Source organism: Geotrypetes seraphini, chromosome 5 (genome assembly GCF_902459505.1).
Source record: "Geotrypetes seraphini chromosome 5, aGeoSer1.1, whole genome shotgun sequence".
NCBI classification, from domain to species: domain Eukaryota; kingdom Metazoa; phylum Chordata; class Amphibia; order Gymnophiona; family Dermophiidae; genus Geotrypetes; species Geotrypetes seraphini.
In genome coordinates, this window is record NC_047088.1 from 207444919 (window position 1) to 208535405 (window position 1090487).

Below are 1090487 nucleotides of genomic sequence, written 5' to 3' on the forward strand. Positions count from 1 at the left end.
ATAGCCACGGAGATATTTGGTTACTATGTGAATATGGGTAACCAATTTGGCATGTCTGATGCCCTAAAAAAACATGTGAATGGACTTTAATGCTAATAATACACTGGCTTAAGGGAGAGATTCTCTAATTCTAATCACTTGAGTTACCTACACTTATGTATTTATTCAGTAATGAATAAATAAAGTTGGATTTTAAACATGGATGATATACTAGGCATTTTCTCCATAGATACAAAAAAGGCCCCTGATGCTATGCATTGAGACTCTGATTCTATAAACGGTGCCTGAAGTTAGGCGCTTAGATTGGCTTAGCTTAAATTTTCAATTAGGCTTAATTGGTGCTGATAATTGAAAAGCGTCATTCAAAAGTAATTTTAAAACAATTAAAAAAAGAATTATCTGGTAGGTGCCTAACTCAGTAGGTGTCTACTCCGAGGGTGTCGTTGGATGTCGTAGGGCTCCTTAACTTAGGCGCCACATGGTATACTGTACGCAACCCAAATTAACAATTGGTGTGGTCAATTATCACACCATTTAACCCATTAAAAAACAACTTGGGCACGGATTTAAGTTATGCATTGATAGGTATCCTCAATAGGTGCCTAACCAAAAATGATTCATTATTTTTTTTAAGACTTATAGTAGTAAAGGGCTTTTCCAGTTTTGGAAGTCATTTTATAAAACCCCAAACCTCATTCCAGGTTGTTCTTTCAAAGTAAGATTATTCAGCATTTGCTAAGGTGCATGAATTTATTTTAAGAGGGGGTCAGGTTTACAAAACCAGACCGGCAACGAGCTTGCTACTTGCATCATATCCCAAACATTAACACCTGAGAGACCTCAAAATAAAGAAGCAGATGCAGTAAGTTCAACAACAAGGCAAATTTACATGTCAAACAGGTACATAACATATACTTCATAGCAATATAAAGACAACAAAATACTGAAACAGATAAGGAGTATTAGATTGCATTTAAAAATGTACATATAAATGTTTTCAGGAGCTGTTCTTCAGCAAACACAAATACTGGAACATGTGTTTCTCTTTCTTTTTTTTTTTTTTTACTGTTTTCAGAGCTACAAGAATGTGAGATAGGGTAAAGAAAAAGTCAGAAAATACATCTTTAGTCTTCCTACAGAATATAAAGTAAAAGAAGTTGTAGAATGTTGCAATCTCAGGTTTTTTTTCTTTATACACAGCTTATGGATAACAGGGCTGTAGCAGGCTGCTCATATGTTTGGAAACGGTCCTACAAGGTATTCGGAATAGCTACTGTGCTCAGAGGGCTATAAATGGTTAGTAAAACCTGATACTACTTTCATGTATCACTTAACATTCTGGTAGCAAGACTCTTTGGCTTTCCTGTCAGGTCTTTGCTTCACTTCGGTACAGCAGTTGTGAACTAGCCTAAGAATCGTTGTCTCTCTTTCATTCTGCAGAAATTTAAGAGGGTCTGTAAATTCTAAAGGACCTGCACGCTTCCCGAAATGAAAATGATCAACTTTCAGAAGCGCAATGTACTGCCAAGGGGCACTAAAGTGCATATATATAAGTGAAGGGTTAAAAGTTTCTGTAAGCATTCCACAGTTAGTCAGTTGTCCTTCAAGAAAATGCTTCCTTGCACAGTTCAGGAATCTCCTATTAGGAGTAATTGGGGAAAACACTGATTCAGACACTAGTGCAAGATTTCCCCAGATGGCAAAAAAGCATTGACTGATGACCATGGCAAAGTTTCTCTTTGTTCCGAATTCCTCAGGCTTCTGTGAGAGCTCACATTTAAGAAAATAATTCATTGTGAGGGAGGAACCTCCTGCTGGTTACCACTGTAATAGTCAGTCTATTATTAATATTAATAGCAATTAATATTAATGTACCTTTATTTATAGACTTTGTCGGAATATGAAAAATAATTCTACTATATTTAAATGATGCAATTAAAGATTTGTCTAAGCGTATCACATACAAAACCTTCTATATGGTATTACTGATGCATGCTCAGCAGAATTAAACTCTGAATCCTCTCTTTCTTAGAAATGAACATGCTGTTCATTTGTCTTAAAACATAAACACTAAACATACACAGAATGTCCATAAATAAATCACATATGGAACAAGTAAACCTGTATTTTTTTTTCACAAATAAAATCACTTTTACATGAGAATTTCTTCTGATATGGTAAAAACTAGGCTTCTGATTTTGATTATTTAATATACCAGATGTCTATCCTGAATTGACCCAATAATCTGAAACATGAAGAGCTGACTTAGCTGGTTTGAAAGTTTTCACATGATTGGCTTGTTTTGAAATATATAGAGACTTAAAAAAAAGTTGGCATTTTCTACTAGCAAGGAATCAGAATTCTTTTGAATTTGTAAAGTAAACCATTCCTCTTCCCCCTGTGTAGTAGCAGGGTCTTGAAAGGCAATACGAAATGAAAGATGAACAAATTGAGATTTGAGCCGAAACCTCTGTTTCTTTTCTCCACCCACGTGTCAAAAAATACAGTTATTCTAGGAAATCCATGCCGGCCACAGTAGACTTAAATAAAAGAAGTTAAGCTTGAATTGATGTGATCGTTACACAGGTACTGTTTCCACTACCGCTGATTTGATGCACTCTTTGTGCAGTTTACTGGTTCCTGAAAGGTCTATAGAAGTCTCGGTGAGATGCTCCGATAGGTGACGACTGCTTCCATTTAAACTGGAAACACATTCATCCCGAGATGGACTTTTTAAATAGGAATGAAATTCCATCTGAGGATGACTTGGCGCACGTTCAGAGTACAAACCATGAGAGGGAACATTGTTATCACCCTCCGTGGAGGAGCAACACACTATTACAGAGGGATTCGGTGCTGGAAAGTGAGAGCTGGTGGAGAAACTTTCTTCTGATTGCCTTGTGTAGTCAAGAAACTGTTCTGCAGCGATGCTGAAAGGCACCAGAGAAAGGCTACTGTTTTTGACACCGCCCCTCTCCGGGAATGCCTCAGAGATCTGGTTAGCAGGAACAGTGGGACAGTTCTCTATTTGATAGTACAAAGGTGAAGAATTTGTATAATAAGGTGCATTTTTAGCGTAGTTCTCATGTACTGCTGTGCCATCAGAATAACAAAGCACAGAAGGCAAGGGGATGGCCTCTGTACGGTTAGCCATTCCTTCTATAAACTCGTCAGCTTTTTCTTCATCTTCTTCATCCTCCTCCTCCTCCTCATTGTCATCATCATCCTCGTCCGAGTCACTTGGCGCCAAGCTTTGGGTGCTGGAATCTGTAGCTGCACTACAAAAGCTGCTGCCATCGTCATCCTCCTCCTCCTCTTCTTCGTCTTCCCCTTGGCAGTCGAAATCCTCAGCTGACTGAAAGTGCATCATTGTAGCCTGAGGCTTAGTTCCAATCTCAAAGTTCTCCGCAAGTGCATATTCAACAGGATGTACGGGCTGAGTCAGGGAAAGGCTGTGAGCACTTAATTCTTCATGGCACCCATTCACAGCCGAGGCTTGCTGCTCTCGGTTTCTTTCTATTTCAAGCTTCATTATTGTGTGCAAAAAGTGAGTCCGCACCCGGATGGGATTAAATTCAATTCTGCCTGCTGTGTTGCTGCAGCCTTCTTTAGTACAACCGCATGGGAAAGCCATACGATCCACCTTAATACAAGCCAAGAATACTTACATTAGTCATGCATGTATATCATAAACATTACAACCATACATCTCCTGCAATATCAGGTATCCTCTTATAGATAAACGAACACAACAGGGGAAAGAAGAATTTGCCTCAAAAATATCGCAGAAACCCAACAAGAGGCAAAACAGATGTCAAAATATCAACCAAAGGAAAAATACTTTATTGAGTCAATAGTAAAATACTATAAAAATAGACAGTCTATAATATAATGTCCATATATCTGGATCTAGGTCATGCCTAGATTGTCCCATCTAGGATCCCAGTTTTGGCATCCAAAGATGTCTTCATCAGGGGATGAATGGTCACTGCCGTGAGTACTTTTTGGGCGTGCTTTTGCCCTCACAGACGCTTTTCTTGTGCTTTGATGGTTGTATGTTTCCTGCCGGTTTTTGTTGTCCCTCACTCATGGCAGTATCCATTCATCCCCTGATGAAGGCATCTATGGATGCCGAAACTGGAATCCTAGTTGGGACAATCTAGGCAAGACCTAGATCCAGATATATGGACATTATACTATAGACTGTCTATTTTTATAGTATTTTACTATTGACTCAAAGTATTTTTCCGTTGGTTGATATTTTGACATCTCTTTTGCCTCTTGTTGTTGGGTTTCTACAATCCTCTTATACATAGTCATCTCAGTTGGTTAACAAATATACAGCTCCCCCATCATTATATTCAGATATCAAATCTACCCAGACTGATTCCCTGTAGTGACGTTGAAGCATGCAGGTAGTTTTGTAAATTACATTATGACATTCCCTCAAATTCTATAAAATCTGCCTAAAATTAGACATCTATATTGGCAGGCCTAGCTGACATAAGCAGGCATTAATTAATAGTCTTAATCGGAACTGATAATTGTCCATTAACAACTCATAATTGATGATAATTGGACATTAGGCACACAATTTTGTAGGTGCATAGCACAAAGAGGAATGCATCTAGTCCAAATCGCATACCTAAAATTGGGCGTGATAAGGGGGCGGATCGTGGGCAGGTTTTCACGTTAGGTGCCTGTTTTTGACTTAAGCATTATTGTGAGTACAACTTAGATGCATACATTTAAGCCCAAAAAAACCTTGTATAAATAGGGGGCGCATAAAAGTTAGTTCTTCTAGCAACACCTAATGCCACGTAGGCAGCGCTAAGCATGATTCTAACTTTTATAGAATCATGCTTAGTGCCGCACTAATCGGTGCTAATTTTTTAGGCAACATATATAGAATCGGGCCGACAGGTCCGAATTCTCTAAACAGCACCATTGGCGCTGTTTAGAGAATCACGCCTCCAGCAAAGGTAGGCACCAGAAATGTAGGCCAAGGTTTTCAAGGCCTAAATTTCCAATGCCTACCTTTAACGTGAATCACTAACACTACTTCCAGCATTAGCCACACCTACAGTTGTTGGGTGCAATTCCAGCACCATTTTTTAAGCTCCGGAAGGCACCTAGAAATCTCTTTTGAAAGAACTCTTAAACAGCATTTCCTTCTTAACATAGGCACCGATAGGGCGCCGTTTAGCTTTTTCTATACTGTTTCAAAGGTTGCAGGAACATTGCTCTTTACCTGGCATTTTATGCCTGCGAGGCTACAAGTGCAAGTTTCTGGATCGCAAAATACTCTGCATTCACAGCCACAATCTTCTCTTGATAGACGTATAGCCCGCAGCTCGTGCTTTTCTTCCACATCAATCTTTTTGACTCCAGAAGCACGCAGCAGTGCCCTCCGTTTCTTTGTTGGCAGGGGTTGTAAAAAAAAGTACTCATCAACCTCTGTGTTGTCTAAATCAAGATCCTCATCAGAAATGTCATCCAGTGTGAGGACTGTGGCTTTGTCATCCTCCATGGTACCATTCTTGGCCATCTATAATCCAGAACAGTGAACAAGAGATTTACAGTGTGAATTTAGGGGGACACCCATTTCCAACACATGTAAATGCAATAATTTTTTTTTTTTAATATTGCAAGCAGGAAAATGCTATTAAGTGTTTGATCAACAAGTTGAACAATCTAAGAGGCAAAGAGGGGCATAATAATAAAAAACAAAGGTCTAAGTCCCCTTTTGGCCTATGTTAGCAGACGTTGAAATTGGCAGCAAGGAAATGTCCATTCTCAAAAAAAAAAGCAATCTACTCACCCAGACTGCCACTACATCTATCCCTACACCACATTCCTGACCAAAAAATCACCCAAAACCCAAACGCCCAAACCCAGACCTTTTAGGCGAAGGAGGGGCCAGTCCTTCGCCTAAAAGCAGGATTCTGTAACCGGTGTTCGTCAAAAATCAACTTCGGTTACAGAATCCTGTAACTACCCCCCCCCCCCCACAAACAGCAATGATCGCGGTCCCCTCAGACAAAGCCCCAAACCGGAAGCAGGGAGCCTAGGCCCTCCTACTGAAGACGGCCCCTCGACACCCACGAATACCGGCAGTATGAAGTTTGCCAATCAGGTATGAATATACGATATGTGTCCACTAGAATGAAAATGTTTATGACTGCTGAGATGTTCCTGTGGAATAATCTAGCTGGTCCACTAAGGTTATGTGTAGAACATTCTACTTTTTAAAAAATTGCTTAAAACGAAGCTATTTGTGGATGCCTACTTATTTTTTATTTATTTATTTATTCTTTATTAACACTTTCAATAAGTGTAAACATAAGGTACAATCATTTTACACTTCAACATCACTTAATATACCATCAAAATCTAGTACAGAATAAATATCCCTCCCCCTCCTCATATCCAACAATTGTTCCAAGCATATGAAAATATAAAGTATCCCCACCTCACTCCCAACCCTGGACATGTATGAATGCCTACTTATGATATAGTATGTGATGTGTCCTTTTTGAACTCGTGCTATTTTTCTTTGTCGGGCAGTTGAAGAGAAGATGATGAGAGTACTCTGAGTATTACTGTTATGTTAAAAGATAAATTTAGGATGACCTTATTGGGTCTTTGTGTAATAGTTTGTTTATATTCCGTTTTTGCGAGTGTTATTCTGGAAACCGCCGAGATTATCAGTGGTATAAAAAATGTTTTAAATAAATAAATGCAATTTTAAAAGATATCACGTAACCAATCTACTTTCCAACCAAATGGCCAAATGGGAGTCTATAATTTGATATTAATTTTACTATCAGTCTCTTACATGCATTTTAGAAAATTAATGAAAACCTACTTGGTTAGTAAATTTGGAAAATAATTATTGTATGGTTTTACCGTAATTGATTATAAATTCAACAGTTAGGGTGTTGGTTTTATCTCTTGTAAATCGCATATGACCGTGAGGTATCTGCAATTCATAAATAAAGTTTTATGTTTTGGTAAATACAAAAAACTGAACCAATTTGGCTTGGATTGTTGTTACTACTGGATTGGCTGATGGAAATGAAAAGTAATAGGATGAGGACAGTTACCTTCAGTTTTAAAGAGTTCAGTTTTTCTTCTCTTAGGTGGTCCCTCAACATCTCTCTGTGGAGCCTCTTCTGCTCCATGGCAAACTCTCCGAGGGTGTACTGGCGAATACTGTTGTGACGGCTGGACATGCCCAAGGTACTGCCACCCTGGCTGGGGACACTGGTGAAGCCTTGTCTCCTCGTGAAGTAATACACTGTAACACAGTTAAAGTGAACATTCTTTGTCCGCAGGCGCTTCTCCCTTTTCAGGATTGAACACGCTAGAATCAAAGCATAAATAAATCCATGAATAGGCATGCAACGATCACACCTTTCAATCTGAATGTGTGGGGGAATAAAGAAAGAAAGAGCCTGTGCTTAACAAACTGGGATTTTGGTTTAGAAGAAAAATATACACCACCTGATATTCGGCAGTATTTAGCTGGCCAGAAATGTCTCCCAGACAGCTAAATACCACTGGTTATCTCTCACTGAACATCCTGGTCAGCGGAATGGCCAGTGACTGGCTATGCCATGCAACGCATCTGGTCACCCCCAATATTCATTGGCTGACTGGCTAAGTCTAACGGCAAGACAGGTCTGCCTAAACAGCAGGTGTATCTTTGGCTGCTATGCCTTTGCTGGTCAGCCGATTGAATAACCAGGTTTCCTATCTGGTCTGAATAGCAGCCCCAGAGAATTTAGATTCTGCAACTTGGAACATACTTCATCCTTTGCTGAAAAAAACGATTGATTGAATAGACATTGTAGAGTCACAGTAGTAGGGAAATGGGCATACAAGGAAGGCCACTTGGCCTATCACAATTCTGTGTTTCACGGTTTACAGAACATGCATAGCGGTCAACTCATGATTAAAATTTAGGTGTGACCATTTACGCCAACATCTAAATTCTGTGTAATTCAGGCGTATTCAATAACAGTGGGAGTCATTTATAGAAATGCACATGGCATGCCCATACCTCTCCTAGGGCCAAGCTCCTTTTTGAGTTTCCTTCTTTTTTGTTAAGTCATAGATTTTTCCCTTCACCCTTTTGAGATCCGTGCATTAGAATTTATGTACAACACTTTATAGAATACTCTTAGAAAGTTGTGTGTGTAAATTTTAATTAGTGCCAATTAGGGAGAATTCATCAAGAGGCACTAATCAATTTAGTGCGTGTTAAATGCTAAGACACCCATAGGAGTATAATGGGCATCTTAGCATTTAGCGTGTGCTAATCATTAGCGCGTGATAAATCGGTTAGCACATGTTAATTGTTAGTGCACACTAAATCGGTTTTCGCCCCTTGATGAATTCCCCCCTTAATGATAATAATTGCTTGTTAATGACCAATATCGGTGCTGATTGGTTTACTAAGCAATTAAGGGCTCCTTTTATCAAGCCGCGCTAGCGGGGTTAACGCGCACGATGTTTCATCATGTGCTAACCCCCGCGCTGGCCAAAAACTACCGCCTGCTCAAGAGGAGTTGGTAGCGGCTAGTGGTTTAACGCGTGCTATTACGCGCATTAAACCGCTAGCGCGGCTTGATAAAAGGAGCCCTAAGTTACATGCACAATTGTGCCATGCAGCCAAATTTAACCTGAGAATATGAATGTGCCAAAGAGGAAATGGGAAAGGAGAAAGGGATTGATTGGGACTTATGTAGTTCAAGCTACTTCAAGCATTTTCCCTATCTGTCCCGGTGGGCTCACAATGGGTTAGATTCACACAGCAAACTGATCGTGTACCGATCAGTTTGCGACCCCAACCTGATTCACTAACCTCTCCTCCGATCTGATTCTGATCCATGCATGCAAATGAGGGGAAATGACATGCAAAGTGGGCAGGGATGCGATTCACAAAACTTTTCAGGGAACACCGACTGGGCTGGCCGATCCAAAAAGAAGCCACTGCTGAGGACCAGTCGTTCAGGTCCTTTCCGACTGCCCTGCCTTCTGCCACCCTGCTTCTCTGTCCCGATCTGCTCTCTGCCCCGTCTCAGCCCTTCTCGTGCCTGCCCTGATCCGCTCTCTGCCCCGTCTCAGCCCTGATCTCCTGCCCTTCCCTGCACTGCAAGCCCGTGGTTTAAATACACAGATTTAAAGCAGGCTAAAATCACGGGCTCGCTGGACCAGAAAGTAAAAAAAAGTCACCTAAATGCATGCGCAGACCATCTACAGATGGTCTACGCATGCGTCAGGATCACTCTCTAGAGATCCGTGCGGTGGGTGGGGAGCGTGTCAACGATCATCCCCATTTGCATGCAGGCCTTTTGTGAATTTGTTGGCCTGCATGCAATCGGGCACAGATCGGACAAGGAATCGGGGTTAGTGAATCTAGCCCAATCTGTCTAATGTACCAAAGAGCAGGTGTAAACGTAAGCACATGAATTCCATGTGGTAATTTTCAAAGCAGAAGCACTCATTTTGAAAATTTGCTCGAAATACATGTGCGTAGCATAGGTAGTGGAATGCTGCTTTGTTTTGGGGGGTGGGGGGGGGCCCAGGAGCTCCATCCTAGTGTACGACTTCTCAGCAGCCCCTGAGTCCCAGGTCCCATACCTCTCCCTTTGCGACCTAGCATCCTTCAGCAGCCCCTGAGTCCCACCTCCTCCCGGTGCTTTAGTTTTAAATCTTCAGCAGTCGCCATGAGCAGGCCTGCCCCAGGAAGTAGAATGAAGGTTTTTGGGGCAGGCCTGCTGTTTGATGCTGCGTGGTGGCTGCCCGAAGATTTAAAGCATAACACCGGGGGAAGGGTGGGTGGAAGGGCTAAGCCCAGCGACCGAAAATTTTTGGGGAGGCCTCCCCTGTTCCGACGCTTATGGTGCTTAGTATTTATGCATGGATGCAGTTATGAGATTATCTTCCTAAACTGGCTCATGTTAATACATAGAATGGATTCAGTATATTTGAAATATTGGTAAAAGTGGAATTTTACATTAGAAAAAAATTAAATCTGAATATTTTTTATGAGCAATGCTCGATTTAATCTGGGTATATATTAGAGCATAGCAAGGAAAATGTGATGACGACCAAAACAAGTAGTTTTGAAAACTATGGGACTCAATCAAAAAATAAAGACGTCCAAAAACCGTCATAAGTCAGCACTTGGATATCCTAATTGCTGGGGTGTCCAAGTGCCAATTTTTGAAGCCAACTTTCTGGACATCTAGCAAGGCATTTTGCCCACTGTGCATCCAGAGATCTAGGGGATATTTTGGAAGGCATGTTATGAACTAATAACTTTAATAATAACTTTATTTATATATTATATTACATTACATTACAGATTTCTATTCCGCCATTACCTTTCGGTTCAAAGCGGATTACAAAAAGAGTTATGGAAGAAGGGTTACAACGTTAGATCAGAGAAGGTTTCCAAGAGAGGGAAAAGTAGGATCTGGGGTTAGGGAGGGGATGGTAAGAGGGGGGTTAAGCTTTATCATGGTATATATATACCACAATACCACAAATAGTTCAGAGTGGTTTACAGAGGAAGAGACTATATATAGACAGCAATAATACAAAAAACTTTCAAGATTACATTAGCATATTAAGATTAATTGAGTTTATCTGGGAGTGTTTTCGGAATGCACAGAGCTGAATGGGCTTTGGGTGGGTTAAACTTGGACGTCTTGTGGCGATAATTCAACCTTTCCTAGGATGACCTAGACAGAACTTAGATGTTTTGGGCTATACCTGTTTTAGAAACATCTAAGCACCGCAAAGGTACGCAAACTTACCAGATGACCACACTTCCCCAGTGGTCATTAACCCCCTCCCACTCCACAAAGATCTGAATGAAACAGTACATGCCTGACTCTAGAACAGCAGCACTTGGTATGGGAAAGTCTAGTAGAGCATCACACAGGTGTCAAGTAACCTGGTTGGTGGGTTAGTGAACCATAGAGAGAAGGATTCAGGCCCATAAGCCACTCTAACTTCTACATTTATGGTGGCCACCAAAACCCTACTCTATTGCCATATGTTCCACTTGCATAAGGGCTATTGGGGTAGTAGACAGGTGGGTATAATACAGTGGTCTCAAACTCAAATCCTTGCAGGGCCACATTTTGGATTGGTAGGTATTTGGAGAGCCGCAGATAAAAAATAGTGAATGTCTTATTAAAGAAATGACAATTTTGCATGAGGAAAAACTCTTTATAGTTTATAAATCTTTCCTTTTGGCTATGTTTTAATAATAATATTGTAATTTATAGCTAAAGAGACATATGATCAAGAAACTGTTTTATTTTACTTTTGTGATTATGATAAACGTACCGAGGGCCTCAAAATAGTACCTGGCGGGCTGCATGTGGCCCTCGGGCCGCGAGTTTGAGACCACTGGTATAATAGGTTTTGGGGGACTCACCATAAATTATAAGGGGGTTATTGTGAGATGTATATCTGGAACCCTATATATGAAGCTCACAGCAGTGCCCTCTAAGGTATCCCACTGCTTTTCAAAAATGGCCCACTATACCTTCCTTTTGTAGTTTTATTTTTGTGGCTAAGTAGCTACAAGCCTATAAGTTGGTGACTTTAACAGCCAAGAGCACTTTCCGAATGCTAACCCCTGACCTCAACATCTGTGGTTAACTGAAAATGACATCTCTAATTTAACAACCATTTTATATTTCTGTTCTGTCCTCGATCTTGTTTTATTAATTCTTAAATAATTTTATTCAAGAATAAACTTAAGAAGAAAACATCTGGGTTTTAAGCACCTTAAATGACAAGTTAGAAACAGAGAAACATAGAAACACGATGGCAGATAAAGGCCAAGTGGCCTATCTAGTCTGCCCATCTGCAGTAACCATTATCTCTTCCTCTATCTAAGAGATCCTTCATGCCTATCCCAGGCTTTCTTGAATTCAGACACAGTTTGTCTCTACCACTTCTTTCGGAAGACTGTTCCAAGCATCGAATATCACTCTTTCTGTAAAAAAGTATTTCCTCAGATTACTCTAGAGCCTATCACCTCTTAACTTCATCCTATGCCCTCTCATTCCAGAGCTTCCTTTCAATTGAAAGAGACTCGACTCAGGCGCATTTACAGCATGTAGGTATTTAAATGTCTCTATCATAGCTCCCCTCTCCCGCCTTTCCTCTAAAGTATACATATTGAGATCAAGATAGAGTGATCCAAGATGTAAACTTTTCTTTTTTGTATGTGTTGTTTATAACAGAAGAGGCGAAAAGAACAATGCTCCCAGTGGAACAACTGAAAGACCATGAATAGCAATTGCCTTTATATTTTTTTATGCAGTTTTAGCTAGGCCAGGAAAGCTGTTCTGGTGTCTACAGCACTTTGATGCCTGTGCTTTTTGCAGAAAGGTACAAATGGGTATTAAGCATACAGCAAAGACTATACACTACTGTATTTCCATGAGTCTGTTAAACTGAAGCAGTCTGCCAGAATTATACTGAGTTGCTGAATCCAAGCTGAAGATGGACTACTCCTGCACACAGGGTAAGTAGTACAACCCATTTTTATTTTATTTAAAAAAAATGTACAGTCTGCTCCATGCAAAGTATGAGGCAGACAACAATAAAAACATACAAAATATCAAATCACTATAAAATTTTCAACACATTTCCAATGTATTCATAAACAACACATCAATCTTACATTTTTACATTTATGACCGATGTTATGTTTACAAAAAGCGTGATAGATGTGTGGAACAGTCTCCTGGTAAAGGTGGTGGAAACAAACACGATGTCTGAATTCAAGAAAGCGTGGAACAGGCACCTGGGATATTGTAGGGAAAGGAGGAGATAGTGGATGCTGTTATGTTTCTATCTATGTTTTCTTTTTTTTTTTTGTAAATCTTTATTGACATTTCAAACTTTTATAATGTATACAATTGAAAGAATCAGAAAAACTATATGAAAATACATTATCATCATCACAATTATTACCTTATACAATTTTTCCACCCCTTCTTATCCTTGTTATAAACAATAATATGATATTATATATTATACTATCTATATAATTATACTCTTCCATACAAGCAAAAATCCAACGGAACTGCAGTGATATATCGAACAACAAACAAAAGGAAAAAACTGCAGGAATGGTGTACAAGATACCAAGTCTTTAATCAACAAACATAAAAATGAACATGTGGGGAGAGTGTGGTGCAGTGGTTAGAGACACAGCCTCAGCATCCTGAGATTGTGGTTCAAATCCCACACTGCTCCTTGCGACCCTGGGAAAGTCTTTTTCTTTCAGACACTGGTCCACAGCCCTGATGCAGCCTGAGGGCGAAACAACATCTAACTTAACGTTGGCAAGAGGACTAACAGAGACAACAGGAATGATAACGATTTTCAACACACCCTGCCAGGGATTTGAAGTTAAGTCCTTGTTTTTCTAAGAACTGTGAGCAAATTTTTGGTTTAACAACAGGGCAGGAGGGGAGCATGAACCGGTGAGGTTAGTTCCCTTTCTAGTGTGATTGTTAAGTGTGAGGCTCTGCCTCTTTGATAATAGCTGAAAGAGATTTAGGTGTTCAGGAGCTATTCAAAGCAGATTAACACCTCTGAATAATTTGGACTATGAATTTTGAAATAATTTTTGAGAAGGGTATTTTTTTAAAAAATAAGTATATGTTTCTCATCCTGTATATAATTTTGGTGAAAGTCACTTAATCCCCCATTGCCCAAGGTACATTAGATAGAGTGTGAGACTGCCAGGACAGATAGGAAAAAATGCTTGTGTACCTAAATGTAAACCACTTAGACTATAAGTCGGATATAAATGCATAAATAAATAAAAACAGTTTCTATCCAAAATATGGTCCAAGAAGATTGGTGTACCAGGAATTTGTATTGCTCAGTTGTCTACAAACTGTTTTTTCCAGTTGCCATCCATATGATACCTTAGTATGTGATTTTGGGGACCCCTGAGGAAGGAGTGTATCTTCAAAACACGGACTGTGTCGGGTCCCTGTTCACCAATCTTCTTGGACCATATTTTCGATACAAACTGTTTTATGTTCATTTTGATGTTTGTTGATTAAAGACGTGGCATCTTGTACACCATTCCTGCAGTTTTTTCCTTTTGTTCATCATATCTACACTATTTTTATGGAAGAAAACATAGACAGAAGGGTCTGGATTCTGCACATGGCACCTATGGCCACCTACAAAAACACCACCGCGGTGCCATTTGCAGAATCATGCCTACAGTTAAACAAAGGCGCTGGTAATGTAGGCCAGGGTTTTGAAGGCCTACATTCCCGGCACCTATGTTTAATGAGAATCACACCTACAAAGGTGCCTAAGATCATTTGCAGCATAAACCATGGCACTTTGACCTTAGGGCCAACGTAGATGCATTTATGGTGGCCTTTGTAGGTGCCTACATTTTTTAAAATGGCATTTTAATTGATTTTAAATTATGTGGTCAATTACCGTGACGATTAACACCAATTAAAACAATTAAATTAGTTAGCGGTAGGGTGCCTAACTTAGGGCACTGTTTAGAGAATTTGGGCCGCGGTGCATATTGTTCTATGAATTTTAAACAAACTTCTGGCATCTGCATTCTGCAGTATCATTTCTGGAGCATCATTTCAGAAGTATTAGCATTTAAAAAAAATAGCTGATAATTTGTTACTGCTTCTAGCATATTTTGAATAAAATGATATTCTTGGGACCATCTTAGTAAGCCAATGGCATTGAATTCTGAGCCATGCTCCTGTATGGGGAAGAGAAAGGTGAAGGTGTAGCTACGAGTATTATTTATCGGTCATTTCTGCTGAAGCCAAGTTTCAAGTTTACTTGGGTCTTCATATACCACTTAGAGAATGACACAGTGGCAGTTACCTGCAGCTAGCTGCAGGTAACCTGCCGAAACGGTGGGGGGGGGGGGAGGAAGTGCTCACTGCGGGCACAGGGACAAGGCCATCCACCGCCCCATGGAGCGGTGAATGGCCTTGTCCCCGCAGTTAAGGAAGGGAAGGCGCGCGGCCCCCTCCCTCCCTCCAGCCAAATCTATCTCCCTCCCTCCCCCTTACCTTCGCGGCGCTGTAGTAAAGAAACTTACTGAAGCCGGCGAAGCCTCCCTGTCTGCAGTCACGTGTGTATGGGTGGAAGCTTCTCCTCTGACGCAACTTCCGGTTGCATCAGAGGAGAAGCTTCCGCCCACACACACGTGACTGCAGGCACAGGCAGGCAGCCTCCGCTGGCTTCAGTATGTTTCTTTACTAACGTGCCGCGAAGGTAAGGGGAGGAAGGGAGATTCTCGGGCTGCTGAAGGGCGGTGAGGTGGCAAGAGGGAAGGGTGGATGCTGCGGGGACGGGGCGGTGAAGGGGATGGTGGTCCGGGGACAGGGTAGTGACGGGGACAGTTTTTTTTCCCCATGTCATTCTCTTTTATAAGCAAAGCGGTTTCCAATTTATACATAGTATTAAAACGTTTTTTTAAAATATAAAATAGAGGGAACAAATTCACATTTAGGATATGGGCATAACGTGATATACATGGCCAGATGGGGAGGATACATTGCTTAAAATAAAAGAAAGGGGAGGTAAAAAAAACAAAAGGAATAAAGGGGATCTTTAAGGTAGGGCCTGATGTGTGAGGTTTTCTGAATAAGAGATTAAGTATAAATCTCAAAAGCATCTCTGAAAATAAATGTTTTAAGATTAGATTTACAGTTATTGAGATTCTTTTCTTGTCTCAATGTCAGAGGTAAAGCGTTCCACGATGTGGGAGTGGTTACAGAGAAGATTGTTTTACGTGTTGTGTCATAAAATAATTGACGAACTGAAGGGACGGCTAAAAGGTATTGTTGGGAGGAGCGTAGGTCCTATGTGAATCATTAGGGATTAGCAACCTATCTATAAATGATGGAATATGATTAGATTGGACTTTGAAGGCAAGAAGTAGTATTTTGAAAGTAATCCTATGTGAAATAGGTAGCCAGTGGGCTTTTCTGAGGAAAGGGGTTATGTGGTCGAATTTTTTAGCGTTAAAAATGATTTTTACAGCAACGTTTTGAATGACTTGTAATCTCCTGAACTCTTTTTGAGTGATGGCCTGGCAAAGTGAATGAGGTTCCGTTAAAGATGACTTTTGAAGATCGATCTGTGAAATAGGATACGAACCAGTCCATGACCTGGTCAGATATACCTATTTCTTGAAGTCGCAATAGAAGCAGGCTATGGTTAATGGTATCAAATGCGGAAGAAAGATCTAGAGAAATAAGTAGTACAGATTGATGGTGGTCGAGATGATATAGTATTTTAGTGGCGAGTCCTAGCAAGGAAAGTTCTATGGAGTGACACTGACGGAAGCCAGTTTGGTTGGGATGTAGTACATTGGTTTTCTCGACAAAATCAGAGAGTTCACAAAAGACTATCTTTTTGGTGAGTTTGGCCAGGAATGGTATATTTTCTATGGGGCGGTAGTTTGACAAATCTTGGATACTGGCGTTTTGGTCCTTGATGATCGGAAAAATTACTGATTTTTTTCATATCTCAGGTAAAGATCCGGAAGACAAACTAAAATGGACCAAGTCTTTTATGTATGGACCAAAGATAGGAAAGAATCGTTTTAATAAAAAGGGGGGAATGACTTCTGTGTTAGACCCTTTTAATTTTTCCACAACAGGATGTCCGGGGCTGTACTTGGAGAGACCTCCCAGGAAAGAGACTTGGGAGTTCTGATTGATATGTCAATGAAGCCGTCTATGCAATGTGCGGCGGCAGCGAAAAGGGCGAACAGAATGCTAGGAATGATTAAAAAGGGGATCATGAACAGATCGGAGAGGGTTATCATGCTGCTGTACCGGGCCATGGTGCACCCTCACCTGGAATACTGCATCCAGCACTGGTCGCCGTACATGAAGAAGGACACGATACTATTCGAAAGAGTCCAGAGAAGAGCGACTAAAATGGTTAAGGGGCTGGAGGAGTTGCCGTACAGTGAGAGATTGAAGAAACTGGGCCTCTTCTCCCTTGAAAAGAGGAGATGAGAGGGGACTTGATCGAAATGTTCAAAATACTGAAGGGAATAGACTTAGTAGATAAAGACAGACTGTTCACCCTTTCCAAGGTAGGCAGAACGAGAGGGCACTCTCTAAAGTTGAAAGGGGATAGATTCCGTACAAACATAAGGAAATTCTTCTTCACCCAGAGAGTGGTGGAAAACTGGAACACTCTTCCGGAATCTGTTATAGGGGAAAACACACTTCAGGGTTTCAAAACAAAGTTGGACAAGTTCTTGCAAAACTGAAATATACGCAGGTGAGGCTGGACTCATTTAGAGCACTGGTCTTTGACCTGAGGGCCACCGCGTGAGCGACTACTGGGCAGGATGGACCACTGGTCTGACCTAGCAGCAGCAATTCTTATGTTCTTATGTTGTAAAATCGCTTATGTGTGTCGTTTTTGGCACTGGAATGATCCAATGACTGAATAGAATACCCTGTTTTGGCTTTTCCTTCTTCACGGGACGTAAACAATCCAACAACCTTCTGTTCAGATTATTTTCACTGAAATAATGACACCCTGTTCCATCGCCAACTTGATGTGTAGACAAGAACGTCTTCTTTCTAAGATGTACCCATCTAAACACATCTGGAAAAACTGACATGTTTTCACCTAGGAAAGTAGTATTTACAATACATTGTAAATACTACTTATAATAATACAATTGCAGTACCACTTCTTTATCCTGTAAAAAGACAAAAGATACAAAAAGGGTATTTCTTCTAAAGATTTCAATATCAAATAACTCCTAAATGGTTGAAACATCTAGTTTGAGCTTCTATCTCTTGTTTATTTAACAATTTGTTGTTCTTAAATAATAAATCTTCTGCATAAGTGGTAAATGTGCCTTCAAGAATTTCAAGACTGATATAAAAAAGGATGTAACAAATCTCTAGGTGTTACAAATCGGAACGTTCAATAATCTAAAATTCAAATTCCTATTAGAATTTTCCAAATTCTCAATTTTTCTCACAAATACATTCTTATCTTGAATATGTTATGCAGATATACTTTTTATATGTCAAAGTCCTTTAAAAATTATCAAATTGGCGAATATAAGGTCATCTGGAAGCATTGGATGATTGCAGGAACACATGTATTAGAAGATGTTATTTCTAATGATAAACTGCTTGAATTTTCACAGTGCAACATAAATATGGACGTAATTCACAAAGTTATAGATGGTTGCAACTGAAGCAGGCCATTCAGGTAGGGTTCCCTGAATGGAAAAATCTCACTAATCAATATAGTTTAGAGTTCTTATGCTTTCAGGTGGACTTCATTATGGACACCCTAAAATTATAGAACCATTTGGAGGCTACCAAATGGTGATCTGTGATCAGATATATACAATAGAGATGCTTGATGTAAGTTTGCCAAAGAGAAAGTAAAAGTGAACTTGTGTATGAAAAAGAAAGAGGGAGAGAGCAAGAGAAAGCAAAAAGGGAAGTTTGGTGGTGGAAGAGGGGGTTGCATAGCAAGTTTTGGATTCTCTGCTAAGTCAGAATCCAAGAATAAAATCCAGTACCATAAGCCTTTATTCACCACTAAAGGGAGGCACCATTGTTCCCTACAAAATACTATAATTATAGACCACCAGGTCCAGCCACTAGGTGTTGATCTTGCATAATGCCTAGCACTCCCTCCCCCCTAGGAATTATTAATACTCCGTCTGCAGCATCTCCCTGCCCTAACTGAATATCAAATCCGGGTATCCCAGATAACACTAAGTCACCAGGAGAGAGATTTTATTTGTAGCATTAATTGAATATACAGGGGAAGTGTGAAAAAGAGGAATTAAATCATTGAGAAATATAAATCAGACAGTTCTTGTGAGATCTGACACAAAGAATTAAAATGCCCTGTCAGACAGTGGCTGATTCTTGATTAATGATAACACTGCTGAATGTTCTAGAGTTAGTCACATCTCTTTTTTTTTTTAATCTTTATTAATTTTCATTCTAAAAACAGTGCATACAAAAATTGCATAACACGTTGCCTAAAAAAACAGCACTTATATCCATCAGTGAAATACATAAGAATAATTTTCACACACACACACACCCCCGATTTCAATATATTCAAGATGAAGTCATGGTTACTATAAATGAGGACCATTGCTTTACTTAGCTGATTCTTCTCTCAGCAGTGTAAGTAAAAGATTCCCATTAAGAAAAGTTTATAGCAGTTGTTCTTATCGTATATCCTATCTCCTCATTCACAAGCAACATCATATGCTGCTTCTAATACCTCAGGTATCAAGCAGACAGCACCATGCAATGGGTAATGGAATTTTGATATCATGCCTTATGTTTCTTATGTTATGAAGAATGTGGGGCTCATAATCGAAACAGAAATCCATCTAAAAACTCATCCAGATTGGCACTTGGACGAACAAAAAGACAGGTTGTCCAAGTACCGCTAATCGAAACAGCTTTTTAGACATATCCATAGACTTTTTAGGCCTCTGAATCCCGCTGTGCGCCCAGAGCAGAAAAGGACATTTTTGGAGGAGTGGTGAGGGTGGGATTTGGGTGGGACGTGGGCTGATCTAGACTTAGTCGTACTGCAGGGATGACTGAAAGTTTTACGAGGCTGCCTGGAAGGAACTTATACGTTGTGACTCAGGCGATCTAAAAACAGGTCTAAGTGCCCAGAAGGTATCCAAAGTGACAAGAGAACCACTGCAGACACAAATTACAGACCCCCACACTCAGTGACCCCCCTGCCACAAAAATCGGAATAAAAACATACATACCTGCCTCCAGAACATCAGCACCAGACATAGGAAAGCCTAGTAGTCAGGGGGGGGGGGTTGGCTAGTGACCCATAGAGAGGATGGACCCAGGCTCATTAGCCACTCTAACCACTGCATTCATGGTGGAAAATGTGAGTCCACCAAAACCCCTCCAAACCCTACTGTACTGCCATATAGGTGCCATCTGCGACCATAAGGGCTATTGGGGTTGTAGACAGGTAGGTATAGTAGGTTTTGTGGAGGCTCGCCACGACCTGCAAGGTTGTTGTGGTGAAATGTTTATATGGCACCCTTTTTGTGAAGTTTACAGTAATGCCCTGTAAGGTGCCCCACTACTCTTGCTGTGTCTGGGTGGCCAGTCCATCACTTTGCTAGCTCCTCCTATGTCCATAAGGTCTTGTTCTAGGCATTTGGGACTTGGATGATTTTTGGGGGATGATTTTTTGGATCAGAATGTGGTATAAAGATAGACGTAGTGGCGGTATGGATGATCAAACAGCTGGACATAGAAATAGACGATTTTTGAGAAAAAAAAAAAGATTTTGAACGTATTTTTCAAGAATGGACTTTGAATGCTGTTGACTTTGGGTGACTAGCACCCTAGGCCTAAAATGGACTTAGACATTTGTTTTGATTATGCCCCTCCACATATTTCATGATTATACAGAGAATCCATTATAGCTCATGCCAGAACTTCAGAGGGCCTACAACATTTTACAAAATATGACACAACATGACATCTCTAGGATTGTGCTCAGATTACAATAGCCTATGATAAAGAATAAAAAATTTTTTATTTTGCCAAGTATTGGGCTCTGTGCTGCCAATGCTTTTATTAACTTTTTTTCACCAATACAATTAAATTTGTTAAGGCACTGTTTCAACTGTATTCAATGGCACTGACAAAAAAGCTGTGTTGAAATTTAACACCAGAATAACTTTATTTTACACATCTGTACAGGAAATTTTATTTGTATGCTAGTATATTCATTAATTAATTATTCTATGAGCCATTTCCATAACTTATAGTTGTTATGAGATCAAGACCACTTAGGGCAGTACTTCTCAGATTGGGGATCATAACAGCATTTGGGGTCACAACCTGGAAATTTGGTGAGCTTTGGGTTTTTTGTGTTTTTTTTTGGGGGGGGGTTTGGAGTAGTTGTTAATATACATTAATGGAATAGGATATGATTTTTGCCTCTTATCACGTTAAACAGCATGTTAATGGAAGTCACTATGGACTGTATAATAATGTGATACAAGGTTTGAAAATGAATGCAAAGCATGGAGGGTAGAGAGCCTTGAGAGCTGAGTGAAGTCTCGCTCTCGAGTTCTGGGCTGTTCCCGATGCCCTCAGCAGGCAGTATGCTCAGTGTAGTGATTTGCAGAAAACTGGAGATTTCCATCTGGTGAAGGGGAGTTGTAGTTTGCAGTTGGGTAGGTAACTGCTGTCTTCCTTGATTTCAAGAAAAAGACCTTCAGAGTGAAACCCACGTTATTTCACTTGGTGATCATCTTGTTTCTTCCAAGCAACTCTGTTTAAAATAATGTAAACACTTAATCCTTCATGGCCCGGGTACAAAATAAATAGGTGAATATGTGCAGGTATTCTTGGGAATAGAGAATAGGTGGAACAGAACCTTAATTGTGTATTTTATATAATATACATGCATGTGCCTGTTATTACCAGCACCTACACTTGCACAATTACTCTGGCCTCAAACCATAGCTAGACATTTGGCCGACGGACATTTCTACAACAGATATCTCACTGATCGGACATTTGATCGACATTCGATGAAATGTCTGTCGGCCAAATGGGCTCACAGATATTTGTCCAACCGACATTTCACCAAATGTTGTTCAAATGTCTGTTTGGTGAAATGTCCATTGGCCAAATGTCCAGGAGCCAGGCATAAATTTGTGTGCCTGCTTTCTCTAAGGTAATCTTATAAAGGCACACATTAGTGCTGCCCGATTCACGATTCAAATCGGTTCACCAATTCACTTTGGGTGAATCGATTCGAATCGATTTAAATTTTTAAAAAAATCAATTTCCTGATTCGGACCCTCCCCCCTCGACCCCTAAAGCAGGAGCGGCAGCGCTGCTCTTTCTGGCCAGCCACTGCCACATCTGCTTTAGAGGGCAGGAGGGAGAGTCAATCGGGAAGTGCTGCTGTCAGCTTCCCCCCTGGCCTGCCCGAAGGACATCGCATCGAATCGCACCCCCTGAAGGACTGCCATCTCCTGGGAAGGCCTCCGTGTTCCCCCACCCTCCGGGAAAGCCTCCGTGTTCCCTCTGGCCTCCCCGCAGCGTTTACCTTATAGCTGCAGCCTGCAATGAAGATCGCGGTTACAGCGTCTTTACTAAGTGCTTTCAGCTCTTTCGTCCGCCCGATCCTGCCTCTGATGTCAGAGGAGGGGCGGGACCGCAGCAGAGGAAAGAGCTGAAAGCACTTAGTAAAGATGCTGTAACCGTGATCTTAATTGCAGGCTGCAGCTATAAAGTAAACACTGCGGGGAGGCCAGAGGGAACACGGAGGCCTTCCCGAGGGGGGAGGGCAGTCGTTCAGGGGGTGGGACAGGCTTTGGGGGGATGCAGGCCTTTAAGGGGAGAACATGCCTTTAAGGGGGGGTACATACCTTTAAGGGAGGGGACAAGCCTTCAAGGAGGGGGCAAGCCTTTAAGGGGGGACAGGCAGACCTTCAAGGGGGGGACAGGCCTTCAACGGGGGGACAGGCCTTCAACAGGGGGACAGGCCAGGGATGGTGGCACAGGCCTTCAGGGGGGACAGGCAGGCCTTCAGGGGGGACAGGTCTTCAAAGGGGGGACAGGCAGGCCTTCAAGGGGAGGGGACAGGCCTTCAAAGGGGGGGACAGGTCTTCAATGGGGAGATAGGCAGGCCTTCAAGGGCGGGGACAGGCCTTCAGGGATGGGGGTATAGGCCTTCAAGGGGAGGTGCAGACCTTCAGGGGAGGGGGCCCTGGTGTAGAAGTACACGGAGGGAAGGAAGGGGGGTTCAAAGAGATGTGCATATGCTGGACTTTGGGGGGGGAAGAAATAATGGGTCTAAAAATAGAGAGGGAGAGAGAAGATGGACAATGGGATTTAGGGAGGGAAGGAACAGAAAGGGAGAGAAGTTGGACACAAGGGATGATGTGGAGGGGGGATAGAGATACTGGATAGGAGGGTAGTTGGGAAAAGAAAGGGAGAGATGGTGGACCTGGGGTGGTGGGGAAGGAGGGAGAGATGCTGGATGAAAGGGTAGTTAAGAAAAGTGGATCTGTGGATGGAGACGAAAAAAAAAGAAAGATGCCAGACCTCCGGGGGAGGGAAGGGAAACGGAAGGGGAGGACAGAGATGGCAGATGGATTGTTAGAATGGAGAAAGAAGAAAGAAGGAGACCCTGGCAAGCAAGTTATCAGAAGACAACCAGAGCCTGGGACCAACAAGATTTGAATAATGACCAGACAACAAAAGGTAGAAAAACTAATTTTATTTTCCATTTTGTGATTACAATATGTCAGATTTGAAACGTGTATCCCGCCAGAGCTGGTGTTAGACCGCAAACGTGAGCTAGGATTTAAGAGAGAGAGGAAAAGTCTTTTTTGTTTGTTTATTTTGTTTACACCATAGCGCCAGTGTGGTTAGGAGAAGGCAAAGGGAGTGAAGAGGCTATAAAAGGGGTGAAGAGGCTATAAAATAAACCCACCAGGATGTTTGAAAAAAACACCCAATTGGGCAGGAAAATCTAATTGAATCGAAAAACCAATTCAGTAGGCTGAATCGAATCAAAATTTTTTTTCCTGAATCGGGCAGCACTAGTACACATCTTACCTTTATAAAACACATGCAACACATGGGCCTTGATGGCCAAAGCCCCATATTGCAATATTACCCTCTATGTAGGCTAGATACTGCAGAAAATGAAGTAATAATAATAATAATAACTTTATTTTTATATACCGCCAACAATCTTGCGACTTCTAGGCGGTTTACAATAAAAGAAACTGTAGATACAATCAAGAGAAACTGTAGATACAATCAAAGAAACTGTAAATACAATCAAGAGAAACTTTACGTACAGCGAATTAGATACAGTCAAGAGAGACTGTAAATACAATCGAAGAAACTGTATATACAATCAAGAGAAACTTTACGTACAGCGAATTAAAGAGTATATCAGTGTGTATCTCGTACAATGAATTAGAGAGTATAGCAGTGTACATCTGATAACATTAATAGTGTTAACGTCAGTTTGTGTGTTGCAAGGCCAGGAAGTGCCAAGTTGTTTACACAGAAGTAGAAATATTCCTTAAGTTCATAGAGTGTTCATATTTAGTGAATAGGGGTTGGGGTTAACAGTTTGCACGTTCAGGTATGTGGTGATGTTAAGAGGGGGGTTGATGTTCCGGTTCGTTACCTAGGTATTTCAAGAATAGGTAAGTTTTTAGGTGTTTCCTGAATTCTTCATAGTTGTTTGTGTGCGCAATTAGTTTTTCTAGGTCTTTACCCCATATGGCTGCTTGATATGATAGCAGTTGTTGATGGTGTCTCTTATATTTGCACCCTCTAGCCGGTGGGGAGACAAATTTCATGTGTGTTTTTCTTTCATGTCTGTTAGTTGGGAATGAGAAGAGGTCTGTAATGTATTTTGGGGCTAGACCATTTAATACTTTGAAGCAGAAACATCCTAGCTTGAACTTCGTGCGCGCCTCCATCGGCAGCCAGTGCAGGAGTCGGTAGGAAGGGGTTATGTGATCGGACTTCTTCAGCCCGAAAATCATCCTGACTGCTGCATTTTGTATAAATTGTAGTCTTTGCATTTGCTTCTGGGGGATTGTCAGATGGGTGATGTTGCAGTAGTCCAGGTGGTTTAGTATTAGGGATTGTACTAGAATTCTGAAAGCTGAAGTGTGGAAGTACGCCTTAATGGACTTAAGTTTCCAGAGAGTGAAAAACCCTCTTTTGATTAAGGAGTCTATGTGGTCTTTCATGGTTAGTCCTTGGTCTAGTATTACTCCTAGAATCTTCATCGTTGGTTGAATGGGGTAATTTAGATTGTTAATGTGTAATGATATTGTCGTATTCTGTGCGTGTGGCGAGGCTATGAAGAATTTAGTTTTTTCTGAATTGAGCTTCAGTTTGAAATCTGTGGTCCATTGATCCATCGTGTTTAGCGCTTCAGTTGCTGTGGGGGTGATTTCGGATGGGGATGCTGTAAACGGGATTATGATTGTGAAGTCGTCTGCATAACTGAATACTTTTATGCCTCGCTGGGTTAGCTTCGTTCCTAGTGAAGCTATATAGACGTTGAAGAGTAGTGGGGATAGTGGGGACCCCTGTGGAACGCCTGATGGGTTTCTCCATGTTTTAGAGAGATTGTTATTGAAGCGGACTTGATAGGTGCGGGTCGTAAGGAAACCTCGGAACCAGTCCAGCACTTCGCCTCCGATGCCGATTGAGTCTAAACATTGTAGTAGTTTTTTGTGATCTACCAAGTCGAAGGCTGAGCTCATGTCGAATTGCATCACTAAGGCTTTGTGGCCCTTACTAAATAAGTTACGTAGGTATTCTAAGATTGCTGCTACTCAGTACTGCTCAGTACTGAACAGAGGTCTGAAGCCTGACTGGGTTTCATGTAGCAGTGAGAACCGATCTAGGTAGTCCATCAGTTGGGTTTGTACCAAGCCTTCCATTATTTTTACGAAAAATGGGATAGATGCTTCTGGTCTATAGTTGGTTGTTGAAGTTAGGGGTAATTTATGATTTTTTGGGATTGGGGTAATTATAATGTGACCGTTTTTTGATAGGAATTTTCCGTTTTTGAAATTGTTGGACATATGAGTCCATAGTGTTATCTTAAAGTCTAAAGGGGCTGCTTTCATTATGTTGGGTGGACAGGGATCTAGGATGCAGTTTGATGTGGTGTATTTGTTGTAGAGTTTTATGAAGTTATGCCATTCTAGGTCCTGAAAGGAGTTCCAATACATGTGCACGGTACAATGGTAAAATTTCTGTAAAATTCTGGCATGCAAAAAATGATTCATAGGAGCACATCTCTGCACGACTGAGCTAAATATTCCCCAGGCTGGTCCAATTATCTTTTTTACCTAGCAAGACTAAAAATGTCTTGGGTCAGGTTTCTCCTGATATTTGGCCATTTGCTGAACTCAGGAATTTTGCAGAATGCTTGTCAGCATGTGCAGTGAATATTATATAGCAACCATAATAATCTTAATGGGACACAGCATGCAAGAGAATAAAGAGAACATATGTTTACAGAGAATGTAATCCCTTTGCAGACTAATAATATCATGCTTGCTCATGGCATCACAAGCCATGGGGGCTGGAGTTCGAAGGCACATGGCTGCTTTGCAAATTTATTGAAAGTGAGACCAGATTTATGAATGAAGCCAAGCATGCGTAATAGTTTTGGAATTTGAAGTGCTTGCCCAAGGCCTTCATTCAAACGCTATAAGACATGGAAAGGATTTGACATACATATACAGTTTGATAAACAAAGCCATTTTAAGCATATATCAAGCAAACTGAGCCACTGGAGGGTCAAAATAGGGTTTAAGCATTGTGCTTCTGAAATCAATGGCATAGTTCAGTATGCCTTAGTTAAAGGTTTAGACATTAATTATCAGTGGTGCAGAAAACTATGAATTGGGAAAGCACCTGTGCACGGTACTCTGATGAGGGCCAATTTACACATGTGCACTTCTCTCTTCTTCCCTTGCCCCAGTGTAATTCTCTTTCCCACCTCCCAAGTATGATTTTTCTTGGTTCCACTTCACTACCCTCCCCCACTATTTGATCCTATTTCTTACCCTGTCCTGAGGGATTAGTTTTCATCTGTTACTACTCAACTCATAGACCCCCACCTTATCCACACTACTCTTGTACCATCAGAACAAAAGCTTCCAGTGTCTGTCTCCTAGTCTGCTGGTTTGACTGAAGTATGAACCACAAAGGGTACTGGATTCTTGTATGACCCACTGATTTTGCTTGTTCAAACATCAGGCTGAAGCCAGCAGAGGATGAAGTACGGCTGCCAGATGTCCCCAGTTTTCAAAGATTGACCCCTTTGTTAAAACCTGCGGCCTTAGCTCCACAGTGTACAACAACTTCCAGAGGGGACAGGGGCGCAGGACTCCTTTCCAGATGCTTCAGCTCTCTTCCGCCTAGTAGAAAGGAGGTGGAAATGACTGAGGCAGACCAATTCCTATGCAGAACAGAGACAGCTAGCTGGTATAGGGGCAGTGAAACTAAGGAGGGAGTGACTAGCGAGAGAAGAGTAGGGAGTAGAGAAGAAAGGCAGGGTGAGGGGCAATGAAACTAGGAATGATACAATAGAACAAGGGCAAGAGAAGGGGGCACTGAAACTAGTGAGAGGATAGCTAGAGGAAAGGTAATAGAATAGGGGAGGGAGAATGGATCTGGGTTAGGAGAAAAGGAAGTAGTGGAAAAGGGCAGTGGCTGAGGAAGGGATGATTGAACTGGGAAGGAGTGAAATAAAACTGGAATGATGGGGGGGGGGGGGGATGTGTTATGGGCTGAGGCTTTGAAACTATATTAAAGAGAAAGAAAGGAGGAGAATTACATCAGAACAGGGGAGGGTGATGGAGAGGAGGCAGAAAAATCACTTTGGTGAGAGAACAAGGATGAAGCTACCCAAGAGGGAATGTAGAAAATATAGGACTAAAGTGATGAAGATAATATATGAAAGAGAAAGCTCATGAGGAGAGAGAGGAGGAATGGGGAGGACAGCTGAAAGGAATCAGGTGTAGAAAGACAGACACAGAAGAAAAAGTGTAAAATATCCACTGCTGAAGGAAAGAAAAAAAAGATGGAAGAGAATGAGCTTAAATAGTAAATAAAAACAAAAACAACTGATAGGAAGAAAGAACAACAAAAAAGAATAGATGAGACCAGAGAATCAGAAACAGACATACCAAGATATAAAAATCAAACCAGACAGCAAAGATTAGATATTTGTATGGTCTGGGGCAAAATAAGGAGTAGAGAAGTAGCCTAATGGTTAGTGCAGAGGCCTGGGTTTGATTCCCTTGTGACTCTGGGAATCCTTCATGGCCCCGAGTATAAAATAAATTTCTATATATAAACTGCTTTTATTATAACTACCTGGTATATCATATCCCATCCCTTTTCTCTAATGGTTACAGCAGAAAACCCAGGTTCAAATCTCAGAGTGGCACTTTATGGTGTTTGGCAAGTCACTCAATCCTTTATATCTCAGGAGAAGGCGATGGTAAACCATAAGGAACCTCAGTGTTTGATCAGCAGTAGTCAAGCCTGACTCAAGGGTACAACAAGATGGAAACAGAATAGCAATAATTTAAAGCTGCTAACTGGATTCAGATTCACAAGACAGGGTTGATCCAGTCCTGGGTTTACCCCATTGCATGCAGGGACTTGTAGTTCTGGTTTCCCCATTGCATTCCCTAAAAAAAGCAAGACTATTTTATTATTTATTAAATTTTCTATACCATTCTCCCAGGGGAGCTCAGAACAATTTACATGCATTTATTCAGGTATTCAATCAGTTTTCCCTGTCTGACCTGGTGGGCTCACAACCTATTTAATGTACTGGAGGGATTAAGTGACTTGCCCAGGGTCACAAGGAGCAGTGTGGGTTTGAACACACAACCTCAGGGTGCTGAGGCTGTAGCTTTAACCACTGTGCCACAAGTCCCAGCATACATTGGTGGGGGGGGGGGGGATTAAACCCAGGACTGGATCAACCCTGTCCTGCAAATATCATATGGATCCAGTTGGCAGCCTTACTTAACAGTGCAAAATGTTTGCAAACCACCTCCATTCCAGGACCTGTACAAACATCCTATATAGGCATTTTCAAATTGAAAACAGCTGGCTTTCATCACTTCAATTGGATGATGCAATCTATTATTAATTCTCTTTTGAGCAGGGTATACCTGCCAGCTTAAGACTTTTTTGTATTAGATCCTAAATGTTTTATTTTGTGGTAAGAAAGGTACTTCCCCTTTTACAAAAACGTAGCGTGGTTTTTAGCCCAGCCAAGGCAGTAACAGTTCCTACACTCAAAGGAATTATATGAGCATTGGAGCTGTTACCGCTGCGGCCGGTGCTAAAACCTGCGCTAAATGGGGGGGGGGTTAAAATAATATATGTAAAAGGGGGGGGGGGGTTAAAATAATATATGCTAATATATTATGATACAGAGCATGAATGCAGGGAACAGAAAAATAGGATGAGAGGAATAGCATCCACCAGTTATTCCAATATAAGGAACTCAATTAGAATAATTATTTAAGAAGATGTGAACTACAAGTTCCATAAGGCAATGGGGCACGTAGTTAGCTGCATCAAGCTCGGAGGGGAAGATTCAGCAGGAGAGCAGCTATCTTAATTAAGGAGTTCTGTTCCAAGAGACCAGTGCTGTCAACTCCAGTAATTAACTAACTCCCTGCATGCTGAGAGCAGAGTTTAAATAAAAGCTTTTCTTTTATTTCTTTGGTGAGATGAGGAGAGGCAGGATTCCCAGGTTCTGGAGAGATGGGGGAGGGAAGGAAGATGCATTCCCTGGGTACAAGAGAGGGGAGTTTCTAGTACCATAAATATCCATCCTAGTACCTGGTTGTTTGGGCAGATTGAAGTAGGATCCACAAAAGGCACTCTGGTGTAGGAGAAGGGCACTTCAACTAGGGGTCCTGGGTAGGGTTACCATATGGCTCCAGATTGAGACATCCAGGTTTTACTTCCATTGTTTTCAATAGAAGTAAAATCCAGATGTCTCTATCTGACCTCCTTACTTCCATTGCTTTTAGTGGAAGTAAAACCCAGATGTCTCAATCTGTCCTTCTTTTCCCAGAGCCATATGGTAACCCTAGTCCTGGGTAGAGACAGTTTGATGTGGGAGAGGTGCTCTTGAAGGTCTCCTAATGGGTGATCATTGGCAGGATACAAGGAGAGGCTTGTTTCTGCAACTGCTACAGTTAGGGTTGTCAGATGGGTCCAAATTCGCCTGAATGAGTTCAGGGTCTAGAACAGCGGTCAGAAACGCCAAACTCCGGATGGAAGAAAAGTTAGCTATAAATATTAAAAAAGGGAATAAATCCTTTTTCAGGTATGTTAATAATAGAAAGAGGAATACAGACGGGATAGTGCGCCTAAGGAAACCTGACGGTACCTATGCAGAATCAGACTACGATAAAGCCAAACTACTAAACAAATACTTCTGCTCAGTCTTTACCTGTGAGGCGCCGGGATCCAGTCCACAGCTGCAAACAAGGGAGAGCTCAGAAGACCCATTTAGGAATTCTGAATTTACTACCAGCAGCATCTACCAAGAATTATCAAGGCTCAAAGTGAACAAGCCATGGGACCAGATAAATTGCACCCCAGAGTGCTTAGGGAATTGAGAGATGTCCTGGCAGAACCGTTAGCCGTGCTCTTCCATCTTTCCCTGAGCACGGGAAAAGTTCCATTAGACTGAAATACAGCTAACGTCATTCCGCTTCACAAAAAGGGTCAGAGACTGCAAATTACAGGCCAGTAAGTCTTACATCAATAGTGTGTAAATTTATGGAAACGTTGATTAAACACAAATTAGATATGGTTCTGGACAATGAGAGGCTGAGGGATCCCCACCAGCATGGATTTACAAAGGGAAGGTTCTGCTAATCCAATCTAATCAGCTTCATTGACTGGGTAACAAAAAAACTAGATAAGGGAAAGTCCCTGGATGTAGTGTATCTGGACTTCAGTAAGGCTTTTGATAGTGTCCCACACCGTAGATTATTGAACAAGATGAGCTCGCTGGGACTAGGAGAAACATTAACTGCATGGGTTAAAGACTGGCTCAGTGGCAGACTTCAAAGGGTGGTGGTAAACGGTACTCCCTCCGAAACGTCGGAGGTGTTCAGTGGAGTACCGCAGGGCTCGGTCCTGGGTCCAATCCTATCAATCCTATTTAATATCTTCGTACGGGATCTGCCTCAGGGACTTCAGGGTAAAATTGCATTATTTGCCAATGATGCTAAATTATGCAATGTAGTGGGCGGAGGTACCGTACCTGACACTATGAAATAGGACCTACTTTTACTGGAACAATGGTCTACTATTTGGAAGCTGAGCTTTAATGCCAAGAAGTGTAAAGTTATGCACCTTGGTAGCGGAAACCCTTGCAGAACCTACACTCTGAACGGCGAGACCTTAACTAGAACTATTACAGAATGGGACCTGGGAGTAATCATTAGTGAAGATATGAAGGCTGCCAATCAAGTGGAGAAAGCTTCATCCAAGGCTAGACAAATGCTGGCTTGCGTCCGGAGAAGTTTCGTCAGCCGAAAGCCCGAAGTGGTAATGCTGCTTTACAGGTCCGTGGTGAGACCACATCTGGAATACTGTGTTCAATTTTGGAGGCCACATTATCAAAAGGATGTTCTGAGAATAGATGGTCTCAGGACTCAAGGATGTCCCATATGAAGAATGTCTAGGTAAGTTGCAGCTATACTCTCTCGAGGAATGCAGAGAGAGGGGAGACATGATAGAGACGTTCAAATATGTTACTGGCCGTATGGAGGTGGAAGAAGACATCTTTTTCCTTACAGGACCTATGGCGACAAGAGGGCATCCGCTAAAAATCAGGGGTGGGAGATTTCATGGTGACATTAGGAAGTATTTCTTCACTGAAAGGGTGGTTGATCGTTGGAATGATCTTCCACTTCAGATAGTAGAGGCAAACAACGTGCTCGATTTTAAGAATAAATGGGATAAACATGTGGGTTCACTTCGAGGAAGTGCTTAGGGGGGGGGGGGGTTTATTCGAGTGGGCAGACTTTTTGGGCCGACGGCCCTTTTCTGCCATCATACTCTATGTTTCTATGTAAACTGGATTTGACTACAAGTCCTGCATACAATGGGGTAAACTTAGGACTAGATCAACTCTGTTGGGTGAAACTGGTGCCATTAGGCAACCCTAGCTAAAGCAAGCAGGAGAGCTCAGGTAGGGGGCAGAAAAGGACATGCATCTTGCTTCAGTTTCATCAAGAGGGGATGAGTCAAATCTAAACTGTTCTGAAATATTGTTCCCTTGAAAAATGGGGAGGAGCACATCTAGCAAGCTGTGAATACTGGGGTCCCCTAAGGCAGTGTTTCCCAAGTTAGTTTTGGAGTACCTCCATGCATTAGATTGATTTGCGGATTCATGTGGATATCCTGAAAATCTGACTAGCAAGGGGGTACTCTAGGACCAACTTGGGAAATATTGCCCTAAGAAATACCTTCAGTGATTGAGAAGGATTCTAAGTTTTTGAGAAATAGGGTTTCAGGAAGAAGCTGTAAGTAGCTGGCCATGCACAGGGACTGGTTGTACCTAGGAAATAAAGGGGCTGGCTAAGTTATAATCTCTGTTCAAGTAATAGTTTCAAAAGGAATTACAAGTTATAAAGACGTTGGCATTGTAAGAGGGCAGAAAAGAAAAGCTGGACTGGATCCTGCATTGCAAGGCATGTGAGTCTGGGATTAGTTCAGGGTTGTCCAATGTCGGTCCTTGAGGGCCGTAATCCAGTTGGGTTTTCAGGATTTCCCTAATGAATTTGCATGTGATTTATTTGCATGCACTGCTTCCATTGTATGCAAATAGAACTCATGCATATTCATTTGGGAAATCCTGAAATCCTGACCTGGTGAGGGCCAAGGTTGGATGCCCTTGGTCTAGTTGTTTATGGAAGGGGGTAGGGCAGGGATGTCCAACCTCTGCCCTTGCCAGGTTTGGTTTTCAGGATTTCCCAATGAATATGTATGAAATCTATTTGCATACAATGGAAGCAGTATATGCAAATAGATCACTTGCAAATTCATTGGGGAAATCCTGAAAACCTGACTGGATTGCAGCCCTTGAGGACCGATGTTGGGCAACACTAGTAGGACCTGCTTAGAATTCCAAGCTATACCCAGTATCTTTTCAGGAAAGATTTCTGTGTAAAGAGAAGCATCATGTATTTGTTATTTTGGGGTTATGTTCAAATAAAGCTGAAGGTTGAAGAAATTTGGCCTTAGCCTTGGTCTTACAACTGTCCTAGTAAGGAGAGCAGCTAGAGAGGTATAAGTGCTCTTGTTCCATGGCCAAAGGGAGGGGCCCCAGCTGTGGTACATAACAATATGAAGGATCTGAATACTTTGAATAGATTATCACTTTTATGGTGAAGTCACTTGGGGGATGGAGAGGGACATGTACAAATCAAGAATAAAGTAGCCTTAGGGCAGTGTTTCCCAAGTGAGTCCTGGAGAACCCTCTTGCCACTCAGGTTTTCAGGATATCCACAATGAATATGCATGAGATAGATTTGCACACAATGGAGGCAATGTATGCAAATCACTAGTAAAATCCCATTGGAGCTATTTATGACCTACCTACTGCTAAATTGGTATGGTACCATGATCTCTAGTTTTGAAATTGTCCTGAATAGTCTCATCATCTCTTCATTTAGTTTAGTGATACATTTATCCAGCATTAAAATGCTGAGCTCTGTGGTGTGTAAGAAAAAAAAATTTGCTAAATGTGCTGTGGTGGGACCATACAATATGTCAACTATTCCAGCTCTGCAATTTCTTCACAAAGCCAGGATCTGATAAATACATGTAACTATATGAATTCTATATTGGGAAACAAAATCTTGATTCATGACATCCTTTCAGGAAGGAGAAAACGTGTGTCAAACAAAAATCCCATCACGAATGACATCTTAAGCCTATAATGTTTCAAAATATTGTTTTGTAATGAAGAAGGAATAGTTCTGCTATCACTGTACATAAACAGTCTTAGTTCTGGCTGTATTCCAGGTATAAGCGCTTTTCTCTGCTTTCTCAGCTATTCTCCCGATGCCACAGGCACATTAGAATAAATAGAAACCATATGGCATAATAAGCGCTCTCAGGACCAAGAGGGCACTGAAATGCGTTACCAGCATCTAGAAAATATTTCAGAGATAGGGAACATGCTCAAGGTTGGATAAAAACTTCATGCTTCAGACCATTTGTTTAAAAAGTTTATTGAAATGACTGGAGGAAAATGTATTGTGCTTAAATCCCCACTAACCTTTATCCTTATTTTACATTCATTTATTAAAATTTGATGCTTCGCTTTTTCATGTCACATTAAGGTGAGGTACTATTTTAAACAAAAATGCTCCATAATTCAACATTCCAAAAGAATCTGACATAGTCTGGGTTTAAGGCAAGGTGGAACTACTCTTACAAGGAAGATTAACACCATTCTTCACTTAATTCATGACTTTCCCACATAGCAATTCTGCAAGGCCACCAGAGTAAAATTATGTCAAGCATAGCAAGATAAATTTTCAAAGGCATAGGTGCCTTTTACATAAGTAAAAATAAGGTCAACTCAATTTGTAGTCACTGGAATGTATAAATGTAGTTTTATTATATATTAGATGTATTATTTACAGGTCTCGACCACTGTTATTTCAAGGGATTAAGGAGTTGAGGTCTATAACATCCTGAGTGGTGTAGAATAGGTACAAGTGAATTAACTTTTTATTCTATCAAAAATTACTAAGACTAGGGGATACTTGATGAAGTTACATGGAAATACTTTTATAACAAATAGGAGAAAATATTTTTTTACTCAACGAATAGTAACAGCAATTAATGTAGCTGGGTTTAAAAAAAGGTTTGGACAAGATCATGGAGGAAAAGTCCATAAAGACAAGGAAGATGCCACTGCAAGCCCTGGGATTGGTAGCATGAATATTGCTACAATCTTGGTTTCGGCCAGGTAACTGTGACTTGGATTGGCCTCTGTGGAAACTGGGCTAGATGGACCATTGGTCTGACCCAGTATGGCTATTCTTATGAGTTCTTAGTTGATTTATCCTTTCGAAAATTATTTAAACATCATGAATTGAAAAAAATTAATTTAGTCCTTTGAAATTTCATTATACATTAGGGTGTCCATGGTGGTATACAAAAAAAAAAAATCTACCTTGTCAAATCTTGTCTCCACAAGACTCATTTTTGTCTACTTGGTATGTCTTTACATAGAAACAAGACAGCAGATAAAGGCCAAATGGCCCATCTAGTCTGCCCATCCACAGTAACCATTATCTCTTTCTCTCTCTGAGAAATCCCATGTGCCTATCCCAGGCCATCTTGAATTCAGACACAGTCTCTGTTTCCACCACCTCTTCCGGGAGACTGTTCCACGCATCTACCACCCTTTCTGTAAAAATACTCCGGAGCCTATCAGCTCTTAACTTCATCCTATGCCCTCTCTGCAGAGTTTCCTTTCAAATGAAAGAGACTCGACTCATGCACGTTTCTATTATGTAGGTATTTAAACGACTTTATCATATCTCCCCTCTCCCGCCTTTCCTCCAAAGTATACAGATTGAGATCTTTACGTCTGTCCCAATACACCTTATTACGAAGACCACACACCATTATAGTAGCCTTTTTCTGCACCAATTCCATCCTTTTTATATCTTTTTGAAGGTGCGGCCTCCACAATTGTACACAATATTCTAAATGAGGTCTCACCAAAGTCTTATATAGAGGCATCAATACCTCCTCTTTCCTACTGGCTATACCTATTCCTGTACAACCTAGCATCCTTCTAGCTTTTGCCATCACCTTTTCAACCTGTTTGGCCACCTTAAGATCACCACATACAATCACACCCAACTCCCGCTCTTCCGTTGTGCACATAAGTTCTTCACCCCCTAAACTATACCGTTCTCTCTGTTTTTTGCAGCTCAAATGCATGACCTTACATTTCTTAGCATTAAATTTTAGCTGCCAAATTTCAGACCATTCTTCAAACTTCACCAGGTCTTTCTTCATGTTATTCACACCAGCCAGCATGTCTACTGTATTGTAGATTTTGGTATCATCCACAAAGAGGCAAATCTTACCCGCAACCCTGCAGCAATATCGTTTATAAAAATGTTAAAAAGAACTGGCCCAAGAACAGAACCTTGAGGCACACCACTGGTAACATCCCTTTCCTCAGAGCGATCTCCATTGATCACTACCCTCTGTCACCTTCCACTCAACCAATTCTTGACCCAGCCCGTCACTTTGGGACCCATCCCAAGGGCACTCAATTTATTTATTAGTCTGGGTGGAACATTGTCAAATGTTTTGCTAAAATCTAAATATACCACATCTAGCGCATATCCTCTATCCAATTCTCTGGTCACCCAGTCAAAGAAATTAATCAGATTTGTCTGACAAGACCTACCTCTAGTGAATCCATGTTGCCTCCAGTCCTGTAATCCACAGGATTCCAGATACTTGACCATTCTCTGTTTTAAAAAAATTTCCATTAATTTGCTTACCACAGAAGTCACACTTACCAACTTGTAATCCCCTACGTCTTCCTTACTTCTACTTTTGTGGAGAGGGACCACATCCGCCCTTCTCTAGTCCTCCAGTACCACTCCAGACACTAGAGACTCATTGAAAAGGTCAGTCAGCGGAGCTACTAGAACTTCCCTAAGTTCCTTCAGTATCTTCGGATGTACACCATCTGGCCCCATCGCTTTGTCTACCTTTATTTTAGCTAGCTCCTCATGAACACAACCCTCTGAAAATCGTGTCAAATTCAGCTTGATTAGACAATATTTAAAGGTCACTCCTTTGCTTGTTTGTTGTGTTTGTAGGTGATTGCACATACTAATTAGTTTATATGGTATCATCTAGTTTGCAATCTGAACCAGAAAACTAGCTCCTTGGGAAGTCAGTCTTTCAGCTGTCAACTGCTAAACTGCCACATGGACTGGATGTTCTTTGACTGGTCAATTTTCATCACTTTGACAAAGGAAAACGTTTACCAGAAAGCTAAAATTTGGTGTGTGAGTCAGCGATGGCGGTATGGGATCGAGCCAATGGGAATTAGGGCTTCTTACAATGCAATTGAACTGATGTCTACTCTCAACACAGATTCAAATAAAACTGCTGCAAACAAGGCACTCACAGCCATTTCCAGATATCTATGGTTTCTGTCCAAGCACCTAGCAGCACTTGCCTTTTTTGATGACAAAGCTATGAATGGTGCAAAACTTACAGCATCTACTGTTGCCAGACATTCCATGATGTCTTTTGTGTACAGATGAAACGGAATCAGTAACCTTTGAAAGTCTTGTAAAACAGAGAACACTGTCATTTTTTTGATCTCTTGACTAAAGGGAGATCAACTTGGAATCGGGCATCCAAACTGACTGTTAATGATGCAGCAGAATGAGGGATGAGCCTCATTGAAAAATACAACGATACTTTGACAAAAGATGAAGAACAGAAGCAATTTGTTCTTTGGCTAGTGGCCATCCACCGAAAGAAGTTTCCTTCTGCATCAAAGGCCGTTGATTATTTGCTGAGTGAACAAAAATTACAATACAGTATACTGTTAAGCTTAGCGGTAGTTAAAACAAAACAAACAGTGAGGTGGGGCAACCCCTAAATTGTTTGTTTTAAGTAACATTTTGTGTGTTTTTTATTTTTATATAAAGAGCTAAAATTAGCCTTGTGGACAAATGAAATATGTAAATTAATTTTTTTGGACCACCCAATTATACATTTATAGGATATCTGAGGTATATGAGAACAAAGAAATAATAACATACAATTTCTACTAGAGCCGTAAGTTACTTAATCATGATTTTGAAAATTAATCACTTTGATATCTCCTTTAGAATTTAAGTTTGTTTTCATAAAGCTGTTTTCGCCCTGCTTTACTTAAATGTGAAGAAATTTCACCACTGAACTTACTGTCTGAAAGAAAGCTTCAAAAGATAGAAATAAAACTGCCTATGTTTAAAGTTTGCCTGCACACGTGCAACTCTGAGAGATTGTGGGTGAAGGGCACCTGTTTGTGCTTCCCCATTGCTTCTAATGAACTTGCTAAACAGAATAAAAGGGGCTTGGTTAAAAATCCTTAGGCTTATGACTGTTTTGAACTATGATGTTCCAGAGTTATGGAGACAAAACAAGGAGGGGAGGGTGGTCCCAACCTAAACTGCAGTAGACAACCAACCAAGAGCAAGCAAAACAAAACTGCAGATCTATATAAGACGTAGGCAAAATTTATTGCGACAAAATAATTATATGCAAACCCTTTTACCAATCAAGGGACCTGACACAAAAAATGTAGAGTAGCAGCAAGATTTTGGCGACGTCGGGGCTCACTAAATGCAAACAGCCGACGTCGCCAAAATCTTGCTGCTACTCTACATTTTTTGTGACTTTTTTTATTTTCCTTTTTTACCATGGACTCCTGACGAAGGTTTGTCCGAAACACGGACCGTGTTGGGTCCCTTGATTGGTAAAAGGGTTTGCATATAATTATTTTGTCACAATAAATTTTGCCTACGTCTTGTACAGATCTGCAGTTTTGTTTTGTTTGCTCCAGAGTTATGGAGCTTCATGAGAACCATATTTCCTGTTTTTGTTTTGCTTTCCAAGAAAAACTTAATAAAGAACCTTTTTGTTTGAGAGATATTTTTGAGTGCAGAACTCTTTATTGCCTCATCATTCCAATCTGGCCACTCCATGGCTTCTTCTCGGCCAAGGGTTTGGTGGTGGCGTAATCAAGCCTAGGCTTTCACCTATTCCCTGCCACAATGGCTATTTAGGGGCCTGTACCACAGTGCCTATGCTGGAAGGGTCTACCTTGTGTGCTAATTGAAGAACAGATTCAGGGAATGCCCACTGCATTTACAACACAGGCTTTGAACTTACTGCATATTCATTTTTGCTTTTACAATGCAGTAAGTGTAAACTTACCACACTTTAGTAAAAGAGCCCCTTGATGTTCTGTAAGGGAGCCGACATTTCAGAACATTGGGATAACTGTGTTGAGATAATACTTTTATCACAGAGAGGCCATTTCTATTCATATTATCTCTGAGTGACCACTTGAAGAAGATGGCTCTTTCTAGAGTCTGGAAGAAGGTTATTGATGGCAAAAAGCTGATTGCTGAGAATTTCCTAGGTCTTAGACTATCCCCATATGAATGGGGGTGGGGGTGGGAGTGGGGGGGAAACCCCAAACTACAACATCAGAACATGTTGATATTTGGAATTCACTCATAGCTTAGGCCGAAAAGAAAACTGTATCACCACAAGTCTTATGCCTCACTATATTTTGGACACTTAAGCACCAAGGACAGAAACCGAAAAGGAAACAGCATAAATCTTATCTGGATGAGGACAGACTAAACTATAAGAAACTTGACAAATGCTGCCAAGCCTTAAAGGCAGCCAAAAAACAATACTTGTCTCAATGAATTGAATAGATTGCCAATTCACATAGTGAATGGCCTAATGCATTCCCCCAAATAGAACCAGCCTGCTCAGTCAAAACTGAACTGCAATAATTTTGCTGTATACTTTGCCAACCACATTAAAAGTCTTCACCAGGATCTACTACGACTACTATTTATTATTTCTATAGCACTACCAGAAACATGCAGTGCTGTACATTAAACATACCACAGACAGTCCCTGCTCACAAGAGCTTACAAACTAATTCTGAAGGACGGTGACGGGATAATCGCGCGCCAGACGCCAGCGCGCCGACAATCCAGCGCCAACAATTCGGCAGAAGACAGAAGCGCGTGGGGGAAAAAATAATTTTTAAAGAGCTCTGACTGGGGGTTTGGGATGGCAACCCCCCCCCCACTTTATTGGTTAGTGTTTGCGCTGTCGTTGCGGGGTGTGTGGGGGTGAAACCCCCCACATTATAGAGAAAACGGCGCGAACACTAACCAATAAAGTGGGGGGGGGGGGGTTGCCACCCCAAACCCCCCGTCGGAGCTCTTTATAAATAATTTTTTCCCCCGCGCGCTTCTGTCTTGCGCCGAATTGTCGGCGCTGGATTGTCAGCGCGCTGATGTCTTGCGCTCCACTGTCTATGAACCATGAAGGACACACTGGACAAAAATGGTCATTCAATATATGCTGCTCATGTAGGGAAACACAAAGGGAGAAGAAGTAGAGGTGGAGAAACAGGTTTCGCGTGAAGGAATGAAAAATGATTTCATAGAGCACATTTTATGCTCTTATTTACCTTGAAGTTGTGTTATAATTAAATTCCCTCTCCAGGAATGTACCCAGAAGTCTAATATTGGGGTGGCCCAAGGGTGGACTGGGGGACAATACTCCCTCTAAAGATTGGCCAGGTGTGTGCAGTTTTTCTCATGTGAGCAACAAGTTCTAAAAACCAACAATTTTTCAGATTTACAAGTATTTTTGTGAGCAACAATGTAAAATAAGAACATAAGAACATAAGAAATGCCTCTACTGGGTCAGACCTGAGGTCTATCGTGCCCAGCAGTCCACTCATGCGGCGGCCCAACAGGTCCAGGACCTGTGCAGTAATCCTCTATCTATACCCCTCTATCCCCTTTTCCAGCAGGAAATTGTCCAATGCTTTCTTGAACCCCAGCACCGTACTCTGCCCTATTACGCCCTCTGGAAGCGCATTCCAGGTGTCTACCACACGTTGGGTAAAGAAGAACTTCCTAGCATTCATTTTGAATCTGTCCCCTTTCAACTTTTCCGAATGCCCTCTTGTTCTTTTATTTTTCGAAAGTTTGAAGAATCTGCCCTCTCTACTCTCTCTATTCCCTTCATGATCTTATAAGTCTCTATCATATCCCCTCTAAGTCTCCTCTTCTCCAGGGAAAAGAGACCCAGTTTCTCCAATCTCTCAGCGTATGAAAGGTTTTCCATCCCTTCATCAGATGTGTCGCTCTCCTCTGAACCCTCTCGAGTAACGCCATATCCTTCTTAAGGTACGGTGACCAATATTGGACGCAGTACTCCAGATGCGGACGCACCATCGCTCGATACAACGGCAGGATAACTTATTTCGTTCTGGTTGTAATACCCTTTTTGATGATGCCTAGCATTCTATTTGCCTTCTTAGCGGCCGCTGCGCACTGTGCCGACGGCTTCATTGTCATGTCCACCATTACCCCCAAGTCCCTTTCTTGGGTACTCTCATTTAATAACTTCCCTCCCATCGTATAGTTGTACCTCGGGTTTCTGTTTCCCACATGCAATACTTTACATTTCTCAACATTGAACTTCATCTGCCATCTAGTCGCCCATTCCCCTAGTTTGTTCAAGTCCCTTTGCAGTTCTTCACAGTCCTCTTTAGTCCGAGCTCCACTAAATAGTTTGGTGTCGTCCGCAAATTTTATTATCTCACACTTCGTCCCTGTTTCTAGATCATTTATGAATATATTAAATAGCAGCGGCCCTAGTACCGAGCCCTGTGAGTAACTACAGCTATTACTACTTATCACTTATATAGCACTGAAAGGGGTACGCAGCGCTGCACATTTTGACATTTATATATGGTCCCTGCTCAGAAGAGCTTACAATCTAACTTGGACAGGCAGACATGACATAGATGGTAGGGGATGCAGAACCCAAGGTGAGAGGAGTTAGGAGTCAAAAGCACTTTCAAGAGGTGGGCTTTTAAACGGGCCTTGAACACTGCCAGAGACAGAGCCCGCCATAGGGATTCGGGCAGCTTGTTCCAAGCATATGGTGCAGCAAGACAGAAGGGACAGTTGGCAGTTAAAGAGAAGGGTACAGATAGGAGGTACTTACCAGCTGCATGAGAGCTCATGGGGGGGGGGGAATCATAGGGGTCACTATGTGAAGAGAGGATAGTGAGGGGCAGCTGAGTGAGTGCATTTGTAGGTCAGTAAGAAGAGTTTAAATTGTATTTGGAAACGGATGGGAAACCAATGAAGGAGAGGAGTAATGTGAGTAAAGCGGCTCTCCCAGAACATGAGTTGTTCAGCTGAATTCTGGATGGATTGGAGAGCAGCAAGATGGCTATGCGGAAGGCCTGAGAGTAGCAATTTGTAGTAGTCTAGGCGTGAGGTGATGAGGGCATGGATAAGTGTTTTGGTAATGTGCTCAGAGAAGAAGGGTCGGATTTTGATAATACTATAGAGGAAGAAGTGGCAGGTTTTAGCGATATGTTGTATCTGGGTGGTGAAGGAGAGAGAGGAGTCAAAAATGACCCCAAGGTTATAAGCAGTCAAAACAGGAAGGATGACACAGAGACGGAGAACGAGGAAAGCAGAGAGGTGGGTCTAGACAGGAAGATGAGCAACTCTGTTTTAGCCATATTCAATTTTAGATGGTGGTGAGACATCCAGGTGGCAATGTCAGACAGGCAGGCTGAGGCTCTGGTCTGGTGACACTCCTAGAATATATGAGCAGTTGCTCACATGACCAGTTTAAAGGGAACATAGTTTAGGGTGCAAGCATTTCCTTTCAGCTTTTCTCTCCTCCTGCCCCTCAGCTCCACCCCCTCCCTATCAGCTTATACTTTTGATAGTGGGTGCTTGAGCACCCTCAATATTGAGTATATTCCTCAAGTGTGTCCAGGAAGGGGTAACTTCCATTGGGTTTAGCACCCTCAATCATTTTGATAAGTTGGCTCCTATCAATGCCAAAGCCTAGCCTGCCTAAGAGATTTGTAGGCTGTGCCTGTGCCCATGCTGCCATAGCAGGGAGGAAGACATTGATGATAGTACTTCTGTGCATGCTCAGAACTGAGCTTAAAAGTGAGCATGCATTGAAACGCTGGCATCCATGCTGAAGGCACACTGCCAGCTTCCTTGCTGTTGAGGCAGCATGAATGAGGGTTCAGCTAGTGAATCTCTTCAGCTGGCACAGCTGGGGCATCCTTGCCAGCCACTCACCTGATGCTGCAATTTTGGAAGGGGCCTGACCCAGAAGTTGAGGGGGTCCATGGCCACAATGAAACCCCATGGCTACGCCACTGCCTTGCTCATATGTATGTGCCCACCTTCTTCAAAAGTGTGTGCATTGAGGTGCCATGCTATAGAATGGTACACAGCTGGAAAACTGGCATTTATGCACATATATAGTTTATTCACCGATAACCCACCTTTATCAAAGTAGGTTACAAAAATACACACATAATATTATTAGATACAAACATCCATAAATAACAGACCCATAAGCACAACATCCAGCACCATACTACAAAATACTGTATAAGTGCTCAACACATATTTAATTTAGCAAAAAAAGATATCACTTTAATAGTTGTTTTTTTTTAAGTATTCAAATCTCTCTGTTGTCGAATGTATAACGAAATGTTATTCCAAGTATCAGGACCAGTACAAGAAAAAGAACCTACTCTGGTTGTGTGTAATAATCTCATTTGCTTTTATAGTTGGTATATTCAGGTCCCCACAGTCTACTGAATGTAAGGTTCGAGACGGCGTATATGGGGATATACTATTGACCAAATATTTCGGTGCCATCCAACATACACATAGATACATTAACAACAGCAGTTTGTACTGTATCTTATATTTTATTTTTAATCAGTACAATTTGATATAAAATTCTGGCACATGATCATATTTAGCAATTCCAAACAAGACTCGGATTATCGAGTTTTGCGTTACTTGTAGAGCATGAATCACGGACGCAGGTACTCCTAACAAAACAAGGTTGCAATAATCCAGATTAGGCAAGACAACTGATTGAAGAGCATACTTAAAATCAGCTCTGGATAAATAAATGATTTGAGATTACTCAATAATCTCAATTTAAAATAAATCTTTTTTTACTCTTGTAGGTATGTGAGACTGAAAAGACAGCCACGAGCCTAAAGTCACACCTAAGTATCGCACCTCAGGGGAAAAGTGCATCATTGTTCCAAACTGAACCTGGGATGCTCATTACTGTGTTTCTTGGCAAACACATCACCCTTGTCTTTGAGATGATGTTTGCAGAAGACATATTGATATAAGAATGGATGGTTGTTTAAGCGCCTGCATTCTATTTATTTACACATCTTATTGGTGCCTAATTGCTGGTGGCGGCCTTACAGAATTGTCCTCACAATGCCAATTTGAGAGTGCCCTGAGGTAGACCTTGATCTAAAAACATACCATTTGGTAAGTTAGCCTACTAAAAATGTAACGTTATGGATGGGTTCCTTCTGTACTGCTTAGATTATCCTGTACAAAGATATTCCATCTATTATTAGTTATCCAAAGATGCTCTTCCTCTTATGATTTGGTATTTGACATACTACTGTTTAGAAAACAGAGAGAAACCTGATGCAGCAGAGGAGCAATATTAACAGTGTGGACAGAATAACTGGGCAGACTGGATAAAGTGGATTTTTTTTTCTGTCACCATCTACTGTGTTACTATGGAGATCGTTTTAGAATAGGTAAAGCCAATTTTGCAGCTGCAGCTGGTGAATAAAAGATCTAGCTTTCTTTCTTAAACAATGGTCAGATCAGGTCTCAAGGAAGTCCCCAGCACATCCAAAAGAATAAATCCATGTCTTGCACCTTGCTTCGGATAATAAGCAGTAATGATGGTAGAAAAGCCACCATGTATAGTACCTACATATTGTATATCTAATGGTTAGTGCAGTTGACTGAGATCTTGGGGGAACTAGATTGCTAACCACTGCAGCTCCCTGTGACCCTAGGCAAGTCGCCTAACCCTTCATTGCACGAGGTACAAAAAACACAACTTAGATTGTGAGCCCATCAGGGACAGAGAAAGTACCTGCATATAGGTCCTCTTTTACAAAGGTGCGCTAAGCATTTTAGCGTGCGCTAAATCAAAGCGTGCGCTAACCGCTAACACATTCATAGGATAGCATGCACGCATTAGCGTTTAGCGCATGATTAGCGTGCGCTAATATTTACAGTGCGCTAATATTTACCGTGTGCTAAAAAGCATAGCGCACCTTAATAAAAGAGGGGGTTAGTGTGTACAGTACTGCATACCTCCAGTAGCGCTATAGAAATGATAAGCATTAGTAGTGAAAGAGGTATGTTTGGGAGGATATGAAAAGTATTGGGGTCAATATTCAGCCTGCAACAGTGAGCATTTTTATAAACAATGAGCACCACCAGTTAAATTAGACCTTGATATCGGAGTCGGGCCCTATCCGGCACCAACAATGGATATCCAGGTGGTCAGCAATCCCCATAGTTATGTGAGTTTGACTGAGATTCAAGGCCATCCCATATAGCTAACCACCAGGCAAAGTTAGGACTGCTATCTATGCAGCCCTAAATAATATGTGGACACTGCTATTGGATATCTGTGGTGTCTGTGTAATTCCCTGCTCCAGATTCCACTGGAGTGTCCGGGTTCCCAGATGGACTTTCCATAACCTGGCATTTTGTCTGAGTTTTGGAAAGCCCCCATGAGCTCCAGCCATACCTGGAGGGTCTCTGAGCATTTGTGAATGACATCACATACATCCACGCATGCTCCTGGCCCTCCAGACACAGTTGGAGCTCGTCGGGGAAGACGAGAGGAGGCTTTGTAGGGGCAGGGCTGAGGGCAGAATGGGATGGGGCTAGAGGCGGAACAGGATGGGGCCATGTGTCCATGGTTTTACTGCTGAAAATATGGTAAGCCTAGTGTTATGGTGGCCAAAGGGGGATACTTTAAGTGTCGCTGATCTGCTCAATTACTTTTCATGACACAGTTTTTTGGTTCCTGACACAGTCTCTTTAGAACAGTCTTCCATCTGAACTCTGCCTAATTTCCTTTTATCCCAAATTTAAAACAGTGCTTAAGACCCTGTTCTTTAAAGAGGCCTTTTCCTCCATGCTAATTAGCCCTTTCTGTGATGCTCTTTAGGCTTCCTATGGTTTCTGTAACTATGTTTCCCGTCTATTATTGCCTGCTCTTTGTCATTTATTAAATTAGTGACTTTTATTCCGTCTTAATCTTGCAGTTCTAGGCAGATTATAAAAGAGGTATGCTGGACATCGCCAGGAGATTTACAAAATTAGGTACTATTTACAGGATCAGGGATAATTAAGGTACGGCATTAGTTTGTCTTGACAAATTTTCTGAATAGCAGGGTTCTTATTTCGCTTCGGAGGGTTTTGTAATCAGGCATTGTTATCAGTAAGTTGGAGAAGTGGTAGTCAAGTTTCGCTGCCTGAGTTGCTAGTAGGCCATCATACAGTATATCTTCTTGCGCTGTGTGCTTTTGATTGTAAGGGGGGGGGGGGTTGTGAGTAAATGGAGTCTGAGTTCTCCTTGGCCTGTTTGAGTTGTTCCGAATAAGGCGGTCATTCAGGTATTACTGGTTAATTATTGTTCTGCAACCCCTCCTTCCTAGGGTTACCAGATGTCTGGATTTACCTATTCGGGCGTCCGGACAGCTTTTCAAAACCCAGCAGATGCCCTCCCGACACCATCCGAAGCATGAGAACAGGTTGAGGGGGGCGGGGCTGAGGGGGTGAGGCTGGGGCGGAATAGGGCATGATGTGGGCAGAATAGGGTGGCGCTCTCGGTGAGCCTGTGGGCGGGGCCATGGGTCTGGATTTTACAAACATAAAATCTGGTAACCCTACTCCTTCCCCTCCAGTTTATTCCTGTATTTTTCGGTCCTTGTCAGGTCTTTGTTGTTTTGCTAAGCGACTGGATCATAAACTGCCTTAATGTCTTACGACGATTTGAAGGTATAACAAATATACAAAAATAAATACATAAATATTTGTTTCTAGATGTCTGTTCCTCTAAACAGGGGAAAAAGCAGGGGAAATAGAAGAGCAGAACACCATAAATAATTCAAAAGTACTGCTAGACAAAGGAGGCTTAGCTTTACCTAAACTTGGGAGCAAATAGCAAACAAGAAGCAAAAAGGCAAAAGGACAAAAATATTCAAGTCAATTATGAGTAAAACATGGGGAATAATTTGAGAGGTCTAATCTAGATGTTTCACATTATTCCTGTATTCAGTGGTGCTATATATATCCAACATCCCTTACATGGAAAAATTATAGAATAGACAGCAAGCATTCAACTCAACAGTTGACTAAATAAAAAGAAACTGGATAGTCCCATGTCAGTCTCTCCTCAGACCTTGGCATAGAAACAGAGAAAAATGAAGGCAGATAAAGACCATATGAGATCCAATGTAGTTGTCCCAAGTTGTCTTGAATTCAGATACACTCTTTGTCTCCACTACCACTGGGAGGCCGTTCCAGTAGGTAGTGCGAGTAAGATCTTTTTCGGATGGTCTCAAGGTGGAGGGCTCATCCCGAGGTGTGCATAATCATTTTACTTCTTGCGAGCAAGTGTCGACTTGGGGCATAGGATAGAAGTTTGGTGGCCATTTAGGCCAGTACCATGTTATGGAAGAGTTAGTAGGCCTTTGAATATACATTGTTTATCAATCGGCAGCTAGTGGGCAGTATGTGTACACCAGGTGCAAATCTATAAAACTGATGTACTCATCACATGTGCATAACAGCAAATTGTCTGTAGCAGTAGGCGGAACATGGGCATTCCACCTTATACACTAGTACCAGATGTGTGCATTTCAAATTTGGTGTGCCTGCTTATGCTCATCTTTGACCTGGTGTAAGCTGCCATGCCTAGGTTTTGGGGTACCAAAGTGGCTTTGCACTATTTTTCTACACTATAATGGGCTAGGTGCACTTTAATACCGTTATAGAATGGGTGCCAAGTGCACTTCGCTTTTGTATCTACATGTAGGCACCACTTTATGGAATTGTTCTCTAAGGCTTTTCCCCTATGGAAAAAGTTAAGCAAATCAAAGTGATGTTATCTTAGAATGTAATTTTAAGACTTTTTTCATCTAAATATTTTGCTACATATTATACCATATCATGAAGAATATTTTTTAAAGTTTTTGTAATTTTATCAGAATACTCAGCATCTTTCAATATCTAGTTTAAAGATTTTTACAGGTCCTACATGAGGTGTGGATTTGTATAGCAAATTGTTTCACCAGTCAATGCGCCCAATTGAGAGTTTCAACAGCTAAGTACATTGAGTCAATCTTGATCAATAGAAAAGACTCTGGCAATGTAAAGAAATTACTTTGGTGGGGGGGTTTCTACTTGTCTATGTCTCATCTTTAAAAATTCTACAAGCAGAATGTAGACGTCTCTGAATTTCTGGAAGTAATAAAGTGTTTATTCCATTTTAATCCTCTTGTTTCACATGGGTGATTGGCTGAGAGCAAAGTAAAAAACTACTGAATGTGCTGAGGTCAAAGTAGGAATCTCAAGCCCAAGACAAGCAGGCTGAAAAGGAAGAATTGTTCCGAGGCAATGTGCACAAAACCTGCTTTGTTATCAGTACCAATTAACAAGCATTCTCTCTTGTATGGGCCAAAAAGACCCTCTCCAGAAACCTCAATAAATAAAATGCTGGGTAATTAACAAACCGGTAGCATGTAAGCTTTCTGACATGAATAATTTGGCATTTTTTCCCTCCAAAACTAGTCATTTTAGAATATGGGGCAAAGTAAGAATGTATGTGACATTTAGGGGAAGAAAATGGGTAGTTTTGCAGAGCTTCTCTTGAAAATCAAAAATTATCCTGCACAACATGCCAATAAAATTTTTTTAATCTATTAATTTTCTTGTTTGAATACTAGACGTTGGGCCTTTTTCCAAGAGTACGGATGTATTCAAGAAAATAGCTGAGGTGCACAAAAGCCCGGATTCTATAAATGGTGTTGTTGCTGTGGCCGCTTCAAAAATGGCCGCTGATCGCGTGTCAACCAAGCGATGGTGACGTTTATAGAATTGCACCTTTTGGGAAAGGTAGGCGTTGGCACTGGGACTAGGACTTGAAGATGAATGTCTTCAGCAAAGAACATCCATATCAATTTACGAAGTGATTTTTAAGAGCGAGCTCAGAGGTAAAAAGTAAATCGTACATAGCATAGTTGAAAAGCAGAGCCCTGTGGGATGCTAGACTCTGATAACCTGAAGGTGGACTCAACTCTATCATTCACCACCTTAAGCCATCTCCACTGCAAGAAAGACTAAAGATAGTTTCTCATTTGTCGTCTTACACCTACTATATCTCACTCATTCAAGAAAGTATTAACTCATGATCAATGGTGTACATTACTTCTGAATGACTTACTTTTGCTAGCTAAATGAAAATCCACTATTAATGTTAACTAAATATTATCCTAAATATAAAACATTTCAAAGATATTAGTACCTGGATAGCAAGTTAACGGCTAGATTTTGTAAAGTGCATTGCTGTGTTAGCATATATTAATGCACTCAAGGCCTGTTAGTAGTGCTAAAACGGTCCTATTGCATAGAATATGGCTCCAGTAATAAAATGCACGGTAATGTAGTAAGTGCCCTGTAGCAAATTTAGCCCTAAATGGAAGGCTGTTACACTATTATTTTTGTGGATCACATGGCAGTTACTTACGAGTAAAGTGGTTTGAGGTAGATGGATTAACGCTGTCACTGCTGTCTGCACTTTCACTGCTAGAAATGTCTTCATCTGATTCTGGTACAGAAGAGCAGGGTGAAGAACCGTCCACTTCTTCAAACTTTCTCTTTAAAATTCCACTCATAGCTGCAATGCTGTCATAGGCACCTTTAGCAAGAAACAAAGCAATGAAGCATTTGACAGCAGGCCACACAAGCAAGGTCTCGAAGATAATGTTTCATGGTGCTATTTGTACATAACTCAATAGTTTGCAAACCCAATAAAGAAGATAAATATCAAAGTATTTACAGATACATTAGATTAATGCAAAAGAATCACCACTTTTGCTGACTTTTCTGCGTACTTAAATGCAATAACAATGCAGTTACCATTGACGTATGAGGTTGTCATATGTGGGATGATATTGCACCTTAAACCCTCATTGGATAGGTATAAATGCCAGCTGTTCCTTATTATGAAAGGGATAGCCGTGCAAATGGTTACTCGCAATTGGAAAAATTGGGATCGCATTAGTTTTACTTTTTGGTGGGCGAATTTATGCTTAAGTTATAAGTATGAGAAAATGAATGCTGACATGCTAGGGCATACTAAGATATTCAAATTAGTTTGGGGTCCATTGACGTCTTTTGTGGATTCGTTATAGTTGTCCTTTATCTTTATTTTCCGTTGTTTTAGCACCCACATATCCAGGGGAGGGGGGGTATATCTTTTGTTTGGTATTATTTCCTGATGGAAAATGTTGGATGGGAGAGGGAGTTTTATTTTTGCATTGATACTTATTGATTATAAGTGCTTATTTGATTATTATTATTTGTATGTATATTGTATTGCACTTTTTGTTGGCTTTGAAAACTAACGGCCTCTTTTACAAAGCTGCGCTGCGCTAATGGCCCCGAAGCCCATAGAGATTTAAAGGGCTTCAGGGCTGTTGCCGCACGGCTTTGTAAAAGAGGCCGTAAATAAAGATTTAAAAAAAACAATAAAAAACAATAGTTACACTATTTCACACCATTACTTGAATGACTGCTGATTCAGAAGAACAGAGCCACACATTCAAACACGATCTTATTTTACTGTTAAACCCAGTCATGGCCATTCCAAGGGCCATGCAAGCAGTACAACTGCACAGGGCGCAGTTATCTAGGGGCACCATTATATTAAACATAAGAGTTGCCATACTGGGTCCATCAAGCCCAGTATCCTGTTTCCAATAGTAATCAACCCATGCCACAAGTGCCTGGCAAGATCTCAAGCAGTAAGGCAGATTTTATGCTGCTTATCCTAGAAATAAATAGTGGTTTCCTCAAGTCCATCTTTATAATGGTTTCTGGACTTTTGTTTTAGGAAATTATTCAAACCTTTTAAAAATCCTGCTAAGCTAATTACTTTCACCACATTCTTTGTCAATGAATTCCAGAGTTTAATTATATGTTGAGTGAAGAAATATTTTCTCCGGTTTGTTTTAAATTTACTACTTAGTAGTTTCATCACATGCATCCTAATCCTAGTATTTTTGGAAAGAGTAAACAAGCGATTCACCTGTACCCATTCCATTCCACTCATTATTTTACATACCTTAATCATATCTCCATGAGCTGTCTCTTCTTCAGGCTGAAGAGCCCTAGCCACTTTAACCTTTCTTCATAGGGAAGTCATCCCATACCTTTTATCATTTTCCTCGCCCTTTTCTCTATCTTTTCTAATTCTACGCTATCTTTTTTCCATATGCGGTCACCAGAATTGCATGGGTCTACTGGCACCTTTCCCAGCTCATTTCCGAAACAACGGTCCCACTTCCCTCCCATTGCCACCATCGCTACTGCTGCTTCTTCTGATCAGCAGCAGTGACAGCAAAATAAGAAGAAACACATGTTCAGGTACATGTTGTTGGCTCTGCCCCCTCTCTGACATCAGTTTCTGTTCGGGGCAGAGGACCAGCAGAGCCAACAGCCCATGCTTGAGCACTGTGGCCCCATGTGTGTTTCTTTTTAGTTTGCTGTTACTGCTTCAGATCAGAAGCAGCAGGAGAGAATAGATTGTAGCTGAAGGTAACCCAGGAAGGGAAATTGGGGGTGGGTGGGAGGGGAGAGAACTGCTTGATGGAAGAGTAGGAAGAGAGGGGAGGCGCTGGATGGAAGGATGGGGAGATGTCATGGTGGGTAAGTTGTATGAAACACAATTATAGCCTGCTATGGTCCTGACCCCAGTGGTTAGAATTAGTCTTGTTGCATATAATGGGACGTGTGCTAAAACAGAATATCTTCATACTATTTAATTATTCATTATTCTTAATGAAATATTGATTATCCCCTTTCTTCTTTGCATCTAGGGATCCCCCAGTGCCTATCTTGTGTTTTCTTCAATTGTGTTCTTGTTTCCGCATGGACATACTAGACTACTACCCATTCTCTAAGACAGTGGTTCCCAACCCTGTCCAGGAGGACCACCAGCCAGTCAGGAATTAAAGAGATTTACATGTATGTAATGAAGATGATAGGCATGCAGATCTGCCCCAAGCATATTCATTAGGGCTAACCCGAAAACCCAACTGGCTAGTGGTCCTCCAGGACAGGGTTAGGGACCACTGCTCTAAGTAACCATTTTCTGATAGAGCTAATGAGCCTATCTTTCCAGGAACCATAATCTCCTCTTTTCTCAAAACGGTTTTCTTCCTCTGAAGCACATAAACAAAAATGTTGAATATCTCTGTGTGTATGAGAAACTCCTGAAGAGGATATCATAAATTGACTGTTTGCAGCTAATCATATTTATCTGCCAAACAGTTCAAAGAAGAGATACAGAAACTGAATTGTAACCCTTCTGACTTACAACAAATTAGACAAAAATGAACCAACCATAGGTTAAGAACATTGCTTTCCTTTAATTACATAGCCATTGTCATTCTGACCGAATGTGCTGGGAGGTGAGAGGCTGATGAGCACTGACAGAGAGAAGGACTTTGGGGTGATTGTGTCTGAGGATCTAAAGGCAGCTAAACAGTGTGATAAGGCGGTGTCTGTAGCCAGGATGCTAGGCTGTATAGAAAGAGGAATAACCAGCAGAAGAAGGGAGGTGTTGATGCCCCTGTATATGTCATTGGTGAGGCCACACTTGGAGTATTGTGTTCAGTTTTGCAGGCCGTATCTGGTGAAGTATATAAAAAGACTTGAAGCGGTCCAGAGGAAGGTGAGAAAAATGGTAAGGGATTTGAACCAAAAAAAGTATGAGAAGAGACTGGAAGACCTAAATATGTATACTCTGGAGGAGAGGAGGGATAGGGGAGATATGATACAGACGTTTAAATACTTGAAAGGTATTAATATAGAACCAAATCTTTTCCAGAGAACATAAAATGATAAAACTAGAGGGCATAATTTGAGGTTGCAGAGAGGAAGACTCTGGAGCAATGTTAGGAAATTCTTTTTCACGGAGAGGGTAGTAGATGCCTGGAATGCCCCTCCTGAGGAAAGTGGTGGAGATGAAAACTGTAATGGAATTCAAAAAAATGTGGGATAAACATAGAGGATCTCTAATTAGAAAATGAAGGATGTAAATTAAAGAACTAAAGCTGGTACTGGACAGACTTGCACGGTCTGTGTCCCATATGTGGTGATTTGGTATAGGATGGGCTGGGAAGGGCATCAATGGGAATTCCACTAATTTGGAATATGAGGATGTTACTGGCCAGACTTGATGGTAGATATCCTGAAACAAAATGGTTGGATAGGCTGGAGTGAGTTTGGAGGGCAACTTCAGCATTTGGAACCTAGGACAATACTAGATGAACTTTACAGTCTATGATCCAGAAATATCAAAGAAGAGGCAAGTTAATTTAATCAAGTATAACTAATGGGCAGACTGGATGGACCATTCATGTCTTTATCTGTCGTCATTTACTATGTTACTATGCTATGAAATAAAAATAATAGTTATTTCAGGTAACAAAACAATACTCAGAAAAAATTATATAAAACAATGCGCAAACCGCCAAATGATGTTCCTACACCCACTTCATACTGAGCCACTGGAATCAACTGCCCCCAAAGATTAGATCCCTTGATGGACTCCTCAACTTTAGGAATGCAATAAAAACATACCTGTTCGCTTAACTCCCCTGCTCACGACTGATAGATTACAAAGAAATGTATATTGATACAAGATCCTTGATATGTGTCGTGTTAGGATATAAACTTGAATTGAAAAATCTTGCTCTGTAGGTATGACTAATTTAACATGTAAACTGTATATTATGGAGATTGGTATTGGATCTCTAGTATGTGATGAGTTAGGATAAAAACTTGTACCTGAAAAAACTTGTACTGTAACTATGGCAAATTGTAACCTGTTATTTATATATTGTGTATGTTGACCTGTAACCCTTCCTGGGCTCTTTTTGGAGGACAGGATAGAAAACAAATTAAATAAATAAATACTTTTGACAAAGTTATACAATAATAAGGGAACAGAGTAATAACATGCATAACTTAATTAATTCATTGGCCTAATTGAAACCAATAATTGGCAATTAAAACCTAATAATTGATGCTAATTAGTACTAATTAAATGTTATGCACACAACTCAGAAACAAAACTCTATAAAAAGTATGTGCAAATTGTAGTGTTCAAATTTGAAAAGGGGGCATGGCCAGTGGCAGACCGGGGGTGTTCCTAAAGGTTATGCGCATTGCTATAGAATACGTCCGATCCACGTACAATTTAGGTGCAAGCATTTAGGTTGTACCACCCTAAATAGGGCTCAGTGACCACCAGTAACAGGGCTCTCTCTAGAGGGCTGTCTCTGCTCTTCTTGTACCTCAGGCACCACACACCATTATAGTAGCCCTCATCTGGACTGACTCCATCCTTTTTATATCTTTTTGAAGGTGCAGCCTCCAGAATTATACACAATATTCTAAATGAGATCTCACCAGAGTCCTATACAGGGGCATCAATACCTCCTTTTTCCTATTGGTCATACCTCTCCCTTTGCACCCTAGCATCCTTCTAACTTTCGCTGTCATCTTTTCAACCTGTTTGGCCACCTTAAGATCACCACATACAATCACACCCAAGTCCCGCTCTTCTGTCGTGCACACAAGTTCTTCACCCCCTAAACTGCACCATTCCCTCTGGTTTTTGCAGCACAAACGCATGATCTTGCATTTCTTAACATTTAATTTTAGCTGCCAAATTTCAGACCATTCTTCTAGCTTCGCCAGGTCTTTCTTCATGTTATTCACACCATCTTGGGTGTCTACTCTATTGCAGATTTTGGTATCATCCACAAAGACACAAATTGTACCCGACAGCCCTGCAGCAATATCGTTTATAAAAATGTTAAAAAGAACAGGCCCAAGAACAGAACCTTGAGACACACCACTGGTAACATCCCTTTCCTCAGAAAGATCTCCATTGATCACTACCCTCTGTTGACTTCCAATAAATCAGTTCTTGACCCATCCCGTCACTTTGAAGATCCATCCTGAGGGCACTCAGTTTATTTATTAGACGTCTGTGTAGAATACTGTCAAAGGCTTTGCTAAAATCTAAATACACCATATCTAGCGCACTCCCTCTATCCAATTCTCTGGTCACCCAGTCAAAGAAATTGAGCAGATTTGTCTGACAAGACCTACCTCTAGTGAATCTACGTTGCCTCAAGTCCTGTAATCCACAGGATTCCAGAAACTTGACGATTCTCTGTTTTAAGTGTTTCCATTAATTTGCTAACCACAGAAGTCAGACTTACCAGCCTGTAATTCCCTACTTCTTCCTTACTTCCACTTTTGTGGAGAGGGACCACACCCACCCTTCTCCAGTCCTCCAGTATCACTCCTGACTCTAGAGACTCATTGAAAAGGTCAGTCAGTGAAGCCACCAAAACTTCCCTAAATTCCTTCAGCATCCTCGGATGTACACCATCTGGCCTCATCGCTTTGTCTACTTTTATTTTAGCTAGCTCTTCACGAACACAACCCTCTTAAAATTGACCAGGCTCTACAATTCATGTTTGTCTTCTGTGGTCCCGCTCCTGGCACTTTAGCCATTTGGCCTTTATCTGCCATCATGTTTCTATGTTAAGAAATATTTCTCCGGTTTGTTTTAAATCTATTACTTAGTAGCGTCATTGCATGCCCCCTAATCCTAGCATTTTTGGAAAGAGTAAACAAGCAATTCACATCTACCCATTCCACTCTACTCAATATTTTATAGACCTCTATCATATCTGTCCTGAGCCATCTCTTCTCCAGATAACTCATCCAATTATCTAAAATCACTCTGATTATTTAGGCAATCACCTCAGGGAAGAAGTTTATTAAATTGAGATCTAAAATATAATTTTTACCTCAGTGTCTTGGGTTTTTGACATTGGAATCAGTTGTTCTCCAATACACTGAACTAATATGTGATGACTCAGGTAAAGGGTGAAGATTTTCATTGATCTTTAGATGCAGCAGTGGGAAATGAGCAGTGAGTCTAGCATACCAACTACCTAAGCCCTTGAAAACCTGATGGAAAACAATTCTGCAAACACAGCTGCTTCTGTCAGAGCTTTGCACCTGGTCCTACAATTTTCATAATAATGGAGACTATTGGAGTATATTAGTGGGAACAGAACGGAGCACACACCGTGTTTATTTTAAAAGCATTTTAAGCACGTATTACATAGTGCAAAATGTTTTCTGTCAGAGACTGATTCACCCACACTCCTTTTGTGTGTGTGTGTGTATTGGAGTGTGGGAGAGAGGGGAGCTAGAGGACTTATATTGGATAATGGAAAGAGAAAGAAGGCAAATCATGGATGGGGTGAGAGAGAACAAATGTTGGACATGGATAAAGAGAAAGCAAATGCTAGCCTGGATGAAAAGAAGGTGTAAGTGCTGGATGGACTATGGGGACAGAAAAAGAAAGGAAGGGCAGTTGGACATATTTGAATCATAGGGGGAGACTAAGGAGAAGAAGTAAGGAGATGAGTGATTACAGCTGTGTCAGGGGGTGCCACTATAATGAAATCCAGGTGCCCAGATGCTGTTATAAAATAGGATTTCATTCAATGGCATTGGGGTCTTAAAAAGTATCACTTTAAAGAATTAACTCACAAAATATCCCCCCCCCCAAAAAAAAAAAGAACCCCAACAAAAAAAACACCCAGAGAAAAATAATATTTGATTTTTTTATTTTTATTTTGCTAGTGTGCAAGGAAATGTCACCTGCTAGGAAAAAGGTACCAAGACTTATTTAAACCACAAGATAGAAGGATATCAATTACATAATCTTGCCACATTTCAGCCTCAGATATGGACTAACTACAACTTTAAAAAAATGAGAACGGTTTCTCACACACACAAAAAAGTAATTAACCACAGAAATCACATCCCCCCACTTTAGGTACTTGCAGTTGGCTGTAGAACATAAAAAGCATCAAAGTTGTGAAATTTTTTTTTTTGCCTAGTCCCATTCTACTGACCCCATAGTACACCAAACTTTCAAAAATGAAAGCTGATTCTCCAAACCTTTATATCCTTTTTCTATGTTATTTGTCCACTGTAAAAAAAAGGCCAGAGATTCTCCTTCAGTAATGATGTCATTATTCCACTGAGCAGCAGAGGGCGCTAGCTCAGTAGTACAGTAACTACAGCTCCCAGAATGCAGTCTTGCTGAGTCACAGGGGTAGTCCTCAGTCAGGAAGAAGAATATATACCTGAGCCTTGTATCAGTTCAGAGAGGTCCCTGAGTGAGAGAGGTGAACTCCTGATTTTTCCCTAGACATCGGCTGAGGACAGTGCTGTGGGAAAAGGACTGATGCCTGTAACTGCTTGGCTGAGGTTAGCCAAGCTAACAATCTGTAAAGTGTGAGGCAAACTAAAAGAATAAAAAGTGTTTTCTTCATTTGAGACTATCTTGTGTCCTAACCTCTCCCCTCCAACACATGTGCTTCCTTACCACACCCACTTTTTGTACTTTTTCTGCTTAGTGGGTTACAAATACATTTCTGTTTTTATTTCTCCAGTGTTTTATGCACAGTGTGGCTTCTTTGGGTTTCAAATTAAGATTTTGAATATTTCTGTTTCTAATCTTCAATCCAATATTCTGCATTTGGATAAGGTCTGTACATGCTCTGCATGCCTTGACCAAGGTGGAATATTCTGCTAGTGTTTACTTGCTATTTAGAAATCTGTAGCATTCCAGCTTGCAAACAAAAACTGTATTGGGGTTTTAGGGCAGGGGTGGGCAAACTTTGACTCGTGGGCCACAATGGGTTCTTGAATTTGCCAGAGGGGCTGGGCGAACGAGGGGGGGAGGAGAGGGGGAAGTGTCTGATGCGCCGAATGATGATGGCAAGAGAAAGGGCTAAGGTAGAAAGACCCCCCCCCCCCAAAAAAAAAGGCAGACTGTTGTCTCTGGTTTCTGCTTTCATCTTCTTTTCACTCTCTTCCTTCCAGCGTCTGCCCTCTTTGTCTCTTCAATCCAGCATCTGCCCCTTCCATCCACTGTAATGTAATGTAATGTAATTTATTTCTTAGATACCGCTAATCCGTTAGGTTCTAAGCGGTTTACAGAAAATATTCATTAAAATTATAAATAAGAAAGGTACTTAGAAATTCCCTTACTGTCCCGAAGGCTCAAAATCTAACTAAAGTATCTGGAGAGTAATAAAGAAGTGAAAAATAGAGATAGAGGAAAAAATAAGAAAATAAACATTCTAACAAGACTACATTGATCTAAGTACTTTGGAAGGTAGAAGAGAGGAGAGAAAGGAATAGATGCAGAAGGAGGAACCGTTGAACAATAGAATTCTGGAGAAATTTAAATGATAGAAATAGAACAAAACAAAACAAGTGGCAAAACAATAAATAAGATTAAAAATAATTCATAAACTGGAAAGAAAAATAAAAATAAAAATAAAACATTGTCTTCAATCCACTGTCTGCCCTCTTCCTCTTCATTATGGTATCTGCCTTCTTTCTATGCTGATCTCCCCTTTCCATCCAGCCTGCACCCCTCTCTCCTTTTTACATGATTCATTCCAGCTTCACAGCTCTCATTTTTCTCTCTCCTACACCAGATCTAGCATCTTTGTCCCTCTCTCCTTATTGCCCCTTCCCAGCATCAATCTCTCTGTACTTTCTCATTCCTTTGTCTTTCCCCTTTCCCTCATCTGTTCTCTCCATTCCACCCTGACCCCCTTCCCCTCCTCTAATCTTGCTGCCAGCTGTTTCCTTCCTTTTTTCCTCTTCCCTGTCCAGCAGTACTCCTTCTCCCTTCCCTCCTCCCCTATCCAACAGTAACTCTTTTCCCTTCCCTTTCCCTCCTGCCCCAACAGCATCTCTCCTTCTCCCTCCCTCCCTCCAGGTCCAGGAGCAGCTCTCCCTTTATTTTCCTTAGTCCAGCAGCTTTCCAGCCTCCTTTTGAGGACATGTCCGGGAGTCCGGATGGCTTTTCAAAACTCGGCACTTTGTCCAGGTTTTGAAAAGCTTCCTGCATAATCATGTTGGGAAGGGGCATCTGCACGTGACATCATTGCGTCGTGTCTGCGCATGCATGGATGCCATCTGGGAGCGGGGCTGGGGCCGGACAGTGTGGTCCTTGGGGCATGGCCATGGGTCCGGATTTTCTGAAGGAAAATCTGGTAACCCTAGCAATGCTGCCTCTTCATAGGTATATGGATGTGTCAATCCTGGCAGTTGGTACTGATATGGCATTAGAGTGCCCTTTTTTTAAGACTTTTGAATTATTTCATAAAATGCCTAGCAGTTGAAGGGAAGCTGTATTACTATTACTGAGGTAGATGCTTAACTATGTGTTTTTTAAAAGCATAATTCGTGGGGAAAGGAAAGGATCATGATCAGTACCTTAGTGACTAAACCCCTGAGTGAGAGCTTCATGGGCCAAAGTCCTACTTTTCAAAATATCTAGCAATTCCACTGCCCAATGGTCATAATGCAGTTACCATCTGTCACCTTTGTTTCTCTCTATCTGTTTATTTCTCTCTCCCATTCCTATCTTCCTGGTTTTCTCCTTGCATTACATATGAACATAAGAATTGCCGCTGCTGGGTCAGACCTGTGGTCCATCGTGCCCAGCAGTTCGCTCACGCGGCGGTCCTTAGGTCAAAGACCAGTACCCTAACTGAGACTAGCCTTACCTGCGTATGTTCTGGTTCAGCAGGAACTTGTCTAACTTTGTCTTGAATCCCTGGAGGGTGTTTTCCCCTATATCAGCTTCTGGAAGAGCGTTCCAGAATTAATGGCATCCTTCTAAAGTATTTCGTAACTATTCACTGTCATTTGATATCCTTTCAGGTGCTTTCAGCTTTCTTTATATAGAACCTAGGAGCTACTAGTGACCTGGATTGGCCACTGTGAGAACGGGTTACTGGGCATGATGGACCATTGGTCTGACCCAATAAGGCTATTGTTAAGATTAGGGCTCTTTAGCTTGGAAAAGAGATGGCTGAGTGGAGTAAAATGGGTACAAGTGGATCGATTTTTCACTCCATCAAAAATTACAAAGACTAGGGGACACTTGATGAAGGTACAGGGAAATACTTTTAAAACCAATAGAAGGAAATATTTTTTCACTCTGAGAATAGTTAATCTCTGGAACGCATTGTCAGAGGTTGTGGTAAAAGTGGATAGCATAGCTGGTTTTAAGAAAGGTTTGGACAATTTCATGGAAGAAAAGTCCATAGTCTACTATTGAGACAGAAATGGGGGAGGCCATTGCTAGTACCTGGATCAGTACTATGGAGTGTTGCTACTCTGAGTTTTTGCCAGGTACTAGTGACCAGTAAAGCTATTCTTATATTTTTATGTACTGTATTTAAAAATCATAGACCGTGTGAAATCTGGTTCTGGTATCAGAACCCTCATTACTTGTTAAAAAAAAACCCTTAATGATGCTCCTAAAAGGAGAACTGAAGTCAATGAGCAATATTTCAGTTGATAAGCTTAAAGTGGAGAGAAAGTTTGTCATTGTGAATAATTATCCAGGCAGATATATTCCCACTGACTTTCAACGAGACTTGGCTGGTTGGGAATGACTCCCAAACGGCTAAAAACCGTTTGGCTGACTATCTGCTGATATTCAATGGGAGATACCTGGTCACTGCTTATTTTCATCAGCCAGCCAGAGCACACGGCCAGATAGACCTGCCTAAAAGGCAGGTCTATTTTTGGCCATTAGCCTTAGCCGACCAGCCGATGAAACTCGGCTTGGTCAGTTAACTGTGAGCTGCTGACCTTTGCCCCAGATATTCAATGCTGGAGACCCTGTCATTAAATATCTGGGATCGATGCCAACCGCGGGAGGTAGCCAGGCTGCCTACCATGGTTCAATATTGGGTCCACTGTCTTTACATAGATCTTTATTTAGTTATTACTTTTATGAATAGATTCAGCCAAGACGGTGAACAGTTTAATGTTAAACTTACAATGTTGTTAACAGCATAATAATAAATTGACCAAATATAAGCAATCAATGAGGTAAACTGGGAAATGGTATCAGAAATATACATTTAAGAGCACTGTAGAACAACAATAAAACAGAAATATAATAAATGTCATACAATACAAATGATACCATATTAAACAGTATGGAAAAACATTGAAATAATGGATACAATATGATGTTAGCATTATGCCAATGATTAAAGTGTACCTGGCTATTGAGGGCGTTCATTTAGGACAGACCGAGACCAAAGTGTTGGCTTTTGTTAATGATATGCTTATGAAACTGGCACATTTTCAGAAAACCTTGCCCAGGGTTTTGGACCATTTTAAGGTAATTGATCGATAGGGCACCAAAATCATCAAAGGCCTCCACCCCAAGATCATCTCCCTGCACAATCCCATTTAATCTCTTACAAAAAAGATAAACGCCCAACTTTTGCAAACGGTGCCATTATTGGTGGCCACCTTAAAAGCAGCTGCTGATCGCGTGTCAATCATGCGATGGCGCCACTTTGAAAATCACACCTCCAGCAAAGGTAGGCACTGGTAAAATCATGCTTTTTCAGCCTCCACATGCTAAGGAAAGTGAGATCCTGCTTCTGCCAACAACATTTTGCTGTCCTTGTTCAATCCATCATCCTTTCCAGACTTGACTATTGCAATTCCATCTACCTAAGTATAACTAAAAAAAGTCTTCAAAGACTTCAACTAATTCAGAACACTGCAGCCAAGTTGATCTTCGCAAAACGCAAATTTGACCACGTTTCCCCACTTTTGTCCAAACTCCACTGGCTCCCAATAATTTCCAGGGTTCATTTTAAATGTGCCTGCCTAGCTTTTAAAATCCTACGCGGCATCCTCCCTCCCCTAATCCCACTATCTTGGAACTCCTCGAGTCCTGACAACACCAAGCCCACCCCAAAACTTTAACTATCCTTCCCCTCACTAAAAGGTATTCTCTATGCGGGAAAATTCGGAAAATCTCACTTCTTTAGAATCACAGGACTTTGGAATAACCTTACTACCCCACTACGGAATCAGGTCTCCTTCCAACTATTCCGTAAGCACCTGAAAACAAGGCTTTCCACAAAAATGTAATGCACTGGCGCCTAAGTTAAGATGAAATTTATTGAATTTCCTGTCCCTTAAGAGCCTGTCTGAGAAGATACAGGGGCCTATTTGATAACATACTAAAGCACATTAGTGGATGTATTGAGCATTGTTAGTAGAGAAGAGAGTAATAGTAATAATACATGGGGAATTATGAGCAGAAGGGGAGAGATCAGGGTACTTTATCTTTAGGAGAAGGGGAAAGGAAAGGTTTGCCTTTAGTGCAATAAAATAATGACATGGATCCTGTAATTTTTAGCAGGAAGTCATTTTGTTGAAAAGCCTTAATATGTTGGGGAAGGGAATTGAAAAGGAGAAGGATAAATTGGGGCCCTTTATCTTTTAAGAAGAGGACTGGAAGATGAGAGGACCATTCCCTCAGGCTAACTTTGGGCTGGTAAGTGCATGAGAATATATACAAAAACCATGTCAGGGGTGTTCTCAAAAGTTAGGTGCAATGTTATAGAACAGGGTTATTTATGCACCCAACTGCTGTTAGTTATGTGCCAGCATTTACACTGGGTTTCATCAGGCGTATATCCTTGTACTCAAAGTTGGGCACAGGAATCCACGCTAAGGGCCTAATTCTATACATTATGGGGCTCATAATCAAAAGAGAAATACATCCAAAAACCGGCCTAAGTCGGCACTTGGATGAACATTTCTCAAAAACGTCCAAGTGCCGATACTAAAAACGGGATTTGGACGTATTTCTAACTGACCTAGGCCTTCATAGTACCACTGAATGACCAAAGCTAAATGGGGCGTTTTGGGAGGAGTGTCAAGGGCAGGAGTTGGGCGGGACGTGGGCCGGCTTAGACTTAGTTGTACAGCCTGGGATTGACAGAACTTGGTCTAAGTCACAAAAACCCACCTAAAGTTAAACACATAAAACAGACCCCCATATACTATCCCAGTGATCACCGACCCCCCCAACCCCATAAAAATTGTAATCACACCTTTAAAATTCAGCCTCCAGACCATCATCACCTGACAGCCTGGCATAGGAAAGCCCGATTCTTTCCCTGCCCCCCAAGCCACCACGAAGATTTCTCCCTGCTGCTTCCCCAAGCCAGGCCAGGCACGTACAAGTGCTGGACTCACAAGACTTCACCTCCGACGTCAATTCTGACGTCGGAGAGGAAGTTCCAGGCCAGCCAGGCAGTGATTGGCTGGCCCAGAACTTCCTCTCCGACATCAGAATTGATGTCGGAGGTGAAGTCTTGCGAGTCCGGCGCTTGTACGCGCCTGGCCTGGCTCAGGGAGGCAGGAAGAAAAAGATCGCAAAGGCAACGCAATCGACTCACATTGCCTTTGCGATCATTTGGCCACCCCTGCAGTACAGTATACTGCTTTTATGATAACCTGTCCTGACCTGAGGAAAGGGGTTTAGTCCCCCCAAAATTGCCTTATTTTCATTTCCTATTTATAAACTTTTAATCAATACAGTTACAATGCTACTTGATTCTACGTAAAGCAACAAAAATTTTTTTTTCTACCTTTTGTCGTTTCTGCTTTAATCATCTTCTCTTCGCTCTCTTCTTTCTATTCAGCATTTGTCCTCGCTCCCTTCCATGCAAAATCTTACCTGGCCCGGCCACAAAATTTATGTTCAAATCTTTTTTTTTTTTATTGCAAATGCAAAAAGCACAGATAAAACCCGAAGAATACAATATCAGCAAGAAAAGCAACATGCAACAATACACAGTTTGTCAGTAATAATCAAAACAGCAAACCCAACCCCCCAACCTGACCCCTCCAGAAAGTATACAAAAGACGACTAATAGGTCTCACAGATTCCCTATGGGCAACTTCAGAATTGACATGCAGCTCCTGATTGGTGTAGCCTGACTTTACTACATTAAGAGGCGGTTGGAGCAGACCGCAAATGAGCGAGTCCGCGATTCACGAACCGCGAATGCACAGGGGAACACTATATTCCAAAACCCTTCCCAAGCCTGCTCATTCGTAGCATGCAGGGACTAAACTATTATACATGTTTGCTAAAATGGCAATTAACTGATATCATACTAAAAATTTGCATAGGCATGCCAAAATATTGCTTCAAATTGTGTGTGAATGTTATTAGCACATAAGCTAACACAAAAAGTTGCTGTGAAGTGTATATATAGTGTCAGGCAAACCCCTGTCATGTCCAAAAGCAATGCTGTAAAGCCAGCTCTCCCTAAAATAATGCCTTTGCACCAAGCCAAGAACCAGGCTTTAACCCAGCCAGAAAGAAAGGAGAAAATGCAGGTGATTCAACAACCAGGAATTCAGGCAGGGAGGGCTCCTAAAACACAGGCTGGCCACTATTATTCCTTTCCCTGCTCTAGGAAGAAACAGAGAATCACACAGAGGGGAATGGAGTTTGCCTCGGGTCTCCACAGTAAAGAATGACACGGTGACTGTTACCCGCGGGTAGCCACATGTAACCCACCATAATGAGGAGGAGAAGAAAATGGTTGCCGTGGGTATGGGGACAAAGCCATTCACTGCCCCATGGAGCAGTGAATGGCCCTGTCCCCGCAGTTAAGTATTTTGCGCATGTTGTCTAATATCACCCCTCACAATTGCGCGGTCTAGCAGCCCCCTCCCTCTCTCTTGATCACTGAAGTCCAAGCATCTCCCTTTTCCTCACCTTCGCTGGCGATTTTCATTGTTGTATCTCTAAGTGGCATGAGCATTTTCACAAGTCACGCACAGCTGCCTGAAACTTCTCCTCTGACACAACCGGAAACAGGAAGTTGCATCAGAGGAGAAGTTTCAAAATAGCCGCATACGACTTGAGAAAAGGCGCAGGCCGCTCAGAGACAGAACAATGAAAACCGCAGTGAAGGAGGGTGGCGATCGGGAGGGAGGGGGCTGCTGGACCATGCGAAGGGTGATGAAGGGGAGAGAGGAACAGACGCTGAAGGGAAGTGGAGAGGAGAGAGGGGAGCATATACTGGATGGAAGGAGGGGATAAAGAAAAAAGGGCACATGCTGGATTGGGGAGTCATATCAAATCTGAGGGGAGGAAAGGAGGAGAGATATGCTAAAAGCCACTTTGGGAGGGGCCTGAGGTGCCAGAGCCAATCAGGGACTTAAGGAGAAGCCTAAGGAAGGCCACAATATACCAGGGAGGGGCCTAAGGCCCACAATGTGCAGAGAATGGCTGGCTGAGCAGCAGGAGGGACTGAGCACCCCTCCTGCTCCCAACTTAAAGGTACGGGTGGGGGGGGCAAGCTGACAGCAGGAGGGAGTGGGCATCCCTCCTGCCATATTTGCGGGAGGGGGGAGCGTTGGGGAGAGCATCTGGTGTCATTTTTTTAATTTGGGGAGGGAGAGAGGGGCTCTTTGTCAGGGGGGCTTTTCATTTTTTTTAAATTGGGCAGATATTTTGCATGTGTAATACATGCAAAATATTTGCATCATTTAAAAAAACAAACAAGAAATTCCCCCCCCCCTCCCGAAGAAGCCCTGACAGCTGTGACACAAGGCTGCTTCTCCGGTCACTATTGTCAGGGCTCTGCACCGACTCAATCGCTCACTGAGCAATTGAGTTGGTAAGTTTGCCTGCACATGATTTGCATGCAAACTTGATAGTGAATCAATTGCTGTTTGAAAATCAGGATCAAGGTACCTGCAAATGATAAAAATAAACCACTTTAGTTGTACCAGAGAAAGACAATATATCAAATCTATGACTGTTTACCCTGACCTCAATTTGTGAAACACTGTTCTGTTGGGGTTTTCTTACAGATTTCATCAGAAGGCTGACATAAAGAGCTTTACCAGATCTGAGTGAACTTCTGGAGCCTAGAAAAAGAAGCAAGAGCCTACCAGAAGAGAGAAATCCTGGTCTTCCAATGAGGTGGAGGAGATGGAGGAGGATGAAAGAATAGAGGAATCAAAGAAAAAAAATGACATTGTTTTTGAAGCTGTGCCACACATATCTTGGATGACTGACCTTTACCCTCATATCCGCTTAGAACTGCAAGGTACAGGCGGAATAGAAGTCACTAATGTAATGTAATGTAATGTAATATAACATCTAGCCAGGAGAGTCAGGGAGGAAGACATTGGTGCTTCAGTCAGTCCTGAAATACCCATTCTATGGATGGCAGGGAGGAAAATCTATCAGCCTTAATGCTGGAGGGCACTGGCAACTGATCAGTAACTGGGGCAAGATACAGAATTGGGGCAAGAATTGATACAGAATTGGGGCAAGAGCAAGTCTTAGCACCAGTTTAGTTTTAGCTGGGTTTATCTGTGCGCTAGACTTCCCTGCTTTTCCATGAACACAGCTAAATGCTTTACGAACCAATATAAAGCAACTAACAGTAGTAATGTTAGCAAGACCAACAGGACATAGAAAAGGCAGAAGAATATAAAACAATAAATAATAATCACCAATAAGATTGAGAAGTTAATATTATAAGACATAAGAAATAACAAAAATTGTATATAACCCCCCCATACAAACATACACACACATTTATTAGTTATTCCCTCACTTAAAATTATTAACACATAGCGGCAAGTCATTTTTTCTGTCACAGCCCCTCAAACATGGAATTCCCTCCCTATTTATTTAAGGGAAGAACACAATTTGGATAAATTTAAGAGCAAATTAAAAAGCTTTCTTTTTAAGGATGCATTTGATAATTAGAAAGCTTGTCTAGGAGTCTCATTTCAAGTCCATTCTATAACTTCCCTGTAGCACACTGCTCTCTCCCTTCCTATTGTTTTTTCCCATAATTGTCTTATCTACTATCAACAATTTGTATTTCTTTTCCCACTCTCTCCTCTTGTTTTAAATATGTTTGTAAGATTAGTCTTCAATATGTTCTGCAAGGTTTGGTTTTTCGTTTGTTTTGTTATCCCCTAAAATTTTGTAATTTTATTGATGTGTACATCGCTTAGAATTTTGAATAAGCGATTAATCAAATTTATAATAAACTTGAAACAATAACAACTAGAATTTTGAGATCTGGGAGCACAAGCCAGTTGGTAACAGATAAGTATGGGATGAATGGGACTGAAAGCCAAATGCCTGAGAATAAAGCCAGATGTGGTACATGGATCTGGCAGCCCTGGTAAAGGCTCTAACACCGTAGAATTCCGCCTAGAGGGCTTGGAAGCACTCTGGAAATAATCCAGTAGTCAAATAAAAAGAATTGTTGACAATTACAGTTAAATCATTTATATTTCACCATTACCAACAAATAGTTCATAGCAGATTACATAAAAAAATAAATCAAGTAAATAAAATATGCATAAGTAATGACATCCCATTATTGACTATGAAGATTAAATTTCTGAAACAAAAAACTTTAAGCGCTTTTTTAAAAAAAATTATTATTATTCAAATACAGGTTGTATTTGAATTGGCAAGATTGATCATACAGAGGCAGCTTGATAAGAAAAAGAAATAGTAAACAATCTTTTATATACAATTCCTTTTAAGCACTTATGTCTCCAAGTTGTATAAGAATCCATTGAAACACAGGCCGTGTAAGGTCCTTCAATGAGACTGGCTTCCTTTGACCTTAGCCTTCACCTCTTCTGTTCCACTAGTAGCCCCCTGCACTTCTTGTTTTGATAATACTTACTATAAGTCAAGGTTGTACACACGCATTGACCTTCCTGAAAAATGAATGTCATTCTCAGTGAGTATATTTAAAAACTACAGAGGAGAAGAAGTACCTGCTGTGGTACAAATCAAACCATTTTGCTTCTACTGTTCTGGTTCAAGGCTTAGAATTCCTGTAATGGATTTTGAATGAATCGCCCACAACAAAGAGCAGCAATGACCATCATAATTACATCATTCTATAGCAGTGGTCTCAAACTCGCAGCCCGGGGGCCACATGCGGCCTGCCAGGTACTATTTTGAGGTCCTCGGTATGTTTATCATAATCACAAAAGTAAAATATACAGTTTCTTGATCATATGTCTCTTTAGCTATAAATTACAATATTATTATTAAAACTTAGCCAAAAGGAAAGATTTATAAACTATAAAGAGTTTTACCTCATGCAAAATTGTAATTTCTTTAATAAGACATTCACTATTATTTATGAGGCCCTCCAAGTACCTACAAATCCAAAATGTGGCCCTGCAAAGGGTTTGAGTTTGAGACCACTGCTCTATAGGAATCCGTTGGAAACAATACAACCATTGAACCTTATGGGGTGTAAACAATGTTTTAACAACCTCTTGTCACGTGTTACAACAACAACATCTTTCTAAACAAAATGGTATCAATAAATGTGGATTTATGTTGAGAAAGGTTGCGAAGAGCTATTTCTTTGTAATGGAGTTCGAGAGGATATGTTATATAGCTCAAGAACCTGTGATTAAACTTTTACAGTGTCATCTCTCGCACATCTCCTCCATCTGAAAGGCCTGTTGTCTTCTGATAGATGAGCCCATGAAACAGCATGCAGGCTAAAAAGTTAATAACTTGTCTGAGGCAAGTGTTAATTTTAATGAGCACCTGATAAATAGTGCAGGGAGGTCAGCAAACCACATTATTTTCTTGTGCCTACTAATTCCTAATTTCTGATAACTTTTCATATACATGCATATATACACACTGGGGTGGCTTCATGAACTCCATTCATCGGTAAGTCCTTCCTATCTATACCCTTCTCCATCACTGCCAACTCCAGAATCCATCCCGTCTATCTTGCTGTGCCGATTGCCTGGAACAGACTGTCTGAGTCATTACGTCAAGCTCCATCTCTAGCAGTATTCAAATCCAAGCTAAAAGCTCACTTTTTCAAGGTAGCTTTTAACTCCCAACTCCCGCTTACCATAAGATATCTATGTCCATCTTACCATTTTCTCTGAAAGAAACTCCCCAACCCCTATATGTCCTGTTTATCTGTCTAAATTAGATTGTAAGCTCTTCTGAGCAGGGACCATCTAGTACGTTAAATGCACATGTACAGTGCTGTGTACGCCTTTCAGCACTTTAAAAATGATAAATAGCAGTGGTAATAAAGGACACCTAAAGTTCAGTGATGGGATACAGTGCATTAAGCATGGATTCTATAATGGCAATTCAGCCTGCAATTTGCAATTATAGAGTACTAAGTCCTCATTTATGCGCCTAACTTTTGGCATGAGCACTTATGCCATGTGAAAGGCTGGTGTAAGTGCTCGCACCTAACTATTCATTTAGGGACATAAATGCTAGTATTGTATAAAATGCATGTGTAACTCCAAGACCCTCCCTGTCCTGGTCATACCCTTCTCATAGCTAAACCCCCTAGTATTTGCGCATGGTAGAATTTGCACACACATATATTATACCCACTGCCCAGGTACATTAGATAGAGTGGGAGCCCACCAGGACAGTTAGGGGAAAAAGCTTGAGTACCTGAATAATTTGTAATCCGCATAGAATTGTAGGATATGCAGAATATAAATGATTAAATAAATAAATAAATAGAATACTGACTAAGAGCAATTTTTTGAGACCGTGAACAAACAAATTGATAGTGGAGAACCGGTGGACATAATATACTTGGACTTCCAGAAAGCGTTCGACAAGGTTCCACATGAAAGACTTCTCAGGAAACTACAAAGCCATGGAATAGAAGGAGATATACTAAGATGGATAGGCAAATGGTTGGAGAACAGAAAGCAGAGAGTGGGCATAAATGGGAAGTTCTCAGACTGGGAGAAAGTGACTAGCGGTGTGCCCCAGGGCTCGGTACTTGGGCCCATCTTATTTAATATTTTCATCAATGACCTAGAAGAAAGAACATCCAGTGAGATCATCAAGTTTGCAGACAACACAAAGCTATGCCGGGCAATCAGATCGCAGAAGGATAGCGAGGAACTCCAGAGTGACTTGTGCCAGTTAGAGAAATGGGCGGAGAAATGGCAGATGAAGTTTAATGTGGAAAAGTGCAAAGTAATGCATTTAGGCAGAAAGAACAAGGAACACGAGTATAGAATGTCAGGTGCAACTCTGGGTAAGAGCGAACAAGAAAAGGACCTGAGTGTACTGATAGATAGGACCCTGAAAACGTCGGCACAATGTGCGGCAGCGGCAAAGAAAGCAAATAGAATGTTAGGCATGATAAAGAAAGGAATCGCGAGTAGATCGGAGAAAGTTATAATGCCGCTTTATAGGGCAATGGTCAGACCACACTTGGAATACTGTGTCCAACATTGGTCTCCCAACCTAAAGAAGGATATAAAACTGCTGGAGAGGGTGCAGAGAATAGCAACGAAGCTAATAAAAGGTATGGAGAACTTGGAATACGAGGAACGACTTAAGAGACTGGGATTGTTCTCCCTTGAGAAAAAGAGACTGCAAGGGGATATGATCGAGACTTTCAAAATACTGAAAGGAATCGACAAAATAGAGCAGGAAAAAAAATTATTTACAATGTTCAATGTGACACGGCAAGAGGACTTGGACTGAAGCTAAGGGGGGACAAGTCCAGGAAAAATATCAGGAAGTTCTGCTTCACGCAATGAGTGGTAGACACCTGGAATGCTCTCCCAGAGGAGGTTATTGCGGAATCCACCATTCTAGGATTTAAAAGCAAACTGGATGCACATCTCCTTACGAGAGGCATAGAGGGATATGGGTGACTAAAATTACGCCAGGTGTACACCTGGCTGGGACTCCGCGTGTGCGGATCGCTGAACTTGATGGACCGAAAGTCTGATCCAGAGATGTTAGTTGTTATGTTAATTGCTAATTGGTGCCAATTAGCACCAATTAAGCCCAAGCGAAGCAGAGTATTGCTCATTAACACTAATGATCAATTTGTGATTAAATTAATTTATGTAACGGATCATATCCTATAACTTGTGCATGCAACTTTTCACGCTAAGCATAAAACTGGGCGTAAAATTTATTGTGTAAGTGCTATTGTCCTCCAGGTCTAGTTTAGGGTGTACTTTGGGGCCTTAGGCCCCATATTCACTAAAGGTAGCAATTCAATTGCTGTTGGCCGATTACTGGCCAATTTTGAAACAGAGATTGATTTACTACCTTTTTTTGCATGCAAATGATTTGCACAGAGAAGCAGCCTCCTGTGACTGCTGTCAGGGCTTCTGCTGTTGTTTTTGATTTTGATTTTTAATTGGGCAGATATTTTGCATTTATTAAACACGCAAAATAACTGCCCGATTAAAAATTTTTTTTATTGATTTTCCAACCACAGCCAATTGATTTCATACAAACATAAGGAAGTTCTTCTTCACCCAGAGAATGGTGAAAAACTGGAACGCTCTTCCGGAGTCTGTCATAGGGGAACACACCCTCCAGGGATTCAAGACTAAGTTAGACAAGTTCCTGCTGAACAAGGACATACGCTGGGAAGGCTAGTGTCAATTATGGCGCTGGTCTTTGACCAGAGGGCCGCCACGTGAGCAGACTGTTGGGCATGATGGACCACTGGTCTGACCCAGTAGTGGCAATTCTTATGTTCAAAAGTGCAATACACAAATATATATCATATAATAAGTTAATAAAATCACATTCAACTTACAAATATGCATAACCATCCATTTTCTCCCACCCACCCAATGATTATTCAATAAAACACAGAAGCATGGATTTTCCCAATAACCTTACCCTATTCAGATTAATAATATCTTTCCACCCTCCTCTCACCCCAGAAGGACATACTCAAAGTCAAAATTAGGACAGAAATAGCCCCCCCACCCACCCTTTCCTGGATGTGTATGAAAATAAACAAAAACTGACTCATAATTAAAGACCTACTATAATGAAATGATATATGATGTCAACAGCCCCCAAACAAGCTTAAATAAATGACTGTGCCCCAAACAATCGGCATTCATTTTTCATATCTATAGCTGGAGCACAGATTTGCTCACCAGAAAGGGAAATTTAGGCAGTCGTAGTTCTTCCAATTTTGGGTTACCATCTGCATGGCTATCCCAGGCATGACAAGAAAAAGACGGCATTTACGTATATCGATCTATAGGGGGGTTTAACATAGGGGGGTTTAAAATGTAATAACGTTCCACATATGACTGCCTCATACATCAGTGGAATTGATGATTCCAATATGTTGTTAATCTTACCCCATATTGACCTCCAAAAGTTAAGTATCAAAGGACAACAGAACAGATGATCCAGTGTCCCTATATCCAGATGACAGTGCCAGCATCTATTAGATTTAGAACTAACTTGTGTAACTTAACAGGGGTCCAAAAAGATCTATGTAATAGAAAAAACCATGTTTGTTTCATAGATGCTGACGCTGTACATCTCATCCTCCAAGTCCAAATTTGTGGCCATCGAGATGCTTAATCTCAATGCTCCAAATGTCTCTAAGACCATTTTTTTTTTTTTATTCAAGAAATCAGATATTAATTTATACCACCGGGCAGTCTGATGTCCTAACAAATCTATCTTGAAGCATAAAAAAGTCCCCTGCCCCCCCCCCCCCGAATCCCCCAAAATGCCCCCCCGACGTTGCCCGCCACACCGCAAAATTATGGAAGGAGGGATGCCGATTCCCCTCCTGCCATCATGGCGACGCTGGCAAATGCCTCGGCCCTGTCCCCCTCACCTATAAACATTGGGAGCAGGAGGGGTGCTCAGTCCCTCCTGCTCAGTAGGCCCCCAGTTTTTGGGAGCAGGAGGAACCGCAAAGTCCTCCTGCTCCTCTCTTCTGACCGGCCTGTGACGCAATGCAGACCTTAGGTACCGCCCCAGTGCATCATATGATGCATGGGGAGGGGCCTAAGGCCCTGTTTGGCTCAGGCACCTCAGCCCCCTCCCTGTGCATCACATGATGCACTAAGGCAGGGCCTAAGGCTGCAGTTCAGAGGAGGAGGAGGCCTGGAGCAGGAGGGACTGAGCACCCCTCCTGCTCCCAACTTTTTTAAGGTATGGGGAGGGGGGTGAGTCAGGCCGGGCCTGGCATGGCCCATGGCTGGTTTGAGATGGCAGGAGGGAGTTGGCATCTCTCCTGCCATATTCATTTGCATGCGGGGAGGGGGAGGGTAGGCAGTGTCAGGGATTGCTGAGTTTTGAGGGTTTTTTCAGAGGAACCGGGCCCGATGGCAGCTGCAATGGTGGCATTTTGGTGCATGGAGGGGGCACTGTCGGGTTAAAACCATGGGCTTGCAATGCGCTTTTTGCAGAATACGATCTATGGCAGGCCAATGAATTCTCAACGTGTCCTCATGCAAATGGGGGCGATTGGAGGCATGCCCCATACCGAACGCACAGATCGCTGGAGAGCGATCCTAATGCATGTGCAGACCATCTTTTTTGCCTGTAGATGATCATCTGGAAGCGTTGGATGATTGCAGGAATACGTGTATTAGAAGATGTTATTTCTAATGGTAAACTGCTTGAGTTTTCACAGTTGCAACATAAATATGGCCTTAATAAATCACAAAATTTTAGATGGATGCAACTGAAGCAGGCCATTCAGGTGGGGTTCCCTGAATGGAAAAATCTTAATAATCAATATAGTTTAGAGTTCTTATGCTTTCAGGTGGATTTCCTGGGACACCAGGCCGCTCAGTGGTACAAATTATAATCTGGATTTATGAATAAAAAAACCAAAGACTGGTCTCTGGGACATTTGGAGCATTGAGATTAAGCATCAAATTACTGCGTCTCAATGGCCATGAATTTGGTCTTGGAGGATGAGATGTACGATGTCTGCATCTGAGACAAACATGGTTTTTCCTGTTACATAGAGCATTCTGGACCCCTGTTCATTTAAAAAAATTAGATTGCTCTATGTCGGATAGATGTTGGCATTGTCATCTTGAAGCAGGGACTTTAGATCATTTATTGTTCTATTGTCCATTTATTGTGGCTTTCTGGAAATCAATTTGGGGCCAAATTTATAGTTTGTTAGAACATTATGTGGCATTATCGTATGATACAGTATTATTTGGCATGTCTATGAGGGCTAAGAACCAAATATCTTCCAAAAATAATAAACTCTTACTTATTTTAACAGGAGATGCCATACAACAAATAACATGCAATTGAAAAAATTGGAGTAGATTAAATTATAGTTTTTGGTGGAATTCAGTGCATCATATTTATAAAATGGAAAGAACATTAGCTCTTCAGAAAGGAAATCTTAATAAATTTCAAGATGTGTGGGGGCCATTAACAAATTATTACAATGAATAAATATCATTGCCCTGGTTAGTTCAAATGAAATAATGGGGAGGGGGTAATTTTTTGCATTTTCACTAGGTGCTTTGAATGAAAGGAAAGCCTTTATTATATGATATATGTGTTATGATATATTGAAAAGTTGGGAGGGAATGGGATAAAATATATTGAGTATGATTAATTATAGAATTTCAAGTGATATATTTAAGTTAAAATGATGTTACTTTTTGTTACACTTGATGTAAGTTATAAAAATGAATAAAGAATTAAAAAAAAAATAAAAAATACAGAGCTGGAAACTTTTGCGAGCCCGTGGTTTTAATCTGCGGGTTGAAAGCGGGGGTGAACTGCAGGTTAAAACCAAAGAGTCGGGGCAGAGAGCAAGGCGGCAAGAGTAGGAGAATCAGGGCAGAGAGCAGGAGAAGTAGAATCGGGGTAAAGAGCAGGGTTTTTGCACATGCGAATGGTCCTCAGCAGTCGCTTGTTTTTGGATTGGCCAGCCCAGTTGTTGTTCCTGAACTTGTTTTGTGAATCGCGTCCTTCCTACTTTGGATGCCGTTCCCCCTCATTTGCATGCGCAGATTGGATTGGAGGATGATCGGCAGAGGTTAGTGAATCGGGTCGGAGGAAAATCGGGTTGATACACGATTGCAAACACAATCGGTGGACTTAGTGAATCCAGCTCAAAGTTGTGCATGCAAATCTAGGCACGTCAGTTAGTTTACGATATGACCCTTAAAGCAATCTTTTCGGTGGTAGATCCTACAATGTGGAACTCACTCCCATCGCACAGAAGACAAGAAACTAACACTGCTAAATTCAAAGCAAACCTTAAAACCTTTCTTTTTAAAGATGCTTTTGGGGTATAGACCTGGAGCTTGATTTCAGTTATACCACATGTCCTTTTGTATTATCCCTACCCCATCAAATTTTTATTTTAAGAATCAATGTAACCCTGCCCGTCTTCCTTTTGTATCATATCTTTTTTATCATATCATGGTTTTTAAGTGACATTTCAAGCCTAAATAAACTTGAAACTTGTTCATTCAATTTAATTGAATATCAAGCCAATTGGTGCCACTAGTTGGGTGTGAACAATAAATTATTAATACTAATTGGCAACAATTTGGATTTATGTGTGCATCTTGCTAGGTGCTATTACTGTATATAAAGATGTACACATAAACCTTTTAGCACACAGCTAAAAAGGAGGTGTGGCTAGGGGAGGGGCATGGGCAGGTCATGGGTGATCACTAAAGAAGCATTCGCTATTATAGAATTTGAGAGATCCATGCCTAATTTACATAAGAGGATTTATACCAGGTATCAGTTGGTATAAATCCTCATGCCCAAAGTTGGACATGGATCCCAGCACTATGCACTATTCTATAATGACATCACCGCTTAGACAACTTTTAAAATGGTATATCAAATTTTAAATAAAACTTGGATCCAGTTTGGAGCACTGTTTATAGCAGTTTCTCGCAAATTTTTTCCACTGCGGCGCACTAAACTTGGGGCCGTGAGCTTCTGAGCATGTGCGAACGTCGACTGGTTACATCATACGCATATGTGTGAGGTCATCATGTCGACATCCATGCATGCTCAGAGGCCCTGTAGACAAGGCCCTGAGCTCGGGGAGGGGGGGGGGCTTCCAAAACCCAGACAAACTGCTGGGTTCCTGAAATCCCTCCATCATCGGGGGGGGGGGGGGGGGGGAGGGGGCAGAAAGGAGAAGTTTCAGTGCTGGTAGTGACTGACTCGTCTCTTTTGCAGCACACCTAGAATCTCACGTGCTGTGGCACACAATTTGCAAACACACTGGTGTGTAAACTAGCGCTCAGTGCTCATCTTTGTCCTAAATTTAGGACATTTCTGGCCTGATTTGGTGGTTTTTCTCCCATTCTGTGTCTAAGGGGAAAATACTTAGTAAATCAAGCCCTTACACATCTAACGTCTAGGCAGCCAGTTGAAAAATTGGACACTAACGGTTATCTTCTGATGCATACTGTGCATTTTTATCTCTCTCCCTCTCTAGACTTGTTCTCCATGTCTGTTAAATGTTCGGTGGTGCATGGAAACAAAGAGAAGCCAAGTCAGGTAGGAGAGCTTGCCAACCTATAAGTGCCTTACTCCATCAGCCCATTATCAAATAACATTTCCTCATAGAGCCCTTCTGGGAAAAATGCATGATATACTGTGTGCCACATTAAAAACATGTCTCTGAAAGATCTATTTTCAGGTACCTCTGTCTGGCTTTGATTTTTTTTTTTCCCCCTATTCAGTTTCTTTTTGCTGCTTCTGAGGAAAGAGTAAGCATGAATTAGAACACTGTTATTTTCTTACACTGAACAGGATGTTTCTTAGGATTTGATATGCCTATAGTCTAAGCCTTTGGAAAGCACCAAGATAAGCTTTCTACAAAAGAGAATCAAATATATATTATAACAAGATCACTAAAAATCAAATATATATTATAACAAGATCACTAAAGCATAGCGTAACATACATTTTTGTACTTTGTTCAGAGTTGTAGATGGAGTGGATTATAAATATTTTAATTAATTAATTGATTCATTAACGACATACATATAGCACATTTGTATATGTAGAACCCTAAATCAGTGTTTCTCAACCTTTCCTGAAGATACATCTAAGGGCCCTTTTACTAACCTGATTTAAGGAACTAATGTGAGTATTTCACGTTAGGCAGGTTAAAAAAGGAGCTAGGGTGGTAAAAATCCTGCATTGCCTGCCTAAGGCCCTCTTTTACTAATCCACGGTAGAGGTTTCTATCACGGCCCGTAAAGGCCAAATTCTATAAGAAGCGCCCAAAAGTTAGGCGTCTAATTAGACAATGTGCAGCATGATTCAAGTAAAATTGGGTGCTATTTAATGAATCATGCTGAGCAGAACCTATTTTGGAGGCGCCCAAGAAGTAGGCCAGCTCTAGGCACAACTAAAAGTTAGGCGCCAGGCTGAGCGCTTAAGCACGCTTAAGAGCAGTGATTCTGTAAGAAGGCGCCTAACACGTAGCCACGCCCACACCTAACATGCATAGCGCCTATTTGTTTGAAGGCTGCCTACATTTTTAGAGGCACCTTGTCTCAGAATCGCACCTTGATAGGCGCCTATGTTTCAATCAGTGCTGATTAAAAAGCTTAATTGAGCTTGTTATTCAATTTAGATAGGCGCCTATCTAGACGGGCACCTCCAAAATAGGTGCCTAACTTTAGGGGCTGGTTACAGAATTTGGGCCTAAATGCTCTGATGCTACTCCAGCACTCAGATTACAGGTTTCATTTATTTGATATATCACATATGTTATAGTAAAACAATTAATCTAACTGGCTAGGTGTGCCTCCAAGAGAGAATTGAGAAGCACTGCCCTATATCACACTATTTTATAAGAATAATGATTAGAGTGATTAGTGATTATGCCCTTTGGTCATACACGTCAAAGGGTGGGTGGATGGGAGGGCGGGGTTGGAATGTATTTTTCACTGTAGCACTTTATATTTATATTTAAATTTGATTTATAGTGCACATAGCATGAACATATTAAAAAGTTTGTACCCGATGAATGATATCCTCACACCTGTAACAAGCTGTTATTAAATCACTGGTTGATTGAACAGCACAGGTATCTGAGGGTACAAACTAACACTTCAAACCTAGTGCAAGTCTTTGTTACTGTTGCGATTTTGTCGAGTGACTTGCTTACATTGCTTATTTATTGTGTATTAAATCCAGCACTTAACATGGCTTTAAAATGAATAAAGAAATTTTAAAAAAAAACCCCAATAATAATTAAAATAATAGTTTATTTTTATATATCGCCAAACTATCAATTCATGGCGGTTCATAACAATAATGCACAGGGCATTGGAAGTACTAAATTAAACAGCAATGTTAAAAAATGGAAATAACACAAATTTGAATAATACAACACTAGGCAAGAAACTTACAGCATCCTAAAAGTTTGTAAAAAATGGAATACGGTTGGTAGTACAAATTCAATAAATAGCCGATAAAAAACTTAACTGAATTAATAAAATTTAAAAATTACATAAAGGTACAAGAGAATGATTATGTACAAAATATGGATTATATTAACCTCTACAAAATAAACTCAATGGAATGAACATTTTAAAAAAATATGTCTTCAGTGAGATCCTATAAAGCAATGGCTTACAATCCAGTTCTCAAGGTATTCCCGAGTCAGGTTTTCAGGATATCCAAAATTAATTTGCCTGAAATGGACTTGTATGCATTGCCTCACTGCATATAAATATATCTTATGCATATTCATTTGGATTTCTGAATGTAATTATTTGCCTTTTTCAAATCCAAGCTCAAGGGGAGTTACATTTACAAGAAATACCTATTTCCTCCTCCCCAGGGATATCACAAACTAAGTTGTATTTGAACAATGGAGAGTGAAGTGACTTGCCTAAAGAAGCCTTAATGGGAGATGTGGGACTTGACAACTGGCTCCCCTGGTTCTCAGTTCTGGAGATACAACCAGCCAGCCAAATATTCACAATAAAGAATATGGAGGAATGGCCTAGTGGTTAAATTCTATAAGAAGCGCCCAAAAGTTAGGCACCATGATAGGCACTGTTCAGCATGATTCAAGTATAATTGGATGCTGTTTAGTGAAACGTGCTGAGCGGCACCTATTTGAGCACCTATTTTGAAGGCATCCAATAAATAGGCCAGCTCTAGTCACAACTAAAAGTTAGGCGCCCATGCAAGCGCTTAAGAGCAGCGATTCTGTAACAAGGCGCCTAACACAAAGCCACGCCCACGCCTAATATGCATAGCACCTGTTTTTTTGAAGGCTGCCTAAATTTTTAGAGGCACCATATTACAGAATCACTCTTTCTTGTTAGGCACCTAAGTTTCAATTATTGCTGATTAAAAAGCTTAATGGAGATTCTTATTCAATTTAGATAGGTGTCTATCTAGATGGGCGCCTCCATAATAAGTGCCTAACATTACGCGCTGCTTACAGAATTTGGGCCTTAATCCCTCCATTGCCCCAAGTATATAAGATAGCCTATCGGGACAGACAGGGAAAAATGTTTTGAGTACCTGAATAAATTCATGTAAAGCGTTCTGAGCTCCCCTGGGAAAACAGTATAGAAAATTAAATAAATAAATAGTGTGAAAAGCTTCAGCCTTTGATAACCCAGAGCTGGTTTTGTGACATCACAATGCCTCATTCCACCAATGCCTAAGAGCCAACCTCGTCAGTGATGACACAATGACTTGTTTGCCCTATATTGTGCTCACTTTTACTACATTTTGATTTCTAGAGTGGTGCAGGGTTAAAGCTACAGCCTTAGCACCCTAAAGGTTGTTGATTCATAAGAATATAAGAATTGCCGCTGCTGGGTCAGACCAGTGGTCCATCGTTCCCAGCAGTCTGCTCCTGCGGCATCCCTTAGGTCAAAGACCAGTGCCCTAACTGAGTCTAGCCTTACCTGCGTATGTTCTTCTTCAGCAGGAACTTGTCCAACTTTGTCTTGAATCCCTGGAGAGTGTCTTCCCCTATGACAGACTCCAGAAGAGCGTTCCAGCTTTCCACCACTCTGGAATCTATCCCCTTTTAACTTTAGAGAGTGCTTTCTTGTTCTCCCTTCCTTGGAGAGGGTGAAAACCTGTCTTTATATACTAACGACCTCTTTTACAAAGCCGCACTAGCAGCTGTGCTGCGCTAACGGCCCCGAAGTCCATAGACATTTAAAGGGCTTCGGGGCTGTTGCCGCATGGCTTTGTAAAAGAGGCCGTAAGTCTATTCCCTTCATTATCTTGAACGTTTCACACCCAAACTGTTCCTTTTGACCCTGGGCAAGTCACTTAATCCCCTCCATTGCCCCACATACATAGATTGTGAGCCCACTGGGACAGACAGGGAAAAATGCTTGAGTACCTGAATAAATTCATGTAAACCATTCTGGGAGAAAGGTATAGAAAATTGAATAAATAAATAAAATTCTGTGAAATCAGATTATCTCTGTTTCACCGATAGCAGTTACCCAAAAGAGAACCTCCAGTGTAAATCACAAACTACTGTAAATCCATATGAATAGTATCACCATCTTTCCACCGTTAAGTGTTGCCACAAAAACATATTTAATACCTTACAGATTAAACTGTGTCTAATTGAAATCAAAGTGTATCTAACTGATTTGAAAAGAAAATGCAGGATATTCTTTAAAGTCAATAAAAAGTATCTTACAAATGCTTCCCTTTTTTGGGATTAGATTACAGCTGTCTCACTTCAGCTTGATCTATGTGCTCCAGCAGAAGGATGCCTGCTCCACAAGGGGTGCAGGGAACAAGGGGAACTGGAATTTCACCTGCTAAAACTCCAAAACTAATCTAAGTTTGTAGCTTAAGGGAGCAAGTACAGAAGATGTCTACCTAGTAAATCAGATGGATCTGTGGGAAAAATAATTTGGCACAGCCAGCTCTCTCCTAAGATCCATATCTTCCAGAACACAGGGCCAAAGCTGAGAAATGGTACAGATGTTTCTGCAGTATATTTGCCTAATCAAACTATTTAATTTTGGAATTACTGAAATGTTGAAATCTTTATTAATAATAATAATAATAAAGTCACAGATCTGGTTTCCTATTCCTCTCCAGCCTGTCAGCTGTTTGGAGCTGAAACTCTGTACTATGTTTTTTCCATTTATTTGTTGTTAAACAGAACTATAGAGATGTTATTTTAGTGAATTAGCTGTAATTGTGGTGTTAGAGGGTTAGCATGTACACATACCTGCAGGCTAAAACACCTGCTCATTAGACTAATCAATCTTGGCGATGTCCCCCAAAGAAAGCAATCTGCTGCTCCTATTTGTTGTGGCAATCCACTGGATCTGCTAAAATCTCTGTTTCTTTAAACTGAGCACCAGGGGATAGAATGCAGCACACAGACTCGGCTCCAGAGAACACAAGATGACGAGATGTCTCGCTCTTATTTTCAATGGATCGCCTGCCTCCCATTTCCAGAAATGAAAGGACACGTGCCACACTGGCACAAATTGGTTATAATAGTGAGAATTTATCTAGCCGCCCCTTTATCACTACAGTAGAAAAAGCAAACAATTTTACCTCTCCAGTATGCACGTAAAAATAAGAGCTTCATGCAAACTCACTGGAAAAAATTAAAATCTGTCAAGCTTATTATTCTGCCCATTTGATGAAACTCGAATTGTGTTCCAGGTCCAGCAATAATTAATATATCAGTGCTTTACTTTAGAGCTACAAGGGCACAGTCTACTTTTCAAAATAAAAATAGCCTCCAATTAAGTACAATATTTATATTAGCAGGATGCACATTCACAGTTTGTACAAATCTGCTTTTATGGTTAATTCTCAAATATCCCAATGATTCTCATGCCCACCTATCTCACCTCATGTTTTAAAGTGTACTTTAAAGCACATAATCAAACATTGTTCTGAGCAATAGCTAATAATTCAGAGCATGAGTTATCATACGGTTAAAAAAAAAAAAGCAAAAGATTACACTTGAACAAAAGCCAAATAAAGGGGGGGGGGGGGGGTTAGACATAATCAGTTTAGCTTAAGTTCAAGACAACTTGGTGTCAACAAAACAAACCGGAAACCAACTAACAGACAAATTAGCTTAAAGGAGAAAAATTGAGAGCTTGTAAAGATGCTTTTGTCCAAACTGCATGATTACATGCCAAGTAGAGTATACAGAAAATCTACAAACAAGCAAAGTAAAAAAATAACAATAAATGGCAGAATAATGTTGCTACAAATAGATGTGCTTAAAAAAATGTTTCTATGTTTCCTTTCTGGTCCTTCTCACAATTTAAAGAGAACAATTTATTTTTCTTGTCTCAAAACAAACCCCCTACCTAATATGAATCAAATCTTAAAGCAAATCTAGAGGAACTGAACACTGAAAGACGTCTAATTTAAAAGCTGGATGTTTAAGATACTTGCCTCAGTTGGAGTGCTCAAAATACAAGACAGAAAGGTACTGCAATTTCTGTACTTTCCAGAGAACTGCACATTCTGAACATTTCCTTTGTGGCCAGGGAAAACAGGGAATGCATGCTAGGGCTGCACAATTTTTAAAACAGAAATGGCATAGCGAGCAGCACATGGTAACAACTCAAAAGAATGCTCCATGGAACTCATTCATCAGTTATTAAATAATGGATCAAACAACCGAATCGATACATCTGTAGAAGCAAAAGTCATATTCTTCGTTCAGCCTACCAGCATATAGTAATCCTTTACTGTTCACACGGGGATGTGGAAGGTCTACGGAATCTTTAATCAACAAGAGTTTAATCCATCTCATAAAAGCAAGTGCCTGCTGAAGCCGGTATTTTTTTTTTTTTTTTTCTTTTTTCCAGTCAACTGTTACAGCCTTCCACCAGCCCTGCAACCTTTGAACTCCCTCTCTTGTGTCTGCAGTCAGAGCTACTGTGCTTGTCTCATTTGCATAAGGCTCGTGAAGGCCTGCCAGCGCTGAGAGGGAATGCTGGGTAAGAAATTGTAGCTCTGCTCTTCCGCCAGAATACCTGAATCACTGGGGAACTTAAAAAGCCAGGCTGATCTGGAATACATTGTGGCCATTAAAGGCAAGGCACATGGTGAGAGTTTTAATTCTCATTCATTTTAAAAACCCAGGGCAAAAAAAAAAAAAAATCCTGCCTTAGGAGCTGATTCCCATTTTTTGCATTTAAAAAAATACTCATTTAAATGCATGCAAAGCATTGGTAGCTTAATTTTTCTGGAATAAATGTCAAACTGACTTCATCTGAAACCTTGGCATCTGACAGTGTTAATGGCATTTTAAAACATTTTGACTGTGTACAAGCTGTTTTCATTTTACAGTATGATCTGGCTTATGTTTTTTGCTGTTTGGAGACGTGATGAGAAAATTTGAAACGAATGAACATGGGAGAAACCCTGCTGTATTTAAAAACATAAATGAGGTGCACCTTAATCCAGATTTCGCACGCACACATACCCCAAAAAAGTGTTAAAGCGAGAAAATGGCACAAGTCTAATTCTTTTGTTTAAGCAATGTCCTATGAAAATACCATATCAAAATATTTCCAGTCAGTTTGGATTTTAAATAAATCAGTATGTAAAGCAGAAGACTGAAAGGCCAGTCATTGGCCCTAGTTAGATCTTTCGCAGGGATAAGCAAAAAAAAGTCCACCAGAAACGTTCCACAGAACACAACCAGGCAGGAAACAACAACAACAACAACAAAAAAAAAAAAAACAACAAGTGGAACCGATGATCTTGACAACACCTTTATTAAAACTGGGTGCAAAACTACCAGATTATAACATAGACCCAACATGGGCTGTGTTTCGGTTGTCGGAACAACCTTCTGGGGTCCTAAGCAATAAACAATACTGCTATAAAACACAGATACGCACCATAAAATAATGTGCACAGATAGTCTTCTACTGGACTAAAGACCTGCAGTATTAGCTGGCTATTTCCTCTTTATGTTTGTATACACAGGCATCCTCCTCATCAGAGCAGGATTAAGTCACTGGCAAACTAAGCACAGGCTAAGGGTCAAATGTTTAGGAGGAGCCCTCTCAGATGTGCTGATCAATGATTCCATAGTAATTAATCTACTGATAGGTAAAATAACGGTGGTAGGGGGGGGGGTTACTTGCAGAGGTCTGTTGGTCTTCCCTAACCCCCTGTGCATTGTCTGGATAGAAGCTATCAACCAGTACCTGCTGCTTCCTTTTCTGCAGTCAGAACCATGGAAGGCCCCATTTGTGAAAGGTTTAAAATGCATTTGTTTTACAGAAGGGGGCCCCAATGAGCTAGTTTCCCAGTGTCCAAGGAAGGGTTAACCCTACCCCAATCAGAGTTTAACTTCCCAATTATTGTTTCTTATTTTTATATGATTGGTTTTTTTTTATTTTTTTTTTTTGTAAAACCGCCTAGTTATACGCAGTTAAGAAATCTTTTAAATAAATAAAATAAAAACCTAAAGATGGAGCCCAGAAATCATCAGGTCTGCTTTGTTTGGCTGCAGGATTTCTATGCAATAATGTTCAACAGACTGTTTTTTTTTTTCTCTCCTCTCTTTTGTTGTTCCTGTGTCTGCAGAAAGGCAGACATACATTACACTTTGTGAGGTTCTGAGTGGCTCGTTATTGCCTTTTCTTGTCTTTGTGTTCATAGTTACCGTAAGCTTCAAATTTTTATATGAATGACCCAAACCAATAGCACTTCATAATACATAATAGTGCAACATATGTAGTCATGTGTAACACTGGCATATGTGTGGTGGGTGGGAATCACAATAATAATTATGCTATCAACAATATATCTATCACCTCTTTTTATCTGGAATAATTAAATTGTATTACATATTATATCTTTATATCTATCTACTGTACAGCTATATATAATTGATCAATAAATATCCATTACTTATAATTATTCTGCAATAACCAATATTTGCATGAATTTGGACTTATCCAACATAAAACAGTTTTAAACATATAATATCGCACCATGCTTAGTAAAATTATGCCAGTGTTGGTGATGCTATTTAATTCTGATGCTACTTTCTCACCACCTCATTTAGCATGGATTAACTTTCTGGTGACAAACAGAGAGTCGAAAAACAGCACAGCTATCCAATACGAATGTGAATCATCATTTCAAGATATTGGCTTCAATATACACAATTAATTGATGCGCATTAGTCAACAAAAGAGCACTGCCCTGAAAAACGCCACCAGATCGACTAGATTCACGTCAAAGTTTTACATGCACAAATAATCCACAAAATAACTGACCTGCTCAAAAAGCTGCTTCTCGGTCCATGCACTCTTTGCGTGTGTAACTTTTAATTGGGACCTGATTTAAACTGATGATCATTTTGTAACGTGTGGCGTATTCGCTGACGGCACTGTCTTCCAGCAGAATCTTTTTAACATTTCCCAGCACTAGGTTTTATTCTCCTACCATATGTTTTATTGTTCAATGACAAGAGCTCCGCTCTGCACAAAGACTCAATGCCTAGTGCCTGCTGAACAGCCTCAGTCTCACTGAGGCTGCCTATGGGATCACATGGGATTGCTATATGAGAAAGCCGGCCATGCCACTGATTTGTCTATGGATATTTTGATCAGCTTGGCACCAGTGTGAGGAAGGAGGAACACACTGGAAAGCTGCTTTAAGTCCACATTATGGATATAATTTCTGTGCCAAAAGAATTGAGAAGCTTTTCCAGAAAGCAATGCAAATTTTCAAATATAATCCAATGCTTATCTGTTAAGGAACTTGGCTGCTGTGTATATTCATGATACATAAGAGATCAAAAGGAAAGACTTCTAGGCTTGTAGTTGCTTTAGTTGGTAAATGTATGGAAAGGTTAACTTGGCGGCAGTGCAGAACCCAAAATCCTATATAATAGTAGTACAATAGAAATACCACCTTAAATTACACAGTTCCATTTACTATGCAACCTTGGATTACTTTTTCGCTCTAAGTTGGTATTAGAGAATTTCTTACCCTATAATTAAGCTCATCTTCACCATCAGCTAACATTAATTACAGAGCTACTGAAAGCTACTCAGCAGAGATTTGAACTAGAGCATCAAACCTCTCTACAGTAGGTTTGCCTGGAAAAGCTTGCAAAGTCACTGCTGTGTGCTTTTTTGGCATACGGCCAACAGTAAGCCTGAACGCTGCTAGGAATCATGCCATTCACTGCCAAGCGCTACAATGTGAACCAACTCAAGCACGAAGCCAGCAGAGAGCTGCAGTATTTCTCTGCTCCAAAAATGTTCCTGCCAATGATGGGTGAAGAGTTCCCTTTGTGCAAACCAGCCATTCTTTAAAATAAAAGAGGCCCTTCTGCCTATGTTCATAGGGTGTGTAGATTATAAGAAATATTTCAAGAGATCAAATTTATCTCATTTGATAAAATCTGGAAGTGTAATGATTCAGATATTGGAATATAAGTGCACATCATTAATCAAACTCTATTTTTTTTTATATCTAGATTAATTCAAAACATACTAATATGGCTATACATGATGTAGGTTTGTTATATAAAAGTAGACATCTATATTTTCATGGAGACCCCTTTTACTAAAGTGCTGTAAGGTTTTACACTTACTCATGGTAAGCGCTCAAATCTCTGCTCAGTAACCACAGAGCCTGTCTGGGGTAAATGATGGTATATTCCCAGGATCTGCCTGTTCGCTTACCATAGATGAAACTGGTATCTATTAGTGCTGCCCGATTTCCAATTCAAATCGATTTATTTTTTTTTTTTTAATCGGTTTTGCCGAGCGATCCTCTCTGCATGCTGCCATAATTACCAGTATCTGAGCAGGTAGGTAAGGGGGGAGACCAGGCCTTTGGGGGGGGGGGGGCGGACACACCAGGCTTTTGGGGGGGGGGCGGACACACCATGCCTTCAGGGTAACATTCAGGCCTTCGAGGGGGCACCAGGCCTTCGGGGCGGACACCAGACATTCGGGGGGGGGGGACACCAGGCCTTCAAAGGGGGGAACAGGCCTTCAAGGGGGGACCAGGCCTTCAGGAAGGGGACTTGGCCTTCAGGGGAACATTTAGGCCTTGGGGGGGGGAGGGGGGCCCTGGTGTCAAAGTGCACAGAGGGAGGGAGGGAGGGAAGGGGTGTTCAAAGAGACATGAATATACCAGACTGGGGGGAGGGAGAGAAAAAATAATGGGTCTAAAACCAGGAGAGGGAGCGAGATGGTGGACAATGGGATGGAGGGAGGGAAGGAACATAAAGGGAGAGAGATACTGGATAGGAGGGTGGTTGGGAAGAGAAAGGGAGAGATTGTGGACCCTGGGATGGTGGGGAAGGAGGGAGAAATGCTGGATGAAAGGGTAGTTGAGAAAAGGAGAAATGGTGGATCTGGGGATGGTGGGGTCCATCGCTGCAGCTGCGGGGATGGAGACGAAGAAAAGGAAAGATGCCAGACCTCCGGGGGAGGGAAGGGAAATGGAAGGGGAGGACAGAGATGGAAGATGGATAGTTAGCACGGAGAAACAAAAAAATGACAAATGGGCAGCAGACCCTGGCAAGCGAGTTATCAGAAGATAAACAGAAACCAGAGCCTGCTACCAACAGGATTCAAATAATGACCAAACAACAAAAGGTAGAAAAAAATAATTTTATTTTCTGTTTTGTGATTACAATATGTCATATTTGAAATATGTATCCTGCCAGAGTTGGTGTTAGACCACGAACGTGAGCTAGGATTTAACAGAGAGAGGAAAAGTCTGTTTTGTTTGTTTATTTTGTTTACACCACAGCACCAGTGTGGATAGGAGAGGGCAAAGGAGGTGAAGCTATAAAAAGGGTGAAGAGGCTATAAAATAAACCCATCAGGATGTTTGAAAAAACACCTAATTGCATAGGAAAATCAAATCGAAAAATAGATTCAATAGGCTGAATCGAATCAAAATTTTTTTCCTGAATCGGGCAGCCCTTGTATCTATATACCATTCAGTAAATGCTGTAACTTATACGGAAGGGAAGGAGTTTGGATTTAGCTCACACTTTTTTCCAATGTAGCTCAAGACGAGTTACATTCAGGTACAGTGGGTATTTACAATGCGGACGATATTCAATTTTTCATTCTAGTTCAACCATCCTTCATAAAAACTGTGGAATGGCTTATTATTATTATGAAAGCTATTCAAAGTTGGATGACTGCAAATAAACTAATACTAAATTTGTCGAAGACCAACATAATGTTGGTATCTAGGGAATATGATCCTGATAGTTGTTCTGTAATCACTATTGTTGACATCCCAATACAGTTAGCCACTCAAGTGAGGAGCTTGGGTGTGATACTGGATTCTCAGCTGACATTTTGGTCATATTTGAATTAGATAATACAAAAATCCTACTTTAAATTGAAAATGTTGAGCAAGCTTTGCTTTCTGGGTATGATTTCAAACAGGTGCTGCAATCCCGCTGTGGGAGGGCAGTTGGGTCGCGGTGGGATGGTCACATCGGGATTTTTAGTGCAGCAGGAGTTAATGGGCATCTCCTGCTGCAGGGAAGGTTGCGGCCAGGATTTTAGGGCAGCAGGAGAGTGCAGACATCTCTCATGCTGTTGTGTTTTTGTTTTGTTTTTTTTGACTGCGTTGACAGCATTTTTTCTGCGCATGTGCCCATCGCTATCACCAGCGATGGGCACATGCAAATTTAGCAAATTTAGCTGCTTTCTCCCAATCTCATTTGCACGCGCAACTTTTAAAGAATGTCTCGGTTTTTTAGATTCGGTATCAAAACAGCTGCGTTAGCAGATCATCGCTTTTTAATGCAGATTTTTGAGAATCCTGGCCTGGGTGTTGCATTAGTATTTTAGAACCCAGTATAATATTTACATTGCATAAGATTGTTGTTGTTTGAGTTCTGGAAGTTAGTGCTATTATGATGTGGTCCCAGGTTTGTGTATTGGCCTTACTGAGGTGATATCAACATTTTTAAAATATAATTTTAGTTTGTCATAACATCAGACAGGGCTTTAGACATTTTGTAGTAGCCAATATGTAATAAGGCGCAAAAAGAGTCTGTTGATCTTGAAACTCCCAATTTCAAGAGACAACAAAATCAAAAAGCTCTGAGAGAGAAGGGCAGAGTGGCTGAGGGCATGTACATACTATATCAGGGGTAGTGAGATCAGTAGTTAGTAAAAGATCTTCCCTGTGTTGGGCTCTCGCCTTCTCATATCATTTCTTGATGGCTGTTGTTGGATAGCCTCGTTGCTTAAATCTCATCGCTATTTGTTGTTACTCTCAAAGCCAGAGTCGTATGTGCAGATTTTTTTGAGTCTTAGGAACTGCAAGTAGGGTAAGTTCCTTTTGAGAGAGGGTTTGTGATTGCTGAAAAAGTGCAAATATGCATTCCGATCTGTGGGCTTGTGATATAGGGTTGTGATGAGATGATAATCATCTTTACGAATAAGTAGATCTAAAAAATTGATCTCTCTGGAACTGGCGCTCATCTGGAATTTCAAGTTTGGATTCCTGATGCTTAACCATTCAAAAAAAGAACTTCCAATTGTAATCTATCGCCCTTCCAGAGGATAAAAATATCATCTATGTAGCGTTTGTGCATCCAAATATTCTCCTTGAAAATATATTTCTGTAAATATGTGAATTCAAAATTAACTGCATAGAGGTTAGCTGTATCTAGGGCCCATAGTTGCACCCGTAGCTGTGCCCATGATCTGTTGATAGAATTGATTCTGAAATTCAAAATAATTCTCTGTGAGTGCGATCGTTACTAGTGTAAGAATGATCCGGTTTGGGATTCTCCTGTCAAATTCTCTACTATGTAGGGTTTTTTCGATGATGGACAATGCAGAAGCCTGTGGTAAGTTTGTATATAGTGCACTGATGTCCAAAGTTACAAGAATAATGCCATCAAGGTTTCCATTGAAATCATCCAAAAAAGAGATCATATGACTTGAGTCCCTCACATAGGATTCGATCTTAGGTATGTATGGTGCTAAAAAATGATCTACAAAAATGGTCTGATGCAAAGGTGTGGTCCACCAGCTCATCTATTTCCTTTTTAAGTCGATCTGTTGGGTCTTTTGTTAGAGGTTAATAATAATGTGTCATTCAATTGTCTTAAAACTTCCTGCACATAATCAATGTGATTTAAAAGTACAATCCCTCCTCCTTTATCTGCTGGATTGATGACTAATTCTGAATTGTCCATCAAGGATCTTACTGCTTTGAACTCTTCCTTTGTAAAATTGTGGAGGACACAAGAAGAGGAAGCCTCTATAAGAGGATCTTTGGGGTCTTGCGGAATCCATTTGGAGGGTTTCTTGACAACAGAGAGATCAGTGTAGATATACAGATCAGTGTAGATATATTCCATGTATTAAAAAAGGGGGAAGGAAAACCAAATGGCAACTGGCATGATTAACAAGTGAGGTAAAGGAAGCTATTAGAGCTAAAAGAAAATCCTTCAAAAAGTAGAAGAATCCAACTGAAAATAATATGAAACAGCATAAGGAATGGCAAGTCAAATGCAAGTCACTGATAAGGAAGGCAAAGAGAAACCTTGAAAAGAAGATTGCGTTGGAGGCAAAAACACATGTCAAAACTTTTTTAGGTATATTAAAAATAAGAAGCTAGGTAAAGAATCAGTTGGACTGCTAGTTGACTGTGGAGTAAAAGGAGCACTCAGAGAAAACAAAGCCATAGCGGAGAGATTAAATGAATTTTTTGCTTCGGTCTTCACCGAGAAAATGTGGGAGAGACACCAGTGTCAGAAGTAGTATTCAATACTGAAACAAATCTCTGTAACACTGGAAGAGACAAATTGCAGAGTAGCAAATCAACTAGACCGGATGGCATACATCTCAGAGAACTGATAGATTTTAAAAACGAACTTGCAGAGGTATTGTTAATAATTTGAAATTTATCTTTAAAATCCAGTATGGGACCAGAAAACTGGAGGGAGGCCAATGTAATGCCAATTTTTTAAAAGGGTTCCAGAGGTGATCCAGGAAGTTATAGACCAGTGAATCTGATGTTGGTGCTGGGCAAAATGGTATAGAACAGGGGTAGGGAACTCTGGTCCTCGAGAGCCGTATTCCATTTGGGTTTTCAGGATTTCCCCAATGAATATGCATGAGATCTATTTGCATGCACTGCTTTCAATGCATATTCATTGGGGAAATCCTGAAAACCTGACTGGAATACGGCTCTCGAGGACCGGAGTTCCCTACCCCTGGTATAGACTATTATAAAGAACAAAATTACAGAGCATATACATAAGCATGGACTAATGAGGCAAAGCAGACCATTTTTGATAGGATGTCTAAGTCCAACTTTGGAAGTTTCCTGCAAAGCATCCAAAGTCAGAGGTGGAGAAACAGCCATTTTCAACGTCCAAATATATATTTTTTAATCTCTTACTTGGACATCTTGGCCATCAAAATGTCCAGGCCGCCAGCACTTCTAACTTTATTCACTATTTTGAACCAAAAAAAGTCCAAGTTAGAAACATCCAAATAGGCACCATTTAGACTTAGAAGGGGCCAGCATTGTAATGGACTGGCCATATAGACATACCAATAAAGCAGTGGGGCACCATGGAGGGCACTGCTGTGAACTTCACATATAGGATGCCAGATATACATGTTACCATAACCCCCTTCTAATGTATGATGATCCCTCTAAAACTCACCCAAAACCTACTATACCCACCTATCTCCCACCCCAGTAACCCTTATGGATACAGGTGGCACTTGTATGGCAGTATAGTAGGATTTTGGTAGACTCACACCCCCAACAAATATGAATAAACAGTGCATACTTGTCTGTAGAACAGCAGCATCTGGTATGGGGAAGGTTAGTAGAGCATCATATAGGTGTGTTAAGTAGCCTGGTGGATGGGCTAATGAGCCAAAGAGATGAGGACCCAGGCCCATAAGACACACTAACCTCTACATTTATGGTGAAAAGTATGAAGTCTACCAAAATCCTACTATACTGCTATATAAGTGCCACCTGTAGTCTCATTACTTTTCAAACAGTCTTCATATATCTGATTTAGGGTCCCTTTTACAAAACTGCAGTAGCAAGTCCCGCCTGGCAAATGCTATGCATCCCATTCAGTTCCTATGGGCTGCGTCAAATTTGCTGCACTGGTACTCACTACCATGGCTTTGTAAAGCGAGTATTAATGTAAGAATATGAGGGGGTGCTGAAAAGTTCTCTGCCCGTTCATGAAGAGACTGACATGGATATGGTTCAATCCAAGTTTCCAAGTTTATTATAAGATTTGATTAATCGCCTATTCCAAATTCTAAGCGATGTACAGCTAAAAATTACAAAGTTAGGGGAAACATACATGACTAATAAAATTAATATTAAACATATTAAAATATCATAAAAATACATAACATAAAATAACATGACTAAACATAACTAACAAGACTGTTTAACATACATGATCAAATAAAGGGAAAGTTATAGGGAGAAATACAATTAAATATAAAAGAAACGATAAAGGTAAAATAACATTGGGAAAAGGGGAAGAAATTTAATATAAAATATTAAAAACGAAAAGAATTCAGTTAATCACTAAAAGCGTCTTTAAAAAGGAAGCCCTTAAGTTTGCTCTTAAATTTGTTAAGAATTCTTTCTTCTCTTAGGTAAATTGGCAGGGCATTCCAAGCTAGGGGAGCCGTAACTGAGAAAATAGAATGACGTCGTGTACTAATAACTTTTAAAGAAGGCTGAAATAATGTCAAAACATAGAATTTAGTTTTTGCAAATTAACACATCTAATATAATAAAATGCTAGGCCGCGCATGCGCACTCAAAAGTCGTGTTCCCTGATCCGTTGCGGAAACACGAGTGCGCATGCGCGTGTTTTACGTCACCACCTGCTCGCTTAGTACGTCACAGCCTCCCTGCTCTACACAAGCCGGACCGCAGCCAGACGACGATCTCCGTTCCTCCTGCTGCCGCCGATCTCCGTTCCTCCTTTGCCAACCACCCCTTCTCTTCCCGCGGGCCCGAATGGTGATTCCAGCAGCGTAAGCCGGACCGCAGCCAGACGACGATGTCCGTTCCTCCTGCCGCCACCGATCTCCGTTCCTCCTTTGCCACCCACCCCCTTCTCTTCCCGCGGGCCCGAATGGCGATTCTAGCAGCGTGTGCATCAGTCTTCACACGCTGCTTCGGGCCCTTCTACTGCCCTGATTTGCTCTGCCGCGTCTCTGATGATGTCATCAGGGACGTGCCAGAGTAACTCAGGGCAGTAGAAGGATCCGAAGCAGCGTGTGGAGACTGATGCAAGCGCTGCTGGAATCACCATGTTTGTAGTCCGGACCGCGGGAAGGGAAAGGAAGGGGGGGGGTAGAGGAAACGCTAATGCTGCTGCACAGGGAACTGGTGGGGGGGAGGGAAATGGAGGGGGAGGGAATGCTGCTTTGGACAGACAGACAGAGAGAGGAAGGGAAACACAAAGAAAATAAGAAAGACACAGGGGCAGGTGCACAGGGAACTGGTGTGGGGGAAGGGAAATGGAGGGGGATGGAATGCTGCTTTGGACAGACAGACAGAGGGAGGAAGGGAGACAGAAAGAAAAGAAGAAAGACACAGGGGCAGGGAGATACAGAGAAAGACAGACAGGCAAAGGGGGCCAGGGACAGAGACAGACAGAAAGGACAGTGGGAGCCGCATCAGGAGGGGTACGGGATGCGGCAGTGGGAACTTTTCCAATGGGTGCAACTGGGCGGCTGTCGGGAACCTCTGATCAGGGGCAGAGCAAGGTAAGAGTATCATAGGGATAAGAAGGAGGAGGGGGGATAAAAAAGGAAGGGATGCCTACTGCTGGACAGGGGGAGAAGGAAAGAGATGCTGATGGACAGGGGGGGTGAAGAAAAAGGAACAGAGCACTAATGTTGGACAGGGGGAGAAGGAAAGAGGTGCTGCTGGACAGGGGGGAGGTAAAACAAAGGGAGAAGGGCTGCTGCTGCATAAGGAGAGCAGTGAAGGGGTGGTGGTGGACACAGGGGAGGTAAAAGGAAGGGAAAATGGACAGGGGGAACAGGCAAGGGGTGGTGATGGACAGCCAAGGAAAAAGAAAGGCAGAAAGAAAGAAAGCGGCTAAGGAGAGAGAGAGAAAGAAATAAAGACAGACACACACACACATATGTTCTAGCACCCGTTAATGTAACAGGCTTAAAGACTAGTAATTAAATAAGGGAGGATGATCCAAGATGGCTGCTACCTGCTTTAGCTGAGCAACACGTCCTGGGAGCCAGCTAAAAATTTCAAAGAACCTTTTTGTGGGAGCGAGGGAAGTTTGTTCCCTACCTGACATGCCTAAGAGATGCGGCCGAAATGCCGCTGCTGTCTCACGTCGCTCTGGAGGTGTCCCGATGAGCACAATTGAAGACATCCTGCGGCAAATGCAAAACATTCCAGTAGTGTCGGCGGGCAGCCCGCAGGAAGTGCCGCGGTTGGGTGAGACCGCTGTAGCCTTCCAAGGGCCAGATACAACTCTTAGCCCGATGTTCGAGCTCCACCCCCACAGCCCCGGACAACGAGCTCTCCAAGGGGCGAGGAAACCCCGGAGACAGGGTAGTTTCCGGCCCTTGAGGCAAGTTTACCAGCTCTGGAGAGCTTAGAAGGAGGGGTACTTCATTGGAGAAGCTCAGTGATTACAGCTGTAAATGGGGGAAATTGCCAACCAGAGGAGAGGAGAGAGATTCCTGCATTTGGTGAGAACTTTTTCACTTGTCAGCAACCTATTGTTCCAATTAAACTCTCTGAAGTTACTCTAGAGGCACTTTGGGACTTAGTGGCTAATTTTGGTAAACACAACCTTAGATTGAAGTAGTATTCCCGTTTAGGACCTCAGCGGTGCAAGCTGTGAGAGCATTTCATTCACAGAATTGTTTGCACTAAAGTCTTCATCGGTCTTGATATTTTATATATTTTTTTAAATATTTATCTTATTTAAATATTTTTCTTATAAATAAGTTAGAAAGGTACTCATCTCTTTTAGAAAAGCATAGCAGGGGCTCTTCACCAACATAGGCTATGTTTCGCCCAGGGGGCTTTATCAAGTCATTTTTCCCTGACAAAAAGAAAAAGAGTCACCAAAAAACGTTTCAGTCATACCACTTTCTCTTATATTTTTCATCTAACCCAAACAGACATATCTTCAAGCCCATATCAGTAGCCAAAAACAGTTTTTATAGATAAAATCAAAAAATCTTAGCACATACCTTTGTTATGCCGGTTCCATGAATACTGCCAATAGTGTTTAAAGCAGAGACATGGCGGCGGCGTTTTTTTATCCCAGGGGTAAACGTGATGATCTCATACAGACGTACCCAATCAGAATCACATGAAAGCAGGGAGAAATTTAAACTAATGTCATCCATTCTACTTCAGAATTCAGGCCATTTGGTTTGACAGTATTCAGAGAAAAAATCAGTTGTTGTCAAACCAAACGGCCTGAATTCTGAAGTAGAATGGATGACATTAGTTTAAATTTAAATTTTTACTTGCGACATCCGTGCAAGTGTATTGTTCATCACCAAATGAATAAATATGTTTTCTTTGAACCATTTCAATTAACTACTTTCCTGTCTGTATCCCGGTTGGATAAAGGAAAATCGTAAGCTCATTAGAAGTTATGCATTTTGCTTTCAGCTTATAGCAGTGATTTTTTAAATTGTAATCTACTTTGTATCTTCTCGCTAAATGTGGATCCAATTTGAGGACTTGAGTAAAGTTAAGCCATTGAAATTTTTACGCATTATTATGAACTTATTTGTATAACAATCTATTTTTGGGGGGATTGTTGTAGAATGTATCAGGCTTGATTTCTTTTCTGTACAAGTTTAATGCTTGATATTATGTTGAAACTTATAAATAAATAATTTTAAAAAACCCCAAACATAATGAAATAATATAGCACTCTTTTTCAGCTACAGTAGCAAAATAATGCTCAGAATTTAGGAAGTTGGTTGATTGGGCTGAGAACGTTATAGCACCCCTTCGTAAAATTGGTCCAAAAAAGATCAGTTTCAAGTTTTATTAATTTTGATATACCAACCATCAAGTTAATATCTGGCCGGTTAACAATATATTTAAAAGAAAGAGAAACTAAAAGAAACTAAAAAAAAAAAAAGGTATAGTGTATATACAAATAACATTACCAGACGAACTAGACTGTGAGGATAGAAGGGAAGGGAGGGTGAAGTTACATATTTGAGAAGAAAAATGGAGATAGTGGGGTTAGGATAAAACATAATGGAGAGGGACGCTTTAAAGAAAGCGGTTATTATTGATAAATAGAATAAATAAATAAAAATAAATAAATAAATTTAAAAAAAAAGAAAAAAAAAAAGGAATGATGGCTCTAAGTGTTAGCGAAAGCATCACGAAATAAAAAAGTTTTTAAATCTGTCTTAAATTTGTCGAGTCGTGATTCGTCGCGGAGTTGCTGTGGCAGGGAATTCCAGAGGGTAGGGGCAGTCTCTATTGGAGAAAAAAAAAAGGTTTTCACAAGGTAAAGAACTGATTCAAAGACATTAACAATATTACTCCCCCTTTTACGAAGCCACATTAGGCTTTTTTTTTTTTTTTTTATCACCGACCGTGATGGTATTAGCTCCAACGCTCATAGAATTTCTATGAATGTAGGAGCTAATACCACCACAGCCAGCGATAAAAAAACCTAATGGGGTTTCTTAAAAAGGGGGGAGGGAGGTAGTGATCTTCCAAAACAACTCATTTGTAAAGTCTTCACAAGATAAAGAGTAAGACAAAGGCTAGATTGTTCTGTAGTTAATTTCACCACAATCGAAAATAATTATTTCAACTGAGATACAGAAGATTCAGTTTTTTTAATTGATATAATTCTCTTGCAAACAAAATTGCGAAATAATGCTGAGCTGATAAATAATATTGCTTTTGAGATGGTCTAGATCAGTGGTTCCCAAACCTGTCCTGGGGGACCCCCAGCCAATCAGGTTTGCAAGACATCCCTAATGAATATGCATGAGAGAGATTTGCATACCTGTCACTTCCATTATATGCAAATCTCTCTCATGCATATTCATTAGGGATGTCTTGAAAACCTGACTGGCTGGGGGGTCCCCCAGGACAGGTTTGGGAGCCACTGGTCTAGATGGATATTTCTGCCATTTATGTTCAATCTGTCTTAAACAATGTTTTTGATCTATCAAGTCAGTATTAAATCAAAGGACATAATTTGTTTTTTTGACATAATGTGGCATAAAGGAGCAAATGAACGTGTTTCTCGCCAAACTCTTCCAATTCACTATTTTTTAAACCTATTTTCTAGTCAGATTTCTATGTTGTTAGAAGCATAGGGCTCCTTTTCTGAAGGTGTGTTAGGGCCTTAACACACGGAACAGCGTGCACTAAAATGCTGCGTGCACTAGCCGCTACCGCTTCCTCTTGAGCAGGCGGTAGTTTATCGGGTAGTGCGCACTAATCCGGTGCGTGCGCTAAAAACGCTAGCGCACCTTTGTAAAAAGGAGCCCATAGCGTGGACATGACTAGGGTGGCCTTATGACCCGGACATTTTTCTGCCGTAATCAAACATTTTAGAATACATCCAGGGCACAATTTGGATGTTTGGGACTGGACCTGTTTTAACAGTGAATATAATCGTCAAAAAGGTGCCCAAATTGACCAGAAGATCACTGGAGGTATGTAAGCATGAACCCCTCACATTCCCCCCATGGAATGTGATCATGGACCCTCCCCCATCCCACCCCCAAAGATGTAAATGAAATAGTGCATACCTGCCTGGTTCTGGACAGTCCTAAGAGAGCAGCAAGCAGGTTCCTGGTAGCCTGGTAGTCAGTGCAGTGAACTGCAAAGAAGGGGACCCAGGCCCGTATTCCACTGAGGTGCCCTACTGCTCGGATGTCTGTGTGGCCTATCTACTACAAAAACGGACTCCTCCTACATCCCAATGGCTTGTTTTGTGGGTTTTTCTTTTTGACATGGGTTTAAAAAAAGTTTCAAAAAGATAGACGCATATCTGAAAAATTGCCTTTTAAAAAAAAAACCAAAAAAAACCCCAAAGATAGACGTTTGCAGTTTTGAAAATGGGCATATTTGGTTCTGTGTGCATCTTCTGCAAAATGTCCAAACTTGGATTTGGACATCATATCAAAAATGGCTCTCCACACTTCCTTTCTGATTACGTAGACTATTTTTCTTGATTCCCAAATTGTGGGCTAAAGCTTGATAGTTTATTATCTTACTTGATTTAATTTTTTTAGATTTGTATTCTTTAGGGTTGCATTTCGGTTAAAATTTTTTTTATCACAATTAATCACATAATTAACCATATTAATTTATTTCTTACTTCAGTGCCTACTTCTGAGTAGGTCGCTTAACCCTCCCATTGCCTCAGTTACAAAATAAGTATCTGTATATAATATATAAACTGTTTTCATTGAGGTGGTATATCAAATCCCAACCCCTATCCCCTCTATTCAGTGCCACCCCTACCCAGGTGCTGGCATTGAATAGGTGTTTTGGTAGCAACCGAGATTCTATATTAGATAAAACATTAAACGATTATTTAACCCAGTGGCATAGTAAGGGGGGGAGGAGCGAGGAGGCAGTCTGCCCTGGGCGCCATTTTCCTCAGGGTGTTGGCATCTCTCCTCCGCTCCACCTTCCAACTCCTTCCCCTGCCCCTCTTGTGCCCTTTCCCTTCCCCCGTACCTTTTTAACTTCGGCATGAGCAGCCTTCAACTTGCTACCCGCGTCAGCTTTGACGCTCTTTTTGACCCATGTCTAGGAAGTGATGTCAGAGAGAGCACCGAAGCAAACGTGGGTAGTAATTTGGTGGCTGCTCGTGCCGAATCTTAAAAAGTATGGGGAAGGGCGTGTATGCACGGCAGGGGGTGGAGGGGAAGAGGGCAGGATAGGGGGTGCCACTGGCCCCTGGCGGTGCACACCCTCACTGCGCCACTGCTTTAACTATTAAATCATGAACTAACAGTCTTTTTTCAAACTGACCTAACATTCATGAAAGCTATACACTGTGGGGCTCATAATCGAAAGAGAAAAACGTCCAAAAACCGGCCTAAGTTGGCACTTGGGCGAACATTTCTCAAAAACGTCCAAGTGCTGATAATAAAAACGGGTTTTGGACGTATTTCTAAACGACCTAGGCCTTCATAGTGCCACTGAATGACCAAAGCTAAATGGGGCGTTTTGGGAGGTGTGTCGAGGGCGGGAGTTGGGCGGGACGTGGGCCAGCATATTAGTCATACAGCATGTATAACCAAAAGTTATACAACCCACAATCGACGGAACTTGGACGTTGTGATTTAGACCATGTAAAACATGATCTAAGTCAGAAAAACCCACCTAAAGTCATCAAATAAGCACTGCAAGCACATAAAACAGACTCCCACACACTACCCCAGTGATCACCGACCCCCCTCTTCTCCCATAAAAATTTTAATCACAACTTTAAAATTTAGCCTCCAGACCATCATCACCTGGCCTAGTCGTGCTGCACAGAGGCGTCTTAAACCATCTTAGGGGTTGCTTAGGGACCCATGGAGAGGAAGACCCATGCCCATAAGCCCCTGTAATCACTGCATTTATATCGAAACATGTGCACTCCCCTATACACCCCCAAAACCCTGTTGTACTGGCATATAAGTGGCTCCTGCAGCCATAAGGTCTATTGGGGTGGTAGATAAGTGGGTCTAGGGGATTCTGGAGGTGGTTTGGTGGGCTCACCGTAACCTATAAGGGAGCTGTAGGGAGGAGAAGCTATGGCATCCTTTTTTGTGAAGTTCAGGATCGACTGAACTTGGACGTTGTGATTTAGACCACAGTTCTTCAACCGCCGGTCCGCGGACCGGTATCGGTCCGCAGGAAATTTTTGCCGGTCCGCACAGGACCGGCAAGATTGACTCATTTGAACTTCCTGCCGGTCAGCGCAGGACCGGCAAGATCAGCATCGGAAGCGTGCGCTGGGCCGGAGAGATCTTGGGGAGCCTCCGACAGTGGCTTTCTCCCCTCTCTACAGCTCTCCTTTACTTCCCAGCGCAGCGATTCACGAAGGCAGCCTCGGGGCTTTTGCTGAGTCGCGGCTGCCTCTGATGATGCAACTTCCTCTTTCCTCAGAGGCGGCGCGACCCAACAAAGGACCCGAGGCTGCCTTCGTGAATCGCTGCGCTGGGAAGTAAGAAGAGCTGCTGGGAGGGGAGAAAACCACTATCAGTCTGGGAAGCTGCTGGGCAGGGGAAAAAAGGGACAGCTGCTACTGGAAAGGGAGAAGGAGAGATGCTTCTGGGAGGGGAGGAGGGAAAGGAATCTGGGAAGCTGCTGGGCCAGGAAAAAAAAGGGACAGCTGCTACTGGAGAGGGAGAAGGAGAAGGAGAAATGCATCTGGGAGGGGAGGAGGGAAAGGAATCTGGGAAGCTGCTGGGCCAGGAAAAAAAAGGACAGCTGCTACTGGAGAGGGAGAAGAAGGAGAGATGCTTCTGGGAGGGGAGGAGGGAAAGGAATCTGGGAAGCTGCTGGGCAAGATAAAAAAAGGGACAGCTGCTACTGGACAGGGAGAAGAAGAAGGAGAGATGCTTCTGGGAGGGGAGGAGGGAAAGGAATCTGGGAAGCTGCTGGGCAAGGAAAAAAAGGGACAGCTGCTACTGGATAGGGAGAAGAAGGAGAGATGCTTTTGGGAGGGGAGGAGGGAAAGGAATCTGGGAAGCTGCTGGGCTAGGAAAAAAAGGGACAGCTGCTACTGGAGAGGGAGAAGAAGGAGAGATGCTTCTGGGAGGGGAGGAGGGAAAGGAATCTGGGAAGCTGCTGGGCAAGGAAAAAAAAGGGACAGCTGCTACTGGAGAGGGAGACGGAGAGATGCTGCTGGGAGGGGAGGAAGGGAAGAGAGTTACTGCTGGACAGGAGGAGGAGGGAAGGGAGAATGAAAAAAGGAAGGAAACAGCTGGCAAAGAGATTAGAGGAGGGGAAGGGGAGACACAGGCATGAGAAAGTAGAGAGATTGATGATAGGAAGGGGTCAGCAGAAAAATAAGCAGAGGGACAACAATGATAGATCTGGTGTAGGAGAGATAAAAATGAAGAGAGCAGTGAAGCTGGAATGAATCATGTAAATAGGAGAGAGGGGCACAAGCTGGATGGAAAGGGGAGAGGGACATAGAAAGAAGACAGATACCATATGGAAGGGGGAGAGGACAGATAGTGGATGGAAGGGGCAGATGCTGGATTGAAGAGACAGAGAGGGCATACGCTGGAAGGAAGAGAGTGAAAAAAAGATTGAAAGCAGAAACCAGAGACGACAAAAGGTAGAAAAAAATAATTTTATTTCTATTTTGTGATTAGAATATATCAGATTTGAAATATATATCCTGCTAGAGCTGGTGTTAGACATAACTGGGGACTGCAAAACCCAGGCAGTGCTTCTTTAGCTTTCAGCTGGCTTAGGGCGCTCTCTGACCAGGGGGCAGTTGCCCTAGTTGCACTCCCCTAAAACTATTCCTGTCATGTGTTACTTCAGTATTCTGTTAGCATGATATTTCTGTGTAGCATTCTGTAATAATTTGGCTTGTTCAGTTTTCTTGATAGTAGAGGGGATATATGTGAAGGGGAGGGGAGACAGGGGTTTTGTTGATCCTTGCTCTGAATTATTTGTATTTATAAAATGACAATTCTACAGAATATTGTTTCTTTTTATACTTTAATAAAATACATTCAATATAAAATCATAACTGAGGCTTGTGTGGATGGGATCAGATGATTTGTGGGGACCGAGCTCGCGGAGATGGGGCGGAAACGGGATTTTTAAATTTTAGTCCTAGTAGTTTGCCGGTCCACAAAATAATTATTTTTTTTCTGCCGGTCCACGGGTGTAAAAAAGTTGAAGAACACTGATTTAGACCATGTAAAACATGGTCTAAGTCAGAAAAACCCACCTAAAGTCACCAGATAAGCACTGCAAACACATAACACAGACCCCCCAAACACTACCCCAGTGATCACCAACCCCCCCCACCCCCATAAAAATTTTATTCACAACTTTAAATTTCAGCCTCCAGACCATCATCACCTGGCAGCCGGGCATAGGAAAGCCTATTCGTCCAGCACAGAGGCAGCTTAAGCCATCTTGGGGGTGGTTTAGAGACCTATAGAGAGGAGGACCCATTCCCATAAGCCCCTGTTATCACTGCATTGATATTGAAACATTTGCACTGCCCTATACACCCCCAAAACCCTTTTGTACTGGCATATAAGTGGCTCCTGAAGCCATAAGGGCTATTAAGGTGGTAGATAAGTGGGTTTAGTGGATTCTGGAGGTGGTTTGGGGGGGCTCACCGTCACCTATAAGGGAGCTGTAGTGAGGAGTAGCCATGGCACCCTTTTTGTGAAGTTCACAGCAGTGCCCTGTAAGGTACCTCACTATTTAGGTGGCATATCTGGGTGTGCAGTCCATCACTTTGCAGACCCTCCCACATCCAACATGGCTTGTTCTAGGCGTTTGGACTTGGACGGAAATTTGGATGGAAATGTGGTATAAAGACAGACGATTTAGTGGCTTGGACGATCAGATCGGCAGGACATATAATTAGACGATTTTCGAAAGTAAAAAAAAATTGGACGTATCTTTCAAAAATGTGTCTTAGGCTCTTTTTAACTTTGGTCGACTTGTGAGTTGGACATAAACAGACTTAGATGTCCCTTTCGATTATGCCCCTCTGTCTTTCTATCAAGGAATCCCTAGGACTAAAAGTACAACAAACAGGTTTCAAAACCCTATTCTCCCCTCTGTATGACATTGAATGCCAATGACACATAAATGATGCAAATTTTGTGAAATAGTCACTCTCTAAAGTCAAAATGGAGTAATCTAAATATAGTATGTATCAACTCCTAATCGAACTTTGCTCAGAGACATGAAGGCAGATACCACCGCCTCACCACCCAATCATTGTAGTGTTCAATGCGGGTTAAGACTAATACTGGTGGTAGTTAATTACACTTTCCCAAGCCACTCGGGCTATAGAATATACATCTTATATTAATAACTTAAAGATGTATTAAAGTTTATGAGCCTCAAGTCTACTAATTTAACTTGTATTCAATACTCTGCTTTACAGTCTTTACGTAATGATACTAACTTGATGATCAAACCTGCTGATAAAGGGGGTGCAGTTGTGGTTCAAACCAAAGCTCAATATGTTGCTCAAGTCCAAGCTCATATTTCCAATACCTTGTGGTATACTAAATTGGCCACTAATCCCGTCCCGGCTCTTGAACTGACTATTTCCAACATTGTTCAAACTGCTCTTACTAACAATGTTATTACAAAAGGGGAAGCCAAGTACCTTACGCAAAATCCCAGTCAGACTCCTAGATTCTATACCTTGCCTAAAATACACAAGACCTTAAATAATGAACCTTATTCGGCAGTGGGTTCTTTAGCCCTGCCGTTGTCATCTCTCCGGACCATGCCTTCAAGCTAAGTTTTTCATTGTTCATCTAGGAGTCGGCTGGGAGACTTTTGGAGTCCTCTGCTCTGTCTTCACTCTTGCACCAAAGAATGTGATTTATTATTATCACTTTATTATTTTTTTTTCACTATTATTGATTTGAGCACACAGAAGGGTTTCAATGATGGTGTGCAGGTGGAGGTTAATTAATCTTCACTAGTGTGCGTAAGCACTGGAGAATCTTCTCCCTTCGCTTTTACCTCACACTGAGCATTCCTTCTATATTATTATCACGATATTGTTATATTGAAATTGTAGTGCTCAAGCGCTGGAGACAGCGGGTCACGCTAAAGGTCTATTAGACCTTACTGCTTTATTGTCTAATGACACATAAATGGCTTAAAAGCTAACTCGATCATTTCCAGAGGTCTTACTTCTGATAATAAGCCACCAAAGATTTGGAAATAACGGGTTAAAGCTAACTCCCCATTTCAGCCTCTACTCCAAATAACAAGAATAAAACGCATCCTGTCTCAAGATCAAGATAACCCACATGGTTAGAACAGCATTTTCAACATTGAAATACTCTTCTAATTGCAATGATTGTTGGATGAGATCCTGTTTAGGATCATCATTTAGGGGCTGATTCTATAAACAGCGCCTAAATCATCTGGCACCTAAAAAAAATAATGGTGCCAGCAGTGTGTCAATCGCACTTAGGTGCTGTCTGCAGAATCGCGGTTAGAGGCACCTATATAATAACTTAAACGCCTGAAATGTAGGAATGGGTTTTAAAGGACTACATTTCAGGTGTCTTAAGTTTTTGGAAAATCATGCTTAGAAGAGCCTAAGTCACGCTCTGCCCATAGAAATGCCCACTTAAGCGTTAGGTGCCGCTAAGCACTAACCCCCTCTTCTACGAAACTGTGATAGCAGTGCGGTGAGCCGCGCTGAATGGCCCACGCTGCTCCCGACGTTCATAGTTCCTATGAGCATCGGGAGCAGTGCGGGCCATTCAACGCGGCTCTGTGCGCTACAAACTGCTAGTGCAGTTTAATAGAAGAGGATGTATGTGACAGGCGCTTATTGCCCAATTAATTTTTTTAAAGCAGTTATTGAGCCTATTAAGGGTATTTTGCCAATTAACTTCCCCGTTTACAAAACCGTAGCACAGTTTTTCGCGTCAGCTGCGACGGTAACAGCTCCAGCACTCATAGGAATTCTATGAGCATTGGAACTGTTACCACCACAGCCAGCGCTAAAAACCACGCTACAGTTTTGTAAAAAAAAAAAAAAAAAAAAAAAAAGGGGGGGGGGAAGTTAGCTGCCCTTTATAGAATCAGCCCCTTAATCAATAGTGATGTTGTATGCAGACTAAATGGATTCTATGTGAGTCTACCTGGAAAGTTAGTCCATTGATTCCAGATTATTCAGAATATGAAGGCAAGAATAATACTGGGTGTTATCTAGGTGGTTGCTTGCTACTTTCCTTTTGAGAACTTTACGCTGGTTGCCTGTAACAACCCAATGACAGTTCAGTACTGGGAGCATTGAATATCCAGGGTTAAGTCAGCCTGCAGCTGGAAGTGGCTTCTAAGTCGCTTACCACTGCAGATTGAATATTGACTCCATGACATTACATGCATTTCCTAGATTTGCTTTCTAAATTTAATACATCTCTTCCATTCCATCCCACCTGCTTTACCTTCAATGACACTATGAACATCTGTTATGCAAGCTGTTCAGATAAACTCTGAAAAACATTGGACTGCAATAAACATTGGACTGCAATCTTTATGCCCAACAAAAAAAAGAGATTTATGGGCAATAAATACTGTGCTGACTAATCACTGCTGCATGAATTGTTTTCATATTTCATGAACATCAAATAAAATAGAGCAAACTATCTGAAGGACTTCTCACAGTAATGGTTCTCCATTTAAACTTTGATGAGCCCCTTTTGTCTGGTTTTCATTTTTCATTTAGGTATTTTTATCTGCCTAACCAATAATAAAACACAACACAATAACAAATATTGGGGTCCTTTACTAAGGCATGCCAGCCATTTTAGCACATGCTAAATATTAGCACACGTTAAATGCTAACGTGTCCATTATAGTCTATGGACGTTTTAGCATTTAGCGCACGCTAAAACAACTAGCACGCCTTAGTAAAAAGACCCCATTATGACAATGCAATCAGCAGTGCAATGAAAGAAATAACATACAATCATGCAATCATAAGAATAGCAGGAAAATTTTTAAAGTATATGTAATATGCATAATTATTTCTGAAATAGCCAGGTTCTTACATGTCCATCTGAAGGACATATAATCCAAAATCAATCTGAGTTCATTACACAATTTGTTACAATAATACGGAGTTAAAGTGGATTTGAACTGGAGTCCCTTGGTTTAAGGTACACTGCACTACTAGACGACCCGTCTGTTCTGCCTGGATCTACATGTATATGAAGTCACTTCCAGTGCAGAGCCATTTATTTATTTATTTATTTTTTTTTAATACTTTTTATTAAAGGTGGGAAAGAGAGCACAGACAGGTATTCAACAGAATAGATAATATATACAGTATAGTTATACAAACATCTCAAGCCAAAATTGAGACGGCGCTGAGCTTCTTCTGCCTGACATCTTTGAGGGAAGGCAGTTTACAAACAGGTACTTTCTGAAGTTTCCCAAATATGTGTTTCTGGGTATCTGTTTTGAGTCAGTGTTGCAAATAAGTGTGGCAGATTGCAACCACGTTTTATATTTTCTATTTACAGACCAGTTTTTGAACAAGTTTTGTTAGTGTTTGATGGTTTGGGTTTTCTGAAGCAGCAGCCACGGAACGCGTCAGAACCCAAAGAATTGAACAAGATTCCTTTTTGATTAAAAAAACAACAGATAAGAACATAAGATTTGCCGCTGCTGGGTCAGACCAGTGGTCCATCGTGCCCAGCAGTTCGCTCACGCGGTGGCCCTTAGATCAAGGACAAGTGCCCTATTTGAGTCTAGCCTTACCTGCGTATGTTCTGGTCCAGCAGGAACTTATCCAACCTTTTCTTGAATCCCTGAAGGGTGCTTCCCCTATAACAGCCTCTGGAAGAGCGTTCCAGATTTTTACCACACTCTGGGTGAAGAAGAACTTCCTTACGTTTGTAAGGAATCTATCCCTTTTTAACTTTAGCGAGTGCCCTCTCGTTCTCTTCACCTTGGAGAGGGTGAACAATCTCTCTTTCTCTACTAAGTCAACTCCCTTCAATATCTTGAATGTTTCGATCATGTCCCCTCTTAGTCTCCTCTTTATTAGTATATCTACCAATGGAAATAATACATTAAACATGTTCAATGATTGAGAGTCCAGATTTAAACCTCTGAGCACTGTTTAAAAATGAGAATTTGGAGTCCTATTTAGCTCTGTGAGAGTATAGTCACTGTGCCAGTTTGTGTATTTTTTCTACTGATAGACTTGACCTGGCCGGTTTGATAAATCTATACTTTCCCTGTTTTTGTGGGTGTACATATGTATGCCACATTCATCTAAGGAGCTATAAATAAATAATCTGTGATGATAATGATATGTAGTATCAGAGCTCTAAAACTTTATACGAACTTTATTAATAATAAATCTATAAATAAATAATAAAATTTAATATGTGAAGTGCTCAGACCCTTCAACCAAACTGTTTAGTGATAACACTAAACTATGGCTGTCATTGGGACCATCAGCGCTTTCACTGTCCCTTTGCCACCCTCTGTTGACCTAGCAAGCAATCCTAAATAACAGATAAATTCACTTATCTGGTATGTTGAACGGCGTCTTGTTGATTGTATTATTGGCAACCATAGATAAAAAGGTAAAGTGCTTGTGGTCAAAAGTGCTCTGAATGAAAGTTGCTGAAAGCCATCTCTAGAACCCCAACCCCCCGATTCGAGTTTCGCACTCTTCCTCAGGAGGGGTCACTGTTAATTAAAATACAAAAACTGTGTGAAACTTGAGTCGGGGGGTCGGGGTTCTAGAGATGGCTTTCAGCAACTTTCATTCAGAGCACTTTTGACCACAAGCACTTTACCTTTTTATCTATGGTTGCCAATAATACAACAAGACGCCATTCAACATACAAGATAAGTGAATTTATCTGTTATTTAGGATTGCTTGCTAGGTCAACAGAGGGTTGCAAAGGGACAGTGAAAGCGATGATGGTCCCAATGGCAGCCATAGTTTGGTGTTATCACTAAACAGTTTGGTTGAAGGGTCTGAGCACTTCACATATTAAATTTTATTATTTATTTATAGATTTATAATTAATAAAGTTCGTATATAGTTTTAGAGCTGTGATATTGCACATATGTATGGCCATTTTTCTAAAAATTATTACAGACAGATATCCCTATCCCTGGATCTGTGCAGTTCTTAAGTTGGAAATTTCATTTTGGAAAATTGCTATTGATTTTGGACGTTCTTAGCACAAAAACATTCATCTCACAACTATTTTCAAACAGAAAAACTGGCTGTTTCTCCTCATTGAAATTGGCTGTGAGATTGACGTTTGTTTGGATGTTATGAGCAGGATGTCCCATTTAGTCTTAGATGACTATTTGAAAATGTTTTCCACATTGTAATAATCCAAGTGAGAGAGAACAGGCTTGAAGTTATCTTCCGATAGGAATGGCCTAATTTGCTTTAAACTTTGAAGATTAAAAAAAAAACTTTTCTGGCTAGAGAACATACTTGATTATCACTGGAAAGAGTAGAAGCTAAAAATACTTTTACCCATTTCAAGATTCTAATAGATAGAAGGATAGAGAAGGATCTACATTGAGAATCATTGTCTGGACTATCTACCCATAGCAGTGTAGGACTCCTTTCACTAAAATGCGGTAGAGCTTTTTCACCATGGGCCAGCACTCATTCAATTCCTATAAGAATTGGAGCATTTACTTCGCCGTGGTAAGAAGCTCTACTAGTCAGCATTAGTTTTTCCAGATTAATTTTCAAGCCATTTCCAATCATCCATATTTAATCTGAGTTAGGATATCCTGGAAGAAATTCAAATTAACATAATAACATGGCCTTGTTCCCCAACTACTGAAGCTGTCTTCGAAGCCCCACTCCAGCCCATCTAGATCTGTCCAGCTATGATCAGGGCACAGAGGGCCAAATTCTATAAACGGTGTCCCAATTGTAGGCGGTCAACTGCTACCAAAGATAAACTAGTAACATACAAAGAAAAACAAATCTCTAATGCGGGATCCCTCAGCAACAAAGCCAAACCAATATATCCTGTATTACTGTGTGCTCTTGTAGGGCTGTTCCTATACTCCATTTTAGGGGGGGTTTAACCTAGGCCAATCTACCATTTTGTCTCCTCTGTGCACATCTTGGATTTCACAAGCTGTGTGTGTGTCAGCCAAGGTCATCCTTGCCAGCCCTGGGCTCCTTTGCTTTGCCAAAGGAATGTGGGAGAAAAGACTGAATCTGCAGAACTGTAATATGTGGCACCATAGGTCTTATCTATTGGATTATTTGTGGTACATCTGAGACTGTCCAGCAGGCCTCATGGCTGGAGCTATGTGACCCAAACTTTACCCTGCAAGTCATGCACTGATTGACAAGTTTTAAGTTTAAGAAAAACTTGATTTGATTGCAAAATCGTAATTCAATGCGATTTACAAATAATGATACAATTGGGGTAAAAAAGAAAAACACATTACTCAAACCAGACGGTTAAAACAACTTTAGACCAACCAACCACATAAGGTAAAAAATAATAAATAAAGGGTTAAATACAATTTATAAACAAATAAAAAGGGTGAGGTGATGAAACAATAGGATGGGGAAAAGGATACCTGCTCAATTTTCACCCATCAGCATTACTAGTACTCTACTAGTAACTCTAACAGTTAAAAGCGTCCTTAAAAAGCCAGCTTTTCAGGAGACTTTTATACTAAGTAATTTTTCTTCCCTTATATTGATTGGGAGAAAATTCCAGATTTGAGGGACCGTGATGGAAAAGATCGTGTCTCTCCTTGAATAAATGAGTCTCAGTGAAGGGACTATGAGGAGAGATTTCTCTTCTGATCTTACGGATTTTGTAGGAATATATGGGATTTGAAGCCTTTCTAAGAATGCAGGAGCTTTATTCGTTAAAATTTTGTGTGTAAGTAGTGCTATTTTATATGTAATTCTATGATTTACAGGTTACCAATGCTTTTCCTTTAGAAGGGGAGTCACATAATCAAATTTTTCCTTTTTAGTAATTATTTGTATTGCCGTGTTTTGAAGGATTTGTAATCTACGTATTTCTTTTAAGGTTATTCCCTTGTACAAAGCGTTGCAGTAGTCACTTTTTGATATGACTAACGAGTGTATTAAAATGTTCAGAGATGCTTCCTCTGAGAATACCCAGGAAAGGAAGAAGTCACCTTGGCTTGGAGCTGGAACCTATGTTTTGGAGCAGGTGGGAAGAAAGGAGTGCAAGATAACAGTTGGAGAGAAGTGTCCAAGTTTGGTCGGGACTTTGTGTGCTGTCTCTGAAACTAGATTACAGAGAACAGTCTCCTTATATGCTGCTCTGGTGAGAGAGAGAGCTACGGACTTTCAGAAACCAGAGTCTGTGAACTTTTCTCTGAAATACATAGAAAGACTGACAGCGGTGGATCTGGCATCTTATTAGCCTGAAAGACCTTAGATATCAGCTGTGCGATAATCCACCAGACCGGTTGAACCTCAGGCATGCCTCGGCTGACTGCCAGAGAGATTCCGCCACACCCTAGGAGATGCTCTTCGGCCTCTTATGGTGAGAGCAGGGATTCCCTATTGTTCATTGGTTATAGATAGATGTAGCTATTGCCTGTTCAGGAAAGGTTTATAGGATGTGATATTTCGTTCAGCGATAAAACTTAGCTGTGTGTCTTTCTTTCTGTCCATCATCTAAGTTTCTTGGGAGTATTTTGTGGCTGGCAATAGCATTGCCAGATACCTGCCCATGTGGTTTAGTGTCCTTTTATACCAGTATTTCCAATTGTTTATGCAACTGTATTATCTATACTCAGTACATTGTCTTTTTTTTTTTTTTAATAAATCTTTATTGATTTTTAAACTTTGACAATGCAATACAAATATCTGAACATAAATATTTCATAAAACGCATTATTAAACATACAATTTATACTTAGAACAATCATACTCAGTACATTGTCTTATGCTGCTGCTACATTTTCCTGTGCATTTTCTATTTTGGTAATAAAAGCTCTTCTTGGACAAATTGTTTCCCCTGGTCTGAATACTGAAACAAACAAAAAAATTTATACCCGAGTTTCTTTTTCTTTGCTGTGTAATTAGTGTGTTTCCCCTAGACACAAGCATAATACGGCACCAAGCTAATTACCTAATTATTTTATAGCACTGATTATCCTACACTCTCGCTCACCCTAATAACTGATATGCTTAAATACATATAAGGGGTCTGTCATGTAGTAATACCAGCCATTAGTACAGCCACCACATTCTATAGCTACTGTATAGCTTGTGATAAGTATAATAGTAGAGACCCTATGGTCCCAATTTTATAAATGGCACCTAAAACGTAGGCAGTGGGTAATGTGGTGCTTAAGCACAATTCTATAAAACCTTGGAACACTTTATAGAATCACGTTTAGTGGTACCTAAAGTGGGCTTAGGCGTTGAGAGGCACCCTAACCTTAGGTTCACCCTCTTTATGCCAGAATTTTCTTGGCCTAAATGAGTGCACCTAAGTCCAAAACAGGTGCCTACATGAAAAACATGCTCACAATCCGCCCCCTAACCATGCTTACTTTCTGGTAGGCACCTTGGACTAGGCACCTACCAAGTTATAAATATGTTATACGTTATCTTATATCTCACCAAATCCTCACAAAGTGGAATTTGGGGCGGGTTACAAAATATTTCACTTATCTTGAGCAAAAATGCTGCTGTGAAACTTCAGTCCCTGAAAACTGACTCTGCACTGAGTTTTGTTGAACACAGTTACAGGAGTTGGTGAGTACACTTCCCCCTCCCCATTCGCGGTTCCTGCACTCGCGGTTTCATATAATCGCGATTTTTTTTCTGGGGAGGGGGAAAATTTAAAAAACAGTCTTTTTTCCTCCCTGCTGCCTTCCCGGCCTTACCTGGTGGTCTAGAGGGTTTTCGGGGCAGGAGCGATCTTCCTACGCTCCTGCCCCGTGCAGATTGCCATGAGGAAATGGCTACTGGGAGTTCCCCTTAGTCTCTCGAGACTACGTCGGGAACTCCCTACAGCCATTTCCTGATAGCAATCTGCATAGGGCAGGAGCGTAGAAAGATCGCTCCTGCCCCGAAAACCCTCTAGACCACCAGGTAAGGCCAGGAAGGCAGCAGGGAGGTGGGGGGTGGGTCAGAGCCGGATAATCGCAGTTTTTCGGCATTCGCAGTCCGACTCTGCCCGTATCCCCCGTGAATGACGAGGGAGAAGTGTATTCCACTGAGGGGGCCGGGCAGAGAAGTACGATAACCGGCATTTGAGAAGCCTTGCGAAAGCCCAATTTGCAGGGCAAAACGGGTCCTGTCGGCAAGTACGACATAAGAAAGCCATGCCATTTGCAAGCTTCTAAAAGTTGGTGAATGGCCAAAAGATCATTTTCAAGCGCTCCATACAAGATAAGTGACTTGTTTAGCGCTATTTCCACATGTAGATTTTAGGGCTCCTTTTATCAAGCCACCCTGGCAGTTTAACGCGCGTAATAGCGTTCGCTAAACCGCCAGCCGCATTAGTCGCTACCGCTTCCTCTTGAGCAGGCGGTAGTTTTTGGCCAGCGCAGGGGTTAACGCATGATGATAAGTCGCGCACGTTAACCCCACTAGCGCAGCTTGATACAAGGAGCCCTTAGTTGTTTTCATGTGTTGTTTATAAATGATATCATCGGAAGAGTAAAACTTCTGGTGACTAATAAGTATAATCAAAGGAGTTCACAAATAAAGATGAAAAGAAAAATATTGTAGTTGTATGGAATACGATTGAAAGTTTGTGTATGCAATCTATTTAATGTGAAGGTTTTTTTGATTGATGAAAGAAACTCATATCCACAAGTAAGCCAGTTGAGATTTAAATGATCTTTGGCGTGGATTTCTGAGATCCTTTTTCCTTCATTTAAGCACATCAGCATTATCATAGACCCTCTGAGTATCTGTAGTTTATTTCCATTTTTGTTGTTTTTGTGATATATACACATTTCCCCAAATTCTATAAATAGTGCAGAAATTTATGCCTGCAAAATTGTGTGCTATTCTGAGATGTGAGTGCAACTAAATTGGCAAATGAGTCAACTACCACCAATAATTGGGGCTAACAATTAACTATTGGTGTTGACTGGCAACAGTTTGGATTTCTGCACGTATCATGCTAAGCTCGATTTTATAAAGGTCTATGTGGAAATGTTTAGCATGCAACTCGAAAAGGGGTGTGGTCATGGGAGAAGCATGGGCAGGTCACGGGTATTCACTAAAGATGTGAACACTATTACTGAATACTGGGGATCCAAGTCTAAATTACATGCCAGGATTTATACCAGGTTTCAGAAATTTTCTCTAAGGGCTAGATTCTTTTTTTTTAAATTCTTTATTCATTTTCAAACACATTCAATAAGTGAAAACAGAACAAAATTAAACATTTACACTTTAGGCATCACTTAAGTTTTACAAGATTCATACATATTAATACCCTCCCCCCACCCAATCTAATCTTTATCATTGAAATAACTATAAAATTTTCCATATCTTCAGAAATATACTATATATATTTTAAACAGAAATTACATATATATAAAACCATTCAGACTTATTTATCAAACCACAAAAATTTACCACTCTTCCCCCCTATTTTCATCCATAAAAATAATCAATAAAAACATTGTATACCTCCCATCTCCACCCCCCTCCCTGGATGTGCATTTTATCTAACAACAAAAACATAACTATAGTGATTGTACAAAGGGCTAGATTCTGTAAAAGGTGCTGAAAATTAAGTGCCAATAGGCACCTAGATCATACCTACTGGTGCATAACTTAATTGTTTTAATCAGCTTTAAATGCACCATTTAAAACTGATTTAAACCACATTAAAAAAGTAGGCACCCAGTGGCACCTACAGTAAGTTATCGGTTACCATATAGCTCCAGAACAATGATACTAGATAGCGGCAAGAGGCAGGCATATTGAGAAATTGGATTGAAATACCTAATATGCTTGATCTACATAATAAGATAAGTTGAATTATTTTGAGTTTTATAACTGGCGTATGTCAATGAATAAGCTGAAATCGCTAGAACAACGGATTACTGTTCCTGATTAGACTATTTATTTTGCAGCATAAGAAAATTTATTTGAATAAAAGTTCATTGATGTTAAGCATACAAGTATAAATTGCCCTTTTTTAAAATAAAAAATGAACAAAAAGAAATTAAAGAAATAAATTAAAGAAAAGATTGATAATATAAAGGGTTTTTTGCCTATGACTATATTGAGAGCTGGGTGTATATATCACCTTCTGTGACCCGTGTGGGTTAATGGCGCATAGATTCTGAGGCTTTTCCCCTGAAGAATATAAAATATATTTAGGGGAGATGAAATAATAAAATAAAGCTTTCAGATAACTGCTGACTAAATAGATCAATAGAGTGGAGTAAATTTTTGTGATTAATATAGGATGAACCACTAACCCCCTCTTTTACAAAGGTGCACTAAGATTTTTAGCGCACGCTAAATATTACCGTGCACTAAACACGCGCTAAACATTAACGCATGCATGTTATCCTATGGACGCATTAGTGGTTAGCACACATGTTGATTTAGTGTGTGCTAAATCCGTGCTAAAATGCTTAGCGCGCCTTTGTAAAAGAGGGCCTAAACCTTTCTCTATATACAGTATATCATTCCAGAACAAAGAGAACAGATTGCTTTCAATAGAAATAAAATCCAGATGTTTCTATCTGTCCTCCTTACTTCCATGGAATTAAAACCTGGATGTCTCAATCCGTCCTCCTTTTTCTGGAGCCATATGGTAACCCTAGCATAAGTTCAAATTAGGAGTGTTTAGGAGTGGAGATAACCTTAGATGTCACTGGCTTACATTACCAATGCCTAAGTTTTTTCTTAGGTGCCGGTAGCTGCGATTCTGTTAACATGTGGCCAACGCCATTTTTTCTAGGTGCTGGACAGTTTAGGTGCTGTTTACAGAATCCAGGCCTAAGTGATATTCTAGAAATGGTGCACAATTCAAGGTGCTGTTTACAGAACAGTGCTCAGTGCAGATTTTTTTGGAGTCCAAATTTATGTGCCATTTACTCAATTTAGTCCTTTATGATTTAGGTCAGTGTTCTTCAACCACCAGTCCATGGACCAGTGCCGGTCCACAGAAATTTCCTGCCGGTCCACAGGGCCAGCATGTGCATCAGGTCCAAAACAGTGTTCTTCAACCACCAGTCCACAATGCGATCGATGCAGCGTTATTTTCGAGCCAGCTCCCTCTTCTTAACTGATTCAGTGCACAAAGCCACGGGTAGTGGCTCCTACGGGCATCCTGAGCCTGAACCAGAAGCCTTCTCTCTGACGTTGCAACGTCAGAGGGAAGGCTTCCAGATGAGGCACGGGACGGGCAAGGTGCAATTAGTACCATTATGGGGGCGGGGTCTGGGGTGGAGATGGGCGGGGTCTGGCCCACGACTTAGCCCAATGTTCTTCAACCGCCGGTCCAAGGACTGATGCCGGTCCACAGAATAATTCTTTTATTTCTGCCGCTCCACAGGTGTAAAAAGGTTGAAAAACACTGATTTAGGTGCATGGGGTCTCTATAATTACACTATGTAGCAAAATTTTATTTTATCTTTTGTTTCTGAGTAATAATTGTTCTTTCTTAATTGCCTATGCCACAAAAGTACAGAAAATAGCAATCATTCCCCTCAAACTTTCCTTTCGTGACCAGGACATTGATATTTTGAAATTTACCTTTTTTATAGAACATTCCAGATTGATTCAAAATTGAGTAAACCTAAGGGCCCTTTTACTAAGGCGCAAACATCTGGCAGAAGCATTTTGCAATGATTGTGTTCAATTTATCAAGACAAGAGGGAAAAAGTATTCCATGCATGCGCCTGCTAAGATGTGCGATGCCTACAAGACATATTTCGGCATACCTGTTGGGGATCAAGGTAAATCTTCACATGCGAGCACTGCCAAAAAAAGTCTAGAAATGTAAGACAATTTTGTATCTCACTAGGATGGCATAATTTTCTGCTATAACATTTGTTAGAATGTTTAATTTAAAAAAAAAAAAAAAATTTAAATTTTCAATGTTTGAAAATACATCATATATGAAATATGTAGCGAGAATCTCATACACTTTAGTCATAAGTGAAATAGATGTATTGTTTTCCATTATCACAATGTTATTTTGTTCTTCTATAGGATGGTACAGAGGGAAAAAGAAAGACAGGAAGTTTGTTATCCCAAGAATTTGGCAGGAACCCACTGACTACTCAAGCAATTGCTACTTCTGCATGGTGGACCCTTCTAAATGTTGAACTGGCAAGCATGCATTTTCAATCACATATCTCAGTGGTCTCAAACTCAAACCCTTTGCAGGGCCACATTTTGGATTTGTAGGTACTTGGAGGGCCTCAAAAAAAATTGTTAATGTCTACACTGGCTGCCGATGGAGGCACGCACGAAGTTCAAGCTAGGATGTCTCTGCTTCAAAGTATTAAATGGTCTAGCCCCAAAATACATTACAGACCTCTTCTCATTCCCAACCAACAGACATGAAAGAAAAACACACATGAAATTTGTCTCCCCACCGGCTAGAGGGTGCAAATATAAGAGACACCATCAACAATTGCTATCGTATCAAGCAGCCATATGGGGTAAAGACCTAGAAAAACTAATTGCGCACACAAACAAATATGAAGAATTCAGAAAACACCTAAAAACTTACCTATTCTTGAAATACCTAGGTAACGAACCGGAACATCAGCCCCCCTCGTAACACCATCACATACCTGAACTTGTAAATTGGTAACCCTAACCCCTAATCACTAATTATGAACACTCCATTCAATCTACGGATTATTTCTACTTCTGTATAAATAGCTTGGCACCTCCCGGCCTTGCAGCACACAAACTGTCGTTAACATTATTAATGTTATCAGATGTACACTGCTATACTCTTAAATTCGTCATATATACAGTTTCCCTTTATTGTATTTACAGTTTCTCTTATTGTAAACCGCTTAGAAGTCGCAAGATTGCTGGCGGTATATAAGAATAAAGTTATTATTATTATTATTATTATTAAGGAAATGACAATTTTGCATGAGGTAAAACTCTTTATAGTTTATAAATCTTTCCTTTTGGCTAAGGACTTCTTTTACAAAGGCGCGCTAGGGCCTTAACGAGCGGAATAGTGTGTGCTAAATTGCCGTGCGCGCTAGCCGCTACCGCCTAATTTTGAGCAGGCGGTAGATTTTTGGCTAGAGCACACTAATCTGGTGCATGCGTTAAAAACGCTAGCATACCTTTGTAAAAGGAGCCCTAAGTCTTAATAATAATATTGTAATTTATAGCTAAAGAGACATATGATCAAGAAATTGTTTTACTTTACTTTTGTGATTATGATAAACATACTGAGGGCCTCACAATAGTACCTGGCGAGCCATGCATTTGAGACCACTGACATATCTGGACACTCCTTCATCCATCACTCCAGTGCCACGTTGCCCTGAGCTCCCTATAACCACTTCCCCAGAGAGAGAGCAGCTGTCTTCAGAAGAGAGCAGCAAGTCTGAGAGTGAGGGAGATGTTGTAGATCCAATTTATATCGGTGGTGAAGCTGATGAGAGAAACCCATATTATCCAAACCAAAAAGACCTCAATGACATGATCAGAGATCTTGGTCTCATCAAGTCCAGTGCCGAACTTTTGACATCTAGGCTCAAGCAGTGGAACTTGTTGGATGAAAGTGTGCAAGTCACAGATCAAAGGAAGTATCACCAATGTTTTTCCACCTTCTTCACTCATCAAGATGGGCTTTGCTTCTGTCACAATGAGGCCAGTCTGTTTGAGGCAATTGGAATCGCCTATAATCCAAAAGTGTAGCGTCTCTTCATTGATAGCTCATCCAGGAGCATAAAAGCTGTGCTGCTCCATAAAGGAACAAGTACTGGTCTCTTCAACTGGCTCACTTAGTACACCTCAGAGGATTACAACAGCATCAAGACCTTACTAGGTGCCTTGAAGTACGATGAGTACGGTTGGGCAATCATTGGAGACTTCAAAATGGTGGCATTCCTAATAGGTCTCCAAGGTGATTTTACCAAGTTTCCCTGCTATCTCTGCCTTTGGAACACTACCAAAGGTGGGACTGGCCACAGCAGATCACGTTCTCTGTGGGGACCCACTGGTTAACCTCTAAAAAGTACTGATGCCACAACTGCACATCAAATTAGGCCTAATGAAACAATTTGTCAGAGCTCTAGATAAGGAGTTGGCAACCTTCCCTAATCTGACTGAGGAACAACTTTGTTGGAGTGGTTTGGGGATTCCTGGGAAATCATAAGGTCAAAAACTATGTGAAGTTGGTTGAGCATCTGTTGAAGAATTACAGTAAAATGGGGTGTAGGATCTCTCTCAAAGTCCATGTCCTTGATGTTCATCTTGAGACATTCAAGGAGAACATGGGAGCATACTCAGAGGAGCAAGGTGAATACTTACACCAAGATATACTGGAATTTGAATGTCACTAGCAAGGACAATATAATGAGAACGTGATGGGAGACTATATCTGGGGGCTGATTCATGAAAGAAAACAAACAAACAAAAACCTTTTCCTTGTATTGCAGCTTTAAATAAGAATTGTGCATTATATTCTATTTATATCAGTTCCATTTTTGGTTAATTTTAAGAACTGTGAGTGAGAAGTAATTTTATCATGTCCCTTTGTGAAACCTAGAGGCGGAAACAAAATAGCAGAAAACTATATTTTGCTAACCAAAATCTATTTTTGAAACCATGTATAAATGTCATTCATTTGCATTTGTTTTCTTACAGATAATCCTTTTGATGGAAAGATGCCTCTTCAGTTGGAGATTATAGGAATGAGAAAAAAAGGCCAGCTGTCTAATTTGCCGTGTCTTTATTTGCTACCATTTCTATAGTGCTTTACCAATTTTGTCATACCACCCATTGGCAGAAAGAAAAGACGGCTTGCATGAAACATCTGCTCTTTTGCCACTGCTCCCCCTGAACCTTCACAGACTCATTAGTCTTCCAAACAGAAATTGGGGGAGCAGGAAATAAAGATACAAGTGTCCAGACTCAGGGGGCTAGATTTGCTAAAAGGCACTATTGCATTTTTGGTAGATTTTGAGGTATATCAAATAAATATGAACTATGAACTAGTATCACGCACTAGCACATATTTTAACATACATTATTTAGAATTGCATTTATATCCAGGAACCATGACTAAGGCTTCCTTTTACAAAATTGCACTAGCAGTTTCTAGCATGGGGAGCTGCGCTGAATGACCTGCGCTGCTCCCGATGCTCATAGAGTTCCTATGAGCGTTGGGAATAGCGCGGGCCATTCAGCGTGGCTCTCTGCGCTAAAAACTGCTAGCGCAGTTTAATAGAAGAGGGGGTAAATTTTGGCGTCGCCATTTGCACCAAGGAAAACTTGGCGGAAATGCCTGTGTCTAAATTTAGGGGTGGATGCCCATATTATTTAATTACATGGGCAACTTAAAGTAACACCCCAGATTCACCCATGATTTGCCCATTTCTATGGCCCCTTTTTGATTCAAGTGTAAAATTTAGGCATGCATCCTCTGCCTAAATATACACACAAAACTTGTAATGATTTAAATTAGCACCAGATAAAATACATTCCATACATGACAAATAGCAAGCCAATTATTGGCACTGATTAGCTTGTTATTCAATTACATTGTGCATGCAATTTGGGCACACAAAACAAAATTGTGCATGCAATGTTTAGTGCTTTTCACAGAAATTGGGGGGTATTTGTACATAACAGGCATCTTATAATATTACCCTTGTATACAAACAGATGCAATGATAAGTGGGCGCATAATTTTATTGACTTGAGTATAGGCATGTTGGGAAGCATGGCTAGAGGTCTGAATTATATGGCTTGTTTATAACAGCAGTAGGAGAGAGGAGTTCCAGAACATGAACATACAGCACAAGGCAAAATAGCAGAAAAAAGCACCAAGGGCCTCCAAGGTTGGGATAACAAAGTGATTCTATAATGAAAGACCTGACACAGGCCTGCATCAGGGGTCAGTTATGAAAATCTACTCTTGTCAGTAAAACACTAATATACTGAAAGCTTATGAATCACCCCAATTTACCTCACTAGTACTACTTCTCAAATGCAACCGTAGCAAAACTCTTTTGGTGGTAATAATAGGGCATTTTCCTCCAGGAACTTGCCTAAACCACATTTAAACCTCATTATGTTACAAACTTTAAAGATGAACTCCAAAAGGATTCAATCAGGAACAGGTATACTCAGGGCCGCCATCAGAAATTTCTGGGCCCCTTACTGAGCAATCCTATTGGGCCCCCCATGCACCCCTTCCCCCCCCCCCGACACCCCCCCTTCTTCCATGGGCCGAATACACACATACTTTTCTGCTAATGCTCCACCTAAGCCAGTCCCGTAAAATCTTCTCACGTCCATTGGGTGATTTGGCATAGAGGAGATATTCATAAAAAGAACGTCCGTCAAGATCTTTACTCATAGACTGTGCCATTTGCTTTAAATCATCTTCTATCATTAATCCAAATTGCACAATTCTTTCTCTGTCTTTGTCCTGAATGACATCTGGCCACATTGCTGGATCCTTCCAGTCAACAAATTTATGAGCAGGCGCGGAGAACGCATTTTTAAACAAATGTAGTTTATCCTTGTACTCCTTATGTAATTTTAATCATCTATGTTTGTATGTTTATTGTTCAAATGGTTTTATTTATTTCCCCAAATTTATTTTTGTTATACGCATTGAAAATATTTGATATTGCGTTTAAATCAAAATCTCAATAAACTTGAAACGAGTGCCCGTGAGATTGTGGGAGGGTTAAATACTCAAAACTTAGAAGAATAACAATTTTCTTAAAGTTTTTGCTACGCCAGCTTTCTGGTATCTTTACATACAGTGGCGTACGTAGCATATGTAACACCCGGGGCCCATCATTTTTTGGCACCCCCCCCCCATCTGTAAGAAAACCATGATTTTTAGTAACAAACCACACGTCACACATGAGTACCTAGGAAAAGGCAGCATCTTACATATTGCAGTGAACAGTACATCAATACACCCATTGTAAAACTAAACAAGCCAGACCAGCACAGATCAATCCTACACCGTCAATCCTAACAGAAAACCATGTCTTTCGAACACACAGAACACAGAAAACACCTTCGCCTAGTATGGAATATGTCATCACAAACTAACCCCTCACTCTTTTACAAAACTGCAGTGTGGATTTTAGCCACAGTGGTAACAGCCCTGACGCTCATAGAATTCTGAGCATCAGAGCTGCTACCACCACGGCTGGTGCTAAAAAACGCTCCACAGTTTTGTAAAAGGGGGGATAAAATAGAAATACAGTTTCAACGCTCTAGCTCAGAGGTGCCCAAACTTTTTGAGCTTGTGAGCTACTTTAAAATGACCAAGTCAAAATGATCTACCAAAAATAAAATTAAAAAACACAAAGCACACTATACGCTGAGAAAATGTTAATTATCATTCCTATTCTGGGGTTTTTTCAAAGAGGTCAAGGCAGATGACTCTATGCATTGTCACCTCAGTAACAACCATACAAAAATAGACAAATATACCCCCCATCCTTTTTATTAAACCACAATAGCAGTTTTTAGCGCAGGGGACTGAGCTAAATGCCCAGCGCTGCTCTCGACGCTCATAGGCTCCCTGCGCTAAAAACCACTATTGCGGTTTAGTAAAAGGGGACCATATTGTAAAATATAGACAGCAGATATAAATTCAGACACATTTTGATCACTAAATTTAAAATAAAATCATTTTTCCTACCTTGTCTGGTGATTTCATGAGTCTCTGGTTGCACTTTCTTCTTCTGACTGTGCATCCAATCTTTCTTCCCTTCTTTTAGCCTGTATGCTTCCTCTCCTCCACACCTCATTCCCTCCCCCAACTTTTTCTTCCTCTCTCCTTGACCTTTCTTTCTTTCTCTCTTCATGCCCCCTTTCTTTTTTTCTGTTTCTCTTCTTTCCTTCTGTTTCCCTGCCTGCCCCCTTTCTTTCTTTCTCCCTGCCGTTCCCCAAGCCACTGCCACTGCCGCTTCCATCGGGGAACAGGACCTACCAATGATAACAGGCCCCAAAGCCGACACCGACGCCGACGCATGCTCTTCCTGCTTCGGGCCGATCAGTCTTCCTCTTCCCAACGTCAATTCTGCCGTCAGAGAGGAAGTTCCGCCCAGCCAGGCAGCGATTGGCTGGCCCGAACTTCCTCTCCGACTGCAGAATTGACGTCGGGGAGAGGAAGACTGATCGGCCTGATAGATTAGATCGCCAAGACAAAGTGAGTCCTGGGTGATCGACTCACTTTGCCTTGGCGAGCTACTGGCGCCCCTGCCTTAGAACATTGCCTAGGACCCTGGGGGAGCCCGGGCCCCCTGTCAGCTCCGGGCCCCTGAATGCAGGACCGGTAGTACTGCCCTGATGGCGGCCCTGGGTATACTAAAGTGCACTAAGCATGGGATTTAGTGCATGCTAACCATTAGTTTCAGTTCATGCTATTGTTTGTTAAAAACAGCTAGCACACCACAAATCCCATGCTTAGGTCAGGCTGAGGCAGAGATTGGTTACGTACTGCATTTTACAGTTTGTACATGGTAATTCATACATATGGTCAACTGTGCAGGTAACATGTAGTTACCACACCAAAAATGTCCTTACTGTGGACCAAGTTCATTTAAAATTAGGCCAGTTGTATTTAAAGTATTTAGGGCCCCTTTTATCAAACCATGGTAAAGCTTTTTGCCGCGGGTCGGTGAGGTAAATGCTTCGATGCTCATTTCCAATGAGCTTTGGATCATTTACCTCACTGGCTGTGGTAAAAAGCTCTACTGTGGTTTGATAAAAGGGGCCCTTAATACTTTAAGTACAACTGGCCTAATTTTAAATGAACTTGGTCCACAGTAAGGACATTTTTGGTGTGGTAACTACATGCGGTATGCTGAACAGGCCCCCATCATTTGCCGCACAGTCCTTGCATTTACTGGCCCTGATTCTAAAGATTGGTGGGCAGCTAGCTGATTTTGGTGCAGAACTTAAAATTTTTAAATTGGTGTGATAATTGAAACCACCATTAAAAGCCAATTGGAAAAAAAATTTTTTTTGTAAGAGATCTAAGTTCCGCACTGAAATCGGCAAGCACCTACACTAAAATTAGGCATGGTTAGGGGTGGAATTTTGGGCATGGAAAGCATTAGGTGCCAGTAGGCATCTCTGTTAGACATCGATAAATTAGGCCAAGAAAACCCTGGCCTAATATATCAACGCCTAACATTAAGACACCTAAGTTGAGTTAGGTGCCATTAGGTGCAAGTCTATGAATGGTGCCTAGCGGTTGGCCACTGTGCATTAATTTATGTTTATTTTTGGTCATTTTACTATTGTTATACTGTTAAACAAAATTGTAATTTTATATTAAACTGTACCTACCTTACACTACATTGGGTGAATACGTTCATAAAGGTAGTTAATAAATACCAATCAATAAATTTAAATTGAATTTTTAACTCTTTCGAAATGTACAAACACTAGGGAACAGTATGGTAATACTTTTAAAACAAATAGGAGGAAATATTTTTTCACTCAACAAATAATTAAGCACCTTTGAGAGTATGTGGTATCAGAGTTTAGTGTATCTAGAAATAAAAAAGGTTTGGGCAAGTTCCTGGAGGAAAAGCCTTTAGTCTGCTGTTGCTACTGCTTGTCCCTGAGATAGGTAGCATAGAATCTGTTAATTTTTTGGATTCTGCCAGGTAATTCTGACCTGGATTGGCCTCTATTGCAAACAGACTACATGGGGCTACATTGGGCTACATGGACCATTTGTCATGATGTCATTAGTGACGTGGCAGCGGGAAGGCCCCGGCAGGGAAGGCCGTGAAGCAGCCCATTCAGAGCGCTGCTGCTGTTGCTGTTTTTGGAGACCTTGGAGGTACATTATGTTATTCTCACGGTGGGAGGGCCAGTGGGGTTCTGCTGCACAAGGGGATGGGAGGGAAGGAGAGATAGAAAGATGCTGCACATGGGGGGGAGCGCTGCCGCTCACAAATTAGTGTCAGGGATGGAGTTGGGGAGTGCCAGGGACATTCGGAAGGGGCTTCAGGGGTCGATCTTAACTAGGGCTAATTTTTGGGATAGGATTATATTAGGAGCATCTTTAAAAATCATGTTAGGGCTTATTTTCAGGATAGGTCTTATTTTCAGGGAAACACAGTAGCAACATATTCACACTATGAAGTAAATTTTATTACACAACAAAATTTTAATTCATCATCCTTTTTTGCAAATTTTAAGCGAAGTACACACTTAAACTATTTTAGTGCATTCAGCCCTATGAGTAGATACCTTTAAATCTACTCTTTCTGAATTACTATTAGAAAGAGAAATGTCAGAGTGCAAAACAACAGGAAAACAACTGGCCCTTAGACATTTTAAAAAGCTCAGTTAATAAACATTCCTGTGTCTCAACAAGGTGTACAAATTCTCTGCCCTATGAAATCATTATGCGTATGGATAGATCTGCAGCTTGTATAGCACTCAGTGGCAGGTCAGAAAACAGATAATCCAGGAAGTCTGCCAGATACAGGCTGCCACTGTTGCTGTTCTGTGAGGACTGCAATGGCGAAGTCTGGAATCAGCATCAAGCAGCTGTCCCGAAAGTTCACTGAATGTCACAGAGACTAATTCCGTACTCACCTACCAACAAAAGAAGCTGCACTGAGGAATCAAATAGATAGACTTAACATCAAACATGTGCTTGCCCTCAAACCATTATTTGAACATGGTAATGAGAAGATGTAGAAGGCTGTGCATAACTGAACTAGAATTCTTGCAGTTAAAAAAAATAAAAAATAGAGAAGCATTTTAGCTTGGCATTGGTAGTGGAATTCTTAGAAATGCTGGCATTGATAGCTAGTTAAAGCTCTTCTTTTTTTTTTCAAAATACAATGCAAACAGAATGATTGTTTTACATTGTGGGGTTAAGAATTTTTATGAATCTGAACTATGTTTTATGACTCTTTTTGATGTTTGATTATTATGTATATATTTGTGTGAACCGTTTAGGTGTAAGCAGGCTAAAATAATTTAAAAATAAATCTACCCCTGTGAATGATGCAAGATGAATCATTTCAAGGAAGAAACTGACCAAAGAGGAGTAACAGTGATAAAGTGTATCCCACTTGTCACATTTATTGTTCTCAGATTAAGGGCTCCTTTTACTAAGCTGCGATAGCGTTTTTAGTGCATGCAGAATTTTAACGTGAGCTTAACTCACACTACGTGGCTAGAACTAAAGCCAGCTCAATGATGGTGTCAGCGTCTAGCACGCGTGGCAATTTAGCGCATGCTAAAACCGCTAGTGCAGCTTTGTAAAAGGAGCCCTATATGTTCATGGAATTTAAGAAAATGGCTTGCTGGATTTGTGCCTTGAATGTTCCTTAACGTGACTTTGTGCTAGCAGTTTAACATGGGTTAAACCGAGTGTTAAGTGTTTAACATGGTTTTGTAAAAAGCCCCTAAATGCCATAACTTGCTTAGCTAGAGCTGAGATAGCCTCACTCAAATGAGAACATAAATGAAAAATGTGGTCTAAATTTGAATACAAGAATTTGTGCACTGTGTTAAGGACAATTCTGCATAAAGATGGTTCTAAGAGCTTATTTTATAAACGCATGTAGGTGGCCCCAGAGGGACAGATTCTATAAATGGTACCAACATTAGGTGCCACTAGGTGCCCTAATTGCAGCGGCCCAGCAACACCTAAGTTTGGGATCTGCGCCTAATTTAATTTTTTTTAATTGGCTTAATTGTGGTAATTGACCATGCTGGATTTCAGCCAATCAAAATAAAAATTAAGTAAACAATTTAGGAGTGCAGTGCCAAACTCATAGGACACCTAGTGACACCTAAGTGGAGACACCCTCCCATGCCTAAGGATGCCTAATGATGCCTATGTTAAAAAGTAGGCGTGGTTATGGGTGGAGAATAGGCATGGTTGACTTAGGCATCATTAGATGTCTGACAAAGAACATTGGATAGACCTACATGGTCTGTGTTCCATAAATGGCGATTTGGTGTAGGGTGGGCATCAATGTGAACTCCACTAATATGGAACAGGAGGATGTTACTGGCCAGACTTTACAGTAGATGTCCTGCAAACAAAGGGATGGTTGGATAGGCTAGAGTGAGCTTGGACAGCAAGTTCAGCATTTGGAACCTAGGACAATACCAGACTTTACAGTCTACTGCCCAGAAATATCAAAGAAGAGACAAGTTAATGTAATCATGTATTTTTTAATGAGTATAACTTATGGGCAGACTGGATGGACCGTTCAGATCTTTATCTGCCATCATTTACTATGCTACTATGTTACACCAAATTAGGTGAATGAAAAGCTGGCCTAATGGAGTGGCTAGGATGCCTAGCGACACTTAAGTCCGCTTAGGCACTGCTAGGCTTGATTCTATAAATGGCGCTGTTTTTTGATTGACAACCGCGCAAGTGGCACCTATGATGTAGGTGCCGCTAGGCATCCTTTATAGAATCTAGCCCAGATCATGACCTTTTTCGGAGAGACAGAGATTTTGAAAGCAGCTCCCATGTCTATGTGTGTGTGTGTTGGGGGATTTCTTCCCCACATGCAGCTAAAGTTGCTGCTTGCTCTGTACATGGATGAGCTTTGATGTAACGTCCTACATCTATTTTACGAGACTCTAAGACCCCCCCCTTTTATCAAGCTGCATTAGGGTTTTATATCGCTGGCCGATGCAGTAAAAGCTCCGACGCTCACAGAATTCCTATGAGCATCAGAGCTTTTATCACAGCGGCTGGCGATATAAAAAACCTAAAGTAGCTTTATAAAAGGAGGCCTACGTTTGAGAGACCCTTTTGTAAAATAGAACATGGAGAGAGGAAGTCACATGTCCAAGTCAGGAAATGGGGAAGTTCCATAGTAAGTAAGATCTGTCTTTCACTTGAACACACTACTAGGTAAATGCATCCCTATGGCTTCTAATCAGTTTCTTAGTTCCTTAATAAACTGTACTTGCATTCTTTCCATCAGGTTCCTAAGCCCAATGCAATTCACCTCTGTTTTCCTCCTGTTCTTCCTGCTTTCCAAACTACTCTCCACAAACATCTGGACTTTCTGTTTCATTCAACAGAATGCTCATTGGTTCCAGTGTTTAACTGTCTATACCTGAATCCTTACTGCTGTCTCACTGCCCATCTCCAACATGGGTCCAATTCCTGTCAGTTCAGGACTTTGAAAGATTATATTCCCAGCTTTACTAAAATCTTGTTTCCTTTCAGAACTCTGAGCTCCCCGTAACAATAAGTTGCCCGCATGCCACAATATAAAAGGAAGAAGGGAGATTAAGGGGTCCTTTTACTAAGGCGCGCTAACCAATTTAGCGCACGCTAACGATTAGCATGTGCTAAATGCTACGGCACCCATAGAATATAGTGGGTGCCTTAGCCTTTAGTGTGCGCTAATGTTAGCACACGCTAAATCAGTTAGTGCGCCTTAGTCAAAGGACCCTTTGACTAAGGAATTGGGTAAGAAGAACAGGTTTGGAGACAACATTTGCTTCCTCTTTAACTGAAGGAGGATGGGTAGGAGATGGACAGTGTGGTACAGTGGTTAAAGCTACAGCCTCAGCATCCTCAGCTTGTGGGATCAAACCCACATTGCTATTTGTAACCCTGGGCAAGTCACCTAATCCCCCCCAAGTACATTAGATAGATTAAGAGCTTGCCAGGACAGACAGTGAAAAATGCTTGAGTACCAGAATAAATTCATGTAAACCATTCTGAGCTCCTCTGGGAGAGCAGTATAGAAAATTGAATAAATAGCTAGTACTGTGGAAGCCAGTATTTATGAGCTAACCACATTTCAGCCTACCTAAGGCACACATAGGTACCGTGTTTCCCCGAAAATAACACGTTGTCTTATATTAATTTTAGGCCCAAAAAGGCACTAGGTCTTATTTTCAAGGTATGTACATGAACATCTCTCCCTTGCTCTCCTTCACCCCAATCTTTCCTTTCCACTCTTTCCTTTCTTTCCCCCACATGTGCAGCATCTTTCCTCTCCTCCCTCCCATCCCTCGTGCAGCAGGACCCTTGCCCAGCTTCCCTCCCCCCTGAGCACCCGCACCCGCCATGCAGCCAAATCTCCATCCTTCCTTCCCTCCCATCGGAACCCCACTGCGAGCCCTACTTAGCTCCCTAAGCAGCGTCGGGCTGGCAGCACTCTAACAGACTGCCCGTGAACTCTGCCACGTTACTGATAGTAACATAGTAGATGACGGCAGATAAAGACCCGAATGGTCCATCCAGTCTGCCCAACCTGATTCAATTTAAATTTTTTTTTTTTTTTTAATTTTTTCTTCTTAGCTATTTCTGGGCAAGAATCCAAAGCTTTACCCGGTACTGTGCTTGGGTTCCAACTGCCAAAATCTCTGTCAAGACTTACTCCAGCCCATCTACACCCTCCCAGCCATTGAAGCCCTCCCCTGCCCATCCTCCACCAAACGGCCATACACAGACACAGACCGTGCAAGTCTGCCCAGTAACTGGCCTAGTTCAATATTTAATATTATTTTCTGATTCTAAATCTTGTGTTCATCCCACGCTTCTTTGAACTCAGTCACAGTTTTACTCTCCACCACCTCTCTAGGGAGCGCATTCCAGGCATCCACCACCCTCTTCGTAAAGTAGAATTTCCTAACATTGCCCCTGAATCTACCACCCCTCAACCTCAAATTATGTCCTCTGGTTTTACCATTTTCCTTTCTCTGGAAAAGATTTTGTTCTACGTTAATACCCTTCAAGTATTTGAACGTCTGAATCATATCTCCCCTGTCTCTCCTTTCCTCTAGGGTATACATATTCAGGGCTTCCAGTCTCTCCTCATACGTCTTCTGGCGCAAGCCTCCTATCATGTTCGTCGCCCTCCTCTGGACCGCCTCAGGTCTTCTTACGTCTTTCGCCAGATACGGTCTCCAAAACTGAACACAATACTCCAAGTGGGGCCTCACCAATGACCTGTACAGGGGCATCAACACCTTCTTCCTTCTACTGACTACGCCTCTCTTTATACAGCCCAGCATCCTTCTGGCAGCAGCCACTGCTTTGTCATACTGTTTTTTCGCCTTTAGATCTTCGAACACTATCACCCCAAGGTCCCTCTCCCCGTCCGTGCATATCAGCTTCTCTCCTCCCAGCATATATGGTTCCTTCCTATTATTAATCCCCAAATGCATTACTCTGCATTTCTTTGCATTGAATTTTAGTTGCCAGGCATTAGACCATTCCTCTAACTTTTGCAGATCCTTTTTCATATTTTCCACTCCCTCTTCGGTGTCTACTCTGTTACAAATCATGGTATCATCTGCAAAAAGGCACACATTTCCTTCTAACCCTTCAGCAATGTCACTCACATACATATTGAACAGGATTGGCCCCAGCACCGAACCCTGAGGGACTCCACTAGTCACCTTTCCTTCCTTCGAGCGACTTCCATTAACCACCACCCTCTGGCGTCTGTCCGACAGCCAGTTTCTGACCCAGTTCACCACTTTGGGTCCTAACTTCAGCCCTTCAAGTTTGTTCAACAGCCTCCTATGAGGAACTGTATCAAAGGCTTTGCTGAAATCCAAGTAAATTACATCTAGCATATGTCCTCGATCCAGCTCTCTGGTCACCCAATCAAAAAATTCAATCAGGTTCGTTTGGCACGATTTACCTTTTGTAAAGCCATGTTGCCTCGGATCCTGTAACCCATTAGATTCAAGGAAGTACACTATCCTTTCTTTCAGCAAAACTTCCATTATTTTTCCAACAACTGAAGTGAGGCTCACCGGCCTGTAGTTTCCTGCTTCATCCTGTGACCACTTTTATGAATAGGGACCACATCCGCTCTCCTCCAATCCCCAGGAATCACTCCCGTCTCCAGAGATTTGTTGAACAAGTCTTTAATAGGACTCGCCAGAACCTCTCTGAGCTCCCTTAGTATCCTGGGATGGATCCCGTCTGGTCCCATCGCTTTGTCCACCTTCAGTTTTTCAAGTTGCTCATAAACACCCTCCTCCGTGAACGGCGCAGAATCTACTCCATTTCTCGTGTAACTTTGCCAGACAATCTCGGTCCTTCTCCAGGATTTTCTTCTGTGAACACAGAACAGAAGTATTTGTTTAGCACATTTGCTTTCTCCTCATCACTCTCCACATATTTGTTCCCAGCATCTTTTAGCCTAGCAATTCCATTTTTTATCTTCCTCCTTTCACTAATATATCTGAAAAAATTTTTATCTCCCTTTTTTACATTTTTAGCCATTTGTTCTTCCGCCTGTGCCTTCGCCAAACGTATCTCTCTCTTGGCTTCTTTCAGTTTCACCCTGTAGTCCTTTCTGCTCTCCTCTTCTTGGGTTTTTTTATATTTCATGAACGCCAACTCTTTCACCTTTATTTTCTCAGCCACTAGGTTGGAGAACCATATCGGCTTCTTTTTTCTCTTGTTTTTATTGATTTTCTTCACATAAAGGTCCGTAGCCATTTTTATCGCTCCTTTCAGCTTAGACCACTGTCTTTCCACTTCTCTTATGTCCTCCCATCCTAACAGCTCTTTCTTCAGGTACTTTCCCATTGCATTAAAGTCCGTACGTTTGAAATCTAGGACTTTAAGTATTGTGCGGCCACTCTCCACTTTAGCCGTTATATCAAACCAAACCGTTTGATGATCGCTACTACCCAGGTGAGCACCCACTCGAACATTAGAGATACTCTCTCCATTTGTGAGGACCAGATCTAATATCGCTTTTTCCCTTGTGGGTTCCGTCACCATTTGTCTGAGCAGAGCCTCTTGAAAGGCATCCACAATCTCCCTACTTCTTTCCGATTCCGCAGACGGAACATTCCAGTCCGCATCCGGCAGGTTGAAATCTCCCAACAGCAGAACCTCCTCTTTCCTTCCAAACTTTTGGATATCCACAATCAGATCCTTATCAATTTGCTGCAATTGAGTCGGAGGTCTGTAGACTACACCCACGTAGATAGAAGTTCCATCTTCTCTCTTCAGAGCAATCCATATCGCTTCTTCCTCTCCCCAGGTCCCTTGCATTTCGGACGCTTGGATATTGATCTTTACATAGAGAGCTACTCCTCCACCTTTATGACCATCTCTGTCCTTCCTAAAAAGATTATATCCCGGTATGTTTGCATCCCATCCATGTGATTCACTGAACCATGTCTCTGTGATAGCAACAATATCTAGATCTGCCTCTAATATCAGGGCTTGCAGATCATGAATTTTGTTGCTTAAACTGCGAGCATTTGTGGTCATCGCTTTCCAGCTATTTTTCAGCGATAATCTCCTTTTTCGTATGGATTTTTGTGTCGTTTCACTTTCCGTTGCAATACTATTGCTTATGTTGCAGCCTTTACTACTATCTTAGCTTTTAGAAGTTCACAGGGCAGCCTTGTTTCAGCAATGTCCCCATGATGACATCATCATGGCAGGATTCATGGGCGGACAAGGCCGAAGCAGCCTGTTAGAGTGCTGCTGGCCCGACGCTACTTAGGGAGCTAAGTAGGGCTCACAGCCAGGTTCCGATAGGAGGGAGGGAAGGATGGGGATTCGGGTGCTCGGTGTGTGTAAGGGGGTGCTCTCTCAAGGGTTCTGCTACACAAGGGATGGGAGGGAGGGAAGGGAAACTGCCAGCGAGTTCCAGGACTAGGGCTTATTTTGGGAGTAGGGCTTATATCACGATCTACTCTGAAAATCCTGCTAGGGCTTATTTTTGGGGTAAGTCTTATTTTCGGGGAAACACGGTACATAAACACAGGAGATATATCTGATTTTTTTTTCTAGTCTGTTTTTTAAGTGAGTATCTTGCAATTATTTTTTTTAATAGTTATTTATTTCATAAATATTAATAATCACATGTACATTGGGGCTCATAATCGAGAGAGAAAAACGTCCAAAAACCGGCCTAAGTCGGCACTTGGATGAACATTTCTCAAAAATACCAAAGTGCCAATAATAAAAACGGGTTTTGGACGTATTTCTAAACGACCTAGGCCTTCATAGTGCCGCTGAATGACCAAAGCTAAATGGGGCGTTTTGGGAGGCGTGTCGAGGGCGGGGGTTGGGCTGGACGTGGGCCGGCTTAGACTTAGTCGTACAGCATGTATAACCGAAAGTTATACAGCCCACGATCGATGGAACTTGGACGTTGTGACTTAGACCATGTAAAACATGGTCTAAGTCACAAAGACCCACCTAAAGTCACCAGATAAGCACTGCAAACACATAAAACAGACCCCCACACACTACCCCAGTGATCACCGACCCCCCCCACCCCCCATAAAAATTTTAATCAGAACTTTAAAATTTAGCCTCCAGACCATCATTATCTGGCCGCCTGGCATAGGAAAGCCTAGTCGTGCTGCACAGAGGCGTCTTAAACCGTCTTGGAGGTGGGTTAGGGACTCATGGAGAGGAGGACCCATGCCCATAAGCCCCTGTAATCACTGCATAGATATTGAAACATGTGCACTCCCCTATACACCCCCAAAACCCTTTTGTACTGGCATATAAGTGGCTCCTGCAGCCATAAGGGCTATTGGGGTGGTAGATAAGTGGGTCTAGGGGATTCTGGAGGTGATTTGGTGGGCTCACCGTAACCTATAAGGGAGCTGTAGGGAGAATAAGCCATGGCACCCTTTTTGTAAAGTTCACAGCAGTGCTCTGTAAGGTACCCCACTGTTTAGGTGGCATTGTCTGGGTGTGCAGTCCATCACTTTGCAGACCCCTCCCACATCCAACAGGGCTTGTTCTAGGTGTTTTGGACTTGGACGGAAAGTTGGATGAAAATGTGGTATAAAGATGGACGATTTAGTGGCTTGGACGATCAGATCGGCAGGACGTATAATTAGACGATTTTCAAAACGAAAAAAAAGTTGGACGTAACTTTCAAAAATGTGTCTTAAGTTCTTTTTAACTTTGGACAACTTGCGAGATGGACGTAAACGGACTTAGACATCCCTTTCGATTATGCCCCTCCATGGGATATAGAATCCATAATGCATTGTATTTAGGGATGACAAGTGTGAGATGTAAAGCTTTACAGGTTGTTCAGAATGCTGCAGCGCAGTTAATTTGTGGTAGAAGCAAGTTTGATCATGTGACACCCTTACTGAGACAGCTTCATTGGCTGCCAGTAAAATACAGGATTGTTTATAAAGTTCTTGTGTTGATTTTTAAAGCTTTGCACCATGGTGTCCCCTGGTATTTGAGCCAGATATTGAAAATATATCAACCAAATCGCTATCTGAGATCAGCAGGGACACTGCGACTAGTGAGTGAGGAACTAACAACAGTACATCATGCTAGAATACAATCTTCTATGATTTCGGTGGCAGGGGTGTCTTGGTGGAACAATATGACAAGATTACTTAGGGTAATTTCTGATATTCAGAAATATAAAAAGGTGCTGAAGATGACCCTATTTGTAGAGACTTTTTTTTATGAAAGATGGTTTGTGCTAATTATGCAGAGTTCATTTTAAAGTATGGTTTATTTATTGTTGTATTATCTTAAATTTATGGATGTATCATGTGGACCACTTAGGTGTAAGTGGGGTACAAGTTTTTAAATAAGCAGAGCAAAACCATTCAGGAAAATCATATCAGTTTATGATGCAGTCAGTTAAATTTCATTCATATTAGCGAGGATGTTGTACAATACTCTGGAGACAATCCAAATGCACTTTTTGACTTTTGGTTTCTCTGTAAGGAATTTTTTTTCTTGAATGTATCATAAAATGATGTGATTTTTATGGCTGATAGCAGAGGTCTTGCGAAGTGAGAAGAATATTGAAATGATCTCTGGAGCAGAATAGCTGCTCTATAACTAACTCTGCTCTATAACTAAGGGGCTATTTGTTAAGGTATTTCACTGAGCCTTAATTTCCCACAGAACTGACCCAACTATATAGCAGAAACGCATTCCCCATTCATACCTCCTCCAATCAAAGAAGTAAAACGATCAAAACTACACGACGGCCTCTTAGCCACTCAAGCCGCAAGACTGGACAACCAGATCTCCAACTTTCTGATGACCACCCCTGACTACAAGACATTCAGAAAAGAAATAAAAACTATACTTTTCAAGAAATTCCTGAAGCAGCCCTAACTTCACGTTCTCTTAATAACTCTAAATTTGACAAATGTGCCTCCATTGTTACCCCCTTTCAAATCTTTTGTAAGCTGCCTTACTCTTAACAACTTGAGAAATGTCAAAAGATCCACCCTTTATCACTCTAGTAAATCAATCGTTCTCCAATGTAACCCCCGTTTATAAATCTTTTGTAAGCTGCCTTGAACCGCAAGGTAATGGCGGAATAGAAATCCCTAATGTAATGTAATGTAAAAATACTAAAGGTAGGCCCTGGAGGGCTTATGGGATGGTGGAAGGTACTTTTGTGAATGGTGGCCATTCAGGAAGCGTTGCAGGGCCAAGCTGAAGCGCAAAAAGCTCGCTCCTGCCTTGTGCGCCACTGGCCACAAGATAATGAGGAGGCAGCTTTCTAGCGAAGGAAGGGGCAGGAGCACAGAAAGATCACTCCTGCCGATATACCGCTGGGCCACCAGAATTTAAAGGTACCGGGGGGGGGGGGGGTTTAAAATTATTATTCGCTCCATAAGATGCGGTAATCTTATTAATACATAATGGTAACTAAACTAAACCTTAGGTTTGTATACCACAAAATTTTTTTTAAAAAACACCCAAAGTACACTGTATGCAGAGAAAATGTTAATTATCATTTATATTTGGGGGGGGGGTCAAAGAAGTCAAGGCAGATGACTTTAAAATATGCAATGTCATCTCAGTAACAACTATAGAAAAACAGAAAAATATAGTGCAAAATATAGACAGCAGATATAAATTCTCAAAAAGGACACATTTCGATCATTAAATTGAAAATAAAATAATTTTTCCTACCTTTGTATGCTGGTGATTTCATGAGTCTCATGTTACACTTCCCTTTTTGACTGTGCATCCAATATTTCCTGCACGCTTCCTCTCCTACGGACCTCATTCCCTTCCCCAACCAACAACTCTCTCTGTCCCTCCATGAGTCAATTTCTCCCTCTCTCATCTCCCAGATCATGTGCAGCATTTTTCACCAATACGCACCAGCCCCATGCCCATTTCTCATATCACCTCTCTCCAGCACCATGCCAAATCTCTCCCTCCATCACTAAGTCCAATATTTCTCCTCCTTGTATCCCCTTCAATCAGTCCCTCTGTTCCCTCTCCACCACCATAATCATTTCTCCCTCTCATCCTTCTCTTCCCCATTCATCTCTACCTCTCTCCTCTTTCTATGCCCAATTTTCCTCTTTCTTCCTTTCCCCATGTACCACCATCTCTTTCCCTCTCACTCAAACACTCGCCCAACAATTCTCCCTTTCTATTCCTTCCCTCCTATGTCCCAAGTTAGTGACCCCTTCCTCCTTCCCTTTTGTGTCCTATGTTCATGCCACGTCTCTTCCTTCTGAGCCAAGTTTGTGCCCCCTCCCCCTCCCTGCCTTCCAGCCATTTTCCCAGAATCATGCCCCTCCAATGCCTCCTCACGCTCCTTTCTCCCTTTGTCCCAGAAAGATCATGTCCCCTTACTTGTTCGAGCCGCACTCACTCCATCTGTCTTCAGCGGCTTGTTCGGGACATGGGCAGGCAGCGATTCACACCCTGTACGTGGCTGACATACAAACCTTCCCTCCGACGTCAGCCCTGATGTTGTAGAGAAAGATTCCGGGTCAGCTATGTGCAGCGTGTAAACTGCTGCTGGCTGCACATCCCCCAACAAGCCAATGAAGGCAGAAGGAGTGAGTGTGGCAAGATAACTGGGAACTCCCCCCCAAACACACACACACACTGATCCGGACATCAGCTCTGTCATCGGTGGAAAGCCCTTGGGATGCTTCAGGAGGGAGGAGGGGGGGGGGGGCAGGGTTCCCTGGCAGTGGTCTCAGCAGGTGGGGCGGGCAGCAAGGAGGGATCCCTGCCAGCAGCAGTGCAGCTTCAATGGACAGGCAGGTAGGGAATATTTTCCACAGTGCCCATGCCGCATACCCCCAACAAGTGGCACACTTACGCCCAAGGGTACGTGTACCATGTGTTGAGAAACACTGATCTAGAGATGGGAATAACTAGTGAGATAATTAAATTTACTAATGACACAAAGTTGTTCAAAGTTGTTAAATCGCAAAAGGATTGTGAAAAATTGCAAGAGGACCTTGAGATACTAGAAGACTGGGCATCAAATGGCAGATGACGTTTAATATGGGCAAGTGCAAAGTGATGCATGCGGGAAAGAGGAACTTGAACAACAGCCACGTGATGCAGGGTTTCATGTTAGGAGTCACTGTCCAGGAAAAGGATCTAGGTGTCGTCATTGAGGATACATTGAAACCTTCAGCTCAATGTGCGGTGGTGATTAAGAAAGCAATTAGAATATTAGGAATTATCAGAAAGGAATGGAAAACAAAGATGAAAATGTTTAATATCCTTGTATCACTCTATGGTATGGCAGTACCTTGAATATTGTGTGCAATTCTGGTCACCGTATCTCAAAAAAGGTGTAGCGGAATTAGAAAAGGTATGGAGAAGGGTGATGACAATGAAAAAAGGGATGGGATGACTTCCCTATGAGGAGAGGCTAAAGCGGCTAGGGCTCTTTAGCTTTGAGGAGTGATGGCTCGAGGAATGGGCATCGACATGGCAGATGAGGTTCAACATGGATAAGTGTAAAGTGATGCATGTCGGCAACAAATATCTCATGCACGAATTCAGGATGTCCGGGGCGGTACTAGGAAGACCTCTCAGGAAAGGGACTTGGGAGTCGATGAAGTCTTCCATGCAATGTGTTGCGGTGGCGGCGGCGAAAAGGGCGAACAGAATGCTAGGAATGATAAAGAAGGGGGATCACGAACAGATCGGAGAAGGTTATCATGCCGCTGTACCGGGCCATGGTGCACCCTCACCTGGAGTACTGCATACAGCACTGGTCACCGTACATGAAGAAGGACACGGTACTACTCGAAAGGGTCCAGAGAAGAGCAACTAAGATGGTTAAGGGGTTGGAGGAGCTGCCGTACAGCGTAAGATTAGAGAAACTGGGCCTCTTCTCTCTCGAACAGAGGAGATTGAGAGGAGACATGATTGAAACATTCCAGGTACTGAAAGGGATAGACTTAGTAGATAAGGACAGGTTGCTCACCCTCTCCAAGGTAGGGAGAATGAGAGGGCACTCTCTAAAGTTGAAAAGGGATGGATTCCACACAAATGTAAGGAAGTTCTTCTTCACCCAGAGAGTGGTAGAAAACTGGAACACTCTTCCGGAGTCTGTCATAGGGGAAAACACCCTCCAGGGATTCAAGACAAAGTTAGACAAGTTCCTGCTGAACAAGAACATGCGCTGGTATGGCTAGTCTCAGTTAGGGTGCTGGTCTTTGACCTGAGGGCCGCCGCGTGAGGAACTGCTGGGCATGATGGACCACTGATCTGACCCAGCAGCGGCAATTCTTATGTTCTTATAAAATACTGAGTGGAGTGGAAAGGGTAGGTGTGAATCTCTTGTTTACTATTTCCCAAAATACTAGGAATAGGGGGCATTTAATGAAGCTACTTAAAACTGTATCATTCTTATTTTTCCTTTTATAGGTTACAGTTTTACAGTTTATTAAGAATTTACTATATCACCTTTACTGAACAAACAGGCCAAAGAAGAAAGTTTCAAGTTTCAAGTTTCAAGTTTATTGAGTTTTAATATACCGACCATCAGCAAGTATCTGGCCGGTTTACAATAAAATTTAAAAAGATAATAATAAGTAATTAATAATTAGAAAATAATAAAGTGTACATCAAGGACATAAACAAGACAAACATGAAAGTGAGGGAAAAAGGGAAATGGGAGGGGAAGTTACATGTTAAAAGAAGAAAGGAGAGAGAGGGAAGGGGGTAAAACGTATGGGGTGGGATCGCTTTATAAAAGCGGTTTGCTGAGTAAGGAAAAAGAGAAAGAAAATTAAAAAAAAAAGGTAAAATAAATAAATCAATAAAATGAAAAATGTCTAAATGCAAGAGAAGGCGTCGCTGAATAAGAAAGTCTTCAGGCTTATCTTGAATTTATCAAGTTGATGTTCGAATCTGAGTTGCTGTGGCAGAGCATTCCACAGAGTTGGCGCTACTACTGAGAAATTTATTTTTCTAGTGTAGAAAAAATCTTTTATGGAAGGGATTAACAAAAGGTTCTGGTCTGCTGATCTCAGTAAGCGTGTCGGGCATTGTAGGATAAGAAGTTTATCAAGATATAAAGGCAGGTGGGAATGTCTTATTTTAAAGATGAGCAGAATGGTTTTATAGGTGATCCGATGCGTAATAGGGAGCCAGTGTGCTTCCTTCATGAGTGGAGTAACATGGTCAAATTTGCCAGTTTTATAGATCAGTGGTTCCCAACCCTGTCCTGGAGGAACACCAGGCTAATTGGGTTTTCAGGCTAGCCCTAATGAATATGCATGAAGCAAATTTGCATGCCTATCACTTCCATCATATGCAAATCTCTCTCATGCATATTCATTAGGGCTAGCCTGAAAACCCGATTGGCCTGGTGTTCCTCCAGGACAGGGTTGGGAATCACTGTTATAGATGATTTTTATTGCTGTGTTTTGAATTATTTGTAGGCGTCGAAGTTCTTTTTGGGGAAGTCCATTGAGAAGAGAGTTACAATAGTCGAGGTGGGAGATAACTAGAGAGTGAATTAAAATCTTTATTGAATCTGTATCTAGGATTGAAATGAGAGAACGGATAAGACGAAGTTTAAAAAAACAAATTTTTGCTACTGAACTGATGTGGTCGTGAAAAGTGAGGTCTTTGTCAATGATGACTCCTAAAAGTTTTATTTTTTATTCCATTTTTATAGGGATGGATTTGATAAAAATTTTACCGGATAAAGTTTCACTGTTGTTGATTGGGAGTAGGAGGCCGCAGGATTTATCAATATTAAGGGAGAGTTTATTTGTGTAAAGCCAATCATTTATTGCAACTAGTTTATTGTTGATGTCGTCTATTTCCAAAGTGTTTGAGGTATTGATAGGGTGAAGTAATTGTATGTCATCTGCGTAGGCAAAGATTGTGAATCCGATAGATTGTGCTAGAGTAAGAAGAGGAGAGGGAAAAATGTTGAATAAGAGTGGAGATAAGATGGAGCCTTGCGGAACACCGTAGGTTTGTGAAATAGGGGAAGAAGTTTCATTCTTTACATGAACTTTGAAACAACGTTCATTAAAGTATGAAACAAACCAGGAAAGAGCCTGGTCTGTGATGCCACAGTCTTTAAGTCTATTGATAAGGAGGGAATGGTCGATGGTGTCGAAGGCTGCTGACAGGTCAAGAGAAACAAGGAGAACAAATTTTTGGTGATCATGATAATAGTGTATAGTTGAGACTAGGCCTAGCAGTGACAATTCAGTGGAGTGTGAAGAACGGAAACCAGTTTGATATGGGTGTAAGGCATAAGTTTTATCAATGAATTCTGTAAGTTGGTTATGAATGATTTTTTCGGTTAGTTTGGAGATCATAGGAAGGTTAGCAATTGGGCGAAAGTTTGCTGGTAGTGAGGGATCTGAATTATGATTTTTTAATTTAGGGATAACTAGGGCGGTTTTCCAAGCTAAAGGCACATGGCAATCGGAAAGAGACTTTGATACCATTTCCAGAATGAATGGACCAAAGAAAGAAAAGAATTTTTTAAGGAGCGAAGGGGGGATACTCTCCATAAGATTATTTGGAGTATTTAAAGATTGAAAGATTGAAAGGAGATTTGTTAGTGAGGGCAGTTTGAAGTTTGAGCAGGTGCTAAATGGAACATGGGTGGAGTCATCGGTGATGTAAGTAGGAGAAACAGGAGAAATAGGAGGAAAGGATCCAAGGTGGGATCTGATATCTTTGATTTTTGTGTCGAAGAAGAGTACCAACTCGGTAGCAGTCGGCTGTGTGGTTAGAGGTAAGGGTTTCTTTTTAGAGTAAGAAGAAAGCGATTGAACTAAATTGAAAAGAGCGGAGGAGTTGCGGGTGGAGGTGATATATTTAGAGTAATATTCTTTCTTAGTTTGTTGAAAGCACAAAGAAAACATTCACAATACCAAACCAAGAGTAGGACCCTCCCCCACACACATATCCAGTCACGCCCAATAGCTCACAGTCTCTCAAAGGCCTGCTGCTATAAAAGCATCTGTAACAAAGATATGAATTTAGAAAAAGATAATTCAGCACAAATTTCATGGGGGGGGGTGTGGGGGGTTAGGGTTAGGGTTAGCACGTCTAGCACTTCTGAGGTTATGCTGGCGTTCACAATAGTTTCACTGTGACAATATGTAAACCTACAAAAAAGGCAGTATACAAATCCCTTTCCTTTATATTTTGAGGGGCAGAAGGCAGAGAGCAGGAGCAAGGGTGGGGTAGGGAGGACGGAGAGAATTTTGTGCCCACCCACCTTGGGCTCCTCAGATCCAACTGCAATTCACTGATTGGCTATGCCACTGCCTTAAGCTGATTCACTACCTTTGGCTAGAGATGAACTAAGGGGATGAATGTAGATCTCTTCCTGCACAGAATATTAGAAAGCAGTAAGAAAAATAGTCTTTCCGTAACATGAATATGATACCAACAATGAGACTAAGAATATTATAATGCCCCTGTATCGCTCCATCGTGCAGCCTCATCTGGAGTATTGCGTTCAATTCTGGTCTCCTTATCTAGTGGCGCTAGAAAAGGTTCAAAGAAGAGCGACCAAGATGATAAAGGGGATGGAAATCCTCTCATATGAGGACAGACTAAAATGCTTAGGGCTTTTCAGCTTGGAAAAGAGATGGCTGAGGGGAGATGTGATTGCAGTCTACAAAATCCTGAGTGGAGTAGAACGGGTATAAGTAGATCGATCTTTCACTCCACCAAAAATTACAAATACTAGGGGAGAGTCAATGAAGTTAAAGGGAAATACTTTTAAAACCAATAGGAGGAAATATTTCTTCACTCAGAGAATAGTTAAGCTCTGGAATGCATTGCCAGAGGTTGTGATAAGAGCGGATAGCGTAGCAGGTTTTAAGAAAGGTTTGGACAAGTTCCTGGAGGAAAAGTCCATAGTCTGTTATTGAAAAAGTCATGGGGAAGCCACTGCTTGCCCTGGATCAGTAGAATGGAATATTTCTACTCCTTGGGTTTTGGCCAGATACTAGTGACCTGGATTGACCACTGTGAGAATGGGCTACTGGGCTTGATGGACCATTGGTCTGACCCAGTAAGGGTATTCTTATGCTTTTAATGTGAGCTAAACTAAAATAGCAATGGAAATGAGCATGAGAAAAAAATATCATACCATGTCATTCGTGCTTGTTTGAAACCTGCGCACAACTGGAAGGTGTAAAGCATGCTGCGACAAGCCTCGTATAAATATAGGAGTTAGATATTTGAAGAAGGTTATTCCTTATCTTTTGACAGATTTAAGTTGATATTTAATGTGTCCCATTTGCTAATGTAAAATACATCAAAAGAAACATTCTAAGAGATTCTACTGCCTACCAAAATAGAGCTATTGGTTTAGCAAGGCACTGAAGGGTTTGATTTGCAAAGCACTGGTCTTAAGTTTGAAGAAAGGTATCTTAACCTTCAGAGATAAATGGGACAAGGTAATCTATCTGGCCCTGTTGGAAGAGGAATGGAGTGTGAGCCAGAGAAAGAGCTGCAATATGAATTATTGATATCTTGATATTATACATTAGAGAAGTTGATGCTGGAAAAAATGTGGTAAAAAGGGGACATTGTGAATGCTGAATAACAAAAATCCTTTAGAATATTGTACATAGTTCAATCATGGAGATTATATGCTGTTTGATGTCAGAAGAAATGGGACTCATTCTCTGAAGCAAGTAAATAAATGTCACAGAAAGTCTGGTCAACATACTACTTACAGAAAAACTTGCAAGGTAGAGAAGAAATAGTTATGCTTATCACAAAGAGAGGAATAATGTAATAATATAAATAGATGCTAATTTGGGGAATACACTGCCTACTTATAGCTTGGCTCTGTGTAATGTTTAAGAACAGATACTTAAAGTATTTAAGGAAAAACTAGAATTTTATTTTTACAGAGCAAATTTATTTATAAGATTAGGCAGGCAATGCAGTAATTTTTAGCTACAATTTTGGGATCTTTAAATAAGGGAAATATGCCACAAGATAAAATATTGTTAGAGAAACAGAATGATTAATTTAAGTTGGATTAAAAGTAACTCACTATAATAAGGGCCCAGGAGGTCTGTTTGCAGAGGATGGCTGGAGGAAGCTGCAGATTAGCTGGGAACATATGACATCTTGGATATAGAGGAAAGAGATCTCAGCAAGGTGTGTTGCAGAATGCCCAGTGGTGATCCAAAGAGGAGGAGCTTAGGTGAATCTCCCCTTTTTATGGACTGTAGGGGCTTGAAGTAAGATCCAATCACCAAGTCAGGAATAGTGTCCATTCACAGCTCAGGAACAATGTCCAATCACAACTCAGGAGTTCAGTTTAAACTTTTTCTGTTCTGGCTGAATGATGCCATCTAGTTTGCTTTCTAGCTGGGCAGAGCCTTGACTTGAATTTTAATAGGATCATTGTCCAGTAGCTTTGTATTATCCCATCCTCTGATTGCTAAGTATTGTTCATGTAGACTGAGGGTAGTTAACACTTCTGCTCCAAACCCTGTGTCCTTTTGTTCTACTCCAGGTTCTGTATGCTGTTCATAGCTTGGAGAATAGAGTTAATACTGCTATACCTTCTTTTATGGTGCATATCTTGCAGAGTAAAGGTCTGAGGAGATACTGCTGCTACACCCTGCCATCCTTTGTTATCCACTGAATGGGTATTTAACTTCTTTATTTCAGGTTTACAACAGTGCTAGCTAGTCTCTCAGAGGCCACGTCAGAAAATACACTTTAGTTCTGGCAATATTTTTATAATTACTAGATCCAGTAAAAACCAATCATATCATGCTACCTGCTCACTGCTTTGCTAATGGGTTTTAAATTGTTTGGGAAAGGCATGACAATGAGCACACTCAGGGCCAGATTCTGTAACTGCTGCCTACAAAAGACAGCCGCCTAAAGTTAGGTGCCTATTGCATGTCACACAGGTGCCTATTACAGAATAACACTTAGTAGCACCTAACTTAAAACGTAAACACCTTGGCGCCAAGGTTTTAAAAGCCTACATTATAGGCACCTAAGTCCTTTAGCGAATCATGCCTAGAAGTGCTTAAGTCTTTCTTTACCCCTAATTTTTTTAATTTTTTCTTCTTAGCTATTTCTGGGCAAGAATCCAAAGTTCTACCCGGTACTATGCTTGGGTTCCAACTGCCGAAATCTCTGTTAAAACCTACTCCAGCCCATCTACACCCTACCAGCCATTGAAGCCCTCCCCAGCCCATCCCCCACCAAACGGCCATACCAGACACAGACTGTGCAAGTCTGCCCAGAACTGGCCTTGGTTCAATATTTAATATTATTTTCTGATTCTAGATCCTCTGTGTTCATCCCACGCTTCTTTGAACTCAGTCACAGTTTTACTGGAGGTACATTAGTTGCCACTGCCCCATGTTGTGGCTTTTTTATTTTATGAGGTTTCTCTAAAAAGGTTCCGCCCTTTCATATTTTCATGGGAATGCTTGGAGCAGAAGTGGTAAGAAGGTGTGTCATAGAATGTGTCATGTGACTAGTTAGTCAGACAAGATGGCTCACCTTGTGATGCAATGTGCTTTTGAGATATTTAATAAGATAGTGTTTAAAAAATGAAAGTGGGGAAACCTTTTGAAGATCCCTCTTACTAAAGTGCAGTAAAGTTTTGCACTTAATAATCATTAGTTGCAAAACCTAGTGTACCGTAAGTACAAAGTCTCTTTGTTAAATGTAATATCACACAAGCTCACTTATGCTATGGTAATATCACTTATGTTAATTTTTGCATGCAATAATAGTAGTGCAATAACACTTTAATAGTAGAGTCCTAAAGATTGTGCTTTATTTCTATGGATCTGTTGTACACATTATATAACCTGTGTTGAGCTGTTATGGGTGAGGTGTATATCAAGAGACACAAAGGGAGGTAGACTATGAAGACAAAAGATTTCTGTATAGACCAAGGGTTCTCAACCCAATCATTGGACACCTATCCTATCCATTGTATGCAAATCTATCTCATGCATATTCATTGCGGATATCTTGAAAATCTGACTGGCTGAGTTTGTCCCAGGACTAGAGAACTGCACGGAAACAAGGACGACGGGAATCCCACGGGACCCGTTGGGAACCCGCGGGTTCCCTCTTCGGGTTGCGGGGATCCCGTGGGGACGCCCCCTAGGGTCGCGGGGATCCCGTGGGGACGCCTCCGAGGGTCGCGGAGTTCCTGCGGGGTTGGATGCGAAGCTCGTCTTCTCCCTACCTGCCCTGCCGCAGCACACAGCCAATCGGAACAGAAGTCTTCCACGATGTCAGCGCTGACGTTGGAGGGAGGGCTTAAGCAAAGTCCTCCCTCCCTCCGACGTCAGCGCTGACATCTGGAAGACTTCCATTCCGATCGGCTGTGTGCTGCGATCGGCAGTGGCGTACCAAGGGGGGGGGGGGCGGAGAGGGCGGTCTGCCCCGGGTGCAGCCATGGGGGGGTGCACAGCCGGCCAGGTCCCCTTACCTTTGTGGCGCTTCCTCCGACCGACCGACCGACAACAGGCCAGGTCCAACAAACCTCCCTGCCCTGTAGCCGCAAATCTAAATTACTTTCTTACAGCAGCTTCAATACTCCAGCTGCTGTAAGAAGGTAATTTAGATTTGCGGCTACAGGGCAGGGAGGTTTGTCAGACCGGGCCTGTTCTGTTGTCAGTCGGGCGGGAAAGCGCCACAAAGGTGTGGGGCAGGGAGAGAGAAAGGGAGGAAAGGTGGAGTGGAGAGGAAAAGACGCTTATGTAAAACTGAGGGGGGAGAAGGACGCTGAAAGCACTGGGGAAGACAAAGGGGTGGAGAAGGATGCTGAAAGGACATGGGAAAGATGGAGGGAGAAGGACGCTGAAAGGACACGGGGAAGACAAAGGGGTGGAGGACGCTGAAAGGACATGGGGAAGACGAAGGGGGAGAAGGACGCTAAAAGGATATGGGGAAGACGAGGGGGAGAAGGACGCTGAAAGGACATGGGGAAGGCAGAGGGGGGAGAAGGACACTGAAAGCACATGGGGAAGACAGAGAGGGGAGAAGGACACTGAAAGCACATGGGGAAGACAGAGGGGGAGAAGGACATTGAAAGCACATGGGGAAGACAGAGGGGGGAGAAGGACACTGAAAGCACATGGGGAAGACAGAGGGGGGAGAAGGACACTAAAAGCACATGGGGAAGACAGAGGGGGGAGAAGGACGCTGAAAGGACATGAGGAAGATGGGGGGGAGAAGGACACTGAAAGGAAATGGGAAAGAGAGAGTGGGGAGAAGATGCTGGCAGGGAAGAAGACAGAGATGCCAGACTATGGGGGGAGCGGAGGGAAGAAGATGGGTGCCAGACCAATTTGGAAGGGGGGAGAAAGGGAGAGGCACAGTAACAGAGCAAATGGAAGACGCAGAGAGAAGAGAGATAGTGGATGGAAGGAATTGAATGAGAACATGAGGAAAGCAGAAACCAGGCAACAAAGATAGGAAAAAAATTATATTTCTTTTTTTTTTTTGCTTTAGGATAAAGTAGTATATTAATTGTGTTGATAAAAATTTATAAACATTAGAGGCTCTGGTAGAAAACCGTTTACAAAGTATGTATTCTTCCCAATTAATATTTCCAAATTAATAAAGTCTTTTTGCTTATTTGTAAATGGGTTTCTACCAGAGCCTTTAATTCAGTAGCATAATTAAATGAAATAACTATTTCTATAGTATATAGGGACGGAGGGGATTCCTCGCGGGGACGGGTGGGATTTCTGTCCCCGCGCAACTCTCTACCCAGGACTGGGTTGAGAATTCCTGGTATAGACTTTAGTTTTATTAAGTTGTCAGTGAACTTTTAAGAGGCAGATCTTTTTGTCAGTATTTATACATATAAGATTCTGGGAGCTTTGATCTTCTTGTATTGTGCCAACAAGCAGCATTAGCCAGAGAATATGTTTTTCTTTTCACTGTGTGCAACATGAATTATTGATATTTTTGTTTCCATTTCAAATTAATTTATTTCCCATGAGTTTCCTTATGCTGTTGCTGAATTGTTCTTTTAAAACTCCTAACATTAAACCCTTCTGAACAAAAGACTAAAAACTTCAGATATTATTACAAACGAATCTCTGTAATTTCATATTTCAGCACTTCAGTAGATTCCGTGGCTGTAAAGCTTTTCCTAAGTACGGTAACTACTGTACCACCTTAGAAATAACCTACCAAATTAATACGGCTAACATGCAAAAGCTAGGTCAGTGGGAGGCAGTTCGCTTGCATCTGCAACTTAAGTTTCCAGTTTCTGAAAAGATAGGAAATCAGTCCTGGTTTCTTAACTTCCGCCTCCTGTTGCATGTTGGTATTTGTAGTGCTAATGACGGGACCTGCTGAACCTCACAGTGCGTTAGGATGTCAGTTCAGAAGCCAAGAATGACCGTACGTCCTTTTTCAGCATTTGGCAGCTTTGCAGTCAGCTGCGATTTGAAGCACAGGAAATCAGCTGTCTCCTTCCCAATAGATTTTGTTGGCATTGCTGCTGGAAAGCGTAGAAAACGAAGGGGGGGGGGGGTTGTGGATGCAGGGGGAAGTTACAAACAAAGGATCACAGGGCTAATAAGTGCGGGGATTTCTGCTGGTCAGAAACTGTAGAATACCGGTGCCAGAATTGTAGTAATGAAAAGAACGGAGCTGGGAGTTTATTGATATCACTGTGAGTTATCCACAAATAGTAAAGAGTCACACTACAAGGATAAGAAAATTGTAAGCCATTAAATCCGACTGATAAAGTTCGGTTTCTCTGGAACACCTGTCTACAGAAGATAAGAGGACTTCAAGCTACCAATCCGTAAAGGAAAATATTAATGCACTGAACAGGAAAGATAAGGGTCACTGCTACTGAGGTGAAAGAGTGTGAAATGTGTGGGAATACGTATGCCATTAGCAAGCTTCACAGCAGAAACTAGCTCAAAGCAAAATGGAGTCAATCATGGTAGGGGCTGCATGCACTCATATTTACTCGGTGAAATAGGTATTAAATGTTTGTCTGGTGACTAAATGCTGCAGGCAAGAAAAGCTCTGAAGTCTAATGAATACTGTATCTGTTTTTCACAGACTTTGGCAAGCACAGGCCACAACGTGGCTATGACGTTCTTGGCAAAATTCTACAGAGATTGGCCTATGCTTTCTATAACCCACGGCAGCTTGTGGGCTTCCATCCAGCCACTGCTAGGCCTGACCATTTATGATGTAGCAGGGGGAGGGGGGGACTAATATACGGGTACACCTCCCAAAGCAAACGGACTTCTCAGCGAGCCACAAGGAATATAATAACAGTGACTTGATCTCAAAATAGATTTCAGAGGACTATTCTAAGCTTGTGAAAAGTAAGAAAATGTTTTAAAGAATTATCCGTTTGCCAATTGTTAAGCACCAAAAGCTACAGGTTTCCCCCCCCCCCCCCCAACTCTGTTATTAAGAGCCTCCACTGGGTTTGGTGTCAGATTTCTCTCTCATAAATATTCATTGTAAATATCTGCATGGGAAGAGATGCATTACATTTGCATATTGTGGTTCTCCAGAAAACCAGACTGGGTTCATCTGAGAGTCGCTTAAGCATTTCATGCTAGAAGGCATTTCTCACCCTCCCCTTCTTGCTGTCCACGTTTAGGAAATGCAGTCTGAATGTAGCCAGTAGCAGAAGCCGGTGTTTACAACAGACCTCTAATTATATCATTGATTAATGAAAACCATCACAGTGCCTTTGCTGGAATCAACAATTTTTTTGTGTGTGAGAAGGGAGGAAAAAAAAAATTTATATGTACCTCACGGCCCCGTGTTATTCATTGCAGATCAAAATCGTGGTTGCCATGGCAACTAGAAAAAAAGGGAGGAGGAAAGTAAGTCATGACATTGCGGAGGAATAATGAAGAACATCTGCTGGGAAATCACGCTCCAGCACAGGCTTGTAGATAGGAAACGGCTGAGAGAATTTATTCTGAAAATCAAATATTTCCTCCAGAAAGATCACGCTGTAAATCTTCCACCCGGTAGCAGGCTTAACAGGCTTTTTAAGTGCCCTGGGAATGTATGACCTCATTAGACACTGCGCACTATACTGAATTCTAAATGCAAGAAAACACCAAATAAGTGTTTATCCAGTTAATAAAATCATTCTACATATAGAAGCTTATGTAACAGAATGGTTTATGGACTGGGCGCAGTGAAGAAACAGCAGATACACATTCTGAATGTTAATGCTGCAGCACTGGCTGCTCGACTCTATAAGCACAGCTACACAGTGTACAACAAAATGAGTCATAGCATACTGTAATTCCTCGACATGAGGAGCTTTGGAGAAAAGGTAAATTAATATTTCTATAGCAAACAATATGTCTGAAATCATTGGAACCGAGGGTAGGGACTATATCAGAAAATAATGAGAGAAATTTCAGAAAGCCATTTTTGTGTGCAATGGAGCGTTTTATGTATGCAAAAGTGTACCTTACTAAAAAAAAAAAAAAAAGTGTATCTGACGTGCATGTGAAGTTATGTATGAGTAACCTGTGCATCTATAACTTTATCCAAACTAAGATGAAGTGTTTCTGGCAGTTTTGGTAGGAAATTGCGTGTATGCAACATACTTTTGCAAATACATCCATTTGTGCATAAACTGCCCAGAAAACTTGTGTGTTCTAAAGAGCAGGTGTTAAATGTAAGTGCCTAAATTTATTAGCATAATTTTGAAGCTGAAGTACATATTCCCTTTCATTCTGAAAATCTGTCCATAGCCACACACTGACAATTCTATAAAAGGGTGCCTATAATTAGATACCCAGAGGGCACCTGGTAGGAGCCTATTATAAAGGAACCAGGGTTCATGCTTTCTTTTATAGACCTTTAACTTAACCAGATACATAATCGTAGTACATGCTCCACACTGAGGTGCAAGCAATTACACCAGCCAGAGCTGCTGTGCTAGCTCCCAGGTACTGCAAATGTGGCATAACTTACAGTATTCTATAAAATATGTATGTAAATTTCAGTCCTGTCCTAGATATATATTCTATGTAAGAGTGGAGGGGCATTTTCAAAGGACGTCCACGTCATAATATACTCTCAGCTCATAACATCCAAAACAGTTATCTCACATATTTTTCAACAATACATCAGGATTTCCTATTCAAAAATAGGTGAGATAGATGTCTGTGCTGGAAAGTCCAACATACGAACAGCAAAAATGCAGGGGCAGGGATGTCTGGCAGCATTTTTAGAAGAATGAATTTTTGCAGAGCAGAGGGACACTCTAGTGATTAGTGCAGTGGACTGTACACCAAGGGTAACAGGTTCAAATCTCACTTTAACTCTTTTATTTTGTAATTGTGAGCTCTCCAGAAACTTAAAAAAAAATAAAAAAGTGTGATTTCAACCTACCACCCCCCCCCCCCTAGCCCAGAATGCTAAATGCTCTGACGCTGCTCTGGGCCGTGGTAGAAACCTCTGCCATGGCTTAGGAAAAGGGGGCCTAAATCCCTCAGTGGTCAGTCCACTGCAGTAATCACTAGCTTACTCCTCAAATCTGAATGATGTTCTGTTAAGAATAGCAATAATACTTAAAATTGTCATAGAGTCTGGTATCCCCTACCAGTTTCACATTCAGGGGAGAGGGAGAGAGCAGCAACCACTGGGGAATTAAGGAGGTGTCATGGTTTAATGCCTCCAGTGTTCAACTACTCAATTAGATCATCTTTCTGTAACCTGGACATGACTACAAAAGGTCTAATTTAGGATGTCCTTCTTTTTAGGCTTGGACATTTATTCCCAGTTGGTAATCGCTGTTGAATGTCTTGATTTTGGGCCCTCCCTAACAGGGCTAGCTCAACCTATGTGCCAGGTGAGGTCCTGGTCCAAGGTGCCAGTGATAAAGAGTGCCAAAATTCCAGTCCAGTCTACCTTCAAACTTAGAGGAATAGATGTTGGCCTGGGATTTTTCATCAGTGCCCTGAGCCAGTGCCTCACCTGGTCTAGGTAGGAGGGAGAGACTAGAGAGAGAGGGGCAGATAATGCAAAAGTTGACTAAGGGTACCAGAGTTCCTTAAGCCAGGTCTTCTCCCTAGTCCAACCCAAAACATGCCCCCTTGCTATTTGGATATATTGTAGTGTTAGATATCCCTTTTATGTTGGTTGTAAAATCAGGCTTTGGACATTTTAAGCACATGGTTGTCCATTTAGGCATTCTGAGATGTCCATGTGCTTCGAAAAAAAATTCCTATACACGTATTTACAAAATAGTCCTTTGGTGAAATTTTGGCATTTGCACATATATGTACACATATTCACACACAAATAGCTTTATTCTAAATTTTTACTTGCATATATGTTATAGAATTACCCCCATACTGTTGTTCCATAAACTCATTTCTACGGTCTGTGTCCCACTCGTATAGTAAGACCGATCAGGAGCAAGTATGCATATTTCATACCATATTCATATCATCCAAGCACAGGTCTTGCCTAACACAGGAGGGAAGGGAGGACATCTTAAAGAGGAACTTAGCCAATAAAATCAATAATTACTAGATTGTAAACAAAGCAAGGTATGTCAAGTCAAATGCAAGGCGCTAATAAGGAAAGCGAAGAGAGATCTTGAAAAGAAGATTGTACTGGAAGCAAAACACACAGAAACATTTTTTTAGGTAATGTATATTAAAAGCAAGAAACCGGGAAGAGAATCGGTTGGACTGCTAGATGACCAAGGGATAAAAAGGGCTCTTAGAGAAGACAAGGACATAGTGGAGAGATTAAATGAATTCTTTGCCTCGGTCTTCACTGAGGGAGATACCGGTGCCAGAAATTGTATTCAATTCTGATGAATTAGAGAAACTCATACAAATCTCTGTAACACTGGATGATGTAATGGGTCAATTTGACAAACTGAATAGTAGCAAATCACCTGGATCGGATGGTATATATCCTAGAATGCTGATAGAATTGGAAAAATGAACTTGCAGAGCTATTGTTAGTAATTTGTAATTTTTCTTTAAAAAACAGCATAGTACCGAAAGACTGGAGGGGGCCAACGTGAGACCGATTTTTAAAAAGGGTTCCAGAGGTGATCTGGGAATCTATAGACTGGTGAGTCTATTATAAAAGAACAAAATGACAGAATATATACATAAGCATGGATTAATAAAAGAAAGCCAATATGGTTTTAGTCAAGGAAAATCTTGCCTCACCCATCTACTGCATTTCTTTGAAGGGGTGAATGAACATGTGGATAAAGGTAAACTGGTTGATATTGTGTATTTGGATTTTCAAAAGGGATTTGACAAAGTACCTCATGAAAGACTTCTGAGGAAATTAGAATTCATGGGATAGGAGGTAATGTCCTTTTATGGATTGAGATAGAAAACAGAGATTGGGTTTAAATGGTCAATATTCTCAATGGAGAAGGGTAAATAGAGGGATTCCCCAGGGGTCTGTGCTGGGACCGCTGCTTTTTAACATATTTATCAATGATTTAGAGATGGGAATAACTAGTGAGATAATTAAATTTCCTGATGACACAAAGTTGTTTAAAGTTGTTAAATCACAAGAGGATTGTGAAAAATTGCAAGAGGACCTTGTGAGACTGGAAGACTGGGCATCAAAATGGCAGATAACGTTTAATGTGAGCAAGTGCAAAGTGATGCATGTGGAAAAGAGGAACCCGAACTATAGCTATGTGATGCTGGGTTCTATGTTAGGAGTCACTGCCCAGGAAAAGGATCTAGGTCAGGGGTGCCCACACTTTTTGGGCTTGCGAGCTACTTTTTAAATGACCAAGTCAAAATGATCTACCAACAATAAAATTTAAAAAAAAACACAAAGCACACTGTACGCATAGAAAATGTTAATTATCATTCCTATTCCAGGGTTTTTCAAAGAGGTCAAAGCAGATGACTCTAAGCACTATCACCTCAGTAACAACCATACAAAAATAGACAAATATACCCTCCTCCCTTTATACTAAACCACGATAGCAGTTTTTAGCGGAGGGAGCTGCACTGAATGCCCAGCGCTGCTCTCGACACTCATAGGCTCCCTGCGCTAAAAACCTCTATTGCGGTTTAGTAAAAGGGGACCTTAGTGTAAAATATAGACAGCAGATATAAATTCAGACACATTTTGATCACTAAATTTAAAATAAAATCATTTTTCCTACCTTGTCTGGTGATTTCATGAGTCTCTGGTTGCACTTTCTTCTTCTGACTGTGCATACAATCTTTCTTCCCTTCTTTTAGCCTGTATGCTTCCTCTCCTCCAGACCTCATTCCTTCCCCCAACTTTTCCTTCCTCTTCCCTGCCCTTTCTTTCTCTCTGCCTCCCTTTCTTTTTTTTTCTGTTTCTCTTCTTTCCTTCTGTCTCCCTGCCTGCCCTTTTTCTTTCTTTCTCCCTGCCCTCCCCCAAGCCACTGCCACTGCCATTGCCATCGGGGACCAGGACCCAAACGCCACCAATAACAGGCCCCAAGCTCTCCCTGCTTCGGCCAACCAGCATTCCTCTCCCCGACGTCAATTCTGCCGTCGGGAAGAGGAAGGCTGATCAGCCCAAGATCGTGATCAACCTATTGGGGGAAATGCTGCCGGGTCCTGCCTTCGCAGAAACAGAAAGTAGGCAGGACCCGGCAGGAAGAAGAACAAATGCTTCACTAACCTGTCTCCCGCATTAGCTCGTAGTGAACGCTTGCTTCAGGGCTCTCAACATGTGCGTGCCGGCTTCCCTTCTCCCCCCCACCCCCCGGACATAACTTCCGGTTTCGGAGGGAAGAGAAGAGAAGCCGGCACGCACACGTTAGAGCCCGGAGCATAAGTTCGTTACGGGCTGAAATCTCCAAGCCGGTTTTTTTTGGGGGTTTTTAATGTTCAGCAGCGGCAGATGACAGCTGGGCGAACCGCCCTAGGGAGAACACTGGAGAGGAAGGCTGATTGGCCCGTAGATTAGGACGGCAACATGAGTCTATCACGGAGCCTGGGTTGGGCTCCGCGATCGACTCACGTTGCCTTCCTAAGCTACTGGTCGATCGCGATCGACGAATTGGGCACCCCTGATCTAGGTGTTATTGTTGAAGATATGTTGAAACCCTCAGCTCAATATGCGGCGGCTGCTAATAAAGCAAATAGAATGTTAAGAATTATCAGGAAAGGAATGGAAAACAAAGATAAAAATGTTATAATGCCTTTGTTTTTCTCTATGGTACAACCACACCTCAAATACTGTGTGCAGTTCTGGTCACAGTATTTAAAAAAAGATATAGCGGAATTAGAAAAGGTCTGCAGAAGGGCAAAAAAAATTATAAAAGAAATGGGTCGACTTCCCTAAGAAGAGAGGCTAAAGTGGCTAGGGCTCTTCAGCTTGGAGAAGAGATGGCTCGGGGTGATAGAGATCTATAAAGTAATGAGTGGGGTGGAAAGGGTAGATGTGAATCATTTGTTCACTGTTTCCAAAAAAACTAGACTAGGGGACATGCAATGAAGTTACTAATAGTAGATTTAGAATAAACTGGAGAAAATATTTCTTCACACAACATATAATTAAACTCTGGAATTTGTTGCCAGAGAATGTGGTGAAATCAGTTAGCAGGGTTTAAAAAAGGTTTGGCTAATTTTCTAAAAGAGAGGTCCATAGGCCATTATTGAGATGGCTTGGGGAAATCCATTGCATATTCCTGGGATAAGCAGCATAGAATCCGTTTTGCTACCTGGGATCTAGCTAGGTACTTGGGACCTGGGTTGGCCACTGTTGGAAACAGGATACTGGGATTTGATGAACCTTCATTCTGTCCCAATATGGCAATTCTTATGTTCCCGGGACCCTCTAAAATGATTTAGAGATAAGTTCTTTAACTTATTATAAGTCAAGAAGTGTTGAACTAACAGCTTATTTAAACATTTAAAGCAGCATTGAAAATGTTTATGTTTATTTAAGATTTGATATACTGCTCCTGCATTTTACTGACCTAAGCAGTTTACAATGTATCAAACTAAAATGAAATTAGGTACTTGAGAAAAACGACCCTATCTGTCCCGAAGGCTCACAATCTAGCTAAAGTACCTGATAAACTAAAAATATGTAATAACAACATATAATACATTTCCAAGATCAAAAATCAAAGAGATAGAAAATAGAAAGAATGAAAGAAGATAAAAAATTAAAAATAAATTTAAAAGATAGAAAAGTCTCTGAAGCAGCCTGATAGCAAACAGTCATATTTTAGTTCAGGTCTTAATACAACTCCCGGCACAGCACACTTCACAGATCCGTCACTGGCAGAGCTTGAGAGCATCAAAGAAATTCTAAAACATATCCACTAAAACTGTTATATGAAATAAATAAATCCAAATCAACACGAATCAGTACAAATGAATACAAATTAAGACAGACTGCGGTCCCCATTCCATTATTCAATTTGGGAAAGCCATTTGAAAAATAAAAAGTGCTTTTAGATGTCTCTTAAAATTTTGAAATGATTCTTCCTTCCTTAACTCTACTGGTAAATTGTTTCAATCACATCAAGGCCAATAACTACAAAGTGAGCTACCATCGGTCCCTTACACTCTCTTCTCCAATAATTTTCATAATTTAAATAATCATTAAACTTGCCAGTTTGGCTTTGCAGCGCCGTTGGAGCGAACAGTATTGGCATTTGGCGCTTTTTCTGATGAAGCTCTTTCAAAATTGATAGGAGCGAAACAGAGATCTTCCGTCGGGTTAAGAATGTACATTGAAGCTAAGTACTTCACGATTATAATTACAATGGGAGAGTAATTGCATAATAAGTTAAAATCACTAAACTACTAAAATTATGAAAATTATTGGAGAAGAGAGTGTAAGGGACTGATGATAGCTCACTTTGTAGTTATTGGCCTTGATGTGATTGACGGGCTTATAGCTGTGAGCACTTGAGACCCCAATTACCTCTCTATACAACCTGTTTGGGGTTGCATGTGGGCTTGTGTATTAGCCAAGGGGATAAATCATATACCAACAAAATATCATCTGCATTTAAGCTTTCAATCATTGACACATATGCAGTGATTAGGCGGTGGGTTTTCCTATAGGGCTTTTCCCTAGGACGGCTACTCTCGTCTGAGCACATGTAAGATTGAAAACTATTTTTGGTGCAATTAGTAGTTATATTGAACTAGCTGAACACACGCTATGATTTATACAGTTCTTATGTTCTTAACAGTGCCTTGATGTAAAAGCCAGCGATAGTTAACAAAGTTCCCTCATCAAGCTTTCATGTTAAGGTCCTTTCTAAATGGGAAGTAAGACAAATGCAATGTGGTGTGCCATTTGCATGCTTTTTGGTAGGTTGCTATAAATATTGGTTAAGAGGCTGATGACAAAATTGTTTGCCTAGGTTTGAAAACTACAACTGCCAATAGCCATTTCTGAGTGATCCTGAAGAGATGGTTGAACATGCAACCATAATTTACAGGAGCAAAGCAGTCTCATTTTTGGCTTTTATTCCCCCCTTTCCCTGCTTACTCCTACACCTATTGATCATTTTAGGACTCCTGATTTCTCATTCCTTGCCATGTTTAGCTAAATTCGTAAATCTTTCATCACATTTAAATGAGATGACTTGAGTCAATTAGTATTATTCAAAAGCATGTTTCAGTTACTGTATTACAGTTGATTAATATACTGTTCTGACAGATGGATAGTTCAGAGGTAAGCTGATCAGGGCTTCATGTCCTGTCTGCTGACAGCTCAGGTACATTCATTTCCAGTAATTACTCTTACAGCCAGTCTTTTCACTCCTGCCACAGATCAGAAGACTGGCTACCTGTAGCACACACTTATTTTCTTTTATGATTGCTTCCCTGAGCTCAGTGCTAAACCTTTCTGCAAATATTTGTTTCTAAGGTGAAAAAGCCAAGTAATTCTTATTTTGGCAAGACACTGGATACGACATCGCTCTCTTTTTTTAAAAAATAGAATTGTTTTAGTAGCTGTAAAGACTGGATTTCTCTTGGGTTGTGCTTAAAAAAAAAAATGAATAGAAACGCTTCTGGCCAATATTCGAAACTATTTAACCAGCCAGGAATGGCTTCTAGTGTTTTAGTGCCTAACTGTGGTGCCTGGCAAGATCCAAAGAACAGACTTTGGGCTAGATTCACTAAGGACACCAATCGTGTCCCGACCACTTTGCGACCTGATTGTTCCCCGACCCGATTCACTAACCTTCTTTCCGATACGCTCCGCACCCAATACGCTCCATACAAATGAGGGAAATGGCATGCAAATTTTGGAAGGCAGCGATTCACTAAAGAATTTTTGTGACACTGATTGGACTTGCCAATCAGAAAAGAAGCGACTCCTGAAGACCAGTCGCTTCTGTCCTTGTCAACTCTCCTGTCCTTTAAAACCACGGGCTTACAATGCTTTTAGCAGAATATATAAAAAAGGAATTTTTTCTTTTTTATATATTCTGCAAAACGCATTGTGAGCCTGTGGTTTTAACCTGATAGTGCCCCCTCCCCGAACCAAAAAAATGCCCCCTGCACTGCTGCCCGCTGCTGCCACTGCCATCCGGCCTGACATTGCCCACTCACCCCCTCGCCACATGCTAATGAATATGGCAGGAGGGATGTCAACTCCCTCCTGCCATCGCAAACCCACCTGGCCCACCCCACCCCCCATCCCTGTACCTTAAAAAAATTGGGAGCAGGAAGGGTGCTCAGTCCCTCCTGCTCCAGGCTTCCTTCAACTGCAGCCTTAGGCCCTGTCCCGATGCATCACATGATGCACAGGGAGGGACTTAAGGCCCTGATTGGCTGAGATGCCTTGGGCTCCTCCTTTGGGATGGGCCTGGGGCACCTCAGCCAATCAGGGACTTCCTTAGTGAGGAGTCTAAGGATGTCCCTGATTGGCCAAAAACAATGGCCAATCAGGGACTTCCTTAGGCTCCTCCCTAAGGAAGTCCCTGATTGGCTCAGACACCTCAGGTTTCCCCCAAGGAAAAGCCCAAGGCGCCTGAGCCAATCATGGCCTTAGGCCCCTCCCTGTGCGTCACATGATGCACCGGGGCAAGGCCTAAGGCCTGCATTTCGTCAGAGGAGCAGGAGGGTCTGACTGGGCACCCCTCCTGCTCCCAAAGTTAAGGTACAGGAAGAGGAGAGGGAGTCTGATGGCAGGAGGGAGTGGGCATCCCTCCTGCTGGGTTTTTTCAGGGGTGGGGGGAAGTATTTGCCAGCAGGAGGGAGTGGGCATCCCTTCTGCTGTTTGTTTTTTGTTTTTCCTTTTCCGGGAGCATACAGGCCAATGGCAGGAAGGAGTGTGCAAACCTCCTGCCTTTTTCTTCAGGGGAGGGGGGAGGTTTTTCCGGTCACCGCGTTTGTCGGAGGGGGGACCACATTTGTCGGGGGTCATTGTGGGGGGGCCGTTGGCAGCAGTGGGTTTTTAGTTTTTCATTTTTTTTAATGGGCAAATATTTTGCTTGTGATTTGTGTAATGCATGCAAAATATCTGGGCCTTTTAAAAAAATGGGGGAAAAAAAATCCCTGGTAGACCTGTCGGTAACTGTAGCAGTTGGGTTTTAGGATAGTAAAACCCGATTCAAAATAGCCAAACAATTGTTAGTGAATCAATTGCTTGGCTATTTTGCATGGGATTTTACTAATTTGCATGGGTGGATTTTATTCGGAGAGGAGATTGATCAGGTAGCAGTTTAGTGAATCGGATCGGAGTCGGTACAGGATCGGAAGGTTTAGTGAATCTAGCCCTTAATCCTCCAATGCCTCAGGTACATTAGATAGAGTGTGAGCCCACTGTGAGAGATAGGAAAAAATGCTTGAGTACCTGAATGTAAACCACTTTGGGCTCCTTTTACTAAGGTGCACTAGCATTTTTAGCGCACGCTGAAGATTATTCTGCGCAAATCATGCGCTAAACGAAAAATACTAACGCAAGCTCTATGGAGCCTTTAACGTCTAGCGCACGCAACATTGTAGCATGCGCTAAAACCGCTAGTGCACCTTAGTAAAAGGAGCCTTAGGCTATAAGTGGTTTATAAATACCTAAATAAATATCACAAATACTCTAAGCCTTATAACTGTAATTCTTTTTTTTTTTTTTTAAATTTATTTATTGATTTTCGTTTAAATACAAAAATGTGTTTAAACAGGAAATTAACAGAAATTGATACATCCAATTCACTAATGGATTTAGAAATTAAATTAAGCCAAAATGGCTGTGAAATATACCTTAATACATAGTCCTCAAATTTGGAGAGAGAAGGCAAGAAAGAAATTCTTCCAGGAAAGAAAACAACTTATTAATATTATTAAGGAAATTAGAGCATTAACTTCGGCTTTAATTACAGACTTGAATTACTTTGTCCTTCACTGGGGTGCAAAAGAAATCCCTTTCCCTTCTAAAAAGAAACGCAACTGGTCGGGATCATAAAATATATACTTATTATCCTGATACAATAGGAAACACTTGCATGGAAACCTTAACTGAAAAGAAGCACCCAATGAAATCACTTTATCACGATAACCTAAGAATTCTTTTCTTCTCAATTGTGTCCATTTGGAAACATCAGGATATACAAATATTCTTTCTCCTAAATAGGAAACTTGTTTTAAATTATAATAAAGCCTCAAAATTGAGTCTTTATCCTGGTGAAAAACCAAAGAAACTATTAATGTAGCCCGTCCTGTTAATTCAATATCTGATGATTCCAATATTGATGAAATTTCTTTATCTGTAGTTACATGTAGCTCTCTTAGTGTTCTTTTCAAAAAATAAATCTTCTGCAAAGGGGGCAAATGCCCGTCCGGTATTTTCAATGTTGAGGTTAGAAAATCATTAAAAATCTCCCTAGGTGTTTTAAATTTAGGTATAGGAAAATTTAAAATCCTTAGATTTAAGCTCCTATTTTGATTTTCCAGATTTTCTATTTTACGCAGAAGAAAAGTTTTATCCAATACTTGTTGTTTGGTTGAAGATTTTATATCCGCCATAGACTTCTGGATCTCCCCCATCTTCTCTTTTTGATCCTGAATATCAGTCTCAAGTTGTTTAACTTTAGTTGAAACATTAGCCATAAGGGAAATGAAACCGGAACATACCAATTGCAAATTTTCTATGGCTCCCCACAGTGAGTCCAAAGTAACCACTGCCGGCTTGACAAGAGGCTTGAGCTCTGGCAACTGAGGAAGTTCTTGCTCGGGTGTCCTCCTAACTTCCCGGATCTCTCCTCCCCTGAGCTCACCACCAGTTGTCTGCAGTGCTGTCTCCTCCAAAGATGCTCCCCCCGGAGTTACCGGCAATGGTATCGCCTCCACTCTCAGTTGCTCCTGAGGTCCCTCTTCACGGGGGTCGATCACCGATGCCATTACCGGGGGTGGAGGAGGGTCAGGTCCCAAGGGGCTCAGCGATATCTCGCTCTCCATGCTGAGTCGCTCCTGGGGCTCAGCTAAGGAAACGCCCGACGCCGAAGATAATGAGACTGCATAGGATGTAATGGCAGTCTGTCGCGGTGTTGAAGACGCTGACAGAGAAAGAGGGATACTTCTCTGCCTTCCCCTTCTCTTAGGCATGTGTATCGCAGGTAATTATTATTTTTAGCAAAAAGTTCGCTGCCGAAGCGGGAGCTTAAACACGCACGTCTGCTCTGGTCGCCATCTTGCCTCCCACCGCCATAACTGTAATTCTTAAAATAAAGGTGTAAGACATAAAACATGAAACAAAAAGTGTGCTAGCTGGACAAAGCAGAGTGACAGTTTTGGAAAAGCTCAGTCGATTAACGACTAGCTGTTCTAGGTGCCTAACTTACCCCTCCCCCCCATTTTATGAAGCGCTTTAGGCTTTTTATATTATAGAATTCCTAAGAGTATCGGAGCTAATACCACCACGGCCAGCGATAGAAAAGCCTAACACAGGGGGGGGGGGCTTAATTTTTTAATTGGTTCAGTTGGTACTGTTAATTGAACAGCGCATTAAAAAACCAATTAAAATGATAAAAAAAATTAATTTTCAGGTAGGCACCTAATTCGGTAGGCGCCATGTAGGCATCTTTCATGAGGCGTCTACCCAAAAAGTGAGCATGGTTAGGTGTGTAGTTTGGGCATGGAATGAATTAGGTGCCAGTATTTTAGGCCAAGAAAACCTTGGCCTCATATACCGACACCTAATTTGCAGATGCGTAGCTGCTCCTAACTCCATTTAGACACCTAACTTTGAATGCTGTTTTCCTTGGCACCTACTGATTTAGGCAGCAGTTATAGAATCGGGTCCTAAGGGCTCACACGCTAATCCTGTGCTTTTCAGTTATCATGTGTTTAAATGCCTGCTTTCCATCCCAGACATGTCTACCCCCATAGAAATGTAAAAATATTTAGTACATGCTCATGATTAACGCACACTAAATTGGTTCACACCCCTTGATGAATTCCCCCATTAACCTTTTCCTATCGTGTGTCCCGGATGACGGGACATTCCAAAAAATGTCGTTGCCATCGTATGTCCCATGGCATGGGACATACAGCACACCTTCTACCTATCATTTCTCCCATCTATTGGGCCATTTTGTTTACAATAGCCGTAAATGATAACGGTGAATAATACAAAACTTTGCTAAAATAATTACGATTGGAACCAACGTAACGTAAAATTTATTACGATAGGAGAAGGTTAAGGGGTATTATTTGTACCTAAGAGCAATTTGTGCCTAATGTACCCCCCTTTTACAAAGCCGCAGTAACGGCTGCCACTGCAGTAACGGCCCCAAACCTCGTAGGGCTTTTGCCGCTTGGCAGTCGCCAGTACAGTTTTGCAAAAGAAGGGTTTAACAGTTAAGGACTCCTTTTACTAAACGGCGCTAGAGGCTTTTAGCACAGGCCGGTGAGGTAAATGCTCCGACGCTTGTAGAATTTCTATGAGCATCAGAGCATTTACCTCGCTGGTCCACACAAAAGAACTCTAGCACCATTTAGTAAAACCCAGTTTGTAAGTTAGGCACACGACTGACACTACTCTTTAAATTTCACACACAATTTTATAGAATCCAGGGGTAAGTGCCTAGTCAAAACGGCAGACTTTTGAATTTTTTTGATTATCACATCATGATTTGAGACAATTTGTAGAAGGGTAAGACCAATTTAATCTGGCAAGTTCTACTAGGCCCACACGGCCTGCCACTATAAAAGATTCCTGCCCAGAACCCTCACCTTCCAGGCAGGCAAATAGAACGATTGGCTGAGTAACATTATCTCACACTCCTCAACCTACCTCAATTTTAGAAAATTGATAAAAACGGTTTGTTCAATCGATTTGTAAACTAAGAATTTTATAGCACTGCAAATTCAACCATTAACCTTAAGAACTTTATAGCTTTCTACTTCTTCCATTATATAAGATTGTATAGATCTCTTTGAATTGTTGACCTCTTCACTGATTGTCCAGCGCTTCTTGTTGTAAACCGCCTCAAACTTTTCATAGCTTTGGCAGTATATAAAAATAAAATTATTATTATTAATGATGGATTAAGGAGCCACTGTTGATAGATCACATTTCAGTGAATGGTTCATAAAAATGTGAGCTAAACCTACAATTACAAATTAAGTGACCTTGAATTCTGATGGTCTACCCACCTTTATTCAATACCTTCTTATACAGACACACATGCATATATAGAACAATTTTTCAGTTTTTTAGGACTAGCACTTAGTGATTGTAGAGACTGAACATTTTTTAAACTTACATTACTGCCATCTGTTGGAAATGATGTTATTTCAGTTCTGCTTTGCTAAGTATCTGTTAGGGATTTATGATTTTAAACAGTGTCTCGCAAACTTTCCGGCCGGTGGCACACTAAATCCAGTGCCCTGGTCGGAAGGCAACCGAAAGTGCGCAAAGGCCCATCTGGCCGCAGCCGCTTTGGTGGAGGGATCCGGGAGATGCGGAGAGAGGAGGAGAGTCATCTACGCTGGCTGACTTCCTACAGGATGTTTCTCTCACCGCAAGAGGCATGTCCTGTAGGCAGTCAGCTGGCGTGGATGACTCTCTTCCTTGCCAGTGTGTCGCAGCACACCTGAAATCCCAGGAGGCACACAGTTTGCGATACACTGTTTTAAAAGAATAAGATAGATACAATTTTCTTGACCAGATTTCATGTCAAAAACACATCAAAACAGCTCACAATAACACATATAAGGAGTGGAGAAGCTGGGCTAATAACCAGGGATAACTGTTGCAACTGCTTGTGATCTCCAGCAAGTCACTTTGAGGACTGCTAGGCCTGATTCTATAAATGGCACCTAATGGATGATTGACAATCACACTCAACAGCACCTAGGAAGGGCTGTGGCTCACTAGTTGAGCTGCTGCCTCTGCACCCAGATGTCCTGGGAAAGTCACTTAATCCTCCAGTACCCACTGCTTTGAAGTGACAAAAAGGCAGTATATAATTCCCCTTTCCCTTCCCTAGAAACTAGGTACAGTTCATATAATCAGGGCTATAATGTACACACTATTGGGAATAAGCATGCATTCTTGTAAAAGTGTGCTTACTCTCATGGAATTGCATTCACTCTTTGTAAATTGTGCGCAGTGTGATTTTTCAGAAATGCGCTAATAGTTTCAAAATGACTGCCGAGACTTCATACAGCAGCCTTGTGCGCCCTCACCTTGAGTACTGCGTCCAGCACTGGTCGCCATACAAGAAGAAGGACTCGGTACTACTCGAAAGGGTCCAGAAAAGAGCGACTAAAATGGTTAAGGGGCTGGAGGAGTTGCCGTACAGTGAGAGATTGGAGAAACTGGGCCTCTTCTCCCTTGAAAAGAGGAGACTGAGAGGGGACATGATGGAAACATTCAAAATACTGAAGGGAATAGACTTAGCAGATAAAGACAGGTTGTTCACCCTCTCCAAGGTAGGGAGAACGAGAGGGCACTCTCTAAAATTGAAAGGGGATAGATTCCGTACAAACGTAAGGAAGTTCTTCTTCACCCAGAGAGTGGTAGAAAACTGGAACGCTCTTCCGGAGTCTGTTATAGGAGAAAACACCCTCCAGGGATTCAAGCAGGGCAGGATTAACCAATAGGCCAAGTAGGCATGTGCCTAGGGCCTGAAATGGTCAGGGGGGCCCGATGAAGGAGGGCATCAACATTGTTTTTTCCAAATGATGATGGGTCCCTCCAGCATCGATAGGCAATGTGGCCCCCCCGATTGGCAACGCGGGCCCCACCCTGAACGGCAACGCGGCCCCCCCCCATCGACAGAAAGTAAGACAAGCAAGCAATGCAGGTAAGAAAGGCAACAGGAACTGTAATTGTGCAAGTGGTGCTGCTTGCCCAAAGCTTCCCTCTGACGCAGCATCCCATTTCCACCTGGGCGTATGGTGGGGTGGGGTGGGGAAGGGGGCCCAGTATACTTGGGTGCCTAGGGCCCTCGACAAATTAATCCTGCCCTGGATTCAATACAAAGTTGGACAAGTTCCTGCTAAACTGGAACATACACAGGTAAGGTTGGACTTATATAGAGCACTGGTCTTTGACCTGGGGGCCACCGCGTGGGTGGACTGCTGGACACGATGGACCACTGGTCCAGCAGTGGCAATTCTTATGTTCTTACTGTGAATCCTATAAGGCTGCTGCATGAAGTCTTAGTAGCCATTTTGAAACTCTATTAGCAGTGGGTGCAATGGCAGTAGAAGGCAGGAAAGACTGAAGATATTTCCTGTCCCCCAAAGAGGCCACCAGACCATCAGGTTTTTAAGGTATGTCCAGGGAAAGGTGAAGGGGAGGGAGGAAAAGCAATGCCAGAAAAGGGAAGGGCAGAGGAGAGGAGAGAACAGATTCCAAACCAGAGAAGGGGAGAGGAGAGGAGACAGACCAAGAGGATAGGAGGAGGGAAGAGGAGACATACCAGGAGGAGAGATAGGCCAGGGGACAAGGAGAGGAGACAGACCAGGGGAGGGGAGGGGATAGGAGAGATTGCAGACCAGGAGAGGGGAAAGGAGAGGGGAGGGAAGGGAAGGGGGTGGGATAAGATGGGAGATGCTGGACCAGATCATGAAAGGGGAGATGCCAAACCAGGGAAGGAGATGGGATAGGAGATGCTAGACCAGGGAAGGGGACGGGACAGGAGATGCCAGATCAAGGAAGAGAAGAAAAGCCATACTGTGAGAAGAAGAGGAGAAGATGACAGATCATAGGAGGGGCAAAGAGGAAGACAGATGTCAGAACTTAGGGAGAAAGAGGGAAGAGATGCTGTACAGGGATAGGTGGAGAAAGGCAAGATATGGAAGAAATGCTCTTTATGGATAGATGGGAATAGGGGAGAAGAAAGAGGGAGGAGATGGTACACAGGGATGGTAAAGGGGAGTGGAAGGGAAGTGCAGAGGGAGGGAGGAGAAGGTGTATCGATAGATAGGAAGGAAAGGGAAAACATGGAAAAGCAGATAGATTAGAGAAGAAAGCAGAAAAAAATGGAAGAAAGTTGAATGTTAAGTTAATTCCAAAGATGGATGTAAGGCAAAAAGTGAAGAAGGAGAGAAAAAAACAGTAAGTGGATAAGAAGGTCCTGGAAACAAAGTTATGAGCACAGACAGAAGGAAGTGCAACCAGAGACTAAGAAATGATTAGAAAAATAAAATCACCAGACAACAAAGATAGGAAAAATGATTTTATTTTCAATTTATTGATAGAAATATATTAGTTTTGAGAATTTACATCTGCTGTCTTTATTTTGCACTGTTCAAGAAGAAATACATTTGTTTCTATTTTTCTGGTGTTATACTGCATGCAGAGTCTGGCATCTTGGGGTTTTATTTATATATATATTAGTACTTTTAGTTTGTGGTCCTATATTTCCATGTGTTCTGCATGTGTGATCAAGGCCAGGTGTTCTCTTAGGATTGAAGATTGAGAAGCGTTATTGGTGTCATGGCTTCAAATAGGAAGATATTTGTCTGCTCCTTCAGCTATTTTGAACCCAGAATGGCCCTCACTTAAAAATTAGCGGAGACCACTGCCCTAGGGTTATCATATGGCTCCAGAAAAAGGAAGATGGATTGAGACATCTGGGTCTTCTTCCATTCTTTCAATGGAATAGAACCTGGATGTCTCAATTTGTCCTCCTTTTTTCTGAAGTGCGTCCTGTTTGGTTTCTTATTGAAAAGGCAATAAACTATGTGCTATTAGCTAATATTAAGAATTGCCTGTATAGGTTTCAAAGTTCATGGACTAAGTTATTTACATGTGATATTCTGAGAGTTGTACTTGATTGAATATTTTTTCTTTAGTTGCTGGCTTTATTGCTCAGAAATGGACATTGTCTGTTTGTGTTGTTTGGTTTGCCTTCATATTGAGAAAAGCACTAAGCCATGTGCTATTGGTTTGCTTTTACAATGGATAAAAAAGCACTAACCCCTCCCTTTTACAAAACCGTAGCACGGTTTTTAGCACCGGCCACGGGGGTAACAGCTCCGACACTCATAGAATTCCTATGAGCATTGGCGCTGTTACTGGTGTGGACGGAGCTAAGAACTGTGCTACAGTTTTGTAAAAAGGGGGAGGGGTAGGTTATTTGTGTGTGATGTTCTGAGGACTGTTCCTGATATGTATTGTGCATGAATAATTAGAACTAAAATTATTGTCTGGTCTAAAATATCACTGGTATTGAGCTAATGTCTGACTTTCTGTGCAGAACCCAGCATTCCTCACAAGTTGCACTTTTATTGATGTTATTTAAATCAAAATAAAAATTAGGACCCCCCCCCCCCCCACACACACACACACACTACAGGCTTAAAGGCCCGGATTCTGTATAGGATGCCTGGTCTGAGAAGCCGCCTAAGCAGCTTTTAAGAATCACACACGGGTGTCCTATATAGAATCGTGGCTGGCCTAACCCACCTAACTACCCCAATTCTCTGCTTCCATGGGGGGTGGCCTAAGGGATCTGACCAATCAGAACCTTAGGCACACAGGGTGGCCACTCAAGACTCTGGTTGGCCCATGGGCCTAAGGCCCCTCCTATGGGCCAACCAGGAGGGGCCTTAAGCCCCTCCCTGGTGCAACCCACAATGCTTTGGGAAGGGGAAGGCCCACCATTCTTTGGAGGCAAGCCTACTGGCCAGAGGGAGTAAGCATCCCTCTGGCCGGCCAATGAAAATAGGTACTGGTGTGGTCCAGGTGGACTTGGGGGTGCAGGGGAGGGCATGCTTTGGGGGGATGGGAGGGTTTCCAACAAGAAGGACTGGGCATCCCTCCTGCGGATGATCTTAGGGGGTTGGGGTGGGGCTCTGGAAGGAGGGATTAGGCATTCTCCTGTCAGGTGATGTATCTGGGTGGTAGCAGCAGGAGGAATTTGTCACTCCTCCTGCCACAGACATTTGGGGGTGGGTGGGCTTCGGGGGTTCCAGCAGGAGGGAGTAGGCATCTCTCCTGCTGGTCATCTTTGCAGGGGGGATGGATGGGTTCCCTGCCCCATTTGCTAAACTGATCGTGGCAAGGAGATTCCCTTGCTGAAATCAGCTCAGCGGCCGTATCTATTTGAAATGTAGACCAGCATTTTGCTGGCCTATATTTAAGGCCCTAGGAAGATGCCTAGGGCTGCCTAAGCTTGCCTAAGACCATTTATGAGCAAAACCATGCCCGCACCTAGCCTTGAGCGAGCTTAAACGGCCCTACACACCTCCCTAGGCTTACGAAAATGCCTACAATGTAGGCAGCCTGCTTCTGGGTGTGTTTTTTTAAAACATACATCCCAATTGGCTGGTTAGACAGCGGTAGGATGCCTCCCACCGCCTACAATCAGGACACCGTTTATAGAATTTGCCCCAAAATGTTTATTTGCAATTCCTTAGGCCCATAAAATTGCAAAAAAAATCATCTTTCTATTTTGAGCAGGGAGATTCGGGGATGAAAATTAAGATCGCGGGGACAGGGATGAAAAATGTGCATCACTATGGGGATGGTGAAGGGATGGGAATGAAAATGCAGGAACGGGGATGAATAGTTGTCCCTGCCTCACTCTCTATTCTAGATTCTATAGAAGATTTGATGGAATCTCAAGATTAATTCCAACCTTCCAAGTTTATAACACACTTCACACTTCACATTCCCCTCCATGCAATTCATCATGCAAAAAATACTGAAATTGTGATATTTCAGAAACAGCAACACATTCTTTTTCCACTGCCAGACATATTCTGAAATAACACGGAACCCTGTAACAAGGCTCTTTGAACTTATGTAGCAAACCACAACAGCCCTATTTCTCAGGACTTACATTTCAACAATTCTATGAAAAGACAGCTTTGTAAATATTAAATCTTTCCCTAGAGCACTAATATACCTGACATTGGGAAACTACAGTAGAACAAGCTGGACTGCTATTGATACCTACACAGGAATTACATGCTAGCAGGATCTTCAGAAACGCAGGCAGACCTTCACTTAACAGAAAGATGGAAGGTGTTGTTCTGCAAGTGCTGACCCAGTGCAAAGTATAAAGTGCCATACCACGGGATGTGCTGAGGTGTTTTGTGGTAATTTCAGGATGTGCAGGTACTATGTAACATGGTAGGCAACCGCACAACAGATGAAAGCACAGTGCCCGACAAAAGCTCAATGCCCAACAGTATGACGCAGGACCTACTTCTGCTGGAGCATTGGTCAAAGACTTGGCAACTAAGTTTCAATGTCAAAAAATGCAAGGTCATGCACCTTGGCAGCAAAAATCCATGCAGGACTTACACCATAAATGGTGAGATCCTAGCAAGGACTGTAGCAGAACATGACTTGGGAGTGATCATTAGCGAAGACATGAAGACTGCCAATCAAGTGGAGAAAGCTTCATCCAGGGCTAAACAAATCATGGGCTGTATCCGTAGAAGTTTCATCAGCCGTAAGCCCGAGGTCATAATGCCGTTGTACAGATCCATGGTGAGACCCCATCTGGAATACTGTGTACAATTCTGGAGGCCGCATTATCAAAAAGATGTGCGGAGAGTTGAATCGATTCAGCGAATGGCCACCAGGATGGTCTCAGGACTCAAGGATCTCCCATATGAGGAACGACTGGGTAAGTTGCAGCTGTACTCACTCGAGGAACGCAGAGAGAGGGGAGACATGATCGAGACGTTCAAATATGTCACAGGCCTTATCGAGGTGGAAGAGGATCTCTTTTTCCTTAAAGGACCCACGGCAACAAGAGGGCATCCGTTGAAAATCAGGGGTAGGAAATTTCATGGCGACACCAGAAAATATTTCTTCACCGAAAGGGTGGTTGATTACTGGAATAATCTTCCACAACAAGTAATTGAGGCAAGCAGCGTGCCAGATTTTAAGAAAAAATGGGATTGGCATGTGGGATCTCTTCATGGAGGGGGTGGGCCATTAGTGTGGGCAGACTAGATGGGCCGTGGCCCTTTTCTGCCGTCATGTTCTATGTTTCTATGTTTACTTCCCACATGCTAAAAATTTAATTTTTGTGCAGGGGGGACGTGCTCTGCACTAATTAGTTAGTGCAGCTACTTTGCTGTGCACTAAGGCCCTTATTCTATAAATGGCATCTTAAGTTGAAAATGTCATTTAAAAAATTTTAAATCAATTTAAAACAAGAGAAACAGAACAGACCAAAAAAGAGAACAGACCAAAAGCTAAAATGATGAAAGCAGCAGAATAATTTATCCTAAACAGATGAATTAAAATAGGGCCCAATATGGCCCCGTTTCCCCTGAGGTTAGGCTGTGTCAGGGGCATAAAACTGTCAAACAAACATAACGCCAAATGCAAATCAAATAAAAAAAAGTACAAATGATATCGCAACAAATACAATTCAAAATCTAAAAAGTTCAAATCATGTGTTTTAAAAGAGAATTATTGTTTGTTTCAAAGGTACTTTTTACAAACAAATTAAGGGCACAACGATGGGTGCAACAATGGCATCATCACCACAAATTTCTATGTTGCTGATTTTGAGAGCAGCTTTTTGAATGAATATATATATTTTACATGGTCTAAGTCACAACGTCCAAGTTCCGTCTAAGCTCTGTTGTAAAACTTTCGGTTTTTACATGCTGTACGACTAAGTCTAAGCCGGCCCACGTCCCACCCAACTCCCGCCTTTGACATGCCTCCTGAAATGCCCCATTTTGCTTTGGACGTTGAGCGGCACTATGAAGGCATAGATTGTTTTTAAATACGTCCAAAACCCAGTTTTATTATTGGCGCTTGGACGTTTTTGAGAAATGTTCGTCCAAGTGCCGACTTAGGCCGATTTTTGGACGTTTTTCTCTTTTGATTATGAGCCCCATAATGAATAACTTATTCTTCTGCTTTAATTTGATACTTTTGACCTACTCTCTGGACTCTCACTTAATACAGAGTAAGGGACCACAAATTAAAAATAGAAATGTGCAGACTAAGGGCTCCTTTTACTGGTGCGCTAGCATTTTTAGTGTGCGCTAACCATGTGCTAAATGAAAAATACTAATGCCAGCTCTATGGAGGCTATAGTGTTTAGCGCGTGCAGTATTGTAGCGCACGCTAAAACGCTTAGCGCGCCTTTGTAAAAGGAGCCCTAAGAGAAAGAACCTGATATTCAGCAATTCTATCTATTCAAAGACAGTGCTGTAAACATTGAACCTAGGTAGGAGCCACGCCTACTTACATGGACAAGTCCTGCTCACTGGGTCACATCTGGATTTTCAGCAGCACTTATTGAAGAGTGAAACAGAGAAACTCCAGGAAAGCTAAATCTAGAAGCAGTGGAATAGTGGAAAAAGAGAAACAAAAGCATTTCCTCCTGTACTGTACAAAACACTAAAATAGAAGAGATGCACATTTCCCAAAGCACCGTTCAACCAAGATGATAAACAATTTCAAAATACTAAACTCAGAGACTCACAATAATCTGTAATCTATATATAAAAACTGGATGTATCTGTGTGTGTATGCATGCATGTTCCAGCATAATTCTGAAACGCATGGACAGATTTCAACCAAACTTGGTATACATATGACTTACTATCTGGGGAAAAATACTGTGGGGGTGGGAAGGGGGTGACATGTAAAGATTATCGAAAATGACAGATTTTAGTGTCTACCCCATAGTTTTCGGGCTTGCTGTGATGAATACTCGGCATAATTCTGAAACTCATGGAGAGATTTCAATCAAACTTGGTACACATATGACTTACTATCTGGGGAAAAATACTGTGGGGATGGAAAGGGGGTGACATATATAAATCGATCCGATACCGGAAGATTGGGATAAATAAATATTCAGGCAACGCCATCTAGTTTCAAATAAATGTCTCCAAGTACATTCCCATAGGTATTGGGCACACAGGCATACATACTTCAGGCATTACATATTTAAATAAATTATTTTTGCCTTTTCTAACTTTGCCTGGGCTTTTTTTTTTTTTTTGCCTAAACTGATTAATTATATAGTCTCTCGTTTTTTTCTATTTTGCTTGTGTCAATTTTCTCTTAAATTCTCCCTGAAACATTCCAGTGAAGGTTCAATTCTATTTTGGAATCTCCACAAACTAATCTTTTCCTTCTACCAAAATGAATTTCTGTTCTGTGCACAAGCTTTAAGCTGTCTGGAAAGAGATAAAAACATCAGATGGAACTATGTGGTCTACAAAGCTCAGGAAGTTTGGTGCTTGAAAATGTCTTGGAGCAAATCTCTGAGTCCCTGTGGAGCACAAACTGTGGGAAAGGAAAGAAATGCCTAGAGAACAGGACACCGCACAGAAAACAGAAAGCCATCTGTGTCAAAAGCAGTTCCAGCCTCAACTCCCAGATGGCCCTTAGCACATGGAGGGTGGCAGCAGAAGCATCATTGTAAGCTGCTTTGCAACTGGAAATTTCCAGAGAGGAACATTGCTGCCAGAGCTGAGCAGAAGCAGCCTGAAGTAGGCGTGAAGGAGAACTGAGCCCCAAGGATGAAGAATATACTCCCCTAGAATGATTATCTGGGAAGAACAGCAGAAATGTAACAGCAGCCACTCTCTGCCACACTGGCTCTGCTCTATCAATACTGATGATGCTCTGTCAATACTGATGGTAAACATCACTCTATCCTGCTACAGCCAGACATGCATGCATGAGTAATCCAACAAAGAAACAAACTGTGGAAAAAACACAATATTCTTGACTTTCCTGTATTTCTTCATTGTTAAGAAAATGTCCACATCAACCGCATTAAAAACGGGCCGCATTTTGGCTAACAAAGCCTTTGTCAAGGGTCTGGTCATTAATAATATGCTAATATTGTGGAGTTGATTTCCAAATCGCAACGATCAGATGTGGACAACGAAGCAAATGCTGACTGCTGATGCACAGTAAAACTGTTGTGTAAAATATCGGGTCTTCTTGTTTTTGTTTCTCACATGCATGCTTGAGCCCCATCTTCCTATACTCCACTGAGAGCTAGTGCAAGTGGACCTTCTGTGGTCTCATCTGCAGTCCCACAATCCACCAAGACCTGCCTTGAGTGACTCCTTTCTACACCCTATCACTTTCCCTTAGTTCACTTGGGGCTAGTTTGAATGATCCCTCTCTACGCTGTTCAACATTCCCACAAATAGCCCCTCTATATACTTCCACTGCCTTCCCACAAGGCACCCAGGACCAGTGCAAGAGATCCCACTTTGTGCTATAGGCAATTGCTTCCTGGAACAACTTGTCAAGGAAAATACTAGAGGAAATGCAATTCTGGACTTAATTCTAAATGACCAGCGAGGACCAGCATAAGATGTAGAAGTAGAAGGGACGCTGGGAAGCAGTGATCACAATATGATCCGCTTTGATCTAGACGCAGGGGAGAAACATCGGTCCAAAACGACAGCCACAGCACTGAACTTCCGAAAAGGGAATTACGAAGGGATGAGACTCATGGTAGGAAAGAAGATTAAGAAGAGGATAAGCACTGTAAAAATGCTAGAGCAAGCTTGGTCCCATTTTAAGGACACAGTCACCGAGGCACAAAATATATATATACCGCGTATCAACAAGGGATCCAAGAGGAAAAAGAACAAAGAACCGGCGTGGCTCACTGTAGATGTGAAGGAAGCGATCAGAGACAAGAAAACTTCATTTAAGGAATGGAAAAGGTCAAAAACAGATGAAACCTGGAACAAGCACAAACAACATCAACGCAGGTGCCATAAGGCGGTAAAAGGGGCCAAAAGAGACTACGAGGAAAAAATAGCCAAGGAGGCGAAGAACTTCAAGCCGTTCTTTCGATATATTAAGGGGAAACGACCCGCAAAGGAAGTGGTGGGACCGTTGGATGACCATGGAATAAAGGGAGCACTAAAGGAGGACAAAGCAATCGCTGACAAACTGAACACATTTTTTGCATTTGTATTTACCGAAGAAGATGTACACAGCATACCAGAACCCATCAGGCTATATGCTGGAAACGAAGACGGAAAGCTGACAGGATTGATGGTCAGTCTAGAGGAGGTATGTAGGCAGATTGATAGGCTTAAGAGTGATAAATCCCCGGGACCGGATGTCATCCATCCGAGGGTCATCAAGGAACTGAAAGGGACCATAGCTGAACTGCTTCAACTAATAGCCAATCTGTCGATCAAATCGGGAAAGATTCCGGAAGACTGGAAGGCAGCGAATGTTACACCTATCTTCAAGAAAGGTTCGAGGGGAGATCTGGGGAACTACAGACCGGTGAGTCTGACCTCTGTACCGGTAAAGATGGTAGAGTCACTGATAAAGGACAGCATCATTGATCACCTTGACGGAAACGGGCTGATGAGGACCAGTCAGCACGGTTTTAGCAAAGGCAGATCGTGTTTGACGAACTTGCTGCACTTCTTTGAGGGAGTAAACAGACAGATAGACAAGGGTGATCCAGTCGACATTGTATATCTGGATTTTCAGAAGGCGTTCGACAAGGTTCCGCATGAACGACTACTTCGGAAAATTGCAAGCCATGGAATTGAGGGTGAAATACTCACGTGGATTAAAAACTGGCTGGAGCATAGGAAACAGAGAGTGGGACAATACTCGGACTGGAAGAGCGTCACCAGTGGGGTGCCGCAGGGCTCAGTGCTTGGACCCGTGCTCTTTAACATCTTTATAAATGATCTGGACATAGGTACGACGAGTGAGGTGATTAAATTTGCGGATGATACGAAGTTATTCAGAGTAGTAAAGACGCAGGGGGATTGCGAAGATCTGCAACGTGACATAATCAAGCTCGAGGAATGGCCATCGACATGGCAGATGAGGTTCAACGTGGATAAGTGTAAAGTGATGCATGTCGGTAACAAAAATCTCATGCACGAATATAGGATGTCCGGGGCGGTACTTGGAGAGACCTCCCAGGAAAGGGACTTAGGAGTTCTGATCGACAAGTCGATGAAGCCGTCCACACAATGTGCGGCGGCAGCAAAAAGGGCAAACAGAATGCTAGGAATGATAAAGAAGGGGATCATGAACAGATCAGAGAAGGTTATCATGCCGCTGTACCGGGCCATGGTACGCCCTCACCTGGAGTACTGCGTCCAGCACTGGTCGCCGTACCTGAAGAAGGACACGGTACTACTCGAAAGGGTCCAGAGAAGATGGTTAAGGGGCTGGAGGAGCTGCCGTACAGCGAAAGATTAGAGAAACTGAGCCTCTTCTCTCTCGAACAGAGGAGATTGAGAGGGGACATGTACGAAACATTAAAGGTACTGAAGGGGATAGACTTAGTAGATAAGGACTGGTTGTTCACCCTCTCCAAGGTAGGGAGAACAAGAGGGCACTCTCTAAAGTTGAAAGGGGATAGATTCCGTACAAACATAAGGAAGTTCTTCTTCACCCAGAGAGTGGTAGAAAGCTGGAACGCCCTTCCAGAGGCTGTTATAGGGGAAAACACCATCCAAGGATTCAAAACAAAATTAGACAAGTTTCTGTTGAACAAGAACGTGCGCTGGTAGTGCTAGTTTCAGTTAGGGTGCTGGTCTTAGACCAGAGGGCCGCCGCGTGAGCGGACTGCTGGGCATGATGGACCACTGGTCTGACTCAGCAGTGGCAATTCTTATGTTCTTATGTTCCCAGAATCCACAAGGGCCTAGTGCAAGCAATCTCTCTCAGTGCAATTTAAACTATGGTGGCAAAGTAGTGACAAAGTAGCGTTTTTGTATTGGCTCTTGCACTCCCATGGTGAACATTATGCCCTTCAGTGGCTGTGAACACTCTGTCCACATTGTTCCCTAGTCCTGGTTGACTCAAGGAGCAGAGGCTTGGCCATGGAATCAAGCCTAAGTGTTGTATGTGGTAGTGAATAGGCTGCAGTCGTTGCTGCCTCACTGGACCAATTGGCTAATTCATCTTGAAGAAGTCTGCTAACCTTGTGTGCCCAAATTTAAGCTTAGCACACAAATTTGCATGCACAATTTATAAAATAAGATCAGTCGAGTGTGCAGCTTAATTTAATAATTGGTTACTATTTAGAATCAACAGCCAATTAGTGGTTTAAATTGGTGCCAATTAGCAATTGCGTGTCCAAATGCCCTCAGTCAGTATTTCAGAAGTTTTGTGCACAAATTCTATTGTATGCAATTTCCAGGAGAGTGTGCAGGTAAGATAGGCATAAACAGGTCAGGGTTATGCCTAGGAGTTAAATGCGCATTTTTGTAGAATACTAGGATTTACATGCCTAAGTGCCAACAGATGCAAGCATCTACCTCTGACTTTGACATGATGTCAGTGCTCACGCACACATCTGGGCACAAAACTGCAGACTTGCACTAATATTCTATAATCACAGTTCTACAATCTAAACCTAATTGACTAGGAAATCACACACATGTGTTTAGGTGTGTGTGTGTGAGAATACTAGGAGGTGCTGAAAAGTTCTCAGCCCAACCAACCAATTTCCTAAATTCTGAGCGTTATTTTGCTACTGTGGCTGAAGAGTGTTATCTTATTTCGTTAAGTGCCAATTTGTAGAAACAAAATCCTGTGTTTTGACATTGTTTCAGGTCACTGATTGAATCATACGAATCAACATTATTCTCTTTTTGATTGAGCTGAGAACTATTCAGCATCCCCCTCGTATATAGGCTGTCTCTAGAACATCATACTAATATCTTGGTTAAAAGCTTTTTTTCTCATGAGAAAGTTATGATGCATTAGATGTTTTTTGAATTACAACAATTCAGATTGCTAGTACAAGCTGTATTATTATTGACAGTAGATTATTGCAATCTTATCTATTTGTGAGGATCAAGACATACTCATTTGAAACTTCAAACTATCCAAAACATTGCACTAAGGTTAATTTTTCCTTTAAGTAAATATGATAGAATTTGATAGTAAATATGATAGTAAAATTCTATATAGAACTTCATTGGCTGCCTATGGAGGCAACGATTTTATTCAAGTTTTCCTGCAATCTATAAAACATTCTATCTGGAAACTGTCCCGAATATATTTTATCTCATTTACCCTGGGTTTTACTAAATAGAGTAGAGGTTCTACTGCAGGTTGGTGAGTTAAATGCTCCAGTGCTCATGGAATCCCTATGAGCATTGGAGCATTTAACTCACCAGTGCGTGGTAGAAACCTCTACCACCATTTAATAGAAGGAGCCCTTAGAATTTTTAATTCATAGTAAAAAGATTGTGTAACAACTGTCCCTTCCCATTCCCATGTCTAAAGAGGCTGACTTTCATGAAAAACTCTTTTGCTTTCCAAGGCCCAAAGAACTAGAAGAGCCTTGCTCCATCCTTTCTTAATTCTTTCAACCACTGTATTTTTCTTTTATGAAAAATTTAAAAGCTGCATTTTTAAGAGATTTATATAGTGTTGTTATTTTATTTTAGATTTGTATGGCTAGATGTTATAATTCCAAAGAAATTGTCTCGGCCTCCTGAAACATAAAGATTCTGGTGGTATATAAGTATAATTGTATTGTATTGCATATATAATTTTTGTATTATGCTTTTGTGTACAATTCAACCAACTTGCGAGTTATGTTTCCCAAGACGCTTGCCTCCGTCATTGCTTTTTTTTTTTTTTTTGCTGTGCATGTCTGTTGCTTGTTTACAATTCAGAAGAAGCAATATGAGCAACAATAAAACGAACTGTTGTACTTCATTGATTGTAAAATGTTTTTTGTTTATTTATTTTCAATTTGCTAACTGGGAAAGCATGATCAGGAAACATTTTTTTCCCTGTCAATGCTGGAGGGATCATGGTGAGTAGCAGGTCACAGAACATATGATGATTAAAACAGTAGGATCATTTTATCCAGTTAATCAAATGTATCACTAGCAGAAACATTTCCAAATCTTATATAAAACCAGCACAGTGATTTAATTATTGCACGCTGAGGTACCTTTCTCTGCTACTGCACACTATTTGTGCGTAATGCCGTAGATGTCACATTTTTTTGAACTTGCATTACTGCCATGCGTTGAAAACAATGCATTTCAATTCTGTTTTGTTCAATATCTGTTAGAGATGTACATTCATTTGAAATGGCATAGAAAATTTTATTTATTTATTTAAGGTATTTATATACCGCCTATCAAAGTTAACTAAGCGGTTTACAATCAGGTACTCAAGCATTTTCCCTATCTGTCCTAAGAACATAAGAATTGCTGCTGCTGGGTCAGACCAGTGGTCCATCATACCCAGCAGTTCGCTCACGCTGCGGCCCTCTGGTCAAAGACCAGCGCCCTAACTGAGAATAGCCCTACCAGTGTACGCTCTTGTTCACCAGGAACTTGTCTAACTTTGTCTTGAATCCCTGGAGGGTGTTTTCCCCTATGACAGACTCCGGAAGAGTGGTACTTGGAGAGACCTCCCAGGAAAGGGACTTGGGAGTTCTGATCGACAAGTCAATGAAGATATCCACGCAATGTGCAGCGGCAGCTGTGAAAAGGGTGAACAGAATGCTAGGAATGATAAAGAAGGGGATCACGAACAGATCGGAGAAGGTTATGCCGCTGTACTGGGCCATGGTGCACTCTCACCTGGAGTACTGCATCCAGCACTGGTCACCATACATGAAGAAGGACACAGTATTACTCGAAAGGGTCCAGAGAAGAGCGACTAAGGGGTTGGAGGAGCTTCCGTACAGCGAAAGATTAGAGAAACTGGACCTTTTCTCCCTCGAACAGAGGAGATTGAGAGGGAACATGATTGAAACATTCAAGGTACTAAAGGGGATAGACTTAGTAGATACGAACAGGTTGTTCACCCTCTCCAAGGTAGGGAGAACGAGAGGGCACTCTCTAAAGTTGAAAGGGGATAGATTCTGTACGAACGTAAGGAAGTTCTTCTTCACCCAGAATAGTGGGCTCACTATGTCTCTAAAGTACCAGGGGCAATGGAGGATTGAGTGGCTTGCTCAGGGTAACAAGGAGCAGCGTGAGATTTAAACCCACAATCTCAATTGCCTTTCCTGTTCACATCATTTTTAAAATGAAACAATTTGACACCCCCTAAATTTTTTGTCTTCTGTTGTCGATAGCTTCCATTCTTCAATATAGTGTTCTAATGACACATAATGCTCACTATTGAAGAATAGTGCACATTGTTGACATTTACACAAGAAACAAGGGGCTCCTTATTCAAAATAATTTAACCATGAAGGATAGGCTCCTGCTGGATGAAATTACTAAGGGAAGCTTAGAAGCCAATACTCATTGGCATTTAACCAGACAGTGCTGTTGAATATCAGCTCTGACCACCACAATACTTGCCGGTTAGTGCTGAGATGGTCCCTAGGTTATGTGTTTTTAACACAGGGTCAAAATAGTTTATAACTCTAGGGAGACAGGCAGCATTGCAATAGGAGCACTCTGAGCCAGAAAAATGCCCTGTGTGCCATGCCCTCGAGCATTCCTGCCCTTCCCAAGTAGTTTGCTATGGCCCTGCATTGCAAGAAGTATGCCCCCCTGCCCTGCCCCCAGGATTTTCAGTCTCAGAAAAATGAGGCCATCCTCATTTCAGTACGCACACCTTACATTTCCTCTTAGCTAAAAAGCCTAGAAATAATCCTCTGTATTCCTATTAAAAGCATATTTGAAATTAGTAAGCATAGGTGTGCTTGGAGGTTCTGTCGGCATGAGCTAGCACTGGAAAAGTACTTTGGAGTTAGGGTGACAGAAAAAGTGCAGCATGCTGTCAAGGACCATTTCTTTATTAGAACAATATGGCAAATGAATAGCATATTAAAACTTGGTACAAAAATATTAAATGTGCTAAGCAATATTTAGGCCATGGGTGGGCGACCTCAGGCCTCAAGGGCTACAACCCAGGCAGTTTTTCAGGATTTCCCCTACTAATATGCATGAGATCTATTTGTGCTTGCTGCCTCCATTGTATGCAAACAAATCTCATGCATATTCATTGGGGAAATCCTGAAAACCCAACTGGGCTGTGGCCCTTGAGATCTGAGGTTGCCCACTCCTGATTTAGGTGGATAAATACTCCTGTTGACACCTTTTTCAATGCATAGCACTAAATCATCCAAATCTGTGCCTCACAGCATATCAATATATGTCCATAATCCAATATCTGTCCATCTGTGTCATGACAATATGATCATCGCACTATGTTAAAGATACAAGACACAAACAGGAGGAGAATGGAATTGAACATGATACATGCAAGTATACGTTAAAAAAAAGAAAGAAAAAACAGCATGGAACTAGCTTATTTTATCCTGCAGACATAAAAAATTGGTCTAGACTACTAGCAAAGAACTGCCCCTCCCCCACCAACTCCACCATCATTGTTTCACACATCGACAGTGCAGGAACACTCTGAAAAGGCACTGTTAACTGTAACAGTAGATTTTAAGTAACAGACACATGGGATAAGCTCATCATACAATTCCATAATACTAATAATGTTCTATAATCAATTGGTAGATTAACTAAGATACAACATCATTCAATCAATATCCTTGCCTTGCCAATGATTTTTTTTTTTTTTAAATGCATCATGAAATAAAAATGAAAATACAATTATAATTGAATACGATACCTTTTGCTAATCTTGATTGGCTAACGGAACGTTCTGGTATGATTATAATGCAGACGTGCCAGATGTGTTTCTGTGATCAGCTGAAGATGAGCAGTTTGACAATACCGGCAGAGGAAAGAAGGAATGGGTAAACAGAAGGTTGGAAGAAAGTGAAGGCAGAGAGACTGCGACAACAGCAAGGGAAGAAAGAACAGATGCTCCACAGTGAAGCTCACTGCCAACACTTAAACGACTCTCATTAGCTGTCAAATTTTTTAAACCATTCTGCTTAGGAGTTCACAATGATCTGTCCAAGCTAAAAAACAACAAAAAATAAACCTCCAAAACCCCCCACAAAAAAGATTTACAGTCAGAAGAGTTTTTCAGTATAATATGAATATTTTGCTCAAAACTACCAGCATTAACATAAGTCTCCTCAGGATCTTAGCTTAAGTGATACACCTGCAGAGATTTCATGTTTAGTGAGCAATTAACATGCCACAAGCAAACTGAAGAAAAGCTTGTGAACGCCATCTAGGGAACATTATTGCAACAACCTCTACATAGATCTTTCCATAGCTAGCATTCTGGCACCATAACTTTGGAATATGAGATACACTGAACTAACACTTCATCTGCAAAAGAGCATCTTCACTAAAGCCATATTAAGTCTGGAGAGTATCCTGGGAACACAGTAACCCACAGTAAATGACAGCAGATGATGACCTCCATGGTTCATTCAGTCTACCTAACAAAGCAGCCAGAACTACACCTGTCACTCTGTGCAGGATATAATCATTCATGATTAAACATTGATTAGCAATTTTCCATCATACTAATCGCATGTGGAGGGGCATTTTCAATATGACTCTAAATCCGAGTTTAGACGTTTTGCGGAAGATGTACACAATTCTAGTACCAAACATGCCCATTTTCAGAATAGCAAAACATCTATCTTTGTTTTTTAAAAAATGGCTATTTGTGCTCTGTGTGCCTATCTTTTTGAACCATTTTTGAAAAAAAAAAAAAAAAATTCAAGTGAAAATAGCATAGAACAAGCCATTGGATGTAGGAGGGGCCAGCATTTGTACTAGATTGGACACACAGACATCCCAGCAGAGCAGTGTGGTACCACTGGGGGGCACTGTAGTCAACTTCACACAAAAGGTCCCAGGTACACATCTCACAATACCCCCCTTATGGTGAGCCCTCCAAAACCCACACCAATAGCCCTTATGCCTGCAGCTGTCACCTATATGTCACCTTTATGAGTACAGTGAAATTAGGATGGGGTTTGAAGAGCTTACATGTTCCACTACAAAGGTAATGATTAGAGTGGTTTTGATTCCATCCTCTTTCTATTTAAGCATCCCCTATCTTTATCCCACATATTTTTTAATTCCCTTGCTGTTTTTTACTTCACCACCTCTACCTGAAGGGCTTTCCAAGTATCCCTACCCTCTCTGTGAAAAAGCATTTCCTGATGTTACTCCTATGTAACCAGCAACTCCTGAGTACTCTACAACCTCCAATCATGTAATCTAGTTCTACCAGTTTCACATTTTTGGAAGAGATTTGTTTATTTGTATTAATACATTTCAGGTACTTAAATGTCTTTATTATATCTCCCCCCCCCTCTCCTTTCCTCCCTCCCTTCCTTCCTTCGTTACCCGAAAGGCCCTACTGGGGCTGGCCACAAGCAATCTATTTTGGGTGCTGCCTCCTGCTGACTGGCTGCTGCTTTGGGTAAGGGTCAGGAAGAAAGAGGATGCGAGGGGACTTGTGTCTTATGACTGCCGCCTGCTTCTGATGCTTGAGAGTGGGAGGAGAGTTCATGGCTCAGGACTGCTGTCGCTGGTGCTTCAGGGGACTTTTTTTTTTTTTTACTGGTGATTTTTTTGCTGGTTGGTTGAGAGTGCCAGTTAAGAACATAAGAATTGCCATATTGGGACAGAATGAAGGTTCATCAAATCCCAGTATACTGTTTTCAACAATGGCCAACCCAGGTCCCAAGAATCTAGCTAGATTCCAAGTAGCAAAACAGATTGTATGCTGCTTATCCTAGGAATAAACAGTGGATTTCTCCAAGCTATCTAAATAATAGCTAAGGACTTGTCTTTTAGGAAATTATCCAAACCTTTTTTAAACCCCGCTAAGCTAACTGATTTCACCACATACTCTGGCAACAAATTCCAGAGTTTAATTACATGTTGTGTGAAGAAATATTTTCTCCGGTTTGTTTTAAATCTACTACTTAGTAGCTTCTTTGCATGTCCCCTAGTTCTAGTATTTTAGGAAAGAGTGAACAAACGATTCACATCTACCCTTTCCACTCCACTCATTATTTTATAGACCTCTATCATATCACCCCTGAGCTGTCTCTTCTCCAAACTGAAGAGCCCTAGCCACTTTAGCCTCTCCTCATAGGGAAGTTGACCTATCCCCTTTACCATTTTTGTTGCCTTCCTCTATACCTTTTCTAATTCCGCTATATCTTTTTTTAGATACGGCAACCAGAACTGCATAGTATTCGAGGTGCGGTCATACAATAGAACGATACAAGGGCACTATAACATTTTCATCTTTGTTTTCCATTCCTTTCCTGATAATTCCTAACATTCTATTTGCTTTATTAGCAGCAGCTGCACATTGAGCTGAGGGTTTCAACATATCTTCAACAATGACACTTAGATCCTTTTCCTGGGCAGTGACTCCTAACATGGAACCCAGCATCACATAGCTATAGTTCGGGTTCCTTTTTCCCACATGCATCACTTTGCACTTGCTCACATTAAACATCATCTGCCATTTTGATGCCCAGTCTTCCAATCTCACAAGGTCCTCTTGCAATTTTTCACAATCCTCTTGTGATTTAACAACTTTAAACAACTTTGTGTCATCAGGAAATTTAATTATCTCACTAGTTATTCCCATCTCTAAATCATTGATAAATATGTTAAAAAGCAGCGGTCCCAGCAAAGACCCCTGGGGAATCCCTCTATTTACCCTTCTCCATTGAGAATATTGACCATTTAAACCCAATCTCTGTTTTCTATCTCAATCCATAAAAGGACATTACCTCCTATCCCATGACTTTCTAATTTCCTTAGAAGTCTTTCATGAGGTACTTTGTCAAATGCCTTTTGAAAATCCAAATGCACAATATCAAGCAGTTTACCTTTATCCACATATTCATTCACCCCTTCAAAGAAATGCAGTAGATTGGTGAGGTAAAATTTCCCTTGACTAAAACCATATTGGCTTTCTCTCATTAATCCATGCTACGTATATGTTTTGTCATTTTGTTCTTTATAATAGTCTACTATTTTGCCCAGCACCAAAATCAGACTCACCAGTCTATAATTTCCCAGATCACCTCTGGAACCTTTTTTTAAAAAATCGGCGTCACGTTGGTCACCCTCTATGCTGTTTTGTAAAAAAAAAAAATACTAATTACTAACAATAGCTCTGCAAGTTCATTTTTCAATCCTATCAGCACTCTGGGATGTATAAGAACATAAGAATTGCCACTGCTGGGTCAGACCAGTGGTCCATCATGCCCAGCAGTCCGCTCACGCGGCAGCCCTCTGGTCAAAGACCATTGCCCTAATTGAGACTAGCCCTACCAGCATACGCTCTTGTTCAACAGGAACTTGTCTAACTTTATCTTGAATCCCTGGAGAGTATTTTCCCCTATAACAGCCTCAAGTTTCAAGTTTATTAGGATTTTATATACCGCCTATCAAGGTTATCTAAGCGGTTTTTACAATCAGGTACTCAAGCATTTTCCCTATCTGTCCCGGTGGGCTCACAATCTATCTAACGTACCTGGGGCTATGGAGGATTAAGTGACTTGCCCAGGGTCACAAGGAGCAGCGCGGGGTTTGAACCCACAACCCCAGGGTGCTGAGGCTGTAGACCCAACCACTGCGCCACACACTCCTCCAGAAGAGCGTTCCAGTTTTCCACCACTCTGGGTGAAGAACTTCCTTATGTTCATACGGAATCTATCCCCTTTCAACTTTAGAGAGTGCCCTCTCGTTCTCCCTACCTTGGAGAGGGTGAACAATCTGTCCTTATCTACTAAGTCTATCCCCTTCAGTACCTTGTATGTTTCGATCATGTCCCCTCTCAATCGCTTCTGTTCGAGGGAGAAGAGGCCCATGTGATTTGCTACTGTTCAATTTGTCAAATTGACTCATTACATTATAGAAATTTATATGAGTTTCTCTGATTCATCAGAATTGAATACAATTTCTGGCACCGGTATCTCCCTCAGTGAAGAACGAGGCAAATAATTCATTTAATCTCTCCACTATGTCCTTGTCTTCCCTGAGAGCCCCTTTTATCCCTTGGTTGTCTAGCAGTTCAACCGATTCGCTTCCCGGCTTCTTGTTAATATACCTAAAAAAGATTTTACTGTGTGTTTCTGCTTCTAGCACAATCTTCTTTTCAAGATCTCTCTTTGCCTTCCTTAATAGTGCCTTGCATTTGACTTGACATTCCTTGTGTTGTTTGCAATTATTTTCAGTTTGATCCTTCCACTTTCTGAAGGATTCTCTTTTAGCTCTAATAGCTTCCTTCACCTTACTCATTTGGTCTTCCTTCCTCCTTTTTTAATACATGGAATATATCTATTCTGGGCTTCCAGGATGGAATTTTTAAATAACATCCACAACTGATATATATTTTTGACCTTTGTAGTTGCACCTTTAAGTTTCTTTATTACCATTCTTCTCATGTTATCATAGTCTTCTTTTTTAAAGTTAAGTGCTGTTGTATTGGATTTCCTGTGTAAACTTATTCCAGAGATTCTACTGTATATATATTCGGATCATCCAGTCTCTTCTCTTATATCTTTTGTCACCTTCCTCCAAACCAACTAATGTCTTTTTATGTCCCTGGAAATAACAGCCTCCAAAGCTGAACATAATGATCCAAGCTGGGCCTCACCTGTGAATTGGAGGGGGCATTAACGTCTCCTTTCCTCTGCAGGTTATGCCTCTTTGCATGCAGCCTAACATTCTTCACAGTCACTGAATTATAACATTATTTTGCTGTCTTGAAATTCTCAGTTACTATCACATCAAGGTCCCTCTCCTCCTCCAGTCATGTCGGTCTCCACATACTGCTGGTTTGGATTTCTAGTCCCCAAATGCATCACTTTGGACTTTTTCGCATTAAATTTTATTTGCCAAACATTACATCATTCTTCTAACTTTTGTAGATTCCTTATCATGTTGTCCATTCCCTCTGGAAGTCCAATTTGTTGCATATCTTGGTATCATCTGCAAAAAGGCTATCTTTTCCTTCTAACCCTTTAGCAATATCGCTCATAAATATGTTGAATAGAATCAGCCCCAGTACTGATCGCTGAGGCACTCCTCTACTTACCTTTCTATCCTGAGTAAATTCCATTTATCACCACCCTCTGCTGTGAGTCAACCAGCTTTTAATCCAGTTCACCACTTTAGGTTTTAATTTTAGCCTGCCAAATATATTCAGGAGTCTCCTTTGATGAACTGTGTAAAATGCCTTGCTAAAATTCAAGTGTATTACTTCTAGCGCATGTCCATAATCCAGTTCTCTGGTCACCCAGCCCAAAAAAATTAACCAGATTCATTTAGCATGATTTTCCTTTGATAAAATCATGTTCTCTTGAGCTCCAATGTGTTTCTGAAGCTGGTTAGTGCATATACTTTGACATCAAGAGGTCTTCAGTGGCTCAAGCATATCATTTGATCCCTGAAGAAGACATTTGATTGCTGAAACACTGGCCTTGTTGGGTCTCCTCATGTTAGTGGTTTATATGTTCCTCTATGAACAAAAGCTGTTGTTTGATTGGACTTCACAAGTGGAAGAATCTGTCCTTTCTCTTTGACTGGATTTAGGTTTCATATCTTGTAAATGCATTAGATTCTAGGAAATTTACTCTCCTTTCCTTGAGTAGCACTTTCATTATCTTTCCAACCACTACAATAAGGCTTACTGGCTTGTAGTTTCCCCACATCTACTCTCTCTATTTTTCTTAAGAGGGACCACTTCTGCTCTTTAATCCTGTGGAACTTCTCCCCTTTCCAAGGATTATTAACAAATCTCTAGGAAGACAAGCTGGAACCTCTATTGAATACCAACACAAGCTTTATTGTCAGGATCTCTTGTTCTGTATTAGTATTGTTTTATTCTTTTATGTTATGTTACAAAACTTTCTATAAAACGTACTGAACTTAAAAAAAAAAAGATTCTGGGATGGATCCCACCAGACCCATGACTTTGTCTACTTTCAGTTTTACAAGTTCTTCCATGAATGATGCAATATCCTGTAATAACCTGAGTGGATTTTGGGCTAAGCCTGTGCACACACAGTTAGACACACATGAAAGGTGCAACGAAAACTCTTTATTAGTTCAGAAACTTGAGCCCTGTTACTTCACAGGCTCAGGGAAAGAAAAAAATAGTCTCTTTGTTCAAAGGCAAAAGTCTTGAAATAAGCCTGTACCTTACAAGGCCCAAGACACCGTGTGTGGCCAGTGGCTGCCATGTCCCAAACACAGATTGAACAGTCTCAGGTGAAGATTCTCAAAACTTTAACGTGCTCGCTAAACCAGTTCCAGACAGTTTAGTGTTCATATATATTTTAGTGGTGGATTATAAAAATGGCTTACCATGGCCTTTTTTGAGCTTCCTAGCAGTCTCTAACTCTGCTATGCAAAAGTATTACAATGAGGTCATTAATATTTAAAGGAACACTCCAGGCAATTTTCTATTATTGCCGGGTGATTCCCTAACCTTACTGTCCTATATATGCAAGCAAAATTTTCCGGAAGGTCTAAGCTGTCGTAGCCTTACTTTTTCTGGTCAGTGCCTGAGCATTGATTGGTTCAGGTATTAACAGGAAAGTAAGGCTTGAAAGCTCAGACCTGCCAGAAAATTTTGCCGCTGCCAAGCAACCCTCTCCCTGACCCCCCTCCCGCCACCATGCAACACACCCAACACCACCCGCAGTGGAAGAGCTGCCCACTCCATCCTGCCACCATGCAACAACCCCCAAACCCCTAGTAGTGGGAGAGATACTCACTCCCTCCCACTACCAAGCAACTCAACCCCCCCAGCAATGGGAGGAATACCCACTCCCTCCTGCCACTGCTATGCCCCCGATGACTACCCCATGCCTCTGACGATCCCCCTACCCCCCTTACCTTGTATATGAAGTCCAGCTGGAGGAATGCCTGGGATGTGCCAGGGAGGGACCTATGGCTCTAATTGGCCCATGTTGCTTAAGGCCCCTCCTATGGGAGGTGACTTAGGTATCTGAGCCAATCTGAGCCTTAGGCCCCTCCCCAGTGCATCCAGGGAGGGGCCTAGAGCTTTGATTGGCCCAGGAGCCTTAGCAACCTGGGTCAATCAGAGCTTTAGACCTAAGGCTCTGATTGATCCAGAGGGACTATAAATGTTCCTGAATATATCAATCAAGTTATATGCAAAGTTAGCAATTGGGCTAGGAAAGCCTTTTTAAAACTGAACACAGCTAAGACAAAATTCATTGGTTTTGGAATTTAGGAGAGTACAAGTATCTGTATGAATGAAGTACAATTAATATCTGGTGAAGTTTTGAGAATAGAAAATACATCTAGAATCTTAGTTGTAATCCTGGATTCTGATTTAGAATTAAATCTTTATATGAAAATTCTCTCAAAAAAATTATTTTTCTGTCTTCGACAATTCTATTTATTGTGGATTTATCTTGTCACAATCCACAATTTTGAGTACCTTTGTCAATCAATATTATTGCCATATTTTGATTACTGCAATTCTATTTACTGTGGAGTATCTGAAAATGTTCTTACCAGATTACAGTAGTTTAGAATACAGCTGCAAGACTAATCATTTTGGTTAGAAAATTTGAAAGGGCTTCACCTGTTTTGTGCAAATTGATTGATTAGGGAAGGGAATTTGAAGGGGTCTGACCTGGTGGTGGGGTGGGGGGAAGAGATCAAATATCGAGGGTTGGAAGGCCACAGAGTATTCCACTGTGGAACTGAATAAGTTAGAACCGCACTATGGGAGTCCCCATAGAACCTCTTGAGGGGCATGCAGCTTTGCTATTTGCAATTGTGACTCTTAGTGTGTGGTAAAAACCCATGGTCTGGCTGTCATAGCTGACCACGCCTCCAACTCGCCCAAGTCACACTCACTTCCCATTCATATTGGCTTTAAACAGCCAACATGGGATATTTACAACACTGGTTGTTTTAGCATATGGTAGTTGGCATAGGTCCGCATTAATGTCTATCATGTGATAACTAATATACCTTAATAAAAGACCCCCTATGTTTCCATGAGATACCTAAAGGAATACTCCCATAAATTTATCAGTGCTTGTTGCAATTGAATGTGTGACATCTGGCAAAGGCAGCATCTGGGCAAAACAGAGGGGAAGACAGCTGGAGCTTCTTTTGACACTGATCTCACTTGTAATGATAATGAGGCTGACTCCATGCCAGGTTTCTGATGCCTTTCAAATTAGGGTTATTTTTGACTAGCTATCTGGCAATCATGGACAAGTATAACCTTTTTCATCTCCCAAATATACTTGAGGCGTGTTTAGTACCTCTATTATTTGGTATCAACAGTTGTATAATAGTCAGAAAGAACAAAAATTCAAGGAAGCATTTTATAACATATCTATTTAGAAAAATGGCAACATGAATATGGAAATTGAATGGATGAATGCTTATTGCTCCTGTTCCCAATACATGCACATGTGATATCATTGCAAGCAAGACTAGAATTTTGAAAAGGAATGTTTGAAAACATTGAAGGTTTTTCACACTTCTGATCTCAATGGGTCTCAATTAGCATTTCTAACAGTGAAAACCATTGATGTGCTAAAATTTTAGTACTAATAAATCTTATGTAAGAAATCATGGGATCTGTTTCCTAAAGTTACTGCATGTTAGTTGCTAAAATGAATGCATGGTAACTGTCAAGCTAGTGTGGTAACTTTCTGGATGTTTGCAGTATCTGTCCCTGTAATTACCTTGCATTATTTTTACCACATGGTAAACAAATTGCTGATAATGGAGGTACGGTTAGGGCTCTTCAGCTTGGAAAAGAGACTGCTGAGGGGAGATAAGATTGAAGTCTACAAAATCCTGAGTGGAGTAGAACGGGTACAAGTGGATCGATTTTTCACTCCGTCAAAAATTACAAAGACTAGGGGACACTCGATGAAGTTACAGGGAAATACTTTTAAAGCCAATAGGAGGAATTTTTTTCACTCAGAGAATAGTTAAGCTCTGGAATTGTTGCTAAAGGATGTGGTATGAGCGGAAAGCATAACTAGTTTTAAGGAAGGTTTGGACAAGTTCCTGGAGGAAAAGTCCATAGTATGTTATTGAGAAAGACATGGGGGAAGTCACTGCTTGCCCTACATCGGTAGCATGGAATATTGCTATTCCTTGGCCTTGATGGACCATTTGTCTGACCCAGTAAGGATATTCTTATGTTCTTAGGTTATTGATAATACAGTTATCACACCAGTGCCTGTAAAAAAAACACCCCGATTCCTCTTTCCCAAAGAGATAATCATCACAATCACTATCCCTTCCCTGCCACCCCACCTGATAGATTCAACATAAACCTCACCCTCTGGACCCTTTTACGTTATGTAAGTTGCCTTGAACCTAATTAGGCATAGTGTGACTCAGAAATACTGGATTAGATTAGATTTGATTAGATTTGGCAGCTTGACCCATACTTTGAGACTACCACTAGGGATCAGAGGAGCTCTTTTGATCCCGAGCTGCCAATGGGGCTGGAACATGCAAGGATTGTATCTGTTCCTACTGTCAAGAGAGTGGCTTCGGGAGGATAATGTTGAGCTTGTCACATCGTTGAGGTTGTCCTGCTGAACCGCTTTGAGAACCGATCTTCAATTCAAGTTGGGGCGTTCAAGTTAGAGGTCTGCACGGGAACGGGGATAGCAGGAATCCTGCAGGTCCCACGGGGGTCCTGCGGGAATCCCCCCTAACCCACGGGACTCCCACGGGGACCCCCCTGTGGCCCACGGGTCTCCCACGGGAATCCCCCCTCTAGCTAAAGGGACTCCCATAGGGATGGAAGGCTTTGGAAGCAGGGTTCATCCATATAATATAATGGACACGTCAGCCTTAGTAAACAACACCACAAACACAAATATGGAGAAACCAGAGTGGAATTGTCCAGATAAGAATGATGTGCACCAAAAAAGTATCCTCCAATTCTTCTGGTAATATGAAGATCTTTATTATCCAAACATCAAAATGACACATTCACCAACTCAATGACTCGACATGTACATGTTTCGGCCATCAGGCCTGCCTCAGGAGTCTTACAAATCGCGAATGATGACATACGAAGTATGCTGGCACTCAAATAGATTTGGCCAAAAACCAATCAAAAAGGAGTGTCATACCACGTATGATACGAGTGCCTGATGGCCGAAACATGTACATGTCGAGTCATTGAGTTGGTGAATGTGTCATTTTTATGTTTGGATAATAAAGATCTTCATATTACCAGAAGAATTGGAGGACACTTTTTTGGTGCACATCATTTTTATCTGGACAATTCCACTCTGGTTTCTGCATATTTGTGTTTGTGGTGTTGTTTTTCCCCTGTTTTTTTCTTCATATCCTATATTTTTGAATATTTTTTGAGTTGGACAATTCATATAGGGGTCCTTTTATTAAGGTGTGCTACCCGATTTAGCACACGCTAAAAATTAGCAAGCTCTAAATGCTAAAGCATCCATTATATTCTATGGGCGCCTTAGCATTTAGCGTACACTAAATCAGTTAGCGCACCTTAATAAAAGGACCCCTTAGGTTTTTTTAAATTTAAACTTGATTTGAGTGGTTATAGAGTAGACATAAACGCATATTCCTACTACTATGGATTGCACCTATAAATAGTGATTTTAGAAGAGAAAATGTAATGTGTCTTTAAGCTTTCTAAAATTTGCTGCATTTTACCTGCTGCACCCACTTATTTGGCTAGTTTTAAAATTAACTCCATCAAATGTGATAGCTTTTACTTTTCAATACTGCCATAATGAAATAATTGATGGCAGACTCTAAGCTCTAAGCAGTGCACAGGAAACATAAATGATCTATTATTAAAAAAAAAAAGAAGCCGAATAGTCAATTTGCTGAAATTTAAGTATCATAGTATCATTGTCATAGAAACACTAGTAATTTTAGATTCTCCAAAATATTTAAGGAAAAGAAACACTGTGTAGAAGCACAAAGTCTTGTTGACATGTCTGCTATTATTACCTTTGAACTTCTTCCCTAATCTTCACCTCTGCAGCTAGAGAATTGTGGTTTGAAAGCTCATTTACATAAGAACTATGGAGACCTGCCAATGACATGAAAGGCTTGCTGGCTGAGATAATGTAGCTCTTTAGTTCAGACAAAACGCTGTAACCCAGTCAGATGAACATAAATCTATTACTATTTGCTGTTATTGTACAAGGCTACAAAAAAGAATTTCTTTCATTATTAGAGATAGATATATTTGCTGCTGAAAAGGAAGTTAGCCGCTGAGAACTGTTGCAAGCTTCAGCGGGATTTCAAATTTTAATAAATATAAACTTCAGAGCATTTAGGGCTACATATTCAGTGAACTGCTTTAAGATTTGATTTGTAACTTTGTCCTTCCACAGCAGATAGATATTCTGGCAGATTTTTAAATTGAAATAAAATATATAGCAAAATGCAGAATGTTCTCTAATTACATAAAGTTTCACCATTGTTTATCTATAATCATTGTTTGATATCTTTAATTCATTTAGGATGCCCAAAAATCAGACAGTCAGAAAATCTAGTTGATGAACAATTATTATGAACCTTTTAAAGGCGATATTGAATTGGATTAAAAAAAACCTCCTGCACATAATTAACTACATTGTTATAGATAATAAACGCAAAATTCTAACTTAATCCACCTAATGAAATAATAGTATTTGATCCTTTATTAATAACTTTTGAACCGCTCCCTCTTTTATCAAGCTGCGGTAGAAGTTTTTAGCTTGGGCTGGCAAAGTAAGTGCGCTGATGTTCATAGGAATTCTATGAGCGTCGGACCATTTACTGCACCAGCCCTTGCTTAAAACCTCTAGTGTAGGGGGAGAAATTAGTCAAAATGCATGTAAGATTTTCTTTATTTGAGTTTAATTCCACTATTATATAGAAGGTAAGACAAAAGTAGGAATACTGTATTTATTCATTATTTCTTTTTATTTTACAGGTGTCATGTATAACTTTTGCGTGAAATTTTTGTATCAATTTCATCATTTTGCTTTTACTTGATTATTGTTCAGTACTATGGCCCCCTTTTACAAACCAACATTACTGGCCTCTTTAATGGCCCTGAAGCCCATAGAGATTTAAAGGGCTTCGGGGCTGTTGCCGCGTGGCAGTCGCTAGTGCGGCTTTGTAAAAGAGGCAGTAGGCTTTTTATCACTGATCACGGCGGTAATAGCTCCAACATTCATAGGAATTCTATGAGCGGCAGAGCTAATACCGTCCTGGCCGATGATAAAAAAGCCTAATGCAGCTTTGTAAAAGGGAGCCTATATTATAAAATACCTATTCAATATTTGTAAAATAAAAAAAAAATAAAGTTGCTTGCAGATTAATCTGCGGGCTTATAACGCTGGATGAGCCAGCGAAGATTGGATTGGGGGGTTAAGGGTTAATTAATATTAGCAGGAAAGTAGAAGAATGGTAGTGGGTTGTTAGGTAAGGGGAAGGGAGGTAGGAGGGAGAGTGAGAATTGGCTGGGGAAGGGGCTCTGGGATTGGAGGAATTTTGTGAAGAGAATTTGGCGGGCAGTGGAGCATTAAAGGTGTGAAGGGAGTGTGGGAAAGATTAGGGTTGGTGGGGAAAATTGTCCCGCCCTTCCCGTCCCTCTTTTTGGGATCCTCTCTTTGGCGGGTTTTGTTTTTTGGGTGTGGGGTTGGATTGGTCGCAGTTTTCTTGGTGGAAAAAATGCTATGTTGGGTAAACAGTTTTGGATCAGGGTGGCTATGCAACAGATTTGATGACTAATTTTTGTAACTGCTCATGTGCGATACCGCCATGGGTGGCCGATGGACTCTGCGGCACTGCGAGTCTTGCTGTAAAGGAATTGGGGAATGGGGGAGAATTTTGGAAGAGGAGCTAGTTCAACACCGAGTAACTCCAGAATTTTGAGAATAAGCTACACTGTTTTTTGAAAATGTTGATAAGTTGATTTTATTAAGGTTTGTTCTTAATGAAAATAAAGCTGCGGCCCATTTTTTGCCATTATATCTGAGTTGGTGTATTTATTGTGAACAATCTGAGCATGGTGCGAATTCCAGTGTTATGAATAAATACTGCTTACCTACTTTTTGCCCTCCCTGTATATTTCAAAGGAAGATGGAGAAACAATTGCATACCAGTCCTCAGTAAAATGTTTAAAAATTTCTTTCACCCATTGTCTAAAGATAAAATTCCTCCTAAGCTAAACATTTTTTTAAAATCTGGGATATTAATAAAACAATATTATTTAGAATTTACAGTATGTAACTTTCTAGGATATTGTTCAATAACAAATTATTGACTAATAGAGAGAATTTTGTTTTCTGATTAAGGCCAATAGTTTTCCTGTCCTCACATTTGATAGATAATCCATGCTATAAAGTATTTGAGGTATTCAGAGGCCAATTTTATCAAATCTTTTTCAGAAGCAGATCTAAAAATAATCAGAATTGGTGATTCATTTCATGCATATTAAAGCATCTGACAGATCAATGAAAATACATAGCAATACTGAAATAACATCAAATATTTTTTTACATCTTTTGAATAATTTGCTATAGGTGAATTTCCCATTGTTTATGGTTAATTTATGTGACCATAAAAATGCAGCTTTCAAAAGATATTGTACAGATCATGACAATTACAATTAAATAGGAATACTCTCTTAATGAAGACTTTATATTTAGAGAACTCCATGGTTCTTTTACCATATGTCATTATTATTGCTTATACAGTCCAGAATATTTTATGATTGTTTGCAGTGGTATTTCTTGTTAACTGTACTGATTTCATTCTTACAAATTAATGAACTTTTTTGACTGCAATTTACAAACATTTGTCTTGTGCATCTAATGTAGGCACTTCAATAGCTATGCTGAAGATGATGACAGCAGAAATGCAGCAGTTTAAACAACTAAACATTGATCCACATCATACACTGATTAAATTCACCAAAGCAATAATGTTGCGTTATTTCACAAAATAACTGACCTCTTCATAGTGCGATTTCCATAGTCCATGTACTCTTGGCTTACACAAATCTTAATAAGGACTCCATTAAATGGATAGCAATTTAGAAAGCATAGAATATTCGCTGATGGGTGGCACTGTCATCCAGTTGAATCTTTTAATATTTTTGAAGCAGCATATTTCTTTTTTAAAATGCTGGCATCTTATGCTTTATCTACAGTGACAAGACAAGCTCCGCTCTGCACAAAGACTCATTACCTACTGCTTGCTGAATGCCTTTAGTCTCACTGAGGCTGCCCTATGGATCACATGGGATTGCTGTCTGGACATGGTACTGATTTTAGTATCTATAGGTCTGTTTGTCAACTGAGGTTTAGTGTGTGAGGAAAACAGGTTTTGAAATAGCTTATGCTGGAATACCAATCACATAAAATTACTCATACATGCATTCCATTAAGAAAAGACATTTTTGTCACAGATGTATATTGGTTAAGACAACATGCCCCATCATTTAAAAGCATAATAAACTTTCAAATGAAATATTAATTCCTTTTTCTATAACATAGGCATTCTCACCACATCACTCATAACAAATAATTCCCATAAAACATACAAGCAAACAAAGGGGCAAATTCTATAAACAGTGTCCTAATTGTCTAACCAACCAATGGGACGCATGTTTTCTACCCCCCCCCCTCCCTCCGAGGCAGGCCGCCTATACTTTAAGTGTCTGTCGCAGGTGCATGGAGGTTCCTAGGGTCACTTAAGCACGCCCAGGGCTGGATGTGAGCGTGGTTTTGTGTGGAAGTGCCTTAGGTGAGCTTAAGCGGCCCTAGGTGTCTCCCTAGAGACATGATAGAGACGTTTAAATACCTATGTGGCATAAAGGAAGCTCTAGAATTAGAGGACATAGGATTAAGTTAGGAGAAGATAGGCTCTGGAGTAATCTGAGGAAATACTTTTTTACAGAAAGGGTGGTAGATGCGTGGAACAGTCTCCCGGAAGAAGTGATGGAGACAGAGACTGTGTCTGAATTCAAGAAGGCCTGTTCTTTTTAACATTTTTGTAAGTAATATTATTGACGGGCTGTCTTGTAAGGTTTGCCTTTGTGGATGATGCCAAAATCTTCAATAGGGTAGACATCCTTGATATTGTGAATAACGAGGAAGTAATTTGGCAGTTAAAATTTAATGCTACGAAATGCAGGGTAATGCATTTGGGCTGCAAAAACCTGAGGGAATAGTACAGTTTGTGCACAAAAGAGGAGCAGGACTTGGGTGTGATTGCATGTGATAATCTTAAGGTGGTCAAACAGGTAGAAAAAGTGATGATAAAAGCTAGAATGATGCTTGGGTGCATAGGTAGAGGAATGGTGTTTAGGAAAAAGGAGGTAATGATGCACCTGTATAAGACTCAGGTAAGACCTCTTTTAGAATAGTGTACAATTCTAAAGACCAAACCTTCAAAAAGATATAAACAGGATGGAGTCGGTCCAGAGGAAGGCTACCAAAATAAGAACATAAGAATTGCCGCAGCTGGGTCAGACCAGTGGTCCATCGTGCCCAGCAGTCCGTTCACGCGGCAGCCCTCTGATCAAAGACAATCACACTAACTCAGACTAGCCCTACCTGCGTACGTTCCGGTTCAGAAGGAACTTGTCTAACTTTGTCTTGAATCACTGGAGGGTGTTTTCCCCTATTACAGACTCCGGAAGAGCGTTCCAGTTTTCCACCACTCTCTGGGTGAAGAAGAACTTCCTTATGTTCGTACGGAATCTATCCCCTTTCAACTTTAGAGAGTGCCCTCACATTCTCCCTACCTTGGAGAGGGTGAACAACCTGTCCTTATCTACTAAGTCTATTCCCTTCAGCACCTTGAATGTTTCGATCATGTCCCCTCTCAATCTCCTCTGCTCGAGGGTTAAGAGGCCCAGCTTCTCTAATCTTTCGCTGTTTGGCAACTCCTCCAGCCCATTAACCATCTTAGTTGCTCTTCTCTAGACCCTTTTGAGTAATACTGTGTCCTTCTTCATGTACGGTGACCAGTGCTGGACGCAGTACTCCAGGTGAGGGCGCAGCATGGCCCAGTACAGCGGCATGATAACCTTTTCCAATCTGTTCGTGATGCCCTTCTTTATCATTCGTAGCATTCTGTTCACCATAAAGCATGAGGAGAGATTTAAAGATCTCAATATGTATACTTTGGAGGAAAGGTGGGATAGAGGTGATATGATAGAGATGTTTAAATACCTATGTGGAATAAATGCACGAGAGTCTCTTTCAGTTGAAAGGATGCTCTAAAATGAGGCATAGGATGAAGGTGAAAGGGGATAGATTAAGAAATAACCTTACAAAATACTTTTTCACAGGAAAGGTAGTGAATTCGTGGAATGGCCTCCGGGTAGAGACATAATACTGGTAAGTATCTGAATTCAAGGAAGCTTGGGATAAATACATTGAATCTCTAAGGAAGAGGACGGGATAGTAGATGGCATGAATAGGCAGAATAGATAAGCCATATAGTCTTTTTCTGCCTTCATTTTTCAAATTTTTTATGTTTCTGTGTTTAACCCTACATTGCCCCAGATAAAAAATAAGTACCTGTATTTAATACATAAACCACTTTGATTTTAGCCATAGAAAGGTGGTATATCAAATTCCATCCCCTTTCCCTTTTAGTAGAATCTGAATGTTTCATGATGTTGCTAGGACTACCTTATCAAGTGGAGGAGGTTTCTACTTTTAAAAAGAAGGATGTTACAGATATGCCCTCTCTCAATTAAATATTCTATAAAAAATGTGTAGTTAAAGATCAGGGGGTTAAATATGTTTTTTTTAAAACCTGAATAAATATCAAACCTTCAGTCCTAAGGATGAGCCTCTTAATTGCTATCTTCCTATATGATAATGCTATGGCAGGTAAAGAATTACACAGGTCAACATATTTTCATCAGAGTTAATGTTGGGTGGGTTTTGTAATATTGTTCATGTTGATTTCATATCTGTGTTTAATTTTTCACTAGCACGTTACATTTTTGTGATGAGGCTCATTATATATAATTATACACGTTAATTGGGCAATATATTATGTGTTTATAGGATAAACTTATGAGGGTTAACAACTGTTGAATTTGTGTTTTTTTATGCTACAGACATCATTTACGGTGATTAATATCAGTCTTTATCATGCCAAGACATTGTACTAATCATAGTAACATAGAAAATGATGGCAGATAAAGACCCGAGTGGTCCATCCAGTCTGCCCAACTATACATTCTCCATAAATTAATTATTTAGTTTAAATGGTCCTTTTACTTAGCTATTTCTGGGCCAGAAACCCAGAGCCCAGTAAGACTTTCAGTTCTTTTATCTCTCATCATTCAGAGAAGCTCAGGGATTGGCTTGCTGTGCTGATCAGACAGCTCCCCCTTCCACTCTTTCCCCATTCCTCTGTCCTATCATGCATTGTAGTTCCTTCTCTTCCCTTCTTTAATTACCCATTTCACCCCTGTGGATTATCTTTCTTAGCTACAACTATTATTATTGAAATTGTAAACCACGGGAATGAGATCCAAGATGGCTGCTGCTAAGACGTGCTGAGAAGTACGCACCTTTCTGCTCGGATCTTCTCTTTGTTTCTTCCGTCGTGGAGGCTTTTCCGATCTAATTCCTGCACTATGCCAAAGAAGAGGAGCAAGAGCGCTTCTGGTGCCTCACAGCATTCTGCTGTGCCAACTCTCGGCAGCATTGAAGATCTTTTGCGGCGGATGCAGGGAGTTACAAGCCCAATGGCTGGAGCTGGCCCGCTGAGGGCACCGGGGTTAAGCGAGACTGACTCTGCATCTCCTGGGCCGGATACTACCTTGAGCCCAGACATACGAGCCCCAGCTCCGCAGCCACGAATCACTAGCTCTCCAGGGAGCGAGGCAACCCCGGAGCTGGGGGCGGTCCTTACTTCTGAGGCAGGTTACAGCATTGTGGAGAGCGTGGAGGCAGAATTCCCTGAACAGGGGAACTCTGCAGAAGACTCGGAGACTTTGTCAGCAAGCGGCGGTGGAACAAACCAGACGGAGCAAAGCCAAGGAATTTTTCTTCAGAGTGAGCATTTTTACACTCAACAAAAATTTCCTATATGGGAGAAGCCCACACAAGTGACTCTGGAATCTCTATGGGACTTAGTGGCTAATTTTGCTAAAACTATTAGCCCCAATTTCCATTATATAGAGAACAAGTTGATTCAACACACGAAGGAGTTTAAAGATATAAAAGAAGATCAGACAGCTTCAAAAACTTTAGTTCAAAAGCTTGACCAAGCAGTGAAACAATTGCAAGAGGCCCTAGTCAAGGATAATGTTAATCTTAGAAAGAAGTTGGAAGTGCTTGAGAATGCTTCAAGAAATATTAATTTAAGACTTATTAATTTTCCAAGATTGACAATAGTAACTCCTAGGGAATTGCTTAGGAGATACATGGTAGAAACTTTACAAGTTTCTGAAGAGACATTACCTCCATTCTCTCAAGTTTACTACCTCCCAAATAAAAATGGGCCTCACCTACAGAAAAAAACTGATCAAGCAATGTTAAATGTATCGGAAATTTTGAAGACGTCTGATAAGGATGTGGTAACACCATCCACATTGATATTAACTGTAGCTCTTTCGATTGATAAAGGATGGTTATTGAGGCTTTTCTTTAAAAATAAACAAAAAAGAATTCCTAGGACTAAAAGTTCAAATGTACCCTGATCTTTCAAGAGAGACTCAAAAACGATGTTGAGAATTTCTTCTTTTGAGACCAGGGGTCATTCTGTTAGGGGCAACTTTTTACCTCAGATATCCTTGTAAGTGTATTATATGTTTTTTTTGAACCTTACCAGTTAACTGCTTTCTTGGCTATGTCCCGAATAGATGGTGGAACAACAATAAGTGCTCTAGAAGTTTAATAAGTATCTCCTACCTCAGCACTATGTTTAGCATATTTCTTAATTGATTATAATTTACCTTCTTTTCTCGCTTATAAGAAATCTTGGATCTTAACTTGAGGACTTGAGCTGTGTTAGATGAAATTATTAATGTCCTTTAAATTTTATTCCCTTTTAAGGATCATCAAGGTATTAAGATTTATACCTTGAGAGAATTGTTCTGTCTAACCAACTTTCTGTACAAGTGTTTACTTGATCTGTAAATGTGAAAACTTATAAATAAATAAATAAAATTGTAAACCACCAATAAGCCTCGCTTTGAGCGGTATATCAAATGTAAATAAACTTGGAAGTTGGTCTTTGAACACTCAGGGGTTAAGGGGGATTATCTCTTTATACCTCCAGAGGTCATCTAGTCAGTTTGGGCAACTTTTTGGCATTTAGGCCTGGATTCTCTAATCAGCGCTGTTGGTGGCCACTTTTAAAGTGGCCACCAATCGCTTATCAATCATGTGACGATGATGGTTAGAGAATAGCACCTCCAGCAAAGATAGGTGCTGGAAATTTAGGCCAAGTTTTTCCAGGCCTACATTAACGATGCCTACCTTTGCTGTGAATTGTGCCTCTGTAGACACTTTAAGGCACTCGTCACTTATGGTGTTAGCCATGCCTCCAGTGGCATTAGGTGCTGTAAAACACCTATGGAGACACAATTCCAGTACTGATTTTTTTAGACACTGGTAGGCACCTTGAAAATCAGTGAAAAAGTCATGCTTGGGTACCTATTGGTGATTAAAAAACGGTACCATTTAGAGAATTCAGGCCTCAGTCATTAGTGAAACAGGTCTAGCCAAAATGTTCTATTTTTTAACCCCTGGACATGTTTATAATGTTCCATTATTGCAGAAAAACATCCAAATCATAAGCCCACCCTAAACACATTCCCTTGAAATTTAGACAAAGTGTAAAAAAATGGCTTAAAAATGAATTGTGAAAAAAGGTCCATTGTTCACTTTGTGCCTTTTTTGGTATGTTTTTCTGTTTCGAAAATAAGCCCTATTATCATCTAAATATCTTTCAGACAAACATCCCGTCCTGAAGATACAGTCAAGCCAGCAGAACATGGAAAGACCACTACTTAGAAAAAGGAACACAATGAGAAACTACAGACTGAGAAAAAGATCCATCAGTCTGATCGGAAGATAACAAATTATGAAGTTCTACCTTTGATACTGAAACCAAGGAGCCAAAAAATAGGACCCACTATTGAAAAAGTGGGTAGGCATGAAGGATATCTATCAGCAAGATTCTATGCCTATTGATCCTGTGTGCCATTTCCAGCACATGTATCAATTAAGTGTAGATCCAAAGGACCCTGTATTACTATGACTGCTTCAGCTACTGGGACTTTCCTTTCCTATTAAGAAGATTAAACACTTGAAACATATCAGTGGTACCAAAAAGTACCAAAGAGGCACACCCTTTTCCTTATGCCCCTTTGTGCTTGTACTCATGGTTACAAACCCATGTTACATCCCTTAACCCTAGCCCAGGGATGACCAAAAGGTCGATTGCGATCGACCAGTAGATCGCAAAGGCAACACGAGTCGATCGCAGAGTCGATCCCGGGCTCTGACTTTGCGTTCTACCTGCTTCCTGATGCCATAAAGAGGAGACAGAAGCGCTGGGCCAACCAGCATTCCCCACTCGACGTCAATTCTGATGTCGGAGAGGAAGTTCCGGGCAATTTCCTCTCCCATGTTAAAATTGACGTTGGGTGGGGAAGGCTGGTCAGCCCAGCGCTTCTGCATCCTTTATGGCGTCGGGAAGCAGGGAGAGCTCAGAACTCGGCAGCGGAGGCTTGGAGGCCTGTTCCCCGATGGCGGCGGCGGTTGCTTGGGGGAGGGCAGGGAGAAAGAAAAAAAAAAGGGGGCAGGCAGGGAGACACAAAGAAAGTGGGTCAGGGAGACAAAAAGAAAGGGGGCATGGAGAGAAAAAGACAGAAAGAAAGGGGGGGCAGGGAGACAGAAAGAAAGGGGGCATGGAGAAAGACAGAAGGGGGGCAGGGAGAAAGAGAAAGGGAGGCAGGGAGACAGAAAGAAGGGGGCAGGGAGAAAGAAAGGAAGGGGAGGGGTCATGGAGGAAGAAAATGTTGGGGGAAGGGAATAAGGCCTGGAGGAGAAGAAGCATACAGGAGGCTGAAAGAAAGGAAGAAATATTGGATGCACAGTCAGAAGAAGAATGTGCAACCAGAGACTCATGAACCAGACAACAAAGATAGGAATTTATATCTTCTGTCTATATTTTGTACTATGGCCCCCTTTTACTAAACCGCAATAGCGTTTTTTAGCACAGTGAGCCTATGAGCATCGAGAGCAGCGCAGCTCCCTGTGCTAAAAACTGCTATCACGGTTTAGTGAAAAGGGAGGGGGTATATTTGTCTATTTTTGTATAGTTGTTACTGAGGTGACATTGCATAAAGTCATCTGCCTTGACCTCTTTGAACCCCCCCCAGAATATAAATAATTAACATATTCTCTGCGTACAGTGCGCTTTGTGTTTTTAAAAATTTTATTATTGATAGATCATTTTGACTTGGTCATTTTAAAAGTAGCTCACAAGCCCAAAATGTGTGGGCACCCCTGCTCTAGCACCTTTTATGACTATCTCCACCACACAAAATTGCTGTTGCTTCATCCAAACTTCACAAGATGGCAACCAATGTCACTCCTTGAATGCTGGGGTACTTCACACCCTTCTCCTCCTAACATCAAGTAAATTCCTCTCCCATGAGTATTTTTTAAAAAATTTCCATTTGTATGACATTTTGGCTTCCTGGGTGAGAAGGTTGTCAAAGTAAGAAGGATGACATGAATACATGAGAAAAATAGTCTGTGAAAAGACTATTGTGGGATTTGTATTTGCTTATGTATGTTGGCTATATCTTTAGTATTAATAAACCAGAATTGTTCTTAACATGGAATATTTAGCTTCCTTTGTACAATAAAATGCCTTTAAAATATTTCATTCTGTTTTTCACATTAGTTTCATTGCATCTTGTTTAGCCCAAAAATTGTTTAAAATACTCTACCTAACTTTCACATGTGGCAGCCATTTGAGGAGCATGGTCTATTTTTCAATTATTTGATTTTATTAATCTCTTTTATAAGGTACATAGGCCCATATTCTATAAACAGCACTGTAACTTAGGCACAGGTAGGTACCCTATTGGCGCCTAAGTTAAGTACAAAATGCTGTTTAAAAGCAGATTTAAAACAAAATTAAAGGTGCCTACTGGTGCCTAGAAAAACAGCCCTGGAATCATGCCTCCAAAAGCGCTTTATGACACCTAACGCCACTGTAGGTGTGGCTAATGCCTCCTTAGGTGCAATTCGTTTAAAAAGTAAGTGCTGGTAATATAGACCTTGAAAACCCTGGTCTACACTTCCCGTGCCTACTTTCCCGAAGTTGCGATTCTGTAAATGGCGCCATCGCATGATTGACATGCAATGAGCGGCCACTTTCAATGGTGCCGTTTATAGAATCCAGGCCATAGGTCCATATTCTATAAACAGCACTTTAAGGCAGCCACTGTCAATGGTGCCGTTTATAGAATCCAGGCCATAGGTCCATATTCTATAAACAGCACTTTAACATAGGCGGCAGTAGGCGCCCAAGTGAAGTCCAAAACACTGTTTAAAGGTAGACTTAAAACAAAATGAAAGGTGCCTACTGGCGCTTAGAAAAATGGCAACAGAATTGTGCTTCTGGAGGCACTGTAGGCATGGCTAACATCAGAAGTGGCGTTAGGCATTACAAAGCACCTCTGTAGGTACGATTAATGTAAAAGGCAGGCACTGGAAATGTAGGCCTTTAAAATCCTGGCCTACATTTCTGGTGACTACCTTTCCCAAAGGTAAGCGCCGCTGCTGCATGATTGACAAGTATTCGGCAGCTGCTTTTAAGGGCCATTTATAGAATCCAGGTCTTATTGGAAAGTGTACCAATTGAAAACAGCTTTATTTGCAAATGTGTTCATAACTTTTGAACTTCATTAGTAATAGAAATCACAAAGACAAAACAAGTAAATGTAATAAAAATTTAATTTTTATTCTTTTGGCTCATTTGTAATGCAGTTCATTATCATTTAGGGCAATAGCATTTTCATGCAAGCAGTTCACTATAATTTTAAATTAGAGTCCATGTTTAATGTTTGTGTAAGAATCACAATAACTAGAACCTGATACAACCAATCATCTTGGTTTACAACTTTGTCATTGTAGAAAAGAATTTGAGACTCTCATGATTCCATTTAGAACAGTTTTGTTGCTGTATGAACCAACAAGAAAAAAAATTAATTTGTGCAACCACTTGAAAAAGATTAGTCTGTGAGCAAGAATTCTACTGACAAAGGCAATGTTCGCAACCCAGGCAACATTCACCCTTCTCTAATTGCAAAATATAACTATTTGGAAAAAAATAATGAAACATTAATGCCAGGTTAATATAAATATTTCTATAATGAAATCTGAACTGATAAAATACAAAATAAAATGTCAGTCCCTCATCCTCTATCTTTATTTCTTATTCTATGATGCTTCCTGCAGTAACAGCAGAAGTGCTGAAAAGTAACTTAAGACTGATATTCATTTTTTATTCCTTATCTACCATTCAACAAAACTAAAAGAGAATTCATTTTGTACAACTTTCATGTTTTCGTAGAAAATTCTACCCACATATTTTCACCAGTGTTAGTAGTCTGCGACATGTGCACCGATGCTTGCCTATTTGTCATTAGGTACCACATAAAATTATTTAAAATGCAAAACAGATGAAGCTCTTATATAGTTGCAATCTATTGCTTAAGGACATAAAGGACTGAGGTCTTGTTTCACTTTACCACTTGCATATGGCTTCCCTATGAAAGACCTGGATAGAAGTAGGAAGTGAATACAGGCAATATGGGCATGCACCTGTAATAGCTCCCAGACTATATATAATTGTACAGAATATTTCAGAGTTCTTGTCAAAAGCTGACAAACTACATTTAATGTAGTGCACATTGAAGGCATTAACCATGGTGTCTGGGATATTTAGGTGCTTAAACATCTACCACATGGTAAAGTATTTACATAGCAGAAGGGATTTTTATTGATGGATAAAATGTCAACTCTGCTGAGAGCTGAAGATGGCCAAATGATACCGCAAGATACAGCAGAGCAATATCTTCAAGGTTATTATCCTTATTTGGTCAATCTAGTATTCTAGGACAGCGTTATTCAATATTTTGCCTTTATACAGAAGAGCACTTGACAAAAGACATAAGTTGTGCATCCAGAATTGGAAAAATCATTCACACTACATGAAATCATGATCTGCATAAAAATAACCTATCTGTGGACTGTAAGAGATATGACAGGAAGTACAATGATTTCTCTAGATGCCACACAATATAAACTTCTAAGTACCTCATTAACAGAAAGCTATCCTGAAACATTGAAGTAGTTAAAAATCTGTTCCTTGTGTGACCTCGTAATTTTCCATGCAAAAGAATTTGTGTTGATGATAAACAAATGTATTGTAGACTTGGTCTCAGTGCCTGTAATGTACCCTGTACTCCCCTTTTACCACATAAAAATCAGTTACAAAAATTGTTACCTATAATGATAATATTTAAAAAAAATGATGATTCTACTAGCATGAGATGTTTTAAAATACTAAAAATATCAAAATAAGAAATGCAAACAATGGATACAATTATTGTACTAAATTCTTTTGTTAAAACAGCATGTGTGTGTATCTCTTAATAGGTATCCATTCACTTCTTCAGCATTGTCAGCTGATAGTAAGAGTAACCTCCACTCAAGATTATTTTCTGTTACAGAGACAAGTCACTAACCCAGACATGCCACTCAGTCAACAAACCTACACCACCTAATCTCACCAAATGCTATTTAGTGCATATGTTTTATTGTCATGTCTATATTGTAATTTATGTAAATTATGTCATCTCTGTTCTGTCTGGATTATTATGGATGTACTTTGTAACCCGTTCTGGGCTCCTTTGGGAGGATGGGCTAAAAAATTGAATAAATAAACAAATATTCCTTGACAAGGGGCCACTGTTTTATTATAGGCACTGACCATAAGTACTTTTTAGTAAGAACTGTCAGTTTGGCATAGATCTCCTAAAGGAGTCCTGTTGACATAGAGGTCACCTTAACAGACTGTAAACAATTTAACCACAAATGGATTTGTACTAGCATTTCATTTTTTATTTTCCTTGAAATCTTTCCCTTTGTCTTCTTTTTCTACTTTGTCTTTTTCATATTTCTCTTTGCCTGTGTTTGCTATACTGTCATATGACGGTGGGGAAGTTGTGGAAGTGGACATATCTGTCTTTTCTGTTGTGGTGTTTTCATTTAGATGATCCAAAATCATTTCCTCTTTGATGGGTAGCATATCCCCACCTCTGTTTTTTTCTTTATTATATATAAATGGAGCTTGTTTTATTGTTTTTTTAAAAAGGTAACATCGGTAACTGCGCTGGATTGTAACAGCAGAAAGCTCCTCTTGTTTACGACGTAAAGTGGTAGTGATTGGTTCATATGGAACTTTAGATGGGTTGGATGCCATAAATCGTTCTTCCATTGGTTGACGAAGAGAATCCATTTCTCCACCTTCACCCAGAACACGCTTTGTAAAAGCAAATAGAACATCGAGGCAGTGAATTCTGTCACCACTTACCATGGGGAGATCCATTGCAATAAGCTGAACTTTGTTTGGTTTTGGTATGCGAAGGGGAGGATCCAGTGCATCTGCAAAATTTGGAAGCTCATCGTATCTTATGAACTGGGTTGCACCTGGATCAAACTTTTCCCATACCTCATAGAACATCTCAAAGTCATCCTCACCCAAGGGTTCAGCACTTTCTTCTGTAGCCACACTGAAGTTTTCCAAAATAACAGCAATATACATGTTTACTACAATTAGAAATGATATTATAATATAGCTAACAAAAAAGAAAATCCCAACTGATGGATTGCCACAGTCTCCTGTATATGAGCTTCCTGGATGTGCTATGTCAGGATCACAGTCTGGCCTTCCACTGTTAAGAATTGGTGCTAGCAAACTATCCCAACCAGCAGATGTAGTGATTTGAAACAAGCAGATCAAGCTATTGCCAAAGGTTTCAAAATTGAACATATCATCAATTCCTGCTTCCTTCTTAACATAAGCAAAGTTAGACATTCCAAATATGGCATAGATAAACATCACCAGGAACAGCAGGAGACCAATGTTAAATAAAGCAGGAAGTGACATCATCAAAGCAAAAAGTAAGGTGCGAATCCCTTTTGCACCCTTAATAAGACGAAGGATACGACCTATCCTGGCAAGTCGTATAACTCTGAACAAGGTAGGGGAGACAAAATATTTTTCAATGATATCAGCCAGAAACATACCTGTGAAGAATGAAACTAGTTAGTAACTTTATTCCATTGTTAATATAAAAATTGTAGCAAATAAAGCTTTGCAAAATAAAATTGCAGGACAAACTAATCTAAATGACATGATTACCGTATATTTCATCAGGTTTTACTGAGTCAAAGAAGATTGAAAATAGAAATCCACATTTGTGTTACAAATATTTCAGGCCTTCTATGGTAAAAGTTTTCATACTCCTTCACTTGAGCCAATGTGCACAGAGTGCATTTAAAATTAGCACATGCTACTTCAGGGTTGATATCAAAATATTACTTTACCAGATATTTAGTAAAGTAACGCTATGCATTACAGTTAAAAATCTGAGGTGCCACTCGGTAATGCTATAGTAAGACTGGATATGGGACTTTTGGGAGTTCTATGTTAGAGGAGAACTTTAGTGGAAATTAGATGGCTGGGAGAGGGATAAGATTGGACCTTATAATCTGAATCAGATCAAGAAGAGGTTTGAGAACTCAACTTTTGTTTCAATTAGCTAGGTGGAAGGGTAATAGATGGGAAGGAGTAACCCGCTGGGGAAGGATTTTTAAACAGAAGTGGGAGATTGGGATTATTGAATGCTTATTTTGGCCCAAGTGATTAGTAAGGAAAGCAGAGGAAATGGCTTTCACCCAACAGTAAACTACTAGCATGCTGAACTGTTGTACTAGCAATTTACTATTTCCCTCAAAAGACACTAAATTCAAAACGAAAAAAATCCTTTATCAGCATATATTGGTATGACTTTATTTAATGTATCAGCATATTAGCTAAACAGCACATTGTTATTTTACTGGTTGGGGATCTTGATATTTAGTACACGGTTGAGTCACATTACTATGACTACCGCCTACCTCTGATATCAGAGACACACAGTCAATGAACAAATGCACGTGTCACACGCATACTTTGTGGGTATATAAGGTGGGATGTCAGCAAGCTGCCAATATAGCAACCATGGCTGTCATGGGGGAAAAAGTACAATTTATCAGACACTGAAAAAGACATGATAATCGGCTACCGGGCCACGGGCAGCAGCATTTCAGAAACGGTTGAGTTTATGGACTATTCATGGGCTGTTGTGGCTAAAGTGTATTGTGAGTGATTGAATAGAACCTTTTTGATGACCCGATGTGGTAACTATGGGGCAGCATGAACCATTGATGTGAGAAGTGACTGTTAGCTGCGCAGGTTGGTGCGAGTCAATCAGTATGCTACAGAGGAGCAACTCACCATCTAATTAGGGGGCTTCCAGGTATGTGTCCAAAATGACTGTGCAGTGAACCTTGTTGTGAATGGGGCTCCGGATCAGCCAGCTGATTACTGCACTCTTGCTCACAAGGGTTCATCACAAAAAATGGCTGCAATTTGCACAGGAGTACTGACTTTGGACTTGCACCGACTGGCAGAGGGTTGCCTTCTCCGATGAGTCATGTTTTGAGCTCCATCGAACAGATGGACATTGGTGTGTCAGGCATGAAACCACCAAGAACAAACATCCAGCAACTGTTGTTGGATGTACACAAGCTAGTGGCGGCAATATTATGGTCTAGGAAATGTTTTCTTGGTATGGTTTGGGTCCCTGTATACCTCTCAACTGATATGGGTTTCTCTCCATCCTTGCCAATCAAGTACATCCATACATGTTGACAGACTTCCCTAGGGCCAATGGGATCTTTCAACAGGTTGGCCCAGAACGTCCTCTCCGACGTCATAAATGACGTCGGGAAGGCTTCTGGGTGGCAATTAGCAGCAGGGAGGTAAATAGAGCAGCAGCGGATTGGGGGGGGGGGGGTGGAGGAAGGAGGGAGGCTTTTTTCTTTTGCGAGGCAGGAAGGGAAGGAGGTAGGCAGGCAAGCAGGCTGGCTTTGGTGCGGCAGGGAGGTAGGCAGGCAGGTTTGCTTCGGGGATGGGGGTGGGACAAAGTTTGGAAGACAGTGAGGGGGACATGGGAAGGAGGCACTGGGGGCACTAAGGACATAAGAAGGAGGCACTGAGGGCACTAAAGACATAGGAGGGGGCACTAAGGACATAGGAAGGAGGCACTGAGGGCATTAAGGACATAGAAAGGAGGCACTGAGGACACTAAGGACATAGGAAGGAGGCACTAGAGGCACCAAGGACAAAGAAAAGGGCACTAAGGACATAGGAAGGAGGCACTGGGGCACTAAGGAAATAGAAAGGAAGCAGGGAGGGAATAGAAAGGGACAACTGTTGGGCCTGAGTGCAGAAAGAAAGAAATGAAAGAAAGGATACACAGTTAGAAGGAAACGCAAACAGAGACTCATGAAATCACCAGACAGCATAGGTAGGAAAAATGATTTTATTTTCAATTTAATGATCAAAATATGTCAGTTTTGAGAATTTGTATCTGCTGTCTATATTTTGCACTATGGCTCCCTTTTACTAAACTGTAATAGCGGTTTTTAGTACAGGGAGCCTATGAGCATCGAGAGCAGCGCATTCAGCGCAGCTCCCTGCGCTAAAAAACACTATCGCGATTTAGTAAAATGGGAGGGGGTATATTTGTCTATTTTTGTATAGTTGTTACTGAGGTGACATTGCATAAAGTCATCTGCCTTGACCTTTTTGAAAACCCGTGGAATATAAATGATAATTAACATTTTCTCTGCGTACAGTGTGCTTTGTGTTTTTTAAAACTTTATTGTTGGTAGATCATTTTGACTTGGCCATGAAGGTAAGGAGGAGGGAGGGAAGGAGAGGAGCTGCTGAACGACATCTAATAATCCTTGCAGGCTTGACTGTACAGGGAATTATTTTTGTAAAATCATGTTTTGTTATGTGACTGGCATTATTTAGACTTTCATTTCTATGAATGAATAGAATGAAAATGATATAAAATTGCTTGCTTGTTTTTATGTGCGTGCGCTGAAGGGAAGTGGAGAGAGAGTGGGCTGAGGACGCTGAAGGGAAATGGGGAAGAGAGAGTGGGGAGAAGACGCTGATTTATAAATTGACAATTGTACAGAATATTGTTCCTTTTTATATTTTAATATAATTTCAGTATAAAACTATTCGAGGCTTGTGTGGATGCGATCAGATGGTTTGCGGGGACAGGGACCAAGCTCGCGGGGAAGGAGACAAATTTTTTCCCCATGTCATTCTCTAGGCTCTGCCACAAATCGATTTCGACTACGTGCAGACGAGCGGGGTGTCAGTCGGGTTGATGTAGCCGTCGTAGCACAAGCGGGCGTGGGGTATGGCTCTCAAAAGAAATCTTAATCGTTGTACTGCTGATCTTTGACTCTTTTGACTAATGAGTTTGCCTACCACTGCAATGCTTGAAGATTTAAAGCGACAGCGCATTTGGCAGTGTCCATACTGGTTTCTGTGGATAATGTCATCTACTTATGGGAATATTATGCCTGCTTGTCTTTGGAGAAAAAGTAGGTATATGGGTTGCAGGGCAGAGGCTGTGAATTATAGACCGGTGAGTCTCACATCAATAGTGTGCAAACTCATGGAAACACTAATTAAAAGCAAATTGGACACAATTTTGAATGAAGGGAATCTTCGGGATCCCAGTCAGCATGGATTCACCAAGGGTAGGTCCTGCCAATCCAATCTCATCAGCTTCTTTGACTGGGTAACAAGAAAGTTGGACTTGGGAGAGTCTTTGGACGTCGTGTACCTGGACTTCAGTAAAGCTTTTGACAGTGTCCCACACTGCAGGCTGCTAAGCAAGATGGATTCGATGGGGTTAGGAGAGACACTAACTGCATGGGTCAATGATTGGCTGAGTGGCAGACTTCAGAGGGTGGTGGTTAATGGTACCCTCTCTAAAACATTGGAGGTGACCAGTGGAGTGCCGCAGGGCTCGGTCCTGGGTCCACTCCTTTTCAACATATTCATAGGGGATCTGACTCAAGGGCTTCAAGGTAAAATAACACTATTCGCCGATGACGCCAAACTATGTAATATAGTAAGTGAATGCAGTTTACAGAATTATATGGCGCAGGACCTGTTTACATTGGAAAGTTGGTCCTCAACCTGGCAGCTAGGCTTCAATGCTAAGAAATGTAAGGTCATGCACCTCGGAAGCGGAAATCCATGCAGGACGTACTTCTTGAACGGAGAAACTTTAACTAGGACTTCAGCAGAAGGAGATTTAGGAGTAATCATCAGTGCAGACATGAAAACTGCCAATCAAGTGGAGAAGGCTTCATCTAAGGCAAGGCAGATATTGGGTTGTATCAATAGAAGTTTCGTCAGTTTCTTTCTCAAGGGACCCTCGGCCACAAGAGGGCACCCGCTCAAACTCAGGGGCGGAAAATTTCATGGCCACACCAGAAAGTATTTCTTCACAGAGAGTGGTTGATCATTGGAACAAGCTTCCAGTGCAGGTGATCGAGGCAGACAGCGTTCCAGACTTTAAGAATAAATGGGATACCCATGTGGGATCCCTACGAGGGTCAAGATAAGGAAATTGGGTCATTAGGGCATAGACAGGGGGTGGGTAAGCAGAGTGGGCAGACTTGATGGGCTGTAGCCCTTTTCTGCCATCACCTTCTATGTTTCTATAGAAACATGGTGCCTGTTTTTATGTTATATATGCATAGGTGTCCTTGGAGACATAATTGCAATGTAAAATGGAATTTGCATGGGTGGAGCTGCAATAGGGTAGAGAGCTGCATGGGAACGGGGACGATGGGAATCCTGCGGGTTCCCCCTTCGGGTCGCGGAGATCCCGTGGGGACGCCCCCTAAGGTCGCGGGGATCTCGTGGGGACGCCTCCGAGGGTCGCGGGGTTCCTGCAGGGTTGGATGCGAGGCTCGTCTTCTCCCTACCTGCCCTGCCGCAGCACACAGCAGATCGGAACGGAAGTCTTCCACGACATCAGCGCTGACGTCGGAGGGAGGGCTTAAGCAAAGCTCTCCCTCCCTCTGACGTCAGCGCTGACATCGGGAAGACTTCCGTTCCGATCGGCTGTGTGCTGCGATCGGCAGTGGCGTACCAAGGGGGGCGGGGAGGGAGGTCCGCCCCGGGTGCAGCCATGGGTGGGGGGTGCACAGCCAGCCAGGTCCCCTTACCTTTGTGGTGCTTCCTCTGACCGACCGACAACAGGCCCGGTCCGACAAACCTCCCTGCCCTGTAGCCGCGAATCTAAATTACTTTCTTACAGCAGCTTCAATACTCCAGCTGCTGTAAGAAGGTAATTTAGATTCGCGGCTACAGGGCAGGGAGGTTTGTCGGACCGGGCCTGTTCTGTTGTCAGTCAGGCGGGGAAGTGCCACAAATTTAAGGGGCAGGGAGGGAGAAAGGGAGGAAAGGTGGAGTAGAGAGGAAAAGATGCTTAAGGTAAAACTGAGGGAGGAGAAGGATGCTGAAAGCACTGGGGAAGACAAAGGGATGGAGAAGGACGATGAAAGGACATGGGGAAGACGGGGGGGGGGGGAGAAGGACGCTGAAAGGACATGGGGAAGACAGAGGGGGGAGAAGGACGCTGACAGGACATGGGGAAGATGGGGGGAGAAGGACGCTGAAAGGAAATGGGGAAGAGAGAGTGGGGAGAAGACGCTGGCAGGGAAGAAGACAGAGGTGCCAGACTATTAATTCCTTATTCTCCAAATAGAACATTGAGATCCAATGAACAAAATTTATTGACAATTCCATCTCTTAAGGTTATTAATACAAGACGGCAATTTATTTTTTCTGTCACCGCACCTCAAACTTGGAACTCCCTTCCCATTTACTTAAGGGAAGAGCGCAATCTGGAGAAATTCAAAAGTAATTTAAAAACTTTTCTCTTTAGAGATGCCTTTGATAATTAACTAAGTAGTTCGCAGGTTGAATTATATTTTTTACTGTATTATACTATGGCTTTTTATTTGCTTCCCTTTTTGTATTTTTCCTTGATTGTCCTGCTTTTCTTTAATGATTTTGTATTTCACCTCCCTCCTTTCCTTGTGTTTATGAGTTTGTTAAGTTAGTCCATTAATCCCCTAGGACGTTATGTATAGTTATGTATTGTATTGTCTCCCAAATATTGTAATTTTAACATGTTCATCGCTTAGAAATATGATTAAGCGATTAATCAAATAACTATTAAACTTGAAACTTGAACTATGGGGGGAGCGGAGGGAAGAAGATGGGTGCCAGACCAATTTGGAAGGGGGGAGAAAGGGAGAAGCACAGTAACAGAGCAAATGGAAGACGCAGAGAGAAGAGAGATAGTGGATGGAAGGAATTGAATGAGAACATGAGGAAAGCAGAAACCAGGCAACAAAGGTAGGAAAAAAATTCTATTCCTTTTTTTTTTTTTTGCTTTAGGATAAAATAGTATATTAGTTGTGTTGATAAAAATTTATAAACATTAGAGGCTCTGGTAGAAACCCGTTTACAAAGTATGCATTCTTCCCAATTAATATTTCCAAATTAATAAAGTCTTTTTGCTTATTTGTAAATGGGTTTCTACCAGAGCCTTTAATTCAGTAGCATAATTAAATGAAATAACTATTTCTGTAGTTTATAGGAATGGGTGGGGACGGAGGGGATTCCTCGTGGGGATGGATGGGGACGGAGGGGATTCCTCGCAGGGACGGGTGGGATTCCTCACAGGGACGGGTGAGACTTTGGCGGGGACGGGTGGGATTTCTGTCCCCGCGTAACTCTCTACAATAGGGCTGTACAGAGGTTAAAAACCCCACAAAATCTGCTTCAGGGGAATTGTTAGCAAAACTGGTCCTCCAATAAAACAGAACTACTTAGTATGTTAAGAGAAGTGCTGGCATGCTAAACAGCTCTGTTTATTGAAGGGCCAGTTTCATTAACAGTTCCCCTGAAGTAGAGAAGGAATACAGCAGAAATACTGTATATACTTGAATATAAGTCGAGACCTCCTTTGCCCCCCCCCAAAAGTAGGAAAAATGGTTGACTTGAATATAAGTCGGACGGCTTAATATTCAAGTGTCCTGCCCTGCCAGGCTCTGCACCCCGCCCCCTCCCTGTCAAGCTCTGCACCCGGCCCCCTTCCCTCCCTCCCTCCCTTGTCAGACACTACATCCAGCTCTCTTCCTGCCAGGCACTGCACCCAGCTCCCTTTCCTCCTTCCTCTGTCAGGCACTACATCCAGCTCCCTTCCTTCCCTCTCTCCCGTGTCAGGCTCTGCACCCTTCCCTCCCTTCCCTGTCAGGCTCTGCACCCAGCATCCTTCCTTCCCCTGTCAGGCTATGCACCCTCCCTCCCAGGCTCTACCTCCTGTCCCTCCTCCCTGCCCTATCCTCATACCTCTGCTGATCCCTGGTGGACGTGCAGCGTGCAGGAGCAAGCTTTCCGAGCTCCTGTCTGCTGCTTACCGACTGTACAAATACAACCGCTGCTGCTCGACGCTGAGTGGCTTCCGTACTGGCTTCCGCAAATTCTCATGAGAATTCACAGGAGTCAGTACAGAAGCCACTTAGCATTAAATGGCTCTCACTCAGTGCCGCTTGTGCTGCTCAGTGGCCGAAGAAACTTGATCTGCGGCAGCCATTTAGTAGTGGGGCAGGAGCTCGAAAAACTTGCTCCTGCCTGCTACACCTTCTCCAGGGATTGGCAGAGCTATGAGGATAGGGCAGGGATGGGGCCAGAGCCTGGCGGTGTTCTACCTGCAGAATTCTGGGAGGAGGCATTGGCTCAAATATAAACCGGGACCCCCATTTTTGGGCCAAAAATTTCAGTTTATATTCTAGTATATACGGTACTTCAAAGATGGATTCATGTCAGGTTTAATGCATGGACTCTTTGATGATACTCAGTATAATTTGTCAGGTGTTAGTGTCTGATTTGATTCATTCTGTATTTTTGGTGCAGTTGTTTTTATAGGTAGGGTGGATATTTTGAGTGCATTTATAGGATAGGCACACATAGGTGCATTTTAATAACTTTTATAGGCACAACAGAAACAAATTATCTTCTTGCTTATTTCCTACCATCATAAATAATGACTTGTGAATAAAATAGTGAATACTGATCCTGTTGTATAGCACCAGCTCTTCTCTAAGGTGTTCTACATTCTGCCATGGCAACCCATGAAATAGCTTCTTCGAACGCCATGGTTTTATAGTAGGTTGCTAAAGCAACTACATATATGCTAGAAGAGGAGCGTGAATTCTTAGAATATGAGAAGTTTCACTTTTTAGATGCCTTCTGCATTTTCTCACAATTTTCATAATGCCAAAACCATCCTAAAATGCCATCCCTATAGTATGGTGTAAGAAATGATTAATATAACCCATATTTTCCCAAAGGAAATGAAAAACATTCTTACCAATTATGGAGAGAATAACTACTACAAAATCAAAAACATTCCAGCCCACAGTGAAGTAATAATGGCGTAGTGAAATCAACTTGAGCACACATTCTCCCGTAAAAAGGATAACAAAGATGACATTAATCCAGTATAAGTTGTCTTCCTTTTCTTTGCTCTGATCATCTGTTTCTACCATCATTGTTACCATATTAAGGCAAATAAGAATCATGATGATGATATCAAATGCTTGTTTTGTAACAAAATCAAAAACAATGCCTTGGAATACATTCTGAAAAAGAAAAAAAAAGAATTATTTATTTAAAATTTGATACACCACCATCTTCTGACAAACAGGTCACAACTCAAAACCCATAGCCCATTTGCTGTTATGTGCCATGAGACTAGCTTGACAATTTTATAGACTATGAGGGGGTACTATAAAGTTCTCAGCCCAATCAACCAACTTCCTAAACTCTGAGCGTTATCAGTCTGCAGAAACAAAATTCTATGTTTTGACATTGTTTTAGATCATTGATTGAACCCAGTGGCATAGTGAGGGTAAGTGGCGCCTGGGTTGGTGGCGCCTTCTACCCCGCCCTCCTCTCTGCCTCTGCCCCTCCATGCCCCCCATTTCCTTCCCCCATACCTTTTTAATTTTCCAGGCGAGAGCAACAGCACGAACCTGCTGCCCGCACCGTATCGGCTATCCCAATGATATCACTTCCTAGGTGCGGGGCCCAGAAGTGGTGTCAGAGAGAGGCAACACCGACATGGGCAGCAAGTTCGTAATGCTGTTCACACAGGAAAAATGAAAGAGGTACAGGGGGAAGGGAAGGGGTGCACGTGCATGGCAGGAGGGGTTGGGAAGGAAGGGGGAATGGAGAGGCGGACAGGTGCCTGCGCCCTTTACAAAGACCGTGCCAGGGGCGAGCCGCCTCCTCCCGCTAGAGATTGAACCATATCCACGTCATTCTCTTCTTGGTTGGGCTGAGAACATTTCAGCACCCCCTTGTAGTGCCAAGCACATGTTTGCCAATTTGTGATATCATTCATACAGATAAGTGCATCTATTCTATCAATTAGTGTGCACAACTGGTGCCTAAATCTAGGTGTCCTTTTTAGAATTGCCCTTTAAGTTTGTATTTAGGGCAATAGAGGGTTATGATGCCCAAAATCACAACACTGCCAAAATTTCACCTGAGTTCTATTCTGTAAGCACCTGCTTAACTTATATAGCAAGTATTTCCAAGACAGGTGTATACACGGAAGGTGCCAACACCCCCTATACCTCAAGACCCTCGCCCAGCACTCCTAAGCCCACCCTGACACCTCCTGACACACCCCCAACCCCCAAGGCTCAAACCTTACAAGAATACTGTAAATTACATAGGTATCAGCAACACTGATAGATCATGCATGTGTGCACAATGGTTCATGCTTTCATGGTGGTTTCGTTATCAGGAAAAGATGCACAAAAAAATGCCATGTTTTTACTGCTCATATTTGTTTGGTAACAATATGCAGTGATATAAAATATGTCACCGACACTTTCTATGATCGTTGCAAATGACAGCCCATCTCTAGGAATGATGTCATCTAAGAATAAAAACACCCAGTAAACGGGAACACTTTTTGTCTTTTCCTTCCATCTTTTTGGTCTCTCTGCAGAGGGCATGGAGCTCAGAAGAAGGAGTTCTTGGCCAAATGGGAGCTGTTGGTGATAAAAAAAAACAACAACAACAATCTAAGGGCAAAGGAAAAAGGTTGAAATAGTGTTCCTTCTACCTCATCCAGATGGAGTTTGCAACAGAAGCTGCCAGACTCTGATGTGAGGTCCTGTGGCCAGGCAGCTCCTCTTTTGAAATTAGGGAGCTTGGAAGAGCTATATTTTACTTTGAAAACTTCCTGAGCATGACAGCACTCAAGGTTGGAACTGCTGTGCTAACAGGAGAGGGCCCTGAGAGTCAAGGTAACTGATGGGTTGAAGAGCAGGAATTGTGAGATTGTTGGAGCTCTGGGTATATTTTGTTGGGGTGGGGGTTGTTCCATTATCTCTTGTGGCTTATTTTTGCAAAATTTAGGGAGAGTAGGATTAATGAAGGAGTTTAGATTGTGCTTATGAAGACATGCCTCACAGGTTGTAGAAGCTGGAGTATGCACACATGATACAATAGAAGAATAAACAGAAGAGATCGATTTGCTTCAACAGGCATGCACACTGTTTCAGCCACAAAGAAGGGAGTCCAGAGAAAAGACTAAGGCTTCAGAGAAAAGAAAGAGATCACAGGGCATGTTTACTAAATTGCACTATGCAGTTAGGGCCTGATTATATAAACGGGTGTCCTAATTGTAGATGGTGGTCCTACCATCGTCTGGCAGCCAATTGGGATGCACAATTTTTAGAAAAAACCTCGCAGAGCCAGGACGCCTATACTGCAGGTATTTGTCACAGGTTTAGGGAAACAGGTAGGGACACCTAAGCTTACCCAAGGCTGGGTGTGGGCATGGTTTCACCCGGAAGTGGCCTTGGGTGGGTTTAAGCAGCCCTAGGCAACTCCCTAGAGCCTTGGAAGACGCCTGAAATGTAGGCCAGCAAAATGCTGGTCTACATTTCAAAAGTTCAAAGTAGGTGTGGCTGGCTGAGCTGATCGCAGCAAGGGAATCCCCGATCAGTTGAGCCGGCAGGACTCCCCAAAGCCACATCTTTGGAGAGTCCTGCCGGCTCAGCTGATTGGGGGGGAAAATACCCATGCCACGTTCAGCTGAGCCAGTTGCGGCAGAAGCCACCCCAACACGTACCCCTGAAACTGGCAGGAGGGATGCCCACTTCCTCCTGCTGCTGGCCCCCGGAAGCTCTGACACCTCCCCCATGATGAATGGCAAGAGGGATGCCAACTCTGACCACAAAAACGTCATAAAGTTAGAGAAAGTATCTGGGGCACAGAGTCATCCTTAGATTTACATTTACGCTTCTTAGGCTGTGGAGGGTCTGTAGCCTGGTTGAGCAAAGAACCAGCCGTGCCGAGCTCTGAAAGCAATGGAGGCTGCCCCACCGGGTTAGCTGAGTGTTCAATAGCCTGCTTTTGTGAGGAAGAAGCTGAGATGATTGCTCCAGCTCCCTTTCACAGTGCCACACAGCACGTGCTATAAGGACACTCCAAAAGCGCTAAATCTGTGTAAACCTGGCATTAATTCACATGAAGAAACTATGAGGACTCCATCCCAGCAGTTTTCCTGGCAAAAATCAAAGTTTTGAAGAAGCAGGGAAAAGAAGAAAAAAAGATCGCTAAAAATCCAAGATGGCCACCAGCACCGAATTTACATCAAAAACGCAATATTTTTTACACTTCCCAAACTTGAAGAACGGCAATTTTAGGATTTTTGAGGTGGGGGAACACAGGGGAACACTTAGAAACAGAGCAAACCCCCTTGATTCAAACTTTCTTCAAGCTCTCTCGCAGGCTGTCAGTTCAGAGTTACTCACTGTGACCTTATACACTGGGCTGCACCTGCTTCCAGCTCTCTTCAAAAGCCAGCAAAGAAATCACTGCCACACTACTGGGAATGCTTTCTCAAAGCTGATCTTTGGGCTGACTATACCTCCACCCCTGCAGACCACCGGATACGCACCAGGATGGGCTGAGGCGCAAAAACACAGCTGACACCACTGAGCCCCCAAGCATGCCTAACAGTCTCTGCTTGACCCCCACTTAACAGAAGGTGAGACTACTTCAGGGATCGCCCTGAACTCCACTGAAATTACGTTGAATTTAAAACAATAAAATGAGGAGAGCAGAACACATACAGCTGCAGTCCTGCGTGCACAAGGAAGACAGTAGAGCAGGGGTGTCCAACCCATGGCCCATGGGCCACATGCAGCCCCGTGAAGTATTTTGTGTGACCCCGCTCGAGAGCGATGCAGTGTTTTCCTCTGCCGTCCCCGGGTGTTTACTGTCTTGCCGGCTCCTTCCTCCGTCTTGCTGCAACGTTTGCTCAAAGCCACAGGCAGCGGATCCTATGTGCCTCTTGCGGCTGACCCGGAAGTGTTCCCTCTGACGTCGTGACCTCAGAGGGAATGCTTCCAGATCAGCCACAGGAGGTGCGTGGAAGCTGCTGTCCACGGCTTTGAGCAAACGCTGCATCATGATAGAGGAGGGAGCAGGCAAGACGGTAAACACCCGCGGCACAGAAGGGAGGGAGAAGGGTGTTTTGGGACTTGAGAGGGAGGCGCTGCCTGTGGCTTTCAGCAAAAAATGACTAGCAGTGAGGAGGGAGCAGGCCTGAAGGTAAACACCCGGGGCACAGAAGGGAGGGAGGGAGAAGGGTGTGAGACTTGAGAGGACTTGAGAGGGAGGGGCATGAACTTAGGACACAGAATGAAGGGAAAAATAGAGGGGAGCATGAGCCATAAGATGGAAGTATGGCGGGAGTGAGGGAAAGAGATGCAGAGGTGAGGGAGATAATAGAAAGGGAGAATTGGGTGTCTGAGAGAAGGAAAGAAATGGTGCAATTGGGAAGGTTAAGAAAGAGGAGAAGTGTTGGGCAGAGAGAGGAGGGACGGAAAAGAGAGAGAATTATTGGACATGGTGGTGGGAGAGGAGTGAGGTAGAGATGCATGGGCACATAGAGAAGGGTGAGAACATGCTGGGCCAAGGAAGCCTCCTGGACTTTTTTTTTTTTTGGGTGGGTGGAGGATATTAAAAGAAGTGCCAGATTGGGCGTGGGGGGAGAGCTTATGGGACCAGAAACAGAGGACAAAGAGAGAGATGGTGGGAAATGGTCTGAAGGGAGAGAAGTTCGACCTGGAGTAGTGTGGAGGAAGAGGGAAAGAGATACTTGAAGGGAGAACTGTTGGGAAGAGAAAGAAAGAAATGGTGGACCTGGGGAAGGGAGGCAGGGTGGGAGAGATGGGATGGGGCAGTTGGGGAGAGAAGTTGGATCTGGGGATGGGAGGGATAAATGTTAGGCCTGTGGATGGAAGGCAGAGAGATGCAGCATCTCTCTTTTTTTTCTCTATTTCATTGTTCAGCATCAAGGGGGAAGGGAAGAAGAAAAACAGAAAAGATAGGGAGCAAAATGTTGGACCATGGAGATAGAGGAGGAGAGATGGAACAATGGAAGGGCAGGAGGGAAGAGAGCTGGGATAAGATGATGCTAGGATGGAAAGAAAGGGACAAGAAGTTATAACCTGACCAGTGGAGAGAGGGAGGGGGATTCTGAAAGTGGTGAGCCATGTGGATGAGGTCAAAAGGGAGATGACAAGATGAGTGAGAGAGCAGTGAGTACAGTGGTAGAAATGTGGTAATAGGGAGTAGACAGAAGGGAATAGGAGGCTGGGAAAGGAGTGAGATGGGAAATGGGAGTGCTAGAGACTGAGAGAAGATGGAGAATTGAGAGGTAGCTGAACATTTAAAAAGAAGGGTGAGAAAGAAGGCAATATTTGAGTGGACAGAGGCAGAAATGAAAAAGTTAAGAAAGCTGAAAGGGAAAATTCAATACGTTGGAGAAAGGCATAAGAAGGAAATGGAATGAGAGAAGAGGAGAAAAAAATTGACATCAGACACTGGAAAGAGAAAGATAGAGAAAAATCAGAAAGAGAAACTGGGACCAAGATGATGGAAAAACAAAATCTCCAGACAACAAGGTAGAAAAAATTGTTTCATTTTGAATTTATTAACTGGAATATGTTAGCTTTGGGATATGTGCATCACAATTATTTTTGTATTCAGTGGCGCAGTCATATACAGCTGATTTGTGGGAGGGACTGGAACCTAAAATTAGTGGATCGGCACCAAAGTTTCTCCCTGCCTGAGTGCAATTTATAAATACTTGAGCTAGTGGGGATTTCCAAGCCCTGCCAACTGAAGACATCTTCCTCCAGTCTGGCAACTCAAAATCTCCAAGCTTTCCAGCCAATGGCAATATTCTCAAGGTACCCCTGCTTTCAAGCATGCATGAAAGCCAAGGGAGGGCAGGGAGGAGGGAAGGCAGCAGCTCTGCAAGATTGCTGCTAGCTGCAAAACTTGGGAAGTTGGAGGGGGAGGAGGTGGCTGTCAGTTGGTGAGGCTTGGGGATCCCTACTAGCTACAGCAGGGGAGATATTCATTTTGAGGGAGCCTAAGCTCAAAGTGGAAGGCCCAAAAAAGCAGTAATATTTACCCTGATTAAACGATCCTCCACGTGCGTTACCGACAGCTGATTCAGCATCCCTGCTCTGATGAGACTTACCTCTGAAGAGGCTCACCATAGCTGTAATAGAAGTGAATGGGAAAACCAGGAGCGCGCATCCCTGCTCATCAAAATGGGGATGAGGAAGCCTGTGGCTGCTCCCACTGTCAGCGGTGTACATGGAGGATCACTCAGTCAGGGTAAGTATTACTGCTTTTTTGGGTTCCTCTCCATAGTGTCCCTTTAATGAAGGTTTATTATTAGATACGTACATCTTCTATATTAGTGATTGTAAATTTGGGACCTGCTCAACCTTTTTTTGGATCATCAGCTAGTGTTAGTGTTTGTGTGGCCCCAGAAAAAATTTTTTGGCCAATGCAGCCCAGGGAAGCCAAAAGGTTGGACACCCCTGCTGTACAGGGTGCTAAACTGATCTGTGATGTACAATGGAGGCAGAGTGAAAAATCCGGAGTGGATTCCGTCTGCAGCATGCGAGTTTGGGGAAATAACCCTGTTGTCTAGAATGTCTCACCTATTGCTCTGGAAATATAGTCCAGTATAACTATATCCCAGACATGGTTCTCCACGAACCATGTCTCCGTGATCGCCACTATATCCAACTCATTTTCTTCAATCACAGCTTCTAGATCCAGAATCTTGTTTCCCATACTTTGAGCATTGGTATATACTGCTTTCCAAAGATTGCCCCCTTTTCCCATCAGTGTAGAGGTATTCAGTGATTTACTTACCCGAGTGCCTAGGCACTGGACACACCAGTTAAGTGGGTCTGTACCTGAAATGGTCCTGTAGCACTGAATGCTTGAAGCCACTAGGCATTGAAGGAAAAACCGCTGACATGAGATCAAAGGACTCTATGATCTGGGAAAGTCGCTGTTCCTGACCTGAAAACAAGCTGAAAAGTGCTATTCCTGGCTTGAAAACAAACTGAAAAGAGCCTTAAGCTCCCTCCCCCAAAGAAAATTGATAAAAAATTAAGAATTTTTAAACAAATGGAAGGAAGGAAAAAAATTAAATGACTAAACTGAAAGAAAAAATAAACGTGAAAGCATTAAAAAACCCAATAAAGTTTAACGTACTTAGAGAAACTGATGGTACCACTAGCCGACATTAGGTGGGAAGGCACCAGTACTTGCACGATATAGGCAGTCAGTGGTATAGCAAAGGAAGGAGGCGCCTGGGGCAGTGACGCCATCCACTTTTTCCCCACCTCCCTGCCGTTCACTCCCTTGTTAACTCTCGTGACCAGGAAGTGATTTCAGAGGGACAGCTGAGGCCGACACGAGCAGCAGGTTGAAGATACTGCTCATGCCGGCGAAGGGTTAATGAATTACAGGGAAACGGAGAGGAAGACAGGTCCCAGCATCCCCACAAAGACAGCGACCAGGGCAGTCCGTCCTCTGCCCTGCTCGCCCCTTACTACACCACTTGTGAGAGTAAAGATTTTGACTGTCCATGTCCGGATTCTGTGGACGATGTCACCCACATGTGAGAATATACTGCCTGCTTGTCCCTGGATAATATTATGTATTAATGTAAAATATCTGAACTGATACTTTAAAAATCACTACAAAAATATCAGTTTCACAAATGTAGGAAGAGCTCATATATAATTTAGAAACACTATAATAAGCTCTCTAGTGACTTGAAATATATAAATAGTGCTTTAAAAATTACATAGAAGAAACATTTTTTTCTTACCGATGGTCGAGGTATTGGTTTTTGCGGTTTCTTGGACCCCAGCTTTTTCATTGCATTATAATATTTCTTTTGTTCTTCTGTCATAAAGATGTCTTGACCTCCAAATTGAAGAAATAAAATCAAAACTGGTTACAACTACTGGATAATTTCAGCAAAGTGTTCCTTACCTATTCATCATAAAATAAATTAATGGAATTTAGCATAGAATCCATAGCATACAAACCTTGTTAGGACTATATTCAAAGGGACTATCTGGATTGCTGCTGTTATTCAGATATTCCCTAACCAGGTGCTGACCACAGATATTCAGTGGCACTATGTCCCAAATTCAGTATAGGACACCCATTCTCAGAAGCCGCCTAAGTGGCTTTTGAGAATCACACACGGGAGCCCTATAAAGAATCGCCCTAAGCCGCCTAACTACCACTTTAACCAGCGCCCATGTTACAGACTCTAGTTAGAGAATCACGTTACCGCTGAACTGATGGTGGCAAGGGATCTCCCTGCCATGATCAGTTTAGTGGCTGTGGCAGGGTCTCAGGTCCCATCCAGTGCCCCCCGAAGATTACCGGCAGGAGGGATGCCCAGTCCCTCCTGTCCGAATGCCGCAAAGCCCCCCCCCCCAGAATGACCAGTCCCTCCTGCTGGACATTCCCCACCCCTCTGCTTAGGTAAGCCACCAGATCCCCCAGCCTAGCAAGACCCTCCAGCCCAGCCGGAACCCCCCCGTCTTGCCCAACCAGACCACCCCCCAGCCCACCTGAACCCCCCTACCTTTAGTAATTGGACAGCCAGATGCTTTCTCCAGCAAGCCCGCTTTCATCTGAATAGCAGACCTGCCCCTTCCCAGAGCATTGTGGGATGTACTGGGGAGGGATCTAAGGGCCTGATTGTCCCAGGCGCCTAAGGCCCCTCCCATGGGAAGGGCCTTAGGCACCTGGGCCAATCGGAATCTTAGGCGGGATGCGCTGAGAGTGGCCTAAGATTCCGATTGGCCAGATCCCTTAAGCCCCCCCCCCCCCCCGGGAGTGTTCGGGTGTGTCCGGCAGGAGGGACCGGGCATCCTTTCTGCTGCGGTCATTACAGGGGTGTCTGGCAGGAGGGACTGGGCATCCCCCTGCCACAGTCATTACGGGGGATGGGGCTGTCCGGCAGGAGGAACTGGGCATCCCTCCTACCAATAGTCTTTGTGGGGGGGGGGGGGGAGTCCCTGCTGTGGCTGCAAAAACTGATCACAGCAGGGAGGTTTCCTTGCCGATTAGTTCAGCAGGCACATTACTTGAAGACGCCTGAAATGTAAGCCAGCAAAATGCTGACCTACATTTCAGGTGCCTTCCACAGGTCTAGGGAGGCGCCTAGGGTTGCCTAAGCTCACCTAAAGCCACTTCCAGGCGAAACCACGCCCTAACCTAGCCTTAGGCGAAGTTAGGCATCCATACGTGCCTCATTAGGTTCCTGGAGGCACCTACAATGTAGGCAGCCTGCCTCGGAAGGTTTTTTTTCAAGAACGTGTGTCCCGATCAGCTTTTAGACAGTGGTAGGCTGCCTAAAATCAGGACACCGTTTATAGAATTTGCTCCTATCTGTATAGTGTTGCTGAATATCCTTACAGATTGCCTTGGGGTGGTATGTGGGTGGCATGAGGGTGGAGCTGGAAGACAGCCAGGGAGAGGCGATATTCAGACCATCATCTGAATAACTAGGTTAGATTGCAGTTTGAAAATCACTATTATTGATAAAACGGTGGCGCTCACCAATGTTCTTGGATAATCAGCGCTGCTCACTATCTGGAAAGTGGCACTGAATATCTGTGAATAATTTAAACATTCCAGCCAGGGTTAAGAACAAACGCTGATCATGTACGAGTTTAAATATTGACCCATTTGTATGTGTACATTTACCTGGACATAACATTAGAAGGGAGCCGAGGCCGGCGCAAACAGCAGATGGAGGATGCTGCTTACACCAGTGAACATGTAAACAAGTACTCGAGGGGGCGGGACTCAAACGGCAGGGTAGAGCAGTGGGCACACAGAGTGACGATGCTGGGCGCCACCACCCCGGCTGCCAACCTCCCTAGCTACACCACTGATTCTACCTACTTTTGTTTAAAAGATCAGGCTATCTATATACGCATTCTAGTAGGTATGTGTGTGTGGGCCGGGGGGGGGGGGGGAGAGGTTGAATGGGTATGGCAAAGGCACATTTTATAAAATAAGCCCTGAATTCTATAAAATAGTACTTCGAGATTTGTGTGCAAATTTAGGTGTACGCCCAATTTGTGCGTGCAACTTAATTGAATTACAAGTCAATGAGCGCTGATAACTGGCTTCTTAACAAGCAATTATTAGCGCTGTTTTGGGGTTTTTTTTAAAAAATCATTTTTATTAAGGAGGCAACAAGAGAACAGGAATAACACAAGCAACATATATGTGAGCGAGACAAAAGAATACAACCATTGCAAACAGCATCAGCAAAGGGGATGTAGGTAATACAGATCAAAAGGGGTACTTCTGTGCCTCCTGCCAGAAGCAAGCCATCGAACAGAGGTCACACAGGACCGGAAGGACATCGGCTCACCCTACTAAAGAAGCAATAAACCCCCATAGAATATTAGTATGAAATTAGAATCAGCCCCATTCTCCCATCCGCCCACCCCCTTGGTTTTATATTATGTTGTCCCCCCATGTTAAAGAACCCCCCATCCTCAGCACCCCCCTTCTAAGGATACATCAGGCACACCCCACAACACAAACCAGTCAACCAAACTTACCAAAGACACCCTCCTCATTCATATAAACATTCACTAAACCCTGAAGTGCTTGCTTATAGGGCCCTCTGGAAGGTGTTTCTGCGGTTACCTCTAGCGCTAACTGGTTTTAATTTAAAATTATGTGCTTAAATTTAGCATGTGCTGGATATCAAGTTTTTAATAAACATAAACATATACCTACATGTAATGTTGTAAACATTGTAGATTAGATGCGCCCAGCTTTTGTAATACAGAGCCCCAGTTATGTCATGTTTAAAGTTACACATGATAATGTTTAAGTTCTATATGTAAGGTTAAGGTCATCATGTGCAATTTTAAACATGTAATTTATGCCTTTAAGATTATATGGTTTCTGCAAGTCCATGAGGGACCTACAAGTTATACAAAGAGCAGCAAAATTCAGCTGCTCTCTGTATAACATCCCCCCCCCCCCTCCCTACCTTCCCAACTCAAATATTTGAAAAAAATAAACTGTACCATTAGAGTGGCTCCCATTCCTTTCCAACACAAATATTTAGAAAGTGCAGGAGCTTCCCCACTTCCCAGCCTACCAACTCCAAATTCCTGAAACCTCCACAAAGCCCTTCTGGTTAAGGGGAAATTCTTAATAAGTATTCATTTTTCTCACTGCATTTGATGATTGGTCCCTTCATTGACCAATCCCTGTTCAGTATTTGACTACTAAATCTTTTTTTAAATATTTGGTTTGGGAAGAAATTGCTCAACTCCTACTTGTTTTTAAATATTTCCGGATAGAGGGAATGAGGCCATGTGCCTATTAAATTAGCCTACTATTTTTGTATATTTATATGGTTTTGTGATGGCTGAAAAATGACCTGACGATATTTAGAAAACAGTGAATAAACTGTAGAAACATTAGCCAGTCCATTTGATGGGCTCTCATATAACTTATAATTAATTCTGTTAAGCATCTACATAACATGTTTATAAAGTAATTAATTACAATTTAGAAACTCAAGCATCTTGTTAAATTTATGTCTCCACTAAAATTAGAAAACAAGCCCATAAAATACTTATCTTTTTTTTTTGCTGGTTGAAGTTATCAATGATGACACCGATGAAGAGGTTCAAAGTGAAGAATGACCCAAAGATTATAAAGATTACAAAGTAGATATACATGTACAGGTTTTCTTCATACTTCGGCTGGGAATGTAACTGCATAAAATCAGGTTAGAGCATCAGCAGCACTATTTATCTGTAATATATATTTTACACAATTTATGACAAAATGGAGAAAAAAGCGCTTGTCCTTAGGAAAAGTCTCAACGGAGTTATTTTTATATTATATTTTATTGTATACTAAAATGACCTGAATAATAGGTGTAATTTGGAAGACCCATCTAAAAACAAACCTATTTGCTTCTCTTTGTTGATTATCAGGAAAAGTCATATTGTACTTGAATGCTTAATAAAATAACTGAAAAACAGACATTTCTAGGGAAGATAGTACAAAAGGGAGTCAAAATAACTTTTAAAAATGCATAAAATTAATAGAAACAGAAGTCCTGTAGTCATATAGAAACATAATCAGAGTCATGCGTTATAACTTAATTCTAAATTGAGAAGGTAGTCTAGTTTTAAAGATAAATTAATCTCAGATTTTTTTCTTAAGATAGTCAAAATTAGTGCCACTATTGATCTTTACAATGGTGGTTTTAATGAAGTGCACATTGTTTTTGGGGTTTTTTTTAAAATTAAACTTTATTGATTTTTAAAATATTAATAGTACAATAAACAAGTATGTGGACATATAGCAAAACAAGATAAGCACTTTTGTCTTACAAACATATCTAAGAAATAATTTTAACCCACCCACCCACTGATTGATCAATAAAAGCACGAATACATATAATCATTCAGTAACCTTTCTTTCTGTAAAATAATAATGCAATCCCACCCACCTCCCACCCATCCTTTCCCCCTTCCCTGGATGTGCGTGTGAAAATAAACAAAAAGTTAAGACATAGAACCAACTAAACTGAAGGGTATTTTTAAACTATACTGAATCAAAAGATGTCAACGGGCTCCAAACCAGTTTAAATATATTGCTATGCCCCAACATATCAGCATTCATTTTCTCAAATTTATAACTGGAGCATAAATTTGCCCACCAAAAAGGAAAATTTAGGCGATCGTAATTCATGTATCTCTGTTGTTAACTGAATCACTGCGTATTGGTACTGTGCAAATCAAGAAAGAGTACAGTGCCTTGCATGTAAAGAAAGCTGAAATTGTCTGACCCTTTCGATAAAGAAGATACAGTACATCACCTGGAAGAATACACATTGCTGCTCCTACTGCTGGTTAAGAGGCTTCTTTGAATTCTTGACTGACAGGGAAGGAGCTAAAACTGATTCTGCTTAAGGATTGGGACAAAATATCATTGCTCAACAGCACACTGAGAGCTGGGGAGCAAATCAATGACTAAACTCTAAGGAAAGGGAAGAGGCAGGAGAAGAAGGGAAGGGAGAAAGACTGCTGCAACAGCACTGAAGATATGACCTGGGATGCAAAAGAAGATTTGTCAGGTAGTCAGGGGACAAACCATGGGAGAAGTAAATTGAAAAAGAAAAAGAAGAGAATAAGAAGTAAAGCGAAAAAGACAGAAATAGGAAGCAGAAGGAAAGAAGAGGAAGGGGAACAAAGGCCCTTTTTTAGCAATCCGCGTTAGGTTTTTTATGCCGACCGCTGCAGTAAAAGCTCCAATGCTCATAGAAGTCCTATGAGCGTTGGAGCTTTTACCACAGCAGGTGGTGATAAAAATCCTAATGTGACTTGATAAAAGGGAGTCAAAAAGAGGAAACCAGTGGAAAGGTTGAACTGATTTTGCCTAGGGTACATGCATGTAGATGTAGAGAAAGGCTGAAGGAAAGCTGAAAGGTTAAGGAAGTGCCAGAGAATAGGCTATATTGGGTGGATTAAGGAAGCAATAGGAGACAGAAACAGTGGTAAAGAGAAACAATGAAAAAAAGAAGTGAAAATAAAATTGACAGAGTGAAAGGGATTCCAAGAAGCAGGAAAGACAGAGAAAGATAAGATATCAGAGGAAAGTAAAAATAAATACAGCACAATCAAACAAAAAGAGACAGGAGCATGAGACAGAAAATTTTACAATGTATTTTTACTTAGACCACATTTGAAAAATTATAACAAGTAGTCTGTGAAAAATAATAATCAGAAGAAGCAGACAAGAATAGCATGTGGCAAAAGGTCTAATTCCATAGGTAAACTGCATGTGATCGTCCCATCCTCTGTATCTTTTACACGCTCAAAATGCATTAATGCAAAAATACCAAGCAAAATGCTGTTGTTTAGGAATTTGTGAGTCAACTTGCTTAGGCATAATTTTGTTACTCATAATATTCCCTGAAGTGGACATAAGAACATAAGAATTGCCATACTGAGACAGACCGAAGGTCCATCAAGCCCAGTATCGTATTTCCAACAGAGGCCAACCTAGGTTCCAAGTACCTAGCTAGATCCCAAGTATTAAACAGATTTTATGCTGCTTATCTTAGGAATAAGCAAGTCTACAAAATCCTGAGTGGTGGTTCAATTTTTTACTGCATCAATATTTACAAAGACTAGGGAACATTCACAGTTACAGAGTAATACTTTTAAAACTAATAGGAGGAAATATTTTTTTACTCAGAGAATAGTTAAGCTCTGGAACGCATTGCCAGAGGATGTGGTAAGAACAGTTAATGTAGCTGGCTTTAAAAAAGGTTTGGGCAAGTTCCTGGAGGAAAACTCCATAGTCTGCTGTTGAGACAGACATGGGGCGGTAACTTGGATTGGCCTCCGCAAAGACGGGATACTGGGCTAGATGGACCATTGGTCTGACCCAGTAAAGCTATTCTTATGTTCTTATGATTTTCCTAAGCCATCTCAATAATGGCCTATGGACTTGTCTTTTAGGAAATTATCCAAACCTTTTTTAAACCCCGCTAAGCTAACTGATTTCACCACATTCTCTGGCAATGAATTCCAGAGTTTAATTACACGTTGTGTGAAGAAATATTTTCTCCGGTTTGTTTTAAATCTACTACTTAGTAGCTTCATTGCATGCCCCCTAGTCCTAGTATATATGGAAAGAGTAAACAAGTGATTCACAACCACCCGTTTCACCGCACTCAGTATTTTATAGACTTCTATCATATCACTCCTGAGCCATCTCTTCTCCAAGCTGAAGAGCTCTAGCCGCTTTATCCTTTCTTCATAGGGAAGTCATCCCATTCCTTTTATCATTTTCATCACCGTTCTATGTACCTTTTCTAATTCCGTTATATCTTTTTTGAGATACAGCAACCAGAATTGTATACAGTATTTGAGGTGCAGCCGCACCATAAAGTGATAGAAGCATATTATAACATTTTCATCTTTGTTTTCCATCTAAAACTGCCCTCGAACTATGAATATTTTCAATTAAAATGTTAAACTTACATTTTGTAAATTACTATTTATACTTAACATGAATTTATAATATATATTGTACTTACAGCTCTTGAATCAACAGCAGCATACATAATGTCCATCCATCCTTTAAATGTGGCCTAAAAAGTAAGACAAATTGGAAATATTGAGAAGAACATTTACCCCCTCTTTTACTAAGGTGCGCTAACCGATTAGCGCACGCTAATCGAATTAGCGCATGCTAAATGCAAAAGCGTCCATAGACTAACATGCACGCATTAGCGTTTAGCGCGCACCTTAGTAAAAGAGGGCCTTAGCTAGCAGTGGGGGGCTCATTTCTAAACTTTGGTGATAGAAGTAACATGTGAAAGAAGATATAGGACTAGGAAAAGTGAGTAGTGAGAATCTGAAGGCTCAATTCAGCAATCAGACTTCTGAAAAAACTCCATGCCCATGACCCTGTCTTCCAGGCTCTATCATCAGCCCTCTGGCTACCCATAGCCAAATGTTGCATCTTTAAGGGCCTGATGCTAGCATTCAAACCCTTGCACGGCATGGTGCCAGGCTACATGACAACCAAGCTTCCTCCAAACATGTCAAACAGGCCACTCCCCTCCCAGGCCTTCTGGATCTCACCCTCTCTGAGATTCTCATGAGATCTCCAGTCTCATGAGAATCTCGGTGAGGATGAGATCCAGAAGGCCTTGAGCATGCGCAGATGCTCAAGGCTCAGCAGCAGACTGGCGGCAGGCCCTTTCTAACTCCTGTGGCAGACAGGTAAGGACAGGGCCGGTCGGTAGATGGGGAGGAGACGATCGTGAAGGGAGGACGCAGCGCCGGTGGCCTCGGGGGGAGCAATACTGTTGGATCCCGCGGTCGGGTCAGGTGGGGGCTCGCAAATCGAGTCAATGCTCGGTTTGCGAGTCAAAAGTTTGCTGAGTGTTTTGCTCGTCTTGCAAAACACTCGCAAACCGGGTTACTCGTAAACCGAGGTTTTTTGGATAAAAACTTATATTGAAAAACTTGTACTGTAACTATGACAAATTGTATACCACTAACTGTATATTATGTATGTTAACCTGTAACCCATTCTGAGTTCGCTGGGGAGAATGGAATAGAAAATAAATTAAACAAATAAATATTTAATTCAAGTTTAAATATATAAAATAAAAAATATTCCTCTCTTTAAATGTGACCTGTTATTCTACCTCAGATTTCCCAAAGTTTGCTCTGAATGAAAAATTAGTCAGTTGAGTTTTCAGGACTGCCACAATGAATACATTGCGCTGTAAATCTGAACATACTGGAGATATGCATGCAAATTTATCTCATGCATATTCATTTTGGTAATCCTGAAAGCCTAACTGGTTGGGTTTGTCTCCAGGATAAGGTTGGAAAACACATATTTAACTTCACTATCGTTGGCATACATGTTTTGTAGTTAAAATGGAAAATATAATTACAGTTTCTATTTGTAGGTGTTCGTAAATGGCGAAATTAGCAATTTGTTTTCCGGTCAATTAGAGATTCTTTAAGAGAAGGAAAAAAAATTCAGTGTTTATCAGTATCTATGTCAGTGCAGTTCCAGTGGAATCAGATACACTTGCACAGCTGAAGAGTTGTCAGCCCGGAAAAAGCACAGGAGTGCAGAATCACAGGAAAAGGGAGGTGTGAAAGAGTGCTAGGGGAATACGGATTTTGGGGAGTTTATCAAATAAACACCTATTTTACTTTTTTGGCACAAGGAGTGTTTTACTGGTGTTTTCCCAATTAAAGTCTACAATCAGAAGCTCTAGATATAAACTTATGCTCAAACAAATGTTTAGAGAATACACTGTAGAATGCATATGATGTATGCTCACTTACCACTTGAAGAAGAGCAAGATATCCAGCTCCCACATTATCAAAGTTTACTTTCACGTTCTTCCATCGGGCACTTTGATTTTGATCTATCAGCGTAAAGCATTCACTTTCGTTATTCACTACAGTCTCTGGGAACATCTCACCAGTGGTAGTATTAACACAGTGATAATATTTGCCAGCAAACAGATTCACTCCCATTATGCTGAAAATGAGCCAGAATATAAGGCAGACCAGAAGCACATTCATGATAGATGGAATTGCTCCCATAAGGGCATTCACAACCACCTAATGAAAATAGAGAAAAAAGGTTTAGAGGAATTACAGGTAAAAGATATAACAATATTTTATTAGAATGGCAAATTGTTCCTGGAAAGTATGGGGCCCATAATTGAAACAGAAAAACGTCTAAAAACCAGCCTAAATCGGCACTTGGATGATCAGTAGCAAACAACGTCCAAGTGCCGATAATCAAGGGTTTTAGACGTATTTAAAAACAACTTAGGCCTTCATAGTGCTGCTGAACGACCACAGCTAAAAGGGGCATTTTAGGAGGAGTGGTGAGGGCAGGATTTAAGTGGGATGTGTGCCATCCTACACTTAGTCGTACTGCATGTATAACCGAAGGTTTTAGAACACTGCCTAGACAGAACTTGGACGTTGTGACTTAGGTCATCTAAAACCAGGTCTAAGTCTACAAAAGGCATCCAAAGTAACCAGATAAGCACTGCAGACACAAATTACATACCCCCCCACACAGACCCAGTGATCACTGACCCCCCCCCATAAAAAAAACATAATAACAACTTTACAAATCTGCCTCCAGAACATCAGCACCTGGCAGCCTGACATAGGAAAGCCTAGTAGAGCTGCACAGAGGTGGCTTAAGTAGTCTTGGGGGTGGGTTAGTGAACCATGGAGAGGAGGACCCAGGCCCATAAGCCACTCTAATGACTGCATTCATGGAGAAACATGTGCACCCCCCAAAAAACCCCAAACCCTTTTGTACTGCCATATAAGTGGCTCCTGCAGCCATAAGGGCTATTGGGGTGGTAGATAGGTGGGTCTAGTAGATTCTGGGAGTGTTTTGGGGGGGCTCACCATGACATATTAAGGGAACTGTTGTGAGATGTTTATGTGGCACCCTTTTTGTGAAGTTCACAGCAGTGCCCTGTAAGGTGCCCCACTACTCTGTTGCCATGTCTGGGTGTCCAGTCCCTTACTTTTCTTGCCCCTCCCACATCCAAAAGGTCTTTTTCTAGGCATTTTTGACTTGGATGAATTTTTGGACGAAAATGGGGTATAAAGATGGACGACTTAGCGGTCTGGACAATCAAGATGGCTGGACGTACAGTTGGATGATTTTTGGAAAAAAAAATATGCTGGACGTATTTTTTGAAAATGGACCTTTTCCCGTGTCCAACTTTGGATGACTTGTGAGTTAGACCAAAATGGACTTAATTCTTTTGATTATGTCCCTCCACATGTTTAATATGCATTTTTAAACTTGTAAAAACAGGTGTCTTTTATAAAGTACACAAATAAGCACTCACGGCTTCCTAATTTCATCTCCACAAACTTTATATTTGCACGCAAAAAACAGTTTTAACCATGGAAATGTTGGCCAATCCTTGTTTTGAACTTACATCCCAAAGCAGGGTGGTATCTGTAGTCCCTGATTCCATCCATTAAAATCAATGCTGCATGTCTTATAGTTGTCAGAAATATAGAACTAGCCTAAAATTTCCCTCTTGGAAATGGTAACTTGCTATTTTCTAATGCTGCATTTTTATTTCCAAAAATACCTTCCAGCATAAAGCACATTATGGACTGGAGTTACTAGCATATCCTAAAAGCATTAGTAGGGTCGTCCAGAAAAACCTAAAGTTGGAAAAACTGTGTGAATTGAAGTTTTTCCCATGAATTTGATTGTGCCTGATCAGAAAATAATTTAAAAAAATGTTTTTAAAACCCATCCTGGGGTCCCTCAAAACCACTGGGTTTCAGGGGTCCAGAATCTGGAACAACCTCCTGGGCAGCCTTCGACAAATACCTACATATTTCCAATTCAGGAAAGCACTGAAAACTCACCTTTTTTCCTCAATGCACTGACTCTTTCCCATGCAGTCTCCTGCATATCTTCAATTAAATTTCTTTGTAATATATGTCTCTGTAGCAATTCTAATATTGTGTAAGCTGCAATGATTCCTACCTGACATTTGTGGGATACAAGAGTTGATATGGTACGGTATGGTAAAGCAAAAAAAAAATAAAAAGTGGGGACACAATCAAACAACTTCAGGAACACGGTATCTGAAAAATGCAATTTAGAAGAACGCTATGAACTGCAGTGACATCTTGCAGTTCGCAGCGTTCTTCTACATTGCATTTTTCAGATACCGTGTCAGGCAGCAGGCTCTTTACTAGATATCGAGAGTAATCCTTTTGGTTTGATTCTGACACCATCTACTGGGATTCATTCATACACCCCTGAAGAAGGTTACCTTAGCCGAAACACAGACCGTGTTGGGGTCCAGTATGAAAAAGGATTGAAAGTTTTGTTTTTATGCCTGCTTTATGTATATGCTATATGTGTATCATTGATTTACAATGTTTAAATAAATTGATTGTCCCTGAAGTTGTTTGATTGTGTCCCTTCTCCACTTCTTTTTTGGTTTAACTTTTCACACATGGCGGTGTGTTTTTTTCCTTTGTAATGTGGGATATAATGTAATGATAAAGCTCCATTTTTCTTAAAATTTGCTATTATTTGTGTTTAATGGAGCAAATTTCTTGGTATTATAGCTATAACTTTTATGTTTTCATACTTAGCAATGATACTTTGATAAAAAGATATTTTATGTCAAGTCTGTTTTAGTTTTATTGAAAAAAACCAATAAATCAGTACAGAAATAAACATTAAAGTCAACAATATGCTTATTATAACAAGTGGAGTTGAATTCCTTAGAACTCCCCTAATACAGTATTACAACCTCAAAAGAATAATGATAAAATGAACAAACATAGCTGGCATCATGCTGTTTAGTTTCCATCTACTTAGAGGACTGGATATTAGAAAAGAGAGATGTCACAAAATGGAACAGCTGGTTAGCATAAGGCAAGTAAAGGTAAAATAAGCCCATTTTGTAGTATAAAACAATTTGTGGCCAGCTGATTCTATTTTCAACAACAGCTGGGAATATAGTTTTGTTTTGAATATTTTGCGAGAAACCTTCATTTTTAAGTAGTCCCATGATGCTAAAATATCCTTTATCCTGTTTGGAGATTAGCAGTAAAGAAGAAAAGTTCTACTGAGATGTGCACTGGATCCTAAAATAAATTTTACTCAGGACAGTAGAGGGCATTGTTGTACTCCTGGGATTAAGTGCTTAAGATGTCTGGTGAAGATTATTAGAAATGTCTAGCTCTGAACCATGAGTGTGCATCTGTTTCTTTGAGACTGAGGAAAGTGACAGTAAATATAGAACTCTGCCACTAATACAGTAGAAATGGATGCTGATTCTTTTCTGTCATAGATTAATACATTTTCTTAAGTTATGAAAGATCTCTAGTTTGAAACAAAGCTGATATTTGATCCTCCTTATAAAAATTATAAGATGTCTTTTATAAGGTATGCACATAAGTATTTATCCTTTCTTAATTCCACCTGCAAAAACTCCAGCTAAGTCAGGAAAACTTCCGCACATAAACGCTTTGGGACTCATTTTCCAAAACGTTAGACTGGCATAAACCAGCACTTGGATATCTTAGTAGTCAAAATGACCAAGTGGCCATTTTCGAAACTGACTTTCTGGTCATTTTGGGGGAAATTCTGTATAGGACGCTGGTTTCAGGGTGGCCTAAGGGATCTGGCCAATCGGAATCTTAGGCCACTTCCAGTGCATCCCAGAATGAACTCAGAAGGAAGTCAAAGGTTCTGGTTGGCCCAGGTGCCTAAGGCCCCCTCCTATGAGAGGAGCCTTAGGCGTTTGGGCCAATCAGGACCTAAGGCCCATCCCTGGTGCATCCCAGGATACACCGGGAAGAGGAAGGCCCGCCATTCTATGGAGGTAGGTCTGCTGGCCAGAGGGAATAAGCATCCCTCTAGCCAGCCTGCAAGAAATAGTCTATAATTCTTGTGCACAGAGCGGTTTCTGCCACCATGAACATTGTTTTTCAACGCTGGTTACATTACTCTGACTGTTTTATAGCATTTCAATTCTTAAGCACCCAGTGTACCAACACCTCTCTAGATTTTGAACCCCTGATGCAGACAAGTTGAAAAACACGGCCCATGTCGGGTTTATTATGTATGAATGAGACATCTATTAAACACTATTATCAGCTTGAACATCCTGGTCATCTCTTCTCCTTGTATAAGTGATGGATTTTAGAATTCTGCCAGTTACATGCATAATTTAATTATTAAATTAAGTACTAATTGGCATTATGAATCAATAACTTGCTATAATTGTAGTTTATTGGCAGTAATTTTAGTTACACGTTTTCTTAGTACATACATTTTTTGGTGCACAGCAGCAAGAGGTGTGAGGTCATGGGAGGGTCATGGGCATGCCTAGTGCTTATGCACTACAGTTATTGAGTACTGTCCATTATGCTTTTGATAGTAGTTAAGACACGAGCATTTGCACCAGCCACTGAGCTAGTGTTAATTGCTTGCATCTAAAGTTAGACACATACCTGGGGATTTACGCTAACATTCTTCAACGGCAATTGTGCTGGTAATTGCCATTATACAAATTAGAATTTGCACTTAATAACGCACATACTTTAGGCACCTAATTTTAGGTGTTCTTTTGAGAATAACTCTTCTCAGGTTGCTTTTTATGTAGAAAAAGGTAGTATCAACATAAGAACATAAGCAATGCCTCTGCTGGGTCAGACCTGTGGTCCATCGTGCCCAGCAGTCCGCTCAAGCGGCGGCCCAACAGGTCCAGGACCTGTGCAGTAATCTTCTATCAATACCCTTCTATCCCCTTTTCCAGCAGGAAATTGTCCAATCCTTTCTTAAACCCTAGTACCGTACTCTGTCCTATTACGCTCTCTGGAAGCGCATTCCAGGTGTCTACCACACGTTGGGTAAAGAAGAACTTTCTAGCATTCATTTTGAATCTGTCCCCTTTCAACTTTTTTGAATGCCCTCTTGTTCTTTTATTATTCGAAAGTTTGAAGAATCTGTCCCTCTCTACTCTCTTTATGCCCTTCATGATCTTGTAAGTCTCTATCATATCCCCTCTAAGTCTCCTCTTCTCCAGGGAAAAGAGACCCAGTTTCTCCAATCTCTCAGCGTATGAAAGGTTTTCCATCCCCTTTATCAGACGCATCGCTCTCCTCTGAACCCTCTCGAGTAACACCATGTCCTTCTTAAGGTACGGCAACCAATATTGGACGCAGTACTCCAGATGCGGACGCACCATTGCCCGATATAATGGCAGGATGTATATTTCCATGATAGTAGATACTAAATGTTACATTTCTGTAGTTACATACATTTAATTTTCTTTAAAAAAAAAAATTATTTATTTATTCATTTTCAAAAATACAATTCAAGATATACTTGTACAGAAAGCTTATTAAGTCAGGAAATCTAAAAATAGGACAACACTTCAGAAGTATTAATTTAACTTAAATCAGCTCAAGTCCACCAAAGATCCAAAATGTAATATATAAAATGGAAATTAGGAAAAAACTAACTTAGGAAAAATGATGCAAGTTAACTGATATGAGCATCTAATATATTCTATATCCCTCCTTTCTTTTCCTTCTCAAGCCGGGATAGAGAGAGGAAAGCAGTCAGCTGGAAGGGCTCAAAGAAGACATATTTTGAGAATTATATTGTATAATACACTTGCAGGGTTAACAAAGAATATATTAGATGCCCATATCAGTTAACTTGCATCATTTTTCCTGTTAGTTTTTTCCTGATTTCTGTTTTATATATTACATTTAATTTTCTTTAGGTTTGCTTACATGCAATCTGTAAGTGCAAACAATTAACTTTTTAAATGTTACCTTACCCTCATCCCTTCAAATCGTGACAGGGCTCGTAGAGGTCTCAATGCTCTTAGTGTCCTAAGGGATTTAATGGCACCTAGTTCTGAGTAGCCCAAGGCATTGGCTATTAAGCTGACCAAAGATACCTAGACAGAAATGGAAAAGCAATTATTTTTCTTTGCCTTCTAAATTTTTTTTGTCAGTACATGTAATTGCATTGTATGTCATGGACTTTCCAAATCCAGGGTGGCCTGCTTTCTCTTGGAAATCCTCCTATGACATGGGGGGGAGAGATCATCACACTCTTACATACATTCACATGATTAATTTGAAGAAAAACTGTCTGACAAATAACAGGAACCTAAAATAGAACACATTTGAATATGCACCATTTAACATAGAAAACAGAAACATGATGGCAGATAAAGGACAAATGGCCCATCTAGTCTGCCCATCCACAGTAACCATTATCTCTTTCTCTGTCTGAGAGATTCCACGTGCCTATCCTAGGCCCTCTGGAATTCAGACACAGTCTCTATTTCCACCACCTCCAGGAGACTGTTCCATGCATCTACCACCCTTTCCGTAGAAAAATATTTCCTCAGATTACTCCGGAGCCTATCACTTCTTAACTTCATCCTATGCCCCCTCATTGCAGAGTTTCCTTTCAAATGAAAGAGACTCGACTCATGCACATTTATATTACTTAGGTATTTAAACATCTCTAGCGTATCTCCGTTCTCCCGCCTTTCCTCCAAAGTATACAGATTGAGATCTTTAAGTCTGTCCCATAGACCTCATCACAAAGACCACACCCCATTTTAGTAGCATTCCTCTGGGCCAATTCCATCCTTTTTATATCTTTTTGAAGGTGTGGTCTCCAGAATTGTACACAATATTCTAAATGAGGTCTCACCAGAGTCTTATACAGAAGCATCAATACCTCCTTTTCCCTACTGGCCATACATCTCCCTATGCAACCTAGCATCCTTCTATCTTTCACCATCACATTTTCAACCTGTTTGGCCACCTTAAGATCATCACATGCAATCACACCCAAGTCCCACTCTTCCGTCGTGCACATAAGTTCTTCACTCCCTAAACTATACTGTTCCCTCAGGTTTTTGCAGCCCAAATGCATGACCTTGCATTTCTTAGCATTAAATTTTAGCTGCCAAATTTCAGACTGTTCCTCAAGCTTTGCCAGGTCTTTCTTCATGTTATTCACACCATCCAACATGTCTACTCTATTGCAAATTTTGGTATCATCCGCAAAAAGGCAAATCTTACCCGACAACCCTTCAGCAATATCATTTATAAAAATGTTAAAAAGAACAGGCCCAAGAACAGAACCTTGAGGCACACCACTGGTAACATCGCTTTCCTCAGAGCGATCTCCATTGATCACTACCCTCTGTCGCCTTCCACTCAACCAGCTCCTGATCCAGCCCGTCACTTTGGGACCCATCCCAAGGGCACTCGGTTATTTATTAGATGTCTGTGTGGAACACTGTCAAAGGCTTTGCTAAAATCTAAATACACCACATCTAGCGTACATCCTCTATCCAATTCTCTGGTCACCCAGTCAAAGAAATTGATCAGATTTGTCTGACAAGACCTACTCCTAGTGAATCCATGATGCCTCCAGTCCTGTAATCCACAGGATTCCAGAAACTTGACCATTTTCTCTTTTAAAAGCGTTTCCATTAATTTGCTTACCACAGAAGTCAGATTTACTGGCCTGTAATTCCCTACTTCTTTACTTCCACTTTTGTGAAGAGGGACCACCTCTGCCCTTCTCCAGTCCTCTGGTACTATTGACTCTAGAGACTCATTGAAAAGGTCAGTCAGTGGAGCCACCAGAACTTCCCTAAGTTCCTTCAGCACCCTCGGATGTACACCATACGGCCCTATTGCTTTGTCTACCTTTATTTTAGCTAGCTCCTCACGAACATAACCCTCTGAAAATTGATCAGGTTCTAGTACTCCTTCATCACTATTCATGTCTGTCTTCTGCGGTCCCATTCCCGTCACTTCAGCCGTGAACACAGAACAGAAATATTTGTTAAGCAATTTGGCCTTTTCTTTATCAGCTTCTACATAATCCTCCCCTTTACCTTTGAGTCTCAAAATCCCACTTTTGCACTTCTTCCTATCACTAATATATCTAAAAAATGTCTTGTCTCCCCATTTTACTGTGTCAGCTATTTTTTCTTCCTTTGCTTTCCAGATATTTTTGTCTGTCTTCCATCTTTGCTTTCCAGATATTTTTGTCTGTCTTCCTCTTTCTACGATATTTTGTAGTTTATGAAAGCTAACCTCTTATTCCTTACCTTCTCAGCTACTACTTTTGAGAACCAAAGTGACCTTCTTTTCCTCTTACTTACTTGCCTCACAATCGCTCTTCAGTTTTGCCCACTGCATTTACACTCCTTCCAGACGTGCAGGTGCTGGTATTTATGCTCTTACCTTCAAATAATGATAATATTAACATAGGCTAGGGTCTCGGTATCTCAAAATTTCTGAACTGCAGACAATTTTACCCCTAGTGCTTTAATTTTTTGCTCATGATGCAAAAAAAGAAAAAAAAAATTTCAACTTGGGAAATATTCAAAAATATTTATTTTGGTCAAAAATATCAGAAGGAGTATTTCTACAGCCATTATATGGTGACACCTATGTTCTAACTGTTTGATACCATCTGGTGCTGCTTCAGTTGTCCTATATATTGAACTGGTTAGACTATATGTCTTGTTAAACCACAAGGGAGCACCAAACAGTTATAATGTTGTTATATCCTTCGTGTAGGCTAGCAGGAAAACCTAGCAGGGGCCACCATATTGCTTTCTGAATACTGACAATTCTGCTCTATTGTAGTCCCCAAAAAATGAAATTCCAACAAAAGGTGAATTTTTAGGGGTCACTACCCAGCGTTCGGTCTTCAGACCATGGTTCCAAGGTAAGTAAACTTTTGTTTTTTTCCCTGTGCACAGTGATGGGTGTAGTATCCAATCGATAATTACATTTTGGCGGTGGTGAAGATTTTTACCAATGAAAGAATTTAAGCAGAATTATTGATTGCTGAATATTTATGTAATTTGAGGCTTTTGCTCCACCTTTTTTGTATTAAATGTTTATAGTGGCACCACAGCCCAACTCTGGCGAGCAATATAAAAATTTTTGATTTGATGTGGTGTTTATATTGTTACTCTTTACATTTTTTCTTGAGAGATGTTTAAAACTTACGTGGCATAAATGTGCACGAGGTAAATCTATTTCTTTTGAAAGGAAGCTTCGGAATGAGAGGGAATAAGATGAAGTTAAGAGGTGACAGGTTCAGCAGTAATCTAAAGGAAATACATTTTACAGAAAGGGTGGTGGATGTATGGAATAGTCTCCCAGTAGAGCGGTGAAGACAAAGACTGTGTCTGAATTCAAGAAATCATGGGACAGGCATGTGGGATCTCTTAGGAAGAGGAGGAGATGGTGGATACTGTGGATGGGCAGACTGGATGGGCCATTTGGCCTTTATCTGCCATCATGTTTCCATGTTTCACTATAAGTCCCAAGGGTCTTCCATGCATAAAGAATCGTGCCAGCTAATTTAACCATTCAAAAAATACTATTTTAACTTAAGAGTATTATTTCATAAATTCTTTTATATTTGATGCATGATGGAAAAAACACATGGTTGTACTCCTGAAAATCACACTGTGAGGCCTACCTGATTGCACAATCCAGGCAGTCTCCAGCCGGCATTTGGGCAGAGCCTGGGAGAAGCTGGGACTTAACTGGTTATGTGGTCTTCTCTACACAGCTAACTGGTTAAGCAAGTGGCTAAAGTCTGGTCAAGAAAAGGCTGCCTAACTTTAGCCATGGAAGTAACAAAACACCAGAATGAATATTGGCCCCTGCCTGATTAACCTCCAGGTAGTAGCAGAAGAGTTCCGTTTGCCTACTGTCTTGATCCCCCTCTCACCTCCTAAACAGCATATCCCTCCTTCTGATCTCCCTCCCACTTCCTAAACAATATACATCCCTCCCTCTTCCTAAAGAAAATCCAAAGTCCCCCATGCTGCCTCACTATTTTCCACCCTATAGACCTCCCTAGTGAGGCATGTGGGTAGAAGCGATACCCATTTGCTCCTACCCTGCATGACTAGACTGTTGAAAATGGCTGCCACGACCTCCAACGACAGCCTCATGGTACTACTAGAATATTGGCTGGGTCCCGGAGCAGCATCTTTCACAGCAGAAATTAGCCCCAAATATCCAGGGCTAGTTCTGCCTCTGGCAGTCAGCATTAAAAAAAAAATCACTGACCATTGTGGATGGAATATCAGCTGAACTGTCTTTTAAAATCATATATTTTCTTCTCTGGCTAAGAGACTGCTAAAAACAGCATTTTTTTCATATTTTCTCTTCAGGGAGAGACTTCTCAACTAGTTAAAAATATGTTATCAGTCCTTGAAAGACACAAAAAGGCCTAGTGAGATGGGAACATCCTCTGCTTCTCATCAAACAAGTTTTTTGATATATTTCTCTGTTTCTGATTGGCCCTAAGGATCATCACCTCCTAGGCAGAAAGTATAATCTCTATTGCGATATCTTTCTTCTTGGGACATTCATTTGGGACTCTGTTTACCCAGCTTACTGAAACATCTAGTGTACAGTAGTGCCGAAACCAATGCATGGCCTTGTGATTTTAGAGCTGGTGTTTGTAATCTACTGCTGCCCTTGCTTTCCCATGGGCGCTCGTGGCTGACAGCATTTCTTTCAATGGGTACCAGCACTAAATACTTGGATAGCTACCTGGTTAACACAGGATGGTTTTTTTTCCTGAATATTGGCGGTGCTCAGATAACTCATAGTTCTACCTTGTCTCTGCCTCTGCACCGGATAGTTCCATGATGGTCAGACAGGATATTCAGCAACATTATCCAGTTACGTGCCACTTAATATCCTGTGGTGACCTGGTCAGTGCTATTTACCTGTGTAGAGACTCTCCTACCAAGATAATTAGTGCTAAATATCAACCCCATACTCTTTCTCTAATTCTTCTCATTCACTTAATCTACCAGATATGAGTACCGGACCACAGTGAGGAAATATTTTCTAGCTGGAAGTAGAAAAAGAAGCCTTCCTGTTAAAAACATCCTACTGTATTCCTGCTCACCAGGGAACACAAGGTGTGCTATCCTTCCTCATTTTCACTTCATTTCTCTACATGCTAAATGTTCAAAACAGTCAACCATTTTGCTTCTAGAATATTACCGAGTAAAATTCAAAATGTAAATCAGAATACCATGCACAAATGCTTCATCTCTGAGGGGATACTTAGGGGTTCTGAGTACCGGCACCTTTTCCATTGCTTAAAAAATATGATCAATGGTTCCCAAGTATTAATAAAAGAGCTCAGGTTCTGCACATTCAGTGCTGCATTTTCATGGATTCTGTGGCTGGTTGTAGGGGGCCAGGCTACTGTGGGGTGGGTCCTTCAGCACTCACCCCCTAGTATTTGAGTACCAGCACTTTTTTTGCTAGAAAAAATGCACTGTCTATACAATATCACCCATATGCAAAGATTTTTGAGAAATACTTACATCAACAATCAGAAAGTCCAGCCAACACCAGGCATTGGTGAAATACTTTACAAATCCATATGCAACCCATTTTAGAAGCATTTCCAATATGAAAACATACGTGAAGACCTTATCAGCATATTCTAATACAGTCTTGATGGTTTTTCGTTGTTCAATATATATATCTTCAAAGGCCTTGAATAAATTAATATTTATTTAGTCATATTTTAGTATGGCAGGGTTTGAAGTGAGTTACAAATAATGTAATGTTATACGTCAGGGCTTACTTTACTAAGATACGCTAACAGATTTAGTACATTCTAATGATTAGTACCTGCTAAATGCTATGAAGCCCATTTCATTCCTATGGGTCTCTTAGCATTTAGCGTGCATGCTGAAGACTGTTCGTGCACCTTAGTAAAAGGAGCCCTAAAAATTTCTCTACCTACCCACAGATAAAATTCAGGGCTCTTTTTACAAAGGTGCGTTAGCGTTTTTAGCGCACGTACTGAATTAGCATGCGCTATAGCGCGCGCTAGCCGAAAAACTACCGTCTGCTCGAGGAGGCGGTAGCGGTTAGCGTGCGCAGCATTTTAGTGCACGCTATTCCATGCGTTAAGGCCCTAATGCACCTTCGTAAAAGGAGCCCTCAGTCTTTCAATACCACTCCCCTCCATATACTCTCCACCATTGCATTCATATTCTATTATTTCTATTTAAAATAATTTAAATGGGCAGGAGAGACTCTTGACCGGTTAAATCGCACTCGCCAATATTAAAGTAGATGTTCAGTGATAACTAATTGCCACTGAATATCTGCTCTTACCACTGTAGTACTATCTGGTTAGTGTCGGTAGGGTCTGGAATAGAATTGGGACGAAGATGTAAGTATCCACGTGCTGCAGATATTCAGTAGAGGTGTCTGGATAACTAGTTGGGCAACTTACATCACACTAAAAATAATTTTATGCCCAGTTAGCTTTCTTTTTTTTTTTTTGTTTATGGCACTGGATATCAACTGCACCTTGATAATTTCCTGGCACACTAAAGACTTGGATATTCAGTGCTAGGTCCCAAATAGAGGTCGGTATTGAATTACATTAGAGAATGACACGGGGAAAAAATCTGTCCCCGTCACCGGACCACTGTCCCCTTCACCATCCCTGAATCCGCCGTCCCCTTCACTGCCCCGTCCCCGCAGCATCCACCCTTCCCTCGCCACCTAACCGTCCTTCAGTGGCCTGAGAATCTCCCTCCCTCCCCCTTACCTTCGTGGCATAAAGAAACTTAAGGGAGGGAAGGCACGCAGTCCCGTCCCTCCCTCCGGCCAAATCTATCTCCCTCCCTCCCCCTTACCTTTGTGGCGCATGTGTGGGCGGAAGCTTCTCCTCTGACAATTGTCATTTTATAAACACAAATAAAACAGAGCAAGGTTCAACAAAACCCATCTCCCCTCCCTTTCACAAATATCCCCTTCACTATTGTGAAAACTGAACAAACCAAATTACTACAGAATGCTACATAGAAAAATCAAGCTAACAGAATACTTTAGTCACACATGGCAAGAATAATGTTAGGGGAGTGCAACTAGGGCAACTGCCCCCTAGTCAGAGAGAGAGCCCTAAGCCAGCTGGAAGCTAAAGAAGCACAGCCTGGACTTTGTGGTCCCCAGTTATGTCTAATACCAGCTCTAGCAGGATACATATTTCAAATCTGAAATATTCTAATCACAAAATACAAAATTAATTTTTTTTTTTCTTTTTGTTGTCTGGTAATTTTATTCTTCAAATCACATTGGTCTCAGGCTTTGGCCCCTTCTGTCTTCATCGTGGCATGGCTGGCCCCTGAAGGTAAAATAGGTGCAAGAGGAGCTGGGGAGAAGATGCCGAGTCTGACACGGGCGCAATTTTTTTTACCACAGGAGTAAGACTTTTCACCGCTCCCACGGGGCGGTAAAAGGTCTTGTCCCCATTCCTGTGGATTTACTGCGGTGATTCACGGTTTACCGCGGTAAATGGTCCCTGTGTCATTCTCTAATTCACATGTCTAATTTAGCTAGTGGCCATCAATGTTTAAAGAAATGTATATTGCTGCTAGCTGAATATTGTCTGTGTTGTCATCTTTTTCCTAAATATCAGCTTACTTCTATCCTGTTTTCTCTGTTCTGTCTAAAAATGGAGCTCATCCCCTTATTCCCTACATGTTCCTGTATGTTAAAATGTGTCATTTGAGTATGTCTTTCCCCGTACTTTTAAATATGTTCTACGCCTAGAAATCTGATAGGCGGAATAACAAATATTAAACAAACTTGAATAGGTGGCTCTAATTGGAGTTTATCAATGCTAAATGGTAATTTACAGTTAAAGTGTAACTGCCCTTGGTTGTAATTCTATAACCTTAATGCATACTTCTTTTAATGTACAACTGTTAGGGGAATGTGGACACTGGAGGGGCATTTGTGGGTCAGGAGTATGACCAGCACTTGTACACTAAAGTTATAGAACTCTTGTCAGTTGTAATTGAGAGCAGTTAGGCAAGAGCATTTAAGTCAGCCTTTGACAGAGCACAAGCGCTTGCAACGACCATCTTGGTGCCCACCATTAATCCTTCTTCCTTTACTCAAAACACTGCTGTTACCATCACAAACCTACAGCCCTTGGGCGCCCATACGCAGTCAAGTAGAGGAGTAGCCTAAAGGTTAGTGCAATGTACTGTGATCTTAGGGACCTGGGTTCAATTCCTATTGCAGTTCTTTGTGATCTTGGGCAAGTCTCCTAACTCTCCATTGCCCCATATATAACCCCCCCTCAAAAAAAAAAACCACAAACCAAACTAGGGGCAGAGAAAGTACAGTTCTATGTACACCTAGTAATGCTATAGAATCTATTATTAGTAGTAAGACTTGCTGCATCCCACCCCCGTCAAACCAAACTTATTGTTGGAGGGAGCAGAATGTGGCAGACCTTGAGCAAGCACAAGTTGTGTGGGTGCTCTAAAGCCACAGTCCAAGCAGATGTGTACACTTCTCCCTCGGTATTTGCGGGGATTGGGTGCAGAGCCAGAGCGCGAAGTGTGAAAAATCGCGAATAAGTTTTCGGCTGGCTCTGACTCACCCCAGCCTCATTCTGGACCTTCCCGCCTCTCCCCTGGCATCCCAGACCTTACCTGGTGGTCTAGCGGGCTTTCGGGGCAGGAGCGATCTTCCTACGCTCCTGCCTTGTGCAGATCACTCATAGCAAATGGCTGCCGTGAGTTCTTGTAGTCTCTCGAAACTACAATGGGAACTCCCCGCAGCCATTTTCTATGAGTGATCTGCACAGGGCAGGAGTGTAGGAAGATCGTTCCTGCTCTGAAAGCCCGCTAGACCACCAGGTAAGGTCTGGGAGGCGGAAGGGAGGTGGGGAAGGTCCAGAATTAGCTTTAAAAAATAAAAAATTGCGAATAACCCAATCCGCGGATACTGAAACTGTGGATTCGGAGGGAGAAGTGTATCTGCTTGGTGGTAAGGCTGACCCTGGGTATTACACATTATCTATAGGAGGCTACTAAGACTTAAATACATAGATAGTTGTTTCTGCACATACCAGAGTATTATATTTTGCTTTACACTTAACCATGAACTTTCTACCATATTTGACCAGGCTATACAAACATCAGTCAGAGGAACTGAAATGACTTAGCAAAAACCAGGAATTGATATAACTTCAGTAAGGACAGGAGATTTAGCAATAATTGGTAGCAATGGCTGTTGAAAAGTACGAGGTATCTTCAAAAAGTTTCCGCACTTTTATTTTTTTAAACACTATTTTTATTAAATATCTCAAAAGCAAATTACATCACTTTTCCACATAATCACCTTGTTTTGCCTGACTGACTAGTCACATGACATTCTACGACATGCCCACTTACCAGCTCTCCCAAACTAACCATTTCCCATGAAAATATGAAAGTGCAGAAATTTTTTGAAGAACCTTCATATATATGTATTTATATACAGTAGAATCTCAGTTATCCAGCACCCATGGGGATTTGTGGATGCCAGATAACTATTTTTCTGGTTGCCTGAGAGTTACTATATAATACAGTACTGTACAAGGAGTGTCTGCCTGATCTCAATTCCCTCCTGCCCTGAAGCAACAGTGCGGATGTGGTCCTGAGCTGCAAACCACCCCTCTCTCCTTCAAGCCCTGAAGCAGCAGAAGCAGGCGGTGGTTCTGAGCCGTGAATCCCTTTGCTCCCTCCTTTCCTCTCTCATTCCTTACCCGAAGAGGCAGCTGGTCAGCAGGAAGCAGTGCTCAAAACAGGCTGCTCACGACCAACAGGGCTTTTCACACATCAGAAAAAAGGCCCTGCCAGGCCTGGCCACGAGCAGCCTCTTTGAGCGCTGCTTCCTGCTGACCAGCTGCCGCTTCTGGTAAGATAGGGAGGGAGGGGGATCTATGGCTCAGGACAGCTGCTGCACTGGTGCTTTGGGGCTGGAGAGGAGGGAGTTCATGGCTCAGGACTGTTGTCGCTTCTACTGCTTCAGGGCTTGAGAGAGTGGGGATTTGCGGCTTAGGACCGCTGTTGCGCTGGTGCTTCGGGGAGAGAGGGAGGTGGGATTCGTGGCTCAGGACTGCCGCTGCTTCTACTGCTTCGGGGATTGAGGGAGGGGGGGGGGTTTGTGGCTCAGGACCACTGGTATTTCGAGGGACTTTTTTTTTCCACCGGTGATTTTTTTGCTGGTTGATTGAGAGTGCTGATTAACAGTACCGGTTAACTGAGATTCTACTGTAAACTAAACAACTATTAGCAGAAAAGCTCACAAACAGCACCAATCAGAGAAGGAAAATTTAACAGATTTTTAGATATTTCCAGGTGGCAATATGCCTGCTATAACATACACTCTAAAGGCAAATGTATCACTTACCAAGGCACCACTGCTGAGGAGAATCATGAAGATGATAAAAGTCTCAAACCAGTTGTGTTCAACTATTCTATAGCAGGTTTTTCGAAGATTCCACCACATTTTTCCATTGCCTTTGTCAATATTGATTTGACAGCATGTGAACTTCTTTACACAGCCTACAATATATGTACATTTAATTAGTAAAAGGGGAAACACTAGAAAGTTCTATGGTATTCTATGATATTTTTGGAGGAACAATAATTTCATTATACTGTATTGAACAAGCATATATATTTGAATGAGATAAAAATGTAACTGATACAGTTTAAAATTGACAAAAGAACAGCCTAATGCATCAAAGATATTTATGGTAAAGAAAAGCATATTTAAGATAACTTTAATTCTCTCAGCAGAGTGATATAGAGTCAGAACCTTCCTTTTAATGGCACAGATATTTTGCTTGCATTACACATGCAAAATATCTGCCCAATAAAAAACAAAAGAGAAAAAATGCCCTCCCCCCGACAAGGCGCCTGTTTTGGCCATTCAGGGATTTCCTTAGACTCCTCCCTATGGAAGTCCCTGATTGGCTCAGATGCCTCAGGCCCATCCCAAGGAGGAGCCCGAGGCATGTGAGCCAATCAGGACCCTCCCTGTGCATCACATGATGCACCAGGGAGGGGCCTAAGGCCTGCATTGTGCAGACAGCGGACAGCGGATCAGGAGGGACTGAGCACTCCTCCTGATCCCGACTTAAAGGTATGGGGGGGGCCGACCCAACCCGACAGTGGGGGGGGAGGGTCTGATGGTAGGAAGGAGTGGGCATCCCTCCTGTTATGCCTTACTTAGGTTCTTCGGCGCGGGGTAGGGGCGTCAGGGGGGAGCATATGTTGGCAGGAGGGAGTGGGCATCCCTCCTGCCATATTTGCACAGGGAAGAGGGGGCAGGGAGCGTTGGGGGAAACATGTGGTGTCGCGGCAATTGTCCAGGGAGGGGGGTATGCGATTGACAGCAGGTCATTGGGGAGGGTCTGTGGCGGCGATGGGGGATTTTTTTTATTTTTATGGGACAAATATTTTGCTTGTGTAATGCACGCAAAGTATCTGTGCCATTAAAAAAAAGAAAAAAAACCCTAATAGTCTTTCTTAGCCAAAACCATCTAACATGTGTAATCTTCTGATTGTATTTGACTATCTGACACTGGAGCAGAAACAATGGCGGCCTTTTTAAAGACTTCTTCCAGTATCATCTGGGTTGGCCACTGTTGGAAACAGGATACTGGGCTTATGGCAATTCTTATGCTCTTATGTTTCTATTTCAGTAGTCTCTCTTTGATCGAGCAGACTGCCATAATCTCGTGTTCACTGATAAATGCAAGTTGTTCCATACCAGCAATTAACAGGTCACACATTTTCACCAAATCATCTGCAGAGATTGTTTCTCTGGTGTTTACAAAGTCTTCATCATCACTACTATTCTCAAGCTTTTCTTTATTTTACCTTCATTTCAGCAACCTCACCATCACTGAAGGAATGCACAGCAGGTGCATCTTTGTCAACATTCAGCACTTCATTAAAATCAGCTGCCAATCACGTTCTATAAGTCCTGGTTGTCAGCAGTAATCTTCACACCCAAATAAGTGACCACTTGTTTTACCCACTGAAATGGGAAATTTTCTTGTAGGCCCCATAGCTTCCTCTTCCTTATAGCTAAATTAATGGCATTCTTATTTCAGCTTATTTTAAACCCTGAGATATCCCTATACTTCAAAGAGGACTAATAGTAAAGAAGTATGAGGCTTAGAGAAAGTATCATGTCATTTGTGAAATGTTATATCTTATGGTTCAACCTTCTTATCTGAATCCCTGCAATATCGGGATTAGTCTGCACGGATTGAGCAAATATTTCCCTAACTTAAGCAAACTTCAGGAACACCCCTGCTGAGTGCCATGCCCTAGAAAATACCACTTTGAATACCTTCCACTGACCTTCATGCATATCTCTGGGGTGGTATATAGTTGAGCAATCCAATTTAAGAAAATTTGCTTCCACTCCCACCTTCTCCAGATCTGCTCACATAAATCCCCAATGTACCTTATCAAATGCCTTTTGGGGATCTTTTGATAGCAACACAGCAGGATATTTTTGCTCCTTTGCCACCCACACCAAATTTACTATGCACTTATTATTGTCTGTTGGCTGCCTCCCAGGTATAAACCCAATTTGATCTCTACTATGAAGTATGGGTATATCCCACCGGGATAGCAAGTGCTAATTGGATACCTATGATATTGACATTTGCAGTGAAAAGGGAAATAGGCTTCTGTGTTCTGCAACTTGATCTATCTCTATCCTTTTTATAGAAAATAAGGATACCTGCCCATTGCATGAAGCTGGGCAGGATAGCTTCTCCCCCCAAAACATTAATAACCTAGCCATAAGCGCTCAGTTTTGGAGTGAACGCTTTATATAACCTATTTGTTAATCCATCTAGTCTCGTGGTTTTATCCAATGGAAGATCCTTAATAACCTGCATCGATGCCCAGTTCTGTCCCAGTATGGCAAATCTTAAGTTATGTTATTAAATATATTGAAAGCATAGGGCTAAGGCAGACAAGACAGTTGCTCATATTGTCTTACCTTCTGTAAAACATTCCTCTGGTTCAAAAGTTTCTTCATATTCAATCTCTGCTAGGTCAGCCTCTCCTTCCCCTCCTCCAAGGAGCCTAACATCAACTGTGCTAGCTTCAGATGAACTGGAAGCAGCTGCTTTCTGTAAGCAAAATTCACAGCAACACTTTTTTAAAATCTTGTTTTGAACAACAAGGAATACCTATTGAATGCAGGCAAATCAATAAAACCTTATGCATGCCTTATCGATCTCAGCCATGTCTCTAAACTAAAATAGCGTTTTCAAATATACATCATACGTACATTTATTCTGCTGTAGGCCATCTCACAAGATTAGAAAGGTTATTTTAAACATATTTTTCTGAAAAAACATGCGTACAAATATTTGAAATTTCCTAGTTATAGTTTTAAGACCTAGACAAAACAATTAGCCCTGCAATTTACCTAAAACTTATTAAATATTGTGAATGAAAGCTACATTATTAGGAGATGTGCATAGTTTTCAAGGATATTAATTTATCTAGGGCCAGCTTCTTATTTTTGTTTTCAAAATCATGTTCATGCTTTCTATCTTTATGGCCCAATTAAAATTACTTTTATGTTTTTAGAACATAATCTTGTCAAGTATGTATTAAAAACTGATATATCTATCAGGGATTCTCAATCCATTCCTTGGGGTACACCTAGCTAGTAGCATACCTGGCTTACCGACAACCTAGGGCAGAGTACCCCCGCTTCTGGCCAGAGAACCGCTTCTCCTACAGGCAGTGTGTGTGGGTGGTTTGTGGAACAGTCATGGGGTTGTGGTCCACATGAATGCAGCCATTAGCTTCACCAGACCCCTGCCCTGGAACAGGAAACTGATATCAGAGGAGGCAGGGGCCAGCAGAGCCAGCGGTCGGTCATGCATATGCATATCGCAACCCATGACTGCTTCACATGCTGCCCCCTCCCCCACTACCTGTATCCAAGGCAGATCACTCCCACTGCTTTGCCCCTGGTATGCTAGAGCACCTAGCCAGTCTGATTAGCAGGACATTCACAATAAAAATGAATATTGGTATACAATGAAGGTAGTGAATGCAGATCTAGAAAATGCATATTCCTTAAGGATATTTTAAAAACCAGAATGGCTAGGTCGGTCCCAAGGACTGGTTTGAGAACCCCTGATCTATATTCATCTATCTATATATCAATATATGAATTAAAATATCTTAGACATTTGGGGGCAAATTGCAAAGGGATTTATACTAGTAAATATATATTTGCCCCCCCCCCAAAAAAAAATACCCATTTGGGTGAAAAGTAAAGGTACCAAGGGTCAGATTAGGGTTTGACCAAATGAAGTATGCATGTGAAAACTATGTAGGGTAAAGAATCTCTTTTTAAAGATAAACTTTGGAGTTTTTAACCTTTGCAAAGCTCGATTTGTAGGTCCCTGGTCTAGAAGTACTGCCTACAAGCAATTCAAAAATTGGTTTTCATTTGCATGGAAATATTGGGAATCTTACTGGTTATCTGTGAGTTGCTAACACATTTTTGAAAGGTACAATGGGGTGGTTTCTCAAAAAGGGCCAACAGAATGAAGCAGTGTATATTGTACATGTGCACCAATGTTCATCTTGCTGTTCTAATATGCAAATCTATCATGCTTCTACATCTATAGCTATATGTATGTATATAAAATGTTTAACACAATGTCTAATATGTATCACAAAGCATGCAAGGAAATAAATTCTAGATAAACCAATCATTACATAGTAATCATTGCTATTCAATTGCAAGTTTACATATATTACCGTATTATACAGCAACTTTACAATGGTAGAGAGTAGTCAAAACCTCCATTTCAGCATATTAAAAGATGAGCTTAGAAATACTGTATGGTTATTCAGTGACTAGTAAGACTAACACCCTAATTATCACAAATCAGTTTGTCCCTTTTCTATATTATCAGTAAGGACAGCTTTGTTAAAAAGATAATACCCACACCAGACATTAAGTAAGCACAATAAGATTATAAAAAATATATATATATGGTCATGTAAAATCAGATTTGGATGGATGCTACTGGGTAACATTATTTACTGATAGTTTCTGATGTTTATGTAATAAATTAGAGTCAATATTTTCAAAATGAATAGTTTGTATTCCACCTTTACAAGGATCACAGGAAAGAAAAAACAATAAATACTTTAAAACATAAGTTAAAATAAGCATATTATAAAACATATCAATAGAGCTCTAAATATAACTCTAACATCTTGCAAATAAAAGTAAATATAAAATTCAAACCATATAAGCTAAATCTAAAACAATCAATGAAAAATTAAATAGTAAATGACCTGTGTTGTGTGGAATGAGTTCACTTTTGTTTAGTTTGATTACCATATACAGTTTACTTGAACATAAGTTGATCCGAGTATAAGACGAGGTACCCTCCCCACCAAAGGAGGGAAAAAGGTTGACTCAAATATAAGACGGGTGTGTGTGTTAATATTCATGTGCCCTGACAGGATCTGTGCCCTCACTCACTCCCTTGCCACTCCCCCCCTCACTCACTCCCCTGCCAGGCTCTGCACTCCGTCCCCCTCACTCCCTTCCAGGCTCTGCACCCAGCCCCACTCCCTCCCTGCCAGGCTCTGCACCCAGATCCCCTCTCTCTGTCCTGCAGGCCTCTACCAGATCTAACGTATGACCTAGTGAGCCAGAACAGGAAGGATCCCTCCTGTCTCTTATCCCGGCCAACAGTCAAATATTTTTTACCTCCCTCCCACCTCCCCTTGTGTACCTTTTTGAATCCCTGGTGGCCCAGCGGCCTATCGGGAAGGAGCAAGATTTCCGCGCTCCTGCCCCACTCTGAGCCATCCCTGAATGGCCGTCTCAAGTTCTCGCAGCCCACCAGTGTACCGGGCATTAACGAAGCTTTCCTCATTCCTGCCTGAAACTGAGCCACTCGGTGAATGGCTGCTGTGAGTTCTAACATACATAGTAACATAGTAAATGACGGCAGATAAAGATCTGAATAGTCCATCCAGTCTGCCCAACCTGATTCCAATTTTTTTTAATTTTTTTCTTCTTAGCTATTTCTGGGCAAGAATCCAAAGCTCTACCCGGTCCTGTGCTTGGGTTCCAACTGCTGAAATCTCCGTTAAAATCTACTCCAGCCCATCTAAACCCTCCCAGGGACTTCCTTAGTAAGTGAGTTACTAAGTAAGTGAGTTACTAAGGAAGTCCCAGACCCTCCCAAGGGAGTAGTCCGAGGCACCTCAGCCAATCAGGGCCTTAGGCCCCACCCCGCGCATCACACGATGCACCGGGGCGTGGCCTAAGGCCTCAGACTCATCGCAGGAGGCATTGGAGCAGGAGGGATTGAGCACCCCTCCTACTCCGTTAAAGGTACGGGGAGGGGGATAGGGAGGGGCGTCGGGAAGGGGGTGGCATCAGGGAGTTGGCATCCCTCCTGCTGTTACGTTAGTTTTTGGGTGGGACCGATGACAGGAGGGAGTGGGAACCCTCCTGCCATAATTTTTTTCAACGTGGCCGCGGGGCAAATTTTTGGGTGGGGGAGTTTGGAGAGGGAGGGGGGTTAGGGGTACTTGTTGGGGGGATTAGTAGTTGTAGATATGGCAGAAGGGAGTGGGAACCCTCCTGCCATAATTTTAAAGAGCCTGAGTAAAGTACGGGGAGGAATGGGCAAGGCCGATGGCGGTTTCACGATGGCAAGAGGGAGTTGGCATCCCTCCTGCCATATTTGTGGGGAGGGGGTGGACAGCGTCGGGCCCAATGGCAGCGGATTTAAAACCACAGGCTTGCTCTGCTAAAAAGCATTGCGAGCCCAGGTTTTAAAGAGCAGAAGAGGGCAGGAGAGTCAGCCAGGATAGAAGCGACTGGTCTTCAGCAATCGCTTCTTTTCTGATCGGCAAGCCCAATCAGTGTTAGCTAAAGTGTTTAGTGAATCGCTGCCCTCCCAAATTTGTATGCCATTTCCCTCATTTGCATGCACGGATTGGGAGGGGATCGCTAAGCACTTTAGTGAATCGGGCCAGAAGGAAATCTGCTCGCTAATGGCTCGCAAACCAATCAGTTTGATTTGTGAATCTAGCCATTAGACCTGTTTTACATTTGTCTAAGTTCCAACGTATTCAAGCCAGAATGCTGAAAAAGTTAGCCCGAGAGCTAGTCTCGACGGGCGTTGATAACACGGGGCTGGAAGGCTCTTCGTGTCTGCCCGTCGGGATTGGTTCTCGGGGGGAAGGGAGGCGGGCCGAAGTTTAAAAGGGAGATTAGGATAGGAGGGAATGCGTCCTGCCGAGTTTAGGGGTGCAGGATTGGCTAGCGGCAGGACGCTGGGGGCAGGGTTATTTTAGATTCAAGCCGCCGAGTGTCGGGTCTTTCTCTGTCCTCGGCGGCGGCTTTAGCAGATTTGGCGTTTTTCTTCTGCTCGCGGTGGCTCACGGTGCTTGGGGTAGTGAGGTTTGCTGGCTTCCTGTCTTCGGTGGTGGCTCGGGTCGTTTTCTTCCACGTGTCGGTTTGCGGTGTTTGGAGCAGTGCGGTTCCTCGGTGGAGATGGCGGAGCACGTGGGGCTGGCGGAGCACGTGGAGCTGGCGGAGCACGTGGAGGACCTGGCCGAGATGTCTTTTCAAGCGGGTGATTCTTTTGATGAGGATCCTGCGTCAGACGTGGTGAGTTCTCTTCCGTCTGACGCTAGGGCTCGTCCTCAGTCCGCACGGTCTTCTAAAATGGCGGCCTTGTCTGCCTTGACGGCCGCTGCTCTTGTTGTGGGTCGCCGGGGGCGGAGGGGTGGGCCTCCTAAAGGGGGTCGGGGAAGATCTGCTGGGTCCTCTTTGGGTAGGTCTGGTGAGAGTGGTGTTCCTTTATCTGTGGGGGAGGCTTGTGGTTCCCTTGAGGTTCTCCCGGTCCCTAGTACTGCTGGGGCTGGTCCTTCTGGGGAGGGTGGTGGCCTGGCTGGGGTTTCCTTTTGTGCAGGCGCAGGGTCTCCTGGCTTCCCTTTTTCCCCGTGGTTAGGTTCTTTTTCTGCCCCTGTTTTTCCCTCGGGGCTTGGAGCATGTGGCTCGCCGGGGGCTGGTGGGTCTTCCTCCGGGGCTAGTCAGCTTCCTGTTTTTCCCTCTCAGACTTCTAGTTCCGTTACTGGTGTTCAGGGCGGTTCCCTTCCTTTGTCCCAGGGGTCGGCTCAGTCCATTTCTTTCCCACCCCCCTGGCCAGTTTGGCTTTCGGGTCCTTGGTTTCAGGGTTGGGGTTCCGGCTTCTGGCCTCCTTTTCCTTCCCCCGTGGTGGGGACTGCGTCTTCCTCGGGCGGGGGGTCTTTTCCCACAGTAGGGTGGGGCCTGGGTCCTCAGCCTCTAGGCGGGGGGTCACAGGGTCTTGCCTCTTCTCTGGCATTAGGATCTCATTCTTCTGGTTCGGGTGCTGCTCCCTTTTCTCTTTCTGCTTTGCAGGACCTGAGTTCGAGACCGGAGACATCGAGCGGTGGAGCGGTTGGACCATGTCAGGCATCGGTAGCAGCATCAGCGTCGGTGGTGGCAGATCGTGATCCTGGTCAGTCGATGGAGGATGTGGTGGTTGCTGCGGGGGGCGCCACTGGCGTGGAGACTTCAGGAGTGGCAGAGCCTCAGCGCGCTGCTGGACTGGGTAACGGGGACAAAGGGGGGATTGGTGGGGGAAAAAGGGCTAGGAGACGTCATAGGAAGAAGGGTAAGGGTAAGGGGCATGTGTCGTCCTCTTCTTCCTCGTCTGACTCTTCTTCTTCTTCTAGTTCTTCCTCACCCTCTGTTTCGGGGATGGAGGGTATTTTGGGTCAATCTCGCACTTCGGACGTTAGCTCTTGGGGTGCTCCGGCGTTGGTCGCGTTGTCTGAATTGTGGGAAAAGGTGCCGAAGGCGTGGCGGCGAAAAATTTGCAAACGGAGGTGTGTTGATATTTTCCGGATGTTGGAGGGGCGTGTTCATAAGAAATCTAAAAAGAAAGTTAAAAAGGATGGAGTTCCTGTGCGTCCCTCTCCTGTGTCTCGGAATATTATCAATTGGATCCGGTCGTTTTTGAGGCTAGCCAGTGTTTGGGGTAGAGCGTGTCTGGTTGATTCGGGTTTATTGTTGTCTTACGCCGATTCCATCTTGGATGCCTATCAGCGTTTCGGTGGTTGGGCTTGGCTCAACTATGATAAGGCTTTTCGCGACAAGATGGAGGAAAATCGTCATATGTCTTGGGGTACTCAGGACATTAATCTTTGGTTGACCCATATGGCGTCTAAGGCTGGGGGGTCTCAAGCGGGGGTATCGGCGCATCCTGGGAACTTTGGGTCTGGCTCGGGGCGGCCCTTTCGGACTTCCGCCAGCTCCCCGTGCGTCGCGGGGGGTCAGGTGTCAGACGCATGTTGGAAGTTCAATCGATCGTAGTGTCAGTTCCCTGACTGTAGGTTTAAGCATGTCTGCCTGCTTTGCGGGCAAGGGCATCCGTCCGTTAAGTGTCCCAAGAAGGGACCGGCTGGGGGCGCCGGTCCTGGTAAGTGATTCTTGTCCTAGGCTTCCCACTCCTGTTCGGGTGGATGCCATGCGGCCTTGGCTTTTACGGTACCCTATTACCAGGGCTGCTTCTTTATTATTGCTCGGTTTTTCCGAGGGATTCCTCATCCCCTTCCAGGGTCCCAGAAGTGACGTTTCCTCTCGTAATTCTTCATCAGTGGGTCGCTTGGGGTCAGTGGTACGGATCAAATTAGATGAGGAACTTTCTCGGGGTCGTATTGGGGGCCCCTTTTCGGAGAAACCTTTTCCTGCCATGCATTTGTCACTCTTGGCGGTAGTTCCCAAGAAGGTTTTTGGGCAGTTTCGTTTGATTCATAATTTGTCCTCTCCGTTAGGTCAGTCTGTGAATGACGGCATTCTGCGCAATTTATGTACGGTGCGCTACGCGTCTTTCAACAGCGCGTTGGCGATCATTCAGCGCTTGGGCCCGGGTGCTCTTTTGGCCAAGGTGGACATTGAATCAGCTTTCCGGTTGCTACCTGTTCACCCTGATTCTTACCCTCTGTTGGGTTTTTGTTTTGACGGCCGTTTTTATTTTGATAAGTGTTTGCCAATGGGTTGTTCCATCTCGTGTGCCTATTTTGAAGCTTTCAATACTTTTTTGCATTGGGTGGCGGCACAGAGGGCGGATCTCGACTCCTTGGTTCATTACTTGGATGATTTTTTGTTCATCGGTTCTCCGGGTTCTGGGGAGTGTGGTAGGCTGAAGGAGACATTCAAGCTTGTGGCGTGGAATTTGGGGTTCCGTTAGCGGGGGACAAGTCAGAGGGGCCGGTTACCTCGCTCGTTTTTTTGGGCATCGAGCTGGGCACTGAGGCTATGGTGACCAGGTTGCCTGATTGCAAGATTCACAAGCTGTTGGTCCAGATTCGGCGGGTTTTGGGGGCGAAGAGGGTCCCCTTGCGGGAAATTCAGTCTTTGCTGGGTTCTTTGAATTTTGCATGCAGGGTTTTGCCGATGGGTAGAGCCTTTTCTAGGCGGCTGGTGCACGCTACGTCTGGGATACGTCTTGCCCGGCATTTTGTGCGTATTTCGGCCGGGGTTAGGGCGAATTTGCGCATTTGGTCTCGTTTTCTGTTGTCTTTTAATGGTACTCTTCCTATTCAGTTTCAGGAGGTGTCTAATTTCGACCTCGAGTTGTTTTCTGATGCGGCTGGTGGCGTCGGTTTTGGCTTGTATTTTCAGGGGGACTGGTGTGCTGAGCGTTGGCCAGTTGAATAGCACAGTCGGGGTGTCACGAGGAATGTTACCATGCTGGAGTTATTCCCATTGGTTGTGGCCTGCGAGCTTTGGCCGGATAGATTGAGGGACAGGCGGTTACTCTTCTGGTGTGACAATGCTGCTGTGGTTGCTATTGTTAATAGACAGACTGTGAAATGTTTGCTGGTTAATTCCTTGGTTAGGGAGCTGGTTCTTAGGTGTCTGTCTCTTAATTTGTTCATCAAGGCTCGGCATGTACCGGGGGTTCATAATGGTATAGCTGACGCTTTGTCTCGCTTTGGCTTTTAGCAGTTCCGTCATCTCGCTCCGGGCGCTCAACTCGAATGACGGTCCATGCCGGAGTTTCTGTGGCAGCTGGTGAGACTTCCATCTGGGACATGCTGAGGCGCTCTGTGACCCCTTCGACTTGAACCCATTATAGAGCTGGCTGGGTGGCTGTTTCATCCTTCCTGCAGAGTAAGGGCTGGTCTGCAGGCCCTGTTTCCGATGAGCTGATGGTGGAGTTTGTGGTGGACTGTTTCCGGAGTGGGGCTTCCCGTCGTTCTGTAGCTGGAAAGTTGGCGGGTTTTGCCTTCTTTTGTAGGGCTTTCGGTTGGAGTAATCCTTCCGCTGGTTTCTTGGTGAAACGGATGCTGGCGGCTATGGGCAGACTCCGGCCAATCCTTCCTGACAGTAGGATACCGATTACTCATGACTTACTGGTGCGGCTGCTGCAGGTCCTAGAGTCGGTTGTCTTTTCAGCCTACGAGGAACAGTTGTTCCAAGTGTCCTTTTCTTTGGCCATTTTTGGGGCGTTGCGAGTTGGGGAACTCCTGGCGCGTCCCTCGGTTGGCCGAGAGGAGGAGGGGCTCCGTTTACACCACGTGCAGTTGATTGGTGACACCTTGAGAGTGCTGGTGGCGCGATCTAAAACGGATCAGACAGGTCGGGGGCAGTTGGTGTGGCTTCGGCGAGTTCCGGGCAGTTGTTCTTGTCCGGTGTCTTTGCAGTCCGGCCTGCCGGGGGATCTGTTTTATTGGTTCACCATGACGGGTCTCCTCTTACCCGTTACCAACTGCTGGCCGTGTTGCGAAAGGATTTGGGGCGGTGTGGGCTGAATCCAGCACGTTTTGGGACTCACTCCTTTCGGATAGGAGCGGCGACGAGTGCTCGGGAAGCGGGTCTCAATGACGGAGTCATTTAAAGCTTGGGCATATGGGTTTCTGGTGCTTTCAGGGGTTCCATTCGTACTGGTATGCGCTAGTCTGGTTTGTCGTAGCTGTAAGGGGGTGGGCATTAGGTGTGAGGGGGGTTGTGTTTTGGCTGTTGGGAGTTGGGTTGGGGAGCACTTTTGTTTGCATCCGAGCCTGTTGCTCTGGCATGCTAGCATGTGTTCTCTCCTTGGTCTTATTCCCTCTGTTTCAGTACCTTGCTTGTTTTGTAGGTTGGGTCCCTCGTTCCTTTACGGTGTGGATCGTGGGGCATTCCTTTATTCACTGGGCCAGCGATCGGGCGACGGTCCGGCAGGGTGGTGTGCATCTTGGCCTTTTTCACTGAGGTGTTCGAGTCTCGTGGTGGGGACAGAGGGGCATGTGGTGGAATCAGCTGCTGCCCCTGATGCGAGACCTGTGGACCTGCTCTCATCGCCCAGACATCTTGGTTGGGCATCTGGGCGGAAACGATGTGGACTCTTACACTGGCAAGCAGCTTGTCAATGCGGCCCGAGATGATTTTCGGTGTCTCATGTCTTGGTTCCCTGCTACGAGGTTGGCATGGTCGGATATTGTCCCGCGGCCTCGGTGCTTGGGGTCCAAGAAGTGGACCAGGGGTTTGTCCAAGGCTAATAAACAAATTGGGGTGTGGGTGGCGCTTCGGGGGGGGGGGGGGGCTGCACATCAGACACGAATGGGTGGATGTGACTTGTAGGGGTTTGTTTGCCAGGGACGGTGTTCATCTTTCAGATGTGGGTTTGGATTTGTTTCTTGAGGACTTTGCGGCATGTTGTGAGGCTTGTTTGGAGAGTAGGGGTTTGTAGTCGCAGCTCTGTTTCTTGGGGGGAGCCCTTAATAGGATTTCGGACTCATGGCGGGGTTCGAGCTACCAAAAAGCCGGGGCTCATCCGGAAATGAGTGGCTAGAGGGCAGCTGGTTCGGAAGCGGGTCCCAGATGGGCTGGTGACCTGAACGAAGGGGCAGGGCGGTTCCTGCCACCCCCCCTGACCTTTGCTGACAGGGGCGGGGTCACGGGGGCCATAAAGCTGTTTATATGTAGTTGTATGGTAGCTTGATGGTTGCTTATAATTCTGTGTTATTGTTGTTATAATAAACAGAGCTGCGACTTTTCCAATTTAATGTTGTTGTGTTTATATTTATGGGTACTTAAGGTTGAGGATCTTGATTGAGATACATGTGGGTGGGGGTGGGTGGGGAAAGAGACCGATGGGCCTTTCCAGATCCAGCTGTTAATGTCAGCATAACATGTGGAAGGCAAGTCTGTAAAGGGACACTTATATTTAGGCACCTAAAGAATGCTATCTGTAGATATTCTATAAAAGGAAGTAGCTGGCTTATTTTCTTTATTTTCTGTACAGATCAATTTGCGCCTACTGTATATTTTAAATATGACCACTTATACCAGTTATAGAATAAATCTATGATTTTCTCAACCAAAATTTCTTTTTAACTTGCTATTTTAAAGTCCTATTCCCCTTATGTTATTTTCCTTTATATGTTCTTCAACTCCTGAAAAGAAATTGTAACTTCTCCCTTTTTTTCCTTCCCTATTCGTGTATTGTCTTTTTTAGTTTGTCTTTTATTTATTATTGTATTAGTTGTTATATTTTAATTTGTATTGTACATCGCTTAGGAAATTAAATAGGCGATTTATCAAGCATTAATAAAACTTGAAACTTGTGCCTATATTGTTTAAAAAGTATATAAATGATTTTTACATTTTATGCACTTAACTGTGTGCCTCAACCATACCTTTCCAGATTTTGCCCATGTGTATGTCCACCTTCAAACTACATGCTGTCAAGTTTAGATTCCATTTTATAAAGTAATGAAACTGGAATATTGGCATTTATGTGTGCATGTGTACATATAACAGAACACAGCATAACAGATAATCTTATATACCGCTAACAACTCACAGTTCTAGGCAGCTTATAAAAGAGTAAACCAAAACATATTTCCAAGATAATCTTACATAAAACAAATTAAAGAGGAAGAACTAGAGTTGCAAATTATTACCTATATTTTCGAAATCACCAGTAGGAGGGATGCCGAAACCCCCCCAAAGATCATTGTAGACAATACGATGAAACCTTCTGCCAAATGTGTGGCGGCGGCCAAAAAAGCAAACAGGATGCTAAGAATTATTTAAAAAGGGATGGTTAACAAGACTAAGAATGTCATAATGCCTCTGTATCGCTCTATGGTGCAACCTCATTTGGAGTATTGCGTTCAATTCTGGTCTCCTTATCTCAAGAAAGATATAGTGGCGCTAGAAAAGGTTCAAACAAGAAGAGCGACCAAGATGGTAAAGGGAATGGACTCCTCTCATATAAGGAAAGACTAAAACAGTTAGGACTCTTCAACTTGTAAAAGAGATGGCTGAGGGGAGATATGATTGAAGTCTACAAAATCCTGAGTGGAGTAAAACGGGCACAAGTGGATCGATTTTTTGCTCCGTCAAAAATTACAAAGACTAGGGGACACTCAATGAAGTTACACGTAAGTTACTCGATGAAGTTACACGGAAATACTTTTAAAACAAATGGAGGACATTTTTTTTCACTCAGAGAATAGTTAAGCTCTGGAACGTGTTGCCAGAGGATGTGGTAAGAGCAGATAGCGTAGCTGGTTTTAAGTAAGGTTTGGACAAGTTCCTGGAGGAAAAATCCATAGTCTGTTATTGAGAAAGACAAGGGGGAAGCCACTGCTTGCCCTGTATTGGTAGCATGGAATATTGCTACACCTTGGGTTTTGGCCAGGTACTAGTGACCTGGATTGGCCACTGTGAGAACAGGCTACTAGGCTTGGACTGACTCACTTTCCCCTCCTCCCAATGATCAGCAAACAGCATGGAGGACTGCTGCTGCCATCGCTAGGAGGAATCAGCTGCCTGCCTGCCTGCATTTCGGACCTGCCCCTGACCTGTGACTCCATTTCCCAGCACCTCAGGTAGGTAGTGTTGGAAGAAGCAAATGATATAAAAAAACAAACAAACAAAAAAACTACACATTACAGATATCTGAATCTGAAAAACAGTGAAAATTTGCATAAATGCATAAAGCCATATTTTTTGGATGGTCATATCTTCAGCTTCACTTGACTGTAAAAGCTCATATTGCAAATCTTGGAAGTACCTCATGGTACATGTCTGCTGGTAAAGTTGTACCCTCAGCTGACATACCCTCAGCAGTATGGAACCAAACTGTGCCCAAAATTTTCATTTGTGAATTTTTTTGCCTACTTTGCTGACCTGTAGAAATGGAAGCACGTTCGCAAAAGATTTCAAACTTGGCACAGAAACTTGCCCCAAGGTGTTGTCCCAAACTGCAAAGTTTCAGACTCCTAGGTAGTTTCCTTCTGCCGCAGTGCTCAAGCAAAGTTGGCCTTTTAGGTCACACGAGACATGGGAGTGGATCGATTGCTTTTTGTTCAACCACCCTTAGCTCCTGACCAAATTGAGATAGATCCAAAAAATTTTTCAGTTTCATTTGAGATCCTAGACAACAACCCTGTAAAATTTGGTTGGATTTCAATGGGATCGAGCATGGGCTCCTGGTCCACTTGACATAGAATGACCCTATAGAGCGCCCAGTTTCAGAAGCAGCCTAAGCAGCATTTGAGAATCGCACACTGGCGGCCTATACAGAATCACCCTAAGCCACCTAGCCACCATGATTCTCTAACTGGCACACATGTTAGAGAATTGTGTTGCCGCTGAGTTGATTACAGCAGGGAATCTCCCTACCACGATCAGTTTAGAGGCCGCAGCAACCCGTCCTCCCGCAAAGACTATTGGCAGGAGGGATGCCTAGTTCCTCCTGCCAGAACCCCCATCCTCACAAACATCTTTGGCAGGAGAGATGCCCAATACTTCCTGCCGGAACACCCCCAAAGATCATCGGCAGGAGGGATGCCCAGTCCCTCCTGCCGGAATCCCCCACCTTGAAAATTAGCCCACCCGGATACCCTCAAGCCCACCTGGAACCCTCTACCTTATTGAGATGGCCAGCCGGAGGCATCCTTCCTGCCTCCAGCCGGCTGCCCTGCCTTCACTAGAATGGTAGGCCTGCCCCTTCCTAGTGCATCGTGAGATGAACCGGGGAGGGGCCTAAGGTCCTGATTGGCCTAGGCGCTTAAGGCCCTTCAGCCAACCGGAATCTTAGGCCTCTCTCGCAGTGCATTCTGAGATGCACTGGGAGTGGCCTAAGATTTCGACTAGCCAGATCCCTTAGGCTACTCACATGCGTCCCAATTGGTGGCCAGACAGTAGTAGGCCACCTAAAATCGGAATGCCATTTATAGAATTTGCCCCTAAATGCTAAATATGCCCTTAGGAATAAAATGGGTGTCTTTAGCGTTTAATGCATGCTAATCATTAGCATGCACCAACATAATTAGCACGTGCTAACGTGGTAGTGCCCTTTAGTGAATCACCCCCTCTATCTGTGTTCTGGCTTTGATCAATGACCTGAACAAATTCTATCCCCCTTTACCCCAAATTTGTTTGTAGGTTTGGGAAATTTTTAAATGAAAATACAATTTATGTGCTCGGCATGTAATACTGACCACATAAGTGATTTTCAATATGACCCCTAAAGATGTTCAGGAGAGTTGCAAATGAAACCAGTCACATACTGATCTTCAAAATCATGCTGTGGCTGTGTTGCAAATAGTAGCACATGTGCAACTGACATTTATATGAAATCTAAGCCCCGCTCTGCTCTTCACTGCAGAATACATTTTAGATATCATTTAATAATTTGTACTCTTCGTGATCAAGGATCTACAAAATTGGAAATATTTTAAACTAGTATAAAAATATTAACTTTTGCAAATAACAAACCGATTATATATGAGGTTTTCAAGAAAACTTAGGAAGCATTCAGAAGTATTCAAAGAGAGAGAGAGACTGAACATAAATATTGTTTTTAAAGATGTGGCTTATCTTCATTATTTATATATGTAAACTGCTCTTATTGTTGACTTTCTTTTGTATTTTAACATAAGTTCTGCACAGAAGAAAAGAGTTTTAAGAACAAGTTAAAGATCTCTTGTGTGAATATCAGATCTTTTGAGAAATTATATATGCTCCCTTAGTTCTTTTGAATTAGCATTCATTATTTTATATTCCAAACTAACAAACCATGCACTTCGTATTGCTTAAGAAAAGTGGTAGAAGCCAGCATCATTTGCCATTAAGCTTAACATACCTCAGGCATGTTTGTTACATGTCGGCAGTCTGAAGCAGGGAAAGGATAGGTATGGTGTTGCATGCTAAAAAAAAGGCCATATGGATACTGCTGTCCCATAAAAGACTATAGAAAAATAAGTTGCTGAACTGGAAGACATACTGAGCTAGCCAGTTTTGCCTGACCATGCTGTGGGACGAGCCTCATGACTCAGCTTGGACAACAGCTGTGCATGGCGCTCTTGTATTGAAATGGATGGGGGAGGAACATAGCTGAGTTGCATGCAGGCCAATCAATATTCATTTACAAAGTAATCATATATTATTTGTTTGGTGACCTTTAGAAAAGTGGTGATGCGCTGCCCTGTCTTAAAAGCACCAGAGCTGCATTCTTGATTACTCCAGCTTGATATTACCCCTGTGAGAAGTAAAGAGGGTAAGCAAAGGAGATAACAACATGGCACCCACATTATAGATTTCATCTCAAAGTAGAGTTGCTCAGATACTTGAAACACCAGAGTCACTTTACCAACTTTTATTTTTTAATAGGTGACCTATGCTGTATGTCCACTGAAATCCGAGTTCCCCTTAACCCTTTCAGGACCATAAGGATTGTAGGCCAATTTTTGTGGTTTTGACGACATTTTTATGGTAAAAAGGGCTTGCAGATGCCAAAAAATTGATTTTTTTTTGTGAAATATCATTATTTTTATTTAAAAAAATCACACTTCTGGCTTATGGACAGTGTGGCAAGTGAATCTTCTCGTCAATCTAGCAACGACGCTAATGAATGAATGTCGGAACCAGTTTGTTTACATAAAGGCAGTATCATATGGAATCCGTACATATCAAATTTAGAACTGTAGACTATCCCAATCAAAATTTATAGGATTTTAAAGTTATGGGACAAATATGTCCCTTGGTCCTGAAAGGGTTAAAGCATTCCACCCCCAATAGTTCACTGGAGAGATGCATTGTCATTTCATGGACAAATAAGTTGAAAAAATATTATCTAAAGATTTTGAGGTCCTTTTACTAAGGTGCGCTAAAATGGCTAGCGTGCCTTAGTAAAAGGACCCCTTTGATTTTTCTGTCCTGTGAAGTCAGATATTTTGCAAATAAAAAAGTAGGACTCAATACAAAACTAATGCAATATCTGAGCATCTCTATGTAGACGTATTTTCAAAATATGTATTCAACATTCTAATAATATAAAGCATCTGAAGATAAGAGATTTTAAGAAGTGCTGATTAGAAATTTCAACAGAAACAAGTACTGCGCAATAACTTTAGACATGTTGAAAGGACAGTATAATGAACCGCTGTTGAAATAAATCTGTGAGAATTAAGATTTTAATTGTGCAAAAATGAGACAATGATGGAAAAATAAATACAAGTACAAAAGTTAAAGCTCCTAACAGGAATTCAGCCTATAAAAATTGAACTGCTATACAAATAGAGGGACATAATCAAAAGATACATCTTCTAAGTCCGATTCGGACATATGGCACTAGACGCCCAAAGTTGGCGGCAGGAAAATGTCCATTCTCGAAAAATATGTCTAAAATATATATATATATATATATAGCAATATAGACGTGCTTTGGTGGCCTCACACTTTCCACCATCAATGTAGTGTTGGTCTTCCTCTCTATGGTTCACTAGCCCACCCACTAGGCTACTTAAGACACCTGTTTGCAGCTCTCCCATACCAGGTGCTGCTAGAGACAGGTATGTATGTATGTACTGTTTCATTCAGATCCTTGAGGGGTGGGAGGGGGTTAATGACCACTGGGGGAGTGTGGGGGGTGTGTGTGTCATAATTTAATCCCTCTAGTGGTCATCTTGTCAGTTTGGGTGCCTTTTTGGCACTTAGATGCTTTTAACTTCACTGTAAATGTAGCGTCACCGAAAATGTAAATGTAGCTATGCCAAAAAAAAAAAAAAAGTGTAACTTCGCTGTAATGTACAGTCTCTTCATCTGTTAACCGCATAGAACTTCCATGGTAATGCGGTATACAAAAATAAAGTTATTATTATTATTATTAAAACAGGTCTAGTTCAGAACGTCTAAGTTCCGTCTAGGACATCTTGGGAAAGGTTTATTAACACAAGACGTCCAAGTCTAAGCTCGCCCAAAGCTTGCCCAGAATATGCCTCCAACATGTCCCCTTTAGTTTTGGACGTACAGTAGTTAGGACACCTCACAAGACATCCAGAAAGACGGTTTTGAAAATCGGCACTTGGACGCCTTGGTGATTAGGACGTCCAAGTGCCAATTTATTACTTTTTGGACATCTTACTGTTTTGAAAATGCCCCCAGTACTCTAAGAGATACATACTATTTCTCTCATTCACTGAAACACTCACTCTCCCTCAGTGTAGGATTAAAGAACAGGCAAACTAGCCACATGCCTAAGGCCTAAATATACTAAAGAAGCCTTTTTAGATGCACTAATTTAATGGCTCCCAAGACAAAAATGTATTTCCTTGTATTTCCTGCTGGAAGAAAGAAGCATGGAAGGTGGGACCATAGCCACCATTTCACACAAAGGTTTTTCTATTTTACCTATCCCCTTTGCATTATCCTGTTTGTAGAAGTTTTAAAATGTATTTATATTCTCATAAGCATCCAATGTGCTTGTTTGCCTAGAGCTACCCATATCTCTCCACCTCTCTCTTTCTCTGCAAAACACATGCACTTATTCTTCCTTTGACTCTCCGTCAATAAATCTCAAGGACTGTCAGTCGGCCCCCATTTTAGAATCCCTATTTGCAATTTACACATATATCTCACATACACATAGAAACCCAAATTTTAGAAAGCTGGGATTTGCATGTGAAAATCTACAATATGTGCTCATGGAAAGGTAGCGTGCTTTGTGCTGGGACAAGAGGGGCCCAAAAATACATGTATATCAGTGGTCTCAAACTCAAACCCTTTGCAGGGCCACATTTTGGATTTGGAGGTACTTGGAGAGCCTCAGGAAAAATAGTTAATGTCTTATTAAAGAAATGACAATTTTGCATGAGGTAAAACTCTTTATAGTTTATAAATCTTTCCTTTAGGCTAAGTCTTAATAATAATATTGCAATTTATAGCTAAAGAGACATATGATCAAGAAACTATTTTATTTTACTTTTGTGATTATGATAAACATACCGAGGGCCTCATAATCTAATCTAATCTTCCATTTCTGCGTCGCAAATACCTATACAGGATTAAGGTACCTGGCGCACATACCTATACAGGCTCAAGGTATCTGGCGGGCCGCGAGTTTGAGACCACTGATGTATATGCACCCTTTTAGAAGGGGGAATGAACATCTATGCTCACTGAGACCAATGTTGGGATTTATAGCTGTCCCTGGGAATGTCTGGATTCTGGAAGAGAGCTCATTTTGAGCAACGCTGTAGTGGAGGAATAAAGAATGATTGCCTCCTTCATCATCCAGTGGCTTTTGCCCCATAATCGATTGCCCCACATAATTGCAGACTCTGTACTTATCTGGAAGCACTTAGGCCCAAATTCTGTAACCAGCGCCTAATGTTAGGCACCTATTTTGGAGGTGCCCAATTAGATAGGTGCCTATCTAAACCGAAAAACAAGCTCAATTAAGCTTTTTAATCAGCACTAATTGAAACAGGCCCCTGTCAAGAAAAAGCGATTCTGTAACATGGCACCTCTAAATATGTAGGCGGAACTTCAAAAAAATAGGTGCTATGCATGTTAGGCATGGGCGTGGCTTCATGTTAGGCGCCTTGTTACAGAATCGCTGCTCTTAAGCGTGCTTAAACGCTCGCATGGGCGCCTAACTTTTAGTTGTGTCTAGAGCTGGCCTATTTATTGGGCGCCTCCACAATAGGTGCCGCTCAGCGTGATTCTCTAAAGAACACTCAATTTTTCTTGGATCGCGCTGAATGGGTGCCCAATTCGGTGCCTAACTTTTGAGCGCTTCTTATAGAATTTGCCCTTTAGATGTGTAGGTTTCTAAAATGGCAGATGCACATGTCTATTTGTCAACACTTGCATGGTTATGTTCCGAAACACTAACATACACGAATGATGGCAATAGACATGTACGTTGCCATGCTGCCCCACTGATGTTTTAGATGTTGACAGTTGTAAATTGGCTGCTTTTGCTGCACTTAGCCAACACACAGACCTTCATTACAACATGTATTTTAGAAAAGGCCCCAAGTTAGACAATCATTTTCTAAAATACTCCTGGAATTTGACATGTATTAATGGAGGGATTTCTTGCTTTTCTTTTGTCCAGCTCTAGGTAGCATGCTTAAGGGTTGGAATTGGAAATTTTGTAGGAAAAGGTCTCCCTTCATATTCGCGGGTTCCGTCAATAAACACTGTATTACAGTACTGCAAGTTAAATTTTGTAAAAAGTCTGCGCTAATGCAGCCTGACTCATGCAATTTTATCTTGCTCAGGGCAGAGCTGACTGTTTTGCAGCAGCATTGTTAGGCCCAGAACAGAGCCCGCGAGGGTTTCCGAGAGAAAAGGCCCTGACCAGCACTGGAAAAGTTTGCTGGAGAAGTGTGTCACTGAGTTTATTGCTGCAGTGTGGTAAGGCCCCAAACAGAACTGAGCATTGCCAAGAGAAAAAGACCCTAACCAGTGCCAGAGAAGTTTGTTGGAGAAGTGGTCAGTTCTATAATACTTGAATTGTACTGTACTGCTAAAGTGTACAATGCAAGAACTTGTTTATATAGTAGCGCTTGTATCTTAATCTGTGCCCATGAATATGTCAGGAATGTTAATTTGCAAATTTATGGTAATTGTAAGGGCTATAATCCAAATACCCACAAATATGGAGGAGAAAAGTTTATGGTATTCGTGAAGGGGCTGCACCCATAACCCCTACAAATAAGGAGGGAGAGCTGTACTCATTTCTAATTCTAAAACAACAACAAAAACATCCTAAAGCTTTCCAATAAAAATCTAATCTTCTGTAAGTTTTACAAAATTTATTATACTTTGACTATTTTCTAATATGCCAATCATTAGATGATAGATTTTCCAAGCAATACTGGATAATTCAGCTAGTTAGTAAATAATGTTCCAATTTAAATTAAACCTTTGGGCCACATAGGACAACTTTCAATATGTATCTGATACTAATTAAAGATTTTGAATATAAATTACTGTGTGGCTTAAATATGGCTCAAATACAGTTTCAAACAAGTCCTGTGTCTTTAGTCATTCATGTGATATTGCTTAGAAAGGCTTTCCTGCATAGTGATTTTGAGTTATGGGGCTTTATTCAATTAGAAGTTTTCCAGTGTTCTGATTAGAGAGTTGCGTGGGGACAGAAATCCCACCCATCCCCGCCCGTCCTCGCCAGGATCCTCTCCGTCCCCACCCATCCCCGCAAGGAATTACCTCCATCCCCGCCCGTCCCCATAAAAAGCAGCAATTACTTTTGACAGGATCATCAATTCCACAGTTTCTTTTGTGTTTCCGCTGCTGTTTTCCTTGTGGAATCTCTTTGGTGGAACCCTTTTTTTGTTTTCTGTTCAGGTAATTAACTTATAAACCCCCTCTTTTACTAAGGCTGATGTGTCCATTATATTATATGGATGAACCCTGCTTCCAAAGTCTTCCATCCCCGTGGGAGTCCCGTGGGCCAGAGGAGGGTCCCTGTGGGAGTCCTGTGGGTTAGGGGGGGTTCCCGCAGGACCCCCGCGGGATCCGTGGAATTTCCGCGATCCCCGTTCCCGTGCAGACCTCTAGTTCTGATTTCAGAAAAACATCTTGTTTTGAAAAGGTCCAGTTACCAACTAAGGGGCCCTTTTTCATTGGTTTGCTACATAGCATGCTTAGAAACCCCATGGTAATATGGGGATGTGCATGCACTACCCATGCGTTGAAAATTTATTTTTTAGCACTGGGACGGGTCTGGGGACAAAGTCTGGGTATTGCTGTGTGCTAACCAATTAGCGCAGGTTTATTGCATGAGCCCTTACTACCTTGCAAAATAGGTGGTGGTAGGGACTCCTGCACTAATGGCCATGTGCTAATGGGCACAGTACACAAAAAACTCCATACTGTTTGAATCTAAAAAAACTCCAAAGAACAACTGCCAAAGGAACTTAAAAGTCGCAAAAAAAGAGGCAGTGACAGTCAATGTGTTCCAAGAGAGAACTCCGGGGATAACCACTCGTGGAAACAATAAACACTCAATAACTCGTTAAATAAAAATTGAAATAATAAAGATTTTTTGTGAAACGGGGTATCCTCAATGTGGGGGTGGGGGGGGGGGGTCTGTGAATGGAGGAAAAACCTCCAGCGTAGAAAACAACTAGGTTAATGCTGCAAACCGCTACCAGCACACCATCATCGGATACTTCACGTGTGCATAAATAATACAGTGAGAATAAAGGTGATCAATGAGTGATAAATAATTTAATTGTCACACAAGTGAAATCACACGGAAAACACTCTAAGAACCCCCCAGCCAACTCCCAAAATGAACTTGAACTTAGCTTGAAGGATAAAGGCTGCTTCCTCTGTGGATGTAACAACAGGCGCGATGGAACAGGAATTGCTTTTCATTTTCAATGGGTTCCTGACGAAGGGACGCTATGTTACCGAAACCGGGCTTGGTTGAACCCAGCCAGAGGGGATCTTCAATTCAGTTGTGGTGATTTTTTGGGATTCCTGTTCCATCGCGCCTGTTGTTACATCCACAGAGGAAGTAGCCTTTATCCTTCAAGCTGTTCAAGTTCATTTTGGGAGTTGGCTTGGGGGTTCTTAGAGTGTTTTCCGTGTGATTTCACTCGTGTTACAATTAAATTATTTATCACTCATTGTTCACCTTTATTCTCACTGTATTATTTATGCACACGTGATGTATCCGATGATGGTGTACTGGTAGGGGCTTGCTGCCCTAACCTAGTTGTTTTCTGCGCTGGAGGTTTTTCCTCCGTTCACAGACCCCCCCCCCACCACATTGAGGATACCCTGTTTCACAAAAAATCTTTATTATTTCAATTTTTATTTAACGAGTTATTGAGTGTTTATTGTTTCCACGAGTGGTTATCCCCGGAGTTCTCTCTTGGAACCCATTGACTGTCATAGCCTCTTTTTTTTGCGTCTTTCACGTGTGCTAATGGGAACATTAGCTTGTGGTCATTAATAAAAAAAATAGGAAAAACAACCATATTACCTCAGCATTTACAAAGGCCTTATCATGTGGAAAAGACCAGCATAAGGGCACGCTAAGGCTACTTTTTATCACTGCTTAGTAAATTTGCCCCAGCAGGAATTTAAAATGAAAAAATAAAATATCTTAACTGTCTATATAGGAAAAAAATCTAATTATCTCTTGTACAAAACTCTTATTTTCTTTACTCAGGTCTCTAGCTAAACTTGAAATCTCTAATGTATCATTACCTTCTACCTTGAGTTATGTTATACTGACTGTCTTACATAGAATAGAAATAGTTATACTGGTTTCTGGAAAAAAATCTTAATTTGTTGTAGGCTGTGATGTCTGAAAGAATCAAGAGGAAGGATGTTGCAGTGCACGACCTTCTGAGACTCTGCGGGCCTTCTCTCCACTACAACATCTTTCCTGCTGATCCTTTCAAAGGTATAGCAACATAAAAAAAATATACTTTTTAAAATGAAATGCTGCTTGTCAAACAAACTTTTAAAAGCATGCAATGTGCAAACAAAGAAATATGAGTAATCACAGCTGACACTACTGTAAAATATTCTTACCTGCTTGCGTTCCTCTTGATCCGATTCGCTACTAAAATCCTCTGTATTAACATTTTCAAAATCTGATTCTCCAACAGCAATGGGAACTGCTACAGTGAGGCCTGGGTGGATCACGAAGGGCAAATATTCCTTTTCAGCAGTTACATACTTCTCCATGTTGCTGTCTATGCCACTGGTGGTTCCATTTCCATCTTTCAGGCACTCAACGTCTTTCATTATTTCAACTGTGGCATGATTAAATAAGCAACTCTCTTTCTTGCCTTGTAAATCTTCCAGTTGTTTTATTTCACCACATGTTTCTTGTTTAACAAAGGCCTTTTGGATTAATTCATGTAAATATTTTTTCATATAATCTATCCCCCTCTGTATCCTGCCTACAGCAATTTGAAGATTATTCAGTTCACTGTCTTCATCCGTGGCACAAAGATTGTCTGAGCTAAAAGAGCTCAGAAGCAAGGCCAGAAACAGGTTCAAGACCTAAGAAAGATGCCAAGGAAAAATGCTTTTATATTGCACATTGTTTGCACTTTAATTTAAAAGCTGACATCAAATAAAATTTGAGATTAAATTCTAGTCATGAAACAGATATATGTTGTCTAAAAATATCACCATGTGAGTACCAGACGAACACTTCAATCCCTCTCACTCACTAACATCCACACCAAAAATCTGCAGTGAAATCTCATGCAGTAAGATACCAGTGCGTTCTAAAACAAAGGACCGTAGCAAGTATAGACGTACCGTTTGCAACATGCCCACTGATGTACCCTTGCCCTACCCACTTTACCTCTACCAATGAAAGAAAATTGTGGGCTGGGGTGATTTTGATGCAGCTATATTTGCACCCTGTGCAGCTATATTTGCACCCTGTGTAGCTGCACGACTCACACAGCCTTTGGCACCATGCTGCTAAAACTCAATGGGAACCCAGAATGGAAACCATGTTGGGTCACTATAAGAGAGCATTTTAAGTGTCAAAAAAAACTATAAGCTGAAATCATGCTACTATAGTGTGGTAGACAAGGGGCGGTGGCATGGAATGCTGCTACTATTTGGGTTTTTAACTAGCAAACGGTGACGGGGCTAAATCGCGCGAGACAACGGCGCGCAGACAACTGAGCGCAAGGTTGACGGCGCGCCGAAGAAAACCACTATTTTAAAGGGCTCCGAAGGGGGTGTGTGGGGGGAACCCCCCACTTTACTTAACAGACATTGCGCTGGCGTTGTGGGGGGTTCCCCACATTATACTTAAAACTGAACTTTTTCCCTAAAAAACAGGCAAAAAGTTCGGTTTCAAGTATAATGAGGGGGGTTACAACCCCCCAAACCCCCCACAATGCCAGCGCGATGTCTGTTAAGTAAAATAGGGGGGTTTCCCACCAACACCCCCGTCGGAACCCTTTAAAATACTGCTTTTCTTCGGCGCGCCGTCAACCTTGCGCTCAGTTGTCTGCGCGCCGTTGTCTCGCGCGATTTTGTCTATGAACCCTAGCAAACACACGGATCATTATTCAAATTATCCAACCCAAGAAATATCAATCAAAAAAGGGGGTAAAAAAGGATAATATCCTTTTTACCTCCTTTTTTTACTATTTGGGTTTTTGCCAGGTGCTTGTGACTTGGATTGGCCTCCGCTTGGACGGGATATTGGGCTGGATGGACCACTGGTCTGACCCAGTAAGGCTGTTCTTATGTTCTTATGACACATGTTGCATTTCCTCTTCTTTCATCTGCAGACTCAGTGGACTCGGTGGGAATAGCCATAGTAAGGTGTTGAGTAGAAGGGGTTGCAAGGGCATATAGTGATTGGTGGCATATGTAAGGAGAGTGTATGTTTATGTTTGAGTGGAGTTTTCTGTTGTCTACAAGTTTATGAGTGATACACGTGTATAATATTTCCAAAGGGAGGTATGGTTGAATCTCTGCAAATTAAACAGCTATAATAAAAAGCGAAAACTTATCTTTTGTTTGTTGTTTGTTCATATCAGGAACAAAAGATAAGTTTTAGCTTTTTATTATAGCTATTTAATGAAATTGATATAATATACAGCACTGAGCACTTTTGAATAACTGATTAATTAAAATTTACGGGTCTAATGAGGAGGCCAATGCCACACAAATGTTTTTAGCCATTGAAAACGCTTGGCCAAAAAACTGGCAGCACTATTTAAGTAGTTTATCAAAAGCAGTCACCCAGGGCCGTCATCAGAAATTTCTGGGCCCTTTACTGAGCAATCCTATTGGGCCCCCCCCACGCACCCCTTCCCCCCCCCTTTTGTCCGGGGGGGGAGGGGGGTGCTATCAGGAAATCGACAGGGGACAAAAAAAAGTATGACAGCAGTGTTTATTGTTTATTGTTGTGCACAGCAGAAGCATAATACAGGAATTTGTGCTATGGTGGCCTAGGACCAATGTTTCCTCTAAGGATTGATGAGGTGTGTGCAAAAAAAAATAAGCATGAGCGACAAGTTACATACTCCACAAATTTATGAGCAGGCACGGAGGATGCATTTTTAAACAAATGTAGTTTATCCTTGTACTCCTTATGTATTTTTAATCATCTATGGATATGTTTGTATGTTTATTGTTCAAATGGTTTTATTTATTTCCCCAAATTTATTTTTGTTATACGCATTGATAATATTTGATATTGCGTTTAAATCAAAATCTCAATAAACTTGAAACTTGAAACAAGTGCCCGTGAGATTGTGGGAGGGTTAAATACTCAAAACTTAGAAGAATAACAATTTACTTAAAGTTTTTGCTACGCCAGCTTTCTGGTATCTTTACATACAGTGGCGTACCTAGCATATGTAACACCCGGGGCCCATCATTTTTTGGCACCCCCCCATCTGTAAGAAAAACATGATTTTTAGTAACAAACCACACGTCACACATGAGTACCTAGGAAAAGGCAGCATCTTACATATTGCAGTGAACAGTACATCAATACACCCATTGTAAAACTAAACAAGCTAGACCAGCACAGATCAATCCTACATCGTCAATCCTAACAGAAAACCATGTCTTTCAAACACACAGAACACAGAAAACACCTTCGCCTAGTATGGAATATGTCATCACAAACGAACCCCTCCCCCTTTTACAAAACTGTAGTGTGGATTTTAGCCACTTTGGTAATAGCCCTGACGCTCATAGAATTCTGAGCATCAGAGCTGCTACCACCACAGCTGGTGCTAAAAAACGCTCCACAGTTTTGTAAAAGGGGAATAAAATAGAAATACACAGTTTCAACGCTCTAGCTCAGAGATGCCCAAACTTTTTGGGCTTGCAAACTACTTTAAAATGACCAAGTCAAAATGATCTACCAAAAATAAAATTAAAAAACACAAAGCACACTATACGCTGAGAAAATGTTAATTATCATTCCTATTCTGGGTTTTTTCAAAGAGGTCAAGGCAGATGACTCTATGCATTGTCACCTCAGTAACAACCATACAAAAATAGACAAATATACCCCCATCCTTTTTATTAAACCACAATAGCAGTTTTTAGCGCAGGGAACTGCGCTAAATGCCCAGCGCTGCTCTCGACGCTCATAGGCTCCCTGCACTAAAAAACACTATTGCGATTTAGTAAAAGGGGGCCATAGTGCAAAATATAGACAGCATATATAAATTCAGACACATTTTGATCACTAAATTGAAAATAAAATCATTTTCCTACCTTTGTTTGGTAATTTCATCTGGTTTCACTTTATTCTTCTGACTGTGCATCCAATATTTCTTCCCTTCTTTCAGCCTCCTGTATGCTTCCTCTCCTCCAGACCTCATTCCCTCCCCCAACTTTTTCTTTCTTTCTCTATGTCTGTCTTTCTCTGATTCTGTGCCCCATTTTTTTGCTTTGTTTCTGGTTCCCTGTCCCCCCCCCCTTCTTTCTTTCTTCCTTCCTTTCTCCGTGCCCCATTTTTTGCTTTTTTTCTGGCTCCCTGTCCCTCCCCCCCCCACACACACACCTTCTTTCTTTCTTCCTTCCTGCCTCCCCCATGCCACCACCGCCGCGGAATAGGCTGCTGCCGCTGCCGCAATCGGGAACAGGCCGAAATCTCCCTGCTTCTCTTCTGTACGGGGCCGATCAACTCTCGCCGCCCGACGTCAATTCCAACGTCGGAAAGGATGTTCCAGGCAGCCAGGCAGCGATTGGCTAGCAGAACGTCCTCTCGACGTCAGAATTGACGTCGGGTCGCCGCGAGAGTTGGTCGGCCCAGCAGGGAAGAGAAGCAGGGAGATCAAAGACACGGTGCCGGCCTGATCCCCGATGGCAGCAGTGAGAAGGGAAGCAGGTTGGGCACCACTGCTCTAGACGAGCCGCACGCTAAGGAGAACAGTTGACCGCCCCCCCCCTTGGTACGCCACTGGAGCAGCAGCGTGTCTGGCCGGTTCATTCGTTCAAAGGCGCGGGTGGCGGCTCCTTGCGAGATCCGCGCCTGCGTCTGAAGCCTCTCTGATGTTGTGACATCAGAGAGGCTTCCGATGCAGGAGTGGATAGCGCAAGGAGCCGCCAACCTGCGGCTTTGAACGAACGAGCCGGCTGCTGCTCCAAAAGGAAGAGAATGATCGCCTCCAGACCGCGGGCCACAAATAAAACCTGGAGAGCCACACGCGGGCCGCGTGTTTGAGACTGAGACCGCTGCCTTAGAGGGAACACTGCCTAGGACCCTGGGGGAGCCCGGGCCCCCTGTCACCTCCGGGCCCCTGAATGCAGGACTGGTAGTACTGCCCTGATGGCGGCCCTGCCCCCACCCAACCAGGAAAACAAAATTAAATGCAAGAAAAGGGTTCTCTAAATGAGAAAATGCAGGGATATCAAAAAACAAAAAGAGAAGACTTGTCTTTATAGAAAAACCAAAACCATGCAAACAGTAGCATGGTTATAGCAAACAGAAAGATTTTTTGAACTAAGTTGAGAGTAAATTCAGCTAAGAGCCAGGAGGCAAGAGTGAACTGCTGCAGTCTGGAAAGATTTCAAGTGTGACACAAATTGTTTGCCTAAGTGCTGGGCATGGAGAGTCAGGAATCAAAGACTCCCTAAATGAACTAAAGATAAGTCTCCTGTTTTGCATATTTTCTTTATTTAGTTTTTTGAAAAACTTTATGGGAAACTGTATGATTGGAAACTAAAATTGAAAGTAAGTCCAGCTGGGAGTGAAATGTTGTAGTATGGAAGGATTTTAGTGTGGCACATCTTGCTACAGTGCTCAGCAGGAAGAGACTTTCTGAAGCAGGAAGAAGGATTTCAGTGTGGAACATTTTGTTTCAGTGCTTGGCACAGAGAGGCTCTTTGAAGCAGGAATAGAAAGACTCCCTACATATATTTAAGATAAGTCTACTTTTTTGCTTAGTTTTGGTTTTTTCTATAAAGCCAAGTCTTCTCTTTTTGGTTTTTGATATGCCTGCATTTTCTAGTTTAGAGAATCCCTTCTTGTGTATAATTTTGTTTTCCTGGCTGAGGGAGTGACTGCTTTTGATAAACAACTTAAATAGTGCTGCCAGTTTTTTTTCTGAAGCGCTCTGGGTTTTTTTGTACAAAAAAGTGGGTTTTTAGTTGTGCTCTTTTTTTTTCTGGCAACACCAGCCAATGATAGTTTTCTGTGCTCCAGAAAGGCATAGTACATTTGGGCAGTTGTCCTGCTCTCTATGCTTGTTGAGTCTTTGAGCCTGTTTTTCTATATTGCTATAAATATATGTCACACCCTCAGCAGGAAAGGAAAAGAATAAAATGCACACTAGTTGCTTTATATAATTGCTAGGTTGAAGTGTGTTCCCTCATTCTGTGTGCCTATAAATTAGATGACAGCACTTACCACCATCCTCAGAGCTTATATAATTGTATGTGCCTAAGTTCTGATGATAATATAGCATTCTTTAAGTTGCATTCATAGGTGCTACGCCCACAGTTCACCTATATATATGCTTAGGCTGAATTTTAGCATATATGCATGTATATGCCATTATGCAAAAAAAGGTATATGTGCATAAATGGTATGTAACTTCATACATACTTTATAGAAATGTTCTCTATGTCGGCAATTTTCAAAACTATTTAAGTTGGTAAAATATGTTTTGAATACTTTAATATCTTAAAATATTCCTCCTCATTGTGGTTAAAAAGTACATGTATTATAGAATAACACCTGCAGTTGTATGGTCAAACAAGCGTTTCATTTTAGAATATAGTTTAATGTAAGGCAGAATAAATGAAGAGCCACCCAGAGTGCACCACACAACTAGATCAACAGGATGGAACAAAACTTCTGTTTACAGTTTTCATAGTTTCAAATGTATAACAGGATCAGATTTTTCAGAATACATTTTTTAAGAAAAATAGATGTTATAAATGTTTCATGGCTTTCTTAAATTGTTAACCTTTATTCCCAAGCATTCAACTGGACAAAAACAATAACCACACAACTTGAATGTTTTAAGTTACTCACCACCAGATTTCCAATCACCATGACCATCATGAAAACAATGACGCACATGGATTGTTCTGCAACCTCCATGCAGTCCCACATTGTCTCTATCCATTCTCCACATAAGACTCGGAACACAATCAGAAAGGAGTGGAAGAAGTCATTCATATGCCAGCGTGGAAGCTCACACTCAGTATTGATCTTGCAGACATGCTCTTTGTAGCTTTTGCCAAACAATTGCATTCCAACCACCGCAAAAATAAAGACAATGATGGCTAGCACCAAAGTGAGATTTCCCAAAGCTCCAACCGAGTTGCCAATAATTTTTATCAACATATTAAGTGTTGGCCAAGACTTTGCTAACTTGAAAACTCGTAGCTGAAAAATATGAATAAAAACTGTTAGCTTGCAATAAAGTAATGGATACATACCCTGTTTTCTAATATTTGAAAGAAATCTACTCTTTCCAAATGTTTTATCTTTGTGGATCTGAGATCAGAAAAGTTTCACTTATTTTGTGCCTATAGGCAGAAGTGTGTGGCACAAGCCTTATGAACAGCCTGTGGGAGTGTGTGGTGCAGTGATTAGAATGACAGCCTCCACACCCTGAGGTTGTGGGTTTGAATCCCACACTGCTCCTTGTGACCCTGGGCAACTCACTTAATCCCCATTGCCCCAGGTACATTAGTTAAAGTGGGAGCCCACCGGGACAGTTAGGGAAAATGCTTGAGTACCTGAATTTGTAATCTGCATAGAATTGTAGGATATGCGGAATATAAATTATTTAAAACAAAATCAATTAGCCCTAACAAGGCTGTGAAACTTGGAGCTAATTTGATGGTATGTACCAATTCAATTCTTACTGGCACCTAAGACCCTAGTTCTATAAAGTCCACCTAAAGTTAGGCATGTGTGCTTAGGCAGCATTCAATAGGCACACTATATAGGACCTTCTTCCACCAGAGGGCATCCGCTGAAAATCAGGGGAGGGAAATTTCATGGAGACTCCAGAAAGTATTTCTTCACTGAGAGGGTGGTCGATCATTGGAATGAACTCCCACGGCAGGTGATTGAGGCCAACAGCGTGGCAGATTTCAAAAATAAATGGGACATTCATGTGGGATCTCTAATGAGGTGAGGGCAGGGGGTGGTGAGCAAAATCAAACAGAAGGGTCAATGGAGTGGGCAGACTTGATGGGCTTTGGCCCTTTTCTGCCGTCATTTTTCTATGTTTCTATGTTTCTATATTTATACCAGAGTTTTGTTCGCCTAAAATTAGTCACAGATATCAGAGCCTAATGGCACTTAATTCACAAAGAGGTGCCTATCTCAAAAACATGCCCATTATCCGCTCCTAACCATGCCCACTTTAATGTAGGTGCTTTGGGCTAAGCCCGTACTTTTTATAGAATTGAGTTTTTTGAGTTAGGTGCCTTTCAATTAAGTCCAATTGAAGTCGATTGTCAGGTGTTGAGTGCCGATATTGGCACTGATTAAGTCTATTGATCAATTAAGTTAGGTGCCAATATTGGCGCCTAACTTTAGGTGGACTTTATAAAATCAGGGCCTGTATGCACAAGCTTACGCTGCTTCAAAGCAAGTGTAACATTGTGTGGGAGCTTTTAGATGGGCTGATTTATATAGGTACATAGACACATGGAGAGGCATTTTTGAAAAAGGCCCGGATTCTAAAAAAGCTACCAATTGCGTATCATGCGACAGCACCGTATAGAGAATCGTGCCTCTGGGACAGATGGGTGCTGGAAATGTAGGCCAGGATTTTCCAGCACTTACATGAATGGGATGTTCGAGTGTGTAAATGCTAGTATTCTTAGGAGCAAATTCTATAAACAGTGTCACGATTTTAGGCAGCCTACCGCTGCCTAAAAGCCAATCGGGACACACGTTTAAAAAAAAATATTCCTGAGGCAGACCGCCTACATTGTAGGCACCTCCGGGAACCTAGTGAGGCACCTAGAGCTGCCTAACCTTACCTAAGGCTATGTGTGGTTTTACCTGGAAGTGACTTTAAGCGAGATCAGGCAGCCCTAGATGCCTCCCTAGGCCAGTGGAAGGTGCCAGAAATATAGGCCAGCAAAATACTGGCCTACATTTCTGGTGCCTTCAAGTAAACGTGGCCGCTGAACTGATCGGCAAGGGAACCTCCCTGGCATGATCAGTTTAGTGGCCGCAGCAGGGACCCACCCCCTCCTGCTGGGACCCCTGAAGCCCCCCCAAATGTTCACAGCAGGAGGACTGCCCAATTCCTCCTGATGCCACCCTGCTGATACATCCTCTAGCAGGAGGGATGCCCATTACCTCCTGCCAGACATCCTCCTCCCCCATAATGACCATGGCAGGAAGGATGCCCAGTCCATCCTGCTGGATACCCCTCACTCCCCTGTAATGACTGCACCCAGGAGGGACCTCCCACCACTACGCAAAGGTAGGTTGCCGACCCCCCAGCCGGAACTCCTCCCCCGCCTAGCCCAGCCGGACCAACCATCCCCCCAAGACCTCCCCTACCTTTATTAGTTGACCAGCTGACTGGATGCTTCCTCTATCCGGCTGGCAGGCCTGCCTTCATCTGAATGGTGGGCCTGCCCCTTCCCGGTGTATTGTGGGATGCCTTCCCGGTGGATTGTGGGTGCCTACAGCCCCTTCCATAGGAGGGGCTGTAGGCACATGGGCCAATCGGAATCCTACGCCTGTCTCACAGTGCATTGTGGGATGCGCTGGGAGTGACCTAATATTATGATTGATCAGATCCCTTGGGCCTTCCCCCATAGGAGCTCCCTGCAATATGGGCATCACTTAGAGTGGTGGTTAGGTGGCTTAGGGCATTTCTGTATAAGGCACCCATGTACGATTCTCAAAAGCTGCTTAAGCAGCTTCTGAGAACAGGCGCCCTATACTGAATCTGGGTCATAGTGTGCAAATGGTGTTTACATTTAGTCACTAAGGGGCAGAATGTCAAAGCGGCATCATTTTTTTTTTTTTTTTTAATTCTTTATTCATTTTTAAAAACTTACAATAAGTGTAACAGCATACAGAACATTTTAAACTCAGATACAACACTTAATATTCTGTTAAAATTCATATCGGAATTTATCACCCCCCAGCCCCATTCAATAACAGTCTTTAAACTCAAGAAAACATATAATAATCTCCCTCCCCATATTCCTTACCTTAATAAGAAGACCAAAATACCCCTCCCCCCTCCCTGGACATGCATATTTAAGGGGAAAAATAATATTCGATCATTACAATATTTTGTTAATGGCTCCCAAATATCCTGAAATTTTCTAAAATTCCTCTGCTGTGTGGCTATTATCCTTTCCATTATATATATGTGACATAAACTATAATTCAGCCTTTCCCAATTTTTCCAATTATTCGTAATCTGTTATATGGCAACCCCTGTCGTAATAAGTAGAAGTTTATTATTATTAGAGGATATTTGACTCTTAGCCCTCATTGACATGCCAAACAGTACAGTATCATATGAAAATGCCACCGGATTTTCCAACAAACAATTTATTTGACCCCATATTTCAAAGCGGCATCTAGAACAGCAGACGCCTAGAAAAATGGCATCTGCTGCATGTTAATCATGCTTAGGCGCAACTTTGTGTATCGCGGCTTTGTGGCTCCTAACAAAAAAACATAAGTGTCAGTAATTTAGAGCAAGGTTTTAAAGGCCTATATTGCTGGTGTCTAAGTGCATCAGAGAATCACACCAAGAGGCACCTAGTGCTGCTTAACTCCAGAACTGCCCCTAAACATGCCTGCTTCCACCTTCCTTAAGTGTCACTAGGCACTGCTAGCTGCTAGGGGCTTAACCACCAGTCCTGGAAGGCACCTAGGGGCGCTTGTTTTGTTTTTTAATTGTTTTTTTTTATCAGCTTTTAAAGGCACAATCAATTATTGTGCGACTTAAAGCTAATGAAATCAATTAAGTTAGGTGCATTGCTTTAGGTTGCCCTTAAAGAATTAAAATTAAGAGCAAATGGAGAAAATGCATGTTTGTTAATGTAACTTACCAGTCGGAAGGAACGGAGAACGGATAACCCTTCCACATTTGCAAGGCCAAGTTCCATCAAACTAAGGCTGACAATAATACCATCAAAAATATTCCAACCTTCCTGAAAATAATAATATGGGTGCAAGGCAATCAACTTGAAAATCATTTCTGCTGTAAAGATACCAGTAAAAACCTAAAAAGCAAATGTAACATATTAATGTTAATTCTGCCAGGAATAATTTTATATCTGAGTTCTTGAGGTATATTCACAATGATAGAAAAATGGAATAATTAAACTGTGCCTCATCCATGTGCCTCATTGTCAGAATTTATATATAAAGCAAAACTAGATGGAAGACGGTTTCTGTACATGAGCACTACTGACTCATGATTCATACGCAATTTTTTTCCCTAGAACTCTTTTGTGAAGGAGAATGTAAATGAAAGAGAAAACAGGTTTAGAATAAGAGACTTACTAGGTGGAAATTCCTCATTCTCAAATGGGTACAAATGATACATGCTGTGCAATAGGACTGAATACAATAGCATAATATCTAAAAAGCAAGATATTTTTGAAGATCATCATACAGTATATGCTACAGACAAAGAGGCTGATGAACTAACTTGAAAAATGTTTTGTAGGTTAGTGGTCATTTTGTGGAAAATTTGTTACAGATTTAAATATACTTCTGGCTTGTTTGAATTCGAACAAAATTTCAGAGGAAAATTTTCACACATTTCCAACATAAGAATGAAAGAATTGCTATATTGGGACAGGCCAAAGGTCCATCTAACCCAGTATCCTGCTTCTAATAGTGGCCAATCCAGGGTAAAAGGACCTGGCAAAATCCCAAATAGTACATACAACCACATCCTCTACAATATCACAGCATACATATACGCATGACGAACATTACTTGGTTTTCCAAGAAAAATATGCAATAATACTGGCAATGTTCACACATCAGAGATCCAGCACCTAGGCCAACTTTCTAAGCCAAAAGCTCCCACGAGATAGGAAAAAGCCTCAGAACCACCAGCCAATAATGCAACTAGACAATGGAGAACTACACTGGAATAAATTTACTTCATCAGCATAAAAAACCTCCTTAAGTGGTTGTTTAAACAAGAAAAAAGGCCTTGTGCAATGCAGAGCTTATGGTGTAGAACAAATCACCACTACAAAAAATGGAGAAGTACTTATCTAAAGTTGAATCCACTGTGCACCGACGATGGCCAGCATTTCGCTAAATAGCTCTTTTTCTTGTGTGTGGTGTGATTTGTTAATATTTGCTCCCTCATATGCATCTGGTTTAGGTTCTACGGTATCCTTGTAAACTGAGAGGTAATTGGTTTTGCTATTGATTGACAGCTTCAGGACTGAAAGAAAGGCTTATTTAGAAGGGCAGGGTATCCCACGCTATGTGTTTGAGAAGCAGCCATTATGAGATATGGAGTTTTCTGGAGAGATTTGTGACAGCTTCAAAGAATATACTATGCTTTTATAGCTATGGAATACAATTTGGAAGGAGTGAGAAGTCTATATATGAGATCAGACCTTAATTTTTCTTGTGTAAACAAATAAAGCTAGGGAGGCGTGGTTTGGTGCACATATGTAGGCGACCCTAATGCGAATGCTTGAATTTTTTTCCCGCCTGCAGAAGCTGTCAGTCTCTGGCAGACCGCCGATGAGTGAGGAAGTATAAGTGAGCGCTGTCCGATTTTCATTTTTGACAAAATGACAGAAAAAGTTGAGCACAACTGCATTAAATTTTGTGTAAAGCTTTGCGATTCTCAAGTGGAAACAATCCGCAAGATTCAACAGGCCTTCAGGGACGAAACAATGGGCACCACACAGATAAAGGAGTGGTACAACCGCTTCAGAGATGGCCGCACATCAGTGGAGAGTGAAGCACGTTCTGATAGGCCCTCAACATCCAGAAATGAGATTGTCATTGACCAAGTGAGGACTCTGGTGATGCAGGATCATTGAATCACAATCAGAGAACTTGCAGACGAGGCGAGCATCAGCGTTGGATACTTTCATTCCATTTTGACTGAGGATTTGGGCTTCAGGAGAATTTCAGCGAAGTTCGTGCCAAAGCTGCTAATGATCGAGCAGAAACAACTCTGTTTGGAGATCTCACAGGACATGCTGGAGACTGAACAGTGATCCCAATTTCCTCAGCACAGTGATCACTGGAGATGAGTCCTGGGTTTATGGGTATGACCCTGAAAGGGACCAGATTTTAGTCAGAATGCGACGGACCAGTTGCGATCAATCTCAAAAGAGGCGTTCCATCCGAGAATAATCAAGGAACTGAAAGCACCTATAGCTCAACTGCTTCAACTAATAGCCAATCTGTCGATCAAATCGGGAAGGATTCCGGAAGACTGGAAAGTGGCGAATGTCACACCGATCTTCAAGAAAGGTTCAAGGGGAGATCCAGGAAACTACAGACCGGTGAGTCTGACCTCGGTATCGGGAAAGATGGTAGAGAAGCTGATAAAGGACTGCATCATTGATCACCTTGACGGACACGATCTGATGAGGACCAGCCAGCACGGCTTCAGCAGGTGAAGATCTTGCTTGCCAAACTTCTGTCACTTCTTCGAGGGAGCAAACAGGCAGATAGACAAGGGCGAGCCAGTCGACATTATATATCTGGATTTTCAGAAGGCGTTCGACAAGATCCCGCATGAATGACTAAAAAAATCTTTATTCATTTTAAAAACCAACATCATGTGCAACATATTATCAAACAATTGTACAAAATAACCAGCACTTAATTCCATCAAATAATACAAACATATCCCATCCCCCCACCCACCCATCCTTTCATACAGTATAAAGATAAACAAGAGTAGAAACATAGAAACATAGAAATAGACGGCAGATAAGGGCCACGGCCCATCTAGTCTGCCCACCTTAATGACCCTCCCCTACCTTTCTCTGTGAAGAGAACCCACGTGACGATCCCATTTTGTCTTAAAATCGGGCATGCTGCTGGCCTCAATCACCTGAAGTGGAAGACCATTCCAGCGATCTACCACTCTCTCGGAGAAAAAGTACTTTCTGGTGTCACCGTGCAGCTTCCCTCCCCTGATTTTCCACGGATGCCCTCTTGTAGCCGTGGGACCTTTGAAAAAGAAGATATCTTCTTCCACCTTGATACGGCCCGTGAGATATTTGAACGTCTCGATCATGTCTCCCCTCTCTCTGCGTTCCTCGAGTGAGTATAGCCGCAACTTGTCCAGCCGTTCCTCGTACGGGAGGTCCTTGAGTTCTGAGACCATCCGGGTGGCCATTCGCTGGACCGACTCCAGTCTCAGCACATCTTTGCGGTAATGAGGCCTCCAGAATTGTACACAGTATTCCAGATGGGGTCTCACCATGGATCTATACAATGGCATAATGACTTCAGGCTTATGATTGACGAAACCCCTACGTATACACCCTATGATTTGTCTAGCCTTAGATGAAGCCTGCTCCACTTGATTGGCAGTCTTCATGTCTTCACTGATGATCACCCCTAAGTCCCGTTCTGCTACAGTCCTTGCTAGGATCTCGCCATTAAGGGTGTAACTTTTGCATGGATTTTGGCTGCCAAGGTGCATGACTTTGCATTTTTTGGCATTGAAACCTAGTTGCCAGATCCTAGACCAGCGCTCCAATAGGAGTAGGTTGTGCGTCATATTGTCGGACATTGAGTTTTTGACTGTTGCACTCCTTTCTACTACATTGCATAGTTTGGCGTCATCTGCGAATAACGTTATTTTACCTCAAAGCCCTTCTGCCAAGTCTCTTATAAAGATATTGAACAGGATCGGGCCCAAGACCGAGCCCTGCGGCACTCCACTGATCACCTCCGTCATTTCAGAGGGGGTGCCGTTCACCACCACCCACTGAAGCCTGCCTCCAAGCCAGTTCTCAACCCATTTTGTCAAAGTGTCACCCAATCCTATAGAACTCATTTTGCTCAACAGCCTGCGGTGTGGTACGCTATCGAAAGCTTTGCTGAAGTCTAAGTATACGATGTCCAGGGGCTCACCAACATCCAGCTTCCTCGTCACCCAGTCAAAGAAGCTGATCAGGTTGGATTGGCAGGATCTCCCCATAGTAAATCCATGTTGACGGGATCCCGTAGATTCTCCTCGTTCAGGATCGTATCCAATTGACGTTTGATTAGAGTTTCCATCAGCTTGCTCACTATTGATGTGAGACTCACCGGTCTATAGTTTGCAGCCTCCATTCTACAACCTTTTTTGTGGAGTGGAATGACGTTAGCCGTTTTCCAGTCCAACGGGACTATACCCGTACTAAGGGAGAGATTGAAGAGCGCGGATAGTGGTTCCGCCAAGACATCACTTAACTCCCTGAGCACTCTGGGGTGTAGGTTGTCTGGCCCCATCGCTTTGTTAACCTTGAGTTTAGACAGCTCACTGTAGACACTGCCTGGCGTAAACTCGAAACTACTAAACGGGTCTACTGAACTATCCCTTGTCTGTAGCAGAGGGCCAGATCCCGGCTCCTCGCGGGTGAAGACCGAACAGAAGTATTCGTTTAAAAGTTTAGCCTTTTCCGAGTCCGCTTCTACATAGTTCCCGTCTGGTTTCCTAAGGCGTACTATCCCGCCTGTGTTTCTGTTTCTGTCGCTAATATACCTGAAAAAGGATTTATCGCCCTTCTTGATGTTCTTCGCTAACGTCTCCTCATTTCAGAATTTGGCCTCTCTAACTGCAGTTTTGACGGCTCTTGCCTTGGCCAGGTAGTCTTCTCTCGAGTCCTGATTCCCTGATTGTTTGTAAGAATTGAACGCTCTTTTCTTCTCTTTTATGAGGCCCGAGATCTCCGCAGAGAACCACTGTGGCCTATTGTTCCTTCGCCGTTTACTTACTGATTTTATATATCGGTTGGTTGCCTCCTGTATGGTATCTTTCAGAGCTGACCACATTTCTTCTACGTTATCTGTTACCGCTTGGTTTTGTAGCGCTTGATGGATGAATTCCCCCATGCCCTCGAAGTTGGCGTCCTTGAAGCTTAGGACCTTGGTCAATGTGTTAGATTTGGTGAACCCCTTTTTGAGATTGAACCATACCATATTGTGGTCACTGGAGGCCAACGCTTCGCCCACTGAGACCTCTGTGACACTTTCGCCATTGGTAAGTAACAGGTCCAGTATTGCCTGCTCCCTTGTTGGCTCCAGTACCAGTTGTTTCAGTCTTGCTCCCTTCATAGAGTTCAATAGCCTCCTGCTGCTGCTGGATGCAGAGGAAAGTGTGTTCCAATCCACACCAGGCATATTGAAGTCACCTAACAGTACTGTATTCCCACGCAAGGTGATATTCTCTATGTCTCCGATCAATTCCATATCCAGGTCCTTCTGTTGTCTTGGGGGTCTGTATATTACTCCAAGATACAGGCATTTGTCTTTCCCCCTGGCCAAATTTACCCAAAGGGATTCCCCTGTGTACCTGACATCTGCAATTCTGGTGACTTTAATGTCATCTTTAGTATATAGTGCTACACCTCCTCTCATTTTGCCCTCCCTGTCACGGCGAAGTAAATTGTAGCCTGGTATGACCATGTCCCACCCGTGGGAGCCCGTGAGCCAGGTCTCAGATATCGCCACCACATCCAGGTCAGCGTTCCTCATTTCAGTCTCTAATTCTAGGATCTTGTTGCCCAAACTGTGGGCGTTGACGTACATGGCTTTCCATGTCGCATGTTCGCTTTTAGTGCTAGTTTTAATGTGAGCATCTACCCCAGACATAGAAATGTGTGTACCCTGTGGGGGAATTCCCGCTTGAGCTATTTGGACTGTTTTGGTACAATTTGCAAGGTGTGTACCCTCCCTAGACCCCAAATCACAACATGTACCCACCCCAGACTCGGAAATGTGTGTACTCGCCCCAGTCCCGGACCCAGAATTACGGTGTCCACTTACCCCAGTCTCCAAAAAGTGTTGGCAGCCTAGCTCGCCAGGTGGGTTGATTGAGCCTGTACCCTCCCCCAACTTACCTAGTTTAAAGCCCTGTGAAGTAGGCGGGCTAGTCGGTGTCCAAGGACGTTCTTCCCTCTTCTGGTCAGGTGTAGCCCATCTGATCCTTGTAGTCCTTGTAGCGCCTCTCCATGGTGCAGAAACCCGAAGTTCATCTCCTTGCACCATCCTCGCAGCCAGTCATTAGCCCTCTGGATGCGCTCATTCCTGGCTCCACCTTTGCCCCTCACTGGGAGGATCGAGGAGAAGACCACCTGCGCTTCCATCCTCCTCAGCTTCTCACCCAGGGCTCTAAAGTCTTCTTGTACGCTCTCCTGGGTGTTCTTGGTAGTGTCATTTGTTCCAACGTGGATGAGAAGCATAGGGAAGTGGTCCTGGGGCTTGATGAGTCTGTCCAGGCAAGCGGTTACATCCCGAATCTTGGCCCCCGGCAAACAGCAAACCTCTCTTGATTGTAAGTCTGATTAAGACCAACTAATTAAAATAAAAAAATAATTTAAAGGCATATTACCCCTCCTGGATATGTATAATCAAAGGGCTAAAACCAATAATCAATCTTTACAAAATTTTGTTAATGGGTCCCAAACATCCTTAAATTTCTTATACTGTCCCAATTTTATTGCTCTCATACGTTAAAATTTTTAGGTCTGGCACAAGGATTCCCACCAAAAACTAATTTAACCATAGTAACATAGTAACATAGTAGATGATGGCAGATAAAGACCCGAATGGTCCATCCAGTCTGCCCAACCTGATTCAATTAAAAAAAATTTTTTATTTTATTTTTTTAATTTTTCTTCTTAGCTATTTCTGGGCAAGAATCCAAAGCTTTACCCGGTACTGTGCTTGGGTTCCAACTGCCGAAATCTCTGTTAAGACTTACTCCAGCCCATCTACACCCTCCCAGCCATTGAAGCCCTCCCCTGCCCATCCTTCACCAAACGGCCATACACCGACACAGACCGTGCAAGTCTGCCCAGTAACTGGCCTAGTTCAATATTTAATATTATTTTCTGATTCTAAATCTTCTGTGTTCATTCCACGCTTCCTTGAACTCAGTCACAGTTTTACTCTCCACCACCTCTCTCGGGAGCGCATTCCAGGCATCCACTACCCTCTCCGTAAAGTAGAATTTCCTAACATTGCCCCTGAATCTACCACCCCTCAACCTCAAATTATGTCCTCTGGTTTTACCATTTTCCTTTCTCTGGAAAAGATTTTGTTCTACGTTAATACCCTTCAAGTATTTGAACGTCTGAATCATATCTCCCCTGTCTCTCCTTTCCTCTAGGGTATACATATTCAGGGCTTCCAGTCTCTCCTCATACGTCTTCTGGCGCAAGCCTCCTATAATTTTCGTCGTGCTCCTCTGGACCACCTCAAGTCTTCTTACATCTTTCGCCAGATACGGTCTCCAAAACTGAACACAATACTCCAAGTGGGGCCTCACCAATGACCTGTACAGGGGCATCAACACCTTCTTCCTTCTACTGACTACGCCTCTCTTTATACAGCCCAGCATCCTTCTGGCAGTAGCCACTGCCTTGTCACACTGTTTTTTCGCCTTTAGATCTTCGGACACTATCACCCCAAGGTCCCTCTCCCCGTCCGTGCATATCAGCTTCTCTCCTCCCAGCATATACGGTTCCTTCCTATTATTAATCCCCAAATGCATTACTCTGCATTTCTTTGCATTGAATTTTAGTTGCCAGGCATTAGAAAATTCCTCTAACTTTTGCAGATCCTTTTTCATATTTTCAACTCCCTCTTCGGTGTCCCAATTTTTCAGAATAAGTTTTATGGCAATTCCTGTCATGATGAGAAGCAGCCTATTGGAATATTGGAACTGCGAGCCATGGAATTGAGGGTGAAATACTTATGTGGATTAAAAACTGGTTGGCAGATAGGAAACAGAGAATGAGGGTAAATGGACAATACTCAGACTGGAAAAGCGTCACGAGTGGAGTGCCGCAAGGTTCGGTGCTTGGACCCGTGCTCTTCAACATATTTATAAACGACCTGGAAATTGGTACGATGAGCGAAGTGATTAAATTTGCAGATGATATGAAGTTATTCAAAGTAGTGAAGATGCATAAGGGTTTTAAAGATCTGCAACGTGACATAAACACGCTCGAGAAATGGGCCACAACATGGCAAATGAGGTTTAACGTGAATAAGTGTAAGGTGATGCATGTCGGTAACAAAAATCTTATACACTAATACATGATGTCTGGTGTGGTACTCAGAGAGACCCCCCCAGGAAAGAGACTTGGGAGTACTGGTCGACAAGTTGATGAAGCCATCTTCATAATGTGCCGCAGTGGTGAAAAGGGCAAAAACAATGCTAGCAATGATTAAAAAGGGGATCATGAGCAGATCGTAGAAGGTTATCATGTCACTGTATCGGGCCATGGTACGTACGCCCCCACCTGGAATACTGCGCCCAGCACTGGTCGCCGTACATGAATTAAGGACACAGTACTGCTCGAAAGGGTCCAGAGAAGAGCAACTAAAATGGTTAAGGGGCTGGAGGAGTTGCCGAACAGTGAGAGATTAGAGAAACTGAGCCTCTTCTCCCTTGAAAAGAGGAGACTGAGAGGGGACATAAGAATTGCTGCTGCTGGGTCAGACTAGTGGTCCATCATGCCCAGCAGTCCGCTCATGCGGTGGCCCCCAGGTCAAAGACCAATGCTCTAAGTGAGTCCAGCATCACCTGCGTACGTTCCAGTTTAGTAGGAACTTGTCTAACTTTGACTTGAATCCCTGGAGGGTGTTTTCTCCTATAACACACTCCGGAAGAGCGTTCCAGTTTTCTACCACTCTCTGGATGAAGAAGAACTTCCTTACATATGGAATCTATCCCCTTTCAACTTTAGAGAGTGCCCTCTCGTTCTCCCTACCTTGGAGAGGGTGAACAATCTGTCTTTATCTGCTAAGTCTATTCCCTTCAGTATTTTGAATGTTTTGATCATATCACCTCTCAGTCTCCTCTTTTCAAGGGAGAAGAGAACCAGTTTCTCCAATCTCTCGCTGTACGGCAACTCCTCCAGCCCCTTAACCATTTTAGTCGCTCTTCTCTGGACCCTTTTGAGGAATGAGTAAGAGTGTATTAGAGGGCTGTTTGGGGAAGAGAGAGATGACATGAGAAACCCAGAGGGACTGAGGTTGGGAGGCAGTGTGCTCTGGAAGGTGTGTGAGACAGGAAAGGGATAGTTGTTAGAAGGGTATGATAGAGGGTGGAAATGGAGATGAAAGGGGGAATGGGGTTAAGATGTAGAATACAGGGGCTGGAGGGAGCCAGGGATGAATATGTTGTGTGATAATGAAGGACCTGAGAGTGGCTGAGTGATAGGAATGTTTCTTTATTTATGTGCTGTTTTTTCAAATATAGTCTCCATTTCAATAGATTAGTACAAATAGAGACTAGATAGCAAATTTTCAAAAGTTAATTTTATATACAGGGGGAAGTTTCAAGTTTAATTAAATTTTGATATACCGACCATCGACATGCACCTGGCCAGTTTATAAAGCTAAAAATAATGTTACAATAAATTTTAAAAGGGGGGTAAGATAATGAAGGGAATAGACTTAGTAGATAGAGACAGGTTGTTCACCCTCTCCAAGTTAGAGAGAACGAGAGGGCACTCTCTAAAGCTAAAAGGGGATAGATTCCGTACAAATATAAGGGAGTTATTCTTCACCCAGAGAGTGGTGGAAAACTGGAATGCTCTTCCGGAGGCTGTTATAGGGGAAAACACCCTTCAGGGATTCAAGATAAAGTTAGACAAGTTCCTGCTGAACCAGAACGTACGCAGGTAAGGCTAGTTTCAGTTAGGGCACTGGTCTTTGACCTAAGGGTCTGACCCAGCAGTGGAAATTCTTATGTTCTTATACTTCCGACAGTGGCAGAACCATTGGAAGAAGTGTGTGGCAGCCCAAGGGGACTACTTTGAAGGAGATTAATATAAGATTGTTGTATCTGAATAAGAGTATTTTTTATGAATAAAAGTCTGATACTTATTGAACAGCCCTCGTATATCCTTTCCAGAGAAGAATTAACACCTTCACATTCAGAGGCAGCTGGAATTTAGTGAAATGCTGGCCATATTTTATAAAAGCTTGCTTTACTGGTGAAAACTTTTTCATAAAATTATCTTCAGAGTCCATTTACACGCTATGCATACTGTAAAGAGGAAGATCATTTTAAGACAAATGAATGTGAACTAGATTATTTCAGCTTGATTCAAGTTTGATGGAATTTTCAGATTATAATTCCCCAATTAGAATAACAAAATAGCATCACTTGTTCAGGGTTAATCAAGTCTATTTGGAGAATCATTTATATAATCCTATTGCTGTACTGTATAGTTGAGTCATGCCATAAATAATAATATAATTTTAAAGAACCCATAAGCATTTCTCAAAGATTCAAAAGGGAAAAAAACCTTTACTACATATATCTCTAAAAGTACTACATAACGTTAAACTTACCTGGTTTCCTACAGTAAGCACACGGTTGAATTCACTGGTCATTGGATAATGTTCCATGGCCATAAACAATGTGTTCAAAACAATGCAGATGGTGATAGCTAGGTCCACAAATGGATCCATGACAATCAGATTAACTATGTGCTTTAATTTTAACCATAGATTACAACAATCCCAGATCAAGAAGGTATTGGCAAATTTATACCAGCATGGTGGGCATTTCTGCCTGGATTCTTCAAGTTCTAGAAACAAGAAGAATACAGTTTATTTTAAAGAAAAATCATTTCAATAAAAATTATTCCTTTGACAATTAATTTAAGAAAAACAATAAAACTGAGCAGATATGTCAAAAATAAATATTTTCTGCATTTTCTCTCTCCATATAGGCAAAATAAAGAAATCTAATTAATATACATCTACAGTATATAGATCTATATTTGGGGAGAGAGAGAAAGAAAGAAAGGTTTATAGGCAGACAATCTAATTTTTTTCTCTTTCATGTCATTTCATTTTCAGACATAGAAGCTAACTCTGTGGGTGCACCCAAAATGCTGTACACCCAAAATATAAATCCAGCTGCTTCACTGCCTAGAAAGGGGTAATTTGTATTGGGTTTGCCACTCCCAAACATTTTAAAATGTTTGATTGCCTACATTTTCACATACACATTTTTGGGACTATTGTCTAGTACAATGGTACCTAGGTTTACGAGAATAATTCATTCCAGAAGCATGTTCGTAAACCAAAGCGCTCGTATATCAAAGCGAGTTTCCCCATAGGAAGTACGGGAAATTCAGATGATTCATTCCACATCCCAAAAACAGAACCCCCCCCCTCCAAGGCCTCTGGCGCTGCTGGCTTCCACCCCACCCCACCCTGGAATCTGGCTTCTCTCCCCTCGTGGCACATCCCAAAAACTTCAGCCCCCACCTGAGGCCACTGGCATTGCTCGCTTCACCCCACCCTGGGAACCGGCTTCTCTCCACCCCACGGCCCACCCCCAAACCCTTACCTGCAGCGGACACTGGCACATGCCAACCCACAGGACATATGTGTGATGGTGCTGAAAGAGCCTGCCGCGAATTCTGGTGCTGGGCTGCTGCGGGGCCTTGAGTAACTACGCATGCTCAAGGCCTTTTGGCTCTCACCCTCTCCGAGATTCTCATGAGGTTCGAAGGATAGAAGCTGGTTCCCGGGATGGGGTGACACGCTCGCTTATCGAGTCAATGCTCGGTTTGCGAGTTAAAGTTTGTTTGAGTGTTTTGCTCGTCTTGCAAAACACTCGCAAAACGGGTTACTTGCAAACTGAGGTTTGACTGTATTATGAAACAGCATACATTAAATTAAACAACATGCACAAAATGAAAGAGCACAAGCTGTTATAAAATGAAATAAAATACATATCATCAATAAATACATATTCATATATCCGCTCAGAGACAGAAAAATGAAAATCACCAGGGAAGGAGGAAGGGAGGGAGATGTCCAGACCATGGCGATCGGGAAGAAGGAGGAAGGGGGCTTCTGGAATGCGCAATCACGAGGGGTGATAAGTGAAGCAACGCACGCATGGAAGTGGGTAGGAGAGAGAGGGGAACATGCTGGAAAGATGTGGAGAGAGAGAGAGAGGGGAGGGAGGAGCAGACGCTGCCATGTTAGTGGGTAGGAGAGAGGGGAGAAGATGGTGAAGGAAAGTGGGGAGGGGAAGGGAGAAAGTGAAACAGATGCTGAAGAGAAATGGGGAGGAGAGAGAGAGGGGATCACATACTGGATGGAAGGAGGGGATAAAGAAAAAAAGAGCACATGCTAGATTGGGGAGACAGATACCAAATCTGAAGGGAGGAAAGGAGGAGAAAGATACTAAAAATCACCTGGGGGGGGGAAGGGAAGAAGACAGAGATGCCAGACTATGTGGAGAGCGGAGGGAAGAAGATGGGTGCCAGACCAACTGGGGGGGGGATGGAGGGAGATGGAAGAGAGAGGTGGACAGTTTCTGGTAGAGGCATTGAAACTGCAGATGCCATATGGAAGAGGCAGAGAGAAGGCAGACAGTGGATGGAAGGAATAGAATGATGAGAAGATGAGGAAAGCAGAAATCAGACAACAAAGGTAGAAAAAATTTCTATTTTTTTTCTTTTTTTTTGCTTTAGGATAAAGTAGTATTATAGTTGTGTTGATAAACATTTATAAACAAAGCCCTGCCAGCTGAAGATCTCGTCCTCTAGTTTGGCAACCAGAACTTTGATTTATAAAATGACAATTATACAGAATACTGTTTCTTTTTATATTTTAATAAAATAAGTTCAGTATAAAACTATTTGAGACTTGTGCGGATGGGATCAGGTTTGTGGGAACAGGGTGGAGGCGGAGACCGAGCTCGTGGGGACGGGGACAAATTTTTTCCCCGTGTCATTCTCTACAAGAGTCTATTGCACCTAAGAAGAAGTAGTTATGCTTATAAATTCAGGCTTGCCACTCATTTCCCTAGATTTATGAACCCAGTGCTGAAAATCAGTGCAAGCTCCTAACATGTTTCGGCCACCAATTTTATGCTCCTAAATTTAGTTTAGTGAAATTTTATGTATAAAGTTATGCACTCAGACCTGGTAAATTTTCAGATAAGTCAATTTATGAGCATAATTCTCAGGTTAGGCATATAAATCCTTTTATTGTGGATACCTGCCCACTGGAAATTGGGCTGACAGAACTCATTTTATAATGAACACTGCATATAATGTTGTGTTTCTTAGTCTTGACAAAGTTTTTTTAAGCAACAATTTTCTCTTCCACAGCACTGGAATGGGATTTGTTTTTGGAAGAACTGGATCATTCTCTCACCATAATTTGGAACCTACATATCACAATTCAACATGTCATATGGATATTTGTGATAACCTCTAGTGATTTACAAGCTAATGATTCCTGGACTACAATTCATGAATCTAATGTAAAGTGCTACTCCTTGGGTTTTGGCCAGGTACTAGTGACCTGGATTGGCCACTGTGAGAACAGGCTACTGGGCTTGATGGACCATTGGTCTGATCCAGTAAGGCTATTCTTATTTTCATATAGGAAGGTAGACAGCATAAGACAGATTTGAGATATCAGTGGAATGCTTCCTGAGTTACAATTTGGTCATTCAGGAAATATGAACTGAAATTTGTAATGAATTTGTACAGTTACTAGCAATCCTCAATTTCATTTATTTTTTGAGTCCCATCCAGGGTTCATAAGTTTGAAAGAAGATTCAGATTAGTATTGAGTACTTTGGCGTTTCTCATTCAAATGAACAATATGCTGAAAGAAGGATCAGCTTGGATCTAAAACCTTCAATAGGAGTTAAAAAGCACTGTGTTCCCAGGTTCCCTGAAGTAGCCTAACTGGCAAAATATGTTCAATGTTGGGACAGTAGAAGATAAGTGATATATTTTTTGGACTGATATGTGTTACCTTTCAATGATTTTAATTAAAAACCAGGTAGTGTGTAAATAAAGAAAAAAGTCTAACTAAATATAAGAGTGCAATAATTTGAAATTCTTAGAAAATTGATGATCTGGAAGAATTTATTTGTTCTAAGCAGACTCTTAAAATATTTAAGTCAATAATTTAAGTCAAATGCTATATGATTGTAAGAGGTTTTGCTGTGGGATACTTTATTGAGTGTTCTCAAGATTTTCTTCCAGCTTTTTGTTACTGTATTATGTCCCCTTTTGTTTTGTTTCTCCATCATAATTTGGTTCATGAACAATACCTTCCATGGTGTTTGTCAATATGCTGGCTACACTTAGTGCTCTTTGCCGTAGGTTAGGATCCTCTAACAAATCCATAGAGATCTGATAAGAACTTGTCCTTGTCTTCCTTACTTCTGTCTCCGTAGTGGTGCCCTTAAAGAAAACATTGATAAATCATTTTCAGCATCACAAGTTATCCACAAATATTGTCCTTTATTTCCAGACAAGATTTTGTCAATAAACTGTTGGTTTCTGCAAGAAATTTTGAAAATAATTTTATGAGGGCAGAATTCATTGCTAATTAACCAGCTGACTGGGTCCCCCATAGAATAATCGGTGGCAGATACCGGATAGTGCTGCTGAACATCCTGTCTGCCCAGCACAGTACTATTAGGTTAGCTCCTGGGCGGTTCAGGGGTGCAGTCGGAGCAGGACTAGGAGTTACTTGAATACTGATTAACTTTGAACAGCAAAAAGACTGTCATAGGTCAACTGAGCAGCTATCCACGTACCATCACTAAATATTGGTGGTAACTTCCACAGTTGCTCCAGACCCAAATATTTAGTGCTGGTATCTGGAGAGGGGCCAGTACTGAACATCCATATTTAATTTAGCCAGTGGTGGCAAGCATTTATAGAAACACCGACTGCTGCCTCTTATGTTGGTTCACGCATCAGCTCATTTTTTTCTTTTTATAAAAGCAACAGAAACAGGTACTTGGGAGGTACAAGGAACCTGATTTTATAAATGGTGCCTAACATCTAGGTGCCAGTCAGTGCAGTTGTCAATCAACTGCTAGGTGCCACTTATAGAATGTTCTTATGGACAAGGGTCCTAACGTTAGGTGCCTATCTTTTGTTAGGCACCAATTATAGAATTTGGCCTTCTGTGTCTCTGGAAAATTCTCAGTACATAGAGCCTTAAGAGTATGATACATATCTAGGGGCTTGATTTGCTAATACTTTTCCAAAGCTCAGTAAATCAGTACCTACTCTAGATATGATGCTTGTCTGAATAAAACCATATTTCATTTAAATAATGTTAATATCAGGCATTCTTACCATATCAATCCAGATTTCCACAAAGTGAAATCTGCAGAGAACGGTTTGTACATTAGTTCATCTGCCTCCTGCAATCTGTTTCATATGCTTGCACAACTGATTACTGCAAAAAGTAATGAGTATCCATTAATCTACAACTAAATAAATTTTACATTGGTGGCTACACCACAAACTGTATAACAGGTTTTTTTGGCGGGTGGGGACTGAAATATGACTGTGTAAAAAGGGTAAGACTAACCCTTTAGAACTACCACTAATGAGGCCCTGCTTGGTTCTGACTGGAAAGGAAACCTACCAGAGAAGGAAGCAGCAGGTATGAAGAGTATTATGCACAGAAGGAAGAGAGAATAGATAGACCTTTCAGCCAATGGTGACCCCATTCTCATCCCCTTTTCTATTTATGAGATCAGTAAATAAGAGCAGTGGCGGAACGAGCAGCAAGTGGAAGACGCTGATCGTGCCAGCAAACATTTCAAGAGGTATGCGGGGGGTGGGGACATAGAGGAGAGGCGCTGGCCCCAAGATAAGTGCTGATTTATTATTTATATTCACTCATTGCATCATAACTTGAGTTAGATTATATGGAGGTTTTTTGTGCCTATGGAAGATATTGAGTTCACATATGAGGTGTGACCTACGCTGATATAGCTGTTCACCTCTGGACCTCTGAGGTTTTTTTCCTCCATTTTAAGCAGATTGCAATCTGTTTTTTTCAATATTTTTTATGCCATTTACCTCCATTTTTATCTTAATTATCCTTAGAACATAAGAGTTGCCATATTGAGACAGATCAAGGTCCATCAAGTCCAGTATCCTGTTTTCAACAGTGGCCATCCCAGGTCACAAGTACCTGGCAAGATTCAAGGAGTAAAATAGATTTTATGCTGCTTATCCTAGGAATAAGCAATGGATTTCCCCATGCCATTTTAACAATGGCTTATGGACTTTTCTTTCAGGAAACTATACAAACCTTTCTTAAACCCTACTAAGCTAACAGCTTTCATTATATTCTTTGGCAATGAATTTGAGAGTTTAATTACCTAATGAGTAAAGAAATATTTTCTCTGCTACCTAGTAGTTTCACTGCATGTCCTCTTGTCCTAGTATTTTTGGAAAGAGTAGACAAGTGAGTCACATCTACTCGTTCCACTCCACTCAGTATTTTATAGACCTCTATCATATCTCCAGGATGAAGAGCCCTAGCTGCTTTATAGTCTTTCCTCATAGGGAAGTGTTCCCATCCTTTTTGTCATTTTTGTTGCCCTTCTCTGTACCTTTTCTAATTCCACTATATCTTTTTTTGAGTACGCTAAATGAGGTTTCAAAGCTATAAAGAAGCATTATCACTTTTTTCTTGCTGGCCATTTCTCTCCCTATGCACCTAAGCATCCTTCTGGCTTTTGCCACTGCCTTTTCTACTTGTTTGGTCACTTTAAGATTATCAGATATGATCACCTTTCCCCCCCCCCCCCAGTCCTGTTCTTTTTTGCACACAAGTACTTCATCCCCTTTGCTGTACAGCTCTGTTGGACTTTTGCAGCCTATACACCTGACCCTGAATTTTTTAGTATTAAATCTTTGCCAAATTCTACACCATTCTTCAGTTTTTGCTACATTCTTCCTCATCTGATCTACATCAACAGAAATGCTTGCTCCGTCTGCTAGCCCACACAGCATGCTGTCATCTGAGACAGAAGAACTGCACTGCTGGGCTCTCACTGAGGGATACATGTCTTGCTGATCCCCAAGAGATACCTACCGCATGTTTTAGTGGATGAAGTCCCTTTTGAGAAACTTTTACATTTTACTACTGAACATCAGCAATTCATCAGAAGCTCATATAAACCCCATGGGACCAAAATAAGCTGTCCTTTTGATTTGTATTGCCATGTTTATATGACACTGAAGAATTACTGGATATTTTAGCATTATTTCTTGAAGATCAATCTTGTTCTGTTCCTGTTGGACTAAGCTTTAGGGTTGGAGATAAACTAGTGAAAAGAACATGAAGAACTTGGCCAACTGGGAATTGTTTACCTACAGCGCTTCATCTTTCAATAAGCATTATAGAAGGCCTATAATTGATTACCTCTGGTAGAAGGCGTCCATCCATAGGCATTGATGATACACCAACCAAAGAAACCACTCCATTGCAATCTACAGTGCTGTGCATCTTTCCATTCATTGAAAGCAACGGCAAAATCTTTGATGATTTACTGGTCTGACTAATAGTGCTGTTGCGTCGTTCCCTGTGCCTACCCGGCACAAAAAGAGACTCTCTTCTGCTTTCATAATCTTCAAATGTGCTGTGTTCATCATCTGCAAAGTCATTTTCTGACCCTATATCTTTTGCTCGCCCTTTGAAGCTGAAAAGACTTGTTCTGCTGTTGCGCCTTGGGGAAAACAGGGATCCACGCATGCTCAGCAATGACTGTAATAAGTAAAAAAAAGAAAAAGCAAATAGTAGCAATTTCATTTCATCAAATTGGCTCTAACACATATTTGTTTTTATGTTGCCTGGTGTATATCTAAATATTTAAGAGGTAACTGTCAGACAGTCATCACACAATTGGTAGTTGTATTAGTGGTTAAAATAAATGGAATCCAGCATTCTCAGATTCTAGGAGAAGATGACTAATCCACTATACAGTACTCCACATGGAGCAACTGGATTCAGGGTGCACATTTTGATGGGCTCTGGAGGCAACTCTTTTTGGGGTCTTGGCTAAGGGTTGTGATGATTTGGCAAAGTGTGTGTGTGTGGTGGTGGTAGTGGGGTGTTACTAATTATAGAGCTATGTATAGCCTTAGTACAGACCAGTTCCAGATAATCTAGAAGCCTCAGAAAGCACTAAGAAACTGCTGGCCCTAAAGAAAAAAATCTAGTTCAGTAAGAAAGTATCATCTACTACTTCTGTGTTGAGAAAATAACAAAATGTTTTCCAGTTAATGCATGTTAAATGCAAAATTGTATGTTATTTGCTCTTAACACATGCTAGTGTACCTCAACACAAGCTTAATAATGAGATGAAAAATATGCAAAAGCATGCAGAGCACTTCATTATTATGCAAAATGCAAACTGTATTAATCAATTAACTTTGCAAATTGTGATATTCACAGAAAGATAGTGTCAGCTTTGAGATGATGTTAACTTTCCTCCCTGGCAGCACTGGGCCATTAATGTAAAGTCTGATCCTCCAGAGGAGCCTCTTAAAGGGGCTGGTGCCAGTAACAAACACCCCACCCTGCCTCCATAATCCCCCCTAACACAAAGCCCATCTGCTTTCATCTTAACCTTCCTACACCTCAAACCTTTCCAGTAAGTAAGAGGTTTTCCCAGAATAACCGAAGTCTGCCCACAAGGATACAAAATAACGGTGGTCTGCAGAGAGAAAAAAAGAGGAAAAGGATTAGCAATCCTAATCAAACAAGATCTAACCCTTAATATAATGGAAAAAACATCTAACCCATACATGGACCTATTAGCCTGCCAAATCTCAAGCACCACACTAAAAGAAACACTAAACTGCATGCTCTGTTATATAGCGCCGGAAAACTGGTCTATAGCAAGAACTGAAGTGGAAGACTTCATATACCAAAACTCACTAATAACCTACTAATAACTACAACCTACTCCTAGGAGACCTAAACCTACACCTAGAAGACCAATCATCCAAACAAGTTGGCAACTTTCTCTCATTTGTCAAAGCCTTAGACTTCCAAATGCTAAATCCACAAACAACTCATGAAAAAGGCCACCAACTTGATATCGCAGCCTTTATGACACACCAACCATCCCTAACAGAAATTCATACATCCAACGGAACATGGTCCAGATCCATCTGGTCAGACCACTACACTTACACCTTCAACATCAACTGGACCAAAAACAAAAAACCATAACAAAAATCAATAAAGTAACATACACCTCGCGCAAATACATCGAACCCTCCAAATTCTGGACTACAATAGATGAAACAATTCTAGAAAACAACCACGAGGACTTCATCTCACAATGGGAAAGATTATGCATCAACACCCTTGATGAACTAGCCCCATTGCAAACCAAAACCAGAACCAGCAGAAGATCAGATCAATGGTTCGACTCTGAACTGCTACAACTCAAAAGACAATGTAGACGACTAGAAAGAAAATGGAGAAAATCGAACTCGGATCATACAAAATCCGCTTGGGAAAAAATCAACAAACAATACAAATCACAATTAAAGGACAAGAGAAAAGCATACTACACCAATCTAATAGGTACTGACATCCAAGAAACCAAAAAATTATTCCAAATTCTAAAAAACCTAACTGACACCAAACCTTACCTGACCACTAACAATACCACTCCCCCCTCAACCACTCTATTAGCAGAACATTTCCAAAATAAAATTACAAATGCAAGAGCTACCCTCAATGACAACCCTACCCCTCTTATCGAAATCTCAATTCCCCCCAGATAGAGATTCAACTGCAGCAGACAGAATATGGTCTCAATTCCCCAACATACAATGGCCCGAATTCAACAAATACTACAAAAAAATACATCCATGCATACTGTGACCTCAACAACTGTCCACCATATCTCCTAAAAACATCCAGCACAAAATTCCGTGCTTCTCTTCTAAAATGGATACAAATCACCCTCATAAGCGGCCACTACCCAACTAGCCTCAGCGAAATCATCATCACCCCAATCCTCAAAGACCCTAAAGGACCAATAGACCAAACATCCAACTACAGACCCATTGCCTCTATTCCACTCTATGTCAATATAATAGAAAGACTAGTTGCCAAATTCCTCACCAATTACCTAGAAAACCAAAACATACTCCATCCCACACAATCTGGCTTCAGAACCAACTTTAGCACAGAAACGCTACTAGGATCTCTCTTGGACACAGCCAGACAACATCTTAGCACGGGAAAAAAATGATGCTCATACAACTAGACCTGACTGCTGCATTCAACCTGGTGGACCATAGCATCCTATTACAAATCCTAGATACAATAGGTATCACAGATAAAGAATACTCGTGGTTTGAAGGATTCCTAAAATCAAGAACCTATAGAGTTAAATCAGACAAAGAAAAATCTGAACCTTGGTCAAACCCCTGCGGAGTTCCCCAGGGATCCCCTTTATCTCCTACACTCTTCAACCTCTATTCAGCTTCCCTCAGCTCCCACCTGGACAAACAAGGCATAACCTCATACAGCTATGCAGATGGCATCACCATTCTTGTACCCTTTGATCAACCAATACCCTCCATGACAGACACAATACACCAAACACTAAAATCAGTAACGACCTGGATGAAAGATCACAAGCTGAAATTGAACCCAGACAAAACTAAATTCATCCTCCTCGAAAACAAAATACCTACCATAACCAACATTGAAATCAATGCAATCAACTACCCCATATAACCCACTCTAAAATTACTAGGAATAACAATCGACAGATGCTGCACCATGCAACCGCAAATCAATAAAACAATACAAAAATCATTCTCAATCATGAAAAACTTAAGACAAGTGCGGAAATTCTTCGAAAATCGCAATTCCAGCTTTAAGTGCAGTCCCTAATACTAGGCCTACTAGACTACTGTAATATCCTCTACCTCCCCTGCCATGCAACAATAACAAAACAACTACAAACAATCCAAAACACAGCACTAAGACTCATCTATTCATTGAAGAAACATGACCACATTACAGAAGCATATCTCAAATCGCACTGGCTTCCAATCCCAGCAAGAATACAATTCAAATTCTACTATCTACTATTTAAGACTTTATATGGAGACAGTCCAAGCTACCTGAACAATCGCCTCATCCACAACACCTCAACCAGACATAGGAAAACTCACACCCCATTCTCATACCCTCCAATTAAGGAAATCAAACGGAAAAAACTATATGATGGCCTACTAGCCACTCAAGCTGCCAAACTAGACAACCAAATCGCCAATCTACTGACGGCATCCCTCGACTACAAAACTTTTAGAAAAGAAATAAAGACCATACTCTTCAAGTAAGTCCTGAAAAAAGAAATAACACCACAAGTTTCAAACACCACCTCTCGCTAAAGCCAAATACCCACAAACAAATAACCATACTCATTTCTTAAGTTCTTGTTGTAATACTTCCTTGTTAATTCTTTTGTAATCCGCCTTGAACTGCAAGGTAATGGCGGAATAGAAATCCCTAATGTAATGTAATGTAATATATCTCTTATTCAACAGCTTGATCCCTAGTAATAGTACCACAAGACTTCTGCCAGTAGTTAACAAATATCATTTTGAACTGGTTGCTTAATGTGGTAGGAACAACTGGAGATTGTTCATGACTACCCATTAGCCATCAGGGAGACCTGTGGTACGTGCCTTTGCAGGGGGGGGGGGAAACTTGTGCTTTCTTTCAGGGGGAGCTCATAGGAATGGGTTAATGAAAACCTGCTATTCTTGCAGATGTGCAATACTAAAATACTTTTTTTCCAACTAAATTCATCATAGCTAACCAAGTATACCTCAGACTACCTCAGCCCAACCAAGCAGATTCTTAAATTCTGATTCCTGAATGTTATTTTGCCACTGTAACTGAAAATAGTGTTATCTTATTTTGTTAAGTGACAATTTGTAGAAACTAAATTCTCTGTTTTAACATTATTTCATATCATTGATTGAACCATATACTACTACTAATCATTTCTATAGTGCTACTAGACAGAAGAGATAATACCTGCTCAAAAGAGCTTACAATCTAGTCAAGACAAACTGGACAAGAAGGTGCATCAATACACTGTGGTCAGGGGGGGAATTACAGAGAGAATAATTAGACAGATATTGGTGCTTAGAAGGTGGGTTGGAGTTTGGACTTTAAAGCATCTTCAAAGAAGTGGATTTTGAGTCTGGATTTAAATATTGCCAGAGACGGAGCCTGACGTATTGAGTCAGGCAGTTTGTCCCAGGAATACGGTGCAGCAAGGTAGAAGGGAACAAGTCTGGAGCTGACTTTAGAGGAGAAGGGTACAGATAAAAGAAACTTATCTGATGAGCAGAGTGCCCAGGAAGGAGAAGGGCAGTATGGGGAGAGATGAGAGATGAGAGAAGAGAGATACTGAGGAGCAAATACACTTGTAGGTGTATATCCATGTCATTCTCTTCTTAGTTGGGCTGAGAACTTTTCAGCACCCACTCGCACATGAAGACGTTATTTAACCAAGTGCTTTTTTGTCTATCAGTTTAAATAAAGAGAATAATTTTATAGCCGTTGTGCTCTTAAGACACTGGAATTTACTGTCAACACTACTTTGAATGAAGAGGTCCTACCTGTGATTTCATAAACTGCTGAAGACACGGTACATGTTTAAGCATTTTACAGACCTACTAAAACCAGTGGTTTTGGTTCTGGTTGAAACCGAATCCGTGACAGAAATTCACCGCTCAGTTTTGGCTGGAAGTGAAACCGCTCAGTTTTGGCTAGAAGTGAAACCAAAACTGAAAACTTGGCCTTCTTGCCCAGCAAAAAATGTGCACTGCCACACCCCACCCCCACACTACAGAAAATGGGTCATACCGCTGTCACTCCCAATAGAAATCTATTTTAACCTGACCACCCTGTACGCTCTCCCCTGAATATGCTGGGTGCCAATCTCAAAATGGTTTCTGTCTTGTGAAGCTAACATGACAGTCATTTTTGATTCAGAAGCAGGCAGGAACAAGTGGGCTCCATTCCTGTCCCTGAAGAAGCCACTAGAGCACCAGGTCTGCTAAGGTGAGCCTGGCAAGGGCCTTCAGAGTGGTCAGGCAGTATCTGCCAAGGAAGGGGGGGGGAAGGGGGGACAACAGAGTAGCAGAGAATGATTGCAGGTGGGTTGTGGAAGTAGGGGATAGAACTCCAAATTCAGAATTTGGGTCAATTTTGGTGCCAAATTTGAAACCAAAATTCAGCCTGCTTCTAAAGCATTTGAGAAGTTTATTGTGGCTAGATAAAATAATCTAAATAGGTTGGCTTGGTCAGCATACAATAATGTAATGTTAAGAAGAAGTAATTTTAGTATTTTTTTTAAAACTGAAGTTTAAAAATATACATGCCTAAAAAACTTGGGACCTCAAGTAAACTCTAATACATAAAAAGAAAAAAAAAAACCCCATTAAATTTAAGAAATAACTTCTAATTATAGTCCATAACTAGGAGGGCATCATTAGTTATAAATTGAAGGAAGCAAAATTAATAGTAAAGAATTACACAGAAAGTTCTAAAGTACTAAGAAGAAGCTAGTTATGAATGTCTAGAATTTCAGCACCAACGTTGATCAGTGTGGGAAAAGCTCTATATTGAATTCTGTTTGTGATCCACATACCAGCAAGTTGATAATTACATGCAATGACCCTTTTGTGTCCCAGAAGTGTATGAGTGGTTTATCCCTTTGAGTACCTGGGGAAGCTAGTTATTGGCTGGCCAGAATATCAGCACCGATGGGAAGAACTCTACACTCTGTGCTGCTTATGACCCACATACCAATGAGTGAGAGATGTCACTCGTATGCATCTGAAGTGTATTATATTAAATTTAGTGTGCTATAGTAAATTACAACTTATTCTAAAGTTAAAGTTTGAATACATATATATACAGTAAATAGTTAAATAGACAACTTTACTTCTTTAACTTTAGAAAATTATCTATTTCACACATATGCTTCCCTTGAAGTCAGTTCTGTGCCTTATACTTTATCTTTTTGTTACAAACATTTATTTATTCCATTTTTTAGCCCAAATGAGCCCAGAACGGGTTACAAAGTACATCCATAATAATCGAGACAGGACAGAGATGACATAATTTACAAAAATTACAAAATAGACATGACAATAAAACATATGCACTAGGTAGCATCTGGTGAGATTAGGTGGCTGAGTGGCATTTCTGGGTGAATGACTTTAAGGCGCTGGGTTTATAAAGAGGAAGGTTTTCACGGCCTTCCTGAAGTTCCAGAGTCCATCTAGTGATCTAACAGATGGGGGGATGTTGTGCCAAAGTCTGGGTATGAAATGTGAGTAGGAGCATTTGCGGGCTGTTTCAGTTTTGAGGGAGCGGCCAGGAGGTATGGTCAGTCGTTTTTCTCCTTGGGACCTCAGTGGTCACTTTGGGAAGTAGATTTGTAGTTTAGTTTTCATGTAGTACAGAATCGTTTCATGGAAGGTTTTGAAAGTGAGGACCAGGGCCTTGAAGGTGCAGCATTTTTGAATGGGCAGCCAGTGCATGGAAGCTAATGCAGGGGGTAACATGGTCGTGGATGCCTAGGTTTTTCAGAAGGCGGATTGCAGTGTTTTGCACCCTTTGGAGGTAGGAGAGAGTTATGGTAGGCAGGCCCACTAGAAGAGTGTTACAATAGTCTATGCGGAATAGTACAAAAGAAGAAGAGTAGTTGGACTAATTCGGGTTCTGAGAAGTATGCACGTATGGTTTTTAGCTGGCGGAGGTAGTAGAAGAGGGATGATACTAGTTTGGATACATGATCTGTCATTGATAAGTTAGAGTCAAGAGTTACTCCTAGGCTGTGGACATTGTCTTTGGGTGTAAAGGTGTTTGTGCCCCAGGAAAAAAACGGACGGGGTTATACGCATAGATCTTTGTGGGTCCAGAGAAGTTTTGTCTTGGATTCATTTAACTGTAACTTGTTCCCGGTCATCCAGGTCTTTATTTCAGTTAAACAAGATTGGAGGTTATAGATTTGTGTGTCTCGGTGACGGCCTAGGGGAAGAAAGAGTTGTAGGTCATCAGCGAAAGAGTGGATTCTGATGCAGTGTTGTCCCGCTATGTCCAGTACTGGTTTGACATAGAGGTTGAAGAGGAGAGGTGATAGTAAGGCTTCCTGAGGCACTCCATAGTGGAGTGGTTTAGGTTCAGATAAGGATTTTCCTAGTAGAACTCTCTGCGATCTGTCGGTCAGGAATGAAGAGAACCATTGAAGTGCGTTGTCACAGATTCCGATGGACTTTAGCCTGGACAAGAGTGGTCGATGGTGTCGAAGGTGGCACTGAGGTCTAATAGGTAATAGCAATACGTCATTTCCGTCGACTAGGATTTTCCAGCAGCCATTTAGGGCTCCTTTTACAAAGTAATGCTACTAATTAGTGTGCAATGAATATGAAGAAGTCAATAAGAAATGAGTGGGCTTAAAAGTTTTCTTTCCTGTGTGGTCTCACTTATGTCACAAAAGTAGTTTTAACACTTTCTGGTAACAATAAATTCATAATCTATTAGGAATGTGTTGATTTTTTCCCAATACAGATTCATGCTATATACTCCAAGGATGGCGCTATGGCAGCTGTTTATGAATAGTCTTGCAGACTGCTCTTTCTAAGATTATCCCCATCCTTGATAAAGAACCTGAAACGCGTCGGCAGGGGAATCAAACCAGAATAAAACTAAGCTAAGTAACAAAAATCTTATAATAAATGTAAACGAATATTTATAAAGTAATTAGGCTAGACAAATGTCGCTTGGACTAATGAGGATGTATACTGCCGCGAGTTAGATTACTCAAGCAGTGGTCTGAGGATCCCGAAAGACACCTAAGATTCTGTATTTCTGAAAGTCCTCACGGAGAAATATTGGGAATGAGGTTGTGAGATACATTGATTTTTTTCCAATATGTTCTTAATTTTCCAACATGATTTTCAGGTAAGCAGTTTAGGATTTTTTTTTTTATGTAACCTTCATTCATTTGTTAAGAGATTTTTGTGTCCTTTAAAATACGAGTCACATCGTAGTCACATCTTTTTTCCTTCCATGAGAATGTTTGCTTGCATGTGTCAAGTACCTGAAGTTCTGGTTTTTCTTAGCCAAGATGCAAAGCCAGCATTTTGTTAGGGTTTCCAGATTCTTGGCACCTACTAATATTATTACTATTATTAATTATTTCTAGAGCCTACTACACTAGTGCCTACTACACTAACTACAATTAACAAAACAAAAAAGAAATTTATCTCACTGCTTTACATGTGACAAAATTGCTCTAAAGAGTGCCTCATTCCCTGGAGTCTGAGATACATTTGGGTTAACTGTTAGGAATATCATATCTTAACACATATAAGGACTCAATTCTGTGAATGGTGCCTAAATTTGGTTTAAAAAAATGCACGTTAAGTGCTATTCTATAAGTGGCACTCAAGTGGGAGCTGTTTATAGAATGGCTCCTTGTGCAATGTTCTGCACCCAATTTTGGTTAAAAGGATTTATACGAACTGAATCCTGGTGTAAATCCCCACACCTAAATTAGGCATGGATTCTCCAAATTCTATAACATTGCACGCAAATCCTAAATTAGTAATGCCTCTCCCATGGCCAAGCCCTCTTTTTGGATCCATGTGGAAAAATTTATGTACGCATCTTTGTAGAATAACTGAAATAAAGAACTGGATGACTGTAAATAAACTACAGCTAAACACATCAAAAACTGAACTTTTCTGGATACACAAAGATACCTGTGCATACCCTCGCCCATCCCTTTCCTGGGGGAATGACACTCTGCAGCATAAGAGTAATTCTTGCCTCAAATCTGTTGCTCTCAGATCATGTATCCAAATTAGTGTCTTCATCTTTTTACTACCTCCATCATCTAAAGTGCATCCATACATTCTTTTCAGAAACCAATTTGGCTCAACTACTATACACATTTGTATTATCCCGCGTAGATTACTGTAATGCGCTACTAGTGGACTTACCCGCAAAAACCCTCTCCCGTCTCCTGAAAAACCTAGGCTTTCGCGACCCTGAACTAACATCCATGTATTGGCTGCCTATCCAAAAATGCTACGCCTTCAAAGCCTTGGTTCTAGCCTTCAAGACCTTCCACAAGATGATGCATAACTACATTACTACAAAACTACAAATTTACGTCCCCAACCAATCACTGAGATCCCAAGCGGAAAGTCGTCTGGCCCTACCATCTGGCTGCTCACTCATGACTGAAACAGCCCACAAACGCTCCTATTCATATTTTATACCTAGATTATGGCACATCGTCCCCCCACCCTTTAGATCTCTAAACAGTCTATGGAACTTCAGGAAGGCTGTGAAAATCTTCCTATTTACAAACCCAGCTCCTTAACAACCAGCACCTCCACCCTGATGAATGAAATTCAAAGGCGTCTCCTAGTTCACCAAATGGACTCCCACTGAAACGCATATGCCTCCGCATATATAACTTAAATATCTACCAAATTTACTAATCACTCCAAGCACAACATAATTGTGCGTCATACTAAAATTCAAATGCCATTCCCAGTAAAACTTAACTGTGCTACCCACTGGAAACGAACACTATCTATCAACCATGTACACACCTGCAACCCAAAAGCTGTATTACCTTTATGTTATGTCTGTACTGCAATATCAACTATGCTATGTCCGCAAAGTCTGTACCGCCACTTAGGTCTTGTCCTGTCTAAACTGTGAATGTACTCTTGTAACCTATTCTTGGCTCCTTTGGGAAGATGGGCTAAATAAAATAAATAAATAAATTCAAATTGTCAATTAGTGACAATAATTGATTGTTAGTTCCCAATTATAGGTGAATAATTGGGGCATGTGCCCAAATTTGTATGCACAGTTTAGAGCACTATATATAGAATTAGGTAAAGGACATTTTATGCAAGTTTACAAATCATGACAGCTCCCTGTATACTATGTACATGAATGTGCTACATGAAAGTTTTTTACATAGCTACTGCCTTTGGGATCCTTCCTGCCTGGAATTCTTCGCACACCATCTCCTCCCCTCAGCTGCCTTCCGGTTTCCTGTAGTCTGTTCCCTCCTCCTTCTCCCTCCCAGCAATCCTCCGTACTTGTTTTAGTAAACCGCTCTAGCAGGGACTCGCAGGCAGTCTTGGGCATCATTGAGGACGTTTCCTTGTCTGACACAACTTCCTTAGAGTATCAGACACCAGAACAAAAGATATTGGTAACAGTACACAGAAGTTATCACTCCCCCCCACCCAAAGAAAGGAATCCCCCTTCCAAAGGCCCTCCCAAGAACATTAAACAATGGAAAATATTTCTATAATCTTTCTGCCCCATTTTCTTGCTATCTGGCTGCATTTATATTGTGGGTTTCATTGGGCATAACGTACATCAGGAACAAAGGATTTTAAGCAACAGAAACTGCTTTTCCCCATATAGTCCATTGCTCCAAGGATTACTGTACTTAAATTTCTTTCTTACATCTACCATTTTAATATACTGTTTTATATGGAAACAGTATTTCCCTATGGTTTCTCTATCATTTCTTTATTGTCTTCTTTTTTATGGTATATTTCCGATACTGTCCACTGACTTTCTTTGAGATTAGTTTTGTTTTTGTAAGAATTCTTTCCTTCTGGTTCCTTAGCAGGTAATACTGAAGAAAATAATATAAATTTCATCTGTTATCTGAGACTTGCATGTAGTTCTCATATGATTTCTCTACTAGACTTTTTCCTTTGTGTGAACAAAATGGGAAAACAAAAATGTCGGAAGACTTTGGATGTAATGGTTAGAAACATTTCAGCCTGGCAGTAATATGCGTTTATGCCAGACATAAGAAACCTTAATTAAGCATAGTCCATTCATGCTCATATGAATTCTTGAAAATTATCTTTTGATTATGGGGTACTTTGATGTAATAAATTATCCATTTTTACATGTACTCTTTCTCCCCAGAGTCTGTATTACTACTTCTACTTATCATTTCTATAGGGCTGCTAGACATATCCAGCGCTGTACATTAAAACATTCAAGAGACATACTGTACCTCTGCCTCTCTCTGTTGTCAAACTAAGAATTTAAAGTACCATGTAAAGATGTTACTATACTTTGTGCTGACAGATAATGGTGCTATGATTCAGTTTTAGGATATAATTAATGCTGCAGCTGTACCTGGTGTGGAGAAGATTGCTTCTTTTCATATGCCAGTTGATTCTCCTCAATGGAAAAACGAAAACTTTTCTTTCTGATGCTGGTTTCTGATTCAGATTTGTAAAACTTCTCAACATCTCCTTTCTCTTCCCCCTCAGACCACTCTTTCTGTTTCCTTTTCTTCCTCCTGTTTCTCCTCTCTTTGGCACTTTTTGAGCTCAACTTTGATGCTCCAGAAGAACTCTCTGATAGCCCTCTGAGTCCATCTTCACTGAATTCTCTTGATTCGGCCATTGCTTCTGCAGCAGCTGCTATTGCCTGCCGTAAAAATATAGGGACAAATGATTTGCCATATTGGGTCAGGCCAACAATGGGCCAATCCAGATCAGAATCCCAAGCAATAAATCTATTCTTTATTACTCATACTCAGTGGCTTTCCAAACCCACATGGCATACAAGGTTTATAGTTTTTCATTCAACTAAACCATTTCTAAACCCAGCTATGCTAATTGTCTTCAATGCATCTTCAGGCAACAAATTTCACAAGATGGACATGCTTTCAGAGCATGACTTTATAACAACTGACTAAGCTGATCTCCTAACAGTAATATTGCTAGGAGGTCAGCACTGCCCAGTTAGGTGCTGTTGAAGATTGGCAGCCAGTCGGATCAGTACAGTTTAAGCAGGCTGAAGCCTCTTCTGGTCACTTAGCTCACAAACTACTTTGAATACTGACATTTTATTTAAAGCTCTGTATACTAAAGATGGTTATTTTTTACACTTACTACATTTTTATAGCCAAAATGAATGCAAAGTGCAAAGGCTGTGCAGGGCATATCCAGAATGACTCTTGCAGTACCGTACAGAAATTTTTTTACTGTACATTAAATTCATTTGCAATTAATGCAGATATTTTTAATGCCATGAGAACGTACGTAATACTTGCTCTTGAGAAAGTGTTACGTACACCCATGTCAACTGCACAAATTACAATAAGTGTGTTCCATTTATTAAGTGCTAACTACCATGTGCAGCCCACACCCAATTTTCACGCATCCCATGCCAAACATGTAAGTGTGGAGTTTTTAGCACAAGACTAGTGCTAATGGTTAGCAAGTATTCAATTCCTAAATCCCATGCTAACTGCACTTTTGTAAACATGCTCCCTTAACTATTCTTCGGCACTGTAAGTAACAATGCTGGGAACTACCACGGGAACAGCGCAGCAAAATAACTTACAATTGCTCAATACTAATGGCATGCAAATTATATTCCTCCTGGGGAGGAGCATGCCTGACACATGTGCACAAGAGGTGTGCTGGAAAGCTGGCTGATTATAAGCTTGTGGAATGGAAAAGAAAGCCCAGAACTAAAAAAGAAGGAAACTTTTTTGTTAAACACCCTAATGCCAGCTCCGATCTGGCAGTAAGTTTTTAGCATTAAGGCAAAAGTTTGTTGTGTGTTGGTTCTTTGGGCATTGGGAGGTAATTAGTATTAGCTACTTTTCTATTATAAACTATCTTGAATGTAATATAGTTTGGGATAGATAGGAAATATGCATCTCAATTCAAAATGTACTTTATTTTCTTCAAAATATCAAATTCTTCTCTATGTTAGTACCTCCCTTAGTTAGGAGTATGATGTGTCTGCCTGATACTCCTTGTACTATTGTATATGAGTGATTAGACACGTCTCCTGCTGGTCCAGTAGGCTCCTCCAGGGGGCAGACATTTCTTATTACCACTGAAACTCATGTTTCGTTAAACTTGGGTTACAGCTTAGTGGAATCTGCTGCTGCAAATCTCCAGTCCGTGGCTCCTAGGACCATGAGTCTGAATCCTGATAAACTTCACACACCACTACTGATAGCAGTTCTTGACTCTGAGGGAGTCACCGTTCCTCTAGTCACTGTTGAAGCTCAATAACTACCATTGGTGCTAGAAGCAATTAGTATGCAGGATGTTCAGAAGGCACCAATGCTGGGGACAACATGCGCACCAAAGGATACCGTAAATTAGATTTAAATGTAGGCAAACCTATATTAAAGAGGTAATTAGGTATTTCTTTTACATCAGCTGCAGAGCCCACTAAGCTATAGCCCAAGTTTAACGAAACATGAGTTTCAGTGGTAATAAGAAATGTCTGCCCCCTGGAGGAGCCTACTGGACCAGCAGGAGATGTGTCTAATCACTCATATACAGTAGTACAAGGAGTATCAGGCAGACACACCATACTCCTAACTAAGGAAGGTACTAACATAGAGAAGAATTTGATATTTTGAGGAAAATGAAGTACATTTTGAACTGCGATGCATATTTCCTATCTATCCTAAATTATATTACATTCAAGATAGTTTATAAAACAAACGTAGGATAGGATACTAATAATAATTTCCTTTACATCCCTCAAGCATTAGCACATCAAGGTGCTTTACAAATTAAAAACTAGATTGCATCATGATACATAACACATATATAAAACCAATACATAATTACAAATGACATAATTTGTGCCACAATGTCCTCATGCTCACTTCAAACACCTGAAAAATCATGTCTTCAAGTCCTTTTAAAACTTCTTAAAAGACACCTCCTGCCTCAAACATAGCAGCAACTTATTCCACAATATATAGTGCAAGACTATCAAATGTTGATTGTTGACTAGAACACATAATGGTGACTCTCTAGGAGATTCTATGCCAATACTACCTGCGCCTCTTCTTGCTGCTTTTTTAATTGCTCCAGCATCTGCTGAAATTCTGCCTCTTTCCGCTCTGCTTCTTCTTGTGTTGCTTGGTTCTGTTCTTCATAGGCCATGGCAACAACAGCCAGAATCAAGTTTATCAGATAGAAAGAGCCCAGGAAAATCACCAGAACAAAAAATATCATGTAGGTTTTACCAGCAGCCCTCAGAGTCTAGAAAGAAGGGGAAAGAAAATAAAAACAATTCTTCTGTTTGATCACTGATAAACCTACACAGCACTGTACACATATACATAAGAGATGCTGTATATATTTGAATATAAACCCATCCAAATATATACCAAGATAACATTTTTTTCCCTAAAAATGGGGTGGGGGAAATGTTAACTCAAATTTAAACGAAGGGTTTAGATTCAAGTACTGGCCAGCTCTGCACCCACCCACCCCCGCCCCCTCCTGGACCCAACACAGACCTCTCCCCGGGTCTATCTTAAGCCCTTGTGGTCTAGTGGTAAGCCAGACCACAAGGGCGCCCCCTTCCCCTCTCTCCCCCTCAAAAATTATTTGTTCATATTCAAGTATATATGGTAATACCCTGATCAACACCGCTTACAATCCATTCCAAACAGATAAAGAGGACAAATGAAAGATTTGAAATCACGACAAAACACAATTGCATAACCAATCACAAGTGAAATCAGAAAGCAGAAATTTAGGGGTCAGTACTCAAAGTGATTTAAGAAGGCAGGAGAAGATTCTACCTGCTAAAATCATGCTCAGGTACAGGAGGCATTTTTCTATCCTCAAAGGAACTGAAATCTAAGCTTGTACCAGAGGCAATGGATGATTAACTGAGCAATTCTGTAACAAGGTATCTACAATTAGGATCACAGAGAGCACTGATAGGAGCTTCTAACTTTACAGAATACTAACCTAACCAGGTGTTAACATGCCTAACATTTAGGCATAAAAAAACTTTCCAGCCTTAGATAACTGGTGTTAGTGCCTAAATGCTGCAGACATGCGCATAACTGACAGCATTATGTAATTTATGTGCTTTAGACAAAGATTGAAGCAGGGTTTTTCGGTTTCGGCTGAAACTGAATCTGTGGCTGAAATCTGCAGCACAGTTTCAATTGGAATTAAAGCCAGTGTGGCGCAGACCTCCTTCCGACCAACAGTGGTTTATAGGTCCCCCTGGTCCCCCAACAAAAAGCACTGCCCTCCCACCATGCGCACGCCCCCCCCTTCCCTTGCATCTCTAGTTGAAGTTGTTGCTTGCGGCAGTCAACAATGTGCTCCTCACGACCCATCGACTCTCCCTCTGATGTCACTTCCTGTTCACGGCACCTGGAAGTGACATCAGTGGGAGAGCTGACAGGGTTGTGAAGAGCACGTTGTTGACCACCACGGACAACAACTTCAACTAGAGGTATGGGGGAAGGGAAGGATGGCGTGGAGGGGAGGAATTGGAAGAGGAGGTGGGTGGGGAGGAGGAGTGCCACACCAACATGGTGCCCAGAACGGACCACCCCCCTCGCCCCAACTTACTACGCCACTGTTAGGCATTCTTAGGCACCACTGTAGGTGCGATTCACATCAAATATAGGCGCTGGAAATGTAGGCCTCGAAAACCCTGACCTATGTTTCTGGTGCCTATATTTGAGATAGCCACGATTCTACAATTGGTGCCATTGCGTGATTGACACACAATTGGTGGCCATTTTTTAGGCGGCCACCGATACTGGCACCATTTGTAGAATCTGGCCCTTAGGCGCTAACTTATACTGCAGAATAGTGCCGTCATTTGTGTGACGAACATTAGGTGCTGAATTTGTGGTATACTATATAGAATGCAGGGATGTATGGACACTACATTTTTAACATTAGCATGCACACTTTTTTCCAAACCAACTAAAAAGGCTTCTTTTTAATGAGCACAAATAAATATTTGTGCATTCTCTGTTAAGTGGTCTTTCAGCATGTACATACATATACATGATACACACACCAGAGTCTCGATTATCCAACCTTCGCTAATCCAATTATCCAACATAGCCTACAGACTTTGGATGATGTCATTGCAGCTTTTTTTTCCACTTTCATGGCATCTGATTCAGTGGAAGGGCAGCACCTACCTCTGTTTGTCTGTTGCTACCGAGATCCTGTATTTCACTGCAGAACTTGAAATACACATTTTCTAGGCAATATCAATGTGTTTCATGTTATTCGACTTTTCAGTTATCCGGCAATGGGTCAAGTCTCATTTATATTGGATAATCGAGACTATACTGTAATTGCTTTTGTACAAGGGCCCTTTAATATTTGTTTAAAAAATATTTCTTACCAGCTGATATAGGTTTTCCCAATAGTCCTGAGTCATTAACCGAAACAGTGACAAGAATGCCCAGCTGAATGTGTCAAAACTTGTGTAACCGTAGTTAGGGTTTCTACCAGCTTTCATACATATGTATCCCTCAGGACACTGACTATGAAGCAAAAACAGAAAGATGACGAAAAAGTGCATTTAATCAATATCCTAAACAGAAACGGAATGAAAAATTGTGATGTCTAGTGGTGTGCCTAAGCAAGTGCTTTTGGAATTTTGGTCTTTATTAACTATTTTCAGACCTGTTTTATTTGCTGCACATATTTGAATATACAATTTTTAATACAATTTTTAATGCTCACAAATCATTTTTACTTGCATTATTTGTAGGTTAATATGTGTTAAATGAATTCTACATGCACTACAATTCTTTAAGGAATATTGACAAAATAAATGAATAATATGCTAATGAATGCACATCCCTAGTGATGGGGAGTTGTAATGACCTGCCTGTGAGCAAATGTCTGAATTATTTGATAGAATTTATGGGAGGGATTCATTGGAGCCTTAATGCATATTAAGAGAATTAATTCATGCAGAGCTTCTTCATATTTATCAGGTGTTATTTCTCTTAACACACATTAAGGCCCTAACACATGAAAAAAGGTCCTAATGCTGCTTGATAAATTCACCCCTATAATCATAATTCTAAATCTAAATTTTTAAATTAACTGTTCCAATACCACCAAATTCTAAACTCTTAGCAAATGCTCAAGTAAAATAAAAGATCATTACATTAAGAACATGAGTTGCCATACTGGGTCAGAAACAAAGGTCTATCTAGTACAGTATCCTGTTTATAATAGTGACTAGTCCAAACACAAGTACAGGTACAAGATCCTATATCTGAAATCCTTGGGACCGGGCATAATTCAGTTTTCAGAGCTTTTCAGATTTTGGAATGGTAATGTTAAGTCAGAACAAGACAGAGCGTAAGACCATGAAATTGCCACCCTAAGTGGAATCTGCAGCTCTCTGGGCCATTTTTCCAGCCCTCCGACTTGAATTGCACAGAGACTAGGAGAAACACATGCATCTGCATTGGTTTCAGCATGAGCCATGTCAGGGAAATTGACTTCCGGTTCACATAAAATTTCGGTTTTCAGAGCTTTTGGGTTTTTGGATCTTGTACCTGTACTTGGTCAAAATAGCAAGAGTCCATGCTATTTAACCCCAGCTGCTCAGCCAATCAAATTCAGATCAGTACTGTCAAGGCTTTCAAGGGGTTTGGAGAATTCCCAGCCCAAGATCCCTGCATTTTTTTTTTTTTAATTATTACTTTTGTTTGATGTAGTATGACTGGTTGAGCGGGCTGCCTACTCAACAAATCAAACTATATCAAGCAAAAAGTAAACAAAAAAATAAAACAGCAGGGCTGTAGAGCTGAGGATTTATTGAATGCTCTGAAAGCCCTCATCACATGCCACTGAGTTATACATAGAGAATGTGGTGAAGGAATCCTTTTCATACTTTTGTTCAATCTTTAATTCTGTAAAAATTAGACACACTGCAATGGCCTTTATATAGCCCAGGGTTGTTAAAGACCCTCCTCGAGGGCCGCAATCCAGTCGGGTTTTCAGGATTTCCCCAATGAATATACATGAGATCTATTAGCATACAATGAAAGCAGTGCATGCAAATAGATCTCATGCATATTCATTGGGGAAATCCTGAAAACCCGACTGGATTGCGGTCCTCGAGGAAGGACTCTGACACCCCTGATTTAGCCCTTTCTACTTCAGTTCTAAAACCATTGTTGGAAGTACAAAATGCAGCAGCACAACTGGTAACTGGTTTGAACATATAGCTCTTGTATTAAAAAGAGTCTGCTGGTTACCGATTGTTTTTTGTGTGTGAGTAAAATTTTGTTAGGCGTGTTTTAATCAGGTGACTTTAATGTATCCTGTTTTGAGCATTTGATTCATCTACGAGTCCTGCAGACGTTTCAAGTTGTTTAGCATCCAGCAGATGTTTTAATTTTAGAAGTTTGTATTTCCAGCATTGGAGTGATACCTAGTGGACCCATAATCACACCCCTGAGGCAGGCCTCCATCTGGAGGCCGAAACACGGACCATGTCAGGTCATCCACTAGATCCTTCTACAATAAGGGCATTCTGCTTATAGGACTAATTATTATATATGGTTTTATATGTACTATTTCTTTGCAAATTGGAATAAAGATTGTTTGTTCTCAAGATTGACGTGGTCTATCCCACTCCCCGCTTGTATTTCTTTTGTTAAAATTTTGTTAATCATTTTTAATGTGTAGCGGTTGATTGTTATTTTTTATTTGATGTTTGTTATTTTTTTATTTGGTGTTCAGTTTGAAGACTTACCATCTAGTTAATCTCTGAGATTGGAGGGATTAGGGTTGTTGGAATTACCTAATTTTTCTTTAGCAGATCTCAAAGAGTGGAATGCATTACTGATTTATATTAGATTACAAAATGAGCTAGAGAAATTAAAAAAACATCTTTGAAATGACATCTGTTTGTTTAGGCTTTTGTCATCCTATTTACTACTTCTGCTAAAATCTTGTCTGACATTAACCCAGCTAAATTATATTTTAATTAACTGGTTGCTAAATATTCTCTTTCAGATCTATAAAGACAATAATGCACTGCATTATCAAGTAGTGTCCTAATCCCATCCTGAATGAAAATCTAACCAGTCTGCTTTTCAGAACAGAGATTCACAAAATAGATTTGTGTATATTGCTTTCTCAATGTATGCAAATAGATCTCATCAGTGTGCCTTATGATATACAAAGGCTGATTGAAAAGTAATGAGACTGCTTCTGTTTTTCTTTCCAAGAAGGAGACGTGACAATGCTGTGCTAGTTCTTGTGAATCTCATACATCGACGTTTCTGAACCTGCAGTTGAACTGCCAAAGTCTTACATTGTTGGGTCACAGCAAAAGGAAGAACTTTGTATGTTTCGTCATGGCAGATGAGGGAAATGTGCCTATGAGAGTACGCCAGGGGTGCGTGATTGAATTTTCTGTTAAACTTGGAAAGAGCACTAATGAAACACTTGAAATGTTACAGCAAGCATACGGTGGTGAAATAATTAGCCATGCTGCAGTATGATGAAATTTAAATCATCACAGCCACAGCACTAAAAGTGATGTCATAAAACAGTCTACTGCAAGCTATGAATTGTTTTTGAAACACTGCAAAAATTGTATTGAATGTGAAGGATCCTACTTTGAAAACAGACAAATGTTCAGATCCTGTGGAGTCATCTGATTATGAATTTTTTTATTTTTTTAAGTCTCGTTACTATTCAATCAGCCCTCATACTTTAGATCAGATTTGAAAGTGTGTCCATAGGAGACAAATGCCGCTCAAAGGGAAAATTCTGGAAACTTAGTTCAAACCATAAGAAAACATATTTTCTTACCCTGCATCTGAATTGTTGCCACAGAGAAGAGCATCGCTTTGTCCTTCCAAGTAGTAAAAATTAGCTGTTTAAAAATAAAATCAAACCAATATTTAAGACATATGGGCTATCTGGGAAAATTACATCACTTAACATTAATACCCTCAAAATGAGTAGTTTTCAAAATAGTTTTGAGGGCCCAAAATTCATGGGATCATGTATGAAACACAATAAACTGCCTGAGACAGCAGAGATGAAACACAACTCTCAATTTTATTTAGTTGAATCCAGCAAAAAACAAAAGGAATTGACCCCAAAATATCCACAAAGAAGAAAATCCAGAGAAAACAAAAAAAAACTCTGTGGAGTGACGATGTTCCTAAATGGACTTTATTTGAAAGTGTCAAAGTTCCAAAGGAACACTGAAATCATCCACATAAAATAATTCCATCCACATAAAAACAAATCATCCACATAAGAGCCTTAAAGGACCTAGTCCACTAGGGATACAGGACCCAACACGGTCCACATTTCGACAAAAAGTCTTCTTCAGGGGTCCCTAGTGGACTAGGTCCTTTAAGGCTCTTATGTGGATGATTTATTTTTATGTGGATGATTTCAGTGTACCTTTGGAACTTTGACACTTTCAAATAATAATAATAATAATTTTATTTCTTATATACTGCTATACCCTAAGTTCGAAGCGGTTTACATTGAAGTCGTGTCTAGAGAGAGTACAGTGTTAACAGTAGGATACAGGATAGTACAAAGTGAGCAGGTACTGGGGTGATTACAATAAGGTACGAGATATTAACACGGAAACAATTACAGGAAGTTTACAATAAGGTACAGGGTACTGGGGGGTTTACAATAAGATACAGGATAATACAAAGTGAGCGGGTACTGGGGTGTTTACAGTAAGGTACAAGGTATTAACAAGAGAACAGTTACAGGATGTTTACAATCAGATATAGGATGTTATACTAAGTTATAGGATGATACAATATGAACAGTTACAAGGGATCAATGCAGTTTACAGCTAGATATATATAATGTGCGTAAGAGAGGTACAGCATTAGGAGTTGGGGAAGGGAAAAGGAAGGGGGAGGACTTTCGAGGCGGTTTATAACTGGTAGGGGGGAGAGTTTAGGTGGTGTTGAAGAGGTGGGTCTTCAGAGATTTTCTGAAGTCCGCGTATGATGTTCCTAAATAAAGTCCATTTAGGAACATCGTCACTCCACAGAGTTTTTTTTTTGTTTTATTTAGTTGAATCCAACATAGTCTCTTCATATTTCATGTTTCTATGGACAGGCACGTGGGAACTCTTAGTGAGAGGATGAGATAGTGGATGCTGTGGATGGGTAGACTGGATGGGCCATTTGGCCTTTATCTGCCATCATATTTCTACATTTCTATCAGCTTCATTATATAAGGCACAATCCAATTAATCCCCCTCTTTTATTAAGGCGCGATCGCCAATCTAGCACACGCTAATTGATTAGCGCATGCTAAATGCTAACGCGCGTATGATATTCTATGGATGCATTATCATTTAGCGCGCCTTAATGAAAGGACCCCTATATGCCTTACAGTGAGAGAAAATGTACAATAAAGCAAACTCTATAAAAATAATTCACAGAGAGGTGAGGCATTGACCCAGTAGCTGTGCACTACTGTGCAGGAAATTGGGAATCAATTTCCAGGCCGTTTGTGGCTGCTGTCGGATGATCTCTCAAACTCCAGCAGGGCTCAAAGTAGACTGTCTTGCTGGGATGTGGCAGATAAGCTAGAAGGGTTTTGATAATATTGGTTGGTTGACTGACTTATGTGTTTGTAGCACTAATAAAGCTGCAGCCCTTGTTATCCAAAATTGCATCTGTAGCTGTTTGCTCTCTTATTGTACTGCCTAAAACTGTGTCATGGAAAATAAGTGTAGGAAGTGAACCAGACAGTCTCAGTTACTAGTTCATAAAATTGTATTTTAAACCCCTTACTGTAAGAGGATACCTTGAAATTAGAGTTACTGTAAGAGTTTAATCTTCAGAACAATGCATGTTACCTTCGTATAGATTTAACAAAAACAACAAGAAAATTAATTTCAGCCCGGATTCTACACAGACCTTTAAAATAAAATTAAATTCAAGTGAATGTTTCTGCTGTGAAGAGAGGAGAAATGTCAGTATACTGATATTTTTTTTTTTAATCCATAATATTTACACACTACAGAAAACATCACAAACAAAAGCCTCTATATATTTTTTCAACATTAATTAAAATAAATTGCTTTAAATGATTAACTGGCATGTAAAACAATAGTCATGCATTTCTGACTTGTAACTTCATTTTAACTGTATATCATCTTTTCAAAACGATCTCAGCATATAAATTAAATCCCTTTTCTAAAACGGGAAAAACTAGTTAAATTAATGCTATAGATACTGGAAAGAGAGGATGGTATTCTAGCCTGTCTTATAAAAGTTAAGGGTTCCTTTCACAAAGCTGTGGTAGCAGCTGCTGCTGCGGTAATCGCTCTGATGCCCATAGGGATTTAATGGGCATCGGAGTATTTGCTGCGCAGCAGCGACTACCGTGGCCTTGTAAAAGTGTGTGTGTGGGGGGGGAGTCATTTATCACCTGCTCTTCCATTAAAGTGCCAAAGATGAATTTTAGAATTTAATAGAACTACCGAATATACTCGAATATAAACCGGGATTTTGGGGCCAAAAAATTAGCCCAAAAATGGGGGTTCTGATTCGTGCCAACGCCCCCTTCCAGAACTTTTTAGGCCGCCGCCAGGCTCTGCCCCCCTCCTCCTCCCTGCCCTATCATACCTCTGCCGATCCCTGGTGGAGGTGCAGCAGGCAGGAGCAAGCTTCCAGTTTCTTCAGCTGAGCGGCACGAGCAACAGCAGCCTAATTTGGCGCTGCTTCTCGGCGCTGAGCAGCTTCCTTACTGGCTCCTGCAAAGAATTTGCAGGAGCCAGTAAGGAAGCCATTCAGCGATCCCCTGAACCCCGGGTAGGGGTAGGAGGGTCCAGCGATTTTAGGATTTTTTAGGAGATGGAACACGCAGAAACTCAGAAAACACCATTTATAAAACTTTCCCCGATGTCTCACACAAGCTGTTTTCTCCTTGTACTCACTGTGACCTGATTCACTGGACTCCACCTGCTCACAGTTCTTTCTCAGTAGCAGTAGAAGAATTTATTACCACAATGCTGAGAATGTTCTCACAAATCTGATCTTCAGGCTGCCGGTCAGACTCCACTATCTAACTAAACCTCCACTCCAGTGGACTACCAGATGCACAGAAAACGCAGTCGGAACACTGCGGAATACCGCTGAGCCCCCTAAGTGTGTCTAACGGTCTGCGCTCAACACCTGCTTAACAGAAGGTGAGACTACTTTAGGAACGGCCCCTAAGCTCCAAGGAAAACTATGCAGACTGGCTACAGCTACAGACTGAAGTCTGTGAATTCTCAAGCAGGCAGAGCTCCAAAATTGCTTCCAATGCAAAATTACCCGAAAAGGGGACAACATTACATCAAATTTAAAATAAAATGGGGAGAGCAGAACACACACAACTGCAGACATGCTTGCAGAAGAAAGACTGTAGAGGGCGCTAAATCGATCAGTGAAGTTCTTCAGAGGCAGAGTGAAAAATTCAGAGTGGATTCATTGTGAAGAGCATGCGAGTATGGGGAATTAACCCTATTTTCTAGAACAGGGGTGCCCAAAACGTTGATCGCGATCTATTGGTCGATCAAAAAGGCAACGCCGGTAGGTCGCAGAGCCAGTGGTCTCCCTAGTGTCTTTAGCATTCCCCCATGGTCACTGTCTCACCTTTAAAGTAATTACGGCAGTCTGCAGAGCGAACCTAGCAGGCTGCAGCCAGCCTCTGCATATTCCCTCTGCCTCAGTCCTGCCCCTGATGTCAGAGGAGGTGCGGGACCGCAGCAGAGGGAATGTGCTACCGAGGCCGACGGCAGCCTGCTAGGTTTGCTCTGCAGGCTGCCGTAATTAACTTTAAACTGTGGTAGTTAGGTCCAGAGGGAAGAATGGAGGCCAGAACTGACAGTTGCAATCCTGCTGGATGATCCAATCTGAGGTCCTGACAGTCACTGTGTGCGGGAAGCAGCAGAGGTAAGGCCCCACACAGGTAAGAGGTAAGGCTGTGCCCGTTGCGAGGGCCCTGGCAGAATAGGGGTTGCCTTAGAGACCTGGGGGATCTGGGGGAGGGGGGAGAAGAGAGAGACAAAAGGACCTTGAGGAGGGGCAGGAAAGCAAACTTGAACAAAAAGGGAGGGGGAAGACAGGGCAGATGCTGGACTAGAGGGGGAAGAGAGGGGAAACACCCTGAACCGAGGACAGAGAGATGCCAAGCCCTGGGAAGGGGGAAGAGACAGAAAGACCTGGATCAAAGGTGGGAGGACTCAAAATGTTAGCAGAAGGAAGAGAGAGAGAGAGAGAGAGAAAAACCTGAAACAAAGGGGAGGCAGAAGAGAGGGGGGCAGATGTTGGACTATGAGAGGTGCAGACAGAAGAGACAGAAGGGGAGAGACCCTGGAGAAGAACAGAGAACTGCAAGATCATAACAGAGGAGGGAGAGAGAAGGAGACATGTTGCTAATAGGATTGGAGGAGAGAGGAAGAAAAGTTGGACTCCTGCTGGGACAGAGAGAGATGTTGGTTGGGGAATGGAACGAGGTCCGAAGAACAGTAGGTGCACTTGGTATATACAGTATATAAATAAATATGGGGGTCTTTTACCAAGGGGCGCTAGCTGATTTAGCGCACGCTAATCCATAGAATATAATGGGCGCATTAGCATGCCTTCGTAAAAGAGGGGGTATATGTTTAGTATTTTTATTGTCGGTAGATCATTTTGACTTGGTCATTTTAAAAGTAGCTCGCAAGCCAAAAAAGTGTGGGCCCCTGGTTTAGAATGTCTCACCTATTGCACTGAAAAATGACTTAGATTCACCCTATATGGTGCCTACATTTTGCCCTGCATATTTACTACTGAAAGAAATCTACTTTTCATTGTAAGCCACACTGAAATCAATTCAGTACTGTCAAAAAAATGTCCATAATTCTTACCTTCATTATTGATGTATTCCTTCAAGTTAAATGTGCTCAAGCTCCTATTCAACAATGTGCCTCCTGTATCATTTGTGCTATTAAAGTAGGAACTAATGTTAAGTTCATCAGCAGATTCATCTGGAGGCCACAGCACACATTTATTCCTCAAGTGGCCCATGAACAGCTGCAGCCCTATTAGTGCAAATACACTCAGACAAAACACAGTCAGAATCATAACATCCGAGAGTTTCTTCACAGACTGAATCAGGGCTCCCACAATGGTCTTCAAGCCTGGGGAAAGAAATATATATACATATATGCAGACTCATGTATGCGTTTTGGTTTATTTTTTATTTTTATCATGGCATGACGTCAGTTTTAGCATACAAAATAAAAATCAAACTGTCATGCAGATATCTCTTCTGGATATTCTAAAAAGATGTCATTTGGTACAGCTTAATGAACAGCTCAAAGCTTGTACAGATGAATAAATGGCCTTTTTTTGTTGTTAAAAGTGCAGTTAACTAATGAATGGAAATGAATGACGCACATTCCAACACAAGAGCACTATATAAATGATAACTACTTGTGTTAGTCAAGCTGTATACAAATATAATATTAACCAAAAGTCTCACATTTTGATAGGATCTCTTTCCCAAGCCTTTATTGTAGATATATTTACATATACAAGGTTTTCAGTGTAACATATGGTACATAAAAATCGTACCAAGCAGTAGAATTTTAATGATACATTGAAGAATTTGATATTTTGGAAATCTGCAGATGGTTTGGGGAAGAGAGACTTATAAGATATCACTCATGCAGCACCATGCTGTTCATATATTAGTTGGTTCTTTTAGAGTAATTTTATTATATTAATGCAATTCTGATCTGCAATCTAGAAAGTAAGGTGTATATACAGTACTTTTATGATTTCATGTTGGCAATGTTCCTTTGGTAAAATGCCTCTTGATTACAGAATAATTATATTGTAAGTGAAAGAAAATATCAGAATGCAAAACACAAATCATTTTCACAGTGTGCGCATTTTGAAAAAAGCAAGAAATCATAGACTTCTGCAAGCAAATACAAAACAAGCACCAGAGGTGCAGTCCAGATATAAACATGAAATCCCAACAAGGACCAGGCACATTATGGAGAAGAGAAAGGAACTTATAAAACCTGTAAATTTTGTGGAGTCAGCTGATCACAAAGTATAAAGTTGAGAGGATATATAATGGCACTTCGGGCCAGATTCTCGAAAAGCTGCTGAAAGTTAGTCACCGGCAGGGGCCTAAATCACCCTTACTAGCGACTAACTTAAGGGTTTTAATTGGTTCTAAGTGGTGCAATAATTGGCCATACCATGAAAAACCAATTAAAACCTTGTGAAAACAAAAAAGTAGGTAATGCTAGGTGGCCTCTGTGACCGGCCCCTAGGTTCGTGGTCCCTAGCATCACCTAGTGATGTCAAAGCCCAGAAGTGGGCATGTTTAGGGGCGGCACCAGACTAGGTGACGCTAGCAGTGATTCTGCAAGGACACTTGGATGTAGATTCTGTCCAAAGGACGTCCAAAAATAAGGTGTCGTTTAGGTGTCCAAGAGAAGAATGCTGAGCGCGATTCTATAATGCATAGACACACTATAGAGAATTGCACTCAACGGTGCTGAGCGAATCTAGCCTTTTAGGAGTTACATAGATATCCTAATAACGTGTATAATGTTATCATGTGTTAGTGTTTTGACATCATTAGATTGGCGATTTTATGCTGCTTTTTTACATTAAAATTGCATGCAGTAAAATGCTGGCACCACTATTATATTTTATTTATCTTTTAATTATTTATATGCCACTTACAGTATATCCTATATGGTATTTACATTTGGCTCCTTTATAATTTTTCTCTTCTGTTCCGGTTGCCTAGGGTCACAAGGAGCAGTGGGGGATTTGAACCAATAATGTCAGGGTGCTAAGGCTATAACTCTAACCACACACACTCAGATAGTAAACTGCATGTCAATTCTAAAGCCAAGCTTATATCCTCCTGATTTACAAGCAGTCATTTCTCTAGGATAACACTTATCCAATTTCTCTTTTGGCCTCTATATTCCTCAAAGTAAATGAAAAATAAATAAATAAATAAATATATTGCATACTAAATCCTCTATTTTTTGGTGTAAAGAGGACTGCTTGTAAAAGTAGGTCTATTTTTCAGCATGAGTTGGGCGCTAGATAGGCTTCACTTAGCCGTGCTTGAGGCGTCCGCATATAGGCAAACGGGGCTTCTATTTTGGGGGGTATAAAGGACTCCAATTTGATATTAAGGTCAAAAGATGTTTAATAATGCATTACTTAAGCAAAGCACATACAATATATATATGCATTACTTAAGCAAAGCACATACAATATATATATATATATATATATAGCATAATAAACCTTCTAGTTTGGGGGTATAGAGAACTCCAGTTTGATATTAAAACCTTGTGCAAACAAAAAAGTAGGCAATGCTAGGAGTCCTCTTTACCCTCAAATAGAGAATGACACAGAGAAAAAATTTATCACCGTTCCTGTCCCATCCTCATGAGCTCGTCCCCATCCCTGCCCTGTCCCCACAAGCTCAATCCCTGTCCTTGCCCTGTTCCCGTAAGCTCAGTCCCCGTCCCAGCCCCATCCCTGTGAGCTCAGTCCCCGTCCTGCATATTGTCAGATCCCATTCGCATAAACCTCAAATAGTTATGATTTTATACTGAACTTATTTTATTAAAGTATAAAAAGAGACAATATTTTGTACAATTGTCATTTTATAAATATAAATAATACAGAGCAAGGATCAACAAAACCCATCTACCCTCCCTTTCACAAATATCCCCTTCACTATTGTGAAAACTGAACAAACCAAATTACTACAGAATGCTACATAGAAAAATCAAGCTAACAGAATACTTTAGTCACACATGGCAAGAATAATGTTAGGGGAGTGCAACTAGGGCAACTTCCCCCTGGTCAGAGAGAGAGCCCTAAGCCAGCTGGAAGTTAAAGAAGAACAGCCTGGACTTTGCAGTCCCCAGTTATGTCTAATACCAGCTCTAGCAGGATACATATTTCAAATCTGAAATATTCTAATCACAAAATATAAAATAATTTTTTTTCTTTTTGTTGTCTGGTAATTTTATTCTTCAAATCACATTGGTCTCAGGCTTTGGTTTTAGGTTCCTTCTGTCTTCACTGTGGCATGGCTGGCTCCTGAAGGTAAAATAGGCGCAAGAGGAGCTGGGGAGAAGATGCCGAGTCTGACACGGGCATAATTTTTTTTACCACAGGAGTAAGACTTTTCACCACTCCACGGGGCGGTAAAAGGTCTTGTCTCCATTGCTGCGATAAACTAGTTGTAAATATCTCCATTCCTGCAGATTTACTGCGGTGACTCATGGTTTACCACAGTAAACGGTCCCCGTGTCATTCTCTACCCCCAAAGTAGAAGGTTTAGTATGCGGTATATTGTATTTTTTGCTCCATAAGACACTTTTTCCCCCCCCCCCCAAAAAAAGTGGGTGGAAATGTCTGTGCGTCTTATGGAGCGAATATAAATTTTTATATATTTTTTTTAACCCCCCCCCCCCCAGAAACACCAACAACAGTGCACCCATGACTCCTGATCCCCCCGGAAGCAGCAGCAGCAAAAACGAGGAACACAAAAGCAAGACACCTACTGGGCTACAGGGTGAGGGTCCTAGGTGCTGGGCCAGTAGCCACTACCCCGCCTCTCTGCCAGTGCTCACCAGCAATATTTCCCCACACTAGAGAGCAAGGCGGCAGCCACATGGAAATCCCGCCCTCCCAACCCTTCAGGCACAGGGATTGGCTACCTACAAGATGTCAATCATGCGGGGATCTGCAATTCTTTTCCCAGTTTGGTTTCCAGTTGTAGTTGTTGCTTTTATTTTGCACGTGACTCATCTACATTTAGGGATGGGGTGAGGCAAAATTGATGGGTCGTTCAGCGTCAGTCCTAAAGTAAAATTTGGCAATTGTGTGCTGCTGCTGTGCCTGGTCACCGTCTCCTACACCCAGTTTTTTCTCCTAAGTTGGCGTCCTAGGCTTTTCCCTATCACTTCAATATCAAGCTATCTACTTAATTTTAATTTGGGTCAGATCAGTTGTGAAGTTCCCATTTATATTTGCTAGCTGAGCCACTTTTACTTGGGGGAAGAAGGGCATCTGTCCCAGATGCAAGGCTGCAATGCTGCTGCTGTGTCTCTGTTAATAAAGTAATGGTCCTCCTCTGATTCCATTGTGCCAGTTCTTCCTGCTCATGCAGTGTGCAAGCCACAATAATCCCGGTGCAAAACAGTTTTGTTGCTTTTACCCTGCAGAAGTTTAGGTTTTGTGGGCCTATCGAGTGGACATAGCCCTTGGATATCAGAGAGGCTGTAGTTTTCAGCCAGTACTACCACCAAGGAATATAAAGCTAATAAGCTGAAGTAGGGGCTAGACCAGGGGAAAAAGCCTCAAGGAGGAGTTAATGAAAGGCTGTCAAGAGAGGCCTTGGTGCTTTACCATGCTGAAAAGGGAAAGGAATTTCAAGCACTCTTTCCCATCTGATGCAGCCTAAACGAGACAAAGTAAAGGTCTATTTGTGACCTGCCCTGGAAGGGTCAAGCTTCTCTCCAGTGTTACAATATTCTCTATATATAAATAGATTAGTACACAATTTGGTTCAGAATGTTTTTCTTGGTTTTCCTCCTCTAAAACTAGGTGCATCTTATGGTCAGGTGCGTCTTATAGTATGAAAAATACGATCTATATTTTGTTCGTGTGCTTTGTTTAAATAATGCATTATTAAACATCTTTTGACCTTTATATCAAACTGAAGTCCTTTTTACCCCCCCCAAATAAAGCCCCGTTCACCGTTCAACAGTTTAGAAAAATGTTAAAGTCTCAATTGTACATGGAGGCTTTTCTCTAAAATTTTATGTAGAGATATTTAATAAGAAACTTGAATTGTGATTATTGCACTATATTTAGTGAAGATTGACAACATATAATTTCCTCCAGTTTTTGATTCTACCTTTAGTGGGTTAAGCTATTATGTGATTGTACTGTAATTGAAAGTATTTTCCATTTATGCTGTCCTTGAACTATTGTGAATGTCTCAGTTGTTAACCACTTAGTTATAGGCAATCTAGAAATTTTAGAAATAAATATATGTGGACATCTCAGTAACGCCTAAGTCACGTCCACCTAACTCGCGTCCACCTATTGCTCAAATGTAGACCTGGTTTTGCAATGCCTACATTAGGATGCTGGGTGGCATTGTAGGGGTATTTCCGTATTCACACCTGAAGGTTAGGCCTCTCTGATGTCATCAAAGCCTGAACCATTGTCTCAAGAAATCTTGAGATTCTATATCGAAGCCACGCCTACACCGCGTCCACGCCTATCTTGTTAGGCGCAGCTTTTTCCAATGGGCATCATGAAATTGTGGGACACCTATTTTGCGAATCGCGTCCAGCTTTTGGACGTCTAATTTTCAATTATAACTTGTTAAACTCGTTAATTGGGCTTATTATCCACTTTATTTGGACGTCTAAGTCAATGGACAAACACATTGTGGACGCCTAAAGTTAGACATCCTTTACAGAATCTGGCCCTAAGCACCAGAAATGTAGCCCTTTAAAATCCCTGGCCTACATTTCAGAATTGGGGATACCGGCGCTTAGCAAGGACCCAAAGTGTTGGAAAACATAGCCTGGCTGTGATTGACACATGACAGGTGCTTATTCGCTAGGTGCCAGCCTCAATAGATGCCGCTTATAGGATCAGCCCCTTCATGCCTAGTGATTATGATTAAATTGGCTTTTCAGTTGTGGAAAAGTTCTGATTTCTTATCAATAATGTACCTGGAATTTGTTAGCTTTGGATCATATAGATTTCTGTTTAAGTTTTTTTTTGGCATGTGTCAAATTTGAAACTTTTATGCAACAAATTCAGCCTAAGTGTTTAACCTATATTGGTTCTCACCTGGAATGACTGATATTGTTTTCAAAGCTCGGAGAACTCTGAATGTTCTCAACGCTGAGACATTGCCCAGGTCCACAAATTCTGTCACATATCTGTAATAGGGGAGTTCACACACAAACACAATGACAGGACACAAAGAAACAGTTGGATGTACAAGGGACCTAACATCTTACACAAACTATTCTTACCTGGGATTACAGAAATAGTTTTCAAAGCTCTCAATACTCTGAAAGTTCGAAGAGCTGAAACATTGCCTAGGTTTACAAATTCTGTTACATACCTGTAGAATTAAATCACAATTATTCAGAATTTAGGCAGAGTTTATTTTGAGTTGATCTCCATGAAGACCTCTTTAGTGAGTTACCTATCCTCAGGAGAATGTCTTCCAATTTCATATTAAAAAGATTTCATAGGTATTATTTGGGAAGTCAAAGTTATATTTTATTTTACATTTTTGTAATGCTTTATTTAGATGTAAGCAAATAAGGGGCCTCAAGTGCCAGGTTCTAGCAAAGATGTTATATAACAAGATCACTATGCAAATTGATTCAATTTAGTTATACTTTGCCTAATTTACATTGCACATATTTAATGTTCCTTTATAACAGCAAAATCTGACTGCCCTGTGAGATAGGAGGTGTGTAATTGCCCACTTTTGGTCTACTTACAGTATTTTGGCAAACTGGGAAAGATGAAGTCTACCATGATCAACAGAAAAACGGGAATAAAGGGGTTCCCCCCCCCCAGCAATAACTGTAACGAGCATTGCCATAACATGTGAGGATTTGATTGACATTTTACCCATAGGGTATGCATGCTAAAAATGCGCAAAACATGCAAATTTGAGCAGCAAAGGTATTCTTAGCAAAAAAAAAAAAAAGAAATTCATAATCGGGAGATGCTTATAAAATTTGAACACGAGGACTAAGGAGTGCCTTCCATTCCAACAAACAAAGAAAGCAGGGCATGAAATTATCTTTTTGCTTCAAACAAGCTATTAGGAAACTATGGTACAGTTTAACTATACTGTATTCTATAACTGCCAAAATATATAAAATATGAATAGGCATTTAGTATTACAAATTCTTTGAAGACATATACAAACAATGTCTCTCAAAGATATTTTATTTGGTATTAGTAATTTCATGCCTTTGCAAGTTTATATAATTTCCCCAGAATACTTACGCCATAAGGATGACACTGAAATCGAGCCAGTTCCATGGATCTCTAAGAAAAGTAAAACGCTCTAAGCAAAAGCCCCTGGCAAGAATTTTTACAAGTGACTCAAATGTATATATTCCAGTAAATGTGTATCTAAGGGAGAGGGGAGGAAAAAAAATCAATGAAACATTTTAATAAGATCTAAAGATGCTAATATAATCTTTGAATCAAGACAGAGATCCTTTATAATAGAATATACTGTAATTTTTCCCCTTTCCCTTGTTCTTTTCCTGTACTTCTATCCCACAACCATTTACATTTTTATGTCTTCTATGATTGAAAATTGCTGTGCTGTACCTTGGTATAAATGGGGGTGTATCTAGCATTTCTAACAAAAGACAGTCCTATCCCAGGACAGTTTCAGGACAGTAGCACAGTCTGTGTTGATACCATACCTGGGCTACTGTAATTCATTATATTGTGGCATTACAGAAAAAGAACTCAAGAGAATACAACTAATACAAAACACTGCCACCAGACTAATTTTTAGAATGAATCAGTACGAGAAGGCAAGTTCATTATTAGAACAACTACACTGGCTGCTGATGAAAAAGTGCATTCAATTCAAGATAGAGAAAATTTGAATAGACTTAATTTCTGTTATTAAAGTTCCATGCTCTTCTTCAGTTCACAAGTATTGCAATGTTTTACCTCATTGGTGGAAGAAGATGTTTGAGGCTAACTTTAAATACCAAGGACCTCTTATCTGGAACAACCTACCACTAATCTTGGCTTCCGGAAGAAAACAAATAATAATAATTTTATTCTTATATACCACCAAAGCCGTAGACGTTCGAGGCGGTTTATAGCAAGAAGCGCTGGACAATCAGCGAAGAGGTTACAATCAAAGTCAGCAATATAATCTTACATAATGAAGGAATATGAAAGCTATATTGTTCATTAGGGTTACTGGTTGAGTAAGCAGAGCTGAGTTGATTCTTAGTTAACAAATCGATTGAACAAGCTCGTGTTTACCAGCCAATCTCCTTTCACCTCTTCCCTTTAACAACCACTATATCTGACTTAAAAATGTAACTTGTAAGAACTAGATTGAATTCTTCGTTTGCTAGATTCCTTGTAGAGAATTGTGGTAATTAAGACACTGTATGGTATGGTAAATATATATTACAAAGCAGAAACTATTGCAATGCTTTCACACACAATGTGCATATTATATACCTAACTACCTGATAAGATAGATCCTTCAGATGACTTCTTAGAACTCTGTACTTAGCTCCCAACCATATTTCATGGCTTCTTCCCCATCAAGGTGTCTGATTAGCTGTATGTTTATGTTTATTAAAATTTGATATTCTGAAATTTATAACAGATCAATGTGGCTTACAAAACACAATAAAATCAATTTCAACAAGAAAAGGACACCATTATCAATAGAAAAGACCTAATCTAAATACTGAAGAGAAAAAACCAAAACCTCTTTTTGTTGTGGTCTCCTGAATGCAGTCACCGACGATCTAAAAATTACATCAAATTAAATGCCAAAATTTTTAAAAAAATGAGTTTAAGAGACTTAAATTTTGGAAATGAAAGTTCACTTCAAATAACTTGTGGAAGGTCGTTCCATAGGGATAGAGTTAAAAAGAAAAAAGAAAAAAGCAGAATTACAAGTTAATTCATAATGAGCCATTTTTGGTGAAGAAAGTATCAGTCTCTGTAGAAGCCAACCCTTTGTTGCTTTGGTGAGGGCTGAGTCAGTCAAAGTTCAACAAGCCCACTGCAAAGCTGTGCACTGGTCTCATTCAGACGTGGAGTGGCAGCTCTTTGATGGAATCAAACGCCATCCATAAAAGATTGTGAATAGTTAAGCCTCTCTATTATTGAGCAGTTTCCTTGAGGAAGCCTTGTACAAATTGCTCAGCAGTATAAATAAGGCATAAGAAGCAAACTTTTCCAGATGAAGAACACTTAAGTCACAACATGAGGCTCCAGGGAAGAAGACATAGGAGTAACAGAAAAATTTTCTTCACAGAAAAAGAAGTGGATGTGATACTAATTCACATACTTTCCAGCACACTGAGGATGCCAGGGAGAAAGCACAATGGAATAAGGCTGCTGCAAATGCATCAAAACTGTCATATAGTAAGGGACTCAGAAGACTGATTGGGAACTTCGTGCTATGGGATGCCTTGGGTCTCTTTTGCCAGATATTGTCCTACCCATGCATGTTTTTTTAACCATCAACCTGCTAGCCAAATCCTTACATCTACTACTACTACTTATCACTTATATAGCGCTGAAAGGATATATAGACAGTCCCTTCTCGGAAGAGCTTACAGTCTAACTTGGACAGACATAACAGAGGGTAGGGGAGGCAGAACCCAAGGTGAGAGGAGTTAGATGTCAAAAGCACTCTCAAAGAAGTGGGCTTTTAAACGGGCCTCGAACACTGCCAGAGACAAAGCCCACTGTAGGGATTCGGGCAGCTTGTTCCAAGCATACGGTGCAGCAAGGCAGAAGGATTCAGCACTATATAAGTGATAAGTAGTAGTAGTAAGGAATGGAGTCTGGAGTTGGCAGTTGAAGAGAAGGGCACAGATAGGAGGGACTTACCAGCTGAGCGGAGCTCACAGGAGGGATCATAGGGGGTGATAAGTGAAGAGAGATCTAGTGAGGGGCAGCTGAGTGAGTACATTTCTAGGTCAGTAAGAGGAGTTAGAATTGTATTCGGAAATGGATGGGAAGCCGATGAAGTGACTTTAGGAGAGGAGTAACGCGAGTAAAGCGGTTCTCCCGGAATATGAGTCATGCAGCCGAATTCTGAACGGATTGGAGGGAAGCGAGATGACTAAGCAGAAGGCCTGCCTTGTAGCGAGTTGCAGTGGTCTAAGTGCAGGTAGGGCATGGATAAGTGTTTTGGTAGTGTGCTCTCAGAGAGGAAGTGTCAGATTTTGGTAATATTATAGAGAAAGCAGTGGCAGGTTTTAGCAATATGTTGTATCTGGATGGTGAAGGAGAGAGAAAAGTCAAAAATGGCCCCTAGATTAGGAGAAGACAAAACAGGAAGGATGAGAATGTTGTCCACAGAGATGGAGAATGAGGGAAGCTGAGAGGTGGGTTTAGGCGGGAAGATGAGCAACTCTGTTTTAGACATATTCAATTTTAGATGGCGGTGAGACATCCAGATGGCAATGTCGGACAGGCAGGCTGAAAAGAAGGCAGTCTTAAGAAGCCTTTGTGGATATTTTGTTTACATTTATATAGCATTATTATACAGTCAGTGCCAACACCTAAGGCTCCTCCTTAAGTCTGAAAGCACTCTGACATAGCTTACTCAGATGCAGAGAAAGAATCTAGGATTATTTGTTAAATTTCTTTGGATCAAACCTCCATATGGCTAAAGAGGTGGGTGATCCAGAAGCAGAGACGGTACAGATCAGGTCCAAGAAAACATACTACTTGAAAAGAGAAAGCACTGCAGTAATATCATTTTGCATACCATAGATGCTTGAGTTGTAAAAGGCAATATTGAGCTCTTTTACTAAAGTGCAGTAAGGAATTGCCCTAACTGTGCATTATATGCAAAACCTAGTGCACAGTAGGCACAAAACTTGTGTGGTAAATGCAGGGGGGGGGGGGAATCAAGCATTTGTCCTGCAGTTATTGCACAGGACAGTCACTTCTCATATGGTACCACATTACCTGCAGTGCCAGATAGCGCAGGTGCCGCAGTGAGTAATAGAGTGAGGGGCCAAGCATAAATAAATAATAGCAAGAAAGAACCATCACAGGGATGCTCCCCCACACGCTCAGCCCCTCCTCCGCTCCCCCCCCCACATCCTATTCCTGCCCAACACACCAAATCTATTCCCCTATCCCCGATCTCTCAGATCTGATCACACAACCCTACAGTCTCCTGATCTCTTCTCCCAGCCTTCCCGATTCTGTATTTCCAATAAGTCCCTTCTCTGACCCAAATCCACCTCTAGCCACCCTACCACTCCCTGGACTCATCCAGAGGTGATTTCTGGTAGACTAGTGGACTGGGACGGAAGCAATCCTGCTCTGCTCCCACCTCATCTGGCTCTGGGGATCAAAACAGCTACCAAGACACCTAGCAATAGATTTACAGTAGTATCACTAGGCAATATCCTTCCATATAATGTAGCTTAGCAGAAGAGCTCCATTATTTTGCAGGCAGTGCAATACCAGCTCTTCAAAGAGACTGGCAACTTAGATTCATGCAGACATACTGGGACAATATTTAAAGCAATTTAACCAGGCAGGAGAGGTATTCAGAAGTACCTAACTGCCTAAGTTAATCCCAGTTATTTAGTAGCTGACCCCAGAGGCAGAGTTGGGGCAGAATCTGCAGTTACCCGACTAAGTGCCTATATTCTGCCTGGAATAACTGATATTGGTTCTCACCTGGAATTAAATCACATAAATAGCAGTCCTATCTTTGGCTGGTTTACCTTAAACAATAGGGGTTGAATATCAGCACTTAACTAGTTAAGGTCTGACCAGCTGAACATAAGAGTTGTCATACTGAGACAGACTGAAGGTCCATCAAGCCCAATATCTTGTTTCCAATAGTGGTCAACTCAGGTTCCAAGATCCCATGTAGTGAAACAGATTTTATGTTGCTTATCCTAGGAAAAAGCAGTCGATTCCCAAGCCATCTCAATGGCCTATGGACTTCTCTTTAAGAAAATTATCCTAACCTTTTTTAAACTCCACTAAGCTAACTAATTTCACCACATTCTCCAGCAACAAATTCCAGAGTTTAATTACACGTTGTATGAAGAAATATTTTCTCTGGTTTGTTTTACCATAGATACTCGAATACAAGTCAATCCGAGTATAAGACGAGATACCCTTTTTCCCCCAAAATGGAGGAAAAAAGTGACTCAAATATAAGACCGGAGGGTAATATTAATGTGCACAGCCCCCCTCCCCTGCCAGGCTCTGTACCCAGCCCCCTTCCCACCCTAACCTGCCAAGCTCACCACCCTTCCTCCTTCCTTCCTGGCTCTGCACCTAGAACCCCACTCCTGCACCCTGTCCCCCCCTCTACTGGTGTCCTGTGGGCCTCCACCGGGCCTGCCGTATGACATGGTGGGCTGGAACAGAAGGGATCCCTCTTGTCTCCTGTCCTGGCTGACTGCCAATTTTTTTTACCTCCCTCCCATCTCCCCCCACGTACCTTTTTGAATCCCTGGTGGTCCAGCGATGAACTGGGCAGGAGCAAACTTTCCGCATTCCTGCCTTGCGCTGAGCCCCTCCCTGAATGGCCGCCTTGAGTTCTTATGGCTCAGCAGTGTACTGGGCATTAGCGTCCTTTCCTCGCTCCTGACCAGCACCGAACCGCTCATTGAATGGCTGCCACGAGTCCCGCGAGAACTTGGGACAGTGATTCAGCGAACAGCGAACAGCTAACAGCTGGGCAGGAATGAGGAAAGGTCACTCATGCCCGGTACACTGCTGGGCCACAAGAACTCGAGGTGGCAATTCAGGGAGGAGTCCAGCATGGGGCAGGAACACAGAAAGCTCGCTCCTGCTTGGTACACCACTGGACCACCAGGGATTCAAAAATGTTTCCGGGGAGAGGCGGGAGGAAGGTAAAGAAATTGGCAGAGTTGGCAGGGACAGGAGGAATCCTTCCTGTCTCGGCCAACCCCATTAGACTATAGGGTAGGCCAGGCGGAGGCCTGTAACAAGTCCGGGGAGGGGGGGAAGGTGATGACCCAAATATAAGCCTACCTCCATTTCTGTGCCATTTTTGGGGCTCAAATATCTTGGTTTATTCGAGTATATACAGTAAATCTACTACATAGTAGCTTCCTTGCATCTCTCCCCTTCCATACATCTGCTCCCTTTCTTCCCCTCACCTTCCATCCAGCATCTCCCCTTTCACTTCCCCCATTCCATCATCTCTTTTCTCTCTGTACCCCACCCCCAACATCTTCCCTCTCTCCCCCTCTTCTATCTAGAATCTGTCTTCCCACTTCTATATAAAATCTGCCCTCTCTCTCGCTTACCCCAAACCATTTCCACCAGCATCTGCCCTCTCCCCCACCCTACATCTATCAGCATTTTCCCTTTCTCTCCCTCCACCCCAAACCATTTCCACCAGCTTATGCCCTCCTCTCTCCTCCCACCCCACTTCCACCAGTGTCTATTCTCTCCCCCATCCCTCTACAACCAGTGTCTGCCCCACCCCATTGCACCAGTATCTGCCCCTTCTCTCACCCACCCCAAATCTACCAGCTTCTGCTTGCTCTCTCTCCTCCCACTCCACATCCACCAATGTCTACCCCCTTCTCTCTCCCCCTCCCCACATGCACCAGCGTCTGTCCCCTAGCATCCCAACTGCTGCTACCACTTTCCCGAAGCAGCAGCAGTTGCAGCAAACTGAAACAAACTGGCTGCAGGATCTACCCATACATATCTGTAGCTGCTGTCTCTGCCCTGGAAGAAGTGATGTCGGAGAGCGGGCTAGCAGCTGCGGGAATGTGTGGAATGGACCTGCAGCCAGTCTGTTTCAGTTTGCTACTGCTGTTGCTTCGGGAAAGCAGCAGCAGAAGATGGGAGAGTGGCACGTGAGGTGTTGGTCCCAACCCCACTGGCCTCCTACTAAAAGGTGTACAACCACGCAGCTTAGAGAGAACATTGCCCTAGTCCTAGTATTTTTGGAAAGAATAAACAAATGATTCACATCTTACCGAGATAGTCAGTGCCAGTGCCAAGACATTGCCCAGAACTGAATAACTGGGTATAAACATGGCAGAGGTGAAAAAAAATCACTGCTCACTGCCAGATGAATATTTACCCTATAATTGTTTTCACCATTGTCTTATTACACATCCTAAACACCACGCACTTAATATGGTTCCCCAAATATCCCGACTGTATTATTTCTATTCATTACAACAACCTATTATATAGCTACTATTTGCTCTCAATTTCTCCTGGAAATGTCCAGACTAACAATTGTAACTTGATACATTCTTGATTCTATGTACTGTAACGCTCCTGGAAATGTCCAGTCTTCTAACTTGTAATCCGCTTAGAACCGCAAGGCACAAGCGGAATAAAAATCACTAATGTAATGTAATGTAATGTAAATGAATTTAATGGGGGAACAATTTCAGGAAGGTCACATGGCTAGTTAAACCATACAAATGCCAGGTGTTTGGCTAGTCTTCAGCATTCATTTGATGATGCATACAAAGCTTAATTATCTCATGAAAGATCAAAAACTGGTAATAAGTTGCATTTTTGGAATACCTTATTTTTTACGTGAAACACAATCTATTTGGATTGTTCTTGGGGAGCCAGAATACTGTAACCTGCCTAGCACTTCTAATTTAATGCCCTCCCCCCTTCCCCCACAACCTGTGGAAACAGACCCTCGGTTTTATCTGTTGATACTGGAAGGCAAAAGCATACGCTGGGCAAATCTATAACAGCTAACTTGAAAGTGTTTGTCATATGCAAAACTTAGGGTCAACTTCCACTTCTTAAGTATAAAGAAATGCAAAGCTCTTTGAGAAAGCTGGACTGCATTTTCCAGCAGGAGTAGAACTGGAATTGGAAGGAGCAGGTGCCTGAGGAACTTGGGAGGGGGGACTAATTAACAAGCTCCCAGGTGTATGATTACTAACCACCTCATGCTAAGAAGGGAATTTAAAAGAAGGTTTTGTCTTTTAGAAGGGGCACAGCCAGGACACAAGGCCTGTGGGGAAAGGAGGAAGGATTTCCTCAAGGGAAAAGGATGATTAGCCACTGTAGCAAGGTCCCCTCTCCTTGCTTGTTTTCCTAGGCACAAGCAGATGAGCCTGGGGAGTTATTTGATCTCCACAGTAGGTAGCTGGGAGTCTGAGGAAGGAGAGAGACGTGGTTAGCCTCCAACGGCTGCTTAAGAAGCTTAAAGTATTTAAAAGCCCATGGGTGAAAGGGTGAACACCAGTCCAGGAAAAAAAAAGATATGCAGGAAGCTACTTGGAAGTTTGAGTCATAGAAAGCTTTGGTTTTAGTTTGGGGAGATTTACGTTTTCATCCAGATTCCAGAAGGGAAGTGAGAAGAGAGGGAAAGCTTAAGAGTACAAGGTTGCCTTGAATAATGAAACATAATAAGAAAGGTCTGTTAAAGTGGGGCAATAATGGAAGGGGAGACTGTGGGCTCCTTTTACTAAGCTGCGCTAGTGGTTTTAGCGCATGCTGCATTGCCCCGTGCGCTAACCCCGCACCAAGAACTAACGCCAGCTCAATGCTGGCGTTAGCGTCTAGCACGCGCTAAAACCGCTAGCGCAGCTTAATAAAAGGAGCCCACTGTGTTTTTGCTTCCAGCGCAATCTTCTTTTCAAGGTCTCTCTTCACCTTCCTTATTAGTGCCTTGCATTTGACTCCAGAAGGCCAAGGTCCTAAGGTTACCTTATTAGGGTGCAAACAACATCAATTAATCAATAGCTTTGGACATTTCATGATCTCCTATTAAACATGTAAACTAATAAGAAATTGCTAAATGCTAATATAGAGAAAAGTTATCAAACCTATTAGGCCAGACACCCATTTTAGCTCAGTATTAAGTGTTAAACTACAAACTCTTACTATATATGTAAAATCAAATGAATAAATAAATAGTTCTCTGTGAGACTGAGTTCTGAATGACACAGCTGCACACGTTCTGCATGCCTAGACCAGGGGTAGGCAATTCCGGTCCTCGAGAGCCGGAGCCAGGTTAGGTTTTCAGGATATCCACAATGAATACGTATGAGATGGATCTGCATTCACTACCTCCTTGAGATGCAAATCTATCTCATGCATATTTATGGTGGATATCCCGAAAACCTGACCTGGCTCCGGCTCTCGAGGACCTGAATTGCCTTCCCCTGCCCTAGACAGTGCTGAACGGTGCAAATCTACCTCCCTGCATTTGATGTGATATGGATGGATCAGGCTGTAGGACTAAGGAACAATGAGAACATGTTATTAATGTCTTAAAATGCTAGCAAAGGAAGCAAATGGCAAATACCTCTCAGGTGGAGGTGCAATTTTATTTTATATCACATTTTTCTTTTATTTTTGGTTAAGCAGTAGCCTTGAGAGGTCATTAGACAGAGGACCAGTGTCCAGTATAAGAATGCAGCAGACGTCCATCCTTCAATCTCTGTTTGCTGCTGATTTCTTTTTTTTTTAAAGGAATGGAAGGCAGACTGTTTCAAGAAAGTGGTGATTATCATGGCAGAACATGTATTGAAAGCGTCCCTGCTGCCAAATGTTTATTAAAACATTTGATATACTGCTTAGCGAAACAAAAAACCAAAGTGGCTTACAAAAATAATCCATAATGTTAACAATAGAAGAGAACTTCAATTAAATAGGAAAGATTTACAACGCTCATTCATATTAAAAGACATCAATTTTAAGCACTCAATCCCAGACATTCTCTAAGAAAATCCAGTCCCACCAATCCAATCTGGATGCTAATTTAAACAAGTGGAGGGGCATAATCAAAAAAAAGTCTAAGTCCCCTTTTGGCCTAAGGCCTTAAACGTTGAAAGTAGAAGCAGCGAAAATGTCCATTATAAAAAAAAACGTCCAAAAGAAGGTTTTTTTTTTATAATGGCCTGCCTCTAAGTTCAGTTGTTTAAACGCCCAGACCACCACTACGTCTAAACCTATACCATATAATCAAGCTTAAAAAAGCCTAAGCCCCAAATGTCCAAAACAAGGGCTTTTAGGTGAAGGAGTTGCCAGTCCTTCGCCTTAAAGCTGGATTCTGGAACCGGTGTCTGTCAAAAAAAAATCCTCCCCCAACGATCCGGGCAGGAGGGAGCCCAAGCCCTCTTAGCCCGCGGCACCCCGATTACTTGACTCCATTCGGAGCAACAGGGAGCCCAAGCCCTCTTGCCCCAGCGGCACCCCGACTCCGAATGACTAGCCTTAGGGTCTGATTGGCCCAGGCGGCTCAAACCCCGCCCACAGGTGTGGCTTGAGGCGCCTGGGCCAACCGGAATCGGCCCAGTTGTCTTAGGCCCCTCCTGTGGGTGGGGCCTTAGACACATGGACCCAATTGGGGGGAGGGGGGAAGATCGCCGGGCCAGGAGGGAGCTCAAACCCTCCTGGCCCAGCGATCTCCCCCCTCCCCCCGGTTGGGTCCATGTGTCTAAGGCCTCGCCCACGGGAGGGGCCTAAGACAACCAGGCGCCTAAAGCCCCACTTGTGGGCGAGGTTTGAGCCGCCTGGGCCAATCAGGCCCTAAGGCTAGCCATTCGGAGATGGCTGACCTGTCAGACGGACGGGCTTGGCACCCGTCCATCTGACCAACATTATTTAAGGTACGGGGAAGGGGGGTAGGTGTAGGGAGGTCATGGGGTCAGCAGGGGGGTCATGGGTCAGTGGGGGGGGGCGATCGGGGGTTCGGGGGGCAGTCGTGGAGGGGATTGCGTCGAGGGCAGGAGGGCCTAGGATACCTCCTGCCCATATTTTAGTGGGGGGTGGGGGTTAGAGGGTGTCGTGGGCCAGGAGGGCTTGGGCTCCCTCCTGGCCCCATCGGATTCGGCAGGGGGGGTTTGGGGATCGCAGGGCAAGAGGGCTTGGGCTCCCTCTTGCCCCGAATGGAGTCGGGGTGTTGGGAAGCCGCTGGGTAAGAGGGCTTGGGCTCCCTCCTGCCCTGATCGTTGTGGAGGAGGAAGGGTGGATCGCGGCAGGGGAAATGAGCCATCTCTCCTGCCACGATCATTGATGTAGGGGGTAGACAGGTTGCTGGGGCCGCTGAGCTGATCGCAGCAGCCACGATTAGCTCAGCGGCCCCTTTTCGGCACTTATATCTGTTTTGACTTAGTCTAAGTCAAAACGTATAAGTGCCGGCTAGGCAACCTGTCAAAATCTTTGGTTATACGCCTTTTCAGAGCTGCACAGAAAAATTTACACACATATCTTTTTTAGAATAGCAACTATAAAGATGTGTGCATAAAGTTCAATTATTATGATTCAAACTGCAGCTGTAAATTGATTCAGTGCAAGTACTGCAGTTAACCCCTATAATGGTCTACTGCTTACATGTGAATTATATCTTTGAAGGAAGGAATTGTAAGCATATGAAGACTAAGCTGGTATCACTCATATAAAATGTGACCCGCTGAGCGATAAGGTACCAAAAGTGAGATATGTGACATATTTAGAACCACAAAATAGAGGATATCACCTGTATAATCCTGCAAAACTTCAGCTCCAGGTATAGATCTAATTACATCTTTAAAAATAACAACATAAAACTTTATAGCCCACTGAGCCTTACAGTTCACAGCAGCTTACAAAAGAGTCAAGCCGTACAAAAGCAGTGAAAATATAAATCTGACATAAGAACATAAGGAGTTGTCTCCACTGGGTCAGACCAGAGGTCCATCACGCCCAGCAGTCCACACCCACGGCGGCCCCATCAGGTCCAAGACCTGTCAGGTTTTCTTGATTTAGCCCTATATCCCTATCTACCTCTATCTGTACCCTTCAATCCCCCTATCCTTCAGGAATCTATCCAATTCCTCTTTGAATCCCCGTAGTGTACTCTGCCCAATCACATCCTCCGGGAGCATGTTCCATGTGTCCACAACCCGCTGAGTAAAGAAGAACTTCCTAGTGTTAGTTCTAAATCTGTCCCCTTTCAGTTTTTCCGAGTGCCCCCTTGTACTTGTGGTTCCCCGTAGTCTGAAGAATCTTTCCTTGTCTACCTTCTCTATGCCATTCATGATCTTGAAAGTTTCTATCATGTCTCCTCTAAGTCTCCGCTTCTCCAGGGAGAAGAGCCCCAGCTTGTCCAGCCTGTCAGCTTATGAACAGCCTTCCATACCTTTTATCATTTTCGTCGCTCTTCTCTGGACCCGCTCAAGTATCGCCATGTCCTTCTTGAGGTACGGCGACCAATACTGGACACAGTATTCCAGATGCAGGCGCACCATCGCTCGATACAGGGGCATGATGACTTCCTTCGTCCTGGTTGCGATACCCTTCTTAATGATGCCCAGCATTCTGTTTGCTTTCTTTGAGGCCGCCTCACATTGTGCCGATGATTTCATTGTTGTATCTACCAGTACACCCAAGTCTCTTTCAAGCTTACTCTCTCCCAGTAATGTTCCCCCCATTTTGTAGCAGAACATCGGGTTCTTTTTCCCTATATGCATGACCTTGCATTTCTCTATATTAAAGCGCATTTGCTATTTATTTGCCCACTCTTCCAATTTGCTTAGATCCCTTTACAGGTCTTCGCACTCCTCTGCAGTTCTAAGCCTGCTGCAGAGTTTGGTGTTATCCGCAAATTTTATAACTTCACACTTCGTTCCCGTTTCCAGGTCGTTTATAAATATATTGAACAGCAGCGGTCCCAGCACCGACCCCTGTGGCACACCGCTCGTGACCCTCTGCCAGTCCGAGTATTGGCCCTTCACTCCAACCCTTTGTTTTCTGTCTGCCAACCAGTGTCTGATCCATAAGTATAAGTACTACATCAATATACAATCACTGACGCCCCAGAAAATTAGTAATTAAAACTGCTTTTAACATGCGCCTAAAATTTAAATAAGAAGATGCATTGTTTACCAGAGGGAGAAATGTTTATCAATAAAATGTACTTAACCCCAGAAATCATATATCCCACTTTAGATACCTGCAGTGTTTAGGCTGTAGAACATGAAAAACATCAAAGCTGTGAACAAAAAATTGCATATTCCCCCTCTACTGACCCTATAATACACAAAAATTTCAAAAATTAAAATTGCCCCTCCTAACCATTGATCTTTCTAGTCCAAGCCAGGACGAGATCTGTTTTGTGTGATGCCTGCAGTTACAGTAAAACCTTGGTTTGCGAGCATAATTCGTTCCAGAAGCATGCTTGTAATCCAAAGCACTCATATATCAAAGCGAATTTCCCCATAGGAAATAATGGAAACTCAGACGATTCGTTCCACAACCCCAAAACTTTAATACAGAAAACTATACGTACTTGTATTGTAAAACCTTGTTCATTTAGAACAGTCACGGGGGGGCGCTGCTGAGCCCGCACGAGATGGCAGCATAAGACCCAAGCTCCCTTGATCTCCCGCTTAAAAACGAAGCAAACGGCGATATAAATTGAGCATTTTCTGAATCGAACGATCGTACTCGAGCATACAAGTGTGGGGCATAATTATATCATACCTTGCCAGTTCCAGATATCAGCGATGACGGATAAAAAGGTGGGTAAACGGCACAAGCCAGACCCCGTATCCCCGTCTAAGACACCACTTCCCACTGCGTCGGAGGACACTAATCGCGAGATCTTAAATGAACTCCGAGAATTAAAAGAACTGGCAGCAGATACTAAAACGAGCACAGACGAAATAAATGAAATAAATGAAAAATGTATTGTAACAAATAACCAAATAAAGAATTAAATAAAAATTATCAGCTTTAACCGCCGATCTCTCCCAAATGCAAACACGTGTCTCCACTCTAGAATCCAAGATGGAGGCGTCCTCACTACAAATCACTGAACTTCGCAGACAAACTAATCGAATAAATTTGTTAGAACAAGAGCTGGAAGATAGTAATAACCGTTCCAGACGATGTAATTTGCGTATATTGGGGGTTTCAGAAAATGTGCGCGACTGTGATCTAATAAAGCACCTTGAAACACTGCTGCCCAAACTGCTTGACATCACCTTTCAGCGCGACTTCGAAATAGAAAGAGCTCACCGAGTACCCTCCTCTCGTATGCCTGCTGACCGCCGACCAAGACCAATTGTACTCAAATTGCTGAGATATCAACAAGTGCTGGACATCCTTCAAAAGGCGAAGATAAAAGCTCCGATTCAGCACGAGGGTTCCACAATTTTATTCTTCCCTGACCTAAGCAAGACCACGGCCTCAAAACGCAAACAACTCCTCTCATACCGGCCACAACTCAAAGCCTTGAATGCTAGATTTGGCATGATGTATCCTGCACGGCTAAGAGTGACATTGAATAACCAAACTAAAGATTTCACTGTCCCAGAAGAGCTGGCTACATACATTGAGCTCCACTCACCAACACCGATTAATCAGGTTTGACTGGCCACATGATTTACCTGACATGATCTCAGTGTCTTACAGAATCTCATATAACTGTATAGTTACTGCCTTGTGCCTGTTTCTGGATTCTATTTCCACCATAGATTATATGGTGTATGCTCAATCCACTATTCATATTGCTCATACTTATATAGAGTTATGATAAGTTACGTTTGCCTGTTAAAAATACTGACAAGATTGGGAATTTGGGTTTTTTCTCTCTGCCTCTCTGTTACCTTAGCTGTACTCACGCTGTGTTATAGAGGTGCACACTTTTGCACCATTGCTTACTAGATGTACACCTTACAGATAAAAATGATTTGTCTCTCTCTTGAACTGCTCAGGACATGTATAATTGTATGGTTTGATACTAGCTTCATGACATCTTTTCTGCTATTGATATGCATATCTGAATGCTTGTTTGTATATGTTATTCTACTTTACCACCACAATGTCTTTTAATATTATTTCACTGAACACAAAAGGACTAAATAATAAAGTGAAAATGAAAAAAATCCAGTCATATATTGACAAATTTAACCCTGACATAGTTATGCTTCAGGAAACTCATCTTAATAAGGAATCCTCTTCGAAAGTCCATTTCTCATGGTCTTTGAACCCATTTTATTCTCCTGCATATGACCGTAAGGGAGGTGTAATTACTTTAATTCGTAACAGATCAGATATCACAATAATTTCTTCAACTACGGACCTTAATGGAAGATGGGTCAAAGTTAAACTTAAAATAGCAGGTGAGACCTATTGCATGTTGAATGTATACGGTCCTAATGCTGATAAACCTGAATTTTTCCATGAACTTCAAGCAACAATCCTGGAAGACATTGACTCACAATTGATACTGGCGGGAGACTTTAATATGGTACTGAATCCGACAAAAGATAGAAAATCTAACTGTGCCTACAAAAAAACCAAAGCCTGGTATGTATTACAAGATCTAATCACGGACTCTTCGCTCCTTGACATTTGGAGACAGATGCATACTAATGACAATTCTTTTACATTCTTCTCTCCCCCACATTCATCCTATTCCCGTATTGATATGTTTCTGATCAGTGACTCCCTCACAAACTCAGTTGTGAAATCTGATATCTCTCCTATTTGTGTCTCAGACCATGCAGCCATCACCATTTCACTTAAATGCTGTCTGACTTCCTCTCTTCCTAAACAATAGCGCTTTAACAACTCGTTGCTCCTGGATCCACACTTTTGTACCCTGATGAAATCCCAGATAGAAGAATACTTTCAACATAATAAACCTGAGCATACCACATGGATATGTTGGTGGGATGCCTTCAAGGCATTTGTCAGAGGTATTACTATTACTTACACAGCACATAAACATAAACAACTGAAAGAGAAGACAAGTATCCTTGAACGTGAAATATCAACTTTGGAGAACAATCACCAGAACTCACCTTCAGAAGTCTCCATATTGATTCAGCTCAATAAAGCGAGATTTCGTTATAATTCTCTATTGAGCCACAGAGCGTCGCAGGAGATAATACAACAATCGGCGTCGTATTTTGCAGGGAACAATAAATGTGGGTCTTTATTGGCTAAATATCTTAAAGGCCGTAGAGAAAAATCCACTATTGCAGCCATCAAAGCGGATACAGGTGAAGACATTACTGACCCAGCAGACATATCCCAAGCTTTCATGGGATTCTATCGTAATCTTTATACATCAGAAATTCGATTTCCACACAAAACTACGGAATTCTTAGAACCTATTCCGCACAATTGTCTTTCCTCAGATGACAATGAGCTATTGGACGAACCAATAACCCTTGCTGAAATCTCTTCAGTAATAAAATCCATGGCACTCAAAAAAACTCCAGGTCCGGATGGTCTGACTGTGGAATATTACCGAGAATTCCAGGATGTTCTGGCTCCATATTATTTACAATTTATTGAACATCTCATAGAAAATGGTGAGGCCACAGGGTCATTTACAGAAGCGACAATTATTGTCCTTCCCAAACCGGATAAGGATAAAAGAATTATATCTAATTACAGGCCATTGTCATTAATTAATGTAGATGCGAAGATCTACGCCAAATTACTATCTACACGCCTGCAAAAAGTCATAACTAAACTTATCTCAGCAGACCAAACTGGATTCATTAATGGTCGATACTCATGTGAGAATTCGCGTACCTTCTCTCATGTACTTACACAGGCACATGCTCAACATCAGGACATTATCGCAGTGGGGTTGGACGCTGAGAAGGCATTTGACCGTATTGAATGGCCCTTTCTTTTCCAAACAATGCGCTGGTATGGTCTCTCTGAGAGCTACATTACCAAATTAAAGGTCTTATATTCCAAGCCTTCCACCAGAACATACGTTAATGGTCACATATCAACGCCTTTTCATCCAACTAGAGGGACTAGACAGGGCTGTCCCCTTTCGCCACTCCTGTTTAACCTGGCACTTGAACCCTTGTTACAAAATATACGTCATAATCCTAGGATCACCGGCCTCAAGATTGAAAGTCATGAACTCAAATTATCAGCGTACGCGGATGATGTCCTGCTGTATATGACTCCTGCTTCATTCCCTCACTTGCTAGAAACCATCAAGGACTATGCTGCAATATCAGGCTATAAATTGAATACAGGCAAGACGGAGGTGATGTCGATCACATGCCCGGCTGCTGAATTTGACATAACTTCTTTTGGGGTTAAATGGTCTTCTTCCTCTATGAAATACTTAGGAGTGCTCTTTGGTCCTACCATATCTGAATCTATACAACTAAATTGTGCACACCTCCTGGATACCCTTAAATCGATAGCACTGCACAACAAAGTTTTTGCTTCCTGAACACTGCTGGGTGTTTCTTATAGAATTTTGGGTGCTGATCATGAATATTACATCAAAAATTACCCATCACGTACCATTTCAGAGAAATCTTCAATTTTGTCGTGATTTTTTCTTATATTTGGATGCAAACAATTTTTTCTCCCATAAGTGTCTTATCAACAACGGTTTGTGCCGCCTGGGTATGTCCATGCATAAAATCTAGCCAGGTTGGAAGCTGTTTTATGGAAGATGACATCCTGGGCATGTCTGGGCAGGTCTGAACGAGCTTGCGCTGTCTCACCATGCTATAATGGTGGCTTCCATACACCGATCCTGCTCATTTGGTTAATATAGATAGTCCGTGTGTGTATATAGTATCAGTATAGTAAAGTATAGTAGTATAGTAGCTGTAGCAATATAACAGTAAGTAAGCTTGATGCTATAGACGTTTTGGTGTCGGGCAATATGTCTCGTCGGTGTCGTAACAGCCGCGACACATTCTGCTATATCTGTGGGGAATATACACTTACGCCTCAGAGACGTTCGATGACTGCCCTTGTAAAGAAAGCCTATCATCTGTATTTTGGCTGCAAAATAGGTGATCAAGACAAGCATTGGGCGCCTCACATTTGCTGTGCGACATGTGCTGTTAGTCTGAGAGCCTGGCTCAGAGGTACTCGAAAGACGATGCCATTTGCTGTTCCGATGATATGGCGAGAACAGAAAGACCATGTGACGGACTGTTATTTCTGTTTGACTAATGTGTCTGGTTTCTCTGCCAAAAACAAGAAGTCAATTGAATATCCTAATCTGCCTTCAGCAATGAGACCCATGCCACATGATGACAGTCTTCCAGTTCCGAAACCACCAGAGGATTGGACCTTAGACGAACCAGATGAAGAAACTGCAGTGCAGGGTTCTAACAGTGACATTGACCCGGATTTTGAACCATCCTCATCAGGCGATCCACATCTGATAACACAGTCCGAATTGAACGATTTGGTCAGAGATTTGGGTCTGTCAAAAGCAAAAGCTGAGCTGCTAGGTTCGAGACTGCAGGAATGGTGTTTGCTATCACCAGGTACGAAAATTTCTGTGTTTCGAGACCGGCATCATGATATAACCAAATTTTTTGCACAAGTCGACAGTCTCTGTTTCTGTTGTGACATTGAAGGATTGTTCTCGGTCTTTGGTTGTGATCACAACCCGGAAGAGTGGCGTCTTTTCATTGATTCGTCAATGTTAAGCCTGAAAGCTGTTCTGTTGCACAATGGCAACGTTTATCCTTCAGTACCTGTTGGCTATGCAGCACATATGAAAGAAACATATGAGAATATGGAAATGTTACTAAAGTATGTCCAGTATACCAGGTATAACTGGAATATCTGTGGAGACCTCAAAGTCGTTGCTCTGTTACTAGGACTGCAGCTTGGCTATACAAAGTACTGCTGTTTCATCTGCGAATGGGACAGCCGAGACAGAGAGTCGCACTATTCTAGAAAGAACTGGCCACTCCGTAAAAAGTTAGTTCCAGGACAGAAAAATGTAGCACATGAATCGCTTGTTGACCCGACAAAGATATTTTTGCCTCCTCTTCACATTAAACTGGGACTCATGAAGAATTTTGTGAAAGCAATGAACAAGGAAGGGGAAGGTTTTCGTTATTTAAGACAGATGTTCCCAAGAATAACTGATGCCAAGATCAAAGAGGGTATTTTTGTTGGCCCCCAGATCAGACATGTTATGAGTGACAAGCGATTTGAAGATCTGTTAGTTGGGCCGGAAAAAATTGGCTGGAAAGCCTTGAAAGACGTTGTTGACAATTTTCTGGGCAATTACAGAGCCCCAAACTACATTCAGCTGGTAGACAAACTTCTCAAAGCATACAAGAGAATGAAGTGCAATATGTCACTCAAGATTCATTTCCTCCATTCACACTTGGACTTCTTCCCCGCAAATCTCGGTGCTGTGAGTGACGAGCACGGTGAAAGGTTTCATCAAGACATAGCTACGATGGAGAAACGATACCAGGGCAATTGGAATCCGTCAATGCTTGCCGACTATTGTTGGATGCTACAACGTGATGCACCAGACACTGAATATAAAAGAAACTCGGGAGCAAAACACTTTTAATTCTGTTTCATTTAGTCGCTTGTGCGAAACGTAAACTTGACTATATATTTTATTGTCAGTAAACATAAAAATGTCTATTTCTCATAGTTCTTACGTGATGCAGTAAAACCAAAACCATATTTGAGCATACCAAGTTGGTACCTGTCATAATCACCAAAAACTTTTCAGGAATCAAGACTTAACCAAAAAATTGTTGTGCAGTGTAGTAACCAAATGGTCTCCCTTAACACTGACTTGGTGGGGGAGACTTGAAACTATCAAGATGATGTTGACCCCTAAAATTAATTATATACTGTACATGCTCCCGTTTCAGTTGCCCTCTCATTTCTACAAACAAGTTGACTCCATACTCACGAAGTTTTTATGGAATTCTAAACAGCCACGCATTGCATTAAACAAATTGAAAGCTCCACGTAAATCTGGAGGGGTTAACTTCCCGTCATTCTTTCACTACCATAATGCATTCATCATGAGACAATGGTCGCTGGGACATTATCTAATGATCAGAGATCCTAACCCTCCAACATGGATACTGATTGAACGAGAGCTATATGGTGAACAACGTCTTCAACTATTGGCGGGTGCGCTCCTGTCTAAATCAGACGCCACGGACCCTATTCTTCAGGCCTATAAATCAACCATTCACAACCTCGACTTAACTTTTAAGGGTAAATGGGAGACATCGACTCTGATTCCTCTCTGGAGGAATGATCGCTTTAAAATTCAAAACTCAACTGTATCCTGGAGAGAATGGCAAGGATGCGACATTTGGACTGTGCAAGATCTCATGACTTCAGCTGATTGGACTCCGTTTCAAATACTAGTAGAGAATAAAGGACTTCCTGCTACTCAACATTACAGATGGTTACAACTTCTGCATTGCATTCGAAATTCCCTACCTACGATTCTCACCTCCAACGCTGACTCTGGTCTACGAAGTTTTCTACATAGGAATACTGGACAAATACTCACCGCATCAATATGGTATAAAATATTGCAGGTGTCGGCTTTTCCTGGATCTACAGAACTGGAACAGAAATGGAATTATAAACTCAGTCTCCCCTCTGATGCTATTGACTGGGAGGAGCTCTGGAAGATCTTCTTCAAATCCATTCGCTCTGCTTCCCTATTGCAATCTATTTACTTTGTGATTCACAGAGCTGTATGGACCCCACAATTGTCTCATAAAATCGACTCAAAAACGTCCCCTCTCTGCTGGTCTTGCAACTCAGATGAGGGTTCCTTGGAACATTTACTTTTCTCTTGTTCACACGTCCAAATCTTTTGGGACAGAGTTTGGGAAACTGTATGTGCAGTCCTTCAGATGCACGAAACGATGTCACCTGCTATACTCATTGGTATGAGTCAAACAATATCGACCCCCTTATCTAAATCCTCAGAATGCTTACTTACCATTATGGTTGGCATTAGCTTTGCAAACGATTCTATATTGTTGGAAAGATCTCACTAAAGTTGAGTTTCATATGTGGTGGAATGCTCTTTGTATCACTGGTAAATATGAAAAAATCTATGCTGAAAAATCTCATCTAATGTCTAAATATTATGATATATGGAAACCATTACTTGATTACTGCTCTGATTGACCTTTTGTGTCTTTGTCATATGTATATCTTATAGGATTCACAAACTTAAAAATTTACCGTGAGTAAGATATAAATTATATACAAATATGTTCATATGCATGTCTGGGTTGTTAGAGAGATAACTGTGCCTACATGTACATCTTTTCATATGGTATTGTATTTTCCTCTTATTATAATCAATAAAAACATTTGAACTCAAAAAAAAAAAAAAAAAAAAGAACAGTCACTACACTCCTGCAGCGTTATGACAGATAAGAACCATCAGCTCGGTTGTGATGTGTGCATACTCTATGTACTTGTATTGCAAGACATTGCTTGTATATCAAATTAAAATTTAATAAAATGTTTTGCTTGCAAAACACTCGCAAACCATTGTATGAGGATTATATGTATTTATTTTTATTATATGATTATTTTATCATGTATTTGCTTTTATTTTGTTGTCATTTTAATATTGTGTATGTAAACCATGTAAACCGTTTAGTTTTAAATGGTATATACATTTTTAAAATAAATAAATAAGTCTTTTTCCAGCTGCTTTTATATAACTGTTAAGAATGGGATTGAAACTTGAGTTTCTGTAATACAAACTGACCATATCAGAATGAAGAGACTCAGATAAATCAGAACTAGATCAGTGCAGTGGCATATGTGCATTTTCCAAGATATTTTAGGCCATCTCTATCTTTGCCTACCTCTCACTGTCAGCTTGGAAAGAAATCTGAAACTGGCTCGGGGGGATTGGACAGACCAAACAACAACTGGAGGATACATTGCAATCAAATTGTCAATAAATATTTTATATAATTAATAATTATACTTACTCTACATTCTTGGTCCACTCTGGAGGGTTACTCATTGTCATAAATACACAATTGGTTAAAATAGTGCACATAATGAGCATGCTGAATAATGTTCATTATAGTTAAGGAATAAATGAAATAAATATTCTGTATCATGTCATTCAGTAATATTAAAAATGTAGCAAAACATGGAACATATTTCAAATTGTAAACAACTGTAACATAGCAAGAAGATATTGGGGTTCCTTTTCAAAACATTTAGACACACAAGATACAATAGAAACTTTGTGGGGCTCATAATCAAAACATCCAGACGTCCAAAACCCACCTAAGGTGGCACTTGGATGTCCTAATAACCAGGACGTCTAAGTGCAGATTTTCAAAACCTACTTTCTGGACGTCCAGCAGGACTTCTAAGCCACTGTGCTCAAAAGGACATGTTGGGAGGCGTGTTATGGGTAGACATCAGGCAGGCTTAGACCTGGACATCCTGCAGCGATAATTGAAGCTTTCCTAGGACGTCCTAGATGGAACTTAGATGCCTAGAGTTAGACCTGTTTTAGATGTGTCTAAGTGCCCCAAAAGTGTGGTGGACTCCCCCCCCCCCCGGGAACAAACAAACCAAAACTGCAGATATGTAAAGCTTTACGATTTTTGTTTGGTTGCTTTACGTTTTTTATTTACTTATATTTTATGACAACCCCGCAGCGTTTTCACTCTAGCGAGATTTTTACGATATTTAGTGATTCTCGGCGTGAAACATCATCTGTTTGTTTTTACTGTATTTTTCAACATTTTTTGTGACATATGTTTTTTCCCTTTTCTACCATGGACCCCTGATGAAGATTGTCCGAAACACGGACTGTGTCGGGTCCCTTGTTTGGTAAAAATGTTTTAAAATATATTTTGGTTGTCACAATAAATTTTGCCTACATCGTTGTACATATCTGCAGTTTTGGTTTGTTTGTTCCTGGTTGGTTTTTTCACTGCAGACAAGGTTGGACCCCCTTTTTTCCTCTTGGTTCTGTTGCTTCGGACTCCCCCCCCCCTCACTCCCCTAATGCTCACAGACCTCCCCTTCTACCCTCATATCCTATTTAAAGAGTACATACCTGTCTGTAGAACAGCTGCATCTCACAGGTGTTTTAAGTAGACTGGTGGATAGGCTAGTGAACCATAGAGAGAAGGACCCAGGTTCATAAGACACTCTAACCTCTACATTTATAGCGGATAGTGTAAGACCACCAAAACCCTACTCAGCTTCCATATAGATGCCACCTGCAGCTATAAGGGCTATTGAGTGGGAGACAGGTGGGTATGGTAGATTTGGGGGGAGTTTTGGAGAGCTCACCTTAAATTATAAGGGGGTTTTGGTGCGATGTACATCTGGCACCCTGTTTGTGAATTTCACAGCAGTGTCCTCTAAGGTGCCCCACTGCTCTCTTTTCTGTGTTACCAGTCCATTACAATGCTGGCTCCTCCCATGTCCAAATGGTCTGCATTTGGACACTTGGGACTTGGACGCATCTGTGATTAAAAATGCCGCACAAAGTTAGGCATTTTGTCAACCAAGACGTCCAAGTAGGTGATTTTCAGGAAAAAAATTTGACATCCGGGATGTTTGAAAATAGCTGTTTTTCCATATCTGACTTTGGACGTTTAGTGGTAAATGCAGAGTCAGACTTCGACGCACTATTGAAAATGCCCCTCTGTGTGTTTTAAGTACTTTGAAAATGAGCCCCATTATGTATCCATTTATTTTCAGCTAATAGACAACCAGCTCTCTATATAATAAACTTAGAAGGGCACAAATAATACTTCATAATACATGTTATACTAGGGTGTATTCTAAAATGTTGATGTAAGTCCAATTTTCCCCAGTCTCTCCAACACCTATCATAATTTCCTGTGTGTGCTTAAATAACATTGACAACTTAAATATATACCTTAAGAATTTCTTATTTTTAATTATTAAGGCAATTTCATTTTGTGGGTTTATTTTACCTGACATCATAGTTTAGTTTTAGTCAGTATATAATTGTTCTATGTTCATGTCCTTCTGTGAATGCTCTATTGTGGAAATATATATGTTGCCCATTTTCTTTAACAGCACTTGTGGTGAATTTAATTACTAAACATAAAAAATAGAAATACTACATATTAAAAGGTTTCTCTGATTGTACAAGAGCACATTAAATATAGTCCTCTTTTTCTGTGTATTTACAATCAGTTCTAGACACTTATGAACCCATATATTGTGTGTTAGTGTTAATACATGTGTCGATATGTATTACATATTAAATTAATGTTTAATTATTACTAGCTTTATTAGCCTGCTTTACCATTAATAAAGACTAATGAAAATATAGTTAAATGAGCTAATTAGATACAAACAGTTTGGTGCAACTTATTTTTTTTTTACTTTTATTTATAAATCTTTCAACAAAAAAGGCCTAAAATAAGCAGTCCCATACAGCCGTAGCAGCAGAGAAAATAATTTTTCATACTAACAGACTATCAACAGTTGTTTATTGAAAAAGAGATTTAGGGGGTAATAATAATAATAAAAAAAAAGTCTAAAAAGTGTCCTAAATGGCTACTTGGACGATCAAAAAGCCTGATCGTCCAAGTACCCATAACCAAAGCTGGTTTTTAGACGTATCTAAAACCAGCTTAGGCCTTTCTCCTGCCTCTAAACGCTCAGAGAGAAAAGAGATGTGTTTAGAGGAGGGGAAAGGGCGGGCAGTGGGCGGGAGGTGGGCCGACCTACACTTAGGCGTATAACAGGTATAACCAAAACATTTACAGGTTGCCTAGTCGGCACTTAGACCTTTTTGACTTAGATGTAGTCAAACCAGGTCTAAGTGCCAAAAAAGGGGCCACTGAGCTGATGGCCGCTGGCGCCATCAGTTCAGCGGCCCAGCAACTTACCCACCGCAACCATCGTGGCAGGAGAGATGCCTCATCTCCCCTACTGCGATGCCATCACTCCTCTACCCGAACTGCCACGACCCGCGGCAGGAGAGATGCCCTATCTCTCCTGCCGTGGGTTGCGGCAGTTCCGGTAGAGGAGTGATGGCATCGCGGTAGGGGAGGTGAGGCATCTCTTCTGCCGTGATCCATCACCCTCCCTCATAATTAACATCGGGCCAGTTGAGAGCCCAAGCTCTCCTGGCCCGCGGCGACCCCCAAATCGAGTGGGCCAGGAGAGAGCCCAGGCTCTCCTGGCCCGCGGTGACCCCCCCCCCACCGCTACTTGAATGGGCTAGTAGGGAGCCCAAACCCTCCTGACCCTGATGACCCCCCCCCGCCGCTACTCGTTCGGGCCAGGAGGGAGCCCAAACCCTCCTGGCCACGGACCCCCTACCCCCACCCCGCACTACACCCTCGAAGCAACCCCCCTCCCCCCAATGACCGCCCCCCCCAGCCGACCCACGACCCCCTGGCCGACCCCACGACCCCCCACCCCAACCCCCACCTCCCTTCCCCGTACCTTGTTTCAGGTGGCCGGACAGACGGGTGCCAAACCCGCCTGTCCGGCAGGCAGTCAACAGCAGAATGGGGCCGGATTGGCCCAGCCATCCCAAAGTCCCGCTCACAGGTGGGGCCTAAAGCGCCTGGGCCAATCAGAATAGGCCAGGAGCCTTAGGCCCCTCCTGGGGGCGGGGCCTGAGGCACAAGGGCCCAACCCGGCCCCAGGGGGGCCTAAGGCTCCCGGGCCTATTCTGATTGGCCCAGGCGCCTTAGGCCCCACCTGTGGGCGGGGCTTTGGGACAGCTGAGCCAATCCGGCCCCATTCTGCCATTGGCTGCCTGCCGGACAGGCGGGTTTGGCACCCGTCTGTCCGGCCACCTGAAACAAGGTACGGGGAATGGGTGTGGGGGGGTCGTGGGGTTGGCCAGGGGGTCGTGGATCGGCTGGTGGGAGGGATCAGGGGTTCTGGGGGGGCGGTCGTTGGGGGGAGGGGGGTTGTGTCGAGGGCAGGAGGGTTTGGGCTCCCTCCTGGCCCGAACGAGTAGCGGCGTGGGGGTCGCCAGGGCCAAGAGGGTTTGGGCTTCCTACTGGCCCATTCAAGTAGCGGCGGGGTGGTCACCGGGGCCAGGAGAGCTTGGGCTCTCTCCTGGCCCGATGTTAATTGGCGGGGCAACAGGGCTTGGGCTCCCTCTTGCCCCGATATGTCGGGGGTGCCGCGGTTGGCCAGGGCAAGAGGGCTTGAGCTCCCTCTTGTCCCGATGTTGTTGGGGGGGGGGGGGTCGCGGTTCGACATGGCAGGAGGGCTTGGGCACCCTCCTGCCTGGATCGTTGTGTGTGTGTGTGGAGGGGGTCCTGTAACCGGTGTTGTTTTTGTTTCATTATGGCTGAAAAGTGTAGACGTGGTGTGGGTGTACTTTTAGACTTAGTGATGATTGGACGTTTAGGCAGAGGAAGGCCATAATCAAAACAAGGACGTTTGGTTTGGTTATGGACACTTTCCCTGCTTCTGCGTTGAACGTTTAAGGACTTAGGCCAAAAGGGGACTTAGACGCTTTTTTTGATTATGCCCCTCCACATGTCTAATTGGTTCCCTGAAGCAGTTAATTGGAATGTGGCACAATGAGGCCACACAAATAGATGTGTTGTTCTTTATATATATATAAATATATATATTATATATTTATATATATTTATTATATATATATAATATATATATATATAATATATATATATATAATATAATATATATATATATAATATATATAATGTGACATTTCCATCCCCATGGACGAACCTGTCAGGAGTAAGACATGCACTAAACCAGTTCCCCGAGGCAGGAAACCAGTTAAAGGTAGTATCTCGGAGGCTGTTGAGGACAGGGCTGCCTATCCTGAGGAGAATGAGCCTGACCTGTTACCTAGAACACATTCTAGAGCCAGAGCCTGTTAGGAAAGCAAGCTCCCTTAGGAAGTTCAATCAGTTCCCAGACAGTAATATTCCCAGTGAACTGAGAGGGAGCCAAAGAGCACTCAAACCTGTGCCCCAGCCAGGTAAGCTAGGGAGTGGCTTTAACACCTTAAAACAGCTCTCAAAGACTGTAAAGCAGGCAGCACAGGAAGACCTAGCAGATAGGGCTCTTCTGGCCAGGCAAAGGCAAGGCATACACCAAGAGCCCAAGGAATGGGAAGGCTCTGCACCCCAGGAGATTACAGAGCTGGAGGCTCCAGAAGAATGTATGGACATAGCTGAGTTTGTTGTGCCTGAAGCTGAATCGGTGGAACCGATGGATGTGAGTTTGGCAGTTTCTTGCCAGTAACTTATTTTGCTCCTTTTGGATTTTTGTTGGGACAATTTACTGAAGGAACTGTTTTGAGAAAGGTTTTTTTTTTTTGTTGTTGTTGTTGCACAGAAGTGGGGGCTGGGCGGATATGGTGCTTGAGCTGTGTAGAGCCTTAATTAAGTTGCTGCACACCAGTTGGGACTGAGCTAGAAGGAAGCTGGTGTAGGGTTTTTTAGTGTTTTTGTTTGCTGCATCAAGAGCCAGTGACTTACAGAATTGGGGAGGGTTCCCTGAAGACCTAGGGTTGAGATTTTTGTGGGTGCTTGAAAAAGCCAATAGTAAAAGGTGGACCCAGAAATTCTGTTCCCAGTCTCCAGAGACTGGAGAGTTGCTGCAGCCTTGAGAGGCGAAGTTTACAAGCTGCATTGCTCTGAAGTTTTATTTTTTGGTCTATTGTACAGGAGCCTGGTGAAGAACAAGACTGTATTACTGAAAGCTCAGGTCTCTAGGAAGAAGTGTAAAAGTGTTTCCTTTGTTTTGTGTTCTGGTTTGAAGCTGAGTGAAGCTGCCAGGAGATTGCCTTGAACATAGGATTACTTACCTGGAACAAAACTTAAGTTTGTTTGTAGGACTACTAACTGGCTACTACGAACTGTTTGTTGGAGGAGGACGCGCAAGTGGAATCGTTTTTGTTCCTTTTGGATAGAATAAACCTGCTGCAATAGTCTGAGATCTTGTTGGCTTATTATTATTGTGGAGCCAGAGAACTATATCACTGTTTAGGGTCTCCCTCTTTGGGAGCCGCGCCAGGGTTGTACTGTCACCAGTCGGCAGTCCCCCCACAGTTTCCTTGCGGGCCCGGCTGGTGACAATATATAAATATATATATAAAACCTTATCCATTTTTAAATCAAGCATTACAACTTGAAACAGCTCAGAAACATTTCAAAAGAAGAAATCAAATAATTACACAAAAGTGTAAACATGGCAATGTAATCTACTATTTAGGCCTCCTTTTATTAAACTGCGCTAGCATTTTTTAGTGCCGGGAGCCACACTGAATGCCTCGCGCTGCTCCTGACGCTCATAGGAACTCTATGAGCACCAGGAGCAGCACGGGCCATTCGGCGCGGCTCCCCGCACTAGAAACTGCTATTGCAGTTTCGTAAAAAGGGGGGTTAGTCCACCATTATTTGAATTCAAGAAACGAAATTAAATTTCAATAAGCTAGAAACAGTTTTTTATATTAGAGTAATGGCAATGGATGGCCCATCCTACAACTGGATCACAGATCATTTATCATTGGACTAAGATACCAACCATTCTTTTGGTCCTATATAAGTGTTGTTCTTATCTTTTGTTTTCACAAGCATGTATGAGTTATAAGAATATATATGAGTTTGGAGGAACATGCAATAATACGAGTGAAGGGGTTTTCGGGGTAGTCCTCCTTTTTTTCCTCTAAAAGTCTCTGAGCATAAACCTTCCAAATTTAAAGAATGGTGTATTGATGTAATAAGAGGTTTGGTGTTTTGGGAAGAGAGTTATTTTCTTGGTGTATTTATTAATTGAGATTCAATCTTCCTTTTTTCGTTGAAGATATTTTTTGCATTTCCCCCACTATTTTTGTTTTGACAGAGCCAAAACAAGTAGCAAAAGGAAACAACTTTGCACTTGAGAAACACAGAACTGTTTCCTCTTCAGCGCAGGCTTGTGCCCATCCCCCAACCTGCAGGCACTGCAATTCCTGTCCTTTTCTTCTTCCTTTCCAATATACCTGAACTTAGTGAACAACCTCCCAGTTTCAGTCCACACGAATTAGGCAATAACAGTCACTTAATAGTTCAGGCAAGCTCCTTGCAAAGGCATAACCAAGCAATAGCATGCTTGATGATCAGTGTGTTTTTACTGCTGTGGGCAGAATTAACCCTGGAGAGTCAATGCTGGGCTGAATATCCAGGACTAAATCTAAATGTGCCGGTCACTTAAACTTATGTGGGTATGGAAAGATCACGGCTAGAGGTTACGGCCAATGGCGTAGTAAGGGGGGGGGGGGGGAGACGGTCCGCCCTGAGTGTTGTCTTGCTTGGGGTGCTGGCACTCCTCCTCCTCTCCCCCTCCCCCTTCCCACTCCTCCCCCTGCCACACGCACGCCCCTTCCCTTCCCCCGTAATCGGCACAAGCAGCCACCAACTTGTTGCCCGTGTTGACGTCACTCCTGGGATCCGTGCTTAGGAAGTGACATCAGAGCGCGGAAGCCGACACAGGCAGCAAGTTGACGGCTGCTCGCGCCAATGCTAAAAAGGCATGCGTAGCAAGGGACAGTGGGGGAGGGGCGCCAACTCCCCAGGTGCCGCTCACCCTCACTGCGCCACTGGTTGCAGCGGCCGTCTTATGAAAATAATGGGCTTTATACCTTCCCATAGGACCCCCCCACTAGACCACCAGGATTATACAAGGTTGGCCTGGAGATGGGTGATTTGGGGAGGGACCTTCAGGTCATCAGATGGAGGGGGAGATGAAGAGCACTAATATGCCTGATGTTACTACCTGGAAGTTAACCAGGCTCTGGGCAATATTCAGACCAGTGCCCAGTAAGCTCCACAGCTAAAGTCAGAATACCTCCTTTGCTGTTCTAACTTTAGCTGCTTACTTAACTGGTTAGCAGCTAAGTGCAGGCTTTGCTAAGTACTGCCCTGGCACTATTTCTTCACTGAAAGAGTGGTTGATCATTGGAATGAACTCCCAGTGCAGGTGATCGAGGCCAGCAGCGTGCCAGATTTTAAGAATAAATGGGATGCACATGTGGGATCTCTAAGAGGGTAAATTTGGGGGAGGGTCATCAGAGTTGACAGACTTGATGGGCTATGGATATCTAAGAGGGCAAAGTTAGGGGAGTGGGTCATTAGTGTGGGCAGACTTGATGGGTTATGGCCCTTTTCTGCCGTCATTTTTCTAGGTTTCTATCTGGACAATGCAGGGACAGTTAGTAGTGATATTTAACAGCACTCTCTGGTTAACAGTGGTTAGGGGGTCCACATACCATTTAACCAAGCAGGAGCCTCTCCTGCCCATTTAAATTGCTTTGAAGATTAATAGTCGATTTTAACACACACACAAAAATCATCTCAGTGATTGACAAAGAAAAGTGTAACTACTTATTTCTTTCACTTTGAAAGCTAGGCAGCTGCATTTTCCTGTTCATGCACATTTTGTTCAGTCTGGAATTGCTAACATTAAAACGCTCCGTAAGAAGACTGGAGCGAGTTTAGCGTAATGATCAACAAAGTGCTGTTGAAAAACAACGGAGAGATTTAGCCCGTGAGTATAAAAAAAAATTAGTAAAGGAAAAACGCAGAACAGATTATTCTGCCCAAATTGGATCAACTGTGATAGACATAAAATTATTGTTTGAAAAGTGTTACTTCATATTGTCGCTCACAACACTAATTATTTTAAAACAAAACTATGCAATATCAGGGACTCTTGTAATCCTAATTTATGCACGTTAGTTAATAGGATGATTCATGTTTAGCGGATTTGTCTTGAAATATGTTCGACGAACAAGATTGGTCTTCTTTCATAAGATTATATAAGAAGTACTCACAGTCTTATTGCCATTTACATAGCCGCAGTCCGGCTATCATGAGCAAAGCTTCTTCAAAGATTTTAGTAGAGCGTGAATGGATTATACTGTTCCTAGATCACAAGTACTTTGCTTCCCAATGGAATTAAGTCAAATAATTGTCACTCCATTGTTAAAGATCCCAAAGAATCTATTAGTGAAGTTTCAAACCACCAAGCACTAGCTTTAATCCCTTTTGTTTACTAAACTGTTAGAAGGGATGGTTAACATTCAATTATCAATCCACATATTTAAATCGTTTTATATTATTATCTAATTTTCAGTCTTGTTTCAGATCACTCCACAGTACAGAAACTGTACTTGTTTCTTTAATAAATCGCTTATTTAGTATTTTATCTTTGGGACAAAATGCCTTGACTTTACAATTAGATTTGAGTTGTGCCTTTGATTTAGTTGATCATATTTTATTGCATTGCCTTGACTCATTGGATCTATCAGTTAAACCATTTTTTATGATTTCAGATATATTAGGTTAGACGAGATGAAATTTTCTCTCAAAAATGGAGTATACCATGCGGAGTTCCTCGGGGATCTCCTCTTTCCTCTTTAATATCTATCTTTCTTCATTGAGTAAGGAATTAACCGGATTACAACTCTTACACTATGGGCTCCTTTTACGAAGGTGCGCTAAGCATTTTAGTGCACGCACCGGATTAGCGCGTGCTAGCCAAAAATCTACCACCTGCTCAAAAGGAGACGGTAGCAGCTAGCGCATGCGGCAATTTAGCAAGCGCTATTCCGCGCGTTAAGGCGCTAGCGTGCCTTTGTAAAAAGAGCCCTATATTTTATGCAGATGACATTACCTTGATGTTCCCTGTTTCCTCAAATTTCCCATTAGAAATATCTTGGATAGAAAAGGTTTTAGTGTTGATACATGATTGGATGGCCAATTTTAAATTAAAATTAAATAAAGAAAAAAACTAGAGTTTTCTTGGCTTTTAATAATAAAACAGATTTTAAAAAGTTACAATTAAATGGTACTAATTACATCATTATTCCGACATTAAACATTTTAGGGTCCAATTAGATTGGAATTTATCATTGAAATTCACAAGTAGATTTGGTAGTTCGAAAAGGATTTGCAATGCTATGGAAGTTAAGGTCTATTCGTTCTTATTTTGAATCTTATCTGTTTCAACTATTGGTGCAATCTCTTTTATTAAGTATCCAAGATTATTGCAAAATAATATATGTAGCGGGTTCCTATAAACATTTCCAAAAGTTACAAATTATCCAAAATTCCGCAATGCATGTGACATTTAATCTGAATAAATTTGATGATCATTCTGTTTTTAACCAGAAATTACATTGGATCCCAATACAAGCCAGGGTAGTATTCAAATTGGGATGTGTATGTTGTAAGATCAAGTTTGGTTTAGTCCCTTCTTATATACTAATCTTTCATTTTCTTTACCAAAAAAATCTTTGCAAAATAATACTTATTTCGCTTTTCCGTTAGTAAAGGAATGCGAGTATAAAAGATATGTAGCCAATCTATTTTCCTACCAAGTGGCCAAATGGGAGTATGTGATTCAACCGTTAATTTCACTATCATTTTCTTACATTGTGACAGGCAGGCACCCGTCACATACAGAAACTCAGCCCTGAGACCAGAGCAGGCTGAAAGCAAGCCTGTGCTTAAGGGGAGAGACAGGACTTTAAAGCAGCTTGAGAAAGGTGAAATGCCCTTGAAGACACAGAAACCTGGAATCAAGGTGGGGAGGGCTCCGACAATTAACTTTCTTCCCTATTATTCTTTTCCCATATCAAGAGGGAGAACTGAGTCTGTTTCAGCAGCAAGGCTACCAGACAAAAGAAGATCAATGAAAGGGGAGGTACTAGCAGTCCCGGGAAGCCTCAGGCAGGTATAGGGAAAGAGCCAGCCCTGCAGGTAAATAAATGCCCTTCAGTTGTACAGGAGAGGGAGAAGCATCCCCGGCTCAGCATTCCAGGCAAAATGGGAATGTGCAAGTATGCCTCTGAGATCCATAGAGGCAAGAAACTCTCCTTGGGCCACTGCTGCAATGACCAAACGCATGGTCTCCATTCAGAACGGGGAATCTTGACAGCTGCATTCACATGCTGAAGATTCAGAATAGGCCTCCAATCTTCGGAGCCTTTTTTTAGCACAATAAAAATATATAGAGTATCTGCTGAGCCCTAGGGGGGTCGGGCGGTACTGGCTCTATAGCTTGAATATCCAGCAAGTGCTGAATAGTGGCTTTGTCTGGGCAACCTGAAGAAGAGTCCACGAACCAATCTGTCAGAGGTTTAGCAAATTCCAGCTTGTAGCCTGACCAAATTATGTTCAAGACCTATCTGAAGAGGAACATCCCTCGGCCTAGTGCCATTGTGCCTCTTCAGCAGGGGGCGCAGAACTGGAGATGGAAGGCTGGGAATGCCTGTAGAAATTATTTCATCATTGGTAGCCCAGTGAAAACTTCTGCGATGTGGCACTTGCATACGGTCAGAATCGCTGTAAGCCACAAAATTAGAATGACCAGAACCTCAGGAGGGTCTGGGTCTGCTATCAGGCAGAGTCTTTGGGCAACAGTCATTCTCAGAAACCATGAGGTCGTGCAGACCTTTGCCAAACAATAATTGCTTCTGAAAAGTTGGTCTAGCCAAAGAAGCCTTGGAAGTGGAATCACCAGCCTACTGTCTGAAGCAAAACATTCTGCGGGCAGAGAAGGAGCACGCTGACACCTTTGCCAAACTCACATAAGGTCATACAATGCATCTGCCATATAATCTGTCCCCACCCAAAAAAAGTTGAGGAGGGAGAACCATCACCTCACTTTCCAGTGTGCACATTTGAGAGAGACAGGCGCATGCGACAAATAACATTGCATAAGCAGCTTTGATGCCTAAAGCAGCTATGTCAAAGATTTTCCTGAGGACCACATCCACACAGTGGTCCTGCATATCTTCTAACACTACACCACCACTGGGGAAGAGGTGTGTTTAGCCACCTGTGCCACCAAAGAATCCATCTTGGATTGATCCAAAAGTTGCTGCCACTCCTAAGCCAGAGGATACTAGCGTGACATAGCTCAAGAAATTTTCAGAGCACTCTCTGGAGAGTCAAACTACTCCAAGACCAGAACGCATCACAAAGCCAGGAGGAAGAAGTGGACGGAGCCGGATGAGTGACCAAAATGAACTCCTGAAAAGATTCAGAAATAAGGTACAAAGCTGCAGACTCAAATCAGCGCAGGGTCATGACAGCATTTCTAGGCTCCAAAAACCCCAGAGGGATCCACAGATCCAGCATATAGTTCCTGAACTCCCGCCCCGGGAAGCGCTGCACCTGCAAATAAGGGGTCAGCAAGCAAGTCATCCATATCAAGATCCTCCAGATCAGGGTCAGGTAGCTCAAGCACAGTAGCAGAATGAATTGAAGAAGTGTCCAAAAGAGCAACGCCGCTGAGAGACGCCATGGAGGTGGATAGGGACTGCTCAGGGAAAGAACACTTGTTCTGAGCTTCAGACCACAAAAAATTTCTAAAATTCAGAAAAAGTGTCTGGCTCCTGGGGCATAGAGTCACCCTAAGGTGACTAACATTTGTGTTTCCTAGGCTGTGAAGGGTCCGCAGCCTGGCAGATGGAATTACCAGCTGTGCCGAGCTCCAAAAGTCACCCCGCTGAGCTAGTTGAGTGTTTAGTCACATGCTTCAGCAGGGGACAGGCTAAGCTGGATGCTGCACATGGCACAAAAAGGCTCTCAAAATGCTAAATATGCACAATCCTGGCAAGAATCCACATGAAGAGAGCCCAAAGACCCCATCCCAGCAGGTTTCTAGGCAAAAGTGGGAAAAAGGAGGTATTGATGCCTCTGTATAAGACTCAGGTGAGACCTCATTTAGAATATTGTGTATAATTCTGGAGGCCGCACCTTCAAAAAGATATAAAAAGGATGGAGTCGGTCCAGAGGAAGGCTACTAAAATGTTGTGTGGTCTTCGTGATAAAGCGTATGGGGACAGACTTAAAGATTTCAATCTGTATACTTTGGAGGAAAGGCGGGAGAATGGAGATACAATAGAGATGTTTAAATACCTACATAATATAAATGTGCATGAGTTGAGTTTCTTTTATTTGAAAGGAAACTTTGCAATGAGAAGGCATAGGATGAAGTTAAGAGGTGATAGGCTCCAGAGTAATCTGAGGAAATACTTTTTTTAACAGAAAGGATAGAAGATGCGTGGAAGTCTCCCAGAAGAGGTGGTGGAGACAGAGACTGTGTCTGAATTCAAAAGGGCTGGGATAGGCACGTGGGATCTCTTGGAGAGAGAAAGAGATAATGGTTACTGTGGATGGGCAGACTAGATGGGCCATTTGGCCTTTATCTGCCGTCATGTTTCTATGTAAATAGCAGTTTTGAAGAAGCACGGAGCTTTAGAAAAAAGATCACAAAAAATCCAAGATGACCAATGTCAAAAAATTCATACCAAAATTGCGATATTTTTCACACTTCCCAAACTCTAAAAACAGAGATTTTAGGATTTTTCAGGAGGGGGGAACATAGGGGGACATTCAGAAACACTCAGAACCTTACTTTTCAAACCTCTCCCGATTCCGCTCAACAGGCTGTCAGCTTGTGTACTCATTCTGACCTGACAGGATCTATGCTATGGCCTGCTTTCAGCTCTCTCACAGTAGCTGGATGAGAAAATTCACTGTCACAATGCTAGGAATGGTTCTGTAAAGCTGATCTTTGGGCTTCCAGTCAGACTCCTATATCTGACTACACCTCCACCCTGCAGACCAACAGTTGCGCACCGGTACAGGCGGTGGCATGATGACACAGCCGGCACCCTGCAAGACACCACCGAGCCTCCTAAGGATGCCTAACAGCCTGCACTCAACCCCTGATTAATAGTAGGTGAGACTTGAGCTCCAGAGAAAACTATGTAGGCTGGCTAACAGGTATCCAGTGGGATCGGCCTGTCAGCTACAGACTGAAGTCTGTGAATTCTCAAGCAGGTAGAGCTTCAAATTTACTCCAAGCACTAAATTACCCGAAAAGGGGACGAAATTATATTGAATTAAAAATAATAAAATGGGGAAAGCAGAACAAACACTCCTGCAGGTATGAGTCCACAAGAAAAGAACTGAAGGTGGAGCTGGAGAGCCCGGTGAAGTATAACAGAGGCAGGGTGAAAAATCCAGAGTGGATTTCTTCAGCAGCAGTACACGGCTATAAGGAAATAACCGTATTGTCTAGATTATAATGTCTCACCTATTGCACTGGAAAGGAAGTTAAGATTTGCTATAGTTTATATTTAAAGTTTTGATCCTGAGTTGAGGTTTGAAAGGAAAGTGTGTATGAAAGCATTGCTGGAAAGGCAAAAGCCATAATTTAGAGGAAAAGGAAAATTGTGTGTGTTAACATTTTCCCAGTAAGCCAGGGATATGCCCCGATTGTATTAGGAAGAAAAGCCCCTAAAAGTTGCCTTTCTGGTTCCTAAAAGAAGTAGGACAGATGGAAACACTCCCTCCCTCCATCTACCCCTTCTATTAAACTCCCCTCAACACCTGCTACCCTCTCCTCTTTCTCTACCACACATCTTCTTTCATCCTCCAAACCCACTACCTGCTCTCCAATCCAATTCCCACTCACCTAATTGAAGCTATCTCGCTTGTAATCTTGAGGTCATCTTTGACTCTTCTCTTTCCTTCAACACCCAGGTCCAACATATCACTAAAACCTGCTGCTTCTTCCTCTATATCAGTTGTTCCCAACCCTGTCCTGGAGGACCACCAGCCAGTCGGGTTTTTGGGATAGCCCTAATGAATATGCATGAGATAGATTTGCATATAATGGAGGAGGCAGGCCTCCAAATCTGCTCCATGCTATTCATTAGGGATGTCCTGAAAACCTGACTGGCTGGTGGTCCTTCAGGACAGGGTTGGGAATCACTGCTTTATATTACCAAAATCTGACCCTTCCTCTCTGAGCATACTACCAAAACACTAGTCCATGCCCTCATCACCTTGCGCTTAGACTACTGCAACATGCTACTCTCAGGCCTTCTGCTTAGCCATCTTGCTTCCCTCCAATCCATCCAGAATTTGGCGACACGACTCATATTCCAGGAGAGCCACTTTACTCATGTTACCCCTCTCCTAAAGTCACTTCACTGGCTTCCCATACAATTCAAACTCCTCTTACTGACCTATAAATGCACTCACTCTCTCTCTTCACTTATCTCCCCCTATGAGTACTCACCAAGGAAGTCCCTGATTGGCCAATCCGGGACTTTCTTAGGTATTCACTAAGGAAGTTTCTGATTGGCTGAGTTGCCTCAGGCCGCTCCCAAGGGAGGAGCCCGAGGCGCCTGACCCAATCAGGGCCTTAGGCCCCACTCTGTGCATCGCCGGAGTGGGGCCTAAAGCCTCAGACTCATTGTGGGAGGCATTGGAGCAGGAGGGGTTGAGCACCCCTCCTGCTCCGTTAAAGGTACGGGGAGGGGGTGGAAAGGGGGCCTGGATTGGGGAGGGGGTGTCCAGGGGGTGGCAGGAAGGATTTGGCATCCCTTCTGCAGTTTGATTTTTGGTGAGTGGGGAGGGGTGGGCTTGTCCCGACCAGCCGGACTAGATTTTGCCACAGGGAGGGAGGTGGGCCGGGCTGGGCCCGGCCAGGAGGGGTTTAACATGGCAGGAGGGAGTTGGCATCCCTCCTGCCTTTTGTGGGGCATTGGTGCAGGGGGGGCATCGACGCAGGGGGACATGCGTCTGAGCCGCGACTTTTAGGCCAGGAAACCTGTGGTTTTAACCCGCGGGTTAAAATCACAGGCTCCCAGTGTGAGGAAGGGCAGGAGAGATTTGGGGCGACAGCAGGATGGCAGGAAAGATTCGGGGCAAGAGCGAGGCAGCAAGAGAGATTCGGGGCGAGATCGGGGTGGCAGGAGAGATTCGGGGTGAAAGCGGGAGTCGGGGCAGAGCTTCGGGGAAGCAGAGAGCAGGCATCCCTCCTTGTTTTTGGGTGGGACTGATGGCAGGAGGGAATGTGAACCCTCCAGCCATAATTTTAAGCGGTGGCGGCGGCTGTGAGGCAAATTTTTTTGGGGGGTTCGGGGCACTTGTTGGGAGGGAGGTTAATTTTTTTTTTAATTGGGCAGATATTTTGCGTGTGTAAAACATGCAAACTATCTGCCCGATTTTAAAAAAAATTTAAAAAGCCGGCAGAAGCCCTGACAGCAGTGACAGGAGGCTGTTTCTCCTGTCACTACTGTCAGGGTCTGCGCAGGCTCCAGGATCGCTCCGTAGCGATCCGTGCAGTGAGTGGGGGACGTGTCAACGATCGTCCCCATTTGTATGCAGGCCTTTTGTGAATTCGTCAGCCTATATATAATCGGGAACGGATCGGAGATACAATCGGGGTTTACTGAATCTAGCCCTTAGCCCTTTGAACATTGAACAGCATCTTTATACAGTATAATTGCTCTTGCAATGAGTGCAGTTTAGGGGTGCAGTTATCACATTAAGATATGCTTTTTTAACACAGGTCCCATTTTATGTAATGCAACCTAGTTACTAATAACGTCTTATTGATAACTTCCCCCCTTAATGTCTTACTCTACTAATATATTACCAGTGGATGAGGCCAGGTTAACAATCATAGTCAGAACTTTAAATCTGGTGGCAAAGGCTAAATATAATCTACCTGTAACATGATAGAAAACAAATGCATAAATGTTCAAAGAAACATAACCAAATGATCTGTCAGGCTACTATTAGTTTTCTGTAATGAATGACACATTTTCTGAAAAGTGACTTTTTTTTTATACCAAGCAACAGAAAAGGATATGAATGTACCAAAATTTTAATAGCTATTTTTCTAAGAGGATTGAAAGGAGTTAAAATGTACAAGGCAGATGTGGCACTGAAGCGGAAGATTGTCTTCCCTCTATTCAATACTATGAAAGTCTAGAAAAGAAGAACAAAAGGTTAGACAGTCTAAATTAAACATTTGCACATTGTTAGTCCTTACCTCATAGATACATAAATGCATACTGTAGTCTGAAAGGATAAGATAAACTACTCCATTGTGATATGGCTTTTGTTTCCCTGTTTTGCTGTTGGCTGTACTATCAATAAAAATTATTTCCCCAAAAAAACAACTACTGAGGTAGATCACTAGAAGATGGAATATGAATATGGAGGTGGTAGGGAGATTTTAGAGATGAGACTAGCTGCTTTTACTTGCAGGACAAGGACTTTGGTATGTGCTTCTCATTTCTTTAAAAAAAAAAAAAAAAAAAGCAAAGAGAGACAAGGGGGATGTCTTTACAACCAAAGCAAATCTTTATTAGAAAACAATAAGTCCCAACAAGGATCCCAGCTGCAGCGTATAGGGTGACGCCTTCTTCAGGGGACACTTTGCTGATTACGATGCAGAAACAAAATTATTGCTTAAGCAGTGAAAACCACATAGAACATTAACGGGGCATCCATTAGGCTTGACAAAGTGGTAAGGCCTTAGTCTGCAAAGATGAGAGTTAGGCCAGGGACAAGAAGCACCATCTATTAACTGCTGGAGGTACAGAAAAACTGGAGTTTTCCACAGAGCACCAGTGACATCACTGTAAAAAGTCAGTTTCTCTACCTTCAGCAGGTACCTGCTGGTAAGTGAGGAATGCAATTCAATAAACAGGATGGTGCTGTGTGTCTGGACACTAGGGAAAAGAAATTACTCTCAGCAATTTTCTCTCATATGTGCACGAGGAGGTGATGAAAAGTTCTCAGCCCAATCAAGAAGAAAATGAATGTGGTTCAATCAATGATCTGAAAAAATGTCAAAACATAGAATTTTGTTTCTGCATATAACGAAATAACAGTATTTATAGCTACAGTCACAACATAACCCTCAGAATTTAGGAAGTTGTTTGGTTGGGCTGAGAATGTTTCCGTACCCTCTCCTGTGTTTGTGTATGTATTTTATATGGATAGGTAGATAATATTTTCAGCAATACTGGAAACAAATATATGCAAAATTAAGAAAGACATAAGGGCACTGCCAACTTGGAAATCATATCAAACCATGTTGACTCTGCACAACATATTTAGCTAAGTTCTTCTCTACCACCTCATTCTGGGCAAATTTCCATATGCTAATGCACACAATTTGCTAATGCACACAATTTGCTAAAGTGATGAGAAAATGCTGTAGGTAAAGGGTAAAAAAGAATGATACAGAAACTGGACATTTAACAAATACTCACTTTCTGATTGCTATAATATGGGTCCAGGTCCTCCAAAGGCTCTGAAACCATTCCTGAAGGAATGTCACCATATATAAATGGCAGTGATTTTCCTGCTTCCAAGTCACCATTTGGCTTTGGGCCATTTTCATCTTTCTCAACTCTCTGTTCCTCTTTGGCCTTCTTAGCTTTTTCCTCTGCAATGCGTTTTTCGATAGCTTCGAGAGATTCTCTAGTAAAATAGCGGAAGCTGTAGGGTCCCTGTGGTAAGAGCCGTTGCTGCGCCATCTTTTCATCCTGCACCTTTTAATAATCACTTAATCTCATACGACAAAACTCTGCAAAAATTAGAAAAATAGTGCAAATGTGTTTTTTAAAACATATACGTGAAGGCAGAAGGCATATAAAGCTATTTTTAAGGGTTGTGGCTGTTATCAAAAGTATGCACTTGAAATCATTGAGGCCCCTATCATTCAGTGTAAATTTCTCCTATTCTGTGGCTGAGGTACAATTTATTTAACAATAGAGCCCTCAGTACCAATGGGCTAATTATTTAATGAATCAGACATTTTAATATGAAGATCCTTACTACATGCATTTATGCAGTCAGTCTTTAGCATCTAGAAAGGCAGCATGCCCTACAAAAATCTAAATAGCTAATCTGACTACTTATTTAGGGGCCTAAGAACTAAGCTGCATACGTGACATCTGGGCCAGAATAAGGCATAGCAAGTAATTCCCATTCATGAGATAGATTTGCATACCAAAGGCACAGTGTACACAAATCAATTTCATATATGTTCATTATGGACATCCTGAAAAACTGACTGGCTTAGGTTCCCCCATAGCAAGTTGCTTAGAGCCAAAAGTTTAAGGTGTTCCTGTCAGATAGGCTCAGGACTTAGGAAGCTAGGCTTGCCAATTGTCTGAAATTTTCCAGCATTATACAGATTTATAAATTAACTGCCTCAAAGTCAGAAGTATGGCAAAAGTATCTTGATAATTTTCAGAGTTTCCACCTTCTTCTCATGCATCTCCTTGGAGATAGGGTTACCATATTTTACAAAAGAAAACCCCGGACACATAACCCCGCCCCATTCCACCTCCAGCCCTGCCTGGTTCCATCTCCAGCCCCCCCCCCCCCCTCCAGTTCAACCTCCAGCCCTGCCCCAGCAAACCTCTTCTCTTCTGCATCGAGTTCCGGTCGCATCTGGATGGCCTGGAGCATGCAAGAAAGTGTGCAATGTCATCCGCCCATGCACAGATGCCATCCATATGTATCTGGAGTTTGTTAGGGCTTTCCAAAACCCGGACAAATGCCAGGTTTTGAAAAGCCCGTCCGGGAACCTGGATAGTCCTTTAAAATAAGGACATGTCCAGGTTTTCCTGGACGTCTGGTAATCCTACCTTGAGACCCTCTATAGCTCTCCAACCCATCCCCTTTCAGTGCAGAGACTGTGGTAGAATTCAGCCAATGGGAAGGCTGCTCAAATCGCAGGAAGGCGGGGCTGAGGCTTCAAGATAGAGGTCTGCACGGGAACGGGTATCGCGGGAATCCCGCGGGTCCCGTGGGGTTCCCAAGGGAATCCCCCCTAACCCATGGGACTCCCATGGGGACCCCCCTCTAGCCCACAGGACTCCCACGGGTCCCCCCTCTAGCCAAGGGGACTCCCACGGGGATGGAAGGCTTTGGAAGCAGGGTTCGTCCATATAATATAACGGACACGTCAGCCTTAGTAAAAGAAGGGGTTTATAAGTTAATTACCTGAACAGAAAACAAAAAAAGGGTTCCACCAAAGAGATTCCACAAGGAAGCGCAAACACAAAAGAAACTATGGAATTGATGATCCTGTCAGAAGTAACTGCTGCTTTTTATGGGGACGGGCGGGGATGAAGGTAATTCCTTGCAGGGATGGGTGGGGACGGAGAGGATCCTGACGGGGACGGGTGGGCACGGAGAGGATCCTGACGGGGACGGGTGGGCACGGAGAGGATCCTGGCGGGGACGGGCGGGGATGGGTGGGATTTCTGTCCCCGTGCAACTCTCTACTTCAAGAGTCTTGGAAAGAGTGTTAGTGAAATCAGTGAGTGTCCTGAAGCTGGAGCTGTTGAGAAGGTGTAAGAAGGTTAGACAAATGGGGAGAACATGAGAGGTCTGCTGCTTCAGACTGAGAAAAATAGCTAGCAGCAAATGCAATAACTTAGTATGATAGTGGGCAGAACATATGCCTGAAATGACACTTCCAAATCCATAACCACCCCAAACATTTCACACTTTGGGATGCTGGTATAGGAGTCCAAGGTAAAACAATCTCTGCAGGAAATCCAACAATGAGAGTCAGAGAGACAAGCAACAGCTAAGTCTTTGACACATTCAGAGTCAATCTGTTAGAAATCATTCATAATGGAATATCAAAGACCCCCTGCAGACAGGAGACTGTTGAAGGGACAGACATTGATATTGGCAAGAAATATTGTATGTCATCCGCATAAATGTAAAACAGGCCAAAAAGCTGCAATCATTTACAAAATGATAAATATAAATTAAACAACATCCCTGGCAGAGCAACATCCCCGACAGAGCAGATCCCTGTGGTACCATATGCAAAGATGAAAAGCTGTCTCCAACCCTCACCAATTGCTAACTATTGTGTAAATAGAACATAAATCACACTATTACTTTACCTCTAATTCACATTCTCCCAACCTTGGCCTAGATGCACAAAAGTCAGTCAGTATTACCGACTGGATTGCTGTTAGCCAATTCGCTGGTTGATTCCCCAACAGTGATCGATGCACTAACAAGATTGCATGAAAATGATTTGGATGGGGCTGCAAATCATTTGCTTGCAAACGCGACCGATTTAATCGCTCAGTGAGTGATTGACACATGCGCAAAGTCCTAACAGAAGTGACAGGGAAAGCAGCCTCTTATCACTACTGTTAGGGTTTCTAGTTTTATTTTGTTTTTAATGGCACAGATGTTGTGCATGTGTTAAACACAACCTGTCCCATTTTTTTAAAAAAAGCCCCCCGCGCCATGCTCTCCCACCCTGTGCTGGCACCCCGAGTCACTGTCCACCCCCCACCCCCCGACTTGCCGACCTGCGGCAAAATCGCAGGAGGGATGCCCACTCCCTTCTGCCACAAAAGAACTCCCTCCCTTGGGAGGAGCCTGAGGCGTCTGAGCCAATTAGGGACATCCTTAGGCTCCTTCCTAAGGAAGTCCCTGATTGGCTCCTTCCTTAGGAAGCCCCTGATTGGCTTGACTGCGCTGATCAGGGCCTTAGGCTCCTCCCCCTTGTATCCAAGAACAGGAAAGAGCCTAAGGAAGGCCCTGATTAACTCAGTTGCCTAAGACCCCTCCCATGGGAGGGGCCTGATGTGTCTGAGCCAATCAGGGCCTTAGGCCCCTCCCCAAGCATCACATGATACACCAGGGAGTGGCCTAAGGCCCAGCATTCTGGATGGCGCATCAGAGGAAGCAGGAGAGACTGAGCACCCTTTCTGCTCCCCAACAAAATGTATGGGGGAGGGGGGCCTCGAGGCAGTCAAGGCAGTCATTCAGGAAGCAGTGTGGGGCCAGGCTTGGGATCAAAAACATCGCTCCTGCCCTGCACAGTGAGATTGGAGAAGGCAGCTGGCCAGTGAGGGAGGTATTTAAAGGGGTTTTAAAAAAGGTACGGGGAGAGGGGATGATTTCCAAAAAGTTCAGCTACTACCGGTTCAATAACGCCGCGGCTTATCTAATGGAGCGGCTTATCTAAAAGGTTTAAAACAAGACATAGGCATTTTCTGCGGCAAATACAAAGGGGAGGCCTACACATGGGGAAAACTGGCCTCCTCCTCCCCTATAGCCAGTCCCAAGCCTCCATGATTGGGACCTTGTAAGTTCAACATTAGGAAAAAGGTAGTAGAGTAAAATATTCCAAAAGAATAGTGTGAATATCTCCCAGAGTACTGTATTAGCATTGATGATACAGTGCTAGATGATCTGTATTGAAGAACCTGGTTGATCCTGCTGAAGGAACCAAATTAGTGAACCGTCTATGTAGTATTCTTCATATTCAAGGCTCAGCAGAGATGTGGATGAAACAGGTAGTTCAGAAAAAGAGGGTAATCCACTTGAAAGGTTGTACCCCAATAGTGGCTCTTTTTGACAGTAGAAAAAATGTGGAAGGGGATCTAACTTAACAGTCTCTATACCCCGATTGGATCCCTCCATTAAAATTTGGATGTGATGGAAGGGATAGATGATCCATCCTAAGTCGTTCCACAGGTCATGATCATTTTACTTCATGGTTATAGTGCACAAAAACAAAAAAGAGAAATACCTCTTTACAGTCTCTACACCCATGATGGAACCATTGGTAAAAGTATCAATGGTGCTGTGAAAGCGAGTATGCACAGTGGAAAAGCATGAGTAAAAGTTCCAATTTCAAAGTGGAGATCATGGAGTGGAGCAACAATGATCCAGCTCAGGAAGCTCAATATGTTAGAGCTGGAAATCATGAAACTCAATTGAGGGTCGATACAGACAAAATATGCTGGGAAAGAAGAGTCTCCCAGTTCTTAAAAAGCGCATCCTGAAGGAGAGTAGAGATGGGACTGAAGAAGTTTATCGCAATCGAAGGGATCAAGGATCTATGCTCTGGGCTCTATATCTGTCCATTATAGAGCTTTCCTGGGGCACCTGACATATTGAAGGAAAAAGAGAGGAGGAGAGGGATACAATGGGATGCCATAGAATTCTGGAGCAGATAATATAGATTCATACACAGTGCTTTCAGCAATATGCATGAAAATAGGTCAGAAGGCATAAGTAGAATCCCCGAAGTTTCGGGATTGAGAGCGCCAAAAAATATTCTTTCAAGTTTTCAGTGGGGAGCGCCAATGTCTACTGGAAAGGCGTCGATAGCGGTGTGTTCGTGTAGATGTGGAATCGGTACCATGCGGCATCAAAGTGCTATACTTAGGCTAGGCTGGTGCCAAGGATGGCAATGTAAGCTCCGGTATCGAGTGCAATTTGTGTCACTGACCTTCCTTCGGTTTCTTAAATATTTGCACTGGTACCTTTTGGTCAACAGCTGGTACAATCGGTGCAACAGCTGCAGCACTGGATCGATGACTTCAAGGGAAAGGAAAATCGTAACATGAGGATGGTCCCTTGAGATCTTGATGTTCATTGATGCTGCAATGAAAAACCCCTTGGCCTGAATATGTTACGTTCAGCATGGGCAAGTACCAAAGGATTTGAAGCTAGTAGCGGTGTCGTATGCAAGCGATATCTATCTGGAGGATTTCCTTCAGATGAACCTGGAAAGAGTGAACCAGTACCGTTGGATCATCCGCCGGTACCTACGATGCTGTTGAGGCTTACTCAATGTAGCTCCTTTGACATTGAAGTAAAAACACCCCGTCGATGTACCATATGCCACTAGCTGGTACAGAAGGTGCAGCAGGAGTCAAAACATGGTTGCCTCAATAGGCAATGCTCTTCAGAGAAGATAGCCTGAATCAAAGAATGATGGCATCAATGAGAGACTGCGATGGTGTCAATGAAATAGCAAGCATCAAATAGACTCTATGTTAAATATGCCACTGACACTATTTGATGTCAATGTCCACCGTTACTGACAGGAGTCGGCACTACAGAAAAGTCCAAATGGCTGGAAATCCGGCTCCAGACCTAATATTTCTATAAGAAAGGAAGAAAACATTGTGGACGTTTGTTATTATTGGTTTTCTCCTTCTCGTTTTTTTACTTTATTTGTGTATATAGCCCTGGAGTCAGGGCCATCCGGAAAAACGAGACCATGGTGTAGAAAAAAGGCTGAAAAACCATCGACGCTGACGATAGGGGCAAAAGTTTGAAAGTTGTCTGAGGATCCTTTGACATCAAAACATATTAATTTAATGAATGTAATTATTTTTTAACTAGAATAATAAACAACGGTTGATGTAGTGTATCTAGATTTTCAGAAAGCTTTTGATAAAGTTCCTCATGAGAGGCTCCTCAGAAAATTAAAGTGTCATGGCATAGGTGGCAAAATTCAGTTGGACTGTTTTTTGATACCATATTCATCATCTAGGACACTCAGATCAACACAACAACATCTATTAACTATTCCGTCTTTAAAAATGACAATTTTTTCGGTCATAGCACCTCAGCTCTGGAACAATTTACCACTATTTATACATAATGAACCTTCTTTAGAAAAATTTAAGCGTTCCCTTGAAAGCTTTCTGTTCAAGGACGCTTTCAATATATAGAAAATATTACCTACAAATATTAAATACCAGTTTTTAATGAGTGTTATGTGTAGGTCGCCAAAATACTCTTTATTTCACTTTATATCTTGGATTTGAGATCCTATCATATATGTTTTCCATGACCCCTCCATATATGGTTTTTTTTTTCCTTAAATGTTTCTTTTTCTTTTCTTAAAAAATTTTGTAGTTCACCCCTTTTGCCTTTTGTACCAGTTTGTAATAGAATGGCAAAATTTGTCTATATTATCTTGTTTTATCCTCCCCAATTTGTTAATTGTTATTTTAAAAACAATTGTTATACGCATTGAAATATATGATATTGCGTAGATAACAAATCCCAATAAAACTTGAAACTTGGATAGAAAACAGAGGGTAGGGTTAAATGGTCATTTTTCTTAATGGAGGAGAGTAAACAGTGGAGTGCCGCAGGGATCTGTACTAGGACCGGTGCTATTTAACTTATTTATAAATTATCTGGAAATTGGAACGACAAGTGAGGTGATTAAATTTGCAGATGACACTAAACTGTTCAAAGTTGTTACAATGCATGCGGATTGTGAAAAATTGCAGGCGGACCATCGAAAATTGAAAGACTGAGCATCCAAATGGCAGATGAAATTTAATGTGGACAAATGCAAAGTGATGCACATTGGGAAGAATAATCTGAATCACAGTTACCGGATGGTAGGGTCCACCTTGGGGATTAGCGCCCAAGAAAAGGATATAGACAATGCGATAAAACCTTCTGCCCAATGTGCGTCGGTGACCAAAAAAGCAAACAGGATGCTAGGAATTATTAAAAAAGGGATGGTTAACAAGAATAAGAATGTTATAATGCCCCTGCATTGCTCCATGGTGCGACCTCATCTGGAGTACTGCGTTAAATTCTGATCTCTTTATCTCAAGAAAGATATAGTGGCACTAGAAAAGGTTGAAAGATGGTAAAGGAGATGGAACTTCTCTTGTATGAGGAAAGACTAATACGGTTAGGGCTCATCAGCTTGGAAAAGAGACAGCTGAGGGGAGATATGATTGAAGTCTACAAAATCCTGAGGAGTAGAACAGGTACAAGTGGATCAATTTTTCACTCTGTCAAAAATTACAAAGACTAGGGGACACTCGATGAAGTTACAGGGAAATACTTTTAAAACCAATAGGAGGAATTTTTTTGACACTCAGAGAATAATTAAGCTCTGGAATGCATTGCCAGAGGTTGTGGTAAGAGCGAATAGTGTAGCTGGTTTTAAGAAAGGTTTGGACAAATTCCTGGAGGAAAAAGTCCATAGTCTGTTATTGAGAAAGTCAAGGGGGAAGCCACTGCTTGTCCTGGATCGGTAGCACAGAATATTGCTACTCCTTGGGTTTTGGCCAGATACTAGTGACCTGAATTGGCCACCGTGAGAACGGGCTACTGGGCTTGATGGACCATTGGTCTGACCCAGTAAGGCTATTCTTATGTTCCTCTAGAAATGCAAGTGGTCTGTTTGGTAGGCTCCATGGGGGATCTAGGAGGCAGGATGCTCAGTGAAAAGCTATCTTAGTACTGGCAACAATTAAGTTAAGCTATAATGACAGAATTACCTTGTAGCTGTGCAGATTAATGAAAAAGCCTTGCAGTTGACATGGAAAAGGATAGTTGTTAGCTGGGGGATTAAATATCATCTGCCATTTTGATGCCTAGTCTCCCAAGGTCCTCTGGCAATTTCTCACAATCCTCTTGAGATTTAACAACTTTGAACAACTTTGTGTCATCAAATTTAATTATCTCACTAGTTATTCCTGTTTCTAGATCATTGATAAAGCAGTGGTCCCAGCACAGACCCCTAGGGAACCCTACTACAGTATTTACTACTATTTTCCTTTGTTTAAAGCTAGCTGTGACATAATGTTTTGATCCTTAAGATATTAATATTATAATGGCACAAGGCAACACAATTCAACTGTTAGTGCATTATCAGTCAGGAAAATCATTGCTCCTCGAACAGGCATTCAGCGCCATGGATAATAAATTTTACAACTGCTTTCTCATTAGCTTATGGCACCTGATAATGTCACTTGACTTCACAGACCTACGCTGAGCTATTCAAATTAATGCATATGATCCCTAAAATGGGCATGTTGCTTATTACCTTAGCTTGATTCTCTAAAATCCATAGTCCATAGTCTGCTATTGAAACAGACACGGGGGAAGCCAATGCTTGCCCTGGGATCGGTAGCATGGAACGTTACTATTATTTGAGTTTTTACCAGGAACTTGTGAATTTTCCACTGTGGAAACAGAATATTGGGCTAGATGGACCACTGGTCTGACCCAGTATGGCTATTTCTTATACCTTACTCATATAGAGAAAAATACCACTTAACATGATATATCCACTGTGTAGGAAACTTAAGAGGAGGGCCTCAGATTCGGAGCATAGCCATTAAATAGGCTAAATAAAGAACTTGACGTGGAAGCCTTTAAAAAAGAAAAAAAGAATAAGAAAAAGCAGATTGAGATAAGTGATTTAGCTGCCTATTGAATAAGGATACACTGTGAATAGGACTGAATTTTAGTATCTTAACTTCACCTTTAAGAGTTTTGAATTTTAGTCACTACACTTAAGGTCTATTTATTAAAAAGTTTCAAAAATTCAATTGGGGTATGGGCCTATGACTGGAGCATGGAGCTATAGAAATACGCTGACAGTTGAGTCTGTGATAGGACTATGCGTATGCTCCGAATCTGAGGCCCTCCTCTAAGTTTCCTACACAGTGGATATATCATGTTAAGTGGTTTTTTTTCTCTATATGAGTAAGTGATTTTCTGACCACTTGGGTTAAGTACATTTAGTTTATATATTTCTTATACCTCCCAGGTAGAATCTCCCTGAGAGAGGTCAAGAGAAAGAAATTCACACAAACAAGGACTCTGATAGTAATACACTGGATGCTTTTGGGAGAAGTACAGCGTCTACTTAACACAGTGGATTACAAATAACTGGCTCAAACCCCCTTGCTTCTTCTGCCTTTTTATTGAATAGCTTAGAATGGATGTTACAGAAAACAGGTCAGCAATTACATATTATTAGTTATAAAAATTACCTGTCAGTAATTATAAGGTAAAGTCCAATAATTGTCAGCAGTTTGATGGAAAATCCTTGGTAAAATCAAAAGAACATAAGAATTGCCATACTGGGACAGACTGAAGGTCCATCAAGCCCAGTATCCTGTTTCCAACAGTGGCCAACCCAGGTCCCAAGTACATGGCTAGATCCCAAGTAGTAAAAACAGATTTTAAGCTGCTTTTCCTAGGAATAAGCAGAGGACTTCCCCAAGCCATCTCAATAATGGCCTATGGACTTCTCATTTAGGAAATTAGCCAAACCTTTTTTAAACTCTGTTAAGCTAACTGATTTTACCACATCCTCCAGGAGCAAATTCACAGTTTAATTGCACATTGTATGAAGAAATATTTTCTCCAGTCTGTTTGACCTCGTTTCAAATAGAACTATTAGATGAGCTTGATGACCCCCTGCTCGTGCTGGCCTGATTTCAGGCATTACAAGCAATTAGGTAATAACAGGAATTGATTAAGTTTGTGTACCGTATATACTCAAATATAAGCTGAGATTTTTAGGCCTAAAAATGGGGGTCTACGTTTATATTCGAGTCCACCTTTGAGTACTTCTCTAACTACTGTAGTTTAAAAAAATATCAAAATTTAATCCTACCTGGTGTCTGGCTGTGGGGAACAGAGTCGTGGGGCAGGGGCAGGCACAACATGCATGTAAGCAACTGATTCCTTCCAGCAGTGGCCGCGGCGGTCCTCCATGCTGTTTGCCAGCCGCCAGGAGGAGGGGAGAGTGAGGAGTTAGTGGCACATCCATATTGCGAGCAGCTGTACCTTTGTTAGCAAAATTAAAATTACACTATTCTAAAAACAGTGAACACTAAAACACTGAACCGAAAATAAGGAGAAATTCTATGCTTCGGGATCGGAACCGGCTCCGGCCGCAACGGGGCACCGACTCGGCTTCTCCCTTTCTTTTTCTCGCTCTGGGAGGAGGATCGGGGAGGGAAAGACGTCAGTCCGGAAACAGCTGGGCAAAGCCCAGCCCCGCGGGGAGAGAGGCAAAACGTGGATCCATCAGGACAGGGCGGCCCTAACTGGCATTGGAGGGGGGGGGGGTTCAGTGGAAGGGGGATGGGAGGCAGGCAGGCTGGCATCGGAGGGGGTGGGGGGGTTTAATGGAAGGCAGGCAGGCAGGATGGCATGGGGGGTGTTCAATGGAAGGGGGATGGGAGGCAGGCGGGCATCGGAGGGGGGGGTGAGGTGAGGAAGGACGCACTGGAGGCACTATGGACATAGGAAGGGGCAATGTTGTGTGTTATGTTTGATTAGTTATTGTTACAAGTACTATATATGGTGCTGAGAATAAATGTCCAAATAAGTGTTTTCGACTTTTTTTTATTTATTATCCGTGTCACATTTTTTATAAAGGTTAGTACCAATAACAACATGTTTCATTTAACATATTGATATATATCACAGTAATGATGTATTTTATTATCTCTCATGTAATTTATAAACTTAAAAATGGGAGGTGAAAGGGCCTCATAAGTGGAATAGCCTAGGGCCTCTTTTCATCTAAATCTGGCCCTGGTCCCAGCCCTAGTCTCGCCAAACCGTCTGGCAATAATGAAGCCAGATGTTGAGGGGGCCTTCCCTTTTGAAAATCGCTATAGGCTCTGCCGGTCTCGATCCCGCCCCTCAAAATCAGGAAGTAACTTCAGAGGGGGGAAGGGCCTTAGGCGCCTGAGCTAATCAGAGCCTTAGGCCCCTTCCCAGTGCATCCCAGGATGCACCAGAAATGGGAAGGCCCGCCATTGTGAAGAGTAGGCATCCCTCCGGCGACCATACTAGAAAAGGTACGATGGGTTGGGGTCTACAGGTGGGGGGTATCGATGATTGGGGGGTGCTGGCAGAAGGGAGTGGGCATCTCTCCTGCCTATCACAGTTGGGGTGGGGGGTTGCTTTGGCGGTAGAGGTAGGCATCCTTCCTGCTTTGGACAGTTGGGGGGTTGTTTTGGGGGTGCTGGCAGCAAGGATTGGGCATTGTCCTGCTGTGGACAGTCTTGGGGAGGGGGTGCCACTCAGCTGATCACAGCAGGAAGATTCCCTTGCCGCAATCCGCTATCACGGCCCTAGGGAGACACCTATGGCAGCTTAAGCTCGCCCAAGGCCACTTCTGGGTGAAACCACACCCACACCCAACCTTGGGCAAGCTTAAGTGTCTCAACATATTTTCCTGCAACTGCGACAGATGCCTACAGTGTAGGCAGCCTGCCTCGGATTTTTTTTTTTATGTGCATCCCGATTGGCTGGTTAGATAGTGGTAGACCGCCTGCTGCTACCTAAAATTGGGGTGCCGTTTATAGAATCTGCCCCTGAATGCATATCTCTTTGATAATGTGAATGAGCAGCAGGCTTGGATTTCTCATAAAGTCAGGCAGATAAGGGGTAGGAGTAACCAAGAGATCTTCTTGCATCAGGTCAATAGCATCAATATTCTTTGTAAATAACAGAAAACAGTCCCTCTAGGGCTGGCTCCAGCCACATCCCAAGCCACACCCCAAACACAGTTCAATTCTTTCTTCCCTAGTCAAACACAGTCCCACAAAGACTTGCCTTCAGTCTGTGCCCTGATAACTGCATCTTGAAAATGATAATGTTTATGTTTATTAAACTTTGATAACGCACCAGTGCAGCAAGCAGATCAAGGCGGTTTACAATTAAAACAAAGACACTTTCTATCTTAATAGTCTCTCTGCATACACAGATACCTGAGCCACCCTGCTTCCCTGGTCCAGTCTCTTCAGGTACTATGGCTCATCATTCCACAGGAGTCCTCTTGACTTAGAACCTCCCTCCTGAAATCCTCTGCATTCAAAGCCTCCCTGTTCTGCCTTGCCAGAGGGTTTTTACTTCCTGCTCTCTGTTGAGCCCTGACTGTGAGGAAGTGTTTCTAGGGATACCTGCTACTATTCCACTCCCTCCCTCACAATCTCTCATGCATATACATTGGGAGTTATCCTAAAAACATTATTAGCCAGATTCTCCTCAAGAGTCTGGTTGAGGTCCACTGTTATTAGAATACTTTTGTTAAAGGACAGGGATATTTTTTAATAGAACACCCTCTATGGCCTAAGCGACTACATCTATACATACCTCAGCTAGAAAGACCAGAGAAGTCCACATTGGAAATGTCCATTAACAAATGAGAAGGATGCTCAGAAACTTCTTGTCCTGTTGGAAAAGCAAGAAAATCCATTAGGAAGAATTTTCAGTAGTGCTATATTTGAAGGTCAGTATGTGACTATCACTTAGGAGCTGGAAGTATGAGAAACCTAAAACAATGGAAAGTGAACAATATTAGCTATGGAGTCTTTGTAGGTTGTACTACCTTCCGAAGAAACAGCAAAATACGCTGCAATAGATAAGTTTTTGAAACATAACAACCCTCTTCTTCAGACATCAGTTTCTTTGTCATGTCTGAAACAGAAATTCTCGAATTTCATATTCTACGTGTTTATAACCAGTTAACATTTTGGTTTTCTCCTGGAATATAACTACTACTTTGCTAAAATTAGGGAAAATGCAAAACATGATAGAGGAATGATAGAATTAACATAACCTCAAAATACAGGACAATAGCATTATGATGAAATAAAAAAATCACCCTTGCTTTTTTAACACATGATGTTACCCGAAAATAGGCACTAGCGCCTAAACTTAGGCGTTGGTAGGCAACCTGCTGATGCCTAAGTTACTTGACAAACACTGTTATTAATGGCAAAAAACAGAAGTGTTGAAGTGCCTACTGACGCCTAAATAAAAGGCAGCTGGAATCGCAGCTAGGTAGCAACTTTAGGCCACGGAACACCAAAGTAGACGTGGCTGCTGCAGTCTAGCGGCAAAGATAGGTAGCTGAAATATAGGCCAGGGTTTTCCAGACTACATTTCAGCCGCCAACCTTGGCTGATTAGGTGCAATTCTGTATCTGTTGAGTGATTGACATGCGATCGGTGGCCACTTTTAAGGAAGCCGCCAATATGGGCGTCAGTTACAGAATCCGTCTGCAAATGACTACAGATAAAAATAATTCATGTAGTCTGCCCAGGTGCAATTGTTCCATTTAGAGTAAAAGAGTACACATAGTCCCATGATCAACCCAGTGCTGGCTCTTCTTCCCCATCCTTTCCTTGAGCTTTCAACCATTTTCTCAACTTTGCCTGCCATACCAGCTCCAAGCATTCCCAGAATCTGTAAAAATACTGATCTCTACCCAGGGCCAGTGTTAGGGGCTGGGCAAACAGGGTAATTGCCCTGTGTCTTCATGTCACTGGCAACCTCAAACCTGCCTGAAATTGAAAGAAGGACAATCTCCAAGCAGGTTTTGGGGGCTTCGTCCCTAGCATCTGCCCTGGGCCCCATCATATCTAGCACCGACCCTGTCTCTACTATCTCATCGGTGGGCCATTTTTGGGTTTGTCATCTTTATCTATGATACTTAAACTAATAAAATTAATCCAATACTCATGTACCCTACCCTATCATATAAGATACAGGATGATTATTGTTTGCAGGGGTTACTTCAGAAAATTAAGTTGTTGTTGTTGGGGGAGAGTCTTTTTCAATAGCTATTTTCACTGTTTCATTACTGAATGTTTTTAAATACCATTTTAAATAATTTAACTGTGTCATCCCATTTTCTCCCTGACCTTTGAGGCATTTTTTCTTAGGCTTTGTGTCAGAGAGCCATATCTGCTTGTTTGAAAGCCTCACCTTCCTTGTTTGTAGGGACAGAGGACTATAGGATAAATCTCCTCTAATAAAAGGGAAAATCTCCCTGAATAAGCTGCCTTTATTTTTCTCATCACCTTGATCCATTTGGGAAGAACATTTTTCCATCAGTGAATGAAAGTGTGGAGGGGCATAATCAAAAGGAACGTCTAAGTCCGTTTTCGTCTAACTCGCAAGTCATCCAAAGTAGTGCTACCCGATTCAGGAAACAAAAATTTGATTTGATTCGATTCAGCCTATTGAATTGGTTTTTTGATTCGATTCGATTTTCCTGCCCAATTGGGTGTTTTTTTTGGGTTTTTTTTCAAACATCCTGGTGGGTTTATTTTATAGCTTCTTCACCCCCTTTGCCTTCTCCTAACCACGCTGGCGCTATGGTATAAACAAAACAAACAAAAAAAGACTTTTCCTCTCTCTGTTAAATCCTAGCTCATGTTTGCGGTCTAACACCAGCTCTGGCAGGATACACTTTTCAAATCTGATATATTGTAATCACAAAACAGAAAATAAAATTATTTTTTCTATCTTTTGTTGTCTAGTGTCTGGTACCTGGTGTTGCCTGGTGGTCCCAGGCTCTGGTTGTCTTGCTTGCCAGGGTCTCCTTCTTTCTTCTTTCTCCGTGCTAACCATCCAACTGCCATCTCTGTCCTCCCCTTCCATTTCCGTTCCCTCCCCAGGAGGTCTGGCATCTTTCCTTTTTTTCGTCTCCCTCCACAGATCCACCTTTTCTTAACTACCCTTTCATCCAGCATCTCTCCCTCCTTCCCCACCACCCCAGGGTCCACCATCTCTCCCTTTCTTTTCCCAACTACCCTCTTATCCAGTATCTCTTCCCCCCCTCCACACCATCCCTTGTGTCCAACTTCTCTTCCTTTCTGTTCCTTCCCTCCCTAAATCCCATTGTCCATTATCTCTCTCCCTCTCCTCTATTTTCAGACCCATTATTTCTTCTCCCCCAAGTCCAGCATATGCACATCACTTTGAACCCCCCTTCCCTCCCTCCCTCCGTGTACTTCTACTCCAGGGCCCCCTTCCCCTGAAGGTCTGTCCCCCTTTGAAGGCCTGCACCTCCCCCTGAAGGATGGCACCCCACCCCTAAAGGCCTGCCTGTCCCACAATCCCTGAAGGCCTGCTTCCTCCTTGAAGGCTTATCCCCCCCTTAAAGGTCTGCATCCCACCCCTGAAAGCCTGCCTGTCCCCCCCATTAAAGGCCTGTCCCCCCCTTAAAGGTATACATCCCACCCCTGATGGCCTGCCTGTCCCCCCTTCAAGGCCTGTATCCCCCCGAAGGTCTGCCTTTCTGCCTGTCCCCCCTGAAGGCCTGTCCCCCCTCACCCCGAAGAACTGGTCAGCCCCCCCCCCCCCGGGAAGGCCTGCATGTTCCCCCTGGCCTCCACTGGTGTCCAGCTTCCCCCGACCTCCCCGCACCGCTTACCTTCAAGGAACAGCCTGCAGATAAGATTGTGATGCTAGCGATCTTTTCACTGCTTCTGAGCTGTTTCCTCTGCCGTGATCCCGCCCCTCCTCTGACGTCAGAGGCAGGATCGCGGAGGAAACAGCTCAGAAGCAGTGAAAAGATCGTTAGCATCGCGATCTTATCTGCAGGCTGTTCCTCGAAGGTAAGCGGTGCGGGGAGGTCAGGGGGAAGCCGAACGCCAGAGGAGGGAAACGGACGCCAGGGGGAAGACGGATAGCAGCACTTCCCAACTGACCCTCCCCCCTCACCCTCTAAAGCAGTTGCGGCAGCAGCCGACCAGCAAGAGCAGTGCTGCCGCTCCTGCTTTAGGGGGCGAGGGGGGAGGGTCAGCCAAATCGGGAACCAATTTTTTTTTTATTTGAATCGTGAATCGGGCAGCACTAGTCCAAAGTAAAAAACAGCCTAGGACACATTTTTGAAAAATAGGTCCCAAATTTTTTTCTTTCGAAAATCGTCTAAATATATGTCCTGCCGATCTGATCATCCAAGTCGCTAAAACGTCCATCTTTATACCACATTTTCGTCCAACTTTTCGTCTAAGTCAAAAACGTCCAAGGATAAGCCCTGTTGGACGTGGGAGGGGTCTGCAAAGTGATGGACTGAACACCCAGACATGGCACCTAAATAGTGGGGTACCTTGCAGGGCACTGCTGTGAACTCACAACAAGGGTGCCATGTCTTCTCCTCACTACAGGTCCCTTATAGATCATGGTGAGCCCCCCAAACCACCTCTAAAATCCCCTAGACCCACTTATCTACACCCTAATAGCCCTTATGGCTACAGAAGCCACTTATATGCCAGTAAAAAAGGGTTTTGGGGGTGTATAGGGGAGTGCACATGTTTAAGTATCAATGCAGTGATTACAGGGGCTTATGAGCATGGGTCCTCCTCTCCATGAGTCCCTAACTCACCCCCAAGACGGCTTAAGCCGCCTCTTTGCTGGACGACTAGGCTTTCCTATGCCAGGCTGCCAGGTGATGATGGTCTGTAGGCTGAATTTTAAAGATGTGATTACAATTTTTATGGGGTGGAGGTGGGTCGGTGATCACTGGGGTAGTGTGTGGGGGATTGTTTTATGTGTTTGCAGTGCTTATCTGGTGACTTTAGGTGGGTTTTTGTGACTTAGACCTTTTTACACCCGTGGACCAGCAGAAATAAAATAATTCTTTTGTGGACCAGCAAACTATTAAGACTGAAATTTTAAAAAACACATTTCCGCCCCGTTTCCGCGAGCTCAGTCCCCACAAACCATCTGATCCCATCCGCACAAGCCTCAGTTATGATTTTATATTGAATGTATTTTATTAAAGTATAAAAAGAAACAATATTCTGTACAATTGTCATTTTATAAATACAAATATACAGAGCAAGGACCAACAAAACCCCTTTCTCCCCTCCCCTTCACATATATCTCCTCTACTATCAAGAAAACTGAACAAGCCAAATTGTTACAGAATGCTACACAGAATAATGCAGTCACACATGACAGGAATAGTGTTAGGGGAGTGCCCCCTGGTCAGAGAGAGTCCTAAGCCAGCTGGAAGCTAAAGAAGCACTGCCTGGGCTTTGCAGTTCCCAATTATGTCTCTAGCAGGATATATTTCAAATCTGATATATTCTAATGACAAAATAGAAATAAAATGATTTTTTTTTTTCTACCTTTTGTTGTCTCTGGTTTCTGTTTTTATCTTCTTTTCACTCTTTTCCTTCCAGCGTCTGCCTTGTCTTTTCAATCCAGCATCTGCCCGTACCATCCACTGTCTGCCCCTTCCAGAAACTGTCTGTCTCCCCCTGCCATCTCTCCTGTAGCCCCCCCTTTGGTCTGGCATCCATCATCGTCCCTCTGTTCCCTCATGGTCTAGCATCTTTCTCCTTTCATCTCTCTTTCCCTCCCCCATAAGTTTTTAACATCTCTCTCTTCTCATTTCCTCTGCTCAGATCTGATATCTCTGTCTCCTTCCCCGTTCTCTGGCATCTCTCTCTCTCTTCCCTTTCCTTCTCTGATCTTCCTTCTTTATTTTCTTCCTCCGTCTAAATTAAATTCTTTCTTACTATGCAGTTCTCAGTTTCCCTCTTTTCACTGTGTCTACCCACAGCATGCCACCCCTTTCCTTCACCCCTCCACTATCTCACTAACTCTATCTTCTTCCCCCATCCAGCATATGTCCTTTTTCTTTATCCCTCCTTCCATCCAGTATGTGTTCTCTTTCTCCACTTCCATTCAGCATTTGCTCTCCCTTCTCCCCACTTCCATCATCTGCCCTTTCTCTTTCTTTCCCCCCACTTCCATCATCTGCCCCTTCTCTCTCTTTCCCCCCACTTCCATCATCTGCCCCTTCTCTCTCTTTCCCCCCACTTCCATCATCTGCCCCTTCTCTCTCTTTCCCCCCACTTCCATCATCTGCCCCTTCTCTCTCTTTCCCCCTACTTCCATCATCTGACCCTTCTCCCCACTTCCATCATCTGCCCTCTTCTCTCTCCCCCTTCTCCCCACTTCCATCATCTGACCCCTTCTCTTAATCTCTCCATCCACCACAGGCCCATCTCTCTCCCTTCCTCTCACCTTTCTTTCAGATTTTGGCAACAAGATCGTTAACGCCCCCCCCACCACAATGGCACTCAAGATCGGCAACGGGCCTCCTTCTCCCCCCCCCAGCATCAACAGCACTTTAGATCGGCAACGCTTTGCTCAGTCCAAAGCTTCCCTCTGACTCGAACTACCTGGGCAGAAACAGGAAGCTTTGGGCTGAGCACCGCGTTGCTGATTTGAAGTGCTGTTGATGCCGGGGGAAGAAGGTGGCCCATTGCCGATCTTGAGTGCCGGGGGGGGGCCGTTGCCGAACTTGAATTGCGTCACGGGGGGCCGCCGATGCCGCTCATCGCCGTTGCAGTCCAGATGCTGCCGATGACCCCAATCAGATCTTGCTGGCCCTGTGCAGGAATTTTCTGTGGACTAGCACCGGTCCGCAGACCGGCAGCTGAAGAACAGTGACTTAGACCATGTTTTAAATGGTCTAAGTCAGTGTTTTTCAACCTTTTTACACCTATGGACCAGCAGATATAAAATAATTATTCTGTGGACTGGCATCGGTCCGTGGACCAGCGGTTGAAGAACACTGCAACGTCAGAGAGAAGGCTTCCGGTTCAGGCACAGAATGCCTGAAGGAGCCACTGCCCCTGGCTTTGTGCACTGAATCAGTTAGGAAGAGGGAGCTGGCTCAAAGATAACGCTGCATTGATCGCATCGTGGACCGGCAGTTGAAGAACACTGTTTTGGGCCTGATGCATGTGCTGGCCCTGTGGACCGGCAGGAAATTTCTGTGGACTGGCACTGGTCCATGGACCGGTGGTTGAAGAACACTGGTTTAAGTTCCAAGTTCCGTCGGTTATACATGCTGTACGACTAAGTCTAAGCCGGCCCACGTCCCACCCAACTCCCGCCCTCGACACTCCTCCTGAAACGCCCCATTTAGCTTTGGTCATTCAGCGGCACTATGAAGGTCTGGGTTGTTTAGAAATACGTCCAAAATCCGTTTTTATTATCGGCACTTGGACGTATTTGGACAATGTTCATCCAAGTGCCGACTTATGAGAGGAGGAGGGAGATGGAAAGAAGAAAAAGCATGGGAGTTCTGAAGGATCCCTGTAAGTCCTGACATTATTAAACCAGGTGAAGTGGGATAAGGAAAAACCATAAGCTCACAGAAACTGTTCTCTCTAACAAAAACCTTTCTCTCCCCCTGCAACTAGTATCTTATCTCTGTAGCTGATGGAAACAGTAGATTAGCTGTGAAAAGATATTTTCACATCATTGACTAAGGAGCATGCAAAGATGGGGAAATGCACTGTTTTTAAGTTCAATTAGCTACTGTATCAGTAAAACTAGAGAAAAAGCAACAGGTCCTGATGCTGTGGGTTTGTTGTGGTGCACCAAGGCCCACCCAGCCAGATACCATGAAGAGATAAACGCAGACCATGGTCTGAAAATTAGAATTCTCAGAAGATAGAAATATCATCTAATACCAGATACCAAGAAATGTGCTAGGACATTACAGTTGGGAGGGGGGTTTGATGCTCGGAAATACATATTGTCACAAACCCTCCGTAGCGCAGGGCTGTCGTGTGACAAACCCCGGGATTCTGGCGTGTCCCCTCTAACCAGGGGTACCTTCAGGACTTTTCAGTTAGCACTAGGCCACTGCCTAGGCTTGGGAGAGACAAGGCAAGCAAAGGGTTTCAAAATATCACCAGTCAAACCAAGTTCTTAAGAAAGAATAGGATGTTTATTCTGACCCCGTGGTCAAAAAGATGCAACATAAAACAAAACTCACTTTTGCATTTCATTCAAAAATAAAGTCAATTGTAAAAATAAAGCTTTAACAAAACAGCAATCTCCTGTAGTTGATTATTCCTGAGATCATGTGCTCTGATTCAGGATTGCTTTACACTGGTGTTCACACCTAATTCAAACGTTCTCTCAGCACTAATATTAAAGACATGCAACAGCAGATTTCAGCAGCCAAATAAAGTTTGGAATAAACCCTTGCCATAAACCATATTGAGATACCTCCTTAGGCAATAAGCTACCACACAGTCTTGCAAACAGTTCAGCTTTTTCCTCAGCTACCTCGTGAAGGCAAAACAAACAGCTGGGAGAGATAAGCTAATTAGCTCCTCAGGAACGGGAGCCACAGCAGGATTTCCAAAGTTCAAAAACACAAACTTAAATATTCTACCTTTGGTTTCTTGTTCTCCAACTTAACTTTAAATAAATCCAATAGTTTAGGATTCAGGTAAGTATTATTCTTAAACCCAAAAATACTCATAAAGCCCAAACATATATCACATTCTTCAGGCTTGGTTTGCACAGAAGGAAAGCACAGGCAAAAGGAAAAAAAAAACACAAACCACTAATTGTTTCCCAGTTACTCACTTCCTTCATTCAAGGTCCATACATTCTGTCTGGCTCTCTAACATAGGGCCAGCTACTTGTACCTCCATGCTTTCCACACAATCTGGAAGTTTGAAGTGGGGAGGATTTCTTCCAAATCCTGCATGGGCCAATCTGGCACGGTTGACTCTGCTGCTCGGCTCCACAGCTCCTCACCTGCTGTGGGAGTGACCCACCCTGGCCACTCGCTCCTCCTCCTGCTGCTTGTCTCAGTCTGCTTTTAAACAGCTCAGAGCCAATCCCCTTCAGCCTGTAGCGGGGGATGGGCTTTGGCTCTAAAGCAGCTTTTCTCTGCCTGGGTTTATCCAATGCAGCTATATTCCTTGTGGCTTCTCTAGCTGCCCTAAAGCCCGGAGGCTGCTGTTGACAGTCTGCCTGCCTCTGCTCCAGATCACTACTGCTCTGATCATAGGGACAAGGGAGGTCAGCCTCAAGTTGAGCGCCAGAATCAATCTGGTCAGCTCTTCTGCACCGGATCCTATTAGGGGCAGAACTAGTGCTGGTGCTGGGTTTGTCACAATATATGGTAAAGAAACAGACATTTCGGGGAATAGGTTAGGTCTTACAGAAAACAGGGCGAACACATAACATGACGCAGGTGAAAACAGCCAATAAATGAATGTAGTTAGGCAGTAGTGCATAGGAAAGTAGCCAATAAGGAGGTATCATGTGATCTAGGCCAACGTGGTGTTGGCCACTAAGAAATGTATAAAAACCAGGCCTTTAGAAGGGAGAGGGCAGAACAGACATCAGAGGATCTACAGGCCTGGAGATCACCTTCTGTTACGCTATATGCTGAATGATTTATTCCTGTAAGCTGTTACTGATTGACAAAATAAATATATACTTATTGAAACCAGTATATAGCGTGCAAGGTCTCATTACCGAGGTAGGCCTGGACAGCTGCCTACATCAGTGGTGAACCCCGACGTTGAAAGAGGGGACTGTCACCTGCCGGGGTCCCTGGAAGCTTGTGGAGGACCACCGACAGGCGGCAGCACGACCCTGGGCGTGGCTCCCAAAGTGGAAGACCTCACTGGTGTCCTAATACTTTGAGCTTCGCTACAATAAAGCACAGCGAGCCAAGCCAAATCAAAAACAATGTCCAAACTTTAATTTGTCACCAAGGCACAATGATTAGAAAACCAAAAATCATATAAGGAAGCACTAGCGTACACTCTTCCTTTGGTTCCAAAAAGAAACAGATTTCTATCTTTCAAACAGTTCAATGAAAGAACAGCAGTTCTTAGGTTAGGTAAGTTCACAGTCCAGGTTCTAGGGGCTCCACCCCGCACTGAACCACAGTCTCAGCAAGAGAACACAAAATTAGTCCCAAAAAGTAAAAGTCCTTAAGAATACTCTTGAGTCCTGGACTTTTAATCATATAATCTGGTTTCTTCACCAGGCACTTAAATTTCACATTGTAAAACAAACTTCAATCATGAAAAGAAAAAATAAAACATTACTGCAGGCTCTAGTCATTCCAGCAACAATCCGTTTCCAGTCTTTCCCACTGTTGGGCAACAGAATTGCTGGTTCCCCTTTTTATTACATAGCTTTAACAAGCTCCCTCTGAATCCCACCCTTAGGTCTTCGGGGCTCCAACCCCAATTCTGTAAGTCCTTTGAACTTAAATAGGTAACTGGGAAACTGCTTCACAAGCCAGCAAACTTCCTTCAGTTTCTCTGGGCTTTTGGCACAGCTGGAGTGCAGCAACGTAATCAGTGCTGGTGCAGCACTGCTCTGAGCTTGGCTTTGCACACCAAACAAAAATAGTTTTTATCAATTTTCACAACTATATTCTTATACACCCCCGTACCTCTAGTACTTAGTGAGAGGCTGCCCAGCTCACATCCATGGCTTCCTCGCTGTCAGCTTCAGGCATGGACCATTCAGCCGTGTCCATGTTTTCTGGCATACCCAGTTGCTCTGCTGGCTCCTGAGGAATGGAATCCCCACACTCCATGGGTTCCTGAGTGAGGTCTGGCCTTTGCCTGGCCCGGAGAACCTTCTCTGCCAGGTCCTCGTGTGCAACCTGTCTTACTGCCTTGGAGAGCTGCTTAAGAGTCTTTGGGCCACGCCCTGTACTAGGTGTTTGTGTGCCTAGCTTTCGTGCTCTTGGGCTCCCCTCCAGGATGCTGGGCAGAATACCACTGGGAGCATGATTAAACCTCTTAATGTAGCTGGGGTTTTTACTGGGCCGTGGAGCTAACTTGTATTCTGGCTCCTGATCAGGTTCAGATGGCTCAGGATAGGCAGCTCTGCTTTCAGTATCCCCTGCCTGATCATTCTCGGTCAGTCTCTGGTCTCGGGCACAGGATTTAGGCTGGGGTTTCATTCTGACATGACCGTCTCGGGGAGTGGAAATGTCACAGGACATGCCCCTTTAGAGACCTCACTGGATTGAAGGCCTGTACTCTGCTTGTCAGATTGCCTCTCCATTACTATATGGCCAAAAGTGTGTTTCTGGGTTGCATGCTTGTACTTATGCAGTGTCTCTACCTAAACTTATTTTCTTACAGATTTGCTGTATTATTTTACGGTTTACGGTATTATTTTTATGCGGTTTCTTTCTTTTTCTAGTTTAAAACCAGCAATGGACAGTAGTCAGCCCTAAGACACTAGTTTCTCTGATGTTTCTCTTTCATTACTAATCCTGTTTGTTTGTTGTTACACAGGCCCAGTGGTGTCAACTTTGGACGATCCCGGACCCTGGAGCAGGATTTTTTGTCAATTCGCCCAGGTCCGGGCTCCCATCCTTAGCTGTCCTACGGGTCCTGTATGGACTGGCGGGTTGAGTAGTCAGTCCATAGTTTAGGGTATATTTATGACTGGCGGGTCGGGTAGTCAGTCCATAGTTCATGAGTTAAGAGATATTTACGGCTGGCGGGTTGTGTAGTCACTCAATGGCTAAAGTAGGCAAAGTCTTCTTTACCAAAAGCAAGCACAACAATCAAAACTGAAGACTAGCATAAAGCAGAGTTCTTGCTAATATCACAATACTGCTCTCAGAGACCTGTGATGGTTAAACACAGCTGTGTTCTAAAACCACTTTGACAGGTGATTGGTATCATTCATTGAGCCGGTATATATATTGTATATTCTTTTTGTGCATATTATTGCAACCAACTATACAGCTCTTGTAAAGTGCAACGTGTAATAAATATTTAAAACGTATATGAAAAATATGTATCAAAAATTTTTACTTAGAAATTGCACTTATCTTATAAAAAGCTGGTTCGTACTTTACAAGAGCTGTATAGTTGGTTGCAATAATATGCACAAAAAGAATATACAATATATATACCGGCTCAATGAATGATACCAATCACCTGTCAAAGTGGTTTTAGAACACAGCTGTGTTTAACCATCACAGGTCTCTGAGAGCGGTATTGTGATATTAGCAAGAACTCTGCTTTATGCTAGTCTTCAGTTTTGATTGTTGGGTTGTGTAGTCAGCCTATAGGTCAGGGCGTAGTTGATATATATACGTAGGTAATTAGTAGTTAATCAATCACCGGTGGGTAGCGTAGCCGGAATTTAGGTATAGTCTAGCGCAGCTGTATTGTCACCCACTAACACTTCCTGTTATATACCTTCTTTTCCCTCTCCTTTCTTAACCTTCCCTAACTATCACTGTTATGGTGTGACTGTTGAACCAGCTTTGACTGGTGGTTATGCTGTTTCTGTGGTCTCTGGCCACACCTGAGTTATTGCTACACAGGTACCTGCTCTTCTGTGATCACATTGCATCATTTTGTAAGTATTCTTATTAGTTTTATTTTTAGACTCATTAGTTTGTTACTCGTACACTTTGTAGTTGGATATATTGTTTATTTCTCCCATGTTGCCTGCTCCTGCAGTCTCCCACCCCCTTCTTCTCCTGCTTCTCCACTTTTGCTGCTAGCGTCTCAGTCCTCCTGTTTGTATCACTCTCTGCCACTGTTCACTGCCCCTTTGCTCTCCCCAGCAAATGCTCCTAACCCTAGTCCTATCTTTCCACCTTCCGTTGCACACCAAGTGTAATGGCAGGCAGATCGCACTCTTACAACACATACTGGTCGTTACTCCCCTGTCCCGTGGGCCACTATCTCTCAGGCATTAGATGATATCTGTGAAACTATTCAACTGCATTGTACTCCGTCCTCCACCTTCCCCCACTTTCCAGGAAACTGTGCTTAAGTAGTGTTTTTGTCTCGGAGCCCGCTATGTCTGATTTCTCCCCCTGCTCTTGCTGCCATTGGGAATCCCCTTGTCTTATACTTCTCTGGCTGCCAGTGCTAGCCAGAGTTATTTGTCTTGTGCCCCTAGCCCTAGCTTCTCTTTCTCTTGCCTGTTCCCTCTTGATCTTCTGTTAAGCTGTTGCTTAAACGATCCTGTTCCTCCTTTTGCCCCCATATTTCCTACCATTGTTGAGCCGAAAGTATACACCTCTTCTCTGCATTGTGCTTTGTGTTACCTAGCCCTTCTGATGTCACCATACTGCTTGCTTATGACGTTGATTTCACGGACATACCATCCTACCTTACCCAGCTTTCTTTATTTACGCTTGATATGTTGTCTTTATGGATTTTGTTAGTGTAAGTAGTATTATCATGTGTGGCCACTGTTTTGTATTGGTTTTGGCTTCTTCGTTCTGTTTTTATGGGTTTATTTCTTTACTACTGCCAAGAGGGGTCTTCTAGCCTTGGCATAGCTCTGAGTCTGTGTTTTACTGTAATATTTTCAGCTTGACATGCTGTCTGATGGCTTCCTTTGTTCTTCCGTTTATGCTAGCTGTCGCTTGTGTACTGACCTGTGTAACATATGGCGCTTTGAGAGACAGGGAAAGCATTGCTCTCGTGGTTTTTTGTTTCCTGGTCTTTTGTGGTCACGAACCAGAGAAAAAAAAAAGGGGGGGTGAAGTATATATTTTAACTGCGTTTCAATGTTACCATAAGCTTTCATTAAACAATTATTTATTTTATATAAGTTTGCTGGATTATAAAGGATTGTTTTTGAAATGTAAGTGCAATTCTTCTTAACTACCAAGTGGCTTTCTCCACAGCCCCTCTACCTCTGTATTTCCTGCCTCTGGGCTGCTGTCCCCTTTATTGGTTTCACAGTAGAAGATAGGGGTAAGGTAAAGCACAGTTACTTACCATAACAGGTGTTATCTGGGGACAGCAGGCAGATATTCTCACATATGGGTGACGTCATCCACAGAGCACAGTATGGACAGTTTGACAAGTGAACTGTCACTTTAAGTTTCAAAGACTTCATGACTGCCCGCACCAAGTAAGCATGAGTGTTTTCCTGCTCGTAGAGACACAAGGTATGTCAGTTCTGTAAGCAAGATAAGAAGCCAACCAGGGGAGGTGGGTGGGATGTGAGAATATCTGCCTGCTGTCACCAGATAATACCTGTTACTGTAAAAGGTTAACTTGAATATAAACCAAGGTTAGAAATTTGGGTTCACCCCCAGCTATCCTGTAAGTCACTAAACATAATACAAATATCTGTGATGCATATTTCACAACAAGGTCCCTAGAAAGGAAAACGCAAGTATAAGCAACCACAAACTTAAACCTCAAGATTGGTAAGATATGCAGTTCAACACCAGAGAAAGAGAAACAGCACTCTGCACTTTGGAAAGCAGTGCAATTTTACAGTAAAACTGCATTTTCTGTTCATGAAATTAAAAATAAAATTCTTTGTTGTCTGTTCATTTTATTCATGTTTATCCCAGTTCCAGTTTCTGCTTTCTTCTGTCTTTTCTTTCCAGGGTCTGCAATCTATCTGCCTCTTCTCTCCTAACTGTCTTTACTTCCTCTCCTACATCCGTCTCTGACTTTAACCTTTTCCTTTCAGGTTTCCTCCATTTATTTTTCTGCATCTCTATCTGCTTCTTTTTACAGCTTTCCATCTCCCTCATCCTATTATTCACCAGTTGTTTGTTTGTTTTTTGCTAACTCTTCCCTCTCTCCTTTTCCAGCATCTTCTTTCTCTTTCCACCTTTATTTTCACTCTTCTAACTAGTATCTACTGTCTTGCCCCCTCCATCCTCTCCCCTCTTTCCTCCAACACCTCATCTCTCTCTCTCTCTCTTTCTCTCCACCTCCATCCAAAATCTCTCCCCATCATCTTTTATCATTTGCTTCTTCCAACACTACCTATCTGGGGTGCTGGGGAATGGAGTCGCAGGTCAGGGGCAGGCCCGACATGTAGGCAGGCAGCTGATTTCTCCCGGCGGTGGTAGCAGCAGTCCTCCATGCTGTTTGCTGATCACTGGGAGGAGGGGAAATTGAGTCAGCGGCGCATCTGGATTGCAAACAGCTCTGCTTTCGATCAATAATGAAACCAGACAACGCAGGGGCCTTCCCTTTTGCCAAATCACTATAGGATCTGCCTGTTTTGATCCCACCTACCTCTGAATTTGCTTCCTGATTTTAAGGGCGAGTTCAAGACTGGCAGAGCCTATAGCAACTTGGCAAAAGGGAAAGCCCCCGTAACATCTGGCTTCATTATTGCCAGATGGTTTAGTAGGACCGGGACCGAAGGCAGGTCTGCTCGCAATCTAGATATGCTGCTGACTCTTCAAATTTCAAGTTTATTATAATTTTGATTGATCGCTTATTCAAAATTCTAAGCGATGAACATCTTAGTAAAATTACAAAATTAAAAGAGGAAAACTAACTTTACAAACATAATAAAACATGAGGAAAGGATGGGAAAAGAAATACAAATTGATTGATAGAAGTGAAGACAATTATGGTAAAAAACAATAGGAAGGGAAAGAACAATAAATCTCAGAGAATTTATGGGATTGAAATGATTCTCCTTTCTGATTATTAAATGCATCTTTAAAAAGAAAGCTTTTTAGTTTGCTCTTAAATTTATCCAAATTGTTTTCTTCCCTTAAGTAAACAGGGAGGGAATTCCATGTTTGAGGAGCTGTAACAGAAAAGATGAAATGCTGCCGTGTGTTAATAATTTTAAGTGAATAACTAGTATATGTTGATCATTAGATCTCAGTAGTCTGGTTGAGGTATAGGGAATCAATGATTTGTAAATGAAAGCTGGAGTTTTGTATAGCAAAGATTTGAAGGTAAGAAGACTTAATTTATACATTATACGGTATGCGACTGGGAGCCAGTGCGCTGTCTTAAGAAGGGGAGTCATGTGATCAAATTTCTTAGCTTTCATTATAAGTTTGATTGATGCATTTTGGATGATCTGTAAGCGTCTGATTTCATTTTGGGCTATTCCCTTGAATAGGGCATTGCAATAATCGATTTTTGAGATAACCAAGGAGTGAATTAATATGTTAAGAGACTATGGACATAGAAATTTTGAAACTGACTCTTCACTCGCCCCTCCTCCTGGCAGCCAGCAAACAGCATGGAGGACCACCAACCACCGCCTGCCTGCTTGTCGGGCCTGCCCCTGACCCGCAACTCTATTCCCCACAGCCAGACCCCCGGTAGGTTTAAATTTTGATATTTCTTTAAACTACAGTACAGAGAAGTACTCAAATGTAGATTCGAATATAAACCAAAACCACCATTTTTGGGCCTTTTTTTGGCCCCAAAATCTCAGTTTATGTTTGAGTATAAACGGTATTTATAAATCAGGGCTTGCTGCTTTTTCTTCAACAACTTTATCACTTGGCTACCTTCAGGGAAATAAAAGGTTTTTCAATAGCTGACCAACCCTCTTCCACAAACTGAGGCATTGCTGACATTCAGCTATTGAGATATCCTCCTATATTCAAAGAGTACAAATCCATGTTAAAAAAAGTAAAAAATATCTGCCATTTTGGCAGTTAGCTCAGCATTGCTCTCAGACTTAATCTTATAGACTTTTTTTTTTTAAATTCACATCCTATTTAGTTGCTATAGCACCAATCTGGAAGACCTATTTGATATATATAAAATGATGTTTAGTCAGCTTCATATGATATGCCATATTAAGCATTAAGCTCTCCTCTTACTAATATCTAGTTCTGCCTTTTCAATACTGCCAGTAATGCTATTAATATCAGCATTAAGTTCTCCTGTTACCAATATTAGGTTATGGACTGTTACGTCCCTCTTAGCCCATTTGTTTGGCCTCCCAAAATAGTTTCTACTTCTTGAAAGCAAAAGCAAGAGAGGTGATCCGTCTTCCAAGACCAACTTTGGCAGGATCCCAAACGACAGAAAGATTAATCTTGAATCCATAACTGAAGTTCACATATTCATCTCATAATGCACTCAGTTTCTGCACAAACTCTTCATTACTCTGTGTTTGTTCGTGGATCATCTCCATGGAGCAGTATGAGTATCTTCTCATAGTCCCTCCAGAATTAGAGCAACAAGAGCAAGGTCTGATATCAGAATAGAACTATCATCATAAGCCTTCAGTGTACAGAGAATATCAGATGTAATTAACCAGTAATGAATATGTGAACATGATTTATGTACTACTGAAAAGAAGGTATTGTCTCTCTCTCCTGCATGCCTCTCAGAAAAGGCATAGCAAAGCTTCAGTTCCTGAAGATTCTTAAAGAAGACTGGACTCCCTCAGAGGTTCCCGATTGGTATCGGTTCTATCTAAAGCAGTGGTCTCAAACTCAAACCCTTTGCAGGGCCACACTTTGGATTTGTAGGTACTTGGAGGGCCTCAGAAAAAATAGTTAATGGCTTATTAAAGAAATTATTTACCAGAAATGGCCAAAAAGAAACCAAAAATGTAAATACCAATAACAACGAAAATCCGAACTACAGAAAATTGGTATTAATGGTGATGATCTATCCTAGAATAACCCTGGAGATGATATGGAAAAATGTGCTTCCCAGAATGAGAAAAATTAATTAACGAAAACAAGATGAATAAAAGGATCAATCAGTACGGGCCCAATGCCCTCGTAATAACCGTTGGCCCCGGGCAGGTGTTTATGAAGTGACAAGCACTTAGAAATGAATCTAAATAAACCCTGCCCCGTACATCATCTTATCCTTATATTGTGTATGATTTATATAGAAAAAATATATGTCTATGCATAATAAATAATCGGGAGCACAGTCATCTCCAGATTAAAACAAGAAAATCACCCCAAAAAAACCTCCCTGAAACCTACTACAAAAAACACAAAATGTGAAAATGAAAAAACCAAAATACAAAATATGACAAAAATCGTCAAAAAACAAAGAAAAATATATAAATGTAATATCCTCAGTCTCGACCATCAATCCACAACGCAGTGAGCCCTGTGCACTTGTCACAAATTGTTCGTGAAAGTAATGAAAAACAGTGAAAAATATTTAGCTTTATTAAAGAAATGGCAGTTTTGCATGAGGTAAAACGCTTTACAGTTTATAAATCTTTCCTTTTGGCTAAGTCTTAATAATAATATTGTAATTTATAGCTACAGAGACATATAATCAAGAAACTGTTTTATTTTACTTTTGTGATTATGATAAACATACCGAGGGCCTCAAAATAGTGCCTGGCGGGCCACGAGTTTGAGACCACTGATCTAAAGGAAAGCGTGTAAAACTCCCCACTGCTTTGTTTATAGGCGGTATATAAATTTTTTTAAAAATAAGTAAACAGTCTCTTCTTATTTAACTGGGATTCTGAAAAAAAAATGGAGTAGAAGAAATTCTTAATGGGTTACATATAGGATCATAAGGTTCTCCAGTCAGGATCAGAGTTCTCCTATTATTGTTGACTCAAAATTGGTCATTTTTTAGCAATTACAATTATAACTCCTAATTTATTAGTAGTTTAATAAGTCAGTCAAAGACACTTGTGTGATCTAAGATATCAGCAGTTTCCTATGCTCCAAAAAGGCAACAACAAAACTCTAACCCCACTCAAATCGATAGGGAGAAAACCTCATCCAGAAAGGGTGCCCAAACAAGGGCATTGATGCACATGTCAGCATGTTGACTGACAAACTGCACAGGGCTCCCTTCACTTTTAGCTTTCTGCAGTGTCGGGCAGGGATCACATATATGTTAAAACCTTATAGGTATGACTTCCCATTCATGATCTCAACATCTGAAATGTTTATGCATTTGGATGCTGTGGAAAAGTAAAGGGTTATCTTCCACTAATGATACCATCCCACCGCCATACATTAGGGGCTGCTAGCCTAAGACTGAGTGGACTACATGTCCCAGACCGCACTGGACTTTACAGCTCAGTGTTGAGTCACCTTAACAAGGTAACCCTGCGGAGTAAGGGGGCGGGACTCAGGGAGGTGTTTATCTGCCACAGAGGAGACTCATTCAGGGAGGTCCCAGAGTGCAAGGATCCCAAGGGAGAGAAACCTGCATTCCAACCCTGGGGAGGACTGGAGTGAGGAAGCTAGCCAGGAAGACACTAGAGATGTGAGCCTCAGTCTAAACCAAGACCTTTGGAAACTGAGCCTGCCTGTTTAGAGGTGACTGTCTGTGTTTGGGGTGTGACAGCTAAGCTGAAGCAAGTTGAGACTGTCATTGGAGAAAAGGGGTTTCTTTCTCCAAAATGTTCTTCTGTTTGGACTATTGAACAAGTGAAGTAGGAACCAGACTTATGGTGTTTTAAAACTGAGAGAACTGGGGAAATTGACCCAAAAGCTGAGGTTGCTAGACTGAATGTGATATGGCTAACTGCCTAAAGTGTACAGGCCGCTGCACTGGCCATGAGAGATAAAGGGTAAGAGTATATCTTTGCCTTTCCTGAGCCTAAGAGGTAATAGAATCAAGTAGAAATCTCAATAAAACATTTTGTTGCACCTTCTCAAGTGGTTGTTGTTTGTGTTGTTTTGAATACATGTGTGCAGACTCCAGGAAGGTCTGGACTGGACTCTGCCACAAATTTCCTCATCTGTTCTCCAGGTTCAGCTGCATAGAAGACCTCCTTTGTCAAAAGCCACAAACGGAATTTCCACTGATAGACAGCTAATAAGAATGGACATTGCAGCATGATCTCATAGTACAGACATGGAGAAAAAGAAACTGATCTCCAAAAATATTGTAAAATTATGTCAGCTTACTTATATGTCTGGTGAAATTCACATACACTCAGAAATGTGTAATCTGGCCAAGAACTGAAGCTCTTATAGCCAAACCCACCACCCAATCACTGTATATGGAATGATATAATGACTTTACATAAAAAAGTTCACTTGTTCATTTGTGCATTTATAGCGTAGAAAAAACTTTCACTTAGCTTCTGGAAAGTAACAGGTCCCAAGTCCCAACATGTTTTGAAAAACTGTCAAGAAACATATAGAAACATAGAAACAGACGGCAGATAAGGGCCACGGCCCATCTAGTCTGCCCACCTCAATGACCCACCCTCTACCTTTCTCTGTGAATAGATCCCACTTGTCTATCCCATTTGGCCTTAAAATCAGGCACGCTGCTGGCCTCAATAACCTCTAGTGGAAGACTATTCCAGCGATCAACCACCCTTTCAGTGAAAAAGAACTTCCTGGTGTCCCCGTGCAGTTTCCCGCCCCTGATTTTCCACGATGCCCCCTTGTTGCCGCGGGACCCTTGAAAAAGATGATATCTTCTTCCACCTCGATGCGGCCCGTGAGATACTTGAATGTCTCAATCATGTCACCCCTCTCTCTGCGTTCCTCGAGTGAGTACAGCTGCAATCTATCCAGCCGTTCCTCGTACGGGAGTTCCTTGAGTCCCGAGACCATCCATGTGGCCATTCTCTGGACCGACTCAAAGAACCCAAAAGAGAGCTTCTAACTTCAAAACGCCAAGGATGTCAGGCAGTGTGATATCAAAACGTGTTATTCTAAAAAATAAATGAAACAAAAAGTTTGCTCTTAAATTTATCCAAATTGTTTTCTTCCCTTAAGTAAATAGGGAGGGAATTCCATGTTTGAGGAACCCGTCCTGTGAATATCAGACTCAATGAACACAAATCGCGGGTCCACACAGGTAATGAATCAGCTCCCCTGGTCCGTCATTGGTCCCTTTGTAAACACACGTTATCTGATCTTAGGTGGAGAATCATTGACACTGTGTATGTAGGGTGGGAGGGTGGAAACATTGAGCGCACTTTAAATCTCAAAGAATTAAGGTGGATGTATGAATTAAACATCATGTTTCCCTATGGGTTGAATGAAACTAATGACTGGATGACATCAGCAGTTTAACCTTTTTTGTGGGTGGGTATAATGTGTACCGGTAATTATAATCCAGGCTGTCTTTGATTGGCGCTCGAGCCTTCACGTGACCAGTACGCTGCGGCCATGTTAGAAACCTTGACTTGATATTTGTAAGCTACATGCTGAGTGCCTGAATTGTTCTGGTAAGATAAGTTTCAATTGATATGGGTTTTAGAAACTACAATATAGTGAAGAATTAATGCTAGCTTTTTATTTCCCTTACAGTCGTCGTATCTTCCCCGACCTGATGAAGAATGAAACATGTCGGTGGGGAATGGGCAGCAACGTTTCAAAAATTAACTACATTAATTAAAAAGCTCACGTGCATTTATTTATTTATTTATTATAAGAAAATATAGAGGATATAAGCACGGGCACTTTAAAAAGATTTAACAATGAAAATTAAACACACCGATTAAACAGTTCCGGTGAGGATAACCACCACACAAGTTTTGTCAGTGTGGTAATCTGAGGGATTTCGGTGATTATATGTAGAAACATATTAGTGAAATGAGCTCTTGAAGAATCAGTATTGTGATCTATAAATTAAACAGAAGTGCCAGGATTGTTCTTGATGGGCTATACAAATGACATAGACTTTGAATATAAACTAGTGTTTCAACAATCTCCACCATGAGAATGGGAATTAATTTGTTGGAATTTATGGAGGCGGCAAACAATGATTTCAGAATTAGGAGAAGATGAAAATGTTGCTAAACGTTATTTCCCTTAATGTTAAGGGACTGAATAATCTTATCAAAAAAAAAGAAAATAGAAAATACTCATAAACGTAGCTTCAAAAAAAAAAAACCAAACACTGATAGAATTTTTCTTCAAGAAACACACCTTAGCCTACAGTAATCAATTGTGAGTCATACACTTAATATTATAGTATTTTCTGCAGTGAGTGAAAAGAAGAATGGATTGGCCATCTGGACCTGTAAGTCTATGGATTATCTATGTACAAATGAAAGGCCAACTGCAAGGAGCCCTTCACAGAATAAATAGTGACCACACAACAACCTGTTAGTTCTCGAATTCAAGCAGTTTATTTTATCAAAGAGATGCAGTCCAGAACAAAAGACAATGAAAAAAGGTTAGTAATTCAATAGGCCATAACAGGGGAGGAAGTTCTTATGCTTGTAGCTAGCATACAAGGCACAGAATATTACTCTCTAACCCTACACTCTTACACAGGGTGCTTTTATCTACTCTGTTCTACTGTAACTCAGGATGGCACACAGATTCTTAGGGTGTGCCAGGTCACCCGCAGGGAGTAATGGATGTAATTCTTTGTCAGGTTCAGCATGTTGCAGCTTTAGCCAGTTTGTGTCTGACCTTGCTGTTCGAGTCTCTTTGTCAGTGTCTTTTTTTTTTTTAAATTCTTTTTGCATATCACACCCTCTCCAGCACTTAGGCTGCACACAGTATCTCATATTCTTGAGTCACTATTCTGGTCAGTGTATCCTTGACCACTTGGGCCACCTTGCTCACAAGTCATGTTTTTGATCAAGAATGGAGATATGCAGGCTTTCGCTCTTTAGCAAAGCTGAAAGTGATGTTGATAAATGTTTTTTGCACCTAATGTTGGCAGTCCATCATTTTTTAAGAAACTAACAAAGATGAACTAACACATCCTCTTATTATAGTGGATGATTTTACCCCATCTAATAGACAGGATTCAGGGCTTCAAAATTGTGGTGCTGAACGTAATGGTTGGCGGATGTGTGCTGATTTCAACATCCAGAAGATAAAGTTTACCTTTTTCTTGCCATTGGATTACACACATTCTAAATTGATTTTTTTGTATCAAAATATTTATGTTATTCTAGGAGCTCCAAAGTACTTACTATAGCAGGGGTGAGCAACTCCGGTCCTCAAGGGCCGGAATCCAATCGGGTTTTCAGGATTTCCCCAATGAATATGCATGAGATCTATTTTCATGCAGTACTTTCAATGCATATTCATTGGGGAAATCCTGAAAACTCGATTGGATTCCGGCCCTTGAGGACCAGAGTTGCCCATGTCTGTATTATAGTCTAAAAAGGAGGATAAGTAGGGAAGCTTTAGACCAGGGATCTCAAAGTCCCTCCTTGAGGGCTGCAATCCAGTCGGGTTTTCAGGAATTCCCCAATTGAAAGTAGTGCATGCACATAGATCTCATGCATATTTATTAGGGAAATCCTGAAAACCCGACTGGATGTGGCCCTCAAGGAGGGACTTTGAGACCCCTGCTTTAGGCTAAATCACTAAATAGGAGATCGGTAAAATAAATTTGATATAGAGAAAAAGAAACTAATCTCCAAAAATATTGTAAAATTATGTCAGCTTACTTATATGTCTGGTGAAATTCACATACACTCAGAAATGTGTAATCTGGCCAAGAACCGAAGCTCTTATAGCCAAACCCACCACCCAATCACTGTGTATGGAATGATATAATGACTTTACATAAAAAAGTTCACTTGTTCATTTGTGCATTTATAGTGTAGAAAAAACTTTCACTTAGCTTCTGGATTTGTATAGCCCAACATGGGAGGGTGGTGATCGTGACTGGTTTTTGAATTATTGTGAGCAAAGATGGATTTTTGAACTAGGAGCTGTTAATCCTTCGGACATGAATGCAGAATTAGAGTGGAAGACTTTAGTTTGAATCTGTCGGGCTTTGTGTATGAGAGTTCTGTGATTGGTTGAGAGTGTATGACATCATTATTTAAGGACAAAAAATAGTCATGACTGCCATATTAGCTCAGCACAGAGAATGTGGTGATCTGATCTTTATGGTGAAACTACTATAGATAGATAAATTATAAATAGTTAATATGTATTATAATGGGTTTGGGTTCTTCAAATAGCATTCTATGTGTGTTATAGGGGACTATCCTTGATACAGCTAATAGCGAAACGCAAATTCACATCGGAGTCCCTCCCTGCTGCATAAGATAAGTTTGCTATACTGAACTGAACTATTTATAACAATGAAATGAGTATGACCAATGAGGAGGCTGGCTACATTTACTCAAACCTTACATGAAAGAGACGGTTTGAGTGTAGCCACTGAGGTCATTATATATGAAGTTGCTGAAATGATTTTTGATTATGAAATTATTTAAAGACAAACGAAGCTGCATTGGAATGATATTAGAAGATTGATTATTTATTTATTTATTTATTCATATTTAAACAAAAGAAATGACTATAAGAGTATAGTCTAAGGATTTGGACTGATTTGTATAGCCCAAACATAATGCATAAAATAGATGAAACCGAGAAACATATTTATGCCACGAAGAGCATGCCCAAGTGAACAAGTTGAGACAATAGCTGCATTTATCCATCCACTTAAAAGAAAGTTATTACAGTATTCAGTTGTATATTTGTTCCCCCTCCTAAAAGAATGTTCACATTGTAAAAATCTTGCCCACACATCAACTATTAGTAACTGCAGCTAAGCAACCTTCTTCCCCCTCAACCCACTCTCATCATCCACTTCTCACAGGACTCTCGCTGTTGCATCATATCTGTCTTAAGCTGCATAATATAAAAACTAATAGCCCACAGTTCCACAGCTCCTGAATATTCAAACACAGTTCCTTTTCCTTCTCCTTTTGTGATATGTAAAAGATCTAGAAACCCAGCACAGGTTGGGAGTTGTGGAGGGCAGAGAAGTAAAAAAAGAACAAAAAAAAAAAAATCACTAGCTGCTACAGACTTTCAGCTCAGTTAGACCCAACTATAAATGCTGGAAATTGCTGTTGGGGTATCAGTCGCAGATACCATGGGCATCTATTTGGCTTCAACTTGCTAATGCCTACCGAAAATTTGATCTAACCAATCTATCCCTAGTGCAGATAGAATAACACTCTTACTTTATCCTTAATATCCTGTATGACAGCAGAATCTTCAAAACCACAAACCATGTTCTCTAGCGTAACTCTGGGGGCTGGAAAGAACAAACCATATCTTTCATTGAGATGGTTTAGCTGTAGTTTCAAAGCTAACAGGATTTTTTCCAGCACTGGATAGTGTTTCTGTAAAGATATGGCATTCTGACAATAGGGTAATCGGTGCCTTTGCCTGGACTGTTTGTAATATTAAGGTATCTCAGCAGTTTGACCATTATTGGCTGGGAGTACTTAGAAGGATTCTATCTTGAACCATTTTGGCAACTGCTCCTCTATAAACTATATCAGATCACTCCCTTCCAAACTCTCAGGAACACCTAGGATATGAAGATTTTTTTTTCTGCAAAATTGGTTATTCAGATCCTCTATACTTCATTCCAGAAGATCCAGTGATTTAAGCTTCCATTAAACAATCGCCAATTGATCCACCTGTGCCTCTGTTTTATTTTTAAGCAATGCATTAAATTCTAGTACAGAGCTCAATTATATTTTAAGACCTACAATGGCTTTCTTCATTTCTAATCAAAATGTCTTATAGTAATAATCTCAAGTATCTTGCACACCAAATAAATCACAGAGTCATAGAGTCACAGCAATCTAGTTCATCTACTCATGAAGCATATTATTATTGAGGACCGTATGGGGTATCAGACAACCCGACAAACAGCTTAGTTTGAAGGGAGAGATTCTTCATTTGCCCCAAGGAACCTCCTCCTCTATATTTCTTATTACTGTTTTTTCTATTCTTTTTTCTTTTTTAATTCTGTCCAAGAGTCAGCATCGATAGAGTCACTTTCGGGTTCATTTTGGGTGCAGTACATGGCGTGCTCGATGTGTTCGGCAAGCCCTCCTGCGTCGTTTGTTCTCTCGATGTTTCCCCAGGCTTTGGGGGCGTGTGCGGTCCTCGCAGGCTCAGCGAAAGCTCGCCGTCCAAGCTGTGCTCTGCCCCAGTCACAGCAGTGGATACGCCCGGTGAGTAGGATTGGACTGTAAAGGCTGTTATTACAGTCTGTCGGGGTATTGAAGAGCCAGAGGTAGGTGGAGGAAAACTCCTCTGTTTTCCCCTTCTTTTAGGGATAGAAACTAATTTACTAAGATAGTTATTCAAGAAGAATGGGAGCTCACAACTTCTGCTTCTGCTCAGGATGGAACGCTCTTCCAGAGGAAAACACCCTCCATGGATTCAAGACAAAGTTAGACAAGTTCCTGCTGAACCAGAACATACGCAGCTATGGCTAGTCTCAGTTAGGGCACTGGTCTTTGACCTAAGGGCCGCGGCGGGACTGGACTGCTGGGCATGATGGACCACTGATCTGACCCAGCAGCGGCAATTCTTATGTTCTTATGACAGCCAATCCTAAGCAGAGCAGCATGATATGACTATGGGGAGATGAAGTGCTTGATCACTGAAGGTCCTAGTCTATTAGTATTAAAGGACAATAACAGACAAGTTCATATTCAGTGTAGGCAACAAGCCAAAGTAGATTTACAATCCAATAAGTGAAGATCAGTTGTCCCAGGGAGACAATGTGGTCTGGAGAAGTCCAGTACTTATACAGAGTGGTTGAAATGAAAATTGAAGACTATCTGTAGTAGGAAGTTGAGATGAGTAAGAAGAACAACTCTATCTTGATGAAATGTTGAGTAAAGAGGATTGTATATTTAGAGATCGGACTCCACTGGATCTGTGTACTGAAGGGGTTCAACGAGATAAGATTACTGGCTAAGTAATGCGCTGTAGAGATGAAATTATAAGCGCTTCAAACTGAGACTTCAACATGTGAAGAATATCTGTGGATTTGAAACAATTGGAGGAGGTTGGATTAGAGGCTTTGACATCATGAGGCCCTTTGGGACGTGAGAAAGCAGTGGACAATTATCTAGATGGTTGGTGCCCAAAGGTCCTTATGTAGCACTTAAAGACTTGAAATACTGTATAGTGCTGAAAGGCACTTGTAGGACACTGATAGAGATAAGTACATATTGTTGTCTCCTCAAATTCTGATTTTTTTTTTTTTTTTTTAGTATGAAAAGACAAACAAAGGTAATGCAGAACTGACGATATAGGATATATGTTTAGAGTCCAGTCCTTTAGGCGATACCAGCAGATAAACTGTGTGTACTTGATGCGGTAGAAATATGATGTGGAGAGTTGATCAAGAAGTTGTGGTGATCAACACTGGAATAGGGAGATGGAAATTATCAAGCAGGGGGAGCCAGGAATGAGAATGTAAAGTGCCTATACTGTAGATTGGTAGGCAGAAGGGATCTTTCACTCTGAGTCCAGCCAATTGAAAGGTTTGAAGAGGAATGGGCTCCCTGACATGGAACTGAAGAAGGTAATGAGGGTTGCCTCACTGTGGAGCAATCATAATCATGGTGATTTTATTATGCTGAAATGTGAATAAGAAGTTCTATATCACAGGGAATGCAGGTAGGAGCTGGGTTGACCAGGTTGGAAGAAATTCAATGGAAACCAGATGAGGAGAGTTCAGATTGGAACATAATTACATATGGCTGCAATTGCTGGCAGAGAGGAAGAAACTGAAGCATGGAAATCCCAAAGTGAAGTAGATCTGACAGAAAGGAGATAAAGGAAGACATTAATCATAAGGCTGAAAACAATTTGATGAAAATGATTGTTAATATGCCGTTGCTCTATTAGCTTCGAAGAAGAGACTTGTATTACCTCTTGACAAGAGAAGGGTCTGCACACCCTTGACTGATTATGTAGCTGATGACGAGTAGAAGTGGAAGGAGCAGGAATACTCTGGGTGTTGATGGTAGGCCAAAGGGTAGCACCTGGAAATGCTGTGTTCATACCTGGAAGCAGAGGTAAGCCCTGTGAGCTGGAAGAATGGGGATATGCATGTAGTCTTCCTTGAGATCCAGAGAGATAAAACCAGTTGTTCTCTAATTGGAGATAGAAAGCAACTAGGAATAGCATGTGAAATTTTTGTTGTATGAAAACTTGATTAGGGCTTGGAGGTCGAGGAACAAGCGCAGTCTTGTGATCTTTTTTGGTGTGAGGAAATACTCAAAGTAGAACTCCTGGCCACTCTGCTGCGGAGATACTGGTTGATGATAATCAGTTGCAAAAGGTCCAAGAGTTCTTGTTGAAGAAAGGAGGTCTGCTGAGAATTGTAAAAGAATCTACTTGTAGGCCTGTGCGGAGGTATTTTGTGAGGATGAAGCACAGCTTTCATTGAAGACCTGGAAGGCCCAGTTGTTGGTGGTGATTAGTGTCCAACAATGTTAATAATGAGGCAGACAACCCCTGATGGGAAGAGGAGTAGGGTGGAATGGCAAAACTGTGGCCAGACTCTGGATAAGGAAAACATTGGCATTTCAGTGGCAATTTGATTGCTGGAGGTAATGAAGTTTTTGTCCAGAGAAAAGCAACTAAAATGATTAAGGGGCTGGAGGAGTTGTCGTACAGCGAGAGATTAGAGAAACTGAGCCTCTTCTCCCTTAAAAAGAGGAGACTGCGAGGGGACATGATTGAAACGTTCAAGATAATGAAGGGAATAGACTTAGTAGATAAAGACAGGTTGTTCACCTTCTCCAAGGTAGGGAGAAAGAGAGGGCACTCTTTAAAGTTAAAAGGGAATAGATTCCATACGAACGTAAGGAAGTTCTTTTTCACCCAGAGAGTGGTGGAAAACTGGAACGCTCTTCCGGAGGCTGTCATAGGGGAAAACACCCTCCAGGGATTCAAGACAAAGTCAGACAAGTTCCTGGTAGACCAGAACGTACGCAGGTAGGGCTAGATTCAGTTAGGGCTGTGGTCCTTTACCTAAGGGCCGCCGCAGGAGCGGACTGCTGGGCATGATGGACCACTGGTCTTACCGAGCAGCGGCAATTCTTATGTTCTTATGTTCAACCAGAATTTCAAGTAGAGGAACAAATTAACTGTGTAAGAGTTGAGCAGTGCAGGCAGGACAACTAAATACTATGCAACAGTTTGTACACTGATTCCAGGCCAAAGAGTAGTGCTCAATGTAGAGGGTGAGTTGGCCTATGCAAAAAATCACAAGTATTATGTGTGTCCTTCAGGAGACTTAGAGAGCACTGCTACTGGTCGTGCTCCTGGAGACGTATAGTTATTTATGTAATTATTTATCTATTTTATTTATGTATTTATTCTTATCTTTTTTTTTAAATGGGAAGAGTACGGAGGTTGAGGATTATCTTATGTCCTCCTACCTGGTTCAACATGAAAATGGAACCCCTCGATAGTGTTGATGTCAGAAATTGATAGAGAACTCTCCTTGTTTGAATGGAGTTCTAGCAAGGGTAGAGTATATCTTTAGTTCAACTCAGTCAAGTTGATGAGCGTTAGTGGTATGGGGCGAGTGAACCTCCAGTGGATGTGGATGGAGGTTGTAAGGTATTGGTTAGACATTATAGGATGTCAAGAAATTGAATGAACTTTTATTAAGTAGGAGTTTGAGATGTTTGAGAACATTGGCTTCTATGGCACCTTGGAGCCAGAGTTGTGGAAGACATTGATAGCATAGTGCAATGACTTTTAAACGATGTAGTCAGCTGTTTATGATCATGTGACTTGGAGGCTGAGGGAAAGGTCATATTGTCCTTGCCTGGTGATCTTCTGTATAGTTTTTACAATGTGATCACCAAAAAAGTTTGTCTTCCATGCAAGGAGAATTCGCAATGCAGTCCTGAAGAGCGAGTTCCAAGTCTAATTTATGAAGGCTGATGCTCTGGAAGTGACATCAAAAGTATCAAAGATTGACCTTAACATGAATGTCCTGTTTTCAAGGAGATCAGGGAAAGTTTGCTAAAAGACAGGAAGCTGGTCTACAGGAATTAATTGTTCAATATGAGACAGGTGTTGAACTAAGTGGTTAAAATAGTAAGCATAGTTGAGGATGTGGCTAGTAAGCATTGTATTTTGAAATAGCTTACAACCAAACCTGTCCAAAGTATGAGTTCCCATACTTGGAGGTGCAATGGCATATGATTTGGATGACCTCTTCAAAACAGATTCAATTAGAAGAGGCTGATGTTGCACTTGTGGCCTATTAAAGCCAGGACAAAACTGCACCCTATAAAGGAAATCCAATTTGGATGGAGCCACTGGTATATGCAGGGAAGTCTCCCAGTTTTTCAACATGAAGTCCCTTATAAGGTCATGGATTGGGAGTTTTAAACATTGAATACGCAAAAATCATACTCCAAAACAACTTATTACAATGAACCCCCCCTGCACTAAAGCTGAGCACCCAATAGTAGAAAGAATTCAAAAATGCCATCAGCAACACAAGCACACATCAAAATAAACAACAACAAAAAAAAAGACATGAAAAAGAAAACAAATGGAGAAAAAAACCTGTTAGGCTTCATGGGTTCAAAAAACTCCACTTTCTCAAATCACATCTTGATAGTCAATCAGCAATATCTTCTCCTACTCAAGTCGTGCAAAAGCAAACTTTCAAATTGCAAGGCGAGTTCATGATAGAATACTACAAAGGGCACAGTTCTACCAAAGCTCAATCAAAGGCAAAGAAAAAAACCAAATACTTAGCTGTTAATCAAGCAATGCCACTTATGCCATAATCTCCATTTCTCCTGAGTGGGATGATCAGGATTGTAAATGGTGGAGAGGGAGGGGGCAGGGGAGGTGGATGGATGGGATTGGCAACCTTGAAGTTACACAGGTACCAGCTAATATTCAGTGCTGGCATCCACACTAGTGCTGCCCGATTCAGGAAAAAAAATTGTGATTCAATTCGATTCAGCCTATTGAATCGATTTTTCGATTCGATTCAATTTTCCTGCCCAATTGGGTGTTTTTTTTCCAAACATCCTAGTGGGTTTATTTTATTTTATAGCCTCTTCACCCCCTTTGCCCTCTCCTACCCACACTGGTCCTGTGGTGTAAACAAAATAAACAAACAAAAAAATACTTTTCCTCTCTCTGTTAAATCCTAGCTCGCGTTCAAATCTGACATATTGTATCACAAAACAGAAAATAAAATTATTTTTCCTACCTTTTGTTGTCTGGTCATTTTTCAAATCATGTTGGTCCCATGTTGGTCTGGTTGTCTTCTGATCAGGTTCTCCTTTCTTCTTTCTCCGTGCTAACCATCCATCTTCCATCTCTGCCCTCTCCTTCTGTTTCCCTTTCCTCCCCTGGAGGTCTGGCATCTTTCCTTTTGTTCATCTCCATCCCCCCGCAGCTGCAGCAATGGACCCCCACCATCCACAGATCCACCATCTCTCCTTTTCTCAACTACCCTTTCATTCAGCATCTCTCTTCTGTGTCCCTGACCCTATTCTCCTCTCCAGTACTATCCCCCTTGTGTCCCTGTTCTTATGCTCCCTCCATGCCCAGCATCTTATCTCTCCCTATATCCAGCTTCTTCTTTCTCTCTTCCTTACCTCCTGTATCCCCTTCCCCAGGTACAGGCTTTCTCCTACTATCTCTCCTACCATGCTGCACCCCGCCCACCTACTTTGGAGCAGTATCTGTCCCTCTTGTACCCTTCCCCTTGTGGTCTTGCATTTCTCTCTTCATTAGTCCAGCACCTCTCCTCTGCTTTCCTCCCCCTCTTTTTGGTTTGGTCTCTCTCTTCCCTTCACTTCACCCCAGGTCTGGCATTTCCCCTCCCCTCTCTTACTCCTTCCTCCACCTCCCTCTGCACAGGCCTGCTTCCCTACCGCAAAGGCACTCTTCCTCCTCCTCCCTCTGCACAGGCCTGCCTCCCTGCCGTGAAGGCCTGCTTCCCGCTGTGAAGACCTGCTCCCCTCGCAAAGGTCTGCCCCCCTGCTGTGAAGGCACTCTTCCTCCTCCTCCCCGCAGCAAAGGCCTGCTCCCCCCCCCCCCCCACTGCGAAGGCACTCTTCCTCCTCCTCCCCGCTGTGAATGCCTGCTCCCCATGCAAGCCTGCATCTTCCCCGCTCTTACCTTAAGGCTAATATGGCAGCCTGCAGGATCACTGGTGTTATAGCGATCCCTGCATCTGCCTGTTGTCCTCAGCGGCACGTTCTCTCTGCTGCGATCTGCCCCTGAGATCAGAGCAGGGGCAGGATGTAGCAGAGAGAAAGTGCCGCTGAGGACAACGGGCAGATGTAGGGATTGCTATAACACCAGCGATCCTGCAGGCTGCCGTATTAGCCTCACGGTAAAAGCGGGGAAGCTGGGGGAGGCCTTTCTGACTAACCCTCCCCCCTCAAGCAGGAGCGGCAGCGGACGGCTAGCAAGAGGCAGCGCTCGGCCAGCAAGAGGCAGCGCTGCAGCTCCTGCTTAAGAAGGCACGAGGAAAGGGTCAGTCATTGAATCTGGAGGCCAATTTTTTTTAAAATTGAATCGATTCGAATCGATTCACCTGATTCAAATCGGTGAATCGAATCGTGAATCGAGCAGCACTAATCCACACAGCTATCCTGCTAAAGATAAGCCGAACTTTTGTGCAGTTTTATCTGGCCATTTAGCTATGTAATTACTGGCATTGAATATAGCCCATGCCCACAAATGTGCTATCTCCTTCCTGACTTTGTCCCTTGATTACTCCTCAACTGCCTGGTTCTGACACAGGCAGTTAAAACCAATATTCAGACCTACTGCCTGGTTAAGTACCTTTGAATATTGGTGGCCAGTTTGCTAAGTAGGGTTTAAGCAGGCACATGCTTCTTCGGCCCACTTAAGCCCTTTTGAATATGCGCCCCTGTCCCAAAACTGGTTTATATTTTGACTCAGAAACTGGATAAAAGGCTGAAATATTTTTTCTCTTTTCTGTAACATACTCTGAGAGTCACCAGTAAAAATACCATATTTATCTCTATCTCTCTAACGGTTTGCTTATCTTTAAAAATAAAGGATGCACACTGCAATCATACAGCTTTTGACAGCTTTGTGTTGGGATTTCCTTTGCCAGTGACTAGTTAGCCCTATTTAGTTTTATCTCTCCATGTGCAGATTCTGAAACAAATTGTACAAAAAGCTCTTTCACAATTTCAAATGCATTCTCAATCTTCTCCTCTGGAGCCCCTTAGACATATGCATTATTTCTACACTGATTATTCTCTAGATTCTTCTCCTTGCTTTTATCTCTTTGTTTTCCCATTTCAACTCTCTGAACACCAACCTAGCCAGCAGATTAACCATTCCCCTTAACTGTATCAATGACATCCTGTTTTGTCTGTCTTGTCTATTTAGATTGTGAGGTCCTTCGAGCAGGGACCGTCTTCTTCATGACTCTGTACAGCGCTGCGTAGAGCTATAGAAATAATAAAAGTAGTAGTGAACTTCTTCCAGAAATGGGTTATTGAGTCTATTTTCTCCCCAGTATTGATTTCATTTTGAGTGACGTGTGCATCCAGGGCAACAGGTTTTTTGGATTTTTTAAAAATAATTTTTATTGATAAAGCAGCCAACAGCAATACAAGAAATAGAAGCTACCGCACTGTAGCAATCAATAAGCAAGAGGTCCAGGTCAATACAGCAGGCCCAGGAAGGCGTCAGACATAAACCACCCTACTCTTTTGTTTTCTCACTGCTGGGAGGCCACTGTTCCTTGCATCCGGGCTCTGTTGTTGTACTTTCTTCTGGGCAACAGTTTTATCTGTGATACTATCTCTACAAAATCTGGTTTAGTCACAGGGAAAGCCAGGAAGGATTTAACCTCATCTGTGTTTCCATCTCTGATATACCTGCCATACTGACCAATAGGCTGTCGAGGAACAGGTCAGGTCATCCCAAATTTTGCAGGGGCTGTAGAGTTTATTCTCCATTCAGAAAAACCACACAAACATCTTTGCCCAGGCATGGGAATACTAAAAAGGGCACCAATCAGATGACACAGCAAATAAGGCTGTAGTAGCAGAATTAGAAGAGAAGCAAAATGAGTGTGGAATATAAAATGAACACTAAAGGCTGAAGAAATATTGTCCTGTAAATATAAGGCAGGGGAGGTAAAATAATACATCCCTTTTAGCCAACATTACAAAATGCGTATTTACTGGCACCAGGAAAAAAGTAGCACTATTTTCAGAGATAAATAGGACCCATGCTATATGTATGCAGCTAGAGAGTGACAGAATATAGGAGGTTTGCGCCACAAGATGTCTGAGGAGAGACTGGAAGTCCTAAATATGTATACTCTAGAAGAAAGGAGGGACAGGGGAGATATGATTCAGACGTTCAAATACTTGAAGGGTATTAACGTAGAATAAAATATTTTCCAGAGAAAGGAAAATGGTAAAAACCAGAGGGCATAATTTGAGGTTGAGGGGTGGTAGACTTAAGAGTAATGTTAGGAAATTCTTTATGGAGAGGATTGTTGATGCATGGAATGTGCTCCCGAGAGAGGTGGTGGAGAGGAAAACGGTGACGGAGTTCAAAGAAGCGTGGGATGAACACAGAGGATCTAGAATCAGAATATAATAGTAAATATTGAAGAACTAAGGCCTGTAAGGGGCAGACTTGCACGGTCTGTGTCTGTAGATGGCCTTTTGGTTGAGGATGGGTTGGGGAGGGCTTCAATGGCTGGGAGGGTGTGGATGGGCTGGAGTGAGCTTTGACGGAGACTTCAGCAGTTGAAACCCAAGCACCGTACCGGGTAGAGCTTTGGATTCTTGCCCAGAAATATCTAAGAAGAAAAAAAATTTAAATTGAATAAGTTGAGCAGACTGGATGGACCATTCGGGTCTTTATCTGCCATCATCTACTATGTTAGGATACACCACTCATTCAGAAAAGTAAATCTCGCAACTTTTAGCCAGTTTTACCGGCGTTCTTCTGAAGGCCTCAGAGTTGGAGCCTACACACAGTTGTACTAACACAAACTGAAGTGATCAGCGTAGTGTTGTTTCTCCTGCTCCAATCATTGGCCGAAGGACCTAATGTTGTTACTCATTTTTTTCTTTTTTTCTTTGGAGCAAGAGAAACAACACTACACTGATCACTTCAGTTTGTGTTAGTACAACTGTGCATAGGCTCCAACTCTGAGGCCTTCAGAAGAACGTTGGTAAATCTGGCTAAAAGTTGCGAGATGTACTTTTCTGAATGAGTGGTGTGTTGTATGTTTTGTAATTCTGGTTATTCATGGGCCGCCTTTATCCCTAACCCAACGAATATGGAGGGGGATTTATATGCATAAATGTGCACCCTGCTCAGAGTCCACCCATATGCTTGTTCACCTGCAAATTATGCACAATGTAAGACTGGAGTTACAGAACAGTGTATAGATGCGAAACGGTGGGAGAAAAAGTCATCATCGTCGCGAGTATGGAGACAAGGCCATTCACCGCCCCATGCAATTGTCTCCACAGTTATGAGAGGGAACTTGTGCGGTCACCGATCGAGATCGGGCATCTTGCTTCCTCCCTCCCTTCCTTCCATCCCCTCACCTTACTGTGGTGATTTTCTGGATTTCTTTCCCATCTCCCAGCTGCCCAAGCTGATTTTCATCAATTTGCATATGGCGGCCAAAATGCCTCCTCTGACACAACCGGAAACAGGGGAGGGGAAGGGAGAGAGGGCGGGGAGGGAGTGTTGATGAGTTTTACCACATTTTTTATTAATCCTTCTCCAGTATTTGTTATTCAGTATGTTAGTACTGGCTGTTGAATTATTCACAAGGTTTGGGGCTTTTTTAAATGTGAAAACGAGTACCCTGGTTTCTATACTAATGTCACTGTAGCAGCAATTATTGAGGACCCCCCCAACTTCATGGACTCCCAGTGCTAGTTGACTTCAAGACTCATATGGGATTGCATCAGCAACACTTCTTGGTAGCAACACTCCCAACATTATCAGCAGTGAGCTGCTACATCCTGGCTATGGGAGAGGAAAGAGCTTTCAGAGTGTCAGGTATTAACGCCATTTTGGATCGTACCCAAGATGTTTATATTTTAAAGGATGTTGTTAAGAATCAGGGCAATCAGGAGGGAAGCTACTGGACCGTGCGCTGAAGGTCAGTGGAGGGGAGATGGAGTGAGAGGAACAGATGCTGAAGAAAAATGGGCAAGACAGTGGGGAGAAGATGCTGAAGGGAAATAGGGAAGAGAGAGATTCCAAACTATGGGGGGAGTGGAGGGAAATAGATGGGTGCCAGACCAATTGGGGGGGAGGGAAAGATGGAAGGGAGAGGCACACTATCAGAACACATGGAAGAGGCAGAGAAAAGGCAGACAATGGATGGAAGGAATTGAATGAAGAGAAGATGAGGAAAGCAGAAACCAGACAACAAAGGTAGAGCAAAAAAAATTCTATTTATTTTCTTTTTACTTTAGGATAAAGTAGTATATTAGTTGTGTTGATAAACATTTATAAACAAAGCTCTGCCAGCTGAACATCTCTTTTTCTAGTTCAGCAGCCAGAATTTTGATTTATAAAATGACAATTGTACAGAATATTGTTTCTTTTTATACTTTAATAAAATAAGTTCAGTATAAAACTATTCAAGGCTTGTGTGGATGGGATCAGATGGTTTGAGGGGATGGGGCTATGACGGGGACCAAGCTTGCAGGAACAGGACGGTGATGGGGACCGAGCTCGCAGGGACGGGACAGTGACTGGGACCGAGCTCGCGGGGACAGGACAGAGACAGGGACAAATTTTTTCCCCATGTCATTCTCTAATGTGTAGTCAGCATATAGACACATATAATAATAATAATAATAATAATTTATTTCTTATATACCGCTATACCGTGAAGTTTGAAGCGGGATGTAAATATTACTACCATGAGCTCAATATTCAAGGGTACACTTATTTTTTTTGAAAGTTGAACTCCCCTCCCTCCCTTTGTACAAAGCCGCATTAGGCTTTTTTATCGCCGGCCGCAGCAGTATTAGCTCCAACGCTCACAAGCATTCTATGAGTGTCAGAACTAATACTGCCACAGCCGGCGATAAAAAATCCTAACTCAACTTCATTAAAGGGGGTCTAAGGCCCTGTTTTACTTTTTTTTTGTAATATCATATTTATTAGGCAGTCAAAACCATGTACAGTATGCAAAGTATGCAAAACATCAATGAACAAAAAACATTGTTAGTGGGCTGAAATAGTTTACATATACAACAATTGCATTGAGGGTACAAAGATATGGTTCACACGTGCCCATTTTCTACTTAATAAGGAAATATCGAGAAAAATGGGAATCCCCAAACGATTCACCAACACAATCGTACAAACCAACAGACAAACCCACAGACAGTCCGCCACTCACACACATCCATTCAGGTTCAAAGCAAACATTGCTCACAATGATCGAGGCTCACCACAGCTGTCAACAAAGAGGCATATTATGATAACAAAAAACAGAACACAAGAGATCTAATGTTCAATCTACAATCTGCAATCAAGGACCCAAACCCTCCATATCAGGAAAACAAAATCATGGAGGTGCGGGGGCAGGAGGGGAAACAGCCAATAAACATTCCCACAGAGCACAGTAAGCAATCCACACAGGTTGAGATCTGGAGGAATAAGAGTCAAGTTCAAATCTGGCTTGCATCTTCATTCTAGCAAGCCATAAACTGAAGGCGGGGGCTTCTGCAGTGGACCATTGCTGCAGTACAAGTGTTTTGCCCAGAAGAACAGCATGCAGAATAAATTTCTGAGCCGGGAAGTCCATACCTTGTTGAGTTAAGTCCTGGACGTCCCCTAGCAGAAGCGCTACACAATTCCAAAGAAAAGTGCATTGAAGTACCTGTTCAAGGCAGTGATGTACCCGGCCCCATATCGTAAGAGCTTGACATTCAAAAAAGGTATGAAGAAATGTACCAGGATTTGTGTTACAACGGATGCAAAGAGCATCAGCCCACAAGTGCACGCGTACCCCACAGGTTCTGGTTAGGTACGCTCTATGGAGAATCTTAAACTGTGTCTCTTGAAGAGATACTGCTTTTACCAATATGTAAATGTTCTGAAAAAACATATGCAGGTCCTGTACGGTAACAGTTCTACCCAGCTCAGAGGACCAATCCCTGGCAAGTGGCACCAATACCAACTCGGGCTGATGATCTCGGCAGGCAGAGTACCAGCGAGAAATAGTGTTCATGAAAGATGGAGTCTCCAGAAAAATGTTGTCAAGGGATCCACTCTCCCAACGGCCAGCATAACGAGCAATCTGAAGGGTAATATAGTGCTTAAGCTGTAAATATGTATGTATGTGATGGGATGGGAGACCCCAGTGTGTCTGGACCTGAGAAAATGTAGGAAAGATCCCCCCCCCCCAATGTCCAAAACTGCCCCCACAGTGGTATCTCTCTCTCCTCTGTCGGACAGACCCCATAAGCGTGTCATACCAGGAGGAAAATCAGGATTACGAAGAAGAGAAAGAAAAGGGGAGAAACCGGGCAGCTGTGTCTGTTTCTTACGCCACCATACCCAAGCCTTCCGAAACGAAAAGAGAAAATGGAGGAAAGACGAAGAAAGGGAGGAAGAGGGGGTGCCAGAACTCCCTCCAGAACAACCATGGAGAAATGAGGAAAAAGAGATGGGGGTACAACAGGTTTCCAAGAGACTGGTAGGTGGAGAAAGAGAGCGGGAATCAGGTGCCAAATGTGAGTGTATCCATCGAAATAAAGCTGCCACATTGTACGCACGTAGGTCAGGGACGTTTAGGCCGCCATGCTGCTTGGCTCGGAGAAGTTTGGAAAAACTAATTCTGGGCGCCCTATCTCGCCAAATAAAAGATCTAATAGTAGCGAGATATGAACGCTCATCAGAGGAGGACATCCAAACAGGAATGGTCTGAAGAGGGTATAATAACTTAGGGAAGAGCACCATCTTGACCAACGCAACCCTACCCATAAGGGACAATGGCAAGGCACGCCATCGGTGGCACAGATTTTTAATCTTACCAAGCGCAGTAGTGATGTTGGCTGTATATAAGCGTTTGGGATCACAATACAACATGATTCCCAGGTATTTAAGTTTCCCAGGGGCCACTCCTACACCCAAGATCTCCGTCCAACGTGGTGTACCCAATGTCCCAAGCAGAAGAGCCTCCGTCTTTTCAAAATTTATCTTAAGACCCGAAAAACGCCCATATAGTTGTATAATCGTCATAAGACGTGGCATATTGGTGTCCGCATGTTTAATGTAAAGAAGCATGTCGTCCGCAAATAGACTAATGCGGAATTCGTGGGACCCCACACGAAGACCTTCAAGGCTCGAATCTTGACGTATACGTTGTGCCAAGGGCTCCAAGGATAGCAAGAAGAGGAGAGGGGATAATGGGCAGCCTTGACGGGTACCGCGACCCAAGGGAAAGGAAGCAGACAACTCTCCATTCACCAAAAGCTGCGAAGATGGTCGGTTATAAAGAGCCGCTACCCACCGTACAAAGTCACCAGTGATGCCAAACCGCCCCATGACCCAAAAAAGATGCTCCCATGAGACCATATCGAATGCCTTCTCAACGTCAAGGCTGGCGATAAGGGCCCTGTTCCCCGGTACATGGGAGGCCTGCAAAACCGATAAAACTTTCAAAAGATTCAGAGAGGCGTGGCGGCCGGGGACAAAACCGACCTGATCTTCGTGAATCAGCTCCGGCAGAAAAGTATTAAGACGCGCCGCCAGTATACTACCTAGAATCTTAACATCTTGGTTGAGAAGAGATATTGGTCGATATGAGCCCAATTGGTCCTGTGGGCGGCCTGGCTTGGGGAGAAGGATAACATGTGCTCGATTATGTGTATCCCCAGGTGGGAGATCGGTCAGTAGACCGGTGTAGTAGGATTGCAAAGCCGGCAAAACAGTGGGGGGCAACAATTTGTAAAATTCCAGTCCCATGCCATCAGGGCCCGGTGTCTTTGCAAGGGTGAGTTTACCAATAGCTACTTGGAGTTCCCGTCCCGATATAGGGGAGTTCAATGTGCACCTCTGCTCCTCCGATAGTGATGGCAGAGGAAGGTTCTTGAAAAAGTCCTCTCGGGCCTGGGAGTCAGCCGGGGATGCCGTATAGAGTTCTCTATAAAAACGGAAAAAGTGAGCCGAAATATCTTTGGGATTAGTGTGAAGTCGGCCCGTTTTGTCTTTAATACCGGTGATGACATGTTTGGCCTTGAGTGGTCTAACCAAGTTTGCTAATATACGTCCCGTTTTGTTACCCCAGGCATGTAGTCTATATTTGTAAAAATATATGCTGCGCTGGGCTCGTGCATCAAGAAGGTGATTGATCTTATCTTTCAATTGTTTCAAAGAGGCCCTGATTGAAGGAGTAAGTTGGGAAATGTGTACCCGACGAAGCTCCTGCAGTTCCCGCGTGAGAGCGAGGAGTTCGCCTTCTCGGCGCCTCTTCAGAGCGGAAGAGTATGCCAAAATGTGACCTCGCATGACAGACTTTGCAGCCTCCCAGTAAACGACTGGTCCCACATCTAAAACAGAGTTTGTGAGGAGAAAATCTTCCCACTTTTTGGAAAAAAATTTGTGAAAATTTTTATCGGTGTATAATTGTGGAGACATACGCCATATACGTTCACCGGAGGACTGCAAAAACTGAAGAGTGATATTAATTAATGAGTGGTCAGATAAAGTCGGAGCAAGCATGGCGGCCGAAGCAAATTTAGGAAACCAAAGTTCGGAGATAAGAAAATAATCGAGATGAGAGTAGGACAGGTGAGGGTGGGAGTAAAAAGAAAAACCACGCTCTTCGGGGTGGAGAGTTCTCCAAACATCCAGCAAGCCCAATTCCCTCATGAGGTAGTTCACACCCCTATTGAAATGTTCCTCGGGGGCAGCTCTCACTGGTTGACAATCTAGAGCTGGATTAGCAGTCACATTGAAATCACCCCCCAACACAAGTAAGCTAGAAGTATGAGGGGCCAGGATGGTGACCAAGTGAGAAAAAAAAGCATGCGAATAAGTGTTAGGGGCATAGACATTACAGAAAACAATGGACTGACCCCATAACTCTCCCACTAGCAAAATGTATCTCCCCTCGGGGTCTGAGACCTGTTGCAGGATAGTGAACGGTATTCGTTTATGTATGAGGATAGCCACCCCACGCTGTCGAGAGCTGTAAGAGGCAAAGCCAATCTGTCCCACCCAATCCCACTTCAGTTTACGATGTTCCTCGTCTGTGAAATGTGTTTCCTGAAGAAACGCTACGTCCGTGCGCTCCCTTCGGAGATATGCAAGAAGTTTGGCACGTTTAATGGGAGAGTGGATCCCGTCCACATTGAGGGATGTTACAGTCAAAGATGACATAGCATTACATTTGTATTAGCAATTGCAGAGCGTGCAAGTACATACAGAGACACGGAGCGGGGGACGTCCCGGCCATATCTCCCCTCCACATATGTGTGACAGCAGTACATAAATACACAATAGAATCGAATACGTGAGCCCAGCATCCAAAATCACAAATCGCAAGCAGCCCCCAAACATACATACTCATGCAAACCCCCCATACATTCCCCTCCCCACATATAAGCCAACCCCCCCTCCCCCCATAACCATACAATCTTCCCAGAACCCCAACAGGAAGTAGGAAAGAGATAAAGAAAACCAAAATCAAAGATCAGATAACAGATAACAGGTAATAAATAACAACAACAGCCCCAGGCCATGCCCCGCACATAATGTAAAAGCAAAGCCAGCAAACCCAAGAGTAAAAAGAACCAAAATTAGCTTCATGTCAGCAGTTAAATAAGGAGAAACATAGGAGGAGATATTGGCATCATATCCTCAGCCAGAAAAAAAAAAGTTGCAGGGATAAAAGAACACAGAAAGAGCAAACTCCTAAAGCCCTGCCAGCAAACGGGGCAGCCACCACATAGGGCAGCCATCTGGACAAACTCTGTCTCAGGCTGAAGAGCTGAAATCAAGACCAACTGTAGCCAGCCATCAAGCACTCAACTAAGGCGGCTTGCCGCCAAGTAGAAATCCAAGCCCCCATCACCGGAGTTCAGGTAGGTACAGATTCAAGGTGTACAGGTGCTGGCAATTGTAGAACGAACTGCTCCAGCTCTCTTGGTGTCTCCAAATAGTGAACTTTATTGTTATAGAATACCCGAGCCCGGGCTGGATAGAGGAGGGATACTCGGATGTTACGGCGATTCAAGGTGTTGCAGTGTGGTGCCATCGCTTTGCGCCGGGAGGAAACTAGGGGGGAAAAATCTTGGAAGATCAAATTTTTGCGGCCATCGTAGATAAAATCCACCCCTTTGCGGTAATGAGCTAGGATCCGTTCCTTAACTGCAAAGTTGAGGAACCGGGCGAGCACAGGATGCGGTCGAGTTTCATCATCCTTCCTTTGGCCCACGCGGTGCGCCCGCTCGATTTGGATAGGCAGGCCCGGGTCCGGATGATCCAAAGTCTGTAGCAACCAGCTCTCTAGGCACTTGCGAAGATCTACATCTCGAATAGATGCGGGAAACCCTATAAATCGCAGGTTCTTTCTCCTCCCTCGATTTTCGTGGTCATCCACGCGTTCCTGCAGGGTTTTGTTAGAGGACTCCAGGGCACGCAGCCGTTCTTCAAAATTAGCAGCCTGATCTTCCTGGCGTGCTACACGATCCTCTACACGCTGCAAACGACCCGCATGAGAGTCCAAACTTGCTTTAATATCCTCTATAAATGTGTGTATTTTAGCGAGCTTGTCCTCCATCACCAAAGTCAAGGAGCGGGTGAGTTCTTGCACTGCAGCCTCCTGTAATGTAAACATGGGAACCTCGTGGCTTTCCGCCATTTTTGGTTCCTGCTGCTTCACTTTGTCCCGAGTGCCGCGCTGCGGTTTAGCAGTCATCGCACGTACCAGGCACTCCGGGGAAGCGTTCCACTCAGTCAGCAAAGCAAAAGGCTTACGAAAATATCGTTGAGAGTGGTGAAGCAGTAAAATTACTGAGGGTATTGTGCAGATTTACATCGGCATGGCCCGGAGCTGTGGAGAGACACGTCCGTTCAAGTGCCCGGCATCACGTGACCCCGGCCCTGTTTTACTAAGGTGCGCTAATCAATTTAGCATGCATGTTAGTCTACGGAAGTGTTAGCATCTAGTGCGTGCTAATTCGATTAGCACGCGCTAATCGGTTAGCGCACCTTAATAAAACAGGGGGTTTGTCTTGAAACATACAATAAAGGAGACATTTAGAAAATTTTCCATATTTTGTCATGCCAACGATTCACTTGCAAAACAATTCACAAGATTCTCCCCATCTTAGTAATCAACTGTGACAACTGCAGTTTACTGCAACTTACTGCAGCTTACTGTGACAACTGTGCTTACTGCAGCTTAAAATGCCTTACCGTGGGGTGCATTCAGGTGCCTCACAGTAAGCATGGCATCGCTGCTTGCTTCCCATTGTTGATGGGTAGGGGTCAAAGAGTAAGCGTGTTCTGCACTAATCAGCATATGGTAATGTAGCTTTCTGATTAGCAAGTCATTAGTGCATGAGTCCTTACTGCCTACAAAATAGGCACATGGCTATGAACTAAAAATGAGAGAAAAAGGAACCATTTTACCCATGCAATAAAAATGGCTTTAGTGTGCGGGAATGACCCACATAAGAATGCACTAAGGCTCCTTTTTGCCACAGTTTTAAAGAGCCTCATAGTTTGTTAGGTGTAGATCATAGCTGCTAAGAAGTAAAAACATGCTGAGTTCTCCATTATTTATGAATATTTTGAAAATCAGCATGTAACCATGCCAATTCCAGAAAATTAATCCTAGCTATATAGGCCCCTAAATCTGGAATTCACACATTGTTTCTTAGCTCATTTGCATGGGTTGAAACGCTTGATTTAGAATGGCATGAGACCTGTGATCTCTGACTGTAAGAACTCCCAAAATGTTCAATGGTTGGAAAGTCTTTAACTCCTCAGCTTAAGAATCTGATATGGTTGAAACCAAACCCAAGCTTTGATGTGTCAAACAAGGCTAATAGTAAAGGGGAAAAAAGTCTTCCGTAGCTATAGAGCAGCAGGAATCAAAAATTGAGTAGATCTGATTTTAAGGAAGAGTTCTCTGTTAGTTGCTGGAACAGAATGTTCTTGCAGTGTAGTCTGTCTCATATTATAAACAACTGTTTTTGTAGATTGCAAATAATGTGTTTCTTCAAACATGTTCCTCAATGATAATTATTTCAGTTTTATAAACACATGCTTCTTAAAAGGTCAAAATAGAATGACCTAACTTAGGCCCCCTTTTACAAAGCTGCACATCCTATTCAATTCCATGTTGGCCCGTGCCATCCTCCCACTCTGACCCCCCTCCGGCATCCACCGGGTAGCAAGCTGCCCCCCCTGACAGCCTCCCACAGTCCCCCACCACACTGTGCCCAGTGGTCTAGTGAATGGGAGGGAGGGGGGCGGAAGGAGGGACGGCCCACTAGACCACCAGGCTTGTGTGGTGGGGGTCTGTTGGGGGGAAGATTACTGCCGGTGGGAGATGGCCCACTGGACCACCAGGCTTGTGTGGTGGGGGCTGTTGGGGAGGGACTTTTTTTTTTTTTAGATGCAGCTCTTGTGTGTGTGCTGTGCACATACAACAGCTGCACCCATTTAACAAAAAAGCCTGCGGCAGGAGAGAGTTGGCATCCTTCCTGCTGATTTTCTACATGGGGTGGGGTGCATTGGCAGGGGACAGCAACAGCAAGGAGGGGGCACTGGACTACCAGGTTTTTTTGGGGGCTACATTTATGAGAAATCGGGACTGGTGGTGGGTCTGAGAGCTGTTTTAGTTTCCTGTGAGTGCCTGAGCCAATCAGCGCTCAGGAACTGACAGGAAGTTAAGGTTACGACAGCTCAGACCCTGCTGGTAAATATCAGCCCCGATTCCTCATAAATGAAGGGGCGTTCCTTTTTGAGAATCACCCAGAGAGGTCATTTTAATATTAATGACCTCGTTACACTACAGTTTTAATATAAATGACCTCATTGTACTACATTTGCAAAGTATAATTGAAGGCTGCTAGAAAACAAGGAAAACACCACGATGAGCTGTTTTAATAATTGGGCAGTAGAATACATGTATTTAATGATGGTTTAGAGCAGTGGTCTCAAACTCGCGGCCCGGGGGCCACATACGGCCTGCCAGGTACTATTTTGAGGCCCTCGGTATGTTTATCTTAATCACAAAAGTAAAATAAAACAGTTTCTTGATCATATGTCTCTTTAGCTATAAATGACAATATTATTATTAAGACTTAGCCAAAAGGAAAGATTTATAAACTATAAAGAGTTTTACCTCATGCAAAATTGAAATTTCTTTAATAAGACACTAACTATTTTTCTGAGGCCCTCCAAGTACCTACAAATCCAAAATGTGGCCCTGTAAAGGGTTGGAGTTTGAGACCACTGGATTAGAGCCATCGTTAAATGCACGGTGACTTTACAGAATCAAGCTCTTAAGTCTTAAAAGCTTATGATGTCAGACTGTTTGGCGGAGGGCAGTGGTATAGTAAGGGTGAGCGGTGCCTAGGACATTGGTGCCCCTCCCTCGCCCTCTTCCCTGCTCCCCACCCCTGCCATGCGCATGCTCCCTTCCTTTCCCCTTACCTTTTTAACTTCTCTGGCGTGAGCAGCATGCCCATGTCAGTGTCGGCTCATCCTCTGACATCACTTCCTAGGTGCGGGTCCAGGAAGTGACATCAGAGAGAGTGCTGATGATGACGTGAGCAGCAACCTTGTGCAGGGGAAGTAAAAAAGGTATGGTACCTTGGAATCTGAACTTAATCTGTTCCAGAACCCCGTTCAAGTTCCAAAACGTTCGAGTTCCAAGAAAATTTTTCCCATTGAAAATAATAGAAACTGGATTAATCCGTTCCTTGGTCCCACAAACTCAGAGACAGCAAGATCGGGTCCCCCTGGCAGAGACAGCAAGATCGGGCCCACGTGGAAGAGGCAGCAAGATCGGCAACGGCAACTGCAAGCGGTGCTCAGCCCAAAGCTTCCCTGCCAGGCGGAAACAGGAAGCTGCGTCAGAGGGGAAGCTTTGGGCTGAGCAACACTTGCAGTTCCCATACGTTTGGATTCCGAAGCAGCGTTCGGATTCCGGGGCAAAATTTAATTTAAAAAAAGTTTGGATTCCAAGTTGTTCGAGTTCTGGGGCGTTCGGATTCCGAGGTACCACTGTATTCTTAATGCTCCTATTGTTCCCAATAACCATACTCCACACACTACCGTATTTTCACGCATATAACGCGCGCGTTATACGCGTTTTTACCTACCGCGCATACCCCTCGCGCGTTATATGCGTGAGCGCGGTATACCAAAGTTTTAAAACATAGTTCCCACCCCGCCCGACGCCCGATTCACCCCCCCAGCAGGACCGCTCGCACCCCCACCCCGAACGACCGCTCGCACGCGCTCCCATCCGCACCCACGATCGGAGCAAGAGGGAGCCCAAGCCCTCTTGCCCGGCCGACTCCCCGACGTCCGATACATCCCCCCCCCCCCGGCAGGACCACTCGCACCCCCACCCCGAACGACCGCCGACTTCCCGACAATATCGGGCCAGAAGGGAGCCCAGACCCTCCTGGCCACGGCGACCCCCTAACCCCACCCCGCACTACATTACGGGCAGGAGGGATCCCAGGCCCTCCTGCCCTCGACGCAAACCCCCCTCCCCCCCAAGAACCTCCGACCGCCTCCCAGCCGACCCGCGATCCCCCTGGCGACCCCCACGACCCCCCCACCCCCCTTCCCCGTACCTTTGGTAGTTGGGCCAGAAGGGAGCCCAAACCCTCCTGGCCACGGCGACCCCCTAACCCCACCCCGCACTACATTACGGGCAGGAGGGATCCCAGGCCCTCCTGCCCTCGACGCAAACCCCCCTCCCCCCCAAGAACCTCCGACCGCCCCCCAGCCGACCCGCGATCCCCCTGGCGACCCCCACGACCCCCCCACCCCCCTTCCCCGTACCTTTAGTAGTTGGCCGGACAGACGGGAGCCAAACCCGCCTGTCCGGCAGGCAGCCAACGAAGGAATGAGGCCGGATTGGCCCATCCATCCTAAAGCTCCGCCTACTGGTGGGGCCTAAGGCGCGTGGGCCAATCAGAATAGGCCCTGGAGCCTTAGGTCCCACCTGGGGGCGCGGCCTGAGGCACATGGGCCCAACCCGACCATGTGCCTCAGGCCGCGCCCCCAGGTGGGACCTAAGGCTCCAGGGCCTATTCTGATTGGCCCACGCGCCTTAGGCCCCACCAGTAGGCGGAGCTTTAGGATGGATGGGCCAATCCGGCCTCATTCCTTCGTTGGCTGCCTGCCGGACAGGCGGGTTTGGCTCCCGTCTGTCCGGCCAACTACTAAAGGTACGGGGAAGGGGGGTGGGGGGGTCGTGGGGGTCGCCAGGGGGATCGCGGGTCGGCTGGGGGGCGGTCGGAGGTTCTTGGGGGGGAGGGGGGTTTGCGTCGAGGGCAGGAGGGCCTGGGATCCCTCCTGCCCGTAATGTAGTGCGGGGTGGGGTTAGGGGGTCGCCGTGGCCAGGAGGGTTTGGGCTCCCTTCTGGCCCAACTACCAAAGGTACGGGGAAGGGGGGTGGGGGGGTCGTGGGGGTCGCCAGGGGGATCGCGGGTCGGCTGGGGGGCGGTCGGAGGTTCTTGGGGGGGAGGGGGGTTTGCGTCGAGGGCAGGAGGGCCTGGGATCCCTCCTGCCCGTAATGTAGTGCGGGGTGGGGTTAGGGGGTCGCCGTGGCCAGGAGGATTTGGGCTCCCTCCTGGCCCGATATTGTTGGGGAGTCGGCGGTCCTTCGGGGGGGGGGGGGAGGGATGTATCGGACGTCGGGGGGGGGGGGCATCAGGCTTTCAGGATGGGGACAGACCTTCAAGGGGGGACAGTGCACGGAAGTCAGGGGGGGTGAACGGAGAGTCGGGACAGCGCACGGAAAGTCAGGGCGGGCGAAAGGAGCGTCGGGCAGCATGCGCGGTATACCCGTGAGCGCGGTATATCAAAGTTTTTGTGCAAATCATCGTGATTTCTGCGCGCTATATTCGTGTGCGCGTTTTATACGGGTGCGTGTTATTTGCGTGAAAATACGGTATTCTGAATTAAAATCAAATTTACTGATGTAAAATATCTTAAATTGTAGCAGTTTAGCAAAGAATACTCTTTCTTGAAACAACATCCAAGATTTATAATCTTCCAGAAAAAGCTGAAAGCTCGATTGTTTATGTGAGCTTTTATCTCTAGCTAGCTTTTCTAAGCTATTAGAAGTTAGCACAAAACTGCATTGGCTTGCCAAAAGTTAGGCACACCTACATTCAACAGGTCGATGGCTGTGTATGTGAGCATGCTTAAAGGGAGAGTGTGACACAGTGGTTAAAGCTACAGCCTCAGTACCCTGCAGTAGTTGGTTCAAACCCCCACTGCTCCTTGTGACCCTGGGCAAGTCACTTAATCCCCCATTGCCCAAGTTACATTAGATAGATTGTGAGCCTGCCAGGACAGACAAGTATTTTTTCTTGAGTACCTGAATAAATTCATGTGAACCATTCCGAGCTCCCCTGGGAGAATGATATAGAAAATTGAATGAATAAATAAATAAGGGCACCATGCAATGCAGGCAACTAATATTATCTTATAAGTTGCATGTATTGCTTGATGATGAATTCTCTGAAGGGAGTCTTTCAGATTCAACTTCACTGTCTGATCAGACTCTACCCCCTGCCAGTCTAACCTTTACAAAGTTCATTAGACAAATGGGCAGGATTTTCCAAGTAGGATGGAGTCTGAATCAGAAACCACTGTACAATTCAGTGAGGTACTCGACTACAAGGAGTGCCCAAACACTGCCTGAACCAAATAAAAGAGGCCTTGCCACAAACTTATGAACGAAGCCTTGCTCAAAAAATGAGAAGCCCCTTCGTATACCAGTTGCTCCAAAGAGGTTAGATTCCCTTTACAAACTGCCCCTGGTTTCGACAAACCACAGCTACCACACCATTAGTAGTGGAATCCTTCTTAAAAAAAGCCACGGCTCTAGAACCTACACTAGCGCTTCTCCTGGCAGAGAGGGCAGTACACTGGATAAGTTTGGCTGCAAGATGTTCCAGGGCTCCATGCTTATGAGCAAAATCCTGAACTACACCTTCTACTGTATATGTCCTTCTACATGAAGTCTCTTGTTCAGAAGATGTCCAGTTATGACAAATACATACCATCCTCACATTTCTCGACTTATCAACATCTCAAGCATAACTTCCTGGAAACTAGGAAATATATGGCTAGCTCTACATATGATGCCTTTAATGTAGCCTCTCACACCTCAGTGGTGTCCATTGCTATGCGCAGACAGGCTTGGTTCAGTATCTCAGATTTTAATGTCAATGCTCAAGACTTTCTTTCCAATATACTCTGCACAGGTGATAACTTGTTTGGTGACCATATAGAGGAGGCTACTCAAAGACAAAAAGACATGCGCATACGCAACATCTCTCCTGCCGTGATCGTTATCGGTGCTGGGGGGGGGGAGAGGACAGGTTGTCTGGGCTACTGAGCTGATCGCAGCCCTTATTCGGAACTTATACCTGTTTTGACTTGGTCTAAGTCAAAATGTATAAGTTCCGTCTGGCAACCTGTCAAACCTTTTTGGTTATGGCTACCAGATGACTAAGTCTAGGTCAGCCCACCTCCCGACCTTTCCACTCCTCCAAAAATGCCCCTTTTTGCTCTAGGCGTTCAGAGGCAGGGTAAAGGCATAAACTGGTTTTACATACGTCTAAAATTAGCTTTGATTATCAGTACTTGGATGATCTGTTCTTTTGATCATCCAAGTACCGACTTAGGCCACTTTTTGAACATTTATTATTATTATTATTATGAAACTCCTTAGTGTATGGAATCTTCCAGGGACTAACAGAAAGAAGATTATCAAAGGTATAAACCTAATCTTTCATTTATAAAAGCATCCAGTGTCTACAAACTAATGTCAAAAAATTATTTCATGTGCGTGTAGAGGTATCAACAAAGATACTGGATTTTCATTGTACTATTTTTTATCAAAATCAAATATTTGTCATCATAAACCTTATTATGAAGTCCAAATTGCTTATGTTGTACAGTACTCTGTCTCAAATAAACTTTAAAAAATTCTAGAATATATAAACATAATTTATCTCTAAGCATAATTTCAATATGTGGTCTGGCCATTCAAAATCCAGTACAGTTATGCACTGTCCAAAATAATGCCTAAGAAATGCTCTTACTGCTTCAATTTTAGCATTAATAGGTACTAAAAATTTGCTAGCAGGCCAGTGGATACAAAGTCAGTGAAGAATTGGTCAAAAAGGAATTGAATTGATCACAGGAAATGATGAATTGGCCAATAGGAATTATGAGTAGGGCCTGCAAGCAACATGGAGAGTTTGAACTTTACCTCTAACCCTTAAAGACCACTTTATGCATAGGATCTCCTAGAACATTTTACCAACACCTGTATACTAGAAAAAAATACTTATCTGAGCAGTACAATCTCTAATTTATCAAGTTTCAAGTTTTATTTTAATTTGATGAGTCACTTATTTAGATTACTAAGCGAGTTACAACAGTAATAAAAATATAAACATATATTTAGACATACCATTTAAAATTTAAAAATGATAGGTTAGACCGACAGACTTACAGACTTCAATACACAAGGTAAGGAGGGATAGAACTACAATTCAATGCTTTAAAGTACAGAAAAGAATCACAGATGTCTTTATCTTGCCTGCCCCAGGAAATAATTACCACTCTCTTTTGCACCTTCCCCTTTCAATCTTCCTGTTCTCTAACTTGTGTCCTTCTTGACCTTGTCTAGCCTACCATTCCTTTTGTTCTGCATCTATTCATCTGACTATGAAACCAAGACTGCAGTTCAACTATCACTTGCCTTGTAACAATGTCTTATTTTTATGAAATAATGCAATAATAATTCCTATTAAACCAATTTTAAAATTCTCACTAATCAAATAGTTTGGGGGCTATAAAGTTAGTTAGCAGGAAATTCAACATATCAGATTCAACATTTTAGTTCTAGAGATTTTCTTCTAGGACGTAGAATCCTGCTTTTGAAGCACAGATTTAAAGGGCTGTTCAAGTAATACATCCTATGAATCTCTCCTACAATCTGCACCAAGGTGACCTCATATACATTTATTAGGGCCCAACAGACAAAGAAATTAGTAAGAGTAGGCCACATTACGCCCACCTAGCATTAAAATACTGTACTTAACACAATCCTCCTGAAAATATGTTCAGCAAAATTGATAACCATTAATTCTACTGATAAACCTGCTGATGATTTGTAACCCCCAGAGCAGCACAATCAGTTGCCGAGCTGTAAAATTACAGAGACTCTGAGAATGGCCTACATGGAACATGCAAAATTATCCCTCTCTTAAGGCCTGATGAATCTGAGATTTAAAATAAGCTTTATTTTGCTTAGATGGTATATCACTACAAAAGATCTTCATGGTTCATTAATATAAAAACAACAGCACTATGGCAACTTTGGTTACCGCATAATGCTTATTAAAATGTGTTAGAAGGGCTATAATTAGCATCAGTGCAGCTTTCCTTTATTACCTGAGTAAAGAAAAAAATGAATGACATTAATATAGCAAAACACTATGTAAAACTGGAGCTGTCACAAACAGAATTGCTTGGCCTAAAAGATATTTGACTGTATCAGAATACCACATGGTTGCACAGAAGCCTGATATATATATATATATAACTATTAAGTAACATCAGGATAGCTACTGATTAATAATTAATTTATCCCAATACTAGGCAAATATAAATGTACATTCAGTTTTAAAATAAGAAAATATCATAAATAAATGTATATGTATGATGAAACAGTCTGTAACCTTACCTGATGAAAAGAGAAATGCATATTCTAGTAATAGAAAAACACGATTCCAAATGATATGCTGTTACATTTCCTCCAAATGAATCTGCTTAAATGTGTAGCCACAGAAGTTTAAAGGATTAACAGTTAATCTGTCTTAACTTAAATAAAAGAAAAAAAAGGAAGAAAGGAAGAAAGAAAGAAAAGAAAGAAAAAAAGGAAGGAAGGAAGAAAAAAATCCCAGAGACCTGCTCAGAATCCTGTTTCTTATTCTAAGACTCACTCTATGGCAGCTAAAACAGGAAACAGCTTGAAGGAAAACACAACAGGCAGCAGCTAATATGGTAGTGCCATCTACTGGCAAACAACTTAGCAGCAGTAGGCATTTAATACTTTTTAACAGGAAGAAATAGTGTACACACACAACCACATCCAACCAAAGTACAGTGATACCTTGGAATCCGAATGCCCCACTACTTGAACAGCTTGGAATCTGAACAAAAAATTCAAGCACATTTTGCCCCAGAATCTGAACACTGCTTTGGAATCCGAATACCCTGCACGTTGTTTGTATGTGTTTGTGCCCCGGAATCTGAACGCTGCTTTGGAATCCAAATGCCCTGCACGTTGTTTGTGTATGTTTGTGCGTATATTTCCCCAACGCTCGGGTCATCCATACATCGTTAGTTCATTGTTGGAAGCTGTAGTGAATGCATCTCGTTTGATTTTTGCTTTTGTGTAGTGTAGTAAGGAAAATACTGTACTGTATTATTATTATTTGTTTAAATTTTACCTTAAAATCCAGTTTATTTACTGTTAAAATTTGAGTTTGTGTGACCCAGGAATGGATTAATCCAGTTTCTATTATTTTAAACGGGAAAAATTGTCTTAGAAGTTGGAACTCAAACTATTTGGAACTCGAACAGGGTTCTGGAACAGATTAAGTTCGGATTCCAAGGTATCACTGTACTGAAAGGGGGAAGGGAGATAAGAAGGTAGTTTACCTGCAGAATAAGCATGGAATATTCTTGGACATACAGTATTCTCTGTAAAGGAAATCATGCATTATGATACCTGTCAATGAGTCTTTTCTGGAGTAGCCCCCATGCTCTGAAATACACTTTTGCAAAGCCTTTGTAAAAGTGTATTTCAGAACATGGAGGCTACTCCAGAAAAGGCTCATTGACAGCTATCATAATGCATGATTTCCTTAACAGAGAGTACTATATGTCCAAGAATATTCCTTGCTTATTCTGCAGGTAAACTACCTTCTTATCTCCCTTTCCCTTCCATTACTTTGGTTGAATGTGTACATTTCTTCCAGTTAAAAAGTATTAAATGCCTACTGCTGCTAAGTTGTTAGGATTTGCTTCTCCACTCCAACTCTAGCTGAGATCATTTTCACATATCTTATTTGACTTCATATGCAAATTTTTCTTTTTTTTCTCTAACTCCTGTTATTCTATTTTCTGTCTATATGTTCCTCATTTAGACCCCCTTTTACAAAACCGTAGTACAGTTTTTAGTGCCAGCCATGGCGATAACGGCTCCAGTGCTCATCGAATTCCTATGAGTGTTGGAGCTGTTACTGCCACATCCGACGCTAAAAATCATATTACGGTTTTGTAAAGGGAGGGGTGGGGGTTTCAAGTAAAAGAAGATAAGGGAATTGTGATGGGCCATTTTAAATGTGGTAGATATAGTACATCTGATATGTTACATGGAGATAATATTGTAAATTAATTGATAAGAAAATCTACACAATAATACAAAAAAAAAAAAAAAATCTTATCTTTTAACTTATGTTACCTTGCAATTTGCTGTCCTTGTGATAAGGTTTATAAAGATAAAAATCCCCAACATTTAAAAGTTAGGCTGACTGAGCTTAATAAAGAAAACCAAGATGCTTCAATGGTCTCACTTTGTATAATTAATAAACCCACTGTTTAAATTTCTGATGCACTGCTTTAGATCAGATTAAATTAAACCTTCAAGGGGGTGACTTGAGTAAGTAATTGCTTGAAGCTGAGCAGAGATGGATATTTCATTTCAATTCTGTTAAACCTTTCCATTTAAATCAATGTATGTAGATTGGAAGATGTTCTTCTGGAGTGACAGTGGATTAGAATTGTGAAAGTTAGTGCTAAATGGTTGAGCCAGATGCTGTAAATGAAAAAAACTTACTGCTGTTTCGTTCGTTTGTGGCTTGGTTAATTGACTAAATCATGGATTGACTGACCTCAATTATAGGAAGTGATATAATAAATGGTATTGGTACTATTGTGAAACTGCATTATTATGAACTACCCCCTGAAGCAGTGATAGTGAAACAGGGGCCTTCATCAAATATGATTATGCACAGTTTGATACTTACAGTAACTCCTCTTTTGAAAGGTTTAATAGAAGTTTCTCTCTATGAAAAAAGCGTTTTCTATTAGACCTATGATTTTAACTCATAGATCAAAGAATTGCTAGTTGTTAGTAGCATAGAGCTGTGATAATCTGGAGGTCTTTTTTCTCCTCATGTATTATGACCAAACTGGTCTGGTAAATGTGCTATATCAGGTGTTATCTTTCTGATTGTTTCAAACTTGTTAATAGGAAACATTTACGTATCGTACGCCTCTTTGATTTTCCATCAGTAAAGGGCAAGTGTCTACAAACGTTTCCTTGGTAAAATGTTGGCATTTCAGGTAGCTCTATGGGAAAAAGAAATTGGTATTCATATATCATTTCTCACATCTTATTCAGCCTTTAGAAGAACGTTGAAAACATATCTTCTTTGGCAAACATCATGACTAATTCGCTATGGTAAACTTTATGACCGATTGTGATATACCACATTGCATTACGTTAGTGACTTTTATTCCACCATTACCTTGCAGTTCAAGGCGAATTACATAAGGGGTTATCTGGACATTTCCAGAAGAGTTACATAGTTGAGCAGGTTACTTCTGGGGATTGAAATGTTCCTGTGGATTTAGTTTGTCTTGATGGATTTCTTGAATAGCAAGGTTTTTATTTCTTTTCTGAAAGTTTTGTAGTCTGGTGTCGTAATCAGTAGATTGGATAGTTGGTGGTCAAGTTTCGCTGCCTGCGTAGCCAGTAGGCCATCGTACATTATTTTGTGTTTGATGCCTCTGATTGGGGGGTGCGTGAATAGTGTCTGGGTTCTCTTTTGTCTGGTTGTGGTAGTTTGGATAAGGCGGTTGTTCTAGTAGGCTGGGCTGTCTCCATTCATGATTTTAAATAGTAGACAGTAAAATTTGAAAAGTATTCTTGCTTGTATTGGTAGCCAGTGTGAGTCGAGGTATGTGGTGGTGATGTGGTCGTATTTCTTCAGCAAATAGATCAGTCTCAGGGCTGTGTTTTGTACTGTTTGTAGTTGTTTTCTCATGACTACGGGGCAGGGGAGATAGAGGATGTTGCAGTAGTCTAGAAGTCCTAGGACTAGGGATTGGACCATGAGCTGGAATTGTTTTCTGTTGAAGAATTTTCAGATTTGCCTTAAGTTTCACATGACCGCGAATGATTTCTGTACTGTTTTGTTGATTTGTTAGTAATTAGAGAATGACACGGTGGCGGTTTACCCGCGGCCACCGCATTTTAGCCGCGGGTCACCCGCCGAAAACGGGGAAGAAAACTAGCAGTCGCTGCGGCGACGGGGACAAGGCCATTCACCGCCCGCGGGGCGGTGAATGGTCTTGTCCCCCGCAGTGAGGCATGAAGGATTGCGCGGTCCCCGCAGCTCACACCCGCCCGCCCAATCGATTCCAGTGTCCAGCCAGCTCTCTCCCCTCTCCTCACCCCAGTCCGCAGATCCTCCTCCTCGGCGACCCGCACGCTACCAGAGAGCCGCACACACCCGCCGCTGCTCAGCCTCGATCTTCTGCTCTGACGCAACCGGAAACAGGAAGTTGCAGCAGAGCAGAAGATCGAACACTGAGCAGCCGCGCGTGTGCGGCTCCCTGGGAAAGCGCGCAGGTTGCCGAAAAAGAAAACCCACAAACCAAGGTGAGGAGAAGGGAGAGAGCCGGCCAAACACCAGGATCGACCGGGCAGGCAGGTAGTGGCCGCGGGGACCGTGCGATCGCTAGTGTTCCTGGCTCAAATTGGAAGGAGGGAGTGAAAGGAAAAAGGCTTATATGGATGCAGCGGGGACGGTGACGGGGCGGTGAATGGGATGGCAGTGGCGGTGACGGGGCGGTGAAAGGGATGGCGGTGACGGTGACGGGGCGGTGAAGGGATCGGCGTTGACGGGGCGGTGCAGAGGATGGTGGGCCGGTGACGGGGCGGTGACGGGGACAGATTTTTTCCCCGTGTCATTCTCTATTAGTAATTCTTGACCTATAAACCACACAAAACCATGAGGTCGCTGCGGTATATAAGAATCTATGTAATGTAATGTAATTGATAATTATGCTTTTTTGGTGTTTTTCTTGTTGTACAATATGGGATAGATTCATTAAAGTATGCCAAAAGCTAGGCAGCAAAATACTGAGCACTTAGCAAGTATTCTAGAATGGCAAAATTGGGCACTGAAGCCATCATCAAATACTAGCTTAAGCTGGTATTTGAATACCTAACTTTGGGCATGAGCATTTACAATATGCCATGTCAAAAGCTGGTATAAAAACTTGTAAAGGATTAATTTAAAATGTGCACATAAGTTAAAATGTGTATTAAAATTCAATTACTAATTTAAAAATATTGAAAACACTAAATTACTCCACAATGGAAACAAGTCAACTGAATCGTCCGATAATCCAAACAAACAGACTTGTCTAATAAATTATCTCTAATCAAGACTCACTTCTTAGGTTAACTGTGCTCTCAGATGCCTGCACTGTATAATCATAAACAATTTTCTCTACAGTCTTTGCAGGAGAGAGATATCTGTCATCGAGCTCAGTACCTGTGAACTGGAAAAGTGCTAATGCTCTGTGCTTATAACTTATATAAAGTGCTTTTTATGCGAAATAAATAGCTAAAACTGGCACTTATCTCTTTGTGACTTTGGTGCCAATATCTTGGTTGTAGCAATTTAAAACTTATGCCCAACAGGGACCCATTTCACCTATTGGCGGCTTCTTCAGGGGTCTACTATATAACTACAACAAAACAAACAGATGATATAATCATTATACTCAACTGGTTAAAGATAATGTATAAAAACTCTATACGAGGTTACTCACTGTGCAGCTACGCTCTGGCTGAAAAGCAAAATGGCGCTGTGAACTAACAGAAGCCGACGCATGCACTTATAAGCTCTACATGTCATCGCTATTAAAGTTGAACTCTTAGCGCATGCGTGTAAACATATATTGATTGAACACAGAAATGCTACTGAAAATTAAATGCTCAAATTAACTGAACCAATAAACTAAATAAACTAACTGAAAAATAAAAAATAAAAAAACTGAAACAATAAACTAAAAATACCAAAACCAAAATGAACTAAAAAAAATGAACCCCAGTCTATAGTGGTATTCAATCCTCTAGGTTTCAGAGTGCCAAGTCTGAATATCCAACATGTCTCCCGTTGGAGCAGTTTTCTCTGTCTATCACCACCCCGGATATTTGGTGTCTCCTTATCAATACAAAAACATCTCAGTTCTGAAAACTTGTGTTTTAATTGTCGGCAATGTTCTGCTAATGGAGCATTTGATTTTTCACGTTTGATGTTTGATTTATGTTCTAAATCACACGTGCACAGAGTCGCAAAAATCAAGAGTTCAAGGAAGACCTTTAACGGGTATCAGACACATACCAACAAACACCATAGGTTTGTCGGGAAATTCCTCATTTACCCAACGGTGCCTCCACCTCCTATTTTGTTTATCATTAATCTTTTTCCTTATTTTACTATGTTTTTTTTTATTGAGATTCTTATGAATTATGCATAGCTAGTATGAAAAACTTTTACTTAGCTTTTTCATCTAAAGATCCGCTTGAGCTAACCAGTCAGAAGTTTGATTTAACCCATTAGGGGCCATAGAGTCTAATCGGAACATCCACCAAAGTTCGCACCGGTTCAGCCTCCAGGCAGTGTTCCCTCCCTCCCACCCTACAAAAATTTGGTCTAGGACCCGCCACTGCAGATCTTCTAACGTATGCCCACACTGAATCCAATGATGGACCAGCGGGGACGATTCCGAGTGAGTGCGGACTCTGGACTTATGTTCTGTTAACCGGACCCGTATAGAACGGGTGGTTCTGCCTACATACAATTTGGGGCAAGGGCATTGCAACACATATACCACATTCTCAGACCTACAAGTGGTATTATATCTCGCCCTGTACATAACCCCAGTAGTAGGATGAGTCCAATATTCACCCGGAATCGTGTACTCGCACCATTGGCATGAACCGCACGGGGAATGATTCCCACTGGTAAGGGGGATTCTCTCCTGTAATTTATAATGATTTAACATCTCCCCCAAGTTTTTTCTCCTGCGGTACGAGCACAAAGGCGCTGCATCCAGGTCAGGGATTAACATCCTAGGAATATGCCAATGTTTTTTGACAATTTTAGATACACTATGGGCTAGGGAGGAAAATTCCTGCACAAAGGCCACTGTGTCCTGGGACTGTGCACCCCACTCCCCCTCATACAAAAGCCAATCTCTATGGGCATTCTTAGCTCTTTTATACGCCCTTTTGACTACATCATAAGGATAGCCCCGATGATAGAATCTTATTTTCATCTGTTTTGCCTGGCAACGAAAGTCATCTAAAGTGTGGCAAATCCTGCGTAGCCTCAAGAACTGACTTATGGGCAAACTTATTTTCAAGCTCTCCGGGTGAAAGCTGTGAAACCGTAACAAACTGTTACGGTCTGTCTTTTTCCTATACAGGGACGTTTGTAAATGAGTAATCCCTTTTGTAATCAAAATATCTAAAAACGGGATTTCCCTATGATTTATAGTAGCAGTAAATTTGATATTGTTATCGAGCCTATTTAGTTCTGCTATGAATAATTCCAATTCATCCTCTGTTGAAGACCATATACACAGGACATCATCAAGGAACCTCTTCCAGATCTTGACTTTAGAGAAAGATGGCATAGGATAGATCAGACGTTCTTCTAAATCTGCCATAAATAAGGCCGCTAAGGAAGGAGCTAATGATGCCCCCATAGCTATGCCATGCTTCTGTAAATAAAATTCATTATGGAACCAAAAATAGCTTCTGGTTAATACCAGGGTGGCCATTTCCATCAAAATATCTGTAGATAACTGAGGTCGGATCTTTTGTTCCACACAAATTTGATGTATTAAGGTCAAGGCTCTGTCCATGGGAATCATCGTGTATAAGGCAGTCACATCCAATGTGACTAAAATCCAATGAGGTTCATAGACATCCAACTCAGATATGATTCTGAGCATATGGTTAGTATCTTTGATATATGACTTAATAGAGGAAACCTGTTGTTTCAGAAAAATGTCCAAGAATTTGGATAAAGGCTCAAGGGGGGAATCACGCATAGATACAATGGGACGTCCAGGTGGGTTGTGTAGATGTTTATGAATTTTCGGAAGAAAATAGATGACTGGAGTCACATGGAATTTCTGTTGTTGACATGATTTATGTTCTGTCATTCTCGTTTTGAAAGATCTAGTCGACATCCCCACGTAAAATTTGTTGCACAGACAGGAAATGACGTATATTATATGATTAGAAGAACATGTAAGAAAATGTTTGAAGTACATTTTCCCATCAGTTGGATTTTTAAATTCCTTTAAAGATACAGTAATATCACAAATGCTGCATTTCCCACATTTGAAAAATCCAACTGGTAACACATTTCTATCAACTTGATTGTCCATGTTTTGTATAGTGGGAGATAAAATATCCTTTAAATTTCTATCTCCTGAAAATGCTATGCGTAAATCCAAGTCTTCAAAAATGGGATGAGTTTTAATAATTTTCCAATTATCTTTCCAAGATACTTGCTATCTCATTGCCTTGAGTTGAATATTTTAATACGCAAGTCAATGTATCTTCTGATTGTTTATCCATGTTGTGAACTTTTTCTTATAATAACTTTTAAAGGATTAAGTTAAAATGTGTATTAAAATTCAATTACTAATTTAAAGGTATGCCAGAACTCTTTAAAAAGTAAATTCAGTTGAATTTTTGACATGAAGGTTCTGTTTTTTTTGTTCAATTTAACAGGCAGAAACACTTTTAAATCACAACCTTCTTTAGAGTTGCTCTACCAAGACTATTGAACAACACGCTTCAATATCAGATATGCCAGATTTAAATGTGTATCCTGCCAGAGGTGGTGTTAGACAGCAAGCGTGATCTAGGACCCAACAGAGGGGAAAAAAGTCTTTTTTCTTTTGTTTATACCATAGCACCAGCGTGGGGTTAGAGAGGACAAAAGAGAGAAGGGGGGGGGGGTATGGTGAAGAGTCTACAAAAATAAACCCACCAGGTCATTTGAAAAAAACACCTTATTACGCAGGAAAAGTGAATTGAATCAAATCAAAAAATCAATTCAATAGGCCAAATCAAATAGAATTGAAAATTGTTTTTCCCTGAATTGGGCAGCACTAACACAGTAACATAGTAACATAGTAGATGACGGCAGTTAAAGACCCGAATGGTCCATCCAGTCTGCCCAACCTGATTCAATTTAAATTTTTTTTTTTTTTTTTAATTTTATTCTTCTTAGCTATTTCTGGGCAAGAATCCAAAGCTTTACCTGGTACTGTGCTTGGGTTCCAACTGCTGAAATCTCTGTTAAGACATACTCCAGCCCATCTACACCCTCCCAGCCATTGAAGCCCTCCCCTGCCCATCCTCCACCAAACGGCCATACACAGACACAGACCGTGCAAGTCTGCCCAGTAACTGGCCTAGTTCAATATTTAATATTATTTTCTGATTCTAAATCTTCTGTGTTTATCCCACGCTTCTTTGAACTCAGTCACAGTTTTACTCTCCACCACCTCTCTCGGGAGCGCATTCCAGGCATCCACTACCCTCTCCGTAAAGTAGAATTTCCTAACATTGCCCCTGAATCTACCACCCCTCAACCTCAAATTATGTCCTTTGGTTTTACCATTTTTCTTTCTCTGGAAAAGATTTTGTTCTACGTTAATACCCTTCAAGTATTTGAACGTCTGAATCATATCTCCCCTGTCTCTCCTTTCCTCTAGGGTATACATATTCAGGGCTTCCAGTCTCTCCTCATACGTCTTCTGGCGCAAGCCTCCTATAATTTTTGTCGTGCTCCTCTGGACCACCTCAAGTCTTCTTACATCTTTCGCCAGATACGGTCTCCAAAACTGAACACAATACTCCAAGTGGGGCCTCACCAATGACCTGTACAGGGGCATCAACACCTTCTTCCTTCTACTGACTACGCCTCTCTTTATACAGCCCAGCATCCTTCTGGCAGCAGCCACTGCCTTGTCCCACTGTTTTTTCGCCTTTAGATCTTCGGACACTATCACCCCAAGGTCCCTCTCCCCGTCCGTGCATATCAGGTTCTCTCCTCCCAGCATATACGGTTCCTTCCTATTATTAATCCCCAAATGCATTACTCTGCATTTCTTTGCATTGAATTTTAGTTGCCAGGCATTAGACCATTCCTCTAACTTTTGCAGATCCTTTTTCATATTTTCCACTCCCTCTTCGGTGTCTACTCTGTTACAAATCTTGGTATCATCTGCAAAAAGGCACACTTTTCCTTCTAACCCTTCAGCAATATCACTCACAAACATATTGAACAGGATTGGCCCCAGCACCGAACCCTAGGGACTCCACTAGTCATCTTTCCTTCAGATGCAGCCTTGAGGGAGTTAATCTTTGTTTGGGGCCCTGAGGGGGTTAATCTTTGTTTGGGGCATGTTTATCCCTTTAGCTGGGGTTGCCATATATTTGTGAAGACAAAAAAAGAGGACACATGGCCATGCCCTAGCCATGCCCAAACCTCGTCCCCGGTCCTGCTCCAGCCCAACCCTAGCTTTTCCCCTCCCCTAGGCGGTTGCCTGTTGTGTTCAATCAGGGCCCTAGTAAGCTATAATTGCACCCTGTGCAACTTGTCCTCCATGGTGCCCCATCCTTTCTTGCACTGCCCCCACCCTCTTCCCTATGATGCTATATCAGGTGATATATCAGACTTTCAGTTGTGAGTTTTGAACTTTATTAGAAAAATTAAATGGTCAGAGAACAAAAGTAGAAAAAAGGATTGTATTTTTCATTTTAAATAATGTTGGTCTCAGTCTCTGCTTTCTGCTTTCCTCTGTTTTCTCTTAATTCTCGTACCAAGGATTTGTGTTCATTTGTCATTTTTCTCTCTCCTCCTATCTTCTTCATCTCCTCCACTACATCCATCTCTAACATTGTTTTTGTCCTCTCAATGTTCTTCAGTTTATTTTTCTCCCTCTCCATTCATTCTTACTCTGTAGTCTTCAATTTACCTCTTTTTACTGTCTACCTACTGCTTAAAAATATAAGAATTGCCATACTGGGACAGACTGAAGGTTCTTCAAGCCCAGTATTCTGTTTCCAACAGTGGCCAACCCAGGTCCCATGCACCTAGCTAGATCCCAAGTAGCTAAACAGATTCTATGCAGCTTATCCTAGGAATAAGCAGTGGATTTCCCCAAATTATCTCAATAATAGCTTATGGACCTCTCTTTTCAGAAATTATCCAAACCTTTTCTAAACCCCGCTAAGCTAACTGATTTCACCACATTCTCTGGCAACAAATTCCAGAGTTTAATTACACATTGTGTGAAGAAATATTTTCTCCGGTTTGTTTTAAATCTACTACTTAGTAGCTTCATCTCATGTCCCCTAGTCCTAGTATTTTTGGAAAGAGTGAACAAGCAATTCACCCTTACCCTTTCCACTGCACTCATTAATTTTATAAACCTCTATCATATCACCCCTCGGCTGTCTCTTCTCTAAGATGAAGAGTCCAAGCCGCTTTAGCCTTTCTTCATAGGGAAATCATCCCATCCCTTTTATCACTTTTGTTGCCCTTCTCTGTACGTTTACTAATTCTGCTAAATCTTTTTTGAGATAGGGTGACCAGAATTGCAAACAGTTTTCAAGGTACGACCATACCATAGAGCAATACAAGGCACTTCTACTACTGGAGAGTATGGCAGAGATTGAAGATGACTTGAATCGGAGCAGACAAATGTCCCATGGCTTGAGACCATTGGGTTAATAGGGTCCATTGTAGAATTCTGAGATGCAGACATACAAATGGGATGATGTATACTGTGGATACCATGTGACCAAGGAGCCGTAGCATCTGATGTGCAGTATGGGTAAAAGGTTGGAGATTGACACAAATGAATCAGATTTGTTGACTCTTTCCAGTAGGCAGCTGTAGCAGAAGAATAGCTTCCGGGGCTGCCAAAGACAGCGTGTTTACTTCATTCATGCTGCCTGTAGCCCAAAAAATGCGGGACTGCAGCGCTGGAAACAAAAAATGCTGGATCCTGATGGAGGTGGGGAGGAAAGGGAAAGAAGATGCCAGACCTCTGTGGGAAGAAGGATGGGGAGGAAAAGGGAAGGGCAATGATGAGGAGAAGGTGTACATGAATGGAGAGGAGGGAAAAGGCAGAGACAGGGAGGAGATGGTGCACATGGATGGAGAGGAGGGGAAGGACAGAGACAGGGAGAAGATGGTGCATATGGATGGAGAGGAGGGGAAGATATGGAAAAGCAGACAGATTGAGAAGGAAGCAGAAAAATGGAAGAAAGTTGAATGTTAACACCAAAGATGGATGTAGAACAGAAAGTGAAGGAGATAAAAACAGCAAATGGATAAGACGGTCCTAGAAACAGTTAAGAGCACAGACAGAAGGAAGTACTGCCAGAGCTTGGGGAAAGAGGATTGGAAAAATAAAATCACCAGACAACAAAGGTAGGAAAATGATTTATTTTCAATTCAGTGATTGAAATATGTCAGTTTTGAGAATTTACATCTGCTGTCTATATTTTGCACTATTCAGGAAGATATGCATTTCTGGTGATATACTGCATGAGACACATAGACGAAACTGCATGAGATAATTGCGCGTGGACAATTGAGGGCAGACAATCACATGCAGGATGTCAGCGCGCTGGATTCAAACACTATTTTAAAGCAATCCTTTACTTAGAACTGTTGGCACTCCCGTTGTGGGGGGTGTTGGGGGATACCCCCCATTATAGAGGAAACAGCCTTTTCCCCTCTTTTTTTAGGGAAAATTACAGTTTCCTCTGTAATGGGGAGGGGTTCCCCACCCCCCCAACGGGAGTGCCAACAGTTCTAAGTAAAGTTGGCGGTTCCCCCCCCCCCCACACACACACACAGCTCCTCGGACTGCTGTAAAATTGTGTTTGAATACAGCACACTGGTGTCCTGCGCGCGGTTGTCTGGCAGCAATTGTCTCATGCGGTTTTGACTCGTCACCACTGCATGCAGAGCCTGGCATCATCAGTTTCAGTTGTGTATTTTAGTTTATGGTCCTGTATTTGCGCTCATCTAATCAAAACTTATTAACTGTCCCATCATTAAAAGTCATCGGAACACGAAGAGCTGAAATGTTTACTGTCGCAGGGCCACAATGGTGGAACTCCCTTCCCCATTACATCAGAATTGAAAGTGATATTATAACATTTAAAAAGCTTTTAAAATCTTACTTATTTAAGGACGCCTTTGATTTATAATACAACTAAAGGACGCCCTTAAACAATTTTAATGCATAAATTTTTTACGCATAAATTTTTATTCATAAATTTTACCCTACCTTTCGTTCTTCCCTGGTTTTTTGTTTTTTTCTTCTCCCACATTGTAACTTTACCCTCCTTCCCTATCTTTCATGTGAGTCTTAATTGATTTTGTAATTTGGTTAAAGTTTCTATATTATATTATTATGTACATCGCCTAGAATTTCGAAATAGGCGATCCATCAAATGTGAAATAAAACTTGAAACTTGAAACTATGTTCTGCATGTGTGATCAAGGCCAGGTGTTCTGGTAAGAATGATTGTCAAAAAGCACTATTGGCATCATGGCCCCAAGTAATTCTCCTTCAGCCCTTTTGGACCCAAAATGGTTCTTACTTAAAAATTAGTGAAGACCACTGCCTTAGACCATTTCTTCATATCTTATTTAACTGTGCATATAATTTGTCTTCTATTTATCCCAATTAATTTTGTACTGCCTAGCATGTCCATCATCTATTTATTTATACTTTTCCCTCAGCTACATAGCAAGATTTTTCACTGTATTGTAGGAACAGCATTAGTATCATATCAATGTAATGGGAGGACATGCAAAAGTGGCATTGTGAGACTCAAAGGTGAAGGGGAGAAATACGTAAATGCTGATAAAGAAAAGATGGAATTGCTTAACGAATATTACCTTTCTATGTTCACAGCTTAAAGGCCAGGAGCAGGACTGCAAAAGATGAACACAAATTGGAAAGTAGGGGTGGTAGACCAGGAACGATTACGAGGACCTAGCTAAACTAAAGATGGACAAAGCGATATGGCTGGATAGATTATATATCAGCGGGTACTGAGGAAGTTCTGGTGGCTTTGTTGGCTGACCTTTTCAATGCTTCTCTACAGTTGGGAATGGTCCTGGAGGATTGGAGAAGGGCAGATATGGTCCCTCTCAACAAAAGCAGAAGTAAGGATTGGGAATTATGGCCAACATAGCTGGATTTAAAAAGGTTTGGACAACTTCCTGGAGAAAAAGTCCATAGTCTGCTATTGAGACAGACATGGGGGAAGCCATTGCTTACCCTGGCAGGTTGTCACAGGGATCCATACTGTCTTCCATTTTATTTAATATCTACCTTAAGCCTCTGGCTGAGCTGCTTTGGTCGAAACACATCATTGGCATAGATATAGAATTTTGTGTCCAACTACTTATAACAATTGAACCAGATCTACCCACAGCTTTGAGTAACTGACTGCCTGGCTAACTGCAACTCAAGAATGGGCAAGCAACAACAAACTTTGCTTGAACCCAAGCAAAACAGAGATTTTGTCTTAAGATCAGTAGCATGGAATGTCAGTTACCAACCGGTCTACAACAGTCGGGTTTTAGGATCGTAAAACCCAATGCAAAATAGCCAAGCAAATGTTAGTGAATCAATCGCTTGGCTATTTTGCGTGGGGTTTTACTCATTTGCATGGGTTGGGTCGGATCAGATTGGAAAATATGCAGTTGGCCATTTAGTGAATCGAGTGGGTAGCAGCGATCGTCACTAAACCTGTGAAAACAGGTTTAGCGACGATCGCTGACTAGTGAATCGGGGCCTTAGTAATTAGAGCTTGGGATAAGACAAAAGCCACTGGATATTTCCAGACTGACACTATTAATAACCAATCATGGCTGTCCATCTAGGGAGCCAAACCAGATCTCATCACCCACCCATCCACCCAGAACAGAAACTCATTTTGAATTATTCCTGACTTGACAGCTGACTTCAAGCCCCCAGGGTCCATAAAAAGGGGGAGAGTTACCTAAGTTCTTCCTCTTTGGATCACCACTGGACATTCTGTAACACACCTTGCTGGCTCCATGTATTCCTAGCTATTCAACAACCGAGGAACTCTTCTTCCAGCAAGGGCCCTCATCATAGTGAGTTACTTTTAATCCAACATAAAATTAATCATTCTGTTTCTCTAACAATATTTTATTTTGTGGCTCATTTTCCTTGTTTAAAGATCCCTAAATTGTAACTAAAATTGCTGCATTCCCTGCCTAATCTTATAAATACATTTTTCTCTGTAAAAATAAAATTCTAGTTCTTCCTTAAATGCTTTAAGTATCTGTTCTTAAATATTACACAGAGCCAAGTTATAAGTAGGTAGGGTATGCCCCAAATTAACATCTATTTATAATACACTATATATATTATTCTCTTCTTCAAGTGTTTTGTTTTGTTTTTTTTATTGGTGGAGAAATGTGGCCAAGGTTAATAGTTCACAAGATAATATTGTTTTCCTAAGAACTAAATTAATACTGAAATGTTATGGTACTGTTTTATAGGAAAATATAAATTAGTGCTGAAATTGTATTGTGCTGTTTTATAGAAAATTCAACATCTTGTTTCAGTAATAAAATCCCAATAGGTACTAAGTGAAAACAGTCACTGCATATCTCTCCCTGGAAAACAAACCTAATTTACTATCTCTGTAACTTTTTATATCTATTTTCTTGTCAGCATGTACCCTAGTGCACATACACTATAAAGTATGTACAAACTGGCGCCTGACTACCTTAATCTTCTAACAAAACTGCATTTCTTCCTAAACCTCCACCCTGCTAAAGGTTAGAATCTACTTTACTGTTCAGGCATAGTTTTGAGGGTGGCCTTCAAGCAAGTGCCTCTGCATTGAGCACCCATAACATTTATGCCCGCTAAGCCATCCTTCTAAGCCTCCCTTCTTAATAAAAGGAGAGCATTTTTAATTCATTTCTAATACATTTAATTTTTCAGCTCCTCCCCTTTACCAATGTGTGGATTAGTGAAATTTTAGTGCATAACATTTTTCTGGCATAAGAAGAGAACTGATTCTGCAGCATATGCTAAGGGTGCTACACATAAACCCACTGTTCTAGGTGTAGACCACCCCACTTTATTTAAGCAGTGTGTAGTTTCCTCTGGGTCTAACCCTTGGACCTCCTGTGTAACTGATTACCTCACCACTACCTCTAATATTGAAACAAATTTTGAAAAGTACTGTTCATTATATTCTGTCAGATCAGTGTGTAACAGAAATATGGCTTGCCTTTGGTTAACATGGTCAATATGTAAGAAAAGGTTAATGGAAAATGTATAATTAAAAGATAAGTTACCACCAAAAGAGAATGTGCTATGATAGAGCAGGAAAAAGTTTTCTTATTTACATTACCAATCAGACTCTTTGAAAGAGCGGGTATATCAGCAAACAGCTCAGGAAGACCAAATGGAAACTAAATTGCAGCTTTGCAAACACAAGCGAGCTAGGTTCCAGGCTTAAAATATTTAATTAGAGAATTAATGTTCCAGACTCCCACCCTAGGTGAAGATACTGATCATGCCCATTGTCATAGGGAGATACAAGGCCTTGCAGCAAAAGCTTCAGGACTCTGGCTTTCAAATTTCAGCAATTACTGGGCTTCCATATAAGCAGTCAGACCCAAATAGAGCTGCAGCTAAGCCTGTGTCAGCAGTGATAAATTGGTGATGTCCGGATTTCTCCGGACATGTCTTCCTTTTCGAGGACATGTCCGGGGCTCTGGATGGCTTTTCAAAACCCGGCACTTTGTCCGGGATTTGAAAAGCTTCTTTGAAATCACATTAGACAGGAGGGCATCCGTGCATGCGCAGATGCCCTCCTGCCTGACGAGAGCAGGCTCCGTCAAATACACACAAATAGGGGCAAATAAACTCAAGATTGTTTTTTCAACCTGAGTGATTAGAAAAAAATATCCTGAAAGGCAATGGAATAATCACTCATAATAGATCTCAACATCTACAATTTCAATCCTGTATACAACTCTTGGTAGCTTTTGTGCTCAGAATCATGGAGACAATAACAGGTGCGAACCCCAACACTAATGTTTCACCACCCAATCATCGCATCTTAAAGCACCATTTGTAGACAGTATAACTCACAGATAGAACACTCTTTGTTTACTGATAGAACAAAAATTTTAAGTCTTCCTCCCTGGCTGTATCTGTCCGGATGAAGCTTAATACAACTAAAACTAAGCTTTTATGGTTAGGTCCAAGATTGGATTGTCTTCCTCCTACTGTAGCTCTGGTATTTGGGTCCTCCTTACCAATTGAGTTCTCTGCTAAGATATTGGGAGTCCTTTTTGATTCCTCTATTTCCTTTAAGGACCAAATACATTCATTTTTCAAGAAATGTTTCTTTAGTTTGCGAATGCTGAGGAAGGTTAGAAATCTTTTTCATCACTGTCATTTTTCTATCTTAGTTCAATCAATTATATTATCTCGTTTTGATTACTGTAACGCTATCTACTGTGGCATTACAAAAAATGTCTTCATAGATTACAATTAATTCAGAATACTGCTGCGAAGCTGATATTTGGAAAACGTAAATTTGACCATGTGACCCCTTTGCTTCAGAGTCTTCATTGGCTCCCGGTTTATTTTAGAATTCAATTTAAATGCGCTTGTATTTGTTTTAAAATTCTACATGGTATCTTTAATCCTCTTATTCCTTTATTTTGAAATGTTTACAATTCTCCTTTGCAAGAGATATCCAACAATTTAAACTCTCCCTTCCTTCTAAAAGAGGGATTAAAGGAGTCAAGATCTTCAGTCAGTCTTTGGTCTTTAAATTCTCTCAACTCTGGAATGATCTCCCCTTTTTTTTAAGGAGTTCCAATTCATTTCAATTTTTCCATAAATCTTTAAAAACTACTCTATTTGCCAAACACTTTGAAAATTAATTCTTTTGAAATTTTGCTATTATCATCTATTTATCATTTGTAAATCATTCCCTGTTTATTTAATTGCTGTAAACTGAGTCTAGTCTTCTCAGAATGATGACTCGGTATACAAAGTTAAGCTTTAGTTTAGTTTAGAAATTACACTCAAATTAAATACCAGGACAATCAGAACGAGGCTCGACTGCCCTTGAACAATTCCTCTATGAAAAGATTTAAAAGAAGCAGAACAAGTAATTACTTATTATCCTGGGATGAAATAAATTTAGATAACTGATGCGGCTCATAGAAAACATATATGTTCTCTTTATACACCAAGATGCCCTTACAGGGGGTATCTCAGGACAAAGGTCACCCTTAACTGTATCGCCTGAAGTCTCAAAATAAGAAACTGTTTTCTTTTCTTCTGGGTCGGTTGCGAAACTTCTGGAGCGGCAACCATTCAGGGAGTGGCGCAGGGCTAGGTGGGAGCTCGAAAAGCTTACTCCTATGTGCTGGCCTGGGTGTACCACTGGCTGCTGGCCATGAGATCAGAAGGAGGAGTTCAGCGCAGGGCAGGAGCACGGAAAGCTTGCTTGTGCCCATACACCGTTCGACCACCAGGGAAAAGATACGCGTGGGAGGAGGGTAAAAAATTTAGTATCCCTCCTGTCCCAGCCTACCACTGGACAACTACAGGGGGAATAGAGTACAGGGAAGGAAGGTGGGACAGGGTGCAGAGCCTGGCAGGGAGGGAGGGGGCCTGGGTTCAGGGCAGGGAGGGAAGAGGGCTGAGTGCAGAGCCTGGCAGGGGAGGGCATGAGGGAGGGAACACTGGGTGCAGATCCTGGCAGGACATGGCACTTGAATATTAAGCTCCATTCTTATATTCGAGTCAAACATTTTTCCTCCTTTTCGACTTATATTCGGATCGGCTTATATTCTAGTATATACAGTAACTGCCATGCTATTAATGTGTGGTAGTGAACTTTGCACTGTAGTAGCTGTACAGATGCCCTCCCCAAAACACTGGAAATGTCCCTAACAGGTACAATAGAGATTTTGCTCCTAATGTACCTTACCTTTTCCAGTTAGTACATGTTAGGTACAAAACTTTAGTGCACTTTTATAAACAGGGACATAAGAGTTAAAATTAAGAGATATATAAAGATTGGAAAACTAGTAGAAAATGAGACATTAAAAAACATAGGTGACAATTCTATAAAGGGAGAACCTGGATGTAGGTGCTCTGATGCAGCACAGGGCGCACCCAGTGGCATAGTAAGGGTGGGGGTGGGGGCCATCTTGATGGGGGCGCTGGCACCTCTCTTCTCTGACCCCCGCTCCTTCCCACTCCTCCCCCACCGTACTTCCAGCTCTATGCCTGCGCGAGCAGCAGCACCACCAACCTGCTGCTCGTACCGGCCACAGCACTTCCCTCTGACATTACTTCCAGCTCCCACGACTAGGAAGTCATGTCAGAGTGAGAGCCAATGCTGGCGCGGCAGCAAGTTGGAGATGCGGCTCGCACCAGGGAAGCTAAACAGGTACGGGGTAAGGGTTGTGCACGTGGCAGGGGGAGCAGAGAAGACGGTGTGCCACTGCCCTGGGTGCCTCCCACCCTTGCTATGCTAGCGAGTGCACCTATTCTATAACTGCATCTGGGAGCCAGGATTTTGTTATTGAATACTAGGGTAAAGTAAAAACTGTAGGTACCTAAGTGTAGTAAGCAAGACACACAATTTACCATAGGCACAAGCTATATTTTTGGGACCTCAGGTGTCACTTTACCCTCGGTCCCATGACTTTAGGTGCTCCCCCGAAGACCGGCATGCTTCCCCCTTCTCTCCACTGTCGTCCGGCGTCCCCCTGGCCTTCCAGACTCACTTTAAAAACTAATTACAACTTTAGCGATTCTGATGCACCAGGGGTGCCCACACTGTTTGGGCTTGCGAGCTACTTTTAAAATGACCAATCAAAATGATTTACCAACAATAAAATTTTTTTTAAAACACAAAGCTCACTGAAAGGCAGGGAAAATGTTAATTATCATTCATATTTTGGGTTTTTTCCAAAGAGATCAAGGCAGATGACTCTATGCAATGTCACTTCAGTAACAACCATACAAAATAGACAAATATACCTCCCCCCTTTTTACTAAATCGCGATAGCAGTTTTTAGCACAGGGAGCTGCACTGAATACCCCGCACTGCTCTCGATGCTCATAGGCTCCCTGCGCTAAAAACAGCTATTGCGGTTTAGTAAAAGGGAGCCATAGTGTAAAATATAAACAGCAGATATAAATTCTCAAAATGGACATATTTTGATCACTAAATTGAAAATAAAATCATTTTTCCTACCTTTGTTGTCTGGTGATTTCATGAGTCTCTGATTGTACTTTATTCTTCTGACTGTGCATCCAATATTTCTTCCCTTCTTTCAGCCTCCTGTATGCTTCCTCTCCTCCAGACCTCATTCTCTCCCCCAACTTCTTCTTTCTTTCTCCCTGCCCCCTTCTTTCTTTCTGTCTCCCTGCCTCCCTTTTTTTTTCTCTCTCTCTCTCTCCATGCCCCCTTTCTTTCTGTCTCCCTGTTTCCCCTTTCTTTCTGTTGCTCTTCTTTCTTTGTTTCCCTGCCCCCCTCTTTCTGTCTCCCTGCCTGCCCCCTTTCTTTCTTTCTCCCTGCCCTCCCCCAAGCCACTAGGTTTGCCACCGCCACCATCGGGGAACAGGCCCCCAAGCCACAGCCGCCCCAAGATCTCCCTGCAGAAGCGTTGCTCTGACCAGCATTCTGCTCCCCGACGTCAAATCTGACGTCGGAGAGGAAGTTCCGGCAAGCCAGGCAGCGAATGCCCGCCCACTCAAACTGAAGCCTTACGCCCATCTGGCACTGGCACATAGCACCAACCCACAGGCGGTGCCGGTACCCGAAGATCGTGCTGCTTGCCGGACTGTGCCTTGAGCATCTGCACATGCTCAAGGCCTTCTGGCTCTCGTTCTCTCCGAGAATCTCATTCACTCCGAGAATTTCAAAGAGAGGCGGGATCCAGAAGGCCTTGAGCATGTGCAGATGCTCAAGGCCCAGTCCGGCAAGCAGCACGATCTTCGGGCACCGGCACCTCCTGTGGGTTGGTGCTGCGTGCCAGTGCCAGATGGGGGTAAGGCTTCAGTTTGGGTGGGCAGGCGGGCATTCGTGAGGGGGGGCGATGCTGATTCATGGGGGGTTGGCGTTTGAGAGCGGGGGGGAGGGGATGTGGATGCGCACAAGTAGCCTCGGGGGGGGGGCTTTTGGGGATGTAGTGGAGTGGGTGGAACAGTGTCGGCGGCTGCGGAGAGGGGGGGGTGAAGGAGGTGGAACCAATCAAGCGAGTTTCCCTTACTTCCTATGGGGAAACTCGTTTTAATATATATACTTGAAGGGTATTAAAGTAGAACAAAATCTTTTCCAGAGAAAGGAAAATGGTAAAACCAGAGGACACAATTTGAGGTTGAGGGGTGGTAGATTCAGGGGCAATGTTAGGAAATTCTACTTTACGTAGAGGGTAGTGGATGCCTGGAATGCGCTCCCGAGAGAGGTGGTGGAGAGTAAAACTGTGACTGAGTTCAAAGAAGCGTGGGATGAACACAGAGGATTTAGAATCAGAACATAATATTAAATATTGAACTAAGGCCAGTACTGGGCAGACTTGCACGGTCTGTGTCTGTATATGGCCGTTTGGTGGAGGATGGGCTGGGGAGGGCTTCAATGGCTGGGAGGATGTAGATGGGCTGGAGTAAGTCTTAACAGAGATTTCGGCAGTTGGAACCCAAGCATAATACAGGGTAAAGCTTTGGATTCTTGCCCAGAAATAACTAAGAAGAAAAAATTTTAAAATTTAAATTGAATCAGGTTGGGCAGACTGGATGGACCATTCGGGTCTTTATCTATCCGTCATCTACTATGTTACTATGTTACTATATATGAGTAATTTGGTTTACGAGCATGCTTCTGGAACGAATTATGCTCGTAAACCAAGGTTCCACTGTATATTTATTTACATATTACATTTCTGCCATCATATTTATTTCTAACAATTCTTAAAATATACATAGAAACATGATGGCAGATAAAGGTCAAATGGCCCATCTAGTCTGCCCATCCGAAATAACGATTATCTCTTTCTCTCTCCGAGAGATCCCATGTGCCTATCCCAGAAAGAAACATATATCTGGGTCTTTTACTAAGGTGTAGTAGCCGATTTAGCGCGTGCTATAAATTAGCACGTGCTAAACGTTAACGTGTCCATAGGATATAATGGATGCGCTAGCGTTTAGCACGTGCTAAATCAGCTACCACAACTTAGTAAAAGGACCCCATAGAAACATGATGGCAGATACAATTACAGTACTCCCCCGATATTTGCGGGGGTTCCGTTCCAGGAACCCCCGTGAATCTTGAAAAACCACAAATACGTTTTTTTCATGGGGGAGACTGGAGATGGCAGCGGGAGAGGCAGGGGAGAGCAGCCGGAGCGCTGGCGAGTGAAGGAAATCACTTGCTGTATGCTCCGACCGCCTCTTCCTGTACTAAAGTCGAGCCTTACCAATCAGGAGCTGCGGGTCAAATGGACCGATGATAGCTCGCAAGAAAGCTATGAGCCACGACTTGTTCTATCGGCAAAAATAACTGCGGGCACTTGAGATCCAAAGTCTCTAGGTTAGTTTAATTGCATGTATATGAATTTCTTGGTCTAGCATTAGCCTATTTTTAGGTTAAGTAGAACATACAGTAAATGTTAATTTAAAATTGTTGTAAATTAAACCTTCTCATAAGATAAACTTGTTATCACTAACTGAAACAATATAAACAATACAGGTTTCCATTATTCACTCCCATACTGTCGTCAGTTTTCTACAGCATTTTATCAGAATCTGACTTATTTCTTATAACTTTGGGCATATCTACGTATGAAAATATGTTTATACTGATTGGTAATATGAGAGTGAATCAAAAATTAAAGGCATAATTACACGATAACTGGAACAGAGCTAGCGAAATACAACATATGCACTCGTACGTTGCCTGTTGGATAATTCGTCCACACACAGTGCAGAGCTTGGCCTTTAGTCATGTGGCAGTCATGAGATCAGAAACATGGATGTTCCATTGCAAGTTTGTACCATTATAGAACAACATGCAGTAGTGCGCTTTCTTTGGGTAGAGAGAATGAATCCTGTGGAAATTCACCATCGGATATTGACTCAGTATGGACATAGCACCATGACTCAACAAAAGGTTTATGAGTAGGTAAAAAGGTTTAAAGTGGGAATAACTGGTGTAACTGACGAAGGTGGTTCTGATCGCCCATTAACATCACGTACACATGAGCACATTGTTAGAGCAGATGCCTTGATTAGAGAAGACAGACAGATAATAGTGTCTCAATTGGCTGCAAATCTGGGTATCAGCTATGGATCTGCATTTGCCATAATGCATGATGACTTGGGATACATGAAAGTCTGCGCATGATGGGCTCCCAAACTGCTTACTGATCTGCACAAGCAACAGCATGTTGCGACCCAGTTCCTGAGACAGTATGATGAAGATCCAAGTATTCTGGAGAGAATTGTCACCGGCAATGAGACATGGGTGCATCACTGCAACCCAGAGAGTAAGAGACAAAGCATGATGAAGTAAAGGAAGCAGTGCTCACCTGACTTCAGGAGCAGCCGAAAAACTTCTCTGCATGAATGCAGAAGCTTGTTGAGCGATACAATAAATCATCTTGCATAGGGACTGTGTGGAAAAGTTATATGTTAAATTGCTCCCAGTTACTTCTATTAAAGCCGTTAAATGTATTTTGCCTTTACTTTTTGATTTACCCTTGTAAAAAATCAGCTTAGACCAGGGATGCTTTTACTTTCTGAATATTATTTCTGACCAGTAGATGGAGCTATCATGTAAGGTGCTGCCTGGCCTTTCCAGGCTGCTCCAGAATTTGTATTAGCTGCCATAGAGCGAAGCTCAGTATAGCAACCAGAGGCAGAAATGGAGAGGATTCTGGAGAATTCTCTTTGTTTTCAATCACAGTGGATTAACTATTAATGCTTTGTCAGCTTTTGTGGTCAGAAATCGGAACATCTACAGTAGGAGCTATGTTATAATCTTATAATTTTGTGGATGCCGATCTCTTATGCTATGATTTGTGCAGTGATTCTCCTTCAGGTAAGCCTCCAGGACATTTCATCATAGGCATTAGCATCTTGGTTTATCTGTGCTGATTTGCAGGTATGGGATTCATTGGGAAACGCTCAACTTGCAGCTAGCATCGGGTGCAAAACGGACAGTAGAATCAATCCACTCCCATCATTTTGAATTGGCAGATTTGCTTTTCTTAATGTAACAGTCTTGACACCAGGTTTCTGTCGTCAAGCAGTGCTGCATTTTGATGCAGTGGGTGGGGGGAGAAGGAGGGGAGCATTGGCCTAACATTAAGATTTTTTTGTTTTTTTCCTTCATTGTTGCTTGTTTTTAATTCCAATCAACATATATCTTTATTGACTGTTAGGTAAAAGTCTTCATCTCTCCATCGGAGGTTATTTTACATTGGTTCAGTATGCATATATGACACTAATGTGCACAAAAAATAGAAGGTTTATAAAATGTTAAGACGAGGCTCTTGCCTTTCCCTCCCACAGTTGCATCGCTGTGCTATGTCATCTTGAAATAGAAGCTGTGCTTTAATTCATCAGTTGCAGCTTCTTATTTATTTAGGATATTCCTGTTTTGCTGTGGCTTTCCTTGTGGATTTTTTTTTTTTTTTGGGGGGGAGGGGGTAAATGTGATGGTGCTCTCTTTGCTTATTGAAAATATTAGGCTTCCTAGGCTGATAAGCAAGAACATTATCTGAAAAATAAATTGACATCTTTGTAATGAGATGAAACATTTGCTACGTTTAAGAAAATAAAAATAATTATTTAAAAAAGTAGCTCTGAATACCGGCTTATACCACCTATACATTACTTACAATTTTCCAACTCCACCCCCATTAATTTACTAGAATGGACCATACTGTGCTATTGGAGAGAGTTCAGTAGGGATTGCCTTTTCTTCTCAATCACATTTCTTATGTTCATGACTTGCGGACCCAATTGCAAAGCAGCCCAGCCATTTTTTTTTTTTTTTTTTGCTGACTAATATATTCAAAAGGGATATTATCTAGAAGTATCTTTATGACCTCTAGAATTTTTTGTTCTGTATAAAACAGAACAAATGTATTTGATTGGCTAGCAAGATGATTGAAACACACCTTGCTAGCTGGATGAAAATGGAGTACACAAGTAGGTGCTATCATTTCCATTTGAACAGGAAATCTCTTTTGATGGCAGTATAGAAGCTATATGCAAACATCACCAGAAGGAACAGTAGTACTATAGTTTCTAATAAAGAATTAATGTGGGGGAATTGAGTATTCTCTAATGTTTTTTAAAATACTTTTTAAAAGCAGAAGCTCAAACATACTGCTGCATTCAATTAGACAATCACATAAGAGGCATATACTGCAAATGGTTTGCTTCTCTATAGGCTCCTTTTACTAAGGTGTGCTAGCGTTTTTAGCGCATGCTCAAGATTCGCGCATGCAAAACATGCGCTAAATGAAAAATACTAACGCAAGCTCTATGGAGGTGTTAGCGTTTAGCGCGTGTGCTAAATCCACTAGCGCACCTTGGTAAAAGGAGCCCTATGACTATGAGAGGGTTCTGAAAAGTTCTCAGTCCATCCAAGAAGAGAATGACGTGGATATGGTTCAGTCAATTATCTGAAACAATATCAAAACAGAAAATTCCATTTCTCAAACTGGCACTTAACTAACACTCTTTTCAGCTACAGTGGGAAGTTGGTTGGTTGGGCTGAGAACTTTTCAGCAGCCCCTCGTAATAACTTCTATTTCATTACAGGTTAGCCAGGTACATCTTATATTAAGATGTGAGAAAGAATTTGCAGGATATTGATTAACACTGAACTAATTTTGTAGATGTGTAACTCAAAGGAAACGTAATTAGCACAGGAACAGCGCTAATCATAAAACAGGTTAGAAAATTTTAAAAATATGTTTCAGAAGTTTCTAACTATGACTATGAGCCCTGACTGGAGAACATGAGGGGAAAAAGCGCAAATACTGTATTGCAGAAAGCTAATGACAGGAAAGAATTGCAAATAATTTCAGGGCCTCCATTATCTTACCAACAATGTTCTACTACTGTGGAAGAAATATGACAATAGAGATGCATGAAAAATTGTTCTATCATGGGCAAAAAGTAGTGTATATGCCTTTTGGAAATTATTCAGAAAACCAAAATTAAGTTTTTAGCATATCCACTACAACTTATTAGCATTAACCTGCAGATTTTTGTTTAAGCTAGAATTCATCATTGTTTTCATAAGAATGCAAAAAGATTTTGCATAGACTATGGCAAACTGCAATTTCTTTAACAACTATACAGGAAACAATATATTTCTTTTTCGTTCTTCAGTGACTGGACATACTGTATATGCATACTGAGTATAGATAGACCAGTACAAAAATTCCAGGAAAATTCCACATGATTGTGCTTCTTTCATCTTTGTGATTCCGGCTTGTGAGTCAAAAATCACAGTTACTGCCTGGTGCTTCATGATTTGCTAATGGGTATGGATTTGTATTGTACAATTGTTATATTTAGACCACCAGAGCACAAAGAAGAGGGTTAAAATAACTCACTTTAACTCTGGTTAGTATTTTGACCACATATGAAAACTGAACTAAAATTTGTGATCTAGTGATCAGGATCCACAGATTTCCCAACTAGTGATCTAGGCCTCATTTTGGGGTGTTTTGTTTTTTTTAATGCAATGCCACCTAAATAGCTGATGGTGCTATACTGATTATGGTGCAACTGGGGTTACTGTTGAACTTACACGTATGATAGTAAAGCAGGATCCTCTATATGGTCTGATGACAAACAATATAGCATGAAGTTCTTTTTTCCTATTTTAGCAATAGGGCCTGTAAAAGGGTAAAATTAAACGAGAAATACAGGAAGCAATGAGAATAGAAATTTGAATTTTTAGCACAGCTAGGAAACTGTCATGTTACCTCATTGGCTGAGTTGTTCATTGAAAATGGACATTTACATGTGAACCATTACAATGCTTAACGGGTCCCTAGCATTGCCTAGTGATGCCCTAGTTGAAGCCCGGAAATGGGCATGTTTAGGGGTGACGCTGGGCTTCAGCGTCACTAGGCGATGCTAGCTGAAATTCAGGAAAGACCCTAGGTGCCAGAAATGTAGGCCTGTAAAATCCTGGCCTACATTTCCGGTACCTAGGGTCCTTGGGAGCCACAGTTATGGAAGTGGTGCCTTTTGGTGATTGACGTGCGGCAGGTACTCATTATGTAGCCTCCTGCCGTGGCAGGCGCCACTTACAGAACCTGAGCCTAATAGCTTGTATGGAGTGTGTTTCCCAGCATTTAGGGATCTTTTACTAAGCCGTGTTTGGCTCTAAGGTGCACCTAGCACAGCAAAAAATAAACTACTGCTTGACGTGCTGCAGCATCACACAGCAGTTTTGGAATGTGAATGCACTAACCACGTGTTAAAAAATGTTTGTTTCTTGAGAAGGTGTGTTGGGGAGGAAAGTGGGCATCAACATTGCCATGCACGTAATGGTTAGTATACAGATAACACAGAAGCCCTTGTGGCCTACATAATAGGAATCAGTATGTGCTCCAGCTGTAATTTTTAAAAATAGCTCTGTGCTAATGTAAATGTTAGTGCAGTGTTTTTCAACCTTTTTACACCTATGGACCGGCAGAAATAAAAGAATTATTCTGTGGACCGGCATCGGTCCGTGGACCAGCAGTTGAAGAACACTGGGCTAAGTCATGGGCCAGACCCTGCCCATCTCTACCCAATCTCCATCCCAGACCCCGCCCCCATAATAGTACTAATTGCACCTTGCATGTCCGGTGCCTCATCTGGAAGCCTTCCCTCTGACGTTGCAACGTCAAAGAGAAGGCTTCCGGTTCAGGCACAGGACTCGCGTAGGAGCCACTGCCCGTGGCTTTGTGCACTGAATCAGTGAGGAAGAGGGAGCTGGCTCGAAGATAACGCCACATCGATCGCACCGTGGACCGGCGGTTGAAGAACACTGTTTTGGGCCTGATGCACGTGCTGGCCCTGTGGACCGTCAGGAAATTTCTGTGGACCGGCACCGGTCCATGAACCGGTGGTTGAAGAACACTGTGTTTGTGCATGGTCATTAATGCAAAAGTACAAAAAAGGCATTTTTACAGTTTATTTCATTCGTTTTCTATCCCATTCTCCCCAACGAGCTCAGAACGGATTACAGGTTAACTTACATAATATACAGTTTACAGGTTACAATTTGCCATAGTTACAGTGCAAGATTTTCAATACAAGTTTTTATCCTAATGCGACATATACTGAGGTATGTTTTTATTGCTTTCCTAGAGCTGAGGAGTCCTTTAAGTGATCCGATTTGTGGGGGCAATTGATCCCATTGGTTTGGTATGAAATGGGAGTAGGAACGTCAATTGGTGGTTTGCAGTTGAAGGGCATGGCTAGGGGGCATTTTGAGGTGTATTCTATCCTGGGAACAGAGGGACTTTTTTTGGCACGTAACAGAGGAAGCTTGGTTGTCATGTAGCAGAAAAAATAGCTTTTAGACGCAGGAAAGACTTGTGTAGTGCGCAAAAAGGCCCTCCTACATAATGTGCATTATTCTTATATAGTTTATGCTACGGAAGACCTAATGGGCACCAATGATTAAATGTCCCCCTCCCCTCCCAAAAAAAAGACCTTTCAGGTTTTATTCTATTGTTCCTTTTGTAAATGAACTGAAAAAAAAACACAGGATAAGCCATCAACATTTTTTTTGTTGTTTCATATAACTGTGCATTCCTAATTGGCTTCAATTTTTCTCAGGGTCATTAAGATGCAGTAACCATGCCTATTTTTAAATGCCAGGAATGTGCCTATTTGAAACCATAGTCTGTAGAGAAAACTAGATGTTCACATTTAGATCTTTAAAGGATGTGCATAGTTTATAAGATTTTATAATCTACACTAGTAAGTATGTGCCTTACCCAAGGGTTATCCCTAATTCTGTCCATGTGAAGGTCCACCCACAAATATGCACCATCACATTCTAGGAACACACATATAGGGCTTCTTTTACGAAGCTGCGTTAGCGGTTTAATGCGCGAAATAGCGTGCACCAATTTGCTGGCCGCGCTAGCCACTACCGCCTCCTCTTGAGCAGGTGCTAGTTTTTCAGCTAGCATGGGGGTTATCGCGCGCTAAAAATGTGCGTGCGATAAAGCTGCTAACGTGGCTTTGTAAAAGGAGCCCATAGAATTGTGCATAGCTACAACATAGTCATTTACATACATAAATGACTAGAACACTAGCATTTACATGTGTTTTGCCACCTAAATCTACATAACAGTAAGCACTGTATTTTCTGAACGCCTACTTTCATATGTGCCTACCAGTGGCGTGCGGCGAGGGCTTTCAGGGCCTTTAGTGAATCCCTAGCTCTACGGTCCTGCTGTTTTTTTTTTAAATTTTTTTTTTTTACTTTTTGCTTTGTTGAATAGGCAGCCTGCTCAACCATTCAAAACCGCATCAAACAAAAAGTAACCCCCCCCCCCAAAAAAAAAAAAAAAGCAAGGCTCTTAGGCTGGGGATTCTCTGAACCTCCCTGAAGGCCCTGACAGTACTGATCTAAATTTGATTGGCTGAACAGCATCTGCCTTTTGCCTACTCAACCAATAAAACTCAGAGCAGTGCCTTTAGCAGGTGGGGCGAATCCCTGAAAGGCCTTGACCGCATGCCACTGCCACCTACTAAGAGAGTTAAGGGAAAACCTCATATTGGCTGGAGCAATGATGTGTTGTCAGTTTCTTTACCAACAGACTCTCAAGCCTCTATTGAGTGAAGCATTCCTTATTATCACAAAAGCATTTAACCTACCCAAGCCACTCACCACCATGCAGCAAAAATTTACATTGTGCTTGGTGAATTAAATACTGAAAATTACATACTAATCATGGGACTTTTGCTAGGTTGAAACCTTTTATTGAGCTGTATAAGAATTTTCTAAAAATATTGCACATGAGCTTTTAAAACCAAATACAGGGGGGTGCTGAAAAGTTCTCAGCCCAGCCAAACTTCCTGAATTCTGAGCGTTATTTTGCCACTTTAGCTGAGTGTTATCTTATTTTGTTAGCGCCAATTTGCAGAAACAAAATTCTATGTTTTTGACATTGCTTCAGATCATTGATCGAACCATATCCACGTCATTCTCTTTTTGGTTGGGTTGAAAACTTTTCAGCATCCCCGCGTAGGTCCCTTCTCCAGATATCACATTATTCACTTCTGAAGACAGGGTCTCGTTAACTCATGCACAATATTTTGGGATAAAATTTACATTGATGCAATGAAACTATCACAGCCTGCACAACATCCAGTTTATTCCAGGAGCTACAACATTTCTGATTTCAGGATTTAACTGCTAAATACTCCCTTTGGGAGGAAACCCGCCCCCCCCCCAAAAAAAAAACCCCCAAACAAACACCCCTTAAGGAGTCTTTTTACTAAAGGGTGTTAAGCCCTTAACAGGTGGTTAACACACACATAGGCTACAGCAAAATGTATTAAAGCATTTTGTGGTATTTTATCTGTTAGTACCAAGCTCTTTTTAGTAATACTGTATTATTGCAGGTGGTATGTCATGGCCAGAGAATAGGCATTCCCCATGTTATCTAGCTGGTTCATTAGGATTAGCATATGCTAACTGGATGGTGTAGGGTTAATAGGAGGTGTTAATTGCTTCTATGTTGGTACTGCATACTAATGCAAACATTAGCATGCAATCTGCAAACGAATAAAAAAATAAACGCTTACAACGTATTCCACAGAAAATCTGTCTTAGTACATGGGAGAGTCCTGCTTTTGAGCACACTAAACCCACACTTTAATAATAGGGCCCCTAAAACAATTGTTTAATCGGAAAGACGCTACTTCCCCTAGTAGTCCCTAACCCCTCCCTGTCTTGTCCTGCTTCTTTCACTCAGTTGTAATGCCTTTTCTGCAGACTCCTAACTGACAAAAACCGAAGTATTTGATTTCAGCAGGGAAGGAAAACACAATAAACACAGATTTTTTTGTACCCTCAAAGAGCCTCTAATTAGCTGGATTATAAACACCTAAATTTACAATTTATAAACACCTAAGAATAGAAGCCTTAATTATATAGTCTAGTCAGCAAACCGAAAATAAAATGCTTTTATGTACCTTTCTTTTCTGGGTAGATGTCTGTCTAATCAGGTTAATCCTGTTCTCTTCTTTTACTAGCTCTTCCGGCTTCTCCCCTCCCCAGCAAAGAGCAACACCTTAAGCTGGGGAAGGAGGTGACTTGACAGGATGGAAGAGGTTGTCTGAGGGAGCAGAGTAGGTTTTTCTCTGTGCCCTGTTCATTTCCACTCCTGATCTAGAGGATGAGCTGAAGCAGGAAGCAGAGGGCCATTTTGCAGCTCAGCGTGATTCAGAACACTAGCCAACAGAATCAGGGCATGGGCCTCATCTGCTTAAGCCTAGTGAAACCTCTGGCAATGGCGTTTAACAGTGCCTCAATAAACTCTTGAGGATCCTTATTTGCTAAACGAACAGTGTTCAGAAAACATGATCTGACAGCCCATAGGAGTCAGTTCTGTGGGTGCTTCCTTGATTGTGTTCAGGGAGAGGAAATTTCAGATGGGTTTAGCACCCCCAATAATTCTGAGAAGTTGGCTGTGCTTGTTTTTTAAAGCACTTTATTTGAACAGCATCTAATAAATAAACTGAGTACCCTCAGTATGTGCTCCAAAGTAACAGACTGGGTCAGGAACTGGTTGAGTGGAAGACAACAAAAAGTAGGGGTCAATAGAGATCCCTCTGAGGAAAGGGAAGAGAACTTGTATATTGCCTTTGGCATTTCAAAGTGATGGGCACTGGAGGATTAAGTGACTTCCAGGGTCATAAGGAGCAGCACTGGGATTTGATCTCTGGGTGAGCCACACCTGTAATCGGTAGTGTGCCACAAGGTTCAGTTCTTGGGCCTGTTCTTTTTAACATTTTTGTAAGTGCTATTGTTAAAAGGCTGTCCCTCTTTGTGGACGATACCAAAATCTGCAAAAGGGTAGATATGAGAAAGGACCTAGCGAAGACAAAATCTGCAATAGGGTAGACATGAGAAAAGACCAAAATTTGGCAGCTACGATATAGGCCCTCTTATTAAGCCACAGTAGAGGTTTCTACTGTGGCCCGAAGTGCTAAGGGAGGAGAGGGGGGGGGGGGTGGTTAATGTTAAGAAATGCAAGGTCATGCATTTGGGCTGCAAAAACCTCAGGGAATGGTACAGTTTAGGGGCTGAGGGAGTTTTTGTGGACACTGATTGTTACAGAACTAGAATACAGAACAAATGCACTACAGCTGACATTCCTCTTAGAGAAGCAAGCAGTGGTCTGTAGTGAAGGGGACCCAAGCCTATATCCTACTCTAACTGGTATACTTCCGGTGGAAAGTATGAGCATCCCAAAACCACAAAATACATACTGAACCCACACACATAGGTGACACCTGCAAGCATAAAAGCTATTTTAGTGGTGTACAGTTGGCACATTTTTTTACTATTCCTGAAGGGCTCACCATATAATATAAAGGGGTTATAACGTGATGTATAGTGGGGACCTTTTATGTGTAGTTTGCTGCAGTGCTCCCTAGGCTGCCCCACTGCTCTGCTATAAGAACAGAAACCAACCATATACCCTATTCCGAAAGAAACTGAAAACTTCACTCTTTGACAGTTAATTCTTCTAAGATCATCCTAAGCACCTGACCTTTTAAATTTGTCTACGTTTTATGCTTCCTGTCCCCTTTCGCTCGTTCCCCTTCCCTCAAGTCGCCTAGAACCTGTTTAGGTATGCGTGACTCACAAATACTAGATTAGATTAGATGTCTGTGTGGCCAGTCTAGTATGATTGCTGACCTCTAGTCATCCAAATGGCTTGTTTTTGTGCGTTTTTCCTTTGGATGTTTTTTTTGTTTGAAAATGACCCTTAAAAAAAGAAGCATTGAGCATTAAAAAAAAAAAAAAAAGTTTTAATAGGGTCATTTTCAAACAAAAAAAGCTAGACTTTTTTGGGTTGGAAAAAATTATCATTTTGCCACTGGATTTTTAAATGTGTTTTTTTTTTTTTGCAGAATGTCCAAAATTGGATTTGGATGTTATACCAGATATGCCCTTCTTTAAGATCAAGATACTGAAAGGAAACATTAAAACAATCCAGGAACATTAGACCTTTGAAATTAAAATGATCAGGTACTTTAAAACTAATAAGAAACAACTTAAGAAAGCTCTTGGGTTTTATATCTTCATTGGAATGCTTTTATGGTTTATCTATATACTAGTCTTTAAGCCCGTTACATTAACGGGTGCTAGAATAGCTGTATGTGTCTGTCTGTCTTTCTTTCTTTCTCTCTCTCTCCTTGGCCACTTTCTGTCTGTCTGTCTTTGTTTCTTTTTCTCTCTCTCTTTCCTCGGCTGTCCACCACCACCTCTTGCCTGTTCCCCCTGTACAGCAGTAGGCCTTCTCCCTTTCTTTTACCTCCCCCCTGTCAGCACCCCTTCTCTACTCCCCCTGTCCAGCAGCAGCCCTTCTCCCTTCCTTTTACCCCCCACCCCCATCCAGCAGCACCTCTTCTCTGCTCCCCCTCTCCAGCAGTAGGCCTTCTCCCTTCCTTTTACCCCCACTGTCCAGCATAACCTCTTACCTGATCCCCCTGTCCAGCAGTAGGCATTCTCCTTTCCCTGCTCCCCCTGTCCAGCATCCGCTAGCCTGGGCAGCCTCAGGGCTTTTGCTAGGCTGGCTCACCTCGCATTTTCGAAGTGGGCTGGCTTAGCAAATGTCCCGCGGCTGCTGTGTTTGCTGGTCGGTGGGGGGGGGGAGAGGGGGCATCCCAGCAGCGCAGGAGTCAAACCGCTGCTGAAATCGCTGTCGCAATCCACCCCACGCGCCGGAACTTGAATTTGGCACGGATAGACACAGCACGGTGGCAGGGATCACAAAACCCACGTGCGCATTAGGGTTTTATTATAGAGGATTCTAATATTCTCATCTATGCTCAAACAGTTCTGACCCTGAAGGAGAAGTTTTAAAGCTCTGAAAACTAGTCAAAAATGTAATTTTAGCCTATAAAAAGGCTTCACCTCATACAAGGGGGTGCTGAAAAGTTCTCAGCCCAACCAAGAAGAGAATGACATGGATATGGCTCATTCAGTGATCTGAAACAATGTCAAAGCAAAGAATTTCATTTCTGCAAACTGGCACTTAACGAAATAAGATAACAGCTACAATAGCAAAATAACGCTCAGAATTTAGGGCGAGAATGTTTCAGCACCCCCTTGTATTCATTTAGGGCCTGATTCTGTATAGGAAGTCTCAGCAGCCGCCTTTGTGGCTTTTGAAAATCGCATAAGGGCGTCCTATATAGAATCACATTAGTCCGTTAACCCTGCCTAACCACCCCAATTCTCTAACTGGCGTTCATATCACAGATACAGCTTAGATCGCTACTTAGCTTGGATTAGAACATGACTGTATCATTCATGTTCTAAGCCAAGCTAAGTAGCACTTTATACTTTTCAACTTATTTATGAATTTTTGAGAAAGCACTGGCACTTTATAATGAATTAGTACACTGAAGAAATATTTTTATATTCAAAATAAAAAGTGTATTTATTAATTCTTACGAATAGAGCTAAAATAAATTACACAATGTGAATTGTCATTAATCATAAGTTCGGATGAGGATGGCTTCCACACTAAGTTTACAACGAATCAACAGTTTTGAGTGTGGCATACTGAGGAACTTGGATGCAGATTGTCTCGATAAATAGCGAACTGTACAATTAAAAACAGTGGTGATTAAGGAACTTCAAGCTATTTGACAAATTCGGACCTTCATTTAAGGCATCTGTTCAGCGATGTAGACACTATTCTCTTTAGGACACCGATGCATGATTGACAAGCGATCAGCAACCACCTCTTAGGCAACAGCTAATATCAGCGTCCTAAAGAGAATCAGGCCCTTAGATTTTAATTTAGAGGTGTTTAAAGCTGAAATAATTTACGTGCATTGCAGCCGACGTTGATTTTTGCCAGGATTGAATTCCTGTTCATTGGTGACAGGAAAAAGTTCCCCTGAAATAAAGAAATACAGTAGCTTATACAAAGCTTGTCCTGTCAGGAAGCTAGCTGTTGCATTACTGTGATCTTTGATCCCTGGCTAGGGAATTTTTTTAAAATTAGATTTATTGATTTTGAAATTTATATATGAAAGATAAGATTTTACATTTGCATTAATAATAATAGTTTTAAAAGTGGAGGTTTAAATTTTATAATTTGGAGAATGCTTCAGGCCCTTTATGTAACACTGATGCAGAATTTTTAGGAAAACGTAGCCAAGTCTGATTTTAGGGAATCAACATCGATGCTAATACTGTGTTTTATTACACATCTTTAAGGTTTGAAAGGGAATAGCTGGGTAGACTGTATGAGCCAACTGTTGTTTTTTTTTTCTGCCATCATCTATACCAGTGTTTTTCAACCTTTTTACACCTATGGACCGGCAGAAATAAAAGAATTATTCTGTGGACCGGCATCGGTCCATGGACCGGCGGTTGAAGAACAATGGGCTAAGTCGTGGGCCAGACCCCGCCCATCTCTACCCAATCTCCACCTCAGACCCCGCCCCCATAATAGTACTAATTGTAACACTATTTTTTCCATTCATTTTTCACAAATACACAATATAATCTTATTAACACATAATGGTTAACCACAAAATTAAACTACACAAAGCACACTGACAGCAGATGTAAATTCTCAAAATTGACATAATTCAATCACTAAATTCAAAAATAAAATCATTCCTCCCTACCTTTGTTGTCTCCCTCCCTCCATGCTATGCCTTACCTTCTGGCCTACTCCCGCCTGGCCATTTTATGCTGCCCCCAGTATTATCTTCAGGCTGGCTCCCTCTTCCTCACTGATGCAGTGCACAGTGCCTCATCTGGAAGCCTTCCCTCAGGTTCAGGCGCAGGATGCGCGTAGGAGCCACTGCCCATGGCTTTGTGCACTGAATCAGTGAGGAAGAGGGAGCTGGCTCGAAGATAACGCCGCATCGATCGCACTGTGGACCAGCGGTTGAAGAACACTGTTTTGGGCCTGATGCACTTGTTGGCCATGTGGACCGGCAGGAAATTTCTGTGGACCGGCACCAGTCCACGGACCGGTGGTTGAAGAACACTGATCTATACCACAGAAGAGGCCTAAGGCTACTGGGCCGATTCTGGTTGGCTCAGGCGCCTCAGGCCCCACCTGTGGACGGGGTTTGAAGTGCCTGGGCCAATCAGGCCCTAAGGTCCTGCCATTCGATGGATGGCGGGCCTGCCGGACGGATGGGCTTGGGACCTGCCCATCTGTCCAACGGATTTACAGGTACAGGGAGGGGGATGGGGGATCGGCAGGGGGTCACAGAGTCAGTGGGTGGGGGGCCGATCGGGGGTTCAGGGTAGGTGATCGTGGGAGGGGGGTGTGCTGAGGGCAGGAGGGCCTGGGATCCCTCCTGCCCAGATCTTAGTGGGGGTGGGGGGTACGGGGTTCACCTGGGCAGGAGGGCTTGGGCTCCCTCCTGCCCAGATAGTAGTCGGAGGGTTGGGGGTCACTGGGCCAGGAGGGCTTGGGCTCCCTCTTGGCCCGATCGTAATCGTGGGGTGGGTCACAGCTCGCTGGGGCAAGAGGGCTTGGGCTCCCTCCTGCCCCGATGTTGAAAGGGAGGTCGCGGCTCGGGGGCATGAGGGCTTGGGCTCCCTCTGGCCCCGATGTTGTCAGGGGGGTCGTGGCTCGCTGGGGCAGGAAGGCTTGGGCTCCCTCCTGCCCCAATGTTATCGGGGGGGGGGTCACGGCTCGACTGGGCAGGAGGGCTTGGGCTCCCTCCTGCCTGGATCATTGTCGGGGGGAGGGGGAGTGGATTCTGTAACCGGTGTTGTTTTTGACAGACATCGGTTACAGAATCCAGCTTTTAGGCGAAGGATTGGCTCCTCCTTCGCCTAAAAGCTCTTGTGTTGGGCGTTTGGGACTTAGGATTTTTTTGGTTGATTATGTGTTGTTAGTGTAAACGTAGTGGTGGTCTGGGCGTTTGAACAGCTGAACGTAGAGGCAGGCCATTATAAAAAAACCTCCTTTTGGACGTTTTTTTTGATAATGGACATTTTCCCTGCTTCTATAGTTTTTTCTTTTTTTTTTTTTATTGTCAATAATTTTATTGAATATTATAAGAAATATAAACAGAAAGCAGCTCAAACACATAGAATCATAATAAAAATCATGTATTAAATATTTGTATCTACAATCGTTTGAATAGAACTAGATTAATGAAAAGGATCCAGAGTATCTGGAACTGCTTAGAAAAGGAACAGAAAAAGACAGAGAAACAGGAGGGATAAGAGAAAGAGAGAGAAAGATAAAGGAAGAGAGAGAGAAAGAGAAATAGAGAGATGCTTCTACTTTCAACGTTTAGGGCCTTAGCTTAGGCCAAAAGGGGACTTAGACGTTTTTTTTATTGTGCCCCTCTAAGTGTATTACAGCATTAAAATAGGGATAAGAACAGAGATAAAAACAAAATTAAAAACAACAGTATTAAACAGATGAAATATACTCAGACGAACAAGACACAAAATAAATGTAATAAGAACAAAAGGATAGGGGAGAGAATTACAATAAATACAGAAAAGAAAACACATATGGGATAAAACAAAAGGACTAAGGGGTTCAATAAGAAAAGAATAGTAGTATAATTAGCAAAAAGCATCAATGAATAAAAAGATTTTTAAAGCTCCTTTAAATTTATCTAAGTTCTGCTCTGCCAGAAGATAAGTGGGTAATGTGTTCCAGAGTGTGGGTGCAGTAACAGTATATGTATGTAGATGTCTCTGGGAGAAGAGTTGGGCCAGGTTAGGGATTTTGCACATACCCCCCCCCCCCCTTTTACAAAACTGTAGCGTTGTTTTTAGCGCCCGCCACAGCAGGCACTAAAAAATGTGCTATGGGTTTGTAAAGGGAGGGAGGATATTTTGCAAAATGAAAAGTATATGTGCATAATCTGGCAGACATGGAAAGATTAGGTTCTTACCTCAGTAATCTTTTTTCTAATAATTGACCACTGAGAAAATGAGTGTGTGGACAAGTCTGATCTTTATTTGGAGTGTTATTTCCTTGCCTTTGAATACTTTGTCGAGAGCCTTCATTGAAGAGTGACCAAGTACTATTTTGCCGAGTATTTCTTCCTTGCTAGTTGTTTCTTTGTTTATGAAAGAGCCCAGGAGATAGAATCGAAGCTGTAAAGGATTTTAATCACCAAAATCTTCATAATTTTCTATGTTCATGAGCTTTGTCTTGATTATGTTCCGTTCTAATCCCATGTTTTTCAGGCCCTATACAACTTCTGTGCCTATGGCCTGGCTGCCCTGGGTAGGTCCACTCTTACTATTGAAAGCTAAGCAAGGTCAGACCTGGCTAGTACCCGGATGGGAGACCACTGGGGAATACCAGGTGCTGTAGACAGCAGGGCCCTGTGTTGGGCAGCAGCAACATAGTGGGGCCACACAGTGCACAGGAAAAGGCAATGACAAACCACTCCTGTACTTTGCCTTGAAACATCATAGGGGGGATTCGTCGCTGTGCAGCCATGCGTCAGTGGTCAACTCCAAGGCATACACACATATACAACTTCTATCAAAGCCAAAAGTTATGGCTTTGATAGAAGTTGTAAAGGATTTCAATCTTTTCAAAAATGTCCCTCCACGTCCAAAAATATATTTTTTTGAAAATTGGCTGTTTGGACATCTAGGCTGACAGGACGTCCAACCCTTAGGACCCAAATTATAGCTATGTGATGCTGGGTTCTGTGTTAGGTGTCACTGCCCAGGAAAAGGATCTAGGTGTCATTGTTGAGAATACAGTGGTACCTCGGTTTACGAGTGAACCGGTTTGCGAGGGTTTTGCAAGACGAGCAAAACATTCACAAAATCAGCGCCTCGGAAACCGAGCGTGCCTCGATTTACGAGCGCCCCCCCCCCATGATCTGGCACCTCCCTCGTGATCTGGCACCCCCCGCTCGCGTCGCACCTCCCGCCGCTATCCGGCATGCCCTAGGCACCCACCCACCCACCTGATCACATTCCTTACCCCCATTTGGCACCGGCACTGGTACCGGCACCAAAGCACAGGACATGCCGGTGCCGGTGCCCGAAGATCTGCCTTCTTCTTTGCGCTGGGCCTTGAGCAACTGCGCATGTTCAAGGCCTTCGGGTTCCCGTTCTCTCCAAGAATCTCAGAGAGAACGGGAATCCGAAGGCTTTGCGCATGTGCACATGCTCAAGGCCCAGCGCGAAGAAGAAGGCAGATCTTCGGGCACCGGCACCAGCATGTCCTGTGCATTGGTGCAGGTGCAGGTGCCGGTGCCAAATGGGGGTAAGGAATGTGATCAGGTGGGTGGGTGGGTGCCTGGGGCATGCTGGATCGCGGCGGGGTGGGGGTGGGGGCACCACGAATGAGGGGGTAGATCACGCGGGGGGGGCAAACGAGCGGGAGATAGCGGGTCACAGGGGGGGGCCTTCATGAGTGGCGAGGAGTAATGCCGGTTCTTGGGGGGGGGGGGGGGTAGAGCAGCGCCGCTGGCCTCAGGGGATGGGGTGGGTGGGAACGAATCAAGCGAGTTTCCCTTAGTTCCTATGGGGAAACTCGCTTTGATATACGAGTATTTTGGTTTATGAGCATGCTTCTGGAAAAAATTATGCTCGTAAACCAAGGTTCCACTGTACATTGAAACCATCAGCTCAATGTGTGGCAGCTGCTAAGAAAGCAAATAGAATGTTAGGAATTATCAGGAAAGGAATGGAAACAAAGTTGAAAATGCTATAATGCCCTTGTATCACTATGGTACAGCTGCACCTCAAATACTGTGTGCAATTCTGGTCGTCATGTCTCAAAAAAGATATAGTGGAATTAGAAAAGGTACAGAGAAGGGCAACAAAAATGATAAAAGGGATGGGACAAATTCCCAATGAGAAAAGGCTAAAGCGGCTAGGGCACTTCAGCTTGGAGAAGAGATAGCTCAGGGGTGCTATGATAGAGGTCTATAAAATAATGAGAGGAGTGGAAAGAGTAGATGTGAATCGCTTGTTCACTCTTTCCAAGGACTAGGGGACATGAGATGAAGCTACTAAGAAGTAGATTTAAAACAAACTGGAGAAAATATTTCTTCACACAATGTGTAATTAATCTCTGGAATTCGTTGCCAGAGAATGTGGTGAAATCAGTTAGCTTAGCAGGGTTTAAAAAAGGATTGGCTAATTTCCTAAAAGAGAAGTCCATAGGCCATTATTGAGATGGCTTGAGGAAATCCATTACTTATTCCAAGGATAAGCAGCATAGAATCTGTTTTACTACTTGGGATTTAGCTAGGTACTTGGGACCTGGTTTGGCCACTGTTGGAAACAGGATACTGGGCATGATGGACCTTCGGTCTGTGCCAGTATGGCAGTGTTTATATTATGTTCTTATAATAGGTCACGTAGGTTTTGAGAGGTGCAAGTGGCTATATTTAGCCTATTTTATAAAGAACAATGGCTAGATTTAAGCCACAGATAATCAGGTCTGCTTAGGAGCAGGGATAAATAATGTGTGAAATTTGTAGTTTATAAAATATGTACTTGAGTCATGATTCTACCCAAGGCCTCCCCAGGAGAAGCCTACACCTGGGTCTCATAAAGGCATGTATTGTCTTGTTGTCCTACATACTTTTAGGTTCATCATCCCTAAGATAGATATACAGATAAAAGTTTTTTTCTGCATGTAAAAATGCCTTTATGCAAGAAAAATCCATTATAAAATTATCTTCATACTTTACATTGTACATATTTTTGTTTTGAATATTACCCCAGGGAATGTATGAGTTTCCATTTATATTTGAATACTGAGTTTTTGTGGGCTGTTTTTATACACAATAAAAACCACTAGCCACCCACCACCACCACCACCATCCTTGCCTCTGAGAATGTCTCCACTCATTTAGGGTAAAGATACACATGTATAGGTTGTATATGTAGAATTTTTGTGTACATAATGGAAGAACTGATTTATAAATGCCTGTTTTCCTCCATAAAGAAGTACTTTGTGTGCAGAATTGGCTTTTAAAATCACCCTACTTTCCTTGCCTAACTGATGAAATATGTACCTATAATTTAGGCATATGCACCAGCCGTAGCCATAGAGTTAAGAGTAATTGCTCACATGTAAAATGTCAGACATACATGTGTAATGATATGCACCTAAGTGTGAGTCCCTCCCCCACCCCAGCTCTGCCCTTTGTGCATGCCTACCCACAAAATACTTGCTATGTAAGATATACATGTATTTACAGAAGAGCATTTAGGCACATTTTTTGGCTTTGCCATGTATATGTGTACATTTACACGTGTATCCTAAACATTTAAGCATGTAACTAGTGGGCAAATGTAAGAATTACCTCTAATCTTTAGATTATTTTATTTGGGGAAAGAGAGGAATGAAGATTTCATTAGTACTTTGGACTGAGAACTATGTACTGTAATGTAGATTTTCAAAAAGGTCATTTTTTCCGTCTACAGTCTGCATACTGTTGATCTTTACTGAACAGCTTACAGAGATGATAAAACAGACCATTTAACTAACTGCTTGTACTGTATTTGTGTTCCAAGATTCCTTGCTCCGGCCAGATAGGATGCATGGAAATAGTGCATAAATGTGTTGCACCCCTCTCCCCTTCTCAATCCAGCACACTTGCCTCACGTTTTAGTGCAATGAGGGATAGGGTAACCAATCAGGGATTGGTCATTAATTTTAAGAAAATTAACGCTCTTAATTTCTTCAACAGAGTTTGTAGATGCTTATAACTTTCTAACATTGATTCCTGTTAGGACTAAGGACTTGAATATTTAACACTAAAGCCATATATTAGGACGTTAGAGAGACTGCATTTTATACATTCAAAAACTTATACTGCGGTTGTCCTATTTTGATTTTAATGATTTTTTGATGATCTTGCAAGCTTTTATTTTCTCCTGTTTTGATTATGCCACGATTACAGTTGGATTACCAAAAGCAACTCTGAAAGCATTGCAAGAACTAGGTGCCCAGGATTACCGGTATGTTGCAAGTGAGGTGGCTCATATTAAGCATATTACACACCAGTTTTAATGGGTTTGCCCATTCAATAGTGTAGAATATATTAAGTTTTGTTCATGATATTTAAATTGATGAAGTCAATGGCCTCTATATTAGTGCCAGATTCCTCTAATTGTCCAACTCAACTATGTCAATCTTTTGTACTTCCTTTTGTTTGCTTAATCAAAGAGGCCATGTGCCACTCTAGTGCATTTTGGATTTACCCTTTAATTTTGGAATGGGTTGTCTAATTCACAGTTCTTCAACCGCCGCGGTCCACAGAAAATTTCTGCCGGTCCGTGCAGGGCCGGCGAGATCAAGTCGGCAGTTAAATTTCCTGCCGACTGCGGTTCCTGCTCAATAATGTTCCTCCCAGCCTCAGGCGATTAAGACAGGCTGCCGACGTCGGGGCCGTCCCTCTCTGAGTCTCGCCTGTTCGGAAACAGGAAGTTGAAACAAAATAGGCGGGACTCAGAGAATGAAGGTCCCAACGTCGGCAGCCTGTCTTGATCGCTGCCCCTGCCGAGTTGCTGAAGAGGGCCGCGGGGAAGTTACAAGTAGAATGGAGAGAGCTGCAGATACAGGTGCAGGTGGAGGGAGAAGGTCAGCGTGTGCGAGCAAGATCCTAGGGAGCCTTCACAGTGACTTCTTCCCCTCCCACCACCTCTCCTACTTGCCAGGGCAGTGATTTACCGGCAACTTCCTGCAGGCAAGTACTGAGAGCTGATGGAAGGGGAGGAAGCCACTGTAGGAGGCTGGGAAGCTGCTGGATAAAGGGAGAGCTGTTACTGGACTTGAAGGGAGTTAGAAGGAGAGATGCTGCTGGGAGGGGAGGAGGGAAAGGGATGGGAAGAGAATTAATGTTGGATAGAGGGAGGAGGGAAGGGAGAAGAAGGAGAGATGCTGCTGGGAGGGGAGGAGGGAAAGGGATGGGAAGAGAGTTAATGTTGGATAGAGGGAGGAGGAAAGGGAGAAAGAAAAAAGGAAGGAAACAGCTGGCAGGGAGATTACAGGAGGGGAAGGGGGTCAGGGTGGAATGGAGAGATCAGATGAGGGAAAGGGGAGAGAGAGGAATGAGAAAGTAGAGAGACATTGATGCTGGAAAGGGGGTCAGCAGAGAAATGAAAGAGGGATAAAGATGCTAGATCTGGTGTAGGAGAGATAAAAATGAAGAAGGCAGTGAAGCTGGAATGAATGATGTAAAAAGGAGAGAGGAGGAACAGGCTGGATGGACGGGGAAGAGGGGCATAGAAAGAAGTCAGATACATATGGAAGGGGGAGAGGGCAGACATTGGATGGAACGGGCAGATGCTGGAAGGAAAATAGTGAAAAGAAGATGAAAGCAGAAACCAGAGACAACAAAAGGTAGAAAAAAAGAATTTTATTTCTATTATGTCATTAGAATATATCAGATTTGAAATATATATCCTGCTGGAGACATAACTTGGGACTGCAGTATTCTGTTAGCATGATATTTCTATGTAGCATTCTATAATAACTTGGCTTGTTCAGTTTTCTTGATAGTAGAGGGGATATATGTGAAGGGGAGGGGAGACAGGGGTTTTGTTGGTCCGTGCTCTGTATATTTGTATTTATAAAATCACAATTGTTCAGAATATTTTTTCTTTTTATACTTTAATAAAATACGTTCAATATAAAATCATAATTGCGGCTTGTGCAGATGGGATCAGATGGTTTGCGGGGACCAAGCTCACGGAGATGGGGCGTAAACGGGGTTTTTTAATTTTAGTCCTAGTAGTTTGCCGGTCCACAAAATAATTCTTTTATTTTTGCCGGTCCACGGGTGTAAAAAGGTTGAAGAACACTAGTCTAATTGACTCCTGTTGTAAACATATTAAGGTGTTTTTATTTGAGGTTGCCTACAGGAGTTTTAACCAAACCTGTGATTTGGGGCGGGGAAGGGGGGGTTGTGTTTGAGTTTGATGCTGTTTATGGTTTGGCTTTTTTTTTTTGGGGGGGGGGGTTGGATCTGGTTTCTAATACCCTAAACTATCATTTTTAAACTAATGTGCATTCTAAAACTTTTTCAATTCAATTCTTTCTCGGCCCTCACTGAGACTTGGCTTCAAAAATGGAAGGAAGCTCTTCTTTTGCAATATGCCTCCTATGAGGATATTCAGCTGTATCCACCACAAGGCAATTAAGAAAAGGGGGAGTGGCTATCAAATTTTTTTAAATTCTGTTTCCGAACAGAATCCTATTTTAAAAAGAACTACTACTTCTACAGATAAAGTACCCCTGTGAGTTATTTACTGCTTATTTATCTCCCCCCTCCCATTTTCAATTTAATAATGAAATTCGCTTTCCCAAATCATCACTATTCATTACATTATCAATTGTATATTGCATTACCTTCCAGTTCTGTGCGGATTACAACTTAAAGAAGCTGGAACATTCTCAAGAATTGCAATTCAAAATTGTTCAAAAAAGAACATCTTTTATAAGAATTTATCGAATAGGTACGTTTGCAAGAGCTTTCTGAAATGTTTATAACAGTTTCTCAACTTGGTCCTGAAGTACCCCCTTGCCAGTCAGGGTTTCAGGATATCCACAATGAATATGCACAAATTTGATTTTCCTACACTGCCTTCATTTTATGCAAATTTCTTTCATGAATACTGATTGTGGATATCTTGAAACATGACTGGCAAAGGGGCACTTCAGGACAGAGTTAAGAAATACTGGTTTATAGGACACTGCACAAGCTATTAACTGGCTTAATTCTTTATCTCTAACTGCTGCCTGAAAAGAAAATAATCTGTTCTAGTTCCTTTTGTATTGACAGTCCTTAACAGAAGGAAAGGCAAAGAATGTCAAAATTTGTTGGGGAGTGTTTTGAGGTGTTCAGTTTTGAGGCCAAACACCTTGTAACATATTAACCTAAATTTGAAAATGACCCTGGCCTCAAATGGTAACCAATGTAACCTACGATTGTCTGACTTTTTCAGCTCAAAAATTAACCTTATTGCTGTATACAATCTACCTAATCTTCCTCTCCTCTTCCCCTAGAAATCAAAACACTACTGTTCAATACCATTACAATCTTCCTAATCTCCCTCTCCTCTTCCACTTACACCGACCAGGTTCTGCGCACTCCCTGGCACCATACCCTCAATCGACCAATAAAAAAAAAAAAAAGAAAGAAAAAAAAAAAAAAAAAAAGCCAACAAAGCTACCTGGAACCTAAATCATCCTACCGAAACTGATTACCTACCAACGTATGGAAACAGACAATTTGATATGTAATGTAATGTAACCTGATTATCTTCCAATGTTATTAAGTCTATACCCTCAATCTGTATTCTCCAAAGTCATGTACCCTACTGGAAATGTCCAGTTCTCTTCTTATGTAATCCGCTTTGAACCGCAAGGTACAAGCGGAATAAAAATCACTAATGTAATGTAATGTATTCTGAATCAGTCGCATTCTATGAAGATTACTCTGGAGACCTGCATAATAGACAATATTGCAGTAGTTGAGCAAACTAAGAATCAAAGACTGCACCAGGATCCTAAAACTAGAAGGATCAAAATAGGATCTTATAGTGTATAACTTCCAAAGTGTATAGAAACATTTCCAAACCGGATGATTAGTGTGTTCTTTCATCGAAAGGTCTTGATCTATAATAATCCCTAGGATCTTAATAGTGGGGTTTAGTGGGTAAGAAGTTCCGCCAAGTACTACTCTTTGCTCAGCTACCTTTTGTCTTGTCCTTAATGAGTTTTAGTTTGAATTCCTGCATCTAGCAGGAAAGTACACATGTGGCTTACAAAATGAGATTACCAAACGTATTCTCCCTCTCCCTACCTAATATATCCCTTTCAACTAAGATGTGAAGATGGGGATTTAAAATCCCTTCATTTTCACAGATAAAACAGTCTTTCTTGCCCACAGAATTGACGTTGGAATTTTACCCTCCCCAGCAATGCCATTGTCTGCTTACAAATCTCAGAGACTACTAGCCTTTGTTAAAGAAAGGTATGTCACTAGCAGGCATTATTTAGTCTTGTATTGAGTTGAGAATGCACATCTCCATAATTCTAGTATTGAGTTGCGAATGCACATCTCCATAAGTCTAGTAAAGTAACAGAGACAGACAATGATGACAGATAATGAAACAACCTATCCAGTCTGTCTGTCTATATCTACCATTGATCCTACCAATCCCTTTCTCTTTCTCAGAAATCCTCTGAGTTCTCATGAAATCCTTCTATTTATTCTTTTTTTGGTGAACCACTTTGAATGTTTTTTGATCAGAGGGACCGTATATAAGATATTATAGATGACATCTTCAGATTAAAAGTGTTCTTCAGAATAAAATTGTAAATCATTCAATCCTTTAATCATCACATTTAGATCTCTCTTTAATAAAACAATTAACTCTAAGCCATCTGCATAGGCAATGTTCAAGCCAGGCTGGAAGACTTGAACACCGGGGCCACAAGAATTGCCAGAATGGATTCTCTCTCCCATATGACTGGGCCAGAGACTCCGTTCTGTGAATTCAAGTAACAGACATGAGGAAAAGCCATGTAATAATCAATTATCTCCTATGCCTGGGAATAGCAAGCTATCACAATTTCAGTGCTCTTCAAAGGGAGAAAGCAAGGACAAACAGATTTATACCCTGTGTGACATCATTTGTAATAATTATCATTCTTTAGAATACAATGGCACAGTTGATCACATGACTTCATTTCCAAAAATGCCTTATGTCAATGTTACATTTAAATCCTTAATTTTAATGTTAAGTCCATTCTAATATTAAGTTTTTAACCCAGCAGGTGGCAGTGTTTCACTTTTTCTTTCTAAATCACTTTTGATCTCTGACTTTTTCAGACATAAATCATGTCAGTACAAAGCCTACTTTTGATATCTACATCCTGGCATCTGTATGACCTTCCAATTATCATTGTATGTTCTAATCTATAAGGAACAGATTCTCCCTGTAAAACATCCAAGTTTCCTGTTCCTCTGAGAACCTTATGAACAATGGTATATAAATTTGACTATGTCTTAAGAGTCACAAAATCAACCTTCTGAACTTCCGTAGCATAGCTAGAATGCAGATACAGCAATTTAGACAAGGAATGACAATCTGTGAGCTTAATCTTTAATTACAAGGTCTCAAGGCTACTTAATTTTGATTCATTCAAAATCTCAGTTTTCATTTCATTGGTGGCAACTATCATATCTGTAAATTTCAGGAAATCTTCAACAGCAACCCCCCCCCCCATAATATCAAATGAGTGAACAAGATTCCCCTGTATCCATTAATAGATGCTAAATAACAATGGGGATAAAAGGGGACCCTAAGGAACTTCCCAAACCAGTTTTCACCCACTGTTCCTTATATCTTATGTCAAATTTCTGATCCACCAAAAAATAATTTGATTCAACTAAGCACATTAACCAACATCCCCATCTGAAAATCAGCAGTTTTATCCACTAATCAAAGACTAGTGTTAGAAATAATGATATAAATAAAATAGGTCACATCAATCTGAATCAGGTCTTTATGTGTACTTTGAAGTTATTTTTATGTATTATCATTGTGAATTTATTGATACAAATAAAGATTGTCTATCCCAAGGATGATGTGGTCTATCCCACTCCCCACTTGTTCTTCTGTTGTTTGATTTTACGAGGGGTTTTTGTTCCTTTTTTCTGTTCTGTACTTGTTCTTCTGTTGATAAATAAAAGAGCCACATCATTGATAATAATGTACACCATACCTAATATTACCCAAGAGGGTTTCTGTTTCGCGTCCAAGCCTGAAATTGGTCTGGCTCTCAATAAAGGAACCTACTTGCCCTACAGCTCCTTTTCAATTAACTTCAACAGAAAAGCAACTTTGGAAATAGAAGGGTCCTTTTACTAAGGCACGCTAGCCATTTTAGCGCGTGCTAAATATTAGTGCGTGCTACATGCTAACGCATTATGGACGTGTTAGCATTTAGCATTTGCTAAAACGGCTAGCTCGCCTTAGTAAAAGAGGGGGATAGTTTTAAACCTTATAGTCTACATCTTAGCAACCCCTACTCCCTTTTTCAAAATGGGGGTTACCGTCAGTTCCTTTGATGACCTGGGCAACCCTTTTGAGACAAATATGCATTCACAATGTTCAATAGCCATACCTGTACATCAGGGGTCTCAAAGTCCCTCCTTGAGGGCCGCAATCTAGTCGGGTTTTCAGGATTTCCCCAATGAATATGCATGAGATCTATGTGCATGCACTGCTTTCAATGCATATTCATTAGGGAAATCCTGAAAACCCGACGATTGCGGCCCTCAAGGAGGGACTTTGAGATCCCTTTTGTACATGATTTAACAGGAGGGACCGGCATGGGATCTAGTGAAGAAAATGTTATGTTTAAAGAGCCTAATAGCTGTTTTTACCTGTCTACTGAACTCTACTAAAAGAATCCAATGGAATCAAGTTTCATGTTTAATAGTAGTTGATATACTTTACATTACATTACATTACATTAGTGATTTCTATTCCGCTTGTGCCTTGCGGTTCTAAGCGGATTACAAGTTAGAAGACTGGACATTTCCAGTAGCATTGCAGTACATATAATCAAGAATGCGTTAAGTTACAATTGTTGTTCTGGACTTTTCCAGGATAAATTGGTAGTAGATATTAGATAGTGATAGGTTGTTTAGACGAATAGAGATAATATTGTCCGGATTCTGCTGTTTAGACGAATAGAGATAATACTGTCCGGATTCGGGTGTTGCTGGTGGTGGTGTTGGGGTAGTCATGAGAGCATTTTCTAATACTTTTGTGAGGTTATGATGATGGGAAGTGTTTTTTGAAGAGATGAGTTTTGATTTCTTTTCGGAATGCTTTAATGTCTATTGATTTGGTCAGTAGATTGGTGATGGTAGTATCGATCTTTGCTGCCTGTGTCGCTAAAAGGCTGTCATATAGTTTCTTTCGTCGTGTTCCTTTGAGAGGGGGGTGAGTGAATAGGCTCTGAGTTCTCCTTAATCTCCTTAAGTTACTGCCCATCAATTGCTTTTTTGAATGATTTTTAATAATTAATAAGAAAATGTAAACAAAAATATATCAATAAATAGGAAAGAGAAAGATAATAATGTGTAGGTATAGTGGCATTCTCTGAGGTGGTGTCTAAAGGGACAGAGGCAGGATATTATAGATCATATGCATCTTTAAATAGACACCCTCCCCCCGATATTCAGCAGGAGATAGCTGGCTGGCTCCCGCTGAATATCCATCTTCCTGGATTGGCTGGTGACTTAGCTGGGCATTGCCAATATTCAGCGACTGGCTGGCTAATGCTAGCGGATAGATAGACCTGCCTAAAAGCCGTTTTGCCTTAGTCAGCCAGCCGCTGAGAATCAGCTTAGCTGGCTAAGTTCAAGGTCGTGAACTTTGATCTGGACATTCAATGCTGGTGGCCAGTTAAGGCTCCGGCATTGAATATGTGAGATCGCTGGGGACCACGGAAGGTAACTGAGCTGCCTCCTGCAGTCTGAATATCAGAGCCAAAGAATCCCCTGAAAAGTTCTAATCACAGCATCCCACTATAACCCCCATCCTCACATTCCTTGAATACCTAAACCGTTTTTCGAGGATTCCGTGTTGTTAACAAACACTACCAGTCCTTTGGCCTATAGCCCAATAATTTAATCCTCAGGAACCAAATTACCCACCTCCAGTAAATTACTCACTACCTTATACGTTTCTCTCGGCTTATTATTAGCTTTCTCAATAGCCCACTCAAAAACAGCTTTTTTTAACTAGCTGAATATACAATGATAATTACAGCCTATTTTCTCCAGTTCTTGTCCTCCAGTGATCCTGATAATCTCCAGCATCTTTCTAAATTACGTAGCTTAATTTTCTGAACTTTCAGAAAATTGGCATACTATTTTATATCAGAAGTGGATGGATACTTTAATCTTCAAAGAAACAAACAGTTTCATTAGACCGACACAGCTGCTTGAGACCAGTACAGCTGTAACTAACTATGCTCCAGTGGTTTGTCTAGCTGCGAGTACTTTCTCTGTAACCGGTTTTACTTCACTTGTGTCCTTTTTGTTATGGATCAGCTTTCCATTACAAGAACAAACAATAGGAAGTAATTCGACTCTGGCACTATTCTAATTTTTCCTGTTTTATCCTAAACTCTTGTTTCTGCAGAATGCTTCAGGAGCGTACATCAGATCTAATATACACTGACCTTGGTGCACAGTCATTTATAGCAGCGGTTCCCAATCCTGTCCTGGAGGACCAGCAGCCAGTCGGGTTTTCAGGATAGCCCTACTGAATATGCATGAGAGAGAGTTGCATATAATGGGGGTAACAGGCATGCAAATCTGCCTCTTGCTTATTCATTAGGGCTATCCTGAAAACCCGACTGGCTGCTGGTCCTCCAGGACAGGATTGGGAACCACTGATTAATAGTACTCAACTGCAGTCTACAAAATTACCGTATCACCTCTCTTATTCTTTTGCGACCACTCTGATTTTATAATTATTACAAGGATACCTCGGAGAAAATCTCTTTGGAAACTCTAAGGGATGCTTTCAAGGCAAATATAAGAGGGCAGATCATTTCATATTCGGCACATGTTAGGAAATTACTTAGATTAGAGTTTTCCAATCTAGAACAAATTATTAGTGCTTTAGAATCACAATTGGCTTTAAAATGGGAACAAGATATGTTGAATGCGCTGTTGAAGGCTAAATATAAATATAATGAGATTTGCTCACAATTGGCTAGGAAAGATTTGTTTCATCAGCAAGCAGTGTTTTATGGAAATTCGAATAAAGCGGGAAGAATGTTGGCTAATTGTCTTAAAGCTAAAAAGAGAAGAGAAAAGATTGCATCCATTAAGGATGAAAAGGGCAAGATTTATACCCACATAGCGGATGTTTTAAATCAATTTATGGAATATTATAAAGCTTTATACTCTACTGGGCTGTATTCAAATAAAGAGAATGAAGGAAGAGATTTTTTGAATTCAATTAATGGGCCCAAAATTCCAGAGCATATAAAAGAAAAGCTTGAAGCGCGTATATCGTTTACAGAGCTCCAGTCAGCATTGAAGTCTCTCAGAGCTGGGTCCGCTTTGGGTAGTGATGGATTTACAGTGGAGCTTTTCAAATCTTTTCAAATTATACTGTTACCTCATCTTTTTAAATTATATTAATCACAACTGATGAAGGGTCAGATATCAGGTACTATGACAGAAGCGCTTACTATTGTTTTGCCAAAACCAAACAGAGTTCCTATGTTGGTTTCAAACTATAGGCCAATTTCTTTAATGAATGTGGATGGAAAAATTCTGGCTAAACTATTAGCTCTGAGATTAGCTAAGGCTCTCCTTTATATGATTGGAATGCATCAAATGGTGTTTGTTGCTCAAAGACATTCTGCAAATAACACTAGATTAGCACTTCATTTGCTTAATGTAGCAAAAACTATAGAGGATCCGGCCTTCTTGGTATCATTGGATGCAGAGAAGACCTTTGATCGAGTAGAATGGACTTTTATATACCAAGCAATGGATTGGTTTGGAATAGGATTTGGATTTATTCAAATGATTCAAACCTTGTATAGTTCCCCTTCAGCCAGATTATATATTAATAATACATTCTCAGAGTGTTTTTGTCTGAAGAGGGGAGTTAGACAAGAATGTCCCTTATCTCCTTTGCTTTTTGATATTGTTTTGGAACCCTGGTTGGCCATTCAGCAGGCAAAGGAGATACAGGAAATTCCATATGCAGGTCGAGATTATAAAGTTTCGGCTTATGCAGATGATATTTTGCTTCATTTGAAAAATCTTGAATCAACCATCTGCCATTTACTGGAATTGATTGATCGTTTTAGTAAATTTTCTGGTTATAAGATAAATTGGAGTAAATCAGAGGTTCTTCCATTGAATGAACATTGTGTAAAAGGTTTATTTGATCCATTCCCATTCCTTTGGAAGGAAGAGGGAATAAAATATTTGGGTATAATGATTCAAAAAACATTGGAAGATACAATGACAGTAAATGAAAAATCTTTATGGTTGAAAATCAAACAAATGTGTGAGCATTGGAATCCATTACATCTTTCTTGGTGGGGGAGAGTCCAAACCATCAAAAATATGATCTTGCCTGTAGTTTGTTAACAAATGAGTATGTTACCAGTTTATTTTCAGAGTTCTTTTTATAAAAAAAATAATGGGATTCTTACAAAATTCCTTTGGCTTGGTAAAACTTCTAGAATTGCCTTAGTATCTTTGCAAAAATCTCAATCGATGAGAATTTTCCAAATGTTTGCAGGTATCATCAAGTCTTTATTTTGCATCAGGGCATGTATTGGATCCTTCCTGAACTCATGGAGAATCTGCCAGATTGGTTAATTCTGGAAAATCATCTTACGGCCCCACTTCATCTTACAATGGGTGGAGTAGGGAAGCTTGTTTGATGAATGTTAAAGAAATAGGAAGTCAAATTGGCTTGATATAGCAATACAATACAAGACTCCTAAAAATTGTGTTTTCTAATAGATTGTTTCACAAAACATTTAAGTATATAATTTAATCAACTTCACATACACTCAGAATTGTGTAATTCGACCAAGAGCCGAAGCTCCTATAGTCGAACCCACCACCCAATCACTGTGTATGGAATAGTGAAGAAACGTGAATAAAAGTGCTATTCAAAAATTAAAATCAATATATTCAATGGCAAAAAGGAATATTCTCACTTAGTTTTTAGGGTTTTTATCAGGTCCCTACACGGACCATCCTTTAAATTTCTTTTTCAAGGAACCCAAAGTATGGCTTAAACAACTCACATGCCAAACTGGTGAAAGTGAAATTGGGTCAAATATGCCGTTCTATTCTGTTAATAAAAAGACACAAAAGTAATACATTAAATTGGAAAAAGTCTCAATACAAAAAATTTTTCAATGCTAAATGAATTTTAGGGCAACACAAGAAGAAGGTACCTGTCTCTAAAACATCGGAGGTGACCAGTGGAGTGCCTCAGGGCTCGGTCCTGGGTCCACTCCTTTTCAACATATTCATAGGGGATCTGACTCAAGGGCTTCAAGGTAAAATAACACTATTCGCCGATGACGCCAAACTATGTAATATAGTAAGTGAATGCAGTTTACAGAATTACATGGCGCAGGACCTGCTTACATTGGAAAGTTGGTCCTCAACCTGGCAGCTAGGCTTCAATGCTAAGAAATGTAAGGTCATGCACCTCGGAAGCGGAAATCCATGCAGGACGTACTTCTTGAACGGAGAAACTTTAACTAGGACTTCAGCAGAACGAGATTTAGGAGTAATCATCAGTGCAGACATGAAAACTGCCAATCAAGTGGAGAAGGCTTCATCTAAGGCAAGGCAGATATTGGGTTGTATCAATAGAAGTTTCGTCAGCCGAAAGCCTGAAGTCATAATGCCGTTGTACAGGGCCATGGTGAGACCTCATCTGGAATACTGTGTGCAATTCTGGAGGCCACATTACAGTAAAGATGTGCGCAGAATTGAATCGGTTCAGCGGACGGCCACCAGGATGATCTCGGGGTTCAAGGGTCTCTCGTACGAAGAGAGACTGAACAAATTGCAGCTCTACACTCTCGAAGAACGTAGGGAGAGGGGAGACATGATCGAAACATTTAAGTACCTTACGGGACGTGTCGAAGTGGAAGATGATATTTTCTTTCTCAAGGGACCCTCGGCCACAAGAGGGAACCCGCTCAAACTCAGGGGCGGAAAATTTCATGCCGACACCAGAAAGTATTTCTTCACAGAGAGAGTGGTTGATCATTGGAACAAGCATCCAGTGCAGGTGATCGAGGCAGACAGCGTGCCAGACTTTAAGAATAAATGGGATACCCATGTGGGATCCCTACGAGGGTCAAGATAAGGAAATTGGGTCATTAGGGCATAGACAGGGGGTGGGTAAGCAGAGTGGGCAGACTTGATGGGCTGTAGCCCTTTTCTGCCGTCATCTTCTATGTTTCTATGTCATATATACATAGTTGAGTGAAAAACTTCTCTGCTTCTCCATTCGTGTAACGGCTAAGAACGCCAACTTAGATTTAAAAAGGAATATGATGACGTCAACCTGCCTGTACGGAAGGATGTACATGTCAGCTGAGCCTGCCCGGACTGTAAAAAAAGACGGGTAATGTTAATAAGGCGGGGCTTACAAAAATGCTTGCCACTCTATCTCACTGTTTAAACCTCCAGGATGTAAATTATGTAATTTAAGAATGAAATGTTGTTCCTTAGCCTTTAACACGCAAGACAAATCGCCACCCCTTGGTAGTTTAGGCACTTCGACAACAGAAAAATGAAGATCTTCAGTGGTATGCAGTGTTCCCGCTAAGCTGCGCTGGCCTGCGCTCGCGCACAAAATATTACATCGCAGCGCACAAGTTTCTCTTCACAGCGCACACACGCGTCGCAAAGGTAAGGGGAGGTAAGGTAAGGGGACGCATTGGGGGGATTGCACTTCCCCACAATTGCCATGCTTCGGTTCCTCTTCTTCCTTCCTTCCTCCCCCCCCGCGGGACCCTGCGGCACCATCAACTCTTACTCCCTCTAATGTCAGCCCTGCAGCTCCAGACTTCCTCGCACCTTCTCCCCTCCCCCTTTGGATCGCTATTATTTTAAATGTTATAGCCGCGGAGCTGTATCCATCAGTGGAGATGTCTAACCTCGGCCTGCCCCGGAACTCTTACTGCAACAGTGACTTCCTGTTCCTGCCTAGACGGGCGGCTGCTGCAGTAAGAGTTCCGGGGCAGGCCGAGGTTAGACATCTCCACTGATGGATACAGCTCCGCGGCTATAACAGCTCCTGCAGCTCTGCACTTCCCCACAATTGCCATGCTTCGGTTCCTCTTCTTCCTTCCTTCCTCTCCCCCCCCCCCGCGGGACCCTGCGGCACCATCAACTCTTACTCCCTCTAATGTCGGCCCTGCAGCTCCAGACTTCCTCGCACCTTCTCCCCTCCCCCTTTGGATCGCTATTATTTTAAATGTTATAGCCGCGGAGCTGTATCCATCAGTGGAGATGTCTAACCTCGGCCTGCCCCGGAACTCTTACTGCAGCAGCCGCCCGTCTAGGCAGGAACAGGAAGTCACTGTTGCAGTAAGAGTTCCGGGGCAGGCCGAGGTTAGACATCTCCACTGATGGATACAGCTCCGCGGCTATAACATTTAAAATAATAGCGATCCAAAGGGGGAGGGGAGAAGGTGCGAGGAAGTCTGGAGCTGCAGGGCCGACATTAGAGGGAGTAAGAGTTGATGGTGCCGCAGGGTCCCGCGGGGGGGGGGGGGGGGAGGAAGGAAGGAAGAAGAGGAACCGAAGCATGGCAATTGTGGGGAAGTGCAGAGCTGCAGGGAAGAGTGTTGCGGTACCCAGCTGGAGGGAGAAGGAAGATGAGGGAGGGAATTAAAGGAGATGCCAGGGCTTGGAGCGTAGGAGGAAGGTATGCCAGTCTAAGGGAAAAGGAAGGGGGAGATGTGAGAGCATGGAGGGGGAGCGAAAGATGGAAGAAAAGGAAAGGAGAGAGATGCCAGAGAATCAGGGAAGGGGAGATACCAGACTATGAGGAGAGGTGTGGGAGAGGGAAGGCGAGGAGAGAGATGCCAGACCAATGGGGTGAAAGGAGAGATGGAAGGGGGAGGCATACAGTTTCTGGAAGGGGCATAGAAGGAGAGAAGATGCCATATAGGGGAAGAGAGACGGCAGACAGTGGATGGAAGGAAGAGAGTTACAAGAAGATGAGGAAAGGAGAAACCACAGAAGACAAAGGTAGAAAAAAATTTCTATTTATTTATTGCTTTAGGAGACATGTGTCACTGTTTCTGTGAAGCATTGTATGCAGAGTCCAGCTTCTTGCTGGTTCAATTTAACCTTTGTCTATGTATTTTTATTTTATCCCCCCTTTTACAAAACTGTGAAGCGTTTTTAGCACCAGCCTTGGTGGTAGCAGCTCTGATGCTCAGAATTTTATGAGCATCAGAGCTGTTACCTCCGTAGCTAAAATCCACACTACAGTTTTGTAAAAGAGGGAGGGGTTAGTTTGTGATTACATATTCCTTACTAGGCGAAGGTGTTTTCTGTGTTCTGTGTGTTTTCTGTTAGGATTGACGGTGTAGGATTGATCTGTGCTGGTCTGGCTTGTTTAGTTTTACAATGGGTGTATTGATGTACTGCTCACTGCAATATGTAAGATGCTGCCTTTTCCTAGGTACTCATGTGTGACGTGTGGTTTGTTACTAAAAATCATGTTTTTCTTACAGATGGGGGGGGGTGCCAAAAAATGATGGGCCCCGGATGTTACATATGCTAGGTACGCCACTGTATGTAAAGATACCAGAAAGCTGGCGTAGCAAAAACTTCTAAGTTTTGAGTATTTAACCCTCCCACAATCTCACGGGCACTCGTTTCAAGTTTATTGAGATTTTGATTTAAACGCAATATCAAATATTTTCAATGCGTATAACAAAAATAAATTTGGGGAAATAAATAAAACCATTTGAACCAGTGTTCCCGCTAAGCTGCGCTGGCGCACAAAATATTACATCGCAGCGCACACGTTTCTCGTCACAGCGCACAATCGGAAGAGGCGTACGGCAGATGGCAGGGCGGCGAGAGGAGAATCGGGCGAGTTGGCTCATAACTTGCTGGCGCCCGATATTTTTGGCTCACGGTGAAAAAAGTTTGCTCACAACACCCGCCCGCTTAGAGGGAACACTGGTGGTATGCTGTTTGTCTATCCAGTGCTGCACCAAAGGAGCGTCCGTTTTGTTAGTACAGATTTTGCTCAAATGTTTAATACTGTGAGATGTCTGTCCAATATAATTCAGCAGGCAAGGGCATTGGATGATATATATAACTCCTTGGGTGTCACAATCAGAGGACATATGCTTAGCTTTCTTTTTGATCCAGTTAGGTAATGAGAGTTGAGAAAGTGCTATGCTATACTGGCAATATTTACAATGGTGAGTGCCCGCTGTGTTGAATGGGTTCCCCTAAGGGTATATATTGTGATCGTACAAGTTGCTGTTTCAAAGTAGAACCCTTGGAAAACGCAAATCTAGGCTGTTCTTGAAAAACCAGATGGTACTGCATAATGCTCAAATGTTTTTTAAAGATACGTTTAATGCTGAACACTTGGTTAGAATGAGGTAATACACAGAAGTATCTTGTTCTCGGTGTTGCGACTGCAAAAGGGTCGATCGAGGGGCACTGAGAGCTCTTTTATATGCTTTTTTGATAATGGTGCTGGGGTACCCCTTGTCTAAAAATCTGTTGGTCATATCCTGAGCTTTTTCAATGAAATCTTCTTGCGTAGAGCATAGTCTTTTGAGTCTGAGGAATTGCCCAGTTGGGATGTTGTCCCTAAGGTGTCTGGGGTGAAAAATATCATAATGTAACAAGTTGTTCCGGTCAGACTGCTTTCTGTATATGGTGGTAGAAAATGAGCCGTTTCTAAGTTTGATCATCAGATCTAAAAATGGGATCTGTTTGTGATGTGTTTGTGCTTTGAACTGCAGGTTGGTATCACAGGTGTTGATCCAAAGCAAAAAGTCATCCAATTCTGATAGGGATCCTACCCATACTGAAAAAATATCGTCAATATATCTCTTCCAGCACACAGTGTTTCTAAAATGATTCGATGGATACAGGAACCGAGTCTCAAAACTGGCTACATATAGGCATGCTATAGAGGAGGCCATTTTTGCCCCCATGGCAGTGCTCTTTACTTGCACATAAAACTCGTGACCGAACTGAAAATAGTTTTTACTCAAGACTATTTGTGCTAGCTTAATAAGAAAATCGATTCTGTTTTCAGAATATTTTCCAATTGAGATTTTATAATTGAGACTGCAGCTATCTGAGGAATATTTGTGTATTAGGCTGTTATGTCTAATGTGAGTAAGGTAGCATGAGAAAGGATGTCCCGAATTTGTTCCAAAAGATTGATCATGTCAGTGGTATCCTTAACATATGATGTGATTTTAGGGACTTCTTGTTTGAGATGAAAGTCTATAAATTCAGACAACAGTTCTAAAACTGAGCCGATCCCTGAGACTATTGGTCGCCCAGGGGGATTTGTTAATGATTTATAAATTTTAGGGACCAAATAGATAACATGTGCATTGGGTGTTTCCTGTTGAGATATTTGTATTCATTATCAGTGATGGAACCCGCCTCCAGGGCCTGTAAAAGAATGTTGGAAATCTTATCCACTAAATCATTGGTAGGATCATTACTAAGAGGCTGATAATATGACACATAAGATAGTTGTCGTCGAACTTCTTGAAGATAATTGTCAGTATCTAAAACAACAACTCCTTCTCCTTTATCAGCTGGACGAATAGTTATAGAAGGATCTTTTTCCATTTGATTAAGGGCTTCTTTCTGATCATAAGTAAGATTTGAAAGTATTTTCAATTGCTGAGATTCCTTGTACTGGATATCCCTTTTCACAAGCTGTTGAAAAACTTTAATATGTGGATCAGGGGGTTCCAGGTGGCACCATGAGGATGGCGTCCTCAAGCTGTTGTCAAGAGCTGCTGAAATATCTTGAAAAAAAGTGACATAACTTACATTTTCTGATAAATTTGTACAATGAAATTTGTGTATCACTTGCCTCATAATAAGTAGTTGGAACAAAAGAGAGACCTTTGCTCAGAACAGAACATTCAATGTCAGTTAAAGGTCTTTTAGAAAGATTAAATACGTTAGAAATGTCTGCTAGGGTTTCTGAATTCTGTTCCGCGTTGATTTGGTGTTGGATCTGGGGCCAGTTGACAAAAAAGCCTTGTTCTGAGGTTTGGTATGAGTGCCTGAGATGGATACATTATTTTTGCCAGTAGATTTATTATCCTCTGATGTATCACTAGATGTTTGTGTATATGTAGGTTTGGACTTATCCATCCATGCATAAACTTAGTTTTTAGCATAGTCTGTAGCGTCACATTGTAACTTCTTAACTTTGGTTTTTCGTAATTCACTCCTAAAGTCTTCCATTTTTATGTTGAATTTTTGAAGTTGATTAGTAAAGTATCTACTGGAAGGGTGATTTCTATGCTGTGCAAATATGTCTTATATTCGTCTTTATATCAAGCCAGTTTGACTTCCTATTTTTTTAGCATTCATCAAACAAGGTTGAAAAGGTGACGGCGAAAGCTAGAAGGATGCTCAGGTGTATAGGAAGAGGTATGGCTAGTAGAAAAAAGGAGGTATTGATGCCCCTGTATAAGACTCTGGTGAGACCTCATGTAGAATATATAATATATAAAAAGGATGGAGTCGGTCCAGAGGAAGGCTACTAAAATAGTGCGTGGTCTTCATAATAAGGCATTTGGGGACAGACTTAAAGATCTCAATATGTATACGTTTGAGGAAAGGTGGGAGAGAGGAGATGTGATAGAGATGCTTAAATACCTGCGTGGCATAAATACGCATGAGTCAGGTCTCTTTCAATTGAAAGGAAGCACTGGAATGAGAGGGCATAGGATGAAGTTAAGAGGTGATAGGCTCAGGAGTAATCTAAGGAAATACGGTAATCACGAAAGGAACTATGACTTGAAAACCACCACCCCCCTCCACCCCCCCCCGGGGCACATGGTCTACTGTCTGGTAATAATGATTTAGGATGAGGATCTGGCACACTGGCCATAAGGTCATCCAGTCCTTTGCCAAAGAGCATTTGCCCTTTGAAAAGAAACCTGCTCAGAGTAGAAACCGAATCACCCATCCATTGTCTGATCCAGAGTTTTCTGTGGGCAGAGAGAGAGAGAGAGAGAGAGAGAATAAGCAGACGCTTTGCTCATAACCATGAACACGACAGAGTGTCTGCTACATAATCAATCTCCAAAATACCACCTGGGGGCACATGTTCTCCTCCAAAACCAGAGCCTGGTGCAGCATCTTATGGCAGGTGTGCACCACAAAGGAAGCTGCTGCCGCCACTTTCAGACCCAAAGCTAGAGCTTCAGACTGCCATCCTGTGCATTCTTTAGAATTATTTCACCTTCATTAGGAAGGGACATGCACTTTGTAACTTGTACTACCAGCAAATCCACCTTAGGTGGCACGACTAAATGATGGAATGGAGGAGCCATTGGATATAATTTTGTCATGGCTCTAACAACCCTCAAAGGGCCTTCTGGCACCTCCTGATGCTCCGTGAACATCAGGGTGATCTCTGGATGCGAAGGGAAAAATATGGACTGGGTCTTAGAACTGCTCATAAGAGAAATTTGAGCTGTGGAATTCTATGGCAGTTCCAAATTTAACTCTCTCAGAGATACTGTAATGACTTCCATTAAATCCACTGGTTTAAACAGTCTACACACCACTGGGTCCTCTCCCTGATTCAGGGCTGCCACAGACTTTTGACTGGTAGCACCCACTTGCGACACGGAATCCCCTAAACCTGAGGACTCACTTTGCGGAAACAAAGGAAATGAGCCTGATCCCAAGTCATCCTTGTCCTTATCTGACTGGACTTCTGGTTCCTGTGAAGTACCCATCTTGCAGTGAGAGGCACGTGTTGTAGGCAATCAGCTGGCACCAGCCCCTCTCCTTCTCTCCAGCCCTCTTCCCTGCTGGAACTCCTTGACTGGCGTCTCAGAGCCCATCTGAAGGGCCTTCGCACATGCGCGGATATTGATGTGATTGACATGCATGCGTGTGATATCATCATGGTGACACCCATGCACTTTGGGGTGCCTTCAGCTGCGGTCATTACCTTTAGTGTGCTGCAGCCTGAGTAAGTTTGTGGGACACTGCTGTAGAGGATTCCTTCTGCAAAACATGCGGGTAAAGATGGATAATCCACTGGTCAAGACTTGTGTTCCTTTTACACTGGAAATATATTTAACCATCTACCTTTAATAGCAATTATTTCTCTCTTACTAGCAATATAAAATTCTACTTGATTTGCAGGCCTGCCATATACTCTGCTTTCCTTCCTCCTGCCTTATAAACAGTGCTCATAAAATAATCTTGAAAGGCAATTAAGATAGCTAACAAGAAAGGTGCCGAGAAGTTTTAGAACCATCCTGTTTTGAAACTTATCCCAGTGGCCCCTAATAACAAGCTTCTTTCTGTAGGTGTTCTCTAGTTCAATATTTCTTAGCTTTTAACCAGTTTGTGCACTTCTGGATCTTTTAAAACAGGGATCTCAAAGTCCCTCCTTAAGGACCGCAATCCAGTTGGGTTTTCAGGATTTCCCCAATGAATATGCATTGAAAGCAGTGCATACACATAGATCTCATGCATATTCATTGGGGAAATCCTGAAAACCCGACTGGATTGCGGCCCTCAAGGAGGGACTTTGAGATCCCTGTTTTAAAACAATGGAATAGCTTGGACAAAGGCATCACTTATAGCATCTGACTACTACACTATCACAGGTTTAGAACTTGCTGATAACAGATGATTTAGCATGGGTCTGTGATTTATCATGGGTCGTTACGCACAAGCAACATTTTCAGTTTACTATTTTTCTGCTTGAAAAACAAGTTTGCACTCTCTCGATTTTTCAAAACAAACAATGTTTCACTCTTTCCTATATACAAGACTTCTTATTTTCTCTACTTCCTGGTCATTCATATCTAGTGTTCAGTATTACCTACATTCATGACCATGTGGGTAGAAAAATGATGAATAATACTCTTGAATTAAATAGCTTATTTCTCTGTCCTTTTGCTTGTGTTGTTTGTCACCTTTTCCTCTCCCTGCTGCTTTCTTCATGATCTTTGCTTATAACACATTCGTATTATTGTTTTATTTGTGCTTAGTCTCTGATATTCTGTTCTTACATTTGCCCTTTCTCCTCTCCCTTTGATCACTTTGATTGTCTCCTACATTTTTTCTATCCAAGACACAGACTATCTCAACCTCATTTCTTTGGCAGTGAGCCCAGTGAACTTGAAACATGCTCAAAAGCAAAATCATTCTCCTTTTGCTATTATCCATCTCTGAACACCATTCTCTCCAGGCTCAGTTTTGGCGGTGGCCTCTTGAGAATGATCAATACGGCGAGTGCGCATTGGAGAGCACCTGCGGTTTCCTTTCCTGTTCATTTGGAGCTCCGAAGTTTTTCATTTTTCCTCCTAATGTAGCAAACTACGTGAAACACGATCGGTGTTGAGGAAGCAGGAGTTTGAAAAAAATTTTTGGGGTTTTGGTTTTTCATTATGGTGGATTAAAGGGACTTCCCGATTGTTTGTGAACACTGGGAATTTATCCGGCAGCAACTCATTCACCTAAAAAGAACATTTTCATCATCACAATCGTAAAGATAAGTAAAAAAAATCCTATTTGAACATACTTTGGCTATGTAATAACTTTGTATTAACATCTAATATGTCAATTATAATTTTTCTTGGATACCAAGTGTCAGTTGGTGCCAAGTGTCAGTTGGTGTATATTTAATTTAAGTTTATTATTTTTTAGTCAGAACTTACCTTGGTGTGTTTTTGATTCAAATTTTGAATTTGATATTTGAATTCTGATTTTTGAATATTTGAACATTTGGGGGGGAATTCATTATATATTTTGTTGTCTCCTGAGTGATTTTTTTCTCTTGAAAATGAAGCCATGTTCATTTTCAAAATGGTTTAATAGTTTTATTTTATATAAATGCATTGCTTCATTGACAACTATATTCCCTATTCTATTCTTCTAAATGCTTAGAGGGGCATAATCGAAAGGAACGTCTAAGTCCGTTTTCGTCTAAGTCACAAGTCGTCCAAAGTAAAAAACAGCATAGGACACATTTTCGAAAAATACATCCCAAAAATATTTTTTTTGAAAATCATCTAACTATACGTCCAGCCGCCTGATCGTCCAGATCTCTAAATTGTCCATCTTTATACCACATTTTCATCCAAGTCCAAAATGCCTAGAAGCAGACCTTTGGAAGTGGGAGAGGTCTGCAAAGTGATGGACCGGCCACCCACACAGGGCACCTAAACATTGGGGTACCTTACAGGGCACTGCTGTGAACGTCACAAAAAAGGTGGCACATAATCATCTCACCACAGCTCCCTTATAGGTAATAGTGATCCCCCCAAACCACCTCCAGAATCTCCTAGACCCACCTATCTACCACCCCAATAGCCCTTATGGGGCAGTACAAAAGGATTTTGGGGGAGTGCACATGTTTCACCATGATTGCAGTGATTAGAGTGGCTCATGGGCCTGGGTCCTCCTCTCCATGGATCCCGAATCCACCCCCAAGATGACTTAAGACGCCTCTGTGCAGCTTGACTAGGCTTTCCTATGCCAGGCTGCTAGGTGCTGATGTTCTGGAGGCAGAATTTAAAAGTTGTGATTACAATTTTTATGGGGGTGGGGTTGGTGATCACTGGGGTAGTGTGTGTGGGTCTGTACTTTGTGTTTTCAGTGCTTATCTAGTCACTTTAGGTTGGTTTTTGTGACTTAGACCATGTTTTAAATGGTCTAAGTCACAATGTCCAAGTTCCGTCTAGGCTGTGTTATAAAACATTTGGTTGTACATGCAGTACGACTAAGTCTAAGCCGGCCCACCCCCCACCCAAATCCTGCCCTCGACACTCCTCCTGAAACACCCCGTTTAGCTCTGGTCATTCAGTGGCACTGGGAAGGCCTAAGTCATTTGTAAACACGTCCAAAACCCGTTTCGATTTTCGACACTTGAACGTCTTTCGTTTTGTGATCGTCCAAGTGCCGACTTAGGCTGATTTTTGGATGTTTTTCTCTTTCGATTATGAGCCCTTTATTGTTCAGGTCTCATATTTATGTTTCACCATGCTGAGGTACATCTAACAAACATGTAAGTCTGAACTTCCACTCACATTTTTAGCATTCATGTTTGTTGCATCCAAAGGGGTATGTATACTAAAGTAATCACATTACCGTGAATTTGAACTTGCAGAACCATTAGCATGATATAAAAACTCCTGCATGGCAAAAATCCCAGTCAGGTGGGACCATCAAAAACAACTATGGTGTTCCTTATATGGCAGGTTGACCCATAGCAGTAGTACCACAAGACTACTATTAGAGGCCATAACTGCTGTTTTGAACTCTAATAGAAACATAGAAACATGATGGCAGATAAAGGCCAAATGGCCTATCTAATCTCCCATCTGCAGTAACCATTATCTCTTCCTCTCTCTCTCTCTAAGAGATCCCACATGCCTATCGCATGCCTTCTTGAATTTAGACACAGTATCTGTCTCCATCACCTCTTCCGGGAGACTGTTCCACACATCTACCACTCTTTCTGTAAAAAAGTATTTCTTTAGATTACTCCTTAGCCTATCACCTCTTAACTTCATGCCCTCTCATTTCAGAGCTTCCTTTCAAATGAAAGAGACTTGACTCATGCGCTTTTATGCCACATATGTATTTAAACGTCTCTATCATATCTCCCCTCACGCCTTTCCTCAAAAGTATACATATTGAGATCTTTAAGTGTTCCCATACACCTTATGACGAAGACCACGCACCATTTCAGTAGCCTTCCTCTGGATCAACTCCATCCTTTTTATATCTTTTTGAAGGTGTGGCCTCCAGAATTGTACACCCTGGCAGCTAAAGGGGACTACTTCTGTCCTGGCCCACTAGATTACCATTAGACATTATATATTGAACCTTTTCTCTTTTTGGTTTTATTATTTGATACAACTAGGTCTGAATCTGTTCCAGTCATCTGGGGTCGTCGCCTATTAGAGCACCCCTAAGCTATTACAGAATAGCTATTACAGAATAGCTTCTCTCCCGGGGAGAGAAGAGAAATAAGCTCCCCCAATAAAAAATAATGACCTGGTGCATCTCTATGGTAGAAGTGGTTTTCAGCTTACATACAGTGAAACAAAGCAATTTTCTATTTGGTAGTTATATGTATTGACAATTAATATCGGTTGCCATGGGCAGGGCTAGAATAAGGGACTAGCAAACTATAATGTACACTTTGAGCCCAAATGTTTATAGAATAGGCTCCAGATAGAAGCCCCTTTTATAGAATTGTCTTTTGTGCCCTCATTAAGGGAGCTATAATGCTTGCTGCTTTTAGCACATCCTTTTTGCAAGTAATTTTTCTTAATTGAAGCAACTTGGCAGTAACAGCAAAATTACATTAAAGCATACACATTGCCAAACAGGTAAGAATTCTGATTGATTGTTCTTTGGTAGCTAATGTCTGCTTGTAAACTGAAAAGGCATGTGATCTGGTTTCCAATACCCTAAACTAATCATTTTTAAACTAATCTGCATTCTAAAACTTTTTCAATTCAATTACTTCCTGGCCCTCACTAAGACTTGGCTTCAAGAAAGGGAGGAAGCTCTTCTTTTGCAATGTGCCTCCTATGAGGGTATTCAGCTGTACCCATCACAAGGCAATTAAGAAAAGGGGGAGTGGCTTTCAAATTTTTAAATTCTGTTTCCGAACAGAATCCTATTTTAAAAAGAACTACTACTTCTACAGATAAATAGTACCTTTGAGTCATTTTCTGTTTATTTATCCCCCCATTTTCAATTTAATAATGAAATTCGCTTTCCCAAATCATCACTATTCATTACATTATCAATTGTATACCGCATTACCTTCCAGTTCTATGCGGTTTACAACTTAAAGAAGCTGGAACATTTTCAAGAATTACAATTCAAAATTGTTCAAAACAGATCATCTTTTATAAGAATTTATCGAATAGGTACGTTTGCAGAACCTATCTGAAATGTTTATAGCAGTGTTTCTCAACTTTGTCCTGAAGTACCCCCTTGCCAGTCAGGGTTTCAGGATATCCACAATGAATATGCACAAATTTGACCTGGAAAAACAGTCCGTTATATCCAGAGTTGCATTTTTTAAAAACTTTATTTAGGTCAACTTGAAACAACGTACAGTCAATGAACAACAGCCACTGCATAAGCATATCAGCAACATCAATAACAAAACTCAGCAAAACATTGGTATGGCACGAAATGATTGCAAAACCAGAATACTAAAAGATGATCTAAAGCATTATGTCGTACTGTACTGGAAAGAAAAATAATTTGCCATTTTCTTCTGGGCTGCATTTCTTTCATATGTTTTAGTGATGTACGCATTTTAATACTGTATCACCGGCACGCCACGCACCTTGTAGGTGGAGCCTGCATGTCCGTTATAGCCGAACAAAACTACAGCTAAAAGCGGCTCTAGGATCTGCTCTTCATTCCGTGCTTGCACTATCTTATGACAATAAGACTTCTATACTGCAATCTTCTATTATCCTCCTACCAGTTATGTAGCATGAAATTTTGCTACTTTTTGGGACTCTGCTAGGTAGGGTTACCATATTTTTCTCTGAGAATCCCTGGACACATGAGCCCGCTCCATTCCATCTCCAACTTCATCCCATTCTGCTCCCACAAAGCCTCCTCTCTTCTTCCGGACGAGCTCCAGCCATATCTGGAGGGCCTGGGGCGTGTGCGGATGTGTGTGATGTCATCCGCACATGCTCAGAGGCCATCCAGATGCTGCCAGAGTTCATCGGAGCTTTCCAAAACCTGGACAAATGCTGGGTTTTGGAAAGTCCGTCTGGGATCCAGGACAGTCCTCTAAAAAGAGGACATGTCTGGGTTTCCCCAGACATCAGGTAACCCTACTGCTAGGTCCTTGTGATCTTGACTGGCCACTAGTGCTGCCCGATTCACGATTTGATTCGATTCACCGATTCACTTTGGGTGAATCGATTCCTTTTCAAAAAAAAATTGTTCTTCTGATTCGGTGACTGAGTCACCGGCCAAGGATAACATGACCGATACCCAAGCAAAACGTTCCTACAGCGACCCTCAAGGCCGAAGTGAAGGAGAAGGCCGATGAGGTCGGATGACGTAGATCGTGACATGCAATGATGGTGGCAACGGCTGCGGCGGGGGGGGGGGGCTGAGCTTGGTGTCACTTTCACTCCCTTCCTGTCATCCTGCCCTTGCCGTGGCTCCTTCACGCACTAACAGCTACCGCTATGGAGAGAGTGATGACCTTATGCCTCCCACCACCCCTCTCCTGCCGCTGCATATGGTGGAAACGTCCAATGGTGAAGGCGTGCCGGGAAAGGAAGTGAGACCCAACTGCCAATCGGGTGCAGGAGGAGGCAGGTAGAGCGTTGCCATGGTGATAGAGGGTGACCCAGGCAGATGTTTTGCGGTGCGTGAGTCTGGTTGCCAATGCGGGGGATTGCACGCTGGTGAGTTGATTTTCGACTTGTTGCTCTTGTATGGCAGTTGTCTCTTTCTTGCTCAAATTTAATTGTAACCCAACGACTCTACTATTAAGTCTCTGCTCTTGCAGGTTCGCATGGGAAAATGGACATGCGCACAAAGCGATTTGTGCAGTTTTAGTAGTCAGTGCAACTTTCAGATAGGTACAATACTTTGGGAAAATATGCTGCTTCCCTTTCACCATAAGGAAGTAACATTTCAGAATGGTTAGGCGTCCTAAACCCAGCAGCATGATCATTTTTGGACCAATACAATCTGATCAAGATAGTCCATGATTACAAGAAGACTTAATTATTGCAATTTGCTGTTTCCAGGTATTACTTTAGGTGTGAAAGGATTGCATTTGGTCCAAAATACAGCTGTCCATATCACCCCTCTTCTCATTGGCTTCCTGTTTTTGCATGTGAGTCAGTTGAGGGAGGAAGGAAGGAAGGAGAGAGAGAGGCATAAAAAGACCTGGAAGAAAAGAGAACAAATGCTGGACATGGGGAGGAACATGCAGGCCTTCGGGGGGGGGGGGGGGCATGCCTTCAGGGATATGAGGGCCCTGGTATAGAAGTACACGGAGGAAGGAGGGCTCAAAAAGATGTGCATATACCGGACTGGGGGGAGGGAGGGGGTTTGAAATAATGGGTCTAAAAACAGAGGAGATGGAGATAGATGATGGACAATGGGATTTAAGGAGGGAAGGAACAGAAAGGGACAGAAGTTGGACACAAGGAATGGTGTGAAGGGGGGGTGGGTATGGAGATACTGGATAGAAGGGTACTTGGGAAGAGAAAGGGAGAGTTGGTGGACCTTGGGGTAGTGGGGAAGGAGAGAGAGATGCTGGATGAAAGGGTAGTTGATGGATCTGGGGATGGTAGAGGTCCATCTCTGCAGCTGTGGGGATGTAGATGAAAAAAAAGGAAAGATGCCAGACCTCCGGGGGAGGGAAGGGAAACGGAAGGTGAGGGCAGAGATGGAAGATAGATGGTTATCACAGAGAAATAAGGAAACGACAAATGGGCAGGAGACCCTGTCAAGTGAGTTATCAGAAAACAACCAGAGCCTGGGTCCAACATGATTTGAATAATGATCAGACAACAAAAGGTAGAAAAAATAATTTTATTTTCTGTTTTGTGATTACAATGTGTCAGATTTGAAATGTGTATCCTGCCAGAGCTGGTGTTAGACCGCAAACATGAGCTAGGATTTAACAGAGAGAGGAAAAGTCTTTTTTGTTTGTTTATTCTGTTTACACCACAGCGCCAGTGTGGTTAGAAGAAGGAAAAGGGGGGTGAAGATGCTATAAAATAAACCCACCAGGATGTTTGAAAAAAAACAACAACACCCAATTGGGCAGGAAAATCGAATCAAATCCCTGCGCTAAAAACTGCTATTGTGGTTTAGTAAAAAGGGAGGGGTATATTTGTCTATTTTTGTATGGTTGTTACTGAGGTGACATTGCACAGAGTCATCTGCCTTGACCTCTTTGAAAAAAACCCGGAATATGAATGATAATTAACATGTTCTCTACCCTTCAGCGTGCTTTGTGTTTAAAAAAAAATTCTATTGTTGGTAGATCATTTTGACTTGGTCATTTTAAAAGTAGCTTGCTAGCCCAAAAAGTGTGGGCATCCCTGATCTAGGGCTTAGTGTTAACCTGGGGTTTATTTCCTAAGTGCATGTGCTGTTTCCCTTTAGTAAACAAAGAAAAACTTCAGAGATGATGTACAAGATACCAAGTCTTTCACTTTTGTTTTCTGCACAGCACCGCGAAAGACCTTACCAGACTGGTTTCTCTTTCCACCAAATAGCATCTTTTTATCCAGTTGTATACCATATGATTCCCTAGAATGTGGTTTTAATACTTTTAGGACCCCTGAGGAAGGAGTGTTTTTCGAAACATGGACTGTATCGGGTCCTGGTTTATAACCCATATAGGACCATATATGTTGGTACCAACTGTTTATTAATTAAAGACTTGATATCTTGTACATCATCTCTTCAATTTTTTTCTTTGTTTGCTGTTTGACATATTACTGCAGTTTTGTTGGATTTTTTGCTTGTGTTTGCTGTTTCCCCTTAGTGACAGGGGAAGTTTTCTGATCTTGAGAAGCAGTTTCAGGGTTTCCCTGGAGCTGGATCTTTTCCCTGTCACAGTGTGTGTGTGTTTGTGTGTGTGTGTGTGTGTGTATGTGTATGTGTATGTTTGTATATAAAAGCTTTTTATTTTCCAAAGAGCTTGAATAAAAATGTTACTATCATATTAAAAATACATTTTAAGTACATTTTCAAACTGCAAACAAAATTCTTTGCAGGAGGGTTAGAGAGAATAAAGAGGGTGAATGGAAAATAATTTGTTTAGAAGTCTTTATTTAATTCCTTTAATTATGTTACAATTAAACTTCTAGGGAGCAATATTCAGCCCACAGTGATAAGTGGCTTGTAAGCAGTTCACAGTTGGAGACTGAACCAACCCTGGCTATTCATCGCTGGCTCATGCACGGCTCCTGGCATTGAATATCTGGGCATGTGCACGGACACACAGAAGTTAACTGGGAACCAGCAGATACTCAGACCACTGCTCAGGTAACTTGGCGCATAAGGTTAGGACAACCTTTTGGCTGTATTAACTTTAAGTGCTTACTTAGCTGTTTATTGGACTGAATGTTGCTATTAACTGGATGCTCCGCACAAATCCCATCCTTGGATTGCCCCTATTATAACCAGAAGGGAATGGACAGTAAGTAGCGATATTCGGTAGTTCAACTAGTTAAGTACCACTTAAATATTGGTGGCTGGCCAGCTCAGCAGCATTTAATTGGGTAGGAGTCTCTTCTGCTCTTCTCATCGGCTACATCCCTTTGAATATTTACCTCTAAGAAGGCAAATAGAATGCTGGGTACTATCAAGAAAGGTATTACAACCAGAACGAAAGACGTTATCATGCCGTTGTATCGGGCGATGGTGTGCCCGCATCTGGAGTATTGCATCCAATATTAGTCACCGTACCTTAAGAAGGATATGGCGATACTCGAGAGGGTTCAGAAAAGAGAGACACTATTGATAAAAGATATGGAAAACCTTTCATATGCTGAAAGATTAGAGAAACTGGGGCTCTTTTCCCTGGAGAAGTGGAGACTTAGAGGAGCCATGATAGAGACTTACAAGATCATGAAGTGCATGGACATAGTGGAGAGGGACAGATTCTTCAAACGTTCAAAAACTACAAGAACGAGAGGGCATTCAGAAAAATTAAGAGGGGACAGATTCAGAACCAGTGCTAGGAAGTTTTTCTTTTCCCAAAGGGTGGTGGACATCTGGAATGTGCTTCCAGAGGGTGTGATAGGACAGAGTATGATTTTGGGGGTCATGAAGAGATTAGATAATTTCCTGAAGGAAAAGGGGATAGAAGGGTATAGATAGAGGATTACTATACAGGTCCTGGACCTGATGGGCCACCGCGTGAGCGGACTGCTGGGCGTGATGGATCTCTGGTCTGACCCAGTAGAGGCACTACTTATGTTCTTATATGGATATTGCTGATAAATATTACTTTTGAAAATCCTGGTATAAAACCTTGCTTGGATTTCAAGGCTCTGTTAGCGCATGGTTTTCTTGCTATCTTTCCTATTGCACCTTTAGCGTATGCTGAGGTGGATCCTCCACCACCATCCAGCTGTCAGTCAGTGTACCTCAGAGGTTTGTCCTGGGACCACTTATTTTTTCCATCTACACTTCCTCCCTCTAATCTCCTCCCATGGCTTTCAGTATCCCCTCCATGCTGACAGCTCGCAGATCTATCTCTCTACACTAGAGAGTTGCGCAGGGACAGAAATCCCACCAGTCCCCGCCAAAATCCCACCCGTCCTCACCCATCCCCATGAGGAATCCCACCCCTCCCCACCCATCCCCGCAAGGAATCCCTCCGTCCCCACCCGCTCTGTGAGAAATCTCCATCCCTACCTGTCCCCGTGAGAAATCCCCTCCGTCCCTGCCCGTCCCTATAAACTTCAGAAATAGTTATTTCATTTAATTATGCTACTGAATTAAAGGCTCTGGTAGAGACCCATTTACAAATAAGCAAAGAGACTTTATTAATTTGGAAATATTAATTGGGAAGAATACATACTTTGTAAACGGGTTTCTACCAGAGCCTCTAATGTAAATATAAAATATAATTACTCAGCTCTTGAGAACCCCCAAGCTGTCAGCTGAGGACTTCGTTTGCAGTTGCCTTTTACCAAGCTTGGCAGGCAGCAGTTGCGTCCCTGAGCCACAGATGCTGGCACCTCAGTGGCTCATGGATGTTGCCAGCGACTGCTGTGCTTGGTGGAGGGGAGTTCTGGCCATCTCTAGAGGAGGTCCTCTGCTGGCGGTGCTTGGGGATCCCCACCAGTCATAGCAAGGGTCAGCAAGTACTTCAACACTAGAAATAAAACCAGAAATGCATGTCCTTTTCTTTTGAACACAATACAAAGACATCTGCTATATACATTTCCCAAAGCTAACATATTTTAGTCAATAAATTACGTTTTTTACGTTTTGTTGTCTGAAGACTTATTTTTCCATAAAGTTGGTCCCAGTTTCTTTTTTCCGCTTTCTCATCTTCTGTAAATTCTTCTGTTGCTGTCCATTGGTTCCTCCTAACATGGTCCAGCATTTATCCCTTTCTCATCTTTCGTGCCTACCCACCAGCCCCATGCCCAACATTTCTCCTTCTATCACCCCTCTCCAGCACCATGCCACATCTCTCCCTCCATTCCCTTCACCACTATGTCCAACATTCCTCCCTCTTGCATCCATTTCAATCTGTCCCACTGTTGCCTTTCCACCACAATATTTCTCCCTCTCATCTGTACCTCACTCCCTCCCTAAGACCAAAAATTCTCCTTTCTTCCATTCCCTTGTAAACAACCATCTCTTTCCCTCCCTTCCTCTCTCCCAAGTTCATGCCTTCTGTGTCCAAAAACGCATTCCCTCCCCCACCTCAGCATCTCTTTCCCTCCCTTCATAGAAACATAGAAAAATAGAAAATGAAGGCAGAAAAGGGCTATAGCCCATCAAGTCTTCCCACTCTATTAACCCTTCCTAACTACCCTCCTAGAGATCACACTCAGGTGGCAATACCTTTACACTGCCCTCGTAGAGATCCGACGAGGGCTCCCACTTAGTCTTGAAATCAGGCACGCTGTTGGCCATGATCACCTGCTCTGGGAGCTTGTTCCAATGGTCAACCACTCTCTCTGTGAAGAAATACTTTCTGGTGTCGCCATGAAATTTCCCACCCCTGAGTTTCAGCGGATTCCCTCTTGTGGCCGAGGGTCCTTTAAGAAAGAAAATATCATCTTCCACCTCGACACGACCAGTGATATACTTAAATGTCTCCCCTCTCCCTACGTTCTTCGAGAGAGTATAGCCGCAATCTGTTCCGCCTTTCCTCGTATGTGAGATCCTTGAGCCCCGAGACCATCCTGGTGGCCATTCGCTGAACCGACTCAACTCTCAGCACATCCTTACGGTAATGTGGCCTCCAGAATTTTACACAGTACTCCAGATGAGGTCTCACCATGGCTCTGTACAACGGCATAATGACCTCAGGCTTCCGGCTAACGAAGCTTCTACGGATACAACCCAGCATTTGTCTGGCCTTGGATGAAGCTTTCTCCACCTGATTGGCATTTTTCATGTCTTCACTGATGATCACCCCTAAATCTCGTTCTGCCACAGTCCTAGCCAAGGTCTCCCCATTCAGTGTATATGTTCTGCATGGGTTATTGTTGCCTAGGTGCATGGCCTTGCATTTCTTTGCGTTTAAGTCCAGCTGCCAGGTCGAGGACCAATGTTCCAATAAAAGCAGCTCCTGCTTCATGCTGTCGGAGAAATCGTTTTTACTTACAATGTTACATAATTTGGCATTGTCGGCGAATAGTGTTATTTTACCTTGAAGCCCCCGAGTTAGGTCTCCTACAAATATGTTGAAGAGGATCGGACCCAGGACTGAGCCCTGCGGCACTCCACTGGTCACCTCCGACGTTTTAGAGAGGTTACCATTTACCACCACCCTCTGAAGCCTACCGCTTAGCCAGTCATTGACCCATGCAGTTAGAGTAACCTCTAGTCCCATGGATTTCATCTTGCTTAATAACCTGCGGTGGAGGACGCTATCAAAAGCTTTACTGAAGTCCAAGTCCACGACATCCAGGGACTCTCCAGAGTCCAGCTTCCTTGTTACCCAATCAAAGAAGCTGATAAGATTGGATTGGCAGGACCTGCCCTTGGTGAATCCATGTTGGTGGGGGTCACGTAGATTCTCCTCGTTCAGGATCGTGTCTAATTCACGATTGATTAGTGTTTCCATGAGCTTACTCATTATCGATGTGAGACTCACCGGCCTGTAATTTGCAGCCTCTGCCCCGCAACCCTTTTTGTGCAGAGGAACGACGTTGGCTGTTTTCCAGTCCAAGGAGACTCTTCCCGTACTCAGAGAGAGATTGAAGAGCATGGATAACGGTTCCGCTAGGACATCACACAGCTCTCAGCACTCTGGGGTGTAGATTGTCTGGTCCCATGGCTTTGTTCACCTTGAGTTTTGATAGCTCGCTGTAGATGTCGGCCGGTTTAAACTCGAAGTTCCGAAACGGGTCTTCCGAGCTTTGCTTTGCCTGCAGCTGTGGGCCGGATCCTGGTGCCTCACAGGTGAAGATTGAGCAGAAGTATTCATTTAGTAGTTCGGCTTTATCTGTATCAGATTCTACATAATTCCCTCTCTCCCAAGTTCATGCCTTCTGTGTCCAAAAACGCATTCCCTCCCCCATCTCAGCATCTCCCTTCCTCTCTCCCAAGTTCATGCCTTCTGTGTCCAAAAATGCATTCCCTCCCCCACCTCAGGATCTCTTTCTCTCCCTTCCTTTCTCCCAAGTTCATGCCTTGTGTCCAAAAACGCACTCCCTCCCCCCCTTTGTGTTCCACGTTTGCCTCCCAGCCCTCATCTGCAAGCAAATTACCAGCAACTTTCTCATCCAAATGGAGCTCTAGACGTGAGGCTCGTCCTCTATTTCCTGCCTGCCCTGCCGCAGCACACATAGCCGACCGGAAGTCTTCCCCGATGTCAGCCCACTCCAGACTTCACCCCTTCTACCTTGCTGCACCGTATGCCTGGAACAAACTGTCTGACCTGATATGTCAGGCTTTGTCTCTGGCAGTATTCAAATCAAGACTCAAAGCTCACTTTGACGATGCTTTCAATTCCAAACTCCAACTCACCTTCTAAGCACCAATATCTGTTTTATCATTCCCTCTGTAACTCCCCCACCTTAGCACAATGTATTGAGGCTTTTGTCCTTTTGTCCAGTTTGTCTGTCTTAAGTAGATTTATAAGCTATTTTGAGCAGGGACTGTCTCATCTGTGTTTTGATGTACAGCACTGCATATGTCTATTAATGCTATAGAAATGATTAGTGATAGTAGTAGTATAGTACCTTGTTTCCCCGAAAATAAGACCTATCCCGAAAATAAGCCCTAGCATGATTTTTAATGATGCTCCTAATATAAGCCCTACCCCAAAAATAAACCCTAGTTAAGATCGACTCCCAGAGCCCCTCCCCCGAATGTCCCAGACTCCATCGAAAAAATTGGACTTGTCAATTCAGCGACCCCCACTCCAGTGAGACCTGACATACCTCTGCTCTGAGGCCTCTTAAAGCAGCAGCAGCAGCAGTGCTCTGAACGGGCTGCTTCATGGCCTTCCCGGAAGGGGCCTTCCTTCTTCTGTGTCAAGGTGAGAGAGTCAGTGGGGTTCTGCTGCACAGGAGGATGGGAGAGAGAGAGATAGAAGGATGCTGCAGAGGGAAGGCCCGGCCCTGGCGGGGAAGACCATGAAACAGCCCATTCAGAGTGCCGCTGCTGCTGTTTTTGGAGGCCTCAAAGCGGAGGTATGTCAGTCTCACGGTAGGAGGGTGGTGGGGTTCTGCTGCACAGGGGGATGGGAGGAAGGGATAGAAAGATGCTGCCAAGGGTATGGGTGAGAGGGGGGGAAAGATGCTGCCAAGGGTATGGGTGAGAGGGGGGAAAGATGCTGCACATAGGGTGGGGGGGAGGGGTAGAATGGAAAGGAAGAACTGGGGTAGAGGAGAGGAAGGGACAGATGATTGTTGTACATGAAAAAAAATAAGACATCCCCCAAAAATAAGCTCTAATGTGTTTTTTTGACCCCAAATTAATACAAGACACTGTCTTATTTTCGGGGAAACACGGTTTAACTTTTCACACGTTGGGGGGGGGGGGGTCCTTTATATTGTGGGATACAGAATTGCCCGGAGCCATGAACAATAAGAGCGACCAGAACCTCTAAAGAATCTGGGTCTGTTATCAGGCAGGGACATAGGGCAATGGTCCACCACAGAAATAATGAGGTCATCCAGTCCCCTGCCAAACCAAAACCACTCCAGAAAGGAAAGGTTAGCCAAAGGAGCCATGTAAGTGGAATGAGCAACTCGGTGGCAGATCCAGAGCATCCAGCAAGCAAGAACGGAGTATGCCGGCACCTTAACCAGTACTTGCAAAAGAAGCCAAATGAAGGTGAGGAGGAAGCTTCGTATCTTCAGTCTCCAGAGAGTGTCAGCCGAGACAGATAGGTGCGAGCGACAAGGATGTCGCCAAAGCAGCCTTAATTTCTAAAGCACCTGCAGCAAAAGCCTCCGGAGGACACCATCTACCCAGCGGTCCTGCATATCTGTAAGCACTACACCACCTGACCTGAGAAAAGAGGGGGAAGGGGTAAAACGCGGACCTCACGGACCTGACGGACCTCGCGGATCTAAACCCGTAAGCCCTTAAAAATCTGAGGTCCGTGTCGGTCCGTGTCCCTGCCGCTTGTAGTTTCTGTCGCTGACAGACCTTGTTTGAGATTTGAGCGCTGACGGATCCGTCTCAGCATAGGGAGGGAAAAGTGTTAGGATCCGTCAGCACTAAAAATCTCTTCGAAGTCTGTCAGAGCCAGAGACTAGTGCTGGAGCGGCAGAGCAGAAGCCAAGAGAGCGGGGACATAGGTTTTAGACGTGCATTATGGAAAAGAAGTCTCTGAACTCCAGCACTAGTCTCTGGCTCTGACAGACCTCGATGAGATTTTAGCGCTGACGGATCCTAACACTTTTCTCTCCCTATGCTGAGACGGATCCGTCAGTGCTAAAATCTTATCAAGGTCTGTCAGCGACAGAAACTACAAGCGGCAGGGACACGGACTGACACAGACCTCAGATTTTTAAGGCCCTACAGGTTTAGATCCGCGAGGTCCGTCAGGTCCGTGAGGTCCGCGTTTTACCCCTTCCCGAAAAGAGGTGCTGGAAGACACCTGCACAACTCAAAAATCACCCTAGGCTGACTCAGAAACTGTTGGCATTCCTGTGCTGGCAGATAAAAGCAAGACATGGTCCACGCTATCGTAAGAGCTCCTTCCAGAAAGACACACTGCTCTGAGATTAAAATGCTCATATCAGGGTGATAGGGAAAGGTGAAAGACTTGGAGCACACTCCACATAACCATGAGAAAAGTGGACAGAGCCAGCTGAGTGACCAAATCAATTCCTGCAGATACTAACATAAGATCCGGCAAAGCTGCTCCTTATGACTCAGAAGAGCCAGAATACAGTCTCTGATCTCCCTTGCCTGGAAGCATTGCACTGGAGAATAAAGGACCAGTGAGCAGGTCATCATCCAAAGAATAACCCAGATCAGGATCAGACAGTGCTGGAACAGTGGCAGACTGAGAGGAAGATGTACCCATAGAAGCAACGTCAGTTAGAGACAGATCAGAGGCGGAGTAGGACTGCGCAGGGGAAGAACGCCTGCTGTGAGATGAATTCTGCAAATATGCCATAAAGTCTGCAAAGGCCTCTGATTCCTGGGGCGCAGTCACCCTGTGATGATGGGAAAATGCAGTTCTGAGACTGTGGAGAGTCCACAGCCTTGTGTACGGAATCATCAGCTGTGCCGAGCCACGAAAACAAAATAAGCTGCCCCTTTGGGATAACCAAGAATTTAGTCACCTGCTGAATCAGGGGAGAGGCTAAGCTTCGCACTGCTGCCACTCATGGCTGCGCCACGTGACACTCCAAAAGCACCCAATTTGTGCAATCCTAGCATTAATCCAATTAGGAGAGCCCATGTACTCCTTCCTAACAAGTTTGGAGGCAAAAATTGCTAGAAATTTGTGCCAAAATTGCAATATTTTTAATACATAGCAAACATTAAAAATGACAATTTTAGGATTTTCTCAGGTGGGGGAACACAGGGGGACATGCAGAAACCTTGAAAATAGCAAAATTCAGACCCCCTCCCCAATTCACCTCACAGACTGTGACAGCTTTTACTCACCGTGACCTATGCTGAAATGCTGGAAATGTGCTGCAGCCTGCCACAGCTCTCTCACAATAGCTGGAATCAGAGAACCACTGCCTCATGCTTAAAATAAGAACATAAGAACATAAGAAATGGCTTCACCGGATCAGACCCTAGGTCCATCCAGTCCGGCGACCCGCACCCGCGGAGGCCAAGCCAGGTGTTCCCTGTTGAGAAACCTTGTTTACTCGTATCCCTCAATGCCTCCATCATACTGATCTTCAGGCTGCCAGTCAGACTCCATTCCATGCCTGACTGCACCTTCATCCCTGCGGACTGACAGATATGCTTAGGAATGGGCAGAGGTGTGTAACGCAGCTGGCACCCTGCAAGACATCATTGAGTCTCCTAGATATGCCCAACAGCCTGCGCCAAACTACATCCAGCAGTAGGAGAAATGGAGACAGCCAGAACTCCTCAGAAGCAGATGCAGTCTGGCTGTCAGGTACTCGCTGGGATTGGCCTGCCAGCTGCAGACCGAAGTCTATGAGTTCTCCACACAGCCAAAGCTGAATAATTGCTCCAAACACAAGAAATCCCCCCAAAAGGGACAAAAAAACACTGAATAAAATAATAAAAAGAAGGGAACAGAACAAACACACCCCTGCTGACGTACGTGCACAAAGAAAAACTGTAGAGAGCATACTGAAGTAGAGCAAAGTCACAGAGAGAAAATCCAGGTTGGATTCCTTCTGTAGATGGCACACAGCCATCAGGATACTACCCATTTGTCTAGAATGTCTCCCATATTGCACTGGAAATAAGAATTGCCACACTGGGGCAGACCAAAGGTCTGTCAACCCCAGTATCCTGTTTCCAATAGTGGCCAACCCAGATACCAAGTACCTAGCTAGATCCCAAGTAGTAAAACAGATTTTATGCTGCTTATCCTAGGAATAAGTTGTGGATTTCCCCAAGCCCTCTCAATAATGGCTTATGGACTTCTCTTTTAGGAAATTATCCAAACCATTTTTAAACCCCGCTAAGCGAAATGATTTCACCACATTCTCTGACAACGAATTCCAGAATTTAATTACATGTGTGAAGAAATATTTTCTCAAGTTTGTTTTAAATCTACTACTTAGTAGCTTCATCGCATACCCCCAAGTCGTAGTTTTTTTGGAAAGAGTGAACAAGCGATTCACATCTACCCTTTCCACTCCACTCAATATTTTATATAACTATTTATTTATTTACATTTATATTCTGTCCTCCCCAAAGAGCTCAGAATGGGTTACAGTTTACATTCATAGTATTACAATATTGGGTTTACATACAGGGTGTTGCTATATATCTTCATATAGGATTATTTACTGTGCTAGTGAAGGGTTTAGGGAGTTACTCGGTGCATACACCTATACAAGCGCTACAGTAATTTGAAGTCATATTGCACCCCAAAGCATCTGTAAGACACAAGTTGCCATTTTGAGCCAATCAGGGCATTAGGCCCCTCTCACTGCATCCCAAGATGCATTGGGAAGGGGAAGGCCCATCATTCTCGGCACGCAGCCCTGTAGGCAAGAGGGAGTGGACTTCCCTCCTGCTGATTTGTCTTTGGAAGGTACGGGGGATCAGGAGGGTAGGGCTCCATGGTTAACTGATCCTGGCAGGGAGAATCCCCATCAGCTGAGCCAGCAGGAATTCCTAAAACCGGTTCAGCTGTTGGGCTTTCCTCTGCTGGGGGGGAAACAGCTATCAAATTAACTTCTTTGGAGAGTGAATGATAGAAAACTGTGGACTTCTGAGAGATCAGACTGAGAAAGTAAGGTCAGTGGAAGGCAATTACTTTGTTATAAAATAAGATAGAGAAAATTGAAAAACAACTTTACTGTCTTAATGCTTCCTTATTGTTCAATGATTTCATTTTGCGAAATGTTATAAGAAATCCACCATATATGATTCTGTTTTATCTAGACCCCCACCTCTCTCACACAATTGTTATACTGCTTCTAGCTTAATGATGTTAGGAGGGAAAGGAAAGGGGATCCTCTTGATGAGGATTTGACTACCTTTTTAGAAACTTCTACTCAAGAATCATCATTGAGGGGTAACATGTTGGTTACCTTCTCAAATTTTGCTGAACTGAATTTAGTTTTAGTTAATTTCTTTAGGAATAGATTGGTTTCTTGTCATTGTACTGTCAATTCATATTTCCCTCAGGGCTCCATCAGTCTGAAAGGACTTTCTTAGATTAAAATTGAGAGCCACTGCTTTAGGTATGTCTTTCTTCTTTTCCAAAGGTCCTAGGCATTGCTGTGTGAAACTTTAGAGGAGAGAATATCTTCTGGAACCTTTGCTGTTGGAAACTTTGTTAGTAGCTCATTAAGATTTGACTAAAGCTCTGAAGAATTCTATATATTATTAGATTAACCCCCTCCTTTACAAAGCCGCACTAGCGTTTTTAGCGTCGGCCGTCACGGTAACAGCTCCGACACTCATAGAATTCTTACGAGAGTCCGAGCTGTTACCGCCACAGCAGGCACTAAAAATGCTAGTGCGGCTTTGTAACGGAGGGGGTAAATGTGTAATTGTTATCCTCACTGACATCAGGTAGTTTATTTGGGGTTAACTGATTACTGGAATCAATCTGGCATCTCTTTGATTGCTGGAGTTTTTTCCCCTTTTTAAAAATTTCATATGTCCCTTCTCCTCCCATTTATCTTCTTTATTAAATGTAAGCTGATATACAATAATGTTGATAATAGTTTCATTTTTCTTATTTTTGATACAATTAGGTTTCTGGTTTACACTGTGACTTCTTTTTTCTTTGTCTCTATTATTAAAAATCAATTAAATAAAAAAGAAAGAGGAAGCTAGTGTCTGGAAGGAATAGGAAAAATTGATAGAACAGGGCGCCTACCTGAGATCTATAATGTAGAAGTATTTAATCTGAGTCTACTGTCAATGATTCACTGAGATACTTCAGTCAGGCATTGCTTAAGAAGCGATAAGTCTAGAGAGCTGGGGCTGACATAATAGACTAGATGGATATCATCTGCAAAAAAAGAATCCACTAATATTTTGTTATTGAATAAGTACTGCAAGGGGCCGCTGAAACAGATTGAAAAGCATTGGGGAGGGAATAGCGCCTTGGTTTTGGTGTCTCATTGGTTGTCCTACTTCTATCAGGTGTCTGAGATGCCAATTATATCTGCTTCTTGATTTAGTGTGCTATACATTCTAACTCTCCTTTTTTTTAGACGTCTACCATTTCATAATATGGAACTTATTTGTACTTTTGCTAGACCCGTTGAAACAAGTGGCACATATCAAAGCTAGAAGGTCTTAAGAACATAAGAATAGCCGTACTGGGTCAGACCAATGGTCCATCAAGCCCAGTAGCCCGTTCTCATGGTGGTCAATCCATGTCACTAGTACCTAGTATCTACCAGGAGAAAGGTTTCAAAATGCCTAATTAGGTCTGTGGCAGGGGTGGGGGAAGGAGATCTCCATTGAAAAAAAAAAATCACCAAGTAAGGAGAGCCCATGATTATAGAAGATAAAGGTTCCCATACTCTACAGCAAATATGCCTTGAGTCACCAGGCTACACTTGTCACAAGACCAAGAGCATCTATTCTATGTCCACAATATGAAACAGACACACAAGGGACTCAAACTAGAATATCCCATATGGGACCACATGCATTCCTCAGAAGGAGCTAATTTGCTCACCATCAGAGGGCCATACAGAAGGAGCATAGGCCTTGTCCTGAACTGGGCATGATTGCCTTAGCAGAATGTGGTCAGCAAGGCCAGAAAGGAGAAGATTTGAGAAATACCTGAGGAGGGAGTCAAATGACACTCAATCTATGCTCCCTGAAACATGAGTACATGAGCGCTCATAGTTTTTGTGTGCGTTGCACATATTTCAAATGTTCGTTCACATGCGGGACTGCTCTGCTCTGGCACACTTTCGGCTGTGCTAGTCTAGAGAATGACACGGGGACCATTTATCGTGGTAAACCATGGTCACCGCAGTAAATCCGCAGTAAATTCGCAGTAATGGGGACATTTGCAACTGGTTTACCGCAGGAATGGGGAAAAGACCTTTCACCGCCCTGCCCCGTGGAAGCGGTGAAAAGTCTTGCTCCTGTGGTAAAATAAAATTGTGCCCGTGTCAGACTTGGCATCTCCTCCCCAGCTCCTCTTGCGCCTATTTTACCTTCAGGAGCCATCCATGCCACGATGAAGACAGAAGAAAACCAAAGCCAAAGCCTGAGACCAATGTGATTTGAAGAATAAAATTACCAGACAACAAAAAGTAGAAAAAAAATTTATATTTTGTGATTAGAATATTTCAGATTTGAAATATGTATCCTGCTGGAGCTGGTATTAGACGTAACTGTGGACTGCAAAGTCCAGGCTGTGCTTCTGGCTTGGGGCTCTCTCTCTGATCAGGGGGCAGTTGCCCTAGTTGTCCTCCCCTAACACTATTCCTGCCATGTGTGACTGAAGTATTCTGTTAACTTGATTTTTCTATGTAACATTCTGTAGTAATTTGGTTTGTTCAGTTTTCACAATAATGGAGGGAATATTTGTGAAAGGGAGGGGAGATAGGGGGTTTGTTGATCCTTGCTCTGTATTATTTGTGTTTATAAAATGACAATTGTACAGAATAGTCTCTTTTTATACTTTAATAAAATAAGTTCAGTATAAAATCATAACTATTCGAGGCTTGTGTGGGTGGGATCTGACAGTTTGAAGGGCGGGGACGGGGACTGAGCTCGCGGGGATGGGGCAGGGACAGGGACTGAGCTCGTGGGGACGGGGCAGGGATGGGGACAAGCTCACGGGGACGGGAACAGTGATATTTTTTTTCCCTGTGTCATTTTTGCTTTATCTCAAAAAAAGATGTAGTGGAATTAGAAGAGATTCAAAGAAGAGCGACCAAAATGATAAAGGCACCCCCCATAGGCAGCACTCCCCCCCCCATAGGCAGCACTGGCACCCCCCCCTAGGCAGCACAGGCACTTCTCCCCCCCCCGTAGGCAGCACAGGCACCCTCTGGTACCTTTTTTTTAAGTCCCCTTTCCGCACACCTGCCTGTCTCCTTTGCTGGACGGTGACTCACGAGAACTGACTGCAGCCATTCGGAGCGGCACCGGACCAGGCAAGAACGTGAACAGCATGCGCCTGTCTTCTGCGTCGTTCTGCCCGAACCAAAGAAGACCTGTCTAGCGAGGGAGACAGGCAGGAGCGCGGAAAGGAGACTTAAATAAAAGATACTGGGGAGGAGGCTGCCTACGGGAAAGGGGTATTCACTCCATAAGATGCACCCTTATTTCTACCCCCTTTTTGACGGTGGATAAAGTGTGTCTTATGGAGTGAAAAATACGGTATTTTGAAGACATTCCAGGGATGGAGTCAGCACTTGGTCAATTTAGTGATGATATTTACACTTAATCAGCCATCGTGTCCACTTATAATATAATAATAATAACTTTATTTTTCTATACCACCATAGTCAGTCGACTTCTAGGCGGTTCACATCAAGAGAAGGCTGGACATTCAGTGAATTACAAATGCATGAGGGGAAAGTTACAGGAGAAAAGGGTTGTAGGGGAGGGAAAGTAAGGGGGGGGACTAATACAACATTAAATATTTCTCAATGGATTGTACACCATCTACTATAATAAAACACTAAGCGCGCATGCACACTCTTACCGGCGTGTTCCGTGATCCCTGATCTGTAGGTCCGTGGCCAGCAAGAATGTGCATGCGCGCTAGAAGACACCAGGACTCCTCCTCCCGAGCACTAGGCACACTGACCGGCTTCGGCCCTGCGGGCCTCTCATGGAGCCCACCTTCCTGCCCAGCATGGATGGTGGCAGTGGTAGCGATGCCGGGAGCGGGCCAGTACCAGGGCGACTTGAGGCAGCTGGCGGATTGAGGCGCGCGCGGTGGCTGTCGGCATGTGCAGGCCATGGCGTCTTGAGGCGGCTATCGGCGCGTGCAGGCAGTTGAGTTGTGGCAAAGTTGGATGCTGGACAGGGGGAGCAGGTAAGGGGTGCTGCTGGACAGGGGGGGATGTAACAGGAAGGGAGGCCTACTGCTGGACAGGGGGAGCAGGGAAGAGGTGCTGCTCGACAGGGGGGATGTAACAAGAAGGGAGGCCTACTTAAATTAAGCGACTCATCAAATTAAAATAAAACTTGAAACTTGAACCTTGAAGAAGTGCAGCTGGACAGGGGGGAGGAAACAAGAAGGAAGGCCTACTGCTCAACAGGGGGAGCAGGGAAGAGGTGCTGCTGGACAGGGGGGGATGTAACAGGAAGGGAGGCCTACTGCTGGACAGGGGGAGCAGGGAAGAGGTGCTGCTCGACAGGGGGGATGTAACAAGAAGGGAGGCCTACTTAAATTAAGCGACTCGTCAAATTAAAATAAAACTTGAAACTTGAACCTTGAAGAAGTGCAGCTGGACAGGGGGGAGGTAAAACGAAGGGAGAAGGCCTGTTGCTGGACAGGGGGAGAAGTGAAGGGGTGGTGGTGGACACAGGGGAGGTAAAAGGAAGGGAGAAATGCTACTGATGGACAGGGGGAGTAGGCAAGGGGTTTGTCTGCTGGATGTGCAGGCTTAGCACCCGTCCGTCCGGCCAACATTTTTTGAGGTACGGGGAAGGGGGGTGGGGGTGGGGGTGGGGGGGTCATGGGGTTGGCGGGAGTGTCGTGGGTCGGCAGGGGGCCGATCGGCGGTTTGGGGGGCCGGTCATTGGGGGGGTTGCGCCGAGGGCAGGAGGGCCTAAGAACCCTTCTGCCCGTATTTTAGTGGGGGATGGGGGTTAGAGGGAGTCGCGGGCCAGGAGGGCTTGGGCTCCCTCCTGGCCGGATCGTGTGATGGGGGGGGAGATCGGCGGGCCAGGAGGGCTTGGACTCCCTCCTGGCCCCAACGGATTCGGCCCGGGGGGGGGGGGGGGTTTGGGATCGCAGGGCAGGAGGGCTTGGGCTCCCTCCTGCCCCGATAGTGTCTGGGAGGTCGGGGATGCCGTGGGGCAAGAAGGCTCGGGCTCCCTCTTGCCCCAATGTCGTTAGGGAGGGGGTTTGGGGATCGCGGGGCAGGAGGGCTTGGGCTCCCACCTGCCCCAGTGTTGTGTAGGGGGAGGGGGTGGATTCTGTAACCGGTGTTGTTTTTGACAGACATCGGTTACAGAATCCAGCTTTTAGGCGAAGGACTGGCTTCTCCTTCGCCTAAAAGCTCTTGTTTTGGACGTTTGGGGCTTAGGCTTTTTTTAGGTTGATTATATGGTATAAGTTTAGATGTAGTGGTGGTCTGGGCGTTTAAACAACTGAACGTAGAGGCAGGCCATTATCAAAAAACCCTCCTTTTGGACGTTTTTTTTTATAATGGACATTTTCCCTGCTTCTACTTTCAATGTTTAAGGCCTTAGGCCAAAAGGGGACTTAGACTTTTTTTGATTATGCCTCTCTTAACCTATAGATTTTGTAGCATAGCAGTTCATATATATTTTTCTTTATCCAATTTTCCACTTAAAACTCATTTAAGATGTAACTTATTCCATAACTACTGTGTTCACACTCAACTTCATTTTCCATAATTATGACTTCTTGAAGCAATTCACACAACAGCTTATTGCACCGTCAATGCTAATAACTGGTTGTATCAATTTCAGGCTTCATTGACATCAGGCTATATCTTCTATAGACATCCATCCACAAAATGTAGACCAGAAGCTACCTAGAAACATAGAAACATAGAGTATGACGGCAGAAAAGGGCCGACAGCCTAACAAGTCTGCCCACTCAAGAACCCTCCCTCCTCGAGAATCCATCTTTTAAGCATACCTCTGGAGCGACCCAACCAGATGGTTCCATCGTCCCTTGAAGTCAAGTGTGGTACTGGCCTCAACTACATGACGTGGAAAACCATTCCATCGATCAATTACCCTTTTGGTGAAGAAGTATTTCCTGGTGTCCCCATGAAATCTTCCCCCCCTGAGTTTTAGCGGGTGCCCTCTTGTTGCCATGGGACCCATAGGATAAAAGATTTCTTCCTCCACCTCAATGCGACCCGTGACGTATTTGAATGTTTCTATCATGTTCCCCCTTTCTCTGTGCTCTTTGAGAGAATATAAACGCAGCCTGTTCAGACGTTCTTTGTATGGGAGATCCTTGAGTCCTGAAACCATCCTAGTGGCCATTCACTGAATCGACTCCATTCTCTTCACATCCTTTTGATAATGTGGCCTCCAAAACTGAACTCAGAACTCCAGGTGAGGTCTCACCATGGATCTGTATAATGGCAGTATAACTTCAGGCTTTCGGCCGATAACGCTTCTTCTAATGCATCCCAGCATTTGTCTAGCCTTTGCTGACGCTTTCTCCACCTGATTGGCAACTTTCATATCATCCCAGATGATTACTCCCAAGTCCTGTTCTGCTGCAGTTCTTGTTAGGTTTTCACCATTCAGGGTGTATGTTCTTCATGGATTTCCGTTACCAAGGTGCATTACCTTACATTTTTTGGCATTAAAATTCAGTTGCCAAGTACTGGACCATTGTTCTAGTAAAAGTAGGTCCTGTTCCATGGTGCCGGGCATCTATATCTTTCTTCGTTTCTTTTCAGCTAGTGTACTGGGCTACATAATATCATTTATATATGAGAAGCATCTAGTATACTTTATCTTATTCCCCGTATTCAATAACGGCACTTATCTGTAATGATTTTAGCTTCCAAACGTTGGCACGCAGTATTCTCAACTTCTTTTCCTTTGGCCACTTATATCAGCAATATAGTGTTCAGCTGCTTCTGTGAAGTCCCTACGTGGCCTGCGTTATTCAAGTTGAATGGTAATCTTTCTAAAAACACAAACAGCTTATTTAGAGTCTTTATCTATAATAATTAATACAGCCGGCACTATCATTTTTTGGTACCTGTTCATACTTCCTACCAGCATGGGGTCCTTCCCGTATCTATTGCAAAGATGGCAGTGGCATCTTTTTTCTTCTTATTTGAATGGCACAAAGTGACGTCAGGCTAATCAGAAGCAAGCAGAATGCTTTGCAGCATCTAAACAAACAATTCAGTAGAAGTGTTGCCACTCGATATTACTGTTTAGCCCATTTTTGTTCTTTTTGGGCTAAATACATCCAATCAGCAGGAGGGATTCACACTCCCTCCTGCCACCGAGCCCCGTTAATTTGATTTGTTGGGGGAGAGGTTTGGGGGGTTCAGGGGATCGACAGGGCCCGATGGCAGGAGGGAGTGTGCATCACTCCTGTCATGTGGATGTATGTGTGTGGGGAGTGTCAGGCAGGAGGAAGTGGGCATTCTTCCTGCCGCACAGATGTGGGGTGTCCTCTGCTGCTGTTTAGGGGAGTCCTTTCAGCTCAGCTATTCGGGGATTTCCTTGCCAGGATCAACTGATGGCAACGGATCCCTCTGCATAGATAGATGGCTAAGCCGCCTATCTTTGAGGTGAAGCGGGCACGATTTTGTAACTGGCACCAGTGACATGGGCACCGGTTAGAGAATCGGGCGGGGGGAAGGTAATATGGGATCAATTAAAGACACCTCTTGAGGTGGCGTTAAGCACATTATCAGCAGTTGTGACAGCATATTGTACTAACTAGAGAATGACAAGGGGACAAATTTGTCCCCGTCCTGGCAGGAACTCAATTTCCCCACCCCATCCCTGTGAGTTTTGTCGCTATCCCTGTCCTGGCCCCATTCCTTCAAGCTCTGCCTTAACCGCACAAGTTTCGAACACTTATGATTTTAAAGTGTTTGAGGCTTGCGCAGATGTGGATAGAGCTTGCAGGAATGGGGCGGGAACAGGAAAAGGACTCTGGGACGGGAAAATGAGTTTCCATGAGAATGGGGAAAGATTTGTCCCCGTGTCATTCTCTAGTACTAACCTGCATGCCAGCTGTCACAGTAAGCCACTCCTCTCCACCCTGTCATGCCTACCCCCCTCCCCCCTTACCCAAGTTAAGCAGCTGGCACGCAGTTTTTACTGTGCTGGCTGTTTTAATGTATGTTAGCCATTAGCATGGATGTGCATTAATGTCTAATGCATGATAAAACCAGTGCTAGCTGCTTAATTCAGTTTAGTAAAAATGACCTATAGATTATGTACTGGGACTATACTCATAACTTTTCTTTTCATACACTTCTGCCTGAAATCTTTAAATCTTTACAATATGCTGATGCAGCTAACCATAAATCTGGCATGCATAGCAAAGTGCCTCTGGACATGACCCATTCAATATAATGAGTTGTTTTCTGTATTGTTGGTGATCTGAATTAGAGGGCAGTGATTTCTTAACCCTATCTCCTTTCAAACACCAGGCATACTTCCATTCTTTTTAAAAAATAATAATTTAAAAGTAGTTATTGCCCTAATACTTGTGCTCTGCTTTTATTGCTATATATTTTATACTGATTTCCTACTAAACTACTAGGATATAGATTTTAATTTTCACAAGTTGTGCAGCTGGAAAGAGCAGGGGGAACATGTCATGTGATTAAAGAAATAATCACTGAGCTGTCTAGTCATGATGCTGCCACAGTGGTGCAATACCACTGCAGTTTCAGAAAAGGCTATTCCTGAATATGAATTACTCGTATCTTCCTGTGTAGCCATTTTACTGCATCCACAAACCTGGGATTACTGAGCAAAGCTGCACCGTGAGAGAATCCAGCATTCAAGCATAATAAAGAGAAAAATATACACACTTAAAAACGGCAGTGTTACATTTTAGGGATATTTTATCATCATCCTGACTGAGCTGTGACTTCTTATGTTTATAATAAGCAGAATAAAACAGTATCCCGATTTCATTGTTGGTATCTTCCGTTTTATGGCTCTTAGGAAACTGGATCTGGGGTAGATAGAATGCTTGGATAAAAAGGTTATTTCCCTCCCTCTTAGGTTTCTGTTTCTTGAAGATTCTCAGCACAATAACCATTTGACGAGACCAGCAAGGTCGGTTGCTTCAGGTTTGTTTATATCCTCTTACTGCATAAGCCACGCCCACCTATTAACAGAGCTACAGCGATCACCATAGCAAATCAATTAAGGTATCTCGAGTCTGTCCCAACAATTGATGCTCCTTCCCTTCCCCCACACATTTTAAAACTTGTAGTACAAAGAAAGAGGCACAGAGCTGGTCTTCAGTGGTTAATAAAAAAAATATGGTCTTCTATTATTTAAAGCAATTACCTTCAAAGCAGCTTCACATGCTCTGCCTTCAATTCAGTGTCGGTGCTGCAAGAATGCCAAGCATAGACACATCAGCAGTTACTGTAAATAGGCCTCTAGTAATTCACCAATTACCACAGAATGCAAAACAAAAGAGCTATAATTTAACTCAACATCCTCTTCCTAATTTTTGCAAAACCAGTGAGTGCTCAGTTTATAATACAGGCACAGAGAAGCATTTTATACTAAGGTGGATATTTGCAGAATAATCTCTTCCTTCCATTACTACTGCTCTTGGCTTTAGTTTCAGGGTGGTGTGCTGAATGAATGACTTGCCTGCTGTCTGATTAAATAAACTTCTACAGACATGTTTTCCATATGTACCTGATCCCCAATGTGCTGAGGTTCAGGGTGACCCTTGGGGCAAGTACACACTTTATTTTTGGTGCCTGTGAGGCTATACATTCAGTCTCCTTCAGAATCCTCTCCCCAAGCACACAGAACATTGGCTGTATAAAAGTATCTAGACAGACACACAAAATACACACTGGAAAAATAACTGAAGGAGGCTAGCAAGGATTACAATAAAAATACCCATTTATTGAGACCTTTTCAAAAATATTATAAAAAAATAAGGGGCTCATAAAACATCCAGACGTCCAACAAAGTGCCTAAGTCAGCACTTGGATGTTTTTCTTGCCAAAACGTCCAAGTGCTAATAATCAAAACTCATTTCCTGGACATCTAGCAGCAAGTTTTACCTACTGTGCGTCCAGAGAGTAAAGGGGCATGTTGGGAGGCGTGATATGGGTGGGCTTTGGGCGGCCTTAGACTTGCACGTCCTGAAGCTATAATCAAATGTTTTGCAGGATGCCCTGGACAGAACTTAAGACGTTTCAGGCTAGACCTATTTTAGATGCATCTAAGTGCCAAAAAGGTGCCCAACTGATCAGATGAACATTAGACGCATGGACTACTGACTCCCTCCCACCCCACAAACATCTGAATTTAAAAGTCCATACCTGTCTGTAGAACAGCAGTATCTCCTATGGAAAAGCCTACTAGAGCATCACACCAGTGTGAACCATAGAGAGAGGAGGACCGAGACCCATAAGACTCCACCCACATTTATGGTGGAAAGTTTGAGCCCACCAAAATTCTACTCTGCTGCCATATAGATACCCCCTGTAGCCATAAGGGCTATTGGGGTGGTAGCCGGGGGGGGGGGGGGGGCTCACTACAACTTTTAAGGAGGTTATGGTGAGATGTATTTGTGGCACCTTTATATGAAGTGCACAGCAGCACCCTCTAAAGTGTCCCACTGTTCTGTTGGCTTTTCTTTGGGGCCAGCCCATTATAATGCTGACCCCTCCCACATCCAAATGCAGTTCATTTGGACGTTTCCTACTTAGATTATTATTTTTTGGTTGAAAATGGGGTATAACTTTGGACATTCTGGGGTCTGGACATCCCGGTGACCTAGATGTCTAAGTAGACAATTTTCAAAAAAATATTTGGACATCTAGCATATCGGTTTTTGGAAATATCCTTTTTTTTTTGCTTCTGATTTGGGTGATACTCGAGAGGGTTCGGAGGAGAGCGTCACGTCTGATAAAAGGTATGGAAAACCTTTCATACGCTGAGAGATTGGAGACACTGGAGCTTTTTTCCCTGGAGAAGAGGAGACTTAGAGGGGATATGATAGAGACTTACAAGATCATGAAGGGCATAGAGAAAGTGGAGAGGGACAGATTCTTCAAACTTTCAACAAATAAAAGAACAAGAGGGCATTCGGAAAAGTTGAAAGGGGACAGATTCAAAACAAATGCTAGGAAGTTTTTCTTCACCCAACGTGTGGTGGACACCTGGAATGCGCTTCCAGAGGGCGTGATAGGACAGAGTACGGTATTGGGGTTCAAGAAAGGATTGGACAATTTTCTGTTGGAAAAGGGGATAGAGGGGTATAGATAGAGGATTACTGCACAGGTTCTGGACCTGTCAGGCCACCGCGTGAGCGGACTGCTGGGCACGATGGCCCTCAGGTCTGACCCAGTGGAGGCACTGCTTAAGTTATGTTCTTATGAGACTAAAGAGTCAGAGACGGTATGCTGGATACAAGACACTGGAAGGAGAGAGAAAGAAAGGAGATGCTGGACATGGGGAAAGAGGAAGAGAGAGAAGATGGAGCTACTAAGAGACAGGGAAGGTGAGTGGGGGTGGGGGTAAAAGTAAGAGATAGCTTGTAGGTAGCTGAAAGTAAGGAAACTTAGGAAATAAGAAGGAGCAGTGAAATCTGGATAGAGCAGCGGTTTCCAACCCTATCCTGGAGGACCACCAGCCAGTCATATGCATGAGAGAGGGTTGCATATAATGGGGGTAACAGGCATGCAAATCTGCCTCTTGCATATTCATTAGGGCTATCCTGAAAACCCGACTGGCTGCTGGTCTTCCAGGACAGGGTTGGGAACCATTGGGATAGAGAAAGGAAGCGATGTTCAATGTAGGGGAGGAAGTGAAGATAGGAGAAGATAAAAATGGCCACTGAACATGTTTCACTGGCAAGAGAAGACAAAAAAGCAGAAATCTCAGCCTGAGACCACCTCTACAACTAGAAGAATAAATTGCCAAACAGCAAAGGCAGAAAAATGTTTTATTTTCTGTTTAGTGATTGGAATATGTCAGTATTTGGAATGAACCTCTTTCTATTTCTCTGGGGTGGTACTGCATGCAGTGAGTGGTTTCTTAGTGTTTCAGTTTAATTAAAAAAAAAATAATAATAATTCTTTATTTATCTTATTCGTTACAATTAAATAACAAATATTCATGAATATCAACAGAACTTCAGTATATACAGATAACTTAAAATAAGTATAAGAAATAAATCAATGATCTAGTCCACATTATAGTGATCGCCAGTTCCCAATCTAGGAAATTAAATCTATTTATACATTACCATCATTGACAGGCATAAATTGTGGCTTACTTTTACTATGTCACAAAACATCCTCCTAAACTGAAAACTTAAACTTTCAACAAAGGTTTATCCTTAATAAAATCTTCCAACTGGGCTGGATCTAAAAACACATATTAATCACTTGCATACGAGATAAGGCACTTACACGGAAATTTTAAATAGAAGGTCGCTCCAACTGCCAAAACCTTGGGCTTAAGCAGTAGGAACTGCCTCCTTTTAAACTGAGTCTGTCTAGAGATATCAGGAAAAATTATTACCCGTTGGCCACAAAATAGGTCTTTTTTTTTTCATAAAATATAACTTCAAAATAGCCTGTTTCTCTAACTGTGTCTTGAAAGCCGCCAGAAGTGTTGCCCGTTTATTTATTACGTCTTTTGAAGATTCAAGAAACTGTGATACATTCAAACTACAGGTGAAACTAGTTTATCCATTTCAACTTCCTCTGCTAGTTCCTTAGCAGCTTTTGGGATGTAATAGAGTTTCCACATTAGGATACTGCAATATCTCCCTCATATACATTCTTAAGAGTTCTAATGGAGAAAGGTGGTAGTATGTAACAGGAAAATTTAAGAAACGAAGGTTCTTAACTCTTAGGGCTCCTTTTATGAAGCCGCGGTTTAACGCGCGTAATAGTGTGCGCAAATATGCCGGCTGCGCTAGCCGCTACCGCCTCCTCTTGAGCAAGTGGTAGTTTTTCAGATAGCGCGGGGGTTAGCGCACGCTAAAAAGGTGTGTGCGATAAAGCCGCTAACGCAGCTTCATAAAAGGAGCCCTTAGAGCAGTGGTCTCAAACTCGCGGCCCGGGGACCACATACGGCCCGCCAGGTCCTATTTTGAGGCCCTCGGTATGTTTATCATAATCACAAAAGTAAAATAAAACCGTTTCTTGATCATACGTCTCTTTAGGTATAAATGACAATATTATTATTAAGACTTAGCCAAAAGGAAAGATTTATAAACTATAACGAGTTTTACCTCATGCAAAGTTTTAATTTCTTTAATAAGACATTAACTATTTTTTTCTGAGGCCCTCCAAGTACCTACAAATCCAAAATGTGGCCCTGCAAAGGGTTTGAGCTTGAGACCACTGCCTTAGAGTATTCTCCAGTTTCTCTATTTTAGCATGAATCAACATACCATCTTTAATATTAGAAGTAGCATTAATCTGTAAATTACCCATAGTTTGATCTAATTTTTCTAACTTGCTACCTGTATCTGCTAGTTTACCTTCATGCTCATTAATTTTTAGAGTAATATCAGATGATAATTGACATAAATTCAAAACGGTTTTCTGTAATGAAGACTCAATTCTATTAACACTTAGTAACATAGTAACATAGTAACATAGTAACATAGTAACATAGTAGATGACGGCAGATAAAGACCCGAATGGTCCATCCAGTCTGCCCAACCTGATTCAATTTAAATTTTTTTTTTTTTTTTTTTTTTTTTCTTCTTAGCTATTTCTGGGCGAGAATCCAAAGCTTTACCCGGTACTGTGCTTGAGTTCCAACTGCCAAAATCTCTGTTAAGACTTACTCCAGCCCATCTACACCCTCCCAGCCATTGAAGCCCTCCCCAGCCCATCCTCCACCAAACGGCCATATACAGACACAGACCGTGCAAGTCTGCCCAGTAACTGGCCTAGTTCAATATTTAATATTATTTTCTGATTCTAAATCTTCTGTGTTCATCCCACGCTTCTTTGAACTCAGTCACAGTTTTACTCTCCACCACCTCTCTCGGGAGCGCATTCCAGGCATCCACCACCCTCTCCGTAAAGTAGAATTTCCTAACATTGCCCCTGAATCTTCCACCCCTCAACCTCAAATTATGTCCTCTGGTTTTACCATTTTCCTTTCTCTGGAAAAGATTTTGTTCTACGTTAATACCCTTTAAGTATTTGAACGTCTGAATCATATCTCCCCTGTCTCTCCTTTCCTCTAGGGTATACATATTCAGGTCTTCCAGTCTCTCCTCATACGTCTTCTGGCGCAAGCCTCCTATCATTTTCGTCGCCCTCCTCTGGACCGCCTCAAGTCTTCTTATGTCTTTCGCCAGATACGGTCTCCAAAACTGAACACAATACTCCAAGTGGGGCCTCACCAATGACCTGTACAGGGGCATCAACACCTTCTTCCTTCTACTGACTACGCCTCTCTTTATACAGCCCAGAATCCTTCTGGCAGCAGCCACTGCCTTATCATACTGTTTTTTCGCCTTTAGATCTTCGGACACTATCACCCCAAGGTCCCTCTCTCCGTCCGTGCATATCAGCTTCTCTCCTCCCAGCATATACGGTTCCTTCCTATTATTAATCCCCAAATGCATTACTCTGCATTTCTTTGCATTGAATTTTAGTTGCCAGGCATTAGACCATTCCTCTAACTTTTGCAGATCCTTTTTCATATTATCCACTCCCTCTTCGGTGTCTACTCTGTTACAAATCTTGGTATCATCTGCAAAAAGGCACACTTTTCCTTCTAGCCCTTCAGCAATGTCACTTACATACATATTGAACAGGATTGGCCCCAGCACCGAACCCTGAGGGACTCCACTAGTCACCTTTCCTTCCTTCGAGCGACTTCCATTAACCACCACCCTCTGGCGTCTGTCCGATAGCCAGTTTCTGACCCAGTTCACCACTTTGGGTCCTAACTTCAGCCCTTCAAGTTTGTTCAACAGCCTCCTATGAGGAACTGTATCAAAGGCTTTGCTGAAATCCAAGTAAATTACATCTAGCATATGTCCTTGATCCAGCTCTCTGGTCACCCAATCAAAAAATTCAATCAGGTTCGTTTGGCACGATTTACCTTTTGTAAAGCCATGTTGCCTCGGATCCTGTAACCCATTAGATTCAAGGAAATACACTATCCTTTCTTTCAGCAACACTTCCATTATTTTTCCAACAACTGAAGTGAGGCTCACCGGCCTGTAGTTTCCTGCTTCATCCCTGTGACCACTTTTATGAATAGGGACCACATCCGCTCTCCTCCAATCCCCAGGAATCACTCCCGTCTCCAGAGATTTGTTGAACAAGTCTTTAATAGGACTCGCCAGAACCTCTCTGAGTTCCCTTAGTATCCTGGGATGGATCCCGTCTGGTCCCATCGCTTTGTCCACCTTCAGTTTTTCAAGTTGCTCATAAACCCCCTCCTCCGTGAACGGCGCAGAATCTACTCCATTTTCTCGTGTAACTTAGCCATACATCGTTTAAAGTGATAACTTTATCTTTAGGGAGAACATTAGAGTCTGGCTCCATAGCCATCTGCACAGGAGTCAGACCCTTTGCTCCCAGTAAAGATTGTCCTGAAACCTACAGTCCAAAAAACATAGATAATTGTAGGGACGAGGCTGCTCCTTCCTGCAAGGGGAAAGACTCTGCTTTCCCAACTAAATGTGATGGTTGAGGAAGTGGTGACGATTCCCCAGAGGATAGTGAGGCGGCATGAATATCTAAAGTTACCTGCTCTTCCACATGTGGCCAAACGGGAGCCAAAAGGTGACGATCCATCGGGCCTGTCGTTGAAGTAGATGATATAACTTTTGCCTTCCTTTTACCCATAGTGGTAGGGTTCGATAATTACCCACTCACTTCTCCTCTTAGGCTCCGAAGGGGCTTCAGTTTAATTTTTTATTTCTATTTTCACTTTGGTCATTATTTTATTTTAAATTTGGTGAGGGCTTGTGTTCTGAGTGTGCAACCAAAGCTAGATATTCTGTTAACAAAGAGTTTTCATGTAAGAAAGTGTACACATGTTCAGTTTTCCTAATAGGTATGCTGATGTTTTGGGGATCGATACAGTGCTGCCTTTTCCTAGCTATGGTTCTTATGTGAGTTTTGGATGTTAGTGTTCAAATGGTAGATTTGTTTTAGGTCCTAAAGTAGCTCTTTTTTTTTTTTTTGTAGAGGTTTGGGTTTATGTTGCTGTTAACCGAGATGTAACTAGAATCAGACATTTTTTGTATGGTAAGTTTTATGGGGAAATATCCTAGCTCTGTTCTTGGGGGAACAGCCCTACATCTGTTCTTGGGGGAGTTGATGGGGGTTATATGGATGTATAATACTGCTTTGGATTTATATCATATTGAAGAGCATATATGTTTTAGAAGATGGCTCAATGGGGCCTGAAGGGTGTGGAGTAGGGGGCACATGTACTTTGTACAATTATAATTAAAAGACCACCACCTCTTCAATCTGCTGACCACGATGCCCAACTACAAAACATTCAGGAAAGAACTTAAAACTATATTATTCAAGAAATTTGTCAAATGATCTAACTAAACCTGATCGACCCTTCCCAGATCTCGACGTATACTATATCTATTAACCTTGTAATCTCCTTGGGAATGCCCAGATCAATTCTTGTTATAAACCGCCTAGAACTGAAAGGTATTGGTAGGATAGAAGACACTTACCATACAAAAAATATAATGTAATAATTATAAAAAGTTAAGTGAATTTTTTATCGGCCTATATTGGGAATTAAGAGGGGCACTGTCGAAAGAATATCCAAGACAGAATTGAGATATCTGGCTCATAATGTCCAAAAAAACATCATCTATCTGACAGCCATTTTCAAACAGAAAAAATATTTGAAAATACATGAGAAGGGCATTTTTGCACTGAAAACATTCAAATTGAAACATCCAAAATGTGCACATCAAAAAATTAGGCACAAAAACATCTTTCTGGCTTAATTTGTCCAAAAATGGCTACACAGACTTCCCTGCAGATCAGTGGGATAACCTAGTAGTTGATGTAGTAGACATTAAACAACAGGACTGTAGGGGTGATTCCTGCTTTACCTAATGTTAGGCCTCAGACTCATGTCAAGAAAGCCATGAACCATCTTTGCTGCCTGATGTATTCTGTATGTGTTTACAAGAACTGTGTGTTTGCAGTCAAGGACATGTGCCCATCCCAGCATGTCCAGCTCCTGTGTGAACCTGGAGGAGTAATGAACTATCTTTTGTGCTCTTATCATCTATGGCGCCTATCAAGGCCTCTGCACAAGAAGAAGACAATTCATTCTTGCTGTTCTGTTTTGATTGGTCCTGGAGGGTCATCTGACACGATCTAAGGAGAGAGGTGTTTGCGAAGAGTCAGACAGTGTTTTGATTTGGGTGAACTCGGATCTAAACTTGTGTTTCTCTTACTTTGCACCATTTTACAATAAGAGCTGATAAAGGTTCCCTCTTGTGACTAGCTCTCGGAGGAGAGTGAGGAAGCAGAACAGTCTTTTGGACATATCTAAAAGTGCTCTGGTTTTGATTTTATTAGGGATATGGTGCCTTGATAAAACCCCTTCAGGTGAAACATGTTGGCGGTATAAATCCCTGAAAGCATGACCACAAGTTTTAAGCTATTTAAACTATTTATACACTAAGGTGGAAAAAAGTATTTATAAATTTAATAGCAAAGTATGGAAGATTCGTTGAGGAAGTAGGACATAAAGCCTGACACAATGAATTTGTACAAGTGCTAGGTGGTACTTCTGAGGATCTATAAACGTTGTACTATTTACTGTGAAGAGAGTTAGGAGGGGTAAGAGAATATACACCCTTCCAATCTGAAGTTTGGGCTATACTCTCACAGAAAATTTAACTTCAACTATTGTGCTGTTTCTTCAACCTTAGCAGCATGGAGTAGAAAATGTAGTTTTTAGTTTAAATTCTAGGCAGATGATTTCAACCTTTTGTACATCTTGGGCTCGAAAGGTAATCCATCCCAAGAAATGCAAATCATCCTGCTGCAATTGCAAACTGATTTTGAGCTAATGAAGTCAAAGTGAAAGTAGAAAAGTCCAAAATTTTATGGATTAAAGTTCTGAAAGATCTGTCACTACTAATTCTTCCAGCAAATTATGTACTACCCTACCATTCAAGTAAACTATTCACTGTCTTGGGGTTTTCTTGATCAAAGGTTTACTGAGGAAATACACACGAATGTATTTGAAAAAAAACAAAACTACTTAACATTAAAATTTTCAGGCCTTTTATGAAAAAGATAAATTTTTATAACTAATTCATATTCTAATCAGCTCTTCAGCAATTTTATTTATTTATTAAATTTTCTGTACTGTTCTCCCAGGGGAGCTCAGAACGATTTACATGAATTTATTCAGGTACTCAAGCATTTTTCCCTGCTGTTTGAGTCTTGGATGTTAGTGCTGTTTTGGCATGATAGGTTTGCTCTAAGGATTATTAGCGACTCTTTGTAGGTTGTGCAGCTGGCTGCCAAAATGACTGTCCTAGTCAGCTGAAGGAAGAACAATCTGGGCCCCTGCTCCAGGAAGGTACAAATCAGATCTGAATAGGAGGTGGTTTATTCTGTGAGCCTGAATTGAAGCTTAAGTTTTTAAAGTATAAAACTGAGTTAAAAAAGTAACTGTCACATTTCCCTCTACAAAATGGGGTCTAGCAAGAAAAAGATGTAAAGCTGTATTGAGTGGGTATTCCACTCTGGCACCTGCATGAGCCTTGGCTCCCTGTTCTAGGTTCTAAGAATAACGAAAGAAAACCACAGATCGTATCTATATCTGTCCCCTGAGGATATAAGAGGAGGAATTAGTCATCAGGAAGAACTAGTCCAGATCCTGTGATGGAGAGAGTAACAGAGTAAAGCTTCTATCGCTCACCACCTTCACAGCTTGTAAGTTTCAAAAGTTTCTCCCCCTCAATCAACCCTCTCCATCCTATCTGATCACATCTCACCAGCATCACCAGCATCTCACCTCTCCTACTTTGCTCTGCAGTCTCCTACTCCTACTTTTGCTCACTGCAGGGGACATCAACCCCGCTCCTGGATCTCCTAATTAACTCTCACCCTACTCATGCAGACCTTATCGCAGCATCTCTAACCTTATCTCTGTTCCTCTCCTCTCTCCTTTTTCTCTACCTTTCTGTTGTGCCCTGTGGAATGCATGCTCCATCTTCAACAAGATCGCTTACGTTCATGATCTCTTTATCTCTCATTCTTTCCACCTACTTGCGCTAAATGAAACCTGGCTCTGCCCTGAAGACATTGTCTCAGTCACTGCTCTACTGTTTTTCCCATACGCTTCACCCCGGAGGTCATGGAGGAGAGGTTGGGCTGCTACTGTCATCCTCCTGTAGATTTCAACCTCTTCTCTTACCTCAGTCTCACTGCTTCTCCTCCATCGAAGTCCATTCCATCTGTCTAGTCATTCCCCTCTCTTTCCAAATAGCAGTTATTTATTGACCTCCTCAAAAATCCCTATATTCCTGGCTTTCTGTCTTTCTTGAACTGTCATCTCCTTCATTTATCCTTGGTGATTTCAACATTCATGCCGAGGACATCTCTTAACTCCTACACCTCAAAGTTTCTTGCTCCAATATTCTCATTCAGTCTTTAGCTGTGCTCCTCTATCCCTATGCACCAGACTGGTTACTGCCTTGACCTTGTCCTCTTCTCTTACTCCTCAGTTGTCAATTTCTTCACTTCAATTCTCCCGCTCTCTAACCATCACTGAAAACCTTCATGTCTTAACACCTTATCCCCAGACACGACCGATTCTCAGGAATCTTCAGGCTATCGACCCATTCCCTTTCACTGCCACTATCTCCCCTTCTGTCAAAGACAACACTGCAAATCTGTCAGTTAAGCAATCTCTTATAACACTATCCTCTCCTCTGCCCTTGATACACTTGCTTCTCCCATTTCACATCCTATAAGACGTGACAAATACCAGCCGTGGCTGACCTCTAAGATCTGCCTACTCATTGATATGCTGTCTTTACTGGGGTTTCAGGACTCTGTTATCTCATGGTTTTCTTCATACCGTTCCCGTCGCACTTTTAGCATAAGCTCTAGAGGATCCTTCTTTGCAGCTATTCCGCTATCGGTCAGAGTACTTTAGGGCTTGGTCCTGGGAACTCTTCTATTCTCCATCTATACTTCTTCCCTTGGTGCTCTATTCTCCTCCCACAGCATCATGCTCTGTCTCTAGCAGTATTCAAAACCAGGCTGAAAGTCCACTTTTTTGAAGCTGCATTTAGGTCCTAACTAAATTGTAAAGCACCCATTTCTGCTTGTCATTCCCTCCATAGTCCCCACCCTATCTGCCTCATCATTCCCTACTTTAGCAGCATATATAGATTCACCCTTTTGTCCTGTGTGTCTGTCAAAATGAGATTGTAAGCAGAATCGGACAAGGACTGTCTTTTGCGTGTGCTTCTGGTAGTGTTATAGAAGCCTAAATAAAATAGGTTAGAGTATATAGCACTGAATGATGAGGTAGATATAATAGGCATCTCAGAGACCTGGTGGAAGGAGGACAATCAATGAGATACTGTATTACTTGGGGTACAAGGATAGAGTAGCTCAAATTGGAAGGGGGGGGAGGGGTTACGCTATATGTTAAAGATATAAAAAGGATGGAGTCAGTCCTGAGTAAGGCTACTAAAATGGTGCGTGGTCTTTGTCATAAGGCGTATGGGAACAGACTTAAAGATTTCAATTTGTATACTTTGGAGGAAAGGCAGGAGAGGGGAGATATGATAGAGACATCTAAATGTGCATGAGTCAAGCCTCTTTCAGTTGAAAGGAAGCTCTGGAATGAGAGGGCATAAGATGAAGTTAAGAGGTGAGAGGCTCAGGAGTAATCTAAGGAAATACTTTTTTACAGAAAGGATAGTAGATACATGGAACAGTCTCCTGGAAGAGGTGGTGAAGACAGACTGGGTATGAATTCAAGAAAACCTGGGATAGGCACGTGGTATCTCTTAGAGAGAGGAAGAGATAATGATTACTGTGGATGGGCGGACTGGATAGGCTATTTGGCCTTTATCTGTCATCATGTTTCTATGAATTGAATCAAATAAAATAAACATTCAGCATGACATAGATAGTAGTGTGTAATCCATATGGATAGAAATTCCATGTGTAAAGGGAAGGAATATAAAGATAGAGTTATACTGCTGTCCCCTGAGACAAAATGAGCAGACATGAAGAAATGTTTTCAGAGATTAGCGCAACAGTATAATAATGGGTGATTTAAATTACCAAAATACACAGGACAAGATAAATGTAATCATTACTACACAGATACTTTTATCTCCTTCTGCTGGGGAGGGAAACAGTTAAATAATAATACACTGTTGAGGAGAAAAAGATCTCATCAAAACAGCAAAAGCTGTTCATCAGTTCATCATTGGTCAGTAGCAGTATTGAGAGGTGCTGTTTTGTGGTTTCAACCCCTGATGACGCGTAATGGGGTATTCCCGTAGGGATTTGTATTTAAATCTGGCACTTGGAGTTTACAGTGGATTCACTGCACTTGTATTTGGCGCAGTGCAGCTTGAACTGGTGGAATGGACAGTCATTGAACTGTGAAGAAATCCTGCTTTTGCGGTTGCTTCTCCAGCTATGAATGTGATCGTCTTTATGAGCTAAGTAATTTGAACTTTGCAATTGTTTTTTTGGATGGCGTCTGTATTTTTTGCTGTTTGGATAAGTTGGATAAACATTTAGCTGGATTGAACTTTGATAAGACTGCCTTCCTTTTCCTTTATGCTGTGTTTTTCCCTATATGCTGCTCCACATCTCATTCAGGGGCATCTTTCCCTTGGACAGAACTCCTCTACTCCCTCTGATAATATCTTTTGGTTTGGTCCAAGAACAAAGGTCCAATATTTCTCTGTTAGAATCCCCTGATTTGTAGTTATCGTCCTTGATTGTTTTCAGGGAGATGCCTAAGGCCATCTGCTTTCAGGAGGAAGCTTTAGTTGCACAGGGGACTCAGGAGATATCACAAGAAATTTCCCTTAAAGATGTATGGCTAATAAATACAAGAGTTGAGGGGTTATTAAAGTCAGTAGCAAGTCAAAATGTAATTTTTTCTCAAGAGGTTATTCAGAAGCTGGAAAATGACTCAAATTTGAAAGTTTTAGACAAATGATTGTCAGCAACTGAATCACAAATAACTACTTTACAAGCAATTTCATCTTCAGCTGTCCATTCATCCCTTGGTAACTGCTTCATGAAACCATCTATCAAGCCTCCACCTGCTGCTTGGGATCTTAACATAGTACTATCTGCTCTAATGAAATCTCCTTTTGAGCCACTTACATCTTGCTCTCTCAAGCTTCTCATTTGGAAAGTTGTTTTCCTAATTGCCCTCACCTCTGCACACTGTGATAGTGAGCTTCCATGACTTTTGAACTTATCCAAAATTCCTACCTAAAGTCGTCTCAGAATTACACCTCAACTAGTCCATAGTTCTTCCTGTTTTCTTTCTAAAACCACATATGATTTCTAAAGAGGCAGATCTTCACAACTTGGACTGCAGGCATGCTCTGGCATACTACCTGGACCGGACTAAACAATTGACCCTTACAAATTTGGATTTCATGTTACTAAGAGAACCATCTGTACTTGGCTAGCTGACTGTATCTCCTTCATGTATACTCAGGCTGGGCTGACACTTCAGGGCTGTGTGACAACCCATAATGTCTGAGCTATGGCTACTTCAGAGGATTATTTCCACTCTCCATCTATTGAAGAAATATGCAGTGCAGCTACTTGGTCCTCAATCTATACATTTACTTCTCACTACTGTTTGGAACAAAACTCCAAAAGAGAGTCAATTTGGACAAGTTGTTATGCAAAATGTTTTCTCTACCTAAGCACCAGTAGCTCCAGATTGGCCTCACTGACCATGGTACACAGACCTCCTGCCCTGGTTGGAAGGTGACCCTCTTGCCAGAAAAGGCTACCCTCCTGAGGTTGGAGCCTTTTCTGGCAATGGTTGATAGAAATGGAAGATCCAGATTCTTTCTGGCTTATGCTCTGGCCATTGAGAAGAAGTGCTTAGGGAAGTGTATTTTTTGCCCCATGGTGATTTTCCTCATTGCTCCACTCTTGAAAGTCCTGCACCATCTTGCTTTGGGTCCTGCAGTCCACTGCATTCCAGAAACTTCAGTATTCTATATTTTTGGAAACATTTTCATTATTTTAATTAGCACAGAGTTCTGACTAACTGGTCTGTAGTTCCCAACCTCCTCCTCCTTCTTATGTGGAAAGGGACCACATCTGCCCTTCTCCATTCCTCCATGACTAGTTTTGACTCTAGAGAAGCATGGAAAAGTTCTGCCAGATCTTCCCTAAGTTTCTTCAGTACCCTCAAATGCATGCCATCTAATCCCATCATTTTGTCCACCTTTAGGTTAGCTAACTAGCTCCACTTGAACACAATCCTCTGAAAATTGTTCAGGGTCTACCACACTTCTGTTCCTATTTGTGTTTGTCTTCTGCAGTCCTACTCCTGACCCTTCATCTGATGCTATCTCCTCCCTCTCACTCCCCAAAACCCTTGGTTTTCATGCTTCTCAGAGGAATAGCACCATTTTATTGCCTTTTTGACACTGGGTATCTGGGTGTGGCAATTAAAACAAAAATCCCTGACACCTCATTTGAAATCTTAAACCCCGGAAGGGGAAGGGGACACCAAACTAGTCCACAAAGGGCTCCGCAGTTGCTAAGGCGAGCATTGAATATTTAGGTCTAAGTTGCCAAAATGCTGATTGCTACCGAATCCTATTGACTGGCAACATTTTAAATGAGAAGATATGGTCAGATATCCAGCTGCAAATTAGCTGGGTAAATGTGGCTGAATATGCAGTAAAAATGTATATTTAGCTGCCCATCAGGATTTGCCAATTCTCTCCATTCTGATTATTTTGCTGGGGCCTTAAACCAATTCTTAATATTTAAAGTTCAAGAAGGTCACCCTTTTTAATCTTAGGGGATCTCTGAAGAAGGTTACTCAATAGAATTTATACTTGCATATTATTCAGGAGAGTTCTGTATAAGTTTTTCCATGATTGCAAATCAAACCTTCTTCCTTTGTATCCACACGAAAGCCTCTGAATGGGTCAAATATGTGTTTACTCGTACACATTTAAAATGACAAAAACTACTGTGATAATAATCAGGTAACTTTAACTGAGAAAACAAACAGTACAATACGTAATGCTATTCAGTTGGAAAAGGATTTGCACTTAAAATGTAAATTATACTGTCATTTTACTAGTCAGAGCAGTAAACCAATGTTCATCTCAGAACTGAGTCAGAATTGCAGTCTCCAAAGCCAGATTTTGCTGATGAAAGTGACAAAGGCAGTGAACTCTTGATTTTAGCTTCTTTCTCTCTGTGGTTTATTTGTATGTGGTAGGTGCTCCTTCAAAACATTTTAAACCTTCCATTACGCACTTAGAGGACACTCTAGTAAACGGAATGCTTTCATGTATTTAGCAAATTCATCTTGTGTTTCCTTCACATAAAAGAGTACTTATTTATATCATCTCAGCATAATGATGATAACCTCTAAATCAGAGCTGCCCAAGTCCGGTCCTTGAGATCTACTGGCAGGCCAGGTTTTCAGGAAATCCACAATGAACATTTCAGGAAATCCACAATGAACATGCATGAGAGAGATTTGCATACGAAGAAGGCAGTGCAGGCAAATCTTTCTCATGCCTATTCATTGTGGATATCCTGAAAACCTGGCCTGCCAGTAGATCTCGAGGACCGGACTTGGGCAGCCCTGCTCTAAATGTTAGGGCCTATAAGCACCTAAGAAAACCTGCTATCTGTATTCAGTATTTGGCATCACCGAGATAGGAAAAAAAAAGTGGCCTAGTGGTTAGAACTACAGCCTCAGCATCCTGGAGGATGTGGGTTCAAACTCTGCACTGCTCCTTGTGACCTTGGGCAAGTCACTCAATCCTCCTTTGCCTCAGGTGTGTTAGATAGACTATGAGTCCACTGGGACAGATAGGGAAAATGCCTGTGTACATAATTGTAAACTGCTTAGATAACCTTGATAGGCTGTATATAAATGCATACCTAATAAATAAAAAAATATTTAAATTCCTCTATTCTTTTTGTATAAATTCCCTCATCACTGCGTTATCATTTTATGCAGTTGTCTTGCGCAGAGTTGTTTTTGCGGAATTGTTCGTGCGCATTTGTCTTGCGCGCATTTGACTTGCCACCTTTACCCCTTAAGCTGTTTAAAAAAAAAAAGTGCTATAGTATATTCACTAAATATGATATCAGATGACTAGGAAAAGGATTTGTAGCTTTGAAGAACAAAGGGAAAAGGTTTTTTTGGTAATTCAGGCATAATCCTACAGAATTGCTATTAGTGAAATAAGTCCAACAAGGATCCAGGAATTGTTCTGGACACCGAGGATGCATGAACATTAAGCAGTTATTGATCTTCTTCAAAGTTGAAAATTGATAGAGGCCTTTGGGATCAAACATTGACTGTTACCCACCCATTTTTCTTAATTTTCATTGATGTTGAAAGCTACTGATGCAATGCATTAGGCAAAGGCTACAAACAATCGACATCAGCCTTCATTGGAAAGCAATATTGAGAACTCTGTACTCTTTAGGTGCCACTGGATTGAGAACTGCTCATCCTTCTCAGAATCAGTAGGACTGTAATTGTTTGGTTGAAATAACTATGTGGACAGGCTATATACATGCCTCCCAATTCTTCCATATATTCCTCAGTTCTTAATTCTATCTCAGAGGAGATCAAAGAATTCCACACTCAAGTGTAGCTAACATAGTCAAAGCTTTGAGAAGCATTTCTGCATCCTCCAAAATAATGGGACATCAGAAAGGCTTCTCATATACAGGTGACTGGCAATTTTATTGGGAATAATGACAGGAATTAATTAATTATTAAACATATGTAGTTGGACATTGTCCAATTATAATCCATTTACAAATTACATATTCTATTGGTTCTATGCAAGTCACATGGTTTTCTGTTAATTTTACTTCCTTAGCAACAGTGGCTTAACTAATCACATGCTATTGGTCACCTCTTTTAGCAATAGAAGTGTACAACGTGCTTACTGACCCTGCAAACATGTTCTATTCTATTGCAAATATCTCATTTACAGAAACAATCACATGATTTTCTATAACTCCAACTCATCAATATTTGTCCTAACTATATAAATGAAACTGTGGACAGACATGTATGTAGCCTGTCCACATAGTTATTTCAACCAAACAGTTCAACCTTCAAAGACTTGGACCAGGCCATTAATGATTCTCTAAGGACTCAGGATAATATCGGCTTACCTACTATTCCCTCTTCAAAGAGATGCTGGTTAAGATAAGTGAGAGGCTTTCTCAATACCTTCTTTGACATGAGATACTGACTACATCATTATAGATGTTGATACAAGGTCAAGCAGCAGACTCTTGAAATCCCCGCCCACTTTCAAATTGTTTATGCTCAAACATTTCTGACCATAAAGGACAATGTCATGTCTCATAGAAGGTCATTTTATAACAAAACACCTAGATTGGGAGGCCAAGTAGGCACCTATTTTAATGCTATTTTATAAAGATATTTGGGCACCTATGTGTTTTTATAAACAGCCTCTGAAAACCTGAAATTGTGATAAAATGCAACTGTAAACATTTATCCCTACTTGGGAATCAATACAAATGTAGGCAGCTGACGTATGCATAGGTGAGTACTTTATAACCTATGCATGTACTTCATGACTTCACCCATGCTCTTCTCAAACATGCCTACTCTTGCAGTGTTTAAAAGTACATATATTCTCATCAACATGTATAATTTTTTATGAAAAATCCTTTATAAGATTTACCCCTTTATTCAGCAGTCGTGTTGATAGCCTACTTGAAATCAGACTCTGTGGAGGAGAGCTGTAAACAAGAACTTTGGTTCATAATTCATACTAGTGCTGCCTGATTCAGGAAAAAAAAAATTGATTCGATTCAGCTTATTGAATCGATTTTTCGATTTGATTCGATTTCCTGCCCAATTGGGTGGTTTTTTCAAACATCCTGGTGGGTTTATTTTATAGCCTCTTCACCCCTTTGCCTCTCCTACCCACACTGGCGCTGTGGTGTAAACAAAATAAACAAACAAAAAAGACTTTTCCTCTCTCTGTTAAATCCTAGCTCACGTTTGCGGTCTAACACCAGCTTTAGAAGGATACACATTTCAAATCTGACATATTGTAATCACAAAACAGAAAATAAAATTATTTTTCCTACCTTTTGTTGTCTGGTAATTTTTCAAATCATGTTGGTCCCAGGCTCTGGTTGTCTTCTGATCAGGCTCTCCTTCTTTCTTCTTTCTCCGTGCTAACCATCTATCTTCCATCTCTGTCCTCCCTTTCTGTTTCCCTCTTCTCCCCCGGAGGTATGGCATCTTTCATTTTTTTTTCATCTCCATCCCCCTGCAGCTGCAGCGATGGACCCCACCATCCACAGATCTACCATCTCTCCTTTTCTCAACTACCCTTTCATCCAGCATCTCTCTTCTGTGTCCCTGTCCCTATTCTCTTCTCCAGTAGTGTCCCCCTTGTGTCCCTGTTCCTATGCTCCCTCCATGCCCAGCATCTTATCTCTGTTTCATGTTTCTCCCCATATCCAGCTTCTTCTTTCTCATAAGAACATAAGAAATGCCTTCATCGGATCAGACCTTAGGTCCATCTAGTCCGGCGACCTGCACACGCGGAGGCCAAGCTAGGTGCTCCCTGATGGAGACCCTGTTTACCCGTATTCTTCAATGTGATTCGCAAGAAGGTGTGCATCCAATTTGCCCTTGAATCCCAGAATGGTGGTCTCCCCCACAACCTTCTCCGGGAGAGCATGCCAAGCGTTCACCACTCGCTGTGTGAAACAGAACTTCCTGACATTAGTCTCTCTTCCTTATCCCCTTCCCCAAGTACAGGCTTTCTCCTACTATCTCTCCTACCATGCTGCACCCTGCCCACCTACTTTGGAGCAGTATCTGTCCATCTTGTACCCTTTCCCTTGTGGTCTTGCATTTCTCTCTCCCTCTCTCCATTAGTCCAGCACCACTCCTCTGCTTTCCTCCCCCTCTTTTTGTTTTGGTCTCTCTCTTCCCTTCACTTCACCCCAGGTCTGGCATCTTCCCTCCCCTCTCTTCCTTCCTCCTCCTCCTCCCTTTGCACAGGCCTGCCTTCCTGACACGAAGGCACTCTTCTTCCTCCTCTCTCTGCACAGGCCTGCCTCCCCGCCGTAAAGGCCTGCTTTCCGCTGCAAAGGCCTGCTCCCCACCGTGAAGGCACTGTTCCTCCTCCTCCCTCTGCACAGGCCTGCCTCAACGCCACGAAGACCTGCTCCCCCCCGCATAAGCACTCTTCCTCCTCCTCCCCGCCGCAAAGGCCTGCTTCCCCCACAAGCCTGCATGTTCCCCAAGCTTCTCCGCTTTTACCTTAAGCCGCTAATACGGCAGCCTGCGGGATCGCTGGTGCTATAGCAATCCCTGCAGCTGCCCTTCATCCTCAGCGGCACGTTCTCTCTACCGCGATCCTGCCCCTGACTTCAGAGCAGGGGCAAGACTGTATCAGAGATAACATGCCACTGAGGACGACGGGCAGCTGCAGGGATCACTCTAGCACCAGCGATCCTGCAGGCTGCCGCATTAGCTAAAGGTAAGAGCGGGAAAGCTGGGGGGAAGATGCAGGCCTTTCCGACTGACCCTCCCCCCTCAAGCAGGAGCGGCAGCGGATGGCCAGCAAGAGGCAGCGCTGCTGTTCCTGCTTTAGGAAGGCTCGAGAGGAAGGGTCGGTCATCGAATCGAGAGGCTGATATTTTTAGAACTGAATTGATTTGAATCGATTCACCTATTCAAATTGGTGAATCGATTTGAATCGTGAATCGGGCAGCACTAATTCATACCACTATTTGGAAAGAGTTTTCCAACTCAGAAGTGGTGTTGGTCATTCTGTCTTATATCTCTTTGGGATTTACAGTCCAACTCCATATGGGTTAGTACATGTTTTCTTTGATATGGTTTGCCTTTATCAAAAAAGTAAAACTCCCCCTAATTCTATAAACCTGAATACACAGTTGTACACTTAGAAGGGAATTCTATAAATGGTACTGAGTTCAGCATGGAAAAAAAATCTGCACTAAGTACAATGTTGCAAAGGGCGCATACCCTTTATAGAATTGCGGTTAGTGCTGATTCCCATGACTAACTAAGCACCAGATTATGTCTGCTGAAACCTGATGTAAATGGTGGCACCAAAGTGAGATGTGCTGAGTCTGTATTCTATAACTAATGCAGCTTTTCAGAACGCCCCTGACATGCCAATGGCCACACCACTTTTGAGTTATATGCTAAGTTACTGTAGGTGCCATGCCTTATAGATTAGCATGCAGCCAGAGGCATGCACTAAGTTTAATGATGGCCAATTAACTTCAATAATTGTTAGGTCCCAATTATTGATAATTAAGGGTTCATTATGCAATTAAATTGTGCATGTATCTTGGGTGGCACAGTAGTTAAAGCTACAGTCTTAGCATTTGGAGGTTGTGGGTTCAAATCCACGCTGCTCCTTGTGACCCTGGGCAAGTCACTTCATCCCCCCATTGCCCCAGGTATATTAGATAGATTGTGAGCCCACCGGAACAGACAGGGAAAACTGCTTGAGTACCTGAATAAATTCATGTAAACCGTTCTTAGCTCCCTGGGAAGAACAGTATAGAAAATTGAATGAATAAATAAATAAATAAAATCTGGGCACATAAATTTGGGCACCATATATAGAATCTGGGGGTTAGTGTACAAAGTAGAGAGTTGCGCGGAGACAGAAATCCCGCCCGTCCCCGCCAGGATCCTCTCCATCCCCACCCGTCCCCGTCAGGATCTTCTCCATCCCCACCCGTCCCTGTCAGGATCCTCTCCGTCACCACCCGTCCCTGGAAGGAATTACCTCCATCCCCGCCCGTCCCCATAAAAAGCAGCAATTACTTCTGACAGGATCATCAATTCTACCGTTTCTTTTGTGTTTGCGCTGCTGTTTTCTTTGTGGAATCTCTTTGGTGGAACCCTTTTTTTGTTTTCTGTTCAGGTAATTAACTTATAAACCCCCTCTTTTACTAAGACTGACGTGGCCATTATTTTATATGGATGAACCCTGCTGTTTTCTTTGTGGAATCTCTTTGGTGGAACCCTTTTTTTGTTTTCTGTTCAGGTAATTAACTTATAAACCCCCTCTTTTACTAAGACTGACGTGGCCATTATTTTATATGGATGAACAGGGACTCCCACTGTTTCTATGGATGAGATTTGCAGAGCCACTACCTGGTCCTCTTTGCATACGTTCACCAAGTTTTACAGGATCGATGTGGCAGCCAAGCAGGATGCTGCTTTTTTTGGTGCCTCTATTTTGGCAGCGGGCTCATCAGTCCCACCCTTATTCTCCAGAACTGCTCTGTTACATCTCAATGGTCCCGGAATAAAGTGGGATTGTACAAGAACGAAAGATTAGGTTCTTACTTTTGCTAATCTTCTTTCTTATAAATCCACACTTTATTCCAGGAACCCGCCCTATTCTTTGCTGATTCGTCGATTGTCTGTCTTTACAAGTACTGGTAAATTGGATTTCTGTTTTCTGACCAGCCTTTAAAAGAGTGTCACCAGAATGGATTTAGCACTTAGTTTGGGGGGTCCCTGGTTCAGACACCCCCTTCTGACAGTGCAGGCTGTGTTTCCCTATAGCACTATTTTGTTGTTCAGGTTTCTAATGTTTTATAACATAGAAACATAGAAGATGACGGCAGAAAAGGGCTACAGCCCATCAAGTCTGCCCACTCTGCTTACCCACCCCCTGTCTATGCCCTAATGACCCAATTTCCTTATCTTGACCCTCGTAGGGATCCCACATGGGTATCCCATTTATTCTTAAAGTCTGGCACGCTGTCTGCCTCGATCACCTGCACTGGAAGCTTGTTCCAATGATCAACCACTCTCTCTGTGAAGAAATACTTTCTGGTGTTGCCATGAAATTTTCCGCCCCTGAGTTTGAGCGGGTGCCCTCTTGTGGCCGAGGGTCCCTTGTGAAAGAAAATATCATCTTCCACTTCGACACGTCCCGTGAGGTACTTAAATGTTTCGATCATGTCTCCCCTCTCCCTACGTTCCTCAAGAGTGTAGAGCTGCAATTTGTTCAGTCTCCCTTCGTACGAGAGACCCTTGAGCCCCGAGATCATCCTGGTGGCCGTCTGTTGAACCGATTCAATTCTGCGCACATCTTTACTGTAATGTGGCCTCCAGAATTGCACACAGTACTCCAGATGAGGTCTCACCATGGCCCTGTACAACGGCATTATGACTTCAGGCTGACGAAACTTCTATTGATACAACCCAATATCTGCCTTGCCTTAGATGAAGCCTTCTCCACTTGATTGGCAGTTTTCATGTCTGCACTGATGATTACTCCTAAATCTCGTTCTGCTGAAGTCCTAGTTAAAGTTTCTCCGTTCAAAAAGTACGTTTTGCATGGATTTCTGCTTCCGAGGTGCATGACCTTACATTTCTTAGCATTGAAGCCTAGCTGCCAGGTTGAGGACCAACTTTCCAATGTAAGCAAGTCCTGCGCCATATAATTCTGTAAACTGCATTCACTTACTATATTACATAGTTTGGCATCATCGGCGAATAGTGTTATTTTACCTTGAAGCCCTTGAGTCAGATCCCCTATGAATATGTTGAAAAGGAGTGGACCCAGGACCGAGCCCTGCGGCACAACACTGGTCACCTCCGATGTTTTAGAGAGGGTACCATTAACCATCACCCTCTGAAGTCTGCCACTCAGCCAATCATTGACCCATGCAGTTAGTGTCTCTCCTAACCCCATCGATTCCATCTTGCTTAGCAGCCTGCGGTGTGGGACACTGTCAAAAGCTTTACTGAAGTCCAGGTACACGACGTCCAAAGACTCTCCCAAGTCCACCTTTCTTGTTACCCAGTCAAAGAAGCTGATGAGATTGGATTGGCAGGACCTACCCTTGGTGAATCCATGCTGACTGGGATCCATGAAGATTCCCTTCATTCAAGATCGTGTCCAATTTGCTTTTAATTAGTGTTTCCATGAGTTTGCACACTATTGATGTGAGACTCACCGGTCTATAATTCGCAGCCTCTGCCCTGCAACCCTTTTTATGCAGAGGAACGACATTAGCTAATTTCCAGTCAAGGGGAACTTTCCCCTTACTTAGGGAGAGATTGAATAGCTCAGCCAACGGTTTCGCCAGGACATCGCTCAATTCTCTGAGCACTCTTGGGTGCAAATGGTCTGGTCCCATGGCTTTGTTCACCTTGAGTCTTGCCAGTTCACTGTAAACTTCAACTGGTGTGAACTCAAAATTCTGAAACGGGTCTTCTGTGCTTTGTGTTGCCTTCAACTGCGGACCGTGTCCCGGTGCCTCACAGGTGAAGACTGAGCAGAAGTATTCATTCAGTAGTTCGGCTTTATCGGAATCTGCTTCCACGTAACTTCCGTCCGGTCTTCTAAGGCGTACTATCCCGCCTGTGTTCCTTTTTCTATCACTAATATACCTGAAGAAGGATTTGTCCCCCTTTTTAATGTTTTTTGCCAGAATTTCTTCCACTCAAAGTTTTGCCTCCCTAACTGCCATTTTGACCGCTGTAGACCTGGTCCTATATTCTACTTTTGCCTCTCTTTTCTCCGTGCACTTGTAGGAGAGATACGCTTTTTTCTTCTCCTTAATGAAGTGCGAGATCTCCGCGGTGAACCATTGGGGTTTATTGTTTCTTTGTCGTTTATTTACTGATTTTATGAAGCGGCTAGTTGCTTCATGTATGGTTGATTTCAGTGTTAACCACTTAGCTTCTACATCATTGGTCTCCGCTTGGTCCTGCAGCGTCTGATGGACGAAATCTCCCATGCGTGCGAAGTCTGTTCCCCGGAAATTGAGTACCTTTGTTTTCGTGTTTGATCTAGGGAAGCCGTCCTAGATGTGGTGGCAATATTTGAAACTTGGTTCACAGACTCCATGGGTGGGATATGGCTATACCGGGCTACAATCTACTTCGTCAGGACAGAGAGGGCAGGTTAGGAGGGGGGTAGCTCTATACATTAAAGAGGACATCAAAACCACCAGGATCACAGATGTCAAGTACACTAGGGAGTCCCTCTGGGTAAACCTGGCAAGAAGCAGAGAAAAATGCCTGTATCTAGGTGTGGTATACAGACCCCGAAGACAACTGGAAGACATGGACGCAGAATTAATTGAAGACATAGAGAATATCACTCTACGAGGAGAAGCTGTACTGCTAGGGGACTTCAATATGCCTGATGCAGACTGGAACTCATTTTCAGCGACAACCAGCGGTAGCAGGAGGCTCTTAACCTCCATAAAGGGAGCACGTCTCAAACAAATGGTAACGGAGCCCACTAGGGCCCAGGCGATCCTCGACCTGGTACTCACCAACGGGGAAAGCGTCTCAGAGGTCTCAGTAGGAGATACGCTAGCCTCCAGCGACCACAACATAGTATGGTTCAACTTTAGGAAATTTGAATACTTATGCCAGCCTTACAAGCAAGTCTGATTATCAATACATGTTTTACCAGTGTTCAGAGAGTGGTTTTTCATGAAACATATGCAATGATTGGATGGTAAACTCTTACCCCAAGAGGAGGTTCTCACCCCCTCTTCAGAGTTTCATTTCTCTGAGCGTACAGCTAATGAGTCATTCATTTTCTCCACACTGGTAGTTTCTTTATTATTCAGTCTCCCATTATATACATAGCCTTTTACTGACTATTGTTTATAGACAGTCCCTGTAATTTGCTATAACGAACAGTGGATGTGTGGCAGAAAGTGAAGGAGAGAAAAACAGCAAATGGATAAGGTGTCCCTGGATACACAGTTAAGAGCACAGAAAGATGGAAGTGCAGCCAGAGACTGGGAAAAGATAGTTCGAAAACCAAAATCACCAGACAACAAAGGTAGGAGAAATGATTTTATTTTCAATTTAGTGATTGAATTGTGTCAGTTTTGAGAAATTACATCTGCTGTTTATATTTTGCATTGACAATAAATAAATATATATTGACCTCTTATTAAATTTAAATCAGTTATTTATTAAACACTATGGGGCTCATAATCAAAAAAACCCAAACGTCTAAAAAGTGGCCTAAATGGGTACTTGGACGATCAAAAAGCCTGATCGTCCAAATACCCATAATCAAAGCTGGTTTTAGACGTATCTAAAACCAGCTTAGACCTTTCCTCTGCCTCTAAACGCACAGAGAAAAAAGAGGCATTTTTAGAGGTGGGGAAAGGGCAGGGGGTGGGCCTACCTAGACCTAGGCGTACAACAGGTATAACCAAAGATTTTGACAGGTTGCCTAGTCAGCACTTATACGTTTTGACTTAGACCAAGTCAAAACAGGTATAAGTGCCAAAAAAGGGGCCGCTGAGCTGATCTCTGCAGCTCAGCGGTCCCAGCAACCTGCCTATCGCTGCAGGAGAGATGGCTCATCTCTCCTGCCGCGATGATGATTGCCCACCCCCCTCCAAACCGCAGCACTTTGTGGTGAGCATTGGGGCAGGGCATCTCCCCGTCCAGCAATGCTCACCCCGAAGTGCCACGGTTCGGAGGGGGGTGGGCGATCATCATCGCAGCAGGAGAGATGAACCATCTCTCCTGCATCGATGAGCCCTCCCCCTACAACAATCAGGCAAGAGGGAGCCCAAGCCCTCCTGCCCGGCGGCACCCTCACCCCCCCACCAGCCGATTACGGTGGGGCCAGGAGGGAGCCCAAGCCCTCGGGTCAAGAGGGCTTGGGCTCCCTCCTGGCCCCGATCGTGTCGGGCGGGTGGGGAGTCGCGGTGCTGCCAGGCCAGGAGGGCTTCGGCTCCCTCCTGACCCCATTGGAATCGGCTGGTGGGGGTTGTGAGAGTGCTGCCGGGCAGGAGGGCTTGGGCTCCCTCCTGCCCGGATTGTTGTAGTGGGGGGGAATTCTGTAACTGGTGTTGTTTTTGACAGACACCCGGTTACAAAATCCAGCTTTTAGGTGAAGGACTGGCTCCTCCTTTGCCTAAAAGCTCATGTTTTGGGCGTTTGGGAGTTAGGCTTTTTTTTAGGTTGATTATATGGTATTAGTGTAGACGTAGTGGTGGTCTGGGCATTTATACAGCTGAACGTAGAGGCAGGCCATTATAAAAAAAAACCTGCTTTTGGATGTTTTTTTTAATAATGGACATTTTCCCTGCTTCTACTTTCAACATTTAAGGCCTTAAGGGGACTTAAACGTTATTTTTAATTATGCCCCTCTATTTATTTAAAATTTCACAGTATACATAATACACATAACATCATTACATTCATAAAGTGCAAACTAAAGTGCTAATTAAAGTGCTGTGTATACTTATAAAGGCTGCTATCTCAGACCTGCCATCAATTTCATTTAATTTCTCCTCAGTCTGTTGAAGAGTCATGTTTCTGTAAGACTAACAGAAAAAGTTTTTTTAGTCCTTGAATTACTCACAATGGTTCAGTTTTCACAGTCCACTCAGTCTTACCACTCAGAAATTTATTTTTGTCTGGATTACATTTCTTGTTAAATGCAGCCAAGTCCCAGTCCAAAATAAAGTGCGGTAAGGCTTCAGGAGAAAATGGATGTGGTACACAAGCACTGAGCACTTTATTTTGGACTGGGACTTGGCTGCATTTAACAAGAAATGTAATCGGGACAAAAAAGAAATTTCTGAATGGTAAGACTACAGTGGACTGTGAAAACTGAACTGTTGTGAGTAATTCAAGGACTAAAAAAACTTTTCCTGTACGACGGGAGCTCTAGGCAGCCATTTCCTTAGAGCAATCTGCACGGGGTAGGAGCGTGGAAAGATCGCTCCTGCCCCGAAAACCCGCTAGACCACCAGGTAAGGCTTAAGGCTGGGGGGGGGGGGGGGGTGTTTGCTTACAGGGTTAAAATAGCCGGGGGAAAGCGGGGGTTAGGGGCAGAACCGGCCCGAATATTATTCGCGTTTTTTTTAATATTTGTGGGCCGGCTCTTCCCCTAACCCCCGTGGATACGGAGGGAGAAGTGTACTGTCATTTTTCATGACTAAAAAGTGGTACTCCAATTAAGTGCACACTCCATTTAAGCGCATGTGGCAGTCCAGTCTGGAGGTCTTACACTTAAGCGGAGTCAACTGTATATTGTTTGCCAAAGATGAAATCTTTAGCATTGACCCTAGTGTGGCAGATGAGTCTTCCCCATCTGTTTTGCTATCTCTGCTGGAGCAGCTGTGCTCTTTGTTGCAGAAAATATTCAATGAATTTGTCAAGAGCTACTACAAATATCTGCCAGAATAAAACAAATATCAGAACCAGAATAAAACACAAGTCTCTTAATAAACAAGAGTTAACCCTGCACAGGGAAAGATGCATTCCTCCTAGGAATCCTGCGAGGGTGTGTATTCTTTATTTTTAATTGTACTATTAATTGCAATTAAAATTTTTATTTGCTGCATACCCCTAAAAAAAGGTTTTGAATTGGCCTTTAAATTTGTTAAGGACTGTTCCACCCTGAGGTGGGTAGGTAAGATATTCCAAGAAGTAGGACCAATGACTTTGAAAATCCTGCTATGGACAAAATCATAATAAAGTTGTCGAAATGAAGGGAGAACTAGTAAGTTTGTTTGGGAGGACTGGAAGGTTCTGGAGGGACAGTATTGAATGAGCACTCAGAAAAGGTTTAGTGGGGTTCCAGAGTGATGAACATTATTTATTGAGATTTATTAACTGCCTTATTATGAAGTGATTCACCCAAAGTGGTTTATAATACATTAAATAGTAATCAGGTACTCTTTAAGTATTTTTCCTATCTATCCTGGCAGGCTCACAATCTCACTGTGGCATCTGGGGCAATGAAAGGTTAGGTGACTTGCCCAGGATCATGGGGAACAGACTGAATTTGAACTCACAACCTCAGGGTGGTGAGGTAGCAGTTCTAAAAGCCTTCTATAAACTATGGTCAGTATTGTATGAATTACTGGGAGCCAATGCTCTTCATATAAGAGGGATAACATGACTAAATTAACCTGAGCCCATAATTACTTTAACTGCCATATTTTCAATACATTGAAAATGTTGGATATCAGTTGCATGAATTCCATGTAGAAGAATATTATAGTGATCTAGTCTTGCAATAATGGGAGTGATTTTGTTTTTCCGGGCTATGCTTAGCACAAATGTCATGCAAATTATATGCATGCTATTTGTGCTGATCAGCCTAGTAAAAGGGGCAGGAACTGTGCCTGGTGCTTGCGTAGAAGAGCAAATGGGTCTTTTGCGCGGGCCCAGTACAGTTCCGGAATGCCAGAGCTTGCAGGCAGTTTTATATTTTAAAAATTTGTGACTTGCCAAGGATCGAACCCGCAACCCCTGTCTGCCGAGACAGGAGCTCTAACTACTAAGCCACTTCTCTACACTGTGTAGTGTTGTGCTTGAGCTCTGAAAAATAGCAGCAGCAGCAAAAAGAAAAAAAAATGATGTCCAAGGCTGGAAGGTTTTTTTTGTTAGAGCTCAAGCGTAGATGAGTGGTTACAGCTCCTGACTCGGCAGTCTGAGGCTGTGGCTTTGGTCTTGAGCAAAAGGTTTAGAGCAGGGCCACATTTTGCCTTTGTAGGTACTTGGAGGGCTTCAGAAAAAAATAGTTAATATCTTATTAAAGAAATGACAATTTTGCATGAGGTAAAACTCTTTATAGTTTATAAATCTTTCCTTTTGGCTAAGTCTTAATAATAATATTGTAATTTATAGCTAAAGAAACATATGATCAAAGAAACAGTTTTATTTTACTTTTATGATTAAGATAAATTTGATTTGATTTGATTGATTTTGATTTTATTTCTTATATACCGCTATACCATGAGGTTCAAAGCAGTTTACAATGAAGATAGATTAAAGATACATTAAAATAAAATAAATAAAAATGGTACTTTGGATTTCCCTAACTGTCCCGAAGGCTCACAATCTAGCTAAAGTACCTGAGAAAACAATAAATAAAAATAAAATAAATAAAATAAAGTAAATTCCAGTCAGACAATAGGATCTGATGTTAGAAGTTCATAAATACAATATGCCAAGGATCGAAAGCTGGTATGCTTCTTGAGCCCTGATGTATGCAGCCAAGCCAACACACAATATTTCAGCCATGAGGTTTCCCAGGAAGTAGTAATGAGTGCCAAAATACAGGCTAGTCATTTAGATCAGAGTCAATGCAATGCTAAAATGCAGGCATGTCATTTGGATCAGATGACCTCTGCAACAGCCAGACAACCGCCATCTCGGTGCATCAGCTGCATTAAATGGTCAACTGCCACCATTCTCAAATCCGATATCTAGTATGGTATAGAACCCTGCTGGATCGGGGGAGGGGCGGAGCTGTGCTCTTAAGTCTCTGCCACTGCTTCTGTTGCCTGCCGCTGGTTTCGGTGTGGCCCCGGCGTCTCCTTGTACCTCTAGTACCTGGTGGGCCGCGAGTTTGAGACCACAGGTTTATGGTGATTTGAAAGAATGCAGCTGTTGTGCGTCTGCTGTGTGAGTGTTTGTCCCATGTTGCATTCTGCCCATAGATGTGTGACATACATTCACATACCGGATGTACAAACAGCTACTGGCAGCTCCAGATCTACCACAAAATTCTACCCTATAATAAGTTGCATTTTTGTATGGTTGCCAGATTTTACGATTGTAAAACCCGGACACCCTAGACCCGCTCCCAGGCCCACCCATCTCTGCCCCAGTCCCGCCCTAGCTCCGCCCCCCACTGCCTGCGGATTGCCTCCTGCCCGATGTGATTGAGAGGAGGCTTGTCAAAACCCAGACAAAGTGCCGGGTTTTGAAAAGCAGTCCAGACATCTGGTAACCCTATATTTTTGTTTATGTTACTGTTTATTAAGTATTTGATACCCTGCTAATGCAGAAGGTCTTAGGAGATTACAATAATAAATAAAACTAGTTTAAAAGAAAAGAATGCCATTCATTGATAGGAAAGTGAAAACTCACTCAGCAGGAGACATCCATTCATACAACAATCACTCAAATATTTATACTAACCTGTGTCTGTTGGTGTCACCCACACCCTCCATCCCTTTTGTGCATCACAAGGAGAGCCTATTTAAATACTAATAAGCTCCTTGTAATGTATTTGCATAGGGTTCCCAGTGGCACTATGGCAATCGGTAAAAGCCCCCCAGTATAGGATGGGAGGCTGAGCTGCCATGCATGTAAGATTGGCTACAAGCAGTCTTACGTGCATGGCAGACTTTAATGCATCAGGGTTGTAGTAAATAGGTGCTGAGCTGAACAGATTATTCTAAAAGCAACTTCTAATTCAGGGACACACCCAGTCAGTCAGGTTTTCAGGATACCAACAATGAATATGCACAAGATAAATTTCCATAAATTACCTCTACTCTGCCACTGATTGAAAAGAAATAGGGATCCTAGAGATCAGAATGGGTGTTTCCAGTGCAATAGATGACACATTCTAGACAAGTGGTAGTATCTCAAAGGCCGCGTGCCATCTACAGAAGGAATCCAATCTGGATTTTCTCTCTGTGTCTCTGCTCTACTTCAGTGTGCTCTCTGGCTCCACCTACAGTTTTTCCTTTCTGCACGCATGCCAGCAGGGAGTATGTTTGTTCTCCCTTCTTTTTATTATTTTATTCTGTGTTTTTCATCCTTTTTTTTTCAGGAGTTTTTGTGCTCAGAGCGATTATTCAGCTTTGCCTGAATGGAGAACTCACAGACTTTAGTCTGCAGCTGACAGGCTAATCCCAGTGGGTACCTGTCAACCAGCCTGCATTTGCTTCTGAGGAGTTCAGGCTGTCCCCATTTCTTCTACTGCCAAAAGAAGTTTAGTGCAGGTTGTTGGGCATACCTAGGAGACTCGGCAACATCTTGCAGGGTGCCAGATGCATTCCATGCCTCTGCCCATTTCTAAGTGCGAATTTCTTAGCGGCAGCCATCTTGGATTTTTAGCAATTTTTTTTTTCAAAAGTTCCCTGCTTTTCCAAAACTGCAATTTTTGCCTCCAAACTTGTTGGGATAGAGTCCTTTGGATCTCCTAATGTGGAGTTTTGCCAGGATTACACAATTTGGGCACTTTGGAGCATTTTGTGCCACTTGTTACGTGGCATAGCTGGGAGTGGCGGCAATGCAAAACATTGAAGTGCAAACAAAAGGTTGACCCTTGGTACTCCACAGAACCAGAAGTCTGACGAAAACAAAAACACTGTGGAGAAGATGATGTTCAAGATGCAGGCTTTATTGAAGGTACAGTCCAATAATCCACATGAAGAGATACCTAGGACCCAAGTAATTGGGGACTATGGACCCAACACACGGTCTGTGTTTTGACAAAACTGTCTTCCTCAGGGGTCCCTAAAGATCCTAATGCAAAAACTCGTGGATCAAAGACTAAAAACAATCCTTTTTGGGGCTCAGCATGGCTGATGGTTCTATGCGCAGAACCGCATTCTTCCATCATCTCATGGTGACTGTGCCCCAGGAGCCAGAGGCCTTTGCAAAATTTCTGGCAGATTTGCGGCATGTATCTTGTAGCAATCCCACTCTGCCTCTGATCTGTCTCTAAGTGGTGTTGTTTCTATGGACATGTCTTCCTCAGTCCGCCGCTGTTTCAGTGCTGCCTGATCCTAATCTGTGTGATCCTTTGAAAGATGATCAGCTTGCTGGCCCTTTATTCTTCAGCACAACGCTTCCAGGCACAGGAGATCAAGGACTGTATTCTGACTCTTCGAAGTCCTAATGAACGGATTTGCTGGATCTTATGTCTGAGTCTCTGCAGGAGTTGAATTTGGTCACTCAGCCGGCTCTGTCCACTTTTTCCTCCTGGCTTTGTGGTGTGCGCTCCCAGTCTTCCGCTTTTTCCCTGGCACCCTGATATGAGCATTTTAATCTCAGAGCAGTATGTCTCTCTGGAAGGATTTCTTAAGATAGTATGGACCATGTCTCATTTTTTTCTGCTGGCACAGGACTGCCAGGAGCTTCTGAGCAGCTTATATGCTTGCTGGATATTGTACGCTTGCTGGATATTCAAGCTATATAGCCGGGGCTGCCTGATCTCTCGGGCTACTCCATGTTCTTCTTCATGCCTAAAACCCCCCCAGAAACAGGCTCTGACACTTGAGGGCCTGTCATGGATCTCCAGCACATAAATGCGGCTTTCATGGTTCCACCCTTTCACATGGAGACAGTGTGATCTGTCATTGCAGCGGTGGCCCCGGGAGAGTTCTTCACCTCTCTGGATTTCAAGGAAACATACGCACATATGCCGATGTTTCCAGCCACACTGTGCATGCTTGCGGTTTAATGTAAAAAAAATTAAAATAAAAAAATAAAGGGAAACTATCATTGCCAGTTCACAGCTCTCCGTACCTTCTCTGAGGTGATGCTGGTAGTGGTAGCTTATTTATGGAACATGGGTCTGCTAGTTCACCCGTACATGGATGACTGCACGATAAGAGCTTCCTTGTTAGCTGTGGTTTGCCATACAGTGGATCCAGTGATCCATTTTCTGGATGGCCTTGATTGAATTGTGAGCTCCGGATGGAGCAGTCTGATGCCCACACAGGCTCTGGAATATCTGGTTGTTCTATTCGACGTGGAAGCAGGCTGTGTCTATCTTACAGAGGCAAACTGATGGTAGCTGTGCTCTCAGTTTCTTCCTTCTTGTAGGAACCTGCTCCATTGACATGGGGCTGTCTTCAGGTCCTAAGGTCCCTGGCAGCCACATTGGATGTGGATCCTTGGGCGAGAGCGCAAAGGTTCCCCCTCCAGCATGCCTTCCTCTCTCGTTGGGCTCCGCACAAGACTGCATTGCAATCCAGTCTTCCCTGGACTCTGGAGACTCAAGCCCGCATGACTTAGTGGCTTCTCCCACGGTCGCTCTTCAGGACTGAGGATTGACTCCTGGGTCGTAGTGATGACAGATACCAGCTTTTGGGGTTAGAGAGCCCACTGTACTAGTCATTCATTCTACAGGTTTGGAATCTCTCCCACTGGACATTGTCGATTGATAGGCTGGAGCTGGAAACTATGCGACTTTTCTGGGTTTAATTGTAATTTGTGGGCATAAAGTCATGTAGAAATTTGAGACAGTTCATTGTTAAGGGCAGCTCTCTGAATGGTCTATATCAGGGGTCTTAAAGTTCCTCCTTGAGGGCCGCAATCCAGTCGGGTTTTCAGGATTTCCCCAATGAAATGCATGAGATCTATGTGCATGCACTGCTTTCAATGCATATTCATTGGGGAAATCCTGAAAACCCGACTGGATTGAGGCCCTCAAGGAGGGACTTTGAGATCCCTGGTCTATATATTGTTAGCATAGACATAGGTATAAGCCCTAAGGAATTTTGCCTTTAAGCGATTCAATAAGTTAAAAATAAACTTGAAACTTGAAACTAGGGGGAGGAGAGCATACCAGCGGAATCATGAAACTGGGTTCATTACTCTGCCCAGGGATTGTAAATACCATAATCTGTGCAAAGTGTGTGCGTGGGGGGAGAGGAGCCTATGTTTCCCAAGAGTTCCTATAACTTCCTGCCAGGGATAGTTAGGGGAAGGTAGGACTAGTCCATGGGTCTCAAAGTCCCTCCTTGAGGGCCGCAATCCAGTCGGGTTTTCAGGATCTCATGCATATTCATTGTGGAAATCCTGAAAACCCGACTGGATAGCGGCCCTCAAGGAGGGACTTTGAGATCCCTGGACTAGTCCGTCTCACCTGAGCCAGCTCTGCAAGAACTCTGGACTAAAGAATGAAAGACAAAACTAATGGACCTGGACAGCCTCATGAATTTTTTGTATGATTCAAAGCAAGGAGAAAAATGGAAGAAACTGGGACAATGGCATAGCGCTATTTTACGACTCTTATCCAAAGCCGTGAAACCAGGTGAATTTATCTTTTTCTTTTGGTATTTTTTTTCTCAGTGTAAAATAGCCATGGAGGTGGAGGACAGTAAAATTTATTTGCTGATTTGTACTATCCTGTGGGAGGAGCTGTTAACTGCTGAGCTGCAATCAATTGGAAGCCAGCCAGTCTTTTCTCATACACTGAGAGACAGCTAAAACCTGAACAGCTACTTATATGAATTGTTTCTGGGAAAAGGAGTACTGTATTATCCTTAATTGCCTAAAAGCAGGAGTTCTCAATCAGGTCCTTAGGACACCACGCGCTAGTTAGGTTTTCAAGGTACCCTCAATGAATATGCATGAGATAGATTTGCATACAGTGAAGTAGCACATGAAAATTTATTGCAATCGTATTTATTGTGAAAACCTAACTAGCTAGATGTGTCCCAAGGGCAGGGTTGAGAACCCATGACTAAAGGTGAGCTTTTTAAAGACCAGGGCCTGGATGCTCTAAACCAGTGCTGCCCAAGTCTGGTCCTCGAGATCTACTGGCAGGCCAGGTTTTCAGGATATCCACAATGAATATGCATGAGAGAGATTTGCCTGCGCTGCCTTCTTGGTATGCAAATCTCTCTCACACATGTTCATTGTGGATATCCAGAAAACCTAGCCTGCCAGTAGATCTCGAGGACCGGACTTGGGCAGCCCTGCTCTAAACTCACTGTGCCTGTAATGATCGACGCTAAACCAGTTTGAATCGGTTTAGCATCAAAGTAATTTACCCACTGATGCACATAATTGCTCACCACGTGCTTTTCTGTAGGTTCATTGCAACCTCTGACTCTGCTATGCAAGTGAAGTATAATTTTATTTATTTATTTTAAATGATTTATAACCCGCTTATCCACAAATCTAAGCAGGGAACAAAAATAGCATACAAAATTACACTAAATACTACAAACAAATACAAAACAGCAAGCCAAACACAGTATAAAAAAGAACTGAGCAACTGAAGAGGTCACATGGCTCACACCAAAGAAGCACTCAAACATCAAAGTTTTCACCCCTTTTCTGAAATGCAAAAGCATGGTAGATTGGCGCAAAGGTAGGGTATTCCACAGCATCGGGCCCTGGCAGAAAGCCTCGCAACTGCCAATGATGGAACTTCTAAGCAAATTTTGTCTGAATACCGTAACTCACACGAAGGACAGAGCCACTGCAGTAGAGAGTGAACACTTGACGGACAGCTAAGCTGGAGCACCTTGAATATCACACAGAGAACTTTAAACTCAACCTGCATGACAATTGGCAGCCATTGGAGCTCTCGAAGTATCAGCGTAATGTAACCATCTTAATTCTCTGGAAAAAAAATGTTTTTTTAGTCTCCATATGTTGAGGAAAGTGAGATCCTGTTTCCATCATCCACACTTTGCTGTCCATGTTCAATCAATCATCCTTTCGAGGCTGGATTATTGTAATTCGGTGTATTTAAGATTGACCAAAAAATGCTTTCAAAGACTTCAACTGATCCAGAATACTGCTGCTAGGCTGATCTTTGCATAAAGTAAATTTTATCATGTCTCTCCGCTCCTGTAAAAACTTCATTAGCTTCCAATAATTTCCAGGGTTTATTTTAAATGTGCTTGCTTAACATTTAAGTTCTTGCATGGCATCCTTCCTCCTTTAATTCCCCTGTCTTGGAATTCTGTAAGATCTGACATAACCAGATCTACTCAAAAATTTTAATTGTCCTTTCCTAGGTTGAAAGGCATTACCTACATTGGCAAATTAGGGAAGTCTCTACTTTTTAAAATTACTGAGCTGTGGAATAATTTTCCTATTTAACTGCACGATCTAGGCTCTTTCCAACCATTTCGAAAATATCTGAAAACTTGGCTATTTTCAAAGTTGTAAATTCCTCTCCTCTCCATACTATTCCAAATCCATATTGTATCTGTTCTCCTTTCTAATTTCTTGTAAACCATGCCAAGCTCTACTGCTATAGAGAATATGCGGTTTATAAGCCTAAAGTTTAGTTTAGTTTAATGAAATTTTGAGGCATGAACAATAAGGCATGCAGCAGCATTTTGTGCCAGCTGCAGCGCCTGCAAGACACATTTGGGCAAACCCAAATAAATAGCATTACAATAGTCAAGCAAAGGGGTTATCATCAATGTGATGACTGTGCGAAAATTATCACCAGAGAGATAGTCATGCAGCCTCCATAATAAACGCAGCTTGAAAAACACGCTAGATATCACAGCCTTAATCTGAGCCTTAAAGGACAAAGTGGAATCAAACACAACTCCCAGATACCTACACTGCCCTCGCACAGGAACAACTTCACCTGCAAGAGAAATCTCAGATGGACATGATACCAATTTCTTTCCAAGACACCTCAGTCTTAGAGACATTTAACTTTAGTTGATTTTGCAACATCCATGGAAGTAAGCCTTGAAGACGTACGCCGGCAGTTAGAAAAATTAAAAACTGACAAATCGCCGGGCCTGGACGGAATCCACCCAAGGGTTCTGAAAGAACTAAAGGAGGAAATAGTGGAAGTACTGCAGCAAGTTTGCAATCTATCGCTGAAAACAGGAGTGATCCCGGAGGATTGGAAAATAGCCAATGTTACGCCCATCTTTAAAAAGGGATCAAGAGGTGACCCGGGGAACTACAGACCGGTGAGTCTGACCTTGGTTCCGTGGAAAATGGTGGAAGCGCTGATAAAAGACAGCATCGATGAGCATTTTGAAAGAAATAAACTTCTAAAAATAAGCCAACACGGCTTCTGCAAGGGGAGATCGTGCCTAACGAACTTACTGCACTTCGAAGGAATTAACAAACGGATAGACAAAGGGGACCCCATAGACATCATATATTTAGATTTCCAAAAAGCCTTTGACAAGGTATCCCATGAGCGCCTACTTTGGAAACTGAAGAACCATGGGGTGGAAGGAGACGTACATAGATGGATCAGGAATTGGTTGGCGGGTAGGAAGCAGAGGGTAGGAGTAAAGGGCCACTACTCTGACTGGAGAAGGGTCACGAGTGGTGTTCCTCAGGGACCGGTGCTCAGACCGCTGCTATTCAATATATTTATAAATGATATAGAAACAGGGACGAAGTGCGAAATAATAAAATTTGAAGACGACACCAAACTATTTAGTGGTGCTCGGACTAAAGAGAACTGCGAAGAATTACAAAGGGACCTGAACAACTAGGGGAGTGGGCGACGAGATGGCAGATGAAGTTCAATGTAGAGAAAGCAGAAATCCAAGGTACAGATATACAATGGGAGGGATGTTATTGAGTGAGAGTACCCAAGAAAGGGACTTGGGGGTTATTGTGGACAAAACAATGAAGCTGACGGCACAGTGTGCAGCGGCCGCTAAGAGAGCGAATACAATGCTAGGTATAATCAAAAAGGGTATTACAACCAGAACGAAAGAAGTTATCCTGCCGTTGTATCGGGCGATGGTGCGTCCGCATCTGGAGTACTGCGTCCAATACTGGTCGCCGCACCTTAAGAAGGATATGGCGATACTCGAGAGGGTTCAGAGGAGAGCAACATGCTTGATAAAGGGTATGGATAACCTTTCATACACTGAGAGACTGGAGAAACTGGGGCTCTTTTCCCTGGAGAAGAGGAGAATTAGAGGGGATATGTTAAACACTGACAGACTGAAAAAGCTGGGGCTTTTCTCCCTGGAAAAGCGACGACTCAGGGGAGACATGATAGAAACCTTCAAGATCATGAAGGGCATAGAAAAAGTGGACAGTGACAGATTTTTCAAACTAAGGGGAACCACAAGTACAAGGGGGCACTCAGAGAAATTGAAAGGGGAAAGGTTTAGAACAAACGCCAGGAAGTTCTTTTTCACCCAGAGGGTGGTGGATACATGGAATGCGCTGCCGGAGGATGTGATAGGCAGAAGTACGCTACAGAGCTTCAAAGAAGGTCTGGACAGGTACCTAGAGGACAAAGGGATTGAGGGGTACAGATAGGAGTAGAGGTAAGGTTATAGGGACAGGATTAGAGGTAAATTATAAAATTGGTCAGAGACCACTGTTCAGGCAGTGGGCCTGATGGGCCGCCGTGGGAGCGGACCGCTCGGCAAGATGGACCTCTGGTCTGCCTCAGTGGAGGCAACTTCTTATGTTCTTATGTACAAGATCATGAAGGGCATAGAGAAAGTAGAGAGGGACAGATTCTTCAAACTTTTGAAAACTACAAGAACGAGAGGGCATTCGGAAAAATTAAAAGGGGACAAATTAAAAGGGGACAAATTCAGAATCAAAGTTCTTCTTCACCCAACGGGTGGTGGACACCTGGAATGCGTTTCCAGAGGGCGTGATAGGACAGAGTACAGAATTAGGGTTTAAGAAGGGATTGGACAATTTTCTGAAGGAAAAGGTGATAGAGGGGTATAGATAGAAGACTACTACACAGGTCCTGGACCTGTTGGGCCGCTGTGCAAGTGGACTGCTGGGCACGATGGATTTCTGGTCTGACCCAGCAGAGGCACTTCTTATGCTCTTATGAATAACACAAAACAGTCATTCAGAAATGGCAACGCTTCATCATGTGATTTTTCTACAGGAATAAGAAATTGGATATCATCAGCGTAAAGATGAAACCTAATACCCAACGTGCGTAAAACTTTACACCACTCCACCACTTGGGGGGGGGAGGGCACATTTAACTGGGTCACAAAAGAAAGACCCCAGAGAGGGAAATAGCCTTTTTGATGTGGCTACTCTGCTTATTTCAGCCAGGAGTCCTTTTTCTACCGCTTGAAACTTTTCCTTGGGGAGGTACTCGTGAAAATGTCTAGCTGACTTGTTTTTGATAGCAATACAAGAGCATATTTTATACAGATACAGTCCACAATGTATGGGCTATGGCTGCCTCATTAGCTCATTTTCACTCTGCATCTACTGAAGAAATCAGCAAAGCGGCTTCTGTACTCAGTCCATGTGTTTACTTCTCACTACTGTTTAGAACACAACTCCAAAAGAGACAGTTGGTTTGGGCAATCTGTTCTGCATGATCTGTTCTCTACTTAAAGCCAACTTTTCCTTCAACCCTGCAGGTTTTGCTAAGCTCCTGTATATTCATTGTTAAACCTATTCCAGAGACATGCTTGGGAATCTCATTGTTAAACCTCTTCCAGAGACAGCTTGGGAATCCCATGTGTAAGAATATTATAACTTTATTCTTTTATACCGCCATAACCAAAAGTTCTAGGCGGTTTACACCAAAAAGAGCTGGACAATCAGTGAAATACAATAATACAGTAAAAAATACAAATATTTATAAAATAGTGAGTTTTATTATTAAAATTCTAAGTAATGAACTTATCAAACAAAGTGGTCTTAATTAATTTCTGAAAACTGCAGTAGGATAACATTTATTGCTGAATACATTTACCTAACCAAGATTGTTGCCTACCAGCTTGAAATGCTAGGGTCCTATCTAAGAAAGTCTTATATTTAACACCCATTCATTTTTGGATAAGCAAATAAGTAGAAGTTTCTAGTTTCTCTTGATGGTCTATGCAACACAAAATGAGGAAAAAGGTAAGCTGGAGACAATCCCGATATCAGCTTAAAGCAGATACAAGGACAGCAGGCATATATCCTCACAACCCCATCCATCTCCCCTAGTTGACTTCTTAGCTCTGTTACTGATCTGATGGTCCCATGGGCCAACCTCGGGTGGAAAGGCACTGGCACACATGCGGTATATGCCTTCTTTCCTCAGAGAACACCTGCTACAGGTAATTATCTTTGCTTTCTCTTCAGACCACAGCTTTATCAATTTGTGGAGATAATTTCCTGCCAGATTTTGGAATTCCATAGATTAGTTATTTTAGGACATCTTAGTGTCCTTGTGGACCTCTGGAAATCCAAGAAAATTGAGGCATTTTTTAAATGTTGGCCTTGTATTTACAACACTCTAGAAATGCACAAATTCAAATACCAATCAACATTGATTCTTTATTCACCACTCTACTTATCTGAACTATTCACTCCTTATTAGTTAAACCTCCGTTATACTCATTAAAGGAGTTAAATCACTTTGCCACCGAAGTTCCTCAGTATGAATCTACTGATTTGTTGATTTCTTGGTGTGGTAGCCATCCTCATAGGAACTTATAACCGGTGATAATTAATTTTAAATAGATTTTTAAATAATTTTTTATATATAAAAAGTTCTTTCCTTAAATATATCAATTCATTGAAAAGTGCCAGTGCTTATTCATAAACTTGTAGAGCTTAAATTCATTAGTAGTTTAGTAATTCAAAAAGTTAAAGTGCTACTTAGCTTAGAACATATCTGCCTCATTCCCCTCTGACGCGTTGACGCGTTTCATTCTTCCTCATGGTCAGGGCTGAAATCTGCAGAAATGTTCAGATCATTAGTGCATAACTAAATCCATACTGTTCACGCCAAGACTGCCAAAAATCTATTTAAAATGAATTATCACCTGTTATGAGTTCCTATGAGGATGGCTACCACACCAATAAATCAACAAATTTGTGTGGCATACTGAGGAACTTTGGTGGCAAAGTGATTTAACTCCTTTAATGAGTATAATGGAGGTTTAACTAATAAGGAGTGAATAGTTTGAATAAAAATATAGTAGAGTGGTGACTAAAGAATCAATAAGTGGCCTTGTATTTAGGCAAACTACTCTCTCTTCATACAATACAATGCAGACCATATTATAGACTCAATTTTTTTTTCTTTAGAATTAATTCAGATCTGGCTATCCTCCATCCAAATAAAGTTAGTTTTTTAAAAGTCTAGAACCATTACTTTTGAATGAGCCCTCTCTATACCCATCTTAATATTAAACTGTACCATACAGTGATCACTGGATGCCAGATGATCAGCCACTGAAACATCAGAAACACCTTTCCCATTTGTAAGCACTAAGTCCAGTATGACCACATCCATTACCAATTGCTGGAACAGTTCTCCTTGTAGAGAATCCTACTTCTAGAAGACCCCACAATAGGGATACCCCAAAAGACATCCAGCATGTTAAAATCACCTATTAGTAAAACTTCCCCTTTCATAGATATATTCTGAGGCCCTGATTCTGCAAAATGCATCTAAATTTAGGCGGCTTTTGTAGAATTGTGCTCAGCAGAGTTCAGCACTGTTTAGGCGTCCTTTAGAGAATCAGGTTTTAGGTGAGATTTAGACGTCCAAACAATGTCCTTAATGTTATAATATTTTATTATTATGTTATTAGAATGGCAATTTTATGCTGTTTTTCATTATAATTCACATGACAAAAATATATAGATTGTATACATAACTTCATTTGCAAAAGCTTAAAAACCAGATACAGACCTTAGCATGGCTTCTACTTCATTGCAAATGGAGGTTTGCAGCTATGCAATGGTGATCTCATTGTGAGATCATCAAGGTGCACCTGCAAGGTAGAATGCCACAATTAAAATATGTGCTGGGGAGCTGGGTGAGATTTGAATTTATGACTTCTGGAAGAGGAGCACAGGGCTTTTACTTATTGAGCTACAGCTAATGTGATCATACCTCCCGTTTTGAACGGGACCATACCTTTTTCAGATCCCCTGTCCCGTTGTCCCCACGCACAGCTTTGGGATGCCGAAATGTCCCGTTTTCAGAGATGGCGTCCCGAAGCTCTGTGTGGGGACAACTGGACAGCTGATCGCTGAGAATGGGCTCTCTCCCTGCTTCCCTGCCCGCCGACGCAACAACAGCTGGAAAGGCATGTCCAGGTGCTGGCCCAGAAGCCTTCTCCCCAACGTCAATTCTGACTTCGGAGAGGAAGTTTCAGGCTAGCCAATCACTGCCTGGCTGGCTCGGAACTTCCCCTTCGATGTCAAAATTGATGTCGGGGAGAAGGCTTCTGGGCCGGTACCTAGACATGCCTTTCCTGGTTGTTGCGGCGGGCAGGAAGCAGCAGCGGGTGGCGGCGGACCAGGTGGAGGGAGCAGAAGAATCAGTGGTAGGCTTCGAAGGGAGGGAGGCAGGCTTCGGAGGGAGGCAGACAGACTGGCTGGCTGGCTTCGGCGCGGCAGGGAGGGAGGGAGGTAGGCTGGCTGGCTTTGGGGGAGGGGGTGGGACAAAGGCTGGAAGGCAGTGAGGTGGACATAGGAAGGAAGGAAGGAGAGAAAGAGGCAGAGAAGGGGGCGGGTGGGTTTGAAAGCAGAAGAAAGACTAGAAAAGAAAGGCCTGGACCAAAGAGGAAAGACAGGAGAAAGATGCAGGACTATGGGAGGTTCAGACAGAGGGGGAGAGTCCCTGAGGAAGAACAGAGAGATCAAGATCATAACAGAGGAGGGAGAGAGAGGGAGACCTGGAACAAAGGTACAAGGGAGAACTGACACTGGATCTGGGGAGGGTAACAGAGGGAAAAGAGAGAGAGACCTGGCCCCAAAGGGGAAGGGTCTGGATTGTGAAAGAAATGTTGGATGATAATAAAAGAAATAAATAAATATTGGATGCACAGTCAGAAGGAAGTGCAACCAGAGACTCATGAAATCACCAGACAACAAAGGTAGGAAAAATGATTTTATTTTCAATTTATATATGCTGTCTATATTTTGCACTATATTTGTCTATTTTTCTAAAATTACTGAGGTGACATTGCATATTTTAAAGTTATCTGCCTTGACATCTTTAAAAAAAATGCTGAAACTCGTAAATGATAATTAATGTTTTTGTGGGGTTTTAAAAAAAAATTTTTATGGTTACCAGTATGAATTAATAAGATATTGTGTGTACATGAAAAATGAATGGAAGAAATTGAGGGCGGGACTAGGGCAGGATTGGGGGTGAGGTTGGGGGCGGGACTCAGAATTAATAGATGTCCCGTTTTGATGAAAAAAAATAAATGGTCACGTTAGCTATAGCAGTTTCCAGGCAGGTGTCTCTGACTGCCCTGTGATATGTCTTGGTCACAAATGTTTTGGCATAAAGCTAAACCATAGTTTTAACATCACTAGTTAAGACCCAGATTATTGATCCAATTCTTTAATTCAATCAGTCAGACACCCCCCCCCCCATTTACTTGAGATGTACTGGATAGAAATTTGCAGCCCTGTGAACAGGCAGGTAGGTGGTACTAGAGCTTTAACTATGCAGGCTAGCTGGAAATGTATTGAATACTGTATTTTTGGTGAAAACACAGTAAAATAACAGGAAGCTTGAAGGCACAAGCAGTAGGTTTACTATGAGGGCATGGAGTACTTCTGGTCCTCAACATGCTTCTTTCCTGACAGAATTTTATTTTTTATTTTTTACGGATTCTTTTACAGACACTTCCTCTATGGGAGTGAGGACTCTTGTTCCTTACCCAGAATGTTTGGGGGTCTAGGCAGCCAATAAGGAATGCCACAAAACATTGGAAACAGGCAACATGTGCTCAAACAGAGCCAATCACAGAAACCTACAGGGATTTGTAGTCCATAATATACAGTGTTTAACATATTTATACAGACGATTAAACTTTTTTTTAAGGCAAATAGGGGTAGAACACCTTGCTTGTTCCTTTTGCTGATTGGAATTAAACTGTAGGATGATTTATGCTGAGTCCTGAGTTCCAGGGCCCTGAAGAAAACAGGCTTCTGTGTATATTTGTGTGGAAAACACCATTAAATGATTTTTACTTTTTTTTTTACACTGCAGCTTGGCTGTGCCTGCACTGCAGAGATTCTGTACCTTACCCCACTCATACTATCACAAGTAGTTTTACTACAGTGAGGAAGGGTGAGTCTAGAGGCAGTGAAGGGTGGACCCAGCTCACTGCATAAGGCAATTTCATTTTGAAATCTCTGCAGATGACAAATTTAAGCCATGAAATTTGAATCTGATTTTCAGCTGAAACAAAGGAATATGGATGGTGACCTACTTGTGGCATGACCAGCTCCCTCATTTTCAAAAGGAAATTGAGTATTTCTTTTTGAAAATGAACCTGCGGCTACAGTGTGCCCTTAGGACTGTAAGCTCCCAGTATTGTATAGAAAGAGACATTTTAGTGGTAGGGGAAGGAACGATGAAGACTACAGATCAATATATGATATTGTTGGAGTAGAACACTAATGGGTAGACTGAGTAGACCACGTGGTACCTCTTTACTACATTACTAATTATTCCTCCTGGGAGTTAAAATGATTTTCTACTTTTTTGATGGGGTAAGTATAAAATATTAATTAAATATGTCCTGCACCCATAAATGTAGCAAAATGTTTTCTTCATTTTACAATGGCAATTTTATGCCAATCACTGATTTAGAACCTTTTAATTTTCTTTTTTTTCCCACTGTGGCTTGAGCTGCTTATTTGAACAAATAGGAAACACAGTGCACCTCAGACTGGTCAGATTGGCTTGCAATTAGGCAAGGATTCCCACAAGGATTGATCTTAAATGCTACCCTTTCTAATCCTTGACTGTGCCCCATCTGCGATGCTGCAGTTAAATTAAGGCTGGCGCTATGGATGCATGCAAATGACATAATGCTTTATCTTCCTTGTGCTGGTGATATGGGTAATATTGTTTAAGAGCAATAGCTGAGACTCTAAAAGTCCTTTCCAGTTGGTTATTGGCAAAAGAGCTGAGATTTGAATTGAAAGGAGGCACACAGGTTAGTATTCAAAAGCTCTTATCCAAATAGCAGCATCTGCTATCCAAATAAGTGCAGTTGACCAGAATATTTAGAGGCACCTCTAGATAATGCCTCAGAATATTCTTGCAGATCACCTTAGCACTATCCAGCTAGTGCAAGGGCAGAGCATGGGTGAAGCCAGGGCGGATAACAGCAGTAATCAGTCTGCTATCTAGATAACATAGGACTGTCCCAACTTATCCATATACTGTAGAGCAGGGCTGCCCAAGTCCGGTCCTCAAGATCTACTGGCAAACCAGGTTTTCAGGATATCCACAATGAATATGCATGAGAGAGATTTGCCTGCACTGCCTTCTTGCTATGCAAATCTCTCTCACGCATGTTCATTGTGGATATCCTGAAAACCTAGCCTGCCAGTAAATCTCGAGGATCGGACTTGGGCAGCCCTGCTGTAGAGGATTAAATTTTGCCACGATCTGAATAAGTTTGGAGCTCAATATCCGCATATTTTTTACCTCTGCAGTTGGAGGTAAAATGAAACTTTGATTGTGGCAGCTGAATGTTGATCTGACAGACTATAATGTTGCAACGAACACAGCAGTATCAGTTCAAGACTCAATTGTAGATGACAATTAGGAGCATTTTCAAAACTCGAAGATGTCCAAAAAAACCAGCATAAATTGGCAATTGGACCTTCTAATCGCCAGGACGTCCTAGTGCCGATTTTCAAAACTACCTTTCTGGATGTCTTGCAAGTCATTCTACCCACTGTGCATCCAAGAGTAAATGGGAGCATGTTGGAGGCATGCTCTGGGAGGACTTAGACTTGGATATCTTGTGGCAATAATCAGGCTTCCTGGATGGAACTTAGACATTATGAGCTAGACCTGTTTTAAGAGTGTCTAAGTGCCAAAAATGTACCCAAACTGACCAGATGACCACTGAAGGGATTAAGTAATAACCTCCTCACACTCCTTCAGTGGTCACTAACCCCCTCCCAGTCCCCCCACCCCCCAATTCTGAATGAAACAGTATACCTATCTCTAGAACAGCAACACCTGTTATGGGAAAGCCTAGTAGAGCTTTCACACAGGTGTCTTAAATAGCTTGGTTGGTGGGTTAGTGAGCCTAGAGAGAAGGACCCAGGCCCATAAGTCACTCTAACCATTACAATTATGGTAAAAAGTGTGAGGCCATCAAAACCGTACTATATTGCTATATAGGTGCTACCTGCAGCCATAAGGACTATTGGGGTGGTAGAAAGATGGGTGGTTTGGGGGGGCTCACCATAAATAAGGGGTTATGGTGAGATGGTTGGGATCAGAAATCAGAAATATATTGATCTGATTTCAAGCTTACAAGCTAAGTCCTTATTTTAATTACTATTTTGTATACTTATACCTTTTTGCATATTTTTTTTTTTTTTAGAAATATATTTTATTAAATTTTTCAATAAATAAAGAACAAAACACTCAAATGTACATGGTGTACAACAAGAATCGTGAATACCAAAGTACAGCTCAAATTCACCATAACAGTCCAGAGCCCTCCCCCCTTCCCACCCCCCCCCCCACCTCCCCTCCCATGTCCCAAACCAAATGAATTATAACAAAAATCCACTCCAATACAGTCTCAAGTATATATTCAAACATTTAACAAATGACTTCGAGCTCTTGATGTTAAAGTATCCCAGAATGGAGCCCAACATTGACAGAACAACCTGCCCATTGCGGAGTCTAGCATAGAAAAGCAAAGTCGCTCCATAGAGGCTTGCTGTATCATCAGAGTCCGCCAACGAGAAAGCGTCGGAGAGTCAGACGAAATCCAGTGAAGTAAGATAGTTTTCTTCCCCAATAACATAGAACAAGCGAGAAAGCTCCTAAACCCCTTAGGAGCTGACAGGGGTACATGATCCAGGGTAAACAGCATCATTGGATCCAAAGAAAAGTTGAAATTCCACATGGTTTGAATATGCGTACACAGCTGTTGCCAAAAAGCATGAATCCGAGGACATAACCAGAACTGATGTCCCAAAGTGGACGGAGAATGAGAACATTTAAGACAGTGATCTGACAAACACATCTTTGCCCGAAATTGGTATGAAGTAGATCTGTACAACCGGTGTAAAAATTTATAGTTCATTTCAAACAGAGTCGCAGTGTGCGAAACACGAGCAGTTCGAAAGACCCCCCCTGCGGATCATAGCAGCTGTTACCTCACAAGAAAGGTCCTGTGACCATTTTAAAGCATAAGATTCATATGAAGGCTCGCCCAGGCATTCCTGAAGATGGCGATGATGAAATCTCAATGGAATCGGTACCTGGGCAGACAGACTCAGCGCTTCAGAAAAATGTTCCATACAACGGTCCGCAATGGAGTCCCGTGGCAAGGAGCCAATGTAAGAGGAAAGTTGAAGGTAAGATAGCCAGTCATTAGGCCTCCAGCCATGGTCCCGCTGAAGTTCTTCAAACGATTTCAAAGCGCCAGTGGAATGTACCAGTTGAAAGATATATTGGTTAGCTTGCAATGTCCACACTGGAGAAGACATTTTCCTTCACTGCCAATCCGCTACAGCCCGCTGATTTTGGGGCTTCTGCTTTGAGCCAGCCGTTCCTGAAGAAGGGGGTCTACTCCCGAAACGGAGTCCCGTAGGACACTTGGTTACCCGCTGGCTGTTTTTCTTTGAGAAGCTAAGTATCTTCCATTGGCTTTATTACTGAATTTGGACACTTGAATTTTCTTTCTTTGCCTCCCTGGATCAGGGGCAGAGATCACTAGTAGAAAGGGTGTTTTTGATTTTGTACACACTTTCTGCACTTTTGTGTTATTTATCACCAAAACTCACAAGAGAGCCCAGGGATGTTTCACAGTTGACACCTTTCTGGGTGCAAATCAGTGACAGCCGTTATCTCTGGGAGACTGGAGGAAGGCTCTGTGACTGAGGGCTCTCTTATATATTTCAGTAATATTTAATTGAATTTATCTTCTTTTGAGCGAATCCCCTCTACTAGCGGTCTCTTCCTCTCATCTCAGTTTCTTTCTAGGGGTTTGGGAGAATTTGTTGTTTCAGTTATATTTTCCTCTCCCATTTTTCGGGTTCATTCAGGACACACTGGAGAAGAAACAGGGTCCATGCCCGCTGAAAAGTCACCATTACCCAGCAATGGTAAGTAAGGAGTAACCTGAGATGTAATCTGGAGCTGTTTACATAATAATTTCCAAAGGCGTCGCAAGGGTAGTAGAAATAAGTCTCGTGCCGATGAAGTTTTCCGTGGCAGGTGAGAAACATGTAGCAGATAACTAAAATGGTATGGAGCACAAAGTGACAATTCCTATCTGGAAGCCGAAAAATGATTAGTCCCCCGGTACCAGTCATTCAGATGTCTCATCTGGCACGCCTGGGACAATAAACGAAGACTTCGGAGGCCAAATCCTCCGCGATCCCTAGGGCGCGCCAGATGAGCCAAAGACAAACGTGCCCTCTTCCCATTCCACAAGAACTTTTGCAAACATTTCCCAAGTAGTTTATCATGACGTGAGGATAATAATACAGGTATCATTTGAAACACATAGAGCCACTGGGGCACAAATATCATATTATACAATGCTATTCTGCCTATTAAAGAAAGCGGATAAACCCTCCAATTCTCCAGTTTTTGGATTGTGGTAAGAACTAGCGGGTCTATGTTGAGAGCGTATAGTTTGGAAGGATCAGGGGAAATAGCAACACCCAAATAAGTAAGATATCCTGATGCCCATGTGAGAGGAAAGGGCCCCCTCCACTGTGTCTGTACCTCCGGGGTCAAGGGCAAAACTGTAGACTTTGATTTGTTTAGTACCAAGCCTGAGTACATACTAAACTCATCCAGCAACTCTAAAGCTCTAGTAAGAGAGAGTTCGGGAGATCCCAGAGTTAATAAAAGATCATCCGCATAAGCTAAGACTCTCAGTTGGGAGTCTCCCTCTGGTAAGCTCTGGACAATATCATCCCACATGATAGTACGTAGAAGAGGGTCCAAATATAGTAAGAAAAGTAGAGGGGAAAGAGGGCTACCCTGCCACGTCCCACGCGCTATCGGGAAAACAGGTGTACAGGTACCATTGACCAAAATGCGGGCCGTTGGATCAGTATAAAGCAAGTGTAGCATATCCAGGAACCACCCATCGAAACCCATGTATGTGAGCACTTGGAATAGATATCCCCAATTAACCTGATCAAAAACCTTTGCTACATCTAATCCCACCAATATGCCCGGAAGTTCAGAATTCCTTGAACGTTGTAGGGCAGTGAGTAATCTACGAACATTTAGTACCGAGTGGCGGTGTTGAACAAAACCCACTTGTTCCTGTACTATCAAAGTGGGCAACAGGGTAGCCAGTCTATTGGCCAATATTTTGTCTAATATTTTGATATCCACATTGATTAGAGATATGGGTCTATAGGATTCAGTATCCGTATCGAGTTTGCCCGGTTTAGGTATTAATGTGATAAATGCCTGATTAGCCCCCAACGGAAAGGACCCGCCCTCAAGGGCCGCTGTATAATATGCTTCTAAAGGACCACAGAGGGAGGGAAAAAGAAGTTTATAGAACTCAGGAGAAAATCCATCAGGGCCTGGCGATGTGCCTCCCTTAAACTGTTTAACCGCCCCCTGAAGTTCCTTACCCTGTATAGGACGATTCAAGTAAATGCGATCAGGTGAAGTCAGTCGGGGAACCCCAGCGTCCGTTAAATAGTCCTCCGCATTTGGTCCCCCCTGCCCATCCCTGGAAGCATAAAATTCCATATAATGTTTAAGAAAACCATCTGATATGTCAGGAGTAGTTGTAAGCTCCTCACCTGAACGCAGCAAAATATGGGAAATGTGGCGATTAGGGCGGTGAGGTTTAGTCAAATTAGCCAAAAGCCTTTAAGCTGTTGGAGGGGGTGATGGACCGATGATTGAAAAGTATGACAAACCCAAGTCCGTTTCGGGTTTTGTTCCAGAAATGAAAAGAAAACACATTGAGCCTAGATGTAAGAAAGCTGATCAGGTGGCATGCCAATGACAGAACTAGCTGAGTACTGCTCAGATAGTGAGATAGAGTCAGAGGAGGCATGGCAGGAAAGGGATAGGCAAGAAAGCTGTACCCAGTTCAAACCTGTTCCAGACACTGCTAGAGGTTTGCTACCTTTTGAGCAGCCTGTGCCTGTTAGGACTAGGGCTGGAAAGAATCCTGCCTGTAATCATAAGGGGCAGGCTAGTATGTGGCTCTCCACAGGACAAAATGAGTCTCTTCAGAACAGGAAGAGGAAGGAGGCAAATGGAAGGGAAGCAGCCAGGAGAGAGACAACCAGCAGAGGAGGATAAGTTCCTCTCTTCCCTGCCAGCGGCGGCTGGGGATACAGATTGGCTGATGACTGAAGCAGAGGAGTTGGGTTCTCCTGAGCTTTGGGAGCAGGATCTCGAGGAAGCCATGGACATTCTGGAAAGCTGGGTAGGAATTGAGTCTTACCCCCATAGCCATGGAAGTACAATGAAACACTGGAGTTTTGCTTACCTAAAGTTTTGAGCTCTCAAATTATCTGTATTTGTGTGCAAGAGTTTAGGTTCTCTCTCTCTAGCAATGAACTTTGCCTTCTACCTTAAAACCTTGAGGTTTGCTGCCTTTAAAAGTGTGTATGTTTTTCCAGCTACTTGCCAAGCTAGGAAATTACATTTCTCCTTTTCAGCTATGTGGTTGCTACAGCAACTTTCTTGTCTGTTCTTATTCAGTAACAGACCAAGTTTAAGCAATGGTTTTTGTTTGGTATGAACTGTGAATAAAACCTGCAAGGTTAAAATATAACTGCTCTGGTGAAGAAGACTGAGTTTATTACCTTGATAAAGCCCAGAAGTAGGGGTCAGCACTTAGTCTAGTGCTGACAGACTGAAACACCCTGATTGTGATGTTTGGATCTTTTCATATGATTTCATGAAATATGTTTTTTTTACAACTGTCAGGCTGAAGCCTGTATTTTGATTTATTGGGCCAGTGGATTTATTGTTTTTTTTGCCATATCTGAATGGACCTTGTTACCTGCATGCCCCTTTAGACAGATACCTTGTCAGAATCAAGTCCTGAAGGATCCCTTAGTAGTAAGGGACACGCTGGGTCCGAGGTTTTGTCACGTTCCCGTGGGCTCGCTGCGCCTTTGACAAAAGACAAACCCATTGAACAGAACAGCATTTGCTGTCCTATTGTGAATAGACAAAAGGTGTCTGAGGTCCCTCCACTTTTGTCCAAGATTTTCATAATTGATTGGAGTGATTTGTGAGACATTTTCATGCCAACTTAGGTTTTTATACCTAAATAATTTTTCCAGATGTATGTGAAAGGAATTTACAGTTAGACAACATCACATCCAGTGTCATGCCTAGATATCACACTGCAAGGCATAAATAAATCACATTTAGGGCCATTTTCAATAGAAAATTTAAGGGCTCCTTTTACGAAGCTGCGTTAGTGGCTTTAGTGCGCGCGACTTTTAATCACGCGCTAACCCTCGCGCTGGCTGAAAAACTACCGCCTGCTCGAGAGGAGGCGGTAGCGGCTAGCGCAGCTGGCGGTTTAGCGCACGCTATTACGCGCATAAAGCCGCTAACGCGGCTTCGTAAAAGGAGCCCTTAAATTTTCTATTGAAAATGGCCCTAAATGTGATTTATTTATGCCTTGCAGTGTGATATCTAGGCATGACACTGGATGTGATGTTGTCTTAAAACCATTTGTTAAGCAGTTAAGAAAGCATTTTTCAAACTAAGAGGTCCTTTTACTAAGCTGCAGTAAAAAGTGGGCCTTTACCTTGTGCTTAGGCCATTTTTCTCCTATTTTTTGTTTCTTGTATTAATGGGCATGTGCCAATGTTACCATTAGCGTGCAGTCATTTTACCAAATTACCTCGTGTTGCACTAATTATTTTAGCACAGAAATGCCCACTGCCTGCCTCTGACACTCCCCCTCAAAAATAATTTAAAATATGTTTAACATGTGGATAGCATTCACACATTTTGTCAGTTACAACAGGAAGCCTGAATGTATCCTACAGTATGCCATTTTAAACTGTGTTAGGCACACGCTAGCACAGTGTCCCGCAAACTTTCTCGAGCCGCGGCACACCTGAAATCTCAGGAGACACACAGTTTGAGATACACTGCGCTAGCGCCTAATATAGTAGAAGGGCCCCCTAAAACGTTTGCGGAAACAGATTATTTCAATGGATGACTGTTGTACAGTGTTACTTATCTTTTTCATTATTGTTAATGCTTTATTTTAAGGGCTTGCAGCTGCTGCAAATGATATAAAGTGTGGCTGCTCAAAGTTTAGAAAACACATTCCTATCTTAGGCAATCTGCACTGGCTCCCAGTTGCAACATGGGTCAGATTTAAGACATTGGTAATATAGTTCTAGGGTAGTTTTACTTGCAAGGCAGCTACCGTAAGCATTAGCTGAACATCATCTTTACATTCTGAAGATCAAACCATCGCCACTTTGTTGGGCTAGGAATGCATGCACACGGCACTGATCATGTTCTATTATGGGTCCCCAACTGTGTCATTTCTTTTTATCACAGAGTGCCGCCTTCTGATGAGTTCTGATACTGTAATTTTTTACTCTGAAGAGCTCCACAGATTCCTGGTTGCTGTAGAAGTGCACTAGAGATGAGGTAACCAATGCTTAATATTAGTACTGCATATTCCTAGCAGATACCTCTGATTTTCTTGTGAGATTTGATTTCCATGAGCACAGGACGCACTCTCAGTGCCATGCAAACTTCTGCTTCACTGCTTGTCATAATTTTTATGTTCTGTTCAAAACAACTTATTTCCAGCGGTTCCAACATTTCCAGCACAAATAATCCCATCCACATTCTTCATAGAGATTTGGAAGTTACTTTTCAATTTTGGCTGCATGAAGGCACCGAAGGTATGGTAATCCACCTGTACCAGCACAATCTCTCTCTCTCTGCTAAAGCATTTCCCCTTTTTAGATTACAGAGTAAACAACTGATTCTGCTACCTCCCACAGAAGCCCAAAAGGCTGAAAGAAATGCTATTATCCTCCCACTGGCATTTAGTTTCCTTATTTCTCATACAAGCTGAGAAGCCATAAAGGAAGCAGCAAAAATAAGGCTTGGAAATCTCTCCCTCTTTTGCTACAGGCACATGTCCTTCTCCTGGAGAAAAAGTCCTTTTGAACTTTGGAGCCATTACTCTTAATGAGCTTACCTAGTTCTGTTTTGGCTCCACCCACCACTTTATGCTTACTAGTCTCATTCCATGGGCATATGGAAAATGTACTCTCTCCTGGTAGCTATCTTGTAGACTTCCTTTCCGTAATGTGGAACTGGCCTCCAGGCTCTGACTGTTAAGGTCCTCACTTACTTAAAAATCCAAGTTAGTGACTATTTTGAAGAATATTTTTATGAGAAACTTAAAAAAAAAATGGTTATTTGTGGAATTGTTTTCTGTACAATAGATTAGTTATGTTGAGTTTGATCTTAAAAAATCAGGATGGGGTATCTTCTAGATATATAGGTTTATGATGGAAATGTTTCTTTTACTGCATTGGAAATTGTTTTATAAGTGGTTTATAAAACATTACAAAAATAATGAGATTAGCATTTAGTATTTCTTGTGTTAAAGGTTTCGGAACAATGTGGTATAACATACAATATTTGCTTTACCTTAAGGCATTTGTAAATTGAAGCACACAAAACCAGGAAAGTTCCCATCAATTTTTCTTTTGCACACAACAACCACCAATTAGAAGGGAGGAAATATAAATGATATGAACTACCCTCATTTATGTGAGAAAAAAATGATCATCTGGGATTGAGATAAGTGCCATTTATTCAACTATGGTATTAGACATTTATGAGATTATTTTGTGAAAGATTAATATTTTTGAAGACATAGTTGAGAATTATTGTAAAATTTTGAGGAGTTGCTTTTTTTTTAAACCTATGATTGGATTAGTGGTAGTACTTGAATATAATTTACCCCAAAGGGTAACTGATGCCTTTTTATTTCCTCCTATGAGTTGGCAACAGTTGCTGAATAATAATAACTTTTTCCTTGTATGAAAGAGGGCAGTTCACATCATTTATATCTCCTCACTTCTTATTGGTGGCATTTGTAATTTGAACCACATTAAAGAAAAACTCCAGCGGAGTTTACCCACTATGCTAAGCCTCAACAAAAGCTTATCTATTAATGATAACCCTTCAATCTCTCTTTAAATATATACTCTGCGTGTCCTTTTTAAGCAAACCAGGGGGTAGGAAAAGCATCAGTATATAAACCGGAGTCATATAGAAAAATCATAAGATCCTTCCAATCTCCTTTCTCTAGTCATTGGCATAAAAACCTCCCTTCTAGTGCTATTATATTATTATACCTGACTTCTTAAAGACATTCAATGGAAAAGATTTCAGAAATATTAAGCGAATCAAAAGTAACCTCAATATGAGCATATATGTCACAAAGTGAAAAGTAGTTCGATCAATTCCTAGTTTAGAAAAATCTCACATATAGTTGTGATCCTTCAAACCGCTCAAGAGATTGATCTTAGTAATGAATTTCTCTTGTCCAATACTGTCAGCATTTCATGGCCTCCACTGCTGCTGTGTCAGGGAAATAATTGTTTCTTACAATGATCCTCCCCAAAACTACAACCTCCACAGTGCTCTTTCCAACTTCTTCAAAACTGTACAAACATTATTTATAGCAAGCACTTGCCTGGAAGTCATCAGAACCTTGGAGACACCCTGTGACAATTGCAAGTTGACAAACTCTAAGCTCTCAGCATCTAGGCTGTGAGGGCCAGAGACTGAGTGATGTGAGCTGGAAAACAGTTCAGTCTCCATGGTTTTTCGGATGAAAGTTCCAGAAGTAGAAGGAACTAGATCTTCCTTGGCCAATATGGTGCAATGAGAATCATGGTTCCCTGCCCTGCTTAAGTTTCAGCATAGTCTTCCTTATAAGAGGTATGGGAAGATATGCATACAGAAGGCCCATCCTGTAATGCATGAGAAAAGCATTCAACGCTAATCTGTCATGTGGCCTGAGCCTGGAACCGTACTGAGGGATTTTGTGGTTGAATGGTATGGCAACAAGATTCACCAAGGGAATGCCACACTCTCAGATCTCCCAGGCAATGCACATATTGGGAGACCACTTGTGAGATTGCATAATTACATTACATTACATTACATTAGGGATTTCTATTCCGCCATTACCTTGCGGTTCAAGGCGGATTACAAAAGGTTAATTTAGAAATACAGAGTTACATTGATTGTAGATTTTATAAACATAAACGGGTTGTTGAGGGTGAGGTGGTTTGTAAGAGAATTAATAGTTGGTCATAGTGGAGGTTCTTTTGTTGTTGTTAGAGCAGTAATGGGTAGATCAGATGTCGGTTTTAGAGTTACTAAGAGGTCGTGATGTTATTGCTGTTTCAGGAATTTCTTGAAAAGTGTGGTTTTTATTTCTTTTCTGAACGTCCTATAGTCTGGAGTGGTCATCAGAAGGTTGGAGATCTGGTTATCCAGCCTTGCGGCTTGGGTGGCTAGGAGGCCGTCGTGTAGTTTTTTTCTTTTTACTTCTTTGATTGGGGGGGGTATGAATGGGGAGTGTGTTTTTCTGTGTCTGGTAGTGGGTGCTTGGATGAGGCGATTGTTCAGGTATGATGGGCTGTCTCCGTGTAGGGTTTTAAATAGTATGCAGTAGAATTTGAATTGGATTCTTTCTTGGATTGGAAGCCAATGTGAGTTGATGAAGGCTTCAGTGATGTGGTCGTGTTTTCTCAATGAGTAGATGAGTCTCAAAGCTGTATTTTGGATTGTTTGGAGTTGTTTAATCGTGGTTACAGGGCAAGGAAGGAAGAGGATGTTGCAGTAGTCCAATATACCTAGTATTAGTGATTGTACTATAAGTTGGAATTGTGTTCTTTCAAAGAATTTTCGGACTTGTCTCAGATTTCTCATGACAGCGAATGATTTCTGAATTGTTTTGTTTATTTGCGGTTGCATAGTGCAGCATCTGTCTATGGTCATGCCAAGTAGTTTAATGGTGGTTTGGATTGGGTATTTGATTGCGTTTATTTCTAAATTGGTTGTGGTTTGGACCTTGTCATTTTCGAGAAGGATGAATTTGGTTTTGTCTTGGTTGAGTTTAAGTTTGTGTTTTTCCATCCAGGTTGTGACTGTTTCAAGTGTTTGGTGAAGTTTGTCTGTCATGGTCGGTTTAGAGTGGTCAAATGGGATGAGGATGGTGATGTCATCAGCATAACTATAGGTGGTTATGCCCAGATTGTTCAGATGCGTTCCTAGAGAAGCGGTGTAGAGATTGAAGAGGGTAGGGGATAGTGGAGATCCTTGTGGTACGCCGCAGGGGTTTGACCAGGATTCTGACTTTTCTTTGTTTGATTTTACACTGTAAGTTCTGAGTTTTAGGAATCCTTCAAACCATGAGTATACTTTGTCTGAGATGCCTATTGCGTCTAAGATCTGTAGAAGGATGTTGTGATCCACTAGGTCGAATGCTGCAGTTAGGTCCAGTTGTATGAGAAGCATTTTTTTCCCTGTACTAAGGTGTTGTCTGACGGTATCCATAAGGGAGCCTAGTAGTGTCTCTGTACTGAAGTTTGTTCTGAAGCCAGATTGCGTGGGGTGGAGTAGGTTGTGGTCATCTATGTAATTGGAGAGGAGTTTGGCTACTAGGCCTTCTATAATTTTGACATATAGCGGAATTGAAGCTATAGGTCTAAAGTTAGATGGGTGGTTTTGTGGTGCTTTTGGGTCTTTTTGGATTGGGGTGATGACGATTTCGTTGAGGTCAGCAGGGAATGTGCCTTCTGTGAGCGTGAATTGAATCCATTGTAGAATTATGGTGCGGAATTTTACACTAGAGGTGGTAAGGAGATATGAGGGGCAATGATTGAGGTCACAGGAGGCATGGCTGTATTTTTTGTAGAATTTGTTGAATTCTGACCATTGTATGTTGGGGAATTGAGTCCATATTCTGTCTGCTGCGGTTGCCTCTTTTCCTGTAGAGTGGATTGTGATTGAGTTTTGATGGGATGGGTTGAGGATGAGAGTGGCTCTGGTGTTGGTAATTTTGTTCTTGAAGTGTTCTGCTAAGAGGGTGGGTGATGGTGGAGGGGTGTTTGTGGTGGTAGTATATGGTTTGGTGTCTGTTAATTCTTTCAGGATTTGGAATATTTTTTTGGAGTCTTGGGTTTCCGTGCCTATGAGATTAGTATAGTAGTTTTTCCTCTTTTCCCTTAGTAGATTTTTGTATTGTTTGTTGATTTTTTTCCAGTCGGTTTTTGTTTGATCTTGGTTCTTTTTCCTCCATTTTCTTTCTAATCTTCTACATTGTCTTTTGAGTTGGAGTAGTTCGTTATCGAACCATTGGTCTGATTTCCTGCTGGTTCTGGTTTTGGTTTGTAGGGGGGCCAGATCATCAAGGATGTTAGTGGATATCTTTTTCCAGTGGGAGATGAAGTTTTTTGGGTCGCAGTTTTGGATGGTTTCATCTACATTTGACCAAAAAATGGTTGGATCGATATGTTTGCGTGTGGTATATGTGGTTTTTTTTGATTGAGGTGTGTGTTCGGTCTTAGACCAACTGATGTTGAAGTTGTATGTGTAGTGGTCTGACCATAGGGATGGGGACCATGTTCCGTTAGTAGTTTGGATTGCTGGATTAGATGGTTGGAGAGACATGAATGCAGCAATGTCCAGTTGATGACCTTTTTCATGGGTGGTTTGTGGGTTTAGGATCTGGAAGGATAAGGCTTTGAGGAAGGATAGGCAGTTATTTGCTGGTGTGGAGGTTGTGTCTTCTAGGTGTAGGTTTAGGTCTCCTAGGATGAGGTTATATTCTGCTGTTAATGAGTTTTGGTAGATGAAGTTTTCAAATTCAGGTCTCACTGTGGTCCAGTTTCCTGGTGTTATGTAGCAGAGTAAGCAGTTTAGTGATTTTTGTAGTGTTGGATTTGTGAGTTGACACGCTAGGAAATCCATTTGCGGAGTGGATGTTTTTTCAAGTACGTTTAGAGTTAGGGAGTTCTTGATTATTATTGCTAGTCCTCCTCCTCTTTTTTTTTCTCTGCAGGTTACTGTTATTTTGTATCCTGGCGGACATACTTCTTTTATTCTAGGGTCTGTGTCTGAGGTTAACCAGGTTTCAGTGAGGAATAGGCAGTCAAGATTTTCTGTTTTTATCCAATTTTTTATGTTTTCTGTTTTGGGTCCTAGTGCTCTGATGTTAACATAGGCACATGTAAGGGAGGTTGTGTCGGTCTGGGGAATGTAAGTTGTTTCCGGGTATATGAGTGTTGAGGGAGTTGGATGTGATTTTGTTTTCGGGAGTGTTGGCCAGACTTTTGGATTTTGTCGCCAGGCATGAGGCTCTGAGAACCATCCCTTTCTGGAGAACCCAGTATTATATGATGACGGCCTTCTGACACAGAGGGTAGGAACTGGCTCATCCTTGCTTGTTGGTGGTGTACTTCGCAACCTGGTTGTCTGTTCGAATTTGGACAATTTTGTTGATTAGCTGATCTCTGAAAGCTTTTAGAACATTCCAGATAGTTCAGAGCTCCAGGAAATTGTTGTGGATACATGTGGTCTAGTAACCTCAACATCTGCCTAGCTGTGACCTGCAATCAGGTGTGAAACTTAGTGGCTACTAGTGTGTCTGCCTGTGTCATATCGAGAGAAACTCATCCTTGCACTATCTAGCAGGGCTTTTATGAATTCCAATCATTGGACTGGGATCAGATTGGACTTAAGGTTCATTTTAAACTACCCTGTTAGCTCTAACACCTGAATCTCTGCATTGATTCTTGAGCAACCTCCTTCGACATGCTCTTCATCAGCCCATGGTCCAGGTAAGGAAACACATGGATGCCCTGTCTGCAGTGATGATGCAACTACTGTTAGACATTTGGTAAAGACCCTGGGAACTAAAGTGAGGCCAAAGGGCAATATGCAGTACAGGAAATGATGTGTTCCCACCTGAAATCTGAGATACTTCCTGTGACTTGGAAGTATCGGGATGTGTGTGCAGCCATCGTTTAAGTCCAGAGGACACAGCCCATCTTGTTCCTGAACTATTAAGAGAAGGGAGCCCAGAGAAAACATCCTGAACTTTTCTTTGACCAGATAACTGACCTAGCTTCTTGTAATGTAATCTGACCTTGAACTGAATAGGTAAAGGTGGAATAGAAAACCTGATTAACATAACAAAAGAATGATAAGAGCAATGCTGATCATAAGGGGGAGGGGGAACAGAGTGACAGTTATTAAATGGAAGGTGGGGAGTTAAAGAATGGAAGTACTGGGTATTGGTAAATGTGGAAAGGGAAAAGAGGAGTTGGGAAAGGAGGAAGGAAGAAGAACCTGAGACTTCAACATAAACTGAGATCATTATTTTTGGTTTTTATTTTTTTTGGGCCCATAAATCTCATTTATATTCAGGTATATATTTTGATAATTGGAATGGTCCTAGAATCTATTTTCCACTTTCCTTATGTTGCTTGTTTCCTAAGATATTTAAAGTATCTCTTTTCATTTCTTCTCTCTCCTGTCTTCTTTCATTGCTTCTTTAAATCACTCTGATATTAATTTATTCCTTTTCCCTCCATTTATTTGCCTTTCATATCTATATTGTATTCCTCATTATCTCCTCCTCTTTCTCTTCAATCCTGTCTCTTCCCTTTGAGCTAGCTACTAGTTTTCCAGCTTCCAGTCACACACCTTGTTTCCTCAGCCTTCAATATCCCCTTTGTTTTACCCATTTCCTAGTCCTCTATTTCTACTCTCTGTACTGTCCTACTCAGCTCTCATACCTTCCTGTGTCTCGCATCCTATCACTAGCCTCAACCATTTTCCTATCACTCATTCCTTCTCTGGCCTTCGGCCCATTCTTCTCTCTTACCCCCTACCGAGCCTCTTATCACCATTCTTTTACCAGTTCCCTAGTTCTAGTTCTGCTGTCTTCCACACCCTTCAAAAGTCCTTCTATTTCTTCTCTCATAACCTTTCACAGCACCCCCATCTCTTTACATTGCCTTTCATCCTCTCTTATCCATTAGGCATGTTACACCATTTTTCTTCCTCTCCCCACCTTAATTGATTTTCAAGTTTCAAGTTTATTTAAAAATCTGATTTGATCGCAATATCATAATCCAATGCGATTTACAAATAGTGATAAAACCAGGGTAAGAAAAACCAAAAAACCCCAAAAATCACACATCTGTTAAAAATCACATTACAGGCCACAAGAGGAGGGTAGGTTTAAATACAGTTCAAAACAAAAATGAACAAGGGGTTAAAACTATAGGTTGGGAAAGAGTTACCCACTTAATTTTCCTTTAAAGGAGTTTTAGTCTGCAATAGGATGTTTGAGTTATAAACAATTTGAGTAGCATACTAAAAAGCATCATTAAAAAGCCAGTTTTTCAGGAGACCTTTAAATTTACTGAATGATTTTTCTTCCCTTATATAAATTGGAAGTGAGTTCCAAGTTTGAGGTGCCATAACAGAGAAGATCATGTCTCTCCTCGAGTAAATGAATCTTAGTGAGGGGACTGAGGGGAGAGATTTCTCCTTAGATCATAAAGATCTTGTTGGAGCGTAAGGGATTAGGAGTCTTTCTAAAAATGCAGGGGCTTTATTCATTAATGTTTTGTGTGTAAGTAAAGCTATTTTGTATGTAATTCTATAATTTACAGATAACCAATGTGCTTCTTTTAATAGGGGAGTCACATGATCAAATTCTTTCCTTTTTGGTAATTTATTTTTATTGTGGTGTTTTGTAGGATTTGTAATCTACGTATTTCTTTTAAGGCTATTCTCTGGTACAAAGCGTGTCAATAGTCTATTTTTGATATGACAAACAAGTGAATTAGAATATTCAAAGATGATACATTGAGGAATGAGGATCTAATCATCCGTAGCCTATAAAAACAGCTTCTAACCAGAGAGTTTATTTGCTCATGATAATTCAATTTCTGGTCCAAAATAACTCCTAATATCTTAACCTTTAGAACTTCCTTTATTATAGTTTTGTGTATGTTTATGCAGGATCCTAATTTAAGTCCTTCCCTACATGGAAAAATCGTGGAGGGGCATAATCGAAAGGGACGTCTAAGTCCATTTACGTCCATCTCGCAAATCATCCAAAGTTAAAAAGAGCCTAAGACACATTTTTGAAAGAGACGTCCAACTTTTTTTTACTTTCGAAAATCGTCTAATTATACGTCCTGCTGATCTGATCGTCCAAGCCGCTAAATCGTCCATCTTTATACCACAAGCCCTGTTGGACGTGGGAGGGGTCTGCAAAGTGATGGATTGAATAGCCAGACATGGCACCTAAATAGTGGGGTACCTTACAGGGCACTGCTGTGAACTTCACATAAAGGGTGCCATGGCTTCTCCTCCCTACAGCTCCTTTATAGGTTACGGTGAGCCCCCCAAACCATCTTCAGAATCCCCTAGACCCACTTATCTACCACCCCAATAGCCCTTATGGCTGCAGGAGCCACTTATATGCCAGTAAAAAAGGGTTATTGGGGTGTATAGGGCAGTGCACATGTTTAAGTCTCAATGCAGTGATTACAGGGGCTTATGGGCATGGTTCTTCCTCTCTATGGGTCCCTAACCCACCCCCAAGACGACTTAAGCTGCCTCTGGGTTGGACGACTAGGCTTTCCTATGCCAAGCGGCCAGGTGATGATAGTCTGGAGGCTGAAATTTAAAGTTGTGAATAAAATTTTTATGGGGGTGGGGGGATTGATGATCACTAGGGGTAGTGTGTGGGGGTCTGTGTTATGTGTTTGCAGTGCTTATCTAGTGAGTTTAGATGGTTTTTTGTGACTTAGACCATGTTTTACATGCTCTACGTCAGTGTTCTTCAACCTTTTTACACCTATGGACCGGCGGGAAAAAAAAATTATTTTGTGGACCGGCAAACTACTAGGACTGAAATTTAAAACCCCCGTTTCTGCCCCATCTTCTCGGTCCTCACAAACCATCTGATCCCATCCGCACAAGCCTCAGTTATGATTTTATACTGAATGTATTTTATTAAAGTATAAAAATAAACAATATTCTGTACAATTGTCATTTTATAAATACAAATAATACAGAGCAAGGATCAACAAAACCCCTGTCTCCCCTCCCCTTCACATATATCCCCTCTACTATCAAGAAAACTGAATAAGACAAATTATTACAGAATGCTACACAGAAATATCATGCTAACAGAGTATCGCAGTCACACATAGCAGGAATAGGGTTAGGGGAGTGCAACTAGGGCAACTGCTCCCCTGGTCAGAGAGAGCCCTAAGCCACTGCCTGAACTTTGCAGTCCCCAGTTATGTCTAACACCAGCTCTAGCAGGATATATATTTCAAATCTGATATATTCTAATCACAAAATAGAAATAAAATTATTTGTTTCTACCTTTTATTGTCTCTGGTTTCTGCTTTCATCTTCTTTTCACTCTCTTCCTTCCAGCGTCTGCCTTCTCTGTCTCTTCAATCCAGCATCTGCCCCTTCCATCTACTGTCTGACCTCTCCCCCTTCCATATGGTATTTATCTTCTTTCTATGCCCCTCTCCCCTTTCCATCCAGCCTATGCCCCTCTCTCCTTTTTACATGATTCATTCCAGCTTCACTGCTCTCTTCATTTTATCTCTCCTAGACCAGATCTAGCATCATTATCCCTCTCAATTTCTCTGCTGACCCCCCTTCCCATCTCATTCCTGTCTCTCCCCTTCCCCTCCTCTAATCTCCCTGCCAGCTGTTTCCTGACTTTTTTCTTCTCCCTTCCCTCCTCCCCCTGTTCAGTAGTAACTCTCTTCCCTTTCTTTTCCCTCCTCCCCTCCCAGCAGCATCTCTTCTTATCCCTCTCCAGGTCCAGTAGCATCTGTCCTTTTTTCCCCTTGCCCAGCAGCTTCCCAGACTTCTTTCCCTCCTCCCCTCCCAGCAGCATCTCTCCTTATCCCTCTCTAGGTCCAGTAGCAGCTGTCCCTTTTTCCCCTTGCCCAGCAGCTTCCCAGACTCCTTTCCCTCCTCCCCTCCCAGCAGCATCTCTCCTTATCCCTCTCCAAGTCCAGTAGCAGCTGTCCTTTTTTCCCCTTGCCCAGCAGCTTCCCAGACTCCTTTCCCTCCTCCCCTCCCAGCAGCATCTCTCCTTCTCCCTCTCCAGATCCAGTAGCAGCTGTCCCTTTTTTTTTTCACCATGCCCATCAGCTTTCTCCCCTCCCAGCAACTCTCCTTACTTGCCAGCGGTGCGATTCAGTAAGGCAGCCTCGGGTCCTTTGTTGGGTCGCACCACCTCTGAGGAAAGCAGAAGTTGCATCATCAGAGGCGGCCCGACTCAGCAAAAGCTCCAAGGCTTCCTTCCTGAATTGCTGCGCTTATAAGTAAGGAGAGCCGCTGGGAGGGGAGAAAGCACACTGTCTGAGGCTCCCCATTATCTCTCCGGCTCTGCGCGAACTACAGCTCCTCGATCTTGCCGGTCCTGCTCGGACCGGCAGGAAATCAAAGATGTTGATCTCGCTGGTCCTGCACGGACCGGCAGGAATTTTCTGCGGACATCGCCAGTCCATTGACCGGCGGTTGAAGAACTGTGGTCTAAGTCACAACGTCCAAGTTCCGTCGATCCTGGGCTGTAAAAATTTCAGTTATAGATGCTGTATGACTAAGTCTAAGCCAGCCCACGTCCCGCCCTCGACACGCCTCCTGAAACGCCCCATTTAGCTTTGGACGTTGAGTGGCACTATGAAGGCCTAGGTCATTTAGAAATACGTCCAAAACCCGTTTTTATTTTCGGCGCTTGGACGTTTTTGAGAAATGTTCGTCCAAGTGCCAACTTAGGCCGGTTTTTGGATGTTTTTCTCTTTCGATTATGAGCCCCATAGCCTCTGCTTTAGATGTATTAAGAGCTAGTTTGTTGTTGTGTAACCATTTATAAATTTTCAATAATTTCTCATTGACTGATATGATCTCTTCTATTGAATTTGAATCTAGGGGATACAAAAGTTGAACATCATTAGCATATGCAAATGGTGTAAATCCAATTGATTGACTAAGAGTTAACAGAGGGGCCAAAAATATGTTAAACAATAAAGGTGATAAAATTGTTGAAATTGAAGTAGAAGATGAGTTATTGAATATTACCTTTGATGAGCACTCAGAGAAATATGACTGAAACCTTTGAAAAAATGTTATTGGTTATTCCTAAGGATCTGAGTCTGCTTAGAAGGAGATGATGATCTATAGTGTCAAAGGCTGATGATAAATCTAAGGATATGAGGAGAACAGATTGATGATGATCCAAAAAGTAAAGAATAAAGGATGTCAGACCTATTAAAGAATGTTCAGTCGAATGATGTTGTCGAAAGCCTGTTTGATGTGGGTGTAGAGCTCCCATTTTCTCAAAGAATTCAGAGACCTGATTAAAAACTATTTTCCATCATTTTTGCTATAAAGGGTATTTTTGGTATTGGTCAAAAGTTGGTGGGATCGTTCAAATTTCCTTTTGGGTCTTTCGGTATTGGGTGAATAGTTGAGTGTTTCCATTTTTGGGGGATGATCCCTTCCTCCAAGATAGCTGAAATAATTTTGTGAATGTATTTACCCAAAATATTGAATTTTTTCAAAATACATGGGAGCGAATCTGCATCTGTGCTTTTTATATTCATTGTGTGGAACAATCATTGTAAATCCGGTAATATAAGCGGCGTAAATTGAGTGCATTTTGATGTTGGGAATAAGAGAATCTGGATTAGAGTAATCGGGATCAAGGTTTGGATTAGCTATGAATTTTTTTCTAATCCCTTATATTTTTTCTATAAAATAATTAGCCAAATCTTGAACAATTAGGGTACTAATTGCTCCCTGAGCTGTATGTGATTTGAACGTTGTTAAAGATTTTAGAATGGAGAATAATGTTGAAGAATTATTTGCTTTTTGAATGTGGGATACATAATATTTTTTCTTTATTAGCGAGTGTTTTTTCCCAATGCCATTTTCTTTCCAAGGATCGCAGTTGTTTTTTTAATAAAGGACAATTCTGCAGTATACCAGGGATTTTTTTTGTTTTTTGGTTGTAATAGTTTTTGTTATTGTCGGGGCTAGTTTATCCAATAAAGTCTTACATAGATTATCCCATCTAACTATTTGGTCCTTGATAGATACATTTGTGAGGTCTTCAAGTCTATTATTGAATTTATTTTGATTTTATCTAAGTTACTGTAATCACGATAGGAGTATGTTTTGTCCTGATATACATGTACAATTTGTTTATGTTCATATTGTAAAGAAATCAGACAGTGGTCAGTCCAGGGGACTGGATACATTTTTGGGGAAGAGAAATCAGAGAAAAGATGTTTTGGAATAAAGACCATATCTAATATATGTCCAGCAGTATGTGTTGGTTAAGATATTCTAGGAATTAAATCTAGATTAGATAAGAAATTAAGTAAATCTGATGTTATAGCATTATCCGGTTCATCGAAATGAATATTGAAATCTCCTAGTACTAACAGATTTTTTGTTGTTGTGCTAAAATCAAAAAGTAGTGATTGTAAATGAGTAGACAGGTCTCTAGTCATTGGAGGTGGCATATATAGAAGAAGTATATCAAGTTCAGGTTTAACATTATTTTTTAATTGCAAGTACTCTATTGGAGTGTGTGTGTGTGTGTGTGTGGGGGGGTGATTTTCCAAATTCTTTAGCAATATGATGGTTGTAGATTACTGCAACACCTCCTCCCTTTTTCCTAGTGGGATGGTTGAATTGGAAAGTAAAACCAGGAGGACAAGCATAGCCAATGTAAGCTTCGTCGCCATCAAACAACCAGGTTTCTACAATACACAATATGTCTAATGAGTTTTGAATGAAGGAATCTTTAATAATATGGCACTTACTTTTTATAACCATCTCACACATCCTCACTTATACCACCAACCCATCTAATATACCCTATGTATACCTACCCAGTTGTCAGAACCTCTCTTTCCCCTCCCCCAAGTCCTTATTCTCTCCCATCCTCAAATTTTCTCCTCTACTCCCCTCAATTATATCTCCAAGTCCCCATTTGAATCCCTACTTTCTCCCCCAGTAAACAGTTCTCTGTTCTTCCCTTGCTCATCCCTATTTATTCTCTCCACCTAGTCTTGGAGTCCCAATGTACCATCATTATCAACTTTTACCCCCCCTTCCTTCTATTCATTCACAAGTTGATGTCCTTCCTTAGTCTTTCCTCTCCCTCAAACACTTTCTTAATTCCTGCTTTAACCAAAATGAATTCCTTCAGCCACAGTCTATTTGGTGCTGCACTACTAGAGCTGCATCTTAAAACACAAATATCTTCTTCCTAGAGAATGACATGGGGACAAATTTTTCCCCATCCCCGCGGGAACTCATTTTCCTGTCCCGGAGAGTTCTTTTCATGTTCCTGCCCCATTCCTACAAGCGTTGTCCTCATCTGCCCAAGCCTCAAACAATTTAAAATCATAAGTGTTCGAGGCTTGTATGGTTAAGACAGAGCTTATAGGAATGGGGCAGGGACAGCGACAAAACTCACGGGGACAGGGAAAAATTTGTCCCCGTGTTATTTTCTACTTCTTCCTCTTACCGTCTCTCTCATCCACTAATTGGATTGTGGGACTCTGTATCTATACAGCTCTGTGCAATTCAGATATTATCTGGTTAAACCATACAGACCATGTGTGGCTCAAACACATGATGTTCAAACCATCTAGGGTGCCATAGATACAGAGTTCTGCACTTCCAATACCAGATGTTTTGATCATGGCTGCAGGAACGAGGAAGTACCTTCACTTGACTGGAGTTCACTGCAGCTATATTCTTATCAAGTGAAAAGGTCAGACCAAGGTCAGAGGGTGGGAGCACTTGTCACCTTGTTGCCTTGTAGAGACACCTATATATACATAAAGCATACAGTTTTCCAAAAGCCCATATCTTTGGGTAAAGCATTAGTTTAGCATTGGAAATGGCTTAGAAAATTTCTTTCTTGTATTTTTCTTCCTATGTTTGATTCCTTAAATATATTTTATTCATTTTTTGCAGCACTTTCTTATGCAAGAGACTAATTTGTGAATAGAGCAGGATGAAAAGATGGAGCAGCCACTACATATACCACCAGGACCTGACAGCCTTCGACATTTTACTAGAGAATCTCTTCAAGCTATTGAAAAACGCATTGCAGAAGAAAAAGCTAAGCCCAAACAAGACAACCGAGATGACGATGATGAAAATGGTCCAAAGCCAAATAGTGACTTGGAAGCAGGAAAATCACTGCCATTTATATATGGTGACCTTCCTTCAGGAATGGTTTCAGAGCCTATGGAGGACCTGGACCCATATTATAGTAGTCAGAGAGTAAGTAATTGTTAAATCTATAATTGTGATATTTTACTTTAGCATATGGTGCAACAAAATGTTCTAAAGATTTCTGTTTAAGATGCACTCTTTATAAAACACGATGTTGTATAAGGTAAAAGGCATTCAAATTATCTCCAACTTACCTTGTTTAAAATTGTACACTGTTTCTCTGGAATGTTATGGAATTACCAGCTGTAATAAGTTATTCAGCAAAGCAAGATTTAGAATTTTAAAAATAGAACTGGAATCTTGAGTATGAATTAATGTCTACAAAGTGTGTCTATATGCCTTTAGAAAATAGTAAACCCACATAGTATCCCGTTTTCCCAATGTGACGTAAAAGAACCCAGTACAAGGACTTAGAAATCATATTGATTTGGTGATAAGGAACTAATAGGTCTAGTTGATATACAGGGACTCACCATCTAGTTAAGTTATCTGCAGAAGCTAAAGAAATTATTTGGTTAAATTTAATTGTTGCCTAGGTTTTTTGAAGGGGTGAATGAACATGTGGATAGAGATGAGTGGGTCGATATTGTGCATTTGGATTTTCAAAAGCCACTTGACTAAATACCTCATGAAAGTCTTCTGAGGAAATTAGAAAATCATGGGATAGGAGCAGTGGTATAGTAAGGGTAGGAGGTGCCCGGGGCAGTGACATCCTCTAGCACCCCCCCATGTACTTGCTCCTTCAACGCCCCCTGCTCCTTCCTGCCCCCACTCCACACTCACGCTCTCCCTCCCCTCTCCCCCGTACCTCTAAATCTTTGCCAGCACAAGTGGCTTTTCTCCAGCATGCCACTGGTCTTAGAAGTGATTCAGAGGGGATCAGGCTGGCGCGAGAAGTTGCTCATGCTAGTGAACATCTACAGAGGTACGGGGTGCGGCAGAGGGATGGCAAGAGTGTGGCGTGGTGGGATGGGGCAGAGAAGTACCGGTGCCCCCACCGACACAGCACCCAGGACAGTCTGCACCCCCTGCCCCCCTAACTACACCACTGGTTAGGACGTAATGTCATATTATGGATTAAGAACTGGTGGAAAGATAGAAAACAGAGAGTAGGTTTAAGTGGTCAGTATTCTCAATGGAAAAGGGTAAATAGTGGGGTTAGCAGACTTGCCATTTTGAACAGCACTGTGGAGAGAAGAAGATTTTTTGAATTGCAGCGGGGAGAGAGAAGCGTTAGCTGAAGGCTTTTGTGTACATTTTGTGCTAACACTCATCCGACCGCAGTTCTAACACACTAGCGGGAAGTGATTTTATGGTCACTTCCAATAACAGCTGTTAGGCCCCGCCAAGCTAGTGGAAGTTTGGATTGGTAGGGTTTAGCTCTCAGGTGTTTTAATGTAAAAACATAATTATGAAAATATATGAAATAAATGATAATTAATTTAAAAATATCATTATTTAAAATTATAAAATTAATTGAAAAAATGAGCAGAAAATCATTAGGAGGAGGAGGTTTTTGGGCCAATGAGGTAGCTCATGAATATAGCCTGCTTGAAAGCTAATGAGCAACGGCAGGCAGGAGTCTGAGGCTCTTTCCTCCCTTTCTCATGATGTCCTTTGAGCCGAATAGAAGTCTTAACGTAAAATTAATTCCTTCTGAGTAGGGAACAAGTGAATACATACCAGTGGTGTTTGGAGTGTTGAATAGTGGAGTTCCCTAGGGAGTCTGTGCTGGGACCACTGCTTTTTAACAAATTTATCAGTGATCTATGGATAGAAATACTAGTAAGGCATTTAAATTTGTTGATGCAAATTGAGAATTTGTTGAGGCAATTGAGAATATTGTGGCTTGCACTATTTAACATGCATTAATGTGTATTATTGTGCACTTTAATTCACATTAATATCAGCCTCTTACTTTGTAACTGCATTATACAGATGTGTTGAAATTTGCAGAGTAGCAATGTGGGTACAATTTTATAAATGAGCACCTTCATTTAAGTACTCCAGGGTACACCTTTAGGTGCCTAGTCTATAAAGGAAACTAGACACCTAGGGAGTCTTTCACTAAAGATTAGCATACGTTATCTGATGCAGGGTGAAAAGGGGTAGACCATTGAAGTTCCAGCCAAAGTGTGTGTAGACATACTTTTATTCACAAGACACCAACAGCTGAAAAAACCAACACAGACCGTGTTTCAGCAGGCTCAATGGGTCCTATGGCAGATAACTTGAGTTAATCTTTAGTAAAAGCTACCCCGCAATTCAATTATTAAATAGTAGCGCAACTTGATTTATAAATGGTGTTTGGAAAAAAGGAGACCCCCCAAAATTTTTCCAAATAACCCAAAAAGTCCTATAGTAACAGAATCCTCAGCCTAAAATTCAAGATATCTCTGAGTAGTGACATAAGAAGGGGGGGGGAAACAGACCGCCCTGGGCGCCATCTTGATCGGGACGCAGGCATCTTTCCTCTACCCCTCCCACATACTTCTTTGGCTGTTTGGACCTGGTGCAGTAACGTTAGAGCTAAGTTTTCAATTTAACTTAGGGCTTCTTTTACTATTGTGCACTAGTGTTTTAGCGCACGCAGGAAATTACCACACGCTACACCGTGCACTACGCTTCTAGAACTAACGCCAGCTCAATGCTGGCGTTAAGGCCTAGCGCGTGCGGCAATGTAGCACGCGTTATTCCACGCGTGCTACATTGCCGCATGCGTGGAATAGCCCTAACGCGGCTTAGTAAAAGAAGCCCTTAGTTTAAGATAAGACTTGCACATTAGTATTACCTATGAAGGATTTAAAGTAAAACATTAAAAAAAATTTTGTGTTTTTAAAAAGCAAAAAAATTTATATAACGAAAAATTTGTGCTAAAAGTAATATAACTCACACCATAACAAAAGGGAGCCAGTGAGAAGTGCTGCCACGCCAATTAAGCAGATTTGGATGGCGTTCTGAGGTCCCTTGGTATGTATGAATGATTCATAAGCCAGAAGTACTCGGCGCTAATGATTGGTGTGTGCTGTTGCAAGCAACATCTCCATCGTGCTGCTCATGCCAGCCTTGTCTCTCTGTTGAAGCCACTTCCTGGACGCGGGTCCCCTTCCCTTAACAGCACAGGGGAGTCAAAGACCTCATGAATGTGTCAAGGAGAACTTTGAACACAAATTATGAATTAACTAACAAAAACGCCCATTGTGCTAATGTATCTTCAAAGGTCATACTAAATCAATTGCAAAGTATTTTGAAACTGTGCAGGGGGGGTCCCGTTTTTCCCAGACACCATGTATGTGCCCAGCATTTACCATTAGGCACCAGCCATAGTTCTAGTGTAAATATGAGTACTTAAGAGTGGTAAGGATGTACATAACTTACAGCATTCTGTAGGATAACGTGCATAAGTGGGAACCCTGCCTATGTTCCACACATGCTCTGCCTCTGTGTACACCCACCCTGAAATACATGCTATGAAAGTACTATTTGGAGAATGATACTTTGGCAGCATGCTAGCATATATGCACTTTAGTGCATGCAATCATGCATATATGCTAGTATTCTAAATATTTATATACGTAATGTGCACATAAATATTTGCGCCTTCTGTGTATTTCATGCATTCTTTAGGCAGACATTTTCTAACACTATAGTTTTTCATTGTGCCTTTGTTTTTTGTTTTTTTTTTCCAGACTTTTATAGTATTGAATAGAGGGAAGGCAATCTTCCGCTTCAGTGCCACATCTGCCTTGTACATTTTAACTCCTTTCAATCCTCTTAGAAAAGTAGCTATTAAGGTTTTAGTACATTCATATCCTTTACAACTGCATCATGGAAATGCTGCTTCCGAACAGTCAATGTAAACATTAAACAGTCTCATGATACTGATGATTTCATTATCTTAAATATGTAATTTACTTAAATATAATTTAATTTTTTTCTGCTTATTCAGTTTTCTTTTAGTTCTTATTATTTCATAGAGTAAAAAATAATTAAAGGTATTCACTGGAAAAAAATATCATGTAGATCTTAACTTCCCCTTCCCCTTTTACAAAACCGTAGTGTGGTTGTAGCGCCAGCCACAACAATAACAGCTCTGATGCTCATAGAATTCCTACTTGCTGCAGTTTTGTAAAAAGGGGAGGGGGTGTTAAATACTTTTGGAGGACTATTATATAACTATCTATGTTGCTACAAAGTCTACAAATACATTTTACTTATGTTCTTTGCCCTAGATTTCAAAGTGAAAGTAGCCAAATATTTTCTCTTTCAAAATTGTCTAAGGTAGTCAAAGAGATCTGTGTCTCTTTTTCTGCCAAATCCAAATTTATGTGCATGGTTTTCTCCCCAAATAAACCCTGCCCTATGAATGCCTCCACTATGATGGAGGTAAAAGTAGGAATTTCATAGAACAAAGTAAATACTTTTGGCTGGAGTCTTAGAAGCTCAAAATGCGCTAGGGAGACAGAATTCCTGGAGGCTATACAAGATTGTTTCATGGATTAGCTTGTTAGAGAACCAACGATTGGAAATGCCACTCTGGATCTAATCCTAAATGGGTTAAGGGGACCTGCAAAGGAAGTAGAGGTAGTGGGACCGTTGGGAAACAGCGATCATAACATGATCAAGTTCAAGGTTGAGGTAGGAATACCGAAAGGAAAGAGAACCATAGTGACAACTTTCAACTTCAGGAAAGGAAACTACGAAGCAATGAGGGAAATGGTGAGGAAGAAACTTACGAACACTTCCAAAAAATGGCAAACGGTAGAACATGCCTGGTCTTTTCTCAAGAACACGGTGAGCGAGGCGCAAAATCTGTATATCCCCAGATTCAGGAAGGGGTGCAAAAAGAGTCGAACAAAAGACCCGGCATGGATAAATAAAATAGTGAAGGAAGCGATAGGCAATAAGAAAAATTCATTTAGGAAATGGAAAAAGGACAAAACTGAGGGGAACTGGAAAGAGCACAGGAAGTATCAAAAAGAATGTCACCGAGTGGTTCGAAAAGCCAAAAGAGAGTATGAAGAGAGGCTAGCCAGGGAAGCACAAAATTTCAAACCGTTCTTTAGATATGTTAAAGGGAAGCAACCGGCTAGGGAGGAGGTGGGACTGCTGGACGATGGAGACAGGAAGGGAGTGGTGAAAGAAGTGACAGAAACACTTAACATGTTCTTTTCGTCTGTATTTACAAACGAAGACACATCCAACATACCGGAACCTGAGCAATTCTTCAATGGAAATCAAGCAGAAAAATTAATATCCATGGAAGTGAGCCTTGAAGATGTACGCAGGCAGATAGAAAAACTAAAAACTGACAAATCCCTGGGTCCGGACGGAATCCATCCAAGAGTTCTGAAGGAATTAAAGGAGGAGAGAGCGGAACTACTGCAGCAAATTTGCAATCTATCCCTGAAAACAGGCATGATCCCGGAAGACTGGAAGATAGCCTTTAAAAAGGGATCAAGAGGTGACCTCGGTTCCGGGAAAAATGGCGGAAGCACTGATAAAAGAAAACATTGATGATTTTGAAAGAAACGAACTTCTGATAACCAGCCAACATGGTTTCTGCAAGGGGAGATCGTTCCTAACATATTGCACTTCTTCGCAGGAATTAACAAACAGATGGACAAAGGAGACCCCATAGACATCATATATCTAGATTTCCAAAAAGCCTTTGACAAGGTGCCCCATGAACACCTACTCCGGAAACTGAAGAACCATGGGGTGGAAGGAGACGTACATAGATGGATCAGAAACTGGTTGGTGGGTAGGAAACAGAGGGTAGGAGTGAAGGGCCACTACTCGGACTGGAGGAGGGTCACGAGTGGCATCCCGCAGGGCTCGGTGCTCGGGCCGCTGCTATTTAATATATTCATAAATGATCTAAAAACAGGGACGAAGTGTGAGATAATAAAATTTGTGGACGACACCAAACTATTTAGTGGAGCTCGGACTAAAGAAGACTGCAAAGAATTGCAAAGGGACTTGAACAAACTAGAGGAATGGGCGACGAGATGGCAGATGAAGTTCAACGTTGAGAAATGTAAAGTATTACATGTGGGAAACAGAAATCCGAGGTACAACCATACGATGAGAGGGATATTATTGAATGAGAGTACCCAATAAAGGGACTTGGGGGTAATGGTGGACATGACAATGAAGCCTATGGCACAGTGCGCAGCGGCCGCTAAGAAGGCAAACAGAATGCTAGGCATAATCAAGAAGAGTATTACAACCAGAACGAAAGAAGTTATCCTGCCGTTGTATCAGGCGATGGTGCATCCGCATCTGGAGTACTACGTCAAATATTGGTCGCCGTACCTTAAGAAGGATATGGCGATACTCGAGAGGGTTCAGAGGAGAGTGACACGTCTGTTAAAAGGTTTGGAAAACCTTTCATACACTAAGAGATTGAGAAAACTGGGACTCTTTTCCCTGGAGAAGAGGAGACTTAGAGGGGATATGATAGAGATTTACAAGATCATGAAGGGCATAGAGAGAGTAGAGAGGGACAGATTCTTCAAACTTTCGAAAAATAAAAGAAGAAGAGGGCATTTCGGAAAAGTTGAAAGGGGACAGATTCAAAATGAATGCTAGGAAGTTCTTCTTTACCCAATGTGTGGTGGACACCTGGAATGTGCTTCCAGAGGGCGTAATAGGGCAGAGAACAGTACTGGGGTTCAAGAAAGGATTGGACAATTTCCTGCTGGAAAAGGGGATAGAGGGGTATAGATAGAGGATTACTGCACAGGTCCTGGACCTGTTGGGCCGCCGCGTGAGCAGACTGCTGGGCACGATGGACCTCAGGTCTGACCCAGCAGAGGCATTGCTTATGTTCTTATGTTAAGATAGGTGATTTATATGCACAAGGGCCTGATTCTATATAGGATGCCTACATAAGGTGGCCTAATCGAGTCCACCTAGTGACGCCTAATTTCAGGATCTGCGTGGAACTTTCACCATGAAAACAGACCTCTCTGCCTTTGAAACCCCTTTGTTCCCTCTGACATGAGTGCCTGACATTATGAAGGGTCCTTATCATAACTGATATGAAAGTCTTCCTGCCCCAGACAGGCAATTTAAATGGCCAGAAGCCCTATGGAGCGGAAGAGACGTCTAATGGTTAGAACAGGGGACTGAAAACCAGAGGACCCCAAGTCAAATCCCACTTCAGCTCTTTATGTGTTTTTTAAATGGTGAGCTCTTTAGGTACAGAAAAGTACCTTCTATATCTGGATGTATATGCTTCAGTAGCCCAAAGGCTACTGGCATATGTGGCAGAAGCATACCTTCAAAGAAGTTGGATCATTTGCATCTGTTTGGTTATTGCATAGAAAACAGAGGATAGGGTAGGATTAAATGGTCATGCAGGAGAGTAAACAGTGAAGTGCTGCAGGGGTTTATACTGGGAATGGTGCTATTTAACTTATTATGATCTGGAAATTGGAACGACGAGTGAGATGATTAAATTTGCAGATGACACTAAACCAGGGGTGGGCAACGAGGGTCAGAATCCAGTCGGGTTTTTAGGATTTCCCCAATGAATATGAATGAGATCCATTTGCATACAATGGGAGGCAGTTCAGGCAAATAGATCTCACGCATATTCATTGAGGAAATACTGAAAACCCGAATGGATTTTGGCCCTCGTTACCCACCCCAGCACTAGACTGTTCAAAGTTGTTAAAACGCATGCAGATTGTGAAATATTGTAGGTAGACCTTAGAAAACTGGAAGACTGGGCATCCAAGTGGCAGAAGAAATGTAATGTGGAGAAATGCAAAGTGATGCACATTGGAAAGAATAACCCGAATCAGTTACCGGATGCTAGGGTCCACCTTCGGGGTTAGCGCCCAAGAAAAGGATTTGGGTGTCATCATAGTCAATATGATGAAACCTTCTCGCCTAATGTGTGGCGGCGGCCAAAAAAGCAAACAGGATGCTAGGAGTTATTTTTAAAAAAGGGATGGTTTACAAGACTAAGAATGTTATAATGCTGCTGTATTGCTCCATGGTGTGACTTCATCCGGAGTATTGTGTTCATTTCTGGTCTCCTTATCTCAAGAAAGATATAGTGATGCTAGAAAAGGTTCAAAGAAGAGCGACCAAGATGATAAAGGGGATGGAACTCCTCTTGTATGAGGAAAGATTTAAAAAGTTAGGGCTTTTCAGCTTGGAAAAGAGACAGCTGAGGGGAGATATGATTGAAGTCTCCAAAATCCTGTGTGGAGTAGAACAGGTACAAGTGGATTGATTTTTCACTCCATCAAAAACTACAAAGACTAGGGGACACTTGATGAAGTTACAGGGAAATATATTTAAACCCAATAGGAGGAAATGTTTTTTCACCCAGAGAATAGTTAAGTTCTGGAACGCATTGCCAGAGGTTGTGGTAAGAGCGGATAGCGTAGCTGGTTTTAAGAAAGATTTGGACAATTTCCTGGAGAAAAAGTCCATAGTCTGTTACTGAGAAAGACCTGGGGGAAGTCACTGTTTGCCCTGGATCGGTAGCATGGAATATTGCTGCTCCTTGGGTTTTTGGCCACCGTGAGAACGGGCTACTGGGCTTGATAGACCATTGGTCTGACCCCATAAGGCTATTCTTATGTTCTTATGAGAGCTGGTATAAATGAAGGCATATACTGTACTTGACACACTGATGCAATACTTTAGATTAAGGCATTTATTATCTATGCACATTTATGCTAAATCTGCCTTTACTCTATCCAAACTCTGTCCAGCTACATGCCCATTAACAAAATATGTGCCATCATGTCATGGCATGCACGTTCATGCCAGCAGAGCTTTATTTCAGGGGGCATTGAGTACTGGCACCTTTTCCATTGTGTGCTAAAATTGACTTATCATCCTCAAGTATTAATGAAAGAGCCACCTTTTTGTAGATGCCACCTTTTTGTAGATGCTGTGGTGAGTTGCAGGGGGCCTTGCTGTTGTGGGGTAGGTCCTTCAATGATCACCCCACCCCTGATGGATAGCCTGGAATTTAAAAAAAAAAAAAATGCACTGCACTAGAAAAAAAAATGCACTGCATGTCAATCAGTATTTTATAAGAGGCTATTTAAGCACTTTTATGACAAAAATGTGCAAAAATGACTTAATAACCGCCCTGGAGGTAATTTTTAAAAAGAATGTGATTATAATATTTTGTGATGCATTTTTCTTGTATGTATCTGCCCCAAAATCTTTTTAGAATACTGTACATTGAGATAGAGTTACTAAAAAAGTACTAAAATGAATGCTTGTGTTACAAAAAGTGCATTTTTGTTGCAATTAATGCTCATGTTATCAAGGGAGATGATGTGTTTTCAATCAAAATAACACAAATGTTTTGCCCAAATGCCATACATTGCACAAAAAAAAGAAAAAGTGAATAATATGCCATTCTTAAAACATACTTCTAGATAACACGTTCAGTACTTATTGTCAGTACAGTCAAACCCACTTAATGTCAAATTTGTGTGATATTAAATGGAGTTGACATTAACATGAGTTGTACCAAGTGATGCACAAGAGGGCAGCATATGATGTTTCAATAGGTCTATGTTTAGTTCACCACATTATTTAAGTACAATAGGATGACCTGCAGCAGAAAAAAAAGTGTGTGATTTTATAGGCTTCATCATTTTTGCTTTTAAGTCCAAATCTACATTCTAACAATTGCCATAAAATCATTTACAAGCTCGGTGCAGGAGTCTGCCAATGTAGAACAACCATTTTAGTATGCACACAGAAGCAGCCACATTACTACTAATTGGAGCCTGTATGACATCACACCTGTGAAGCCACTGCTGAACTAGCAGCCATTATATAATAAAAAGGAGCAATGTAATTTAGCTTTTCAACAGCAGTGACTTGTGATATTAGGCGGTGGATTTTAAACCACCTGGCAGCTAAACCTGTTAACGTTATTAACCAATGGTGTGACATTAGGCAGAGTTTATTCTTGATATTTCTTAAAAACACTCGCCAGGGATAAAATAAGTTCTTGACATTAAGCAGGCTGTAGCATTAAGGCCCAGATTCTATAAATGGCGCCTAAAAGATAAGCGCCAAGGAACGTGGCACATAGCACCATATTTTTCGCTCCAAAAAGTGGTTGGAAATAAGGGTGCGCCTTATGGAGTGAATACCACCCCACCCCCCTCGGTACCTTTTTGTACAACCTCTCCCCTCCCCCCAGTACCTTTTTCTACTCCCGGCGCTTCCCTGGCTGGACGGCTGCTGCAGTGACCTTTATGGACTCCCGGCGCTTCTCCCTCTAGACGGCTGGATGGTTGCCATCAGTTCTCGTGAGAACTGATGACAGCCATCCACGCAGTAGCTCAGGACCAGGCAGGTGCGCGAGAAGCTCATGCCTGCCTTATTCGCCACTCTGCCTTTCGCTGCTGCAGCCATCCAGCGGGGGAAGTGCCGGGAGTCCAAAAAGGTCACTGCCGCAGCCGTCCAGTGAGGGAAATGCCGGGAGTAGAAAAAGGTACCGGGAAGAGAGTACAAAAAGGTACGGGGGGCCCTGCTGGGATTTTAAAAAGTAAAAAATGTATGAGGGGTTGGGCCGCCCCTACCTGCTTGCCACTAGGCCTGCCTACCAGCCAGCCACTAACCCTGCCTGCCTGCCAACTATTAGCCCTGCTTGACAGCTACTAGCCCTGTGCCCTGTCCCTGCCTGCCAGCTACTAGCCCTGCCTACCTGCCTGCCAGCCACTAGGCCTGCCTGCCCTGTCCCTACCTGTATGCCAGCCAGTAGGCCAGCCTGCCTTGTGCCCTGTCCTTGCCTGCCCTGTCCCTATCTGCCTGTCAGCCACTAGCCCTGCTTGACAGCTACTAGCCCTGTGCCCTGTCCCTGCCTGCCAGCTACTAGCCCTGCCTACCTGCCTGCCAGCCACTAGGCCTGCCTGCCCTGTCCCTACCTGTATGCCAGCCAGTAGGCCAGCCTGCCTTGTGCCCTGTCCCTGCCTGCCCTGTCCCTATCTGCCTGTCAGCCACTAGCCCTGCTTGACAGCTACTAGCCCTGTGCCCTGTCCCTGCCTGCCAGCTACTAGCACTACCTACCTGCCTGCCAGCCACTAGGCCTGCCTGCACTGTCCCGGCCTACCACTAGACCACCAGAGGTGGGACAGGGTACAGAGGCTGGCAGGGAGGGGGGGGGAACAGGGTTCAGAGCTTGGCAAGGAGTGTGGGGTTGGATACAGAGCCTAGCAGGGAGAATTTGGTTTAGAATAGGTTTTTTTTTTCTTGTTTTCCTCCTCTAAATTTAGGGTGCATCTTATGGTTAGGTACATTTTATGGAGTGAAAAATACGGTAGTTGCTATTTATAGAATTGTGCCTAGCAGCACCTACATTGAATTTAGGTACCGTAGGTATCAAAACCTTAGGTCCTTCCTGTTTATGCCAGGATTTTCTTGGCCTAAATACTGGTGCCTAAGTCCAGTTTAGGCGCCTACACATAGAACATGCTGAAGATACGCCCACGATCCACCCCTAACCACACTCACTTTCTGGTAGGCACCTACCCAAAAGCAGTAGACACCTATTGAGTTAGATGCCAACCACCCAATTAATTTTAAATTTAGCAAATTATGAGCTCATAATTGCTCATTAGTGACACTAATTAAGTCTATTAAATAAGTTAGGCACCTACATCGGCTAGGCATGCCGATCTAGGTGCTTAGGCCCAGATTCTATAAACGGCACCTTTTAATAAACGGCACCTTTTAATGCAGGATTTTAATGTGCAGCAAGCCCAAAACAAATCAAGAAGTAGCGTTCCCAGTGACTTTGATTACAGGTCTTGCATTAATGTTCCCTGTAGTACATGGTACCCGCTGAGAATTAATATGGGGCCACTTATTCCTCCTATTTAGGAGGCTCTAGGAGATCCTACATTAACTTTGTTTTAGCCAGTTAGAATGATGTAATGGTAATGCACTAACTGTCTAATGCTTCCATGCCTACTCTTTTCCCATTCTACATCCATGACAAAAAATACTGAAAACACATGGTAATCAGTATCACATGGTTTAATGTGTGATAACAGTCAAGCTACTGCAAAACAGTCATGTAGTAAAGTAACCTGGTTCTAGGAATTAACTGTGCATTAAGTGGGGAAGATATTAAGCTGCAGATAACATTAGCTGAGCTTAGTCACCTGCTAGGAGTAATTAAAGTTTAAAAGAAGGGGGTAGGAAAGAGGTTAGTTTTTGGTGCTGATGGGCAGGGGATTAGAATGCAGGTTGTTGGGAATAAGGAGATAAAGGGTTAAAGGTAGATGTAAACAAATGGTGATTGGTTGGGGTAAATGGGGAGATTGGAGGAGGAGTAGTTTGATTGGTCAAGTGTTTTTGGTAGGTTGGATTGTGAGGAAAACAGGGAAGGACAGGGTAGGGCTAGGAAAAATTTATCTCACCCACCCTTCCACGGGATTGTGTTGTTGTTGTTCGAGGGTTTCTGGGTTAGGGGCAGTTGGGCGCTTTCAGTGTTTGGGTGGGAGGGGGAGATCGCAGCTGACAAGGGGGATGGAAAAATGTGGTATTGGACCCAGTTGTGTTTGGGGCACCTGCAGTTAATAAATAATTAAACGCAATTCTTGCAGGCGACACTGCAGCAAGGGGAGGCATGGCCTGGCGTTACCGTGGGTCATATTTGGGGGAGGCTACGCAGTTTAAGAACTTAAGGGGAGCTAGTTTTGTCACTGAATAGCTCCCTGGGGGTATGTATAACACATTGGGGATTTGTTGTTTGATATGGATTGGATTGTGAATTTGAGATGATATGATACAATTTAAGAACTTAAAGGAAGCTAGTTTCATCACTGAATAGCTTCATGGGTGTGTGAAAACCACATTGGGGGTTTGGGGTTGTTCGATATGGATTGTGATGTGTTTTTGAGATGATGTTAAGATAGTTAATAAAGCTGCGGCCAAATAGTTCTTCCACTAATATGAGTTATGTGATTATTTGTGTGATTAAGTAGTTGTGGGTAAGGTTATGTCTTGCTATCGATAGCAGTGACAGAGTGCGAATACTAATGTTATGGATTTAAGTCACATTATTTGCCCCTTTATATGACTTAAAGAGCTCTAACAGCTTTTTACCTATAGGCTTTAACACACATGAAGGCCCTAACATTGCTTGATGAACTTACCCCTTTGTGTACGCTAATTCTATTATTGCATGCTAAGCCATAGCAGAAGGACCCCTAAATAAATAAATTTTTGACTAGTTGCAGAAAAAAAACCATACAGATCATCTTTTAGTTGCAGTGAGACAAGTTCAGTAAACCAACTATCCTTGAAATTATAGATCAAAAATAGTTTATTGTAAAAAGTAGTTATGCCATCTTTCAGGAATGAAAACATTTTGGGCTCCTTTTACAAAGGTGCGCTAGCGTTTTTAGCGCATGCACCGGATTAGCGTGCGCTATAGAGTGCGCTACCCCAAAAACTACCGCCTGCTCAAGAGGAGGCGGTAGCGGCTAGCGCGCGGGGCAATTTAGCACGCGCTATTCTGTGCGTTAAGGCCCTAACGCACCTTTGTAAAAGGAGCCCTTTATCAATGAAATAAATTGAAAGATATATTAATGTATTTAAACATAATTCAACATTTTTATTACGGAAAAGCAATTGGTATTAATTATATTTAATTAATATTTATTTACCATTTTCCTAAACAAAGTCATTCAAAATGGTTTACAATCAACACACAAAAACAATCAGCATAGAACAGCCTTTCCCTTGGCCTGATATAATTAAAACAATAATACAAATATAGGGCTGTACTGAATATTTGCATTCGATTTGGCCCCAAATACATTATTTGCATTCAGCCAAATAGTGATCTAAATTTGAATATGAATAATCTGGGGCTCTATTATGTAAAATCTTACTGAAATAAACACTTTAGCATGCGCTAAACGCTGAAGACATCCATTATATTCCTATGGACATCTTTAGAATTTAGCATGCGCTAATCATTTGCACCCATTGATGAATTCTCCCCTTGAACTCTAATTTCATATTGTTTCCTATATTATTTGTTGTGTTAAAGCTCAATGTCCATTATTTGTATTCGGTCAAATAATATTTTTCATTATTCGTATTTGGCCGAATAGCAAAATATGATATTTGATACAGTTCTAAAAAAAAAAAAATAACACATACCCTTGATATCCATTCCACATACCCCTTCCTTACCTTTCCTTTAAATATGCAATAACTTCAAGAAAATAAAAATATTTTAAAAAAATTCTTCCCCCCATGTCAGTAATTTTGAAACCATAGTGTGAATACTGTCTGTTTTGGGCCCCTTTTACAAAGCTGTGGTGGCAATGCTGCCATAGTTAATGCACATGGCAAATGCACTTAGGCCCACAGGGAAAGAATGGACTTTGGTACATGTACTGCGGCAGAATTGCTATCATGGCTTAGTAAAATGGGACTCTTTATTTTTTATCAAGGGGAGATTGGAGGCTGCTAAGCACCAATATTTGTCCCATTCCCTCTGTAATTCCCCCGCCTTAGCACTGTGTATTGATGCACCTTCTTGTCCAGTTTGTCTATCTTGTAAGCTCTTTTGAGCAGGGACTGTCTCTTCCATGCTTTGATATACAGTAGCGCTATAGAAATGATAAGTAGTAGTAGTAGGTAATATTATTGTAGTTACTTTTGTTGTGCATGTAACTGCAGATTTATTCTATTATGATTAATGTTTTCAGGGCCCTTTTCACAAAGCTGCGGTAGTGACGCAGTTCCTATTTATTTATTTATTTATTCAGTTTTCTATACCGTTCTCCCAAGGGAGCTCAGAATGGTTTACTCAGGTAATCATGCATTTTTCTGTGTCTGTCCCAGTGGGCTCACAATCTGTCTAATGTACCTGGGGCAATGGGAGGATTAAGTGACTTGCCCAGGGTCACAAGGACCCACAACCCCAGGGTGCTGAGGCTGTAGCTTTAGCCACTGCGCCACACACTCCTATGGGCTGCATTGCATTTGACATGCCAGTACTTGCTACTGTAGCTTTGTAAAGGGAGCCCTCAATGAAGTCCTTTTACTAAGGGCTCCGTTTACAAAGCCACAGTAGAAGCTGCTGTTGCAGTGTTCATTCCGACGCCCATATGGAGTGTTTGCTGCGTGGCAGCTGCTCCCGCAGCTTTGTAAATGGAGGGGGGGGGGAGGTAAGGTGTGCTAACGAATTTATCATACGATTAGTGCACACTACATGCTGCACAGTCCATTGTATAATCCATTAATGTATGCTAAATCTGTTTGCATATCTTATTAAAAGTACTGTATTCCAAAAACTAAAATTCCTTTCTACTGTAAAAAAATAAATTCCTTGAGCATAATATCAGTAAATGAAATTCTATAAAATATCCTTTTTGCAGTTATTATAGAAACTGAGCCTTGTAAACTAGGCAATAAGTTAAAAAAAATGTCATCTTAAAATAATGAATGTTCAAAAATTACGTTTTCTTATAGTGCCAAATATTTATTTTGGCATGCAACTGTTGAACTTGTATCTTCATCTGCTGGCATATTTGTATTTAGAAATAATATGCTATAGAAGTTTACTACTTTAACAGAGGTTGTATTGTGGGGCTCTTTTACTAAAGTGCAGTAAAATGTACAGTTACTGTGGCTCAATGTGGAACTTTGCTGCAGAGCAGATGCAAATTTTACATGGCAACCACTTGGGGGCAGAACCAGCATTTTCATATGTAGCTCCTGCAACTGGCCTCAGTTATGTGGAAGGACTTAGCACCTCCTGTTTAGGAGGCAGTAAATGGTCCTGAGTTGACTGCACATTAGCCAGCTAGCATGCGCTAAGTGCAGCACTCCCATGCCCATTCTCCACCCATGCCATTCCCCATAACATGAAAAGCACTTAACGCATGGGTTACCACCAGGGCTGGTTTAGACATGCTGGGGCCCAGGGCAGAAATTAAGGAGGGTACCCCTGATCCTCCTCTCCTCTCTGCACCCTCCCCTCAATATCCCCTCCCCCCATTACTACTACACACAAAACAACTTTAAAGGACTTCTTTACACACAAAACACAGACAGACCTTTACCAAATACAGAACATGAAATCACAAATAGAAATTGAACTGCAAACCCCAAGAAATTAAACTCAGCAAGTATTACAACACTGGAGAAATAAAAACAGATATGCCCTTCTTTCTGTACTGAACACACAGGGATCCCAGGTCCAGGTCCACCAGAAAATAGCCATCTCCCTGGTGGGGATCTGAAAACCCTGCCAATTGAAGATCACCTCCTCCAGTCCAGCAGCTAGTAAATCTCCAAGCTTTGTAGCTAGCGGCAGTATCTCTGAGCTTCCGCCAACTATAGAGCTTGAAGAGTTCTGGCTGCCGAACTAGAGGAAGGGATCTTCAGCCAGCAGGATTTTGGGAAGCCCACCAACTTAGGTATTTATACTTGGCATTTGGGTAAGAAGCAAGTGGCATGGTGAGAAGAAAATGTAGTGCCCACCATTTTATTGGATTAATACATTTCTTAATTAGCTTTCAGAGTTCAAAACCTCTTTCTTCAGTCCGGGCATCTCTTCCCCTCTTCGGGGCATCTCCTTCCCTTCCCCTCACCTTCGTGATGCTTTTCAAGCACAGCAATTGCTAAGCACTTTAGTAAAAGGGTCCTTATGTTTTGTTTGTTGTTCTTAACATTTCAATTGTAGGCAATAGGTTGCAATTTTATTTAAACGCTTTAATGTATAAACACAATGGCGTACCAAGTGCAGAGTGGTAGGTGCATCCAGTCCCAGGTACAGGAAGTAAGGGAGTGTATCGAGTAGTGGTGGAGCTTCAGTCTACAGGCTTCTGTTGGCTCTGCTGGTCCTCGGTCCCCGGAATAGGGAGTTGACAGAGAAGGCAGGAGACTGGCTGAGCCAACAGAAGTCTGTAGACCTCAGCTCCACCACTTCTCAATGAACCCTTGTACTGGAGGGAGGGCGCAAGGGGGGGGGGGGTGATACGCCTACTGGAAAGAGGTGCTGCATCACTGGTGGCAACCAAAAGTTAGGTACGCCATTGTATAAACAAACTGAAATTTTCTTTTGAATTCCTTGACTAAATTCTACCTTATTCAGCATGCTCATTATGTGCACTATTTTGACCAACTGTGTGTTCATGACCCTGAGTAACCCTCCAGAATGGGCCAAGAATGTAGAGTAAGTAAACAGTATGCATATGTGTACATATATATATATTTGACCTTTACATGTTCATCCATTATTTGTAGACTTCTATTGTAAAACTGCATGGTAATAAAATTTAATTGAGACCTTCAGGTTTACTGCATGAAAATATTCATTAATCCAAAATCATCCTGACTGTTCAATACCCGTGCCGACTGCATGTCATTGAAAATATTTACATATATAGACGCACCACCGATTTTCCGGCACTCCTGGTTCCAAACCCATGCCGGATTAACCGTTTTGCCGAACCAACAGTGGTCACCTTTATAACACATTCTAACCCACTAATTATACACTGCTAGGCTCTTAAATTAAGCTAAGAATCTCACAAAATTGAGGCATCTTCACCAGCAAGTGCAGTATAAACAATCCACATGTGAACTGTCCAGTAAACATGTCTGGCGGATGCGGGAATTTGATGTTTCTGCTTGTAATTTTGTCTGGACTAAAGGAGGTGTCAGGCCATCCGTTGCCGGAAAATCAGTGGTGTACCTGTATTCAGTGCTGTTGAAAAGTCGGTGAACTGAGCATAGTCATTTATAGCCAGCGAACTTATAAAGTAGCTAACTGGTTTTTTTTTTATTTCTCTTCTTCACAAGTGCTGGTATTCCTTTCTGTCTTTGCTTTTAGATTGCAAACTGCTTTGAGCATCCCCTGATTTAGCAATATACCAAATAATCTGCAAACCAGTATCTCACAAACTCTCTGGAGCCACAGCACACTAAACCCAGGGCCTTAGCTGGAGAGCATCCAGAAATGCATGGACATCGACGTGATCATCACGTCGACATCCACTCATGCGCGGAGGTCTTGAGCCACCAGTGGGGAGGGGGGGGGGGTTGATGGAGGAGGAGAGGTGCCAGCTGACTGCCGACAGGACGTGCCTCACGCCACAAGAAGCATGTCCTGTAGGCAGTCAGCTGGTGCCTCTCCTTGCCGGCGTCTCGTGGCACACAGTTTGTGATACACTGCTGTAAACAATAAATTATGGCAGCAATTATTATATCCTAACTTTAATGGCTTAGTTATATAGATAGTGGCTCAATATCACCACTATTTCTATACATAAAAATGCCTTCTCTCTACCCTCCTCTGCCCTGGCATTACACTGATAGTACCTGGATATTCAGTAAGACATTTTGATGGCACTTTTCATACACTGCCACTGAAAGTTCACTTACACATTTAAGAAAGGTCACTATAGGTGTAAGTTTTGTTAATCTGTACGGTGTCCACACAATGGAAATGGTTTGGTATAAGATGGCTTTTTATTAAGCTGCATTAAACAACTAGCATGGATTCCAGTGCAATAGGAATGGTTTGCTGAACCTTAGGGTATTCTGTCCATTCTTGCAAGCATACCTCAGAAACATATCAAATCACAGCTTTTGAAACCTCCTCCTTCTCCCAGGAGTCTGCTGCTCCCTTCAGTTTCCCTTTCTGCAGGCAAGCATGAAAGGTGTCTTCTGATCTGCACGGTTTGTTTCTTTTTTTATTTTGCAATAGTTTTGTGGTTTTTCGCTCTAGTCATGGTCATTTTCATAAAATCGAAGATCCCTTTGTTAAGGATCTACTCTGTGTGGAGAGAACCAGATTTAAAATCTGCAGCTGGCAAGTGTATTCTTCGGGGACCTCTTTCAGCCAACCTGCTGAAGATTAGTGGAGCTCAGGGTCTGTTCCCCTGGTGTTTGCTCACCACTTTGATTTGGTCAGGGGCTGGAGTACAGGCTCTTTAGGCGCTAATAGAATTCCTTTGGGGCACTCATTGTGGCCTGGCTGCGTTTTATCTCCCCTTTCCCCCCACACACTTTTTTCATGAGAGTTCTGGTGGGGTTGAGAGTCAAAGAGGTCCAACTGGCAGCCCGAAGATCCCAACAAAGTGGCTGAGTAACTGGAAGCAGAGGGCTTCTCCTAGAACAGCTACACCTGAAAGGAGCAGAAGCAGCAGCAGCATTTCCCCAACACATGGTCGGTGAGTAAGACTGTGACAGCCTGTGGGAAAAATCAAGGGGTTCTTAAAAAGCTGCTTCTACAGCTAGGTCTTTGGTCCCCCTACCCTAAAATCCAGTTTTTTGAGGTTTTTGGTCAACCCTGAGGTGATTTTATACTGTTTTTTAGCACTAAAATTCACCAGCAGTGGCCATCTTAGATTTTCCCATTTTTTTTCTAAGTTCTCAAACTTCTCCAAAACACCTCATTCTGCTTTCAAAGTGCTGTGGATGGAGTTCTCTGACTCTAGTACCCCTATATCATCCCTTGTTTGCAAAGGATGGGTGGCGGAAGAATGCCCTTGTGTCACGTGCTGCGTTGAGCGAAGCAAGAAGATGAGAACTTCAATTTTAGCTCCCACGCAGCCTCTCTGGCATGGCACATGGCTTTTGAACCTGTTAGGGGATCAAAACTTTCCCCAGAAGTGGCGAACAGTGGCATAGTGCATTGAACTGGTGGAGAGACTCCTCAGTCAAAAAAGAGGCATTTCCTCACTTCTAAAGGGGAAGGAGAGTTGCCTACTAAGGTCTTTACCTCAGAGTTCATTAATCTGCTCTGGCAGGCATGCGCATGCGCATGCCTCTAAAAATTCTCAGAGCACTTATTTGAGGGGAGCAGAGCTCCTCCTTGACTCTGATTGTCATTCAGACAGGGATTCAGGCAACAAAAGTTCAGTCTTGATCCCCTTACTGTCTCAAAGCAAGTCCTCCTTGATGGGAGATTTGGCCTCCTGTGTTGAGGATCAGGATGGAGTCCTGGCTGCGGACCCAGGAGAGGATCCCTTCATATGGCGGCTGTTTAAGCCTTCGACCCTGCCAGACATTATTACTGAGTCTCTCTGTGGGCTCAAGATTGATCCGCTTTAGCCCCAGTCATCTCAGTGTTCTCTTTTGAGTGGGGTCCGATCTCAGCCCACATCCTTTCCATGGCACTCAGACATGAAACTCCTGGTTCCAGAGCCCTGGGAGATCCTGGTAGATTCCCTCAAAGAGATGAAAGCCATGACTAGGCTGTATCCTCTGGATCAAGAGTTCCAGTAAATGTTTGCTGGTGGCACAGGTAACTAAACACATGCCATTACCAGTGAAGGAGGAGTTATGCTGAAAGATACACAGGACCGCAGAGTGGATATGGTCCTCAGGAGGCAGTTTGAGGTCCTGACCCTAGGAGTTAAGGTGGTGTCAGCTGCTTTTTTTGTAGCACACATCTGCCATTCATGGCTGCGAACCCTGGACATGACAGTGGCTGAGCCATTACCTCAGTTTGTGCTGGCAGGAGTGGACTATGTGGCTGATGCACTTTATAATGTAATTTAAGTCTCCACATACTCCATCTCAGTGCAACACATGCTGTGGATTGGACAATGGGCAGGTGATTCAATGTCCAAGGCTACTCTTAGCAGCCTCCCCTTAAAGGGACAGATGCATTTTGGCAAATGCCTGGATGATCTTATGGCCAGTGTGCAAGATTGTCATCCAAAGTCCATACCAGACAGCAGATCTCAAACGGCTAGAAGCCAGAACCAGAGCTCCTTTTGGGGGTTCCAATGCTTTCACCATTCACCAGCACTCCTCAGGAGGCTTATATCAGAGAACCTATCAAGGTTGCAGACAGAGATATTCCGGAAGCTGGAAAATCCAAAATACAGAATCCTGGGCCACAATGGCAGCCAATAAGGAGCCAAGGCCTCCAGCTGCCTTTTAGAAAATTGGAAGTCAGCTGTCGGACTTTTAGGGGACCTAGGAAAGCTTAATGACAGATCTTTGGGTCTTGGATATTGTCAGAGAAGCTTACAAGATAGTGTTTGCAAACCCTCTGTCCAATTGGTTCGGGGATTCTCCAGCGGGCTGACCGGATCAGGTGATCCAAGTCCTGGCAACATTAAATAGATTGCTGGATATTCAAACCATAGAACCAGTTCCAGAAGAACACTCGTGCTTGGGCAAATACTTGATATACTTTCTTGTGCCCAAGAAAGATTCTGATGACTGGAGGCCCATTCTGGATCTCAAATATGTCAATGCGGTCCTGAGGGTCCACGTTTCTGGATGGAGACAGTGAGATTTTCTGGCTACACTAGATTTGACGGAGGCTTATCTCCACATTCCAATTTTCCTGGTACACAGAAAGTTCCTGGGATTTCATGTGTTGGAGAATCACTATCAATTCTCAGTACTACTATTTGGGCTGGCAACGGTACCCGGATGTTCACCAAGGTGATAGTGGTGGTAGCAGCTCATATCCGCAGGGCTGGTGGCTGGTTCATCCTTATCTAGACAACTGGTTCATCAGAGTCCTCCTTTTGAGAAGGGAGAAAGAACAGTGGCAGCAGAGTCTGGGCTGGATTGTGAACTTTTGAAAAAGCCAGTTAGTCCCCACTCAGTCTTTAGAATACTTGGGAGTAAACACTTTGTTTTTCTCCCAGAGGCATACAGTCAGAAGGTTTGGGAGCAAATTATGAATCTCGCTGTAGACACTGGCTGTGACAGAAGGCACTACCTACAGGTTCTGGGCTCGATGGCAGCTGCCATAGAAGTAATGCCCTGGGCAAGGGTGCCTATGTGTCTACTTCAGAATACACTGTTGTCTCATTGGTCTCCCCAGAGAGACTCCCTACAGGCCCCTCTACCCTGGATGTAGACAGCCTGTAGCAGCATGAGCTGGTGGTTCCACCCACAGTCTCTAGCAAAAAGGTTTCCACTTCAGATCGATCCCTGGATCACACTGACAATGGATGCCAGCCTGTTTGGCTGGGGTGTGCACTGCAGTGATTGCCTAGTGCAAAGGAAATGGACATCATCCCAGCAGAAGTGGTTGATAAACAGGCTAGAACTGAGAGCGGTCCACCTGGCTCTGTGAAACCTACAGTCGGTGCTGGAAGGCAGAGCCAAAAGAGTATTCTCAGACAATGCCACAGCAGTGGCCTGTATTAACTGGCAAGGAGGCACCAGAAGCACATCGCTAGAGGCAAAACTACTGTTCGCTTGGGCAGAAAAGTACCTGCTGGCCATCATGGTGGCACACATAGCTGGACTGGACAGTGTGCAGCGGACTATCTCAGCAGACAGACATTGGACATGGGAGAGTGGTCAGTGGCCCTATTGGTATTCCAAGACATTGTCAGATGTTGGGGGCATCTGACTTTCGATCTGATGACAATGGCACACATCAAGAAAGCACTTTGTTTTTTTAGCCGAAGATACGTGACCGGAGGTGCAGGGCTGCACACACTGGTGCAACCATCGCCGAAGTCCGGACTGATATATGTTTTTCCTCCATGGCCCCCAATAAACCGGGTGGTCCGTTGCATAACATCTCACTTAGGGGGTGTAGTCCACATGACCCTGGATTGATATGAGCATCTAGTACGCCTACAAGTAGATGAATGTCTCCAGCTCTAGGTTTATCCAGTCTTGCTCACACAGGGGCCGATTGCTCTAGAAGATCTGGGTCACTTCAGTCTTACTGCATGGCTTTTGAGCACATGACACTAGCCAAGAAAGGATATTCATAAGTGGTCATTACCACCCTACCGAAGACCAAGAAACCATCCACTCTTTCGGCATATGCCAAGGCGTGGGATACTTTTCAGCGCTGGTGCATTAAGAAGAATCTGGAGCCCAACAAAGCCCCAGTATCGTCGGTACTGGTCATGTTTCAAGAGGGCCTGGACAAGGGATTACCAATGGCATCCTTTAAAGTGCAAATGGTAGGCCTATATTACTTTAGAGGCTGAGAGAAGCGAGTCTCCATGGCTGCACACCCAGATATTATTAGATTCTTCAAAGGAGCCCTGAGACTCAGGCTGCTGACCCAAGATCCCTTCGCTTCCTGGAATCTCAACATCATGTTAGAGCAGCGGACTCAAACTCAAACCCTTTGCAGGGCCACATTTTGGATTTGTAGGTACTTGGAGGGCCGCAGAAAAAATAGTTTGTCTTATTAAAGAAACGACAACTTTGCATGAGGTAAAACTCATTATAGTTTATAAATCTTTTCTTAATAGCTTCTGATAATTTCAGCTATATACAGCTGAAAGCAGCGCGACATTCAGAAAGTAAAGTTTAGATAGTTTCTCACTTTCTGCATGTTGCACTGCTTTCAGCTGTGTATAGCTGAAATTATCAGAAGCAATTAAATAAATATTTATAAATTATAAAGAGTTGTACCTCATTCAAAATTGTGATTTAGATTCTAAAGTATCAACTGCAAGAGACAAGATTTTGGTGTAGTCCTCTAGGCTTTTTTGTAGAGGGGAGAATCAATATCCGACTTGTGCCTGGAAAACTTGTACCTTAAGTGTCCGGTGGTTGCGTCTGCAACTGTCTTCAGCTCTCACCTTCTCCAGCACCGGACACAACTGCCATCTTACATCAAGCAGTCACCGCCAGGAGAGGTGCCGAATTTCGCGAAAGTTCATGAGATTACATACACACGCACAAGCTGCACTGCCTCCAGTGGTTACGTTACGTTCTGGAACGTTGCCCGCCTCACTGCTGTAACCTCACACAAGCACTTTCCTGCGTCTGTACGTGATTGTCCTCTCCATTCCACCTCACAATCGCGTACAGACGCAGAAAAGCGCTAGCGTGAGGTTACAGCAATGAGGTGGGCAACATTCCAGAACAATGGTAACATACCGAGGGTCTCAAAATAGAACCTGGCGGGACGCATGTGGCCTCCGGGCCGCGTGTTTGAGACCACTGTATTAGAGGGTCTTTGTAAGGCCCTGTATGAACCTTTGGAGGAAGTTTCTCTCATAGATCTTGCAATCAAAGCGGTATTCTTAATTGCAATTACCTCAGCCAGAAGAGTCTCTGAATTGTGACCTTAGTCATGCAAGAAACTGTTTCTGAGGATCACCAACAGGAGTGACCTTGCATATAGTGCCATCCTTTTTGCCAAAGGTTGTTTCAGCATTTCACATCAACCAGGTTACCAGTTTTTCAACCTGAGGATTCTAAGAAGAAAGAAAAGGCTTTAAAGCTGCTGGACATCCACAGAGTCCTCTTATGTTTCCTAGAAGTGACTAATGAATTTCACCTATCAGACCATCTCTTTCTCCTAACCAAGAATCAACCTGAAGCAGACCAGCTTCCAAGGCCACCATTTCCCGGTGGATTCGGGGAGCATCTCCTCCACTTACATTGTCTGTGGCAAACAACTGCCAGTGTCATTGAAAGCACATTCGACCAGTGGAGGAGCCTCCTCTTTGATGGAATCGAGGGTGATACCTCTGGAGGAAATATCTAGATTTGTGACATGGTTTTCCCTACACACTTTCACTAAATTCTATAGGGTGGATGTGGCAGTGCAAGAGAATTCCGCTTTTGGATCCTCAGTATTGAAAGCAGGCTTGTCTCTCCCACCCAGGACTTCGGGGACTGCTTAGGTACATCCCTAAAGTTCAGCATTTCATTTCTATTACACTGGAAAATAGAGACTAGGGTCTTACCTTGATAATATATTTTCCAGTAGATAGGAATGGTATGCTGAACCCCCCCTGCCCTATAATTTCTGATGCGCCTGTTTTTGCTTTATGCTTCATGGTCCTCTCCATAGCTAAGACTTCTTTGCCAGTCAAAAGAATCAGTTTGTAAATAGAATCTAAAGAGATAAATGAGCTGTTGCTTTTATTTGATGTTTTACTGTTCAATGGTAATGTTCATTCATTCATTACAGTTTCATTATTGACGTATGAACATTTTATGAGCAGATCAGAGCCTTGGTTTTGGGGAGTTCCCCCGTGTCCCTCCTTCTCCTGTCTTTTATTCTAGGGCTCTTGCATACTGTGGAATGAATTGAAGGGGGCAGCAGACTCCTAGGAGAAGGAGGAGGTTTCAAAAGCTGTGATTGACATCTTTCTGCAGTAAGGTTCAGCATACCATCCCTACCTACTGGAAAAGATATTATCAAGGTAAGAACATAATCTCTCTTTTTTTTTTATCAAGCAGTAACTGTTAGCACATACATTTGTTATTAGCTCCTGCATACTACAACCAACCATTGCGGTTAAAAAAAAAACAACTCCTGCAGGTCATAGGCAGAATAAGGGAAAAAAGAGGGGTGGTTGCCAGTGATAACAATTGCATGCATGCACTAACTGTCATGACTGCTGATAGTGTGGCTGCAGTTAACACCATCTCAAGAGCTGGTGTTTGCTGTAACCATGCTACCAGAAATCTGGCAGTGTAGCCACAGGCCAGTAATGCAGCAGGCCAGCCTCCCACTTTCCAGTGAAGGCCATACCCTCCATCTAGTCCCCTCTTTGATCAGAACCTCCCTTCAAGTCCCTCCTCCTGAATTACAGTATTAAACCTTCCAAGCCCCTTCCCTGGCACAAATCTTTCCATTGTCCCTCATCCTCACCCTCATGCCCCAGCCACCCTCAGAAGTTACCTGGGAGTATTTCTGGTCATATAATAGAGCAGTAGGAATGATCCTATTTTGCTCCCAGCCCATCAATAACCTTTGAGGTAGTTTCACAGTACTACAGCTATGGATCAGCTTTTAAAATAAATAAATAATTATGTGCACTCTTTCCTTATAGGAAGGCTGATCCTAGCATAGTATCTAATTTAGAGGGGGGGGAGGCTAATTCAGGAGATTTCTTTTTGGGGTTTTGAGCGTGATATTGTTAGGGTAGGGGAATTACGGTAGATTCTGCAGAGTATTGCTGGGGAGGGGGAGTTGGGTTTCATTGCCAAGCAGTTTTCTGCCTACATGATGCTCATTGGTATGTGTCTGCCCTGCCCCTTGAATTTACCACACAGGTTTTACACTTACCACACATTAACTTTTGTAGTTAAAGTTCTTTACATGCCAGAACCTACAGCACTCTCTAAAAGGTCTCCTTAGTTTGAATCATTTAGGTCCTAATATATAATGTCTTTCTGAGATTTACAGAACATATTTTCCCAAGGCTTTATTTTAGTATATTGTAGAATCATATATATGTATGATCCAGTCATTTTTCAATATATTAGTCATAAATGACAGTAAACATTTACCTTGGTATGATATTTCTAGTGATAATAGTTTGTAATTTGCTACTATAAAAGAAAAATATTGAGTCTGTTACTTACTAAGTAACTTCTTTATTGCTATGTGTCAGGTTTTAATTGCTTGAAAATACAGTATTAGAATCTACTAACCATCCAACCCTCCCCTTTTACAATGCAGTGGTAGTGGCTGCCGTGGACCAACTTCTCTGATGCCAATTAAATCCCTATAGGCGTCAGAGCAATTACTGCAGCAGTAGCCTTTACCGCAGCTTTGTAAAAGGAGTCCCAAGCTTTTCAAGTACTATATCCGTCCTTGGTATATCTTTGATTTAGTAGACGGTATACTATCAAGTAGATTTTCTCCATCATGAATAATACATATGTAATATATATGTTGTGAACTTTTATCTCCAGTAACATTCTGTTGGACACTGTTCTTCAGGTACACATTCACTGGAATTTATACATTTGAATCTCTTATAAAAATTCTTGCAAGGGGCTTCTGCTTAGAGCCATTTACTTTTCTTCGTGATCCATGGAACTGGCTTGATTTTAGTGTCATTATGATGGCGTGAGTATTGCATCCTAAAATTATTCTGTACATGTTTAGAGGCAGGCAAATAATAGTACTCATTAGCATACTTCCTCATGGGGTTTTTATTAATGGGGTGGGGTGTTAATGTATTATACTGGTAGTGAACAAGGATGTATCAAAGACAGTTAAAAACAATAGCCTGGTGTCTCCATTTAATAAGATTAAATATACTGATAAGTGCTGATGTGTTTAGAGGTTCCATGAGTCTTGCATGGGAACAGATGCTTCCATGAACCTCATACCATTCATTTATCTGCACGTAACTTTGTAATGGACACTATTGAATACCACTCTTCCACTATTTAACCATATTGGAAAGCAGAATGTATTTATTTATTTGCATGTGTTCATTACAAATAGCAAAATATAAAATTAACAATGCATTTCTTAAAACATAATAATCAAGAATCTTCTTGATTTATACATGTGATTATATAGAACAAAATACTGCTAAATATTTTACATGGAGAATAATATATTTTGTTTATCAAGAAAATCCGTAGGGAGCTAGTGTAGTGCATCAATTATTACTATTATGAACAAAATAAGTTTTTCAAATCTTTTTCCTGTTCCCCAGTTGAAAAAAAAATAAAAGCATCCCTGTGATGATTTCCTGCAAGCTTCCACAGGGTTTTAAAATTGATTTAACAAAAATATTCAGTGTAAATTTAGATCAAAGGTACAAATTTCATCTACTGATTTTGAGCATGTATTAATAAAGAAAGTGAAATACCAAAAATACCCCCGTTTCAATTATTTGAATGCCCTGTGACTATCACCAAAAAGGGTCTTAATGAACAACCAGCACTAGTAAAATCAGCTCTGCCTAGATTCTCAGTAACTGTGATTTAATTCTACAGGTATGTAACAGAATTTGTAAACCTAGGCAATGTTTCAGCTCTTCGAACTTTCAGAGTGTTGAGAGCTTTGAAAACTATTTCTGTAATCCCAGGTAAGAAGTAGTCACTGTAAGGAATTAGGTCCCTTATACATCCAACTGTTTCTTTGTGTCCTGTCATTGTGTTTGTGTGTGAACTCCCCTATTACAGATATGTGACAGAGTTTGTGGACCTGGGCAATGTCTCAGCGTTAAGAACATTCAGAGTTCTCCGAGCTTTGAAAACAATATCAGTCATTCCAGGTGAGAACCAATATGGGTTAAACACTCAGGCTGAATTTTGTTCCATTGAAGCTGAGATCCATCTTTGTGACATAAGCCTTGTTGCTTGCCACTCATGTTGCAAACAAAAAGCAGGAATCATTAGATAAGAGACTGAAGAACGGTATGATTCTTGGCTTTTTAACATGAAGCTTCTTTTTCTTTTTTGAAATCAGCCTTGGAGTTTAACAGATCTTTGCATGAGGCATTGCGATATCCAGCCTATGCGATTTGCATCTTATGATGTCAAATTCATATTTCCGTTTCGGCCCAAAATAGTAATCCTCAGGTTCGCTTATTGATCTGAAATTCACCAATATGGGCCAAATGTAAGAAGGGATTGCTTCCACGTTATGCTTGTGAGAGAAATGTTTTTCACATTTGGCCTAATAATGGGATTACATTTTAATGTGAAAATGACAATGAAAAAAAAAAATAAAGAGATTTTCTTATAAAGATACAAGTAAAAATAAAAACCTGAACCTTGCATGAGGGTTTATTTTTAAGATTTTCTTCTTCAAATTGTTGTAGTTTTCTAACATCCTGTACTTAAAGTACCACAAAAATTATTTAAAAATATTTGGAATCTAGTGCAGATTGTTATAAAACTTCCAAGAGGAGATGTTTGGGCAAGAAGCAGTAGTAATAAGATGGAAATAAAAGTGCTGCTTTATCTAGATTTTACATGTAGCATGAAAACAAGCAATGACTTGTTTTTTCCACAAAACAAGTGTTTTGGAATGTGTATCATTCATATCCATTCACAGTTACAAACTGGCAAGAAATTTCACTTTTTATTTATTTTTCAAGCTGTTGACTGTTCATTAAACTGTAATGTTCTATGACCATTAAATGAGTTCTGTGGGCTTCTGCATGGGATCTTCACTTTTAGACTGTCTTATAATATATTGGGTCTGATATACTACAGTATTTTCTCCATTTGGGGCCTATTCAATAAAACTTACATGAAAACTTTTTTTACATGCAAGTCATTAAAAATTTGGAGGTAATTTTATAAAGCAGGATTTGAGCATATGTGCTAGTATAAGCACGTAAGCTGCCTCTTATAAATGTACTCCCACACACAAGTGCCATTATGACAAGAAAGACACATTAGTATGTGACCTAGATGTAGGACAGTCTGGGCAACTTCGGTCCTCAAGGGCTTCAACCCAGTCAGGTGTTCAGGATTTTCCCAATGAATATGCAGGAGATCGGTTTGCATGTATTTCAAATAGATCTCATGCATTTTCATTGAGGAAATCCTTAAAACCTGGCTGGGTTGCAGCCCTCAAGGACCGAGGTTGCCCAGCCAGGCATATTTGAGGGCAGAGTTTGGGTGGAGCTTGGAATGAGTCACAGAGTATTCATGTAGTTTATAAAATGCACATTTACTTGTGTGTACTTGAAAGGCATGGAGGAGATATAAATGTTTATGCATATTTCATAAAATATGAACATGAAAAGTGACTTACCACATTCTACTCAAAACCCCACCCAAAGACATGTCTGCATTGAACTTGTGTAAAAGTACATGCATTACTTGAGGTAATTTTATAAGAGGCCTTACACATAAGTAGCACATCAAACAGATTACATCAACAAATCCTTTATGAAATTGCCCTTTTAATGTGCTTAGTAAAATACCACTTAAAATGGTATGCAATATATTTTGCAGGTTATGTTTTTGCCACATAATATGTCCACCAGGACCAGTACTGGACAAAGTGCTGAAAGAGTAAAACACTAGAACGGCCTTGATTATAAAAGTGTCTGTCCCAAGCGATTGCTCGGTGAAATGTGTAGAGAAAGAAAACTGATAACATTACATTACATTAGTGATTTCTATTCCGCCATTACCTTGCGGTTCAAGACGGATTACATCCAAACTAAAACAATAATTACATTCAAAATTTGAAGGAATAGAATAAGTGATGACATAAAATTTTTAAGGTAATAAAAATGTTGGGTAAAGAGTTACAAACGGGAAGTAGAAGTCTTTAGGAGATAAGAATAGGGTGAATTATGGGGTTTTAGATAACGTTTGGTAGATAGAAGAATATTAGAGAGTACTAAGGGTATAGAGAGTGTTGGATATTGGGTTGGGATTGGTCGTGCTGGATAGGTTTTATGTGTATTTTGAAGAGTAAGGTTTTAATATCTCTCTTGAAGGTTTTGTAGTTTGTAGTTGAAGATAACAGAGTGGTGATTTGTCTGTCCAGTTTAGCTGCTTTGGAGGCTATTAGGTTGTAATAAAGTTTTTTTCGTTTGACATTTTTGGATGATGGGTGAGAGAATAGTGAGTGGGTTCTTCTATGTCTGGTTGAGGAGGATAGTTTAGGATTGATTTAGGCTTTCTCCGTTGATAGCCTTGTAAAGTAAGCAGTAGAATTTGAAGTGCACTCTCACTTCCATTGGAAGCCAGTGCGAGTCATGGTATGCCTCTGTGATATGGTCATATTTTTTTAGTGAATAGACAAGTCTTAGGGCTGTATTCTGTATTGTCTGCAATTGCTTCATCATAGTTGCGGGACATGGTAGGTATAGTATATTGCAGTAGTCTATCATCCCAAGGATAAGAGATTGTACCAATAGTAGGAATTGCTTCTTTTCGAAGAATGTTCGGATTTTTCTTAGATTTCTCATGGTCATGAACAATGCCTTTATTATTTTGTTAATTTGGGGTTGCATGGTGCAGCCTTTGTCAATTGTGATTTCAAGCAATTTTAGTGTAGGTTGTATTAAACTGAATTCATGAATCAAATAGAAAAAAGGTCTGAGATAGTAGAAAATTCTGAATACAAATTGAACACTTGTGCCTGTGCATATTCCAATTAGTGGAACTCTTTTTCACTCACTAACTTAAAATGGGAGAGATAGATAGTAAGGGTATTTATCACCAGTCACTGCATAAGGGGCATCTGAAGCCCAGTGTCCTTCTATCCCTTCTTTCTCACCAAAGTTAAGAGGCTCCACAACCTGATGTCTCCCATGTACCCACTACTATTACTTATCATTTCTATAGCACTACCAGCCATATGCAGTGCTGCCTATTCTGTAATAAAATGATTTCTTTTTTTAATTTTCTATACCGTTCTCTCAGGAGAGCTCAGTTTGGTTTACATGAATTTATTCAGGTACTCAAGCATTTTTCCCTAGACAATACGATGAAATCTTCCGCCCAATGTGCAGCGGCGGCCAAAAAAGCAAATAGGATGCTAGGAATTATTAAAAAAGGGATGGTTAACAAGACTAAGAATGTTATAATGCCCCTATATCGCTCCATGGTGCGACCTCATCTGGAATATTGCATTCAATTCTGGTCTCCTTATCTCAAGAAAGATATAGTGGCGCTAGAAAAGGTTCAAAGAAGAGCGACCAAGATGGTAAAAGGGATGGAACTCCTCTCGTATGAGGAAAGACTAAAATGGTTAGGGCTCTTCAGCTTGTAAAAGAGACGGCTGAGGGGAGATATGATTCAAGTCTACAAAATCCTGAGTAGAGTAGAGTGGGTATAAATGGATTGATTTTTCACTCTGTCAAAAATTACAAAGACTAGGGGGCACTCGAACGTACAGGGAAATACTTTTAAAACCAATTGGAGGAAAAAAAATTATTAGTTAAGCTCTGGAACGCATTGCCAGAGGATATGGTAAGAGCGGATAGCATAGTTTTAAGAAAGGTTTGGACAAGTTCCTGGAGGAAAAGTCCATAGTCTATTATTGAGAAAGACATGGGGGAAGCCACTGCTTGCCCTGTATCGGTGGCATGGAATATTGCTACACCTTGGATTTTGGCCAGGTACTAGTGACCTGGATTGGCCACCGTGAGAACGAGCTACTGGGCTTGATGTACCTTGGTCTGACCCAGTAAAGTTATTCTTATGTTCTGGTGGGCTCACAATCTATCTAATGTACCGGGGGCAATGCGGGGATTAAGTGACTTTCCCAGGGTCACAAGGAGCAGCATGGGTTTGAACCCACAACCCAAAGGTGCTGAGGCTGTAGCTTTAACCACTGCGCCACACTAAGCTCTAATCCTCCCTCATCTCCCTGAAGCCATGAGTAAGTGATCTCCATTTCCAAAATCACACCTCCATTCATCAGTACCATAATAAAAGCTTTCTGAACCATGGTTTCTCCTTCATTTTTACCTGGACCCATGAAGAAGGGTCCCTGATGTCCTGATACCCATTCACTCTCTGCCCTACTTACTGAGCCCATGAAGAAGTGGAAATTGCTCCCTCCAGAAGATCTCGCCCATATTCTACATATTTGATGATAGACAGGTAAACACTATGGGAGGGAAAGAGCTATACTGTTGCATCATTGAGAGAAATGTTAAATATAACTCCAGCTGGTTGATAAGTTTCTGCTATTCCAAGGCAGATGTTAAATTACGGGTGTTAATGAGCTCACAATAAATAGTTTATGAAAAGAGCATACTATGCATGTGTTAAGGCCTCATTTCTCATAAGATGCTTCTTCATTCTATCTGGGTACGTTATATTTAGTTTATAAATGATAAAGTATCAAAGAACCGTATATCACCTAAAACCTAATTTTTACATAGGGTATCTAGGTAGGAGATAAAACACCCTTGTTGGGTCATGCACATTTATCAGGTCACATTAGGTGCATACTTATACAAGCACATGTTTTATAAAAAGCTCCGTATTCAGTTTGCCTTTTGTAAAATACCTGGCCAGTCTTGAATATCCTAGTTTGGTCATCCTCTTCTGACCTAGACGTCTTATGCAAAATGGGGTTTTATGCATGGAAGTGTCAGCAGCTAGCGGCATAAATACCAAATTAAACCCCCCCCTCCCCCCTAAAACAAACAAACAACTGTCCAGGAAGAAACAGTTAAAGAGCCAAGCAAAGAAACATCATTTTTTAAAATTTGAGTTGAGCACTATAGCTTCTTCAATCACTGGTGCAAAACCCAGGTCCCAATAAGCAATTAGCTAACACTTATGCCTCCTTGTAAAGGTGTCAGTCCTGACATCCAGATTTTTTAAAGTATTGTGTTTATTGCCATTGTAAAATCTGAAATACAAGGATACTTTTCAGACCCGTTTAACAAACCCCCTTAAACTGTACATATATAAGATGCACATAACATACTACAAATCTGCACACACAAAAAGTGACTTTCTAACATATCTATTTATACTTGTAAATGCTGTGCAGGCCTTCTAAACTGACCTCTTTAAGGTGTAAGTAAAGGCTGTTTTAGACAATGCACTATTATTAGCAAGTCTTCATTGTTCAGGATAAAAGTTTAATTGCATAGGCCCCTTTCTGTCTATGGAAAAAATACTTAGTGCACAGGCCATATCAAGTTTTAATGTTATCTTAAAATTAACCATTGTCACTTATTTTTCCAGGCTTGAAGACTATTGTGGGAGCCCTCATTCAGTCTGTGAAGAAGCTTTCGGATGTTATGATTCTGACTGTGTTTTGTCTGAGTGTATTTGCACTAATAGGGCTACAGCTGTTCATGGGCCACTTGAGAAATAAATGTCTGCAGTGGCCTCCAGAAGATTCTGCTTATGATCTTAACATCACTTCCTATTTCAACAGTTCAGCTGGTGACAATGGTACATACGTAAATTTAACCAGTTTGTCATTTAACTGGAATGAGTACGTCAGCGATGAAAGTAAGAACCATCAATTTACTATTTTACTGTATCAAATGGGGAATAGGAGCATAAGAATTTGCCATACTTGGGTGGATTGATGGTCCATCTAGCTCGGTATATTTCTTCCGACAGTGGCCAATGCAGATCAAAAATACATGAGAAATTGCAAAGAGTAGCCAGATTCCATGCTACTAACGTCAGGGATAAATAGTGGTCTTCCCTGTAGCTTTTTTAATAGCAATTTGTAAACTTTTCCTCTAAGAATTTGTCCAAACCTATTTTTAAAACCAAATACACCTATTGTTTTTACCACATCCTCCAGCAATTACCGTATTTTCACCCATATAACGTGCATACGTGTATAACACGCATACGCGTATAGCGTGCGGGTCCAAAGCATTTCAGTAAAAAAAATTTTATATAGCATGCACATGCTGCTATAACCTCCTCCCACTCCCGCTTACTCTTCCGGCCTGCGAACCAGCATCCTCCCCCCCGCTCGCGTCACCCCCCTTCCCCCACGATCCTACATCCCCCCCAGCACCACAAAACATCTCTTACCTGATTGGGCACCGGATCCAGCACCAATGCACAGGACGTGCCAGTGCCAGTGCCCGAAGATCCTCCCTCGTTGTTGCTGGGCTGGGCTGGGCTGTGCTGGGCGGTGCGAGGGAGATCCTCCTTCTTCCTCGTGCCGGGCTGGACTGGGCTTTGAGCATTTGCGCATGCTCAAAGCCTTCTGGTCTCGCTCTCGGGGGAGGGGGGGAGGATGCCGGATCGGAATGAAAAAAAAAATTGTACAACGCGCTCACGCATATAACGCGCAAGGTTATGCACGGTTTGTAAAAATCATGTATAACGCACGCGTTATATGCTTGAAAATATGGTAGTTCCAAAACTTAACTATTCATTGCATGAGCAAATATTTTGTTCTAATTGCTTTAACAGTATTAAGAAGTAATTGAATAATTTGTTTTATGGGTAAACCCCATTTTCCCTGCAGTAAAGGAATTTTATATATTTACCTTAAGTATGTACATGTAAAGCAGGCACAGAGAATACTCATTCTTAGTTTTGTGTGACCCAAGTGTAGATGTACTCATTGGAGGAGTTTGAGCAGGGCATATGTGAAGTTGTGATGTACAAACAAATTATTTTATAAGTAATCTATATATATAAAATCGGAGGTATGTATGTGTGTATGTGCCGCGATCACGCAAAAACGGCTTGACCGATTTGAACGAAACTTGGTATGCAGATCCCTCACTACCTGGGATGATATGTTCTGGGGTTCTCGCGGCCCACCTGCACACGTGGGCAGAGCTACAAACAGAAAATCAGATTTCACCCATTCATGTCAATGGAAAAAAATGTAAAAAGCTGCCATTCTCACAGTAATTCAAAAACGGCTTGACCGATTTGAATGAAACTTGGTATGCTGATCCCTCACTACCTGGGGTGATATGTTCTGGGGGTCTCGCGGCCCACCTGCACACGTGGGCGGAGCTACAAAGAGAAAATCAGATTTCACCCATTCATGTCAATGGAAAAAATGTAAAAAGCTGCCATTCTCACAGTAATTCAAAACCGGTTTGACCGATTTGAACGAAACTTGGTATGCAGCTCCCTCACTACCTGGGGTGATATGTTCTGGGGGTCTCGCGGCTCACCTGCACACGTGGGCGGAGCTACAAACAGAAAATCAGATTTCACCCATTCATGTCAATGGAAAAAATGTAAAAAGCTGCCATTCTCACAGTAATTCGAAACCGGCTTGACCGAATTGACCGAAACTTGGTATGCTGATCCCTCACTACCTGGGTTGATATGTTCTGGGGGTCTCGCGGCCCACCTGCACACGTGGGCGGAGCTACAAACAGAAAATCAGATTTCACCCATTCATGTCAATGGAAAAAATGTAAAAAGCTGCCATTCTCACAGTAATTCAAAAACGGCTTGACCGATTTGAACGAAACTTGGTATGCAGATCCCTTACTACCTGGGGTGATATGTTCTGGGGGTCTCGCGGCCCACCTGCACACGTGGGCGGAGCTATAAACAGAAAATCAGATTTCACCCATTCATGTCAATGGAAAAAATGTAAAAGGCATTCTCACAGTAATTCAAAAACGGCTTGACCGATTTGAACGAAACTTGGCATGCAGATCCCTCACTACCTGGGGTGATATGTTCTGGGGGTCTCGCGGCCCACCTGCACACGTGGGCGGAGCTACAAAGAGAAAATCAGATTTCACCCATTCATGTCAATGGAAAAAATGTATAAAGCTGCCATTCTCACAGTAATTCGAAACCGGCTTGACCGAATTGACCGAAACTTGGTATGCTGATCCCTCACTACCTGGGATGATATGTTCTGGGGGTCTCGCGGCCCACCTGCACACGTGGGCGGAGCTACAAACAGAAAATCAGATTTCACTCATTCATGTCAATGGAAAAAATGTAAAAAGCTGCCATTCTCACAGTAATTCAAAACCGGCTTGACCGATTTGACCGAAACTTGGTATGCTGATCCCTCACTACCTGGGGTGATATGTTCTGTGGGTCTCGCGGCCCACCTGCACACGTGGGCGGAGCTATAAACAGAAAATCAGATTTCACCCATTCATGTCAATGGAAAAAATGTAAAAAGCTGCCATTCTCACAGTAATTCGTAACCGGGTTGACCAAATTGACCGAAACTTGGTATGCTGATCCCTCACTACCTGGGATGATATGTTCTGGGGGTCTCGCGGCCCACCTGCACACGTGGGCGGAGCTACAAACAGAAAATCAGATTTCACTCATTCATGTCAATGGAAAAAATGTAAAAAGCTGCCATTCTCACAGTAATTCAAAAACGGCTTGACCGATTTGAACGAAACTTGGTATGCAGATCCCTTACTACCTGGGGTGATATGTTCTGGGGGTCTCGCGGCCCACCTGCACACGTGGGCGGAGCTACAAAGAGAAAATCAGATTTCACCCATTCATGTCAATGGAAAAAATGTAAAAAGCTGCCATTCTCACAGTAATTCAAAACCGGTTTGACCGATTTGAATGAAACTTGGTATGCAGCTCCCTCACTACCTGGGGTGATATGTTCTGGGGGTCTCGCGGCCCACCTGCACACGTGGGCGGAGCTACAAACAGAAAATCAGATTTCACCCATTCATGTCAATGGAAAAAATGTAAAAAGCTGCCATTCTCACAGTAATTCGAAACCGGCTTGACCGAATTGACCGAAACTTGGTATGCTGATCCCTCACTACCTGGGATGATATGTTCTGGGGGTCTCGCGGCCCACCTGCACACGTGGGCGGAGCTACAATCAGAAAATCAGATTTCACCCATTCATGTCAATGGAAAAAATGTAAAAAGCTGCCATTCTCACAGTAATTCAAAAACGGCTTGACCGATTTGAACGAAACTTGGTGTGCAGATCCCTTACTACCTGGGGTGATATGTTCTGTGGGTCTCGCGGCCCACCTGCACACGTGGGCGGAGCTATAAACAGAAAATCAGATTTCACCCATTCATGTCAATGGAAAAAATGTAAAAAGCTGCCATTCTCACAGTAATTCGAAACCGGGTTGACCGAATTGACCGAAACTTGGTATGCTGATCCCTCACTACCTGGGATGATATGTTCTGGGGGTCTCGCGGCCCACCTGCACACGTGGGCGGAGCTACAAACAGAAAATCAGATTTCACTCATTCATGTCAATGGAAAAAATGTAAAAAGCTGCCATTCTCACAGTAATTCACAAACGGCTTGACCGATTTGAACGAAACTTGGTATACAGATCCCTCACTACCTGGGGTGATATGTTCTGGGGGTTTCTTCACCCAAGAATTTATATGTTCTTGCTCCTGGAGGTGAAACTAAAAATGTTGTTTATAATCACGTTTTGCGTTAGTTGTATTGTATTCATTTTGTCAAATATTTCACATTATAATTTGCATATTGTACTTTTTATTAAGCTGTAAAAAAATAATTTCATTCACCACTATAAAGTATCTTTATTTGAATCCATTTACAGTGTTATTGCTATAATTAAATACCCGTGCAACGCCGGGGCATCAGCTAGTAATCATAATAAATAGTAATAAAAATCATTTTTACGAGGGATTTTCACAAGGTTTTCACATTTTTATTCTTTTAAATATTATTTATTAACATAAATATCTCAAAAGCAAATTATATTACTTTTCCACATAATCACCTGCTTGACTGGCTAGTCACATGACATTCTATTACATGCCCTCATACCATTTCTCCCGCCCCAACCATTTCCTGCAAAAATATGAAAGTACAGAAACTTTTTGAAGAACCCTCATATATACCACCTAATTACCCTGAGCTCAAGATGATACCCAAAATTATCATCGTAAAAATATATTCATATTGGCCCAGATTCTCTAAACAGCACCGTTGTTGATGGCCGCATTAAAAGCAGCCATCGATTGTGTGTCAGTCATATGATGGCACTGTTTAGAGAATCACACCTTCGGAAAAGGCAGGCATTGGAAATATAACCAGGGTTTTCAAAGCCTACATTTCCGGTGCCTACCTTTGACATGAATCGTGCATATGAAGGTGCTTTGAAATACACAGCTCCATTGTTCTTGTAACTTCTCCTGGAAATGACCAGAATTCTCTCTGTAATTATCCTGGAAATGTCCAGTTGTCTTTTTTGTAATCCGCCCAGAACTGCAAGGTTGAGGCGAAATAGAAATCAGTAATGTAATGTAATATAATGAAATCTTTACGGCACCTAGCACCACTTCTGGCATTATCCACGCCTACAGCAGCATTAGGTGTCGTAAAGCACCTCTGTAGGCATGATTCCAGTGCCTTGAAAATTCTTTTTGAAGCACTTTTAAACGGTGTTTTCCTCTTAACTTAGATGCCAGTAGAGTGCCTACTGGCACCTAAGTTAAGGCGCTGTTTTTAGAATATGGGCCATTGTGCATACTACATATGCATTTTCTACCAACTCTCGTACATATATACAGTCGCATTTAACTTTGATTGTTGAAAATTTTGTAAGGCCATTTTATGAAGACACAGGGGTGCCAATGCATCTTTATAAAACAGGCACTTCTCAGGGGGAGGAACAATGAAATTATATTTATTTATTTAATTTGTTTTATATCCCCAACGAGCTCAGAACGGGTTACATTAACCAAAAAAACAGTCAAGGCAAGTTATAGGTTGGCACAGTGGTTAAAGCTAAAGCTCAGCACCCTGAGGGTGTAGGTTCAAACCCACGCTGCTGCTTGTGACCCTGGGCAAGTTACTTATCCCCTCCTTTACAAAGTTGTGCTAGTGTTTTTAGCATCGACCATCATGGTAACAGCTCCGATGCTCATAGAATTCCTATGAGCCTCCGAGCTGTTACCGCTACTTCTGGCACTAAAATCGCTAGCCAATTTTGGAGAGTTGTGTAATGAGAAGAAGGTGGTCAATGGTGTTGAAGGTTGTGGTGAGATCTAGTAGTACCAGAAGGGCATCATTTCCTTTATCCATGAGTTTCCAGCAGTCATCTATGATTTCAAGAAGGATGGTTTCAGTACTATGGAATTTCCTGAAACCTGACTGGAAGGTGGAGAGGGCTTCTTGTTTGTTGACAAAGGAGTGTAGTTGGTTGAGTATGTTTTTTTTCCTGGATTTTGAAGATAAATGGTAGGTTGGAGACAGGCCTAAAGTTGCTGGGCATACCAGGGTCGAGGGTGGTTTTTTAAAAATTGGTCTGATAATTGCTGATTTCCAGTTTGTGGGGACTGAGCCTGATGGTGGAGAAGGACCGATAAAGAGGAAGGATTGAGCTTACAAAGGTGCCTTTTGCAGCAACTAGGAAGTGTGGTGGATAGGGATGTAGGATGGAGCTGGAAGGGTGAATGGAGTCGAGTATCTTGGTGAGGTCCTCATATGAGACAGTCTCAAAGTTTCCAGTTGTATGTTTAAGTATTCTGTTTGGAATGTGAGGAATTGGTTGTACGGTGGTGTCGAGATGAGATGGTATTTTTTGCTATTTTTCAGCAAAGAAGTCGGAGAGTGTTTGCTGTCGAGATTGATGTTAAGATTGTCTTCTTGTGATGCTGTGAATATCTTTTTTTGTCAGTGTTGGGAGTAATATGCCTTTTTGGCATCATGGGTAGATTGCATTAATTCTTCATGTAGTTTCTTCCAGCCGGATTTGTCATTTTGATGCTGTGTGCAAGTTTCCATGGTGTCTTTGGTGGTTTATATGCTCTCTTCAATCCAGCTTTACCAGCTTTTAAGACTTGTCATTTGAAGAGTCTTTCATTGAGTGCCATCTACTGTGCCGACCCCTGAGGAAGGCTTTTCTACAGAAGCCGAAACACGGTCCATAAAATTCACAAGACTTGGACTTTTTATAAGGCTTGGTTTTATATATATGATATGATTTTATGTTATTTTTGCTTATAATAAAATTGTTATTTGTTCCTTAAGGTTGATGTGTTCAGTCCCGTCCCCACTCCTTCTTTGATTTACTGAGTCTGGATATGTACCATTTCCTTTCTGCTCTCCTTAGTTATCTTTACTTGGTTCTTAAGTTGGCAGTGAACCAGAGGGAAGAGAATTTGGGTGGATAGTATTTAAATTCTTTGACTGGTACTAAACCTTTGTAGAGGGCTTTTACATCAGTGTGCTAGTCTGAAGCAGCTTCATCAATGAATTTGGAGTTGTGTTTTAGTGTTCCTGCTAGGTTGGAAAGGTTGATTTTGCTGTTTGGAGGCAACATCAACTAGCTATTCCAAATCACTGTTATCCCAAAATAGGCTACCTTTTATCAAGCTGTGTTAAGGTTTTTTATCGCTGGCCACTGTGGTAAAAGCTCCGATACTCAGAATTCCTATGAATGTCAGAGGTTTTACTATAGCGGCCGGTGATTAAAAAAAAACCCTAACACGACTTGATAAAGGGGGGGGGGCATAATTAGACAGCCTCAAGCAACTATATATCAGCTGAATACCAGAGTTTCATTCAATAATAATCTTTAAAATTAATGTTTTGGAAAAAGATAGATGCAATCATTAGACCATTAAATACCAGCACCATCATAATTTTAATTTCAGTTGAGCAAAATTTCTGCCACTTTTTATGCTCATCAAACGCAAGAATCATTTTGAATGTTAGAGCTCAAATTTCATACAAGGTTATTGTTCTTTTAATGTTTGAAATCATGTCTATGAAAACCCAAAGGATAATTTTATAATTGTGTGCCTAGATTAAGGTGGCGAAAACACACCTGGGGCTCAGGTATGGTAAATGCCCAGATCTAGATGGTGGCAAGAATGTCCTTAAATTATAGTTTATTGTAATTTTAATGTGGTTGATGTACACTTCATCCAACTCCACCCATTTACATACCCATAATACAAGTATGCACCATGTAAACAAAGGGCCTCATTCTCTATAGTTCGCCTTAGCGCGCCTACATTGTAGGTGTGCAGGTATGCGATTGCCAATCAACTGCTAGGTGCGCGTTGTAGAATCGCACCTACAGTTTTCTATAGGTGTGTGAAATGTAGACCAGCATTTTGCAAGCCTACCACACGCATTCAGAGGTGCATAGTAATGCATAAGCTAGTGTAAGGCAACTTCTGGCACAAACCATACCTCCACCTGCCTTGCACGTGCTTATGTGCCCCTATGCACCTTTGTACACGTGAGGTAGGCGTGTTAGTACAACGCACCTAATTAAAAAAATGTGCTGTGCCATTGGCTAGTTGGGTGGCAGTAGCATGCCTACCACCACCTAACTTTAGCATGCGCTGTAGAGAATCAAGCCCAAAATACGTACTTTTACAATAATTAGTTTTCTGGAAGAGGTCATTTATGCTCATATGTACCCTCTTAGGCATAGTGTGGTTCACTGGTAGAGCTGCTGCCTCTGCACCCAGAGATCAAATCACAGTGTTGCTCCTTAATCCTCCAGTGCCCACCACTTGGAATGCCAAAGCCACAAAAAGGCAGTATACAAGTCTCCATTCCCTTCCCTAAATGATTAAAATATTGCCATTTAAGCAGTGTGTTTGCTCCTTATAAAAGTACTCTGCAAATATTTACAATAGCTTTATATACTATAGGTTGTTCCTTTTTAGTTCAGTTTTGTAGTTAAACTCTGAAATTCATTGCAGGAGAATGTGGAGAAATCCATTAGCTTAGCAAGGTTTAGAAGAAGTTTGGATAATTTCCTGAAAGAGAAGTCCTTAAGCCATTATTGAGATGGCTTGGGGAAATCCACTGCTTATTCCTAGGATAAGCAGCATAAAATCTTTTACTCCTTGGGATCTTGCCAAGTATTTATGACCTGTATTGATCACTGTTAGAAACAGGATACTAGGCTTGATGGATCTACGGTCAGTCCCAGTATGGAAATTCTTATGTTCTTATGTATTTGCATGTTCAGTATTTACCTGAACTAGACCAGATATCATTATTACATAGGTTGCCAGTGGAATTTTGCATTTGTTATAAGGTTTTTACACTTATTTATCAAGCAATTTAAGCAAGAATACCTTGTTATTTGCCTTAGGTGTTACTTTTATGTCATTCTCGTTGTTGCTTGAAATCTGAGACAGATACTTGCAGCTGTCTATAGATAAGTAGGTACAGACATGGTACGCTAAAACTAAAGACATCACCATTTCTGTGGCAGATCCAGTACTCTGGAATAAACTTCTGGGACCATTAAGGTTGAGTGGAATGCAGCAGTTTAAGAAATTTTTGAAAACACATTTATTTATGCATGCCTTCAGGACTGGATGAGTATATTTAGTAGCAATTATGTAGTGTGTGTGAGATGGTTTTGCACAGCACTGCTGTAGACAACATGTTGTATGTTAAATTGTATTATGTATGCTTTAATATAGAACCTGCCTAGGTTTTTAAAATAAATACAGTGGTACCTTGGATTACGAGCATAATCCGTTCCAGGAGCATGCTCGTAATCCAAAATGCTCGTTTATCAAAGCGAGTTTCCCCATAGGAAATAATGAAACTCGCTTTGATGTGTTCCCCCCCCCCCCGAGAACCGGCATTGCTCCCCTCGAAGGCCCCCCCCCTGCGATCAGGCACCCCCCCCTGCGATCCGGCACCCCCCCGCCACGGTCCGACCCCCCCCCCCGACACAATTGGGCACCCCCCCCCGCCGCTTCTTACCCTCATCTGGGCTCTTGAAGATCTGCTACTCGTCTGCTGGGCCTCTTAGCATGCTCAAGGTCTGCGAGTTCACGTTCACATTCAGAACTCGCAGGCCTTGAGCATGTTCAGATGCTCAAGGCCCAGCAGACGAGGAGTCCGATCTTCTAGAGTGCCCAGATGAGGGTAAGAAGCAGCGGGTGGGGGGTGCCCAATTGTGTCGGGGGGGTGCCCAATCGTGTCGGGGGGGGGTCGGATCATGGCGGGGGAGGGTGCCGGTTCGAGGCAGGGGGGTGTCGGATTGCGGGGGAGGGTGCTCGTAAATCGAGCCATGCTCGGTTTCCGAGGCACCGATTTTGCAAATGTTTTGCTCGTCTTGCAAAACACTCGCAAACCGGTGCACTTGTAAACCGAGGTACCACTGTACAATTATTGAAGTGTATAATATTGATGATATATTTTTTTATTTGCTACTCATATGTATAATACTGACGTGACTACTATAGTTAATTATTTTTTATAACGCATTTTTGGTTGTTTTTATAAAACAGGTCACTTTTATAAACTGGAAGGGCAAAGGGATGCTTTACTTTGTGGCAATAGCTCAGATACAGGGTAAGAACATTCTCAAACTTCTTAAATTTGAAATGTTTATAAAGAATTCCATAACTAGATGTATAAATTAGTGCTGTGGCATCTTAGCATTTACAGTATTTGACAAAAGAAAATGTGTCAATCAGTGGTAGACACCTGTTGTTCTATATAAATGTTTTAAAACTTATTTTTAGAAGGAAAGAAGGCTGTTTTCAGTCTCTGGTTTTCAATCTATCCACAATGAATATGCATGAGATAGATTTGCCTTCAGTGCCTCTGCTGTATACAAACCCAACTCATGCATATTCATTATGAATAGCCTGAAAATCCAATTGTCTGGATGTGTTCTAAGGACTGGGATTGAAAACCACCGGAATATGAAATCACCATGTTCATGGGTTTGGATGTTTTCTTCTAAACTCTAACCTCCTGGACATAGGACCTTACTCCAGAGAGTCTGGTAACTCCAGCTCCAATCATTACATGAAAACAAGACAGATTTTTTTGTCTTCCCTTTATACTTAGACTAGATTGGTACAACAAGTCACAGATTCCTTTATTTATATATTTAACACATTTATATATCACCTAACATCTAGGTGATTTCCAATATCAGATATATTCATAAAAATTTCATAAGACCATCGACAAGACAATATTCATTATCTGCATATCTGTAGAAACATAAACGTAGGCAATATTCATGATTTACATGTCTAGGACAGTCACATGTCCAACAGGGCAAGATAATTGTTTGTACTACTTGCATACAGGCATCAACAAATAGTTGGATCTTTAATATCTTAAAGATGATACATTCTGTGCATAATCTCAGATGACCTGGTAGACTGTTCCATAGGTGCACACCTGCAATGCCATTTGCAATAATAGCAGAAAAGATCAAAAAGTCCAAAGTCTCTCTAACCTAAGTTGTTTTTTTTGGTTAGGACAGCTGTTTATGCAGTTACTTATCCAGTTAGCGGACTGAATAGTGCCGCTAACAGTTAATGCTCTGCCCACATTCTGCCCCCTAACCTAGCCAGTTAGAGGATGATCAGTTAGTGGCAGTGGCTTAGCAAGGGTAGGAGGTGCCTGTGGCAGTGGCGTTCCCCCATGCTCTCCTCTCCACCCCCGCTACTTCCACGCCTTCCCCCTCACACCACACTCATACCCTCCCTTCCTATACCTCTTTAAATTTTCGCTAGTGCGAGCAACTTCTCCAGCCTGCTGCTCATTCCGGCGTTGGCTTTCCCTCTGATGTCACTTTCTGGCCTCTGACCCAGAAGTGAGCCAGGCCGGTGTGGACAGCAGGCTGGAGAAGGTGTTTGCAAGGGTGAACTTTTAAAGAGGTAATGGGGGTTGAAAGGAGGGCACAAGCGTGACATAGGGGGCAGAGAGGTGCCAGTGACCCCACCAAGAAGGTGCCCAGGGCAGCCCCCCCCTTACTACGTCACCGGGTAGTGGGGATATTCATCAGAACTAACCAGTTTAGTGCTGCTTAATATCCGTAACTGCCTAGCTAAACTCCTTTGGGTTGGGTTTTTTTTTTGTCATTTTTTTCAGCTTCTAATCAAAAATGATTTTGCCATTTCCTGGACTTCAATAAAAAAAAGTGTTTTTAATGAGCTGAAAATGTAATATGATATTTATTTATATTTTTGAATGTTACTATGGCTTCCCAAACCAGTCTTGAGATCATGACATTCAGTGGGGTTTCAGGGTATCCAAAATTACTGTGCAGGAGATAAAGTTTTATATCATGTAGGTCTCCTTTTACTAAGGTGCGCTAGCGGTTTTAGTGCACACTACAATACCGCACGTGTTAAATGCTAACGCCTCCATAGAGATGGTTTTAGTATTTTTCGTTTAGCGCACCTTAGTAAAAGGAGCCCTTAGTTTGCTTTAGTTAGCTATATGCTTAACTGCCTTTTCAATACAATATAGCAAAGTGGTCTAAAGCAATGGGACTCGGAAAATTAATCAGAATAAAAAAGAATTTGGAAGAGGAGAGAATAAGATGGAAGGAGGGAGGGATGGATGGGAAGGAGGGAGGGATGGAAGGAGGAAGAGGGGGAATAGAAATCTTGTATTTCTGATTAATCTAATCTGGGATTTCTGAATCGCATTATGTCCAGATTAGAATTTGAAGTTATGGGAATACAAATTAAATCTTCACTGTATTCAAATTTATGTCATGAGCATTCATTATTCGTATCCTGAAAACCCATATTGCTGTGGGATCCCAAGGGCAGGTTGGGAACCTTGGTTTTTAATCAAATAAATTTAAATGTATATTTTAATGGATCTCATTTAAAGCAAAGAACTTCATTAATCACATGTGTGCTAATACTGAAGACTTTTCTGTTGGTGTCTACTATCTCTGTCCACCTATTACCAATCAAGCTGCCTCTTTTTAAGTCCATCAATCTCCAATATTTCAGTATTATTTTGAATATGTATTATGATATATGTAAAATAGTAACACTTTACTTCAAAGATAGTCTTGAGTCTAACTTAGTATTTATAATATTATTGTTTTTTTCTTTCTTTCTTGCCTTGTACAGCCAATGTCCAGGAGGATATATATGTGTTAAAGCTGGTAGAAATCCTAACTACGGTTATACAAGTTTTGACACGTTCAGCTGGGCATTCTTGTCACTGTTCCGGTTAATGACTCAGGACTATTGGGAAAATCTTTATCAGCTGGTGAGAGCATATTGAAAAACTAAAGTTGTAAAGCAGAGAATATTTAATGTAAGGTATGAGTAGATTTAAATCAATTCATTAAATCCCTGTCCTCTTGGCATAGGTAAAACACTTGATAGATTCTGTTTCTTCTTCCCTTCTCACACTTCCAACACACACAGACCTATCAGTGGTTCTTAAACCTGTACTGGGGGGACTCCCTGCCAGTTGGATTTTCAAAATAGAAAGATAAAAACATGATGGCAGATAAAGGCCAAATGGCCCATCTAGTCTGCCCATCCGGAACAACCATTATCTCTTTCTCTCTCTGAGAGATTCCATGTACCTATTCCAGTCTCTGTATTCACCACTTTTTTTGGGGAGACTGTTTCATACATCTAACACCTGTTCTGTAAAAAAGTATTTCCTTACATTACTATGGAGCCTATCACCTCTTTTGTTTTTTAAATCATTTTTATTAAGGAATCAACAGAGAACAGGAATAACAAAACAGCTAATAACCCTTTCGCAGAGGGGGGGGGGACAAATGTGCAAACAGTAATAAAACACTCAATGCTATAACCTCTTAATTTCATCCTATGCCCTATCATTCTAGAGCTTCTTTTCAATTGAAAGAAACTTGACTCATGTGCATGCACACCACGTAGCTATTTAAACATCTCTATCATATCTCCCCTCTCCCACCTTTCCTCTAAAGCAGGGGTGCCCACACTTTTTGGGCTTGCGAGCTACTTTTTAAATGACCAAGTCAAAATGATCTACCAACAATAAAATTAAAAAAAGACAAAGCACACAGTATGCATAGAAAATGTTAATTATCATTCCTATTCCAGGGTTTTTCAAAGAGGTCAAAGCAGATGACTCTATGCACTATCACCTCAGTAACAACCATACAAAAATAGACAAATATACCCCCCTCCCTTTTTACTAAACCACGATAGCAGTTTTTAGCGCAGGGAGCTGCGCTGAATGCCCAGCGCTGCTCTTGACACTCATAGGCTCCCTGAGCTAAAAACCTCTATTGCAGTTTAGTAAAAGGGGACCTTAGTGTAAAATATAGACAGCAGATATAAATTCAGACACATTTTGATCACTAAATTTAAAATAAAATCATTTTTCCTACCTTGTCTGGTGATTTCATGAGTCTCTGGTTGCACTTTCTTCTTCTGACTGTGCATACAATCTTTCTTCCCTTCTTTTAGCCTGTATGCTTCCTCTCCTCCAGACCTCATTCCTTCCCCCAACTTTTCTTTCCTCTTCCCTGCCCTTTCTTTCTCTCTGCCTCCCTTTCTTTTTTTTCTGTTTCTCTTCTTTCCTTCTGTCTCCCTGCCTGCCCTTTTTCTTTCTTTCTCCCTGCCCTCCCCCAAGCCACTGCCACTGCCATCGGGGACCAGGACCCAAACGCAACCAATAACAGGCCCCAAGCTCTCCCTGCTTCAGCCAACCAGCATTCCTCTCCCCGACGTCAATTCTGCCGTCGGGAAGAGGAAGGCTGATCAGCCCAAGATCATGATCAACCTATTGGAGAAATGCTGCTGGGTCCTGCCTTCGCGGAAACTGAAAGTAGGCAGGACCCGGCAACAAGAAGAGGAAATGCTTCATTTACTTGTCTCCCGCCTTAGCCCGTAGCGAACGCTTGCTTCAGGGCTCTCAACATGTGCGCGCCGGCTTCCCTTCTCCCCTCCCCCCCCCGGACATAACTTCCGGTTTCGGAGGGAAGAGAAGAGAAGCCGGCACGCACACTTTAGAGCCCGGAGCATAAGTTCGCTACGGGCTGAAATCTCCAAGCCGGTTTTTTTGGGGTTTTTTTTAATGTTCAGCAGCGGCAGATGACAGCTGGGCGGACCGCCCAGCTAAAAGGCCCTAGGGAGAACACTGGAGAGGAAGGCTGATCGGCCCGTAGATCAGGACGGCAACACGAGTCTGCGATCGACTCACATTGCCTTCCTGAACTACTGGTCGATCGCGATCGACGTGTTGGGCACCCCTGCTCTAAAGTATATATATTGAGATCTTTAAGCCTGTCCCCATACACCTTATGACAAAGACCATGCACCATTTTAGTAGCCTTCCTCTGGACAGACTCCATCCTTTTTATAAGAACATAAGAATTGCCACTGCTGGGTCAAACCAGTGGTCCATCATGCCCAGCAATCCGCTTACCATGGCGGCCCTTAGATCAAAAACCAGTGCCCTATTTGAGTCTACCCTTACTTGCGTATGTTCTGTTCCAGTAGGAACTTATCCTACATTGTCTTGAATCCCTGAAGGGTGCTTTCCCCTATAAGAGCCTCCGAAAGAGCGTTCCAGATTTCTATCACTCTCTGGGTGAAGAAAAACTTCCTTATGTTTGTACGGAATCTTTTCCCTTCTAACTTTAGCGAGTGTCCTCTCGTTCTCTTCACCTTGGAGAGGGTGAACAGTCTCTCTTTATCTTCTAAGTCAATTCCCTTCAATATCTTGAATGTTTTGATCACGTCCCTTCTCAGTCTTCTCTTTTCAAGGGAGAAGAGGCCTCTCGTTGTATGGCAACACCCCCAGTCCCTTAACCATTTTTGTCACTCTTCTCTGGACCCTTTCAAGAAGTACTATGTCCTTTTTCATGTACGGCAACCAGTGTTGGACGCAGTATTCAAGGTGGGGGCGTCCCATGGCCTGGTATAACAGCATGATAACCTTTTCAGATATGTTTGTGATCCCCTTCTTAATCATTCCTAGCATTCTGTTTGCCCTTTTTGCCGCCGCCGCGCATTGCTCGGACGGTTTTATTGACTTGTTTACAAGTACTTTTTGAAGATGCGGTCTCCAGAATTGTACACAATATTCTAAATAGGTCTCACCATACCTCTTCCTATGCACCCTAGCATCCTTCTAACTTTTGCCGTCATTTTTTCAACCTGTTTGGCGACCTTAAGATCATGACATTCAATCACATCCAAGTTCCACTCTTCTGTCGTGCCCAAAAGTTCTTCACACCCTAAACTGTACCGTTCATTCAGGTTTTTGTAGCCCAAATTCATGACCTTGCATTTCTTAGCATTAAATTTTAGCTGCCAAATTTCAGACCATTCTTCAAGCTTCACTAGATGTTTCTTCAAGTTATTCACACAATTCGGGGTGTCTACTCTTGCAGATTTTGGTATCATCCGCAAAGAGCAAATATTAACAGCCCTTCAGCAATATCACTTATAAAAATGTTAAAAAGAACAGATCCAAGAACAGAACTTTGAGGCACACCACTGGTAACATCCCTTTCCTCTGAGCTATCTACATTGACTACTACCCTCTGTCATCTTCCACTTAACCAGTTCCTGACCCAGCCTGTCACTTTGTGGCCCATCCCAAGAGCTTATTTATTAGACATATGTGTGGAACACTTTCAAAGGTTTTGCTAAAATCTAAATACACCACATCTAGCGTATTCCCTCTACCCAATTCTCTGGTCACCCAATCAAATAAATTGATAAGATTTTTCTGACAAGACCTACCTCTAGTGAATCTATGCTGCCTCTGGTGTTATAATCCACCAGGTTCCAGAAATTTCACCATTCTCTGTTTTAAAAGTGTTTCCATTAAGGGAATTTTAATAAATTTAAAGATGTGTGGGGGCCATTAACAAATTATTGCAATGAATAAGTATCATTTCCCTGATTAGTACCAATGAAATAATAGGGAGGGGGAGGGTAATTTTTTTGAATTTTCATTATTTGTTTTGAATGAAAGGAAGTCTTTATTATATGGTATATGTGTTATGAGATATTGAAGCGTTGTGAGGGAAAGGGATAAATTATATTTAATTTGAAGAATTATAGAATTTCAAGCGACGTATTTAAGTTAAAATGATGTTACTTGTTGATGCACTTGATGTAAGTTATAAAAATGAATAAAGAATTTAAAAAAGTGTTTCCATTAATTTGCTTAGCACAAAAGTCAGACTTACTGGCCTGTAATTCCCTACTTCTTCCTTACTTCCACTTTTGTGTAGAGGGACACAATCCACCCTTCTCCAGTACTCCGGTATCACTCCCGACTCTAGAGAAGCATTGAAAAGGTCAGTCAGCGGAGCCACCAAAACTTCCCTAAGTTCATTCAGTACCCTCGGATGTACACCATCTGGCCCCATTGCTTTGTATACCTTTAATTTAGGTAGCTCCACATGAACACAACCTTCTGAAAATCGATCGGGGTCTACCACTCCACCATCCCTATTCGCATTTGTCTTCTGTGGTCCTGCTCCTGGATCTTCAGCCGTGAACACAGAACAGAAATATTTGCTAAACAATTCAGCCTTTTCTTTATCAGCTTCTACATATTCCGTCCCTTCACTTTTAAGTCTCACAATGCCACATTTCTACTTCTTATCACTGATATCTAAAAAATGTTTGGCTCCTCATTTTACCCTGTCACCTATTTTTTTTCTTCTATTTGTATCTTTGCTTTCCTGACTTCTCGACCAGCCTCTCTTAACTTTTCCAGATATTTTCACCTGTCTTCCTATTTCTGTGATCTTTTGTAGTTTATGAATGCTAATCTCTTATTCCTTACCTTCTCAGCTATTACTTTTGAGAACCAAAGCGGTCTTCTTTTCCTATTACTTTTACTTACTTGCCTCACAAAAAGATTTGTCACCCTTACAATAACTCCATTCAGTTTTGCCTACTGCATTTCTTCCCTCTTTCTATATCCCTTCTATAATGCCTATTCTGTGCCCATTTCTCTCTTTTGTACATGATTCATTTCAGCTTTATTCCCTCCATTTTTATCTCTTTGTCTCTACCCCTTCCCCTATGTTCCGGCATCTTTCACTTCTTTTCCTTTCTTCTTTCCTTCCCACCCCACCCCACAGTCTGACATCTTCCCTTCTCTTCCTCCATGCCCTGGCTTCTCTCTCGTCTTCCTTTCCCTCCCTCCCTATTTCCTTTCCCTTTGGTGTGGCATCTCTGTCTTCTTCCCTTCATGCCCTGGCATCTCTCCCCTCCATGGTCTTGCATTTCCTTCCTGCGTCCTTCCTTTCCCTCCCTCCCCTCTTTTCCCCTCCCTTCCATCTCCCTCTCTCTCCCCAATTGGGTGCAGCAGTTCTCTCCCCCTCTGCTCTGCTCCCTCCCTCTCTTTGTTAGCCCCCTCCCCAGTTGGCAGCTCAGTGTTCACAACTTGCTGCTCTTGTCGGCTTTAGGCTTTCCTCTCTGCTGGTTCCTGCCTTCGTGGAAACAGGAAGTAGGCGGAACCTGGCAGAGGAAGGCCTGAATCCGTCAAGAGCAGCAAATTGTGTACCTGCTGCTGCTGATGATGAAAAAGTTCATGATGCTGGCCCTTGGATCACTCCCTTATGGGCTGTACCCGGGGTGGGCCGCCACTCCCATCTTGGTACGCCACTGAAGGAAGGTGAGAGGAAGGGAGGGAGGTGGGCATAATGGGAAGAGATGCCCAAACCGCACGCCAGCTCTGGTCTGTGAGGTCTCAAAAATATTGGGCACCCACACAGCTGGTCCCTATACCCACCTGTACACCACAACAATAGCCCTTATGCCTGCAGGTGTCATCTTTATGTAGGTACAGTAGGTTTTGGAGAGCTCTCTGTACAGTATAAGTAAGTTTTAGTGACATCTGACCTGGGACTTTTAATATGACATTCACTGCAGTAACTCTTAGAGTGCCCCTCTGTTCTGCTTTGGAGATGTATATGAGCCATGTGAATCTGTAAGACAGGCTGGAAAGTACTGTTTCCTTTTCATATATTTGGGTGGTGAGAGGGGGTCAGTGAACACTGGGAGGGTTAGGGGGGATCAAGCCTTAATCCCTCCAGTGGTCATCTGGTCAGTTTGGGCACCCTTTTGTTCCTTTATTCATTTTTAAAGCATGTCTAGCCCCAAATGTCTAAATGGTGCCCCGGACATTTTGTTAAAAGTTTGATTATCCCCGAGAACATCCAACCACTAAGCCTGCCCAAAACACGCCTCTAACATGTCCCCTTAAGACTTAGACACACTGGAGAGAAAGTGACTAGAAAAATGTCCAGAAAATCTGTTTTGAGAATGCCCACTTGGATGTTTTGACTAATAAGATGTCCAAGTGCTGGTTTATGCTGTCTTTTGGGCGTCTTATCCTGTTTGAAAATGACCCCCCCCCCCATAGGCTTTCACTGTAACTAAAGAGAATGAAAACCATTCATATGCTTTTTTTTTAAATTTTCCCCAGACTCTGAGGGCTGCTGGTAAAACCTACATGATATTCTTTGTTCTGGTGATTTTCCTGGGCTCTTTCTATCTGATAAACTTGATCCTAGCTGTTGTTGCTATGGCCTATGAAGAACAGAACCAAGCAACCCTAGAAGAAGCAGAACAGAAAGAGGCAGAATTTCAACTGATGATGGAACAATTAAAAAGACATCAAGAAGAAATCCAGGTATTGTGGTATTAACATGGGAATATTTTCATTAGTATTTTATTATTGATAACAAATCTGGGAAGGTTGCAAAATGAGTTCCCGGAATAGTGCATCTGCATTATCCTGTTGTACACCCAAAAGGATATGGTGTCAATAATGTGCTAACAAACTTCCACAGTTACATATATATCGATATATAAGCTCAGATCAATGGCCATAATCTCCCCTTAATATTTTTGATACTCTTGCCAGTTAAGGCTTTGGGGCTAATTTTATAATAAGAACTTAAGTTAATAGGATAGGAAGGTGCCTAGTTTTAGCAGAAATTGATTGAAAGCATGGACATTGACATTTGCTCAAGACTACCAACATACTTTGTAAAATACACATGGAAATCATGATTCTACCCACAGTTTTCCCAACTCTATCCCTGAGGAGGGCTACTATACAGATATGGACCAGCTTTCACTGCGAATAATTTTAGGTGAGAACATAAGAATAGCTTTACTGGGTCAGACCAATGGTCTATCCTGTCTTTGCGGAGGCCAATGTAAGTCACAAGTACCTGGCAAAAACCCAAATAGTAGCAGCATGCTACTGTCCCATGTCTGTCTCAACAGCAGACTATGGACTTTTCCTCCAGGAATTTGTCCAAACCTTTTTTAAAACCAGCTATATTAACTGCTCTTATTTTATAAGAGCCCATTTATGCATGTAAATAAACTATTAGCAGTAGTCGTAACAGTGCTACCGCTGGGCATTAAGCTGCCTTATAAGAGCAAAAGATCCTTATAAGGCAGCTTGTCCCCTAGTGGTAATACTGCAAGAGTGACTAGTGACATTTCGAATCCAGAACCAGCAAGGGGCAGAAGCAACTGGGGATTACTCCTGTCCTGACCTCAATAGATATCAGGGATTATGCCAGGTAGGCCTGGGGAGGAAAGGAGGTGGTGTTAGTGATTGGAAGGAGGGGCATCAGAAATTGAAAATACTGGAATTCAAAGTGGAGCAAAAAACCTTGGACCGTGGACCCAAAACAGGCTGAGTTTTGGCTGCAGAGCCTTCCTCAGGAGTCTTCATAAAACAAATAAGTACCAAAATATGAATAAATGCCAAAACTCATACAACATTCTGAATTCTAAAAAGGTTTTATGAGAGAAAACATGATAAATGATTAAATTATATTCATTTATTTATTAATATTTATTAAAGTAATTTAAGTCTGCTCATATTGGAACAAATGTGAATCTGATGGGAAATAAACATAAAGGGGCCCTTTTACTAAAGCACAGTAGCATTTAGTGCTTGCTAAATTGGCTACCGCACCTTTGTAAAAGGACTCCTAAATGTATAACATGAGGAAAAAGTGCTATTGAGTGACTTGAGAGGGTGAAGGAGAGAAAAAGAGTTTAAGATGTGAACAGAAACAAAAAAGAGAAAAGCCATAGCTAAGAATTGATTTTTTTTTTTATTAAGTTGTGCGCATTTAAATCAGTAATGCGCACAGATATGTACATGCATCTTTGGTTGCAGTAAATAGAATCTGGGGCTATATGCCTAAGCATATATCACATAAAACAATGCACTTAAGAAATGTACTTAAAAGACTGTTGAGATGTCACTGAAAGTATTTACAATAAGAAGTAGAAACGGCAGGCTGCCCACCATAGCTTTTAGAATGTAATAAATAAATCTAAAATATTTCATTCAAAAAGTGTGCTCTGATTGTAAGTAGAGAGTGACACGGTGGTGGTTACCCGCGGCTAGCCGCGGGTAACCCACCAAAACGGTAACCCCAAAAATGGTCACCGCGAGCCCCGTGGAGCGGTGAATGGTAGCACGGGGCGGTGAACAAGAAGTGAACGCGCAGTGAATGAGCGTTCGAACCGGCAGCTCACTCTCTCCCGCCGGCTGTCCATGCATCTCCCTTCCTCCTTTTCCCTTACCTTTTCTTCTTAAAACTGGCGATTTCTATAAGGCTACGAGCTGTATTACAGCCGTAGCCTTGAAGTCGCGTCGCGTTGCCTGCTGGTAAAAGTCTCCTCTGACGCAACTTCCTGTTTCCGGTTGCATCGGAGGAGACTTCTAGCAGGCAACCCGACGCGACTTCAAGGCTCCGGCTGTAATACAGCTCGTAGCCTTATAGAAATCGCCAGTTTTAAGAAGAAAAGGTAAGGGAAAAGGAGGGAGGGAGGGAAATGCACGGCTTGCCGGCGGGAGGGAGCTGCTGGACTGCGTGAAGGGTGATGGGGGTGGGGGGATGGAGAGGAGAAGACGCTGAAGACGGGGACGGGGCGGTGAAAGAGACAGCGGGGCGGTGGCAGGGTGGTGAAGGGGACGGCAGAGACGGGGACGGGGCGGTGAAAGGGACAGCGGGGACGGGGCGGTGCGGTGCAGAAGATGGTGGTCCGGAGACGGGGCGGTGATGGAGACAGAATTTTTCCCCGTGTCATTCTCTAATTGTAAGTATATGAAACAGACAATGCTGATACTACTAAAAAATAAAAAACAGAACTATGATACATAGATAGTTCTTCTGTACATTAAAACCACACAGGCAAACGTCCAGAATGAGGGCAACCAATGCGGAAGACTAAAACTATGGGGCAAAATTCCAGCATTTAAAGTACATGAGAGTGATGTCACTTGTTTGTCAGATTTGTATATTCAAATGGCGGTGCAACATAAGAAACAATTTAACCAAAGAACCAGAATTGTGGAGAGAACAAGACCTCCCGGGAGCCTGATAAAACTGCTGTAGTCAAATAGACCGCTGATGTACACACATAAGTGCAGTGTCACAAGCCAGTAAATACAATTTACATCTAATATAATAAAACGCTAGGCCGCGCATGTGCAGTTCCTAAGTGTGCGCCGCTTTTCCATGAGCTGTAGCGACACATAGGAAGTGCGCTTTCGCGGCTTACGGTTCTTTGAAAGAGGCGGCGGTGGCTACTCTCACGATCCCCGCCTGCGTCGGACTTCCGACGCAGGTGGGGATCATGAGAGGAGCCACTGCCGCGTCTTTCAACTAAAAAAAAAAAAAAAAAGTCAAGACCGAAGTTTTTTTCAATTTCAGAGACGCTGCAGCGGCTCTCTCTCTCTCCGGTCGTCGGCGTCGTCTTCGTTCCACTCCCCGGCACACACGAACCCCTGTTCAGCCTCCCATCCGACCCTACCTTCGGTTCCCTTAGTTCCTTGCCGCCGCTCCTCTTCTCTTCCCGCCCCGCGGTCCCAACAAACGTCCTTACTCCAGCAGGGGCCGCAGCACTCTAAACACGCTGCTTCGCAACCTGCTACTGCCCTGATTTGCTCTGCGGGCAGAGCAAATCAGGGCAGTAGCAGGCCACAAAGCAGGGGCGGCAAGGGACTAAGTTGGCCGATAGTGCTGTTTTTCCGAGATGGAGGAACATGCGAAAAGAAAACAAAATAAAGAAAACGTTGGCCCCCGCCGAAGAAGTGGAAGGTGGAGGAGGGGTGCAAGGAGCCGGAGAGCTGTATGTAAGTGTGTGTGTGCACGTGTGTATAGCCGAGGAGGAAGTGCAGCAGGAGCAAGGAGGTGGGGAGAGTGGATTTCCCCTACTTGGATGTCAGGCATCAAGAGGATTTGAGTAAAAGCTTTGGTCCTGTGATCCTCACTCTTTTCCTGGGGCTACTGCTGGACAGGGGGGGAGCAGGACATAAAAGAGAAGAGCTACTGCTGGACAGGGGGAGGAGGGAATGGGAGGAGTGCTGCTGGACAGGGGGAGATAAAAGGAGAAGGGCTACTGCTATATGGGGGGAGCAGGGAAAGGGGGGGAGGTAAAAATAAGGGAGAAGGGCTGCTAGCACCCATTAATGTAACGGGCTAAACAACTAGTAGACATTATACAACCATAGATCTCTTTACAACGGGGTGCTGAAAAGTTCTCAGCCCAACCAAGAAGGGAATGATGTGGAGCCATGAAACTTACAAGTTATTCCACATATTCACCAGTGGTGCAGTGGTTAAAAGCTACAGCCTCAGCACCCTGAAGTTTTGGGTTCAAACCCCTGCTGCTCCCTGTGACCCTGGCCAAGTCACTTACTCCCCCTGTTGCCCCAGGTACATTAGACAGATTGTGAGCCAGTCAGCTCAGACAGGGAAAAAATGCTTGAGTATCTGATTATATTCATGTAAACTGTTCTGAGCTCTCAAGGGAGAAAGGTGTAGAAAATTGAATAAATAAATAAAAGTTCAACACACTTGGCACATCATTTCTGAAGTTTCTGTAACCCATCCCCAAAAATACTCTGATATCTGGCCACTGAAATGCTGCTCTGCTTCTGCATCACTCATAAATTGTCGCCATTTCAAACTCTTTTTAGGGTTTAGAAACAGAAAATAGTCAGATGGAGCAAGTGCTGGTGAGCAGGGTGGATGATCTGTGCCCTGAAACCACAACTGCGTCAAACATCCCTCGTTTTGCCAGCTTTGTGAGCAGGTGTGTTGTCTTGCAAAAAGAGAACTCCCCTCCGCAGCTTACCTCTCCTTTTTTTCTTTCAATGTCTCCTTTATTTGGCACAGCAAATTACAGTACACTTCCCCCTCCCCATTCGCAGTTTCAGTAATCGCGGTTTCACATATTCGCGATTTTGGGGGGAGGGGGAAAAAAGAAAAAAAAAAAAACATCATTAAGTCTTCCCCCCGGCATCCCGGCCTTACCTGGTGGTCTAGCGGGCTTTCGGGTCAGGAGCGATCATCTTACTCTCCTGCCCCGTGCAGATCGCCATTAGGAAATAGCTGTAGGGTGTTCCCGTCGTAGTGTCGAGAGATTACGGGAACTCACAGCAGCCATTTCCTAATGGCGATCTGCATGGGGCAGGAGTGTAGGAAGATCGCTCCTGCCCCAAAAGCCCGCTAGACCACCAGGTAAGGCCGGGAAGGCGGGAGGGAGGCCGGGGTGGGTCAGAGCCGGATATTCGCGGTTTTTCGCCATTCGCAGTCCGGCTCTGCCCCTATCCCCCGCGAATCTGGAGGGAGAATTGTAATATTCTGCATTAACTTTTTGGCCCCTTGGAAGATAGTCGGTCATTACAACATCTTCCTGATTAGAGAATGACACGGGGAAAAAATCTGTCCCCGTCACCGGCCCACCATCCTCTGCACCGCCCCGTCACCGCCGTTCCCTTCACCGCCCCGTCACCGTCACCGCCATCCCTTTCACCGCCCCGTCACCGCCACTGCCATCCCATTCACCGCCCCGTCACCGTCCCCGCTGCATCCATATAAGCCTTAGTACTGTAATATTTAGTTTATTCCTTTCTTATAAATCAAAGTTCCTGCTGCTGAACTAGAGAAAGAGATGTTCAGCTGGCAGGGCTTTGTTTATAAATTTTTATCAACACAACTAATATACTATTTTATCCTAAAGCAAAAAATAAATAAATATAATTTTTTTTCTACCTTTGTTGTCTGGTTTCTGCTTTCCACATCTTCTCATTGAATTCCTTCCATCCACTGTGTGTCTTCTCTCTGCGTCTTCCATTTGCTGTTACTGTGCCTCTCCCTTAACCCCCCCCCAATTGGTCTAGCACCCATCTTCTTCCCTCCGCTCCCGCATAGTCTGGCATCTGTCTTCTTCCCACTCTGTCTTCCACATTTCCCTTGGGGGTCTGTTCCTCTCCACCCTCCTTCAATGTCTGTTCTATTCCTTTCCACCACCACCCTTCCCTCCCTCCTTTACCATCTGTTCCTTTCTACTACCCTTCAGCTCCTCTCGCGTGGCCTATCTACCTTCCTTCCTCTTATTTTCATGGCACGTTACAATGTAATTTGTGCAAGCCACTGGGAGCCTGCGAGCTCGGTCCCTGTCCCATCCCCACAAACCATCTCGCTTCTGTGCTCCTATTTTCTCCATTTCTAATATCTCCCCTATGTATCTGTCATTGCCCCCCCTGTGTCCATATACCATCCCCATGGCATGTCCCCTTTATGTCTCTGTCCCTATGCCCCATGCACATAATTTCCCCTCTTTCTGTTACCTTCCTGTGTCCAGATTTCCCCTATCTTCCTCTTCCATACCAGTGTGTCTCTTCTTTTCAACCCCATCTAGCTTTTTTCCCTCTTTCTTCCCCCCCCCCCCTGCTTCTAGCATCTGGCTCACCTGCCAGTCCTTCCCTTTCTTTCCTGCTGTGACTTTCCGACTTCATCCCCTTGGCCCAGAATCCTTTTTCCTTTCACTCCCTCCTTCCAATTTGAGCCGGGAACACTAGCGATCGCACGGTCCCCGCGGCCACTACCTGCCTGCCCGGTCGATCCTGGTGTTTGGCCGGCTCTCTCCCTTCTCCTCACCTTGGTTTGTGGGTTTTCTTTTTCGGCAACCTGCGCGCTTTCCCAGGGAGCCGCACACGCGCGGCTGCTCAGTGTTCGATCTTCTGCTCTGCTGCAACTTCCTGTTTCCGGTTGCGTCAGAGCAGAAGATCGAGGCTGAGCAGCGGCGGGTGTGCGCGGCTCTCTGGTAGCGTGCGGGTCGCCGAGGAGGAGGATCTGCGGACTGGGGTGAGGAGAGGGGAGAGAGCTGGCTGGACACTGGAATCGATTGGGCGGGCGGGTGTGAGCTGCGGGGACCGCGCGATCCTTCATGCCTCACTGCGGGGGACAAGACCATTCACCGCCCCGCGGGCGGTGAATGGCCTTGTCCCCGTCGCCGCAGCGACTGCTAGTTTTCTTCCCCGTTTTCAGCGGGTGACCCGCGGCTAAAATGCGGTGGCCGCGGGTAAACCGCCACCGTGTCATTCTCTATTCCTGATCCCAAAACACTGTGGCCATGACCTTTCCTGCTGACTTTTGGGTATTGAATTTTCTTGGCCTTGGAGAACCTGAGTGCTGCCATTGCATGGAATGTTGTTTTGTCTCAGGATCATAGTGGTATAACCGTGTTTTATCAGCAGTAACTAATCATTCCAAAAAATTGGCACCAGCTCACAGAAAATGCTTCAAAATCAACTTGGAAGTGTCCATTCAATGTCATTTCTCATCAGCATTCAAACATTCGGGCACCTACTTAGCTGACTACTTATGCATTCCCAGCTCCTTGTGGATTAGGATTACACTCCCAACGCATTTCATGGACATCTGTAGTGTCTCAGCGATTGTTTTAGCTGATATTCACTGCTCTGCCAAAATCAGGTCATGGACATGGTTAACAATTTCAGGAGCTGACACCATTTGAGGCCTCCCAGACCTTGCTGCATCTTTGGTCTCAAAATCTCCACGCTGAAAGTTTGCTTCTTCACTGTGGAGCATGATGGGTATTTGTCATTTAATGTTTGTTTCATGCATTCATGGACTTCCTTTGAAGTTTTCTTCTGCAGGAAAAGGGAAAAATGCATGAGTACCTGAATAAATTCATGTAAACTGTTCTCTGAGCTCCCTTGGGAGAACGGTATAAAAAAAATTGAATAAATAAGTACTTCATGACAGCTCGGAGTTCCACACTTGAAAATTCCACACTTTTCATTGGCATGGTTCAATCAATGATCTGAAATATTGTCAAAACATAGCATTACGAATCTGCAAATTGGCACTTTGCAAAATAGAATAACACACTTTTCAGCTACAGTGGCAAAATAACGCTCAGAATTTAGGAATTTGGTTGGGCTGAGAACTTTAAATTGTATAGATAATTGACAACTACTTACGTGACACAACGTTTTTTTTGGTGCTCCAAGTTTCAGTACACTAAATAGATTTGAAAACATCCACAAAACAAACCCAGAATAGCAAAACTTATCATTTCATTCCACTAATTAAGTGGGGGTAAGAAAAGCCTCAGAAAATAGGGCTAGTACTCAAATGGGTATCAATCACAGGAAAAATCCTGCTGTCCTTATACAGTCATAGGCATAAAAACCTCCCCCCGTCCCCCCCCCCCCCCGGTATACATTTAAAACAAATTTTGTTAGTGATATCCCAAATTTAACAGCTAGTATCCTATAAGTTCATAAGAACAATCATCTCTGGGTAAGTGAGATGCCGCAATCCTCATGTATCTATAATTGAAAAAAAATCCTTTATGATTTCATATTTACTGTAAAACTCAATAAGGCTCATACAGCTTAAAACATCTGAAAGTATTAAACTTAGGCCCTCTTTTACTAAGGTGCGCTAACCGATTAGCGCGCGCTAAATGCTAACGAGCGCATGTTAATTTATGGACGCATTAGTGTTTGGCGCGCGCTAATCGGTTAGCGCACCTTAGTAAAAGAGGGGGTTAGCTTTAATGATGTAGATGCCTGAAATGCCTCAGATGCCTCAGTGAATGCTATATAAAATGTCGCCCTGGACGTACTGCTGCTGCTAAGCTCTGATGTGGCCAGGGTTTTGCAGTGGCAAAAATTACCACCACTGCATCAGGGGACTTTCGCTCACCGCAAAACATAAATCGGTCACTCAGGCGAAACATGGCCCATGTCGGGTCCATGGTCCATCAAGACTTAGGGGTCCTTTTATCAAACTGCGGTAGGGGGGTTTAACGCGCATAATACCGCACGTTAAACCGCCTGCCGCGCTAGCCGCTAATGCCTGCATTGAGCAGGTGTTAGTTTTTTTCCCCGGCCGCGGGGGGTTAGCGCGTGATGAAATGTCCGCTAGTGCGGCTTGATAAAAGGACCCCTTTTTGTTCCACGTTGCATTCTAATATTTTCAGTAAAGGACTTGCTTCTGTCATTCTGGTGCAGTTGTATGGTCATTCCCACTGGTCCTTGCCCTTCTTCGTTTATTGTGGGAGTGTTATGGTTTTCCTTGCTTGCATATTCTGTACACACCAGTTCTTAACAGCATACATACACGCAAGGGGCTCCTTTGACTAAGCTGCGGTAGCGTTCTTAGCGCGCGCTGCAGATTAGCGCGCGCTAACTCCCGCGCTACGTGGAGAAACTAACACCAGCTCAGTGGAGGCGTTAGCATCTAGCGCGCGCTAAGCAAGCGCTAAAACCGCTAGCGCAGCTTAGTAAAAGGAGCCCGAGGTTAGGCCTCCCTTAGGGCAAGTGAAACTTTCTGTGAGAATCTTTGTGTACGTTATTTTATAATGGTACATAGTTGCAAAAACAAACTATAAGATATGCACCTATATAAATACCCTATTACAGTTTATTTATTTTTATTTAAAAAGCTTATTGGCCGCCTAAACCTCAATGGGTTCCAAAAAAATACATGCAAAGTTAAAAACACAACAAAATAAAATCACTAGACAATTTAAATAACTATTCATCCTGCATCTACCAACTTCATCCGTTTAGTCACTGCTTCTCACCCACCTAAATTGACTTACTACAGTCTTCACTTTTGACTGCATTGCATAGCTTCAGTAGAGTCTTCAGGGCATGAGGTGTTGTGTATATTGTGTTGTATCCATCTTTGCAGTTAGAGTCATATTATAATCTCAGTGTCTACAGGTATTGTAACTTGTCTGGAGAAAGTGTCATGATCAAAGGAGGCAAGAGTGTACACACACACTAAACTAAACTAAACCTTAGGTTTGTATACCGCACCATCTCCACAAGTGTAGAGCTCGGCACGAATGAGAAAAAAGACAAAAAGTACATAATATTTATTTAAAAGATTTCTTAACCGTTTATACGTAAGCAGCCTACAACAGTATAATCATAATAATAAGACAAACATGCAAGTAACATATAATAATGTCTATCTCTATGCAATTAAATTCATTCCATAAAATATGAATTCTTTCATAATAGTGGTAACAACACTAATTCCAATTGCAAGATACAAAATGGTTAATAGTATGGAAAATTACCAGATTCTGGTGCTGCTGTGTATTGTCCTTCAAAATAAATGGCTGGTCAGCTAGTCAAATATTGAAAAGCAATAGTAGTTGTATATTAGTTATATATCGTGTCTGTCTTTTGTGAAATTTCAGGCAGCGGCGGCTGCGGCGGCAGCGGCAGCAGCGGATCCATCAGGTGCTTTGGCAGAATCAAGGGAATTCAGTGGTGGGGTCGGGTTTGGTGGACTTTCAGAAAGCTCTTCTGAAGCATCAATGTTGAGCTCAAAAAGTGCCAAAGAGAGAAGGAACCGGAGGAAGAAAAGGAAACAGAAAGAGTCTGAGGGAGATGAGAAGGGCGATGATGAGAAGTTCCATAAATCTGAATCAGACACCAGCATCAAAAGAAAGGGTTTTCGTTTTTCCATTGAAGGGAGCCGTCTGACTTATGAAAAGAAGTTTTCTTCACCACACCAGGTACAAAACATTTGAACTGTTGGAATCTGGAATCCGCAGAGATAAGAATATTTACAATAGTTAAATAGTATGGTAGGGTCATAGATAAAAAGCTGTGATCCAGAATAAATATTATGACTATATACATATATTTGTGACAAAATTAACTGTATAGATATTGTGCCTCACACTGAAGCAAATGTGTTATTAACACATGAATTGTTTCATTAGAAATCTATCTGGAAAGTGAATACATTCATTAGGTTTTCCCAAATACCAACTCCCATGAAAGTAAACTTTTATGACTGATCCCTGTAGAACTTTCCTTAGAGTGAACTCCATTTACTGCTACCCTTTGTTGCTTTTCAATCAACCAGTTTTTAATCCATTCAATCACTTTAGGGCCCATACCCTAAAGATTAAAAAAAAATTATAGAAACTAAAGTACACCACATCTAGCACTCTGCCTGATTCAGTTCTCTTGTAACACAGTCAAACAAATTGATCAGATTCATCAGTATTGCTTACAAAAATGTTAAAAAGAACAGGCCCAAGAACTGAACTTTGAGATACACCACTAGTAACATCCCTTTCCTCAGAGATCTCCATTGACTACTACCCTCTGTCACCTTCCACTCAACCAATTCCTGACCCAGGTAAACTAAGGGACCCATCCCCAGGGCACTCAATTTATTTATTGAACACCTGTGTGGAACACTGTTAAAGGCTTTTCTAAAATCTAAATACACTGCATTTAGTGCACTTCCTCTATCCAATTCTCTGATCACCCAATCAAAGAAATTGATCAGATTTGTCTGACAAGCCTCTAGTGAATCTACAGTATGTTGCCTCAGAACCTGTAATCCATTGGATTCCAGTAACATCGCTATTTTCTGTTTTAAAAACATTTTCATTAATTTACTTACCACAAAAGTCAGATTTACTGACCTTTAGTTCCCTACATCTTACTTACTTCCACTTTTGTGGAGAGAGACAACATCTGCCCTTTTCCAGTCCTCCGGTACCACTCCTGATTCTAAAAAAGTATTTAAAAGGTCAGCCAACAGAGCTGCCAGAATTTCCCTAAGTTCCTTTAGTACCCTCAGATGTACAACATCCAGGCCCATCGTTTTATCCACCTTTAGTTTAGCTAGCTCCTCACGAATACAATCCTCTGCATTTGTCTTCTGCAGTCCCACTCCCAGCATTTCAGCTGTGAACACAGAGCGGAAATATATGTTAAACAATTCAGCCTTAATCTTTATCAGCTTCTACATATTTCTCCCCTTCACCTTTGAGTCTCACAATGCCACCTTTGCACTTCTTCCTATAACTAATTTACCTAAAAAAATATCTTGCCCGCCTCTTTTTTACCATGTCGGCTATTTTTTTTTCCATTTGCATCTTTGGTTTTCCGACTACTTGACCAGCTTCTCTTAACTTTTCCAGATATTTTAGCCTGTCTTTCTCTTTCTGTGATCTTTTGTAGTTTATGAAAGCTATCCTCTTTTTCCTTACTTTTCCAGCTACAACTTTTGAGAACCAAAGCGGCCTTCTTTTGCCATGTATACTCAAATATAAACTGAGATTTGTCCCAAAAAATGGGGGTCTTGGTTTATATTCAGGTCTTCTGGACTGGCCCCCACCTGGACCTGTTGCAGGCCTCCCATGGGTCTGCCTGAAGCTCTGGTGATCCAGCGGTGAGCTGAGATAGGAGTGATCCTTCCCACGTCCTGTCCCGGCCGATAAGCCATATTTTCATCCCTCCAGTGGTCATGTGGTCAGTTTGAGTACCTTTTTGGCCTTTATTTTATTTTTTTAAAAGCAGATCAAAATGTTCAAATTGTACCATGGACATTTTAAGTTCTTGTAAACCGTGTCGAGCTCCATTCTCATGGAGATGATGCGGTATATAAACTTAAGGTTTAGATTAGATTAGATTAGATTATCACTGTAAAATGTCCAAGTGCTAAGCCTGCTCTAAGCCCACCCAAAGCATGCCTCTAACATCCCCCTTAAGATTTAGATGCACTGTAGACAAAACGACCAGAAAGACATCTAAAAAGTCAGTTTTGAAAATGCCTACAATTCTCTGCATGCTTGATTTTTAATCTAGGCAAATAACATGGGACAACTTCGCTTTTAAATAGACGTCGCTGGCTTAAAATAGATTCACATCTTTTTAAAACATTGCCTTTATGGAATACAAGTTATTTTGGGCTTACCATATTTTCTCGCATATAACGCGCGCGTTATACGTGGTTTTTACGTACCGCGCATACCCTCGCACGTTATACGCGTGAGCGCGTTGTACAAAATTTTTTTTACATAGTTTCCCCCCCGACGTCCGATTCACCCCCCACAGGACCGCTCCCACCCCCACCCCGAAGGACCGCTCGCACGCACCCGCACCCCCACCCCGAAGGACCGCTCGCATGCACTCCCACCCGCACCCCCACCCTGAAGGACCGCTCGCACCCCCACAGCCTCCCGACCCCCCCCATCATGTAGAAGCTCCTACCGGTGTCCTGCTGCTTCCTCTTGGCGGTCCCGACACCCGACACAATCGGGGCAAGAGGGAGCTCAAGCCCTCTTGCCCCAGCCATCCGCGGCACCCCCGACACGATCGGGGCAAGAGGGAGCTCAAGCCCTCTTACCCCCCTGACTCCCCAACACGATCGGGGCAAAAGGGAGCCCAAGCCCTCTTGCCCCGCCGACTCCCCAACTCACCGACAATATCGGGCCAGGAGGGAGCCTAAGTCCTCCTGGCCCTGGCGCCCCCCCCCCCGCTAGTTGTTCAGGCCAGGAGGGAGCCCAAACCCTCCTGGCCACGCGACCCCCTACCCCCACCCCGCACTACATTACGGGCAGGAGGGATCCCAGGCCCTCCTGCCTTCGACGCAAACCCCCCTCCCCCCAACGACCGCCCCCCCCAAGAACCTCCGACCGCCCCCCAAGCCGACCCGCGACCCCCCTGGCCGACCCCCACGACACCCCCACCCCCCTTCCCCGTACCTTTGTGTAGTTGGCCGGACAGACGGAAGCCAAACTCGCCTGTCCGGCAGGCAGCCAATGACGGAATGAGGCCGGATTGGCCCATCCGTCCCAAAGCTCCACCTACTGGTGGGGCCTAAGGCGTCTGGGCCAATCAGAATAGGCCCGGGAGCCTTAGGTCCCACCTGGGGGCGGGGCCTGAAGCACATGGGCCCAACCCGATCATGTGCCCAAGGCCCCGCCCCCAGGAGGGACCTAAGGCTCCCGGGCCTATTCTGATTGGCCCAGGCGCCTTAGGCCCCACCAGTAGGCGGAGCTTTGGGACGGATGGGCCAATCCGGCCTCATTCCGTCGTTGGCTGCCTGCCGGACAGGCGGGTTTGGCTCCCGTCTGTCCGGCCAACTACACAAAGGTACGGGGAAGGGGGGTGGGGGTGTCGTGGGGGTCGGCCAGGGGGGTCGCGGGTCGGCTGGGGGGGCGGTCGGAGGTTCTTGGGGGGGCGGTCGTTGGGAGGGGGTTTGCGTCGAGGGCAGGAGGGCCTGGGATCCCTCCTGCCCGTAATGTAGTGCGGGGTGGGTGTAGGGGGTCGCGTGGCCAGGAGGGTTTGGGCTCCCTCCTGGCCCGAACAACTAGCGGGGGGGGGTCGCCAGGGCCAGGAGGACTTGGGCTCCCTCCTGGCCCGATATTGTCGGTGAGTTGGGGAGTCGGCGGGGCAAGAGGGCTTGGGCTCCCTCTTGCCCCGATCGTGTTGGGGGTGCCGCGGTTGGCTGGGGCAAGAGGGCTTGAGCTCCCTCTTGCCCCGATCGTGTCGGGGAGTCGGGACCGCCAAGAGGAAGCAGCAGGACACTGGTAGGAGCTTCTACATGATGGGGGGGGGTCGGGAGCCTGTGGGGGTGCGAGCGGTCCTTCAGGGTGGGGGTTCTGGTGCGGGTGGGAGTGCGTGCGAGCGGTCCTTCGGGGTGGGGGTGCGAGCGGTCCTGCGGGGGGGGGGGGTGAATCGGACATCGGGGGGGGGGCATCAGGCTTTCAGGGTGGGGACAGGACTTCAAGGGGGAAAGGAGAGTCGGGGCGGGCGAAAGGAGAGTCGGGGTGGCCAGAGTTGAGTCGGGGCGGGTGAAAGGAGAGTCGGGCAGCATGCGCGGTATACGGGTGTGCACGGTATATAAAAATTTCTGTACATAAATTTGTGTTTTTCGCGCGCTATACCCGTGTGCGCGTTTTACACGGGTGCGCGTTATCTACGTGAAAATACGGTAATTTGGAAGATGTTTGTAGAAACTTAGGCCCCTCTTTTACAAAGCCACTGAAGTCCATTGGGAATTGATGAGCTTCGGTGCCATTGCTGCTCGGCATTGTAAAAGGGGTATGTGTGTGTTATTTCTCAGGTTGGACCTATATTAGGAAATATCCATCTATCAATTGAAGTTAGGCTTTCCTTCAATGAAACATGTTTGTTTGAAATAGATTTGGGAACAATCTATCTCATTCTAAAGTGCTAGAGTTTGGAATAACATTCTTCTTCATATTTGGTTTTTTTAAAAAAAATTCTTTATTCAATTTTTAAACTACAGTTGTGCACAATAATTAATACACTTACATAGAATATTAAAATTAAAGCACAGCAAACTTACAAGAATTTATAAAAAAAAGAAATTATTTCCCCCACCCTTCCACCTATTAATCAATAAATAGAAATCTACAAGAACAATCTAAACAGCCCCCTAAATCAATTCCAAAATGTATCCCCCTCCCCACCCTCCCTCTCTTCTTCATATTTGTAAGATTCCAACATATTTACACTTCTGAAAGACTTTTAAGACTTATTTTTAAATCAATGTTAAAGACATTTTTTGAATTAGGTAATATAATGGAAGTTACCTCAAATATGATGTCTCTTTGACTGTAATCCACCTTGATCCTATAGGTTAAAGGCAGAATATAAGAAGCACAATATAATGTGAATGCAATACAGTGCAATTGTCTTTATTTAGATGATTTCAAATTATGCATATATTCAATAGCCTTATCCATTTAGGTGGTGCAAATCCAAATTAGATATTTCAAGTTATACCTACTTGTTGTGCAGTTCACCTAAATATATAATTAGATGTTTTGCAGCTGAATATTTCTGTTGCACATTAAAAAAAATCAATGCGGCAAACAACACCTACAATGTAAACGTCATTTGTGTGCATACAGAGGCGTCTGGGTACCCCTACAGATGCCTAAGGCCAGTGTAGGTGTGGCTTACGCCAGAAGTGGCTTTAGGCATCCATAGGCGTGCCTAGGCACCTCCATAGGCATGAATCAAATGCCTTAAATGTAAGCCTGTATAACGACATTAAAAATAGGTGTGATTCTGGACACAGTACCTACCGATGATTGACACACAGTAGGCCCCTGTTTTGCTGGCGCCTATCGTGGCAGGCACCATTTCCAGAACCAGGCCCACAGTATGTGAGTCAGTTTTCAAATGGGACATTCAGCTGAATGGGTCATTCAGCGATGGTCAGCTATTCACCTGAAGTATATGCACCTACTCTGTCTCTGTATGCTTGTCTTCTCTATATGTGTAAGCAGATTTTGGGCACCTGTATCTCTTGAATTCCCATGATGCCAAGTAAGTACATATGCTCCTTACTTTGCTTTATAGAGTATTTATTTGGTGCCCTCTGGATGCCTATATACAGTATAGGTACACTGTTATAGAATTACTCCTATATACGGTGGGCTCTATTGCAGATAATTTAGTTGTAGACTATAACACTTTTATCATGTGCTAAATATTAGTAAATAAAGGCCTAAGTATGTTATAATTTATAGTATTGTCCAGTGTTGAATATTAACACAGAATTTTCCATGATTAGTATATAAGTAGCACAGTTTACTGCCATCTGCAGCGAATGTAACTGGAAGAAGAGTTTTTAAAAGTTTCATCTATAGTAACTTCAGAAAAGCTATAAACTTTTTCAGGTTTTCATATTTACGGTATTTTTCTGTTTGCAGTGGTGAAAATCATCTATTACAGCAGGGTTATAATATGGTAGACTGTTTGATTGATTTCACCATAGTATTAAACTCATTTTCAAACAATCTGTATTAGGAGGGGTTTTTTTTGTTGTTGTTTTAGCTTACATCTTTCCCAGTAGATCAAGATGAATTACATTGTTTGAATGAAAGCAGGGTCAATTTGCTAACCCACAGATTACTTGCAAACATCTTCTGCTTAGGGACTGGAATTGAAGGTTGCAGCTGGAGTTTTTCTGGTCCAACTCTTACATCTGTCTTTTTTTAATAGTCTTTGCTGAGTATCCGTGGTTCCCTGTTTTCACCAAGACGCAACAGCAGAGCGAGCCTTTTCAGCTTCAGAGGCCGAGGAAAGGATGTAGGATCAGAAAATGACTTTGCAGATGATGAGCACAGCATGTTTGAAGACAACGAAAGCAGAAGAGGTTCTCTTTTTGTGCCAGGCAGACACAGGGAACGGCGTAACAGTAATATTAGTCAGACCAGTAAAACATCCAAGGTCCTGCCAGTGAATGGAAAGATGCACAGCACCGTGGACTGCAATGGAGTGGTTTCCTTGGTCGGTGGTCCATCGGCCCCTATGTCGCCTGTTGGACTACTTCTACCAGAGGTGATAATAGATAAACCAGCTACTGATGACAATGTAAGGATGTTTTATATAGTTTAGGCATGGTGGCCGTTTCCTACTGCCTTGGCCAGCGCTTCTACAAACCAAGAGTCCTTAGGAATGATCCCTGGTGAATGCACCCGCTTCTTGCGATGCTTTTTAACATACTAACAGCTTAAAGTAATGTACTGAATGTTATCCTTAGTCTGCAACAATATATATTTGCTTACTAATATTTTTATTAAGGAGGTCTTCTTGATGCTACATTTATGGCTTTAAGGTATAACCCTATATTAACTGCATATCCTCTTTTTACCTCACAGTAGATGCTCATTTTATTTTCTGATAATTGTACTAATAATTATAAAATGAAAAAAGGGTATTTAATAAGTATGTTAAGGACATTTTATATTGTTATGGTATGCACTTGTTGTGGGTTTTTATGGAATTCTGTTGAGAAGAGTATTTGAAGCAACCTGAAAATGTGATTAACAGCATGCTCATAGCAGCATTTCCATTAAGCCAGAAATATTTTCAAAAGCAAAAATAGTACATAGAGCAGTATTTGCCTAGAGTTACTTTAACATCAGCATAGACATCGTTTAGGCTGGGAATTGTACAGTAGAGAATGACATGGGGACAAATTTTTCCCTGTCCCCACGGGAACTCATTTTCCCATCCCATCCCTGCGAGTTCTTTTCCTGTCCCTGCCCCATTCCTGCAAGCTCCATCCTCCTCTACACAAGCCTCAAACACTTTAAAATCATTAGTGTTTGAGGCTTGTGCGGTCAAGGCAGAGCTTACAGGAATGGGGCAAGGACAGCGACAAAACTTGCGGGGACGGTACGGTGAAATTGAATTTCTGCAGGGATGGGGACAAATTTGTCCCCGTGTCATTCTCTATTCTACAGTCTCTTCAAGAGACCTTACTTGGAATGACCATACTCTTCCCGTCTGCAGCTTCATTGCCTCTGTGCTTGGATGTGTGATGCAGATTTTTCAGCAAATTGGAAAGTGGGAGGAATAAGACTTGGGAAAAACCTCCTAGTAAATCTTCATTGTTATAATATACCAGTGATATAGCAACAGAAGTGTATATTTAATTTTCTATACTGTTGTCCCAGGTTTACATGAATTTAATCAGGTACTCAAACATTTTTTCCCTGTCTTTCCTGGCAGGCTCACAATCTGTCTATTGTACATGGGGCGATAGCTTTAGGGGACACGGCCATGGTCACAAGGAGCAGTATGGGTTTGAACCCACAATCTAAGGGCTTTAACCACTGCAGCTTTAACCACTGCAGCTTTAACCACTGCAGAACACTCTTCTCCTTTCTTTCTTTAATTCTTCCAAAAATGACAAGAAGCTCTTTTACTACTAAACTTCACAATTTATTTTAAACAAAAAAATCATTTTGTTATTTACATGAGCAAACTACACACATATGCAACAGTTCAATTTTCAAATGCCTTTCCACTTTAAAAATATCAGTATGCTGAAACACCATTAAGTCAGACTTTTATTATTTGATGATCTTTGTGAAAATATAGATCAGTTCAGGTAAGATACCTAAACAATCTAGCAATGAAAGCAAAAGGTCATTGTGAAAGCAGAGGAATAATTTGTAAGACATGACACCAGCCAGCCTAGCATAGACAGTAGAATAATATTATTGCTGAAATGTATTGCTGTCATCAGGAATTACGGTGATAAGAGCTTTTATGTTCTATTCACAATGCAGAACACTAAAAGTATATAAAACTGTGGCACTTTCATGAGTTTTGGCTATTCCTTGCTAACGCATTGTTGCTGCTAGCTGATCATGGGTGCTGACCACTGTATACAGATTGCCATGTGGACATATAGTCATCTTCTTGTCTTGTGTCTGTACCAAGAGTGGGGTTTTCAGTAGATATTCTTAATATCACTCATTAGGCGTTAGATTTGACACTTAGCACCATCAGAACCACCGTAGTCCTAGCAGTTTAATAATGGCAATAAGTAAGAAAAGTCTGGCCTAATAAACTGGGAAGACAAGACTGCATGAAGCATGCTGCTACTCATCATAAATTCTAGGCTAATACAGTAGAGTCATTCCATGTTATATTGATGGAAATAGTGATTTTTTTTTTTTTTAATATTGAATTTATAGGGTACAACCCCAGAAACAGAAATGAGAAAAAGAAGGTTAAGTTCTTATCCAGTATCTATGGATTTCTTAGAAGACCCTGCTATGAGGCAAAGAGCGTTGAGTATAGCCAGCATAATAACAAACACAATGGAAGGTATGTTATGAGTTGTTGTTGCTGCATGTTTCAGTTTGTATTGTACGATGATGATCTGATATGTCACAGTTCTTCAGACTTGGCGGTTCATTATGTCCATGAAATCGGATGAGTAAGTAGTACCACATACACAGAAGTGGTGGATTTTGTAAACTTTCACCTCTGCGTAGAGATGATTAGGGAGGCTTGTCAGGTTTTCACAATATGCATGAGATCTTTTTGCATACAATGGAGGCAGTTAAAATGGACTCTGACAAAGAATATTTAACACTTTGGTTTCTACCTCAGTTATGTCTTAATGACACTTGGATTGAGCTGAAAGTAAATCTACCCAAGTAGTCACCTTGATTCTTTCATTGTTGACCCTTCAAACTTTGGGTATAGGGGCTGATCTGCTCTTTCCCTATCATCCTATTGTTAGGCCTGCATAGATGGCCCGGTTCATTGTTAAGCTTTAGATTTCTCTTGAAACGTTTCCTTTATTTGCTTTACTTTACTATTTTCATTTTTTCTGTTATCCTCTTGTACAAATTCTCTTATTCACTTGTACAAAGGGTTCTGTGAAGAAAATATAATCAAACAAAGGATAACCACAACTATACATTTGCCATTTTTAGATTTACAAGACATTACTTCCTTTGTAAACTTTTCTACAATTAGGCTGGAGAGGGTGCAGAGACGAGCCACGAAGCAAGTAAAAGGTATGGAGAACTTGGGCTACCAGGAACTCCTTGGAAAACTGGTGTTGTTCACCCTCGAGAAGAGAAGACTGCGAGGGGATATGATAGAGACTTTTAAAATGCTAAAAGAATTCGACAAAATAGAGCAAGAATCACCATTATTCACGTTGTCAAATGTGTCTCGGACAAGAGGACATGGTCTGAAACTGAGGGGCAGCAGGCCCAGGACAAATGTCAGAAAGTTCTGCTTCACACAGCGAGTGGTGGATGCTTGGAATGCTCTCTCAGAGGAGGTTGTGACGGAGACTAGCATTCTAGGTTTCAAGGGCAAGTTGGATACGCACCTTCTTGCGAATCACATTGAGGGATACGGGTAAACAGGGTAATCATCAGGGAACACCTAGCTTAGCCTCCGTGTGTGCGGGTCGCCGGACTAGATGGACCTAAGGTCTGATCCGATGAAGGCATTTCTTATGTTCTTACGTTCTAATTAGTGCAACACATATAGGAGCCTGAATAATACTAAGCTTGCACATTTGGTATAGCTAAAGCTTCATATTGATGATCTCACTATCAAAAGACACCTCCCAATAACTGTTAAGAATAAATTCTGATGTGATTAGATCTCCAATGAAATGCTCAGCTAGGAATTTAGAGAACAGACAATTTATTACAGCGTATTGGTAACTCATATGCTGTCTGATTTTCTTCTACTTCTGTACATTCGTCTATTTCGTAGCAAAAAATGAAATTTTACAAAATGAAAATGGCTTCTAGTTCTTGCAGCAGTCTATCCTGATATGCCAATAAATTAAGACAAATTCAACTTCAGATTTTGTGGTGAGGTGCATTTCAAAAAATGTCATCTCATAAGCTCTATATCCTTCACATATATTTGAAGGCTCTTTGTTAAGAATCTACTCTGATAATGAACTGTAAGTTTGAGTCTGTTGTGGTACAAGAAGTACACGTCTCCCTCCAAATTTGCGGTTATTTGTGATTTTTTTCTCCTTAATTTTAAAAGGCTGCCCAGATCTTCCCAGATCTTACCTGGTGGTCTAGTGGTGATGTGGGGCAGGAGTGATCTTCCTACACTCCTGCCCTGTGCAGAGCTGTCAACAAAAATGGCTGCCGTGAGTTCCTGTGGTGTCATGAGACTACAATGGGAACTCACAGCAGCCATTTTTGATGATGGCTCTCTAAGGGGCAGGAGTGTAGGAAGATCGCTCCTGCCCTGCGTCACCGCTAGATCACTAGGTAAGATCTGGGGAGGTCCGGGATGCAGGAGAGAGGTGGGAGTGGGTCAGAGTCAGCCCTAAAAGTTATTTGCAAATTTTCCATATTCGTGGACCTGCTCTGCCTCTAACCCTCACGAATTCAGAGGGAGAAGTGTAGCTAATTATTGGGGCAATGCTAATGAAATGATATGACTGGTAAAATTTCAAACTGTTATCTCACATTAAACTAAACCTAAACTAAACCTTAGGCTTATATACCGCTTCTTCTCTATAAAAGTATAAATTTCTTAAATCAACAACTGTGTGTTTGCATTTAAATATTTTAACTTTGCTTCCAAGAGCTCTTTGTCTGTGGAAGCAAAGTTAAAATATGTAAATGAAAACATACAGCTGTTGATATAAGAAATTTAGTTATACCTTAGGACATATACCTCCCTCCTTTACTAACACATAGCATGGGCTTTAGTGGCGGTAACTGCTCCGACGCTCATAGGAATTCTATGAGCATCCGAGCAGTTACTGCCGCTGCCAGCGCTAAAACCTGCACTACGCTTTAGTAAAGGAGGGGGATAGTTTTTTGCATTAACTTTAGCATGTGATACTGCAGAACTGATTTGAATTCCATTGCCGTGGATTGTTTACATTAGATATTTAATGTGAGATAACAGTTTGAAATTTTACCATAGTCATATCATTTCATTAGCATTGCCCCAATAACGGTTACTGTGGATGGGCAGACTAGATGGGCCATTTGGCCTTTATCTGCCTTCATGTTTCTATGTTTCTATGCCGTACAGGGAGAGATTGGAGAAACTGGGCCTCTTCTCCCTTGAAAAGAGGAGACTCAGAGGGGACATGATTGAAACATTCAAAATAATGAAAGGAATAGACTTAGCAGATAAAGACAGATTATTCACCCTCTCCAAGGTAGGGAGAATGAGACGGCACACTCTAAAATTGAAAGGGGATAGATTCCGTACAAACGTAAGGAAGTTCTTCTTTACCCAGAGAGTGGTAGAAAACTGGAACGCTCTTCTGGAGGCTGTTATAGAGGAAAACACCCTCCAGGGATTCAAGACAAAGTTGGACAAGTTCCTGCTAAACTGGAACGTACGCAGGTGAAGCTGGTCTCATTTAGAGCTCTGGTCTTTGACCTGGGGGCCACCGCGTGAGCGGGCTGCTGGGCATTTTGCACCACTGGTCTGACCCATCAGCAGCAATTCTTATCTTTTTATGTTCTTGTAACAGTTTGAAATTTTATCATAGTCATATCATTTCATTAGCATTGCCCCGATAATTAGCTACTTCTTGTACCACAACAGACTCAAACTTACAGTTCATTGTCAGAGAGCAGATTCTTAACAAACAAAGAGCCCTTCAAATATAAGGGAAGGATATAGAGCAGTGGTCTGAAACTCAAACCCTTTGCAGGGCCACATTGGAGGGCCGCAGAAAAAATAGTTAATGTCTTATTAAAGAAATGACAACTTTGCATGAGGTAATTACCTACAAATCCAAAATGTGGATTATCTGAAATCTGAAATTATCAGAAGCAATTAAGGAAATATTTATAAACTATAGTTTATAAATCTTTCCTTAATTGCTTCTGATAATTTCAGCTATACACAGCTGAAAGCAGTGCAACATGCAGAAAGTGAAAAACTATCAAAGTATCAACTGCAAGAGACAAGATTTTGGACCAACTATTTTGGATTAACTATTTTGAGGCTCTCGGTATTATAAAGAATGATTCTTTATGGAAAACATGTGCCTTAAGTGTCCGGTGATCGCGTCTGCAACCACCTTTGGCACTCACCTCCTCCAGCACCAGACACACGCACAAGCTGCACTGCCTCTAGTGATTACCTTACGTTCTGGAATGTTACCCGCCTCACTGCGGACCTGGATTGGCCACTGTGAGAACGGGCTACTGGGCTTGATGGACCATTGGTCTGACCCAGTTAGGCTATTCTTTTGTTCTTATGTACTATGCTCTTCGAGCACTTCATCCTTGGATTCTCAACCAAAGCCTGCTCATACAGATAGACAACTATGTAACAATGTTCTATATAAACAAGCAAGGTGGCTCGGGATCCCTTCCACTCTACAGAGAAGCTTGCTGTCTCTGGAACTTTGCTCTCCCCCCCTCAAGTGGACTTGCAAGCTGTAGACATATCAGGCAAACAGAATATCATCACAGATTCTCTCAGCCACAAGCTCGACCCTCACAAGTGGACTTTAAATCTGGCCATCCTTCAACAAATATTTCAACTTTGGGGAATCTCGAATAGACCTTCTTGTTTCATCAGACAATGCTCGATGAGACTCATGGTGGAGAAGAAGATTAAGAAGAGGATAAGCAGTGTAAAGATGCTAGAGCAAGCATGGTCCCTTTTTAAGGACACAGACACCAAGATGCAAAATCTATATATACCGCGTATCAACAAGAGATCCAAGAGGGAAAAAAAAACAAGGAACCGGCGTGACTCACTGTAGCGGTGAAGTAAGCGATCACAGACAAGAATACTTCGTTTAAGGGATGGAAAAGGTCAAAAACGGACGAAAACTGGAAAAAGCACTAACAGTATCAAAGCAGGTGCCTTAAGGCAGTAAGAGGGGCCAAAAGAGACTACAAGGAAAAAATAGCCAAGGAGGAAAAAAACTTTAAGCCGGTTTTTTGATATATTAAGGGGAAATGACCCACGAAGGAAGCGGTGGTGCCAATGGATGACCATGGAATAAAGGGAGTGCTAAAGGAGGACAAAGTGATCACCGACAAACTGAACACATTTTTTGTGTCTGTATTTACCGAAGAGGATATATACAACATACCGGAAACCGACAGGTGTGGCTCCGCCGGTGCCGGTTTGTACGATGGCCCCGGTCAGCGCCCAGAATAGCCTGCGTCTCACGTGCTTCCAGAAGATGCTGGAAGTCCTGCTGGTCTCTCAGTCAATAGAGCAATACAAAAAGGTCAGGAACAATGAGGTTCAAAATAAAGTAAAGTCCCAATTTATTGAGTTCACAGACCCTGAATAGGGTTTAGTTCATTCTTTTCATGAACAAAAGAAAAACATGAAAGAATAACGGGGCTGCAAAAACAAACAACCCCCACCTTTCTTACAGGTATAACAGGTGAGTAGTTCCTTAGTCTGTAATAGTCCAGCCTTAATAAATCTGCCTTTAGCAAGCAGGCAAGAATAAGGCTATAGCTCTTTCTTGGAAGAGAGAAAGTGCTACACTCAGGCCTGGATTGAAGCAGGCCTGTCTCAACCAACTTAGAAGTAGTTGAGGGGAGTAGTTGAATCCACTAATTCAAAAATCTGTGTTTAAACAGCATGCCACAAATGGCCCCACAATCCCTCCCAGGATCTTGTGTGGATTCTCCCCAACTATCACACAGAGTCCATCTTGCAGTTGCACTCAATCCTCAAAAGGCAAACACAAACAAAAGCTTTCAAGCAAAATAAACCCAGTTTAAAGGCTTCCAGGTTTAGGTACCTTTGCAATGAGAGGCCAGCACTGCTCACCGGCTCCCAACAAGTGCAAACAGGTAAGAAAAAATAACCCAAAAAGTTCACAAACTTAAGCACCACAAAAGCCAAAGGTATTGAACTTAGCTTTCATCCATTGCACATGTTTCAGTATCCATGCTAGTGTCCATAAATTCCATGGGTTCTGGAATAGCTAGCTGGCTGGCATCAGAGACAGGGGCTGTATCCACCATCTCAATATCCTGAAAGCTCTGAGGTTCAGGAGAGCTGTCCTGTGAACCTCCTTCCTGGGCTGACCCAGGGTAGACTGACTGGTTCCTCCTCAGTGCTGCCTCTAAAGCACTGAGGCGACCACGCCCTGTTCTGTGCGGGGGCAGGGCAGCCTGTAGCTTGGGCTGAGATTTCCCTGAGCTTCTAATTAAGCCTTGCAGCTGTGGGTTAGCTGAGCTGGTGGATTTGCTCTGGGGCTGTTCTAGGCTGTTCCCTCCAGATTCCTCCCCTCCCCAGGGTTTTGTGAGCTGGGCTTTGAATGGGAATTCAGAGTTTTCCCTACCACTGGTGTCTAGCCTGTCACAATGATTAGCCCTCTTCAAGGCCAGGCCAGGGTTAGGAATAGCCTTTCCTGGCACAAGCCGAGCTTTAGGGCTAGGGTTGTGACACAGGCTATATGTGGGAAACTGACAGGGTTGACGGTCAGTCTAGAAAAGGTATGCAGGCAGATTGATAGACTTAAAAATGATAAATCCCCAGGACTGGATGGAATCGAGGGTGAAATACTTACATGGATTAAAAACTGGCTAGCGGATAGGAAACAGAGAGTGGGGTAAATGGAAAATACTCGGACTGGAAAAGCGTCATCAGTGGAGTGCCACAGGGTTCGGTGCTTGGACCTGTGCTCTTCAACATATTTATAAATGATCTGGAAATTGATACGACGAGTGAGGTGATTAAATTTGCAGATTATACAAAGTTATTCAGAGTAGTGAAGACGCTGGAGGATTGCGAAGACCTGCAGCGTGACATAAACACGCTCAAAAAATGGGCCATGACACGGCAAATGTGGTTCAACGTGGCTAAAAGTAAAGTGATGCATGTCGGAAACAAAAAATGTCTGGGGCGGTACTTGGAGAGACCTCCCAGGAAAGAGACTTGGGAGTACTGGTCGACAAGTCTATGAAGCCATTCGTGCAATGTGCGGCAGCGGCGAAAAGGATTAACAGAATGCTAGGAATGATTAAGAAGGGGATCACGAACAGATCAGAGAAGGTTGTACCGGGCCATGGTACGCCCTCACGTGGAATACTGCGTCCAGCACTGGTCGCCGTACATGAAGAAGGACACAGTACTACTTGAAAGGGTCCAGAGAAGAGTGACTAAAATGGTTAAGGGGCTGGAGGAGTTGCCATACAGTGAGAGATTAGAGAAACTGGACCTCTTCTCCCTTGAAAAGAGGAGACTGAGAGGGGACATGATAGAAACATTCAAGATACTGAAGGGAATAGACTTAGTAGATAAAGACAGGTTGTTCACCCTCTCCGAGGTAGGGAGATTAAAGTTAAAAGAGGATAGATTCCGTACAAACGTAAGGAAGTTCTTCTTCACCCAGAGTGGTGAAAAACTGGAACGCTCTTCTGGAGGTTGTTATAGGGGGAAACACCCTGCAGGGATTCAAGACCAAGTTAGACAAGTTCCTGATGAACAGGAATGTACGCAGGTAGGGCTGGTCTCAGTTAGGGCACTGGTCTTTGACCTGGGGGCTGCCGCGGTAGCATACTGCTGGACACAATGGACCACTGGTCTGACCCAGCAACGGCAATTCTTATGTTCTTACTCTTTGTCCAGCTTCATAAACTATGGCAAGAAATGTTTTCTCTATTCCATGGGGGGCACAATCTTCTATGTGCCTTCCCAGCAATTCTACTCATTTCTAGGGTACTTCGGAAAGTTGCCAGAGATAATGCTCATCTTATACTGATTGTCCCTTGCTGGCCCAAACAAATCTTGTATCCACTACTGCTGGACCTTCTAGATGCTCCTCCAATTCCCTTGGAAGACCATCCTTCTCTTCTCTCCCAGCAGAATGGTCGACTATTGCATCCCAATCTCCGCAGTCTGTCTGATGGTTTAGAAATTGGAAGTTCACTCCTAACCAAGCTTCTAATCTTGTGATCAGTGAAAGCAGTTCTTCTTGCAGCAAGATGTCCTTCCACTAGAAAATCTTATCAGGCTAAATGGAAGCGATTTTCAATATGGGCATGCACTCGAAATCAAGACCCTCTTCATTGCCCACTAGACTATATCTTCACATACCTTCTACACTTGTCAGACTCCAGTCTCAAGACAAACTTCATAAGATTTCATTTATCAGCACTTTCAGCGTATCATTCCCTGGTGGATGATGTCAATTTCACAACGCCCTCTAATTTCTCGCTTCATGAGAGGTCTCGCTAATCTTTGGCCTCCACTACAAGACTCTCCGCCATCGTGGGACCTCAATATAGTTTTGGATCAGTTAATGAAAGACCCCTTTGAACCACTAGGATCTACTTCTCTAACGTTACTTATATGGAAAACAGCTTTTCTCACAGCTCTCACATCATCTAGAAGAGTTAGTGAGCTTCATTGGTCACCCAAAGTTTCTTCCCAAAGTGGTTTTGGACTTCCATTTCAACCAAACAATCACTTTGCTGTCATTTTTTTCTGCTTCCACCCTTCTCTTCAGTAGAGGAACATCTCCACACATTAGACTTCAGAAGAGCATTACTTTTCTACCTCAAGGCAACTTCTCATTTGCTTCAAACCAACCAACTGTTCATTACCTACAGTCCAATTGACCGTAGCCAACCAGCAACTAAGAGAGCTATATCATCATGGAACACACATTGTATTCATTTTTGCTACACAAGGGCTCATATACAGCCCCCTGGTCAATAGCAAACTTAAAATCAATCCCTATTCAAGATATCTGCAGAGCCGCAACCTGGTCCTCAGTGTATAGATTTACAAAGCACCACTGCTTGGACAAAAATTTGGTACAACACGTTTGGTTTGGACAATCAGTTTTACGGAATTCATGACCACCTCCCTTCTGCTTTTTCAAGCCTGGGGCTCACCAACAAGTGTGTCTGCATATCCCTGCTTGTCTCCAAAGAAATCAAAGTTGCTTACCTGTAAAGGAAGTTCTCTGTAGACAGCAGGGGAATGCAGCCACACTTCCCTGCTCAATATCCCTTCATCTCAATACTCATTTCATTGTTAGGGACAAAACTACCAAGGGGAGGGGAGGGGCTCTAGGAGTAGGGTCCCCCGCACATGCCCAGTAAGCTCAAAACTTACCATAGCTAGGGGAGAGCACCGACACACATGTTCAGTCAGAGGACTTCACCAACAAGTGTGGCTGCATTCCCCTGCTGTCTATGGAGAACCCCCGTTACAGGTAAGCAACTTTGCTTGCTGCCTGTTCACCACTCCACAATGGGATTGAAGGAAAGAAAATTAAAGTTTGCACTAATCTGCTCCTGTTCAGGAGGCTTCTCTTTCCTTTATCAAGTAGCACAGACAGTCTTTTCACTCCCAAGGAGTAGAGGAAGAGGTAAGAGAAGCAGCCGGTAGAGGCTATCACCTCCCTTGCCAGCTTCGAGCTGACAGTAGGTTTTCTACACTGGTGGCAGGGGTTTTGTGCGCTGTTCCTCCGGGCATTGGTATGGAATACCTACATTTGCCTACATTTAAATATGATTGCAGTGATATTTGCCAGGGGGGTTGCTTCCTGTGCTAGTACCTTGTAAACATTGAGCATAGCTTAACGCCAGTGCTAGTCAGGGGCTAATTGGCTCTAGGTTTTGAACATTGCTCTGATCATCGTCTTCTAAACTCTAACTCCTGTCTCTCCCTCCCCCTCTTTACTCTGGGCAGCCTCCTCTCTTTTATGGATTTTCTTTATTACCTTTTCCTAGTCAACTACTGTTTAGCAATTTACAGTATATGCAACTAGGGATTAAGGGTTGTGAGTTGTCTGCCTAATATGATTTGTTCAAGAAACTGATGCTTAGATTTTCTGTTCCAAGATATATGCTCTTTATGTAAGAATAAATCCATATACGGTATATCAATTTTACTCTGAATAAACATTTTGTAACTTATTGTTATTTTGTAGGTTTTTATACTTCAAACTTCTCTGTGAGTCATTAGAATCTCTAGCACTGGACAAGAAGCTAGAGATTTAGGAGCTTCTTATTTTATTGAGCTATCCATGCAAGTGTTTCTTTAATATTCTAGATATAAATTGTTTTTTTATCCCCGAACAGTTGAGGATCTTCTTGGATTCTAAAAAGATTCCCTTATCAACTTCTTCTAATTAAACAATATTGGATTGCTGTAATTGGTTACAGAGGAATTCCACTAAGCTTTTCCTTTACAATTTTTGTGATTATCTCATTATTTTGGATCTCCTCCCCCTTTCTCAGATAAATGTGGTCTTTTTAAAAAATCCTTCACCTGGCTGTTTTAAGTCACCTTTTCCCCATTTTTACAGTATATTGTATAAACATTGAGTTTGTATGATATATTGATGTTCAAATTGCAAAATTATTTTTAAAGAAAAGAGAAATATCCAGCACTCATGCATGAGCTGCATGGTTCTCTCTTCAGGGAATATATTCAACCCTTTTGAGGCAAAAATAAATCTTCTTGTCACAGTACTGTGCTATTATACAGGGTGCCCATAAAAACACTCCTTTATTTTAAGTGATTACAAAATTAAAACTTTTATTGGATTATGTTTATAAATAAGATGACAGCAAATACAAGTCCCAAAAAGCACAGTTAGCAAGATCTTACACAATCGCTTGCACTTTCACCTTTATAAGCTGCAATTGGTGCAGAAGTTACAACCTTCAGACAATGCAATGCGACAAAATGACCATGTGTTCCTCAAGTGGCCCCTGATATTACTGGACATTACTGTTTGTGACTTTATCCTTTGGGGGTACATGAAAGACAGAGTGTACGTACCTCCACTACCCGCAACCATGGATGATCTGCAGGAACGCATCACTGAAACTATAAATGTGATCACGCCAGATATTTTTCAGAGAGTATGGTCCGAGCTTTATTATCACATCGATGTTTGCTGAGTTGCAGGTGGGACGCACATCGAGCATATGTAATCAACATGCCATATGAAATTTTATAAGTTGATGAAACTGTAGCCTCAAAGGTGAAAGAATATTCCAATAAATTTTGGTTTTGTAACCATTTAAAATCAAGGAGTGTTTTTGTGGGCACCCTGTATATAGATTTTCTTTTTTCACTTTAAATATGGTTTGAAAATAAAAAAAAACTTGCAAAGTTGATGATGATAGTAGTGGCTACTGCAATAGATGGTTACAGAAAAACACCAACTTGCCCAGTTATTGCTGCCTGCAGTCAAAGACATTGTAGAACTTCATGACACCCTGGAGAGTAGGACAATGCTGACAGCAGAAAGTGTCCCCTCCAAGGTTGCAAGCTTTGGGGTGAGGAAGTCTCCCGCTGATGAACTGGCCACCAACTGACCCCTTCTAGCTGCCCTGAAGCAGCTAAGAGCAGAACTCTGCATTACCATTTTTATTAGAAGAGGGGTAGTGGTGGTCTTTTCTGAGTCAGGCACCCCATCTCATCTGGCTCTCCTAGGATTCCTGTCCACACTGCTAAGACAAGATCACAGCTGTCAGTCATAGATGTGTCCTCATTTAGAACAGTTTATTCTCCTCCTTTTTAGTCTTATCTTGGGCAGATACTGTACGCATACAAGAAGCATACAAATCCTCTAGCTAACAACTATCCTTTTCCATGTCAACTGCAAGGCTTTTTCATCAATCTACACAGCTGCAAGTTAATTCTGTCATTATAGCTTAACTTAATTGTTGCCAGTACTAGGATGGCTATTCACTGAGCACCCTGCCTCCTAGATCTCCCATGGAGCCTACCAAACAGGCCACTTGCATTTCTAGAGGACTTCTAGTTATTGCTGTACTTATAGCTTGTCAGAGACATGAAGGGGCATAATCAAAAAAAACATCTAAGTTTATTTTCACTTAAGTCGCAAATCGTCCAAAGTCAGACACAGTTTAGGACATATTTTTGAAAAATATGCCCCCCCCCAAAAAAAATATATATATATACCGTATTTGCCGGCGTATAAGACGACTTTTCAGTACCTTAAAATCCTCCCCAAAGTCGGGGGTCGTCTTATACGCCGGGTACTGTTTAGAGAGCTGCACGGGGACGCCCCTAGGGTCGCGGGGATCCCGTGGGGATGCCCCCTAGGGTCGCGGGGATCCCATGGGGACGCCTCCGAGGGTCGCGGGGCTCCTGCGGGGCTGGATGCTCAGTCTTCTGGATGTACGCGGCTCTTCTTCTCCCTACCTTCTCTGCTTGCAGCACAGAGCCGAACGGAAGTCTTCCCGACGTCAGCGCTGACGTCGGAGGGGAGGGAGGGCTTAAACAAAGCTTAAACAAAGCCCTCCCTCCCTCTGACGTCAGCGCTGACGTCGGGAAGACTTCCGTTCGGCTCTGTGCTGCAGGCAGGGCAGATAAGGAGAAGGAGAATAGCCTCGCGGTTCGAGTGGCTACCAAGGGAGAGGGGCGGCCGCCCCGCCCCGGTTGCAGCACAGCCGGCCAGGTTCCCTTACTTTTGTGGCACTTCCCCGACCGACCGATAACAGCCCGGGTCCGACAATCCTCCCTGCCCTGTAGCCGCGAATCTAAATTACCTTCTTACAGCAGCTGAAAGAAGGTAATTTAGATTCGCGGTTAAGGGCAGGGAGGTTTGTCGGACCGGGGCTGTTGTCGGTCGGTCGGGGAAGTGCCACAAAAGTAAGGGGACCTGGCCGGCTGTGCTGCACCCGGGGCAGTAGAGAAGGTGTGCGGAAAAAGGGGTAGTCTTATACGGCGAGTATATAACAAAACTCTATATTTTAACTAAAAGTTGGGGGGTCATCTTATACGCCCAGTCGTTTTATACGCCGGCAAATACGGTATATATTTTGAAAATCGTCTAACTATAAGTCCAGCCATCTGATCATCCAAGCTGCTAAATTGCCCATCTTTATACCACATTTTCATTCAAATATTCATCCAAGTCAAAAACACCTAGAATAAGGCCTGTCGGACGTGGGAAGGGTCAGAAAAGTGATGGACTGGACACCCAGACATGGCACATGAATAGTGGGGTACCCTTATAGGTCATGATGAGCCCCCCAAAACACCCCCAAAACGTACTATACCCACCTGTCTATAAACCCAATAGCCCTTATTGCTTCAGGAGCCACTTATATGGCAGTACAAAAGGGTTTGGGGGTTTTTTGTGGACTGCACATGTTGCAGCATGAATGCAGCGATTACAGTAGCTTATGGGCCTGGGTCCTCCTCTCCATGGATCCCTAACCCACCCCTAAGACGACTTAAGCCGCCTCTGTGCAGCTCTACTAGGCTTTCCTATGACAGGCTTCCAGGTGCTGATATTCTGGAGGCAGATATTTAAAGTTGTGATTACGATTTTTAGGGAGGGGTCGGTGATCACTGGAGTAGTGTGTGGGGGTCTGTGCTATGTGTTTGCAGTGCTTATCTGGTCACTTTAAATAGGTTTTTGTTACTTAGAGCATGTTTTAAATGGCCTAAGTCACAACATCCAAGTTCCGTCTAGGCTGTGTTGTAAAATTTTCGGTTATACATTCAGTACGACTAAGTCTAGCACGGTCCACGTCCAGCCCAAATCTCACCCTTGACACTGCTCCTGAAACGCCTCGTTTAGCTCTGGTCGTTCAGCGGCACTGGGAAGGCCTAGGTCATTTGTAAATATGTCCAAAACCCGTTTCGATTTTTGGCACTTGGATGTCTTTCATTTATGATCGTCCAAGTGCCGACTTAGGCCGGTTTTTGGATGTTTTTCTCTTTTGATTATGAGCCCAATAGTAAATAGTTAATTGAGTCATTCTGATAGACGGTATATCAAATGATAAATAAACTTGGAAACTTAGAAATCATGGGTAAATATTGAAGTTAACATAATTTAAACAGGGCATTTTAAGTTTGTTTTGCTTTGTCAGATTTATAGTGTCTATTTTTCTATTTAACACGTTTTTCAGAACTTGAAGAATCCAGAGAGAAATGTCCACCTCGCTGGTATAAATTCGCCAACACATTCTTGATCTGGGAATGTTCCGAACATTGGTTAAAATTAAAGCATCTTCTTAAAGTGTTTGTGATGGATCCATTTGTGGACCTTGCTATTACCATCTGCATTGTCTTAAATACATTGTTTATGGCCATGGAACATTATCCAATGACTGAGGAATTCAACAATGTACTTAATGTAGGAAACCTGGTAAGTGAATTCATAAAATGTATCTTTCTAGGCTGACAGCCAAATTACTTCTTTAAGATAGTTGACAAAAGACATTAATTATAGAATAAAATCTACAATGTTGGCAAACAGATCCCATATATGCATAATGTGCCTGACTTTATAACAGCATAAAAAAGAATTGGGACTAATTCTTTCTTCACAAAAGACCCGACACTGTCAGTGTTTAAGTGAAAAACCTGCTTCAGGGGTCTGAAATAATAAACAAATGTAAATAAAATGCATAGATACACAGAGCTCCTTTTACTAAGGTGCGCTAGCATTTTTAGTGCGTGCTAACCACTTGCTAAATGAAAAATATTAATGCAAGCTCTATGGAGGCGTTAGCGTGTGCGGTATTGTCGTGCTAAAACTGCTAGCACATCTTCGTAAAAGGAGCCCACAGTGTTGGTTTTTTTGTGAATGAAGAATTAGTCCTGTTTTTTTAGGCCTTTATGCTGTTCACATGTGTTTCTATGCATTTTATTTATAATTATTTGTTTATTATTTCAGACCCCTGACGCAAGCTTTTTGCCAAAACACTAACAATGTCGGGTCTCTTGTGATTAAAAAATTAATCCCAGTTCTTTAGGCCATTGTGCTGTTTTTGTAGTTGCTCTTTTTGGATCCTTTTCCTTGAGGTATCTTTGATTTTATAACAGGACAACCATGTAAGAAATCCACAAAGGCACTTGTTTTAAACCTATCTCATAAAGACAAATATACTGTGGATGAATAGGCTCCAATAATATGCAAATACTCATGTACAAATCTACACCTGTTCTGAAAATGGCGTAAATATGCACATGAACCCTCATGAGTGTGTGTTTTATGTTTAATCACTTTTATAGAGCAATTCCAAAATAGTACAAAACGGCTTTTACTTTCAATGCAACAGTGCTCAACCTTTCAGTATCCCATGCACCCTGTTGAAAACTAAAGATGAGTTAACTCAAAGCACACTCAATTGCACTTATATTCCCCCTACTCCCTCCCATTCCTGTTGTAGCAAAAGATGCTCATAATGATAAGGAACTGCTAAATAACACTTTTATCCACACTTTTAAAACCAATAGGAGGAAATTTTTTTCACTCAGAGAATAGTTAAGCTCTGGAACGCATTGCCAGAGGATGTGGTAAGAGCGGATAGTGTAGCTGGTTTTAAGAAAGGTTTAGACAAGTTCCTGGAGGAAAAGTCCATAGTCTGTTATTGAGAAAGACAAGGGGGAAGCCACTGCTTGCCCTGTATTGGTAGCATGGAATATTGCTACACCTTGGGTTTTGGCCAAGTACTAGTGACCTGGATTGACCATCGTAAGAATGGGCTACTGGGCTTGATGGACCATTGGTCTGACCCAGTAAGGCTATTATGTTCATATTCTTATACTCGTATGTTCAATATTCTGCTGTGTGCTGCTAATGATAGGGTTGACCAAAAATAAGTCTATTTTATAAAATGTATGTACATGGCAAGTCTGCTTGTGCTCCACACAAATAATGCTCCTGAACATGCCTACTCAGATTGTATAAAAAAAGATTCACATTTTTTGTGTAAGCAAATTGTATATGTGTAGGTAGTCAAGTAATTGTCTTTTTTTAACCTTGAAACATCCCCCTGACTCCTAAAAACTCCCTCCAGCTTCTACTCTTAGCCAGGCTGCAAAAAGGCATTCCTTTGAGTGATTAGAAACATAGAAGGGCTATAGCCCATCAAGTCTGCCCACTCTACTGACCCACCCCATTAAGTCTGAGTACTAATGACCTAGTTCCTTAACTCGACCTTCGTAGGGATCCCACTAGGACGTCCCATTTATTCTTAAAGTCAAGCACGCTGGTGGCCTTGATCACCTGCTCTGGAAGCTTGTTCCAGTGATCTACAATTCTGTTGGTCTGGGGAGTATAGCATCACATCTATAGCTTGTCAGATGTATGCATGCTTCCCCACCTCCCCCCATGACTGCTCACACAAACAGCAGGTGTGAAGTATGTGGATGCATAACTTAATCATCATGTTTCATTGTGCCAATATAGTTCTTGAAATAAAGTTTCTTATATTTTCAAAATGGTCACATAACAATTTCTGTATGACTGATAAAATAGTACACAACTTTCTGAGCCCTATTCTATAGCATCTTTAAACCTAATAAACAGCCAAATCTCATGCACCTTTTTTTCCTTACATTGCCAGTAGAGATATATGGTCTAGGTCATAAGATACTTGAGTCTCTGCCTCATGAATTTGCTCTATGTATAATTTTTTGCACACTTAATTTTCTGTATTAGGTAGAGCTATTAAGTTCCATTAAGTGAATCACATTAAGATAACGTGTGCCATCCCTTCATTTTAATGCCCCATGTATTAGTTGACTTTTAGCACAAATGAGAAGGATTTTTTAAAATAGAAATCAGAAGGGGCACTCTGCTATTCTAATGTGGGGTATAGACCAACACAGAACACATACAGTAAGGGGAGAAATTTATCAAGCATAAAAAAAATTGGAATTGTACTATACCTTAATTTCCTGAGGGAGTAACCAATGGTGTTTGTTTAGTACCACAGGTTAGTTACTTCTGTGGTATGTGAATAATATTGTTTGCATGTGAGTAACAATTTTGTCTATCTGTGTCATGATTGCTGGTATTGGACTCTATCATGTACAATAGAACCTCATTCTGTAGTATTCTCTTCAGGGCCTTTCAGAGGATTATAGAGGCTTAAGCAAGTGCAAATTAGGAAGCCCCAGAGTTCTGGAACTCCTAGTTAAAAAAACAAGCAAACTGAAGGCCCCTTTTATCAAGCTATGACAGAGCATTTTAGCATGGGCTGGAGAGGTAAGTGCTCCAACACTCATTCAATTCCTATGAACGTTGGAGCATTTACCTCACTGGCCCACGCTAAAACCCTCTTCTGTGGCTTGATAAAAGGGGGCCTGAAATAGAAGTAGCTGAGACAGATTTTTAGCTTTAGAACTAATATTATACCAGATGGATAGACGATCAAAAAAACAGCATAAACCAGCACTTGGATGTCTTACTAGTCAAAACGCCTAAATGGGCATTCTCAAACCAGACTTTCTAGATGTCTTTATCCCAGGACAAGCAGGCAGCATATTCTTTACGCATGGGTGACGTCACCGACGGAGCCCACGGTACGGACCTTTTTACTAGAAAGTTCTAGTTGGCCGCACCGCGCGTGCGCGAGTGCCTTCCCGCCCGACGGAGGAGTGCGTGGTCCCCAGTTTCTTCGTTTCCGCGGAGCGAAGAAGACGTGTGTTTTTCAACGTTGTTGAAATACTCCTTTTGCCTTCCCGCTCGCGTTCTTTTTTCGATTTTTTCACCTTCGGGTGCTTTTTTCTTTCTATTACAAAAAAAAAAAAAATTCCTTTCTTTTGCTTTATTTTTTCGTTCCTGCCCCGGCAGGGCCTGTTAGCACGATCCAGGCCTCGGGGTTTGATTTTGCGGAGGCCGTGTTCCCATTCATGCCCCCGCAACCCGGTTTTAAGAAGTGCCAGCGGTGTGCACGCCCGATCTCCCTCACTGACCCACACAATTGGTGCTTACAGTGCTTGGGACCGGATCATCGGGCGGATTCCTGCACCCGCTGTGCCACTCTTAAAAAACGCACTTTGAAGAATCGTCAAATCCAACAAAATCTACTTTTCGGCACCGGCCCGACTATGGATTCGACCTCTTCATCTGCGGCACCGTCGAAATCGACACCGACCACTTCGACACCGCCTGAGTCGACATCGGCGCCCCCGGCGCCAGGTAAGCCGGCTAAGAAGCCTTCCACCCTTGAGCGCCCTCCCACTTCGGGGACGACACCAGTCCTTTCGGCTCCACGCCGAGCCAAAAAACGCTCCACTCCGATTTCGGTGAGTGCCTCGTCATCGGCCTCCTCATCGCCGGAGTGTAGAGCGGCACCCATGGAACCAAAGAAGAAAAAAGTGGTTCCGGTGCCTCCCCTGGATGACCGCATTGCGGCCATCCTCCAGGACAAGTTGCAGGAACAACTCCACAAGCAACTTAAGCAGCTCTTACCCTCTATCTTGGCACCGCTGCTCTCGGTATCAGACCGGCCCGAGACCCATACCGTCCAACCGGTATCCACTCCCTCGGTACCTATGGATTCCTCCATGCCCATTCTCTCGGCACCGCATCTCCATTCCCATGCCGAGGCTATGGCATTGACGACGACCGATCCTCCTCGGGACCGGGCAGGGCACCGGTCTCCCCACGACTCTGACCGGCACCGTACTTCTCGGGACCGAGACAGACATAGGTCTACATCGCCTGGTAACGTCTCGGTACGCTCAGGCAAATCTTTGTCTAAAACTCACCATGCCGAGCCTTCCACTCCAGTCTTTCGACACGCACATACCGATGTCAGAGACCCGGACCTATGGGAACAATCCCCTACCGGTACCGAGGAGGATGCATCGTCGTCGGATGAAGAGCCTTCGGCACCCGATACCGCATCTAAACCTGAACAATCTTCCTTCTCTAAATTCCTCAGGGAGTTGTCGGGTGCTTTGTCTTTGCCTCTGGAATCTGACTCTAAGAAGTCACAAGCTTTCCTGGAGGCATTAGATTTCGATCAACCTCCCAAAGAGTTCCTAAAGTTGCCCGTGCATGATATCTTACGGGAAACTTTTTATAAAAATTGGGAGAACCCGCTGACTGTTCCTGGGGCCCCCCGTAAATTGGACAGCCTCTATAGGGTTATACCAATCCCAGGATTTGATAAACCCCAACTCCCTCATGAGTCTCTCCTAGTGGAGTCCACTTTAAAAAAGACTCAGGGCTCCAGTGTCTATGCCTCCACCCCTCCTGGCAGAGAGGGCAAAACTATGGACAAGTTTGGCAAGCGGCTCTATCAGAATGCCATGCTTGCCAACAGGGCAAACAACTACTCGTTCCATTTTTCATTCTACCTCAAACATCTGGTAATGCAACTCTCCGCCATGCAAAAGTACATGCCAGAGCATAAGGTTCCACTTTTCCAGCAGCACATCTCCAGCCTGCTTCAACTGAGAAAATTCATGGTGCGCTCTATCTATGACTCTTTTGAGCTCACCTCCCGTGCATCTGCCATCGCTGTGGCTATGCGCCGTCTGGCCTGGCTCAGGGTCTCTGATCTGGACGTCAACCATCAGGACCGACTAGCCAACGCCCCATGTCTGGGAGACGAATTATTCGGAGAGTCCCTGGATACCACCACACAGAAACTCTCCGCCCATGAGACCAGATGGGATACTCTCATTAAACCAAAGAAAAAGGCTCCTCCTGCTCGTCCTTACAGACCACAGACCTCATATCAGCGCAGGTTCTCCGCTAGGCCGCTCAATCCACCTCCACAGCAACCTAGGCGGGCCCGCCAACACCAGCACACCCAGCCTCGTGCCCAGTCTAATCAACCGGCCAAGGCTCTTCCTCCTGCCAAACCATCTCAGCCCTTTTGACTCCTCTCTCCAGGGCTTAGCCAGTCTTCCACCCTCATTGCCTCTTCCTCAGCCGATCGGAGGCAGGCTTCACATCTTCATCAGCCGTTGGGAGGTCATCACATCGGACCAGTGGGTCCTAAACATCATCCGCCACGGCTACTCTCTAAACTTCCAGACTCTTCCACCAGACAATCCTCCCGTAGAGTCTGCTTCTCTTTCAACTCAAACCCCCCTCCTCCTGAGGGAGGTCCAATCCCTCCTTCTACTCAATGCCATCGAAGAAGTACCTCTGGAACAAAGGGGCCGGGGATTCTACTCCCGTTACTTTCTGGTTCCAAAAAAGACAGGAGACCTACGTCCCATTCTCGACCTCCGGGACCTCAACAAGTGTCTCGTCAAGGAGAAGTTCAGAATGCTCTCCCTTGCCACGCTGTACCCTCATCTCTCTCAGAACGACTGGCTATGTTCCCTGGACCTCAAGGAGGCCTACACTCACATCCCAATCAATCCATCCTCAAGTCGCTACCTACGATTCCAGGTGCACCATCGCCATTATCAGTACAAGGTGCTACCTTTTGGCCTGGCATCATCTCCCAGAGTGTTCACCAAATGCCTCATTGTGGCGGCGGCCTTCCTCAGGTCCCACAACCTTCAGGTGTTTCCCTACTTGGACGATTGGTTAGTGAAAGCACCTATGTCTCCACTTGTGCTACAAGCCACTCATCATACCATCTCTCTCCTCCATCTTCTGGGGTTCGAGATCAACTACCCCAAGTCGCATCTGCTTCCCACACAGCGACTTCAGTTCATCGGAGCGGTTCTCGACACCACACTAATGAGGGCGTTTCTCCCCTCCGATCGTCAACGAACTCTGCTACGCCTGTGTCGTCAGGTGCTCCTTCATCACTCCATTTCTGCCAGACAAATGATGGTCCTCCTGGGCCACATGGCCTCGACGGTTCATGTGCTTCCCCTGGCACGACTCCACCTCAGAACACCTCAATGGACTCTGGCCAACCAGTGGTCACAGACCTCGAATCTTCTTTCTCATCCCATCTCTGTGACATCGTCTCTTCAGCGATCTCTACAATGGTGGTTGGACTCCTCAAATCTTTCCAGGGGCCTTCTTTTTCATCTGCCCCCGCATTCCATGATCATCACCACGGATGCCTCCCCTTATGCATGGGGAGCTCACCTGGGAGACCTACGCACCCAAGGTCTTTGGACCCCGCAGGAGCGTCTCCATCACATCAACTTCCTGGAACTACGAGCCATGTTCTATGCTCTCAAGGCCTTCCAGCACCTTCTTTGCCCTCAGGTTCTGCTTCTGTGCACGGACAACCAAGTTGCCATGTACTACATCAACAAACAGGGCGGCACCGGATCTCGCCTCCTTTGTCAGGAGGCTCTTCGCATTTGGACCTGGGCCACGGCCCGCAGTCTCTTCCTCAAGGCTGTCTACATCCAGGGCGAACAGAACTCCCTGGCCGACAATCTCAGCCGCATCCTTCAACCTCACGAGTGGACTTTGGATCCTCCCACGCTCCACTCCATCTTTGCTCGCTGGGGCACTCCGCAGGTGGACCTATTCGCAGCTCCTCACAACCATCAGCTGCCCCAGTTCTGCTCCAGACTCTTCTCTCCTCACCGTCTGGCCCCGGATGCATTCCTGCTCGATTGGACGGATCGGTTCCTCTATGCCTTTCCTCCTCTACCTCTGATGTTGCGGACTTTATCCAAACTCCGCAGGGACGGAGCCACCATGATCCTCATAGCTCCCCGGTGGCCTCGTCAACACTGGTTCTCCCTTCTACTTCAACTCAGCTCCAGGGAGCCCATTCCTCTACCTGTGTTTCCTACTCTACTTACACAGCAACATCAGTCTCTACTACATCCCAATCTGTCTTCCCTCCACCTGACAGCTTGGTTTCTCTCGGGCTAACCTCTTCAGGAAATCTGTCTCAGCCGGTCCGTCTCATTTTGGACGCCTCCAGGAAGCCGGCCACCCTCCAATGTTACCATCAGAAGTGGACCAGGTTCTCCTCTTGGTGCCTCCGTCATCATCACAACCCCACCTCCTTAGCGGTGGAAACTGTTCTAGACTACTTACTCTCCCTGTCCAACGCAGGCCTCAAGTCTACCTCAATCAGAGTCCATCTCAGTGCCATCACGGCATTCCATGAGCCTGTCCTAGGAAAACCTCTCACGGCTCACCCTCTGGTTTCCCGATTCATGAGGGGCCTCTTCAACATCAAACCACCTCTGAAACCTCCTCCGGTCGTCTGGGACCTGAATGTGGTTTTGTCTGCCCTCATGAAACCTCCCTTTGAGCCACTTGCCACAACTTCGCTCAAATTTCTGACATGGAAGGTTATTTTCCTCATTGCCATCACCTCTGCCAGGAGGGTTAGTGAGCTTCATGCACTGGTTGCCGATCCACCGTTCACTATCTTTCACCATGACAAGGTGGTTCTGCGCACCCATCCAAAGTTCCTTCCAAAGGTGGTCTCAGCCTTTCACCTCAACCAGTCCATTGTTTTGCCTGTGTTCTTCCCGAAGCCTCATTCACATCCCGGAGAACAGGCATTGCACAGTCTTGACTGCAAGCGTGCCCTGGCTTACTATCTCGATCGTACAAGGGCTCACCGCTTGTCCCCTCAGCTCTTCCTGACCTTCGACCCGAATCGTTTGGGTCGACCGGTCTCTAAACGGACGCTATCCAACTGGCTTGCAGCTTGCATCGCGTTCTGTTACGCTCGGGCCGGTCTGTCACTAGACGGTGCTGTCACGGCCCACAGGGTAAGAGCTATGGCCGCTTCTGTTGCTTTCCTCCGTTCCACACCCATTGAGGAAATCTGCAAGGCGGCCACCTGGTCCTCAGTTCACACATTCACTACTCACTACTGTCTGGATGCTTTCTCCAGACGGGATGGGCACTTCGGCCGATCTGTACTTCAGAATTTATTTTCCTAATGGCCAACCATCCCCCCTCCCTCTTTGTTAGCTTGGAGGTCACCCATGCGTAAAGAATATGCTGCCTGCTTGTCCTGGGATAAAGCACAGTTACTTACCGTAACAGGTGTTATCCAGGGACAGCAGGCAGATATTCTTACGTCCCACCCTCCTCCCCGGGTTGGCTTCTTAGCTGGCTTATACTAACTGGGGACCACGCACTCCTCCGTCGGGCGGGAAGGCACTCGCGCACGCGCGGTGCGGCCAACTAGAACTTTCTAGTAAAAAGGTCCGTACCGTGGGCTCCGTCGGTGACGTCACCCATGCGTAAAGAATATCTGCCTGCTGTCCCTGGATAACACCTGTTACGGTAAGTAACTGTGCTTTCTGGTCGCTTTCTCTCCAGCGCATCTAAATCTTAAGGGTGTGTGTTAGAGGTGTGTTTTGGGCGGGCTTAGGACTTGGGTGTTCTGCAGAAATAATCAAACTTTTAACAAAATGTCCAGAGCACCATTTAGACATTTGGGGCTAGACCTGTTTTTAAAATGAATAAGGATCAAAAAGGTGCCCACACTGACCAGATAACCACTGGAGGGATTAAGATATGGCCCCCCTCCTTACTCCCACCAGTGGTTACTGACCCCCTCCCACCACCCAAATATGTGAAAAAATACCCAGTACTTTTCAGCCTGCCTTACAGATTCACATGGCTCATTTACATCTCCACAGTAGAGCAGAGGGGCACTCTAGGGGTTACTGCAGTGAATGTCACATTGAGAGATCCAGGTCAGATGTCACTATAACTTTCTTATATTGTGTAGTGAGCTCTCCAAAACCTACTGTACCTACATAAAGATAACACCTGCAGGCATAAGGGCTATTGTGGTGTAGAAGTGGGTACAGTAAGTTTTGGGTGGTTTTTGGAGGGCTCACCATACAATATAAGCAGGTTATAGTGACGTGTACCTTGGACTTTTTATTTGACATTCAGTACAGTACCTCTTAGAGAGCCCCTCTACTGTGCTCAGCTGCCTGTGAAACAGTTTGCTAAAAAAGCTGGCTGCTTGAATGTCTGAAAAACATAACATAACATAGTACTTATTAACCGTGTAACCACAAGTTCAACGCGGTTTACAAAAAATTATTAATAGTAAGTATTTAGAAAAAAAGATGAGTCTTCAATTGTATTCTAAAGTGTTTATAAGCTGTGAGCAACAATGATCGAACTTCTTTGTCATGTGAAGCTGCCTAAACTCGAAAGTATGATTAAGAATGATTTGCAACCCTGTACTGAAGGGAAATTAAACAGAGCATGAGTTTTTCTGCTATGTTTGTATGTAGCTATGGAAAATCTATTAGCCAGGTAGATAGGGGCTGTACCATATAGAGCCTTATAACAGAAACAACCCAGCTTGAACAGTACCCGGGCCTCCATAGGCAGCCAATGCAGCTCATAAAAAAATAACGTAACATGATCATATTTCTTCAAACCGTAGATCAGTCTAACTGCAATATTTTGTATCAGTAATAATCTCGCCAGTTCTTTCTTGGTAACTGTCAGATAGACAATGTTAAAATAATCAAGATGACTCAGTAATAATGATTGAACCAGTAGTTTAAAGGCAGAAAAATCAAAATAAGGTCTAATTGTTCGTAATCTTCATAAAGTAAAATAACTTTTATGTAGCACTGCATTTATCTGAGTTTTCATAGTGAGATGTTGATCCAAAATGATTCCTAATATTTTAATCGTAGGATGAATTATGTACAATGTTGAATTTATATTAATGGAGAGTTTGTGAGAAATTTTACTAGGTGATGCTACAAAAAACTTTGTTTTATCAGAATTGAGTTTGAGTTTAAATTGCTGCATCCAGAAATTCACCCGTTCCATTACAGTCTCAATTTTGGTGGTAATCTGGAACAGGACCGAATTACAGGGTATAACAATTGTGATGTCATCAGCATAGCTGAACAATCTTAGATCCAGATTACTCAAACACAGGCCTAACAATGAAAGATAAGCATTAAATAATGTGCGTGAGAGTGAAACACCGCATGGGTTTTTCTAGTTAGAAGAGAGTTGAGTCCTAAACCTAACTTGATAGAGTCTGGTTTCCAGAAATCCCTTGAACCATGAGTAAACATTTCCTTGTAAACCTAAAGCATCCAAGCAAATTAGTAGATTAGTGTGGTCTACCAGATCAAAGGCACTACTAAGATCGAATTGGAGCACCAATGCACTACTGCCCTTGCTTATTAGGCTATTTAAGTAATCCAGTAATGCAGCTATTGTGAATTGTGGAGTAGTGAATGTTGCTCAAGATATTTTGGGCTGGATTCACTAACCTGTCCGATCGGACCCAATCTGGGCAGGTCCGACAAATTCTTCAAGCTAAAATATGCAGATGGGGCGATCGGAGGAAAACCCCATCTGCTGTTGTGCGATCCCTGTGCATGCGCAGATCATCTGTAGATGGTCTGCGTATGCCTGTCCAGCCGTGACTTTTTTTTAAAAAATTTGAACTTTTTCCTTTGTGCGGGCTGGCTCTCCTGCTCTCCCCTTCCAGCCAATCTTGCCTCCCAAACTCTCCTGCTCTCTGTCGCCTTCCCTGCAGTGCGAACCTGCGGGTTTAAAGTGGAGCTGCACTGCAGCGTGCAGCCCCGTTTTAAACCCGCAGGCTCACACTGCAGGGAAGGCGGCAGAGATCAGTCTGGGCGGCAAGAGGAATTTGGAGTTTCTCTGTTGTGATCTAGGGGGGACAAGGCAAGCCACATACAGGAATATTCTTTTGTTTGTCTTTTTTTCTCTTTCTGTTTTGTTGATTTTTCTGATGTCCGTGTGCTGCAGTTGTTGGTACACTGGCTCTTGGAAAAAGAGATTTTATTAACTAAATTCCACCCAAATTTTAATGGAAGTGGTGCTGGTTTCTAGAGCGCAGTGGGGGTTACCAATAACCCGGTCTATAGAGGGAGTTATCTGGAGCAATATCTGTTTCCAGTTGCAGGATAAACATTGGGGAAAAAGAAAGCGTTGGGGAAGGTGAGACTGTTAATTTAGCTGCTCTTCCTTTTCTCCAACCAATAGTTAAGAAGGACTCGCTAAGGGCAGGTTGCCTGTTCTAGGAGCGATGGGAAGCAGGAGAGATCAGGGCAGAGAGTCGAAAAGATGTTTGACTGGTCCCCAGCCGTTGCTTTTTGGGCTGATCGGCCAGCCCAGTTGGATAGGGAAATTTGTTTCATGAATCGCATCCCAACCTACTTTGCATGCAGTTCCCTTCATTTGCATGCACCGATGGGAAGCGGACCGCAGGAGAGGTTAGTGAATCGGGCTGGAGGGAAATCAGGTCGCTAAGGGCTCGCAAACCGATTGGTATATGATCAGTTTTCTTAGTGAATCTAGCCCTTTGCCAGTTGAATGTGAACCAAGCCTTTCATGATTTTTACAAAGAAGGGAATCGATGCGATCGGTCTATAATTAGATGGCAATGTGATGGATTCTTTAGTGTTTTTAATTATCGGAGTGATAATTATAATGCCATCTTCTAAAGGAAATTTTCCCACATCTAAAGAATCGATTATCCACTCAAATAGTTTCAGTTTAAAATGTACAGGTGCAATAGCCATCAAGTCCGGAGGACATGGATCTAGCCAACAGTAAGATTGTGCATATCTTTGGAATAGTTTAATAAAATCATGCCATTCTGTCTTTTCAAATGTAGACCAGCACAAATCTGCATGAACCCTATCCGTTGTTAAATTAAAGTGCGAATCTAAATTCAAAGAGCGAGATAGACAGGAAGATCTAAAGATAATACCTTAGAGCTGAAGAAATTAGCTTAGTCATCAGAAGATGGAATTGATAACCAGAAGGATTGCTTCTTTTTGGTCACATTAAATGCATTATTGACTAGTTGAAATAATTTTTTAACTTGCTTTTATGCATTTTTCATGTGGACATTTTTATATTCAAGAATGGCCAAAAAGATAGACGTACTAAGGGCCAAATAAGTCATTTTCAAAAAAAGATAGGCATCTTGCAGTTTTGAAAATGAACATTTTCTCTACAGGATTTCTGAACATCTTTCTCAAAACGTCCAAACTCAGACTTAGACGTCCTATTCAAAATGCCTCTCAATGTATTTAAATTAAAATCTCATTTGTTCACTTGAAGGTTGCAAGCTGTAATTCTTGGAATCATTTGCACTAAAAATGGGTTTATTTAAAAAATGCTTTCATGGCCTTAGAGTGTGCAAACTTGTTTTTAATTAAAAAAATAAAAATAAAAAATCCAGTTATGTCATGTTGTAATTGATATTTAGCATGGCCAGCCCTCTGAGGCACTCTTACCCCATTGTAGGAACAGAGACAGTTTCTAATTTGCTTTAATACACTGAAAACATATTCACATAAATCACTGACAGACGCGGACTAAAAAAGATGTATTAAACAATTGAGACATTAGGAGAGAAAGAAGATAGTCCAAATTAAAGGATTTCTTTTTTGCCTGTAAGGTGATTTAAAGTTTATGGAATATACATGCTTGAGGAAGACCAATTCATTAGCTAGTTTCACTTAAATTTTCTTGTATTTTTCTTGAAATTGTATTGCCACTAATTACAGATCTTTATTTTTTGAATTACAAAGGGATCCAAAGGAAGGCACAAATCTGCCACAGCAGTTCACATTGGTGATATAGGGCCAGAATTTGTAGAGTCAGTTTTAAGCAAGAACACAATTATTTAGTGGTTCTTAGTGTCTGGTTGAGTAGAGAAGTTGTGACTGTTAGAAAATGCAAATGAAATGCCAATAGTTTTGGCTACTGTTTTTGATTCAGCAAAAATGGCATCCCAATGGTAACAAATCTGTTGAATATCTTCCAGAAGACCTTGGATTTTCTCTCTTTCTTCAAGTGTACTATATATACTCGAATATAAACCGAGCTAACCTTTCTCCCCACATGAAGGAGGGAAAAAGGTTGACTCAAATATAAACCAAGGTTAGAAATTTGGGTTATGTGAATGTTGTTTGTCAGGGATCATGCCATAAATAATCATTAATTTTTCAGTTGGGGCTGTTTTGAGCCCAAAAAAGCTGAAGGAAAACCAACAAATATTTTTCTACTTGGGACCACAACATCAACCAAAGCTTCTGGACTTCTATCCACACCAGAACACCTTACAGAAAGCAGAAAAAAACCCTTTCAAATTCAAACCCACAGACTAAGGGCTCCTTTTACGAAGGTGCGCTAAGCGTTTTAGCGCATGCACCGGATTACCGCGCGCTAGCCGAAAATCTACCGCCTGCTCAAAAGGAGGCGGTAGCGGCTAGCACGCAGCAATTTAGTGTGCACTATTCCACGTGTTAAGGCCCTAGCACGGCTTTGTAAAAGGAGCTGTAAAAGTACTATTGTACACAAACGAAATCCTAATATGCCAGACTTTGCACACAGTACAGCATAAGAGAAATAGTAAGAAATTAATTTCTTCCTGAACAGTCCAAAATATTAAAAAAACATGTAAAATTTCAAAATTGATATATTTCAATCACTAAATTGAAAATTAAAAACATTTTTCCTATCTTTATCTGGCAGTTTTATTTTTCTGATCATCTTGTTCCATCTGTGCTCTTAATCCTGTTTCCAAGGCCTCCTTATGCATTTGCATTTCTTTCCTCTCCTTCTTCACCTCTTGCACTACATCCATCTTTGGCACTGATTTTCATATTCAGTATTCTGCTTCTGTCTCAAATCTATATTTCCAACTCTTCCTCTTCCCTCCTTTCATGTGCACCTTCTCTTCCCTCCTCTTCTGCTTCCTTCCCTCCATCCATGTGCACCATCTCTTCCCTCCTCTTCTGATTCCCTCCATCCATGTGCCACCATCTCCTTCCTCTCCCCTCCATCCATGTGCCCCCATTCCTCTTCTCTCTGCTGCTCTCATTCAGCATCTCTCCCTTCTTCCTCACTCCCCCCAACTTTGTTCTGAAGCCCCTCTCACCAAGAAAACTGCAAAGAGGTCACTGGCACAGGAGTGATTTGATTCTCTTACGCAGCTGGTGGTCTCCTCTGCTGCAGTTCACCCAAGTAGAAACAGGAAGTTGCTTCAGAGATGGTTGGACTGCGATAAAAGATAAGTACAGAGGAGGCCACCAGCAGCACTGGAGAATCGAATAACAGAAGCTTAGTCACTCCTGTCCTTCACTACCCCAGACCCGACATTGCACTTACAGTCCCGATGCTCTGGAAGATGATGCCAGCGCTCTGTCCTGGACTGAAGGGCCTTGAGCGTCTGTGCATGCTCAAGGCATGCTGGACTCCCTTTGAGAATCCCAGAGAGGGTGGGGGGTAGTAAGATAGGAATGTCGCTCATCAGGGGGATAACAGTGCTGGTTTTCAGAGGGTGGGGAAGATAGTAGTGCCAATCATTGGAGGGGGTGAGGATAGCAGTGCTGGATATCAGGAGGGGTGGAAAATAGCAGTGTTGGTCATCAGGTGGGGAGGGGAGGGGAGGAGAAAAGCACCATCATCGAAAGGAGGCTCAAATATAAACCGATAATCTCATTTGTGGGCCCAAAAATCTTGGTTTATATTTTAGTATATACGGTAATATCACATTTCTCAATGACAAGGTTAAAGACATATTCCCCCCATTTTATGAAGTCACATTAGGCTTTTTTATCACTGGCCGTGGTGGTAAGAACTCAGATGCTCATATAATTCCTGTGAGCATCGGAGTTTTTATTGCTGCAGCCAACGATAAAGTCTAATGCAGCTTCATAAAAGAGGGGGGGGGGGAGGTTAACTTCAATTCAATACAGTATGAGCTTGAAATGAGAATGAGATCTTCAGGTTCTTTTAAAACATTTTAATAAATAATTTAAATGTTGTACGGCAGATTTAACACTGTTATACTGTATTTCATGTGTAATTTGGTATACCACAAATCTTCAGAGAAATCTAAGTGGTTTACAAATTACAATTAGAGGATAGAGAATGAAACAACTAAAACAAGGATAGGATAACAAGTGGTTAAATGCAAGTGATAAGCAGAGAAAAACCAAAAGGAACTACTATTACAATTTCATATTTCCTAAACTGGATATAGCAGCAAAGAACTGCTGCTACCTCATTACTATTCAATGTAAACTGCTTAGGACAGTGTTTCTCAACTTCTTCAAGCTAAGTACCCCCTAAGCATACGAAATACCAACTGAGTACCCCCGCCCAAGTTCCACCCCAGACCTGCCCCCACCCCATAATAATAGTACTAATTGTAACGTAATTGCTTCCATCCATTTTTCATATACACACAATATAACCGTATTAATACAAAATGATAACCACAAAATTAAAAATATACAAAGCACACTGTACGCAGAGAAAATTTTAATTATCATTTATATTTGCTTTTTTTTCCAGAGGTCAAGGCAAATGACTTTAAAATACGCAATCAGTAACAACTATAGAAAAATAGACAAATATAGAGCAAAATATAGACAGCAGATATAAATTCGCAAAACTGACACATTTTGATCATTAAATTGAAAATAAAATTATTTTTCCTACCTTTGTTGTCTGGTGATTTCATGAGTCTCTGGTTGCATTTCCTTTTGACTGTGCATCCAATATTTCTTTCTTTCTGCCTCCTACATGCTTCCTCTCCAGACCCCATTCCCTTCCCCAGCCAACTCTCTCTCTGTCCCTCCATGAGTCCAACTTTTCTTCCTCTCTCCTCCACCCCTATTGGCAATATGTTTCCCTCTCTCTCTCTCACTGTCCATCTGTCTTGAGAGATCCAGGCATCTCTCCCACCCCCTCTACTGCCACATCCAACATTTCTCCCTATTTCATCCCCGGATCATGTGCAGCATTTTTCACTACTGCCCACCAGCCCCGTGCACATTTCTCCTTCTATCACCCCTCTCCAGGCAATGCCACATTTCTCCCTCCATCACTATGTCCAACATTCCTCCCCCTTGCATCCCCTTCAATCTGCCCGCTCCATCGCCATATCCAACATTTCTCCCTCTCATACTTCTATTCCCCATGCATGTCTACCTCACTCCTCTCTTGCCCAATTTTCCTTTCTGCATGTGCACCATCTCTCACTCACATACTCATGCCCATCAATTCTCCCTTTTTATTCCCTCCCTTCTGTGTCCAGTGTTCATGCCCCTTCCCTTCCATCTGTGTAGAGTTCATCTCCCCTCCCTGCCTTCCAGCTTTGTCCCAAAATTAAGTTGCACGCCAGGAATTCCTGCCTGTCCCGCCCGCACTCCCCATTCCCCCGAACCGACCCGTCCACAGAAGCCGCAAGCGACACTGGGGATCCCTGCCCACCCGTCCCCTGCTGAAGCTGCTACCTGCCTCCCTCCCTGCCTGCCTGTCTGCTGGCCCACTGCACCCCCACTTCACCCCCGAAGCCAACCCTATTACTTTATTAGAGCTAGACTCGCTCCATCCTCCCCCAGCAGCAACTCTATACAGGGACGGCGCGTACAGCGATTCACATGCTGTACATGGCTGGCTCACAAGCCTTCCCTTTGATGTCAATTCTGATGGCGGAGGGAAGGTTCTGGGTCAGCTTTGCAAACGTGTGAGTTGCTGCCTGCGTCCCTGCACGGAGTGCTGCTGGGAGAGAAGGGAACCATTCCGGCTCCAATGAAGTAACAGGGTCGGCTTCGGGGGTGGGAGGTGGTGCAACGGGTTGTCAGACAAGCAGGCAGGGAAGGAGGCAGGCAGCAGCTTCAGCTGTGGGCAGGCAGGGAGGAATCCGTTGCGGCCAGGCCACGTACCCCCAAGGGTACGCATACTGCGTGTTGAGAAACACTGCTCTAGCTCATCCAGAAAAGAGGATGCCATGTTTTCAAGTTTTTCAGATGTATACAATGAAAGATAAAATTCTCGGAAACAATGAACTATTTCAGAATTTAATTTAATTATATTACCATTAACATCCTGAATTGCATGTATAAAAGTGGGGTTCCTTTTTGTCTTCAAGTACTGCGATAATTGATGACCACATCTATTATTACAAGCATAATACGATGCATGTTGCATAAAAACTGTTTACTAGCTTCACTATTAAGAACAAGGTTGTAAGAAGGGGTTTCATGTAAATCACGCAGCACCTTTGTATTATTGGGATTCTTTTGGTATTTATTTTCCAAATTTTTAATAAAAGATTCCTTGATCTTAATTTGGTTTGTTTTCTTTTTATACCAATGTGCTGAATAAGAAATGATTACTCCCTTAATATATGCTTTAAAGGAGTTACACACACAGTGCCAAGGAGTGTCAGAAGGCTTATTCAGGTTAAAAAAAAAGCATTGAATAGTATCTTTAATACGATCATTAAAGTCATCTTTAAGCAATAAATTTGCATCATATCTCCAAGGCCTTCTATTAAATGTTTTAGAGAGATTTTTAAAACACAAAACAACCAGGGCGTGATCAGATATTGAAATTTCTCTTATATCTGCCATATCAATATACTGTGAGAGAGATTTACTAATCAAGAAAAAATAAATGCTGGAAAAAGTAGCATGGGGAGTAAAATGGAAAGTAAAGTCCTTCTCTCCCGGATTAATTGTTCTCCGTGGATCAATCAAATTAAATTGAAATACTAAATCCTGCAGTTTTTGCCATGAACGACTTGTAACAAAGCCACATCGAGATTTCCTATCTAATTTGGGATCAATAATGTTATTGAAATCCCTGCCAATTACAAATGACATATCACCCTCTAACACTAAGGTTTCAGCAATTTCATCAAAGAAAGAAGGACTATCCCCATTAGGACCATAAATATTAACAACAGTGATTGACTTTCCATTTACCAGCAGATTCACTTTAATCCAACTACCATACATATCATTTTGATGTGATATTACTGAAATATCTGGTCAATCATGAATTAACGTACCTACACTACTTTTAATACCAATAGCTATGAGAAGAATAAAGATAGAGAGCATGAAATTTTAAGTTTCATAGATTCAGTAGTAGATAGGTGTGTTTCCTGTAACAACACAAGATCTGGACTAAATTTAGAAATATAATCAAATACCTTCCTTCTCTTAATCATATTGGTTAACCCTTCACATTAAATGTGGCCACTGTGGAACCAAGATCTTTGGGCCAAAAAAATGGCCCAAAAATGGGGTCTCAGTTTATATTTGAGCCTCCTTCTGATGATAGTGCTTTTTTTCATCCCCTCCCCACCCGATGACCAACAATGTTATCTTCCACCCCCTTGATGTCCAGCACTGCAATCCTCCACTCTCCCCTGATGACCAGCACTCCTATCCTCAGGAAGCCGATGCCACTATTATTTCGCCCGCCTCCTGATGACCGGCACTCTTATCCTCCACTACCTACAATCCCCTGCCCCAGACCAACATCATACTTACAGTTCTACCAAACCAACATTGATTGTACTTACAGTTCTAGTGCTCAAGAAGCCAACACTAATGCTCCTTGCTGTGCTGGAAAGGGGCCTTGAGCATCTGCACATGCCCAAGGCCTGCTAGTTCCCTTTCTGGAATTCTCAAGGGAGTTCAGCAAGCTTTGTGGATGCACAGATGTTTTAAGGCCCCACATCAGCTCTGCACAATGCATTGACGTCCACTCCCTGAGCAGTAAGTGTGATATCAGTCTGGGGGAATGGGTAGTGGAGGATAGAAGTGTCCATGCCTGTGTTCTTCAGCTCTGCTGGTGGTCTCATCTGTACTGTTCATTTACTGCGGTCCACCCCCCTCTGAAGCAACTTCAACTTGAGCAAACCACAGCAAAGGAACCTTGTAAAGGAGGCCACGGGCAACGCAGGAGAATCACTGCTGTGCTAGTAACCTCCAAGTAGTTTTCGTGGTGAGGGGGGCTTCAGAACCAGGTGGGGAGAGCATTTGGTAGAACTGGGGGGAGGGAGTAAGAAGGGAGAGATGCTGAATGGGAGGGTAAGAAAGTAGAGGAACAGGGGGCACATGGATGGAGGGTAGAAGAAAGAGATGGCACATGGATGGAGGGGAAGGCAAGAAGAAAGGGAAAGGAGATAGTGCACATGAATGGAGGGAAGTGGAAGAGATGGTGCACATGGATGAAAGTAGGAGAGAAGAAGGAAGAAATGGTGCACATGGATGGATAGAAGTGGGAGAGAAGAGAATAGAGGGATGGAGGAGCGAAGAGAGAGTTGGAAAGAGATTTGAGATGAGGCAGAAAAATAGAAGAGAACTGAATATGAAAATCAGTGCCAAAGATGGATGTAGTGAAAAAAGTGGAGAGGAAAGAAACAGCAAATGTATAAGGAGGCCTTGAAACAGAGTTAAGAGCACAGATGGAACTAGATGATCAGAAAAATAAAATCACTAGATAAAAATGTGGGGAAAATGTTTTTATTTTCAATTTAGTGATTGAATATGGACTGTTCAGGAAGAAATGCATTTCTTTCTGTTTCTCTTGTGGTGTTCTGTCTGGCATAGTAGGGTTTTGTTTGTGTACAGTAGTACTTTTACTTTGTGGGTTTGTATATGAAGAGGTTTTTTTTCTGTTTTCTGAATCGGGCAGCACTACTTACTATGTCAGTAGTCACTGACCCTCTCTCACCCCCAAAGATGTGAATGAAACAGTACATACCATCCTGTATGACAGCTTCAGATGTTATAGCCAGTCCTCTTAGAGCAGCAAGCAGATCTATGGAGTAGCCTAATGGTCAGTGCAGAGATGGAGACACAGGCCGATATACACTTCCCCATCCGTATTCGCAAATTCCGTATCTTTTAAACCAAAAATGCATTTTCATTTTTCAGGCTATTTAAGCCCTGTAAGCCCCCCCTTAAGCCTTACCTGGTGGTCTAGCGGGTTTTCGGGGCAGGTGCGATCTTCCCACACTCCTGCCCCATGCAGATCGCTCACAGGAAATGGCTTGAGAGACTATGAGAGTTCAAGACAGCCATTTCCTTTGAGCGATCTGCATGGGGCAGGTGTGTGGGAAGATCGCTCCTGCCTGAAAACCCGTTAGACCACCAGATAAGGTTTAAGGGGGAGATTTCAGGGCTTAAAATAGCTGGGGGAAGCGGGGGTTAGGGGTAGAACCGGCCGAATATTATTCACAGTTTTTTAATATTCGCGGGCTGGCTCTGCCCTAACCACCATGAATACGGAGGGGGAAGTGTACCACTTTAACTAATACACTTGTGGTAGAAAATGTGATCCTTCCAAAACCCATCCATAATCTACTGTACCGACATAAAGGTGATATCTACAGGCATAAGGGCTATTAGGGTGGTATACATTTGGGTACATTAGGTTTTGGGTGAGTTTTGGAGGGCTCACCATATTTGTAAGAGGGTTATGGTGATTTGTGTACCTGGGAACTTGTATGTGAAGTTCTCTACAGTGCCCTCTAGGGTGCTCTGTGTGGACTCAGATTGGCAATGGGTCACGAGCGGAGTTCCGCAGGGGTCGGTGCTGGGACCTCTACTATTCAATATATTTATTAACGATCTGGAGACGGGGACAAAATGTGAGGTTATCAAATTTGCTGATGACACCAAACTCTGCAGCAGGGTTAGAAACACGGAAGACTGCGAAGACCTACAAAGGGACCTAACGAGACTGGAAGACTGGGCAAAAAAGTGGCAAATGAGTTTTAACGTAGAGAAATGCAAGGTCATGCATGTAGGGAAAAAGAACCCGATGTTCAACTACAAAATGGGGGGAACACTGCTAGGGGTGAGTAACCTGGAAAGGGACCTGGGGGTGATGGTCGACTCATCACTGAAACCATCGGTGCAATGTGCGACAGCCTCAAAGAAAGCAAACAGAATGCTGGGCATCATCAAAAAGGGTATCACGACCCGGACGAAGGAAGTCATCATGCCGCTGTATCGCGCAATGGTGCGCCCGCACCTGGAGTACTGTGTTCAATACTGGTCGCCGTACCTCAAGAAGGACATGGCGGTACTCGAGGGAGTGCAGAGGAGGGCGACTAAGCTGATAAAAGGTATGGAAAATTTTCCATACGCTGACAGGTTAAAAATGCTGGGGATGTTCTCCCTGGAGAAAAGGAGACTTAGAGGGGACATGATAGAAACCTTCAAAATCCTAAGGAACATAGAGAGAGTAAATAAGGACAGATTCTTCAAACTGAGAGGAGCCACAAGCACTAGGGGTCACTCGGAGAAATTGAAAGGGGACAGGTTTAGAACAAATGCTAGAAAATTCTTTTTTACACAGAGGGTGGTAGACACATGGAACGCGCTTCCGGAGGAAGTGATAGGCCAGAACTCTGTACAAGGATTCAAGAAGGGTTTGGATAGGTTCCTGGAGGATAAGGGGATAGAGGGGTACAGATAGAACTTGAGGTAGGTTATAGAAGTGGTCAGAAACCACTTCACAGGTCGCAGACCTGATGGGCCGCCGCGGGAGCGGACCGCTGGGCGAGATGGACCTCGGTCTGACCCAGTGGAGGCAACTTCTTATGTTCTTATGTAATGCTGGCCATTCCTATATCCCGATGGCTGGATCTTATTGTGTTTTTCATTTATACTTTTTTAAAAAGATATACACATCAAAGACAAACACGTCTAGGAAATGGTCATTTCTGGGGGAAAAAAGACATTTTTCTAGTTAGAAAATTGTGATTTTATCTACTGGGTATTTGGGCATTTTTCCCAAAATGTCTAAACTCATATTTAGATGTTATATTGAAAATGCCCCTCTACATTTTTACTCTTTTGCATGGTACACTTAGGTGCTCCCATTAACAGCTACCATTGTCATGGCATAAATTTTAGTTTCCAAGTTTATTTAGACTGTGATATACCACACTGCATAAATTATCATTGCGATTTACAATTAATATATTAGAACAGTGAAGGAGGAAAGAGAAAGAAGGAAAATAAAGTGCATAGAGAAACTACAGTATATGATAGAACATGGATAGGAGAATACTCCTAACTACTGCTACTTATCATTTCTATACCATGACTAGACATATGCAGTGCTGTACATCAAAATATAGAAGAGACAGTCCCTGCTCAAAAGAGCTTACAATCTAGTCAAGACAGACAAACTTTATATGGCAGTAAGAGTGCATTCTATGTTCTCTGTGCAGGGCAGTTGACCTGTCTGATCCTTCATAGGAGCAGGAGTGAATGGTAGTATGTGAGGGAGTTCAGTGATCAAAAACGTCTTTGAAGCGAAAAGGTTTGAGGGTGACTACATTTGTCTAAAGATGTCTAAGATAGGAGAGAAGAGCATTCTATAAGGCGGGACCAGTGACTGAAAAATTGGTAGTGTGAGTGGATTCATGTGTGACCTGTCTGGCAGTGGGGATTACAAAAAAGATTTTAATGTAAAGAAGATCAAAGAGTCTGAATTGGTAGGTAGGGGATTAGGAGTTGATCAACATATGGTGATGAGTTCATTTGATGGGTTATGAAAACTAGAAGTAGAATCTTGTTGGTGTGTTATTGGGAGCCAGTGAGCAGACTTGAGCAGGGTGTAACATGGTTGTATTTCTTTGCCCCTTCTATTAACTTTATGGAGGAGTTCTGAATGATTTGCAGTCATATTATGACCTTATTTCTAATGCCCTGATAGAGAGCATTGCCGTAGTCTAGTTGGCTGATCACTAGGAAATGTATCAATATTAGGAGAGCAGATAGATAAAGGAGGGCTTTAAACTAGGTAAGTTGGGGGAGGGTACGGGCACAAACAACCTAGTAAGCTGCCAATACTTTTTTGAGACTAAGGTAAGTAAACGCCGATCTGGGTCAGGGGAGAGTATACACACTTTCGAGTCTGGGGTTGGCTCACATTATAATTCTGGGTCACATTGTAATTCTGGGTCTAGGGGGGAGTACACATTGTAATTCTGGGTCTAGAGTGAGTATACATTGTAATTCTGGGTTCAGCGAGAGAACACACATTGCAAATTGTACTAAAGGAGTTCAAGTAGCCCAAGTGGGAATACCCCCAAAGGGTACACACATTTCCGAGTCTGGGATAGGAACACACTGTAGTTCTGGGTCTGGGGAGTCTGGGATAGGTGCACGTTGTAACTCTGGGTCTAGGGAAAGTACAAAACATGCGAATAATGCTAAAAGGTGTCCAAGTAGCTCAAGCGGGAACATCCCCACTGAGACATAACAAACATACAACATGGAGGGCTATGTACGTAAACGCCCACAGTCTGGGAAACAAGATCCTGGAATTAGAAACAGAAATGAGGAATGCCGACCTGGATGTGGTGGCGATATCTGAGACCTGGCTCACGGATTCCCACGGGTGGGACATGGTCATACTGGGTTACAACTTGCTTCGCCGGGACAGGGAGGGCAAAATGGGAGGAGGTGTAGCATTATATACTAAAGATGACATTAAGGTCACCAGAATCACAGATGTCCACTACACTGGGGAATCCCTTTGGGTAAATTTGGCCAGAGGGAAGGACAAATGCCTGTATCTTGGCGTAATATACAGACCCCCCAAGACAACAGGATGACCTAGATATGGAATTAATCGGAGATATAGAGAATATCACCTTGCGTGGGGACACAGTATTGTTAGGTGACTTCAACATGCCTGATGTGGATTGGGATACACTTTCCTCTGCTTCCGGCAGCAGCAGGAGGCTATTAAACTCTATGAAGGGAGCAAAACTCAGGCAACTGGTGTTGGAACCAACAAAGGATCAGGCAATACTGGACCTGATACTTACCAATGGAGAAAGTGTCACAGAGGTCTCGGTAGGCGACACATTGGCCTCCAGTGACCACAATATGGTATGGTTCAATATCAGGAAAGGTTTCACTAAATCTACCACACTGACCAAGGTCCTCAAATTCAAGGACACAAACTTCAAAGAAATGGGAGACTTTGTTCACCAAGCAGAAACCGATAATGTGGAAGAAATGTGGTCGACTTTGAAAGCCACCATACAAGAAGCAACAAACCGCTATGTTAAATCAGTAAGTAAACGGCGAAGGAACAATAAGCCACAGTGGTTCTCTGCGGAGATTTCGGACCTCATCAAGGAGAAGAAAAAAGCATTCATCTCTTACAAATCAGGGAAACAGGACTCTAGGGAAGTCTATCTGGCCAAGTCAAAAGCCGTCAAAACAGCAGTTAGGGAGGCCAAATTCCGCATGGAGGAGTCTCTAGCGAAGAACATCCAGAAAGGAGATAAATCCTTCTTCAGGTATATCAGTGACAGAAATAAGAACTCAGGCGGGATAGTACGTCTTAGGAAACCAGGCGGAGACTATGTAGAAGTGGACTCGGAAAAAGCCCAACTGTTAAATGAATACTTCTGCTCAGTCTTCACCCGCGAGGTGGCAGGACTCGGCCCTCAGCTAAGAGACAAGGGTTGACGCAGATGACCCGTTTAGTAATTTCGAGTTTACACCCAGCGGTGTCTACTGCGAGCTGTCAAAGCTTAAGGTTAACAAGGCAATGGGGCCTGACAACCTACACCCCAGGGTGCTCAGGGAGTTGTGTGATGTCTTGGTGGAACCACTATCCACGCTCTTCAATCTCTCCCTTAGTACGGGTAACGTCCCGTTGGACTGGAAGACGGCTAACGTCATTCCACTCCACAAGAAAGGCTCCAAGATGGAGACAGCAAACTACAACCGGTGAATCTCACATCAATAGTGTGCAAACTAATGGAAACTCTAATCAAACGCCAATTGGATACGATCCTGAACAAGGAGAATCTACGGGATCCCCATCAACATGGATTTACTAAGGGGAGATCCTGCCAATCCAACCTGATTAGCTTCTTTGACTGGGTGACAAGGAAGCTGGATGTTGGGGAGTCCCTGGTAATCATACCTAGACTTCAATAAAGCATTCGATAGCGTACCACACCACAGGTTGCTGAGCAAGATGAATTCTATAGGATTGGGCAACACATTGACGAAATGGGTTGGGAACTGGCTTGGAGGTAGGCTTCAGAGGGTAGTGGTGAACGGCACCCCCTCCGAAATGACGGAGGTAATCAGTGGAGTGCAGCAGGGCTTGGTCCTGGGCCCGATCCTATTCAAAGTCTTTATAAGAGACTTGGCAGAAGGGCTGCGAGGTAAAATAACATTATTCGCCGATGACGCCAAACTAAGCAATGTAGTGGGCAAAAGCACAACAGACATAAATTCAATGTCCGACAACATGATGCACAACCTACTCCTACTGGAGCGCTGGTCTAGGTCCTGGCAACTCAGCTTCAATGCCAAAAAATGCAAAGTCATGCACCTGGGCAGCCAAAATCCATGCAAGACTTAAACCCTTAATGGCGAGATCCTAACAAGAACTGAAGCAGAACGAGACTTAGGGGTGATCGTCAGTGAGAACATGAAGACTGCCAATCAAGTGGAGCAAGCTTCATCCAAGGCAAGGCAAATCATAGGTTGCATACTGTGGCCAGCCTTATAGCCTAAATCAGGGCTTCGGAACAATCCTGAAAGTAGCCATCAACAATGTACCAGCGTGTGACCCAACAGGGAGTCACCTGCAGGACTGAACCTTCAAAATCATCCACAAATATTGTCCCACAAGAATCAAGTCTTCACACAAGGAAGCAGATTTTGAAAAATAAGTCAATTTTACTCATTCAATAAAACAGGTAAGTAATTCCTCAATCTTTGTCACAGTAGTCAAGATTCCATGCCTCAATAAAGAAGAAAGAAAAGAAAACTGCCAAAAACAAGAAGGCATGAAAACAAAACAGTTCACAAACAAAATCAAACTTTCTTCTTCTGCTTCTTAATTCTCAATTGTCTTTTAGGTCACAGTTCAATGCAGAGGTTGCTCTGCCTGCTCCAAAGCAGGTATGTCAGTACATCAGCAATAAAGTTCAGCATTCAGAATTCCTCAATTCACAATAAAAAAAACCCAAAATAAAAGAAAGCCTCTGGCAACAATCTAGGTCTACCAGGAACAGGAGAGTGTAATAGGTTTTGCAAAAATAAAGGCCTTAAGATAGGCTTTCAAATTCCCTCCCAAGGTGGAAGCAAAACCTCTCCCCACTTTACACTCCTAGCTTTCTCAAAGTTCACATTCATTAAAAAGAAGAAAAAAAAACAACAGCACACAAACAGACCAAAAGCAAACACACTCACTGTTTGTGGCTGGAAGCCAAGTCCACCTGCATCAGCTCAGGGTAATTAGATTCACTGCCAGAACAGGCTTCTTGAAAATCCATAGGTTCAACCCTTAGGAGGGACAAGTCTTCAGCTTGTTCAGCCTCGAGCAGCTCCATGGGTTGTGGCCCGTTGTCCCTGTTTGGCTCAGGAGGATCCCTAGGGAGGCAAGGCTTAAACTTCCTCCCTAACCGGCTTCCTGGTCTGAATGCCAGTGCTGGCTTATCTAGTCTAGGGGCGTGCCCTGTTCTAGGTGTGTCAGCAGATCTCCAGGGGCCTCTAGAGCTCCCCTGGTGGTGGTTTGTACAAATCTCACTACCTTCCTCTTCAGAAATATCTGGCTCCTCCTGGTGGTCAGTGGCATTATTTCTCAAACTAACATCCTCGAAAATCCTGAAATTTTCTTTCCTGGATTTTACTTTTACTTTTTTACTTGGTTTGACTGGGACCTTGGCAGGCCTTGCGTCTGACTGGTCACATACCCCCACCCTTAAACGATGCTTATCCCTATAAGCATGGAGTTGGCCAGTATTTTCTGGGATCCGTGAGAGAATGTCGACATTAGTATTCATCTTGCCCGGTCGGTGAACCACTGTGAACCGGAAAGTTTGCAGTGCGAGATACCACCGAGTGAGTCGTGCATTATTGTTCCTCATCGTGCTCAACCATTTTAATGCAGCATGATCAGTAACAAGAGTAAACGCACGTTCTTCCAGGTAGTGTACTAAAGTCTCCATTGCCCACTTAACCGCCAAACATTCTAACTCTACTACAGGGTAGTTCCTTTCATTAGGATGCAATTTCCTACTTAAATATAGGACGGGGTGCTCAAGCCCCTGCTCCTCCTGACTAAGGATGGCCCCTAATCCACACCCGGAAGCATCAGTCTGTAGAGTGAATGGTTTCTTAAAATCCACGGCAGTCAAGACTGGTTGTCTACACAGGCTCCCCTTCAAGTCCTGAAAAGCTTCTGTACTGCCAGACCCCCAGGGTAATTTGTCGGGACCCTCTTTTTTTAACATATTGGTTAATGGGGTAGCTCTGGTGGCAAAATCTGGGATAAACCTCCTATAGTACCCAAGAAGTCCCAGAAATCCCCGCAACTGCTTCTTCGAAGTAGGACGTGGATAGTCCTGGATACACTGAACCTTATCCACTAGGGGCCTAATTTTCCCTCGCCCTACTGTGTATCCTAAGTATTTAACTTCATGTTGGCCCAAAAAACATTTCTTTGGATTTATGGTAAATCCTGCCTTTCTGAGAGATTCCAGCACAGCTGTAACCTGCTCTAGGTGTTGGGTCCACGATGCAGAATATATGACAATATCGTCTAGGTAGGCCTCTGCGTAGGCTTGGTGTCCCCTTAGGACCTCGTTCACTGTGCGTTGGCAAGTTATAGCAGCCCCGTGAAGTCCGAAAGGCATTCAGGTAAATTGATAGAGTCCATAGGGGGTACTAAAAGCTGTTTTGGGCTTGGCAGCAGCAGTTAGGGGAATCTGCCAATACCCTTTGGTAAGGTCAATGGTCGACAAATACCGCGCCTGACCAAGACGGTCCAACAACTCATCCACCCTCGGCATAGGAAACGCATCAAATTGCGAAACCTCATTGACCTGACGAAAATCAATACAAAAACGGGGAGACCCATCTGCCTTTGGGACGATCACAATTGGGCTGCACCAGGGACTCAGTGAGGGTTCGATGACACCCAATGCCAACATTTTCTGGACTAACCCATTAACTAATTTCTTTTTTTCTTCGGACAATCGGTAAGGGCGGACCCTCACTATCCTGCCCGGGGCAGTTATGATGTCATGGGCGATGCCTTTCGTATGACCTGGAATGTGGGAAAACACATCCGAAAACCTTCCCACTAGGGCCTGTACTTGCTGTTTCTGGGTTACTGAGAGCTCCGAGCCTACATTAACCTTCTCGTCCCGTCCTAGGTCGGCTATCTGAGGACCTAGATCGTCTTCTTGGCACCGCTGGGCAACTAATGCTAAAGTTTCCCTGTCTTTCCACTGTTTCAGAAGGTTAACGTGATAGGTCTGGAGGTGGTTCTTTTCATTTTTTACTCTATAGTTCACTGGACCTAGTTTCTCTACTATTGTAGCTAGCCCTTTCCATTGTGCCAGAAACTTGTGAGGGTCTGAGGGCACCAATATCAACACCCGCTCCCCCACTTCAAACTGGCGTTCCTTAGCCCTCTTGTCGTAATATGTTTTCTGTTTGCTTTGAGCCCATTCCAAGTTCTCCTTACCTAACCCCGCCAACTGGGCTAGTCTCTGCCTCAACTGGGCTAAATGGGACAACACATTAACTTCCCTTTCTTCCGGAGGATCCCAGCCCTCCTTAACCACATCCAGGAGTCCCCGGGGCATGCGCCCATACATCATTTCGAAGGGACTAACTCCCAACGAATCTTGCACTCTCTCTCGGGCTGTGAACAACACATAGGGGAGAAACAAATCCCAATCTCTCATATCACCTTTCAATCCTTTCTTAAGCATATGTTTCAGGGATATGTTAAAATTCTCAACCAGGCCGTTCGCTTGGGGATGGTAAGCAGACGTCCTGATATGTCTAATCCCTAGGTCCCCCCAAAATTCTTCCATCTCCCTTACTACCTTGATCAGATAAAACTTCCCGGGGAAAACCCACCATACAAAATAAATTCATCAACTCCTTCATCAATACTTTAGACGAGGTTTTCCGTAATGGAAAGGCCCATGGAAATCTTGTGGCCACATCCATGATTACAAAAATGAAATTATACCCCCATGGAGTTCTTTCTAAAGGGCCCACTATGTCCATTGCTAACCTCCTAAGGGGCTCACTCACCACTGGAATCGGAATAAGGGGTGCTCGAGCCGGTTTACTCAAGGTTAGCCGCTGACAGGTGGGGCAGGACTTACAGAACTCCTCTACCTCTTGTCTCAACCCTGGCCAAAAGAACCTGTCCAGGACCTGGGTCTGGGTAGCCTGTATCCCCTTGTGTCTGGCTAAAGGGGAGTCGTGAGCCATCTGTAGAATAATCCTGCGAAATCCCTTCGGGACCACTAATTGTTCCCGTTTCTTCCCTGAGGCCTCTGGGGATACTTCCTCCCTATAAAGGAGACCTCTTGTGATCCTAAGCCCTATTTTACTTGCCTGAGGACCCGTAGCCTGCCTCCAGAGGTCTTGTAACGAAGGGTCAGTACGCTGCTCACTGGGAAATGTGGGAAAAGTGTCAACTATCTCCTGTGATAACCCTGGAAATTCCTGTTTCTGACCAGTCTTCTTCAATGCCTGAGCCCTCTGTTGCTTCTGTCTCCGCTTTTGGGCTCTTGAGGCTTTCGCTTGCTTCTGAGTCGGACTTTCCACTACCCCTTCCTGAAAGGGAAATATCTTTCCAAGTTCACCTTCCGGTTCTGTTATCTGGAAGCCCTGTGAACGAGTGTTAACAAAGCCCTGCTTGGACCTTATGACTTCGCCCAACCCCGGCCAGTCTTGACCAAAAATTAGATCATATGGGGCCCCTGAGACCAAAGCAACAGAAATTTGATATACTCTATTCTGATACAACACAGTAGTGGGCCTCAGAGCATACATTACTTCGTCCCCATGTATGCATCTTATGACTACCCTCCGGGTATGGGAAACTTCTTCCTCCCCAGGGAACACTTTCTTCCAAAACTGCATGGACATCATCGACTGATCAGCTCCGGTGTCGATCATGGCTACTGTCTCTTGACCACCCACAGAGACCCTAATAGTGTATGCAGACTGGAGGCCCCGCCCTGGGGTATGGGAATCAGTAAATTCCAAGTTACCTCTAGCGCCCTGGCTGGATAAGTTTATGACTTTACTCGCATTTTGTGTATGTCCCCTTCTTCCTCCCCTATAGCCTTTCCTATCTTGGTTGGAGGGACTAGATCTATGCATAGAGGCTTGGGGAACTCTGTGAGGGCCTCCCTTCTCTCTTTTCTTGCTAAACTTGTCAGAATAAGGTTTATATGGACGTACCGGGGACTGTTCCCGATTTCCATCTAAGGGTTTGTGAGTATTGAAGTGGGTTCCTACCCCTTCTTCCCTAGCCAAACAGGACAACCACCGTTCTACCCCTTGCTCAGGAGACCCCCCAGCAGGAACTGCCACCCTCTCAGTAGCGGAGTCCTCGGTTGCTATTGTCCGTAAGTTAATAGGTGAAAACTCAAATAGTCCTACCGGATCTGCAACTGGCACATCAGGTGACGATATTCGTTCTGGATGTACTATCTTTTGCTGCAAAAATTGCATGAAGTGCTTATTTTGCTGTTGCATGGCTTGCAGCAGATTCCCCTGTCTTTGCTCCATGCCTTCCTGGCAAGCTTGCCGGCGTTCGTCACGCGCCTTTAAGATAACCTCCAGTTCCTCCCGCTGCTGCCGATGCTCTTCAGCCAATACTGCGAACATCCGAGCTTGCTCCATAGCACGAACCTGAAAGTTAAACACAAAGAAAAGGAACCCAAGTGTGGCCGTTTGGTAAGAGTGTTCCTCCCCTTACTCGCCTCCCCAGCTTCCAGTCCTCCCCAACCAGCACTACCTAATCCTCACCAGCTACCCCGGATACCCTTACCGGAGGTACTGATGAGTCTTCGCCTTTGTGCTGATTGGGTGCACCGCCCATGCTGTCACCGGTCTGGAACTGGGGTTCAGTCTGGTCCACTGGTCCCTCTGGGTCCTCCTGGAACTCAGCTCTGGACTCCTGGTCTGCTTCTCTCCGACTCCAACTCCAACTGAGCTCCATGCAGTTCTCCTCCAAAGGATATGCTGCAAGTTTTTATCCTGGTTTCCGGTTGGCAACTCCTCCTTCGAGTAGGTCTCCGGAAATACTAGATAAAGTACTTCAAAAAAAATATCAGTGTTTCTCCAAACAAAACACCTTGGCTAATAATCCAATCATCACGATTCACTGTGTCAAAATACAGGATACACACAAGTCCAAAAAAAAAAAAAATAAAGTCCAGAACAAAACTTTTTTTTTTTTTTTAATTGCAGTTCCTCAAAGTGTCCTGCAGGAGGTGCAACATCCCACTCCTGATACCATTTATGTGGCCAGCCTTATAGCCTAAATCAGGGCTTCGGAACAATCCTGAAAGTAGCCACCAACAATGCACCAGCGTGTGACCCAACAGGGAGTCACCCTGCAGGACTGAACCTTCAAAATCATCCACAAATATTGTCCCACAAGAATCAAGTCTTCACACAAGGAAGCAGATTTTGAAAAATAAGTCAATTTTACTCATTCAATAAAACTGGTAAGTAATTCCTCAATCTTTGTCACAGTAGTCAAGATTCCATGCCTCAATAAAGAAGAAAGAAAAGAAAACTGCCAAAAACAAGAAGGCATGAAAACAAAACAGTTCACAAACAAAATCAAACTTTCTTCTTCTGCTTCTTAATTCTCAATTGTCTTTTAGGTCACAGTTCAATGCAGAGGTTGCTCTGCCTGCTCCAAAGCAAGTATGTCAGTACATCAGCAATAAAGTTCAGCATTCAGAATTCCTCAATTCACAATCAAAAAAAACCAAAATAAAAGAAAGCCTCTGTCAACAATCTAGGTCTACCAGGAACAGGAGAGTGTAATAGGTTTTGCAAAAATAAAGGCCTTAAGATAGGCTTTCAAATTCCCTCCCAAGGTGGAAGCAAAACCTCTCCCCACTTTACACTCCTAGCTTTCTCAAAGTTCACATTCATTAAAAAGAAGAAAAAAAAACAACAGCACACAAACAGACCAAAAGCAAACACACTCACTGTTTGTGGCTGGAAGCCAAGTCCACCTGCATCAGCTCAGGGTAATTAGATTCACTGCCAGAACAGGCTTCTTGAAAATCCATAGGTTCATCCCTTAGGAGGGACAAGTCTTCAGCTTGTTCAGCCTCGAGCAGCTCCATGGGTTGTGGCCCGTTGTCCCTGTTTGGCTCAGGAGGATCCCTAGGGAGGCAAGGCTTAAACTTCCTCCCTAACCGGCTTCCTGGTCTGAATGCCAGTGCTGGCTTATCTAGTCTAGGGGCGTGCCCTGTTCTAGGTGTGTCAGCAGATCTCCAGGGGCCTCTAGAGCTCCCCTGGTGGTGGTTTGTACAAATCTCACTACCTTCATCTTCAGAAATATCTGGCTCCTCCTGGTGGTCAGTGGCATTATTTCTCAAACTAACATCCTCGAAAATCCTGAAATTTTCTTTTCTGGATTTTACTTTTACTTTTTTACTTGGTTTGACTGGGACCTTGGCAGGCCTTGCGTCTGACTGGTCACAATATGCAGGAGTTAAGTCAGCCGTAAGCCTGAAGTCATTATGCCATTGTATAGATCCATGGTGAGGCCCCACCTGGAATACTGTGTGCAATTCTGGAGGCCGCATTACCGTAAGGATGTGTTGAGACTGGAGTCGGTCCAGAGAATGGCCACCCGGATGGTCTCGGAACTCAAGGATCTCCCGTACGAGGAACAGCTGGATAAGTTGCAGCTGTACTCACTCGAGGAACGCAGAGAGAGGGGTGACATGATCGAGACATTCAAGTATCTCACGGGCCGCATCGAGGTGGAAGAAGATATCTTCTTTTTCAAGGGTCCCGCGGCAACAAGGGGGCATCCGTGGAAAATCAGGGGCGGGAAACTGCACGGGGACACCAGGAAATTCTTTTTCACTGAAAGGGTGGTTGATCGCTGGAATAGTCTTCCACTTCAGGTTATTGAGGCCAGCAGCATGCCTGATTTTAAGGCTAAATGGGATAGACACGTGGGATCTATTCACAGAGAAAGGTAGGGGAGGGTCATTGGGGTGGGCAGACTAGATGGGGCGTGGCCCTTATCTGCCGTCTATTTCTATGTTTCTATGAGGGGTTTAAGTGAACTGATTTTCCGAAGTTTGAAGAAGCATCATTGAATGAGGAAATTCGTGATTGGAATGAGAGTCTATTGAACATTTTGAAGGTGGGGTAACTGGAATGTTTGATAATAACAAAGGAGATGCTAGTTCCTGGTGGGTAGTGTTCAGCAGTAGGAGGACCCTAGATATTGGGGGGGGAAGGTGGTAAAGAAGTAGGTGGTTATCATATAGCTAGGAAGTAATTTTACTTGTTTGCATTAATATCATATATCTGTGTGGAATCTGAAGGAATGAAAGAATGAAGAAGCTGAGTGATATCACAAGCAAATATTGTGAAGCCTGTAGATTGGGCAAGAACCAGTAGCAGTGCCGTGAAAATGTTTAACAGAGCAGGTACTAGGATGGAACCTTTGGGGACTCCGCAGGGTATGGTAAAGGATTTAGAAGAGGTATTTTCTTCATCTCTTACTTGCACCACTTTTAAATCTTTTCTTCATTATGGGCAAATGAATAAATAAATGTAAATAGAAGAAAACATTTTTACTTTCTCTGGAGATAAAGGGAGGGCGGGTGGGGGGGAGGGGGGAACACCTGCCAGTCCAGTTTTTCAAAAATCACCAGGAATAGTAACTTTGTGGCAGTCAGTTTCTGGAGCTTGGGCAGCACCAGAGCAGCTCCAACTATGTAAGGAGAGGAACCTATACTATAACTGTGTGATGCAAGCTAGAATGGGCTTTAGAAACAGTGCAGACACCTTTCTCTTATTGACTGGCTGATCTTTGCTTTTTCTACCACAGCCAGCAGTGTGAACACTGACACCAAATGGACTTCTAAGGAACAGCAGTGAGAATTCAGGCAGATTTACTCAGCTGAATTTCTCATAATATTGTACCAGCTAAAGCAGTGGTTTCAAACTCAAATCCTTCGCAGGGCCACATTTTGGCTTTGTAGGTGCTTGGAGGGCCTCAGAACAAAAAATAGTAAATGTTTTTTTAAAACAATGACAATTCTGCATGAGGTAAAATTCTTTATCTATATATATAAAATCGGAGGTATGTATGTGTGTGTGTATGTGTGTATGTGCCGCGATCACGCAAAAACGGCTTGACCGATTTGAACGAAACTTGGTATGCAGATCCCTCACTACCTGGGATGATATGTTCTGGGGGTCTCGCGGCCCACCTGCACACTTGGGCGGAGCTACAAACATAAAATCAGATTTCACCCATTCATGTCAATGGAAAAAATGTAAAAAGCTGCCAACGCAAAAACGGCTTGCCCGATTTGAACAAAACTTGGTATGCCGATCCCTCACTACCTGGGGTGATATGTTCTGGGGGTCTCGCATCCCACCTGCACATGTGGGCGGAGCTACAAACAGACAATCAGATTTCACCCATTCATGTCAATGGCAACAATGTAAAAAGCTGCCATTCTCACAGTAATTCCAACTACCTGGGGTGATATGTTCTGGGGGTCTCTCGGCCCACCTGCACACGTGGGCGGAGCTACAAACAACATCAGATTTCACCCATTCATGTCAATGCAAAAAATGTAAACAGCTGCCATTCTCACAGTAAATCAAAAACGGCTTGACCGATTTGAACGAAACTTGGTATGCAGATCCCTCACTACCTGGGGGTGATATGTTCTGGGGGTCTCGCGGCCCACCTGCACACGTTGGAGGAGCTACAAACAGAAAATCATATTTCACCCATTCATGTCAAAGGAAAAAATGTAAAAAGCTGCCATTCTCACAGTAATTCCAACTACCTGGGGTGATATGTTCTGGGGGTCTCGCGGCCCACCTGCACACGTGGGCAGAACTACAAACAGAACATCAGATTTCACCCATTCATGTCAATGGAAAAAAAGTAAAAAGCTGCCATTCTCACAGTACTTCAAAAACGGCTTGACCGATTTGAACGAAACTTGGTATGCAGATCCCTCACTACCTGGGGTGATATGTTCTGGGGGTCTCGCGGCCCACCTGCACACGTGGGCGGAGCTACAAACAGAACATCAGATTTCACCCGTTCATGTCAATGGAAAAAAAGTAAAAAGCTGCCATTCTCACAGTACTTCAAAAATGGCTTGACCGATTTGAACGAAACTTGGTATGCAGATCCCTCACTACCTGGGGTGATATGTTCTGGGGGTCTCGCGGCCCACCTGCACACATGGGCGGAGCTACAAACAGAACATCAGATTTCACCCATTCATGTCAATGCAAAAAATGTAAACAGCTGCCATTCTCACAGTAAATCAAAAACGGCTTGACCGATTTGAACGAAACTTGGTATGCAGATCCCTCACTACCTGGGGTGATATGTTCTGGGGGTCTCGCGGCCCACCTGCACACGTGGGCGGAGCTACAAACAGAACATCAGATTTCACCCATTCATGTCAATGCAAAAAATGTAAACAGCTGCCATTCTCACAGTAAATCAAAAACGGCTTGACCGATTTGAACGAAACTTGGTATGCAGATACCTCATTACCTGGGGTGATATGTTCTGGGGGTCTCTTCACCCAAGAATTTATATGTTCTTGCTCCTGGAGGTGAAACTAAAAATGTTGTTTATAATCAAGTTTTGTGTTAGTTGTATTGTATTCATTTTGTCAAAGATTTCACATTATAATTTGAATATTGTACTTTTTATAAAGCTGTAAAAAAATAATTTCATTCACCACTATAAAGTATCTTTATTTGAATCCATTTACAGTTTTATTGCTATAATTAAATACCCGTGCAACGCCGGGGCATCAGCTAGTAGTTTATAAATCTTTCCTTTTGTTAAGTCTTAATAATAATATTGTAATTTATAGCTAAAGAGACATGCGATCAAGAAACTGTTTTATTTTACTTTTGTGATTATGATAAACATACCGAGGGCCTCAAAATAGTAGCTGGCGGGCCGCGAGTTTGAGACCACTGAGCTAAAATCTCTGTTACAGCCCTAACAGACAAAGCCACAAAAAGGTGGTATACAAGTCCCCTAAGATTTATTAAAGGATGGAAAAGTTTTAAATATCAAAAATCTCAATGACTTATCCTCAATCAATACAGAAGACCAGTCAAAAACTATGAAATTGATATAGGCTAAATCACTAAATAGATTTCTTGGAGACTCAAAAAAATGGGAGAAAAAAAATCCTCAGTTAAGCTTCATATGGCCAATAAAAACCTCCCAGTTAGAAATTTCTTCAAACTGTTCATTAATAAAGCTGCCCGTTCTGGATGAATATTGGAGCAGGAGATTCCTGAAGAAGCCAGCGGGCAAAACGGGGATGACCCTGTTGGATTTCTGCTTGCCATCTATGGGAAGATTATAGAAGCAGCTTGAGACGCTGCTGGAAACAGTCTGTGAATGATCAATGGAGGACGGATTGCAGGCAGAAAAAGTTAAGTGTTTGGTTTCATTTTTTTATGCTGGCTTGAAGGACGATTAGGCTATACTGTGCTGCTGTGTGCATTTGCATTTTTTGGAGACTTTAATAAAGAACAGTTTGAAGAAATTTGTAACTGGGAATTTTTTTGGCTATTTGAAGCTTAACTGAGGCCTTTTTTCTCCCATTTTTTTGAGTCTCCAAGAAAGCTGTTTAGTGATATAGCCTATAGCAATTGCATAGTTGTTGACTGGTCTCCTATATTGACTGTAGGCGCGATTTGTGAGTTTGTGAAGTTATTGCATTAGCATTGACACTTTTTAAAATTGGCAAAGTAAGACCCCTGATTCAGTTTTGGTGAAACAAGGAAGTTCCCTGTTGGGTCCTTTACTGAAGATGCCTGTATAACACAATGTGTGTCCAGTGTGTGCTTTCCTATACAGGGATTATACCAGCAACATTTTTTGACTAGCAGCTAATTATCTGCCTTTTCTTTGCCTTTAAGTGCACATTGCTGGAACTGTGCCTTATGTGGTATTTTGAACTTGCTCTGCAATTTGAAAATGTCTTACCCTACATAATTTGAGTGGAGGATGCAGTTGCAGACAGAAGATTGATTGACTATTTAGATATGATTTGTGAAAGTGGAGTTTTTTGAGCCCATGATGCCGAACTGAGGCTTTTCACTGCTTTCTTTCCTTTTCATGTCTTCTTGGTTTTCTTTGATGTGTGAATGTGCTGTGGAGTGATGTTCCTCTAAATATTTTATAGACTACTGTAGGTTTGTAGTTGATTGCAGGGGGTTCTTTGTATTGGTTTCTTTAGAGTATGAGTTCTGTAGACTGAGTGATTGAACATATTCTCTCCTAGTAGTGTGGTGGTATACAAGTCCCCCATTGTCTTTTTCCACCACTCTCCTTCTTGCTGCCATAGGTTCTCTGGGTTTCTGCAGTTAACTCTAGCTTGAGTGGCTGGTTCAGCTGCTATCTCTTCTGGTCTCAGGGATAGCTGTTTTTGTAGTTTGCAAGCTCTTCTTCTGCTCAGAGGTCAGGCCTTATCACTCTCTGATGCAGTTCAAGCTGTAGATTCCCTACATTGGTTTGCTCTGATATCTGTCTCTCTTGCTTCTTTGATTAAAGGACTGTTTTCTGATGAATTGGGTCAAATTTTGGTTACCCCTATTCTTAAAGATCAGAAGGTATCAATTGCCACGAAATCCAATTATAGACTCATAGCAAGCATTCCTTTGTTTACCAAATTACTGGAAGGTTTAGTTAATTTAGAATTAGTAAATTATTTGGATAAATTTAATATCCTTAATGACCATCAGTCGGGATTTAGAAGAGGATATAGTACAGAGACCTTCTTAACTTCAATGCTTGATTATCTTCATGGTCTATTTAGCAAAGGCACTAGTGCCTTAATTCTTCAGCTAGATTTTAGTAGTGCCTTTGATCTAGTAGATCATGAAATATTGTTGAGTTGTTTAGACACAATAGGACTTTCAGGAAGGGTCTGGAACTGTTTTCAAGGTTTTTTAAAGAAAAGATCTTATCAAGTGATTTGTGATAGTAACTATTCTCATTCATGGAGCAACCCATCTGGTGTGCCCAAGATTCTCCGCTATTGCCTACCTTATTCAACATCTAAATTTCCCCTTTAAGACATTTATTATAGAATTTAAATGTAAATTTTATATATACGCAGATGACATTTCTATTTTAATCCCTCTAAATAATTTTACCACTGAAATTTTAAACTAGATATCTTCTATTATGACTCAGATAGAACAGTAGACAATTAATTTCAAACTGAAACTCAATATGGAAAATACCAAACTTTTCTTGGCTAGTCCCAGCGACAAAATAACAAACTCATTGCTTCATCTTAATGGTCATGACTACCCGATTATTAAATCTATCAATATTCTGGGAGTCACACTAGACCAACATTTAACACTAGCAGAACACACAAACTTAGTGGTACAAAAATGCTTTTTTACATTGTGGAAATTAAGAACCATAAAAAAATATTTTGATCCTTTATCGTTCAGACTATTGGTGCAGGCATTAGTTTTATCTATTTTAGACTATTGTAACATCATCTATTTAGGAGCACCCAAAAAATTCTAAAGAAATTAAGGATAATTCAGAATACAGCTGTTCGAATGATTTTTGGTTTAAAAAGAACGACCATATTCTTCACGCAGAGGGTGGTGAACACCTGGAATACGCTTCCAGAGGAGGTGGTAGAGCAGAGTACGACTTTGGGGTTCAAAAGGGATTGGACGAGTTCATGAAGGAAAAGGGGATCCATGGGTACAATTAGAGGGTTACTATACAGTACAGAAGGCTGTAAAGTAATAGAGTAGTAGAGTAATAGATCACTACAGGTCATTGACCTGGGGGGGGCCACCGCGGGAGCGGACTGCTGGGCATGATGGACCTATGGTCTGACTCAGCAGAGGCAATGCTTATGTACTTATGTGCTTATATATATTAGTCCATATTATTGTTTACTTCATTGGCTGCCTTTGGAGGCTAGAGTATTATTCATATTTTCCTGTTTCTGCTTTAAGCTGATATCGGGATTGTCTGCAGCTTACCTTTTTCCTCATTTTTTGTTGCATAGACCATCAAGAGACACTAGAAATTTCTACTTATTTGCTTATCCAAAAATTAATGGGTGTAGATATAAGACCCTCTTAGATAGGACCCTAGCATTTCAAGCTGGTAGGCAACAATCTTGGTTAGGTAAATGTATTCAGCAAGCTTTGTTATCCTATTGCTGTTTTCAGAAATTAATTAAGACCACTTTGTTCGATAAGTTTATTACTTAATGAGAGTTTTATTATTGAAATTCTATTTTAAAAATATTTGTATTTTTTACTGTATTATTGTTCTTCGCTGATTGTCCAGCTCTTTTTAATATAAACTGCCTAGAACTTTTGGTTATGGCAGTATAAAAGAATAAAGTTATTAGTATTATTACCTCTCTAGACTATATCTGCTGTTCGCAGCACTTTTCACAATTCTTGGCCTTAAGTCTTTGCTTCTGCTGAGTTCTCCTATTACTTGTCTCTGTCTCCTTCCAAGCTGGATTCCCAGGCTTTGCAAACCTCTCTTCAGCTCCTTTCTATCACAGCTATCTTTAGCTTTCTTCATTTTCCTTCTCTTCCTTCAGCTTCACCTCAAATGCCTTTGCATCTTTGCATCTTTGTCTCTGTTCTTTTTTTTCCATCTGGCCCCTTTTCTTCTGAGGGAAGATGTAAGGTCTCTTTGCCTTCTTTCTGCTTAGCTGCTTCTCCCTCCAGTCTTTTCCTTTTCGCTAGAGCTTCTTTGATCTGGTGCACTTACTTTTCTGTTCAGTATTTTATATTAACCTTCTGTAAAGTATATGGATATTTTTACAGGGGAAGACCTGTATGTCTTCATTGCCATTCAGATGACATATTTACCCTCTATGAATGCAAATATTTTTTGACTTATTTTTTTCAGATAGCATAGGGGGAATTTTTTTTTGGTCTCGCTTCCTTTCCTAAAATGAGAATTGGTTGCTTTCACAAAGCTTATAATTCACAAATGATTTCTACTTCACAAATAATTTATCATCCTAAACAGCTCCTTAATTAACCCCTCCCCCTTTTTTGGCAAATATTTTCATTACCCAAAACCAAACATTCAATCAAAAATGGATAAATAACTTCAGCCAAAACTATTAATTTCACATTGATGATCCAAAACACGTGGAGGAGGGGCATAATCGAAAGGAATGTCTAAGTCCATTTACGTCCATCTCGCAAGTCATCCAAAGTAAAAAAAAACAGCTTAAGACACATTTTCGAAAGATACGTGCAACTTTTTTTCGTTTCGAAAATCGTCTAATTATACGTCCTGCCGATCTGATTGTCCAAGCCATTAAATCGTCTATCTTTAAACCACATTTTCGTCCAACTTTCCGTCCAAGTCCAAAACGCCTATAACAAGCCCTGTTGGACATGGGAGGGGTCTGCAAAGTGATGGACTGCACACCCAGACATGGCACCTAAATAGTGGGGTACCTTACAGGGCACTGCTGTGAACTTCACATAAAGGGTGCCATGGCTTCTCCTCCCTACAGCTCCTTTATAGGTTACGGTGAGCCCCCCAAACCATCTCCAGAATCCCCTAGACCCACTTATCTACCACCCCAATAGCCCTTATGGCTGCAGGAGCCACTTATATGCCAGTACAAAAGGGTTATGGGGGTGTATAGGGGAGTGCACATGCTTAAGTATCAATGCAGTGATTACAGGGGCTTATGGGCATGGGTCCTCCTCTCTATAGGTCCCTAACCCACCCCCAAGATGACTTAAGCTGCCTCTGGGCTGGATGACTAGGCTTTCCTATGCCAGGCGGCCAGGTGATGATGGTCTGGAGGCTGAATTTTAAAGTTATGATTAAAATTTTTATGGGGGTGGGGGGGTTGGTGATCACTGGGGTAGTGTGTGGGGGTCTGTTTTATGTGTTTGCAGTACTTATCTGGTGATTTTAGGTGGGTTTTTGTGACTTAGACCAGTGTTCTTCATCCACCAGTCCATGGACCAGTGCCGGTCCACAGAAATTTCCTGCTGGTCTACAGGGCCAGCACGTGCTTCAGGCCCAAAACAGTGTTCTTCAACCACCAGTCCACGGTGCAATCGATGCGGCGTTATCTTCGAGCCAGCTCCCTCTTCCTAACTGATTCAGTGTACAAAGCCATGGGCAGTGGCTCCTAAAGGCATCCTGCGCCTAAACCGGAAGCCTTCTCTCTGATGTTGCAACGTCAGAGGGAAGGCTTCCAGATGAGGCACGGGACGTGCAAGGTGCAATTAGTACTATTATGGGGACGGGGTCTGGGGTGGAGATTGGGTAGAGATGGGTGGGGTCTGGCCCATGACTTAGCCCCGTGTTCCTCAACCGCCGATCAACGGACCGATGCCAGTCCACAGAATAATTCTTTTATTTCTGCTGTTCCATAGGTATAAAAAGGTTGAAAAAACACTGACTTAGACCATGTTTTACATGGTCTAAGTCATAACGTCCAAGTTCTATCTAGGCTGTGTTGTAAAACTTTCGGTTATACATGCTGTACAACTAAGTCTAAGCCAGCCCAAGTCCCGCCCAACTCCCGCCTCCCGAAACATCCCGTTTAGCTTTGGTCGTTCAGCGGCACTATGAAGGCCTAGGTCATTTAGAAATACATCCAAAACCCGTTTTTATTATCGGCACTTAGATGTTTTTGAGAAATGTTCGTCCAAGTGCTGACTTAGGCCGGTTTTTGGACGTTTTTCTCTTTCGATTATGAGCCCCATATGCTCATGTAAAGCTAGGCCTTTGGCTTTTATATTATGTTTTTCTTTAGCACTTATGCTAAACAATAATTGCCTGATGGTACTTACTAAAGTTCCTGACTGGGTGATCTCTTGTGCATTAATGAGTGATCTGTTAGTGCAACATAAAGGGCTCCTTTTACGAAGGTGCGCTAGCGGTTTTAGCACTCGCGCTATACGCTAATGCCTCCATAAGGCTGCCATTAGTATTTTCTGTGTAGCGCGGGGGTTAGCACGCTAATCTTCATCACGCGCTAAAAATGCTAGCGCACCTTCGTAAAAGGAGCCCAAAGCATCACTCTGTAATTTTTCCTATTCTTTGATTCTTTTCCAAGAACTGTTAGAGGCTTCTCCTCCCCCTTTCCCCCCCAACTTGTGGACTAATTCATGACCATAAGAACATAAGAAATGCCTCTGCTGGGTCAGACCCGAGGTCCATCGTGCCCAGCAGTCCGCTCACGCGGTGGCCCAACAGGTCCAGGACCTGTGCAGTAATCTTCTATCTATACCCCTCTATCCCCTTTTCCAGTAGGAATTTGTCCAATCCTTTCTTGAACCCCAGTACCGTACTCTGCTCTATTACGTCCTCTGGAAGCGCATTCCAGGTGTCCACCACACGATGGGTAAAAAAGAACTTCCTAGTATTCGTTTTGAATCTGTCTCCTATCATCTTTTCCGAGTGCCCTCTTGTTCTTTTATTATTAGAAAGTTTGAAGAATCTGTCCCTCTTTACTCTCTCTATACCCTTCATGATCCTATAAGTCTCTATCATATCTCCTCTAAGTCTCCTCTTCTCCATGGAAAAGAGACCCAGCTTCTCCAATCTCTCAGAATGACAGGTTTTCCATACCTTTTATCAGACGTGTCGCTCTCCTCCTAACGCCATATCCTTCCTTTTTCCCTATGTATACCCCAAAAGATATTTGAGGTTTGTTTCTTTCTAATGAATATGAGATTGTTGTATAAGGGTCATGCCTTTTTTTCTGATTGTTGTTTCAATTAACAATTTGTTGAAATCTCAAATTTAAAAAAAAAAAAAAAAAAATTAAGCTTCACTTTGCACTACTCTTTGACTGAGCAAGAATTAGATATGAGGATTTTTACTGAGACATGGTTATCTGAAATAGGAGAGGTGACCATTTTGGAATTGTGTTACTACTGATTCATCTGCGCTCAGAACTTTCCTATCATATGGTATTTAAAAAAAAAGATTACATTCAGTGGTCCAGTATGACGGAGTAAAGTTCTAATAAGGGATTATAAGCCTTGAAAAAACCTTTTTCGGGTGAAACATGTTGGCTCCTATGTCCCTGAATGGAAGACCACATTAAAAGCTAAGTACTTTCAGAAATAAATTATGCCCAAAGGGATGTTCTAAAAATAATACAAAATAAGAAGTAAAGTTTGTAGCTGCAGTGAAGAGAGGGTACATAAAGCCTAGGGCAGTGAAAATCTTTGAGTTCAGGTCGTACTTCTGAGGAGCTGGGGATTTGGTGTTGGATGTGAGGAGTTTGTGATTTGTGCTAAGGGCTCCTTTTACGAAGCCGCGTTAGCGGTTTAACGTGCGTAATAGCGCACGCTAATTTGGCGGCTGCGCTAGCCACTACCGCCTCTTCTTGAATAGGCGGTAGTTTTTCTGCTAGCGCGGGGGTTAGCGCGTGCTAAAAATATGTGTACGATAAAACCGCTAACGCGGCTTCGTAAAAGGAGCCCTAAGTCTTGGTATATATCCTGGTGAGATTTAAAAAACAAAGAAACACACTCTTGAAGAAAAGCTCTGCAATCACTTCTGATCACCTAACTCCCTAGGAAAATGGAGTCAATGAAAAGAAAATATTAGTGGACAGATAAGAATCCCATTTTAATAAGCTCCAGTGTTAGCCAAGCCTACAGTGGAGTTAGCCTCTGGAGGTGCGATTCTGGCACTGTTTTCTTAGGTGCCGGTAGGCACCTTGTAATTTCTCTTAAGTCTGCTTTCAAGCGGCATTTTGGACTTAACTTAGGCCCTGATAGGACACCTACCAGCACCTGAGCTAAGGCGCTGTTTATAGAATATTGGCCTATATGCATGTACAGGCATGAGGTGTGCACATCTACTGGCAAGGTTGCCAAATGACTTCCTTTCTGCTTCTTAGGTAATCTAGTACGCATAGACTTGTGGTATAGCTTTTCTTAGGAAAATTACAACTGGTTCAATCTAACCAGCAGAAATGGAACTGGTTGTAAAGTCTACTAGGTATGAAAGGTTCCTGCTCAAAAGTGACACTGAGCATTTAACCAGCTTTGGGTTTCTACTTCCATATAAAGATAGGACTATTATGTGGTCCTATTTATGTGGTTACCCTAGCCAATGAAGTGCTAAATATTGTCACTTAACTGGCATCCAACCCCGGAATGCCTCTAAAATAGCTGCGTTTGAGTTTGGCACCAAATGGTTATTTTCAGCAGCATTAACCAGTTAAGTGCTGCTGAAAATTAGCAGTTAACCCCAAAACAAGCGATTTAACCAGCCAGGTTCTGTTTCAAATCGTTTTGAATATTGATCTGAATGTAGTTAAGTCAGTTGCATCTAATATAATAAAACACTAAGCACGCATGCGCACTCTTATCGCGTGTTCCCTGATTTGTATGTCCGTGGCTGGCAAGAGTGCGTATGCGTGCTTAAAACTACCCCACACTCGTGGCAGCAGAACCCAAAGTGAATCGCGGATCCAAACAACTGTCCAATCCTGTCAACTGAACTAAATAGCGGCCCGGGAAGAGAAGCGCTGACAAAAAGACTCCAGCCGCTTTGCCGGCTCCCCACTCACTCATCAAGTAAGTTCTTCACGCTCTGACCTTCCCATCCCTTCCCGACGTCTGACCAGCTCACGTAGTCACTTACCGCCCCCCCTTCCCTTCACGTGGTCTCGACTCCAAACCTGCCAACTCCAGCAGTGTCTGCAGCACAACACACGCTGCTTTGGGGCCTTCTACTGCCCTGATTTGCTCTGACGCTTCTCTGATGATGTCATCAGGGACGTGCCAGAGTAAATCAGGGCAGTAGAAGGCTCCAAAGCAGCGTGTGTAGAGTGCTGCAGACGCTGCTGGAATCGGCAGGATTGTTGGGACCGCGGGAAGGGAAGGGGGGAGGCGGAAAGGGACTAAGGGAGCCGGCCAGACCGCGGGAAGGGAAAGGAGGGATAGGAGAAACGCTGCTGCTGCACAGGGAAGTGGTGTGGGGGGAGGGAATGCTGCTGCTGTGGCTGTTGCACAGGGAAGTGGGGGGGATCGAAATGCTGCTACTGCACAGGGAGGTAGGGTGGGGGAAATGCTGCGGCACAGGGAAATGGAGGGGGAGGGAATGCTGCTGCACAGGGAAGTGTGGGGAGAGAAATGCTGCTGCATAGGAGGCAGGGAGAGAAATAGATAGACAGAAAGAAAAACAGACAGCAGGAGGAAGGGAGTCGGAAAGAAAAGAAAAAAGACACAGGGGCAGGGAGAGACACAGAAAGACAGACAGACAAAGGGGGCCAGGGAGAGAGACAGACAGAAAGAAAGACAGCGGGAGGGAGAGAGAGACAGAAATAAAGATAGACAGACATATATTCTAGCACCCGTTAATGTAACGGGCTAAAATACTAGTATACCTATATATCTTTTCTTTATGTTTGAATAAAGAAACTGATAACTAAGAGAAATCACACACTCACAACAGCTGGATATTCATCATGAGGTAGTTAAAGATCATGTTTTATTTTTATTGATTTTTTTTACTGACTAGGTACCTACCAGATTTATGGCAATGATAATTAAAAGGTTAGATGAGATATATTGAATGAACAATCAGTTTAAAAAAGTTTAACATTGCATCAGTCTTGTATTTTAAAGTGGTTCTATTATTGCAACAGGGTTTCTAATGACACAGTGAATAACTAAATTCAAATAAATAGCAATTGTCCTATGGCAGTTATTCAACATCCCCATTCTGCAGGAAGAGGACAGTACTTAGGAACCTATATCAGCCTAAGTGGAAACCAGAAGCTTAGACAAATCTCTGCATTGAGAAGCTTTTTTGGTTATTAGTGGAAAGTTATGCCATGTATCGACAAGTAAAGAATCTCTGTAAGACAGTGGTATCTAAACTTTTTCATATAAAGGGCTACAGTGTGAATATGAGAGAGCTCTAAGGGCCACCAGAAGATTTCAGGCTCGAGAAATGGACATCGACTTGCAGATGAGGTTCAACATGGATAAGTGTAAAGTAATGCATGTCGGTAACAAAAATCTCATGCACGAATACAGGATGTCCGGGGCGGTACTTGAAGACGCCCCCCAGGAAAGAGACTTGGGAGTTCTGATCGACAAGTCAATGAAGCCATCCACGCAATGCACAGCGGCGGCGAAAAGGGCAAACAGAATGCTAGGAATGATAAAGAAGGGGATCACAAACAGATCGGAGAAGGTTATCATGCCGCTGTACTGGACCATGGTGCGCCCTCACCTAGAGTAATGTGTCCAGCACTGGTCGCCGTACATGAAGAAGGACACGGTACTACTTGAAAGGGTTCAGAGAAGAGTGACTGAAATGGTTAAGGTGCTGGAGAAGTTGCCGTACAGCGAGAGATTAGAGAAATTGGGCCTCTTCTCCCTCGAAAAGAGGAGATTGAGAGGGGACATGATTGAAACATTCAAGATACTGAAGGGAATAGACTTCGTAGATAAAGACAGGTTGTCACCCTCTCCAAGGAAGGGAGAACGAGAGGGCACTCTCTAAAGTTGAATGGGGACAGATTCCGTACGAACATAAGGAAGTTCTTCTTCTCCCAGAGAGTGGTAGAAAACTGGAATGCTCTTCCGGAGTCTGTCATAGGGGAAAACATCCTCCAGGGATTCAAGACAAAGTTGGACAAGTTCCTGCTTAACTGGAAAGTACGCAGGTGAGACTGGGCTTATTTAGAGCACTGGTCTTTGACCTAGGGGCCACCGTGTGAGCGGACTGCTGGGCACAATGGACCACTGGTCTGACCCAGCAGCGGCAATTGTTATGTTCTTATGTTACGTTACACGTGTTGCTAATTGTGTGAACTGCTTTGGCCTGCTTGTTCAGACTGGATATTAAAAATTAATTCTACTATTGATTCCACAACATTTCAAGAATATATTTTTAAAGCTCATTTTATTTTGGATTATCAACAGTAGCAAATTCTATAAATAAGATACCCGAGTAACACACTTAAAGAGACTGTTTGCAGTTACTATATCGAGTGGTTAATAAATATGAATATTGATTCTACAACACAAACAGGATATGTTTAAACTCGCTTAACTGTGGCTTGTCAGCTGTAGCAAATATCATTAATGAGATACCTGTGTCTGCATATTACAGCACCAAAAACTTGGAACTCTTTCCCACTTTATTTAAGACAGGAGAAAAATTTTGATAAATTTAAAAGCCAACTTAAGAGCTTTCTTTTTAAAGACGCTTTCAGTATTTAATTGAAATGCCAATTGCTCTTTATAACTGCCGTTCATTTTGTTCAATTGTGTATTATATTCCCAATAAACTATTTCGTTTTCCCTTTCCCTTTGTATATTACCCTTAAATGTTCTTCCTTACCTATCATAAAATGTATTTCGTTCCCTTCTATCCTAATGTTTCCTGCTGTAACGGTCTATTTTTAAAAGATTTTTATATTTTTTATATATGCTTGTTATTGTTTACCTTATATTTATAGTTTATTTACATCGCTTAGTAATTGTGATAGGCGATCAATCAAATAACGAATAAACTTGAAACTTGTTTTGGAACAGAAAGCGCAACGGACCTTCGAGTTCCAGGCAGTCAAGCTGATTTGTTGAACCCAACACAGGCTGTGCTTCAGTGTATCCGCCTGTGCCAGGGGTCAGTCAATAAGATGGCAAGCAAGTCAAAACTATCTGAAATAGAATTAAACTGTTTATGTAATTTTAGAAAAAATACAGTCTCTAAAAATGTGTAGCCCACGGCATATCCTCAGTGTTGTCATCGCACCAAAGGAAGAACTACATGCTACACTCTTTTCTAGAGGCTGTATTTTTTCCTAAATTACAAAACTGGCTTAATTCTATCTTGGATGGTTTTTACTTGTCTGTCGTCTTATTGGAGCAGCCCTTTCTGAGAAGAGCACAACGTACATGTGGCATCCACTTCAAAACTTTTCCGAGAGATATTTTAAAGTCTCTAGATGAAAACGTTTAATAAACAAAACCAAAAAGATAACAGCTGGAATGAAATAGGTGTTTCCGTAAGTCTACTAGAATTGTTTGTTTATGGATAATGTAATAAAAATAATGCACCCATTGCAGTAACCCCTGGCTTAAGAAGCAAGAACTGTTTTTACATTTCTGGGTTTCTTTTGTCACATTAGGAAATATCTGAACTTTCTGACCAAGAAATTCTTTATGTCTGTTCTTGAAGTACAATTTTAATATCCAGTTATTATCGGGTGACAGAACCACCGTAGCTAATAAGGTAGTTGACCTAGCTACCTCCTTCATTGAGGTTTCCAAGATCGTTGTTAAATCCATCTGTTCACTCTCTAAGAGATATTGTTCCTCCAATATTTTTGTTGGAAGGTAATATATTTTTGGAAAAAAGGGGAAAAGTATCTTCAGGAACATTAAGGGCTCCTTTTACTAAAGTGTGCTAGCGGTTTTAGCGCTCGCTTAACGCACGCTACAATGTCGCGTGCACTAAACGCTAACGCCTTCATAGAGCTTGCATTAGTATTTTTCATTTAGCTCATGGTTAACGCGCGCTAATCTTTAGCACGCACTAAAAACACTAGCGCACCTTAGTAAAAGGAGCCCTAAATATAAATTTTGTAATTATATATTCTTCGAACCTTCACAGTTAACAGGATTTCTCTCCATGAAACGTCTTGAAGGGGAGACAGTAACAACTTAATTAATCAAAATACTCGTTTAATCATTTTAAGCTATCTGCCTAATTGGTAATTTGATATTTTTCATTTTCTTCATTTTGTTTTTTTACTCATGATTAGCATCTCGGATCTCTATATTTGGGACTTTAAAATGGATTAAGCAAAATTTTTCTTGTAATTAGTATTTTTTTTTCTTTTTTGTAACACTGTTGATTGCCTTAATCATATTCTGTACAAGAAGTTTATTCTTGATAATTTGCTCAAATAAAAATAAATAAATTAAAAAAGAATTAAACATAAGAACATAAGAATTGCCGCTGCTGGGTCAGACCAGTGGTCCATCATGCCCAGCAGTCTGCTCACGCGGCGGCCCTCTGGTCAAAGAACAGCGCCATAATTGACACTAGCCCTACCAGAGTACATCCTTGTTCATTATGAACTTGTCTAACTTTGTCTTGAATCCCTGGAGGGTGTTTTCCCCTATGACAGACTCCGGAAGAGCGTTCCAGTTTTCTACCACTCTCTGGGTGAAGAAGAACTTCCTTACGTTTGTAAGGAATCTATCCCCTTTCAACTTTAGAGAGTGCACCTCTCGTTCTCTCTACCTTGGAGAGGGTGAACAACCTGCCCTTATCTACTAAGTCTATTCCCTTGAGCAATTTAGAGAAACCATAAAAAAATATGGATAGCCTGTACTATTATTGCCAGAACAAGCCACAAGTTCTTTAAAAAATGATCCTATTATTCTGTTGCTAGTATAAAACAGTGTCAATTCATATTGAAAGCAATGGTAAACAGGTAAGTCTTTAACTCCCCCCACCCCCCACTTTTACTAAACTGCGATAGCAGTTATTAGCGCAGGGAGCCACGCTGAATGCTTCACGCTTCTCCCAACACTCATAGGAACTGTATAATAATAACAGCTATTGCAATTTAGTGAAAGGGGGGGAGGATAAGTGTAGAAGAGAATGATTTTCTAGATCAAACATAGCTGATCCAATGAAACGAATAGAACAGTTGAGCCGCTATCTTAATTACTGTGAATTTCACTAGTCAAAGAAACAATAATAGTTTCTGGTACACTCTCTTTATTCCTGGACTAGTGGGTTAATTCCGTCTACCCTCCAGGACTTTGTAGGAAGCCTCAGATTTCAGAGACTTAAGCTCCACCCCTCGCACTTCAGCACTGTTCCCTCAGGAATCAGTTTTCCTTCATACAAGCCAAGCTGTAGGAGCTTGTCTTTTTCTGTTCGAGTTTATTTTCTTTAAAATTTAGTCTTTTTGTTTGTAATTTTCACCCTTGTGCTGGAGAGGTTCCCTGCAGGGACAGCTCTTACTGCGGGAGATCGCAGACCTTTGGAAAAATCTGCTTCCAGGGAGTTGGCTGCCTGTCAATGCACCCTCTGGACAACCTGCACTTCAGATTGGGGCTTAGGGACTGTTCCCATGGGAACTTGCTCACCCCAGGTTTGTCTGCTGGCGTCGAGAACAGGCTGTGTGGCTCAGTGGGAGGCACACCCAGGATTGGGGCCAGACTGCGTTTCTCCACCGGGCATCTGCATGGCATGTCCGAAGGTGGCGGAGGTCCTGGCCTCAGATGTCCAGCAGGTGGGGCAGTATGAAGATTTGAAGTCCAGATGGGCTGCTTCCTAAAGCAAAGAATCTCCCTGTAGTTGCAGACAGCAGCCTGTCACTGCAGAATGTTCCATCATGAATGACCAGAGGCCACAATCCACCTTTTTTTTGCTTATTTTGACATTGTTTGGAGCCTTACAGAAATTTGGGAGGCGCCTGAGGGTCAATGAAATGTGCTTGCACCTTGTTTCAGTTTTCACCCAAGCCAGATGCTTTTTCATAAGTGCTCCGCTTCCCTGGCTGGGAATTTCTTGGTGGCACAGGTCACTATACAATATGCACTTCTTTCCCCAGTGATGGGAAGGGGTGGTCCTGCAGGATTTGGATTTGTTCCTTAAACCTCTTCCTTTCTGACCAGGGCATGCCCTTCCAAATTTCACCCTACTTCTGACGCTGTTGTGCCCCGGGACCTGAATTTTCTGGTCTTGGTTATATCTATATGGCTGATGCCTTTTCTGACAGGATGAAAGGTTTTTTTCAGCTGTCTGCCTTTTCCTCTTGGCTCGCAGGATGCTGTGGATCAGTCAGTGGTCTGGTGCTTCGTCCACTGAGGTGACCTTGAGCTGGTTGCTCTTCAAGGGTCCATTTTTGTTTGTCCAGGGGTTGCATGTCAAGGGGTTGTTTGTCCAGTGGTTGCATGTCCATATGGCCTGTGTACAGATTCACAAACCTAGGTCTTTGCCTGTGACTAGATCCCACCCTTACAGGGGTTCAGGGCACTCTACTATTCATCCCTTCTAGCATTCTCGGGTCTCTCAGCTGGCTACCGGCCCTCCTCTTCTGCCAGGCTGCGGTTCGATGGTTCTTGACACCAGCTGCCTATGGGAAGTCGTCCAGCAGCGCGTACATAGAATCAATTCTAGTGCCAGGTGCCTCCCCTCCCGCAAATAGGGCGGTGATTGTCAGCTGTTCTGGCTGAGTGGCAAACCATTACCTCCGACTGCTTAGTCTTGGAGATCCTCCAGGACGGCTACAAACTAGAGTTTCTCTATCCTCTGCCCTAGCATTTCCTGGATTCCCCAGCGGGCCACCCCAAGAAGGCAGCTCGGGTATAGGCCACAGTCAGTAGCAGACTGGCTATTGCGGCTATAGAGCCTGTCCCAGAGCAAGACTCAGCCCATCCCAGAGCAAGACTCAGCCTCTGGGAGAAGCTTGATACACGTCATCATTCCAAAGAGAGTCTCCGAAGTTTTGCAACCGATTCTGTGTGCTTGGTGATCACCTCAGTGGCTCTGGGGGAGTTTCTAGCCTCCCTGGATCTGATGGAGGTGTATTTCCATATTCCCATATCTCCATATTCGACTTATGAAAGAAGTTGGTTGAAAACAATCTTTCAGGAGGCAAGATGGCAATCTCAACAGACCCAAGGCATGTAGCAGAGACATCATGGTGAAGCACAAGGAGAAGAGTTTAATTTACACTACTATATATATGCAGTTGGAGTGGGTAAACTTTAATATACATCTAATTAGAAATGAACATATATTATATTACAGAAATGAGGAAAAAGCCTCAGATCCCCATCCCAAGTCAGAGCTTGTCTTGCTTGAGGACTAGAAAAGGTAACAACCTCACTGGTTTCAAAAAATCTTCTGCCTCCCAATTATTCAAGTTTTATATTTGCTAGTAGATTAGTCAGTCAACTCAACATTACTGTGTGATATTAGTCACTTATCTCGACTGCAGCAGTTGTATCCTCCCAACTGCCCATCATTCTCCAGTTCTGTTTTAAATCCATACGGGCCTTCCTCTGATGGTGGCCAGCCAGTGTTTTGCTGTGAGCTGTGTCAGGGTGGTCGGGCTTGTTTTCTACAAAAAAAACTATAATTAGTGCATAGAATTAAAAACAATCCTTACTCAAAACTTGTCATGGTTCTCATCTTTCTTACTGCTTGTCGGCACCAATCTTCTGTGCTCAACTCTGCGGCAAAAAATGGCCGAGCGGCTTAGCAGCCTCAGTTTAAATCAGTCTGATGACGTCACACTTCTCAGTGTCATCAGGAGCCTCTCAGCTGTACTCGCTGTTACTGAAAGCTGAGAGGATCTGCTTGCTTCGATCCTGTATGAAATACTAGGTAACGCCATGATGAACGGACTCATACATCTGGTTTCCACTCCTAGCTGAACTCTCTTCTCAATAAAAACATAACTAAATGCTTTGTTTCATTTTTACTTAGAAAAGTTGTGTGCATAAATTCTAATTATTGCCAGTTAGCACTGATAATTGATTAGTACCCAATTAGCACTAATTGGTTCATTACTCAATTAAATGATGCGCGCAAATTGGGCATGTGCCCAAATTTGCAAATACAATTTTGTGTGCCGTATATAGAATCCAGAAGAAAACAAATGATAAACAGTCACACCAGTTTCCTATTATCTTACCTCCTGCAGTCTACCAGCTCACTTCAGCACTGACAACCTACCCTCATGCTATGTTTGTTAAGTTATATTTCTATACTACCTTCCTTGGATGTGTTTTATTGTGCATCCTTTAGAGCAGGAATGTCTAACCTTTTGGCTTCCCTGGGCCGCATTGGCCGAAATAAATGTTTCTGGGGCCGCACGAACACGCAAACACTGCAGCAAGACAGAGGAGGGAGCCGGCAAGACGGTAAACACCCGGGGGTAGCAGAGGAAAACACTGCATTGCCCTCGACTGGGGCCGCACAAAATACAGAGAAAACAAAAAAAACTCTGTGGAGTGACGATGTTCCTAAATGGACTTTATTTGAAAGTATCAAAGTTCCAAAGGTACACTGAAATCATCCACATAAAATAATTCCATCCACATAAAAGTAAATCATCCACATAAGAGCCTTAAAGGACCCAGTCCGCTAGGGATAGAGGACCCAACACGGTCCGCGTTTCGACAAAATGTCTTCTTCAGGGGTCCCTGGGGGTCCTATAAAGGTGAGTACGTGGGAAACAATTGTGTGGTAAGCTGGAAGTGAGACACTGCTTGCATTTGCACAAAATACTTCACTGGGCTGCATGCGGCCCTTGGCCCACAGGTTGGACACCCCTGCTTTAGAGGAACCAAGAAAAAAGGAGGAAATAAATGCGGAGCATGCTCAGTTCTGTGTGATAATACTATTTAATGTAGAATTAGTAAGTAATGTGGGGCCCTTCTGCTAAAATGCACTTAAAGATGTGCTTTGCATGTTTAACACAAGACTTTTCTGCGCACTAAGCCCATTTCTACCAAGTCCCTAAAATAGGGCTTTTTTCTTTTTTGCAGGTCCCACGCTGATTTTTTCATTAGCATGCAAGACCTGCAAAAATATTAACATGGAAGCACTTCAAGTGTAAGCCAGTTAGTGCATGCTAATGCAAATGTGCTAGCTGGCTAATGCTATCAAGCCTGTTTTCTACCTATGGTACACTTATTTTAGAAAAACAGTTAACACGCACTTAGCATGCGCTAAGAGGCAAGAATACCACAAAATATGATACAGCAGGTAGCCTATTTTTCACATTTTTTTGCTACTTCAGCTTGTCTGTGGTGTTCTCACATATTTAAAGACAATAGACTATTTTCAGTCCAATTTTTTATATGTGAGTTTGCAAACCATTGGACCCCTGAGGAAGGCATGTTCGCCGAAACACGGACCGTGTAGGGTCCGGTTGGATTTTTATCACAGTATTTTTTATCATTGTACTTTTTACTCAACTTCTACTGATTTAGTCTCTGACGGTGGTAAAAAAAAAAAAAAAAAAAATCAAAAGTAAATGGGGTCAGAGAAGCTCAGTTTGTGCTATTACAAGTAGTTGGGCTGTTTCACTTATGAAATCAGCTTAGTCCAGGCTTGTCCAATCTTTTTTCTCTCATGTACCCTTCCCCCCCGTCTTCACTGTGTGTGTTTCTCTTGCCCCCTACCCAGCTTTCACCCAATCTCTCATGTTTCCCCCTCCACCCAGTTTCTTTCCCTTCATCTGGCTCCAGTGGCAGCAGCTCAGTGGGATTCCTACTTCCCCCCTGATGCTGCTGTTTTCAAACATGGACAGTGTGTCGCTAGAAGTTCGAGACTTGAAACTGCAAGACCGACACAAACCTCTGGCACCAGGCAACTCAAGCTTGGAGATAGCTGAGTTGCGGCACAGAAAGTGGAAATTCTATTGAGTTTCCGAAGGCTGGGTAAAAGCTTTTAGAGGGCCGTAGGGTCGACAAGCCTGGCTTAGAGTGAACAGTGTACAAGTATTTATGCATATATGCACAGAAATGCCAATATCATGGTTACAAACTTGTCTATAAATTGTCACTTAAATGTGATTGTATATACAGTACAAGTGTACAGTTTGCTATTTAGGCACTATCATTTAACCAGCTGTAAGGATGGTGGAAGTTGCACGCCTAAAATACACGTTTACCCTGCTACACAAGTAGTCTATAAAGAGAAGTAGCCTAAATGAAAATGCTGACAGAATATTTTGGCAAGCTTATGGAACTTTAATTTTTTATTCATATCATCTGAAATAGAACTTAAGTTAAGCATGAGAAGAACAGATATTACATGCCTCTAGTATTTTATCTTTATTCTTGTTTGATCTTTGCTTGTACCTTCTCCCTTCCCATACCCATACAGTACTTTACAGAATTAGATGTGATAAAAGAATCATTAAGCATGATGGGTTCTGGAACATCCTGGTTAAAAATACTATATTTATGCATTCCCATTGCTGTGTTCTCAGTCATTCTAATTTCTAAGAATAAATGGTGTTACTTAGATCTTTGTATATCAAACCAAAGTTCTGCTAAGCAACTCCGGGCTGCACAAATGTCCTCTACAGGTGATGTAAGAGGCTCTGTGATATTGTTCTTTCAAAAAACAAAAGGAATTGACCCCAAAATATCCACAAAGAAGAAAATCCAGAGAAAACCAAAAAAACTCTGTGGAGTGACGATGTTCCTAAATGGACTTTATTTGAAAGTGTCAAAGTTCCAAAGGTACACTGAAATCATCCACATAAAATAATTTCATCCACATAAAAATAAATCATCAACATAAAAGCCTTAAAGGACCTAGTTCGCTAGGGATACAGTACCCAACACGGTATGCGTTTCGACAAAAAGTCTTCTTCAGGGGTCCCTGGGGGTCCTATAAAGGTGAATACGTGGGAAACAATTGTGTGGTGAGCCGGAAGTGAGACATTGCTTGCATTTGCAAAAGAAATAGAATAGATTGTTCTTTCAATCATGAGGGATAGATAGGCTGAGAGCTATCCTGCAGCTTGAAACTGATTAGTAGGAATGATATACTCAACCCAGCTGTTGCTTTTGGAATAACAAACTTCTATAACAGTGTCTCTCAAACTGTGTGCCATGGCACAGTGGTGTGCCCCGAAGAAATTCCGGGTGTGCTATGAGAGATTCTAGAATTTTACTTTATTAAAAAAAAAAGTCCCTTCATAAGTATACACAAGAATAAATGACATATACGCATGTACGCAAAGGTCTGTCAATATTCTGAGCGTCTGTGTGCGTAAGGATACAACCATCCAGATAAGCATCATTCTTTGATGTGATTGGTCCTTGAAAACTAACGGCAAAAATTTTTTTTATTTTTTTAATGCAATAGTTATCCTAACTTGAGCAACAAAGCAATCAAGACTTTGTATCTTTATGAACTTGGATTTTCAGCTCTGACAGAAATTAAATTTTTAAAAAGAGAACGACTGCAGATGGTGGATGATAAAATGCGTGTTTGCTCGTTGACTGTCGAGCTGTGTTTTGAGTTAATTTGCAATCAAAAACAAGCACAACCATCGCATTGATTAGCAATTCTATTCTATGTACTTTTGTTTCACCTTTATTACAATTGCCCCTGCATAACTTAAAGAACTTTAAATAACTCTCAAATTTAATTTTTCTTGGTTTTGCAAGTTTATAATATCAATTATAATGTGCTGCAAAAAGCATTTTCTCCATGTAGTATGCCATGAAAAACATTTCCTCTGTTTAGTGTGCCAGAGCTAAAAAAGTTTGAGACACTTCTACGTATAATGTAAAAGCCCAGGTAGAATAGTGCTCAACCTATATTAAAACATGTTTTTATAAAAAAAAATATAAATGAAACAACTTTAAAAAGAGTCATAAAAGAAGATACCTAGAAATCTGGACAAATGCACTTATTATATCAAATGTTTTCTGTTATAAATTTGAATACGTTCATTTTCACATCCAGGTCTTCACTGGGATTTTTACAGCAGAAATGGTTTTCAAGCTGATTGCGCTAGATCCTTATTATTATTTCCAAGAAGGATGGAATATTTTTGATGGTATTATTGTTACTCTAAGTTTAGTAGAGCTGGGTCTCGCAAATGTGGAAGGATTATCAGTTCTCCGATCCTTCAGACTGGTGAGTATACTAATTAAGAGAACTTGTTCATTCATTAAACATTAGTGCTTATTGCTAATTTTTAATTCCAATAGTTGGTAGGCAATTTATGGGTGCCCAAATGTCATTGTTTTGCTTGCACCCCCCCCCTAATTCCTGAACAGATATCCAGAGTTTTATACTAAGGTGCGCTAACCAATTAGCGTGTGCTAAATGCTAACGCATCCATAGACTAACATGCACGCGTTAGCGTTTAGCGCGCGCTAAATTGATTAGCGCGTGCTAATCGGTTAGCGCACCTTAGTAAAAGAGGGCCTTAGTGATTTCTACTGTACTATTTATTTTAATATATCCAGTTTGCATTTTACTGGTGTTCTAATATAGGGCAGTTAGTATTGATGTAGTTAATGGTTGTTCCTTATCTCCTCCTCCTAATTTTTTTTAAATCAAAATGCATTTCCCATGTTATAATGCCTTGACAGGGACCCTATAGAATTTCTCAGGTCTAAGTACCGTATTTTCTCGCATATAACGCGCGCGTTATACGTGGTTTTTACGTACCGCGCATACCCTTGCATGTTATACGCGTGAGCGCGTTGTACAAAATTTTTTTTACATAGTTCCCCCCCCGACATCCGATTCACCCCCCCCCCGCAGGACCGCTCGCACCCCCACCCCGAAGGACCGCTCGCACGCACCCACACCCCGAAGGACCGCTCGCATGCACTCCCACCCGCACCCCCCACCCTGAAGGACCGCTCGCACCCCCACAGCCTCCCGACCCCCCCCCATCATGTAGAAGCTCTGGTGTCCTGCTGCTTCCACTTGGCGGTCCCGACACCCGACATAATCGGGGCAAGAGGGAGCTCAAGCCCTCTTGCCCCAGCCAACCGCGGCACCCCCGACACGATCGGGGCAAGAGGGAGCTCAAGCCCTCTTGCCCCCCCCCGACTCCCTGACACGATCGGGGCAAAAGGGAGCCCAAGCCCTCTTGCCCCGCCGACTCCCCAACTCCCCACAATATCGGGCCAGGAGGGAGCCCAAGTCCTCCTGGCCCTGGCGACCCCCCCTCCGCTAGTTGTTCGGACCAGGAGGGAGCCCAAACCCTCCTGGCCACGGCGACCCCCTACCCCCACCCCGCACTACATTACAGGCAGGAGGGATCCCAGACCCTCCTGCCCTCGACGCAAACCCCCCTCCCCACAACGACCGCCCCCCCAAGAACCTACGACTGCCCCTCCAGCCGACCCGTGACCCCCCTGGCCGACCCCCACGACATCCCCACCCCCCTTCCCCGTACCTTTGTGTAGTTGGCCGGACAGACGGGAGTCAAACTCGCCTGTCCGGCAGGCAGCCAACGACGGAATGAGTCCGGATTGGCCCATCCGTCCCAAAGCTCCGCCTACTGGTGGGGCCTAAGGTGCCTGGGCCAATCAGAATAGGCCCGGGAGCCTTAGGTCCCACCTGGGGGCGGGGCCTGAGGCACATGGGCCCAACCCGACCATGTGCCCAAGGCCCCGCCACCAGGAGGGACCTAAGGCTCCCGAGCTTATTCTGATTGGCCCAGGCGCCTTAGGCCCCACCAGTAGGCGGAGTTTTGGGACGGATGGGCCAATCCGGCCTCATTCCGTCGTTGGCTGCCTGCCGGACAGGCGTGTTTGGCTCCCGTCTGTCCGGCCAACTACACAAAGGTACGGGGAAGGGGGGTGGGGGTGTCGTGGGGGTCGGCCAGGGGGGTCGCGGGTCAGCTGGGGGGGCGGTCGGAGGTTCTTGGGGGGGACGGTCGTTGGGGGGAGGGGGGTTTGCGTCGAGGGCAGGAAGGCCTGGGATCCCTTCTGCCCGTAATGTAGTGCGGTGTGGGGGTAGAGGGTCGCCGTGGCCAGGAGGATTTGGCTCCCTCCTGGCCCGATATTGTCGGGGAGTTGGGGAGTCATCGGGGCAAGAGGGCTTGGGCTCCCTTTTGCCCCAATCGTGTCGGGGAGTCGGGGGGGCAAGAGGGCTTGAGCTCCCTCTTGCCCCGATCGTGTCGGGGGTGCCGTGGTTGGCTGGGGCAAGAGGGCTTGAGCTCCCTCTTGCCCCGATCGTGTCGGGGTGTCGGGACCACCAAGAGGAAGCAGCAGGACACCGGTAGGAGCTTCTACATGATGGGGGGTCGGGAGGCTGTGGGGGTGCGAGCGGTCCTTCAGGGTGGGGGTGCGGGTGCGGGTGGGAGTGCATGCGAACGGTCCTTCGGGGTGGGGGTGCAGGTGCGTGCGAGTGGTCCTTCGGGGTGGGGGTGCCAGCGGTCCTGCGGGTGGGGGAATCGGACGTCGGAGGGGGGCATCAGGCTTTCAGGGTGGGGACAGGACTTCAAGGGGCAGAGGAGAGTCGGGGCGGGCGTACGGAGAGTCGGGGTGGCCAGAGGAGAGTCGGGGCGGGCGAAAGGAGAGTCGGGCAGCATGCGCGGTATACGGGTGTGCGCGGTATATAAAAATTTCTGTACATAAATTTGTGTTTTTCGCGTGCTATACCCGTGTGCGCGTTTTACACGGGTGCGCGTTATCTACGTGAAAATACGGTAAGTGTGTAATGCAGTGGCTTGAGCTACAGCCTCAGCACCCTGAGGTTGTGGGTTCAAATGTTGCGCTGCTCCTTGTGACCTTGGACAAGTCATTTAGTCACCCAATGCCCCAAGTACATTAGGTTGAGTGTGAGCCCACTGGGATAGATAGGGAAGATGCTTGAGTACCTGAATGTAAACCACTTAGGCTATAAGTGGTATATAAATACTAAAAATAAATAAATAAGCTGGTTTCTGAAAAGCTATCACTGCAAACATTCTCATCCTAGATTAATTTGTGTCTCTAGTGATAATGTAAACTACCATGTGGATTCAGCTGCAGCTGCCAAAATCTAAAAGTGAGAATATTAAAGTTAATGTACAATAGATGGGCAGGATTTCAATTTGAGTACCATATGCTAGCATAAGTTAATGAACAGACTGTTTCCTAGCAGTAAAAATTACAAGCAAAATCAAAGTGAATCTCTTCACTAAACAAATTGAGGGGCATAATCGAAAGGGATGTCTAAGTCCGTTTACGTCCATTTTGCAAGTCGTCCAAAGTTAAAAAGAGCCTAAGACACATTTTCGAAAGATACGTCCAACTTTTTTTTACTTTCGAAAATCGTCTAATTATACATCCTGCCGCTAAATTGACCCATCTTTATACCACATTTCCGTCCAACTTTCCGTCCAAGTCCAAAACGCCTAGAACAAGCCCTGTTGGACGTGGGAGGGGTCTGCAAAGTGATGGACTGAACACCCAGACATGCCACCTAAATAGTGGGGAACCTTACAGGGCACTGCTGTGAACTTCACAAAAAGGGTGCCATGGCTTCTCCTCACTCCTCCCTTATAGGTGACGGTGAGCCCTCCAAACCACTTCCAGAATCCCCTAAACCCACTTATCTACCACCCCAATAGCCCTTATGGCTGCAGGAGCCACTTATTTGCCAGTAAGAAAGGGTTTTGGGGGTGTATAGGGCAGTGCACATGTTTAAGTATCAATGCAGTGATTACAGGGGCTTATGGGCATGGGTCCTCCTCTCTATAGGTCCCTAACCCACCCCCAAGACGACTTAAGCTGCTTCTGTGCTGGACGACTAGGCTTTCCTATGCCCGGCTGCCAGATGATGATGGTCTGGAGGCTGAAATTTAATGTTATGAATAAAAGTTTTATGGGGGTTGGGGGGGGTTGGTGATCACTGGGGAAGTGTGTGGTGGTCTGTGTTATGTGTTTTCAGTGCTTATCTGGTGAGTTTAGGTGGGTTTTTGTGACTTAGACCAACATCCAAGTTCTGTCGATCCTGGGCTGTATAACTTTCGGTTATACATGCTGTACAACTAAGTCTAAGCCGGCCCACGTCCCGCCCAACTCCTGCCCTCAACAAGCCTCCTGAAACGCCCCGTTTAGTTTTGGACGTTGAGCAGCACTATGAAGGCCTAGATCGTTTAGAAATACGTCCAAAACCCGTTTTTATTTTTGCCGCTTGGATGTTTTTGAGAAATGTTCGTCCAAGTGCCGACTTAGGCCAGTTTTTGGACATTTTTCTCTTTCGATTATGAGCCCCATTATATATAATCCCTACCTAAACTAATTAAGAATAAGAAATGAAATACAAGGATACGTGAAAAGTGAATCACTCATTGTAGGCCCTGATTTACTAAGGCTCTTTGCCCCTTCTGTGCCTGTGGTGGAAACACTTGGCACAGGTACAAGATCTTTTATCCAAAATCCTTGGGACCAGGCATATTTCAGTTTTTGTAATTTTTTCATATTTTGGAATGGCAATGTTAAGTCAGAAGAAGACCTGCCATTCCAAAATTTGTAAAATTACCATCGCACTTTTTCTCAACCGTTGTACAGATACACCATGATGAAGCTTCTTCAATATCTCAACTTTCTATGCTATTGACAGAGATAAACGTTTCCTTTTCTGCTTCTCACTGCCACTCTGAGTGGGATCTATAGCTCTCTGCCATTTTTCCAGCCCTTCAACTTGGATATTGCAGAGAACAGGAGAAACACACTCACCTTTGTTGGTTTCAGTGTGTGTCACATCAAGGAAATTGACTAGTTCCGGTTAGCCAAAAACAGTGGTAACGGTATCCTGAGAGGTAGGAATACATTATACACACATATAGGGAGGCAGACTCTCTTTTATTTTAATTCAAGATTAGAAATAACAGGGAGAAGAACAAGGAAAAGATCAAGGCAGGTGCTCTATCATTCTGGCCTCTCTAGCACCACTAGAAAAATAGCACCCCTAGGGGCTGTCTTGTGAGATGGCCACTAGGGGTGCCATCACTCCCCTAGGACCCCACACGACCACCATGGATTGTAAAGGAAGACACCAAGGGGGTACATGGGAGGTCATGGCTTGGGGTCCTATATGTTGGAGGGTCGGGCCATAGGAGGGCCTACATGCGGGGATCAGGCAATGAGGGTTTAACAAGAAGGGGTCGGCCACTGGGGGGGAGGGGGTTGACATGGGGGGGGGACTTTATCCTGGTATCTTGGAGCATCAGGCCATGGCTTTGCGTGGCTGGGATTATTTTACCATTCTTTTTTGGGCCTAACGCGACTTATCACCACAAGTCGCATTAGGCAATTTGCATAGTAACAGTAGCATTAGTAGTAGTAATTAAATGCAAAAAATTTGCATGTTTTGCATCTCATTTCTGAGTAATGCATGGCAACTTAAATATTGGCCCTGCAGTGTTACGGCTGTTTAAGTTGCGGTAAGGGCCATTTACCGCAATCTAAAGCCCTAATGCTGCTTGATGTATTCCCCCAAATGCAAAGACAAAAATTGAGAGATGCCTTTACGGAAAACCATATGAACCTTATGAATATGAATTACTGAATTAAATACCATAAAGTAATACTGTAAATTTTTGTTTTAGGCATCAGGAGGACACGTGTTTGTACAATAGATAAAAAAATTTAGGGCTCCTTTTATGAAGGTGCGCTAGGGGCTTAACACGCGGAATAGCGCACGCTAAATTGCCCCGCGTGCTAGCCGCTACCGCCTCCTATTGAGCAGGCAGTAGATTTTTGGCTAGCGCGCGCTAATCCGGTGTGTGTGATAAAACCGCTAGCGCACCTTCATAAAAGGAGCCCTTAGTGTATATACGTAGAATTCATTAGGGGTCACACTTATGTCCCTATTAATGAATCTACAACACTATGGGCTCCTTTTACAAAGGTGCACTAGCGGTTTTAGCGCATGCTTAGCGCACGCTAAAAAGCCCCGTGCGCTAGCCGCTACCGCCTCCTTTTAAGCAGGCAGTAATTTTTCTGCTAGCACGCGCTATAGCGCACACTAATCTTGTGCGTGTGCTAAAAGGAGCCCTATAATATTAGACACACAAAGTCAATGATTACCCTAATTAGATATTTTACAATAACAGACCAAACACATAGCTTTATTATAATTTGTGTTATAGTTCTACTTTTGTTTTTCAGCTTCGAGTTTTCAAATTGGCAAAGTCTTGGCCAACATTAAATATGTTGATAAAAATTATTGGCAACTCAGTTGGAGCTTTGGGAAATCTCACTTTGGTGCTGGCCATCATTGTCTTCATTTTTGCTGTTGTTGGAATGCAGCTGTTTGGCAAAAGCTACAAAGAGTGTGTCTGCAAGATCAGTGATGATTGTGAGCTCCCACGTTGGCACATGAATGACTTCTTCCACTCCTTTCTGATTGTGTTCCGAGTCTTATGTGGAGAATGGATAGAAACAATGTGGGACTGTATGGAGGTTTCTGGGCAAGCCATGTGTCTCACTGTTTTCATGATGGTCATGGTGATTGGAAACCTGGTGGTAAGTTACTAAAATATTTGAATCTATTGCTGAAAAAATATATATGATATGAAATAGAGAGATGAATGGGCAAGAGTGCAGATGTTTAGCTAGGATAGGAAGTGGCATTCCTAGAAGTATATTTGGTTTGGGGGTGTAAGCAGCATATTGTTTTGCCTTTTGTCTTTGTTTTGTTCTATTTATATCATTTAAATTTCTCCAGAATTCTACTGTTCAACGGCTCCCCCTTCCGCTTCTATTCCTTTCTCTCCTCTCTTCTACCTTCCAAAGTATTTAGATCAATGCTGTCTTGTTAAAATGTTTATTTTATTTTTATTTTTCCTCTAACTCTACTTTTCACTTCTCTATTACCCTCCAGGTACTTTAGTTAGATTGTGAGCCTTCGGGACAGTAAGGGAATTTTTCAAGTACCTTTCTTATTTCTAATCTTAATGTATATTTTCTGTAAACCGCTTAGAACCTAACGGATGTAGCGGTATATAAGAAATAAATTACATTACATTACATTACATTACATATTTTCAATTGCATATGTTCTGTTTGCTCCTGCTTGACTACTTGTATAAAGAGCAGGTATGAAGTCTATGGATGCTTTGCTTTGATGTACGAATATCTTGAGGTACAACATTATCTAGAAACTATGTGTATACATGTGCAATTATATGGGCTTTCAGAATTTCTCTTTTTAAGTAACATATTAATAAGCTCATTAGTCATTACCATGCCTTTTTCTAAGGTTGTAGGACTTGAAGTTGCACTCTTTAGTACATTAAACTAGGCTCCCAATTCAGACTGTATGCTCCTAGTTCAAACTGTATTGAACTGTTGTTGTATTGACCCTGAATAAGAAAGTTGGCATTCTAGGAAATAACAAAAATAGGAGAGTATCGTGGCCATCCCCTACTCCAAAAGAATCCACATATACATCCAACACACCCCTTCTTCACTTCCTATTGGTACACCAAATTCCTGGAATGGTGTCTCCCTAACTCCAAACCACATACTCCGTTCTAATAAAAAAAACAGTCAAAATGAGTATAATTTTGGTTATTTCTGTTGGCTCAGCCTCTAGCTTCATCTTGATACCAACCAGCAATGCTTGAATTTTGCACATGATAATCCCTGTTTTGTTGTCATGAACCCACAACCTACTTGCATACATCAGTGCATGCCAGCAAGGCTGGGTACATGGGACATTATAACTCCATCTGTCACATACAAGAATTCTGTCATTGCATCATCCATCCTACATCCCCTATATTCATGTGATAATAGAGGAGGTCCTATCTTTATACATCCATCTATAATAGATCTACATAGTGGGTAGTTCTCAAAAGGTCACTTAAATTAGGCGCTGGGATGATCCATGCACATGAATTCTACAAGATGAGGCCATAAAGTAACCCCCTACAGTTTTTGCAGTTTTTTCAGCCACTGCTTTGAATTTCAATTAGAAATTATACATATTTAGTCATCATACTTTTAAACAGAATTTAATAATCTTCAACTATGATGATGTTACTGACCTTTTTGTGCATTTAAAATGTTCGAGCTAAAACACAGTAAAATAACTTAATTCAAATGATACAAATGTGTCAGAAACTTGCAGTCACTGGGAGTGGCATTAGGGATCTGGCCATTTGTTTGCTCAGGCTTTCCTAAGCTAATATCCTATTTTCTGAATGTCATCTTTCTCTGTGGGTTATCATATTTGTTTTGCTTTATTGCAGAGTAATGTTAGTAGATGAATGGCTGAGATGTAATCTATATGTTAAGATGGTATAATTTTATGATTTTTATTGATGTATATGATGATTTTTTAAAAGATGTTTAAATTTGAATTGTGTATGTGATATTGTGATAAAGGCGGATTAGAAATATTTTAAATAAATAAAATATCTTTTTTTTTCCCCCGAATGTATGGAATGTATCAGGACTAATAGTAGTGGCTCAGAATCTACAGGCTTTAGACTTAGGGCTCCTTTTACAAAGCCGCGCTAGGGCCTTAACACGTGGAATAGCGCGTGCTAGCCACTACCGCCTCCTTTTCAGCAGGCAGTAGATTTTCATATAGCACGCGCTAATCCGGTGCGTGCATTAAAAACGCTAGCACGCCTTTGTAAAAGGAGCCCTTAAAGAAGACGTGGTGCCCGTTGTTTAGTAGACAACTTATTGTTAGACAACTAATCACTAACTGAAGCAAAAGAATGGTGATTTAAGCTTAGCTAGGGACTGTAAGGGTTTTGAGAGTTGTTTAAATGTAGAAAAGGGATATGGCACTACGCTTTCCCAAAAAAACACAGGCTTCTTTGAAGAGGAAGGGAAGGTGGAAAGATTCCTTCCTCTCCTCAAGAAAAACAATGAACTGAATAATCATGCTTGCCTTTTGGATCCTCTTCCTTTACTAGATATTTCTCTGTCACAAGTTTCCTAACTTCTTGCACTCTCTTACTGAGAGTTAAAGTGAGGGACATCTGTCATTTCTGTTTCCATTACTGGAGCCCTTTTACAGATCCTTAATAGGAGCATGCATATGGAGCATACAGCAGAAATGGTGATGGCCTGGCATAGAGTTGTAACACTTTATCTGTGTAACAATTCCCTTAAATCCTGGGGTATAACCGTCAAATATTGCTCAAGGATTATTTCTGCCATTAAGTTGCTGGTTTTATTTTTAGCTGGTTTTAGCATTAATGTCCCTCTAAATCTTCTTCTATAATGTTCAGTTATAAGGCCTAGGTCGGGGGTCGGCAACCTGCGGCTCCAGAGCCGCATGCGGCTCTTTTCCACCTTTGCCGCGGCTCCGGTAGTGTGTCACGCAGGCATGCAGCTTACAAGTCCGGCGTCGCGACGGGAAATAGCCATGCTGAGCAGTGAGCTCAGCACGTACACAGATGAAAGCCTTGCTTGCTGATTGGTCCGGCGGCCCCGCCCCGCCTTGCCGCCGGACCAATCAGCAAGCAAGGCTTTCATCTGTGTACGTGCTGAGCTCACTGCTCAGCATGGCTATTTCCCGCCGCGACGCCGGACTTGTAAGCTGCATGCCTGCATCGCCAGAATTTAGGTAGGCTGTTTTCATCTCCGTGGGAGTCCCGTGGGCCAGGGGGCATCCCTGTGGGAGTCCCGTGGGTCAGGGGGGCATCCCCGTGGGAGTCCCGTAGGCCAGGGGGAACAGTGAGACAGAAAGAAAAAGTTGGGGGAGAGAATGAGGTCTGGAGGAGAGGAAACATACAGGAGGCTGAAAGAAAGGAAGATATAGTGAGATGGACACAAAGAAGGGTGATGTTGGAAAATAGGTGGAATGGTAATTCTGACAGACACAGAAGGGAAATGCTGGATCAAGGAGAGATGGGGCTCAGGCTGGATGGAATGAGGAGAAATGCCTTGTTGGCCCGGAACTTCCTCTCCTACGTCAGAATTGACGTCAGGGAGCGGAATGCTGGTCAGCGCAACGCTTCTGCAGGGAAAGCTTGGGACGGCGGTGGCTTGGGGGCTATTCCCCGATGGCGGTGGCAGCAAACCGAGTGGCTTGGGGGAGGGCACGGAGAAAGAAAGAAAGGGGGCAGACAGAGACAGAAAGAAGGGGGAACAGGGAGACAGAAAGAAAAAGTTGGGGGAGAGAATGAGGTCTGGAGGAGAGGAAACATACAGGAGGCTGAAAGAAAGGAAGAAAGATTGGATGCACAGTCAGAAGAAGAAAGTGCAACCAGAGACTCATGAAATCACCAAACAGCAAAGGTAGGAAAAATGATTTTATTTTCAATTTAGTGATCAAAATGTGTCTGTTTTGAGAATTTATATCTACTGTCTATATTTTGCACTATGGCTCCCTTTTACTAAACCGCAATATCGTTTTTTAGCGCAGGGAGCCTATGAGCATTGAGAGCAGCGCAAGGCATTCAGCGTAACTCCCTGTGCTAAAACCTACTATTGTGGCTAATTATATGGGGGGCCTGGACTCTGGCACATTATATGGGGGGCCTGGACTCTGGCACATTATAGGGGGGACTATGACTCCTAGCACAATGTAGGGGGGAGCTATGGCTACTAGCATATTGTGGGGGCTCCTATTGGCTACTGGCAGTATTAGATTTGTTTTATAATGGTTTTACGGCTCCAAGTTTTTTTTTCTTTTCGAAAACGGGTCCAAGTGGCTCTTTATGTCTTAAAGGTTGCAGACCCCTGGCCTAGGTGATCAAAAATGGCTGCCCTAACTGCCTCATAACCTATTGTCAGCTCAAAAATTAGAGCCTAATAAAGCAGATAACACCTCTCCAGCTAAACAGTTGGCTAATTTAAAGCCCGTTGTTCTTTTGGTCAATGAGCTGCTGTGGCTATTCATTCAAAATATCCCCAGAAATCCCCAGGTTCCATCCTCTGGGCTCATCTTGTTTAACCCAATCCAGGGGTTCTACTAGCTGTTGCCCTGACACATCCAACATAGATAAAGCAATGGCTTCACCAACTGTCCTGGATTAGATCTATACTTTCAGAAATTCTAGTAAGGATTTGCTGCTGTCTGTGCTGTAGCATCAATTTGATTTTCATCCAAAACATAATGAGACATTGTTGCTCTCAGTTATCGACAGCATAAGATTTGGTTTTGATTGAGGTCTTCATTATTTTATAGTCACACATGATATTTCTGTGACTTTCGACATTCCTAGTTGTTCAATTTTGATTGATCGTTTATCTTAGAGAAAGTGACTTCATATAATAAATGTAAATGACTTTGATTGTACCACATAAAAGTGGTATATCAAATCCCATTATCTTTTACCATTTAATAAGTTTAGGGATTGGAGGGAAAGCTTTGGCATGGCTTAAGGTCATTTTTATCCAATCAACAATTTAATGTGAGGCAAAGTTTTGACACCTCTATGATTAGTTTATGATTAATTCAGGAATGCTTATGGATTTGCATTGTCAGCAATGCTTTTTAATATTTACATGATACCCATTTGAAAGCTGTTATGCTTGGGGCTAAATTATAGATTTTATACCAATGACCTTCAGTTCTTTGTTCAGTGGAAATGTTTATTAATGCAACAATAGAACATCTAATCTAATGTATTAATTATATTAAAAAATGGACAGTAACCTGTCCTGGAAATATTTAACTGATCAATGTAATGTTCCCATTTTGAAAGAGGTCAGCTACCTAGGAGTATTGTCAAATTCATCTTTATCAATAAGTTCTCAATTTAAATCTGTGATCAAGACTATTTTCTTTCAATTATGGTTGATCAGTCAACTATGACTATCTTACACCAAAGAATTTTTAGGGCTCCTTTTACAAAGGCGCGCTAGCGGTTTTAGCGCACGCTAAAATGCCACGCGCGCTAGCCGCTACCGCCTCCTTTTAAGCAGGTGGTAATTTTTCAGCTAGCGTGCATAATAGCACGCACTAATCTTGTGCGTGCGCTAAAAACGCTAGCACACCTTAGTAAAAGGAACCCTTAGGCTGGTTCTCTAGAATGTAATCATTGCTCATTTTGATAATTCTAACTCTTTGAACCTGGAGTTCAAAAGAACTGTGTTTAATGAAAGAGACCCATTCCAGGTGACAGAAAATGCTGTGGCAAAGCTGTAATCGGGACATGCTAAGTATGAGCATATTACACCTATTTGGTATGACCTTCACTGACTTCCCATGGTCTGGAAGATTTAATTTAAGGTCCTGCTGTTAATCTATAGAGAATCTATAATCTTAGAGAAGATCCTGCGAAACAGGGCCTGTCAGGAATTTTTTGACTATCTCCAGTGCAATGTTAGATTAAAGGAAACGGCACCGAGCGATTTCGTTCACTGCACTGCAGTGATCTTGCCCACACCAGAGGACAAAAAGATACTATTAAAGATAAGTGCAGGTTTTTTATCTTAAAAATTTTGGAAATGGGTTTTGGTGAGAATAATTTATTGAACGGAGTTTTTCTTAGACCAAGGATGTGTTTCCTATGACATCTATTCTTATCTCCCCTCTTTTTAACCTTTCAAATTCCTTTAGATCATTGTAATCTTATTAGTATATTTATTTTCTTATTTTTCTCCTCTATCTCTATTTTCTTTCTTTATTACTCTTCTAATTGTCATTTTTCCTGGTACTTTAGTTAGATTGTGAGCCTTCGGGACAATAAGGGAATTTCTAAGTACCTATCTTACTTATAATTTTAATGCACCAATATATTCATTGTAACCCGTTCTGGGCTCTTTTGGGAGGACGGGCTAAAAAATCGAATAAATAAATAAATTTTTATAATTGCTATAGAAGTTCCCTGAGTTTTCCTCTTGGAACACTGAGGTCTTTTCTCCGTATATTTGAGATACCTGCTAAACTGAAGTCTCTGGTAAGGGGATTTAGTATATGAATATCCTTTTTGTGGTTCTATGATATTTTTGATATTCAGCTTGTGTGGAATTATTGTTAATCTATAAGGACCAGACAGCACTGTGGGGTGTTTGGCCCAAACGGCCTGCCTTAGGAGTCTACAAATTATAGACACACAAAAAAAATATTAAAAATTACAGTATATCAATTCTACATTCATATTGAACCATTTTATTTTTGTATTTCACTTTTATTGTTGTGTATGTAGAAATGATATATTAATATGGTTTTTGTGTGACTATAATTTATAGACTCCTGAGGCAGGCCATTTGGGCTGAAACAAATAATGCAGAGTTTGGAAATAAACAAGCACACTTGTGGTTTTTGGACATCTCCACTGTTCTGCTTGTTCTGTAAATAAATAGCACATGACTTATGTATGTAAATATTGAGAGTTAAAAAGAATATTTTGACCAGAGAAGTCAGATGAAGGAAGATTAAAGTACTATTGCTAATTAGATGCTCAGCCAGAATAGATAAGTGTTTTATTAATAAGTTGTACCATGGGATTCACATTTGAATATTCCATAATACGTAATGCATTGGCAGATTGCTACCAAAAAAATTAATCATTTGCTCCACTGATTCAAATTTCAATTATATTTTGAAATCATCAATGATGTGATCCTGACCTCCTTATATAAACAAGTGTATTTCCTACAAAGTGTGCGCACATTGCTGTGAAATAGGTCATTCATTAGTATTTGTATTAGTACGGTTTTGTTTTTCTGATAAATATATTTGGGAAACCAAAACCTGGAAAATGCACAAAATGGATTTATTGACCACTATATTTCGAAAACACACAATAGATATTTTGTTCTTTCTTAAATTGTAGGTCTTAAACCTGTTTCTGGCCTTGCTGCTGAGCTCATTTAGTTCCGATAACCTTGCAGCTCCCGAGGATGATACTGAATTGAACAATCTACAGATTGCTGTGGGAAGGATAGAGAGAGGAATTGATTATATAAAAAGAAAAGTGCGCGAGTTCTTTCAAAAAGCTTTTGTTAGAAAGCAAAAAGCCTTGGATGAAAACAAACCACTTGAGGAGCTACAGAAAGACAACTGCATTTCCAACCATACCACTGCTGAACTCAGTAAAGACCTAGATTACCTGAAAGATGGCAATGCAACAACGGGCACCAGCGGTATTGGAAGTAGTGTGGAAAAATATTTAATTGATGAAAGTGATTATATGTCATTCATTCATAACCCAAGCCTTACTGTAACAGTGCCAATAGCTGTTGGGGAATCAGATTTTGAAAATCTAAATACAGAAGACTTTACCAGCGAGTCAGATTTAGAAGAAAGCAAAGAGGTAGGTCTTTTTTTTTTTAATCTTCATATAAATTCCATTTTAAGCATTAGTGATTCTTGTATTCAGTATTTGTTTACTTGTGTGACTAGCTAGAAACTTGCATTAATGTTGTTTTGAATATTCCTTGTTCTTTTAATACCCCTTTATAAATAAAATATGAAGTCAGAAATATTTCTATATTCACTTCCATTCACTGCTACAGGTTTCTGGATTTCATTCTTGTCAATAGCAATTGCTCTTAGAACAGATGTGAGAATGTTTTGAAAATGATCCCCCCCTCCTTATTATCCTTTGAACATTTCCCTTTCTCTTTGTGATTAAAAGTACCTGCACTATTTCTCAGTGTGAGTAATGGGTAGTGAGTAATGGGACCCAGGGAAAGATAGTGTCAACAGATTTAAATTTGAAATCCCTGCACGTACCTCAACTTTTTGAGTAAAGATAGTCCTGCGAGGAAGGCACCTATATTGTTCCTCTTTACTACCAAATCTTGACTACTGACACAGGTAGAAAAGGTGACTGTGAAAGCTAGAAGGATGGTTGGGTGCATAGGGAGAGGAATGGCCAGTAGGTAAAAGGAAGTGCGGATGCTCCTTTATAAGACTCTGGTGAGACTTAATTTAGAATATTGTGTACAATTCTGGAGATGTAAACAGGATGCAGTTGGTCCAGGGGGTGGCTACTAAAATTGTCATGGTCTTTGTCATAACGTTTCTGGGGACAGACTTAAAGATCTCAATATGTGTACTGTGGAAGAAAGGTGGGAGAGGGATGATATGAAAGAGACATTTAAATACTTAGATGGCATATGAGGTCTGACGATAAAGGTTGTGAACTTGCCTCCATGCGCTTACGTTGGCATCACTGTACAAACAACTCAGTAAGATTTCATAACCTTGGTATATCACTCTCACAGCTGTGTTCATGTTGACGTGTGGCGGCGTCTTGCTGAGTGGCGTTCATTATTGTTGTTGTGTGTTTTTGTGTGCCGTCACAAAAATGTCGGAGCTTTAATTAGAGCAACGAACAAACATTACATTTCTTGTTAAACTTGGCAAGAGTGGAAGTGAAGTTAGGAATATGTTAGTCCAAGTTTATGAGGATAATGCCATGAAGAAAACAGCAGGGTACAAATGGATCAAATGTTTTTCTGAGGGGAGAGAAAGCATCACGGATGAAGAAAGGTCAGGGCGGCACCATTGCGTGATTGACAAGCGATCGGTGGCCGTTTTGGACTATTATAACCCTCTCTCCTACATGGCATTTCACAATATCAACTTCAGCATTACTAGTTCAAAATATGTTAGCCAAAAATTGATCCCGGTACTTCATTAACACTAGCTTCTTGTCTACCGCAGGATCAACTAAAGTCCTTGTTCTGAATTTTCAGATTTCTCACTCTGGTCTATCCCTCTTTCTTCATAGAAACCGTTACAAAAGAAAGCAGAAAAATATTTTAATAACTAAACACACGTCTACTTGTCATCAAAAACAAAACAGGTACATACAAGTGCATGTATCATAAACACTAATACAGGGGCACTACAAGTGCCCAGAGAAACAGAGCAACCAATAAAATGTGACAGTCATTTTCTAATACAGATAAGCCTTTTATTTGTTAATGTCTGTAGATTTACTTGCATTGCACAGAGCACCAATTTAATTTGTATTCGAGGAGGTTTTATAAGCCTATGAGGTTTTGTTTTACCCTGCTATACCTGTCACCTGTCTCTGTAGGGTGGAGGATGAGATTAGAGAATGACACGGAGAAAAAATCTGTCCTCATCACTTCCCCATCACCGGACCACCGTCCCCTTAACCGCCCCATCCCCGTTCCTGCAGCATCCGCCCTTCCCCCTTGCCACCTCACCGCCCCTCAGTGGCCCAAAAATCTCCCTCCCTCCCCCTTACCTTCACGGCTTAAAGAAACTTAAGGAAGGGAAGGCGCACGGTCCCTTCCCTCCCTCCCTACTTCCAGCCAAATTATCTTCCTCCCTCCCCCTTACCTTCGCAGCGCCTGCCTGTGCCGCCCTGCAGTCGCAGGTGTGTGGGCGGAAGCTTCTTCTCTGACGCAACCATGTCATTCTCTAGTTGAGATCCGAGGCTTTTTCATCCTCATATATCATTTTATTGATTGCTCTGTTTTTCTGGTCACTTGTTGTAGTGCCTTTGTATTAGTGTTTGTGATACACGTATGTACCTGTTTTGTTTTTGCTGACAAGTAGAAGTGTATTTAGTTATTACTATCCCTCTTTCTTAACAAGTCTCTTATCCCATACAAACTGTCTTGCTCACTACATTCTGCTCAGCAAAAGTTTCTGGTGGTTCCATCTCATCTTTAAATCCGTTCACATTCTGCCCGCATCTCTTGGGGTTTTTTTTGGCTTTTGCCCCTTCTATATGGAACTCTCAAATATAAACTCAGATTTTGGGGCCAAAAAAATGACCCAAAAATGGGGGTCTCGATTTATATTCGAGCCTTGATCCTTCTTGCTTCTTCCCTCTGTCCTTTCCTCCCTCTCTCCGAAGATTACATCTCCCCTCTCCCTCCCTCCCACTAACTCACACATCTGTTCCTGACCCCACCCGCCCGACACTTCAGGCCTACCACCTCCCTATCCAATGACCGGCACATCTGTCCTTCCCCCCTGCCAACCAGCACTGTTCTTTTCCAGTCCGAAGTTGAGGCCAATGCTGTGTGTTGAGCCAGAGCGGGGCCTTGCACATTTGCACCTGATCAAGACCTGCCAGTTCCCATCCTCTCCAAAAATCTCGGAACGGAAAGGAGCTAGCAGTGACTTTGAGCATGCACAGACACGCAAGGCCCTGCTCCAGCTCAGCATACAGCATTGGCCTCAGCTTCAGACTGGAAAAGAACTGTGCCGGTAAGAACAGTGTCAGTCGGTCGGCCGGGGGTGGGGGGAGGGGGGATTTGCATAATCTGAACTATTACTCTCAACATATACCATTAAAACTTGTATATGCTCAAATTAAGCCTCGGCACAGCTTGTAAACACTTTTGTAAATAAGATAGCTATTAGAGTTCACCAGCAACACAAATCATAACTTCCATGATCAGTTTTTTTCTTTTCAGAGTATAACCCATATTCCACTACAATATTATTTGATGTGCTTTATGGCTATTCAAAAGTTTAGGATATGGTTATTTTTGTTACATAGGATTTTCTGGACCCCTGTTCGACTAAATAAAATAGATAGTTCTAAGATGCTGGCATTGTCATATTGATATAGGGACTTTGGATCATCTGTTGTATTTTTGTCCATTTATACTTATATTTTAGAAGTCAATCTAAGGACAAATAAATCTAGTTTTAGATTCAAATGTTCCATTATCATATGAGGCTATAATTTGTGGAACAATTTTACATGTGAAACCCACTCTAGATAAATTCAATTGATTACAAGTAATTGGAAAACCCATGATAGAATAAATTATACTTTTTGGTGGGTGAATGTGTGTACTACATACAGATATGAACGAATTAACGCAGAGTGTAGGGGATTTAGTGAGGTATTTAATAAAATTTGGAGCCCATTGGCTAAATTTGTAAAAACATAATATTGTATTTTTATCATATCTTTCCTCTAATTTATTTATCTTTACACATCCAGGGGGGAAGGGGGGTTGGTTGGAGGGGAGTAAATACTGATAGTGATATTCGGGTAACTTTATTCTTTATTTGTATTATATATTAGGTTATATTGTGCTATTATTATATGTAAGAAACTGAAATTATTGAATGATATTTGTGTTACCTGTACAGATATTAGTGTAATGTATATAATTCCTACTATTCTTTCATTTGTATGACACTGTTTTTGATTAAAAAATCAGTAAAGAATTATAAAAAAAAAAGTTTAGGATATGATCTTTAGCAGTTAAACTTTTAGTTAACACACAGAATGTTCCTTTTACGAAGGTGCGCTAGCAGTTTTAGCGTGCGCTGAAGATAAGCGCGTGCTAACCCCGCACTACATGAAAAATACCAAAGCAAGCTCTATGGAGGCGTTAGCTTGTAGCGTGCACTAAAACCGCTAGCACACCTTCGTAAAAGGAGCCCAAAAATGTTCTTCAGCAGGAAGAAGGGATATTGATAGTCTAGGAAACCATTTTTGTGCGTGTGCCTACATGTAATCTCTGCTGCCTACACAGTAATAATGGCTTTGCTGAATTTTATGCTATGTTCTATTGTTCCAGCTTCCTGTCTTTGATTTGTGTTTTCTCTTAAATGCTGTTTTACTTCTATGGTGTTCCAAAATACACTTTCACAAGAAAGATACAAAAAATGTCATATAAAACATAAACAGTGCTGCTTTGGTTTAAATAGGACGTGTCTCAAAAATGATCTTTTGATCAGGAGATGCGGTTCGGCGTCCCGTTTAAAGTTTGATTGGATTTTTTCACGAGGCAGCAGACTCGTGAAACGCTGGCCACCGTCGGTGTACTGATAAACAGAAGATAAGTTAAAAGTTTCTTTCTTCTATCACCTTGCACAGACAATCCTGCTTAAGGTTTTTACACTTTGGGAGTGCAATGGAGGGTTTTTGCCAATGAGGTTATCACCCAACCACCTTGGACCACCTTTGTGGTAGTGGGAGGGCTTCAGTCTGAGGCTTTTCCTCCATTTTTTGAGACACATCCTATTAAAACCAAAGCAGCACTGTTTATGTTTTTTATATGACATTTTTTGTATCTTTCTTGTGAAAGTGTATTTTGGAACATTATTGAGTTTTCACATATCCGAGTTTATGTTACTTCTATGGTGTAACATGGTACACACACATAATGCATGTCATTTTAGTAGTTATCTGCTAGTATTGTGGTTATTATTAGATTCATTGTATTGTTATATTCTGTAATATTATTTTAAATTTATGTTTCAGCTTTGCTATACCTTAAGGGCTCCTTTTACAAAGGTGCGTTAGGGCCTTAACACGCGGAAGAGCACGCACTAAATTGCTGCGTGCAGGCTGCTACCGCCTCCTCTTGAGCAGGCGATAGTTTTTCGGCTAGCGCACGCTAATCCGGTGTGGGCGCTAAAAACGCTAGCGCACCTTTGTAAAAGGAGCCCTAAGTGCCATATTGCTTGATTTTATCTTTATGATTTTTATCCATCTTTATGTCTCAATCTTTTGTGTGGTGTTACATACAAAAAGTTTTTTCTATTTTTAGCTTACAGTGATAACCCAAGTTTCTAACCTCGGTTTATATCCAAGTCAACCTTTTCCTCCCCTTTTTAGGGGGAAAAAGATTACCTCGGTTTATATTCGGATTGGTTTATATTAAAGTATATAGGTTCCTATTAAACTGCAGTTGGAACCTTTTTTGGAGATTTAAGGTAGCCCTTAAGACTTAGTTTTTTGGGGGGGCCTTCCATGCTCAGACCTGATGTTCTATGGCTATATAATTTTATTGTCTATTTTGTTTTTTTTTTGTTGTTGTTTTTTATTTATTTGTTTATAATTTTACAAATTGTTAAACAACAATGTAATAGAAATAAACATTTAAGAAGAAACATAACATAAATTATAAATCAAAGATTCCACAAATTTAACTAAGTTCATAGTCCACAAACTAGGGAGAGAGAATCCTACACCTCCAAGGGAAGTTGGTTTTTCAAGAAATGTTCATTCAAATTAAATTAGGAGATCAAACAGTTGGATTAAATTAAATTATCATCCTGGTTAATAGAAAGTCTATTTTGTATCCCTTAATAGCAGAGCCCCTGATGTAGACCTTTACCTACTTCTTTTTAGTTCTTCCTTTCTTCTTGTGTCGTAGGATAATTTTATATTATCTTTACCCCCATTACTTTTTTTTTTTTTTAAATAGATTTTATATGAACATTATAAACTAGGCCCACTGCTTGTGCATTCTCCTTCTTTCCTTTCCTTTCCATGCCACAGTATTTTATATTGTAAACTACGTGGCTGATATTTTATGTGTGCTATATTATTTTTATTTTGTGCTTCACTATCAGAGTAAGGCTATTACTGAGGTTTTCCACTATTCTGACTCTCCTGGAGGATGGCAGCAGTTAAACTTTTAGCACAGTAGTCTCAAAACTGACTTAAGAAATCTTTAAAACAGAACTCAAAACAAAGAAATAAATGAACTTACAGTTTTGCTTGTACAGAATCATGGCTTCTGCCAAAGTCCCACCCTCAGCCAGTGTAATTCCCTGCTGCAGGGAACTCGGAGGGGTATTTTCAACTTCTTGCTGAGGATAATGTTGTAAATTATCAGTACTAAAGGTAAAAACCTTAATAGAGCAATGCTTTCTCAAGCCATGCAATGACTAAACATGGAGAGAGGGCACAGAGGCACCAGCTCAGAGCTAGATTGATAGCAGCCATTAGGAAGTGTTCTATAATACACAGGGGGAGCTGGAGGATTCATTCTTAAAGGTACGGTTTCAGAAATCTGTCACTGACAGAGAACATGTATTAAACAGTAATAATAAACACACACTTCAATACAAACAGAATGCTCCCATAAATATGGGATAGGGATACAAGATGTCCGAGAAAACCTAGATATTTCCTCTTTTTAGAGGACTGTCCTGGTGCCTAGAGGGATTTTCAAAATACGGAAGTATGTCCACGTCTGGAGGCTCTCTGTGCATGCACAGATGTCGACATGCTGATGTCATACACACATGTGCATGCGCATGACATCATTGCGTTGACATCCATGCATGTGCAGAGACCCTCCTTACACAGCCCTGGACTCAAAGAGGTTCATTTGGGGATGGGGTGGAATAGAGTGGAGTTGGAGGAGGAATGGGGCGGGGTTGGGGGCAGAATGGTACAGGGCCAGGTGTCCTCTTTTTTTTTTTTTTAAAGAGGAAATATGGCAACCCTAATATGAGGGCAGAATAATATGTGAAATATCAATGGGCAATCCTAACTAACTCTACAGCTATTACGTCAACCAAAACCGCCATTGTCACAGTTTTTGCATGCCATAAATAGATAAAGTGTAAATAGAGGACTGCATATTCCAAGGGGTTTATTTATTTGCTGGCAGTAGAGAGTGCCGCTGAAAATTCAATCTGACCACCCTAGCACTATCCATATAGAAATTCCATAAAATGTTTTCTTCCATGGGTTCTTGTTAAGCAATTACTTTTCTATATAGAATACTAGTTCAAGGTGCCAAAAATGTGCTAGCAAGCACAAGCACTTACACTTAAATCAGCCCTGCATAGTTTTGTGCTAGAATGTGCCTGAATTATTATATACTATCATTTATGTGCATACTCATTTGCCCTGCAAAAACTCAGCCCATGTGTACATCCACCAGCAAATCATTGTGCATAGATTTCTGCCAGTCAGTTTGTATAAGAGTTTATTTAGACCCCCTTTTACTATGGCGATTAATGTGGGCTGGTGCAGTAACCACATTGAAGACCTTTAAATCCCTATGGGCTTCTGTGCAGTTTCCAAGCAGCACTCGCTAGCGTTGCTTATTAAAAGGGGGCTTTACATATGAAAATGACTATTTGATACACGTAAATGATTAAAGTACCACCATTTACATTCCTTCTTACCACCAACTAGGAAGTTCCTTATACAATTACTCTGATAGTGCTGGGCAGGGTAGGGTTACCATATTTAAGGATCGGAGAACCTGATTAATGAGTGTTATGTGGAGTAGTTAACTCTAAATCCTGTCTGGTTGGGATGTAACATGTTAGTTTTTTGAGAATTCGGAAAGCTGATTGAATATTATTTTTTTATAATTTTTGTGATGAAGGGTAGATTGGCAATTGGGCGGTAATTTGAACAGTCTGTTAGTTTATCTTTTAGGTCTTTGATTTTTGGATGTATGATAGATTCCTTCCATTTGGGAGGGATAGTCCCTGTTGAGATGCTGGTGGTGATCATATGATGGATACATTTTCTGAAAATTGAGTAGTAGTGCTTTATAAGAAAGGGGGGATTCGGTCAGTGATAGACTCTGATGGATTCATATTTTGAATTATCCTTTTTATTTCTGTAACATTTAGAATAGAGAATTTAGAACATTTTGAAAATGTTAGGTTGGTAGAGTCATCAGATAAAGGTGAGATGTTAGTAGAAGGACATGATGTGAATTGTGTTCGTATATTTTTTTATTTTTTTCATTGTAATGTGTGGATAATTCGTGTGCTTTGGGAGTTTGTTCTGATGTTTGGCTAGGTTTATTGGTTGAGATGAGCGGTTTGACGATTGTGTATAGTGAAGAGTTCTTAACTTTTGTTATTCGTTTGTGTAGTAATTTTTCATTGCCTGGGTGATCTTGAGTTTGTAAAAGTTGACCTGCAAATTGTATCTGTTTAAGGAGGGTAGGGTGTTTCCTTGTCTCTATTTTCTCTCTAATGATCTTAGTTTTTTCTTGATGAGTTAGTTCAGGTGTATACCATGGATTCTTTTTACTTTGGGCTGAGATGGCCCATTTTGTAAGAGATGCATACTATGTCTGGAGTACTACGGGTGGTAGAAACATAGAATATGACGGCAGAAAAGGGCCACGGGCCCAATAAGTCTGCCCACTAAGGACTCTCCCCACTAAGCACTTCCACTAAGTGAACCCACATGCTTATCCCATTTTTTCTTGAAATCGAGCACATTGCTTGCCTTAATTACCTGAAGATCTTTCCAACGATCAACCATCCTTTCAGTGAAGAAATACTTCCTAGTGTTGCTATGAAATCTCCCACCACTGAGTTTCAACGGATGCCCTCTTGTTGCCGTAGGTCCTGTAAAGAAAAAGATATCTTCTTCTACCTCAATACGGCCAGTTACATATTTGAATGTCTCTATCATATCTCCCCTCTCTCTCTGTGTTCCTCGAGAGAGTATAGCTGCAACTTACCTAGACGTTCCTCATATGGAGGATCCTTGAGTCCTGAGACCATCCTGGTGGCCATTCGCTGAACCGACTCCACTCTCAGCACATCCTTTTGATAATGTGGCCTCCAAAATTGAACACAATATTCCAGATGAGGTCTCACTGTGGACCTGTACAACGGCATTACTACTTCGGGCTTCCGGCTGACAAAACTTCTTCTGATGCATCCCAGCATTTGCCTAGCCTTGGATGAAACTTTCTCTATTTGATTGGCAGTCTTCATATCTTCACTAATGATTACTCCTAGGTCATGTTCTGCAGCAGTTCTTATTAAGGTCTCAGCATTCAGAGTGTAAGTACTGCATGGATTTCGGTTGCCAAGGTGCATAACTTTACATTTTTTGGCATTAAAACTCAGTTTCCAAGTTGCGGACCATTGTTCCAGAAGAGTAGATCCTGCGTCATACTGTCGGGCATTGTGCTTTTGCCCACTATGTTGCACAGTTTAGCGTCATCGGCAAATAATGCAATTTTGCCTCAAAGTCCGTGAGGCAGGTCCTGTACAAAGATATTAAATAGGATGGGACCCAAGACCGAACCCTGCGGCACTCCACTGATCACTTCCGATATTTCGGAGGGAGTACCATTTACCACCACCCTCTGAAGTCTGCCACTGAGCCAGTCTTTAACCCATGCCATCAATGTTTCCCCTAATCCCAACGAACTCATCTTATTCAATAACCTACAGTGTGGGACACTGTCTAAAGCCTTACTAAAGACCAAGTACACGATATCCAGGGACTCTCCCATATCTAGCTTTTTCGTTACCCAGTCAAAGAAACTGATCAGATTGGATTGCCAGGACCTTCCCTTTGTAAATCCATGTTGGTGGGGATCCCTTAGTCTCTCATCGTTTAGGATCATATCTAATTTGTGTTTAATCGTTTCCATAAGTTTACACACTATTGATGTGAGACTTACCGGTCTGTAATTTTCAGCCTCTGTCTTGCATCCCTTTTTGTGCAGCGGAATGACGTTAGCTGTTTTCTAGTCTAATGGGACTTTTCCTGTACTCAGGGAAAGATTGAAAAGCGTAGCTAACGGTTCCTCAAGGACATCTCTCAACTCCCTAAGTACTCTGGAATGTAGTTTATCCGGTCCCATGGCTTTGTTCACTTTGAGCCTTGATAGTTCTTGGTAGATGCTGCCGGCAGTAAATTCAAAATTCAGTAATGGGTCGTTTGAGCTCTCCCTTGCCTGCAGCTGTGGACCAGATCCTGGCGCCTCGCAGGTAAAGACTGAGCAGAAGTATTCAGGTAAAGACTGAGCAGAAGTATTCATTGAGTAGTTCGGCTTTATCGGAATCCGATTCTACATATTTACCATCAGGTTTCCTAAGATGTAGTATCCCATCTGTTCCTTTTCCTGTCACTAACATACCAGAAAAATGATTTATCCCCTTTTTTGATATTCTTTGCTAGATTCTCTTCCATCCGAAGTTTGGCATCGCTGACTGCTGTTTTGACAGTTCTAGATTTCGCCCGATAGTCTTCTTTAGCTTCTAGTCTTTCTGATTGTTTGTAGGATACAAATGATCTTTTCTTCTGTTTCACGAGTTCCGAGATCTTCGCGGAGAACCACTGAGGTTTATTATTTCTCTGCCATTTACTCACTGTTTTTATATATAGGTTGGTTGCTTCCTGTAGTGTAGATTTTAGAGTAAACATAGAAACATAGAAAGATGACGGCAGATAAGGGCTATAGCCCATCAAGTCTGCCCACTCTATTGACCCACCCCTTTAAGTCTACTAACCCCCTTAATTATACTGCCACTCTACTGACCCGGTCCTTCAAGTCTATACCCTAGTGACTCTATTCCTTGACTTGACACACATAGGGATCCCGCATAGGTATCCCATTTATTCTTAAAGTCTGGGATGCTGCTGGCCTCGATCACCACAATACCTCCACACTATCTGTTGTATCCTGATTTTGCAGCGTCTCGTAGACAAAATTTACCATGCTCTTGAATTTAGTACCTTTAAAGCTAAGGACCTTTGTGGATGTGTTTGATCTAGTGAAACCTTTCCTGAGGTGAAACCACACCATGTTGTGGTCACTGGAGGCTAACGCTTCGCCCACTGAAACCTCTGTGACACTATCTCCGTTGGTGAGTATCAGGTCCAGTATCGCCTGATCCCTAGTGGGCTTCAATACCATCTGTTTGAGTCATGCTCCCCGTATGGAGGTTAGTAGCCTCCTGCTGCCGCTGGTCGTAGCGGAAAGTTTGTTCCAATTGGCATCAGGCATATTGAAGTCCCCCAACAGTACTTTGTCTCCACGCAGTGTGATGGTCTCAATGTCTTCGATTAATTCTGTCAATGTCATCCTGTTGCCTTGGAGGTCTGTATACAACGCCAAGATATAGGCATTTGTCATTTCCCTGGCCAGGTTAACCCAGAGGGATTCCCCGGTATACTTGACCCCTGTGATTCTTGTAACTTTGATGTCCTCTTTGATGTATAGTGCTACCCCTCCTCCTGTTTTGCCCTTTCTGTCTCGACGGAGCAAGTTATATCCTGGTATAGCCATATCCCACCCATGGGAATCCGTGAACCAGGTTTCAGATATTGCCACTACATCTAGGTCGCCATTCCTCACTTCCGTCTCTAATTTCAGAATTTTATTGCCTAAACTGTGGGCATTAACGTACATAGCCCTCCATACCTTATGTTTTCCCGGTCTCCGTGGAGATTTTCCCGTTTGAGTTAGTGTGTCTCCTGCAGCACTGTCTGCAGTGTGTGTACTTACCTCAGACTCAGAAATGGAGTGGCAACTTACCCTGCCAGGATGGTTACTTACCACACCAGTATGAGAGAGGGTACCCGCCCCCAACTCACTTAATTTAAAGCCCTTTGGAGCAGGTGAGCTAGTCGTCGTCCAAAGACGTTCTTTCCTCTTCTGGTCAGGTGGAACCTGTCTGGTCCCTGTAGTCCTTGAAGTGTTTCTCCATGGTCCAGGAATCCGAAGTTCATCTCTTTGCACCATCCACGTAGCCACTCATTTGTAATCTGGATACGATCTTCCCTGGCTCTTCCCTTGCCTCTCACTGGAAGGATTGAGGAGAAGACCACCTGCGCTTCCATCCACTTAAGCTTCTCACCCAGGGCTCCAAATTCTTCAGGTATTTTCTCCAGGGTGCTCCTGGCCATGTCATTCGTCCCGACGTAGATGTGAAGCATAGGGAAGTGGTCTTGGGGTTTGATCAGTCTTTCTAAGCAGGTGGTCACATCCCGGATCCTAGCTCCTGGAAGACAACAAACCTCTCTTGATTGTAGATCCAGTCTGCATATTGGTCCCTCGGTGTCCCGCAGCAGGGAGTCCCCAATGACTACCACTCTGCGCTTTTTTGGGGGTTGCTGATCCGTTGCCTCCAGAACCGGAGTCATCCACTGGTCATCCTTCTGTGATTCGTTGGCAGGTCCTTCCAGTAGAAGCTGGAACCCGTTCCTCAAGGTGATCTGAGGGGTTGATGTAAAGCTGCTCTGTTTGCTTGAAGAAGGTAACAGAAGTTCTTCTCTGTGTCATATCTTTGCCTTCTCATATCCTGTCTTGATGGAGGATGAAGGGTAACCACATTCATCGAACCTCCTGGCCATTTGTTGTGCATTTTCTTCAAAATCTGAATTGTACATGCAGATTTTCTTGAATCTAAGGAACTGTGAGAAGGATAAATTCCTCTTGAGAGCATTTTTATGTTTAAATCTTTTGTGTGGTGTTGCATACAAAATCTTTTTTCTATTTTTAAGGTTTATGTCAGGGAAGCAAAGGGTTAAAATGAGACATGTGAATTTAAAAAATCAACTTTTGTTTGAAAAGCATTATATCTGCTGGAAGGCACGAAACTCAAACCTTTTTAAGGACGTCAAACTCCTTTGGAGCAAGAATGATATTTGAAAGGTTGAAAATAGGAATATCTAAGGTTATGTTGGTTGGTGGTTGTAATAAGATGGAGTCTGGCTGCAATAGGTCCATCCTAGGTGATATGGTCTGCCCTGTCCTCTGGTTCATCTGATGGGTTTTCCTCTGTGGATGGGGTGTGGCTTGCTCCTCCCAAATTCTCTCTAAAAAAAGCAGAGCTTACATTGGCATCTTGTGTCTGTCTTGGAATATTTATTGGACTATTGAAGGGGGATGTATATACTTCATCTGAATCACTTGTAATCCTTTTCCTTCCTCCATCATTATGTTGTGATTGTTCCAATGTAGTGAATTTGTTGATGTGACTAATTGCATGAGAGCTTTGTCCTGTATGTCTGTTGTTATAGACCAATTCCGGTCCTTGAGAGCCAAAGGCAGGTCAGGTTTTCAGGATATCCACAATGAATATGTATGAGATGGATTTGAATGCACTGCCTCCTTGAGATGCAAATCTATCTCATGCATATTTATTGTGGATATCCTGAAAACCTGACCTGCCTGTGGCTCTTGAAGACCGGAATTGCCTACCCTTGCTATAGACCCTTGCTCTCAAGAAATTATAAATTGATCCACAATTATAGTCTTGTTCATTTCTCTTGAACTTCTTGTTCTTTTCCATTCTGAGTTCACCTTTGAATTTGTTCAAGTCAGGGATCTCAAAGTCCCTCCTTGAGGGCCGCAATCCAGTTGGGTTTTCAGGATTTCCCCAAAGAATATGCATTGAAAGCAGTACATGCACATAGATTTCATGTATATTCATTGGGGAAATCCTGAAAACCCAACTGGATTGCGCCCCTAAAGGAGGGACTTTGAGTCCCCTGCCTAGAGATACTGAATGGTTATTTTCTTCATCCTGTGTGTCTTGGACCTGTAGCAATCTTTGCAGGCGGTCCTCTGTGAAGCTAATTACATTGTCCCAGCAGAACAGACTTGTATTACCTCAGGGAGAATTCCCGCATCCCCTCTCTCTTGTTGTATGTATTCTCAGGCTAATTAACTACTTTGATACAGACTGAGGAAATCCAGCCCAGCCCAGAGTGAGAGGCGGAGCAGAAGAATATGTAAATTAGGCTATGTATTCTCAGGCTAATTAACTACTTTGATACAGACTGAGGAAATCCAGCCCAGCCCAGAGTGAGAGGCGGAGCAGAAGAATATGTAAATTAGGCTCTATTCAGACTGATATTCCTGCTTACAAGAAAGAAAATTAGCAAAGGTAGGGTTACCATATTTTCCATTTGGAAAATCCGGACCCGTAGACCCACCCCTAGGCCCGCCCAGTTCCACCCATCCCTGCCCCGTTATACCCCAGTACTGCCCCCAATCCTGCCCTAGCCCCACCCGAGCCCCCACCCCCACTGCCCGATCTTGTCAGGCAGGAGGACATCCGCGCACATGCATATGCGACGCAATGATGTCACGCACATGCGCATGGGCACGTAACTTCATCGCCAGGCATCCGCAGATGTGTGGATGCCTGTCAAGTTTCAAGTTCCAAGTTTATTAAGTATTTGATTAATCGCTTACTCAAATATCTAAGCGATGAACAAATCTTTCAATTTACAGATAATACAGGGGTTATAAAAAACAGGTGAACACTGAACCAAACATTTTAAATTAACGACTAACAAAATAAACAGAAAAGGAAAACAAAGGGAAAGGCAGGGTAATGAAATACAATAATAATGATAGAAAGAAGGACGATTATGGTAAAAAAAACAATAGGAGGGAAATAAAAGAAGTAGCCTTATGAAAATAAGCGAAAATAGGCTTGGACTCCTAAATATCATAAGCATCTTTGAAAAAAAGCTCTTAAGTTTACTTTTAAATTTATCTAAGTTCTTTTCTTCTCTGAGATAAAAAGGGAAGGTGTTCCAAGTTTGAGGAGCTGTAACAGAGAAGATAGAGTGCCGCCGTGTATTAATAACTTTAAGTGAGGGCGTAACTAATAGATGTTGGTCAATAGATCTCAGTGATCTGATTGAGGTATAAGGGATCAATAACTTGTAAATGAAAGCTGGAGTTTTATATAACAGGGATTTGAAAAGCTGTCCATACCCCCGGACATGTCCTTAAAAGGAGGACTGTCCGGGGAAATCTGAACATCTGGAAACCCTACAAAAAGATAAGAACCTAATCTTCCATTCTGCAAGTTTTAAAGCTGGCAGCAGCCAAAGCACAGCAAGGCACTAAAGAACCCAACCCATCATAGCAACTAACAATTTAGAGAACCTCAAGACTTCCTCTCTCTGTAGCACCCCTCCACCACCCCTCTAGGCATTTTCCCAGCTGTCATTGGCATCAGGGGCACTCCAGGAGCTGACATCTGGTTTGATGGTGCTGTTAACTTGCTTTGATCACAGCTAGTAGCAGCATTGCAACAACTAAAGCAGATTGTCTTGGGGCCTTGGCCTTCCCTCTGATGTATCCCACCCATATAGAACATAAAATTATCTTTGGTACAGAGTAAATAAAAAGAAGCACTTATAACAGGAAGTTTGAAGCATCAAAACATTACTTAACATGCCGTAGGTCAGGGCATCTCATACCGGTCCCTGGAACCTCACAGTCGGTTGTAGTTTTAGGATAAGTTAGCATATATTTGGGTTTCCGGAGAATACGTATTTATCTCATGTACATTCATTATGGATACCTAATTTGGAAACCTAACTGTCTAGGACAGATTTAGGATGTGCTTCTCTAGGTGACGTGCAGCATAAGATTTATTCCTGACTTATACTGCAAAATCAAATTGTTCTCCTTCCCCTTCCCCATCCATGTTTTAACCTTTTTGCAACTCCAGATTACAACTAGGTCATTTTTATAATGCTTTAGTACTTGATTGTAAAAACCGCTTAGATAACCTTGATAGGCGGTATATAAAATCCTAATAAACTTGAAATCCTAATATAAGTGAAATACCTTTTATTATTTTAATTGTTAATACTTTAAAAAAACTTTCTAAAAATGTCAGTTTTCAAAAAGCATTCAGCTACAAATGTTTTATCATTACTAAAACATTATTTTTTCTTAAAATTTTTACTTTTTACATCCAAATAATTCAAGAAATTATGAAATACATCAACATAACAAAATGAGGAAATTAATCTGATGTTTTGTAGCCCCCCCTTCTTGAGAAGAACAAAGGTCAACACGTCTATCTCTGAAATTAAAGCACAAAATAACAATAAGCAGGAGACCCAACCCCCATAACATAAAAGAAAAATCTGAAAAAAACCCCAATAGAAACTTACACCGTCCAGATAATCTCCGTTTCTTTCAGATTTATCCTGCAATAAACTATAAACACCATGGATTAGTATACTGTATATACAAATCTAACTCCCTGTCATAAGACACTTGCAGAGAAAACATTAAAAAGAAGTGGCTCCCACCACCAAGACACATGGGGCTCCTTTTATCAAGCCGCGCTAGTGGTTTAACGCGAGTAAAAGCGCGTGTTAAACTGCCGGCCGCGCTAGCCGCTACCACCTCCTCTTGAGCAGGCGGTAGTTTTTAGCCAGTGCGGGGGTTAGCGCGTGATGAGAAGTCGCGCGCGTTAACTCCCGCTAGCGCAGCTTGATAAAAGGAGCCCATGGAGATAGATTCAAGAAAAAGCACAAAAAACTTTAGGCACTAAGATGGTGCATACTAAGCATGAATTCTATAACAATATTGCCCCCTGCCCCCCCCACCCCCCCCCCCGCCAAAAAAACAAACAAACAACAAACCTGGCCCATAGTACTGCTTACCACCAAAATCAATAATGAAGTGGAGTAAGTTCCCACTTTGCTGATGTTCGTTCTTTTTTCTGTTACATTAAAACAGAAATTAGGGACCTTTGGCAGCAGAGTGTCTATGCTTCTATGTCCGCATCATGGACAGGATTTAATTTGAGGGATCTGACAGCGTGTGATATCAGTAAAGTGGGTAGAGCTTCCCGTTATTGATATTAGTAATTCTCCATTACAGCCAGAAATCCCCAAATCACCTCCTTACTGCTAGCAGGCTCATCTATGGGAAATCTGATGGTGTGTGACTTCAGTTACGGCTTCCCTTAGTCCTTTTAATCTCAGTAGTGCTTCACTGCAGCCAGAAAACCTAGAATCACCTCCTTACTACTTAGCCCTGCTTTTGACACCAGGTGGCCTTCCTCTCCTCTGCTAAACACTATAATGGCAAAGTACAGCCAGCAAAACTGAATGATTCATACTGTCTGTGACACCCACATGTAATTTTGCATAACTGCTGCGTAACTGGATGAAAACCATTCTCCTTATTTTACCACATCCATTTTTTTCTACAGAGATATAATATAATAAAATGAATATAACATAATATTAGTAATTTACTCAAAAATATAAACATATTGATAGTTAATACATATAAATGCCTCTGACATCATTTCTGTTTCTATTTTTAGACTTCTGTATGTATGTGCATCTATCTCTATCTATATATATGCATTGTATTTAAAAAAAAACTATTTAAAACTTGTTTTGTGCATAATTCTGTCAAAACTTGATCACTTTTAATAAAATCTGGACTATAGCAACCTGAATACATTTCTAATAAGCTTGTGCTTACACTGGCCACCTCACCTAAATGATGTTGCCACCACCTTATTGGTATGAAACTCACCATGGCTCTATACAATGGCATAATGACTTCAGGCTTACGGCTGATGAAACTCCTGCGTATGCAACCTATGATTTGCCTTGCTTTGGAGGAAGCTTGCTCCACTTGATTGGCAATCTTCATGTCCTCACTGACGATCACCCCTAAGTCACGTTCTGCTTCAGTTCTTGTTAGGATCTCACCATTTAGGGTGTAAGTCTTGCATGGATTTTGGCTGCCCAGGTGCATGACTTTGCATTTTTTGGCATTGAAGCTGAGTTGCTAGGACCTAGACCAGCGCTCCAGTAGTAGTAGGTCGTGCATCATGTTGTCGTGCATTGAATTTTTGTCTGTTGTGCTATTGGCCACTTCATTGCTTAGTTTGGCGTCATCAGCGAATAATGTTATTTTACCTCGGAGCCCTTCTGCCAGGTCTCTTATGTAGATGTTGAACAGGATCGGGCCCAGGACGGAGCCCTGCGGCACTCCACTGATCACCTCCGTCATTTCGGAGGGGGTGCCGTTCACCACTACCCTCTGAAGCCTACCTTCAAGCCAGTTCCCAATCCATTTCGTCAATGTGTCGCCCAATCCTATAGAACTCATCTTGCTCTGCAACCTGCAGTGTGGTACGCTATCAAATGCTTTGCTGAAGTTCTCTCTTTGTCAGCGGCCTTAACTTGCTGCTCTGCTGGTCCCACCTACTTCCTGCTTTACTGAAGGCAGGACCCGGCAGAGAGGAAGGCCTGATGCTGGCAGAGCAGCAAAATTCCTGGATCATGACGCCAACCCAGGGAGCACCCCCTCATAGTTTGCACCCGGGGTGGGCAGCTCCTCCCCCTCCTTGGTATGCCACTGTAGTTATGTAATAATGTGCAATTTCCAACATCATTGTATTATAAGGAAAAGATTTATTGGAGATTAAGCATGAGTAATTTTGCCAACAGCCTTACTTTTTTCTTTATTGTTGGTGCTGACTGGTTCAGACCTTTATTGTACTGTATAGTTAATAATGTGCAGCTTCCTATGAGATTTGTGGTGCATTATTTAGGTGGACTTATTGTCCTTTAAACCCCAACTAAAATCTGTTGTAAAACCTTATTTTTCTTTGCCTGATTTTCACTGATATGCATTCTTAAAAAAAACCCAACACATGCTTTTGAATATAAAAAGAGTCAGAAAATTTGTGCATGCTGAAGAGTAGTTTAAATATAACCTCCGGATTCTCTAACCGGCGCCTATGTTGGCGGCTGCTGATTGCGTGTCAATCACACGACAATGCAGATTAGAGAATCGCACTCAAGTGCGTACATAAAACATAACATAACCATAAAATCCATTTCTAGACCACATCACCTTTAAATTCTATGAGGTTTACAAAAGATTAGCTAGGAATACACAATTGATAATTATTAGGACACTAGGAACCCAAGAACTTTGAAAATAAGTAAGTCTTCAACTGTCTCCTAAAATGCAAATAAGAAACTGACGTTAATAGTAAAGATTTAAAGTAAACTCCTTATCCCAGATTGCAGTCTGGTATGAAAGCATCTGATCATTATATCTTATTGATTTACAATCTCTTGCCGATGGAAATATCAGAAGAGTTTTAGAGCTTTGGGAGGATTTTTGAGTAGAAACCCAAAATAATTCAATCAAATAGGAAGAAGCATTGCCAGCTAGAACTTTGTAATATATACAACCCAGTTTAAAGATAACCTGCTCCTCCACTGGCAGCCAGTGCAATTCTCTATAGAAATGAGATACATGATCATACTTTGTCTAGCCGTAGGTAGGTGCAATTCATGCAGAAAACTCTGGCCAACATTTCTGGCACCTATCTTTGCCAGTGATCCTCTCCACAGCCTGCCATCAGCAGATCATGACGGAGGAATCCCTGGTCAGCTGAGTCGGCAGGAATCCCCAAAACCACAGCTTTGTGGAGCCCTACTGGTTCAGCTAATCAGAGATTCCCAATACGATCAGCTGATGGCAGGGAAATCCCCGATTCCTCTGCCTCTCCTTCCCCCCACCCACCGACCAATTTTCCCCAGGACCCCTCCAAAGAGAGACCCCTCCCCTGACATCCCCACACACACCTTGTACCTTTGATGAAAAATCAGCAGGAGGGATGCCCACTCCCTCCTAGTGGCAGGCTTGCCTCATCAAAATGGCAGGCCTTCCCCTTCCCGGTGCACCCTGGGATGCACTGGAAGGGGCCTAAGGACCTTCACATTTCTTGCACCTTCTTCACAGAAGAATCATGTCCAAAGGGGCTTCTACTGACGCCTACGGACACTTCTAGCACAAGCCACACTCACTTTGACTGTAGGCACCGGTTAGTGCCTCTGTGGACGGGACATCGGAGGCCTTTTCTATAGGCATCTAGAGGTGCCTATATTTTTTTAATTAGTTTTAAACGATGTGATCAATTACCGTGTCGCTTATCACCAATTAAGTTAAGCAGCAGTAGGATGCCTACCACTACCTAATTTTTGGTGTCCCTACAAGAATCAGGGCCTAAATGTATAAGTTATCTAAATAACAGCTGAATATTGCCACTACCAGATATTTTCTCAGTCTACCTCTACTCCTCCCCTAACTCAGTTCACAAATATATGGATAATATTCAGCCATGGAATAACTGAATCAGCCTGATATTATAATATTTTTGAACATACAAGTAGTTGGCTTTTGTACAAGCATAGTCTATGCATTCACCTGTGAATACATAATTGCTTTTAAATATTTGTGCTATAGAATATAATTGTTCATTGATATGGATGATTTCCTTGGGGGGGGGGCTTTATGTGTAACTATAAAAATGATGACCACACTTATATTTTTGTTATTTCTCTTGTTATATGTTTTGTGCAAACATCAATAAAATTGTTTGAACATAAATGACACCTACATAGAAGATTATCAGATCATCCAATAAACTACAATAACAGGTTTGGAGCAGAAGTAGGATTTTTCACTTTTCAACTCATATTCATGAAAAACTGAAATCAAATTGTGGAGTCACATATAAGTAACAACTCCTTCTACTGCTACACACTGTATGAAGTAATACACAATCCCACAATTGGAAACTCAATCCAGCATGAAGTACAAGAAATCAAACTGGACTATAACCCTACCTATGAAGTTAGCTCTGCAAATATTGTAGAAAAATGAAATTCTTCCCAACCCCTCCCCCCCCCCAAAAAAAAGCATCTCCTCCTGTAATGAACAAAATACAAAGCATTCTCTAGAAAGTGACAAAATCTTTTTATTTTTTCCATTTGGGTTAGACCAGGTCTCTTTACCTCTACTTCTTAGCGTTCTCTGAGTCTTTTTCCAGGATCTCATTTCCATTTTATTTCTTCTCTTTTCCTCTGTCTTTTCCCTCCTCCCCTGCATCTGATGTTTTTCTCCATTTCTTTCATCTGCCTTTTTATCTACCTACAGTTAGATTTCATTCCTGGTTCCCCTCTCTAATTTTGTCTCCCTTTTATCACCTTTCACCCATTTACCAGCTTTGTAATTTCTACTTTGCTTAGTTGCTTAGTCCTCCTAATCTCTACATCTCTCTCATTACTTCCCCATTATTCCCTTCACCCCTATTTTTCAACCAATTACTAGTGCCCCATTTCTGCCTTCTTTACTCAACCCAACACTAGTCTTAGCTCCTTGCCTGTGGTACTCATCCCCTGTCTGCTGTCTTCCTTTCTTCTGTCTTACTTCCTTATCCAGGCTCCCCATTCCCTTTTACCTCCCCTATTTTCTACTCTCTCACACTTTTTCCATCTTTCTCTTCCTTTTGACTGCTTAATAATACTTATGAATATTAATCTGTATAAATAATGGTGATTTAAAATTATATGGAATATTGATTTGCAGAAGCTAAACCTGTCCAGCCCATCTGAAGGAAGCACAGTTGATATTAGACCTCCTGGTGAAGGAGAACCAGTAGAAGCTGAACCTGAAGAAACCATTGAACCAGATGCTTGTTTTACAGAAGGTACCAGAACAAATCCTGTTTATAAAGTTTACCTCGTATTTTTGCTTTTTCAAACAAATCAGCTACTGCGCAGTCTATTCATGCTGTAAAGCAGTGGTTCTTAAACCTGTCCTGAGGGACCCCCAGGCAATCAGGTTTTCAAGATATTCCTAATGAATATGCATGAGGCAGATTTGCATGCTTGTCACCTCTACTATATTCAAATCTGCCTTGAGCAAATTCATTAGGGATATATTGAAAACCTGACTGGCTGGGGGGTCCCCAGGACAGATTTAAGAACCACTGCTCCTAAGGAATAATTCATAACTGAAATTTCCAATGCAAAAAGCAAATGGATATACAAATTCAACAGTGTGTTGAACAGCCAACCACTTAATTTGTATTACTTTTTTCTGCTTGGTTATTTCTTTTGTAAAAATGTCTATATACTACTTATTAAATCAGTAACATGATGCATCTATGAAACACAGGTTTTCATTGTAACATAAGGTGTAGGCTGATCTCAGTGAATGCTTTCTAATTTGTTAATGGTCTTGCTATTTGTTCATATATTTAGTGATAAATTTATAGGCATATAAACATCAATGATGCAAAAATGTATATTTCAACCACGCGTTGTGTATGTGGCAAGCATACCATGTATTGCATCCATAGCTTGAACAGTTAATTTTTTGTGTGCATCTGTCAGATGCATGTATAGAATTAAAATTGTCCACCCCCACTCCCCATTCATATTGTATCTCTTTTTAAAAGAGAAGGGGAGTTACCTTGCACAGCCAAAAATAGTTCTAAGACACGAAAAATATAACCAGCCAGAACCATCAAGGGCAAGGAAAACAGCAAAGAACATGTAAAAAAGGAATAACTAACACATTATGAAAAAGAGTCATAAAAACAGGAGGCTACTTGCAGATGTAGTCCAAGAGAGGTATGACGTAAATCTAATCAAACAGGAAAAACTGATGGCAGTGAACCCTGAAATTTCTGGGAGCTTTAAGTGAGGTTTATTAAGGTGAGGAAAAGAGAAGTTGAAGAGAATACCACTAGAAAAGAGGTTTCTGAACAGTCAAAATATTTGGAAGGAGGTAATGAGCAAGACCCTGATACAAAATAAAGGATGAGAACAAAATAAGACAGGCTTAAGACGAAAGTCAAGAGGACTTGTGATAGCTGAACCCCTGAAAATAAGAAAGCACACTAGAGTGTAGAACAGGGGAAAACTGAGGGGGGAAATTATGAAGGTGTGATAAATGGTAGGCTTTTTCCACACCTTGATTCACCAATTTGTAGCATCTCAATATCATGTGCTAACAGAATAATGCTGCTTGTACTGTTTACAAACATTAAAATTGTGTAGTTTAAAAGGAAGAAACTAAAAGCCGCGTTATCATATTACAATAAATACATTCATGAGGAAAAAGAAAACAGTGTTCAAAATTGTCCCAGGGCCAAATGACATTTAATTTCCAAAAGTCATACTGCTTTAATGGTCAAAAGATTTTCTGAAAAGAAATGTTTTCAGTCACTGCTTAAATTTATTTAAAGATGTCTCAAATCGCAAATAATCTGGCAAAGTATTCAAGACTGCGGATTCTGTCCCATTAAGTCAGTGTCTCTCAAACTTTCTTGAGCTGGGGCATGCTAAAGGTAATGGCCATGGCTTGAGACACTTATGTATGATGTCATCACGTCGACGTCTGCGCATGTGCAGAGGCCCTCTAGATGGGCCCCTGAGACATCAGTAGGGGGTGCCAGCAGAGAAGAGGGCCAGAGAGAAGGAGAGGCACTGGTGCCAGCTGATTGCCTACATCAGTGTTTCTCAACTACTTCAAGCTAAGTACCCCCTAAGTCTAACAAATATCAACTGAGTACCCCAACCACAGACCTCCCTAGGCCTACCCAAACTCTGCCCCAGATCCTATCCCCTTTACTAATTGTAATGCAATTTTTTCCATTCATTTTTCATAAACACACAATATACACAGTAGATATAAATTTTAAAAACTGACACATTTCACTACATTGAAAATAAAATCATTTTACCTACCGGCGATTTTCTGCAGGCTGCTGTAATTAGCTTTAAAGGTGAGACCAGGAGACCAGAGGGGAAGCATGCAGGCCTTCGGCGAATCGGGCAGCGCTGGCGCCCTAGGGAAGTCAGCTGGCAGGTGCCTCTCTTCCTCCTCAGTGTTCCGCAGCACACTTGGAATCTCAGGAGGCACACAGTTTGAGATACACTGCACTAAGTGGTCAGTTTAAAGTGATTTAAAAATCCAGGAGAGGTGCCTGGCTGTTTAAATTGCTTTTCCTGGACTAAGCATGGATATTCATAATCTCTTATATGGGTAGTGCCACTGAATATGTACGGTTAAGCCTGGATTCTAGTAACGGTGTCCCATAGTTAGGTAGCGGTAAATGTCTGACCGTCATGTAACTAACCAATCAGGATGCATGTTGATGGGTTTGTTTTTTATAATCGATGCGATGTGGATAAACATGTGGATAAAGGTGAGCCAGTTGATGTAGTGTATCTAGGTTTTCAGAAATCTTTAGACAAAGTTCCTCATGAAAGGCTCCTGAGAAAATTAAAGAGTCATGAGATAGGTGGCAAAGTTCAGTTGTAGATTAGGAATTGGTTATCGGATAGGAAACAGAGGGTAGGGTTGAATGATCATTTTTCTCAATGAAGGAGAGTAAACAGTGGAGTGCCGCTGGGATCTGTACTAAGACCGCTACTATTTGACTTATTTATAAATGATCTGGAAATTGGAACAATGAGTGAGGTGATTAAATTTGCAGATGACACTAAACTGTTCAAAGTTGTTAAAACGTATGCAGATTGTGAAAAATTGCAGGTGGAACTTAGGAAATTGGAAGACTGGGTATCCAAGTAGCAGATGAAATTCAATGCGGACAAATGCAAAGTGATGCACATTGGGAATAATAACCCAAATCACAGTTACCAGAACCTAGGGTCCACCTTGGAATTAGCACCCAAGAAAAGGAAATTTTCACTGCTGTCCGCCAACCTCATTTGTATGCGTGATTTTTTGAGAATGTCTCGAATTTTTAGATTCGGTATCTAAATGGCTGCGTTAGCAGACCATAGCTTTTTAACGTGAGTTTTTTAACGTGAGTTTAACGTGAGTTTTTGAAAATCCTGGCCTAAGAATATTATAATGCCTCTGTATCGCTCCATGGTGCAACCTCACCTGGAGTATTACGTTCATTTCTGGTCTCCTTTTCTCTGGAAAGATATAGTGGCACTAGAAAAGGTTCAAGAGCAACCAAGATGATAAAGAGGCTGTATGTTCAAATCTCTTGCTGCTCCTTGTGACCCTGGGCAAGTCACTTAATCCCCTCATTGCCCCAGGTACACTAGATAGAGTTTGAGCCCACCGGGACAGATAGGGAAATATGATAAAGTACCTGAAAGTAAACCACTTAGGATATAAGTGGTATATAAATAATAAAATAAATAAATATGAGGAAAGACTAAAAAGGTTAGGGCTCTTCAGCTTAGAAAAGAGATGGCTGAGTGGAGATACATTGAAGTCTACAAAATCCTGAGTGGAGTAGAATGGGTACAAGTGGATTGACTTTTCACTCTATCAAAAATTACAAAGACTAGGGGGCACTCGATGAACTTACAGCGAAATACTTTTAAAACCAATAGGAGGAAATATTTTTTCACTCAGAGAATAGTTAAGCTCTAGAACGCATTGCTAGAGGCTGTGGTAAGAGTGGATACCGTAACTGGTTTTAAGAAAGGTCTTCTGGACAATTTCCTGGAAAAAAGTGCATAGTCTGTTATTGAGAAAGACAAGAGGGAAGTCACTGCTTGCCCTGGATCGGTAGCATGGAATGTTGCTATTTTTTAGGTTTTGGCCAGTTACTAGTGACCTGGATTGGCCACCGCTACTGGGCTTGATTGACCATTGGTCTGACCCAGTAAGGCTATTCTTATGTTCTTATTCACACACCTACAGAAGTATCTAGGTACACCTAAGGATGCCTGAGGGTGGCATGGGCATGGCTTACGCCGGAAGTGGGCTTAGGCATCCTTAGGCGATCATAGGTGCTTCTGTAGGTGCAAGGCAGGCACCTTAAATGTACAATAGGTCTGTAAAATGCTGGCCTACATTTAAAGTGCCTGTTTTAAAAACAGTCATGATTCTATAAACGGTGCAGATGCATGATTCACACGTGATCGGCAGCTGTTTTTTTGGCGGCTGCTGATACTGGTGCCATTTATAGAATCTGAGCCTTAAGCTGAAACTGGCTAGTGTATAGGTGATCTGGGAGTAGAGTTGGCACTTTTGTGGTTAAGTGCCAATATTTAGTGCTTAACCATATAAGGTACCCACATAAATAGTACCGCATATAACACAGTCCTATCTTTATGCAGTTCAGTGCTGCATAAATGTTAATCAACTGCATATGACCAGATATTGAATGACAGTGTTTGGATATGGCCTGGTATTTAATATCTAGGAATAAAGCCAGCAGCAGCCAGATTCTGGAGAAGGGTAATGGAAGGAGGGACGAGAGAAATGTCAGACTACTGGAATGGAAAGGAGAGAGAGAGATGCCAGACCAGGGAATGGAAGAGAAGGAGAGAGGAGAGATGCCAGACTGCAGGAAGGAAAGGAAAGAGATGCCAGACCATGGAAAGGAAAGGAGAGAGAGATGCCACGCCGTAGGAGAGATTCCAGGCTATGAGTGAAAAATATTCAAACATATGTGTACAAACAAAAAGCAGATTTAAATCTAAGATTTCAAATTAGGGGAGGTGGACAACAGTTTTTAAAATGGATATACCATACTTCTTTATACATTTCTGGTAGAGACATTATCCTTGAAGCTTAGCAAGCTCCTCCCTATGTTCTGAACATTCAGTCCTCAAAAACTTGATGTAAATGGAATAACACAACTTGCATGTAAATTTAGAAGGTGCATTATTTATGGTAAGATAATGCCAGATTGAGCTAATGTATATAGATTACCAATTCAGAGCGATTTTTATAGAAAATACAGTTACAAGGATGGTTCAATAATTTATCTACCTCAGTAGGAAAGAAAAGAGTTTTCAAAAAAATTTTTTTCAATAAAGTCCCCTAATAGCTTCATACACTTCATCTACTCTTCCTGAAATGACTTTAACCTCTTTGAAAAGAATTCTTCTGTTTGACCTTCAAACCAGGATGTCACAGCTTCCTTGACGTCTTCATCACTTGAAAACCTGTCAATGGAGAGATTTCTTCAAAACTTGGAACAGGAAATAATCTGAGGGAGCCAGGTCAGGACTATAGGGTGGATAGTTCAGCTGCTGAAACCCACATTCTCAGATGGCAGCCTATTATTGTTGTGACATGCAAACTGGCGCATTGTCATGAAGAAGCAGCATGCTTGCTGTGAGTTTTCCTTGTCTTTTCTCCTTGATTGACTCCTGTAAAGTGATCATTGTGTTGGTATAACTCTCCCCAATTATGGTTGTCTTGTGTGGCATGAACTCCAGAAGCAAAAGTCCTTCATCATCCCAGAAGACAGCAGCCATAACTTTGCCTGTTGATTTTTCTGTCAAACATTTTTGAGGTGGGGGATGGCTTGTGCTTCCACTGCATTGACTCCATTTTGGACTCAGGATCTCTTTGATAGACTCAAGTTTCATCTTCAGTCACCAAACAAAAACAATTTATTGGTTTTCATGGAGCATCTCCAAGTTTTCCTGACAGCACTGGAGCCTTCTGGCCTTCTGACTAGACTTCAGCATTCTTGGAACCCATATTGCACTAACCTTGGACATGCCCAACTTTTTATGAATTATTTTCCAAACTGTACCTACCGAGATGCCCATTTCCGGGAAACCTTAAGTCGTCTGTCTGACAAAATCAAATCCTCAACTTTCTTACACATTTCTGTGAAAGTTGCTTCCACAAGCCGTCCAGTGTGAGAGTCATCTTCCATGGACTCTGTACCCCAGTTAAACTGTATGCTCCAAAATTTTACTTTATAGGATGATGGGGCAGCCTCACCTTAAACTGCAGTCATGTGTTCATGAATCTCATTGGATTTTTCCCTTCTTTTGTGAGAAAATTTATCATTGAATGGTGCTCCAAATCTAGCAGTTTCTTACTTGATTTACACAAGGAATAATAATAATAACTTTTATTTGTATACCTCAATACCACAAGCAGTTCAGAGCGGTTTACAGAGGAAGAGACTGTACATATACAGTGATGTTTACAGAGAATATTGTCAAATACATTGGTAACAAATTTCAATTACATTAGTGAGCCGAAGGCGGTTGGGTATAACCGGAAATATGTCGGAGATATAGCAGGTAATGCAAAGATATAGCAGGGTAGGAAGGAGTCAGAGAAATTTATCAAAGAGATAGGTTTTGACTGATTTCCTGAAGGATTGGTAGGAGGGTGCACATGAAATAACGGTAGACAGACAATTATTCCATTTGCCAGCTTGGAATGACAGTGTTCTATCAAGAAATCTCTTGTATACACAACCCTTCAAGGAGGGGAAGGCAAATAGAAGGGCATTACGTGTGCGAGTAATGCCAGGAAGTACAAAGTGATGTGAAAGGTAAATTGGGGATGAACCAGTTATGGTTTTGAAGCAGAGGCAGGCAAACTTGAAGATGACCCTTGCCTCCATTGGCAACCATTGAAGTTTTCTGTAGAACGGGCTAATATGGTCTGACTTTTTGAGACCATAAATGAGATGGACGGCGTCCTGTCTCTTGGAATGTTAGATTCTCACTGAGCCGCAACTGTGCATGAGTAACTTTGAGACATGACTCAACATGCACAGACTTGTTTCAACATACTTGCTACTTGCTTTCATACTTAGGCAGATAAATTATTGAATGCCCCTTATACATTTGCCCAAGGCATCTGTTACATCCTGCCATTCCTGTTAGAAATTGTTAAAATCTAGGGAGAAAAAAAATACGTTTTAAAATGTTTTTGAAAATTAGATTCAACCCTGAACAACAATGGTGGAGAATTCCACAGAGCAGAAGCCAGATAGAAGAAAGCAGTATGGTGAGTGGCAATTCCACTAGCATTGGACGATAAAACAAAACAATTCTGTTCCTGGGAACATAATATTTGTTCAGGCACATACTCCCAAATTCTGTATGGCACCTAAAATTGTGTGTGTACATTAGTGTGCATAGCCAATGTATGGTCACAACTTAATTGATTATTTGGCCTGATCGGTGCCAATAATTGGCAGATAACACCATAATTGATGCTTGGACTTGGAAAGCATGATTGTATAAAAGGTATGCACCAGTTGCTGTATGTGTATTTGGAAAGGGGACATGGCCAAGGGTAGATCAGGGGCGTTCCTAAAATTTAGGCACTTTAATATACAATACACCCAATCTACGCATAACTTAGGTGCAGGCATTTAGGCCTGGTTTTAGCTGTCCGAAATGCATGCAGCTAAATTATGTGTTGCACACAGGTGCTGAACACGATTCTATAAAAGGTATGCACACCTTGTAGAATCGAGCTAAGTAACATCCTAGTCGGTGCCTTATATAGAATATGGCCCATGAAAGATAAGCAAGTAGGTGCCAAAATTAGTATTTTTAATTTAAAATGGTAGGCTGTAGGAATCCAGTGGTAATCTTTGAGTTATAGAACATCATGATCAAACGTCCAAGACTATGTAATTAACTTGATTGCTGTGTTCTGAACCTTCTGTAGAAAATGTAACTGAGAAAGTAGGAGGTGACTGTATAATGAATTACAGTAGTCAAGATGACTAAAAGTATATTAAACAAAGCAGTATTATCAAGATAATTTTGAGTTTAGTATAGAAAGAGGCTTTTTTTTTTTTTTTTTGCTAAAGCTTAGTATGCACTAATTCCATTAGCATGCATCAAATGCAAAGAAGCCCATTTTATATATTTTGACTTCTTAGCATTTAGGGACTGAGTCTGTAAGCAGCGCCTGCTATGTGTCAATCACAGACAGATTCTAGAATCGTGGCTTGGTGGGACACTAGGTGCCGGAAATGTAGGCCAGGGTTTCAAAGGCCTTACATTTGTGGCACCTTTGGTCCTGTCTGAATCACAGCCAGTAAAAAAACAAAAGGAATTGACCCCGAAATATCCACAAAGAAGAAAATCCAGAGAAATCCCAAAATATCCACAAAGAAGAAAATGCAAGCAGTGTCTCACTTCCGGCTCACCACACAATTGTTTCCCACGTACTCACCTTTATAGGACCCCCAGGGACCCCTGAAGAAGACTTTTTGTCGAAATGCGGACCGTGTTGGGTCCTGTATCCCTAGCGGACTAGGTCCTTTAAGGCTTTTATGTGGATGATTTATTTTTATGTGGATGGAATTATTTTATGTGGATGATTTCAGTGTACCTTTGGAACTTTGATACTTTCAAATAAAGTCCATTTAGGAACATTGTCACTCCACAGAGTTTTTTTGGTTTTCTCTGAATCACAGCCAGTGGCACATAGTGACACTGAAGTAAAGTATCATCCCTAACCACAGCCACGTCCGGGGTTTGGCGTCGCTATGCGCTGCTAGTCATCAGGGACCTAGGTGCCGGTCCCGGAGGCCATATAGCAGCGCCTTCTTTTTGGTAATTACTTTTTAATTGGTTTTAAATGATGCGGTCAATTAGAGTTACCTGGACATGTCCAGGCGTTCGGATGGCTTTTCAAAAACAGGCACTTTGTCCGAGTTTTGAAAAGCTTCTTCTTTGGAACCACATCGGGAGAGCATTCGCAAATGCCCTCCCAACTGGTGAGAACAGGTTGAGGGGGCGGGGCTGGGTGGAACAGGGATGACCTGGGGGCAGGGCTATGGGTCCAGGTTTTATTTAACTAAAATCTGGTAACCCTACAGTCAATTACCATGTTGTTTAGCATCAATTAAAACAAATTAGACAGAAGTAGGATGCCTACCACCGTCTACCTTTTGATGTCTCAACGAGAATCTGGGCCTTAGTGCGCACTAAGCTTTAGTAAAAAGGCCCTAAAGAAGTTTCTCTTTCGAAGGAAAGCTGTGGGTCAAAAGCATATTTTAACAGATAACACCAAAGGTAGAGGCTGACCTAGAAGTATTAGGGAAGTGGTAGGTACTGAACAGCATCACAGATAGTTAAGACTGCTTTTTGTGTGGCCCTTTGTGCCTACTTAGTTATATGGATGCCGGCATTGAATATTTCTGGCATTCATATAACTCCTGGTGCCTCCCCAACTCTACCCGTGGAACGCCTCACTCCTGTCAGAATTAGAGTTGGTTATTGCTGATATTAAGCGGCACTGCCTGGTTAAGTCCCACTGAACATCAGTTGCCTACCTACTAAGTGTGATTGAAGAGAGCAGGAGCCCTCCTTACATGTTTAAGTGCTGACACTTAAAAGTACAGAGCTCTGAGAGATGCTAATCTAATCTAAATTAACATTTATAACCTACTGTCTCCCTGCAGAGGTCCAAAGCAGTTTACAATTTGGAAATATGCATACAGGTTACTACATAAAATTCTTTACATAATTTCACATTAATACAACCAATCTAATTTCTATCTCATAAATTCCTCAAATAAATAGATTTACAAACATTTCTGAAACAAGATATAAGAAGTATGATTTTTTTACATCGGTGGTAAATTGTTCCAGATTTGAACAGATTGATACGAATAGGCAATTTCCAGATGTTTTTTATATTTGATTCCTGTGAAAGAAGATGCAACAAAATTCATTCTGTGATAAATTTGGCTGGAACTAACTAACCCTCCTCCCCCCCCTCCATTTTACAAAACCGCGATAGCGGTTTTTAGTGCAGGCCGGCACACTGAATGCTCTGCGCTGCTCCCGCTACTCATAGAGTTCCTATGAGTATCGGGAGCAGCATAGAGCATTCAGTGTATTGGCCTAAGCTAAAACTGCTATTGTGGTTTTGCAAAGGGGGAGGGGTAAATTTGCTCATGACACAAAGTTGGTCAAAGTTGTAAAATTGCAACAGGAGCTTGTGAGACTGGAAGACTGGGCATCAAAATGGCAGATGACGTTTAATGAGAGCAAGTGCAAAGTGATTCATGTGGGAAAACTATAGCTACATGATGCTGGGTTCTATGTTAGGAGTCACTGCCCAGGAAAAGGTTCTAGGTGTCATTGTTGAGGATAAGTTGAAACCTTCAGCTCAATGTGTTTCAGTGGCTAAGAAAGCAAATAGAATGTTATGAATTATCAGGAAAGGAATGGAAAACAAAGATGAAAATGTTATAATGCCCTTGTATCGCTTTATGGTACGGCCGCAACTTGAATACTGTGTGCAGTTCTGGTCGCTGTATCTCATGAAAGATATAGCGGAATTTTAAAAAAAGTACAGAGAAGGGTGACAAAAATGATAAAAGGTTTGGGACAACTTCCTTATGAGGAAGGGCTAAAGGAAGGGCTTATGAGGAAGGGCTAAAGTTAGACCATTTAAAACATGGTCTAAGTCACAAAAACCCACCCAAAGTCACCAGATAAACACTGTAAACACATAATAAAGACCCCCACACACTACCCCAGTGATCACCGACCCCCCCAACTCCATAAAAATCGTAATCACACCTTTAAAATTCAGCCTCCAGACCATTATCACCTGAGAGCCTGGCATAGGAAAGCCTAGTTGTCCTGCACAGAGGCCCCATTGGTTAGGGACCCATGAAGAGAAGGCCCCATGCCCATAAACTCCTGTAATCCCTGCATTGATACTGAAACATGTGCACTCCCCTATACACCCTCCAAACCCTTTTGTACTGGCATATAAGTGGCTCCTACAGACATAAGGGCTATTGAGGTGGTAGATTAATGGGTCTAGGTGATTCTGGAAGTGGTTTGGGGGGCTCACTGTAACCTATAAGGGAGCTGTAGTGAGATGAAGACATGGCACCCTTTTTGTGAAGTTCACAGCAGTGCCCTGTAAGGTACCCCACTATTTAGGTGCCATGTCTGGGTGTTCAGTCCATCACTTTGCAGACCCCTCCCACGTCCAACAGGGCTTGTTCTAGGCGTTTTTGACTTGGACGAAAAGTTGGACGAAAATGTGGTATAAAGATGGACGATTTAGCGACTTGGACGATCAGATTGGCAGGACCTATAGTTAGATGATATTCGAAACGAAAAAAAATTTTGGACTTATTTTTCGAAAATGTATCCTAAGCTCTTTTTTACTTTGGACGACTTGCGACCTGGATGGAAACTGACTTAGACGTTCCTTTCGATTATTTATTTATTTTATTTATTTATTCGATTTTTAGCCCATCCTCCCAAAGGAGCCCAGAACGGGTTACAAAGTACATCCATAATAATCCAGACAGAGCAGAGATGACAGTTTACATAAATTACAATATAGACATGACAATAAAGCATATGTACTAAGTAGCATCTGGTGAGATTAAGTGACATAGTGTGTTGACTGGGTGGCATTTCAGGGTGATTATGCCCCTCCATGATTCAAGACTGAATGCAGTACAACTCCAGAGAAAAAGAAACAAATGCATTTCTTCCTGAACAGTACAAAGTACAGACAGCATATGTAAATTCTCAAAATTGACACAATTCAATCACTAAATTAAAAAGTAAAATCATTCCCCCTACCTTTGTTGTCTCCCTTCTCCATGCTGTGCCTTACCTTCTGGCCTGCTCCCGCCTGGCCATTTTATGTCATCCCCCGGTGTTATCTTCGGGACGGCTCTGTCTTCCTCACTGATGCAGTGCACAAAGCTGCAGGCAGCAGTTTCTTGCGAGTCCCACACCTCATTTGGAAGCCTTCCCTCTGACGTTGCAATGTCGAAGAGAAGGCTTCTGGTTCAGGCATAGGAGCCGCTGCCCGTGGCTTTGTGCAGTATGGCAGTGAGGAAGAGGGAGCCGGCCCGAAGATAAGGCTACATCGATTGCACCATGGACCGGCAGTTGAAGAACACTGTTTCAGGACTGATGTATGTGCCGGCTGGCAGCAAATTTGTACGGACCAACTCCGGTCCGCGGACAGGAGGTTGAAGAACACTGCCCTAGAAAATCTTTCTACCTTTAGGTAATCATTCTGGTTCAGTGGTATAACAGTTAAATCATCCAGTTGACTAGAAAACAATAAGATCTTCATTTTAGTTGCATTTAGCTTTAGCTTAAATGTCAAAGCCCATTGTTTCAATTTTTCAATGAACGCCAATTTCTTAGGCTGAATATAAATCACATCCTTTGTGACAGGTATCAATATATAAATGTCATCACCATCTGAGCGGAAAACAAACAGGAGAAACTGCCTTCAGAACAGTGAGAAGCACAAAACAACAACGAAGGAGACCAGATGGTGCTCAATCCTTTTTATTTTGTAATAGACGTGACACGATCGTGTTTCAGCCCTAAAAGGCCTGCCTCAGGAGTCTTGCTGTTAAATCATGATCGAAAAGGTATATTGATCCATATGCTCAATTATTTCAATTAATTCTCTTGAAAAACACCATGCCAGGAGCTGACAGCGAGTATAGCGAAACAACATAGAAATGGTGTTTTTCAAGATTATTCATTGAAATAATTGAGCAAATGGATCAATATACCTTTTCAATCATGATTTAACAGCAAGACTCCTGAGGCAGACCTGTTAGGGTCAAAACACAATTGTGTCGAGTCTGTTGCAAAAAAAAAAAAAAAGGATTGAGTGCCAACTGGAAATTTTTTTTAAAAAACCCAAATTGAACAAAACGGGATAACGGGGATCCCTGTGGAACACCACAGCAAGATTGTCAAGCCTGAGATAATTCTCCCTTCATCTTCACTACATATCTTTGATCAAACAAAAATTTCTTAAACCAATCCAACACTGACCCTGCAATTCCTATAATTTGCAAGTTAAGTAAGTAGTAAAGTATTATCAACCATGTTGAATGCTGCCAACAGATCAAATTGCAACAATATGACCTGAGAGCCTGCAGCTCTCTAACTTTGGCTGTAAGTACTAATGAGAGTTTCTGTGCTGTGTAAAGCTTTAAAACCAAATTGGGATGTCGGTAATACTTGAAATCTAACTGCATTATTAGATAACTACAGCAGCCTCTAATAATTTGGTGAACAGTGGAATACTAGCTACTGGTCTATAGTTTGTAACCGTCGAGAAATTTAACTTACCCCCTTTGGTATTGGTGTCGGGACAATCTCTCCAATATAATGATGAAAAAACCCTCTCTCCAGGGCATTACTTAGCATATTTGTAATCCAAACAACTATATCCTTAGGTGGATTGTTCAACAAATTGAAAGGAATCCAGAGCACAGAAAGATTTAGAAAATTTTTTTTAATGATTTCTAAAGTTTCTTTAAAATTAAGGGCTCCTTTTACTAAGCTGCGTTAACGTTTTTAGCGCACACAGCAGATTAGCGCGCGCTATCCTCGCGCTACGCGGCTAGAACTAACACCAGCTCAATGCTGGCATTAGCATCTAGTGCGCGGGGCAATTTAGCATGCGCTATTCCGCGCATTAACACTCTAACGTGGCTTAGTGAAAGGTGCCCTAAGTTGCTCAAAGGAAGGCCATCATCTATCCACATATACCCCAGAATCTGTTTTGTCAGTCCAGAGTAATTGAATGTGATTTTTGTCTGGTTGCTCTGGTTATTTTACTGTATTAGTAGTATCAGTTAATTCCCTCATCAATTTAAACAGCACCTTTGATCAACAACTGTTGTCCCAATCAAACCTGAATTAGTCTTTTCATGCCCTTAACTTCTCTTTCTAGGGCAAAAGGCATATGAGTCTTGAACAGGTTGCGAAGAAGTGTCATCTTTATTTTTCAGCTCCACCTCCTACATCACTGGGCTGGGCTGTTTCTCCTCAGTTTTACCTTCTACACATGAATTGAAGGTGTTTTTCTATTCTGCTCTGAATACGGTTTGTTATATTTGGATTTTTATCCTGAATTTAAGGCTTCTTGGTGCTTCAGAGGTTCCCAATTTTACTGGGGCAGCTCTGCCTGGGAGAAGACATAGACTCTCATGTCAGAAGTCTGTAGCTGGGAGAGCAAACCTTTTATAGGGCACTGACATAGCCAGCCTGAATTATTATTTTTGGAATGCTCGGGGACCGCTGCCCTTGTCATAAGGCTCGCTCCTGGTTATTACTGGAGCTTGAGTGCAGGTTGAGTGGCCCCGTGTTGGTCCTGAGGGCTTTATCAGCTGCCAATTTTGTTTTCCTCCCTGCATCGATGCGTCTGGAGCTGTGAGAAGTCTGAAGTTTCAATCCAAACTTTTGGTCTGACTGGCAGCCTGAAGAAACAAGCATGTCGAGCTTCTATACATGCTTCTGTAAGGCAGGAGTATTCTTCACTTTTCAGCTGCTGTTTAAGCTGAACAGGCACTGCATCATCAGTTATGTGACTACAGTCCATTGAAGTCTATGGGAGACATCTGGGGGTCCTTGAATTGCCTTTTTGGAGGTTTCTGGGATTAGTATTTAGGTACAAAATCCCCTTTTCTTAATTTTTTTGAACTGTTATTTTTCCTCTCCCGGGCCATTTTTTTGTGCCAAAACACTGCTGCAGTGGCCATCTTGGATTTCCCAATTTGGTTTTTAAAAGCTTGTTTCTACCTCAAAGCTCTAAGATTTTGATTAAAATCATTATAGATGGACTCCTCAGGCTGTTTTACCCCTGATTCAGGCCAGATGTGTGCTGGATAGCCAACTGAGGAACGTCCATGTTCTAAGGGCTGTGAGGCAAATTAGTGGGAGGGGAAAAAGTGCCAGACTTAGCCCCTCTGGTCCCTCTAGGGCAGGTGGTCTGGGTTTGGAGGCAGGAATCCATCCCAGAGCCCTTGGATAGTGACACAGACCCTTGATATGATAATTAATACGATAATTTATGTATGTTTTATTGTAATCGACTTAGGGTTTAAGTGGATTAGAAATTTTAAAAAATAAATAAAATCAAAATAAGTGCAGTTGCACAGATGCCTCTCAGCCTCTGAGGAGAGTCCTTGCAGATGTCTTTTGGGCAGACTCTTCAGTCTTTTACCTCTGATATCATTCAGCTCATATTTGAAACCCATTTGACTTCTTGGGTTACTCTATACTGTCTGGGGTCCTGCCAGCTGCTGCACGGGGAAGTTCACCCTCTCAGAGTGCAGTGCCACATCTGAAGCTTTACCTGCAGGAACCAGAGTCTGGGTTGACTGGGAATTGGAATCATTTCCTTTACTCCCTCAAACTGAATTCTCACTTTTGGATTCAGGGTCTCAGGCCGGGGCGAACTGTCAAGGGTCTTAAAAGCCCTGGACCAAGGGTGAACCCGAAGGTGTGCCACCTTTTTATACAGGCAGCTTTGCTGGAGATCATCACAGAATCTTTGCAGGTATTGAAGCTGGAACCACTGTAGACCTCTGATGCTCAGCACTCTGTCATATGCAGAATTAAACCAACCTTTTCCTTTTGCATCTTGACTTTACAGTGATGCTATCGAAGCATCAACCCGTTCAGAGTCGATGGTTACCTTCTCAGAGGAAATGATTCATCTACAGATTGGAGCTGTGAATCATGCATCTAGCATTACAGACTTTAGAGAACACCCTGTAAGGGAAAACGGACAGGGTTTTCTCTGACAACATCACAGCTGTGTCTGCAGGTAGGGAGGCACCAAGAGTGAACCACAGGTAGCAGGCATGGACATTGTACAGGCTGACTATCTCAGCCAGCAGACACTGGACCTGAAAGATTGGTCTTTGTCCTGTAAATCCTTCGACAACACAATAAAGTCTTTTAGTCTTCAGCTGAAGATTCGACCTGGAAGCACCAGTATGAATGCTTTAGTACAACCTTGGCAAGAAACAAGGCTATTATACGTGTTTCCCCTGTGGCCTGTGATAGACCAGGTTATTCGCAAAATTGAGACCCACCTGGGGTTGGTAATCCTGGTTACTCTAGATTGGCCACGTCAGCCATAGTATGCAGTTCTGCTTTGGCTACAGAGGTACAAGCTTCTCAAACTGCTTCTTCTTCTGACTCTTCTCTCACAGTGTTCCATTGTCTGGAGGATTCAGAATGCTTTCAGCGTATGGCAGATCTTTTGAGCGTGTGATCTGAGCATGGAAGGGCTACTTGGAAGGGGTCATAGCTACCCTCCTAAGGTCTAAAAAACTGGTGACAGTTGTAGCCTCTGCTAAGGCTTCGAAAATGTTTCAGTGCTGGTGTGCTAAGCAGAATGTGGAGCCCTTGGAGGCAGCTAGGTTGGTGGTTTTGACGTTGCTTCAGGACTGACTCGAGAAGGGACTGGTGGTTGATCCCCTCAAAGTACATGTGGCAAACCTCTCGTACCTTAGTGCTTGAGTGAAAAATAAAAGGAAGTTTCTTTGGCCTCTCCTCCTGATATAGCTAGATTTTTGAAAGGAGAGTTGTGGTTGCATTCTCCTGTGTATCAGTCATTCCCAGCATAGATTCTTAACATTGTTTTTTTAAATATCCTCAGTAAGGCCCAGTACAGCTTTTACATCTTACAGTTAAGATGTTTTTTTTCTACTGGCTATCGCCTCAAGGAGAAGGGTCTCGGAGTTGCAGGCTCTGTTGTGCAGAGAGCTTTTCTTCAGATGTACCGAGGCTGGGGGTCTCACTGCACATGGTACTGTCCCTTCTTCCAAAGGTGCTTTTGGTCTTCCACAGGAGGTCCAACTACCCGAGGTTCATTCCACGGGAAGAAACAGGACACAGTTTTGGTGTTGCTGGATGTTAGGAGAGTTCTCCGTTACCTTGAGGTGATGAATGATTTTTGTCTCTCAGTTCATCTCTTTTTTTTTTTTTGAGTCCTAACCACCTGGGGAAGCCACCTTCTCTAAGGCTTTCATTTCAAGTTGAATTCACATTGCTATCTCTTCAGCATATATTGGGTATGGTTTGCAATAACCATTTTTCATCGAGAGCACACTCTGCCAGGGGTGTGGCTTCTTTATGGGTGGAGTCCCAGGCAGTTACTCCCGAGGAGATTTGTAGGACAGCTAAATGGTCCACCCTCAATTCTATGGAGGTAATTATATGGGGTGTATCTAGAGGCATGACTGGACACCACTTTGGTTCCTCAGTGCTATCAGCAAGCTCATCTGCCCCCATGCTAGACTCAGGGTACTGCTTTGGTACATTCTACTGGTTCAAGACTCATATGCCTTTTGCACTAGAAGGACAGAGTAGGTTCATACTTCAATAATCTTCTTTTCTAGTAGAAAGACATATGAGTCTTGAAAGCCTGCCCTGTCAAATTAGTCTGCTTATGAGGGGGTGCTGAAAAGTTCTCAGCCCAATCAACCAACTTACTCCCTAAATTCTGAGTGTTATTTTACCACTGTAGCTGAAAAGAAAGTTATCTTATTTCGTTGTGTCAATTTGCAGAAACTAAATTCTGTTTTGACATTGTTTCAGATCATTAATTGAACCATATCATTCTCTTCTTGGTTGGATTGAGAACTTTTTAGCACCCCTTCGTACTGTCTCAGACATAATGTATTTCCAGATGCTTGACTTTTCCTATCAAACAGATCTGATAACTGAGGAAATTACTGTCTGTTGCAAAAAGACAGATGAGAGTGTGAATACTGCATAAGTATTAGTGCCGCTTGCACTCAGGTATGTGGCTTGTTCAGTTCCACCTTGTTTATGTTATGTGCCTATTGATGATTTATTTATTTAATTGTATTCATTTAAGAGCAGAACAGTCTTGGCTTTGTCAGGGAGTTCCCTGTGCCCCTCCTCTTTATTTCTCTCTTATTGTGGTTATCGACTGATTTGGTATGAACTGAGGAGAAACAACATAGCCCAATAATGTAAAAGGCAGAGCCAAAAGATGTAGACGACGCTTTCTACACAAACTCATGAGCAGAGGTGAATACTCAACTGGTTCAAGACTCATGCCTTTCTACTAGAAAGAAGATTATCGAGGTCAGAACCTAATCTTCCCTTAATGAATATATTTTTGTAGAAAATGGCCATTACCACTGTATGTGGCACTATACTGTATCATACAGTTTTTACTATTATATGTAATTTAATATAGGTGCTGCTTTCAGCAAGCATTTTGTGAAAAAGGCTACAAATGGTCAGCATCCCACCTTGGATGTCCCTTTCCCAACCTATAGAAAGTGGGCTGAACGTGCATTGCTCATTTGATCTTAATAATTTTATACTGAGTAAGAAATAAAGCAATGATTCAGAGTTATTTTAAGAATAATGAAGATTGAATTTTGTTGGTTTTATTGTTACTGTGTTTTACGCTGTGAACAGTTAATAAAAATTGAATGATTTAAAAAAAATATATAGGAAGTACCAAAGTAAAGTACTACTTACAAAATTCAGTCTCTTCTAATTTTCCAAAATATATTATATCTTTCAGGTTGTGTACAGAAGTTTACATGTTGCCAAGTTAGTATTGAATCGGGGAGAGGAAAGCAATGGTGGAATCTCAGAAAAACATGTTTCAAGATAGTTGAACACAACTGGTTTGAGACCTTCATTATCTTTATGATTCTTATGAGCAGTGGTGCTCTGGTAAGTAAAATCAATATAACTTAAGTAGATCTATATTTCAACTTTTTACATATTACTTATGTGTTAATACTGAAATAAAGATCAGTGAGGGCCAGATTCTCAAAACTAAACTGGTTCCAGACGGTTTAGCCTGCATGCATTTTAGCAGCGGATTATCGAATTATCACATGAACTCTTGAATATTGAAACGAGCTGAGTCATTCTCCAAGAACGGTATCGGCTTTTGGTTACAAAATCAGCAACTGGGCCGGAGGTGCCGGTACAGCACTGTTAAAAGTGCATCTTGTGGCGTGTGTTTTGACTGTGGCTAATTAAAAAAAAAAAAAAAATTACATGATTCTCATAAATTATACTTTTTTTTAGTGGGAGTGGTAAAAGCACTCTTCTTGAGCGCATGTATTATAGCCCTCCTCTCCTGCTGCCAAGGGGATGTTGGGGGTGGGGTGCTGTTGCTTGGCTGCGAGAGAGTGGGCATCTATCCCGCTGCAAAAAACATCCCCGGCAGTGGGAGAAATGCCCACTCTCTCTTGCCGCCAAGCAAACCCCTCCCCCATAACATCCCCTTGATCTTTAAAGAGAGTACAGAGAGGAGGTTTTGATCGTCAAATGTAGGGATCTGGGATGTTAATGCGGTATGAACAGTCTTGCCTGTCTATCCTTGTGGGCTCACAATCTATCTAATATACCAGGAGCAATGGGGGGATTAAGTGATTTGTCCAGGGTCACAGGGAGCAGCATGGGTTTGAACCCACCACCACAGGGTGCTGAGGCTGTAGCTTTAACCACTGTGCCACACTCTCCCCCACTCTTTACCGCAGGTACTCTCAGGCATCCCACAGTAATTTTGGGACTGGCGTGTGTTACCCATACATTGAAAAATAAAATTGAATTTTTAGCACTGTAGTTGGGTCTTGAGATCGAGAATGGATGTGCTCTGTGCTAATCAGTTAATGCAGCTACATTGACATACGCTGACCGATTAATGTATGGTTAGCACATTAACCCTTAGGCGCCAATCTTTACAGTTGTCAATCAACTGCTAGGCGCAGTTTGTAGAATCATGCCTAGCAGAACCTAAGCAGACTTAGGCATCCTAAAGGAAGGCACCACTACATTAGGCCAGGTTTTCACTGACTTAATTTACTGGCACCTATCTTGGACGCCTAGTGTCACCTAACTCAACCATGTCTATTCTCTACCCTAACCACACCTGTTTTTCAGGTAGGCGTCATTAGGCATCGACATCTTTACTTAGGGGTCCTTTTATCAAGCTGCGGTAGAGGTTTAACGTGCTTAATACCGCACGTTAAACCGCCTGCTGCGCTAACCGCTAATGCCTGCATTGAGCAGGCATTAGTTTTTTAGCCGGCTATGGGGGTTAGCGTGTGATGAAATGTCCGACGCGCTAACCCCTTAATAAAAGGACCCCTTAGGCATTGCTAGGCACCACGTGGAATTCCAGGCCTAACTTTTAATTGTGATTTCTTTTTTTCTTTTTTTTTAATTATTACTCAATTAACTTCAATGGCATGGTCAATTATCACACAATTCAAACTGATTTCATTTAGGCTAGACTTGAATTTGAGTTAGGCGTTGTTAAGCAGCCTCAATTATGGTGCCTAACAGTGCCTAACTAAGGCCCTTACTGCCTGCAAAATAGATGGCAATAGGGTCTCACGTGCTAAAGGCCACATGCTAATTGGAAAATTAGTGCATGGACATTAATAAAGAAAATTTAAAAATTGGACATTTTACCGCTGAGGAAAATTGGCCATGTAACATGGAAATGATAATTTCCCCATTAATGACCACACACTAATTTTTCCATTAGCGCATGGTCATTAGCACATGAGCCTCTACTGCTACCAAGTTTCCAAGTTTATTAGTTTTTAATATCCCGACCATCAAACAAATGTCTGGCCGGTTAACAATAAAATTAATAAAGAGTTTAAATGTAGTAGAATGTGCATGAAGATATCTAAAATTAAACATAGATGACAAAGACTTGACGTACTGGAGAGTGAGGGTAATAGGGGAGGAAAGGGAAAAAGTTACATTGTATAGAAGAAATGGGAAAAGTGGGGGGGGGGATTGAACGAAAGGAAGGGGAGGCGTGAAGATGATGGATGCTTGCCTGATAAAAGAAAGAAAAAAGAGAGAGAGAGAACGAGAGAAAAAAAAATAAAAATTTTTAGGTTTGATTAAAAGCGTCCCGAAATAAGAAAGTCTTTAGATTTGTCTTGAATTTGGCTAATTGTTGTTCGTCGCGAAGGTATAGTGGAAGTGAGTTCCATAATGTAGGGGCAGTTATAGCGAAATTTGTTTTGCGAGTATAATAGAAGTCTTTTAGGGATGGAATATAGAGAAGTTTGTGGTCCGATGATCTTAATGTACAAGTGGAACTTTGAGGAATAATGAGTTTATCAAGAAATGTAGGTTGATGTAAGAGTTTGATTTTGATTTTGCTACCCATTATGTAGGCAGTAAAGACTTGCACGCTAACCTCATGCTAATCAGCGTGTGGCAATGTAGTTGTACTAACTGATTAGCACAGAACACACTCACTTTCTGTCCCCAAACCTGCACCCAGCTCTAAAAAATAAATGTTATTTTTTACTACGTGGGTAATGTTTGCCAATCCCAAAATGAATGCATGACACCTGAGCTTCCCCTGCAGCAAGCCCTTTTTATTTTAATTTCTCTGGTAGTGTTGTTGTAGTACCTAATGCAGTTTAGTAAGTTTTTTTTTAACTGAGACTTGGATTTACTCACGAATTGGGATCTGCCTCTTGGAGAAATGCAATTTAAAATAGCATTTTTTTTAAAACTTGAGTGAAAAGACACTAAGAATAGCACATTTAATAATAAGGTCTCAAGAAGGCTCCAAAAGTTGGGAAATATCAAGGGTATCTGCTGATATAATCTGATCTAAATCTGAACTCTCACTCATCGTCACCTTGGAACCTCTGAATAGATAATAAATATTCTCAGCTGATAAAGAATCAAGCTGTGAATAATGCAAATTTTCTCTTTGATGCATGTTAAAAAGTTCTAAGGGGCTAAGTAATGAGTCACTGGAAAATTCAATATTCTGGTGTATGTAGAATGAAAACTGTCCTCCTTCAGTTTCAACTGAGCGTATACCAAAGAACTATCTTTAACCATAGACCCAGCTGTAGATTTTTAAAGTAGTAAGAGATGAATCTACTTTCTTTGGACCTTCTTCAGTGTCCAATTGTCTCTTCTCCGTTTTGGAGAATTTAAAAACTCCTTCCTGAGTACATAAGAATTGACGCTGCTGGGTCAGACCAGTGGTCCAACATGCCCAGCAGTCCACTCATGCGGCGGCCCTCTGGTCAAAGACCAGCGCCCTAGCTGAGACTAGCACTACCAGCGTACGTCCTTGTTCAGCAGGAACTTGTCTAACTTTCTCTTGAATCCTGGAGGGTATTTTCCCCTATGACAGACTCCGGAAGAGCGTTCCAGTTTTCTAGCATTCTCTGGGTAAAGAAGAACTTCCTTACGTTTGTACGGAATCTATCCCCTTTCAACTTTAGAGAGTGCCCTCTTGTTCTCCCTACCTCAGAGAGGGTGAACAACCTGTCCTTAACTACTAAGTCTATCCTTTTCAGTACCTTGAATGTTTTGATCATGTCCCCTCTCAATCTTCTCTGTTCAAGGGAGAAGAGGCCCAGTTTCTCTAATCTTTCACTGTACAGCAGCTCCTCCAACCCCTTAACCATCTTAGTCGCAATTTCCGGACCCTTTCGAGTAGTACCGTGTCTTTCTTCATGTATGGCGACCAGTGAGGAAATAGTCCCTTGTATTGAATGTTTGATCCATATAACAACCTGATTCCAGTATAGCTGTATCCCCTGCACAATGTCAGTGTGATATTATGCCCTCTTTCTCTTCTGAGTAAACCTCTTGCTTCTGGAATGCTGCAAGTCATGCTTCTCATCCTATTTCTTCCCAGATGATAGCATCTTGAATCAGCCTAGAAAGCATTCTGTTCACTCCTTCTTGATACTCTGAAAAATTCTGTATCTTTATGGATGTCTAGAAATCGATACAGTATTCATTTGCTGTAATCTTTCTGAGGGAATGAAGCTTGAACTTCGATGTACCCTAGTTAGAAGACATTTTGACATCCAGTACCAATACTTTTTACATGATCGTGGCTGACTGAAAACAGAAACACCATCCTGCACTTCCTGTTAAGTTCATGCTACAAATTATCCTGCACAGGGTCTGCTGAAAATGAGGAATGATAACAGAATTGGCTGTGATATTAGAGGACGGCCAGAAGCAACAGAATGAAACACAAGGTAGGCCTTGGGCTGGGGGGTTCACATACTGACTGTGCTTGTGATAATGGAGTTGCAGCCTCAGAAAGTTTGATACAGTACAGTTAGAGTTATTTTATTTGATATACCGCCATTTTTACCAAAAAAAAATTCATATCAGTATGTGCAGTCTTAGGAGGCTTCTCAAATATATGTCACAAGGGACACAGTATGCAGGAGACCTGAACACTATACACTGTGAGTAGAATTAAGGGCATGACATATCCCTCCCACACACATACACACACACACACTAAACAGCCTGGCTTTCTTTGTTTCAGGGATGTAAATGCTTCTTATGCTTCACTTTTCTTCTGCTGATTAGACTATGGCACTCATTTTCAAAGCAGATGGACACCTCAAAAGGCCCCCCCAAAAAAAAAAACCAAAAAAAAAAAACCTATCCATCTGCCAAAAATGTTTAAATCGTGATTTTTAAACAGCAGAATTTGGATATTTTAGACTGCAGTCAAATAGCAAGGGTGTGTGTTGGAGGCATGTTTTGGGTTGGACTAGGGGAAGGCCTAAAATTAGGATTTCATTCAGTGATAATGGAGTGGGAAGAAACATCCTAGCAAAAAAGGACATTTTTGTCTAGACCTGTTTTTGTCACATCCAGGGTACAAAAAGATGTCCTGACTGAGCATCTGACCACTGTTATGTATGAAGGCTACTAAGAACTTAAGAATAGTCTTACTGGGTCAAACCAATGGTCCATCAAGCCCAGTAGCCCTTTCTCACGGTGGCCAATCCAGGTCACTAGTACCTGGCCAAAACCCAATGAGTAGTAGCATTCCATGCTACAGATCCAGGGCACCCAAAAAACTCCAAAAGGCACTGCCAAAGGAACTTACAAAAGATGCAGCAAAAAAGCAGTGAAGTCAATAGGTTCTGAGGGTGGTATCTTGGACAAAAATGTGTGAAACGGGGTAAAACACCCTGAATTAATGTGCACCACAACCAAAATGATGATAATGAGACGGGATATCCTCAGTGTGAGGTAATAGTGAAGGGAGGAGAACCTCCAGCGCTTAACTCAATAAGGCAGAGGCGGGAAGCCCCTACCTGCACACCATCACTGGATATCTCCCGTGTACCTAACATAATAGTGAATAATAGTGCAGTGAATAATCAAAAGTACAAAAAATGAATAAATAAATCACACAAAAAATAAGAGCCAAGATACCACTCTAAGAATCCCCCAGCCAACTCCAGAAAAAGTAAAACTTAGCTTGAATTGACGAATGGGTAAGCAGTGGCTTCCCCCATTTCTTTCTCAATAAAAGACTATGGACTTTTCTTCCAGGAAATTGTCCAAACTTTTCTTAAAACCAGCTACGCTATCCGTTCTTACCACAATCTCTAATAACGTGTTCCAGAGCTTAACTATTCTCTGAGTGAAAAAAATTTCCTCCTACTGATTTTAAAAGTATATCCATGTAACTTCGAGTGTCCCCTAGTCTTTGTAATTTTTGACGGAGTGAAAAATTGATTCACTTGTACCTGTTCTACTCCACTCAGGATTTTGTAGACTTCAATCATATCTCCCCTCAGCTGTCTCTTTTCCAAGCTGAAGAGCCCTAACCTTTTTAGTCTTTCCTCATATGAGAGGAGTTCCATCCCCTTTATCATCTTGGTCGCTCTTCTTTGAACATTTTCTAGTGCCACTATATCTTTCTTGAGATAAGGAGACCAGAACTGAACGCAATACTGCAGATGAGGTCGCACCATGGAGCAATACAGGGGCATTGTAACATTCTTAGACTTGTTAACCATTCCTTTTTTAATAATTTCTAGCATCCTGTTTGCTTTTTTTGGCTGCTACTAAAACTGTACTTAAATAGAACCTTAAAGTCACAGTAATAGAAGAATTTCAGGTAGAAGCTGAATGTAAACACAACATCTACCAGTGTTGCTGACTCACTCCTTTCCCACTAAGAAGTGAAAGTGACCGTGGATACCAGGATGTATGACAGGTTCAAGAATTATGGCCGTTCCTAATAGAGCAGCAAGCAAGAGTTAGGAGTACCCTAGTCAGTCAGTTTTCATTTTATTTCTGTACAGATATGTGAGCCCTCCTGGAACATAGACATATGTACTGTACCTGAATTTCCAAGACATCTGCATGCATGATGACTATTGTAGTGATGCAGCTGGAGAGCTCCCAGTAACTTAGAAAGGAATTAAGTTGTGATTTGTACCTGGGTCCTGTTGTTTAAAGTCCACTGCAACTGGCCACTAAGCTGCCTCTGCTCTGTAGGGATGCCTGTGAGGCCATATTTGTACAAATGATGCAAGATGGACAGTTTTGTGCCTGGGATTTGTTTTTTTTTTTCCATATTTTGGATGATTTCAGTGTGAGACTATCCTCACATATTTTTGAACAAGAAATCCTGATGTTTTTCCTGTTCGAAAATGGTTGTGAGATGGACCTTATTTTTTTAGATGTTACTCATATGAGCAGGATGTCCCAATTCTGACTTGGATGTTCTTTAGAGAATGTCCCTCTATAATATGCAAGATGTAGGCATCTCTAGCAGTCCACCTGGGGAGTTATTTTCCTAGTTTAAAAGAGGATGTTCTGAATTGCTTGGCACTTTTTCACTCGTTAATCAATTGTATTGCACCAGGGCAGAATGCCCATCTTTCTCACATTTGTAACAGAACAGTGGAACATAAGAATTGCCGCTGCTGGGTCAGACCAGTGGTCCATCGTGCCCATCAGTCCGCTCACATGGCGGCCCCCAGGTCAAAGACCTGCATACGTTCCAGTTTAGCAGGAACTTGTCCAACTTTGTCTTGAATCCCTGGAGGGTGTTTTCCCCTATAACAGACTCCAGAAGAGCGTTTCAGTTTTCTGTCATTCTCTGGGTGAAGATGAACTTCCTTACATTTGTACGGAATCTATCCCCTCTTGTTCTCCCTACCTTGGAGAGGGTGAACAATCTGTCTTTATCTGCTAAGTCTATTCCCTTCAGTATTTTGAATGTTTTGATCATGTCCCCTCTCAATCTCCTCTTTTCAAGGGAGAAGAGGCCCAGTTTCTCCAATCTCTCACTGTACTGCAACTCCTCCAGCCCCTTAACCATTTTAGTCGCTCTTCTCTGGCCCCTTTCGAGTAGTACCGTGTCCTTCTTCATGTGTGGCGACCAGTGCTGGATGCAGTACTCCAGGTGAGGGCACACCATGGCCCGGTACAGCGGCATGATAGCCTTTTCTGATCTGTTCATGATCCCCTTCTTTATCATTCCTAGCATTCTGTTCGTCCTTTTCGCCGCCGCTGTGTATTGCGCGGACGGTTTCATCAACTTGTTGATCAGAATAGAGAATGACATGGTGAAAAAATTCATCACCGTTCCTGTCCAAACCATCTTCATGTCATTCTTTAAGGAGAGAGGGAAGAATCAGAGTATGAATGGGCACAACCACTGATCCGCAAGCTTTGCTTTGAAGAATGCTGGTGTAGAAGGACCGAGGTTGAAATAGACACTAGAAAATGACATGGGATTATTTCCCACGGTTATCCACGGGGACGGGAACGGTGATGAATTTTGTCACCGTGTTATTCTCTAGATCAGAACTCCCAAGCCTCTTTCCTGGGAGGTCTCTCCAAGTACCGCCCCGGACATCCTGTATTCGTGCATGAGATTTTTGTTACCAACATGCATCACTTTGCACTTATCCACGTTGAACCTCATTTGCCATGTCGATGCCCATTTCTCGAGCTTGATTATGTCACGTTGCAGATCTTCGCAATCCCCCTATGTCTTCACTACTCTGAATAACTTCGTATCGTCTGCAAATTTAATCACCTCACCCGTCATACCAATGTCCAGATCATTTATAAAGATGTTGAAGAGCACAGGTCCAAGCACCAAGCCCTGCGGCATCCCACTGGTGACGCTCTTCTAGTCTGAGTATTGTCCATTTACCCCCAATCTCTGTTTCCTATGCTCCAGCTAGTTTTTAATCCATGTGAGTATTTCACCCTCTATTCCATGACTCGCAATTTTCCGAAGTAGTTGTTCATGAGGAACCTTGTCGAACGCCTTCTGAAAATCCAGATATACAGTGTCGACCGGGTTGCCCTTGTCTATCTGCCTGTTTACTCCCTCGAAAAAGTGCAGCAAGTTCATCAAACAAGATCTGCCTTTGCTGAAACCGTGCTGGCTGGTCCTTATCAGACTGTGTCCATCAAGGTGATTAATGATGTGGTCCTTTATCAGCGCCTCTACCATCTTTCCCAGTACTGAGGTCAGACTTACCGGTCTATAGTTTCCCAGTTCTCCCCTCGAACCTTTTTGAAGCTCGGCGTAACATTCGCCATCTTCAAGTCTTCCAGAATCTTTCCCGATTTGATCGACAGATTGGCTATTAGTTGAAGCAGTCCCTTTCAGTTCCTTGATGACCCTCGGATGGATGCCCGGGGATTTATCACTCTTAAGCCTATCAATCTGCTTGCATACCTCTTCTACACTGACCGTTAATCCTGTCAGTTTCCCGTGTTCATTTCCAGTATATAGCCTGATGGGTTCCGGTATGCTGTGTATATCCTCTTAGGTAAATACAGATGCAAAAAATGTGTTCAGTTTGTCAGCGATTGCTTTGTACTCCTTTAGCACTCCCTTTATTCCATGGTCATCCAACGGTCCCACCACTTCCTTCATGGGTCGTTTCCCCTTAATATATCGAAAGAACAGCTTGAAGTTTTTCGCCTCCTTGGCAATTTTTTCCTTGTAGTCTCTTTTTGGCTCCTTTTACCGCCTTGTGGCACCTGCATTGATATTGCTTGTGTTTATTCCAGTTTTCGTCCGTTCTTGACCTTTTCCATTCCTTAAATGAAGTTTTCTTCACTACAGTGAGCCATGCCGGTTCCTTGTTCTTTTTCCTCTTGGATCCCTTGTTGATACGTAGTATATATAGATTTTGCGCCTAGCGTTTTTACAGTGCTTATCCTCTTCTTATTCTTCTTCCCCACGTGAACTAGCCGACTCTTCTCTAAGGTGAGACTTCCAGTGGTCCCCTGAGAAATCCATGAATTTCTGTCACAGTTTATTCCCCTCTCTATAGCCTCACAGCCCACAAAACGAGTGATCTTTGCTATCGTCAGCTGCTGTTCTGCCTGTGTAATTTTTCTCTCCAAGCCACTCATAATCTTATTGAATTCCACTAGCGCTTGGGAGGCTACACTTCCTCCAGTTTGCCGACTTGTTTGGCAACAGACCCAGGTGGCATAATCTTTCAGCCTCTTTATCTTCTTTTTCACTGTTGTAAGATCTTGCTTTAAATAGCAGTTATGAATAAGGCAGGCTGTTTCTGTTTTCTTTTATCTAAAACCTCTATTATATTCAACTGAGTGAGCAGGCATTCTTCCCAGCACCCCAAACAAATTGTTTATGTAACTGTCAGTAAGCTACTGGCACATCCTATCTCTTTTATCATGTTCTGCAACAGAACATTTAACCTTTGGAGATACCCAGAGGAGATTTATTTTGCATTTTTGTAGGTTTTAAGGGACCGAGTAAATAGTTCTTCCCCAGTTGCTTCAGTAACCTCTTGGTTTCACTACTCCAACAGAGTGTATGCAGGCCTTCCTAACTATCATATTAAACACTTAAGCCCAGATTCTCTAAACAGCGTCGTACCGCGGTCTAACGTAATTGGTTTAATTGATTTTAATTGGTGAAGTAATTGACCACATAGTATAAAATCAATTAAACTGTTTTAAAAAAAAATGTAGATGTTTACAGGTGCCTCTAAACAAGGCGCCAGAATTGTGTCTACAGAGGTACCTAGCAGTCTGGATCCTGCACCGTAATCAGACCCTAAGTGAGAAGGTGAGAATGAAAAGGCGTAAAACACAACAATATATTTACCTGGGTAAAATACATGTGAACCACTACCACCCCCTCCCCCACACACAAATTATTTGTGAACTTACAGTTTATACTAGCTAATAAGCTTATCAAAATTCTTACCTCAGAATTGTAATTGGAAATAGGAATACTGGATCTAGTTAGTTGGGTAGATAGGAGTCAAATGTACACTAAGATTTAAATTGGAAAAATGTTTAGAAATTATTTTTAACCCTAAGTCCAAGGTAATTTTAAAGTTTTTAACTACTTATTGAAATTCTTAAATTGGTTTTAAAATATTTATTTGGGCAAACTGCAATTAAAAAATCTTTTGCAATTAAACCCCCCCCCCATATTTGTGCTATTTGTAACATTGAGGCTGATTCTCAATTAATTTCAAATTTCATCTCAGTCAGGTTTTTCTTGACAACTCAGTCAAGATTTGATTGGTTCAGACCTCATCTGTACACTGTACATCTAGCCTGAGGTAACTTGGCTAAATGACTATAGTACATTAAGGATAAAGTAAGACTGGTATTACAGAACTACAGACTGAGGCTGGTTACATTAGGCACCACTAGACATCATTTCTTAGGCGTGATTCCGGTGCTACTTTTTAAAATAAGTTTTTAATCATTTTTTAATGGTGTGGTCAATTGCCGTGCTGATTAAAGCAATTAAGCTACGAGTAGGTATGATCAAGGTGCCTAACTTATGGTGCTATTTACAGAATATGGCTCTTTCTATCTCTGTACATTGGAGAGTAAGATACAGTGGAACATTACGTGAAATATAATATTGAGGGCAGGGAAAGCATGCTTTCAAAAAGCTTTTACTCTTTATATTGGCACTCCAATCTAGGTTTTCCATAACCTTTCTAAATTGAATACATTATTCTCCCAGATTCTTCGAATTTATAGGTTATCCAGAGTAAGTTGCCCAAATTTGGATATGGATCCCAATATGTATACAAGCTAATTATTTAATCAAGTACTAATCACTATTCCAGTGCAATAGGTGAGACATTCTAGAAAGATTGGTAGTGTCCCAATGGCCGTATGCCATCTGCAGAAAGGAATCCACTCCAAATTTTTTTCTCCATGCCTCCTGTGGGGTCCTTAGCTCCACCTACAGTTTTTCCCTTCTGCACGCAAGCCTGCAGGAATGTGTTTGTTCTGCTCTCCAGAGTTTATTATTTTATTCAGTGTGTTTTTCATCCTTTTTTAGGGGTTTCTGGTGCTCGGAGCGATTATTCAGCTCTGCCTACATTAAGATCACACAGACTTCGGTCAGCAGCAGATAGGCTAATCTCCGGTGGTACCTGTCAACCATCCTGCATAGGAGCTCGGGGCCATCCCCCTCTTTCTCCTTCTGCTGAACAAAGGTTTGAGCGCAGGTTGTTTGGTATCTGTTGGAGACTCAGCGGTGTCTTACAGGTTGCATCTTCTCACCTCCACCTGGCCCTGAGTGCATCTGTCAGTCCACATGGATGGAGGTACAGTCAGGCATACGGTCTGACTGACAGTCTGAAGATCAGTGTTTCACAACCATTCCAAGCATGAGGCAGTGATTTTCTGATTCCAGCTACTGAAGGAGAGCTGAGGCATATTTTCAGACACAGGTCATAGTGAGTAAAGGCTGTAACAGCTTGTGAGGTGAATCGAGGGGTTTGAAATTCAAAGTTTTGAGGATTTCTGCATGCCCCCCTGTATCCCCCCTCCTGAAAAATCCTAAAATCGCCATTTTTGTACTTTGTTTAATGTAAAAAAATATTGCGTTTTTGATGCGATTTTCATAACGACGGCCATCTTGGATTTGTAGCAATCTTTTTTTCAAAAGCTCCCTGCTTCTCAAAAACTGCAATTTTTTTGCCTCAAAACTTGTTGGGATGGAGTCCTTGGGCTCTCCTGATGTGAATTCTTACCAGGATTGTGCATATTTAGAGCCTCAAGAGCGTTGTTGCACCATGTGCTGCGTGGCACAACTGAGAGAGGTGGCAGCGTCCAGCTTAGCCTCTCACATAGCAGATGACCAAACACTTGGCTAGCCCAGCAGGCTTTCTCTGAATTTGTGAAACATTTGTAGAATGAATTTCAAATCTGGCATTCTTCCCCTGCACAATCTCACTTCGCATGCTTCTTCCAGTATATAGATTCTAGTGGAATCAGATGTTACTCATAGGTTTAGAGGTATTGTCCTCCCTTTGGAGAGGAAGGCTGCCATCTACACATAGAAGCCTTAGCTAATTCACTACATGAAAACTAATACTGGCTTTTACAAAGCTGCAGTAGAGGTTTCTATCATGGACTGGCGAGATAAATGCTCTGATGCTTGTAGAATTTCTACGAGCATTGGGGCATTTACCTTTCCGGCCCGTGGTAGAAACTTCTACTGTGACTTTGTAAAAGGAGCCCTACTGTTCCTTCTCTAGTAGTATTCCAATCCAAGCTAAAAGCCCATTTTTATGCAGCTGCTATGAAACTCCTAACACCCACTCTCGGTAAGATACCTATTAGAGAATGACATGGGGACAAATTTTTCCCTGTCGCTTCGGGAACTCATTTTCCCATCCCATCCTCGTGAGTTCTTTTCCTGTCCCTGTGCCATTCCTGCAACCTCATCTGCACAAGCCTAAAACACTTTAAAATCATAAGTGTTCGAGGATTGTGCGGTTAAGACAGAGCTTACAGGAATGGGACAGGGACAAAACTCACAGGGACAGGATGGGGAAATTGAGTTTCTGCGGGGACGGGGAAAAATTTGTCCCTCTGTCATTCTCTAATACCTATATCCATCCTACCATTCTCTCTGCAAGAAACTCCCCAATCTCTATATGTTCTGCCTATCTAAATTAGATGGTAAGCTCTTTTGAGCAGGGACCTTCTATTGCATATTAAATGTACATGTACAACACTGTGTATGCCTTTCAGCATTATAGAAATGATAAATAGTGGTACTAGTAATAAGATTATGTGTGGGGGAGGGGAGAGGAAAAGGCAATCTCTTTCCTCTAAAATGGAAGCTTGGCTTCTGCTGGTCCCAGTAGCACGGTTCATTTTAAAAATAGGAAAGACTTATTCTAAAATTCATGTAGATGAACACATTTCTTGGAAAATGCAATACAAACGTGGAAAAAAGAAAATCCATAGTAGCTCTCCTTTAATTTCCTTTTTCCACGGTGACTATCTATACATGTATACTTCCTATCCTCTCCTGCTCTTATTGCTCTTATATGTCTAGCTCAGGAGTAGGCAATTCTGGTCCTCGAGAGCCACAGGCAGGTCAGGTTTTCAGGATATCCACAATAAATATGCATGAGAAAGAGGCAGTGCATGCAAATCCATCTCATACATATTCATTGTGGATATCCTGAAAACCTGACCAGCCTGTGGCTCTTGAGGACTGGAATTGTCTACCCCTGGTCTAGCTACTCCTGTTTAAATTCCTCTTATACTTCCTAGCCTTTTCTACTCTTATTGATCCATTTTCTTTATGGTCTTTGTTGGTTTTTTCTTGTTCAAGAAAACTTTAGTCTAATGTTGATTGCATTTCAGGTGTTGTGTTCGATACGTTCTTCATATTTGAATGCCTTATTGCAGCCATACCAGTCTTTAGCCTTCCACCCCTCATGCTTCATAGTTAATACTTTTTTTTTTCTACCTTTGCAGCTGAGTTTTAAGACTGTTCTACATCTGAATGCCTTTTCAATGACAAAAAAACAAGGAAAAAAATCCAACAAGGACTGTAGTAGATGGGGAGCAACAGACAAAAAACAAGAAAAGACTGCAGACAATAATAATAATAATAATAATAAATTTATTCTTTTATACCGCCAATACCCAAGAAGTTTACACCATAAGAAATTGAACAATCAGTGAAGTACCGTATTTTCACGCAGATAACGCGCACCCGTGTATAACGCGCACACGGGTATAACGCGCAGAAACCATGATTTTATGTATAAAACCTTTTGTATAACGCGCTCACGGGTATAACGCGCATGCAGCCCGACTGTCCTTTCGCCCGCCCCGACTCTCCTCTGGCCACCCCGACTCTCCTTTCGCCCGCCCCAACTCTCCTCTGGCCACCCCGACTCTCCTTTCGCCCTCCCCGACTCTCCGTGCGCTGTCCCGACACTCCGTTCACCCTCCCTGACTTTCCGTGCACTGCCCCGCCTCTCCGTGCGCTGTCCCGACTCTCCGTTCACCCTCCCTGACTTTCCGTGCACTGCCCCGCCTCTCCGTGCGCTGTCCCGACTCTCCGTTCACCCTCCCTGACTTTCCGTGCACTGCCCCGCCTCTCCGTGCGCTGTCCCGACTCTCCGTTCACCCTCCCTGACTTTCCGTGCACTGCCCCGACTCTCCTTCCCCCTTAAAGGTCTGTCCCCCCTTGAAGGTCTGCCTGTCCCCCTTGAAGGTCTGTCCCCCCTTGAAGGTCTGCCTGTCCCCCTTGAAGGTCTGTCCCCATCCTGAAAGTCTGATGCCCCCCCCCCGACGTCCGATACATCCATCCCCCCCGGCAGGACCACTCGCACCCCCACCCCGAAGGACCGCCGACTCCCCGACAATATCGGGCCAGAAGGGAGCCCAAACCCTCCTGGCCACGGCGACCCCCTACCCCCACCCCGCACTACATTACGGGCAGGAGGGATCCCAGGCCCTCCTGCCCTCGACGCAAACCCCCCTCCCTCCAATGACCGCCCCCCCCAAGAACCTCCGACCGCCCCCCCAGCCGACCCGCGACCCCCCTGGCCGACCCCCACGACACCCCCACCCCCCTTCCCCGTACCTTTGGTAGTTGGCCGGACAGACGGGAGCCAAACCCGCCTGTCCGGCAGGCAGCCAACGACGGAATGAGGCCGGATTGGCCCATCCGTCCCAAAGCTCCGCCTACTGGTGGGGCCGAAGGCGCGTGGGCCAATCAGAATAGGCCCTGGAGCCTTAGGTCCCACCTGAGGGCGCGGCCTGAGGCACATGGTCGGGTTGGGCCCATGTGCCTCAGGCCGCGCCCCCAGGTGGGACCTAAGGCTCCAGGGCCTATTCTGATTGGCCCACGTGCCTTAGGCCCCACCAGTAGGCGGAGCTTTGGGACGGATGGGCCAATCCGGCCTCATTCCGTCGTTGGCTGCCTGCCGGACAGGCGGGTTTGGCTCCCGTCTGTCCGGCCAACTATCAAAGGTACGGGGAAGGGGGGTGGGGGTGTCGTGGGGGTCGGCCAGGGGGGTCGCGGGTCGGCTGGGGGGGCGGTCGGAGGTTTTTGGGGGGGGCGGTCGTTGGAGGGAGGGGGGGTTTGCGTCGAGGGCAGGAGGGCCTGGGATCCCTCCTGCCCGTAATGTAGTGCGGGGTGGGGGTAGGGGGTCGCCGTGGCCAGGAGGGTTTGGGCTCCCTCCTTCCCCGATATTGTCGGGGAGTTGGGGAGTCGGCCGGGCAAGAGGGCTTGGGCTCCCTCTTGCTCCGATCGTGGATGCGGGTGCGGGTGGGAGCGCGTGCGAGCGGTCGTTCGGGGTGGGGGTGCGAGCGGTCCTGCTGGGGGGGGTGAATCGGGCGTCGGGCGGGGTGGGAACTATGTAGAAAAACTTTTGTATACCGCTCTCACACGTATAACGCGCGAGGGGTATGCGCAGTAGGTAAAAACGCGTATAACGCGCGCGTTATATGCGTGAAAATACTGTACATACATATCATAGGATAGAACCAGAATTAAAGGTTAAAAAAGTAATTACAATCTTTAAAAGACCTAATTAAGTGATAAATTTATCGAAGAAAGCAGACTTTACTAATTTTCGAAAAGAACAATACAACATGGCTTAATGAAGACATTCACCGAGCCCACATTGTAGCTTGCCTATAAATGCGGTTAATGTTACCACCCTTCAAACAAACCTAAGGACCCAACACAGTCCGTGTTTCGGAAAACACGCCTTCTTCAGGGGTCCTAACAAATATAAATGAAGATGGCTAAGGATATACAATTACAAATATGTGAAAACATAAAGACTGGACATGTGATGTCATAATGAACCATGGTGTTCGTTATCACATATCATTATTGTTTATCACATTACTTAGATTATTAGTTAATTTTCTAATGATCGTTTGTTTTTATTGGTTCATTATGACATCACATGTCCAGTCTTTATGTTTTCACATATTTGTAATTGTATATCCTTAGCCATCTTCATTTATATTTGTTAGGACCCCTGAAGAAGGTGTGTTTTCTGAAACACAGACCATGTCGGGTCCTTAGGTTTGTTTGAAGGGTGGTAACATTAACCACATTTATATTTGATATAAATAAACATAGCCTGCATCTTGTTTTCAGTCTTTTATTGTTTTTTGCCTTTTCAATGACACATCTTCTTTTATCTGATATGTCTTGCTTCCTCATATTAGGAACTGCTTAAATTTGCTATTTCAGTTCTTTATTTATGTATTAGTTCTTTTGGTATGTTATTTTTCATTTATTGATATTTGATTGTACGTATGCCTCTTAGAACTATACCTGATAAATAGGTTACAAATATTTCAAAATACATAAATATGTACTTTTCTGATACTGTGGAGAAGAAAACTATATTCCATATTACAAATATGTGTCGCAAATCTTTATGCATTATTATACTTCTCCCTCCGTATTCACTTTGATAGGGGATTAACAGGCCCGCAAATAACTTTTTCATATGTTATTTCATAACATATGTTGTTTTTCATATGTTATTTCATATGTTATTTCTATTAAAAACCATCGTGAATATGGTGAAACCGCGAATAACATAGTGGGAGACCTGGCCTGTTCCTGGAAGAGAGGCAAAACACGGTGAAGAATGTGCCGGGAATCGGCAATTTTCTCTGTAAACGCTTGGAATTGGCGATTTCTCTGTGCAAGCTGATGTAATGGGAGGGGGGGGGGGGTGGTGGGAGAAGCCAGCAAGCTAAAAACTGTGAATAATTGAAACCGTGAATGCTGAAACTGCGAATATGGAGGGAGAAGTGTAGTACTGTACATTTTCTAATGGAATCAAAGAAACTTATCTTCCAGTGAAAGGAGAATCACAGCATATTGCTGCTCTGCTTGAACTGGAGAATGAAAGGATTTTTTCCATAGTTTCCTTAACCAACTCCCCCTCCCCCCAAATAACAGCAACATTCTGTACATTATAAACAGACAACTACTGTTCATTGTAGACCAATGAATTTGAAAACCTTCTGTCCACAGGCATTTGAAGACATATATATTGAACAAAAGAGAACAATAAAGATCATCCTGGAATATGCCGATAAGGTCTTCACCTATATCTTCATTCTGGAAATGCTTCTTAAGTGGGTGGCATATGGATTTGCAAAATATTTCACAAATGCCTGGTGCTGGCTTGATTTCCTTATTGTTGATGTGAGTATTCTCTAAATCTAATTTCTTAAACCATTCACAAGTTGTACATATGTGATAGGTTCCTATTTTTCATAAGCAGTTCTTCAACTAGACAAAATACTACAGGTGACCATGAATGCAAATTATACAGAGTTCAGAAGTGTTAGTCAAGCTTAGAAGCCTTTTCAATAGTTTTTCATTGTGCATATTTTTATTTATAGATACCAGTGCTATGGAAATGATTCTATGGGTCTTTTATTAAAGTGCAGTAAAGTTTTGTAGAGAATGACATGGGAACAAATTTTTCCCCTCCCTGTGGGAACTCATTTTCCCATCCCATCCCGGTGAGTTCTTTTCCTGTCCCTACCCAATTCCTGCAAGCTCTGTCCTCATCTGTACAAGCCTCAAACACTTTAAAATCACGCTTGCCAGCGTGGGAGTGCACTCCGCCCCTCCTCCCCACCCAACGGGACTACGCTGAACCAATAAAAGATTCAGCGCCTAACAGCACGCTGTCTAAGACGCTCATAGCACCTTTGTGAAGCGACCAAGTGATCCACCCCCACAACACTACCAAACATAAAACCAACCGAAAAACAGCAGCCAAACCACCAAAGACCCTTCTACCACATTTCACCAACCACCAAACAAAAAAAAAAACAAAATTAAAAAAAAACAAATTGAAGCTAACCTCACGAGCCCAGCACTTCATACTGTTAATCCTTCTTTTAACCAGCGGGAAGACAGCAGCAAATAACCTCCTCCCTACACCCGCTACAGATATAAATAAATCTCTCTTCCAAAATAGGAGAACATCAAGTGACAGAAACTCAAATCTACAATCTAACACTCTACACTCCATTACCACAGCATGGGGAAGAAGACCAACACACACTAAGACTAAACCACACCGGTACACCAAATCACTTATATATCCAAACATAACACACAACTATCACACAGAGATATCCACACTCAAATGCGCCTATTTAAATATCAGAGCGCTAGGTCCAAAAACAGAGCTTATAAAAACCTGGATAACACAAGAAAACCTGGACTGTGTATTCCTCACAGAAACCTGGCTAACCTCCGATTCAGACTCCAGAATAACTGAATTCTGCCCACAAGGATACAAAATTACAGTGGTCTGCAGAGAAAAAAAAAGAGGCAGAGGCCTAGCAATCTTAATCAAACAAGATCTAACCCTTAATATAATTGAGAAAACATCTAACCCGTACGTGGACCTTTTAGCTTGCCAACTCTCAAGCACCACACTAAAAGACACACTAAACTGCATGCTCTGCTACATAGCGCCAGGAAACTGGTCTTTAGCAAGAACCGAAGTGGAAGACTTCATATACCAAAACTCACTAATAGCAACCTACAACCTACTCCTAGGAGACCTAAATCTACACCTAGATGATCAATCATCCAAACAAGTAGACAACTTTCTCTCATTTCTCAAAGCCTTATCCTTCCAAATGCTAAATCCACAAACAACTCATGAAAAAGGCCACCAACTTGATATTGCAGCCTTCATGACCCACCCACCATCCTTAACAGAAATTCATATATCTAACAGAACATGGTCCAGATCCATCTGGTCAGACCACTACACCTACACTTTCAACATCAACTGGACCAAAAACAACAAAAAAACTATAACAAAACTCAATAAAGTAATATACACCTCACGCAAACACATCAAACCCTCCATATTCTGGTCTAAAATAGATGAAACTATTCTAGAAAACAACCCCGAGGACTTCATCTTACATTGGGAAAAACTTTGCTCCAACACCTTTGATGATTTAGCCCCACTGCAAACCAAATCCAGACCCAGTAGGAGATCAGATAAATGGTCCGACTCCAAACTGCTACAACTCAAAAGACAATGTAGACGACTAGAGAGAAAATGGAGAAAATCGAACTCGGATCATACAAAATCCGCCTGGAAAAAATCAACAAACAAGAGAAAAGCACACTACACCAACCTAATAGGCACTGAAACCCAAGACACCAAAAAACTATTCCAAATTCTAAAAACCCTAACCGACACCAAACCCTACCTGACCACTAACAATACTCCCCCCCCCCTCAGCCACTCTATTAGCAGAACACTTCCAAAATAAAATTACCAATGCAAGAGCTACCCTCAATGACACCTCTACCCATCCTAACGAATTCACAATTCTCCCCATAGATAGAGATTCTACTGCAGCAGATAGAATATGGTCTCAATTCCCCAACATACAATGGCCTGAATTCAACAAATACTACAAAAAATACAGCCATGCATCCTGTGACCTCAACAACTGTCCACCATATCTCCTAAAAACATCCAGCATAAAATTCCGCGCTCTTCTTCTAAACTGGATACAAATCTCGCTAATAAATGGCCACTACCCTACCAACCTCAGCGAAATCATCATCAGCCCGATCCTCAAAGACCCCAAAGGACCGATAGACCATACAGCCAACTACAGACCCATTGCCTCTATTCCACTCTACGTCAAAATAATAGAAGGACTAGTTGCCAAATTCCTCTCCAATTACCTAGAAAACCATAACATACTCCATCCTACACAATCTGGCTTCAGAAACAACTTCAGCATGGAAACACTACTAGGATCTCTCTTGGACACAGCCAGACAACATCTCAGAACAGGAAAAAAAATGATGCTCATACAACTAGACCCTTACTGCTGCATTCGACTTGGTGGACCATAACATTCTACTACAAATCTTGGATACAATAGGTATCACAGATAAAGTATACACATGGTTTGAAGGATTCCTTAAATCAAGAACCTTTAGAGTAAAATCAGACAAACAAAAATCTGAACCTTGGTCAAACCCCTGCAGAGTTCCCCAAGGATCCCCTCTATCCCCGACTCTCTTCAATCTCTATACAGCCTCCCTCACCTCTCACCTGGACAAACAAGGCATAACCTCCTACAGCTATGCCGATGACATTACCATTCTCATACCCTTCGATCAACCTGAACTCTACATGACAAACACAATATACCAAACACTAAAATCAATAACAACCTGGATGAAAGATCACAAACTGAAATTGAACCCAGATAAAATGAAATTCATCCTCCTAGAAAACAACAAAATACCAACCATAACCAACATTGAAATCAACGCAATCAACTACCCCATACAAACCACCCTAAAACTCCTAGGAATAACTATCGACAGATGCTGCACCATGCAACCGCAAATCAATAAAACAATACAAAAGTCATTCTTAGTCATGAGAAACTTAAGACAAGTTCGGAAATTCTTCAAGAAAACTCAATTCCAGCTCATAGTTCAGTCCTTAATATTAGGCCTACTTGACTACTGTAATATCCTCTACCTCCCATGCCCTACAACCATAACAAAACAACTACAAACTATCCAAAACACAGCACTAAGACTCATCTACTCATTAAAGAAACATGATCACGTTACAGAAGCATATCTCCAATCGCACTGGCTTCCGATCCCAGCAAGAATACAATTTAAATTCTACTGCCTACTATTTAAGACTTTATACGGATACAGTCCAAACTACCTGAATAACCGCCTCATCCACAACACCACAACCAGACATAGGAAAACTCACACCCCATTCTCATACCCCCCAATTAAGGAGGTCAAACGGAAAAAAAACTATATGATGGCCTCCTGGCCAATCAAGCAGCCAAACTAGACAACCAAATCGCCAATCTACTGATGGCATCCCTCAACTACAAGACTTTTAGAAAAGAAATAAAGACCATACTCTTCAAGAAAACTCTGAAAAAAGAAATAATACCGCAAGTCTCAAACTCCACCTCTCACTAAAGCCAACTACCCCAAACAAATAACCTTACCCATTTCTTACTCTTTTTGAAAATGACCAATTTTTTAATTTTTTTGTAAGTTCTTGTTGTAATACATCTTGGATAATTCTTTTGTAATCTGCCTTGAACTGCAAGGTAATGGCGGAATAGAAATCCCTAATGTAATGTAATGTAATAAGTGTTTGAGGCTTGTGTGGTTAAGGCAGAGCTTACAGGAATGGGCAGGGACAGGGAGATTGAGTTCCTGTAGGGATGGGGAAAAATTTCTCCCCCTGTCATTCTCTATTTTGTAGTTATTGCATGGTAATTGTCAAAATATCACGTTATCTGTTAGTGCTGTTCCCAGAATAGCCAATCATAAACAGGTACATTATAAATAAATACAGATGAATTTAATACTTCTTACTGAGGAGGCATTATGAGGCTGATTTTGGAAGTGGCACCTGCTGTGGAAGGCGTCCACAAAGCAGGCGCCTGCCGTGTATCAGTTACCAACAGGCGCCACTTCCAGAATCATGGCTAACACAGACCCTAGGTGCCAGAAATGTAGGCCAGGGTTTTCAACGCCTTTATTTTCCGGCGCCTAGGTGCATCAAAGAATCACGCATAGCAATGCCTAGTGATGCTTAATTCTGGTACCTCCCTTAATCATGCCTACTTCTGCATTAGACGTCACTAGGCATTGCTATGCTGCACCGGGGACGTAGATGCCGGTTGCGGAAGACGCTTAGTGCCACCATTTTTTTATGTTAATTGTTATGTAATCGGCTTTTAATAGTATGTTCAATTATTGCACCACTTAAAGCTGATTAAAAACAATTAAATTAGGTGCCAGTAGGAGTGCTTCCGACGCCTACTGCCGCCCAGATTTAGGTAGCCCTTACAGAATTTCATCCTAAGTGATCCTCATTATCAGCGGCAAAAAGACTTAGGGCTCCTTTTACAAAGGTGCGATAGGGCCTTAACGCATGGAATAGCGCATGCTAAATTGTCCCGCGTGCTAACCGCTACCACCTCCTCTTGAGCAGGCAGTAGTTTTTCGGGTAGCGCAGGGCTGTGGAGTCCGTAGATAAATGTTCCGACTCCGACTCCTCAGTTTTTTGTACTTCAGACTCCGACTCCGACTCCAGGTACCCGAAATTTCCTCTGACTTCGACTCCACAGCACTGGTTAATTTTCAGATCGTTAAAATGGAATGTCAAATTGAGAGAAATGAGCATTTTCGACACCACCTTCTTTTTGCTTTTAATCAAGGTTCTAAGGCCGCAGAAGCTGCTCGCAACATTTGTGCTGTGTATATAGTGGGTGCTATAGCTGAAAGAATCGCTCGTGATTGGTATGCCAAGTTCAAAAATGGAGTCGGTAGATAAATGTTCCGACTCCGACTCCTCGGTTTTTTGTACTTCTGACTCCGACTCCGACTCCAGGTACCCGAAATTTCCTCCGACTCCGACTCCCCGGTAGCGTGCGCTAATCCTGTGTGTGCGCTAAAAATGCTAGCGCAGCTTAATAAAAGGAGCTCTAAGTGTCAAGCACCAATATACTAATAAGGCACACTGATTCCTGCATTAACCGCTTAACATACTTTAGAGAAGGCTGTGTGTATCATTTTATGACGTTTATTAGTGGGAGTGAATTAAGCGGTGGTGTTGCTTCAGTGAAATAATTGCCATTTTGACAGAGCTAGTTTTTTCCTCTGCATAAAACAAACCAGAGATGTTGATTAATAACCTTTTAATTTCAGCAGACAACAGAAAGTTGCTACGTAACCATGCTAAAGTTAACTCAATTCGAGACAATATATTGATATAATAGAAATTTTTGCTAAAATCCTGATTTCTACTTGCTTATTTTAAATGAGCAAAAGTTGCCTTCAGATAAGCTAATATTTTGCTATGTATAGAAATCAGTCATGTTGTGTACTGATGCATCAATTGCACATCTTTGCCATCTGTTGCCTATTTATAATATATAAAAGCTGAGAATTCAGTGCATGTGCGAGTTCTATAATCATTATAACATACCTTGATCATTTTATTTAAGAAAGGTTTCTTAGATTGTCACTTTTTTTGTAACAATAAATTTTATATATAATTCAAAACATATTGGAGCAAATTTAAAAGGTATGCCTGTGCATAAAACTCGGAATGGGTGCACACATGGGTACATACAGTATGTGATTGTCTCTGGGAAAAAGGCGACACAGGCAGCGAAAATTGACCCCACCATCACCAAACTGATGATCAAAACAACAGACATCAAAGTGTTTCGAAAAGAAATCAAAACAGTTCTATTCAAAAAACACGTCCTTACTCACTAATCTCCTCCCACTCATACATGCTTTCTCCCCCGCGAACCATACCTACCAAAAAATATTCAGATTCCTAAATAAGCATCTACCACATGTATCCAACTAACTTTTTCCTTCAATGTTAGGTAATCTTCTTCTATTACCCGAATATATTGTTTTTCTCCACTGTATCCTGTAAGTACTTGAATCTTTAATATGTAATTCCCTCGGAAAAATCCAGATATCTTCTAAATTGTAATTCTCAACTGTCTCATGTAATGTACATGAATCATTGTTATATAATTCTCTCGGTAATGTCCAGATATCTTCTAATCTGTAATCCGCTTAGAACCTCAAGGCACAAGCGGAATAGAAATCACTAATGTAATGTAATGTAATTAAAGTAGCAGATCCAAAATGATCGATTTTTCATGTCATGGGTCCATAAGCAGCATGAAAAAGGTAAAATACATAGTAACATAGTAAATGACGGCAGATAAAGACCCGAATGGTCCATCTAGTCTGCCCAACCTGATTCAATCTAAAAATTTATTGGGAGGTTTTTTTTTTTCATCTTCTTCTTCTTGGCTATTTCTGGGCAAGAATCCAAAGCTCTGCCTTGTACTGTTCTTAGGTTCCAACTACTGAAGTCTCTGTCAAAGCTCACTAAAGCCCATCTACACCCTCCCAGCCATTGAAGCCCTCCCTAGCCCATCCTCCACCAAACGGCCATATCCAGACACAGACCGTGCAAGTCTGCCCAGTACTGGCCTTAGTTCTTCAATATTTACTATTATTTTAAATGTTTAAACTTCTACAATTTTTTTTTTCACTAAAAACTCATTTTTTTGATTCTGATGATTTTAGTCACCTTTCCCCAGAGATGATCACATATGTATACCGTTAATACACGCATAATTGTGTATTAGAGAGGCGTTTCCAGAGGGGAGGAGTTGGAGTGGAAAGTACACACACGGTGCAGATTTGTATGCATGCTTTCCTTAAGTCAGTTTTCTAAAGTACAGTACAGTGGTACCTCAGTTTACGAGTGCACCGGTTTGTGAGTGTTTTCCAAGACGAGCAAAACATTCGCAAAATCGGCACCTCGGAAACCGAGTGTGCCTCGATTTGTGAGCGACACCACCCGCGATCCAGAACCCTCCCCCCGCGATCCGGCACCCCCCGCCGCGATTGGGCAACCCCCCCTGCCGCGATTAGGCACCCCCTGCCGCTTCTTACTGTCATCTGGGCACCGACATGTCCTGTGCGTTGGTGCCGGTGCCCGAAGATCGGCCTCCTCTTCTTGCTGGGTCTTGGGCATCTGCGCATGCTCAAGGCCTGCGAGTTCACGTTCTCTCCGAGATTGAGATCTCGGAGAGAACGTGAACTTGCAGGCCTTGAGCATGCGCAGATGCTCAAGGCCCAGCAAGAAGAGGAGGCCGATCTTCGGGCACCGGCACCAACGCACAGGACATGCCGGTGCCAAGATGACAGTAAGAAGCGGCGAGGGGTGCCCAATTGCGGCGGGGGGGCCCAATTGCGGGGGGGAGGGTTCTGGATCGCAGGGGGGCCTTCAGGGGGAGCAATGCCGGTTCTCGTGGGGGGGGAGATAGAGCAGCGCCGCTGACCTTCGGGGAGTGGGAATGTATCAAAGTGACTTTCCATTATTTCCTATGAGGAAACTTGCTTTGATAAACGAGCATTTTGGATTACGAGCATGCTCCTGGAACGGATTATGCTCGTAATCCAAGGTACCACTGTACTGTGAGTAAAGAATTTAACACATTCTAATTTGTTTATGTTGATCTGTTACTAACCTTTATATTTTATTCCAAAATGTTAGGTAGGCTTTTCCTATATTTATATGGTTATTGTTACACTGTAACAAGGGTTTCTACCTCCAGCAGTACTTTTCCCAGCCTATTTTTTCTTTCAGAATTTGCCCCAAGAGACTTCTGACTGGATCCTCTTCTTCACCTCTCCCCCTCTCCTCCCCCTCTACACAAAGATTTCTAATTCCAATAGCCCTCCATTCTCAGCTCATAATATTCTAGCAGTAGCAGTGGTTTCAGAAGGAGAAACCCAGTTATCTCTATCTTTTTCTGCTACCACCACAGCTGCCATAACATCCATGGCAGAGATGACTCAGAGGCTTCGGAGTGGGGCAATAGTTTGGGTGGAGAAAGAAGTACAGTACTTTGTTGTTGACTGTGTTTGTATGAAGGGGTTCTCCTGTACTCCAGCACTGTAAAGGTTGCTTTCCTTGGATGATACAGGATTTAGTTGTGACCACCTTAAACCAGGTAGAATTTGTTCAAGGTTACAGAGGGAGATTCCCTAATATTCAGACATGTCTGAATGCTATTGATATGAATTTGGAATGCTGCTAAAAATATTCTTGGTCTTGCTCTATAAATTTAGGATAGAGGATATGGGCCAATGTAAAATTATTTAGAAACATAGAAACATAGAAATAGACGGCAGATAAGGGCCCACGGCCCATCTAGTCTGCCCACCTTAATGTCCCTCCCCTACCTTTGCCCTGTGAATAGATCCATGTGCCGATACCCATTTTGGCCTTAAAATCAGGCACGCTGCGGGCCTTAATCACCTCGTAGTTGGAAGACTATTCCAGCGATCAACCACTCTTTCAGTGAAAAAGAATTTCCTGGTGTCACCTCGTAGTTTCCCTGCCCCTGATTTTCAACGGATGCCCTCTTGGTTGTCGTGGGACCCTTGAATAAAGAAGATATCTTCCTCCGCCTCGATTGCGGCCCGTAAGATACTTGAACGTCTCGATCATGTCCCCCCTCTCTCTGCGCTCCTCGAGCGAGTATAGCTGTAATTTGTCAAGCCGTTTTTCGTATGGTAGATCCTTGAGTCCCGAGACCATCCGGGTGGCCATTCTTTGCACCGACTCCAGTCTCAGCACATCCTTGCGATAATGCGGCCTCCAGAATTGCACACAGTATTCCAGGTGGGGCCTCACCATGGATCTATACAATGGCATAATGACTTCCGCCTTACGACTGACGAAACCCCTTCGTATGCAGCCCATGATTTGTCTTGCCTTGGACGAAGCCTGCTCCACTTGATTGGCAGACTTCATGTCCTCACAATCAAGTGGAGCAGGCTTCGTCCAAAATAGAACACCTTATTTTTTTTTGACACCAACAGACTAAGGGCTCCTTTTACAAAAGTGCATTAGGGCCTTCACGCACAGAATAGCGCACGCTAAAATGCCATATGCACTAGCCTCTACTGTCTCCTTTTAATCATGTTCATGCGCTAAAAATACTAGCACACCTTAGTAAAAGGAGCCCTAAAATTCCTTATAGTACTCATGTAAATTTTCATACCAATTACTAAAAATTCAGTTCATTAAACATGTTTTTGACCATTTTTCTTTTTTTCTGTATCCTTAATGCATTAATAGTTACTATTTTGTTTCTATAGACCTTGAGAGTACAATGGTTGTCTCTATAGACCTTGAGAGCACAATGATTCTGTGGCCATTATTGAGATTTGAAGGCAAAAAAGCCAATACCCAGATTGGCCAATAGTGCACATTCACTTTTATTCTTTTGTGTAGCTTAGTTCTTCAAAAATTGAACTGAATCTCCAGTGGTACATGTGAAGGGTAAGGCACTTATTATTTCTTGTGCCGCCAGGTATCTATTAATAAATGTAATATACTTTTTTGTTGGGGTTTTTTTTTCCAATTTTAACTTCTCTAAGAGTTCTCTTTTAGGCTCCAGTAGGAGTTCCAGAGAAAATAATCCATCTTGATTTTTTTATTTTTTTTTGCAAAAATCCTATGCATCATAATGTATATTCTGAGGATTCTGAAAAACCAATGAAAACTATCACTTTTCTGTTTCTGTAGGTCTCTTTGATTAGCTTAATAGCTAATGCCCTGGGCTACTCAGAACTAGGTGCCATTAAGTCCCTTAGGACACTAAGAGCATTGAGACCCCTAAGAGCCCTGTCACGATTTGAAGGGATGAGGGTAAGACAAAATGAAAGAGCCTGAAATTGCATGCATAGAAGTAAATCATGCATGTAAAAATAAGCATAAGGAATGATAAATCCGCGCAGAGATGCTGCATTACCCTCTTACCTATTGTCTATTACTAACATATGACATAGGATGCTTCAGCACTTCGCCTAAAACCATACGCTATCACACATCAGCTTTGCTCATTTTAGATTATTATATTTCATAGCAAACAGAAAATTCTTAATGTTTTGAGTGCATGATTGTATTGTCAATTTTAGTAGTAGTGAAATAAGTATGGATTGTTTCTATATAATTTACTTCTGATGTGTGCTACTAAAATACATGTATGACTAAATGTTAAATCTAGAAAATCCTGCTTAATGCAATAGAAATTTTAAAATAACTTGTAGTTACAATTTCAGATACTTGTATTTAATTCAAAATATTTTTTTGTGTTTACGAACTGTTTTATCTGCTGACTGACATACAACTTACATGAATTACTGCTAAATTTACCAAGCTATTCATCTCAAATACTAATTACATTAAGATGCCAGTTTTCTGAAATAATACCCATGAATACTGACCCAGAGACTTAGGGGCCCTTTTACTAAAACTTAACCCCCCCTTTTAAGAAGCAGCGTTAGGCTTTTTTATAGCTAGCCACAGCGGTATTAGCTCTGACGCTCATAGAATTACCCATAAGCGTCAGAACTAATAATAATAATAACTTTATTTTTCTATACCGCCAACACCCAAAGAGTTCTAGGCGGTTCACAAATTAAGAGGACTGAACACATGAGAAGCCACAATACAATATACAGTTTTGTAATACTATAGTATGAATACTATGATGTAGTCATCAATTTTTTGAACAAATAGGTCTTAACTAATTTCCTGAAAGTACAATAAGATGCAGTTTGTCGAATCATATCATCTAACCTGAACTTTACCTGCTTGATAGGCCAAGGTTCTACCACCGTGGACGGCGATAAAAAAGCCTAATGCGGCTTCTTAAAACAGGGGGTTAATCACTGGGTTTTACTAAGCAGCATAAGAGCATTTTACGCAGACTGGCGAGGTAAATGCTCTGATGCTTATAGGAGCGTAAAAAGGGCCCAATGTGCGCTAAATACCAAGAAGCCCATTTTATATCTATGGGTTTCTTAGCAGTTAGCACATTCTAAGCTTTAGTAAAAGGGCCGTTTAGCAATAGTAACGCAAGTGTACAATTATATGCCAAATGAATTCCATTGACGGAATCTTTACAGCCCAGAGAGGGTAAAAGTAAAGATATATAAAATGTTTAAATATTTTTTTCACAAATATTTTATATCGTGTTTGTGCAAACTATTTGGCATGAATTTTGAATTGGTAAATTTTTACATAAAATTAGAGAAATTGCAGAATTAGATCTCTGTTCATTAATCAGTCAGTATGCCATTAATGCACATTAATATGTTAGTTCGAGTTAAACGTATAGTTAGGAAATAGGTCCCAGTGAAAATAACAGGGCTTGCATTATTTAACCTACTTTAAGATGCATTAATACGCTTTCATTTGTTAACCGGTTATCACTTTTAGGGACCTGCTTAATATAGGGCTCCTTTTACAAAGGTGCGTTAGGACCTTAACGCATGGAAATAGCGCATGCTAAAATGCTGCGCACGCTAGCTGCTACCGCCTCCTGTTGAGCAGGCGGCAGTTTTTCAGGTAGCGCGCGCTAGAGCATGCACTAATCTGGTGCGTGCACTAAAAATGCTAGCGTACCTTTGTAAAAGGAGCCCATAGTGTTCACAGCAGTTGTATAGATTTTAGCATGTGCTAATGGCTAACACATGCTAAAACCAGCCAACACAGTAAAACTCCTATGCTGTTTAGTGTAGTTTGTAGGTGTGGGTAAGGTCTGAGCATCACTCACAGCATGTGGTAAGAAATCAGCACCTTGCAGAAGAGGGGGAAGGAAGAAGAATAAAGATGTTGGAGACCACAGGGGGAAGGAGGGAGGAAGAGAGAGAGAGAGATGTTGGACACTATAATTGGGGGTAGGGAAGGAATTTAGGGGAGTGCCATAGCACCAGTGATTCCCCTCTTTCTGATACAATGCTTATCAGTGTGATTCTCATCTAAGCAATTTCAGGACAGTGCTATCCTTCTCCTTGATATACTGCTTTAATCACAAATAGTCCCAACGCAGTTTACAACCTAAGCTGTAAAATATAATTTTGTAACATACAATGAACTGGAGTCTAATAGTTCCTAGAGGAATAACTCAAACTGCCACTTCAACCGATAGCCCATGTGCCCTTAATGGTATAGGAGTGGTGTTAAGTGCTAGCAAAAACAAAACAAAAACTGCAGATCATGTACAAGATGCAGGCACTGTTTATTGCAATGTAAATGGTATAACAACTATTTACCAACCAAGGGTCCCAACACGGTCCGTGTTTCGGACAGATTGCCTTCCTCAGGGGTCCGTGGTAAATAAGTTATTGTAACAAACAGCAGTAAAATGAATAAACAAGTGCCGTTCAACCTCCGATATCAGGTATAGAAGTGAGCAGCCAGTTACTGCGGCTGTGGTCATCTGCAAAATAAGCCCATAACAAACTTTGAGCAAAAACTCTAACTCCATTAGTGCCTCATAAGAAGATCCTCCCCCCATCTGAGGACATCACCCCCCCCCAACCCCACCACCCCCAGTGTTCTTGCCACATCTTCAAAAAGTTTGCATCATGAAATAAAAGGAAAACCAGCAAATCTAGGGGGTCTTTTACATATGATTAGTGCAAGTTATCTGCAGCAAGATCCATAGGAATAAAATGGGTTCTGTGGCTAACCTTCAGTGAAACACGCCCTTAAGCAGTTAAGATTTTTTTTTTTCATTAAAATGTGTTTCTTCCACTGTTAGAGATAAGAGCTCAAAGAGATAAGCATGCTGCTAAGCAATAGTTGATCAGCTCACTGAATAAAGGTAATGAACAGCAAGAATCTCAACAAACTTTACCTCACTGAGGGCTAGATTCTCAAAGCTTCGCGTTAAAAACAGACAGACAGGCCACTGTCACAGCCGTTATTGAAGTGACTTTAAAAAAGTGAGTCATTCTCCCAAAAATACTCATGCAAATTAGGTTGACAGAGAGCAGCTAAGATTTGCTAAATATGTATGTGTCTATCGCTTGTGATAGCGATGGGCATGTGTGCAGAATAAATGCACCCCCCCCCCCCCAAAAAAAAAAAAGAAACCATCAATAAATTGAGCTACTGAAGTCAAGCAACCCTCCAACTGACAGGAAAGATGCCCACTCTCTCCAACTGCCAAGCAACACACCCCCGACAGCTTTATCCCAAATTACTCAGACGATTGAGTCTATATTGAAATTGAAGGACTCATGAATGCAGAAATTTATATTCAAATTACATCATGATAAGACCAAATTTTTTGTTGCGTCTCCACATAGAATTTCACATGAACCATCAATTACTTTAGACGCAATACTCTATATGATTAATCCAACAATTAAAATACTGGGAGTTATTATAGATCAACATTTGACCATGAAAAAGCATGTAGTTGCTGTGATACAAAAGGGTTATTACACACTGTGGAAGCTGCGTATCATAAAACCATATTTTAAGTTTTCTTCCTTTAGGACTTTTGGTTCAATTCGTTGCTGCTGAGTCATTCTTGACTATTGTAACATAATCTACTTGACATGTACCAAGAAAGAGATTGCTAGGCTTAGACTAATTCAGACACGGCGGTAAAATTTATTTATGGTCTAAAGAAATATGATTCATGTGACTCCCGTCTACCATGAGTTGCATTGACTTCCAGTGGAGGCTTGCGTTTTGTTTAAGTTGGGTTTTCTCTGTTACAAAGTTGTGTATGGTATTGCTCCAATCTATATGACCGATAGATTACTTATAGCATCCTATAAACATAGAAGAGGATCACATGCATTGTTTAACTTTCCATCGGTTCAAGAATGTAAGAGTAAGAAATCTTTGGAACATACATTAGCATTTCAGGCTGCTTTCTACGATAAGGAATTCCAACCATTGTTATGTAGTGCTTGTTCTTATAAACACTTTAGAACTCAATTGAAAACATCTTTTTTTTCAAAGTATCTGGTGAATTAAGCTAAACAATCCTTAGGTTAGGTTATTATTAATCTTTTGTTAACCGCGTTGAACGTACGGTTACGCGGTTTATAAGTACGATGTTATGTTATGTCCTGGGAGTCACTTACCCTAGGTATGACACTGGCATGCACAGATGCTTGACATCCAGTGCCGGCTTGTAGTGATGCCTGTTATGTTATACAGATTGTAGCATTATTGCCCTTGGGGAGGAAGGTAAGAAATCAGCACCTTGCAGAAGAGGGGGAAGGAAGAAGAATAAAGATGTTGGAGACCACAGGGGGAAGGAGGGAGGAAGAGAGAGAGAGAGAGAGAGATGTTGGACACTATAATTGGGGGTAGGGAAGGAATTTAGGGGAGTGCCATAGCACCAGTGATTCCCCTCTTTCTGATACAATGCTTATCAGTGTGATTCTCATCTAAGCAATTTCAGGACAGTGCTATCCTTCTCCTTGATATACTGCTTTAATCACAAATAGTCCCAACGCAGTTTACAACCTAAGCTGTAAAATATAATTTTGTAACATACAATGAACTGGAGTCTAATAGTTCCTAGAGGAATAACTCAAAGAAGTGAAAAAAACTTCTGGATATGCTTTTCAAATGTTAACTTATAAAGTTTTCTGTATCACAAATTAATGCTAGAATATAGAATAAAGAATTTCACACACCCTAACTCTTCATAAAAGGGAGAACAAGAGAGACCTTAGTGGTCAACCAAGAGCCTATTTAAACTCTTGACAAATTTGCTACCAATGTCTTTAATCGGTCATTTGTAATGCCCCCCAAGCCCTCCCAAAAAAAAACCAACACCTCCCCTTCAAAAATTTTCATTTCTATTTATTTTTCTAAATCATATGCATAACTTGCAGAAAGTTCTTCATATTATTGAAGAGCATGAATGAAGTACTTATCTTGAAAAGTTGTAGGAACCAGGAAATCAATGATGACATTCATAAAGTGTGGGCTACAGGGATCCTAAGTCTAATTTTGAAGTTGAGAGGGAGTATGGAGGCCCAAAAATATTCTAGACTTTGGAAGGCAGAAAAGGAGACTCTATGGCTATCATGTATGTTTTTTTGTGGGGAGATCATGGTTCTGTTGTTTAATCATGTGCCTGATTTCTGTTTTTTTACTTTTATTATTTTGAGCTTTCAGCTTGGCATTTGTTTTTCCTTGAGATCAACTTGGATTTGTTATTGTTTTTGTTTAGTTTATTATGGGATCCTTTTATTAAGGTGCGTTAACTGATTTAGCACGCACTAAAGATTAGCGCGCACTTAATGCTAAGATGCCCATAGAAATATAATGGATGTCCTCAATAAAAGGATCCCTATATTTTACTTAAACCTTGGTAATGCCTCTTTCAATACTGCCTCAGCAGCAAGACGTTCATCATAGTGAAATGATTGTGATATACTGGCTGCAATAAAACGGCCGCGCCACAGATCCCCAAAAAGCAACTTGCATAGCCACGCTGCTCCTTGTGACTCTGGGCAAATCACTCAGTCCTCCATAGCCCAAGATACGTTAGATAGATTGAGAGCCCACCGGGACAGATAGGGAACATGCTTGAGTACCTGATTATAACACCACTTAGATAACCTTGATATGCGGTATATAAAAACCTAATAAACTTGAAACTCCTGGGTCCAATGAAAAAGGGCCATAAAAGCTACTTGAAACCTCCCAATTCTACCATCTGAAGCACTCCATCCCAGCCCCCCCCCCCCAAAGGCATGCCTAACTGACCCCCCAATGCCCCTTTCCCTCAAGTGAGGGCTTCAGGGCTGATAGTCCAATGTTTGCCAGACAGAAGTGGCTCCCCTTCACCCCTGCCTAGCCAGCATTTCATTCAAACTGAATAGTGCGGTAGTGTGAGACTATTGCACGGGTCTAGTACAGTGAGGTGAAATGAAAAAAGGGGGGGCCAAAGTGTTCTAAGACATAAAAAGTCTCTTTTTAATTTTTCAAATTCATATAAAATGAACAGTCTATATTTGTGTCAATATAAAGAAAGCGGAAGGAAAATGGCTTAACATGGCAGTGTTTTGGTGAAAGTGCCTTCCTCTGGAGGCAAATATTCTTGTTGTTTCTTGGGCTATGTCTCAGCCAATAAATATTAAAGCATGGCAGATAAATATATTCCAAAATTTCAAAGATGAAATATGCATTGACTGACTTCCATTGTGCAGTTAACCCCTCCCCCCTTTTACAAAGCCACACAAGAGGTTTTTAGCGCCAGCTGCTGCACTGAATGCTCTACGCCAGGGGTGTCCAACCTGCGGCCCGGTGAAGTATTTTGTGTGGCCCCGGTCGAGGACGATGCAGTGTTTTCTTCTGCTGCCCCCGGGTGTTTACTGTCTTGCCAGCTCCCTCCTCTGTCTTGCTGCAGCGTTTGCATGTTTGTGCGGCCCCAGAAACATTTTTTTCAGCCAATGCGGCCCAGGGAAGCCAAAAGGTTGGACACCCCTGCTCTACGCTGTTCCACCACTCACAGGAACTCTGAGGGCTCCTTTTACTAGGGGCTCCTTTTACTAAGGTGCGCTAGGGCTTTAACGCACGGAATAGCACGTGCTACATTGCCCCGCGTGCTAGACCTTAACCCAGCATGGTGTTAGTTCTAGAAGCGTAGCAAGCGGCGTAGTGCGTGGTAATTTCCTGCATGCGCTAAAAACGCTAGCGCACCTTAGTAAAAGGACCCCTAAGGTGTGCTAGCGTTTGTAGAGCACGCAGGATATTACCGCACGCTACGCAGCTAGAACTAATGCCAGCTCAATGCTGGTGTTAAGGTCTAGCGTGCGCGGCAATTCAGCGCATGATATTTTGCACGTTAATGCCCTAACGCAGCTTAGTAAAAGGAGCCCTGAGTGTCGGAGCAGCACAGAGCATTCAGTGTGCCGGCTGGCACAAAAAACTTCTTGCACGGTTTTGTAAAAGGGGGAGTAAATTATCTTTAAAGAGATTTGTACTAATTAAAATGGCTGATATCAAAGTACAGGAATTTAATATGGTTTATTGATATGTTTTTCAAATGTAAATTGATTTAGTTTTGGCTATATGGTGGAATTTTTGCCTCTAATGCAGGCATAAGCCGAAACATGCCATATTGTTAGTCACCTGGGGTTTTTTTTATGCTGTATTTATTAATTTAAATTTTTTATTGTTTTCTTATTGATGTGGGTTCTTCTGCTACATACTTCCCTTCTATAGAACATTAGTTTGATGCAACCATTTTAAAAGCTGCCCAATTTGAAACATTCCCAAATGACAGCTATGCACTGTAGACAGAGCAGGTGTGTAGGCAGGAGAAGAAAGTGAAAATTTCAGCCAAAAAGGAAGCTTCTCTATTAGCTATTGAGACTTTTGAATAGCAGGATCGTCAAAAAAGAGAAATATGAAAAATATAAATTAAATAATAAGAGACATGTGGAAGGCATGGAAACTAATAACAAAGAGCTTGAATACATAACATCACAAACTTGACTTGCAGACAGACTTTTGATGTAAATGTTTGTTTTCTTCTTGAACATGGGATACATTTGGAGAAATACTCTTCTACAAAACCGCACTAGTGGTTTTTAGTGCAGAGAGAGCACAGAGAGCTGCCCTGAATGGCCCGCACTGCTCCCGACGCTCATTGAGTTCCTATGAGCGTCGGGAGCAGCGCGGGCCTTTCAGCGCAGCTTCCCGCTCAGCTCCTCGTGCTAGAAACTGCTAGCGCAGTTTTGTAGAAGAGGGGGTATGTGGCTTGAGGATCCTTATTGAGTCAAAGTAATTTCCTGAGATGATAGGCAAACCTACCCAACAGCGCAGGCCAGTGTGGTAAATGCTCTGACGCCCATAGGAATTGAATGGGTGTTGGAGCATTTGTTGCGCGGCACTTGGCTGCATGGCTTAGTAAAAGGGGCTGTTAGATATTTTTTTTGTTTTTTTTAGTTGATTAAAAAAAAAAACCCCAACCATTTAAAATGACTGTGGTAAAATGCATTCAAAACATAAAATTGCCTGGTCTTTAATTCTGTTTCAAGAAACACCACTTATTCTGTGAGCTGGTCTCCTTTATGTTTAGCTTCGTAGCCATGACAAAACTGACAGTGATAAAAAGAAAATCCAGATGAGTGGCCATGTCAGTTTGTAGTAGTAAATATTCCATTGAGACTTGTAGCACATTATAACGTAATAGATTAATTGAGAACAAAAGTCTACTCAATTGCATCTGAAAAAGTGGGCTCGTTTTTCCTAGGACACTTACCCCCTCTTTTACAAAGGTGCGCTAAGCTTTTTAGCGCGTGCTAAATATAAGCGTACGCTAAACACACGCTAAATGTTAATGCGTGCATGTTATCCTATGGATGCGCTAGCAGTTAGCGCATGCGTAGATTTAGCAAGCGCTAAATCCATGCTAAAACACTTAGCGCACCTTTGTAAAAGAGGACCTTAGGTCTCAAGAAACCTTTTCACCTTATAAGGTGTCACTGGCCTCTCTGTCATTGAGGGGGAAAGTTATCAACATGGGCTACTGTTAAGGCATGTTATTTTACTGTTAACCCCAGCTATTAGTAACTATCCCCCTCTTTTACAAAGGTGTGCTAAGCTTCTTAGCGCACGCTAAACACGCACTAAATGCTAAAGCGTGCATGTTATCCTATGGGCACGTTAGCGATTAGCGCACTCATTGCTTAGCGCGCCTTTGTAAAAGAGGGCCTATGTCTCATTGTATAAAATGGGTCCTGTGCGAAAAGAACATGAGTTAGTGGTAAAATACACTATCTCAGGGGTAGGCAATTCCGGTCCTCAAGAGCCGGAGCCAGGTCAGGTTTTCAGGATATCCACAATAAATATGCATGAGATAGATTTGCATCTCAAGGAGGCAGTGCATGCAAATCCATCTCATACATATTCATGGTGGAGATCCTGAAAACCTGACCTGGCTCCGTCTCTCGAGGACCGGAATTGCCTATCCCTGCCCTATCTTAACAGTAGCCCATGTTGATGTCTTCTCCCTTAAACTGACAGTATTGAGTTTGATATACCCTAGAGTTCAATTATCCTACTATTTTTTTTAACATCCAGATCCAAAAGCTAAAATATTCACAATTTGTTATTTCATTTAGCATCTACTACAAATAGTACTTTTCTTACAAGGAAAATTACACATTTTTAGTAATTGTGCACAGTACACATGAATGTTTAATAACTTGTATGTCAGTCTCAGATAATGAATATTGCCTCCTAAAACTTATAAATTTTATTTTTATGTTTCATGTTTTGGCAAAATCTGCTTTAGATTTAAGCATTACTGCTGCATACTGTATGTGTCTGAAGTAAGAGAATTCTACAGTAAGGTATGATACGCATTGTATCACATTTTTTTGTGAATAAACATTTTTGTTTAAAGTCAGGCAAAGCAATAAGAAAACTTTGAGGTATACTCAAAGTTATTTCATAATTTATTGATTACATAGTTGATTGTCTTTTCTAGAGAATAAAATCAGTTGAAAAAAAATTTACCTTGGCATAAATTGGATCTGAATTCCATATTGACAATTATGGTTATCTGTTTTATTATTGCTTCTGGTTTATATTTGCATCAGGGGTGAAATTGTATGGGAAAACATGCAGCAACATGTAAATCTTGATTTAATTATTAAAACAGAAATATGTTAATCTTAATGCATGTCTTTGTGTGAAAAGGCATAGAAAAGCATGGTACATGGTGCTCGGTCTCAGTACTGCAGAATTAATGGCAGACAGAACAACTTTAAAAATACATTCTTAAAGTTGCACTTTTTCAACTTTGCATGCTTTAGGCACATTTCTGGCTGACTGCTTTAAGCATACTCTATACTTCAAACTTCCAGTCCCAGTTATCATCATACTTGTGAAAGTTTATAGAAAAACTGCAAATGTTTTCCAAAAGAACAAAATTTAGGCAAACTTTATAGCCTTTTCAAACCATTTTTAAAGCATAAAAAATGTTTATTGTTATGCGTTTAAAACATTATAGTGAGTGAGTGGGACATGATTTGTTTCCCATTTCTCCATGGTGAACTCTGATTCTTTCATATCTCACAATCTTTACATTTTGGCTAGCTAATGGTTTTCTTGCTATATCTAGATATGTCAGCTCAAAAACAAACATTTCAATTAACTGTAAATATTGAGTGATGAACTTGGTAAAGAGTGATAGCATATGATGTGAATAAACATATGGATAAAGATAAACTGGTCAATACTGTATAATATATCTGGATTTTTAAAAGGCATTCAATAAAATCCCTTATTAGAGAATCTTCACGAAATTAAAAATTCATGGGATAGGAAATAATGGGGGTCCTTTTATTAAGGCAGGGGTGTCAAAGTCCCTCCCTTTACTATACTACTTTCTTGGGTTTTTGTAGCTCAAAACGCATGATACTGCATTTTTAGCATTAAATCTTAGTCACCAAATTCTAGGCCATCTTTCCAGATGGGATCAGCTTTGTAGGTAGCATATTATATCATACTATGTACTATTATTTGAATATTTGTACTGATGTAAAAGCCTACTGCCTATGTCTAGGTTGTTCTTGCTGTACACCGCCTAGAGTGAATTTCTAATAAATAAATGTTGATTCCCATCTTGAAGAATTGACAATTATGACAGACATATTTATCTGTTTATAAAAGCCAGAATCATAAAATCCTGCCAAGTTATGTAGTTCCAGGAGGGAGACTTTTTGCCCAGTTCTGATTCTGAACTTGAAAGCACAAGAATGCCAGGTCAGGAAAGGATGGGAGAAGGTGGAGAGAAGAAAAGGGGAAGAATGAGGGGGGGGGGGGGGAAGAGAAAATAAAAGAGAACAAGCTCATAATTGGTCAATTATCTTTTACAACAAATCAATTGCCAAACTTTTTTTTATTATAACTACAATTTTACATAAACATACATTATCAATAGTATCAGTAGTAATGCTCATTACTGGTATTGCCGTAAATCATTGTGGCTATAGTTAATGGCACCATTGATGGCATGTGATGCAAATTTATTACTTATTTAAAAATTTATACCCCGCTTAAGACCTAAGTGGTCTTAAATAAAACCAGTTAGCTGACCAAATGCTATTTCCCCAGCCAGAAGCTGTTCCTGGCTGTTGAAATAGCACTGAATATCAGGCCCCAAATTTTTATCCAACTTATCTCTTTGTATTGGATCTCTGTAAATGTCATCAGGGTGGTTGAAGGTTCCATCTTCTGTAAGATACTGAATATTGCTTTTTCTTCTCCTTAGCGCTCCCCCCCCCCCCCATTTCAGCCAGTTTAATATTGTTTTTTTATAGAAAGAGCTCTACCTTTACACCCATCTTTATCTTTCCTAAATGGAGTATATATACCCTGGTATGTTAGCATGTCATTCATGGCTGATTCTGAGACTATGGGAGGGGCCTTAGGTGCCTGGGCCACCATTCTGAGAAGGTGGGCCTGCTGGCCAGAGGGAGGAACCAACTAAAAATGGTATTGGTGGAGTCCAGGTGGGCTGGGTGGAGGGGTTGGAGGGGCATGCCTTTCAGGGGTAGTTCTGGTAGGAGGGACTAGGCATCCCTTTTGCTGATTTTTTTTTTTTTTTTTTGGGGGGGGCGGATTCCGGCAGGAGGGACTGGGTATCTCTCCTGCCAGGTGGATGTCACGGCGAGGTGGTGGCAGGAGGAATTTGCCACTCCTCCTGCCATGGACATTCGAGGGTGGGGGTGCCTTCAGGTCAACCACCGACTGATGGCTGTATGCACAGTGAGGAATCCTCCCTGTGATGTTTTAAGGCAGAGTACAGGAATGGTTTGCCATTGCCTTCTCCTGCAGTGAGTGGCTCCACAATGTCGCTGCTGCCCAACCTAGGGCTTTGCAGCCTACATCACCTGGTATTCCCCAGTGGTTGTCCATCCAGGTCCACAACTGTACTAATTTCTCTATATTCAGTTTCTGAGCATGAATTGTCATCCATTAAAAGTCTTTATCAAAGCATTTTATCAGACACTTCAGGATGGAGATGGTGAGATTGGTGATTGCTGCGGTTCAACCTGGTGAATTTCTTACAGCTCTGGACCTCAAGGAGGCATACTTGTATATCCCTATCTGGCCCCCGAACCATAGGTTCCTGAGCTTTGTGATTCTAAGTCATCATTATCAGTTGTGGGTGATGCCTTTCAGCTTTGCCACGGCACCACGCACCTTTTCCAAGGTAATGGTGGTGGTGGTGGCCTTTCTTTGCAAAGAGGGCATCCAGGTTTACCCATACTTGGACGATTGGTTGATCTTAGCTTCTTCATGTCAAGAAAATTTGTGGGTTACTTATAGGGTTAGTTCTCTGCTGCAGTCGTGGACTGGGTGTTAAACTTTTAAGAAAATTCCCTCATTCCTTCCCAGTCATTGGTGCATCTGGGAGTCAGATTCAGCATGACCAGGGGAGACTGTTTCTTCTGCGTACTTGCTGGCCAGTTCCACTGGATTTGTAAGCGCACTCCACTAGAGTGGTCGCGACATCTTGGGTGGAGTCCAAAGGCTTTTTCTTAGAGGAGATTTGTAGGGCTGCGACGTGGTCCTCCTCGAATACGTTTGGATGTGACAGCGCATGGAGAGTCTGCATTTGGTGCTTTGGTTATCACAGATGGCTTGTTTTGTGTGATTTTTCTTTTTGACTTTTTTTTTTTTTTTTTCAAAAATGGTTCAAAAGATAGATGCACTGTGCACAAACCCATCTGAGAAATGGTCATTTTCGAAACAAAAAGATAGACATTTTCCTGTTTTGAAAACAGACATGTTTACTACTGGATTTTTGTACATATTCTGCAAAATTTCTAAACTCATATTTAGAATTAATATCAAAAATGCCCCTCCATATGAACTAATTTATGGGTTTCATTAAAGTACTTCTTTAAAAGCTCTCCCTCCCTCTTCCCTCTTATCACTGAAGAGTCTATTGGCCAGGCTAAACATAGTGAAAACCCCAAGGCAGTCCAGATTGCACTTAATCTGTGTTCTTATAACAACTAAAGGTTTGACGAATGCCTCTAGCCTTAATTGAACCCTTTTGTGCCAACATAGAATCCCCTATTGTCCAACTCTGTTGTGGTTACATTCTAGCCTGAGAGGTTTATTGTTTGTTAGAGCTTGATATACCACTTTATTTGATGCACAGGTCAAAGTGGTTTACAATTCTGAGATTTGGATTCAGGTTAGATTCTTCCAATACAGCATTTGAGATCATTTCATCGTTGGAAACAATTAGGTTTTGATTTTGAGAACTCAAATTAACTTTCTTTTCCTATCTCTAATAGCTAATAAAATTAATGAAGCAGAGTTTGTAGTCTTGTAGTTGAAATTCTAGATAATAAAGTGACCTTTTTTAAATGCAAATTTGCTCAGTATGATATCACATTACACATTCCTGGAAAAATTAATGTGAAATAGCGTGGGCATCCATACCTGTCATAGTCTTGCCCACTGACAGCAGCTTTCCCCTCTGCCCTTCTAGTAGAATATTACCATTACTCAACCGCGGCTTAAAACTACAAAACCTTTCAGGCTAACACAGCAATTTGTAATTAACATTAGGAAATAATTAAGTACATCACTGAAACAATGCAAAATCCAGATGAGCGCACATAGTCAGGGCATTCATGACACGTCTCTGGGAGGGGAAGTGGTATTCCCATCAATACATACAAAAAGAAATGTTCCATATACTGATACAAGTAACGTGAAAAAGTCCTGCCCCCATTCCTGATTTTCCCTATTATGGGGGAGGGGGAAGCAAATCTATAAAGGTATCTAAAATCTGTGCACTAAGATAGTATTCTATTCTGGTCACCCGGATTCCATTATAGAATACAGCCTAAGCTGGCATTTGGGCACCAACATTTAGGTACCAATGTGTATGCTATGTAAAAGGCAGGTGTAAATGTTACCACCTAAATATTGGCACCAAGACATGGTTTATAGTTTATTAAACTTGATTCCGCCTTTGGTAAAAACACCAAGGCAGTTCACAGTAAAAATGCAATAAACATAAATATAAAAAATAAAATAGAATGCCAAGCATTATTTCTTTAAAGAGGAGACTAGGAGAACAGAAAGAACATAAGAATTGCCGCTGCTGGGTCAGACCAGTGGTCCATCATGCCCAGCAGTCCGCACACGCGGCAGCCCCCAGGTCAAAGACCAGTACCCTAACTGAGACTAGCCCTACCAGCGCACTTCTTATTAAGCAGGATCCTGTCCAACCCTGTCTTGAATCCCTGGAGGGTGTTTTTCCCCATGACAGATTCTGAAAGAGCGTTCCAGTTTTCCACTACTCTCTGGTTGAAGAAGAACTTCCTTACGTTTGTCCGGAATCTATCCCCTTTCAACTTTAGAGAGTGCCCTCTCGTTCTCCCTATCTTGGAGAGGGTGAACAACCTGTCCTTATCTACTAAGTCTATCCCCTTAGGTACCTTGAATGTTTCGATCTTGTCCCCTCTCAATATCCTCTTTTCGAGAGAGAAGAGGCCCAGTTTCTCCAATCTTTCATTGTACGGCAGCTCCTCCAACCCCTTAACCATCTTGGTTGCTCTTCTCTGGACCCTCTCGAGTAGTACCATGTCCTTCTTCATGTATGGCGACTAGTGCTGTACGCAGTACTCCAGGTGAGGGCGCACCATGGCCCGGTACAGCGGCATGATAACCTTCGCCGATCTGTTCGTGATCCCCTTCTTTATCATTCCTAGCATTCTGTTTGCCCTTTTTGCCGCCACTGCACATTGTGCAGACGGCTTCATCGACTTGTCGATCAGAACTCCCAGGTCCCTTTCCTGGGAGGTCTCTCCAAGAACTGCCCCGGACATACTGTATTCATGCCTGAGATTTTTGTTACCGACATGCATCACTTTACACTTATCCACGTTGAACCTCATCTGCCATGTCGATGCCCATTCCTCGAGCCTGATTATGTCACGTTGCAAATCTTCGCAGTTCCCCTGCATCTTCACTACTCTGAATAACTTTGTATCGTCTGCAAATTTAATCACCTCGCTCATTGTACTTATGTCCAGATCGTTTATAAAGATGTTGAAGAGCACGGGTCCAAGCACCGAGCCCTGCGGCACCCCACTGGTGACACTCTTCCAGTCCGAGTACTGTCCATTTACCCCACCCTTTGTTTCCTATCCGCCAGCCAGTTTTTAATCCATATGAGTATTTCGCCCTCGATTCCATGGCTCGTAATCTTCTGAAGTAGTCGTTCATGTGGAACCTTGTCGAACGGCTTCTGAAAATCCAAATATACAATGTTGACTGGGTCGCCCTTGTCTATCTGCCTGTTTACTCCCTCAAAGAAGTGCAGCAAGTTTGTAAAGCAAGATCGTCCTTTCCTGAAGCCATGCTGACTGGTCCTCATCAGATTGTGTCCATCGAGGTGATCAATGATGCAGTCTTTTATCAGCGCCTCTACCATCTTTCCCGGTACTGAGGTCAGACTCACCGATCTGTAGTTTCCTGGATCTCCCTTCAAACATTTTTTGAATATCGGCGTAAGATTCACCACCTTCCAGTCTTCTGGAATCTTTCCTGATTTTATTGACAGATTGGCTATTAGTTGAAGTAGTTCAGCTATAGTCCCTTTCAGTTCTTTTATGACCCTCAGATGGATGCCATCCAGTCCTGGGGATTTGTCACTCTTAAGCCTATCAATCTGCCTGCATACTTCTTCTAGACTGACCATCAACCTTCAGTTTCCCGTCTTCGCCTCCAGCATATAGCCTGTCGGGTTCTGGTATGTTGTGTATTTCCTCTGCAGGATATCAGGATGCTATGGGAGGCTGTGAAAAATCTGGATAAGCCAAGGTACATTGGTACATGACTGTTCTGCATGCAATTTAGTTTTCTGTAAATTTAGCAGTTAAATGTGTGACCAGCTCCATTTTCCCCCGACCCATGTGCATGCTCCCTTTGTAGTTATATGCTAAAGCAATTAGTGGTTCATTTTCAAAGCACATAGACATACAAAGTACCATAGATTACTAGGGAACTTTATGTGTCTTAAGTGCTTTGAAAATTAACCTCTATGGTTCTAACTTATAGAATAGGCTCATAACTACCATCTACCCCCAATTGGGTGCCAACTTCCATTTGAGCACCTAAAGATAAGTACCTGATTGGCATCTAACTTGTGCCCACTATATAGAATAACGCATGAAGGAACCCTGATCTTTAAACAAAATGTAATATTAGACAACGGAACCTGAATAAATGATAACGTCCTTAAATGAACAAAGCTATCCAACAATCAAACATGGTGGTAGTATGATGGTGTGGGGGTGCTTTGCTGCCTCAGGACCTGGAAAACATGTCATTATTGAATGAACCATGAATTCTGACCTGCACTTCTTATAGAGAATGGCCAGTCATCTTTTCGTGAGCTGAAGCTGAAGCATTTGGATTATGCAGCAAGACAGTAATACAAAATACAAAACCAAATCTACATCTAAATGGCTGAGAAGACACAGTTACAGTTTTGAATTGGCCTTGAGATGCTGTGACAAGTCATGAAAACTTTTGAATGAGTCTGAATTAAAGCCATTCTGTAAAGATTGGTAGGCTGATATGAGAGCGAATAAAAAATTGTTAAATTGCGTGATAACCGGAACAGAGCTAGTGAACTGTAACATATGTACTTGTACATTGCTTGTTGGATAGTTTGTCCACATACAGTTCAGCGCTTGGCCTTTAGTCATGTGGCAGCCATGAGGTCAGAAACATGGATGCTCCATTGCAAGATTGCACCATCAAAGAACAACGTGCAGTAATGCGCTTTTTTTGAGCAGAGGAAGTGAAACCTGAGGATATTCACCATTGGATATTGACTCTGTATGGACATTGCACCATGAAGCAATGAAAGGTTTATGAGTGGGTAGAAAGATTTAAAACAGGTGTAACCAACAAAGGTTCTGGTCGTCCATCAACATCGTGCACACAAGAGCACATTGACAGGGCAATTGCCTTGATTAGAGAAGACCAACAGATAACAGTGCCTCAATCAGCTGCAAATTTGGATATCAGCTGTGGATCTGCGTTTGTCATAATGCATTATGATTTGGGATACAGGAAAGTCTGTACACAATGGGTTCCCAAACAGTTTCTGATTTGCACAAGCAATAGCGTGTGGAGGTTGTGACCCAGTTCCTGAGATGGTATGAAGAAGATCTGAGTATCACTGTGACCCAGAGAGCAAAAGACAAAGCATGATGTAGTTAAAGAAGCGGTGCTCACATGGCTTCTGGAGCAACCAAAAAACTTATCTGCAGGAATGCAGAAGTTAGTTGAACGATACAACAAATGCATCATCATGCTTGGGGACTATGTGGAAAAGTGATATGTTGAATTGCCCACAGTTACTTCTATTAAAGCCGCTAAATGTATTTGCCCTTGTATTTCTCAACAGCAATGTGAAAGACTGATTTGGTTACAATTATTGCTGTTAAAAATGGTGCAACCAGTCATTAAGTTTGTGAGCGGTTACTTTTTCATATAGGTAATATGGATGTTAAATAACCTTGTTCCTTAAATAAGGGGTCCTTTTATTAAGGCACACTAAGCGATTTAGCACATGCAAACCAATTTAACGTGTGCTAAAGATTAGCACATGCTAAATGCTAAGGCATTTATTATATTCTATGGGCGCTGCAGCATTTTGTGTGCACTAAATCAGTTAGTGAACCTTAATAAAAGGACCCCTAAATTAAGAAATAATTTGAAAACTATATTATATTATATGTTTACTTGGGTTCCCTTTGTCTAATATTGCATTATGTTTTAAGGATCAGAAACCATTTGGTGTGATGTGCATGCTACAGGAGGGGGAACTTTTTCACATCACTGGATCAGGTGGAAAGTGACCACAGCCTTATTAATCATAATAAGTACTTTAGTCTGATCCACTCTGGTATATCTTATATTCTTGTGTTCTTAGTTAATCTCATATCAGAACAAAATGCGCAGAGGTGACATTACCAGAAAACATGTGAATCATAAAAACACCACTTCTAGTTTTCTGCAGCAGATTTTTCAAGAATATGCAACAAGCGTCTGCAAATTCTGCATCAGATATTTTAAAAATATCAGTGGAAAATATTATTCAATGGATGTTCATAAATTTGCACACATTTACATATTAAATTATTTAGCATTTGTGGGACTAGTTATTTTATGTAGTCCTTTCCTATGGACAAATGAATCTTAGTGATCAATGCTAGCATGGATGGATAGAGACTAGGGGGAAAGAGAAGAGATGGGGGTAGGGGGGGTTGGAAGGAGACACTGAAAAGTTCTCAGCTCAATCAAGAATAGAATGACAAGGATATGGTTCAATCAATGACCCTAAAGAATGTCAAAACAGAATTTTGTTTCTGCAAATTGGCACTTAACGAAATAAGATAACACTCTTTTCAGCTACAGTGGCAAAATAATTCCCAGAATTTAGGAAGTTGGTTGGTTGCATTGAGATCTCACAGAGAAATGGAGAAGCAATGTCAAGAAGGAAGGGTAGAGCAAAGAAAAGAGAGAGAAAAAAGAAGGAGGGGGAAGATGGATTGTGTGAGGGGGAAAAGAAAGAAATCAATCCATTATCAGAGAGAGAAGGACAGGCACTCGTACCCCCTCCCTCCCCCAATATCAATAACTTAAGAACATAAGAATAGCCTTACTGGGTCAGACCAATGGTCCATCAAGCTCAGTATCCTGTTCTCACTGTGGCCAATCCAGATCACTAGTACCTGGCCAAACCCCAAGGAGTAGCAATATTCCATGCTACCAATCCAGGGCAAAGTGGCTTCCCTCATGTCTTTCTCAATAACAGACTATGGACTTTTCCTCTAGGAACTTGTCCAAACCTTTCTTAAAACCAGCTACGCTCTCTGCTCTTACCACATCCTCTGGCAATGTGTTCTAGAGCTTAGCTATTCTCTGAGTGAAAAAAAAAATTCCTCCTATTGGTTTTAAAAGTATTTCCCTGTAACTTCATCGAGTGTCCTTCTCTCACTGCCTCTCCCCTCCTGCATCCCATCTCTTGCTTGCTCTCCATTTGTCTCCTGCTCTAACCCTTCTCTTCACTCACTCTTCCTTCGAATCCCCTCAACCCACTATACTTCCCACTCTTTTGGCAACAAGAGGGACTATCAGCTGCAGGAGGAGGAACACTCCCAGCTTGTTCTGAGCACAGTAGAAACACTGCTCTTCAAGTCCTCTTTGAAATATATATTGCTCAAAGACAAAATGTCAAATCAGAAGTAATGAGGGAGGACATGCCTAGAAGCACAGCATCCCTGCTATGTACAGAAGCAGCTGGGATCATGCAGCATGTGGAAAAATGCAGCAGCCACCTTTAGTTCTAACCTTGGTCTTCCATAGCAGTTCTGTGGGACTTGGAAGAGTCCAAGGAAAAGAGCAGATCTTGTAAACATTTCTGTGGCCATTACATTTTGGGAAATTGTGGGCTCTGATATAAAGCATCATAATTATAACCTGAAAGGGGAAGGTGATAGGGTGGATGGTTGGGTGGTGAGGGGAATATGGAACGTTGATGGGTGATCAGTAACAAATGGTATAGTTTTATGGCATGTAATGCAGAAGAAAGCTCAGCTCTTTGTTAAATCCTTTTATGTCCATTCCAAAGTGACGAATTATTTTAACAGCAAAAATCAAGGGGTCCTTTTACTAAGGCACGGTAACCATTTTAGCCCATGCTAAATATTAGCAAGCGCTAAACACTAAGGCGTCCATTATCGTCTGTAGACGTGTTAGCATTTAGCATGGACTAAAATGGCTAGCGCACTTTAGTAAAAGGACCCCCATATGTTAACAGCTTCTTTTGGGTGCCTTGATCATAGATTCATTGATGCAGTGGTATGATTCCAAACAAATGTTCTTGACCTGGAGTTGTCACCTGTGTCATCTTGATCTTCTTTGTGTCATGTGAACTTAATATGTCAGTGGAAAATATTCATGTCTTTATCATCTGGACTTTTTCACTAATGTAGCAGCTTTCTCCAGATTTTCTGATGTAAATAATGTGCACTACATTAGAGGAAGAGAATGGATAAAAAATTTATATGTTGTATGAGTTTTTCCATGAAGGATAAAGGTTAGCATGGAATAAGAATTGCCATCTGTCCCTTGGTCTCACACCCATATATCCCTCTTACTTTGCATTGGGTAGGTGACCAAGCCACGGGTCTTGATAATCTTTCTAAGTTTGTTGACCTGGGACTGTTCAATTCTCAGTAGCAAACTGCTAGCTGACAGAGAAACATTAGAATTTGACTGGCCTGAATTAACATCAACCAACTGGGGGGAGGGGGGAATCTAGTCAGGTACTAGTTCTCTAGTCAGATAAGAAACTTTGGCATTCATTTTCAAAGCAGATGGACATCTCAAAATGGCCACAAAAATGTTCATCTGCTGAAAACATCCAAATCATGCGCTGGAGTCGTGTTTGGGACAGGATGTTTTCATCTAGACCAGTTTCAATGGTTGTGAGATGGACTTTTTTTGAGGGGTGAGGGGGGACATTATGAGCAAGACATCCCAATTCTGACTTTGACATTCTTTCAAAAATGCTTCTCGACGTGTATTAATTTGTATTTTATGCTGTCTAGGATTTTAGGCTCTGGCCATAACATTGGAAGAACTATTTCTTCAATGATTTGGCAACTGAGTTCACCATGAGAAGAAAAGTTGGAACAGTCCTTAGAATCTAATCTTAGAGAAACTTTTTTAAAAAAGCATTGCTGAGAGGATAAGATCTTCAACTCACTCACACATATTGCTGAACAAATTCCACCTAAAATGCTTCCTTACTGGTCAAAATTGTAGCAAAATTGATCTTAAGAACTCAAAATAATAAAATCAATGTTAGGCAACCATTATCTGTAGAGTCAATATCCTGTGAGTTCTAGGAACATTTATTTGTCCATCTCACATGTAAAAAGTTCTGATCATTACTTAGATTAATGCCATAATATATAGATAAATCCTCCCATAACAAAAGACTGAAGTTTGAAATGAACAATGTGATGAGCCAACTAAACACAGAGGATCCTATTTGCTAAGGATTTTCAAGATTAGGTTCAAATTCAAGGAAAATCCTTATTGAATAGAGTCCATAGTGCAAAACTGTGTTGCTATGCTATGTTAAAATGATCACCAATGTGAACAATTATATATGGCTTCATGAAAATGTCTACTGTGTACATTAATTCTTGTAATTCAAAATGTTTCATATGATAAAAACATATTTTCCTTTTCCTATTATCTTTATAAAGAATGTTTAATCCTCAGTTGTTTGTGTTCTTTGTAGGTTTGGATATCTTGATATCACAACCTGCATAGAACCTAGTTTTTATTTTCATCCAAGATACCACCATACATTTCCTTTGAAGGTTGCAATCAAATAGTTGGTTATAATTCATGTTTGCTTTTAAGATGTTTCTTGTTGTTAGAATGTACAATTTCTGCTTCTTGTTTAGCAGTATCAGATTTTCTCATTTTTCCTTTTTGGTTTTCTCCTTTTCTTCTGTGTAGTCACATTATTTTGTTATTACATGAGCTACACACATTGCTTTAGCAGCTTCTCTCTGACTTGATTCACTAAAAGAGCAGCTCTATAAATATGCGTATGTAGACGCTTGTGCCATGCGCACATAAGTGCTGAGATAATTAGCACTTATGTACATATGTGTACTATACATTGTTCTATAAAGTAGCATGTGAGTTTATTAGTTCAAAGGACCATACACATGGGTGCATGAAGGTAACTTACAGAATACTGTTACACACATGACATGTAGGTGTCATTAACCTGATATAAATGAGCACGTCTAAGTTTATGTGCACAACTGCGGGTTTATGACTGTATTTTATCATGGCATCTGTGTGTACTAATATAGATTTGTCACCCAGTGCAAGCCACTAGAACACCCAACACATGGTGTTCAGTTAGGCTCTTCTTCCATTCTGCGTCTATGGGGCGGGGCGGGGGGGGTAGGAACTTAGTGAATCAAGTCTTGAAAGATTTTCCATTAGGTTACACTTTTTAATTATTGTTTTTAGAAATATAGGATAACATTATGTAAAGATTTTTAATTGTGTTCTTTTTTTCATTTTTAAACTAGGTGGTTGTGAATGCCCTTATAGGAGCAATTCCATCCATCATGAATGTACTTCTGGTTTGTCTTATATTCTGGCTAATTTTCAGTATAATGGGCGTAAATCTCTTTTCTGGCAAGTACTACCACTGCATTAACACTACCACTGGTGAAATGTTTCACTATAATGACATTAACAATGAATCTCAGTGTTTTGAATTAATCCACCGCAATGAAAGCGCCCGATGGAAAAATGTGAAAGTAAACTTTGATAATGTGGGATTTGGATATCTTGCTCTGCTTCAAGTAGTAAGTGATCATTTTTTATAAGTTATTTTAAAGCTTAACTGAATTGCATTTAAGAAAATCTAGAAGATGATTTGTAATGTTGCCTTCACTAAATTGTGGTCCTATAGCAGACTCTCTGATATCAGATTTAGAAAGAGATCTTAAGGAGAACCTAGAACATAAAAATTAATTCGCTTCTCAGTCTTCTGAATGGGACACCTTAAAAATCTGGACTTCAGTTTCTACTATTACTATTATTAACCATTTCAGTAGCAAGGCAGCTGCCTTGTCTGGAATTATTCTCATACTCCTTGGGTTTTCAGCTCGTTTGGAATCAGCTTTTATTGTCAGTCTGAAATCATGGAGGTATTTTTCTAAACTCCAACAAGGAGTGGCCAGAATTTGAAACCAAAAATTCCAAACATTGAACTGAACAGTGAAACATTTGTAAGTTATGGTATTTTTAAAAAGTCATTTATGCACATATGTGACAATAAATGCATTTAAATTGACTCCTAAAACAGCTCCAGATATAAAAAGTACATGCAATTGCATAAACCCACATACTTTTGTTGTAGGTGTTGCCAAGAGAGTGACTGGGGGGAGTACGGTTGACATTCATAAGTGCATGCATTCATTGTAAAATACGATAAGGTACACGTGTACTTTACATGTGAACATTTACACCTGCTAAACAAGAGCTGTAAATGTCCACACTTACATTTAAGGTATGGTTTCTGCCACTAGTATTTGAACATATCCCTATCTGGACATCTCAGTTCTGATGTGTACATTCTCTGCCATAACTTTGAGTGGATATGGATTAAAAAGTACAGATTTTGAGTGTGATCTTGAAACATGCCCAATGTTGACTTTTTAGTGTATAGATTTGTTTCTTGGTTAGCTAAGTGACCAGGATGCAAAGTAAAATTTGCCTGCTTTGTTAAATCAATAGCTTTCAGAATGTGATTTGTGTTCCTTAAGGATTTCCCATCTAAGTACTAGGCAGATCTGATTCTACCTAACCAAGTATGCTTTGGAGCATAATATCAAGGCTGATCCATTAGCCTCAGTCTTCTTCGTTATCCAGGTAGTGCCCTTAGGTAGAGTTTATTGCATCATGATAAGCATCAATAGAACAGCATATACAATTCAGAATGAAATAACAAATTCACCAATGTATAAGGAACTTTCCCTCCCTTTTACTAAGCCACGGTAGAGGTTTTACTGTGGCCTGGAGCGCTAAATGCTCCGACATTGCTCTGTGGCTTAGTAAAAGGGGGGTGTATTTTACCCCAGCTGCTCTAAATCATGTTGCTATAATCATACTCATAAATAATGAGCAATAAACTCCCACTGGAGTTTAAAATTAAGATAAGGTTTAAAATTAAGATTAAGAAACACAATTTTTCCTTGCTTATATGAGGGCATGCTGAAAAGGTCTCAGCCCAACCAAGAAGAGAATGACGTAGATATGGTTCAATCAATGATCTGAAACAATGTCAAAAACATAGAATTTCTCTTTCTGCAAATTGGCACTTAATAATATAACATAACATTGTGCTTATTGATCACGTAACCAGAAGTTCAACGCGGTTTATAAAAAGTTATAAAAGTAAACATGTTACATAAAATAAAATGATTAATTAAACAGTCAAATATATAGAAAAAAGATAGGTCTTCAATTGTTTTCTAAAATGGCCATAGGACTGGGTAGTAAGCAACAATATTTGGAATTCGTTGTCATGAAGAGCTGCCTGAGATGCCAAAATATGATTAAGAAATTTCTTACTCCTGCAACCCTGGACGGATGGAAAATTAAACAAAGGATGAGTTCTTCTACTATGTATGATGCTAAAAAAAATCTATTGACTAAGTAAGAAGGAGCTGTACCATAAACAGCCTTGTAATAGAAACAGCCTACTTTAAACAATACCCGGGCTTCTATTGGCAGCCAATGAAATAAGATAACACTCTTTTCAGCTGCAGTGGCAAAATAATGCTCAGAATTTAAGAAGTTGCTTAATTGGGCTGAGAATTTTTTGGCACCCCTCTCATAACTATATGACAGCTTATTAGACAAAGTACTAAAATATTTTGTTTTACATTAGTAGTGTGTTTCTCTTAAAACAGAATCCAAAAATGTCTTTTCTAGTACTTTAGCATATTTATGTAATATATAATTATATTTATTGATCACTGTGGAGCTGGTATGCATTTTTTGGGAAATATCCTGGACAAGCACTGTGATTAGAATTATATTTTTGATGAACATGCTTTTCTTTAATCTAATCATGATATCTAATTTCATATTGTTACATAGAAGTTAAGCAGATGTTTTGTTCACAGGCCACATTTAAAGGATGGATGGACATTATGTATGCAGCAGTTGATTCAAGAAAGGTTCGTACAATTATCCAAAGTTATTTGTATATGGTCTTTTGTAACATGTGGATTAGAGCAATGACAAACGACTTTCTAAACAATGAATGTAAAATAAACATAGAAAAAAACATCCTTGTTTCCACATAGCCAACTTTATGTATAAGGCTTAATTATGGATCAAAATGGTATCATAGGTCAGAAAAGCGCCATACCAATTATGTATTTACAGTAGAGTGAAGTCATTGAGTGTCCAAAAATGTAAATTGTGATTTTTTTATTTTATTTCAATCATGTTTATTAACTTTCAAGAAAAATACATAATCAAGAACAACCAGGCAACACGAAAGAAAGGTAACCATGTACAATAAACAAAAGCAAAGACAGTGTCACAAATGCCAACAAATTAATCCCCTCTTTTACTAAGGTGCGCTAATCAAATTAGCGTGCGCTAAATGCTAATGCATCCATAGACTAACACACGCGTTAGCTAAATTGAATACCGCGCGCTAATTGGTTAGTGCACCTTAGTAAAAGAGGATCTAAGTGACCGTCCATCCCTACACCCAACCCCCTGCCCCCCCCTAGGAAATGTGAGAGAAGAACAAAAATGCAAGTCAAGGGCAACCAAGTAAGACGCGGACAAGTGTGACATGGACAAGAGGACATGGACTGAAGCTAAGAGGGGACAAGACCGGGACAAATGTCAGGAAGTTCTGCTTCATGCAGCGAGTGGTGGACGCCTGGAATGCTCTCCCAGAGGAGGTTATTATTGAATCCACCATTCTAGGATTCAAAAGCAAATTAGATGTACATCTCCTTACGAGAGGCATAGAGGGATACGGGTGACTAAAACTACATCAGGTGTGCACCTGACTGGGCCTCCGCGTGTGCAGATCGCCGGACTTGATGGACCTTGGGTCTGATCCGGTGATGGCAGTTCTTATGTTCTTATGGAGTCAGGGTATTCAATAAGGGCTGCCAAATAGTAAGTAACACTCGTCCCGAATTGTGATTTTAATTGATTGCTTTACTGAAATATAATCAAAATTCAATTTACTTAAGAAAAGGTCTGTTTATTGTCACTCACTTCTTTGCATGACTAGCACAGCAGCCAATTCTGACTTCTTCAAGGCTCATGTATCTCAATTGTGCAAAACAAAAATCAATCACTAGTGGTTTAAACTACTAAAAATGGAGGCTAAAAATCCTTTATAAATAATTGGCACTTTTAAGCCAGCAAGTATAGCAGACACTATGGTGGGGATTTTATCCACAATTAAGCCTTTGGTTGTGTGGAGAGGCTGAGGTCTTCTCTGTTCATTGCTCATTCATGTTTAAGAGGTGGTTTTGGTTTGGTTTTGCATATACAAGTATACCTCCTGTCTAATTTACTGTGGCTTTTACTAAGGCACGCTAACTGATTTAGCACGCACTAAATGCTAAGGTGCCTATTATATTCTATGGGCGCCTTAGCATTTAGGGCACGTTAATCTTTAGCATGCACTAAATCGATTAGCGCTCTAAATCAGTTAGCACGCCTTAGTAAAAGGATCCCTGTATTAGCAAAATTATACTAGTAACAATATTATCTAAGGACTAAGGTTCCTGTTTACTAAAGCATATTAAATGTTTACCCCCCAATTCTATATATGGTGCCTAAAGTTCGTGCATGTAGCCGATTTATGCACACAACTTAATTGATTGGCTTAATCAAAAGTTACATGCACTGCTTGGAAGACACGATTCTATAAAAAGTGTACGCCAGTTGCGGTGTGTGAATTTGAAAATGGGGCGTGGCCAGCGGTAGATCATGGGCATTCCTAAAAGTCATGCATATTGTTATAGAATATGCCCAATGCGTACACAATGTAGAGGCAGGCATTTAGGCCTGGTTGTAGTTGGCCTAAATAGGTATATCTAAGATGTGTGATTCACACAGGCACTAAACACAATCCTATAAAAGGTATATGCACTTCGTAGAATCACACTAAGCCCTGTTCTAGTCAGCACCAATATTTTAGGTGCCATTAATGTGTGAAATAGATCATGAAGTTAGCACACAAGTGTTGTAACTGTTGTCCCACTAGCATGACAGTAGCAGGTGCTAATTCACACATTAACCACATCCCACCTTAGGGCAGAAACTGGGCAGGTTATGGGCAAAGAATGAGCATGGACAGCACATTGCAATTATTTTGATAAACAACATGCAGTAAAGAATTTGTGTGTGTGGTAACTGGTAAGAATGTGTGTGTGTGTGGTAACTGCTAAGAATACCCCAAACAGTAGGTGTCCTGCTGATGCCTAAGTTAATTGAAAAATGCCATCAGAAATAGCAAAAAATGGCAGTGTTGAAACGTCTACCGATGTCTAAATAAAAGGCGGCTGGCATCGTGGCTATGTAGCCGCTTTAGGCTGCAGAATGCCAATGTAGGCATGGACAACACCAGAAGTGATATTAGAAAGGCTAAAGTGGCTACCTAGCCATGATTCATGGCAAGATAGGCGGCTGAAATGTAGGCCCGGAAAACCCTGGCATATATTTCAGCTGCCTATCTATGCTGAATTTAGGCAGGATTTTATTACCGGCACTTCTGACTTAGGAGCTGGTTACAGAATCAGGCCCTAAGTCATAGAAACATAATGAAAGGTAAAGGCCAAATGGCCCATCTATTCTGTCCATCCACAGTAACCATTATCTCTTTCTCTCTCTAAGAGATCCCACGTGCCTATCCCAGGCCCTCTTGAATTCATACACAATCTCTGTTTCCACCACCTCTTCCAGGAGACTGTTCCACATATCTACCACCCTTTTCTGTAAAAAAGCATTTCCTCATTACTCCAGAGCTTATCACCTCTTAACTTCATCCTATACCCTCTCATTGCAGAGTTTCCTTTCAAATGAAAGAGACTCGACTCATGCACATTTATATTACGTAGGTATTTAAAAGTCTCTATCATATCTCCCCTCTCCCGCCTTTCCTTTTTAAGTCTGTCCCCATATACCTTATCACGAAGACCACACACCATTTTAGTAGCCTTCCCCTGGACTGACTCCATCCTTTATATATCTTTTTGAAGGTGGGGCCAGAATTGTACACAATATTCTAAATGAGGTCTCACCAGAGTCTTATACAGATGCATCAGTGCCCCCTTTTTCTTGCTGGCCATACCTCTCCCTATGCAACCTCTCTCCCTATGCAACCTAGCATCCTTCTAAGCTTTTGCTGTCACCTTTTCAACCTGTTTGGCCACCTTAAGATCATCACATACAATCACACCCAAGTCCCGCTCTTCCATCGTGCTCTTCGGTCATGCACCCCCTAAACTACTGTTCCCTCGGGTTTTTGCAGCCCAAATGCATGACCTTGCATTTCTTAGCATTAAATTTTAGCTGCCAAATTTCTGACCATTCTTCAAGCTTCGCCAGGTCTTTCTTCATGTTATTCACACCATCCAGCGTGTCTGCTCTATTGCAGATTTTGGTATCATCTGCAAAGAGGCAAATCTTACCCAATAACCCTTCAGCAATATCATTTATAAAAATGTAAAAAAGAACAGGCACATGAACAGAACCTTGAGGCACACCACTGGTAACATCCCTTTCCTCAGAGCGATCTCCATTGATCACTACCCTCTGTCGCCTTCCACTCAACCAGTTCCTGACTCAGCCCGTCACTTTGGGACCCGTCCCAAGGGCACTCAGTTTATTTATTAAACATCTGTGTGGAAATCTGTCAAAGGCTTTGCTAAAATCTAAATACACCACATCTAGTGTACATCCTCTATCCAATTCTCTGGTCACCCAGTCAAAGAAAGTGATCAGATTTGTATGACAAGACTTAGTTCTGGTGAATCCATGTTGCCTCCGGTCTTGTAATCCACAGGATTCCAGAAACTTGACCATTTTCTGCTTTAAAAGTGTTTCCATTAATTTGCTTACCACAGAAATCAGACTTATAAGCCTGTAATTCCCTACTTCTTTCTTACTTCCACTTTTGTGGAGAGGAAACACATCCGTTCTTCTCCAGTCCTCCGTTACCGCTCCCGACTCTAGAGACTAGTTGAAAAGGTCAGTCAGTGGAGCTACCAGAACTTCCCTAAGTTCCTTCAGCACACTCAGATGTACACCATCCGGCCCCATTGCTTTGTCTACTTTTATTTTAGCTAGCTCCTCACGAACACAACCCTCTGAAAATCAATCAGGGTCTATTACTCCTCCATTCCTATTCACATTTGTCTTCTGTGGATCCACTCCAGGTGCTTCAGCCATTAACACAGAACAGAAATATTTGTTAAGCAATTCGGCCTTTTCTTTATCAGCTTCTATATATTCTTCCCCTTCACCTTTGAGTCTCACAATGCCACTTTTGCACTTCTTCCTATCACTAATATATCTAAAAAAATGTCTTGTCTCCCCATTTTACTGTGTCAACTATTTTTTCTTCCATTTGCATCTTTGTTTTCCAGATATTTTTGCCTGTCTTCCTCTTTCTGCGATCTTTTGTAGTTTATGAAAGCTAACCTCTTATTTCTTACCTTCTCAGCTATTAATTTTGAGAACCAAAGCGACCTTCTTTTCCTCTTACTTTTACTTACTTGCCTCACAAAAAGGTTTGTCGCCCTTACAATTGCTCCTTTCAGTTTTGCCCACCGCATTTCCACTCCTTCCAGACGTTCCCATCCAGACAATTCCTTGACGTAAGCCCCCATCTGAACAAAGTTAGTTTTTTAAAAGTCTAGAACCTTTGCTTTTGAATGAGCCCTCTATACTCATCTTAATTTTAAACCATACCATGCAGTGATCACTGGATGTCAGATGATCATCCACTGTAACATCAGAAACACTCCCCATTTGTAAGTACTAAGTCCAGTATGATCCCATCCTGCGTGGGCTCAATTACCAACTGCTGAAACAGTTCTCCTTGTAGAGAATCTAGGATCTCCAATCAAATCCGGCATGTTAAAATTACCTATTAGTAAGACTTCCTCTTTTTTTAAAGATATTTTGAATATCTACTATTAAATCTCTATCTGCTTCTTCGGTCTGTGAATGAGGCCTGTATATCACACCAATGTAAATATATTCACCATTCCTTCTTTCCAAATTGATCCACAGTGCCTCTTCCTTGCTCTGCAAATCCTGCAATTGTGTGGCTTTAATATGATCTTTAACATATAATGCTACTCCCCCTCCTTTTCTTCCTACTCTGTCCTTCCTGAACAGATTATAGCCCGGTATAACTACATTCCAGTCATGGTTCTCTGTGAACCACTATATCCAACTCCTCTTCTTCCATCACAACTTCTAGATCTAGAATCTTGTTTCCCATACTTCGAGCATTAATATATACTGCTTTCCAGTCATTGCCCCCTTTTCCCATCCATGTAGAGGTATTCAGTGATTTACTTACCTGAGGATTTATACTCACCGGGGAACTTTGATCACCCTGTCCCATCACTTCTAATTTAAACCCTTCTTCAGTAGATTAGCCAGCCTGCCGGCAAAGAAATTTCTTTCCTTCTTTGATAGATATACACCATCCCTGCTCAGCAGCCCATTGAAAATCATCCCATGGTCAAGGAAGCCAAAACACTCTCAACGACACCATCCACATAGCCACACATTCATCTCCAGGATGTCAGCTTCTCTGCCCTGACCTTTACCCTCGACAGGGAGGATGGACGAGAATACCAATTGCGCACCTGACTGCTTCACAATTTGGTAAACAGACCGCTAAGAATTCACAATCTAAATTAGAAATTCTGTTTTGAACTCAATTTTTGAGTAAAATTGTCCCAGTTTTGTGAAAACATAAATTACAACTTTTAGAGAGATCAAATAAGTGCAGGCTTCCATTTTGTCTATTTGCAGCACTCATTTTTAAACTATGGTGCTAATTTTTAAAGCTGAAGGATGTCTCAAAATGGCCAAGAAAAGTATATCTGCCAAAAATGTCCAAATCACAGTTTTTGAAAGGCAAAATTTGGCCATTTTACACTGCAGTGCATCCAAATAGCAAGGGGGGAGGTGTTGGAGGAGTGTTATGGGTGGATGTCTTTCAGCAATAATGGAATGGGAAGAAACTTCAAAGTCAAAAGAGGATGCTTTTATCTAGACCTGTTTCAGTAGCATCCAAGGTATAAAAGGTACCCTGATTAAGTAGCCAACCACTGGAGGGATGAAGTAATGATTCCTTCTTCTTCTCCAAGTGTTTACTGATCCCTCCTACCCTCCCCACTAAGAAGTGAAATGACAGTGGATGCCAGCCTGTATGACAACTTCAGGTATTAAGGCCATTCCTAATAGAAGAGCAACAAGTGTAAGGAGTAGCCTAGTGGCTTAAAGGGGGGGTCACAGGATGGAACCTATGTTGGAGAGGAAACTAGATCTCTGCTAAGGTCTCTTTAGGGTGCCTCACTGGAGCTTTGTGGCCGGATGTTCCTAGGAGGCATGATTAATATAGGGTTACTAGATGTCCAGATTTCCCCGGACATGTCCTCTTTTAGAGGGCTTTGTCAAGCATCTGGGTGGCTTTCTGAATTCATCTCGGCCAGTTTTTGTCATTTTGAGGAGCAGCGGTAGCAACCTAAAAAAGAAATCATCCCGGCTGTGGTCAGCGTTGTGCTTCATAGCTCCTTCCTCTTCTGGCAACCTTCCCATCTGGCCCTCTCCATTCCACCTGCACCCGCATCCCCTTCCCCATGGACCTCTTTGGTGACTTGGCAGTGGCAGCGATGAAGACAGGCTGCTGACATTGGGGCCTTCCCTCTGCGAGTTCCACCTACTTTGTTTCAAACATCCTGTTTCTGCATAGGCAGGACTCACAGAGATGATAAAGGGGATGGAACTCCTCTCGTATGAGGAAAGATTAAAGAGGTTAGGGTTCTTCAGCTTGGAAAAGAGATGGCTGTGGGGAGATATGCCTTAAGTCTGCAAAACCCTGAGTGGTGTAGAACGGGTACAAGTGGATCAATTTTTTACTGCATCAAGATTTACAAAGACAATGGGACACTCAATGCGTTCAGTTCTGGTTTCCTTATCCAAGAAAAATATAGTGGCGCTAGAAAAGGTTAAAAGAAGAGTGACCAAGATGATAAAGGGGATGGAATTCCTCTCATATGAGGAAATACTAAAAAGGTTAGGGCTATTCAGCTTGGAAAAGAGACGTCTGTGGGGAGATATGATTGAAGTCCACAAAATCCTGAGTGGAATAGAATGGGTACAAGTGGATCGAGTTTTTTACTCCATGAAAAATTACAGACTAGGGAACACTCAATGAAGTTACAGGGAAATACTTCTAAAACCAATAGAAGGTTGTGGTAAGAGCGGATAGCATAGCTGGTTTTAAGAAAGGCTTGGACAATTTCCTGGAGGAAAAGTCCATAGTCTGTTATTGAGAAAGACATGGGGGAAGCCACTGCTTGTCCTGGATCGGTAGCATAGAATATTGATACTACTTGTGTTTTGACCAGGTACAAGTGACCTGGATTGGCCACCATGAGAATGGGCTACTGGGTTTGATGGACCATTGGTCTGACCCAGTAAGGCTATTGTTATATTCTTATGTTACACTCAGAGAGTGGGGGTAAATGGCCAATACTTGGACTGGAAAAGCGTCACAAGTGGAGTGCCTCAGGGATTGGTGCTTGGGCCGGTGCTCTTCAACATATTTATAAATGACCTGAAAATTAGTACAACGAGCGAGGTGATTAAATTTGTGGACGATACAAAGTTATTCAAAGTGGTGAGGACAAAGAAGGATTGTGAAGATCTACAACGAGACATATACACACTCAAGGAATGGGCTGCAAAATGGCAAATGAGGTTCAACGTAGATAAGTGCAAAGTGATGCATGTCAGTAACAAAAATCTTATACATTAATACAGGATGTCAGGTGCAGTACTTGGAGAGACCCCCCAGGAAAGAGACCTGGGAGTACTTGTAGACAAGTCAATGAAAACAACCATGCAATGCGCGGCGGCAGTGAAAAGGGTGATCAGAATGCTAGGAATGATTAAGAAGGGGATCACAAACAGATCGGAGAAGGTTATCATGCCGCTGTACTGGGCCATGGTGCGCTCCCACCTGGAATACTGCGTCCAACACTGGTCGCCGTACATGAAAAAGGACATAGTACTACTCAAAAGGGTCCAGAGAAGAACAAGAAAAATGGTTAAGGGACTGGAGGAGTTGCCATATAGTGAGAGGCTAAAGAAACTGGGCCTCTTCTCCCTTGAAAAGAGGAAACTGAGAGGGGACATGATCAAAACATTCAAGATAATGAAGGGAATAGACTTAGTAGAGAAAGAGAGATTGTTCACCCTCTCCAAGGTAGAGAGAATGAGAGGGCACTCTCTAAAGTTAAAAGGGGAAAGATTCCATACAAACTTAAGGACCCCGTACAAACTTCTTCACCCAGAGAATGGTAGAAATCCGGAATGCTCTTCCGGGGTCTGTTATAGGAGAAAGCACCTTCCAGGGATTCAAGACAAGGTTAGACAAGTTCCTGCTGAACATACTCAGGTAAGGCTAGACTCAAGTAGGGCACTGGTGTCTGACCTAAGGGCAGCCGCGTGAGCGGACTGCTGGGCACGATGAACCTATGAATTAGAATTTAGCGTGCACTAATTTTTAGCATGCGCTAAATCGACTAGTGCGCCTTTGAGAAAGAACCCCAGTATTGGTTGAGTTGAATATATTTTTTCATATTTGCTTATTTATGCTTTCCTATAGTGAACCATGCAGACTGGAACATATTCCAACCCTGATTACCCAGGCTCAGGGTCTCTACTACATCCTCACCTGCATTCCCTTCCCTCTTGGTTTAGAAGTTGAGAGGATATTGGTGGTTTCCCTGAAGTTACCTGGCAGTGTGTTTTAAGTTCTGTTGGCTTCCAGAAGTTTCCACTAGGAAGACTTACAGTTTCAAATGAAAGATGTTTGTTATCTGACGTGAAGGCTAAGCACTAGATCCTTTTTCTTTCTTACATAAAACTTCCTTGAATACATTCTACATCTCTGAGTCAGATCTGAAGATCAACTCTATTAGAGTTCACCAAAACCCTACTCTTTTAGGATATACCTAGTGCAAATGACACTTATCATCACCAAGTAGAAGGTAAACCCATCTCTGCTCAGATTTCAGTAGTTTGCTTTATGCAGGACTTCCTTCTATTGAAGCCTTCCCATCTGCAGTGTCATTGGAACCTCAGTGTTTATTTTTTATTGGTATTTATGAACTGCCTTTATAAAAACCTACAATTTTATTAACAGTATAACAGTAGCAAAAATGCCAAATATAAACATAAACACAATGAATGAGGTAAAGTAAAAATCAGTAAAATGAAACATATTAAAAGGACTTCCTGGAAATGTCCAGCCATCTTCAATTGTAATCCGCTTAGAAACTGCAAGGTACAGGCGAAATAGAAGTCTCTAATGTAATGTAATGACTATCATGAAAAAGTCCAAAAAATATACTGCACTGAAATTCAAATAAGAGAGATATAATACTTAGCTAAAGGTAGACATATTTATAAAGCATCTAATAAGCACAAAATCAGAACATTCAAATAACACAGATATGACACCAATGTTTTTCTATAATACAGTTTATCCTATAGCCGAGGGGGTCAAATGCAGATATTAGATGGGGACAAAATAGGTAGTAAAGCATGCGTTGGGATAAATAGATTGGGGCTATACTCAAGGCAAGTTGTTTATATTGATTTAGTTAGTGTTTGTGGCAAGCTAGTCCTGGTGCAGAAAGAGTGTATAAGTGTCTAGGCACTTTGAAAAAGAGCCCCTTGGTAAAATATGCTTTCATATTGTGTAATAATTTAAGCTTCTCAGAGTCCTAGGGACATTGCTAGGGACATTCAATTGAAAATAAAAATATCCTTGCTGTTTCTAAAATGTGTTAGGATTTTAATACTGGATTTGAACTGATGAGTATTTATAGTATAAAGTGAACATTAACCCTTTCCCCCCCTCCCCCCCGCCTAAATAATAAGTAACAAAACAGAGCCATATCTTTCATTAACATTTGTAAAACAAAACTGACAAATTATATATGAGTAGTTATGAAGCCTAAACAAGAGGTCGGTCGCATATTAACATCCTGTAAAAAACCCACCAATAAAACTACATATGGGCTACATGTCTACTGTTTGCCTGCTGCCACAAGTGGTGGTGACGTTTTTGAAATGAGATACCAAGTCATCTACAGTGTCCCTTATCTATCCAAACTGCAATGATGCTATGTTGTCCAGGTTAAAGAAAGTATGGGTCATCACCATGGAAATTACACTGTACCATTGCTGGCATTGCACAGGGAATAGCATTCTGCTCATATAGTAACATAGTAACATAGTAGATGACGGCAGATAAAGACCCGAATGGTCCATCCAGTCTGCCCAACCTGATTCAATTTAAATTTTTTTTTTTTTTTCTTCTTAGCTATTTCTGGGCGAGAATTCAAAGCTTTACCCGGTACTGTGCTTGGGTTCCAACTGCCGAAATCTCTGTTAAGACTTACTCCAGCCCATCTACACCCTCCAAGCCATTGAAGCCCTCCCCTGCCCATCCTCCTCCAAACGGCCATACATAGACGCAGACCATACAAGTCTGCCCAGTAACTGGCCTAGTTCAATCTTTAATATTATTTTCTGATTCTAAATCTTCTGTGTTCATCCCACGCTTCTTTGAAATCAGTCACAGTTTTACTCTCCACCACCTCTCTCGGGAGCGCATTCCAGGCATCCACCACCCTCTCCGTAAAGTAGAATTTCCTAACATTGCCCCTGAATCTACCACCCCTCAACCTCAAATTATGTCCTCTGGTTTTACCATTTTCCTTTCTCTGGAAAAGATTTTGTTCTACGTTAATACCCTTTAAGTATTTGAACGTCTGAATCATATCTCTCCTGTCTCTCCTTTCCTCTAGGGTATACATATTCAGGGCTTGCAGTCTCTCCTCATACGTCTTCTGGCGCAAGCCTCCTATCATTTTCGTCGCCCTCCTCTGGACCGCCTCAAGTCTTCTTACGTCTTTCGCCAGATACGGTCTCCAAAACTGAACACAATACTCCAAGTGGGGCCTCACCAATGACCTGTACAGGGGCATCAACACCTTCTTCCTTCTACTGACTACGCCTCTCTTTATACAGCCCAGAATCCTTCTGGCAGCAGCCACTGCCTTGTCACACTGTTTTTTCGCCTTTAGATCTTCGGACACTATCACCCCAAGGTCCCTCTCCCTGTCCGTGCATATCAGCTTCTCTCCTCCCAGCATATACGGTTCCTTCCTATTATTAATCCCCAAATGCATTACTCTGCATTTCTTTGCATTGAATTTTAGTTGCCAGGCATTAGACCATTCCTCTAACTTTTGCAGATCCTTTTTCATATTTTCCACTCCCTCTTCGGTGTCTACTATGTTACAAATCTTGGTATCATCTGCAAAAAGGCACACTTTTCCTTCTAACCCTTCAGCAATGTCACTTACATACATATTGAACAGGATTGGCCCCAGCACCGAACCCTGAGGGACTCCACTAGTCACCTTTCCTTCCTTCGAGCGACTTCCATTAACCACCACCCTCTGGCGTCTGTCCGACAGCCAGTTTCTGACCCAGTTCACCACTTTGGGTCCTAACTTCAGCCCTTCAAGTTTGTTCAACAGCCTCCTATGAGGAACTGTATCAAAGGCTTTGCTGAAATCCAAGTAAATTACATCTAGCATATGTCCTCGATCCAGCTCTCTGGTCACCCAATCAAAAAATTCAATCAGGTTCGTTTGGCACGATTTACCTTTTGTAAAGCCATGTTGCCTCGGATCCTGTAACCCATTAGATTCAAGGAAATACACTATCCTTTCTTTCAGCAACACTTCCATTATTTTTCCAACAACTGAAGTGAGGCTCACCGGCCTGTAGTTTCCTGCTTCATCCCTGTGACCACTTTTATGAATAGGGACCACATCCGCTCTCCTCCAATCCCCAGGAATCACTCCCGTCTCCAGAGCTTTGTTGAACAAGTCTTTAATAGGACTCGCCAGAACCTCTCTGAGCTCCCTTAGTATCCTGGGATGGATCCCGTCTGGTCCCATCGCTTTGTCCACCTTCAGTTTTTCAAGTTGCTCATAAACACCCTCCTCCGTGAACGGCGCAGAATCTACTCCATTTTCTCGTGTAACTTTGCCAGACAATCTCGGTCCTTCTCCAGGATTTTCTTCTGTAAACACAGAACAGAAGTATTTGTTTAGCACATTTGCTTTCTCCTCATCACTCTCCACATATTTGTTCCCAGCATCTTTTAGCCTAGCAATTCCATTTTTTATATTCCTCCTTTCACTAATATATCTGAAAAAATTTTTATCTCCCTTTTTTACATTTTTAGCCATTTGTTCTTCCGCCTGTGCCTTCGCCAAACGTATCTCTCTCTTGGCTTCTTTCAGTTTCACCCTGTAGTCCTTTCTGCTCTCCTCTTCTTGGGGTTTTTTATATTTCATGAACGCCAACTCTTTCGCCTTAATTTTCTCAGCCACTAGGTTGGAGAACCATATCGGCTTCCTTTTTCTCTTGTTTTTATTGATTTTCTTCACATAAAGGTCCGTAGCCATTTTTATCGCTCCTTTCAGCTTAGACCACTGTCTTTCCACTTCTCTTATGTCCTCCCATCCTAACAGCTCTTTCTTCAGGTACTTTCCCATTGCATTAAAGTCCGTACGTTTGAAATCTAGGACTTTAAGTATCGTGCGGCCGCTCTCCACTTTAGCTGTTATATCAAACCAAACCGTTTGATGATCGCTACTACCCAGGTGAGCACCCACTCGAACATTAGAGATACTCTCTCCATTTGTGAGGACCAGATCCAATATCGCTTTTTCCCTTGTGGGTTCCGTCACCATTTGTCTGAGCAGAGCCTCTTGAAAGGCATCCACAATCTCCCTACTTCTTTCCGATTCCGCAGACGGAACATTCCAGTCTGCATCCGGCAGGTTGAAATCTCCCAACAGCAGAACCTCCTCTTTCCTTCCAAACTTTTGGATATCCACAATCAGATCCTTATCAATTTGCTGCGATTGAGTCGGAGGTCTGTAGACTACACCCACGTAGATAGAAGTTCCATCTTCTCTTTTCAGAGCAATCCATATCGCTTCTTCCTCTCCCCAGGTCCCTTGCATTTCGGTCGCTTGGATATTGATCTTTACATAGAGAGCTACTCCTCCACTTTTATGACCATCTCTGTCCTTCCTAAAAAGATTATATCCCGGTATGTTTGCATCCCATCCATGTGATTCACTGAACCATGTCTCTGTGATAGCAACAATATCTAGATCTGCCTCTAATATCAGGGCTTGCAGATCATGAACTTTGTTGCTTAGACTGCGAGCATTTGTGGTCATCGCTTTCCAGCTATTTTTCAGCGATAATCTCCTTTTTCGTATGGATTTTTGTGTCGTTTCACTTTCCGTTGCAATACTAAGAAATGAGTTGCTGATATTGCTTATGTTGCAGCCTTTACTACTATCACATCTTTTCTTTTGCCGGGGGTGGTCTCTATAATTGTCCTTCGTATATACACCACCCCCACCTTCTAGTTTAAATGCCTAGAAAAATGTTGTCTAAATTTCTCTGCAAGGTTTCTTTTTCCTGCTGTAGTAATATGTAACCCATCAGTGCAATATAGCTTCTTGTCCTTCCATGTATTTCCCCATCCTCCTATGTACCTGAAGCCTTCTTGATGACACCAGGCTCTGAGCCATCTATTAAAGTCCTCTGTGTTTTTCACTCTTTGCTCTCCTTTTCCATATGCAGGCAGTATTTCAGAAAAAGCTAAAGTCTTTACAAAAGGTTTCACGCCCTCACCAAGCTCCCGAAAAGCTTTCTGTGCTGCAAGTGTGGAGTTGTTGGCCAGGTCATTTGTTCCCAGATGGATAACAACATCAGTGTTAAAATCCTTAGTTTCTTCCTTAATTATAGTCAGTATTTGCCTGGAACTCCTGGTAGCTGAGGATCCCAGAAAACCCTATATGCTCTGACATCCCTTTTTTAACCACTACACCCAACAATAAGGTACTCATAGGAGGGAGGGTAGGCAGGGCATATGGAGACCAATTCTTGTTCTCTTCTTGACATTGTGAGGCTCTTCTTCATTAGTTCTGTCCTCCACCATCTCTTCCTCTTCTAGTAGGCCTCAGCAGAATATGGGGAAGGGGAGACAGTAGTGTTATACCTTATCCCTCTCCCACTCCTCCATTATACTGTATAGCTCCATCTAAGCCTGGAACTCATTCTATTTCAGAAAGGTAGCAAAAAACTTATAGAACATAGTGATGATATCTGAAACAAGTTAAAATCTAACAACTTTCCTAATTTTCACACATTACAAATAGTGCATTTATATGTCAAATTTTATTACTGATTTAATGTCTACTGTTATATCTGTATAGATACATGAACAGCCCAGATACGAAGACAACTTGTACATGTATATTTACTTTGTAATCTTCATTATCTTTGGATCATTCTTTACTTTGAATCTCTTCATTGGTGTCATCATCGATAACTTCAACCAGCAAAAAAAGAAGATAAGTATTTTATGTGTTTTTTGCCTCCATTAAGGATATTCTTTTTAGGGATGATTATATAATATAAATTCTTCTCTTGTGAAATATTTTCAATGATTCTATTCTAATGGGAACACAAATTGTTTTATTCTTAATTTATTTAAAGTTGTCTTTAGCTTACTACTCCAAACTGGTCGGCATGGAGGCCCTAGACACAAAAAAACTATTCAAACTAGTAAAAAACCTCACTGATACCAAACCTTTCCTAGCCACACAAGGAAGCCATCCACCGACAGCAACCCAACTTGCAGACCACTTCAAAAACAAGATTACTAAGATCAGGTCCACCTTCATCAACACACGCACCCACCTCGAAGAGATAATAACAAATCCTACAACAGGAGAAGCCATAGCAGCTGACAGAAACTGGACCAACTTGCCAGTAGTACATTGGTCTGACATGAACCGACTCTATAAAAAATACAGTCAAGCATCATGCGACCTGAACAACTGTCCCACATATCTGATAACAAATGCCTCCCCCAAATTTAAAGCTAGCCTTATGCAATGGATACAAACCACGCTCACGGAAGGTCTATTCCCACAGGACCTAGGAGAGATCATAATCACCCCAATTGTTAAAGATCATAAAGGCCAAATAGATATCCCCTCCAACTACAGACCCATCACTTCAATACCAATCTGCGTTAAACCAATAGAAGGACTAGTTGCTCAATACCTCACTAACTACCTGGAAGATCACAACCTACTTCATCCCTCACAATCAGGGTTCAGATCCAACCATAGCAGAGTCCCTACTAGCAACCCTACTAGACACAGCCCAACAGCATCTTAGCAAAGGCAGAAGGATGCTGATAATTCAACTTGATCTCTCTGCTGCATTCGACCTGGTTGACCACTCCATACTACTACAGACACTTGAAGCCATAGGGATCTCAGGCAGGTTATACAACTGGTTCCAAGGATTTCTTAAATCAAGAACTTACGGAGTAAAATCAAACGATCTTAAATCAGAACCATGGTCTAACCCCTGTGGAGTTCCACAAGGGTCACCACTGTCGCCTACACTTTTAACCTCTTTATATCCTCCCTTGGGACCACTCTAGATAACCTAAATGTAACATCTTTCAGCTACGCAGACGACATTACCATACTCCTCCCCTTTGATTCTCCAGATCCCACCTCAACAGAAAAACTGAAAAAAACACTAGAAGCAGTGGAAAAATGGATGATAGACCACAAACTGAAACTAAACTCAGACAAAACAAAATTTCTTTTGTTCGGATGATAGACCACAAACTGAAACTAAACTCAGACAAAACAAAATTTCTTTTGCTAGAAAAGGCCAAAACCCCTTCCATTTCAGAATTAGAAATTAATGCCACCAAATACCCTATACAGTCCGATCTTAAACTCCTAGGAGTGATGATAGATAGATGTTGCACAATGCAGGTCCAAATTAACAAGACTACCCAGAAAGCATTTTTAACCATGAGAAATCTACAAAAAAATAAGAAAATTCTTCGACATAGAGCAATATAGGCTCATAGTCCAATCCCTAGTCCTAGGTCTAGTGGACTATTGCAACATCCTCTAACTACCATGCCCTGCATACATGATAAAACAACTACAGACTGTACAAAACACAGCTCTTAGATTGATCTACTCGCTAAGTAAATATGACCACATCACCACTGCCTATCTAGACTCACACTGGTTACCAATACAAGCACAAATTCAATTCAAACTATACTGTCTATTATTCAAAGCTATAAATGGCACTGCTCCCACTTACCTAAACAACCACCTAAATCAGAACCTTACTACTAGACAAAGAAGAACTCAGACCCCATTTACTTACCCCCCATTCAAAGGTACTCGGCACAAGAAGATGTTTGACAACCTACTAGCGACGCAGGCAGCGAAACTTGACCACTCCATCTCCAACTTACTGACAACAACGAGCAATTTCAAATCATTTCAAAAAGGAATCAAAATTCTGCTATTCAAAAAATTTATCCAGATATCTTAACTCTTCCCCTTGTCCTTTTCCCTCCCTTGTAAATCCCCCCTCTTAGTCTCACCCTCTCTTGTAATTTTTTTCTTTCCAAAGTATCAACCATGTATACCGCTCCCTAAATTGCAAATCTCCTGGAAATTGTCCAGTTAGCTTCTTTGTAATCCGAATTCCTAAACTGTAATTTTCCTGGAAATGTCCAGTTAGCTTCTTTGTAATCCGCCTAGAACTGCAAGGTACGAGCGGAATAGAAGTCACTAATGTAATGTAATGTAATTGTCTTGACATGCCTTAATTTGATCCAGTTTTAAATATATTCATAGATATTCAATAGTTCAAGTATTAAAAAGTGGAAGTATTCTCCTTCCTTTCTGACCTCAAATGCTCTTATTACCTTCTCTCTCTATTCCCCATTCTGTTCTCATGCATCTCTGATAATAAAACCGTTCATGGTCAACTACAGTTACAAACTTGTGATACTACATTAGTGTGCTATGAGTAACTAGGTCCCATTGGGACCTTGGTAAAATAGTACATTTGAATAACATCAGTGCAAGCTAAAATGGTCATGAATGTTAGTAATTTATGTAGCAAACTTATTTATTAGGACTACTTATAAGGTTAGTTACATATATGACTCGTACATGATTTTAATCCATTGTAATTTTCTTTCTATACTTTGGAGGTCAAGACATCTTTATGACAGAAGAACAAAAAAAATATTATAATGCAATGAAAAAACTTGGGTCCAAGAAACCACAAAAGCCTGTACCTAGACCGCAGGTAACAAAAAATTTGACTTTGCTTATACTGGTTTGAGATTTCTATACCCACAGTATGTAAAGCTGTTCAACAACTGGGTATAAACAATATATAGAGGGGCATAATCAAATATGTGCCTAAGTCTCAGGTTGGACATTTTGTGCAAGACAGCCACAAACCCAGCAGGAAAAATGTCCATTTTCAAAGCTGCCAAACATCTATCTTTTATTTTTGAAAATGAGCTAGGTATAAGTTTGGGTCCTTAGGACGTCTACCTTTTTTCCCATTTTCAAAAATAAAAATGTCACATGAAAAACATTCAAAAGCATACTCACCAACTACCTTGTCTGATCGCGGCAGTAGGAATCCCCATCAGCTGAGCCAGTTTTGGGGATTCCTGGAGGCTCAGCTGATGGGGTTTCCCCCTGCCAGGATCAGCTGAGCCACTGAGCCCTACATACCTCCTCCGACATCCTCTAATATCCCGGACCTCCCCCTATCATCCACGACATCCTCCCAACATCCCCCACAACCTCCTGACATCCTTCTGTCATCCCCCACATTCTCCCGACATCCTGGACCTCCCCCTGACATGGCCTGACCTCTCTGCCCCCCCTCCCACATCCCTCACAACATTCCTGGGCTCCCCTCCCACATCCCCAGACCCCCCCCCCAATACCTTTGGAAGATCAAACGCAGAAGGGAGCTCACTCCCTCCTGCCTAAAGGGCCTACGTGCTACAAATAACGGGGCTTTCCCCTCCCAATGCATTTCGGGATGAAGTAGGAGGTGCCCTTGCTCTCTAGATGCACAGCAGCTTCAAAGTGCTGCTGCACATCCAGAAAGTTGTTTTTGATTATTGGCACTTGGACATCCCTTCTATTAGGATGTCCAAGTGCCAACTTAGACTGGTTTTTGGACTTTTAAAAATTTGATTATGAGCCCCATAGTGTATAATTTTCAAAATCTTTTTTTTTTTTTTTTTTGCCATTGCAGAATCCAACCCCATGTGTATACCCATGTATTTAAGAAAAAAACAGATGCACACATTGATACTCTGCCTCTGCTGTACCTAATCTATTCCCTTGGTACCTATGAACAGATCACATAAAAGTAGGCACACATTTTCTGTGCGCATACTTGTTACAAATGCATATGGTTGTGCCACACTATTAAAGCCCTCTCTAGTGCAGTAGGCACATCATTCTGGAACAGGTGGGTTGTGAACCTCTGCTCGTGAGATCCTATGTAGAGAGCCTAATTTACATTTTTCTGCTCCATCTCCCCTCACTCTAGACTGTCCTGTAACTCCTTAGTTTTAATCTCTACAAGTGAAATGGTAGGAGCCTGTCAGGTTGAGCTAATTTTTTGCGGCTTTCAGCGCTTTCACCTGTACTTGGGAGGAACTTTGGTCCAGAGATCTTTTCAAGGCTCAAGACAGAGATTTGGGGGGTGTTAAGCATCCCCAGTCCTCAGAATCTCACCCCACAGCAGACCCTAAGAAACAGTTCTGATGTCAGGTTAGGAGCCATACCTCCAAGAATAGGAAGGAGGTTGTCAGCTTACTAGGAGGTGTGGGTGAAGATCACATAAGATTGTTGGATACTGGAAATGATCCTCCAGGAGGGGTAGAAGCTCGAGTTCTTTCATCCCATTCCAGATCTCTTTGTGGATTTTCAAGCGGAGAAGCCAGAGAAGGTGATCCTAGTCCGAGCGACAGTAAAGAGGCTACTGGATCTAGCAGCCATAGAAACCATCCTGGACAAAGAATCGGGCTCAGGCATATACGTTATATATTTATCATGCTCAAATGAGACTCAGAAGACTGGAGTCTGATTCTGGATCTGAAATCAGTCAATGTGGCACTCAAAATATTGCGTTTCTGCATGGAAATAGTAAGATTTGTCATTGCCTCCATGGCGCTGGGGGAATTTCTTGTCTTGCATGATTTAACAAAGGCCTATCTGTATATCCCCATTCTCCTGGATCACAGGAGGTTTTGAGTTTCTCGGGGAGAGACCCTGTACCCCTCCCTGTTGTGTTTCTTCTTTAGGGCTAACTATCTGCTTTGATACGAACTGAAGAATTACAGGACAGCCCAGAGTGAGGGGAGGCAGAGCATAAAAAGTAGGCACATCTACACAGAATCTACAGAAGCTATCTATACAGAATCTCACGATCAGAGGTTCAAAACCCACCTGTTCCAAAATGATGTGCCTATTTACAAGAAAGAAGATTATCAAAGTAAGTATCTAATCTTTCCTTTCCAAACTTACATGTGGAAAAAGCTTAGTAAAATTAACTCCATAGATTCAGTGCCATTCTAGATAGGTCATGGATATTGGATTATAGACATTTTATACTTGTAAGCACATAGTAATCGATGTATTTTCCGCTCACCCAAGATGTCTAAAAAGAGTGAAAAAGGTATAGGAAATGAATGTTGATCTCACAGAATTCTGCCACAGTAACTGTGGAAATTCAGAGTGTTCTAAAAGGGTGCCTATGATACTGAAATTGGTCCCTGCATGGTGTTGTAATTAGCATCCATGAGGCACCTTTGCTGTGGAAATTGCCGTTGTTACATGGAAAAGTATCTAGCAGATTTTTGATGGTGCCACTAAATGTACAGCGTTATATGTAAATGTGCAATGCTATATACAGTGTTGTTCAAAGTACTTAAGTAAAAGTAAAAATAAATATTTTAGTACTTAAGTTAAAGTACAGTAATTTTAAAAATTGCTTTAGTGAAATTAAAATTGTTATTGCCTAATATAATACTTTTTGAGAAAAAGTAAAAATACTACAACAATGAAGACAAGTATTGTTAATGTTTGAAATCCTGCAACTTTATTGCTCTACAATTCAATCCAATTTGCTATTTGAAAATAAATGTCACTCGTGTAAGTTTGCCTGTGAGTCATTTTAAACCAGCACAGCTAAAAATGTATTTAACAACTGCAAGTGGATTGCTCAGTATAATTAAAATGTTCCTTCAAATCAGGCCAGGCTGCAGTATTACTAATATCTTTTGACCTGGTCTGCGGATATTTATCAATGGAATCTTTGTCTGAAAACTTGACTTCTGTATAGCAAAGAATACTTTGTCTTCATCGTAACTGTCATTATCATCTACATTACGTAGAAGCAGTATGGTCTAATTAATCACTTTCATCTTCATTTTCTTAATCATCTTCAAGCTGGCCAATTACAGAGAAAACAGCAGTGCCAATAAGAACTAGCAGGATAATTTACACCATCCACCGTATAACTCTGCAAAATATATAACGCACTCAATATAACAACGTGAAATAATAATAATAAGAAGAATGAGTGAAGACATATCCTCAGTGCGCCTTCTAACTGGCGCTGGAACGGTGGTTTTACATTGCCCGTTGTGCTAGTCTAGTCGCACTGAGGATATGTCTTCACTCATTCTTCTTATTATTATTATTTTGCGTTGTTATAGTGAGTGCGTTATATATTTTGCAGAGTTATACGGTGGATGACGTAAATTATCCTGCTAGTTCTTATTGGCACTACTGCTATTTTTGTATCTTTAAGCATCTCTGCAGCTTTAAGAGATTTTTCATTAGCAATTACAGAGAAGGTTTTCACAAAGTTGGAATAATTGTCTGTTGTTTTTCTAACTATCTTTCTTCTGATGACAAACTATCTCTGGCTTTTACAAAGCTGCAGTAGAGGTCTCTACTGCGGGCCCGAGAGGTAAACGTTCCAATTCTCATAGAATTCCTATGAGCATCAGAGCATTAACGTCGCCGGCCCACAGTAGAAACCTCTACCGCTGTTTAGGAAAAGAAGCCCTCAGTTTGAATATCTTTGTGAACTGATGCAAAAATGTCAAATATTTATTTACAAGATTTCTCAACCTCCTATTCCTAGGCGGCTTTACAAATAGCAACATACATAAAATAAAACAAACATTTAAAGCATAACAAACATTTCAGATCAGTCAGTAAGAACAATTAATTCACAGCGATCCATTATATAAGAACATAATTGCCGTTGCTGGGTCAGACCAATGGTCCATTGTGCCCAGCAGTTCGCTCACACGGCGGCACTTAGGTCAAAGACCAGTGCCCTAATTGAGTCTAGCTATACCTGCGTACGTTCTGGTTCAGCAGGAACTTGTCTAACCTTGTCTTGAATCCCTGGAGGGTGCTTTCCCGTATAACAGCTTCCGGAAGAGCGTTCCGGATTTCTACCACTCTCTGGGTGAAGAACTTCCTTATATTTGTACGGAATCTATCCCCTTTTAACTTTAGAGAGTGCCCTCTTGTTTTCTCCACCTTGCAGTTCCGCTTTTACTTTTAACTTCAAGCTAGAGAATGACACATGTATGGTCCATGGGTATCCACGGTAAACCGCAGTAAACCTGCAGTAAAAAAATGAAAAACATCTTTTACCACAGATGCGTGATCAAAGCTGTTTACTGCACCACAGGAATGGTGAAAAACCTTGCTCCCATGGAGATAAAAGCCCATACATACTGCTCCCCAAGTCGTCTTTTCTTCCTCCTTCCCTGCCTACTGCCGGTGCATACCTTCTGGAGCCAGCCGATCCCACACAGGCCTGCTTGTGGTCTTCCCTCTTCTGGGTCCCTCCTGTTATCCTGTACAATGCATGCAACGTACTATTTTTGCAAAAACAGGAAATTGCTTCCAGCAGACTTAGGGCTCTCTCTAACCAGGAGGAAGATTCCTTAGTTGCATTCCCCTAACACCATTCCTGGCATGTGTGATCTTTATATTTTGCACAGTATAAGAGGAAATGGATCTTTCTATTTCATTGGTGCAGTACTACATGGAAGATGTGGCTCCTTGGGATTTTGGTTTAATTTATGTTTATTGTTTTTGGTCAGCTTGGCATTTGTGTTCTCTGTGTGTGACCAAGGTGTTCTATTAGTATGTATTTTCTATGTAGCATTCTGTAGTAATTTGACTTGTTCAATGTTCTCAATAGTGGAAGGGCTTTTGTGGGATGAGACAGGTTTTGTTGATCCTTGTTCTGTATTTGTGATTTTATAAAATGACAATTGTACAGAAAATTGTTTCTTTTTATATTTTAATAAAATGATTTAGATATAAAATCATAACTGTTTCAGGCTTGTGTAGATGGGATCAGACTGAGCTCATGGGAAAGAGGCAGGGACAGAGTTCACGGTGACAGGGACAGAGCTTGTGGGGACAGGGCGGGGATGGGGACATACGTTCTTCCCGTGTCATTCTTTACTTAAAGCATCAGATATAACTAGGTAAAAGTAGTGAAAATAGGTAAAATTATAACTTTAGTAAAAGTAACAAATGTTACCCTGTGTTTCTTTTCAAGTAAAAGTAACAGAATTTTTACTTAAGTACAATAACTAGCTACAGTTACTTAGTTACTATATATCAGCATATAGGCAACAGTCCATACTGTTCGGCAGCATCTCACCACCACCATGGCCACTGACCTGTAGGGTACCAAAAGGATTGATACTGTTTATTATCTACCTCAAGCTACTAGCTGAGCTGATTTGATCAATGGAGACTCAGTTCTGCATCTACACAGACAACATGCAGTTACTCATACCCATTGAACCTGACTTACCCCAGACCTGAATAAATTGACAATTTGCTTGACAACAGTTCAAGAATGGGCTAAAAGCAACAAACTTTGCCTGAATCAAACTAAAACCAAACATCTATGGATCCCTAACACAAGTTGGGAAATATGAACTCCCCTTCAAATTACAAGTCAGAAACCTTAGGATACAGATAGAATCAATACTTATGCTAAACCCCCAAATCCAAGCAACCTTCAGGAGCTGCTTCTGTCATTTACAACAACTACACTTCCTCTCTCCTTTCATTGAGAAGGCAAGTCTTGTCAAAGTTGTGCATGAAATGATAATATTTAGACTGGATTACTGTAATGCACTCTACACTGGTTTGTCTACAAAAGGTTTACACTAGCTCCAATTAATTCAGAATTCTACAGCACGACTAATAGAAAAGGTTGTAAGCAATGTGTCATCACACCTTTTTTGCAAAAACCTTACTGGCTACCAGTACAATGCAGGGCTAAATTTAAAACTCTGGGCTAGATGTACAAAACACGGTTGCTAAGACTGTGCAAGTCACCCAGCAAGCCAATCAGGGCCTTAGGCTCCTCTCTCTGTATCCCGGGATACAGAGGGAGGAGCCTAAGGCCCTGATGGGTTCAGACACCTAAGGCCTTTCCCCTGGGAGGGACCTTAGGTATCCCAGGATGCACCGGGAAAGAGAAAGCTCGCCATTTTGGAGTGGCAGGCCTGTGAGTAGGAGGGACAGGGCATCCCTCCTGCTGTCATCTATTTTTGAGGCACGGGGGAGGTTTCGGGGGAGCCAGGGGGGTATCTGGTGGCAGGAGTAAGTGGGCATCCCTCCTGCTGATTTTTTAGGGAGGGGTCAGTTGAGGGGGCATGGCAGAGGGGGAGGTCAGTGCGGAGGGGGGGGTTAGTTTGCAGTGGCAGGAGGGAGTGGGTATCCTGCCAATTTTGGGGGAAGGGGTTGGTTTGGGGGGTCCTTGCAGGGGGGTCAGTGCAGGGGAGGTTCACAGCGGCAGGAGGGAGTGGGCATCCCTCTTGCCGATTTTTTTATACTGTGCATAGGGTTGGCAAATCCAATCAGTCGTTAAACTAGTCAAACTGGCTTAGCGATGATCGTTAGATGATTGGAGACTTTAGTGCATCTAGCACTCTGTCTGATCTTCAAGGCCCTTAACGGAAATGGCTCAAAATAATTGAAGAACAGCATTTTCCTCAGCACACCTAGGACTAGGAGGCATGCAATGAAGCTACTATGTAGTAAATTTAAAACAAATTGGAGAAATTATTTTTACACTCAATATGTAATTAAACTCTGGAATTTGTTGCCAGAGATTGTGGTGAAAACAATTAGCTTAGCAGGGTTGAAAATTGGGGGGGAGGGGCAGAGGGGGAAAGGTTCCTAAAAGAAAAGCCCATAAGCCATTATTGAGATGGACTTAGAACAGTCCACTGGTTGTTCCTGAGATAAGCAATATGAAATCTCTTGTGCTCTTTGAGATCCTGCCAGGTGCTTGAGTTGGCGACCGTTGGAAACAGGATACTGGGCTTGATGGACCTTCAGACTACCTCAGTATTATCTAATCTAATCTAAACCTTAGGTTTGTATACCGCATCATCTCTACATTCGTAAAGCTCGACACGGTTAACAAGAGTTAGGGTAGAAAGGAACTCCAGTGGAGGGAAGAGGCAAAATGAAGAGAAAATTTAGAAGACTAGATTAACCAGAGAGGGAGGAGGAGTTACATTTTTGAGAATAACCAGGTTTTCAGATGTTTACGGAAGAGTTGGAGGGAGCTCAGATTCCTAAGAGGGGAGGTAAGGTTGTTCCAGAGCTGAGTGATTCTGAAAGGGAGGGAAGAACCTAGTTTTCCTACAAGTGAAACGCCTTTTAGAGAGGGAAAGGAAAGTTTCAGTTTTTGGGTGGATCTGGCAGAATTGAGGTTAGAGGAGTTCCAAGAAAGAGGAATGAAGGGAGGGAGAATACTGTGTAGGATCTTGAAAGTGAGGCAGGCACATTTGAAGTGGACTCTGGAGATAATTGGAAGCCAGTGGAGCTTGGATAAAAGCAGTGAGACATGGTCGAATTTGCTTTTTGCGAAGTTAAGCTTAGCAGCGGTATTCTGAATCCGCTGGAGTCTTTGAAGGTTTTTCTTTGTTAGGCTAAGGTAGATAGAGTTGCAGTAGTCCAGTCTGGAAAGGATGGTGGATTGGACAAGGACGGCAAACTGTTTTTGATGGAAACAGGATCTCACTTTTCTCAGCATGTGAAGGCTGAAGAAACATTTTTTTTACTAGGGAGTTGAGGTGGTCATTGAAGGAAAGTGTAGAGTCAATGATGACTCTCAGAACTTTACTAGAATATTCAAGAAGCAGAGTGGGGCCAGAGGACAGTGGGATGGAGGTGGGCAGTTGGTCCAATTTTGGGCCGAGCCAGAGAAGTTTGTTTTAGATTCGTTCAGTTTCATCTGCACAGTGTGGGCCCAGGATTGAAGGTTCGATATACATGAGGATATGTTCGCCGAGAGGTTGGTGAGGTTCCGGTCGGTCTCGAGGAGGACAAAATATCGTCTGCGTAAGTGTACAGTGTTTCAAGGGGGGAAAGTTGGAGGAGTTTAAGGGAGGACATATAAATGTTGAAGAGGATAGGAGAGAGAGGTGAGCCTTGCGGAACTCCACAGATCGGGTTCCAGGGGGAGGAAGAAGTGCCCTTCATGTTCACTATGTAGGAGCGGGAGGGTAAGAACTTCGAGAACCAGTCAAGGACTGTGGAGTTTATGCCTATCTCGGTGAGTTGGTAAATTAGAATACCATGATGGACGACATCAAAAGCTGCAGAGAGGTCGAATTGAAGAAGGACGGCTAACTATTAAAAAAAAAAAAAATTTAAAAAGATAATCAAGGTCATCCCAAGGTGTTTCCCTAACCATACCTTCACCAAAGTATATCAAACAATGTGATACCCACCAGTGAGCCTTTTCTAGAATAGCCCCTACATTTTGTAAAGCATTTCCTAAAAGGCTTTGTTTAACACCAGATTATCTCTACTTCAGGAAGTAGGTGAATGTTTGACTATTCACCCAGGCCTTTAATGGAGGAAGTAATAAATATGCTAGTCACAACCCCCCCCCTCAAGGAGTGACACCAGCTGTACATACTATAGCAGGACATATTTATCCACTCACTTTTTTAAAAAAAAAATATCTTTATTAGCAATTGCAAAGGGAACATACACCCTAGCTGAGATTATATTCAAGCACCTTTCTGACTTCCCATTCAATTTTCTTTGTATTAATCCTAAGAACATAAGAATTGCCACTGCTGGGTCAGACCAGTGGTCCATCATGCTCAGCAGTCCGCTCTCGCAGTGGCCCTTAGGTCAAAGACCAGTGCCGTAACTGAGACCAGCCCTACCTGCGTATGTTCCGGTTCAGCAGGAACTTGTCCCTGGAGGGTGTTTTCCCCTATAACAGCCTCCGGAAGAGCATTCCAGTTTTCCACCACTCTCTGGGTGAAGAAGAATTTCCTTACGTTTGTACGGAATCTATCCCCTTTTAACTTTAGAGTGTGCCCTTTCGTTCTCTCTACCTTGGAGAGGGTGAACAACCTGTTTCTATCTACTAAGTCTATTCCCTTCATTATCTTGAATGTTTCGATCATGTCCCCTCTCAGCCTCCTCTTTTCAAGGGAGAAGAGGCCTAGTTTCTCTAACCTCTCACAGTACGGTAACTTCTCCAGCCCCTTAACCATTTTAGTCGCTCTTCTCTGGACCTTTTCGAGTAGTACCATGTCCTTCTTCATGTAGGGCAACCAGTGCTTATTTTCAAACTCCTGTTCCATCTTTTTTTACACCCTATGCTGGCTATTAAAATTATTATTATTATTATTATTTTTTTTTTTTTGCATATAGTGTTGACATTGTAATGTAGCATTAGGGTTGCCTATAACATAAGAATAGCCTTACTGGGTCAGATCAATGGTCCATCAATCCCAGTAGCCTGTCTTCACGGTGACCAATCCAGGTCACCAGTACCTGGCCACTGCTTGCTCTGGATCAGTAGGATGGAATGTTGCTACTGTTTGACTTTTTGCCAGGTACTGGTGACCTGGATTGGCCACCATAAGGACGGGCTACTGGGCTAGATGAACCATTGGTCTGACCCAGTAATGCTATTCTTATGTTCTTAACATCTATAATCTCATATTTAATTTTTACTCAAAGTATATATAGCTCTGTAGTGTTGGGTTCAGCTGGATTGAAATGCTGCTTTAAGGGGACTGTTTTTAAAATTGGTGTGTCAATTTCAGGCCTGTGCAATTTCTCTTTGAAAACATGGATCCAGCCAGCACAGAAGGTTCTTCAATGCTCAGAGACTTTGCACCATTGCAGGAGGTACAAGGTTGACGCTATAGATAACATACAGGGATTTCAAAATGAAACCCCTATTCTGGCTTCACCCTCCTTCTGCCCTTAATCTTGATGCTTTGTGACATGGGTAAAAGCACTTGATCTAAAAAACAGCAAGGTTAAATTTAACCACAGCAGGAGATAACAGTTTTAAATAGATGATTTTATCCAGGAAAGTGCATAGTTACCAAAGTAAAAGCATTTGAACATTGTCCTCTAAGTGGGATTCTGTCTTCTATCTACCTGTGAAACAAATACCTCGTTAATATGTATACAAAGTTTTAAACAATATGACCTTTTATTTGTGTCTTTCAGAATAAATTCCAAGGTCTAGTCTTTGATTTTGTATCAAAGCAAGTATTCGACATCACTATCATGATTCTGATATGCCTTAATATGGTTACCATGATGATTGAAACAGATGAACAGAGCGATGCAATGGAACAAAATTTATACAAGGTCAACCTGGTCTTCATTGTTCTTTTCACTGGAGAATGTGTGCTTAAGCTGATTTCATTGCGCCATTATTACTTCACAATTGGCTGGAATGTTTTTGATTTTGTAGTTGTCATTCTCTCCATAGCAGGTAAGAGCAACTTTTTTTGAATATCAGGTAATGTAGTTCTACAAAATAGGGGATAGAATGGGTAGAAAAATATGCTTCAATGATTTCTAGAACTTCACTGATGAGCTTGATATTCAATCACAAAGAGGTCAATTTACCTACAAAGGTATTAATTTGCCACAAGACGGTTATACAAAAGGTCCAAAAAGAAGCCTTATTTTTGTTTCTTTCACAGCTGCAGTTTATACTCGTATGAAATGGGTTCCTATGGTGATCCAGCAGTACACAAGTGTAATCATACACCTGGCCTCGGTCACACATGCAGAACACAGATAATAACCACTATGCAAACACAGGACCCACAAACTAAAAGTACTAATATACACAAACGAAACCCTAAGATGTCAGACTCTACATGCATTATAACACCTGAGAAATAGAAAGAAATTCATTTCTTCCTGAACAGTGCAAAATATAGACAGCAGATATAAATTCTCAAAACTGACACATTTCAATCAGTAAATTGAAAATAAAATCATATTCCCTACCTTTCTAGTCTAGTGATCTAATCATCTTTTACCAATCTCTGGTTGCACTTCTTTCTGTCTGTGTTCTTCTGTTTCCTTGGCCTTCTTATCCATTTGCTGTTTTTCTCTCCTTCTTCACTTTCTGCCCTACATTCATCTTTGGAGTTAACCTTTAACATTAAACTTTCCTACATTTTTCTGCTTTCTTCTCAAAATCTACTTTTCTGTGTCTTCCCTTCCCATCTATACCATTTTCTCTTTCTTCTCCCCTATTCCCATCTATCCCATAAGAAGCATTTCTTCTATCTCTCTTTCCTGCTACTCCCTTGCTGTGCACCATCTCCTCCATCTCTCTTCCCCCGTCCCCTCCTTCCTGTGCACCATCTCCTCCCTCTCTCTCTCCAGTGGTCTGACATCAGTCTTCCTCCTTACACCCTCATATGGTCTGGCATCTTTCTCATCTCCCATGGTCTGGCATCTCTCTACTTCCGTCCCCCTTCTTATGGTCTAACATCTCTCTCCTCTCCTTCCCACAGTCTGGTCTGGCATCTCTCTTTCCCCTTCCAGTGGTCTGATATAAGAACATAAGTAAGAACATAAGCAATGCCTCTGCTGGGTCAGTCCTGAGGTCCACCATGTCCAGCAGTCCGCTAACGCGGCGGCCCAATAGATCCAGGACCTGTGCAGTAATCCTCTATTTATACCCTTCTGTCCCCTTTTCCAGTAGGAAATTGTCCAATCCTTTCTTAAACCCCAGTACTGTACTCTGCCCTATTACGGCCCCTGGAAGCGCATTCCAGGTGTCCACCACACATTGGGTAAAGAAGAACTTCCTAGCATTTGTTTTGAACCTGTCCCCTTTCAACTTTTCTGAATGCCCTCTTGTTCTTTCATTTTTTGAAAGTTTGAAGAATCTGTCCCTCTCTACTCTCTCTATGCCCCTCATGATCTTATAAGTCTCTATCATATCCCCTCTAAGTCTCCTCTTTTCCAGGGAAAAGAGACCCAGTTTCTCCAATCTCTCAGCGTATGAAAGGTTTTCCATCCCTTTTATCAGACGTGTCGCTCTCTGAACCCTCTCGAGTAACGCCATGTCCTTCTTAAGGTACGGTGACCAATATTGAACGCACTATTCCAGATGCGGGTGCACCATGATAGTGGCACAACTCTCGCATTTGTAGCCTACAAACAATCACAACAACTGGAAGCTAAAGAAGCCTATCTGATGAAATCCAGAAATGTTAAGACAGCAGTCAGAGATGCCAAACTCCGAATGGAAGAAAATCTAGCTAAGAATATTAAAAAAGGGGATAAATCCTTTTTCAGGTATGTTAGTGACAGAAAAAGGAACACAGACGGGATAGTGCGCATAAGGAAACCCGACGGTAACTATGTAGAATCGGACTCCGATAAAGCCGAACTACTCAATAAATACTTCTGCTCAGTCTTTACCTGTGAGGCGCTGGGATCCGGTCCACAGCTGCACAAGGGAGAGCTCAGAAGACCCGTTCCTGAATTTTGAATTTACCACTGGCAGCGTATACCAAGAACTATCAAAGCTCAAAGTGAACAAAGCCATGGGACCGGATAAACTGCACCCCAGAGTGCTTAGGGAATTGAGAGATGTCCTGGCGGAGCCGTTAGCTGCGCTCTTCAATCTTTCCCTAAGCACGGGAAGAGTCCCACTAGACTGGAAAACAGCTGACGTCATTCCGCCCCACAAAAAGGAATGCAAGTCGGAGACTGCAAATTACAGACCGGTAAGTCTCACATCAATAGTGTGTAAACTTATGGAAATGTTGATTAATCACAAATCCTGAGCGAAGAGAGGCTGAGGGATCCCCTCCAGCATGGATTTACAAAGGAAAGGTCCTGCCAATCCAATCTAATCAGCTTCTTTGATTGGGTAACAAAAAAGCTAGATATGGGAGAGTCCCTGGATGTCGTGTATTTGGACTTCAGTAAGGCTTTTGATAGTGTCCCACACCGCAGGTTATTGAACAAGATGAGTTCATTGGGACTAGGAGAAACATTGACTGCATGGGTTAAAGACTGGCTCAGTAGCAGACTCCAGAGGATTGTGGTCAATGGTACTCCCTCCGAAACATCGGAAGTGATCAGTGGAGTGTCGCAGGGCTCAGTCTTGAGTCCAATCCTATTTAACATCTTTGTATGGGACCTGCCTCAGGGACTTTGAGATAAAATTGCATTATTTGCCAATGACACTAAACTGTGCAACATAGTGGGCAAAAGCACCGTGCCAGACACTATGATGCAGGATCTACACTTACTAGAACAATGGTCCGCAACTTGGCAAGTGTAAGGTTATGCACCTTGGCAGTGGAAATCCACGCAGAACTTACACCCTGAATGGTGAGACCTTAGCAAAAACTATTGCAGAATGGGACCTAGGCATAATCATCAGTGAAGATATGAAGCCTGCCATTCAAGTAGAGAGAGCATCATCCAAGGCTAAACAAATGCTGGGTTGCATCTGTAGAAATTTTGTCAGCCGGAAGCTCGAAGTTATAATGCCATTGTACAGGTCCATGGTAAGACCTCATCTGGAATATTGTGTGGAGGCCACATTATCAAAAGGATGTGCTGAGAATGGAGTTGGTTCAGCGAATGGTCTCAGGCCTCAAGGATCTCCCATATGAAGAACATCTGGGTAAGTTGCAGCTATACTCTCTCGAGGAACGCAGAGAGAGGGGAGACATGATAGAGACGTTCAAATATGTTACTGGCCATATTGAGGTAGAAGAAGACATCTTTTTCCTTACAGGACCTATGGCAACAATAGGACATCAGTTAAAAATCAAGGGTGGGAGATTTCATGGTGACACTAGGAAGTACTTCTTTACCGAAAGGGTGGTTGATCGTTGAAATAATCTTCCACTTCAGGTAACTGAGGCCAGCAACGTGCTTGATTTTAAGAAAAAATGGGATAAGCATGTGGGTTCACTTCGACGAAGTGCTTAGGAGGGGAGGGTTCTTAGAGTGGGCAGACTTGTTGGGCCGATGGCCCTTTTCTGCCATCATATTCTATGTTTCTATGTTCCATCACCCTCCAGAATCTGACATCTCTCACTTCTTTGAGTCATCTGTCCTCCCTCCTAGTGTAAAATTTTTCTTTCCCTCCTCTCCACCACTATCATGTCTAACAATTCTCCTTCTTCTTCCTTTCCCCATGTATACCATCTCTCTTTCCCTCCCACTCCATGCACCTATGAACAACAATTTTCTTTTTCTCTTCCCTCCCCCCCTGGCAGCATCTGTCACTCTTTCCCTCACTTCCCAGCACCCCATCCATGTATCATCTGTCCTTCCCAACCCCCTCCCAGCCATGCAACATCTGTCCTTCCCTGTCTCCCCCCAGCCCATGTAGAATCTGTCCTTCCCAACCCTCTCCCAGCCTGAGCAACATATGTTCTTCCCTGCCTTCCCAACTGCCCTCCCATGCCATATCTCTCCCTATCCAACTATCCTATCCTCCTATATATCTCCCTCTATACCACCCCCAGGTCTACCATCTCTGCCTTTCTCTTTCCTTCTTCCCTTCAGGTATCTCATTCCCCTTTCCTTTACAGCACCCCACATCCAACTACTCTCTTTTTCTATCCAGATCATCACTAGTTCCCCCATGTTATTGTCCCAGCATGTCCTTCCCCTTCACCTCCGTTTGCATTTTTGTTTCAGGGGAATGCCGGCTACAGCAGCAACTCTGAAATGCAGCCTGCGGCCTTCCTTCCCGCGTTCCTTGTGTCGTGGCCATCCAGGCCATTGGGGTGGAACACAGCACAAGGAATGCGGGGAGGGAGGCCACACGCTGCGTTTCAGAGGCACTGCTGCAGCCGGCATTCCCCTGTAAAAAAAATGTCAGTGACTTAGCTGCCCTGTCCGCACCTCCCCCTCCTAACGCTAGCCCTGCAGCTCCAGACTTCCCCATCCCCACACCAGCTCTGGAGCTCCACCACCAACCAGCGCCTCACACTTCCGCTTCGTGATGTCACGCAGGGTCGCTATTATTGTAAAGGCAGCTGCGGTGCAGCATCCACCAGATGAGTCTTCTAATGTCGGCCTGCCCTGGAACTCTTGATTCAGCAGCCCCCGCCTAAGCAGGAACAGGAAGTTGCTGCTGAATCAAGAGTTCCGGGGCAGGCCGACGGCTACGGCTTCCTTTAAAATAATAGCAATGGTGGAGCAGGCGGGCAAGAAGGAAGGAAGAGGAGGTAAGCGTGGGGAACTGAAGCATCGGGAATTTGGGGGGAGGCCACAGCCCCTGTGGTCCCCCCAATTCCGAAGCCTATGGTAAGAACACTGAATGCTACAGTGATCATAAGAAGGCATCAAAATAGGACCTTTTTCTACATTTTCCAGAGTGATTCTATACTTTTATTCTGGTATTAGTGGAAAACATAATAGAGTATGTCAGAAGTCAATTTCCATGCTTTTCGATGGGAGAAATAGAAGAAATAAAGGTCATTTTTCCTCCCAGGATAAAATAACAATTATTGAGGGAAAGGGGAAGCTGCCTTGATTTTCCTCTACACCTAGCAGGAGTAAATTCATTCAGGCTAGTGGGGTGAATCAAATAAAAATTACATTTGTAAGGAAGCAAATTTCTAGTTCTGGGACACACAGAAAATGGAATCTGTTAAGACTATACAGAGACCTGCTCTGCCTCCTTGCATACTATGAATATCTTTATCTATCTTTATTGAAGTCTTCAAAACAAAAAGAGAGAGAAAAGAACAATACTGATTGTGGAATAGTTACTGAAGTGAATCAACCTCAAAACATGTAAGTTCAGGTCCTACATTATGCTGGTGGCCTAAAGAGGAAGAGAGAGGCTGCATAGACTGGGGGGTTGGCAAGGGAGGAAAAGAGAAAAGCTAAACAGGCAAGGGAAGGAAAGAAAAAGGCCTGCCCAAAATTGGCTGTCTGACTACGCCACTGCCTGATAGGAGTCTATTCTGTATAAATAGAGAAATAAGACAGCAGATAAAGGCCAAAGAGCTCATCCAGTCTACATTTCCAGAGCATCCACTATCTCTTCCTCTCCTTGAGAAATCCCACATGCTTGTTCTACACTCTTGAATATAGACACAGTTTTTGCCTCCACCACCTCTACTGGGAGACTATTCCACATATCTACAGCCCTTTCTGTTTAAAAAAAAAAAAAAGTATTTTCTTAGATTACTCCTGATCCTATCACCTCTTAACTTCATCTTATGTCCTCTCACTCAGGAGTTTATCTTCACTTGAAAAAAGCTCACCTGTACATTAATTCCATGGAGATATTTAAAAGTCTCAATCATATCTCCCTCTCTTCCGACTTTCTTCTAGAGTATATATATTGAGGTCTATAAGTCTGGTAGCTGCCCTCTGTACTGACTCCATGCTGTTTACATTTTTTTGAAGATGCGGTCTCCAGAATTGCACACAGTATTCAAAATGGAGCCTCACCAGAGACTTATGCAATGTCACTATTACTTCGTTTTACCTACAGGCCATTCCTCTCACTATGCACCCAAGTATTTTTCTGATTTTGACCACCACCTTTTCTACCTGTTTTGCCACCCTAAAAACATTAGATACGATCATCCCTAAGTCCCACTTTACCCCTTATACTATACCATTCGCTTGGATTTTTGCAGCCTAAGTACATGTTTTTTAGCATTAAATCTTAGTTGCTAATTTCTGGACTATTCTTCAAGCTTCACTGCGCCGGCGCTGTTTTCTGTGGTGGAAATATAACAGGAGCAGTGTTCAATCAAGCTCTGGCTTTCTCAATATATTTTCACTGTAAAGGAAATACGTTCTTAGAATATGCTGTAGTGTACTGGCTGGGACCTGTTATAGTTGGATCCAGCTCAGCAATTTGAGGAGCCCTGCACTTGTGGGTCATAGGACTCTGTGTTGATGGTTTGAGAGAGACCGGACTTGGACTTAATTCTGGTTGGGGTTGTGGAGGTCCTGAACTGGATCCTTTGACCCAGTATACCGACGGCTGTGTACTGCGATCTGCCCCTGGTTGGAAGCTGAAGAGGAGATGACTGATCTCGGGCGAGCGGCTTCCCGAGAGAGAGCAGTGCAGATACCGCGTTACAATCGATGACTGGCGGTTGAAGGATCTGGAGAAAGATTCCTGCGGAGTCAGCTATCAGAAAATGTTTAAAAGATCATGCCGGAGCAAGAGACTCAAACCCATGGTCGGTGCGGTCCTCTTCGCCACTTTTGCCTGTCCCTTACATACCTGGTTTCAGGCGACATGAGCCTGTTCAGCTCTTGCTCGGCCCGGGATCTGAAAACTTTTGCCCCGAAATCCCAGCATCCATCTATCCAACCTTTCTCCAGAGTTTCTCGCCGAAATTGAAGAGATCATGTGACGCGGGAACGTAACAGCAGCAAAGAAGGAGCTCCATGGTAACCTCAGCCCCGGTGATACCAATAAACAACTCGGCGCCTTATGACTGTTGCAGTGCTTTTGCCTCCTCCGCATGTATCCTGCATGCAAGACTTCAACAGCGTTGGTCTAGTCATCACCTGCCTACCCGAGATTCGGAGGACTTCTGCCCTGGTGTCCCGCTGTTCGTCGGCCCAGGTTGGCACAGTATTTACCCTAGTAACAACGGCACCAGCGTACACAGTCTTTCAACACCGGGCGGCTTTCCCACAAAGAGGGTAATCTAATAGTCACTGAGGGCCTCGAATGATGCTTGCTCCAAATTCATCTATGACGCTGAAACTGTGATTAAAGACACTATTTTTCACTTTTACTTTATTTTTCTTATCATATTATAAATTTTCTTTAACCTTATCTATTGTTTTTAATTCTGCCTTTATTATGTTCTATCTCCTTCATTTAAATTATCTCCAAAATTCTATTGTCCAACGGTTCTCCCTTTTACATCTATTCCTTTATTCTCCTCTCTTCCACTACCAAAGTACTATTCAGATCAATGCTGTCTAGTTAAAATGTTTAATCATAATCTTCTTCTTTATTTTTCACTTCTTTAACAACTTTCAGGTGCTTTAGTTAGATTGTGAGCCTTCGGGACAGTAAGGGAATTTATTAAGCACCTTTCTTACTTCTTATTTTTAATTTTAAATGTATATTTTCTTAAAACCGCTTAGAACCTAACGGATGTAGCGGTATACAAGAAATAAATTACATTACATTACTAGGTCCTTCCTCATGCTGTCCACATCCCAGGATGTCTATGTTATAGAGTTTGGTATCATCCACAAAAAGACAAACCTTATTGGATAGTCCTTTTGCAATGTCATTCACAAAGATGTTAAAAAGAGCCAGCTTAAAGACAAATCCCTGTAGCACTTCCCTAATAACATCCTTTTCTGTGAAGTAAACTCTATTTATCACTATCCTCTGTCTCATTCCACTTAACCAGTTCTTAACCCAGTCAGTCACTTTAGGACCCATACTAAGGGCACTTTGTTTATTTATCAGCTGTCTATGCGGAACCTTATCAAAGGCTTTGCTAAAATCCAAGTACACCACATCTAGTGCCCCTCCCATATTAAACTGTTTGGTTACCCAGTCAAAGAAGTCAAATCAGATTTGTCTGACAATATCTGCCTTGAGTAAAACCATGCTGCCTTTGTTCCTGCAGTTCATACAGTACTAAAAACCTCACAATATTCTGCTTGAGAAGAATTTCCATTTGTTTATTCATCACCAAGGTCAAACTAAGAGACCTGTAATTTCCAACCTTCTAATTACTTTCACTCTTGTGCAGAGAGGCCACATCTGCCCTTCTCCAGTCCTCTAGGAATACTCCAGACTCTAAAGAAGCATTAAGGTCAGCCAGGAGGAAATTTACCCTACATTGTGCTATGGAATGGAGGAGGAGATCCTTATTTGGAGGTGGAGCTTTGAGCCAACATATAAGGTCAATGGGGGATGCCCTTCTTTAAAATCAAGTCATGCTGCTGAAAAGATGGAGGAGAGAGGTTATTTATCCTGCACTGTGCTGTGGACTGGAGGAGAAGGACATCCCAGTTGGGAGATAGAGCTTTGAGCTGGTATCTGAGGTCATCAGGAAAAGCCTTTCCCGCACTTTAATATCAAGTCCTACCATGGAATGTGGCCCATGGATGCATGCCCATGGACATGTGGCCTAAGGAGCATGCCCCTTTGGAGCACCTTCAGAGCCATCTGAGAGAGCCATCTGACAGAACTACTGAAGATCTGCCTTGTTAGAATATCAGGTATTCAACTTATTTCTGCCTTTTACCAACATAGGCAAAAGGAAATGGGTAACTAAGTCTACCTCTCAGCTTAAAGAAAAGATTCAGGGGCGATGGACAAGTTTGCAATTGTTAACAGCACAGAGGGATATTATTAAGGATAAAACTTTGAACTCAGCTGTGGAGATTATTAGTCCTGAGGCCCCTTCTTTAAGTCCAAATTCCCAGTCAACGCCTAAACCACCCAATAAGCTATCAGATTCACCTTCAGTTACCTCTAGTTCTGTAGTAGGTATAGATGTGACTGGACAAATTTTAAATCATCAGTCTGAATCTGATATATCCCCCTTAGGAAAAGTTATTTCAGAAGCTGTTCTTTTAGACTCTTCTTTTAAAAGCTCTGTTCTTGTTGAGAGACCCTCTAAAACTTCTGTAAAACTTGTTCCTTTTGGGGGATTGTGAAAGCCTGAGTGAACTTTGCACATTCAGTCAGACACAATTTAAAGTTACAATAAAAACTCTTCATTGATTCACAAACCTCACAGGCTCGGGGAAGGCAAAATAGTCTCTTATTTCAAGTCAGTAGTCTAATTTCACTTCATAAGTCTTTGAATATCATATGGGTTAAAGAGCTGAATATACTGTTTATGGTTACTGATTGCCACACTCCAAACACTGGTTACAACAGTTTATTCAGCATGAAAAGTTAGCATACCTTAGCCAAGCAGATAACAACCATCTCACTTTGACAGTTTTCCTTCCAACTCCACTCCTTACCAGGACTTCTCAACCCACTGCTAGGTAAGGTTTCTCCTTCTTGAGAACTCCTCTCATGGCCTCTCTCAGGGAAGTCTCTTGCTCTGGGACCTCTCTTACTGACTTCACTCTGGGGCATAGGAACTCCTTTTTGCCTGAGTCCCACCCTATGACTCAGCAGATTTGCCCCACCTACACTAAGGTGGCTTATACTTCTATTCTGTAAGCTGTGGGCTGTGTAATGGTGTAATTGCTGTATCAGTGAGGGAGTACCCCTTCCTCACATCAACCCTAATAGATTGAGTGCCTGCTTCCACCAGGGAAATCCCCCAAAAGGCTGAGTACAACTATTCCTAAGGGCACCCAGGACCTCTCACTCATATCCTGGAGATTGCCCCATCAGTCAACTATCCGTGTCACCCCATTCCAGCAGCATTCACTCCATGAGAATTCCACTGTGGCAGCCAGTCCTGAGAATTTGTCACTAGCTTCCCAGGGCCAGGCTTGCATTCCTGCATGAAATCTTTCCAGAACTCTGGAGTATCCGACACGTCCCCCTCCTTAGGATCAGCTTGCCTTCTGTAGCCCCACCAGAGTGTACTGGAACTGTTTCTCTCAGCCTTCTGCTTGTTCCTTCAAGGTTGTCTCAAACTGGCTAGTCACTTCCTCTAGCCACTTCCATGCTTTGCTCCTATACAGTTCCACTTCAAGTAGCTGGGCATGCTTCTGCATCATCTGCTCCTGTAATACTTATATCACAGCATTCAACTGTGCCACTTTCTCCTGGTGCTCCTGCACTCCAATACTTTCGATATTGAGCTGATACTGTGTCTCCACAAGTTTTGTTTTTTAAAAAAAATTTGTTTTTATTTATAACCTTCTTTTTACAGAGTGCTACACAATTTAAACATACACAATACAAATCAAACACATTTAAAACATAAACAGGCAAGCGACCAGCGCTTATACCTAAACAAAACATCAATTTCCATATTTCATATTACAAAACAAGTGTCTCTTCAACAACTTCTTAAAAACACCGAGATTACCCTGTGGCCGATGCAAGAAAATGTGCTTGTTCATGTAATGTTCAATTTCAGATACCTAACCGGGGGAACAAGCAAGCCTGCGTGATGGACAGAGTAAGTTTTGATATGTTTGCTTTGTTTTAAGTGCTGGGGTGGACATACTTCTCTTTTTAATACAATACCTGTCCATTACTCTGTCAATAGACTTGAAATAATTAGATACTCCCCTCCTTCTGTTTGACTACTGGTCAGCTGTTCAGACTGGTCCTTTTTCAATTAAAATACAACTGGGTCACAAAGGCCTTCTAAAAAAAACTAGAAAATCAGGGCGAGACCTCAAATATATCCCCGCTCAGGCCTCTCATGCATCACCTAACTTTCAACAAATATCCTCTGCTTACCTGAATGACACCACATGTGAGAATATGCCTGCTTGTCCTTGGAGAAAGCAGGCATGATTTTAAGCCAAGGAACATCTGTCTGCTACAATCCAGGTCACTTCTAGCCATAGAAGCTTTGATGTTAGGATGGGGTGCTCATTTAAATGGCCTCCCCAATCACGGAGTATGGTTTATCACCATGAACAAACCCTCCATATCAGTTCTCAAACTGCGAGCAATAGGCAACTTTCTCAAAGCATTCCAGGACCATCTCTTCAAACAGATAGTCTTTATCTGTACAGACAATCGAAGGGCTGGGATCTCACCCTCTTTGCATGGAAGCAGTAGAAATTTGGAATTGGGAAACTGCTAGCAGCATACTTCTCGGAGCAACTTACTTAACATGGAAGGAGAATGTCTTGGCAGCCAAATTGAACATACTACTTCAGTCTCACAAATGGTCTCTCAGCACATCTATCTTACATCAGATTTTTTCTAATTGGAGGACACCGGACATAGATCTCTCCACTTCTCACAACAACAAACTTCGACAGTTCTGCTATAGACTCTGCATCATTGCATCACATCTGATGCCTTTCTCATTTGTTTGGGGGGGAGAGATTCCTCTACGCATTTCCTACAATACCTCTCATTGGAGAAACTCTACTCAGACAGATCAGAGGCATCATGATCCTCATAGTACCATTTTGACCACGCCAGGTTTGGTTTCCACTCTTCCAAGAGCTCTCTGAGATGAAACCCTGGATGTTACAACCATTCCTGATGCAGAACAAGAGATCCCTTCTTCACCCCCTCCCCCCCCCCCTCAATAGCACCAACAGCTTGGTTCCTTTCAGTGAACAAGTACATACTTTCTGCCTCTGGGCTGCAGCATCTAGAAAACCCTCCACTCAGAGCTGCTATTGCTTCAAACAGATGAGATTCTCTTCCTGGTGTGCATCATATTCTCTAGAACCCATTACATGTCTGCTTCCATCCATACTGAACTACTTCTCCACATTTCTAACTCCAGTCTAAAAAAACAGTTTGGTTGAGTTCATCTGTTATCAGTGTATCTATCCCCTTGGTAGTTTGTTTCATGAAATGTCTATGCCACTTGAAATCACATATCAAGCCTCCACCTACTGCTTGGGATCTTAACATAGTACTATCTGATCTAATGAAGTCTTCCTCTGAGCCACTTACATCTTTTTCTCTCATACTTCTCACTTGCAAAGGCAGTGCCCTCACCTCTGCACACCATGTGAGTGAACTTCAAGCTCTTGTGTCTGATCATTCCTACATAAGATTTTTACCATGACAGAGTACTTTGAACTCATCCAAAATTCCTGCCTAAAGTCATCTCAGAATTCCACCTCAACCAGTCCATATCTCTGCCTGTTTTCTTTCCAAAACCACGTACGCATTTTTGAGGAGATAGCTCTTCCTATACCTTGGACTGCAAATGTGCTCTGGCATACTAACTGGACTAGACTAAATCATAGAGGATCCTTCCAGCTTTTTGTGGCTTTTGACCCTAACAGACTCGGAGTTCCTGTTACAAGGGAAAACCAACTCTACTTGGTTAGCAGACTTTATGTTCTTCACATGTACTCAGGCTGGGCTAATGCTCTAGGGCTATGTGACGGGCCATGTGACAGCCCATAATGTTTGAGCTATGTTTAGTGGCTCATTTCCACTCTGCATACCTTTATTTCTCACTCCTGTTTGGAACAAGTTTGAACAAGCAGCTCTGCAAAATCTTTTCTCTACCTGAGCACCAACGTTTTCTCCAAACCTCTTGGGTTTTACTAGGCTCATGTTTACATATCAATTATCCTTCTCCAGAAACAGGATAATGAATATATAAATATGTGTGAATATGCCTGTTTGTCCTCGGAGAAAGCAGGCATGTATTCTCACAACCTGCCCACTTCCCCTAGTTAGCTTCTTAGCTTTGTTACTAAATTGATGGTCCTGTGAGCTGACATCAAGCAGGAAGTTCCCAACATGTACGCGGTATGGACACTGCCAAAAGATTTAAAGTGATAGGGCACTTTGTAGTGTCTGTACCAGGTTCCTTGGATGATGTCATCCACATGTGAGAATATATACCTGCTGTCCTTGGAGAACACCTGCTACAGGTAAATAACTTTGCTTTATAGTGTTGCTGCATAGTAGGTGTACACATTCTACCAAATAAGCATTGCTGCTGGCTTATACAAAGCCACAATAGAGGTTTTTACCATGGGCTGGCAAGGTAAATGCTCTGACGCTCATGGAATTCCTATGTGTGTCGGAGTATTGATCTCTCTGGCCCGCAGTAGAAACCTCTACCATGGCTTTGTAAAAGGAGCTCTATGTCAGATATGTGCTTTTATATGGAATAGTGCTTAGGCAAAAGTTTAGCATTTGTATACATATATGCACTCATATATATCATTCGTGTAATCATTTACACATGTAATGTGTGCATAAATGTTGTCTTCCTTTTTAAATTTACCCTCTAGGTGTAGAGCCTATGCAGTAACTGTTGGGGTACACCCAACATCTTCCCATATAGTTACAACACAGGAAAAATGCTATATGTACAGAGAGATAGCACAGATGCACTTCATTAAAATGCATCTGCATAATTTGCATTGATGACTGCGCCCTATTTTCAGCCAAACTTAGGAGCATAACATTTCAGCTGAAAAGGTATCTTGTTTTAGGAGCTTAAAATTATATTCTTAAATTTAGGGATGTCATTTGTTTGTTCTAGATTTATAAGCTTCATTCCCAAATTTATTTTCCCAACCCTAAATCTGCCCATGTTGCCATCTATTTTTTTATGCTCCTAAAGTAAGAGTTTAGTGAAATTTATATATTCAGCCCTAGTAAATTCTCAGAGACCAGTTTATGAGCATTTCTCTCAAAGCATAAATCTTTTGAATATTGGCCAATATGGGCCATATTTTATATATACCCCCTCTTTTACTAAGGTGCGCTAACCGATTAGCACATGCTAATTAACACTAATGCATCCATAGACTAATATGTACGCGTTAGCATTTAGCGTGTGCTAAATTGATTAGCATACACTAATCGGTTAGCGCACCTTAGTAAAAGAGGGCCATAGTGTCTAAAAAATTGACGCTCACTAGAACGATGTGCGCACTTTTTATAGAATTGCGCTTAGTGCCTGTGTGCGATGCATAATTTAGGCGCACCCATTTAGGCTATCTAAAACCAGGCCTAAATGCCTGCGCCTAAGTTGGGTGTGGATTGGACATATTCTATAACAATGCACATAACTTTTAGGAATACCCCCAATCCACCTATGATTTGCCCCTGGTCATGCCCCTTTTCAAATTCATGCACTGCTGCTGGCATGTACGTTTTATAGAATTGTGCTTTCCAAAATTTGTGCACAACTTTTAATCTGTCCCAATTAGCGTCAGTTACAATGTTTTAATTGCTAATTATCAGCACCAATTAGGCCAATTAATTACGTTGTGTACATAACTTGGCTTTGCATATCAACATATGTGTACATCTTTAGGTGCCATATACAGAATTGGGAGGTATGTGTTTAACTGTAAGTTGTACTTCACGCCCATACCTTGATTATAACTGCCCATTTCTGCCCATATCTAGAATATGCAGGTACTATGTGAATTAGCACACACTGTCACTGCTTACTGCAGAAAGAATAGCTTCAATATTCTACTCTGAAATGGCAAAAGGAAGCAAGTGCCCTTTTTTACTGAAGCACTTGCTTCCTTTTGTCATTGCAAGGCAGAATACTATACTAAGATTTGCAAAAGAATTACATTTGAAAATGATAATTTGTTTTGATTTAATGGTTAGCTGTTTGCTTGTGTTAACATAGGTGCATGTTTGAAATGCTGTAATTGGGTGAGACTGACTGTAGCATTTATATAGACATCAGACTGATGCGATATATATGAATGTGCTGTTTCTCTTAGAATGCAATTTCTGGTTTTACTAAGTAGCTTTATGTTTTTTTACAGGTATGTTTCTATCCGAAATCATTGAGAAATATTTTGTGTCTCCCACCTTGTTCAGAGTTATAAGGCTTGCAAGGATAGGTCGAATTCTTCGTCTGATCAAAGGTGCAAAAGGAATTCGAACTTTACTTTTTGCATTGATGATGTCACTTCCTGCTTTATTTAACATTGGTCTCCTGCTCTTCCTGGTGATGTTTATCTATGCCATATTTGGAATGTCCAATTTTGCTTATGTTAAAAAGGAATCTGGGATTGATGATATGTTCAATTTTGAAACCTTTGGCAACAGCATGATCTGTTTGTTTCAAATCACCACATCTGCTGGTTGGGATGGTTTGCTAGCACCAATTCTTAATAGTGGAAGTCCAGACTGTGACCCTAATATAGCACATCCAGGAAGCTCTTATACAGGAGACTGTGGCAATCCATCTGTTGGGATTACTTTTTTTGTCAGTTATATTATAATATCATTTTTAGTCGTAGTAAATATGTATATTGCTGTTATTTTGGAGAACTTTAGTGTAGCTACAGAAGAAAGTGCTGAACCTTTGGGTGAAGATGATTTTGAAATGTTCTATGAAGTATGGGAAAAATTTGATCCAGGTGCAACCCAATTCATAAAATATGATGAGTTGACAAATTTTGCAGATGCACTGGATCCTCCCCTTCGCATACCAAAACCAAACAAAGTTCAACTTATTGCAATGGATCTCCCCATGGTAACTGGTGACAAAATTCACTGCCTTGATATTTTATTTGCTTTTACAAAGCGTGTTTTGGGAGAAGGTGGAGAAATGGATTCTCTTCGTCAACCAATGGAGGAACGATTTATGGCTTCCAATCCTTCCAAAGTATCCTATGAGCCAATTACAACCACGTTACGGCGCAAACAAGAGGAACTTTCTGCTATTGTTATCCAGCGTTGCTACAGAAATTATCTTTTAAGGAAAACTATTAAAAAAGCTTCATTTATGTATAGCAATGATAAAAGCAAAGGAAGAGAGAGCTTGCTAATGAGAAAAGATACAGTTGGTGGTAAGTTACTTGGAAATGCAACAACAGAAAAGAATGACATGACTCCCTCCACAACTTCTCCACCTTCATATGAAAGTGTTACGAAGCCAGACAAAGAGAAACATGAAAAGGACAAGATAGAAAAAGAGGATAAAGGCAAAGATGTCAGGGAGAGTGAAAAATGAAGCATACATTTTTTTCTTTAGTGAGGAAAACTGCTTACCACCTGTGAAGATGACTTCTTTTTGACCATAGAACTCATTTAGGAGTTCTATGCCAAATTGACAGTTCTTACATGTATGTACTTATGGTCAGTGCCTAAGATAAGACAGTGACCCCTTATCAGGAAACTGTGATTTTATAAAACAGGGGAACAACCATGATTAGAGGTTACTGTTTTTAGTCCCAACTGGTGTGCTGAATGGGAAAGTCTAAATGGCTACTCAGACTGTGGTGACCAGTTAAAGGGATGCACAACTAAAAAAATTTGTGTGTGTTGAACAATTAAGGACATCTATTGTATCCACTGTGTGCATTTCAACTGCCATATTTGCCATGTATTTACAATGTCTTTGTTGTATTCACCGTTTTGTTTCAATTCATAAGTTATTATATTTGACTATTTTTATAAAGGAATTTTATTTTGGGAAGGAAGATCTATGTTCAGTACTACTTTACAGGTATGAGGACCAGGTATTGAGATGTATCTTTCTATATAACATTCAAAAAAATGATTTGCATGAAAGCATGCTGGACTCAAGAGATTGTGCATGGAAAACCATGAAGCCACAAAAAAGCAACAGATTTTTAACTGCTTCAGTGTTTCAGGGTGACATTAAATGTTGAGGTGCTTAATTATTCATGTTGTGATACATCCGGAGAAGTCTTTTGATGTGCCTGTAATATCCCATACAGTCAAGAAACAGGTGAGGGAATGATGTCTTTTTATGTAGATCATCAAATTTCAGCTAGGACTTCATTACAAAATCTGGAGAAACAAATACTTTTCCTTAGGTGCTCTTTTGTATAAGAAGTGATTGAATCTGGCCTAGAGACATAAATTAATCCCAAATTGTCTAAAACAAACCCATGAAAAATTACTTCACTGTTAATGTTTCACCATCTGTAACTGTCAGTTAGGTTGACATGTTATATACCTACAAAATTTCCTGTTTTAATATGTAAATAGTTACTTTACCCTGTGGTGGATTTTTCAGCAAACAAACAAGGACCTGAGCACAGTATTTACTGCATCAAATATGTAGCACAATGAGTGTAGTTTGCAAGCTTTCAACAATTAATATATATTCTGTACCAATATAAATAGTTTGGACGCAATCATTGATGCATGTTTATATTGCCTGTGCTGCTATATGCTAGTTCTTCCACTGTCCAGAAGTCTTTAACATAGAAAGCCATATGTCAGTGGTAAAGTAAGACAAATTGTTCAACAAGACCTCATTCCTTTCTGTCATTAAGCAATAGTTTGCAGTTATTTAAAACTTGCCTTGGTTTTGCATTTTGAAAGTTTAAGTTGACTCCACTTGGCCATCAGCCACTTCCGTGGATATACTGCAAACTGTTTGAAAAGATGTGGTGAGAGTTTTCTATTAATATAAATATTGTAAATATTCACTTTATTTTATTTTTAAGCATTTTGTACATAAGAAATGAAAATTACCTTCAGGTTGATGTCGCGATCATGTACCTTACGTTTCCTCCATAGCACTATGTCACTGAAGAGCTTCACAGCTATGAAAAGGATCACTACAGAGTTTGGCTTTTCGATTACATTTGCACACCTTCGCTGAAAACATGATTTGTGTACAATGGGGACCACAATCCACTAGCTTTTGGAAGAGTTCTACTTGTAATTAGAAACCGAGAGGAGCGTTTTATGTGAACACTGCCTGCATCCAGCTTTTTAAAGAAAACATTTTCTTTTACACAATTCTTAATCTTTTCCAGAGTTTTGTTTACATAAATTATTTTTCTTCTTGATTCATGCTGCACTAGAATTGTCCTACATAGAATATGGGATCTGTTTCTCAGTCATTTGGGGTTTTATTTCATAAAGAAGAGGAGTGGGTTTTGCATAATCAAACATGGCAGTCATGTTGCGTTTCTTACACAAGCAAGTTAAACGTAGATTCCTACTTTTACTAGAGCTATTGACTTGTAGCGTGTTAGTGAACTGCATGCAGGAAAATGCTATTACCTAAAATAACAGCGAAGTACATTACAAACAAGCCAAAAGAAATAAAGATTACTTTTTTATTGTATAAAACCTTGCCTGATGGTGATTTCTTTTTAAAACAAATAAGGAAATCAGTCAACAACAAGGAAAGCTTATATTAATGGCACTTTGTAGTATCAAGTATGGTGATGAGTCTTCCACAATCCTTCGCTCTTCAAATGATCAAACAATATTTATATTTTCCTGTCATGAATTATACTTATCCATTTCTTTGTGGTAGTTTCTGGATTCATTTTAAATGTCTTGGATATATTGAAGGGCCCTTTTACCAAGCTGAGTTAAGCGCTAACTCTTGCTTAAACACAGCAAAATAGCCTAACGCGGGATGTGCTAGAGTGCTGTGCACAGTAATTATTTTTGTAATTTGGGGGGGTCAGGGTATGTTGGGGCAGAGAATGGGTATGGGTGCGCTGATTAGCTAAGCATCTATATTACACCACACTAACTGGTTAGTGCATTCATAATGTAGAAGCCCTTAGCAAATAAGGCCCTGATTCAATAAAGTCCGCCTGAAGTTAGGCGTTTATATTAGCACTGATTCTATAAAACTTAGACACCCATTATAGAACCTAAGCGTGCTTAGTGGCGCTTAGCATCCTAACATTTCAGTGTCCCAAATTTATGCCAGGTTTTTCTTCGCTTAAAGTTAGGCACTGATCGGAGCCTAATGGCACCTAATTCACAAAGAGGCACCTAACTCAAAAACATGCCCATGATCCGACCCCAACCATGCTCACTTTTTGTGTAGGTACTTTGGACTAGGTGCCTACTTTTTATAGAATCGAGCTTTTTGAGTTAGGTGCTTAACTTTCAATTAAGTCCAATTAAAGCTGATTGTGAAATGTTGCGTGCCAGTATTGGCACCAATTAAGGCTATTGACCAATTAAGTTAGGTGCCGATATCAGCACTTAATTTTAAGCATACTTTATAGAATGAGAGCCTAAGTGTTCCTGTGGTAGTTTGTTTGGGGGTTTTTTAATGGTCACACCGTAATGTTCAGAAAAACATAACAAATGATAAAACCTCTGACAAAAATTTTTAAAAATCCACTATACCACTGCATTTGACATAACATTCTTAACTTATAATGATTCATGCTCAGAGACCTGGAGACGAGTCCAACTTTGTCTAGACTCCTATTGTAAGCTCAAGGTGTAATCATCACATGCATATTTCACGTATAATATTGAATATAAAAATCAAACTTAATGGGTTTGGGATCCCGACATGGCTCATGGTTCGATAAACTGTTTCAGAGACCCCAACTTCTGAGTTTATGAATGTTTTGGTCTCTGAAGAATTTTTCTGTTAACAAAAACATAAAGAAAAAAGAAATCAATTGAACTCAAACTACTCATAACTGCCAGTTAATTTTGAAGGGAAACTGTTAATTATATTATTCTCTCATAGCTTTCTTAACCTCCAAAAGAGACGCCAAGGTATTTAAAGGATATAATATAGCTTCAATATAACAGCTGATGAAGTTGATAGAAAGGATTCTTAAAGGGACCACATTTAATCAACTGTTTCCATGAGATACTAATGTAAAAAAAAATCCACCATTCAATTTCTTATTGAGACCCAAAGGATCCAGCATTGTTCTTTACACCCTAAGATTGTGAATGTCATGTCCATAATTGAATAATTATGTTGCACCCAATGACATCATTTGCACCCAATGACATAATTTGCTTTTGTAATCACTCAAATGCTCAACAATTCTTATGCGCACCAGTCTCCTACATAATTTAATGAGCAGGGACACTGAATTAAATATATCACTCTGACAGAGATTATGAAACCTTACCCCTTCCCCTGCATAGCATTTCTCCCCAGACTGAAACATTGAGAAAACCCAGCACTCCTCCTTTTGACCATTGCAGGGCACAGCAAGTGCAGCTCAGAGAGAGAGAGAGAGAGAAAGCCTCAGGGAGTGGGTAGGTGAGAAGAGGAAAGAAAGAGGAAATAGCTCAGGAAAACTTAAAAGGAAGAGCCAGAGTCAGAGAGAGGGGGCCCAGACTGAAGGTAGAGATTGGGAAAGCTGAGAAGGAGCTCCACTCTGTTTCTGCCTGAGGTAAGGGACTGCTGTAACAGAATTCTACCTCTATTCCAGTACCTGACTAAGGGCCAGATTCTAAAAACTCGCTGGTAAAATCTGATGAGTCGATGTAGTGGCCATAGTGGGAGTGATTTGACTTTTACAGGTGATTCTCAGCATAATAGCATGCAAATTATATACACAGTGTTTTTGCAGAGAGGTGCTGGTAAAGGAGGAGAGGAAATGTGCCTAGCACTTACTTGGAAGAGTAATCGGTAGGTCCAGCACCTCCCTCCTATCAAGGCTTCTCTCCCTGCCCCAATCAACTCAGCTGTAGGTCTTCCCGAGTCCTACAGTCCCGAGGCTGAGCAGAATGACTGGCAGGGAGAGTAGCATGGAGAGGCTTTAAGTGCCTAGGCCAATCAGTATGCACTGGGAAGGAGAAGGCCCACCATTTTGAAGAAGTAGGCCTGCCAGCTGGAGGGGGTAGGCATCCCTCCTGCCAACCTTAGTCTTAAAGGTACAGGGGGTGGGGGGCTTTTGCGGGGTCATTGGGAGGGTTTTCAGGGTGTGGGGTACCCCAGCAGCAGGAGGGAGTGGGCATCTTTCCTGCCATCCTTCATCTTAACGGAGCTGGCTGTCAGAAGGGATGTCTGGGCGGGGGACACCAGCTGCAGTGGCGGGAGAGAATCGGCATCCCTCTGGCCATCCTTCAATTTAAAGCTGCAGAGGCTGTCAGGAGGCAGGGGACCCCAGTGGCAGTAGCAGAGAGTGGACATCCTTCCTGTCACATGGGCTTCGAGCGGCCCTGGGGTAGATAAGTGGAAGGGAGGAACTGGGGTTATTTTTTTTATTTAGGGTTCTGAGTTGTCAAGCCTTACTTTCCTGTTAGTGCCAGACCTAATCAACAGGCAATGACCAGAAAGTAAGGTTACGACAGCTCAGACTCTGCCAGAAAATTTTGCCTGCAAATGTAGCGCAACAAGGTTAGAAAATCACCCAGTGATGATAGAGAATCACCCGGAGTGCTCATTTAAATATAAGAACATAAGAATTGCCATACTTAGACAGACTGAAGGTCCATCAAGCCCAGTATCCTGTTTCCAACAGTGGCCAACCCAGGTTCCAAGTACCTAGCTAGATCCTAAGTAGCAAAACAGATTCTGTGCTGATTATCCTAAGAATAAGCAGTGATTTCCCCAAGCCATCTCAATAATTGCCTATGGACTTCTCTTTTAGGAAATTATCCAAACCTATTTTAAATCTCCGCTAAGCTAATTGATTTCACCACATTCCAGCAACGAATTCCAGAGTTTGATTATACGTTGTGTGAAGAAATATTTTACTAAACTAAACTAAAACTTAACTTTATATACCGGGTCTTCAACCAGAGGAAGCTCAACGTGGTTAACAATAAGTTAAAAAATGCTAAAATACAAGGGGATTAATTTTCAAAGTGTTTAGCAAATAGAAAAGTTTTTAAAGATTTACGAAAAGGAAGTTCATTCCATAACTGGGGAAATTTAAAAGCCAGAGAAAGGCTGAAATTCTTGACTCCTTTAATTCCTTTCCTTGAAGGGAGGGAAAGTTTAAATCGTTGAGTGCCTCTCGCTTATGAAAATCTACAGACATTCCATAGAAGAGGAACAAGAGGAATAGAAATACCATATAAAATGTAAAAAATAATACATATACATTTAAACTGGATTTTGAGATAAATCGGGAGCCAATGGAGACTCAAAAGCAAGGGAGTCACGTGGTTGAATTTGCTTTTTCCATAAATCAGCTTTGCAGCTTTCTCCGTTTTGTTTTAAATCTACTGCTTATTAGTTTCATCACATGTTCCCCTAGTCCTAGTATTTTTGAAAAGAGTGAACGAGTGATTCACATCTACCCTTTCCACTCCACTCATTATTTTATAGACCTCTATCAAATTACCCATGAGCTGTCTCTTCTCCAAGCTGAAGAGCCCTAGCCACTTTAACCTCTTTTCAGGGAAGTCGACCCATCCCTTTTATCATTTTTGTCACCCTTCACTGTACCTTTTCTAATTCCGCTATATCTTTTTCAACTTAATGGCCAAAACTTTGAAATAGCAAGTTATATCAAAATCCTGGGAGTAACTATAGACTAACGTTCGAGAAACACACAGACCAACTGACTAAAAAATGCTTCGCTATTTTATGGAAACTAAGAACTATAAAAAATATTGTGACATCCTATCCACCTTAGATTATTGTAATATCACATATCTAGGGTCAACCAAGAAAACACTGCAAAGACCACCTGGTTCAAAATGCTGCTGTACGTTTGATCTTTGGACTGAAAAAGCCCTTTTTACATGCAACTCCATTGGCTCCCTATTGAAGCTAGAGTCATTTTTAAATTCAGCTGCATTTGTTATAAAGCACTCTTTGGATTACTACCATCATACTTATCCTCCCAATTAAATCTATTCATATCAAGCAAGAACACAAGAAGCTCGGGCATGTTCGTGTACCCTACTCCGAAAGCCTGACATTTTAAAAGTTTTTTTGACAAAACTCTAGCCTTTTAAGCGGGGAGAATGAACTCTTGGATGTGTTCTCTGATTGCCCACTCCCAACCTTACTATGCGTTTAGAAAATCACTGAAAACCTGCGATGACTTTGCTTCGTATCACTCTATATTGTATCATGTTGTATTTTATTGTATTGTATAGCATTGTATTCTACTGATTTCTACTGTATCTTGCATCTTCACTGATATGCCTCAGTTCTCTTGTTATGAACCGCCCAGAACTTCTGGTTGGGCGGTATATAAGAAATAAAATTATTATTATTTTTTGAGATACGTCGACCAGAACTGCACACAGTATTCGAGGTGCAGCCGTACCATAGAGCGATGCAAAGACATTATAACATTTTCATCTTTGTTTTCCATTCCTTTCCTGATAATTCCTAACATTCTTTTTACTTTCTTAGCAGCTGCCTTTGAGCTGAGTTATTAATGAGCCCATTTTACTACCATTTTAATATTAATGACCTTGTACTACATTTGCATGGCAGAATCAGAGTCTGCTAGGAAGCTCGGAAATAGCCACGGTAAGCCATTCTGATAATCGTCCGTTAAAATACCGGCACACTAAACTGGCTGAAACCGGTTTAGTGATCATTATTAAGGGCACGATAAGTTTTGAGAATTCGGCCCTAAGAGGGGTGACCAGCTATTATCTAAAGCTGCTCCTGGAGCTGGGCTGCTGACTCTGGCAGGGCAGGACAGCCACACAAAGAACTAGGACTGAATTGAGTGCGAACAGAAGAAGCATATTGTATTTTCTTTAAAGCCTAAATCTTTAATAGGAGACCTGTGAAAAAACAGGCTCCACACTGCTGTGGAATTAAAGAGTTTTCTTTTGATCACTCCAAAGTCTGGCTATCTGTGTTTGTGCAGTTCCCCTCACTGGGCACCCAGTCCTGTGCTAGTACAATATGGAGGTACTACTGGGAGTCTAAAGAGGCTGACCCATAATGCTGCAGGGTTTTGTTTTTATTGTTTGCTTTCTCTTTCAAAGGAGCTAAGAAGGACAGTTTCACCACAAGTCAGGGTCCACAAGAAGTCTCGTCAGAGCCGAACTGGAACAGTTGATTCAGCTGATACTAGAGGGCTAGCAACAGTTGCAGCAGTTCATGCAGACCCACCTGGAGCCACAGTTAATCCAGACCCTCACGGGGTTACCCCAAGCCCAGGCCCCAGCTCCCATCCAAGCAGCACCCACACCCCAACTGAGCCCTCCAGCTACAGCTTTGAAGAAAATGGTGCCAGAGGATGATCTGATGTATTTTTTAACAAACTTTGAAAGAGTAGCTCAGTTGGCAGGCTGGCCGGAAAACACATGGACTGCTTATCTAGGTAATTATGCTGATCGGCAGCAGTCAAACAGCTTTCCAAGACATCAATTCCACAGGCTTAGCCTCTTATACCCAGGTGAAGGAGAAAATTCTGACAAGAACTGGATGGACGGCAGAAGTTTACTGGCAGAGGTTTCATAAGCTTTCTTACAGGGGAAAGAGAACCCACAAAGTTACTTTTTCCAGCTCAAGGAGATCAGGTGGAGATGGTTTCAGCTGGAGGAGAAGATTGGAATGCATGTAGCCCAAGAGATACTCCTTGAACCCATGCAACAGTGGGTCTGACTCCACCGTCCTAGACTTAACCCCCAAAAGGGTGGTAAAAGCAGCCAAAGCCTATTACTGGGTGCAGCTGAATCCTGAGGGAACACACAACTGCATGTCCAGAAGCCCAGGTAGGCAGCAAAGCCTCACCCCAGCAGGCCCACAAAGAGCCCAACCATGGGGCTCCAGCCCGAGGCCTCAAAAGCCAGAATCAAAAAGGGGGGGGGGGACCCTGACTCAACCTAAACCTTGGGTTCTCCTGGGAAAACAATCCCAGGAAGATTTAGAGCCCCCTAAATGCTGCATCCTCAAAGGGATCAAGAGGCCAAGGCCCCAGTGCCTGTCTGTTTTGCCTGTAGGTCCCAAGGACATTGTCACAAGCCCGACCCGTGCCAGCCTTGTGCTAGTTGGAATGAACAAAAAACACTCCTGTTGAACTGGTTAGGGCTGATCAGTGTGTAGCTGACACTCATAACACAGAATCCAGTAACCATGATGAGCCCAGACAAAACTCTGTTCATAGAATAATGCCTAAATCCTCTGCTAAGCATAGCCAGGTAAAACAAGGCCTGGCCCCTTTAAGTTCCACTATGATGAAATTGCTGGCTAAGCAAATTGAAAGGCAGTCGGAGCTAAGCAGCAACCCTCCCCACGCAGGACTGGGTGTGTCCCAGCAGCTCTGAGAGAATTAGATGGCTGGAAGCCTCATTGGGAAAGGCAGCCCAGAGAAGCACACACGCAGGACGAGGATCTGCTTTCTTCTCAGCCTGAGGACACTGAAATGCTGGTTCCTGAAGAAGAGGATGATTTAATTCAGGGCAATTTGCCAGAGCCCATGGAGTTGGGTGGTTTACCTGAGCAGATACTTGCTGAGGAAATGGAAGTAAGTTGAAGCTTTATTGTTGCCTCAGCCAAGGGTTGTTTTTTATTTTTTAAAGCCAGAGTTAGTTTGCCTGATAACTGCATTTGCCCTGCTGGGGTTGTTCTCCACATGCTGCATAGGAGGTAAAGAGTTTTGGGGGGCTGGATTTACCCGTCAACTTTGGTGTGGGATTTTTGTGGGTTGCATTTTGGGTTTTGACCAGGTACTAGTGACCCGGATTAGCCACCGTGAGAACGGGCTACTGGGCTTGACGGACCAGTAAGGCTATTCTTATGTTCTTATGCATATTTTGGCAAATCCACCAAATCTTTCTCCGATAGCGCTAAGAAGCTGTGATATCTTTTGTACTTTAGCTTAAAGTACAATTGGAGTTTAACCCCTGTGAAGAACTGTGTGCAATGTTGGTTGATTCTTTTGGAGTATTTTGTTTTCCCTTTTGATATAATGTGAAGATTCTGAAAAAGTAATATTTTCACTAGTTGTGGGAAGAAGTCCCTTTGCCAGCCCAGGCTGGGATTCAGTTGGAGAAATTTTTTTCTTCCTACATGTTTTGTTTTGTACTCAGATGAACTTGAACGGGGAATAAATTTAACCTTGGAAAACTTATCTGATTTTGGGTTATGTCTATGATAAGTTTTGTATAAGCTTACCAACATAGGGACTTTCTCCATCTTGGGGAAGCACACCGGGACCTGGACTAAGTAGTATGTGCCGGTCCCTGCCATAGTCCAAGGGACAGCAACACTACAACATTTCACAAGGGATTCTCCAGGAGCAGGCAAGGAAGAGTTGGATGTGAACTTCACCGACCAGTCCTGTAACATGGTGGAAGTGGCTCAGCTCTGTGATATCAACAATGTCTTCCTTTCTTGGATTTGATGTTTAATAATATTCTTAGTTTTGAACACTTTACTCGAATATGGTAAAACACATGATGTTTCAGATTCCACCGGACTTGAATTCAACAAGAGTGACTTTTGTGCATGTAGTCCTTGCTTATAAGCTTTTCTTATCACCTTGTTAGGATATTCCTTTTTCAGAAAGTGTGCCTACATCTCTTCAACTTTAGTGACAAACTCATGCTTAATAAACATATCCTCCTTAATCTGAGGAACTGTCCAATAGGTACATTATAGCCTTATTTTCACCATTGGCCATAACAAAGATCTCACCTTTGGCCCCCTGCTTCCCCCCCCACCCCCACCCCCCAGTGTCACAGTAAAAGATCTAATACGCTTCTTAAACAAACTCAAAATCTCCCACAAACAGATCATTATTCTAGGAGATTTTAACTTCTCAGAATATCCAAATGTGACGGGATCCATAACAGACTTCACAGAGACACTCACAGACCTCAGTTTCCAACAAATAATCTCCTCTCCCACACACTCTGTGGGACACACACTCGATCTAATCTTCATGCAAGAAAGTCAATTCCATGACCAGGAAATCCTGCATTGCTCCACCAGCTCAATACCCTGGTCTGATCACCATCTTATGACCTTCAGCTACACCATCAACAAGAAGTAATCCACAAGGGCAGAAGAACCCTAATTCAAGAAGATATTCAATGACTATTCTATAGAGCTAGAAACCTTCTCATCTGTCATCGCTCAACTAACAAAACCTGCAAAACCAAACCAAATATCCATTGATGATACTGCCACAAACTGGCACACTGGAGTCAAATCCCTCTACAACAACCTAGCCACAACCAGAGTAATTAAATAACACCCTCACAATCCACCCTCTCCCTGGTTCACCAATGAGCTAAGAACCAAAAAACGCCTACAGATCATAATACCCTGCTAAGATATGATAGTACACCTTAATAAAAGGACACTAAGTTAAATTTGATTTGTATATTCAACATTATATGTGAAATATACAGGCGATGATTACACTTTGAGCTTATAATAGGAGAGTAGAGAAAATTGGACTCATCTCCAATTCTCTGAGCACAAATCATTATAATTTAAAAATGTTATGTCAAATTTAGTGGTAAAGTGGATTTTTTGATATTTCAATCAGAGGTGTTAGCATTTGTTATGCTTTTCTGAGTAGTATAGTTCTGCCTCTGATCCACTTTTAGAGAGTGTTTTTCCTCCCCATTTTTAGTTGATGGAAAAACACACATTAATGTTAACATTAGCACAGGGTCAAAAATAAAACAAGTGGAAATAAGTCTTTTGTGACAGCTGTGCTAGAAAGGGGCTTAGCACATGGTAAATGCCCACATAAGAGCACACTTAATAAGTGTTTCATTCTTCAATTCCTGGTGCAAAAGTTGTTTGCAGTTTATGGATTTTTTTTTAAATGACAATATGTATGGCTGATTGAAATTGTCTAAAAATAACAATTTTTTTTTAAAAATGATGAGATTTTTTGACCAATTTTACCATTCAGAGCCCCAGAAAAACGCGGTTACTTTAGTGTCGGGTTTTTGAAGTCTTTTTTCTTGTGTGTCTTATGACTACACAACCACAAAAAACAGGGAGGAATGGAGGGAAGTGTAATACAAAAATCCAAAATTATCACTCCAAGACAAAAGCACCACACAAGCCAAGAAAGCTAGCTTATTACTTAAGCGAATGAAAAGCCTCAGACAAATGGAGAGGTGTACCCACACACCCAAGCATCATATGCAAAAAACTTTCACACAAGTTTAAAGTTAGCAGGTGGGAGCAAAAAAATAGCCGAGAATGATTAAAGGTTAAAATCACTGAACACAAACAGGCCAGGCCGATGATCATTTCGTGGCCGGTAACCACTGCTTCAGGGCCTTAGCGCCAAATCCAGGATCTGCATATTGATAGCCTGGATTTGGCGCTAAGGCCCTGATAGCCTGGATTTGGCACTAAGGCCCTGAAGCAGTGTTTACCAGCCACGAAATGATCATCGGCCTGCCCTGTTTATGTTTATGAAGGTATTTTAAGATCAATGAAAGGTATCACAATCCATTCATTACCAATAGACAGTCAACTAGTCTATGGTTTGGATTTCTGAGATCCTTTTTCCTTCCTTAAGAAATATCATCAGTAGTTTATGATAGTAGGAATTTATGCATTTTCATAGAACATAGCAATTGTGTTGTGCCCTGTTAATGGTCTAGCCATGAATTCTGCAACAGCCACAGTTGCACTATTTTACAAAGGTGCGCTAAGTGTTTTAGCGCGGATTTAGCGTGCACTAAATCAATGCGTGCGCTAACCGCTAACGCATCCATAGAATAACATGCACATGTTAGCGTTAAGCGCGTGTTTAGCGCACGCTAATATTTAGCGTGCGCTACAAAGCTTAGCGCGCCTTTGTAAAAGAGGGGGTATGTGTCTGGTGGTGTTGCAGTGCCATTATTCCTGATCACTATCTTCAGTGTGTATGATGAAAAACACTGCAAGAACCCCTTTAGAGCCCTTACTGATGGGCCATGTGAAGTGTATGCTGTGTATGATGGAGCTCCGCATGTGCAACTCCATTCTTATAGTACAGTGGTTCTCAACCTTTTTTTCAGTTGGGACACACCTGACAGATGATGCTCATGGACCTTTGGTCTGATACAGTATGGCAGTTCTTGTGAATTAAATGTAAATATACTCTGCAGCCACAAAAAAACCTATTTCCTTCCCCCCCTCCAACAACAGGCAGATTACATTACATTCTTACTTAAATTCAGCCAACGCCCTTACGAGTTCATAGCGGATAACAATATATTTTTATTATTGGGAACAAACCCAGTTAAACATAACGCAATGACAAATATTTAAATAGAACATTAAGAGTAGAAGTTGCAATGAAACAAATTATTGCAATGAATAGGTATTATTTTCCCTGATTTATATGAATGAAAGAATGGTGTGGGGGAGGGGGACTTTATTATATGGTATACGCGTTATGAGATATTGAAGGGATGGGAGGGAAAGGAATAATTCTAATTAATATTAAGAATTGTAGCATTTCAAGTGATGTTTTTAAGTCAAAATGATGTTACTCTTTGATGCACTTTTTTTTTTTTTAAGTTTTCATCATATTACATCCACTTAAACATAATTAAGATATGGATTTCAAAGCAATTAATACATCATCCAAATCAAATAAACCACTTAAGGTGAATATCCATCTACCCCACAATTTGAAGGAAGACAACTCTTATAATTCAAATAATATAAAGAAATCAAAAATAGGAATAGAAAGGGGAAAACCTTTCCCCCTTTCACAACCTATATACATTCATATGGTGCTACACATATATAAATCCCCACTGAGAATAGCAAGTAAACTAGTCATGTTTCTTTCCCTTAAGAAATAATTCTAATTGAAATGGGTCCCAAAAAACATAATCTTTAACTCGAATATGCAACAAACATTTGCAAGGAAATTTAAGGAAAAATGTGGCACCAATTTCAAGAACCTTAGGTCGCAAAGCCAAAAAGGCTTTTCTCCTTTGTTGAGTAACCTTTGCCACATCCGGAAACATTAAGACCTTATCTCCACAAAATTTTGCCTCTCTATTTTGGAAATATAGTTTAAAAATTAAAGTTTTATCTGATTCATTTACACAGGTAATTAACAAAGTAGCCCGGGTTTGGATCAATTCTTGAGAATCTTCTAAAATCTTTGATGCACTTGATGTAAGTTATAAAAATGAATAAAGAATTAAAAAAAAAAAGAGTAGAAGTTGATAAATTTCAATATATAATTTTTTTAAACAAGAATGTCTTTAAAAGTTTTCTAAAAACAGTATTTTGACCTATTGACCTTATTAAAATAGGAGATCTATTAAAAATAAAGCAGCCTGATAAAAGAAAGATGCCTTTTGTTGAACAAATGATCAAATTGTCTTTGGTGAGGGAAATTGAAGATAGAATTGCTTTTGTACAATAAGATCTGGTCTTCCTGCTAGTAATGAAATCAATTCCACTAAATAATATGGCACCTGGTCACATAGGCGTCAGAAAGGGGGGACCACAGGGCCGTGGCCTCCCCCAAAATTGGCATCTACCCATCTACCTCTTCGAACGCACATAAAAGATCAAATTGTATAAGTTTAGCTTTCTGACCCTGACGCAAAATGGATCTACCTTTAGCCATTAAAGAACAGAGCAGGGTTTCCGTATTGTAACCTGCTCTAAACCCTGAGGGGCTCATAATCAGAAGAGAAATATGTCCAAAAACCAACCTAAGTCGGCACTTGGACAAATATTTCACATAAACGTCCAAGTGCCGATACTAAAAATGGGTTTTGGATGTATTTCTAAATGACCTAGGCCTTCATAGTGCCGCTGAACGACCAAAGCTAAACTGGGCGTTTCGGGAGGAGTGTTGAGGGTGAGAGTTGGGCGGGACGTGGGACGGCTTAGACTTAGTCATACAGCATGTATAACCGAAAGTTATACAGCTAACGATCGACGGAACTTGAATGTTATGACTTAGACCAACTAAAACCCACCTAAACTCACCAGATAAGCACTGACAACACATAATACAGACCCATACACACTACCCCAGTGGTCACCGACCCCCATCCCCCTAAAAATATTAATCACATCTTTAAAATTCAGCCTCCAGACCATCATCACCTGGCCACCTGGCATAGGAAAGCCTAGTCGTCCAGCACAGATACGGCTTATGTCGTCTTGGAGGTGGGTTAGGGACTTATGCAATGGAGGACCCATGTCCATAAGCCCCTGTAATCATTGCTTTGATACTTAAACATGTGTACTGCCCTATACACCACAAAAAACTTTTTTACTGGCATATAAGTGGCTCCTGCATACATAAGGGCTATTGGGGTGGTAGATAAGTGGGTCTAGGGGATTCTGGAGGTGGTTTGGGGGGCTCACTGTAACCTATAAGAGAGCTGTAGGGAGGAGAAGACATGGCACCCTTTTTGTGAAGTTCACAGCAGTGCCCTGTAAGGTACCCCAATATTTAGGTGCTATGTCTGGGTGTGCAGTCCATCACTTTGCAGACCCCTCCCATGTCCAAGGGCTTGTTCTAGGCGCTTTGGACTTGGATGAAAAGTTGGATGAAAATGTGGTATAAAGATGGACGATTTAGAGGCATGGACGATCAGATCGACAGGACGTATAATTAGATGATTTTCAAAATGAAAAAAAAGTTGGATGTATTTTTCGAAAATGTGTCTTAAGCTGTTTTTTTTACTTTGGACGACTTGCGAGATGGACTTAGATGGACTTAGACATCCCTTTCGATTATGCCCCTCTGATTGATTAGATAATAAATCAAACTGGTCCAGATAATCTATTAATTTAATTGTAACCCATCCTGCCATTATTTTAGTAAAATGTAGAATGGATTCCACTGTTCTAAAATTTGTAACTTCTTGAATCCTCGTCTTTTGATTTTTGACTTTGAGTCAGGATAATATGACCATGTGATGCATCAAATATGCCTGCTTGCAATTCCTCATTTAACCATTCTTTTATAGCAAGTAAAAGGGAACGTACAGTCATTAAAGTAGCTGATTAGGGCAAGAATCTAACATACAATAAGACTTAATATATTTCTTAAATAATTTTTCTACCTCTTGATATGTGGCTTCTTGAAAAGAGTACCAAACTCTATTCACTGGAATTAATGACTCCTTTATATCTTCATACATTAATAATGATTGTGATTTTAATAAAAAAAAATTTCTCAGGGTTTCTACCTTTGATTTAAAATAGCTAATTCATTTGATGATGGAATATTTGATTTATCACCCGATGTAATATCATCAACCTTTGTTAAGAAATTAATGATTGAAAACAATTTCTTATTATCTATAATGCTCCACCCCATAAGGGTGGAGTAATATTCTCTTCTAGTAACTGTTAATTTAGCTTTATACTTTCAAATCATAATTCTCCAATTAATCCTTGCTTCTTCAGTACCTACTTTCTTCCAATACCTTTCCAATTTCCTACATTCTCTTTTTAATATAATTAAATCTTCTGAAAATCAGGAACAGGATTTTTTTCTAAAACCTGATTTCTTTTTTAAAGGAGCCATTTCATCTGAAATAAATGTGCACACTAAATTCCATGTTCTAATTATGGGGTCCTTTACTAAGGCCCGCTAACCGATTTAGCGCACACTAAAGATTAGCTCGTGCTAAATGCTAAGGTGCCCATAGAATATAATGGATGCCTTAGTATTTAGCGTGCACTAAATCAATTAGCGTGTGATAAATCGGTTAGCGCGCCTAAGTAAAAAAAACCCTATAAGAGCACTTGAATGTTCAACTTTATAAAAAAGAAAAACAAAGGGGGAGACCAATGGTGCTCAATCTTTTTATTCAACTTTATAAAATTCTAAAACTCTCTGCCAGAATAAAATTTGATCTATTTTACCTATTGACCACCCTTCTTGTTTCACTTTATTATTGTAGGCTAAACCCTTTTCTTTCCAGTTAATTATAAAATTTAACATATATAGGGGTCCTTTTACTAAGGTGCGGTAGCCAATTTAGCGCCTGTTAAAAATTAGCACGTGCTAAATGCTAATACGTCCATTATATTCTATGAATGCGTTAGCATTTAGCACATGCTAAATCAGCTACCGCACCTTAGTAAAAAATGGGGATAATGATCTGTCTATAGGACCTTATCCCAACCATTAGAAAAAAAGATATACAACCTGAAAAGTGATTAGTGAGAAAGAACAATTCTAAATGATGACCTTTTTCATGTGTTATGATAGTAGCAGATTGCTGTAATCCTATAGAGTCTAAAAAAACTGAAAGGTCTTTTACAGTTGGATCATTTCTATCTTCGAGATGTAAATAAATATCCTCCATCAATAAAGTATGACTAGAATTAAGCAAATTATGGGCTCCTTTTACAAAGGTGCGCTAGCGTTTTTAGCGCATGCACCGGATTAGCGCATGCACACACTACCCAAAAAACTACCGCCTGCTCAAGAGGAGGCGGTAGCGGCTAGTGCGTGCGGCATGTTAGTGCGCGCTATTACATGTGTTAAGGCTCTAATGCACCTTTGTAAAAGGAGCCCTATGTGCTATAAAATCATAAACATCAGTTTTCATCTTACTCCATTTACCAGGTGGGCAATATAATATTATACAACATAATGAATCTAAATGAGATTCCATTTGAACATCAAATGCCATCATCTCTGTAGTAGATATATTAATTTTCTCCCGTAATTCAGTTTTTTTTAATATCTTTATTAATTTTCCAAACTGAAGAAAAAGTGCATACAGATAAACATACAAATAGAAACAATTAATAGCACTTACAATTGCATAAATATAAAAAAAGCAAAATACCTTACACCCTACCCCTCCCTACCCTCCCCCCCCCATCTGGATGTGCGTGGAAAAATAAAAAAATACCAAAATTAAGGATCGTTTCAATTAACCAATCTACACTTTAATAAATGTTTCCAATGGACCCCAGACTTCTTTGAATTTTTTATTATTTCCCACTTGTTCCACATACATTCTCTCATACCTATAATATAAACACAACGTTTCCCACCAAAAGGTAAGGTTTAACCTGTCATAATTTTTCCAATTCCTGGTTATCATCTGCATAGCAACTCCTGTCATAATTAAAAGAAGTCTGCTTTTATGTTTGTCAACTGGATTCTTTGTTTTCAATAATGTTCCAAATAAAACCATCTCGTATGTCAATGGCATAAGAACACCAAGTACCATAATAATCTTTCCCCATATCGATTTCCAGAAATTGAGTATCAAGGGACAATAAACAATAAATGATCCATTGACCCTACTTCAAGATGACAGTGCCAGCATCTATTAGACTTTGAACTATCCAACTTTTGTAAACAAACGGGTCCAAAAAATTCTATATAACAGAAAAAACAAGTTTGTCTCATAGATGCTGACGCTGTACATCTCATTCTCCAAGTCCAAATCCGTGGCCAATGAGTAGCAGAAATATGCTGCTTTGTCTCAATGCTCCAAATGTCTTTAAGACTTGTTTTAGGTTTTTTATTAAAATATTCAGATATTAATTTATACCACTTGGCAGCCTGGTGTTCTTGACAATCTGTCTGGAAATATAAGCCTGGCAAGCTATACTGATTTTTTAAGTTGCACCAATCAGGGAACCCTTTCTGAATGGCCTTTTTTAACTGCAACCATTTAAATTCTTGATACTTTGATATGCCAAATGATTGTTGCAGCTGTAATAAATTTACCATTTTCCCATTCTGAATCACATCATCTAAAGTTCATATGCCTGCCTGCAACCAATGTTTCCAGAGGATTTTAGACTCGCTGATTTGTATCTTGAAGTTTAACCATAGATATTGACGCATGGATTGCTGTATTGGAGTAGGTGTTAAATTATTAATACATTTTAGTGTATTCCAGGTGGAAAATAGAATACTATTGTCCTTATATATTCTAGGCAGCTTGATACTCAAAATATGGTTAAGACGTAATGGAGACAAGAGGTACTCTCTAATACCAGGATCCAATACATACCTTGACGCAATATGATGGCGTGATGATATCTATAAACATTTGGAAAATTTACACCCCCCGCCCCACCGCTGATTGTAATTTTTGCAAAGATACTAAGGCTATTCTAGCAATTTTACCAAGCCAAATAAATGTTGTAAGAATCCCATTTAATTTCTTATTAAAGGAACTTTAAATAAACTGGTAACATACTCATTTGGTAACAAACCACAGGCAAAATCATAATTTTGATGGTTTGGACTCTCCCCCAACAAGAAAGATGTAATGGATTCCAATTCTCACACATTTCTTTGACTTTCAGCAATAGAGACTTTTCATTTACTGTCATTGTGTCTTCCAAAGTTCTTTGAATCATAATACCCAAATATTTTATTCCCTCTTCCTTCCAAAGGAATGGAAATGGATCAATTAAACCTTTTACATAATGCACATTTAATGGAAGAACCCCTGATTTGCTCCAATTTATTTTATAACCAGAAAATTTGCCAAATCGATCAATCAATTCCAGTAGATGCGGTATGGTAGATTCAGGATTCTTCAAATGAAGCAAAATATCATCTGCATAGGCTGAAACCTTATATTCTTGACCTGCATATGGAAGTCCCTGTACCTCCTTTGCTTGTTGAATAGCCAACAACAAGGGTTCCAAAACAATATCAAAAAGCAAAGGAGATAAGGGACATCCTTGTCTAACTCCCCTCTTCAGACAAAAACGCTCTGAGAATGTATTATTAATATATAATCTGGCAGAAGGGGAACTATACAAGGTTTGAATCATTTGAATAAATCCGGATCCTATTCCAAACCAATCCATTGCTTGATACATGAAAGTTCATTCTACACAATCAAAGGCTTTCTCTGTATCAAAAAAAACAAAGAAGGCCGGATCTTCCATTGATTTTGCTAAATTTAGCATATTAAATGCCAATCTGGTATTATTTGAAGAATGTCTTTGAGCAATGAAACCCGTTTAGTACATACCAATCATATAAGGGAGAGCCTTGGCTAATCTTAGAGCCAATAATTTAGCCAGAATTTTCCCATCCACATTAATTAAAGAAATAGACCTGTAGTTTGAAACCAACATGGTATCTCGGTTTGGCTTTGGCAAAACAATGGTTAACGATTCCGCCATAGTACCTAATATACAACCTTTAGTCAATTGTGATTGATATAAATAGAAAAGATGAGGTAATAGTACATTTTGAAAAGATTTGAAAAACTCCACTGTGAAACTGTCACTACCCTGAGCGGATCCAGCTCTGAGAGACTTCAATGCTGACTGGAGTTCTGTACATGATATAGGCGCCTCAAGTTTTTCTTTCACATACTTGGGAATTTTTGGCCCATTAATTAATTTTAAAAATTCTCATCCTTCAATGTCTTCATTTGAATAAAGCTCAGAAGAATATAAAGCTTTATAATAATCCAAAAATTGTCTTAAAACATCTCCAACATGGGTATGAATTTTACCTTTTTCATCTTTAATAGCCACAATCTTTACTTTTCTTTTTTTTGCTTTAAGATAATTAGCCAATAATCTTCCCGCTTTATTTGAATTTCCATAATACAGAGCCTGCTTGAATCTGCAAGCATTGCATTATTAAACCTCCAAACAGGTCTATTAGAATCTTCATCAGTAAACTGATATTCTATCCAAATTCCAGCATGATCTGAAAAAATGATCTGATCTATGCTAGCCTTTGGGACCTGTTGAATTAAATGATCCGAAATAAAAAATAATCAGTTCTTGAAAACAATTTATGAACTTGGGAACAAAAGGAAAATTCCTGAGCATTAAAATGAAAAATCTGCCATGTATCCTTTAAACCACATGTATGTACCAAATTATCCAGACCTAATGATTTAATTTGCCTATTCAGTTGTTTATCCCTTATTGGATCCATGACAGCATTGAAATCTCTGGCTACGATTAAATTAGTTGTAGCCAGTGACAGAATTATTTGTTGGAGTTTTTTTTTAAAGAAATCTGCCTGATTAGTAATTGGTGTGTAAATATTAAAAATCATCAGAGTATCTTTTCCTGAAGTCATATTAACATAGAGCCATCTACCCATTGGATCAGCTCAAAAGTTAACAAAGTTAGCAGAGACATTCTTGTTAATAAGGATTGCCACACCTGCCTTTTTACCTACTGCTGGGGCAAAAAAACAATGCTTTACCCTTCCTCCCTCCAATTTGGCTGCCTCTACAGTGGATAGATGAGTTTCTTGAATAAAATAGATATCTGCTTGTTGGCTTTTCAGGAAATTAAGAACCTTTTTCCTTTTGATAGGGTGATTGAGTCCATTTACATTTAATGAATACAATTTTAAAGCCATTTCCTTTTATATATATATATATATATATATATATATATATATATAAGTACCATCAAATGAAAAAATAATATTTTTTTGCTGAAATTATAATTAATTTTTTCACACACATCCAGAATCCTCCCTTTCCCTCCCCAACCCATCTTTTTAGGTGTCTCAAAAACTTGGGTGCACACATACATACCAGCAATTACCATCCTCCCCCTGGCATCCTAAATCCCAAAATGAATCCTCCCCATTTAATAATTATTACTACATAAATTATAATTTCCTATATTAAACAATAGCATAATTCCAATTATATTATTAAGTATTGAACATGCATATGAACAACTTACTATATAAATCATTTAGCCCCTCTAGCAGTTCAGAATAAAATAATTCATTAAACAATCCATTTCTGTGACATTTGAGTAGCATCACATTCAATATATATTTTGTTTAAAATTATTAATTAAGTAACTATTTGAATAAGAAGTTACATATTTGGAAAATATTCCATCACATGACCCACTATAAGAACCCTATTTAATAAGTATTACATATAAATAAGGTAAAACTAAGGGCTCCTTTTACGAAGATGAGCTAGCAGTTTTAGCGCATGCACCGGATTAGCGCACGCCATAGTGTGTGCTAGCCGAAAAACTACCGCCTGCTCAAGAGGAAGCGGTAGCAGCTAGCACGCGTGCATTTTAGTGTGCACTATTCTGCGTGTTAAGGCCCTAACGTACCTTCATAAAAGAAGCCCTAAAACCTCAGTTTATATCATAAGTGAATAAAATAAATTGACAAATCAATACATTCATAAATATTAAATTCATAACCCATCTCATAAATAATAAATATCTATCTGTACCAGTTAGAATAAATTAGCAATAGACCCTAGGAATAGTAATATTAATAAAATAGTTACTGTCTCAAAAAAAATAAACATTAATTAAATATAACTAAATCCCAACTATAACATTGTTGGTATTATACTGGATGCAAATTTCTGCTGCCTTTTGTCAAAGAGATATATAATAACTTCTATTAATTCATTAATATCATATTTAATCACACAATAACCAATCACACTACCTTACCCATTTATTCTTTTACTTTCCATACACACCTATCCTAACAAACTCCCACCCAAAATAACACTATACATATTTGCCCATTCATACCTCCAATTATCACTACTATCTATCCATACATCCTATAGCCTTTAAGCCATTCAAAAGAAATTTTAAATAACAAAAATGGTACAGGAGAGAGAATGTGGTAGTATAAGGAGACTGGAAGCCATATGTACCTGCAGACCCATGCATGGAAAACAATATGGACTACTGTTAGTGCTACATTGAGCCCAGATGTACCAATAACCACCGTCTTTTCTTCATTGTATGCATGCTGTATAAATTCACTGTGTCAAAGTTAGTAGCAGCAACTACACAACATTTCTTAAGAAACATTGGAGGATGCTCACTATCTTCATCCAGTCACAGTGTATTTGTTTCATCTTCCAGGCTAGTGCCACCAACTATACCTAGGTCTTCTGCATAGCCTTTAGTGGCGGATGTATAGGTCTGTGCCATTAATGGCCTGCCTTGCAAAGCAGATTCTTATATTTCATTGGCAGGATCCCAGCCTTTAATTTTTATCTGTTCCTTGCTGTGCTCTGGCTCCGTTATGATGAGCAATGCTGCTCAATTCATTCGCTGCTCCTGCTCTTCCCTTGCTTCCTGACCGGCTTCCAACATTCCTCAGGCACCTGACATGATCCTCCTCATCACTGCACTGCTTCCCTCTCACTGCTTCTCAGCTTCACTTCCCGCTTCAGGCCCCGGCTTGTTTCCCTCTTTTATGATGTGCTGTCCAATACCCAAAAACCCTGATTCCAAAGCCCAGCCAACACTTACTTCCAAGGCCTGATGGGCAGGGAGGGAGGAGGCCAAAATCCCACCCTAGCCCCACCCCAATCCCGCCCCCAATTTCTTCCATTCATTTTTCATGTACAGATAATATCTTATTAATTCATAATGGGGATTTCGAAGATGTTAAGGCAGATGACTTTAAAATTTGCAATACAAAAATAGACAAATATAGTGCAAAATATAGACAGCAGATATAAATTCTCAAAACTGACACATTTTGATCACTAAATTGAAAATAAAATCATTTTTCCTACCTTTGCTGTCTGGTGATTTCATGAGTCTCTGGCTGTGTTTCCGATTGTGTATCCTTTCTTTCTGCACTCAGGCCCAACAATTGTCCCTTTCTATTTCCTCCCTCCTTCCTTCCTATGTCCTTAGTGCTTTCAGTACCTCCTTCCCATGTCCTTAGTGCCCCCAGTGCCTCATTCCTATGTCCTTAATGCCCCCAGTGCCTCCTTCCTATGTCCTTAGTGCCTCAGTGCCTCCTTCCCATGTCCTTAGTGCCCCAGTGCCTCCTTTCCATGTCCTTAGTGCCCCCAGTGCCTTCTTCCTATGTCTTTAGTGCCCTCAGTGCCTCCTTCCCATGTCCTTAGTGCCCCCAGTGCCCCTTCCTATTTCCTTAGTGCCCCCAGTGCCTCCTTCCTATATCTTTAGTGCCCATTTCTGTCCTTAGTGCCCTCAGTGCCTCCTTCCCATGTCCTTAGTGCCCCTTCCTATGTCCTTAGTGCCCCCAGTGCCTCCTTCCTATGTCCTTAGTGCCCCTTCCTATGTCCTTAGTGCCCCCGGTGCCTCCTTCCTATGTCCTTAGTGCCCCTTCCTATGTCCTTAGTGCCCCCAGTGCCTCCTTCCTATGTCCTTAGTGCCCCTTCCTATGTCCTTAGTGCCCCGTACCTCCTTCCCATGTCCTTAGTGCCCCTTCCTATGCCCTTAGTGCCCCGTACCTCCTTCACATGTCCTTAGTGCCCCTTCCTATATCCTTAGTGTCCTCAGTGCCTCCTTTCTATGTCCTTAGTGCCCCCAGTGCCCCCCTCCTATGTCTTTAGTGCCCCTTCCCATGTCCTTAGTGCCCCCAGTGTCTCTTTCCTATGTCCCCCTCACTGCCTTCCAGACTTTGTCCCACCTCCAGCCCCGAAGCCAGCCTGCTTGCCTACTTACCTACTACCTCCCTCCCTGCTGTGCCAAAGCCAGCCAGCTTGCCTGCCTACCTCCTTCCCTCCCTGCTGCACAAAAAAAAAAGCCTTCCTCCAGGCCCGATTTAAAACTCCCCAGTACGCTTCTGCTCTGCTTACCTCCCTGCTGCTAATCGCGCCCAAAAGCCTTTTTCCCGACGTCAAGTCTGACATTGGAGAGGACGTTTCAGGCCAGCCAATTACTGCGCACTAAATCCACGCTAAAACACTCAGCATGCCTTTGCAAAAGATGGCCTTAGTAACAATGTGTGAAAAAAATTTCAACTTGTTCAGGTGCAGTCACAGTTGTGAGCTACGGTTGAGAGTTAGGTGTGTTTTAAAGTGTGTTGTAAATCATGGATCACGAACAACATGAAATTTTGTTTCAAACTGCAAAAACATGCTAAAGAAGCACACAAAATGTTAAAATTAGTTTATGGTGATGCTGCAGTGATCATGAAGATGGTTTACAAATGATTCGAGCGATTTTGTAATGGTTGTGAATCAGTTGAAGACGAGGAGAGATTGGGATGTCATTCAACATCAAAAACCCAAGAGAATGTTGAAAGAGTAAGCAAAATGATTCAATCAAACAGGCAATTGACTATTAGGGACATTTCTGAGGATCTGAACATTTCTTATGGTTCCATTCAAAACATTTTAACAACAGATTTGAACATGAGGCGAGTGAGTGCAACCTGAGAAATAGGTAAACACAGTTTCATCCTCCATCATAACAATGCTCCATGTCACATATTGCTTCTGGTACGGCAATTTCTGTCAAATAAAAACATTACGGTGGGTCAACATCCACCTTATTCACTAGATCTGGCACAGTGCGACTTCTGGTTCTTCCCCAAAGTCAAAATGATCATGAAAGGTAAACGTTTTGAATTGATTCAGGACATCGAGGCATCCACAATAGTGCAACCAAAGACACTTACGAAAGAGGACTTCCAGAACTGCTTCAGAAAGTGGTAAGAATGATGGGATAAGTGTGTTTGAAGAGAGGGGGAGTATTTTGAGGGTGTCTTTTACTGTATTTTTAAAAAATTATTATTTAAACATTCACCGTATTGTTTTTTTTTATCACACCTCATATGACCCTGCCCCTGGCCCCACCCAGACCCCCCTACCAGTTTCCTGTTGTTCTTTTCAACTTTCATTGTAGTGGTACAAAATAAATATGACACAGAAGAGAAGTTGCTATGTGGGGTGATATGAACCTTGTAGGAAATGGTGGTAATCAAGCTTTGATATTTAAAAAATAAATTAATACACATATGATAAAATAAATTCTACTTACTTTTCCTCTGTAAGTTCGGGAGAGAGAACTTTAGCAAGGAGCTTCATGTTTGGGAAAGATTCCAGCCATTAAGTCCACTGCAGTTTTCAGTTTTACATTAGGATCCAAAATGTCCGCTAGCGATTTATCCTTTGCTATAATCTCTCTAGCCAGTTCTTCTTATTTCAGATCTTCAAGGGTCTTCTCTTTGGCATTCACATAGCTTAAGAAAAGTTGGAGAAATTACAATCCTTCAAGATGTTGTCAGGTGAATTTGCTTGTTGGGAACCAGCTGCTTTGCGTTTGTCTTCACACTCTGGATCTAGCCTCGGGTAAGCACAGAAGTGAGAATAGGACTGCTCAGACGTAAGTACTCAGTTTTAATCTGATCCTTCTCTAAACTGAATGGTAAAGCAGGAGACTCTATGGTACTTAACAAATTTTGATAATTTTCCTTCTCTGCATGGCTCTTGGAGTGAACAATTTGATGGGAATCATTTTCACTGTTGTATTTTTACCTATCACCCTTTGAATCTTCAGGCAGCCGGCAGCAGCAAAGAGGTGAGCCTGCTTCTATTGGTCTATTCCAGAAGCCTTCATTCTGCAGCGTCCCGCCTATGCAGGAATAGGAAATTACTGCAGAATGAAGACTTCCAGGTCAAAACCTTTCCCTCTCTTGCTACCTCCTTCCTGTTGGTTCAACACCTCTCCCTTGTCCCCCCTCAACAGTTTCCCCCTCTGGATCTATCAAACCTGCGTTACTTGCCAGCAATGGCAGTAATAATAGGCCTTTCCTTGGAGGTGTCTTGACCTTTTGTTGAATCTTCCTGTTTAAGCGCAGGAAGGACACAGCAGAGTAAAGGCTCCAAATCAGAACTCAGATTTGACAGATTCAATGTGTGTGGGGGGGGAGGGGGGTAGAAAGCAACAAGAGGAAGCAGCAGGACTCATGACAAGAGGGAGGAGGAGGGAAAAACATGCAGAAGTGCAGACATTATTTTTAAAAAATGCTGTGGTATAAACAGTGCAGGATTAATTTGTTGAGGGCCCCTAGGCACCCAAGTACACTGGGCCCCCTGCCCCACCCCACCCCACCATGCACCCAGGCGGAAACAGGAAGCTGTGTCAGAGGGAAGCTTTGGACAAGCAGCACCGCTTGCACAATTACAGTTCCCATTGCCTTTCTTACCCGCATTGCTTGCTTATCTTACTTTCTGTCGATGAGTGGGGTGGGGGGGGGGGGGGGGGGCCCGTGTTGCCGATCGATGCTGGAGGGGCCCATCGCCATTTGGAAAAAACAATGTTGATGCCCTCCTTCATTGGGCCCCCCTGACCATTTTGGGCCCTAGGCACGTGCCTACTTGGCCTACTGGTTAATCCTGCCCTGGGTATAAATGCCAGCCCCATGACACACCTCTCAGGTGCTTGCGACATACTAATTGAGATCCACTGCTGTAACTGTATGAGTTGAGCTACATTTCCAGGTGCCTTCCCCTCAAGTGTGGGCCAAAGATGTGTCTTTATGCACACCACAGAAGTATTTGAGCACTACAGTATGTACTCTAGACCAGTGTTCGTCAACCTTTTTACACCTATGGACCGGTAGAAATAAAAGAACTATTTTGTGGACCGGCATCGGTCCTTGGACTGGTGGTTCAAGAACACTGGGCTAAGTTGTGGGCCAGACCCCGCCTATCTCTACCCAATCTCCACCCCAGACCCCGCCCCATAACAGTACTAATTGTAACACTATTTTTTCCAATCATATTTCACAGATACACAATATAATCTTATTAAAAACACATAATGGTTAACCACAAAATTAAACTACACAAAGCACACTGACAGCAGATGTAAATTCTCAAAATTAATATAATTCAATCACTAAATAAAAAAATAAAATCATTCACCCCCTCCCCCACCTTTGTTGTCTCCCTCCTGCCCTGCTATGCTTTACCTTCTGGCCTGCTCCCGCCTGGCCTTTTTATGCCACCCCCGGTGTTATCTTCAGGCCGGCTCCCTCTTCCTCACTGATGCAGTGCACAAAGCTGTGGGCAGCGGCTCCTTGCGCGTCCTGTGCCTCATCTGGAAGCCTTCCCTCTGATGTTGCAACGTCAGAAAGAAGGCTTCCGATTCAGGCGCAGGACGCGTGTAGGAGCCACTGCCCGTGGCTTTGTGCACTGAATCAGTGAGGAAGAGGGAGCTGGCTCAAAAATAATGCCGCATCGATCGCACTGTGGACCGGTGGTTGAAGAACACTGTTTTGGGCCTGTTGCACGTGCAGGCCCTGTGGACCGGCACCGGTCCATGGACCGGTGATTGAAGAACAGTGCTCTAGACATATATCTCATGGTCTAGCCCTATACCTCTAGGCGTGTTTGGAAAACTTATTCATTTTGAAACCTTTGAGAGCAGGAGTCCCACAGAGTTCCACTTTATTAGCTCTGCTCTTTAACCCGGTTTTGGTTACCATTAATCATACTTTATGTGAGTTGAATGTTCACGGTTGAAATTATGTGGATGATATTCAGTTTTTCTTTTCCTTTCATAGCCCTTTCTTGCAGGGCATTGTGAAATTTCAGCATTGTTTGCAAACAGTTGTAGATTTGATGACTGCTAATGGGTTTGTCTTGAATCATTCCAAAATTGAGATCAGGGTTCTCACATGCCCTCCTTCATCTGACATTCCTTCCTAACTTGTTTTTAACAACACGCAAATTGCGGTCTCACAAGAAATTTGCAGCCTACCAGTAGGTGTTATTTTTAATTCCATGCTCACAACGCAAGCACAAATTAAGGCAGCTGTTCAATCAGCTTTCTTTAGGTTACAGCTCTTAAGCAGACTCAAAGCTTGATTCTCTCCAAACTTGATATTTCTAATTCTCACAGTTTCTTAAAGAGTATGAAGGCTCTGAGTCTGCAGCTTGTACAGAATGCTGACACTCTCTTGCTGAAAGGCATGCTTCCATTATACCAGTGGTCTCAAACTCCAACCCTTTGCAGGGCCACATTTTGGATTTGTAGGTATTTGGAGGGCCTCAGAAAAAATAGTTGTCTTATTAAAGAAATGACAATTTTGCATGAGGTAAAACATTTTATCTATATATATAAAATCGGAGGTATGTATGTGTGTATGTATGTATGTATGTGTGTGTGTATGTGCCGCGATCACGCAAAAACAGCTTGACCGATTTGAACGAAACTTGGTATGCAGATCCCTCACTACCTGGGGTGATATGTTCTGGGGGTCTCGCGGCCCACCTGCACACGTGGGCGAAGCTACAAACAGAAATTCAGATTTCACCCATTCATGTCAATGGAAAAAATGTAAAAAGCTGCCATTCTCACTGTAATTCAAAAACGGCTTGACCGATTTGAACGAAACTTGGTATGCAGATCCCTTAATACCTGGGGTGATATGTTCTGGGGGTCTCGCGGCCCACCTGCACACGTGGGCAGAGCTACAAATAGAAAATCAGATTTCACCCATTCATGTCAATGGAAAAAATGTAAAAAGCTGCCATTCTCACAGTAATTCAAAAACGGCTTGACCGATTTGAACGAAACTTGGTATGCAGATCCCTCACTACCTGGGGTGATATGTTCTGCGGGTCTCGCAGCCCACCTGCACACGTGGGTGGAGCTACAAACAGAAATTCAGATTTCACCCATTCATGTCAATGGAAAAAATGTAAAAAGCTGCCATTCTCACTGTAATTCAAAAACGGCTTGACCGATTTGAACGAAACTTGGTATGCAGATCCCTCACTACCTGGGGTGATATGTTCTGGGGGTCTCGCGGCCCACCTGCATACGTGGGCGGAGCTACAAACAGAAAATCATATTTCACCCATTCATGTCAATTAAATACCCGTGCAACGCCGGGGCATCAGCTAGTAGCTTATAAATCTTTCCTTTTGGCTAAACCTTAATAATAATAATATTGTAATTTATAGCTAAAGAGACATATGATTAAGAAACTGTTTTATTTTACTTTTGTGATTATGAGTTTGAGACCACTGCATTATACAGTACTAGCTGATGCCCCGGCGTTGCACGGGTATTTAATTATAGCAATAACATTGTAAATGGATTCAAATAAAGATACTTTATAGTGGTGAATGAAATTATTTTTTTACAGCTTAATAAAAAGTACAATATTCAAATTATAATGTGAAATATTTGACAAAATGAATACAATACAACTAACGTAAAACGTGATTATAAACAACAATTTTAGTTTCACCTCCTGGAGCAAGAACATATAAATTCTTGGGTGAACCCACCCTTGAGCAAGCAACATAGAGTTGTGGGCCGCGAGACCCCCAGAACATATCACCCCAGGTAGTGAGGGATCTGCATACCAAGTTTCGTTCAAATCGGTCAAGCCATTTTTGAATTACTGTGAGAATGGCAGCTTTTTACATTTTTTCCATTGACATGAATGGGTGAAATCTGATTTTCTATTTGTAGCTCTGCCCACGTGTGCAGGTGAGCCGCGAGACCCCCAGAACATATCACCCCAGGTATTGAGGGATCTGCATACCAAGTTTCGTTCAAATCGGTCAAGCCGTTTTTGAATTACAGTGAGAATGGCAGCTTTTTACATTTTTTCCATTGACATAAATGGGTGAAATCTGAATTTCTGTTTGTAGCTCCGCCCATGTGTGCAGGTGGGCCGCGAGACCCCCAGAACATATCACCCCAGGTAGTGAGGGATCTGCATACCAAGTTTCGTTCAAATCGGTCAAGCCGTTTTTGAATAACTGTGAGAATGGCAGCTTTTTACATTTTTTCCATTGATATGAATGGGTGAAATCTGAATTTCTGTTTGTAGCTCCGCCCACGTGTGCAGGTGGGCCGCGAGAACCCCAGAACATATCACCCCAGGTAGTGAGGGATCTGCATACCAAGTTTCGTTCAAATCGGTCAAGCCGTTTTTGAATTACTGTGAGAATGGCAGCTTTTTACATTTTTTCCATTGACATGAATGGGTGAAATCTGATTTTCTGTTTGTAGCTCCGCCCACGTGTGCAGGTGGGCCGCGAGACCCCCAGAACATATCACCCCAGGTAGTGAGGGATCTGCATACCAAGTTTCGTTCAAATCGGTCAAGCCGTTTTTGCGTGATCGCGGCACATACACACACACATACATACATACATACACAAATACATACCTCCGATTTTATATATATAGATTTTATTTGAAAGCTTAGCATTTGTTACCCATTCACTTCAGAATTAAATTCAAAATGTTAGTTCTCATTGATAAAGCTTTACAGAATGATGTTCTATCTATATTACTTGTCAACTGTTTTGGAAATCTCCAGGCCGAATAGAACTTTACGGTCTGAGGGTAGTTGGCATCTGTTTGTTCTGTCACACAGTAAATTACGTTTTTCTGAAACAAGATCCTGTTGTTGTTTTTTCTTTTTGCTGCAGGACCAGAGGAATGAAACGGAGTGCCTATTTCACTTCTATTTCCATCTGACTTTACAGGATTTGATAAGCAACTGAAGGCGCTCCTGTTCACAAAACTGCATCACACAGGCCTTTTGATTTTATTTTTGATATCTTATCTCTTTGTTTTTTTACACAGTTCTTGTGTCTTTATTCTTGCCTCATTTTTGAAATTTTTTTATTTTTGAGTTACTTTTGGCTGTTGTTTTAATGTTTTCAAATTATCTTACATGCTTTCTTTTGATCTACGGTATGTTGTACTGATGGATTATATTTGAATTGTAATTATCTATCTAGTTATAGATCAGTGGTCTCAAACTCAAACCCTTAGTGGAGCCACATTTTGGATTTGTAGGTACTTGGAGGGCTGCAGAAAAAATGGTTAATGTCTTATTAAAGAAATGGCAACTTTTTATGTGTCATGTGTCAACTTTTCACGAGTCCTTTAACAGTTAAAGGAAAGATTTATAAACTATAAAGAGTTTTACCTTAAGCAAAATTGTCATTAACTATTTTTTCTGTGGCCCTCCAAGTACCCTATTTTTTCTGCAACCCTCACATTTAAAGTTTAATATCTTTCCTTTCTCAAAGGTGACACATTTCAATCACTATATTGAAAATAAAATCATTTTCCCTACCTTTGTTGGCTGGTGACTTTATTTTTCTGTGCTTTTAACTATGTTTCCAGGATCTTCTTGTCCTTTGACTGTTTTTCTCTCCGTCTTCACTTTCTGCCTTGCATCCATCTTTGGCATTAACTTAATATTCAATTTTTCTGTTTTCTTTTCAAAATTTACATTTCCATGTCTTACCTTCCCTTCTATCTCTCTCTTCTTCTGTCCCTATTTCCATGGTCTGACATCTCTTTCTTTCCTTTCTCTCCCTCCCTCCTTCCTTCCTTCCTTTCCCCTGGTCTGGCATCTGTCTCCTTCCCTCCCCCAACTTTTTAGTTCTTTCACCTTGCCCCCTTCTTTCTTTCTCTCTCTCTCCGTGCCCCCTTTCTTTCTTTTTTTCTTTCTCCATGCCCTTTCTTTCTTTCTCTCTCCATGCCCCTTTCTGTCTGTGTCCTGTTTCCCTTCTTTCTTTCTGTCTCCCTGTCCCCCCCTTTCTTTATTTATTTATCCCTGCCCTCCCCCAAGCCACCATCAGAGAACAGGCGGGCGTCGAGTTCTTAGTTCTCTCTACTTATCTTCCCCAGCACGGGGCCGATCAATTCTCGTTACCCGACGTCAATTCTAACATTGGCGAGGAAGTTCCGAGCCAGCCAGGTAGCGATTGGCTGGCCCAGAACTTCCTCTCTGACGTTAGAATTGACGTCGGGTGGTGAGAATTGGTCGGCTCTGCACTGGGAAAGATAAGCAGGGAGAGCTAAGAACTCGGTGCCAGCCTGTTCCCCAATTGCGGCGGTGTTAGCCTATTCCCCGAGGGTGCCCTACACTGCAACCACCACCACAGCCTGGGATGCCTCATTGCTTGGTTCTGGTGCTTGTGGGCAAGGCGCAGGGCAGAGTGAGTCATGCGCTCTGGATCCGGGCTGAGAGGGAGCGGAGAGAGGCTGATATCGCGAGATGCACAGCGCAAAACAGCAGCCGCTAATGCCGCCTAGAGACGCAAGCCAAAGTGGGCAGAGGGAGGCTGAGACTGGGAGAAGCACAGCGTCACCAGGAGGCCGTTTGCTGACATTCCCTCCGACGCAAGTCAATTATACCACTCGCGGTCTGTACGCGATTGTCCTCTCCACAATCGGAAAACTTGTGAAGTGGAGAGGACAGATCGCAGGCCGCAAAATAGTCCCTTGGGGGCCGCGTGTTTGAGACCGCTGTTATAGATGGAATATAAATGAATAAATAATAAGCCTTACTGTCATCGATGACATAAAGCCACATACTTTCTACAGTATGATTAATGCTCCTCCAACTATTACATGTTTTTCTCCTCTGCCAATTTTTGCTGCATTGTTGCAGTGCCTGATGGCTCTGAAGCTGAATTTGAGTGTTTCTAGTATGTCCCTGTCAGTTCTGAAGCGCCTAGAGGAAAAGAGAGCTGAACACTTTTTACTGGTGAGTCACCTCTGCATGAATACTCCATGACACCTTCTGATCAAGTTTCATTAGTAAGTTGTTATAATGAAACAGAATAGAGGATATGCATTGGTGTGGTTGGTAGTGTGGGGCCAGTATAATGTTGACAGGCAAGCTTATATTCCTGCTCCTCGCTTAAACTACTTGCACAGCAGGGATCTCAAAGTCCCTCCTTGAGGGCCGCAATCCAGTTTGGTTTTCAGGACTTTCCCAATTAATATGCTTTGAAAGCAGTGCATGCACATAGATCTCATGCATATTCATTGGGGAAATCATGAAAACCCAACTGGATTGCGGCCCTCAAGGAGGGACTTTGAGACCCCTGCTGTACAGTATCCTTTGTGGGCAAAATGATACACTTCTAGGCCTTGTTTTGAGAGGAGTTGTTTGAATGTATATTTCACCTAGTAACAATAATACTTTACAATTGATGGGATATCATACATTAAATAAATAAACATAAAAATATTTATTTATTTATTTGCTTATTTGTTTAGCCTGTCCATCCAAAGGAGCCCAGAACGGGTTACAAGAGCACATTTACAATATTGGCTTAGGCATGACATAGTTGACACTGTACAGTAGACATGACAAAATATAATGTAATTCACTGGTCAGGTAGTGGAGCTGCTAAGTTTCTGGGCGTAGGTCATTAAGGCGCTGGGTTTGTAAAGAGGAAGGTTTTCATGGCCTTCTTGAAGCTCTACGTTCTAACTGATGGGGGGAGGATGATGTTGCATAATCTATTGGTGTATGTGAAAAGGAATGCAATATTGCATAATGCTGTGTGCATCCTCCTATGCACAGGATTATATTATTTTCTGGGTTAATTTTCAAGCTGCTCCGTTGCATCCAACTATGTTAAAGTCTAATCATAGGATTCTGATATTGTGGACACCATGGAAAATATAATAACAATATCATCAGCATACAAAATATAAGATACTTCCCAAGATATTCCCTAAAGAACTCAAATATAAATTATACCAAATGGGTAATACAGGAACCCTAAAGTTCCCCCATTCCATTGGCCATTTAGGAATGCCACAAACCAACCCAACATTGCACTAGCCTCCCCTATAGGACTTAATTGAGAAAGAAATAAATCACAGTTCACTACGTCAAATGCTGTAGATAAGTCTAATTGCATCACAAAGCCTATTCTCTATCATTTATGATAGTCCTCAGTGCAGTCACTAATATAGTTTTTATTGTTTCTGTACTATATCAATTACAAAAGCCTGATTAAGTCATATCCAGTAAATCATAATCAGAAAGACGTTGTTCTAACTGCTTCCATAATTTTGGCAATAGCAGAAATGTTTGCTAATGGGTGATCATTGGAACATTGTGTACCAACTTCTTTGTCCCTCTTCCGCTTTGGGGTCTTCCTGCCAGTGTTTTTGTTGCTTTGGCCTTCTCCTGGTGCCCTGAGGTCTTACAAATATTGATACTGCTTTGCCCCTCTTCTGACTCCTTGGGTTGTGCATTCCACTATTTATGTCACATTGCTCTTCTTACACTGAGTTAAAGTCTTTATACCACTGTTAGTGCCCTTTGCTATGCTGGGGGGGGGGGGGGGTCTCTTGTTGATTCTTTTGCAGATCTCTGCCAGGAAGTTGTTTAAAAATGATTACATTTAGCTTGCACCTTTCTAGTTCGTGGTTAGTTACATTCTAAATTTACACCCAAGGCATCAGAGCATCAGTAGGGTTGGAACACTAGCTCGCCTGGTTCTCAGCCTACTGCTCTACTCATTCAGATTTCAAGCAGCTTTTCATTGAAAGTACAAAATTGCTTGCCCCATTGACTTTAATGGAAATTAATTAGATGAATTGATGTCAGAAAAAGAACAGAATGGTGATTGAGACAGAGCCAAAACCAAATCAATCTAAATGTTGTTCCTATCTCCTTCTGGTCCACTTCATTTAACCATCTTGCTTAGGTTGTATAGGAAATAAGGGCTGACCATGACTGACAAGCAAGACTTAGGATAAAAAATGTGTTGGGTCATGCTTACAAAACAACATGAGGAAGTCAAGAGAGCCACAAGTGATGAAAAGAATCACTTTGTCTGCTGTCATACTTTCAATAGGGCGCTACATTTGAGGTCCCACTGTAGTAGCCAAAGGGGCATTTTTCTCCTATGACATGCCATGCATCACCACTTTTTGTGTTTTTCCTCTCTTTCTCCTTCCTGTATAACAGAGATGGAAGCAACCCAGCAACCTGAAGATACAATTGGCATGCCTTCCTGGTCACCAGCAGCTGTCTCCTGATGATTAAAAAAAAAAAAAAAAAAAAAAAAAAGTATCATACAGGTTGAACATCTACACTGATCCACTCTGTTCCATGGTCTATGTTTGAAATTACAATAGCACATCAGATACTATTCCAATGTTTGATTAGCCTATTTCATTTGGATGGCACGCAAACAATAAGTGTGTCTAAATTTCCAGAAATATGATCATCTTGCAAAACTGTGGTTTGAACTGGACTTTTCAATCTGATAGTATGCACAAGAATATAGGGTAGGCTACCATCCCAATCCAGTGTAAATGGAAAAGCTGGTCCAGTCCTAGTTCTGTCCAATGCATCCCATGGGCAGGTACTGTACTTCAGATTTTCTCACTGATTTCCTAATAAAATCAGAACAATACAAACGAATGTATGCAAAGGGACAAAAGCTAGGCTGCACCAGTGCACCAACCTTCTGGTTAACCATGAATGAGCCTGATTATTTATTTTACAAACAAACTAATGAGCAGCTGAGGCAGCTTGAAGAATTCCTTAATGGGAATAAAATGATTCTATTACTAGTAGACTCAAAGAACAGTTTGGTGATATTGGAACTTTTACAATGAGGCCTATCAATATCCACTTCCAAGTCCCTGATGGAGTGAATTGCCCCTGGGGCTTGCTTCATGGAGTTTTTGGTCTGGTGCATGTGTCACATGATTAACAATCTTTCCCTTCTTTATTATTACCTGGTCACCAAAAATTCTTGCTTGATTAACTTGATTGTATTTATTTATTTTGTACACCAAAGTGATTAGCTATTTTTGATTCGTTGCATGTCTATATACTTCTAGCAGCAAATCTCCTACTGGAATACTGATTCCTTGCAACACAGAGATTCTTTTTGCTAGGATTTCTGTTGTCTTTCCCGTTCTTTTTTTGACAAATGTTTATTATGGGATTCTCCCCTGATTCTTTGTAGGGTTACCAGACATCCCGATTTACCCAGATGGATTTTCAAACCCCGGCACTTTGTCTGGGTTTTGAGAAGCTTCGACCTCAGGTCTGCTTTGGGAGGGCATCTGCACATTCACAGATGCAATACGGTGATGTCATGTGCGTGCGTATGACATCATGGCATTTAATTCATGTATGCGCAGATGCCCTCCCAACGTGGTCCTGAGAATGAGAACAGGTTGAGGAAGGCGGAAGGGGGGGAGGAGAGACGAGGCTGGGGTGGAATGGGGCGTGACTTGGGCATAATGGGGTGGGGCTGGGTAGAACTGGGTGGGCCTGGGGGTGGGGCTATGGATCCAGATTTTACAGGAGTAAAATCTGGTAACCCTTGTATTAGGTCTATATTTCTGGTACACATTGCAAAATTCATTTGCCTAAGGCAGGGGTAGGCAATTCCGGTCCTCGAGAGCCGGAGCCAGGTCAGGTTTTCAGGATCTCTACAATGAATATGTATGAGATGGATTTGCATGCACTGCCTCCTTGAGATGCATATCTATCTCATGCATATTTATTGTGGATATCCTGAAAACCTGACCTGGCTCTGGCTCTCGAGGACCGGAATTGCCTACCCCTGCTCTAAGGTATGGTTCTCAACCCAGTCCTGTCCTCTGGAGTTCTGGATCGAGAACCTGTGGTCTAAGAATTGTCTTGATATTATCCTTGTTTACCGAAGCAGCTTCACATTTTCTAGCTAATGCGTTTGCTTTGCTATTCTGTATTCCAATTGACAACTGGGCTTACATAGAATTCCCACTGTAGTCTGGAGCTACAGATATATTTTATTAATATACTTCCTACCTTCTTCCAGTAGTTGTTGGCAAGCAGTGAGAAAGTTGAGGAAGTATTATGAGGCAGAAAACAGCTGTACTGATGAGAGACGTGAGAGCCTTAACCACAAGAATGGAGGAGGAAGAAGTGGCAGTATAAAGAATGACAGTAGTTATAAAAGGCAGCCAGGGAGGCTTAGGGCTAGCAGTGCAGCATCAGTGGCAGCAGCCCAACACCTCTGAGAGCAACAGGAGTTATGATGCAAGCATTTCATTTCATTAAAATTGATAAGCATCAGGGGTGTAGCTCCATTGAGCAAGCCCAGCAAAATGCCCACGGCCACCCAATGGTAGGGGGCACTTGAAGCTGAATTGCAATGCGACCATGTGGGTCAAGCCTCTTTCAGCTTCCCCCACCCACCTGCCACAGTCATGGCACAGGCAAAGTTGAAAGCTGCCTCTGTGACTAGTAGGATCTTTCTTTTGCCAGTGTACCTCTGCCTCGACTGCAATAGCAAGTGGCAGACCAGCAGTGGGAGGGTGAGGAAAGCTGAAGGAGGTTGGACCCATACAGGCATGTGAAGGCAGGCAAGGAGAGATGCCAGTCAGAGTGGAGGGAAGGCCATGGAGAGATGCTTGAATGTCTGGGGGGGGGGGGTGTGGAGAAGGGGAGAGATGCTTGATTTGGAGGGGGCAATGATAGAAAGATGCCTAAATGTCTGGGGGGGGGGCAGAGGGAGGAGAGATGCTGGATTTGGGGAGGTGGTGATGGAGAGATACCTAAATGTCTAGGGGGGAGGCTGAGGGGTAAAGATGCTGGATTTGGAAAAGGGTGATACCTAAATGTCTGGGGAGTAGAGGAGGAGAAATGGTAGATTTTGGTAGGGGGAGCAGAGGAAAAAGACAGAGAGAGAGAGAGAGAGAGAGAGACCTGGCGCAAAGAGGAGGGAGAAGAGGTTGGCAGATGCTGAAATGGGGGGGAGCAAAGATAACAAAGAGAGGCTAGATTAGGAGAGAGAGGGGGAGAGATGCCAAACCATGAAGGAGGAAGGATCGATGGGTGAGTAGAGTACAAGAGGAAGGAAAGAGAGAAGTGCACATGGGGAGGGACAGAGACACAGAAGAGAGGCTGGTCATAGTGGGACAAGAACACAAGAAATGGCTGTGGAGGGAACATAGGACAGGGATGCAGGTGCAATACAGGATACGAAGGATAGGAAGACAGAAGGGGTTGCTGGAAAGAGTAAGTTTGGAACACAAAGTGATACTGAATATGGGGAGGGGAAGATAGGGAAAGAGAGAGAAGGAGACACTGGACAGGATGGATAGGGACACAAGAAATGAATGTTGGATATAGAGAAGAAATGTCAAAAGCTCAGAAAACACTGGAGAGAGTTAAGAAAAAAACAGAAAAGCAGAAGAGCGATGCTAGAAGCAAAGCAATGCTCAGACCACAAAGATGGAAACAATAATTTTTCTGAATTTATTAATTGTAATATGTCATCTTTGGGAAATGCGCATTCCCCCAATCTCTACTTTCTTGGGAGTGATGGTATTATAGGGGGCTCAACTCAATATTTCTGCCTGGGGCCCATTCAGTCCTAGCTCTGCCACTGATAGCATTTGTGTTTAAATATTTCTTGAGAATATATCTTACATGTTTGGGCTGCTATTTTTGTACTGCTTCTTCAGATTCAGTCAGGCATACAAGTTATGGAACTGTTCTCCCACATCTCAGAACTTAGTGAAAGGTTTTGAGCATGCATGGCCCTCAGCTCCTCAGCTTTGTTTTTATTCACTAATGGGCTCTTTTACTAAGGCATGCTAGCCAATTTAACGCTTGCTAAATGCTAACGCATCCAGACTATAATGGACGTATTAGCATTTACCCCCTCTTTCACGAAGGTACGCTAACCGATTTAGCATGTGCGCTAAACGCTAATGCATCCATAGACTAACATGCACGCATTAGCCTTTAGCATGTGCTACTTCAATCGGTTAGCGCACCTTAGTAAAAGAGGGGAGGTCTGTTTTCCTTACTTCGATTCGAGTTTTCAGTTTAGCGTTGAAATTTTACAGTGTTATTACTTTTTTGCAATAGAGCGACTAACCCCCTCTTTTACTAAGGTGTGCTAACCGATTAGCGCGCACTAATCAAATTAGCACATGCTAAACGTTAACGCATCCATAGACTAACATGCATGTGTTAGCATTTAACGTGCACTAAACTTATCGGTTAGCGCACCTTAGAAAAAGAAGGCCTTAGTTTTTCCATTCTTGGAATGTACAGTGGTGCCTCACACAACGAACTTAATCCGTTCCAGGAGCAAGTTTGTTATGTGAAACGTTCGTTGTGTGAAACGCGTTTTCCCATAAGAATACATGTAAAACAAAATAATTCGTTCTGCAGCCCTGTTTTCCCATAAGAATACATGTAAAACAAAATAATTCGTTCTGCAGCCCTACATTTCCCTCCCTCCACCTCACCTTATATGCAGAGTTTGCCAGCTTTCTTTTTCACCCAGCCGCACGCTTTCAAAAAGCTGTGCACGCGCAGCTGCTGAAGTTGATCAATGTTCTCCTCTCCTGCAACTTCCGGTTTCCGGTTGCGTCAAAGGAGAAGATTGAACAACAGAGCATGCGCGCATGTGCTGCTCTTTGAAAGTGTGTGGCTGGCCGAAAAAGAAAGCCGGAAAACTCGGCATCTAAGGTAAGGTGGAGGGAGATGATGGAACACTGCATTCAGACAGGAGGGTGCTGCTGTTCCCGGCTCACATTAGGAAGCGGCGAGAGTAGTTCCGCCCCCCCCCGGGCCCCTCGGGCGACTTCGTTGTGTGAAACGAAGTTCGTTATAGGGAGCAAGACAAAAAGTTCGTTATGCGCAGCGTTCGCTGTGCGAGGCGTCCGTTATGCGAGGCACCACTGTATTCTCTTTGCTTGTTCCCTTCTGTCTGGATAACCTACATCAGTTTTATCAGCTGTAGGGAATCTGTCATTACTTTGACAACTGCTTATTCTGTTTGGTCATTTCTAAAGCTTGAAAGAATAGTAGAGCTGAATACCTTTTGTTATCAGTAGTAATACAAGTAAATACAAACAGAAGACAGTTCCCACGAAGAAATCAAATAGGTCAGAAAAGTAGGATGGAAAGAAACTTCATCCTTTTAGGTTTTGAAAACTTTGGATTCCAAGTGAAAATTTCTTACACCAGATTATCTGAGTGACGAGACCAACATCACTCTCTCTCTTTCCTCTTGTAGCACCATCTCAGGCGAACACCTCCCGATATAGAGAAGCATTATAGGAAGGTTATCTTTCTTGCTGTGCTGATCTAGGTATTTCTAAAATTAAAAAAAAGCTTTTAATTTATGCCTAAAATCCATATAATTGTGACATAGTCTAATATCAAGAGGAAGAATATTCAAAATTTTTGCTCTTTGGTGCAGTAATGTTGTGAAAATATCTTTGCATATCTCATTCCCCTAGGACTGGAGAAATAAATTTATGAGAAGACCAAAGAGATCTACTATGAAGATCTGATAAAGGTGGCAGCAAATGAAACATATGGAGAATGAACGTGTAAAATTTTAAAGATCATAGTACATAACTTAAAAGTCAACCATGCTTATATAGGAAGCCATCGGAAAGAACAAAGCTGTGGAGCTGCAATATCATAAGATTTAGCTGAACATAATCAACAGGTTGCAGTATTTTGTGACATTTCTAATTTTTCTTCTATAGAACTTGGACCTTCTTTTACTAAGGTGCGGTAATCGATTTAGCGCACGCTAAATGCTAACGTGTCCATAGACTAACATGCACACATGAGCATTTGGCGCACGCTAAATCGATTAGCGCGCGCTAATCGGTTAGCCCACCTTAGTAAAAGAGGGCCTCGGTGTATTTAAGATTACAATAGTCCAACTTTCTAGAAGAGCTAGCACCAAAATTCTGAAATGATCAACCGTAAATAAATGCCTGAGTCTTCGAAGTCTCCACACCATCACAAAGAATTCTAGTAGTCAAACTGTTCACCTGTGGAGCAAGAGATGAAATAGAGTCCAGAATGGCGCCTAAAATTTCCAGTGAATCCTCCAGATGGGATGTGGTACAAACTGATGTTAAAGTTAGGTACTGCATTGTCAATTGTGGTTGATCTAACCAGAGAAATGTTGTTTTATCCATGTTTAATTTCAGGCAGTGTAATGTCGTTCAGTGCTCCACTCTCTGCATTAAGTCATATAATTTAGACTCAATTTGAGAACTAAGAAAAAAAAGAAATCATCTCAGTTCAGGTGGGGGAGGGGAAGAAAGGAGTCCATTAGACACCAGGGAATTTATTTTTAGGTCGGGTGTGTGAGGAGGTGCCCTAGACACCAGGGATATCTTTTTTTGAAGCGGTGGGGAAGGGATTGGGTGAAGTGGGTGCCCTAAACACCCTAAACACAGGAGAATTTTTTGTAAGTCAGTTTGAAGAGAGAGAAGGTTGGTAAAGTCTGGTAGGGGTGCCAGTGCAGAGAACTAATGGGGCAGAGAGGTCAGGTTGGATTATGTCTGCCGTACAATTGGTAAAACAATTCACACAGTAACCATGCTTCTGAGGCCATGTTTTACTTTTATGCATTGCTATGGCATACTTAATGGTGTCATATGCATTTATTTGAATGCAATGTGTGGACAAGTATGCCTCACCCCACTTCCTGTATTGCTTGTGCACACATATCTCATAGTATCTATGTGGCTGAACTGCTGGTAGTTTCTGTATCAACTCCACAATAGGGGAAAATTTTTACAAATTATCCACTTGGATTTGGTCCCTCATCAAGATGTTTAATTTGTGTAAATATATTTGAGTTACCAGCAACTCTTTTACTCACTCGTATTCTCAAAAGAAGTTTAATGTAGTGGCTCCGAGTTTGTAGAACGCTCTGCCGTTGAAATTAGATTAGAACAAGATTTTATGAGACTTTGGAAAACACTGAAAACTTGGTTATTTACTAAATATTCCCAATAGGACTTCTTTTCTTGTTTTCATAGAATTAAAATTGTTTGACTGTACCTAGTTTATTGTAAACTGTCCTGAGCCCCTGGTCTTGATGGTATACAAATATACTCTTTATTATTATTACCATTGTTATTGTTTTAAAGTCTGTAATTGTGATCATTGCTCTAGTTTTTTTTAACTAAAACATGCACATGCATACAGTTAAAGGGGCTGATTCTGCATAGGATGCCAGTCTCAGCAGCTGCCTAAGAAACGGTTGAGAATCACACCACAGTATACAGAATCGCATCTGCCCTAACAGACAGACGCCTAGCCACACCTAACTGCTCTGATTCTTTAACCGGTGCCCATGTCACAGGCGCTAGTTAGAGAATTGCACCTACCTGACCGAGGAATCCCTTGCCATAAGCTGATCGCAGCAAGGCAATCCTCCTGCCGTGATCAGTTGAGTGGCTACAGCAGGGGACTCCCCCCCCCCACAAGTCCTGCTGAAATTGGCGAACCCCCCATTGAAGACCAGCAGGAGCGATGCCCACTCACTCCTGATGCCACCCCCAGAACCCCAACACCCCCCCCATTGAAGACTGGCATGAGAGATGCCCACTTCCTCCTGCCACCACCACTCTGGAACTGCTGGCATCCCCACGAAACTGCCGCCAACTTGTGAACCTGAAATCCCCCAACACCCCCCATAAAGCTGCCTCTCTTTTTTTTCAGTAGCCATCATCAGGGGTGGCAGCCTTCATATTGGGGAAAGGTGCAGCACAACTTTTTAAAATGGGAACAGGTATTGTGCGTGTGGAAAACAAAAGTCTTATTGCTCCGAACAGCTGAGTGGCCTCACACTTTCCACCATCAATGTACTGTTTAGTATGGCTTTTGGGCCTGGGTCCTCCTCTCTATGGTTCACTAGCCCACCGACCAGGCTACTTAAGACAGTGGTTCCCAACCCTGTCCTGGATGACCACCAGGCCAATCGGGTTTTCAGGATAGCCCTAATGAATATGAATGGAGCAGATATGCATGCCTGTCACTCTTGAGGGCAAAGCCTGCACTTAAACAAGCGTAAATAGTTTAAAAAGAATAAAATAAAATATTTATATATTTATTCAATATTTCATTTTTACTTATTTGAATTTTTGAATTCTATTATTATATTGATTGACAGGCTGTGGAAAAATGTCCCCTCTCCCCCAAAAAAGAAATTGTGATAAAGGTGGCAGAAGGCCAAGAAATAGAAAACATTTTCTCATCCTTTGTTAAAATATAGCAGTATTTTCTAGGTCCACTTTCTTTTATCTATTCTATACTGCTTTCTCCTTTTTTTCTGTATTTGGTTTTGTGAGTGACTTCCAAGTTTTTATTAAAGCCCTAAATCTACCATTGTCATTACTGTTGTGGAAATTTAGTGAAACGTTATTGCTTGGTGGTCACCAAGAGAGATGTCAAAATAATGGTATAAAGCGATTGCACAGCAAGCAACATAACATTACTGCAGCACGGTATATAAATGTACTGTTTGTCCCATACACACTTTACTTGTGTGTTTAAAAGAACATTTTTTTGAAACATACACAAAGGTGAAGAAATGTAGATGAAGAGACTAATGTTGAGATATATTATTCATGAAAGTAATGATAAATAAAAGTTCTCTTTATATACAAACGAGGGATCTTCAAAATGTTTCCGCACTTTAATTTTTTTAAACACTATTTACATTACATTAGAGATTTCTATTCCGCTATTATTATCTGAAAAGCAAATTACATCATTTTTCCACAGGTGAGCCAGCTTGCCTGACTGACTAGTCACATGACATTCTACGACATGCCCTCTTATCACTTCTCCTGCCCCAACCATTTCCCACGAAAACATGAACATGTGGAAACGTTTTGAAGAACCCTTGTATAACTTCATAAATTTAAGTTCCACCTAGGTGACATAGGAATATGTTTACTAAAGTGTGTTAAACTCTAATGTACACTTGATTTTTCAAGTTAATGCAAATATTAGCACAACACCTGAAAAAAAACATACCTAGAAATGCCCCATTCCCCTGGGTACACTGACTTAGCATGTGAGGAAATACATTTCCTAGTATCCTTAAGTAGATACACCCCTTAAAATGAATGTATAATAGTCAGAATCAAGACTGGAGTATGCTTTGATGGCAACTCCAGTAGTTGGGAAGTAGGACGAGCGTAAGTCAAAATTGGCAGGGAAATATAGAGATTATGAGGCTCATTTTCAAAACACTAACCCCCCTCTTCTACAAAGCCGCGCTAGTGGCTGCCGCATGGTAACGGCCCCGAAACCCATAGAGATTTAAAGGGCTTCGGGGTTGTTGCCGCGTGGCAGCCGCTAGCATGGCTTTGTAGAAGAGGGGGGTAAGGCCCTCTTTTACTAAGGGCTCCTTTTACTAAGGTGCGCTAGTGGTTTTAGCGCGTGCTACAATGCCGCGCGCACTAGATGCTAATGCCTCCATAGAGCTTGCGTTAGTATTTTTCGTTTAGTGCGGGGTTTGCACGCGCTAATCTTCAGCATGCGCTAAAAACGCTAGCACACCTTAGTAAAAGGAGCCCTAAGGAGCGTTAACCGATTAGCACGCGCTAAACACTAATGCATGCATGCTAGTTTATAGACACACTAGCGTTTAGCGTGCACTAATTCGATTAGCGCACCTTAGTAAAAGAGGGAATTAGACACACATAGAAACCTATGGTACCTTTGTGTATCTAACTGCTTTGAAAATGAACCCCTAAGTATACTAGTGTTTAATCATGAAGAGGTAGAGCCAGTACAGAATGCTAGATTCAAATCTGCCCACCATGTTGAGCAGCCTGGGAAGACTATGCAGGGTTTTACCTGCCGACACTTATTACGTTACTATGGGATCCTTTTATAAAGATGTGGTAAGGGTAATCACTAATGGGTGCTGAGGGGGTCACACCGAGCCATCCCATGGCAAATTAGCACAAAGATTGGGTGCATTGATTAGCGTAGGTTTAGCACAATTCCCTACCACCTACAAAATAGGTGGCAATAGGGACTCAACACCCTAATGGCCACACTCTAAAGGGAAATTAATGTGTGGCCATTAATGGGAAAATCTGAAATTTGGCCACTTTACCCCTGTGGTACAAATAGCTTAAGGGGTCCTTTTACTAAGGTGCGCTAGTGTGTCTTAGCACATGCTAAAATGGACATAGCACGTGTTAGCATTTAGCACGCGCTAAGACGCACTAGCACGCTTTAGTAAAAGGACCCCTTAGTGTGCGGGGAAAGACCAAACAAAATATTATAAGTACTTATTCTGGAGTATTAGTCTGAATAGGGGTTCTGATGGCCACTTTGGGACACTGGTGGTGGGATGCAAATCATTGGCATGGCAGTTGAAGAGCAGCACAGATTTGACGTTGACCAGTGTTCTAGAGCCATACGGCTACTGTGTCGAGAAATGTCTTGGGCATTCAAAACCTCTGTTTCAATATTGTCAATACTGGAGAAGGACCTGTATATTTAAATACATTCTGAGATAAATTTTGAATTTGTTATTAATCTCACTACAAAAATCTTTGGGAAGATATTTTATGCCGATGACTACAGCCGTTAAACATCATGTTGGTTTGGAATGTGTTTGTAAGTTCTTAGGTTTTTCATTTTAAAGTAAAAGCAGTGATTCACAGTGTGATATGATATATAGTAGAAAGCTGTTGTATCTAGTTTATATTCTGCAATAAATGCTCCACTCTCCTCATTGATTTTGTGTATGCATACAGTATAATCTATAGAGTGAGGCAGAAAAAATAATCCTGTTTTCTCAGCAACCACTTTGAATGTCAACAAGACATTTTATGCACTTATTTAGTCATTATCTATCATAATAAAACCCTAAGAGCGCATGTGCACTTCAAACGCTGTGATCCCTGACTCCATGATCTGTGCTTCTCTGGCGCCGCATGTGCGTGATTTCTTTATTGGCCTCCATTCTCATGCTTCCCCCCTCCCACACCCCAGACAGCCTGCGCCTCAATGAACGGTGCACAGATAGGGACTAGAGGCGTTTCCCCAGCCCGAGATGGAACAGCAGGGCAAGCAACCATGGGCCATTTGCTAGGCCGGCTCACTTCGATAATGCGAGGTGGGCCAGCCTAGCAAAAGCCCCGAGGTTGCTTGGGCTAACGGATGCTGGAAAGGGGGAGCAGTTAAGGGAGAAGGGGTACTACTGGACAGGGGGGAGGCAAAAGAGGAGCAGGGAAAGGGTGCTGCTGGACAGGGGGAGATAAAAGGGAGAAATGCTACTGCTGAACAGGGGGAGCAGGGAAAGGGTGCTGCTGGACAAGGGGGAGGTAAAAGTAAGGGAGAAGGGCTACTGCTTGACAGGGGGAGCAGGGAAGGGGTGTTGCTGGACAGGGGGGAGGTAAAAGGAAGAGAGAAGGGCTACTGTTAGACAGGGGGAGCAGGGAAGGGGTGCTGCTGGACAGGGGCGAGATAAAAGGAAGGGAGAAGGGCTGCTAGCACTCGTTAATGTAACAGGCTAAAAAAACTATTATTTATATATTAGTATTAACCAGCATTTTAGTACAGGTAGTCCCTGAGTTACAGACACCTGACTTAAGTATGATTCGTACTTAAGAACGCAGTGGCAGCTTAATTTGATTTCACTGAGCATATTTCCAGTGGCATAGACTCCTACACTTCTCATGCAACAGATTCAGGAATGATGCATGGCCACATTAAGAATAGTGTGTGTTGTGCATGCTGTACCTTAGAGGGAACATTGGTAGGGACATTTGGCCCTTTTGTCAGCTGGGAGCAGAGGTAAGCAGCAAGAATCTTAAAATCTGCAAGTTCTGAGTTACATACAAATTCGACTTAAGAACAGCTTTAAAAACATTCTTAACCCGGGGATTGCCGGTATCTTAGGCCAGTGGTCTCCAATGCGTAACCCCTGAAGTCCTCCACTGTGACCCTCAAAATGTTGGCTGAAATACTCTCCAAATCCTGTAAATGCATTAATTTTAATCTTGCCCACATGATGTAGAGGGGTATTTTTGATTGGATATCCAAATCTGAGTAAGGACCCACAGCAACAAGAGGGCATCCGTTGAAAATCAGGGGTTGGAAATTTCATAGCGACACCAGGAAGTATTTCTTCACCGAAAGGGTGGTTGATCATTGGAATGATCATCCACTGCAGGTAATTGAGGCAAGCAGCGTGCCAGATAAAAAAAAAAAATGAGATCAGCATGTGGGATATCTTCATGGAAGAAATTAGGGGGGTGGGTCATTAGAGTGGGCAGACTTGATGGGCCGTGGCCCTCTTCTGCCATCATTTTCTATGTTTCTACACAAAAATCTGGTAGCGAATATGACCATTTTTGAAGCAACTGTCTATCTTCTTGTTTCAAAAATGTCCATTTCTCAGATGCGCTTTCCCTCGGTGCTCTATCTTTATGAACCATTAAAAAACAAACAAACCCACATCCAAAAGAAAATTGGGATGTAGGAGGAGCTAGCATTTTTAGTAGACTGACAACATAGACATCTCAGCAGAGCAGCAGGGCAACATAGGAGACACTGCAGTGAACATCATATAAAAAGTCCCAGGTACGTATCTCATCATAACCCCCTTATATGGTATTGTGAGCCCTCTAAAACTCACCCCAAACTTATGGGACCCAACTGTCACCACACCAGTAGGCCTTATGCTTGCAGGTGTCACCTATATGTAGGTACAGTTTTGGAAAACTCACACATTCCACCATAAGTGTAGTAGTTAGAATGAGATAAGGGCCTGAGCCTCCATCTCTATAGTTACTACACTACCCACTAGATTACTCCAGGAAGTGCTTGCTGCTCTACTAGGACTGACCATAACATCTGAATCTATCATACAGGCAAGTATGTACTGTTTCATTTACATCTTTGGAGGGAAGGGAGGAGATTGGGGGGAGGGGTCAAGCCGTCATCCCTCCAGTGGTCTCTAAATATTATGATAAGGGCTTCAGATTTTGTGTTTAACCTACAAACATCAATAAAATATCCAGAGTACAAAAACCAAACAAAATAAATCAAAACAAAATAACCTTTACCCCCCCCAATAAAAAAAATTAAGAGATGTTTATTGGACAGACAGAAGAAAAAGATGATTTCACCTAGTACTTCCTCCCCTTCCCTGTCTTGTTTTTCCAAGTATCAGGTTTTTTTGCCCAGTGGCATAGCGAGGGTGAGAGGCACCTATATGCCCCTTCCCTGCCCTTGTCTCCACCCCCACTTCTTCCCCGACCCCCTCCCCCACCCCGCACCATGTGCGTGCCCCTTCCCTTCTCCATACCTCTAGTTGTTCACCGCCATGACCAACAACTTCAATGTGCTCCTCGCAAACGCATCCATTCCCTCTTGACATCACTTTCTAGGTGCGGCACCAGGAAGTGATGTCAGTAGGAGCTGACGCGGTCACGAGGAGCACGTTGAAATTGTTACTCACAGCGGTGAACAACTAAAGGTACGAGGTAGGGAAGGGGTGTGCGGTGGGAGAGGAGTAGGAGGATTGCTGGCATCCCCTCAATGATGGCACCTGGGGCAGACTGCCCCCTTTGCCACGCCACCTTACTATGCCAATGAGCAACAAAGATGTGCCTATTTGATACCATTGCAAAAGATACCCAGGTATCTGTAGCCGCAAAACACTGATGAACATTGACTTTTTATACCCCCAAAGAACCCCCCTAATTGACTGGAGAAGAAAAAATGTATAGATATCTGAGAATAGAAGCTCATCCTTCTCTGACACAAGAAGTGATGTTATATAATCATGGAGGTTAATTCTATAACAGGCATCTAGGATAAAAGGGTTGGCAAGAGCTTATTTCAAACCTATTCTATAAAGAAAGGTAGGCACCTATTTTTCTTGGCAGAATGAGAGCACAAGTCTCAGCTAATATACATATATTTAAGGCATGGTCACTTAAAGCCATCCCTATTGCTGATGTCAATGCCCAAACCTAGATGTCACCACAAGAAAATAAGCAACCAGGTGGCTAACCAATGAATTCTGGAAGGAAACAAATTAAAATAAATTATTATATGAATCCTCAGTGTGAGGTTATGAGCTCTGAAGAGAAAGTTTCCAAAAGGAGACAACTCTATTGCTCCCAGAAAGTAAACTGGCCAAGAAACCATAATTTGGTTTCAGCCGCACACCACCATCGGATTCACCATAATGTGTGAATAATGTGACATAAATAATATGCTAGTGATTCAAAACAATTCCGATTTCAATTCCAAATATATATCAAAAATTTTTCTGCCAGAATTCACAGTGTTAGCCCTCCCGATTGCCAGCCAGGACATGAATCAATAGGGGTGTAAAAACAGGAAGAACACTTAGCTTTGAAAGAGAGTAGTCGACTATCTGTTAGCTCGGGAGTGTCAAAATTAAATGATATTATTATCTGCCTTCTGTTCAAAGGCCCTCACAATTCGGTTTGGCCAGACCTGGTTTCAGGGCACTATTGCCCCTTCTTCAGGACCCATTAACAGTGAAAAATCACAAAAATAAAGAGACGCCAAGATATCACGGTTGCTTGTCACTGGCTCAAAAGGGGGAAGGGGGGGGCTTGATTTTTGGTCATTGATATTTGTATTGGGGCTTGTTTGGTGAGATCAAAACTAGATGTTAGCCAGAACACATATACATTTGTGCACTCTGTCTAAACTCCACCCATGAACCCAAAACATAGTCTACTTGTCCACAAGTCAGTATTCTTATATGTATAAGTGACAAGAATGCTGCCATTTACATGTAACAGCTTCTTATAGAAGTGCATTCATACGGTATATTTTATGTTTGCACATGTTTAAATCTCTTGCTTTTTCTACTCAAAAATACTTTTTCTCATTCGAGACCACTTATTGTGACACGAGTTCCATTAGAAAAGGCATGATTATCTCATGAGAACTCCTTTACTTCTCATTATCAACAGCTTTAATTATCATTTTTCTTACCTATTCCAATGAATTCCTTAAAAAGAAGGATGGAATTGGTACAAATAGAGATTAACCGTCTGCATGCACTAAATAATGCTTTTTGTCTGATCTCTGTAAGTAATGTGAAAAAAGTCATTTTCATAAGAATGATTCAATCTGACAGGCAAACAAAATGAACAGTTGCTATAGTAACACATCTGGATCTCTATCAACTTACCTTAAAAAGCTACAATGTGGGAAACCTTTTCACCTTTCTTATATGAATTAAAAAAATTAATACATTTTAGCTCCAGGACCATCTCTACACCACCACATACCCCCTGTTTTATGAAGCTGTTACCGCAGCGCAGCTGTTAGCGCGGCTTTGTAAAACAGGCCCATAGTACCCTCCTGCCGACGATCTTCGGGGGTGCCTACTGGTAGGAAGTGGTGAGCACCTTCCTGCCGGCGATGGTGGGGTTCTGTGGGCAGGAGGGGTTGGGCACTCTCCTGCCGCAATCATTGGGGTGGGTGGGGGGGGCCTACCAGCAGGAAGGTTTGAGCACCTTCCTGCTGGCGATGGTGGGGTTCTGTGGGCAGAAGGGGTTGGGCACCCTCCTGCTGCAATTGTCGGGGGGGGGGAAGAGAGGAGACTGGCATCCGTAGCTGCGGCCGCTATACTAATCGTGGCAGGAAGATCCCTTGCCGCGATTAAGTATAGCGGTCGCGTCTACTTACCATGCAGGCCAGCATTTTGCATAGGACCACCTAGGTTCACCTAAGGCTACAGCCTAGCGTTAGGCAAGCTTAGCCAGGCTTTGCGGGCCTCTCTAGGCTCCTGGAGGCGCCTTCAATATAGGCGGCCTGCCTGGGAAGCATATTTTTAGAAAATTTGCCTCCCGATTGGCTGATTAGACAGCTGTAGGACACACTTTGCAGAATCGGGGCCTGAGTTTCTACCTTTTCAGTATGAACAAACCTGAGACAGATCTTACATTTATATTTCAGTTCAGCTTCTATAAGCTGAGAATTTCATAAAGAGTCTGCCTCAGAAAACTGACTGTGCTACTGTGCCCTCCACAGTGAATCATGCAGAAATAGAAATTATGTTTCTGCAACAACAGCAGTATTTGCCCACTGGCAGCAAAAAGCAAACAAAGCTCCTCCATCCGGCAGCCGGAATGCTTGCTCAGGAACGGCTCACTCAGAGATGCCTGACCTCGGAACAATGCCACCAGCAATATTTGCAAGAGATGCAGCCTATTAAAATGACAATTTCAGCAGACATTTATGGAGCTGAAAACACCTTATTTATATTTGAAATGTAATTTAGACTTCCAGGTTCATCTATTTCTTGTTTTCTTTCCCAGCACTAAGGCCCTGTTTTACTAAGGTGCGCTAACCGTGTGCATGTTAATCTATGGATGCGTTAGTGTTTAGCGCACGCTAATCGGTTAGCGCACCTTAGTAAAACAGGGGGTAAATGATTATGGTGGGTGATTTGATGATAAGAAAAATACTGTACTTGTAAAATGCCATTGTTGCTTTAAAATACTAACCTTTGTATAGAACGTATGCAACCACTGGACCATTAAAAAAAAAAAAAAGATAAATGATATCTAAATTAATCTAATAGATTGTCATTGCCATTTTAATGGGTTTTAAGCTTTGTGGCTCACTAGTAAATAGTCAACTGTAATATGAAAACTATCATAGCTATAGATAAAATTGCACCAATTATAATGTTAATTGTATAACATTTTCTAGTAATAAGAAATGCTGAAATTTGACATTTAGTACTTATTCCTTCATTAGATACAAACCATAGCAAATTCATTCTTCTATTTAATTTGCATTTAAAAATATACACTCATAGATTACTTTGAAGAAAATCAGACAGCAGGCAGATATTCACACTGATGGGTGATGTCACCAGCGGAGCCCCGGTACGGACCACTTCAAAAAGTGCGTCACTTTAAGAATTCAAAAAGTTTGCGATAGCTCGAACCATGCATGCGCAAGTGCCTTCCCACCCGATGAGGGCGCGCAGTCCTTCAGTTAAAATACGCCAGCTAAGAAGCCAACCCGGGGAGGTGGGTGGGTTGTGAGAATATCTGCCTGCTGTCCCTGGATAACACCTGTTACGGTAAGTAACTGTGCTTTATCCCAGGACAAGCAGGCAGCATATTCTCACTGATGGGAGGCCTCCAAGCTAACAGAGATGGGATGGTGGGAGTGTTGGTCCAAAGAAAATGTAATTTGAAATACAGAGTGGCCGAAGTGCCCATCCTGTCTGGAGAAAGAATCCAGACAATATTGAGAAGTGAAGGTATGAACTGAGGACCAGTGGCAGCTTTACAGAGATCCTTAATGGTGTAGATCTAAGGAAAGCAACAAAAAGCTGCCAGAGCTTGAACTCTGTAGGCTGTGACACGACTGTCTCATGCCAGGTCAGACTGAGAATAGCAGAACAAGATGTAGACAGCCAGCCAGGCGTAAAACATTCTCTTGAATAAGGATGACCTAACTTTTGTGAATCAAAAGAAAAATTAGAGAAAAGTTCGCAGAGGCTTTGTCTGGTCAAAGTAGCAGGCCAAAGCCCAGGTACAGTCCAAACTATACAGAGCAGTTTCTCCAGTAGGAGAATGAGGTGTAGAAAGACACACAGGCAGAACAAGTGACTGAGTGAAAAGAAAAGTGACAACTTTTAGAAGAAACTTTGGACGGGTACGAAGAACCTCCTTGGCATGATGAAAAACTGCGAAGTATGAATCTGTTACTAATACAGGCAACTCACCGACCCTCCTGGTAGAGGTGAAAGCAATAAGGAAACACACTTGCCAGGCAAGAAACTAAGGATGAACCACCAAAAAATGGCTTCAACAAACTGGAAAGAACTACAGGAAGGTCCCAAATAACATGAAGGGATTAGAGAGGTGGTTTCACAGGGGAAAAAATCCCTATCAGAATCCTGGAAACCAAGTGCTACAATAGGGCCCAAACACAACAGGAGAAAACATGAGGTGTGGTTATACATTAAAAACCCCTGTCATGAATCTGGAAACCAGAGGAGAAGCAGTAAGAGTTGACCCTCGACTGACAAAGGGAAAAAATGCAATAGCACTGGAAAGAAGTCCGAGAGATATACACTTGAGACTAAAAGCAACAAAAGTAGAAAGAATGCATGAGCAATTCCACTATGTAGGAATGTAGAACATGAAGTAAAAAAGACACCAATAAGAAAAACCAAGACTACTCTTAATGGAAACATTGTTAAGTGGCTAGTTTCCTGGAGACATCCAGAAAACAAATAGGCTGAGAAGGACGCAGCCCGAGAAAAAGCAACTGGCAATGGAATTCAGTGCAAATTAGAATGAATCATAGACCTCTGAGTTGGATTGAACTGAGTTTGGAATATCAGAAGAGGTATGAGTTCCCTGAAACTGAGTTGAAAGAGAAGGGAGAACCATGTAGCCTGGGCCACCATGGAGAAAAAAGGCGTATGGTGACTACTTCTCTCTTGAGCTTGAATAAATTGCTCAACAAGAGAAAAAATGGAGGGAATGCATATAGACACAAAAAACACTTTCACCAAAAGGAAATATTGAAGGTATATTGAACAAAAGACACAAGCAAAGACCAGTCTTAACGGAGGAAAAAGCCTCAGACAGGGGCCCACCCACCTCCACAATGGTGGAATAACGGTGTTCAGGCGATCACTTCACTGGCATAAAACCTCCTACTGTAATGGTCATAGCAATGTGTCAAAAAATTGCTTTCAGAATTGAGTGATGCAGAAGAAGATAATAATAACTTAACTTTCTCCTTAAGGATCGGAACACCAACGATGGCCAGCGTTTCACTGTCAAGCTGCCTCAGGGTGTAAACAAATCCGATCGCACTCTCTTACGGACGCCACTCGCGTCTCAAAAGATCAATATACCTTCAATATTTCCTTTTGGTGAAAGTGTTTTTTGTGATTATTAGTGATATTCACCATATCCGAGTTTTTGTGCTATAATTTTGGGAATGCATATAGAAACATACCCTGAAGGTGCAGATTGTCCATATGAACCCCCCATGCAGAAAAAGATGCAGTCATGACCATGCAAGGAGGGGACAAATAAAAAAGGGAGATCTCCAGAAGACTAGAGGAGATCAGCCATAATTGAAGCAGATGAGACGATGTCAGAGATATACATGCTTTGAGAGACGATCCCTCTCCTGAGATCACTGGAAAACAAAACTCCACTGAGGAATACAAAAATGTAGTACTACCCGTGGCATAATAGGAACAGGGAAAACCCTGTTGCTCAGAAGAACCATCATGTGTCTGTCAGAAAGGAGTTGAAAAGGAAACAACTGCGGACACAGATGGATGAGAGTCTGAAAGTGAGCTGGAAGAAGAAACGCTCTCATGAGAGTGGTGTCTAGGAGTACCCCAATGAAATATAGACATGAATACGGGGAATTTAAATTCAAAGCCTATAACCAGAAGAAGGGAGATGGTCTGAGATGTTGCTTGAACCACTTCCTAAGAAGAAACTGCCTGGAAAAAACCAGATGTTTAGAAAAAGAAAAAACCTGAAGGCCGTGTGATCGAATAGATGCGGCCATCACAATTAGACACTTCATGAAGAGTCTGGGAGAAAAAGCCAGATATAAAGGAAGGATCTATACTGGTAATGACAACGGCTGAGTTGAACTGAAAAATATATACTGGAAGCCGTATGAATTGGAATATGTGGAGGCTTCCCTGAAATACATGAAGCAGAGACATGAGGTCTAAATGAGGAGAAACTAGTCCTGAAGTACCTCTCGACTAGAAAAAGGATAAGAGCTTTGAGATCTTAGAAAAACATCACAGTTCTCCGGAGTACTTGAGAATCAAATAGAAAAGGGATAGAATCCCTAACTCCACTAATCGAAGAGAATCCATCGAGGACAATCAGCAGAAAAAACAAGGAAGGACTGTACAAGATCCAAAATAGACTCTCTTGGAAAAAAGGGGTTGCGAGCAGGGTGAAAACATTGAGTATCGAAAACCTGCCCTATAAAGAAAAGCCAGAGAACTAAGGCTCTTAGCGATGCATAAGGAACTGAAAGTCTCTGAATGAGAAAGACAGGAAAAAATTTAATTGCAAAACTTTGCAAAATTGTGAAAGGGAAGACTGCTATTTGGAAGCATGTCCCAGCCTGGCCCTGAAAGCACCAAAAAAGTCGTTCCCCAAACAAGGCAAATTGACTAGCCTGTCCTGGTGGGTGATAGTAAAAACAGACACTCAAAGTCAGACCAGACCTGTAAGAACAGAAAAAAGGTGCTGAAAACATAGACACTGTACATATAAGCAGAGAAAATGAAATGTGGTAACGTGGAACATGGGCACAAACGTATGCCAAATAAAATAGACAAAGGACTATTTAGGCAACATAGGAATCTAGTAAGCCTATTTTGCCAACCATTCCTAGCCCTGTCCACTTTGCCCAGAAAAACAGATGTCTACACACTAGCCTGTAGAATGGACTCCACCAGGAGGGATTCTGTGAAACAAACTTATTATTTCTAAAGGCATATCAAACAAACCTTGTGTAGATAACTATAAAGCAAGGAATATAAAAGTCCTTAGTCAAGGGAAGGACAGTACAAAGTCAACTTCCAAGGGAATGACACAAGGTACAAACAGTCCCCTAAGGAATCTGTAAAAAAATATATGCTCAACCCTACTGAAGTGAAAAGAGAAGCATGTGGTGAAAAAACCCACCGCTTCAGAGAGAAATGGGGAGTTGTTCAAAAATCCTCCTCTCAGAAAGTCAATCCAGTGGCGTACCTAGGGTATGTGGCACCCGGGGCCCATCATTTTTTGACACCCCCCCCCCATCTATATGAAAAATATGATTTTTAGTACCAATCTACATATCGCACCACAAGAGTGTACCTAGGAAAAGGCTGCATCTTAAACATTGCAGTGAGCACTAGAACACCAACACATACATTGTAAAACTAAACAAGCCAGATCCCGCACAGTCAATTGGTCCTGTAGTCAATGCCAACTAAAAACTATGTCTTTTTCAGAACACACAGAACAGAGATACACCCTCGCCCAAAATGGAATAATCACAAACTAAAAATAGAAATATGTAGACAAAAGTTAAACTGATCCGCCAAGAAACCAGACCCTGGATACAATGCAACACCACAAAAAACAGTAACACATGTCCTCTAATACAGTGCAAAATATAAAGACAGTAGATGTAAATTTGAAAAACCTGATACATAACAATCACCACTTTATAAATTAACAAATAAAAATAAAACAAATAATGAGAAATAAAAAAATACCATTTTATTGGACTAATCCCCGTAAGCTCGGTCCCCATCCCCGCAAACCACCTGATTCCATCCACACAAGCCTTGAATTGTTTATATTAAAGTATAAAAAGAAACAATATTCTGTACAATTGTCAATTTATAAATCAGCGTCTTCTCCCCACTCTCTTCCCCATTTCCCTTCAGCATCCTCAGCCCACTCTCTCTCCACTTTCCTTCAGCGCACGCACATAAAAACAAGCAAGTAATTTTATATCATTTTCATTCTATTCATTCATAGAAATTAAAGTCTAGATAATGCCAGTCACATAACAAAACATGATTTTACAAAAATAATTCCCTGCAGTCAAGCCTGCAAGGATTACTAGATGTCTTTCAGCAGTTCCCCTCCCTCCCTCCCCCTTACCTTTGTGGCCAAGTCAAAATGATCTACCAACAATAAAATTTTAAAAACACAAAGCACGCTGTACGCAGAGAAAATGTTAATTATCATTTATATTCCACGGATTTTCAAAGAGGTCAAGGCAGATGACTTTATGAAATGTCACCTCAGTAACAACTATACAAAAATAGACAAATATTCCCCCTCCCTTTTTACTAAACTGCGATAGCGGTTTTTAGCGTAGGGAGCTGCGCTGAATGCCCCACGCTGCTCTCGACGCTCATAGGCTCCCTGCGCTAAAAAACTCTATTGCGGTTTAGTAAAAGGGGGCCATAGTGCAAAATATAGACAGCAGATATAAATTTTCAAAACGGACACATTTTGATCACTAAGTTGAAAATAAAATCATTTTTCCTACTTTTTTGTCTGGTGATTTCATGAGTCTCTGGTCCTTCTTCTGGTCCTTCTTCTTTCTCTCTCCCCCTGGCTCCCCTCTTTATTTCTGCCTTTCTTTCTCTCTCCTCCTGGCCCCCCTCTTTATTTCTGCCTTTCTTTCTCTCCCCTTGGTCCCCCTCTTTCTTTCTGCCTTTCTTTCTCTCTCCCCCTGGCCCTCCTCTTTCTTTCTGCCTTTCTTTCTCTCCCCCTTGACCCCCTCTTTATTTCTGCCTTTCTTTCTCTCCCCTTGGTCCCCCTCTTTCTTTCTGCCTTTCTTTCTCTCCCCCCCTGACCCCTCTTTATTTCTGCCTTTCTTTCTCTCTCCCCCTGGCCCCCCCTCTTTATTTTTTCCTTTCTTTCTCTCTCCCCCTAGCCCGCACAAAGCCATCGTGCCGATTTCTCCACTTCCACGATTCTTTCCCTACCCTCACCCCCAAGCCAGCAGCCGATTTCTTCCTGCTCCTTCCCCGATGTCCTGATGTCCTGAACTTCATCGGGCAGCAGCAGCATTCACAATTCACTGCTGTTGCCCGCTTCAGGCCTTCCTCTCTGTCGGGTCCTGTCTTCATGAAAACTGGAAGTAGGCAGGACCAGGCAGAGAACAAGGCCTGAAGCCGGTAACAGCAGCGAATTGTAAACGCTGCTGCTGCCCGAAGAAGGTAATGGAGCACCGAGGCAGTCCGCTTCTCCCCCCTCCCAGCCGAACCCCCGCTGACCCTCCTATCTCCCCCCCCCGTGAACCTTTCCGACCTTCCCAGCGAGAGCAGCAAACCTCCTTCGCGGCTTTCTCCTCCCTCTGCCGCGTTACTGATGACGTCATCAGTGATGCGGCAGAGGGAGGATAAAGCCGACGCTACTGGAGGGAGGTTTGCTGCTTTCGCTGGGAGGGTCGGAAAGGTTCACTTGGGGGAGGAGAGATAGGATGGTCAGCGGGGTTTCGGCTGGGAGGGGGGAGAAGCGGTCTGCCTTGGTGCTCCAAGGCCTGGCGCCATTACCTTTTTCGATAATGGCGCCGATGCTGCTTTCGCTGGGAGGGTAGGAGCGCGATAGGGACCGGGCCAGCTGTGCACCCCCCCCCCTAAGGCGGCACCCGGGATGGACCTCCCCCTCGCCCCCCTTGGTACGCTACTGCCCTGGGGAAACAGCCTGCAACAAGATCGCGCGATGCCAGAGATCTTTGCCTGCTTCGGCTGTTTCCTCCGCCGCGGTCCCGCCTCTCCTCTGACATCAGAGGAGGGGCAGGACCGTGGCGGAGGAAACAATCGAAGCAGGCAAAGATCTCTGGCATCGCGATCTTGCTGCAGGCTGTTTCCAGACGCGACACCCGGCGCAGGGGGGAGAACTGGACCGGACCGGGAGCACCCCCTCAGGGCTTGGTACCCGGGGCGGACCGCCCCTCCCGCCCCCCCCTTGGTACGCCACTGAGTCAATCCCAAACTCTACAGTCAGGAAGTCAATGTTGAAGGCTGAATACAGCTTAATGACTGTAAAGCTGTCCCATACCAGATTGACACTGATGCTGGCAATTTCAAAGAAGACCGGTGTCGCGGTATATGAGTCGAAATCATAGGAGACTCCTGTGAAAGTGCTACCGGTATCAAGAACTCAGCCGAATTAGTATCAGAGGAGACGGTGTCAACATGGCCGTCGGCACGAACAACTGAAAATACAGTTGAACATGTCAATGTCAACAAAGGTGCTGACATCAAGATGGGTGGCGACACCGACCTAGACGTTGACATCGATATAGGCGTCAACAAGAACAACTGAACATACAGATAAACATGTTGGTGTCGACATAAGCCGTGGACATGAAGGAAATCTGATGAAAAATGAAAACACCGGTACCACTGGCTGCATCACCGGTACCATTGATGTGGTGCTACGCTCCAAATATGAAAATGCCGGTATCAAGGCACACATCACAAGCGGAGAAAAATGGTTCAGCAGGAAAGAAAAAACACCAGTATCCTTGGCCCATGAGCCAGTACCATCGGTGTCGCTGCATGCTTACAAGATGAGTATGCCTGTATCAAGGCACTCATTGACATTGAAGCGGAGCCAGAGATGGGGCTTATCGAGGTTGTCAGGACTTGGACTCACTGCTACAATGACCAAGATCGGCAGGATTAGACTCACTGCTACAATGACCTGAAGCCCAAAGGAGAAAATGGAGATCCAACTTACCTAGAGAGGATTGGGCCCATTAATGTCAGTACGGGCTGGAAGAGCGGTGCCAGAAGTACGCTGGGCACCGGATTCCTGACGTCGGTGTGTGCCGGATTCCTGACGGCACTGACGGAAAACTGCTTCTGAAGAATCCACATAATCTTTCCTTGTGACCCTGGGCAAGTCACTTAATCCCCCCATTGCCCCAGGTACATTAGATAGATTGTGAGCCCACCTGGACAGAGAGGGAAAACTGCTTGAGTGCCTGAATAAATGCATGTAAACCGTTCTGAGCTCCCTGGGAGAATGGTAAAGAAAATTGAATAAATAAATAAAAAAAAATGAAAATGTGCTGGTGAGGGAAGAGCAGGGGAAGAAGAAAATGGCAAGGCCGAGGACCCGACATTGCTAGAACCACAGAAGGATTTCTGTGAAGACAATTTCCCCAGCAAAACAACCGTGCTGATGGAAATGGAGAAAGGAAAAACCTGCATGGAAAAACAGCCATAAGGTGGGGAGAAACAGTATGGCGACCCATAAGGCCCCACCAAGCCTAACCGACGACGGTAAAATAAAAATAAAGAAACTAGAAATGTTTAGTTTTGGGGTTTTTTTTAAACTAAAAGTGAAAGAAAAGAAAAAAACTGACTAAAAAATCAGAAAATCCTGAGAGCGGGAAGGCAGCGAAAAGAAATTTTTCAACAGCTGTTGAAACGCGACTTCTTAGGCCCGCAGAAACTAAGAAACTGAAGGACCGCACGCCCTCATCGGGCGGGCAGGCACTTGCGTATGCGCGGTTTGGGCTATCGTGAACTTTTTGAATTCTTAAAGTGGCAATACACTTTTTAAAGAGCAGGTGTCCTCCAGCTGCATTGCTACCACTAGGGGGTGGAATATTTTCAGTCGCTTAGGACAGGTATGTTCCCTGGAGTCCTGCAGAACTTGCCTGTCCCTCACAATTGAAAAATGTGACAGTAAAACAGCACCCTCTATTGGTGAGACTGTGGGTGGAGGACTCCTGCTCAGCTTAGAGGGAACAGTGGTTCACGTCACCCATCAGTGAGAATATGGTGCCTGCTTGTCCTGGGATAATGTATATACCGGTATATCAGCCCAATCCCATGGGAGAAAATTTACAACAAAAAATAGTTTACAATGGAGAAAATCAAGACTTGAATTAGCCTTAGGAAGAAGACAATCTAAAGAATTATTAATCAGGAATTGGGAGTGGTGGAGACAAGGTCTGTATTTAAATGCAAGAAAGCATGGACAAGCACATAGGATCTCTTAGGGGGAGGAAGAGATAACAGATGATTTGGATGGGCAGACTGTATGAGCCTGTGGTCTCAAACCCGCAGCCTGGGGGCCAAATGCGGCCGCTAGGTACTATTTTGAGGCCCTCGGTATGTTACCGTTGCCCGCCTCACTGCTGTAACCTCACACAAGCGCTTTCCTGCGTCCTTACGCAATTGTGACGTGGAGTGGGGAGGAGAATCGTGTACAGACGCAGTAAAGCGCTTGCATGAGGTTACAGCAGTGAGGCAGGCAACATTCCAGAACGTAAGGTAACCATTGGAGGCAGTGCAGCTTGTGCGTGTGTACGTAATCTCATGAACTCTTGCGGAATTCGGCACCTTTCCTGGTGGTGACTGCTTGATGTAAGATGGCAGTTGTGTCCGGTACTGGAGGAGGTAAGAGCTGAAGGCGGTTGCAGACACGATCCCCGGACACTTAAGGCACAAGTTTCCAGGCACAAAAAAGCCTAGAGTACTACACCAAAATCTTGTCTCTTGCAGTTGATACTTTAGATTAGAATCTAAATCACAATTTTGCATGAGGTAAAACTCTTTATACTTTATAAATCTTTCCTGAATTGCCTCTGATAATTTCAGCTAAACACAACTGAAAGCAGTGCAACATACAGAAAGTGAAAAACTATCTAAACTTCACTTTCTGCATGTTGCACTGCTTTCAACTGAAATTATCAGAAGCAATTAAGGAAAGATTTATAAACTATAACGAGTTTTACCTCAAGCAAAGTTGTCATTTCTGTAATAAGACATTAACTATTTTTTTCTGCGGCCCTCCAAGTACCTACAAATCCAAAATGTGCCCTGCAAAGGGTTTGAGTTTGAGACCACTCGTATATGGCCTTTATTTTCCATCATTTTCTATGTTTCTGTCAGGTACCATGGCACAGAGGGAAGATGCTTAACAGAATAAGGAATGCAGAGGAAAAAGGATGGCGGACACAGCGAAGAAATATCAAAAAGTGTTAAGAACCCCCCCCCCCCTGAGAAAAGCAAAAGAGAAACTGGGATGCTCAGACAACAAAGGTAGAAAAAAGTACTTTATTAAAATGAATGTATTATGTCAACTTTGGGAAATGTGCATCTCTGATATCTTGCATTTTATTTTCTATTTATTTTACTAAGACAGGCTTTGTATACAGGTTTAGAATGTATTTGCTTTAGCCAGAATTTGTTTACTGGAGTTCTGAAAAAGTTCCTCCTCCCCCATCCCAAGTCCCGACTACCTTGGGAGCTATGGCATTATAGGTGGCCCATCTTAATTTTTCCACTTGGGGCCCCCATTCAGTCCTAGCTATGCTACTGTGTTCCATCTAGTATATTTTAAGTTAAATCCTCCGGGGGAAAAAAAGAATTACAGACCAAAAGTTTGAATTGTTTTCCATTATTATTTTAAAACACTAAAGAAACAAAAACATAATGACCGATAAAGACCATAGTCTATCCAGTCTACCCATACACATTGCAGCTTCCTTCTCAGGTCCAAGCAACAGAATTAAAGAGAAAACTCTAACAACGCAGTAAAGTAGAAATATTTCCTTGTAATGACTTTGAACAGTAAATGCAATCTTCAAATGAGATAAAATTACATTCTGAAAACAAGCCAAAGTAACCATTATTAAAAAAAAAAAAAAAAAGTTAATCTGAACCCTAGAAAATTAGTGAATTACAGATCAATATCTAGTTTCCTATTTCTAGGGAGGATTATTGAAACGTGGTGGTAGACAGTTTATGGATTTTGAAGAGGATGAAAGACTTTTGGATGTTTGTCAAGTTTGTTTCATCAAGTTCATGGAACTAAAACAGCTGGAGCCTGATTCAGCCTGATGTTAGATTGGGTGCTGCTAGGTGCCCTAATCACGGACGTCTAACTTACCCCACCCCTCCCTTTTACAAAACCGCAAAAGCGATTTTTAGTGCAGGCCGGTGTACTGAATGCTCTGCACTACTCCTAACACTCATAAAAACTCTGAGTGTCGGGAGCAGTGCATTCAGCATGCCAGCCACCACTAAAAACTGCTTTTGCAGTTTTGTAAAAGGGGGGTGGGGGGTTAATTCTACATAGAACTAAATTGTTTTTAATTAGTTTTAATGGTTTGGTCATTGACCATGCCATTAAAAACTGATTAAACAACATTGTTTTAATGATATAGGTTTTGCGTGGAATACTGCAAGGCACCCTATGATGCCTGATGCCTAACATGGTTAAGGGTGGAGGGTAGGCGTGGTTGACTTAGGCATCTGAGTTAGGCGCCTGCCAAAGAGATGCCTAGGGATGCCTAAGCACGCCTAGGTAACGCTGTGTGATTTTATAAGTGGCGCTAGCGATTGCTTGACAACCATGCTGACCGGTGCCATTTACAGAATCAGGCCCTTAGTGTTGGGGGATAGTAGGATTTTGCATGTGTTAATACCCCTTAAAGAAAATTAGTGCAAACAAAATCAGTTTAATATCTCTTGCCCTATATATTATCGCACTTAAAGTAAATTAGTGCATGCTAAAAATACTTGTATGTACACAAATATTTTTAAAAAGCCAAAATAGATGTCTGAAAATTGGGGGGAAAAAAGTCTGAAAATGAACCAAAAATAAATCACACTGAGAGGGGAGGGGGGAGGGGATGAAGCAGGATGCAGAGGGCTGTCCTGTGTTGACTGACAATGCAATTACTCTCTCGGGATCTTGCCAGGTACTTGTGACCTGGATTGGATCCTGTTGAAAACAGGATACTGAGCTTGATGGACCTTCGGTTTGTACCAGTATGGCAACTCTTATGTTCTTACCTGCTATTTGGTGAAGGATGGGGGTAAAGTTGACATGCCTTTGCAGGGTGGGGGAAAGGAGAAAAGGACACTAGATCTGAGAGGGTGGTAAGAGAGGAGGAAAGAATACATCAGCAACTTGAGAGTTTAAGGGAGGGGCCAGAAATTGGTTTGATTGGCTCCTACAACCAAAAAGGTATTTTGCTGCCCTTGCAGAACAGAGAGTTGGAAGAAAACTGCAGGAGAATTTCCTTTGATTTTCGCATTTCTCTGTTGCTTAAAAAAAGGTTTTTTTGTGGGTTTGTGGCTGTTATACTAATAGAACTAAAGAGCTTTTTTTCTGACACTAAAAGCATAGAAACATAGAAGATGACGGCTACAGCCCATCAAGTCTGCCCACTCTGTTTACCCACCCCCTGTCTATGCCCTAATGTCCCAATTTCCTTATCTTGACCCTCGTAGGGATCCCACATGGGTATCCCATTTATTCTTTAAGTCTGGCATGCTGTCTGCCTCGATCACCTGCACTGGAAGCTTGTTCCAATGATCAACCACTCTCTCTATGAAGAAATACTTTCTGGTGTTGCCATGAAATTTTCCGCCCCTGAGTTTGAGCGGGTGCCCTCTTGTGGCCGAGGGTCCCTTGAGAAAGAAAATATCATCTTCCACTTCGACACGTCCCATGAGGTACTTAAATGTTTCGATCATGTCTCCCCTCTCCCTACGTTCCTCGAGAGTGTAGAGCTGCAATTTGTTCAGTCTCTCTTCGTACGAGAGACCCTTGAGCCCCGAGATCATCCTGTTGGCCGTCCGCTGAACCGATTCAATTCTGCGCACATCTATACTGTAATGTGGCCTCCAAAATTGCACACAATACTCCAGATGAGGTAATTGACCATGCCATTAAAAACTGATTAAACAACATTGTTTTAATTATATAGGTTTTGCAGTGTCATTACTCATTTGCACCATCACTCTGATGGACGGTTAGGACCAGAGGATGTAACACAAGTTACCCTTTTTGGGTTATCTAGTGACAACTCTGTGTTAGGGGTTTTGTGATTTTTCCTCAGGTGCGACTTGTGTTTACTGAGGGTCCTCCGTCTTATATTGAATTATATTGAACTATCTTGGTTGTTTGAAGTTTCACTACTTTATTATATCAACTGCTATTGGCTTTACACACATAGGGAAAGATTTTTGGTTCCTTCAAAGAGGGAATTGAGTCAAACAGAATAAACATTCTGCTTGAAACAGCAGCATGGAATCCTTATGGATAGAAATTCCATGTGAGAGGGGAAAGAGTATACTAGTGCAAAGAAGAGTAACCAAAATGATAAAGGGGATGGAACTCCTTTTATATGAGGAACATCTAAAGAGATTAGGGATCTTCCGCTTGGGAACAGATATTTGAGGGAAAATATGATTAAGGTGTACAAATTTCTGAGTGCTGTATTACAGGTAATGGTGAATCAATTTTTTACTCTTTCAAGAAATACAAAGACTTTGAGACACTGAATGAAGTTACATGGCAACAGTTTTACAATGAATAGGAAGAAGTATTTTTTTCACTTAACCAATAGTTAAGCTCCTGAAATCATTGTCAGAGCATGTGGTTGCAGCATGTGGTTAGCATGTGGTTAGCATATCTAGATTTAAAAAAATGTCTAGACAATTTCCTGGAGGAAAAGTCCATAGTCTGCTATTGAGATAGATATGGAGGAAGCCACTGCTTGCCCTGGAATCTTGCTGTTATTTAGGATTCTGCCAGGAACTTGTAATCTGGATTAGCTACTGTTGAAAGCAGGATACTGGGCAAGATGGACCACAGGTCTGACCCAATATGACTATTCTTATGTTAAGATGAAAGGCAAGGGGTTACAGCTGATTAGAAATTGTTGATAACTGAAATAGGAGAGCATTGGGTCTGCATATAACCCTCTCCTTTTACAAAGGTGTGGTAGCGGCGGCCATGCGGCAAACATTCTGACAGCCATTGAATCCCTATGGACGTCAGAGTGATTACCATGGCACACCGAAATAATCGCCTTTAAAAAAGGGGGCCATAATTTGGAGGAAAGACATGGGAATTAGGAATATATCATGAACTAAGTGGCATTCTGCAGTAACCTCTCGGACTGCCTTTAAAAAAATGGTATCATAAGGCAACCCCATTGCAATATATATTTTCAGTGACAGTGGGGCCTTTTTGCTAATATGTGCTAGAGCAGTGTTTCTCAACACGTGGTATGCGTGCCATTAAGAGTACACGGCATGGCTGCTGTGGAGAATATTCCCTGCCAACCCGTCCATCGAAGCCAGGCTGCTGTCACTGGGGATCCATCCTAGCTGACCACCCCACCCACTGAAGCCATTGCAGGGGAACCCTGCCCACTCCCCCCTCCCAATGCCGACTCACAGGGCTTCCCTCTGATGTCAGAGTTGACATCAGAGGAAAGCCTTCCAGGTCAGCAGGGGGGCCGTGGGGGTGTTTCCCCAGTTATCTCCTTGCCACACTCACTCCTTCTGCCTTCAGCGGCTTGTTGGGGCGACTTACAGCCAGCAGCGGTTCACACGCTACACATAGCTTATATGGAAACCTTCTCTCCAATGTTGGAGCTGACATTGGAGGGAAGGCTTGTGGGTCAGCCATGTGCAGCATATGAATCACTGCTTGCACGTTCCCCCAACAAGCTGCTAATGGCAGATGGAGCAAGTGCATTTCGAACAAATAAGGGGGCATGATCTTTCTGGGACAAAAGGAGAAAGGGGGGAAGGAGCACATTGGGGCATTGGAGGGGCACAATTCTGGGACAATGGCTGGAAGGCAGTGAGGGGGGAGGGGCAAGAATTTGACTCAGAAGGAAGGCAGGTGGCATGAACATGGGGCACAGAAGGGAGGGAGGAAGGGGCACTAACTTGGTACATAGGAGGAAGGGAATAGAAAGAGAGAATTGTTGGGCATGAGTATGTGAGTGAGAGGGTAAGAGTTGGTGGCATATGGGGAAAGGAAAAAAGAGGAAAATTGGGCATAGAGAGAGAGAGGAGAGAGGTAGAGATGCATAGGGAAGAGAAGGATGAGAGGGAGAAATGTTGGATATGGTGGTGGAGAGGGAACAGAGGGAGAGATTGAAGGGGATGCAAGAGGGAGGAATATTGAACATAGTGGAGAGAGAGATGTGGCATGGTGCTGGAGAGGGGTGATAGGAGAAATAGGCATAGGGCTGGTGGGCAGTGGTGAAAAATGCTGCACATGGTCCGGGGGATGAGAGACGGAGAAATGTTGGACTCCTGGAGGGACAGAGAGATGTTAATTGGGGAAGGGACTAAAGTCTGGAGGAGAGGAAGCATGCAGGAGGCAGAAAGAAAGAAATATTGGATGTACAGTCAGAAGGAAGTGCAACCAGAGACTCATGAAATTACTAGCCAACAAAGGTAGGAAAAATGATTTTATTTTCAATGTAGTGATCGAAATGTGTCCATTTTGAGAATTTATATCTGCTGTCTATATTTTGCACTATATTTTTCTGTTTTTCTATAGTTGTTACTGAGATAACATTGCATATTTTAAAGTCATCTGCCTTGACTTCTGTGACCCCCCCCAATATAAATGATAATTAACATGTTCCCTGCATACAGTGTACTTTTTAATTTTGCGGTTACCATTATGTATTAATAAGATTACATTGTGTGTACATGAAAAATGGATGGAAGAAATTGCATTACAATTAGTACTATTATTATAGGAGTGGGGTCTGGGGTAGAATCTAGGTGGGTCTGAAGTGGAGCCTGATCAGGTCTTGGGCAGAGCTTGGGTGGGGGTACTCAGTTGATATTTGTTAGACTTAGGGGGCAGTAGCATACCAAGGGGGGGAGGACGGCCCCGGGTTGCTGCTGCACAGGCAATGTTGCTGCTGCACAGGCAACTGTGGGGAGGGGGAGAAATGCTGCTGCTGCACAGGGAAGGGGGGGAGAGAAATGCTGCTGCTGCTGCACAGGGATGGGAAGGGAGAGAAATGCTGCTGCTACACAGGGAAGGGGGGAGATAAATGCTGCTGCTGCACAGGGAAGTGGTAGGGAGAAATGCTGCTGCTGCACAGGGAAGGGAAGGGGGGAGAGAGAAATGCTGCTGCTGTAACACCCAATTGAGGAGAGAGAGGGAAGGAGGGAAAAGGAAGACAAGGGAGAGGAACCAGAGATGCCAAGTCCATGGGAAAGAGGGAAAGGAAAGGAGATAGCAGACCATGGAGGGGGAGGGAGAGATGCAAGGGCATGGGGGGAGGGAAGTAGATGGATGCCAGACCAATGAGGATGAAGGGAGAGATGGAATGAGGAGGCATAAAGTTTCTGGAAGGGGAATAGAAGGAGAGAAGATGCCCTATAGAAGGGGCAGAGAGTGGGTAGATGGTGGATGAAAGGAAGAGAGTGACAAGAAGATGAATAAAGCAGAAATCAGAGAAGACAAGGTAGAAAAAAATTCTATTTATTATTTTTTTTTACTTTAGGGAAGATACATAGCTGTTTCTGTGGTTTTCTGTGGTTTTCTGTGTTTATGTAGAGCCCAGCTTCTTGGTGGTTCAATTTAACGTTTGTCTATGTATTCCTATTTTATCCCCCCTTTTACAAAACTGTAGAGCGTTTTTTAACACTGGCCGTGGTGGTAGCAGCTCTGAAGCTCAGAATTCTATGAGCGTCAGAGCTGTTACCACCGTGGCTAAAATGCACACTACAGTTTTGTAAAAGGGGCTCACAGGGCGGGGAAGGGCAGGTGAAAAACGGTGTTCGGGGCAGACAGATCGGGGCAGCAGCAAGCAGATCGGGGGCAGCGGCAGGCAGATTGGGGGCAGCGGCAGGCAGATCAGGGCTGCAGTAGGTGTTCGGGGCTGCAGGAGATCGGGGCTGCAGGAGAGTCGGAAAGACATTTGAGTTGATCTGTCAGCCCAGTCAGATCGTGAATTTTGTGTTGTGAATCGCGTCCCCGTCTACTTTGCATGCGTTTCTCCTCATTTGCATGCACGGATTCAAATCGGATCGCAGGAGAGGTTAGTGAATGGGACCCCGAAGGAAATCTGGTCGCAAAGGGGCTGCAAACCGATTGGTACACGATCGGTTTGCTTTTTGAATCTAGCCCAAAGTTCTTTGAAAGACATTGTAATAATAAGCGTCATTAATTCATTTTCCATAATGTAAGTGCAGTCTAATCTCTTACAGCCTCTCAGATGACATAGTCAGACTGCAAAAAAAACCCAAAACAACAACCACCAAACAACCCAACAACAACATCTTAATAGACCAGTAAAATGTTCACCACAAACCCTTTTGCAGTAAAGAAAATCCTGTCCAGGGACAAAAATGACTCATCAATGCCAGTGAAGAAAAATAAATCTGCTTAATTAGGCAAGAGTGCTTCTTTCATTGATTTCTCTATCAGCTTCCATGACAACCAGGAATATGCATTTACAATAATAGGAGACAGCAAAACTGGCGGAGTCCAATTTGTATTAAAGACTTCCTAAGGTTATCCCACTATTTTCGGTTAGACCCGACCCTTGCCTTTGTTACGTATTTAACACGCTGACAAATAGGCTTTATTTACTTTTATCACTTTTTTAAAAAATGCTACAAAAATAATATGATTTCCCCACCCCGAGCCACGGAAGCATTTTAAGAAAACAAGATGGAAATCCGACCAGTCTGGCTTTCCTGATTGCTTGTTAGCAGAAAAGCAAGCCTAGCCCAAAACCCTGTGATAGATAGTACGCCAAGGCGCCCCACCCGTGCCATCTGCAAGAGCGTGGGGGTCGCCTAATGCAGCATTTGCGGATTCTCTGCCTTCCCCAGGATCCGGGAGCCTTGACTGAGCCCTTCTGCAGCCTGCCCTGGCTATGCCTAGTGATGCAGCGCCACCCAGCAGCCGCAGCGTGGTCCAGACGCTTCTGCTAAGGAAGAGCAGCTGCCGCCGAGCCGCCTCCGGATCTTCTCCTGCTCCTGGGAGGAAGACGGAAGGCAGCGCCGCTCGAAGAAAGGTGTAGAAATGACACCGGATTTAGGATCATCTACGGGCGTTGAAAATGCATCAGCCTTACTAAGAAACGTTCACTGGGACCTTCGTAGCTTGGATTTACTGGTAGAAAATGAATTCCAGGGTTCCACAGCTTCCAAAGTCCTCAGGATCAACAGCGGTTTAAGTCGGATCCATCGCAAAAGGGAATTTGATTTGTAAAAAAACAAATCCCAACCCTTTCCTTCAAGCCGAACCTGGCTGTTTTCGCCCTGTCAAGTCCCATCCCTTTTACCCTTTATATTGAATAGTAGCCTAGTGATTTCCCAGGAGCGGTTAAAAAAACGCTGCTTTTTAAAGTGGGATTGAGGCTTAAACAGTAGTACTGTACTGTGTTTCATAGCTACCTTCAAAGGCTGGAAGGATCAGCCTGCTGTAGTACTTTGCAGTAAAGTTAATCACCCAGCAAATCAATTACTGTGTCAAACAATTTGGGCTGCCCTTTAAGCTCGTTCACTGTCAATATATTTAACCTTTATGCAAGAATATGGTGGGGTGGGTTTTTTTTTTTAAAACCACAATTAAATCTATTCCTTAATGTGTGCCTGGCAAAACCATATAGCTTTATTTTAATACAAAATTTTGGTGAATGTGTGGCAAACTGAGCACCAACATGTCTTCTGAGTGCAAGATATCTTGGAAAAGGTTAAAACAGACTTTACCATACTTAACTAACTTAAGCTGCATTAGTTGATGGTATACACTTATTTCAGCAAAATAGCCTTATGTGGGATGCCTAAAGCATTCAGAATTAGTTTTGCCATCTGTGCATGCTAAGTACAGTATGTGGGTATTTTTTTAGCCTTTTGGAGGGGGTATATCAGGGGTGAAGATTGGGTGTGGATGTGCTAATTAGCTAGCACACTGACATCTGTCATACTAACCGGTTATTAGTGCTGTCCGATTCAGGAAAAAAAAATTGATTCGATTCGATTTGGCCAACTGAATCGATTTTTCGATTCAATACGATTCGATTCACTTTCTATGACACAGCTTTTTAAGTTTAAGCATTTTCAACATTTTATTTAACCACGGCAATATAATGTCAAAGATAATATAGCTTTAAAATTAGCTAGAAAAATGGATTACATGAATTACATTTTCTAATTCCTATTTGGAAATATTAGTTTGTCATTCTCCCTCTATATGCTATTATCGTCCCCCATCCTAATTCATCATCTGGGCAGCCTGTGCCCAGATGCATCCTGAGTTTGACATCCCAGTACACCCCCACCCCTCCTCCTGTAAGCATATCACACCTGTTTTCTGCCCTTTTTTCTCTGCCATTGCTGTTTTCTGTGATGTGCAACAGTGGCACTAAAGTGGACAAGATGCCATGGGACCTTCTATAATGCAGCACTGCTATACCTTCTGCTGATGCTGATGCCAATCACACCCCTCTCTAAAGTCACTTCCTGTTTTTGAGGGTGTAGAACCGACAGTGTGTATAGCAGCATTGCATTTTGGAAGGTCCCATTGTGGGAACCATCAGAAGTGTGGCAGCTTCCAAGAAATCTAGGGCTAGATTCATGAACTTGCCCGATTGGGACTGACCCGTGCCCGATCCGAGCAGGTCTGATGAATTCTTGAAAATCTAATATGCATATGGGAGCGATTGGAGGATCGCCGACACATGCGCAGACCATCTGTAGATGCGTCTAGACCCGTCCGCCAAAGTGAATCGATTCGAATCGTGAATCGGGCAGTTCTACTAGTTAGTGCATCTATAACACAGTAGCCCAATAGGAGGTAGTAACTGCTCCCGCATACATTTTTTATGGCCATGCGTTAATGCTAATATTATCACAGCCATATATTTAAGAAATTGAAAAATAAAAAAAGCTCTTTTTGAAGGCCTTGCTAAAAATGGGAGTGTGTGGTGCAATGGTTAGAGCTACAGCTTTGCCACTCTGAGGTTGTGGGTTCAAATCCCACAGTGCTCCTTGTGACCCTGGGCAAGTCACTTAATCCCCCAATTGCCCCAGGTACATTAGATAGAGTGGGAGCTCACCGGGACAAATAAGGAAAAATGCTTGAGTACCTGAATAATTTGTAATCTGCATAGAATTGTAGGATATGTGGAATATAATTTTTTTTTTAAGTCCCACTTAAGAGCAAGCTAAGCCCATTAAGTTGTGCTAAGGGTTTTCAGTATTGTGTGGTAATTGCCAAAGTCATCAGTCAGTAAATACAAAATGTTTTAACTATTGGGTTTTTCCAGGAGTTCCTATTCAATTAATGCAGAGAATTATTTTTTTAAACATGTGTAACCTTTTCTTACCTGGCATAGCTGAACTGACAGCCTCTTTTACAAAGCTGCGTGGCAACAGCCCCGAAACCCTTTAAATCTCTATGGGCTTCGGGGCCATTAGCGCAGTGCAGTGAGTTACAGGACTTATATGACATATCAGAAGTTTATAGGGAGTCAGAAGTAGGACTAGTTTCTACTAGGAGGCTATAGGTACAGAGGTAATCCACTCACTTCATGTTCTTGCTCTCAAGAAGCCATTGCAGGCCAGAAATGTAACTGAACTAAAAGGGCTTACTTGGATTCCACAATTGACTTTTCTTAAAAACAGACTGTGGAGGATCAGTTAATCTCTCTGGGATGTCTATGGTTTGGTTTCCTGTCTTTGGGGATTTATTCACTAAGGGCCCCTTTTATTCACTAAGGGCCACAGTAGCAATGCCGTCGCAGTAAATTTATTTATTTATATACCACTTAAATCCTAAGTGGTTTACATTCAGGTACTTTATCAAATTACCCTATCTGTCCCGGAGGGCTCAAACTCTATCTAGTGTACCTGGGGCAATGAGGGGATTAAGTGACTTGCCCAGGGTCACACGAACAGCAAGGGATTTGAACCCACAGCCTCAGGGTGCTGAGGCTGTAGTTCCAACTCCTGCGCCACACACTCCCAAATGCACCAAAGTCCATTTAATTCCTTTGGGCTTCAATAGAAAAGGGGCCCTAAATTGTTCCCTTTGAAAAATAACTAGGACTGAATGCCTAATTTCAGGTTCCTAAATTTTGGGATGTTATGGAAGTAGAATTAAGGTGAGACCTAGCACTCGCTGATTTTTGCAACTACAATTACTACTACTAATACAAAAAATAACTTAGACCATTGTGTACTAATATGAGAAAAGACTTAAAGTGCCCCTCAAGCTTCCATTTTTATTTAATATACTGCCTAGACAAGCCATCTAGGGAGTTTATAATATAAATCATATCATAACAAGCAAAGTATTAGAGAGAAAATAAGAAAGAATGTAATACAATTCATGTGTAGGAAAAAGAAAGGAACGAGGATCACCCCATGTGTAAAATAGCACCAAATTTTAAGTGTTTCGTGCAATTTTTCACAGGAACCACACTTTTGCAAAGTATACAGTGTTAACTTTCACATGAAGTCTGTTTTAAGTGAGTTTCTTTAAATTTGCTATTAATGAACTGCTTTGATGCAAAATCATACAAAACAGCTCATTAATGCCAATTGGGTCATTCCATGTCAAGTGGACCAGGAGCCCACGCTCGACCCCCCCTTGAAATCCAACCAAATTTTATAGGGGTGTTGTCTAGGGTCTCAAATGAAACTATGCAAAAATTTTGGGATCTATCTCAATTTGGTCAGGAGCTAGGGGTGGTTGAATAAAAGCAATCGATCCACTCCCATGTCTCGTGTGACCTAAAACGCCAACTTTGCTTATGCACGGCGGCAGTAGGAAAATACCTAGGTGTCTGAAATGTAGCAGTTTGGTACAACACCTTGGGGCATGTCTCTGTGCCAAGTTTGAAATCTTTTGCGAACATGCTTCCATTTCTACAGGTCAGCAAAGTCGTCAAAAAAATTCACAAATGAAAATTTTTGGCAAAGTTTGACTCCATACTGCTGCTGGTAGGTAAGTCAGCTGAGGGTACAACTTTATCAGCAGACATGTACCATGTGGTACTTCCAATATTTGCAATATGAGCTTTTACAGTCAAGTGAAGCTGAAGATTTGACCATTCAAAAATATGTCTTTATGCATTTATGCAAATTTTCACTGTTTTTCAGATTCAAATGTCTCTAATGTGTAGGTTTTTTTTTTTTTTTTTTTTTTTTTTATATATCATTTGAAAGAGCATGTTTTTTGCTACAGAAGCTATCCTGTTTCATCTTGGACCCCGACCTTTCTTTGGTGAGAATTAAAGCTTCAAAGATAAGCATTAGTTGTATATGCGCACGAATGTTTAATATTGAAAAGAGGCATGTTTAACACAAACCATGTTGTATGCAAATTCTCAAGGTACATGAAGTTTCACAGTTAAGTTCAGATTGTTACTGTTTTTTTTAATCCCCTTTCCTGTATCCATGCATTTTCATATACCAACTTCCAGTGGCGTACCAAGGGGGGGGCGCAGTCCGCCCCAAGTGCACACTCCAAGGGGGTGCACAGCCGGCCATGTCTGGAACCTTTCACGCTGCTCTAAACAGCACCTCAGCGTGGCTGCCGTACTTATTCTGGAGCAGAGTCAGCAGCCGCGCTGAAGTGCAGGAAGGTCCCGTGATGACTGCATCTGCGCCGGAAGAAATAAGTGATGTCGGAGGGGGTGGACCGGCAGCCGCAATTATCATGGGACCTTGCCGCAACTCCCTGCATCTGCTGGCCCACCCCCCTCCGACGTCACTTACTGCTTCCGGAGCAGAGGCAGCAGAAGTAGTCATCGTGGGACCTTGCTGATTTGGATGGAGAGAGAAAGGAGCATAGCAGGGTGGTGGAAGGAAAAAAAGGGGTCAGGGTGGTATGGAAGCGTGGTGAAGGGTGAGAAAGGGGGGTCAGGGTGGTATGGAAGCATGATGGAGGGAGAGAAAGGGGGCAGATGCTGATGGAAGTGGGGGGAAGGGAGAGAAGAGAGTGAAATGCCAGACCATGGGGTTGTGGGAGAGGGAAGGAGAGGAAAGGAGAGAGATGCCAGACCATTGGAGTTGGGAAGGGAAGAAGATGGATGCCAGACTAATGGGGGTGAAGGGAGAGATGGAAGGGGGAGGCATAAAGTTTCTGGAAGGGGAATAGGAGAGAAGATGCCATATAGAAAGGGCAGAGAGAGGGTAGACAGTGGATGAAAGGAAGAGAATGACAAGAAGATGAGGAAAGCAGAAACCAGAGAAGACAAGGTAGAAAAAAATTATATTTATTATTTATTTATTTTTTTTTGCTTTAGGGGAGATGCATCACTGTTTCTGTGGTGTTGCATTGTATGCAGAGTCCAGCTTCTTGGTGGACTCTTTGTCTACGTATTTTTTTTTTTCAGTTCAAAAAATTTTTTATTGGTTTTTGGAAAACATAAAAAAAAACTATCTCCCCATTTACAAAACTGTAGAGCGTTTTTTAGCGTTGGCATCTGAGCTGTTATCACCATGGCTAAAAACCACACTACAGTTTTGTAAAAGGGGAAGGGTTTGTGATTACATACTAAGCGAAGGTATTTTCTGTGTTCTGTGTGTTCAAAAAGACATGGTTTTCTGTTAGGATTGACTGTGTAGGATTGATCTGTACTAGTCTGGCTTGTTTAGTTTTGCAATGGATGTATTGATGTACTGCTCACTGCAGCATGTAAGATGCTGCCTTTTCCTAGGTACACTCTTGTATGACGTGTGGATTGTTACTAAAAATCATGTTTTTCATACAGATGGGGTGTGTGTATCAAAAAATGATGGGCCCCGGGTGTCACATATGTTAGGTAAGCCACTGCCGACTTCTACTGGTCGTGAAGATCATGACAAGTGTATTATATACCGAGACCACATATTTATCAGTTATTGATCCATTGTCTGAAAGCCATTCCCAATAGTCAGATAGTACCATATAAATTTCTAAGCTTTATTAAAGACAAAAAAGAAAAGTGCAAAAACCACACTTATTTAAAGTGCACATACATACTGACAAAGATCAGGAAATCACATAAATTCAACTTTTAACTCAGTTTCTCGCACATGGTTTTGAAAGTCTGGTCATTGTAAGCCAAAATAGCTAGTGGATAATTGTACTGTCTCTCTGCGGGGATGCCAGTGAAATGACTATGCAGGACCTTGTGGATGCAAAAAATTAACCAGGATGTCGCATTCTTCCATTGAAATTTCACATACATCACCAATCCAACAAGAATTGTCATATATGCAAGCTAAGTATTGTCCAGGTTGAAAGCTGGATGCTTGAAAGGTAGGGACACGTTCAGGATCAGTATCAGACTCTAAAACATTGCTTATGAATGAGCTGGTGTCACTTGAAATTTTGCTAATGCAGAGTCTAGCAGTGTCTATGGGCTTAAATTGGTGATTTTCTCTTGTTTCAGTCACTGTGTGGCCCATACTAAACCTTTGCTCCTGAGCAGGTCTTATTGCTTCAATATCTTCTTTAGCAATGAAGAAAAATTTGATTCCCAAGACAGATTTATCACAGAATTCAAATAGGTCCCTTGGTGTCAAAATTTGGTTATTGAGAGAGTGTTATAAGATGGCATGGGCAGCTAAATGCTTGGCTATTCCCCCAATCCCATCACATGGAGATTTGCCATGGCTGGTGCCAAAGAAGTTCCACTCAGCAGTAATTTGAAAGTCAGTATCATGGCTGCAGAGGTTAATGAACTTCTTGAAGTTTTTATATTACGCAGCAGAACCATCACTATAGTAGTGAATATGGCTTAAGATAGGCAAGACTTCCTTCAAATGCAATATAAGTTGCCTCAAAAATGCATGAACAGCAATAGTATTGTGATGCAAGTAGTCACTGATCAACATATGCATAGGCTTTGGATATCGGGATTGCAGAAGTAGACAATGAAGGCGTGTAATGTTGCTTGGCTATTTTCCCAGTGAAACCCTTGTACTGCATCCTGAACGATGAAGGAATAATTTTCAGCGAAGTCCATCAAAACAATAGCATGCCCCTCCTTTATATTTGCTTTCAGTTCCTTCAGATAAGCACTCTGGTACTTGGAAATAAAATGGTGGCTGGCCAAATTAGAAATTTTTCCAATTAATTTGGAAGTGAAGTCCTCTATGGATAACTGTCGAGTTTCCAGTGTATCCCGATCAGTGTGAATCCACTGATTAAATTCAATGATATCATCTGGATCATGTTCACCAAAGAACTCAGTAAAATATTCCTTCAGAGGGATCTGCCCAGGACATATTTCACACCGCTGTAACATGCAGTTTTTTGAGTTAATATTACAGACAGTTTTATTCAGAAGCACCTAGTAGTCATCTGGAACTGAAATTGCTGAAAGCATAAGTTTCACATTCTAGTGGATTGTGTAGACACAGACTGAACGAGTCCCTGATGAACTGACTATGACACACCACTTTGGCTGAAGCTCACAGAACTTTGACAACCCAATTTCAGGCCCATGCTGACCACGATAGGTGGTGTACAGTTTCTTCAGATTGCATAATAATCTATTCTGATTTTGCACTTTTTCACCACTGATCCGAACAGAGACATAATCATTTTTGCCTAGGCATAGTCTAGAGATTGGGTTTGAGGGACTTTTGGTCTGTCCCAGTATGGCAAGTCGTATGTTCTTAATTTCAGAAATCTGAACTCTGTTATGAAGAGCATTGCAGTAATCTAATTGATTATTAGATAGATTGTGAGCCCACCAGGACACTCAGGGAAAAATGCTTAAGTATCTGAATAAATTCATGTAAACTGTTCTGAGCTCCCTTGGGAGAACATTACAGAAAACCAAATGAATAAATAATAAGGGCATAATAGTAATAACATTCAGAGCAGCTGTGCACCCAATAGTTTCTCCAAAGTTGAAAAAAATGAATGTTGAACAATGCCTGAAACATATGTTCTGAAAGTTAATTGTCGATCAAGTTGAACTCCTAGGACCTTATCTGAGGGGCTAATGTGAAGTTGGGATCCAGCTATCATAATGGGAGCAGAGAGATTTGGGTCTGCCACCTGGAGAAAACACCCTGCAATTTAATTCCCTTTTCAGTGCTTATCTTTATACTTTCTTCTTTTTTCATTTGTTTAATAATAATAATAATAACTTTATTTTTCTATACCGCCATAATCTTACGACTTCTAGGCGGTTCACAGTAAAGAGAGCTGTACAATCAGCGAATTACAATCTTAAAGATCAATGAATTACAATCTTAACAATCAGCGAACTACAATATAGTGTTAACATGTTACAGTGAAGGGGCTGGATGGCCAGCGAATTACAGAATACAAATGGAGAGGAAGACACTGCACAGACAGAGAGTACAGAATACAATTGGTGAGGGAGCGTAGTATCAGCATGAAGAGTAATAGTTTTAGAAGGAGGGAGTATTTTGACTAGGAAATAAATCTATTGAACAGAGCAGTCTTAATTACTTTCCGAAAGGCGCCGTAAGTCAATCTGGCTCTATCAATGAAAGTTGCCTAGCCGTGTTTGCTGTCTGCTAGCTTGAAACTTAAATGTTCTTTCCAGAAAGGTTCTGTATTTGCAATCTGTGATCTTCGGGTAGGCAAAAAGATTGCGATTGCTGGTTGTCCTTGTGGGAGTGTATAGTTCGAAATGAGGTGAGAGGTAGTTGGGGGCTATTCCCCACACCAGTTTATAACAAAAACAAGAGAATTTGAATAAAATTTGTGCCTCAATTGGCAACCAATGTAGAAGTTTGTAGTAGGGACTAATGTGGGACTCGTTCAGCACTATGTTTTGTGATACATTACAATGCCACATTACAAAAACATAAGTCAGCAAGGCAAAACAAAGAAAAATCCAACAAGTCTGCAGTGAAAGTAGAGCAACAAATCCAAAAGAAGGACTGCAGTGATGATGTTAGGTTCAGGAACTTTTATTTAGGTCAATAGAATGTTTTTCACAGAGACTGTCTGAATTCAAAAGGGCCTGGGATAGGCACGTGAGATCTCTCAGAGAGAGAAAGAGAAAATGGTTACTGTGGATGGGTAGACTAGATGGGCCATTTGACCTTTATCTGCCATCATGTTTCTATGTTTCAATTGAAAGAAGAAAGGGTCCTGTCTTCTTTCAAATGAAAACCATGTTCATCATCACTGCAGTCCTTCATTTACAAAAACATTTCCACCTAGTTTATTTAGAAATGCTACAATTTCAGTTTTCACAATGTCCTATCAGAAGACATCTTATGGTATCATTAAAAAAAATACACAGAGTTGAGTGGGTTTGCTTCCACCATATCTTAAAATCTAGACTAGGCCTTTTTTAAAGCAATATTGTAAAGTGAACACATGTTAACATTCCCTTCCATTAAGATAGAAAAAACCGATACAGTTAGATGAGTTAATCTAATCATACGGTTTTCCACCCCCTTATTATTTAGAAGCAGCAAACATCCCCCTCCCCCCTTTTACAAAACTACTTAAGAGGTTTTTAGTGCCAGTCAGTGCGTTGAATGCTCTGCACTGCCCCAATGGTCATAGAGTTCCTATGAGCATTGGAGCAGTGCAGGTCGTTCAGCGCACTGGCCAGTGCTAAAAATCCTCTTGCATGGTTTTGCAAAAGGGGGGTTTAGTGCCTTAAGGTAAACTTAATGGACTCTGTATTCAGATGGAGGCAAAGCCAATGCCTGAGCGACTCTCTAAGCTGCACATTTATCTTTGCTATTTGTGCATGCATTTCTTGCCAGGTGCGCAATTATATTAGTATATCTGTCTATTTCAATTACATTGTCTAAACATCAAGATTAAACTAGGGGTTTCCCTAATATACATGATTGAACTGAAAAGAAAAAGTGAAAGAAGATGTATCAGATGACGCCGATCATAATGTAGAAAAAACAAATGTTGCAAGTTAAAATGTTAACAAAATGATCAAGATGCAAGATATTACTTGACAATAAAATGGTTTATTGATCTGAAAGAGAATAATAAACATAATTCACATGCAATTTTCTTGTCCTTTATATTTCATCGTTAAACACAAATATGATTTACTGTAGTGTAAAACAACAAACGAGAAACGTCAAGCTTCATGGAACATAAGGAAAAACCACAAATCAACACCGGCAAACAAAAGCAGGCAAAGCGGAGTTGATGAGATGGATGCTCCCGAGTTTATTAATCACATAAAATAAGAAGAGATGAGTAAAAGTCAATAAAAACAATTGCAGCTGGCACAAGTACAATAAAAGAAGCCAACAGTCCCGTGAATGTACCAGTCTATACGGGGATTAAGCAGCCATCTACATATAAATAATTCCTCCTTGATGTAAACAGTGGTAACAGATGATGACTTCAATTGCAGCAAATTGAAACAGCTGACAAATGGTATGGCAGTAGAATTGGCTTCACGGGATTATTTACTTGTGCCAGCTGCAATTGTTTTTATTGACTTTTATTCATCTCTTCTTATTTTATGTGATTAATAAACCTGGGAGCTTCCAGCTCATCAACTCCACTTTGGTGGTGTTTGTGGTTTTTCCACTGAAACAGGTGAAACTACTGTACAAAGTTAATGGATGTAAACAAATGGAAAATTTAAAAACTTAAAAATAAAGTTAAAAATGAAGATACATGGTTGGTATAAGTACGAGGGTAAATCATAAAGTAAAGGCAAAATACATTTAACAGCTTTATTAGAAGTAACTGTGAGCAATTGAACAAATCACTTTCTCACATAGTCCCCATGCAAGATGACACATTTGTTGTATCATTCGGCTTGCTTCTGCATTCCAGCGGAGAAAAGGTTTTTGGACTGCTCCTGCAGCCAGGTGAGTGCTGCTTCCTTTACTGTATTATGCCTTATCCTTTACTCTCTGGGTCACAGTAATGCACCCAGGTCTCATCACCATGACAATTCTCTTCAGAATACTTGGATCTTCTTCATAGCATCTCAGGGACTGGGTTGCAACTTCCACACGCAGTTGCCTGTGCAGTTCAGTAAGCTGTTTGAAAACCCATCGTGTTCAGACTTTCCTGTATTCTAAGTCATCATGCATTATGGCAAATGCAGATCCATAGCTGATATCCACATTTGCACCCAACTGAGACACCGTTATCTGCCAGTCTTCTCCAATCAAGGCATACGCCCTCTCAATGTGTTTTTGTGTGCGCAATTTTGATGGATGACCAGAACAACCTTCATTGGTTAAACCTATTCTTCCTGCATTAAACCTTTCATTGATTCATGGTGCTATGTGGATACTGAGTCAATATCTGATGGTGAATTTCCACAGGTTTCATTCCCTTTGCCCAAAGAAAGTGCACTACTGCACATTGTTCTTTGATGGTGCAGCCTTGCAATGGAGCATCCATGTTTTTGACCTCGTGGCTGTCACATGACTAAAAGCCAAGTGCTGCATTGTGCATGGACGAACTGTCCAACAGGAAATGTACGAGTACATATGTTGTATTTTGTTAGCTCTGTTCCGGATATCGGTTAATTTAACAATTGCCTTTAATTTTTGATTCGCCCTTGTATATGAGAAATGAACAAAAAGTCCAATAGTTTCCATGAAAATGAATCTATAGATGCTTTCAAAATGACTCAACAGAAATCATGTTTCAGCCACAAAGGCACTGCCTCAGGAGTCTAAATGTGAAGTGCCCGATGAAGTCATTAGCAGGATTAACATGGAAAACAGTAGGAAGTTTACTAAAGATTCTGGTACTTCGCTTCTGTGGCCATGGCACCAATAAGCTACTTCCCCCTCTGACAGAAGGAGACAAATAAAAATTAAGAGGTGTCTCTTTCTGCCGGAGAGGTCTTCTTGGGTGAACTAATAGAAGCTGGTTGATGAGGAAATCTTAAGAAATTGCCTGCCCCCTCCTCCCCCCCAAGAAACACCTGTCTAAATGTCTGTCCATCACACTCTATAAAGGAGCACAAAAGGCTGTGATATCTTTAGGTTTTGCTTTTCTTTGTCCCAAGACAGTGGAGATAAATTACATACTATATTACTGTTCTTGCTGTTGACTTCTATTTGCCAGACATAAAAATTGTTTTAGATAGGCACTGACATGTAGGGCAAGAAAACCACATCACAGGTAATTTATTTTGTTCCTCTTCTTGGTTCCTGAAGTGCTGAAATATATCTAATCTCAAGCAGCAGTTTTCATATAATTAGTTAAGAGCACCAAATGCACAAATCACAATTTTCATGCATTAACTGGGTCAAGTGTTTTGATTACCTGTGGATATTTTGATAGGACCTAGGAAATACTTAGTAGTGTGACTCTGGACTATCGTTAATGGTATTATAATAGGAAGAAATTCACTTTTCTATAAGTCATTGTGCTGCATGGATCTCTGTGCTTATGTAATAACCTATAAAGCTTGATATTCCCAGCTGTGGTTCATATTCTGATTTAAAGATATCCGTTTACAAAATTTCAAGTGCCTGTCTTTTAACTCAATTTCTGCATATATAAGAGATAAAGCTCTACAAGGAATAACACTGTTTCAGAAGGTGACATAAACTGATTAAAAAGAGAATAAAAAGGATAAAACAAATGGATAGCTAGTCCAGTGTGACCAAAACAGAATATATTTAACAAAGGGCTCCTTTTTTAAAGCCTCAGTAGAGGTTTCTACTGCAGGTCAGCAGGGTAAATGCTCTGACGCTCACAGGAATTCTAAGAGCGCTGGCACATTTACCTCACTGGCCCACAGTAGAAACCTCTATTGTAGCTTTGTAAAAGCCAGCGAATGTGTTGTGCTTTTGTAATGAGGTTGAATTTTCAAAGCTTTGTGGTCAGGATAAGGTATGGCTGGCCACTTTTGGTGACTGGTGGTTGTGAGGACAACTTAAATGCAGTGGCGTACCAAGGGGGGGGGGGGGGGGGAGGTCCGCCCTGGGTGCCAGCCCTGAGGGGGTGCTCCCGGCCTTGCCGTTCAGTCCCCCCCACCCCCGAAGGACCGCTCGCCCCACTGACCTTCCTGCACCACCTACGAAGCAGCCCGCAGCAGGATCGCGACGTCAGCGATCCCTGAGATGCTTGGGCGCTGCTTCCTGTGCCGCGGTCCCGCCCTTCCACTGACGTCAGAGGAGGGGCGGGACCGCGGCGCAGGAAGCAGCGCCTAAGCAGTGCAGGGATCGCTGACGTCGCGATCCTGCTGCGGGCTGCTTCGTAGGTGGTGCAGGAAGGTCAGTGGGGCGAGCGGTCCTTCGGGGTGGGTCGGGGCATCAGGCCTTCAGGGTGGGGCGGGCGGGCAGGCAGGCAGGCTTTCAAGGGGGAGGGGGGTGACAGGCAGGCAGGCAGGCCTTCAAGGGGGGGGGGACAGGCAGGCCTTCAAGGGGGGAGGCAGGCCTTCAAGGGGGGGGACAGGCCTTCGGTGGGGTGTGCAGACTTTCAAGGGGTGCAGGCCTTCAAGGGGGAGGGACCGGCCTTCAAGGGGGGGGCAGACAGGCCTTCAAGGGGGGGACAGGCAGGCCTTCAAGGGGGGGGACAGGCTTACAAGGGGGTGGGACAGGCCTACAAGGGGATGGGACAGGCCTTCAAGGGGGGGGGACAGGCCTTCGGGGGGGTGCAGGCCTTTGGGGGGGGTGCAGACCTTCAAGGGGGTGCAGGCCTTTAAGGGGGGGACAGGCCTTCAAGGGGGGGACAGGCAGGCAGGCCTTCAAGGGGGGGACAGGCCTACAAGGGGGGGACAGGCCTACAAGGGGGGTGGGACAGGCCTTCGGGGGGGTGCAGGCCTTCAAGGGGGGAACAGGCCTTTGGGGGGGTGCAGACCTTCAAGGGGGTGCAGGCCTTCAAGGGGGGGACAGGCCTTCAAGGGGGGGACAGGCAGGCAGGCCTTTAAGGGTGGGACAGGCCTACAAGGGGGTGGGACAGGCCTTTGGGGGGGTGCAGACCTTCAAGGGGGGGACAGGCCTACAAGGGGGTGGGACAGGCCTTCAAGGGGAGACAGGCAGACTTTTTAGGGGGGACAGGCCTTTGGGGGGGACCCTGGTTTAGAAGTACACGGAGGGAAGGGGTGTTCAAAGAGACGTGCATATGCCAAACTTTGGGGGGGGGAAGAAATAATGGGTCTGAAAATAGAGGAGAGGGAGAGAGATGATGGACCATGGGATTTAGGGAGGGAGGGAAGGAACAGAAAGGGAGATAAATTGGACACAAGGGATAGTGTGGAGGAGGGATAGAGATACTAGATAGGAAGGTAATTGGGAAAAGAAAGGGAGAGATGGTGGACTGGGGTGGTGGGGAAGGAGGGAGAGATGCCGGTGAAAGTGTAGTTAAGAAAAGGTGGATCTGTGGAGGGAGATGAAAAAAAGGAAAGATACCAGACTTCCTGGGGAGGGAAGGGAAATGGAAAGGGAGGACAGAGTTGGCAGATGGATGGTTAGCATGCAGAAAGAAGAAAGAAGGAGACCCTGGCAAGCAAGTTATCAGAAGAAAACCAGAGCCTTGGACCAACAAGATTTGAAATATAACCAGACAACAAAAGGTAGAAAAATTAATTTTATTTTCTGTTTTGTGATTACAATATGTCAGATTTGAAATGTGTATCCTGCCAGAGCTGGTGTTGGACCGCAAACGTGAGCTAGGATTTAACAGAGAGAAGAAAAGTCCTTTTTGTTTCTTTATTTTATTTACACCACAGCGCCAGTGTGGTTAGGAGAAGCCAAAGGGGGTGAAAAAGCTATAAAACCCACCAGGAGTTTTGAAAAAAATCACCCAACTGGGCAGGAAAATCGAATTGAAAAACCAATTCAATAGGTTGAATCGAATCAAAATTTTTTTTCCTGAATCTGGCAGCATTAGTTTGCGCTACTGTCTTAGACTTTAGGACCTGGGATTGGGGAGAGATGGCATCCTCAGTACTTTATAATGCAAGTGAAATGAGGATTTGGTCAGACTTTTGAAGGGTCTGCAGAAAAAAAATATTGTATAGGCCGGGGACATGAGACAGCAGGAAATGGGAACTTTTCTTCCTTCTATTTTTGTGAATGGAAAGGCTGAGGATGTCAGAGAGTTCAGTTAAAATATGTGCTTTATAAGAAAATATAATAATGTGTTTTATAAAGTTTATAGCATAGCTGGCCTACCCAGTGAGGTGTTCCTAGTGGTGATGGTGGCAGCGTGTCAATGTGTTGAGAGAAAGAGGTGGTCTGGGAAATTCTGCTGAGCAAACTCCGGACCCATTTCCACCCCCCAGTTAGTCCACTCCACTCAACTGGTTCACACACTGAGTGGGTCTTTGGGTGTTGTTTTGGGATCTCTTCCAGTGGTTTATCAGTATCTCCTTCTGGTCCAAGGAAGGAAACTTTGTTATCCTTAGCATTGACCTACAGAATATGTTTGTAACAGCGCTGCTTGTGTGGCATTAGGCTATGTAGTGATCGAAAGAAAAAAACAGACCTTTGCACATTTTTGCACTATATGGTGGGTGTATGAGGAGATTCACATTTCCTGCACAGCTAAGTCCATGTGAAGTTACCTTGTGCTGTATTTGACATCTAGCAAGGTCTCTGTTTGAAAGGAAAGATCTAAACTTAAAAATGAAGTTGCCAGAAGTTATGATTTGGACAAATTCCTGGAGGAAAAGTCCATAATCTGTTATTAAGACATGGGGGAAGTGTCTGCTTGCCCTGGATCGGTAGCATGGAATGTTGCTACTCTTTGGGTTTTGACCAGGTATTAGTGTCCTGGATTGGCTACCATGAAAATGGGCTACTGGGCATGATGGACCATTGGTCTGACCCAGTTAGGCTATTCTTATGTTATGTTCTCATCTGTAGGGGCCTTTGTTTTCACTTCTTATTTTAATGTATTTTTTTTCTGGGAACTTATCAGTGTTTTTTATAATGGGAACAAAAATGGAAGAGAATTAATGTGTGTGGGATGAGGGGGTAACTAATTTCTTCAGCTAAATAATTCAATCCACCTCAAACAGACATAGGAGAACTCACGCACCATTCACACACCCTCCAACCAAAAACGTCAAAAGAAAAAAACTGTTTGACAACCTCCTAGCCATTCGAGCTGCAGCACTCGACCCCCAACTCTACAACCAATTGACATTGACCACAGACTGCAAAACCTTCAAAAAGAAATAAAAACCCTTCTATTCAAAAAACACATAAAACCGAACTAACACAATCAGAACTGTCCCAAGCATCACTTGCAACTACTCCATATGTACTTCTGATGTCATGACAATTCAGACATAATTTATGTTATGCTATGTTTGGAATATAAGAAAATTTTCACTGCCTGTTTCTATTCTGACCATTTATTCCGTTTCATGGTCATTACAAAAAATATTTTTTTACATGGGGGGGGGTGTGTCAAAAAAATGATGGGCCCCGGGTGCCACATACCCTAGGTACGCCACTGAGCTGGCCAGAAGATAACACTGGGGGGCGGCAATGAAAATGCTGCATCGTACCGCGGGCCACATAAAACGGCCAGGTGAATATTGGTTATGGGGAGCAAGAGGAGTTTTAAGTTTGGAACATATATTAGGGGATGAAGGGGAGCTGTTGACCCGTGCAGAATTGTTAGCTAAGGTGTGGAAGACCTGGGGTGCACAGTTTGTGTGTTTTCAAGTGGAGCACTATGTGGAATCCCTTGACAGAGCACAATTGTGATTGCATATGGGGGCTAAATTACGGGAGTTGTTTACTCGGGAGGAGGGGGTGTTTCTTTCGGTATCTTGTATACATGCTAGTTTGCAAAAGTTGCAACCTGGAAAGGACTACAGGAACATTAGGGGTAAATGGAAAAGAGAACTACAGCTTAATTTGGAACATTGGGATATAGCCCGAACCTTAAGGGCGACATCTGGGGTGACCCCCTGTGCATGGTTAAGAGAAACGTATTATAGGGTGATCCTACATGCTTATTACACTCGTACACAATTATATTATAGTGGTGGTCTCCCTACACCATTGTGTCATAAATGTGGGATAAGGGATCATACTTTGGGACATGCATTTTGGTATTGTCCCATTATTCAAAATTTTTGGAAACGAATAATATCTTATATATCAAAATAATTGGAAGATCATTACGTAGTTTTTTGACCCATTTTATTTTGGATTTGCCTGAGGCTTTTAGTCATTTGCCTAGGGGGCATCGGGTGCTTTGTAGGAAGATGAGTTTATTGGCCAAGAAATGTAATCTTCAATATTGGACAGTCCCTGATCCCCCGAAGTTTTGGCATTGGCGGAATCAGTTACATCAATTGGCCATCTGGGAGGCGAGAGATGCTGGAAGGCCTAACAAGTGAAAGATGTTGTTCATCCATATATGGGAGCCTTTCTGCAAACCTTATATCCCAAACGCTGTAGTGCGGTCTTAAGATGGGTGTCCTAGGTTGTATTGGTGTATTCTAGTGAGGTGAAATAGAGAGTACCGTTGGGTAGGGGGGATTTGGAGAGGGTAGGTGGGGGTATCGAATAGGTTTAAACATATTATTATGTATAGAATAAGTGGGATTTGGTGGGGAGGGAGGGTTGAATGATTTTTATTTTTTTCTCTTTTCTTATTTTAAGTTAATAAGAATCTGTGTTAATTTGCTGTTATGTTTTAGTTATACATGCTTCTTATTTTATTTTATTTGATGCATTATTGTTGTATTATGCACCTTGGGTGCCCTTATGCAGTATTTGATGTTGTTTGCATCAATAAAAATTGTTTGAACCTAAACGGCCAGGTGGGAGCTGGCCAGAAGGTAAGACACCCACCGGAGGGAGGCACCTAGTTGAGCCACAGCATGGAGGGAGGGAAACAACAAAGGTAGGGGGAATGATTTTATTTTCAATTTAGTGATTGAATTGTTTTAAGTTTGAGAATTTACATCTGCTGTCTATATTTTGCACTGTTCAGGAAGAAATGCATTTGATTTTTTTTTCTCTGGACTTGTACTGCATGCAGATTCTTGAATCTTAGGGTTTCGTTTGTATACTCGTGTATTAGTACTTTTAGTTTTTGGTCCCGTATTTACATAGGGGTTATCTGTGTTCTGGTAAAAATGAATGTTGAGAAGCATACAGCGTGCTTTATGTAGTTTAATTTTGTGGTTAACCATTATGTCTTGTTGTTAGATTATATTGTGTGTGTGTGTATATATATGAAAAATGAATGGAGAAAATGGTGTTACAATTAGTACTATTATGGTGGCGGGGTCTGGGGCAGAGATTGGGCGGGATCTGGCCTGCGACTTAGCTTGTGTTTGGATTTCGGCCCCTTAATGTGACTGAGTTTGACACCCCTGCTATAGAGGCATGCCTGTAGTTATATGTACCTTGTACATGTAAATTCAGCAGAAAGTGCCACACACATGTGCAAAAAAGCTCCTTAAGCATTATTCTATAAGGGTGCATACAAGTGGCATAGCATAACTGTAAGGGGGGCTTACATATGAGTGGAGCATGGGTGGGACATATACATGACTTGGAGAATATTGTGAGTGTGCTGCTTGTCACATTCAGGCATGCCCATTTGTGCCTGCCATAGAAACATGAAATATGAAACCTGAAGGCAGATAAGGGCCGAATAGCTCATCCAGTCTGCCCATTGGCAGCATCCCACATGCTTGTCCCACTTCAGACACAGTCTTTGTCTCCACCATCTCTTTGAGACTATTCCATACATCTACCACCCTTTCTGTAAAAAAGTATTTCCTTACATTACTCCTGTACCTATCACCTCTTAACTTCATCCTGTGCCTTCTCATTCCAGAGCTTCCTTTCAAATGAAAGATTTACCTCATGTGCAATTATGCCATGTATGTATTTAAATGTCTTTATCATATCTCCCCTCTCCCACCTTTCCTTTAAGTCTGTCCCCATACGTCTTACGATGAAGACCACCGACCATTTTAGTAGCCTTCCTCTGGACCGACTCCATCCTGTTTAAATCTTTTTGAAGGTGCAGTCTCCAGAATTGAACACAATATTCTAAATGAGGTTTCACCATAGTCTTATATAAGGGCATACCTCCTTTTTTCTACTGGCCATATCTCTCCCTCTGCACCCTAGCATCATTCTAGCTTTCACCATTGCCTTTACAACCTATTTGGTCACTTTACTATCACACCCAAGTCTTTCATGCACAAAAGTTATTCACCCCTAAATTGTACTGTTCCCTCAGGTTTTTGCAGTCCAAATGCATGACCTTGCATTTCTTAGCATTAAATATTAGTTGCCAAATTTCATACCATTCTTCAAACTTCGCTATGTCCTTCTTCATGTTATTCACACCATCAGGGGTGTCTACTCTATAGCAGATTTTGGTATCATCCAGAGAGGCAAATCTTACCTGACAGCCCTTCAGCAATATCGCTTAAAAAAGGTTAAAAAGAACAGGCCAAAGAACAGAACCTTGAGGCATACCAATGGTAACATCTCTTTCCTCAGTGAGATCTCCATTGACTCTTACCCTTTGTTGCCTTCCATTCAACCAGTGCCTGACCCAGTCTATCACTTTGGGCCAATCCTGAGGGTACTCAGTTTATTTATTAGACGCCTGTGTGGAACACTGTCAAATGCTTTGCTAAAATCTAAATACACCACATCTAGCATATTCCCTCTATCCACTTCTCTGATCACCCAGTCAAAGAAATTGATCAGATTTGTCTGACAAGACCGGCCTCTAGTGAATCCATGTTGCCTTGGGTCCTGTAATACACAGGATTCCAGAAATGTCACTATTCTCTCTTTTAAAAGAGTTTCCATTCATTTATTTATCACTTTTGTGGAGAGGGACCATATCTGCCCTTCTGCAGTCCTCTGGTACCAGTCATGATTCTAGAACTTCCCTAAGCTCCTTCGGTACCCTCAGAAGTACACTATCCGGACCCATCGCTTTGTCCACCTTTAGTTTAGCTAGCTCCTAACGAACACAATCCTCTGAAAATTGTTCAGCGTCTACCATCTAGGCACACCTTAAAAAGACCAGTGAATTACACATAGCAAACTCCACCATCTCGTGTTTTATTCAAAAAATAAGGAGGAAAAGACATCGTATGCTTTGAGCTATATACACCGTGGGCCTGATTCTGTAAACGGTACCATAAGTTAGGTGATAGTAGGCGCCCTACCATTTCCTATCATAATTGTTTAAATTGCTATAATCGGTGCAGTAATTATGCCATTAAAAATGAATTAAAGCATTAAAAAAGTAGGCGTCAGAATCGCATCTACAGCAAGCCACCTAACAGTGCCTATGGTCAAAGTGGGCGAGTTAGGGGGGCAGAGACAATTTTAGTCACTGTTAGGTGTGATTCTCAAAACAACTTAGGCATCTGCAATGTAGGCCAGTAAAACCCTGGCCTATATTACAGATGCCTGTTTTGTAGAAGGCGCCATCAGCCATGATTCTGTTAACAGTGGCTAAGTGTGATTAACATGTGGCCAGTGCCATTTTTGTAGGCAGCTGCTGATTTAGGTACCATTTACAGAATCCGGCCTCAAATGTCCCAAATTCTAGAACTCACAAGTTGAAGCTCCACTGGGCTAGCATCAATCATGGGTCAAAAATGCGTGTTAATGTTTAACATTTCATAGATGATCCAAATATTGAAACAAATTTGCAGGACTAAAAAGATAGAATCTCATGTTAAGGATAAGCACTAACGGGAACCTTTTTACTTGCGGCTCCATCAGAGAATCCACTGTGCCTGCATTTTCCATTATCACGTTGACTCAGTTTGAAATCCTTCTATGGATAATTCATCAGTCTTTTGAGTTGTGGACTCACTAAGCATGGTGAATTTTTCCCCTTTGTTTCTTGAGAGTAAGTGGACATGCTACATTTCAATGCATTGATCCAGGTTTCTTCTAATATTCTATAATGGTATTTGGGTGCCCAGATAATGTGCATCAAGACACCTACATCTAAATTGCCTTCTTTATTGAATTACCCCCACAGGGCCTAGATTGAAGGATCTACAAAGGATGTTTTGCATTCCAATTGCCTAGCCAGCCAGAAGATTCGAGTACTAACAAGTGGACCATTATTGTAATTTAAAACTTTTTACAAGGATAACCCTCCTACCCCAATCCATTTATTTGGCGTGTTAGCTTGCAGTAAAGTTGAAGGTAACTGAACAATATTTTTACACTGATGACTGCGAGGTCTTTTTTTGTTTCATTATGGCAGACCTTTGCAATAGCAGGAAAGCTGGATTTTCCTGTTTTACGGAATGGATTCATTGTAGCTCTTGTTTTGTCCCATTTCCTTCAAGGTTAAGCATGAATGCATTTTATAAATAGAAAAGGGAGTGATATGTTTTATTAAGTGTTGATCACAACATATGAAAATGCTGTAGTCTTTAATGGAATATTAAACTCTAACAGTGTGTCACACACTGCCAGAATAGAAAAGAAGGAACAACAGAATTGTTTTCGAAGGAGATGGAGTACCGGCAGCTCAACGTCCATTGTTAAATTTTAGACAAAGCACTATCGGGAAGGTAATGGAGGTTATTGATCTAGTTCAATTGTGTCTGTCATCAGAGAGAGCATCTGCTCAGTGTCTTTAGTAATGCTCATAAGTGTATTTTCATTATAGGCTAGTTGTAAATGATTTCTTCCTTGTAATTTCTTTTAAGAGGGTAACCATTAGCAGTCCCTTAGCCCTATAAGAGGAAAAGAGTAGAAAGGATTTTAAGGAATAAGGTCTTAAGGGAGGATAGAAAGCTTCCTCTATTATTAATAAATAAATATAACATGCACATAGTGATCGAGCTTAAATAGTGTAATATTTCATTGTGTTCCAACCATTAGCCACTTTGGGCAATTGCTATATTAGATAAGATTATAAATGATTAACCTATGAAAATGATTATGATTTTAATGAGTGTGTGTGATCCACACATTGATTAAACAATACTGAAGACATATTTATTTTAGCATTAGCTATGGCACTCACTTGCAAGAGAAAAACATTTCAAAAGTGGCACAAAATGGCAGATGGAAGTTTTTTCTTGCCAAAATCTCTAAATCACAATTTTCAAAAAGGCAGAATTGGGATGTATTTCTCTGACCTCCCTCTTTTACGAACGCTTAGCGTGGGTTTTAGCGCTGGCAGCGACAGTAACTGCTCTGATGCTCATTGGAATATTATGAGCATTGGAGCAGTTACTGCTACTGCCGGCGCTAAAACCCACACTATGCATTCGTAAAAGAGGAGGTGAGTTTGTCCAAATAGCAAGGGGTATGTTTTGGGCTTACAATCTGGACATTTTCCTGTGATAGTGGAACAGAAAAAAAGATCCAGGACAGAAAAGCAGTACATTTTTATCTAGACATGTTTCAGTCATGACCAAGGGCCCCTTTTACAAAGCCACGGAAGCCAGTGGTGTAGTAAGGGGGGAAGGGGGGGTTTGGCCCCAGGTGACATCTTATTTGGGGCACTGGCATCCCCCTTTCCCACTCCTCCCCCTGCTGCGCACGAGCCCCTTCCCTTCCCCATACCTTTTTAACTATGGCGCGAGCAGCCACCAGCTTGCTGCCTGCATTGGCTTCGGCGCTCTCTCTGATGTCGCCTAGGAAGTGATGTCAGAGAGAGCACCAAAGCCGACGCGGGCAGTAAATTTATGGCTGCATATGCCGAAGTTAAAATGGTACGGGGAAGGAGCATGCGTGCGCAGCAGGGGGGCCGGGAAGAGGAAGGTGGAGGGGCATCACTGCCTCGGGTGCCTGTCCCGCTACACCACTAACGATAGTGATGCTGCTTTGATGCATTTACCATAGCAGTATCACTATGGATAGATAGGAATATGGGAGAAGAAAGAGGGAGGAGATGGTACACATGGATAGATGGGAAGGGAAGGCATGGAAAAGTAGATTTTGAAAAGAAAGCAGAAAAATGGAAGAAAGTTGAATGTTAAAAGTTAATGCTAAAGATGGATATATGTATATGAAAAAACTGACTGAGATAACGAGCAATCTCAAGAGAGTGATACTACTTTTAAATATGCTCAGAGAAGTTAAACTCTGAAGAGGAAGAGAACCCCCTCTTGGGAAAAGAGTTTACCGTCCAGTCATAGCATACTCGATATTGTATAAGTCACTCTCTGAGATATAACTTTCATTTTAGTATCTTTTTAAATTGTTCAAATAGTTCAAAAAATACAACTATTCTTTTTATATTTCATTGTTGTTTAAATTAGAATCACTGGATCATTGATTCAACCACACTTATCTTGTGAGAAAAAATCCTATAGGGTCCCAACGCGGCCCCGTTTCGATGTCTGCTTCAGGAGACCCAGCTGTAAATCTATAAGGTCCGCACTTGATAATTGGAAACTGATTTACACTTTATATGTCCGTGAAACTTGCGTCTGTAATGGAAACACTGTATTAAAGACCACACACAGTGCGTAGACTACAACTTCCTAGCTACGCTGTGGGGAACTTTCAGCTCTTCTGACTACTCTTACAGGGAGGAAGGCTACTATAAAAAAATACATATTACTCAAAAAGACTTGCTCAATGGGTCCAAGTAACAGAGAACGCTGCCCGCCACTCCAGATTTTAAACTGGAGTGAGAAGGGGAGGAACTCCGTGCGAGGAGATAGCGTAATGACATCACTAACATCTGCGAATAGTGAACTACTGACAACACAAGTCAATAAAGCATGTTGAAAGCCACTTTGTAACATGGATGGTATAGACATTAAATGAAGGCAACTTCAAAGGAAAGCAACCCATTCTATTTCGTTATTTAACCCATGTGGGTGAAATGTATTTAAGGCATATATCCATCTTTGTTCTTTCTTCCAAAGAATTTTTGCTATATCCCCGCCCCTGGTACTGATCACTGTATCTAGCACAGAAAATTTCAGATCTGCCGGGTCATGCTGTTTGTTGAGCCAATGATGTACCAGGGGAGCTTCTTGTATACCGGATCGTATCCTACTGATATGCTCCCCTATCCTAATCTTGATACTTCGGATGGTACAGCCCACATACAATAAACCACATGGACATCGAACAATATACACCAGTTGTTGGGAATTGCAATTGGTGGCTTGTTGAGTGTATCTGTTCCTCGTAGTCAATTGCATCTGTTGTAATGTGACGCTGTGTTGACAAATTTTGCAATGACCGCAAGGGGTATGTTCACCCGGCGCAGCGAGGGATGGTTGAGTGTTATTCACAAACTGAGAATGGACCAGTCTCTGTTTTAAATTCTGATTTTTCGAAAATGCAAATTGAGGAAGATCTTGAAACTCCTGATGGTATTGCATGATATGCCAATGTTGTTTGATGACTCGTTTGATGCGGCGAAGTAGGATTCAAGCCCCGCATTAACTTAGTGAGCACACGGCAGAAAGAGGAGAGAAATCAGTGAAGCTCCCACTGAATGCAGGCACTGCTTCATCTTTTCAAGAAATTTAAGGCTATTGGAGTCCCACTGGCATGGCACTGCTGAGGAAGCTCACACTGCCATATTCACTTGAGGGCTGATATTTTTAACTGTCTGAAATGTTACTTCTTTATTGGGCAAAACGCCATGTCTTATGAAAATAATCCTAATTGGGGGGTACATAGAACAAAAAATGAGAACACTAATGCTGGAGCATGATGCGAGTGAGCAAGAAAGGGTTAATCAAAGAACTAGGGCTGGCTCCTGCTTATTTCTGGTGCTAAAATGGCATGGATTCTTGCTACTTGTCATCTGGATTGGCTACTGCTAGGAAACAGGATAGTAGGCTTGAGTCCTTTGGTCTGACCTAGTATGTGACTCAATTGGGGAGAAAGAGGGAAGGAGGGAAAAGGAAGACCATGGAAAGGAGAGGAGAAGAAAGAGAGATGCCAAGACCATGGGAGGAAGGGGAAGGAAAAGAGATACCAGACCATGGAGGGAGAGAGAAGGGAAAGAGAAAGATGCCAGACCTGGGAGGAGGAAAGGAAGAACGAGACAGATACCAGATCTGAGGGGAAGAAAGGAGGAGAGAGAGATGCTAAAATCTGCTGGGAGGGAGGGAGAGATGGAAGGGAAGAAGACAGATGCAACACCATTGGGGGGGGGTAGAGAGGGAGAGATAGAAGGGAGAAGCAGACAGTTTCTGGAAGAGGCATAGAAAGAGAGCAAATGCCATATGGAAGAGGCAGAGAGAGGGCAGATAGTGGATGGAAGGAAAAGAATGATGAGAAGATGAGGAAAGCAGAAACCAGACAACAAAGGGATACTGTAACAGCAGTATAGTTTACTGACCTCAAGAAAGAGGTTTTAACCTCTGAAAGCTAATTGAGAAATGTATTAGTCCAATAAAATGATGGGCACTAAATTTTCTTCCTGCCATGCCCCTTGCCTCCTACCCAAATGCAAAATATAAATTGGTGGGCTTCCCAAAGCCCTGCCAGCTGAAGATCTCTTCCTCTAGGAAGGAAGGGGGGGGGGGGGGATTTGTTCAGAGATGTTTGGAGGTTGCATAGAAGAAAAACTGTACACTGACACTGGTATGGTAATCTTTGCTGTTTGTTTTTAATTTAAAAATAAAAGAAATAAAGTTGAAATACAGAAGTAAATAAGAAAATGGTGTGGGGCATGGTGGGGGGAAGATTTGGGTAGGGTGAGGGGTGGGGGGCAGTGGGCCCAGTGAACTTGTGTGCCTAGGGGCCCTCAAATTAATCCTGCCCTGCCTATATCTAAATATATAAGTTACCTTCAAGTCTAAGGGCTATTGTAGTAGTGGACCCTTGGGTACAGTAGGTTTTCTCTGTTCCTAAAGAGTTCACTATACCATATGAAAAGTTTTAGGTGAGTTTTGTACCTGGGTCCTTTTTTGTGAAGTCCACCGCACTGACAACTAGGCTGCCCCTCTATCCTGCTGGAATGTCTGTGTGACTAGTATACTAGTAATTTTGCCAGCTAGATGTCCCTAATGCTTGTTTTTCTATGTTTTTCCCTGGGATTTATTATTTTTTTAATGGTTCTTACAGATGGACATGCTAAGCCTGAAAACATCTAGCTCAAAGTCATAATGGAGCCATAAATTTAAATCTTTTCTGGTTCTATTATGGCTGTGAGCTAGATGGCTTCCTGAGATATTTTTGGAAAACGTCCCAATTCAGACTTATACGTCATATTGAAAATGCTCCTCCACATGTCCTTTAATTGTAAGTGTTAAAAACAAACCATATAGACAAAAAGAGATAAAAAAATAAACAGAGTTAAATTATCTGCAGATGCCTTTTATTACAAATATCATCACTGGTCCAAGTACAAAATGTGTAACAAAAATAATACCCAAATTCCAAATGCAATCATAGTGCAGCGATACAAAATAATCCCATAACTCTTGTATAGCTAGTTCCAATATGAAACTCATTCAATTAAAATATGGTTTAAAGCAGGTATGCCCACACTTTTGTGGCTTGCGAGCTACTTTTAAAAATGACATTTAAAAAATACAAAGCACACTGTACGCAGAGAAAATGTTAATTATCATTTATATTCAGGGGGTTTTCATTGGTCAAGGCAGGTGACTTTAAAATATGCAATGTCACCTCAGTAACAACTATACAAAAATAGACAAATATACCCCCCTTTTACTAAACCATGAGGTTTTTAGCAGAAGGAGCTGCGCTGAATGCCCCACGTTGCTCCTGACACTCATAGGAACTCTATGAGCATCGAGAGCTGTGCGGCGCCCTGCGCTAAAAAACGCTATCGCAGTTTAGTAAAAGGGGGCCATAGTGCAAAATATAAATTCTCAGTTTGATCACTAAATTTAAAATAAAATCATTTTTACTACCTTTGCTGTCTGGTGATTTCATGAGTCTCTGGTTGCACTTCCATCTGACTGTGCATCCAATATTTATTTCTTTCTTTCTTTCTGCCTTCTGCATGCTGCCTCCTGTATGCTTCCTCTCCTCCAGACCTCATTCCATTCCACAACCAATATCTCTCTGTCCCTCCATGAGTCCAGCTTTTTCTTCCTCTCTCCCTGCCTTCCCCCTGCCACCCAACACACTTCATTCCCTCCTCCAACTTTTTCTTTTTTTCTTTCTTTCTCTCTCTTCCTGCCTGCTCCCCCCCACCAAGCCACTGTGGCCGATTTCTCCCTGCTTCCCCACCACTGACGCAGCAACAGGGACAGGCCAAGCGCATGCGACTGCACAATGGCCGGCCCACGAGCCTTCCCCCGACATCAATTCTGATGTCAGAGAGGAAGTTCTGTGCCAGCCAATTGCTGCCTGGCTGGCGTGGAACTTTCTCTCCGACATCAGAATTGACGTCGGGAGAAGGCTTGTTGCACGTGCCTGGCCCTTCCATGTGGCGGCTTCAGCAGGGAAAGATCCTAGGCTCTGTGATTGACTCGCCTAGCCTTTACGATCATATTTAAAGAGCATCAGATTTGTTTGGGAGGAGGTTCATGACAGACTACTTCGTGGGATTTCGGGGTGGGGGTGGGGAGTCTATTGTGTGGGATGGGAGGGCTGGAACATGAGAGAAGGTACCACTCTCAATACATTTTTCCCAGGGACCCCTGAAGTTCTAGTTATGCCACTGCTTAGCAGTAATGCCAGGAAATACTTTTTTCACAGAGGTGGATACGTGGAATGCTCTCCTGGTGGAGACAAAAACAGTGACAGAATTTAAAATGCATGTGATAGACACAAAGGATCCCTAAAAAGAATAGGATATTATCAAAATAAAACATCAGCAGCTATAAGATCATTTATGATGGGTAGGAATGGTGCTTAGATGGCAGCTCCAGCAGTGGGAAAGTGAAGCCAACACCAGGCTGTCTTCTATGGTCTGTGTCACATACATGACAAGACAGATCAGGGTGGGCTGGAGTGAGTTTTGATGGCAACACCAGTAGTGGGAAAATGAGACCAGTGCTGGAGAGATTTCTGTAGTTTGTGTCCTGCACATGGCAAGACAGATCGGGATGGGCTGGAGAGAGTTTCGATAGCAATTCTAGTAGTTGAGATGTGGGGCCAGTGCAGGCCTGACTTTTTTTTTATGGTCTGAACCCTGAAAATGGCAAGGATGGATCAGGAGTAACTATGTATATTCTGTTCCATATTGTATGAGTGCAGGTGCTGTATATCGCATGGGGGAGGGAAAGACATTGTATAGTACAACTTAGCAAGTAAAATGTTGTAAAAATACTATTGGATATTGGTTTAATAACAATTTAATAATGAATGTGACTGTTGGACAGACTGAATGGACCTTGAAGGTCTTTATCTGCCATCATTTAGGGGGCCTTTTACTAGAGGTTTATGTTTTATTCATTTATAACCCGCTTTTTACAGAACGGCTCACAATAAAATATACCCAATAAGTAAGGCACACAGACATATATACAAATCTAACATTACCATGTTAGTGACCAGAGCTCACATCATTACAATAGTTAGCGCCCATATTTCATACTGCAAGACAGATATTTCTTCAGTAATTTTTTAAAATCACGCAAATTTCCCTGCTGTCGTATATATGTTGGTATTTGATTCTGCTCTTGAGAACCTATACAGGAGAATATACTAGTTTTAGAGCTCACCAGCCTAAGATGTTTAACCGGAGAAATGGATAGGTCTACACAAGTAACTGAACAAAGTTTTGTTAATAGGCCTTAGGGCAGAATGGAACCCATCAAACATGCCAGGGCCATACCACGCACACACAAATAGACTACCACCAATAGTTAGTACATGTTATCTGCTACAAGATCCACATCATTCCTATAGGTCCTACTGCAGAAAACATGAGCTAATCTTTAGTAAAAGTCCCTATTACTATGTTATTTTGTGTTTTACTTTTCTTTTTAGAATACTATTGAAACAGATCATATATGTGCCTATATTTTATGTAAGTGCACTTTTACTTGCCATATAACTAGCTAAATGCTTAAGCCTAGATTGTGCAAATATGCATATATATTATTTTATAATCTATAAGTGTAACTGTGTGCCCACCCACTCTCTACCCAAACTCCACCCAAGTGAATGCCCACCTGCAAAGTACACACCCTTGAATATTGATCTGTGCTTACATTGTAGCGCTTAGCCAGAAATTTCTCTTTTATACACAGCTGTGTTCACATAAGGGCATAAATGACTAGAAAACCCTCTATAGAATTACCCCCCAATGTGGCTGTTTACTGATAAATTCACTACAAGCGGCTAAGCAGTTCCCTATTACAAGAGCTGTTCAGAGTTTCTTAATTAAACCATTTGAAGACTGCCTTTCTGTATTTTCCACATTCAATCAAAATGATGTACAGATCAGGTATAGAATAAAACACTGCCAATCAAGGCTATTCCATACTATTAATATTACATAATAGAATAAGCCAGGTCCTTGGCATCAAGTCCAACAGCTTCTATACTCTTAGGAATTGTAGTCAGCTTTCTTACTCAGCTGGAATCCTTCATCTGGCTATCAGCAGCTCTTGTTTCTAGACACATCCAGCCTCCATCTGCATTTCTCTCTGAGAGGTTGATACAATAAGCCATGCATTAGAAGGGTGCAAAAGAAAAAGAGCATACTAGTTTCCTTATGAACTTAAAAATATCTGTATGAGCCTATAAAGGGCTATACTTCTGTATGGGAACAAATAACAAACCTCTTTACTAAACCTTAACATTGGTAAGAATAATACTAGATAATACAAGGGGGTGCTGTAAAGTTCTCGGCCCAACCAACTTGCTAAATCTGTTACTTTGCCACTGTAGCTGAAAAGAGTGTTATTCTAGTTTTGCAAAGTGCCAATTTTCAGACTCTAATGAAATAAAGTAAAATAACACTCTTTTTATCTACAGTGGCAAAGTAACAGATTTAGCAAGTTGGTTGGGCCGAGAACTTCCAGTACCTCCTCGTTTTCACTACCTCTGTAGTCATTTGTACAGGGACTGCCTCTTTTTGTCCATGTTCTTTCCCTTTTCCCATTCCCCTTTCTGAAAACCAGACCCTCCTTGGGAACTATTTTCATGTCACTTGAATGGGCAAAAAAAAAAAAAAAGAAGCCGATGGATTCTGCAGCTTACCTGAATCACCCTTATTTTCCTTAACCTATTTTCTTTTTCATCTTCCAGCCTTTCATTCTCTTTTCTACATCTATCTGGATTTATATTGGGTTCCTTTATCAATACATCAAAGCATATGTCATTCTCTTTCAAGAATGTTATTTACTTCTCTATTTCATGTTTATAGTTTATATTTCACCTTTAAAGAAGGTGAATTACAAAAATACATGCATAATTAAAACATACATATGTATGGTTATGTATTTTATGATGCATGTGTTTCTGTAATCCCCTTTGTATAAAGCGGGCTATAAATAAAAACCATAGACCACAAAACAAAACAAAATAAACATATCAGAGTCAGCAAAATGTGCTGAATCATATAAAAGCATCAACCATCATACTTCACTTTACAAAAAGATGATGCTTTAACAGTTTCTTAAACCTACACAGATCTTTTTGTTGCCTAATGTATACTGGAAGTTTGTTCCGCTCTGTGGGTCCCACACATGAAAAAGTACTAGTTCTCATAGCGTCTAGATATAATTTCTCATGAGTAGGAATGACCAAATCACAACGTGCAGCAGAACGCAGTAGTCGCGAAGTCACATTGTAAATATTTTGGTGATAACCGATGTATACTCAGATAAACCATCAGTAATAACTTATACTTCACTCTATATCCATAGTCAACCAATACAACAATATGAAGTAGCATACTCATACTTTCCAATCTCAAATAGCCTTTCTTTCAAAGGTATTTATTAAAAAAAAAAAAGATCAAATACAAGGGCTATTTATTCAATGTGTTTTTATAGGGACAACTCAAAGATTGATGTCATCCTTACATTTCCTCATTGCTTCTGAGTCCTCCACCTTGTATTGCTTCCACTCCAGATGCCTCCCAAGGGTTCAGCATTTCTCCCTCGCCTTCTTAGTCTAGTATCTCTCCCTTTCTCTCACCACCCTTGTGGTCCAGGCTCTCTCCCTCTTCTATTGCAGTCCTGTACACTTTACCTTAATTGCTGGCAGTAGCAGCAACCTGAACAGGTGGCATTCGGCTTACCCTCCATCTGCCTTCTGTCATGTCCTACCTCCTGTGATGCAATTTCCTGAGGGTAGGCTGTGGCAGAGGTAGGCTGAAAATTGCCTGTTGTTCATACTGTTACCACTGCTGGCAACCATGGTAAAGTATACAGGACTGCAATGGAAGAAGTAGGGAGAGAACCTGGGCCTGGGGGTGGGAAGAGAATGCGAGTGATGCTGGACTGAGAGCACGAGGAAGAAATATCAGACTTGTAAGGAAGGGGAAAGAGAAGACTTAACTTTTAGATCAGGTCAAACACTGGGGATAACCTCAGAGGCTTCATATTGTAATGCCCTTTATCATCCATCATCCTAAGCCAGTGCTCACCTGGTCCGATGTTTAAGCTGGCTCTGGGTTTTTCATTCTCTTATAAAGATTCATCATCATGGAATGTTTTAGGCTCCTGAAGTATCCAAAGACTTCTGAGAATCCTCTTAGCTCTACAGTAAAATGGTCCTGTGTAATTTGGCCTTTACCAGTCATTTAGTCAGTTTTACTGTTTCTTCCCAGTGGTTAGTTCTATCATCAAGGTGATCATGTTCCTGAAAGAAATGATCTTGTGGAGCAGGCCTAAATTAAACAAATAACTTCTGGATAGTATCTGAATATCACAGCTATCTGGTAATTTCCTAGTTTTCCCTTGATCTTCCCTGCATCCATGCCTTAATTCCGTAAATCCCCATATCTTCACTATTGTTCAAATGGGGGTCAGTTTGTCAAAAAACTTCAGTGTGAGAACCATGACCATTCCCAGACAAAGTGGAAGATACCATGTCAAACTCCATGTCTCTAACCCCATTCCCTTCAAGCTGGCTCTCTTCCTCTCTCTAGTTTTGAATCTTCCCCTATGCTTTGTCTGGAAGTTTGTCTGTTGTGTCATCTTTTGAATAACTTTTCTGTTATCTTCCAGCACCACATAGCTCACAATAACTTTGAACTGCAGGGTGCTCTATCAGTCTTGTGATAACAGAGTGGAATTTTGGATAGCACATAGCTCAGACTCATCAAGAGTTGTATGGTGGAGATATTAAACAGAATGACAGTTATGGAGATATGCTAGTAGTAAGCCTAAGGAAAGACTTGGGGCCAAACTTAGGGTCGATAGAGTCCACTGTTGATCCCCAGGCCTTGCAAGGAAGAGCATGGCTATCGATAAGTAGAAGATAGAAGAGACCATAGAGATGAGCTTGATGGGAAACTTGATGAGCTTGATGCAATCTGGATTGAAACATGAATTCATGAGAGCTCTCAAACTCTGCAGTTTATGGAAGAATTTTCAAGTTGCTGGTTATTAAACTGACTAGTCTTTAAGCCCGTTACATTAACGGGTGCTAGAATACTGTTCACCCTCTATGTTGCCCCTTCCATTCACTGCCCTCTCTTCTCTTTCCATCTCTCTCTTTCTCTCTCATATGGCCATCTCCTCCTTCCTTTTGCCTTGGTCTGGCATACCTTCCTCCTTCCCTCCAAGCCATTCTCTCCCCCTCTGCTCCCTTTCCTCATTTAACTACTTCATTGGTCAGCAGCAGCATTCACAATTCATTGCTGTTGCTGGCTTCAGGTCTTTCTCTCTGACCGGTCCTGTCTTCATGAAAACAGGAAGTAGGCAGGACCGGCCAGAGAGGAAGGCCTGAAGCCAGCAACAGCAGCGAATTGTAAACGCTGCTGCTGCCTGAAGCACCCGAGGCAGACGCTTCTCTCCCCTCCCAGCCCAACCCCCGCTGACTCTGCGACCCTCCCAGCAAGATGACTTTAATATCAAACCTCCCTCCAGCGTTGGCAGCCACAGCACGCTAAACAGGCTGCTTCGACTTTCTTCTGCCATTGAGTCTCTATGTCGCATCATTGATGACGTCATCAGTGACGCGGCAAAGGGACTCAACTGCAGGAGAAAGCCCGAAGCAGCCTGTTTAACGTGCAGCGAGTGCCAACCCTGGAGGGATGTTTGTACCGGTGCAGAAGCGATATGTCTCTCCCCCTCCAGTACCTGTGCAGCACTTTGCTGCGGCGCATCCTCCCATGGGGGGCGGGGGGGGGGGGGTTTGCACAGTGGGAGCGGGTGAGAGCGCCGATCTCCAGTTGGGTTTTTTTTTGTTTGTTTGTTTTAAGTTGAAAGCCGGTGCTGCAGCTCCTCTCTCGATCCTGGTGCAGTTCGAGAGAGGAGGCGGTACCATTCACGGTGAGGAAGGCCGCCGCAGCTGTGTAATTTTTTTATTATTATTTTAAAGCCGCCGCGAGCAAGTGGTGATGTAAAACCCACGCATGCGCAATCGTGTTTTCGCGACGGATCAGGGAACATGATTTTTTTAGTGCGCATGCGCGGCCTAGCATTTTATTATATTAGATATACTATTTGGAAGAGAAAGGCTACAAAAATTGTAAGCTTATGTATAATATATAAAAAAAATTGAAAAATAGTCACAAAGAACCAATGATGATTTGATGGTGAATAATTTCTATTGAGGAATTATTCTTCAGTAGAATATGCCTCTGATTTGTAAATGTGAAAAGTTTGTTTTGGAACAGCTATTGGTTGGAGGTTATAGATATTATTGGCCATTGAGGTAGATTTTCAACCTCATTCTATCTATATAGTTTTAGAAAATATACTGATAGGCTATTCACTAGTGGCTGATAAATATATAACTGGTTTTCATTATTGGCCTAAATATGCCTATTGACTTAACCCCTCAACTCCCCTACATGAAATCTTTTCCAGAATAATCTTTCTTGTTCTGTATTGTATGTGAGTTGGTACATTATCTTGATTTTTTTGCTTGGCTAATAGCAAAATTTATAAACAAATTAACTTTCTAGAGCAGTGATTCCCAATTTAGTCCTCGGGACAGTCAATTTGGGGGATTTTTTTCCCATTTATATTTTATTGCCATTTAACCATAATTTACAAGAATATTCTCGTTACAGAAATACAAAAAGTAATTATAATACTTGAACAGTATAAGAAAAGGGAAAAATATATACATTTTCATTAGACCACAATAGCTGGGGAGGACCCAGGCAAAAGAAATGAAGAGAAATTGCAGAAATAAATATACAAATAAGATTTTAACAGCTAATCCCATTGTCACAATAACTGTTCATAATAACTAAACATTGCCAGTTACCAGTTTCTTCAAATGTATAAATGTTCTTGCTCAGAGGCAAAAAATACATACTTTACCCCAAGGATAGGCCAAAAGAAATGAAGCCCCCAGAGACACCATTTCAGTTCTCATTGTGAGAAACAATTTTCTTCGCTCTTGTGTTTGTCTAGTCAGGTCTGGGAATATTCAAACCTTTCTACCGTAAAATAATACTTGAGAGTTACGAAAAACAATCTAAACATAACATTAACATCCTGCTCAAACACAAAGGATATTAATAAAGTTGTTCTTTTAGAATTTTCAGATATAGTTGTTTCAAGCAAATCCATGACATTTAGAGCTGCATTTTCACCTGTATTCATTTGCACATTCTCCGGGTCAACTCCTATTTCTTTCTTCCCAGGTAAATAATATATTCATCTTATTGGAGGAATATTTTCAGAAGAAAAACCCAGAACCTCAATAGAGTATTTCTTAAGCAATTCAATAGAAGCTGTTCCCAAAGATTTTGGAAAATTCAAAAGACGCATATTTAGGGGTCTTTTTACTAAGACACGCTAGAGCATCTTAGTGTGTGCTAAAAATTAGCACACGCTAAATGCTAATGTGTCCATTATATCCTATGGATGTGTTAGCATTTAGCGTGTGTTAACACGCATTAATGTGCCTTAGTAAAAGGACCTCTTAGTCTACGGTTATGGTTTTCCAATTGTTCTACCTTTTTATTAAGTAAATTTTTATTTTTCACTATCCCCAACGTTAATTCTTGAAGATTTTCTACTTTATCTGTAACCTCTTTAACTGAGGTAAACTCCTCCTTTGTGCCATCCAATTTTCTCTCCAGAGCATCTACAGTACTTACAAGAATAGCCACCTCTTGAGAAGACTTGGACTCTGGAGTTTAGTTTCTGGAGAGCTTCTCAAATGCTCTCCAGCATTACCACCAATGGTCTCACCAGCTGGGAAAAACCCTCCACTACAACTTGCAGCTCTCCTTGCTTCCTCAAATCTCTCGCAGCTGTATCCCCTTGAACTGGGGTTTCCCCGTTCAAAGAAACTTCACCAGGTTCCACCAGCTGAGCCGTGGTGGGAGCAGGACATGGCCGGGGAACAATCCAAGGGAGAGAGAGAGAGATGTTGAAGTCCAGTTCTTCAGTGTCTCTTCTCGCTGAAGAAGAAGCGGACTGTACTCCGGACACTAATTGTAGGATAGGAGTAGCGTCAAACTCTCGAATGAACTGCTGTGTAGGGGATGAAGTTCTTGCTGCTGAGTAATTGGCCCAAACATTCCCTTTCCTTTTGGAATGCGGTATGTCAAAAAGGTAAGAGGAAATCTCTGCAGGTCCAAGTTGGAGATGCCGTCATCTTTGACCTCCCCCCCCCCCACACACACACAGTCAATCTGGTTTTCATGATAATGCAGGGGTGGGAAATCTGTGACATGCCACTGAATTTTATGTGCCCCAAGACCATGAGAAGTATACACAGAAAACCAGATTAACCAAATTTTTGGTGATTTTCAATACTGTGTTTTACAAATATTTTCAGAATAGCCACTCTAGCAGTTTCTTTTATTGTGTTTAACTTTTTACTTGTTTATTTTCACAGAAGATTTATAGAGCTCTGTGCATTTCTGTTTTTTATATTAAGTAATATTGACATTATATAATATTGTGGCTCACATTTCATGTGACCCTCTGTGTATAAGAGTTACCCACTTGCCCATATAATCCATATGCATGAGGTATATTTGCTTCAGCTACCATCACTATCTCGTATGTAGTCTTTGTGGATATCCTGAAAATCTGATTGACTGCTTGAGTTCTGAGGACTGAGTTGAGAACTTTTAAAATGTATTTCACAAGAACAATTCTCATTGATGTTGATTGTCAACAACTAGATTGTTTAGGAAATGAAAAAGTCAAATGCTGCCATCTACTGACTAATGAAGAAAACAAAAGACTATGCGGACCACCTAATAAGCTACTTTAAAATCATCAGATAATATATGTTAACTGACAGTTTTAATATGGTACCCACTACATGAATGAGTTAAGTTAAACTAGCTACATTAAACTGAACGTAGCCATTTGAACATGGTTGTGATCTGTTTGGAACCCTACAGCCTATATTTACCAGCAGTGTTGTTCAAAGTATTACGTCACGGTACCTAAGTAAAAGTAAAAATCAATACATGTTTTAATACTTAAGTAAAAATACACAATAAAAAATTTATCTAAGTGAAATTTATTAAAGTTATTGCCCAAGGTAATACTTTTTGAGTAAAAAGTTCCTTGACTACAATGAATGCAAATATTGTTAACATTTTTATCTCAGGTTTATCACTCTACAATTCAACCCACATTGCTTTTAGTAAAACTAAATTTTGCGCTTATGAGTCATTAGAAGCCATTACTAGAAGGAATAGAGATCTATGGGCTCCTTTTACTAACGTGCGCTAGCGTTCTTAGCGCGCACTAACCACATGCTACATGAAAAATACTCTATGGAGGCGTTAGCATTTAGCGCACGCAGCATTGTAGCACGCGCTAAAACCAGTAGCGCACCTTAGTAAAAGGAGCCCTATGTTTCATATTTAAACCCTACAATAACTGCACTTAAATAAATATAACTCAAGTTGATCAAAATATCAATATCATATATTCAGTAACCTTGTAGATCAACTTCAATATCTGTATTTCTTCGGGGATCTCAGTGGTGCTACTCATAATGATTCAAATTTTCATAATCAGTAGGGTTTTATGAACCAAATCGTCACCAATCCTAGCAACTTTTAGATTTATGAGTATCATAAATATTATTTTATCTATCAATCTTCAAAGCACCTATCACTTAATTTTCAAACTTTAACTCCCCAAAACCTCAAATTTTACTTAGCTTATATCTGGACAGAGACTTGGATAGACTTAGGTATAATCTAAGGAAATATTTTTTTACAGAAAGGGTGGTAGATGCGTAGAATAGTCTCCTGGTAGAGGGGATAGAGATGGACAGTGCCTGAATTCAAGCAAACATGGGACAGGCATGTGGGATCTCTTTGACAGAGGAGGAGATAGTGGATGCTATGAATGGGCCATTTGGCCTTTATCTGTCTTCATGTTTATATGTTAGCACAATTAAATTCATGGGAAAAACTTCAATTTGCACAGTTTTTACAACTTTAGCTTTTTCTGGACAACCTTACAGGTACTTAATTTGTACTTTGGGCAATAAAGTGTTAAGTGACTTGCCCAAAGTCACAAGGAGCAGCAGTAGGAATTGAACTCAGTGCCTCAGGGTGCTGAGGCAACTGCGCTAACCACTAGGCCACTCCTCTACTCCATTGCTTTGATGCCACTTCCATCAAATGTTCTATCACTAAGCTAGTGTCCTCTGTTTTAAATGCTTTATGTTCTCTGACTGATTTGACTGATTTGCTTTGGGTGGCATTCTGAGAATCCTACAATGAGTGAAGTTGGATTTAGTGCTATTGTATGTGTTTGTCACTATTTGGAGATTTTGAATTTTACCTCTTGCCATATATTAGAAACATAGAAAAATGACGGCAGAAAAGGGCCAAGGCCCATCGAGTCTGCCCACTCTAATGACCCAACCCCCTAACTTCTTCCCCTATGAGATCCCACATGCCTATCCCATTTTTTCTTAAAATCTGGCACGCTGCTAGCCTCAATTACCTGCAGTGGAAGTTCATTTCAATGATCAACCACCCTTTCTGTGAAGAAATACTTCCTAGTGTCGCCATGAAATTTCCCGCCCCTGATTTTCAGCGGATGCCCTCTTGTGGCCGTGGGTCCTTTAAGAAAAAAGATATCATCTTCCACCTCGATACATCCCGTGATATATTTGAACGTCTCAATCATGTCTCCCCTCTCTCTACGTTCCTCGAGTGAATATAGCTGCAATTTACTCAGCCTTTCCTCATACGGGAGATCCTTGAGTCCTGAGACCATCCTGGTGGCCATTCACTGAACCGATTCAGCTCTCAGCACATCTTTTTGGTAATGTGGCCTCCAGAATTGTACACAGTATTCCAGATGAGGTCTCACCATGCATCTGTACAACGGCATTATGACTTCGGGCTTCCGGCTGACGAAACTTCTACGGATACAACCCATCATTTGTTTAGCCTTGGATGAAGCTTTCTCCACTTGATTGGCAGTTTTCATGTCTTCACTAATGATCACTCCTAAGTCACGTTCTGCTGCAGTCCTAGCTAAGGTCTCCCCATTTAGGGTGTAAGTTCTGCACGGATTTCTGCTGCCAAGGTGCATAACCTTACACTTTTTGGCATTGAAGCTTAGTTGCCAAGTCGAAGACCAATGTTCCAGTAAGTGGTGACTTGTCAGAACTATTGCACAACATCAAGATTCAGTAAATAAACAACTCTGATTTGTCATCTTTTCATTCTACATATGCTGATGTATAGTTATTTGTGCATATGCTGTTCAATGTTGTATTTGAATGCTCCATGTGTGTAACATTGTCATCTATAACTACATTTTTCTCATTTTACAAAAACATACAGTAGTATAATTGCTGCTAGTTGTCTATGATTCTTGTTAGACATTGATGATACTTTGGAAGTATCTGATGTGGAAAGCACTGATGATCATCTAGATGAAATAGAACCAGGCGAATTGTGTGGGCAATTAGATGTACAAATTCATCACAAAATTACAATGAAAGTCAGGCAGATTCAGATTCAGAAGATACATACTTAGTCCAGTATGCCAAATCAAAGTGTCAAAAATCTGAACCAGTGAACTGGAAGGACATAGAAACTAATCAATCCACTTATCCAGGAAAAGTCAAAGTCCTTACTTTCAAATGTTTGTTGTCAAAACCCCTATTGACATTTTCATGGAGCTAATAGGTGCTGACTATATTGAGCATTTGGCGGACATGACAAACCTATATATGCTCAGCAAAGGTTGACCAATGTGAATACAAATCCAGATGAAATAGTTCAATTCCTTGGTCTCTTGATATATAGCGGCTATTATAAAGTTCCAAAAGAAGACCACTATTGGTCGACAGCTGAAGATTTATCCAATAAAGGGTACTGGACTTGTATACTGCTTTTGCTGTGTGGTTTACATGTTTTAGACAGGTACTTATTTTGTACTTGGGGCAATGAAATGTTAAGTGACTTGACCAGAGTCACAAGGAGTTGCAGTGGGACTTGAACTCACCACCTCTGCTCACCTAGCTGCTCTAACCACTAGGCCACTCCTCCATTTGTCACAAATAATGTCCAGAAAGTGCTTTTGTGAACTGAGAAACATATTTCCATTTAGTCAACAATTTGAATCTAGAAAATGGGAAAGCAGCCAAAGTTGTGCCATTCATTGTCACTTGTCTAAGCAATTTTTAGCTCTCCACATCAGATACATCCAAAGTATCATCAACAAGTAAAATAGTTATTTCAGGTTCTTCTTCAAGATCTTTAGCTTCAGTAACTAGGGTAACAGCTTCCTCCAACATAATACAATGTCTACATGCCTTATAGACAACTAACAACAATTATACTATGTTTCTGTAAAAGGAGAAAATTTTAGTTATAGATGCCAACATTACACATTGAAAAGCTTCTGCATAAACAACTATACATCAATATATATAGTATGAAAAGATGACAATTCAGTCAGAGAACATGTTAATAATTGGAAACGTAGAGGTAACCAGCTTAGTGATAGAACATGGATGATGTACATCCGAAGGTGCTGAAGGAACTTAGGGAAGTTCTGGTGGCTCGCCTGACTGGCCTTTTCAGTGCTTCTCTAGAGTCGGGAGTGGTAAGGGCAGATGTCCCTCTCCACAAAAGTGGAAGTAAGGAAGAAGTCAGGAATTTATAGGCTGGAAAGTCTGACTTCTATAGTAAGCAAATTAATGGCACACTTTTAAAACAGAGAATGGTGAAGTTTCTGGAATCCAGTGGATTACAGGACCGGAAGCAACATAGATTCACTAGAAGTAGGTCTTGTCAGACAAATCTGATCAATTTCTTTGACTGAGTGACCAGAGAATTGTATAGAGGGAGTGCGCTAGAAGTGGTGTATTTAGATTTTAGCAAAGCCTTAGACAGTGTTCTACACAGAAGTTTAATAAATAAACAGTGCGTTCAGGATGGGCCCCAAAGTCATGGACTAGGTCAGGCACTGGTTGAGTGGAAGATAACAGAGGATAGTGGTTAATGGAGATCGCTCTGAGGAAAGGGATGTTACCAGTGGTGTGCCTCAAGGTTCTGTTCTTGGGCCTGTTCTTGTTAACATTTTTATAAGTAGCTGTCAGGTAAGATTTGCCTCTTTGCAGATGATACCAAAATCTGCAATAGATTAGACACCCTGGATGGTATGAACAACATGAAGAAAGACCTAACGAAGCTTTAAGAATTATCTGAAATTTGGCAGCTAAAAATTAATGCTAAGAAATGCAAGGTCATGCATTTGGGCTGCAAAAATTTGAAGGACAGAAGAGAAGGACTTGAGTATGATTGTATGTGATGATCTTAAGGTGGCCAAACAGGTTGAAAAGGTGATGGTGAAAGCTAGAAGGATGCCTGTGTGCATAGGAAGAGGTATGGCCAGTAGGAAAAAAGATGTATTGATGCTACTGTATAAGACTCTGGTGAGACCTCATTTAAAATATTGTGTACAGTTCTGGAGACTGCACCTTCAAGAAGATATAAAAAGGATGAAGTCAGTCCAGAGGAAGGCTACTAAAATATTGTGTGATTTTTGTCATAAGGCATATGGGGTCAGACTTAAAGGCCTCAATATGTATACTTTGGAGGAAAGTGGGAGAGGGGAGATATGATAGAGACATTTAAATATCGATATGGCATAAATGTGCATGAGTCGAGTCTCATTTGAAAGGAAGCTCTGAAATAAGAGGGCATAGGATGAAGTTAAGAGGTGATAGGCTCAGGAGTAATCTAATGAATTACAGTACTTTTTTACAGAAAGGATGGTAGATGCTTGGAACAATCTCCTGGAAGAGTTGAGGAAACAGAAACTATCTGAATTTAAGAAAGCATGGCATAGGAACATTGGATCTCTTATAGAGAGGAAGAGATAATAGTTACTGTGGATGGGCAGACTGGATGGACCACTTGGCCTTTATTTGCCATCATGTTTCTATGAAACATTTAATGGAAGTGGCATCATAGCATATATATGGAAAACCAATGAATTATAGTCAGTCCTCTAGTTGTAAGTACATAAATTAGTTCAATTTTTGTCCATTCCTGGAGACGGCATATCTGCCTCTTATTATCTACAAATTGATGCAGTAGATCCTGATATAGAACAATTTGAATATACAGTATGTTCCACTTGTAGAACATTGGCAGCTAAAAGGTTAAATTAGCACAGCTAAAAAGGCATTCAATAGCTGCACTGCCAAGAAGAAGAGTGCTCAGTCTGATAAAATGCTCCTTCACATCAGACTGGGTCGGCAGATATTGATCATGGGAATTTCTGTCTGAAACACATGACTGCCTTATAGCAAAGAATGATTTATATTCATTGTCATTATCATTTACATTAGAAGTAGTGCTGAGAAATTCATCACTTGCATCTTTATCTTTAGCTATGTTATCCTAGAAATGCTGTCCAATTAAAGAGACTTTTAAAACGTGCAAACTCTTCAGTATTCTTAAAACCAGTCAAGGCGACTTCCTCTCTAAAAACCTTTTCAATCCATTAGACCAGGGGTGCCCACACTTTTTGGGCTTGCGAGCTACTTTTTAAATGACCAAGTCAAAATGATCTACCAACAATAAAATTAAAAAAAAACACAAAGCACACTGTATGCATAGAAAATGTTAATCATCATTCCTATTCCAGGGTTTTTCAAAGAGGTCAAAGCAGATGACTCTAAGCACTATCACCTCAGTAACAACCATACAAAAATAGACAAATATACCTCCTCCCTTTTTACTAAACCACGATAGCAGTTTTTAGCGCAGGGAGCTGCGCTGAATGCCCAGCGCTGCTCTCGACACTCATAGGCTCCCTGCGCTAAAAACCTCTATTGCGGTTTAGTAAAAGGGGACCTTAGTGTAAAATATAGACAGCAGATATAAATTCAGACACATTTTGATCACTAAATTTAAAATAAAATCATTTTCCCTACCTTGTCTGGTGATTTCATGAGTCTCTGGTTGCACTTTCTTCTTCTGACTGTGCATACAATCTTTCTTCCCTTCTTTTAGCCTGTATGCTTCTTCTCCTCCAGACCTCATTCCTTCCCCCCACTTTTCCTTCCTCTTCCCTGCCCTTTCTTTCTCTCTGCCTCCCTTTCATTTTTTTCTGTTTCTCTTCTTTCCTTCTGTATCCCTGCCTGCCCTTTTTCTTTCTTTCTCCCTGCCCTCCCCCAAGCCACTGCCACTGCCATTACCATCGGGGACCAGGACCCAAACACCACCAATAACAGGCCCCAAGCTCTCCCTGCTTCGGCCAACCAGCATTCCTCTCCCCGACGTCAATTCTGCCGTTGGGAAGAGGAAGGCTGATCAGCCCAAGATCGTGATCAACCTATTGGGGGACATGCTGCCGGGTCCTGCCTTCGCGGAAACAGAAAGTAGGCAGGACCCGGCAGGAACAAGAACAAATGCTTCACTAACCTGTCTCCCGCATTAGCCCGTAGCAAACGCTTGCTTCAGGGCTCTCAACATGTGCATGCCAGCTTCCCTTCTCCCCCCCCCCTCCCCGGATATAACTTCCGGTTTCGTAGGGAAGAGAAGAGAAGCCTGCACGCACACGTTAGAGCCCGGAGCATAAGTTCGCTAGGGACTGAAATCTCCAAGCCGGTTTTTTGGGGTTTTTTAAATGTTCAGCAGCGGCAGATGACAGCTGGGCGAACCGCCCAGCTAAAAGGCCCTAGAGAGAACACTGGAGAGGAAGGCTGATCGGCCTGTAGATCAGGACGGCAACACGAGTGCGATCGACTCGAGTTGCCTTCCTGAGCTACTGGTCGATCGCGATCGACACGTTGGGCACCCCTGCATTAGACAGTCACCTCAATGTAAAAATTTTCCATGGGATGAGCAGCAGTCCATTGTGATAGACATATGTCTGTTCACCAAGAAGTATAACCAGTTTCTAGTTGCTCATCTCCACTTCAAAGTAAGCCGACTTTTCACTTTTCTGTTTGGCTGGAGACCAGTAACCAGTTCAACAAACAAAGGCAACACCACAATTGATGAATTACTCATCCCTTACAGTACTTCACATTCACTTCGGTCTATAAATTAAAAGCTCCTAACAGTCCCCTCTTTGAAAGTTATCGGGACACGACTACACGATATATTCTCAGTGATAGCGCCGCAGCTTTGGAATGCTATGCCACAACATTTAAGAGAGGAAAACAATTTGGCCCGTTTTAAAAGTAATTTAAAAAGCTTCTTTTTAAAAGATGCTTTTAACCTTTAAAATACGTTCGGTTCTTATATAAAATTCCTTTTCTAATTGCACATTTTTTTTCTCTCTTTCTCTCTTTTCCTTTCCTTTCTTCTTTCTTTTCTTAGATTCCCCATCCTATTGTTTTTACCATATATGTCTCTCCTCTATACTTTAAAAATACTTAATTGTAGTTCTATCCCCTCTCCCCTTTTGTATTACCGTAGTCGGTCTGTATGTCCAATTGTCTACTCCATTATTTAAAATTTTAAGTTGTGTGTAAAAATATATCTTTATATTTTATTAATTATTGTATCTCGCTTAGTAAAACTAAATAAGCGATTCATCAAAGTCGAATAAAACTTGAAACTTGAATTCCTAGAAGAGTAAAATTTAAGGTGCGCTGATCTACTTGTTGTTTACATGACAAGGTTTGCATTAGCAAAATCCTATTCCAGTTTTTTCTGCTTCATTTGGTTAATCGAGGAATCATCATTTATCTCTCACTTCCGCTTCCACTTTTATTTTATACTTTGAAGTGCAAATATCAGATGCATTGCAAGTGGTACAAAATGCTGCAGCCAGATTGATCACCGTAGCATCAAAACATCTCATATTACATTTTATCTTCAACAATTACATTGGCTGCCTTTGATATTTTAAGTGCAATATAAGACTGTGATGATTTGTCATCAATTTTTATATGATAAAATTCCAGAGTATTTCAAAATATGATGACTGTTTATAACCCCAAAAGATCTTTGCGCTCTAAACGATATTATAAGGAGTAAACATCATTTTCCTTGGATGAATATATGTACACATTGGGGGTGGGAGGGAGTTTTTCTGGAAATTTCACTAAATTATGTGTTTATATTATATTTATGATATAATTGATTATAATATTTGAAAGAAGGTGGGTGGGACGGGATATAATTTTTATGTTTGTAGAATTATATGAGAATTACAAGTGTTATTGTTGTTACTAATGATATATTCCTGTACGCTTGCTGTAAGTTTTCAAAATGAATAAAGAATATTAAAAAAAAAAGAAAGAAAATTCAGCTTTGCTGAGGGGCAGTGTTAATCCAAAATATGTAGAGACTTGTGTAATGGGCTTTTGTTGTGCTGGGGCAAAGTTATGGAATTCACTGGTAGAGAAGTTAAGGAAATGTGCCGACAGAGGGGCCTGTAGAAAATTCTTAAAAGTACAATTGTTTGTTACTGCTTTTTTTATAAAGTCTGACTCACCTTGATCAAAGATTTACACTTCTCCCTCTGTATTCGCTGCGATAGGGGATTAACAGACCCGTGAATACAGAAAAACCGAGAATAACTTTTTTTTATGTTCGCTGTTTTCCATTAAAAACCATCATGAATATGGTGAAACTGCGAATAACATGGTGAAGAAAGTGTTGGGAATCAGCGATTTTCTCTGTAAACACTTGGAATCAGCGATTTCTCTATGCAAACTGATGTAATTGGGGGGGGGGGGGGAGGAGCCAGCAAACTAAAAACTGCAAATAATCGAAACCGCGAATGCTGAAACCGCAAATACAGAGGGAGAAGTGTATTGTGAATTTAAATCCTGATGTTTTGTCTGTCTCTTTGTATTGTTTCAAGCATTATGTATGTTTGATTTTATGTAAACTGCCTAGGGTTAGACGGTATAGAAATTTTAAAAATAAATAAATAAACGAACCCCCTCTTCTACAAAGCCGCGCGGCAACAGCCCCAAAGCCCATATAAATATAAAGGGCTTCGGGGCTGTTGCCGCGCAGCAGCCAGTAGGCGGCTTTGTAGAAGAGGGGGTAAGCAACAGTAGTAAAAATTGGTAAAATTATTACTTCAGTAAAAGTAAAGGGGTCAATTATGTATGGTAATTTAACCATCTAGCAATGACTCCTGGCCAGGTAAAATCACTTCTTTAGGGCTAACCACTACTTTTAAGAGACACTTAACCAGTTAGGGGGATATTGTATAAACAGCGCTGAAACTTAAGCACCAGTAGACGCCTTACTGGTGCCTAAGTTAAGAACATAAGAACATAAGCAGTGCCTCCGCTGGGTCAGACCTGAGGTCCATCATGCCCAGCAGTCCGCTCACGCGGCGGCCCAACAAGTCCAGGACCTGTGCAGTAATCCTCTATCTATATCCTTCTATCCCCTTTTCCTGCAGGAAATTGTTCTTGAACCCCAGTACCGTACTCTGCCCTATTACGCCCTCTGGAAGCGCATTCCAGGTGTCCACCACATGTTGGGTAAAGAAGAACTTCCTAGCATGTGTTTTGAATCTGTCCCCTTTCAACTTTTCCGAATGCCCTCTTGTTCTTTTATTTTCTGAAAGTTTGAAGAATCTGTCCCTCTCTACTCTCTCTATGCCCTTCATGATCTTGTAAGTCTCTATCATATCCCCTCTAAGTTTCCTCTTCTCCAGGGAAAAGAGTCCCAGTTTCTCCAATCTCTCAGCGTATGAAAGGTTTTCCATCTCTTTTATTAGACGTGTCGCTCTCCTCTGAACCCTCTCAAGTAACGCCATATCCTTCTTAAGGTTCAGCGACCAATATTGGACGCAGTACTCCAGATGCGGACGCACCATCGCCCGATACAACGGCAGGATAACTTCTTTCGTTCTGGTTGTAATACCCTTCTTGATTATACCTTGCATTCTATTCGCTCTCTTAGCGGCCGCTGCACACTGTGCCGTCGGCTTCATTTTCATGTCCGCCATTACCCCCAAGTCCCTTTCTTGGGTACTCTCATTTAATAACATCTCTCCCATCGTGTAGTTGTACCTCGGGTTTCTGCTTCCCACATGTAATACTTTATATTTCTCAATGTTGAACTTCATCTGCCATCTCGTCACCCATTCCCCTAGTTTGTTCATGTCCCTTTGCAATTCTTCGCAGTCCTTTTTAGTCCGAGCTCCACTAAATAGTTTGGTGTCATCCGCAAATTTTATTATCTCAGACTTTGTCCCTGTTTCTAGATCATTTATGAATATATTAAATAGCTGCGGCCCGAGCACCGAGCCCTGCGGGACACCACTCATGACCCTCTTCTAGTCCGAGTAGTGGCCCTTTACTCCTACCCTCTGTTTCCTGCCCGCCAACCAGTTTCTGATCCATCTATGTACGTCTTCTTCCACCCAATGGTTCTTCAGTTTCCGAAGTAGGCGTTCATGGGGTACCTTGTCAAAGGCTTTTTGGAAATGGCAAAAAGTGGTAAAAATAAAGCACCTACTGGCACCTAAATAATAGGCATCGTAATCGTACCTTCACAGCAATTAATGCCACTATGGGCATTTTTAATGCTAGAAGTGGCATTAGTCATCATAAATCACATACGTAGGTGCGATTCATGGCATAGATAGGCACCAGAAATGTAGGCCTGGAAAACCCAGGCCTACATTTCCGGCACCTATCTTTCTTGAAGGCGTGATGCTCTATAGGGCGACATCACATGATTGACATGTGATCGTCGGCCACTTTTTAGGTGGCCACTGATATCAGCACCCTATAGACAATCCGGGCCATAGTGCCACTGAAAATAACTGGCTAGCATGAATTGAAAAAACTCGGATATTTTGGGGGTATTCTGGGGTTACAGTTAACATGTGGTCAGTTAAATGGTTGATATTCAGCACTTATCCCCCCACTCTTTTTACAAAACTGCAAAAGCATTTTTTAGCACTGGCTGATGCACTGAATGCTCCTTACTTCTCCCAACACTCATAAAGTTCCTATGAATGTCAGGAGTAGCGCAGAGCATTCAGCACGCCTGCCTGCACTAAAAACCACTTTTGCAATTTTATTAAAAAAAGGGGGGGGGGGGTTAATCAACCAAGGTAACCATATAAATAGATCCACAAAAAGTCAGTGCTATCTTTATGTGGTGCCCTTTAGCCACTTAAGAGCTGACTATCACACTTAATCATTTGTGTGTTGGGACAGTGCCACAACCCTTGAAATTTAATGCTAGTGCCTGGACATGGCTTAGTACTGAATTTCCAAGTTTAATGATGGTGGTAGTCAGCAAAACACTGATTGCCACTGACTGAATATTGGTCCCTGCTTGTTTAATACAAAAATTTAGTGCATTTAGGGCTCCTTTCACAAAGGCGTTCTAGGGCCTTAACATGCGCAATAGCGCGCGTTAAATTCCCGAGCACGCTAGCCACTATTGCCTCCTTTTTAAGAGGCGGTAGATTTTCGGCTACCGCACGCTATAGCACATGGTAATTTTGTGCGTGCGCTAAAAACCCTAGCACACCTTCGTAAAAGGAGCCCTTAGTGTATTTAGTGCATGAAGCACACAGTGTCTCTCAGCTTCTATATATGGCACCAAATGTTTGGCACCAAAATTTAAGCATGGATCCAAGATGCGTGTGCAACTAAATGAGTTAACAAGCCATGAACTATGAACTGATTAACCTTAATAATCAGACTGCTGAATATTAGTCTCTTTCAAATGTAAGCAGAAAACTCATAAAAATAGCCTTTACCATCTTAAAAGTCCAGCAATATGCAAAAAAAAAGAGGAAAAACTACAACAAACTATAAGGTAAGAAATATGAAAACAATTATTTTTTAAAAAAAATATTAGATAAAGCACTTGAATCAAAAGCAAGAAAAAATATTTAAGGAACCCTTAGATATGCCTTGGGACAGCTCTAAATACTGGTCCATTTTTTTTCAGTAGAGACTTGGATTCCTTATGTGAAATAGGAAATCTATAATCTGTATTGTAGACTTACCCAGGATACTCTCTCCCCACCCTACCCATGGTAAACAACATAAATTCTTCTATAGTGCCACCCCATAGCATGAACACATTGTCAATGTAACAAACCCATGTGTGAATTTTATGCTGGAAAGGAGAACAAAATATCCAATTAATCTCAAATTTGTTCATATAAGAACATGCTACTGAAGACCTGATCACCCCGGCGTTGCGCGCTGCCCACTGACTGCCGATCGACAAATGATGTATATTCAAAAGCCTAGTAATGGCCTATAAACTCTTCCATGATATAGCACTGGCCTACATTAGATCAAGTGTGAGCCTACCAGGACAGATAGAGAAAAATGCTTGAGTACCTGAATGTAAACCACATAGGCTATAAATGGTTTATAAATACTATAAATAAATATATGTCCTCCAAACTTCCACCCTAAACCCCAAATCAACTGCTTTGCTCATAAGAAGAAAAGCAACTATATGCGCCCTCCTCCTTGAGAGTGCCCAAAAAAGATCTTACTTACACTACCTACCATGCCTCTGGAACCAACTACCTTACCCGCATAAGATCATTAGAAGCCTACTGAACTTCAGGAATGCTATAAAAATTCACCTCTTCCCCTGATCCTCTATGAGAGTGTGCCAATCCAAATTCTCTGGCCCCTCTGACATAGTATGACAGAACATAGTATGGTAAATATGGAATATAGTATAGTAGGACAAAGATGACGAACAGTATGACAGTGTGGAAAAACACTGTATAAGAAAACATGGCATGGTCAGTCATAGGACGAAGCATATATCATCTGAGACTTGAGACAGTGGAGAGTCATGGCACTTTGTCAGAAGGGTCGGGGAATTTGAATTGGTACACTCTCATAGAGGGTCAGGGGAAGAGGTGAGTTTTTATTGCCTTCCTGAAGTTCAGTAGATCTTCTAATGTTCTTATGTGGGTAGGTAGTTTGTTTCAGAGGCATGATAGGTAGTGCAAGTAAGATCTTTTTTGGACATTCTCAAGGTGGAGGGCGCGTTCTGAGGGCTATTCTTCTTGTGAGTGAAGCAGTTGATTCAGGGCATAGGCCAGAATTTGGAAGGCCATGTACACTGTTACCATGTCATGGAAGAGTATGTAGGCAATTACTATGAATATACATAGTTTATCGATCGGCAGCCAGTGGGCAGCATGCAACACCGGGACGATCAGTTCTTGTATGTGGTGATTCTTCAGGAGTCGGATGGTGGCATTTTATACTCGTTGTAGTCAATGGAGGTTTTTTGTAGTGAGCCTGCCTAGGAGTGCATTGCAGTAATAATAATAATAACTTTATTTTTTGTATACCGCCCAACCAATAGTTCTGGGCGGTTCACATCAAGAGAACCGTTACATTTCAGTGAAAGTACAAAATCAATAAAATTATGTACAAATCTTTCAAAAAGGTAAGTTTTCGCTGACTTTCTAAATACATAATAAGGTTGTGAATGAGCAATCAAGGAGCTCATTCAAGAATTTGTTTTTCCAGCTTGAAAAGCAAGTGTCTTTTCCAAAAAAACTCTTGAAACGGCAAGCTTACTTGACATATATAATTTCAATTGAGAAGATAGGTATTTTGGTAATAAACCAGAGAGTGCTTTAAAACAAATACAACCAAATTTAAAGATGACTCTGGCTTCAAAAGGAAGCCAGTGGAGCTGCAAGTAGAAAGGACTCACATGATCAAACTTTCTCAAGCCGAAAATCAAGCGTACTGCTGCGTTTTGTACCAAACGTAATTCATACAGGAGAGAAGTCCAGTTCCAAGAAGTATCGTCCAATTTTTTGTAGTTGCCAGAGGTAGTACAAGGCAGATGCTACTTGGGAGATGTGGTTAGAGAGTCCTATGGCTCAGGATTGTTGATCGCTGATTCCAATATTTGCAAGTCTGGTGAGGAGGCAGTGATGATCGATGGTACTGAAGGTGGCACTGAGGTCTAGAAGGATCAGTAGCCCATCATTTCCTTTGTCTAGTATGCTCTAGAAGTCATCAGTACTGTCTGCTAGGACTGTTTCTGTGCTATGGAATTTTCTGAAGCCAGATTGCTATGAGGAGAGGGCATTCTGTCTGTCTATAAAGGCGTAGAGTAGTTGCTGGGTTCATTCGGATCCAGGGTTGGGTTTTTTTTAAGATTGGCCTGATGATTGCTGATTTCCAGCTTTGCAGTACCATTCCTGATTGCAGGGAGGAATTTATTAGAGGTAGGATCGATTCAATAAAGACATCTTTTGTGGCTGTCAGGAGATTTGATGGGCATGGGTCGAGGATGTATCCAGATGGTTATAGTGCGGTGATTGTTTTTGCTAGGTCATCATGAGATGCATGTGTAAGAATATCTTTGAAAGGCTGATATGTCCGTGCATATTCATATATATGCAAATATGTTTTTGTGTCAGTGTATGTATGTTTGTATATATGTGTGACCATGCAGTATACATGCTTATGTGTTTATGTTTTTATCTTTGTTAGTTCTCTGGGTGATCAAGAAAGGAGACAAGAGGGAGGATTATTTGAAAGGTGCAATTCTATAATTGTTATGGTACTGAGAATTATTATTTCTATGTTGCAGCAGTTGGAAGTGCTTTTGCCCAGCACATGTAGAAACTATTTCTACAGCAGAGGAATTTGTCCCAGCTCACCTCCTCTATTTCTGTAACTAGAGCAGTCTTTCAGAGCTTCACCTCACAGCCTTCCCATTCGCTAGGTACTATCCATAGTCTCTGATGCAAGTTACCATGAAAGAGAAGTAAGCAGGCTCACTCACATGAAGGAGTATTGAAGATCTACTGACAGAGGACCCGATATTCATGCTTTTAACTTTGAGATTTGTATAGGTATACAACCTTTTATCCAAAACTACAAAAAAAAATGAAAGTTTTGGCACCAGATATCTGCCGTGACACATGTTCAACTCACACAGGTGCATTGCGTCAGTCCTTTCGCAGTCCTTTTAGAAATCTGATATGCCTCTGCTGCTCATTGAGAACTGTGAAAATATCAAAAAGAACTGCAGATTCCCTTGTTTGATAATAGTGAGAAGCAGGAAAGGAAGCATCTGTCACTACTGATAACACAGAAAATAGTTAACTGCTGAAGCTTGATCATGATGTATCTGCGCAGCATCTTACTGAATATTATAGTAATGGAAATTGCTGAAATGGTGTTGAATAAAGATAAATGTGAGGATAATTCGGATGATGAGGATGATGATGACGACATTGTGAACATGGGAGAAAAAAAATCTCTATAGATGGCATGGTGAAAATTTGTGATCAGCAAATTGCAGGCATGGAACAATATGCATTTATCAATGAGAATGAGATTATGGCAGTTTACTTAATTAAAAGAAAGACATGTAATTAGACAGATGACACTGGAAGAAGTTTATATAAAGGTCATTTTTTTGGCACTTCTGAACTAGAAAATATTTCTCCTGCACCATCATTGAATAGCCAACTCCTACCTGAAATTAAGTTTTGTTTGATGCAGAATGCAGTAGAATCAATACACACAGTACCATATAGGACCATGTATTTAAAAACATATTTTAAAAAAGTCAAAAAATGCAAAAAGTATGCGATAGGACAGTTATTAAAATTCCAAGAGTAACTAGGCAGTTGTACTCTAGTGTAGGTGATATCCCATCAACTGGCTGACTCCATCCTGAAGATGATACATATTTAAGGCCCCTTTTACAAAGCCGCGGTAGTGATACTGCAGCAGTAAATACACCGAAGGAATTGGAATGGGCTTCAGGAGCATTTACCATGGCAACATTGCTACTGTGGATTTGTAAAAGGGGCCTTTAGCTTGGTTTCAGCCTGTTTATGTTTGAAGTTTTACTGAATGATTTACTTTGAAATAATTTGCTTGTAATTTTATGGTCTATATTTTTCTCACTTAAACCATTTCAAAATCTAAAATATTCTGAATTACAAAATGAGCTTGGTACAAAGGATTTCAAATAAAACATTGTGTAATTGTACTCCTAAATTGGCCTCTTTGAAAATTTCCTAAGGCTAAGTGCCTACATTTATTCTCAAAAATTTCCCAAACTCTTAAATTAAGAACATAAGAACAGCCATACTGAGACAGACTGAAGGTCCATCAAGCCCAACAGCAACCCAAGTACATAGTTGGATCTAAGTAGTAAAACAGATTTTATGCTGCTTATGCTAGAGCCCACCCAGTGGATTTCCCCCAACCATCGCAATAATGGCCTAAGAACTTTTCTTTTAAGAAATTAGCCAAACCTTTTATAAACCCTGCTAAGCTAACTGATTTCACTACATTCTCTGGCAACAAATTCCAGAGCTTAATTACACGTTGTGTGAAGAAACATTCGCTCAAGTTTGTTTTTTTAATCTAATCTAAAAAATTTAATCTAATCTAAAATTTATGGGTCGCTCTATATCTGACTAGGATCAAAGTGACATACAGATCAAGAATACAATATCTATTGATAGACATGAAAGTTAAGTGGACAGTATATTAAGAGGGAGAGAAATATAAGGAAGAGAGGTTGTTAAAGGGAATTACGAAGAGGACATTAGAGATATAGATAACACTGAATTTAAGAAATAAGAAACTCAATTTGAAAGATCTATTTTCTCATCATTTATTCCAACCACATATTTCTCATAGATTTGCCTTACTCAGTGAACCAAGCTGGCTGGCTGCTGGGAATTTTCTTTTTTAATTGATAGTTGCATTTATGACAGCTACTTATTTTTTAATTTTATATAATAAAACCCATGCTGACACCGGAATACGATCAAAAGCTATAAAAAATGTGTAAAAATAATGAATGTGGACTAGTGTTTAGAATGTAATATGAGTGCCTTATAATGATTATTTTTCAAAGCAATTAGGCAGAGTAAAAACAAACTGTATTGTTATACAGTATTTTACTGGTGTGTGCATTTCATGCAATCTTCTGGAGAGAATGTGCACAATACCACATTCTACTCTACTCTGTTCTCTCTTCTCATTCTATTCTACTCTACTCTAATATTGGATGCAATCTTCTGGAAAATTTAATAATTAAGTCTTGTTCTAAAAGTAAAATTGCTTGTAAAAATATTTCTGTACTTAATATTTCTGATACTAATCCCCTCTTTTACTAAGGTGCACTATACTTTTTAGTATGCGGTAAATATTAGTGCACACTAAACACGTGTTAAACGCTAATGCTTGTATGTTATCCTATGGACACGTTAGCGGTTAGCACATGCGTTGATTTAACGCACGCTAAACACGCGCTAAAACGCTTAGGGCACCTTAGTAAAAGAGGGCCTAAGGCTTGATTATGTTATGAAATTTCAAATATACAAATGGGTTCTTTTATTAAACTGCAGTAAGCACTGATATGTGCTTACTGCAGCTAAAAATGCCTTAACACAGGGTGGACTTAGGTGTCCGGGGTAATTTGGGGATTGATGTGTGCTACCACTTGCAAAAAAAATAAAATTTATTTTATAGTGTGGGGAGTGTGTGGCACGGTAGTATGAGCTACAGCCTCGGCACCCTGGGGTTGTAAGTTCAAATCCCATGCTGCTCCTTATGACCCTGGACAAGTCACTTAATCCCCCTTTGGCCCAGCTACATTAGATAGTGTGAGCCCACCAGGACAGATATGGAAAATTGCTTGAGTACCTGAATGTAAACCACTTAGGCTATAAGTGGTATACAAATACTAAAAATAATAAATAATTAGTGCTGGGGGCAGATCTAGGGGTGGAGAGTTGGCATGCTCTGCACTAATTGGCTAGTGCAGTTACATTGCTGCTTTCTAAACATTCAGCGTATGGTTAGCACAGTGGTTCCCAAACCTGTCCTGGGGGACCCCCAGCCAGTCAGGTTTTCAAGATATCCCTAATGAATATGCATGAGAGAGATTTGCATATAATGGAAGTGACAGGTATGCAAATCTCTCTCATGCATATTCATTAGGGATATCTGGAAAACCTGACTGGCTGGGGATCCCCCAGGACAGGTTTGGGAACCACTGGGTTAGCATGTGAGCATGTGAGTTCCTACTACCTGCAAAATAGGTAGCATTAGGGGCTGACATGCACATGATCATTAATATAGAAAATTGGGCAGTCTATCCCTGAGGTAAAAATAGGTCTAGCACAGGGGTAGGGAACTCCGGTCCTCGAGAGCCGTATTCCAATCGGGTTTTCAGGATTTCCCCAATGAATATACATGAGATCTATTTGCATGCACTGCTTCAATACATATTCATTGGGGAAATCCTGAAAACCCGACTGGAATACGGCTCTCGAGGACCAGAGTTCTCTACCCCTGGTCTAGCATGTAGAAATGACTCATGTAAGGGTGTGCAAAGGCTACTTTTTATCACAGTTTGGTTAAAGGGCCCCAAAATCTGAAAAATGAACACAGCCAAACTAAGCTAGTTTTGCAAGCAAAGAACTCAGAATGGTGTTGGAAAATTAACATTATACTAAGGCATGAGTATTTTTTATTGGGGGGGGGGGGGAGAACAAGAGGAAGCATTGCTCCTCCCTCCTGGATTTCTTAGCCAATCACTACTGCCTGCAACTGCGGTTAATCCTCTCTACCCAAGGATATAATACCTCTGTCCCTTTCTTAGATACTTCTGCTTATCAGGTGGGCTAAGACAAGAAAGCAGGAACACTGCACGCAATTAAACTCTGACATGTCTCACCCTCCAAATATTGGTTGAAGAAGAACTGGTTGTCCCTCAATATTGATAAAATGGAATTCTTAGGGGTTTGCAGAAGACCTTTGATGGACTGCCACCTAATATGGCCTGGACTAATCATACAGAGGTTTGTTGTTTGGGACTGATCTTAAATAGGTCCTTATCTTTGAAAACTCAGATTAAAATGGTTGCACATTTTACATTTTTTAAATTATATTTATTACATAGCATGAGAAATGGGGACTCAACCTGTCCTCTTTTTTTCTGGAGACATATGGTAGCCCTAGGCTTGAAAGAAATGAGTATGAGCTTAGAGGCATATGCCAGTAGTTCCCAAACCTAGTCCTGGAGGCACCCCAGCCCGTCAGGTTTTCAGGAAAACCACAATGAATATTTATGAGAGATATTTGCATGCACTGCCTCCACTGCATGCAAATCTGGTCCTGGAGGCACCCCAGCTACTCAGGTTTTCAGGATATCCCCAATGAATATTCATGAGAGATTTGCATGCAGTGCCGGCAACGTTTTGCATTAACTAGAAACCCATGGGCCCATGCTCAAAAGATTTGCAGTAGAGGAAACTCTACCACAAATCCACTGCTGAAAAAGCAATGTGGAATGCTTAGAGTACTGAGCATGAAAATTCATGTTGCATTATAATTTTGGCAGTAATTTGCTGCTTAATAATCTGTGCTATTTTCCTGTCAATACCAGAACGCTGATTGGCTCAGGCACTGACAGGAAAGTTGACATATTAAAAAAAGAAAAAAGAAACCACTTTGAGCAAATCACCTCCCACACTTCCCTGGTGGTCCAGTGGATCCCAGCCCACTAAACCCTAGCTTTGATAGTCCAGTGGGACACCACTAAGGCAGGCCTGGAAATTAACTCCAGCCCTCTCCCTGAGGGAGGTAAGGAGGCAGGCAGGGCCAGTCTCGACCTCCCCCTCCACTGGAAGCAGGCAGGCCCAGAGACAACCCTGATGGCATAGGAACCCAGCCCATGACCCAAATATAACTTAAGGAAGCCAGAGGGAGGGAAGAGGGAGTAGGCATCCTTCCCTCCTTCCTCTGGGGCATCATCATGAAAATGGCAGTGCCCCGTTCTGGTTTGTGCTTTTTGGGATGCACTGGGAGGGGACTAATCATGAACAAGGGGAGGAGGTTGAGTCAGGTCTGGGCCTGCCTCGGGGGATGGGGGCCTGATCCTTGGCTAGGGCTAGGGTTTTTGGAGAAGCCTGTTTGGGGCAGGGTGGTCATTATTTTTACTGGCACTAAGCATGTCTGACAACATTATTTTAGCATGCCATGGGATTTTTAATGACCACATTTAAATACAGTCTGTGCTAATTGTTTCAGGCCGGTGCTGAAAACATTAGAGCATTGGACAGCATACTAACGCTGGCACTAATCACTTTTAGTGCTGGCATTAGGTTTTGAGAATCGGCCTGCCAGTGCTATAGTTCTTTGACTCTGTTCTACCCAGTAGACCAGGGGACCTCAAAGTCCCTTCTTGAGGGCCGAATCCAGTCAGGTTTTCAGGATTTCCCCAATGAATATGCATGAGATCTATGTGCATGTACTGCTTTCAATGCATATTCATTGGGGAAATCCTGAAAACCCGACTGGATTCGGCCCTCAAGGAGGGACTTTGGGGACCCCTGCAGTAGACTTTCTACAAATGTGTCACAAGTTGGGCTGGGTGCTGTTTCAGAAGCCTGAGGATGCCTGGTTGCCAATAGCCTATGCCAGAGATAGGCAATTCCGGTCCATGAGAGCTGGAGCCAGGTCAGGTTTTCAGGATATCCACAATGGAGATGTATGAGATGGATTTGCATGCACTGCATCCTTGAGATGCAAATCTATCTCATGCATATTTATTGTGGCTATCCTGAAAACCTGACCTGGCTCTGGCTCTCGAGAACCGGAATTGCCTACCCCTGACCTATGCATTCTGGGTACTGACTGAGACAAAACCAATTATATCCTCTAATAGAAAAAGAGATGCTTGGTTTGGTGTTTGTTTGTGAAAGATTTCAAGAGTATTTTTACGTCTTCAAGTTTCAATCTGAGATAGACCATAAATTGCTAATAAGCATCATGCAAAGGATATGAGAGATGCACCACCCAGGATATAGAGATTACTGTTACATCTCCAGTGTTATGACTTCACTCTAGTATACAAGCATGAAAAGAATCTAGTGCTGGTATTTACCTTGTCTACATAATACCTGTCAATTCAAGCAGTAGACAATGACATAACAGAAGATGTCTCTGTTCCAGTGGACTCAGTAAAGTCAGTAATTAGGATGATTCATGCATTCTGGGCACAAATAGAAGAAACTATACAGAATGATGCTACATCACAAAGGACTAAAAGGGCCATGGAAGATAATGCTCCAGTCTTGATGTACCGACACATACATGAACTGTCAGAAATGTATGGGGTGTTAAGAGATTCCTGTATCATCATTCTCACTGTAATCACTAAGATGATTCTGTCAAGATCACACAAAAGACACATCAGAAGAAAGAAGAAGAAAAAAAAAAAGAACAAGAAACTCTTTGCTGGCCCAAAATGAAAGGAGATAATAACTGATTTTATTGCTACATGTTAGAAATTTCATGTATGACAAACAAAAGTTCCTGGATAAATATTACATTTTCACCTTGGGAGAAGATTGGTATAGAAATGTTCGTCTTTCAAGAAAAGCACTTTCTGGCTGTCATAATTTACTTATCCAAATATCCTGAGTGAGCTGGCATAGATGGAAGATCTGCAAAGATTTTGCTTTCACTTACAGATTTCGGTTTCTGAATATTCAGAGGGTAATGGATTAGCAGAGGCAGTAGTTACAATTCTCAAAGATATACTGGAAATGCTCTCTGTACTGTAATTGTCCAGCTTTGGGTTTTTCAAGAAAAAGCTGAAGACTATTCTTTTCCTTCATTACTATGTGGTCTTCATGAGTGTACCCACAGTCTAACCATCTTGGTTTGGTGTTTTTGTTAATTATCACTAATCCCCCCTCCCCCCTTTTACTAAACCGCAATAGCGTTTTTTAACACAGGGAGCCACGCCGAATACTCCGTGCTGCTCCCGACGCTCATACATTTCCTATGAGCATCGGGAGCAGCACGGAGCATTCAGCACAGCTCCCTAAGCTAATAACTACTATCGCAATTTAGTAAAAGGGGGATGGGTAACTGTTCATTGTCTATTGTTTCATTTAATGCTGTGTAAGTCTGTTGTAATCAGCCTAGAACTTTGGATAGTGGGGAATAGAAATGTAGAAAATAAAATAAAAATAAATAGCAATGCAAGCTGGAGAAGAGCTTCACAAAATTGTGGCAAATTACCAGCAGAACTTTTGTTTGGTCATAAGATAATTGCATGGATACCTACCCTTGAACCATGGCTATCTTAACTTGACCATAATGCAGTATTGTTCTTCTTTCTCTATCCCTTTTCTGACTTTTACAAAAATTGTGAGTCATTCTCTACTGATGACCTGTCTACTTGATCGTATACCATCTTCCTGGATTCTGAACCACCTCATTATCTGCTTCCCTATATTTTCCAAATGGTCATCTACAGTCTTCTTTAAGGGTTAACTCCATCGTTATGGAAACATGCAAAAGTTCATCCTTTGCTAAAAAAAAAAAAAAAAAGGCTTCCCTTAACCCAGATCTGCTTTCCAGATATCATCCAATTTCCAATTTACCTCATCTCTCCAAAAGTATTGAATGTAAATTTTTTTTCAAGCAGCTATCAAACTTCGCAGAAACCAATAACATTTTTCACCCTTGTCAATCTGGGTTTCATTCTGGGCATAATTGCAATATTGGTTACCCTTTTGAACTCTTTCTAAACCTCACTCAATAAGGATGACATTGTTATGCTTTTCTCTTTAGATCTTAATTTTGTATTTGACCTAATGGACCATTCTATTCTTCTCTTCTCCTCTTTGGTATCTCAGGGACTATGCTTTCCTGGTTTGCTTCTCTTTTTTGACAGATTGCTCTTTTTGTGTTTCTTTTTCAAATTTCCACTCTTCTACTTTTTCCTCTTGGTGTGGTGCTCCCTGGGGATCTGTTCATGTTCCTCTTCTTTTTAATATCTTCTTAAGCCCTTTTGCTCTCTTAATTCAAGAACTTGACATTCAAGCCTTTTTCTATGCCAATGATATTCATTTAGTATACAAACCAACTCTTCTCCCCTGGATCTTTTCCTTCTCTCTTCTGCACTCCTGACTATTTCCTCATGGCTTTCTGAAAGCTGTCACTTGCTTAATCCATCAAAATCTTTAGCTTGAATTAACTTGGAACAAAGCCTCTTTATTGTATCTCTCCCTATCTTTGGAGTTCTCTTCCCTGTTCAGTTAAACTCTTATTTTAAATTGAGATCCTTGCCGAAAAAGATTTCTCAAACAGGTAAATGTAAATGGCAGCAAGTGTCCCTGGAGGGCTTACAATTTAAGTTTTGCATCTGAGGCAATGGAGGATTAAGTTGCTTATCCAAGATGTCGAACATCAGTGGGAATTGACTTTCCTGATCCTCAGCCTGCTGTTCTAATTATTAGGCGTAGCTAATGCAGATAATACCTAATGTTTGGTAACAACAGAAAATTAAAGGCTAGCAGAGCTGAAGCCTGGTGGCCTTGTGGCAACCTACCTAAAACATTGATAGGTAAATTATTTTATGATTGCCAGTAACCTCAGAATTTCTGTTACAATACTGCTGAACATTACTGTTCACATGGCCAATAGGAAGATGCTGGGCTGGGGAGTTAGGACTGACTGAGAGCCAGTTGTTAAAGTAACTGCTTATATTTCCAGAATGCTGTAAATATTATTCTGTTTGATATGTTGTATCACTTTACTGTGTATTATTTTATGTGTGTGTGTGATATTCGGAGGGTTGTTCTTCATATGTTTTGTGCATGAACAATTAGAACTAAAATTATTGTCTGGACTAAAATATCACACACACACACACACACAGTAGGCTTAAAATGCTTGAGTGGGGAGAAAATTAAGACTTCAGGTTCAGTGAAGGTACAGGGATGAAAATGGACGGTGAGGGGATGGGAATGAATATTTGTCCCTGAGTCACTCTCTAACAGGCAAGCTCTACAGAACTCCAGGGAACTTGTTTGTCCCTACTAATTGAAAACACTGCCACCCACTGGCAGCAATGCAGTTGGAGCTCTCCTGTTCAGCTTGGAGCAGTGGTCCAAGGAGGAAATTAGCAACAAAAAATATGTTATTGTAGAAACCAGGTCTACTACATCAGTGACTGGAACAGTCAGCAGGATGTCTGTGGCTGACAGGCCTACCCAAAAGGCCAGATATGGAAGAAATAACTGTTAGATATGGAAGAGTTAACTGCAAGCTAACCTAATTGAATAGTGCTAAATTTGTAGGTTAACGGTTAAGCATGTTATAAGGGCTAATTCTATTTATTGTACATTATTTCAAAAAGGGAAAGATGAGCTGAATCTAGTCTTTCTAGCTAATAGAGTGGGTTCTAGGAGTCTGAGAGTAAAGCAACCTCAAGATTCTACAGTTTTGTTCCAGTTGGATACTCAAAAGGCATTTATCCAAGTACCTCATGAAAGACTTCTGAGAAAATTAGAAAGTCATGGGATAGGAGGTAATGTCCTATTATGGATTAAGAACTGGTTGAAAGAAAACATAGAGTAGGTTTAAATGGTCAATATTCTCAATGGAGAAGGGTAAATAGTGGGGTTTCCCAGGGGTCTGTGCTGGGAACGCTGCTTTTTAACATTTATCAATGATCTAGAGATGGGAATAACTAGTGAGATAATTAAATTTGATGATGACACAAAGTTGCTAAATCACAAGAGGATTGTGAAAAATTGCAAGAGGACCTTATGAGACTGGAAGACCGGGCATCAAAATAATAATAATAATAATAATAATAATTTATTTTTTGTATACCGCTATACCAAAAGTTCAAAGCGGTTCACAACAAGGGAAAATACGTACAATCGGTGAATATAAAATACATAATAACAAAGAATAAAATAATACATCAAGTAAAAGCATAAAGAGTTAAACAATGACTGCAATTAAGATGTAAGCATGTCGAACAGACGTGTCTTTAGTGATTTTCTAAAATCAAGCTAAGAAGTAGCCTCTAATATAGGTTTTCCAAGCCATGTATTCAGTTTGGCGGCCTGGAATGATAGAATTCTGTCAAAAAACTTCTTATATTGACATGATTTTAAAGCAGGATAATTAAATAAATTTATTCTACATGTACTCTTATTGGAGTTATTCAAAGGAAGCTGAGAAGCAAGATAATCTGGTAGCATCCCAAACACTGCTTTGCAACAGATACAAGAAAACTTGAACAAAACTCTGGACTCTACTGGCAGATGACATTTAATGTGAACAAGTGCAAAGTGATGCATGTGGGAAAGAGGAACCCAAACTATAGCTATGTGATGCTGGGTTCTATGTTAGGAGTTAGAGAATGACACGGTGACAAAAATTCATCACCGTTCCCGTCCCCGCGGATAACCGCGGGAAATAATCCCAGGTCATTTTCTAGTGTCTATTTCAACCTCAGTCCTTCTACACCAGGGGTGCCCACACTTTTTGGGCTTGCGAGCTACTTTTAAAATGACCAAGTCAAAATGATCTACCAACAATAAAATTAAAAAAAAACACAACGCACACTGTACGCATAGAAAATGTTAATTATCATTCCTATTCCAGGGTTTTTCAAAGAGGTCAATGCAGATGACTCTATGCACTATCACCTCAGTAACAACCATACAAAAATAGAAAATATACCCCCCCCCTTTTTACTAAAACACGATAGAAGTTTTTAGAGCGCAGGGAGCTGCGCTGAATGCCCAGCGCTGCTCTCGACGCTCATAGGCTCCCTGCGCTAAAAAACTCTATTGCGGTTTAGTAAAAGGGGACCTTAGTGTAAAATATAGACAGCAGATATAAATTCAGACACATTTTGATCACTAAATTTAAAATAAAATCATTTTTCCTACCTTGTCTGGTGATTTCATGAGTCTCTGCTTGCACTTTCTTCTTCTGACTGTGCATCCAATCTTTCTTCCCTTCTTTTAGCCTGTATGCTTCCTCTCATCCAGACCTCATTCCCTCCCCCAACTTTTCCTTCCTCTTCCCTGCCCTTTCTTTCTCTCTGCCTCCCTTTCTTTTTTTTCTGTTTCTCTTCTTTCCTTCTGCCTCCCTGCCTGCCCTTTTTCTTTCTTTCTCCCTGCCCTCCCCCAAGCCACTGCCATCAGGGACCAGGACCAAACCGCCACCAATAACAGGCCCGAAAGCCGACGATGCCCCAAGCTGTCCCTACTTCGGCCGACCAGCATTCCTCTCCCCGACGTCAATTCTGCAGTCGGGGAGAGGAAGGCTGATTGGCCCAAGATTGCGATCGACCTATTGGGGGAAATGCTGCCGGGTCCTGCCTTCGCGGAAACAGAAAGTAGGCAGGACCAGGCAGCAATAAGAGCAAATGCTTCACTAACCTGTCTCCCGCCTTAGCCCGTAGCGAACGCTTGCTTCAGGGCTCTCAACATGTGCGCGCCGGCTTCCCTTCTCCCCCCCCCCGGACATAACTTCCGGTTTCGGAGGGAAGAGAAGGAAAGCAGGCACTCACACGTTAGAGCCACGGAGCATAAGTTCACTACGGGCTAAAATCTCCAAGCCGGATTTTTTTTGTTTTTTTTTAATGTTCAGCAGCGGCGGCGGCAGCAGATGACAGCTGGGCGGACCGCCCAGCTAAAAGGCCCTAGAGAGAACACTGGAGAGGAAGACTGATTGGCCCGGTAGATCAGGACGGTAACACGGGTCTATCACGGAGCCCGGGATGGGCTCCACGATCGACTCGCGTTGCCTTCCTGAGCTACTGGTCGATCGCGATCGACGTGTTGGGCACCCCTGTTCTACACCAACATTCTTCAAAGCAAAGCTTGTGGGTCAGTGGTTGTGGCCATTCATACTCTGATTCTTCCCTCTCTCCTTAAAGAATGACATGAAGATGGTTTCCCGCGGTTATCCGCGGGGATGGGAACGGTGATGAATTTTGTCACCGTGTCATTCTCTATTAGGAGTCACTGCCCAGGAAAAGGATCTAGGTGTCATCATTCAGGATACGTTGAAACCCTGGTGGCAGCTAAGAAAGCAAATAGAATGTTAGAATTATCAGGAAAGGAATGGAAAACAAGTATGAAAATGTTATAATGCCCTTGTATCGCTCAATGGTATAGCTACAGCTTGAATACTGTGTACAGTTCTGGCTACTGTATCTCAAAAAAGATATAGCGGAATTAGAAAAGGTACAGAGAAGGATGATGAAAATGATAAAAGGTTTGGGCCGACTTCCCTATGAGGAGAGGATAAAGCGGCTAGGGCTTTTCAGCTTGGAGAAGTGATGGCTCAGGGGTAATATGATAGAGGTCTATAAAATATTGTGTGGAGTGGAAAGGGTAGATGTGAATCACTTGTTCACTCTTTCCCAAAATATTAGGACTAGGGGGCATGTGATGAAGCTACTATGTAGTAGATTTAAAATAAACCAGAGAAAATATTTCTTCACACAACGTGTAATTAAACTCTGGAATTTGTTGCCGGAGAATGTGGTAAAATCAGTTAGCTTAGTGGGTTTTTAAAAAGGCTTGGATAATTTCCTAAAAGAGAAGTCCATAGGCTATTATTGAGATAGCATGGGGAAATCCACTGCTTATTCTTAGGATAAGCAGAATAGAATCTATTTTACTACTTGGGATCTAGCTAGGTACTTGGGACCTGGGTTGGCCACTGCTGGAAACAGGACATTGTGCCTGATGGACCTTCAGTCTATCCCAGCAGTGGCGTACCAAGGGGTGGTGAAGGGGGAGGAGGTCCGCCCCGGGTGCACGGCCCAAGGGGGCGCACAGCTGGCCAATCACCGGGGAATAGGCTGCTGCCGGGGAAAGGCTGCCATTGCTGTCATAAGAAAGAAGCTGGCGCCGAGTTCTCCCTTCCTGCTTCTCTTCCCCGCGAGCCGACCAACTCTAGCCGTCCAAAGTCAATTCTGACGTTGGAGAGGACGTTCTGGGCCAACCAATCGCTGCCTGGCTGGCCCGGAACGTCCTCTCTGACGTTAGAATTGACGTCGGGCAGGCAGAGTTGGTTGGATCATGGGAAAAGAAGCAGGGCGAACTTGGCGCTGGCCTGTTTCCGATGGCCAGTGGCAGCCTTTCCCCAGCGGTGGTGGCAGCAGTATGTTTCCCAATGGCGGTGGCATGGGGGAGGGCAGGGAGAAAGAAAGAAAGGGGGGGGGAGACAGGGAGCCAGAAAGAAAGAAAGAGGGGGGCAGGGAAAAAGAAAGAAAGAATGGGGGCAGGGTGAAAGAAAGAAAAAAATGGGGCATGGGGAGAGAGAGAGAAAGACAGACATACAGAAAGAAAGGGGGCATGTAGAGAGGAAGAAGGGGCCAGGGTGAAAGAAAGAAATGGGGCACGGAGAGAGAGAGAGAGAAAGACAGACATACAGAAAGAAAGGGGGCATGGAGAAAGAAAGAAACAAGGGGACAGAATGAAACAAAGAAAAAGTTGGGGGAGGGAATGAGGTCTGGAGGAGAGGAAGCATACAGGAGGCTGAAAGAAGGGAAGAAATATTGGATGTACAGTCAGAAGAATAAAGTGCAACCAGAGACTGATGAAATTACCAAACAAAGGTAGGAAAAATTATTTTATTTTCAATTTAGTGATCAAAATGTGTCCATTTTGAGAATTTATATATGCTGTCTATATTTTGCACTATGGGCCCCTTTTACTAAACTGCAATAGCAGTTTTTAGCGCAGGGAGCCTATGAGCGTCGAGAGCAGCATGGGGCATTCAGCGCAGCTCCCTGCGCTAAAAAACACTATCGCGGTTTAGTAAAAAGGGAGGGGATATATTTTTCTATTTTTGTATAGTTGTTACTGAGGTGACATTGCATAAAGTCATCTGCCTTGACCTCTTTGAAAACCCGTGGAATATAAATGATAATTAACATTTTCTCTGCGTACAGTGTGCTTTGTGTTTTTAAAATTTTATTGTTGGTAGATCATTTTGACTTGGCCACGAAGGTAAGGGGGAGGGAGGGGAGCTGCTGAAAGACATCTAGTAATCCTTGCAAGCTTGACTGTGCAGGGAATTATTTTTGTAAAATCATGTTTTGTTAGGTGACTGGCATTATTTAGACTTTAATTTCTATGAATGAATAGAATGAAAATCATATAAAATTACTTGCTTGTTTTTATGTGCGTGCATTGAAGGAAAGTGGAGAGAAAGTGGGCTGAGGATGCTGAAGGGAAATGGGGAAGAGAGAGTGGGTTTATAAATTGACGCTGATTTATAAATTGACAATTGTACAGAATATTGTTTCTTTTTATACTTTAATATAATAATTCAATATAAAACAATTCAAGGCTTGTGTGGATGGAATCAGGTGGTTTGTGGGGATGAGGACCGAGCTTACGGGGATTAGTCCAATAAAATGGTATTTTCTTATTTCTCATTATTTGTTTTATTTGTTAATTTGTAAAGTGGTGATTGTTATATATCAGTTTTTTCAAATTTACATCTACTGTCTTTATATTTTGCACAGTATTAGAGGGCATGTATTACTGTTTTTGTGGTGTTGTGGTGTTGCATTATATGCAGAGTCTGGTTTCTTGGCAGTTCAGTTTAACTTTTGTCTACATATTTCTATTTTTAGTTTGTGATTATTCCATATTGGGCGAGGGTGTATCTGTCTGTGTGTATGAAAGGGACATGGCTTTATGATAGCATCGACTGTACAGGATCAATTGACTGTGCAGGATCTGGTTTGTTTAGTTTTACAATGTATGTGTTGGTGTTCTAGTGCTCACTGCAGTGTTTAAGATGCTGCCTTTTCCTAGGTACACTCTTGTTGTGTGATATATAGATTGTTACTAAAAATCATTTTTTTCATATAGATGTGGGGGGGGGGTTTGGGGGTGTCAAAAAATGATTGGCCCCGGGTGTCACATATGCTAGGTACGCCACTGTATCCCAGTATGGCAATTCTTATGTTCTTTTGTTCTTCATTAAAAAAAAAAAAAAAAAAAGTTGTTCTGCATCTGGAGTCTGGTGTTTGACTACACTATGAAATACTTATGGTAAAGAGGCAGATATTTCATTGGGCAACCCAGAGAAGGGTCAGGTCTAAATCGCCTTTTATTGACATATTCACTGCTATTCAGATTCAGGAAAAACATCTTTCTAAACTCATAATAGCAAATAAGATATTGTGATGATATATTGGAATTGCCATTCCGAACAGCCCTTTCTGGCTTGTAAATGAGTATATTGACTCAAAAATAAAGAAATACAAATTGCTTTATAAGAGTGAGTTGATTTTTTTGCTCTTTCTAACCAAATAATTCTCACTTCATGGAAGATTAATGCTAGCTACTATGAATTTTAAAAATATGTATCATATACCAACCATGTGAAAAAAAGAATGCAGAATCAGATAAGAGGATAGTCCAAAGATATGGGGAGGAAGTGTTTAGTGGTTAGAGCAGTTAACTGTGAGAAAAACCAGAAAGATCTGTTATTTTATATTATGGTTTTCATTTAATTCTCATAACTTCATATAAGTCAATTGGGATCTTTTCACTAAGGTGTGCTAACAGATAAGTGGGTAGCACATTCTAATGAATTACTGTGCACTAAGGCCCCGATTCTACTGAAAATAAGACACTGGGTTTTATTTTCGGGGAGGTCTTATTTTTTTTTCCATGTACAATGACTATCTCTCCCTTCCTCTCCTCCACCCCAGTTCTTCCTATGTCCTTTCTCTCCTTCACATGTTCAGCATCTTTCCTCCCCTCTCACCCATCCCTTTGTGCAGTATCTTTCTATCCTTCCCCCTCCCTCCCATCCCCCTGTGCAGCAGAACCCTTGCAGCAGCTTCTATCCCTCCCTCCCCTTGTGCAGTAGAACCCTTGCAGCTTCTATCCCTCCCTCCTTCCCATCCCTTGTGCAGAAGAATCCTTGCAGCTTATATCCCTCCCTCCCATACCCCCGTGGATAATTTTTTAATCCCTCCCATCCCCCCGCCACTGCCATGCACCCCCCTCTCCCTGCTGACCCTTTTATCTCTCCCAGCCATATGAACCCCAACTGCGAGACCAAAATACAGTACCTTATAACAAACCACATCATCGGCAGCACAGGCCCCATCACGGCTTTCTCACGCCCGGGCATTCCTCTGCCATATTGCTGATCATCAGCAACACGGCAGAGGAATGGCCGGGTGTGAGAAAGCAGCAATGGGGCCAGTGCTGCTAATGATGAGGTTTGTTATAAGGTACTGTATTTCAGTCTCACAGTCAGGGTTTGGATGGGTGAGAGAGTTGTAAGGGTCGCGGGGGAGTGCTACTGCCGCCGGCGACTAGGGCTTATTTTCGGGGTTAGGGCTTATATTAAGACCTACCCCAAAAATCATGCTAGGGCATATTTTCGGGGTAGGTCTTATTTTCAGGGAAACACGGTATAAACAGCAACTAAAAATAGGTGCCAAGGCATGTGGCACATAGCGTCTATCAATTTTCAGACTCTCTTTATAGAATCATGCCTAGAAGTCCCTAAATTAGACTTAGATGCATAAAAATCTTATGTTTATACCAGGGTTTTCTTGGCCTAAATACCAGCACCTAAGTCTAATTTTGTCCCCTAGCTGCAAAATATGCCCAAGATACGCCCACAATCTGCCCATAACCATGCCCACTTTTTGGTAGGCACCTTGGATTAGGCACCTACCACCCAATTAATTTTAATTTTTGCCAGTTTTGAGCTCATTATTGCTCATTAATGGTGCCAAATAAGCTAAATAAGCTAATTAAAAAATTAAGTTAGGTGCCTAAATTGGCTGGGGGGAGGCACCGATTTAGGTGACTAACTTCAGGAGCCATTTATAGAATCTATGCCTAAGTGCCATACAGTCCGTAGGTGTACAGTGGGCTGGGTGGCAGAGTATGTTAATTGTTAGCATATGCTAAATCTGTTAGCGCACCTTAGTAAAATTCCTCTTGGATCTTTCTAAATATATTTGTATAATTATTATAAAACATTATTTCTTTCCTTCTCTCCCCAATAAAATTAGTATACAAATCAGTAGTATGGATTGTAACTAGAGATAAATTAGAAAAGGTACAGAGAAGGATGACAAAACTGATAAAAGGGATGGGGCAACTTCTCTATGAGGAAAGGCTAAAATAGTAAGGGCTCTTCAGCGTAAAGAAGAGACAGCTCAGGGATGATATGATAAAGGTCTATAAAATACTGAGTGGAATGGAAAGGGTAGATGTGAATCTCTTGTTTACTCATTCCAAAAATACTAGGACTAGGGTGCATGCGATGAAACTACTAAGTCGTAAATTTAAAACAGAGCGGAGAAAATATTTCTTAACACAACGTGTAATTAAACTCTGGAATTCTTTGCCGGAGAATGTGGTGAAATTAGTTATTCCTAGGATAAGCAGCATAAAATCTGTTTTACTACTTGGGATCTAGCTAAGTACTTGGGACCTGGGTTGGCCACTGTTAGGCTTGATGGACCTTCAGTCTATCCCAGTTAGGCAATTCATATGTTCTTATGCATGTCTCTGAAATGCTAATCCTCAAATCTTCTGCTATTTTTATTACTACAGAGGATTACTCCTGCTCCCAGATTCTTCACCTGTAAATAGATGGGTAGGAGGTTTGGGTAGGGGCTGGCTGCTATTTTTTTAAAGGCCCAGAAGGTTTATGTTTTTTGTGGTAGGTTATGGCTTGCTTTTAAAATAAATCAAAGTTTTAAAATTTCTGTTTCATTCTCCTGCCTCTCCAAAAAAATAAGCAAATCCTTAATCTATAGAGGTTTCCCTCCATCCTATCCTGCAGTCCAAATTAGAAAAAAAGTGAGGTATACTCCTCCCTCTCTCTAAAAATACAGGACTTTGACTTCAAGGAGTGAAGTGAGGCCTTCCAACCGTGACATTTCGATGCTTATTTTGTACATCCTTTCTGAAATCCGGCTCATAATTTAAATGCCAGAATTGAAAATTCACCTCCTGATCTTTAGCAGATGCACATTTCATGTTAATTTACATGGGTGAGTTTTTTAAAATATGTGTAGAAGTGATCTAGTTGTTAGATCTGCTCCCTCAGCACTCTGAGGTTGTGGGTTTGATCCCAGCTACTACTCCTTGTGACCCCAGGCAAGTCACTTAACCCTCCATTGCCCCAGGTATCATAGTTAGATTGTGAGCCTGCCAGGACAGATAGGGAAAATACTGATTACCATTCAATGTATTGTAAACCACTTTGGGTGAATCATTTCATGAAAAGGTGGAAGTAAAATCCAGATGTCTCAATCCATCCTCCTTTTCAGGAGCCATATGGAAACCTAACAATAGGTGTGTGTGTGGGGGGGGGGGGGGTGGGGGGTTATTCTGTTTTATATTTAAGGATTAAGTGGGGAGAGGCTTGAGGAATAAAAAGACCATCAGATCTCCAGGTATTTGACTAAAGGTATTGGAGGGCTTTGTACTGGGCCTTGTTTCCTCTTTAAATTGGCGCCCCAATAAGCGTGTTAGCCTGCCAATGCACTGATCAGCTAAAAATAGCTAGGCAATTGAAAATCTGTTATCTTTCTTTAGATGCATTTTTATCCTTTTGCCACAAGATGGGCTCATTGCATATCTTATTTTTAAGCAAGGCTTGAACATGAAGAGTATACAAGCCTAGGAGCACGTGATCATTTTATTTAGGCTGCATTTAAACAAAAAGCACACAAACCTCTGAGAGTGTGGTTCAGGTCTCAGCGCAGTTACTACCGTGACAAAATTAGTCTCAGTCAGGATCAGAATCAGCAGCTTTCTGCCAACAGAAGGTCACCTTACTAGCCAACCACCACAAGCCAATATAAGGTCATCTTATTAGCTAACCACTAAAATTTACTTCTTGATCCTCAATTATAGAGCTTTTTGTTGAATGGTGAACCAAGTAGTTGAGATTTGGAGGCTGTTTAAAGAATAAAGTTATATCTTTGGTCATATTTATCTAATGTAAGACCCTGATACCTTACTAAGCGGTCCTTTTATTAAGGTACGCTAACCGATTTAGCGTGTGCTACAGATTAGAGCACGCTAAATGCCAAGGCATCTATTATATCCTATGGGCATGTTAGCATTTAGCGCATGCTAATCTTTAGCATGCGCTAAATCAGTTAGCACACCTTAATAAAAGGACCCTTAAATAAGTAACATTCTTTAATCAAGGGCAAGGGTTCTCAGTCCAGTGCATGGTACATACCTAGTCAGGTTTTCAGGATAAGCACAATGAATATGCATGGGAAAAATTTGAATGCACTATCTCCAGCAATGCAAATCTATCTCATGCATATTCATTGTGGCTATGCTGAAATCCTGACTGGTTAGGTGTGCCGTGGGTTGAGAACCTCTGAGCTAGGGTAATGTCATTCTGCAACACCTCTTTACAATGTGTACAGGTTGTACAGAGAACTTTGGATAATGTTAGTTAGGAAGTGAAGAAGAGAAGTTTAGTTTCCCCAAAGACATGAAAAAAAGTGGTAGTGTTCGAGGCTTGTGCAGATGAGGACAGAGCTTGCAGAGACAGGGCATGAGGATGGGGGCGGGGTTGGAGACAGACGGGGATGGGGACAAACTTTTTCCTCTGTGTCATTCTCTATGAATCTTCCATGGCAACTCTACAATGTTCTGGTCTCTTCTTTCTAGAGTCACTGAATCAAGCCCTTCAACCAGTGTTGTATAGTAAACAAATAAATGCAACTAATTATTGTACTTAAGTAAATTATTGTTACTTTTACTTGTAAAGAAGTACAGGATAACATTTGTTATTTTTACTTTTACGGAAGTAATAATTTCACTAATTTTCACTACTTATATCTAGTTACATCTATGCTTGCAGTAAAGAGCAAAAGCAGAATGATGATGCCTCAGTAAAACAAATCAAATAGCAAAACCTAGAACATGATTTTGCTATTGCAAACCTCATTATGCGAACAATGGATCGTTTCATCTTAAATTTTGCTGCTCAGTGAATATAACCTACTGTATAAGAATAGTGGAGTTCCCTGTGTTTGTTGAACTGGTTACTGATTTCCAGCCAAACTCATCCAGTGATGAGTTGGGTCACTTTGAAGTGGAGATGAAGCTGAAGATTGTAGTAATTCTTGATAAACAGACATATGCCTCTACTATACTAGATCTTGTATCTTAAGATGGTGGTTAACGGCAAGAGTGGATCCCTGATGAAGCGGCAGCGAAACATGTCGGGTCCACCAGCCTAAGTACAGCAACACTTTTGAAGATAAGTACATAAACTTCATTAGTCGTTTTAAAGTATAAAAAGTGTTCAAAATAAATGTAAAATTATTGAGCATCAGCCATTAAAAATTTAAGCCTTGACCGATGAGGAGGTTACACATGAATCTCCCCGTTATGAGATCATAACCTTTATGGGACGGAGGAGGGGTGTTTCTGAGGTCTATGGCTAAAACAGAAGTAGCAACATCAGTTAAGGATTTAAAGGAGTAACACAGAAAGAATATTTTAAAGGTTGGAAGCTTGGAATTTGATATTGGATTTCTACTATGCTAGAAACACGATTTTCTCTGTTGTTGCGCCCGTCCTTTGGAATGCAATGCCATCAAACCTTCGATCTGAAAATTCCTTAAATAAGTTTAAGACACTACTTAAGACATTCCTTTTCAAAGAAGCTTATCAAAACTCCAACTGAATCCCCAAATAAACATGGGAAAACAAAAACGCTTGTAGGAAGCGATACCCTGTCCTTTCCTTCTGTTTTACCCTCCCCTTCTTCCCTTATTTTTATTTATACAATGTAATTTACAAATCTTCCCCTCCCCTCATTTTCCTTGGTTTCGTATCCTTTGTAATCAAGTCTTTGTCTTTACCCTCTTCCCCCTTCCATAGAGATTTTATTTTCTCCTATACTTAGATTTAACTTTTATCATAAAATTTTTTATTTTCTATTTTTATCTTTTTACTATTGTAAACCGACCAGATATATGTGATGGTCGGTATATCAAAATACTAATAAACTTGAAACTTGATCACAACAGACTGCTGGCCATACCAAGGAAAATGTGTACATTGTGGCCACTGTCCACTGGTTTGATAATGTTTGGAGAGGAAATCTGCATGTCTGGCCCCCAGAATGAAGGGTTCCCACACATTTGACATTCTTGCATCAGTTCTCAAACATATTCAGAGTTTTCCCATCAAATGAAAAATTGTTAGAACAATAGTCAATGATTCCAACTTTATGAAAGCTTTCTCTGTAATTGGCTAGCATGATGATGATGATAACAAAGATGAAGCTGCCAGTGATGAATTAGACTATACTTTCTAATGAAGATGATAATGACAATGATGATGATAAAGTATTTTTTGCTATACAGAAGTCAAGTGTTTCAGATAGAGATTCCCTTGATTAATATCTGCAGACCCAGCCAAAAGACATCAGTAATATTGCAGCCTAGATTGATTTGAAGGAACTGTTTACTCAGACTGAGCAATCAACTTTCTGCCAGTGCAGTTATTGAGTACCCTTTTAGTTGTGCTGGTTTAATAATGACTCTCAAGCACACTTGCATGAGTGACAATCATTTCAAAATTTAGTTTTACTAAAAGCAAAACGGACTGAACTGTAGAGAAATTAAATTGTTGGGATAAAAACATTAATGATAGTTGCATTCATTGTAGTTAAAATACTTTGACTTAAGTAAATTTTTTATATGTTTTTCGGTATGCTTAAATATTTTTTAAAAATACATGTATTTTTAGTTTTACTGAAGTACTTTGAACAAAACTGCTGTCAACCCTGACAAGGTTCTGGCTGCCAACAAACAGCTGTGTCATAAACTGCCTGAATCCCTACAGTGGGCTCTGTCTGTGGCAGTGTTCAAGCCCACCTCTTCGAGACTGCTGTCAACACCTAACTCTTCTCACCTTGGGTTCTACTTTCCCAACCCTATACATCTTGTCCAAGTTGGATTGTAAGCTCTTCTGAGCAGAGATGGTCTATTTAATGTCAAAATATACAGCACTGCGTATGCCCCTCAGTGTTATAGAAATGATAAAAAGTAGTAAGAGTAGTAGCTGCCACCAATCCAACTGACTTCTGCAAAGTTGTACAGTAGTCTGCTGTAACCCAGCTACCCCAAAGTCAGGTCCATATTAGCTGGAATCTGGAGAAATGTGTGGCTTGTAGGCCCTGGCTAAGGACAGCCATTGTGATAGGTAGGTCATTTGATAAGGGATTTCAAAATAGTTGAAATGCCTTCCCCCCCACCCAAGGTAATTGCAGATGAAGATTCATGATTCTATAACTCAACAAAGGTTGCTTCCAATTGAACTGGAAGCCCAAGAGGGAATACTGTCAGGCCAAATAAAGGAAACCTTTATTAAGCTGTAACTTTTTAAATTAAACCTTAATGTAATAGAAACTTTTATTAAAGGGATTAGGTGAAACAGAGAAATTTCTTTGTGGTAGCTCTTCTGGCAGCGATATCATGAAAGCTTGCTAAACTGGTTTTGCTTAGCAGGTGTTGCAGCTACTTTCCATAAACTATGACTAACACTAAAGATAAAGAGGACAATTTTAAAACACATTTCCACAGGGAATACAATGCATTAGTCATAGAAATCAGCTTTTATAAAACTGCCTACCTTCAAAGCAATTCTGTAACATATGCATTCACCAAAAATCACCACTTACATGCGTAAGTCATTAGAATAATGGCATATACAGTACATTCTTATGTAACAAATTTCCATCTAAGTGCCATTTTGTAAATACACATGTATTTTACATATTGCACATTTCACAGCTTGGAGTCTGGGTGGGGCACTTAGATGTACAAACTTATGCCTGCAGTATGGCTGTGTAAGTGCTTGCATCTAAATTATAAATGTGTATTTTTGCTGTTATACTTTCTATAATATTGTATAAAGGAAAATAGACACCTCCAGTGGCGTAGCGAGGGTGGGAGGCACCCCTGCCCCCTTCTCTGCCCTTCCCGTTTCCATTCTCCCGTAGCTCTTTAACATCCTTAGCATGAGCATCTCCAACTTGCTGCCTGTGCCAGTCTCAGCTCTCCCTCTGACATCACTTACTAGTTCCGCAACCAGGTAATGGCATCAGACTAATGCAAGCAGCAGGTTGGAACTGCTTCTTGCACCAGCGTAGAGTTAGAGGCATGTGGCGGAGGAAGGGTGGGAAGAGCGGGGAGTGGAAAGAAGGAGAGGTGTCAGCACCCCCACCAAGATAGCATCTGGGGTGGTTGCTCCCCCCCTAATTATGACACTGGGCTCACTTTTCTTCTTCTCTCCTTTTCTCTTCCCTGGCAGCTAACTTGTTTTATGTGAACCACTTTGAAGCCAGTCCTTGGTATATTTGATATATCAAGTAAATGTAAATAAAATAATAAAATGTGCTAGCAGGAGTGGGGAATCTGTTCAAGGAGGGCAGGGAGGCCATTATTAATATAGCTCTGGCCCTTTAAGAAGATTACCAGGCTCCCAGGGAGTGGAATAACACAGCTTCCAAGATCGGTTGCTTACCAATAACCTGCAGTATTGAGTTACCAGAGATTAGTGGCTCTAACAGTAACTAAGTTGTATAAATTTACCAATTTTACTGCAACCTAGAAACTTTCTCCCTTGATTAACCATTCTTTTACTCTCTCTCTACTGTGAATCTCTTTTCTGAAAGGATTCCAGCAACCAGTTTCAGTATCTATTAATCACCTTAATATAACAGATGTATGTGTCTCAACAATGTTTTAAAAGATCAAGATCCTTTCCTGAAAACCTTTTAACACTATGAGGGCCATCTTTGGTAGTGTGTCTAAGTCTGATTTGGACTTTCTTGAGAAATGCAACCAAAAATCAAGAGGTAAAAACATCCATTTTCTAAATCTCTAGAAGTCTATCTTCTTTTTTTTTTCATCACATATCTATATATTTCAGCCCTTAAGATGTAAAACTTTTATTACATTTTTTAAAGAAAATGTCCAAGTTCAAAATGTCCAAAACCAAGCCATTTGGACATAGGCAGGGCCATCATTTATACTACACTGGCCACATAGACATGCCAGTAATGAAGCAGTGGAGCACCTTAGGGGGCACTACTGTGAACTTCACATAAAGGGTGCCAATTGTAGATCTCCAAAATTCCCCTAAAGCCTACTATTCCCACCTGTCTACCTCCCCAATAGCCCTTATAGCTGCAGGTGTCATCTATATGGCAGCATAATAGGTTTTTAGTGGGTTTTGGTGGGTTCACACTTTCTACCATAAATGTAGAGGGTAGGGTTCACTACACTGTGGTTCACTACACCATCCACCAAATCACCCCAGACACCTGCTTGCTGCTCTACTAGGATTTCCTATACCAAGTGCTGCTGTTATAGAGATAGGTATGTACTGTTTCTTTCACATGTTTGGGGAGTGGGAGGGAGTCATTGACCACTGGGGGAGTGTGGGTGGGGGGAGGGTCATGACTTAATCCCTCCAGTAGTCATTTGGTCTGTGTACCTTTTTGACACGTAGATGCTTTCAAAACAGGTCTAGCTCAGGATGTCTAAATGGCATCCTAGACGTCTTAGGAAATGTTTGATTATATCGCTGCAGGATGTCCAAGTGCTATGAAGATATTCTTCAGCTATTTTTTCCAGGGTTATTCCTCACAATCAGCATAACAATCCCCTAGACACTCTCATAACTATTTTTCTGTAGATCATCAGTTGGCTTCTTTAAGGCTTATGTTGATATATTCCCCACATGAGCCACATTTGTTGCTGGATCAATTTATCAAATTTTTCAATTATATTTTCTTTTTTAATTTATATTTGCACTTTGTATTAAAAGCCACTTATCTGCTTAGGCTTAATGCAAGGAGCACCTCTCCTGACACGATCATGTTTCATTTATGCAAAAAGAATAAAAGGAAGCTGGTGTAACAGGTGAAAAGATATATAAAGATTATGATGATCTCTTGAATTAGCAATAAGATATGGGAGGAATTAAATAAATATTCTCAGTAAATGGCATGATTTTTAACTGGTAACTTCTTTCCGTTTAGAGCGCTGGAGGAGCCACGGCTCTAAGGAAGCATAAATGAAACATAATCGTGTCAGAAGAGGTGCTCCTTGCATTAAGTCTAAGCAGATAAGTGGCTTTTAATAGAAAGTGCAAATATAAATAAAAAATATAAGATAATATACAATAAGATAATTAAGAAATTTGATAAATTGATCCAACGACGAATGTGGCTCATGTGGTGAACATATCAACACAAGCCTTAAAGGAACCGACTGAGGATCTATTAAAAAAAAGATAGAAAAATAGTTATGAGAGTGTCTAGTGGATTATTATGCAAATCTCACACATGACATGACCCTTGAACTTTGGATGCATTATGTACAAAAAGCTTAGCAGGACGTTTCGAAAATCGGCACCTGGATGTTGTGGCGATTAAAACGTCCAAGTGCCAGTTTATGATGTTTTTTGGACGTCGGTCTTTTTTGAAAATGAATCCCTATGTGTTTTTCAGGAAGAAAACTGTTTCACCGGGTAAGTGTATATGCACATGTACAAAAAGTTGTAAAATCTCAGCTACGTGATGTTGCTCAAAATTACTCAGGGTCACTTTGGCACAATTCTATAAATTAGTGCCTTAGTTTAGGTGTCCCAATGCCATGTTCTTAGCGCCAGTTCTACAATGGCTTCTTGGCAACAAGATTCCATTATAGAATATTAGCATGTCAGCATTGGTGCTCATGTTTAGGCACACTATCAATAGCAGGCATGTTTAGGTGCCTATGTGCACCAAGTGATGCACATTTATAGTATTCTATCAACTGTGTATGCAACTGGGAGACATGCCTTTGGCCTGTCCATGCTCCACCCATGTGTATGGCCCCCTTGAAGTTAGATGCTACTGCACTTAGGTGCCATCTTATAGAATAATGCATAGTGCTTGTAATGTGCATGTGGCATATGCCTCTAGGCACCAATTTATAGACTTGCCTTTTTAGACTTCTGTGTTAGTGTCCATTACATAGGGTTACCATATGGCTCCAGAAAATGGAGGATGGATTGAGACATCCAGGTTTTACTTCTATTGCTTTCAGTGGAATTAAAACAGAGATGTCTCAATCTGTCCTCCTTTTTCTGGAGCCATATGGTAACCCTATCATTACAGTATGTATGTGATATATGTTTAAGAATGTAAGAATAGCCATACTAGGCCAGACTGATGGCCCATTTAGCCCAGTATCCTGCTTCTAACAGTGGTCAATCCATGTCTTGAATACTTGGCAGAATCCTAAAGCGCTGCAAGATCCCATGCTACTGACTCACAACTTTGCTGATTGTTGAAAGTCCATCCAGGTTGTAGTGGACTGGCCATATGGTATGGTTCTGATGCTACAATCCACCATGGGTCTCAACTCTCATGTTACTTAGTTTAATCAAATTAAAAAGGAAAAAACTTGTACTTTGTAACATACATGATTCTGTTCAACTGATTCACTCTGCTCTCTATTCAACTTAGGTTACACTGGTGACTTATCAAAAATAATAATTAAAAATATATATCCAGGGTCTAAATTTAAACATAAAGGGAAAAGGTAACTGGCACAGGAGGAAAGGGAGGACTTTGAGCAAATAATAGCATTGATAGATGGGGATGGAGGAGATTAATTACGGGATGGGTGCGGGTGGATATGGGTTAGATTCCAGTAGGGATGAGCGGGGATAGGTGAAATGTATGTCCCCATGCAACTCGCTAGTTGAGAACCCCTGTTCTAAATGCTTATACACCTACAATACACAATTCTCAAAGTCAGTTTATGAGTATCACATGTCATAACTACTTTAGAAAATTACCTTCATATCAATAATAGTCTCCATTTTTCCACTGAGGAAAATTCTTCCATAATTAGTATGTGAATAATAGCAATTAAAAGAGTGATGATTATTGTAACAGAGGGTAAATCAAGTTTTAGTTAACCAAATAAAAGATAAAGTTCCCCATTGAATGTATGCAGAATTTCAGTACTATGAACAATGCAGTTTGATAGCACTGCCCTTTTTTTTATACCATTTGTAAACGTGAAGCTTTGCAGACCTGCTTTAATTCAAATTAGACAAAGAGGAATGTGCAGAGTTTTGAAGTCCTGTTGTGAGTATTTTGCCTGCTTTCTTTCACAGAGAGGGAAAGCTGACCCCTAGGATGATGGCTGCAGATTGGCTTAGCTCATGTGAGTTAGGAAGGGAAGATATTATTTCCATCACATCCAGATGTTGTTTTTGCCATAAGGGAGAGTCATATGAAATTTTTTTCAGGGAGAAATTAGTATATTGAGGAAAAGTCACAATGTGTTAACACAAGTCTAAACAATACAACTTTGTTTCTTAAAATACATTTTCTAATGTTTCATATTATTTTGGAATAAATTAATTGCATCATCCTTATTTCTTGCTTTCATAGTGTGTTTTCCATATTTCCCTGGTACAAATATGATCCCTATATGGAGTTCTGATAAGGGTAGAACACCAACCCCTAGGGGAGGAAGCAGGGCTGATACTAGGGGGGAGGAGATGAACTGGGCAGCTGCCTTTGGTATTATTTAGTAAGTAGCATCAGGCAACATATTTTTCTTAATTCTTTCCTTCAGTTCTCCACCCCTTATACTCCCAAGCTGAACTTTCTGCTGCAGGATACCTATACTTTGTTCCCCACCAGCTATGCATCCCTACAGACCAGCATCAGGAGACTCATTTGATCTGACATACTGTATATCTCCTGCTGCCTCAGAACCAAATATCTTGATAAAAGCTATGAGATTTGGTCTCAGAGAGTGAATGTATGGTTGGAGGGTGATCAAATGTGGATAATATGGTAGCCTGTTTATCCTAGGAGGATGATGAGGATAGAGAACTGAAAAAAGGAATGACAAACCAGGGTGAGAAGGGAAAAATAGCATTTGGAGGAAGGACAGTTGTGAGGAAGGAAGAGCTTCTTTAAAGAAAGGACGTGAGAAGGGGTAATATCTTCAGGAGGGAGGAATTTAAAAGAGGCAGTGTGTGTTTGGAAGGAGGGGTGAAAAGAGGGAAGAAAGCACAGGCCCCTGGATTCTCATTCCCTCCTTGACTAACAGATCATCTAGCCATGGCAGTTCCTGAGGAGAACCACTGATCCATGCTACCCTACTGCCACCCTCACAAGTATGTTCAAATTTTAAAAAAAGTAGAGGGGGTTGAATATCATTCTGAATATCTATCCCAAGTATAGAAAAAAAACTGACCCTGGTTCTAGGAGGAGGTGGAGGGAGTTAGAATTATCTCATTTATCAATTTATCAATTATCTTTTTCAGTAGTAGCTCAAGGCAGGTAGGTATTTTCATCTCATGGTGGTCTACAATTTTGACAGTGCTGTCTACCATGAACAGTTTAGGTCCAGATATTCAGTGCCAGTACTTATTTATTTTTGGCAGTACCCAGAAAGTTATGTGAACATGGATGATATTCAGTGCCATGTTTGCATAGCTAACTGTGCATAGCGATGACTCTCCTTTCTAGAATTCAACATGCTTAAGCTATCTGAACACTGATACTGAATATCATCAGTATTGAATAATTTTCAGAACCAGCCAAACTTCATCTTGACACTAATAAGATGGGGGGGAGGGAGGTTCTATAGAGTTGTCACTGTTCTTTAAAGGGAATTTCAGGATGAATAGCGCTTAGATCCAAATTCCGTACTTAAAGTTGAGTGCTGGTATTTACACCAGCTGAAACTTGATGGGAATGCAGGTGCTCAACTCATTGCGAAGGCAATGGCTTTGGTCTTTTGGTTAATCTTTGCAAACAAATCTACAGGTACTATATAATGATGTAACTTCTAATCACAAATTTGAAGGTATAAATTAAACTTTTAAGCTGTATCTTCAGAATGTGCGTTCAGTGTGGTTTATTATTGTATCAAGAGGAATCTTGCACTGCATTCTATGTCATCTCTTATTGACATTGATGTGCTGCACTCATCATTGATCAGCTTTGTTAGTTTAGTATAGAGCTTCATATAGAACTTCATATGCATTTGATTATTTCAATCTTTTTATCACTTTGCAAAGTTATACAGCACTTTTTTGAGTGCTATCTGAATGTTGGCTGGAGACTGATTCTTCTGACATGTTTCGCCTATCTTGACTGCCTCAATGATATCCCCTAATTACGTTGCTCCGTTTCATTCCCCGGTAGCTCAACTCATGGCATTCCAACACATAAATAATGCTATTCTATAACAATGCATACAATTTTTGGGAATGCCCGTGATCTTTCCCTGACTACACCTCCTTTTGAAGTGTGCGCTAAGGGATTTAGGCACCTGGTGTTATAGAATTGTGCTCAGGCAGATGCATGCAGGAATCCAAATTAGTGCCAATTAACTTCAATAATTGATTATTAAGTCGAATTAAGTCATAGTTTATGGCTCATTAACCAGTTTAATTACATGCGCATCTTGGATCCAGACCATAATTTTGGTGCCACATATAGAATCCTGGGGACAGTGCCATGGCAGCTAGAGAGGTTATTTTGTGGCATTCTCCAGTTTAAGTGCCATTGAATATTTGACCTAGGGTTAGCCAAACACAAGTTAACCAGGTAGGAGCCTCTGCTGCCTAGTTAAATTGTTTTGAATATCAAGTCCAAATTGCACAGAATGCATTGATATGGTGTCTCATTGATGGGTTGATAAGATCATCTTCAAAGACTTCATTTTATTTTCTTCTATGTTTTCCTCTCTGTTTTATTTAATTTATATTTAACATTTATTTAATTTGTAACCACATAGTACCATGCACTATTTTTCTGTGTTAACTTTGATTTGTTATAATATTTTATACCCTTCCCTCCCAGGTATTTTATTCTTCTGCCTTTTGATACAGGTTGTGTTCAGAGATGCTTTTTTTTTTTTTTTTTTTTTTTTTAGCTTATGTTGTGATCCCAGTCTGGGACAGACAAGGAGATTCCTTTTGCCTCAGTATTGCATTCAAATGGTTCTATTAATTTCTAATGTAAAAAAAAATGTTTTTTCTTTGTTGTATATACTTTCTGTAACTGCATCGAATCGAAAGGCATTTTGCGGTATATAAATAAAGTGTTATGTGTGCAATGGTTAAATGACTTGCATGTGATCATAAGGAGCAACAATGGATTTGAACAGGACTTTTCAAGTACTCAGTCTACTGCTTTAACTACTAGGCTACTCCATTTTCCAGGCATAATAATACACTTGGAAATGTTCATCAGAATCTGTAAACACTGTATTTTCTGTTCCTTTTTATATCTTATCATTCAGAGTAAATAAACTGATCAGAATAAACTGGAGAAAATAAGTAATGCCAGTTTTTTCAAGTGAGATCATTCACTTTACCCTAACAAAACATTCTGCATGCTGTACTTATCCAGTTGAACATCTGACATTCATTTAAGCTCAAGAAAACTCAGCTTCTGCTGCTACTAGATGATGGGCGTATAATCCTTTAATGCTGGCTAAAACATTTTTGAGTTATCCCCTTTTCAAATTTGTCAAACTTTAACTTATAGAAAAGAGGTTAATGCTCTGCACCCAATCTATAACTTTCTTTACAGAGGTTTCTCACATCTAACCTCAAAACCTGCTAAATGCATTCCCTGTGTCTCCAAGTTCTCTGATTCTGAAAATTATCACACTTCGCTTGAGACAGTTAGACAGATACAGTACATGAGGTAATTCTGCACTTTGCTGCATTGTTGCACTGTCACAGGCTCTGTTACCCGTGAATTTTGTACTAATTCTCAAAGAGAATGTAGATTATAAGCATGCTGCCACGTTGATCATTATTTCTGGAAAAAGTACCTAAAGAGACTGCATTTGGTTTCTCTCCAGGTACTTTTTCCATGGTAAACAATAAAAATGTGACTCACTGAGTGAAAAGGTAAAAAAGTGGGGTGACATATTTATACCACCTGATAGAGGAATATCAACAGCATGGTCCTGCAAAATTTCAGACCCGGGTATGGACTAATTATGTCTTTAAAAAATGAGAAAGGTCTATCAATAAAGAAATAATTAGCCCCACAAATTACATACACCACTGTAGGCACATGCAGGTTTTAGGGTGTAAAACATGAAAAGCATCAATGTTGATACAAAAAAATTACGTAGTCCCATTCTGCTGACTGTGTAGTACACAAAACTTTCAAAGTTGAAGATTGCCCTTCCAAATTTTATAGCCTTTTTCTTTGTTATTTTTAACCCCGCTTTTGGTATCTTTTCACTCAGTGGATCACATATAATGGTTTTTTTACAGCCTTGTCCCATCCCTGTCAATGCCTCTAAACAAGGAGGACCATTTTGTGCACAGTTCTGCATGGTTTCTGTGAACACAGTTGTGCACTACCATGGATACCCTATGTTTAACATCAATGCAAACTATGAAAAAGGAGAAATGGGGGTAACTTAACAAGTATTATCAACAAAAAAAACTCCCCACTAATTAAACCGAACTCTGTGCTTTATAGCAATATAATATAATACAATATAAATGCAAATGAAAGAAAAAGCCTCGGTTTAAATAGGTGAGAGAAAACCACTCTACCAACCACACATCTTAGGCATAAAAAACTTTCGTAGTTCTGTGAAGAACGCAGAGGATCAGCGCATCAAACAGTATAACTGCTATGTGACCTCAAACAGCCCTGAAGAAGTAGCATTGTAGGTACTGTGATGGGGCCAGGGGTAAGCCTAGCGCTGGCAACCTGGCTCCCGCCCCAGGCACAAGTATTAGCACTCTTTGGAGGACCACTCTGGAATAAGCACAACAGAGAAAAAGAAAATAAATAAAACCCTTTCCACCAATAATTTCCAGTTCCAAGGTTTATTATCCAGTTCAATTTGCATTGGTTCTAATACAGACCCACTGGCTGATGATGCTTGGAAAAGATTTATCACAAACAAAGTTCTCCTTTACAGCCACTTTTTGCATTGATCAGAAAGGAAAAACAAACAAAAATATTTTCCTTTAAACAGGGTTTCTTTCTCACCATTTGCTGCCATGCTTTGCACAGTTCTGGGCAGCAATCCGGTTTCAATAACTTATATAAAGAGCTCCTGAGGACCAGCAGGCCCTGGACTTTAGCTCCACGTCTTCTAGGCTTTTTGCACAATTACTGTAATGAGCCCACTGTGTTTCTTCAGGAAGTTCTCCCCATCTGACTGCCTGAAGTATGAATATCCCACTGGCCCCTCCTATTTCTGGGCAGTGGGTTGGGAACCATCCATCCTTATTTTAATGGTCTAAGATTCCCCTCCCAAAAGTTCCCACTATCAGGGATGTGAAATGTCAGGTCACTGAATCAACTCCATGGGAAGAGCAAGCTATTCAGGAAGGATGGACTCCACCTCAGCAGAGACGGAACGAGGTTACTTGCAAGCAACATCAAGAGAAAAATTGAGAAGTTTTTAAACTAGGAAGAAGAGGAAAGCCGATAGTCTACCAAGGTTGATGGTTCGGGAACCAGTATACCTAGAGGATACCATGCAGGAAGATAGCGGGGAAGACTCACTGGATCATAGGCAAGACAGAAATCCTGACAGATTGAAAGGGACACAAGAGAGAAGGAAATTCAAGACAGTAACAGGCCGCAAACTCAAGTGTATGTACACGAACGCAAGGAGCCTAAGGAATAAGATGGGGGAATTGGAATCTATGGCACAAAAAGATAACCTTGACATCATCAGTAACACGGAAACATGGTGGAATGCGGAAAAAAATCTGGGACACTGTGCTACCAGGATACAAGCTAAACTGCAGAGACAGAGCAGGTCAAAAAGGTGGGGGTATTGCCCTATACGTCAAAGAGGGAATTGAGTCTACCGGAAAGAACACGCCGGAAATGAAAAATAAGGTAGAGTCTCTGATCAAAATTCCGGGAACAAATGGAATGGAAACAAAGATTGGCATCTACTACCAACCCCCAGGGCAGTCCGAAGAAATTGATGGAGAAATGATAGACGAGATTAAACGCAACTGCAAGGGAGGCAACGCAGTTATCATGGGTGACTTCAATTATCTGGGGATAGACTGGAACCTAGGCACCTCCAGCTGCAGTAGGGAGACCAAGTTCCTGGATGCACTAGGCGATTGCTTCCTGGATCAACTTGTCAAGGAAAATACGAGAAGAAATGCAATTCTGGATTTAATTCTAAATGGATTACGACAACCAGCACAAGGTATAGAAGTAGAAGGGACACTGGGAAGCAGTGATCACAATATGATCTGCTTTAACCTTGACACAGGGGCAAAACATCAATCCAGAATGACGGCCATGGCACTGAACTTCTGAAAAGGGAATTATGAAGGGATGAGACTCATGGTGGGGAAGAAGCTTAAGAAGAGGATAAGCACTGTAAAAACGCTAAAGCAAGCATGGTCCCTTTTTAAGAACACAGCAACCGAGGTGCAAAATCTATATATACCATGTATCAACAAGGGATCCAAGAGGAAAAAGAACAAGGAACCAGCATGGCTCACTGTAGCGGTGAAGGAAGCGATCAGAGTCAAGAAGACTTTAAGGAATAGAAAAGGTCAAAAATGGATGAAAACTGGAAAAAGCACAAACAACATCAAAGCAGGTGCCATAAGATGGTAAGAGGGGCCAAAAAGAGACTCCAAGGAAAAAATAGCCAAGGAGGCAAAAAACTTCAAGCCGTTCTTTCGAAATATTAAGGAGAAACGACCCGCGAAGGAAGTGGTGGGGCCATTGGATGACCATGGAATAAAGGGAGTGTTAAAGGAGGAGAAAGACATTGCTGACAAAATGAACACATTTTTTGCATCTGTATTTACCAAAGAGGATATATACAACATACCGGAAGCTGACAGGCTATATGCTGGAAACGAAGACGAGAAACTGACAGGGTTGACAGTCAGTCTAGAAGAGGTATGCAGGCAGAATGATAGGCTTAAAATTGATAAATCTCCAGGACTGGATGGCATCTATCCAAGGGTAATCAAGGAACTGAAAGGGGCTATAGCTGAACTGCTTCAACTAATAGCCAATCTGTCGATCAAATAAGGAAGGATTCTGGAAGACTGGAAAGTGGTGAATGTTACGCCAATCTTCAAGAAAGGTTTGAGGGGAGATCCAGGAAACTACAGACTGGTGAATCTGACCTCGGTACCGGAAAAGATGGTAGAGACGCTGATAAAGGACCACATCATTGATCACCTTGACAGACATAATCTGATGAGGACCAGCCAGCATAGCTTCAGCAAAAGAAAATCTTGCTTGACAAACTTGCTGCACTTCTTCGAGGGAGTAAACAGGCAGATAGACAAGGGTGACCTGGTCAACATTGTATATCTGGATTTTCAGAAGGTGTTCGACAAGGTTCCACATGAACGACTACTTTGAAAAATTGCGAGCCATGGAATCGAGGGTGAAATACTCACATGGATTAAAAACTGACTGGCGGATAGGAAACAGAGAGTGGGGATAAATGGACAATACTCAGACTGGAAAAGTGTCACGAATGGAGTGCCGCAGGTTTCGGTGCCTGGACCCTTGCTATTCAACATATTTATAAACGACCTGGAAATTGGTACGACAAGTGAGGTGATTAAATTTGCAGATGATATGAAGTTATTCAGAGTAGTGAAGACGCAGGAGGATTGCGAAGAACTGCTCGAGAAATGGCCGAGTCATGGCAAATGAGGTTTAACATGAATAAGTGTAAGGTGATCCATGTCGGTAACAAAAATCTTATACATGAATACAGGATGTCTGATGCAGTACTTGGAAAGAGACTTGAGAGTAGTGGTCGACAAGTCAATGAAGCCATCTGTGCAATGCACGGCGGCGGCGAAAAGGGCGAACAGAATACTAGGAATGATTAAGAAGGGAATCACGAACACATCGGAGAAGGTTATCATGCCACTATACCAGGCCATGGTAAGCCCTCACCTGGAAAACTGTGTCCAGCACTGGTTGCTGTACATGAAGAAGGACACAGTACTACTCGAAAGGATCCAGAGAAGAGCGACTAAAATGGTTATGGGGCTGGAGGAGTTGCTGTACAGTGAGAGATTAGAGAAATTGGGCCTCTTCTCCCTTGAAAATAAGAGGCTGAGAGGGGACATGATCGAAACATTCAAGATAATGAAGGGAATAGACTTAATAAAGACAGGTTGTTCACCCTCTCCAAGAGAGAACAAGATGGCACTTTCTAAAGTTAAAAGGGGATAAATTCCATACAAATGTAAGGAAGTTCTTCTTCATCCAGAGAGTGGTAGAAAACTGGAACGCTCTTCCGGAGGCTGTTATAGGGGAAAACACCCTCCAGGGGTTCAAGACAAAGTTAGACAAGGTCCTGCTGGACCAGAACGTACGCAGGTAAGGTTAGTCTCAGTTAGGGCACTGGTCTTTGACCTAAGGGCCGCCGCGTGAGTAGACTTCTAGGCACAATGGACCACTGGTCTGACCCAGCAGCGGCAATTCTTATATTCTTATAGGGCTTTACTTTTCCTTCTAATATTAGTTAGCAGTAGCCTATCCCCCACTCATTATGATTTGCTTGCATACAGGGATTCTGGTTTAATTTCTGCTATTAGGCAATCCTCACATTCACACATCAAACTCTCATTCATTATACAGTCCCACATAAGGACAGAAATGTTTCTTTAAGTACTTTAGAACATTGTTATAGAACAAACCTTCATTCCCTTCCCCCACACAGTACCTTACTGACTCATGATGCATTCAAACATATTGTCTAAGGCAGTGATGGCTAACCTTTTTGAGCCCGAGTGCCCAAACTGCCGCACAAAAACCAAAGAATTTCCTCAAAGTGCCAGCACGTCAATTAAACCTTAATAACAAGATTTTAGTATCTAAAAACTCTTTATAAAGTTGCCTGAACTATGTAACATCATTTTTAAAGGTTGGAATCTTTGTATTGTCAGAGAATCAATTTGATTCACAATCCTTTGGTTTTCATTTCAATTTATTGGCAATTTATAATGTTTTAATGATTTCATTCAATTTAATGAATTTAGGAAGAATTTGATTCAGTTACACAATATATTTTAAATGTATTATTCACATAACATGTCAAATGTATCCTGGGTAAAAAAAAAATAAACTTCTTAAAACTGTTAACTGTGTCAAGACTCGGTGTGTATTCCCAAAGAGTCTATACATGTTTTTTTGTAAAATTTACAATCAAATTTGAAAATAGTTAAATCATTACATTTCTAATAATATGATGTAAAGAAAACAAAAGAGCTTTCAATTAAACCAACCGTTTTTATTGGAAATTCCAGATTGGAATACAACAGGGCCATGTAAAGTCCCTTTTTTTAAATAACATCTTTAAATAATATTTAAATAACTTAGAAAGTGTCTTAACTGCAAACTGAAAACACTACTTCATTTAAACATATGCTTTGGGCATGCTCTGAAAAAAATTAATGTGATTTTTGTTGTTGCATGCATGCTGATAACTTGTCAATCCTTGGCTCATAGTGCGTTAATTTCAGAGCAACACATGCAGCACTCATGTCATCTGTTAATCTGTTTCTAGCATCAGATTTTATATGATTCAAAGCCGAAAACAGCTGCTCACAAGCATAGGATGACCCAAACAAAGTAAGAAGAGCAATCCCAAGTGCTTTCATGGACTTAAAATTGTCTGGCAGAGAATTCCACGCTTTTAGGATTTCATTTTCAGAACTGCTAGCAGTGATTTCATTTGTCACCCTTTCACACTCAATACGTTCAAGAGCCGCACGCAGGTCATTAAATTTACTTTTCCAGATAGAGCTTTCTTGAAATTCCAGTAGCTCCATTTCCAAATTTTGAATATCCAACCACTGTAAACAGGAAAGATCAAGATCTTCAAATGTGGACTTTTCTGGGGAAGTTATAAATGAAAGGGTTGTCTCCATCTTACGGAACTGAGAAAATCTTTTACTAAAATTCTACTTTGCTTCGGCTACAATGGTGGAATATGCTTTGTGGATTTCCTGGTGTTTTATATGACTGTCCACAAATGTAGAATTATCCAAATGTATTTTTAGGTTGGGAAAATATTTTAGATGTCCACTCTCAAGGTCTTTTTCAAAAACATGCAATTTTCTCTCAAAAGCTTTGATGTCACTAAACATGCTTTCTGCTGTTTTTCCCATGCCTTGTAATTTTTTGTTTAGTACATTAAAGTGGTTAGTAAAATCTGTAAAGAACATGAGGTTGGTAAGCCAGGCCATGATGGTGAGTTGAGGATAGTCTTCCCCCTTTTCGTTCATAAATAGCCTATCTTCTTCCAAGCAGGCCACAAATCTCGCTAACACTCGTCCTCTGCTCAGCCACCGGACATTATTGTACATCAGTAAAGTGTTATATTGTGCCTGAAGCTCATCAAGAAGGGCTTGAAATTGTTGAAAATTAAGAGCACGCGCCATGATGAAGTTCACCATTTTTGTTACATCTTTGAGGACATCGTCAAGTTTTTTGCTGCTTTCTTTGGCGCAGAGAGCCTCTTGATGTATTATGCAGTGAAATTGGATCAGTGGATGTTTTGCTTCCTTAGCAAAGAAATGAATGAATCCTGATGTTGTCCCCACCATGCTAGGTGCTCCATCGCTAGTAACTGAAACCACTTTTTCTGGACTTATGTCTAGTGATGAAAAAGCCTCCATCACAGCATTGTGGATATCTATCCCTTGTGTTCTTCCAGGCAAAGACAGCAGTTTTACCAGCTCTTCTCTCATGATGTCATCAGTAGCATAACGCAAAATGAGCGCTAGTCTTGCATGGTTAGTAATATCTGTACTTTCATCCAAGCACATGGAGTAGAAGGGTGCTTTTTGTAAGTCGCAAGTAAGCTGTTGACTAACATCAGCAGCCATTCGCAGAACCCTATCTTTTGCAGTATTTCTGCTTAGCGGCATCTCAGAGATGCGCTGCACAATTTTATCCTTGTTTTGGAAATCATGGAAGAGTGAATTACTCCCAGCCAAAATTGCCTTTTTGATAAAATCTCCATCAGAGAGGGGCTTACCATGTTTTGCCATGCACAGTGAAATTTGAAAGCTGGCAACTGTAAGATGATTCGTTTTTGAAAGATAGTTGCTAAAATTAAGAGACTGGGAGTGATATTTCTTTAATTTTCCTACAAGGAACTCTTTTCTTTGAGCTAAACCAAGTTCAGCAACACTGTTATGGTTGGTCTCAAAGTGACGTTTGACACTTGATGTGCGAGACACAACACTTTCATTACACATAATACACAATGCTTTTCCACTGCGTTCAATCATGTATGTCTCTGTCCAGGCTTCTTGGAATGGTCTTCCACTATCTGTTTTTGCTTTTTTTGCTGTACTCAGTTTCTTTGTTCAAGACTTCAAGTCTACAAAAAGATAAAATTTGTATAATAAAAAAAATCTAATGAAGTGCTGTATACAAATCAGTCCCCATAAAAAAAAATGTGATTGGGGAATTTTACTAATTGTAGACATCCGTTTTGGTCAAAAAATATACTGTCCGGGTGAAAACCGGACTTGTGCAACCCTAACCTGGACACCTAGACAAATAGGATTAGTGTGTTGGTTGTTCACAGAGAGCCCAGCCCTCCTCTCAGCTTACTGAACTTCTCTTCCTTGAATTTAGCATGTCCCCCGTGGAAGATACAGAGGTTTTTACAGAGGAGCACATTATTAGACACATTAACATCCCCCCATATCCTCACCTCTCTAGCATGGGAGCACTAGGAACTGTTCCTGTTTACAGATGTCACATGTGGAGTCACACTACAGCCCCACTGAGTTCCTGTGACAGACTCAGTGTGAAGCTTCTCTTCCTCCCCCCACTTCCCCCTCACACACTGCCTGGCTCATAGGATACTAAGGGGAAGACAGGCAGGCTAAACATCCACTCACAGGACTGCAGCCAGCACAGGAGGATGGGCTGCAGCCCACCGGGACAATGCCCGGTCCTCCCAATGGCCAGTCCGGCCCTGTTGCCAGGTGAGCTGCAAAGCAGACACCGGCACACTCGCCTCCCGCCGCGCCGCATATCTTAATTGCGGACCTTCCCGCGTGCCAGCTGCAAGGCCTTTGCGTGCCACAGCTGGCACGCGTGCCATAGGTTCGCCATCGCTGGTCTAAGGCTTCTGGGCTTTAGTCAATTTCATTCCCCTCAGAGATATCGCCCTCTACCTCCATAAAAGATTCCTCACTCTCTGAAGCTGCGCACAAGCTATCCTCTGGAGCAGCGTTTGGCCAGACCTGCTCATGGAGCTTTTCCCTTCCAAATAGCCTCTGCTTGGAAAACAAAGTTCTGTCAGCATGGCAATGCTGTGGGACAGGAGGTTTCTTAGCAGAAGGCAGTAAGACAGAGCTCCTAACCTTCAGTTCCCTGTTCTGTGAGGAATGTCCTTCCTTCCAGATTCCTGATTGCCTGTGTGTTCTCAGATGGCCTTTATTCTGCTGTGGAATTTTCACTGGTGCTCTAACCACAGATGCTCAAGGCCCAGGCAAGAGGAAGGATCTTTGTTCACCGGCATGTCCTGTGGGCTGCGTGCCAGTGTCAGATGGGGTAAGGCTTCAGTTTGGGTGGGCAGGGGATGCCGGTTCGCACATGGGGGGGGGGAGTGATGCTTGCAAATCGAGTCAACACTCGGTTTGCAAGTCATGATTTGCGAGAATGTTTTGCTCGTCTTGCAAAACACTCGCAAGACGCGTTACTCGCAAACCGAGGTTTGACTGTATTCTTTTCTTCTCTGCCATCCCTTTTCTGTTCTGCCCTGCCTATATGATCTTAGCACTGGGAACAGAGTTAATGGGTAGCTTCCTGGGCTTAGAAACATGCACATTTGCTTTAGTGGCAGGGTTTAAAGCAGATTTTGAACCAGTGACAGGAGCTTCCCTGCACATATTTTTTCTTTAAATTGGACTGTGATTTATTCCTCACGTTTTTTTCTTAGCAATATATCAGAAACAATAGTTTGCTATGAAAGTTTGTTATGCCTATGATGTGTGGTTGGTAGAGTGGGTTTCTCTCACCTATTTAAACTGAGGCTTTTTCTTTCATTTGCATTGTATCCTATATAATAAAAGGCTAACTCGCGCATGCGCATTCCTATCTGCGTGCTTCCATGATCAGTAGTTCCGTGGCCGCAGGAATGCGAATGCGCGAGTCCCCAGCCTTTTTTTCCAGCACCTACCACTCACCGCCAGAGATGGACTTCATGCTCTCCGTGTGCGACACTCCCTGCTCTCCAGCAATGGCATGGCGGTTTCCACAAATTAAAAAAGAGACTACGGTGGTGCAGATAATGGGGGAAGCCGAAGAAGTCAGCTGTTTGCAATGGCCCCACACTCGTGGTCTCGCTGGCTCCCTTGCTGGGGTTTTTCGCGGTGGCGGCTCCTCTTGCGTCCGGCCCTGTGTACTTACTAGACATGAAGCAGACATGTCAAACTCTGGTCCATGGGCCAAATGTGGCCCACAGGGTACAAAAATTTGGCCCGCCAAACAATTCCTGCCGTTGCCGAAATTTGGCCCACCGTTCCTTCCCTTCCTCCATCAGGTACAGTTCAGCTCTGCCTATGTTAAAAGGAGCTGCTTTGAAATTGGAGCCCTGCCGCCACCGTAACACGTTCCCTCTGCCGCGGTCCCATATGTCAGAGAAGGGGCGCGACCAAGGCAGAGGGGAAAGTGCTACGGCAGTGGCAGGGCTCTGATTTCGACGCGGCTCCTTTTAACATTGGTAGAGCTGCACTGCACCTGATGGAGGGAGGGAAGGAAAGGTGGTTGTGCGCTGTTGAGCCCCTCTTTGCCCTTAGACCCTCTCCTAACTCACTATCTGCACATTGTGGATGCTCCCTCCTGTCTCAGACCACTGGGGGGAGGTGCCTGTCTTCAGCTGCCTGGATGGAGGGACGGAAGAAGAAAGAAGGGGCCCTGGCAAGCGAGTTATCAAAAGCCAACCATAGCCTGGGACCCCTACATGATATGAATAATGACCAGACAACAAAAGGTAAGAAAAATAATTTTATTTTCTGTTTTGTGATTACAATATGTCAGATTTGAAATGTGTCTTGAGGGAGGCTGCCGTCACGGCTTTGGACAGAGGGGTACCATTTTCGTGGGAGCCGGCCTTCGGAGAGGCTTGGGACGCGGGAACGGATGCGGGAGGGGCTGCTGCTGCGAAGGGCTTTGGTGGGGGAGCCAGCCAGACCGCGAGTGTGGGGCCGTTGTAAGCGCGGATTGGTCAAGGAGCCGCTGCTGCCGAGGCTTTGAAATTGTTCTCCCACCGTCACTCCCTCCCGCCCCGGCTCTGCCTCTGCCCCTGCCCAGGTTCAAAAGCATGAGAGGCGGTCATCTAGCACCCGTTAATCTAACGGGCTTAAATACTAGTTACATTATATTGTTATAGAGTTTGGTTTAATTAGTTGGGAGGTTTTTTTGTTAATACTTGTTAACATCAATGCACACATAGGCAGTTGGTGACTCAGTTTGGGGAGGCTAAAATGGGGTAGGGCTGGAGTGAGGCTAGATTGGGGCATAGTAACATATTATACAATGGCAAATAAAGACCCAAATGGTTCATCTAGTCTGCCCAATAAGAGAGACAGTCATGATCAAATACTGGCATCACAAATAGGGCAGTCATGCAATTACGGAGGAGCAATATATCAAGAAATAAATATATCAAGAAATATATCAAGAAACAAACTTGAAACGTGAGTGGTTTTATTATTTTGGATAGTTACGTTTATTGTCAATACTTGAATAAACCAGCAATCCAAACTGACATTTTATTTGCCCCTTTGACACAGGACATGTACAAGAAGACTCATAGACTAAAGTTCACACAAATGATCCTTGTGTTTATTACTTTTGTTATACAGCTTATGTTAACAAGTAAAGCAGAGGAGCCTTTGTGCCCAGACCATTTCCTTTCAGCAGTTCAGCAGAAGCTTTTGGGGCACACTCTTTGACATCATTGGGGACCTTCTTTGAGGAATATTACTTTCCACCTGCACTGCAGCATATGGCTGAAGGGGCATGCCTTGCCCTTCAGAGTCCCTTGGAACACAACTAGTGCATCAGAGTTTTCAGGGTTGCTCTTTTCTCAAACCTCTGTGGGGAAACCAAAGATCTGACCTGGAGTTACTATGTCATCTTCTGTTTGAGTTAAAGGGCCTATGGATAGACATATTGGCCTGGATTCTTTTTTTTATGTTTAAATATATTTATTGATTTTTAAATCATATAATCAAGAATACCTTGTACAGAAAGCAAATTAGCAATTCCACATAAAGCAAGAAACATTCCAATAACATTTAAATCATGTATAAACTAAAATGCTCAAGCCCTCAAATTTGGATCCAAGGTTTTTTATCAAAAACAAAGATAGAAGAATTGAACAAATGTACACTCTTTCATAAAGTTAGCTGGAGGGCTGATTGCTGGGATTAATCAATAATCTTAGAGCTTATGATTTTTCTACCTCCAATCGGGAAAGCGCTAAAAAGGAAGTCAACTGATTAGGCTCAAAGAAAACATATTTAACTGATCGGTGATGCACTATACATTTACAAGGGTGTCGCAAATAAAAAGTAGCACCCAAAGATATAACACCTGGCTTCAACATAAGAAATTCACGACGACGCTTTTGAGTCTCTCGCGATAAATAAGGAAATACCTGCACTTTACAACCCATAAATTCTTTCTGTCTATTTTTAAAGAATAGTTTTAACAACCATACTTTATCAATAGAGAGAGCTACTGTTATAATCAAAGTACTCGGTTCTACAGCCTCTTTATCAGATTTTTCCAATAACTCCGATACATCCAATAGTCCTTGATCCGATGACTTTTTTGGTAATTTAATCTTATTAGGTAAGTAATAGACTCGTGATAAAGGAGGTAATGAATCTTCTGAGGCCCCCAAAACTTCAAGAAAATATCTTTTAAACATTTCTCTAGGTGATGTCAATGGAAGCCTAGGAAAATTAATTAATCTTAAGTTATTGTATCTGGATTTGTTTTCTAAGTTCTCCATCTTTCTTCTAAGATTAATATTGTCTTTCATTAAAGTTTCCTATAGTTGTTTGGATGATTTAATTTCCTGTTCAAGCTTTTGAACAGAGGAATTAGAGGCAGTCATATCATTTTTCAATTCTTTAAGTTCAGTAGAATGTTGAGATAATTTCCCCTCAATTGACTGAAGTTTGGGACTTATGGTCTTCACTAGTCCGGCCATATTGGCCTGGATTCTTTAAACAGAACTGTTTTTTTAGGTGCCAGTAGATGCCCAAACTCAGTAAAAAAAAAAAAAAAAAAAGCATAGTTGAAACAACATTTTTATTTTTTTATTTTTTTTAGTTCAATAATTTTTATTAAGTATTTTAAGGATACAAGAATAATTTAAAGTACATAGAAACAAAATAAAGCTTTCTGTATATAGAGTATACAAATCTATGTTTAACTGTAGTTAACATTTTTAACTGAGTTTCCAGGCGCCTACTGGCACCTAGAAAATCAGCACTAGAATTGTACCTCTGTAGGTCGTCTGATGCCACTTTGGGCATGGCAAATGCCAGACATGATGTTAGGCGGCCTAAAGCACCTATGGAGGTGCGATTCACATCATAGGTAGGTGCTAGAAATGTAGGCCAGGAAAACCCTGGTCTACATTTCCAGTACCTACCTTTGCCGGAGGGGCGATTCTATACCTGGCACCATCACATGATTGACAAGTAATTGGTGGCCGTTTTTAAAGTGGCCGCTGACAACAGCACCGGTTACAGAATCCAGGTTCCTGAGCCCAATATTCAGCCAGCTGCGATCAGCATTTCGCTCACCACTGCCATCATTATACCTGGAAATTCAATGCCTGGGCTCAGGCAGAGCTGGTGAAAACAGTCGGTTAAGTACAATATTGAGCAATTAATTGGTTATGATGAATTGCATAAAGATAGGCCTGCATCCCCCTCCCCTTTAACTAAGCCATGGTAGAGCTATCCACCCAGGCACAGAGCGCTAAATGCTCCGATGTTGCTCTGACGCTCAGAGAGCAGTGTACGCGCTTATAGAACCTCAGGCCGTGGTAGAAACCTCTACCGCGGCTTAGTAAAAGAGGGGGCTTATGTGGTCCTATTTATGTGGACCTCTTAACTGGTTGTGCTGAAAATAGGCACATAACCAGCTAGGTGCTGACTCTGCCCTTGGAATGCCTCCAAAAAAAGCTGGTTTCAGCTTGAGTGCTAATCAGACATTTCCAGTGGCACTGTCTGGTTAAGTGCTGCTTAAAATGCCCAGTAAGCTCTGGAAAAGCGATTTAAACAGTCCGCAGTCTCACCTGAACATTTAAATTGTTTTCAATATTGGGATTGAATCAGCTGGTGGATCCCCTTTCTCAAAGATTTTCTAAAAGGGCATCTATTAGTGCCTCTGTGCATAAAACGTCTTCCAATCCAACCACATTATTAGCTGTTTGTCCAGATTTGTCTGCTATTTCACCTCCTACTTTGGATAAAATTTTCCATTCTGCTGCAGCAAATGTAATTGTATCTCAGGAGATGAGTTCTTTGAGTGAGGATCTTGGAGACAAAGTTATTTCTTTGAAGGATATTTGGCATGGAATAGGCTGTATGATACACTCCATGGGACAGTGACTCAGTTTTATGCTTTCATCCAGGAAATGTTGCAAAGAAATTATTACATGGGGTCTAATCTCTTGGTTTTGCATAAATGTTTGTCAACACTAGACATAGAAGTTTCTGTCTTACAGGCTGTTTTATTTATTAAATTTTCTATACCATTCTTCCAGGAGAGCTCAGAACAGTTTAAATGAGTTTATTCAAGTACTTGAGCATTTTTCCCTGTCTGTCCCGGTGAACTCACAATCTATCTAATGTACCTGGGGCAATGGGGGGATTAAGTGACTTGCCCAAGGTCACAAGGAACAGCGTAAGTTTGAACCTACAACCCCAGGGTGCTGAGGCTGTAGATTTTAACCATTGCGCCACACACTCCCCTTAATCCTGTCCACCTTAATCCTTTTATAACAACTTTTACTTACTTTTGATTTCGAGAAGGATAACATTTTTTATAATGGCAAAGTGTATTTCATGTATACTGAAAGAACTCAAACATGAAATTGCTGATCTGTTGTTAGTGATCTGTAATCTGTTGCTAAAATTGTCTGTAGTTCCTAAAGATTGGAGGGTGGCCAATGTTATGCCGATTTGGGGAGATTTGGGAAATTACAGATTCATAAGCCTGACATCGGTGCCGGGCAAAATAGTGGAAACAATTCCAAAAAATAAAATTATGGAACATGCAGACAAACAATTTAATGAGACAGAATCAGCATGGGTTCAGCTAGGGAGGTCTTTCCTCTCTAATTTGCTTGACTTCTTTGAAGGTGTGAATAAACATGTAGATAAAGGCGAGCTGGTTGATGCAGTGTATCTAGATTTCCAGAAGGCTTTTTGACAAAGTTCCTCATGAGAGGCTCCTGAGAAAATTAGAGTCATGGGATAGGAGACAATGTTCAATTGTGGATTAAGAACTGGCTAGAAGGACAAAGTACCTCCTCTTTTTGCGAAGAAACAGCCTTGCTGGCAGCAAAGTGTCCCCAGCATTGAAATTTGGCTGCCTGCATCCCCCTCACACATGACATCATAGCATGCTGACATCATCTCCACGCTGAAGTACAGTGCACATTTATACAAGGTGCACAAGACTGTGTGCACAAAAAGCTCTTCACCACTAGTGCACCTATACTGGATGCCACCTAATGTACATTTGTGGCGTAGTGGTTAGAACTAGAGAATGACATGGTGGTTGTTACTCGCAGCTAGCCGCGGGTAACCCGCCAAAACAGTGACCAAAAAAAAAGGTCACCGCAAAATCGGGGACAAGGCCATTCACCGCCCCATGGAACGGTGAATGGTTAGCAAGCACGGTGAACGAGTGTTCGATCCGGCAGCCCCCTCTCTCTCGTCGGCCGGCCATGCATCTCCCTCCCTCCCTTCTTTTCCCTTATGTTCTCTTGTTGAAACTGGCGATTTCTATAAGGCTATGCGCTGTGTTACAGCCGGAGCCTTGAAGTTGTATCGCGTTGCCTGCTGGAAAAGTCTCCTCCAATGCAACTTCCTGTTTCCTGGTGCATCAGAGGAGACTTTTCTAGCAGGCAACCCGACGCGACTTCAAGGCTCTGGCTGTAATACAGCGCATAGCCTTATACAAATTGCCAGTTTTGCCACAAGAGAAGGTAAGGGAAAAGGAGGGAGGGAGGGAAATGCATGGCTGGCCAGCAGGAGGGAGCTGCTGGACCGTGTGAAGGGTGCTGGGGGTGGGGGGATGGAGAGGAGAAGACGCTGAAGACGGGGACGGTGTGGTGAAAGGGACAGCGGGGATGGTGATGGGGCGGTGAAGGGGACAGCAGAGACGGGGACGGGGCGGTGAAGGGGACGGCGGGGACGGGGCGGTGAAGAGGATGGTTGTCCGGGGACAGGGCAGTGATGGGGACAGAATTTTCCCCCATGTCATTCTCTAGTTAGAACTACAGACTGAGCACCTTAAGGTTGTGGGTTCAAATCCAGTGCTGTTCTTTTTGACCCTGGGCAAGTCACTTAATCCTCCACTGCCCTAAGTACATTAGATAGACTGTGAGCTCACCAGGATAAATAGGGAAAATGCATGAGTACCTTATTTGTAACCTGTACTGAGTTTCTTTGGGAGGACAGACTAAAAAAATAAATGAATAAATAAGAGCCACTAAGCATGATTCTATAAAAGTCCATGCTGTTGATAGAATTATGTTGTGCAGTGTTTTGATCAGCACCAATTTTCTAGGCATCATATTTACCTCCCCCCATTTATAAAACCATGAAAGCAGTTTTTATTGCAGGATGGCACGCTTAATGCTCTGTGCTGCTCCTATGAGCGTCGTGAGCAGTAAAGATCATTCAGAGTGCCGGCCAGTGCTAAAAAACACTTTCACATTTGGGAGGAGGGGGGGGGTTTGAATCAGGCCCTTTATGTTTATGTTTGTTGGTTTTGATAAACTGCCTTTTGTGACATGTCAGCAAATTAATGTACAATTAAAATTCACGACAAGGGGGAAAAACTCCATTTCAGTTCTATAGGCAAAAAAAAATACTGTGTTTCCCTGAAAATAAGATACTGTCATATTAATTTTGGGCCCTAAAAAGGCACTAGCCCCCTCTTCTATTAAACTGCGCTAGCAGTTTTTAGTGCAGAGAGCCGCGCTGAATGGCCTTTGCTACTCCCAACGCTCATAGGAACTCTATGAGCGTCAGGAGCAGTGTGGGCCATTCAGCGCAGCTCCCTGTGCTAGAAACTGCTAGCGTAGTTTAATAGAAGAGGCACTAAGTCTTATTTTCATGGTAGGTCTTCTTTTTTTAATGTACAATGATCACTTCTCCCTTCATCTCCTCCACCCCAATTCTTCCTATTTCCTTTCTCTCCCCCACATGTGCAGCATCTTTCCTCCCCTCTCACCCATCCCCTTGTGCAAAAAAGTACAAACAGGCATACTGTGTTATAGTCCAAAATTTTGTGAATTTCTACCTCTGATGAAACAAGTGCTTACTTAGCTAAGAAGATCCGCACTAGTAAACAATAAGAACCGCTTCTCTGAAGTGACCTCCTCCTGATTGTCAGTGGCGTACCAAGGGGGAAAGGGGGGCGCTCCGCCCCAGGTGCACACTCCAAGGGGGTGCACAGTCGGCCGACTCCAGAACCTCTCGCGCTGCTCCAAATGGCACCTCAGCGCGGCTGCCAAACTTATAACAGAGCAGAGTCAGCAGCCACGCTGAAGTGAACGAAGGTCCCGCGATGACTGCGCCATCTACCGCCTCTGTTCCGGAAGAGGTAAGTGACGTCGGGGTGGGGGTGAGGGGGGTGGACTGGCAGCCGCAGTCATCACGGGATCTTACCGCAACTTCCTGCATCTGCCGGCCCAGCCCCTTCCGACGTCACTTACCTCTTCCATCCGGAGCAGAAGCAGTCATCGCGGGACCTTGCTGATTTGGAATGGAGAAAGAAAGGAGCATAGTAGGGTGGTGAAGGGAGAGAAAGGAGGTCAGGGTGTTATGGAAGGGTGTGGAGGGTGAGAAAGAGGGGTCAGGGTGTCATGGAATCATGGTGAAGGTGAGAAAGGGGGTCAGGGTGTTATGGAAGGGTATGGAAGGTGAGAAAGGGGGTCAGGGTGGTATGGAAACATGGTGAAGGGTGAGAAAGGGGGTCAGGGTGTTATGGAAGGGTGTGGAGGGTGATAAAGAGGGGTCAGGGTGGCATGGAATCATGGTGAAGGGTGAGAAAGGGGGTCAGAGTGTTATGGAAGGGTGTGGAGGGTGAGAAAGGGGGTCAGGGTGTTATGGAATCATGGTGAAGGGTGAGAAAGGGGGTCAGGGTGGTATGGAAGGGTGTGGATGGTGAGAAAGGGAGTCAGGTTGGTATGGAATCATGGTGAAGGGTGAGAAAGGGGGTCAGGGTGGTATGGAAGCGTGGTGGAGGGAGAGAAAGGGACAGATGCTGATGGAATTGCAGGGAAAAAGACATAAGGGGGAAGGAAACTGCATGGAATTGGGTTGGAGGGAGAGAAAGGGGGCAGATGCTGATGGAAGTGGGGAGAAGAAGAGGAGAGAGTGAAATGCCAGACCATGTGGGTGTTGGAGAGGGAAGGGAAGAAGAGGAGAGGAGAGATGCCAGACCATTGGAGGAGGGAAGGGAAGAAGATGGATGCCAGACTAATGGGGTGAAGGGAGAAATGGAAGGGGGGATGCATAAAGTTTCTAGAACGGGAATAGAAAGAGAGAAGATGCCATATAGAAGGGGCAGAGAGAGGTTAAACAGTGGATGAAAGGAAGAGAGTGACAAAAAGATGAGGGAAGCAGAAACCAGAGAAGACAAGGTAGAAAAAAATTCTATTTATTTATTAATTTTTTGCTTCAGGTGAGATGCATCGCTGTTTCTGTGGTGTTGCATTGTATGCAGAGTCCAGCTTCTTGGTGCTTGTTTAACCTTTGTCTACGTATTTTTATTCTATCTCCCCATTTACAAAACTGTAGAGCGTTTTTTAGCATTGGCATCTGAGCTGTTACCACCGTGGCTAAAAAACACACTACAGTTTGTAAAAGGGGGAGGGGTTAGTTTGTGATTATATAAGAACATAAGAACATAAGAAGTTGCCCCCGCTGAGGCAGACCAAAGGTCCATCTTGTCCAGCGGTACGCACCCGCGGCGGCCCATCAGGCCTAATTGCCTGAACTGTGTCCCTGACTAATTTTGTAACTGCCTCTAATCCTCTAATCCAGGGGTGTCGAACTCAATCAGAGAAGGGGCCAAAATCTAAAATCCAGCCTAAATCGCGGGCCGAATGGTTTACTGAACAGTCATAAACTGACAATGTTAACCAGAAATGTGAATTTAAAATGAGTGGAACAATCTTTTCCTTAACAGTGCTGTTAACCAACTCACATGCTATCAAGCAAAACAGTAATATTGGTATCAAGCAAAACAGTAATATTGGAATGTACCTAAAATGCTCATTGTTTTGTTTTCTGGCTAGATGTCTGACACCGTTTTCCCCGTATCAATGAGTCAATGTTCGGTTTTATTTCTTGGGCTGTAGCAATCCGCAAAACAGCATGGAGGTTGTCATCAGTAATGCGTGATCTGTGCTTGTTTTTGTTCAGATTCATTATTGAAAACATCTGTTCACAAAGATAGGTGCTCCCGAACATGGATAGAATACAGGCAGCATGAAGTCGGAGCTCTGGCATTGAGTCAGGGGGCAGTAGAGGGTAGAAGTCTTCAATTTCAACATCCTGAAACCTTGATTTCAGGCTACTGTCAGACTGAAGCTCGATTATCTCCATCTGAAGGTGATGGGGCACATTGTTGACATCAACTGTAAAAGGATTGGCAAAGATGTCAAAGCCTGAGTGCTGTGTTCTAAAGTCAGAGAAGCGCCGCTCAAATTCACTTAGTAAACGGCTAACTTTGGTAGCCAGCCAACTGCAAGGAAAAGTACCAGAAATAGTGGTTGAGATACTCAAACAAACGGGAAAGTGGGCAAGATTGTCCTGTTCCAGTTGGGACTTCCATAGTTGAAGTTTACGCTGGAATGCTGTGATCATGTCAGACATCTTCGTGATGACTTGTTTGCGTCTCTGCAGCTTCAGATTCAGTTGGGCGAGATGCTCGCATATGTCACACATCATAGCAAAATCACATAGCCAGGCGGGATCCGACAGTTCAGGCAAGGGCTTTCCTTTACTTTCCATGAAAAGAGCAATTTGTTCTCTGAGCTCAAAAAATATTTTGAGGACTGCGCTCTTGCTCAGCCATCTTACTTCTGTGTGGTATGGCACGTCTCCATGCTCTGCACCCACCTCCTGTAAAAACTGCTGGAACTGGCGATGATTCAGGCCACGTGCCCTTATAAAGTTAATAGTTTTAATGACTGTGGTCATTATGTCATTCATGTCCAGAACTTTTCCACATATAGCCTCTTGGTGGATAATGCAATGATAAGTAATCAAGGGTGTGTGGCAGTGACTTTTTTGCATTCTTTCCTTCATTAGTCCAACCAAGCCTTTCTTTTCTCCGCACATTGAAGGTGCGCCATCGGTAGTTAGCCCCACCAACTTTTCCCAGGGTAATTTAAAATTATTTATAGATTTCTCCACAGCCTCAAATATATCTCTACCAGTCGTCGTCCCATGCATGGCAGCTACATCCAAAAGTTCCTCAGTGACAGAGAGGTCGGTCTTCGTAGCACGTATAAAGATGGACAGCTGCGCTGTATCAGTGTTGTCTGTGCTTTCATCGATAGCAAGTGAAAAAGCGAGATAACTGCATGCCTGTTCGGCCAGCTGTGATGATAGATTTCCTGAGAGTTCTTGAACTCTGTCTGCAATGGTGTTTCTTGACAAACTGACAGTTTGAAAACTCTGTATCTGGTCTGGGCATACTTTCTCACACACTTTTAGCATGCATTGCTTCAAAAAGGCACCCTCTGAAAAACACCTTGAAGTACGGGCAATTTCTTCAGCCACTATAAAGCTTGCTTTCACTGCAGCATCATTTTTCGCTGTAGCCTTTGTAAACATTTGCTGCTGTGATTGTAGTTTGCCTTTTAGTTCTTTAACAATTTTATGCTTTTCTTCCAAAGTATATTTGCCATACTTAACATTATGTTTGGTGTCAAAATGATGACTTATATTGTACTCTTTCATCACCGACACTGTCTCATAACACAATATACACACTGGTTTGCCCTCACTAAGCACAAACATGTATTCATTTTCCCATTTGTCATTAAATTGTCTGCCTTCACCGTCAACTTTTCTTTTCCTGGACATTTTGGGATCAATATTGGCAGTAAAAGATGTAGTTTATTGGAAATCTGCGTTAGAATGAAAAAGTCAGTCAATAAATGCCTGGCTGGGTACAGATAGCAGATTCTGTTGCGATTTTTATGCCTACACTTTATGCCAGGAACTGGCAGCTTCTGCTGTGTATTTTTTTTACATAGTTCCCCCCCCCCCGACGTCCGATTCACCCCAAGCAGGACCGCTCGCACGCACCTGCACCCCCACCCCGAAGGACCGCCGACTCCCCGACTCCCAACACGATCGGGGCAAGAGGGAGCTCCGGTAGCGCGTTCCATGTATCCACCACCCTCTGGGTGAAAAAGAACTTCCTGGCATTTGTTCTAAACCTTCCCCCTTTCAATTTCTCTGAGTGCCCCCTTGTACTTGTGGTTCCCCATAATTTAAAAAATCTGTCCCTGTCTACTCTTTCTATGCCCTTCATGATCTTGAAGGTTTCTATCATGTCCCCTCTAAGTCTCCGCTTTTCCAGGGAGAAAAGCCCCAGCTTCTTCAGTCTGTCAGTATATGAGAGGTCCTCCATACCCTTTATTAGCTTAGTTGCTCTTCTCTGGACTCTCTCAAGTACCGCCATGTCCTTCTTGAGGTACGGCGACCAGTACTGGACACAGTACTCCAGGTGCGGGCGCACCATTGCACGGTACAGTGGCAGGATGACTTCCTTCGTCCTGGACGTGATACCCTTTTTAATGATGCCCAACATTTTGTTTGCCTTCCTTGAGGCTGTGGCGCACTGCGCCGACGCCTTCAATGATGTGTCTACCATGACTCCCAGGTCTCTTTCAAGGTTACTCACCCCTAGCGGTGATCCCCCCATTTTGTAAGTGAACATCGGGTTCTTTTTCCCTACATGCATGACCTTGCATTTCCCTATGTTGAAGCTCATTTGCCACTTTTTGGCCCACTCTTCCAGTGCTGTCAGATCTTTTTGGAGATCTTTGCAGTCCTCCGTGTTTTCAACCTTGCTGTATAGTTTGGTGTCATCCGCAAATTTAATAACCTCACATTTTGTTCCTGCCTCCAGGTCGTTAATAAATATATTGAACAGGAGCGGTCCCAGCATCGACCCCTGCAGAACTCCGCTCATGACCCATTGCCAGTCTGAGTAATGGCCCTTTACTCCAACCCTCTGTTTCCTGGCCGCCAGCCAGTTTTTGATCCATCGGTGGACCTCCCCTTGCACCCCGTGGTTCCATAGCTTCCATAGCTTCCTTAGCATATACTAGGCGAAGGTGTTTTCTGTGTTCTGTGTGTTCTGACATGGTTTTCTGTTAGGATTGACTGTGTAGAATTGATCTGTACTAGTCTGGCTTGTTTAGTTTTACAATGGGTTTGTTGATGCTGCCTTTTCCTAGGTATTCATGTGTGACGTGTGGATTGTTAAAAAAAAATCATGTTTTTCATACAGATGGGGGGGGGTGTCAAAAAATGATGGGCCCCAGGTGTCACATATGCTAGGTACGCCACTGATGATTGTTCTTCCCTTTACCTTCTACCTCTTTTTTCTTTTTTTTTTCATCACAATGTATTTTTTATCCTCCGGCCCTCACCAGTTTCCCTGTGTGTCAGTAAGTATCTGAGTCTTGTCTACCCCTCTCTTATTTTAATGATCAAAATATTTTTCTTCTTTCTTTTTTCTTTGACTGGCTTTTTAAACTAATATTTTAAACCATCTAGGTATGCTTTGAAAGATGGTATATCAAGTATAGAATAAACTTGGAAATTTTTGTTCCATGTTGGGGTGTTTAGCACCGAGGCTCCTGGCTATTCGTTTGATTGAGAATTTTGTGTCTGGATGTTCATTTGTGACACTGGTACACTGCATGGTTTGAGTTCAAGGTGATTAAATATATGAGAACATTTGTTGGAGCAGGTGCAAATGTTTGCAGGTATTTGTTCACTATTGGGATTGCATGTGGGTGCCTATTTTAGCAAGGTACATAGGCCCAAATTCTCTATAGGGCACTGATATTGGTGGCCGCCTAAAAATCAGCCACCAATCACGTGTCAGTCACGTGAGAGTGCCCTATAGAAAATTGTGCCTCTGCGATAGGTGCCGGAAACATAGGCCAGGGTTTTCTGGGCCTACATTTCCGGCACATATCTTTGTTGTGAATCGCACCTATGTAGGCGCTTTAGGTCGCCTAATGCCACTTCTGGCATTAGCCATGCCTAGGGTTACCATATGACTCTAGAAAAAGGAGGACGGATTGAGACATCCAGGTCTTAATTCTATTGAAAGCAATAGAAGTAAGGCGGACTGATACTTCTATTAAGAGCAATGGAAGTAAAACCCGGATGTCTCAATCCGTCCTCTTTTTTCTGTAGCTTTTCGTGACATGCCAGCAAATTAATATACAATTAAAATTCAAGACAAGGGAAAGAACTCCATTTCAATCATATAGGAAAAAAAAATAGTGGAGAAAAAGAAATAACAAGTAGGGAGGAGAAAAAAAAATGAAAACCAGAAGTGTTCAAATACAGGCCTACACTAGGAATGTCCACTCTCCATGGGGGCTGCAAAGGCATAGTCAAAAAGTAAAGTCATAAGGGCATCATTTCTAGAATTTCCCCCATAGAGGCCTAGTTCTATTTATAAAATAAGCTTCAAACACATAGAATATCTATGCCAGAAGACTAAAAATGTGTTTTACAATCAGGTCCATAAATTGCATTATCAAATGTATGCATATACATTCAAAAAGCAGGTACAAGTATGTGCTCTTGACAACTTTCTGAAAGAAAGTTGGTAGATAATTTTCCCTTTGAAAATCAGGGCAAAGCCCATGAGTTAAAGGTACTCATAGATTTGGCATGAATGTGGACACTTTTGAAGTTAGCCCACATTCAAGGATCTGAAAACGTTGCTCTAGTTTTCATTTGTTGGACACGGTAATCCCTAAAAACAAATCACGCACAGCTTGATTTGTTCCTTCTACAGAAGATGCCAAACAAGTAGCAGCAGTGTCTGTTCTCCAAAACATCCTTCATTGTTAAAAGGAACATCTGTTTTTATCATAAGGAATGATGTAACTGGGCTAGTTTCAAGGATAAACAATAGAGAAGCTAAATCTACAGAAAATGACCCAGCTGGCCAAAGGATGTGCAAACTGGTCACCTGTCTTGTAGCTCATATTTTCAGCAGCAGCACATCAGTGGTTAGACTCTTGCAAGCATTACGGCCTCTATCTGTGGACACAATTGAAAGTAAAGATAACCAAACATTTTTTTTTAATGTCCGTTAACAATCTGGCCTGGCAGTTTCTGCTTTGCTGACTGAGGAAGGACTATAATAGATCAATCATTTGGATCTCAGTGTTTGCAACTTCCTTACATCAGAGACTAGCAAATGTGGAGGAAGCATAACAGGAAGAGAAAAGAAGAATGGCACTCTCTCTGACTAGCCTACAAAATGAAAAGCATGCGCAGAATGTTTGTGTGACTTAAGCTATAGTTGATATTGACACAACATGAAGTGAATAAACTATTTAAACTGTGCTGATCAGTAATGGGACTGCTGAGTGCCTAAATCCACTATAGGAAGATTCACATGATTCATTGGTGCCAATTATCATAACCTGTTGGTTGGGCTGAGTTTGCACAGAGTAGGCCTTGGAGGAACAAACATTTACATAGGTACATAAAAAAGAAAAATAAACACTCTGTACTTGAAGCATTTTAATAATAGCTAACCAATAATGAGTCAAACGTAAGCAGTAAACTGGTAAGCAAGACATTAACCAGTGTTAAGACCTGTTGTTGCCCCAAATTTAAAATGATATCATTGTAAAAACTTGCTGCATAAGATATTTTGAGGACAACTGAATAACAAAAAATGCATTTTTGTTGGAAAGCATGAAGCAAGAAGTGGTTAGCATGAAGATTTTTGGTAAATGGGAAAAGCAACACATAAAAAAGAAAAAAAAAAAAAAAAGATTGAAAAACATTTAACCAGAAACAAGGATTTTTTGACCATGTTTAAATTTGTTTTAATAGTGTGTTGAAGTGGTCTGCTTTATTTAATTAGCAATACAAACAAAAATATAGTAGCAAAGGACAACTATGATCAAAAGACCACTATATAAGCTTATTTTAAAAAAAAAAAAAAACCAGTGGAGAAAAAAGAGACTTCAGATAACCAATTCGCTCCTCGTCTCAGTACATACCAGTCCTGTAATGAAGCATAGCACAGTCAGTGGTCTGTCAAAAAAACTGCACAAAAATCACTATCTTCAATATATTCAATATATTTAAACTTTGTGAAAAGGGATCTTGCCTTCTGGCCTCTTGGCCCTGAGATAATTTTTTTTATTTATTCAATTCAATTTTTCTATACCGTTCTCCCAGCCCTGATATGAAGCTTACACTAGTCGTATTGGAGTCCTTTTTCCACAGCTTCATTTTTCCTATTTCTAAAAACACAGAGGACCCATTTAAAATAGGTTATCCACTGGCTTATTAGCCACATAACATTTTATTCATCACAAAAGCTTGACTTAGTCATGAAGATTGGCTGATTTAGGCTTTCCTGCTAAATAAAGTCAGATGCACAGCCAGCTCCAAAGTTGGAATTCAGCCCACATTGCAATGCATGTGGTTCAGAAACATGCCCATGGCAGAATGCATATCTAGCACATTATGTTCAGATCATAGCTTGAAATAGAAATGTTTAATCCGTGACTCAAAAATGCCAATGAAAATGAACTGTTGCTTCCACATCAGCACTAGCGCTTCACATCTGCCAAAATTGCTGACAAGCATAAATGATTAAGTATGTTAAAATATTCAGCACAAAACATTTTTCCTATGTTACAAAAATGATACTGCGTTTCCATCTTATAAACTTTCTCCTGAGCAAACCTCAAAATTTTGCATAACTGAGACCAGAGATAGTACTTGGTTCTTACATTAAAAGAGAAATTGGAATTGTCAAACAAAAATTTAGCATTATGCCTAATGCTCATTCAGAGCTTAACCAGGGGTGACTCATGAGGGATATGAAGGGATGCGAGGCCATATGCAGACTTATTGTCAGACCTCATTTCCATATGCCAGTAGGGGCTGAAAAGCAGGGTCATGTATGAAAAATACAATCAATTGTTAGCCCTGGATTTACCAAATAGTTCCTTGTGGTTCTTGCCAAGCACTTCTCAGGCCCTGCCAGCCAATGGACATGCACCGCTATATAATCACCCACCGAACACACCAACTGGGTTCCCACTTGAATCTGGGATAGTATCCTGCTTCACAAGTTATTTCCCTATAGTTTTCCATGGATAATGAGACACTACATAACCCAGAGATCACACAGTTCCTAGAAACTGATGTGTTTTCGTGGTACTGTATATGGACTCCTGAAGAAGGCTAAGATTGCTGAAACACAGCCCATGTTGGGTTCTTATTTTAGAGCGCACACTGTCTACAATCAAGTACAGCTGCCAAGTAATCTTTTTGATTTTCAATAAATGTTTTATTATTCATTTTGTGTATTTTGAGACTTTTTACATTCCTGTATTAATCTGGGTACTGTTTGGTTTTTATTCCACTGTGTTTTTTTTGCATCCTTGTTGGTGTGGAACTTTTGCTCCCCTCCCCCCCCCCCCCGGGTTTTTTTTTTAAATCTATTGTGGCAGGTAGGCACCTGCCATGGTTAAAAGTCAAGCTTTGAGGCCACAACAAACTAAAAACAAGCCTCTGCTAAAAGCAGGAAACAGAACTTTAAAGCAGCTGGAAGAAAAGGAAGGGATTCAGAAAATACAGAAACCCGAAATTCAGGTGGGAAGGGCTCCCCAAACTAACTCCTTTGGGAGGATCCTTAAACAACTTGGGCCAATCAGAGTCTCAGGCCCCTCTCCGGTGCATCCCAAGCTGTGAAGATTATATACAGTCAACCTCTCCAGTAGTTATATTAGGGGAAGTAATAATATACCCCCCCCCCCCTTTTACAAAACCGTAGTGCAGTTTTTAAACACTGGCCATGGCAATAGCTCTGATGCTCATAGAATTCCTATGAGCATTGGAGCTGTTACCGCCCCAGCCAGTGCTAAAAAACATGCTATGGTTTTGTAAAAGGGGGGTTATAGTCGTAAGCAAACACACACTGGCTTTTACAAAGCTGCGGTAGAGGTTTCTACCACTGGCCAGCGAGGTACATGCTCCAAAGCTCATAGAATTCATATGAGCGTCAGAGCATTTACTTCTCTGGCCACATGACATTTTGTGGTTTTTCTTTAGCCAATAAGAAGGCACGTGCATCAACCATCAGGATAAGAATGAGAAAAAAAAGCCAAATAAAAACATACTGTACCTGTAAAATGAAAATGTTCTGGCTTTCTATTGAGTCATGTTATCCGAGGGTTATTTATCTAAATGTATCCTTATCTATATGCACCCTTAGCAGAAGACCAGGTTATCATTTGATATTACCTCATCCCATAAAAGTATAATCTGGGATGATTTAAGTAAGTAAAAGAAACAGATGTAGATCTATCAATAGAATTTAATTGAAATTTTTCATTCAAATATATAACAAAATAAACAAATATTTTTTGTGTAAAAACCCTCAGTCACAGGGAGGAGACTATATGCCTGGGATCTGTTCAGAGAGATCCCTGAGAGAGAGGAAAACTTCTGATTAGACATCAGCTGAGTTCAGAGCTGTGGGAAAAGGACTGATGTCTGTAAGTGCTTGGCTGAGGTAAGGCAAGCTAACTTTCTTTAAAGTGTGAGGCAAATTAAAAAAGTATTTTGTTCATATGAGACTGTGTTGTTCCTAAGCTCTTCCCTCCAGCACATGTGCTTCCTTATCACAGTCCCATATTACCTTGCACAAGAAAAGCTTTGATTAAGATGAGAACTTCCAGATATATACAGATGAAATCCCCCGTGGTGGTGGGTTTCTGGAAGCTTGAAAAGAAGTATTTATGAACAGTGGATTTAAAACCAGCAGTTATCTTCCACCTGTGTTACAAACTAAAGACGGGTGGTTAAAAGAGCATATGGAAGAGGTAGAGAGAGGGCAGACAGTAGATGAAAGGAAGAGAATGATGAGAAGATGAGAAAAGCAGAAACCAGACAACAAAGGTAGAAACAAATTTCTATTTGTTTTATTTATTTATTTATTTTTGCTTTATTCTGTTTATTGGACTAATTTTAACACTTTTTTTTTTTTTTTTTTTTTACTAATTCAGAGACCATAACTCCTTTCCTCAGGGCAAGACAAGGATACTGTAACAGCAGTATGGTTTACTGACCTGAAGAAAGAGGTTTTAACCTCTGAAAGCTAATTGAGAAATGTATTAGTCCAATAAAATGATGGGCACTAAATTTTCTTCCTGCCATGCCCCTTGCCTCCTACCCAAATGCAAAATATAAATTGGTGGGCTTCCCAAAGCCCTGCCAGTTGAAGATCTCTTCCTCTAGGAAGGAAGGGGGGATTTGTTCAGAGATGTTTGGAGGTTGCATAGAAGAAAAACTGTACACTATCACTGGTATGATAATCTTTGCTGTTTGTTTTGAATTTAAAATAAAAGAAATAAAGTGGAAATAAAGAGGTAAATAAGAAAATGGGTAAATAAATGGGGGCAGGGCAGGTGAGCAGGGCATGGGGGGAGGGTTTGGGTAGGGTAGGGGGTGGGGAGCATGGGGCCCAGTGGACTTGTGTGCTTAAGGGCCCTCGACAAATTAATCCTGCCCTGGGGCTGTTAACTGGAACCTCAGTGGAGAGCTACCACAGAGGCTCCCTCTCCAAGGAGGGGGAGGCTACCGGAGTGCAGATATATAAAATTAAAAAAACTGTCAGTAGAAATCTATAATAGATTCCAGACTATAACCAATGTAAAACTTTATTTATACTTTTCTGAAAGTCTGTCTGATAGCTTTTTTTTTTTTTTTAAATATAATAATAATAATGCCTGACCACATAGGAGCCAACTTTTTAAAATTATTGGGGGTGCTAAACTCAATGGCAATTGCCTCTCCTCAGATACAGTCAAGGAATTTGTTCAATATTTGGGGTACTCAAGCACCCGCAGCATGCACAGAGCTGGCTCCTATGCCTGACCATATGACTGTGCCTAAAACTCCATCTGAATGCAATACCTGTGAATCTAGTATACAGTATATCTAAAGATTTCCTTTTTATGACTGACTAATCTTTTTCTAATGATTTATAGTAGCCTGAGGATTTTCAAGTAGAGTTAAATAAACTGTGCCAAAGCCATCATTTTATCAGGTTTGTATTTGATTCATGTGTCTAACTAATATACAGTAATGTGATTTATATGCATATAATTGTTTAATCTCCTTATCACTCCCCTTTTACAAAGCCACGGTATTGGCTGCTGCCCGGCAAATGCTCCAACACCCATTAAATCCCTATGGACATTGGAGCGATTACCACAGCAGCAGTCGCTACTGAAGTGTTGTAAAAGAAGCCCCAAATGCTTCCTCCAAAATACAAGACTAGTTATCTTTTCCAAATTTTACCATATTTGATACCAAGAGAAACACCATGGAATGAAGTGACATGAATATATACATATAGGTCTTCTTTCACCCTCTGGAAACTTAAATCCATTAAAGCATACTTTGTTAACTCTGCCTTCAGAATCTTGGTACAATCCCTCGTATTAAGTCAACTCGACTACTGTAACATCGCCTACTTAGCAATCCCCCAAAAGAATATGCGACGATTACAACTAATGCAAAACACTGCGGTCAGACTAATCTTCGGTCTAAAGAAGTTCGATCACGTGACGCCATACTTCAAACAGCTACACTGGCTGCCGATGGAAGCTCGTGTAAAGTTTAAGTTTGCCTGCCTCTGTTTTAAAGTTTTCTACGGTCTATCCCCTAAATACATCACTGACCTATTCTCCTTCTCAGCCAACAAACACAAGAGAAGCTCCCACTCGCACTTCGTTTCTCCCCCGGTTAGAGGATGCAAACTAATAAAACACCATGAGCATATTCTCTCACATCAGGCTGCCCTATGGGGTAAAGACCTAGAACAACTCCTATTGCCCACCACTTATGAGGTATTCAGGAAACGCCTCAAAACTCACCTATTCCTGAAATACCTAGACAGCTGACCCACTTCCCTCCTTCCCCTCTCTTGCCCTTTCTCCCCATTGTTCCCACATCCCTTAAGTTAACTCAACTTGTACGTCAACTCAACTTGTACCCCACTAATCTTCTGTAAACTGCATAGAACTTAACGGTATTGCGGTATATAAACTGTTATTATTATTATTATTATTAAGCTGTGGTAGAGTTTTCTACCATGGTCCGGGTTGCTAAATGCTCTAACGCTTATGGGAATTCTATAAGTGTCGGATCATTAAGCACTCCAGGCTGAGATAGAAACCTCTGCCATGGCTTAGTAAAAAAAAAAAAAAAAAAAAAGGGGGGGGGGGGTGGGGGGAGGATAGTGAGGAAATGAGTCTAAATGTGAGAGAAAATATTATAATCAAATAAAAATATAAAGGAAAGATATAAAAATTACAAAAGTGCAGCAAAACATGAACTAATACAAACTAAAACATGTGGAGTTAAATCCGCAAATGTCTTTATAAGTAAAGGAAAGACAGTGGTAATTGAGCAGGTTAATAAAAAGCCTACTGAGAAATGAGGAGCAAGATAATGGCAGACTAGGGACCATATTCCAAAGGATTACAGTACAATAGAAAATGTCCTACAATGGATGGAAGTAGTAGAAACAGCTTTGAAGAAAAGTGTGGAAATTTGATTATGGATAATATATTTAATAATAAAATGAATTTGCATTGTAAAATTGAAATTTTGGAGAATGTAGATTGGCACTGAACATTGCTGTTGATAAATTTTCCAAAGTTGCCTGCTGTAACTCCTCTTTCTATATTTTGTAAATATATGCTGGAATTTTCTTAAAATACCTGAGCAATCAGGTCCATCTGTTGTGAAAGTTTGTTTACCATCTTCTGTCAAGAAAAAAAATTCAGGTCAAGATTTAGCCCTTGAGTTGGATGTTTCTGTAGATATTTTTGGCTCCATAAACTGACCATGAATGCTGTGCTTGGATAGGGAAAGGTATTGAAACATCCTCTTTGTAATCCTTAATCTCAGTTTAGGAATTGTAATATTTAGGTATTTTCTGATATTGTTCACACTACCTACAAAATAACAAGCCAGTTTTTACTTTTGTGACTGTAATGATGTATGCGTTTATACATGTGTGTGTGTGTGTGGGGGGGGGGGTTTGTTCTCTGCCCCACTAAATAATATTTATTGGCTAGAACCAGGTCAGGAACCAGAAGCCTCTGGGAGGCTGTAAGCGGCTCTTCTCTTTCTCTATGTTCTCCATTATCTCAGTAAGTCAAGCAACTACAAGGTTTTTTTCTGAACTAACTTTACTTAAAGCAAGACTTTTCAGGCAACTAATAATATAGCAGAGGCAGATACGATACCAGGGGGAAATAAGTGGCAACACTATTTATTTACAAGGATGCAGCTCGGTTACCTCCTGCAGTCAGCAGTAAACCCAGAAATCCAAGCCAGGGCTGTATCTGACCACCAGCACTGAATTTCAAGGCTATTTCCATTTATGTTTAACATAGCTGGCCAAGCCAATATTCATCAGCTGGCCATCTAAGGGCTCCTTTTACTAAGCTGTGCTAGCAGTTTTAGCACGCGCTAGATGCTAACACCTCCATTGGGCTGGCGTTGTTTTTTGGCATGTAGCGTGGGGTTAGCGTGCAAGGCAACGTAGCATGCACTAAAAATGCTAGCATACCTTAGTAAAAGTCATAGTGGCCACAGATAAGACTTGGGATCCATTAGCGGAATTTGTAAAAACTGATTGAACAAATAAGTCTTTGATTCCTAATTGATCTTCACACACATACAGGGAGGGTGGGAGGGATGGGGGAGGGAATGTACTTTATATTATTACTAGCTGATGTCCCGGCGTTGCAAGGGTATTTAATTATAGCAATAACATTGTAAATGGATTCAAATAAAGATACTTTATAGTGGGTGAATGAAATTATTTTTTTACAGCTTTATAAAAAGTACAATATTCAAATTATAATGTGAAATATTTGACAAAATGAATACAATACAACTAACACAAAACTTGATTATAAACAACATTTTTAGTTTCACCTCCAGTAGGAAGAACATATAAATTCTTGGGTGAAGAGACCCCCAGAACATATCACCCCAGGTAGTGAGGGATCTGCATACCAAGTTTCGTTCAAATCGGTCAAGCCGTTTTTGATTTACTGTGAGAATGGCAGCTGTTTACATTTTTTCCATTGACATGAATGGGTGAAATCTGATATTCTGTTTGTAGCTCCGCCCACATGTGCAGGTGGGCCGCGAGACCCCCAGAACATATCACCCCAGGTAGTGAGGGATCTGCATACCAAGTTTCGTTCAAATCAGTCAAGCCGTTTTTGAATTACTGTGAGAATGGCAGCTTTTTACTTTTTTTCCATTGACATGAATGGGTGAAATCTGATATTCTGTTTGTAGCTCCGCCCACGTGTGCAGGTGGGCCGCGAGACCCCCAGAACATATCACCCCAGGTAGTGAGGGATCTGCATTCCAAGTTTCGTTAAAATCGGTCAAGCCATTTTTGAATTACTGTGAGAATGGCAGCTTTTTACTGTTTTTCCATTGACATGAATGGGTGAAATCTGATGTTCTGTTTGTAGCTCCGCCCACGTGTGCAGGTGGGCCGCGAGACCCCCAGAACATATCACCCCAGGTAGTTGGAATTACTGTGAGAATGGCAGCTTTTTACATTTTTCCATTGACATCAATGGGTGAAATCTGATATTCTGTTTGTAGCTCCGCCCACGTGTGCAGGTGGGCCGCGAGACCCCCAGAACATATCAGTCCAGGTAGTGAGGGATCTGCATACCAAGGTTCGTTCAAATCGGTCAAGCCGTTTTTGAATTACTGTGAGAATGACAGCTTTTTACTTTTTTTCCATTGACATGAATGGGTGAAATCTGATGTTCTCTTTGTAGCTCCGCCCACGTGTGCAGGTGGGCCGCGAGACCCCCAGAACATATCACCCCAGGTAGTGAGGGATCTGCATACCAAGTTTCGTTCAAATCGGTCAAGCCGTTTTTGAATTACTGTGAGAATGACAGCTTTTTACTTTTTTTCCATTGACATGAATGGGTGAAATCTGATGTTCTCTTTGTAGCTCCACCCACGTGTGCAGGTGGGCCGCGAGACCCCCAGAACATATCACCCCAGGTAGTTGGAATTACTGTGAGAATGGTAGCTTTTTACATTTTTTCCATTGACATGAATGGGTGAAATCTGATTTTCTGTTTGTAGCTCCGCCCACGTGTGCAGGTGGGCCGCGAGACCCCCAGAACATATCACCCCAGGTAGTGAGGGATCTGCATACCAAGGTTCGTTCAAATCGGGCAAGCCGTTTTTGAATTACTGTGAGAATGGCAGCTTTTTACATTTTTTCCATTGACATGAATGGGTGAAATCTGATGTTCTGTTTGTAGCTCCGCCCACGTGTGCAGGTGGGCCGCGAGACCCCCAGAACATATCACCCCAGGTAGTGAGGGATCTGCATACCAAGTTTCGTTCAAATCGGTTAAGCCGTTTTTGCGTGATCGCGGCACATACACACACACACATACATACACACATACATACCTCCGATTTTATATATATATAGATTTGTTTGGATGTAAGTGCTGATTATTGTATTAATTGATTATATGTTCTTTGTACTTTTGTATTTGATTTGAAAATTAATAAAAAATTACAAAAGAAAAAAAAAAAGACCTCTTTTTTATGTGAGTCTATCTGGCCGCTAGACTTAACTGGTTAGCCAATGAATATTGACACTGATCAGCTATGTCATACAATATAGCCAGTGACTGGGATATTCTGCAGGAAACAGCCAGCTATCTTCCGCTGAATATCAGTGGTTAGCCAGCTGTTCCTGACTGGCTAAATACCACTGAATATGAGGTGGAAGGTCTTTGAATGTAAATACTATTACCTTTTGGATTAGATAAAGTCCAACTTTCCATTCTTAGGAAGATGCCTATTACTGGGTAGCAGAGCAGTGCAGTTCAATACAATCCAACATATAGTTAGGTGACAGCTGCAATAAGACTCAAAGGCTCTGGGGGTTTACTAGGTACAGGCAAAGGGGCTCTTCCTGTCTGGCCGACATCTTGCAGGAGAGGCGGTGGTTGCACCATGCCACCCATAGATGACAAGAAGAAGAAAGATGCAGGCAAGTCCGCCAAGAAGGACAAAGACCCTGTGAACAAATCCGGTGGAAAAGCAAAAAAGAAGTGGTCCATGGGAAAAGATGGACAAACTAAACAACCTGATTCTCTTTGGCAAAGCTACATATGACAAACTGTGTAAAGAAGTTCCAAACTACAAGCTCATAACACCTGTTGATGGTCTCAGAGAGGCTGAAAATCAGGGGTTCTCTAGCCAGAGCTGCTTTTCAGGAGCTGCTTAACAAAGGGCTAATTAAACTAGTATCCAAGCACTGGGTCCAGGTGATTTACACAAGAAACATCAAAGGAGGAGATGCCCCTGCTAGCACAGAGGAAGCATGAAGAGGTTTTCTACTGGCGTTCATGGAAATATTTTTTGTAAACATGAGAAAATAAAAAAACAGAAATGGCTCTGAGTCTTTTATGGAGTTATTTCAATGAAGGTTCCACTAGATGTTAGTGATTCCTCAAAAACTCTATGGGGCTCATAATCGAAAGAGAAAAACATCCAAAAACCGGCCTAAGTTGGCACTTGGACGAACATTTCTCAAAAACGTCCAAGTGTCGATAATAAAAATGGGTTTTGGACGTATTTCTAAACGACCTAAGCCTTCATAGTGCCGCTGAATGACCAAAGCTAAACGGGGCGTTTTGGGAGGCGTGTTGAGGGCGGGAGTTGGGTGGGACGTGGGCGGGCTTAGACTTAGTCGTACAGCATGTATAACCGAAAGTTTTACAACAGAGCCTAGACGGAACTTGGACGTTGTGACTTAGACCATTGTTCTTCAACCGCTGGTCCATGGACCGATACCAGTCCGCAAGAAATTTCTGCCGGTCTGCGGAGGGCCGGCAAGATTGCTGCTCCTGCTAAACCCGACAGGAAATCTTCTTTCCGATGTCAATTCTGACGTTGGAGAGGACGTTCTGGGCCAGCCAATTGCTGCCTGGCTGGCCCAGAACGTCCTCTCCGACGTCAGAATTGACGTCGGAAAGAAGATTTCCTGTCGGGTTTAGCAGCAGCAGCAGGGCAGTAAGAGCAGGGGAAAGGAAGGAGGAAGGCTTTTTTTTTTTTGCAGGCAAGAAGGGAAGGAGGTAGTCTGGCAAGCAGGCTGGCTTTGGCCAGGGAGGGAGGGAGAGAGGTGGACAGGCAGACAAGCTGGCTTCGGAGGTGGGGGTGGGACAAAGTGTGGAAGGCAGTGAGAGGGACATAGGAAGGAGGCACTGGGGGCACTAAAGACATGGTAAGGATGCACTGGGGGCACTAAAGACAGGAAGGGGCACTAAGGACATGGGAAGGAGGTACGGGGGCACTAAGGACATGGGAATGAGGCACTGGAGGCACTAAGGACATGGGAAGGAGGCACTGGGGGCACTAAAGGCATGGGAAGGAGGCACTGGGGGCACTAAAGACATAGGAAGGGGCACTAAGGACTTGGGAAGAAGGCACTGGGGGCACTAAAGACATGGGAAGAAAAGAGGGAGGGATTAGAAAGGGACAATTGTTGGGCCTGAGTGCAGAAAGAAAGAAATGAAAGGATACACAGACAGAAGGAAATGCAACCAGAGACTCATGAAATCACCAGACAGCAAAGGTAGGAAAAATGATTTTATTTTCAATTTAGTGATCAAAACATGTCAGTTTTGAGAATTTATATCTGCTGTCTAAATTTTGCACTATATTTGTCTATTTTTCTATAGTTACTGAGGTGACCAATCTCGCGGAGATGGGGCGGAAACGGGGGTTTTAAATTTTAGTCCTAATAGTGTGCTGGTTCACAAAATAATTATTTTATTTCTGCCAGTCCATGGGTGTAAAAAGGTTGAAAAACACCTAAAGTCACCAGATAAGTACTGCAAACATATAAAACAGACCCACACACACTACCCCAGTGATCACCAACCCCCCACCCCCACCCCCATAAAAATTTTAATCATAACTTCAAAATTCATCCTCCAGACCATCATCACCTGGCCGCCTGGCATAGGAAAGCCTAGTCATCCAGCCCAGAGGCAGCTTAAGTCATCTTGGGGGTGGGTTAGGGACTCATGGAGAGGAGGACCCATGCCCATAAGCCCCTGTAATCACTGCATTGATATTGAAACATGTACACTCCCCTATACACCCCCAAAACCCTTTTGTACTGGCATATAAGTGGCTCCTGCAGCCATAAGGGCTATTGGGGTGGTAGATAAGTGGGTCTAGGGGATTCTAGAGGTGGTTTGGGGGGCTCACCGTAACCTATAAGGGAGCTGTAGGGAGGCACCCTTTTTGTGAAGTTCACAGCAGTACCCTTTAAGATACCCCACTATTTAGGTGGCATGTCTGGGTGTGCAGTCCATCATTTTGCAGACCCCTCCCAAGTCCAACAGGGCTTGTTCTAGGCATTTTAGACTTGGACGGAAAGTTGGACGAAAATGTGGTATAAAGATGGACGATTTAGGGGCTTGGACGATCAGTTCGGCAGGACGTATATTTAGACGATTTTCAAAACGAAAAAAAAGTTGGATGTATCTTTCGAAAATGTGTCTTAAGCTGTTTTTTACTTTGAACGACTTGCGAGATGGACGTAAACGGACTTAGACATCCCTTTTGATTATGCCCCTCCACTGATTTAGATAATAATATTTCTCCTTCAGCCTAGGGGAAGTTTCTTGACCACCATGGAATGGGATACAGTCCAGGTCACCTTGCTGAAAGAAATACACTGATAGACTCACTTCAGTATCTCATATGGACTGCAGAGGATTCTCTATTGCTTCATACAACCAACATGGCAGTTGCTTGAGTGACTTTTTGTCACCTATATACTCCTGCATCACTCTTTAGTATATCAGCTAGAGTAGTATGGCATACAGTCCGTGTAACTACTGTGTTATAAAGCTAAGGCTTAGGTTAGACGGACTATTCCCTAATGCATATCAGAGGCCAGGAAGGCAAAAAACAAAAACAGTTAGCCACCTGTGAATCAAGGTTTTATATGTGGGAGAGTTTCCTACTAAATCTGTCTCCTCCATTTGATTAGTAACTACACACCTTATACATTTTTGGACAATTCTATTTGGAGGCTTGTTCTGGTTAAATTTTCCTCATAAATGTGTAATCAATTTGCATGCTCATTTGATAGCTTTTTTGAATGCCAAATCAAAGCCTACAGACCCTGGAAACATAGGAGTCTGCTCTGAGGGTGCTTTAGCACCCCTAATATTGATCCAAATCCTTAACTGTGTAATTTCCATTAGGTTTAGCTTGGGAATACAACCTTCTCAATAGGAATGCATAATATATAAGTGCTGACTGCTCAATCTCTGGTTGCCAGACTTTTATGAAATTATCATTTATTTTTTTTAATTGTGGATTGATTATTCAGTGATTTTTGTGGCTATATAGAATTCTTGCTTTTTATATTGCACTGCTTTGTTCAATGTATTTCTGTTAGCCCTGCTGGACTGAACAATACCATTGAATGGAGCACTTTGCTGTAATCACTTGTGCTTGTGTGTACGTTGTTGATAAAGTTTGTTTAAGATGACGCAATTCTCAGCTGTTTTAAATTGCCTTGCGTCTCTTCCATTTTATCTCACTGGCGGCGTTCTACAAACCTTTTTTTTTTTTTTTATTCTTTATTCATTTTCAAATTACATTAAATGTATATATATATTCAGTCACATTAACAATAAATATATCATTTAACATTCTATCATTTGTACATAAATTTTTATCCCTCCCCCTTCCCACCCCTCCCTACCATATATTCCATAATCATATAAAAAAACATATTAAAAAAATATCCCTCACCCTACCCAAATTAATTAATACATTAAAGGGAAACATTTTCAACTAATCCTTACAAAATTTTGCTAATGGTTTCCACACATCCTGAAATTTCTTAAAATACCCTCTTTGTACTGCAATAAATCTTTCCATTTTATAGATATGGCACAAAGAGTTCCTGTGGCTTGCCCCTCATGAAAGGTTTCTTCTTGTTTAAAGCTCCTGAAGAACGGTATTCTGGCTGGAAACTGGACCAGTTGAGCTACTAACTTGGCGTTTATGCCTTGTCTGGAAAATAGAGGAATCACTCTGAGATTTTGAGAATGTTGGATATGAACTGTTCTGGCAGCCACTGCAGATAAGTTTTATAATTTTCGCTGGTTTTTAGTCCTAACCTTAAATTGTTGATAGCACTGCATTCTAAACTTGCAGATGTGATATATATTTATTTGTTGCACTTGCACTTTACTATTTATATTCACTATTAGTTGTGCACTATGATGGTGCACTGCACATCATGGCTTGAGAAAGAGCCCTGCTTCAAAATGGTAAGCCAGGAGCACTGGTAATCAGCGCACCTTAGCTTTCACTATTGCACTAAGGCCTCACATTTATATTTAATTATTTCCCTTAAATATTTCCCTTAAAGGTTGTGGCTTTTTTGTTTGCAGTGCTACCTACCCTTCTCGGTTTATATCTGGGGATTTTTGTCTTTTTTTTTTTTTTTACTGTTTTTGATATTCCCCTTTGGGTATCTGATATTGTGTCAATGTATTTCTGCAACAAGTGTTAACTTGGATGTTAAACTGAAATTCTTAATCAAACTATAATTAATAAAATAAATACACCAAGTACTCTGAAGGAAATATATTTTACTCAAAAAATGTCAAAATAAAATATTGCATGTCAAATTGTAGTACTTTCTGGATGGTTCTGGCCTGGGTCTTAAAGAGCTACATGTGGACAGGACAGCAACACATGGCAGAAGGGTGACAGGGGCTACAAAATTATACCCCATCCATTCCCTTCTCTGTCTGGTCATGATATATAAGACTTAGGGGGCATGTCACACAGGACAAGCTTCCAGCTTGGGAAGGTCCTGGCTCTTGCCACACCAGGGAAACTCAAATTCATCAATAAATGAATACATTGAAAGAGCAGTTTGTAGTTTCTTGGGGCTTCCCAACCTTTTCTTACGAAGCAATCTTCTTTCATGATCTTTGACTTACATTATTTTGAGCTGAGACTTGCCACTGGATTTTTGTAAACATAAGATTTCCAGGGCCCATGTTGGACAGCAGGGCAGAAATTTGGGAGGGGAGTCCCTAAAGCCCACCAGTGGTGTCTCATTCAGCCTCTGCAGGACTTGGGGTGAAATGCCCTCATTTGGCAGCTTGACCCCTAGCAGTAGTAACCCAAGACTATTGCTAGGAGTCAGTCACCAATTGGAACCTGCTTGGTAATAGAACATTCCTCCTGTCTCACCACTATACCACCAATGTACACCGCGATAACTTCTGGAACTATGGGGGTGGGGTGGCCATGAGTATTTAGCCACTTTGTGAGAAGGGTGTTCAGATGCTGAATGAGGATTGTGGGTAAATTGGGGCCATTAAGCACACACACACTATCTTCAGTAATGACCGTGGATGGGAACTCTATCATGCACTAACTGCAAATACTGTCCATGCCATCTCTCTACCCATAACTATTACTGCCACGAATCATTTCTATAGTGCTACTAAATGTTGCAGCACTGAATACATTATATGAAGGTACTTTCTCTGCCTGTAGTAGTATTTTTTTTTTTTGTTGTTGTTCCTGGAGCAATGGAAGGTTAAGTGACTTGCCCAGCAGCAGTTGGAGTCAAACTGGTACACTAACCATTAGGCTTCTCCCTGATACTGCTCTAAGCATATAGTGTGGTATTTTTACTGTAGTGGCAGTGTAGGGTAGCTATTAGTGTGAACCCATGCTGACTGCTTAGCACCTCTTGGTACCTCCAAGTCTGGTATATCAATAACATGAAACATTTAAGGCTCCTTTTACAAAGGTGCGCTAGCGTTTTTAGCGCATGCACCGAATTAAAAACTACCCCCTGCTCAAGAGGAGGTGATAGCGGCTAGCGCACGTGGCATTTTAGCGTGCGCTATTCTGCGCGTTAAGGACCTAGCCAGTGCATCTTGGTAAAAGAAGCCCTTAATGTATATTCTATCACATCTATAAGTTTCTGTCTCATCTGGTTGTTCACATATAAATAAATGAGTAATTCAGAACCATGATAAAACTTCCTGATGGCTATCTGGGGGATTTTTCTCTTCAGCTGAAACAACAAGCACAAACAGTTTTGAATGCCAAAAACAGTTTCCTTCATGACATTGTCGGTCATGGTGTCATCAGCCCACACAGGCTCCTCCGACCATCCCAGCGGCTAGGTTCAGGGGTGGGATGATACCTCATGTCTCAGGCTCTCAAAACTCCCTCAGTGAGAGGCACAAGACTCAAACCAAGTGGACAATAGACAAAAGAATCAATCCTCTGGTGAATGGGAGTGGGGACAGAGATCTTGGAGGTGAATGGGAGTGGGGACAGATATCTTTATTTTAGGAGGCATATTCACAGGAAAATAACACCATGTTAAATCCAAGCACAGAAACACTACGAAAAGATTCAGAGATACTGTATCAAGCTACCATCGTGCTCCTCCCTCCTTCTGTCTACTAAAGTTTAGTCATTTATGTGTGCAAAGCCACTCGGTGAAGAAAATTATAGGAATGATGTGATTAAATTGATCTGATTTTTACTATCATGGCTACAGCAAATTTGTGGTTATTGTATTTAGTTATTGGGATTTAATAACTGCCTTTTTGAAGAGATTTGTGAAAGGTGGTGTACAGAAGGTACAGCTTGACATAAAACTTACAATCTTGTTCACAGTGTAGCAATAAAATAACTACAGTATCAGAAATGTATTTTATTTATTTAAAAATTACCTATACAGTTTACATAATAACAAACATAAAATATGAAACAAAACATGCATGTTTCAAATATTACAAATCATTATACTTTAAAAAAATAATCAGCAGGACAGAAGACATTTTCAGATCATTCTAAGTCAGGGATCTCAAAGTCCCTCCTTGAGGGCCGCAATCCAGTCGGGTTTTCAGGATTTCCCCAATGAATATGCATGAGATCTATGTGCATGCAATGCTTTCAATGCATATTCATTGGGGAAATCCTGAAAACCCGATTGGATTGCGGCCCTCAAGGAGGGACTTTGAGATCCCTGTTCTTATAGTCTCAAGACACAAAAAAGCATTAACAAACAGTTGGGTTTTTAACATTTTCTTAAAATTCATCTTAGCAGTACAAAAACTCACGATTTCTGGAGTTCATTCCAAAGCTTTACACCCGCTACCGATAACATGGGAGATTGGCAGTCTACCCTCTGAACATAATCTCATATTGTTTTCTGACCTTAAACTTCTTTTAGGCTGATAGATTTCAAAAAATGTCTTGAAAAACAGTAGTAGAGACATGGTACAAAATCTGGTATTATGGAAATAATTTTGTATTGGACTCTTTGCTGCATTGGCAACCAATGCAGTTGCTTCAAAACTGGTGTTATATGAGTCACTCTAGAACAGTGGTCTCAAACTCAAACCCTTTGCAGGGCCACATTTTGTATTTGTAGGTACTTGGAGGGCCTCAGAAAAAAATAGTTAATTTCTTATTAAAGAAATGACAATTTGCATGAGGTAAAACTCTTTATAGTATATAAATCTTTCCTTTTGGCTTAATCTTAATAATAATACAGTCAAACCTCAGTTTGCGATAATGCAGTTTGTGAGTGTTTTGCAAGACATTCTCGCAAATCTTGCCTCACAAACTGAGTATTGAATCGATATGCAAGCCCCCACCCCCGACATCGTCTGTCCGTCCGCTCGCACCCTTACCACGATCGGGCACCGGCACGCAGCACCAACCCACAGGATGTGCCGGTGCCATAAAAAACCTGCCACCTACCGCTGATCTGTGCTGGGCCTTGAACATCTGCATATGCTCAAGGCCTTCTGGCTCCCGCTCTCTCCAAGATTCTGAGAAAACCTTGAAATTTATTAATAAACTAGTCTTTAAGCCCGTTATATTAACGGGTGCTAGAATATATGTCTATCTTTCTTCTGTCTCTCTCCCTACCCCTGTCTTTCTTTCTGTCTGTCTCACTCCCTGGCCCCCTTTGGCTATCTGTCTCTCTCCCTGCCCCTGTGTCTTTCTTCCTGTCTCCCTCCCTACTTCCCTGTGCAGCAGCTGCAGCATTGCCTCTCCCTCCATTTCCCTGTGCAATAGCATTTTTCCCTTCCCCCCCCCACTTCCATGTGCAGAAGCCAAAGCAGCATTCCCTCCCCCTCCATTTCCCTGTGTAGCAGCATTTTTCCCTCCCCCTACTTCCCTGTGCAAAAGCCGAAGCAGCATTACCTCCCCCTCCATTTCCCTGTGCAGCAGCATTTTTTTTCCATCCCCACTTCCCTGTGCAGCAGCAGTAGCATTCCCTCCCCCTCCATTTCCCTGTTCAGATGCATTTTTTCCCTTCCCCCCATTTCCCTGTGCAGTAGCCACAGCATTCCCTCCCCCTCCATTTCCCTGTGCAGCAGCAGGATTTCTCCATCCCCCTAATCTTCCTGCGGTCTGGCCGACTCCCTTGCCAGAGTTATTTTTCAGTTTAAAGGTGCCGCAGCGGCTCCTCTAACGATCCCCGCCTGCATCGGAAGTCTTCTCTGAAGCAGGTGCGGCTCATGACAGGAGCTGCGGCAGCACCTGGAAACTGAAAAATCACTCCGGCAAGGGAGCCGGCCAACTGGCAGTTCAATTCGGAGCTTCGGTCTGCCCTGCTCCCTGTGTGCCTTGCCGTATTGTATTTTTTAGTTGAAAGACGCGGCGGCGGCTCCTCTCATGATCCCCACCTGCGTCAGAAGTCCAACGCAGGAGGGGATCATGAGAGGAGCCACCGCCGCATCTTTCAACTTAAAAATACAATACGGCAAGGTGAGCAGGGAGCAGGTCAGACTGAACAACAGGACGAAAAACAACCCTAAACAGAACCCATTCCACGCAATACCTTGAGATTCAGCATCACTCTAGCCCAGTGGTCTCAAACACGTCTCAGTGTTTCACGTCTCGGGGGTGGGGGCTTGCATATCGATTCAATACTCAGTTTGTGAGGCAAGATCATAATCACAAAAGTAAAATAAAACAGTTTCTTGATCATATGTCTCTTTAGCTACAAGTTACAATATTATTATTAAGGCTTAGACAAAGGAAAGATTTATAAACTATAAAGAGTTTTACCTCATACAAAATTGTCAATTCTTTAATAAGACATGAACTATTTTTCAGAGGCCCTCCAAGTACCTACAAATCTCTTCTGGAAGCATTGGATGCAGGCAGGCATTCGTACATTAGATGATGTTATATATAATGGGAAACTGCTTGATTTCTCATGACTGCAACAATCATTCGGTATTTCAAAATCTCAAAATTATAGGTGGTTACAGTTGAAGCAGGCCATTCAGAGTTAGGGTTCTTTGATTGGCAGAATCTCAAAAATCATTATATCTTGCCGGTCCTATGCTTGCAGACAGATTTGTTAGGGCATCAGGCCGCCCGGTGGTATAAATTAATTTCTAAATTCTTGAATAAAAAACCAAAAAATAGTCTTAGGGACATTTGGAGCATCGAGATAAAGCAATATATTTCTGCATCTCGAAGGCCACAAATTTGGACTTGGAGGATGAAATGTACAGCGTCAGCATCTATTAGACAAACATGGTTTTTTTCTGTTACATAGATCTTTTTGGACCCCTGTTAGGTTACATAAGTTAGACAGTTCTAAATCTAATAGATGCTGGCATTGTCATCTAGACATAGGGACACTGGATCATCTGTTGTTCTATTGTCCTTTGATACTCATAAGAACATAAGCATAAGAACATAAGCAATGCCTCTCCTGGGTCAGACCTGAGGTCCATCATGCCCAGAAGTCTGCTCACGCGGCGGCCCAACAGGTCCAGAACCTGTGCAGTAATCCTCTATTTATACCCTTCTATCCCCTTTTCCAGCAGGAAATTGTCCAATCCTTTCTTAAACTCCAGTACTGTACTCTGCCCTATTACGCCCTCAGGAAGCGCATTCCAGTTGTCCACCACTCGTTGGGTAAAGAAGAACTTCCTAGCATTCGTTTTGAATCTGTCCCCTTTCAACTTTTCCGAGTGCCCTCTTGTTCTTTTATTTTTAGAAAGTTTGAAGAATCTGTCCCGCTCTACTCTCTCTATGCCCTTCATGATCTTATAAGTCTCTATCATATCCCCTCTAAGTCTCCTCTTCTCCAGGGAAAAGAGACCCAGTTTCTCCAATCTCTCAGCGTATGAAAGGTTTTCCATCCCTTTTATCAGATGTGTCGCTCTCCTCTGAACCCTCTCGAGTAACGCCATATCCTTCTTAAGGTACGGTGACCAATATTGGACGCAGTATTCCAGATGCGGGCGCACCATCGCCCGATACAACGGCAGGATAACTTCTTTTGTCCTGGTTGTAATACCCTTCTTGATTATACCTAGCATTCTATTTGCTTTCTTAGCGGCCGCTGCGCACTGTGCCGTCGGCTTCATTGTCATGTCCACCATTACCCCCAAGTCCCTTTCTTGGGTGCTCTCATTCAATAACATCCCTCCCATCGTATAGTTGTACCTTGGGTTTCTGCTTCCCACATGCAATACTTTACATTTCTCAACGTTGAACTTCATCTGCCATCTCGCCACCCATTCCCCCAGTTTGTTCAAGTCCCTTTGCAATTCTTCGCATTCCTCTTTGATGTATGAAGCAATTATATTTGGAACTTTGCTGTATATCTAGCCTCCCATGGATCGCTACAAAAACAGGCTTTTCCTAATAATGACAGGGATCGCTATGCAAATGATAACCCACAATTGAAAAAATTGCGACCGCCTCAACTTTACGCTTTGGTGGGCTAGTTTATGTTACAAATACGAAAAGATGAATGCTGATATGTTGGGGCACAGCAAATTATTTAAATTGGTTTAGGGCCCGTTGACATCCTTTGTTACTTCAACATAGTTGTCTTTGTTTAAATTTTTTGTTATTTTTATAGATATCCAGGACGGGGTGGGTGGGTTGGGGGGGGGGGAATATCTTTCTGGTTTATTTCTTCATTAAATTGTTGGATGGGAGGGGAGGAATATTTTTCTTCTGTATTGTTACTGGTGGAATTTAAGTGCTTATTTTGTTTATTAATGTCTGTATAATTCCTGGCACTTTGTATTAGTTTCGAAAATTAATAAAGATTAAAAAAAAAAAAGAAAAGAAAAGTATTATTTTTATAGAACATTTTATTTTGTTACCTATATTACTTTTGTGATTATTATAAACATACTGAGGCGAGCTGCATGTTGGCCGTGAGTTTGAGACCACTGCACTAGAAGTACCTGTGATCAATCTAGCTGTGAAGTTAATCAACATCTGCAGTGCCCTCATTTTCACTTTAGCAGTATTTATTTATTTATATAAAAAATGTCTTACTTGCTAAATCCTTTAATTCTGAGCAAGTTACAAAATACACTCATAATTTAAAACATACAGAAACAATGAAGAACATTCAAATCCATGACACTATCAAAATAGCTACAGTACTTAAAATCCATTATAAAAAATACAACAGTTTTGCAAAACAGTCATAACAAAAATATGATAGACACATAGAAATATGATAGCAGAGAAAGGACAAATGACCCATCCAGTCTGCTCATCTCTTCCTGTCTCTAAGAGATCCCACATGCTTATCCCAGGCTTTCTTGAAATCAGACACAGTCTCTGTCTCCACCACCTCTTCCAGGAGACTGTTCCATGCATCTACCACCCTTTCTGTAAAAATGTATTTCCTTAGATTACTCCTGATCCTGATTAAATTTGCAGATGAAACTAAACTGTTCAAAGTTGTTTAAACGCATGCGGATTGTGAAAAATTGCAGGTAGACCTTAGGAAATTGGAAGACTGGGTGTCCAAGTGGCAGATGAAATTTAATGTGGACAAATGCAAAGTGATGCACATTGGGAAGAATAATATGAATCACAGTTACCGAATGCTAGGGTCCACCTTAGAAACATAGAATATGACGGCAGAAAAGGGCCGACGGCCCAACAAGTCTGCCCACTCAAGAACCCTCCCTCACAACTAGTTTGCCTACTCAAGAACCCTTCTTCCCTGGAGTATCTATCGTTTGAGCATAACTCTGTAATACTCCCACCTGTTTGTCTCATCGACTCTTGAAGTCGAGCATGCTACTGGCCTTGACCACCTGGCGGGGAAGATCATTCCATAGATCAATCACCCGTTCGGTGAAGAAGTATTTCCAGGTGTCACCATGAAATCTTCCTCCCTTAAGTTTTAGTGGATGTCCTCTTGTCGCCGTGGAACCCTTTATAAAAAAGATTTCCTCCTCCACTTTGATGTGACCCATGATGTATTTAAATGTTTCTATCATGTCCCCCCTTTCTCTGCGCTCCTCGAGAGAATATAAGCGCAGTCTAATCAGGCGTTCTTCATATGGGATGTCTTTAAGTCCTGAGACCATCCTAGTGGCCATTCTCTGTATCGACTCCATTCTCTTCACATCCTTCTGATAATGTGGCTTCCAGAATTGGACACAGTACTCCAGGTGAGGTCTCATCATGGATCTGTATAACGGTAGTATGACTTCCAGTTTTCGGCTGATAAAGCTCCTTCTGAAGCAACCCAGCATTTGTCTGGCCTTTGCTGAAGCTTTCTCCACCTGATTAGCAGCTTTCACATCTTCCCGGATGAGAACTCCCAAGTCCCTTTCTGCAATAGTTCTTGTTAAGTTTTCACCGTTCAAGGTGTATATTTTGCATGGATTTCCGCTCCCAAGGTGCATTACTTTATATTTCTTGGCATTAAAGTTTAGTTGCCAAGTACTGGACCATTTTTCCAATACAAGCAGGTCTTGCTCCATAGTATTGGGCCTGGTTGCGCTGTCAGGTTCTGAGGCCCTGTCCACAATGCTGCATAGTTTAGCGTCGTCGGCAAATAGTGTAATTTTGCCTCAAAATCCCTTAGTCAGATTCCCTACAAAGATATTAAATAGCATCGGGCCCAAGACCGTCACTCTCGATGTTTTTGAGGGGATAGCGCCCATGAAAAGGATCTGAGTGTCATCATAGACAATACAATGAAACCTTCCACCCAATGTGTGGCGGAGGCCAAAAAAGCAAACAGGATGCTAGGAATTATTAAAGATGGGATGATTAACAAGACTAAGAATGTTATAATGCCCCTGTATTGTTCCATGATGTGACCTCATCTGGAGTATTGCATTCAATTCTGGTCTCCTTATCACAAGAAAGATATAGTGGCGCTAGAAAAGGTTCAAAGAAGAGCGACCAAGATGATAAAGGGGATGGAACTCTTCTTGTATTGGAAAGACTAAAAAAGTTACGGCTCTTCAGTTTGGAAAAGAGATGGCTGAAGGGAGATATGATTGGATCTACAAAATCCTGAGTGGAGTAGAATGAGTACAAGTTGATCAATTTTTCACTCTATCAAAAATTACAATGAAGTTACAGGGAAATACTTTTAAAACCAATGGGAGGAAATATTTTTTTTCAGTCAGAGAATAGTTAAGCTCTGGAACACGTAGCCAAAGGTTGTGGCAAGAGCGGATAGTGTAGCTGGTTTTAAGAAAGGTTTGGACAATTTCCTGGAGGAAAAGTCCATAGTCTGTTATTCAGAAAGCCATAGGGAAAGCCACTGCTTGCCCTGGATCGGTAGCATAGAATATTGCTACTCCTTGGGTTTTGGCCAGGTACTAGTGACCTAGATTGGCCACCATGAGAACGAGCTACTGGGTTTGACCCAGTAAGGGTATTCTTATGTTATGTTCTAACCTGTTAACTTCGTCCTATGCCCTCTCATTCCAGAGCTTCCTTTCAAATGTACGTTAAATGTGATGCCTTATTTTTTATCTACCGTATTTTTCGCTCCATAAGATGCACCTGACCATACGACACACCCTAGATTTAGAGGAGGAAAACAAGGAAAAAAACATTCTGAACCAAATTCTCCCTGCCAGGCTCCGCACCCAATCCCACACTCCTTGCCAGGCTCTGCACCCTGTCCTTCTTCCCTGCCAGGCTCTGTACCCTGTTCCCCCTCTTGTGGTCTAGTGGTAGGCTGAGACAGGGCACAGGGCAGGCAGGCCTAGTGGTTGGCAGGTAGGTAGGGAGAGGGTACAGGGCAGGTAGGGAAGTCTTTCTGTTTCCTGCTCAAATTAAGAAAATGCACATCTCTGATACCTTTACATTTGTATTTCCTCTTTTTATTTTTAAAGTAATTCACACGTCCAGCACAAGGCCTCTTGCCTCAGTTTAAATTGTTGTAAATTTAAACAAGTGATTAATTTACCGTAATTCCGGCAGGAGGGTCCCCTTCCCTGGTATCTTTCTGCAGCACCCCCTCCCCCAGTACCTTTCTGCAATCCCGGCGGTCCAGCGCTGCATTGGCAGGCTCCCCCAATGGACGGCCACCTGAGTCCCCATCTGCCATGGAAGTGAAAGGAAGGCACGAGCCCCAAGTGCGCCTGTATGGTCTTGTGCCACTGCCCGAATGGTGCCGTTGGTTCTTGCGAGACTCACAGGAGCTGACAGCGCCATTCGGGCAGCGGCGCAGGACCAGGCAGGCATGCTCGGGTCTTGCGCCTACCTCTTGCTGCCACACTAGATGTGGCCTCGGGTGGCCATCCAGCGGGGGAGCCTACTGATGCAGCGCTGGACTGCCAGGATTGCAGAAAGGTACTGGGGAAGGGGGCACGCGGTATTTGCTCCATAAGACGCACCCTTATTTCCACCCACATTTGGGGGGGAAAAGTGCATCTAATGGAGTGAAAAATACGGTAATTGTGTAACTCACCCTGGATAAGGGCAGGGGATAAATAAACAAACAAACAAAGAAATGAAAGAGACTCAATTCATGTGCATTTACATCATGTAGATATTTAACTGTCTCTATCATATCTCCCCTCTCCTGCCTTGCCTCCCCTCTCCTGCCTTATGACAAAGACCAAGCACTATTTTAGTAGCCTTCCTCTGGACCGACTCCATCCTTTTTATCTTTTTGAAGGTGCGGCCTCCAGAATTGTACACAATATTCTAAATGATGGCATCTATTCAGTTTATAACCAAATAATTTGTCAGGTACTCTAACTGTTTTTCCCAATCTGTCCTAGCAGGCTCACGATCTAGCTAAGGTACCTGGGACAATAGCAGATTAGGTGACTTGCCCAGGGTCACAAGGAGTGGCACTGGAATTGAACCTGCAACCTCAGGGTGCTGAGGCAGCAGCTCTAACCATTAAGACATTCCTCCATTAAGCTATTTAAATCTCATAATTCACATTTTGCCTTGCCTTTTCATAGGTCTCACATGTGAGTTACTAAATGGGAAATTCATCAGGCAGCATTAGGATTTAACAGACCTTAACATGCATTAAAGGAATTAGCGCATGTTAAATGCTTAAAGCCCATAGGCTATATTAGGCTTTGGCATTTAGCACATGCTAATTACCTTAATGTGCATTAAAGGTGCCTTAAGCCCTAACACTGATGGTCTTCTGTTACTGGTCTCCATTTATATACTTCTCCTGAAGACTCCATTAAGCCACCAGGTCTTCCTAATGTAGGCCCAGGGGGAAGGCAGAGAAAGAGGGGGCCGCTGCTGGTAGGCAGGGTCAGATCGGCTTAGCTTGAGAGGGGGCTGTTTGGTCAGCTATCATGGTGGGAGTGAGGGGGGAGTTTTGTTTACTGTTTTGGTTTCTACTGAAACTGAGCATCCAATTTCATTTGAAGATTCTGGGGAACTAATAAGATGGGACAATAGAGAGCTAGGGGGTGAGAAAAGAAGATGGAAAGTTTATAAGTAAGTGAAAAGCAAAAAAGAGATGGAGATCTGGAAGTTGAGAAAGCAGATGAAGTTTGAGTGGACAGAGAGGCAGAAAAGAAAAAAGAGAGAAAATAACTAAAAGAGAAAGATCAATATGTCAGAGAACAGGAGAGAGGAGAAATGACAAATACTGTAGACAACAGCCAGGAAAGCAGAAAAGAGAAGCTGGGACCAGTATGATGGAAAAGTAAATGTCCGATATTCATGTGAGTTAACTAGCTGGGGATTGCTTCCAACCAGTTAAATTGTGTCTTAGCGACTAACCAGTCATTTTCAGCAGTATTTACGGTAACTGGCTGGATATCAAACCCAAAATGTCCAGACTACACAAATAGAAAAAAAAAGTGTTTTATTTTGAATTTAACAGAAATATGTTAGCATTGGGAAATGTGCATTGCAAATGGCTTTATATTATGTTCATTCAATAAATCACCTCAGGAATTCAACCTTTTTTCACATTTTCTCTCTTGGGCGTCAGCTGTACCACTTAGAGCTCAATTGCTCTCATAGCTCCAAGAGTTAAGCACCCACTTTGTCACTAGCCATTTTATATCATATTTAATTTTCTTATCCCTCATAAAAATATTTCTGAATTAATATTCAAATATCAAAATTCTCTAAATGCTACTTATAGGGTTAGTGATGAAGTGGGTGCATAACTCTTGGAGCTATGAGAGCAATTGAGCTCTAAGTGGTACCGTTGAAGCCTAACAGAGAAAATTTGAAAAAGGTTGAATTCCTGAGGTGATTTGTTGAATGAATGTGATATGATTAACCTTGGAATATAAAGTGTTTTTAAGAAGAGGTTTTTTTAAAATGTTCAGCATATGAGGAAACATGCATTTTTGGTTTTATATCTTCAGTGATTTTGTCTTCTTATTTCTATTTGTAATTTGTGATCCCTTACTCTATATTTGATGAAGATCTGTCTGTGTTTTGGACATAACTAAGGTGTGTAGAGATCTGTAGCTGTCCCACTTGTTCTGTTCTACCTGTAGTAGGTGTCCTGGTGTTTTAGGACCTAGTGTAATATTTATTGTGCTGCCTATTCATAGGTAGGGTTCTTACTGTTTGTCTTATAGGATTAGTGCTACTGTTGTATGATGTGTTTGTTACATGTATGTTCACTACTATTTTTTTTAGGTTTTGTATTAGTTCACAATGTGCCTGGTAGTGGAGAGATTTATTTTGCTATTATTCAGATGATATAAGAATCAGAATATTTTTTTGCATGGTGACTTCCATAGAGAAATATTCTAGTTCTGACCTGTATCTGTTGTTGGGGGATCAGGCTGGATATTTGTGTATTTAACTCATAAGAATTGTTATACTATGTCAGACCAAAGGAGTTTGACAATCCTGTATGTGGTGTGTCATATGTTAACATCATTGACCAAGTGTGTCCCAAATGAAAAAAATGTTGAGAACTCCTAGCCTAGAGCATCTAGAAAGCAAATCAACATGAGAAACATTCCAAATGTACTGTATATGTCAGATACACCACTAGCTTGATTTGGGTGACTGTATATTTCTATATCTATTTAGGAATATTTTTACAGGAACAGAACCAGTAAGGGGAGGAGAGGTGGTCCATGACCAATATTGTTTGGAAGCCCAGATTACTATAAGTCTGCCCCTAATGGCATCTCTCTCCCTCCCCTTCCCCCCAAAAAATTTTTTGGCATCTCTCACTCATTCTCCCCAAGTGACCCTTTAAATTTGTTCTAGTTCCAGTCTGTGGGACTTTCCCTATGCTAGTCCTGTACCACCAGAAAAAAGAAGTAGAATCAGAGGATGTGAGACTGGCAGAGGGAGAGCCTTGTGAACCAGTCAGAAGCAGCCTGTCTTCAGTGTTGCTGCCAGTGAGTTGGGCCATTGGGGGAGGGGGCAAGGAACATATGTCAGAACCTGCTGGGGAAGGAGAAAGAGGAATAGGTACTAGATCTATGGTGGGTGGGTGAACAAATGATGCTGGGACTTGCAGGGAAAGAAGGAACAGAAACTGGATCTACAGTAGGGTAAGGGAGCAGAAGAGAAAGACACTTGCTGAATTCCTGGAGAGGGGGCAGGAGGAAGGGAAGAAAAAAGGGAGAGAGAATGGACAGAGGCTGACTGAATTTCAGTTTCGGATCTGGCACTGAAACCAACCTGGAATTTGGGTTCAGATTCCTGCTGAAAATGCCTGAGCATTTTCGGTCAGAACCGTTTCGGTTTGACCTGTTGGTACTCACAGTTCAGGGTGGGGATTCTTTCTCTGGCCTCTTCATATTGGTCATCTCCACCGCTGTCTTCTCCTCCATGAATTCGCCCTCCTTATGCCCTATGTTGGGTGCCATTTTTATGTAGCTCTGGTCTCTTGTCATGCAACATGGTATGGGGCTCCAGCCAGTGGGGTTGAGTCTTGTTCTCACTCCCACTTCTGTCATCACTGCCCAAAAACTGCCTCTCCCCCAAAGCAGGCCTTCCAACCCCTTCCCAGGCCTACCTTCAAAGGCCCTAGCAATCTAGAACTTCTTTGAGACAGAAGCATCCAGTGTTGTTCCTGCCCCTGGTGGCTCTGTATTAAAAATGGTGGGCTGTGATTTCCTGCAACAGCCCTATAAGACTTGCCTCTGCTATTCCCAGTTCCAAATTGACAGCTGTGACCTCCTGCACCAGTCTTGCGAAGCTGCCGTGGAAGTTGCAATTGCTATTTTGAATATGGAACCCACTGGGAGCAGGAACAACACAGGATGCTCCTGCCCTGAAGAAACCACTAGACCAACAGGGCCTTTAAAAGGTAGGCCTGGGGAGGACCTACAGGGATAGCAGGTGGAGCTGGTGGTGAACCAGGTTTTCTCTTGTGGGTGCGAAGCTGTTTTGAGGGGGGACAGTTTTGTAATGGTGATGCAGCGGGGCCACTTTTTCAGTTTCAGGTCTGGTACAGGCTGAAATCGAGCTGTGGATTTGGTTTCAGTTGGCCATTAATGCTGGACAGATGTGGGTGTTAGGGGAACAGAAGGTTGTTATTGGACAGGGCAAGAATATGGACACATAGAAGGAGGATGTTCAATATTTATTTATTTAAGGTATTGATGATTAGAGAATATGGGTAGGGACAGAGTGGATAGGTTCACAGAGGGAAAAAGGATAGCAGATATGGAGAAAGAAAAAATGTTAAACAGACATAGAAACTCTGCCAAGAGAAGAAAGAGAAAAGAATAAACCAGAGATTGGGACCAACATGATCAAACAAATAAAATGTCCATATATAGAAATTTTATTTTCTAGTTATTAATTAGAATATGTCAGTTCTGGAACATACATCTGCCAGAACTGGTGTAAGACTTGGCAAGGGTCCGTGAGAAAAACTCCACTCCAGCTTTCAGATAGGCCTCTCTTAGCATCTCTGATTTATGAAAAGTGGAAACAGCATTATGGGTTAAATTTTAAGGATAAGGCATAAGAAGGGTGGTGTGTACAAATAATTATTGTGAACCCCCCTTGAAAAAAGAAATAAAATGCCTCTGATGTAAAAGCAGTGGTGGAGGTTTTTTCAGGGGGGCCCCTAACTTTTACTATGGCTAGAGAAGCTTTGTGGGAGTAGCTGTAGGCCCAGGAGGTTATAAAAGAGAAGGAGGAAGTATAAACTAGGCTTTTGGTTGTTACTCTCTTCTGTCAAAGCCCAAGACTGAGGATGACTCCCAGATAGATTTGGGAGGGAATTGACAAGAAACTATAAATAGTTCAATCTAAAGGAAACCAGAATGTCTGCCTTTCACTGAGTGTGTGTAAATATTTTCAAAACTGTTCCTTAACCAACTTCAAATAAAGTTCCAGTTTGGTTCACTCATACCTTGGACTGAACTGTTGTTTATCATAGCAGATAGTGAGAGTTTAAGATGGGAGTGAAACCTCGGCGTTGCCTATCCTCCAGTCTACCGGATTTATTTGGCCCCAGCCTACGCCCAAGCTCAATTGTGAACTGTGTGTGACTGTAATCATCATTACATTACAAATTATTTTTTTTGTGGGCCCTTGTGTAGGGCGGGCAACCCCCCCCCCCCAGCCTGAAGAGCTGGCTGGAGCCCCACACCATATTGCATGACAGGAGACCAGTGCTACATAAAAAATGGCACCCAGTATAGGGCATAAGGAGGGCAAATTCTTGCAGAAGACTGCGATGGAGATGACCAATATGGAGAGGCCATGGAAAGAGTCCCCGCCAAGAACTGTGAGTACTAACAGGGCAAAGTTTGGGTGGGAAGAAACCAAAACCAAGATGGCACCCGTTTCTGTTAGCAGGAAGTGTAGGGGGAGGAAGACAGTGATGTTGCCCTCCTAGATTCCAGTGTTGATGGAAGCGTGTCATGGTGTCAGTGGAATACAAGAGGAGAGTTTCAGCGAGAGTGGGAGGAGTAGGGACTGAAACTACACCCTGAGTGAGAACTGGAACCGCATCCTGTGTGAGAGCTTACATGTGGAGAGCAGAAGAAGATAGAGCTATGCCTGATCTTCCGAGACTGCTAAAATCTCAAAAAAGACTCACTATTTGATCACAGCTATCGAGGATGGATTCTTGTGAGCTGCACTGTGTTCAATCATTACAGAGCCAGAGGAATTGAGATGCCTGTACAGCTGAGCTGCCTTAGGTGCGAAAGGAAGTTCTACTAATGTGTCCTCAGGAGAAATTACCAGTACCATGACTTGTGACAATGAGACCTCAGCTTATGTGACTGAGGGAGAGTCTAGCCTGGGTAGTAATGAATCCAGAACGGGTCCCATTCCCACCTGATTTGGGGTATCAAAACCCTGAGGCGGACAGTGTAAGATTGCGTAACCACAAGAACTGTGGAGGAAGGAAAAGTCGACACCTCCCCGAGAGTGAGATGTTATGGGAAGAACATCCCCTGCAGCAGTCCCGCTATATTTGATGAGCAAAATTAATTGGTCCCCTTTTGCAAGCCAAGTGATGCAGGGAACAAGCTTGGAACCTCCAGAAATGTACCTAAAGATTTGGACACAGGACTGCCACAGCCTGAGACTGTGTTTCATTTTCTTTGTTTGGCTCTGGGGGAGGTGGATCCTGCAGTGCCAACTGAGCAGATGACAGAATGGATTGTCTGGAGTCCAGAGATCGATTGACTCTTGAGATACAATGAGGCAGGTATGGTTTCAATGGAGGGTGGATATGTGGCACACCTAAAATTGTTAGAGGAGGAGGCTGTCCCATGGATGGATGCCCCTATACCCTGGGCATACCTTTGGGACCCCTGGGTGGAGCCTGGGAAGGCAGGAGAACTGCCTAGGCTGAATAGAGTGGAGTGCTACATCTGGTGCCTGGTATGGAGGTTATGGTACCCGTATGTGCCTTTACATGATGGTGGTGGATGCACAGTGGGAGACCTGAGTGAAGGAGATCTTCAACTACATTAGGCCTGATCCCACCTGCAGGAGTCCTAGCCCAGAGGACGTCAGCTACAGGGGTGAGGGAAGCCTTCCAGGTCGGCTATGGCAGAAGTGGGCATGCAGCTGGAAGGCAGGAAGAAGGCCTGTTTACAAATGTGGTCCCTGGCAGCAGCGAACAACATTGGCTCCACATCAGACAGGAAGAGTGCTGCATACCCCCCACAAGTGGCTTAAGTACCCCTAGGGGTACATGCACCATGTTGAGAAACACTGGTTTACATCACAGCTTGGGGGGCAGGAGAAGAGTGAAGATCTGATTGGTAGCCCTGCCGGCTTAGCGTTACACTCTAGGGGGAGGCGTCAAGATCAGGAGAATGACAATGACAATGACAACAACATGGCCGCCGGAAGTTGGAGGGGCCACGATGCCATGGTTAATGGTGATAAGGAACAAGGAGGTGCTTCTAACTGCAGAGACAAAGCTTTTCACAGTTCTTGCGGGCGGTGAAAAGCTTTATTCCTGTGCTTGTGGTGAGTCAAGCTTTGGCATCTCCATAGCAGCGGGCAAACCGCAGTCCACCGCGGTGTTTGTTCATTATATCATTCTGTACTGTGAACCATGAGTCTGTGCCATTACATTACAAATTCATTAGGGTTTTTTTTGGGTGGTCCCAGGAGTCAGGCAGAAAACCCTCCTAAGAGCTGGCCGGAGCACCGCATTGTGTGGTGGGAGACACGAATCTTTTTGAGCCTTTTTTTTTTTTTTAATGCTTCCAAAACTGTGTAAGCAAACTTACTTTGCAGGTCCTGTCTGT

General features: G+C 42.0%; 3 protein-coding genes and 1 pseudogene across 8 annotated transcripts; 2 read left to right on the top strand and 2 right to left on the bottom strand.

Annotated features, from left to right (window-relative positions):
* Window positions 1-1012: 1012 nt before the first annotated feature.
* On the bottom strand, window positions 1013-141761 carry CSRNP3 (cysteine and serine rich nuclear protein 3). Of its 2 annotated transcripts, none has more exons than XM_033944200.1 (5): window positions 141633-141761; window positions 49152-49322; window positions 7107-7366; window positions 5252-5548; window positions 1013-3643 (listed from the first exon to the last, which is right to left on the bottom strand). In XM_033944200.1, exons 2-5 carry the CDS (start codon window positions 49297-49299, stop codon window positions 2579-2581), a joined length of 1770 nt encoding a protein of 589 aa, XP_033800091.1. In that variant the 5' UTR covers window positions 49300-49322; window positions 141633-141761; the 3' UTR covers window positions 1013-2578. The 2 variants fall into 2 exon arrangements, with proteins under 2 accessions (XP_033800091.1, XP_033800090.1); XM_033944199.1 differs by lacking the exon at window positions 141633-141761 and adding an exon at window positions 82140-82245.
* A 60132-nt stretch (window positions 141762-201893) lies between these two features.
* On the bottom strand, window positions 201894-434906 carry LOC117360466 (sodium channel protein type 2 subunit alpha-like). The gene is made up of 28 exons (XM_033944243.1): window positions 434805-434906; window positions 383920-383997; window positions 371457-371773; window positions 370043-370161; window positions 353353-353442; window positions 331886-332014; window positions 330889-330980; window positions 324694-324966; window positions 319617-319680; window positions 316171-316312; window positions 313830-314036; window positions 311143-311439; window positions 299308-299649; window positions 296177-296309; window positions 292429-292667; window positions 281955-282128; window positions 277933-278289; window positions 271479-271955; window positions 249582-249714; window positions 246963-247117; window positions 242075-242248; window positions 236495-236617; window positions 230463-230744; window positions 228683-228736; window positions 225201-225338; window positions 221390-221494; window positions 213521-213791; window positions 201894-205232 (listed from the first exon to the last, which is right to left on the bottom strand). The coding sequence occupies exons 3-28, from the start codon at window positions 371721-371723 to the stop codon at window positions 204037-204039; spliced, it is 6033 nt and encodes a 2010-aa protein (XP_033800134.1). The 5' UTR covers window positions 371724-371773; window positions 383920-383997; window positions 434805-434906; the 3' UTR covers window positions 201894-204036.
* Window positions 358487-885384, top strand: LOC117360465 (sodium channel protein type 2 subunit alpha-like). 5 transcript variants are annotated; one of them, XM_033944237.1, is made up of 31 exons: window positions 358487-358594; window positions 467483-467600; window positions 476471-476528; window positions 504223-504400; window positions 575319-575411; window positions 589860-590171; window positions 593813-593931; window positions 607237-607326; window positions 616792-616920; window positions 617805-617896; window positions 623493-623765; window positions 633471-633534; window positions 636078-636219; window positions 642415-642621; window positions 652506-652826; window positions 659098-659436; window positions 661587-661719; window positions 675261-675499; window positions 732368-732541; window positions 738529-738885; window positions 746112-746591; window positions 767932-768052; window positions 786451-786605; window positions 804022-804195; window positions 814190-814312; window positions 836626-836907; window positions 839236-839289; window positions 853732-853869; window positions 856565-856669; window positions 866959-867229; window positions 882130-883325. In XM_033944237.1, the coding sequence occupies exons 6-31, from the start codon at window positions 589908-589910 to the stop codon at window positions 883323-883325; spliced, it is 6042 nt and encodes a 2013-aa protein (XP_033800128.1). In that variant the 5' UTR covers window positions 358487-358594; window positions 467483-467600; window positions 476471-476528; window positions 504223-504400; window positions 575319-575411; window positions 589860-589907. The 5 variants fall into 5 exon arrangements, with proteins under 5 accessions (XP_033800128.1, XP_033800130.1, XP_033800129.1 ...); XM_033944238.1 differs by lacking the exon at window positions 358487-358594 and adding an exon at window positions 458223-458399 and having other exon boundaries at window positions 882130-885384; XM_033944240.1 differs by lacking the exons at window positions 358487-358594; window positions 617805-617896 and adding exons at window positions 458223-458399; window positions 617994-618085 and having other exon boundaries at window positions 882130-885384.
* Window positions 885385-1068453: 183069 nt separating this feature from the next.
* On the top strand, window positions 1068454-1068827 carry LOC117360645 (annotated as a pseudogene).
* The last annotated feature ends 21660 nt before the right edge of the window (window positions 1068828-1090487 follow it).

Bases quoted from the DNA above. Each gene is read 5' to 3' on its own strand.
- LOC117360466 (XM_033944243.1), bottom strand. From the start codon at position 371,723: ATGGCGCAGCAACGGCTCTTACCACAGGGACCCTACAGCTTCCGCTAT. The intron at 271,956-277,932 runs GTGAGTAACTTA...CATCTTTCTTAG, and splicing joins TGGTGATTGGAAATCTGGTG to GTCTTGAACCTGTTTCTGGC. The intron at 230,745-236,494 runs GTAAGGTAACAT...TATTTTCATTAG, and splicing joins CACGATTTGAAGGGATGAGG to GTGGTTGTGAATGCCCTTAT.
- LOC117360465 (XM_033944237.1), top strand. From the start codon at position 589,908: ATGGAGCAGCCACTACATATACCACCAGGACCTGACAGCCTTCGACAT. The intron at 617,897-623,492 runs GTAAGAAGTAGT...TTATTTTTCCAG, and splicing joins AACTATTTCTGTAATCCCAG to GCTTGAAGACTATTGTGGGA. The intron at 867,230-882,129 runs GTAAGAGCAACT...GTTTTTTTACAG, and splicing joins TGTCATTCTCTCCATAGCAG to GTATGTTTCTATCCGAAATC.
- CSRNP3 (XM_033944199.1), bottom strand. From the start codon at position 82,224: ATGAGATGGATTAAACTCTTGTTGATTAAAGATTCCGTAGACCTTCCA. The intron at 49,323-82,139 runs GTAGGCTGAACG...TTCTTGCTAAAG, and splicing joins TAAAGGATTACTATATGCTG to GTGCCTATGACAGCATTGCA. The intron at 7,367-49,151 runs GTAAGTAACTGC...CTTTGATTCTAG, and splicing joins TACCTCAAACCACTTTACTC to CGTGTTCAATCCTGAAAAGG.